Below are 1,000,207 nucleotides of genomic sequence, written 5' to 3' on the forward strand. Positions count from 1 at the left end.
ACGCATGCACCAATGCAAAGTCAATGGTGCGTAAAAGTTACACAGTTAGAGTTTAAGGATACTTCTGCTTAACCTAGAAGGATAAAACTTTAGACAGAGACCCTAGAGGTGTGTACCAGTGTGGGAACACCGGCGTTGCTGAGTTACCTCACCCACAGGAAGCGGGTGCATAGGGTCGAAGTGGCGTCGGGTTTCGTCACGCAGGTTGTTGGTGCTTGAAGCTGAAGATGCTGCAGGCAATGTGAAGGAGAAGTGTTAGGTGTGATCCAAGGGTGGATCAGAGTCGTAAAGTACCTGAAAGCAGAGGGGACAGAGTCTGGGTCACTCAGCAGTGACCAGGGTGGAACCAGGACGGAACCAGGCAATGCCGGGTGCAAACAGGTGGTTGTCCAGGAGCTTCTCTCTGCTGCCATGTGGGCTCTGGGGCCTCTGCGATGTCCAGGAGCGGGTCACGAGCTGTCCCACAAAGCCTCTCACCATCGGCGCTGTCGGCTTCAAGATCCGAGCAAACAACACTTGGCAAGAGCAATCCATGCAGGACTGGAAGATTGCTTCTCACTTGGACCAGGAGGGTCAGAGCGGGTGCTCCTTTTCAGAGGAGCGGGTGCAAGTCTGTAGCAACAAGAATCACAAGTTGTATTTCAAGTTTCGTCGGCACAGGGGCCACAAGCCAGCTGGCAATTGACTGGCCCAATGCGTTGAGCCAGCGGAAGCAGTAGGGCCCCACGCAGCACTCGTCGAGTGTAGAGGGGTGAGCTTTGGTGAAAAAGTGGCTCAGGGCTGGGGCTTCTCAAACCCCGGTGTACAGCTTCGAGGGTCACTCGTGGGCTGCACGGTCAGCGTCTCGAGGTCTTTTCAAAATGCATGCCCCACGCTTCCGGTCGCCTCCACGGGTCTCAGCTCTGCAGGGACTGTGGATTGGGCTATTTGAAGGCAGGCAAGCTTGATCTTGTCAATCTCTGTCACTCGAGTTCCAGCGGGAACTGCAACAAAGCAGACGTCGAGGTGCTGGATGGTGCCTGTTTGCACAGGGTGGTCACTCCTTGACCACAAGGGAGATTCTTCAGTCTTCTACGTCGAGTAGGATGTCGAAGGGTCCAGAGTTTCATTTCAAATGTTTCATCAGGATAATCTGAGTGCGTTGGCACTGCTCCCATTCTTATACCAATCTAGGGGGCTGGATTACCTGCTAGGTCCCCTCCTATGGGTGGGACCCAGGAAGGGGGTGGATACACCCCTTTCCCTTTGATCCAGGCCACGCTGGGACTGGGGCTGGTGTGCCCCAGAACTGGTTTGGCCGGATTATGCAAGGGGAAGCCTTGTGCTCCCCAGGCAGTGTCTGGTTTCTTTCAAACCTCCCTGCTACAATCCACTATCTCCTGTCTGGGGTGGTGTAACACCTCCCTGCGACAGGAAAGCCTTTGTCCAGGCCTCCTCTGCTGAGTTTCAGTCAGCGATTTAGAAAAGGGGGTGGTGATGAACAGAGTGTCTGAGTTAAACAGACCACTCTTACCCAGTCCAAAGATCAGGGCTTGATCCATCACCGTTATTTATCTCACTGCCCCATCCCAGCTCAGAACCTGGCTATATGCAAATCAGTCTGTCCCTGGCCCAGTGCATCATGGGAACAGGGCAGACTAAACTACCAAGCCAATTCTTCACCAGAAGGGAGACAAGCTACCGGGGACCGGTTTCTGGCATTTCAGCCTTCTTCGGCCCGGCTTGCTTGAATCCTGATGGAGCAGTGAGAAAGGGACTCATGTCTGAGTATACCCTGCCACACCTATAGTGGCCAAAAACGATTTAGAAAAGGGGGTGGTGATGAACAGAGTGTCTGAGTTAAACAGACCACTCTTACCCAGTCCAAAGATCAGGGCTTGATCCATCACCGTTATTTATCTCACTGCCCCATCCCAGCTCAGAACCTGGCTATATGCAAATCAGTCTGTCCCTGGCCCAGTGCATCATGGGAACAGGGCAGACTAAACTACCAAGCCAATTCTTCACCAGAAGGGAGACAAGCTACCGGGGACCGGTTTCTGGCATTTCAGCCTTCTTCGGCCCGGCTTGCTTGAATCCTGATGGAGCAGTGAGAAAGGGACTCATGTCTGAGTATACCCTGCCACACCTATAGTGGCCAAAAACGATTTAGAAAAGGGGGTGGTGATGAACAGAGTGTCTGAGTTAAACAGACCACTCTTACCCAGTCAAAAGATCAGGGCTTGATCCATCACCGTTATTTATCTCACTGCCCCATCCCAGCTCAGAACCTGGCTATATGCAAATCAGTCTGTCCCTGGCCCAGTGCATCATGGGAACAGGGCAGACTAAACTACCAAGCCAATTCTTCACCAGAAGGGAGACAAGCTACCGGGGACCGGTTTCTGGCACCCTAAGCGTGGAAGGGTATTCTCAGATGTGAGACCCTTGCTCATTGCACCATCAGGATTCAAGCAAACCGGGCCGAAGACGGCTGTAATGCCAGAAACCGGTCCCCGGGAGCTTGTTTCCTTCCCAGTGTAAGAATTGGCTTTTGTAGTTTGGTTTTCCCTGTTCCCATCATGCACTGGGACAGGAACAGACTAATTTGCATACAGCCAGGTTCTGAAACTGGGATGGTGCAGTGAGCTAAAAAACGGTGTTGGATCTAGCCCTGATCTCTTGACTGGGTGAGAGCTTTCTGCTTAATTCAGAGACTCTGTCCCTCACCACCCCTTGTTGTAAAGAGTTTCAGTCAGCAGCAGGAGGTCAGACTTGTGTCTGTGGCAGAAGCATCCATTTTGTGGATCTGAGGCTCTTTTAAAAATCAACCGCGTTTCAGTAAGGTAACATGTCTTCTCCCTCTAGAAGGGTGGAATGCTATCCCCGTCGACAGGACTGTCGAGGGGATAGTATTCCAAATCGTATGACACCTTACACGACATGTTTTGATAAAGCCAAACCAAAGTTGCTATATAACCGCGAGGATTACAATGCACTTAATAGTATATGGTATGGCATTATCCCGGAACAGCTTAGGGAGTTGTTCCCGACAGCTGCAGACAGGCTCAGCTCATGCTAGAGCACCATCTCACATTAAACCACGCACTCTGCCTCCAGGATTGATAAGGCCTTCCATAGGAGTGGCTCACAGGTTTATATGTGTCCAGATATAGGTTTAGATATAGGTATACTATATCTAAGCAAGGGGTGATTACACCAACTTGCCCCAGCTGAGTGATCAGCCAGTTGTGTCAATTTAAGAACCAGCCAGGGGTGGCAAAAGCTATGCTGCAGCCCCTGGTAGGCCTTGGTGGCACCTATGCCCTGAGCACCTATAGTGCATGGTACAGGGGCTGACAAGGAGTCCATTTCCAATTGGGTTAAGTACCTATAGTACATGTATGTGAATTTAGAGAGAGAACAGCAGGCTGGGGGTCTGATTAGCAGGCCCACAGCCTCATTAAGTCGAAAACCAGTGAAGCAAAAAGCAAAAATTGGGGTGACCATAGGATAGCAGACCCTACTCTCCTACACTTGAGCAATACTCAACGCTGCTATGGACAGGTACTTGGGCTCAATTTTCAAGGGTCTAGTGTTCTGATGTGTGCTATGTTATCAGCATTTGGCTGGCGACTTCTGTAATTGTATGCCTTCTTAGCGCTTTCTTATTTTTCGTATGGTTCTTGGATTTAGAGCCACAGTGTTGGCCTACAATGCAAAGACAGATTGGGGTACAATGTACACTTGTACACAAAAATTAAAAAGTACTCCGGGGTGCATGTGCAAAAAAGAGGTACAGTGTGCTGGTACTCTGGACATGATGTACAGTTTCAATGGAGTGCAATGTACAGCAAGGCTCATTGTACAAATTCTGTAATGTACACTGCATTGATATACTCTAGTGCAATAAACAGACCACTCTGCTGTGAAAAGTCCAGGTATCTACTCCCCTGCTGGACAGATACTGGATGGGTTGTACTCCTGTGCTGGACAGATACTGGATGGGATCTACTCACATGCTGTGCAGATACTGGGTGGAATGAATCAATTGCTATGCAGCACAGTACTGGATGAAACCTACTGAAATGCAGGACACATACTGGATGGAATCTATTGCTATGCTGGACAGTTACTGGATGGAATCTACTCCCATGCTGGACAGATACTGGATGGAATCTACTCCCATGCTGGACAGATACATGATGGGATCTACTCACATGCTGGGCAGACACTGGGTGAATCTACTCCCATGTTGGACAGATACTGGATGGAATCTACTCACAAGCTGGACAGATACTGGATGAATCTACTCCCATGCTTGACAGATACTGGATGGAATCTACTCACATGCTGGACAGATACTGGATGGGATCTACTCACATGCTGGACAGATACTGTATGGGATCTACTCCTGTGCTGGACAGATACTGGATGGGCTCTACTCACATGCTGGACAGTACTGGATGGAATCTACTCCCATGCTGGACAGTACTGGATGAAATCTACTCACATGCAGGACACATATTGGATGGAATCTATTGCTATGCTGGACAGTTACTGGATGGACTCTACTCACATGCTGGGCAGATACTGGATGAAATCTACTCCCATGCTGGACAGTACTGGATGAAATCTACTCACATGCAGGACACATATTGGATGGAATCTATTGCTATGCTGGACAGTTAATGGATGGAATCTACTCCCATGCTGGACAGATACTGAATGGAATCTCCTCCCATGCTGGACAGTACTGGATGAAATCTACTCACATGCAGGACACATATTGGATGGAATCTATTGCTATGCTGGACAGTTACTGGATGGACTCTACTCACATGCTGGGCAGATACTGGATGAAATCTACCCCTGTGCTGGACAGATACTGGATACAATCTGCTCACATGCTGGACAGATAGTGGATGGAATCTACTCACATGCTCGGCATATACATGATGGGATCTACTCACATGCCTGACAGACACTGGGTAAATCTACTCAGATGCTGGACAGATACTGGATGGACTCTTCTCACATCCTGGACAGATACTGAATGGATTCTGCTCACATGCTGGGTAGATACTGGATGGAATATACTCACATGCTGGGCAGATACTGGATGGAATCTGCTCACATGCCGGACAGATACTGGGTGGAATCTACTCACATGCTGGACGGATACTGGATGGAATTTACTCACATGCTGGGCAGATACTGGATGGACTCTACTCACATGCAGGGCAGATACTGGATGGACTCTACGCACATGCTGGACAGATAGTGGATGGAATCTCCTCACATGTTGGACAGATACTGGATGGAAAGTACTCCCATGCTTGACAGATACTGGGTGAAAACTACTCCCATGCTGGGCAGGTACTGGATGGAATCTACTCACATGCAGGACACATATTGGATGGAATCTATTGCTATGCTGGACAGTTACTGGATGGACTCTACTCACATGCTGGGCAGATACATGATGGGATCTACTCACATGCTGGGCAGACACTGGGTGAATCTACTCCCATGTTCGACAGATACTGGATGGAATCTACTCACAAGCTGGACAGATACTGGATGGAATCTACTCCCATGCTTGACAGATACTGGATGGAATCTACTCACATGCTGGACAGATACTGGATGGGATCTACTCACATGCTGGACAGATACTGGATGGGATATACTCCTGTGCTGGACAGAGACTGGATGGGCTCTACTCACATGCTGGACAGTACTTGATGGAATCTACTCCCATGCTGGACAGTACTGAATGGAATCTACTCCCATGCTGGACAGTACTGGATGAAATCTACTCACATGCAGGACACATATCGGATGGAATCTATTGCTATGCTGGACAGTTACTGGATGGACTCTACTCACATGCTGGGCAGATACTGGATGAAATCTACTCCCATGCTGGACAGTACTGGATGAAATCTACTCACATGCAGGACACATATTGGATGGAATATATTGCTATGCTGGACAGTTACTGGATGGACTCTACTCACATGCTGGGCAGATACTGAATGGAATCTACTCCCATGCTGGACAGTACTGGATGAAATCTACTCACATGCAGGACACATATTGGATGGAATATATTGCTATGTTGGACAGTTACTGGATGGACTCTACTCACATGCTGGGCAGATACTGGATGAAATCTACCTCTGTGCTGGACAGATACTGGATACAATCTGCTCACATGCTGGACAGATAGTGGATGGAATCTACTCACATGCTCGGCATATACATGATGGGATCTACTCACATGCCTGACAGACACTTGGTAAATCTACTGCCATGCTGGACAGATACTGGATGGGTTCTGCTCACATCCTGGACAGATACTGAATGGATTCTGCTCACATGCTGGGCAGATACTGGATGAAATCTACTCACATGCTGGGCAGATACTGGATGGAATATGCTCACTGGGTGGAATCTACTCACATGCTGGACGGATACTGGATGGAATTTACTCACATGCTGGGCAGATACTGGATGGACTCTACTCACATGCAGGGCAGATACTGGATGGACTCTATGCACATGCTGGACAGATAGTGGATGGAATCTCCTCACATGTTGGACAGATACCGGATGGAAAGTACTCCCATGCTTGACAGATACTGGATGAAAACTACTCCCATGCTGGGCAGATACTGGATGGAAACTACTCCCATGCTGGGCAGATAATGGATGGAACTGAATCCCATGCTGGACAGATACTGAATGGAAACTACTCCCATGCTGGACAGATACTGGATGGAATCTGCTCACATGTTGGAAAGATACTGGATGAAATCCAACCCTGTGCTGGACAGATACTGGATGGAATCTGCTCACATGCTGGACAGATAGTGGATGGAATCTACTCACATGCGGGACAGATACATGATGGAATCTACTCACATGCAGGACAGATACTGGGTGAATCTACTCACATGCTGGACGGATGCTGGATGGAATCTACTCACAGGTTGGACAGATACTGGATGGAAACAACCCCCATGCTGGACAGATAGTGGATGGAATCTCCTCATGCTAGGCAGATACTGGATGGAATCTACTCACATGCTGGACAGATACTGGATGGACTCTACTCACATGCTGGACAGATACTTGATGGAATCCACTCACATGCTGGGCAAATTCTGGATGCAATCAATTGCTATGCTGGTCAGTTACTGAATGGAATCTACTCCGATGCTGGGCAGATACTGGGTGGAATCTGCTCACATTCTGGATAGATTCTGGATGGAATTAGCTCACATGCTAGGAAGATACTGGATGGAATCTGCTTACATGCTGGACAGATACTGGATGGAATCTACTCACATGCTGGGCAGATACTGGATGGAATCTGCTCACATGCTGGACAGATACTGGATGGAATCTGCTCACATGCTAGGCAGATACCGGATGGAATCTACACACATGTTGGGCAGATACAGGATTGCATCTACTCACATACTGAGGAGATACTGGATGGAATATACTCACATGCTGTGCAGATACTGGATGGAATCTACTCCCATGCTGGACAGATGCTGGGAAGAATCTGCTCACATGCTAGGCAGATACCGGATGGAATCTACTCACATGCTGGGCAGATACTGGATGGAATCTACTCTCATGCTGGGCAGATACTGGATGGAATCTACTCACATGCTGGACAGATACTGGATGGAATCTACTCAGATACTGGGAAGATACTGGATGAAATATACTCACATTCTGGGAAGATACTGTATGAAATATAGTCACATGCTGGACAGATACAGGATGGAATATACTCCCATGCTGGACAGATACTGGATGGAATCTTCTTACATGCTGGACAGACTCTGGATGGAATCTATTGCTATGCTGGACAGTTACTGTATGGAATCCACTCACATGCTGGACAGATACTGGATGGAATCTGCTCACATCCTAGGCAGATACTGGATAGAATCTACTCACTTGCTGGACAGATACTGGATGGAATCTACTCACATACTGGACAGATACTGGATGGAATCTACTCACATTCTGGGAAGATACTGTATGAAATATAGTCACATGCTGGACAGATACAGGATGGAATATACTCCCATGCTGGACAGATACTGGATGGAATCTACTTACATGCTGGACAGACACTGGAGGAAATCTATTACTATGCTGGACAGTTACTGTATGGAATCTGCTCAAATGCTAGGCGGATACTGCATGTAATCTACTCACATGCTGGGCAGATACTGGATAGAATCTACTCACATGCTGGACAGATACTGGATGGAATCTGCTCACATCCTAGGCAGATACTGGATAGAATCTACTCACTTGCTGGACAGATACTAGATGGAATCTGCTGACATCCTAGGAAGATACTGGATGGAATCTATGCACATGCTGGGCAGATACTGGATGGAATCTACTCACATGCTGGCCAGATACTGAATGGAATCTACTCACATACTGGGAAGATACTGGATGGAATATACTCACATCCTGGAGAGATACTGGATGGAATCTACTCACAAGTTGGACAGATACTGGATGAACTCTATAGCTATGCTGGACAGTAGCTGGTTGGAATCTACCACCATGCTGGACAGTTACTGGATGGAATCTGCTGCAATATTGGACAGATACTGGATGGAATCTACTCATGTGCTGGACAGATACTGGATTGAATCTACTCCCATGCTGGACAGATACTGGATTGAATCTACTCCCAAGCTGGGCAGATACTGGATGAAATCTACTCCCATGCTGGGAAAATACTGGATGGAATCTACTTACATGCTGGACAGACACTGGATAGAATCTATTGCTGTGCTGGACAGTTACTGTATGGAATCTGCTCAAATGCTGGGCAGATACTGGATGGAATCTACTCACAGGCTGGACAGACACTGGGCCAATCTACTCACATGCTGGACAGATGCTGGATGGAATCTACTCAATTCAATTCAAAAGACTTTATTCGGTTATATTTCATAAATAACCATAAAAGTACATCAAATCACATCAAATGTTACATCGTCTTAATTAATATTATAAAAAACAGTGTACACAGTATTTAACATGGGCCAAAATTTGAAATAGAATTCATATAATCATTGTATTACGTAGATAAAAAATACTTTTAAGAAATGCCGAGACAGATGCTACTGAGAAAATATCATCCAAGAATTGCATGGCTAAAAAAGCTGGGCGACACTGTCTCATGTTCATATATTTTAAAATAGGCATAATCCATCTTTTCCTAGATATAACATAAAATCTACAGAAAAATAAAATATGGATATCCGATTGAGTGGAGGCATTATCACACGGACATTTACAAATTTCCTTTGACCAATCGTTTGTAACAGGAAAGCTCAGCAGTCTAAACAGTATCCCAAATCTAAATCTGGTCAACAGGAACCTTTCTTGGTCTTTCATTTGGAGGTTTAGATAAGGCTGAATTACCCTTGGTTTTATTATCATTTGATGGGCGATTACTGTCTTTTTTAACAGTTCTGTTTGTTCTCTTCGATACTCAAGGAAGTTTAGACTTAGCTGTTTCAGTGCTTTCCTAGTAATGTCACACATAGGGTCTGTATAAAATTCCCGATGGTTGATATTATCACAGAATGCTTTTATATAGCACAGCCATTTGATCCTTTTCCCACCATCTAATTTCAGTGCATCCCCCAGAATGAGGCGATTTAGGTGGCATTTCTCGGTAGTCCATACCCGATGCCATAGAAGGATCGGTTGCACCTTAATTAAGTCTTCCAGATAAGCAATACCCAATTCGGTGTGGCAATTATAACTGGACGTACTCTCTGGGACAGCTAGAAGATATCGCAGGAAACCATTGTCAGTGACTTGTAGGCTACTGACATTAGTCACCCCAGATTCCTGCCCCATATAATGCCACTGTAACGCAGCTAGCTTTATATATATATATAAAAGCTCTTTAACTGGCTTTTTACCCATCTTTTTGCTGAACGACCTAAGGGCCATTATGGATTTAGAAAATAGTAAGTCCCTAGCTTTAATCGCACAGCTCCATTTACCAGTGCGGTCGAACAGAATCCCCAAATATGGGACTGTTGGGGTATGGTCTAAAGGGGTCGATCCTATGAACATGTTTTTTTTCTTTTGTTTCACGTTACCGCCACAGTTCATAAAGAAAGTTTTGGTGCAATTTACTTGTAGTTCTAATTTGGCCATAAAGGAGCTAAAAGAGGTAATCATAGTCTGCATGGCTATAGGGGTTCTTGCCATGAGAACAGCGTCATCTGCATAAATAAGAGCAGGTATACGACGGGCTGAAACAATTGGCATATCAGTGCGATCCTGTAACAGAGTTTCCTCCAAGTTGTTTATATAAATAGAAAATAAAAACGGTGCAAGGACGCACCCTTGCCTCACGCCCCTCGCTACGCTGAACTCTCTTGTACACTCCCCATTTTTACCGTATCTAACCATTGCACTAGCCCCGTTATACAGTTCTCTCAGAAATTTGATGATATTAACCTCTACTCCCAGCCGGGTTAAAATTATCCATAATTTGCCATGATTTACAAAATCAAAAGCGGAGTTCAAATCTAAAAAAGTTAAAAACAATCTTCCTCCCTTAGCCTTAGTGTATTTCTCTATCAATATTGATAAATTAAGTGCTTGTTCTGTGGTACTGAAAATTCCGGACCCTGGTATTGTGTGGTACCGAAGCTTTACACTTGTGTCAAAAATATCATCGTATCATGACGATTTTGGTATCGGCAGACCGGTAATGATTGAGATATTGTACCTATGCATTTGCGTCATGATTGAGTGACGAAATCACCCTGAAATCGTAGTTTCTGTCTTGAACCCTCGGGTTCCATTTTGTAAGCGGCATCCATTTTGTGATTGCCCTTACATAGTCAAAATGACCAAGGCCGAATTCGATCTGAAAGGACACGTACACCTTTGCTGACTCCTCTGTGACCTGGGCAAGCTGACTCCACTGCCTCAAGCCAAACCTGTTCGGGCAGTCCCCATCCCAATGGCCGAGCGAGATTAGCATCAAAGCACAACATGTCATAAACCATTCATCGCATACAAGCTATGGCTAATCACACACACACCTGTCCCTGTTTCTTCTTTATGACTAGTTTTACAAGGAGGAGGTGCCCGATTTTATTAGGGGTCCGTCGATATCTGATGAAAGTTCTGGGCCTTGCTGGGTAATCTATCACGAACTGGACAAACTAAAATATGGGCTTGCCATCATGACTCTGCTTTTTCTTTGTAGTGAAAATGTGTATATGGTCGAATTGTAAAACAAAGAATTCTTGCCTGAAGCTCAATATTGTGTATAAAAAGAAGAGGCTGGTTCTGTAAAAACGAGCACTCTCCTGAGAACATACATGCGCTACATGCTGTTGTACTTCTAGGATACCTGTTACTGATTGCAGCCAATAAACTCGATCCTTGACATCACCTAGAAGACTCTGTGTTTCTGTGGTCTGAAACAGGAAGAACTCAAGAGGTCTTTGGGTGTTCCCCAGGCACCGCCGGGTCCATAAAAACCCGGTACCTCAGTTGGCGCCCAACGTGGGGCGGTATCAAGCGCTATCGATCCAAGCCAGATGTTCGTGAGGAGCTTCGTGTGAAAACTCCGGAGGACGGCCAGCCACTTCAGCGACCCCTGCATGTCGACGTGGTTCCGAAGGTCTTTGCTGCGAGGTTCCCCGCGTCCCGACGGCTACGAAGGACTGCTGCCCTGACTATCGCCCTGTTTTGGACCCTTGATGCTTGGTAGAGCAAAACGATAGACAAGTCTTCTGGTGACGTCATCGATCATCGATTCTTCAGTTAAGTATAAGTGGAGCGTCTCCCAGTCCTTAGTTTGGTTCTTAGTTTTGATATCCTTTGGGATAGCTTTGATTTGGAACTTGCAAGCGCCAAAGCCGAGGGACTCGTGTATTAACGAGACTATCGTATTCGATAATCCTTTGAAGTTTGAAGCTAGACTAGAGAGCGAAGATGCCTGGTCTTAGCAGACTTGGAAATTTGTTTTGTCTTGGTTGTAGTAGGGACTCCCGATTGGAGGACTCGTGTCCGGTTCCTCCGATTGGAACTCCAACATATGAGCTCTATGTGAAGCATGGCGTAGGCCCTATCACATATAATGAGGTGTGGATCCGATACACCAGAAACAATGGTGTTTTAAAATGGCCCCAATATGGTAGTTTCGACACAGAGATTTTAGATAATCTAGAGGTGAAACTTTTCAAGAAGAAAGCCCGGCCGGCGATGTTTGACTCCTTTCGCCTATGGCGCAAAGAAGCCAAACAGAAAGAAATGAAATTAGCAAAGAAAAATAAACGAGGTATGTCAATGGTACAAGCTGCCATTGCATTCAGGGATAATGAGGAAGAGCAAGAGAATGAACAAACGCTTAGAAGTAGGAAGCTAGCAGTAGATAAATGCTACCCAGTTTTACCGCGAAAAGGACGAGAATGAAAAGGAGAACTTGATAAGGATCCTTTAATGTCTCATTTACTGAGTTCACCACCTCCATACGCGCAGAGTGCTACAGCACCACAGCAACCTTTGGTTGTACAACCCCCTATTGTTGGACAACAGGTTCTGATACAATCACCAGCTCCTCTTCAGCTGGTTCCTACTCCTCCGGCGCAGCCCTCTCAAGGGCCGCCGCCTTTGCTACATACTCCATCTGCCTTTTCTACGACTTCGCCTACTGCTCCAATTGCTTATCCTAATACTCCCTCTGCTACTGCCTCCACCTCTGCTTTACATCAGCCTGTCTTTTCTGGCGTATCTGCCTTTCTGTCAGCTTCTCCTTCCGTTCGACAGAAAGTAGCAAACACTGTCACTGGTCTTTTCTCACCTTTCTTTGGGTCGCCTAATACGACCCCTAACCCAGAACGAAGACAGTTGCGGAGTCGACTGCCTGACTATCAAGAGAGAGAAGTACTGAATGAGTTAGCACGTAAATGGGTTACCAATACTGTAAAGTATGCGGTTCAGTCCGTTATGGAAGTCTTCCGTCAGTGGGAAGCATCTACACAGAGATATGTATTTGAACAAATGTGTGTATATCTCCGTGAAGATCTGAAGGGAAATGATCCAGAGCACGACATGCCTGAATAATTCCGTGTGCGGTTCAAGTTCGCAGAAGGCATGATTGTGGGTGCCGATGTTGAACAAGCGATTGAGACGTTGTTGTCTTATAGGAGTAAGGGAAGCAATTCTCGATCACTATCTGAGCATGACATGCCAGGTAGGAAAAAGGCGCGACAGTATCCCATGAGAGAGGTTCCCCCAGTTTGGAGGGAAGGTGATGCAAATGCTAATCCAGCCATTCCCCCGCATTTTCAACGTGTGTGGGTACATGTTCCCTGGAAAAGATCTGAGGTTTTAGCGCTCAAGCAGACATTGCCTGACCCCCGTAAAAATCCTGCAGGGTATTATAAGGAGTTATCACAGACTGCCAGCTCCTGCATCATGAATTTAGCCGATATAGACATGTTGTTTGGAAATGTTATTCCACAGCCCTTATGGGGAAAGATTTGTCATGCAGATCATGATCAAGAGTTAGGCGATACATGGGTTAATATTGCTGCTGCTGATGCTAGACAAGTTGGTGGCTCTAAGCCCGAGCCTTTGGTAGCAGAGCTTCCTGGTAGGATTATCACGTATATGAAGACTCTGATGCCCGAATTGCGTGTGAATTGGGACAAGTTGTCTGCGTGCATGCAGAAGAAAGATGAGAATGTGTCTGACTTTTTTACGAGGTTTGAAGAGACCTTCGTCGATCATAGTGGTCAGGATATGGCTACTGAGGGTGGCCAAAGATTGTTTGTTGACAAATTTGTACATAATTTGCTTCCTGAACTATGTAATAAGTTGAAGGACTCTGAGAGTGCATGGGCTGTTTCCACGTCAGTGCAGATTTTAGCCACAGCCCAGTACTATGAGAATAGGCGCAAAGATGAGTTAGAGAAGGCAGATAAAAAGTCTAAAGAATTGAAAACTAAAGTCCTTCTACAGCAAGCTTATCCGCCTCGTACTGCTAGTCAGCACGATTATCAGCAACCTCAGCAGTATACAAGAAACTCGCAAATAAATGAGTCTTCTCAACAGCGTTTACCGTATGGTCCGAATCAGTGTGCGTATTGCAAGGAAGAGGGTCATTTCAAGAGTAGTTGTCCGGCTTTGTTACGACGTATGAATGGTGTTTCTGGTGCAAGAGGTCGAGGTGTTCAACACGCCCCTAGAGGTAGGGGTCGTGGAAATTTCCCCCAGAATGCACCTTCTTTCCCGCCTCAGAATTCTATGAATAGTTTTGACCAGCAGAATAACGCGTTTTCCAGGACAGCTCAGTACTATGCTGATGACTACTATGCAGAAAACGAGAATGAGGGTAACGATTGCTAGGACAGCCATGGACAAAGAGAGGGAGTTGTTTCAGTTCCAGTAGATCAGAATGGACCTTATGTTGAAGTGATTACATCAGGTGTGTCAGAGCCTTTTCTGTTGGATACTGGTGCTACAAAGAGTTCTATTATGCACTCAAAGCTCCCTGGCGCACCTTTGTCTGGCGAAATGAATGTTTCAGTAGGTTTTTCTGGCGCCCCGGTTAGGAACCCGATCTCTAGTCCTATGTCCCTTTTTGTTGGACCATGTGAATTAGAAGCACCCCTCATTCTTACAACAGGTTGTGGTGAAAAGTTTTTGGGATTGGATCTGTTAAAGAGATTATATGCGACTTTGTACTGTTCTCCTTCGGGAGTACAACTTACACTGGGTAAGAAAGTGGTTTCTCCAATGTATTTGTCAAGGGAAAAAATTCCAACAGAATTGTCTTCTCTTCCAGATATACTTTGGGCTACTGGCTCTAATGATGTTTGTCTTTTGGAAATAGCGCCATATGTTATAACATTGAAAGCCAATGTTAGGCTGCCACGTATTCCCCAATACAAGATCTCTAGCGAAGGTGAAAAGGCGTTGTTAGCAATCATTTATGATCTGATTGAGAAAGATGTCATTGAAGAGACAACAGGCAACATCTGTAACAGTCCTGTTCTTCCGGTTTTAAAGCGTACTGATCCTTCCCAACCACCTGTCTATAGGTTTGTGATTGATCTTAGAGAAGTGAATAAGATTGTTGTGCCACAGTTTCCAGTTGTTCCTGATATCACTGCCTTATTGACTATGCTTCCAGCTTCAGCCACTTGGTTCTCGGTGATTGACTTGAAGAATGCTTTCTTCAGCATCCCGATTGCCGAAGAGAGCAGAGATATTTTTGGCTTCAATTTAGGAGGCCGAAGTTTCCGCTTCAAACGTGCTCCTCAGGGCTACTGTGAAAGTCCATCAATATTCAGTCAGGCTCTGAAATCACAGCTTGACACGATTGTTCTACCTGATGGTGCGACCCTTATTCAGTACGTCGATGATTTGCTAGTCGCTGCATATACTGAGGAGATTTGCAAACAAGCCACTTTGTCATTGTTGCGTCACTTATGTGATCTGCACCACAAAGTCTCTCTTTCAAAACTGCAATATTGTTGACAAGAAGTGACCTACTTAGGTCACCTCTTATCGAAGGAGGGAAGGAAGCTGACCCCAGAGAGAATTCAGGCAATTGCAAAATTGAGTGTCCCAAGGACACAGAGAGAAGTGCGTGCTTTCTTGGGCATTACATCATATTGCAGACAATGGATACCCAATTTCTCCTTGTTGGCCAAACCTTTGGTGGCATTAACTTGCAAGGATACACCGAAACCCATTCCGTGGTCTGAAGAGTGTCAGAAAAGTTTTTACGAATTGCGTGATGCATTGTGTTCGGCTCCTGTGTTGGGTACCCCCGACTACAGTAAGCCTTTTACATTGTATGTCCATGAGAAGGAAGGTTGCGCATTATCAGTCCTGACACAGTCTTTTGGGGGCAAACAGTGTCCATGCGCGTACTTTTCAGCGACTTTAGATCCGGTAGCTAAAGCATTGCCAAGTTGCTTGAGGGCCACTGTGGCAGCAGCTGTCTGTATTCGACAGTCTGCTGGGATAGTAATGAATAATATGCTGATCGTCATGGTCCCACATGCAGTAGACATTTTGCTAAACAGAACAAGGACACAGCACTTAACTAGTGCTCGATTGTCAAGTTATGAGCTGACACTGTTAGCGAGTCACATACACATTAAGAGGTGTGACACACTAAACCCAGCCACTTTATTGCCCATTCCAGTAGAGATAGATGAGGTCGAAAAACACGACTGCTGTTTTAGGACAGAAGAATAGACAAGAGGGAGAATAGATTTACAGGACACTCCTCTTCCTGAATGTAATGATACGTTATGGGTTGATGGTTCGTGTTTCAAGTTGCCGAATGGTGATACGACTGCAGCATATGCTGTAATGACATTGCATACGATTGTTGAAGCTGCACGTATCCCACACAATTCTGCGCAAGCAGCAGAGTTGATTGCACTTACAAGAGCATGTGTGTTGGCAAAAGGAAAACGAGCGAATGTGTACCCGGACAGCCAATACGCCTTTGGCGTGGCTCACAGTTTTGGACGATTGTGGAGAGAACGTGGGTTCCTGACATCGCATGGTACAAAGATCCAGCATGGTCAGCTAGTGAATGAGCTTCTCGAGTCACTGACCTTGCCACTACAAGTTGCGATTGTGAAATGCAGTGCACACAAAAAGGTGACCGATGATGTTGGTCGTGGGAATGCGTTTGCGGATGAAGTTGCGAAAGAGACTGCAAGGAACGTAATGAGTCGAATGTATGTTGCAGGCCCTGCGAGATGGATTGGTGATGTTGGTATGTGTGAAGATACGATTGAGAGTGTGAAGTCCATCCAAGCTGAAGCCACAGAGAAAGAGTTGAATGAATGGAGAGAAAGCAAGGGTAAATTGGATGCGAATGGTTGTTGGATTGAATTGTCAGAACATCAGAGATGGTTGTTACCCGATGCATATGTGCTTGCAGTGGTGACAATGGCTCATGGGATGGCTCACATCAGTGTGAAAGGGATCTGTAAGTTGTTGGCTCCAGTATGGCAGAATAGTGGAATCCCTAAATGTGCAGAGAATGTGGTCAAGAACTGTATGGTGTGTCTGAAGTACAATCCTGGTAAGGGAACCCCAACTCCAGCTGGTCATTTTGCGCCTCCAACGTATCCGTTCGAGGTTTTGCAGCTAGATTTCATCCACATGGAAAGGTGCAACAATCTGAAATACGTACTCGTTGTTGTTTGTGCCTTTTCCAGGTGGGTGGAAGCGTACCACCTTAAGGACAACACTGCCTTATCCACAGCTAAAGCCCTTGTCAAAGAGTTCTTCCCTAGGTTTGGAATGCCTAGAATGGTCTGGAGTGATAATGGCAGTGAATTTGTGGGACGAGTGATGAAGAAAGTGTGTGAAGGGCTAGGCATACAACAGAAGTTCCACGCTGCAAATCACCCCAAATCAGCTGGATTAATAGAGTGCTACAACGGCACGTTGAAATTGAAACTGGCCAAGATTCAAGCAAGCACAGGTCTTAAATTGCCTGACGCCCTGCCTTTGGCACTCCTATCAACAAGAATGACTGTTCACTCTAGAGTGGGACTTAGTCCACATGAAATTGTGTTCGGCCGCCCAGCCAACATATGGGGAGTGCCAAGGCCCACCAGGTTCAGTGAAATAGAGCATCCTGTACTGCTTGACTATTTGTATGAATTGACGGCTAAATTGCGTGTTTTACACCAACAGGTCCACAACAGTCTACCTCAGGCCTCCGAAGCTCCAGGACATCCTATCAATCCTGGATCATATGTGCTGGTCAAGAACTTCCAGCGGACAAAGAATGACCAGCCCCGATGGACCGGCCCCCATCTAGTCCTTCTCTCGACCAGATCCGCCATCCGAGTTGAAGGGAAAAAACATTGGGTGCACGGGAACCATTGCAAGAGGGTCCCTCTGCCCCTTCTGTATGACCGGTGGGTCCAGGAGGGAATTGCTGACTCTGAGGTCGAGACTGTGCCTCGCTTTCTACCCTTCAGTGATGCACGTTTGAAAGAAACTACTTCTGAAAAGGAAAGCGATAACATTTTACAAGAAGCTGTGCCTCCGTCAATTCGATTGAACACTGCTGAGCCTGAACTCTTGTTTCTAGACCACACAGCACCTGGTAGAAACCGCTATAACTTGAGGCCAAGACCTATGACTATGGACAAATAAAAGTTTTTCTTTTTGATTGTGCAGCTCTCTCATCCAAGAAACATGCTCATTTTTGATTTTCGAACCGCCATTCGGTTCTGCTGCTAGGGTCGCGGTTGCCACAGTCTTTGGAGTGCAGCTGGAGACGGTTAGGTCGACAGTTCTGGTTGGTCTAAGGGAGTTGCCCTGGGCTGACAGAAGCACTCCTTAGCAGAATCAACCTCCCACCGCAGGCAGCAAATTAGAGGATGGAGTATCCCAAGATGGAGAGACCTGCCAGATCAACGAACTTTGAAACGAGAATATGCACTGTGATGGCAAAAACACGATTTTTAATAATATGCAATTTCATGTTGTGTAGTATAATGATGTTTTTGATTGGCTATGCTTTATTCACCTTTCGAGTGTCATTTGCACACACCACACAGCCCACACCTCCTCCTACTGTTTCCTCGCACTCTTTACACCCTCTACCTGAACACGAGTCTGCCAGAAGATTAGAATTTATAAATAACTCATTCGTTCAGCTCCTACACCTGCACGAGGTTGTAATGAACATGACAAATTGTTGGGTATGTGGACTTATGCCACACACAACAGATAAGGCTATCCCGTATTTTGTCCTGCCATTTAGCTACCATGGTTCTTTGTGGGCATTTCAAACAATGTTCCTATTTGCCATCGAACCATATCCCCCACGTCCCATAGGAAGCAACTCGAGCAACAAGGCACTAGTGGCAGGAATCAGAAATATGAGCAGAGATATCGACACGTATAGAACGATTCCCAAAGATGAATTGAAGGCGTACAGTAGATGGAATATAACAAAATATGGAATTTCCTTGAGTGAGAGCCAGCAAGCATAGACATCCTCCCCAATTTGGATAGTACCCCATCAGGGTCACCTATGTCTGCAGGGAAATGGCAAAAACCCCAGAGCTCAGTTAGGGAAGATTGTCTGTACTGAGACTTACGTTTTCTCGTCCCAGACCTCCCCTTCATTCCTAGCAGCTAAGGGTACCTACTTCGTCTGCCATGATAGAGCATATACATGGCTGCCCCCTGACTTTTCGGGCACATGTTTTATCTCGTTCCTGTTGCCACCCACCTACACGGCCGAGGCAGATTACCATAGGACAAGGACACTTAGAGGTGTTGTGAGTAAAGACGACACTGCGGAACAGGAGTTTGGAGATTTCGCAAAGGGTTTTCTGCCGTTTTGGGGGCCTATGGTGAACAGCAGGAACATTCGCCAATTGACGAGGGTAGTTGAATCCGCCGTGATTGAAACGGCTGGTGCCCTTAGTAACTTGACTGCGGAGCTCCAGTCGGACCGCCTTATGACTCTTCAGAACAGGGTTGCCCTTGATGTCATACTTGCAGACCGTGGTGGGGTATGTAAAGTGATCCAATCCAGTTGCTGCATTTTCATCCCAGATAACGCTCCGACAGTATACCAGGCCATCTCCAAATTGCATAAGATCTCTGAATCCATTCACGTGGATAAAGGGGACTGGTCCTTAATGGGGTGGTTTTGGGAACTGATATCTGCCTGGGGATGGAAAATTCTGATAGCCATTGGGATGGTCTTAGCCATTCTGTTCATGTTCAGCCTGGGTGTACAGTGCGCTCCTGCAATATGTGGCCTTTGTGCTACATCATGTGTAAGGAAGCCTGTATCAAGAGATGAACTAAATAATAGGATGATGCTACAGCAGCATCTCAATGACTTTATGAATACAGACCTAGACTCAGATTAGAATGAGTATAGGTTATTGCCTATATAAGGGCAAAAGAAGGGTCTGTGGTACTGAAAATTCCGGACCCTGCTATTGTGTGGTACCGAAGCTTTACACTCGTGTCAAAAATATCATCGTATCATGACGATTTTGGTATCGGCAGACCGGTAATGATTGAGATATTATACCTATGCATTTGCGTCATGATTGAGTGACGAAATCACCCTGAAATCGTAGTTTCTGTCTTGAACCCTCGGGTTCCATTTTGTAAGCGGCATCCATTTTGTGATTGCCCTTACATAGTCAAAATGACCAAGGCCGAATTCGATCTGAAAGGACACGTACACCTTTGCTGACTCCTGTGACCTGGGCAAGCTGACTCCACTGCCTCAAGCCAAACCTGTTCGGGCAGTCCCCATCCCAATGGCCGAGCGAGATTAGCATCAAAGCAGAACATGTCATAAACCGTTCATCGCATACAAGCTATGGCTAATCACACACACCTGTCCCTGTTTCTTCTTTATGACTAGTTTTACAAGGAGGAGGTGCCCGATTTTATCAGGGGTCCGTCGATATCTGATGAAAGTTCTGGGCCTTGCTGGGTAATCTATCACGAACTGGACAAACTAAAATATGGGCTTGCCATCATGACTCTGCTTTTTCTTTGTAGTGAAAATATGTATATGGTCGAACTGTAAAACAAAGAATTCTTGCCTGAAGCTCAATATTGTGTATAAAAAGAAGAGGCTGGTTCTGTAAAAACGAGCAGTCTCCTGAGAACATACATGCGCTACATGCTGTTGTACTTCTAGGATACCTGTTACTGGTTGCAGCCAATAAACTCGATCCTTGACATCACCTAGAAGACTCTGTGTTTCTGTGGTCCGAAACAGGAAGAACTCAAGAGGTCTTTGGGTGTTCCCCTGGCACCGCCGGGTCCATAAAAACCCGGTTCCTCAGTTCGATGGTGCCAACTCCTTCGCGAAAACCATATTGGAGGTCACTAATAATGTTATGTTCGTCTGCCCATGAGTGCAGTCTATCTAAAATGACTCTTCCAATGATTTTAATGGTGGAGTCAAGCAAGGATATGGGCCGGTAGCACACACAGCTTGCTCTATCTCCCTTTTTGAAAATGGGAATAATGATCGACTTATACCAGGTACTAATTAATCCTATTGTGCAAGCGGCATTAAAAGTTCTAGTAAGCAGTGGTGCCCAGAGCGATATATATTTTTTTGAAAATGTCCACTGGGACACCATCGGGGCCAGGTGCCTTTCCCCCTAGGCTAGAGTTAATACCCTTAATTACCTCCTCCAACGAAAAGTTAAGTTGCAGCCCTTCAGTGCCCTTCCCCTTAAACATGGGTTCTCCTAATGTATAAGTGGTGGTTGCTACTGAGCTATAAAGTGTTTCAAAGTGCTTGACCCATTCATCCTCGGTAACAGCTATCTCAATACGAGTCTTTGTACTGTCTTTAAAAAAGGGGGCATTCACTGCTTTCCAAAAGGCCGTCATATCCTTTAATTCTGAAGCCTCCATAATAGCTGTCCATGCTTCCCTCCTCATCAGATCTCTTTGAACTTTTAGTGCAGTTTTGTATTCCTTACGTAGGGCCCTTATCAGGGTCTGGTTTCTTTCTTGCTTATGCAAAGCCAATTTTAATTGCTTGTGGGCCTTACTGCATGCTGATTTGAACCAGCCTCTTGTTTTCCTTTGGATCTTATTTTCCTTGGCGTTTACCCACAGACCCCTCTTTATACAGGCAGTTATTTCTCTGAAATTACTTATAATGTCTGCATCATCAGATGCCAAGTCCAAACAAACAGAAAAGCTTGTATTACATGCATTAATTAAATTACTAAGAAACTCCTCAGGGACCACCTTAGTCCATTTTAAAGCGTATCCGTTCTGCCTGGCAATTTCTACGTTTTCAGAAGAAACCTCTGCTCTTTTTATCACTATTAATTGTGGGTCGGATAATTCAATCCTGATGGGGAAAGGGTCGCTTAGGGGAGATTTTAAGACATTATAACTAGCAATGCAGTCACTATAACACAAGGAGATAAGGATAAAGTCCATTGTAGAAAATAAACCTCTACCGTTAAAAGTTGGAGAAAAGGGGGTCTCAGTGCTACATAGTTCGTTCGAGAACCCTAGATCGTTATTAAACATGATCTCATTTAAAGCATTCCCCGTTATTGAGTGCTCAAAATGTGATGAGGTGGTATCCCTATCCATCGTTAACCCACAATTTCCTGTTCCTGATCTATCACATAGGGCACAATTAAAATCGCCCCCCCATATGACAATGAACTGTTTATGGGAGCTGTTGTTTATGCTATAGAGTTTTGAGTTCAGGGTTTTGAGCACCACTGGTATATCTGTTACAGAGATGTTATTGTAAAAATGTACTAACAGTATACAAACAGTGGTGTTAATATGTAGCCCGACAATATGATAAAAACAATTATGAAAATACAACTCCGTTTTTTTACACATAAAACAATTAGAAATGTACATGCATAATCCCCCCTTTGCTCGGCCATGTGCAGATCCTATGGCTGGGATGAATACAGTTTTAAAACCACTCATATGATATTCTTTCTTAGCCCATGTTTCTTGTAAACATATAACATTGCAGTTATTAGTTAATTTTTGCCAGTTTGGATTATCTAGTGTGGCCTTGAGGCCAGCTATGTTCCAAAATGTAATGGACCATTTTTCTCCAGACCCTCCATTTAAACCTAAATTATGGCATACCACACTTTCTTTAGGGGTTTCGACGGGCCCCCCCTCGCATTTACCTTTCTCACAGTGGTTACATTGGGCTTTTCAGGGGATCCGGGATCAATAAAGGAGCTACTAGATTCTGCTCTCCCATTATCAGGATTATTAGTAATATTACTCCCTCTGAGAATTTCTTCCCTTGTCAATGCACCACCCAAATTTTCTGAATGGGCCATCCCTTATACAAGATTATCAGATTCTACTAAAGTGTTACAATTTATCATGCACTCACAAGCGAATCCCTCATAAGAAGTAAATGGAATAAGTCATTTGTTTGCATCTAAGCCTGAGAGGGGTTCAAATAAGTTGTGTAGTGGGATGTTCCAGTACTCATTTGGGTTTATGGGGTGATAAATATTGCCAAACGGAATGGAGTACCTATTTGAACGTTGAGGTGGGAAGAAAGGGATGTATTTGTTATTGTAGTGTCTGGGGACGGTAAAGTATGGGATTTGATTTGGTAAATGAGGAGCATCAAAACTGCGCAGGGTTGGAGGGTTTTTTGGGGGCATCATCAGAGCCTCAGGATAGAAATAGCTCAAGTTCCGCGATGATACTCCACCCTCACTTCTCCCTGGGAACCAGTCACTGATGTATGTGACCACCCTATGATCCCTAAAGTTTACTATTACCACATCCCCTTCAATGTCTTTAGGGCGTAAGCCCACCCAATTACACTGTCTCACTGATACTATATCTCCATTAAGATGTAATGGGAGAGGTCTGTTATTACGCAGCAAGTGGATAACTTTATTTTTAAGACTAGTATTAGGTTCTGTATTTCCTACTGGCACGACCGGAACTCCTGTTAAAATAATGACATAGTTAGACGATTCTGGGGGTAAGTCTGCTATATTTCTTTAATTAGTTTTTACTCTGGTCATTTGACTTATCTTCGTTGAGGGGTCATTACTGGTAGGAAGGACTTTCGGGGCACCTGATTTAACCTTCTCTTTGCTTATGTCTTTCGTGGCTGCCGGTTTAATAAAATTTGTGTCAGCAAGCATGTTTTTAGAAACGGAAGTGTCCGTTTGTTGCCTGGATGAGTTCTGTGTAGAATGTTTCGTTTTAGAACAGGCTTCACTTAGATTAGTTTGTTTAGGGTTTTCAATTGGATTGGAGGCTGCAAGAATGCGATCCATTTTTTCCCCCAGCCTTTTAACTTTCTCGGTGAGTGGGAGTATGAGAGATTTTAGGAGGCATTCAATACCCTACATTAGCCCTTTAATTGGCAGGGCTTCAGAATTTACAGTTGGAAGCCCTATTGATACATCCTTCCCTATTACCTTAGGTGACTTGTGTATTGGGTCCATTGCAGGTGATGATAGACATGAGGTTTTATCCCCTTTTCTAACCACACCCTTTCTCCTTCTTTTTTTAGGTGGGGAATGCTGTACTCCTGTATCCTTCTTGGTTGGTAATTTGTCGTTGATTGCACTGACCGCTATAGGCGGTTGTGTCTCCAATGACACAACTGCCTCTACTGGAGGGTTGGAAACAGGAGAAGATGTGTTTCTTTTGGACTGTGAGACTACGTCTTTGAGTATAGGGGAGTTTAGGTCTATTAGGGAGTTTGATGTGGCAGGCGGCTCATTAGTAATAGGATCTATAGTATTTTCCATAGCGTGTAACACTGGTGAGCTGTCTTGGAATATTAGCGGGATATTTTCCGTACTAAACAACTCTGCGTCTGCATCGACAGGCATGATGTTTGGTAATTGTGTAATCGGTGCTGCCTTCTGTGGCGTAATCATTGGCTTATTTTTTAAAAGTTCGATGGAGAAACGGCGCTCCGCCCGTTTCTCTGCCAGTGTGATCTCCTTGTCTATTTCTCTAGTGGCCCTTGCAAAGTATTTATCTAGCGGCCCAAGTATAGACACCCCTACACTGGACGGTAAGGATTTCGGAACAGCTATAGACATCCTGGGTCTGCAGTACGGATAAAGAGTAGACAATAATCTAATATGTACCAGTTCTATACAAGTATGAGGAACAGCCAGTAACGAACTTGGCAGTTTAACAAGAAGTGAAATACGTGTGGAGCACAGCTTACTGTCATGTATTCCCAGCTGGGAGATAGAGTCCGGGACGATAAGTCAAAAGTCAGAGGAGGGGCCCAGCCCAGCCTCCTGCAGCCCCTGACCGCCACAGACGGCCCCGCCCTTGTCCCGGGCTTCTCCCGGGACGCTCCCGCGCAGCGGTATACTGTGTCGACAATAATGGGTGGGAAGTGATCAGGGGGCGAGGCAGGCAGGGAGAGCGAACCAGGTGGTATCAATTGGTCGCGCAGGGACTCCTGGAATACGGAGTCCCTGCGGCAGCGCTCGCAGCCCTGCTGCAGTTCGAGCCCTCACTTCTCCCAATCCTCGGCGCTTCAGGCGCTAATCCAAATGCAGACTCTGCTCTCTTCCTCTTTGTCCCGCGAAGCGGGTCCGGCGAGCAGCAGGGAAGACGGGCAGTGAACAGTAAACAGCAGGCGGTGATGCAATTCAGCTACTCCTCCTCCTCTCTGGGCGAGATCAGCAACAAAGGGAATCTACTCACAGATTGGACAGATACTGGATGGAAACAACCCCCATGCTGGACAGATAGTGGATGGAATCTACTCATGCTGGGCAGATACTGGATGGAATCTACTCACATGCTGGACAGATACTGGATGGACTCTACTCACATGCTGGACAGATACTTGATGGAATCTACTCACATGTTGGGCAAATTCTGGATGGAATCAATTGCTATGCTGGACAGTTACTGAATGGAATCTACTCTGATGCTGGGCAGATACTGGATGGAATCTGCTTACATTCTAGACAGATACTGGATGGAATTAGCTCACATGCTAGGCAGATACTGGATGGAATCTGCTTACATGCTGGACAGATACTGGATGGAATCTACTCACATGCTTGGCAGATACTGGATGGAATCTGCTCACATGCTGGACAGATACTGGATGGAATCTGCTCACATGCTAGGCAGATACCGGATGGAATTTACTCACATGTTGGGCAGATACAGGATGGAATCTACTCACATACTGGGAAGATACTGGATGGAATATACTCACATGCTGTGCAGATACTGGATGGAATCTACTCCCATGCTGGACAGATACTGTATGGAATCTACTCACATGCTGGACAGATACTGGATGGAAACTACTCCCATGCTGGACAGATACTGGGAAGAATCTGCTCACATGCTAGGCAGATACCGGATGGAATCTACTCACATGCTGGGCAGATACTGGATGGAATCTACTCACATGCTGGACAGATACTGGATGGAATCTACTCACATGCTAGACAGATACTGGATGGAATCTGCTCACATGCTGGACAGATACTGGGTGGAATCTGCTCACATGCTAAGCAGATACCGGATGGAATCTACTCACATGCTGGGCAGATACTGGATGGAATCTACTCATATGCTGGACAGATACTGGATGGAATCTACTCACATACTGGGAATATACTGGATGAAATATACTCACATGCTGGACAGATACTGGATGGAATATACTCCCATGCTGGACAGATACTGGATGGAATCTACTTACATGCTGGACAGACACTGGATGAAATCTATTACTATGCTGGACAGTTACTGTATGGAATCTGCTCAAATGCTGGGCAGATACTGGATGTAATCTACTCACATGTTGGGCAGATACTGGATGGAATCTACTCACATGCTGGACAGATACTGGATGGAATCTACTCACATGCTGGGCAAATTCTGGATGGAATCAATTGCTATGCTGGACAGTTACTGAATGGAATCTACTCTGATGCACATCCTAGGCAGATACTGGATGGAATCTACGCACATGCTGGGCAGATACTGGATGGAATCTACTCACATGCTGGCCAGATACTGGATGGAATCTATTCCCATGCTGGGAAAATACTGGATGGAATCTACTTACATGCTGGACAGACACTGGATGGAATCTATTGCTATGCTGGACAGTTACTGTATGGAATCTGCTCAAATGCTGGGCAGATACTGGATGGAATCTACTCACATGCTGGACAGATACTGGATGGAATCTGCTTACATCCTAGGCAGATAATGGATAGAATCTACTCACTTGCTGGACAGATACTGGATGGAATCTACTCACATGCTGGACAGATACTGGATGGAATCTACTCACATACTGGGAAGATACTGGATGCAATATACTCACATGCTGGACAGATACAGGATGGAATCTACTCCCATGCTGGACAGATACAGGATGGAATCTACTTACATGCTGGACAGACACTGGATGGAATCTATTGCTATGCTGGACAGTTACTGTATGGAATCTGCTCAAATGCTGGGCAGATACTGGATGGAATCTACTCACATGCTGGACAAATACTGGATGGAATCTGCTCACATCCTAGGCAGATACTGGATAGAATCTACTCACTTGCTGGACAGATACTAAATGGAATCTACTCACATCCTAGTCAGATACTGGATGGAATCTATGCACATGCTGGGCAGATACTGGATGGAATCTACTCACATGCTGGACAGATACTGGATGGAATAGACTCACATACTGGGAAGATACTGGATGGAATATACTCACATCCTGGAGAGATACTGTATGGAATCTACTCCCATGCAGGGCAGATACTGGATGGAATCTACTCACATGTTGGACAGACACTGGATGAAATCTATTGCTAAGCTGCACAGTAGCAGGATGAAATCTACCGCCATGCTGGACAGTTACTGGATGGAATCTACTGCAATACTGGACAGATACTGGATGGAATCTACTCACGTGCTGGACAGATACTGGATGGAATCTACTCCCATGCTGGATAGATACTGGATTGAATCTACTCCCAAGCTGGGCAGATACTGGATGAAATCTACTCCCATGCTGGGAAAATACTGGATGAAATCTACTCACATGCTGGACACATACTGGATGGAATCTACTTTCCTCTTGGACAGATACTGCATGGAATCTACTCCCATGCTGTACAAATACTGGATGGAATCTACTCACATGCTGAATAGATACTGGGTGAAATCTACCCCAGTGCTGTACAGATACTGGATGGAATCTGCTCACATGCTGGCCAGATACTGGATAGAATCTATTGCTGTGCTTGACAGATACTGGATGGAATCTACTGACATGCTGGACAAATACTAGATGGAATCTATTGCTATGCTGGACAGTTACTGAATGCCTATTCATTAGCCAAAAGTATGATTTTGTTTAAAGTGGTCTGCCTTCCAATTGACCCTAGCTCATCTGCTTCCAAAGAAGGGGCAAAAACTGTCACTCAACAATCAGTTTCTCGTATTTGCTTTGGGACTAGAATGAACTATGCAAATAAGCTCAGAGTAGGTGCATGATCAGGGCCTTTTATTTCTAAAGCATAGAATTTTGCCAAGAATATTAGATAAGCGCAATGTGATGTGCTCGTAATGGATGACTGTTAGAACTGGCATCTTTTGGTGTGTTTCCACTGGCTTTTTGCTGTCTGACTTCCTGATTTTGACTCTGTTTTTTCTGGTTTAGTGTCTTTGCGCACTTTCTCACTTCTGTTCAGTGTTAAAGTGCAACTGCTCATATGGTGTCCCCATGATTGGCATATTTGATTTACTGGTAAGTCCCTAGTAAAGTGCACTGAGAGTGCCAGGGCCTGTAAATCAAATGCTGCTAGTGGGCTTGCAGCACTGATTGTGCCACCCACACGAGCAGCCTTTTAAAGGGTTCTCAGACTTGCCACTACAGTGGCTGCACACAGTGTTTACTGCCATATCGACTTGGCAAATGCACCCACATGCCAAGCCCTAACCTTCCCTTTTATTACATGTGAGTCACCCATAAGGTAGGCTCAAGACACCCCTACGGGCAGGGTGCAATGTATGTGAACAGTAGGACATGTCCTGGTGAGTATGACATGCCCTGATGGTGAACTGTAGCGTAATTCGTTTTTCACTGTTATAAGGCCAACTGTCCCAAAGGATAGAATGGGGATTACTTGGTAACATTTTGCGAGTATAACTTCCCATTGGGACAAGATAGAGAAATGGTGTTTAATATGACTGTACTCAAATTGTAGAAATGCATCTTTTCTTAAGGATGATTTTCATATTATGTTTTTGAAAATACCACTTTTAGAAAGTATGTCTTTTCTTGCTTAGCCATACTGTGTGCCTCTGCTGGGTTGTGGATTGGCTGTCTGGCTTTGGAGTGATGGGCTGGGGATGTGCATTCTCTTTAGACAGCCACGGGGGGGGTCGAGGTGTGTCCAGCTTTTCCTGGATTAGTCAGGGCTGGGCTACATAGACCTGGGCTGCATTTAGAATAGTGGGAGGAGATTTCCTTGCACTTGGATGGGCCTGGTATGCCTTGGAGAATGCTGTCGCCCCCTCCTGCTGGGAAGCTGGGCCAGAGAGGACCAAACTGGTTTGGACTAAGCACAGCCACTCTCTGCCCAAGAGAACAAAGAAAAAAGCAGTATAAATATTGGGGCAGAGACCCCAGAACTTTAGAACTCACTGGAATCAAAGAACCTGCCAAGAAGAAGAGCTGAAAGAACTACTAGGAGGAGTACTGCCCTGTTGCTGTGTTGTTGCTTTGTTGGGTTGGCCTGCAGTTGCTGATTCTGCCTTGGGCAGTGAAAGGACTGGACTTAACTTTCCTTACTAGTGCTGAGTATCTCCAAGGGCTTGAAATAGGGGTTGCCTCCTGTTCATGAAGTCTCAGGGACAGCAAAGACTTCACTGACCTCTGGAACCAAGGGTTTTAGTTGCCACAGAGGGGAAAAGCAGCCAACACCATCACTGACACCGCTGAAGGCTCCGTGTCCTGAAGACACTGCTGCACTTTGCCCCACAACCCTGGTCTCACAACAAAGACGAAAGCCAGCGCCATCGAGCTGCTGCTTGCACCGCTACCTGTGGGCACCTCCCTCCACACCACCTCCCTTCACTCTGCCTCCCTGGTCCCACCGACTATGCTGGTGCCCGTTGACCACAACACCCATGACTGCACCATGGTTTGGGGGCACCGCTTTTAAATTACACAGTGCACCGCTCCGTCTTGCACCGCAGTCTGGGGCCGATCGACGCCAGCTCCCATCAACTGGCACTCTTGCTTGAATCGTGGCCCGCAGCATTGCAATGAGCACTGCCTCACTCCGCCCTGCAGCCCTGGTATTACCAATACCGCTGGACGACCATCACCGAGTCGCTGCCTGCATCGCGACTTGAGGGCACCACATGCTGCACCACTAAGCTTCACATTGCAACCGCAATGGTTGCCATGACCGGCCCACATGACGCGGTCGGCCGGAACTAAAGGTACTGTTTGCGAGTCTGCTGACACTAATGCTGGTCCGCACTAATGCAGTTGGATTTTGTTGTTTGCAGCACCGCGGTAGCACCGGACAGAGCTTCCGACTTCAAGGAACTGCATTTTTTAGTCATACTTGCAAAGTGCCTATATTTGATTAATGTATGTTGTCTTTTATCGTTTTGGTCTTGTTTGCACAAAAAAAATATTAGTTATTTTTCTAAACCTGGTGTGCTGTCCTTTTGTAGTGTTTTCACTGTTGGTTATGTGCAAATGCTTGACACACTGCCTCTGATATAAGCCTGACTTATCGTGCCAAGCTACCAAGGGGGTGAGCAGGGGTTATTTTAGGAGTGGATCCCCCTTATCCTGACTAGAAGGAAGGGAACCTATTTGGACAAAAGGTGCAAACCATTGCCAACTAGAGACCCCCATTTCTAACAAGCACATACTACTCAACCACTCAGGAGAGCACATGTACTGCCTTAACCTGGAGAACAAGCATAAAGCCCAGTAAAAATAATAGACTCAGAGGACCACTTCAGGAGAAGGGCCCACCAGCTGGCCATGCCCACTTTAATATCTGCCTCACCATATAGTTGAACATGACCTCTGAATTTTTGAAGCACCTACTTTACTCCTTGACGGGCTTGACCCTGAAAGACACTGTACTGTTTCAGTTCTCCCCTGCCCGAGAGGCCCAAAAGGGTATTTCCCTTTGTCTCTTGTTCAAAGTGGTGTGTTTGGTTTCCTAAGGCTGGTTGCTTTGATTCTTCCATACTTTGAAACACAGTGCTGCAAATGTCATGATCTAAAGGTTCTCCAGGGCTCTTTTCCCAGTAAAAACAAAATAAGAGGACTTAATGCTTGAATTGACCATAACAGGTTAATAGTCAGGAGGGGATTCCATTCCATCTCTTGTTGCTCACTGTGCATTACAAACAGCTGAGAGAACCACCAAGGCAAGTATGTGCCCACAGCTCTATGGTGGTCCCTAGTTTTGAAAAATTTCAAACCCAGCCACTTGTTAAGAGAGACAGGCTCCCTGATTTTTGCCCTCCTTGAGAATATACAGTAGGTTCTAGACTAATTAACAGCACCAATGGTTCTCACTTTGAGAATGTCCCCTGCAATTTATCTTACCCCAGGTCTCAGTTCAATTTGTTCACATTTCTGGCATGGCCCTACATGCATCAGAAACCAAGAGGCACACATTTGCTGGTTGATTATGCATTGACTCCCATGAGCCACATGGCATGATGGTGCAGACCGATTTCAGCAAACTTCGCCCCACATCAATGTTATCAATGGGAGCAGCACTTATGTGTACAAGTTTTAAATGTCTGTACAAGTCAGCGCTTATATTGATGTTTGCACCCATAAGTTAGAGATGGAAATGTTAATCTGTACTCTGCTTGTATGTTACATGGGCTGTAAGGTTCTGATGCTGTACGGTAGGTAGAGGACATTTGTGATCCTTGCCTGCATTAAGCATCTACTTACTGCTGGTGTAGAATCCAGCTCCTATTTCCGTGAATAAGGAATACATTAACAATAGCACTTGCTGCACCCTATGTCATGTCATGTCCTGAATGCATTTTTTGTGTACGGTCAATTAATGTGAAAAAAGCAAAGTCTGTACTCGCATACATTTCTTCTGTAAACTAGCACATTCAGATTTTTTTTTAAGGTCGAGCCTACCAGACAGAAACGCTCTCTGGTTGCAAAAGACCTATTTTCAGCTTACCAAGAACTTAGAGTGGGCTTAAAGCCCACCTATTGCTTACCACTGTTTGGCTTTATTGTTACTCTAATTTGCTTGCTTCTTATTCAATGGCTTGCCTTGTTCCTCTTTTGTTTGACTCTCGCCTGGCATAAAATCTTTTTTAGGTCTCGGCTAGACAGCACTTGCTCTGTCTTAAAGAGACATGTTGTAGCTACTTTTTGGGCTTCAGCCCACCCATAGACTTCACATTTGCTGGCTCCATCGTCGCTCTGATATTCTTTCTCTCAATTTGTCCATAGTATGAATGCATCATGCCACTTCATGTGTTTAGAACCCCCTACCAACCCCACTTCCCGGGAGCATGGGCCATTTACTACTATCCATCCCCAGCTGCCATTTTAGCATCTGTTATCAGACCTACTTATTTCTTTAATTTGGAGCACTTGAGACAAGCGCTCACTAATTTCCTTGCTCTGCTGTAAATAGTATGACAATCTGGTACTTATCTCATAACATTTGCTGTACATTCAAAAATTGAGATCAAATGTCAGATGCTGTCTCATCTGCTGACTGCTCTCATATACAATTGCTCTGCCCTGTGTTCCACCCTGTCTCTCTCGTCCCTGTCTCTCTCCTCCCTTTCACCGTTACTTGTACCTCCCACCACCTCCATACAGTGCGTTTGCGCTTCCCAATGTGCATGACACACATATAATGTTGATGTTGTTATTCCTTCCAGGGGCTGACTATATGGTTGCAAGGCAATACTTTTTCAGTGTGGTGCCCCCTAGGGGGCTGTTTTACATTCTGTCTCATTTGCTCTCCCGTCCCTTCCCCTCCCCTTTTTTTTTAAGATAGTTTCAGAGTTTTCACTCTAGGTTTGGGGGGTCTCCAAAAATGTCACCTTTACTAAATTTCAATGTTTTTTCAACCTCTCTCATTGCTGGAGCTTTTTCTCTACAACCAGGAGTGTTTCACCCGCTAGGTACCACGTGTATGGTAACAATTAATCGTACCTTGAAGGCCTGAAAATGCACAAATGTAATGTTGATGTTGTCAGGCCCTCTTGGGGCTGACTCTAAAAGGTTGCAATTCAATGCTGTTTTTACCATTGCAGTTTTGATATCAAACCCATGAAAGAATTCACAAACACAAGGTTTATTCATGATAAATGTTTTGAAGGGGTTACAATAATGATTGAAAATGTTTTAGTGACTATCACAATAGTGAAAATGATTTCTGCAAAAATAATGTGTTTAATACAAAACAAATGGTTGAACTCCCTTGAGATGTTTGGGGGTCACCAGTGAATACCCAGTGTGATCCATCTATAGTATGTTCCATCTGCGAATGTACATATTTGTAAATTATTGCGTTGTATTTAGTAGTGTTTGTGTGTGTAATAAATGTACCTCTTATTCCAAAGAAAACATACTGACTGGACAATCAGTTATTGGTTGTTATTATTGCGTGCCAGTGATTGGTGATTACTAGCCCACACCACCTACCTTCAGTAGGCCTTGGACTGCTCCACTCCGCTGCACTGTGGGAGTCAATCGCGATAATGGAGTGTTTGGTTCCTAGTGAGAACAATTTGGACAAATCTTTAGATAAGCTTAACTGCTCTATGCCAAGCTCCCACAAGGTGAGCACAGGTTGCCTTTTAGTGTGCATGTAGCTTACCCTGACCAAAGTGGTGGTTCCTGCATGGCCTGGGTGCATAACTCAGCCAACCAAGAATCCCATTTCGAACATTCTAACAACCATCAGAAATTAGCTATTGAAGGTCAATGTACCTCCTACAGAACACTGCATATTACATCAATATCAATATTTCAGAGCAGCTTGGAGTATGAAAGCCATACCAGCAGATCAATGAAAAAGTGATATCACCTGGTCTTTGTTATACAGCCCAGGTCCTTATCACATGTGGTCTGTAATGGGTGTGATATTTATTGCACCAGATAAAATACAACTCCACTGAGTCCAAATTTGTCGGGTATGGTAAATACCACACAGTGTAACAATATTTTCATACCATTTTTGTAACACAGATTTTCAAAACAGGAGCCAGTGAAAAATCCTTAACTAAAAGACATTCACATTGACAATGCCTATAGCTCTTGATTTGCAGAGACCTATTGGCTTTGCCAATGCTTGTACTTGTGTACTTCAACTGCTCAATTTTAGGCAACAGCTTTTTTCTTTTTGCTTAAGCACTCATGCCCTCATTTATGGAGATTTGGTGTAGGCCAGCTTAGCAAGTCACCTTGCTGTGCTGTCCTACGTCAAAGTCTTTATCCAATATGGTGCATTCCTGTCCTTTCCCCCAGCACTGATGTCAGCTCAGCAGCCTAGCGCCAAATATAGACACCCCTGCACTTTGGTGCAGGAGTGCCTGTGTTGTTGGCAGGATTTTTTAAATGCGGGAAAAGGCAACCTCCTGCACAGAAACATTCCAGAGAGGCATTTTCCTCTTTCTATGTGTGCTGCAGAATGAAAGATATTTCTCATTGTTATGCCTGCCCTGGGGAGGCATAAGATTTTGACGCATTCCCAGGTTTACAAGTCCTGGTAAATCTGGGAATGCATCAAAAGCCTTGGGAGTTGCTTTGGAACACCAACGGCAACACCCATGGAATGCCTCCCTAGCCCATAGTAAGGCGACACATCAATTTGCGCTGCTTTGCCTTACTCAAGCTTTATGAGGCCACTCAAAGCCATGCAATGTGGCTTTGCGTGGTTTCATAAATCTGACTCAGAGCCATGCAATGTACCTCTTAGCATGGTGCAAATGTGACACAAGCCTCTCATAAATATGCCCCTCAATGAGAATGCTTGTACTTTCTAGCCATTTCCCTCTTATCCTTTTCTCCTCCAGTTCCCTGTGTTGCTCTCACCTGTGTGCTCCTCAGCTTGCCGCCTTGCGAGTCTCCCCTGCACTCCTGGTCGCCCCTTCCTGGTGCACTTCTTTTCACTTACTTCAACTCCCTCTTCCCCTGTGTCATACCAGTTAGATTATTTTCTGTTAGTTTTACTTTTTTGGGTGGAACAATGCCTTTTCATTTTCTTCTGTTTACTGATCCATCTAGGATTGAGATATATACAAACATTACACTGTGTCTCATGTACATGTTGGGACACATGCATGCACACACAAAATGACGCGGCCACTTCATCTGATTTTTTCTATTTTTCATACTGTGTGGCATCAACAATATCGATGCTAAACAGCATTAATAAAAAGAATTGGCAGTGCCCATTGGTCTCAAAAGGACTATTGGCTTTGCCAATGCTTGTTTGAATTGGTTCCTGATTCCTTGATAGAAATCTGAGACCCAATAACTGACAGAAACTGACTATGAACTTTCGATCTCTGTTCCATAGTATAATTTTATAACATCACCCGTGGAGTTCAATATTATTGCCTATACAGTGCCTTGGCACATGGAAGCTATGTAATGTTTTGGGATTATATCTTAGTTCCAGAAAGTGCTATGACTTTCAGTGATTGGTGTCTATCATACTGTGACGGGAGGCAAGGATGGAGGCACAGGCGAGGTCGTGGTAAACTAGGTTTTATTTTATGAACAACCCGTTTCTTTGGAGAGGCCAGAGTTCATGTCTGAATACAACACATTTCAAGTCCTGTTTGCTTCACGGGTCATGTCTGCTTCTCCTCCTCGTATTCTTCTCCCCTTGTACGCGACGTCCCAGTGGTGCTCAGCAGGGAAACAAAAGAAAGTAGGGGGAAACATGAGGAAAACTATAATGAATGAGACCAGGGGACGGGAGTGAGGGATCACCAGTGCTGGCATGAACGACTATGGTAGTGAATATGTGCACAGGATATCGGGTAATGGTTAGGGTAGCAGGAGGCACCTTAATTGCCGGCGTTTGCGCTCCTACCCACCCACCCAGAGACACGATCCCATACCTGTTTCAGCCATGATCCTCCTGGAGCATGGCGGACCGTAGCACAGGGTCGTTGGCCTCCTCGCTTTGATGATACAGCTCCTTCCTCCGAAGTCATCTCCCACACCGATCGTCTCCTCTCTGGTGTTCCGCTTTCGTTCCTCGAGGATCTCCAGTCTCCACTGCCTCTAAGACTTCCGCATACGCCCTTGTCCTCGTCACAATGCCTTGCTCCTTCTATGGGCCAGTCGAGTGGGACATCAGAGACATGGGCGTCATCTTCGTTGGAATACTCCCAGTTAAAGAGGCCCTGTGTACATGTTCCGATCACTTCATCATGCGGGGTGTTTTCTTCACAACACCAGTCCTTTGGCTGGAATGACAGGAAAGGACTCATTCCAGTAGGGACAGACCACCCGTCTTCCGTCTCTTTCAGCCCCTCCCGTGAGATACCCAAATCGTGACATACCTCCCCCCTAGGATACTCCCGTTCGGGGAGAGGAAATACACAGGACAAAAAATCAGCACTTCCATTGTTGATACCCCTGAAGTGTTACACTTTAAAAGAGAAGGGTTGGAGTGACAGGAAAGAACACAGAATGCGGGGATTATGGCCCAAGTTCTTGCTCATCCATTGGAGTGGCGCATGATCAGTGTAGAGGGTGAAGTGGTTGCCCTTCAAATAGTATTTCAGTTTATCACTGGCCAATTTCACTGCAAGACATTCCTTCTCAATGGTAGGGTATTTCTTTTCACAGGGAAACAATCTCCGACTGATCAAGAGAATAGGGTGATCTATACCATCTGAGGAGAGCTGAGATAATACTGCTCCCAGTCCGTAGTCGGAGGCGTCCGTGTGGAGAATGAAAGGCTTGCTGAAGTCAGAGGAGGCCAAAACCGGGCCACTTGTGATAGCCCATTTTAACTGTCAGATGCATCTATCATAGCTTCTGAAGGGTTCAACAATGTCTGTACTTTCAACATCTTTCTGAGGGCATCAGTGAGAGGTGCTGCTACCTCTGAATACTGAGGGATGAATCGTTGCTAATATCCCAATAACCCCAGAAAGGCCCTCATCTCTCTTTTGGTTGAAGGGAAGGGTGTTTCTATTATTGCCTTTATCTTTTCTTTCTGATGCACAATCACTCCATGACCCAACACGTACCTTAAGTATCAGACCGACTGAAAGCCAACCCTGGATTTCTTTGAGTTGATTTGTAGTCCTGCCTTTTGTAAGGAGTGTATGACCTGCTGTAAGTTTTCTAGATGGTCCTCCCAAGTGGGGTTGAACACCACAATATCGTCCAAATAGGCCGATGCAAATGACTGATGTTCCCGGGGGACCATATTCATCAAACGCTGAAAGGTGGCAGGTGCTTTGTGCAGGCCAAATGGGTGGACAGTAAACTCATAGAGCCCTCTGGTGTAACGAAAGCTGTCTTCTCCCTATCTGCCTGGTTCAACTGGACCTGCCAATAGCCCTTTGTTAGATCGAAAGTGGTTATGTAGCGGGCCTCTCCCATTTTCTCAATCAACTCGTCTATGCTAGGTATGGGATAGGAATCGAATTTGGACATCGAGTTGAGAGCTCTGAAGTCCATACAGAACCGGGTGGTTCGGTCAGGTTTGGAAACCATCACAATTGGAGGGGACCACTCACTTTTGGAGGGGCGGATGACTCCCATCTCCAACATACTTTTGACCTCATTGCACACTGCCTGTCTCTGGGCAGCTGGTATGCGATATAGTCGCGGTTTGATGACACAGCCTGGGAGGGTCCTAATGGAATGTTCTATTAGAGCCGTCTTTCCAGGGTCATCTGAGAATTGGGCAGAGAAAGGACGCAGGACATCATCCAAGAACTTCTTGTGTTGGGGTGACAATGTCTCTTTTATGACGAGATGACTTAGTGTACAGGAGGACACGTCCCAGGAAGAGGTTTATATGGTAGGTTTGAATGCGGGAAGGTCGGACCTGTACTTTGCAGCTGGTGTTCCCAACAGTCCACACTATTCTATACAGGCCTAGCCACTCCGATTTGAACTTATTTGCAGAAGAGGGCAACAATACTAGCACCCAGTCTCCAATGGCCATCCACCGCCATTTTTCTGTCGTCATAATGTGTCGGTATTGTCAGATCACGTAATTTAAAAAGACTCTTGGTTAATGCCATTGATCACAGGTCCAGGTGGAAGAGAAGAATAGTGCGCAAACCGAACAAGCTTTCAGCTTGTACTGTTGCTAATATGGCCGCCAGAAATCAAGATTTAGAGCAGCAGGTTAGCACTCTAGAAGTTGCCGACAATCATCTAGGTCCAGGGGTTGTGCCCGCGCTGTGGCGCACTTCACCGGACTTCGCTGGAGAGAAGGACGTACCTGAGTAAGTGTCGCAAAGTTAGAATGGGGAAAACTTTGTTGCGCTTGCTGCATACAACCTTTGTTGCTGAACCGAAGTATTTGGGAAGCCAGTTCCTTCCAAGTAAGACTGTTCCGAGTTAATAGTGATTTTTGGGGCATGCGCAATCTCTGAGGAGCGAGGCTGCACACTTGAGCATGCACATTGGTAAATTCCGAGTTGTTTTGGCGAGCATGCTTCAGAGTAAGACACAATAATAAACATTACGATATTAAGAGTCAGCACAGGTCACAAAGAGAAATTTTAGTGCTGAGTATCGAAGGGAGACTTGAATTGAAATTAAAAGAGCATTAATTGTGAAAATACCGCTACCGACAAGAAGTGAAGTAACTTCATGTCTATAATAATAATAGTTTTTTATGTAAATCATTCTCGAGTGAAGACAAGTTTAATTAGAACATAGCGGAGTAAAAAGAAGGTGAAGAAAGACAGTTTTAAGATTCAAAGTTATACTTACTATATGTGATAGAATAGAGAGAGAGAGTTAATAAGGATAAGGCTGATGACAAAAAATAATTCTTGCAATTAATTCACAGCATGCAGAAGCAATACAAATCACCAACAGAAGAGAAGCATAGCTCACACCAAGACGGGGTAGGTTTATAGTAAAAGAGGCCACATTTTTTAGAATTGCATTAGTATACAGTCATTAATGTGTGTGTTTCTTTTACAGTAGTTACTTACCTGTCAAGCAAGGAAGTAGGGGAAGAATAAGAGAAGTCTGAAGCTGAGTGAAAGAAACAGGCGAGATGTGGCTATCTCTTCTCTGTCCCATCCCCTTTCCCCTATGGGATTTCATTGGCTTACACATTGTTATCCGTTTGTGGCTGAGGAATCTTAGTGGGCATTGGGAACTTGCCACATTCTGCTCCTGTGCATCTGAGGAGAGCACGATACTTGACAGAGTGAAGTGCCCACGTAAATTTTAGCACCTGAACAGAATGGCGGAAGGTTTGGACTTAAAAAAGTTAGGAGAAATCTTAGAAGGAATACAAAGGGAGTTAATCTCTGTCAGAGAAGAGAATAGGGATTTGAGAAAGGAGACTACTGATTTAACCATCAAAGTGAGTAATATAGTATCCTGTCCCAGTTTTAGACATCCAGAATTTTCTGAAGGGAATCTCAGTGAAGAATCAGTTTCTCAAGCTAAAGTGACCACACAGGTCATTCTCCCTTTATCACCTGTGATTCCTTTGGCTCCACCTAAACATTTCAATGGAGACCCACAAACGGCTCAAGTGTTCCTGACACAATGTACGTTACACTTTATGTGTCGTCCGGCAGTTTTCCCCGTGCGCAGTCTGGAGTGGCATTTATGCTATCTTTTTTAAGTGGGGATGCTGCGTCTTAGTCAATGCCGTTGGTAACCAGAAATTATCCAATTTTATATGATTTGGATGAATTCAAAAAGGAGTTTCTTTGAATTTTTGACAGAAGAAGGGTCTCGCAAGCAACAGACAATGAGTTATTGGAGATAAAACAGGGCAGGCATGATCTGATTGCATATTTGGCTCAGTTTAACAAGTTGGTTGTAGAAACGGAATGGCCAGAGAATAAACGAGCAGCAGTGTTCGATCGTGGCTTAAAGGATGAATTAAAAGACGCCTTGGCACAAGTGCCCAATAGGCCCACAGAGATCTCCGCATTGATCGATTTGGTATTGGAAATTGACATCCGACAAAGTGAAAGGAGAGGAGAGAGAAGGCGGGATTACTGTCCAAGTGTGGCTAGATTGCATCGAGTAAAGACAGAAGGCAGTAAAGAAAATGACTCAGCCTGTGGAGGAGAACCCATGTGATCGGGACAATTTGAGGACCCCTCTCTAAAGAAGAGAAGGAACGACGAAGAGTAAACAAGCAATGTCTCCATTGTGGAGGTGCTAGGCATTTTGATTGTAATTGTCCTAAGAAACCCAAGCAAACACCGTCGGAAAACGCCTTGCACCATCAGTAAGTGGAGTTGGACTGGTGATTGCTGAATCAAAGACAGCTCCAAATACCCATACCTTGGCGAATACGTTTCAATCAGCAGCCCCACCCATGGTGATGATGATGACCTTACGATTTAGAGAGAAGATATTGGAAAAGGTAACAGTGATGGTGGACTCAGGGGCTACAGGCAATTTTTGTGATTTGAAGTTTGCAGAGAAGATTGGTCTAGTGGCAATCAAGAATGAGAGAAGTGAAGCAGTCCGAGCCGTTGATGGAACAAACCTTTCTTCTGGGCCCATTGTGAGTCATATGGAACCAGTGGAGTTGGAATCAGAAGATGGACATATAGAAACCTTGCAATTCAATTTAATAGATGCTCCACAGTTTCAATTAATTCTTGGTCTGCTGTGGCTCACGGAACATAATCCGACGATTGATTGGGGGGCTTGATCGATAGCTATGAGTTCTGAATACTGTAAGGAGAATTGTCACAAAGAATTTAAAAAAGCCCAAGAAAAAGTCCAGCGTTTCATTTGAGTGAAAGCGAGGCAACGATTTGTGTGATAAATACAACAACATTACCAGAAGAGTACGCAGAGTTTAAACATGTTTTCCGTGAGGCGAAAGCTGAAAGGCTTCCACCACATAGAGAATTTGATTGTAAGATAGAGTTGGAACCAGGATCCAATCTTCAGTGCAGCAGGATCTATAGCAGGATCTATGCTCTAACTGAGCGAGAATATGAGCATCTAAAAGAATATATACAAAAGTACCTAAAGAATGGATTCTTTAGGCCGTCACAATCCCCAGTCTCCTCCCCACTTTTTTTATTCCAAAGAAGAGTGGAGAGTTGAGAACGTATCTAGATTATAGAACGATAAATCGGATAACAATCAAAAATCGATACCCTTTGCTTTTAATTTCAGTCTTGCTATACCAGGTGAAAGGAGCAAAGGTATATACCAAACTGGACCTGAGAGGGACCTATCATCTAGTCAGAATTTGTGAAGGAGATGAATGGAAGACGGTGTTTAGAACCAAGCATGGCCTTTTCGAATATCAAGTAATTCCCTACGGCTTATGTAATGCACCAGCCGCCTTTCAGCATTTTATCAACGATGTGTTGAAATAATTCATTGATCAGGATGCAAATGTGTACATAGATGATATTCTAATTTACTCAGACACAGGAGAAGAACATGAAGAACATGTTAAGAAGGTCCTGCTGAAATTGCGAGAAAATAGTATATTCGTAAAACTAGAGAAGTGTGCATTTAATGTGTCTTCAGTGGAATTTCTGGGGTTCGTGCTTTCACCAAATGGAATAACAATGGATGAAAATAAGATCAAGGCCGTGATTGAATGGGAATCCCCAAAGTCTGTGAAGGAAATCCAAAGTTTCAGTGGATTCGCTAATTTTTATAGGTTTATTTATTTAAAACTTTTCCCAAAAGCTGATTCCTTTGACTCGATTGCTTAAGAAGGGTATTAGGTTTGAGGAGACGACAGAAGCAGAGGAATCATTCACTCAACTTAAGAAGGATTTCACTACTGCACCTATATTACTTCATCCAGATCCTTGAAAGCCTTTCTTTGTGGAAACTGATACCTCCAATCTAGCATTGGGAGGAGTGTTGTCTCAAAGACATAAAACTACAGGGCAACTACATCCTGTGGCTTTTCGTTCGAGAAAATTAACTGCAGCAGATGTCAACCACACAATAATGGAAAAATAGTTATTGGCCATCAAGGATGCATTCAAAGAATGGATACACTATTTGATGGGTGCCAAGCACGTGGTGACAGTTTATACTGATCATAGAAATTTGAAATTTTTGAAGTCAGCCAGAACATTGACACCAGGGCAATTACGTTGGTCTCTATATTTTGCTGATTATGACTTTGTTATCACATATCGACCTGGTGCACAAAACGGTAAGGCGAATGCCTTGTCCAGATTGGGCACAAAGGGGGTGTTTGAAGAGGTCAAGAATCATACAATTATACCAGCTGAAAAGGTGCTTTGTGCAATTTTGCAAGAGTCTCAGAAAGAAGGAAATCAGAACCTCATGTCCTTGGAAGAAATGGAGAAGTGGGGAAAAGAAGGATTCAAGACGAGAAATTCGAGAAGGTTTGCCATATAATAATGGAGCTCTTTATTTGCCCACGCCTGAAATGCAGCAAAAGGCATTGAAGGAAAGTCATGATAGCATTTTGGCAGGACATAAAAAAATTACTAAGACTGAAGACTTAGTGAGACAACGATTTTGGTGGCCAGACATGATTAAAGATGTGCAGCGATATGTGACAACCTGTGAGATCTGCGCAAGGAGAAAACCTGAGCGGCAAGCTCCAAAAGGGTTATTGCAACCCTTGCCAACCCCCCTTACCCATGGCATACCATAACATTAGACTTAATAGTAGATTTTCCATCAAGTCGAGGATTCGATACAATATTGGTATGTGTAGACGCCTTTACTAAAATGGCCCATTTTGTACCATTAAAAGGGGGGCCCACAGCGAAAACATTGGCACACACATTTAGTCAAACAGTTGTTCGAGCACATGGTATACCCAAGGTCTTGATATCAGACAGGGGTTCCCAATTCCTGTCCCACTTTTGGAAGGCCTTCAACCAAAAACTGAACGTAGAAACCAGGTATACCACTAGTTATCACCCAGAGACAGATGGCCAGACTGAACGAACAAATCAGGAGCAGTACCTTAGATTGTGTTTGTTAGATCAGGAGGGTGATTGGCCAGATTACCTATGGGCAGCAGAGTTTGCGCACAACAATGCAAAAAATGTTTTGACAGGTTACACTCCTTTTTATCTCAACAATGGTAGACATCCCCATCAGTCTTTACATTTTCAGGAGGTGGTTGTTCCGGCAGTAACTGACTTGGTAGAACACATAACACAAGTACATAGTTTAGCCACAGAGAATTTAACTAAGGCAAAGGAAAGTTACAAATACTATGTAGACGAAAAGAGAAGAAAAGAACCAGAGTTACAAGTATGAGATAAGGTTTGGTTGAATACCAAGAACCTTAGTATTAAATGAGTTAGAAAGTTACAGCCAAGATTTGTAGGTCCGTATCAGATTGAGAAAAAGTTGAGCACATTAAACTATCAGTTGAAGTTGCCTAGGGGGTTACAAGTTCATCCGGTTTTTCAAGTCTCTTTACTCAAGAAGGTGACAAATGATTTACGGATCAACAAACCTCCTGGGCCAATCCTAACTGAGAAAGGAGAAGAGTTTGAGGTACAGCAGGTTTTGGATGCTAAGATTAAAAAGGGATGATTGTACTATTTGTTGGATTGGAAGGGCTATGGACCTGAGGAAAGATCATGGGAGTTTTCTTCAGATGTTCACGCCCCTAGATTGATTAAAGAATTTCATAGAAAATTCCCGAACAAGCCCAAGCAGAGAGGAAGTACTTTGAGGGAGGGTACTGTCAGGATTGTCAGATCACGTAATGCAAAAAGACTCTTGGTTAATGCCATTGATCACAGGTCCAGACGGAAGAGAAGAATAGTGCGCAGACAGAACAAGCTTTCAGCTCATGCTCTTGCTAATATGGCCACCAGAAATCAAGATTTTGAGCAGCAGGTTAGTGCTCTAGAAGTTACCAACAATCATCTAGGTCCAGGTGTTGTGCCCGCGCTGTGGCGCACTTCACCAGACTTCGCTGGAGAGAAGGACGTATCTGAGTTAGCGTCCCAAAGTCGGAATAGGGAAACTTCATTGCGCTTGCTGCATCCAACCTTCGTTGCTGAACTGAAGTATTTGGGAAGCCAGTTCCTTCCAAGCAAGACGGTTCCAAGTTAATAGTGATTTTTGGGACTTGCGCAATCTCTGAAGAGAGAGGCTGCACACTTGAGCATGCGCATTGGTAAACTCTGAGTTGTTTTGGCGAGCATGCTTCAGAGTAAGACACAATATTAAACATTACAATATTAAGAGTCAGCACAGGTCACAAAGAGAAATGTTAGTGCTGAGTATCGAAGGGAGACTAGAAGTGAAATTAAAAGAGCATTAATTATGGAAATACCGCTACCGACAAGAAGTGAAGTAACTTCATGTATATAATAATAGTTTTTGATGTAAATCATTCTCGAGTGAAGACAAGTTTAATTAGAACATAGCGGAGTAAAAAGAAGGTGAAGAAAGACAGTTTTAAGATTCAAAGTTATACTTACCATATCAGAATACTGTTAACACTTCAGCTGTGCCTAACTCAGGTGAGGAATCTGTAATAGAATAGAGAGAGAGAGTTAATAAGGAAAAGGCTTAGGACAAGAAATAATTCTTGCTATTAATTCACAGCATGCAAAAGCAATACAAATCACCAACAGAAGAGAAGCATAGGTCACACCTAGACGGGGTAGGTTAATAGTAAGAGAGGCCACATTTTTTAGAATTGCATTAGTATACAGTCATTAATGTGTGTGTTTCTTTCACAGTAGGTACTTACCTGTGAAGCAAGGAAGTAGAGGAAGAATAAGAGAAGTCTGAAGCTGAGTGAAAGGAACAGGCGAGGTGTGGCTGTCTCTTCTTTGTCCTATCCCTTTAACCCCGTGGGATTTCATTGGCTTACACGTTGTTTCCGTGTGTGGCTGAGGAATCTTATTGCGCATTGGGAACTTGCAACATTCTGCTCCTGTGCATCTGAGGAGAGCACGATACTTGACATAATGATACTTTTGTCTCTCCTGTTTTCTTTCCAAATTTGAATAAGCAAGGTCCCACAAGTTCCCTATTTTTGATTTTAGAGTATTAATGTACTCCAAAACCCCCCCGAGCTTCATCAGCCTCCTCCCTCTCCCACGCCTCCTTCGTCATCTCTAGCAGAGACCTTGGTTGTCTCCTGTACAGCATCTCGAATGATGAACATCCGAGGCTGCTTTGGAACTGGATCCTGACCACATATAGTGCCAGCGGAAGCAGACAGTCCCAGTCGGTCCCCTCACCACTCAGCATTTACTTGAGGATTGTCTTTAGGGTCCCATTATACCTCTCAAAAAGGCCATCGGTCTGGTGGTCATATACTGATGTCTTATTGTGTATAAGATTGAGGGTTTGCAAAAACAACAGTTGATGGACAGAATGCAGAGCAATATCATACATTCACACCGGTACAGAGATCTGGGCGTAAATCCATTGTTTATTTGCACTCCACCCCACCCCAGTGGGGCACAGGGTCAAGGCTGATTTGCATATGGCCATGTATGAACTGGGGTGGTGTGAAGTGCAAAAAAAACGATGGATTTAGGCCCAGATCTCTGTACTGGGGTGAATGTATGACACTGTTCTGCATTTTGTCCATCAATTGTTGTTTTTGCATTAAAGATTGAGGGTTTTACACACTTACTTCATAAGTCGGCAGACAAAAGGGGTGCCCTGATCAGTCAAGATCGCGAGAGGGAATCCTACCCTGGAAAACAGTTTGATTCATTTTTCTGCAATTTGTGGGTAGTGGTAGCTGTTCGGGTGAATGCCTCGGGGTATCGGGTCGTATAATCCACCAGTACTAGAGCGTACAGGTGTCCCCTGTGGGTTTTTGGAAGGGGGTCTATGAGATCCATACCCACCCTCTCGAATGGTACACTTATAATAGGTAAGGGTTGCAGGGGCAACGGGGGAGAGCGGCACATGCTCTTTTTTTGACAGGTCTCACATTCCTGACAGTACTTTTGTATATCTTTGCATACCCCGGGCCAATAAAAATACCTCAATACATTCTGTGTGACCTTCTTCACCCTGATGTGTCCTGCAGTGAGATGTTAATGCGAGAAGAACAGTATTTGCTCCCTGAATGATAATGGTACGAGGAGTTGTGGATCTTCCCCCTTGTTCCCAATCCGATATAACTCCTTCCTAATGTTGAACTGGGGATATGTTATGGGATTGTTATCCTTTTGTCTCTGGACACTTTGCCAAGCCTGCTGGAGGGTTGGGTCATTCAACTGGGCAAATTTAAAATTCTTATCAAGTAGCCAGGGATCTGATGTGATAAGGGCAGGGAGGCGTGTCTCTCTGGTGTCAACCCGCTCTCCCTTTTGATTTTGCTCTTGTACCGTATCAAGGAACATCCTAAGGAAACCGGGATTGTCCGCCCCAATAATAAGATCCTCAGGAAGCCCTGCCAACACCCCCACCCTTACTTCACAGGGGGGCCCACCTTTTGGAGTGAGTGTGATGGAGGCGAGGGGATAGTGTCTCACGCCGCCATGTACGTATCTGATGCGTACCAAGACCTCCAGTATGTGCTGTGTAGATAAAACAAGATCCCCCCCTATGACGGACTGTCTACACCCCGAGTCCAGCAAGGCCTTCACTGTTTCCCCATTCACCTCTACACTTATGTAAAAGGCCTTCCCCAGCTCACCTCTGTATAGGACGGATCTAGGAATGTAACCGACCTCCATGGTTCCTCAAGGCTTTTCTTCTGGGGACATATGCGAGCTATATGTCCCCACTCGCCACATTCAAAGCATTGGGACCCCTGTATGGTTGAATGTCTGGTTTATGGGGAGCGAGGTTTAGGTGGATATGGAGGGGGTCTTTTGCTTCACTTCTCGTTTTTTCCTTGAGGGACTCAGTTAGACTTGTCTGGTTCACATAGCACCCGGTCCATGAGCTCCTCTTTGGTGATGTCTAATGGTCTCAGCCAATTGTCTGCAGCAGCTTTTAGTAGACAAAACAGGGTTTTTGGATTCTCCCCTGGATGGCCCTGCTCTTTCCGGAAGCGTACACGAAATGCCTCCGCATCTAATCCTAAGTGATCAAGTATGATATTCTTGATCTACGTGTGAGGGGTATTGCTGTCGCTGTTGGCTACCTGATAGGCAGCTTGTGCCTCTCCGTTGAGCAGAGGGGCCAAGAAGAATTGGCATTTCTCTAAGGGTCATCCACAGGCCCGAGCCGCTCTTTCAAAATTGAGAAGAAATGCTTCAGGATCGTCCCTCGTGTGCTTCTGAAGAGAAACCCCGAGGGCCCCAAAGGGGTAGGATTTTGAACACCCTGTCCTCGGGCTGCTGTCTGTTCAGCTGCCAATTTCTGCAATTCCTATAATTGAGCAGCCATACTGTCCTTGAAAACATCTCTGTCTGCCTGTGCCGAACTCATTTAGTGCTCTTCGGGACATCTTCCTTATTGAGTCCAGTTACTGATATTAAACCAGAAAGTTCTAGGGTGGTTCATTGGAGTTTTTAGAAGCTTTGGAAGACCTTATGGAAAGGAAGTTCTGTTTACACTCACCAGGCGTAAAAATGGCGCTGTGATCCCGCTGCACAGGTTTGACATGGTCCCCAGCCGGCCCTCCGTGAAGTTGAGAGCCAGAGAGGGAAAAGGAAGGGGACCAGCAGAAATCCATTTGTGAGTCCCATGACTACATGCATTCAAGGAAGTATTGACTCCTCTATGCCCAAACTGAATATGAGGATTAAGCTTCCCTCAGGGAGTGGCTGAGCGCAGCACCTGCCATCTTGAACACTGTTAGAGGCAAGAAGCAAACTCAAACCACAGAGCATGAGGGGTGCTCTACATGGTATACAGGACTAGTTCTAATTCAAGTCCATTTTAATGTCATCCAGGATGTAAAATGGGATTGCTCTGCCAAAACTAGCATTAGAATATGCCTAAATCAGCTCGGGTTCTGCCTAATCTATTACAAGATCCTGCTCTGGTAGATCCCTGGTGCACTGACCATCCTGCGTGGTGGGAATATACCTGCTTCGCCCGACGTTTCAACTCTGCGTCACGCATTGATTATTTCTTAGTATTGTATAGCTGTAGAGAAGTCGGATCCGGTATACTCTTGAACCCTTTCTCTGACCGCTCTGTCCTTTTTTTTTAGATCTAAAAATGAGCACCCTTCCGAAAGAGCAACTCATTGGTCATTAGACAAATCCTTATTAAAGAAAGCAGGAAGGCTGGGTTGAAGCCATGCGTGTAGCGTTAGAAGAGTGTTTTCAGAGACACATTGGCACAGCCAAGAGCTTTACTGTTTGGAGGGTCTGTAAGCTATTAGTAGGGGAGAAGCGAGCTCTTATACAGCTCCAGTTAGCAAATTGAGACAAGAGGCAATTATCCATTAGCAGGATTTAGAGCAAGCTCATAGGGATGACTTTATTTCACACACTGCTGAATCCAAAGCTAATCTTGGTTTGGCAAGTCAAAGACTTAAAGACTTTTTAACTTCCAAGCGATTTGGTCAATCAGAAGTCATGCTTTCAGCAACTCCACAAAGAGAGCGAACATGCACTTTGTGACATGGTTGGCCGTTGGTCAAAAAGAAAAGGAATCAGGGGGCCATTAAATCTATCGTCAATGAGAAGCAGAGTCGCACTGTGACAGACATTGATCATATTGGCAGCAGGTTCTTAGATCACTATGCAGAACTCTATGGGGCAGATTTATGAGGCCCTTGCGCCACGTTTACGCCGCTGTTGCGTCACGCAAGGCGGCGTAAACGTGGCGCATCCCTACGAATGATTTACAACGTGACGCATCTAGGCAGATGCGTCACGTTGTAAAGCCCTGCGCCGCTTGTGGGCGTTCCGGCGCAGGGTGGGCGTTCCGGGGCAGGTGCGCCTCGCAAAAGTGGCTGAGTGAAATCTATGAGATTTCACTCAGTCACATTTAAGCCAATGCTGCGTCAAAAGCCTGCGCCTGCTTGAAGCAGGCGTAGGTCTTGACGCAGCATTGTTAAAATGGGGCACCCCGAGCCTTGCTGGAGCTGCGTCGCGCTTGCGACGCATCTCCAGCAATGCGCCACATTTCCGGCACAGATGCGTCACGCGTGCTTTTTATCTCGCGCATGATGATATCAACCTTATCCAGGAAGTATTTCTGGAAGGTGTCACAGTCTATGCTACTTTCTGCATCCTGGGCTCTTTTTGTTAGTTCCTTCAGGATTTTAAACGTTTCCTTTTGAACATTATTCGCCCTATTTATACGGACCTCATAGAATGCGGCTTTAGTTGTCCGGATAGATTTTTTGTAGCTACGGAACGCCATCTTGTATTGTTCGCAAGTGGCTGTATCCTTATTCCTCCTCCAGTTTCTCTCCATGTTACGCAGGGCCTTCCTTTGGTCCCTCAAGGCGGGTGTGAACCAAGGGGCTCCCTTTTTCCCACTGTTTTTTGTCTGAAGTTTCTCAGGGGCTATCTGATCAATGGCCTTTACCAAATAGTCCATCATATCTTTACAATCCTGATCTACATCTGGATTAAGCATTATCGGCTGGGCAATTCCTCTGAGTGATGTAGTCAGTGTATGTTGGTCTACGTTTTTCCACTGGCGGGTCAGTCTGGTTTTAGGTGCTGGGCGTGAAAGTATGGTATCTAGAGGGATGTCACAGTAGATCAGATGATGGTCTGACCACATACAAGGGAGGATTCCAGCTAGTACCACACTGGGATCTGTGGTCCATATCAGGTCTAGGGTGTGGCCTTTTATATGGGTGGGAGCGTTTACAAGCAGCCTGAATCCTAGAGAGGACATGGTTGTCTCTAGGGTGTTGGCCGCTGGCTGTTTCTTATCTTTGTCCCAGTGAAAATTGAAGTCTCCTGTAACTATGACGTTTCTATATCTGGAGCACATGTCAGATGTAATATACATTACATATGATTATTTCTTTTAGAGGTTTTCGGTAGATTTGTAAACTAGTTAAAACTAACAAATACTGTACTATTATTTGAGTTGCTGGTACTACTGACAGAAAGGCTCAATTCACAGAACTCTACAATCATTCAAACTACACTACTACTAAATATGTTTAAATTGTGTTTAACTGGGAAAATTTCCAAAATTAAAACACCTTGTACGTCCTAACTCACTGTTTGTTTATACAAGTGAGTTGTTATGTATGATAAACTCTCATAATTGTTTAGTGGACAATTATTAGACATGAGGGGTTTAACAGCCTCCTTCGTTATATGAACACATACACATAATGCCAAGGGTACCCACCATGATTAGCACAGGTTACCCCAACAATCTGCAAGGGATATCTTCTTAATGTTCAGTGTAACAAATTGTTGCCTCCCAAAAAAATTTGATTTGGAGAACACTTCTTTACAGTTGCCTGTATCCAAAAAATATAGGCTCAAAGTAAAATACCTCAAATTGTATTAAATGGTAGACAATTTACTAAATTATTTCATATTCAGATACCTACCACAGCCAATAAGATTCAGGCAAACTTAAACAGGGATTTTTTCAAATTCCACCAATTGTAGGCAACCAATCCTGAAACAGAGACCACACCCTTGTTAGAATTGGGGTGTGATTATATGGCCAGGACTCTTTTGTTATGTACACTTTAGTTGTAAATTACCTGTGAGTTATATTTTTATTCCCTTCCACAGTCTTCCTTTCAGTTTCCTTTCAGTATTCTTCGTTTTTTATATATAAAATAAGGGATCTGGGGGTCCAGCCTAGAAAAACAACATTAAGATATTTAACAATTGATCCCACCTATTCTAGGTTAAAAAACAGGATTGTAGGATAACTCTTAGTGCTATACTAACCCTAGTTTAGCTGTTCCTCAACAAAGCCCATTGTTCATAAGTCGGCCTCCATTTATTATAATTTTAATTAAAATTCAAGAGAATCTATACTATCTTGTGATTGTCGTCAATATCATGCATGTAAGTGTACAATTTTATTATTAATATACCGCATTACCACTAATATTTCACATGTTTATGGCCGGATAGTCTAACATCACAGCACATCTTTACATTTTTAAGGAATTTCACTTCTTAAATAACAGATTATGTGCCAGTATTTCCATTCGCGCACTCTAACCGCTTACTTTAAGAATGTAAGAACATAATAAGTAGCCTTCTAACGAACGCTACGCGCCTCATATTCCTATTCATGCACTCTGACCGCTTATCGAGGATGGAAGATAAACTGCCATGTATGCCATAGTCACTTTCCATCGAGATTTTGATTCGGCAAAAATCGCGCCGAAAAAAACCCTCCGGGATCCTTATACCCGCAACAGTGGGATAAAATCGTCTCGCTGTCATGTTACCGGCTCCATCTTTGGGCGATGTTCTATTTTAGAAGGTATAACATTTACCGAAGACAAACTATACAATATGGCTAAGATACCATCTAAATGTATCTCATTAAGCAGCCATCTAAAGAAACCCCCTCGCCCCAGAGCGTCTCTAGTAGCGCAATATTCCTGCTTACCGGGATTAAAGAATCTCCTGCCTCGTCCGCCACAATCGTGTGTGGACATGCGCATTTCCTTACCCTTATATACGGGTGTTAATTGGACAAAAGCTCACGTAAAAAACACCGGGTTTGCTACAACAACGATGACGGACTAAACTAGACGCAAGACTGTTATTACGCCGCCATTTTGGAATGGTATTCATTCTTCTCTCCCCTCCCCGACTTTATTAATCCGGATGTTGTCATCATTACTGGAGGCTCTACAGTGAAATTTATTCGGCAATGTTCAGAGATAAATCTACCTTTCCAGGGCCATAGTTTCAATAACAAAGGGGATAATTATTATAGGGCTTTATTTAGAATTATATATATAACCATGTAACATACATATATACATATAATTAAATGGTATCTCAAATTCCACCCATTCCTTCTTGACTTTGAATTAGTCAAATACATTTTTCCAACGGAAAATCCTTTTTGTCTATATATTGACTTTCTGGTAACTGATGGTATTGACCCAATGTATGTCTAATAATATTGTTGAATATTGAAGTACTATTGTGTGCTTAAGTGCTGTATGGGTATATGGTATGCTAATTGAATATCCCAAAGGGAATCTTTTTTAGACCTAAAAAGCTCCTTCACTTTTACCCATGGATGTGCAACAGCACTATTCAGCTACCCGGCCTATAAGGTATTTAGGCATTTTTGTCTCATGATTTTTCAGATCTGTTTAAGTTTAATTACACCTCACGCCTAACACGGCACGTGCATTATTAACTAGCAAAATTTACCATTATAAGACGAGTAGCGCTCATTAAGATGTCGCTTCTTTCCTTGTTTACTTTTTCTTTTCAAACGTTTTGGTCAAATTCTGGCAATCATTCTTTACTGAGATTGACAAAATTAGGCACTATTTTTTATGGCAAGCGAGGATGGCCCACACTAAACTTACTACAATCCAGCTCAACATAGAAGATAGAGGCATGGCACTTTCACATATGGGGAAGTATTATCAAGCTCCCTTCCTGGACTGGTTAAAACGTCCTGAGATGGAGAATAGCTCATCTGTTGGACTTGGCCATTTTTGCAGGGTCATCCCTGAACTTTTTGCCTTCCTTCTGTATTTTGTCTGTCCTGTTTTTGTTGGTTTTATGACTCTGGGCACTTTACCACTGCTGATCAGTGTGAAAGTGCATATGCTCTCCCTATTGTAAACTGATGTATGGATTAGTGATTCCATGATTGGCTGGTTTGTTTTACCTGTCACACCCTAGTAGAGTGCACCAGGAGTGCCCAGGGCTTGTAAACCAAATGCTGCTGGTGGGCTTGTAGCACGGTTGTGCCACCCACCCACAGAAGCAGCCTGTAAAAGTCTGCCTAAGGCTTGCCATTGCAGAGCTTGTGTGCAGTCTGGCACTGCCATGCTGACTGGGCAAGTGCACCCACTTGCCAGTCCCTAAACCTTCCTTTTTCTTCATATCAGACACCCCTATGGTAGGCCCAAGGGCTGGGTGCCTTGTAAGTATAAGGTAAGACAAGCCCTGATGTGTGTGGCATGTCCTAATAGTGAATTACAGCCATTTTTGTTTTTCACTATTTCAAGGCTACCTATTCCACATAGGCCAGAATGGGCAGTTAGATTATTACATTTTATAATACTATCTGACTCAATAAACTAGGTAAAAATTCGAGTTTAGTATTTCTGAACTCAGAATGATAAAGCAAATGGTCAGCCCCTACCATCAAGGCTTGTCCAGGGTGTAGCTGTGACTTGGAAGATGAACTTCATGTACTGTTCTTTGGTCCAGCCTACAGTAAACCCAGGAAGTACTGGCTAGTACCTCTATGTAAAATTTTGGGTTTTGTACAGTGTACATATGCTTTTAGAATTTTAAAAATGTATACGTCTAGGCACATTGTATTTGCAGTCTCTCAGTTCCTGCTAGCTATGTGGACTAAACGTAGGTGCATGACTGCTAAAGATTGTTAAGGTTCATTTGTTGACAAGATTGTTATATTGATATCATGTGCCACTCTAGCATGAACGATTTTATCAATACGGTGTCTTTTCTAAGGAATTGTGTCATCAGCTTTGTATATGTTTTATTTTGCATTCTTTTATGGCAAAAGCCGAAATAAAGATTCTTTGATGATGAAATGTAGCGCACACAAGGCAATAGTGGATACTGTAGGAAAGGGAAATGCTTTTGCTGATCAAATAGCAAAGGAGACAGCTAGATCTAAAGTGTCTCCCATGTATGTAAGTTCAGCTAGATGGGTTGAGGAGTCTGACATGTTTGATAACATCATGGAAAGTGTCCGAGAGATACAGAAAGAAGCTACCCCTGCAGAACTGTTCCGTTGGGAAAATGAGATGGGGAGGTTGGATGATAACGGTTGTTAGATTGACTTAAGTGAGAAACAACAGTGGATGCTTCATAATGCATTTGTTAATGCCGTAGTAGTTATGGCTCATGGAACAGCGCATGCTGGAACAAAGGGGATTTGTGCTTTATTAGACCTAGTTTGGAATAACCCCAATATCATCAAAACGCCAGCCCATTTAGTTTAACATTGCATGATTTGTTTACGACATAATCCAGGAGATCGGGAATCTGTCCTTGGTGGGATTTTTGCACCCCCGTCCTTACCTGTTGAAGTACTCCCGATGGATTACATACAGTTAGAAAGAGTGAATAATTTGAAGTATGTTTTGGTGGTGGTTTATGCATTTAGTAAATGGGTGGAAGCCTAACCCACTAAGGAGAACACCGCCCTGGCAACAGCCAAAGCTTTTATTAAGGAGTATTTCCCAAGATACGGATTACCTAGCGTGATCTGGTCAGATAACGGGAAACACTTTAATGCAGAGCTTATCAAGCATAACTGTAATGGATTACACATCAAACAGAAATTTCATGCCAGAAGGAATTCTGACCCAAGAAAGTGAGAGAGCTCCTTGTGTTGTTCTCTTCTCTGATGACCAAGAAATCGAGGAAAGGCAAAAGGAAGGAGCACCAGGCATGAATGGGGTCTCATCGTCAACAGTGAAATTGGCCCCTGAATCGGTTGCCCCTGTTGATACACAAGGAGTTCAGGATAAATCAGACGTCACGGATGCCACTTCACCTGCTTTTTTTGGCTTACCAGGAGTTACCTTGTCATGTTCGTTATAACCTGCGGCCCAGGAAGCAACGCTGGATCCCCAATAAATACGGAAGGAGATAGGGAAAGACTTGAATATTAGGGCATTGCTAGATTTGTTTGGGGTTACTGAGCGAGACACTGGACTGAACACATTGAGAGCTGGAACTTTGTATTGCTCTGTTCAGAAAGAAAGACTAAGAATTCAAGACGAGGGCCCAGGTTACAACTGTACCTATCACGTTATTGCACAGATCTGTTTTCTCTTTGATGAACAATAGGAGCCTGCCTGAAAGGCTCTAGACGGACACAGGAAAGAAGCACCCTCTGGCAGGTTGAACTGCGTCCCTTAGTGTAGTTTGGACTTTTAGTTAGAATGTATCCCTATGGTCGTTTTATTCCTGAGGAGGAACGCCCCCTAGCTCCTCGATATATTCCCACATATGTGCCCATGTTTTCGTCTTGGACAACCCGTGTGAAAGTCGCTTTCGTAGTCACCATTGCAGTATTTTTTATTATAAAAATGAGTGTGTTCTTATATTTAGAATTTCATCATCCTATGCATACTGTATTAGGAACTGCTACCCCACCGACTGAGCATTATTTTCTTACGCTAGCCCCTCACAAGGAAAGGCATCACCAAACTTATGTTAAAAATTTATTTGTGGAAATGTTGCATCAAACGCATAGTGCTACTAATACGACAAATTGTTGGGTTTGTGGTTTGTTACGTTCAGTGATGCATAGACATGATCTCTTTATTTCATTGCCCCTATCTTAATTGGGAAGTTGTGAGGCCTGGTTTAAATTGCTGTCAATGATGTACCTCCACTGTACGGTAGATTCTTCTCGATACTCTGAGCGTGATTATGAAATGATTTTGGCTTACATAGAAGTACACCAGGGTTTTGATGCACAGGGGAATAATGGAGAAGGATCGCTGGATCCAAATGCCTGCTTGAATCTATATACAGAATATGAGAATGTTACATGATTGAAGAGTGAAATCCTTGACTTTGCAGAATTCAACTTTACTCAGTACTTCCAGCAATTTCAGGATCGGAATGTTACTGATGACAAAGCTATCCCAGTGCCTATATTGAATAGCCATTCCATTCGATAACTTTATTTCGGTCACCTCAGGCCATAAAAGTACATTAATACAATCATACAAAACAACAAACAAGTTAATAAATAGCATTAAATAATACAATACAATCATGTATTCTGCATTTTTTCCAATTTAAAAATGTAATTCAGACATCTCTAGATAAAAACAGCTTCAAAATCCTTGAAAGTTATCGATATTAAAAAATAAATTAATAAGTGCTACAAGTAACCACATTATAAATGCCTCCATTAATTTCTTTTAACAGACAGGCAGACATACGGCTCCACAAATGATTATTTTAGGAAACTCCTACGCTTGTGCCACATCCCTTTCAGAAAGCGCGAGACGGCAAAAACAATAGGGGGATGGGTATCATACTTTAAAATCCTAAGGGCTTGAAAACAGTGTCTAAATCCTAGATTCCTACAAATTGGAATTGCCCATCGTTTGCGGGATACATGATAAGCAGGGCATAGGAAAAACACATGATTTTCAGACTCTATCTTATGTTTACACGCCTGGCATTCCTGATTCTTGTCATTGTCCCATTTACTGGTGAACGACATAATAGGAGGGGGAGTCCCCAAGCTGAATTGCGTGTATAATTCCCAGGCCAGGGGAGGATGTATCAAATCTAAAAACTCTTCTTTTTTATATTCCGCTTTCACCTGTAGAAACTCTGTTGTCAAGCGACCAACAGTGGAACTTACTTGTAGGATTGGCAAGTTGTGATACCTACAATGTCCCACCAGTTATACCCTAGTTATTAATGAGCACACTATATCCGGAGCTTCCCAGAGTTCCTGCCTTCCTATTCTGGTACTAAGAGCCCTTATGTGGCTAAGCCATGGGATTTTCTTACTAATCAGGGTGGGCAAAACCTCTCTGAGTTCGTCTCTACAAGGAGACAGCTCTGGTGTTACCCATAGTCTTCGCCAGTACATGAGGGTTCAACTTCTTAGAGCAGTAACTTCATCAATGGGTAATAGCCCTAAATCCACGCGGAGGGGGACTAAAGGTGTGCTAGGCGGAAGTCCCACCAAATTCCTCATGAAAGAATGCTCTACTTTCATAAGTTTAGAGGGCCTACTATGTCCCCACAATTCAGCCCCATAGAGGGTGGCCCCCCTAGCCTGTACTTTATAGATTTCAATAATAGGGGCAGCTGGCTTAAACATGGCCAGCCTATACATTTTCATTATCCTCCCGCTGTTTGGGTTAACTTTAGGCTTGCCCTGGCCAGTTGGGTATCACACTCCAGGTGTTCCGATAAAGTGATACCCAAATACTGGAAAGACTTCACTGTCTCCAGGGGAATGCCATCTAACGATGGGTTTGTGGGAGTGGTCCTGGGGGGGGTTGAAGATCATAAATTTAGGTTTAGATAGGTTGATCTCCAAGCCTCTCAAGATGCAAAAGTCAGCGAAGCCATCCAGAATGCGTTGAATGCCCGTTGATGTTTTGGACAACAACAAGGTGTCGTCCGCGAACATCAACTCGGGCACCCTCCCCGTGACTAACCTTGAACAGACCCCCCAGGATATAGCGGCATGGATTAGCAAATTTAGCGGCACAAAAATGGAAATTTAGCGGCACAAATATGGAAATTTAGCGGCAATTTTGCGGCATTTTATGTAGCCATTTTTCCTCCAACAAACACAGATATCTTAGTTTTTTTAGTTATTTAACAACATGAAGCAATGTATATTTGGTTTCTTTACAATGTAGACACTTTGGGGCAGATTTACAAGCCCCTTGCGCTGCTTTTATGCCGCCGTTGCGTCACTTTTGTGACGCAGCGGCGGCGCAAAAGATGCACCATTGTGCGGGGTATTTACTACGTGACGCATCTCCCAGATGCATCACGTTGCAAAGCCCTGCGCCAGAAGAGGCGTACCATTGCAGGTCAGTTTGTGTCTTGCAATAGCCTTAGAGCTTGGTGACACTGTACCTGCTGCACTAATGATGGCTATACCTATCGCCCCTTTTATTAGTAAGCACGTTAAATAGTACAGTGTATTTTGAACACGACCTGATATCCCACCGGATGCCCGTTCGACAGACCTAACCACTAGAGAAAGAGCAGTCAAAACCGTCAAGTGGTCACTTGTTAAACAGTAGCGAACTGCATGTTGGTACTTGTAGTTTTGTTGCAAAATGTCAGCCTGCAAATCGTCTCCGATTTAAAAGCGGGGACTGGTTGAAGTTGACACCCATGACATGGGTGAGTGGTTCTGTCTGTTTATCTTGAGGGACAGACATCTCTGCACGGCGCTCCGTCTCCAAGCCAGCGAATAGGGTGACCAACTGGCATTGGTGCAAATTCAGGACGGTGAGTGTAAAAATTCAGGACAAAGGGTCAAAATTCAGGACACAAATTCAGGACAGGAGCTCAAAATTCAGGACAAAACTTCAGGACAATAGGTACGTTTTACAGACATATCAGAGGTCGCGCAATAGTATATAAGTAAGCCCAGCCATTTCCAAACATATTCAACCGTTTGCAAACCTATCCATCATGTATCCTTCCATCTATCATTTCACTCATCCATCCCTTCATCCATCACCTCATCCATCCTTTCACTCATCTCCATTATCCATCCACCCTTTCACCCTATCCATCTGTACACTTTCTGTCCACTTATCCATCCACTCTTCATCCCATCCATCCATTCACTCATCCATTCAGCCATTTACCCTTTTACCAATCCAGCCATCCTTTCACTTACTAATCCTTCCACCCATCCACTATTTTAGTCATCCATCCATCCATCCTCCCTTTCTCTCTCCATCGACCCTTTCACTTAGCCATCCTTCCTTCCATTCATCCTTTCACCCACCCATCATCCTTCCATCCATCCTTTCACCCACCCATCATCCATCCATCCATCCATCTGCCCTTCCCCTCATCATCCATCCTTCCCCTCATCATCCATCCTTCTCCTCATCACCCATCCATCCTTTTCCCTCATCATCCATCCTTTTCCCTCATCATCCATCCATCTACCCACCCACTCTTCATCCATCCATCCTTCCCCTCATCATCCATCCATCCATCCATTCCCTCATCATCCATCCATCCACCCTTCCCCTCATCATCCATCCTTTCACCCACCCCCTCATCAACCATCCATCCATCCATCCCCTCATCATCCATCCATCCTTTCACCCACCCATCCATCCATCCTTCCCCTCTATCCATCCCCTCATCCACCCATCCTTCCTCTCATCCATCCTTCCTCTCATCCATCCTTCCCCTCATCCATCCATCCTTCCCCTCATTCATCCTTCCACCCATCCACCCAATCCACTATCATCCATCCATCCACCCATCCCACCCACCCATCCACCAACCAATCCATCCACCCAATCCACCACCATCCATCCAGCCAGCCACCCATCCCACCCACCCATCCACCCACCCATCCATCCATCCATCCACCACCATCCATCCATCCACCCACCCACCCACCCATCCATCCACCGACCCATCCATCCACCCACCCATGTCACCACCAACCCATGCATCCATCCATCCATCCATCCATCCAGGCACCCACCCATCCATCCATCCATCCATCCAGGCACCCAACCACCCACCCATCCATCCATCCAGGCACCCATCCATCCAGGCACCCACCCATCCATCCACCCACCAGATATATTGATATGAGGGGATGTAGCACACCTTGACCCAAACCGCAGCTTCAAAAAATGAGCAGGAATGTGCGTGATAAATACACTTCCCAGGCGTGAACCGTAATAAACATACTTCCAAATATATGTTTATATGTTCTTGCAATGATGCTTAAATAATCATTGTTCTTTAAAATATTCATATCCTCATCTGCTGCGCCGCTTCCCGTTTATACTTATATGCATAATATATGCATAATGTGCTCGCTTTATGCATTGTTCAATTCGATGTCAATGATGCTTAAATATCAATTCGATGTCAATGATGCTTAAATAAACATTGTTTTTTAAAATAACCACCGTCAGTGTTCTTTACATGTAAACACTGTCATGTTATTTCAATGATGCTTTGTTTGAAAAACCGAGGTTTGCTAAAAATTTAGTGACAGTAATTACGCTCCGTGAAGAGAACCATGTGCTGCCTCGATGTAATCAGGGGCGTAATCTGGCAGAGTCTCGGATGTTTGGGGCCCTGGGTAGAAATGGAATGTGTGAGCCTCCCTCTAAATAGCAAATACATGACACATTCAGGGCTGTTTGCATGTGAATAGATGTCGCAGCTCCTGAACCTGCAGCCCCTCCCTCTCAGTCACCTTCGAAGCACCTCTTAACAGGTCATCAAGGGCTGGAGGTGTGAGGTTTGCCATCCCGCTGTGACGCTTCAATGCTGCTGAGTATCTGCCACATAAAGCAGACCCCCCAGGATATAGCAGAAAATGCCGCGATTTCTACAAAAATGCCGATTTCGCGGGCATTTTTGTAAAAATCGCGGCATTTTTTAAAAAGTGCCGATTTCGCGGCAAATCGCGAAATCGCGAAATCGCGATATCCTGGAGTGTCTGCTTGAAGCATCACTATCTTTAACGCCAAGTAGATGGTCAATAAGTCCATTGATGTAGAGGCAGAATAGGGTGGGGGCCAGGACACACCCCTGGCGAACGCCCTGCTTCACCGGAAAACGTGCTGACAATTCCCCATGTTTCCCGCACCTAACTTGGGTGTAGGTCTCCCTGTGAAACCTCACTAACACATCCAAGAGGTACGGTGGGATCTCAAGGTCACACAGTACTTTCCACAGTTTTTCTCTAGGAACTAGATCGAAGGCAGACTTCAGGTCGACGAAGATGAGGTAGAGGCTGCCACCCTCTACCTCAGTATCGAAGGCCACAGAAAGATCTAAAAAGATCAAGGCGGTCTTCCCCCCTGCATTAAGGATTATCCTAAGTTCCTCCGCTGCCATGACCAGCGCCATCTCTGTTCCGTGCCCCTCCCTGAAGCTGTATTGCGCCTGGTCCAGTAGGTTCTCTTTGGTGATAAATTCTGTGAGCTAGATATTGAGCAGCTTCTCTAACACCTTAGATGGAAAATGAATCCTTGAAATTGGGTGATAGCTGCTAGGCTCCTTCGGGTCCAAATTAGGTTTCTTTAGCAGCACTGAGGCTGTTTTCCAAGCAACCGGAAAGAGGCCCGATTGGATTACCTTGGCGAATAATAAGTTTAGTTGTTCGCTAATAAATTCCTGGCACATATGGAAACTTTTAGGGGGACAGGGATCTGAGGGGGCTCCTAATTTAGTAGTTTTCTCCACCTCAATAATCTGATCTAAGGAAGGGGGGGGAGAAACAGAAACCAGCATTGGTTGTACAGGTAACAGCCCCCGTTTTGCCTGTATCGAGGGGGCATAGTAATGGTCTTTAAAAGTTTCATACACTGAGGCAACTTTATCAGTAAAGAACTTTCCCAGAGCATCACAAAATTCAGGACTGCTCATTACCAGGGCTTTTCCTGAGATGTTAGCTAGTTTTTTTGCTGTGAAGAAAAGTACCTTGGAGTTTTTGGTCTCTAAAATTTTAGTTGTGAAGTAGTTACTTTTTTCCTCTATGATCAGTCTCCAGTACACTAGTAATGAGTACAGTCATTGACGCAGGATGTTATTCCAGATTGTTAGCTCCATTCCAGAGAAAAATTGGTGCTGTATATTTGTTTAAATAATTTGGTAATTTGTAGCATGAGATTATCCGGGTTTCCAAATATCTTATTTCTCCTGATGCGATCAGATTCTGTATTAGGTATACAGTATAATTGGTGACAAGCACTATACTTCAAGCTGGTTTTAACAGGCATCTGTTTTCCATTCGAAGTCATTGAAAGAGGAGTGCAGCGCTATCCTAGTACAGTCCGACTCGGAATGTAGGGATTGTGGCAGTGGTTGAAATGGAAATATAGTACCTGTTTGCTAATGAGAAGTGCCAATACTCAACCTTTAATTGTACTGCATAAGTGCTGAGAAGTTCAGGTACTCTGCCTTTCAAATTAAAGTGCGAGTACACAGTACAGGACAGCACCTGCCCATTAAAAGCCCTGGACACTGGTTAAGTGCAGATAGTGTTTTACGAGCGGTGCATTCGCGCTGAGTTGTCATGGCCATTATTTCAAGGGCTCACCCCGCCTTGAGTCATTGCTGCCACCCTGTCAGGGTGGACTCCGCTCTCTTTGCACAGCTCGGCCCAAGTCCCTTCAGTCGAACAGGTGTGTTGCTCAGACTAACGGATGTTGGCAGGGGCGGGCCTTTCATAGTTAATAAGCAGGTAAATGGCCCCTACCCATGGTTGAGGTGTGTCTCGGGTCCGGAGAGGGCTCTGCCTGTCACCGAGAGCTCGGGTCGGGAGTGCAGTCACCAGCATCCTCGCGCGCACTGATAGCTGTATTTATATAGCGCTCACCGCCCCTGACGCAGCGTTGAATGGAGCGCGCTGACCCCCTCCTCGTGCCGCCACCGCCCAGGTGGTCGGAATCTAAGAAGTCACCCACTGCTCCGGGGGCCCTGGGGGAGCTGGCCCCGGCCGGAGCCCAGCCCTCCTCTCGGGGGCCAGGGGAGGGTCTCACCCCGGCAGAGGTCCAGCGGCAGTGCCGCGCCGGCTCCTGCTTGGTGCTGTGCGGGCCAGCTGTGTACGATGTGTCCGGCTTCGTGCGACGGCACCCGGGAGGGGAGCGGTTGCTGCGGGACAGCGCGGGACAGGATGTAAGCTCGCTCCTTCGCGGACCACCGCACCGGCACTCCCAGAACGCACTGCGCTGGCTGGAGCAGTACCGCGTGGGCACCCTCCGGGGCGAGGAGCCGGACCGGCGAGAGGACGCGGCGCCGCAGGTAAGAAGGGGGGTCTCGTGCTGGGGTTAGAGAGGGTCAGCCCCATTAATGGGGGGTCTCGTGATGGGGTCAGAGAGGGGACACCTTTAATGGGCTGGGGAAGCAGGACCAATGACTGCGACGAATAGGCAAAATGAGGGCAACGGGTAAAGGAGGGTGTATATATGGGGGGTCGTGGAACTAGAGCTGCGGCAACAGATGAGGTATGTGTGTAAAGAACAACAGGTGAAGTGTGTGGGGGGGATGAAAAAGCGCAACTGGTAAAGGATGGTGGGAAACCCAGATAGCGTTAGGGAGGGCTGGGTGAGCCTTGCATCGCCTAAAGCGCTACTGACTCAGACTACAGCATCACTTTATATACTGAAAGGCATGAAGGCTGCGACTTCAGCAGGAGCACTACTACGTGACCTGAAATCATTCAAATAGTAGGAGTGCCTCTGCATATTAATAGCGTCGACAGAGACGTCCATATGGGCCTGACCTGGGCTCTACACACACCCACGCCCTCCAGATTCCTTTCCGCACCTTGGAGAACAGGTGCACCGAGGGCTGGATCAGGGGCGTAATCCAGGCCCGTTCAGCCCTGGGACAGGAGACCCCATCACTTCAGGAGACACTTTTTAAACTCAAAGACAATGAACATGTGTGAGATATGTGAGACTGAGCCCCCCCCCCCCCTCCCAATCACATTCTGCATTGGGGTCATCAACTTGTGTTATGCCACCGGGTCGCATTAACTTAGCCTATTGTTCCTTTTTACATTTCGGGGGACTTTGGATTACAGAAAGTGCAGCCAGGGCTTTAACGGGGACGCCCCACAGTGCCTCAGACCGGGTAGAAATTAAAACAGGCCTGTTAATGCACCGCTATCACTCAGGCCGTATATTAATGTCCCTAACCCTAATGTAAAAAACGGACTGATTTCTTCACAACGAATGTAAAAAACTTTAATGTAATCCATGTCAGCGAGTGACTTCTCATTTATATGTGACATGTGTTCCTCAATCTTGCGTTCCAAAAGAGTGTCAGCTGTTTCTGGGGATGCTGTGTTTCTGTATTTTTTGTTTTTTTGTGTATCATGTTACTCTTGTATAGTGGTTACTTTGAGCTGTGTCACCTCCAGACGTTTATAACAGGCCAAGATAGATAGTTCTGGTGTTCAGGCTCAAGGCAGTGTGAGTTTTTCACAGTGCAGTCAGTGGGTCAAAACAGTGTTCAGAATCCATGGTCATTCAATCTTTGGCCTCTCTGCTGAGCGCACAGAGCAGCGGCCATGTGTATTCCAGGTACAACTGTGAGACTGTGCAGGATTGTGTGAAGAGTGTACACAGTTGTCAAAATATTGACAACGAGAAAGAAAAAGAAAATGTAGCCTTTATAGGCAAGTGGGTGAGATGTGTGTTTGGGTGGTGGTGAAGTGAAAGAGATGTGAGGAAGTGCATTCACGACGGAGTCAAAAGAGGGCACTGAAGAGAAAAGAGATGCAGCGCTAGTAATGCAGATGAAGGAGGTGTCGGACCAAAAAGGCCTTTTTATGTCTAACAGAGTGTGCATAAAAGGAGTGATTGAGACACTCGGAAGACCACCACCCCTTTCAGGGGCCTCAGTTATGTTTAAGAGACAGTATCATAGCTTCAGACTTGAATTTTTTTCAATTTTAATTATTTACGAAAAAAATCATAGTTGTTACTCATTTATTTTAAACGGTTATCAACCACTGACAAAGCCAATAATCCTGGCTGGTTTGAGGTATATGTCAGTTGCTGTGTTCTTTATCTGGATGCAAGAACAGGAAGCCCAGAGAACAACCAAAATATCAGTCAGTGGCACACTATGGGTATCACAGAAATGTAGTTTATGTGTTTAAGCCACACCCTTAACTTTAAAGGACACCGCCGTTTTTGAGACCCTCCTCCACTTTTTTCATTCCACTTAAAGCTTTGAGGGCAGCAGACGACTTGTGCAGCTTTTTCTGTAATTTGGATTGCGTCAGTGCAACATGTCTGCCACTGTGATCCCTACGGGTGTGCTCTTGTTCATATGGCAAATAACAAAGAGGAGTGCCAATACTGATAACATTTATTCAATGATTGAACTCATCATCCACATCAAGAAAGATAATTCGAGATAGGGTATTGCTACTTAGTCGCAATTTTATTTTATACAAATTAAACAATCTTTACAAAATTTATCTTTTCATAAAAAAGAGAGAGAAGCATAGAAATAATTTAGAAAACTACAGGACACGTCAAGCTACATTCAATAGAAACTTCAAACATCCCAAGACCTCAATCATATCACAATCAAAAAGCATTCACCGCATTCATACCTCAATCAGACATACCACAAACTACTGTTACAGCAAAAAGAAAATACAAACTGGATCTGCACAAATTATACGATAATTTAGTACAATTCTTAGAAAACAGTACATTCCAAAAGATTGTTGGATTTTGTCTCATTCATTAAAGATTAATACATCAATGGGTAATGTACAAAAGATGGTGAAGGGTCTGGGAGTAGTAATAACTCCCAGATGCTAAAGCAGACCAGTGGAGAAATGGCCTACGCGTTTCAAATCCCCTTTTATTCGTGAGGGATTCTCATCAGGGCCTCAAACACTGCAAAAGTGGAGAGAAAAAAACATAGAAGACAATCTTTAAAATAAAGAAAATTGAGTGGTAATAACGTGTGGAGAGAAATACAATTAAAATTAACACGACACATCAGGAATCTAGCAACTTAGCGAAACACCTGTCATGGGTTGGCACTGGACTGAGATAGTCACTACGTTTAGAATCTAAAGAGGGAAAACAGCCTAGGGATCAAGAAGAGTTCTGACCCACTTATCTCGGTTTGGGATTCCTCAGAGTACTAGAGATACCTATTTAACTCAGAAAATTCTTGAATACTTACCACCCGAAGGGCAACACATCTATCCTAACGGGGTGGGAACAGGATGGGCTTCTCTCAGATGAAAAATGCCTGAAAATCAGAAATAAAAAAGTATGACTCGGGTATTCAGGCATTTTTTATCTGAGAGAAGCACATCCTGTTCCCACCCCGTGTGGATAGATGTGTTGCCCTTCGGGTGGTAAGTATTCAAAAAATTTCTGAGTTAAATAGGTATCTCTAGTACTCTGAGGAATCCCAAACCGAGATAAGTGGGTCAGAACTCTTCTTGATCCCTAGGCTGTTTTCCCTCTTTAGATTCTAAACGTAGTGACTATCTCAGTCCAGTGCCAACCCATGACAGGTGTTTCGCTAAGTTGCTAGATTCCTGATGTGTCATGTTAATTTTAATTGTATTTCTCTCCACACGTTATTACCACTCAATTTTCTTTGTTTTAAAGATTGTCTTCTATGTTTTTTTCTCTCCACTTTTGCAGTGTTTGAGGCCCTGGTGAGAATCCCTAACGAATAAAAGGGGATTTGAAACGCGTAGGCCATTTCTCCACTGGTCTGCTTTAGCATCTAGGAGTTATTACTACTCCCAGACCCTTCACCATCTTTTGTACATTACCCATTGATGTATTAATCTTTAATGAATGAGACAAAATCCAACAATCTTTTGGAATGTACTGTTTTCTAAGAATTGTACTAAATTATCGTATAATTTGTGCAGATCCAGTTTGTATTTTCTTTTTGCTGTAACAGTAGTTTGTGGTATGTCTGATTGAGGTATGAATGCGGTGAATGCTTTTTGATTGTGATATGATTGAGGTCTTGGGATGTTTGAAGTTTCTATTGAATGTAGCTTGACGTGTCCTGTAGTTTTCTAAATTCTTTCTATGCTTCTCTCTCTTTTTTATGAAAAGATACATTTTGTAAAGATTGTTTAATTTGTATAAAATAAAATTGCGACTAAGTAGCAATACCCTATCTCGAATTATCTTTCTTGATGTGGATGATGAGTTCAATCATTGAATAAATGTTATCAATATTGGCACTCCTCTTTGTTATTTGGTATACAGGCTCAGCCTTACTGATTAGAGCCAACCCTATCTTTGTTTTCACCTTGTTCATATGGGGCATCACCTCACACAAATGAGAGAATCCTTTGCCTTTGCACGCATTCCATGTTACAGAAACAGGTACAAGGGTTAAGAAGCTGCCAAGAGATGCACTGTGTGCCCTAGGAGAGGTCAACAAGAGTCCCAAGCCCTAACATACCACCCGCTGCAGGTGGGTACAGCACCCAAAACAGTGGATCCTGCCCCCCCTTTGAAAGTGAAGCCAGGTGGCTCCAAACATCAGGTCCTGTTTTCATTTCTGTGCTGTTCATAGTAAGGGCGCAAGTTCACTCCTGGGGCGATATTATACAAGCATCGCATTTCCTTCAACGCACGGGGCGCACCTTTTAAAAGGTAGGCCAGATGCAATGAAGGACAATGCGCCATATCATGATGAATACGCTGCCCCTCGTCCAGCCACGAACTCGCACTGCCCTGCGGGCAGCGTATCAATGGTATAAAAGCATCTCTGTGTTTTCACAGTGAAGGTGGCAACCTGCCTGCACTTTGAAGGTAGGTACAGTAAGTGACTGCAACCTGCAAGGGGATGTCTGGGGAGACGATGGGACCCCCTTCCCACCTCCAGAGTATTGCCATCAGGGGACGCACTGACAGTGCACCACCTTTCAGTTGGCACACTGTTAGTGTGCCTCCTGAGAGCTTCTTTGCCTCTGCGTCTGGCTCTGTACTATTGTGCGGGCGCAGAGGCAAAGTCATTGCCTCATTTGCATGGGGCACGCCCAATGCAAATGAGGGAACACCCTCTGAAGATAGCGCTGGTGCTTTATGTGCCCAGTGCTATTGATATTACAGAAGGGGCCGCACAAGCGTCTGCGGTCTCTTTTGTAATATCAAAGTGCTCCGGGGGCGTGCAAAGCGAGCACAAATGCCCGTTGCACCCCAGGGCACTTGTATAATATGGCCCCTGGTCTGTGAGCAGTGCACTTGCTTTAATGAGACAAACTGTCTCAGTTTGAGCTCAGTCAAAGATGCCCCACAGCAGAACTTGGGGCTGTGCGCCCCCTCTGTAATATCGCCGGCCCTAGAGCTTTTGGCTGAGTGGTGCACTGTCAAAGCAACATTACAGGGCTCACTCACCTTGAGGGTGGGTAAAGTGTATGTGTGGGAACAGGTAAAACAAAAAGGCAGACCAGGTGTGGTGTTAGAGCTCTGCTCTAGAATCAGTACACTAGGCAAACACAGCAAGGGATGCAGAGCTGTCAATTCATAACGTTTGAGGAAGTATAACTCTGCAATGGGTGAAAGCTGAGAAACTTCTGAAGACGTGAAGAAAAGAAGTCAAAAGGAAGAGAATGATCCATGGGAGAGGATGGGCCTCAACACTATCATGCAGCACGTTGTTTTCTACTGTGTTTAATTATGAATCCAGTGATGGAATAATTTAATTTGTGGTCAATAGATATGCTTAAATTGTGTGAGGGTCACAGTGGGTTTCATTTCATGCATTTTCTGTTTATAAGGGAAAAGAAATGTTGTCCTCTGGTGTTTTGTGATTTTCCAGCTTTCTGCCATCACCCAAATCCTCCAACGTCTTCCGCCGTGCTTCTACACTTGTACCCTCTTCTAATTTGGCCATTATTATGCCAGACTGTGACCTTTGTGCTGGCAAAGATTCCAGGACTAGTCAGGAAAATCTTTATTCAATCACATAGTGATCAGAAAAGCACAAAAATAGGCACAAGATTTATAGACATTATATAAAGCCAACAAGTGCAATCTTTTAAGAAAAATCCAAAATCGCAGTAACAGACTTACATCGCATAAAATTCCCTAATTTTCATACAAGAAATTATGTAACTGAGTGTAGCATAACCGATTTTTGGGGTAGCCAAGGGTTGTAAAGATCTTAATCCCTCTTTTAACAAAAATATTTTTATTGAGTTTTCGTAGGCACACATATAGCAACACACAGAGCACTAATACATAAATAGGCTAGCTAAGTACATATAGTAATCAAATGTTGAACATAAACAGTACATTAACTACAATACAATTTACAGAAAAAACTCTATACACCAAAATGACACAACATACCAAAACTAAGCATATCAAAGGGGAATAAATCAACTACGACTTTCTCTTGCCCTCTCTTTCCATTGATGAACTGGTTCCCATATTTTCCTCCCCAACCTCCTTGCCCTTCTACCCTTCCTAGCATAAATACCTTTTTCTAAATTAAAAATCCCCAAAAGCATGGCAATCCACTGTTGCAGTTCTGGGGGTGCTTTATCCAGCCAAGCTCTAGCGATCATCAATCTATATACCGCCATTGCTATAAACAAAAATTCACGGTGTTCCTCACCCTCGACCCCCCTAACCACTAGCATAATTATTGGTGGTGTTAGCATCACAACCAACCCAAGTGTTCGACCCAGGAAGTCTTCCATACCTCTAAGCAAAATTCGTAATTGAGGGCAAGCAGCAAATATATGTATGCTATCCGCTATTGGTTCACTACAGCGTGGACATGTAATCCCTGTAGTCCCTCCCCACTGCACAATACGAGCCGGAGTGTAGAAGAGTTGGTATAATGTTTTATAATGTTGGGATTGAAGCGGGGCTAAACAAAGGACTGAGCATCCTAGTTCCAATGAATCCAAGAAATATCGGCCCTGAATTCCTAACTTTACTGCCCATTTATTTTCATACTTTCCTATATCGTCCACCTTGCTCTCTGCCAAAGTAGCATAAAAACTGCAGATAGAACACTCCCCTCCCCGTTCTATAGCTTCCAAAATGCTACTTTTAGCAAAGCCAGCCACCCCCCCCCTTTCTTTCTGCTCAAAAAACTCCTGACCTGCAAATATTCAAAGAAACTCCGCCTACCAATATTAAACTTTGCCTCGAGGTCGGAGAATTGCAGCATCTTCTCGTCTAAGCCCAGCAAATCCCCTATCTTATTAATTCTTTTTCTAGCCCACTCTGCCATGGTAGCATCAGCAAAGATTGAGGGTGGTAGGGTCTTATTCATATACAGTCTCGTGTATCTATTGAATCTCCCCAGTCCACATTTTTTTTGCTACGGCTGTCCAGATATTATGCGCAGCCAAAACGGTCTTAAACCGAGTGCGTTTGTAATATGAATAGTCGGCACAGCTTAAAAAGGCATTCTCTGTTTCTGGACCCAGCACAATGGAATATACCTTAGTCGAGAAGGCATTGATGTTTGGATCTACCCCGCTCGCGCCAATCAGACCCTGCATATACTGAAGAGCCGAGGCCCAGTAATTAGGTATGGGCGGAAAATCCGTTTCGCTCGCGGATTTTGCGGATTTTCGGGAAATCCGCAATCCGCGAGATTCGCGAATCTCCCGCAAAATCCGCAAATCCGCGAGCAGCGGATTTTGCTCGCACTGCTCGCACTGTTCGCGTGAGTTTGCGGCTTCCCAGTACAACTTCGCGCCCCGCGAATAAGTGCTAAATTGCAGAAATACGATCTTAGCAAAACTGAAACTACTTGCCAGGTTCAAAAGTTCAGGCTCATCATTAGTAGCCATTTCCTGTAGTGCTTCCTGAGGGGCCCCTCCAGAGTTCAGTTGCCAGTTGCAACTATTATGTGACCCTGCTGTGAACCTCAGAATAGTTACACATATGCCACAAAGGTCCTGAACTACAGCGAAGGGAGACAAGCAGGAGCCAGGCTGGAAGTTAAAATCCATTAATCAGCCCCTAATTCATTATTGTCAGTTGGGGCAGGGCAGGTGTTGTAACTAATTTTGCAACAATGAAAGCACTTAGCAAGTGCAAAAGATCACTAATCAGGGCGCACTAAGGAAGCAGGTGCCAGCTAAAAAAATATTCTGTGACACATTAATCAGCCCCAAATTAATTCAGGTCACTTGAGGCAGGGAAGGTGTGCTTTGCTTTGCCGAAAATAATGTACACTGGACAACCAGAGGGTGTGGTGATGAAACAGAGGGTGGCATGGGTGGGCCAGAGGGTGGCATGAGTAGTCAGAGAGTGGCAGTGGTGACAGAGAGTGGCAGTGATGAAGAAGAGTGTCCCAAACAGGCTGGACACGTAGAAACAACAAGTTCGCAAAACTTGCGACCCGACAGGTAAGTTCGCAAATTGCGAAATTGTAAAAACCCTCGCGAACTGGCAGAAACACGGGCGAACACAAAAAAAAAAAAATCCGCAAATTCGCGGGAATTCGCGGATTTTGCGGATTGCGAGTTCGCAAATCCGCAAAATTCGCGAACGCGAGATCCGCAAAATTCGCCCATGCTTACCAGTAATATAATCTGAGATCTGGGACCCCCCACCCCCCTTACCCTGGGTAAAGTCATAAATTTATAGGCCCTCCTGGTCTTCCCATGTGCCCAAATAAATTTATTCAAAATTGACTCCACCTTATTAAACCAGGAAGCCTCGAACATTAAGGGTATCGTTCTGAAAAAATAAAGAAACTTAGGGAGTATAAGCATTTTAATTACGTTGGTACGACCCACCAACGAAAGTCTGAGATTGTTCATCCTAACCAAATCCAACCTTACTTTTGCCAATAAAGGAATCATGTTTCGTTCTACCACCGTCTCACGTTTAGCCGATATTTTGACCCCCAAATAAACTGCTGCCGGAACCACTCGAACATCATCACAGCTAACAAATGAGTTCTTTATTATTTGAGTTTTACTACTGTTGAGCCTATAGCCTGAGATTTTACCAAATTTTAAGGCCTCCTGTTCTATTTCTCCAATTGCCGTTGATGGGTCCGGGGTAATTTTAGCGTCATCATTTGCGTATGCCAACACATTAATCTGCAATCCATTCAGACAGAGGGGGGGGATTCTAGGGTTAGTAATAAGACACCGTAGATAAGGGTCCATATAAAGCGCGAAGAGAAGGGGAGAGGTCGGACAGCCCTGCCTTGTCCCCCTTTTTATCTGTACCACAGGAGTAAGCTCTCTGTTGATCTTAATTCTAGCAGTTGGTGCTTTATATAATACCTGGATCGCTCTAATATATCCTTCACCAATCCCAAAATGCCTCAACGTCTCCCATAGATACCCCCAGGCGACCCTGTCAAAAGCCTTCTCTGCATCAAGAAATAGGGCTGCGACAGGGCCGCCCGATATCTCCATGGCTTCAAATGAAGTGATCACTGTTCTGACATGTTCTGTGGTGCCTTTTCCCGGGATGAAGCCATGTTGAACTGAGGAGACCAATTTCTCAATGATTGCTGCCAATCTTGTTGCCAATATTTTTGAATATGGCTTAACATCAGAGTTCATTAGAGCAATAGGTCTATAGGACCCAGGGGCTGTGGGAGATTTACCTTTTTTCAAAATGACTATAACTTCGGTACCTCCCCAGGAGTCTGGGATCGAAACCCCCCGCTGAGCTTGAATAAGCATGTCCAGTAACTCCAACCTAAGGACTCCCAGGAATGTTTTATAGAATTCCACAGGGATCTGATCTGGACCTGCAGCTTTTGTTGATGGGAGATCTGATAAGGCTGTTGTTAATTCTTCTAGTGTTATAATAGATTCCAGATTTTCTCTTTCAACTATCTCTAACTCAGCCACTTGGAGATTTCCTAAGTAATCCCTGATTCCCCTGCTCTCACCCTCCTCCACGTCATACAACTCTGTGTAGAATTTCCTGAACACTTCTCTTATTCCTGCAGGATCTGAGATCAGGTTGCCTTGCCCATCTTTTATACTCTTAATATCCCCCGCAGCGATCTTCTGCCTCGTTCTAACAGCAAGAATACGCCCCACTCTTTCACTCAGCTCACACGCCTGCTCCTTCCTTGCCAAATAATTTGCAGCTGTTTTATTAGCGATACTTAATCCTCTTGATGTGAGGTAAAGTGACTCTGCAGGAGAACTGGGCATAGAAATTGGGTTCTTATCGAGCCATACAATGTGAAAAACAGCATAAAGTGCAAGTGAGGGGAACCAGCATCACACAGACACTTCATATCCAGATTAACTCAAGGAGAATGGCAGCTGAGTGATGAATTAGGTTTAGTCGTAATCTTATCAGATAAAATCTATGTTGCGGGTTGCTTATCCAAGACGAATAGGAGAGAGTTCCAGAAGTAATACAAATGTGCATGTAATTAGTGAGAGCTGTAGAGGTAGAGACTTTTCGGTTCTAATTTCTTCTTTGTGGAATGCAAAAACCTCGTTAACCCTTCCTTTCATCTGAGGGCATATGCTTTTTGGATAGTTAAAGAGGGTACTCAGGCCTAGGTGGTGAAAACCTTTCTTCACTTAAGCTATTCATGGAATGGCATTCATATTATCAAAGTTCAAACAATCCCTTAAAACTTCTCTAGAAAAGACAGTTCAATCGGTGCTCAATAATTTTACCCATAATAATAAAGAGGCTATTACAATAGAGTCTTCTCAAAAACCCCATCAATAATTCTGCATGTGTGATAACATTTGGGGTAGTTTTTGGTACTGCTAAAAGTCTGCATAAAAACGTATTTTCTGTAATCAGAGGACATTGATTGTTGCTTGTGATCTTCACGTACAGTTATTTTAGATTAAATCCTTATGAAGTTCCTATTGTTTGTTGGAATAAAATGCGTTCCCTGGATTATGCATGTAAATAAGGATAAATAAAAAGGACGAATAAAGAGAAAATAACGTTTTTCTTTATACAACACGTGTGACTGGACCTCCTTGCCTTGTGCACCTCCATATGCTTTATTAACCAAGGATCTGGGACACGGATCACTGACAGAATATTGACAGTCAGAATATCGAGCTACAGAAATATCAACGCAAGAATATCGATGTCCAGAATATCGAAGTCCTATCTACATTAAAGTAGAGGAGGAGTCGCGTTAGCAGCCCGCCAGCCTTTCGCGATCTGCAGGAGCCTTAGCAGCGGTAGCGGGAGCCGTAGCGGACTGGACCAGTGAGCTGAGACGAGCTGAGATTCCGCACGGGGGAGGAATCCAGGGTCCAGGGTCGAGCTGTCAGGGACGAGTGGTCGAGCGGAGGCGGAGGAGCAGGACGTGGTCAAGCAGGTCGGTGTGGTTTTCCTGCTCTTCCCTGCTCTCCCATCTCTCCCTAGCTCCCCGGCTCCTTTGCTCCCTCGCTCCCCCTACCGGCGTCCGCACCGCCACCTCCTCCACCTGCAGCCTGTAGTCCGCTCACCTCCGCCCTCCCCGCATCTGTGGGGTCAAAAGCTACACCCCATTGCAAACCTCTCTAGCACCACGCCCCGCGGAGACAGCTGCGCTGCTTGCAACCCACGACGACTCCCCTGATTGCGGATCTAATCTAAGGAGGAAATCCAAATCTTTCCGATTACAAACACTTATAAGGCTCAGAGTGCGATTCAGAGCACGGCAGCAGACACGACCTGCAGACACGACCAGAGGAGCGGGAGCGGGGGAGAGGCCGGTGTTTTTGCGTTTCCCCGGCATTTTCTGCTCTCTTCCGCTCCCTCTGTAGCTCTGAAATTACAATATACCTACATTATACTGAGGGAACCCGGTACCGTGTGCACCACGCCTACTACAAGGTATGAGGTAAGAGCCGGAGGCGGTGGTAGCAGGGAGGGGCGCGAGCGCAGCCACCGTTAGAGGTGGCTGTGAAGTAAGAGCCGGGGGGTGCTGACCGAGGGGGCTGTTTGACCAGGTCTCTCAGCCTGCGGTCCCCTGTGCGCTCCGCTTGCGCTGTCCTCCCCCTCCACGGCAGACGAGACCCCGCTCAAAGCTGTTAACGAGCGCAGCTCCCGCCCTACCTTTCCGGAAAAAATAAAAAAGCGGTCAGAGACACCTCAAACCTGCAGACAACCCGGTAGTGGACAGCAGGCATTTCATAACCCACGGTGCAGCAGCTGCTTGCTAATTTCATTATCAAAACTCAAAAGTCCAAGGGAAAAAACAAAAAAAACAAAAAATAAATGAACTTTCACATCATTTCAAAAACTTAAAGGAACAACCGTACCGTACGACAAGAGCAAATCCCAAACATTACAAAACCATTACAAAATGAGATCAGGAAAGCCACGAGGAGAAGACAACCCTCCAGAAAAACCTCAGGGGAAGACAAAAAAGGGAAGTGGAGTCCCTCCGAGCACGACCAACGAGGCAGTGGAAGGAGCTGCTGCTGGTAGAGGAAGGAGCCCTGAAAAACCAAGTTCGAAAGACCCATTCACCAGCTCTATAGAGTCTTCAGAACCCTCTCATGCAACGGCAAAACGACATGGTTCCCAGAGCTCAGCCGTGACAGCAAAGAGGCCTCTCAAATGCAGCACAGCCCATGGCAAACCCAATCACGACGCAACGCCCTCTCCTGCCCAAAATGTTCAAGCCCTGTGTCCCAAAGAAAGTAAACGTGCTTTAATCACTGACTTCCTTAAAGTTTGCCAAAGACTCTCCACCGGGAGTGGAGCGGAATTCTCACAAGATAACGCCAGCTTCAAATCTTACAATAATCAAAATAATGCCTTCACGGAGACAATGAATAAGGGCACTAAATCACCATCACCATCACCATCGACTCCACCTAACTCAAGGTGTCACAGCGAGCCCCGTAACGCCCCCAACATTAAAATAAGAAGGATTTCTGGGGGCGGGGGATCAGGCCCTCCCGGGTCAGAAGACCCGACCAGCAACCAACAGGTCAAAGGCCGTCTCTCGTCGCACCCACCCTCCAAGGCTCAACAAGCTCTCCACACTTCATTGGTTTGCGCTTTAGTCCATCGGGCTTCAGACGCAAGCAACGAAGTGAGCTACAACTCGGTCTTCCTGGGGCAAAGCCCACGTTCGACCCAGATAACCATCCCTGAAACAACAGAGGAAGGCTCACCCCAAAACCAAATCTGCACCCAAAAGCTGTCCACACCGCCAACGGTGAGTCCCCCTAGTTTACCGAGTGGTCACCCCATGCTGAAACCAGACAAAACGGAGGGAAACTACAGCTTCCTCTCTGCAGGACCAACAACTGAGGTGATCGAAGATCTCAAAATCAGCAGAATTTTGAAGCCACAAGAAGATATTGTTCGAGCAAATGATATCGCAGAGCTCAAACGAAATACCCCCCAGTTCCCCGCCCTTTATGATTTAAGCCCTGGTAACGAAGACTGCATCTCAAAAAGGACACCGCGAAGGAGTGCCCACCCATGCGAGCAACAAATCCAAACTGATCCTTCCAAACACCTTGACTCCTCATCTATATTCAACCAGTCCCTGGGGGAAACCATCGATAGCACTCAAACGGCCACAATATGGCCACAACTACTAAAGTCAATGGAAACCATAGGTGTAGCCATGTCCTACCACGCAGACAAATTAGACACGCAAGTCAATCTTCTCAACCTCTTGGCTTTTCATGTCCAGGGGATTGAATCAAACTTACAGGACTTAAACCATATGATTACGAAGGTGCAACTTAATGAGGACTCCTCTTTTTACACTTGTCATTGCTCTCAAATAACAGATAAATTGGCCACTGTACCCAGCCTGATGACTCAAATACTGGGAGCTGTCCGGGATTCATCAAAGGAAACAAAGACAATCACAAACCAAGTAAACATCCAACAAGACGCTAAAAAGGAAACTGGCCGGCCAATAGACGATGATAGCAGTGGTGAGGAAAGCACAGAATCTCGAGAAAGATCCTCCTCTCTCTCCACCACCGATACCCCCATGCCAATAACCTCAGACGACCGAAATCTAGTTGCTACTCGAGAGGAAGCTTTGCTAATTCAGGCACCACCACCAACCAAGGTAGCCCCAGATGATCAAAACCCAGTCGCCATTCGAGAGGAAGCTTCACAAACTCATGTACCATCACCAATCAAGGTAACAGGCTCCAACCGTTCTGAACAGGCACCCACTCTCACAAAGAGAGAAAGGAAGCGCCTGAGAAAAACAAGAAAAACTTAAACCACAGACTCGAGGGGCGCCACAATCACAGTCCCAAACAATATACAAAAACTTCAATGGCAAAGAAGTCACACAGCTGCCAGAGGCCACTCCACCTCAAAACAAAATAACATCAGAGCCAGGGCTACTCTCAACAACAAATCCCCCACCAAAGGCAACTACTAACTCAAAAGGTCAAATAGAAAGTACAATCTCAACCCAGAGCATAATGAAAGTGTATAGCATTTTCAACCGTCAAGGGGAGAAAGCCGAACGCAATCCACCAAGCTCAGACTTAGTTCATAACGCAGAGATTGAGCAGGGATCTCAACCAAAAGCTAGCTCCCAACTCACGCAAGCACCAGCCAACGACGGGCAAACAGATGCAGATACACCCGTCAAGAGCAAGGCAAAAAAGATAAGAGCCATGCCGAGTGTAGAAACTCAAGCATCATCTGTCCCGGCCCCTAACGGTAAGGAGGCAATAAGCAGCGTGAATACATCTCAATCAGGCCACTTTAGAGCTAGAGGCAGAACGGGCAAGAACAGTCTTGTCAAACCTTGAAGATAGAAGACGCCCAAACGACCAAAAACGGCACACCCCAAGCAATAAAATAGAGCTAATTCCGCAACATAGCTCGAGAGGGCCTCACGACATACTGAACAGAGGGTCCATTTTAAAACTTTAGATGTACTACCTGACCTCCGACACCTACAATCAAGCGATTTGGTATCAATCGAGTTCAAACCTAACCGATTCAAACCAGGCCATGAATCCACGATAACAACATGGACTAAACATACCATTACCAAACTAATCCTGACTCTCAGGGAGGACTTTGCTTTATGGGGCATAGAGATAAAAAAGGTGGAGCCTGCACGATACCCCAGTCCGTTGCAGAAAGACAGCCCTAAACAAAGTCTTCTAAAAAATGCCAAAGGTCCAGATCAAAGAAGCTGCATCGAAGATGAAGACCATCCTCTCAGGCAGATTACAATTACCTTTGCCCACCAGGTCCCAGCCAAATCCGAAAGGCACCAACAAGCACCCCAGGTACTAACCAAAAGGAGCTTAGAATGAACCAACGGTAGACGTACAATAGGAAAAGAGCAGGGCTGCAAGATCTGTTCGTGGAACGTTAACGGACTAAACACAAAACTGGAGGAAGATGACTTCATAGAATTCATCACCCAGTATAAATTACTCTTGTTTCAGGAAACATGGCCGACAAAAAACACTCCGATGGTGGGATATAAAGAACTCTTCACACCAGCACTTAAGGCGGCGCGTCTTGGCAGGGCCAAGGGCGGCCTATCTATCTTCATATCTACTGACTTCCTTTGGTCATCCAGCTGCATCGAACTACATTCCACATAGATGCAATGTATCAAAATTGACATCTCGCCCACCATGGGCTTATTGATCATAAATTTATACATGCACCCTGGTGGAAAACACAAAGGGAAAAGGATAAAACAACTAATCACAGCAATTAACTCATTAAAATCCACCTACCCGAGCGATAACATCTTAATTACCGGAGATTTCAACATGAATCTACTGCAGGACGATGAGGGAATCCTCCCTACCCATATCGATCCGCGACAGGGCAACCAAAGCAGGAAAAGCGCAATGGGGAGGAAATGCGCAACAGAACTGGAAGCCCTTCACTTGTACACCCTAAAAGGAAGGGGCCTCTTGGACAAACCAGCGGCCCTAACGAGGGTCAGCAAGACTTCAGGCTCAACAATAGACTACACTCTGGTTGACCCCGACCTATTCACCTACATCAAAGATTTCCATATTCAGGCACGGGGAGAAAGCAATCACTACCCACAGACCTTCGTACTAACAACTTTGCCAACTAAGTCCGAGCAAGCGCAGCCTTTATCTTTAAACACTCAACTTTTCAATCTACAAAGGCTAAATTGGAACGAAGAGAACATTTCCAACTTAATGGAGACTTGCCACTCACTGTTGTCACCACCTGCCACGTCAAAAGACATAGTTAAGACATGGGAGTCCTTTGTGGTGGATATAAATAAGAATTACCAAAGCAAACGCAGAGGCCAAAAAACAATAAGAAACGGAGGAGGGAAATGGTACACTCCAAAACTACGCTCATTAAAAAGGCATATGAACACTTATCTCAGGGCTCAACGTAAAAAGGATCTTCAACTACCACAAGGAACCTTGGAAAAAATTCAATCCTTAAAAAAAGAGCTAAAACGAGAGACCAAAATGGCCAAGCGAAAGTACATGGAAAAACAAGAGTGCACTATACTCCATGCAAGCAAACAGCGGAATTCCAAAGACTTTTGGGCAAAAACAAATTTCATGCTAAACGGCAAACATCGGCAGTTTAATTCAGATATGACCGACCAACTCTGGTGCAGCTACATTGACTCACTATATAACTTCAGGCACGATACATCCACTGATAACACACTGGCACTACCATCTGAGCCTACTACAACCCAGAGCCCGAGTACATTGGCAGAATCAAAGTCCCCCGACCCAAAAGTCACCTGCAAACCACTGACAGTGGAGCATACAGGAGAATCCGATCAAATCACAACGACGCAGGTACTGAACATCATAAAAAACTTGAGAGCAGATGGAGCCCCTGGTCCAAACGGCCTCCCCAACGCCTTATTCAGGCAAAATCCAAAGTTTTGGGCCAGCCAGCTATCTCCTTTGTTTTGTCACAGCACCAGGAGCATTCCGGATTCTTGGAGGGGCAGTATTTTACATCCGATACATAAATCAGGAGCCCGCTCAGATCCAAATAACTATAGGCTAATAGCCTTAATAGATGTAGAGGCCAAGATCTACGCATCCAATCTTTTGGTAGATCTGGAATTCTGGGTCAATGGCAAAGGGCTAATCCCACCGACACAAAAAGGCTTTAGGGCTGGAATGGGCACTCTCACAAATTTATCCGCACTAACCCTACTGGCTAAAAAGGCAATCAATAATTCTTCCACGCTTGATACCTGCTTTTTAGACTTGACAGCGGCTTTCGATAAAGTCCCCAGATCCAAACTTTGGGCCAAAATGAAAGCCTGGGGCGCGCCACCAAAGCTACTGGGAGCAATAATAGAGCTATACTCGCACACCTGGGTTCAAATAAAAAAAGGAGATGGCCGAAGTTTAAGAAAGAAATTCACAACTTTGAATGGCCTAAAACAAGGCTGCGTGTTGGCCCCCAGCCTTTTTAACATCTACACCGCAGACCTAGAAAGTGATCTACGTACAATCCAGGGAGATCCACCAAAACTGGGACAAACATCCATAGTTAGTCTACAATATGCAGACGACATTGTGCTTCTCTCAAAAACCCCAATCGGCCTACAACGTTTGATTTCCCAACTTGCGTCATATATCACCAAAGCACAATTAACCATAAACCTTAAAAAATCAAATATCTTATGCTTCTCTAGCTTCAGAAAGAAAAAAACAAAATTTGTATGGAGGATAAATTCTTCCAAATTGACACAAGTGGATAAATATTAATATTTGGGCATTTCACTTGACCATCAATTAAAGTACAATCACCACTTAGAACTGAGGAAATCAAAAGCCAAACAGCTTCAATTTGCCTTTAAAACTATACAAACATACCTAAGTGGCAGTTCTACCAGCCATTTGTTAAAGATCGTAGCTGCCAAATTCCTGCCATTGCTTACATATGGCTCGGAAATGATGGCAACCAGGGACTCCACAGTGCTAAATCTAGCCCAATCCAGACTGTTTAAAAACCTCTTCTCGATACCAAGACACATCTCACAAGCCCAAATACGCTTGGAATATGGACTAACTAATCAGACTCCGGCAAGACAAGGTGCTCTGGCCAAATACTACTGGCGCATGAGGGATGCTGAAGATGATACCCTTGCCCATCTCTGCTGGCTAGAGGTAGAAAAACAGGCCAGATCCTCCAATTCAATATACAAATCTCTCAGGCAAGCGCTTGTTTCATTACAGCTGGAAGAAATCTGGCTTTCACCCATATCATACAACGCCTTTAAACACTTCACCAACAAAGCCATCAAACAAGTATCGCTACTAATGGACAAAGCCGTAGTGGCAGGAAAACGCCATGCCTGGATCGTGCTGTCAACTTACAAACATCTGAAACCTCAGCCATATTTGCAAGACTGCTTTAGGGACTACTATAAGAGGAAACTAAGCCTTTTGAGGCTGGGATGCTTCTTGAGTAAAGACCTCACCCCCAATTGGCAACGGTCCTGGTCAACTTCTGCCTGTCGTCTCTGTGGCAACCCCACGGAGTCTTTATTGCATTTAATATGCATATGCCCTGCACTGCAGAAAATAAGGAAAACGCTTTTGCTACCACTTTAAAGAGAAGCCTAGGTGAGAACTTGCAGGGCGGCTGTGATAGAATGCCTCAGCGGGTCCCGGATACAATTAGCCTGCAAAACTATAAAATTCCTGGCTCATGCTGCAAAAGAGCTAGAAAACAAGGCAATAATTAAAGATGACTTCGGCCAACCGGCCTCATCACGGCTGCCCCCGGACTCCCACTCCCCTTCCTAATGGTTACTCCTTTACTTTCACCTTTCTAGGTTGTGTTCTCCTTTCCGAGTCAAAATGTGCATTTTTCACCAAACTCATCCATTTCCCAAAGTTCTTGCTTTTTTCCTAGACCAATTATCAGTTGTTTAGCAGCTCCAACAAGACAGCCTCGTCTTCCCTCAGCCACATTTTTATAATAGTATACTGTGATTGCGTATTTGTCTAAGCCTGTTAAGATTAGGTTTTAAACTTATGATTTTCTAGGTGATTTTAATTTTGTTTTTATGCTGACCTTTCGACGTACATGCTGTTTGTATGGTGGTAAGACCCACCCTTTTACGATTTTTATAAATCAAATAAAAGTATTTTTTTTAATACATTAAAGTAAGTACAAAATATCGAAAAAAATATCCTTGTCAAAAATATCGCTGTTAATAATATTGTTTTTTTAATGTTAAAAAAAATCTAAAATAAAGTAAATCATACATATAATTAAAAGAAACGTAGTTAAAACTATTTTAAAATGTTTAAAAATTATAACTAATATATACAATGTAAAAAAATCAAACATATACAAATACAATATAATAATATACTAACCTAATAATATTCATAAATAATTATTTTAATAGCTTATACATTGTTAAAAATCATTCGATAAATTATAAATACATATACACATACAACAATAATATAAATAAAAATATAAAAAAGATATATAACAAATTAAAAAATTACAATATTTTTAATCTTTTTTAAAATAAACTATACACTACATTAACAAAAACAGTAGAGAAAATATTGGATAGCGGAGGAAATACAATTACTATTCCCACTCCAGAGAGTGTAACAATAGGGAAAGTTTTCGATAGCGTAGGGGTAAAAATTACTGTTCCCACTCCAGAGAGTGCACCATTAGGGAAAGTGTTGAATACCGTAGGGGTTAAAATTACTATTCCCACTCCAGAGAGTGAAACAGTAGGGAAAGTGTTGGATAGCGTAGGGGAAACAATTACTATTTCCACTCCAGAGAGTGTAACAATATGGAAAGTGTTGGATAGAGAAGGGGTATAAATTACTATTCTCACTCCAGTGAGTGCAAAGTAGGGAAAGTGTTGGATAGCGTAGGGGTTAAAATTACTATTCCCACTCCAGAGAGTGCAACAGTAGGGATAATGTTCGATAGCGAAAGGGTTAAAATTACTATTCCCACTCCAGAGAGTGCAACAGTTGGGAAAGTGTTGGATAGCATAGGGGTTAAAATTACTATTCCAACTCCAGAGAGTGCAACAGTAGGGAACATGTTGGATAGCGTAGGGGTTAAAATTACTATTTATTTAGTTCATTTGTATAGCGCAACAGCTACCCAACAAAGGGTTTCCCGGCGCTAAAGATCCAGTGATTTGACTGATTCAGGTCTTTAGATGTTAAACAGCCAGGTTTTTAAGGCTTTCCTGAATTTCATGTAGTTGATTTCCTTCCGAAGTGTCAGCGGAAGAGCGTTCCAAAGTGAGGGTCCAAGATATGAGAAGGATTTGCCGCCCATTCGTGCCAGCCTGATTTATGGAATCACAAAGTGGTTAGCCGTGGCTGATCGAAGAGTTCGAGATGGGCGGTAGGGATGTACTAGATTTTGTAGATACTTGGGTGCACTGTTGGTAGAGATCTTATGCATAAAGCATAGGGATTTAAACTTCACCCGATTCTCGATTTTCAGGCAGTGCAGTTCGCGGATGTACTTGGTGGTTGGTGTGGAGATGGGAATTTTCCACAGTAATCTTGCGGCTGCATTTTGCACTGTCTGTAATCGGCGGGTTGTAGCCTTATTGGCCCCCAAGTATAGCACGTTACCATAATCGAGTCTGAAGGTTATTAAGGCATTGATGACTGTTTTCTGAGTATGTTTGGGCAGCATCCAACAAATTTTTTTCAACCACTTTAGTATTGCAAAGCAGGTAGCTGATGTCTTCGCAGCTTGCTGATTAAGATTAAGCGATTCGTCAATGATGACTCCTAGATTGCGGGCTGATTTGACTGGAACCGGAAGTGAGTGCAACAGTAGGAAAAGTGTTGGATAGCGTAGGGGTTAAAATTACAATTTCCAACTCCAGAGAGTGCAACAGTAGGGAAAGTGTTGGATAGCGAAGGGGTTAAAATTATATTCCCACTTCAGTGAGTGCAACAGTAGGGGAAGTGTTGGATAGCATAGGGGTTAAAATTACTATTCCCACTCCAGAGAGTGCAACAGTAGGGAAAATGTTGGATAAGGTAGGGGTAAAAATTACTATTCCCACTGCACTGAGTGCAACAGTGGGGAATTGTTGGATAGCGAACGGGTAAAAATTACTATTCCCACTCCAGTGAGTGCAACAGTAGGGAAAGTATTGGATAGTGTAGGGGTTAAAGTTACTATTCCCACTCCTGTGTGAGCAACAGTAGGGAAAGTGTTGGATAGTTGTAATGGCCGGATTTTCCGCTTAGATGGGATCCGCCCCTAGGGGCCCCTCTAACCCAGCCAGAACGTACTCACCTCCCTCCTTAGAACGTATTCACAAGGGATATAGATATATATATATATATATATGTACCTAAGGATGGGGAATAGCAATAAACATGCATAGGTTTTCTACCATATCTTATTCACATCAGTTAGTCTCGCGGCCACTCCGACCCAGACTGATCTACCCCAGGGCAGATATGACACACAATCCGGCGTGTCTACACATGGGCCTGCAGAACCCAATGCTCTCTTTTCCAAATGGTTTACAATCCGGCAAACCTACACGTTGGTAATCCCCCCCAACGCTCTCACTTACACAAGCCACAATCCTGTGGGTATACGCGTTGGTAATCCACCCCAACGCTCTCACTAACGCCGTATATCAACGACGACCACATTCCTATGAACACCTATCGGAACGATTTCTCCTTTGTCTACTTGGGATAAAACTATAATAATAGAATTTGGTACAGTTTCCGAATAGTATAATGTACCTCTTATTCTTGGCATCAAAGGTCCACTCGCTCCCTATTTATTTGATCACCACTTACCTGATTGGGATTACTCATCCATTCATATAAACAACAACCAACTAGGAGCCACGTTTACCAAGATTGAACAAGAATACACGGCACATCTCAGTTCACTAAGAACTAGGATATTTATTGTCATTAAACATATAACACAATACTATGCAACACAGATTATGCAAAGAAAAGGCACAGATTAGAATGCGCGCTTATTATGGAAAGGGCGGATGTCACCTTATTAATGTGAAGTCGGGACTCGGCAGTCATCTAGGTTCCCTTCTCGTCTCTGTGTCCTGGCTTGTCTCGCAGTCACACCCCAGCCGTCACAAGTACACGTCTGCACCGCTAGGCTCAACCTCGTCTGCTTCCCTCCAGGCCACTGGAACCTTGCTGGTTATTAGCTACCGTATCTCTCTCTCTCTCTGTTTCAGTGCGCTCCGCGCTAATTCTCCTTCAGTCTTTCTCAGAGAGTCTCGGTCTTAAATCTTTCTCGGACTTCAAAGATGGCGACTGCCCGCCATGAGACAATTAATGGCAGAGATGCTAACGGCTAGATGCCGCCTACGAACTGACTCTCGACTGACTAACACCTTCGCTAATATCAAAGCATGTTCCTTCATGGAAAGCTACGGCCAGCAACCTGCCGCCCACCAAATTCTTGTACCTCCCCGTACCAAGGACACGTTCCCAGCCGGCCGGCCTGAAGTTGTGTCTTCGGAGTGGAGAAAAATACATTCCTTCGATAAGGGCCAGCCTGAGCCGGTTCTCTCCAAGCGAACAACAGCTTGAAACTAAAACATTACACTTGACCTAAAAGGCCTCTCGAGCTACCAGGCAGAGGGCAAGATGGAGTCTGTCCTGTTTAAGGCCTACAGGCCCACAATACGCATAACTCCATGGAAAATATCCTAACACGCTAGCAAAAGGGCAGATCATGATTAATACTTATATATTTATCCCCTAGCTTGTATTCATAAGCCCTACTTTAAAGAAAGGGGCACGCAAATACCCTACTATGTGAAAGACAGAGATCCTATCTATAGTCCTAATCCCTATGCTATAAGGATGATAGACTGGAGTCACTCTCCATCAATCTCCCTCTCAAAGGAGCTAGAAAAAGTCAGCCATTACATTACACCCCTTGACTCCAGTCTATTAACTATATTCTATATGGAACTCACATCAGTAGAAGAATAATAGGAAACAAAATTAACTGATCTATGTCTTTTGCTAAGTCTACAAAATTGGAGCAGGGAAGGAATGCACTGAATAAAGCAACAGACAGCTATTAAGATACAAATGGCAACAATAATTCCCCCTAAAATCTGTCGTAAAGAATGCAAGTCAGGTAACCAATTAAAGAGCCAGTCAAATAAACCCTGATCAATATGTCGTCTAATTTCTGTAGTCAAGTCGTGGAGTTTGTCAATATGGGCTTGGATTGATTTAGAATGGTCGGACAAATTAAAACAGCATAGGCCTTCAAAATCAGAACATTCATGTCCATGTTTTAACAAAAGGTAATCAATTGCTGCGCGATTCTGTAAAATAGCTCTAAGTTCACCCTGGGCATCTAATAGCAGATCAGATAATACAGTAGAGGTTTGATTGATGGATTTAACCATCCAGCAGGCCATCTTGCCAATAGTTTTGGCATTATACACGGCCAATGCAGGGACACCAATAATGGAAAAAGCTAAACCAAGATATTCCGATTTAGAGTAGAGATGAACAGAGGAATCACAGTCTTCATGTAATGACATCGAATCTCGTACCATACGGGAATGTGAACTAGGATGTGAAGAAAACATCAATAAACTCAATCTAGTAATAGCACATGGACCACCGGAAATATTTGCGGGAATATAGGGCCAAGACGAGTTCCCGCAGGAAAAGAGCCAGCCAGAAGGTAATAACATGGAACGATAATAACTAGGGGCAACCAATAAACGTTTACATGTCATATTATTTTTGACGGAAACACATGAATTTGGAAGTCTCTTTAAACACAGCAATCGTTGATGAGCTGAAAAAGAAGTAGCAGCCTGAATCTTTATCTTAAGACATTCGGTGATAGCTTTGGGATCACATGTCATAATGAAACATAAATCACCTGGTGTGATATTGAAAGTTGTGATTTGAGAATGAATAGGGGTATCGAGGTCAGGAAGAACAATACATAAGGGGCAAAATTCATGGGCCGCGAAATCGCCCAGAATAATATTTGGTCGAGCATTCGAAATATTAAAGATATGCCGTAAAGTCTCAGTAGATGCTGAGACGGCAACCAAGCAGGTCGCCAAAATGTCAGTCACAGACCTCATGGGGGTAAGACAGAAATGTGGAGAGTTCGTCACTCTCTTAGCCAGAGTGATCCAGAAATTGGCAGAGGAGTCCCATGCAGCAAAGGAACGCGGAACTCGGGTTTTCCAATCAACCGAAGTCGGTGGATCCTCTCCTCTCCCGGCGTAGCAGGCCAAAAGGAGTCCACCGGCGACACATCCTGCAGCAGCAGTCCAGAGAATGATCTGGAAAAATACAAACACAGGCCTTAATCATTCTCGTAGGTAACATTTATCAGCTGGGACAGCTTCCCAGCTATCTTTCCCTGGCTTCATCACCAAAACGGTGTTGTCATGACCGGTCGCAATAATATCAGCCTGTTCAGGGGGATTTTTAGGCGATTGCACCCATATTTTAGCTCCAAGAAGATCAGACGATCCGAAGCCTTTTTGTCCTCGCACAGTTAGCAACGTTGGGGCAGAGCCTTTCTTGATCTCACCACTGAAGACAGGCATAATCAGTAACTGAGCAACACGGTCAGACTTTTTGATCAATAATTCAGTCTCACTGCTATTAAGCAAGAGAACCTTAATCTCTCCCTGATAGTCACTGTCAATTACTCCTCCGAGTACCTGAATACCTTTCAGGGCAAGGCCTGATCTGGGGGCAATTAATCCAAAACTACCGGCAGGTATACAGACACCAATGCCAGTTTCAACAATGATTTGGTCTTTTCCTTGTAAATTTGCATCCTTTAAAGCATGCAGGTCTAGGCCTGCGGAACCTGGGGTCGCTCTACATGGAGCTAAAGCACCGGGGGTAATTTCCCAATACATGACAGTGTTGGACAGGGAATTAGGCTTTACATCCACATTTGGAGGAAACAGACGCATAAAAGGGGATTCAGCATGTAACAAAGGGCGATTATTTAAAATCAACAATGCCTGAAACAAAAGGTCTCTCCAATTTTTATAATGGTCATCTGTCAATTTACGCAATTGTTCTTTTAGCAAACCATTCATTCTCTCAATCAGTCCCGAAGCCTGTGGATAATATGGAATGTGAAACACCCAATCGATGTTATTTTCCACACAGAATTCCTGTACCAATCTTCCACGAAAGTGGGATGCGTTATCAGATTGAATTTGGAATGGAACACCATAGTACAAAATAAGCAACTCCAGGGTCTTAATGGTATTCACTTGGGTAGCGTTCTTGCAAGGGAAAGCGACCAAAAGGCCACTATAAGTATCAACAACTGTACAGACATACTGACAATTTTTGCTCCTAGGGAGCGGGCCGATATAATCAATCTGCCAAATTTGAGCGGGCAATTTTCCTCGATGTAACTGGCCTCGAACAATTTGAGGCACCTGCTTCTTTCTAGAATGCTGGCAAATGGGACAATGCAGAATGACATCTTTAATCAAAGAAAAAGGAATATGAATTCCTCGATCGGCAGCCCACCTGCTAGTGGCTTTCTCTCCAAAATGTCCCGCTTTCTGGTGGGCCCATTTCGCCAGTCCCGCCAAATCAGAATCTTGCATGTCCACCACTGCCTCAGCAATTTTAGATTTCTCATCTGCAATGTTATGAAAGAATTTATCAAGGGAATCTATCGGAGTATGAGCATCCACGTGAAAGATTGTTACAGTACTCTGTGGGAGCAACTCCCAAATTTCTTGCCATAATTCTTTTCCCCACAGTTCTTTTGAATGCAATTCCCAATTATGAGAATGCCATGTTGGTAACCACACCGCCAGTCCATTAGCAGTGGACCAGGAATAAGTAAAAATATGACATGTGCCAGGCAATTCCTGTTTCAAAACTTGGTAAACTGCATAGAGTTCAGCATATTGACTACTCTTACCATCACCAGTTGTACTCAATAATTTCTGCGTGATTGGATTATAGGAGACGGCTTTCCAATGTCGTTTCTCACCAATGAACCTCGCTGAGCCATCCGTAAATCACACATGTTTTCTATCCTCCGCGGACAGATCATCAAATGATTTACCCCACTTGACGGGAGATTCCTGCACTACGGGTACGGAACAATCACTTCCAGTCTCATTGGAGGGCGCCTGCGCCACTCGCTCATGTAAAACTGCCACACCTTTCGGACCCACACGTGCCCTGTCCTGAATGTACCATTTCCATTTAATCACGCTCGCCTCTTGAGCATGTCCAATTCGATGAGATTTCGGCGAACTCAAAACCCACTGCATAAAAGGAATTTCAGGTCTCAAAACCACAGCATGGCCTAGGGTCAATTGCTCGGTATCCACCAGAGCCCAGTAACATGCAAGTAATTGTTTTTCAAAAGGTGAATAACGCTCACCAGCCTCAGGTAACTTTTTAGTCCAAAAACCTAATGGCACTTTTTGTCTGCCCTGCTTTTGCCACAGACTCCAATTGGCATACAGACCTTCCACGGACACATTCAAGTCCACATCACCTTCACCCACCGGCCACAAATCCAAAGCATACTGAATTGCTTCTTTCGCCAAATTAAAAGCATTCTGTTGTGATTCACCCCATTCAAACGCATTCTTCTTACGAGTGACTCGATATGACGGGGCTAAAATCTGACCCAAATGGGGAATATGCTGACGCCAAAAGCCAAACAAACCAATGAAACTCTGAGCCTCTTTCCTATTCTTTGGAACTGCAAAATCTAGGATTTTTCGCTTCACCTGTGGGATCACTTCTCTGTGACCTTCATGCCAATTATTCCTAAAAATTTTACATTTTGGGATGGACCTTGTAATTTATCAGGATTAATTTCCCAACCTTTTGCTCGCAAACAATCAAGGATCTGATCTAAATGGGACTGTACCTGATCTTGCGTCTCACCTTGAATCAAAATGTCATCAATATAATGACACACCTGTATCTGTGGAGTAGCGGACACTTCAGACAAATGCTCTGCCACCAGCCGGTGACAGATCGTGGGACTGTGTACATAACCTTGAGGAAGACTCCGGAACGTCATTTGACGTCCATTCCATGTAAAACTGAATTGTTCCTGACACTCGGGGGCAATCGGAATTGAAAAGAAAGCATTAGCAATATCAATAGACGCATACCATGTACCTGGATGCTTTTGAATTCTCTGAATCAAAGTGACAATGTCTGGTACTGCAACAGCCAATTTAGGTGTATGTTTATTCAATTCTCGATAATCAACAGTCATGCGCCAAGAATTATCACTTTTGCGCACGGGCCAAACGGGGTTATTCCAAGCAGACGTGACCGGAGTTATAACTCCCGCGTCAACCAAATCCTGAATTGTAGCACTAATTTCCTCATGACCACCTGGGATACGATATTGTTTCTGAGAAACCACTTTCGTAGCTAGAGGAATTTTAATAGGAGGCATCTGTAAACGGCCAACCCGTACGGGTCTGGTCGAAATATAATGTCTAGTTCCAAATTGATAACAACCATCATCCAGATGCAAAGTCATTCCTTTTAGAATATCAATTCCAATTATATACTCCAAAAGTCGCACAACTAACACAGAATATTCCCTATGAGGAATCCTACCAATTTTAATTTCAAGTGTAGTTTGTACTGCGGGGGTTTCTTTTCCACCCAATCCAGTAATTGTGAAAAACTGTCCTTTAAATTTCTTTGATTTTCCGTGAATTAAAGTGGCCTTCGCTCCTGTATCTACTAATGCTCGGGCCCTTTGGATATTATGATGTTTCCAAAAAATCTCAATATCTACATAGGGTCTGTTGTCTCTGTGAGCCCACTTGTGTACTGGAGCTTGACCTATTTCCTAGTCATTTTTCCTGCGTTCTGTCAACCAGGACAAATCAGGGTAAATGCTCTCTGTTTTCTTTGGTATCAAAATGTCTTGTTCATATCCATCTCCATTACGAAACGGATTTTTGTCATTTTCAAAATACTGTGAATTACGGTCAGAAAGTCTGTTACGATCCTCCCTTCTTTTCATTTCAGGGGAATAACTCCTCTCCTCTCTATGTCGGTTGGAAACACGATCATCTCTCCCCCTTTCTTTTTCCCCCTCTCTCCCTCTCTCGTAATCACGATGAGGGGACACATCACGTTCATAACGCCGATCATCACGGCGATCAGAATCCACACGTCGTCTCTCATCACCACTGTCATCAGAACCACGGTCATACTCATTCTTCCGCACACGACGGGCACCCTCCTTCCGATCTAAACCACGCTTACGAAACATATCCCATAAGCGATTATTAGGCTCACCGTCAATGTCCTCCCTTTTGACACCATCAGCAATAAGAGCAAGAAACATGTCACGTCTAGAGAACTTATAGTCCCCAGCAGTACGACCCTCAGGTCGAGATTGTCTTTCAGGTTTAAACCACTCACCCAGCTCACCAAGCTGACGAACAGATTCAAGCACAATAGACAAAGGATTGCCAGTTTGATTAATCAACAAAGTCATCATAACCTGCTTGTAAGCAACAGGCGAAGAACGGATAATGCGATTACGCACAGAAGATGTTAAAAGACCATCCAGCAATCTGTCAGAAGTACTGAGAAAGATAGCAGTTTTCATGACTTCCTCCTTCAAACGTTGCGACGCATCGCGCAAAGTGTACCATGGCTTGTCATTAACAGGCCAATCAGACTCAGTAGGATATTTATGGTTACAGCCGTCAGACGCAAGCTGGAGCAAAGTAATTTGACCAGCACCATTATAGTTCCGAAAATGATCTTGAATAGTGGAATCAGAACTCAAAGAGCAAAACCGCAAGCAATCAACAGCATCAAGCATAATACCGGCAGCACCGAGCTCATAAAGGCGCACCATCCATGTAAGCAAGGCCTCACCAGGCCGTTGACGAAATCGTTGTAAAATGTCACTAACCTCCTGTTGAGTAAAATCTTCAATACTATCCAGAGCAACACCACCCGGATTACCAGGAGCTTGTTGTAATTTGCGACGAAACACGGGATGAGCAGAAACCTCAGGAAGGGCCTCCGAGGAAGCCCGCATCTTAGATTTAGCAGAATAATCGGGGCAATATACGTCACCTGAATGGGAAGAGCGAGCACGGTCGCTGCGAGCGACAGTATCAGTATAAGAAGCAGATTTACAATCACGTCCGGAGCGAGAAGATTCGCGCTTATCACCCTCCTCAGCCGAGGAGTCTGAAGCATTTGAATCCCAGATATTACCATCCCACTCATCAGGGTTCCAATCCATTCCGGCCTTTGCTACGACCAGACGCACTTTCCGTGTAGACACACGACCACGACGATGTTTGTACTTATATCGAGCAATGCGGACCGCAGCTCTTTCGGCTATGGTCTGATATGTTTCAAGTTTATCAGCAAGCAATTTACTTTGACAGCGCAAAAGAGTATGCACATTTTGCAACTCAACACACTGTCCTTCCACGTCCTTAAACTGCTGCTGCAGCTGAACAAACTTCTCATGAAGAATTCTGTATGCATTAAGAACAATCCAACCCCTGCGTCCTAAAATAGGAAGCTCATCACCTTTCACCACTGGCGCTTTCTGTAAGCATGATACCACATCAGCAGGCTCCGCCTGCTCCAAACAAGAAGACCAATTTTCACTCAAACCAGTAGAATCGGCCCACTCACGGGCCAAAGCCTCGTAAGGCGTAGACTCCCAGCCGGGAATCTGAATAGGCAACTTAAAAACCGACGGTGATTTTTTCGCAAACATATTGACACAAAAAATTATATACACAATTATACACAAAATATTATACGTACGAGCCGAGCGCAAACAAACAAGATCAAAACAATACAGCGCACACAGGCTTCGTAAACAGTTCGTGACGCCAGATGTAATGGCCGGATTTTCCGCTTAGATGGAATCCGCCCCTAGGGGCCCCTCTAACCCAGCCAGAACGTACTCACCTCCCTCCTTAGAACGTATTCACAAGGGATATAGATATATATATATATATATATATGTACCTAAGGATGGGGAATAGCAATAAACATGCATAGGTTTTCTACCATATCTTATTCACATCAGTTAGTCTCGCGGCCACTCCGACCCAGACTGATCTACCCCAGGGCAGATATGACACACAATCCGGCGTGTCTACACATGGGCCTGCAGAACCCAATGCTCTCTTTTCCAAACGGTTTACAATCCGGCAAACCTACACGTTGGTAATCCCCCCCAACGCTCTCACTTACACAAGCCACAATCCTGTGGGTATACGCATTGGTAATCCACCCCAACGCTCTCACTAACGCCGTATATCAATGACGACCACATTCCTATGAACACCTATCGGAACGATTTCTCCTTTGTCTACTTGGGATAAAACTATAATAATAGAATTTGGTACAGTTTCCGAATAGTATAATGTACCTCTTATTCTTGGCATCAAAGGTCCACTCGCTCCCTATTTATTTGATCACCACTTACCTGATTGGGATTACTCATCCATTCATATAAACAACAACCAACTAGGAGCCACGTTTACCAAGATTGAACAAGAATACACGGCACATCTCAGTTCACTAAGAACTAGGATATTTATTGTCATTAAACATATAACACAATACTATGCAACACAGATTATGCAAAGAAAAGGCACAGATTAGAATGCGCGCTTATTATGGAAAGGGCGGATGTCACCTTATTAATGTGAAGTCGGGACTCGGCAGTCATCTAGGTTCCCTTCTCGTCTCTGTGTCCTGGCTTGTCTCGCAGTCACACCCCAGCCGTCACAAGTACACGTCTGCACCGCTAGGCTCAACCTCGTCTGCTTCCCTCCAGGCCACTGGAACCTTGCTGGTTATTAGCTACCGTATCTCTCTCTCTCTCTGTTTCAGTGCGCTCCGCGCTAATTCTCCTTCAGTCTTTCTCAGAGAGTCTCGGTCTTAAATCTTTCTCGGACTTCAAAGATGGCGACTGTCCGCCATGAGATAATTAATGGCAGAGATGCTAACGGCTAGATGCCGCCTACGAACTGACTCTCGACTGACTAACACCTTCGCTAATATCAAAGCATGTCCCTTCATGGAAAGCTACGGCCAGCAACCTGCCGCCCACCAAATTCTTGTACCTCCCCGTACCAAGGACACGTTCCCAGCCGGCCGGCCTGAAGTTGTGTCTTCGGAGTGGAGAAAAATACATTCCTTCGATAAGGGCCAGCCTGAGCCGGTTCTCTCCAAGCGAACAACAGCTTGAAACTAAAACATTACACTTGACCTAAAAGGCCTCTCGAGCTACCAGGCAGAGGGCAAGATGGAGTCTGTCCTGTTTAAGGCCTACAGGGCCCACAATACGCATAACTCCATGGAAAATATCCTAACACGCTAGCAAAAGGGCAGATCATGATTAATACTTATATATTTATCCCCTAGCTTGTATTCATAAGCCCTACTTTAAAGAAAGGGGCACGAAAATACCCTACTATGTGAAAGACAGAGATCCTATCTATAGTCCTAATCCCTATGCTATAAGGATGATAGACTGGAGTCACTCTCCATCATTCTCCCTCTCAAAGGAGCTAGAAAAAGTCAGCCATTACAATAGTGAAGGGGTAAAAATTACTATTCCCACTCCAGAGAGTGCAACAGTAGGGAAAGTATTGGCAAACGAAGGGGTTAAAATTACTATTCCCACTCCAGAGAGTGCAACAGTTGGGAAAGTGTTGGATAGCGTAGGGGTTAAAATTACTATGAAAACGACAGAAGGAGACAACCAGTCAACTATATGTAAACTAGATTGGTGGACAGAAGATCAAGGACATCACACAGCCACAACTTGAGTAACACCTGGTTGAGAAAGAAATCCCATCAAGCCACCCTGCTGGCGGAGCATCATCATGTTGGAAATGGTGGTGAATCCATGCCGCCTGCCCAGACCATCGGGCGGTGGTGCAGCACTGAATATCCAAAACCAAAGGTTAGCTCTACCCAAGGTGTTTCTCAAAGAATGGTTCTGATGGTGTGCAGTGCAAAGTGTAAGTGAAGTTAAAAATGACTACAGAGACAAAAAATATGTTTAATTGGGATTGCCCAAGTGTCACGATTAAAAACAACTCCTGATAGTTTGAAATTATAACTATCTCATGGCGCTCAACAGGAGGTCAACATGTTTCAGCCGTGATGGTAACATTGCCCGGCTTTCGTCAGGACCTTGAAAGATGAAAAAAATGCTACTGCATTTAATGAAAACTTGTGCTTCAGTGAAAAACGAAAGTATAAATATAATGCAAATAGTGGTCTTTACCACCCTACCAGAACCTGGTTTCCTTCAAAGTTAGCAGGTTGGTATAGGTGCAATCTTCTTTCCTAAAATAGGATCAACAGCATTATGTGTTGTATGTGAATGCACCAAAGTCTCAAGTGCCACCATCCAGTTTACATTTGCAATTTAAGAAAAATGTTCCTTTTATTTTGAAAAGAAAGAGCTTGAAACAAAACTGAGCATATTTATTACACAAACAAATGTATTGATTTTCAATGTACTCACCCAGCTTAATGTGGGAGTATGCCTCACCTCACCTGGCAACTGCTCGGTGACTGAGGCCCGGCTCTATTGTGTGGATATAAAAGGACATACTAAGACACATAATTCTGTTATGCCCTAATATAATACCAGTTATACAATATTTACAACCTTAAATTGTTTATAGAGATTTTGACATCCGGACTAGAGGGCTGCTGGGATGCATAGCCAGCCTTGAGAACATTCTGATGTCTAACAAGGTCTCCAAGTGTACCCATACGGAGTATAGTAAAAGGTCAGAAGATAGAACAAAGAGGGAGGGCTGTCACTGATGCATCCCTTGCCTAGATGGACAAAGACCTGCCCAACTTACTCAATAGTGTATCTCTCAAGTCACAGTACTACAAGAAAGACTCTGTGCTTGAAATTGGGATCTTTAAGCCAGCACAAAAAGGAAAAAACGAGTTTGTTTCCAGCAAGACCCACCTGTTCGTCGGTACCTCCAGCCGGAGACCAAGCCGAAGGGGAGGTACCGAACGGCAGGCAGGCCATCCTTTTATGCCCAAAGTGTTAGATAGTGTAGGGGTTAAAATTACTATTCCAACTCCAGAGAGTGAAACAATAGGGAAAGTGTTGGATAGCGAAGGGGTTAAAATTACTATTCCCACTCCCGTGAGTGCAACAGTAGGGGAAGTGTTGGATAGCATAGGGGTTAAAATTACTATTCCCACTCCAGAGAGTGTAACAGTAGGGAAAATGTTGGATAAGGTAGGGGTAAAAATACTATTCCCACTGAACTGCGTGAAACAGTGGGGAAAGTGTTGGATAGCGAAGGGGTAAAAATTACTATTCCCACTCCAGTGAGTGCAACAGTAGGGAAAGTATTGGATAGTGTAGGGGTTAAAATTACTATTCCCACTCCTGTGTGAGCAACAGTAGGGAAAGTGTTGGATAGTGTAGGGGTAAAAATTAATATTCCCACTCCAGAGAGTGCAACAGTAGGGAAAGTATTGGCAAGAGAAGGGGTTGAAATTACTATTCCCACTCCAGAGAGTGCAACAGTAGGGAAAGTGAAGAGGTGTGGTGCAGCGGCCACGGCAGCTGACTTTGAAGCACAGGGTTCCCAGTTCGAACTCGGCTCCGGCGGCAGCTCAGCACCATGTGACTCTGGGCATTAGCTAGAGGTAGCACTGCTCGAGAAATGAGAAGTGTCCCCCGGGCTCCTTGCTAGTCCTAATATAAAGGTTTCACCACTTTGTAAATCAGAGGTTTTAACACTGCTTGTTTATTCTTTCTTCATAAGTCTTGTTATCTTCACAAGTACATTATTCATTCACAAGAGTCTTTCATTTTTCGAAAATGCACTTAAATAGATCCCAATGCATTTCGGCATTACTAGGATGCCTTCTTCCAGGGGATTAGAATCTACAATGAGGAAAAGAAAATATAAAGCGTGTAAGAAAAGGACCAAGAATGTGAGAACTTTACAAAACTGATATAAGTGCAGAGAAGTCTAAAGTGGTGAAAATGTCCAGGTGCGTCAGTAACAGAGTTTAAGAGTTTAAGGGTTTAAAAAGTCGAATTAAAGAAACAGAGTAAAGAATGTCAATCCCAGACTAATAAGAGCACCAGTGCACGCAAGTAAGGCATGTGAGCGTGAAACGAAGGGTCATAGCGTGGCGGTTTACCCAAATGCGAAGTTGCCGGTTGCTGGAAAGCTTACCATGTCGTGCACGGAGAGGGTGAATATCGGTAACACGTTCGTGTGCCTGGTCCTCGCAGTGTATCAAATCCCGGAAGTATTTAGGAATGAGCTGTTGCTAGGTAACCCGTGACGTTAGGAAGGCGCGTTATAGGTGTAGATTAGACACAGAAACGGGACTATAGAGCGTAACAAAAGGAAAAAGAGCTGTTATAAAGTGAATGCCTCGGATCGTAATAAAAGTGGACAGTGTGAATAGATAGAGAAGGAAAATGAATGAATGTCATATTGTCAAATATAAAAGAATACACCATAATTGTACTACAACAGTGAAATGGATCAACATAACTAGGTGTTCGGATGGGGTAAATGAAACATAAAAATAAAAATGAAAATGGGAATGAAAATAGGGAGTATAGGACTATCCATAAGTCGCAATTAGGAAAAACTCCAAAGGGGTTTGCAATAATGGATTATAAGTAACACGAGAATTCCACTCGGTCATTGAGTCCATTGGGTTTCATGCTGGACAACGTAAAGATCCAATAATTTTCACGTTTCAAGAGTTCATTATGATTGTCTTTGCCTGATTCCTTGGTGACAGTTTCCAATGCGCAAAAACGTAATTGGCTGATTCCATGTCCTGCTTCGAGAAAGTGTTGTGCTATTGTAGATTTGGTTTGTTTATTTAGTTCTAATATTAGACTTGTGTTCCGTTAGTCTTATTTTGAGCTTTCTTTCAGTTTGACCAACGTAAATGTTGCCGCATGGGCACTTCAACATGTAAATTACATTGGAAGTATCACACGTGGCTGTGGCTCTGATCTTGATTTGATGCCCTTTCATGGGATGACTAACAGTTGTGCCTTTGATTACACTGTTGCAGTGATTGCAGTTCCAACAAGGATTAGTACCTTTGAATGTTTGACTTTTCGCTTTAGAATGTTTGATGAGTTCCCCCATATTTTTAGCTCGGGTGTAAGCGAAGATGGGTTCTGTCTCGAAAATCTTATTGAAATCGGGTTCCACTCTGAGTATATCCCAATGCTTTTTAATGATTTGTTTGAATTTGCGGCTGGACGTGGAATATTTGGAAACCATGGTAATGACATCGGTTTTCGGAGTGGTAGAGTGGTTCAGTAAATCGTCTCTTGATTTGGTTGCACATCTTAGTTTAGCCTGTTCAAGTATGGGCATTAACTCACTTAATTTCCACGACGGCCCCCAGCGCCTTGAGACTGGACAGGGTGAGTAGTTTGCGCTTTACAAATACGGATTTAACTGTTGGATAGCGTAGGGGTAAAAATTACTATTTCCACTCCAGTGAGTGCAACAGAAGGGAAAGTGTTGGATAGCAGATGGTTAAAATTAACATGCTTATCAATTAAATAATTATTTAAATTAAATAACCAATTAATAAATGATTAACTTTAAATTAAGAATACCAATAAATTACGATTAATAATTACTTTACTGACTTTAATAAAATAAAATTACTTCCCTCCCTATTCCCCTATATACTGTCAACCCGCTCCTAAAATAAATGAACACAATTAACATAATAAACAATTAATCAATTAATAAAAAGTAATTAACAATTAACAATTAATTAATTATCAATACCAATAAATACAAAATTATAATTACGTTATTATGATTAATTTACTTCCCACCCGATTCCCCTATAAACCCACAACCCAGTCCAAAACAAAATCAACACAATTAATATGATTCTCAATTAATCAATGAATGAAAATTAATTACCAATGAATAATTAATTAACAATAAAATAATTTTCAATACCAATAAATAAATATTAATAATTACTTAATTATAATAAATTACTTCTCACCCTATTCCCCTATAAACCCACAACCCGCTCCTAAACTAGATTAACACAATATAATTATCAATTAATCAATTAATAAAAATTAATTACCAATTCATAATTAGCAATAAATTAATTATCAATACCAATAAATAAAAATTAATAATTACTTAATTATAATAAATTACTTCCCACCCTACTCCCCTCTAAATCCACAACCAGCTACAGAACTAAAATGCAAAATGTAAATAAAAATAATTCATCATTTCTAAAAATTATTATTTACTTTACTATAATTAAATTACTTCCCACCCTATTCCCCTATGAACCCACAACTTGCTACGGTACTAAAATGTAAAATGTACTTTAAAAAAATTACCAACTTCTAAACATTTAATATATATATATATATATATATATATATATATATTTTTTTTAAATACAATACATAACAAAAAATATAGAACACATACATATAAAATACATACCAAAATACATAACACTAATATAAACATCGATATCATTAACAACAATATTCTTGCAAACGATATTACTGACTTCGATAATAACAAAAACAATATTTCTTACCTTCAGGTCGATATTCTGGTCACCGATATTCTTGATGTCGATATTCTGTCCCTTCGATATTTCAAACTTGATATATCTGTTGTCCAAAATTATAAACTCGATATTATGTCTGTGCACCCTGGGACACAGTGGTACTGAACAACGGCAGGTGCTGGAGGAATTGTGCATAGGACTTTCAGAATTCTATTAAATAAAGCGTGAGGTGCAGACTGGAAAGTCCGCCGTTGGGTTCTCTTTCATCCTCACATAATTGAAATTGCCCTATTCTGGTTTCTTTCCAAAGAGTCTAACAGAGACCTACCCAGTTCATGTATAATCTCCACGGGCTGTGTAGAAAAAAAAAGTTACAATAATAGTTTGCACCAATCAATTTAAAAAATATCTCACTTATAATATCAAGATTTGAGAACATGGTCTTGTCACTATGACTTTCACTAAAAGATTTTTAATGGCACATGAAACAAAAATAGCTAGGCCTCCTTTTCCCCTCCCTGCGGGTTACTTAGTAACTTGGGAACAGTATGATTTGTATCCATTGAAGGAAATAGAGTCGACCGCCCATGTTTCCTGACAACACACAATGTCATAATCTGAAAGGAACATCAGCCATTCTTTATTTTTTGATTTACTCCAAAACCCGGCGATCGTCCATAAAAGGAATTGAAAGCCTGGCCCCCTCACAAGGTCAGACTGCTTCCGCTGGATTGCACTTGAGTGAAACAAGAAGTGGCTCTGTAGTTGCAGGCTCCTGTTGGATCAAATCCCCAGTTGGATTTGAAAGCCTGGCCCACTCACAAGGTCAGACTCTGCTTTCATTGGAGTGTACTTGAATGGAACAAGAAGTGGCTCTACAATACCAGGCTCCTGTTGGATAAAATCCCCCAGTTGACTGCTCCGATTCGAACGCCAATCATTTTCTGTGAGATTTGTTAGAGGTTCAAATCGGTTGACGTGAGCAAAATTCACTCTAGGGGGCATATTTAAAGGAGTTCTGTTCCATTGATTAAGCCAGTTGTTAAGAGAATAACCAGGAGGAGGTGGGTGAAAAAACTCCACTGGGTAGGCCCTTATCCTGCTAGAAGTTAAGTTTGCAGAGTTCAGGCGAGATAGCAAAATATGGACAAGCTCTGGGTCCTTAAAATTTAAGACTGTGCAATCTACCTCAGCGTAATTCGCAGAGGGGACACCAAGTGTACTCTGCAAGCCATGATTATCTTATCAACGGTAACTATATCACAGTCCGTTTTTCTCATACACCAGTGGGAGGCTTTGTTAATAAGGCTTTGGCAGAATCCTGTATGCCTTTTGCCAAAGAGGGGGCTCCCACTAAAATCATTGTGTATGGGGTGCTCTCTGGAGGTAGATGGAGGCTGTCAAGGGCTTCTAGAGGGTGAGACAAAAGATCCGTCTGCTGTCGCCTTGGCACGCTGTTTAGTCCCAAAGCGGAACTTGCTCTATCCCTCTCAATCTGGGAATTAGTACCTAATTTAGCGTTTTCCCTGTAATCTGCTATCTCTTGATTATGGTTGCACCTTAGGGTGATAGCATCAGGCCTCTTTAAATATAATCTAGGAGGCTGTCCTGCGGCTGTTGAGGAAAACCTGTAATTTGAGTTTATTTGCAGGAAGGGGGATTGGGTCCTAGGTCATCAGGCTCTCTTGCGAGGGCTCTGTTTGTTGCCCTTTTTTTTAGTATATTCCACTAGGGATGCAAGATCTTCTATTTTTACCAGTGGAAACAATATAGGGTTCAGAGAGTCAATTATAAAGTTAGTGATCCTAGGATGAAATTCTTCTAAAAGTACTTGTAATCTGTAATTCCCCCAACCAATCGCCGAGATATTTCCATCCAAGCGTTGTTTCTTGCAAGTGGTACCCTCTTTGGCCTTTTTGTACTTTCAATTCCACCCTCAATCTGTATTCCAGTTTCAGTTTGATGATGACTGGTTGGGTAATTACAAAGTACTTTGGGGTAGAGGGGGGCTAGCAGATGGGACACCTGACTATCTTTGACCCCTTCCCTTATCATCTCCTGGCCTGGGCCCATACCGGTGGAAGAAAGAGACATCCTGCCAGTTCTATTTCCTTATTTAAAATTCCAACAGCCCATAGAAGAAACCCATCAAGAGTGGTACCAAGAGCTGCAGGCGCCCGGATTCTCTTGCGCTTCCCCATCCCACCAATCTTTTTAATTTTTTTATTTTTATTTAATGCGATTTTCTATAGCGCGAACTTTACCCGAAGGTGTCAGAGCGCTTTACATAAGAACCAGTTGCAAAACATAAGGACTAAGGATTACATGCTTTAATGTAAATGTGAATGTAGGTGTATTTATATAGCGCAACCTGTCACCCAAAGGGCATCCTGGCGCTTGCTTAGGGAACCCGTCCTGGTATTCCCCTGTGAGAGGCCCTGGCAGGGAGACCACAGGGTGAAAGCCAGGCATCCCGCCGCGAGGGGTCGTCGTGGAGATTAAGCAAGCTATTGCCCAGAGTTGCAGAGTGAGACCCCGTGAGTCGAGTAGGCACCGGAGCGAGAATTGTCGAGGCCGTGGAATTTTGAGCCCGAGACCCGCTGAGGCGGGGAATCGAACCCTGGTCCACGGTCAATCCCAGCTTCCGGGTCTGCCGCCTCTAACCACTGAGCCACACTTCGCCACTTTACATAAAAGATACAAACAGAAATGTACAAGATGTAAAGTCACACAAAGAAGAGACTGGTGATTAGAGTTATCTATACTACTATTATAAAGAGAGAACACAAACCTTTTGGCAAGGTAAACTCGGGAACCACAGCGCCAATCCACACACCCAATACATTGTTGTAATACTCAGGGTGTGCAGATGGACAAAGGCTATAGAAAATAAAATAAAAACGTAAATTTAAAAATATAACTAAAAAAAAAAGTAGTGCCCTGAAAGTAGCGCCGGCCGCGACGCTGCACTCGTCGCGACGTAGCGCTGGCCGCAACGTACGTAATGACGAGAAGGAGCGGCGGTGAAGTGAGGAGCGCAGGGAGGAGCGGCAGCTCAGGTGCGTCATGACGAGGAGGAGCGGCGGCGAAGTGAGGAGCGCGGGGAGGAGCGGCGGCTCAGGTAAGGCTCTGGGACATGGGAAATGTCGGGGCGGGAGGGAGCCGGTGCGGGAGGTTGGCCCTGAACAAATGCGGCTGAGGCAAGGCTCAGGCTCTGGGGGCAGCATTTCAGGCTTGCGTGCACTCCCGCCCCGGCCCCCGCCCGCCACGACATTGTCCGGGACACAGACAATGTTGTGGCAGGCGGGGGCTGGGGCGGGAGTGCACGCAAGCCTGAAATGCTGCGCCCAGCCCCCTTCTGCCCCAGGCAAGGCTGGGGCGGGCTGCTAGTCTCTATATACATAGGGAAGGGCTACGGATGGATATACTCAGAGTCACATAGGAATGTTAGAGAGTACGAAGGTCAACTGCATATACTAGTGATTAGAGTTATCTCTATATACATAGGGAAGGGATACGAATGGATATAGTCTAAGAGTCACATAGGAATGGTAGAAAGTACAAAGGTCTACTGCATATACTAGTGATTACAGTTATCTCTATATACATAGGGAAGGGAAACAAATGGATATACTCTAAGAGTCACATAGGAATGGTAGATAGTACACAGGTCTACTACATATACTAGTGATTACAGTTATCTCTATATACAGAAAAGCAGAGTTCCATTAAGTGGGGTCGGAGGGGGGATGCAGTCGGAGGAGGGATGCAGTAACAGCAGCAAGGGAGGGAAAGAGAAGGGCAGGAAAGTGAGACAAACATGAGAGGGAAGCAGATAGTAACGAGTAAGACAGCGAGGAGTGTGTCAGAGGTATCCGGAGAGACAATAGAAAGGTCGCTAGGACAGAGGGGAAGGTCAGAGATCACTAAAATGGCAGAGGAGAAAGGTAGAAGAAGAAGCGATTCATAAAAAGAAAATGGCGGGGAGCACAAAGGTCCAAGTCCGAAAGTCCAGGAAGAGGGCTGCCATAGCCAGCAAGTCCGGGGGGAGAAAGGCAGTCCGCAGCAAAGTCATAGCCTCATCGTCCATGAGGAGCTGGGGCAGAGGAGTTCGACCCGGAGATCAGGGGTCATGGACGAAAGACCACAGGCGCCAAGGCAGCTGTTTGCAGAACGGGGGTAGCAAAGTCAAAAACAAAGTTTAAAGGGAAGAAAGTTGCCCCGGGTGGAAGGCTGTGCATCGTGTAGCAGCGCCTCCTCTCCCTCGCCTGCTCCAGACGCAGGCGGCGTCTCCGGGGTCGGAAGGGGGCGAGTCCCCTGGCCCGGGGCTCCATGGGGTGCTCCGTGTAAACAAGGAGAGCTTACTTGCACTTCTCTCCCTCCCGCTGACATGCACGCGTGGCAGCTGTAGTTTCAAAAAGTAAATGCGATAAGCGTGCTCCAAAATGCCAGACTGTACCTAGCAGCAAAAACGAGAAGACCCACTGGAAGACGGCGGCGGTCTGGAGCCTGCGGGACAGAGGGATGTTCAAGGGGGCGAACTCAATCTTCATACTGGCAGGCTCCTGCGAGGATAATCAATATTTGTGCAAAGTTTAAACAGATGAGATTGATTTGTATGGATGGCGCAGGTCATAAAAAAGCAGTTCCTTACATAATCCCTTGACTACTGGTATTCCTCCTATGCTGGAACCAAGAGGGTGGAGTGGGGGGGGGGGGGGGGGGTTTGTCCAGTCTCTTCCGGGCTCTGATGGGCGCAGACGTCCCGCTTGGCAGGGGTCGAGGCAGAGCTTTGAACGTGTTGGTGGCGCCTCCCTTTTGCAGGAGCAGCAGTGTACCCTGGGACAACGAGTCCCACCAGGGCAGATGAAGCAATCAGCGGTTTTGGTGTCCCTGGATAGGCACTAGTATTTACATCATCCACTCCAGGCCCTCGTCACATGGCCATGGAGGGGGTCAATGTTCATGTGTAGTTATTCGGCTATGATGCCTTAAGTCTTATGGAAGCGCAATTAGCTGCTCCTCGAGAAAGCCAGGCCCTCTCAGTCGGATACCAGCAGTCCACATATGCAGCCAATCGACAATGGGCAGGGGTGTCAGTGAGCTCTGGTGTTCTTTGATTATGCAGAGGGGGCTGTGCGCTCTCACCTATTGTTCATTATGGCCCCACCCAGCACGCGGTCGTCACTTATGGCCCTTCTGCCTCATATGTAGCCTCTGGTCACTCCAAGTCGCCACTGCCTGTACGACCTCTTTGACAGCCAAGGTAGGGGAGAATTATGGTTGCAGGGCGCCCCTTCGCTAGAGGCAGTCTTTGACTCGTCATGGCCACTTATTCCGGCCCCACAGCAACGCAGATGGAGGCTGCGGTCTGGTGAAGCTGCTCAGCTCACCGCTCCAGCACTGGACGGCATCCCCCACTCTTCTTGCGTCGATCCGGGATGACGGTTGCACTCACTGGGTGGGGTCCTCTGGAACCAGAAAGGTTCCAGAATAGTGAATGAAGGTGACCAGAGTCAGCTCTATGTTGGTCACTTTGTTGGTCCATTGCCCAGTGTGAGCCATACAAGAAGCTTACTCATCCAAGATTTCAACAACAAACTTACTCACATACTGGACACCATTGCACACTTGGCTAAATAGAAAAAGAAAGAAAATACCCCACTGTTTTTTTCACCAACTAAAGACTCGAACAAACTCCGAGATCTGCTGACTGAAACGGAAGCGGTACCTAAAGGCACACATACAAAAAAACGTATTTGGTGAAAATCTCTGCCATATTCTACAGAAACACATATTCTTCTTTCACCAAGAACAGATTTACTTAGTACTAGATTGCTCCAATCAATTCCTGAGCCTAACCAAATGCACAATACAAAATACAAACGTGGGTGAAAAATATGAATCTAAAGCTAAACTCACAGAAAACCAAGCTTCTCCTTCTTTTGTCATAAAATGGCCACACACTAACAACTGATTGGACTGAACATGTGAGCAAGTTGTCCATTACAACAAAAAATATCTCTGCTGCTGAATCTCTAGGTGTTATTCTAGGATCAAAACTAAACATGGGCAACCTACATAAAAGGATCTGCAAAGACTGCCAACTAGCATCTCCGAATCATATGAATATCAGGCACTTCCTGCCCAGACCTGATCTGAAGATCTTAGTACAAGACATGGTCATATCCGGAAGTGAATATGGCAATTCTCTACTCACAAAATCCGACTTACATCATTCATAGTAGTGTCACCACTCTGCTGCCCGTGCTCCAGATAGAGAGTGTGCTCGATAAACACACATGGAATCACAAGTGAGGCGAATATGTTATGACTATCTTTTTGTATAAATGTCAAAAAGAGGGTAAACATCAATTGATCATTTTCCCAGGCAAATGATTTGATAGAATTTGGTTAAAAAATGGCAGCTCATGTTGTGATCGCAAAATATATACCGTGGCGGAATCTTCCTCAAAACACAGTCTTACAACATATGTAATTATTGACCTTCCTCATTAAAAAAGTTATTTGTGCATGTATTCTAGTACTGGGGATTAAATGATCTGTCTTGTGCTTGTTCTGGTTTGCTAGTGTCTCCCTAGGCAGCATGTCCCTGTGCCAGATTTTACCAGAAGTCCTGCAGATTAAACTTTGGACCATGATGTTGCAAATAATTATTAATTGTCTCCAAGGGAACCAGTGTTATCTATTTGATTGTATCCAATACAAGGCTCTATATGTGGATAGTCTAAAATACCTGGCAAGCACGCTGACCTTAGCTAGAGGAAGCATAGGGTTGTGGAGGAGGCTTCCATTTCCCTCAACCTGCCCAAGTATAAGAAAAATAGTACCATGAAGTGAGTCTTTTTGGGCAGTGGTTCTAAAATCTGGAGCTCTCTCCAAACTAAGATTCAAATGGCCAACTTCTTTGCATTGGTCAAGACCAATCTGAGTATTGGGACTTGAATGTACCCTGCATGTTGCATAATCATGTCTCCTGCCTCGAGAGCCCAACTGTGAGTACCTGATGATCGTCCCTAGCCTCGCATTAATGTAGATTGTGCACCCAGGCCTAGGCCTTGGCAAGAGTACAGTCCTGGATCCATCATGGACTGGGACGGACAAATCTAGGACGCTTTTCATAGTGGCAGAGGACTCTTGTCCTTGTCAGGGGTTCATGCTTGTTGCTCAGCGATGGCAGCATGCCATGTTTTTGGGAATCCTAGGGTAACTTGACTTTTTACTAGGCTCACAGGAGTGAAGGCCTGCCGCCTCACTCATATAAAATTCCACTGCTTTAGATGATCCCCGGCCCTTGAGCTAAGATCCTGAGCATATGAGTGTATTTATATTGTGTGTGGTCTGTGTGTTGCACACATAAGTGAGTGTCTGAGTGAAAAAAAGTGACACAGGCCTGCAGGTTCCGTTTTGGAAACCTCTGGCCTGTTCATGTGCATAATACAGAGATGCGATTCCCTTTCCAGACAGTGGAAGTGTACTACTGATATTCCTGATAGTGTAGGGAGCAAATCTAGACACTGAAGTGAGGACAGATTAGACAGAGTACTCAGAGGACTAATAGTCAGATTCCTAGAGGTGATAAGGTATCACCTGGAGTCTGACCTGGAGGATGAGCTCATTTCCTTTCCTGGAATGCCTGAGGATTCCTGCCTGGAAGAGTGGGAAGGAGCGAGTTTTCTTTGCAGAAGAAACTGACTACCAGTGTGGACAAGAACAGTTGACCTTACTGCTGTGGGTAATGTTATCAGAGACTCGTAAAGAGCTCGACTGGCATGCTCCTGGCTAAGAGCTGGGTGGCCTGTGACTGCCTGCTGAGGATGTTGGGCGGATCGCCACCGCCCGCATGGCGGGCAGACAAAGTCCGGCATCCGCCATCCTAATGTGCCCCTTAGTGTGTTTTATAGACAGGACAACTGTACTTTTCTGATGACTGGCATTTGAGTAAAATTCTTTTGGAAAAAAAGGAAACTATTAATGAGTCCAACAAAATAAATCAGGCATCTTCAGCCTACTTTGGGAGTGTTGGAACGTGGGGATCCAGTGAAATATGGACATGCCATCTATTAATCACTACGTTTATAGCTTTAGACATGTCACTTACAAATCATCAATATCATGCGTTTAACTTTAATTAGTTTAAATAAAGCTAACAGAACCTTCAAAAACTATTTTTTAAAACATATTTTATTGAATTTTCCAGTTACACATTCTATAGTACAATTGCGACAATTAGTTCGTATTTACCCAATTGTAATAGCGCAGTACATTCCAAGATCAACAGTTTGCGTTGGCATACACAAGAATGGTCAGTCTCACATTGTACATTACATCTTTGACATAGCATGTAATTCCAGCAGTATAGTATAACGTAATATTTATAATAAAGACGTAAAACGAATTTCCAACTACCCCCCTCCCCGAGGTTACGGTCTGTGTCCTTCCAATACCCATACTACCTGTACATTTAGTGGGTAGGTATTACCCTAGAGGTATCTAGGCCACACATACAGCTTCGCTTTATGCCACATCAATATTCTATATCAGACACATCGGTCAAGTCTTCATGATACACAATACCTCTGTCCTAAGTCATCAAATCTAAGTCATGCATACGCATCCTTTCAACATAACCTCCCATTCGAGGGATATCGGGGTCTGTCGCAGGCCTCTAGTTCCTTCCCTGCGCAATGCTGCGCCTTCTGCTCCGCCCCATCGTAATAATTCTGCATGCTACACATGAACTTCAGGGGATTTGCGAGATTTCCACCTCATAGTTATATTTCTAACAGCCAATAAAAATGCAAGGTTTACAAATCGGTATTGCACTTTGTGGGTGGTGGTTCGAGTATGGAGCCCTAGGATGCACTCCCCCGGTGTATCAGTAATGGTAATCTTCGTGGTAGATTCTGTCATTTGTCGTATCGTTTCCCAGTACCTACGCAGGCGTGGGCATTCCCATATCATGTGTATAAAACCTGCCCTTTCTAAAGGACACCTCGGGCAACAGTGCTGTGTTTGGGGGAACATCTTATCTAGTCTGTTCGGGGTTAAATATGCATGATGTAACACCATTGTTTGTATGAATTTGAATCTGGCATTACGAGGGATTTTCCTTGGGTGTTCCAGCACTATCGCCCATTCCCTGTCCGTCAATTCCTTCCCTACATCCACTTCCCATTGAGTCTTCAACGTTTGCAGGTAAACCCTTGTGTGTGCACTGATTCCAGTGTATAACCATTTTATCAAATGACTTCCACCACCCATATAATATACCATCTTTATCAGTTCATTCTTGGGGGGGGGGTGTCACCTGAGGAGCCCAATGCGCCCTAATAAACCTACGCAATGCCGTGTGTGTTAAAAACATAGATGCCGGAGCACCGGTTTGGTGTATGAATGTGTCATGGTCCATCAGTGTGTCTTCCCCAAACAAACCTGCTACTGTGCTTATACCTACATCTAACCAGGGCGTCAGTTTTCATTTTGTTAGCCTACCACTCGCCAATGTGATCCCTAGCAATGGTATATTCCCTGCATATCGGTGCTTTGTGTGTGTGTACTGCAGCGCCGCTCTCCAGCACCGTAGCGCCGTTTGCAGCAGCGGGGGAAGTTCCGCTGGGATCCTACTACCCGGCAGTAACATGGCATGTAATGTTCCGTTGTCCAAGTCTGCAAAGGTATGGTCAATTTCTTGAAGGTTACGGCCCACTGTCCAGTAGGATAGCCATTGTAGTTGACAGGCATAGTAATAAGCGCGGAAATTTGGTACTCCCAGGCCACCCTTCGCTGCTCCGTCTTGAAGTTTTTTAATGCTAATGCGTCATCTACCCTTTCCCCAAAGGAGATCTATAATCAGAGTGTTGAGTAAATTAAAGGTGCGTTGTGGCACTATCAAAGGTAGATTCGTGAAATAATATACCAAAGGGGGGAACACAACCATTTTAGCGATAGCTGCCCTGCCAGTTATAGAGAGTGGCAACACATTCTAGAAAGCTACACTAGCTCTCAATGCCCTGATTGCTTTATTCAGATTACCCTCCAACATGTCTTCATGTTTCCTATATATTTGTATGCCTAGATAGCGAAATGTCGATTGTGCGACCTGAATACTAGTGTCACCAATATCTATCTCTCTAATGTCCACCAGGTCCACAAAGAAAAATGCATGTGTCTTGGTAGTGTTTAAGGCCAGTCCCGATATGCGTTCGAACCTTTGAAACGTCTCAAACAAGATGATCAGTGGGGTGCGAAGATCGGATATGTACATAAGGATATCATCAGCGTATGCCAAAAATAAATGGGTCGTATTGCCTACACATATCCCCAGATCTATAAAGTTCAGTCGCAGTTGTATTGCTAACGGTTCCAGTGCTAATATAAAAAGGAGGGGGGATAACAGGCAGCCCTGTCTTGTACCTTTATGTATGGTGTAATCTCCCGATATATGTTCTCCCGTTCTAGTACGCGCCGTAGGGGCATTGTATAATATTCATACCTGTGTTATATATTCTCTCTGGATGCCGAATTTCTCCAGTGCTTGGAAAATATACTCCCAATGAATGGAGTCAAAAGCTTGCCGTAGGTCAAGTGAAAGACAGCCATGTGGATAGCGTTTTGGGGCTTCTGTTAGCAAATAATGCAATTTCCTTATATTTAGAGACGTGCTGCGAGCAGGCAAAAAAACTGTTTGGTCAATGTGTATCAAGTTTGATAATTGTGGGATCAGTCTGTTTGCGAACACCTTACTCAATATTTTATATTCTGTGGACAACAACGATCGATAATTTGCCATATTTGTGTGCTCCCTCCCCTGCTTTGGTAGCGCAATGACCAGTGCTTGGGCCATCGTAGTAGGCAAAGATCCCTTCTCCCATACCTCCTTATATAAATCCACTAATTGGGGCACCAAAGCCTCCGCATAGATATCATAGAACTCAATGGGGAGTCCATCAAGACCAGGCGTTTTGTTGCGCGGCAATCCCTTTATTGCCACCCTGATCTCTTGTGATGTAATGTGTCCTATAAGCCCTTTACGCACCAGTTCCGGAATTGTTGGGCATGTTAGGTCGGACAAAAAAGCCTCCATGTGTGTTATAGTAGGGCCGTCAGGTGCTCTATATAATGTGGCATAGTTGTCGCGGAACGCCTTATTAATCTCCCCTTGAGTGGTAAGTATGTCTCCATTATCTGTAATAATTCGAGGTATGAACACAGATGGAGGATCGGCTCGTATAATGCCAGCTTACAATGGTCCCACCTTGTCGACCTCACTGTGGGCTCGCTGTGTGAAGGCTGCATAATCTATGACTCTCAGGGATTCCAACAGTTCCGAGTGGCGGATTTGCGCATCCTGCAAAGGTTCTGTTTTCTCCGCATCGGTAATTGCCTCTTTTTCCAGTGTGCCCATTGCCTCCTCCACCTCCACTAGTGATTTATGTAATTCCTGTCTTGCACCTACCGTCGCACCAATGGCTTTCCCTCGTACCACCGCCTTAAAAGCGTTCCATTCTATCAATTTACTGGAGACTGTATTACTGTTATCTATAAAATAGTGTTTGATAGCAGTGGAAAGGGAACTACGAAAGACTTGATCCTCCAAGAGTTGCGGCCAGAGGCGCCATGTGGGGACCAGTGTGGGTATCCTACCCCAAGTGATTATGGATTCTAACGGATTATGGTCGGAAAAAGTCTTGAGAAGGTAATTGGAGTTAAGCACCTGCATGGCTATCCTATCAGTACATAGCAGCCTATCTATTCTTGTGTGAAGGTTGTGTACCACAGAGTAATATGAGTACTCTCTATGAAGGGGATGTCACATCCGCCACACATCATGCAAGTCCCATCCCTCCAGCCAGTGTAGTAATGCCTCAGCCTGTTTCAACACAGTAGTGCCCTGTAACAGTGGATGTGATCTATCCAATGATGCATCTAATACTACATTACAATCCCCTCCTAGTATCCAGGGATAGGCCTCCCAGCCCGCCAATGCCCCACTCAGTGTATTCCAATATTGGTTCTGCTCATAATTAGGGGCATAGAAGGTTCCCAGTACTACTAGTTGGCCATCCAAAAGTCCTTTAACTAGCACAAAAGGCACCCTGTGTCTAATGCAAATCGTGGCACTCCTAGCATAATTGGAATATACAGTGGAGAACACTTGTCCCCTCCATTTTTTCCTAGTTTCACAACTTCATTTTCTATCATGTTTGACTCCTGTAGGTAGACTATTTGTGCTTTGCGGCGCTGTAGCTGGGCATGTATCCTGTGTCTTTTATACACTGTGCCCATACCTCTTATATTCCACGTTATAATTTTATACATTCCCGGTGTATGCATCTTCCCATCAAACATACCATGCAATAACACAACAAGACATATCTACGGATGTTTAGACCAACAGTGGCGGACAATTCAAGACCGCACCCCAACCCTCCCCCCTCAATACTTGGTCCAACCCGAAAAAAGTATCGGACCAAAACACCCAAAAACTGATCCAACATACATGTAAGGATCTTCCAATGAACATACAAATTGAGTTAACGCAGAGAAAACAATAAGAAGAGTTACATTGCGCCTTCGCCATCTGGGGGGTTGCGCCTGCGCTTTGCACATACTATTATGTGTCAAACATCTGCCAGGTTGAGCTACTACGGTACAAGAGCGCTAATGAATGGTGCCTGATGGAAATTAACTACGCTACAGGAGAGGGGGGCCCAGCGCAGTTGCATCACAAAATATCACATAAAATCTACAATACTTGCGTGAGTCCATTAGCCACACTGCCCTCGGATTCTGATTTGTGGGATCCTCCTCTTCCGAAGAGGATTTATAGACCGATCTTGGCGCATTCGTGAAGGTCGCTGTGGCCAGCACCTCCTGCTGTTTGGTCTGCTGTATCTGTTGCGACGTGACCCGCACTTGATCGTTGGTCCTTCGCAGCCTACGGCCCCTGTGTCTAGTCGAAGAGGCAACCATGGATTTCTGTCTCTCCTCCGTGAGTATAGCAGTCTCCTACGTATTAGTAAGTTCCATCACCTCAAGCCAATCCTCAACATCCCCAGGACTCTAAAAAAATACGATTTCTGTTCATGAATTATCTTGAGGCGTGCCGGGAACAGCAGCGCATATTGTAGCTGCAAATCTCGAAGCCGTCGCTACACCGCCATGAAAGAGGCTCTCTGTTTTTGCACCATCATCGTGTAATCCGGAAACAGCGAGATCCCGTATTCTCAAAAGTGATCTGCGCCGCCGTTCTAGCTTTTTGCAGCAGGACATCTCGATCGCGGTAGTTTAAAAACTTTACTATGAGGGGTCTCGGGGGAGCACCTGGTTTTGGCCGTCCAGTTGGTATTCTATGCGCCCTTTCTATGCAGTATTGTGAAGAGAGTCCTTCTGTTGTGACATTGTCCTTAAACCATTGTTCCATGTACCCCACTGCATCCAGTTCCTCGCTTCTCTCCGGCAGGCCAATTACGCAGATATTATTCCTTCGCGCCCTCCCTTCTGCATCCTCTACTCTGTCCATCAGTGTGGCAATCTGTGTTTGTAGTTGCTTCACATCAGACTCTGTTTGCTTTTGCTTGGGCAGCAGTTCCGCCAGTGTCGTTCCCTGCTCCTTGACCGTCTCCGCCGTCTTTACATGATCCGCCCTAAGCAAGTTCAATCCCGTGAATAGGGACCCAATTTGGAGCTCAAGCGCCTTCCGCGTGTCTCGCACCTCCTATAAGATAAGGTCCAGTTTATCTTCTGCTTTGGGCTCCTTAGTTGGGGGGACGTATCCGGAGCTCAGCTCTTCCTCCATGGCCCCTAGATCTCCCTGCGATGGTACGTACCTCGTTGTTCCGGCAGCTTCGGCTTGGTGCGTCCCACTTTTCCCATAGTACACGATGGAAGTGTGCACCAGTGTAAGCACAAGGCAGAGAGGGTCACACCAATAATCCAGCCCCAAACCACCCGTGCAGATTTCTCCTTTGTCGCTGCGGTGGGGGATAGGCGGCAACGCCAAATCCGTTTAACCTTTCCTGGTCCCGGCTTGTAATTATAGTATCCAGATTAGGTTTCCTGGTCCCCACAGCCTTCCAACAACACCTTCACGATCTCCAATGGGGTAGTTGCCAGCTGCAGAAGAAGCCAGTTCCTCTTGTGGTGCTATTATAATGGCGCCTCGCTCAACACTCCCCAGCTCCAGTGATGAGGGTGAGCCCAATGGTGCCTGTGGAGAATTCGCCAGTCAACTAACCCCACATTAGTGAGATCCTAGTGGTCGCCGGTGCTCAGCATCATGGTAAGGCATCGCAAGGTGTGTCTACAAGGGCCCTTGTCAGACTGCGTGCCAGCTCTGGTGCATTAACATGAGAGAGGGGCGTCCTCCACAAGGATTACGCAGCCCCGCTCCAGTTGCCCGGTCCCCTCCAGGGTACAGTATCTGCGGAGCAGCCTGGAAGCAGTCCGAACACTCCAAACCAATCGGGCATTACAGGAGTGTATACCACATGGTCGCTACACATATAAAGTGGCGTGTCGATCGAGTACAAATGGCCGCCGCCACCTCCGGGAATGTCCATCGGATCTCGCGTCTCCCATTCAGGGGCAGGATCCCGTGTCACTGCCCGCTCCGCCTCCGATGCCCAGCAGGATATCACACTGGAGTCTCCCCTCCTGACGGAGCGCGCTTCCCCGGGGGCCACCACCAGTGGAGAGTAGGTCTCACCGCATCCCCGGACTTGCCTGAATGCGTGCCTCGGTGCCCCGCCGCAGGTCCCTCCAGAACAGCGGACGCGTCTGCAATCGCGGGTCCAGCAATCCCGCTGTCCAGTGTGTGGCGAAGTGCTCCGCTACCCGTCTCTGCCGCTTCTGCCCCCAAACAGCTTTTCACAGGAGTTGCGGCTGCAGGATTCCAATGCAGACCTACACTCAGCCTCCGCAGTCGGCACAGGGCTGCATCGATCCCGGCACCCTGTGGCCTCTCTTCCACATATAAGCGGCTCTGGGCATGCAGGCTCGACCGCCCTGTCGTACACCGCAGTTTCAGATGGCCAGCTAGTACAATTTAGGCATATAAGATCAGGATTTTGGAGGCTCGAGTCCGGAGCTCTCCTAGCACGCATCCACCATGCTCGGCTGCTGGCCACGCCCCCCCAGAACCTTCAACATTAAATGCATTAAATGGCTTGGTGTGCGGCTCTCCTGGCTTGGGTTGGTGGCTCACCAGGGAGCCATGGCGCACAGTTTAGGAACCACTACCTTAGGCCAACCCCTGTCCCCGTATAAGACTGTTAACCCTCTAAGACCCACACATGAGCGACCTTAGAGTAAGGGAGTTAGAGGGGGAACAGAGAGGGAAAATAATTGCATGGTGCCCAAACTTCGAGTCTTTTCCTGATAGTGAATAATATTGTGTATACTGTTAATAAAATATATTTCTTTTTCAAAGATGAACACTGGACTAGACAATCATGTTATTGCGCATTTGGGGGTTTGTTGAGTGCTGAGCCTGCTGCACCCACACACTAACCTCCCGGAAAAGCCTGCACCTGCTTGCCATCCCTACCACTGAGTCAAGGGTTGTAGGGGTTGTGCTTCACCCAGTTTTCAGGCAATAGTAGGGCAGGCCTAAGGACCTCGGAGGCCAATGTCCCCTGCCCCATAGCTATATTACAGGAGCCCTTGCTTGTTTCATTTCCTCCCGAACATGGTGGGACACTGAAGGATCACCCAACGGCTACATGCAGACTCAGACCTTGTCCTATATCTGATGAACATCTGATAAAGGAACCAAAGGATTTTTTTCACCAGCTGGTGGGCATCCTTCCATTATGTATAACATATTTCTAAAATATATGAAGTCATCTGGCAACCTAGGCTATCGGTCAAGCCCATGCTAAACAAAAGTGTCTTGGGTTTGGTGTCTTCTTGCCCTGATATTTCAAAAGTACCATTGGGTCAACATTGTTTTATCTCTTAGAGCTTCTGCTTAGTATTCAAGCCAGTGTTACAAAAAAGGGTAAACCCAGAATGGTCCCTGGCACCTGGGTGTAAAGTAGTACATAAATAAAGGGTCCCAGTACAGAATCCTTTTGAAAGAGGAAACACTTCAAACATTAAATGTTTATACAATTCCTTCAAAAGCCATCATAAAAGCAACCATTTTGAACATATTCGAACTAAGGTCAATGTTGGCAGGAAAGGTGATTGTCGTCGTTTCGACCCCAAATAAGTTCTAGGTAACAGTATAGCCTTAGTAGGGGGTCTTCTTCAGGTCAAAGGGGATGAGGGAGGGGCGGGAGCCGTGACTTTCAGTTTCACGATGGAAAACTACATGGTATTCATGGGCAGATATGCTCCAACTGCGAGAAGAGATGACCCACACGAGTCTTGATCTCCACAGGTGTATTAATCATGGGCTGTTTAAGGGAAAGGGCGCTGCCAGCAAAACAGTCAGCGAGCCGCAGGATCTGAGGTCAAGATCCGTTCCTGCTTCAAAAATCCATTAAACAGCCCATGATTAATACGCCCGTGGAGATCAAGACTCGTGTGGAAATATGTTCATAATGGTTGCTTTTATGATGGCTTTTGAAGGAATTGTATAAACATCTAGGGCCCGATTCCGATCCGGTAAAATTACCGTCCGTACGAATCGCATCCGGAGCCATCTCCGTACGACTCGTACATATGCCGTACGACCCGACGAGTACGATCCAGACCGGGGTATCAGGACGCGATTCGTACGGTCCAAGTCAGGTATGGGCGATTCGTACGGAAAAGCGCACAAACACATACACACCGTACGGCGCGTACACCCCATGATCGCAGGGGTACGGCGCCGTACACCTAGCGTACATGGGGTACGCTCCGTACACTCTGCGTGCATGGGGTACGGTGCGTACCCCATGTACGCTGGGTATACGGCGCATACCCCCCATGATCGCAGGGATACGCGCCGTACCCCTGCGATCATGGGGGGTACGCGCCATACACTGGGGGGGCCGTACCGTACCTGTTTCGGGGCGAACTCTGCTTTTACGACTGTTTTCAGCTCCCGTAGAAAAAGGGTCGTAAGGTGGGTACCCAACACGAATCGTACTTGTCGGGTCGTATAAACCAGCCACGAACCGTACAGAAGTCACGTACAGTGGGTTCCAAGTGTGACTTGTACAGGGATTTGATTCGTACGGTCTCTGTACAATTCGTACAGAGTCCAGTTCCTGGTACGGATCGTACTTCGTCGTATGTACGGGGGACGTTGCAGGGTACGATTCGTACGGGAAAAACGCTCCGTACGGCTAATCGGAGCGCTTTTTCCAGGATCGGATTCGACCCTTTAATGTTTGAAGTGTGGCTAATTGTTCAAGCCAACACATTTGTATATATCGTGATAATTCAGGTCGCTTTGACCATCATTTTCCCTCGAATTCCCATTACCCTTGCACTTGTCTCTGCACTGACCCTACCTTCCCATTTTCACCAATCCTGGGGTACTGTTTTTTGTCATTTTTCTGAAGAAATAATTTATGACCAAAGGAATAGGTTTATGTTTCTTGTTATGATTTATTGTGATTAAATAACAGTGAATCCATGCTCTATGTATCATTCTTTAAACATTTCTTACTCTTTACTTTTTCCTCTTTCAAAAGGATTCTGTACTGGGACCCTTTATTTATGTACTACTTTACACCCAGGTCCCAGGAACCTTTCTGGGTTTACCCTTTTTTGTAACACCATAGTATTCAAGCCAAGTATGGAAGACCAAGTGACTATGGGCCAGATGTAGGTAAGTAACATTTACCGATTCGCAATTACCGAAAATTACCGAATTTTACCGATTCGGTAATTAAGAATCGGTAAATGTGAGGGGTGGGTATGTAGGGAATCCAGATGTTCCCTTTTACCGAATCGGTAAAAATCGGTATTTACCGATTCGGTAAATACCGACCGGTAATGCCCCATTCATTCCTATGGGCTTTGAAGCCCATAGGAATGAATGGGGCTTTACCGGTCGGTATTTACCGAATCGGTAAATACCGATTTTGACAAGGGTGCAGGGGGTGTCACTTTGACACCCTCTAGCACCCCCAAAAAAGGTTTGGGGGCCATGTGGCAGGCATACCTGCCCTAAGGGCAGGTCTGCCTGTCATATGGCACAGGTGTGCATGCACACATGTGCATGCACACCACAATCGGTATTTTACCATCAAATAGTATTTGATGGTAAAATACCGATTCTGTAAGGCTTGTGGGACTCAGAAGAGTCCCACCTACATCTCATTATTACCGAATCTGTAAAAATACCGATTCGGTATTTTACAGAATCGGTAAATTTACCGATCGGTAAATTTACCGATTCTGTAAAATACAGGGCCCTACATCTCAATTTGCATTTACCGGTCGGTAACGGCCAAAATCGGCCGTTACCGGCCGGTAAATGGCCACCTACATCTGGCCCTATGTGCTTTAAAATAATGTGGTATCCATTCCTGCCCATAACATTATATGTCGAATCATGTCTACTCCCACCCTTCCATTGCAAGCAATGAATTACATTTAACCCGAAGATGAACAGTGCTGTCCAACTGTATCAGTCGCAAGCGAGTGGAAATTGCTGCCCCCCTCGGGCTTGCCAAGGCCTCTGCCCAATCCTCTTCCTCTAAGTCCCCCACATCCCTCCTCCACGCGGTCCTGAGTCTGTGTAAGTCGGTGGAACAGTGGTGGACCAATGTCTGGTAGATAGGTGAATTTTCTTATCAGGTAATTCCCCCATAAACAATTTGGCCTCTAGCAGATTAAACTCAGGAAGAGGTCCTAGGTCCATCAAATATGGCGTCAGTGAGTGCCTAAACTGAAGGTATTTTCAAAACAAGCATTTGCAATGCAATAGGTCTCGCATTATTTAAGTTTGAGCCATTAGTACTGTAAATGGCAATGTTTTTATTCATGCGCTATTTTAATTTTCTTTGCATAAAAAGGTACATATAAAATATGTGTTGTAGAAAAGTCATTTATGCAGTATTTAAATTTTCTTTGCATAAAAAAGTACATATACAATATTTCTTGTAGAAAAGTTAAACATTTTAATGATGTGTCCTAATAATTTTTATATGTACATTCGATTTGCAAACGGGTGGGGGGGGGGGTCTGAAAACTGAAGGAGGGCCTCGGGCAGTTTATCTGCATAAAGCCCTGCATGTCTAAGGCCACGTCCCCTTTCCACATGGTGAATTCTCTTTTCAAGAGGGCAGGTCTTCCTTTGAGGTAACAGGGCAGCATCATGTGAAGTGCAGCAAGATGGGGTTGTAAAGCTTCTACAAGTGCTCACACTGAAACAGGCATAACATCAGCAAATATGTAGTCAACTTCACCATCCTTTACAGACTTCAGAAGATCTACACTAGTCCCAAACTGCACTCTAACTCGTACTGCTAGACTCCATTAGCATCAGGCAGGGGAGAGATTCATTCATGAAGCTTGCAGTCCGTGTTTGGGAATAAAACCTGGGAAATGTTGAGGGTGACGACACATCTTACTGCAGCAGAGAAGAAGCCAATATAGTTTCGACGGAGGGAGGTGAATAAGTTCTACAGTCCATCATCAAGATATGCAGTCTATGCTCCTAATGCAAAACTAAAAGAGCTGGAGAGTAAGCCTCAAATTAAATCGCACATGTCAAAAGGAGAGGGAACCTGACCAGAGAGACAGTACAACGAAAATATACTGGGCAGAGGAGGAGAAGTACAAGTAAGCGAGAGAAGAAGGAACAGGACATGCTACAAAGAGCTACAAGGGAAGAGGAGAGAATGCAAGAGACTAAGACCAGTGGAATAGAGGGACGAAGGCAAGATCAGAAAAAGACGCGCACGAGACAGACAGAAGGACAACCTCAAGAAAGAGACAAAGAAGGGGAAAGACTTGGTAGCCAGATAAATAGAAAGGGATAGAAGGAGAAACAAGAATAATCAGGAGAGAGTTGGTGAAAAAAAGGATATGCGCTAGACAAAACTGCAAACACATGAATAAATAAGCTAAACTCAGATTATTTTTGGGCAACTATATCACCTGATGTAACTATGTATTTTAGGTTGACGATCTGGTGAGATTTTTGTTTTTCCAACTCCTCATATAAAGTGCCTCAACACATTTGGGGCTAATATGCGCTAAACAAAACTGCAAACACATGAATAAATAAGCTAAACTCAGATTCTTTTTGGGAAATGATATCACCTGATGTAACTATGTATTTTAGGTTGACGATCTGGTGAGATTTTTGTTTTTCCAACTCCTCATACAAAGTGCCTCGACACATTTGGGGCTAATATGCGCTAAACAAAACTGCAAACACATGAATAAATAAGCTAAACTCAGATTCTTTTTGGGCAATGATATCACCTGATGTAACTGTATTTTAGGTTGACGATCTGGTGACATTTTTATTTTTCCAACTATTCACGTAAAGTGCCTCGACACATCTGGGGCTAATATGCGCTAAACAAAACTGCAAACACATGAATAAATAAGGTAAACTCAGATTATTTTTGGCCAATTATATCACCTAATGTAACTATGTATCTTAGGTTGACGATCTGGTGAGATTTTTGTTTTTCCAACTCCTCATGTAAAACGCCTCGACACACGCTAAACAAAACTGCAAACACATGAATAAATAAGGTAAACTCAGATTATTTGTGGGCAATTATATCACCTGATGTAACTATGTATCTTATGTTGACGATCTGGTGAGATTTTTGTTTTTCCAACTCCTCATGTAAAGTGCCTCGACACATTTGGGGCTAATATGCGCTAAACAACACTGCACACACATGAATAAATAAGGTAAACTCAGATTATTTTTGGGAGTCCCTTGGCCGTTCGGTGTTGTGGCGAAGGTCGGTTCATTAGAAACTTTTGCAGTGTCACCGATGGATTACCTCCTGCCAGTGGTAGTGCCTCAGAGCACAACAAACAGGCGTGAAAGGAACACTGTCTGCCGGGTGTAATTATATCTTCTTCCCAAGAACTCGATGGGACGCGCTAGAAGCAGCCCGTCCTTCAGTCCCTGGCACGGATCCATCCATTCCCTCCAGACAACAGGTCCCTGCGCTCCCTGATCCCGGGCTGGTAACACGCTTGATTGTTACGGTGATACCTTGAAGACGGTAAACCGGGCAGGAACATCCGCAGCGCCGAGCACGGGCTGTCCGCCACAGCGTCTGGCCGATAATGCGCTCAGCTGACCGGCTTCTGGGTAGAAATGCGGCCTCGGGCAGCTGTGCTCTAATTTTAACAATTTGGTTGGTTTGTTGTTTGTTGTTGCTCGCTAAAGCAGCAAAAACGCAGCTGGTCTGAATAGAGACCTCTTACTGGTCTGTCCGTTGCAGAGGGCAGACGTGTAAGTGACCCCAGAGGGTTAAGCGAAGGACGAACATGCACAGGCAAAGCCTGTAGGTATGCCTTACCGCGTCTGGCCGATAATGCGCTCAGCTGACAGGCTTCTGGGTAGAAATGCGGCCTCGGGCAGCAGTGCTCTAATTTTAACAACTTTGTTGGTTTGTTGTTTGTTGTTGCTCGCTAAAGCAGCAAAAACGCAGCTGGTCTGAATAGAGACCTCTTACTGGTCTGTCCGTTGCAGAGGGCAGATGTGTAAGTGACCCCAGAGGGTTAAGCGAAGGACGAACATGCACTGGCAAAGCATGTAGGTATGCCTTTGGCCTTCTGGTGCGAATCTGTTTTTTTTTTCATTTATATTGCATGCATAAGCCTGAGAAATCTACTGATGATACAAACAAGCAGTCGAGAGAGCGTGCTGCAGTCCGCCGCCGGCCTGCGACCAGGAAGTCAGGCAGGCCGGGCGGGACAACAGGAAGTAGGAGGGCGGGAGCCTACCCCGCCTCCCACGGAAGAGCCACGATTGTTTGGAGCACCGGAGCAGGCAGGAGCCTACCCTGCACCCCGGTGCCGAAGAAGGGAGGAAGAGTCCTGCTGCCGGTGAGAGCCGCTGCACCAAGGAAGCCGGTGAGTGGGGCTTCGCCTTGTTGTTGGGCTGCGGAGGCATGTGTGTGTGTGTAAGCGTGCGTGTGTGTGTATGTGTCTTGGAGTGTGTGTGTATGCGTGTGTGTGTGTGTGACTGTGGGGGGGGGGCGGCGGCGGGGGGGGATTGCCTGTCTGGGTGCCTGCGTGTCTGTGTAAGTGCGTGTGCGTGTGCATGCATGCATGCGCGTTAGGCTGACTTGCTGGGAGTATGGGAGGGAAGTGCACGGCGTGGCGCAGGACGGAACGTGCGCGTTCGCGCAGCCAAATCCGCCTGCTAAAGCTCGTGACAGTTTCTTGTCCCTCATTCCCCGGCATCGGATAGCTATAAGTCTCCGACCCTGGACGCATCCTTCGGATGCGAATTCCAGGGCGAGACCTTAAAAGGGAGTGAGGCATCCCAAATTCATCCTGCAGATTCTGAAAGGACTTCAGGGAGCAGCCCGACATCACATCTCCCAGGGAGGAGATTCCAATCGCATCCCACCCCCGGAAACCCTGCAGAGCGTCCATGTGGGGCAGACAACCATTTCGCCAGAGAGGGGTCTCTTGGGTAAGCACGTTCCACCACCCCATTTTGCCCAGCGTTTGCCTCCAGACATAAAATACCACCTGCGTGGCAGAGGGAAGGCACCTCCGAAGTGAGGCGGAGTACAACAGCGTATGCACTGACTTGAGAAAATTTTGAGAATCTATTTACAGCACTCCTAAGAATTCATAGTTCTAATAATCCGGGCAAAAGGTTAAGGACCCTCAATATAACACACTCTACTTATCATAGAGTATAACAAAAGAAACAGATAGCAAGGTTGGGTTCAACGGGGATTTCCAAAGAAAATTCAAAGTATAGTCCAATTAGTTTGTTTTCTTCAGTCTTTTCTTTATTTTCAATTTCGTAAAGCAGATATTCCCAGCACAAAAGATCACCAACACGTGTTTCGTCCTACACAAGGACTTTTTCAAGGCATGAACACGGCGGAGTGAAGCATATATTGAACATCAAAGTGAACGAGGTAAACCGTGGTTAGAATGAAGCATAATATCAATAATATTGATGGCAGGGTAGTTAATCAAAGTAGGGAATGAGGAATGCCTTCAAGTCTGTTCAACAGTCACGACAGTCAAATACGATACAGCTAATCTGCTAGCTATATGTTAGTCGATTGGCAAATGCACGTCTTTTGTATAGTATTCATCTGAACGAACACTGGATAGTAGGGCAGTGTTTTTCAAATTAGTATATTTGCAACCATGATAAGTTGTTAGGCGAAAGTTAGGATCATCGCATTTCCTCACACAAGCCGTCCCTGTAACGAAAAAACAGTATGCACTGACGCTGAGCCCATTAGGTGCCGCTCGACCGCGTAGGCCGGGTCACCCCTATCGCCTTGCCACCACGCGTTGAGAACCAGCAAGTGTGCCACCTGATAGTAAGAGAGAACATCTGATGTGGCTAGCCCCCAGTATAGGAGTATAAAAAGCACGTCCCCCCCTCCCACAGAAACCGACCCAGCGCCGAGTTGACCTGCTGAAACCAACGGGGCGGGATCCGGTGTGGATGATTTTGTAGTTGGTGCCATAGACAAGGGAGCGCCACCATTTTAAAGATGGCCGATCTGCCATATATCGTTAGTGGCATACGGGACCAAACCTTCAAGTCCACGCGCCTGCGATCGCACACCGGAGTGAGGTTGTGATCCCAGGAGGCGGCCGCCTCCTCCGACAGATACACTCCCAGGTATTTCATCCCTCCAGACGCCAGCAGAAGGCCCGAAGCCCATGCTCCCACCCTCCGCTGTCCACCCAGTATCCACAACGTCGACTTACCCGGATTCATATAGAGGCCAGAGGTTTCACCAAAAATCTGCAGAATACGAAGCAGCCGCGGCCCCGACCGATCCAGATCAGTGAGAAAGAACAAGACATCATCAGCATAGAGTGCTATTTTATCAGCAAGGCCCGGTGACCACCGAAAACCTTTGAGCTGGGCATCTATACGCACCCACGCCGCCAGGGGCTCCATGGCGAGCACAAATCGGTAGGGGGAGAGGGGACAGCCCTGTCACGTACCCCGCTGGACTCGAAAGGATCGAGAGACTGCGCCTCCCACTCGTACGGACGCTGTGAGGTCATTGTACAGCAGCTGTAAGTAAGCCATGAAGCGCGGGCCAAAATTGAGGCGTTGCAGCAGGGAGAACAAATATACCCAGCTCAGGGAATCAAAAGCTCTGTCCATGTCCTCCAAAAACAGCGCTGCCTGTTCCCCCAAACTTCTCCAAGCTGATATCGCGACGTGGGCGCGCCTAATATTATGTCGAGTCGTCCTCTGAGTCATTAAACCCGCCTGACCTGGGTGGACCAAATCTGCTATATGAGGCTTGAGTCTATTGGCCAAGGCCTTAGCTAGGACCTTGGCCTCAGTGACTGATTTCATTTTTAAAGCACTTTGAAGACCCATCACTTTAGTTTGTTGTTGCTCTGTCTCTGACTCCCTTTACCCCCTAATTGCTTTGCAGTGTCAAAATATCCTCGGGTGTTAAAAGCCAAGGCCAAACCAGAATCCAAAATACGGTGAAAATTCTCAAACCAGCCCCACATTTCAGCAGACTGCAACTAGAATGGGGCCATGGGGCATGCTTAGGACATGGCAGCCCACCCTGCTTTGAAAGCAGGCCCATGCTCTGCAGCCCACTGGTGGGCTGCCACAATGGTGGAATGGCCAGTCTGCCCTGATGGCAACGCAACCCAGCTGTATAAACTGCCCCCACTGGAACCTGACATCCCACAGCTGTCAGTAGGATCGCTATGTGCCCTTGGACTTCAGAAGCTTGCATTTGTACCCTCATTGCGCTCTGGGATCACATAGGTTTGTAAAGGCTGGTCATCAGATCCTAGGCTCCTACAGGCTTGAGTGCTGCCCCCTGGGCTCATGTTAAGCTGTCATTAGACCAGAGCAGTGTTCAGAGCTCTTACTCAGCCTAAACCACCGGGCTCTGTTTGACAGACATCTAGCCTGGGCCCCCACAGGCTTGTCAGGGCAGCCATCTGACCTACACTTTCCCAGGCCCATGTAACGCTGCAGCAGTGTGGACACCTTTCCCTGGGCTGGAAGTGAGCTTGTCTGGAAAGAGAGGGATAATGGTCTAACGCTAGAATGACGGAGTGTGCTGTTTGAAAGAGCCAAGCTCTGACCCTACTGCTGTCTCATGAGCGAGCCCACTCTGGGGGCTCCGGAGCAGCCATGTTGTGCGTGAGCGTGATATCACCAGCACCTAGGCCTTGCACCATCCCATGCCACCATGGCTGTATCACAGGACGGGTGACTCACTGCAGGAACCAGACTTTGGTGTGCTCACTTAGTCAATATTTTATCTCCGCCATTGGCTCTGCGATGCGGCAGGAGTTCCCAGGGGTTCCTGTTTCATTGAAGCTGTGCACTAGTGTATCTCCACCTATAAGAAAGATTTATTCTTTGCGATTGCTTAAAAATGCTAGCAACATGTACAATATTTTTGTTGGCTGGGCTAGCTTGTTTTAGTTTTGTAGGCTAAAAAATCCAGCCTTGTCACTAGGAATTCTTGTAATGAATCAAACCGTTTCTTTGACATTGACAACTAGTATTAGCCATCTAAAGACAACATTTGGAGATTTAGAAAAATATAAATCTATCCCCTTCCACCTGAAATTGTTACTGATGAAATATATTTTTTAACTTGTGACTGTACTGTACTATATCATACGCCTAGGGTCATGCCTTGGAAGAATCTAAAATGTACTTTATTATCATCAAATTCTTCAAACTGTACAGCTCTTTTATTGGCACACTTTTTAAGTATATTTTCATTTATATGAATCAACTGTATGGTTATGTACTATTTATGATCCATTTGTGCATATGCTCTTTGGAGAAATTTTATGATTGTGAACTTTTATGGTCCGTGAGACAGAAAGAAAGGTATGGAATGGATATTGTTAGTGTTGAAGCTGAAATTTTGCATTTGTTTGATACATTTTAATGTTTTATTATTGTGGTAGCTGGCCTCTTTTTGCATTGAACCCTGCTTCAAACAAACAGCACTTTTCATGTGAAAAGCCAGACAAGAATAATATTAACATGAAAATAAACAAAAAATTATCAAAACAGCACCAAAACCATATGTAGAGAAAGGTAAAAAGAACCCCATCATTAGGTAACCCCTTTAAAGCAATCACTGATGGAGAGGGCATTTCATGGGAGATAATAGATTGACTGGAGCAGCACAGCTAAAAACGATAGACCTCAACCACCTAAATCCCTGAGCCTGGGCGCCATCTTCCAGCTATTGCAGATTATGGATAAATAATCCAGCCATTACCTCCTCAGCTCCTCCGTCATTCCAATCGTTATGGCATGAGTATATATCCAAGGGCCTGACTTAGAGTTCGCTGGATGGTTAACTCCATCACAATCATGATGGCTATCCCGACTGCAGTATTACAAGCAGTTCTTTAAATGGGCCGGTACTCATAGGTACTGAGTACTGGCATGGCTTAATTTGTTCCTATTTAGTATTGGATCTTCTTCTTGCCTAGGAGGGTACCAGTACTCACAGGGACAGCCAGAGGCTCAGCAGGGACAGCCAGATGGGCTCAGTAGTGTTGACAGGTGCTGGTGACAATGAGGCAGTCGGTGTGGAGCATATCAGTGTGCACCAGTGGTCGAAGTCGACGGGATCTGCATGGCCTCTACTTTTGAAATTTAATGGAATCCATTCCCCTACTTTTTTATTTTAAAAATGTGTCCCAGGACAGCAGAAGTAGCCAAGGTCAATAGATAAGGCTCGGCCGCTCGTGGTTTTTCAGAGATCGGTGGGGTGGGCAGAGAAGGAAAAAGACTGTCTTTTCCTTCTTGCCCAGAGATGGCAAGGACAGTGTCCTCTTCTGCTGCTCTGACTCTGGCAGCTGCCCCCCTCTCTTTCTTCCTCTTATCCCCTCTCTTTCTGTCTCCGTCTCTCTCCTCCTCACTAACTGAACAGAACGGATCATACCCTCTCTTTCCTTCATCTGTTCCCCTGCAAAATGGATAAAAAGGAAATAAACACTTTTCCTGTGAATGTCCTCTTTTTCTGACATTTTTCTATTGCAAAGTGCAGCTTCAGGACGGAGAGGAAAAAAAGATAAAAAATACAAAAAATAACTAAATAAAGCAAAACAGACTGGTTGCAAAGTGACCAGATTGGTTTCATTCACACCCAAACACATAAGCGCCACTTTATATTTTGCCATTGAAGCGCTACTTTTGTTTTCTTGTCATGAACAACATTGTTTTCCTCCGGTCGGCAAGTGCACCTTTCCTGAAGGTACTACACTGTCTGGTTGATGCGTGGAGTGGAAAATGTTTAATGTTATCCTTATCAGTGGTTTTCCTTTTTTTAGTTTATAAAATGTGTACCACCGCTCTGTGTTCAAGGATGTGGTCTTTTTAAACCATACTGCTTATGTTTTGTAAGGATATATGCAATGGACATTATGTAGTGTAGTTCCTATACCCTTTATTGTTGTGTGTCGATTTAGATACTGTATATAGATTTCCCAATTTATGCCCTTATATAGGTACAATCCATATTGCCCTGATTTAGGCATAGAAATCCAGCCCTTATTTAGGCATTGCTCATGCTAACCAAGTAGAGGCTTGGTCAACTACATCCAATCCTCTTCATCACAACGAGTTCTTGGAAAACCAGACTCTTAAGCCTTTAGGACTTCCCCTTGCCTGGATATTGATTTCTCCAAGAACTCATTTATTATGCATGAACATCTATTCCTTGGGGTACATTCATGATGTTCTTATGCTCGACTTGTACGTCAGTACTGGCATTCCTAAACACCTTCAAGGTATAAATATACCTTCACTTGCTATGGCAAGGCACGGTTCGGCTACCAAGTAGCATGACGCGGCTCGCAACAGCAAGTCCTGAAGGAAGTCAAGTACCCAACTGACACTCTGACCAGACGCTGTCATCCTCCTCACCGAGAATCCCGCTCCAGTGTTTCTGATTCCCCTTGCGGGGTGTTAGAGATCGAGTTCCAGGAAATAGATACAAATCTCTCTCATTCTAAGGTATGGAGCTGATTAGAATTTAGAGAAACTTTTGGCAATTCTTGGCAAAACTAAAACTTAGACTAAACTAGACTATAGCTGAAAAGAGCACCTCCTTCTTCCCTCATACTACACTTAGGTTAGGTACACTGGGGTAGGATTATTTTAGAAGCACCAGTTGAGTATTTTAGCCTGTGCTATTTATGTATGCATTTTTATATATGTCATAGCTACAAGCCATGCTATTACAGTATTATTTTATATTACTGTTAACGCTGTACGTATTATACTTCGCATTCTGTCTAACGATTGTAGCAGTTCATATCTCTTGCATGAGAAATAAGAATGTTCAATAAACCCTTTTATTGAAACACCTGTCTCTCTATTTCTATGCAACTCTATAGAAATGAAGCATGCACGATTGACTGAGTGAAGCTGTAATCTATTGTTTGCACGACTCTGAAGATACTGTTCCGATTCTAAGGGAAACAAAGTTGTCATGTTTATGCGGATGTCAGGGACTAATCCCTTCTTGTTTATTCGAGAAGTTTCTAGTGAGCTCTGAGTTAGCTGGCACACACAAGTAATTAAGTGTAATGTACTCGATAGAGACATACTGACCTCAGTCCTATTGCAAATCTATAGTGGATATTATTCCAATGCGCTGAGCCTATCAGGGATATAGGAACTACACTAAATGGCGCCAACTCAAAGAGTTCATTCAAATCTACAGACAATTGATCCAATATGTCAGGCGGACTCTTACAGTCCAACCAACATTAGTTATTCCACAACAAACCTCTCACCAGGGGAATACACTAAAAATCACTCCACAGACTTTACACGCAGTCATGGGTAAATTACCTGCAAAAGATTAACAAATTCCATTCTGGATAGCTAAAAAATTACTTAAATCGAAGCGGTATTTCCTGATACCAGCCCTAATGATAAACATATAATTCTAAAAATCTGTTTACCAATGGGGATCACACCACATCTGGAAGACTGCACCACTTGGGGCACAGTCTTTGCTGCTATCTACACTAAAACACATGGTGTTCCTTCTATGGTGGTTATACCTGATGTCCTAAAACAGATTCAAAACGAATACGAGGCAGAGCCTGCGCTGAATTTAGGTACGAAATTACTGAACATTTTTAACCAGGTCTCATCAATAATATTATCTAATATTAAAGGAGAAGCAGAGTCAGTGGCCATCCGCCAGAAATTAAGGGAATTTAATGTAACAGAACAACCACAAGAAGTAGCCAAAATAATTGAAAAATCCTATGAAGACTTAGGCAGAGACAGTTTGGGTGGGAAACCAGTGAAACCACAACTGTCTGAAAGTCCTGAAAAGGCCTTTACTAAAAACACTCCTATATCTTCTAAAAAGAAGAGGTAGGTCACCTCAAAAGGAGCTCTTCGAAAGGCGGTATAACCTCAGGAATAGGGAAAATGTGAGAAAACCTGACAGGTATCAAGATACTGATACACGTTCCTCTCGTACCTTTCAGATATCGTCACAGACATGCAAAAGAAGAGGACCGTCAGACAACAAGGAGGAATGTGTGAAGTCCAAAGACGATCAACACATTCAGAAAAATACATCAAAACCTCAATTCTCCAAGAAGAAAGTAGCAGGTCTAAAGATTAGATATGCTGAGGATATTGCGGTACAAAAGGGGGTGCTGAGGATATTGCGAACACAGCTCAAGAACGGAGAACGGGCTCAGACAATGTTGGACAGCACAGCAGAAGTATCAATAGCTCGCCAGAACCTGAAGGGACTTCTCGAGACAGTGGACTTGAATGAAGACATTCAAGTTGAGACTGCAGACACCAGGGTTAGCTCTCCACATAGGTTATATGAAATAACACTCCGGATGGAGGGAGACATACCTAGAAAAGTAAAAGCACTCTTTTGGGAGCGACTTTCAAAGGGTTATAATATACTTCTAGCAGAACAAGACTGGCCACCAGAATTTGTCAGGGAGTGCCCACATAGCAAATACATCATTATGCCAGCTTTCTCTTAGCATATTCCAGTACATTTAAAATACATGTATGCCAGAAAATGGGCAGTTGCCCAAGTTCCAGCATTATATAAAAATCATGTAGGATGGATTGAGGATTCACCTCACCATAAACTCCAGTTAAAAAGTCAACCAACTGCACAAAGGCAGTACCCAGTTAAGCAAGAAGCTAAAAAACAGGTCAGGGAGATTTTTGATCAACTTGACTACCAAGGGGGGATTGAAACATGCACCTCATCAATAAAAAATTCTTTGTTTCCTGTCTCCAAACCAGACAATACATATTGTCTAGTATTGGACTACAGACACCTAAACTCTTGTTGCAAAACGTTTGCAGTGCAAAATGCACACAGTACAGCATTAATGAATAACATTGTACATAAAAAATATAAAACCACATTAGACATTTCAAATGGTTTCTTTTGTCAAAACATTGCACCTGGAAGCAGGTATTTGACCGCTCTCTCAATAATGGGGTCACAGCGTCAGTTCTGTTGTCTCCCTCAAGGATTCAAGAATAGTCTGGGGTTATTCTCAGCAAGGGTAACAGAGTTACTATAAACTTATGATGACGAGGCATTGTCATATGTCGATGATATCTATCTGACAGACGATGACTTGGATAGGTACTTGAACAGGGTGAACACCATTATACTGGGCTTCGCCTCTGAAGGGTATACATTCAATTTTAAAAAATAAAGAATTGCCCATCTCATGCTTTTTTCTTAGGATATGAACTATCAAGTGATGGCAAAAGCCTGGAAGCCAACTTTTTAGAAAAGCATGCGCTACTCCAACCTCCAAAAACGTGAAAAAACTTACAGTCGATTCTAGGTTTCCTGAATTTTGGAAGAACATACATTCTAAACTACGTAGAAAGGATAACACTTCTCTACAAATTAATTAAACCTGATTTTAAAACAAGAAATTGGAAAACAAGAGCACACAGAAATTTTGCGTTCACTTCAAGCCGACATGTTAGCAACAAAACACTTACAAATACGCGTAAACGTACGCAACTTAATGATCCGAATCATTCCGGGTCAATGTGGATTCACCTACTTAACTTTTAATAAAGGTGAAAAAGTACCAATTGCATACAAATCACATTTGTACACACAAGTAGAAATGAAATTCACGCATTATGGTCTTAACACCTGTACCAGCCTTAGAGGTGGTGATAAAAGCAAGCATTCCGAATGCTAAAGCTTTACATCCGAGATTAATACAATGGGTTAAATCTCTTTCTGCAACTGATGTTGAATACGTTTTTGATCCTTATTTGAAAACATATCTGCAATACGAAAAAGAATGTCCTCTGCCTTCTGAAATTCTCCCTCTATAACCAGTATGAATGTATAATTTATACTGACGGATCTGCACAACTCGATACAGGGGGTAAACAAGCTTATAGTGCGGCATGCGTGATCGTTAAAGGTCGTATGCACGATGGCAAATTCAGACCTATGGTCACAAAAACGCAATCTCTAGGAGATTGTACAGCTCAGCAGGCTGAACTACAAGCATTCAAAATGGCTCTTGAAAATATGGATCGCAAATTCCCCACAATCATAGTGTGCGATTTTTTCTATTGTGTTCAATCATATAATGAAGATTTACAGAATTGGCTTCAAAATGGTTTCAAAGATGCAAAAGGTGGCACAATTAAGCACTAAACGCTTTGGGAACAAGTAGTTTTGTTGCGAGAAGGACTACAAAACACTCACGTGATACACACGCTGAGTCATCAACGTGATGGCGTTCACGTTGAAGGGAATTCATTGGCTGATGAAGCCGATAAGGGGCTGTGCAAATGGCTTCCATAGCTGCAATCACTCGTTCAAAAACGAAAATAGACAGTGAAATAATACTGGCTGTCAATGTTTCAAGCATAGGCAGCAGTGCAGCGTTACCTAAAGGGTTTCCACTCAAATACTCATATATAACTGATACAAACAATGTTCCATTTGCTCGAATACCTGGAGAGGGGAATAGGGTAATTCCAAATATAGAACATAGATTAGGACTTATCCTATCAGCACATGAAGGGCTTGCCTCTGCTTTTGCAGGCGTTTCTGCCACAGTATCATTATTAAAACAGAGATACAGGTGGCCAGGCATTAGGAAACAGACCCGTAATCATGTTTTGGACTGTGAAATATGTCAAAAGATGAAAGTCTCTACTGTGAAACGTCCTGCGCAGACACCCCTGTTAATTTCAGAGAAACCATTAGCTTGCATTTACCTGGACCGCTGCGGTCCCCTACAAAGGGATGGTAACTATAAATATATCATGGTCGCAGTGGATTCGTGCTCAAGGTTCCTTTGGATGTGGCCTCAGCGCTCGGCTGACGCTCGAACTGTTATAAAAGATTTGCGAGACTTTATCGGCACTACGCAATAGGCACTCTACACTCTGACCAGGGCCCTGTGTTTAGCTCTCGAGCTTAGAGAGAAGCCATGGCCAGTTTAGGCGTTGAATCACGGTATTCTTCTCCATTCCATCATGAGGGAAATTCTGTTGTGGAAAGAAAATACCGGAACTTAGAGCTGTCTATAACAGCTAAGGTATTAGTTTCGGGTGATGGGTGGGTCAAACATCTTATTGGGGTTCAACATGCTTTAAACAACTTGCCAAGAAGTTCTCTAGGGGTGTCACTCCATATGAGGTCCTATTTGGGACAAGAATGTTGGTTCCGGACCTTGATTGTCATGGAACAGTGGTGGAAAATAAGAAATTTTATATCAAATATCATTTAGCTGTTTTACAGGACTTAAATGAACTAAGAGCGAAGCAAAGCAACGTGTTCCTGAAGCCAACCACCACTGGGGAAAAAGCAACCGTCCCAGCAAGGCCTGCCTGGATCCCAAAGCTTGGTGATCTAGTCAGAGAAAAGATCGCGGACAAGAAGGAATTTGGGCTTTCTTACAGACAACCAGTACCTGTCCTAGCAATCCACGGATCAAGAACAGTACTACTGCCGCCTCTTGCTGGTAAAAAGGAGAGAGGATTTGTGTTTATTGACCTGATCAAACCACACTATGTGGCCGATACTAAGCAGTATGACATGCCAAGTGGACTCCGACAATGTAGCAGACACACTCCTCTAGCTACAATCCAAGAGGTTCAAACTGAAAGACTCATCACCATTGAAGATTCTGCAGGACTAAGCAACAAAGCTGTGGATCTTGTACCTCTTGAGACCCAAAAAACAGTTCATCCTGAAACACCTGTCTACAATGAAGTAACAAGTGATCAATTGGATCCAGCAGTTTCTACAAATCTGGATGCAATTCCAACCATTGACAGAACTGCCTTTGGCTATTTAATTAAACTTTGATACATTTTCTGAGGATCCCAGCGAACCTAAATCTACACCAGTGAAAATAACTTTCAAAGAACAAGCAACAGACTTTTTTCATCACCTGAAAAAGACTTATCTGGTTTCACCATGGATTGAACTGTGGATTGTGTTGGGAATATTTTTTCTTCTACTTTGTTTAGCTCTGGTAATAACTCTGGGTATGCTGATAAATGGAAGATATGTTAAAATGGACACAGCACGTAAAAGAGTGAACTTACGTCTCCAGCCACACAAATCATCCCATTGTGAACAGAGAGATTTGTCAGCAGTGAACATCACAGCCGTTCCTATACAAGATGGTATAGTTTGGGACAAAACTGACTTTATGACCTCTAGTACCTTTTCTGATGATTGGGACTTCGAGACTGTTAATAATATGATGTCTGGTCTAGAAATGTCTGCCGTATTCACAAATCATGATTATTTAGAACGTTCATCAGACTATGAGCAAATGTATTGTTAAAACGATTATGGTCAGCATTTCTTGCACAAATCTGCAATGCCTAGAAATGTGTATATGTATAACCAATGGGAACATTGTCCTACACCACCAAAGGGTAGCTAAAAACATTTGCGAATAAGATTCCATATTTTTCAGGGTTCAATGTATCCAATGCTGAACATTCTACTTTAGAAATGTGAACAAAACAGGAATGAAAAATATGCTAACAAATACAAAACAGATTTATTCTGCAGCCTTTATTGCCCAACTGTCTAGACAGGGTTTCGACTTTTGGAAAGACAACATTGAGACAAAAACTGTCTGGGTTATAAAAGATTGGCAAGTGCAGGGGTAGAAGCTATGTTTAGAGAATGTATCATTTGTGAGAAGCATATTTAGGAGTAGAGAGAACAAAAAAAACTGGACCTAAGCAATCAGCATGATACAATCAAATGAATAACAAGAAAATTATGGCGATATGATACTCAAAGGACAGCCATTTTTACTCAACAAATTTATTTACTCAATATCAAAAAATTGTTTTTTATTACAATAAATATTTCCAAGCTTTAATAGTTATAGCGATTCAGATATTGTCTTCTAAATTCATTAAGACAACAATCACATTTTATAATGTCAAAACAATATTCATGTCATGGCTAAAATTTCTTATAGTTCCTACGCGCGTTTCGGCTAGCAGCCTTCATCAGGAAGCCATGAATAAGGTTCACAGGGTGACCTAAACAAAATACATACAACCAAAAATCCAATATCAATGCTGTGTCACGGTCCTATATACATAAAATTGCCTCTTTTGCAACATGAGGTCAATGGTCATAATTCCAATCAATTTACGATTAAAATCAACTAGTCTTATTAAAATCTAAAAATTCCTACCATAAAGCCTGAATAAGGCGTGCCTGTTATTCTCTAACACCGCCAACCATCACTGGGTCAAGCAATCAATCAATCAATCAGTCAGAAAATTTATATAGCGCGCTACTCACCCGGAGGGTCTCAAGGCGCTTGGAGGAGGGGGGTCTGCTACTGCTCGAACAGCCAGGTCTTGAGTTGCCTCCTGAAGGAGAGGTGGTCTTGGATCTGACGGAGGTGGATGGGGAGAGAGTTCCATGTCTTAGCTGCCAGGTAGGAGAAGGATCTTCCTCCCATGGTGGCTCTTCGGATGCGTGGAACAGCGGCGAGGGCGTGGTTGGTCGAACAAAGCTGGCGGGTGGGAGTGTAGAAGGTCAGGCGGTTGTTGAGGTACCTGGGGCCCAGGTCGTGGAGGGCCTTGTGTGCGTGGGTGAGGAGACGGAACTTGATTCTCTTGTTGACAGGGAGCCAGTGCAGGTCTCTCAGGTGTCCGGAGATGTGGCTGTGGCGGGGGATGTCCAGGATGAGTCATGCGGAGGCGTTCTGGATGCGTTGGAGTCTCTTCTGTAGTTTGGCTGTGGTTCTGGTGTAGAGGGTGTTTGTAAATGTAAATGTAAATTGATACTTGTATAGCACACTACTCACCCGCAAGGGTCTCAAGGCGCTTGTACGAATACCGCTGTGGAACCCGTCCTGGCTTTCCCTGTGAGGCGTCCACTCCTAGGCACCCCCAAGGTGGAGGCCAGGCATCCTTAGCGTTGTGGGAGCCGTTGTGGAGATTAAGCAAGCTATTGCCCAGAGTTGCTGAGTGGGACTCCATGATTGGAATAGGCACCAAGACGAGAATTATCAGGTCCATGGAATTTTTGAGCCCAAGACCCGCCGAGGCGGGGAATTGAACCCTGGTCCCAGTCCAGACCTCTGCATCAGGGTCTGCCGCTCTAACCATTGAGCCACACTTCTCCACCAGCGGACTGGTGACGAGTGCCTGTGTGACCGTCTTCCTGGTTTCGATGCGTAGGATGTTGAAGCACGAGGACGAGACGGCGTTGACTTGTCTGGTCATCGAGAGGGAGGAGTCCAGGATGAAGCCCAGGTTGCGTGCGTGATCCGTTGGTTTGGGTGCGCTGCCCAGGGCAGGGGCCACCAGGAGTCGTCCCAGGCGGAGGAAGATGGTCCCAGGATGAGGACTTCCGTCTTGTCTGAGTTGAGTTTCAAGCGGCTGTTCTTCATCCACTCGGCTACTTCTTTCATCCCTTCGTGTAGGTTGGTCTGGCGGTGGTTGGGTCTTTGGTGAGGGAGAGGATCAGCTGAGTGTCGTCGGCGTAGGAGATGATGTTGAGGTTGTGTTGGCGTGCAATGGCCGTGAGGGGGCTCAGGTAGATGTTGAAGAGGGTGGGGCTGAGTGATGATCCTGGTGGTACGCAGAAGATGACTTCGGTGGCCTCGGATCTGAACGGGGGGAGGCGGACTCTCTGGGTTCTGCCGGCGAGGAACGAGATGATCCACTCCAGAGCCTTCTCTTGTATTCCGATGTTGCTGAGGCGTTGGACCAGGGTGCCGTGGCAGACAGTGTCGAACGCTACGGAGAGGTCCAAAAGGATGAGGGCAGCTGTGTCCCCGTTGTCGAGCAGGGCTCGAATGTCGTCAGTGGCTGCGATGAGGGCGGTCTTGGGACTGTGGTTGGCTCGGAAGCCGGACTGCGAGGGGTTGAGGGATCCGTTCGACTCGATGAAGGCGGCAAGCTGTCGGTTGACGGTCTTCTCAGTGACTTTGGCAGGAAAAGGGAGGAGCGAGATGGGGCGGTAGTTCTTGAGGTCGGTGGGGTTTGCTGAAGGTTTCTTGAAGAGGGCGCTGAGTTCGGCATGCTTCCAGCTCTCCGGGAAGGTGGCGGTGTTGAAGGAGCAGTTGATGACGTCTCGGAGTTGGGGTGCGATGACGGAGGCGGCCTTGTTGAAGATGTGGTGTGGGCATGGGTCGGTAGGTGATCCGGAGTGGATGGTGTTCATCGTGTGGATGGTGTCTTTGGTGCTGACCAGGGTCCAGGCGCGGAGGGTGGTGGTGGGAGGCATCGGTTCGGTGGTTGGGTACGTGGGCTGTGTGCCGAAGCTGTTGTGTATGTTGGCGATCTTGCTGTGGAAGAACGAGGCGAGTGAGTCGCAGAGTTCTTGCGAGGGGGTGATGTCATTGGTTCCGGCGTTGGGGTTCGCGAGCTCTTTGATGATGTTGAAGAGTTCTTTGCTGTTGTGTGCGTTGTTGTCCAGTCGTTGCTTGAATGCTGTCTTCTTGGTGGCGTGGATCAGCTGGTGGTGTTTGCGGGTGGCGTGCTTGAGGGCGGTCATGTTGTCTGTAGTCGGGTCTTTGTGCCAGGCTTTCTTGAGGGTGCGGCAGTTCTTCTTGGAGTTCATGAGCTCGTCGTTGAACCAGGAAGCCTTCTTGCTGCCGGGTCTGCTGGGATGGTTTTTCAGACTAAAAGCCCACTATGTTAGAGGCACGCCATATCTATACATAAAAATAAGCTCTAGTTAAGCAGTGACTCCATGAAAACAATATTATTAGAGGTCCTGTTGCGGTTTTCGACTAACTCCCTATGTATTAAATAATCCATCGTAGTTTTCCAAATGGTGGCGACAAGTTAGACTATCTAAGGGCTGTAAAATGTATCCATAGAAACGCTAATGTGCAGTAATGAATTAATACCTGGTCTATGTCTGAACACTGCATAGTGGTGAAAACTTCAAACAGAGGATACAATGGCGCTAGGGTGGGCCCTGTAGAAATACATGTTGCCATTAATAATTTTAATAAAGCAGTAGCTCATTAGTGGCTCTAGCGATTTATCGTATGTTAAACTAGTGACTTACCAATTCACTTCATGTTGTAGGGAAAAGAATGGATTATGCCAAAGCTCTGAAAAATATTTCTTTTTGAGTGGAAGGTTCAAACAGCGGATACAATGGCGCTGGGGTGGACGCTGTAGAGACACGTGTTGCCATTGATGATTAAGCAGTAGCTTATTAGTGACAGAGACTGTATCATCCCAGAGCAAATTATGTTTTTGAATGAAGGTCTTGCCTTGGGTTAGCCAAGATCAAAGACATGAACAATCAGTTCATAACTGCACCTGCACCTGAGAGTGATGATACTACAGAGGGGGAGGTCAATGTACCACTATATTGCATCACAACAGAACAGATCCTGAATGGAACAAATGGTTGATCTGGCCCGCAGACACCAACAACTGTCAAGATCGATTCCTGAACAAACCACTGGATTTCACTATCAATAGGCCAGACCCAAGATATGTTGAAAGACAGCATCCTCGGGTAATAACAACATTCAGTCTAAGGAAACCATGCCTTGATTGGCTACAGAAAGCTACACTACAGGATGTAAAACAACACTTATCTTTACTTAAAGGTGGCGCAGACATTAGGGAATTCTTGCTAGGACCAAGAAAACTGTGTCAAAAATGTTTCATATTTACCGGTATATATGCAGCATATAACGAATAATGGAAGATTATCCAAGCAGAGACTGCTGAACGAATACAAGAAATTGATAATATTCATTTAGAGAAATCTCTCTCTGTAGTAGACAATGGTTTAACGACTCTGTCGTCCAGTATATATCCATTGGACAGCATTGTATCTTTTGCCATAGACATCATGGAACAAGACTTGGTCATGTTGCAACATGGTCAGTCTCAATTACGTTCTATCATGCTATTAGGCTGGACGCTACAAAACATGCGTTCAGGCTATGTGCCTTGGGATTTAATCAACACTATGTCACTGCTTTCAGAATTCAATCTCACTGACAAACAGATCAAACTGGCGCAAAGAGGAGCAGATATACGGTGCTGAGCATAGAAAAACTGGAAAGATTGCCATTCACGGTAGCAGAGAAACCAGCTACTAAATGGGTAATACATACCTGTTACAATTTTCCATTTTCAGTATTGACTAAACTGTGAAAACGCACTAAGTGGTTCTCTCCTTTGTCAGGGTATTAATTTACACGGGCCTGTGATGATTCTTCTAACAACTTATCCTGTCACCTGCAAGGTTCACTAGCTGCAGTGATTGGTAGCCTTTCAAATGGAGGTTACATTACATACAAAGGTTGATCGATAGATTTCATTTGTGTTGTGCGCAGCTAAGCCTGCATTAACAGATTGTTAACCAGACACATTTTCAAGATAGATATCATCGACATATGACAATGCCTCATCATCATAGGTTTGTAGTAACTCTGTTACTCTTGCTGAGAATACCCCAGGCTGTTCTTGAACCCTTGAGGGAGTCGACAGAAGTGACGCTGTGTCCCCATTATTGAGAAAGCTGCCAAATACCTACTTTCAGGCGCTATGGTTTGACAAAAGAAACCGTTAGAAATGTCAAATGTGGTTTTATATTTTTTACGCACAATGTTATTCATTAATGCTGTACTATGTGCATTTTGCACTGCAAATGTTTTAGAACAAGAATTCAGGTGTCTGTAATCCAAAACTAGATGATATGTATTGTCTGGTTTGGAGACAGAAAGAAAAGGGTTGTTCATTGATGAGGTGCATGTTTCAATCACCCCTTGGTATTCAAGTTGATCTAAGATCTCCCTGACCTGTGTTTCAGCTTCTTGATTAATTGGATACTGCCTTTGTACAGTTGGTTGATTTTGTAGCTGGATTTTGTGGTGAGGTGAGTCCTCATCCCATCCTACATGGTTTTTATATAATGCTGGGGCATGGGTAATTGCCCATTTCCTGGCATAGGTATATTTTAAATGTACTGGAACATGGTTAGAGAAAGCTGGCATAATGATGACTTCACATGAACAACTGGTAATCCATGGGGTTGCAAATTCCAAACGGGTTGCACAGCCTTGTACACGTTAGTATTCATTAATACTCTTAAGCCATGGTTATCAAATGTTTCATCCATTTATTTCTCACTTTGTTTTCCAAATTAATCCATCACGTCAAAGGTATGAGATTTCAATATGCTTTTGCGTATTTATTTATCACAGACTTGCCCATCCAGGCCTACTCATGGACATTTAAGAAATCCCGGATTCTCCCAATCATTACGAATATATAGCACCCAATGCATTTCGGTTCTTAAATCACCTTCGCCAGGGGTATCTGCAATTTTATAAAAACACATATATCAGTCATATATTGTATGGTTCCCCGCCCCCAATCGCAACACGATTCAATGCCTACCCAGTCTCCCCTTCGTTAATTGGAACATAAACAAGATGAACTGTAAACCTCCACCGCGTAACAAAACCATGCTAACAAACTCTGTGAATCTCCCTCCTCAACAGGTCTCCTTTCCCGTAACCTATACACATATGCTTCTCTACAACGATGTATTGTTGTCAGCATTCGTGCTCACTAAGCATGGGCGGAAAATCCGTTACGCTCGCGGATTTTGCGGATTTTCGGTAAATTCGCAATCCGCGAGATCCGCGAATTTCCCACAAAATCCGCAAATTCGCACGCAGCGGATTTTTTGCTGTGTGCGGTGTAAGTTCGCAATTGCGAACTTACACAAAACCCTCACGAACTGGCAGAAATCCTTGCAAACTGGCAGAAATCCTTGTGAACTGGCAGAAATCCTTGCGAACACAAAAAAACCATTCAGCAGGTTCAAAAGTTCAAAGTCATCATTAGTAACCATTCCCTGTAGTGCTTCCTGACAAGGGCCCCTCCAGAGTTCAGTTGCTAGTTGCAACAATTATATGACCCTGCTCTGACCCTCACAGCAGGCTCATAGAATAGCTACAAGTAGGCCACAAATGTCCTGGAAAAACAATTGCACTGCAACAGAGAGCAAATTACAGATAAGGAAGCAGGTGCCAGACTGGAATTTTAAAACAGTGACACATTATTAAATCAACCCCATATTAATTCATGTCAGTTGAAGCAGGCAGGTGTGCTTGCTTTTCCCCCCCATAATCTACAGTGATGATGAACCAGAGGGTGGCATTGATGCACCAGAAGATGGCATGGGTAAAACAGAGGGTGGCAGGGGTGAAACAGAGGGTTCTGGGAACCTGTGATGATGAACCAGACGTAGAAACAACATAATCGTGACCGTTGCGAGCCGACATGAAAGTTCGCAATTGCGAACTGGTACAAAACCCTTGCGAACTGGCAGAAATCCTTGCGAACTGGCAGAAATCCTTGCGAACACAAAAAAAGCATTCAGCAGGTTCAAAAGTTCAAACTCATCATTAGTAACCATTCCCTGTAGTGCTTCCTCACAAGGGCCCCTCCAGAGTTCAGTTGCTAGTTACAACAATTATATGACCCTGCTCTGACCCTCACAGCAGGCTCATAGAATAGCTACAAGTAGGCCACAAAGGTCCTGGAAAAAAAAATTGCACTGCAACAGAAAGCAAATTACAGATAAGGAAGCAGGTGCCAGACTGGAATTTTAAAACAGTGACACATTAATAAATCAACCCCAAATTAATTGATGTCAGTTGAAGCAGGCAGGTGTGCTTGCTTCCCCCCCCCATAATCTACAGTGATGATGAACCAGAGGGTGGCATTGATGCACCAGAGGATGGCATGGGTAAAACAGAGGGTGGCAGGGGTGAAACAGAGGGTTCTGGGAACCTGTGATGATGAACCAGACATAGAAACAACATAATCGTGACCGTTGCGAGCCGACATGTAAGTTCGCAATTGCGAACTGGTACAAAACCCTCGCGAACTGGCAGAAATCCTTGCGAACTGGCAGAAATCCTTGCGAACACAAAAAAAAATCCGCAAATTCGCGAGAATTCGCGGATTTTGCGGATTGCGAGTTCGAAAATTCGCAAAATTTGCGAACGCCAGATTTGCAAAATTCGCCCATGCTTAGTGCTCACCCCAGTTTTTTCATTTTAACATAAGTGCCCTTAATTCCGCAACCTACCCCCAAACTTCTATAACCTCACCCTCTCAGAATTATCTTTAACTGTTTCCCTCATTCGTACCTGCTATATCAAATTCGCCAAACACAATCCTCCCAGTGTGGGCCATAATTCTCAATATGAACTGAGTGAATTTAAATAAATAGACCTCCCCTCCCGTGAACCAATTGTAATCTAGCACATGTGTTAGTGACCCACCCCTTGTTGAACACCTGAACCCAGCTTCATTTCAAACGAAACCGCTACACATGATGTATCAGTATCTTGATACCTATCAGGTATTCTCAAATTATCCCTATTCCTGAGGTTATACCTCCTTTCAGAGGGCTCCTTTTGAAGAGACCTACCTCGGGATTGAGAACGTTTCTCTTTGGAAAGTTGTTTGCTATTTTCCCACTTCTTTTTAGAAGATGTAGGAGTGTGTTTAATCATGTCCTTTTCAGAACCTTCAGACAGTTGTGGTTCAACTGTGTAATTCTATTAATTCTTGTATATGTTTTAGTAATTCCTCCTCTGACAACGCTTCGATTTCAGGATGAGGTGTGTAACTGGCTAAAATCGGCCTTGTTGCTCCTGGTCTACCTAGTGATCCGAGCCTGGTAATGTGATTCAAATGTTTTAGGGCACCTTTAAACCAGAGATCATGCTCCTGAGATGTGTGAGGAATTTTAACATCCTCGAAAGGAATATATTCCTCTGGTGGATCATCTTCTTTGTAGAAGTGAAACATTTGTGTTACTGGATGTGATTCTGGGAATACTATCCTTGAGTAAAATGCCTCTTTCTGATAAGATTCATGTGCCTCTATCACAAAACTGCTCTACCACCTCTTGGTGTTAGGCCATGTTTTATAAGTTTTAGAGTGATGGCTTTCCTTAAATTAGGAGGGATGATTATAGAATCATCATCGGTTTCATCAAAACCTGTAAAATTAAAAGCTGTTACGACTGGGTCAGGCGCAGCTCCACCAGTTCCGGTGTTTGTGCTGTTTTGGGTCATTGTTTAATGAAAAAATGCAGAGCAAGTTTCAGGGAACAAAGATAAGGTGTCAATATTTTCGGAACACTGTATCCTTCAGCGTTGAACAAACCAAGCAGCTAATACATAGGATTTTTGTTCTACTCAGCTATGGCGGATATTATCCCTTACCCACTCCAGACGTCTTATGGAGTTTTATAAATAGAGGGTCTCTGAGAAAAGCACGACTGTGTTACTTCAGTAGTTAGCGTTAAATGAGTGTCTTACCAAACCTTTGGGCGCCATGTAGTGTAGTTCCTCTACCCCTTATAGGCTCTGCGCATTGCAATAATATACACTCTAGTTTTGGCATAGGACTGAGGTCAGTATGCGTCTATTGAGTACATTAAACGTAAGTGCTTGTGTGTGCCAGCTAGGTCACTAGAAACTTCTCGAATTAACAAGAAGGGATCAGTCTCTGACAGCATAAACATGACAACTTTGTTTCCTTTGGAATCGGAACAGTTCTCAGAATCGTGGAAACAATAGATATTCACTCAGTCAATCGTGCATGCTTCATTTCTACAGAGTTACACAGAAATAGATAGACAGGCGTTTCAATAAAAGGGTTTATTGAACAGTCTTATTTCTCTTGCAAGAGATATGAACTGCTACAATCGTAAGACAGAATGCGAAGTATAATACATACAGCGTTAGCAGTAAGATAAAATAATACTGCAAAGCATGGTTTGTAGCTGTGACATATATTCATAAATACATTCATAAATAACACAGGCTAAAATGTGAATACTCGTCTGGTGCTTCCAGCTAGTTCTACTCCAGTGTACCTAACCTAATTGTAGTACGAGGCAAGAAGTAGGTTCTGTTTTTCTAAAGTATAGCTAGCTATATTTTAGTATTGCCAAGAGTCCCTCTAGGTTCTAGTCTGCTCCATTCCTTAGAATGAGAGAGGTTGGAATCTCTTTATGAGTCTCGATATCTAAGACTCCGCGAAGGGAGTCAGAAACACTGGAGCTGGATTCTCTGTGAGGTGGATGACAGTGTCAGTTCAGTGCATCAGGCGGGGACTCAAATTTTTTCCGAACTTGCCATGGCGGGCCGTATCGAGCTGTGCAGCCAAGCCGAGGTTTACCAGGGCAAGTGAAGGTATAATTATACCTTGTAGGTATTTAGGAATGCCAGTATTGACGTAAAAGTCGGGCAGAGGAACATCATGAAAGAACCCCTAAGGAATAGATGTTCATGCATAATAAATGAGTTCTTGGAGAAATCAATAATCCAAGCAGGGGAAGTCCTAAAGGCTTAAGAGTCTGGTTTTCCAAGAACTCGTGACGTGGGATGGACAGATGTAAGTGGCCATGCCTGTATTTGGTTTGTATGGGCAATTCCTAAATAAGGACTGGGATTCTATACCTGAATAAGGGCAATGTGAGCTGTGCCTATATAAGGGCAAGATTCGATAAATCTATGTACGGGTATCTAAATCGACACACAACAATTAAAACGGATTTCTTCCGGGCCCTGAAGTCATTAACTTTTCAGGCAAAAACACAAATTGATTTCTGAATAATCAGTGTAAAAGCGTTAGGATAGCCATGGTGTTCCTGCTTACATTTTACATGCTTTACTTAATCTTCCATTCCCTATGCGTGTTTGCTTTTTCCAGGATGTTGTTACTTTTTTATTTTCAGGCAGCATAATACTCTTGTCTAGTGCATAATTTGTATTGAGTTGCATCCAGGTGTTTATAGCGGGGCACAATTGGGTTGTGGCTGAAGGAAGTTCGAGTTTCTCTCAGTGGGGCAGTATGGTGTTCAGTGGGAAAGAGGATGTGGCACTATGGCCAGAGCTGCTGAATGTGGAACTGAGGAACCAGGTTCAGCCTTCGTGACCAGGCCACTTTCCTGAGGGAACACATTCACATGCAGGCCCTTAAAAGGCCCCGCTAGACTTTAGAAGCCCTGGTTTCTTAGCACTAGCAGGTAGACCCTAGCGGCCAGTCCACCACAATCCATACCAAAATTCACCTCCCGTCTTCTAGACAGGCTTACCAAGCAGCACACCCTAGAGCAATAGTGACTCTGTCAATGAGGTCACATGACCCTTGAGGCCAGCCCGCCTCACCCATTGGTACCTACATTGGCCTTGCTTCAGCAGTAATAGTGCAACTCACCTGGATCGGCGATGCATGATTTGCATAGAAACAAAACTGAGTTTGCAAACTTCAAGGTCTATCTGCTTCATGCACATTACATTTTTTACATACTATCTGTCTCTGCAAAGATTTTGACTTATTATTATCAGTGTAACATACAACTGCAGCAGTGTTAAAGGTGACCAGTCAACCATTGCAAAGTGCCCTCCACTTGGCAGCAACAAAAGCCACATTTTTTTAGTAGCTTTTGATATGTTTGAGCTACAAACAATTTTTTTGTTAAAATCATCAGATTATACAGCTGATGATGTATTATGTGGCAAATATGGCGGAACCATAATTAACAGGAAAACATTTGCAAACCAGAATATTTTTCTATACATGTTTGAACTGATCTTGTCGAAAAAGGGAAGAGAAGTGCTGATGATAGAAACTGCGTGGCTCGGAGACAAATGGCTTGTGATTCCACTTTTAAGCATATTTGGGAAATTCTGTGATTGGAAACATATCATACTTTGTGAATGTATGATATGCTTATTTAAGGTTAACTCATATTAAACCTTAAATAAACATGTGTATCCATTGGTTGAATTAAATAAAGTAATAAGCTGTAACTGGTCAGTGAAATACCAAACAAATACTAAAAATGAGTATGTTTTCCTCTTTCTGGCCACACACCTGTCTCCATCCACTGACCCACTCCTCAGGTTATTCCCGCCCTAGGATTCCCCATTCTCAGCCAGCCAAGTGACAGTGGTGTTCGGCGCTGAGCAGCTCATTTGCATTTTTGTTTTGCTTTCTAGGTGGTGGTAGGAGCTGTCTCACATTTGGATTGTGAGCGCAAAGTTGAATCAGGTCTTGCGCTTCCAAGTACTCTATGGTTTATTGCAGCCTGAAAGCTTGCAATGTGGTGAGCACCTAAATGCAGGCAGCCGGCTTTAAAGGGGGTTAAAAGGGGCGTGATAAATATTTACAAAAAAAGGGCTTCGTGTGCCAGCGTTTATGTCTTTTGTGTGTTTGTCTTTTGTTTTTGTATGTGTGTGCTTATGAATGTATGAGTGCCAATGTTTGTCCGCTACTCTCCCCCTCCCGGTAAAATAATGTCAGAAAACTGCCATGTAGCCTCTACTAGGACCCCCCCGTGTAAGCACACACTTTTATGTCCGTGGCTAAAGACTAGCTGACAGGGATCAACTTAGGAAAATAAGAGGAATTAATTTTCCTATGAAGAACATTAGCACCCAACGGCGGCTCCTCTGCTATGCAGAGGAGCATCACCCCACTGCCTGGCTCAGAGCCAGCAAATGAAAAATAAAACCATGTTCTAGCATTGTTTTATTTTTTATTTGTTGGCTCTGAACCATTGCTGTAGGGAGGGGCGGGGTTGAGGCATGGGTAATGGGGAGGAGGAGTGCTATGTGCACTCCCTAAGTGCGCATATGTGTTTGGCCAGCTGCCTCAGGCGAGCCAAAACACACATGCACAGTTAGGTGTGAGTGCAGCATCTCTCTAGCTCACTCAGACCAATCCCTGTGCTGCTCTGCAGATGGGAGTCTGTTCCAGGGGCTGCTGGGACCAGGAAGAGGAGAGGAAGTGCGAAGCAACGGGGAGGCGGCTGGCAGCTTCAGGTAAGTTCTTTATTTTTTTTAAATATATTATTACCAAATGTTGTAAATAAAGGTAGCGTAGTCCTTGCAGTTCCTTGTAAGTAGTTTATTCAGGTAAGATGGTAAGATAAGAAGAAGAGTATAAAGCCCCACCAGGAGCAGCCTCCTGCGGCTCAGCCCTTCATCCAACTGACAGTCTTACACACTCAACATTCCAACAAGCTCTCACACCAAACATTCTAGGCTGAGCAGCAGGAATAAGTACAACACATCTCCCTTCTTTAATAGAAGAACTAATAGTAATACATTGCAGAGAAGAAGTCAAATCACACAACTTCAGCAATTAACATTGAATGTTAAGTTGCTGAACTTAACTGATTTAGTCACTCAAACCAGCAGATTACATTCACCACCACCTTCTCCCTTTCTCAAACAAAAACAAACCTTCCACAGACATTACTCCCAAATCGAAATAACCAACACACCACCACGCCAACACACAGCATACAAACCCCAGAAAACCAAGCAAACTGACTGGCCAGGTCAGCAAGAGGCAAAAGGGTCCCAATTCATGGCGTGACAGGGAAACATCAACCAATTATAGACACATTAAGCAAAACTAATAAATGTGACACCAGTCACGTCACGTAGGTAACGCGCTCACGCGTTCAGGTCACAAGCTCACATTCTCATCTCGACAAAAATAAATAAATAAACATCAGGTGACCTGCTCACACACTGCCATACCAAAGCAGTCATTCCAAAAACAAACGAAAATAGTAATGAGTGGCTTATGTTTGACAACCGTCTCATGCGCAACATAAAACTCCCATACACCATACATGCAATAAGTGACTTCTAAACAACTTCTCAGTCATCTCAGGAACAGTAGAAAACATGAGTGACTCAACACTTAACAGGCATCTCATGCACAACCAATAAACAATGAGTGTCTTAGAACCTAGCAGTCATCTCAGATACAACCATAAAAAAATGAGTGACTTAAAACTTAACAGCCAACTCATATACCTCCATAAAATAATGAGTGACTTAAAACTTAACAGCCATCTCATGTACAACCATAAAATAACTTAATGTCATTCCATACACAACCACAAGCCGATGAGTGACTAAAATTAACAGTCTTCTCATGTTTCACAAAAAACTGACTGCAAGACTTAATTTCAAGCAGACATCGGAAAGAAAATTACATGAAGTCAAAGAAGAAAAAAAACTAGCTTCAAGTTCAGTAAGTTAAACGCTGCCAGAACTGACTGGGCTCCTTGCTCTTTGTACTCTTATCCACACCGGGGCCCAATGTTTGCCCCCGACCAGTATATCCCACAAGAATGTTGACATAGACACAGCGACATGCAGCACATGTAAATAAAGAGTACCTTGACTAAAGTAATGTCGAGTGTCATGCAAGAAACAAGTAGCAATTCCATGTCCTTCAGCATAACTCATCGCTGCCAGGATGAGGGAGAGGAGAGGAGTTGGCCTAACGGCTAGGGTGCTCAACCTTGGACAGTATTCTTCTGTAACTTAAATAATGCGCCACAAGCAGAGCCACAAAAATGTATAAGCAGTGCCGACTTTCCCACAACACATCGCTCCCCCTGCAGTATTATTATTATTATTATTATGCTGTTTTATTACGCGCTCAATTACTCCAGAGTATCCTGGCGCGAAAATGAAAAGGAGAAACAGAATACAAGCAGAACGATGAGACAGAAGGCAGCTAGAAGGCCAACCTGAACAGGTGTGTTTTCAACGCTTTTTTGAAAGAGCCGAAGTTCGGGGTAGCTCGCAGGAATAATGGAAGTTCATTCCAGGCCAAAGCGGCCTTTACCGCCACAGATTGCCCTGCAAACCGGGCATGCCGGAAGCGTGGAACCAGCAACAGATGTTGAGTAGCAGAACGCAAGGGTCTATTAGGAGAATAACAACAAAATCGTTTCATCAGATAAGCAGGACCTTGCCCATTAATGGCTTTATGAGCCAATGTAAGAATTTTAAAGATAATCCGTTGTGGGACTGGCAACCAGTGCAGACTCTGCAAGTAATTCTTTACGCTCACCTGGCTGGAGATATTGCCTAACAGTCTGGCGGTCGTATTTTGAATCACTTGGAGACGCCTCACCAGGAAAGCCGGGGAGCCACTCAGCAAGGCATTGGCATAGTCAAGCCGCGAGAGGATTAAAGCTCTCGCTACTGACTCTCTGGCTGAGGAAGGAAGATAAGGGAAAAACTTCCAAAGTGCTTTAAGGGTCCCAAAGCAGCCCCCCCCCGTCAGCTTCTTAATGTGAGCCTCGAACCGGAGGTCCTCTCCGAACCAGACCCCCAAGTTCTTAGCAAGGACATTGACTGAGCAGGGCATCGGAAAGCCAGCTGGCCAGAGAGATTCTCTGAAATTAGGGGGAAAATGACCATACAGCAGAATTTCTGTCTTATCCTCATTACACTTCAATTGTGAGGAAGCAAGCCAATTAAAAACTGAGGATAGGCAGGACTGAATTTGCGCTGTGTCCAAGATATCGCCAGGCCACGTAAATAGCAGCTGCGTGTCATCCGCATGGCAATAATTTTGGCCCCCAGTTGTTCTACCAACTTTATCAAGGGGGTCAAATAAACATTAAAAAGCAAAGGGCTCAGTGTGGAGCCCTGAGGGACCCCCGTCGACAGAGGCTTGGCCGTAGATGAAAAGGGGGGAAGCCAGACCTGCTGAGATCTAGACGAAAGAAAGGAGCTTAGCCAGTCCAAAACTAAGCCTGTGACACCAATATCTGCAAGCCGGGCGAGGAGGCGCTGATGAGGCACCGTGTCGATCGCGGCAGAGAGGTCCAATAAAATTAGAGCTGCTCTGCCGCCGTTGTCCAGACCGCTTCGGAGATCTCCACCAATGCAGACTCCGTGCTGTGAGCCACACGGAACCCCGATTGTGCCGGGTGGAGAGCCCCTGACGATTCAACAAACTCATTCAGCTGCCGAAATGCCATTTTTTCACAAATTTTAGCCATAGACGGAAGCAGTGAAATTGGCTGGTAATTGGCTAGTACTGCAGGATCAGCACCCGTCTTTTTGAGCAAAGGCAGCAGCTTAGCCTGTTTCCAATCGGCCGGTACTATAGCTGACTTGAATGAAAGGCCAACAATATGTGCAACTTCCTGCACCACTTCTTCAGCTATACCGGCAAGCACCCGCGCTGGACAAGGGTCAGTAGGAGACCCAGATTTCAGGGCTTTAATCACGGCCAGAGTGTCCGCTGCTGAAGGGGGCACGAACTCCACCATCCTGGGCAAGGATGACCCTGCGGGAGGGGAGGGGATATAAATACCATCCAAGATGTCACTGGAGCTAAAAGTGGACTGAAGCGCAGTGATTTTTTGCTCAAAGAACACGGAAAGACTCTCACACCACGCCCCCGAGGCCGGGACCGTCCGTTGCTCTGCGCAGGGGGTGAGAAAGCTCTTCACAATCGCAAAGATCTCACGACTGCTGTTGTTAGCCTTATCAATCCTGCTGGCAAAGTATTCGCCTTTAGCTGTTCTAATGCAGGCATAGTAATCCCTCTGAGCTTCACGCAAAGCTGCCTTAGCCAGAGGGCAATAGGCTTGACGCCAGGCCCATTCTAACTTTTTGCAAGCCAGCTTATGAGTGCGCAACTCAGGGGAAAACCAAGGTTTAGAAGGGGTAGAGCGAGCTCTCCCGGTGCTACCACCTTTGTAAGAAGAAGCCACCCCCGCAGCAACCCATTCATTGAAAGTCAACACCGCCTTGTCAAGCTCATCGCCGAGCACAGGCCTACTCTCATTCAGGGTAGCAGCTAAAGTGCACATATTGATTTTCTTGGTGCAACTAGTTTTAGCCGCTGTAGTGGTAACTTTCTGGGCTGACCATGCAAATCTGATCAGCCGATGATCCGACCACATAAGAGCTTGCGGGGGTTCTACCCGAAGAGGAAAGTTTGAACAAATTACATCAAGAGTATGACCCCCGGAGTGCGTAGGCAAAGAAACCCATTGGGAAAGATGTGCCATATTGAGAAAATCCCACAAAGCTTTACACTCAGGGAGTTCCTCTACTTCCGCATGAATATTAAAATCACCCAGCAGTAGGAAGCGCAGGAAACTCAGAGCTCGAGGCACCATGGTCTCCAACAATGCCGTCAGAAAAGAACCCGAAGGCCCTGCAGGCCGATAGATTAAGGTGCTGCCTAAAGTGAAATGGGGAGAGAGGACCAGGGAAAAATTCAGAACTTCTCCAACTCCTAGCTCTTCCGGGGTATCAACTTGGAGAACCCAGGATTCTTTCAGAATAATTGCCAGACCCCCTCCCCTTCCCAATACTCTATCTCGCCTGCATATTTTGTAACCTCTAGGGATGGCCAGCTCGACATCCGGTGCACTGGCGTTGTTAAGCCAGGTTTCAGTCACAAACAGAATGTCCAAGGAGCCCTCCTCAAGGAGTTCAAATATGTCCGCAGCGTGCTTGCTCAGCGAGCGCGCATTGACCAGAGCCGCCGAAATAGAATGGGAGACATTCGACGGAGGAGAATGGCCACTCAGTGTGGTAACACAGCTAAAGCCGCAAGCAGAGCAAAGATTGTACATGTTAGAGCTCCCCATACCCTGACCTGAGCCAAGACAGCTCGAAGGGCGCAGAGAACACAACTGCTCGCGGGTGTACGAAATAACAGCCCTGTCAGGAGATTGGGTCTGTAGGTCAGCGAGTCCTGCGTCCGCCACGGCCGAGGCGCGGACGGGAGCAGACGGGCTGACCTTTGGCTTACCTTCGGCACGCCCAAGGCAAGCCCGCCACGCGCGGCCGCTGCGCGTCTGAAAGGGCATGTTGTTTTTATAGAAGCACCTCCCTCCCCCAGCTAGACCGCTGCCACAGGTTCAGCAGGGGTGCAGGACTACTAGGAAGATGGCCGCCTGCCCTCCACACAAACGGCACAGCAGCCGCGGTGGAACGGGGCAGGGAAGGCTCACCTCACCTTGCAAAAGAAGTCAGGTAGGTCGTAGCACCCCCCAAATGTTTAGATCACGTTTTGTAAAAGACAGCAGTAGAAAGTGCACGGAATCGAGAGGCGAGTTTTAAAATGTGCAAAGTAGTGCAAGAAGATTCCAAAATATTACACGTCAATCAGCAAATTTCAATTTTTAAAAGTTTCAGGAATACAAAGCAAAGCGGGTCAGCATGGGAGCTGCCACCAACCCACTTGGTAGTAGTAGTCTCCCAGAGGTCACAAGTAATGCAGAGCTTTTTCTCTTTGTCTCTTTCGTAGAGGCACAATTCACAGCCCAACACCCCTTTAACCACTCCTTACCAGTCAGTTGAGAGGTAAAGAGTACTTTAAAAATTTCGATGTTCCACACCGTCTTATGGAGAAACCCTGTTAGAAACGCAATTTCTTGACGGGCTGCTTCACACTGCACACAGCTCCTTGTCACCTTGAAAGCATGCGCATCTGAAATCATAGGTAAATTCCTCACCCACGTTGTACAACGAGCGGGACACAGGAAGGTCAAATGCTGACACCCCCGCAAGCAGTTGGTTGTTGCTCCTCATAAGATAAACTGACACGCAGGAAAATCATTCTTCTCTGTCACTAAGGTCTTTAATCAAAGAAGTACTTGCCAGTGTATCATTAACCTTTGAACTGTGGGTTGTTTTTCTTGTGTCAAACGCCCTGGGGAACAGGCTGTCCAGCTGACCAAGGACACTGGTGGGGTTAAGCAAGGCGTTGTCCTTTAGTTCCAATATTTTTAAGTAAGGTCCTTAGTTCCAGTAGGTTCTTTAAACACAGTCTCTCCTCAAAGCTGTAGGTTCTTTTCAGTGGGTCGAAGTTCTTTTCTCTTTTGTAGATTCCTTAGTTGCCTGATAGAGTCTTTCCTGCACGCTGTAGGTTAAAAAAATAGTCGCCAAAATGTTATAACTAAAGTTAGCCTATTCCTTGCAGTTCTTTGTAAGTAATTTATTCAGGTAAGATGGTAAGATAAGAAGAAAAGGATAAAGAAGCAGCCTCCTGCTGCTCAGCCCTTCATCCAACTGACAGTCTTCCACACTCAACATTGTAAATTGATACTTGTATAGCGCACTACTCACCCGCAAGGGTCTCAAGGCACTTGTACAAATACCGCTGTGGAACCCATCCTGGCTTTCCCTGTGATGCGTCCACTCCTGGGCACCCCCAAGGTGGAGGCCAGGCATCCTTAGCATTGTGGGGGCCGTTGTGGAAATTAAGCAAGCTATTGCCCAGAGTTGCAGAGTGGGACACCATGATTGGAATAGGCACCGAGGTGAGAATTATCAGGTCCGTGGAATTTTGGAGCCCAAGACCCACCGAGGCAGGGAATTGAACCCTGGTCCCGGGCCAGACCTCTGCATCAGGGTCTGCCGTTCTAATCATTGAGCCACACTTCTCCACTCCATTCCAACAAGCTCTCACACCAAACATTCTAGGCTGAGCAGCAGGAATAAGTACAACACTAACCCTCTCCTGCATGACCCCCCCAACGCACCCCCGTGATCCCTCCTGCATTCCCTCCACCCGCCTCACCACCGCTTTGTTTGTGACAGCCGCCACTGACAGTATCCAAAATCTTTCCAGAGTAAGACCTTGAAATTTAAAAAACACTGTTGAGCACTCACTGCAACCTAAGTACATACTATTGAAAAGGTATCATTCATACCCAAAAGATACTTTCTTAATTCTTTTGTGTACTGAAACCCTAATTCTAATGTGTTTTATTGAAGCTTAACAATAGCATTGCAAAGGTGGCATGAGCACACTTTTCCCTGAAAAGGACCTTACACCAAAAATACATCTACTTCCTGCCGGTAGTTGATCCACCTTTATTTATGTTAAAGTGCGTAATTTACACTATCAATCTTTCCTTCACTTACTCACTGCCAATACGTGGAATCACAACTTTTTACTGAGAATCATGCAGCCTAATTGACTATTGTTATGTCCATTCTCCTTTCCTTTTAATAATGCTATGATCCTGGATGGTTTCTGCTCATTTCACCTGGGATTTAAAGAGAGATATAATTTGGATTATTAGGGAGTGAATGGGTCTCACTATGCTTCTTTAAAAAGTATGCTTCATGAGCAATTCTGAAAAGTCTTATTATTAGTGTGTAACCCCAAAAAGACAAAAACACATACTAAACATGTGCCTAATTGTAGGTTGAATTTTCAACAAAAATAATCATTCTCGCTGCTTCTTCTAGAAGAACATGATGTAGGACAACTCAAAGTACCAAGAGTTATTTTCTATGCACAGAACTATCAGAATATGCAGTAATGCTCATGGGACTTGTTTTTAGGATTTAAAGTACATCAACACAAAAAACATCTTGTGTAGAGATGGAAATGTGGTCTCACATTTAGCTTGTCAGTTGCAGTGGCGGCTCGCAGAGGGAGTGCTGCAGGGCGGGGGAGGGACAGGGTGGGGCAGTAGAGAACTCGGACATACGAAGGACAGGATTAAAGTAAGTAATTAAATAAATACAACTATTTACCTTGCGCTCACTGCATTGCTGAGCTGACCTTCTGTCTGCCCAGGAGCTCAATGGTTCACCAGAGGGTATTAAACTCTCTCCCCTACTCTGACCCCAGAACAGCAGAGTGGCTGTCACCATTTGTTGGGGCAGTTTTCCTCCCTGTTCTCTCTTACCCCGGGCTTACACATTTGTGTACACATGACATAGACACTGTCGAAAATAGCATTTACAGGCTGTCTGATTAGGGATAAGGTGAGGGCAAGTATTAAGGACAATATCTTCAAGATGCTGGTGTTAGGGGTTGTTGAATCCGCCAACAGTCCCTGGTCCAGTCCTGTGGTGCTGGTATTCGAGGCTGCCCCACCAGGCATTACTCCAGAACTCCGGCTCTGTGTGGACTATTGAGGACTCAGTTCCTCTACTAAGACTTACACACATCCTATCCCCTGAGCTGATGATCTCATACAAAGGCTGAGCACTACCAGGTTTCTCTGTACTTTTGTTTGAACAATCATGATACTGGCAGAATATCCTGACTGAGGGGGCAAAAGAGAGGTCTGCATACTCGACCCCAGAAGGCTACTTCCAGTTCAGGATGATGCCCTTCTTTTAAAAGAATGCCCCTGCCTCCTTTCAGAGGTTGGCCAACAGGGTCCTAACTCGGAAGAAGGCATTCTGTTCCACCTACCTAGGTGACATAGCTGTCTTTTAGCTTCGGCTGGGAGTAACACCTGTACCACCTGTAGGAGGTGCTTCAAGCCCTACAGCAGGCTGGGCTGACTATCAAGGCCAGTAAGTGCCAGATAGTGCAGGATTCTGTGCTATATCTGGGCCACATGAACAAGGATTGTCATTGCTGCTTGAGCAGGGTTTCGCCCCTCAATAACTAACACAGTTTCTTACACTGTCCATCTTGGAGTATTTTGCAGGAGGGCTGAAGTGTTGGACTTCTTTTTAGTTTGTGAAAGACTTTTGAAGAGCAGCATCCACTTTGTCCTTGAACAATATGGGGCCTAAAATGGCAACTTGAATACGCAGAAATTCTGAGTCTGAGGTACCTTCAATCCTCCTAGATGAAGAGGTCACTGTGCTATGATCACCCCACAGGACACCCTACTAAATGTATTCAAGAAATCAAATGCAATAATGGACACAATTGTGATTCTGTCTCAATGTGGTCCAGTAACTTCAAGCAATACTCCTCTTTCTACATCGAAGACAACAGTGACCAAAAGCCTAAACAACATAGATCCCAGCTCACACTTCCAAGCACAAACCTGCACAGGAGCTCTCCAAGGTGGACTCAACATTCTTATTCGCCACATCTGTGAGCACGACATTCTCAGTAAGAACCACTGTCCGGCTTGTTAGGTTAGCATGCATAAGGTCTAAATAATAGTAGCGAGCAAGAGTCTCTGAAGCCTAATCCACTATTATATTTTCACTGCTTCATCAGTAGACCTAGTACAGCAAATTGAACTGGGAGCTTAGGTAACGTAGGCCTGTGAAACTAGACAAAAACACTCCCCACCGGGACCAAACTGCTTTTATCAGAGGGTGAGTTTTCAAGACAAGTCATTTGCACCAAAATTGATAGACTTGTTTACTCATCTATTAGTCCTTACTACTGGCTACTTTATATCAATTATTACAGTTGGGTCTACGGAAAGTTTACTTTAACTATCATGGTCCTGATGAAGGTCTGACACACGGCTGGTACTGTAGACTGAAACATTGACGCATCTTCCACTTCTATATAATTTGTGTTGGATCATCATCCTAATTGCCATTTAACATATGTAAGGAATTGATTACATGATCTCTAAGAGTGGATATTGTAAACATTGATATATGGCTTAATATATTCAATGCTCACCTACTAATGACAAGATCAATGTGAAATGGACTTATGTGTTGATGGACCCTAAGTTTCATTGAGATTCAGATAAATAAACTTATTATGATACCACACCCCTGTCCTTCTTTTTTTGACTTGTAACACTTAGAATAGTGATTTCATTCAATGTGTTCTTCTTTGATTGATTCATGTTGTTACCCACTTTGGCAACATACAACTCTGTTTATTCCTCACATATACATATAAATGATTCCCTTGTTAGCATAGTAACCTCATTGTCAGAAGAGAATGGGGCATGGCTGACTCTGCTAAAAGGATAAATGGCATCCTTGTCAAGTGGGCCACTTAGATCACTCTTGCTGCAAGCCTTACTGCTACTCAAAAATGCATAAGGGGTAGAACCACATACTTCATCCCTTCAACACCACCACATCCCTCAGACCGCGCAGTGCCATAATCTCCTGCAACAGGGTTCATCAGACTTACAGAGAGAGAGTAAGGGGGGCATATAAGTTGCAGTTTCACCCAGAAGCAGCTACAGTAATCTTCCCCCAGAACAAACTCAAAGAAAACCTGTTCCAAACTCCCCAGTGCTGTGGTGTCTGACCTAAGACAGATGCAAGAGAGAACAGAACGTTCTCTGGGTGCAGGTGACATTTACAGTCCTCACCGCTGGCGTGATAGGTGAGGGGTCAACACGAAAGTTATTTTTTTTAAGAGATCTTATATGTGGTGACACCAAAGAAGCTGAAACTATAGTGAACTAGGTTCTGTTTTCATTTTACAATTTTCTTTGGTTGACATGTAGTCAGGCTGTCACAGATAACAAAAAATTACACATAGAATGACGCAACATAGACTAATATAAGACTGTGATAAGGTGATCTAGAGGTGACAAAGTGCTATAGGTAAATAATATATATACAGTGCTGTACAAGATGTATCTAAAATGTCCATTCAATAGACATCAATCTCTATACACTTGAATCTCCAATCCATACACAGTTCTGCTTTTCATTTGGGGTGGAGAGAGTATTTGCACGTCGACGTTTTGACCCAAGTGGTGCGTGATTCAAGAGGATTCACAGCAGGTCTTCTTCAGGACAAGGGGGACAGCCGGTGGGGTTAGAAGCCAAAGACCTGATGAAAGTTTCAATTGTTCGAGCCACCCGTGGTTTGAAAAATACAGTCAAATTCTAAAAGCAGTGATGGTGATGAGTCACGTCAACTGCAGCGTAAGTCTGAAGGCTCTGGCCGACCGGCGGAGAAATGAACAGCCGTGAAGGCTGTTTTTTTCCAACCCCTGGTGGTTCCACAGCGATGTATTCCCTAATTTTTGGCAAGAATCCAACCACGGGTGGATCGATCAATTGAAACTTTCAACTGAAAACATAACTATACTTTTCAGGAATATGGCACAGTGTCTACTGGTCACTGGGGGCAAGAGACCTGATGTTTGTAAATGCAACACTTTGAAATGGGAGAAAAGTAGAACGAAAAGTTCATTATTAAGAAAACTCTTAATTTAAATGTTCTCCCATTTAAAATCAATCAGAGCCATTATTTTGCTTTCATGCTCCAATATTGATTTGACACAGACTTTTATTTAAGAGTTAAATACCTCAGTTCTTCACCTCTATGCCCCAGCCCTGGTCATAAATCTGACTGAGCCCTGCTTATTATCAGGCCCTGCTATCTGCAGCTTGATAGTAATAATGTAAAATAAACACAGACTTAAATTAGCTTTAAAAGTAAAATGTGACCCAGTGCTTATTTAAAAATTGAACTCAAGTGCTGCAAGGTACTCTGAAGATGTTTGAGAGCTACTGATAGTTCATCATCATCCGGCTGGAGGCACCTGATTTACACACTTTTATGATTTATTGCATCCCGTGTGTGATGTAATGAACTCTGACACCCAACACTGGGATGAATAGCGCTATAAAAGAATGAAATAAAAAATACATTATTAGGTGCCATTTAATCATTATTAGTGTATTTACGCATACACACAGATAAATCTTGCTCTCTTACAGTGCATGCACATCTCTTACACGAGGGTTGAACAAAGTAAAAAACCTGCTATCAAGACATAATTTATCTAAATTGCTTGTGAAGTGGTAAGGTATATATATATCTATGTCTTTGTTTCCTTCCTTTGCATGAGAATCTAGGTGTTAGGCTCTATATGGGTCCTAGCCAGGATGATACTTGAACTAAAGAAGGACAGATGGTCCTTTAACTCCTTCGCTGCGGGGGATAATCCCCCGCTGGGCTGGGGGGGAGGGGACGCGCACAGCGCCCGCATGCTCATGACGAGCTGAGCTCGCCATGAGCTACGGCGCTCCTGTGCTCATGACGAGCTCAGCTCGTCCCAGGTGTATTGCCTCCCGTAGAACGCTTAGCACAGCGGGGGAATTCTCCCCGCACCTGAGCGTTCCACGGGCCATGACGAGCTGAGCTCGTCATGAGCACCGGAGCACCGTGGCTCATGATGAGCTCAGCTCGTCATGAGCATGGGAGGGGTTAAATCAGGCCTTTGTTTGTTCCCGGCTGGAAGTGAAAATAAGAATGCCCCCTGCAGGTTGCTGCATCAAACGGAATGCAGACAATGTGCGGGAACTGCTGAATTGTCTCTTAGTGTCGGAAAATGACACCAGGACAAATTCAGCATATTTACATAATTTGGCCTGACACCAGATTCAGCCCAGAAATAGCTGCAGGAACTGGGATTTGTGATCCTCTTACTTCCCAGTACTGGCCCCAGCTCCAAAGATGATGGGTCGAAACAAGCAACACAAGAAAAACCAAAATACCAAACATCAAAGGAAATGATGACTGTCTTTTTCTACCTAGCCATAGGCTAGAGGCATTTCCTTAGTAGATAAGGGTTGACAGCACAGTTGTTGCTTGGCCTTATATGATCAGCAGACAAAAATGATTTAAGAAGTGCTAATGAAAGAGGGGCTTGAATACAAGATCTCATTAGGCAGATGGTAAGTGCTTCCACTAAACAAAATACTATTATTGCACTTTTTGCCTGAGAAAGCTAATTCTCAATACAGCTGCCCATGGTCAAGCTGATCCTGCTGCTATGAAACGTTATGATAAAGGCAGAAGCTCTGACATATTTATTTTGAAAGCATCTGTTAAAGTGCGTTTCAGTGTGCGTGTTTTTTTACTCTATATTAGGTTGCTCAAAGGCATTTGTTATATGAAATGTCATAGATTACGCTAGTAGTTAAGGATACCCCATCTGTCAAATGATAGCAATAAAAGATTTACACTGTGAACACCTTATTAGGCCCCTCGAAGAGAAACAGTATTTTGCTTTGCCAGCTGTAATTTTGTATTACATTTGAAATTGTGTGACAGTATGCCTGATGGTTGTCTCGTGGGAGACCTTATGCTCAATGCAGTAGTCCTGAGTTGGTTAGGATGACAAGGCACTGATAAAGGCTGTAGGCCCTGTGGAAAAGGTATGTTCAATGGCATATGTCCGATTTGTTAAATATGAAAAGTTAAGATAAAGCAGTAGACCTGGATTATTCATAGTGAGAAGCATTTGTTAAATCATATAGGCTGTAAACAGTGAATGGTTCCGACTTTTGTGCTCGCTCTGCCCCCGGATATCGGTATCCGGGGGCAAAGCCAGCACAAACGTCGGGGAATCCTCGATATGCGGCCTGCGATAAATTACCCTTGCCCCGATGAAACGCGCTGATAGAAAATACGAGGTTTAATGAAACCCCAGCCAGAAACCAAGTGGTGAATAAAATACCCACAGTAAGCACTGCACAAATAGTGTAAGTACTGATACATTTTTTAAAGTCCTGACGAATGCTCCACAGACCCGGCTGGGCGAGGAGGAGCAGAAACATGTTAACCGATTATTCTAAGTGGTATATTAGGATCTAGTCACACGGTCCATTAGTATACCCAACCTAGTTTTAATAACAAGCCACATCTTACCCTCAATAAATACTTGCTTCATGTTAGCTTGTTTTTTACCTAATCTATTTCTGGGCACGGAACTATCTCTGGGCACTACCGCGCTGGACCAGAGGTTGCCTCAGGCTTGAGGCAGGCATACAGCACACTTATCAAACCCTATGACTATGCCACAACGCGTGTGAGGGGCGGAGAAAAGATACACCGCTTAAAACAATTCATCCACCGCGTTTAAGAGGGTTTTGTAAGCAACCAAGGTAACACGGTTACAAGTGTCCATTCCACCTCTTGAAGGTGATGTATGCCTCCTAATCTCACTTGACCTATCGGCTGCCTTTGATACCGTAAATCACCCTGATTTACTTGAGACACTCAATACCCGCATTGGGATCAATGGCACAGTCCATAGATGATTCACATCTTACCTGCAACATAGTTTGCAACAAATAAAAATCAACAACTGCTTCTCAAAAACAACACTAGTTCCTCATGGTGTACCCCAAGGCTCCACTCTATCCCCGGCCCTTTTCAATCTCCTCATGGAACCCCTAGAGGTTACCCTGAACACAGCAGGGGTCAAATATCACCTATATGCTGATGACACCCAACTCTAATACAAGATTAAATCACCAGTGACATCCTACATCTGAATACCACAATAATGAAGATACAAATTTGGCTTAATATCAACCACTTAAAGCTGACCCCCAGCAAAACTGAACTACTACTTTTCTCCCCGAAAAAGAACCTGCTACCAATCCAAGTATGGCTCAAGAATGTGGATGCTCTAAACTGTTCTCTAACACTGTCCAACACCGTTAAGTCCTTAGGTATCATCATGGACAGAAACATGTAATTGAAAGGCCACATCAACAGCTCAGCCAAAGGAGTTCTCCTCACACTAAAACACCTCAAGAAAATCCAACCTTTCATTCCCCCTGAAGATTTTAAAATGGTAGTGCAATCACTTGTCCTCTCAAAACTGGATTATGGTAACGCCATCTTCACAGGAACTCCGAAAACTCACCTGGCCCCCTTAAGCTCAGTTCTGAACATGGCTGCCTGGCTAATAACAGGTTGCAATCGGTTTGAGCACATCACACCAGCCCTCAAGAGCCTCAATTGTCTCCCAATCGAAGGAAGATGTTTCTACAAGACTGCTTGCATCACCCACAAAGCCCTTCACACCCATAACCCCAACTATCTGGAGAACACACTTTCGAAAGCTGGTAGAGCCAGATCTCTAAGGAGCTGCAACTCACTTTTGCTCATACCTCCCAAACTGAAAAAGAAATCTGCCCAGACACGTTTTTTCTCTGGAAATGCTCCCACAATCTTGAATTCACTCCCTAGTGACCTGCGCTGCAACCCCTCATTTTCCTGTTTTAAACACTTACTGCTCAACAAATACTTTAGCACACACCCTAACTGAGCTATGTTCCTGATCCAGTGGGCCAAGAGAAATTCTGTCTCATATGTACAACTCTACACCCCGATACTCACCATAATTCATAAATCTATCACTAGGCCCATAATTGACTGAGACATGAATTGACCAACTGAATCTTATGACCTAATTAATCAAAACATAATATAATACATTTAATTAAGTCAAAATCATAGGCAATGGATTAACTAATGGTAACTCAAGGAAACAAACAAGTCCAGCTTGTCATTTCAAAATCTATTTTATTAACTTTATTTTAAAGCAGAATGCATTTTAAAGCGAAAACCCTTTCATTAGCAATATAATTAAGCAAAATTATTTATTAGCAAGGCACATTTAACTGGCAGTTCGAACCATACTCAGCATGAGAAAATGCTCAAACATTTAGATTATTTCTCCAAAGCCCTATTTCCCTATCTTAGCTAAAGAAAACCTAATGGGAAAAAGTAAAGTCTCAATGGATCTTACGTGAAACGAATGTCCGGCAGCATTTCTGGAGCACAGGAACGAACGAACAGTGCTCTTAGCAATGGGACAATTTTTATACCTTTTTCCTATCTAAAACTAACTAAAAGAATACAAATATTCGAGCAAGACATAACACGATTGGTCCCGGACATCATACGATGAAGTCATACGACTCTCGCATAGCAAGAGTCACGTTCCTTCAAGAGCGGCATTGTTCACAGTTTATACGTGTCACAGGCTTCCCGAGAGTTGCAACATTAAGCAAATTATTTCCTCCGTCCAAGCCTTTCCGGCACTGAATATCCTGTCCTTGGCGATAGAAGCTGAATCAAATGTCCTCAGCTTCCACACTACCTTGCTTACGAGCCTCTTTCAAAGAATATTTGCACAAAAACATTTCCACATTCAAACGTTGCTGTGCAAGGCCCACTTTTGACAGAGCTCCGGGCATCCATTTTAGAAATAGGCCACAGGCCTCTTTTAGCGTGAGTCTAGTATGCAAGGAAACACAAGACAATAATTAATTCAAGAAATTATAATTATTCTGTTACCCACCCCCTTTACTAATATTAACCCATTAGTCTATGTTACCTAGTTTTACATACAAAAGGATAAACAAAACAAACACATGAGACGACAAAACATAAACAAAAGCACATTTTAAAGAATGCACATGCTATTATTTAAGACAGCCGCAGTTAATAAACGACAAAACAAAAGACAAAGTAAATGTATTATTTAAAGCAAAATGACGAACATAACAAGAGCACAAATGATTAAACCCGCGTGTTTATGTTGGTGCACATTAATCTAGGTTGTGTCAGTACAAAACGTGCAAATCATGCAACACTCATTAGTATATTAATATTATGGGAGTTTCATTTTGCTGCGTACTTTTATTCAGAATTAATTCTGAAAGTGCGCTCCATCAACTCCCTCATCTGGTGATTTAAAAATCACCAAATAAACCCAAACATTTATACTAAATTTTACTTTTTAGTAATGTCATATAATGATCTCTCTCTGTATTAGTAAATCTAAACTCCTGTTTTATCAGTCTGTCTGGAACTCATCCATTTCTATCTCCTTCTCCTGAGCTTTTCTGAGTTTATAAATCCTCTTTTTCTCCCTCACATGCTTCTTTCTCTTGTGAATCATGCAACTTATTTTTAACAAAAGTGTCACTATAACAATGACTATTACAGGGTAAAGCACTTTGCCAATGATTGAACTGCCAATGACTGCAAACCACTCCTTGATTGCCCCAAACCTTTTTGCCAAACGTTCAGAAAAACTGTCACTTTCCATGGGTTCTACTTCTGAGTGAATTTCTGTAATATTTCTAATTAGTAATTCAATGTTCTGACTCTTATCTGGGATAGATGTGCAGCAATGCTGAACATGCAAAATCCCACAGACTCCTCCCTCTTTTGCTAGGAGAACGTCTAAAGCAAGCCGGTTTTGCATAACCATGCTTCTAGTAGCAATGAGCTCTGTATTGACCAACTGGAAACCACCTGAAGTATCAGTGGACAACCTGTCAACAATTGTGGAAACCTTTCTGATTTTAATTGCATTCAGGGTAAATCCCACCATAGGAATTATTGCACCAAATATATCTCCCATGATTTCTGAAAAACTTTCTCTTTTGAATCTATTAAGGTGTTTGTCAATTTCAAATGATCCTTCTCCATTCCTGTCAACATGGAAAATTTTAGGAAAGACAAGACCAAGGTAACATGTGCCATACCAATGGTCAGGAAGACTGAAATATGCTTTGTTTCCACAAAAAAAAATTCCTGGGAAAATTGGGTCATTACCACCTTTAAATCCCCATCCCCCTACAATTCGGTTGGTGTCTTCGCACTGGCTAGCACCGACAAAATAATTGTCGTAAAGCGTGTTATCTCTTCTAATGCAAAGCTTTCCACTAACTGGCTCATCTATGTGAATAGCAGCAAATCTATTTTCACCATTAAGTTTCTCGTCCTCGATTTGCCAAAACTTGGATTTAGTTTGTTTCAGCATTTCATTCCTCTTATAAATTGCTCTCCTCTCCTCAACCTGATCAAGGAAAGATCTTTCTTCATCCCTCATTTTGCAAGTTAAATTATTCTTATAAGTTCATTTGTTACCAGGAAGAATTCCCTCATCTGCTTAGCAGGCCTAGCTTTGTTAAGACTATGCACAATTTTCAAGTTAGCAAAAATCTCATCAAAATCGGAATAATAGTATTCCAGACGACCAGTTTGATAGAACAAGCTTGATATAACACTGCATGTTATTCCATAAGTAAGGGGAAGCATATTATACTTGACCCCTTCCGAAACTGAAGTAGGAAGCTTAACACACACATAGCAATCCTTAACATCCATGACTCTAACATACTCCGATGGATATCTGGTTTATGCTCAATGACTCTGTTAGTTTTTCCTGCAACATCATGATCAGCTTGTTTTGATTCAGCTTTGCTTGTCATATTTATCTTATAATCCTCCCTATTAATGCCAAAAGGGAAAATGACTGCTAAAACTAACCACCCTAGAATAATTAAAATCACACAAATAGAAGACATTTTACAACATCTTCTAAAAATTGCACACCTAGAATTATCAGCATTAGGCATCTTTCCTCAACTTAAACTAAACAAAAATTTAAAACTTGAAATTAGTATGTAACACACCAACACACCCCCCCCTTTAACATTTTTTTTTTAGTAACCTTCTAACAGATTTTCTTCGACCTTACGTCCATAAAAAAAATATTCAGCTAACACAATTTCTTCGCCCTTGTGTCACCTAACACAATTTCTTCAGCCTTATGCCAAAAGCAAACCTCAATTTTAACTAAACGTAAATCATTCTCACTATTTTCTTCCAAATCTTCTTGACTGCTACTAGTAACCTCAACTACTGGTGGGATAATTATGTAGGCCCACTCTGGAGACTTGTACTTCTGATTTGGTTTTAATGGCCTTTTACTTTTTCTGTTAATAACTTCAATTTTCTTTCCAATTTGTTCTTTCTTGTCTAATTCACCCTTTTGACTAGAAATTTCGTTGACCTGTTCTTTCGATCTGTTAACTAATTTGAATTTCAAGTCTTCTTTTGGCCAAACATCACCTTTTCTCAAAAGTTTCTTCTTAGGCTCAATTTCATTGCACTCAGCTTTCCAAGCTCTTTTCCTGAATCTTCTTATTTCAGACTCTTCATCACTGTCATCCGAATCAGTTTCAGAGATTTCAATACTGTATCTAGGAACTTCTTTACTCGGCAGCTTCACTCCGTTAGGAACAACATCTCTGTAGCTGGTACTTGGCAATTCGTTCTCTTCTTCCGGAATTACTTCCAACTTCCCAGTTCCAGAATTCCCGTTCCTGCTTTCAGAGCTTCCAATCTGCTTTTCAATACCCTTCTGATCTTGAATCTCTTCTGACACAGTTTCTTTTTCAGTATTCTTTTCTAGAGCATCTTCATCATTCTCTGAATCAACAACCTCGTCTTGCGCTATTCCCCTAGCGAACTTCGCTCATTCTTTCCTCATGGCTATGGCTGTCGCACTGTATTCCCTGGTCGTTACCATGGGAAATCCCGTTGCCCGGGTTGTGGCTGGCGCCCGACCCGCTCGCTCTTCTTACGGCCGAGCAACAACATCTCTAGTATGGGCTTCGGGTGCATGCTATTGAACACCAGGTCAGCTTGCAAACATGCGCAGGACATCTATGAGCTTCTCGATGTAGATAAAGCACTATGCCTCATGCTTAATGAGACATGGTGGGGTGACTCTTCTAACCCTGACGTCGCTTTGGCAATCCCGCCCGATTACAACATCTTCAGAAAGGACAGAGCCAACGGAAGGGGAGGTGGAGTAGCGCTAGTGGTCCGGAAAGGAACCCCCTGCGAGATCCTGCCAGCTATTGACATCCGAGGCTCGGAGACCCTAGCCTTCTCTATCACTCTTTCGCCCCACCAATCCTTTAAGGGACTGCTTGTATACAGGCCACCTGGTTCTCCCGGCACCTTCTTTGAAGATCTGGATATGGTGCTGGTGGAGTTGGCCCTGAAAGCCGAACACTTCATCGTGGCTGGCGATTTCAACTTCCGGATGGATGATTCATCCGACCCGGCGGCCGCCAAACTTTCAGAGGCGCTGACCCCGCTGGGGCTCATCCCCTACTTTCAGGAGCCTACGCATGAGAAGGGGCATACCCTTGACCAGGTCTTTTCGTCTGTCCCTCTCGAGGGTATAGAGATCACTCCTGTCCTATGGTCTGACCACTTTCTTGCCAAATTTGTGATCAAGGGCATAGTTAAATCAGTGCCTATCCCGGCACATCAACAGGGTCGTGTCCACAGGGCTTTCCATCGTGTAACCCCGGAGATGCTGGCCCAGGCAGCTGAGGCCCACCCCTGCCTTCTCTCAGGTGATCTAGACAGGGATCTGCAGACCATGCAAGACTGGTTATTGGATAGGCTAAACGATCTTGCCCCGGAAGTAACATCTCGCCCGACACCGAAACGGGTCTCTGCGCCTTGGTTTACCGCTGCACTGTCGGCTACGCGGCAGCAGTGCAAGGTAGCCGAAAGAGCCTGGCGGGCACAATATGACACTGTTGCCAAGTTGACATATAAAACGGTGGTTAAGGCCGATCACCGGGACATCCGTCTGGAAAAAAAAGCTTATCTAGCCAGGAGAATTGATGCTGCTTCCAACTCCTGCAAGGAGATTTTCTCCATTGTGAGAGAATTCACCTCACCTTGGTCTAACACCTCGGACCAAAAACCATCTGGTACCTGGGCCACGGACCTTGCTGACTTCTTCACGAGCAAGATCCAACGCATTCAGGAGTCATTCCTGGCACCAGTGTCTGCGGGCCAGACTGAACCCGACATCACCACACTGCCACAGGCCGGGCCAGGGGCGACGTTGAGTGTGTTTCCTTCTATCTCTGCTCCGGACTCCCTGGCTCTTATGGGCAATTTAAAATCGGGTTCTCCCCTTGACCCATGCCCTGCTAAATTTCTGGCGAAAGTTGCGGAGGTGATCAACCCGTTGGCTAATCCGCTCTTAAATCTTTCGCTGAGGCTCGGTGTGGTCCCGCAGACCTGGAAGCAGGCGATGGTGATTCCCTTGCTCAAAAAACCTGGTCTAGATCCGAAGGCCCCGGTTAATTATAGGCCCATCTCTCTGCTGCCGGCCCTCACGAAGATTCTGGAAAAGCACGTCCAAGGCGTGCTCTCCAACTTTCTTGAATCTAATGAGATCCTGCACGCCACCCAATCGGGCTTTCGTCCCCATCTCAGTACTGAGACAGCGCTCCTGGAGGTCTCGGAAACCATTAAAGGGGTTCTGGACTCTGGGGGCAAAGTCATGCTGGTGATGTTAGATCTGTCGGCGGCGTTCGACACCGTTCCCCATGATGGTCTTCTCGCTAGACTTTTCGAGATAGGCCTACGGGGGACGGTGTTCGACTGTTTTTCCTCTTTCCTAGCCGGCCGCCGGCAGTCGATCTGGGCCCCGCCGGATTCCGCCGTGATGCCGCCTCTGGGAGTCGGGGTCCCTCAGGGCTCTATTTTGAGCCCGACCCTCTTTAACATCATTATGACCCCATTGGCGGCGTTGGTGGAGTCGCATGGTGCCCAGATCGTATCCTATGCGGACGACACCCAGCTCCTCTTCTCTTGTAAGAGAGGAGGCGACTTTGATGGGGAGAGTATTCGGGATTGCCTTGGGGCTGTTTTTCACTGGTTCCATCTAAACAGCCTAAAGTGCAATTCCGACAAGTCCGAAGTACTCTTCTTTGGGTGCGACACAGAACCAGATTGGCAGACCTGGTGGCCACGGGATATGTTCCCTCCGTCCTGCTCCTCTCAGGTTGCTAAGAATCTGGGGGTGAAGATGGATAACAGGCTTACCTTGAAATCCCAGATCCTGGGGGTGTCGGGCATTTGCTTTGGCATCCTCAGGATGCTGCGGAGGTTTCTTCCTCTGTTATCCGTGGAACATAGGACGCTGACTGTCCAGGCTCTGATTGGGTCCAGGTTGGATTATTCCAACGTTCTTTACCTGGGCCTCCCAGAGTACTTGTTGCAGCGGCTTCAAGTGGTACAGAATGCCGCTGCCAGGGCAATCTTTGGCCTTAGCAGGCGCTCCAGGGCCTCGGGCTTGCTGGCAACTTTACACTGGCTTCCTATCCGCAAGAGGATCGCCTTTAAGGCGCTGTCCTTGGCCTACAAAGCTCTTCACAAGGAGGGAGCCAAGTACCTCCAAAAGAGACTGGTCTTTTATCATCCGACCAGGTCTCTGAGGTCGGAAGCCCTGCACCTTGCTGTTGTCCCCCGGGTAAAGAAAGCGCGCCTCGGAGGCCGCTCCTTTGGACTGCTGGCATCTCAGCTGTGGAACTCTTTACCACTGGCCCTGCGGGGAGCCACCAGCCTACTGGCTTTTAGGAAAGGCCTTAAAACTTGGCTGTTCACTCAGTAGCCGGTCTTCCGTGAATCTCTGGCCCACTCTTCTGTTAGTTTTTTATCTGGTGTTATGTTTGTATGTTGCAGTATTGTCTCTTTCTCCAATAAAGCGCCGGGACACTCTTTTTGAGTAGCCGTGCGCTATAGAAATAAATAAATAACATAACATAACATAACAACAACGATATCTAGATCTTTTTCATTTGATGCTTGATTCGGTTCTGAGTTTTCCAGATGTCGACTTCTCTGTCGATCTTCAGAATCTGGATTTTCAGGTTCTTCTTCTTCTGAATCTGAATCTGCTGTAGTCTCGTCACTGTCTTCGTCAGGGTTATCAGGTGCAGGTACACGAAGGGTATGACTTGCATGCACCCACCTTTGTAGACCTCTGCATTTAACAGCATTTGTTGTGACTAAAATCGCTTGCCTTGCTTTCTGCCACCTGGGTACCAAACAGTTCCTCCTCCGATGAACTTTTGTTCTGACCCAATCTCCTGGCAATAGATCATGAGCTTGCTCCTTTTCTTTTGAAATCACATTTGTTCCCACCTGATGGAATGCAGAAGTCACTACATCAGAGAGCTGCATACAATAATCTAAGATTGCACTGTCATTTATTGCTAACAACTTTCCAACTGGAATATAAGCCTGCCTCATTACTCTTCCCATGAGAATGTCATGAGGGCTAAGACCTGTTTTCTTATCTGGAGTACTTCTCAAAGACATCAAAACAAGTGGAAGTGCTTCAGTCCATTTAATTCCTGTAGCTAAACACATTTTTGAAATTCTGTTTTTGATTGTGCCATTGATTTGCTCAACGACACCTGATGCTTCTGGCCTGTAAGCACAATGTAGCTTTTGTTTAATCCCAAATGCTTCACAAATTAATTCAATCAGTCTATTTTAAAAAATGTGTGCCACGATCACTTTCAATAGTTACTGGAAAACCATATCTAGGTATGATCTCCCTTAAAAGCAATTTTGCCACAGTGATTGAATCATTATGACGAGTTGGGAACGCTTCCACCCATCTTGAAAACAAACAGACAATCACAAGCACATACCTGAGCTTATTGTGTTGTGGCATGTCAATGAAATTCATCTGTAACCTAGTAAAAGGACCACCCTCCCGACCTATGGTTCCCATGCTTACAACTGTTTTTATGTTTGGATTGATTTGTTGGCAGATCAAACAACGTTGGCAAAGCGACTCTGCAATAACCCTAAATTTTGGATTATACCAAGTCTCCCTGAACTGTCTGATCATTGTGTCTCTTCCTAAATGACCTGGTCCATGGTACATCCGTGCCATGTCAGCAATCATGCAATTAGGCATAACAGGTCTTCCATCTTTGTAAACCCAAATTCCATCTTCCTCCTGCTGTCTACAACCTTCCTTGAGCCATGTGTTTTTCTCCTCATCATTTGCCTCATCTTGTAAGTCTTTTACTCCCTGCCATGTTTCTACCACAGATATTAGCATGAGAGAGTTCATTATATGCTCATTGTCCTTCTCCCGATTAAGTGAAAGATTGTTTTTTGCACAGTATCATGCAGTCTCATCTGCAAAAGCATTTCCTTTAGTAATGTAACCTTGACCTTTTTTATGTGCACTGCATTTAACCACAGCTATTTTTTCTGGTAACTGAATGCCATCGATCAGTCTTTTAATTAATTTTGCATTCCTGATTGGAGTTCCTGCAGAGGTTAAATAACCTCTCTGAGACCAGAGCTAACCATAATCATGGACTACGCCATATCCATACTGACTATCAGTCACTATGGTAACTTTTTTCCCTGCAGCTTTTTCACAGGCACGAATTAAAGCAACTAATTCTGCTACTTGTGCTGAACGAATTCCTTCAAGAGTTGAACCCTCAACTATCCCAGAAACTGTGCAGACTGAATATGCTGCTCTCAGAATGCCTTCATCTGTTCTTAAACAAGAGCCATCAACAAAGTAAACAATGTCTGACTCTGGTAAAGGCACATCTTTAATGTCTTTTCTTGGTTTGGTACAGTATTCCAAAACATCCAAACATTCATGATCCACATCATCATCATCAGGAACCACATTATCTGGTAAAAGTGTAGCTGGATTGAGATTAAGACATCTCGCAATGGATACATTATCTGATCCCAGAAGAATTTTTTCATATTTTGTCAATCTGTTACTAGACAGGTGTTGTGTTTTATTTCTGGTAAGAAGTGTTTCAACTGAATGAGGTACATATACTTTTACAGGGAACTCCATTATGATTCCTTCACTTTGCTCCAGGCTTACACTTGTTGCAGCCACTGCTTTTAAGCAACCTGGGAATGCTTTAGCAACAGGATCAATAACAGCTGAAAAGTAAGCTATGGGTTTTCTCATCTTTCCATGTTTCTGAATGAGAACTGATAAAGCACAACCTTCCCTTTCACTGCAGTACAGTTCAAATTCCTTATCATAGTCAGGCATACCCAATGCTGGTGCTTCACAGAGACTTTTCTTTAGCTTTTCAAAAGCCTCCAATTCTGTTTTTGTCAAAACAATCGGGTCCTTTATGTCTGCCTTTGTTAATCTTTGCAAAGGTCTTGCAATTACTGAAAACCCACAAATCCATTGGCGACAATAATCAACCATTCCTAGAAACATCCTGATCTGTCTTTGAGTTGTTGGTGGTTGTATTGCTCGAATCATTTTTATTCTTTCAATTGTCACTTGTCTAATTCCCTTTGCAATTCTGTGACCAAAATATTTAACCTCTTGTTTGCAAAACTGTAGTTTTGCGGGTGACACTTTATGCCCTTCATCTGCCAAGCGATTCAGAAGTGTAACGGTGTCAGTCACACAATTTTCTCATGTCTTTCTTGCAATCAGAAGATCATCAATATACTGGACCAATGTCGACTCTCCAGGTAATTTTAAATCTTCCAGGGATTTCTTTAATAACTGATTAAAGATAGACGGACTCTCAGTATACCCTTGAGGGATACGACACCCTGCTAATATGCGATCCTGGAACCGAAATGCAAAAATTTGCTGGCTATCTGGATGCAATGGAACTGTAAAGAAGGCATTACATAGGTCAATGACCGTGTACCATTCTGCATCATGCGGAATCTGATATAAAATTACCGCTGGAGTTGGTACGACTGGACAGCAAGAAACAACTATTTTATTAACCTTTCTCAGGTCCTGAACTATTCTGTACGTTCCATTTGGCTTTTTAATACCCATAATCGGTGAATTACATGGGCTGCTCTCAATTTCTCTCAAAACTCCTTGCTTAATGAATTTTTCAATTACAGGAATTACACCTTCAATTGTTTCAGGTTTCATTTTGTACTGGGGAATGTTTGGAAAATCTATTCCCTGTCTCACAGTAATTTTTACTGGGTCCACATGTTTCATTAAACCCATTTCATCACCAGTTAGATCCCAAATTTTTGGATTTACTGTCTCTTTCAGTTCCTCAGGTAAATTATTTTTATCAAAAGCAGGAAACATTTTATTTTCTTCATCAACCCTTAATAGTGTCAATTTGTACAAACCATCTTCTTCTAGAGTTTGAAGCTCAATACCCTCTGGTGAACAATACATTTTACAATTCATCTTGCATAGCAGATCCAGGACTGCTGTTACAGACAACAAATCTGTGTTTGTCTTTGTAATTCCCAATTTCTACATCCACAGGTTTTGTCAAATTCGTTTTAATCTGCTGATTAGCTACACCAATTACCTGGATAGAATCACCCGAGAGAGGAAGATTTTCAATTTCCACTGATCTAACAGTAGAATGGGTAACACCAGTATCCACAAGAAAAGTGATATCTTTGTCATTCACTTTACCATTTACAAATGGACCTGTGGTACCGAAAATTATGGACCCTGCTATAATGTGGTACCGAAGCCCAACACTCGTGTCAGAAAATATCATCGTACCATGACGAATTTGGTATCGGCAGACCGGTAATGATTAGGACATTATACCTGTGCATTTGCGTCGTGATCGAGTGCTGCAATCACCTTAAAATCGTAGTTTCTGACTTGAACCCTCGGGTTCCATTTTGTGAGCGGCATCCATCTTGTGGTTGCCCTTACATAGTCAATTGACCAAGGCCGAATTCGAGCTGAAAGGACACGTAGACCTTTGCTGACTCCTCTGTGACCTGGCCGAGCTGACTCCACTGCCTCCAGCCAAACCTGTTCGGGCAGTCCCCATCCCAAATGGCCGAGCGAGATTAGCATCAAGGCACAACATGTCATAAACCATTCACCGCATACAAACCACGCCTTATCATACACACACCTGTCCCTGTTTCTTCTTTGTGGCTAGTTTTACAAGGAGGAGGTGCCCGAATTTATTGGGGTTTCATCGATATCTGATGGAAGTTCTGGGCCTGGCTGGGTAATCTATCACAAACTGGACAAACGAAAATAAGGGCTGGCCATCATGACTCTTCTTTTTCATTGTTGTGAAAATATGTATATGACCATACTGTAAAACAAAGAATTCTTGCCTGAAGCTGATATTTTTCTATAAAAGGAGAAGGCTGGTTCTGTAAAAACGAACAGTCTCCTGAGAATATACACACTGTGCTGTTGTACTTCTAGGACGCTTGTTACTTGGTTGCAGCCAATGAAACTCGATCCTTGACATCACCTAGAAGACTCTTTGTTTCTGTGGTCCAGAACAGGAAGAACTCAAGAGGTCTCTGGGTGTTCCCCCTGGCACCGCCGGGTTCCTAAAAACCCGGTACCTCAGACCTGACTGATCTACCTCAAGTGTGGCTCCAAGCACACACACTTCTTCCTCCCTCAGGCACCGTCATGAGTAATCCTCTGAGTCACTGCTCTCGTTTTCTTTTAACCAAAATTGTTGAGAGACATTTGACACATTTACTTTTTGTGATCTTTTTACCTGTTCAGCTCCGCAGAAACCCGTCTCTGGATTGTATCTTTGTGTATTCATGCAATTTGGCAAAGGTGGCTGTGGAATTTGGTTTTGTTGAATCAATTGTTTCTGCTGATTCGCTAACTGTCGCTGTAGCTGTTGCTGCTGACTTATTTCATTTAACTGTCGCTGAAGCTGTTGCTGTTGCTGCTGATTTACCTCACTCTGCATCTCTGGATTTAATGATGATTTTTTTAAATTTCTGGGCGGATTTTTACACTCACGCTTCCAGTGTCCAATTTCGCCGCAATTAAAACAAGGTAACTTTTGTTTTAGCTCTTCAAGATTTATATTAAATTTTGGCTTATTTGAAAAGTTCCCTTTGAACTTGCCTGGATTCTGGTTCTGCTGAAAGTTTTTATTTTCTAATGCTGCTATCTGCTGCTCAGCTACCTTCACTTGTGCCCACATTGCCTTTTCCTTGAGTTTCTTCTGCTTTGCTTCTAATTCATCACTGCAATGGTTTCCCTTTCTCAGGATGTCATCAACTGAAAGTGCTTGCCAACCAACAATTCCAGTCCTAATCATATCCCCTATCTCAGGTCTCAGGTCTCAGGCCATAAACAAACCTGTAAATGAAGTGGCTCATGTCACTTTCACTTAATTTTTCATAGCCACTGTATTGTTTAAATACCAGGAGCAATCTTCATAATAAGAATGAACTGATTCCTTTGGTTCCTGGTTAGTTCTGTCAATTTTAACCCAATCTACTTCTTTTGCAGGAATCTTGTCTTTTAGCCAAACAATTACTTTGTCATAAAAATCCATGACAATGTCTGAAGGAGCGCCTGTTACTTTATGCCGCTGCGGTTCCTCCATGGGCCAGTTAACAGAAATTTTGCATTCTGTCCAAAGATCTGACGGGACAACAATGTCAAAGAAACCATCAAGATCAATCCACAGAACTTTTGAGACTTTAATAAATCTGTCAACCTGACGATACCATTCCACTGGCTTTTCTCTCAGCCGAGGAAAATCATTTGTGAACAGTAATATATCCTGTCTTGTCCATGGAACATGAACATAACCCCCACCAGCTATTTCCCTCATTGGAAATTCGCCAAAAACTTCTCCCCTGTCTCTCTTTTCTTCTTCTCTCTTCTTTGTCCATTTAACTCTCCATTTACTTAAATCACCTAATATTTTTAAAAACACAATCAATTCTTTTATATGGGTTATTCTGCCTGTAGTATTTAGATTCTCTATATCTTTCTCAGAAAAATCCACTCCGTAATGCTTTTGTAATTGCTTCTGGCGAGTTAAATCTATCTCCAATTCAGCAGCCACCTCTTCAAACTGTTCATATTTATTTTTAGTTTTCCACTGAATACTTTTGCAAATGAAAAGCAGTTCATCATCCTGATATTGCTTCAAACAGTCAGTACCAATTGTGCCAATAATTAATTCTTCTAAATCTGCTTTTAATTTTGCAACATCAAGTTGTTTAGACTCAGGAACTTGTGTTAAATCTGTTCTATTTATAGAACCAGAATCTGATTCTGCAGCTGATGGTGTAACATTTGACAATCCTTGATTTAAAGTTAAATTTGGCATTGTTTTATCTTTATGAATTTCTGTTAACTCAGAATAAAAATTTTCAGCCACTTTTTGAATTTCTGCATTTAAAGGATTCGTTATAACAGAATGCCTGTTCTCACTCTGATCAAAAACTGGTACAACAGGACCAATTGTAACTGGAACTGTCACTGCTTCCATGCCTTTTGTCAATTGTTGAATTAATTCTCCCTTTGCTTTAAAATAATCTGTTATATTTGGTATATCTTCAGGCAATGTCCTTTTATCATTTCTCTGGAAATTATTTCTCGAATTAGAATTTTCTCTTGGGGATTTTGTTTTACTTCTCGATCTCCCTCTATCAGGTAATTTCATAAACCTGGGTGAATCTTCAATTTCCCTAGGCGCACTAGGAGAAATACCTGGAAGACTCCTTGGAGTAGAATGTGAACAACCTGGCTGATAAGGTGGAGGACTATTTAACATATCCTCTAAAACTGCATCATCTAATTCTTGATCAAGATTATCTTCTTTCTGAGAATTCTTTTGACCTGATTCTACAACCATCTCCAGTACCGGATACAATCCTTCATGCATGTCTCCTTTCCTCCAACGTCGCACTTTATCTTGGTGGGTTTCCCAATATAAACCTCTCGGTGCTCCCCAATTTTCTCGCTCAAGTTCCATCATTTCAACTTCCCATTCAACTAAAGCTTCAAATTGAGTGGGTCTGGGTCTTGGTGAAAGAGCCATCATTTTATCTCTTAAAGTTTATTAAAACTTTAACATTAAATGACCCATCCTCCGGCCAGGCTAAAACACCATCACCTCTAGTGTATTGCATCCAATTTTCAAACCAGAGAATGGTATGATAACCATATTCTCCTTCCATATATGCTGTGGGTGTTTTATATTTATGAAGTAATTTTCCACCACGCGCTTCAATTTTCTTGTCAGGATTAAATACATTTTTAATTTTCTGAAACCATGAAGGCTTTTTCTCTTCTTTATACCAATAACTCATGTTTTAAAATCAAATCGTATAATTTAGAAAAGATCGTAAATATTTTTCTGTTGTTCCGCTGCTCTAACCAATCCGTGCGCGAAACTCACCAACAAGCCAATCAGGTTAAGCTGTGTTACCACCTTGCTCAACCAATGAGAAACCAGTTTCCAGAAATGACCAATCAGCTAACAGCTCGGTTAGATCACGTGAACCAATCAGCGTACTTGCTGTGACGTATGTGAACCAATCACAGCGCGAACCCTGTGACGTACACTGCCGCTGCACCGAAGCTGCGCATGTCAGTGTCACTCCGTAAACTCACCCCTCCTTTACAAAATATTTTCACAGCGCCATTTTAAACAATTCTTTTCAACAAATTTTAGTTAATAACTACAGAAAAACAAACCATTTGTTCGTTTCGCTAAACAAAGTGATAGTTTTACCAGATATTCAAGAATTCACTCTCGTGAAATAGACAACACTATTTTCACAAAAACAATTTTTCAACTTTCATACGAGAGAAACCTATTCATGCAAACATGAAATCTTCGGTAGGACTTTAACCAACCAATAGATATCCAGAAACGCCAGTAAGAATAGACAACGCTACTTTACCCTTCACACAAGCTCGGAAAAAATCCTACTACTTTTTTCACAACGAGTTTTAAAACGGGCTCCTAGTCCCTATACTCAGAGCTACGATTTCATATACAAACCTCACTATTCATGCAATCTATCATACCTAAATCCCTAAACTTATGTTGTACGTCCACAACACTTAGTGATATTTCTGTACCACTAATTTGAAACGAAACAAATGAACTGTGTAACTTCAGCTGTCACACTACTCTGCCGGCACATAGGCTTTTCACACTGCTGGAAAAACCTTTCAACAACAAATAACAACTAGACAAAACTTAACATGTGTTAAACATGTATCCTATGTAATTACCATGTAACATGTATATTACCATAGTAACCGAACTCTGCTACCAGGAATTTGATCCATTGGGCCAAGAGAAATTCTGTCTCATATGTACAACTCTACACCACGATACTCACCATAATTCATAAATCTATCACTAGGCCCATAATTGACTGAGACATGAATTGACCAACTGAATCTTATGACCTTAATAATCAAAACATAATATAATACATTTAATTAAGTCAAAATCATAGGCGATGGATTAACTAATGGTAACTCAAGGAAACAAACAAGTCCAGCTTGTCATTTCAAAATCTATTTTATTAACTTTATTTTAAAGCAGAATGCATTTTAAAGCGAAAACCCTTTTATTAGCAACATAATTAAGCAAAATTATTTATTAGTAAGGCACATTTGACTTGCAGTTCGAACCATACTCAGCATGAGAAAATGCTCAAACATTTAGATTATTTCTCCAAAGCCCTATTTCCCTATCTTATCTAAAGAAAACCTAATGGGAAAAAGTAAAGTCTCAATGGATCTTACGTGAAACGAATGTCCGGCAGCATTTCTGGAGCACAGGAACGAACGAACAGTGCACTTAGCAAGGGGACAATTTTTATACCTTTTTCCTATCTAAAGCTAACTAAAAGAATACAAATATTCGAGCAAGACATAACACGATTGGTCTAGGACATCATCCGATAAAGTCATACGACTCTCGCATAGCAAGAGTCACGTTCCTTCAAGAGCGGCATTGTTCACAGTTTATACGTGTCACAGGCTTCCCGAGAGTTGCAACATTAAGCAAATTATTTCCTCCGTCCAAGCCTTTCCGCCACTGAATATCCTGTCCTTGGCGATAGAAGCTGAATCAAATGTCCTCAGCTTCCACACGACCTTGCTTACGAGCCTCTTTCACAGAATAATTGTAGAAAAACATTTCCACATTCAAACGTTGCTGTGCAAGGCCCACTTTTGACAGAGTTCCGGGCATCCATTTTAGAAATAGGCCACAGGCCTCTTTTAGCGTGAGTCTAGTATGCAAGGAAGCACACGACAATAATTAATTCAAGAAATGATAATTATTCTGTTACCCACCCCCTTTACTATTATTAACCCATTAGTCTATGTTACCTAGTTTTGCATACAAAAGGATAAACAAAACACAAACACATGAGACGACAAAACATAAACAAAAGCACATTTTAAAGAATGCACATGCTATTATTTAAGACAGCCGCAGTTAATAAACGACAAAACAAAAGACAAAGTAAATGTATTATTTATAGCAAAATGACGAACATGACAAGAGCACAAATGATTAAACCCGCGTGTTTATGTTGGTGCACATTATTCTAGGTTGTGTCAGTACAAAACGTGCAAATCATGCAACACTCATTAGTAAATTAATATTATGGGAGTTTCCTTTTGCTGCGTACTTTTATTCAGAATTAATTCTGAAAGTGCGCTCCATCATTCCCAAAGCTCACACCGACTCTGCCCTGACCAGTTGTAACGGTAAAATTAGTGTTTCAGCAGTCCACTATGTCTTGTACATCTTTTAGCTCAAGCGGTTCCTCTGTCTGCATACTGTAACTACCGCTGCGGCCAAACGATTTTCTTTATCTGTTTTTTTTTTGCATGTATTTCAATCTAATTATCTCGCATTGTATGTAAAGTGCTCTGATACCTTCGGGTCTAGCTAGCGCTATAGAAACTTATAAATAAAACCAAGGGATTGAACAGTAACATAGCCACTCAAATTTGAACCTCCTGTGAGATGTTGGTTAGAGTTGAAGTAAACACAGCTGTTCAAATCAAATTGACCCACCAAACGCAGACGAATCAGGGCCATGCAGGGAAGGTGCAGAATGGAACAGCTCCCGCGGTGGGAGGCCGACATAGGGGCGCGTCCTCTATCGAATCACTGAGTGCTCTGAGATAGCGTGTCAGGGGAGATAATACGTCTCTAGGTTGGGCTCGAGTAGGCATTAGTTCCCGGTATGCGTCCAGCAATTACTGACACAGCGCTGCATCACACAGCCACACCTTCCTCATAGGGGCCCGTCTCCTGCCCCAGTGGATTGCCACTGTCTGCCGAGAGACCTCAAAGGGAATCTTCTCGACATATTCTAAAAGGGCAACCACAGGTGAGCCGTCTAGGACATGGCCATTGATGTTAGTAATGTCTTTAAACACTGTTGCCCTAAAGTCACTTATCTTGGGGCACACTCACCCCAAGTGTAGAAAATCTGCATGTGGCGCATCACATTGCACACAGTGCAGGTCTTCAACTAAACCCATCTTCTGCAGATGAGCACAAGTATGAGAAAGCTGGGGTAGGAATTTAGGTCCACATACATGAACACATTGTCCCATAGACGACACAGAATGGGTAAAAACCTTTGATACATCCGGCCCTTGAAGTATATTAGCCGCAGCCAGTAATTCTGAGATAGGGCCCTAGACTGGGTGCAGCAAAAGGACCACTGCTATTTGCATATTTCAGTATGAAGCTCATCAATCCAGAGCTGTCGCTCATGGACTACCCTGGCTGGGGCAGTTTGCTGCATGCCAGAGTAAATGCAGTTTATTAATCTACACGGAGAGGTGTTAGTAAGCATTTCGTCAAGTACTGTGAATACAGGTGGAGCACGGGGGATGGAGTCATGGAGATTACGTAGAGTCGCCCTAAGCTGATGATACTTCATGGCATCTAGAAGGGATACCAGGGTGTCCTGAAACACGTGCTGGTAAATGACGAAAGAATTGTCAGGATATATTGATGAGAACGATGTTAACTTCAGCCGTCAGAGTCTCGCTTTCACTCCGGCCTCTGAGGCTGCGGGAGTCGGCAAACACACTCTTTTCCGTAGTTCATTCCATGCCCAGATCATACAAACAACCGTATCTACCTGCCGGTACGCTCTCCGGGGAGGTCTGTAAAGCACAGTCTGTAGGGAGCCTGGGGTCGCATGGTCTGCCTCAAGGGCAGTGTTGGGCTGGAACTTAATCGGATGCAGCCAAAAATGTACAAAATGCACCTGCACACTAAGAAAATGAAGTTCCATGTCTGGCACCCCAAGGCCCCCCTGTTCAAAAGGAAAGGTGAGAATCTCCCAAGATATGCGAGCCTGGTTACCAGCCCAGGCCAGGGAGACCATATAAGATCGAAGTTGGAGAAAAAACAGGCCCTAAGAGAAAGAGGTAAATTAATGAAGAGGTAAAGAAACTAGGCGAGGACCACGAGAAAATGATAACTTTCTTTCTGGCATTTTTAGAATTATGTGTACAAGAAATGGTACAAAGTTCCTATACGGTCATAAGCGAGAGGAGAAGAGATGCTGTGGAGTGTATTGGGGAAGAAATAAACCCACTACTGGTTCAAAGGAAAGGGGGGGGGGGATTCCCTTTTCGGAACTAGGGCTCTCACACTCCCAGCAAGCTAGGTGTCATGCTTCATCATGTGAGCCTGAGACATGTTTTAAAAGGCAACTGAAGTGGATGGCACAATGAGTGGTGTCGGCCCACTAGTAGCATCAAACTTACATGCCCTGTAGTAACTCTTTACCAGGCACTTATAAAGAAATTAAACGTACCAATTGAGTGTAAGCCAATTGTACCATGTTTTAGGAAGAGTGCACAAGCAGTTAAGCACTTGTTAGCAGTGGAAAAGTCCTAAAGCCATGAAAAACGTATTCAGCAAAACACAGAAGGGAAAATGTATGGGGGACTACCACCCAAATGTCAGGTCTAATACCATAGACACCTTTAGGGAACATAACATATACAGCCATGATTTAAAAATGTAATTACAATAATAATTTAAGCAACACCGTTAAAACAATCCCATAGCCTGAATACATATGGCAAGGCTAATTAATAAGAAAATGTAAAACCTTTGGTTTCCTTACTAAGTCCATATTTTTCACAGATTTGGATAATAAAACGCTCTCCTTCCAGAATATATTTTGGGTACAACATTAAAACATAAAAATAAGCACTTTGGGACATTTTTGCAAGCCCCTATCACCACCAAAATATCACTTTTTTTGCCGTTGTGATGGTGATATGGGCTTTGCCTTATTTACAAGGCAGCGTTAACCTACTTAATGTGGCTTAACGCTGCCTGTAAATAAGGCACCCTTTCTGGCTATACTTAGCATGAAAGGGGGGGCAATGGGTGTTGTGGTGGGCGTACCATGCAACACCCATTGATTTTGACCAGGAAAACCTGGTCTTACTCTGGCGAAACAAGGAGGAATGCTTTATATCTCCTTGTGTCTCCTGTTTTTGCTGTTTCTATGTTTGCTGCATTGTGCATCACACATAAAAACAGCAAAACCCCATTGATTGTTTATGTACAGGAAGGTGTCCCTTCCTGCACATAAACAATCATTATTAAAAAATTATGAGTTGGAACTTCTATGTGTGCTGCATTCTGCAACACACAAAGAAGTTACAAAACGCAATTACTGATTGTTTATGTGTAGGAAGAGACACCTTCCTGCACATAAACAATCTTACCCTGCAACGCAAGCTCCCTTGCACAATGGTGCAAGGGTGCCTGCGTGGCACTAGGCAGCTAAATTTAGCGCCAGCGCAGGGTGAAACGCACGGCTGCATAGTATTGTGGTAAATACTGTGCAGCCCTGCATTTCAGAAGTGGCGGAGAGCGGCGTCACTTCCTTTTACATATGCCCCTTAGTTTCTCAAACACTCAATATCAAATCAAACAAAGATTCTTCATTACAGAATGTTTAATTCAGCAGTAACGTTATCGAAAAAGCTTGAGCTGGGCGTTGGCACCCCTCTGGACTGCATGCGTTACACCTGTGGGAAGGGGGTGTCCTTGATAGATCTATGCACCCGTGCTTAAATCACACCTATGAAAACATCACCCTGCACATTTGGAATGCCTTACCCCCTTGTAGCTATTGCGCCTCCTGCACCGCAGCTATTAAGACATATTGTTTCAATAACAGGTAGTGGCCCAAAATCTACTCTGCCGGCCTGAAAGCCATTTAATGTCAGTGCCCCAACCGGTGTTGGGAGTAATCTGCCGGCCTGCCAGCCATTTAATGTTAGTGCCCCATCTGGTATTGGGTGTGAAAACAAGGGTTTGGAAAACTGTTACACATGTATGTATCCGTAGCCAAACCGGTGAATATCAAGAAAAGAAAATATGACTGAACCTTTCAGCTCCCTCCTGGCAAACAAGGGACATTTTCTCGCATTTTAGCTCCCCTGCTCAACTGAGACTAATGTAGAATAACCTCTATGAATGTGCTTCTTTCTTGCGCTGACTTGGTGAAAGAAGCCAGTGAAAGAATACCTACTCATGCTCAAAACCTAAAGAGCAAAAGAAGTCCAAGCCATTTTATGGCGCACAAGGTATATGAACAGTGACCCTTTCGTAAATACCTTACGCCTTCCTAGACGCTGAATCCCATCAACCGTGAAGTAACATGGTTTACATAGTTACTTCGCTAACAAAGACTGACACGTGTAACATGGAATGTACTTCTGCTGTTCACCACCTCGATATTTCGCCCAGCAGGGGGGGAGATTAAGTGTATTGCCCAGAATCACAGTGTTTGACAGCCTTAAATAGATCTGCTAAGTTTCGTTTCTGTTAAATTTCGTTTTTCACGCCGCCAGCCCGTCTCCTTCTCTGATCCATGGAGGAGGCTCCGCCCCGCGGCACAACTAAGGGCGCCCCTCCCTCCCCTAGTCGCTGGGGGCGCCTGTTCATTCCGCCCTTTCACAAGTAGCACATCCACATAAAAAGTAGTTCCCTCCAGGGATTACTTTTGAAATGTATGCTTTTAGAGACTAAAAAAGATGTTTATTTTTATCCAGTGTTTTTTAGATTGATGAGGCCCAGCAGGTACTCCAACAATAACGTTTTGCAAAAACGATGGCAAAACAAAAGATGCATCAACTAAGACAAAATGCTAGCAGCCAACTTCAAACATATTGGCTTTGACAGTGCTTGTTGTTAGCATGGTCCAATTACCTGTAGGACGGAGACGAATACAAAAGGCAGCTGTGATCTCATATCATAGCTGTTCTTCCAGATGAGTGTTACTATGTCCCCTTTCTCGCGGTTGTTTGTTTACTGCTGACGACTGGCAGGCAATCAAAATGCTGAGCAGATTCCTTAACAACTCACCTTGTATATCTGTAACCTAGCCCCTTCGCTGAGTGACAGCTTTGTTTACTGACGGAAATATTTTTCACCCTCTTCATTCAGTATACTACAGAGGTTGACCTACTGCACAGCAGCTAGCTTGCCTGGCCAGAAGTTGTAAGATGTGTTTTGGCCAAACTGTAAAGCTTAGTGTTTATCACTGCGAGTAAATCAAGCTGCTTGGGACTGTTTATGAATTAAGAGGTATGCATGCTTCACACTCCTAGTCTGAGAAGATAACCCCAGCCTGCAGAGCTCGAGCTGGCTGCTCTGTGCTTTGTGTGCTGTCTTCTTAGCATCCATTGTCTGCCGAGGGACGGAGAAGAGGGTTCAGTATTGATCCCTCGTCCCTGTCGCTGCCTGGTGCCACCGGGATGAGCAGCCTTCTACACATATCCTGCTCCCGAGTCCACCCCACCGCAGGCCCCGCTGGCTCGGAGTCAAGGCCACGCAAGCACCGAGGGTCAGCTCGGATTCTCCACCTGCTCTATAACGGAAGCCTACTCAGAGAGGAGGCCGTGGCTGGGGGCAAGATGGATCAATGCGTCCTTCACCGTGGTAGGCCAGGCGGATCACCCGGGTAACTAACTGTACACACAGCTCAGGCCTGTGATACAGGACCCTAGTGTCCCCGCATTGTCTGCCGAGACATAACTCACATGCTACACATGATATTATAATTATCTTAAGTACAAGACATCTGGGCACCCTAGGCCACCATAAGGCACCTACAGCTGCATAACGTCTCACAATATGTCTTACAAGACCCCTTTCTTCCCTGTACAACAGTCTTCCTGTACGGCATACATACCCCAGCAAGACAGGCCACATACCCTACTGTGTGCATATTATTATCGATCAATTGTACAGGGCCCATAAGGTCCTTCACAACATAGTCTGTCAAAACAGGGAACCTACTTCAGGGCATCTACAGTCTGTGGTCCAGGAGCTTCACAACACAGTTTGTAAAAACAGGTTACCTGCTGCAATGCATCTATGATCTGTGGTGAGGGGCCCATGTATGCCACGGCCACCCAGACCGTGATGTAGTAGAATCTGCGTGTAAAGCAGTGATACTCAAAGTAAGTCCTGGGGGCCGCATGCAGCCCTCCTGACCTTTACGTGTGGCCCCCTGGTCAAAAGCAGCCCTGGGCAGATGTTTACTCAACTAAGCACCAGGGCTCGAGTCGGGGTACCACGCGGGTGGACGGCATCTCCCCACTTATTTTACCAGGTTTTTACCGGGTGGACACTGTCTCCCCTGCCCAAAGCTGGACTTTCAATTAGTAGCGGCGGAGGCAGGATGAAAGCTAGAGATGATTGAGTGAGAAGAGGAAGATGGTGCCGAAACGGGTGGGGAGAAGCAGATGAACGAGGACACACGAGAGATGAACAGAAGAACGTTCGAGAGGGGAGAATGTGGTACCTTCGGCTGAGCGAGATAAGGCTTGTTACGGGAGCCATAGTGAAAAGCCTGTAATGAGAGGGGACTACCTTTCGTGACGTCACTTCCTGTCATGACGTCACTTCCGGTGACACCACCTAACTTGGAGCGTCCCCTCACTTCTTTTTTTTATGACTTGTGCGCTGCTCAGCACTAACATAAAAAAAATAGGCAGCAAGCATTTGTTTAAAGGTTAATTGTAGTTAAAGTAAAGAAGTAACTAGGGTGTACTGCACCCCTGAACTTTAGGAACACCTTCATTTTTAAAGACAGCAAACTTGTAAAAATATGATAGTCTCTTCAAATCTCAATAAGTGTTTTTCTTTAACCTGCAGAACAGTTTCACCTTCGTAAATCAGATTTTAGCAGTGCATTCAGAAGTATTTTTTTCAAAGGGATACTTTACAGCACACATCCTGAAGTCATATAGTTCTAGGTCCTCTTATATGTGATAATGGAGAAAAAGGAGAACAATTGATATAAAACAATTGCCCAGGATCACACAAATTGGTCAAGTGGAGAAGCCAGGATTCATCCCAAGTTTTCTGGTTCCACATTGTGTCATTCAGTAAAGCTACAATATGTACATGCTTTTCTTCCCCTACACTACCTTTTTGTCTCCTACCACCCCCATCACCACCCTGCTGGCATCAGTGCTGCCCTTGGTCACAACAAAGACCAAACCTTTCGGCACCCCGGGAAAATGTTTGCGAGTACCCATGGTGTGAAGGGATTGTGATTCCCTCAGCAGTAGGTGTTGCCAGCCTAGAGAGAGCCCACACATAACTGAAAAATATAACAGTCATGGTGACAAGTAGAAATGCATTGGCAAAACCCATAGATCTCGCCTTTAAGAGTTCAAGCTGTTGTCTTTAAAATCTTCTGTGCCAAGCACAGGCATGTACGGGTCAACGAGCATGTGGAAGCGTGGCTGGAATTCGTGCAATTGATTTTCTAATGAAAACCCATTGCAAGATGGCTGTTAATACTCAGAAATGTGTTGTGACAGATGTCACCCATTTTAATTTACTGTTCTAACATGGCAGATAGAAGTGTTAGAACGGTAAATAAAATGTACAAAAAAAGGAGCCAAGCATTTGCAATGCAATAGGTCTTGCAGTTATGAGAGTTTGAGCTATTGGCATTGTAAATGGCAATGCCTTTTATTTCTGTGTTGGTTTTTAAAACATACATACAAGGCATTGTTATTTACAATGCCACTAGCTTAAACTCTCGCAAATGCGAGGCCTATTGTATTACAAATGCTTGTTAAATATTGGTTTAACATTGTCAACAAGAAAAAACAAGGATATTGTGCTGGATAACTAAACACTCATAAGGTCCCAAAGGCGAGACCTATTGGCTATGCCAATGCTTGTTATAATACTTGTGCCCTGGTCACTAGTGAGCACACGTGCTCTTGACATACACCCCTGCAGTGCCCGCCCTTCCAGGGAACCACACTGCAGACAAGAGCCGCTCCTTCTTCATCAATGCCTCAAACGACTACTTTATATCCTGTCTCCAAAAGTTAATGATCAATATGCAGGCATCAGTGATATCCTGTGGGATAACACCAAACTTGATGGACAGGCTATTCACCCAATGCCTGAAGGGAGAAACCAATTGCTTGCGGGTTGTCTTGGGATTACTAAAATGGTAACGGAGTATGAACTCTGTGAAGGTATGACAAGTGCCATGTGCCCAAAAAATCCATGCTGAACACTACAGCTGCACGTAACAACGAGCAATATAGCTGCTGGACAGAGCAGAACACAGTTGTGCGAGAGAGTGGGGCCTGAGGCGGCTGGCCATGCACTGTGATCGGGCCTTGGCTGCCTCCCCCTAGTCTGCACAGTTGAACCACGACTGGATCACCAGGTGAGACTGTAAAATGCGGCAGGGAATGTGGTTGCATGCGTACCTTGAGCAAAGGTGTAATACATCACTGCAGCAGCACAATAGTGCCGCACCGGGACAGTTACTGCCCCTTGGGACCAGGCTACGGAATCGAGACCGGGCATTGGCCTGCAGACGTGCATTGAGATGTGAGTGGTGGGTCTGCGGCCCCCGACTGTGTCGAAAGAGGAGAGCTGGTGCTGTGTGGTGGGGCCCCACTTTGAACTGCTGTGTAGAATAGGATGAATCGACTGGGAGCGGCGTCCATGCCAAGGTCAGTGACTCGGTGAGATAAATCACTGACCCGCCAAAAACTGCTTGCTGGGGACGATGTGGGCCCTGCTGCACATTGTGTGCGGGTTAACAGGTGTTGGGACTAAGATAAGCACATTGAGAGGCTGCACGATCCCTGTACATTGAGTTTCTTCCTCTTGCATGCGGACCACCCATTGAGGAGCAGAGTAGATGTCGACCCACACCCACCTGTACCACATCTAGATGAAACAAGCATTGGCTGCTTAAACATATGCAGTGCATTACATCGCGGCGCCGCGAAAGTGAAAGTAATCAAGGCGGCGCGAAAGTGAAAGTAATCAAGGCGGCGCAAAAGTGAAAGTAATCGCGGCTGGTGGCGTGAGTTGTGGGCGCATGGTAAAGTAAACAATGCAGCGCCATTTGGAGCACAGGAAATGAAAGAGGGTGATGTTGCCGGCCACCAGCTAGCTATTAAGCGCAGGCGCTCTTGTGCGCATTCTAGCAAGCTGATCGCCGGCAAAGAAGCATTTCTGAGAGCTACTAAATGTCTCGGCCCACCCAGCGCATGAGCTGTATCAGGCTGAGACCTAAAAACCAAGTGGGTGCAAAGTGCAAAAAAAGAAGCGAGCCGCCCAGTGCCATTTTGCAGCTGTTGGGCAGGAACTGGAAGGGAAGAGATAGCTGGCAGGGAGGGAGAACAAAGGAGGAGGGAGTTCAATGAAAAACACGCACTCACATGAATACTAAACCAGCATTGGCAAACCCAATAGAGCTGGTTTATAAAAGAAAAGTACTCTTTCGTTGGCTGGTAAACTTGTGTCAGTTTGCTTGAGGAGGATACATTAAGGCCAGGATACACCTCACTGCCATAAGGAAAGAATACAGGATGATGAGAGGATGTATGAGTAAAGTGGAACACCTCTCAGGAGCAGGCTTGCATGGCTGAAACTCCAGGCCGCAATCAATGAATTGGACTCCTGCTGTGGCACACTTGGCTCAATCACAAATTACATTAGAAGCTGCCACTATCTCACTGGCACGTATTTGAGGGGCTGTTACTTAACACTGTGAAGTGAAGACTGCATACCAGGAAATGGGAAATGGCTGAAGATGTTTATTACCCATTAGTGGGCGGCATGTCTCTCTCAACAGGGCCCAGATACCAACTGCTCTGTCTTGAATGCTGTGGTGACAACGAGGCATTCCATGACATACCTACATTCTATAATACACATCACCACACACTGCTCTCTTCAAGTAGGTACTGCTGGAAGAAATTCAAGTAGGCCCCGCCATGCACAGAAGTGATGTCAGACCCCGTTCAGAGTCCACCGAGTGACAAGGGCTACAGGGTTCCAACCATGGGTGTTGCAGTTAATTAGCACTAGTGTCCAGGGCTCTGTCCTTCCATGGCTGTGCAATGTGGATGATGTACAACCCTTTCTGCACTTGATTCGGAGGGTAGAAAGCAGTCATAGATTTCTCAAAAAGGCAGTATGAGGGCAATAATATGCAACTCAACAGATACAAGAAGGTAATGTCCGGCCCAGTGCTTATCTTTTACGGAAAAAGAAACTATTTGAATCAAACAACAAAATTACAAACAACAACATTTAAAATTGAATACTACAAAACACGAGGAAAGTGTAATCAGATGCGTTCAAAAGTGAAGCACTACACCTCCTTTGTCTCTCCTTTCTGCTATGGTTGTGTACAGTTCTGTCTCTAAAGTTTCCAGTGATAAAAGTTAAAAAATATACAAATTCTGCTACATTTACAAATAAGCTGTGGCCATGCCAATAGGTCTGGCTTATGAGATGACAGGTCTTTTCTGTCACTAGTGGGTTTTGACTCTAAATAAGGCATCATAATTGCACTCTGTCATTCTTTGTGGGTCATCGTGAATCCACTAATCTGTCCACTGACTCATTCTTGTATTCACCCTCGGATCCAGCCAGAGTAAAAAGCACACAAACTCAACAGCATATGCAAGCACACAAACTCAACAGCATATGCAAGCACACAAACTCAACAGCATATGCAAGCACAAAAACTCAACAGCATATGCAAGATAACTTAAAAGAATACAATGTTAAAAAGAAAACACGCTGCCCTCTAAACAAAGAGCGCATGTGCCAGCAAAAACTAAGCATAGCAGCGTGTGTCTGTCTTGCAGAGGTGTTGTACATAGTCTGTAGTTCCAGCATAGCTTTCACATTCAGAACAAAACTGTTGGCCAACTTGGAATGGCAAAACAATGGTACACTCTGGACAACAGCATTCCATAACGGATGCCTGGTTTAAAGTAAGTGGCGCACAGGATGTGATGCACTGCAGATGCAATAAATGTGCTGACAGCGGGGCTTTTTCCGCGACCAGGCCAGGCCGCTAAACATAGTCCAAACAGTTGCATTTTCCGGTCCTGCGCTGCATATTTCCTGAGGTCACTGAAGACGAATCGAAGGATTTGAAACGCGTCTGACAAGGGAACCACGATTGCGAGGACATTCTCTGCCCGCCTTCCAACGTGATTAAAGAAATAGATTCAAAACTCCCTGTTTGTGGCTTTTTCCTCTGGGGGCAACTCTGTTTGGACTATATATATATATATATATATATATATATATATATATATATATATATAACCTACTGGCGGTCGCCAGTAGGTATATATAGTTAGGATTTGTTCTCTATGGAACTTTTGAAAATTCTATGCCTAATAACTTTGGCGTTTGTGGACGGAATCGGCTGAAATCTTCAGGAAAATGGCACCTTTTGTTTCTGAGCAGCCCCTGACAATTTGGGGGGTTTCGTCAAGGGGGGCCGAGAAAAAAGGGGGGTCCCAAAACGCGTTTTTCCCATTCATTTTTCCATAGGGCGTTTGGCCTCACTTTTAGCTCGAACGGCTGAATGGATTTGCACGAAACTTGGCAAAATTGTAGGGACTGTTAGCCCGATGTGCCTTTGCTGGGTCTCAATATATGTGCTCCAGTGGATTTTGAGAAATTAACGTTTTAAAAAACAGATATATCTGTGACAGCGTCCCGGGTAGCGCTCCGGTTCGCGAACTTTTCGCGTAACGGAGCTTTGCGAAGCGAAGCTGATTGGCTCTCCGGCGTCTGTCAACATTCTAAACAGTCCGGTGCGGCCGCCATCTTGTCTCTCGGTAGGATCGAGAGACAAGAAGAGGAGAAAAACGAAGGGCGAATTTAATGAAAGGGGGCAAGGTAGACCCTTCTTGACCCCCTAGGAATGATGTTCAATCAATCAATCAGTGACACTTATAGAGCGCGCTACATACCCGTAGGGTCTCAAGGCGCTGGGGGGGGGGGGGTGCCGCTACTGCTCGAACAGCCAGGTCTTCAGCTTCTTCCTGAAGGAGAGGTGGTCTTGGGTCAGGCGCAGGTCGGTCGGGGGGGAGTTCCAGGTCTTGGCGGCCAGGTGGGAGAAGGACCTTCCTCCTGTAGTCGCTCTTCGGATGCGGGGGACGGCGGCGAGGGCGTGGTTGGCTGAACGGAGGTGGCGTTTGGGAGCGTAGAAGTTGACTCGGCTGTTGAGGTAGCTCGGGCCTTGGTCGTGTAGGGCTTTGTGTGCGTGGGTGAGGAGGCGGAAGGTGATTCTTTTGTTGACGGGGAGCCAGTGAAGGTCTCTCAGATGTCCGGAGATGTGGCTGGTTCGTGGGATGTCGAGGATGAGTCTGGCTGAGGCGTTCTGGATCCGCTGGAGTCTCTTCTGGAGCTTGGCGGTGGTACCGGCGTAGAGGGCGTTGCCGTAGTCCAGTCGGCTGGTGACGAGGGCCTGGGTGACGGTCTTCCTGGTCTCGGTGGGGATCCACCAGAAGATCTTCCGTAGCATGCGTAGGATGTTGAAGCACGCCGAGGAGACGTTGTTGACTTGCCTGGTCATGGAGAGGGAGGAGTCCAGGATGAAGCCCAGGTTGCGTGCATGGTCTGTCGGTTTGGGTGCGGTGCCCAGGGCGGGAGGCCACCAGGAGTCGTCCCAGGCGGAGGGTGAGGAGCCCAAAATGAGGACCTCCGTCTTGTCCGAGTTCAGTTTCAGGCGGCTGGTCGTCATCCACTCCGCTACCTCTTTCATCCCTTCGTGCAGGTTGGCTCTGGCGGCGGCGGGGTCGTTGGTCAGGGAGAGGATCAGCTGGGTGTCGTCGGCGTAGGAGATTATGCTGAGGTTGTGTTTGCGTACGATGGCCGCGAGGGGGCTCATGTAGACGTTGAAGAGGGTGGGGCTTAGAGATGATCCTTGGGGGACTCCGCAGATGACTTCGGAGGCCTCTGACTTGTACGGTGGTAGGCGGACTCTCTGTGTTCTTCCGTCGAGGAAGGAGATGATCCATTCCAGCGCCTTGTCCTGGATTCCGATGTTGCTGAGGCGCTGTACTAGGGTGCGGTGGCAGACCGTGTCGAATGCCGCGGAGAGGTCTAGGAGGATGAGGGCCGCTGTTTCTCCATTGTCCATCAGGGCTCGGATGTCATCGGTGGCGGCGATGAGGGCGGTCTCGGTGCTGTGGTTGGCTCGGAAGCCGGACTGTGAGGGGTCAAGGGATCCGTTCGTCTCGAGGAAGGCGGCCATCTGCTTGTTGACGGTCTTCTCGATGACTTTGGCTGGAAACGGGAGGAGCGAGATGGGGCGGTAATTCTTGAGGTCGGTGGGGTCCGCTGTTGGTTTCTTGAGTAGAGCGCTGAGTTCGGCGTGTTTCCAGCTCTCGGGGAAGATGGTGGTGTCGAAGGATGTGTTGATGATGTCTCGCAGGTGGGGTGCGATGACAGCGTCGGCCTTGTTGAAGACGTGGTGAGGGCAGGGGTCGGTCGGTGATCCGGAGTGGATGGAGTTCATCGTCCGGATGGTGTCTTCGGTGCTGATCGGGGTCCAGGCGTGGAGGGTGGTGGTGGGGGGTGGTTGCTCGGTCATGGTGTGCGTTGGTTGGTTGTTGAAGCTGTTGTGTATGTCCGCGATCTTGTTGTGGAAGTATGATGCGAGGGAGTTGCAGAGGTCTTGCGATGGGGTGACGTCGTTGTTTCCTGCGCTGGGGTTGGAAAGCTCTTTCACGATGTTGAAGAGTTCCTTGCAGTTGTGTGCGTTGTTGTCCAACCGGTCCTTGAATGCTGTTTTCTTGGCGGCGCGGATCAGCTGGTGGTGTTTCCGGGTGGCAAGTTTGAAGGAGGTCCTGTTGTCCGGTGTCGGGTCCCTTCTCCAGACTTTCTCGAGGGCTCGGCAGTTCTTCTTGGGGCTCTTGAGTTCGTCGGTGAACCATGGGGCCTTCTTGCTGCCGGGTCTGCTAGGCGGGGTCCTCAGTGGGGCGAGTTCGTCCGCGCAGTTGCTGATCCACTTCGTGAGGTTGTCGGCGGCCTGGCTGGGGTTCGCTGAGCTGGCAGGAGGGTGCTGGCTCAGGGAGGTGGCGAGCTGGTCTGCTGTGATCTTGTTCCAGCTTCTGCGGGCGGCCTGTTGCTGGTGTTGGTGGGTCGTCGTTCTCTTGAAGGTGAAGTGGACGCAGCTGTGGTCCGTCCATTGAAGCTCTGTGGCGTGGCTGAAGTCGATGTCTGTGCTGGAGGAGAAGACTGCGTCGAGTGTGTGTCCGGCGAGGTGGGTGGGGGTGGACACCAGTTGCTTGAGTCCCAGGTTGGCGAGGTTGTCGAGCAGGGTGCTGGTGTTGCGGTCGTTGTTGTTCTCCAGATGGAAGTTGAGGTCTCCCAGGAGGATGTAGTCAGCGGAGGGGAGGGCATGCGGGCTGACGAAGTCGGCAATGTCCTCGCTGAATTGCGTGCGTGGTCCAGGGAGTCGGTAGATCAGGGTGCCTCTGAGGGTGGTGTTCGGGTTGGTGTGGATCTGGAAATGCAGGTGTTCGGCGCTGGTCAGGGTGTTGTCGGTGCTGGTCGTGATGCGGATGGTGCTCCTGTGGATGATGGCGATGCCTCCTCCCATCTGGTTGGCGTTTCGGTCCCTCCGGACGATCTTGTAGCCCTCTGGGATAGCGATGGCGATGTCGGGTGCTGAGAAGGCGTCCATCCAGGTCTCCGTGAGGAAGGCAACGTCAGGGGCTGTGGCGTCTAGGAGGTTCCAGAGTTCGATGGCGTGTCTGTGGACGGAGCGGGTGTTGAGCAGGATGCACTTGAGGTGGGTGCTGCTGGTGTTCGACTTGGCGGGTGCTGGTGCGAGGCTGGTCCGGATGCATGTGAACTTGCAGGCGTGGCAGCTGAAAGGTCCGTGGGTACGTCGTGGAGTGGCTTGATGGCAATCTGGGAGTCGGCCGGTGTTGAGAGCGGTGAGGGTGGCGGCGGAGTACGTCAGGCGGGTCGGTCGGGGTCTTCGTGGGCCAGGGGTCCTGGCACTGGGCGCGGTCCAGACGCGGACGGGCGCAGACGGGCTTGCCTTCGGCGCACAATCGGCGCGCCCGCTGCGCGTGACCGCTGCGCGTTCACACGGTCGCCATATAAAGGCGAAGTGCGCGGGTGGGCGGAGCAGCTGGGAGGCGGGAGCGGGGAGGGAACAGAATGAAAAAAGGGGCGGGGCTTGCGGTGGTGGCGGGAAGCGGGGAGCGGGGAGGGAAGACGGAGGTCGGCGAGGGTAGGCGGGCAAACAGGAAGGACACAAGCTGAGAAAAGAAAAATACAGAAAAAACAGAGGCAAACGCTAACACGGGCAAGGAAACAAGAAAACAATTTTAGCAAGCACAAATGTCGGACAAAACAAATTCAAAACAATCGACAGCCGAGTCGGCCGGCAGCGAGGCAGGCAGCGAGGCAGGGAAGGCTGAGGGGCACACGCAGCAGCTGGCGGCCGTGCGGCGCAGGGGTGTCCCACAAATGTTGGGGTTATTAAAGGGTCCCGTGGGGCAAATAAAAAATTTTGATTTTTTGCGGAAGAAGCGCTTTCCGGTTCGCGAACCGGGTAGCAAATCGGGACGCGAAACGGGAATTCGCCATTTTGTGTTTCGTTTTAATTAAATTACAAGATGGAGCAAAAACAATGTGAGAAATGGGTATAAGGGGGTACGGAAGACGTATCCTGACCCCCTATGTTTTCTGAGGGTGGCTGAGGATGCTCATATATGTTGATACTTGTCTTCCAGAGGTTGCGCGTGAGCGTTTTTTTTTTTTTTTTTGCTGCGTGACGTCTGTTAACGTTCGATTCGAAGGAAATCATGAAGTGTTGACCGCCATTTTGACACTGCGAGTAAATATATTGTTAAAAATAATTGTTATAAATTAATCCGTATTGATAAACATTGTCTGCGCCATCTTGCTTTTTTTCCAATGCCACACTTTTGTCGTGCACAGCAGCCATTTTAGATGCCTTGACCAGACCCACTCTCTGCACGCCGCCGATCCTCAGCATGGCTCCCCACCCTCGCAAGCATCTCCCCCACGCACTGGTCACCCCGCTCTCTCTCTTATGCATGGGCCATAAACCTCCCCCCATCTGCGCTGCTCTTCCCTGAGAATCACGCCCTGTGCCCGCCCGACACCACCCTTCCACCCTATTCACTACCGCACCCTCTGACACTCCTCTTCCTCTGTGTCCGATTGTCCAGGCCGGTCCCAGGCTATCACCTAGCCCTGCGGATGTAGTTTATGGCCTCAACTGTAAAGAATCACCCCTCTTCAAAGGAGTTACAGTAGATCAAGGCCCCCCACCCCAAGAGATCCGTCACACCACACGCGTTCCTACTATCTGATAACGATCCTGTATTGTGATTGGGGAGGGGATTCCCACTGTGAGGGTGTGTGGGACCGAGCCTGAAAAGGAAGATTCCAGGGATGCCTTTTTGTACATCAAAGTCTTCACAATTATGTGTCACATTAAAAATATATAGCACTCCAACAAAGTAGTAGGATTATAACACTTTAATAACTTATAAATATATACAAAGCACAAAAAACAGTAAACACGTAAAAAAAAATTAACACAGCACCAATGGTCAGTAGCGGTCTGTTGTGCGAATAGTCCGAAGGCAGCACAACGCGCCGAGATCTGGACGGCACCCCCTTGCCATTCAGCGGTTTTCCGCCCGCTTTTCCTGCACTGTTTTTTGTCAGTAGCGGTCTGTTGTGCGAATAGTCCCAAGGTAGCACAACGCGCCGAGATCTGGACGGCACCCAGGTGATGCCCTTTACTTGCCCAACTGGTTTTGGCATCCTACAATGCTGCACCGAAAAACGGCGTGGGGCGCCCCGGGGAGGGGGGGGGGGGAAGGCGGCGTGAACGGGCCTCCCCAGGTGGATGTTCGTCTCCTGTAGTGGGGCGCCCTTTTACCGTTTCAGTCACCAATCAGCAGTTTTTCGCCCGCTTTTGCTGCACTGTGCCTCATCCGCCATTTAGCTGTTTACCGCCCGCTCTTGCGGCTTCAGCGTCTCGCTCACCATGTAGTTGGATTGCGTCCACTCTTGCGGTGCAGCGATAGGCGGCTGCCACAGGGCTCTTAAAATGGCGGACGGCTCTTCGGATTTGGGCCTGGTCCACTAAAATGGCCCTGGGACACCTTGGAACTCGGACGCTTGTCTGCTAGGGCTTGGGCTCCATTCTCGAAAGCGTCCCCTCAGCCTTGAAGATTCTTCAAAAGTCTTGGGGGCCCCCGACTCCCGCAGGCTTCCGGTGGGGAGCGGCTGCCATGATTGCTTGCGGAATGGCCACGACGGAGCTACGAGATGATGGTGCTCTCATGCTGACGCCAGCTTCAGTCTGAAACATCCAGAAACACTGTAGACTATCAATTCAATGACTTCCGGTGGAGCCTCAACGTGACCCGGTAGGGAAGAACTTGCCCTCCCCTCTTTTGACTGATGGTTCTTGTTGCCTGTCCCCTCTGTTGTCATCTAACGGAACCTTTTTGGATTGCCGAGTGAGAAAAAAAAAAGTGGGGCTTTCATCGTTTGGGAAAAAAAAATGTTTCAAGCCAATGAAAATTGTTATTTTTAGGTCATATGATCAAGCATTTCATCATTAGGAAACCAAAAGTAAAATGAACCAATGAAAAGTTTTATAAACAAGTCACATGGCCGGTTATGCGGCTTTGGGCTATAAAAAGCCTACAAAATCCGTTGGCCTGTGAGGCGGCGTCAGTAGCGGAACGATGTGCGAATAGGCCGAAGGCAGCAGAACGCGTCGAGATCCGGATGGCACCGAGGTGGTGTCCAGCAAGTTGCCGCACTGGTGTGGCTATCCTACAATGCTGCGCCGAAATACGGCGTGGGGTGCCCGGGGGGAGGGGAGGCAGCGCAAACGGCCCTCTCCCGCCTCCCCAGGTGGAGGCACCTCATGTGCAGTGCGGCGCCCCTTGCCGTTTCACTCGCAGTTCAGCAGAGTTGCGGCCGCACTTCCGGTACAGTGACTCACCCGCCATCCAGCTGTTTTCCTCCCACTCTTGCGGTACAGCGACTCACCCGCCATCCAGCTGAGTTTCGGCCACTCTTGCGGTACAGTGACTCACCCGCCATCCAGCTGAGTTCCGCCCGCTCTTGCTGTACAGCGACTCACCCGCCATCCAGCTGTTTTCCTCCCACTCTTGCGGTACAGCGACTCGAACGCGCAGAGATCCGGATGGCACCGAGGTGGTGTCCAGCAAGTTGCCGCACTGGTGTGGCCATCCTACAATGCTGCGCCGAAAGACGGCGTGGGGTGCCCGGGGGGGGGGAGGGGGCTCAAACGGCCCTCTCCCGCCTCCCCAGGTGGAGGTACCTCATCTGCAGTGGGGCGCCCCTTAGCGTTTCACTCGCCTTCCAGCTGCATTGCGCCCGCTCTTGCGGCACAGTGCCTCACCCCCCATCCAGCTGAGTTGCGTTTACTTTTGCGGTGCAGCGAAAGGCGGCTGCAACAAGACTTTCAAAATGGCGGCCGGCTCTTTGGATTTGGGCCTGGTCCACTGAAATGGCCCTGGGACACCTTGGAACTCGGACGCTTGCCTGCTAGGGCATGGGCCCCATTCACGAAAGCGTCCCCTCTTTTGACTGATTGTTCTTGTTGCCTATCTCTTCTGTTGTAATTTAACGGAAACTTTTTGGACTGCCAAAAGGGGTTCTGGTCCGACCGCTGGTTGGTGGAGACATTTTGACTATATCCTGGACCTGCCCGGCCTCGCCCAAAATGGCGCCGGTATAAATGGGACTCGTAACTCCTTGTTGTGTACTGGTTGCCCAACCTTGATATCACGAGATACATATGCAGTTTTGAAGCACATGGCGGGCGGGGACGAGTACTGATTGAACATTTGGACATCCCTATTGATATTAAGTTCTGATGTGTTATTGATTACTCTACTATTGAAAGTTCGAATTAACGTCACCCATGGAACTTGCCCGCAAATGTATATCTAGATAATTTTATTGTAACTGGCCCTGTCGTACTTTAATTATAAAATGTACGTCCATCGATTCCGCAACTGTTTGACACCTTACTTCTTGCAACTTAATGGCCCGCCCGTTACGTTCTTCTACAGTGTAAATGTCCCCTCATCATATACGATTCCAGTTTGCTCCGTGGCCGGCCCACGTGGTTATAGGCCCGTATTTGTATACTGACATTTTCACAATAAAGTTTTTTTAAACAAAACATGGTAGTAGTACCTTTTTTGGTAAAGTTTTTAATAATAGCCACTGTTTTCGAATCAGTAAAAGGCAAGTGAAATAAAGCAGCCCGATTACATGACGGTTAAAAGGTATAATACGCAGGAAAGCAGTAAAGATAAATGGTCAAGGGCTGTTGTGTTTTCCACTCCTGCAACATAAAGTGATCGATAAGAATCCGATATTCATGCCTATCAGCGACTAAGACAGCAGGCCGAGCCTCTTTTGTTCAACGGCTCCCTCATGGGACGAAGAAACGCCCTTTTTCTCGAAATAGGAATATTTTACTTGGAGGACAGTTGTAAATTTCCCGGGAAAATACATTAGCCTGGAACATTGTTAGTGATAAACTGTAAATGCATCTGGGTCCTTTGCTTTACAAGTCAGAGCGAGAAAAAAAAAGGTGGGGCTTTCATCATTTGGGAAAAAAAAATGTTCGAAAGCAATGAAAAGCGTTGTTTTTAGGTCATATAATCAAGCCTTTCATCATTAGAATAACAAAAGTAAAATGAATCAATGAAAAGTTTTATTAACAAGTCACATGACCTGTTATGCTTACGTTACGCGCTGCACGCCGCGCTCTGGATCGTTTCCGGGAAGCTGCGCCTTGCGCACCGGAGCACTTCCGGGTGCGCTAACGCGGCGCGTCATATGACGCATTACGCGACAACGCAGGTCCAGAATATAGTCAAAATGTCTCCACCAACCAGCGGTCGGACCAGAACCCCTTTCGGCAGTCCAAAAAGGTTCCGTTAAATGGATGGTGGGCGAGACGCCGTAGCCGCAAGAGCGGGCGCAACTCAGCTGGTTGCGTGAAGCGCTGGGGTGTACCTGAGAAACCTCCACCTGGGGAGGTGGGGGAGGCTTGTTCGCGCCGCCTCTCCCTTCTAGTGCATCCCACGCCGTCTCCCGTCTCCTGGCGCAGGAATATGTGATGGTCGGACTAGGGCACCGCTGGACGTGTCTTCAGTGATGTCATCAGTGATGTCACTGACCATGTCATGAATGATGTAATATGTGACATCATCAGCAGTGGATTGCGGTTGCGCAATATATAGTTAGTGCAACTAACTATATATGCGAATTTCAATGGTTTTGTGCAAGTAAATTAAGGTTTTGTAAATGCTAATCCCTAACTATATATGGTCTATAACCTATGGTTTTTTCAGTGAATTTTCAAGGTTTTGTAAATGCTAATTCCTAACTATATATGGTCTATAACCTATGGTTTTTTCAGTGAATATATATATATCACGTACACCACTCCTTGCAGACAACAGCAGAGGACACCAGGGGAAGTATTCAGCTGTTTTAATGATAAACGAACGCAGACCGGTTTCGGCTTGATGCCTTCTTCAAATGCCTCAGTTCTGATAGCGAGTGCACTGAAAGGTCTCTGAAATAGACCCCTCCTATCCTGTGATGACAGGCTCACCTGCAACAACTTGGCAGCAATAATATCACCGCAGTTCAATGCCGAACTGCAGTTCCCACAATGCAGCGTGTAGGTAAGTACCTGGGTGAAGCAGTGACACTCGAAGAAAATGCTGGACTTTAAAACAGCCTCAGGTCCCTAACTTTCAACCAGCCCGGTCTTACTGTAACCAAGGCTGGAAACGTATGGCAAATTCCAAGCGTCTCCCCAAGTAATCCTAGGCCACCAGATGATGGCAGTCTCACGGTGTGCAGCAGAAGGCCATGGTCAAGTCAAGTCAATTTCCGTCTGCATTCGATCATAATCAATCATAAAAGACACATTTAGACAGATACAGTATAATATAAAAAGACATAACATCACATACAAAATATACTTTTTTTAAAAGAACATGTCATATTAAAATCCCATTAATAATTAAAAAGGATGTCAGTACTATCAAAACAATGATTATCTCTAAAAATTGAGAATTCAAGATCAAAAGCTGTTACATCCATAATTACACTGGGCTTGGTTAAAGTCTTCAATATTTTAAATGAATAGCTTAGGTGAAACTTGAGTGCACCAATACATAAAACAAACAGGTTACATACTGCCTTGCAGATTATTCATTCTAAGGGCCCAAGTCCAGCTCAGAAATTTAGCCATAGCGATAACTATGACTTCTGTAGTTTCTGTTTATAAGATACGCAGGACCGTTTGACAAGATCTTGTTCCAAACTTTTTACAAACCGGCTTTAGCCCTTTCTGTTGAGGGTCCTTGTATGCAGGGCACACAAACAGGACATGAGATAAAGTCTCATCCTGAGTTAGACAAGTATGACATTTTGTATCACGGTCATCCCCCCACTTTTTCGTGAAAGATTTTAGAGGGAGTGTTCCCACTCTGACTTGGTGGAAGAGTTTCTATCACCAGGACATGTAATAATGTCCAAGTACGCCTCCAGCTTATACTCACACTTATAATCGAAAAAGAGGCCTGTAAGGGAAACACTAGAGACCGAGGACAGAGACTTTTCGTAGACCTTGTCCCTATATAAGGCTTTAAGTTCTTTTTTGGATGGGAAAGAGTTCCCTTCTGGGTCCTCCCACAAGTAAATGAGGCCCATTTCTAATAACAATGCCTTAATCTTTAGTAACATATATATGCATGAATTGTTTAATGATGATTTTATTACAAGCCTGTCAGGTCTTCCGGAGAGATTCTAGCAAGAGTTTTAAGAGTAGAAATGTTCAACTCCTGGGGTTTGTGAGAGGGGGTACCCATCACCAAGACCCTTCTTGACAAAGGTAATCTATGAGATAACATGTAACAAAATACGCAGTTGCAGCTTTAATACAGGGTAATAGAAATCCATCCATAAAGGCCTACTGACTTGAACTTATTTGCGCTTTTCACAATCAGTATGTCAGGCGCCTACGGCTTTATTTGTAACTTTTCAGTATAAACAATGAGACCTATAACCTTTATCATTGGCTTGTGCCTAGAACCAACTCAGACCTACTGTTAGTCATGACCTTTTCCACTAGATATCCATAAGGTACACCACAAACAATTACGTTACAATTATGTCCAAAATTGGGGCGTGGCCAGCAACATGGCCGAGTAGGACGTGTGCCTGCGCTGCTCTGGCAACTTACATCGATCCGACAACCTTAATGGTGGCCTGAAGTCCTGAAACCTGAAGTTTTGCCATCCACGGGGGTCCCTGCTCCCCCCTGATGATAACGAGCACTTGTTGAGAGCTGAGGCGTCCCTGTTTCAGAGATGGCAAAGACCGGACTGGAGGCCTCGGAACGTGACTCAAGATGGCACTGCTGGGGTGCAGAGATAAGTTGCGGTGCGGCTGGAGGTACCGCCGATTGCCGGGCGCCTCGGATGTGGAGTAGCGTTTCCCTTCTGTCCAGCTGGGATCGCGGAGGCTCCGGCGGGACGCTGCATGCGTCCCGGGGAGCCGGTGAGTGATCTGGAGGAGGAGCGGATGCCGAATTTGGCCTGCCGGCCCGACTGAAGCCTGCCGCGTCAGAAGGTGAGGGCTGCCCCCGGGGAGAGCGGCGCATACAGTGGAAGCCCTGAAGGAACCGAGGCTGTGACTGGATACGGCGCGAGGCGGCTGCCCCGTCCGCCTACCCGGGCAAAGAGCAGGGAAGCAGCCTGGGCCCTGAAAACAGAGTGACACTAGGGGATCTCGTAGAGCCGCGGCATGAATACGGGGAACCTGGAAGACCAGTGAGACTGTACGGGGGGCCAACATCCCTGCGGGCCCGAACTGAGACCTGGAGTGGCCCCTTTTACCCCCCCTCGCTCCCCTGTCTCTGTGGCATGAGAGACCGCGGCGAGAGGAGGCCTCTGACCATTCTCGGTGATATCGGAGGGCGCTGCACAGATCGGAGGCCCATATTGCACATCCAACTGAGGCCCACCTCGTTAGAAGGTGAGGGCTAGCCCCGGGGAGAGCGACACAGACAGTTGAGGCTCTGAAGGTCTCGGAGCCGCGACTGGACGTGGCGAGCAACGGCTGCCCCGTCTGCCTGCTTGGGCAAAAAGCGAGGAGACAGCCTGGGCCCTGCAAACAGAGTGAGACTAGAGGATCTCGCAGAGCTGCAGCGCGAGTGTGGGGGATCCGGAAGGCCAGTGAAGCTGTACGGGGGGCCAACATCGTTGCGGGCCCGAACTGAGGCATGAGGCGGCCCGTTTCCCCCCACCTCTCCCACTCGCTCCCCTGTCACTGTAGTGTGAGAGATTGTGACGAGAGGAGCCCTCCGACCGTTCTCAAGTGGCAGCGGAGGGCGCTGCTCAGATTGGGGGCTCATACTGCACATCCCGCTGGTTACAGGCGCAACGACAGGAGTTGTGCGGGACATCTGAGGTGGGCGAACTCAACTGGGGGGCACTGACTCCGCCTGTGACATTTTGTGTTCTGCTCGGTGTGGGCACCACGAGGTGCAGGGAGTTTGGCAAGAACTCCTGGATATAAGCCGCAGTGATCGCTAGCGGCCTCTGTGGGGGTTTCCCCGGCTGGGGGTGCGGAACTCCCTGTTCGCCACCTGCACCGAGTCTCCCCCCACCCCGCTCGAGGGGAGCACAACCATTGACTATCCTTGGTGCCCGGGAAGAGTGATCGGCGCGGTGCCCGGTGAGAGTCGGCAGTAAGCATGGGCAGAAAAACCATTTTGCTCGCGGATTTTGCGGATTTTCGGTAAATTCGCAATCCGCGAGATTCGCGAATCTCCCGCAAAATCCGCAAATCCGCGAGCAGCGGATTTTATGGCTTGCTCGCACTGTTCGCGTGAGTTCGCGGCTTCCCAGTATGTTATGTTATGTTATGTTACTGGGTGTTTTGTAGAGCGCTCAGCTGCTCAAAGAGCGTCCCGGCGCTATAGATCCTCTTCACAAACTACCAGCAACCAACAAGACAGCCAAACGGTACTAGAAATCCAAGGAACAACTTACAGAACAAAGAGATACGTTTTAAGTCCTTTTCTAAAGGCGGACAAATTAGGGCACGTTCGCAGCATCAGGGGCAGAGTGTTCCAGAGATGGGGGGCAAGGTAGCTAAAAGAGCGACCTCCACAGCGAACACGTCTCACTACCGGTACCATGGCATAGGCCTGGGCAGCAGACCTCAAGGGTCTAGATGGAAGATAGAAATTGACCCTTCTCTGCAAATAGCCAGCGCCGAGATTGTGAAGCGCCTCAAAAGCTGTAGTTAAGGTCTTAAATGAGATGCGCTTGCGAATCGGCAGCCAGTGCAGAGTGGCAAGGAGATTGCTCGCCCTGGCTCTTCTGGTAAGGCCAAAGATTGCCCTGGCTGCTGCATTTTGGACTATCTGCAGACGGGTCAGCAGATATTCAGGAAGACCCAAGTAAAGGATGTTGGCATAGTCTAGGCGAGAGCCTATCAGGGCCTGCACCGTTATCTTCTTATGTTCCAAAGATAGGTACGGCAGAAACTTTCTCAACATCCTTAGGATGGCAAAGCACTTCCCTGTCAGGCCAGCTACCTGGGCTTTGAAGGAGAGGGTGTTATCGACCAACATGCCCAGATTCTTTGCTGTAACAGAATCGCTGGCCGGGGGGAACATGGCCGAAGGCCACCAAAGCTTCCATCTCGGGTCGGCAGGACAGCCGAAAAACAATATCTCGGATTTGTCCGAGTTGCATTTGAGGCCGCTTTTCCCGAACCAATCAAACACAAACTCCAGGCACTTCCGGATGGCCGCCCCGTTGAAGTCACAGCCCCTGTCACACGTGAACAGGAGCTGTGTGTCATCCGCATAGGATACGATCTGGGCCCCTAGCTCCTCCACACGTGCCGCCAATGGTGTCATGAAGATGTTAAAAAGGGAGGGGCTGAGTATGGAGCCCTGCGGAACCCCCACCTCGAGCTGCGGCATAGGGGCGGAGAAAGGGGGGGCCCAGATCATTTGTCTGCGGTCGGCCAAGAAAGATTGAAACCATTCGAACACCGTTCCCCTTAGGCCAATCTCCCAGAGTCTTGTAAGGAGAAGGTCGTGGGGGACGTTGTCGAAGGCCGCCGACAGATCTAGCATGATGAGCAAGGCCTTTCCACCCCTGTCCAGAGTTTCCTTCACAGCCTCGGTCACCTCGAGTAGTGCAGTTTCAGTACTCAGGTTAGACAGGTCAGTACAACTTCGCGCCCCGCGAATAAGCGCTAAATTGCAGAAATACGATCTTAGCAAAACTGAAACTACTTACCAGGTTCAAAAGTTCAGGCTCATCATTAGTAGCCATTTCCTGTAGTGCTTCCTGAGGGGCCCCTCCAGAGTTCAGTTGCCAGTTGCAACTATTATGTGACCCTGCTCTGAACCTCAGAATAGTTACACATATGCCACAAAGGTCCTGAATTACAGCTAAGGGAGACAAGCAGGAGCCAGGCTGGAAGTTCAAATCCATTAATCAGCCCCTAATTCATTATTGTCAGTTGGGGCAGGGCAGGTGTTGTAACTAATTTTGCAACAATGAAAGCACTTAGCAAGTGCAAAAGATCACTAATCAGGAAGCACTAAGGAAGCAGGTGCCAGCTAAAAAAATATTCTGTGACACATTAATCAGCCCCAAATTAATTCAGGTCACTTGAGGCAGGGAAGGTGTGCTTTGCTTTGCCACAATAATGTACACTGACTGGACAACCAGAGGGTGCTGTGATGAAACAGAGGGTGGCATGGGTGGGCCAGAGGGTGGCATGAGTAGTCAGAGAGTGGCAGTGGTGACAGAGAGTGGCAGTGATGAAGAAGAGTGTCCCAAACAGGCTGGACACGTAGAAACAACAAGTTCGCGAAACATGCGACCCGACAGGTAAGTTCGCGTTTGCGAAATTGTACAAAACCCTCGCGAACTGGCAGAAACCCGCGCGAACACAAAAAAAAATCCGCAAATTCGCGAGAATTCGCGGATTTTGCGGATTGCGAGTTCGCAAATCCGCAAAATTCGCGAACGCGAGATTCGCAAAATTCGCCCATGCTTAGTCGGCAGCTGCAGGGACTGCCTGAAGGGGGCTTGCGATTGTGGTGAGCTGTGGAGAGATACTGAGTGGTGCATGGACAGTGTGGTCCCTGCAGGTGTGTGGCCAGCGGACAGAGCACCATAGGCAAGAAGGACAAAGATCCTAAGCCCCCCAGACAGGGAACACTGGATCGTTACACCACATCGCCCCCCCCCCAAGAAGGTGGCCCTTCCGGTGCTCGTTCAGACACAACCCTACTGATGGGTGCCATACAAGCGTCCTGTGAGGCCCTGGAGAATAAAATCGGAGAGGTGGGCACAGAAGTGACGCTCCTACGGCAAGACTTTCAAAATCTTGCCCAAAATAATGATTTTCCCGAACTACAGCCAGGAAGTGCAGAGGCAGAGGTGCTCCTTCGACTCGGTTAAGGCTAAACTGAGAGACCTCCGCATCCAGTATATGCTCCTATTTCCTGCAAAGCTGAAAGTGATATACAAGGAGAAAACATACTTCTTTCAAAACCCGGAAGAGGCATGGCAGTCGCTGGAGGAGCGCCCTCCTCTGACAAGACACGAGTCTGTGGTTCAAAAGACACCAGTTGTGGAGAGACCCGTGGAAGACCTGAGAGGAATGCCAAAACCGCAGAGATTGCGGCAGAGACACGGCAGCCGAAGCTTGGCGATAACCCCATACCCCAAATCCAGATCTGTACGGCAGAGGCGGCGGAGCACTGACTCTCTTGAATCTTATCAGCCGACGGGGTCCCGGTTCCACTGCCTAGCGGAAAAAGCGCCTAGATGTACCTCATCCGAGGGAGAAGAATCGGAAGGGCAATCACTGCATCCCCTGGTAGTTGCAATAAACGATATGGAACAGGAGACTACACAAGGGACAGGGACCTCTCAGGGGGACCCCCTGGACTCCAATTCGTGAAGATGGGACAGTAACGGCTGACCGAGGATTGACTATGTGGCCATGGAGCACGCAAGTTAGACACCCCCTCCTGTTTGCTTTGTTCTTTTGGTCTAAATTTCTTTCTTGTTCTTACCTGCTCGTGCTTCTACCTTTACATGTTCCTTTTTAGAGGTCTTGAGCAGGTTTCTCATATTTTGGGGTTGAGACTAGGTGGGCGACAGACCTCCTTCACCTGGAAAGCTTTATCTCTGTCAATTGGATGGAGATGGGACTGGAGGGGAGAGGGGGGTGGGGAGGGAGAGTAACTGAGGTGGATCTATATTGCTATTGGGGGAAGTTTTGAATGAGTGTTGGGTGGGTTCACAGTTAACTTGTTAAACCATTTCACAAACAGAAATGCTCCATACACCTGCATACCACACACCCAACGCCTGCCCGTGCATGAGCGAGTCGGGACTGATGTCTCCTGAGGTGGTGGGTAGCCCCGGGACGCCCCGCAAGACAGTGGCAGTGTCAGAATCCTTACATGGAACGTGAATGGCCTGGACAGTGAGATAAAAAGGGGATTGGTTATGTCCTATGTTAGAAGGGCAGCCCCAGACGTAGTCCTGCTGCAGGAGACCCACTTACATGGTACACAATGAGGGTTCTTGGCCATGGGGTCGTACAAGGTTCTGGCCAATGCAGGGTACACGTCGGGCTCTAGAAAGGTTGGCATATTGATTAAGAAATCCCCCCTTTTGCAGTCACACGAACATGGACAGACCTGCAAGGTACTTATGTGGGGATTATGGGAACATGGAGACGCCAGAAGATCATGATAATCTCTGTCTACGCACCACCAAAACTCCAGGCTAGAACCCTAGCTGGATTATCTGATATCCTTTTGAATACACCAGACACACTACATGTGGTGGGAGGGGACTTCAATGATGTTATGTACGCCCCATTGGACAGGTCAAAGGATCGGACTGATCCCCCAGCATTGTCCCCTCTGGCGAGGACCATTGACACGCTAGGACTGACGGACGCCTGGAGATGGCTCCACCCAGACGCTAGAACTTACTCTTATTTTTCAGGGGCCCATAAGGTGTATTCAAGATTAGACTATGTCTTCCTTCCCGCCATGCTCTTAGCACTGGTGATAAGGCAGAATATCAAGTACGAGGAATCTTAGACGACTCACCGCTTCTGGTTACAATAGGGACGAAAGTGGTACAAAAGGGGGTGGTAATGGACGGAGCATCTGAACCAATCAAACACTCACACCCAGTCAAAAGATCTGGGTTTAATCCATCACCGTTCTTTAGCCCACTCTGCCACCCCAGTTCAGACATGGCTATATGCAAATCAGTCTGACCCTGTGCCTCATGGGCACAGTCCAGCCCGAACTGCCAAGCCATGCCTTCCCTGGACCGGAAACAAGCTTCCGAGGACCGGTTTCTGGCATTCCAGCCGTCTTCAGTCCGGCTTGCTTGAATCCAGTGGAAAAGTGAGCAAGGGACTCACGTCTGAGCATACCCTGCCACACTTATGGCGGCCAAAAGCGGTACAAAAGGGGGTGGTAATGGACGGAGCATCTGAACCAATCAAACACTCACACCTAGTCAAAAGATCTGGATTTAATCCATCACTGTTCTTTAGCCCACTCTGCCACCCCAGTTCAGACATGGCTATATGCAAATTAGTCTGACCCTGTGCCTCATGGGAACAGTCCAGCCCGAACTGCCAAGCCATGCCTTCCATGGACCGGAAACAAGCTTCCGAGGACCGGTTTCTGGCATTCCAGCCGTCTTCAGCCCGGCTTGCTTGAATCCAGTGGCAAAGTGAGCAAGGGACTCACGTCTGAGCATACCCTGCCACACTTATGGCGGCCAAAAGCGGTACAAAAGGGAGTGGTAATGGACAGAGCATCTGAACCAATCAAACACTCACACCCAGTCAAAAGTTCTGGGTTTAATCCATCACCATTCATTAGCCCACTCTGCCACAATAGGAACGAGACATAGGATCAGGAGCTGGCGTCTGACGGCATGGGATCTTCAGAATAAGGACTTGCTGCGGGGATTTAGGGCAGACGCGAAGGTGTACTTCACAGAAAACCTAGGATCGGTACAGTCAGGGGTGATTCTATGGGAAGCTTTTAAGACGGTCACGCGTTATAGGGCCCAGAACAGGTTAGCGTGGGAAAAAAGGAGAGTGCAGGACAAACTACATGACCTGGAAACTTGTATTTTGGAATTAGAGCAGCGGCACGTGGTTGATTGTGCCACGCAGTCTGTTAGACTACTAGTGGACACACAGCAACAATATAAGGCACTGGTGACGGATGAAGCTAAAACGCAGGCACAAGCGACCTTACATAGTCTGTATGATGTAGGGGATAAGTCTGGGAAACTCTTGGCGTGGTTGAGTCGTAAAGAGCAGGATGCCAGATGGGTGGAACAAGTGTCAGATGGCCAGGGCCATATTAGGCGGACTGATGTCCACATAGCGCAGGCATTCTCTGCTTATTATGAGGAGTTCTACAAGGCCAGGGACCTAGGCTCGACAGCTGATGTAGGGCAGTATTTGGACAGCATTGAGACACCCATCTTAGGGGAAGACGATTAGGCAAGTCTGGAGGAAGAGATAACGGTCACAGAGGTTAGGGAGGCTTTAGCTAGACTTCGTCCGGGGAAATCTCCTGGTCCGAACGGGTTCCCCTCAGAATTCTTTAAAAAACGGCAGACCTACTTACTAATCACCTGTTGGCCTTGTTTTTGGGTTGGGGGCGGTTCAAAAGGGCACGCTGCCTCCAGATATACGTATGGTCACAATTGTACCAATCTATAAAGAAGGTAAGCCGCCAGAGGAGTGCACGTCTTATCGTCCCATTTCACTTCTGAACGTGGAGGTTAAACTCCTGGCAACGATTCTGGCGCTGTGGCTGAGACGTGTGATCCCAGATCTGGTCCACTTGGATCAGACCGGCTTCCTGCCAGATAGGGCAACCAGACTAAACTTGAGGAGAACCCATAACGGGCTGATGGAGGTGTGTGACCGTCGGGAGCCCCATGTGTTTCTGTCTTTGGACGCCGAAAAAGCGTTTGACGCAGTACACTGGCCGTTCCTGGAGGGAGTCTTGCTTAAGTTTGGCTTTGGTCCTAAGTTTAGGAAGTGGGTGAACCTTCTCTATACTGACCCAAGAGCGAGGGTAAAGGTCAATGGGGTGTTATCAGCGGACCTTCCCATACGGAGAGGGACCCCGGCAGGGGTGCCCTCTGTCACAGCTATTGCTCACCCTTACTATAGAAATAGTGGCGTGTGAGATACGACTTGACAAAGGGATAACAGGGTTTAAAACTGACTGGATCGATACGGTTGAGGAAAAAATATCGCTGTACGTGGATGACATCCTCCTATATGTCACCAACCCAGAGGTTCAGATACCACGGCTATTCACCTTGCTGGGCCGCTATGGCTCCCATTCAGGATACACGATAAACTGGCATAAGTCAATCCTGTACAGCCCTAGGGGAGAGAAGTTATGGCCTACCCTGCCTGGCGCGCTTCAGGTTACAGGCGAGGGGTTTACATATCTGGGGATATACGTGACGAAGAACCGATCAATCTCGTATCAGAGAAATATTTAGTGAGTGCTCGCAAACTTTGCTAGTGACGCAGCCAGATGGAAGACCCTCCCCCTTACGATTCTGGGATGTGCAGCAATGTTCAAGAGGATAACCTTGTCACGGTTCTTGTACGCCGTACAGAATGAGTATTTCCCCCTCCCCCGACAGGTCTTAAAAGAGATAAACGAAGAGCTCCGTCGTTGCTTTGGCTGGGAAAACAACCCAGGATAGCCCTACAGACAATGCAGAGGAACCAATACAATGGAGGGATCTCCTTATCTACTTATCTAAGTCCCTTTAACAGTGCCATATGTGTGCTCCTAAACGTTCAAACTCCATCCCATTGTAAGCTTGATAGTTATTTGTGCTAGTCAGCCTTCTATAGGCAGCCATAGTCCTGCTGGCTCATGCAGGTAGATAAACAAAATACTGACAGCTGCTTGGAGGGTTATCACACTTACTGTGGAAGCACACAACTCCTGCTCAATCAAAACATATTTTCCTGTTCACCAAAATGGGGGCTGAGCCAAAGGCCCTCTGTAGTACTCCTGAAAGCTCTTTTTTAGGTTGATCACATAAGGTCTGTTAACAGCATGGTTTTTCATTAATATTTTTCTAATGACATCCCTTTTCTATGAAAAACATACAACTCTCCCTCTAAGGTTACAGTGATGTTATAGCTGGGAAATAGAATTGAAAAAGCCTTAGAAATTCACTGAAAAGGCAAAGGTCACAGAGACGGTATAGCTAGTCTTAGATTTCACACACACAAAACCATAGAAATTCAGCAGTTATAGTTACCTGAGCTAACTACAACTCATGCACCTGTAATGCACTGCTTATGCCCTCACATATTGCATCACTTATGACATTGTCAGTGACATCATTGATGACATCTTGGCCGTGCATGGCACGGGGTTGTGTGCATACGGGGCGGTTGGCTGCAGGGCGACTAAGCCACAACACACAGTACACTGTCACCACTGCTTTACATGATGTGCACGGGCCGTGATCTACACCCTAGTAAAAGGACATGCTTGATGTCTGCCCAAAGATCTAAGGACTGGTCCTGGACCTTGCATTGTCACAAAAAGGCCTATGCCTCTGTGGACATGCTAGATGACCCTGACTTCTGACCAAAATAAAAGTCAGGATACCAGTTTCACATACAGTCTGGCACTCAGGGAGCGGTACACACCTGTACACACCTGTACACCCATTTACCCCTTCCAACCCAAAAGAAGACAATAGTTCCCACAATTGCTGAACAAATAAAGGAGACGCAGCATGCACAGAAGTAAAGACTACTGCTTCTGCAGCTGGCACACACAGCCGACCATCGATAGAAATGAAATCAAATATTTTACTACCAACAACTTGACTGTTTTGTTAAACTTGTATTCACTACACTCTTCACGGACATCTAGTCTGTTGTCATAAGCATTTGAGCTGCTCTGGTCCAATCCAATTCCAGTAGGTCAGCATTATTTTTTTCTGCATTTTGCTGTGCGTTATTGCAATATGATTTTGTTGTGTTGTACTGCGATTTTTGTGTTGCTTTTTGTTTTGGCTGTTTTGTTCTGACGTGTACTTGTATGTTTTAATTGTGTTATATTGCTTTGTGTAAGTTATTGTGTTATCTTTTATTATTAACTTTAGATATGTCAAAAAATGTTGCAAGATTTCTATCCAAAACCAGAATATGCCTCAAAGGTTACTGCAAGAAGCAAATATCCTCCATTTTTTAAGGTGGTAAAATAGCGCTGCTCCAGCTCTTCAACTACTTAAGACAACGTCAGCCCAGAATAGTAGAAGAGAACGTGTCTTGTATTATCACTTCCTCTGGCCACTTTATGTGATGCTGTGCCATACTTTGCTAGATTAAATTACGAATCATTGTCTTGTCTTAAGCATAATTCACTTGTCATCAATAATTAACCCTATTTCCAAATCTTTCTTGTTGAAAGACGGTGGCCACACTACAGAGTACCAGTTCATGAATTACAAAACAAACACAGTGTAAAAATCAACTTAAATACATTAGTTAGAGTACTCTAAAGACTTTTAAACAATTTCTTTGTGCAGATTTCATGACAGCAGGGAACTGCCATTTTCTCTGATCATGCTATGGCACATGGCCTAAATGCTCTTTCTTTCGAAGGCCGGGTCTTCTCGTAGGTAATTCTACAGCTCGACACAAAAATGTCCACGGGTCAAAATCAATTACCAAATTACCTCACTGATAAATCAACTTAAAACCTAAACAACATGAGAGACCTCATTAGGAGTGTGGATACCCATCAGTCACCAACCGGTGCCACCCTTAATCATCATCTGGGTCTCCTCTTGACATTTCCATAGTGAAACGTTGATGGTGAGCTTGGGACCTGTTGATCGTGTCCCACACCAATTTACGAGTCACTGGATGACCTACAGATGTAAACTGATTATCATTTGCGATGGGAAAAACTATATTGCAGTGCGAAACTCAATTGCAAAAAGTGAATTAAAATTGGGCAAATGAGAGAAAAATTATATTTATTAATATCGCTCAATGCCCAAGACTAAAAACAGTACAAAAAAGAGACAGCTTTCAGCAAATAACTGCCATCAATAATTATGGGGTCGACATGTTTTAGCAAAAATGAGGACAAAATATCCTCTGCCTTCCTCAGGACCGCAATATCATTGCTATTGCAATGTGCACAAAGAATAATAAGTGAATAAAAATGGTACAACCATGTCACCTGGGATCCTAGGTGTACAACAAATCCTCTGCACGTGGACTGATTGGCCACTAATCAGCAGGAGGATTAAACCTCTCCTCACTTGGCTGCTGTTCAGGGAGAAGAAGCCCGCTCTGGCCGTCGGTACTCCAGACGATCATCCGAAACCCCAAAATAAGGAATATGTATAATACAAGTCCCTCATCTTACTCTGGGTCTGTTGTTTCTCTGATGGTCAGACCGTTGCCCGATATTCACAGCAATTCAATGGATTAGCTGTAGATATCGCTCGCTGCCGTCGGCAGTATCCGGATGGCAGCGAGCGATGTCACCACAACGGGAAGTGTAGGCAGTAATGCCATGCGGATACTGCTTGACGGCAGTGAGCGATATCTACAGCTAATGTAAATGTACAGGAATTTATATAACGCATATCACCGAGCAGTTTCTAAGCACTTGCTTAGGGAACCCGTCCTGGTATTCCCCTGTGAGATAACCCCAGCAGGGTATCCGCAAGGTGAAAGCCAGGCATCCCACCACGAGGGGCCATTGTGGAGATTAAGCAAGCTATTGCCCAGAGTCAGAACCTGTGAATTGAGTAGGCACCGGAGCGAGAATTGTCGAGTACATGGACATTTTTAGGACTCAAGACCCCGCCGAGCCAGGAATTGAACCCTGGTCCCGGGCTGACCTCTGCTTCCACGTCTGCCTCCTCTAACCAGTGAGCCACACTTCTCCATTGGATTGCTGTGAATGATTTTTTCAATGAGCTTGGAGTTTTTAATTACTCGTCCTGCGTTAGCTAAATGGAATTATCAATCTAATTAGGATTCTGCTGGTCTAAGAAATACATTACTTGACAAGATATAAGGGTCAATCATTAACCTTTAAATTAATCATCCTGAAAATGGTCCAACTGACTTATCATCCATAGAGATCGAAACTTCGACAAGCTCATCTATTTCCACAATTATTTTCTTCTCTGGAATTGTTTTCTATTGCCTCAGATTCATTTTTCACTACACAAAAACCTTGGAATAGATGTTTACATACTGGACCCTGAGGTCAGAATTTTTGTACAAAACTGATTTTGTCTCTGTATGTAGGTATATTATTTTGTACCCTGTTTATTTGCTTGTATTAAATACTCTGATTTGTTGAACTACACACCTCTATTTACAATATAACACAAATAATGGTATATGGTTTGGGAGTGCAGGGACATGACCCTTCTCCCCTGGTGCTTTCAGGTTAGACCAGGGCCTGACTGGAACATTCCAAGTTCAAACTGTCACTAACGGACCCCTGGATTTCTTGGATTCCACTTCGGTTTAAACTCGATGTAACATCCTCCCTCTGAGCCTGCTGTCTCCGAAGAATTATAAGAAGGCGCAGGCCAGTAAAAAGCTGGCACCTCGGAGGCTTCTTAACAGGAAGGGCCTACATTCCAGCTGAGGCAGCAGAAACTAGGCCTTATCAGCTCCGGGAGAATATTCACGCACGTGGAAAGTCAAGCATTAACAAGAGAATTCAAGTTTACGGAGGCGTCGGGACAAGAGGTGTTATCTTGGTTCCACGCCCATGGCGAGCAGGCGAGAATCCCGGGCAGCGTTAAATCAAGGCGACAACACAAGTCATCTCATCAGCAGTGGCTGCTGAAAATGGGGCAAGGATCTTCATTTCCGGCTTCCTCAAGCCAGGTGTGCCCAACAATCCATGAGGGCTGAGCAGGAGCAGAAACCAAAATCATGGTGCACCGAGAGGGGCAAGAAGGATGTACCAAACAGAATTATGAACACATTCGGTTACCATATGCATGTTCTAAGTGTACAGGATGCAGTGTTGTAAAAGAGGGCTGATTGTCGGCAAGGCAGCCACTGACTTACTATTGCTACCACTAGCCCTTAGCAGATGTGAGAACAACTGACAACTCTTTGTGGATAACATTTTGTCCCAAATCTACTGATTATACAGCTTAGGTTAATTTATGGGCGATCTATGTGTCAGCTGTGAGTTCACTGAGCAGTTGACACCCATCCTGAGAAAGATAGAGCTGTCCTGTTGGTGGCACCAAGTGCGCTTATGTTCTTTACATCTCATTAACTGAATGTGTTCTTTCCATTTTTTGCCGTGCTTCCAACAGATCAGAGGAAGGCCACAGCAAGTCTCCACTGTTGCTGACGATTCCAGCTGTCCATTGAGTGATTAAGGAGTGTCGTCACGTCATCTCAGGCTCTCTGTAATAACTGCCAGTGACCTGAGGAATTCCCTTTTGGGTTCCTAGCTCTACCATATGGAAGGCCATATCGTTGTTTAAAGCTTTGGATAGCCCTGTAACAATGCTGAAAGAAACCTTCACAACCAAATTCTTCCTTTTACTTGTCTAGGCAAAGGTAGAGTCCGCAGCTGAATGGGGATTCCCAACCACAAAGAGGCCCAGCCCTCTCTGCTGACCCCTTCTAAGATCCACTTTGTCCTCAACTCTCTCCTCCTGATGCCATGGGCAGTAAATTAAGGGGGCTGTCGCCACCTACAGTGGCCCTTTATGAACAAAACTGTACCTTAACAGGGGAGTGACACTAGGATGCTGCCCCTCTAGCGCAGCGCTTAGAATCCCCCCCCACTCCCATGATCATGCACAAAACCTCAGCATCACCCTGGACTACTCGCTCCCTATGAACTGCCAAATCAAGGCTGTTTCGTTCTTCTGCTTCTACACGCTCTGCCTGTTTCATAAGATCATAAGATCTTAAAGTGTATCTCCACAGAGTCCAGGAAAACTGTCACCCATGCGCTCGTCACCAGCAGACTCGACTACAGCAACACACTCTACACTAGCACCACCCAGAAACTAAAAAAAAAACAGCAGAACATCCAGAATGCCTCCGCTTGACTTTTCCTGTAAATCCCATGCCTTGACCACATCACCGGCCACCTGAGAGACCTACACTGGCTACCTGTCAACAAACAAATCACTTTTAAACTCATCACACACACCTACAAAGTCCTCCACAATGCTGAACCTGCATACCTCAACCATCTTCTCTCCTTCTACACTCCCACCAGACATCTCCGCTCTGCCCAACTGGCCCTGGCCACCAACCCACCGTTCCGTCAAACCAAGGCCTACCTCGCTGTCAAGACCTGCAGTTCCCTAACTCTGCACTTCAGGCAATCACCTTCACTGCCGCAATTCTGGAAGGACCTCAAGATCTGGCTCTTTTACTGAAACGCTGGCCCACCCTCCCCACTCAGTGCCTTGAGACCCTTACGGGTAGTACCCGTGCTTTCTAAGATTACTGATTGATTGATAGATATTCCACCCTGCAGGCAATGTGCCCAGCTGCAGTATCAATACAATGCACTTATATTTTATACACGCTTTAAGCCATCTCTTAACCCCTCCCAGCACGGTGCTCGTGTGGTCATGACGAGCTGAGCTCATCATGACCGTTAGAACGCTCACACGCGGGGCTAATTCCCCCGCTGTGCTGAGCGTTCTGAGGAAACGGGTGTGGCCGTGACGAGCTGAGCTTGTCATGAGCACACAAGCACCGTGGCTCATGACGAGCTGAGCTTGTCATGAGCACCAGGGCGCAGTGCGCGCTCCCCCGCCCCCCAGCACAGCGGGGTAATAACCCCTGCAGCCAACGGGTTAATGTGTTACTCTGTGTGGGGCTTCTTGAAATGTGCGGTGGCACATCTGAACTCTATGCTACTTTAATCCTGCTTGGCTACGTTTGCATTCAACCGTGGTTTTTTATGCTTGCATTTTATAGTATTTAATGCTTTTTTATGATTATCTGTGCAATAATCGAAGAAAGACACTACTATTACTACTGCAGTTTGAATGTGAAATGAAGAGAAAAGTAAGAAAAAGTAGAGTCACTTGAAAGATGAATGTTTTGAGTTACCAGGCATGCCCGGATGTATAATGGGGGAAGAAAACAGACAGGGCCATAAGTAGACGATTGATAATGGAACAGGAGTGGAGAAAGGATGTAGTAAGAATTGGGCAGCTCCCACTGCAGGGTTTCCACAAAGTTCGTTTATCATTCCCAAATAATGTCCCTAATTGCAGAAAAGAAAGTGATAAGATTTCCCATCACCAAGCATTTAGCAAAACAACCCATGGCAAGAAATCGGTACCACAGTAAACGTTTCCTGTCGGGGCATTTGCCGTGCCACAGGATACACAATCTTTGCTCTCCCTGAGCCTGGGACATCAATAGCCATCCTACAGCTGAACCACACGTCATCGGACCAAAGAACACATAATCAGACAGACTTTGGCCCGCGCAGTTAACACCCAGGGACGTGTATATTGATTTCGGATGGCTCACCTGGGAATGGCAGATATTTTCCTTTGCTGACCTAATGCTCTGTAAATATGACATTAGGCCTCCAGAAAGGATAGGCTGCTGGATGTGAGCAATACTTCCTGTTACGTATCGTAAGTCGAAGTGCTCTACCACTGAGTTTTCAACTAGTGGTGTGTGAAATTCAGGTAGTTTGCTTTCACATAATTGTGCAACATTTTGGGGAAAAATATTAAACTACACATAATAACAGGAAATGTGAATTCATCATTTAGTGTTATATTTGATCATGAAATACGTCCTCAAGTCAAATCATGATGCCAGCATTTTGCTCTAAAAAAACCCCATTAAAAACACAATTGCCCCACTCTACAGCCACTTGCAGTCTCACTGGTTGCATTGCTATGGTTCTATAATTTTGCTGTGAATAGTGGCGTAATTATGTGACGTGGCATAACGGCGTCATTTGTGGAAGTGTAATGTGAAATTCCTGATACTATGCACATTATGCCGTTTAATTTAAATTCTGCCCAGGCCTACTTACAACATACAAGCAATAAGTAATCCAACTTAAAAGCAAGTTCCTGCTTTACATATTTCCCTACATCCAGCAGCAAAGCATGCTGGACGCTCTTCACATCATTCTTTCACAAAGACAAACCAACAGACGAATGTAGCAAAGAAAAAGGCGATCCTGAGGCAGTTCAAGGTATTGCAGAGTCAGCATGGAGCTGACTTACAATTCCAATAAACAAGCCAGTTGTGTATGAGCCAATGGCCCTAATGCTAGTAAAGAAAATGGGCCACCTGGGTTGGGTAGTAAAAGACAGCTAAATTGCACTTCTTATCCCTGAAGCGACACTGAAGTATTCTGCAGCCAGCTAGACTTGGGTGGAATAGTGTACCTGTAATAATGGTGGTATGGGCAGTGTACCTGCTTAAAGTGAGAACCGGAGTGAGGTCGTATCTCATGTTTGGCACTCTACCTATTAATGAGCTTGAAGTAAAACTGTGTGAGTGACAACACACAGCCATCAGGGGCGTAGCTTTGGGGGAATGTCTGGGGTTTGACACCCCATAAATAAATGCATTCTTGGCTTGGCATTTGGGTCTGGGTGCCCTGAGTTGGTCTGCAATCTCTGTGTTAGTTTTTCTCGTGGTAAGCCAAGAATGAAAGACAAACCAGTGACCTTTCAATCAATCAGGATATTTGTTAAGAGTGCTACATACCCGCGAGGGTCTCAAGGTGCTGGGTGGGGGAGGATGGGGGGGAAGCTGCTACTGGTCGAAGAGCCAGGTCTTGATAAGTCGTCTGAAGGCCAGGAGATCTTGGGTCTGCCGTAGGTTGGTGGGGAGGGTGTTCCAGGTCTTGGCGGCGAGGTGGGAGAAGGATCTGCCTCTGGCTGTTGTTCTTCAGATGCGGGGCACTGTGGCGAGGGCGAGGGTGGCGGAGCGGAGCTTGCGGGTAGGGGTGTAGAAGCTGAGACGTTTTTTGAGGTACGCTGGGCCGGCGTTGTGGAGGGCCTTGTGTGCGTGGATGAGGAGCTTGAAGGTTATCCTCTTGTTGATGGGACGCCAGTGTAGGTCTCTCAGGTGGGGTGTGATGTGGCTGCGGCAGGGGATGTCGAGGATGAGTTTTGCCGAGGCGTTCTGGATGTGTTGCAGCCGTCTCAGGAGTTTGTTTGATGTTCCTGCATAGTGGCATTTCCGTAGTCCAGCCTACTGGAGACAAGGGCCTGGGTTACTGTTCTTCTCGTTTCGGTGGGGATCCACTTGAAGATCCTGCGGAGCATCCGTAGAGTGTTGAAGCAGGATGAGGAGATGGCGTTGACCTGTTTGGTTATGGAGAGGGTGGAGTCGAGGATGACCCCCAGGTTGCATGCGTGGTCGATGGGTGTTGGGGCTGTTCCCAGTGATGTCGGCCACCAGGAGTCGTCCCAGGCTGAAGGGGTGGATCCGAGGATGAGGACCTCCGTCTTATCCAAGTTCAGCTTCAGTCGGCTTTTCCCCATCCATTCGGCAACGGCCTTCATTCCTTCGTGGAGGTTGGTTTTGGCGGTGTGAGGGTTTTTGATGAGGGAGATGATCAGCCGGGTGTCGTTGGCGTAGGAGATGATGTTGAGGTCATGCTGACGGGCGACGTAGGCGAGGGGAGCCATGTACATGTTGAAAAGCGTTGGGCTGAGGGAGGAGCCCTGGGGTACGCCGCAGATGATCGCGGTGGAGCTGAAAAGGGGGAGGCGGACGCTCTGCGTTCTGCCGGAGAGGAAGGATGTGGTCCAGGCCAGGGCCTTCTCTTGGATCCCGGCATCATGTAGGCGTGTTCGTAGTGTCTGGTGGCAGACCGTGTCGAAGGCAGCTGACAGATCCAGGAGTATGAGGGCGGCTGTTTCTCCGTTGTAGAGCAAGGTCCTGATGTCATCGGTGGTGGCGATGAGGGCGGTTTTGGTGCTGTGGTTGCTGCGGAAACCGGACTGGGATGGGCCCAGGATGTTGTTGTCCTCGAGGTAGTGGGTCAGTTGCTTGTTGATGATTTTCTCAGTGACCTTCGCTGGGAACGGGAGCAGGGAGATGGGACGGAATTTCTTGAGGTCCTTGGGGTCCGCCTTGGGTTTCTTGAGTAAGGCGTTGATCTCGGTGTGCTTCCAGCTCTCTGGGAAGGTTGCTGTCTCGAAGGAGGTGTTGATGACTTTCCGGATATGAGGTGCGATGATTGTGCTGGCTTTGTTGAAGACGTGGTGTGGGCATGGGTAAGACAGGGATACAGAGTGGACGGAGTTCATGATTTTGATGGTGTCATCATCGTTGATGTTGGACCATGCGATCAGGCGGCAGGTGGTTGCGGCGTTGGGGGTCTCGGTGGTTGGCGGGGCAGTCATGGCATTGAAGCTGTCGTGGATGTCTGTGATCTTGGAAGTAGGTGGCCAGTGAGTCGCACAAGTTCTGCGAAGGGGGGATGTTGTTGGTGTTGGAGCTGGGGTTGGAGAGTTCCTTCATGATGCTGAATAGCTCTTTGCTGTTGTGTGCGTTGTTATCCAGGCGGTCCTTGTATGCGGTCCTCTTGGCGATTCTGATGAGCTGGTGGTGTCTGCGGGTGGCGTTCTTGAGGGCTGTGTAGTTGTCTGTTGATCATTCGCAGAGCCAGTTCTTCTCCAGTTTCCGGCAAGTATACTTGGAGGCCTGGAGGTCTTCAGTGAACCAGGTGGCTTGATTGTTGGTGTGGCTGTTGGAGGGTGTCTTGAGCGGGGCGAGGGTGTTGGTGCAGTCGTTGATCCACTGTCGGAGGTTGAGGGTGGCGGTGTTGGGTTCGGTGGGGTCGGCTATTGGGCTCTGGGCAAGGGCGGTATCTAGCTGCTCTTCAGTGACTTTTCCCAAGCAGCGACCAGGCATCTGTTGGGTGCGGCGATGTGCGGTGGGCTTCCTGAAGGTAAAGTGGACACAGAGGTGGTCGATCCAGTGGGGTTCGGTGGTGTGGTTGAAGGAGATGTGTGGGCTTTCGGAGAAGATGGAGTCTAGCGTGTGACCGGCGGCGTGGGTGGGTGTTGTCACAAGTTGTCTGAGTTTTGGTTGGCGAGGTTGTCAATCAGGGTAGTGGAGTTGGCGTCATTGTTGTTCTCGAGGTGGAAGTTCAGGTCCCCGAGGAGGATGTAGTCTGTGGAGGTGAGGGTGTGGGTGCTGATGAAGTCGGAGATGGAGTCGCAGAACTGTGGTCGGGGTCCAGGAGGTCTGTAGATGAGGGTTCCTCTGAGGGTGGTGTTAGGTTCGGTGTATGTGTTCGGCGGTGCTGGGGGTATCGTCGGTGTTGGTCGATACTCTGAGGGTGTTCCTGTGGACGATGGCATTTCCTCCTTCCGTTCCATTGGTGCAGTCCCTGCGTGTGATCTTGTATCCTTACGGAATGGCAATGGCGATGTCGGGTGTCGAGGCAGGGTTCAGCCAGGTCTCTGTCAGGAAGGCGACGTCCGGGGAGCTAGAGTCAAGGAGGTCCCAGAGCTTGATGGTGTGTTTGCGGGAGGAACGGGTGTTGAGGAGGATGCATCTGAGGTAGTTGAGTTCCTTGGTGGGAGGTGTGGCTGGCTGGATGCTGGTGAAGTTGCAGTTTCGGCAGGTGAAGGGTCCATGGATGCGCTTCGGGGTTTCTCGGTAGCAGGTGTGTTCTCGACCAGGGTTGAGTGTGTGGAGGGTGCTGGTGTCGTAGTGCAATCAGGCGTCGTGGTGTCTCTGGGGTCCAGGGGTTCTGGCGCTAGGCTCGGTCCAGGCGCGGACAGGCACAGAAGGGATATCCTTTGGCGCTCCAGCGGCGTGCCCGCTGCGCGGCATCCATAAGAGGGGGAGAGGGAGGGAGGAGCAGCTCGGAGGCGGGAGCGGGGTGGCCAATGGGAAAGCAGGGGGGCGGGGCTGCAGGGATGCAGCGGCGTGAGGAGTGGGAACGGTGGGAAAAGGTGGGTAGCAGCCGGTGGGCACCGGCGGAGGAAACCTGAGAAAATAAAAATAAATACATTACAGTGACACAGTTAGGATGTAGGGAACCAGGCAGCAGGAGCAGAAGTGAACAACACAAGTATCAGGCATGAAGCAGCTGGCAGCCATGTGGTCGCTTGGGGAGCGACCTGCCTGCGAGCAGGGTCAGAGGTCACTCTTTCTCCACTGCGCGGCCTCCATAAGACGGGGAGAGGGAGGGAGGAGCAGCTGGGAGGCGGGAGCGGGGTGGTCAATGGGAAAGCAGGGAAACAAGCTATGGTTAAGGCCCTCCTAAAGAAACCAAGCTTGGATCATAACAACCCCTCCAACTACAGACCCATTTCCATATTACCCTGGGTCAGTAAACTCCTAGAAAAGTATGTCAACTCAGTTGTGACAGACTTTCTGGAGTCAAACGCTATACTTGACCCTTCTCAGACGGGCTTTCGGCCCCTCCATGGGACAGAAACGGCACTGGTTGCAGTGACGGAGGAGGCAAGAAGGATCTTGGACAACGGTGGTTCGACGGCCATCATCCTCCTTGACCTTAGTGCCGCCTTCAACACTGTAAACCACAACATCTTACTCCACCGGCTGAGCAGGGTGGGCATCTCAGGAATGGCAATCACCTGGCTGAAATCCGTTCTCGCAGATCGCTCCTTCCAGGTATTCGAGAAAGAACACACCTCCCCCAGCAAGCCCCTGAATTGTGGGGTGCCACAGGGCTCCTCCCTAAGCCCCACCCTTTTTAATGTCTATATGAGCCCACTGGCTGGGTTCGTCCGCCCCTTTGGAGTAAAAATTGTCACCTATGCGGACGACACACAGCTTGTGGTAGCGCTAGACCCCCCCTATAACTCACACTATGACCTATATAAATGCCTGGAAGCAGTCACCTCATGGATGACTTCATCCTGTTTAAAACTAAATGGGGAAAAACAGAACTTATGCTCCTTGGAAACACCATCGGCAAGACCATCGACCCAATCTGGCCCCCCTGCCTGGGCTGTCCCCCCCCACCCAAAGAATCAATCAAAAGCCTCGGCATATGGCTGAACAAGGCACTCAATTTTAATCACCAGGCCGCCAAGCTATCCGCCATCTGTTTTGGGCTCCTGAGACTACTGCGCAAAATCCTCCCCCTCCTCCCTTTTCATTCAAGACGGATCATGGTGCAAGGCCTGATCTTATCACGTCTGGACTGTGGGAATGCCCTATACTTCGGGGCTCCGCAGTCCACCCTAAACAAACTCCAAATTATCCAGAACTGCGCAGCCAGGACCCTTCTCCAAATCCCCCGCCGAGTTTCAGTTAAAGCCCGACTGAAGGACCTCCATTGGCTCCCAGTAAAATCAAGGATTGAATTCAAGGCCATGTGCATCGCCCACCGATCCTACTGGGGAACAGGTCCCTTCATCAACCTTCCCCTAGTAAACGCCTACCACCCCAATAGACACCTTAGATCTGAGTCCTCCTACCTCACCACAGTACCTCGAGTTAAAAGAGCTAGGTGCGGAGGCCGCTCACTCTCCTACAACCTGGCCAAGCTCTGGAACACGCTTCCCCTCACAATCAGATCAGAGCCCAAACTACTGACATTCCGAAAGCTCCTAAAAACTTGGCTTTTTAATAAACCTGTGTAACTCTCAGCAGCTCTGCTTTTGCCCCGACCTCCGCAGCGCTGGGACGCCTTAGGGGAGCCATTGCACTTTATAAATTAGCTTTTCATTTCATTTCACTGATTTCTCGACCAGATCAACTACTCTTATTCCCCCCCACGCCCAGAAGGTCTGTGATAATTCTGCTCAAAGGAAACTTCAACCACTGGGGGTGAGGCTAGGCACCAATGGAGTAGGACGTAGACTGAGATGCTCCTGACTGAATTCCTGCAACCAGGGGCATCCTAAGTCCCATTTGCCTTATTTGACTCCTTCCTGCCCAGACCTGGGATCCTTTCCCCGGCAGGGACCCATTGCTGTGCCCCATCGGTGTTCTTACCGTGCCATCCTTCTGGGGATCGCAAGGACAGCGCAGCTGTCACAAAAGATTGTGGCACAGGTCCACTGAAAGGGCTGCATACTACTTGAGCGGCATCCCTCACTGCCCCCAGCTGGAGACCGACCCCATTTGGGGGCTAGGCGGATGAGGTGTTGGGCATTTTGGAGGGGGAGCTCCTCCATCGCAACAGCTCACATCGCTGCAGGTGGCATGTTTGGAGCCTGTTGCAGAGAGAGGCATGCCAGGGAAACCGACAGCAGCCTGCTGAGTGGCCTGCGGTGTGCCTGACAGGCCGCGGAAGAGACTGAACAGCACAGTGCAGATTTAGCACTGTGCGGTACGGAGCAGACCACACCGGGGAGTGAGACCCGGGCCCCCCACAACTGCCGACATTTTCATTGGATCACACGAGGTGAGGGCGACTTAGTGGCTTACTAGTGCAAACTGCTTGATACCTACAAGGTGATCTGTGGAGCAGCTACGTGCCTGCAGTGGAATCAGGGGATACTGGGGTTGGATGGGCTGTGGGCTGCCACCGTATCCTCTTAGGATTGACAGTAAACTGGTGAGATTGCCATCGCCTCCTCAACTAAGGGCCTTGAAAATGTTGGGGGCTTCTTCTTCACCCCTTTATACACCGTTCCTTCTGCCAGCTCCAAGTGAACTGCTTTGAACTGTGCTGTTGCCGGGGGGCCCGGTATAATGAGCCCCAGGGACCTGGGATTAATGGCACACCGACCTTGCCGATTGGCCTGAAAGTGCTGCTACAGCCTGCATGACCGATCGAACCCTGACTTGCTCGATGCAGCTGGAGATTCTGTGGGGACCCCTTCCATCTCCCTGTGTAAGTGGCTTGGCGCTGAAGGTTTTCCTTTCCCCCTCCACCCCCACTGGCATCCTGTGTACCCAAGATGCCTTTGGTAGTGTACGACCTTGCCAAAATGATGGTCCTTACGGCGTGCTGATGAGGAGGAATGGGCAGATCCTTGCTTGGGAGCCAGGAACAATTAAGTTGCTGTGGTCCGATCACTATCTGTACACTCTTGACCTCGGAGCTCGCCTCATGAGGTAGTCAAGGCACCTGGTAGCTGTGTTGCTCCTGCTGACACCCATGAAACTATTGTGAGTCAGGAGTGGATTTTAATCGCAACACCTGTTGAGTCCCTACACAAGGATTGGAGCCCTGGCAGTATTGTGACACAGGAGGTGGAGCCTACCTGCAACAGCAGACAAGTTCCTGCCCTGGAGGTGAAGCCCTTAAGTCCAATCTGAGGGTTTGCTGATATGGGTAAATACTCCAAGAAAAATATGGCAGCTGACTCTTGCCCTTCCCAGGCATCAGGGGCTCAAAATATAGAAGGGTTGGCTTTGCACTTGGGAAAATAAATGAAAAAGGAATTGATCAGGATAACGATCCACGGGCTAATGATGACGGAATACCTGAGGAGCAATATAGCTCCACAGGGCCTAATTGTCAACATCGTCCCTAGGCTGTTCTTAGACGACAAACGGTTTAAAGTAGACTGGTGCCAGGTCTCCTGGAAGTGCACCAAGGACCTGCTGTTCCTGATCAGCCAGACTGCCAAACGATTATCTGAAGCGCTCCAAGAGAAAATCTCTGCCATCGAAACAACTATGAAAAATGCCACGTCTAAAAACAACAAACCAGCATTTACAACAAAACTTGCTGAGATCAACCAAGAGATGACTGACCACTACGACTTTCTGCTCAAACAGAAAACTACCAAATTGGAGAAAGACATAGCCAAATTTGCAAAGGAGAAGGTCTATCCCTACCTCAAGGATGATTATAAAGGAAAGAAGAACACCTACTCTTCGGACGATAATTCGAGCATAGACAACAGGAGGGGCTCCACGAGTACTGACTCCAGTGGAGGCTACCCGGCGAGAAATGCACGACCCACACGCCCCTGGCAACAAGGATACCACCAAGGACCAGTGTTCCATGGCCCACCCAATGTACCACCACCATGGCAATACCCCTACTACCCACAGGGCCCCCTGCAATTCTACCCCCTTAATCCGCCTCCTTTTCACGGCAGAGGTTGGGGCAGAGGAAGAGGGCGAAAGCGAGGAGGGAACAAGGGTGTACAGTGGCAAGATCAGATGCCAGAGTCATCGGGAGTGGAAACCAGGAGCGCGACAACCCGAGGGAGAAGAGTTTGATCGTGAACCTTTCCAATAGAAATCTGACTACTACAGAGGAGACTGTCCTGGAAAAAGGATTGGGCTTTGTCCCCACACCGATCCCTGACTCATTCCAGGAAATGATTGAGCTGAAGCAGTTCTTTAGAAAGATACGCCTTCGGGCCTTCTTCCACAATCGACCCGACTTACCCTGTGAAGACACGGGACTCAGGAAGCCTTCCTCCTTCACCCCCACTGATGGGATGGTTCCACCAGAGGTCCTGACTTTTGAAAGAGCAGTCCTGCAAACCATGAAGAACAAACCCTCGTTTAAACCCTTCAACAACCTTTCCAATGCTGAAAGACAGGCAGCCTCCTCCCTTGGCAAGGACACTTCAATTGTCATCAAACAAGCTGACAAGGGGGGAGCCACTGTCATACAAAACTATGATGACTATGATCAGGAGTGTAGACGCCAACTGGCAAATACGACTCATTACAGATTATTGACAGAGGACCCAACCAACCGATTGACTACCACCGTGATGTCTCTGGTCATCGAAGCAGAGACCAACGAATGGTTAAGTAAAAAAGAGGCAGAATTTCTGGTGACCACAGACCCGGTCATACCATACTTTTACACCCTGCCCAAAATACACAAGGGTACCACCCCAGTTCCAGGTAGACCAATTGTGTCTGGTATTGGTTCAATTTTAGAACCCCTCTCTCAGTTCTGCGACTCCTTCCTACAACCTTTGGTCAAATCCATCCCATCCTATCTGCAGGACACGAGAGATGTGCTTCGGCTTATCGACGACATGGATGGCAGGGAGGACATTGATCTTCTCTTAACTCTCGACGTGGAAGCACTGTACACGAATATACCACAACAGGCAACACTGGAAGTCGTGGACGCCCTCCTACGACAAGAGGAGTGGCTGTCCCCTACCCCGGTCTCATTCATAATGGAGTTGGCACATATTGCATTGACAGAAAACTTTTTCAAATATGAGTCCAATCTATACCACCAGATCCGCGGGACATCGATGGGCTCGACCTTCGCGCCGAGCCTGGCATGCCTATACATGGCATCGTTCGAGAAAAAATGCATCTACCCCCCAGAATACAACCCATTCCGTGAAAATCTCACGTGTTGGCGCCGGTACATCGACGACATCCTGGTGTTCTGGAAGGGGGATCGGACGACATGTGAGGCCTTCTGCACATGGATAAATCAACAAGACCCCTTTCTGAAGTTCACGGGCACCATCTCGGACAAATCCATACCCTATTTGGACCTCAGCATAATCCTGGAGCCAACTACAATCAGTACCAGTCTCTATACGAAGGGGACTGACAGGAACAGCCTTCTGCCATACTCCAGTCACCACACGAAATCCCTTAGGGACAATCTCCCCTTCGGACAATTTCTCCGCCTCCGGAGAAACTGTAGTTCAATCGCCGACTACAAACAACAAGCACAAGTCCTGCAAACCAAACTCCTCGACCGGGGCTACCCCACACGACTTCTGAAAAACTCTACCAAACGAGCCCTTAACAACAACAGGGAGGCCCTACTTGAAACACACCCCAAGGAGCCAGATGATAAGATCACTTGTGTCACTTCATTCACAAGAAACTCCTCATTTATCAAGAAAACTGTCAGTACCCACTGGGGCATTCTCAACTCCGCAGGTATGGAGTTACCGCACCCCAGGTTTGCGTTCAAAAGGACGGCTAACCTTAAGGACACCCTAATCCATACCCGTCCAAAGAAGACCAGTACTCAATCTGTGAATACGCTCTGGGACCTCCCCCCAGTAACTGGACACTATCGCTGTGGTTCTTGTGTTGTCTGCCCCCAGACCATCCAGGGTAAGACCGTTGTACTGAATAATAACTTCACTTGGACAATGAGCAGACACACCAACTGCAACAGCGCCAAATGCATCTATGTTTTGATCTGCCCTTGCGACTTATTGTACATCGGGATGACAATGCGTCCAGTCAAACAGCGAATAATGGAGCATAATAGTAACATCCGTTGTCACAAAACACACACAAGGCTGTACGAACACTGTAAGGACAGAAACCATTCTCCAGAGAACATTCGATGGACTGTCATTGAGTCCTTACCGAACCTGAATCAACAAGCCTTGTTCAGATATGAACAGAGATGGATACATCGGCTTCAGAGCGACGAGTTGGGACTGAATGATGGGGTGCCCTGGGCGACACTCGCCAGATAGTGACCAATCCGGACCGGTTGTCCATTTGCCAGTGTCTCTACATGCCTTGCTAGACTTCCACATCCATCCATTGATGGACTCCGTTTTTGTATGACTTGGGTTATGCCTTCTCCAGCTCACCCTCCACTAACCCCCGTGATTTTTAAGCGCGTTTGCCAGGGCGATCCTCGCCAGTCTGAACTGGTTGTCTATTTCCAAAACGCCTTAAAAACATGCCCCGGAATAATCTTTCAAACAATTTATAAAGATGGCCTCAGCACTATCTCCAGCCATTCCCTTGTCTCTTCGTACACGCATATGCCAAGGCAAAACTCGCTAGAAAGTTATTATTAATTTGGGCCAGTTGTCCATTTTCATATGCCCTATAACATGCCTTGTGTGTTTTCCAGACCCATTCCAAGATGGCCCCGGTCTATTTTGACTTGGTCCGCGCTATCCTGAGCGAACCCCTCCTCGGTTTCTACACTCGCGCGCCGTAGCCCAGCAACTGGACTGACACACCCCCTACGCGCGCGCAGCTTTTCCTTATCTACACCGGACATGCTGCACTACAGCGCCGGCTGTCCAGTCACCAGAGTTCCTGTGGGAGGGGTAGGTGTACAGAAGCCTGCCACCGGCGACCCTTGAGGTAAGGTGTGGATCCGAGCCCTGAGAGTTTGAATGCACTTTTGCATCCATCCGCAGTAATTTCAGTCACGTGTTTGGGCGATCTGCTAGATAGCTCTTTCCCAAACGATCCCGCTAAATAAGCTACCTCCCTCATAGGTATTCCTCAATCGCTGCTGGCCCCACCTGGACAGCTCGTGAGGCTTGAAAGAGGTATCCCAACGGGTAAGTGGAACAGTGATTCTCAGACTGGTGTTTTCTCAAACGCACACGTTTAGCTTGGCATGTTGACTCGTTTTACTTTCTCCTCGCTGGGATATACGACCTTACCGCCAGCGTTGAATTCCCCTTATCACAGAGTGTCAAATTACCTCGAATGGTTTTTATTATGCGGCTTTTTTCAGCGTTTGTGGGTCATCTTTTGGTTTACAAATGCGTGTGAAACACTTTATTTTTGGCGCCACTCACCGCTCGACTTAGTGAGAACACGACGCCTTCTAGTAGATGCATGCTATAGCTTTTCAGAATGGCAGCACTGTGCAGAGCGACTCACCCTGGCGCACTGTATATGTATATATATCTCTATACATTTTTAAATATCTCTCACCCACAGCACTACCCGACCCTGTAACCACCTTAACACAACGTTAGCCACTGGGCACGTTTTCCCTGACACCCTGGATATAGGCACAATTATGATGTACTCCTGTTCATCGTTACCTTTGACATCAATGGTTGTTTGCTTATTTCTCTCATTCTTTCAGGAGGTCCCTCATAAGGAATCAATTGAGAACGACACTACACAGGTCGTATACCAGTGTCCTCCCAAACCGGGGGATGCTAGCAATCATATGAGCACAAGGTCCTGATGAATCGCCCTTAGGGCGTGAAACATGTTGACCGTTTCCACAACAAGGGTTGAATTAAAGGTTTGGTCTCATTGTTCACCACTCCTTAATACCCCTTTATTATTTTAATAAAGCAGTGAGCCTGATCATTAAAAACTTTTTCCACTTAGGACTCTACTGACTTTTTTTAAACACCCCACCACGCTCACTATTGCACCCCTTATAGGCCCCTCACACCCACACACCCGTTGGCTCGGAATAGAAGATCTCCGCTAAAGTGCAGCTTGACTCGCTGCCCGACGGGCATTGCACCGCCAGCCTGCCGTAGGAGCAGGATACCAATGATGACGCTGGACGGTCATTGGCTGGGACAACAGTTGTGGTCCTGCCGTGAGCCTGTGTGAGGTATCCTTACATTCTGAAGAGGGTCTACACCCATGCACTAAACCCCCACCCTTTTTTTATTGAGTGAGAGAGAAGAGAGGCTGAGAAAAAAAGTTTTTGTCTTGGCTCTCCCCTGGGGAACTCTGTACAACACTGTTGGTTGCTTTGCACTTGGGAACCCCAGGCGGGGGATATCAAGGAACTACGCTGGATATTGTACTGCAGAGAGACATCAAGGAACTACGCTGGATACTGTACTGCAGACCTTCGCCGCCTCTCGGGAGGCCCTTGAGCTGAAGGTTGATACTATGGTAACAGACATGGGACTCTTACAAGATGACCAGCGGCGGATGGCTGAGAAGGTCACTACTACTGAACAATCCTTAGAGGATATCACCCCGGAAGTGGCGTCCATAGGAGAATGGATGTCGAACATGGAAGGCAGGATGAAGATTTTAGCGATCATGCTGAAAATGCTAAAAATGGAGCCTGGAAGAATAATTTTAGGATTATAGGGCACCCAGAGCACATAGAGGGCACCAACGTAAAAATAACTGGCATTTTGGAAACATGGATTTGGGTGAAGGTGGCCCTGGAGGGCCTCTCTCCTTTCAATGCTCTGGAGCAAGCACACCGTGTCCCTGCAGGACCTCCACTGCCCAGAGCAGCACCCAGACCGGTGGTGGTCAAACCTTTACACAACAAGGACCACAATCACATAATGGTCGAAAACCATAGAGTCATGATCTTTCCAGACTTTACAAGGGAAGTCCAAAAGCAGAGAGCCTCTTTTATGGACACCAAGAAAAGCTTCAGACAGCTGGAGATACCCTATGCCATGTTATACCCTGCCAGATTGAGAGTGATTGCGGGAAACGTAGTGGAATTCTTTACATCACTTCAGTTGCTCTGGGACTGGATGGATCGTCTGCCCCAGATGGGGGATGTTGCTCCTGCTAGCGATTGGCAGGCTGCCAGCAGCCTTCCAGGAAAAAGATGAGAGGTGGTTCTAGTGCAATCCCTTCTTGGCCCCAGGTACAGCATGAACGTCAGCAATCAGTGGAGGTGGTAGCTGCTATGAGTGGAGCAGGATCCAACCCCCATCTGTAGTTGGTGATGGAGAGGTAAGGAACCTTAACTCTGACCGAGCTTCCAACTCCACACATGGCTTAGATGACTCCCTACCTCAGTTTACCCCAACCACATCTGATAAGTGTTTCTGAGAGGGCTTGTAGGGACCATGTATAACAGTGCTCTAACTGAGATATGCTTGGGTGTGACAACAGTGTTACCTAGGCCTTTATCCTGCTGCAGGGCTGAATGTGGGTATATATTTATCCTGTTTGCCTCTTTAGGATGGTGTGATGTAAGGTGTATCGGCAGGCGCACCCCCGTATTGATGTTATGAATGTGTTGATTGCACATGTGTTGGACGTTTTTACATTGGTTTGGATGGGGATCTGTTTTCTCTTGTCCTAGGGATGTGGAGTTGGGTTGATTGTTATTGTTTTCAGGGTTTCTACCGGGTTATCCCTGCTGTTCCCAGATTCTGATGATGTGGCTTTAGAGCTTTGGTTTGAGGGAGGGATTCGGCCCCATTCCTGGAAAGCCATTGTGCTCATGTTGTTCTCCCTTATGGCGTCCACCATGACGTTTAATTCCATTTCCTGGAATATTCAGGGCCTTAATAACATGTCCATGAGATATAAGAAGTTATCTTCCCTCAAGAGGAGGGGGACACATATCGACTTCCTGCAGGAGACCCACCTCATTGCAGTTGAGGGTCCAGAGCTTCACAAAACATGGCAGGTTCAGATCTATTCTACCGCCTACTCTGCCTTTGCCAGGGGAGTTCTACCATGGAAAAGACTGGGGGTACCCTTTCGGAAGACGAGTAAACTGATCGACCCTGACAGTAGGTATTTAGTAGTCGCTGGGAGAATGGCAGGGTATGATTTGGCCATAGTAGGAATTTCTGCCCCTAATATGGTGCAAGGGGGCTCTTTGCTGAGCTATCCAGGGTCTTGGCCCCTTATATGACCCAAGCTATGCTCTTGGGGGGGGGTGACTTTAACAGCTTTGACAACCCAGCCTTTGATCAATCCCATCTACCACTGGGTGACTCCCCAGTAATCTGCCTAACTTGCACATTCTCAGACTGGAAACAGCAGTGGTGGGTTGTGGATTCTTAGAGGAGCGGGCACCCCATAGCGAAGGACTGCGCGTTCTACTCTGTTATGCATTAACTCCATGTTGACTTGATACCTTCCTAAGTATGCCTGGGGTCCATGGGCTGGTATATAATGTGGAATATTTATGAGGGACTGTCTCAGACCACAAACCGGTGTTGCTCTCCTTGCATTGGGAAAGAGGGTGTCCCAGATTAACGGCTGCGTTTTGAGGCATTGAATGTCTCTGTGTTTCAACATATTATTGGTGAGTCAATCCAGAATGATTTTATGGATAATATTGCCACTGCTACCTCACCCTTGATTGAGTGAGATGCTTTTAAAGTGGTCATCAGGGGGTGCTGCATTGCCAAGTTTGTGGAGGTGCAGCACATGTTGGTGGCAGGAGTTGAGGACCAGCAGCGAGTATTGCGGGACCATGAAAAAAACAGATCAGGGAACCCTACACTAAAGTAGCCATTAGTAGCAGTCAGGGAGTTACCAGCAGCCAGTGCTGAGAAGCTCTGCTGTTTTGACCATTGGGAATATATGGTCTGCGCCCATGCAGAGCAGCAGAAGGCAGGGACATTGCTGGCATGCCTCACCAGCCCTACCTCTAGGAGCTCTTTGATTCTGGAGTTTGAATTGGAAATTGGTGATCGCTGAAATGGTCAAGACAGCATTAACGCTTGATTTCCAGAGTATTTTACTTCACTTTATGCCCCATTAATTGCTTTGCGGCCCCAGGTCCTTGGTGCGTTTTTAGACACGGTGGCCCTTCAGGTCCTTATGCAAGAGGACGCTGAGGACCTGGGTGGTGCCATCACACTCCAGGAAGTTAGAGCTGCTATTGAGCCCATAGCACAGGGCAAGGTACTTGAGGCAGATGGCCTGCCAGTAGAATTTTATGCCACCTATAGCGGAGAATAGGCACCAGAAATAATTGATCTCTACACTGCAGCTCAGGCTTTGGGACACTTACTGGTGTCCACGTGCATAGCCCTGGTGATTCCATCACTGAAACCTGGCTGCCCCCTCATGATGTTAGGGATTATCGTCCATTATCCTTGCTTAGTGTGGACTATAAAATACTTAGTCAGATATTGGCAACTTGCCCTTTACCTCACATGCCTAAATGGGTTTATGCCCAGGCACAATACGGCAATCAACATTCGTAGACCCCTATCGCTCCTGACCCATGAGGTTCACTGATAGAATATCGATGCCCAAAATATTTCCATACACAAATATTGATGCAAAAATGTTGATGTCAAAAATATCAAAATCCTATATTTAAAATTTTAAGTACAAAATATCAAAACAAAAATATCAATGTAAAAAATATAGATGTACAATATATCGATTTCTTAAATTTAAATAAAAATGTATGTTAAATATATTAAATAATAAAATAAACTTTAAAAAACTATTACGATTTAATATACATTTTAACAAATATAATAAAATGAATGTATTAAAAAAATTATTAAACATACATATATAAAATGTTATATATATATATCCATTTCCTTTAAAACAATTCATAAACTATTAGTTTTAATTTATTTTTACATTTTATAAATATATAAAAAATTACAAATAAATATATATATTTACATACACCTATAACATAAAATCAAATAAAAAACATTATAATATAAACTAAAACATAAAAATATTTACTAGTCTTTAAAATTAAATGTTGCACTCCATTGAGTACAACAGTAGGGAAGTGTTGAATAGCAGAGGGGTAGCATTAACTATTCCCACTCCAGTGATTGCAACAGTACGGAAAGTGTTGGATAGCGGATGGGTAAAAATTACTATTCCCACTCCAGTGGGTGCAACAGTAGGGAATGTGTTGGATAGTGGAGGGGTAAAACTTACTATTCCCACTCCAGTCAATACAATAGTAAAGGAAATGTTGGATAGCGGAGGGGTAAAATGTACTATTTCCACTCCAGTGAGTGCAAAAGTAGGGAACGTGTTTGATAGCTGAAGGGTAAAACTTAATATTCCCACTCCAGTGGGTGCAACAGTAGGTAAAATGTTGGTTAGTGGAGTAGCAACACTTAATATTCCCACTTCAGTGACTGGAACAATAGGGAAAGAGTTGCATAGCGGATGGGTAAAATTTACTATTCCCACTCTAGTGGGTGCAACAGTAGGGAAAATGTTGGATAGGGGATGGGTAAAAATTACTATTCCGACTCCGGTGGGTGCAACAGTAGGGAAAGTGATGGATAGCGGAGGGGTAAAAAATACTGCTCCCACTCTATTGAGTGCAACAATAGGGAAAGTGTTGGATAGTGGAGGGGTGAAAACTACTATTCCCACACCAGTTTGTGCAACAGTAGGGAAAGTGTTAGATAGGGGAGGGGTAAAAATAATATTTTCACTGGAGTCATTTCAAAATTGAAATCAATCAAATTAACAACAAATTAACAACAACACAAAAGATTTAAAATATAAAAATAAAACATATGTTATGTTATGTTATAACTACTTATATTAGTAGGGGCGTCCCAGCGCTTACAGCAGCGAAAAGAAAAGCATACTACAGTAAGACCCAGTAAGGTATATTCCCACAAGATTTTATTTTTTTAAGGGAAAAAGATGGGTCTTAACTGCCTTCCTGAAGGCCAGCAGGTCATCTAGTTCTCGTATGTGGGTCAGTAATGAATTCCACAGTTTTGCTGCCAGATAGCGGAAGGAGCGACCTCCTGCTCTGCAGCGTTTAATCCAAGGCACTGTGACCAAATGCTGCGCCGTAGAGCGTAATGCACGAGAGAGTACATATGGTATCAGCAGGTTATCAAGCATTTTAGGCATGGCCAGTTTCAGAATTTTAGAGGACAGGCAGAGCGCTTTAAACTTAATCCTTTGTGCCATAGGGACCCAGTGGAGCCTCCGGATGGTATCGGCAGCAGAGCAGAACCGTGGAAGGCCAACTAAGGCCCTGGCCGCTGCTTTCTGAATGTGCTGCATCCGGGTGATCTCGGCTTAATTTGCCCCCAGAAGCAGGGAGCTAGTGTAGTCCAGATGAGATAGGATAGTAGACTGGATTATCAGATGTCAAGTGGATGCGTCAAAGAATTTTAGGATAGGTTTAATACCTTGTAAAATGCCGAAACAGGTAGCAGCGGCTTTTTTTGTGTGGCAGCGGAAACTAAGAGAGGAGTCTATCCACACCCCCAAGTTTTTAACCTCATTCCTGGATTCGGGGGCCTTACCTAAAGCAGTAGGCAACCCTGGTCACCCCATAAGTCAGTGTTCTTACCGACTACTTCGGTTTTGTTTGCATTCAATTGCAAACAATTAGATGTCATCCAGTCTGCCACGGCAGCAAGTCCATTTTTAAACTTGGAGACGTTCAGGCTCGAGCCATCCAAAAGAGCAACCACCAACTGCGTGTCGTCCGCATATGAGACCATGGTGAGGTCCTATTTTCTGGCGACAGCAGCTAATGGCTGAACATAGAGATTGAACAAAGTGGGGCTCAATGTTGAGCCCTGAGGAACGCCCTGCTCAATCGGATGTGCTTGGGATAGGAATGGGGGAGTGGACACGCGAAAGAATCTTCCTGTCAGAAAAGATCTGAAGCATTCAAGGACCAGATCTGAGATCCCTACCTCCTCCAGGCGGCGGAGCAGAACCTCATGCGAGACCGTGTCAAAGGCGGCACTGAGATCTAGTAGAATCAGCGCCGCAGTTTGACCAGAGTCAAGAATGGTCCGCAGGTGTTCTGCCATAGCAAGGAGAGCCGTCTCTGTGCTATGGCCGGTGCAAAAGCCATGTTGAGTTACATCTAGAAAGTTGTTAGAGAGCAAAAGGTTGGTAAGTATGCTATTAACATGGGCTTCGGGAGCCTTTGCCACCCAGGGGAGGAGAGAAATAGGTTTATAATTCTCGGGCTTCGTTGATTCCAAGGTGGGTTTCTTAAGGATAGGGGAAACCCAGGCCTGTTTCTACTTGGCAGGCACAGTGGCAGATGAAAAAGAGGCATTAATTAACTGGCACAAAGGCAACAGACAGAGTGAGGAGGATTACATTTTACTAAAGATAGAAACAGATTAGAATGTTAAAAAGATCTAAGAAATACCTAGAAAGATTATTTCAAAAAATTTAAAAAAAATGTAAAAACAAAAAACTAGAATAGAATTTTTTTTATAAACAAAAATATTATTTATTCCATAAATGTGAAATATTGTATTTCCTACCCTATAATACCACACAATTCACAACCCACATTACATTTCTTTTTAAAATGTACCTCCATAAGTAACATAATTAATTAACAATTAAACAAATATTAATATTTGTTTTTAAAATAAAACAAATAAAACTTAATTTACTCCCCAAACATTACCCCAATAAAACCAAAATACACACACAAAATAACAATAAACACTCACTGCAAATGATAATAACAACTTTGAAATTTACAAAACCGATATTTCTTACCTGCAAGTCGATACTCTTGACCACGATATTCTTCCTGCTGATACTTCTGTATCACAATATTTAAACTCGATATTTGTGTTTGTCGACATTTTAAACTCCATATTCTGTCTGTGCACGGACCCATAACTCTGTAGACAAAACAAAGGACAGCGGTCATGTCAATAGATATAGAAAAAGTTTTTGACAGCAAAAGATGGTATTTCCTATATCAGGTGATGTCAAGAATGGGGCTGGGCCTGGCTTTGTGCAATGGACTGAATTCCTTTTTTCGTGGCCTACCTCCCGGGTTCAAATAGGTATGTTGATCTTGGACTCTCATTGGGTGGGACATGAGACCAGACAGGGGGGCCTACTGTCCCCTTTACTTTTTGCCATTGAGGTGGAGCCGTTGGCAAGCAGTTCATACACTGGTGAATTCTATGAGGGGTTGGAGGTTAGAGGGGCTTCTCACTTTGTAACATTGTATGCTGACTGCATGTTCTTGTTCCTCTGAGATGTTGATGCGGACTTACCAGGAGCGATAGTTCTTCTGGAGTGCTTTGGGAGGGTGTTGGGCTTTTGTATTAATTGGCAGAAATCCTATTTATTTTCATTCAGTGGCAGTGCACCTCCATCTCAGGACCTGCGTGGCTTGATATGGAAAGGGTCCTGCCTGAAATATCCAAGTGTTAAGATTTATCATGAGGGCTCTAGCACTAGTGGGGACTTTTGGACATACTTGCTGCTGTCTGTGGCTGATAGTGTCACTGTGTCCAATATGGTGGCACCCCCAACCCAACCCCCCCCCCCCACTCCCCCTCCACAGCCACTTTGCTTTTTTTTCAACATTGCCCTTGCTTGTTCCACGCAGGCTTTCCTGAGACCTTGAATTAGCCAGTGACAGAGGGGGTAATGGTGGCACCAGACCTGGAAAGCTTAGTACCTGGCAGCGCAGCTTCAATGGTTCACCCGGTGGGTCTACTCCTGGATGACCCCAGATTGAGAGGCCCTCTTATCGATCCCAGATTCTCAGAACCTGTTTCAGTTCCTCTTGACCCTTTGCCAATGCCTTCAAGGGGATTCACAAGAGTTGCTGGTTGTTCAGCACTGTTGGCAGCGCTGCTTTGAACGAACCCGTACTCAAGCACCTTACTCACCAGATCTATTGTTGCAGTGGTTGGAACTGGTGACTCGGTGTGATGTCTTGCGTGGTCTCATGGAGTGGACTGCCTGTTGGTTGACTCAGATGGGGGAACTCTTCAGAAGCTGAGAACTCCTCCTGTTTGAGGACCTGTCTGCAGAGTTTGAGCTACCAAGGGGCCAATTCTTGTTGCATTGGGTATTGGTGGCCATGATTAGAAGACAATGGTGGATTGGAGCAGCTGAACCCCCTACCCATATGCCCAACTGCTATGCACTGCAAATGGCCGCAATAAAGCGATTACGTGTCTCTACCGGACCCTGCAGGATGAAATTATTACCCCTGTGGCAGAACTATGGGTGAAATGGGAGGAAGATTTAGAACTTCAGATTACTGCTGCGTACTGGGCAAAGATCCTTGAAAGCACCCCTGCAGTATCTCTAAATGCCAGGTTTAAGTTAATAATGTTCTATTTTTTTAATAGAGCTTATCTCACGCCTGACAGAATCAATAGGTTTTACCACACTGCTGAAGCGACCTGTCCTAGCTGTGGTGAGCATAGAGCTGAAATGTTTCATGTGGTGTGGACCTGCCCCTCCCTGACTGGGTTTCAGGTAGATGTGATAAACTGTATTAATGATGTTACCAAACTGACAATTCCTTGTACTCCTATGACCTGCTTACTTGGGGGGATCCCACGCCCAAATAAACTGAAAACTACTCCTAGGTTGACGGACCTAGCTCTGATGATTGCGAAGCAGGAGAGCACAATGCATTGAAAGGCGACTAGGGCCCTAGGCTAACTAAATGGCAGGAAGAACTTGTTAAGTGGGCAGGATCCGAGAGTGCAGTCTTACTTTGAGAGGTGAAGATGTGGCGCAATTTGACTGAAAGGGCCTGGGAGCATCGGGTGGATTATATCAAAGATCCTGAGCCCGGCTACCAAGAAGAATCCCCGCTACCTGTGGATGGAGAGACTGACTTAAATCATTTGATCCCACTATGCTCCCTTGTTGGTATTCATATGGGACAGCCTGGCATGAGCTGTGGGTTCGGGGGCGATAGGGTGGAGCGTATGTTCCTTTGTAGCTGGGAAGGGCCTGTGTGATATCACATTCTGTACATTAATTCCGTACTCTTTGATAGTATGCTTGGAACCTTTACAAGATTAATGTACTGTGCATATGGAAATGAATATTCATGCTGTAATGTGCCTAGGACTGCGTTGATTATGGTAATAAAATGACATTTTGTTTAAAAAAAGAAACTTCTGTCACTGCGAACGAGACAAGGCATCTGCTATATTATTATTTGCTCCAGGCACATGTCTAACTTTAAACACAATGTTCAATTGTAACTATAGTAACATATATCTTCTCAATAGCCTTAAAACTCTCAAATCCCTCACCTTTTGTTTGTTTACTACATCTACAACTGTCATGTTGTCAACATTGAAAATCACTGCCCTGTTCTGTAACTCTCTCCCCCAAACTGTCAAAGCCACCAATAATGGAAATAATTCCCCCAAAAAGCTATGCTCCTACCCTTTGCTTTCCAAGGCGCTGGTCATTCTTCTGCATACCACCTACCATCTCAGAAAACTTTAAACCTGTTCATGCCAGCAGCATCTGAAAATATCTGGACCTGCCAGTTTCGTTCGTGTTCCTGAAAAACAATAGGAACTCCATTGAAATTATCCAAAACGGTTCTCCAAATACAAAGATCTACCCTCACACCCATCAAAATCCTGACTCAATGGTGGGGCAAAAAGGCACCTGCCAAAGCTAAACAATGCCTTCTACAGAAAGTTATTCATGCTCTGTCCACTCTGCAAGCAAAATTCAAATAACCAAGGAGTTTTGGAACAGTCTTAAATTCACATTTTTTCAACAATTACCGAGTACACAAAAACCTGTATTTCCTTCACCTTAATCTGGGATAATTTAGCAATCATGTGCACAGTATTCAATGCAATTCCTAAAAGGTCAATGATGTGGTTGGACCTTCTGCCTTCTCAACCAATAGAGGAACTTCCAATCCTGAGCTATCTTCTCAAAACAGTGTATTGGCCACTGCATTTGCCTGTCTCTCTCCTACTAACAAACAAAAAATCATTTAGGTATTGACAAACCAAAAGGTGCCCACTATAGCGCATGAAGAAGACCCACTACAGAAAAGTGCTAAACAACTCTTAAAGACAGCATGATATGGCATAACCCATTGGGAGTACAATGTCAACAAAAATGGCTCCCTGAACTGGTATCCTGGCAAGGAGTAATCTGAAGGAAGAACAAGTAAGAAACAAAATGCAGATTGAATGTCACTCTTTGCCAATCCAGCTCCAAAAGCCCCCTCCTTACCAATTTCATTGTATCATTCACTAATGTCTATGATACAAGGCAGCTTTTTCCTATGCCATGAATCACCCTCACCATAATCTTTCTCGTCATCGCTATCCCCTTTTTTCTTCTCTTCACACTGCATTTCCTTATCACACATTACTTTTCCCCCTTTCGCATTTGCACTTTCTGCAACTTTTACAATTTTATTGGAATTCACAATCGAATCATCCCTCTTTTATTCTTGTATCATCCCAACCCCCACCAATTGATTTGTGAACTATAGCATTCCCTCTTTTGCGCAATCCCAAACTGACCACTTTTCTCCGATACCTTTAAGTAGTGTTGTCCTGTGACCACCATCAACAGCTTTGCCCTGTGACCTTCTCCTGTGTGACTGCCCCACACCTCTGGTGACATTCCTTTCATCTGCTCTTGACCTCTGAATGGCACGAAAACTCTGCTTTCCTCAGGTTAGTTCCTGTGACCCCCCCACATTTGATTGATCCTTTGCCATTTTATCCACTAGTACCTCACTATCACCCACCTCACTCTCCTCTAACTCACCACTCTCACCATCATAATCCAGCATTGAATCATCCACCTCTGCACCTGCATCCTTATCACTCACTCCCGTTCTCATGTCATCACCCACACCCCCATCGTATTCACTCCTTTCTCCAGAAGTAGTAGGTAATTCTTTAGCTATATGCTCCCGAGTTGATGGTAAAGTCATAGAAGAAAACTACAGTCATGTGGAAATGACAATCCACATCTGGAACACATTTTCTTTTTCTGTGGAGACATTGCTTTGTGTCCCTCAGCTTTAGGCTTTGGCCTATGTTTCAGGTTAATGACTGACGTTCTCTGGGCACCTCCGGACTTCATGTCAGCCGCTTGTCAATTAGCACACTTCTCAGCTCTGGCATCGTAAGGACTTACTCTGAGCTCACGGTTTCCTACAGCATTCGTTGTCATAAGGAATCTGGCAGGCATCCATCTATAATTTTGAGGTGGGTAGCTACCTCATAATTGAATTCATTGCACTTATAGTGCTTTATGATGAGATCCAGTCTCTCCACAAATTCATCAATGGTTTCCCCTACTCTGTAGTGTTCTTGTCTGAAGATGTATCGTTCGTAATCTACATTTGGCACTGGATTGAACTTGATATTCAAGGCTGCTTTGATTTGATTGTATGTAACTTTGTCATCTTTTTACAGCTACCTTTATACCTTCACCAGCCTTGTTCTTCAGATATATGATAATCATTTTTGTCATCTGTCTCATCACTAGCATCAATGAAACCCTCAAAATTGTCTATCCAGGCAGTTCATCTAATGCCAATATTGTATTTTTGGGTAGTATCAAATGATGATGGTAGTTTAAAAAACCAGGAGCAGCAATATAAACATTGGTGGACAGCAGTGGCTTCTTGGGGAGCTTGCTCACGCAAGTCCTTTCTTAATCTGTGCAACGTGCTGGTTTCAGGGTCAACCTTAACAGTTGTAGGAACTTTGATCTTACCCTTGCTCTCCATTGAAGCTCTTTATTTTGATCTGTGGAGTTGTTCTGAGCCCCCAGATGGCATATTTGATGGTGGACCTCTTCGTTTATGGACAGCTCCTCAAACACAACCCAGGTCTGGCCTCTGGGCCACTTCACATAATGACTCTCTTGAGATGTTTTCGTAAGTAGACAAATCTTTTTCATATTCAAATGACTTGATTTGCAGATAAAGTTGTAATATTAAATTGACTTTGTACTCAAATGTCTCTTCATAAACACATGGTTGATTTCTGCTTCAGAGCATATCAGATTACAGCTCAACTGGCACTGGATTATCGCCATACTCTGTCTTTCAAAACTTGGTTACATCCACCTCTAACGTTATCACTCCATATGACATACGTAATTTATTTGCATAGTAGTGCAGTACCTCTGTTTGCGGCCTTTTAATTTTTTCAATCTTGGCCACTGATATGTAGATTTTCAATGATGCTTCCTTTATCTTTGAAAGCTTTGCACAGGCTTCCATTGCAATGAGATAATAGGTGCCAGCGTCGATTCTACACTTCGACTGTGGCACATGTGGCACACACAAGAAGTTTGCTGGACACAGCAAACTCTCTGGGAGAGCTCTGTTGATCTACGAATACTTATCCCCACCTCATCACCTGTTGTTGCATCCTCCCCAGCCCAGGCACTCGCCAATGACTATGACATACACGGAGAGTAGTTATACAAGTCTTTATTCTTCTGTGTGTACGCAATAACTCAATGTTCTAAACCTGCATTCACTTCATTATCCTCCAACGCCTGCATCATAGGTCTATGTGATCCATCAGGAACCAAAAGAGTATCTTCATTCTTTATTTACACAACACTACACCATGTGTTAGGGGTGCAGAAAGAGTTTTATTTTCTGAACTGTTAAGGTGTGTGCAGTGAATATCATGTCCTCAGAGTGGCCTAGTTCTGGGATATCATTGCTTGGTGCATGGCTGAAAAATGGTGTATTGGCCTATTGGCGGGACAGATGTGTATGTTGCAGGTGTGAGATTAGATGTGTATATGAGAGCAAATAGAATGTCTCAATACTGGGAAATGATTGTATATTGCAAGCTTAAATAGAGTGTTTTTTTGCTTCAAAGTAACAGAGAGATAATAAAATGGCTGTTGCTGGGAAAACTCATGGATGTCTTTTAGGGGTCGCAGCTGCTATCCCTGGCTTCCCCCTTGTGAGTCCTGGCACTGCCTTTGTGACCCCTGACATTGGAGGTGGCAAAATCAGTGCCAGGAACATGCAAAGATTGGCAAAAAGCATTAGAATATCCAAACAAATTATCTCACAATGTCTGCTTCAAATATATCCAATTCAATATGTACCTAACACCTCAAAAGTTAAATACTATTTACACTGCTGTAATGTCAGACTGCCCAAGGTGTCTGAACTCACAAGCTGGATTTAGACACTTTGGGGCTCATTAGGATGGTGGAAGGACCACCACCGCCAGCCATGCGGTGGCGGTCCTTCCGTCCTCCAACCGCGATTTTCCCCCACCAAATTAGGATGGCGAGGAGAATCCAACCACGACTGTGGCGGTCGTTACGATTGCCTGGCGGAGCGGTCTTCATCAGTAAAATGGGAGCGGTGCCTAGCAGGCACCGTCTACCAGATTACGGGGTGGGCTGTAGCCAGCCTTTCTATGACAGTGGAACTGCCATGGAAAGGCTGGCAGGGATGGGGTTTGGGGGCCGTTGTGAGCCCCCCTTGTGTTGGGGGAGGCGAGGGTGCACTTGGGTGTGGTACCTGCCACTTAGTGCTGTGAAATGCGCAACATGGCACATTGGCATCGCGGCGGGTGCTGCTGTGAGCAGCACCCGCCGCAATGGTAATGATCAAGATCAGACCGCCATGGTGTCAATCTCATCCTGATCGGGTGTGCGGGATCGCCGCATGCATGGCCGATGATCCCGGTTTACACAGAGATGGCAAACGGACTTGAGTCCGTCCACCATCCTAATGAACCCCATAGTTTGCAAGTGCGCACCAGTTAGGCAGTTCTGGACAGAAGTATTGGATGATATAGCCTGGACAGTAGGGCACACAGACTAGACCATATAGAAAGTTATTTACTTGGCTTACTCGCTAGACAAAAGAAAAATAGGATTGCCAAGAAATTGATTGACCTCACCCTTCTGGTAGCTAAATGAGCAATAACAATGTTATGAAGTCCCCTCATTCCTCCAGTGCTGCTGACTTGGGAAAATAATTGGCAAAACGTGCATTAGTGGAATGAGAATCATTATGCAGAGAAGAAAAGCGAGGGCTCTGAAACTTGTTTTGCGCTGAAAAGTCAAATAAAAGTAGTGCAAAGCAGCACCTACCACTGCTGTACATTACTGTGCATCAAGTAGGTGTACAATGAGTGAGACCTGGGTATTTTCACCCATGGTTTGGATGCAAAACCCTATCTCCTAAAATAGGTAGACAGGATTTTGTATAAGGAAATAACAATGTTTTGGAACTGGAGTTATCAAGGAGATATGCTTCTTTTTTCTCCAGTCTTTTACAACTGTGCATGTGTGCCACAATATGCAGCACACATCAAAAGTAGGAAAAGTGTAAAAGTTGGTCTAAGCATAGGATTTTGTACTAGAAGGGTATCTTTTCAGTATAAAACCTACGCTAGACATGATGCAGACACCTTTGTGCAAGGGTGCAAAGGTGTGACCGTGGCTCTGGCAGCCTGATTGTACGGCAACACTGGAGAAAGAAGACAATGCCATATCTCTGTAGTTATGGTGCTTTTCTGCTCTCCCTTATTATGCAACGTAAACACAGCAACTTTGTTTGCTGCACTGCATTGCAATACATTTTAGGAAATATACCCCAAGGAGTCAACATTTAGGTTCCATTACCAAGTTGTTAAGACCGGTAAACAGGCTTAAAATCAAATTTTTTACGTCGACTTCCAAGTATATCGAGTTGGAAATATCGTAGGGACAGAATATCGAAATCAAGAATATCGACGACCAGAATATCGACCTGAAGGTAAGAAATATCATTTTTGTTAATATCAAAGTTAGTAATATTGATAGCAAAAATATCGATGTTACTAATATCGATATTGATATTAGGAGATGATGTTGAGGTCCGGGCAACGTGGGCAAGCGGTGCCATGTAGATGTTAAACAGAGTTGGGCTGAGGAATGAGCCCTGGGGTACGACACAGATGATCTTGGTGGCTTCGGAGCGGAAGGGGGAAGGCGGGCGCTCTGTGTTCTGCCAGAGAGGAAGGAGGTGGTCGAGTCCATAGCCTTCTCTTGGATCCCGGCGTTCTGAAGACGTGTTCCTAGTGTGTGGTGGCAGACCGTGTCGAAAGCGGTTGACAGGTCCATGAGGATGAGGGCCGCCATTTCTCCGTTGTCCAGTAGGGACTTGATGCCATCAGTGGCGGTGATGAGGGTAGTTTCGGTTCTGTAGTTGCTGCGGAAACCCAGACTGGGAAGGGTCCAGGATGTTGTTCTCCTCAAGGTAGCGGGTCAGTTGTTCCTTGACGGTCTTCTCGATGACCTTTGCCGGGAACGGGAGCAGGGAGATGGGCCGGAGGTTCCTGAGGTCCTTGGGGTCAGGCTTGGGTTTCTTGAGTAAGGCGTTGATCTCGGCGTGCTTCCAGCTCTCCGGGAAGGGTGCTGTCTCGAAAGAGGTGTTGATGACTTTCTGGAGATGGGGTGCGATGGATGTGCTGGCTTTGTTGAAGATGTGGTGTGGGTATGGGTCTGCTGGAGATCCGGAGTGTATGGTGTTCATGATCTTGATGGTGTCATTGTTGCTGATGTTGGTCCAGGAGAGCAGGTGGTTGGTGCAGATGGTGGTCGTGGGGGCGGAGGTCTCAGTGGTTGTTAGGGCGGTCGTGGCGTTGAAGCTGTCGTGGATGTCTGCGATCTTGCGGTGGAAGAAGGTGGCCAGCTAGTGGCACAGGTCTTGCGAGGGTGGAAAGTTGTTGGTGTTGGAGCTGGGGTTGGAGAGTACCTTCACAATGTTGAAGAGCTCTTTGCTGTTGTGCGCATTGTTGTCTAGGGGGTCTTTGAAGAAGGCCCTTTTGGTGGATCTGATGAGGTGATGGTGTCTGCAGGTGGCGTTCTTGTGGACTGCATGGCTGTCCGGTGTTCGTTCACGGAGCCAGATCTTCTCCATCTTCCAGCAGGTTCGCTTGGAGGCCCGGAGGTCTTCAGTGAACCAGCTGGCTTTCTTGTTGGTGTGACTGTTGGAGGGTTTCTTGATCGGGGTAGGGTATTGGCACAGTCATTGATCCACTGTCGGAGGTTGCGGGCGGCGGTGTCGGGTCGGTGGAGTCGCGAGTGGGCTCTGGGCGAGGGTGGTGGTTGGCTGGTCTTCGTGACTTTGCTCCAGCAGCGGTGAGGCATCTGTTGGGTGCGGTGGTGCGTGGTGGGTGTCTTGAAGGTGAAGTAGATGCAGCTATAGTCAGTCCAGTGGAGTTCAGTGGTGTGGTTGAAGGAGATGTGGGGACTTGCGGAGAAGATGGGGTCAAGCGTGTGACCGGTGGAGTGGGTGGGTGTTGTGACGAGTTGTCTGAGTCCGAGGTTGGCTAGGTTGTAGATCAGGGTGGTGGAGTTGGTGTCGTTGTTGTTCTCGAGGTGGAAGTTCAGGTCACCGAGGAAGATGTAGTCCGTGGAGGTGAGGGTGTGTGTGCTGATGAAGTCGGCGATGGAGTCGCTGAACTGTGGTGGGGGTCTGTAGATGAGGGTTCCTCTGAGGGTGGTGTTGGGGTCGGTGTGGATCTGGAAGTGCAGGTGTTCAGTGGTGCTGAGGTTGTCATCGGTGTTGGTCGAGACTCTGAGAGTGTTCCTGTGGACGATGGCGATTCCTCCTAATGCTCCGTTGGTGCGGTCCCTGCGGATGATCTTGTAGCCTTCCGGGACGGCTATGGCTATGTCGGGTGCCGAGGCGGGTTTCAGCCAGGTGTCCGTCAGGAAGGTGACGTCTGGGGAGGTTGAGTTGAGTAGGTCCCAGAGTTCAACAGTGTGTTTGCGGGCGGAGTGGGTGTTGAGAAGGATGCATCTGAGGTGGTTGCGTTCTTTCCTGGTCAGCAGCATGGTTTGGCCGATGCTTGTGAAGCTGCAGTTCCGGCAGGTGAAAGCTCCGTGTGTGCGCTTTGGGGCGGCTAGGAAGCAGGTGTGTGATCGTCTGATGTTGAGTGTGTGGAGGGTTTTGGCCTCGTAGCGGTATCGGGCGTCGTGGCGTTCGCGGGGTCCTGGAGCTGGGCGCAGTCCAGGCACGGACGGGCGCAGACGGGCTTGCCTTAGGCGCACATTCGGAGCGGCACCGGCCTCCATATGAGGGGATGTGGGAGGGAGGAGCAACTGGGAGACGGGAGCGGGGCGGCGAATAGGATTGCAGAGGGCGGGGCCGCAGGGACGCAGCGGGGGGAAAAACGGGCGGGCCGTGGGAGAACTGGGCACAGGAAGGAAAAACAAGTTTAGGCAAGAAAACAAGTACAGGCACAGAGGAATAAAAACAAGTCTGGGCAAGAAAGCAAGTTAGGCACAGGAGAATAAAAACAAGTCTGGGCAAGAAAGCAAGTACAGGTACAGGGGAATAAAAACAAGTCTGGTCAAGAAAGCAAGTACAGGCACAGGGGAATAAAAACAAGTGTGGGCAAGAAAGCAAGCTAGGCACAGGGGAAAAATACAAGATTAGGCAAAAACAAAGCAGGCAGAGCCATGCAGCAGCGTGGGGGGCTTGGGGAGCGACCTGCCTTGATTCTTTATAATTTATTGGTATTTATTAATAATGTATTGTTAATTAATTATTAATTGTTTAAAAAAATGGTAATTTTTTTGGGGGGGAGTGAAATGTAATTTTTTTAATGTTATTATTATTTGGTAATACATTTTTAATAAATATTATTTAATTGTACTTATCATCAATTTAATTGTTAATTAATTATTAATTGGTAATTATGTTTTAATAATTATTATTGGTATTGTTCATTTATTGTAATTTAATAATAAAATTATTATTTTTTACAAACATTTTTTTTTAATTATTAGTAAGTTATTTTAACCCCTACGCAATCCAACACTTTTCCTACTGTTGTACTCCAGCGCCTGTTGAACCTGCACGCAAAGGAGAGTTTCTCCGCCGGCAGTCACCTCTCCACCGGCCACAGGGTGCCCCTCCGCTTGGCGACTGGGAACAGTCTCACTACAAGCTCCTTAGTGCAAGGTCGTAATGTGAACGCCGTCCACACCTGTATCGGATGAGCCAATTGCCTCCCTGCTACTGCTTGCTGCTTGCTGCTGACCACCGCTGTACACCATATACACCATATACACCATATATGACTTATTTCAACAACTCTACCGCAGACCACTATTTTCAGTGATGGAAAGTTTTCTGCCAGAAGTGAAAGCGACTGGTGCCTCGTCTTTAACACCGCAGCAATGTTACGCCACCATTAAACCAACGGCACGGGTGAGCTATTCCAGGAGCTGCTCACTTACACACACACGCCCACTAAGAGGAGTCACTTATTGTCTGCAATGAGTCAATCGGATTGTACTCTCTGGAGTTGGAATAGTAATTTTAACCTCTACGCTATCCAACACTTTCCCTACAGTTGCACTCTCTGTAGTTGGAATAGTAATTTTAACCCCTACGCTATCCATCACTTTCCCTACTGTTGCACCCTCTGGAGTTGGAATAGTAATTTTAAGCCCTACGCTATCCAACACTTTCCCTACTGTTGCACCCTCTGGAGTTGGAATAGTAATTTTAACCCCTACGCTATCCAACACTTTCCCTACTGTTGCACTCTCTGTAGTTGGAATAGTAATTTTAACCTCTACGCTATATAACACTTTCCCTACAGTTGCACTCTCTGTAGTTGGAATAGTAATTTTAACTCCTGCGCTATCCAACACTTTCCCTACTGTTGCATCCCCTGGAGTTGGAATAGTAATTTTAACCCCTACGCTATCCATCACTTTCCCTACTGTTGCACCCTCTGGGGTTGGAATAGTAATTTTACCCCCTACGCTAACACTTTCCCTACTTTTGCACTCTCTGGAGTTGGAATAGTAATTTTTACCTCTACACTATCCAATATTTACTGTTTTAGTTAATGTAGTGTATATATATTTTTTTAAATAATTTGTTATGTATAGTTTTGATATCTTTATTTATATTATTGTTGTATGTGTATGTACATGTTTATAATTTATCAAATGTTTAACAATTTATAAGTTATTAGAATAATGAATTGTAACTATGATTAAGTAAGTATATATATATTATATTTTATATGTATATGTTAAATTTTACATTTTACATTATGTGTATTACTTATAATCTTAAACATATTTTTAACTATGTTTATAATAATTATATGTATTATTAATTTAATTTTACATTATTTTAAACATTTAAAAAAACGATATTTTTAAAAACAATATTTTTAAAAACAATATTTTTTTCCTAATATGTTTGTACTTCCCATAATGTAGATAGGACTTCGATATTCTTGACATCGATATTCCGCCTCCAATATTTTTGACGTCGATATTTTGTCTGACATTCGTTAAGACCATCATCAGGACTGTAGTGTTAGCCCAGGAAAGCTCTGCTCTCACTGTGAAAGCAATATGAGCAACATGGATGGAAGTCTAATAGAGCACTTGCACACAGGAAGAATGTACTCCGGGGATAGTCAAATTTACTTTAACCCCTCCCCTGCTGGTGACGGAACCACTCCGTCATCAGCCGCGGTCGCGCTGTGCTGATGAGGGAGCGGGTTCGTCACGGCCCGCTCGGAACACCTGCGCGGCGCGGATTCTGCGCCTGCGCTGAATGTTCTATTGAGCGGGCGGGGCCGTGACTGAACGATCCGTCATGAGCACAGCACAACCGCGGCCGGTGACGGAGTGGTTCCGTCACCAGCATGCGCCCGTCGGAATAGCCGCCGCAGTGAAGGGGTTAATAAGGGTAGATCGCCTCTTAGTATCATAAGCGAAAAGATTATCATCATCAACATGATTAATACAGGGTGGGTTGGATACACCCGTCGAGTCTGACAACCAGCCCTAAATGCTGCCAACTTCCACCATATGGTGTGGAGTTGCCCAGTGATGCATACATTTTGGACCGCTGTACTCCACAAAAAAGAACGTGTGATAAGAAGAACGGATGTGGAAAGCATACTCAAATCACATAAAGTGTCCTCAAAACTTGCCAACCTGCCAGGGTTGTTGGCCAAGAGGACATTCACAATGCAATGAAAGATGCCTAATTCCTCTGTGTGATGGTTTGCTCCGATGGGAGGTCCCCCCCTTCTATACTTGGATGAAGCAGTGACGCCTGACTTGTTTCAAGGGATTCATTTATTCAAATATTCAGGTTCTCCTGATCTTTCAGTAAAGTGAGTTCAAAACAATGCATTCCTGTTCTTCTTCAGGCCGGTCACCTCTGGGCCGGTTGTGGTTCTTCGTTGACTAGATTGTGGTCCCGGGTTGTCTTGTCTGGGCTGTGGTACTCCGAGCAAATGGCAGGGACAAAGGAAAATAAATGAAAGAATAGAGAGCCTTTAGGTAACTGTCCTGTTGCAAATGAGGGGAGGGTGTTGTGCACCACCACCAGTGTCCCTGCGTGTGAAATGCCTGAGTGAGGGGAATTCAAGGTGCCGAGCTTGGTGTGGCCCTTAGCCCTGCCCACCAGCCCCTAAAAGAAAACGGGTGCGCAGCAGCCACTTGCCTGTATCCACGACCCTCCAGGGTCGTGGTACGGTGAGAACCCGCCTCCTTGTCCCTTCTTGGAGAGCCGTTCTCGCTCGCAGTAATTGGGAAGTCGTCTCCCGCTCCCTTAAGTTGGTCCGCCTCGCTGTTGTCTTCCGTGGCGTCCTTCGGTGTGTCCATGCCTCCAGAAACTGCATCTTTCTTCTCCTCGCCTGGCCTCGCTCTCGCTCTGTCTCCTTGGTCAATATCCAATCCAGATTCCCTGTCTCCTCACTCTCCGGGTTTTGTCCTGTCTCAGGGGTTGTGGTTCCGGTGTTCTAACTATATTACCACCCCCGTCGTTTTGTACACCCCCAAACGTCAGAGGGGTGCCGATTCATGCAGGTTCTGCCTGTCTATTCGTGCTCCCCTGTCTGGCTGTGCACACCCTACGCGTGTTTATTTATTTATTTATTTATGCATTTTTATATAGCGCGGACTTTACCCGAAGGCGTCAGAGCGCTTCACATTAGGAACAGAAATGAAACATAATGAGAAACATTACAAAAGAGCAGATTACTAAAACATACGTTACTTACATAAGGTAATAGTGACAATTGTGAGCAAACAAAAAAACATGAGGTAGTAAAAATTGTGAGCAACCAAAAATACATGAGGTAATAAAGGTAATAATGACAATTGTGAGCAAACAAAATACTTGAGGTAGTAAAAATTGTGAGCAACCAAAAATACATGAGGTAGTAAAGGTAATAGTGACAATTGTGAGCAAACAAAATACTTGAGGTAGTAAAAATTGTGAACAATCAAAAATACATGAGGTAGTCAAAAGTGCACAAGAGGAAAAGTGACAAGTGTGCAGTTATAAGAGAAAACAGAGTATAATTTGAGGTATAATACTGCAATAAGTGCTGGCACAAGAACAGGCGTTACGTAGGCAAGGTGGCCCTTGTGCAAGTATCAAAGGTAAAAACATGTGAGAGGTAGCAACCGTGTGTTACATGGGCAAAGTGTAGTGTGCATGTTACAAAAAGGGCACCGAACACAAGTACATGGAGAATACTGCAAAAAGGCAGACACTCCCACCACAAGAAAACACTGGGAAGGCACTCCCATGGTCATGGAAAGTAGAAAATATCAGTAGTGGGGAGTCTTCCTCCAAATAGCAAGAGGACGTGAATTACTTTTGGAGGTGTCTCTGGAGGAGGAGAACTTTGAGGTCCCTTTTGAAGGCCTGGGAGGAGGCGGTGGTCCGGAGCTCAGGCGGAAACGAGTTCCAGATTCTCACTGCGTTGCCTGAAAAGGATTGGGCCATTGTTCTTTCCTTCTTGAAAGTGGGAGGTTCAAGCAGTAGATTCTCGGCATTGCGTGAAGGTCTAGAGCCTCCAGAGAGTTTCAGTTTATTCGCCAGGTAGCGGGGAGAGGAGGAGTGCAAGGCTTTGTGGGTGATACAAGCGGTCTTGTAGATAGCTCTAGCCTCGAAGGGAAGCCAGCGGAGGGTGGATAACATCGGTGTGATGTGATCGCTTCTTTTGGCCCCATAGATAAAACGAGCTGCTGAATGGAAGACAGACTTAAGTGGAGACAGGTGAAATTTGGGGAGGCCAGTAAGAAGAGAATTGCAGTAGTCTAGTCTGGAGAGGACCAGCGATTGTACCAGGGTTATAAGGTCCTGCTCCGGGAAGAAGCGACGGATTCCCCAAAGAAGGCGCAGTTGGTAGCGAGCAGATTTTGCAATAGAATTGATGTGGGGAGTTAGATTGAGTTTTTTGTCTAGAATGACACCAAGAGATTTTGCGCTGTCGACAATGATGGGTTTGTTGTTTAGTAGATTCATCTGATCCATCCATGATTGAACCGGGGGAGGAGAGAGTGAGGAGGAGAAGAGGAGGAATTCAGTTTTGGAGGGATTCAGAATCAATTGATGAGATGACATCCAGTTTTGAATGGAGTCAAGAGTAGATCTTAGGATGGAGAGATCATGAGTGGAGGCAACCTTGAGGTAGAGTTGAGTGTCATCAGCATAGAGATGATAGTGAATCCCGGATTTGCTTAGGAGGTTTCCCAGTGGTTCTAAGTAGAGATTGAACAGTGTGGGTGCAAGTATAGAGCCTTGGGGAACACCTTGACCCACCGCCACAGGAGAAGAAAGACTGTTCGCTATTTTGATCATTTGAGATCTGTCAGAGAGGAAGGATGCAAACCATTTAAGCACAGTGCCCTCCATGCCCATTCTCTGTTGAAGAATATTGAGGAGGGTGTTGTGATTAACAGTGTCGAAGGCTGCGGAGAGGTCAAGGAGAAATTAGCAGACAGGACCCCCCTGAGTCGAGTATCCCCAGCGCATCATCAACCACTTGCAGTAGGGCTGTTTCAGTGCTGCAGTTTTGGATGAAGCCGGACTGACAATTGTCAAGAAGATCATTGTCCTTGATATGACGAGAGAGTTGTTTGGCTACACATCTTTCCGTGATCTTTGCAAGAAAGGGAAGGTTAGTGATGGGGCGGAAGTTGTTGAGGTCATTCGCATCAGCAGTGGGCTTTTTCAGCAGAGGGGTAACCTGCCCAGTTTTGAAGGAGACAGGAAGGGAGCCTTGCCAGAGGGAGAGGTTGATCAGAGTGGTCCAATAGGAGAGGGAATGGGTATAGAAGTCAAAGGCAATGGCACTGGGGATAGGGTCAAGAGAATGGTTGGAGGGCTTTGTTTCGCGTATGCACTTGAGAAGGGCATCTTCAGATATGGGGTCAAAGCTCTGCCAAATGGCTAAGGATTTGCGCTCCTCTGGAGGTGTAGGATGAGCAACCTGATCCACAAGTGATTTCACCTTTCCATCGAAGAAAGTAGCGAAATCCGCTGCTCTCTTTGTAGAATCCTCCACCTTGGAGGTTGGGGGAGAGCAGCTTGGAGTCTTGATGAGATCGAATAGTTTTTTGGGTCTATTTTTGGCGGAATCAAGGAGGGTTTTGAAGTGCGTCGCTTTCTCAAGGAAGATGTGCTTGTGGTATTTGGATCTTGCTGTGCGAAGCAAGGCTAAATTGTCAGTGGAAGGCAATTGCCTCCATTGCTTCTCCAGGAATCTTAGCTGCTTCCTTTCCTCATAAAGGGATTTGTTGAACCAAGGTGCTGAGGGAGTGGGCCTTATCCTTTTGCTTTTGAGTGGAGCGACGTTATTAATTTCAGCTGCAAGAACTGTGAGGCATTGGGAGGTGAGATCGTCAACAGCTATGTTCGGGTCTAGCCTTGGAAGTGAAAGCAAAGCTGATTCACAGAGGGGACCGACATCAATGTTTTTGGCATCACGGGACCAGGAGATGGCCCTCTTGGGTTGGCCAAGAGTTATAGAGTGTGAAAGTTGAAGAGAGAATGGGATGAGGTGGTGGTCAGACCAATCTACATGAATAGGGGTAGTAGTAGAAAGCATGCCTGCTTTAGAAATAACAAGGTCCAGGATTGCGCCCTTAGAGTGGGTTGGTTTAGTGCAGTGTGGATAAGATCATTTGCCGAGAGGAAGGTGGCCAGTGAGTTCGCAGAGGAGTCTTGCGGTGCGCCCCAGTGGAGATTGAAGTCACCCACGATGGTCTGATTGTCACTTTGAGAGTATTGGTCGCTGATGAAGTCTTTGAGATCTTCTATAAACGAAGAGCAACTACTACGAGGCGGGCGGTAAATGATATGGAATCTGAGCGGTGAACGGTGTTGCAATTGAAGCTCAAGAGAAAGGCATTCAAAGGTGTGGGAGGAGCTGCTAGGAGACGCCTTAAGTTGGAGGGCGTTTCTGAAGATGACTGCAACACCTCCCCCCGTGTTTTCAGTTCTGTCATTCCTCACTTTGTGCATGCGCAGGACTTTGTGTGTAAGAAATACTATGTTTTGACAATCCATTGCATAATGACGTCATACCAATACTGCTGTGCAGACTCGCAGCAGATCAGCGTTCGGGCAAAATACACCAGCTACTCTCGGGGTGATTCTCGAGATCAGATCTTGCCACAAAGTCTCATAAAAAACATTTAGTTAGACTGTGTAGGTGATGTGCCAAAATCTTTTTCACTGGTAAAAAGTCTTTGGATTGAAAAAGAGGAAAACAATCCAACAAATAACTTGCTCGGCTATCAACATTCTAGTATGTGAGCCTGGCCTGGATGCAGTTATTTGGTTAATGTGTGGACTTCCAGATGATCTCTTTAGGCGTAAAGTTGCAGTAGCGTCAAATTTATAATCATGGGATTTCAGACACTGTATCAATGTTTCTTTAAACTGATTCGTTCAATCTGTGGACCAGCATTCGAAGTGCAATAAACACGCATTGGCATAGTGTTAAATCCAGGGATGATGAGATCCAGTCGAGTAGATGATATAAAGATAAGTTTATTCCAAATAAAAGAGTACAGCACCAAGGAGCCTCTCCAAAGCGTCTCTCTTCCACATCCTATAGCATATAACTGCTAAACTGGAGCTTACAAGATGATAACATTCTGAAGTAACAGTACAATTGAAGGATACATGCTAAGTTACATGCATAAAATGTGAGGGAGAAGAACATAACACACCTTCCCCCCTAAACAAAAACAAGCATTGGCATAGCCAATAGGTCTCGCTTTTGGGACCTTATAAGTATTTAGTTATGCAGCACAATATCATTGGTGCAACAACATCAACTGTTGCATGGTTAAACACTTATAAGGTCCCAAAGGCGAGACTTATTGGCTATGCCAATGCTTGTTTTCTCTCTCCTCATCTGCCTTCTCATGCTCTCTTCACTTGCTGCCCTCAATTTAAACATTGAGAAATCAAATAAAAAAGTGGATTTGCTTGCATAGCATTCATTACGGGAAAGCACACTTTAAAAGCAATGTGTTAAAAGTAAAACATATACTTCAGGATAAGAAAACGCGTTCCCAATGTCCCTAAAATGTCACTTTCCAAATGAAGCATTTCAGAGCAAACCTCATTTGTTTGTAACGCCGTCCTGAATATCTCACCCGTATCTATGAAGAAATGCGCACTGATTCCGTTAAGTGGGAGCTCTTCTTCTGCAGCACAGGGGTGGCCATCTGCCAACCTGTCAGTGGGCAAAGTTTGAATGGAATCTGAACATAATGCTAGGGTTCATATTTGGATTCAAAATATTCACCAAGCGCCTAGTATTGCCACATGGCACAAGCAGAAAATCTCAAATGTAATTTAAGTACACTTTTATTAATTAGATCCCATTAAAGTTAAAGTTACCATTGATGATTCTCACGTCATAAATATTTCCCCACCTCGTCACCTCAGCTTCGTTCTTGCTGCGTTGCACAGAATGTTTCCATGTTGAGTTGGCGACCAGGCAAGTGCCTTGCGATGATAAAGTTGGAGCGCAAGCAATATAAGAATTATGATCACATGTGTCCCGCCCGCATCCACAGTACACTTCATGTGCCCCAAAAGAGTGATAGTGAAAGGGATGTGCAAGCTGGAAGCCTGTTTTACAAAATGACAGCGAGCCAGACCCTGTTTTTCACAGTACGGAGGCCAAGTAAAGAAAAGAACAATTTTAAAAGTATGTCAAGCGCTGTGACTGAAAAAGCTTATTTTCCACCAAGAGTTCTTATTCATACATTGTACCATGATGTGGTACATGTAACGTGTATAATAACATAATAAATAAATCACGCCTTGTAGAAGGGCGGGTGGAATCACATAAAAGTTTTACTGTCACGGTTATAGGAGTTTGTTTTTTCACTTGTGTGATAATGTTATGTTCCAAATAGCAAATTGAGGTGGGGCCTGCCTAGCTGCATTCTTCCCAGACAATCAGCGTAGGAGTACAAGGAAACAAGAAACACAAGCAGAGAGGGAGGGCGAAGGGCTAGGTAAGGAGGAGGAGAGAGGAAGGAGAGTGAAGGGGAGAGCAGAAGCGAGAACCGATAGGTGGAAGATGAAAGAACGGATTAAAAGAAGGCAAAGAGGGCAGGCTGAAAGCAAAAGAGAGTTAAAGTGTGACAGAGGGCAGAAAAGGCAGAGAGAGGAAGAAGGGTGGCAGGAGCAAAAGGAGCTGAAGAACAAACATGGCGAGGCAATCGGAGAGGCAGATGGGCATAGGAAGGGAGAAGAAAGGAGACAAAGTAGACGGGAAAGACGTGACGGGTCTAGATATGAAAAGGACGAAGAAAAGATTATGATGAAACTGATGAAGAGGGAAGGGGAGAAGGGAGGGGGGAATGTGCGCAGCGGAGCATTCACAGCAATAGAAGACACAAATGAAACTGACAAAGAGGGAGGGGGAGAAGGGAGGTGGGAGTGTGAGCAGAGGAGCATTCACAGTGATAGAAGACACAAATGAAACTGACGAAGAGGGAGAGGGAGAAGGGAGGGGGAGTGCGAGCAGAGGAGCCTGATTACAGCAATAAAACACAGATGGCGGCTGTGCATGTGCACCCGCTCGTGAACGCAAGCTGGAGGCTAGCAAAAGCCTCTGGTGGCACTTTTAAAAGCCACTTACTAAATGTCTCGAAGAGACAGCATGCGCTGTCTCAGGCAAGACCTAACAAGGAGAAAGAATAAAGAGAACAAAAACTACATGGAAAGAAATCTGAAATTAGAAACCAAATTTAAGTAATATAAATTTCAAGATACTTAGGTTTGAACTTTTGTCTGGTGCAAGAGGTATCCAAAGTATTAGAACAGCTAGGTACAGAGGATCCTTCAAACCTGCACGTGGCTTCCTCTGACAACATTTATTTGGAAGATTATAGGTTAGAGTCTGTTTGCTGTAAGACGTTTTCTTGCACATTCTCTTGCTCAACAACAACAGAAAAGTCATCTACAAGCTTAGATAGATCATTATGAATCAGAACACTTTTCTGGAAAAGATCATATTTTTGTACAGAGTCAGGATCTACAGACACCTTCAAATCAAAAGGAAAATTAGATATTCTTTTGGGACCATTTGTAGAATTAGCGCTGCAAAGAGAATCAGTAGAAGTAACAAGGCTATTTTTGGGATTCATACTTTGAAAAAAGTCAGTGGAGGTAACAACTCCACCTTTCACTTTAGCAACATTCCTTTTACTCCACCACTTACCACCAGAGACCATGACAGCATGTTTACTGATTTTCACAATTTGTGTATAATGGATAACATTTTGAGCCTCTTGTTTTAAATGGTCTCCTTACTCGAACACGTTCACCCCCTGTGAAATGATCCTCTTTAACATTGTTAGATAAGTCATAACTGATTTTGGATTTGGTTTGACTCTCTCTAGCTCTTACTTGATAATAATGAGGAACGTGGTTGAGACTACCAGTATTGGTAACGACCCATTCAGGAGAGAGTTCATTAAATGATTGTCTACCCCTTAATATGGCAAAAGGAGTCACTCCAGGAGTGGAGTGCGGAGTATTATTATAAGACCAAACTCTATCACTCACCATCTCTTGTACATGTAGGCCAGAAGAGGAAGCAAGTTCAATGGACTCTTTCAAAATACGACTAATCCTTTCCACCAAACCATTGACTTGTGGACTATAGAAGGCAGTAGTGAGATGTTTGACTCCAAAATTGTTTAAAAAAACTTCTCATATTGTGTGATACGAATTGTACACCATTATCTGACACCAAAAATGCAGGTATACCTTCAGAACGAAAAAGTTGCAGCAAAAATGTAATAACATTTTCAGTGTTGGGATCTTTCATAAATTTAAATGAAACACACTTTGAAAAGTAGTCCACAATGGCTAGAATATATCTGAAACCATCATTAACTCCACTAATAGGACCTACAAAATCAATGGCCAGTTTTTCCCAGGGTCTCTGGGAAGGTTAACCGGGCGTAAGGGAGAGTTGTGAGTACGAAGAGTTTTCTCTGCTAGACTACATTGACTGCAATTACTTAAAATAGTTTCAACCAACATGTCCATTCCGGGCCACCAATAATATAAACGTAATCTTTTTTTCGTTTCAGTGATACCTGTATGTCCTTTATGTGCTAAAGTATTGAGTTTATCTCTTAGGGTAGCAGGAGGAACCAGTGAGGAAGCTCTCATAATGAAATTACCTTCTACACTTAGCTCATCTTTAACCTTGAAGTACGAGATTAACTATTTTCTAATTTGACCTTCTCTGGGTCAACCACAAGAAATAAACTTTTTGAGGGTGACCTGACAAGGGTCAAATGTAGAAGCTTTTTCCCAATCAAGCTCAGAAATAACTTCCTTAGTCAGGACCAAACCATCAAGAAACCCTACAACAAGTTCTTTATTATCAGTAAGCAGATTCTCAACACTAATATTTGTAGGGCATCCAGACAAAAAGTCTGCTTTGAAATTTTTCCCACCTGGAATATGACTCATAGAGAAATTTTAACCACATTGCTGCGGCCGTAATTTTTCCGCTGTGCGGCAAAAATCATACAGCAATGTTACATGACGAGCTCAGCTCGTCATCAGCACACGACCACCGTGGCTGATGACGAGCTCAGCTCGTCATCAGGTAGCGAAGCGGGTAATCATTCAGTTTGGAGAATAAGCGTATCAACCTGGGGCTGGCATTACTTTGTCCGCTGTCATTCCAACTGGATACTAGAGGTTTATGATCTGAGATCAGGATAAATTCTCTTCCTCACAAATATGTGGCAAAATGTTTAACTACACAAGCAAGTGCTTCTTTTTCAATTGTACTGTAATTGTTTTCTGATGTAGAGAGTCTTCGGGAAGCAAATGCAACTGTGTTTGCAACATTATCGACCATTCGACTCAGAATAGCACCCAGACCTAAATTACTTGCATCAACAGTTACATAAGATATACCGTTCTCATCAAAAGGTTTCAGAGCTGGTGCATTTATAATTAAATCCTTTAAGCTTTTGAAAGAGTGTTGTTGCTCATTTGCCCAAATACATTTTGCATTGCTTCTTAATAATTTCCTCAAAGTATCACTAACAAAAGCAAAATTTTAAACAAAGCGTGAATAGTATTCGCTTAGCCCCAAGAAAGATCTTAACTAATCTTAACAGTTTGACTGAGCACAGTCACGGATGGCTTTCAGAAGATCTTGTTTGGGTCTCATACCAGTGGCAGAGATTACACAACCTAAATATTCAATTTCACTCAGTAAGCATTTGCATTTCTGTCTTTTGACAGTCATCCCATGTTTTCCTTGAATCCCCAAGACTTGATTTAACTTGATAAGATGCTCTTGAACATTGTTGGTTGATATTAGTATGTTATCTTGATAAGCAAGTACATCTTTGATGTTACCTAATAACTGAAACATCAGTTTTTGAAAACTGGTGCCACGGAGGTGAGTCCAAAGGGCATCCTAAGGACACGAAAAGCACCAACAGAAGTATTGAATGCAGTCAAGTCTTGGAATATTTGTATAATTCAATTTGATGATACGCCGCCCTTAAATCGATGGTAGAGAAAATTTTGGTACCCTTTAATTGAGCTAACATATCTTGAATGCGAGGTAGTGGATAGCAGTCAATCTGAATATTGTTGTTTAGGGATCTTAAGTCCATGCAGAGCCTAAATTCATCTGTGAGTAAACTACCCAGGCAAATTTCTAATACCAACTAGCACATGAAGAGTGGCTTAGGCCACATAAAGAAATGATAATCCACTACTGTTTTTACACATTGGAATACAATTTTAATACTTCTTACAAAAACATGATATTTGATAAAATTGATACACAGTTATACACAAATGATAAAAAAATTGTAGCATTATAGCATATGCATAATTTCATTCATACAAATAATTCATAAATATAAAAACTGTTGGATGGTTTCCTGTCTACGCGTTTCGACACTCATGCGTGCCTTCCTCAGGACTGTACCATCGTGCTATTTAAGGGTCAAACAGGGTAGATACCAAGGATCAAACAGGGTAGATGCCAAGATGCTGTGAAGATTGGTATAAATATCAATGAAAAATAAATCCGACTTTTAAAAAGGCTCAGACTGACTTTGTGTTCAGACTTCGTTATATGTAGATTTGATGATCACCTAGAATCGCTAACATCCATGAGCCACTTCATTGGGGGCACAAGGGTTTGATAATCAGGCCAAAATATTTAGATCGCGCGTTTAAAAATGTCCTTTGTTTTCGTTATTTTTTGGTGCCATCTAGATAAGTGTCCGATAAAAGTTACAGAAAACGTGGTCACACATCAAATACGCCTTTCGATGTGGGCGACCTGCTGCGATAATTGCCAGCGTCTTTACGGCGTCTTTTGTCTGTATTCACGTGGTTTAAGACGGACCGGCTATGGTGGAGTCCCGGCGGTATCTAATGTTGGAGCCTAAATTCATCACCATGTTTTAAGGCTATGACTATGGGAGAAATCCATAAGGAAGAATCAATAGGTTCTATCACTCCATCAGAACACAATTTTTGGAGATGATCTTTTAACTTATGTCTGATGCTCAGAGGGACATGTCTGACTTTGTGTATTACTGGAATAGCATTAGGTTTAAGAACAATCTTATGCTGAAATCCCTTGACCAAACCAAGATTGTCTTGAAAAACAGTTTGATGATTGGCAATGACTTGATCAAAAGAAGTAGCATCAACATGTACAGTGTCAACTAATGAGATGGGAACCTCTGTGCCAGGTCTCAAGACCATTCCGAATTTACCTTCATCTCTCCAACCAAGGATATTGTATCCTTTCTTAGCTACATACATTTTAGAAGGAATTGTTCTGTCCCTAAACATAAGATTATCAGTAAAGTATCCCAGCATATCAATTTCTTGACCTCCAGAAGGAACCGTGTGTATGTCAGGAAGAAGTAGTTTGATGCCTTTCCATTCTTTTAAGAAAAATACATCAGAAAGTATGGTAACTGGAAAACCATAGTCAACTGTGACTTTGGTAAGAACATTGCCTATTTTGATATAGCAAACAGGACCCCCTTTTTGAGATTCAGTGAAAGAATGTAGTATGTCAACGGACAACAGAATTTTGTTATCTTGAAAATTATCAGAATACCTGTCAGAAGGGACATTAAAGTCTTGAGTGTCTAGGCTCATTACTTTAGATATGTTTTGCAAACCTTGGCAAAATGTCCAGATTTTTTACAATTAATGCACATTTTTCCAATGACCGGACAATTTGGTGCATTGGCTAAATGAGATTTAGAACCACACCTACAACATTGTGTGATTCTATCTGTTTTTTTAAGTCAGACTTGTTAAGGGAAGGTTTGTTAAACTGAGAAAGATTAGTAGTGGGTTTTTGTGAAATGTTATTTACTGCTTCAGTGACCATGTTGTTGTTGTTGTTTTTACATATGTCTTTAGAGTCTAATGCTGACTGTTCAATTCCTTTGCCAATTTCTTCTAGGGTTTCAGCTAAAGATGGGTTTCTACCACACAGAAATATTTCTTGTACTTTGGAATCAAAACAATTAACAACAATTCGATCCCTTAAGTATTGGTCTAAGGGAGATAGAAATTCACAAGAAGAAGCCAGCACTCACAGTTCAGCTATAAAATTATCAATGTTCTCATGTTCACGTTGTTTACAAGTGTAGAATTTATGTCTTTCTACAATAATGCTGGGTTAATCTTTGAAATGCTTTTCTAGTCTGCTAACAGCTTCAGTAAATTAATTCCAATCATCTGAATAAGGATGAACAATAGGGGGTTGATGGTCGAAGATTCTTTGACCTTCACATCCTAAACAATTATGTAACATGGCATTTTTTTTAATAGCAGAACATTTTACCCCATCAATGGCTATTAAGTAACTATTAAAAGACTTATACCACTGAGGCCATTTCATTTTTGGGGTTCCGGGCTTGGAAAGAAAAGGAGCCGGAAGAATGGCTGTTTGAAGAGCTATAACTGTTAGTAAACAAGCATTTGCAATGCAATAGATAGGCATTAGGAAAGTTTGAGCTATTGGTATTGTAAATTACATTTTTTTTATTTATGTCTTAGTTTTGAAAATAGTGAAATTAATAGCTTTGCCATTTACAATGTAAATAGTTTTAACTTTCGCAAATGTGACACCTATAGCATTTGTAATGCAATATGTGTTGTATTTACGGGACTTAGATGTATTGATATTACAAATACCAATGGCTTTTAATTGTTTTCAATAATTAATATTTAAATACAAGTTATTGTAATTTATATTGGCAATAGCTTGAAATTTTGTAAATAACGCTGAGTGATGTTGTGGTGGCGACAAGTGATGCTGTGGCGTTCAGTGATGCTGTGGTAGTACACAGTGATGTTGTGGTGCCCCTGAGTGATGCTGGGCGCTGCTGAGTGATGCTGTGGTGATACGATAGATAGATAGAGTGAGGGTGATAGATAGATAGAGGGAGGGCGATAGATAGATAGAGTGAGGGCGATAAATAGATAGATAGATAGATAGATAGATAGATAGATAGATAGATAGATAGATAGATAGATAGATAGATAGATAGATAGATAGATAGATAGATAGATAGATAGATAGATAGATAGATAGATAGATAGATAGATAGATAAAGTGAGGGGCGATAGATAAATAGAGTGAGGGCGATAGATAGATAGAGTGAGGGAGATAGATAGATAGAGTGAGGGCGATAAATAGATATAGTGAGGGCGATAGATATATAGAGTGAGGGCGATAGATAGAGTGAGGGTGATAGATAGAGAGAGGGCGATATATAGATAGATAGATAGATAGATAGATAGATAGATAGATAGATAGATAGATAGATAGATAGATAGATAGATAGATAGATAGATAGAGGGCAATAGATAGATAGAGTGAGGGCGATAGACAGATAGAGTGAGGGCAATAGATAGATAGAGTGAAGGCGATAGATTGAGGGCGATAGATAGATAGAGTGATGGAGATAGATAGAGTGAGGAAGCTAGATAGAGTGATGGCGATAGATAGAAAAAGTGAGGGCGATAGATAGTTAGGAGAAGAGAACAGGGAGTTAAAGAAGGAGGCGGGTGGAAGAGAGCAGCAGATCAGCACAGGAGAAGAGAACAGGGAGTTAAAGAAGGAGGCGGGTGGAAGAGAACAGCATATCGGCACAGGAGAAGAGAACATGGAGTTAGAGAAGGAGGCAGGTTGGAAGAGAGCAGCAGATCAGCATGAGAGAAGAGAAGAGAACAGGGAGTTAGAGAAGAAGGTGGGTGGAAGAGAGGAACAGATCAGCACAGCAGAAGAGAACAGGGAGTTAAAAAGGAGGTGGGGTGGAAGAGAGCAGCAGATCAGCAGAAGTGAACAGGGAGTTAAAGAAGGAGGCGGGTGGAAGAGAGCAACAGATCAGCACAGGAGAAGAGAAGAGAACAGGGAGTCAGAGAAGGAGGTGAGGTGGAAGAGAGCAACAGATCAGCACAGGAGAAGAGAAGAGAACAGGGAGTCAGAGAAGGAGGCGGGTGGAAGAGAGCAGCAGATCAGCACAGGAGAAGAGAACAGGGAGTTAAAGAAGGAGGCGGGTGGAAGAGAGCAGCAGATCAGCACAGGAGAAGAGAACAGGGAGTTAAAGAAGGAGGCGGGGTGGAAGAGAGCAGCAGATCAGCACAGGAGAAGAGAACAGGGAGTTCAAGAAGGAGGCGGGTGTAAGAGAACAGCATATCGGCACAGGAGAAGAGAACAGGGAGTTAAAGAAGGAGGCAGGGTAGAAGAGAGCAGCAGATCAGCACGAGAGAAGAGAAGAGAACAGGGAGTTAGATAAGGATGTGGTGGAAGAGAGGAACAGATCAGCACAGCAGAAGAGAAGAGGGAGTTAGAGAAAGAGGCGGGTGGAAGAGAACAGTAGATTAGCACAGGAGAAGAAAACAAGGAGTTAGAGAAGGAGGCGGATTGGAAGAGAGCAAAAAGATCATCACAGGAGAAGGCAACAAGGAGTTAGAGAATGAGGCGGGTGGAAGCTAAGAGCAGATCAGCACAGGGGAAGAGAACAGGGAGTTAAAGTAGGAGGCGGGGTGGAAGAAAGCAGCAGATCAGCACAGGAGAAGAGAACAGGGAGTTCAAGAAGGAGGCGGGTGTAAGAGAACAGCATATCGAGGCACAGGGGAAGAGAACAGGGAGTTAGAGGAGGAGACAGGGTGGAGGAGAGCAGCAGATCAGCACGAGAGAAGAGAAGAGAACAGGGAGTTAGATAAGGATGTGGTGGAAGAGAGGAACAGATCAGCACAGCAGAAGAGAACAGGGAGTTAGAGAAAGAGGCGGGTGGAAGAGAACAGTAGATTAGCACAGGAGAAGAAAACAGGGAGTTAGAGAAGGAGGCGGATTGGAAGAGAGCAAAAAGATCATCACAGGAGAAGGCAACAAGGAGTTAGAGAATGAGGCGGGTGGAAGCTAAGAGCAGATTAGTACAGGAAAAGAGAACAGAGAGTTAGAGAAGGGAGCGGGTGGAAGAGAGCAGCAGATCAGCACGGCAGAACAGAACAGGGAGATAAAGAAGGAGGCGGGTGGAAGAGAGATGTTCTTGTCTTGTCTTGCTTTGTGGGAGGGGTAGGGGGAGCGAATTCCTGTGCATGCGCCTACCTCACATGAACTGTATGCGATTCGCAGTGGGTAGACTTTTGAAAGCAGCTTTCTAGAATCTTGCAGAAAACAATGCTTACGCATTGCTTCAGGGAGACCTAGGAGTCACATAGGAATGGTAGAGAGTACAAAGGTCTACTGCATATACTAGTGATTAGAGTTATCTCTATATACATAGGGAAGGAATACGGATGGATATACTCTAAGAGTCACATAGGAATGGTAGAGAGTACAAAGGTCTATTGCATATACTAGTGATTAGAGTTATCTCTATATACATAGGGAAGGGATAAGAATGGATATACTCTAAGAGTCACATAGGAATGGTGGAGAGTACAAAGGTCTACTGCATATACAAGTGATTAGAGTTATCTCTATATACAGAAAAGCAGAGTTCCATTAAGTGGGGTCGGAGGGGGGATGCAGTCACAGCACCAAGGGAGGGACAGAGAATGGTAGGAAAGTGAGACAAACGAGAGAGGGAAGCAGATAGTAAAGAGTAAGACAGCGAGGAGTGTGTCAGAGGCAACAGGAGAGACAATAGAAAGGTCGCTAAGACAGAGGGGGAGGTCAGAGATCGTTACAATGGCGGAGGAGAAAGGTAGACGAAGAAGCGAGTCATAAAAAGAAAATGGCGGGGAGCACAAAGGTCCAAGTCCTAACGTCCAGGAAGAGGGCTGCCATAGCCAGCAAGTCCGGGGGAAGAAAGGCAGTCCGCAGCAAAGTCACAGCCTCATCGTCCATGAGGAGCTGGGGCAGAGGAGTTTGATCCGGAGACCAGGGGTCAGGGAAAGAAAGACCACAGGCGCCAAGGCAGCTGTTCGCAGAACGGGAGGCAGCAAAGTCAAAAACAAAGTTTAAAGGGAAGGAGGAGGGGGCCTCTCACCAGAGCGATAGTAGACAGATGGGCTCAAGCGTAGTCGCGGAGAGAAGTGCAACTTCCAAACCTCCGCTGTGTCTCAACTCGGCCCGAAGTCTAGCAAGGAGGTGAAGCATCAGCGACGTTTGAAGAATCGGATACGATAAGGTTTAAGTATGAGGGGCTCAGAGCAGGCATGGAGAGCGGCGCCGGCACCCTCTCACCTCCGCTGTGTGTTTCCAGGTCATGTAAAGAGGTAAAGCAGGCGGCCTGTCTGAAGAGAAAGGCAGCAGCAATCGGGCCCAGAGACAGGATGGGGAGTCTCGGCCCGGCTCTTCAGCAACCCTCTAGAGACCAGCGAGGCATCGGGCATCAGCTAAGAGGCGAAGGGGTCTGTCCAGCGCTTCAGACCGGGAGATGAAAAGGACAAGGCGGGGGGAAGACAGACTAGCAGCGGAGTTAGGAGGGGAGCAATGCCCTATGCCCAGCCGGGGGGAGGAAGCACAGGGAAAGGTGAAGAGTCTCTAAGTTCATTTGTTTGGAGCTGTGTGGCACACGCTGAGCGCTTTGTTCCCTGGCCCTGCCCTCCAGTATGGCGACCTTCCCGAGAGCTGCAGTTTCGGGAGCCCGGCCTGGCCCAGATCTGGACTCCACCGCAGCATCGCCACATTCCAGGCATTCTGAGGCCCAGTGAGTCTCCGGCGATATCAGCATATCAGATTTCAAATTCCTCCATCTGCCCCTGCAGGAAGCTGCCACCCTACCTCAATACTAATGGAGCGAGAGACATCTGAGGAGACGCCTCTCGAACTCTGTGTCCTGTTATAATCCCCATAAATGTTTCTTCTCCTTCTGCTAAGCTATCAAGAGATCACTTTTTTTTTTTTTTGCGCTACTTTGTGATTTAAAGCAAACAATTGAGATGGTGGCGGCTTGAGCAGTGATGTGCGCTCTTTGAAATAGCTGTGAGCGCTTGAGGAAGGTGGGCTGCAGGCTAGGGTGACCAGGCGTCCCCATTTTGCCAGGACGGTCCCAGTTTTTAACCAGCTGTCCCAGCAAATTGCAAGAAATGTAGCTCATGTACCTATTTTTAAAGAGGGTCGACTGAAAACGGTGGGAGGTGGTTCCCAAAGAAGTCTTCGGAGGGATCACTAACCAACGGGCTAGCAACCGGGGTGACGCGGTGAGCTGAAATGCAGGCGCAGGCCCCACGCGGCACTCGTGGAGGGCTGTGCTTCGGTGCAAATGCTGCTCGGGTCTGGGGCTTCTCAAACCCCAATGCACAACTTCGAGGATGCCTCAGAAGCTGCACAAGTAGCAAAAAGCAGGTAGTCCAGGATGTCCGGTCCCACGTCTCTCGTGTTCGCCACTGTGGATGTGGATGTGGATCAGAGTCGGAGAAGTCTGGAAGTCCAGTTCCTGAGTCGCTGAGTCTTCGGGTTCCGGCGGGAGCGTCGACAAAGCAAACTGACAAGTTACCACAAGGGAGATGTCTTCAGGCTTCCAGTCGATATGGAACGTCAAAGGTCCAAGAGTTTCGTTTCAGAGTTTCTTTCCAGGATAATCTAATGTCTCTAGACACAGCTCCTATCTTTATACTAAACTAAGGGGTTGGATTACCTGCTAGGTCCCTCCTATGGGTGGAACCTGAGAAAGGGCTGGTTACACCCCTTTCTCTTTGCCCAGTTTTGCGCCAGAGCGGGGGCTAGAGTGCCCCAGCAACTGGTTTCAACCGAGCTATACATGGAGCACCTTGTGTGCCCCAAGCAGTGTCTGGAAAAGCATCTTTCCATTGAACACACCCTGCCCCAATCCACTACAGGCTGTCTGGGGAGGTGCTAGCACCTCCCTTGACAGGAAACATATTGTCCAGGCCTCCCCTACCGGAGTTTCATCCAGCAGCAGGAGGTCAGACTCGTGTCTGTGGCAGCAGCATCCATTTTGTGATGCTGAGGCTCTGTTTAACTTTAACCAGGTAAAGCAGTAACTACATGTCTTCTCCCTCTAGAAGGGTGGAATGCTACCCCCGCCGCCAGAACTGGCGGTGGGTAGTATTCCAAAGTGTTTGATACCATACACGACATGTTTTGATAAAGCCAAACCAAAGTTAGCATTAACTGCGAGGATTATAATGCACTTAAGAGTATATGGTATGGCTATATCATAGAACAGCTGTGGTGTCAGTTTGGATGGCCAGCCAGGGGTGGCATAATTCATGCTGCAGCCCCTGGTAGGCCTTGGATGCACCTATGCCCTGGGTGCCTATGGTACACTATACATGGGCTCACAAAGGTGACCCAATTCACAATTAGGTATGTACCTACAGTACATGGTATCAATTTAGAGAGAGAACAGCTGGGCTGTGGGTCTCATTAACAGGCCCACAGCCACACTAAAGTAGAAAAACCAGAGTATCACAGCAAAAAGTGGGGGTGACCATAGGAAGCAGACCCTACTCTCCTACAATCTGTGTGACTTCCGCAAAGCTAGGGTGGCATGCGGTAGTGGAATTATCCAGTGAAGGCTACACTGTTAACCAAACATGATGGAGCAAATGTGGAGTTCTTATTTGGGCAGTGACTATGCTTTTCTTAATAAGAGAATTTTGCAATGACAAGAGAAATGGTCTTGGCATGTATGAGGTTCTTGTTTGAACAAGCAACGCTATGCTAAACATGAGATTTGGTAGTAACTTGACAAATGGTCCTACAGGCTTTTGGTTTACTTCAGGGACAGGGGTTGGGCATCTCAAAACCGGTTGGGACTAACTTGAATCTGTAAGCTTGCACTATTAGTGAAACCAGGATCTCTTGAAGGTGGGTTAGGTAAAGGTGTCTGGTGGGAGGGAGGAGGGGTGTTCTGTAGTGAGGGTCAGCGGTGGGCATGTCTAGGTAGTTGCACTGTAACCGGAGGTGAATGGGCAGGCATGGGAAAAGCCCTAACAGGGTGCAAGCAGGAGAGAGACATGTGGGATGTAATTTACACTGTACAATCCCCCAAAACGGTCCAATAGTTTGTTATGTCTTGTATTAAACCTCTCCCAGCCATTAATGCATTTCTGCATCTTTATTTAGACCCATTGCCACTGTCTTGAATTTCAGGAAAAGTTCGCTTTCTCGTCTCCTGAGTTACAGTTCATTGTATCCCCTTCTCCTGGACAACTTCCAGGACAAAGAAGATGAAGTCTTTCTTGTGTGGGTGCATGCAGTGGAAATGCTCTGTCAGTGTATAGCCGGTGTTGTGATTGAGTATGTTACAATAGTGTTCTTGAAACCGGGTGCGTAGTGGTCGTATTGTGCTCCCAATGTACGGAAGGTTGCAGGGACAGATGATTACATAGATAGTAAATTTGCTGTTCTAGTCAATCCATTCTTTGATGGTAAATTATTTTCCTTGTGTCAGTGGTACCTGCGTCATTTTACTTCTGCTCAGCTTGCAAATACTGCAGTTTTTACAGGTTACAGGCGTGAAACCCTGGTGGTTGGTCCAGGAATGTGGTGATGGATTTCCTTTTGTCGTCTAATTCAGATTTACATAGTAGGCTCTTGAGGTTGGGTGCCCGTCTGAAAGTCATTTCTGGATAGTTTTTCAGATGATTAGTTAGGCTGGGTGTTTGTTGTAAAACGTGCCAGTGACGTTTCAGAGTTTGTCTAATTTGGTGGTGGCCGTTATGGTAGTCTGTAATGAAACGGTCATGGTGTTGCTCTCTTGCTGCCGTTTGTGTTGAACATTTTTTTTACGTTCCATTTGAGCCACTGAGGTGAGGCTGTTGGTGAGTGTGTTGTGGTCATATCCTCGTTGACTTAATCTTTATACAATTTCGTGTTCTTTTTCCTTGAAGACTTGGTCTTTGCTACAGTTTCTGCATGTTCTCAACAGTTCCCCCTTTGGTATAGAGACTGACGATGTCAATGAACACAAATACAAAATTCAGTTCCCACATGATGTCTTGTAGTTTTAGGAGGATATCTTTGGTGTCCTGGATGAAAGATGGGATGTCTCTCATCAGTACCTGTAATTTATTTTCTATGTATTCTCCCATCTTGGAGCATGCTGAGTTGATCCCTGCTATGATTGGTCTTCCGGGTGGCGGGTATGTACCTTTACGTATTTTGGGGAGAAGGTAGAGGGTCGGCATGGTGGGATGTGTTATATATAGGAAGGCTTTTTCCGCCAGCGATATGAAGCCCAGTGTGTACCACTTGTCTATCTTGACTTTGATCGATTTGAGAATATCCTGTGTGGGGTCTTGTGCTAGGAGTTCATAGCATGTTTTGTCTCCAAGTTGACGATTGGCTTCGAGAATGTAGTCATCTATGTGTAGTGCTACTGGGTTTCCTCCTTTGTTTGCTCCTTTTATGATGAGATCCTTCCTTTCGTTCAGACTTTTGATTGCTGTCCTCTCTTCTTGCGTGCTGTTAGGGGGTTTATTGTATTCCTGTTCCAGATCATATGTGACCGCCTGGTGAAAGGCGTCAATGCTGTTGCCTGAGGGTAGTTGTAGAGTGAAAGTAGATTTTTTAGTGAGTTCTGTATCCAAGGAGATGTTGGTTTCAATTCCTAGTTCCAGAGCTGTTCTAGTGAGTGTATCGAAGTTGTTTTCTTCCTCACTGAGATGGGTTAGTAAGTCGACATGTTCCAGGTCTTGAATGGATAGATCTGAAGCTGTTGTTTGAGGTGGGTGTTCTGGTCTCGTGACTCGGTCAGCAAAGAAGGCTTTGAGTTTAAGTTTGCGTGTAAATTTGAACAGGTCTATTTGTGTTCTCGTGATGGTCCAGGAGGCAGTGGGACAAAATGATAGTCTTTTGTTGAGATTACTGGTTTCTTAGTTGGATAGTTGAATGCAAGACAGGTTCTTGACCAGATTTCTGGGAGTCAAGTTCTTCTTTCCAAATCCTTTTTCCTGGACCTGGTAGTCACACCTATTGTTGGAGTCTGTTGTCGTCCGTATTGTGGGGAACCGGCCATTGTTGTAGTATTTTCGGTATTTGTGGTCCTGATACCGAGTCTGTAGCGCAGTACCTCCTCGAAATAATTCACCTTGCATCATGAGTTTTCCCCTTCCGGGCCAGGTGCAGGTGGGTCAATTTCTGAGCTGGAGGACGCCCCCGATTGTTGTCCACTGCCGTCAGTGGTTGTATTATCCTGTACTCTCTCTCCACTCTCTCTCCACTGTCTCTACCCTCTCCTCACTCTCTCTCTCTCCACTCTCTCTCTCTCCACTCTCTCTCTCCACTCTCTCTCTCCACGCTCTCTCCACTCTCTCTCCACTGTCTCTCTCTCCATTGTCTCTCCACTGTCTCTACTCTCTCCTCACTCTCTCTCTCCACTCTCTCTCTCTCTCCACTCTCTCCACTCTCTCTCCACTTTCTCCACTCTCTCTCTACTCTCTCCACTCTCTCTTCACTCTCTCCACTCTTTCTCCACTCTCTCTCTCTCCACTCTCTCTCTTTCCACTCTCTCTCCACTCTCTCTCTCCACTCTCTCTCTCTCTACTGTCTCTCTCCACTCTCTCTCTCCACTCTCTCTCTCTACTTTCTCTACTCTCTCAACTCTTTCTACATTCTCCCTCCACTCTCTCTCCATTCTCTCTCTCTCTCTCTCCCTCTCTCTTCACAGTGTCTCTCCACTGTCTCTCTCTACTCTCTTTCTACTCTCTCACTCCTCTCTCTCTCTCCACTCTCTCCACTGTCTCTATCCACTCTCTCCAATCTCTCTATCTCTACTCTCTCGCCACTATCTCTCTCCACTTTCGCTCTCCACTCTCTCTCCACTGTCTCTCTCCACTCTCTCACTCCACTTTCTCTCTCCACTGTCTCCCTCCACTCTCTCTCTCCACTCTCTCCACTCTCTCTCTCTACTCTCTCATCACTATCTCTCTCCACTCTCGCTCTCCACTCTCTCTCCACTGTCTCTCGCTCCACTCTGTCTCTCCACTCTCTCTCTCTACTCTCTCTCTCTCTCTCTCTCTCTCTCTCTCTCCACTGACTCTCTCCACTCTCTCCCTCTCCACTATCTCTCTCCACTCTCTCTCTTGCTCCACTCTCTCTTGCTCCACTCTCTCTCTTGCTCCAATCTCTCTCTTGCTCCACTTTCTCGCTTGCTCCACTCTCTCTCACTCCACTCTCTCTCACTCCACTCTCTCTCTCTGACTCCAATCTCTCTCTCTCACTCCACTCTCTCTCCACTCTCTCTCACAAAGTAGTGTGCGTTGCCATGGGCGTCCACAGAAATGTTTCCAGGGGGGCACATTTTTTACTTCAGCACCATCCCCCTTGCACTCTTCTCCCCTCTGCCATGCTCCCTTCTCGCCCTCTCCCTTCTCCCCCTTGAACCCTTCTCCCCCTCCGCCTTGCACCCTTCTCTACCTTGCACCATTCTCCCCTCTGCCTTGCACTCTTCTCCTCTCTGCCTTGCACCCTCTGCCTTGCACCCTTCTCGCCCCCCTTGTCCCCCCCTAGAGACGCCCACATGGTGCTTCTAACAAGAGTGCTTACCTGAGGGCACCATTTTGCTGCCTCATACCTTCTCATATGAGCTTTGCCCTGGAGAATGATCTCTATGGGGGCCCCCAATCTCCCCGTCCTTGTCAGGGTCCTGAACAGTGCTCTTTGCTGCCTCCTCTCTCTGTGAGGCCCCCAGCCCCCGTCCTTGTCAGGGTCCCGAGCAGTGCTCTGTGCTGCCTCCTGCTCTCTCTCTGGCCCCCCTCCTTGTCAGAGTCCTGGGCAGTGCTCTGTGCTGCCTCCTGCTCTCTCTGGGGCCCCCACACCCGTCCTTGTCAGGTTCCCGAGCAGTGCTCTGTGCTGGCTCCTCTCTCTGGGGCCCCCAGCCCCCTTCCTTGTCAGGGTCCCGAGCAGTGCTCTGTGCTGCCTCCTCTCTCTCTGGGCCCCCCGTCTCCGAGAACCACACCATCCGTATCTTTCCAGATTACACACGAATGGTTCAGCAACTCAGACTGTCTTTCGGCGGTGTGCTGAAGAATGTTAGGGCACAGAACTTAAAATACATGCTGCTATACCCTGCCAAACTCCGAGTAATCCACCAGGACAACGACCATTACTTCCCTACCCCCAAAGAAGCCTGGGACTGGTTAGAGGTGAGAGGGGAGGAACGTATACCGGCCCCCAGGGGCTCTGGCAAGCCACCTGCGGAGCCCTGGTTGGTGCACATGGCGCAGAAGCATGCCCACCATCACAAACAGTCCTCCCTGTCCACCCAAAGAATAGTGATGCAACAATATGGCTCCTTAGACTTTAGATCTTGAACATAACAGTTCGGACGGCGAAGGAGGCCAGGCGGTCTGAGTAGGCCAGGCACTCCTACTGGAGGACCACGAAGAGGCCAGAGCGCTGGTGGTGACAGCAGCTCGTTCTGAGGTCAATACTGAGGACATAAAAGAGGATACCCCTCAAACCTCCAATACTTGAAAATGTCGAGTGGATCTGATGTCGCCTGAATCTTGACTGCGGCCACACAGTGCCCAGAGGAGGTCAGCGGACTGGGGTAATCCTGAGGCCTATGCTCCTCAAGCGGTTCACCAGACACCTGCCAAGAACACTTACTGAGGGCTTGAACAGTCTTATGGGACCCTGGCTGATCAGCTTGAATGCGGGGACTGGCGCGCCATACCACTACTTTTCCCTCTCTTCTCTTCTTTCCTCCACACCTATCCCATCCTCTGTACAGCTCTACACTAAAGACTCCCATCCCCGCCCCCTCTCCCCACTACCTCCTTTTGACTCTTATCCCCTCTCCTTTTTTATAATTAAATCTCTTTATTAGTTTCAGATTTAACATACCAAATTGCATTTCACTCTGTAGATACTGCTGTGTGCCCCATCAAGCTGGCAGGCTTGGATAAAGAAAAAACATGAAACATGAAACACAATCCCCATCCAACCCCTCCCCCAACCTCCCATTGAAGCATAAGACTTTTACAGTAGGTGCCCTCGGGCTCGCCCCCTGGCCTGGGGTTTCCATCTCTATGTAGCCTATGCCCATTGGTGCTTGGTATCATCCAGTGGAGACAGGATCTGAACAGATTCTCCTTGTTCACCCCGTAAGTCAGGTAGAGGGGAGGAGTCAAGGAACCCTGCACGAGGCTGAAAAACCAGAAGACGATGCTCTAGCAAAAACATATGGAAAGCATAATGAAAAGCCGGAAGACGCAAAAAGCACACCGGGAGGACTAAAGCAACCTATGACCCTGCTCACAGGCAGGTCACTCCCCACATGCCTAAGGCAAGCCCGTCTGTGCCCGTCAGTGCCTGCACCGCGCCCAGCGCCAGGACCCATGGATCCCACAAACTCCACAACACCCGACACCGCTATGATGCCAGAACCCTCCACGCACTCAACACGGGATGATCACACACCTGCTTCCTGGCCGCCTGAAGCACACCCACTGAGCTTTCACCTGCTTGAAGTGCAGCTTCACAAGCATCCGCCCTACCATGCTACCGACCAGGAAAGAACGCAATCACCTCAAATGCATCCTTCTCAACACCCGCTCCGCCCGCAAACATGCTGTTGAACTCTGGGACCTACTCGACTTAACCTCCCCAGATGTCGCCTTCCTGACGGAGACCTGGCTGAACCCCGCCTCGGCACCCGACATAGCCTTAGCCATCCCGGAAGGCTACAAGATCACCCGCAGGGACCGCACCATCAGAGCAGAAGGAGGAATCGCCATCGTCCACAGGAACACTCTCAGAGTCCCGACCAACACCAACGACACCCTCAGCACCACTGAACACCTGCACTTCCAGATCCAGACCGACCCCAACACCACCCTCAGAGGAACCGTCATCTACAGACCCCCATACCCCAACCACAGTTCAGCGACTCCATCGCCGACTTCGTCAGCACACATGCCCTCGCCTCCATGGACTACATCCTCCTTTGGGACCTGAACTTCCACCTCGAGAACAACAACACCAATTCCACCACCCTGATCGACAACCTAGCCAACCTCGGACTCAGACAATTCATCACAACACCCACCCACTCCGCCGGTCACACTCTTGACCCCATCTTCTCCGCAGCAAGCCCCCATGTCTCTTTCAACCACACCACCAAACTCCACTGGACAGACCACCGCTGCACCCACTTCACCTTCAAGAAACCCACTACGCACCACCGCAACCCAACAGATGCCCAATTCTGTTTAACATCTACATGGCACCGCTCGCCCATGTCGCCCGTCGGCACGACCTCAAAATCATCTCCTACGCCAATGACACCCAGATGATCCTCTCCCTCATCAAGGACCCCCACACCGCCAAAACCATCCTTCACGAAGGAATGAAGGCCATCACTGAATGGATGAGGAACAGCCGACTGAAGCTGAACTTGGACAAGACGGAGGTCCTCATCCTCGGTTCCAACCCCTCAGCCTGGGACGATTCCTGGTGACCGACCGCACTGGGAACCTCTCCAACACCCACCGACCACTTCAACCTCTCCATGACCAAACAGGTCAACGCCATCTCCTCCTTCTGCTTCAACACCCTCTGCATGTTCCGTAGGATCTACAAGTAGATCCCCAGTGAAATGAGAAGAACGGTCACCCAGGTCCTCGTCAGCAGCAGGTTGGACTACGGAAAGGCCCTCTGTGCAGGAGCCTTGGCCAAACTCCTGAGATGGCTCCAACTCATCCAGAACGCCTCTGCATGCCAGATCCTCGACATCCCTCGCCGCAGCCACATCACACCCCACCTGAGAGACCTGCACTGGCTCCCGGTCAACAAGAGGATAACCTTCAAGCTCCTCACCCACGCACACAAGACGCTCCACAACACCGGACAAACGTACCTCAACAGACGACTCAGCTTCTACACCCCCACCCGCCAGCTCCGCTCCGCCGACCTCCCCACAGTCCCCTGCCTCCGAATAGCGACCTCAGGCGGTAGATCGTTCTCCCACCTCGCCGCCAACACCTGGAACACCCTCCCCATCCACCTACGGCAGACCCAAGATCTGCTGACCTTCAGAAAACTCCTCAAGACCTGGCTTTTCAAGTAGTAGCAGAATTCTCCACCCCAGCGCCTTGAGACCCTCACGGGTGAGTAGTGCGCTTTACAAATGATATGATTGATTGATTGAAGGAGAGCGAAGATGCCGATCCACTGTGCAAAGAGGGAGAAACAAAGCCCACCGGGAGAAGGAGCGGGACAGCGGCAACATCAGAGGCAGCGCCTTGAGATTCCCAGAGAAGAGAGGAGTCTCCTGCCCGTTTGGAACTATGCCAATCCAGCCACACCCCTGGAGGGACGTGGCTACACCAGATGTGTGAAAAGTTCACCCTAAGGGGCTGGAGGGCAGTTTTGGGTGCGGGAGTGGGAAAATAATAAAAGGGGAAAACCATACTGACAGCAACTCAATAAAGAACGTTTAGAGAGTAAACAAGGAGATTTTAATTATTTTTGACCAACGGGAAAATCCTTCTCCTCCTTACATCCTGACCCAAAGAGAACCCTTATTTCCTCTTTTAACTCCCCAGCACTAACAAGCACTAGCTGCCTTCTATAGTAAAAAAAAGCTACTCTACTGCACCCAGAAGTCTGTACTAATTCACTTGAAGTACTTAACCATCCCAAAGAGCAAATTTTTATCTGTAAATTTTAGGTCGAGCGTACAGCGCTTGCGCTGTCGCTTAGCGACCTATTGTGTATGGTTTAGGAGTTGAACTCCACCCATTCTTAGCGGATTGTTTTTTTTTGGTCTCTCTTAGTACCCTTTCCACGCTCTAGTCACGAGCAGACTGGACTACGGAAACACCCTCTACGCAGGTACCACCGCTAAACTCCAGAAGAAACTACAACGAATCCAAAACGCCTCAGCCAGGCTCATATTAGACATCCCACGCAATGAACACATCTCTGGTCACCTTAAAGACCTCCACTGGCTACCCGTCAATAAGAGGATCACTTTCCGACTGCTTACCCACGCACACAAATCACTCTACGACATCGGACCAGATTGCCTTAATTCTCGAATGTCCTTCTACACCCCCTCCCGCCAACTTCGCTCTTCCAGCCAAGCCTTCGCCACTGTACCTCGCATCAACAAGACCACCATGGGAGGCAGATCCTTTTCTTACCTGGCTGCCAAAACATGGAACTCACTCCCCGCTTACCTTCGCCTCACCCAGAATCACCTAGCGTTCAGAAAGCAGCTTAAAACGTGGATATTTGACAAATAATCCTCCTCCCCTTCCTAAGCGCCTTGAAACCCTCTGGGTATGTAGTGCGCTATACAAATTTTATGACTTGACTTGACTTGACATTCCTCCACCTTCTCTCACCCTTTTTACACCTTTTTCTTTTTTTGCTGACACATTTTTCCTTACTCCTTCTCCATCACTCTGTTTCACCTCATCTCACCGACTCTTTCTTTACCCCCTCTTCTCTCTCTACTCCATCCTATCCACTCCAATTAGTTTCTGTGCCCTTCCCTCTTAGTTTTCCACTCTCCTTTAGTCTCTCCCTGTTTAACCTGTTTGCTTCCTCTTCTTTTAGAACTCTCTCTATTTTCTCTAGACCTTTCACTTATTTCTTTGCTCAAAATTCCCTCTCTCTAGTTCCATTGGCCTCTCCACGATGGGGATGCTCTCCCCTTCTCCCTTTCCCTCTGTCAACTGTCTGCACATCCATATAACCTGGAATGAAATGTCGACGTTTCGACTCGTCTAGCGGCCTTGCGGTCGTTTTATTCCTGGGCCATGCGAGTCTTCTTCAGGACAGGTGGGACGGGACACTATAGGGATCTCATTGATGACCCCTTCTAGGGAAATAATGGTCGTGATTCCCACTCCACATAGACTCAGTCCTTACGTTTCCAGGGAGGTTATCCAAGTGGTCTCTGCGCTCTTATTTGGTTTCCTATCCGATGGTTATTCATGTGGCACTACATGTCTTAAATTTCTGGTCCCAATCGTAGGTATTGGAAAGTTTCAATATAGTTTTTAAATCAGGCAACTCCTCGCGAATTAATCAATTGGTCGACATTTCATTAATTAACCTGGACCACTAACTATATCACCCTCGAAGATATAGTGCAGACATTTTTTGACATCGGATGCCTAGTAATAATTAGGGAAATTGTGCTGACTAATTGAAGTGGCCAGGTTATATGGTTCCGGCCTTCACTGGATGGTGTTTCTTTTGAATTGTTTGGAATATAATTTCTTAAATCTGTGTGATTCCTTTCCGTTCACTTTATCACGTTCACTCTCTTTTGACACCCCTTTTTTGCTCTACTGCACGTTCTGAATACGGGACAATGCATATAAAGAAAAAGTACATAATACTGTGAATTGTGCTTTCGTTTCAAAATCCTGACAATAGATTAAAAATATTGTATATTGTGCTTCCGTTTCAAAATCCTGACAATAGATTAAAAATATTGTATATATATTTTGAGTTTGTTGCTGTTGCCTATTTTCTATTCTTTCTTCATTGATTGATCAGGGCTGTTAAAATAACATACGCCTTTTAATTTATTAAATTGTGATTTTTTACGTATTTGAAATAATAGGTCTCGGACCACTGTTTGTTTATACTAGTTCTCTTCCACCTGCCTCCTTCTTTAACTCCCTGTTCTCTTTTCCTGTGCTGATCTGCTGCTCTCTTCCACCCGCCTCCTTCTTTAACTCCCTGTTCTCTTTTCCTGTGCTGATCTGCTGCCCTCTTCCACCCCGCCTCCTTCTTTAATTCCCTGTTTTCTGCTCCTGTGCTAATCAGCTGTTCTCTTCCAACCGCCTCTTTCTCTAACTCCCTGTTCTCTTCTCCTGTGCTGATCTTCTGCTCTCTTCCACCCGCCTCCTTCTTTAACTCCATGTTCTCTTCCGCTGTGCTGTTATGCTGCTCTTTTCCACCCACCTCCTTCTCTTAACTCCCTGTTCACTTCTCTTCTCCAGAGCTGATCTGCTGCTCTCTTAAACCCACCTCCTTCTCTACCTCCCTGTTTTCTTCTCCTGTGCTATTTTGCTGCTCTCTTCCACCCCACCTCCTTCTTCAACTCCCTGTTCTCTTCTGCTGTGCTGATCTGCTGCTCTCTTCCACCCACCTCCTTCTCTAACTCCCTGTTCTCTTCTTTTCTCCATCTGATGATTTGCTGCTCTCTTCCACCGCCTCCTTCTCTAACTCCCTGTTCTCTTTTCCTGTGCTGATCTGCTGCTCTCTTCCACCCCACCTCCTTCTTTAACTCCCTGTTTTCTTCTCCTTTTTTTTTTTTTTTAATATTTTTATTGACGATTTTTACAGCAATTTTTTACCCCCCCCCCCCCGCACCAGTCAATATCTTTCAACAGCAGGTAAATTTTCTGAATAATCACATAAAACAATTCGATTGCGTACTTGCATACTTCCATAATATATACTTCCTATAGCAAAACAAAACGAATTGGGGAAGAAAAAGAAGAACACAGTAGATAAGAAAACATTAATAAAACGCATTTAAAGGGAAATATAAAGGGGACAAAAGATACCCCAAAGAGGCATATGTAAGGCGTATATATATTTTATCACATCCAACTCTACACCCCCCTAGACACTTGCCATCCTACTTTTCCATTCTAAAATGGGCTTCCACAGCTGTAGTCCCAGGGCTCTACCCTTTTTCCCCCTTCTGGCATAAATAGCTTTCTCCAGATTATACATATGCAGTAACCTAGCCAACCAGTGCTGGAACGGGGGTGGTATCTTATCTTTCCAAGCAGCTGCTATACATAGGCGCAAAACAGCCATGGCCACAAACAAAAAACCCCCATTTTGATTTTGCTGTGAGTTACTCCCCTCTAGTCCTAGTAGTATTACTTCTGGTGTCAGCTTCAATTTATATGCCAAGGAGTTATCAAAGAATGTTTCAATACTTTTTATTAGCGGAGAAAGGTTTGGGCACCCCGCAAACATATGCACTATATCTGCCTCCGTACTGTCGCACCTAGGGCACCTAACCCCCTGTGTTCCTCCCCACTGGGCAATTCTAGCTGGTGTGTAGTAGAGTTTGTATAGCGTCTTGTAGTGTTGTGCCTGCAGTGCCGCTGAACACAGGGTTTCCCGTCCTAATCTTAGTGACCTTAAAAATACGCCCTCTGTTACTCCTATTGCTTCCCTCCATTTAGTCTCATATTTTTCAAGGTCATCCCCTCGATGTTCTATTAGTTCAGCATACAGCCTTTTGATTGAGCAAGATTGGCCCCCCTCAACCATCTGTATTATCGGATTTGCTTTAAAACCCATCGGTCCACCTCGTTTATTACCTAGAAAGCTTCTTAGTTGTAAATATTTAAAAAAGGTCCTATTGCTGACACCAAATTCCTGCTGGATTTCTGTGAATTGCCTTACCCCTGCCTCCCCTATTAGATCCCCCAAGTTCTTAATTCCCAAACGAACCCATTCCTTAAATATAGCATCCGCAAATATTTCTGTGGGCAGCATTGGATCCTCCATTAATCTAGTGTGTGCATGAAGTCTTCCCAAGCCAAAACTTTTCTTGAATGCTTTCCATATTTTACCAGCAGCTTCTAGCGTCTTGAACCTGGTCCGCTTAAAATAGCTTGGCTCCGAGTATCTAAGGAAAGCATTGTTTGTCTCCCCGCCAAGTATTATCCCGTACACCTCTGTTGATCCCGTAGGAATCTCAATTTCCCCCTCAGCACCTCCCAATAAACCCGTCATCTGCTGTAATGCTGCCGCCCAGTAATACATTTTAAAATCTGGCAACGCCCATCCCCCCCTGTCTCGTGGTAATGACATGTACTTCAATGCTCTTCTCGTCTTCCCCTGGGACCAAACAAATCGATTTACCATATTCTCCAACTTATTGAACCAACTCATACTAAAAAACAGCGGAATTGTTCTAAATAAATACAGAAATTTCGGCAACAAGTTCATTTTTACGTAGTTTACTCTACCTACTATGGACATATGTAAATTATTTACCCTATCCAGATCTTTCTTTGCTTTTGTAATAATGGGATTAATGTTAATTTCCACCAATTTTTCCAGTTCAGCCGTGATCGTAACACCTAAATACATCCCCTCCTCAACCACCCTTGCATCTGTACATATTGTGTAGACATTCTTTATAATTTGTGACTTGCTTTTGTTCAGAGCATACCCTGCTATTCTTCCGAACCGATCTGCCTCTAATTCTATTTCCCTTATTGCATCTATTGGGCTAGGTGTAATGACCGCAATGTCATCTGCATATGCTAGGACCTTAATATCTCCCCTGCTAGTGTTTATTGGATTAATTCGATCGTTCTGCTCTAACCTCAATATCAAGGGGTCGATGTACATAGCAAATAATAGGGGCGAGCAAGGGCATCCTTGCCGAGTGCCCCTTGTAATATCCAGGGGTCTAGTGCGGCCAGAGTTCACCCTAACACAGGCAGTAGGGTTTGTATAGAGTGATTGAATGACTTTGACAAAAACCTCACCTACCCCTCCCCTTCTTAAAACCGCCCACAAATACTCCCATGCCACCCTGTCAAAGGCTTTTTCTGCGTCCAATAACATGGCCGCTATAGGTTTTCCTTCTACTTCCTGAACATCAAAGAGTGTTATCATTTTCCTGATATGAAGTGTAGTGCCCCTTTGTGGTATAAAGCCATGTTGATTAGTGCTGACTAATTGGGTTATTATCTTAGCGAATCTATCTGCCTGTATTTTCGAGAATATTTTGGTGTCTGCTGCTCTCTTCCACCCACCTCCTTCTCTAACTCCCTGTTCTCTTCTTTTCTCCATCTGATGATTTGCTGCTCTCTTCCACCGCCTCCTTCTCTAACTCCCTGTTCTCTTTTCCTGTGCTGATCTGCTGCTCTCTTCCACCCCACCTCCTTCTTTAACTCCCTGTTTTCTTCTCCTGTGCTACTCTGCTGCTCTCTTCCACCCGCCTCCTTCTTTAACTCCATGTTCTCTTCTGCTGTGCTGTTATGCTGCTCTTTTCCACCCACCTCCTTCTCTAACTCCCTGTTCACTTCTCTTCTCCCTCTAATGATCTGCTGCTCTCTTCCACCACCTCCTTCTTCAACTCCCTGTTCTCTTCTGCTGTGCTGATCTGCTGCTCTCTTCCACCCACCTCCTTCTCTAACTCCCTGTTCTCTTCTTTTCTCCATCTGATGATTTGCTGCTCTCTTCCACCGCCTCCTTCTCTAACTCCCTGTTCTCTTTTCCTGTGCTGATCTGCTGCTCTCTTCCACCCCACCTTCTTCTTTAATTCCCTGTTCTCTTCTCCTGTGCTAATCTGCTGCTCTCTTCCACCCCACCTCCTTCTTTAACTCCCTGTTCTCTTCTGCTGTGCTGAGCTGCTGCTCTTTTCCACCCACCTCCTTCTCTAACTCCCTGTTCTCTTCTTTTCTCCCTCTAATGATCTGCTGCTCTCTTCCACCGCCTCCTTCTTTAACTCCCTGTTCTCTTCTGCTGATCTGCTGCTCTCTTCATTTAATTCATTCTGGCCTGAGAGGTCCTGACAGTCTGGGGGAAGGAGGGAGTCCATGTTTTTTGCAGATAGGGAGTGGGGAGGGCTCAAGTTTTGTTACACTACTGACCTGCACATAAACTTAATACACAAAACGTTGTGAGTCAGCTCTTGTCATTGCCTCTCAGCGAGCCCTCAAAGTTGGAAATTAATTATCTGCTAGCTGCAGGAACATGAGTTATCCACATGGAGCACTGTCAGGGAAAACCATTAGCATCAGCTAACTTAAAGAAACACTTCTAATCCCATTCAAGAGTGAGAGGACTGAAAGTAGCCAATCCAATCCCAGTCCAAAAGACTTTATTCGGATAGCAACGTATTCATAAAAGTAACACATGTGCAGGATAAAAAACATTAGAAAAATAAATAGATAGCAATATCCAATCCATAATGTAGCAAAATACAGTAGACCTAGGTAAAGTGTATATTGTGAATCGTACAATACGAATGACTTTATAGATCGCACATAGATTTACGGGCACCCGTAGCTACTCTCAAAAAGGGGCCAATGCGCAAGATCAATTCAGCATTGTCCAATTTAAATTTGCAGTCAACAGCGTCTGTTAAATTAATAGGTGACAATTTTTTAAAATACGGAATTAGCAACCATTGTGCATATTTCATATAGTATCTACTAAAGAATAAAAAGTGTAAAAGTGTTTGACCACTGTGACCATCACATGGATATGGCAGGGAGTCACGTTTTGCGCTATAACCATAGGGAAAACAAAGCAAATATCTTACTGTCCCAGCTCTTAGACGAAATAGGAGGCCTCTCTCCCATTGGGACATGGGTAGTGCAATATAACTTGGTAGACAATGCTCAGGGTACGCAATGGATATACATTTTGCGACAGTTTGTTTATTCAATTCCCTCTCTAGTCTTTCCACGATATAAAGTGCGTACAATGCTGTCTTTAAATCTTTTTTGTCCATTGTTACAGCTGTGTTCGAATTGGCAAACAGTCTATAAAGGTTAACGCTTTCCAGACTCTTGACTACCCCAGGAAGCCATGGACTATCCATCCCTTTCTCACAGCGAAGACTATCATCTATTATGTCCCTTATGAGAGAAGCCTCGGGATTCTTCATTATGGATAGCCAAAATAGTGCGGGTGGGCACTTATGATGTCTTCAATGTATCCTAATTTCATTTCGCCTTGGCATATGTACAAAGGGGTGGAGATTGGAGCTCCCAAGAGTTTTCTACAAAATCTATTTTCCTCTGATTGGACACAAGAGCATTTGGCAACACTCCATACCTCTGCCCCATAGGTAGCTATTGGTACACACTGGATCTTAAAAATCTTTAAAAAAAGCTGGAATTGTTCCCGATCTTTTAGGGCGGGGGAGACTGAGGATTGAGTTAAAAGCCCTCGAGAACTTACTTTTACAATATGACAAGTGTTCACACCAGGTGCCGTTCGCAGCGAAGACCATTCCCAGATAAGGGAAAGTAGCAGTGCAAGTACATTTTTGGTCGCCCACAGAGATAAAATTTAAAGTACATTTCCTTGGCCCACAAGGCATTATAAAAGATTTCTTAAAATGTGTGCATAAATCTAGGCCGGACATAAAATCTGTGAAACCTCGAACTAAAGTGTGTAGTGGATCTGGTGTACGACCAATTAAAACCGCATCATCTGTGTATAAAAGCACTGGGAGAGGTTTGCCTTGAATTCTGGGAACATCATAAGTTAGTGTGATCAGTGATTTATGTAAATTGTTTATATATATGATACATAGAAAAGGGGCCAGAACACACCCCTGTCTGACCCCTCTATCTACACTGATGTAATTGGAAACTTCTCCCCCACCACCAATCCTGGCCAGCGCTTTCAGGTCCATATGGAGATAGGCCAAAAAATGAACAAGGGCCTCATCCAGTTCATATTCTAAAAGGATGGACCATAGAGGGGACCTATTGACAAAATCGAAAGCTGAGGACAGGTCCATAAAAGCTAAGTAAAGTGGCGAGTGCTGTGCAATGGTGATGCTCCAGAGTGTGAGGTGTGGGGTTGGGGGGGGTCCGGGGAGCAGTAGGCCTTGGGAGGGGTGAAGTACCGTCAAACTGAAGGGGAGGTGAGATGCTGCTGCTCCAGTGTGTGAGGTGAGGGGTTGGGGGTTCCGGGGAGCAGTGGGCCTTGGGAGGGGTGAAGTACCGTCAAACTGAAGGGGAGGTGAGATGCTGCTGCTACAGAATGTGAGGTGAGGGTGGGGTCCGGGAGGCAGTGGTGCTTGGGAGGGGTGAAGTATTGTAAAACAGAAGGGGCGGTGAGATGCTGCTGCTCCAGAGTGTGAGGTGAGGGGTGTCCGGGGAGCAGTGGGCTTTGGGAGGGGTGAAGTATTGTAAAACAGAAGGGGCAGTGAGATGCTGCTGCTCCAGAGTGTGAGGGGTTGGGGGGTCTGGGGAGCAGTGGGCCTTGGGAGGGGTGAAGTATTGTTAAACAGAAGGGGCAGTGAGATGCTGCTGCTCCAGAGTGTGAGGTGAGGGGGGGGGTCCGGGGAGCAGTGGGCCATGGGAGGGGTGAAGTATTGTTAAACAGAAGGGGCGGTGGGATGCTGCTGCTCCAGAGTGTGAGGTGAGGGGGGATCCGGGGAGCAGTGGGTCTTGGGAGGGGTGAAGTATTGTTAAACAGAAGGCAGTCCTGCCAAGTATCATGCATCAGGCGTTAGACTAACGCATTTCAGTGTGGTGCTCCGCATCACCGCACTGAAATGCATTGTCACGCATATGATGCATTGTGTATAGAGTCTTAGCTGAAGTCAGTCTAAAACTATTACGGAGTGTGAGGCAGCTGGGTGCGTGCCACCAGTGGCCTGCGCGTGCTGCTTCCGCAGGCTTGTGGTGATTGCCGCTGAGTTACGGACTGCTACCAGGCTGACTGTGCAGCTACAATGTATCTGCTGCTGATGCCTGTGGCGCCGCTGAGACAGGACGTAATGCAAAGTCTGGCTGCGCCGCCATGGGGGGACGTCACCTCCGGTCCTGTTGCCGGAGCAGGAAGTTTGTAAAGAAGGCAGCTGGCTACAGGTTTGCGGGACTTAGGCGCTGGCCTCACAGCGCTCTCTGCTGCTCGCACTGGCCCGCCAGCGCTGCATCTGTAACTATGTCCGCCACCTGCGACAAATTGAATTATGGCTGTGTCGAGCCTGGGACAGTGGAAATCATGGGATCAATGACTGACCCAGTTGTGCAGTTCCCCCAAGGACAGACTCTGTTTGTGTGCTGATTGGCTTTAAGATTGGGCATCATCAAGGACGGTGAGGATGATTTAGGCAGAGATGCCAGGGGCTCGCATTAAAGCAAGTAAGTGCACATGGTCTGCATTTACTTTCCTTGTGATTTCCAAACCGGAGAGCGAAATATTTGCCAACCCTAATATGTTCCTGCAAACGTGTTTTAATCAAAAAGTTTCCCAAATGGGTATTCGCACATGAGGCATGTTTTACAAAAATGTATTTTCAAAGTTTGCGTGTTATTCTCATACACACTTGATTCATATCATGTTTTATGACGAGGAGTGGCCAATTTGCGCACCTCTTAGCCGTACCCACCAACTAGATAAATATATTTTTAAAAACTAAACCTCTAAATAACAGTTATTCTGGTTGCTTTATGCTTCCCAGATTCTGGTGCTGTTTTTTTGTGTCCGATGTTAGTGCTTAGGAGCAGGCACTCTAGGTCGGGCATTATCCATGCTGCTCACTCATTCCACCAGGGAGGTCGAATGCTTCTTTCCAACTCAGCATGCCCCTTGCCACCTCTTTGCTTCCTTAGTGCCCTTCAATTTTTGGTGCTTTGCAGTAGTTTTATAATGTTCTCAAAGTTTCTCATTGCTCAAATTGGTTTAATTAATTTGTTTCACTTGTTCTAATTGCTTGATTTTTCTCGTGTGAAAGTGTCACTCGTAGTTGCAGAATTGTCACTCATAATTAGGCTGAAATTATGAAAATGTCACACGTAGCAATCTGAAACCTTGCCAGCTATGAGAAGGGGCGGTGAGATACTGCTGCAGCCTGCAGGGGGTTTGTGGCTGGGCACGCAGGCAGCAACAGAGTTTATTTAGGTTTTTGAGAATGCTAATGTTGTGATAGAGGGGAAAAGGTAATGAGTCACCATGAACGCAGGTAAAACAAAAGACAAAACGTGAAGGGAAGGAGCTGCAATCCGTAGAGACTGTAGGAAATATAAGAAGAAGTAAGGCGCTGACAGCAGGGCGCACGGTAATTCTATATCAGGACAGGAGGCTCCGATTATGCTTTCTCATTTCTTTATTAGAAATGCTCAGCAGCCAATCACAATACAGTAAAGAAAAAAACAACTACATTTCCCATGAATACTCTGGGTAACCATAGAGTATATACACTATATAAGGAACCATAGAGAATAAGACATCCTCTTTCTTTGCTGCTCCGCAGCCAGTTAAGTGTACTTTTCCTTACTTGTTCATTACTGCTTGATTGTTTCATGCTTTATTGTGCCTTTTGCGCTTGTGCCTGCTAGCGCTTCTGTTTGCGCATTGTATTTGCGCATTGCCGGTGTGTTCTGTCCGGTTTTGTCGGTTTCTCTGTGCCGCGTTTGTACTTTAAATTCCGCTCGCCGCTTTCATCAGTCTCGGCGTTGCGGCTAGCGTGAGGCCACCTCCCCGAGTCCGGGCGCTTCGCACCCACGTCTTTATTATCTGTGGAGTGGGAGACTGGGGCTTGGAGGCTCGCGCGCTGTACGCGAGAGCTCCTGTTTGCATACACCGGGCAGCCGATACCGCGCATGCGCGGCGGCCATTTTTGTTTGTTATTCTCCGTGGATACACAGAGTTTTGACAGGTGAAGGTCATTTTTCAGCTCCCATTGCCCACTGCCTGTGTATTTCGGCCATTTATGCCCTTTTACATATAATTGAAGAGTTGGGCTGTATAATACTTCATAGGCTTTGCCTAGAGTGACTGGTTTTTTTTTCAGCAAGCCCTCCCTCCACGTTTCATTGTTGCAGTGTGTTCAGGTTCTACCTGTACTGCTGGCTTGCTGTGGGGTTTGTTCACTCCCCCTGCATTGTGCCTTTGGCCATTATTGATTCTTGTTATCTCTGTGGGCCTTATTGTTGTTACACTTTGTCTCACTATGGCTGATTATTATGACGATGATGACTATTACTATGACGAAGATGCCTCTGGCTCTCTGGAGCACGACTTGGTTGAGGCTTTGGATCAGGGAGTACAACATTCAGTTAATAAGGCGCTTGTTTGTGCCATTAATCCCTTGAAACGTCATTTGTCTCACTATGCTCAACAACAGGGCTGGTTGCCGTCTTCTCGTGCTTCCTCTAAATCTCCTGTAAATCCTCATAAGTCAGATTTTCAGAAATTGGCCAAAAGTTTGTCTTCTGACAAGTCTTCCTCAAAGACATCGGTTGGGGCTTCGGCTTCCACCATTCCTGTTACAGATATTGATGACACTCATTCCTCCACTTCATCTGATCAGGATGACCCTCCACCATGGAAGAAGGCTCGTAAGGAACACTATGTTGACGCTCCCACTCATCCTCCTCTTCTCACTTTTGATCCCTCTGATATCGTTCATCCGAACTCAACTTCTTGGCTGCCATCCCCTGCTGTGGCAGAATATGTACATGTACATATTCGCCAGCCCTTTGAGAAGGATGTCAGGGCCCGCCTTAGGTCTGAGTGTCCACGTCCAGATTTAGCCGACCATTTGGCTGACACTCCAGAGGTGGATCCTACAATGTTCACATATCTCAAGAAATATGCCAAAGACCAGAAGAAAGGTCTTAACAGATCTTGGCGATCCTGCCAGGACAAAATTTTGGATCTGCTGGGCCCTCTTACTAAAATCTTAGATCTAGGTTTTCAAGCCAAGGAGTCTTCAGTCCTTGTTGATCCTGTTGAACTAATAGAGTGGTCCCAGAGGGCTGTATGCCAGTTGGCTAATGCCAACTGCGCGATTTCTTGTGAGCAGAGCCGCTCCATTCTTCTCAAACTGGATCCTAAATAGGCAGAGCTCTCATCTTCCGAGTCCGGTCCCTTGGCTCAAGGACTGTTATTTGGCCAGCCGTTCCTAAAGGAGCTTACAAAATTTGTGGCTACTTTTAGTGGCCTTGACAAGGCTCAAGCCTCGCTGCGGTTTTTGCCAGGGCCGGACGACACAGGGGATGCTCGTTCGGCAGTGGCTCTCAATAGAATTCCCAAAGAGGATTCCAGTCCCAAAGAGGCGGTGGGCAAGATTCCGGACACAACAATCGTTCCAACTTCTATCCCTCTCACAAAGGGAGTGTCAGGATTGAACCCTTTGCAGACCGCTCTTTGTTGGTATCTTCCATTTCCCTTTCTCCCAACTGGACTCAGTTAGTTGCTACGTTTCGCTTGCACAGAGCAGGCGTTTCCCTGTTGCCACAGTAAGCTTCCAGTTAGCATTCTAGTGTTCATTTAGAACGCTGGCTCTGGTACTTGGAGCGCGAGCGTTTTTCAAACGCCGCACTTCAACTGAAGATTTTCCCGAGAGGCGAACGTTTCATTCGCGCTCTCCCTCAGTTAGCTATTTTCCTGATACTATAGTTATAGTCAGTCAGGTTTCGATTTCCATTCTGTTCCCTGCAGTAAGTTAATTTCCCGAGTTTCAGTGACAGCGTTCTGCCGCGTTTATTTCCTCAGAGACTCCGCTAGTCTTTCTGTCCCTTTCCCGTTCCAGTCTAGCCCCTTTCACGTCGGACTCCAATATTTTTATTCCCAGTGCTTGTCTGACAAGAACGGCATAATCTCTGAACCCTCCTGGAATTCAGCGGCAGTAGCGTCAGTCAGGGGCAGTAAGCGGCTCGCCTTTCAGCCAGCAATTCTTCAGCGGCGGCCAGCGGCAGTCAGAGGCTGTAAGCAGCTCGCTTCTCTGCCCGCATTTCTTCAGCGGCTGTCAGCGGCTCACTTCACCCAGCGGCAGTCAGAGGCTGAAAGCAGCTCGCTTCTCTGCCCGCATTTCTTCAGCGGCTGTCAGCGGCTGCCTGTGGCTGTCAGCGGCTCACTTCACAGACAGCTCATCGACCTGAGGCAGAAACTACGAAGAAGTCGGTGAGCTCCATCCAGTATTCTTTGTAATGGAAAAAACTGTACTGTGACTCATTCAAATAGCGGATTCTCTTCCTGTAATTAACTTTAAACCTTCCACGTTTGGAACTGAACTTTGGGCAGTCCTCTGTTGGTGTAGTGAACTGGAACTGCTAACCTCCAAGCTTGGGTGCAGAGAATTCATGTAGATAAAAATATATATATATATATTCTTGTGTACCACCAATGCATCATTTTATGAACTTGTGTCAGCTCTGCTACAAAGTCAAATCTTCACAGCTGAAACTTTGAGACCTACTAGAGAGTAGCTAAACCTCACACATACTCAGGTAATTGGGGAAAAAAGGTTCAGAGAGAGAGTAGTTTAGGAATTACCTTCTGTAGGCCTGAACTTAGTAATGTTGTTGTTGTGTTTTGCAGACTAATCATTACCATCCAAGGGCAGAAGAAGATGTCTGTGTGAGCAGTCTCTCTGTTTGTCTTATCCACTTCCCCTTTCCCCGTTGTCACTGTGGCAAGAGAAATCCGGCACAGTGGTTTTGGGGAATTGGGAGCTAGCTTCACCTTCGGTGTGGTACCCCCGCGGAGCTCTGGAACGTCAGGTACTTTCTGACAGATTGAAGTGCCCGCTGTTGCTATCCGCTTGGGTATCATGGCTGAAGGATTAGATTTAAAGGCCCTGGGATCCATCCTGGAGGGTTTACAAAAGCAATTGATTGAAACCAGAGAGGAGGTTAGGAAATCTAATCAGGAGACAAACTATCTTCGACAGAAGATAAATGAACTCACAACTAGCCCAAGCCTAGATTTCGGGGGTCAGAAATCCCAAACTTTTAATCCATCTCCAGCCACCAGTGAGTTTTCTACCCAGGTAGTACATGCTATGTCTCCCACAATTCCACTTGCCCCTCCCGAAAGATTTCTGGGTGATCCCAACAAGGCTCAGGTTTTTGTTACTCAGTGTTCGTTACATTTTCTTTGTAAACCAATTATTTTCAAGGAGGATCAATCCAAAGTGGCGTTCATGCTGTCGTACCTGAGTGGAGATGCCGCGTCTTGGTCTTTGCCTCTGGTGTCTACAAATGATCCAGTGCTGTACAACTTTCGGGAATTTAAGACAGAATTTTTACGAATTTTTGATCGGAGAGCAATCTCACAAACCACCGACAATGAGCTTCTAGATCTAAAACAAGGAAATAGAGAGTTGGTGGCGTACTTAGCTCAGTACAATAAGCTTATAGTTGAGACTAATTGGCCAACAGAAAAAAGAGCAGCAATTTTTTACAGAGGTCTGCGAGATGAGTTGAAGGATGGTCTTTCGCAGATTCCTAAGAGACCCACAGACGTTTCAGAACTCATCGACCTGGTTCTTCAAATTGATCAGAGACAATCTGAGAGGCGACAGGAGCGGCGTAAGGAAACCCGACCGATTCCCCCGAGATTTGATCGAATGCGTTCAGAGAGTATAAAATCCTGTTTATCTTCCTGGGGATCAAGTTTGGGTTTCCACGCGCCATATGCGCTTGCGGGGGAATCGAAAGTTTCAACCCAGGTTTGTGGGACCTTATTCAGTGGACAGAATGATCAATCCTGTGAGTGTAAGACTTCAATTACCAAAAAACTTGAGAATCCACCCAACCTTTCATGTATCCTTGATTCGGAAAAACCCACCTAATCTTCGTAAAGTCCTTCCACCAGTTTCAGTGCAGGTAGATTCAGCGGAGGAATATGAAGTTAAAAGAATTCTGGATTCTAAGATCAGAAAGGGACAACTTTTTTATTTAGTGGACTGGAAGGGTTTCGGTCCAGAAGAACAATCTTGGGAACCCAGTTCTAATGTTCACGCTGCTAGATTGGTGAGGGAGTTTCACAGTCTTATCCACACAAACCTAGGAAGGGGGTTTTGGTGGGGGGTACTGTCAGGATTGAACCCTTTGCAGACCGCTCTTTGTTGGTATCTTCCATTTCCCTTTCTCCCAACTGGACTCAGTTAGTTGCTACGTTTCGCTTGCACAGAGCAGGCGTTTCCCTGTTGCCACAGTAAGCTTCCAGTTAGCATTCTAGTGTTCATTTAGAACGCTGGCTCTGGTACTTGGAGCGCGAGCGTTTTTCAAACGCCGCACTTCAACTGAAGATTTTCCCGAGAGGCGAACGTTTCATTCGCGCTCTCCCTCAGTTAGCTATTTTCCTGATACTATAGTTATAGTCAGTCAGGTTTCGATTTCCATTCTGTTCCCTGCAGTAAGTTAATTTCCCGAGTTTCAGTGACAGCGTTCTGCCGCGTTTATTTCCTCAGAGACTCCGCTAGTCTTTCTGTCCCTTTCCCGTTCCAGTCTAGCCCCTTTCACGTCGGACTCCAATATTTTTATTCCCAGTGCTTGTCTGACAAGAACGGCATAATCTCTGAACCCTCCTGGAATTCAGCGGCAGTAGCGTCAGTCAGGGGCAGTAAGCGGCTCGCCTTTCAGCCAGCAATTCTTCAGCGGCGGCCAGCGGCAGTCAGAGGCTGTAAGCAGCTCGCTTCTCTGCCCGCATTTCTTCAGCGGCTGTCAGCGGCTCACTTCACCCAGCGGCAGTCAGAGGCTGAAAGCAGCTCGCTTCTCTGCCCGCATTTCTTCAGCGGCTGTCAGCGGCTGCCTGTGGCTGTCAGCGGCTCACTTCACAGACAGCTCATCGACCTGAGGCAGAAACTACGAAGAAGTCGGTGAGCTCCATCCAGTATTCTTTGTAATGGAAAAAACTGTACTGTGACTCATTCAAATAGCGGATTCTCTTCCTGTAATTAACTTTAAACCTTCCACGTTTGGAACTGAACTTTGGGCAGTCCTCTGTTGGTGTAGTGAACTGGAACTGCTAACCTCCAAGCTTGGGTGCAGAGAATTCATGTAGATAAAAATATATATATATATATTCTTGTGTACCACCAATGCATCATTTTATGAACTTGTGTCAGCTCTGCTACAAAGTCAAATCTTCACAGCTGAAACTTTGAGACCTACTAGAGAGTAGCTAAACCTCACACATACTCAGGTAATTGGGGAAAAAAGGTTCAGAGAGAGAGTAGTTTAGGAATTACCTTCTGTAGGCCTGAACTTAGTAATGTTGTTGTTGTGTTTTGCAGACTAATCATTACCATCCAAGGGCAGAAGAAGATGTCTGTGTGAGCAGTCTCTCTGTTTGTCTTATCCACTTCCCCTTTCCCCGTTGTCACTGTGGCAAGAGAAATCCGGCACAGTGGTTTTGGGGAATTGGGAGCTAGCTTCACCTTCGGTGTGGTACCCCCGCGGAGCTCTGGAACGTCAGGTACTTTCTGACAGGGAGAGGACAGTATAAGAAGGGTCGATTCAGCGGAAATCAACAGGTCACCAGGACTCCAACACTTCAGGTGAGGTTGATTCCAGCTTCCGATGTTGTATTGGGGGGCAGGATCCAATTTGTTCTCCACAATTGGCGGCTAATCTCCAACAATGCTTGGGTGCTGGAAACTGTTCAAGGTTACAAGATGGAGTTTTACCAGCCCCAGCATCAATCCCACCCTCCAACCCCGTTGTTTTTCTCCCTTCAAGATCAAGAGTTCATTTCAGCAGAAATAGACTCCCTTCTGACAAAAGGGGCAATTCTTCGGACTACCCGTCATCCAAAAGGGTTTGTGAGCACAGTTTTTCTGGTTCAGAAAAAAGGGGGCGGATCCCGTTTGGTTCAAAAACTGAATGAGTTCAACAGAGGGGTGGTTTATTGCCATTTCAAGACGGAAGGGATCCATCTGTTGCGAAATCTTCTTCGGGAAGGGGATTGGATGGTTCACCTAGACCTCACAGATGCGTATTTGTCAATTCCAATCTTCGGCCCTCATCGTCGGTTCCTACAGTTCCAATGGCAGGGGAATTGGTTTGAGTACAAAGTTCTCCCGTTCGGCCTCTCGTCAGCACCTTGGTGCTTCACGAAGCTTCTGAGGCCCGTCGTGGAATGCTTGCGTGCTCGGGGCGTTCGCTTGATTATATACCTGGACGACATTCTGATCATGGCAGACTGTCCCCTCAAACTTATGACACATCTGGAGTGGTCGATCGACCTGTTACAATCTCTGGGATTTCTGATGAATCCTCAGAAATCTTTCTTCACTCCATCACAGGTGATAGAATTTCTGGGTTACCAGGTCAATTCTCTTTCCTGTCAGCTTCTCTTACCCAATCAAAAGATTTGTCACATCAAGAGGGAGTTGACTTCGTTTATCTCCAGACAGAATCACTCCATCACAAGTGATAGAATTTCTGGGTTTCCAGGTCAATTCTCTTTCATGTCAGCTTCTCTTACCCAATCAAAAGTTTTGTTACATCAAGAGGGAGTTGACTTTGGTTATCTCCAGATAGACTGTATCGTTGAGATCTATAGCACGAATTGTCGGTCTGTTGGCATCTTCGATTCAGGATATTTTCCCGGGCCCTCTGCATTTCAGGCACTTCAACGTTGAAGTTCTGTCATCTCCAGAAAGGCCTTCGCTATTCCGATATGGTTCCTCTTTCAGAGGAAGCAAGGTGGGAGATGCAATGGTGGTTGGACCACATGGATGCCTGGAATGGGTGAGCCCTGTTCGGATCATCTCCGGAAATGGTGATAGAATCCGATGCCAGCCTCTGGGGTTGGGGAGCCCGGTGCGGTCCTGTATCGAGGGGGATCAGTGGTCTCCTCAGGAGTTATCTCTCCATATAAATTGCCTGGAACTCCTGGCAGGGTCCTTCGCAATCTGTTGTTTCACTCCCCTTCGCTCCAATTGCTACATTCTTCTCCGCATGGACAATGTTTCAGCGGTTCGATACGTCAACAAGTTGGGAGGAACGAAGTCCAGGATCTTGGCGGAGATCGCCAAAGACTTTTGGCATTTTTGTCTACAAAAGAAATCACTGTTATTGCCGAATATCTTCCCGGTCACAACAATCAGAATGCGGACTGGAATTCGCGTCATCTTCGGGATTTTAGCGATTGGAGGCTTCATCCTCGCATATTCTGTTCTCTTCTCCGGGTTTGGGGCCAGTGTCAGATCGACCTGTTCGCCTCTCACCTCAACACTCAGCTTCCCCTGTTCTTCAGCTGGAGGCCGGACCCGGAAGCCCTGGCCACGGACGCATTTCTACAGACCTGGCCGTCGCTTCTGTGCTATGCCTTTCCCCCGTTCATGATGATTCCCAGAGTCCTGGCTTGCACAAAGCGTTATCAGTCGGAACTGATTCTGATTGCCCCTCTGTGGAGGGCTCAAGCTTGGTTCCCGGTTCTCCTGGAAATGTGTTGTGCAGTGCCGCTCCTTCTTCCCCAAAAGTGGAATCTCTTGCTGGATCCTCTCGGCAATCCGCATCCCCTGATCCAATCAGGCACTCTCCTTCTTCTGGCATGGCAAATTTCGGGGATCTCTGGACGGTCTCAGGCCATTCACGAGACGCTTCCAAGTTTATCAGTGAATCTTGGGCACCCAACACTGATAAAGGCTACACAGGGTCCTGGAAACGATGGTGTGATTGGTGTGTTCAACGGGAGATTGATTCCGCTGCAGCAGATGTCTCTCTGATCATTAATTTTCTAGCTTCCCTTGCTTCCTCCGGTTTGGCTTATGAGACGGTTAATAATTTCCGTTCCGCCATTTCGGCAGGCCACGTTCATATTGATGGTACTTAAAGGCATCCGTCCGGCGAAGCCTCCTTGTCCCAAATACGTGTCCTTGTGGGATGTTTCGGTTGTTTTGCGATTTTTTGAGGCCTGGCCTTCCAATTCCTTGTTATCTCGTAAACAACTATCAGCTAAACTGACTATGTTATTGTGCCTCGTGTCCTGTAAACGTGTGTCTGATGTTCGAGCTCTCGACTTGGCAGGTCGCAGTTTTACACCTGAAGTTGTTAATTTTGTTCTTTCTAGACGCACCAAAACGAATACCACTTCGATTTCCTATCCTTCTTTTCCCACTCATCCCAACCTTTGCGTTGTGCAATGTGTTAAAGATTACGAGGTGAGTACTGCTCCTTTACGTTCAGATATGCAGGGTCAGTTGTTAATTGATTTGCAGAAGCCATTTCGCCCTGTCGCCCCAGCTACATTGGCCCGCTGGGTCAGATGGCTCATGTCAGAAGCCGGCATTGTTGTTTCAGTTTTTGGTGCACATTCTGCACGAGGGGCTATGGCTTCCAAAGCTTTCTCAATAGGTGTCACTTTGTTTGACATTATGAAGGCTGCAGATTGGTCTTCTGATTCAGTATTTAAATCCTTTTATTACAAGCCAATTGATCATATTGCCTCTGTGGTGGTGGATCAGCTTTGAACAAGCATAATCGGAGCCTCCTGTCCTGACATAGAATTCAAAATTTGCGAACATTCCTGACAAAAATTTTCAATTCTATTAAGGACAAGGAGGCGAGGATTATCCCACCCAGGTTATCTGCTTACATTTCTACTGTTTGAGCTTTTGCTTTGTATGCAATTGAATTATGCATTGTTTCATGTTATTTCTTGACATTTTTACCCCCCCCCCCCCCTTTGGTTCTGATGTTTGATCCATTGTGGGTATAGTATATTACGGCTCTGTTTTGCTTTTCAGGTTCAGATCCTAAATGACGTGCTTGTTGTGCGTTCTTCCTTCTGCCAGTTGGCTGTTGGCTGTTGCTCGTCCCGGAGGCTCTTCAGCTGCTGCAAGCATCGCTTCTGCCTTTCCAGTGGACTGCTGCTTCGTGATGTTGTTCGTTAATCCATGGTTTCGTTTGGGACTGCGTTTTTCATCACTTGAACTGTTTTACTATGGACAAAGAAAGAGGATGTCTTATTCTCTATGGTTCCTTATATAGTGTGTATACTCTATGGTTACCCAGAGTAGTCATGGGAAATGTAGTTGTTTTTTTCTTTACTGTATTGTGATTGGCTGCTGACCATTTCTAATAAAGAAATGAGAAAGCATAATCCTCGCCTCCTTGTCCTTAATAGAATGTTCGCAAATTTTTAACTGTGTTCAATGTACAATGAAAGGACTCAAATAAACCACAACGCGGGTGCACTTGTAGAGAATCGAAGTATTTATAGCAGCACAAACACAGAAGTGGAATGAGAGCTTCACTACCCCTCAATTGGATTCAGTGCAGTGAATCCGATCTGAGTGTGGGGGTGAATACAATGCTCGTTTTTAGTTTCAAACTCCTGCGAAATAAGCGTGCGTGCGTGCACACTAAACGGGCAGAAGAGTGGGGAGCTTAAAAATACATGTATCTAAGACATGGACCATAGTGCTGCTGTGCAGAATTATGCGCATGCATGGTAACGCGGGGGTGTACAGACAGATGGGGTGAGGCTATCGATAGTACACCGGCGCTCTGAGCCGATGAGACTAGACCATCACTTCTGCTTCCTGTTGGCGGTGTTTCAGTGGCCATGTTGGAATTCCTGGAGCTCCCTTTTCTGTAAAGGGACGGGACCTCTGTGTGCTCCTCACACTGGCCTGGACACCTGGACTAGTGAGGTCCTATTTCGGGTGGAAGCTGAAGGCAGGGTGCTTAGAATGGAGGAACGGAAAAGGTTGCATACAAAGCCTGTTGCTGATTGTGGGATGAAATAATGCATACCTTAAAAAACTGAGGGCGACAACATGCCACCTTGAATATATGAGGTCTCTACATGTTAGACATCCAACGACTGCTGTTAACCTCACTTGACATGTCTATGAACTTTATTTTTAGGTTTCGCCTGTCGAAAGCTGCGCAAGCAGCGTTTCGCGCCGGCAAAATCTTTTGTTTAGAGTATGTAAGTGTAGTCCCGCCCCTCTGTTCCATTGGCTTGCTCCATAAATGGAGCCTAGCCATTGGAACAGGGATCTGTCCGTCAAAGCCGGAGCAGATTCGTGGGCGTTCCCGAGACTTTTAGGCTTTTGCCTACGTCATGCGGCTGTGGGCATGTTTATTTTTTTTTGGGGGAGGTTTTTTTGGCTCATTCCGCCGAAAGAAGTCGTCCTTGGTGGGTGCTTGTTTTATCGCGTGATCCACTTCAGTCCTCCCGGCTGCTTTGATGAAAGCGCCCGCTCTCCCACAAGCTTCGCCGCTCGCTCCGGGGTGCCGCCTAGTGATTAATAATGATCCACAACGGCTTCTCGCGACCAGACATGCACGGGGGCCAAACCCGCCCTACCGCCGCTGTGCACGTTCTTATGTTAGTTCCTCCGGCGCAGCGCAGGGTGCTACTTAGTATTTCTCCCGGCCACCGCTATTCAGGCATGCCGTCAACGAGGCATATAGGCTCACCTTTATTTCAAATACTGTCCATCATTGATACCCTGCATCCAGGGCACCGCCATGCGTGCCAGGCGTCGCAGCCGCAGTCCAAAGCACAACCCACGGCTTCAGTTTCACTTCCAGCAGGTAGGCCACCGCTGAGCCAGCTTTCGTTCCACGTTTGCAAGTCGTCTTATGTGTTTACAGTTGGTGTTTTCGAATGCATGTACCCGTCCTCAGCTTTCTAGCAGCAAGTTTTCTGTCATCATCTGTGTACTTGGGGTGAGCCATCTCCAAAGAACTAAGCAGCCAACTGTCCCAATGTCCTGTGCGAGGCCCTGGGTTTTTAGCCAGCATCGCTAAGAATACTGGGACTTGTAGTTTCACTTTCTCATTTGTATGTGTGCGGGAGTTCGACATGCAAAAACGGGTCTAAAAAGGAGGTCACACGCAGCAAAGTTTTACTCGGTGTTAGTTAATTTAGCATTTTACCCGTGGCCACTTGACTAGTATTAGAGCAGCCCAATACCGCAGTTGCTCTCTCTCCGCGCTCCCCTTCAACCCCCCCACCAAAAACAAACGCTTCAGGGAATCAGGTGGCCTCTCTACAGCCTATGACTTTAACATCTATCTCACCTCAGGTTAGTGGAGACCTTGTTGCAAATATAAAAATCAAAGGAGCACTTTTAGCCACACCCTCACCAATCCTCCGTCTGTGGCGTCGCTGTGCTCTTGGTAATTAAGCCCTGCTCTGGTCGGCCAGGCCCGGGCCTCGTGGAGCTGTTTTTAGCAGTGTGTATGTTGGTGTATTTTTGGTCTCTGCCAGCCCTGCTTTTGGAACTAGAATTAGCTCCTATCTGTCCCAGCGAGGCGGCCTGTTTTTAGGCAGGGCGTGTGTGCGGTGGATTCTGGGCCGCGGAGGTCAGGGGAGGGAGGAGGCATTGGGGGAGAGGCGCCCCACAGAGTGGGGGGTGAGGGGAGACTTGAACTTCAGGGGGAGGGCATGTGTCTGTGATACCATGGTGCCCTGCCCACTGATTAATCATTGACTACGCCGGAAAGGGGCAGGGTGGCAGGAACTGGGCAACTGCGCTCCTTTGATCCTCAATAGATAGAAATAAATCCTCTGTTTTTGTCATTTAAATCTCTCTTCAGTCGCGTCCACCCCCCTCTAAGCTGCAGTTGCGTGCCCTCAATGTCCCCTTTGACCCCCTACCACCACGTCTCCATTTGCGCAGCTTCAGTCCGCATTAACAAGCCCATTGCCAGTGAGAACAGAAGTCCTTCTGACTGGTGGATCATGAAACTTCTGTATAGGTCATGCTGGGCCGGTGACCTCTGCCCCCTCACCTGACCAGGCGCCTGGATTGCATAAATCTAGGATCAAATGCAGAGCGTCTCTGCCTGGGGCAGGCGCTCAGCTGATCCTAGCGCCTCGCAGCAGTCACTTGTTGCTCCCAGCTAGTGTTATTCTGTGAAAACAAACATTCTGGGAAAACAGATGAAGCGCCTGTGTGAGATGTAACCCAGCTGCTGTGATCACAGCCATGTATTTTACTCCTCTTCCACAGACCCCACCGATACTAACCAATGGATGGCGGGGGACGGTGCTCATCACCAAATGAAGCTATCTATTAGTGGATGGTGGTCGGTGCCGGATGACTTAAGTAGACAGGAGCAACCACTTAGCGGTCAGCTGCGATCATGGGCAAGTAATGCTGGCCACCGATGTGAGAGCCACTGGAATTATGCGGGAGCGTTTACTCAATTATGCGACAAGAAAAGGATGTTCCCTCATTATTTTTGCACGTTAACACACTCTAGTCACATGTTTCACCTCATTAAAACCAGTCTGACACCTAAATACAGCAATAAGCAACAGAAAGAGGACCGGTCAACCTATGCGTCGGGTCTTGCATTGCACAGAAACATGTTGCCACGTTTTTAGTATTAGTAACTTTTGATCCGTTGGAGCTAGAAGCAATTTTTTGTTCGTGGTTTAAATCTACAAATTAGGCAGCTGATGATGGATTATGTAGCAAATGCATACTCATGCGGAAAACGCAGCAACCACAAAATTGCATAAGTCCAGTGGCCCCAAGACCGGGACAGAAGGTCGACTTCAGAGCAGGCGCACCACAGCTAATAGGAGATCAGCTGGCACTGGCCCTTTCGTAGAGCAAAACACACAAGTCTTGGTTAGGGATCATGCTTCCAACCACAGTTCATCAGTCTCTTGTCTGTCCGAGTCCAGCTTCAGGGGGCCTGTGTTTCAGTCTCACTGGCAGGCAGCATGAGTTTGCATGTGTCTAATCTCAGACTTCAATCTGAAACACCATCAGATATAGCTCCTATGACTGGTGGGCGGAGATATCCTTTCTATGATTCCCTCCCACCCACAGTGTAATAGTCTCTGGCGCATGATGAAAACTGCATGATCAATTCAAAACTTTCAAAAGGTCACATTAGTAACACTCAGCAAATTAGGCTGCTCTGAAATAGGCCATTTACATTGACGTTTTTGCAGCGCTCCATTGCCATTCATATGGTCTCGAAGCGCTATTGTGCTCGCAGTGTTTGGGGGGGGCTCGCAGTGTGTGTGGGGGGGCTCGCAGTGTGTGGGGGGCTCTGTGTGTGGGGGGCTCTGTGTGGGGGGCTCGCAGTGTGTGGGGGGCTCTGTGTGGGTGGCTCTGTGTGGGTGTGTGGGGGGCTCTGTGTGGGGGGGGCTCTGTGTGGGTGTGTGTGTGTGGGGGGGCTCTGTGTGTGTGGGGGGCTCTCTATGTGTGTGGGGGGGACTCTGTGTGTGTGTATGGGGGGCTCTGTGTGGGTGTGAGTGTGGGGGGCTCCGTGTGTGTGTGGTGAGGGCTCTGTGTGGGGGGCTCTCTGTGGGTGTGTGTGTGTGTGGCATTTGAGAGAGATTAAGCTATTGGCATTGTAAATGACAATGCCATTTATTTATCTGTTTTCAAAACCAACACATAAATAAAAATGTTGTCATTTACAATGCCAATAGCTCTAACTTTTGCAAAGGCGAAACCGTTGCATTGTAAATGCTTGTTATTTAATGGTTTGCGACATATTGGGAAAATATACACATCTTACAACATATGACGGACTGGAGAGAGGGCATATATGCTCAAACTGCTCCACTTTCAACAAATAAGTAATATCTTTGATACATGTATTAAAAATGTGCTTTCCAGGATACATGAATGTTGGGTTAGGGGGAATGTTACTTGGTTTGAAACTGGCATTGTCCAAAATATATTACGTGCGCTGCCAAGACGCAACTAGATGGCTGTGCAAAGTTTTACAGGTGTACCTAATTAGATCTACATATACGACACTGAGATGTAAACATATATTGCATCTACAGAAATGAGAACAGCACCTTGTAATTTCTATGTAAATGGATGAAAACTATGAAACCATGCAAAGGTTAATCAAAGTTTATTTTAAAAATCCATCACAATCAATATCACACACTCTGTTCCCAAAGAGCGAATGTTATGTACAGGTCCACAAAACCGCGAGCCAAAACAGACTCAGACTTAAATAATATGGTAATCAGATTCTGCTAGCCTCAAGCAATCTTGTTTGATTTAATCCTGTGACTAAAAATTCAAGTCACCACACAGAGACAGTCAACATGATCAGAAACTGCAGCTGAATACACACTCCTCTGGCATAGTCCACGTCTTCAAACACCTGGGAGAGATGCCACCCGCCAAAGGCCTTAGGGAAACCAATTCTTCCCGCCACTGTCTGAATCTAATGTAGCAAGGGGACAGAACAAGAAGCATCTCTCTCTAGTATGTCTGACAAAATGAATCTTGTCAAATCAGCATGACGATAGAATCTTACATTCGGTTGCCTCATAGATTTTGAGAATGGATGGCATATGTATACACACGCTTTTTTTTGGGGGGGGGGGGGGGAGTTTCATATAGCGTGAACTCAAACCGAAGGTATCAGAGCGCTTTACATGAGCAACAGTTGCGTTACAGACGGAAGAAAATCATTTTGTGAGGCACAGGGAGATTAAGTGACTTGCCTAGAATCACAGGATGTTGAGCGTCCCTGCTAAAGCTCGAACCAGGGGCCTTATTTATGAAGGACTTGCGCCGCCGATGCGTCACTTTTTCCCATGTTAAAAGTGACGCACCGGCGGGGCAAGTCCTTCATAAATGAGGCCCCAGGTTTCCCAGCCTCGAGGTCGACCGCTCTAGCCGTTAGGCCACAATCTTCTTCTCGCAAAGCTCAGTATGCTCTGATTGAGTTTTGAAGGACTCTCCTATTGGCTTAGTGTCAATGACCCCAATTAAAATCAGTCAAAAATGCCTCCCCAGTGGGGCAAGAATTGTACTTTTTCTATTGGGATCCCATTGACTCTAATACTTTTAGAGCCTGATGTACAGCACTTTTGGATGGTTGCAAACCCTCTGTTTCAGAGTGGGTAAATTAGTTTGAAAATGATTTACAAATAGTTTTTTGGAAAGTGCATGTTGTGGGCATGACTTCCAAATTGCACCACATACCCTGATTTATGAATGGTTTGCAACTGTAGTTCTGGTCATAAACCACCGATCAGTTACTCTCAAGTTAAGAGTTGAAACAATCCCCAAAGGGGAAACGATTGCCTTTTAACCACATCCCTTTTGTAAATGTTGAAAAAGTTGCAGGGAAAGGAGGCAGTGGTCCACAGGTCTACTGCCAGCTCTCAGTGAAACTTAAACGAAAGAGAGAACCTTTTTTAAGTAGCCCTTTTTCCTTCACTGAAAACAGGCAACATTTTCCAAAAGGTTATCTTTATATAAACACAATCACAAATATGTTGGTCTTCTGACCCTTACAGGCCACCCCATCCCTGTGATTGTGGTCAATCACAGGAGGTGGCAAATTGTTATCTGTCAAATTATTATTAATTGGGCAGGTTGTTCTGTGACACCTGCAATTCAGCATTTATAAATATGTAGGTTTACAAAATAAGATCGCATTCACAAAAAGTCAGTGCGCACATTTTTTTTGATAATCAAATTTATTAGCATTAGAGAAAAAAACAAATACACAAGACAGCAGGAGCGCGCACAATATATCTGAGTCCACTCAATATATCTGAGTCCATCGCCAGTGGACAACAGTGTAATAGACCTTAGCACAAGGCCCTGGGGCACGCCTCCTCGTGGATGTAGCAAAACTGAGGCGAGCATGCACAGTGATCAAAACAACAAATTTAGCCACTTGCCCCAAACCTTTTCAAACTTTTCAGGACATCCCCGGGCTTCAAAGAGAGGTTCTTCTTGGGCTGTGCACCAGTCAACCCCTCTTTGCCACATCTGTACAGTAGGGGGTTTGGCCTGAGACTAGGCCGCTGCAATGTCTCGCTTGGCCACCGCAACCGGAGTGCCCAAGAAGTGTTTGTCGGATCTAGAGCCATCTAGTCCATCGAATACTCCCGAGAGAAGACTCAAGGGGTCGTGGGGGACCAGCCATCCCAGGGTCTGCGTGAGCTCTGATTCCACACCCGCCCAGAATGAGTCAAGAATAGGGCACTGCCAGACCATGTGATAAAAATCAGCTGGGGCATGACCGCACCTCGCACAGGCTGGGTAGGAGTGCAGCCGTGCCCTGTACAGACGCACAAGGGTGACATATGCCGTGTGGAGATAATAAAGTTGGATGAGACACAGTTTAGAGGAGGTCGTCAAAGTTTAGGGAGCCATGAGAGCGTCTCGCCAGTCTGCTTCATCCAGGGGACCCAGCCACCCCTCCCAGCGGGTGCGCAGTGAATCTAGGGTCGCAGGGCCATTGTTCACAAGGGAGCGGTAGATCCGTGACACCCCCCCTCTACCCAAGTTCCCCATCATGACCTGGGCCTTTAGGGTACTGAATTCAGGAAGTGAGGTGGCTGGTGGGATGTGCGCATTAAGAGCATGTCGGAGCTGCAAGTACTTATAAAATTGGGTGGTGTGAAGGGAGTGGCGCTGCTGCAGGTCGGAGAAGGTTCTGATGTGGTCCCGTACCCAAATGTCCCCAAGGAGTTAAATCCCGATCTGATTCCACTGCCGAAAGCCCTTGGGGGTTGATGCCTCACGTAACCAGGTGCTGTACCAGAGGGGTGTGTGTTGAGTAGCTTCTTATCCCATCTTGTGTAGTGCAAAGCAGAGCACCAGGCTGTTAGGACTGCTCTGGTGATAAATGGGATGGTATGTGGTACGGGGGCCCCATACAAGAAGGCCTGAAGTTTCAGAAAGTCCATAGTCCTGAGCTCGGTCGGGTAAGCCGGGTCGGACCAGCCGCCATCGAACCAGTCGTGGACAACAATGAGTCTAGTGGCCAAGTAATAGAGGTGGAGGTTAGTCACGCCCATTTCACCATCAAAGGGAGGTATCTGACAGCGAGCCATTCCAAACGTGGCTTCCCGCCTCGCCACAAGAACCGAGTGAGCAATCCATCAAACTCGCAGAACCAACCACCCGGAAGATAAAAGGTGATTTTTTGAAGAATGTATAAAAACGGGGGGGAATCATCATTTTAAAATGTGCTCCTCTGCCGAGGAGGTTGAGTAGGAGAGATTGTCAGCGCTTGAGGTCAGCCTTAGCCTTCGTGACCAGGGGTGTGAGGTTGACAGCCCACTCTAGCTCCGGTAGCAAGGTCACTCAAGTATTTGAACGATTGTCTTCACAAAGGGATGATCAACTGGCAATCGAAGCAGGCCCACGATGGATGGAGGGGGACCAGCTGGACTTCGCCCGGTTGAGCCGTAAGCCTGCTACTTTCTCAAAGGCAAAGAGGACCTCCAAGTAATGTGGGCCGGAGTTCTCTGGGTCGGCCAGGAAAAGGAGGACATCGTCCGCGTATAGGGCAATTTTATCTACGTGATGGAGATACCAAGGCCTTCCTCGATTTGGGGATCATTGCATATGAGGCAGGCCAGGGGCTCCATCACCAGCGCGAATAAGAGCGGCGAAAACGGGCAACCCTGATGGGTGACCCTCTGGATGGGAAACACCCCAGAGAAGGCACTGTTGGTCAGAACTCGTGCTTTAGGGTTGGAGTACAGGCCTAAAAAGGGGGACGAATCCCATCGTAATGAATACATCCTCCAAAGAGCTCCAATAAACCATATCAAGCCTTTTCAAAATCGATGAGGAGGAGGGCCAGATATGGGTGAGCAGGTGGTGATGGAGGAGGGCAAGATGGAGACGTTGTATGCAATGCCAGGTGCCGTGGGCGGGCATAAAGTGTCAGTGAACAATTTAAAACTACTTTTTGCAATATTTTTACAGCAGACCCAATATTTTAAGATTCTTGGGCCCAAGTGAAAAGACCTTAGATTTAGACACGTTTGCTTTAAGACAAAGCCGATCCATACATTCTACATAGTTGGACACTAATTGCTCAAGACCAAACACTGTTCTCAAAATTAGAATGGAATCATCCATATAAAACAGACTGGCGGCACTTCGTCCTCTAAATCATTGACAGACCAGAACAGAAGGCATGCCAACAAGCTCTTTCTCTAGATAATTAATGTCAAACTTGAATAAAAAGGATGCCAAACACATCTCTGCTGCGTTCCAACGATTGACTCAATGGTCTGGTACTTTCTCCTTTGACCTGTAGCATACTGATGACTTTAGAGAGTGATGTATTTTTTAAAGCCGATTACCAGCCCAGATTCCATTACCTAGCTCCCATCATTCCATCACTCTCATTATTTTTTTCAGTTTAAAAAAACGTATTTTGCTTACGGGTGGCATACCTCAAACATTTAATGCATATCTCATAGATGCAGAGTTCAAATATCAAAGGAAAAAGAAACAAATACATGGGCAAGGCTAATTGCGGTACACTAGATCTAAAGTGTGCAAAGTAGTAAAGTGCAGTCATATTTCCAATTTCTTTCTAAATTTGCAACAAGATTGTTTCATGAGCAGATAACAGGAAGTACGCAGACATTTCTTTCCGCTTATCCACCAATTATTCGATGTTGCTTTTCGCAATGAATGTTCCCCAAATCCTGGAGACTTTTAAGCTGGCACCAAAGATTTTTTTCTTTATGCCGAAGAACGCAAAACATTTTCGTGGAACAATCTGTAAAATATGGAATCAGTTGGGATCTCCATTTCTGTAGGGTTAGTGAATGAGCAGCAAACATTGCTTTGTAAATCAACTTTTGAAATCTCCTGGCTGTTCCCTGCAAGGGGGGATATACCCACAAGGAAATAATTGCTCTTCGAGGAGGTTGAATGAGGAATAGCCTGTCAAGATACTGAAAAATGGAGCTCCAAAAATTATTTAATCTGGGACATTGCCAAATCGTCTGTGACTAGTTGGCCGTGTATGAAATATCGCATCTGAAACAGCTGACTTGGATAGATATATTTTACTCTGATGTCTTGACTGGAGTTTAAGAAGATTTGCACCCCTAATGATTGACAACTTAACTACTATATTTTTCTCCCAACTATCAATAGATAAAGCATGTCTTTGAGTGTATCCCATTTATTAGATATTTATTGGAATACATTTGATTGCTTTAAATCATCAGGTATAGTTTCCAACTCCTTGCTCTTTTATTATATTGTAAATATTTTTTAACTACATGAAAAAAACAATACCTCCTGGTCATGTATCACTGATGAAGAAAACATCTTGAGGGAGAGATGGCAATGTTATAGGAACAATGAATTAGGGTCCTATCTATTTTAAAAACTTCATCTATTTCGGCCCACGTTTTGTATCTGTCCCCTGCCAGGAAATCAGTTGTTCTGCAAAACTCCTTTAACTTCCATCTTGCTATCATTGCCCGGTCCATGATCTCTTGATTTTTAAAAGCCAGATCTTCACATTGCATATTGATTCTAGGTAATCTTAACTAATTGACTTCTTCTTACTAGAAACCAATGTAGTGTTTGTTTCATACTTTTTAAAATGATTTTATTGGGTACAGTGTGTCTCTAATATTATTGTCCTGCTTCATAATTTCTAACAATTCCTTGTAATAATAAGTTTGCAGCTGTTGTATTGCTCTAAATCTAGAGTAATATTGTACACAGTTAGTAAAGTAATACGTTTTAAAATTGGGTAATGCTAACCCTCCATCTTTACTCTGGCAATATAAGTGCAGAGTGCTAATCTTGGATAGGAGTCTTGCCATAAAAGAAGAAGAAATTAATGAAATTAATTTAAAAAGTTGCGTACAACACACAGGTAGCCGAAGAAAAATAAATAATTAATGTGTCAAGTATTGTCATTTTAGGGCCACTCTGCCAAGGATCGTGAGCAGTAATGGGTTCCATTTTAGTAATAAGGCTTTCGTTTTAGCTCAAAATGGTTTATAATTTAATTCATAAAGATATTCAATTTTGTTTCTGAATGTAATACAGAGATAGCGTTTTGGATGTTGATTATAGCAGTTCTGAAGATCAGGCAACAGTCTCTCAATGGAGCAGTTGCACAGTAATACTTCAGTCTTGAGCTAATTGATCTTGTATGTCCTCGCAGGTTGAGTGTAAACATTTCAAATGCTCTCTCCTGACATACATTTTCAGGTTTTATAAACAACTTGATGTCATTTGCATATAGTTTAATTCCCACAATATGCGGCATGGGAAGGCAAATAGTACTGTCTTTTCTAATCTCAATAGCGAGACGCTTGATAAAAAGGGCACAAAGAATTGACACAAGGGGGCAAATCTGTATGGTCTATCTTTTAATATCAAGGCTGCCCATAATTGATGAATTAATAATCCACCTATTTATTGCGCTGTCATATAGTCTAGGTATAACCTCTGTGATTTGTGGTGGAAAACCGAATTTACCCATTATATAAAAAAGAGTTTCCCATGCCACCAGGTCAATAGCATTTTTAGAGTTGTACAAAAAACATTGGGCCTCATTTATGAGGCCTTGCGTCAGTTTTGCGCTGCGGATGCGTCACTTTTTGTGACGCATCGGCAGCGTAAAACATGCGCCTTGTTGCGCCATATTTAAAAAGTGACGCATCTAGGTAGATGCGTCACTTTTTAAACCCCTGCGCCATATTATACCTGCGTCAGGTATAATGTATGCAGAGGGGGCGTTCCCCCGCAAAAAGCCTCGTAATAGTGACGCAGTGAAATCTATGAGATTTCACTGCGTCACTTTTAGGATGCGGTTGCGTCAAAATCTTGCGCCTGCCTCACAGCAGGCGTAAGACTGACGCAAGCCCTTTCACATGGGGCTTTCCCCATGTGAAAGGACGCATTGCTGGAGTTGCGTCACTTTTGTGACACACTCCAGCAATGCGTCACTTTTGCGCTTACAGATGCGTCAGAAATACTGACGTATCTGTAACTCCTTGCGACATGATGCGTCATACATTAAATATGACGCATCATTGGTGTCGCAAGGAGTGCGCAGTGAAAAGTGACGCATCGCTGTTTTCACGCAGCGATGCGTCACTTTTCATAAATGAGGCCCATTGTGGGCACATGTTTTATGGAGAAAACGTTAAATGCTTCTATTGGGTAGTTTGTGTCAGTCTGCAGCCCTTGGTCTATATGCAGTAACTTGGTTACAGTATTAAACCTATTTGCAATTCATTGGACTTGGATTTTGGACACCTTCACATGTTTATGATGTTTTTGGCTGCCTTTTCTCTAGACAGCCATGGCATAAATTTCATATAATTTCATATAACTTTAAAGGTATGTGTATATCCTTACTGCAACAACATTAACTGTTGCATAGCTAAACACTTATAAGGTCCCAAGGGCGAGACCTATTGGCTATGCCAATGCTTGTTTACCGGACTGCAGTGACAGCAGTTTGCTGTCTCTGCAGTCCGAAAAAAAGTGCCAGGGCGCAAAACAGCCCGATAGAGACCTGTTTTGAGACAGCAGGCACATCGATGTACGCTGCCCACACTGCTCATTTCTCATTAGTGGAGAAGTTACGGCATGACGTCATGTCAGGTGAGCGTTGTTTGGAAGGGAAATCCTTTAAAGAGTCATTTTCTTTCTGGATTTCCCTTCTCTTTCTGAAACGCAAGAGCAGCAACATTGTGGTGGTGTCACCAGGGCTTTAATTGGAAGGTTTTTCAATATTATATGTAACAAGCCATAGTTGCAGCTTATTTATCGAATGCAACTAATAACCATTGACAAAGCCAATAGTCCTTACTTGTTGTAGGTATGAAGTTACTTGTTGTAGGTATGAAGTTACTTGTTGTATCACTTATCTGGATGCAATGACAGAAACAGCAAAATACAAGTCAGGCGGCGCACTATGCTAAGCACAGATTTTTAGTGTAAGTGTTTTAAAGCCACACCCCTAATTACACTGGCCACGCCCCTTTCAGAGACCCCCAGTTTTTTCATCCCACTTAAAGCCCTGCCTGAGGGTGAATCAGGTGCCCGGCACGGCCTGACGGACTTAGTTCAAGTCCTGCTTGGTGACAGCTTGACGCTTCTGAAAGGAGGCACAGTGGCTGAGGAAGGGTGAGCACATGTCAGGCGTGGCCTGGATGGCACTTCGCCAGCCCTCGTAACCACAGACCGAGCTCTCTGAAAGGACAATGGGTCTGCGTTCTCGAGCCAGCACATGTCCAACGCAGCTCACCGGGCCCCCGCCCTGAGAGCAGAACTTTTATCGATACGATCCTCTCCGAGAGCCTGCTGCCCACCCCGGACCCCTAACTGGAGAGAGCTTCTTCTAGGGACAAGGATAATCAAGGGGGCACGAGAGAACCAGCGAGGGGCAGGAATGCAGTCACTGCTTCAGGGTGCCCCGTGCTGTGCGGGAACACTGGTAGGAGCTTGTACCTGGGTTGCCATCGTAAGAAGGTGAGGGGGTCTCATTGTGTGGATTTGCTTGGAGGGAGCCACACGGAAGTATTACTTTAGAATCCCAATATAAGGCTTTACTCCTGTGGAGTGCAGCATGGTAGAGTTTACTCCGGGGGTAAACAGAGGAGAATTACTCTTGAGGGTGGGGGAGAGTCGACCTCATGGTATGGCTTCACTCTAACGGATAAGGTTTTACGTTTGGGGGGGGTCCATGGTGATGTGAGGCTTGCCACGGGAGGTGTTCCTTTGGGGGCCCACCGTGTCACCTTGTGGCTGATGGTCTTGTGGTAGGGATTAATACTCATAAATCAGGGCGCAGTGGGTGTCCTCGCAGTCTGATAAATAAGTGGACCACAAGGAAGGGCAACCCACGTTTTTCTAGAGAAAGTATCCCAGCAAGAGAACCCCAAACTGAAGACACGCCAAATGTCACCCTAGAAAACCCCCCAAAGAATGCCTCAAATGGAGGGGACGTAACAAAACCCTAGACAGGGAGGAAGTCAGAGAGAGTCAGGCAGAGAGGCGACCAAGAGAGTGCCTTAGAGAGATGGCCACAGTGAACAAGGGTCAGTGAAGCGGCGTGCCTACCTGTAGATGTTTTCTCCCATCTCGTGGCTGCAGTGATGAGTGGGGGGGGGGGTTTGGGGGGCTCCTGCCATGGGTGTACCAACCCTGCAAAAAAAAGGCTTGTTAAAATTGCGAGCAGATACCCCACCCCTGGCCAGAGGGCATGAACATCACTTATTGTCAACATTCTTTCCAGGTCCGTCCTGGTGTTTTGTCTTCGCTGGGCGTCAGCTCGACAAGCTGGCAAGGGTCTTGGACTCACCTATCAAGTTGCCTCAATGGACGCGGAGCTTGCCACCTGTCCTCGTGGTGGACCTCGCTTATTTCCCTGTTAAATCTGGCTTGTCTAGAGTTTTAGCTGGAAAAGAACCCACAAGAAGGTGTGGAGTCACCTTTAACCTACCACCTACCCACGGGGTCCAAGACGTTACTGCAGCAGGAAACTCAAGGGCCACCAGGGGCGGGACAGAGGAGGGCAGATGGGGAAGAAAGAGAGAGAAAAAGTTGACGAAGGCGTAGTGGTGGAGGGGGCGGCAGCACTTGGGCAGAACAGGAAGTAAACAGCGAGAGAAGATAGCAAGAAGCAATGAAGAGAGATAATGAAGAGCAGCAGAACGCTAACTACAAGAAGTCTTTCTGCAAACCCGAGGTGAGGAGGCGGGGGCAGGTCAGAAGGGCGAGGCAATGGGTCATGGGCAGAGATGTCTTGTGAAGGCCGGGTGGCGCAACATGAAACAGAAAAGGACTAAATGGGTCGATTTAAAGGAGGTAGATAGGACGCGAGCCCAGAGAAGAAACCCTCTCCTGGCATGTGAGGCTTCAAACCCTTCTCGAGCCGAGGCACCGACGTCCTTCCCAAACACCCAGCACTGACAAGACAACTTCATCAAGGGTCTATCCCGTCCATCAGCCAGGCTCACGGCTGCAGTGCAGAAAGCACGAGCGGCCCTGGAGAGCGCGAGACACAGGAGGGCCGAGAGGGGTCAAAGGGACATCACTGCGGAAGTTGCATCTTATCTCAGGAGGCGAGGGACTGAGCGTGACTCTTGCGTCTGAGAGTCGGACACCAACAGCAGCTGATACATTGGGAGAGAAGACTTGCGGCAATCGCGGCACCGGTGCTTTACGTTTAACCATGTTAAAGTAAAGCGCGGGTGCCGCGATTGCACAAAAGTAGAGATATAAAAAAACAACATGTATTTCTTTACTTTTTCTAGAATCACGGCACCTGCGCTTTACTTTTAACATGGTTAAAGTAAAATGCGGGTGCCGCGATTGAGCACTGTTGAGCAAAAGTAAACAAAGCTGGCCACCGCGGCCTGCTATTGTCAGCTGTGCACGTCGTGCGCGCTCGCGCACGTAACAGACAGCTGGTGGTCTGCAGTAGCCTCTGGTGGCACTTTTAAAAGCCACTCACTAAATGTCTCGCCAGGGCAGCGCATGCGCTGGCTCTTGCGAGACCTAAAACACGTCCATGTTTTAACTGTCTTGAACTAATTTTATATTTTTTGAAGGGGTGTGTATTTCCTGTAGTAGGACCACCAAGGGTCAATGAGTCAATGACCATGATTCAATAGCTTGTGCTTTTCTAGCATTTTTTTAACCCATTGACATTAAGGAAAAAATCTTCAATCGATCAGTCATGGGGATTCCTTTGTTAATTTTGCGATGGCTGCCTCTTTTGATTTAGTCATATTGTTGTCACACAATTATAAAACAAATACAATGGTAGCAAAATGCTTCCCATTTTTTTACACACTTGCATAAGTAATTTTGATTCTTTGTACACAAGGGGGCCCATTAGAATGTCTGGTGGATCGCCACCGCCTGCATGGCGGTGGCGATCCACCCGACATTCTCGCCCGCCCGCTTTCCCTTTCCCCCTGCCTCATTACTATGGCGGGGGGGACCCTGGTGGACGGAAAGACCATCCGCCGGTTTTCTGCCCGGTCGATGAGTCGACTGGGCAGAAAAGGTTTTAATATGGTGGCGGTATCTGTTAGACACTGCCATCCATATCAGGATGCATGCAGGGATTTGCCTTTCACGAAAAGGCATGCAGTATTTTACATTGGGGGCCCGTATCGGGCCTCCAGGGATTCTGGGGGGCGGGGGTGCATTCTTCTGGTACCCCCCTGCATTTGCATGCACAACATGGCAGACAACGCATGGTGCCTGCCACGTTGTGCATGCAAATGCACAACATGCATATTTGGCATTGCGGCGGGTGGTGCTGAAAGCACCGCCTGTCCCAATTTTGAAAATGCAGGATGCGCCCGCCAGTGTGGTGGGCGCATCCTAATTATCCCCACAGGACCTTCGCACTTATGGCAGACCGTCCATTTGTACGTCGGGATGGTGGGCGGACAAAGTTCGCCCACCATCCTGATGATGCCCAAGGAGTCTTAGACATAATAGACATTGCCATAAAACACAGTGCCTGTATCCTCCAGTCCCAAAGGGAGTCTATAAAGTACTTGGAATGCTGGAAATTGAAAAATGGCTTTGGTGCCTACTACACATTAGGATTATAAAGTGCTTGAAATTATGAAATGGCATAGGTGCATGTTTCAAAGCAAACTTCGCAATTTCCTTTTTGTACTCTGTGCTTTTTATGCCTCCTTTCTTAATTTTTCAACAACACCCCCCATCCCTCTATCTACCCTTGTGTTGTAGCAGGTAACCCAACCAAATACCTGCTCTAATCCCCCACCCGCCGCTTCAAGGCTTCTGGCACCATAGCAGGGTGCCGCAGCTCTCTGGATCCTGCAGATGGCAGAGCCCTGTGCTCCCTTCACGCCGTGTGCCGATCTTCTTAGTCTTAAGCAATCATTCTATATCATCTTGACTCATGTCTAGAGTTTACCTCTCTTCCTCATGATCTGGTGCCAGCAGTCAGTTCCATTAATCAACGTACTTTTGAGGCTATACAAAACAATTTGTGAATCCTGATCTTATCAAACACATTAACTTGCCCTCTAGAAAGTACCCTCGGTTTTAATATTTGAACCAAGCTGCTCTGAGCCACCGTGGCTTGAAATTGTGATATCATATTCTTTATAATTTATTTTGATTTAAAAAAAAATCACAAAAGTCAGCACAATATATATAAAAATACAGAATACAGAATCAAGGGAATAATCATCCAACATTACATTGCACTATTCCAATACACATGACTGTGATAGAGATCTCATAATACAACATTAAAACTATAAAAATTATAAAATTAGGATAAAAAACCTTCCTTTTCAGTAGACCAGATGCAGTTCATAATTAGAAATACATCAAAAAGTTAAAAAGAGCAATATAAATATATATACGGTGTGGGGAGACACATAATAAAAATTACAGGCGCTTTCCTTCAGCCCATCGAGTAACCCACGCGTGGCCCAGAAACTTGGCTACAGCAACCACATAGGGGCCATCCACAGCAGATTTAAATAATCTATATGCCTCGCTGTGATCCCTGGTTCCAATCGCGGTGCAAACGGGTTTGAGCCAGTATCGCCTCGAGTTGTAATAAGCTGGGCATGCGAAAAAGATGTGGGCCACCGATTCAACCCTGTCTGGGCAGAATGGGCATTTATTATTGCTGTCTAAAGACCCAAACCACTTGGAACTAAAGGCCTTGGTTATTATGTTCTTGGAGTCCTCTCGTTTACGAGCAGTCTCAACAGTCATATCAGAAATTAAGCAAAATGAGAATTAATTTTGTACAGAGAAGGCTTTTTATTTGATTGTTTTGGCAAAATGTAATCCCTTAACTTTATAATCAGCAAAATTAATCAATATTGTGCGTCGATATTTGTCTTTTTTTTTTATTTTTTTTAAATATTTTTATTGTTGCAGGAAACGATAAGAAGCCAAACATAATACAAAGGTACAATTTCCAATATCTTTAGAAAGCATAAAATTACATTGATTGTGATTAAAGGGTGCGAATAATGGAGAACAAAGAAAAGAAGAAGAAGAAGAAAAGAAATACAAAAAAAAAAGAAAAAATATACAACCTCTAGACGACCGTAATAATAAAGAGTAGAAAAGTGCGCGATGAATTCATATAGGAAAAGGGAACTATTTCACAAAAGCAAGTAGTAGTAAATTGTTTATCGCCCACATACATCTTCAACATACCCCATTTTTTATACTACAAAAAATTGTTTCCAAATCTTTTCCTTTCTAGCAAGAGTTTTTGGTCCTCTATATTTAGCGAGTGTAAGTTCCATAGTTCTGATTTCTATAACCAATGCTACCCACTCAGCTACAGTTGGGGTGTTCTTAGAGATCCAAGCTCTTGCTATTATTAATCTTGCACAAGCTAACAGGATTGTTATAAGATCTTGGTTGGGACAATTAGTCTCATAGATATCAAGTAAGACCAACTGAGGGGATAAATCCGGTAACTTAATCTGGCTATCCTGGAGATGTTTTATTATTCCAGTCCAGTAACTAGAATATGCAGGGCAGGAGTAGAGCATATGTTCTATATCAGCAGCATAGGTGTTGCACTTCACACATTTCGTTTTATCAGATATTTGGTTCCCTTGAGCCCAAGCAGAAATTCTCTGCGGTGTGTAGTATAGTTCGGTGGTAGTCCTATACGATTGCAATCTTAAGCTAGAGGAGTGCACAACATCACTTAGGTGCGTTAAAGCTTTTCTAATCTGCTCTGAGTTTATGTCCCGGTTTAAACGGCGAGACCACTTAGTTGCAATTTTAGTAGTATTTTCGCATTTGTCTTTAGTTAAAAGTTGGTATCCCAACTTTATGAGTGATTTGGTTTTATCGGAATATATACCCTCTATAATTTCGGACTGAGTGGCTGCTGTTATTTTCATTTTATTGATAAAAAAGTTTCTCAGCTGGCGATATCTATAATGCATATCGTTCGTTACGCCGTTTAGTGTTTTCAGGGTTTCAAAGTCTAACATACCATTATTTCCATATATATCACCTAATGTGTTAATACCACAATTAATCCAACGACACCCAGTCCCATCCGAGAAGGTACTCGGAAGACCCGGATTATCCCATAGCCTAAGTTCAGTATTGTAAAATGAAGTCTGACTGATGTGCATGATTTTCTTTCAAATGCTTATGGCATGTTTAGCAGTCTTAAATTTAACCCGCTTGTAATAGTTTGGGTCATGTGTGCGGAGCAGAAATTGGTTTGAGTCAGTACCCAACAAGTATTGATAAAAAAATAGGCAAGACTCTTTCTTTAATAAGCTCCGTATTCGAAAAAAAAAGGTTGCCAAAAAATATAAATTAAAGTCCGGAAAAGCAAGTCCCCCTTTTGATATTGGTAATGTCAAAAATTTTATGGCCCTGCGTGCCTTTTTGTATCCCCAAATAAAACTGCTACAAACGGCGTCTAGTTTTTTAAAGAAATGTTGGTTCGGTTGTAATGGTATAGCTCTAAACAGATAGAGTAGCTTGGGAAGTATTTTCATTTTGATCAAATTTAATCGGCCTAATAGACTAAGAGGGATTTTGTGCCATTTTTTAAGAGTTGTGGTGGTTTCGTTTAGAAAAGTATCATAATTTGTTTCCAAGATTTTCCCTACTTTAGCCATTAGTTTAATACCTAAATAGGTAGCTTCTCTGCAAGTATCATAGATATTTGTCACGATGTAGAATTTGTTAGGGGGTCCTTTGGGCACGCCCTAGAGTCAGATTTTGCGAATAATTTGAATTTACGTGAGTCAGAATTAAGGATTCAGTGTAAGAGATGGAGCCTACATTACCTCCTCGTTAGTCTTCCTCGCCCCCTGAGTTACAAAGTGAGCTTTAGCTCCACAACAGAACCCTCCAAAGCAAAAAGAAACCACCTCCCACCCCCTCCCAACATGGCCGACCAGTCCCACCTGACCTCTATAAGAGGCGGGCCGGCCCAACCAATCAGCCTGTTTTTTTTGTTCTGCACGATTCTCTCCAGAGCACTGTTCAGGTAAGATGGGCCGGCGTGAGCTGGCCCTTGGGGTTTAGGGTGGAGGACCTGCTCTAGCGGTCTCGAGTGCCTTATGCCTAAAAATCCCCCCCCCCCTCTTCCTTCCCCCGGTCCTGTGGGGCCGGTTAGGTACTGCTATAGCATGCCAGTGGTTTACAGGGGGGGGGGGGGGCGGCGGGGGATATGGGGTGTTTGGACATCCCTGTGTATCCCCAGGTCGTTACTAATGGGCCCTGGCCAATAAGTGGGCTTTGGGTCCGGCGCTGGGGGTTCTCCGGTGTGTACTGGGGCTCCGGTTGCTTTCTGGGCATGTGTCCCTGGGTGATTCCAGGTTTTCCCTTGCTGTACGACCGCCCCCTGAGGGCATATTGGGTCCCAAGTGGTTTGCTTGTGGACTTATGGAGTTATACGCCCGTTTACTGGTGGGGATTCATTTCACATGCCTTGGCCCAAAGGGCGCCTCAGTGAGCACTACGTGCTATGTGACCTAGCTTCCTGAGGGCTTCACTGTGTATAAAAATGTACAGTCACCTGCACTCCCTTGACTACTGCCGGGAAGTGAAGCTACTTCGCTTCGAACGTGCCCCTCACACTGACGCTGGGTTTCGTTAACACACGTATGCTGGCTTAGCCCTGCAAAGGGGGAGAGGCAGTCGATACAATGTCTGCGTGATTGGGTTCACTTTCACCATTCGGTGTGTGTCGTATGTTTGCCTGCCTTGTTTTCTGCCATTTTCCGAGACACGCGTGGCAGATGCGACGCATTCACTCTGCCACGGGGCTGCATCCCCGTGTCAGCGGCGCGCTTCCTGGCCTTGCGCTGCGCCTAGCCGGGGTAGTGAGCCTCGGCGTGGGTCTGAGGCGCCAGACTCGGGAGGGCTTGAACTTCTGTGATGCTGAGCCTTCTGGTCTCCTCATACAGAATTGCGTATTACGTTGGCTCTCACACTATGGAACTTCGGTTTTACGAAGCCTTGCAGCACCTACCTTGTCGGTCGGCGGGTCCTCGGGGCTCGGCTGGTCGGGTACGGGTGTTTGGTCTGCAGCCTCGGTTCGACGGCGCTGGTCGCTTCCGCCTCCTGACGGGGTTTTCGTCCTGGGTCCCGCGGCTGGTTGCAGCGCGGGGATTGGCTTCGGGTGTCTCCCGCCTCTTGGGGGCGGGGCGTCGCTCGGACAGGTGCGGCCTCTGTCTCGACCAGGGCTGCTGGTTCGCCTGCAGGCGGCAGGCGCGGCGGCACGCGGAGCGGGGCTGACGCCCTGAGGAGGGTCCGAGGCGCTAGAACGCGCAGGTGAGGCTTTTGCCGTTGGTGGGCCTGCCCCCACGAAGGGTCCGTCCCTGCAGGGGCGGTGATGTGTGTTTGCTGGCGGTTCCACCGGATCCGCAGTCTGCCGTACTAGGGCGGCTCTGCTGAGGCATGGCGGGGGGTCAGTCATCCGGGGGGCCCGTGTTTCCCCCGTGGACGGTACCTGTTGCGTCACACTACAGGAGGCCGTAATCTACCTCTTTATGTCCTGGCCTCTCTTCCGTCACCGGCGACGGAGCCTCCCCTTCCGGAGGGGCTCGCTGCGGCTGCTTTTTTTGGTCCGTGGACTTGTGCCTTCGGCGCGGACAGCCCTCACAGGCCGGGGTTCGAATCCGGCCTGGGCTGTAGTAACGGTCCCCCGCCACGGGCTTCTGTGCACGGATGGCGTGTTTTTGTCGCATACACGGCCCCCACGAGGCTTAGGAAGCCTTGCCGTCCGCCTGAGGGGCGTCTCTCTGGGGGTGCCTGAGGGTACCCCTGCGGCATTGGGCCGTTCCGCCCTGTAGGCGCCTGGTCGCGTTCGCTCTCAGTGAATGTGCTGGGTCGGGCCTGGTTGGTCCACGGATGGGCGGCCTGGGCATGCCGGGTGTTGTGGGCTTTGGGCATTCGTTCCGGCGCCTTGAGACCCTTGGGGGTGTTGTGCGCTTTTCTTGGGTCGCTTACGCGACAGACGTTTTAGCATGGCCCCTGTGCGGGTGGTCGCGCGCCAGGTTGTGGACAGCGGACCCTGAGGCAGAGGTCTTGCCCGGGATCCCCGCCTAGCCGGGTCTGGGGCTCAAATATTCCACCGACCGGTTTATCCTCGCCTCGGTGCCTATTCCTGACTTGGAGTCCCACTCTGCGACTCGGGGCAATTGCTTGCTTATTCGCCTGGAGGGCCCCCACATCGCTAAGGCTGCCTGTCCTCCACATTGTGGGTGCCCGAGAGTGGAGGCCCCTCAGGGAGTGCCTGGGGGGTTCCACAGCGACGGTGTCCGGTCTTGCGGTTTTCCGCGGGATCCTCCTCCTCGGAAAGTTAGTGGTGCTCGCTTCGGCTGCTCATATTATAAAGATGGACGTATTGCGTTCCTTATGCATTCTCCTTACCTTGTCTCGCCTGTGGTTCTTTTCTGGGCCCATGGGTGGGGACTGGGCTCCTGCCCCGCCTGGTGGAGCTTCTTCGCCGGGTAGGGGGCCTGGGTGTTCCCTGGGTGAACGTTTGGTCCTTCTCGGCCTCGTCGTTTGCGTGGGTGAGAACGTCTTGTCAGCGGTGTCTCTCCCCCGTCGACTCCCTGCACGATGTGTGGTGGGCCCTTCGGCCCCCGTCTCGGGCTTGTCCTCCTGCGGGGGCGTGTACCTGGTCCCGGTTCTTCCCTCTGGCTCTTTCGGCGGGGTTTGGCCGGGGCGTTTGGGGGTCGTTGGGATCTCCTGCTGTCTCGCAGCTCCTCGTGCTTCGGGGGTTGCTGGCAGTCCTCCTGGCCGGCCGCCTTGGCACCTGTGCTTCGTTGTCCCCATGTATTGGCCGTGCTCGCATCGGCCACTCATGTACAGATGTTGGAACACTTCGGAGGAGATTGGCGTGGCCCCTGCGCAAGGTTGTCTCGCTTATTCGTGAGGCGTTCCGTAAAACGGGTCAGTCGCCCTGGGTGGGTCGGTGTCACCGGTCCTGTCCCTTCGGGCCACCCTTCCCCCGGGGTCCGGCTCTGTGGCGGCGGCTCGACTGTGTCGGAATTCCCTTCGTTGCCTTGTCTCGCCCTGACCCCGGTGGTGTTTCGGCGCCTGGTGCCTCGGCTCGGTCTGCCTCCGGTGGATAGGTTCTGGGAGGGGGACTCGGCCCTCCTGCCCGGGTTCTGCTCCTCCTTCCGGGTCCTTATTGCCCGGTCTTTCACGTGGCCTTTCGGTCTGATGTCCGCGTTTCCCCCGTGCCCTCTGATTTCGCGGGTCCTCGGCTGGATTCGCTTGGGCAGGGCCGGGGTGCTCCTGGGTGCTCGACCCGGCTGCGCATGGACTTGTTTTGGGGTGATGTGCCTGGCACCCGCGCGTGGTTGCCACGCATGTCCGGGGGCATTCCTGTTTTTGGCTCCCGGCGGGGTCCTCCGCCCCGGGTTCCCTCTCCTTGGGCCGAGTTGGCGATTCGAGCCACTTGGCCGTTCCCGGATCTTCCCGTACAGTGATTGGGTCCCCTGCTCTCGGCGCCGGTGTTGGGCCGGCTCTTGTCGGCTGGCCTGCCTCCTTGTGCAGGCCTGGTTCTGGAGCGGAGGAGGCTGCCTGGTCGGGGGTTGTGGCTTTGCTGCTGGGTTCCCGTGGTTGTTCCAGTGCTCGCTCCGGCGGCACGTATACATGATTTGGAATGATACAGAGAGGATTGCCGCGGCTCCGGCGCAAGGAGGTCCCGCAATATCGTGGAGCGTTCCATGTTAGTGGAGCTGTGTGGCTCAGGGGTTGGAGGCGACTGTCCTGGTAGCTGAGATTGGTCCTGGACCTGGGTTCAGTTCCCCGCCTCGGTGGGTCTTGGGCTTACATACTCCCATGGACTCGAGCATTCTCATGCCGGTGCCTACTCGTCTCGCGTGTTCACACTCTACAACTCTGGGCGGATGCTTGCTTAATCTCCACTTGGGCCCCTTGCGGCGGGATGCCTGACTCTCACCTTGTATCCTGCTGGGGTTATCTCACAGGGGAATACCAGGGCGGGTTCCCAAGGCACGCACCTTGTTGCCTTTGGGTGATGCGTGCGCTGTGCGCATCGCAATACACTTGCATACTCCCTCTCTCGTTCTACGAGCTCTTCGGGGTCCGCCCTTTTGGGCCTCGGCCCTCGTTGGCTCTGCGGTTTCTCGCCTGTCAGGTGTCCCTGGTGACGATGGTGTCTGCTGGGCGGATGGGCGGATGGGGGTGCGGGGGTCGTTCCTCCGCTCCCCGCCCTTCTTGCGGGTTTTGCCGGACGGGGTTGTTCCTCCGGCATGTCCCCCGTGTCCTTCCCGGGGTCCCTTCCCTGGGGCCTCGGACTCAGGTGGTATCTTTACCGCTTTTTTCCGGCCAACGTGGTCCCTCCCTTGTCCGGGCTGGTTGTTCGGCGTGCTGTTTTGGCTTCTCTTAGCCGCACGTTTTATTCCTTTCCCGGTGGGATGACCTGTGTTATGCCTTTTGGGCCCGGTTCGTTCGGGCCGCTAGCCCTCGTTCCTCCTTGGCTCGCGGGCTTACACAGGCTGGCAACCCTCCCTACGCTTCGCTGGGTTCGGTGGATCCGGCGGGGGCCCAGGGTCGGTCCGCGAGGTGTGGCTCTGTTCCCTGGGCCCCCTTAGTGGGTGTCTCCTCTGTGGTGTTTTTATCTGTCTTCGGCGTGGTTGTCCCCCGCCTGGTACCTGGGTCTCTAGCAGTCCCGGGGGGACTTCGCTGGGGCCGTTCTGAGTACTGGAGCTGCGACTCCTGGTTGGCCTCCTTTTCCTGGAGGTCTTGATTTCAGGTTTCCTGTGGTCCCTGTTTTCTTTTCGGTTGTTTTACATCAACTTTGGGTTGGTTTCTCTGCATCACCGTGTGGTGTTGTTGTTCTGGTGGTCAATGAAGCCTTGTTGGCTTGGGTATTGGCTCACTTTGTAACTCAGGGGGCGAGGAAGACTAACGAGGAGGTAATGCCCCGGTTACTTACCGGTAATCTTCATTACTCCGAGTATAGTCTTCCTCGCCACATGAGTTCCCTCCCCCCCTCCCTGTCTGGCTATCGGCTTCATTGTTTGCTTGGTAGATCAGGCTGATTGGTTGGGCCGGCCCGCCTCTTATAGAGGTCAGGTGGGACTGGTCGGCCATGTTGGGAGGGGGTGGGAGGTGGTTTCTTTTTGCTTTGGAGGGTTCTGTTGTGGAGCTAAAGCTCACTTTGTAACTCATGTGGCGAGGAAGACTATACTCGGAGTAATGAAGATTACCGGTAAGTAACCGGGGCATTATCCTCTATCTTCTCGGAACTGCTGTGATCCGTAAATTGAAATTGGAGTAACTGGAATGGTTTTCAATCTGTTCTTGGTTGTCATGAGGTGCTGTAATTTCTTTCTTCAATAGTGCTGTTTGCTGACTGGTTGCATAAAGTGTGTCTTCGCAGCTTAAGATCCATTGTTCTATTTCCTCAATCTTCTCAGCTAATTGTTCCGTTTAGGTCTCTATTCTAACTAAGTGGCCTTTAATATTATTTGCCATATTGGACTATGGTTGATTCACTGATTTAATTTTACCCAAGATTTCATCTAATAATAGCATTATTTCCCTAGACCTGCTTCCTTTTCTGAAGCATAGGAAGATTGAATTGAAGACGTTTAATCATTCAGAGAGCTCGCAACGCTCGCCCAGCTGTTGCCTCCACATTGTTTGTTGCCTATTCCGTAGGTTGATTTCAAACTTAGCTTCTATTGGAACAACGGAAAATCCTCAGTTATCTTGTTTGCAGCTACATCTAGAGGGAATATCTATCTGTATATTGTTCCATATTTGTAGTGGACAAAGATTCCTTTGACATAGTGGCCTCTTGCTGACAGAGGGGGCTTAACCTGTTTGATGGAACGGACCCAGGAAGCTTCCCATTTTCTGTAACTAATTCAGTATCACTTTGGAGGGTATCAGTCACCGCAGCCACTTTGGCCACCTCGACGACAATGAACAAGGTTTCCCGTGGCGTAGCTTGAAAAGACAGAATGAGCTGTCTGAAGTCCCCCTTTAGAATCCTTCTTTTGTCTGTAGGGCTGGTGATTGTGTGGCCATAACTGCATTCTTTTTTGGTTAAACAATTTTTGTTAAGAAGAAGAAAAGAAAAAGAAAAACATAACGCAATGTCAAAACAATAAGCGGGTCTAGAGTATTGCTTGTACACAGTGCATTGAAGACACTTTCTAAAGAGTGCAATACACACCCCTCCGTTTAAACATGGCGAGAATGTCCATTACATCCACCAAGCTGCCGAAGGCGCGCCAAAGGAAAGCCCGTCTGCGCCCGTCCGCGCCAAGTACGCGACAGGCGCAGGAAAGACTGGACATTCACATCCTACTCCAATGTATCAGGCAAGCGAACTCCGAAATCTTAACACTGCAAGCAGTTGTCCTTGTAGTATTGATATGGATAAGATAAGGGGGCAATTTTCATGTAGGCTTTGTAGCTGGACCTCTCCCTGGTCCCCAGTCGAGACAATAGTTTCTCTAACTAACACTGTCGTTGATATTCTAAATTTTAAAGGCGGGTTGATTAACGCCCGTTCCATGTGTGGCCATAGCCAAGACATTAAAGACCTAATCCTCGATTTAGACTTGAATTGCCTTTTCATAACTGAAACATGGTTAACTGACAGCAGTAACCCAGATCTAGCAATAGCCCTTCCAACCGGTTACACCATCTTCAGGCAGGATAGATTGAAGGGGAGAGGAGGAGGAGTGGCTGTGGTGCTGAGAAACCACATGAAGTGCCACACTTTCAATTTAGGTCCCCTCAGAGGAGTAGAAGGACTGGTTTTTTCTATTAAGTTAAATGAGAACTCCTCCTTCTCAGGAGGCTTAATTTACCGCCGCCCAGGCAGTGCAACTATGCTCTTAGAATCGCTTATTGACTCTTTAGGGCACCTCCTTCTTCGTTACCCTCATTTTACATTACTGGGAGATTTTAATCTGCAGCTGGAATCCAAATCGGATATGCAGGCACTTAATTTTCATCAGACCTTGGAGATTTTTAACTTACAGCAAAGGGTAACACAGCCCACACATCAAGCAGGACATACCCTGGATGGGGTATGCTCTAATTTTCCCTTTCTGGAAATCCAGACACCTGTCCCACAAATTTGGACAGACCATAGTCTGATTCCTTTTTGCATCAGAGCATCACGCCCTCAGAACTCAGTAAAGTTTAGTCAACATTCAGAGAACTATGTTAACTGGACAATGGTCGAGGATAGCTTCAAGCTCAAACCCATCATTCAGACACAGATCCCCAGCCTGTCCGGAGACGTTGAACAAGACTCTAAATGCTTTCACAATTGAATGCAGCAAGAGATTAAAGAACGTGCCCTACCTAAACGCCCCCGGGGAAGGGAGAAAAGAGGGAAGATAAATGCCCCCTGGTTCACACCAGAACTAGCCAAATCCCACCTACTATGTAAGAAAAGTGAACGCAACTGGCGCAAAATTTATGATCCTGCAGATAGAAGCCTTTATATCCAGCAGAGGAAATTATATCTTTGCAGTATTAAAATCGCCAAGAAAGAATATTTCATTAACGCCATCAAAGAAGCAAAACAAAAACATAAAACGTTGTTCTCCATTGTTAAGACTTTCACACATCCAAGAGCCTTACAGCCAGAAATCCCACCATCCCCAGAACTCTGCAACCAAATTGTGGACTTCTTTGAGAAAAAAATTGACTTAATACAAAAGGACTTTCCGGCCCCTCAAGTCTTTCAGTTATCCGGCCCCCGGATTATGGAGAAAACATGACTGGCAGTCTTAGAACCTTCACACGCTGGTGGGGAAGTGTGGCTCAATGATTAGAGTGGCAGACCCTGATGCAGAGGTCTAGCCTGGGACCAGGGTTCAATTCCCCGCCTCGGTGGGCCTTGGGCTAAAAATTCCACGGACCTGATAATTCTCGCCTCGGTGCCTATTCCAATCATGGAGTCCCACTCTGCAACTCTGGGCAATAGCTTGCTTAATCTCCACAACGGCCCCCACAACGCTAAGGATGCCTGGCCTCCACGTTGGGGGTGCCCAGGAGTGGACGCCTCACCAGGAAAGCCAGGATGGGTTCCACTGCGGTATTCGTACAAGCGCCTTGAGACCCTTGCGGGTGAGTAGTGCGCTATACAAGTATCAATTTACATTTACACCGGTCACACTATCCCAAACTCGTGAAGTAATTCTGGCGTGCAAATCGGGCGCCCCTTCTGATTCCTGCCCCCCACGAATTCTCCATCAGTTAATTGATGTGGTTAATCCCATCATAAATGGGATTGTAAACGCTTCTCGCAATACAGGCGTAGTTCCAGGAGAATAGAAACAAGCAGTCGTGAAACCTCTCATGAAAAAACTCAATAAACCCACCACAGACCTCGCCAACTTACGTCCAATCTCAATCCTCCCAGTTCTGGGTAAGATTACCGAACAGATGGTCTACAAAGAGCTAAACAGCCATGTAGAAACATATTATGTCCTTCATCCCCAACAATCGGGTTTCCGTTCACATCATTCTGCGGAAACGGCTCCGATCGAACTTACCAATTCTATAAAACTACTGCTGGATCAAGGAAAGAACGCCGTTCTGATTTTATTAGACCTCACAGCAGCGTTCGCCACCATCTCCCACTCAATACTGATAGGTAGACCAAGAGACATTGGAATTTCAGATGTAGTACTGGCGTGGATAATCCCGTTTTTGACAGATAGATCGCAAACCATTGCATTGGGTCCTTTCCTTTCCAAAGAAAAAAAGGTGTTGTCTGGAGTTCCTCAGGGCTCCATTTTGAGCCCATTATTATTTAATATCTATATGGTTCCTCTCATTTCCTTGATTCAGTCATACGGCATACTTGTGACATCGTATGCCGATGATACTCAACTCATTGTACCCCTTGACAAGAACTCCACCAATGCCGAAAAAAACCTTAAGAACTGCCTTAAGGATGTCTTTCTTTGGATGGAAAAACCATCTTAAATGCAATGCCAATAAGACAGAGATTCTTCCTTTGGGGAAACAATCCTCAATTCTGTCCTAGCAAATGGTGGCCGGAGGATTCCCCTGCTCTCCCACAGGCTGTGGTGTCAGCGAGAAATCTGGGTGTCTTATTTGACACTGAGCTATCATTTGATCAGCATGCGAGGAATGTGGCAGGAAGTTGCTTTAGCATCATAAAATCTCTAAAGAAGTTTTTTGACTTCCTGCCCACTGACTCAAGAAAGGCGGTGACAGTGGCTTTAATCCTCGCCCGCCTTGATTATTGTAATGGCCTGATGGCAGGTGTTAAAAAAACGACACTGAAAAAACTCCAGAGCGTGCAACATGCAGCAGCCAGACTCGTATTAAAATTACCGAGGTAATCTTCAGCGTCGGCTGCTTTGAAGACCCTTCACTGGCTACCTCTGCATAAGAGGATACTGTTTAAAATCCTGATCATCGCCTTTCGTGCATTTAACAGCACAGACCCGAAGTATCTCATCAGGCAATACCCCCACTATAACCCTACCAGGACGTTACGATCTTCAGGTGACAACCTGATAGAGCTGGCCAAATTTAATTATAAAACCAAGGGGGGTAAGACCTTAACCTTCCTGTCCTCCAAAGCCTGGAATACAATGCCCAAGAACCTCAGATTTCTGATTCAGGAAAGCCAGTTTAGGAAGCAACTCAAAACCTGGATCTCCAACCTTCCAGATGACTATGTAATGGCTGCTATCTAGTTTTTGTACTTGTAATTGTTTGCACACTGTCTCGTCAGTGCCAGGATGCTCCTTTCGGAGCGATAGTTGCGCTTTACGAATACACAATACAAATACATACAAATTACACAAACAATAAAATGTACACACTTGATATGCATAGCAGTTGACTCTTAGTAATCGAGCAATCACCCTATTCAATACTGGGTGTGGGCACATGGTCGAGCTCAGGGACGTCCAGTAATGCATGTAGTTCACGCTGCAATTCAACTGTAGGAGATACACAGGTAGTGCCCCTATATTTATTCCACCTCCCCCATTTATGGTCCCTTTTCCTAGGGCACCCCCTATGTTTGAATACGTCCTTCTCAGCAACCATTGCTCTTTCCATGTCCACTGCACAGTCCCGCCTGGTTGAGGCCACCCCCACTCCCCACTTTTGTGTAATGTTACGTTTGGCGATAGCTCACCCTAGTGAGGCCCATGTTTTCTCCATTTGTGTTAATTTTGTGGCAGCCCATACATTTAGAAGACACAGCTGGGGAGAGGCCGTCAGAGTCTTGCCATCCGCTCTTTCCATCTGTTCAGTAAGCCTGTCCCAGTATTGTTGCACTATTGGGTAATCCCATTAGATATGAAAAAAGGTTCACTGCCGGAGACACAGGGGGTCCGCCCGCCTACCCAATTTGGCCAGAATCTTAGCATCCAAGTATACACAGTGGAGAATCTTCAATTGGACCAGGTGCAATCTCATGAGGATAGTCACTAGTAGGGGAGAAGCCAGGGAGTCACGCCAATCCTCCTCATCAAACTCCCCTATGTCTGCCTCCCAGTGTTGCCGCAGGCGCAGCATGGGGTCCGGGCGATTGTTTAGTAGCTTTTTGTATGTGAAAGATATGGCCTTTTTAGGCATAAGGTCTAGTATCAACCTGCCCTCCAGCGGAGAGGACTCAGGCAGAGGGACATCCTTGGTTAAAGCCGCTGTGACTGCATGGCTAATCTGTAAATACCTGAATGTCTCGGTGTGAGCTAATTGACATTTGGTCTGTAGGTCAGCAAAAGTGGCCAGCTTTCCCTTCACCCACATGTACCCCACTGTTGAGATGCCTTTCATGTCCCACTTGTCAAACCAGGGGCATTTACTAAGTTGACCCAGTATGTCTGGTTCCCAAAGCGGTGTAGCTTTCGTAAGTTTATTATGCCAGCCCCATTTCTTATTTATTCCATACCAGATCTCCATGTGCAGGCAGTGGGACCTGTGAGGTTAAGCTTACGGGGATTTGAGTAAAGTGCCCTATTGTAGTCCCCCTCCCCAAGAGCCAACGATCCGTGCGAAAATTGGTGTTGTCGTATTCCCCATGTACCCATTTGTTAATGGCAACCAACTGGGACGCCTGATAATAAAGCTGCATGTCAGGTAATACAATATGCCCATCATACCATCCCATAGTCAGTTTTTCCATGGCTATGCGTGGGGCCCGACCATCCTACAGCAGCTCACGCACCACGCTGTAAAAACTGGCAAAATAAGTGTCAGGAATCGGATTGGGGTGTTCTGCAATGCATATAGGAAATGCTGCAGTGCCAACATCTTGAACTGTGCCACGCTTTCCAGGAGAGTAAGAGGGAGGAATCGCCAATGCTTAACATCGGAGCAGTGTCAGGGTTTCCAGCAAGTTTGTTTAGAAGAATAAGGTCGGGTTTGGCGTAATAAAGATACCAAGGTATTTGAAACCCTGGGCTTCTACTGGTATGTCATAGCTCCTAGGATTGTATGGAGGTGCACCCCACAGCACATAAAGTTGGGACTTAGTCCAATTAATTGCATACCCCGAGTGGGCTCCAAAAATATGAAAAACTTAGAGGACCTGTGAGAGGGACCGCGAGGGCGAGGCCAAATATAGGAGAATGCCATCTGTGTACAGTGAAATACGGTCTTCGTGATCCTCTGCCCATCTCAGCCCTTTGATCCCAGGGTCCTCCCTGACCCAAAAAGCTAAGGGCTCCAGCACCAGGGCAAAGAGCAGGGGTGATAAGGGACCCCTGTCTAGTGCGTCTCTGCAGCGGGAATTGCCAAGAGACGTGATTATGTACGGTCACATGAGCGTTCGGTTGGGCATAAAGCAGTTGAATCCACTTGATAAATTTGGGCCCAAATCCCATCCTTGTCAGTACAGCAAAAAGAAATTCCCACGACCCCATGCAGTCTCCTCAAATTCAAGGCTGTGTTCCTCCCTGGCATAAACCCAGACTGATCTGGGTGCACCAGCTCGGTGATGTAAGGAATGAGCCTGCTGGCCAATAGTTTAGCTAAGATTTTTGCCTCCACCGCGATAAGTGATATGGGACGATAGGTCCCACAATCACCCGAGGGTTTGCCTAGCTTGTGAATGACCACAATGGAGGCCATCCAGACATCAACCGGCAGAACCCAGACTTCAAAACTTTCAGTGTACATTTGCAATAGGTGGGCTGAGAGTTTGGAAGACACTGGCTTGAAGAATTCTATTGAGAGCCCGTTGGGTCCCATGGCTTTGCCGGACAGCACATCTTAAATTGCTTTCTGGATTTCGGCCTCCGTGATGTCGCTCTCCTGAGTGTCCCTGTCCTTTACAGACAGACAGGCAACTTTAATGGTTGACAGAAGGTCTGCCGCCATGGAGGACTGGGATGTCTCGGAGGACGTGTATACCAATGAGAAGTGAGAAGCAAATGTTTCAGCAATTTGCTGGGGATCAGTGATCGTGTCTCCATTGGCTCCACGTATTGAGGGAAGCCACCTAGATAACTGTTCTTTTTTCTCCAGCCAAGCCAAAAGCTTACCCGTCCTTTCACCATGTTCATATATCTTATGGCGAGTGGCGGTATATCTTGCTTTAGCGGCTTCCGTCAAAAGTTGGTCATAGTCAAGGCGCACCATTGCTAGCGAATGTTGTGCATCAGAGGTGCAAGTCAGGGCTCTTTCCTTGGTCAGGATCTCCTCCTGAAGCTCCGTAATGCGCTTGGTAATTTCCCTTTTATGGCCGATCATCAGCGCCAGGGCTCTGCCCTTTATGACGGCACCGAACGCCCATCACAACATACAGGCTGTGGTAACCAATCCGACATTCTCCTTAAAATAACAGTCAGCTTCTGTGAGTAATGTTTCCCTAATGTGTGGCATCTTAAGGGCCATGGGGTTTATCTTGAGAGTAGTGTGACGTTTGGGCAGTCCGAGGGTGAGCGTCGCTAAGACTGGGGAATGGTCAAAGATTCCTCATGAGCAGCATCTATATTCAGTGAAGACCTGTATATCCTGGGCATGCCTGGACATGTGGTCAATGCGTGATTGACTGTTGTGAGCCACAGAGTGAAATGTAAACTGAGTGGTGGCGGGATTAAGCCATCTCCAGATATCCACCAAGTCCACAGCGGACAGGAACTCAGTCAGTTGAGACCCCCAAAGGGGTCCCTGTGAGGCAGGAGGCGATCCCTGCAGCCGTCCACAGTCTGGCGAAAGTCCCCCCCAGCACCAGTAGCCCTAGGGGCAAATCGAGCAAGAAAGTTCCAAGATCGCGCAGTGTAGAACGCTGCAGCCCAGGGGGACGTAAATAGATATGACGTTGAGAGTCTGCCCCTCCCAGGTGCCATAGAGCGCCACATATCTGCCCTGGTCATCCAACCAAGCCCAGCGTATTATAAATGAACAACCCCTACATAGAAGCACACAAGCCCCACGTGAACCAGAAGTGAACCCTGAGTGAGCGACCAACCGATATCCCCATCTATTCAATGCCCCATACGAGTTGCCTTCTAACAATATCCGACACCTTGCGCTTCAGGTACTGGAGAACTATGCCTAAAAAGAACACATTTTCCCTTAGTCCACTATACAGTAAATTGTCATGCAATCATAAACCTAACCACTTTAGGCCAAAATACGTAAAAACACTTTATTATTACAAAACTATAGTAGTCGAGCTCATTATACAACACATTTTTTCATCATGAAATACATTCATATTCATGTGTCAATTTCCAGATTGTGCCTCAAGCAAAGCGCAATCTGGAAATTGACACATGAATAGTGAAATACTGATGTTTGCAATGTATTAACACATGTTTCAAAGAAAAAAAGAACAGATGTGCATTTGTGATTTGACAATTAGTTTAGGTCTTACATTTTGTGTTGTCTTGTGTCTATTGATTATAATTGATTATTCGTGGTATCAGGAATTTGTATGAACTTTATTAACGGATTCTGATTTTTATATTGCACTGTTAGTTTTTATCTGTAAAATGTATTTCATGATGAAAAAATGTATTGTATAATGAGCTCGACTACTATAGTGTTGTAATAATAAAGTGTTTTTACGTATTTTGTCCTAAAGTGGTTAGGTTTATGATTGCATGACAATTTGATGTATAGTGGACACACAAGGACACAGACACAACCACACACAACCACACACACAAACACCCAACCAGACAACCACACACACAACCACACACCACACCCAACCACACACACAAACAACCACACGCACAACCACACAAACACACAAGCACACACACAGCCACACACACAAACACACACACACATACACAACTACACACACACACAACCACACACATACAACCACACACAACTACACACATACAACCACACACAACCACACTCACACACAACCTCACACACAACCACACACACCCACACACACAACCACACACACACACCCTCACACACACACACACAACCACATACACAACCACACACACACAACCACACACACAACCACACACCCACATACACAACCACACACACAACCACACACAAAACCACACACACAACCACACACACACAACCACACACGCAACCACACACACAACTACACCCACAATAGCACACAACCACACACATAACAACACACCACACCCAACCACACACACAACCACACACACATAAACACAAACACAACCACACACACACAACCACACACAAACAACCACACACACAACCACACACACACAACCACACACACAAACACACACAACCATACACAACTACACACACACACACACACACAACCACACACATACAACCACACACACAGCCACACACACAACCGTACTCACACACAACCACACACACAAACCCACACACACACAACACCCAAACACAACCACACACACAACCACACCCTCAGCCACACAACCACACACACAAACAACCACACACAAGCACACATACAAGCACACACACACACAACCACACACACAAACACCCAACCACACAATCACAAACACACACAACCACACACACAACCACACCCAACCACACACACACACAACCACACACAACCACACACACACACAACCACACACAACCACACACAACCAGAACCAAACACACAACCACAACCACACACAACCACACACACAACCACACAGAAATCCAAACACACAACCACACACACAACCACACACACAAACACACACAACCATACACAACTACACACACATGCACACACAACTACACACATACAACCACACACAACCACACACACAACCACACACACACAACCACACACACAACCACACACAACCACACACACAAACACACAACCACAACCACGCACACAACTAGACACACACAACCACACACGCATAACCACACACACATTCAGACACATAAACACACACAACCACACACAACCACACACAACTACACACACACACAACCACACACATACAACTACAGACCCAACCACACACATACAACCACACACACAACCACACACACAACCATACACACAACCACACCCACACACACACACAATCACACACACACATCCACACAGACACAACCACACACAACCACACAACAACACACAACCTCACACACAACACATAACCACACACACAACCTCACACAGAACCACACATACACACACAACCACACACACAAACACACACAACCACACAAACACACAACCACACACATACAACCACACACCCATCCACACACATACAACAACACACACAACCACACATACAACCACACACAACCACACACACAACCACACCCACACATACACACAACCACACACACAAACACACACACAAACACATACACACACAACGACACACACAACCACACACACAACCACACACACACCACACACAACCACACACACAACCACACCCACAACTACAAGTACACACAGAACCACACACACAACCACACAGACACAACCACACACAACCACACGACACACAACCGCAACCACACACAACCACACACACACAACCACACACACAACAACACACCCAACCACACCATCAGTGCACACTTTCACCAGACACAGACACCACCGGCCGCCAGTGCACACTTTCACCGGGCACAAACACCACCAGCCGTCAGTGCACGCTTCCACCAGGCACACAACACCTGATGGCAGTGCACGCTTTCACCAGGCACACACACACCACCATCCGTCAGTGCACGCTTTCACCAGGCACACCACCAGCCATCAGTGCAAGCTTTCAACAGGCACACACACACCACCAGCCGTCAGTGCACACTTTCACCAGACACACACCACCAGCCATCAGTGCACACATCAATTGATAACGCATCCACAATTAACTATTGTAGCAATCGCAGTATGGTGCACTTTACTTTTAAACATATTCATCTAAAGCGCAGCATGCCACCATTGCTACAAAAATAAATACACATTTTTTTGGCCTACAATTTATAGACTTTTATTTCAATTGGTGTTGCAATATTTAGCAATGCCAATAGCTCACACTTAATTAATGTGAGACCTATTGCATTGCAAATGCTTGTTTAATAGTGCACTTATGGAGCGAACAATAGTGGAGAAATCAGGAATGAACTTGGAATAGTATTCACAAAGTCCTAATCAATACTTAACACCACACTTATCAGATGGAGCAGGAGCATTGGTGATGGCTTCTAATAAACCAGCCTTGGAACTCACACCTATGTGGGAGACAATATGCCCAAGGTATTCCACCTTATCACAAGCAAACTCAAATTTTTCAGATTTCAGAGCTGCACTATTCTCCTTGAATAAGGATAAAACCTTATGAAGAACAATATCATGAGCTTTGGTGTCCTTTCCAAACACTAGAACATCATCTTGAAAAACCAAGACGGACTCTAAGTCTCGAAGAATGTTGCTCATAACATTTTGGAAAATAGAGGCAGCAGTAGCTAGTCCAAAAGGCATTCTGCGACAATGAAAGGTGCCTAAGGGGGATATCAAAAGCTGTGAGGTATCTTGATTCAGAGTGGGGCTCCACCTGATGCTACGCACTTGCCAGATCAAGCTTGGAGAAATACTTATCTCCCTAGGTGGCAGGAAACAAATCATAAATGTTAGGTAGGGGATGCGAATCGACCCATTTTTCCTTAATGAGGGATCTCAAGTCAACACAGACCCTGAGTTGACCATTCTTCTTGCGGGCCACCACCAAGGGAGAAAGCCACAAGGAGGACTCGGCAGGTTCCATGACACCTTTGGCACACAATTCCTTTAGCTCCTTCTCCAAATCTAACCTAATGATGAAGGGCACTCCCTTAAGTTTGTGTTTGACAGGTGTAGTGTTGTGCTTGAGACCTACATTTCTTTTTTCAGATTCAGCACAAATTCAGAAATGGGCTAAACAAAAAACGTTTTAAACAAAATGCAATAACATCAACATATTCATCCATCTTGACATTAACTTTTTATTATTTCATTTCTTTTATCAAAATTATTTGTATTTCTTTTTTCCACTTTACACATAAAATTATTATAATCAACATATACACATATTCTTACAAAATGATGACATTGTCATATATGAACATTAAATAACCCCAGGTAGAGAGACAACAAACAACCTTTCAACATAACTTTCATTACAGCACACCCCTTCCACTCCATTCACACCACATTCATCACTGCATACATCTGGAAAATAGGAGACAATAGTTTGTTTTTTGGTCTCCATGACCATTTAAGGCTACTGCAATTAGCAGGATCCGAATAGCATAGATTGACGTGTTTCGGTGGCTTGAGGTGGAAATAGACACTACTTTCCTCAGGACCTGCCAGATATCAGACCACAATCGCTCAACCCAGGGGGAACTCACAATGTTTCTCCGCTGACACCTTATTGCTATACTCGCTGTGCCACAAGTTTTATTTATACTGCATTCTCAACAGTCTCCAATTTGTTGTGTGGCAAATATATAAACAAGGAATGGGTATTTAGATCGCACAAAAGAAGAGAACAGTCCTTTGCCTTTAATTGCGATATATATTTTACCTTTAATGCCCCTCCCTTTAAAAAACATTTTATCTTCGAAAAATCCTAGAAGATCGATCTTCCGCCCTTCGTAGGACACTGGAGAATGGTCTGGAGGAGATAACTCTATGGAATCTCCCCACGTTTCTTCAAATAACTTATTGGTTATCATCGTGATGCTGGTACCTGAGTCTACAAGTTGAGGACTTTATCTCCCACACCAATATCAACAACAGGATCTATACATGTTGCGGGATCACCTTCAATGGCTTCAGACGAAGAACTAATATGCTCATTCACATCTTGCAAAGAATTATCACTATCTTCACGAATTACAGAAATGACTTCAGAATCACTTTCGCAGTCAGAATCAACAGTGCACACAACAGGTTTTTTTTTGTTTTTCCTTTTCAGGTAAACCTTGGCAAAGTGCCCTACCCTTTTGCAGTAATTGCACGTGACAGAGATGGCAGGACATCTCCCATTCTTAGTATGAGGGGTATTACCACATCTAAGACAAATATTGGGATTAATTTCTTCAGGCTTTACAGACTTGGAAAAACCTTTGGTAACAGCACTCTTGACCTTGGTATTTGGTTTGCCACTCTTAACAACATTAACTCCTTCATTGGTCTTATCAGTACTTTTGTCCTCAAGTTCTTTTAAATATGTCATAGAGATCTCAATGCTTTTAGCAATTTTTAATGTCACGTCAAGAGTGGGATCGCTTAGACTCAAATGTTTTTGTCTAATGCTTTTGTTTCTGCATTGACAATGAAATTGGTCCCTTATGAACTGGCCTGTAAAGTTCTCAAATTTGCAGACTGCAGCTAGTCTCCTCAAAGCAGAAATGTAAGAATCGACGTCTTCATCATCCATTTGTTTTCTTTTGAAGAATTTATGTCTTAAAGGCATAGGACAAGGCTGCTTAGCAAATATTTTTTTTAGTTTCAAAACAGTCTCGCAAAATTCATCAATACCATCACTTTCTTCTGGTATTAAATTGGGTAAATGCTTGAAAATAGATCTACTTCCGAATCCCAATGAGTGAAGAAGAAGACATTTCTTTCTGTCAGCGGTATATCTTGTTGCCCGTATAGCCCCTAAATAGGTTTCGAATGCGTTGAACCATATTTCCCATCGGACAGGAGGTGCGCCTGGAGTTTCCAGAAACGAAGGTGGTGGGTTTACAGCTTGCATGGTGCACATGTTTAATACACCAACAAATGACACACAGAGCAAGAATATGGAATGAAGGAGTGTGTGTGTCACAGTGACGACGCTGAACTAGAAACATAAAATGGTGAATTTGTCAACGTCAGGCATATTTGATGAAGAACTCATAATGATGAAGAAAGAAAAAATATATAATTCTAGAAGTTCTTAAAACCAGGAAGAATAAAACATGTTTGTGTATCACAGCGTAATACACCAACAATGGGTAGGACAGGGTGTACGTATCACCACTTTGTGAGCGAGTGAAAACGATATTATGGATGTTCTTGCACAGTTTGTTGTTTCAAAGTAAAGAAGTGGGTGTGCGTATCACCGCGTGGTACGTAAGAGAAAACATTGCTACAGGTTGGTTTAGATTATATATTGGGTGTGTGTATCACTGCGTAATACACAAGACACAAAAGAATGATGTTATTAAAAAAATGTTGTGGTCCAATACAAATGAAAAGGTGTGTGTATCACTGTGGGATATGCGATTGAAAATGTTGCTAAGTGTATACATGTGGAGTAGACTGCTTTGATGTAACAAAGTCGGTGTACTTATCACCGCTTGATGCGCAAACAAAGATAACACTGCAGGATTGCTAGAACAGTTGGCAGATCTGATACAACAAATGGGTGTGCGTATCACCGCGTGATGCGCAAACAAGCACAACACTGCAGTTATGCTGGAACAGTTGGCAGCTTCAATACAACAATTCAAAATTTGCACACATTCGTGACAAGAATTTTCAATTCTATTAAGGACATGGAGGCGAGGATTATGCTAGTCTCATTTCTTTATTTAGAAATGGCCAGCAGCCATGTAAAACTACAATACCCAGAAACACTTGGGTAACAACCATAGAGTCCGTGATATAAATAGCCATGAAGACAATCCCACTTCCTCTTTCTTTGGTGAAAAGTCAGTCAAGGATACCAGAATCAAAATATGGAAAGTCAATGCAGAAACAGCGAACCCCAATCCAGGGCAACGAAGGCAAGTGCAGCACTGCAAAGGCCGAAGGAAAAACAGGAAATACAGTCCTCAAAGGAGAAGGCAGGAACATCCATGCCACACTGGAGAGCTGTCACTTGGGATCAGATCCTGAAAAGAAAACACAGAGCCGTAAAAGACATCCGGTAAACAGGAATATTGCAAAGAAGGGTGGGTAGAAAAAACAGTGCAAGATAACAATTCAATATTAATCCAGTTCTGAGTATCGATCAGTAATTAATGCAATACAATGGGTGGGATAATCCTCGCCTCCTTGTCCTTAATAGAATTGAAAATTCTTGTCACGAATGTTTGCAAATTTTGAATTCTATTTCAGGACAGGAGGCTCTGATTATGCTTGTTTAAAGCTTATCCACCACAACAGAAGCAACATTAGCAATAGGTTTAAAGTAAAAAGTCTTGAAAACAGAATCCAAAGACCAGTCAGCGGCCTTCATAATATCAAACAAGGTGACTCCCAAAGTGAAGGCTTTAGAAGCCATGGCACCTCGTGCAGAATGAGCCCCAAACACAGACACATCAATGCCAGCTTCCGCCATAAGCCACCGTACCCATCTAGCCAACGTAGCCGGGGTAACGGGGCGAAAGGGCTTCTGCAACGCAATCAATAATTGACCTTGCATATCAGAGCGAAGAAGAGATGTACTTACCTCATAATCCTTAAGGCATTGGACAACACAAAGTTTTGGACGAGCAGGAACAGACGGGTAAGAAATGACCGTGGTATTGGTCTTGGTGCGCCTGGAGAGACGAAACGTAATGCCCTCAGGAGTGAAACTCCGTCCGGCTAGATCTAAAGCCTGGACATCTGACACCCGTTTGCAAGAAAGCAAACACAACAACATAGTAAGTTTGGCCGACAGTTGTTTCCGAGATAATAAAGAATTGAGCGGCCAAGCTTCCAAAAAACGCAAAACAATAGACACGTCCCACAATGAAACATATTTGGGACGTGGAGGAGTGGCTAGACGAATACCCTTGAGTACTAAAGGATGTTCCCCGACAGGTTTACCGTCCACTGGAAGGTGACCCGCAGAAATAGCGGAACGGAAATTGTTCACCGTGCGGTACGCCAAACCAGAAGAGGACAAAGATGCCAAAAAATTGACCATTAAAGAGACATCAGCTGATGTTGGATCAACTTGCCGTTGAGCACACCAATCACTACAACGTTTCCAGGAGCCTCTGTAACGTTTGTGAGTACCAGGGGCCCAGGCGTTGCTGATGAATCTGGCAGCGTCCGCAGAAAGGCCTGGGACCGGCCATCGTTCCCCGAAATCCGCCACGCCAGAAGAAGGAGAGAGCCTGACTGAATCAGAGGATGCGGATTCTGAAGCGGCACTAGCAGGAGATTCCACTTCTGAGGAAGAAGGAACGGTACTGCACAGGCCATTTCCAGGAGAACCGGGAACCACGGCTGAGCCCTCCACAGAGGAGCAATCTGAATCAACTCCGTCTGATAGCGTGTCGCGTAAGCCAGAACCCAGGGGATCATCAAGAATAGGGGAAACGCATAACACAGGGAATTCGGCCACGGTTGAATGAAAGCATCTGTGGCTAGAGCCTCCGGATCCGGACTCCAACTGAAGAACTGGGGAAGTTGGGTGTTGAGGCGGGACGCAAAGAGGTCGATCTGACAAGGGCCCCAGCCCGAATGAGTTGGCGGAACACACGCGGATGGAGCCTCCAGTCGCTGAAGTCCTTCAGATACCTCGAGTTCCAATCCGCCACAAGATTGTGGCAACCAGGAAGGTACTCCACAATAACTGTGATCCTGTGTTGCAGACAATAATGCCAAAATTCCTTGGCAATCTCCGCCAACAACTTCGACCGAGTCCCTCCCAGTTTGTTGATGTACCGTACTGCTGATACATTGTCCATCCGGAGAAGTATGCAGCAGTTGGACTGAAGAGGTGATAGGCATCTGATCGCGAAGGAACCCGCCAGCAACTCCAAACAGTTGATGTGGAGTGAAAGTTCCTGGGGATACCACCGACCCCCCATCGAGATTGGACCGCAGCGGGCCCCCCAGCCCCAACGACTGGCATTCGATTCGATCACTATTTCCGGTGTGGATCCGAAGAGTGCTCGGCCGTTCCAGGCCTCCATATGATCCAGCCACCATTGCATCTCCGACTTCGCCTCCTCCGAAAGAGGAATCTGATCCGAATATCGGAGGCCTTTCTGAAGATGACGAATCTTCAGACGCTGCAACGCACGGTAATGCAGCGGAGCCAGGAAGATCGCCTGCAGGGAAGAAGCTAAGAGACCGACAACTCGTGCTAACGATCTCAATGACACAGTCTGACTCGAGATAACGGAAGTCAATTCCCATTTGATGTATCGAATCTTCTGATGGGGCAAAAGAAGCTGACAAGTGAGGGAGTTGACCCTGAACCCCAAGAAATCGATCACTTGAGTAGGATGTAGTACAGACTTGGGAGCATTCACCAGAAAACCGAAGGATTGAAGAAGCTGGACAGTCCACTCCAGATGGGACATCAGCTTGATTAGACAATCCGCCAGAAGGAGAATGTTGTCCAAATAAATGATCAATCGAACCCCGCGACTGCAAAGCGACTCCACAACCGGCCTCAACAGTTTCGTGAAGCACCAAGGTGCTGACGAAAGGCCGAAGGGTAGAACCTGATACTGATACCAAGTCCCCAGCCAGTGAAACTGAAGGAAGCGGCGATGCGGACGGAAGATCGGAACAGACAGGTAAGCGTCTTTGAGATCCAGACGAACCATCCAATCCCGTTCCCGCAGAAGATCCCTCAACAGATGGATTATTATTATTATTAAAAATTTTTATAGAGCGCGTAGTCACCCTGAGGTATCCCAGCGCTAAAGATCCCTACACCTGTGGGGTCGGGGGGATCTTTAGCGCTGGGATACCTCAGGGTGACTACGCGCTCTATAAAATTTTTTAATAATAATAATAATAATCCATCTGTTGAGGGATCTTCTGCGGGAACGGGATTGGATGGTTCGTCTGGATCTCAAAGACGCTTACCTGTCCATGGATGCCCTCCATCTTGAAGTGATTCAGAAAAGGGGGTGGTGATGAACAGAGTGTCTGAATTAAGCAGACCACTCTTACCCAGTCCAAAGATCAGGGCTTGATCCATCACCGTTATTTAGCTCACTGCACCATCCCAGCTCAGAACCTGGCTTATATGCAAATTAGTCTGTCCCTGGCCCAGTGCATCATGGGAACAGGGCAGACCAAACTACCAAGCCAATTCTTCCCCAGAAAGGAGACAAGCTTCCGGGGACCGGTTTCTGGCATTTCAGCCGTCGTCGTCTGGGACAGGAACAGACTAATTTGCATATAGCCAGGTTCTGAGCTGGGATGGTGCAGTGAGCTAAAAAACGGTGTTGGATCTAGCCCTGATCTCTTGACTGGGTGAGAGTATTCTGCTTAATTCAGAAACTCTGTCCATCACCACCCCTTGGTGTTAAATATTTTGTCCACCCTAAGCGTGGAAGGGTATACTCAGATGTGAGTCCCTTGCTCATTGCACCATCAGGATTCAAGCAAGCCGGGCCGACGACGGCTGAAATGCCAGAAACGGGTCCCCGGAAGCTTGTTTCCTTCCCAGTGTAAGAATTGGCTTGGTAGTTTGGTTTGCCCTGTTCCCATCATGCACTGGGACAGGAACAGACTAATTTGCATATAGCCAGGTTCTGAGCTGGGATGGTGCAGTGAGCTAAAAAACGGTGTTGGATCTAGCCCTGATCTCTTGACTGGGTGAGAGTATTCTGCTTAATTCAGAAATTCTGTCCATCACCACCCCTTGTTGTTAAATATTTTGTCCACCCTAAGCGTGGAAGGGTATACTCAGATGTGAGTCCCTTGCTCATTGCACCATCAGGATTCAAGCAAGCCGGGCCGACGACGGCTGAAATGCCAGAAACCGGTCCCCGGAAGCTTGTTTCCTTGCCAGTGTAAGAATTGGCTTGGTAGTTTGGTTTGCCCTGTTCCCATCATGCACTGGGACAGGAACAGACTAATTTGCATATAGCCAGGTTCTGAGCTGGGATGGTGCAGTGAGCTAAAAAACGGTGTTGGATCTAGCCCTGTTCTCTTGACTGGGTGAGAGTATTCTGCTTAATTCAGAAACTCTGTCCATCACCACCCCTTGTTGTTAAATACTCCATCTTGAAGTGGCGGTAGACCACTCCCGCATTGAACTCCTTCAGATTGAGTACTAACCTCGATCCTCCTCCCTTCTTTTCCACAAGGAAGACCGTGCTGACAAAACCCTGTGGATGACGCACGGTCGGCACAATCGCCCCCTTCAACACAAGCGACTTGAGTTCCTCTGTGATGAACTCTTGATTTTGCTTTGAGAAACAAAGGGGAAATGGAGGATGGGACTGGCGCAGGGGCTGATAGAACTCGATTTTGTACCCCTGAACTGTCTCCAGCACCCATGCATCGCTGGAGATCAATCGCCAATTGTCTAGGACATGGCGAATCCTGCCCCCCAGAACAACACTGCATGCAGGAATTAGTCTCACCTGAAGTGGCGGAATCTTGATATCCGCCGGAATTTCCACCGGAGCGCCCTTTCTTATATTGGCCATGGCCTTTCCTGGAAGGGTAGAAATTGGAGCGCTGGGCGTAGCCAGAATCCTGCTGTCCTCCTCTATGGGTTTGATACCCTCGTTGAGTGGGTGGTTGTTGACCACGGGACGAGAGTCCCCTGTATCGTCCGGCCCTGTTGAAAACCGGACGCATGGCCCGCTTCAGTGACGCTTGGGCTTTGTCAATGCTGCTAAAAGTACTGACAAATTGTGTCAGCTCTTTCAAAAAAGGCTGTCCGAAAAGCAGTATTTTTAACAAAGAAGGGAGGTAGAGTACCAAGTAGGATTCCTACTCCACGGGCACTGATACATAAACAAGAAGAATCCTACTACTAGTGTGGAGAGAAAGGGAGGGGAAGCACTCAGTGTTGTGTAAAATACCCCTCACACACCAACAGGCCCCTTGGTGTCATGCTTCATCATCGGGGTCTTCGCACCCCGCTAGAGGGATGCGGCACGCTGCGACCTACGACTACGTGGGAGCGTTGACAGGTGTTGACTATGCGTGGTGTGTGTTGACTGTGAGTGATAGGAGGATTAAATGTGAGTGGGAAACGTGGTGAAAAGTTTAAAAAGTACCTGGCTAGTGGGAAAAAGAAAAAGACTTTATTTCGTACCCCTAGCTGGTGCTATTAAAAAGGTGTGCAGAAAAAGACGAGGTTGATTTGTCTTAATTACGGACAAAACCTCTGGTGTGCGTCGACATGTTTCGGTACGTGTGTACCTTCTTCAGGACGGGGCACAACTCCCAACCCTACTCACGTATTTCTAAAAAAAGGGGGTTATATTTAGTAAAAAGTGAAATCACTCATTTTAAAGTTGGCTACAATGTGCCTACAGCGGTTCTTGGGATCATGTATTTACATGTCCTGCAAAAATGGAAAAAACCATTAGGTTTGGTTACCATAGGGTATCGGCTCAGACAGGTGCAGTCACCTGGAGCCCCAAACAGAGAACAATCTGTAAAGGAAGAGACATACAAGACACACAACATATATGACACACTTAGGTTTTTTTGTACTTATTGTTTTTCAGACATACTCGTAGTCTTTGATGTCTACTGCATCATGAGCAAATCCTGGGCAACAAGGTAGGTAGGTGGATCCACAATCTACAAAGATAGAGAGGTGGACTCAGTGCTGTTGTTTATATTCACTTCTTACCTCATCCATCTACCTAGAGAGGCCAGATTCTGTGTGGGGAGAATACTCACGAAATCCGCCTGTATTGGCCTCCTTCTACCACCCCGTGCTGCTCCGCTGTGAATGAATAGCGGGCGTGTTTAGTGGTATTTAAGGAAAGGCTAGGTGTACTGCCATTGGTTAATTGCCGGAAGTCACAGGGACCATGTATGAAGACTATCTGTATTCGCCTTTGTGCATGTGGTCTAATTAACTTTGACATGTGACCCATTGTTATTAGTTTATTGCCGGAATGACCATATAAGGTCTTTCCGCTTCTTGGTCAGTCACGGGCTGAAAAAGGGAGCGCCGTTGTTTACACGACTGTGTTATCATGTGTGCATGCGCATGGGTTGGTGTCTATGCGCATGCGTACCAGCCGGTTGGGGTAGTGTGTATTCAAAGATGTGATTTGTAGCGCTAGCTCTTGTGGGCAGATGTCAACCGTAGTGGTCAAGTGATTTGGCTCCACGGTATGTCATCGTTTAGTCCCGTGATATGGGTGCCCAGGCGGAACACCCAACGTTGTTCCTTCTGAAACAGGCCTGATTCCGAAGGTAGTCGCTCAATGACCGTCCAGCGGAGGTCATTTATGCAGTGCTGTAGTGCCAGGAAATGTGATGCCATTTTGGTTGTTGACTTTTTACAGCGTATGTTTGATTTATGTTCACCAATCCTTGTTTTGACTGGTCGGGTGGTCATGCCTACGTATTCCAATCCACATGGATAGTTGATCAAGTGTACCACATTTTTAGTGTTACAATTTGAGAATTGGCGCTGCTCCCATGTCGTGCCATTCCTGAAGGTGAGGTTCTTGCTTTTCTGAGTCTGGTGGCAGCAGCTGCAATCACCGCAAGGGAAGTGGCCCTGTACACTGGTCGGGTTCTGTCTCGCAGCCTGGTTTCCCCGTGGTCTAGTGTGGACCACAATGTCTTTTATGTTCTTGCCCCTCCGGTGCGCATGCATTGGTTTCTCAAAATTGAGGTTTCCACAGTTCAGGATGCCCCAATGTTTTTCGATCACCTTGGAAACCTGGTTCGATATTGTGGAGTAGGTTGTCACGCAGATGGGTCTCTTGTTCAGGTCCTTCTCTTTGGGATTTTCCTCTATGAGAGCCTCCCTATGGTTGTTTTTGGCACGTTTCATCGCTTTCTCGATGGTCCTCGTTGGGTACTGCCTTTCCACGAGTTTCGTTCTCAGGTCTTTTGCCTGACGGTTGAATTCACTCAGTTCCGTACAGTTCCTCCGTAATCTCAGGAACTGTCCGTACGGCAGATTTTCCCTCAGGTGCCTAGGGTGAAAGCTGTCATAGCGTAACAGACAATTCCTGGTGGTGGGCTTGAAGTGGGTGTTGCTTTTTAGCCTACCATCCTCGCTGTAAATGTTCAAATCCAAGAAGACCATCGATTTATTTGAAACAGTGCTTGTGAATTTTAGATATTGGTTCTGGTTATTCAGCCAGGTCAAGAAACTCTTAGCACTGTTGGTATCACCGTTCCAAATGATGAAAATGTCATCGATGTACCGTTTCCAGATGCCAATCTTGGAACGGTAGGGATTGTTCTCATGCAGGATTTTTTGTTCTTCAAGATGGTGGACGTATAGTCCTGCCAGGCTCGGCGCAAACGTGCTTCCCATACTTGTCCCATGGGTTTGTAGATACAGTGTCTCCTTGTACTGAAAAAAATTGTCTTTCAGAGCCATGCTAATACATTCCAGGACTAGGTTTCTTGGTGTTTGGTACTTCCACGGTCGACTGAAGAGTACTTCCTCGATTATCTCTAGTGTCTCCTCGTGGGGTAAGCTTGTGTATAAACTTTCCACATCGAGACTTACTAGGAGCTGTATGGTCGGGTCAAAAGGTAGGTCTTCCAAGAGTTGCAGGACCGACTTGGTGTCTTTTAGGTATGTATTTGTGGCTTGTACCATCGGTCTTAGAAAAGCGTCAGAGAATTTTGACAAAGGTTCTAGGATAGACCCTGTGCCAGACACAATGGGTCTCCCTGGCGGGTTGTCAAGATTCTTATGTATCTTGGGGATACAATAGAAATACGGTATCCTGGGATTCGGTTGCTGTAGGAAATCAGCCTCCTTCTTGCTGATCCAATCGTGGGCAAGTCCTTCTTCTACCATGCCCCCGATTCGTGTCCGTAGTCTTTCTCTTGGATCATTATCCAGTTTCTTGTAGTTCCGTGGGTCTGACAGAAGACGTAGACATTCCTTGTCATATGCTTCAAGTGTTTGCAATACGATTGCTCCCCCCTTGTCGGCAGGTTTTATGACAAGTTCTCTATTAGCTGTTAGTTCTCGAAGGGCTCTCTGCTCCTCTCCACTTGTATTGTGGAAGACATTTCTTCCTTGGATGTTCAGTTTGTTAACCTCTGTGACCACCGCTTTCTCGAAGGTTAGAATCTCCACCGGGATGCTTGTATCTGGTGGGGTGAAAGTTGATTTCAATCTCAGACCTGTATCGGTTTTGTCTTCAGGAGGGGGTTTATCCTTGAAAAAAGCCTGCAATTTCAACTTCCTGAAGAAGTCTTGTAGCTCCACATTGAGTCTGAAGACATCTGGTTTATGTGTGGGGACATAACCCAGGCCTTTATTCAGGATGTTTTTCTGTGTGGTGGTCAAAGTGATCGGAGTAAGGTTCACCACTAAGTCCCTTTCTTGCTGGTAGACGGTTGGTTCGGAAGTGACCCTGTCATGCTCCGGGTTGTTCGGGCGTTGGGCTGTTCCTGATCTTCCCAAGCTACGTTGTTCCCTTTCCGATTCTTTCCGCGCGAATTCTGGCGCGCCCCTAAAAAAGGCTGCTGTTGACCTCCATAGGGTTGTTGTTGTCCGTAGAAACCATCACTGTATTCCTGGTTCCACATTGGCCCGAACTGGAAAGGGTTGAATTGAGGTGGACCCATGAAAGGTTGGAAATGGTTCGGTGGTTGGAAACCCCGCCATCCCCTTTGTCTAGGGAATTGTTGGCGTCTTTGTCTCCATCCACCCCTCCGTTGTCTGTTCCCCTTGTTTCCACTCGAGTTGGAACCCGATGAGCCGGTATCTGAAGTGTCGCTGTCTGCATCGCTGTAGTTGTTTTTTGAGACATAGTCCACTTTAGTGTATGGGTATGCATTCTCTGGAGTAAATTTAGCTACATCCTTTGTCAGCTTGTTTGTTTTGCTTTGTTTCAGATTGAATTCGAATTCCGTCATCTGTTGGTTTAGTTCTTCGAGTCTGGTTTTCAGTTCCTCTGGTGTGATGTATGTTTGCAACTGGACCTCAATTTTATTTATCTCAATTTTGAGTTCTTGAGTGATCCTGGCCGCTGTTTTTATTATGAGGACTAACCAATCCCTTGAACAGTGCCAGGAGATTAGTGACCATTCTTTCTTAAAAACCATGTCCTGCTGGAAAATTAGTGGCTCATTTTTTACAATCATGCCCGGTGGTGCCATTTTGTTGCGGAGGTATTGGGTCATGAACAATCCGTGTAGTGCGGCTTTTATCTGGTTTCTTCTGAGATTCAACAGTTCATTCCAGTCGTTTGTTTGTGGACCTGTGTCCTGGTTGCATAGTCCCTCGAAAAGGTTGCTGTCTGCTAGAATTTTATCGATTTCAGCCTCCGCGAAAGTGAGGCCATGTTCGTCTTCCATTGTGATGGAACCGCTGGCTTCTTTTTTACCTAAGTGTGTGTCTGTCTATGTGTGTGGATTTGTATGTCTATGGGGAACTCCCGCAGCTGCGCGCTGCCTAGACACTATTTTTAACAAAGAAGGGAGGTAGAGTACCAAGTAGGATTCCTACTCCACGGGCACTGATACATAAACAAGAAGAATCCTACTACTAGTGTGGAGAGAAAGGGAGGGGAAGCACTCAGTGTTGTGTAAAATACCCCTCACACACCAACAGGCCCCTTGGTGTCATGCTTCATCATCGGGGTCTTCGCACCCCGCTAGAGGGATGCGGCACGCTGCGACCTACGACTACGTGGGAGCGTTGACAGGTGTTGACTATGCGTGGTGTGTGTTGACTGTGAGTGATAGGAGGATTAAATGTGAGTGGGAAACGTGGTGAAAAGTTTAAAAAGTACCTGGCTAGTGGGAAAAAGAAAAAGACTTTATTTCGTACCCCTAGCTGGTGCTATTAAAAAGGTGTGCAGAAAAAGACGAGGTTGATTTGTCTTAATTACGGACAAAACCTCTGGTGTGCGTCGACATGTTTCGGTACGTGTGTACCTTCTTCAGGACGGGGCACAACTCCCAACCCTACTCACGTATTTCTAAAAAAAGGGGGTTATATTTAGTAAAAAGTGAAATCACTCATTTTAAAGTTGGCTACAATGTGCCTACAGCGGTTCTTGGGATCATGTATTTACATGTCCTGCAAAAATGGAAAAAACCATTAGGTTTGGTTACCATAGGGTATCGGCTCAGACAGGTGCAGTCACCTGGAGCCCCAAACAGAGAACAATCTGTAAAGGAAGAGACATACAAGACACACAACATATATGACACACTTAGGTTTTTTTGTACTTATTGTTTTTCAGACATACTCGTAGTCTTTGATGTCTACTGCATCATGAGCAAATCCTGGGCAACAAGGTAGGTAGGTGGATCCACAATCTACAAAGATAGAGAGGTGGACTCAGTGCTGTTGTTTATATTCACTTCTTACCTCATCCATCTACCTAGAGAGGCCAGATTCTGTGTGGGGAGAATACTCACGAAATCCGCCTGTATTGGCCTCCTTCTACCACCCCGTGCTGCTCCGCTGTGAATGAATAGCGGGCGTGTTTAGTGGTATTTAAGGAAAGGCTAGGTGTACTGCCATTGGTTAATTGCCGGAAGTCACAGGGACCATGTATGAAGACTATCTGTATTCGCCTTTGTGCATGTGGTCTAATTAACTTTGACATGTGACCCATTGTTATTAGTTTATTGCCGGAATGACCATATAAGGTCTTTCCGCTTCTTGGTCAGTCACGGGCTGAAAAAGGGAGCGCCGTTGTTTACACAACTGTGTTATCATGTGTGCATGCGCATGGGTTGGTGTCTATGCGCATGCGTACCAGCCGGTTGGGGTAGTGTGTATTCAAAGATGTGATTTGTAGCGCTAGCTCTTGTGGGCAGATGTCAACCGTAGTGGTCAAGTGATTTGGCTCCACGGTATGTCATCGTTTAGTCCCGTGATATGGGTGCCCAGGCGGAACACCCAACGTTGTTCCTTCTGAAACAGGCCTGATTCCGAAGGTAGTCGCTCAATGACCGTCCAGCGGAGGTCATTTATGCAGTGCTGTAGTGCCAGGAAATGTGATGCCATTTTGGTTGTTGACTTTTTACAGCGTATGTTTGATTTATGTTCACCAATCCTTGTTTTGACTGGTCGGGTGGTCATGCCTACGTATTCCAATCCACATGGACAGTTGATCAAGTATACCACATTTTTAGTGTTACAATTTGAGAATTGGCGCTGCTCCCATGTCGTGCCATTCCTGAAGGTGAGGTTCTTGCTTTTCTGAGTCTGGTGGCAGCAGCTGCAATCACCGCAAGGGAAGTGGCCCTGTACACTGGTCGGGTTCTGTCTCGCAGCCTGGTTTTCCCGTGGTCTAGTGTGGACCACAATGTCTTTTATGTTCTTGCCCCTCCGGTGCGCATGCATTGGTTTCTCAAAATTGAGGTTTCCACAGTTCAGGATGCCCCAATGTTTTTCGATCACCTTGGAAACCTGGTTCGATATTGTGGAGTAGGTTGTCACGCAGATGGGTCTCTTGTTCAGGTCCTTCTCTTTGGGATTTTCCTCTATGAGAGCCTCCCTATGGTTGTTTTTGGCACGTTTCATCGCTTTCTCGATGGTCCTCGTTGGGTACTGCCTTTCCACGAGTTTCGTTCTCAGGTCTTTTGCCTGACGGTTGAATTCACTCAGTTCCGTACAGTTCCTCCGTAATCTCAGGAACTGTCCGTACGGCAGATTTTCCCTCAGGTGCCTAGGGTGAAAGCTGTCATAGCGTAACAGACAATTCCTGGCGGTGGGCTTGAAGTGGGTGTTGCTTTTTAGCCTACCATCCTCGCTGTAAATGTTCAAATCCAAGAAGACCATCGATTTATTTGAAACAGTGCTTGTGAATTTTAAATATTGGTTCTGGTTATTCAGCCAGGTCAAGAAACTCTTAGCACTGTTGGTATCACCGTTCCAAATGATGAAAATGTCATCGATGTACCGTTTCCAGATGCCAATCTTGGAACGGTAGGGATTGTTCTCATGCAGGATTTTTTGTTCTTCAAGATGGTGGACGTATAGTCCTGCCAGGCTCGGCGCAAACGTGCTTCCCATACTTGTCCCATGGGTTTGTAGATACAGTGTCTCCTTGTACTGAAAAAAATTGTCTTTCAGAGCCATGCTAATACATTCCAGGACTAGGTTTCTTGGTGTTTGGTACTTCCACGGTCGACTGAAGAGTACTTCCTCGATTATCTCTAGTGTCTCCTCGTGGGGTAAGCTTGTGTATAAACTTTCCACATCGAGACTTACTAGGAGCTGTATGGTCGGGTCAAAAGGTAGGTCTTCCAAGAGTTGCAGGACCGACTTGGTGTCTTTTAGGTATGTATTTGTGGCTTGTACCATCGGTCTTAGAAAAGCGTCAGAGAATTTTGACAAAGGTTCTAGGATAGACCCTATGCCAGACACAATGGGTCTCCCTGGCGGGTTGTCAAGATTCTTATGTATCTTGGGGATACAATAGAAATACGGTATCCTGGGATTCGGTTGCTGTAGGAAATCAGCCTCCTTCTTGCTGATCCAATCGTGGGCAAGTCCTTCTTCTACCATGCCCCCGATTCGTGTCCGTAGTCTTTCTGTTGGATCATTATCCAGTTTCTTGTAGTTCCGTGGGTCTGACAGAAGACGTAGACATTCCTTGTCATATGCTTCAAGTGTTTGCAATACGATTGCTCCCCCCTTGTCGGCAGGTTTTATGACAAGTTCTCTATTAGCTGTTAGTTCTCGAAGGGCTCTCTGCTCCTCTCCACTTGTATTGTGGAAGACATTTCTTCCTTGGATGTTCAGTTTGTTAACCTCTGTGACCACCGCTTTCTCGAAGGTTAGAATCTCCACCGGGATGCTTGTATCTGGTGGGGTGAAAGTTGATTTCAATCTCAGACCTGTATCGGTTTTGTCTTCAGGAGGGGGTTTATCCTTGAAAAAAGCCTGCAATTTCAACTTCCTGAAGAAGTCTTGTAGCTCCACATTGAGTCTGAAGACATCTGGTTTATGTGTGGGGACATAACCCAGGCCTTTATTCAGGATGTTTTTCTGTGTGGTGGTCAAAGTGATCGGAGTAAGGTTCACCACTAAGTCCCTTTCTTGCTGGTAGACGGTTGGTTCGGAAGTGACCCTGTCATGCTCCGGGTTGTTCGGGCGTTGGGCTGTTCCTGATCTTCCCAAGCTACGTTGTTCCCTTTCCGATTCTTTCCGCGCGAATTCTGGCGCGCCCCTAAAAAAGGCTGCTGTTGACCTCCATAGGGTTGTTGTTGTCCGTAGAAACCATCACTGTATTCCTGGTTCCACATTGGCCCGAACTGGAAAGGGTTGAATTGAGGTGGACCCATGAAAGGTTGGAAATGGTTCGGTGGTTGGAAACCCCGCCATCCCCTTTGTCTAGGGAATTGTTGGCGTCTTTGTCTCCATCCACCCCTCCGTTGTCTGTTCCCCTTGTTTCCACTCGAGTTGGAACCCGATGAGCCGGTATCTGAAGTGTCGCTGTCTGCATCGCTGTAGTTGTTTTTTGAGACATAGTCCACTTTAGTGTATGGGTATGCATTCTCTGGAGTAAATTTAGCTACATCCTTTGTCAGCTTGTTTGTTTTGCTTTGTTTCAGATTGAATTCGAATTCCGTCATCTGTTGGTTTAGTTCTTCGAGTCTGGTTTTCAGTTCCTCTGGTGTGATGTATGTTTGCAACTGGACCTCAATTTTATTTATCTCAATTTTGAGTTCTTGAGTGATCCTGGCCGCTGTTTTTATTATGAGGACTAACCAATCCCTTGAACAGTGCCAGGAGATTAGTGACCATTCTTTCTTAAAAACCATGTCCTGCTGGAAAATTAGTGGCTCATTTTTTACAATCAGGCCCGGTGGTGCCATTTTGTTGCGGAGGTATTGGGTCATGAACAATCCGTGTAGTGCGGCTTTTATCTGGTTTCTTCTGAGATTCAACAGTTCATTCCAGTCGTTTGTTTGTGGACCTGTGTCCTGGTTGCATAGTCCCTCGAAAAGGTTGCTGTCTGCTAGAATTTTATCGATTTCAGCCTCCGCGAAAGTGAGGCCATGTTCGTCTTCCATTGTGATGGAACCGCTGGCTTCTTTTTTACCTAAGTGTGTGTCTGTCTATGTCTGTGGATTTGTATGTCTATGGGGAACTCCCGCAGCTGCGCGCTGCCTAGACACTATTTTTAACAAAGAAGGGAGGTAGAGTACCAAGTAGGATTCCTACTCCACGGGCACTGATACATAAACAAGAAGAATCCTACTACTAGTGTGGAGAGAAAGGGAGGGGAAGCACTCAGTGTTGTGTAAAATACCCCTCACACACCAACAGGCCCCTTGGTGTCATGCTTCATCATCGGGGTCTTCGCACCCCGCTAGAGGGATGCGGCACGCTGCGACCTACGACTACGTGGGAGCGTTGACAGGTGTTGACTATGCGTGGTGTGTGTTGACTGTGAGTGATAGGAGGATTAAATGTGAGTGGGAAACGTGGTGAAAAGTTTAAAAAGTACCTGGCTAGTGGGAAAAAGAAAAAGACTTTATTTCGTACCCCTAGCTGGTGCTATTAAAAAGGTGTGCAGAAAAAGACGAGGTTGATTTGTCTTAATTACGGATAAAACCTCTGGTGTGCGTCGACATGTTTCGGTACGTGTGTACCTTCTTCAGGACGGGGCACAACTCCCAACCCTACTCACGTATTTCTAAAAAAAGGGGGTTATATTTAGTAAAAAGTGATATCACTCATTTTAAAGTTGGCTACAATGTGCCTACAGCGGTTCTTGGGATCATGTATTTACATGTCCTGCAAAAAAGGAAAAAACCATTAGGTTTGGTTACCATAGGGTATCGGCTCAGACAGGTGCAGTCACCTGGAGCCCCAAACAGAGAACAATCTGTAAAGGAAGAGACATACAAGACACACAACATATATGACACACTTAGGTTTTTTTGTACTTATTGTTTTTCAGACATACTCGTAGTCTTTGATGTCTACTGCATCATGAGCAAATCCTGGGCAACAAGGTAGGTAGGTGGATCCACAATCTACAAAGATAGAGAGGTGGACTCAGTGCTGTTGTTTATATTCACTTCTTACCTCATCCATCTACCTAGAGAGGCCAGATTCTGTGTGGGGAGAATACTCACGAAATCCGCCTGTATTGGCCTCCTTCTACCACCCCGTGCTGCTCCGCTGTGAATGAATAGCGGGCGTGTTTAGTGGTATTTAAGGAAAGGCTAGGTGTACTGCCATTGGTTAATTGCCGGAAGTCACAGGGACCATGTATGAAGACTATCTGTATTCGCCTTTGTGCATGTGGTCTAATTAACTTTGACATGTGACCCATTGTTATTAGTTTATTGCCGGAATGACCATATAAGGTCTTTCCGCTTCTTGGTCAGTCACGGGCTGAAAAAGGGAGCGCCGTTGTTTACACGACTGTGTTATCATGTGTGCATGCGCATGGGTTGGTGTCTATGCGCATGCGTACCAGCCGGTTGGGGTAGTGTGTATTCAAAGATGTGATTTGTAGCGCTAGCTCTTGTGGGCAGATGTCAACCGTAGTAGTCAAGTGATTTGGCTCCACGGTATGTCATCGTTTAGTCCCGTGATATGGGTGCCCAGGCGGAACACCCAACGTTGTTCCTTCTGAAACAGGCCTGATTCCGAAGGTAGTCGCTCAATGACCGTCCAGCGGAGGTCATTTATGCAGTGCTGTAGTGCCAGGAAATGTGATGCCATTTTGGTTGTTGACTTTTTACAGCGTATGTTTGATTTATGTTCACCAATCCTTGTTTTGACTGGTCGGGTGGTCATGCCTACGTATTCCAATCCACATGGATAGTTGATCAAGTGTACCACATTTTTAGTGTTACAATTTGAGAATTGGCGCTGCTCCCATGTCGTGCCATTCCTGAAGGTGAGGTTCTTGCTTTTCTGAGTCTGGTGGCAGCAGCTGCAATCACCGCAAGGGAAGTGGCCCTGTACACTGGTCGGGTTCTGTCTCGCAGCCTGGTTTCCCCGTGGTCTAGTGTGGACCACAATGTCTTTTATGTTCTTGCCCCTCCGGTGCGCATGCATTGGTTTCTCAAAATTGAGGTTTCCACAGTTCAGGATGCCCCAATGTTTTTCGATCACCTTGGAAACCTGGTTCGATATTGTGGAGTAGGTTGTCACGCAGATGGGTCTCTTGTTCAGGTCCTTCTCTTTGGGATTTTCCTCTATGAGAGCCTCCCTATGGTTGTTTTTGGCACGTTTCATCGCTTTCTCGATGGTCCTCGTTGGGTACTGCCTTTCCACGAGTTTCGTTCTCAGGTCTTTTGCCTGACGGTTGAATTCACTCAGTTCCGTACAGTTCCTCCGTAATCTCAGGAACTGTCCGTACGGCAGATTTTCCCTCAGGTGCCTAGGGTGAAAGCTGTCATAGCGTAACAGACAATTCCTGGCGGTGGGCTTGAAGTGGGTGTTGCTTTTTAGCCTACCATCCTCGCTGTAAATGTTCAAATCCAAGAAGACCATCGATTTATTTGAAACAGTGCTTGTGAATTTTAGATATTGGTTCTGGTTATTCAGCCAGGTCAAGAAACTCTTAGCACTGTTGGTATCACCGTTCCAAATGATGAAAATGTCATCGATGTACCGTTTCCAGATGCCAATCTTGGAACGGTAGGGATTGTTCTCATGCAGGATTTTTTGTTCTTCAAGATGGTGGACGTATAGTCCTGCCAGGCTCGGCGCAAACGTGCTTCCCATACTTGTCCCATGGGTTTGTAGATACAGTGTCTCCTTGTACTGAAAAAAATTGTCTTTCAGAGCCATGCTAATACATTCCAGGACTAGGTTTCTTGGTGTTTGGTACTTCCACGGTCGACTGAAGAGTACTTCCTCGATTATCTCTAGTGTCTCCTCGTGGGGTAAGCTTGTGTATAAACTTTCCACATCGAGACTTACTAGGAGCTGTATGGTCGGGTCAAAAGGTAGGTCTTCCAAGAGTTGCAGGACCGACTTGGTGTCTTTTAGGTATGTATTTGTGGCTTGTACCATCGGTCTTAGAAAAGCGTCAGAGAATTTTGACAAAGGTTCTAGGATAGACCCTGTGCCAGACACAATGGGTCTCCCTGGCGGGTTGTCAAGATTCTTATGTATCTTGGGGATACAATAGAAATACGGTATCCTGGGATTCGGTTGCTGTAGGAAATCAGCCTCCTTCTTGCTGATCCAATCGTGGGCAAGTCCTTCTTCTACCATGCCCCCGATTCGTGTCCGTAGTCTTTCTCTTGGATCATTATCCAGTTTCTTGTAGTTCCGTGGGTCTGACAGAAGACGTAGACATTCCTTGTCATATGCTTCAAGTGTTTGCAATACGATTGCTCCCCCCTTGTCGGCAGGTTTTATGACAAGTTCTCTATTAGCTGTTAGTTCTCGAAGGGCTCTCTGCTCCTCTCCACTTGTATTGTGGAAGACATTTCTTCCTTGGATGTTCAGTTTGTTAACCTCTGTGACCACCGCTTTCTCGAAGGTTAGAATCTCCACCGGGATGCTTGTATCTGGTGGGGTGAAAGTTGATTTCAATCTCAGACCTGTATCGGTTTTGTCTTCAGGAGGGGGTTTATCCTTGAAAAAAGCCTGCAATTTCAACTTCCTGAAGAAGTCTTGTAGCTCCACATTGAGTCTGAAGACATCTGGTTTATGTGTGGGGACATAACCCAGGCCTTTATTCAGGATGTTTTTCTGTGTGGTGGTCAAAGTGATCGGAGTAAGGTTCACCACTAAGTCCCTTTCTTGCTGGTAGACGGTTGGTTCGGAAGTGACCCTGTCATGCTCCGGGTTGTTCGGGCGTTGGGCTGTTCCTGATCTTCCCAAGCTACGTTGTTCCCTTTCCGATTCTTTCCGCGCGAATTCTGGCGCGCCCCTAAAAAAGGCTGCTGTTGACCTCCATAGGGTTGTTGTTGTCCGTAGAAACCATCACTGTATTCCTGGTTCCACATTGGCCCGAACTGGAAAGGGTTGAATTGAGGTGGACCCATGAAAGGTTGGAAATGGTTCGGTGGTTGGAAACCCCGCCATCCCCTTTGTCTAGGGAATTGTTGGCGTCTTTGTCTCCATCCACCCCTCCGTTGTCTGTTCCCCTTGTTTCCACTCGAGTTGGAACCCGATGAGCCGGTATCTGAAGTGTCGCTGTCTGCATCGCTGTAGTTGTTTTTTGAGACATAGTCCACTTTAGTGTATGGGTATGCATTCTCTGGAGTAAATTTAGCTACATCCTTTGTCAGCTTGTTTGTTTTGCTTTGTTTCAGATTGAATTCGAATTCCGTCATCTGTTGGTTTAGTTCTTCGAGTCTGGTTTTCAGTTCCTCTGGTGTGATGTATGTTTGCAACTGGACCTCAATTTTATTTATCTCAATTTTGAGTTCTTGAGTGATCCTGGCCGCTGTTTTTATTATGAGGACTAACCAATCCCTTGAACAGTGCCAGGAGATTAGTGACCATTCTTTCTTAAAAACCATGTCCTGCTGGAAAATTAGTGGCTCATTTTTTACAATCATGCCCGGTGGTGCCATTTTGTTGCGGAGGTATTGGGTCATGAACAATCCGTGTAGTGCGGCTTTTATCTGGTTTCTTCTGAGATTCAACAGTTCATTCCAGTCGTTTGTTTGTGGACCTGTGTCCTGGTTGCATAGTCCCTCGAAAAGGTTGCTGTCTGCTAGAATTTTATCGATTTCAGCCTCCGCGAAAGTGAGGCCATGTTCGTCTTCCATTGTGATGGAACCGCTGGCTTCTTTTTTACCTAAGTGTGTGTCTGTCTATGTGTGTGGATTTGTATGTCTATGGGGAACTCCCGCAGCTGCGCGCTGCCTAGACACTATTTTTAACAAAGAAGGGAGGTAGAGTACCAAGTAGGATTCCTACTCCACGGGCACTGATACATAAACAAGAAGAATCCTACTACTAGTGTGGAGAGAAAGGGAGGGGAAGCACTCAGTGTTGTGTAAAATACCCCTCACACACCAACAGGCCCCTTGGTGTCATGCTTCATCATCGGGGTCTTCGCACCCCGCTAGAGGGATGCGGCACGCTGCGACCTACGACTACGTGGGAGCGTTGACAGGTGTTGACTATGCGTGGTGTGTGTTGACTGTGAGTGATAGGAGGATTAAATGTGAGTGGGAAACGTGGTGAAAAGTTTAAAAAGTACCTGGCTAGTGGGAAAAAGAAAAAGACTTTATTTCGTACCCCTAGCTGGTGCTATTAAAAAGGTGTGCAGAAAAAGACGAGGTTGATTTGTCTTAATTACGGACAAAACCTCTGGTGTGCGTCGACATGTTTCGGTACGTGTGTACCTTCTTCAGGACGGGGCACAACTCCCAACCCTACTCACGTATTTCTAAAAAAAGGGGGTTATATTTAGTAAAAAGTGAAATCACTCATTTTAAAGTTGGCTACAATGTGCCTACAGCGGTTCTTGGGATCATGTATTTACATGTCCTGCAAAAATGGAAAAAACCATTAGGTTTGGTTACCATAGGGTATCGGCTCAGACAGGTGCAGTCACCTGGAGCCCCAAACAGAGAACAATCTGTAAAGGAAGAGACATACAAGACACACAACATATATGACACACTTAGGTTTTTTTGTACTTATTGTTTTTCAGACATACTCGTAGTCTTTGATGTCTACTGCATCATGAGCAAATCCTGGGCAACAAGGTAGGTAGGTGGATCCACAATCTACAAAGATAGAGAGGTGGACTCAGTGCTGTTGTTTATATTCACTTCTTACCTCATCCATCTACCTAGAGAGGCCAGATTCTGTGTGGGGAGAATACTCACGAAATCCGCCTGTATTGGCCTCCTTCTACCACCCCGTGCTGCTCCGCTGTGAATGAATAGCGGGCGTGTTTAGTGGTATTTAAGGAAAGGCTAGGTGTACTGCCATTGGTTAATTGCCGGAAGTCACAGGGACCATGTATGAAGACTATCTGTATTCGCCTTTGTGCATGTGGTCTAATTAACTTTGACATGTGACCCATTGTTATTAGTTTATTGCCGGAATGACCATATAAGGTCTTTCCGCTTCTTGGTCAGTCACGGGCTGAAAAAGGGAGCGCCGTTGTTTACACGACTGTGTTATCATGTGTGCATGCGCATGGGTTGGTGTCTATGCGCATGCGTACCAGCCGGTTGGGGTAGTGTGTATTCAAAGATGTGATTTGTAGCGCTAGCTCTTGTGGGCAGATGTCAACCGTAGTGGTCAAGTGATTTGGCTCCACGGTATGTCATCGTTTAGTCCCGTGATATGGGTGCCCAGGCGGAACACCCAACGTTGTTCCTTCTGAAACAGGCCTGATTCCGAAGGTAGTCGCTCAATGACCGTCCAGCGGAGGTCATTTATGCAGTGCTGTAGTGCCAGGAAATGTGATGCCATTTTGGTTGTTGACTTTTTACAGCGTATGTTTGATTTATGTTCACCAATCCTTGTTTTGACTGGTCGGGTGGTCATGCCTACGTATTCCAATCCACATGGACAGTTGATCAAGTATACCACATTTTTAGTGTTACAATTTGAGAATTGGCGCTGCTCCCATGTCGTGCCATTCCTGAAGGTGAGGTTCTTGCTTTTCTGAGTCTGGTGGCAGCAGCTGCAATCACCGCAAGGGAAGTGGCCCTGTACACTGGTCGGGTTCTGTCTCGCAGCCTGGTTTTCCCGTGGTCTAGTGTGGACCACAATGTCTTTTATGTTCTTGCCCCTCCGGTGCGCATGCATTGGTTTCTCAAAATTGAGGTTTCCACAGTTCAGGATGCCCCAATGTTTTTCGATCACCTTGGAAACCTGGTTCGATATTGTGGAGTAGGTTGTCACGCAGATGGGTCTCTTGTTCAGGTCCTTCTCTTTGGGATTTTCCTCTATGAGAGCCTCCCTATGGTTGTTTTTGGCACGTTTCATCGCTTTCTCGATGGTCCTCGTTGGGTACTGCCTTTCCACGAGTTTCGTTCTCAGGTCTTTTGCCTGACAATAGAAATACGGTATCCTGGGATTCGGTTGCTGTAGGAAATCAGCCTCCTTCTTGCTGATCCAATCGTGGGCAAGTCCTTCTTCTACCATGCCCCCGATTCGTGTCCGTAGTCTTTCTGTTGGATCATTATCCAGTTTCTTGTAGTTCCGTGGGTCTGACAGAAGACGTAGACATTCCTTGTCATATGCTTCAAGTGTTTGCAATACGATTGCTCCCCCCTTGTCGGCAGGTTTTATGACAAGTTCTCTATTAGCTGTTAGTTCTCGAAGGGCTCTCTGCTCCTCTCCACTTGTATTGTGGAAGACATTTCTTCCTTGGATGTTCAGTTTGTTAACCTCTGTGACCACCGCTTTCTCGAAGGTTAGAATCTCCACCGGGATGCTTGTATCTGGTGGGGTGAAAGTTGATTTCAATCTCAGACCTGTATCGGTTTTGTCTTCAGGAGGGGGTTTATCCTTGAAAAAAGCCTGCAATTTCAACTTCCTGAAGAAGTCTTGTAGCTCCACATTGAGTCTGAAGACATCTGGTTTATGTGTGGGGACATAACCCAGGCCTTTATTCAGGATGTTTTTCTGTGTGGTGGTCAAAGTGATCGGAGTAAGGTTCACCACTAAGTCCCTTTCTTGCTGGTAGACGGTTGGTTCGGAAGTGACCCTGTCATGCTCCGGGTTGTTCGGGCGTTGGGCTGTTCCTGATCTTCCCAAGCTACGTTGTTCCCTTTCCGATTCTTTCTGCGCGAATTCTGGCGCGCCCCTAAAAAAGGCTGCTGTTGACCTCCATAGGGTTGTTGTTGTCCGTAGAAACCATCACTGTATTCCTGGTTCCACATTGGCCCGAACTGGAAAGGGTTGAATTGAGGTGGACCCATGAAAGGTTGGAAATGGTTCGGTGGTTGGAAACCCCGCCATCCCCTTTGTCTAGGGAATTGTTGGCGTCTTTGTCTCCATCCACCCCTCCGTTGTCTGTTCCCCTTGTTTCCACTCGAGTTGGAACCCGATGAGCCGGTATCTGAAGTGTCGCTGTCTGCATCGCTGTAGTTGTTTTTTGAGACATAGTCCACTTTAGTGTATGGGTATGCATTCTCTGGAGTAAATTTAGCTACATCCTTTGTCAGCTTGTTTGTTTTGCTTTGTTTCAGATTGAATTCGAATTCCGTCATCTGTTGGTTTAGTTCTTCGAGTCTGGTTTTCAGTTCCTCTGGTGTGATGTATGTTTGCAGCTGGACCTCAATTTTATTTATCTCAATTTTGAGTTCTTGAGTGATCCTGGCCGCTGTTTTTATTATGAGGACTAACCAATCCCTTGAACAGTGCCAGGAGATTAGTGACCATTCTTTCTTAAAAACCATGTCCTGCTGGAAAATGAGTGGCTCATTTTTTACAATCAGGCCCGGTGGTGCCATTTTGTTGCGGAGGTATTGGGTCATGAACAATCCGTGTAGTGCGGCTTTTATCTGGTTTCTTCTGAGATTCAACAGTTCATTCCAGTCGTTTGTTTGTGGACCTGTGTCCTGGTTGCATAGTCCCTCGAAAAGGTTGCTGTCTGCTAGAATTTTATCGATTTCAGCCTCCGCGAAAGTGAGGCCATGTTCGTCTTCCATTGTGATGGAACCGCTGGCTTCTTTTTTACCTAAGTGTGTGTCTGTCTATGTGTGTGGATTTGTATGTCTATGGGGAACTCCCGCATTTCGTGAGTATTCTCCCCACACAGAATCTGGCCTCTCTAGGTAGATGGATGAGGTAAGAAGTGAATATAAACAACAGCACTGAGTCCACCTCTCTATCTTTGTAGATTGTGGATCCACCTACCTACCTTGTTGCCCAGGATTTGCTCATGATGCAGTAGACATCAAAGACTACGAGTATGTCTGAAAAACAATAAGTACAAAAAAACCTAAGTGTGTCATATATGTTGTGTGTCTTGTATGTCTCTTCCTTTACAGATTGTTCTCTGTTTGGGGCTCCAGGTGACTGCACCTGTCTGAGCCGATACCCTATGGTAACCAAACCTAATGGTTTTTTCCTTTTTTGCAGGACATGTAAATACATGATCCCAAGAACCGCTGTAGGCACATTGTAGCCAACTTTAAAATGAGTGATTTCACTTTTTACTAAATATAACCCCCTTTTTTTAGAAATACGTGAGTAGGGTTGGGAGTTGTGCCCCGTCCTGAAGAAGGTACACACGTACCGAAACATGTCGACGCACACCAGAGGTTTTGTCCGTAATTAAGACAAATCAACCTCGTCTTTTTCTGCACACCTTTTTAATAGCACCAGCTAGGGGTACGAAATAAAGTATTTTTCTTTTTCCCACTAGCCAGGTACTTTTTAAACTTTTCACCACGTTTCCCACTCACATTTAATCCTCCTATCACTCACAGTCAACACACACCACGCATAGTCAACACCTGTCAACGCTCCCACGTAGTCGTAGGTCGCAGCGTGCCGCATCCCTCTAGCGGGGTGCGAAGACCCCGATGATGAAGCATGACACCAAGGGGCCTGTTGGTGTGTGAGGGGTATTTTACACAACACTGAGTGCTTCCCCTCCCTTTCTCTCCACACTAGTAGTAGGATTCTTCTTGTTTATGTATCAGTGCCCGTGGAGTAGGAATCCTACTTGGTACTCTACCTCCCTTCTTTGTTAAAAATAGTGTCTAGGCAGCGCGCAGCTGCGGGAGTTCCCCATAGACATACAAATCCACACACATAGACAGACACACACTTAGGTAAAAAAGAAGCCAGCGGTTCCATCACAATGGAAGACGAACATGGCCTCACTTTCGCGGAGGCTGAAATCGATAAAATTCTAGCAGACAGCAACCTTTTCGAGGGACTATGCAACCAGGACACAGGTCCACAAACAAACGACTGGAATGAACTGTTGAATCTCAGAAGAAACCAGATAAAAGCCGCACTACACGGATTGTTCATGACCCAATACCTCCGCAACAAAATGGCACCACCGGGCCTGATTGTAAAAAATGAGCCACTAATTTTCCAGCAGGACATGGTTTTTAAGAAAGAATGGTCACTAATCTCCTGGCACTGTTCAAGGGATTGGTTAGTCCTCATAATAAAAACAGCGGCCAGGATCACTCAAGAACTCAAAATTGAGATAAATAAAATTGAGGTCCAGTTGCAAACATACATCACACCAGAGGAACTGAAAACCAGACTCGAAGAACTAAACCAACAGATGACGGAATTCGAATTCAATCTGAAACAAAGCAAAACAAACAAGCTGACAAAGGATGTAGCTAAATTTACTCCAGAGAATGCATACCCATACACTAAAGTGGACTATGTCTCAAAAAACAACTACAGCGATGCAGACAGCGACACTTCAGATACCGGCTCATCGGGTTCCAACTCGAGTGGAAACAAGGGGAACAGACAACGGAGGGGTGGATGGAGACAAAGACGCCAACAATTCCCTAGACAAAGGGGATGGCGGGGTTTCCAACCACTGAACCATTTCCAACCTTTCATGGGTCCACCTCAATTCAACCCTTTCCAGTTCGGGCCAATGTGGAACCAGGAATACAGTGATGGTTTCTACGGACAACAACAACCCTATGGAGGTCAACAGCAGCCTTTTTTAGGGGCGTGCCAGAATTCGCGCGGAAAGAATCGGAAAGGGAACAACGTAGCTTGGGAAGATCAGGAACAGCCCAACGCCCGAACAACCCGGAGCATGACAGGGTCACTTCCGAACCAACCGTCTACCAGCAAGAAAGGGACTTAGTGGTGAACCTTACTCCGATCACTTTGACCACCACACAGAAAAACATCCTGAATAAAGGCCTGGGTTATGTCCCCACACATAAACCAGATGTCTTCAGACTCAATGTGGAGCTACAAGACTTCTTCAGGAAGTTGAAATTGCAGGCTTTTTTCAAGGATAAACCCCCTCCTGAAGACAAAACCGATACAGGTCTGAGATTGAAATCAACTTTCACCCCACCAGATACAAGCATCCCGGTGGAGATTCTAACCTTCGAGAAAGCGGTGGTCACAGAGGTTAACAAACTGAACATCCAAGGAAGAAATGTCTTCCACAATACAAGTGGAGAGGAGCAGAGAGCCCTTCGAGAACTAACAGCTAATAGAGAACTTGTCATAAAACCTGCCGACAAGGGGGGAGCAATCGTATTGCAAACACTTGAAGCATATGACAAGGAATGTCTACGTCTTCTGTCAGACCCACGGAACTACAAGAAACTGGATAATGATCCAAGAGAAAGACTACGGACACGAATCGGGGGCATGGTAGAAGAAGGACTTGCCCACGATTGGATCAGCAAGAAGGAGGCTGATTTCCTACAGCAACCGAATCCCAGGATACCGTATTTCTATTGTATCCCCAAGATACATAAGAATCTTGACAACCCGCCAGGGAGACCCATTGTGTCTGGCATAGGGTCTATCCTAGAACCTTTGTCAAAATTCTCTGACGCTTTTCTAAGACCGATGGTACAAGCCACAAATACATACCTAAAAGACACCAAGTCGGTCCTGCAACTCTTGGAAGACCTACCTTTTGACCCGACCATACAGCTCCTAGTAAGTCTCGATGTGGAAAGTTTATACACAAGCTTACCCCACGAGGAGACACTAGAGATAATCGAGGAAGTACTCTTCAGTCGACCGTGGAAGTACCAAACACCAAGAAACCTAGTCCTGGAATGTATTAGCATGGCTCTGAAAGACAATTTTTTTCAGTACAAGGAGACACTGTATCTACAAACCCATGGGACAAGTATGGGAAGCACGTTTGCGCCGAGCCTGGCAGGACTATACGTCCACCATCTTGAAGAACAAAAAATCCTGCATGGGAACAATCCCTACCATTCCAAGATTGGCATCTGGAAACGGTACATCGATGACATTTTCATCATTTGGAACGGTGATACCAACAGTGCTAAGAGTTTCTTGACCTGGCTGAATAACCAGAACCAATATCTAAAATTCACAAGCACCGTTTCAAATAAATCGATGGTCTTCTTGGATTTGAACATTTACAGCGAGGATGGTAGGCTAAAAAGCAACACCCACTTCAAGCCCACCGCCAGGAATTGTCTGTTACGCTATGACAGCTTTCACCCTAGGCACCTGAGGGAAAATCTGCCGTACGGACAGTTCCTGAGATTACGGAGGAACTGTACGGAACTGAGTGAATTCAACCGTCAGGCAAAAGACCTGAGAACGAAACTCGTGGAAAGGCAGTACCCAACGAGGACCATCGAGAAAGCGATGAAACGTGCCAAAAACAACCATAGGGAGGCTCTCATAGAGGAAAATCCCAAAGAGAAGGACCTGAACAAGAGACCCATCTGCGTGACAACCTACTCCACAATATCGAACCAGGTTTCCAAGGTGATCGAAAAACATTGGGGCATCCTGAACTGTGGAAACCTCAATTTTGAGAAACCAATGCATGCGCACCGGAGGGGCAAGAACATAAAAGACATTGTGGTCCACACTAGACCACGGGAAAACCAGGCTGCGAGACAGAACCCGACCAGTGTACAGGGCCACTTCCCTTGCGGTGATTGCAGCTGCTGCCACCAGACTCAGAAAAGCAAGAACCTCACCTTCAGGAATGGCACGACATGGGAGCAGCGCCAATTCTCAAATTGTAACACTAAAAATGTGGTATACTTGATCAACTGTCCATGTGGATTGGAATACGTAGGCATGACCACCCGACCAGTCAAAACAAGGATTGGTGAACATAAATCAAACATACGCTGTAAAAAGTCAACAACCAAAATGGCATCACATTTCCTGGCACTACAGCACTGCATAAATGACCTCCGCTGGACGGTCATTGAGCGACTACCTTCGGAATCAGGCCTGTTTCAGAAGGAACAACGTTGGGTGTTCCGCCTGGGCACCCATATCACGGGACTAAACGATGACATACCGTGGAGCCAAATCACTTGACCACTACGGTTGACATCTGCCCACAAGAGCTAGCGCTACAAATCACATCTTTGAATACACACTACCCCAACCGGCTGGTACGCATGCGCATAGACACCAACCCATGCGCATGCACACATGATAACACAGTCGTGTAAACAACGGCGCTCCCTTTTTCAGCCCGTGACTGACCAAGAAGCGGAAAGACCTTATATGGTCATTCCGGCAATAAACTAATAACAATGGGTCACATGTCAAAGTTAATTAGACCACATGCACAAAGGCGAATACAGATAGTCTTCATACATGGTCCCTGTGACTTCCGGCAATTAACCAATGGCAGTACACCTAGCCTTTCCTTAAATACCACTAAACACGCCCGCTATTCATTCACAGCGGAGCAGCACGGGGTGGTAGAAGGAGGCCAATACAGGCGGATTTCGTGAGTATTCTCCCCACACAGAATCTGGCCTCTCTAGGTAGATGGATGAGGTAAGAAGTGAATATAAACAACAGCACTGAGTCCACCTCTCTATCTTTGTAGATTGTGGATCCACCTACCTACCTTGTTGCCCAGGATTTGCTCATGATGCAGTAGACATCAAAGACTACGAGTATGTCTGAAAAACAATAAGTACAAAAAAACCTAAGTGTGTCATATATGTTGTGTGTCTTGTATGTCTCTTCCTTTACAGATTGTTCTCTGTTTGGGGCTCCAGGTGACTGCACCTGTCTGAGCCGATACCCTATGGTAACCAAACCTAATGGTTTTTTCCTTTTTTGCAGGACATGTAAATACATGATCCCAAGAACCGCTGTAGGCACATTGTAGCCAACTTTAAAATGAGTGATTTCACTTTTTACTAAATATAACCCCCTTTTTTTAGAAATACGTGAGTAGGGTTGGGAGTTGTGCCCCGTCCTGAAGAAGGTACACACGTACCGAAACATGTCGACGCACACCAGAGGTTTTGTCCGTAATTAAGACAAATCAACCTCGTCTTTTTCTGCACACCTTTTTAATAGCACCAGCTAGGGGTACGAAATAAAGTCTTTTTCTTTTTCCCACTAGCCAGGTACTTTTTAAACTTTTCACCACGTTTCCCACTCACATTTAATCCTCCTATCACTCACAGTCAACACACACCACGCATAGTCAACACCTGTCAACGCTCCCACGTAGTCGTAGGTCGCAGCGTGCCGCATCCCTCTAGCGGGGTGCGAAGACCCCGATGATGAAGCATGACACCAAGGGGCCTGTTGGTGTGTGAGGGGTATTTTACACAACACTGAGTGCTTCCCCTCCCTTTCTCTCCACACTAGTAGTAGGATTCTTCTTGTTTATGTATCAGTGCCCGTGGAGTAGGAATCCTACTTGGTACTCTACCTCCCTTCTTTGTTAAAAATAGTGTCTAGGCAGCGCGCAGCTGCGGGAGTTCCCCATAGACATACAAATCCACACACATAGACAGACACACACTTAGGTAAAAAAGAAGCCAGCGGTTCCATCACAATGGAAGACGAACATGGCCTCACTTTCGCGGAGGCTGAAATCGATAAAATTCTAGCAGACAGCAACCTTTTCGAGGGACTATGCAACCAGGACACAGGTCCGCAAACAAACGACTGGAATGAACTGTTGAATCTCAGAAGAAACCAGATAAAAGCCGCACTACACGGATTGTTCATGACCCAATACCTCCGCAACAAAATGGCACCACCGGGCCTGATTGTAAAAAATGAGCCACTAATTTTCCAGCAGGACATGGTTTTTAAGAAAGAATGGTCACTAATCTCCTGGCACTGTTCAAGGGATTGGTTAGTCCTCATAATAAAAACAGCGGCCAGGATCACTCAAGAACTCAAAATTGAGATAAATAAAATTGAGGTCCAGTTGCAAACATACATCACACCAGAGGAACTGAAAACCAGACTCGAAGAACTAAACCAACAGATGACGGAATTCGAATTCAATCTGAAACAAAGCAAAACAAACAAGCTGACAAAGGATGTAGCTAAATTTACTCCAGAGAATGCATACCCATACACTAAAGTGGACTATGTCTCAAAAAACAACTACAGCGATGCAGACAGCGACACTTCAGATACCGGCTCATCGGGTTCCAACTCGAGTGGAAACAAGGGGAACAGACAACGGAGGGGTGGATGGAGACAAAGACGCCAACAATTCCCTAGACAAAGGGGATGGCGGGGTTTCCAACCACCGAACCATTTCCAACCTTTCATGGGTCCACCTCAATTCAACCCTTTCCAGTTCGGGCCAATGTGGAACCAGGAATACAGTGATGGTTTCTACGGACAACAACAACCCTATGGAGGTCAACAGCAGCCTTTTTTAGGGGCGCGCCAGAATTCGCGCGGAAAGAATCGGAAAGGGAACAACGTAGCTTGGGAAGATCAGGAACAGCCCAACGCCCGAACAACCCGGAGCATGACAGGGTCACTTCCGAACCAACCGTCTACCAGCAAGAAAGGGACTTAGTGGTGAACCTTACTCCGATCACTTTGACCACCACACAGAAAAACATCCTGAATAAAGGCCTGGGCTATGTCCCCACACATAAACCAGATGTCTTCAGACTCAATGTGGAGCTACAAGACTTCTTCAGGAAGTTGAAATTGCAGGCTTTTTTCAAGGATAAACCCCCTCCTGAAGACAAAACCGATACAGGTCTGAGATTGAAATCAACTTTCACCCCACCAGATACAAGCATCCCGGTGGAGATTCTAACCTTCGAGAAAGCGGTGGTCACAGAGGTTAACAAACTGAACATCCAAGGAAGAAATGTCTTCCACAATACAAGTGGAGAGGAGCAGAGAGCCCTTCGAGAACTAACAGCTAATAGAGAACTTGTCATAAAACCTGCCGACAAGGGGGGAGCAATCGTATTGCAAACACTTGAAGCATATGACAAGGAATGTCTACGTCTTCTGTCAGACCCACGGAACTACAAGAAACTGGATAATGATCCAACAGAAAGACTACGGACACGAATCGGGGGCATGGTAGAAGAAGGACTTGCCCACGATTGGATCAGCAAGAAGGAGGCTGATTTCCTACAGCAACCGAATCCCAGGATACCGTATTTCTATTGTATCCCCAAGATACATAAGAATCTTGACAACCCGCCAGGGAGACCCATTGTGTCTGGCATAGGGTCTATCCTAGAACCTTTGTCAAAATTCTCTGACGCTTTTCTAAGACCGATGGTACAAGCCACAAATACATACCTAAAAGACACCAAGTCGGTCCTGCAACTCTTGGAAGACCTACCTTTTGACCCGACCATACAGCTCCTAGTAAGTCTCGATGTGGAAAGTTTATACACAAGCTTACCCCATGAGGAGACACTAGAGATAATCGAGGAAGTACTCTTCAGTCGACCGTGGAAGTACCAAACACCAAGAAACCTAGTCCTGGAATGTATTAGCATGGCTCTGAAAGACAATTTTTTTCAGTACAAGGAGACACTGTATCTACAAACCCATGGGACAAGTATGGGAAGCACGTTTGCGCCGAGCCTGGCAGGACTATACGTCCACCATCTTGAAGAACAAAAAATCCTGCATGAGAACAATCCCTACCGTTCCAAGATTGGCATCTGGAAACGGTACATCGATGACATTTTCATCATTTGGAACGGTGATACCAACAGTGCTAAGAGTTTCTTGACCTGGCTGAATAACCAGAACCAATATCTAAAATTCACAAGCACCGTTTCAAATAAATCGATGGTCTTCTTGGATTTGAACATTTACAGCGAGGATGGTAGGCTAAAAAGCAACACCCACTTCAAGCCCACCGCCAGGAATTGTCTGTTACGCTATGACAGCTTTCACCCTAGGCACCTGAGGGAAAATCTGCCGTACGGACAGTTCCTGAGATTACGGAGGAACTGTACGGAACTGAGTGAATTCAACCGTCAGGCAAAAGACCTGAGAACGAAACTCGTGGAAAGGCAGTACCCAACGAGGACCATCGAGAAAGCGATGAAACGTGCCAAAAACAACCATAGGGAGGCTCTCATAGAGGAAAATCCCAAAGAGAAGGACCTGAACAAGAGACCCATCTGCGTGACAACCTACTCCACAATATCGAACCAGGTTTCCAAGGTGATCGAAAAACATTGGGGCATCCTGAACTGTGGAAACCTCAATTTTGAGAAACCAATGCATGCGCACCGGAGGGGCAAGAACATAAAAGACATTGTGGTCCACACTAGACCACGGGAAAACCAGGCTGCGAGACAGAACCCGACCAGTGTACAGGGCCACTTCCCTTGCGGTGATTGCAGCTGCTGCCACCAGACTCAGAAAAGCAAGAACCTCACCTTCAGGAATGGCACGACATGGGAGCAGCGCCAATTCTCAAATTGTAACACTAAAAATGTGGTATACTTGATCAACTGTCCATGTGGATTGGAATACGTAGGCATGACCACCCGACCAGTCAAAACAAGGATTGGTGAACATAAATCAAACATACGCTGTAAAAAGTCAACAACCAAAATGGCATCACATTTCCTGGCACTACAGCACTGCATAAATGACCTCCGCTGGACGGTCATTGAGCGACTACCTTCGGAATCAGGCCTGTTTCAGAAGGAACAACGTTGGGTGTTCCGCCTGGGCACCCATATCACGGGACTAAACGATGACATACCGTGGAGCCAAATCACTTGACCACTACGGTTGACATCTGCCCACAAGAGCTAGCGCTACAAATCACATCTTTGAATACACACTACCCCAACCGGCTGGTACGCATGCGCATAGACACCAACCCATGCGCATGCACACATGATAACACAGTCGTGTAAACAACGGCGCTCCCTTTTTCAGCCCGTGACTGACCAAGAAGCGGAAAGACCTTATATGGTCATTCCGGCAATAAACTAATAACAATGGGTCACATGTCAAAGTTAATTAGACCACATGCACAAAGGCGAATACAGATAGTCTTCATACATGGTCCCTGTGACTTCCGGCAATTAACCAATGGCAGTACACCTAGCCTTTCCTTAAATACCACTAAACACGCCCGCTATTCATTCACAGCGGAGCAGCACGGGGTGGTAGAAGGAGGCCAATACAGGCGGATTTCGTGAGTATTCTCCCCACACAGAATCTGGCCTCTCTAGGTAGATGGATGAGGTAAGAAGTGAATATAAACAACAGCACTGAGTCCACCTCTCTATCTTTGTAGATTGTGGATCCACCTACCTACCTTGTTGCCCAGGATTTGCTCATGATGCAGTAGACATCAAAGACTACGAGTATGTCTGAAAAACAATAAGTACAAAAAAACCTAAGTGTGTCATATATGTTGTGTGTCTTGTATGTCTCTTCCTTTACAGATTGTTCTCTGTTTGGGGCTCCAGGTGACTGCACCTGTCTGAGCCGATACCCTATGGTAACCAAACCTAATGGTTTTTTCCTTTTTTGCAGGACATGTAAATACATGATCCCAAGAACCGCTGTAGGCACATTGTAGCCAACTTTAAAATGAGTGATTTCACTTTTTACTAAATATAACCCCCTTTTTTTAGAAATACGTGAGTAGGGTTGGGAGTTGTGCCCCGTCCTGAAGAAGGTACACACGTACCGAAACATGTCGACGCACACCAGAGGTTTTGTCCGTAATTAAGACAAATCAACCTCGTCTTTTTCTGCACACCTTTTTAATAGCACCAGCTAGGGGTACGAAATAAAGTCTTTTTCTTTTTCCCACTAGCCAGGTACTTTTTAAACTTTTCACCACGTTTCCCACTCACATTTAATCCTCCTATCACTCACAGTCAACACACACCACGCATAGTCAACACCTGTCAACGCTCCCACGTAGTCGTAGGTCGCAGCGTGCCGCATCCCTCTAGCGGGGTGCGAAGACCCCGATGATGAAGCATGACACCAAGGGGCCTGTTGGTGTGTGAGGGGTATTTTACACAACACTGAGTGCTTCCCCTCCCTTTCTCTCCACACTAGTAGTAGGATTCTTCTTGTTTATGTATCAGTGCCCGTGGAGTAGGAATCCTACTTGGTACTCTACCTCCCTTCTTTGTTAAAAATAGTGTCTAGGCAGCGCGCAGCTGCGGGAGTTCCCCATAGACATACAAATCCACACACATAGACAGACACACACTTAGGTAAAAAAGAAGCCAGCGGTTCCATCACAATGGAAGACGAACATGGCCTCACTTTCGCGGAGGCTGAAATCGATAAAATTCTAGCAGACAGCAACCTTTTCGAGGGACTATGCAACCAGGACACAGGTCCGCAAACAAACGACTGGAATGAACTGTTGAATCTCAGAAGAAACCAGATAAAAGCCGCACTACACGGATTGTTCATGACCCAATACCTCCGCAACAAAATGGCACCACCGGGCCTGATTGTAAAAAATGAGCCACTAATTTTCCAGCAGGACATGGTTTTTAAGAAAGAATGGTCACTAATCTCCTGGCACTGTTCAAGGGATTGGTTAGTCCTCATAATAAAAACAGCGGCCAGGATCACTCAAGAACTCAAAATTGAGATAAATAAAATTGAGGTCCAGTTGCAAACATACATCACACCAGAGGAACTGAAAACCAGACTCGAAGAACTAAACCAACAGATGACGGAATTCGAATTCAATCTGAAACAAAGCAAAACAAACAAGCTGACAAAGGATGTAGCTAAATTTACTCCAGAGAATGCATACCCATACACTAAAGTGGACTATGTCTCAAAAAACAACTACAGCGATGCAGACAGCGACACTTCAGATACCGGCTCATCGGGTTCCAACTCGAGTGGAAACAAGGGGAACAGACAACGGAGGGGTGGATGGAGACAAAGACGCCAACAATTCCCTAGACAAAGGGGATGGCGGGGTTTCCAACCACCGAACCATTTCCAACCTTTCATGGGTCCACCTCAATTCAACCCTTTCCAGTTCGGGCCAATGTGGAACCAGGAATACAGTGATGGTTTCTACGGACAACAACAACCCTATGGAGGTCAACAGCAGCCTTTTTTAGGGGCGCGCCAGAATTCGCGCGGAAAGAATCGGAAAGGGAACAACGTAGCTTGGGAAGATCAGGAACAGCCCAACGCCCGAACAACCCGGAGCATGACAGGGTCACTTCCGAACCAACCGTCTACCAGCAAGAAAGGGACTTAGTGGTGAACCTTACTCCGATCACTTTGACCACCATACAGAAAAACATCCTGAATAAAGGCCTGGGCTATGTCCCCACACATAAACCAGATGTCTTCAGACTCAATGTGGAGCTACAAGACTTCTTCAGGAAGTTGAAATTGCAGGCTTTTTTCAAGGATAAACCCCCTCCTGAAGACAAAACCGATACAGGTCTGAGATTGAAATCAACTTTCACCCCACCAGATACAAGCATCCCGGTGGAGATTCTAACCTTCGAGAAAGCGGTGGTCACAGAGGTTAACAAACTGAACATCCAAGGAAGAAATGTCTTCCACAATACAAGTGGAGAGGAGCAGAGAGCCCTTCGAGAACTAACAGCTAATAGAGAACTTGTCATAAAACCTGCCGACAAGGGGGGAGCAATCGTATTGCAAACACTTGAAGCATATGACAAGGAATGTCTACGTCTTCTGTCAGACCCACGGAACTACAAGAAACTGGATAATGATCCAACAGAAAGACTACGGACACGAATCGGGGGCATGGTAGAAGAAGGACTTGCCCACGATTGGATCAGCAAGAAGGAGGCTGATTTCCTACAGCAACCGAATCCCAGGATACCGTATTTCTATTGTATCCCCAAGATACATAAGAATCTTGACAACCCGCCAGGGAGACCCATTGTGTCTGGCATAGGGTCTATCCTAGAACCTTTGTCAAAATTCTCTGACGCTTTTCTAAGACCGATGGTACAAGCCACAAATACATACCTAAAAGACACCAAGTCGGTCCTGCAACTCTTGGAAGACCTACCTTTTGACCCGACCATACAGCTCCTAGTAAGTCTCGATGTGGAAAGTTTATACACAAGCTTACCCCATGAGGAGACACTAGAGATAATCGAGGAAGTACTCTTCAGTCGACCGTGGAAGTACCAAACACCAAGAAACCTAGTCCTGGAATGTATTAGCATGGCTCTGAAAGACAATTTTTTTCAGTACAAGGAGACACTGTATCTACAAACCCATGGGACAAGTATGGGAAGCACGTTTGCGCCGAGCCTGGCAGGACTATACGTCCACCATCTTGAAGAACAAAAAATCCTGCATGAGAACAATCCCTACCGTTCCAAGATTGGCATCTGGAAACGGTACATCGATGACATTTTCATCATTTGGAACGGTGATACCAACAGTGCTAAGAGTTTCTTGACCTGGCTGAATAACCAGAACCAATATCTAAAATTCACAAGCACCGTTTCAAATAAATCGATGGTCTTCTTGGATTTGAACATTTACAGCGAGGATGGTAGGCTAAAAAGCAACACCCACTTCAAGCCCACCGCCAGGAATTGTCTGTTACGCTATGACAGCTTTCACCCTAGGCACCTGAGGGAAAATCTGCCGTACGGACAGTTCCTGAGATTACGGAGGAACTGTACGGAACTGAGTGAATTCAACCGTCAGGCAAAAGACCTGAGAACGAAACTCGTGGAAAGGCAGTACCCAACGAGGACCATAGAGAAAGCGATGAAACGTGCCAAAAACAACCATAGGGAGGCTCTCATAGAGGAAAATCCCAAAGAGAAGGACCTGAACAAGAGACCCATCTGCGTGACAACCTACTCCACAATATCGAACCAGGTTTCCAAGGTGATCGAAAAACATTGGGGCATCCTGAACTGTGGAAACCTCAATTTTGAGAAACCAATGCATGCGCACCGGAGGGGCAAGAACATAAAAGACATTGTGGTCCACACTAGACCACGGGAAAACCAGGCTGCGAGACAGAACCCGACCAGTGTACAGGGCCACTTCCCTTGCGGTGATTGCAGCTGCTGCCACCAGACTCAGAAAAGCAAGAACCTCACCTTCAGGAATGGCACGACATGGGAGCAGCGCCAATTCTCAAATTGTAACACTAAAAATGTGGTATACTTGATCAACTGTCCATGTGGATTGGAATACGTAGGCATGACCACCCGACCAGTCAAAACAAGGATTGGTGAACATAAATCAAACATACGCTGTAAAAAGTCAACAACCAAAATGGCATCACATTTCCTGGCACTACAGCACTGCATAAATGACCTCCGCTGGACGGTCATTGAGCGACTACCTTCGGAATCAGGCCTGTTTCAGAAGGAACAACGTTGGGTGTTCCGCCTGGGCACCCATATCACGGGACTAAACGATGACATACCGTGGAGCCAAATCACTTGACCACTACGGTTGACATCTGCCCACAAGAGCTAGCGCTACAAATCACATCTTTGAATACACACTACCCCAACCGGCTGGTACGCATGCGCATAGACACCAACCCATGCGCATGCACACATGATAACACAGTCGTGTAAACAACGGCGCTCCCTTTTTCAGCCCGTGACTGACCAAGAAGCGGAAAGACCTTATATGGTCATTCCGGCAATAAACTAATAACAATGGGTCACATGTCAAAGTTAATTAGACCACATGCACAAAGGCGAATACAGATAGTCTTCATACATGGTCCCTGTGACTTCCGGCAATTAACCAATGGCAGTACACCTAGCCTTTCCTTAAATACCACTAAACACGCCCGCTATTCATTCACAGCGGAGCAGCACGGGGTGGTAGAAGGAGGCCAATACAGGCGGATTTCGTGAGTATTCTCCCCACACAGAATCTGGCCTCTCTAGGTAGATGGATGAGGTAAGAAGTGAATATAAACAACAGCACTGAGTCCACCTCTCTATCTTTGTAGATTGTGGATCCACCTACCTACCTTGTTGCCCAGGATTTGCTCATGATGCAGTAGACATCAAAGACTACGAGTATGTCTGAAAAACAATAAGTACAAAAAAACCTAAGTGTGTCATATATGTTGTGTGTCTTGTATGTCTCTTCCTTTACAGATTGTTCTCTGTTTGGGGCTCCAGGTGACTGCACCTGTCTGAGCCGATACCCTATGGTAACCAAACCTAATGGTTTTTTCCTTTTTTGCAGGACATGTAAATACATGATCCCAAGAACCGCTGTAGGCACATTGTAGCCAACTTTAAAATGAGTGATTTCACTTTTTACTAAATATAACCCCCTTTTTTTAGAAATACGTGAGTAGGGTTGGGAGTTGTGCCCCGTCCTGAAGAAGGTACACACGTACCGAAACATGTCGACGCACACCAGAGGTTTTGTCCGTAATTAAGACAAATCAACCTCGTCTTTTTCTGCACACCTTTTTAATAGCACCAGCTAGGGGTACGAAATAAAGTCTTTTTCTTTTTCCCACTAGCCAGGTACTTTTTAAACTTTTCACCACGTTTCCCACTCACATTTAATCCTCCTATCACTCACAGTCAACACACACCACGCATAGTCAACACCTGTCAACGCTCCCACGTAGTCGTAGGTCGCAGCGTGCCGCATCCCTCTAGCGGGGTGCGAAGACCCCGATGATGAAGCATGACACCAAGGGGCCTGTTGGTGTGTGAGGGGTATTTTACACAACACTGAGTGCTTCCCCTCCCTTTCTCTCCACACTAGTAGTAGGATTCTTCTTGTTTATGTATCAGTGCCCGTGGAGTAGGAATCCTACTTGGTACTCTACCTCCCTTCTTTGTTAAAAATAGTGTCTAGGCAGCGCGCAGCTGCGGGAGTTCCCCATAGACATACAAATCCACACACATAGACAGACACACACTTAGGTAAAAAAGAAGCCAGCGGTTCCATCACAATGGAAGACGAACATGGCCTCACTTTCGCGGAGGCTGAAATCGATAAAATTCTAGCAGACAGCAACCTTTTCGAGGGACTATGCAACCAGGACACAGGTCCACAAACAAACGACTGGAATGAACTGTTGAATCTCAGAAGAAACCAGATAAAAGCCGCACTACACGGATTGTTCATGACCCAATACCTCCGCAACAAAATGGCACCACCGGGCCTGATTGTAAAAAATGAGCCACTAATTTTCCAGCAGGACATGGTTTTTAAGAAAGAATGGTCACTAATCTCCTGGCACTGTTCAAGGGATTGGTTAGTCCTCATAATAAAAACAGCGGCCAGGATCACTCAAGAACTCAAAATTGAGATAAATAAAATTGAGGTCCAGTTGCAAACATACATCACACCAGAGGAACTGAAAACCAGACTCGAAGAACTAAACCAACAGATGACGGAATTCGAATTCAATCTGAAACAAAGCAAAACAAACAAGCTGACAAAGGATGTAGCTAAATTTACTCCAGAGAATGCATACCCATACACTAAAGTGGACTATGTCTCAAAAAACAACTACAGCGATGCAGACAGCGACACTTCAGATACCGGCTCATCGGGTTCCAACTCGAGTGGAAACAAGGGGAACAGACAACGGAGGGGTGGATGGAGACAAAGACGCCAACAATTCCCTAGACAAAGGGGATGGCGGGGTTTCCAACCACCGAACCATTTCCAACCTTTCATGGGTCCACCTCAATTCAACCCTTTCCAGTTCGGGCCAATGTGGAACCAGGAATACAGTGATGGTTTCTACGGACAACAACAACCCTATGGAGGTCAACAGCAGCCTTTTTTAGGGGCGCGCCAGAATTCGCGCGGAAAGAATCGGAAAGGGAACAACGTAGCTTGGGAAGATCAGGAACAGCCCAACGCCCGAACAACCCGGAGCATGACAGGGTCACTTCCGAACCAACCGTCTACCAGCAAGAAAGGGACTTAGTGGTGAACCTTACTCCGATCACTTTGACCACCACACCGAAAAACATCCTGAATAAAGGCCTGGGTTATGTCCCCACACATAAACCAGATGTCTTCAGACTCAATGTGGAGCTACAAGACTTCTTCAGGAAGTTGAAATTGCAGGCTTTTTTCAAGGATAAACCCCCTCCTGAAGACAAAACCGATACAGGTCTGAGATTGAAATCAACTTTCACCCCACCAGATACAAGCATCCCGGTGGAGATTCTAACCTTCGAGAAAGCGGTGGTCACAGAGGTTAACAAACTGAACATCCAAGGAAGAAATGTCTTCCACAATACAAGTGGATAGGAGCAGAGAGCCCTTCGAGAACTAACAGCTAATAGAGAACTTGTCATAAAACCTGCCGACAAGGGGGGAGCAATCGTATTGCAAACACTTGAAGCATATGACAAGGAATGTCTACGTCTTCTGTCAGACCCACGGAACTACAAGAAACTGGATAATGATCCAACAGAAAGACTACGGACACGAATCGGGGGCATGGTAGAAGAAGGACTTGCCCACGATTGGATCAGCAAGAAGGAGGCTGATTTCCTACAGCAACCGAATCCCAGGATACCGTATTTCTATTGTATCCCCAAGATACATAAGAATCTTGACAACCCGCCAGGGAGACCCATTGTGTCTGGCATAGGGTCTATCCTAGAACCTTTGTCCAAATTCTCTGACGCTTTTCTAAGACCGATGGTACAAGCCACAAATACATACCTAAAAGACACCAAGTCGGTCCTGCAACTCTTGGAAGACCTACCTTTTGACCCGACCATACAGCTCCTAGTAAGTCTCGATGTGGAAAGTTTATACACAAGCTTACCCCACGAGGAGACACTAGAGATAATCGAGGAAGTACTCTTCAGTCGACCGTGGAAGTACCAAACACCAAGAAACCTAGTCCTGGAATGTATTAGCATGGCTCTGAAAGACAATTTTTTTCAGTACAAGGAGACACTGTATCTACAAACCCATGGGACAAGTATGGGAAGCACGTTTGCGCCGAGCCTGGCAGGACTATACGTCCACCATCTTGAAGAACAAAAAATCCTGCATGAGAACAATCCCTACCGTTCCAAGATTGGCATCTGGAAACGGTACATCGATGACATTTTCATCATTTGGAACGGTGATACCAACAGTGCTAAGAGTTTCTTGACCTGGCTGAATAACCAGAACCAATATCTAAAATTCACAAGCACCGTTTCAAATAAATCGATGGTCTTCTTGGATTTGAACATTTACAGCGAGGATGGTAGGCTAAAAAGCAACACCCACTTCAAGCCCACCGCCAGGAATTGTCTGTTACGCTATGACAGCTTTCACCCTAGGCACCTGAGGGAAAATCTGCCGTACGGACAGTTCCTGAGATTACGGAGGAACTGTACGGAACTGAGTGAATTCAACCGTCAGGCAAAAGACCTGAGAACGAAACTCGTGGAAAGGCAGTACCCAACGAGGACCATCGAGAAAGCGATGAAACGTGCCAAAAACAACCATAGGGAGGCTCTCATAGAGGAAAATCCCAAAGAGAAGGACCTGAACAAGAGACCCATCTGCGTGACAACCTACTCCACAATATCGAACCAGGTTTCCAAGGTGATCGAAAAACATTGGGGCATCCTGAACTGTGGAAACCTCAATTTTGAGAAACCAATGCATGCGCACCGGAGGGGCAAGAACATAAAAGACATTGTGGTCCACACTAGACCACGGGAAAACCAGGCTGCGAGACAGAACCCGACCAGTGTACAGGGCCACTTCCCTTGCGGTGATTGCAGCTGCTGCCACCAGACTCAGAAAAGCAAGAACCTCACCTTCAGGAATGGCACGACATGGGAGCAGCGCCAATTCTCAAATTGTAACACTAAAAATGTGGTATACTTGATCAACTGTCCATGTGGATTGGAATACGTAGGCATGACCACCCGACCAGTCAAAACAAGGATTGGTGAACATAAATCAAACATACGCTGTAAAAAGTCAACAACCAAAATGGCATCACATTTCCTGGCACTACAGCACTGCATAAATGACCTCCGCTGGACGGTCATTGAGCGACTACCTTCGGAATCAGGCCTGTTTCAGAAGGAACAACGTTGGGTGTTCCGCCTGGGCACCCATATCACGGGACTAAACGATGACATACCGTGGAGCCAAATCACTTGACCACTACGGTTGACATCTGCCCACAAGAGCTAGCGCTACAAATCACATCTTTGAATACACACTACCCCAACCGGCTGGTACGCATGCGCATAGACACCAACCCATGCGCATGCACACATGATAACACAGTCGTGTAAACAACGGCGCTCCCTTTTTCAGCCCGTGACTGACCAAGAAGCGGAAAGACCTTATATGGTCATTCCGGCAATAAACTAATAACAATGGGTCACATGTCAAAGTTAATTAGACCACATGCACAAAGGCGAATACAGATAGTCTTCATACATGGTCCCTGTGACTTCCGGCAATTAACCAATGGCAGTACACCTAGCCTTTCCTTAAATACCACTAAACACGCCCGCTATTCATTCACAGCGGAGCAGCACGGGGTGGTAGAAGGAGGCCAATACAGGCGGATTTCGTGAGTATTCTCCCCACACAGAATCTGGCCTCTCTAGGTAGATGGATGAGGTAAGAAGTGAATATAAACAACAGCACTGAGTCCACCTCTCTATCTTTGTAGATTGTGGATCCACCTACCTACCTTGTTGCCCAGGATTTGCTCATGATGCAGTAGACATCAAAGACTACGAGTATGTCTGAAAAACAATAAGTACAAAAAAACCTAAGTGTGTCATATATGTTGTGTGTCTTGTATGTCTCTTCCTTTACAGATTGTTCTCTGTTTGGGGCTCCAGGTGACTGCACCTGTCTGAGCCGATACCCTATGGTAACCAAACCTAATGGTTTTTTCCTTTTTTGCAGGACATGTAAATACATGATCCCAAGAACCGCTGTAGGCACATTGTAGCCAACTTTAAAATGAGTGATTTCACTTTTTACTAAATATAACCCCCTTTTTTTAGAAATACGTGAGTAGGGTTGGGAGTTGTGCCCCGTCCTGAAGAAGGTACACACGTACCGAAACATGTCGACGCACACCAGAGGTTTTGTCCGTAATTAAGACAAATCAACCTCGTCTTTTTCTGCACACCTTTTTAATAGCACCAGCTAGGGGTACGAAATAAAGTCTTTTTCTTTTTCCCACTAGCCAGGTACTTTTTAAACTTTTCACCACGTTTCCCACTCACATTTAATCCTCCTATCACTCACAGTCAACACACACCACGCATAGTCAACACCTGTCAACGCTCCCACGTAGTCGTAGGTCGCAGCGTGCCGCATCCCTCTAGCGGGGTGCGAAGACCCCGATGATGAAGCATGACACCAAGGGGCCTGTTGGTGTGTGAGGGGTATTTTACACAACACTGAGTGCTTCCCCTCCCTTTCTCTCCACACTAGTAGTAGGATTCTTCTTGTTTATGTCCGAAAAGCAGGCCTTGAGCTGCAGCCCCGGACTCTGATGCAGAAAGCTCCGCCAGTTTGGGATCTAGCTTGAGGAGAATAGACCTACACCTCTCACTAGAGAGCGCGCAGTTGGCGTTTCCCAGCTGGCAAATCGCCCGCTGCGCCCACTCAATCAATTCATCGGGGTCCACTGTGGAAGAGGATTCCTTGGCCACGAAGCCAAGATCTAAAATTTTTGTAAGTGGGCCAAGGAGATCCAAAACCTTGTCCTGGCAAGCCCACCAGGACCGATCCAAACCCTTCTTAGGGTCCTTCGCAAGCTTTTTCAAATAGGTCACCATGGTGGGGTCCACCTCTGGTGTGTCCGCTAGGTTATCTGCCAAATCAGGTCTCGGACACTCAGAGCGCAGACTTGCACGAACCTCTTTATCAAATGGTTGACGGATATGTTGGTGTACCTGATCCGCCACAGAAGGGGAAGGAAGTCACGCAGTGGAATGCGGATGCACAATGTCAGCAGGCTCGAAAGTTAATACAGGAGGATGAGTAGGGGCATCCACAAAATGCTCTTTGCACTTTCTCTTCTTTGGCAGCGGAGGAAGAACCTCAGAGGATGACGATGAGTGTTGGTCATCACTGTCCGCTTCAACCGCAAAGGTCTTTGATTTAGAAGAGGATAAGGTTTGAGCCAACATGCGAAAATCAGAGGCATGTGGGTTGCCAGGAGATGACGTAGTTTTCTTTGACGCAGGCACCCAACCCTGCTGTTGCGCATATTTTGTTAAATGGCGCTTAAGGGGCGTGATTGCGCGAACAAGCGCCTTATTCATTGAGTGTTGAACCTCTTTGTCAAGTGCCTCTACCAAGTCTTGTTCAAGGAACTCCGGCCCCGCCTCCTCATAGTCACCTTCTTTATCGTAATAATATGACTCACTCATGGTACACTGGGAGTGTAAAATTAATAATGCCCACTAGGTGACTGAAATATCCGGTTTGCCAATGACAAAATTCGGAGGGAGTGAAAAAACCCCGCAGCAAGCAAGACAAGGCAGTGAAAACTGCACCAAAATAATGTTAGAGGGTGGGGAGGGCTTGCTGCTAATAAAAATGCTCACTCTCGGCAAAGCTTATGCAAATTAATCAACCGGGACCTTTTTCTAAGCTCCGGTGTCAGAAGGGAAACAGCTGTGAGGCCGTGGGTGTGTGCGTCCTCCAGACGAACTCTCTGCCGGCTGCGTACTTGAAAGGAATGCAAGAACGACAGGAATGTGAGCCGCGCATGCGTGGTGACCGGCGTGCCCCACAGCCCGGGAATAGCTCGCGCAAGACGTGCGCGAGTCTATTCAGCCCTTCAATGCTCCTCTCCACAAAAGCGGGACACAGGCGACACACGCCCTGACCCCGGGAGGTGACACACGCTCCCTGCCTGCGAGTGCCGCAAGTATCGGAAAGGAAGCGGCAACAACGGAAAACGAAACCTCAAAGGCGCAAAACCAAGCGCCAGACAACGCGGCAGACAGTGCGAGCACAGCGCTAAAGAAAACAAGCACAATAAAGTCAAATAGTAAGTAAATGGATATAAAGAACTTATCTGGCTGCGGAGCAGCAAAGAAAGAGGAAGTGGGATTGTCTTCATGGCTATTTATATCACGGACTCTATGGTTGTTACCCAAGTGTTTCTGGGTATTGCAGTTTTACATGGCTGCTGGGCATTTCTAAAGAAAGAAATGAGACTAGCATAATCGGAGCCTCCTGTCCTGAAATAGAATTGGTTGCACGTATCACAGTGTGAAACTCAAGCCAAAACGTAGTCAAGGAGAAGTTTCAAAATGGCTGCTCCAGCGTAGCGCGGGGATGTCACTGAAACGCACGTGATGAAACAGAGCAGCAGAAGGAAGCCGCTAAAGGGGAAGACAGCAGCTTGACAAAGAATGGAGGTGAAGGTTCCAGTGCTCCCGTTCTGTGGTTGCCAGGAGGACAAAGGTGAAGCGCAAGCAGCTGTTGACAGGTTACTTGCAGTTTTTAAAAATGCTGAATAGAATTTCAGACAGAAAAGGCCCAAAAGCATATGCGCAATAGAAGTTAATTCTGTCCTAATGTACATAGGCAAAAAAAAAGCTGAGCCTAATGCGCAATGCGGGGCATTAACCCCTTCGCTAGGGTGGACCCGAGCGGTGCTCGCATGCTCGTGACGGAGCCGCTCCGTCACGAGCCGCGGTTGCACTGTGCTCATGACGGAGCGGTTCCGTCATGGCCCCGCCCGCTTAATAGAATGCGCCGCGCAGGCGCGAAATCAGCGCCGCGCAGGCGCGGCGGCAGGGCCATGACGGAACCGCTCCGTCATGAGCACAGCTCAGCCGATGCTCATGACGGAGAGGCTCCGTCATGAGCATACAAGGGGTTAAATACAAAGATGTGAAAACAAAGTGGAAATGCCCTACCGATTCAGTGTGTTCAGTAAAGGAAATTTAGTACTTGCAGGGTTGACGGAAATCTCACCGGACTGCTTCAGACTGCCGTGATCAGAGGGATTGCTTCTTCGTTAGACTTAGGTCAATGGAATTGTCTGTCTTTTCTCTCTTTCCAGTGCAGTGATAAGCAGATGTGGCACGCAGGGTACAGCAGATAGTGACCGTGTAGTTCAAGAATCGTCGCCAAAATATTTGTTGTGAACAAGGCGGAAAGAGTCATAAGCAAATGGTGGTTTATTGAGAACTACACGGCCGTAGAGCAAAGAGGGAAAGCTCCACCAGGCTCAGCAGTTAGGAACAACAGTAAAACATACATTCCAAATCACTAAGTAACAGCAAACTTCTACACATGACATCATAAGGACTCTAAAAGATATATACACATTACTACACGCGGTGATGCTCACTGAGCTCCTGGAACTACAAGATGCGAGACCCCCTTGAAGTGGGAGGAGTAGACAGGAGAGAACAGCAGGCAGAGAGAGGGACTTGTGCAATGTGACTACTGACTATGGTACTACAGCGGAGTGGGTAGGAGCGGTATCTAGGACACTTTATATGTATGCTTCCTGTTCAAGCTGGGATGGGTATTGGAAGACGGATGTCACACTACTAATGTTTCGGCAGTGGGGCGGGTGTTTTTTGGGTGAATATTCAGTTTTGATATGTGAAAAGGTGATGTCTAAAAGTCGTTATCCTTGTATATTACAAAAACAATAGAAATAATACAAAATAAAAAGGGGGCAGGCCAGGCAACGAAAGAAACTGAATATTTTCAAGCTAAGCTTAAATAAATATATATATTGGAGCCCACAGCCATTTACCTAACATGTTTCCTCAAACAAATAAAAGTGATGAGATGCAAAGACAAGTTGTGACTCAGCAGGTAGGGGAATGGAAAACAGGGCACATACACAAGAGAAACAGAAAGAACTAGTTTGCACAGAGTAATAGCAAAAATGGTCTGGGTGAATGTGCATGGCTGTGTTTGAGTACATTTTCTGTGCTTGTGTTCGTTACTCCTCAATCTACATCTTTTTTAATCCACAGCTTCCGCTTGAAAGTCTGTCTTTGTTTTCTACTCACTGCCACAATAAACAAAGCTAAAATTATTCTGTACAATAAAGAGATTGCCGTCCAAACCCTTGATCAGCTCGCCGTATGCCTGAGGTGTATATGAGGTGTGCATGATTTTCTGCAGCATGAGACACTTTCAAGCAGCCTTAATACTGAACCAGCCTAAATGGGTTCCGACTCTGCTTTAGTGCACAATATACATCTTACTGTTTGCAAAAAACACATGACTTTCACTGTGCAATCGTTGCGTGATGTGTGGCCTCATTTGGTTGTGTGTGATGAGAAGATTAAGCTAGATCTCCTTTCTTTTACATTCCGCTCATGGTGGACACTTCTTAACGTCAGTGGGTGGCATGTCCTAATAAACACACCGACAGCCTTATTGTGCTGTGAGGTATTATTCACCATTTTATGTCAAACCACGTGACAGCCTGGCGTATCACAGTGCATTTAAACAAATAACGTCTGGATTTCTCCACACCCACTTATTGAAGTTGCCAGCCATGAGTCATTACCTGGGAGGTGTAGTAGGGGTGTGTCACTGAAGGAGGAACTCAGCTCTCCTTCTGCAACTTTGTTTTCTCCCCTAGTGTCAAAGATCAGGGAAAACTTGCTGCGTGTTGGATGCAAGGCCACAGAGGAGTCGGTTGGGCAGTCAGATCCTCGTGGAGCGGGGTCGTCCTTCGAGTGTGAGCAATGGAGATCTTCGTGACTGTGATCCTGCATGTGCTACCGATGTGTGTGGCAGTGATGTTAGTTCTTATAATAGTGCCCTCCTTGTTCGGCTTGTCGCTGGGGATCTCTGAACTGTATATGAAAATTTTAGTGAAAACTCTGCAGTGGGCCACTGTGCAGATTCAGCAAGGGGTGACAGATAAGCAAAAACTTCAAGTCAATGGTATTATCCAGCGAGATTTGTCCCCAATGGAAACTGTGATTGTAGGTCTAAGGAAAAGTAGAAGTGATCACCTGCAAAGCCGAAATTTTGACCTGTCAGACGTTTTCTATTTCTCAAAGAAGGGATTTGAAGCCATCGTTGAAGATGAGGTCACCCAGAGGTTCTCCTCTGAGGAGCTAGCCTCCTGGAATCTTCTCACGAGGACCAACAACTTCTGCCAGTTCCTAAGCCTCCATGTTACTATGATTTGGGTGCTGGGGATTATTATACGTTATGGTATCCTTCTCCCTTTGCGCATTAGCCTGGTGACCATCGGGATGAGCTTCCTAATTGTAGGAGCCACACTGGTTGGGCAACTGCCAAACAGCAGCTTCAAAAGTTGGCTGAGTGAAATGGTCCACTTGATTTGTGCTCGGATATGTACCAGAGCCCTTTCTAGTGCTATCCAGTATCATAACAGAGAAAACAAGCCGAAGAAAGGGGCTATTTGCGTTGCCAACCACACCTCTCCATTCGACCTCATCATCTTAGCCAACGATGGATGTTACGCAATGGTTGGTCAGGCGCACGGTGGACTGGCAGGATTCATCCAGCGAACCATGGTGAAAGCTTGTCCTCATGTGTGGTTTGAACGCTCAGAAATGAAAGACCGGCACATCCTGGCCAAAAGGCTCCAAGAACATGTTGCAGATAAGAACAAACTCCCAATTTTAATTTTCCCAGAGGGAACCTGCATTAACAACACGTCTGTGATGATGTTCAAGAAGGGGAGCTTTGAAATTGGAGGCACCATATATCCAGTGGCTATCAAATATGACCCGCAGTTTGGGGACGCCTTCTGGAACAGCAGTAAATTCAGCATGGGTACATACCTGTTGCGGATGATGACCAGCTGGGCCATTGTGTGTAAGGTGTGGTACTTGCCGCCGATGTTCAGGCAGGAAGGGGAAAATACCGTTCACTTTGCCAACAGAGTGAGATCTGCTATTGCTAAACAGGCTGGACTGGTTGAGCTTCCCTGGGATGGAGGTTTGAAAAGATACAAGGTGAAGGATTCGTTCAGGGAGGAACAGCAAAAGAAATACAGTAAGATAATTGGAGGGAATGAATCAATGGATAAAATGTCCGGCGAGTCAGAATCACCATCGTAAAGGAAGAAGGATGATCTCATTCATGACAAGTTCCATCTGCTGCATTTTTCATTTTGCTAGAGCATGGTTATGATACCAAAGAGTTTGTGATTTGACAAAAGCTACTCTATTTTCATTGGTGTAGTGATCAATGCTGCATTCTACCAGTCATTCTGAAATGTTGTCAACCCTCCTTGTTTCCTTATCAGCCTCCTGCCTTCCGCTTCTATCTTTTTTCATGCTTTTTCTTTCACTTCTGCTTTCTTAAAGTTAACATTCAAAATGTTGATGCAACTATTTGGATACTACATAATTGGTATTATTGCTTGCATCACCAAAAGCACAGAACCTATATCCATGGGAACTTGACTGTTGCAGCAGAGTAGCACTGGTTCAATAGCATGAGTAAAGGAAGATAGCCTGTGCAGAATTTGAGCAAAGTGTTTGTTCCAACTCAGATGACCATTGATGATGTGCCAACCATCTTCTGCTGCTCTGCTTTCTACTCATGACGGGTTTTGAACATGTTTTTATGGCAGACAAATTCGGGGAAGGTAACCCTTTTGGAAACTTCTCTGTGGTTTAAAAGTAGTACTGAAACCTGAATGCGTGAAAGCATTGGGTAAACTTTAAATACAGTATCTTCAAAGTGCAGAATAGTGAAATCTTGGTTTTAGAAATGGTGATGGTAAACAAGGGTCCTGTGTATCTGCTAAGGACCTAACACAAAGTTCATAATTACAAGATTGGCCGACTGGGAAACAATCTTGCCAAAAGGATAGTATTCCTGCAGTCTACTTTGCCCACCCTATATACACCCTTTGTAGCACTGACATAAATCGGGCTTTACCTACAGTCTGTTGAATAGTTACCATTTTCTGTATTATTCGTACTTTTAAAACTCCTTTTGCCAAAGAGCACATGAAGGTTACAGTACCTCAAGTCTGCCGCCACTTCTTGTCCAATTCCAATCTTTTACTTTCAGACCAAAACATCCTGGAATGTGTACTTCTGGTCTCCCTGATCGTGGCCTCACAGTCCAAGTGAGGAGTGGATTGTGTCCCTCTGTCCGAGAAGTATTCGCACACATCAGTAAACTGCTTCCTCAGAACAGTCACGGAAATTGTACACTGAAACAAATGATGATTTTATTTGTGTATTAAATGTGTTTGGTGCTCTTTCGGTGATTGTACAGCTGTTTAATGCTTCCCTTGCTCCCAGTTTTATGTGAACAAAGTTTGATTGCATTAATAAATTTTAAGATGCTCTTCTGAAAAGGATTTGATATTGCATGATTATAACTCTGAAGCGGTGTCCAGGTACTGTCAACCTTGTATTCATGATGGGGTGACCGAGAACGTGGTACTTTTCTTTGCAAGAGTTACTTCAAATGCAGCTTGTCGTGAGATAAGTCTGTACTAGATTTGGGGTACTGGAACACCCTTCCATTGGCCTCTGCCTTCTAATACCAATTTATTTTTAGGGGGCTATTTGAGGTACCTACGGCACTGCTGTAGAATACTTTTAGGTTAAGCCTGGCGTTGCAGTGCATGAGCTGCTCGCTCTGCGAGGCATGTTGTAGTAGGGTATGTTTTAGAAGTGGAGTGGAAGCCCCGCCCATATTTTTCATTGGCTGGTGTCATTGTCCATGGTAAAAGATGGCTTCCGATTCCATATTAGGCTTCTTAGTCCCTCATTGTTTACCGCCCTGTCTCCTTTTGTGACTGCCCATACCAACTGGACCATTTACTTGCGGTGTTACACGGTCGGCGTTGTGTAGTCAGTGAGCACTATTTTCTTTCAGGCGCACACAGTTCAGCAGCGGCGCTGCTTTCCCCATTGGTAGCCGGCTGGGGTGTGTGGCCCTTCACTATGGACTCTGAGCTAGAAATCAAGACCGGCTCCGGGGAGCAGACTCTGGTACTGCTTGTTATTTTAATAGTTTCACTACCTTACTGGAAAAAAAAGCAGAACGTGCAGAGAGGGGCGGGCCCGGCCTGCCAAAGCAGCTCTCCAAATGGAGATCGGTGTCTGAGGAGCAAGGCCTCGGCTCTGTGGTAATCGAGTAGACTGTAATTCTGAGGAGATTGTGTTATGGTCTGGCGGGGCTCTGAGGCTGCTGCGCACAAACAGGTGACCGGAGGCAACATGGTGCAGAAAATAATTGTATGCATTAAACTGTATTCTTGTTGTTTGGTGAAAACAAGCAGCTGTGTGGTTGCGGGTAGTCACAAGGGTCTTTTTAGGTCTCGCTTGGTGTTACAGCGCGCAAGCGCTGCTCACTCTGCGACGGCTTCTTGGAATCAATATACTTTAAGAAATTGAGTTTCGGCTCCGCCAGTGATTTCCATTAGTGTGCGTCATTGGTTATGCTTAAAGGTGCCTTATGATTGTAACTGAGGCTTTTTAGTCCCTCCTGGTTACCGCACTGTCTTCTTTTGGCCCTGCCCACCCGGACTGGATCTTTTATTGGCGGCTTTACACGCTCTCCTTTAAAAGACAGTAAGCACTCTTTTCTTTTCATTGTCAGCGCCGTTCGCTTTGGCGCTTGTTTGTTTACGGTGCCGCTTTCAGCGCCATCCACTTCCAAGCAGTACTGTGAATTATTATTATTGTTTTAGTGTCTCATTCCACTTTTCCCTTGATAGCCATAGTCTTATTTGTTTTGGGGGTTTTTATAAGTAATTCTGGAGGGGAGAGTCTCGGACACTCCATCGGCCGATTCACAACAACTTTACCGGGATCCCGGCCGGGGCACTCCTGGTGTTGCTGCTGCCCCAGCTTTTGTTTCAAGTGTTGTCAGCTACCCCACCACCATATTTTTACTTTCCAATTTAGTGTCTTACTGAAGCTCTGGACCGAGGCAGTCTAAATTACATGTGTTCCTTTCAGGGTTGTTATTTGTGGTGTTGCTGCGCTTGTTTGTTTAGGGTGCCGCTTTCAGCGCCTTCCGCTACCCAGCAGTGCTGTGAGTTATTATTGTTGTTTTCGTATCCTGTTCCACTTTTACCTCAATGGCTATAGTCTCATTTGTTTTTGGGGTTCGTATACAGTAATTCTTTGCCATTTCATTGTTTCCGGCTGTTGAAGTTGGTATTCCCAGTTGATTCTGATCTTGCCAAAGGAGAGAGTGCTGAGATGGTTGGTCGAGGACTACCCTCGCTTGGTTCCCCTTCGGTAAGAATGCCACTAACTGGAATGTGCAGGAATTTCTCTTTACCATTTCATCATTTCTGGCTGGGTAGCCAGTGACTTTTAGCCCGGTTGCCTGCCGGGTGTTCTCATGGGGAGAATCTTTTTCTTGAGCCGTGATTTCAAGTTGCCTAGCTAGTCCTGCCTGGCTATTTGGCTCGAATCTGGTGTTGTGTAGAAGGGATTCGGAATCGTGTGTTGGTTGTTTTTTTTGCTTACTGACCCTGAGACTATCTCAGCTTGCTTAGAAGGCTGTTCCTCTGTTCCTATTAGCTGGCCACCAAGGTTGTGGGGTACTGCTGTGTGAAGGTGATTACTTGTATGGGCCGTTTTTCGTTACATGCCGTCCTTTTTTGGAGCAGTAATTAGATTCAGACTCTGTTTGCTAAAAATTGGATAAGTCAGTGCTTAGTTGAGTGGCAATAGTTTCTGATTACGACCTTTTCTTTTCAGCTGGCAGCGTTGTTTTACATTTGTTTTTATCACTATCGTAGTAGCCGTTGCTGCCTTTGGAGAGTCGCCACTGCAGTTCGTGATACTCGCACTTTGAGGTGTGTTGGTTGCATTGATTTTGCAGGGCTGCTTGGAATTGGTGGTGCGGTGAGGTCGTCTGTGACACAGTTTGCGCTGGAAGTGCCAGATGATTTTTCTTTCAGCTTGTTGAGTATGGTGTAGAGAATTGCCGGGAGGGTTGACAGCTTGTCCGTAAACACACGCTGCACCCGCATTGGAGGTATGATGCTGTTTGTGCCCTTCTTATTAGTGAGTTGAGTTCCCCCAATTTTTCATCGATCCCTGATGTGAACACAGCCAGTGTGTTTAATAATGAGAGCTGTATATCAATCTTGTCTGATTGATATTGTAGCGCCTCTACTGATAGTTGCATAGTTTTTAGGAGGGAGGCCCATGCGCTTCTGTCATGCAGGTTTGGGTCCCCCTGCTCCTTTAAGCCGGCTTCTCTCGTTCCCCACAAGGGCTGAGTGACCGATGAACACTAGTGTGGGTGGTTCAGCTTCGGCGAGAGAGGAGCCAAATGTTGGTCTGTGGAATATGCTGTTACCATGTCCTCCCATTCCTGAGTTCCTAAATAGGATAAAGCAGTCCTGTCTTCCTCCTGCATTAGAGATTTTGAGTTGACTGGCGGGGGTGTAGTCTTGTAGATGACTTGGCTGATGGAGCTAAGGTCACAACTGGGTGTGACATTCATTTCGCCATTATAATTGTTTGAGACCCGGGATCCGGTGGCAGCCCCTTCAGCGACCCAAGGAGAGTGCTGCCTAGTCAGCGTATTTTCTAGGCTGAAAACAGCAGCGGTTGGCTGCTTTCTCTGATTAGCCTGTTGATTTGTTTCCTTTGGCGGCGACTGGCCTTCTCCTGTTGGGGGCTTTAGAGCCTGGGTAAGCTCAGGGGTTCCTGCTGATATGGTGGAAGTTATTGCCGGAATGGAGCTAGCTACTGATGATGAGTACTGTGCTGCTGGTTGTGGCGATAACTGATATTTCTGAGATCCTAGTGCACCTATTGATTCTTCATGGTTGATTTGAGTTAGACCAGTAGGTTTTACGTCTCCTGCAGGTTGCATGTACTGCGCTGTGTGTTGCACCGAAGGGCTGGGTAAAGGGGTAGTTGAAGGGGGTTCTGCTTTTGTGTTATTTTGAGGATTTCTCAGTATTGGTCGCGTACTCCCGGCATCCAGGGAATGCAGGTTGCGGTACGAGACGAGCAGTGTGCACAAGCGACGAGAGTCAGACGCTTGCTCTGTTGCCGCAGATCGAAACTGCTGCTGAGCACCTTGAAGCACAGAGATCCCCTCCAAGAGATACTGAAGCTGTGTCACTTGGAACAGGGCGACTTGAAGCCGACAGTGCTTATGGACTGCAGCCATGAGGAATCAGCAGGGCCTCCCTGACAGTGGGCACTCCCTGTGCGGTGAGTCAGCAATCACCTTGGGGTATCCCACTAGGAAGGACAGAAACTGCCTCCTCACAGAAACGGGATGTCCAAGACACACCCCCAGCAGCAGCAGCATACGTTGGTGGGAAAGTGATGTCTGCAGCAGAGGTGAGGTCGCATGCTTAATTATTTACGTATCTCATTTTATAAGTATTTTTATTGAACAAGAAACCGTTCCAGTCAGATACACATCTTACAGTTTTAGCACTCACTATACACTGGGTCTGAGGGGTGACAGCGGTGTGCCTACGTCCCCCGCCCACCCCCATGTACAACACCTGCCACTGGACTTGGCATTTTAGCCACCAACATGTTGCATTCAGTGAATGATATACTGCAGGCACTCGGTTATGCCGGGAAACACAGAACTACAAATCCCAGCATGCAAAGTAATAATACATGCAGACAAATGTGTCCTTCAAGACTTGGCACCAAATAGACAGCTAGCGATCGCTACCACATAGACATTCTGCGAATTGGGCAATCTTCTCATTTCGATCAAGCGCTGACTTAACTTTGAGAAGCTACAAAGCGCTTTCTTGGGAACATTTGATTTGCTGCAGAGACCGCTTGAGGATATGATTCTATACCCAGAAAGTTGTGGTAGCTGGTAAGATAGGCACTGGTTATTTTGATTGTATGACAGGAGAGGTCTGGTAAACCAGGGCCCGCAAAGTCTTCGCAGTAGGGTCCTTAGTGTGGGCTGGTAAGTGCTGCAGTTTTTACCGAAATTCTGGGTCTCGCAGTGAGATGAGCAGACACGGACGCTAAGGGGCCTGCCAGCGCCTCTCGTGGGCACGGTACCTCATGTCATCGCAGACCTCTCGCATTGTATATGAGTTTGACAGGTGCTCATCCAAACACCGATTACTGCAGATTTACAAAAAGAAACACTAATTCTAGTTCTATTGTGGTTTTTCGACTTTCTTGCGTGGCGTTAACTTTGGTTTTTAGTTCCTCCCAATTGTGACAGCTATAGTGGATCGGCACAGGGTTCACGGCAGGACTCTGTCCTCCTGTGCCTCCAAACACTTCCATGTGTGTTGTTTACTTCTGAAAGTGCTCTTGCTACACTAACGATCCACCCACGCAGTTGAAGGCTTAGACCCTTCCCTCGCTTACAACAGGGCCGATGTCTGTGCCTGCTTAGCCTCGCCCCGTCCACAGCAGGTTGGGTCAACATGGGGCCGGACCCTGCGCCGGGTCTGAAGGCAGCCGAGGCAAGTGCACAGCCAGGCCCGGCTCCAGGAATTTTTATTTGGGTGGGCCATCTGTAAGGGAAGGAAGATTGATGTCAGCAAGATAGGCGGCTAATTGATCTTCGGTTTTTGACATATCGGGAGAATAAAGATGTAAAGGTGTCAACAATTTCTTGTGGTTTTGTAAGGGTCTCACCCGTTTCACTACGTATTGCAGGAATGGCCATAGCTGCTTCACATTGTTTCAGTTGGGCTGCAAGCAATCAACCTGCTTTCTCCCCTTGTTCATAGTGTCTACCCTTAAGGCGTTGTAGGGCATATTCCGCTTTGGAAGTATGTAAGTTATTAGGTTCCATTTTAGCAAGTTCTAATTCATGACGGTTGGGTATTGTAGGGTGGGATGAATATTGTTGCGTTAGGGAAGTAATTTGAGTCTCCAGCTCAATACGATGAAGTGATGCCGACTTATTGGCTTCTGCTGCATCTCTCATTAATTGAGCATGAATGGTTGCTTTAGACGCTGCCCAAACAGTTCTATTAGAAGAAACTGAAAACTTGTTAATGTTCAAATAATCAGAGAGGTGATAGTGCGATAAGGTTTTTCCTTTAGGTGGGCGATAACTTTGGATATTTAGATGCCATGGTTTGTGGCCTGGAGAGATTAAACCTAATTCTAAGGCAAGAAGAGCAGGCGCATGATCGGAGATTGCAGTTTCTAAGAATTGGAAATCAGTGGTGTTAGTAGTCATTGTATGTGAGATAAGAAAATAATCTATTCTGGATTGGGTACCATGGGTAGAAGAGAGGAAGGTAAACTCTTGGTCCGATGGATGGCAAAGGCGCCAGTGATCTATTAGTCCATGTTCTGAGGGTATGTCGCTTAATAAAGCTCTATCCCCTTCATTACATTTGTCTAAAGGGCCTGTTAGATCTAATACAGGGTCACAGGCTAAAATCCAGTCACCACCAATTATATATTTGGATGCGCCTATTTCAATCAACAGTCGATTTAAGCTAAGAAAAAAGGAACGTTTGGCTCCTATTTGGGTGTACACAGAGCCAACACAAAGGATCTTGTCACCTATTTTTAGCTTTGCAAAAATGTATATGCCCTCTGGATTAATCCAGGTTTTGATAACAGTAACAGGTAAGGATTTATGAAGTAGAATGGCCACTCCACATTCCCTTGGTTGAGCATCATTAGAAAGAGGCTGTGTTGTCAGACCACAATGTATAACCTTTCCTATCCAGTCTCTTCGTAGCTTAGAGGATTCTAAAGCATTCAGATGAGTTTCATGTAAAAGTGCAATATCCATCTTTTTAGTTTGTTGGTATGATAATACTTTTTTCCGTTTAATAAAATGTGTGAAGCCATGAACATTCCATGAAACGATACGCAGTGATTGAGAAGTGGAAGGGACACTAAATGCCATTTGAACGTTGAGACGAAAGGATATTAACCTCTGAGAAGGATGAGAGAATGAACGAGGAATAAGGATGAAAGAGAAAGCATTGGACAAGGAGGAAGAAGTATCATATGACTGTCAATAGATACTAGGATAGATAATTGATTAAAAGGAGATTGGTATACAAGAACTAAGAAAGAAAGAATAAAGGAAAAAAGAAAGAACAAAAGAAAATAGGAAGTAAAAAATAGAAAAAGGGGAAATATACCACGTAAAAGTAATACAATAGCTAAGGGGATAACATTGTTTCCTGTGGATCTAAACGTTCGGGCTACACGCTAGGGGGAGCCCCATCTGGCAATAAAGTAGGTGAAAAGGGTATGATAAAGTCATCATATGAATAGTAACGAACAATATATAAAATAATACAATATATGTGAGATCTTATATAATATAATGATAGTAATAAAAATCAGAGACAATCATGTTAAGATAATATAACAACGAAATAGTATGACAGCTATATAGTAATATGGTTTAAGCATTACTATAATTAATTAGATAGATATAAATGAGTAAGATAAAAATTAGACTAGCGATATTTACAAAGCATTGTATAAATAGAGATAGACATAAAAGAAATTACAATAAGATAAAACAGAAAGAAAGGAAGAGAGGAAGAAATAAAGTAAAGCGATAAACTTATAGAGTAATAAATGTAAAATCTTCAATGGTATGGTAATGGGAATGAGTATTGGATAAAAATATATTTAAGTAATAGGACATTTACAGTGAATAATATAATACAGCAACCGTATTATAAAATGATAAGGTGTTATCTTAATTAGTTTAGTAAATGTTAAAACATCAAAGTAACATAATAACTGGTGCAATGAACAATTGATAGCTAGAGCAAGAAGTAAAGAAAGAAAAGTAGGAAGGAGAGAAAGTTGGGTCAGACGTCAGTACTATACATATCCATGAAATTCCAGAAAGTAATAAAGGGTGAGTAATATAAAATTTTGACTTATATATATATTAAGTCTTAATCCATATTATATATAAAATTCATAACATTGAAATTATAACATTGCAAAATTAAAGAAAAATGTTTTAATCCTTTTATGTGGAAATGAAAGGATATAAAGACAGTAAAGGAAGGAAGAGAAGATTTAATAAAAGGAATAGAAAAATAGTGTAATATAAATAATGATAGAGAGGAAAGGGGAAAAAATAGAGTGATAAGTGCATAAGATAGATATATGAAAATTACATAGTATGATAATAATATTCAATATTGAATATAATAAAGTTTAAATAATGTGATAATGGAGTTGAGTGAATACGATATTAAAAGAAAATAAATGTAAAGAGGAGAGAACATCAATAATAAACATTGTATATTAATTCATAACATTCATACTATATGGTAAGGAAGAAAAGGTGAAAAGGAAGATATACATAGGGATTAAAGAACTGTAATCCTTAAATGTGTAGGATATATATGTCAGAAGGATTTTTCAGAGTAAAGAGAGGGAGAGGAGAAAAAATGTGTGTCTTTGAAATTAAATATTGATACTTACCAATCTTTAAAAATTATCCTAAAATTCATTACATACATTTTATATAACACTATGACATAGTTGGATTTTTATTATATTTATATAATAGTAAAAAGTAAAGAAAAGAAGGGAGGGGGAATGATTTAGGAGAAGAAACATAATATAAGATAGCATAATATAGTATATAGTCTAATACAAGATATTATAGAATATAATGAATGTAACCCTATAACCAATGTATACAATAATGAATAAATATAGAAATGTTCATCAAAGCGAAGTTTCAATATATAACAAAGTAAGTGGCTGTTACATCAGATCGCAGTGACAGCAAATAGTGAAGTAAATTACTTCTTTACTGATTTACAGTGGAATCAAAATAAATGATGGGCTATAGTTCAGGTAACATCTTCAGACGATGGAAGAGATTTTAAGGGGGAAATGACTTATCTCTGTCTCTTTCCTGTGTAATAGTAGTTACTGCTTGTAGTGCTTGAGCTCGATCCCCAAAAGAGTGAATATGTCGATCGGAATCTCTTCCTCTGCTTTGAGATGTATTTAGAAAGTGATAGGATTCATCAGAAGTTTTCTTGAGTTGCAGGTAAGGAAGTGTAGATGGAAGTTCAGGTATAGGCGTGTTGCATTCCATACTTTGAGGAGGGAGAGTGTCAAGGAAAATACGAAGACCCTCTGGGTTAAAGAAGTCTTTGGAGATGCCATCTTTTGTTATCCGTAGATGCGCTGGTTCAAAGAGGCCATATTTGATGCCCAACTGACATAAGTGGGGTCTAAAAGAAAGAAAGGCTTTATGGCGATCATTTGTTTCTTTTGAAAAATCTGCTGCTATTCGAATTTGATGACCTTCAAATTGGTATAGACCAGGCATTCGAGCTGCATTAATTAGTTGACATGCCTGTTCATGTCTTAGAAAGCAAACAATAAGTGTTTGTGGATGCAGATTTTTCCCACTCTTAAAAGGACCAATACGATGTGCTCTTTGCATCTCTAACAGTGGATCAAAAGTGAGTCCTGTCATTTTTGGGAGGGTTGCTATAAGAAAGGACTTGGCATCAGATCCTTCCAATCCCTCTGGAAATCCAAAGAAGCGCACATTGTCACGACGACTTCTATCTTCTAAATCTATCATCTTACTTCTGAGGAAGAGAAGCTCTTGGTCACGATCCGGGAAGTTGTTAATGCAGTTTTCAACTGTGGCTATACGGTCAGTAAGTCCATCTAGATGCCCCTGGAATTCGGCGATGGCTACACGCATCAATTTTTTTTCAATAGTAAGGGTAGATATTGATGACTCCATTCCTTCTAAATGGCATCCACCCGCAGTGATTTCTTGAAGTATTTTTTCCATGGTGGGGTCTGGCGCAGTAGACATCAGGGAAGTAGATGATTTTTGGGCTGGGAGTTTAGAATCCCAAGTATCTGAAGTGGAACGACCTTGATTTAGGATTTCAGAGTATGAAAGTTGCTTTGTGGATTTACCAGAGGTTTTACCAGAAGGCATTACCGTATAGTTCTGTTTAAAAGTTGTAGTGCAAGTATTTTCAGCACAGAATAAAAACACGCAGAAGCTATTGGCAGTTTAACTCCAATCAACACTGTTTCACCATGCCAATAAGGTATCAGCAATGAAGTCTCTTCAGACAGGTTTTGGAATGTAGGAATCACAAAGAATAATCCAAGAAGATGTAAACTCAGTCGGCTCCGTTCTTAACAGCGTCAAAGTATAGTGGTTAATACCAGAGTCTTATCACATAGAGTACATAGAGAAGCAGACAAATATACCCAAAGCAATGAATCCTTGTCTGATAGAGCTGGTAACTGTAATTACAAAGTTTCTGTGGATGTTTCTATGATCACGGAGTCACTCACCTCATATTCAGAGGCGCGAAATCTGTCAAAGGGTGCTTACAGACGTAGAATGCCGCTTACCGTGGTGTTGTTGGTCACGTTGGTTAAAAGGTACGAGTTCAAACAGTTGCCCCTTTTCAAAATTTGAATTATGACAAAGAACAATGAAAATTGCTTTGTCCCCTTTGCCAGCTCAAATGTAGGAGACACTTAATTCAGTCAAAAGAGGCGCAAATGCAGCTGCTATTAATAACTTAAAAGGACTACCTTTAATAGTGGGGTTGTGAAACACCAGGTGTTCAGGGCAGACAGGTGTATATTAAGTAGCAGATTTCCATCTGAGGAAACAAAGGGCCATTCACCACGTTTCATAAGGCACACTTTATTAAACTGTGCAATTTAAGCAGAAGCTCTCCAGATTTTCCTCAGCTGACATGAACACGAGCTGTGTAAATCACCTCGTTAGCACAGTTACCGGGCTTCACAAGGCAGTCTCACACACAGCGTGTGAATTAATAGTAGCTTTAATTAAAGTTCAGCTGAAAGTGCTCTTCCTAAGGAAAGAGAAGCCACTGCCTCACCTTCCGGTCTTTCCGCATGTTGGGCGCTCTGCAATCCATGAGGTAATTTTCCTGTCAGCATTGGAGAAATTATTTACAAAGGCTGTGACAACAAGCAGGTGCCCTCATTTGAGACTAAAATAACACTGTCTCCTCCTCTCACTCTCTGCTGTCACAGAAGCAGTTTACACTGTCTCATCCTCTCACTCCGCTGTCACGGAAGCAGTTTATAAATCATCTCTGTCCCACCGAAGAGCTGCAGCTGCTGGTCCGGGGCTCCCCACAGCTTCCGGTTCTAAGCGGCCAACTTCTTACGTGGCCAGACCACGCCCCCAGTCACTGCTATGTTACGTGGAATTGTAGAGCACACTTACACCTGGGAGGGTATCCTGGCACTGAGCGGGTATGAGTCTAGCCATACCTAGGGCCTATTGAGATTACTTGAAAAGCCAACTTTTTGCGTTATTCGAAAGCACGGAGGGGCTCTTCTGCATAGCGGCAGGTACTCTTCGGACACAGACAAGCAGCATGGCAGATGTGCTAGACAACGTAGGCGGGTGAACGTTAGCAGATTGCTTTGAATGAGTTTGAAAGTTCCCTGCTTTGGAATTCAAAGGATGGATCCATGTGACCTGAATGTATGGAATGGACTGATTGTGACTCATAGGTAATGGATCACTCCTCTGGCAGGAAGAAGGTCCTTATGTAAAAGTTGACTCAGCCTGGCCACACAGGGCGAGCCTTGTTCCACCACAGGTGAGGTGAGACACCTTTCATATAGGATACTTCCAATCGCACCTGTCAGAGGCAAGTGAAAGGAGTCTACTGAAGAGTGGTGGAAAGGAGATGAGGGAACCGTTGTGGATAAACACACATTAGCATTACACATCATGAGCCTTTTCTGTACATATATGAGAAGCGATAGGTGAACTTATAAAACTGGGCTGGATTTTATGGAGTGAGTAAAGCGAACATTCGTCACATCCAAGGGAAAAGTTTGCAAAGGCTCTAATCACCAATACAATTTTTAAATGAGGGCACAATTCTCAACTAATTTGGCTAAAAAGCCATGGACTTTACGAGCAGTTCTTAATGGGAAGGTATAAAATAGTCCAATTCTTACCTAGCATGCCCAACAAGTACAAACTCCCCAAGGGTGTTGCAGTTCCACTGCCAAAAAAGTGGTGGCAAAGCATGTTTTTTTCTGTTACATTCCCACAACACTTGGCAACATGTTTACAACATGTCTCATTGAGTGGCGTGTAATTATGTGGCACTGAGTGGTATTTGGAGTGTATGTTGCGTTGAGCGCAGTGTAAATATGTAGCATATCATTATGTGGCACTGAGTGGTATTGTGTGGAGTGTGTGTTGCATTCAGTAGAGTGTAATTAAGTGGCGTGTAATTATGTGACACTGAGTGGTATTTGGAGTGTATGTTGCATTGTGTGCAGTGTAATTATGTGGTGTCTAACTAGGTGCAACCGAGTGGTATTTGGAGTGTATGTTGCATTGAGTGCAGTGTAATTATGTGGCAATGAGTGGTATTTGGTGTGTATGTTGCATTGAGTGCAGTGTAATTGTGTGGCGTGTAATTATGTGGCACTGTATGTTGCATTGTAATTATGTAGCATATAATTATGTGGCATTGAGTGGTATTTGGAGTGTATGTTGCATTGAGCGCAGTGTAATTATGTAGCATATAATTATGTGGCACTGAGTGGTATTGTGTGGAGTGTATGTTGTATTCAGTAGAGTGTAATTGTGTGTGAGGGTGCAGAGTGTGTGAGGGTGCGGAGTGTGTGATGGTGCGGAGTGTGTGAGGTTGCGGAGTGTGTGAGGGTGCGGAGTGTGTGAGGATGCGGAGTGTGTGAGGGTGCAGAGTGTGCGAAGAGGGAGCTGTTTTGAGGGTACTGTAGAGGAAGAGCAGCAAAGGGAGCTGTTTTGGGGGCACTGGAGAGGAAGACCAATAGTAGGTGTTTCTAGTGGAGATAGTACAGAGGAAAAGGAGAACAGGAGTTTGTACTAAGAGTGCATTGTTTAGGAAGGGTATCAAGGAGGGTTTGAGTTTGTAATAAGGGTGCTGAGAAGGGGTAGAATATGTGGCGAGTACTGTAAACAAAGAGAGGTAGCAGTTTTGTAGTGATGGTAATGAGGAGGGGTGGACTTTTGTAATGATGGTACTGGAGAGAAAACAGAAGACTTGGAGTTTTTAGGGAGGGTACTTAGGAGGCATAGGCGTCTGTAAGATTAAAAGGAGGGATAGGAGTGTCTAGTGAGAGTACTCGAAGGGTATGAGCTTGTAATCAGACTACTACAAAGGAAGTAGGGTGTGGGTTGAGGGTTCTAGGGAGAAAACAAAAGCATGAGAAGCCAGTGAGCGTACTGGAGAGAAAGTGGAGGGGTAGGAGTTTGTAGTGAGGATACCAGAGAGAAAGAGATAGTAGTAAGAATTTGGTGGGAGACATAGCGAATGGGTGTTCACATGAGCTACCTAGGTCCCCTACACAGTTTAATGTTTTGTAGGCTTGGGGAGGTTTCCATAGTATGCCCAATGAGAAGTGAGTGCTTGTATGTGCACAGTCTGTTGTCACCGCACTTAAAGACGGGAGGGGTCACTGTTCACACTAAGCCCGAGAAACACAAGGACCGACTGAGTATGTTTGCTTATAGTGCATAGAAGCGCTAGAGATGTAAAGCCATTGTTTTGACACGCTTTCTTTATAGTTTGTTTTCTCTGGAAGCCCAAAACTGCATAGTTTGTATTTCGTACGTTTTAATTGTGCATAATGCAGAGACTAATTTTATAAAACCCTGAACAGGAATACACAAATACTGACAAGAAATCGTGAACATGGGCCTAATACTTCATTTTAAAAGTGTAAAGTGATTCTGACAAAACATTTAGAAATTGTGGTTCTTTCTTGGAAAAGCACCACAAGAGCCTATTACTTAGATTTATAGAGCGCCACTTGAGGTCCTCTTCAAGGTGCCATTCTTAGACCCTTGTAACTTAGTTCTTGCAAAACTGCTAATTGCTTAATTGGCTGATACAAGGATTCACCACTGAGGACACATTTATTTTGCCATTCACGGTGCAGCTGTGTTTTTAAGGGAAGAGTGAGGGGCTCTCAGTGGACTGCTGGGGGAAGGGAGGATCCGCTCTCACATCAAAGGGCAGGCCCTTGCTAATTCCTTTTAATAAATCGCCTTTTGCAGGAGGTGACAGCATGCGCTGGGACAGACATGGGTCATCGTAAGCAAACAATTGTGGTAGCTAACAATCCCCTCTGCGCCCCCGTTTCCTAAAAAAAACCTTCCCTGTGATGTGCTTGGAAAACTATTGTGGATTGACAGCCCTTCCTAGCGAGCTTTTTTTTTTTATTCGTTGAACTCACTCACCATTCCCTGTACTCCTTAATTTCATGCATGGGGGTTAACAGACAAAGGTCAGCTTTGCACGCCGAAACCATCTCGAAATAGAAATAAAAATACGTGGCCCAGCATCCTGTGATCCTGGGCGGATTTTAATGTCTGAGAGTACTCACAAAGAGGAATTGGCCTGGGGTGAAGCAATGGGGAGGGGGCGGGGGGACATAAGAAATGTTTTAATGTTGGAGGAGGGTTAGAGGGAGGCAAAGCGCGTGAGTGGGAGCGGCGAGAGTGGAGGGGCATGGGGGCCCTCGTTTCGGTGGCTTATTGAGGGGCAGCAAAGGGAAGGTCAGCTCTGCACGCCGAAACCCACCTCTGCAAAATAGAAACAAGATTTACAGCCCAGTTTTAATTGCGCTGGGGAAGGAACTGTGCAATCAGAGAGACCTCTATTACCACCTGCAGAAACAAAAGAAACAAGAACATATGTAGTTTGATGGAACGGGGGAGAAAATAGTCACTCTGCCCTGCATGAAGGGAAACAAAAATGTTTGCTCTTGAAGCTAGCGATGTGGCTTAGCTTACAGAGCTGCTGACTTTGTTCCTGGGGAACTGGACTCGAGTCTCAGCATCAGTGGTTTGCCAGACTTGTGACTCAGTGCCCCCCAAAGAGTTATATTCATTGGTTGAAGTGCATCAGAGCTGCCGACTCGGGACCTGGGGATCAGTGTTCTAGACTCAGCGTTGGCTCATCATCCTGTGAATCTGGGCAAATCACTTAATCGCCCCGTGCCCACATTATATATAATTGGACACATTTTCATTTAATTAATAAAACTGCGATCTCTGCGATTTCTTGTGAGATGCAGTAATGTAAGTTAACCAACAGAAGCAAGTAACATTGCACATACAACAAGCCAGAACTATTGGCTTTGACAATTTGTCTTAGTTGCATAAGACAACCACCAACTATGGCTTTATTGTAAAAAATATTGAAAATGATTCAGTTCTTAAATGCACGTCTGGTGTGTGGATTATGCACAGTACAATAACCAAGCAGGGATGAGGGTTCCCTTACTGATAAATTGTTTTCTAGCAGAGCAAGGTAAACAAAACTCAGAGGGGAGCATGCATCCTTTTGAGACTTGTTTAAGCTGGGAAACTATAGTTTTCGAACACCTGCTTATGTAAGGACACAAAAAGCAATTAAGAGTAGCAAATAAGTGTTATCCATAGCTCTTGGCATGGCTTATTGTGTAGCTAGCTGAGATATCCGGCTGACAGCGAGCGACTAATCACCACAGTTTTGACACCTAGTTTGGAAAATGTTTTCTCGGTTTGTTCACAAGTTTCTTTGTGTTTGCCGAGGGGATGAGCCTGGAGTTTAAAGGTCATTGGAATTTGTAGGAGAAAATAGTCACTTTTTAGCCCGTAGTAGAATATGGCTAGGCAAAAGGGACAATAATTTGCATATAGATTGAGTTAATAATGAGCATATTAATAATATGCATTCATCAGAAATGTGTTCTAACAATAGTGTCTATGTATAACTCAGTAGCAAGTAAACTTGCACCCACATGCCTTACTTCCACCTTCCACACCATCCACAGTCCTGGCTTCTAACCACATCAAACAACAAAACAAGCATCGCAAATGGGAAGAATACACAAAAGCCATATTTTGCGCTTCATTTTTGCATGATGACATATGGTTCGGTGCTGAAGTGCTATAGAAAGTTTACTTAACCCCTTCGATGCTCATGACGAGCTCAGCTCGTCATGAGGCACAGTGGAGCTGTGCTGATGACGAGCTGAGCTCGTCATGAACAAGGGGAGTCATGAAATATCAGCACAGGAAACAAAATCTCCCTAGCAGCCAAGGTGTTAATTTTCACATATTCTCCAGCTGTTAATTCGGGGAAAATGCTTGCAATGTATATATAAGGATGTCATGTAAAACTTGCGTGCAAAGTATGGCCTGGGTCGAAAGAAAGAAAACACTCCACTTTAACAACACATTCCCGAAAATATTTGAGAATGGAAAACTGTATGCCTGTGGGGGGAGCTAAGAAAAGGGATGAGTAAAAGAGTTACCCAAAAATAGATATTCGACAGCAAGTACAAATAACTAGTAAAGCAGGCGAGATAAGCCTGTTAATGAGGGCAAAGAGAAGGATGTAAGTGCGAGAGTCAGCCTTTGAAGTCTGATGAGATGATGCGAGGCACAGCAAATGGTGGTTTGTGACGTGGCTGGTGTGGCGGGGGGCGGGGGAAGCGCGCACATGTCCACATGCACTGTCCAGAATCCGCCTGCCAAAGCCCTCTTGGTCAGCTTTCCTGGTGCACCTCTATATCTCTCACCATAGCGATTGCTTAACAGCAATAGCTGGGCAAGACCTAAAAATGAGGGACTGAATTAGAATTTGGCGGATAAAGTACTCTGTCCCAAATGCGATAAAGTATCCGGTCTGCCAAAACCTTAGTCTGGCTGCCTCATTTAGAGCAAGGTAGACCGCCAGTTTTTCTGTTGACAGAGTGTTTTTTGGCTCTGTTGACAGAAGGCTTCTTGCAATGGCTAGACACAGTAGGGATGTCCAAGGAAGGGCAGTACACCACGTGTCTTATTTAGGGTGGACAGTGCAGTGCCATTTTATTTTCTGTAAAGCCTTGCGGTGAGAGGAAAAAAAACAATATCGACCCCCCTCTCAATAGGAGTTCCAAGTTTTGTTTTTTGTGTTTTCAGAAAAAACACCTGCTGTGGGAGTTTCTTTCTGAAAACGAAAAAAAAATAAAAGTTGGGTCAACAGATATCAAAACTGATGACAGGTGTGCACCAAACCTCTTCATCTACTTTGAATGGAACTTCTTTAACTGTGATTCCTTTCAAGGTACAGAGTTAACCGTCAGGCCGGCAGTCATTGGTAAATTTGATGGACGTGATGCCATGAGGCTGGCAGATGTAATGTCCTTCGGCATTGTAAGGTAAGATGCCAAACGATTTTTATATCAAAAGAAGATTTATTGTAGGTGAAGAGGCACAGAGCATCCAGCTGAACAGCAGGGCAGGCTTAAACTGCCACACAAGGAATCTGGAACACAGAACCAGGAAGGCTCACGCAGGAGCAGGGTTCTAGTTCCAGTCAAAGGAAATAAATAAATAAAAGGTGAAATGCAACACATCTCCTTCCTATAAAACAAGCCAAACAGTAAAGTGAAAAGGAGAATTAAGATAAAAACCTAGAAGGCATAATAACAGGTCTGGCATTGGTTTTAACTCTATGAGCAACAGATTGGGAGGGCGGAACACAGTTGCTGTCGTCATGAGAAGAACTCTGAGCAGAACATTTATCATGAGTAGAAGTCTGGGCAGAACCTGGAGGAACAGACTTACACTTGGCAACCCTCCTTATGTTCCAGGATCTGCCATCTTGGGTAATGACAGAATTCCTGAAAACTTTGACAATCTTAATGGGATTACCGAACTTGGAAAGACCTTTGAGAGTGAATCCAGGTTTCTTGATCTTGACCCACTCGCCCACAACAAAATCAGGAACTTTCACATTCATTTTACGGTCAAACAAAGTCTTCATAGTGTTCTGCTTGGTTTCAACCCGACTGGCCACTTGCGAGATGTCTAAGTGGTCAACCTTAACATCCAACTTCTTAACCCACCAAGGACAGATTTCGGAACTGGGAGTTCTCCCTTTCAGAAGCTGGAAGGGACTGACCTCAGTGACGGCATGTGGAGTGATGCGATACATCCAAAGTCTTTCCCTTACCACATCCCTCCAGGATTCACCAGAAGAACAAGCAAGTTCCACAGCATTTTTGAGGACACGGTTAAACCTCTCAACCTGGCCATTTTCTCTAGGCTCATACAACGAGGTAGTGTGATGCTTGATACCACAAGAAACAAGAAAATCCTCCATGTCCCGAGAGATAAGTTGGACGCCATTATCAGTAATAAGGATTTCAGGGGAACCCTCTCTAGCAAAAACTTCCCTAAGGAAAGAAATGATGACCAAGGTGGTGGCACAGGAGACAAACTTAACTTCCGGCCATTTGCTGTGATAGTCAATAAGAACTAAAGCAAAACGAGCATTCTCTGGTAGACGATGGAAAGGACCAGAAATGTCAAAAGCCAGCTTCTGCCAGGGATGATCAGGCCAAGAAACAGGGTGAAGGGGAGCAGAAGACACCTTAAGCATCTTATCACTACTAATGCACTCCACACAGTCACGGACAGTTCTGTCTACCATCTTGTCAAGGCCAGGCCACCAAAAGTTGGTCCTAATGAGACGTTTCATAGAGGACATTCCAATATGAGTCCTATGGGCCAAAGAAAGAATCTTGTTGTACAAGGAAGCAGGAGGAATCATTTTCCCAGCCTTAAACAAAATCCTTCCTACAGCCTCAATCTCAGAAGAAACCTGACAAAAAGGGGCAAATTCAGGTAAAACAGATTTATCCTTGGGCCAACCTCTTTCCAAACAGTCAAAAATAAATGAGAAAATGGGATCCTTCTCAACTTCCGACATCCACTCAATCTCAGAAACACCCCTGAAGTCACTAGAAATATAGTCATTAACTACAGAAACAATGTCAATTTCAGGATTATCTGGGTTGGAACCAACTTCAGGGCAAGGCAACCTAGAGAGAAAATCTGCCGTGACAATACTCCTACCAGGAACATACAAAACCTCAAAATCATACTCCTGCAACTTTGAAGATAAGCGTGCAATGCGAGCAGTTGAGTTCCAACCTCCCCCAGGAGACAAGATTCCAACCAAGGGCTTGTGGTCAGTTTTAAGAATGAATCTGTTGCCCCAAACATAATTGCGAAAATGCTCCACAGCCCATGTGCAGGCTAACAACTCCCTTTCGATGACCGCATACCTCCTCTCAGTGAGAGATAGGGTCCTTGACGCAAAGGCAACACACCATTCTTCTTTGCCAGAAACCTGACCTAACACAGCTCCAAGACCATAACAACTGGCATCCACGGTAATAATGCACTTCTTGTTGAGAGAGAAGGATCTCAAAGTGGGAGCATTGACGATATCATTTTTGATAGAAGAAAAGGCAGACTCCTGCCTTTTAGACCACACAAAATCAGAAGACTTCCTGGTAAGCTCCCTGAGGGGTTCCATTTTCGTGGCGAAATTGCGAATGAACTTACTGTAGTACTCGCATAAGCCAGCGAAGGAAAGCAATTTCTCCTTGTTATCAGGAGAAGGGGCATTTACAATGGCATCAACAAGGGAACGCTTGGGAACTACACCGTCAGCAGACAAGGTGTGACCCAAGTACTCGACACTCTTACAAAATAATTTACACTTGTTAAATTTGAGGGTGAGACCAGCATCACATAACTTGTTGCACACATCCTTAAGATGAACACGATGATCATCCACATTCTTGGAAAAAATGAGGATATCATCCTGGAAACACTTTACGAAAGCGCTAACCTCCTTAAAAATATGGTGCATGGCCCTCTGAAAGACCGAAGCAGCGGAGGCTAGGCCAAAAGGCATCCGCTTAAATTGGAAAAGGCCAAACGGAGTGACGAAAGCGGTAAAATGCTTTGCATCATCAGTCAATTCGATTTGGTGATAAGCGGAACGCAAATCAAGAGTAGAAAAAATGCAAGCACCATCCAACAAACAAACCATTTCGTTTATATTGGGGAGAAGGTGACAATCAGTGATTAAGTTGGCATTGAGAGCCCTCAGGTCCACACATAACCTGATACTTTTATCAGGTTTTTGAGCCAAAACGATGGGCGAAACCCATTCAGAGGACTCCACTTCCTCAATGACACCACCAAGGATCATGTCATCCAATAAGATCTTGAGTTCAGCTCTTATACTGATGGGTACACCCCTCAACTTTTGTTTGACCGGGATGGCACCATTTTTAACTTTGATCCTATGGGAAAAACCTCTAAGTTTGCCAAGTTTCTCAGAAAAAACTTGAGGAAATAGCAAAGGGAGGTCTTTCTCGAGATCACAGACATCCCTGGAAGGTTCAGGAGAAATCATAGTATCATCAGACAGACGAGTACTCGTAGTACAGGAAGCAGTGTTGTCCAAAGGTGCAGCCTCACAAGTAATGGCAACTACAGAGATAGGGTCTTGGTTCCTGGGATTTAAGGTAATACCAAGTCTGAATTGATCCCTCCAGCCCAGAACATTCACACCTTTGATGGCAATGTACATTTTGATCCAAGCACTATTTCCCCTAAACTCAATAAGGACTTCTTTATAACCAACAATATTAATGTAGGATTCATCAAAGTTTTGTGCAACAATATCAGACTCACATAAGCTAGTTAGATCAACTAGGCTACCAAAAACTTCATTGCAATATAACTTGGTAATAATGGTCCAGGGAGAGCCTGAATCAGCCATAAGTTTGAGCTCTTTACCCAAAATATTAACGATACAATCCGGAGAACTCAAAGTTTCTGCGGAATTGGTATCAAACACATTGCGGATAGAAACAACAATACCATGTTCTAGGTCTTGGGATGATGACATACCTTGTGACACAGTGGAAATTTTGCCTTTAGCGGAAAAGGAGGAATCCTTTCTAGAACTAGTGTCTTTGCACATTTTAGAAAAATGACCTGGACGTCCACATTTAGTGCACTCTTTTCCAATGGCAGGACAACGGGAATACGAAGCAATGTGGTTGGGATTACCACATCTAAAGCAGTAATAATTTTTAGAATTGACCTGAGTTTTCGTATTAATATTGGGCTTGCCACTGGAAAATGAGCTAGAGGATGAAACAGCACTAACATTACCCTCATCAACACTAGCAGATAATTTACTAACAGTACCAGAGGAGGCTTTACTTTCTAAAGTTTTCATCCAACGTTCAGATTGTTCAAGAGCTTTGGAGGTACTGATGGTCACTTCTAAACTGGGATCACCCAGGATCCAAAGCTGTTCCTGAACTTTTTTACTTCTCACGTGTACAATGATTTGGTCCCTGAGCATTTCGTCAGTCATTAACCCAAAATTGCAATGAAGGGACAAAGCTCGAAGTGCAGTGAGAAAGTCATCAAAACTTTCATTCTCTTCCTGAGCTCTAGTATAGAATTTATACCTGTTCAATGCTACACTTGTATTAGGTTTAAATCTATTTTCAATTCGCAATAAAGCTTCATCGTAAACGTTGTGATCACCTCCTGAACGCATAGGAGGAAGAGTTCTGAAGACATTTTGACCCTCTGAACCCAAGCAGTGGAGGAAAATATTTTTCTTCCTCTCAGCAGACATACGCTCACCATCGATGGCTTTAAGGTAGGTGATAAACTCTTCCTTCCAACGTGACCATGGAATAGATGGTTCACCTTTGCTCTGCAGAAACTTGCTTGGAGGATCAAATTGCATGGCTGAGTAATATGTCAATAACACAACTTAAATAAAGTATCAGTATCTGTAAATAGCATAGATAACGCCAATGGTGTAGAATGCACACAGAAAATGATAAGCAAAGTGTCAAAATGTCCAAAAATATACTTGCACTATACTGGACACAGCAAGAAAATTTCAAGGGTAGACTTAAAAGAGCAAAAATGGAGAGTAGCAAAAATATGTAGTACTAATCCTCAAAGCAGAAGAAGAACAAACCTCTGAGGAAGAAACAGTTAAAATAAGCCTTTCAGCGTTTAAGTACCAAACAGTGTAGCGTTTTCAGCCTGGAAATGCATGTCGTCAAAACGCTAAGAGTAAATAGCAGTAAAAGGCAGTTTTAATCACGTTGTGGTTCTTCGTGTTGTTGCGCATCAAGAATAAAGTACCTAGCGTCAGGATTTCACTCGGTCAGCCTAGTTATCTGAGGCGGACGCTGATCCAGGACGCTTTGACGCTGAGGCGGCGCTGATCCAGGACACCCTTTGTGACGCACCTCGTGATGCAGACACTGATCCAGGACGCTTCGGCAACACGAGAAAACAAGACGGATCGGCTCTAGAAAGAGCGTGATCTGCGTGATGACGCGTTAAACGCGGTGATGTTTAAAGCGCGATGACGTGCAGGCTGAGCAGGCTGATAGGTTGTTATGGCAACCTGGTAACGTTGCGTAGCCAACGGCAAACCTCTCGTAACGGGGCAAATAGTAAAAAAACAAGAACTTGCTCAAAGTACATACCCCGAGGTTGTCAAAAGGACGTATGAAGAGAGGCTTCTCTCAACAGTACTCCGACCACGTTGACAGTGAAGAGAGATGGATGGGTTCGTTTTCCGAAGAAATCCTCGCACCTGTGGCTTGGAAATGCCGCAAAAGGATTCCTTAGGTTCTCCAATCGTCGCCAATTTTGTAAGGTAAGATGCCAAACGATTTTTATATCAAAAGAAGATTTATTGTAGGTGAAGAGGCACAGAGCATCCAGCTGAACAGCAGGGCAGGCTTAAACTGCCACACAAGGAATCTGGAACACAGAACCAGGAAGGCTCACGCAGGAGCAGGGTTCTAGTTCCAGTCAAAGGAAATAAATAAATAAAAGGTGAAATGCAACAGGCATCTTTATGGGCGATACTCCATCGGTCATAAAATCAGGCCCCAAGGTAAGATTTCCAATGGTAAGGTCGGAATTTGCCATCATTTCTCAGGTAGTGGCAAAATGGTATTAATTTACTACACTTTAAAAAAAGCTATTTAAGCAATCAAACAGTGCATATTCCTTTAAATATGCAGTTGATTGTAAAACTTCACAAGTGGCTCACAACAGAACATTTGTGACAAGACATTGTTTTGTCTGTGCATTCAACAAGTAAATGATGAAATTGCACACTGGCAAAAGCTATTTAAGTGACTGAATAAAGATCAATTCACCCAGCATAACGATACTTCCTGTAACATTCTTCACCCCCTACCACTCCATAGGTTGTTTATTGCCACCCCCAGATCTCCTAAATTCCCACCTGCACAATGTGATAAACTATCCTTACACACCGCAGCTCCCCTTAGCAACTTCCCCCTTTGTCTAGTGACTAAAGGGCCTATTACGATGTCGAGCGGACTTGTGACCACCTGACACCGTCTCGTGTGAGAACCGACCGACCATTGGTCTACGGTTCCACACCTCCTATATTTCTCCGTGGGAGCTTGTGCTGCAGTCAGAAACCGGTGGCAGCACAGGCTCCCATAGAGAAATGGCAGTTTCTGTGAATCTCTGCACCACGTGGCAGGCACCTCATGGTGCCTGCCACAAGGTGTAGGGATTTACAGGCCCCCAACTGGAGGCTCCTGAGGGATGGGGGCCTCGTGCTAGGGGCCCCCAAAGTCGCTTTCTGACAGGCTTAACATATCAGAAAGCCCTGCATGGAAAGCCTGTCTGAAACCGACATTATAATCCCGCCGGCGTAAATTTCTAATTTCTAATTTAAAATACTTCTAAAGCGCAGCGTACACCTTGCGGTTTCTTGGCGCTGGGGGGATCGGCACCTGAGGGGGAAAGACCAGGGAGAGGTGAAGGGAATTTTGAGGGAGTTTAAGTGAGGAAAGCCTGGCTGAAGAGGAACGTTTTCAGATCTCTGCGAAAGGGGAGATACTGAGTGGCAGAGCGGAGGTGGTCAGGGAGTGAATTCCAGAAGGTTGGAGCCAGGGTGGAGAAGTTGGCCCCGCCCCACTTTTTGCGAGTGAAGCGAGGGATCTGGAGGAGGGACTTGGAGGAAGACCGAAGTTCTCTTACGGGTACATAAGACTTGATTAGTGAAGAGATGAAGGCGGGGGCAGTGCCCTGGTGGGCCTGGAAGACCATGCAGCCGATCTTGAATAGGGCCCGTTCCTTTATAGGTAGCCAGTGAAGCTCCCTGAGAAGAGGAGTGGAGTGGTGATACCGAGGGAGACCGTACACCAGCCGGGCTGCTTGGTTCTGGACGGTCTGGAGTCTACGCAGACTGTATGCGGGGATACCGTGGTAAAGAGCGTTTGCGTAGTCCAGTTTCGATATCACAAGTGCGGCCATAATGATCTTAAGTGCCAGGGGGGAAAAGAAGCGGGAGACAGTGCGGATAGTGCGGAGAGAGAGGAAGCAGGAGGACACCACAGAACTGATTTGTGAATGGAGGGTGAGTTGGCTGTTTATTTTGACACCAAGTGTTTTGACCGTGGTGGAGGGGGTCGGTGCAGAGCCAAGGGAGGGGGGCCAGAAGAGAGAGTTCCAGGGACTGGACGAACCACCAGTGAGAACCAATTCGGTTTTATCCGGGTTCAGCTTAAGGTGGTTGTGGTTCATCCAGTCCCTGATGAATGTCATAGTTGACTGGAAATTAGAAACCGAGAGAGGAGAAGAGGACAGATCAAAGATGAGCTGGAGGTCATCCGCGTAATTATAGACGGTGACCTCCAGCTGCTGTAGTGCAAAGATGAGAGGAAAGATATAAAGGTTGAAAAGTAAGGGGGAGAGAGAGGATCCCTGGGGGACACCGCAGGTGACAGGGAGGGGAGTGGCCGTGAAGTCGCCTAGCCGGACCGCCTGAGTGCGTTCCCTCAGAAAGGAGGAGAGCCAGATCAAAGCTGATCCCCCGATGCCAGCCGCCTTGACACGGGTAAGTAAGATGGTGTGGTCCACCGTGTCAAAGGCGGCGGAGAGATCAAGGAGGACCAGTGCCTGGTGTTTGTTTTCATCCATACCCTTTCTGAGTTTGTCCAAGACTGAGACCACGACTGACTCGGTCGAATGCCTGGGACGGAACCCGGCTTGGCGGGATGCCAGTCCCCCATTTGCCTCAACATGGGCGCTGAGCACCGCGGTAACATGGCGTTCCATCACCTTGCCCAGAAAGGGTAGCAGGGAGATGGGGCGATAGTTGGCCGAGATAGAAGAGTCAGCGCCAGGTTTTTTCAGGATGGGCACTATAGTAGCTGCCTTGAGCGCAGTGGGCACTACGCCCTGTGCCAGGGAGCTGTTGAGGAAGGCAATGGGGGGGTCAGGGCAGCTGGAGTAGATTTGCTGCAGGACTCGTGCTGGGCAGACGTCCGCGGGAGACCCCGACTTCTCTTTAGGGAGTATCTCCATAAAAGAGTCCTGAGTGAGGGGGGGATGGAGGTAAGCAGGTAGGGGAGGGGAGGGGGGGAGGGATCGACGAAGGCAGAAGAAGGTGGAGGGATATTGAGCTTGATGGTTGCTATTTTATCTAAGAAATAAGTATTAAGCTGGTCGCAGAGAGGTTGGGAGGGAGGGATATTAGGCGAGGTTCGGTCTGAGAATGCCAGGTCATTCACTATCCCGAAGATTTCCCTAGGTTTATTTTCAGCAGAAGTAATTTTTGACGAAAAGTAGGTGGTCTTAGCAGCCAGGATTGCTGTTTTGTATTTGTCCAGTGCTGAAATGAAGTGGGTTTTTGATAAGGGATTGTAATTTTTCCTCCATTGCCTCTCTGCCCGTCGGGCGCTCAGTTTGAGATCTTTTAGTTGGTCATTGAACCATCTATTAGAGTCCTTTGGTCGGCGGATGGAGATACGGCGTAGGGGCGCCACAGAGTCGCAGCCTTCAGCCAGCCAGGTGTTAATGGCCTTGGCTTGAGAGGTAGATGGTAAGCCAACAAGAGTAGGGGTAGAGTCGCGGAGCCTGGAGGTCAAGGAGGGGTAGTCCAGTCTATTCCAGTTCCGTGCCCAGATGTTTTTGGCATGCGGAGTTTTAGGCATCACGTTACGGGGAATAGAGAAGGAAATGAGGGCATGGTCGGACCATGGGCACGGCGAGACGGTGGCCGAGGCCACGGGGAGGTTAAGGGACCAGACTTGGTCCAGTGTGTGCCCATGGGAGTGGGTGGGAACGGATATGTGCGACACGAAATTAAGGGATGAAAGGCAATCTGTAAACTCTTTTGAAGCTGGGCACTCGTGTGGGTCAGAGGGCCAGTAATTAAAGTCCCCTAGCACCAAGACCGAAGCGTAGTTGACCACCAAGTTGGCCAACAGGTCTTGAAAGGCCGGCAAGAATGCGGGCGAGGGCTGGGGAGGCCGGTACATTAATAGGCAGGTGATGGGGGGGGGGGAAATGAAAGAGAGCGGACTACCAGGAAGTCAGCAGGGGGAATGGGGGGGGAGGGAAGTGATTGGAAGTTCAGCTCGGACCGAGCGATCAGGGCGACCCCACCGCCTGCCTTGCCTGCCGGCCGGTCGGCTCGCAGGGCCACATAGGAGGGGGGTAGGGTGGCCAGGAGAACGGGGAGGGAAGTGTCACAATACCAAGTTTCGGTCAGGAGCAGTAGGTCAGGTTTCTCAGAGTCGAGTAAGACGAACAGCTCATGGTGGTGCTTGACCACTGACCTGGTGTTGAGTAAAAGGACAGACAATGCTGGCGAGCAAGGGAGGAGGTCGGGGGGAAGGGGGCAGGGTGACAGGGGAGCATGTAACGGGGGATGAGGGGCTGTGGGGGAAGAGGAGGCCAGGCCTAGAGAGGAGATCAGTCTGCGGATGGGATCCGGAAGTAGCCATTGACCTTGAAGAGCAATTAGATCCTTGGAGGAGTAGGATGTAGTTTTGGCATGGGGTCGTGCCCCTAGCCCCGTCCGGCCGCGGACGGGCGCAGACGGGCTTGCCTTAGGCGCGCCTTCGGCGCGCAAACGTCGCGCCCGCTGCGCTCGTCCGCTGCGCGTCCGACCAAGACACATGCTTTATGCCGCTGATCGGGAGGTTGGAGGGGGCGTGGCCAGCCGAGGGGGCGTGTCTCGCCTCGCCCTCGTGAATGGCGTCCGAATGAGGGGGTCGTTGCAGCGAGGAGCGCTGTTTGTGAAAGCCCAGGTACAGGTTTAAAAACAAGGTATCACACACAAAGGCTAAAAAACAATTTGTCCCCTGCTCCCGGCTTTTCGCCTCAGGAGCCAATCATAAGTGCGGCGCTTGGCGTTTGGCGCGCTCTATTTGTGTGTTTTCCTGGCGGGGGGGCGTGGCCAGCCGAGGGGGCGTGTCTCGCCTCGCCCTCGTGAATGGCGTCCGAATGAGGGGGTCGTTGCAGCGAGGAGCGCTGTTTGTGAAAGCCCAGATACAGGTTTAAAAACAAGGTATCACACACAAAGGCTAAAAAACAATTTGTCCCCTGCTCCCGGCTTTTCGCCTCAGGAGCCAATCATAAGTGCCGTCCTAAAGGATTATGAGCGGCCTCCGACTGGCCGACTGTCTCCTTGAGCCCATCGGAAGCCAGCTGGAATGACCGGGCAATTTAAACTCTGACCTCCTTCTTTGTAAAAAGGCAGTCAGAGGTCAAACCAACGATGTTGGTCCAACTGACATCCTAATTGGCCCCTTTGTGTTCTCAGCAAAAAAATAGTAATATTTTTTGGAGGCGTTAAAGTACTCCCATCCCCATCCACTGAGCAACACTCGGTATAGAAGACACTGTAGGGTTATGATTTCTATAAATTCCCAGGGAATAGTCATCCACCATCTTCTCCCTGACTAGCCCTGGCATTAAGTGCCTTTTTCCACATTCTCCATATTCTCTAAAGACTATAGAGACTCAAGAGAGGTAGAAGGCATGTGAATCCGCCAGCCGCCATTGCCATGCCTCACATGGGCATCCCTTGCAAGGTTGGGGAACATAGGGGAACATAGGGGAAGTGAGCTCTTTCTAATGCCCTGATGCATACATGAAACCTAATCAGGGACTACACATAAGGCTAAACTTGTGAAACAAAGTGTTGCTAAATATCTTGGAAGTATAACAGTAAAGTTAAAGGTTTCATTTCCAGTGGAAGCTTGCTGTAATTACTGGGTCAAGAGTTGTTGAGAACGACCAAGATTTCATAATGAATGAATGTACCGATGATACAGCTAAATAAAAATGTTGTAATGTTATCACCTCCTCACATCTACAAAGGTGAATTCATGAATTCAAAATTTTCCAGCCTAATAAATCCAAACTCTAATATTAATTCATGCGATTGACAAGCATTGATGACTAGATATAAAAATGTAGACAATTTTTCCTTTTCTGAACAGGCCTCAAAGTAATATTTTAGGTAGGTCAAAATTAACGTTTCTTTATGATGAAATGGACTCTAGAGGGGTAGATTTCAAAGATTTTGCACCATGTTAGCGTCACAAAAGTGACGCTAACCAGAGCAAAATGTTATTTTGCCGAATTACTTTCCAGCACAAAACTTGATTTGCATTGAAAAGTATCCCACGAGTAACGCAAAGCACCAGGGGGGCATTACATGGGTGTTACATGGGGTTTTCCATGCAACCACCCAGGCCTTTTGATGCAAAACCATATGTGCAAATAATTGTAGACCGGGTTTAGTGGCAAAAGTTAACGACTTATGAAAGTACGAATTAAGAGAAAAACATTTTCATTTCTCTTTTTTTCCTACTTGGCATGCGTTCTGCACTGTGCAGCTCCCATACAAAGTGGGAAAAGTGTTTGACCTTGTCTAGGCATAGTATTTGGTACAGGAAGGGTATCTGTAGATATGGCACTCTCCTGCTCATTCTCGATTTCGTTTCAAAAACTCACCCTTTTGGCAACTTTTAATTACTAGGTTTGATCATTGTCACGTTTCTCAAACGAAGCACACTCTTGAAGATTTAGCAGGTCTGCCAGCTGTGTGTTCCTTGGCTAGTACTTTTTTCGACACTCACCACTTATTCAGTTATGAATAGGGTAACCTACATAACAGTGCATTACGAAGTTGTAATCTAGGTTCATTTTATTTGAGCCAATTGGACCACAACATCTGATAACAAAGGTATGTAAAAGAAAAGACCAGGAATGGAAAAAGTGGTGGCCAGTGGGTACATGGAGCCATCTGGTCACCCTAGTCATAAAGAAGCTTAAAGTGCTCTGCGACCGCTAGCCCTGTTTACTTCCAGTAGTTTACACCTAGAGCCCTGTCCTACTCCCTTCAGTGCCAACAACAAGGCTGCTGAGGGGCTAATTCCTGAGCTCAGCCCTGAGATATCATCGGGCTTCAAATGCAGCATAATTGTCACTTCAACTGTCTCAAGCAATTTAAAGCTGCTGCCTGTTCCTCCTGTTTTTTAATTTCATATGCACATTTTAGGTGTCTGGAGTGGGTACAAGAGCTGTTTAAGGGTGGAACTAAATAGTTTTTTTCCAATTGAGCCGGTTGCATGGATATACCTTACTCTACTTTATATCACTGTATTCTCATGCCACGGAAGAGGAACAACAATGTCATAAAAAGCCACTCGACGATAAACTACATTCAGAGCAGCCAGCAGTTGCGGAGAGAAAGCATGCAGACTGAAAGACCAAGTTCATATTGAATACACCAGGGATTTGTGAAACGACATTTGCAGATCATTTCTCAATAATGACTTTCACTCTGTGTTCAGGGGGTCTGCCAATGCCTGCCCTTTCTGGTCCATAATAAATGGCCTTTTTTCACAATTCGTACCATGTGGGATCGAAGTGTGGGACCACAGATGGATGTATGTGGTATTCTATAGGTGGAACCTATTCAAAAAGGCAGCAGAGCACTGGGTGGGGTCAAAGACAAGTATATAGCCAATAAGTGATAGGAAAGGTAGCTGGTGTGTTGCCCGTTAATGCATTAGGTGCAAGTTCAGACAGAAGTCAGATGTGTGCGTGCAGGAGTAAAATCAGACCATGACCACATATGCGGCTGCTTGCAACTGCGAGATCACAAGAATAGGGGCAGAGTCACTTGACCAGACCTGATTAAAGACTGGGATCACTAATGTGGCATCACTGATATGAGGTCGGACTATGGTTACCTGGGGGCATATTTACAGGGACATATCTCCGTTTTTTTGGCTTTTAAAGCCAAAAAAACGGAGATAAAAATATCACCCTATTTACAAGAGGGTGCTAACATGCATTAGCGCATGTTAGCACCCTTTTGTCCAACGCCTCCCTTTCCATCTCTAATGAGATGCAAAGTGGGCATCACTGGGCAGTACCACCTTGTAAATATCGCTGATATGCACGTCGCGATATTTACAAGCTGGCCCACACATTTTAGTAGGCGTTAGATTTGGGCGAAAACCGCTGTTTCGCCAATAACTAACGTCTGCTAAAATCATGACTAACCCATACCTAACATGGGGGTGGATTATTGTGTTACGACCTCATGGTCGTTTCAACAAGCATATCGCCGTTTTGCTGGGAACATCAGCGATGTTCCATGCAAAACGGCGATTACCCCGCTATCACTGGAATTTATGCCATGGGAGGGTACAAATTACGACATGGCCATAATAAGGTGGGACTAACAAGCCTCATAATCAATCAGACAGCAGCATTTACGAAAGACGATGACACAAGCCAATTAAAAACATGGGCGGAGAGTGGGCGGAGCTTCCACTGAGCTTCCACTCCATACTCCACTACTGCATGCCTCGCAAAGCGAGCAGCGCATGCACACTGCCGCTATAGTCTCGACCTAATGAAACACAATGGCCTTTGGGATTTAAACCATTTAACTTGGTCTTTAACGTGAAACCAAATCAAACAACTGCTTTTTGTCAAGAAGTTGGTTTAATAAGCTTTGCCAAATTTTCACAGAATTCCCCTACTCATTAACAGGGCACAGACCTCTGGCAGGTTTATTTATTCTTAATCCCTGTAATTGGGCCTTTACAGATATTCCATGGCACCAGTCAGAGGAGTGTGTAATGTTCACATAGTATGTATTCTGTTTTATCCTCTAAAAAATTCAAATAATCGGGGATATGCAAGGCAAAGGTAGGCGGGCTCCATAAATGTGACTCCAAGACTGGAATTAAGTTAACCAGGATTGTTTGACTATTTGAGGAGCTGGTGAAGACATATAGACACAGATTTAAATTAAGTGAGGTACAACCTTCAAAGCATTAGCGATAGAAGTGTCGGGTGTAAAATAAAAGCATGTGACGATAATGTGAAATTCAAAAAGGTTTACTGATGCATAATTTGGAACCCTAATGGGAAACAATCCCTCAAACAGTCAATTTAAATTCAGCGTAACTGTTGATGCAGATTTGCCATTTATTCTGATTTTGCCATTCCTATATGGGACAGAAGATTTTGTGAAATCAGCGGAAAACATTTGGTATAGAGCAATTAAAACACAATGGGCCTAATTTAGAGTTTGAAGGGAACTGAAAGTCCTCGAATTTCTGGAGGTACCTCTGCACTCACAGTGCAATCCTTTGACAAAATTTCCTCTACCATATGGATATTATTGTGGAGGAAATAGCAGCCAGTGGATTCTTCTCTGTCTTTATGCTTTGCTCCGGATATCGTCAGGTTTTCAGTTCTCACCAGACTCTAAATGAAGCTCTTTGCAATGAGAATAGATTGTACATGGATACAGAAGAGTTATTGACACTTTTTGGGTGTTCGGGTAATAAGGGCTTTTGATTTATTCAGCTACCGTATATACTGGCGTTTTAAAAGTGGGTGACAAGTAGGCATGGGTGGCAAATTTCTCCCTTCCAGAGACTGTGCAATGGCGTGGAGCGGAGTTTTCCCTCTCGTGCGACTCACCCCAGTTAAATTGGCTAGCAAGAAACATCATATGCCAGACCACCTCCAGGGGAGATTTTTCCAAGAGGGCCGTCGCAGCAGGTCGCTACCGCTCGCACTGAGAAGCCTGCTGCTTGCATTGAGGAAGCTGCAGCCCGGGTACAACATCTATTCGAGTGGCATAAAGAAGCAGTGCCCTCTAGCATTGGGCGTGGTGTTATTTGCACTGATTTTATAATTCTCCCAGAGCTAAAAATCAGAGCAAGAAGTGTGAACTTACTACACGTGCAGGTCTTGAACTCCACGGAGCGTGGCAGAGTTTTTTCAGCACTTCGTGGAGTTCTGCAAACTCCAACCAGGACTAGTCAAAAGTCGATTTTTGCTGAGTTGGGAAAGTCTCAACAATAAAGATGCTCCTAAATTTTGTGTTTATCTTGTCGAATTTGCCAGTACTTCAAAGACAGGTGGCAAATAGGCATTGTATTATGACAAATGTCTGCTTACTCTTTTAACATGAGAATTGCTGAGTTTTTAAAGTGAATTATGTGACAATCTTGCTGGAGTACAGGGAATGTGAAAGGAAAGGATGTAGGGGGTAATTTTTGTAACAAACACTGAAATGCAACTACCTGTAAGTGAACTGTATACATTCAGCATTTAGAAAAGCAAAAATTAGGCATTTTTATTTGTAATTCTGATGTGTGTTGTGAACAGAGATTTTAATAAGATCAAAACACATTCAGACACTTTACTTGGTAAACTGTGATAAATAGTCACACATCATTTGTGCCCACTATAGTTTTATCAGTAAAACTGTATTTCTGTGCAGTTAGAGACAATTTCAATGGAAAACGGGCTGTATGTTAATGACAGTACGCTACACACCATGCTTTAGTTCCATTCGAAAATTGCCCACCTTATTTCCATTAAAGGTAGGTGGGCCCCAAAGGTTTGTCGTTCTAATTAGTGAGTTGTGGTTCTAAAACATGTTTTGAGCATTGGTCTACACTGTTGAAGCTGCCCAAAAGGTGAAGTGAAGGCATCTCTTCTGATTATGAGCTATTCTTTTTTGATATGATGATTCAGAACTAAAAACAACCCTTGTGGAAATTATCAGGAATATAATATAAAAAAGTGATGGATGAAATGTTTGAATTAATCTCAGCCATTGGTAATTACAGAGGACTGTATCCAGGTCATTGTGTTTTTTTGCCTGTCCTGCCACTTCAGATAGTAACCACCTTATAGAAATCAGCCTTGATTGTGCTTTTATAGGAACAGTCCTGCCCAAAGTGCCAGGCCAGGTCCACCCTGAATCTTGTTCTCAAGGTGTAGAGCAGCTTTAAAATAATCCCATACAAGAAGGAGTCTGTAAATGTGCTGGTAGTCTTGTTAGGAACCTTTACCATACCTGTCTGCCCTACTTATAGCGAGAAAAGGTGAGTTCAATTTTTGGTGGTGTAGTGTAGAAATGAGAAGAATACATTTCTGCATTTAGTTTTACCATAGATCGAAGGCACTGTATTGTCACACAGCATTGTCATAAAGCTATCTGAATAGAACCATGCCTCACCTGTTCCTGTCTTGTTTTCAAGTCATTCCACCCTTAATTTTTGACTATGTGTACAACCATCTAAATTGAGGCCCGGCTGACCTTCATGCACGGCCACCGGTCGACAGCAGCACTAAGCTGCTGTTTACTCTAATCAGCAATAACATTCAGAAATGTGTTAAATAAACGGGCAAGCATTCATGTACAGGTTAATTGAAGTTAAAAAAGGAAGCAACAAGAGTGTCCTGCCCCACTTAACTTTAAGAACACATCTTGCAACAACCGTGCAAAAATATGAAAAAGTCCCTTCAGAATTCAGTATATTTCATTAACATACAAAAGGGGTTCACCTTAGTACATCAGATCATATAAGGGCATTGAGGTATTTTTTTAAGTGACACGTCCCAAACAGGAATTTAGTAACATCCATGGTTTCTTCAACCTTGACAACAATGCCAATAGTGAACTAAGAGGTAAGTCAGTTGTTATGTGCACTCTCTGGGTGGCCTGGGATTCTATTATACATGGACAACACTACAATCTATAAAATCAAAAACAAGAGAAGGATTTCTACAGCGCACATCCTGAAGCCATGCATTTTTAGGTCCTCTTATATGTCACAGTGTTGAAAAAGGATGGAATGTGAAATAAAACAATTGCCTGTGATCACATAATTTTGGCAAGTGGGTAAGCCAGGATTGATCATTGGTAGTCTGGTTTTACATTGTGCAATATAGCCACTATATGCACATGCTTTGCGTCCACTATGCCCTCCTTACATATTCGCTTCCTGACCGCCACCGGTCACACCATGGACCAAACCTTTTGGCCCCTAAGAAAATGTTTGTGAATACCCATTATCTATATTGTCATCACAATATTTCACAATTTTTATTTAAATCTCAATGAATGTTTAACAGTTCCTGGATAGAAAGCGCTTCTCATATTCTGGACAACCATATCTGAGTTTACATTATTGTGATACATGCACTACTTTATAATTAAGGCCACCAAAACTTTTGGTTCGTAATTAAAATATCCAATTCAATTCTTGCAGCCTAAGGGCCTCATTTACAAAGAATTAGCTTTGGGCAGCACCACAAGTCATTTGCTTCGCTGCCCTAAACCAATGCGAAAGGGCAGTAGTGCATCATATCTTCAAGATACGGTGCATTCCTTACCTTTCAGCTGGCGCACAATTTGCAGCCGAGCGCCAATGCAAGCACCCTTGCACCATGGTGTATTATGTACTATATTAAATAGTAACATTAATTGAAAAGATAAAATTGATTTAATATATATTTTAACACATATAACAAATAAACATAATTAAAAAAGTTACACACATATATTTTAACTAATATATATTTACATATATCTACTTAAAAAACAATTAATAAAGCGATAATTTTAATGTATATTATAATTTAAAATGTTTAACTAATATAAATATATAACAAATATAAATATATATATATATATATATATATTTATATATATACCAATAACATAAAATCTTTTAAAAACAAACTATTCGAATTAACTTACAAAAGTATACAACTTACAATTTTGTAAAACTATTTTACACATTATTTAACATGAATCGTTATAAATATATATAAACAAAAACATAATATAAATTATTACAATATCAAATAAATTATAAAATATAAAATGTAATACATATACTCTTCTCACTACAATTTATACAAAACTATGCAATCTAATATAGTAAATATATAAAATAATTAAACACTTTACACAACAAAAAAATATTAAAACTGGGTAACATTTGAACATTTCCCACCAGTAAATGCAACAGTGGTGAAAATGTTGGATAGCGGAGGGGAAAATATACTATTTCCACTCCAGTCAGTACAACAGTACGAAATGTGTTAGATTGCGGAGGGTACCATTTACTATTCCCACTCCAGGCAATACCACATAACGGAAAGTGTTGGATAGCCGAGGGGTAGAATTTACTATTCCAACTCCAATAAGTGCAACAGTAGGAAAAGTGTTGAATCGTAGAGGGGTAAAATGTACTATTCTCACTCAAATAAATGCATCAGCAGGGAAAGAGTTGGATTGCGGAGAGGTAAAATGTACTATTCCCACTCCATTCAGTACAACAGTAGAGCAAGTGTTCAATTTGCAAAGAGGTAACATTTACTATTCACACTCCAGTCAGAGCAACATTGAAAACAAACGAAATATCTTGTACAAAATACAAATATTTCAAAAACAAAGGAAAATAACGAAAATATAAATATGTAGAAGTAAACCTACAAATATATTTTGATATTAAATTTTTTTAAAAATAAAAACATATTCCAATGTAAAATACATATCATAAATAACTACAAATATTATTATAAATAAAATACAAATACGTTTTTTATTAAGAAATTCATTAACAAGAAATATTGCTTACATAAATTTTATTTAGTTACTTCCCACCCTATAACCTCACAAACCTCACATACTGCACTTAAGACCTAACTTTAAAAAGCAAAATATTCACACTATTAATATAAAGATTTATCAACAAACTAATTGCTATTAATTAAATATTAATTAATTATAATTAATTTACTTCCCACAATACACCCCCACAAAACACACAACACACTCGTAACATTTTACAGAAATTTCTTAACACAATTAACATAATTAATTATCAAGTAAATAAATATTAAATATTCATTTAAAAATGAATGATTAATTACTTAAAATGTATTTACTCTCCACCCCTACAAAACCCACAACCCACATCTAAAATCCTTTAAAAAAATGAATTGCACAAATACCAAAATTAATGATCAATTAAACAAATATTATAAATTAGAAACTAAATATGAATTCATTAAAATGAATTAACTTCCCACCCTTTACACCTATAAAGCCCACAGACAACACCTGAAATTAAACTTCCCAAAAATGTATTATACAATTAAAATAATTAACTGACAATTAAATAATTAATAGTATTTAACAACTCATTTTTTATTCATTTAAATGAATTTACTTACCACACTTTACCACTATAAACCCCGCAACTCATAAATAAAAATGTTATTAATTACACAATTAACATAATGATCAATTAATATTAATTAACAGTTAAATTACTTTCCACCCTTTACCCCAATAAACCCAACAACCTGCACCTAAAAAGAAAGTAAACAATTAACATAATTATCAATTGATTAAATAATATTAACAACTAATTATTAATTAATTAAAAATAAATTACTTCCCACCCTTTACTTCTATAACCCGCACAACCAGCACATAAAATGTAAATAATACAAATTAATAGCTCAATCAACATAATTAAATATCAAATAAATACATAATATTAAATAAAAAATAATCATTAATGTATTTTAATTAAAATACTTCCCACCCCATACTGTGCTACGGCACTAAAACTCACAAAAAATAAATAAATTACATTCAATAACTACAAAAAATGTAAGAAATATGTTAAAAAACATAATCAATAATTATACAAACATCTACATCATATACATTTAAAATGTATACTAAAATACATAATAATTAAAAAACGATATTTTAAACAACTACATTTTTGCAAAAATATTAATGACTTAGATATTTTAAAAATCGATATTACTTACCTAAAAACCGATATTCTTGACAATATTCTTGCTGACAATATTTCCATATCACAATATTTTGGTATGGCAATATTTTTTTAAAATATTTTGTCTAAATACCATCTTCCTCGTTCTATGTGTGCTGTTTTTGGCGCCGGCCCAAGTTCATGTGATGGTGTAAATCTAGGGCAGTGTCAAAATCCATGGGTGTTGAGTGGGAACACCCACAGCAACGGCCATGGAACGCCTCCTTGCCTTACTCTATATCTGGATATATGATTGAGAGGCCTGCACCACCGGATCGTCATAAAGAGTGACTCTCTGGCGCTGCAGGCCTCTTGTAAATGAGGGCCTACGTTTATAATCAGATAACTAAGATTGACTGCCCTAAACACGATTATCATCAGCAGGTTGCAACACAAGGTCTAGTGGTGGAACTCTACATTTGTGAGGAAAGTATCTTAGCACTTTCTTCTATTGCCTCTAAGACTTGAAATCGAATATGTGAAATTCCAAAAAGGCATTTAAACTCGTGGGCTGCAGACAGGCAGATTTCATTCACGCTCACTGTCTCGCCAAGGTTGAATTAGACTGCCACAATTATTTACATTTCTTAAGAATAGGTAACATGACATTTTAAACAGGAACATCTTATAAAAGGACAATGGCAGCAAAAAGCATGAAAGGCAGATATAGTGAATGTTAAATTCGCGTCAGATGCTGTTTTATGATGATGAGTCAGCAAGAAGCCATCGGAAAAAATTATACAGCTAAGTAAAGTGTTGTATTTACAGGTAGGCCTTTTACCCTTTTGGTAAAATGTGCAGACTTACTTGCCCTTTTGCCCTTTTATTGAAATCACATAAGGTGGCAGCTTTAGAAGTTATGACCTCAGTAAGTAAGGGTCAGGGTTCTTTCTCAGGATGCAGTGAGTCACAAGGATGGGAGCCTAGTAGGCAGAGATCAGATTCTGGATGTTGCACAGGCAACCACCACGGTTGGTGGTAAGGCAGGTTAAATACTATAACATTTGATGCACAGAACTTGTGTTTACCAGAAAATTGGCCCTCATTCCAATAGGGCAGGGAAAAAGCTGCTAGAGAAGCTACTGGGACTAGGGTATAGGGAAAATCGGGGGTCAACATGATGCTAGAAGAGGACCAAAAAGATGTAGGCCTCAGTACCCACTCCAGGTGTTATGGTAAGAAACCATAAGGGCCTGTAATGACTGATTCCCTTTGTGAGTGATTATAGGGGGTTGTTCACGTTTGTTCCATGACCTGTTTTGTCTCACCCCTCAATAAGGATCATTTGCTTCTCCCTATCCAGAGGTATAGCCCATGTCTATGTTATGATGCCCAATGAATCTTGGCTGTCATTGAGATTTAGTTTCTGCACTGTACAAACCGCAAAAGGCACTAAGAAATTGCGGGCATAATTTTTCCACAACCAAGAGAAATTGGAAATGCCACAAATGTAAACCTCTGCACGTTGTCAACAACCCCTCAATGATAGAAAAACCTCTACTTTTTTTTTTAATGTAATTGAAGTTGTGCCCCAGATGCCTAATATTTCACCCAGGCCTGGCCAGATGCTCTCCACGTCAACTCAGCCAAAGATCACACCATGTGAATACTCTGAACAGCACCCTCCAGTGCGCCAACTTCCCCTCCCCACAACGTGACTGCTACAACCAACAGAAATAATTTCAAGAACACAATGTTCTTGCCCTCTGGCTTCCACTGTGCCGGCCATTCTTCCACGCACCAATGCCCCTGCCATTACAGACCAAAACACAAACCTCCTGCTACATCTGAGAATATTTGCACATCCCATTCCACATCATCCTGCATGTCTAATGGAATCCTATTGAATGAATTCAAGAACAAACTCCACATTGTAAGATCTTCTTTGACCCCTGCTAATATTCGCACATGATGCTGTGGCAACGAGAAATTCGACAAAGCCAAACCTAACCTCCTACAAAATATTCTCCTTGCCCTGCCCTGACCACTCTGCATGCGAAGTTTAGGTGCCCCCAGAAACACTTGAATCTCCCTCGCCTTCTTCTCTTTTGCTAAAAATGCAGGCTTTGTTTCCTTTTTGTCCTGCGGCAACCTCACCTCTCTCCTTTGAGAATCAATCTCAGTCCTCAAGAATGACAACACTTTACTTGGCCCCACTGTCTTCTTTGGTGTTAAAGGAACTCAAAGGTCACCCATGAGCTCTTGAAAACTTACAAGCATCTGCTGGCAATCCAAAGAGCCCGGCCCCCCTACATTGACCAAATCGTCCAGGTGATGGGTCATCAGCTCGTGGCTCATATGCCATGTGAAAAGCTATTGCAGGAACGAACTGAAGCACGCAAACAGCGCACATAATTGAGCATCTCATAGGCAGGGCCTTGTCCACGTACGACTGCACCTCAAAATGCATGCCAAGAGTGAAAATCTGCTGGGTGCACCAGTAGGATATGAAAAGCTGACTGCACATCGCACTTTGCCATTTGTGTCCCTCGACGTGCGTTCACCACCAGTGACACTGCCACATCCACTGATGAATATGACACTAATGCCATGTCTTCTGAAATAAAATCATGGACTGACCCACCTTCAGGCCAGGACAAATGCTGTATCAACGAAACTGCCCCGTTCCTTCTTGGGCACCATACCAATTGGTGACACCATCAAAGCGTCCATCGACCAGTCCTCAAAGGATCCGCCATCCTTCCCTCCAACACTTCCTTATTTAGCTTATCCTGAACTACTACCTGTGCCCCATCGCTGACTGCAAATTATCTGCTTATCTCCTCATATCCCAATCAAAACCCCATCTGAACCCATACCGCAGTACCCGGATCGTAAGAGCGGAACCTGTGCTCCAACCGGTCTACTTTAACCGGGGTATGCTCCTTTTGCACCAGATCCCTGTGCCCCGGCCCCCTCTGTAATTAAATGATTGCAGATGTTGCTGTGCCACAGGGCAGCTAAAGTATGGCTGCCAGTGTCCTGCTCCCTGTCCCTGGTGTCCGCCTGCTGCACAGAAGCAGTGTATGAGGGCATGCTTTCCTGAAAACGTATGCAGAAAATTGCAATACTCATGTGTACAGAACCCCTTGTTGGAGTCCCAAAAGTCTCCCCATCTCCCGCTCTACCCCTTTGGTGCATTCCCCACCCCTCCCTGTGGAGCACACCCTGAAAGGACTGGTAACCAACTGGCAATCCACTGGCCATGTAAATAGTCTTCTCAAACTTCGCTGGTCCCATTGTGTGTTGTCAGAGGTCTGTGTCAGGCACCCCCCCCAGCTTGCCTCAGTATCTCACACCTAGTGTGCCTTAAACTCTTCATCATACTGAGCCTAGGTATACTCCTCAAGGGTAATTTGAGCTTTGTGTATAATGTCCATGTATTTGAACATTGTCACACATAACTTTGGAAACCTCTCACAGTGGACACTGCCATAAATCAAGAACGCTGCAGTGCAGTTCTCAATTGTCAAAGGAACCCTTGGATGCTTGGCCAACTCATACTCCTCCTTCTTGGACCCTTCTTTGGAGCGCAGCTCTCTCCATGGTGTAGCTTGAACACTTCCACATATTTGCCCTTCTGAATCTTTACTTTGTAGCCAACATCAAGTGCTTTCTCAATGGCTTTGTCATACCCATATAGAGTAGCCTCTTAATCTTTAACTTCTTGCTTTCCAGCCCCTCCTTTTTGTCCCCTTTATCCCCTTTGCCCTCCCCGATGTCCTCCCCTATATCAGTTACCTCACTTCCCTCCTCTACAGTTGTAGCCTGCTCACCTTTCTCCCTGTCCTTCACCCCATGTCTGTTACATACTTACCCTTGCGCAGCCACTCACCCATCCCCCCCTTCGTCTCCCCCAATGTCCACACCTGTAGACACCCTCACCGAACCCACACCGGCTACCTAGCCCTTAACTAGCTCTGAGGTCTGTGCCCATACTGATACTTGCTGCCTCGCCAGCGGCCTCTGTGTCTCCATCACTGCACTATGCAATGTCTCACCACTTGTCTGCAACACACTAGACATGGACACATGAGCAAGACCCCCGCCCCTTGTCCTTCCCTAGCCCGATGCTCCTGCACATCAACAGCTGCACCCTCAATGAACACCTTGCCTTCCTGCAGGCTATCCTCATCTTAATTCACCATTGTCCCACCCAGAGGGCACTCTACCCTCATCCATCTCGGGCCTGTGCTCTCCACCTGACGTGTTACTATCGATCTCGACAGTGTCATGGGGCTGATGTTAGACGTCCAGAGGGGCAGTAACAACCCCGCCATACCGCTCTACTGATACTGTCAGTCTTCCAATCTTTCTGTAGGCCGCTCTGAACCTTCCTGGTGGTGCCTATGAGGTCTCTCCAGACCTTCTTCTATCGGCAGTTGAGTAGTCCCCCATCGATGTCTGGCGGGCCTCACCAGGCCCTACCATTGCTTCGCCTTGGAGCACAGGAGCAGCACTAAGCTCTTCCTAAGCTCTTCCTAGTCTGTGAAACTGTTGTTCCCTGCGACCTGTAAAAAAGATGACAGGACTGGTGTACTGGTACCCTGGGCCCTCTGGGCTCATTCCACATTCTCGTCAGGGGACAACAACCAAATGCCTTGGAGGCTATGCTACGCCCTGCACCCTCCCAGTGTATCACCCCTCCTCCTCCTCATCTTCGCACTGAAGTCCTACCTCACCACCAGGCATCCAGGCCACCTGCTCCTCAATCTCCCATACGTCCTCCTCCCTGCTCCACCCACCAACTCCACCCCCTACACGCTATGTGCTGCCCCCATACTCTACTGCCCAGTACTATAATACTCATTCTTCCTGCCCCCCTTCTCCCAAGGCCCCCCCTGCCGCCCAGCACACATGCAAACCTTGCGGGCCCTCTGTAGGCACTTTCACTGCCCCAGCAATTAGGCTTGGGTTGTATCTGACCCTTCCTTTCCAGGGGCCCCTGACCCCCAGTACGTTTTTTCCACCTGCGAGGGCACCATAACAACAGGGTGTTCAAAATTCACTTCTGACCCCACTGCTCTAAGCACTCCTCCTCTGCTGTTCATCACAAGCAGGCGTCGCCACTAAGGCCATCCCACTTCACATGGCCTTTGGCAGTAGTCCAGTACACGCACAGCCCGCGCAGTCGAGCCACAGCTATTCCTGATTTCATTACTTGCTCGGCTACACCCGCATTGATTGATGCTCCCCGGCCTCTCCCGAATCCTCGATTGGCCAGGCTCCATGGCCCTGCTGCCATTTTTGGGGCCCGCGAGCAATGTTCTGCCCCTGCTACAGAGGCCCCACAACTTCTTGCACCTCACCGGCCCGCTCAATGTGTTGTCGAGTGGCCCCTCTCACTTACTTTGTCCCCTGTGGACAGTGCCGCTCACATTTTGTGAGATAGCAAAAATGCCCAGACCGCAATGTGGTCTAACGCCTGATGCGCCGAGCGGTCCACACTCACACCGGCATCTCCGCCAACAATTAAATTGAGGCATCCAGACTCCTTCAGGAGCCACATCGCCTCCGCCACCTTTGCCTCTGCAACAGCCATACTAGCCTCAACTAAACAAGCCATTCACTGCCAAAAGTACTAAAATTGCAAAAAGATATAAGCTAAGACTCCCTGCCACCAATCGCGTGGTCACCTGTACCTAAAATGGTGGCAGGGAGCCCAAAAAGAGCAGATATATAAACCGTAGACTACGCAAAACACAAAAAAAGCCCAAACAAGATGGAAGTCACCTGGACTAAACCACCCTCCCAATATGCCCTGGTAGCAGACCTCCAAGTGGTCAACTGCCCCCTCAACCCCCTTTTTCCCTACTGCGGAAACTTCAGTCTATTAAGTGGTCACTGCAGTTGGATGCACAACCGATCAGTCAACAGACTAACTGGACCTGGGCCTATGAGAACTGGCCTAAAATTACGTTTTCTAGGTAAAACGTATAGTGAAGCCTTGTGGGCCGTATTGTCATTGCTTTATATTCATGTTATACATCTTGAAAAGGATTTAATTCCTATATGCGACCCAGTCTGGGAGCGGGAAATTTCAGCATTTCAGGTTTTGCTCAAAGTTAGTATTGCTTGCGCAGAGATAGAGAAGTGAGGAGTAGGTTGTTGGAACGCAGCAGTATATCCAGGGTTAGATGGTGAAGTCCCTTAGGACCCAGTTTCTAACTCTGGTTTTAGCAGCAGCAGTGGCTCATCCCACCTGTCCAGTACTTGGGAAATGCACAGACTTGATGGAGCTCAGCAACTATAATGCACCTCTCTTTTTTTGTTTTTTCTAGTTTCCAAGAGTTCGAACAACACAGCGTGTAGAAAATGATTCACGGACTACAAAATACTCAAATAAGGATGCAGTGTTTACAGATTTGGATCCAGACAATGTGAGTACAAGTGGAGAGGTCCCTGCACTACTCATCTTCCATTTTTACTTTCCAGCCATCAACCTTGCATTTCATATTCACAATACATCTAACAATTTCTTCTCCCAGGCGTGGTGCTGAAGCTCTAACCTTCCAATTCTATCTCACAAGTGCAATGATATAACACTGTTTTTACCATTCCTCCACCCGGTAAAGCACAACACCACTACTACCTCACAGTTGTGATGCTAAATCTTCAATCTTGGAAGTTTGCTTCCCAGGTGAGACAATAAACCACTATTCCTAACTAAACCTCATAAATTACAAGTTATGAAACTAAGGGCCAGAATTAATAAGGTTTTGCGCCAGCACAGAACAACACGAAGCATCAAATGGCATTTACTGTTCAGCTCAAAATGCTCTTTGCACTTAATATGTGGTCTTTCCTCATTGCATAGCTGCTTGGCAGATCAAGGCAAACACCTAAAGGTATTGACACAAAGCCAAGTCTACTATGAGAACTTGACTAGGCTTTGCATTAAAACCAGCTGCTTGAAGCAGGCGTAAACAGGGGTAAATGTGTTCTTCTCGCAAACATTTCAACATATTGCATATATGCTGCAGCGCACAATACACTTCCAATATGTGGGATCATTCTGATTTTGTCTAAGCACATGAATTGGAACTGGAGGGATTTGCTTCCAGTGCAAATTGTGGGTCAGGCTAGTGCACACTCACCTCTGAACAGGAGCATGACAGCAGAGCAGATTAATCCTAGTAGATATGGCTCTGCATGGTTTCACTCTTGCACAACTCAGCACTGCAAAGTTGGTTGTTGCCCTGCTTTGTGTGGAAAATTAGTAAAGCTAGGCCTAACTATCCAACTATACATCTCACTACCCTTGCAACTCTATCTTCCAGCTGAGACGTTACAACCCTAATGTTCCAGTACTACCTCCGAGTTGAGGTATAGCACTAACCCTTCCGAAACTACCTTAAAGTTGAATCGATGAATAACATATTCAAAGTTCATCTACCAGTTTAGGTACTATATTACTTATTCACTGTATTATTCACTGTTTTGACTATTGTTCAGGAGGGTTATTGCATTATTTCCCATTACAAATATTCCTCTCACCTAGGTCACTGCATCACTTATGTTAAAAATGTATCCCAGATGACGAAAAGGTATCTTTACTGTTGGTATTAATATGCATATAGTTCATCCCTAGCTAGGAAACAATAGAGTGATGTACATAACATTGTGGAAAGATGGAGTTTAAAAGTATGAAAAGGACTCCCAAAACATCTCCCACCTTACCAACATTGTTCAATATTGGATGACTTCTCAACGTTCAGAATCGAATGCCTCCAAAGGTGGCTGTCTCCTCATTTCTGCTTCTCAATCACCACTATCACTACAATCCTCGTTAGACTCAATCAACATCCTCACCTGCAAATCTACCATCTTCCATGCTGCCAAATCACTAGGAGTCAACCTTGACAAAAGACTCATTCTACAGTGACAAGCTAACACATTGGCCAGAAATGTACACATTCAATTGCATCTTCTTTGGGGAATTGGCTGTTTTGCAAGATCTCAAAACTGACTCAATCACTGGTACTGAATAGATTTGATTACTACAGTTCTCTATTGAGTAGCCTTGCTAAAATTCATCTTACTCCAGTAAAAACAGTTTTAGATGTGGCACAACGTTTTGTCTCTGGGGCCAAAAGGAAGACCATATCTCACTTGCATTGTTAACACTCCACTGGCTTCCCATTTAAGACAGAGCTGTGTACAAAATAATGTACATCACCAACATGGGCCTTCACACATCTACTGCACATTACCTGGCTGCTCAACTAAAGATTTCTGCTGAGCCTTGAGCATCATGGAATGATCAAGCTTAGATTCTAGAAACCCAACCTTTAAAAAGGAATGATTTATGACCAAATCCTTTTAAAGGAGTGAGACCAGAACCTAGAATTCTTTACCTCTGAGCCGAAGCACTGATCCGACTATGTACACTTACCTCTTTATCTCAATTTTATTTGATATTTTCCTTGCCTTGCATGTTTTCATTTTGTTACTGGATTTTTACTTTATGTTTTCATTCCATTGCTCATAATTTATAATTGTGTAATTTCTGCGCCGATTGTAATGCTCTATTCCTGTCACTTTTGGGTAATGTCCTCACTGATCAGTGCACTAAGATTTACCTCTCTTGCACAATATTATTTGGCGCTTTCCTAGCCTTATACCTTTTTATTTATTCTGTTGCTCATTATTTATGACGGTGTAATTTATGTGCCCTATGTAATTCTACATCTCTGATGTAAAGCGCCTTAACATCTTTGGGTGATATCTGCACTATAAAATCACGTAAATGTGCACGCATTCAAGACGGCTGTGTGTTTGGACCTCAGCAGGTTTCAGGCATGGAAAGAGGCCTCAGCTGATTCTGGTGGCTTCAGTATTTAAAGTCTAGTGGTTTATAATCTTTTGACGAGGTGGGCTGTAGCATGCAAGACTCCATTCAATGTAGCCAAGGAGGAGACAAGGATGCAGGTGCGTAGTGCTATAAAACCACCCAGATAAGGGAGGACCTGATCTTGGGTGGGATTTTGAATTCTAGAAGGTAGGGTTTGGCTCAGTATTGAAGAAGCGCTTCATCAGGTTCTCTGGGTTTGAAGGAGAGGTTGCATTTGTGAAGCATGGAACCTATCCAGGCTTGTTTCAGAAAGACATACCTGGTTCTGGGCTGGTTTGATGTGGGTAATCAAGGTTTGTTCAGACTTCATATGGTCAGTTTAAGCATGGCGCAGGGAGTTTTTGAGGCCATGAATACACTTCATTGTGTAAACCATTATTTAGAGTTCTATATCACTGATCTACTTGTGAAATTATATGCCTTGTTAATCACAAGGACTGCAGTAAACTCTGTGCACAAGTTGAAAATCTTAAGATGAACGTAGATCATTGGCACTCCATGGCTGAAGATGCCGATTCGGGCAAGTTGTTGATTGAAAAGGTTGGTGGAAACAAGCTTAGTACAGTGTTGCCAAACCTGCATTGTGACTAAATGTATCTGGGCTTGCCGATGGATGATAATGAATGCGGCTGAGAATCTAGCAGGACCTGAAGGCACGGATTGCTGCTGCCTTTGATGTGCACCGAAGTGTAAATCGCGTGCGTTGGTCTTTGGATATTATTTATTTATGTACGTATTCATGTATTTATGTATTGTTTTTTACTAAAGAGAAATAAAACATTACAACAAAGAAGGTTACTGTTGACATTGCACTATACAATATTGCATGGATAGCAATGTATTGATGTTGTGCTTCGGGGAACATCCATTACGACGCGGTATTTACACCGCACTACCATTACAACGCTGGTTTACTTTTTTTTTTCCTTTTCTTTTTTTTTTTATATTATTTTTTTATTGAGAATCCATGAGGCATAATAAGAAAACAATATACATGATTTGAATGAAAGAGACAAGATACCATATAAACAATCCACCTAAATTAACAATAGAAACGTAATATACAGATCGGTTGTCGGATTACATAGATTAGTATCTAATTGAAGTAATTCTTTTAAATCATCAAATAATTAATGGTATTAATATGAATATTGTAAATATTAAGCCAGCTACCGCAAACAAAAAGGAGATGAGAAAAGAGTATAACAATTGAGAACATTACCATAGCCATGGTCCTAAGGATCCAATGAGCTTACTACAATCTGCTAGCAAGCCAAGCAGCCACTGGTGCCCAGATCTTCGTCCCCACTTCTCTTAATTTTTTACCCTTGTGTTCATACAGAGCCGCCTCCACATTATGTTTTCCCAATAGTCTGGACAGCCACATTTGGAAGGTTGGGGCCTCAGTGTCTTTCCAAGCTGCTGAAATTAAAATTCTAAGTACAGCTGTAGAGATAAAAATTAAAGCTTCAGTCTCAATATTTATTTCAATTTGCTTTGGCATTCTATAATCATGAGTGTTGGAGACAAGGTTATCTGAGCATCCAGCAACCCCGCCCAGAATGATTCAATCTCTGTTTTAATTGATCCAAGTTTCTCGCACTGATAAAACATATGGATAATATCAGCTGGACCTTTACAGCATCTGGGTCAGTTGCTGTTCTCCCTCTTACCCCAATCATAAAGCTTAAATGGGGTATAATGCAAGTTAAACAATGTTTTAAAGTGCTGAGCTCTTAAATTGGAGAAGCGTAGGAATCTTCTATCCATTATAAGGGCTCTGTCCAGGTCAATGTCCGGATCCTCCAATTTTGAAGCCCAGGCTGCCTCAGTTTTGCCCATATCGTCCTGGGATTCCTCCACTAACAGCCTATACACTCCATTGATTGTAGGTTCACCCCCTTCAGATAATCCAGTATGTTACACCTCTCCCTTAAGACGATACGAGGCCTTGTTGATCTGATTGTACTGACCACCTGAGCATATTTGTAATCTTGGCTACCCTGGAGGGAGTGCCTTTGTCTCAGTTCTTCCAGAGTTCTACACTCATCCCTAACCATAACTTGCCCCAGTGTCAGAATACCCTGTCGCTTCCAGTGTCTCCAAGACCCATCATTACTTAGGTTAGGAAAGAGGCCCGAGTTCCAAAGTGGGGTGTGGTGGTTATATTTAGAGATTGCCAGTGCTTTCTGAGCTGCTACCCAGACCTCCCATATCCCTTCAAGTGTCTTGAGTCTCGACTTATTGTAATATCTTCTTTCTGGTCTCCTTAATAATACCCCGGTAGCCTCACTGCCAATCAGCAATTCAAAGATAGATGGAATAACATCTTGTCTACTCGGGGAGTTTGTGCTATTTCCCACGGGATCAAATAATATAGCCATCTGCGTAAGAAGACAAGACCAATGATAGTATCTGAGGTTTGGCAGTCCCAAGCCCCCCCTTTCCTGAGGCAAAGACATATATTTCATGGATCTTCTAACCTTTCCATATTGCCACAAGAAATTCATAAAGATGGATTCTATTTCTTTGATAATTTTACCCTCTATTTTAAAGGGGATCGACCGGAATTTATATAGCACCTTGGGGAACATAGTCATTTTGATGACATTGGCACAACCTATTATTGAAATTTGTAATGTATCCATTCTTTTCAGATTCTCCCTCATGGATTTCATAATAGGGATGAAATTGTCTCTAATTATCAACTCCGGCTGTGCGTTTATCATTATCCCCAAATAAACCACGGAATCAACGAATCTGGAGTCTGATTTATTTATATTCTTGGAGCAGAGGACCTGCGTCTTACCCACATTTAAGCGATAACCTGATTGTCCACCAAATTTGCTCGTAGTGCCCCCCACTTCACGCATAGCCGCGTCAGGGTGGGTGGTAATGACAGCCAAATCACCGGCATATGCCAAGATTTTTGTTTGAAATCCCTTCGTAACTACCGGTTTGATTGCTATGTTATTAATTATTTGGCGTATTAGAGGATCAATATAAAGTGCGAATAAAATGGGTGAGCATGGGCATCCCTGCCTTGTCCCCCTCGTAATAAAGATCTTATCCGAGCTCTCACCCATCATTTGAATTTTCGTGACGGGGTAATATACATAGCCTGAATAGCCTTCATAAACCTCAGTCCAAACCCCCTTTCAGCAAGCACGCTCCACAGAAAATCCCATCTGACGCGATCAAAAGCTTTCTCCGCTTCTAGGAGGATCATTGCGACCCCCCCCCTCCCCGGCAGCATGGATATCAAACAACGTAATAGCTCGTCTGATATGATCGGTGGTTCCCCTGCCGGGAATAAAACCATGCTGCCAGGGAGAGACCAGGGTCCCAATGATTCGTCCCAAGCGGGTTGCCAAGATCTTAGCGTATAATTTATTGTCCGCGTTTATTAGAGATATGGGTCTATATGAATCCGGATTTTCCGTGGGCTTGCCCTTTTTATGAAACACCACTATATTGGTGTTCATCCATGATTCAGGGATTAAGCCTGTATTTATAATCCAGTTGAAACGGTCTAACAGATGTGTAGATGTTTCTTCAAATAAGCATTTATAGAATTCAATTGGTAGACCATTGGGGCCCGCAGCCTTCGCTGCTGCTAAATCTTGTAGGGCCTCCGAGAGTTCATCCATAGTGATGGATTGTTCTAAAATTTTTCTAACGCTGGTTTACAATGCAAGTCGTTACCACGACTTGCGCTGGAGGGGGCTCTAGGCTAAGGAATAGTAGATTTACTATTCCAACACCTTCCCTACTGTACGTAGGCTGGTGTTGGAATAGTAAATCTTACTATTCCTAAGTCCAGCACCCTACAGCGCAAGTCGTGGTAACGACTTGCGTTGTAAAACCAGCGTTGTAATGGTAGTGCGGTGTAAACACCCCGTTGTATTGACATAGAACCATTGTGCAGCACATATTTTGACAGATAATACTACCGGTGTGCACTCTCAATCAACAACAGCTAAGTACTGAGTAGTATATCAGATCATCACCATTAAGTGGTGACTGGCCTCCCATTTTTTCCTATCTAAACCCAGCCCTTTTGTACTAGATTTTCTATGTCCCCTTCTGCTAATCGTCGCAATGCGGCTTATCTCACATATAGGCGGGGCAATTCAGACCTAGGGTTACAGGGATTGATGCAAGATAGCTCAGGTTTTAATGAGGTGGATTGTGTCAGGCAGCTTCGTAGTAGGATCCATATAACCTGGGTCTGGACGCAGGACTGGTCAGCATAGATCCCCAGTTTCTCATTGTAATAGATATCCGAGTCCAGCCAATTTTTAGAGCTTTGGACATCAACCTCTGCCCCAGCAGCAGGCAACTAGTCTCTTGGCCAGCAGCAGCACCAATGCATGGAGCTACTTGTGGGCTGTAGTGACCGCAGCAATCTATCCCAGCTGGCAACTCAGGGGCCTATTGGAATGTCACACTCAATCATTGTGGACAGTGCAGCCAATACCTCCCTCCATTATTTAAGTATTGCGTTACATGCCCATACTAAGTGTAAAAAACTTGCATCCAGTGGCCCTCATCTCATGCACTGTAAGTCTTCCCTGAGGCCATTTCTACAAAGGGCGTGGGGGTATAGTATGCCCACTGAAGGAACTTGTGATGTAAAATTCACGGTCTGCTGCTTGAGGAGATTCCTCCCATTTGGGAAAAGCAACATTTCTAGGTGCTCACTGTTATGTCTAAGCCCATTTCTTTCTCCCGTCCGATCCTAGCAGAGTGATCCTGTTCTAGGAGGTCTGCCTGAGCCAGCACGTACAAATTAGAGATCAAGTGTGTGGTGGACGCTGCGTTCAACACTTTTCTAATACCTGAAGGGTGGCAGGCTCCACTGGGAAGTCAGGAGTGGCTATCCCTCTGGTGCCCCTCTGGCGGAAGTGCAAGAATATATCTAAGGGTGTGTCGCAAGTCGGTCCTCTCAATTCCTCAAGTGTAACGAAAGTGTCATTGATATAGAGGTCTTCCCATTTTAGAATAACCAGCTTTTGAAGTTGTGACCATGCCTTAGGCTCCTTCATGCACAGAGTCTTGGATGTTAGTGTAGTGGTATATGTGGGGAGAACGTAACATCCAGGCCGGACTGGCCGGGACTGGCACCGGTCGTTTCCCCGGTGAGCTACTATGTTGGGGGTGGGTTTAGACCCCAGGGGGTGGGTTTTCATTACCGGGCCGGTAACAAAAGTGGCAGCGGTGAGACGGGAGTCATGCTTTCCACTAGCACACCCTCCTTCCCCCCCGGGGGCCGGCCGAGCTGTTTGCCAGGACTGGTTTCGGTTCCCAGCCCTCTTAGCCAGCCCTTCCCATGCCCTAACCCTTCCTCTCCATGTGGATATTTTGTCAGCCAAACAAGAAACTTGAGTACCAATGATAGAATTGAGCTGGGTGGGGGGCACACTTCTGTCACAATTACGATGTGCCATGTGTGGGGACGGGCAATGCCAGTAATGGGCGAAGTGTGCCTGCATTGTGTAAGATGACCATTTTCAAAAAGCCTATATCCCCATCAGAGACAGCAGGAGGACTATCGACCGAAAGACCCTTTCTGTAATCTTGGTGAGCATTACCAATAGTTCTCTTATACCACCACTTGTGAATCTCGATGTATCCAAATCACAAGAAATCTGAGGGAATCAGTGCACTACACCATTGAGAAATCTGGAGAAACAAACCTTAGTAAGTGCGAAGTTCTGAGATTTCTCTCAATTGCTTGCATCCCGGATAGAGTTTCACATTATATATATATATTCACACATCACCATGTTTAAACCTATGCTTGGGTCTCTAAGTTATAGTGTAATTGTCATCTGCATATAAACAGCTAAAGATATGCAGAGGAACCTAAGAGCGGTGATGCCTGAGTCTGGCAGCCAGAGGCAAGACTGCCTGCGCACAGAGGATAGGTGAAAGGGGGGCATCCTTGATGATTGCCCGAGAAATTTCAAAGGGCTGTGCATCAAAATTGTTGATCCGAAGCTCAGCAAATAGGTTTATCTAATCCAATTGAGGCATGGTTATGCTGACAAGAATGGTACAAAGGTAATTCTACTCAAAAGAGTTTAAACAAAGTTTGCTGTGAAGGCGGAGGAGGGTCGCCCACTGCTCTCTCAGCAGTGAAGGCATGAAAAATAAAATGATCATAAAACAGTTTATTATCATTTTATTTTTCCTCGCTGAGACGAATCTAGAGCGAGGTGGGGCTGGGGCAACTTATTGGAGAGTAGAAGGGAGGAGAAGAGGTGGTTACTGCTGCAAGTGCACATGTCAGTTTGGCCAGCCGTCTTAGGACGGCCAAACCAACAGGCGCACTTAGATCTCAATACCCAAGCTGTGCTGCACAGCCAGGGTGGAAAACAGGCATAGGCTCCCAGAGCTTGGCTGAGCATCAAACCAGGCTGCTCAGACCTATCCCGATGCTTCTCTCATGCTGGCTAGTACCAGCATGAGAGCAGCGTCTGGATTGGCATAGGGGAGTTTGGGAGTCTGTGCAGGAGTAGAGAGGCGCAGAATAGCACAGAGTATTGTATGCCACTGTAATATAATAATTGAACCCCACCAGGGCATAAGTGGGCATGCCTCTCCTTGTGTAATAGTTAAGCGTGTTATGAAACTTGAGGAATCCTTCAAACAATACTCCCACCCCATCTCACCTACATTGGCATCCCAAGTGCACCAGGACAAACCATAAACCATAACAACTATCCAGCTGAGTCCTGTGCCTAAGGACTACACAGGCCAAACTACAAATTGTTTAACTAAGGGTGTTACCTATGTAGGTTAGACCAATGAATCGGCTGTAGATTGTGCAGGGGTTGGAGGACATATAATGGTCACCATTGTGTGCCTTATGCAGGGTTATTGGTGTGTGCAAACGTAGTAGACTAAGGATTATGATGACAGACGTATGCAGAATCTGGTATTGACCGATGTTATACTGATGTAGTTCGATCACTGGGGCTGTATAGTGCTGGTGCCTGTCAGGCTGTCAGGCTGTCATTCTGTGTCATTGTGGTCAGTTTTAGGGTGAGCCAAGTTGAGCAGGCAATGTCATTGAGTGTTCTTCCTTGTGGCTCTCATCAAATATTGTGCAGCTTTTTTCTGGTCTGGAATAAATGGTGCTTTCAGTGGTAAGTGATCTTGAGACAAGAGGGGCACAGCAATGCTTTAAAAATGTCCTCTTTCATCAGTTGTTTTTTTATGGACAAGAACTACTGGTGCGCTTCCAGGACTGCCACTGGGAATTCTTGGAACAGCAATATCTCATTGCCCTTGAGTGCCAGGGTGTGTGTTTACCGGGCTAGTTGGAGGGCAGTGTCTCAGTCTGTAAAGTTAAGCAGTCATGCCATAATGGAGAGCTCCATGGCTCAGATCTGAGATCTTGCCGCCAGGGTCCTGTGAGCTCTTTATGTCACTTGGCGACAGGAGAAGGCCTCTGAGATAAACAGTGTTACAAGCAGGCATTCAACATACTCCTCCAACCTTACAGTGTTAGGTGACTGTGGAACTATCAGTATGTGTAGATTGTTGCAGTGATATCTTGCCTCTAAATCCTCATGTTTGCCTCTTTGACCTGAAGCACTTTATCCATGTTTTGTAGCAATGCTGTTGTTGTGTCGTAGGTAAGGAGTTCCAGTAGACTTGGTTAGCTTACAGATGATACGTTTATTGTTCTTAGATGATAAAAATAGGTTTTCCAGTATATATACTCAAAGCCCCACCAGGAACAGCCACTCTGCTGCTCAGCCCAGGATCCAACTGACAGTCCACTCACAGCATACCCAACATTCCAATGACATAAAATTCACACTAACATTCCACTCACACTGGCTGAACAGCAGAGGCAGAGAAACAGGGAAGATGTAACGTAGAAACCTTAGATATAACAGCTGTCCAATGTTTTTGAAATTCTCTGTTCTGCTGCCATCAGTCCGTCATCATGTTTTTCCATTTTGTGGGCTATGGAGTCCATTCGAGCCGAGAGGGCATCCATTTTATTATTATTAGAATTAAGGCTCTCCTGCATGTCTCAGAGAACTGTCTCATTTCATCTCTGCTGCCTTCCACCTCCAAGTTAGGCTCTTCAGGCTCAATCACACTGCTTTGGAAGCTTGTAGTTTTTGGTGCCCGCCTGGTGTCAAATTGTAATTTTGCTTGCCTCGCATCAGATATGCCCATTATTGGTGTGTTGAAGTGGGGTCACAGTGGGGCACACTTCTCAAGAGAGAGATAGTGTGTTAACAGTATCCTCCAGTTTGCACCAATGGCATTGACTGGAACATCTTAAGTGTTGGTGTTCTTCATGTTCTAAATAAAGAGTTAAGAGACTCACACCAGCAAATAGAGAATTGTTCTCAGAAATGTTTCTCCTGCTGTGCCTAACCAAGGACTTTTCAACTCTCCCAGGGTATTGCCATACAATGTATCAGATGAATAGCTCGAGTAAACTGTAAGGATGTCTGTAGACCCAATGCATTGTTTACTAGGCGAGAAACTTTGAATGTATTTTGCTGTAAAATGTTTCTTCTTGCTCATTCCCTATTGGAGTACCCCCTGAGAACCATGCACTCATATACAAATGCATGAATGTCTTTGTCCAAAGTCCTATAAAAGAGCATGCAGATTTCTATGTAGATCCCAGCGCTTTGCAAACATAATGTTTGACTTCTGATCACGCAAGGAGTAATTTCCAGCTACTGTGCCACTTATTTTATTTTAAAAAACGCCGAATTTTAAAAGTGCTCTAATTTTCATACTGTTTGCATACAGCATACCTGGCATACTTGGCACTCACTTGCCACTATTTTCGCTCTGTTCCTGACATTCCCAGCCGATTTTAGGGCTGTAGATCGAGGGCTAGTGACAACAGCATTTACGGCGGCCATCTTGAGTGAGGGGGCGAGAGTGGTGAGAGCGCTCTAGTGTCCGGTATTTAAGGAGCCCCTAGGAAGCAGGCGCGAGATCCCAGCGCTTTGCAAACATAATGTTTGACTTCTGATCACGCAAGGAGTAATTTCCAGCTACTGTGCCACTTATTTTATTTTAAAAACGCCGAATTTTAAAAGTGCTCTAATTTTCATACTGTTTGCATACAGCATACCTGGCATACTTGGCACTCACTTGCCACTATTTTCGCTCTGTTCCTGACATTCCCAGCCGATTTTAGGGCTGTAGATCGAGGGCTAGTGACAACAGCATTTACGGCGGCCATCTTGAGTGAGGGGGCGAGAGTGGTGAGAGCGCTCTAGTGTCCGGTATTTAAGGAAACGGTCTATATCCGCGCTAGCGGTCGCGTTTGCGGAAGCGCCTCCTCAGCGCCGGAGTCACGCCAGAGTCAGCCCGTCTGTGCCCGTCCGCGCCTCGTGCGTGCCTCAGGGCTATGGCACCACCATATGGTTCAGTCCCCAACCTACCACAGGTACCTATAGCCGATGTAGCAATACATTCAATAGAATCCCCCTACATCAAATATACGTCTGTCGATTTGAAGGCTCTACAACCAGCAATAAAACCCTCCTGCAGGTTGTTAAAATTGGGGTGGGAGAAGGATTCCTGTCAAACCTGTCAATTACACATTGACCCTGTAGGGATCAAATCTACGCTGTCTGATTCCCTCAAGAACTCCTCAAAATCAAAGACAAAATCCTTTTCCTTTATTAGCCTCAACTGTCGCTCTTTACCAATGCATAAACTAGAAATTTTTAACCTACTCTTAGATGAAGCACCCGACGCATTGTTTATTACTGAAACCTGGCTCAAAGAAAGTTCGGGTCCAGACATAGCTATGGCACTTCCGGACTCCTACGCTATCACCAGACTTGACAGGGAAAAGATACCTGGCGGAGGAATTGCCATCATCTTCAAAAAGATTTTTAATTGCGAATTTAAACCTCTTTTATGTGATGGCTGCCAAGCGGCGACATTTAAACTTACGCTAGCCCCTTATTTCACTTTAGCTGGAGTCCTTGTGTATCGGCCTCCGGGGGCAGCATCCAAATGGGTGACAAATATGTCTGCACTTATCGGACCGTTAGCCATGAGAACTGCCAATTTCACAATCTTAGGCGACATAAACTTGCATCTAGAGGATGAGGAATGCTCTTTAGCTAAAGACTTCATAAATGACTTAGCAGCTCTCAATCTAACCTTAAAGAACTCAGGGCCTACACATCGTGCTGGACACCTGCTAGATCCCATCTTTTCCAATCTTAACAATATTGTGACGCATTCTGCCCAGCCTCTGCCGTGGTCCGACCACTATTTGGTTAAATTTGCCCTTCAGGTCGACCCAATAAATAAAGATAATACTCCCCTACCCACCCAGTTTATAAGAAAGTGGAAACAACTTGACATTGACAGTCTCAATACCCTCCTGGAAGAACATAGGCCTTGCACTAAGACCACTGTTCAACAGCTTTCCTCCACAGTACAAAACTGGCTTCTTGCAGCCATTGACTCCACCCTGCCCAAAACAAAGCTTAAACTTAACACCCACCGCTCTCCTGCACCCTGGTTCAACGATATCTTACAAAATGAAAAAACTAGATGTAAAAATCTTGAACGTCAATGGAGGAGGAGTTACTCACCTGTAATCAAGGAAAAATACAAAATTCAGTTAATAGCGTATCAAAAGCAGTGTAGCAAGGCTAAAGCAGAATTCATCTGCACAAAAATCACAAATGCCTTAGACCACTCCAAAACACTTTTTAAACTAGTAAAAGAGCTGGCTGGCTCTAATACGTCTCAACTCCCACCTGAACTTAATAAAACTCAATGTGACCTACTAGCTGCCTTCTTCATCAAAAAAGTCGACCAAATTCACCAAGACATTAATCAAGCTTCTAATAAATATAAGTTAACCACTGAAGCTACCCCAAACTGCGCATCACCTACCTCGGGTAATGCTCCAGGCATTCCGGATTGCTCTACTCCGGTTAATGCATCTTCTGTCACACTTGATAGTTGGCCCTTGCTGAACCCTGATATGGTTCAAAGGCTGCTAAAAACTATTAAATCTGGCTCACCTAAAGACCCATTGCCATGCTCAGTCTTAAAGCAACTTAACAGCAACGTCTTGGTTACCATCACTGATCTTCTCAATGCTTCGTTACTGGAACAATTTGTACCCAGTGAATGGAAGCATGCAATGATTCATCCGCTCTTGAAGAAAGCTGGCGCCGACCCCAATTTGCCAGCTAACTTCCGCCCAATATCCTTGCTGCCCACCTTTGCAAAAATATTGGAGAAACATGTACATCGTTGCCTCACTGATTTCATTACCACTCATGACCTATTACCATCCCACCAGTCGGGATTTCGTGCAGGCTTTTCCACAGAAACTACCTTGCTGGGGGTAACCGAAAATATCCGCCGCATGGTGGACAAGGGCGAAACAGTGGCACTTGTGCTGCTCGACCTCAGCGCGGCATTCGACACCGTGTCGCATGCGGTCCTCGCCCAAACACTCCACTCCCTGGGCATCCGTGGGGCAGCTCTCAACTGGATTAGATCATTATTGGAAAACCGCACGTTCCAGGTCTTCTCACAAACTGCCTGCTCCGATACCATGACATTCAAACACGGAGTTCCACAGGGCTCTATTCTTAGCCCGTTGCTTTTCAACGTGTATATGAGCCCCCTGGCCAAAATAGTGGAGGAAACAGGGCTTTTAATGTTTTCCTACGCTGATGATTCCCAGCTGCTTTTTTCTTTATCAGCTGCAGATTCTGATAATTCCTCCACCCTACAACTCGGACTCTGTAAAATCGCCGACTGGATGCAAAAAAACTTCCTAAAACTTAACGGCGAAAAAACCGAGTTAATCGTGTTGGGCAAAAATAAAGAACTTTGGGGACCCCAACATTGGCCAACTGAAATGGGCACCCCCCCTACCCCGGTTACTCATGCTCGCAACCTGGGCGTCATTATTGACGACTCACTCAGTTTACATCAGCAAGCGGTAAAGACTTCAGCCACCTGCTTTGCCATATTAAAATGGCTAAAAAAGATCTGTTGGATGCTGCCTGAAAACACCAAGAAAACAGTTGTCAATGCCCTAATAACATCTAGGCTAGATTATGGCAACGTTTTGTACCTGGGGGCGAACAAAGCTACTGTCCGCAGGTTGCAATCAGTGCAAAATGCAGCAGCCAGACTTCTCTGTAAAATTCCCATCTCTACTCCAACCACTAAATACATCAGGAAGTTACACTGGCTAAAAATTGAAAACCGAGTTAAATTCAAATCTCTATGTTTTATGCACAGGATTTCCACCAACACCGCTCCTAAATATCTGCAAAACCTGGTGCGCCCCTACCGTCCTTCCAGATCTCTTCGGTCTTCCACAGCAAATCATTTTGAAATTCCAAGGACCAGGCTGTCACGCATGGGTGGCAAGTCCTTCTCATTCCTAGGACCTTCGCTCTGGAATTCAATGCCACATACATTGCGGTCTGAGTCGAATTACATCAAATTCAGAAAAGCCTTAAAAACATGGCTCTTTAACATCTAGTTTTCTGTAACCGCATTGCTATTGGGATCTGCCGCGCCGGGAAACCCTTTGTTGGGTAGCTGTGCGCATTACAAATGTAAACAAATAAATAAATAAATAAAAATAAAAAATAAAGAGAGACCCCATCCCTCACTCCTAGATGGCCAATCTATGCCAGATTTAATTCAGAACTATACAGTTTTCTGTACTTATGATCTGTACTCTTTGCTACTAAATTTATTTATGGCATGTTATATCTGAACTGCCTATTAAGGATTTATAAGAAAAGCTTTGAAACAACAATCCATGTCTGTTATTTTTACAATAATGTTTGACACCTGCTACTGAGCTTACCCCTTCCAATACTAGTAACAGCTCTAGTTGGGGAGCACTAAAGTCGGTTTCAGGACTACACCGCTTCCAGTCCTAGCCGTTGTGGCACCCCAGAAGTGAACCTTAGTACATGTCTGTGTGCCAACAGTTCTATCACTCTGCTTCCAGGGCAATCGTCCGAGTGGGCGGGGCCTTGCCAGGCATGCCCATAAAACTTGGGGCATCATCTGCTGTCTCACGCTGGTGCTAGCAGACCTGTACTTACCGGTTCGATCAAGAGGTCTCCAGTCTTATTTATGTTCTTGGCTTCCTGGCCCGTAATCTTTGGCTGGGTGACATTGTCAGGCTTCCCTGGTCCTTTCCTCTGCCAAGTCCTCGTGCTGAACTATTCTCGGAAGTGTCATTCTCACTGCACGGCTGCCTTCGTGCATCCCAGGCCGTATGCAGTGGTAACCAATTCCAGGACATTCTCATTCCAATTTTTCATTTCAGTGCATCGGTTTCCGCTACTCCACTCGTGCCCCTACTGCAGATTTCGGAGGCAATACAGTGCAGATGTTGATGGATTTGGCCTCTAACAGCAAGAGCCTCACTACAGTGCGGCCATTTTACTCCCTGGCTCCCCAGGTGTGGGGTATTTAGATCTAATGTGAGCCTCTATACAAGGTTGCAGCTGATTTGGTCTTGTGGTTGGATGGTAACTCTTTTTTTTCGACTTTGTGCCTGTAAATTGGTAGGAGAGTGATAGGATTTAATTTGCTTTCTTCGGCATCAAGAGTATGTATCAACTTTGTTAATGAAAGTACCTTGTGGGAAACATTGATTATGTTTAGATGAGGTGTGAATGATTTTCCTGCAATCAATTTCGAAATGGCAAATGTGAGAATGTCATATTCATAATGTGAGAATGTCGTTAGGTCTGTGACTGAGAGCATCTATGCGTTGGCAAACTTGGGATTTTGTATAATGTGTTCACTGTTATGGTGGTAATCTGCCTGACGCTGTTTGCTTGGTGTTTGATCTCATTTTTCAGAATTGTTTGAACTGTTGCATCCATCAACTGAGTGTTATTGGAGTTTCTAGGGGCATGTTTATGTGCTAGTTAATGCCTTTAAAGAAGACTGTGCCATTCGCTGAACCTTCTGTAGTGGTTAATTTTTAGGAGGCAGCTTAGGTTCTAGTGACTGAGTTACTGCATGTATGTAGCAGATTTTTTTTACAGTTTTTCGGGTTTTGTTGGAGTTGTAAATTGCACCATATTTTTTCTTGCTTGTGGAAGGATCTTTACTGTCGGTTCTTTGTGTGTGCCAAGGTCCAGACAGCTTGGATTGTGATAGACTCTAGTTTCAGTGGGGTGTGGGCGTCAATGCAGGCAATCGGGCTGAGAGTGAGAGAGTCCAATGAGGAGAGTGAGGTGGGTGAAACGAGCAAATTGGTATGGCCAGTTCACTGATATACAGGTTAGCAGTCAGGGGATTGCATGAGACGAAGACCAGGCTTGGGGTTTCCTTGGGAGTGACTTGTTTCTTGAGGTTGGGGATGTCAAAGATGTTGATAAACTCTTTGGTTACTTGGTGAAAAATGCTTTGGAGTGGTGAAGTCTCATATAGGATGTTATTGAAGTGGTATGTTTGATTATGTTGAGGGGCAACCATTTCCGTAGAAAAACTGTACTAATTTTATATGGTGGTCATTTGGTAGACAAAGAGGGTGAGTAATAGCTGAAGAGCTAAGTGAGCTGAGGCTACAGGTTGTCGGAAGGAGGAGTTTTATGATACTGTCAGCCATTCACCATTCTTGAACGTGTAGTTCAAGGTGTTTTGTCTTGCAGCCTTTGAGGATAAGACTTTCCGTTGAGTGTGAAGAGCTAGCGATGACTGTCATGAGATACCTTAAAGAGTTCTTTAAGGGTGGTCTGCTGCGATTTGTCTGGTCAGTGTTCAGTCTGTGCGTAGGTATGAGTGGAATATTGGAGGTTGCTATGTTTGAAGGAGGGATAATCATGAATATAGGTAGGCAATGTGTTTCATGTTTGGGTTGGGATTATGTATCTTGGTTTTCGGAATCAGTTGCAGCATGGTTTCGTACCTAAATCAAGGGAGGCAGGGATTATGCCCCCTCCAGGCCTGATTGCCCCACTCATGCCACTGGCGACATTGTTCCTGGTCCACCCCTTATGTGAGGCATTGTTCTATCTATATTACATATCTTATTGTTTTTAAGTATTATTGCAGCTCTTTGTGTAGTTATTGTGTAAACCTTTTTCCGAAGTGAACATATTACTCCATGTAGCAGTGCAGTATGATGCTCCAGTGACTTGGAGGCATATATATGGGCACCTTGCGCCGCCGTAGCATCACTTTTTATGATGCTCCGGCAGAGCAAACCACCCAATCATATTTATGAGACCACGCTAAGACACTTTGCCATATCACCTCATAGATATGGAGTAAGGCAAGCCAAAGCAAATAACTGCTACCTTACTCTGCTATAACGAGGCGTTCAAGGGTGTTGCAGTAGGTGTTTCCATGCAACACCCATGGAGTTTGACACTTCCCCAGATTTACAAGACAATGCACACCTTGGGAAGTGCAATACCTTTGCCTCCCGAGATGAGGCGTAACAAGGAGAAATAACTTTATTTCTCCCCGTTTTTGCCTCCAGCACACGTAGAAAGAGTAAAATACCTCTATGGATTGTTTATGTGCAGGAAGGTGCCCCTTCCTGCACGTAAACAATCCTGCTGACAACAGAGGCATCCTTGCACCATGGTGCAAGGGGGCCTGTGTTGGCGTTAGGCTGCCAAAGCAGGGGGAAAGGACAGGAATGCACTGTATTGGATAAATACGCTGCATTCCTGCCCTTTTACTTTGCTGTAGAGCATTTCAGCAAGTCAGGTGACTTGCTTCACTGCCATACACCAAATACCATAAATGTGCCCTTTAGCTTGTCCCTGGAACCAGATCTACATCTAAATGTGATTCACAAAGATTTCCTCTGAGGTAAATTAAAAGAGAACTAGAAGAGGGAGCAAGATGTATTTTATTTGTGATTTTAGTGTGACCTAATAAAAGATTTCATTACTTGCCTTTCAACTTTGAGTATGTATCTGTTTAATGAAGACAATTGTTACTTTTAATGGAAAAAGGCATCTCAGATTTGCACCAGTTTTCATTTTAAGGACTATTCAAAAAGTCGTATGGCAGAGCAAATCAGGATATATTCTATAGCTCAGAAGTCACAAAGATTTTGCTCAGGTCCATCCTCAAAAATGTTTCTGGGATCTCCAGGTATTTCCATTGCAAACTTTTGTGTGAAGGACATAAATGTTTCATGTAAATCATTCTGACAATGTCACAAACCTCTCCTAATTTGCTCAATGGGTATATATTTGAAGCAAGCTCAACCAGTTTACTCCTTCATGATGCACACTGCATCCAGCCTGGATCTAACTCTCAAGGCAAATTCCTTCCAAATTCAACTCTGTAGCCTAATTCAGAGGCACTACATCACTTCACATCCCACCTCTTTATAATGTTTTTTTTTATTGACATTTTGTTAAAGATACAAAACACTTCAACAACACAACAGGCCAGTTTGTTGATACATCAATATGGAATGTAGCTTAGTCACAGTCCACGCTATGGTACATAATGCAATAGTTGGACACACTACGCTTGCATCTACGACAAATGTGAACAATAAATCACACAAATCCAAACGCTCTCTGACAGCCGTATAAGAGAACATAAGATTAAAAACACAGAAGAACACAGTATTACACAGGTGTTGTCCAGATCTTACCAGTCATATAAAATTACCACCACAGTTCCCATGGAATTAGAAGCGGTGATCCGCCACAGAGCACACCATACCTAATAGCACTCCATATCTATTCCGCAGGCAGCATGTCGCCCATTTACTCTGCCCCAGCAAAGTCGCTCTGGCCCGAATAGGTCAGGAATGGTTCCCAAATGTCACAGGGCTGGGATGTGGGGGGCATAAGTTCCCAGAATGTATTTACCTGTGTGTGGCCATAGGTGACATTGGCAATCCATCCCTTAAGCGATGGTGCCCTCCTTCTACCCCAATGTATTGCAATTCGACGCTTGGCAAATGATAGGGGCAATGCATACAACTTGCGCAGCTTGGGCGGGGTGTCCTTGACATATCCCAATAGACCTAGGATGGAAGATGGAGCATCCGACACTCCAACAATTTGACTCACTGAGGTAAAAATTCTGGACAAATATTCTGCAATCAATGGACGGTCACATGCCACGTGTAGAAACGAATGAGAATATTTGCAACGCCAACAACTATTGTCCTCTCTGAGTCCCATACGATTTAGGCCTATGGGTGTTCTATAAAATCTGTGCAAATATTTAAAATGGATCAGTCGAAGCCTGTAATTGGGAGAGAGCTCTTTAAGTTGTCCACAGCAGAAATCCCACTGTGTCTCGGTTAATGGGGTGTGAAGCTCTTCGTTACAATATTGTAAGGATTTGGGCTTTGCCAATGGGGCAGTGTTTTGCATGTGCGTGTAGAGTCGCGTGACAACTTTACTGGTAGATGGGGATCTCAACAGGTTTTCTAACACTGGCAGAGCCGTGGGAGCCGCTGGGAAATCCCCGCAAAGTGTCCTACTTATGATACAAGAATAGCTCGGAGAAAGATACCGCCTGTCCCTCATCCGCTGCCGGAGGGGGCCTTAATTCATTTTTGGGAAATAAATCAGCAAAGGTGTGAAGATGCATCTTCTGTTCTAGTGTCTTCCTAATTCTGTCTCCAATACAGTGCATCATTGGGTTCTGTGCCAGCGGGATCGAGGGGGCTTACGGCACCGGGATACCCGCTCGTTTGCGTAGCTCATCCCATGCCCATCTCAACGTTCCGGCGGTGTCTAGGTCTCCATGGGGGCTCTGCCACAGTTTATAAATAGCCCCTTTAAGTGGGAGAGGCTCGACTGCATAGAGCTCTACTGCCACATGGGGTTGGAAGGGCGTCGGGTGGACCCTAAAGTGCAGGAATTGGGCCTGGGCATAAACCGCATAAAGGTGCATGTCCGGGGCACCCAATCCTCCCAGACGCAATGGGAGCGTCAACATGTCCCAGGATGCCCTAGCCTGTCCACCCGCCCATGCCAAGGAAATGAGATGTGATCAGAGAGTGGTAAAAAAATGCAGCGTGAGTGGGATCGGAATATTTACAAATAAGTACAAAAATGTGGGCAGAACGACCATTTTAGCCAATGCTATCCTCCCAGCCAGGGACAATGGCAGCCTAGACCATAACTTAACCTTCTCCTACAACCACATGACAGCCCGCCCATAATTCAGATTGCAGACCTCCTGTGTATCCCGACTGATCCATATGCCCAAGTACTTGACCGCCTCGGCCTCCCACTTCAGAGGATATTCGGATGTCACCCGTGGCGTGCCATCTGTTAGCGGAAATATCACAAATTTTGCCCAATTTACAAAAATTCCAGCCAGACCACCAAAATGAATAAACTCCTTCAAAATTGGGACTAGACTCTCCTCCGGATTAACAAAATAGATAGTCACATCATCAGCATACAATGATATGAGTAGGCTTCTGGAGCTGAACCCTATACCTTGTGCTATGTGTTGTTGCCTAACACGGGCAGCCAGGGGCTCCATCGCTATCGCGAAAAGAAGCGGGGAAAGTTGTCAGCCCTCTCTTGTGCCGCGCGATATGGGGAAGGGATCAGACAGCAATCCGTTCACCCTGATCCGAGTGCTGGGCAAGGCCTACAATAACCATATGCGGTCGATGAAGAGCAGGCTGAACCCCATATGACCCAATATGGCAAACAAGTATGGCCACTTGAGTGTGTCGAAAGCCTTGGTGGCGTCTAAAAGAAACACTGCAGCGTGTACCTCTGGGTGCAGATAATGCAGAGCTGAAAAGATAGCACATAAATTATAAGAGGCCGATCTGCCCGGGATGAACCCTGACTGATCTGGGAGTGCAACTATAGGGAGCAGTGGCTGTATCCGGTTTGCAATCAGCTTAGGTAGGATTTTAACATCCACATTTATCATTGATAAAGGTCTATATGAGCCCACCTCCGGTTCTGGCTTCCCGGGCTTTAACAAAGTAATAATTATGGCTTCCATCATGGACTTAGGCAGTACTCCCTCCTCCAGAGCCTCCTCATATACCGCCAGCAGCCTAGGCGCTAATTCCTCAATACATGTTTTGTAAAAAGATGTGGTAAAGCCGTCAGGACGGGGGCCTTATCAAGCGGTAAGCTTTTCATAACCTGGGCGATATCTTCAGCAGTAAAAGGGAGGTCCATATACTTTCGGTGGGTGTCATTGAACCAAACCAATACAATCGAGTCAAGAAAGGACTGCATCGCCTCAGGGCACGCATCCTGAGTGGCAGTGTATAGACGGAAATAAAATGTGGAGAATGCATTCAGAATTTCTATCTGACCCATGACAGTAGTATCTGGTGCGGTGTGTATTTCATGGATGAACAACTTTACTGGTAGATGGGGATCTCAACAGGTTTTCTAACACTGGCAGAGCCGTGGGAGCCGCTGGGAAATCCCCGCAAAGTGTCCTACTTATGATACAAGAATAGCTCGGAGAAAGATACCGCCTGTCCCTCATCCGCTGCCGGAGGGGGCCTTAATTCATTTTTGGGAAATAAATCAGCAAAGGTGTGAAGATGCATCTTCTGTTCTAGTGTCTTCCTAATTCTGTCTCCAATACAGTGCATCATTGGGTTCTGTGCCAGCGGGATCGAGGGGGCTTACGGCACCGGGATACCCGCTCGTTTGCGTAGCTCATCCCATGCCCATCTCAACGTTCCGGCGGTGTCTAGGTCTCCATGGGGGCTCTGCCACAGTTTATAAATAGCCCCTTTAAGTGGGAGAGGCTCGACTGCATAGAGCTCTACTGCCACATGGGGTTGGAAGGGCGTCGGGTGGACCCTAAAGTGCAGGAATTGGGCCTGGGCATAAACTGCATAAAGGTGCATGTCCGGGGCACCCAATCCTCCCAGACGCAATGGGAGCGTCAACATGTCCCAGGATGCCCTAGCCTGTCCACCCGCCCATGCCAAGGAAATGAGATGTGATCAGAGAGTGGTAAAAAAATGCAGCGTGAGTGGGATCGGAATATTTACAAATAAGTACAAAAATGTGGGCAGAACGACCATTTTAGCCAATGCTATCCTCCCAGCCAGGGACAATGGCAGCCTAGACCATAACTTAACCTTCTCCTACAACCACATGACAGCCCGCCCATAATTCAGATTGCAGACCTCCTGTGTATCCCGACTGATCCATATGCCCAAGTACTTGACCGCCTCGGCCTCCCACTTCAGAGGATATTCGGATGTCACCCGTGGCGTGCCATCTGTTAGCGGAAATATCACAAATTTTGCCCAATTTACAAAAATTCCAGCCAGACCACCAAAATGAATAAACTCCTTCAAAATTGGGACTAGACTCTCCTCCGGATTAACAAAATAGATAGTCACATCATCAGCATACAATGATATGAGTAGGCTTCTGGAGCTGAACCCTATACCTTGTGCCATGTGTTGTTGCCTAACACGGGCAGCCAGGGGCTCCATCGCTATCGCGAAAAGAAGCGGGGAAAGTTGTCAGCCCTCTCTTGTGCCGCGCGATATGGGGAAGGGATCAGACAGCAATCCGTTCACCCTGATCCGAGTGCTGGGCAAGGCCTACAATAACCATATGCGGTCGATGAAGAGCAGGCTGAACCCCATATGACCCAATATGGCAAACAAGTATGGCCACTTGAGTGTGTCGAAAGCCTTGGTGGCGTCTAAAAGAAACACTGCAGCGTGTACCTCTGGGTGCAGATAATGCAGAGCTGAAAAGATAGCACATAAATTATAAGAGGCCGATCTGCCCGGGATGAACCCTGACTGATCTGGGAGTGCAACTATAGGGAGCAGTGGCTGTATCCGGTTTGCAATCAGCTTAGGTAGGATTTTAACATCCACATTTATCATTGATAAAGGTCTATATGAGCCCACCTCCGTTTCTGGCTTCCCGGGCTTTAACAAAGTAATAATTATGGCTTCCATCATGGACTTAGGCAGTACTCCCTCCTCCAGAGCCTCCTCATATACCGCCAGCAGCCTAGGCGCTAATTCCTCAATACATGTTTTGTAAAAAGATGTGGTAAAGCCGTCAGGACGGGGGCCTTATCAAGCGGTAAGCTTTTCATAACCTGGGCGATATCTTCAGCAGTAAAAGGGAGGTCCATATACTTTCGGTGGGTGTCATTGAACCAAACCAATACAATCGAGTCAAGAAAGGACTGCATCGCCTCAGGGCACGCATCCTGAGTGGCAGTGTATAGACGGAAATAAAATGTGGAGAATGCATTCAGAATTTCTATCTGACCCATGACAGTAGTATCTGGTGCGGTGTGTATTTCATGGATGAACAACTTTACTGGTAGATGGGGATCTCAACAGGTTTTCTAACACTGGCAGAGCCGTGGGAGCCGCTGGGAAATCCCCGCAAAGTGTCCTACTTATGATACAAGAATAGCTCGGAGAAAGATACCGCCTGTCCCTCATCCGCTGCCGGAGGGGGCCTTAATTCATTTTTGGGAAATAAATCAGCAAAGGTGTGAAGATGCATCTTCTGTTCTAGTGTCTTCCTAATTCTGTCTCCAATACAGTGCATCATTGGGTTCTGTGCCAGCGGGATCGAGGGGGCTTACGGCACCGGGATACCCGCTCGTTTGCGTAGCTCATCCCATGCCCATCTCAACGTTCCGGCGGTGTCTAGGTCTCCATGGGGGCTCCGCCACAGTTTATAAATAGCCCCTTTAAGTGGGAGAGGCTCGACTGCATAGAGCTCTACTGCCACATGGGGTTGGAAGGGCGTCGGGTGGACCCTAAAGTGCAGGAATTGGGCCTGGGCATAAACCGCATAAAGGTGCATGTCCGGGGCACCCAATCCTCCCAGACGCAATGGGAGCGTCAACATGTCCCAGGATGCCCTAGCCTGTCCACCCGCCCATGCCAAGGAAATGAGATGTGATCAGAGAGTGGTAAAAAAATGCAGCGTGAGTGGGATCGGAATATTTACAAATAAGTACAAAAATGTGGGCAGAACGACCATTTTAGCCAATGCTATCCTCCCAGCCAGTGACAATGGCAGCCTAGACCATAACTTAACCTTCTCCTACAACCACATGACAGCCCGCCCATAATTCAGATTGCAGACCTCCTGTGTATCCCGACTGATCCATATGCCCAAGTACTTGACCGCCTCGGCCTCCCACTTCAGAGGATATTCGGATGTCACCCGTGGCGTGCCATCTGTTAGCGGAAATATCACAAATTTTGCCCAATTTACAAAAATTCCAGCCAGACCACCAAAATGAATAAACTCCTTCAAAATTGGGACTAGACTCTCCTCCGGATTAACAAAATAGATAGTCACATCATCAGCATACAATGATATGAGTAGGCTTCTGGAGCTGAACCCTATACCTTGTGCCATGTGTTGTTGCCTAACACGGGCAGCCAGGGGCTCCATCGCTATCGCGAAAAGAAGCGGGGAAAGTTGTCAGCCCTCTCTTGTGCCGCGCGATATGGGGAAGGGATCAGACAGCAATCCGTTCACCCTGATCCGAGTGCTGGGCAAGGCCTACAATAACCATATGCGGTCGATGAAGAGCAGGCTGAACCCCATATGACCCAATATGGCAAACAAGTATGGCCACTTGAGTGTGTCGAAAGCCTTGGTGGCGTCTAAAAGAAACACTGCAGCGTGTACCTCTGGGTGCAGATAATGCAGAGCTGAAAAGATAGCACATAAATTATAAGAGGCCGATCTGCCCGGGATGAACCCTGACTGATCTGGGAGTGCAACTATAGGGAGCAGTGGCTGTATCCGGTTTGCAATCAGCTTAGGTAGGATTTTAACATCCACATTTATCATTGATAAAGGTCTATATGAGCCCACCTCCGTTTCTGGCTTCCCGGGCTTTAACAAAGTAATAATTATGGCTTCCATCATGGACTTAGGCAGTACTCCCTCCTCCAGAGCCTCCTCATATACCGCCAGCAGCCTAGGCGCTAATTCCTCAATACATGTTTTGTAAAAAGATGTGGTAAAGCCGTCAGGACGGGGGCCTTATCAAGCGGTAAGCTTTTCATAACCTGGGCGATATCTTCAGCAGTAAAAGGGAGGTCCATATACTTTCGGTGGGTGTCATTGAACCAAACCAATACAATCGAGTCAAGAAAGGACTGCATCGCCTCAGGGCACGCATCCTGAGTGGCAGTGTATAGACGGAAATAAAATGTGGAGAATGCATTCAGAATTTCTATCTGACCCATGACAGTAGTATCTGGTGCGGTGTGTATTTCATGGATGAACAACTTTACTGGTAGATGGGGATCTCAACAGGTTTTCTAACACTGGCAGAGCCGTGGGAGCCGCTGGGAAATCCCCGCAAAGTGTCCTACTTATGATACAAGAATAGCTCGGAGAAAGATACCGCCTGTCCCTCATCCGCTGCCGGAGGGGGCCTTAATTCATTTTTGGGAAATAAATCAGCAAAGGTGTGAAGATGCATCTTCTGTTCTAGTGTCTTCCTAAATCTGTCTCCAATACAGTGCATCATTGGGTTCTGTGCCAGCGGGATCGAGGGGGCTTACGGCACCGGGATACCCGCTCGTTTGCGTAGCTCATCCCATGCCCATCTCAACGTTCCGGCGGTGTCTAGGTCTCCATGGGGGCTCCGCCACAGTTTATAAATAGCCCCTTTAAGTGGGAGAGGCTCGACTGCATAGAGCTCTACTGCCACATGGGGTTGGAAGGGCGTCGGGTGGACCCTAAAGTGCAGGAATTGGGCCTGGGCATAAACCGCATAAAGGTGCATGTCCGGGGCACCCAATCCTCCCAGACGCAATGGGAGCGTCAACATGTCCCAGGATGCCCTAGCCTGTCCACCCGCCCATGCCAAGGAAATGAGATGTGATCAGAGAGTGGTAAAAAAATGCAGCGTGAGTGGGATCGGAATATTTACAAATAAGTACAAAAATGTGGGCAGAACGACCATTTTAGCCAATGCTATCCTCCCAGCCAGTGACAATGGCAGCCTAGACCATAACTTAACCTTCTCCTACAACCACATGACAGCCCGCCCATAATTCAGATTGCAGACCTCCTGTGTATCCCGACTGATCCATATGCCCAAGTACTTGACCGCCTCGGCCTCCCACTTCAGAGGATATTCGGATGTCACCCGTGGCGTGCCATCTGTTAGCGGAAATATCACAAATTTTGCCCAATTTACAAAAATTCCAGCCAGACCACCAAAATGAATAAACTCCTTCAAAATTGGGACTAGACTCTCCTCCGGATTAACAAAATAGATAGTCACATCATCAGCATACAATGATATGAGTAGGCTTCTGGAGCTGAACCCTATACCTTGTGCCACGTGTTGTTGCCTAACACGGGCAGCCAGGGGCTCCATCGCTATCGCGAAAAGAAGCGGGGAAAGTTGTCAGCCCTCTCTTGTGCCGCGCGATATGGGGAAGGGATCAGACAGCAATCCGTTCACCCTGATCCGAGTGCTGGGCAAGGCCTACAATAACCATATGCGGTCGATGAAGAGCAGGCTGAACCCCATATGACCCAATATGGCAAACAAGTATGGCCACTTGAGTGTGTCGAAAGCCTTGGTGGCGTCTAAAAGAAACACTGCAGCGTGTACCTCTGGGTGCAGATAATGCAGAGCTGAAAAGATAGCACATAAATTATAAGAGGCCGATCTGCCCGGGATGAACCCTGACTGATCTGGGAGTGCAACTATAGGGAGCAGTGGCTGTATCCGGTTTGCAATCAGCTTAGGTAGGATTTTAACATCCACATTTATCATTGATAAAGGTCTATATGAGCCCACCTCCGTTTCTGGCTTCCCGGGCTTTAACAAAGTAATAATTATGGCTTCCATCATGGACTTAGGCAGTACTCCCTCCTCCAGAGCCTCCTCATATACCGCCAGCAGCCTAGGCGCTAATTCCTCAATACATGTTTTGTAAAAAGATGTGGTAAAGCCGTCAGGACGGGGGCCTTATCAAGCGGTAAGCTTTTCATAACCTGGGCGATATCTTCAGCAGTAAAAGGGAGGTCCATATACTTTCGGTGGGTGTCATTGAACCAAACCAATACAATCGAGTCAAGAAAGGACTGCATCGCCTCAGGGCACGCATCCTGAGTGGCAGTGTATAGACGGAAATAAAATGTGGAGAATGCATTCAGAATTTCTAACTGACCCATGACAGTAGTATCTGGTGCGGTGTGTATTTCATGGATGAACAACTTTACTGGTAGATGGGGATCTCAACAGGTTTTCTAACACTGGCAGAGCCGTGGGAGCCGCTGGGAAATCCCCGCAAAGTGTCCTACTTATGATACAAGAATAGCTCGGAGAAAGATACCGCCTGTCCCTCATCCGCTGCCGGAGGGGGCCTTAATTCATTTTTGGGAAATAAATCAGCAAAGGTGTGAAGATGCATCTTCTGTTCTAGTGTCTTCCTAATTCTGTCTCCAATACAGTGCATCATTGGGTTCTGTGCCAGCGGGATCGAGGGGGCTTACGGCACCGGGATACCCGCTCGTTTGCGTAGCTCATCCCATGCCCATCTCAACGTTCCGGCGGTGTCTAGGTCTCCATGGGGGCTCCGCCACAGTTTATAAATAGCCCCTTTAAGTGGGAGAGGCTCGACTGCATAGAGCTCTACTGCCACATGGGGTTGGAAGGGCGTCGGGTGGACCCTAAAGTGCAGGAATTGGGCCTGGGCATAAACCGCATAAAGGTGCATGTCCGGGGCACCCAATCCTCCCAGACGCAATGGGAGCGTCAACATGTCCCAGGATGCCCTAGCCTGTCCACCCGCCCATGCCAAGGAAATGAGATGTGATCAGAGAGTGGTAAAAAAATGCAGCGTGAGTGGGATCGGAATATTTACAAATAAGTACAAAAATGTGGGCAGAACGACCATTTTAGCCAATGCTATCCTCCCAGCCAGGGACAATGGCAGCCTAGACCATAACTTAACCTTCTCCTACAACCACATGACAGCCCGCCCATAATTCAGATTGCAGACCTCCTGTGTATCCCGACTGATCCATATGCCCAAGTACTTGACCACCTCGGCCTCCCACTTCAGAGGATATTCGGATGTCACCCGTGGCGTGCCATCTGTTAGCGGAAATATCACAAATTTTGCCCAATTTACAAAAATTCCAGCCAGACCACCAAAATGAATAAACTCCTTCAAAATTGGGACTAGACTCTCCTCCGGATTAACAAAATAGATAGTCACATCATCAGCATACAATGATATGAGTAGGCTTCTGGAGCTGAACCCTATACCTTGTGCCATGTGTTGTTGCCTAACACGGGCAGCCAGGGGCTCCATCGCTATCGCGAAAAGAAGCGGGGAAAGTTGTCAGCCCTCTCTTGTGCCGCGCGATATGGGGAAGGGATCAGACAGCAATCCGTTCACCCTGATCCGAGTGCTGGGCAAGGCCTACAATAACCATATGCGGTCGATGAAGAGCAGGCTGAACCCCATATGACCCAATATGGCAAACAAGTATGGCCACTTGAGTGTGTCGAAAGCCTTGGTGGCGTCTAAAAGAAACACTGCAGCGTGTACCTCTGGGTGCAGATAATGCAGAGCTGAAAAGATAGCACATAAATTATAAGAGGCCGATCTGCCCGGGATGAACCCTGACTGATCTGGGAGTGCAACTATAGGGAGCAGTGGCTGTATCCGGTTTGCAATCAGCTTAGGTAGGATTTTAACATCCACATTTATCATTGATAAAGGTCTATATGAGCCCACCTCTGTTTCTGGCTTCCCGGGCTTTAACAAAGTAATAATTATGGCTTCCATCATGGACTTAGGCAGTACTCCCTCCTCCAGAGCCTCCTCATATACCGCCAGCAGCCTAGGCGCTAATTCCTCAATACATGTTTTGTAAAAAGATGTGGTAAAGCCGTCAGGACGGGGGCCTTATCAAGCGGTAAGCTTTTCATAACCTGGGCGATATCTTCAGCAGTAAAAGGGAGGTCCATATACTTTCGGTGGGTGTCATTGAACCAAACCAATACAATCGAGTCAAGAAAGGACTGCATCGCCTCAGGGCACGCATCCTGAGTGGCAGTGTATAGACGGAAATAAAATGTGGAGAATGCATTCAGAATTTCTATCTGACCCATGACAGTAGTATCTGGTGCGGTGTGTATTTCATGGATGAACGTGGTGGACTTGGGCAATCTAATCATACCAGCTAACGTGCAGCCTGGCCTATCCCCCTCCCTATACCGTCTCCCCTCCGCATATTTCCCAAGGAACTTATCCTCCCGCTGCACCTCCTCAGAAAAGTCCAGCAGCTTAGCCTTCAGGATGGCGACAGTGTTGGGGTCGCCAGTGGAATAAAACACCCTTATGTGAGCCTCCAGCGAAGCGATCAAGCCTCTAATAGCCTTCAACACACCCGCCTGTCTGGCAATGCACTGACCCCTAATAATAACCTTAAATGCCTCCCAAAGTGAAGCCTCAGTGGCCACCGAACCTGTGTTCGAAGTGAAATACTCAGTGATATCCGACCGTATCTCCTCTTTAAAGGCATCATCCAGTAGGGCATATGGTGGGAGGCACCAGGTGAAGGCGCATGGAGGGGAGCTCTGAATCAACAATTTCAACAAGCATGGGGCGTGATCCGACAGTGAACGTGGCAGGTGCACTACATCTGAAGTCCAAGTGGCCACATCACGGGATATGAGCCAGAAGTCCAAACGGGACCAGGCGCTGTGATGATCAGAGATGCAGGTACCCTCCCTGACCAAGGGGTGTCTGTTACACCATATGTCGAGCAAATCTCCGTCAGAAATTATAGCCCTCAGAGCAGCGCTAGCTGCAGGGTGCAGGGATCGGGCAGCTCCCCTCCTGTCCAAGTTATCATCAAGGATAGCGTTAAAGTCTCCCCCCACAGTATCGTATTGCAGCCTGTCGCCCCGACTTTCATCCAAATATCTCTAAAGAACTCTGGGGAGTCAACATTAAGGCCGTACACGGCCACAATAACCATAGATACGCCGCACAAATCCCTTGTATAAGGGCATATCTCCACTCGGGATGTACCTGCATCGAACCCTCCCTCCAGTCCAACCCTCGCCTGATCAGCAAAGCTACCCCGCGCGCATAGTTGGAATATATCGAGGAGTAAACATTTCCTCACCAGCCATGGCGGAGCTTCTGTGATGGCGTAACATTTAGATGCGTCCCCTGCAATAAGCAAATATCTATATTATGTAAGGATAAATAAGCATGAACCAATCTGGATTTCCTTTTTTTATATATTTGCAGAATATACAGAGTTTAACATTGTTGTGTCCCCCCACCCCTTCTTATGCACAAAACAAATTTACAAAATTTGTCAAGGACACCAAGTTGTACACAGAGGAACAGCTAAGAGAGAAAAGGGAGAGAAAAGAAAATAGAAGAAAGATAAAAACCAGAAAGAAAGATAGAGAAGAGTTAGAGAGAAGAGTTAATTAGACTGTTCTAGCCAAGTGGTGAGAGGTCCCCAAATGTCCAAACCCTTTTTCCTCCCTTTGCGGCCTTTTTTGGCATATAAAGCTTTTTCGAGAGGATACCTTGCTATTAGCCTGGCTAACCACTGGGAGAATGGTGGTGAGTCAGCCCCTATCCATACTGAAGCTACACAGATCCTCCATACTGTCATAGCTACAAATACCAGTGCCCCTCCTCTGGTCCTGCTAAGTGTTTCACAGGTTCCTAGAATGATTGTTGAAGGGGTTAGTACATTATCCTGAGACATGACTTTTCACAGGAATTCCTGTATTCTAGAAAGAATAGGGGCCAGTTTTTGACAGGTGGAAAATATGTGGATAGAGTCGGCACCAAACTCAGAGCCCCGTGGACAGGTAGTCCCCTTGCCTGTTCCCCACTTGGAGATTCTACTAGGAGTTATGTATAGAAAGAAGATGGTCTTGAAGTGTTGCACCTGTAATTTAGCTGACAGCAAGTCCCTCTGAAAGAATTCAAGTGATTTAAAAAACAAACTGTGTGTCACTTCTAGTTTCGACTGCCACTTGTCAGCTATTCTAGGAAGATCGTCTGGTGTGTTGGTGTTTAAAGCTGCGTATATAGATACTATTCATGGCGCTACTGGGCTAAATTTAACGCCTGAAAATCCAGCAAGTCCCCCAACCTTCTGTGAGAGAAAGTTATAAATCGCTAGGTGTTTAAAGGCATCTTGCTGTTTTAACACATATTTGTTTTGTAAATCTGCAAAGGTGTTTACTCTCTCGTTTGAGATTAAGTCCCCTAGTTTTGAAATACCAGCTTTGTACCAATCTGCTAAGTAGCTTCGGTCGAAGATAGCAGGTAGATTGCAGTTCAAGCTGATAGGGGTATAGTGATTAAACCTTCCAAGACCATATATTCTGCGTATGTTACCAAACACCTTAAAGGAATTCATCAGTGTCTTAAACCGGACCCGCTTGTAATATCCGTAGGATACCTGTCTAAAGAGACAGCCGTGAGCCTCTTCTCCCAGCAGTAGCCAAAATGGTGAGGGCAAACCGGTTGCAGGAGTATGAGGGTGTTCCGTAATTAGATCGGTACTGTACTGCAAAACTGATGGCCAGTAATAGAGTACTATATTTGGCAGTGCCCATCCCCCCTCTCTTTAGGGAGCGACAATTGTCTAAGAGCCCGTCTAGGCTGCGCATAAGCCCAAATGAACTGTGAAAAAATTTGCTGACATTTTTGTAACTGTGTCCTGCTAAATTCTAGCGGAATGGAGCGAAAGTAATAAAGCAATTTAGGAAAATACGTCATCTTAATCACATTACATCTTTCCCACAAGTGTCAAGTGTAAGTTGGCAATTAACTTAAGGGATTTTTTAGTTTCAGAGGCCAAAGAGACTAAGGGCCATATGTATCAAGATACACATTTGCGATTCTCATATAGCGATTTTTAAGAAATCGCTATTTGAGAATCGCAAATGGGTATGTATGTACAAAATCGCATTTTTTTTGCGATTCCTTAAAATTCCTTAATTGCGAATCGCAATCAAGGAATACTTTCCCATTCATTTCTATGGGCCAGGAGGCCCATAGAAATGAATTGGAAGTTATTCTCAATTTGCGATTCGCAATTTGCTAATCGCAAATTGAGAATAATTTAAAGGGTGCAGGGGTGTCCAAAGGACACCCTGTTGCACCCCTGAAATATGCATGGGTGCACATGTGGCGCACATACATTCCCTTAGGGCATGTATGTGCGTCACATGGCACTCTGAAAAATGTGCATTTTTCAAGGAATTCGCAACTTACCACCAACTAGAAGTTGGTGGTAATTTGAGATTCCTTAAGGGTATTTTGCTAATTTTTTTTGGTACATACATTGCATTTAAGGAATCGCAAAATTTGCAATTCCTTAAATGCAATTGCAAAATAAGGAATCACAAATTTTGCAATTCCTTATTTTGCACCAAATGTTTCTTAATACATTCCATTTAGCGAATTTCGGCCTTTGCAAATGCGAATTTGCTTGATACATATGGCCCTAAGTTCTCTGTTACAATATTATCCAAGTTTGCAGTTATTGTCACCCCCAGGTATTTAGCCCTTGCAACTACCCGGCTGTTATTCCAATGAACTTCCCTGTTAATTACTATCTGTGTTTTGTAGCTATCAAGGGCCAGGTGTAGGTAATTTTTATTTACCGATTCTAAAATACCGACTCATACCGAATCGGTATTTCAGAATCGGAAAATGAGATGTAGGTAAAAAATCGGTAAAAATTACCGATTCGGAATCACTCTGAATCTGAAATCGGTATTCACCGAATCAGTATTTTCCGACTCGGTAAATTCCGAATCGGTAAAACCCATACATTCCAACGAGCCCATGGCCCATAGGAATGAATGGGTTTTACCGAATCGGAATTTACTGAGTCGGAAAATACCAATTCGGTAAATACCGAATCGGAAATTTGAAACTGACAAACATGTGAGCCTGTGAACCAATCAGGAACACCAACCACACCCAAACCCAAAGGTACAGTGGAATCAACAAATCAGAATCAAGCACCCCTCCCCAATACCTGGGAGTGGCCACGCCCATGCAGGTGCAGAAACCAACAGTCAGGAGAGCAGGAGGACAGACTGAGGAGCAGGCTTCCCTGAGCTTACCTGTACATCACCATGGAGAGTCAGGATGGACAGAGGGATGCTGCTGAGCGCAGAAGAAAATTGAAATTCAGCCCTGAAGAACTGCAGGTGCCTGTTGCAGAGGTTCTCAGACATTACAGCAAGATCTTTGGGAAACAATCACTGCATGTTGCTGAGTCCATCAAGCGCACTACCTGGGTTGACATACAAGGAAAGGTAAATGCCATTGGTGTCACCCACCGTGAAATAGACGATTTGAAAAAAAGGTGGTATGATCTTCGCATCATTACCAAGAAGAAACTAGCTGCCCACCGAAAAGAAGCTGCAGCAACAGGGGGAGGAAGAAACCGAGCACCACGACTCACCGACATTGAGGAGCTGGTGGAATCCACCCTTGAGCCTGAATCCATCCATGGCATTGGGGACATTGACAGCTCCGCAAGAGCTGCAAAGAAACAAGGTAAGATGCATGTACATTGTCATCAACCCATTTCCCTATTCCCCTTCCACACTCTGTGTGCCTACATCACACTTCAGAACAGGTTTTACCAATTCCCAGCAATGCATCATGGGAGATGTAGTCATAGGTAGGTACCACTATGCAGTCAGCATACCATCCAGCAAGGGATGCAACACACTACTAGCATAAGCAAATGAGGGACAGGCAAATGTGCGATATTTGTGTGTTTAATCAAGTAACATAGGTGAACTACTCCACTGACACAATGTCCATGTCTGTCCACAGGAGAGTCATCGCGCAGCACAGCAAAGGATAGGGAGAAGAGGAGGGAAGGAGCTGGTCCCAGCACAGTACACAGAGGGAAGGACAAAGAGCAGGCAGCCAAGTCACCTGAGGATACAACACCACCACAGCCACAGTCTCCTCTTTTGTTTGGGAGTCAGGAGTCAGGAGTCAGGAGCGGCTGCACAGTCCCCCACCCTGACAACTCTGTCCCCAGTGCTGGAAAGGGCAAGGCGGTTTGATGTGCCCCCTCCCCGCATACTGGAAACATCTGAGGAGGAAGAGGATGAGGGTGACACGGCCATCAACCCACTAGAGTCAGCCAACCCTGAGCAGCTGCCCACTCCTGGCCAGTGTCCGAGGACGAAGGTCACGGGAGGCAGCTGAAGAGCATCACGGTCAGGGGGTCTTCTGCGGTCTGGAGGCCACCATGGTCAAAGTCCAGCGCCTGCAGGCGAAAGCAATGATGGGGGTTCAGAGGCAGGCACGCACCACCAATAACAAAAAGCTGGATGACATAAGCAAGGGCATAGGAGAATTATCTGAGAGCATGCAGTCAATGGCATCTGGCATTACAGACATGACACAGTGCATGACTGTCCTGTGTGACAAGTTGGACAGGGACCATTTGTAGAGACGCAAGTCTTGTGTGGCTGCGCGGCAGCAGACAAAAGCCCTAAACAGATTTGTGACTGCAACCTCCCTGCTGTGCAGATGGTCAGTGGTGATGCAGGATGCAGTTGTTCAGTGCTGCACCAATTTATCTGTGGGAATTTCCAGAGTGACCTCTGCCATGGAGTTCATGCTCGCACAACAGACTGCCACTCGAGGCGACACATGTGTGGGTGAAAGTGAGGTGTCCACCAGCAGGAGTGGCGCAAGCATTCCTGTCCCAGAAATACGCAGGAGCGGCAGGCGTCATTCGACAGAGACAGGCCACACCGAGAACCATGACACACAGCCACATCAGTCCCACCCTGTAATCCGTGGATGTAAACATTGACTATGCCCTTCACCCAAGGTACAGGTCACGGTGGTGTTAACCGTGACCACACAGTCATGGACATTTATATTCGTGTAACCATTGTGTGGTATCATTGCACTTGCGTAGTGTAAATTAAACTACGTACGTCATAATCTTTGCCTGTCTGTGTCTCACTACTTACTCAGAAATATTGCTGTGTGACCTCCACCCGTCTCAGTCTCCCATCTGTAGCAGGTGCCGCTACTGTACCATCGGCCTCTGCCAGTTCTGTGTCATCATCAATGTCCTCATGATGTGTGATCTCCACCTCTGTGCCTTCCTTGGTGGCGAGATTGTGTAACATTGCACAGGTCGCAATGATTTTGCAGCACTGGATTGGAGTGTACTGTCGTGCCCTTCTGCTCTTGTGGAGGCAGCGAAACCTGCTCTTTAGTAGTCAAAATGTGCGCTCTACAACATTGCGTGTGGATCTGTGTGCCACATTGTACCGCCTTTCACTTCTGGTGGATTGGTTGAGGTAGGGGGTGAGCACAAAGGACCGCAGGGCATATGCACTGTCGCCTAGGGGGGAGAAAGATTGACATTAGTTGCAGGTACATGATACAATGATCTACTGTGGGTGTCAGGGTGTCAATGTAATTTACCTAGCAGGTATCCGTTTCTAAATTCTCCAGAAACTAGGCGTGTGTATATTCCACTGTTCTGGAATATGTACCAATCATGGGTACTCCCTGGGAATTTCACAACAATGTCTGTGATTATGTTGCCAGCGTTGCATATGACCTGTACATTGATGGAGTGCACAACCTGCATCCAATCCATGGTAAATACCGACTTATAAATACAGAATTTCCGTGAATTCGGTATATTTCGGGTTTCATACATCTCCATGGCCATTTTTTTACCGTTTCTTGTTTACCGATTCGGTAAATAAGAATTCGGTAAATATGTATTCGGAAAATTCCGCTTCGGTAAAAACCGCCTCATATTTACCGAGTCGGTATTATACCGACTCATAATTTCCGAGTCGGAATTATACCGACTCATGTTTTCCGATTCGGTAAGAAATCAGCTCCTACATCTCATTTCATGAATACCGGTCGGTAACGGCCGAAATTACCGATTTTCGGCCGTTGCCGACCGGTATTGGGCAACCCTTATCTGGCCCCTAGTGCGTAGCCCGAAATTGTTCCAAACGCCTTTGCTTCTAACTCTAATGCTAGTATAGCGTTTTCAGGATCGGGGGTAGTAATGGCCAGGTCATCTGCGTATGCCAAGATCTTGGTGTTTAGTCCCTGTGTTCTCATAGCTAGAATTGCCGTTTTTTTTCAATTTTCTTAACTAAGGGATCTATGTAGAGAGCAAAAAGTAGAGGGGAGCAAGGACATCCTTGTCTTGTACCCCGTGATATGCTAAAGTTCTCAGAGAGCCTCCCGTTTATTACTACACAGGCCGTCGGGAGGTGATACAGAGCTTGAACTGCCTGCGTGAATCTTAGACCAAAGCCCATCCTCTTCATGACACTCCACAGGAACCGCCAGGAAACCCGATCAAATGCCTTTTCGGCGTCTAACACAATCAAGGACATCGGATCTCCTGACACCTGTGCAGCATCAAATAGAGTGATAGCCCTCCGTATATGCTCGGTAGTACCCTTTTTTGGAATAAATCCGGGTTGCCATTTTGATACCAGGGATTCTATTACTGTAGATATTCTAATTGCCAGCATTTTGGAGTAAACCTTGGAATCACAGTTTATTAGGGTGATAGGCCTATATGAGCCCATTTCTAAGGGCCATTTTTTTGGGGGGGAAATATGGAAATGTTTGCGTTGGACCAAGACGCGGGGGTGAACCTCCATTGAATATAGCGGTAATGATGTCAAGAAAGATAGGTTTTATTTGGGGTGCAAAAGTCTTTTAGAATTCCACAGGGATACCGTCTATACCTGCGGCTTTGCCGTCAGGCAGGCTGGCTAGGGCCACTAAAATATCTTCCCAAGTTGGAGTGATCTCCAACTGTGTACAGTCACCTGGATTGAGCTGCCTGAGTTCTATGTCTTGCATGTAACTAGTGAATTTGAGTTCGCCCAGGTCAGCTGACCGATTATTTCCTTCCGAATATAGTGTTGCGTAAACGTCTTGAAAGCCCTCTTGAATCTTACTGGGATCACTGGTTTCTATCCCTGTGGGTAATCCGACAGTACATATTTCACTGTTCACTACTTTTTGCCTAGTTTTGACAGTGAGATGGTAGCCAATACTGTTGCTACACTCATAAAGTGTTTCACGTGCAGCCGCCCATTTAGCTGCTGTTTTTTCTACAAATACTGCCCCTCTTTCAGCCTTAATAAGTGTAATTTCAGCCTGGATGTTCTCCGTCTCCAATCCACTTTGGACCCTTTGTATTAATGCGGTTTCTACTTTTGTTAGTTTCACTTGCAAGTCAGTTATTAGTTGTTATTCCTTTTTGTTTTTTCTGATTAAGAATCTTAAAGTTTCCCACCGAATACCAGTTTATAGTGCATCCCATACTATTGTTTTAGAAGCTGATCCCAGGTTTATTTCGAGAAATTCCTGGATCCAGGCTTGCAGATGGGTCTGGTAGCTAGCATCTTGTAGAAGTGCTTTCTCAAAGCTCCACCTTGGGATCTCTTTCCAATTCTCAAGCCCCCTGATGTTCATAATGAGTGGATTGTGGTCTGACATGAATCGTGGAGCTAAGTCTATTGCTCATTTATCTAATAGGGAAGACAAGATCAGGAAGTAATCTAACCTAGCAAATGTTCGGTGTGGGAATGAAAAGTAAGTGTATCCGGGCTGTGAGGAGTTGAGTTTAGACCAGACGTCGCTAAGCCCGTGTGTCTGTGCTAAGTTGGTTAGTGCTTTATAAACCAAGGGTTTTCTACCTTTGTAGCTCCATTTGCTCCCTATTTCTTGCTTGTGTGGCAAATTGATGTTAAGATCCCCACATAAGATTATTGGGGTGGGCCAGTGGGCTAGTTCCCCAGAGATCAGGTTAATAGTACTTGGATCATCAGCGTTGCTACCGTAGATTGAGCATATAGTGAAGGGAGAGCCTGTGGGCAGATGACATTCCGCAATCACCCATCTGCCGAGTGCATCAGATTTAACGTTTGGAATTTTAATGGGCAATCTTCTTTCGGCCAGGAGTGGTGTGGCTCACTGGTTAGAGGCGGCAGACCCGGAATCAGAGAACGGCCCGGGACCAGGGTTCAATTCCCGACGCGGCAGGGTCGTGGACCAGGGTCAGCAGACTTGATAATTCTCGCCTCAGTGCCTACTCTAACCAGGGATCACACTCGGCAACTCTGGGCATTAGCTTGCCTCATCTCTACAACGGCCCCCCACATTCGCCGGGGATGCCTGGTTTCACCTTGGAGATACCCAGTAGGGACCATCTCACAGGGATAGCCAGGACGGGTTCCCCAGCGGTCTACAGCGCCACGACGCCTCAGGGCAGCAGTGCGCTTTACAAGACACATACATACATTCCTACCCCCTTTGTTTTTGCTCCCTGTGTGGTGGCTCCAATAATTTTGTATCCTAATGTATTCAAGAGTTGTTTCTGTGATCCCTCCAAGTGGGTTTCTTGGAGACATATGATGTCCCCCCCTAGAGACCGTAATCCTTGTGCAACTTTTTGTCTTTTCCCAGCGTCGTTCAACCCACAAACATTGGCTGAAATAAACCTGAGAACTCCTTTTTTAACCATTAGGTCGTTTTAAAAGAAGACATATCGGATAGTCTCTTGGGCCAGCTTGCTCTCCCCTTCCCTTCCCTTCCCTTTCTCCTTCCTTTCAGAGCAAATCTCATCATTGGCTATTGTGTGTGTGTGAGTAGGTAAATAAATGTGTGAAAGAGGATGTCCCTGATACCCGCTGCTCTGCCCAGAGTGCCCCCCGCATCCCCACTTCCCCCCTTATTCTCAGAGCAATCAGGTACTACCTGAATGATGGTTGTCATAAGTGAAGTTCAGCCTCCCACCACACCTTTGTAAGCTTAAGATCTAGAACAGCTAGGTTACCCCCTGCGTCACTAAAGTTTAAATCTTACAGTGGACTAAATTATTCTGAGTGGGAGGCCCAAGAGTGATTGCAAGTGTAAAACAAGTGTAAAAAACAGAAAGGTACCAAGATATTACGGCTTAGCAAAACAAAAAAAGTTCATGTCAGCGTCCATGCTCATATGCCCTCTTTGGGTTCCTTATCTAGGCCCCTTTTTAGATTTAATCTCCTCTAGGTACTCCCCAGCTTTAATTTCTGACAGAAATATCTTGGAACCTCCATTAAAGACAACTTTAAACCTAGCAGGGTTCATGAGGTAGGCTTCCACTCCCAACAGTTGAAATGGAGAGATTAGCTGCCTTAAGCGCCATCTTCGCTCGACTGTCTGGTGGCAAAAGTCTGGTTTTGCAAAGAAGCTGATCCCATTAGCTCCTTTCTTAGAGTTAGGACGGGCTGATCGTAAATGAGTTGTCTCAGAAGGATGTTCCCAAAGTACACTAGGAACACCCTTGTGTGTCCGCCTTCTGTGCCCCTATTGCCATCACGTTGTCTCCTAATGTTGAAGGGAAAGCGGTGAGCCCTTTGCACCTCTCCGTCCCAATCCCAGCTCGAATGTTCAGGGAAAGAATCTTGTAAGAGCTTCACTATGAACCTTCTGGGGTCCTCCCCCTCTTTGCCCTCCGAAATACCAAGCAGGCGTAGATTGTTCCTGCGCTGGTGGATTTCTTGCTTCTCCATTTTCGCCATGATGTCCTCCAGGCAAGCGGTGTTGGCCTCGCTCTGTTTTTTGACCACAGTGGTTTCAGTTTCTAGACATTCCGTGCGTCCTTCAATCATGGAGACACGGTCACTTATATCCGTGCATGTTTTGTTTAGTCGTCTGAGGCCTCCTTGCACTTTTTTGGCTGCACCCTTTGCTGCGAGATTGTCTCCCCGTACCTCTTCTTGAAATTATTTGATTGAAGTAAGGATTGATGCCAATGAGGGCTCAGAGGGCTCGGTAGTGGCCATCAAGCCCTTCATCTTGTCCCAATCAGCTAGCTGTGTATCCTCATCTTCATCCAGGGGGTAAGACATCTGTGAGTCTGAATAATCCCATTTGAGTTGACTCCGTCTTTTCCTCTTGCTTCTTGCCTTCTTGGTGCGCTGCACCGTGCCAGTGTCTTTAACTAATTCTTCACTTTCGCCTTCGCTTGTGTCAAACCCCCCTTCCTCAGAAGATGTCCCAGTACCATCAGAAACAGAATAGAAGTTCTCGGGCCCTGTATCTGGGGTCCAGGGTGCTTGTGCGCCAGCAACTGCTTCCTGGCCCTGAATATAGTTGATAATGCCAGATTCGGGGATGATTGAGGGAACTCCAGGATTCGCTGAACCCTGTTCGAAAGAGCAGCCCTCGTTGTTTATAGCAATTGGGCCCAGCTGGTTTGCTTGGTCCGTATCAGCTAGGGGAGTAGAGTCTTCCATCCTAGCTGCAGTCTCTGCTGTAGCCAGGGCGTTCATTTCTGGTGAGGGCCCCAAGAACACACCTGCGCGGTCTGTCTCATGCTTCTGGGCTAGTGTAGGCACAGGGGTTTGAGTCAGGGTTAAGTCCAAGTCCAGGAGGGCCCTTTCGGGGGGACAAGATCACTGACTCATTGTCAGTGAAATTGCTCTCCCACCCTCGCAGCTCCACCATTAAGTGAGGTGCCCCTGTCCCTGCACTCTTGAGTGTTGGTGATCGAGGCCCTCCTCCACCCACAGGTTTCCCTTCACCTCATCCCTGGTGGTCCAGTGGACCTCTGTCTCCTTTCTTTCTTTCTGCTACTTCACTCGTTTTTCTCCCCTTTCTATCTTTCACCTTTCTGCACCTCTGCTCTTTTGCGCCTTATTTCTGCCCATTTTCCCTTTCTCTCCCTCTGCTCCTTCACTCGTTTTCACTCGTTTTTCTCCCCTTTCTATCTTTCACCTTTCTGCACCTCTGCTCTTTTGTGCCTTATTTCTGCCCATTTTCCCTTTCTCTCCCTCTGCTCCTTCACTCGTTTTCACTCGTTTTTCTACCCTTTCTATCTTTCACCTTTCTGCTCTTTTCTGCATCTCTGCTCTTTTGTGCCTTATTTCTGCTTATTTTCCCTTCTTTCTTTATCCCTTCTTTCCTCCCTTTACCTTTCCCCGCTGCTGCTGCCCCCACGGCCCCTCCCCCCCCAGCGCGACCGGCCCAATCCAGCTCCCCTCCCCGCTCCCGCCTCCCAGCTGTCCAGCCCTCCCCGACCCCTACTTAATGGCGGCCACTGCGGGGACAGGCGAGCAAGACCACTGACTCATTGACAGTGGAATTGCTCTCCCACCCTCGCAGCTCCACCATTAAGTGAGGTGCCCCTTCCCCTGCACTCTTGAGTGTTGGTGATCGAGGCCCTCCTCCACCCGCAGGTTTCCCTGCGCCTCATCCCTGGTGGTCCAGTGAACCTCTGTCTCCTTTCTTTCTTTCTGCTACTTCACTCGTTTTTCTCCCCTTTCTCTCTTTCACCTTTCTGCACCTCTGCTCTTTTGCACCTTATTTCTGCCCATTTTCCCTTTCTCTCCCTCTGCTTCTTCACTCGTTTTCACTCGTTTTTCTCCCCTTTCTATCTTTCACCTTTCTGCACCTCTGCTCTTTTGTGCCTTATTTCTGTCCATTTTCCCTTTCTCTCCCTCTGCTCCTTCACTCGTTTTTCTACCCTTTCTATCTTTCACCTTTCTGCTCTTTTCTGCATCTCTGCTCTTTTGTGCCTTATTTCTGCTTATTTTCCCTTCTTTCTTTATCCCTTCTTTCCTCCCTTTACCTTTCCCCGCCGCTGCTGCCCCCGCGGCCCCTCCACCCCAGCGCGACCGGCCCAATCCAGCTCCCCTCCCCGCTCCCGCCTCCCAGCTGTCCAGCCCTCCCCGACTCCTACTTAATGGCGGCCACTGCGGGGACAGGCGAGCAAGACCACTGACTCATTGACAGTGAAATTGCTCTCCCACCCTCGCAGCTCCACCATTAAGTGAGGTGCCCCTGCCCCTGCACTTTTGAGTGTTGGTGATCGAGGCCCTCCTCCACCCGCAGGTTTCCCTGCGCCTCATCCCTGGTGGTCCAGTGGACCTCTGTCTCCTTTCTTTCTTTCTGCTACTTCACTCGTTTTTCTCCCCTTTCTATCTTTCACCTTTCTGCACCTCTGCTCTTTTGCGCCTTATGTCTGCCCATTTTCCCTTTCTCTCCCTCTGCTCCTTCACTCGTTTTCACTCGTTTTTCTACCCTTTCTATCTTTCACCTTTCTGCACCTCTACTCTTTTGTGCCTTATTTCTGCCCATTTTCCCTTTCTCTCCCTCTGCTCCTTCACTCGTTTTCACTCGTTTTTCTACCCTTTCTATCTTTCACCTTTCTGCTCTTTTCTGCATCTCTGCTCTTTTGTGCTTTATTTCTGCTTATTTTCCCTTCTTTCTTTATCCCTTCTTTCCTCCCTTTACCTTTCCCCGCCTCTGCTGCCCCCGCGGCCCCTCCCCCCCCAGCGCGACCGGCCCAATCCAGCTCCCCTCCCCGCTCCCGCCTCCCAGCTGTCCAGCCCTCCCCGACCCCTACTTAATGGCGGCCACTGGTGCACTGAAGGCGCGTCAAAGGCAAGCACGTCTGCGCCCATCTGCGACCCGTCCGCGACCAGCACCAGGAACCCTAGACCTCCGCCCGCCAACGCTACGACCCAGCAGCACTCTACGCACTCAACCCAGGCTGCAACAACAACTGCAACGTAGCATCACCAGCCGACACCCATGGACCCTTCAGGTGTCACCGCTGCCGGCACACCTGCAGCACCGCCAAGAACACGGATCCAGCACAACCCGTCCACAAGAACACAACCGAACCGAAGACCCTGCAATGCATCCTCCTCAACGTCCGATCCCTCCACAAACACGCCACAGAAATCTGGGACCTCCTCGACAGCACCACCCCAGATGTAGCATTCTTCACCGAAACCTGGACCAACACCACATCGGGACTGGACATCGCCATCGCCATCCCCCAAGGATACAAGATCTCCAGGAAGGACCGCCCCACCCACCCAGGAGGAGGAATCGCCATCGCCCGCAAATCCAGCCTCCGCCTGAGCACACTCCCTGACGAGTCCACAAAACTGATGGAACACCTTTACTTCAAGATACTGGCCAGCCCCACCGCCGCCCTCCGAGGAACCCTCATCTACCGACCCCCTGGATCCCGCGGACCCTTCGCCAACTCCATCACAGACATTATCTCCCCGCAGGCCATCGCATCCACCAACTACACCCTGCTGGGAGACCTCAACTTCCACCTCGACAATCAACTGTACCCCAACACCACATGCCTCCTGGACAACCTCCACAACATTGGACTCCGCCAGATCGTGACCGAGCCCACGCACTCAGCAGGACACACCCTCGACCCCCTCTTCACTACAGGAAACTCCATCACCTTCAGCCACACCACCGAACTCCCATGGACCGACCATCGTTGCGTCCACTTCACCTTCAGAACACCCACCATCCACAAACACCAGCACCTGCTTCCACAAAGAAACTGGACCAAAGTCACCGATGACCAGCTCACCTCTTCACTCAACAACTCCACCCCAACCATCGCGGAAAACAACGACCCCAACACCGCAGCCCGAACCCTGCATAGATGGATCTCGGACAGCACCAACACCATAGCCCCCCTCAAGAAAAACAACAATACCCGTGCCAAGAAAGCCAGATGGTTTACCAACGAACTTCGAGAGTCCAGGCGCACATGCCGCCGACTCGAAAAGACCTGGAGAAACATCAAATCCACAGAAGCCCACAACAACTTCAGAGCCGCCACCAACGCCCACCATCAACTCATCAGAGAAACGAGGAAAAAAGCGATTGAAGACAGAATCTCCACCCACGCACACAACAGCAAGGAACTCTTCAGCATCATCAAGGAGTTCGCCCAACCCACCAGCGAGTCTACCGACATCCCTCCCTCACAAGACCTCTGCGACAAACTCAGCATCTTTTTCCACCACAAAATCAAGAGCATCTGCGACAACTTCGACGAAGACAACCAACACACTGAACCCTCACCAACCACCTCCGACACCCGGAAACCAGCGATTGATGACTGGACAGCCCTCACCACCGAAGACACACTGAATACAATGAAGTCAATCCACTCAGGGGCCCCCACGGACCCCTGCCCCCACCACATCTTCAACAGAGCCGCCAACACCATCGCACCCATGCTCTGCCACACCATCACCTGCCCCCTGGCGACCGCCTCGTTCCCCGATGACTGGAAACACACCGAGGTCAACCCCATCCTGAAGAAACCCTCAGCGGACCCCACCAACCTCAAAAACTACAGACCCATCTCCCTGCTCTCGTTGCCAGCGAAAGTCATCGAGAAAGCTATCAACAGCCAACTCGCCACATTCATTGAAAAACACAACATCCTCGACTCCTCCCAATCCGGCTTCAGAAAAAACCACAGTACGGAAACCGCCCTCCTCGCCGCAACAGACGACATCCGCATCTTACTGGACAAAGGAGAAACAGTAGCCCTCATCCTCCTCGACCTATCAGCGGCGTTTGACACAGTCTCCCACCGCACCCTAATACTCAGACTCTACGATGCAGGAATCCAGGACAAGGCCCTCGACTGGATCTGCTCCTTCCTCTCCGGCAGGACGCAGTGGGTCAGACTCCCCCCTTTCCTCTCAGACCCCACACCTACCACCTGCGGAGTCCCCCAGAGCTCCTCCCTCAGCCCGACGCTCTTCAACGTCTACATTGCTCCACTTGCCCCCATCGTCAGAACCTACGGACTCAACATCGTGTCATACGCAGATGACACCCAGCTCATCCTCTCCCTATCCAACGAGCCCAACACCGCCAGACGCAACTTTCGAGAAGGCATGAAAGCCGTCACCAAATGGATGAAAAACAGCTGCCTACAACTAAACACCAACAAAACAGAAGTACTCATCATGGGCCCAAACTCCGATGCCTGGAGCGACACCTGGTGGCCCACCGCCCTCCCCCTCAGACCACGCACGCAACCTGGGAATCATCCTGGACTCCGAGCTCAAAATGGACCACCAGATCAACTCTGTCTCATCTTCCTGCTTCCACACCCTCCGCCTCCTTCGTAAGACCTTCAAATGGATCCCCCTCGAACACCGAAAGACAGTCACTCACGCCCTGGTCACCAGCAGACTCGACTACGGCAACGCACTCTACGCCGGAATAAACAAAAACCTCATCCGCAAGCTACAGAACATCCAGAACGCCACCGCAAGACTGGTCCTCAACCTGCCAAAACACTGCCACATCTCCCAGCACCTGCGCACACTCCACTGGCTCCCCGTCGAGGCGAGAATCACCTTTAAGATGCTCACCCACGCACACAAGGCCCTCCACGGCACCGGACCAGCATACCTGAACAGCCGACTCAAATTACATGCACCCCAAAGCACCCTACGATCAGCCCAGCTTTCCTACGCCGTGGTCCCTCGCACCAGAAAGACCAGATCGGGAGGCCGCATCCTTCTCCTTCCTCGCGGCCAAAGCATGGAACGCCCTTCCGCTCCACCTCAGACAGGCAACATCGCTCCCCATCTTCGCAAGAAACCTCAAAACCTGGCTCTTCGACAGACCCCCTCCATGATGGAATGGAACCTGCACCCCCCCCCCCCACCCCTAGCGCCTTGAGACCCTCACGAGTGAGTAGTCACGCTTTAACAAACTATTGATTGATTGATTGATTGACAGTTGGAGAGGTTTTGTTACTAGTGCTGTTAGTGCTAGTGCTATGAATCTGCCCTTTGGCCTGCCCTTTGACCCCTTGAAATATTTTGGCAAGTGTAGGAAGGAGTTCGTGTTTGGCAGCCCCTGCCCCCGAGCTTCCCCAGCTGCTTCTTTGCACCACTATCCTCTTGTCGAGTTCTGCCGCTGCCGCTGCTGCCTTCTGATAGAGCCTTGTCTCTGGGCTCACTGGCATTCTTCAGTTTACTGCCCCTCTTGGCGCCCCTGCCGCTCATCTCCAGATGTCTGTTGAGGCACCTCCAAAGGGCTCCTACCCCGCTTTCAGGGCTGTGAAGGCGTCTCAAGCTGGGCACCTGAAACTCCACGACAGAAAACGCGGTCAGGGTAAACACCGCTAGCATCCAGGTAGGCAAGCTGAACCAAAAAGCTTTCTCATCCGAGGCAGGAAGATCGCGAGGCACAGTACGGGGTTTCCAAAGGAAAGCTCCTGTTAATGCTCCTGTTCTGCTCCTCTGAGGCGCGTCTCGCCTCGCTGCCTGCCAGCGCTTCCACTCGTGCATCGCAGGGTGCCTAGTCGATCGTAGGCAACTGGCGTGAGGCTGATCGACGACTGCTCTTCACTCTGACACCGTCATTGCTCCACCAATCTGGTTTTCCTACTGTCATTGAGCCCACAAATGTTCCAGGTGAGGCAATTTAGTGTATTAGCGAAAATGTGTGTAGTGTGCACCGACAGAGCCCATGTTGGCAGCGACGACTAGGTTCCCCCCAATCATGGACTGCACAGTCTAGCCGCCAATTCACATCTATACTGGCAATGAACAATAAAACAAACTCTACCCACCCACCCACCTCCCACTCCAACCCCCAATCAGGTTGCAGAATACCCACCCTAAACAAGGTAAACCACAAAGATGAACATAAAAATAGGGAAACTTCCCATGGGGAGCAGTGGCACCGGCGAGCTACCTTGTTAACACAAGGTGGCCGGGAGTACTGCGGACAGTGCTATATGCCCAAGCCCCTGACAACCCACTTTAAAGAAGAACATCGTATGAAAGAACACCAGGCTCCATAGTAACAACGTAAGCAATACTCCTTAGGGCCCACACCCCATCTACTCAGATTAGCAGGCTAGCAAACAATATGATACCCATATCAGTCATTGTCACTGAGGCGGTCTCCTGTAGACTTCTCGGCCTCACAGATGTCTTTGCTTTTCTTGCCCCCAACATGTTTAGCAAATTTCAATGCAGACTTTGAGTCTGTAAAAAAGTGGGCAGTTCCGTCGAAGGATACTTTCAACTTGGTGGGGTACAGCAGGGAATAAGGGATCTGTGCCTGCAAGAGACTCTGTTTGGCCGGGAGAAATTTCCATTGCGCCGCCTGCACAGCCAGGGAGAAGTCAGGATAAAACAAAATAGTGTTACCCTTGTGCAGAAGTTGACCTTTCTCTCTGGATAGCCGAAGGACGAGGTCTCTATCCTGGTAATTCAGGAGCTTCGCTATGATGGGTCTGGTGACGCACCTACAGGGGGCTTCGGCCCCAATGAACGATGGGCTCTCTCCCCCACAAACATCGAGGATAAATGGGGAACAAAAAGTTTGTGAAGCAGATCCGTGATGAAGGTCTCCTTTTTAGATATGGAGGTCATCTCCGGAATTCCAGGAATGGGGAGATTGTTACTTCGCGACCTCGCCTCCAAATCGTCGTTCTTAGCCCGGATGATCCCCAGCAGCTTATCCATGTGGAGCAGCTGCTCCTTCGTCCCCACCTGAAATTCGTGAAATTCGGTATGGCGGTTCTCAAGTGCATCTAGGCGTGTCTCATGTACCGTCACCTGTGATTTAACTGAGTCCAGCTGTGAAGTCAGGGTGTCCAGTTTCGTGTCTATGTTGCGTAGGCTGGAGCGCACTTCTAACATAAGGGTCCGCAGATCCTCACCCTGATCTTCCGTATGCGTTTCATTCTGGCTATTCATCTGTGCCTCAGGCTCTGACTCCGTATGACGTATGGCACATTTATTTTCGAAGGTTAACTTCGGTTGTTTAGCTACCTGTTTGCCCATGGTTACAGAGGCACTGGAAGTGCAACAAGGGGGCTCCGTCTGAGGTCGCACCGATCAAGCCGCACGAGATTGTGCCTCTGTGCCACCAATGCACCGCTCCACTGCGATACAGCGCCTCTTCGCCACGCACCCCTCAGCAGCTACGTGTGGTCCACGCAGATCCCAAGCTGACCAAATCAAGGCCGCGCCACTAACATTCCCCACCGCTCTTTTGACACTACGTAGTGAGTGGAGTTACCAGCACATTTCAGAGTGCAGCAATGTAGTAGTAGATGCAGATAGGCAATGATAATGTTCACATAATCTCTCAGGTGTCACTTGCAAAGTGGAACAGTCCTTCACTCACTAGCTCCAATATTGGCAGTATTGCATCCAGGCACAGCAAGCTCAGCAATTAAGCCAGCGATCCCCACAATGTCGGCCTGGCAGTGTAGGTGGGCACAGATGCTATGTGGTGCTCTCCCAGGCCTCAGGGGTCTAATCCAGGGCACTGCGGGGGGCTCTCTACTCTCCCAAAGCACAGCAACAGGGCCTCCAGACATGGCCAGCATGGCAGCAAACTCACCCCGACCTCAGCAGCGGGCAGAATCCTCTTGACAGCTCCACCAAAGCAGGCACCAGCACCAAAAGGCAGGGTTGCGCCGCCACGTGTGCTCACAACATGGTGGCCGTTCAGTGAGGGGTAGCGCACAGCTCACACAGCTCCAGCACACACGGCAGATACACCGCCAGCGCAGCTGCCAAGTCAGCGCCTACAGTGGTCCAACAGCAGGATTAACCACCTCACCGGTGTCGCCAGTATTCTCCGATGGCACTCTGGTCCGGTCTTAAAATGGCGGGTGGGAACTCGGGTACGGGACACTGCACTCTCCCACCGCATGTGTAGCACCTTTCCACATACAGGGACACCCGGGCATTCGGCAGCCCTCCGCAGCTCGTCCCTGGGACAACGCACCACAATCCCAAGCCCCGCCTCCAGGGCGTGCGCTGCCGCTTCCTTCGTCAATTCCCAGCCTGCGGCCCTCCAGCAGCCGTTAGCTCAATTATCGGGGCTCCCCTTCGGCAGTCCAGCCGGGATCTCCCAGCATGCAGGCGTCTTCTGTACACGTAGCTTGGCTCCGGGGCATAAAGGGACTGTTGGATCGCCAACACAAGGGTATGCAGGTGTTCAGCCACACGTGAGATAGATCAGGGCAGTTCAGCAACTATCCATGATGCAGGGTTTTTGTAGGATTACATCCCAGCCGGCGGAGAGCACTCGAAGAGCGGCCATTCCTCTGCGCAGCAGACCACGCCCCCTCATTATAATGTTAAAATCATCTAGTTTTTAAATATTTTAACTCTAGCAGTGGATAAGCACGGCCATACAATTCTAAAGCTGGCACTATATTTCTATATTTATCTACTTCCCAGCTAGTGGTGCTGAATAAAACAAATATCACATGTTACAATGGGTATTACCTCGCATGACTACTTCGTAGGCATTATCATCGGCTGACCTCTACGATGCATTGTAATCCCACACCGGGGTTTACAACGCATGCCTTTATTTTGCATCCCAGTGCTGTGCTGTAAATATATATATATATATATATATATATATATATATATATATATATATATATATATATATATATATATATATATATATATATATATATATATATTCACTGAAAAAACCATAGGTTATAGACCATATATAGTTAGGAATTCGCATTTACAAAACCTTATTTTACTCACACAAAACCATTGAAATTCCATATATAGTTATTTGTACTAACTATATATCGCGAACCTGCAATCCACTGCTGATGATGTCACATATTACATCATTCATGACATGGTCAGTGACATCACTGATGACATCACTGATGACATCTCAAATGACATCACTGATGACATCTCAAATGACATCACTGATGACATCACTGATGACATCTCATTTGACATTACTGATCACATCACTGATGATATCATTCATGTGATACTACGATGAACCTCTTCAGACTCTAATATAACCTTAGATACAATCAGTGTAAACAGACACTCACAGACTGTCACTCATCCATGGAGTTACTCACACACCTAGTCAGTCATGCAAAGAATCAATCACACCTCCATTTCCTCAACTATACAGTTATACAAACTTTACTTATTCAAACATATACTAACACCTATTTACTCTCTTATACAATCCCTGATACAAGTTCACAATGATCCATACAGCCACTCACACATTCACTGGCTCTTATGCACAGTTATTTATATATGTCAACTCTCACATGTACTGTGTTTTACATATGTACTTACTTTGACATGTAGCACTGAGATATCCATTCACTCACCAATACACTCATGCACACAGTCAACCGCCCATACAGCTGTTTCCACATGCACTTTTGAAACCATACATCTAGTGAATCAACTGCTCACACATCTATGCACAGAGTCATACACCTCCCAGCCACCCACACACACACTCAGTCTCCCATACAAATACTTGGGCAACCAATCAATAACCCATATAGTTACTCATATAGCTACTTATCAACACATGCAACAGTTTACAGAACAACAGACATAATGATGCACAAATTAAGACAGTTTAGTCACTAACCCATGCACTCAGTGAGTCACATTTAATCACTCACTCATACAGTCAGTCATGCACCTACTAAATCCTTCATCCAGACACTTATACATCCACTCATTCTTCAATATGTAAGACATATTTTAACTTTACAGAAACATACAGTCACTGGATGTTGTCATCAGTGATGTCATTTGAGATGTCATCAGTGATGTCATCAGTGATGTCACTGACCATGTCATGAATGATGTATTATGTGACATCATCAGCAGTGGATTGCGGGTGCGCGATATATAGTTAGTGCAACTAACTATATATGGAATTTCAATGGTTTTGTGTGAGTAAAATAAGGTTTTGTAAATGCGAATTCCTAACTATATATGGTCTATAACCTATGGTTTTTTCAGTGAATTTTCAAGGTTTTGTAAATGCTAATTCCTAACTATATATGGTCTATAACCTATGGTTTTTTCAGTGAATTTTCAAGGTTTTGTAAATGCTAATTCCTAACTATATATGGTCTATAACCTATGTTTTTTTCAGTGAATATATATATATACATACATATATAAACATATATCATCTGTATATCTATATAAATACAAACATAAATGCATGCATACATATACATACATGCATACATATGCATGTTATTTACATGAAAGTTGAAAAAACACTAATAAAAGCAAAGCTAAAAAGCCACCTCATTACAAACAGAATGGCTTTAACTTAAACGAGGGCGAGATCTATTGCATTTTCAATGCTTGTTTACTTTGGTTCCATCAAGAAGGCATTCAGATGTGTCACACATTTGCCATAAATTCTGAATGTTAGCACTCTAGTTGCACATTAGATCACTGTAGTAAAGCTACTGCTCACCAGGGACGTCTGCTGCTGGTATTCAAAGTGCATGTTTCAGTCTGCATGTCAGAATTTTTTTAATGAAATAAAAGAGGATTCGAGAAGTCACTCAAAATGATCCCTAATTTTTCTTTCTGAAGCACTAATCATACTTTCTATGGCAACATTAACCCCCTCATGTTGTTCCTTTTTAAATTGAGTGTTTTCAGACTTACCACTTCATTCCAATCAAGATGGCTTCTGGTGTGCCATACTTTTGTCATAAGTAAGACTGTTAGCACTCTAGTTGTTCTTTAGAACACTCTGGGACATTCTGTCATTGGGGTATACTTGGGGTACATCTGGGTGATATTTGGGCTACATTTAGGCTCTTTTGTCTCTGGTGGCCATCTTGGGAGACTGTATGTCAGAATTTTTTAATGAAATTGAAGAGGGTTTGAGAAGTCACTCAAAATGTGCCCTAATTTTTCTTTCTGCAGCACTAATCATAATTTATATGGCAAAATATACCCCCCTCATTTTGTTCCTTTTTAAATTAAATGTTTTAAGAGTTACCACTTTCTTCCAATCAAGATGGCTTCAGGTGTGCCATACCTTTGTAATAAGTAGGACTGTTAGCGCTCTAGTTGTTCTTTAGAACACTCTGGGACATTCTGTCATTGGGCTATACTTGGGCTACATCTGGGTGATATTTGGGCTACATTTGGGCTCTTTTGTCTCTGGTGGCCATCTTGGGAGACTGCATGTCAGAATTTTTTAATGAAATAGAAGAGGATTTGAGAAGTCACTCAAAATGTGCCCTAATTTTTCTTTCTGCAGCACTAATAATACATTCTATTGCATAATATACCCCCTCATTTTTTTCCTTTTTAAATTAAATGTTTTAAGAGTTACCACTTTATTCCCATCACGATGGCTCCAGGTGTGCTATACCTTTGTAATACGTAGGACTGTTAGCGCTCTAGTTGTTCTTTAGAACACTTTAGGAGGCTGCAGTAGAGCACAAAGGAATCAACTGACAGTCTCTGTCCTTGTTGGATGTACATGTTTTACTGAGAATGTCAGACTTCATTTTCACATGACTGAGAAAGATAATGTGAATTTACAGAAAATATGCTTTCAGTTTAGCTTATAGATCCCCTTCCAAACCACTGTGGGAAAATCATGAGATATTAGTTTTCTTTCAAACAATATTCATGATATCACAGCAGAAGGCTTTTTCACATGGTAAAATCATCTTAGAACACACCACAATTCCTAAAACGAGTATGGTACCATCAACAAATGATTTATAATGTAACTAAAGTCCTAAAACCCTCTATTAACTACAATGCTTTTTAATGAGGTGCTATCATGTATATTGGTCCCAAGATGGCTGCCAACACTTCTTGGATGAAGTGCTGACAGCCAATCAGATCAGATGTGTGGTTAGGCTCCGCCCAGATATATATATTTTTTTGAACCTAAATTACTCAAAATCCACTGGAGCACATATATTGAGACCTAGCAAAGGCACAGCAGGCTAACAGTCCCTACAATTTTTCCAAGTTTCGTGCAAATCCATTCAGCTGTTCGAGCTAAAAGTGAGGCCAACCGCCCTATGGAAATTAACATGGGAAAAACGCGTTTTGGGCCCCCCCTATTTTCTCGGCCCCCCCCTTGATGAAACCCCCCCAAATTTTCAGGGGCTGCTCAGAAACAGAATGTTCCATTTTCCTGAAAATTTCAGCTAATTCCGTCCACAAACGCCAAAGTTATTAGACATAGAATTTTCAAAAATCCCATAGAGAAAAAATCCTAACTATATATACCTACTTATACCTACTGGCGACTGCCAGTAGGTAATATATATATATATATATATATATATATATATATATATATATATATATATATATATATATATATATACATACATATTTATATATATATATTATCTACTGGCGTCTCGCCAGTAGGTATATATAGTTAGGATTTTTTCCCTATGGGATTTTTGAAAATTCTATGTCTAATAACTTTGGCGTTTGTGGAAGGAATCGGCTGAAATTTTCAGGAAAATGGCACATTTTGTTTCTGAGCAGCTCTTGAAAATTTGGGGGGGTTTCGTCAAGGGGGGGCCGAGAAAAAAGGAGGGTCCCAAAACGGTTTTCCCCATGTTAATTTCCATAGGGCGGTTGGCCTCACTTTTAGCTCGAACGGCTGAATGGATTTGCACGAAACTTGGCAAAATTGTAGGGACTGTTAGCCCGATGTGCCTTTGCTAGGTCTCAATATATGTGCTCCAGTGGATTTTGAGAAATTAACGTTCAAAACAAGATATATATCTGTAACAGCGCTCCGGGCTGCGCTCCGGTCCGCTTACTTTTCGCGAAACGGAACTTTGCGATGCGAAGCTGATTGGCTCTCCGGTGTCTGTCAACATTCTAAACAGTCCGGAGCGGCCGCCATCTTATCTCTCGGTAGGATCGAGAGAGAAGAAGAGGTGAAAAACGAAGGGGGAATTTAATGAAAGGGGGCAAGGTAGACCCCTCTTGACCCCCTAGGAATGATGTTGGGGTTATTAAAGGGTCCCGTGGGGAAAATAAAAAAAAAATGATTTTTCACGGTAGAAGCGCTTCTCGGGCCGCGAACTGGGCCGCAAACTGGTAGCGAAACGGGAATTCGCCATTTTGTGTTTCGTTTTAATTAAATTACTAGGTATAAGGGGGTGCGGGAGACGTATCCTGATCCCTTATGTTTTCTGAGGGTGGCTGAGGAGGCTCATATATGTTGATACATGTCTTCCAGCGGCAGTGCGTGTTTTTTTTTTTTTTGCTGCGTGACGTCTGTTAACGTTCGATTCGATGGAAATCAGGAAGTGTTGACCGCCAATTAGTCACTGCGATAAAATATTTTGTTATAAATGAATCCTTATTGATAAACATTGTCTGCGCCATCTTGCCTTTTTTCCAATGCCACAATTTTGTCGTGCACGGCAGCCATTTTAGATGCCTTGACCAGACCCACTCTCTGCACGCCGCCGATCCTCAGCACGGTTCCCCACCCTCGCAAGCATCTCCCCCACGCACTGGTCACCCCCGCTCTCTCTCTCATGCATGGGCCATAAACTTCCCCCCATCTGCGCTGCTCTTCCCTGAGAATCACACCCTGTGCCCGTCCGACACCTCCCTTTCACCCTATTCACTACCGCACCCTCTGACACTCCTCTTCCTCTGTGTCCGATTGTCCAGGCCGGTCCCAGGCTATCACCTAGCCCTGCGGATGTAGTTTATGGCCCCAGCTGCAGAGAATCCAGACATGCCAACCCTCTCGATTCAGGCGTGAGACTACCGATTTCAGTGCTAGTCTCCCGCCTCCCGATTCCTGCAAGCAAAAACCCGATTCCTCTGGGGTTTCAGCTGACAGTGCTTGGTATTGTGTTACGTGCTAATTCTTCCAGGAAACGTCAGAGGGCCGATGCAGGGGCTCTAGAAGGGGTGATAAACCATTTAAGCCTCATTAACAAGCGCATGGTCTTTTAAAGATATGTGAAGTACTCTGGGGGGCGGCGGTGTGTGTGTGCCCTCTTTCAGGAGTGGGCGGGGGGGGGGGCACTGCCAGCAACTTGCCAGGCCAGGCAGTGTTCAACACTTGCATCACCCTTTCTCTGCCTGCTATTGCGCTCCATGCTTTGGAAAGGTAAGAAAAAGAACGTGCATTTGAGTTTAAAATGTCCAATCCTGTAGCAGCACACTTCCAAAGCCCACACACGACAATAACCCGATTCAAGGCCCCATTCACCCGATTTTTTAAAAATATATAGTACTCCAACAAAGTAGGATTATAAAACTTTATTAACTTTATAAATATATCGAACGCAACAAAAACTGTAAATACATTTAAACATTTTTTTGGCAAAAAGAAGCAACAATGGTCAGTAGCTGTCTTTTGTGCGAATAGTCCCAAGGCAGCACAACGTGCTGAGTTCTGGACGGCACCCAAGTGATGTTACCTGGGTGCCGCACTGGTTTTTGGTTTCCTACAATGCAGCTCAGAAAAACAGCGTGGGGCGTCCCGGGTGGTGCGGGGGGAGGCCTCGTCAGTAGCGGTCTGTTGTGCGAATAGTCCCAAGGCAGCAGAACGCGCTGAGATGTGGATGGCACCCAGGTGATGTCCAGTAACTTGCCGCACTGGTTTTGGTATCCTACAATGCTGCTCCGAAAAACGGCGTGGGGCGCCCCGGGGGGGGCGTGGGGGAGGCGGCGTGAACGGGCGTCCCCTGGTGGAGGCTCGTCTGCTGTACTGGGGCGCCCCTTTACCGTTTCAGTTGCCATTCCGCCCGCTTTTGCTACACTGTGCCTCTTCCGCCATTCAGCTGTTTATCGCCCGCTCTTGCGGCTACAGCGTCTCGCTTACCATGTAGTTGAGTTGCGCCCACTCTTGCGGTGCAGCGATAGGCGGCTGCCATTGGATTCTTAAAATGGCGGACGGCTCTTCGGATTTGGGCCTGGTCCACTAAAATGGCCCTGGGACACCTTGGAACTCGTACGCTTCCCTGATAGGGCTTGGGCTCCATCCTCGAAAACGTCCCCTCAGCCGTGAAGATTCTACAAAAGTCTTGGGGGCCCTCGACTCTTCAGGCTTCCGGTTGGGAGCGGCTGCCATGATTGCTCGCGGAATGACCACGACGGAGCCACGAGATGGTGGTGCTCTCATGCTTACGCCAGCTTCAGTCTGAAACATCCAGAAACAAGGTGGGGCTTTCATCGTTTGGGAAAAAAAAAATGTTCTACACCAATGAAAAGTGTTATTTTTAGGTCATATGACCAAGCCTTCCATCATTAGGAAACCAAAAGTAAAATGAACCAATGAAAAGTTTAATAAACAAGTCACATGACCTGTTATGCGGCATAGGGCTACAAAAAGCGTAGAAAATCCATTGGCACGTGAGGCGGCGTCAGTAGCGGACCGATGTGCGAATAGGCCGAAGGCAGCACAACGTGCCGAGATCCGGATGGCACCGAGTTGTTGTCCAGCAAGTTGCTGCACTGGTGTGGCTATCCTACAATGCTGCGCCGAAAGTCGGCGTGGGGCGCCCCGTTGGCCTGTAAGGTCGCGTCAGTCAGTGGGGGCTGTGCGTCTCCCGCAAGATGGAGGCTCCTCGGCTGCAGTGCGGCGCCCCTTATCTTTTCACTCGCCGTCCAACTGAGTTGCGTCCGCACTTGCGGCTACAGTAGGCCGAAGGCATCACAGCGCGCCGAGATCTGGATGGCACCGAGGTGGTGTCCAGCAAGTTGCCGCACTGGTGTGGCCATCCTACAATGCTGCGCCGAAAGACGGCGTGTCCAGCTGAGTTCCGGTCACTTGCGGTACAGTGACTCGAACGCGCCGAGATCCGGATGGCACCGAGGTGGTGTCCAGCAAGTTGCCGCACTGGTGTGGCCATCCTACAATGCTGCGCCGAAAGTCGGCGTGGGGTGCCCCGTTGGCTTATGAGGTGATGTCAGTAGTGGACCGATGTGTGAATAGGTCGGAACCAGCACAAGGCGCCAAGATCCGGATGGCAAGTCCTGGATGTTGAGTGCCATAGTTGAGAGTTCTGAGCAGTGCTTGTAAGACTATCTGAAGCTTATTTGCACCTGCTGCAGCTTCACTATTGCCCGAGGTGGTGTCCAGCAAATTGCCGCACTGGTGTGGCCATCCTACAATGCTGCGCCGAAAGACGGCGTGTCCAGCTGAGTTCCGGTCACTCTTGCGGTACAGTGACTCGACCGCGCCGAGATCCGGATGGCACCGAGGTTGTGTCCAGCAAGTTGCCGCACTGGTGTGGCCATCCTACAATGCTGCGCCGAAAGTCGGCGTGGGGTGCCCCGCTGGCTTATGAGGTGATGTCAGTAGTGGACCGATGTGTGAATAGGTCAGAACCAGCACAAGGCGCCAAGATCCGGATGGCAAGTCCTGGATGTTGAGTGCCATCGTTGAGAGTTCTGAGCAGTGTTTGTAACACTGTCTGAAGCTTATTTGCACCTGCTGCAGCTTCACTATTGTCCTGGTGTGGCCAAAGATTGCCCATGACATAGGCGGCCGGCTCCCGGGGTCCGGCGGAACTTTTTCCCTTTTCCATTCTGCATCTTGTCCCACAATCCATTTGACCTGAAGACACGACCAGGTACCTGAATGTGTGCAGGGGGACGTTATTGATTGAATCAAAATGGCGGCTTCACACAAAGCTGACTCAAGCGTTGCTGCTGATGCTATACAGACAAAAATTGGTTTTCAGTTTGTACATTCTTCAGGATTTTTTTTTCCATCCAAGGCTGATTGAGAGTTTGTAGAACAATGGCTTCAGATTTTCAACATACTACTCTTCAACATTCTTCCTAAATGTAACAATGTGAGACTCACTAGGAGAACGGCTGTTTATCTTTCCTTTCAAAATGCTGCCAACAATATTTTCTGAATGGAAGACACCATCTTGTAGCATAAAGGGCCGAAAGGGGTTCTGGTCTGGCCGATGGTTGGTGGAGACATTTTGACTATATCTTGGACCTGCCCGGCCTCGCCCAAAATGGCGCCGGTATAAATGGGACTCGTAACTCCTTGTTGTGTACTGGTTGAACAACCTTGATATCACGAGATATGAATGCAGTTTTGATGCTCATGGCGGGCGGGGACGAGAATTGATTGAATATTTCGACATCCCTATTGATATTAAGTTCTGATGTGTTATTGATTACTGTACTATTGAAAGTTCGAATTAACGTCACCCATGGTACTTGCCCGCAAATGTATATCTAGATGATTTTTTTGTAAGTGGCTTTGTCGTATTTTAATTACAAAATGTACGTCCACCGATTCCGCAACTGTTAGACACCTTAGTTCTTGCAACCTAATGGCCCGCTCGTTACGTTCCTCTACAGTGTAAATGTCTCCTCATCATATACGATTTCAGTTTGCTCCGTGGCCGGCCCACGTGGTTATAGGCCCGTATTTGTATACTGACATTTTCACAATAAAGGTTTTTAAAACAAAACATGGTAGTAGTATTTACATTGGTAAAGTTTTTACTTTTAGTCACTGTTTTCGAATCAATAAAAGGCAAGTGAAATAAAGCAGTCCAATTACATGACGGATAAAAGGTATAATACGTAGGAACGCAGTAAAGATAAATGGTCAAGGGCAGTTGTGTTTTCCACTCCTGCAACATAAAGTGATCGATAAGAATCTGATAATCAGGCGTATCGGCGAGTAAGACAGCAGGCCGAGCCTCTTTTACTCAACGGCCCCGTCATGGGACGAAGAAACGCCCTTTTTCTCGAAAAAGGAATATATTTTACTTGCAGGACAGTTGTAAATTTTCCGGGAAAGTACATTAGCCTGGAACATTACAACATATATGTTTAAAAAAAAATAATGTTCGAAACCAATAAAAAGCGTAATTTTTAGGTCGTATGACCAAGCTTTTCATCATTAAAATAACAAAAGTAAAATGAACCAATGAAAAGTTTTATTAACAAGTCACATGACCTGTTATGCTTACGTTACGCGCTGCTCGCCGCGCCCCGGATCACTTCCGGGTGCGCTAACGCGGCGTGTCATATAACGCATTACGCGACAACGTAGGTCAAGAATATAGTCAAAATGTCTCCACCAACCAGCGTTCGGAACACAACCCCTTTCAGCAGTCCAAAAAGTTCTGTTAAATGACAACAGAGGGGACAGGCAACAAGAACCATCAGTCAAAGAGGGGAGGGCAAGTTCTTCTCTACCGGGTCATGTTGGGGCGCTACCGGAACTGATCGAATTGGTAGTAGACAGTGTTTCTGGATGTTTCAGACTAAAGCTGGCGTCAGCATGAGAGCACCACCATCTCGTAGCTCCGTCGTGGCCATTCCACGAGCAAACATGGCAGCCGCTCCCCACCAGAAGCCTGCGGGAGTCGGGGGCCCCCAAGACTTTTGTACAATCTTCACGGCTGAGGGGACGCTTTCGAGAATGGGACCAAAGCCCTATCAGGGAAGCGTCCGAGTTCCAAGGTGTCCCAGGGCCATTTTAGTGGACCACGCCCAAATCTGAAGAGCCGGCCGCCATTTTGAGAGTCCTGTGGCAGCCGCCTATCGTTGCATCGCAAGAGCGGGAGCAACTCAACTACATGGTGAGCGAGACGCTGTAGTCGCAAGAGCGGGCGGTAAACAGCTGAATGGCGGAAGAGGCACAGTGTAGCAAAAGCGGGCGGAATGGCAACTAAAACGGTAAAGGGGCGCCCCACTACAGCGTGTCTTCAGGTCAAACGGATTGTGGGACAAGGTCCAGAATAGAAGAGTCATCAAAAGGCAAAAAGTTCCGCCGGACCCCGGAAGCCGGCCGCCTATGTCGGGGGCGATCTCAGGCTACACCAGTGCTATAAGACTTGGGGAGGGGGTCGGAGCCAAGCGTCTTCTCTGAGTCCGTGCCATCACACCGCCCCTCGGGGGCCTCCGTCAAGCTGTTTAGGGAGGTACCATATCACATTGTTTTCAAATGCAGTCAGGTCCACAAACGACCCTCACTTACTTTGAGAATAGTGAAGCTGCAGTAGGTGGAAATAAGCTTCAGACAGTGTTACAAGCGCTGCTCAGAACTCTGAACTATGGCACCCAACATCCAGAACTTATGCCATTTGAGAATGGCAGTGACATCGAAGCAACTCAGGGACCAAAACCATTAACGTACTTTCACGTATGAAAATCTTACTTGGGGAGGGGGCAGGAGCGAAGCGCCCCCTCCCAGTCTGCAACACCACACCGTATGTGGAAAATCTGAAGCCATCGTTCTACAAACTCAACCAACCTCAGATGGAAAAATCTAGAAAAATGTACAAACTGAAAACCAGTTTTGGTCTGCATAGCAACAGTAGCAACGCTTGCTATCAGAGTGCATGAGTTTCATGCTCGATCGATTGAGCTAGCCGGATCGGGCAACAAAAAGTATAAAATAGTTATGTAAATAGTTATTTAATAAAATGTTTTTCCCTGTTACTTTGCTGGTGTGTTGTATATATTTTTAATATTTGCATAGGGTTTGTCGTTATTTTGGGCGGGGTGGGTGACGGAGCCGAGCTGTCTTGCAGCCCTCATGGTGTGGAGCTCAGTTCATCTCACTATTTTCGTATTTCTCATGAAGGGTTGTTCTTAATGTTTCTATTTTATCGAGGTCAAAAAGAGATCCAATTAGTGGCCTACTGATTTTGCTCGATTACTTTTATTTTTTTACATGATTTTTCACTATCTGCAAAGACTAAACAGAGTATTGCGACTTTGTGCTTGTTTGTAAATAGAGAATGAACCAAAGAGAACCAATTCTAAAACAGTAAATGCTTGGATAACAATCAATCAAATGGAGAGACAAGCAGACACGACGGATTACAACGGGGGTAAAGGTCTGCGTTAACTACCCTTCACTATCTGCAAAGAGAGAGTACTACTAAGAGTAAAGAGGGGAGGGGGGGGCAGCGTTCAAAGCACATCAGCGTGCATAAACACGAAAACGTTTTTACCTATCACGTACTTGACATTTGACAGCTTTTGATATTTGCTATTAAAAAACCATTGAAATTCACAGAAAAAACCATAGGTTATAGTCCATATATAGTTAGGAATTTGCATTTACAAAACCTTGAAAATTCACTGAAAAAACCATTGGTTATAGACCATATATAGTTAGGGATTAGCCTTTTCAAAACCTTATTTTACTCGCATAAAACCATTGAAATTCCATATATAGTTAGTTGCACTAACTATATATCGCGGACCCGCAATCCACTGCTAATGATGTCACATATTACATCATTCATGACATGGCCAGTGACATCACTGATGACATCACTGATGACATCTCTGTACCTTTTTGATCTTTATAATGGCTTCAGTAGCAGCAGCAGCTGGTGCATCTGCCCCACCACCACCAGCACAACAACCAAGAGGACCAGCTCAAGATTACATTGGTGGTCAACAAGAGGAGGAGGAGGAAGAGGAAGAGGAGGATGGTGGAAGATGGCTGCCTGAACAAAATACCCCATACAAGCCCAAGTCACACATTGTATGGGAGTTTTTTTCACTCCCAGAGGGCAAGAAAAAAGTGAATGCGGCCAAGGTAACTTGCCTAATCTGTAAGGAAGAACTCCCAAGGGGCAACTCAAACAAAAAATATTCCTTTGGTAACAATACCATAATTCGGCATATGACCCGAAAGCACCCTAACAACTATTCTCGTGCAGAGCTCAGGGAACTGGCAGGTAACCTCCCCCAGTGACCCGACAGCACCCTAACAACTATTCTCGTGCAGAGCTCAGGGAACTGGCCAGTAACCTCCCCCAGTCTTCAAGGACCACCTCCCAAAGAAACGAACCCACTTCATCGGGACCAGAAACATCAGAGATGATGCCTTGTATTCAGCCACAATTTGCTGATTTTAAAATCACTTGTACTGCATGTGGCAAGCTTATTGCCTATGGTGAAAAGAGCGTAAAGCTCATCGTCCTTGCAGGTGACAATCACAAGTGCCCCAAAAAGAAGTAATTTTTTGGGTTTTTTGTTTTTTTGCTCCAGTTTAGCCAGTTTCAATTCCCTTTTTTTTGTTTCTCCCCCTAAAAAAATACAAAAAAAATATAAAACTGTTTTGAAAAGCCCAAAAAAGTACAAAATGTTCAAAAAACACAACAAAATATAAAACAACAAAAAGAAGAAGAAAAAAAAGTTCTTTTTAGAACTACCTCCAATTTCTAATACCCCAAACAGGTCTTCCTAAGTCAAAGGACAAAGTCAGAATAGGGAAAAAAGGTGGGGTCTTTCATCATTTGGAAAAAAAAAACTGTCCTGAACCAATGAGAAGTGTTATTTTCAGGTCACAAGACCAGGGGCTTCATCATTATGAAACCAAAACTGTTATGAACCAATGAAAAGTGTTATTTTCAGGTCACATGACCCGACTCGCTTACGCTACGCGCCCCCGGGCGCGCCCCGGGTTGCGTCGCGTAAGCGCGTCGGATGTTTACATTGGCGATCGTATTCGCTCGAGTACTTCCGGGTGCGCTTACGCCGTGCGTATCACGCGGACGCGGCTACGCGATACGTCACGATCATGTTTTCGTTCGCGAAATTGGCGCTTACGGGACGCTCCCCGGAGCGCGCCCCGGGGCGCTTTATAAAAGTACGCTTTTCGGGGCGCTCCCCGGGGCGCGCTCCAAAAAAAAAAAAATGGGAAAAATAGTAGGGACTGGTAGCCCTATTCTTAAGTGGTTTTTACGAAAATTAACTTTGAAAAAATATGTATTGTGCTACATTGGGCTATATATATGTTAGAGCCAAAATGTAGCCCAAATGTAGCCCAATGTAGCCCAAAGATGGCCACCAGAGACAAAAAAAAATATAGCTCAAATATAGCCCAACTGTAGCCCAATGACAGAATGTACCAGAGTGTTCTAATCAACTAGAGCGCTAACAGTCTTACTTATAAAGTGAGACTTATAGTTAGGAATTAGCATAAAAAAAAAAACTATGAAATTCACTGAAAAAACCATAGGTTTCAGACCAGTTATAGTTAGGAATTAGCATTTAAAAAACCAATGAAATTCACAGAAAAAACCATAGGTTTCACACCAGCTATAGTTAGGAATTAGCATTTAAAAAACCTATTAAATTCACTAAAAAAACATAGGTTTCACATCAGTTATAGTTAGCTGGAAATTTTACTGACATAAAACCATTGAAATTCCACGTTATAGTTAGTTGGACTCACTATAACTTGCACGTGTAATGCACTGCTGATGACGTCACATATTACATCACTCATGACATGGTCAGTGACATCACTCATGACATCACTTATGACATCATCCTTTTGACAGAGTGACAGACCTCCTTTCACTGTAATGTAACCCATGAAACACATATTGAAAAATATAAATTAATTTTTTTTTAAAAATGGAGATACCCATACCAGTTACAACAACCAATTCAATAATTCCACCATCTATATAAACATTCACTCATTCACCAACAGTTCTATATAGTCACTCATACATATATACACTCATCATATGTAGTGATACACCTATACATCCTGTTACACACCGACAGTCATCCAAAAGTTACTCACACACATACTCACACATGCAAATAAACTATTGAACATCCATTTATTTGCATATACAGCTATACACACACTACCACCTTACTTCTAAGGAAACTTACACATACTTACTCTCTTAAACAATCACTTATAGAAACACATACTTATTTAAACAAGAACTCTTTCAATCTCTCACTCTCACATATACTCACTCATATACATCAATACTCACATATACTAGATTAAAACATATGTAGTTACTGATAAAGACACTAATGAGACAGTCATTCACTCACTAACACAGGCATATACACACTCATCCACCCATACAGTCCTGCACATATGCCGTCTTCAAAACACATACAAACAGTGAGTCAGTCATTGATGCATCTATGTGCTAAGTAACACTCCCACCAAACCATACAGACACTCATACTGATACAAAAAAAATGATCTAATAATCCATATACACACACATATAGCTACTCACCAACCCATGCAGCCATTTATACACAAAGTGAAACACTGATACAGATATTTAAATATTTAAACATTACTCGTTAATATATGTATTCACTAAGATACACTTAATAAGCCAGTTAACCAATCATTTTTTTTTTTTAAACATTCATTTACACACTTATTTAAAAATGTATTCTTCCATCGACCTTTACATATACATATATAAAACATATTTATTTTTCAGAAAGGCACACATTCACTGGATGGTGTCATCAGTGATGTCATGAGTGATGTCACTGACCATGTCATGAGTGATGTAATATGTGACGTCATCAGCAGTGCATTACACGCGCAAGTTATAGTGAGTCCAACTAACTATAACATGGAATTTCAATGGTTTTATGTCAGTAAAATTTCCAGCTAACTATAACTGATGTGAAACCTATGTTTTTTTTTAGTGAATATATATATATATATATATATATATATATATATATATATATATTCACTGAAAGAACCATAGGTTATAGACCATATATAGTTAGGAATTAGCATTTACAAAACCTTATTTTACTCACACAAAACCATTGAAATTCCATATATAGTTAGTTGCACTAACTATATATCGCGCACCCGCAATCCACTGCTGATGATGTCACATATTACATCATTCATGACATGGTCAGTGACATCACTGATGACATCACTGATGACATCTCAAATGACATCACTGATGACATCTCAAATGACATCACTGATGACATCTCATTTGACATCACTGATCACATCACTGATGACATCACTCATGTGATAATACGATGAACCTCTTCAGACTCTAATATAACCTTACATACACTCAGTGTAAACAGACACTCACAGACTGTCACTCATCCATGGAGTTACTCACACGCCTAGTCAGTCATGCAAAGAATCAATCACACCTCCATTTCCTCAACTATACAGTTATACACACCTTACTTATTCAAACATATTCTAACACATATTTACTCTCTTATACAATCCCTGATACAAGCTCACAATGATCCATACAGCCACTCACACATTCGCTGGCTCTTATCCACAGTTATTTATATATGTCAACTCTCACATGTACTGTGTTTTACATACGTACTTACTTGCACATGTAGCACTGAGATATCCATTCACTCACCAACACACCCATGCACAGTCAACCGCCCATATAACAGTTTCCACATGCACTCTTGAACTCATACACCTAGTGAATCAACTGCTTACACATCTATGCACAGAGTCACACACCTCCCAGACACCCACACACACACTCAGCCTCCCATTCAAATACTTGGGCAACCAATCAATAACCCATATAGCCACTCTTATAGCTACTGATCAACACATGCAGCAGCTTACACAACAACAGACATACTGATGCACACATTCAGACAGTTTAGTCACTAACCCATGAATTTAGTAGGACACATTTAATCACTCACTCATACAGTCAGTCACCCACCTACTAAATCCTTCATCCAGACACTTATACATCCACTCATTCTTCAATATGTAAAACATATTTAAACTTTAAAGAAACACAGTCACTGGATGTTGTAATCAGTGATGTCATCAGTGATGTCATTTGAGATGTCATCAGTGATGTCATCAGTGATGTCACTGACCATGTCATGAATGATGTAATATGTGACATCATCAGCAGTGGATTGCGGGTGCGCGATATATAGTTAGTGCAACTAACTATATATGGAATTTCAATGGTTTTGTGTGAGTAAAATAAGATTTTGTAAATGCTAATTCCTAACTATATATGGTCTATAACCTATGGTTTTTTCAGTGAATTTTCAAGGTTTGGTAAATGCTAATTCCTAACTATATATGGTCTATAACCTATGGTTTTTTCAGTGAATTTTCAAGGTTTTGTAAATGCTAATTCCTAACTATATATGGTCTATAACCTATGGTTTTTTCAGTGAATTTCAATGGTTTTTTAATAGCAAATATCAAAAGCTTTTTTGTGGAAAATAACTAAAATTAGGTATACATAAGCGGCGTTCATTTATGTTCACCACAGCCACTGTTCAAAGTAAAGTGAAAGTCGCGAAACAGTGACAACGCCATCTAGTCCCTTTTAGGCCCCATCATGCACGTAAGTAACAGCCATTTTGTGTGTCATGGCCTCTCTGCCCACTACCAATAGCCTATGATTGTTCGGAATTTGTTCTCTTTGAGTGATTCTCTATTCACAAATAAGCACAGAATCGCAATACTCTGTTTAGTTTTTGCAGATAGTGAAGGATAGGTAGTGCAGACTTTTGTCCCCTTTGTAACCCGTCATGCCTATCTCAATGTGAATGTGTTGTGCACCCCACGCAAAGAAAATGACATATTTTTTTTTTATTTGCCCCGAGGGGCCCTTTTAAAGACATTCTTTAGTCTAATTAGGTTGGCCTCTATTGTATGTATTTTTTTTTTATTATTTTTTTTTCTTTCGCTCCCGGTCGGCGAACTGGGTAGCTTAGCGTTACCTCAATTTGGTGCCGCGACTCGGTCCGCGAACCGGTAAACGTTCTTTTTGCGCAACTGCCGCGTTAGAAAACAACATCGTGACGCGTCGCGTAAGCGCGGCGTATCGCGTTGTCACGTAATGCGTCTTATGACGCACCGCGTTAGCGCACCCGGAAGTGTTCCGGAGCGCGAACCAAGGCGCGAAGCGCAGCGCCCCGGAAACGATTCGGGGCGCGGCGCGGAGCGCGTAACATAAGCATAACAGGTCATGTGACTTGTTTATAAAACTTTTCATTGGTTCATTTTACTTTTAGTTTCCTAATGATGAAAGGCTTGGTCATATGACCTTAAAATAACACTTTTCATTGGTTTAGAACATTTTTTTTTCCAAATGATGAAAGTCCCACCTTTTTTCCTCACTCTGACCTTCATTTTTATGAGAGAAAGACCTACATTGACTACCTTACAAATGGCTTCAATGATTGCTGCAGCTGGTGGACCCCCACCACCACCACCACCTCCTAGGAAGAGAGGACCACCTTCTCAGGTCATCCTCCAACAAGAGGAGGAAGAAGAGGAAGAAGAGGAAGAGGAGCAAGGGACTGGGATGTTTTTACCTGAACAGCCAAGGAGGTCCCATGTTATATATGGCAATTTTTTTCTTTTCCCCTGGGACAAAAAAAGGTTAATGCCCGGTATGTTACCTGCCTGATTTGTAAAAATGAACTGTCCAGAGGAACAGAAAAAAAATGCAGTTATGGTAATTATACCATGCATCGCCATATGGAAAGGTGGCACCCTATCAACTACAGTGCTGCTCAAGTACGTGATCTGGTGGATAACCCCCGACCTGTGGCCAGTACATCCACCAATGAAGAGGCAGTGACGGGACCAGAGGCGAGCGACATGGTCCCAAATATTCAAATGAAATTTGGGAGCATAAAACATGTCTGTATTCATTGTGGACAACTCACTACAGAGAGAGTAGCATACATTTAATCAATTTAGCTATTGATAATCATCAATGTCCCAAACGCCCCCGAAAATAAATTATCTTTTTTTTTTGTTGCTCCTGTTGAGCCCTTCATAACAAATCATTTTCATTTCCCCCCCCCCAAAAAAAATAAAAAATAAAAAAAAGTTATTTTCAGAACTACCTCCCCTTTATAAGAATTTGCTAGAATGTTTAGCACTCTGACAACCTCTATTTCTTTTGGTTCGCTTCCCGGTTCGCGCGCCGGTACGCGAACCGGAAGCGAACTCAACATTTTTTCAAAAAAGAGAAAATACATTGAGAGTAATGTTAAAAGAAAGACAGTTAGAGGGAGTAACACAGAGATACTGTTTAAAGAGGGGCTGAGAAAAGGAGTGGAAGGAGTAGAGTAAGTAAGTAGCAAAGGCAGAAAACTGAGGGTTAAACAAATGAAGCAGTGGAACTAATAGAAGTTAAATGTGATAGAAACGTAACGAAAAGAGTACAAAACATTTACCTTATAATTGTCGTTAACTCAGTTACTTGTTATTTTTATACTTTCAATCTGTGAAAGAAAGAACAAACATTTGAAAAATATTAAAACATGTATTTTAAAATTAGAAAAGACAAGGGAAAAGATTGACAATCATCCAATTTTACAAAAAAATAAAGTTAGAGACCTCCACTTCTCTATGCCCCCTACACAGTCCTAAATATATACATTTTAAACTGACGGTATCTTGTTGAAGATGAAGTGAGGCCTATCTTGCAACATGGTGCATCTTTTGCACTGCTGCTGCGTTACAAAAGTGACGGAACAGCGGCGCAAAAGAGGAACACGGCCATCATAAATCTACCCCTAAAATTTTTAATGATTGTTTCTAGATGCTGATAAGGTGTGGCCTATCCACAGATTTGTTTCAGGTGAGTCCAACTCAGAGTTACAGATGAAATTTAAGTTATTGAAGAGTACAGAGGAGATAATACATGAGCAGGCCTACCAACGAAGTGAGTCATGTCCACTGCACTCTTGAACAAACGTCAGACCTCCTCTATCTCCTTGAACAGGCCTAAATCTCATCTACACAATGTGATTCGTAATCTTATGAAACACAGGTAATGTAATTGAAAACGTGCAATTTTTTTTGCTCATTCCACAATCACATCACTTGTGTTTTTCCTTTGCTTAGGTATCTCATTGTGCAGATATAGTCTAGAATATCCAAGAGTACGGAGAAGGTGAGGACTGTATGCAACAGAACAATGTACATTACTCACCTCCCTTGACACTTACAGAAGCCTCATTTTTTCCATGCCTCCTACACAGTTCTCAATGTATATCATAAATACAAAAAGTACAGAATTAATTATACATGTTAAATGGTTTATTTTTGCTGTTCTCAGAATGTATCAAATTTCACTAAAAACAGTGAGTTGAAGGTATTCATCATATAACAGCGGGGAAAAAAAAACACAATCAAAATGATTGTGTTTAAAAAACCCATAAAATATAATCAATCTGAAATCAGAACTCCTCAAAAGTAACTTACTTTCTCCGACGTCAAAGGATGTCCTATGAACAGCTTATACTTGTGCTGTTACTATTTTCTGCCCGAGACTTTCTGAAAGATAAGCTCCATCGTTTAAAGAAAAATGAGACATACAAAGCAATTTAAAACAGCACACTAAATTACAGCAACACCTACAATCATTATAATCCAGTTACCTACCCTAAATTCTCACTTCTGAAAACAAGTCAAAAGGCAACATTGCTTCATACTAAAATGGTAATCATTGACGAAAGACTAGCCTTTTTTATATTTCAAATAAGCTGTGTAATATCCTGATGTTGTCAAAGGACCATCATAACATATAATAGCTGCAGTTACAAATGTTCTTCCTGAAATCGATGACTATGTAGCCAAAACATTTTTAATAAGACTTGACAACTTATTTTCATCCAGTTTATGTAGTTGAAATTGTAAAATGACATTTCACCCATAAGTTTCTATAAATAATGTGGACAGTATTGCAGACTTACATTTCCTCTACTCCTTGTTGTGATCTACTGCTTGAATTAGCTTATTAACACAAACAGTTTTCGCTCTGTACTACAATTATCCACAAGGCCATATAGAGTAGGAGCCATTAGAACCTCTTGAAATTCCTCAGAACAAATCCCGAGATTCTTTCCCTAAAATTTTGGTTTTAAAAACACCAGGTAAGCATTTTTAAGGTCAAAAGGCAATTTTTTTTTGAAAATTAAAACAGAATCATTGCAGAATGACCAGCCGTTTCTAGACATTAAATAAACTGTGTAATGTCCTGATGTTGTTGAAGGACCGTCATGATATATAATTGCTGCAGTTAAAAAAGTCCTTCCTGATATTGACAACTGCGAAGCCACAAATTTTTTAATTAAAGTTGTCAATTTTGTTCCATCAGGTCTACATCGTTGGAACATTAAAATGACATACTGGCCATATGTTCGTATAAATAATGTGGACAGCATTGCCGACTTACATTGGCTACACTCCATGCTGTGATCGGCTGATTTTATTAGCTTATTAAAGGACACTGATTTACTGTCTGGCAAAGTTAAATATATAAATATTTCTGAGTCTACACTACTAGTACTTGATAGCCTATAGTTCTCGCAGTCATGCTGCCATTGATAAGAAAGGCCAAACAGGTGATCTACATCTACACCTTCATCTTGTAATACATCAAGCATATACATTAAAAACTCTTGACAATCTTGCTGAATATTTTGAGAGAATTGCGTTTGACCTGAACATTTGTCTAACAGATTACGAATTTCAGACACACTTTCTATTTTTGTTTTATCAGTGCTACATTTCTCTAACACAGAATTCAGCAAGCAGCAAAAACTTTGATCCGAATTGATTACAATCTGTTCTTTTAAAGTTTCTAGAGAAAAGACAACATTAACCACTACATTAGCATAGCAGTTAACACCAGAACTGTTTTCAAATTGAAAACCAACAACATCTTCAACAGAATCCTTTTTCTTTCTGCTTATAATTTCAGGTTCATCGACTTTTTGTCTTTTTGCTACAACCTCCCGACTATTGGTCACATTTCTTCTTTTCCGGCCTACCACACGTTTCTCAAACAAAGGATATTGAGGCAAATGTGGCGCATACTCTTTTCTTAACCTATTGTATTCCTTAACACAATCTAGATCCGCACAAATGTTTGTGACATCACACTCAATCAAGTACAATCCCGATAAAGTTCTGACTCGTGACAATGCCACATATGCCATACCCTCCTTGAACACAGAACTGCCAATATTCACCAATGCACTGTCTACACTTAAACCTTGCGATTTATGGATTGTCACCGCATATGCCAAGCAAACAGGAAATTGCTTACGGCGAACATATAAGTCTTTTACAAGCAAAAACCTAGCAGAGCAACAACCAATTCGCTGTACTTCCTCAATGCCATCAAATTTAATTTTTAAAAATTCAATTCCATCTCTATTTCTGTATTTCCCAAAGTCAACAACATTACCCATTGATCCATTTACCAGACCTTTTTCAACATGTAAATTCCTTCTTAAAATTATACGACAATTTAAGCACACATTCAGAGTCTTTTCAAAACCTGCAGTTTTAGATATAGTCTTCTCTAACGAATCCAATTTAGATTTCAAATTCTCTGACAAAATAATTGTTGCTCCCATATGCTCTACTCTGTCAATAGCTTCCAGTTTCACAATCTCTTGGTTTTCTAAATTCAACATTTTGTTGTTGAAGATGGCACATTCTGCAAGAGTTGGCATCAAACATATTCCAGATTTCTTCTCAGTAATTTTCCGAAAAATATTCTCAGGTACAACGTCTTCTTCTGGATACAAATTTGACAGTAATCGTGCATGTAAAGCTTGTTTCCCATGCTCGGTCACTTTTCCAATTCTAACATTTTGTAGAATATTCTTATAATCTTCATCCTTCGCTTGACGCATATTTTCACGCAGTTCAGCATAATTGAAGTTTAACCATATATTGACGTTGCCAATACTCCCTAGACACTTCCTGGTATCTTCATGCGTGAGCATTTTGAACACAGGTTGTCCTTTCACTGGTCTCAGCTGCAGAAGATCATCGAAAACAATGATGTGTTTGCCACCAAATAACACATCATACTCTGTTTTAAGAACTTCTTGCATTCTCAAACGCACATAGGCAAGCATGACATTGGAAACCATGCTTACTTCGTCAATGATAAGAAGTTTCATCTTCTTCAGGACTCTAGATACTTCACAACAAGCATCTCCCGATAACTTGTGGTATTGTAATTTGTTATCATGCTCCACTGGCAGCATCAGTAGCCGATGCAAAGTAATACCTTTAATGTTATGTGCTGCCAGTCCAGTTGGAGCGGTGACAACACAAGACAGTGATGACTCAGTCCTTTTCTGCAAATAACATGAAATTGCTTTAATGAGGAAACTTTTTCCAGTTCCCGCTTCTCCACTCACGTACAGTCGGCCAGTCTTCAACGACGTACATGAGCACTCTTTCTTCTCATGACTTAATCCATGATCAATTTGGTTGGTAACTTCGTCATATATTTTCCTCTGCTCAACGTTGAGTTGTCTTTCCAAGTCTTCTAAGTTAACCGCATCCTCCTGAGCATGTGCCATGGCTCTTTCCACTTCAATCATAGCAGTGGCAGCTTCATTTTCGATAACTGGTCCTCCTAGTGGATCCTGACTCAATGAAACAGAACTCTGACTATCCTGAGAACTGTCTCTAGCAATCTCAGCTGCAATCGTTGCTTCCTGCTCGATTTCCGCATTCAACATTTCTAGATATTTGGAAAAAACAGGACATTCTATGGTTTCTTTGGCTTCATTGAAATGGTCTTCGTAACAGAGGAAATCTCCAAGCAGTTCCTCTTCTGCACGCCAAGGCTTGAAAAGTTGCAAAATAGCTAAATAGAAAAGCTCTTTTCTTTCAGGAGATTCACCACTCAATTTTCGATGATTTACAAATTGGCATTTTCTTTGCTTGACCAGACATCCCTCACTTCCAATTACAGCATACACTCCTTTTTCAATATCTTCTTTGATGTTCCTTTTGAATATGTAATTTTGCAGAACCTCATACAGACAAACATTCTCGAGGTGACTGCTTCTATTTGGATAATATGTATCCAACATGTTGGTCTTCAAAATATCTGTACTGTTTGGCTCCTTTTCCGCCAAATACTCAATTTCCTGTACAGGTTTCAGAACTCGATTACGCCTTGCAGCAAGACCAAGACTCGCCCAAATGATACTCCTGGATTTGGCATAAAGACTTGCTGAAGACAACCGGTCAGAACATTCGTAAGCTCCAATTTCTCGATGCAACAACATCTTCAGACTGAAACTGTACAACTTCTTACTGAGGCTCTTTTCATGGGAAATGTCCTCCCACATATCCTTCAATTCTGTCTTTTCTTTTTTGGTGATGTAAGATGTCACATACCGAGCCACAGCCATACAGTTATCAGCCACAAACTGTATATCCATGTTAGCATTCCACATGGACAAAATCACTGGGTTGTAGTCGTTGATATACTTGGACTCTTCGTTCCTTTTCAAATTGTATGTATTTTTGGGTGATTTCCTCATCACATTATGTCGCAGAGAAGACATCAAATTGTTCACTCTTCCTTTAGATATCACCGATCGTGGAAATCCAAAACGACATTTTGTATAGTACTTGTTCTTGTTTCTGAATTTACGACGACAGTACTTTCCACAACGATGGCTTTGAAACCGTAAAACTTGTTCTCTTAGACTTTTGTCTTCCTTTGTCTTTGGAACATAACATGTAGCATACTGTTCTATGAAACTCATCACTAAGTCATCTGGATCTGTTCCAAATTTGGGAGCATCTTTGATCCACAGCAGCATATGTATATGAGGAGCACCTCTTGCTTGGTACTCCTTTCTCCAGAAGAAATCCAACACCTCTCCAAGAGGTGGATTTTTCTTGTTCATGATGAAAGACATCATAGCTTCAAATCTATGATTGAAGTACCTGCATACATTCACTGGATCCAAAGAGCACAGTTCTCCGGGTGTCTTGAATTCGATATTTTCAATGTTTCCATTTGCCTCTCGTAGAAATTCAAGTAAGTCTTCCCAGCCATACTCGGCACAGCTGAGAGTGAGGAACCATGTGGGAGTTCCTAAGTTCCTCAGCATACATTTCAAATCACCATGACGACGGTACCAGTACTCATTAGTACCACGCTGACACGCCATGAGATTAATCAGGTGAGAATCCAAAATACTATCTTGCACATTGACTTTATCCATAAAGTCACTTGCCGAGATGTTTTGCATCTGTACACCACTTTTCAAGATGTGGTTCACTGCATATGACAGTCCAGACAGATCGCTTTCAAACAGTAGATGAAACAAATAGGGAATGCATTGACGAAACCTAGGATCTTCTGCATACAATCGTAAAGTCCGGTATTCAGAAGCAGGAATTTGAACAGGTCGCTCATCATATCTTCCTCCTTGACCTGTTGGAAATAGCTGTGGGAAACACCGAGCTTCCAAACTTTCCTCCCAAACACTAATGGGACTCCCTTTGGCTTGTTTCATTTGAAACAACTCAATAGCATTCCCCATGACTTCCTTAGAATGCAAAGGATGAACACTATAATGTTCATATATTTCTTCATTTTTGGAGGGTTCTACTTTTTCAATTTGACCAGCACACAAATCGCTATCCTCTTCTTCACTTACTTCCTCTTCTGCAACATATACATTCTTGTAGTACTTATTGTTTTTCTTCAAATACAATGTTGCCTTTTTGACTTTCCTAACATCCACTAAATCTTGCCATATTTTCTTACTCTTTGTCGGAACCCCATTAACTAAGATAACCAGAGGTTCCTCTTCCACTTTCTCTACTCCAATTGTATTAATATTTTTTTAAATCTAGAGGCAAATAAACAACTCTTCCCTTTAATCCTCTCTGTAAATCTGATGGAGGCAATTTCCCTGTCTTTGGCTCCATTCTTACTATAGCCTGAAAGGGATGCACACTTTGAATCAAAATAGATTCATAAGTATTTAAAACCTTCAATTCAGAAGGAATGTCAACCAATTCCAGATTATTATGAACCGCTCTAGCAGGCATCCGGTTTTGATTTAATTTGTTACAACAATAAGTACACACACGTTGATCCAAACCCAAATCAAAACAATTTTCTACCATCAAGTATGTTGCAAAATCCTTCCATTCACTATTATTTTCCCTTTCACTTTTCGCATATAAATCCACTAACTTAGTCTGATTCTTATAATAAGTGCGTCGACAACACACACAAGTGAAATTAGGCCTCTCACTTGATTTCACCTGAAACGTGGCAATTTCCTTTTGAAAATTATCTGTACTGGAAACCTGTAAACTAGCTTCCACATTACCTTCTTCTTCTGGGTCAATTTCAACATTCTCCTCTTTACTTGTAAAGTAACAAAACTCAATTTCTTCACAAATATTCTTCACATCTACTTCAGAACCATGCAAAAAAGCAGTGCATAATTGTTTAAGCATAATTGCTGGACTCCTACCATAATACAACATTCTAACAAATTTCCTCACTTTACTATGATGCACTGCTAGCATCCTGAAATGATGAAAAACACTCTGGCATACTCTCCTGGAAAGACAAGCCAGTGAATGACCATGCAAACCTGTCACTTCTCTCACTCTGCAAGGATCTAATCCTTGCAACAATTTTATTTTCTGTTTTAAACTTTTCTTAATAAATGTCCGTACAAAATCACAAAGAAAATTGATGGAATCCTGTCGCACACTGCAAATAGAACTACACTTCCAGGTATACACTGGTCCCTTAGGACGTCTCCCTAAAACTTCATTACCTAACACCTCTTCTGTCTCTGTTGACACAAGTTTTTCTTTTTCAACAGGACAACCATCTTTCACCTCATAAGCTCGACCACTGGTGTCAACTGCATGCACCAATTCATTGTCCTGAAAGTAACTCTCCTCATTGAAAAATGCCTCACAACTTGAACTATGCATCCATTCTCCTGAGAAAACTTCACAAAAATTACTTCTATTAACTACTCTCTTCCATCTACTATTTGATTTGAAATCATAAATTACCTTGTTTAGTTTCCTAATTCTATTGATTACCAAAATAAATAACTTTCGCTTAATTTCAAAAGCCTGATGAATAATTTTCTCTGCATTTTTCTTTCTCTTATAAAAAGCCACTTTCTGTTGACCTTTCTTTACATTTTTTAACAAATTGCCAATTATCCTGTTGCGGAACATTCGTCTACGAATGTCCCCAAACTGATATTTCCTTCTACTGCCATGCACAGAGTTATCTCCTGCTCTACCAGTAACATTTTTGATTGTCCTTTCCTTTCCGTTTAAATTGGCTCTCTTTTTCTGGACTAAAACTTGTTCTGTAGTTATACTTTTGTTTCTACAAATGTTTCTAAGGAATTATTTTGTTCTCTTACCCGGAGCTTTTTTCGTGACTTGACAAGATTTTATTGTAGAGGACTGCTGCAAGCATTTAGTATTCTGCTGTCTTTGTCGTTTTGTAGCCTTTCGGATTCTATCCTTAGACGGCATTGTCTAATTTCGAAATGATCTGGAGTTGAATTTGTGGTAAAATATAATAAAACATTTTTATTAACCACTATTACCAAACAGTAAACCAATAACAGTAAGGATTTGATTCAGCAATGCCATAAAGATGATTCAGTGAAATCTTCTTAATTTTACTGTGTTCATTTTACAGGGCTTTCATGCAAATGACTGCCCACCCTGCAACAAAACGCCCACATGAAACCTGACGCACGTTAAATTGTATACTTACCTGCAATAATCCATATGCCAGTGTTTAGGTCCCTCCACCCTGCCCCTCCCTGCCTCCCTGCCCCACCGTAACTCCCTCCACGGCCCGCGGCTGCTATCTTGCAACATGGTACATCTTGTAAATCACTGCTGCATTATAAAAGTGACGCAACAGCAGCACAAAAGAGGCGCACAGCCATCATAAATCTGCCCCTAACACTTTAAATGATTGATTCAGGATGACGATAAGGTGTGGACTATCTAGAGGTTTGTTTGAGGTGAGGCCTACTCAGGGTTGCAGATGAAATTTAGGCTTGTTGAAGAGTACAGAGGTGATAATACATGTACAGGCCTACCAATGAAGTGAATCATGTCCTCTATCTCCCTGAACACGCCTAAACCTCATCTGCACAATGTGATTCGTAATGTTAGGAAACACACGTGATATAATTGAAAAACGTGCAAATATTTTTGCACATTTAACAATCACATCACCTGTATTTCTTCAGCTTAGTTATCTCATTGTGCAGATGTAGTCTACGTCCTATGTAGATGCACACCCTATCAATACTTAAATTAGCCAAGCACACATGGGGGCGTATTTACAAGGACCTTGCACCACGGGGAAATGTCTTAAATTAAAATGGGAAAAATAACATCAAAGGGACTCAAAGGCCTTGTAAATATGCCCCAAACAACCTATGAAACACTAGCAGTACATATCAAGAAACCTAATTGATTTCAAAAAACGTTTTTAAACCTTTTATGTAAAACAATTATATACCTACATTCATGGGGAACTGACTTAAAATGCCCTAATACACATGAAAGCGTTTTTTTAAGGCCCTTGCACCTTTTTTTCCATCACTTTTAACATGGCTATGTAACTCAAACAATCAAAATCAAAATTTGCCAAGCACACATGGGGGCGTATTTACAAGGACCTTGCACCACGGGGAAAGTGACTACAAATGGCCAAACACACATGGGGACGTATTTACAAGGCCATTGCACCAGGGGGAAGTGACTTGAAATGGCCAAGCACACATGGGGACGTATTTACAAGGACCTTGCACCAGGGGGAAGTGACTTGAAATGGCCAAGCACACATGAGAGCGTATTTACAAGGCCCTGGCCTTGCACCAGAGGGAAGTGACTTGAAATGGCCAAGCACACATAACGGCGTATTTACAAAGAACTTGCACCAGAGAGAAGTGACTTAAAATTGCAAAGCACACATGAGGACATATTTAGAAGACCCTTTCCCCAGGGGGAAGTGACTTAAAATGACCAAGCACACATAGGGGTGTATTTACAAGGCCCTTGCACCACTTATGCATCACTTTTAACATGTACACTGTGGAGCACCATGGGGCAAAAACAACACAGATGCATCATGCATCTGTTCCGCAAAAGCGACGCATTGCAGGAGTCACATCGCAAGTAAATAAATTCTCATACATTTTAAAAGCATTCCTTTTCCTTAAAAACGATTTTCTGGTCATAATTTGAAAACACAGCACAGCTAGCTCCTATGTACAACCACACCTTGTCAGTACTAATATTTCACATTATCACCAATTACAATTTATAAAACAAGCAAAATCTTCTTGGAAAACATAACGCAAACACTTGACACAAAACATCATTTTAAATGCACAGCTGGCTTCCTTATTTCCTCCAAAAAGCATACTAGTCTCTTTCTAAAGTAAAGGAACCATATCTCACCTTAGCAAATGCTTTTTGAATTTCAAAACAGTCTCAGAAACACACCAATTTTACAAAAGCAGAGCAAAAGGTATGCACTCCAGAGGCTGGAACCAACAAAGGCACAGAAATGCTGATATTCATGACACATATCTCTCATGTCACCCAATCAAAACTCTTCCCTCACTTTTTTCAAATCAACACCCTTCCCCCCTCTGCCCTTTCTGCCCTTTTTCCATAGCAACTACCTCCTGCCAGACCTCTCATGTTTACAAGTTCACACAACAATGTTTCAAATGAACTCTGAACTCTCACTACACCCGCTAATCCACTGCAGTGTTTCTTAAAATCATTTTTTATTAACCATTCAAATTACATCTTTCAAAGAACACATCCATGCACCCTAACTTTCTGTTTTCAGCAATGGAAATCCACCAATCACTGCTAATGAATCATTAGCACTCAAACTCCACAGTTTTTTTTCTTTACAAACTCCACTGTTTCAACTGCCATTTCATTCCCACACTTCATCTGACTGCAGCAGAACCTCCTCTCGCCATGTTTTCTGTCTGGATTCTAGGACATAGCTACATCCACTGGGCTCACAGGTATGCTGATAACAGAAATTTACACAACCTCAATTTACAAAATGTGGAAATCAAATGGATTGGGCAAAGAGGATTGAGATGTCACCAATGTATACCATTGGTGAAAACCTTTTTGCATTTGCCAAACCCTGACCTCATAATAGTCCACTGTGGAGGAAATGATTTGGGCACTTTGACTGGGGTAGGTCTGGAAATGCTCTTAAAGGATACCTTTGAGCAATTGATGGCACTTTTTCCTCAAACTGCCTTGGTATATTCCAATATATGCCAAAGACAAAAATGGAGGTGGTCCAATCAATTTTGTCCACAAATTGAGAAATCGAGGAAGCATGTAAATAAGTCTGTTTCAGCTTACATGAGAGACCATGGAATGGGCTGCATCTACAACAATAACTTGCGTTACTACATGCAAGATATCTACAGAGGAGATGGCGTGCACTTCTCAGATGAGGGGAACAGAGGGGCATATTATCAAGGGGGTTTATCTTCGCTTTTTTGGCTTTAAAAGCCAAGAAAGCAGAGATAAAATTATCTCCCTATTACCAAGCTGTCGCTAACACCAGTTAGTGACAGCTAATAGGAGATAGCGACCATCTTGGGCCCCGCTTTGCATGTCAGTGATATTTATCACTAATGACATGCAAAGTGGGCGTGCCAAGATGTTAGCGACTGGAAACAGTCCCTAACATCGCTATCTCCTATTACCAACTTTTGGAGATATTCGCGCTAAGCAGGAATATCTCCAAAAGCTAACACCTGCCCTGAGCAGTTCTTAGCCATGTTATCCAATGGGAGGTGGATAACATGGCTAAGAGCATTTGCTCGATAATGCATGAATATAGCTGACTTTTCAGCGATATTCATGCATTGCGGCCGTTTTTTATCGCATTTGCGATAAACCTTGCTAATAGCAAGGTTTATCTGCGATAAAAATCGCCGATGTGCGGCGATAATTTTTGTCTCTAAACAAGTTAGAGACAAAAATTATCGCTAGTTGTTGGTAATATGCCCCAGAGTTTTCATACAAAATTCAAGACTGTGTATTGGTCCTACTTATAAGTACCTAGAACTTACACAGAACCCAAAAGCTCTTTTCAGAGCTACCTTAACTATAATTACTCTTTAAAAATTTCGAATGTACCTTTTTTCACTAATTTTCACTTATGTTCGCTTCCCGGTTCGCTACCCGGTTCGCGTACCGGCAGCTAACTGCGCGAAAATTTTTTAAAAAATTTTCTTTTTTCTCGCACATATGGGACTCCTCAGCCACCCTCAGTAAACCTAGGGGGTCAGGATACGTCTACCGTGCCCCCTTCTACCCATTCTGAACATTATTTACCCTCCATCTTGTATCTCAATTCTACCGAAACACAAATGGAGGGCTCCCGTAATGCTGCAGGTTCGCGTACTGGGGAACGCACTGAGAAGCGCTCGCTTAAAAAAGGTGGGAAAGTAATTTACAGAAAAACCACTGGAGACACTTTCACCAAATATACATTAGCTCATACTACATACCAATTCCTACAATTTTCACAAATTTGGTTGGAATTCCATTTAGCCATTTAGCATGTAGACCTCTCTAAATTCCCTGAGGTAAATTACTTCACAAAACACATCTGAAGTATTGGAATTGACAACCAGTTAAAATGTTGCTTTCATTTTCTACTTTTTTTACCTGACATTTGATTATGTACCTGAATATATATAAAGAAAGAGAGAAAAGACAGCCATTTTGACTACTACTTCCTGAAGTACATTGCAAGAACATTTTCACTGACAACTAAAACTTGTTTTTAAAAGGTAAGATGTTATTTTATAAATTTGTCCGGAGAACTATGTTATGCAACTTAAATTAATTTGGAAAACATTTTCAGATAGTTATATACGATCCCTCTGTAAGAGTTAGACATTGAGAAAGGCTTGTTTATTATAATTTTGGATTGATTTACGTTTCTGTGTTATAATTATGAATTTACTTAGTCTTTTTCGCAAGCACTTTTTAATAGTACTACTTCACGCCTGAAACCATACAGTGCCCATAGATAACTTCTCTGTTATAAACTCACAAGTACCTGTCTGAACTTAAACCCAACATTGCCCTATCTCTACTGATATATTTATTTTTTATGCAAATTTCAGCACAAAAATGGAAGGAGAACAGAACGTTTCCTTTGAAATTGCCCTAGAGATGAACAATGAGGAAATCATTGAACACATTGACTTGGAATTCATGGACGAATCACAAGACCAAGAACTTCTACAATGTGTAGAATCTGTGGATTTGTTACTTCATTATGAGGACGATAAAATGTGGGAAGTTATGTTCACTCAACAAGAGGACATTTCGGACAGTCAAATGTTAGACAGTCTATTAAATTTTGAAAAAGAATCAGAAAAATAAATTTATATTTAATAATCAAAAATTGTTCGAGTCTTTAATCATTTTTATATGTAATTCATAAACTAGTACCAAATTGATTATAATGTAAAGTCAGACTTAAAGTATACTTTGCAACTTTTTTATGTTACACAATAATTTTGCTCATAGTTACTTCCTTAATCCAACTATATTATCTCCAATGTGTATTTAACATCTCTTTATCATCTCCTGCCTCCATATTGTTTCTACTTTCCTGACACACTATGGTATGAATTCCATATTCCACAATAACTTCTGAAACAGCATGCAAGATATCTACAAAGGAGACGGTGTATATATATTTTTTGACTCTGCATTGGTACCTACATATTGCTACTTAAATAAAAAAAAACAAAAAAAAACTACAAAATGAACAATCAATAAACATACAATATTTAAAAAGTCTATCATTCTTGTTTCCTCATAGTACGCTCCCCGGACCGCTTTCCGGTGCGCGTACCGGGCGCACTACACGCAAAAAAAACGTTTTTTTTGTTGTTTTTTTTTGCCCCGCGGGGCCCTTTTAAAGCCTCCACATCAAACCTAGGGGGTCAGTGAGGATCTACTATGCCCCCTTATGGTCATTTCCCCCTTTGTTTTGGCCTCCTCTTGTCTCTCGATCCTACCAAGAGACAAGATGGCGGCCGCCCCGGACTGTTTAGAATGCTGACAGACACCGGAGAGCCAATCAGCTTCGCTTCGCGAAGTTCCGTTACGCGTCAGGTACGTGAACCGGAGCGCTACCCGGAGCGCTGTCACAGATATATATTTTTTTGAACGTTAATTTATCAAAATCCACTGGAGCAAATATATTGAGACCTAGCAAAGGCACATCGGGCTACCAGTCCCTACAATTTTGCCAAGTTTCGTGCAAATCCATTCAGCTGTTCGAGCTAAAAGTGAGGCCAACCGCCCTATGGAAATTAACATGGGAAAAACGCATTTTGGGACCCCCCTTTTTTCTCAGCCCCCCCTTGACGAAACCCCCCCAAATTTTCAGGGGCTGCTCAGAAACGCAATGTGCCATTTTCCTGAAAATTTCAGCCAATTCCGTCCACAAACGCCAAAGTTATTAGACATAGAATTTTCAAAAATCCCATAGAGAAAAAATCATATATATATATATATATATATATATATATATATATATATATATATATATATATCATATATCATCAGCAGACTACAAGGACCATGAGGCACTGCTGCATTAGCACAACCCATCCAGGGGCGTGCCTTCACCTTTCATTAAGGCCCGTCCTGCTGCTCACCTGTTAATCATCGTCACCCTCTGAGGAAGAAGGCAGACGCCTTCGAAACGCGTCAGGGACTTGGGCGAAACAGAACTGAATTGAAGTCTCCCTGTTTGTCAAGCTATTCAAGCTTCTTTGTGGTTGGAATAAAAGCCTTGTCAAAGCAGCCCCGCGAGTTCGGCTTGTGTTCTTGGACACGCGAGCTTTCATTTTTGGACGGCCCCATCACCTTCCCAGCCGCACCCGCCACAAGAGTGCCAGCGCCTTGATGGGGAAACGGAGCGTCGCAGGGCAACTGCATTGCGCCTAGCACCGCCAGACATCGTCGAGGGAGGAGTCCTGACAGGACGAGCATACAGCTCGTTGGTTTTACGGTATTTACCGTTTTCCTGCTCATCGACCAAAACGCTGCCTGGCTGGCGAGGGGCTTCTAAGCGAGACTTTGCCACCACAGTTGACAGAATGGGAGAGTGACGCAATATGCGGCAAAAAATCATCAGCAGGACTACAAGGACCATGAGGCACTGCTGCATTAGCACAACCCATCCAGGGGCGTGCCTTCACCTTTCATTAAGGCCCGTCCTGCTGCTCACCTGTTAATCATCGTCACCCTCTGAGGAAGAAGGCAGACGCCTTCGAAACGCGTCAGGGACTTGGGCGAAACAGAACTGAATTGAAGTCTCCCTGTTTGTCAAGCTATTCAAGCTTCTTTGTGGTTGGAATAAAAGCCTTGTCAAAGCAGCCCCGCGAGTTCGGCTTGTGTTCTTGGACACGCGAGCTTTCATTTTTGGACGGCCCCATCACCTTCCCAGCCGCACCCGCCACAAGAGTGCCAGCGCCTTGATGGGGAAACGGAGCGTCGCAGGGCAACTGCATTGCGCCTAGCACCGCCAGACATCGTCGAGGGAGGAGTCCTGACAGGACGAGCATACAGCTCGTTGGTTTTACGGTATTTACCGTTTTCCTGCTCATCGACCAAAACGCTGCCTGGCTGGCGAGGGGCTTCTAAGCGAGACTTTGCCACCACAGTTGACAGAATGGGAGAGTGACGCAATATGCGGCAAAAAATCATCAGCAGGACTACAAGGACCATGAGGCACTGCTGCATTAGCACAACCCATCCAGGGGCGTGCCTTCACCTTTCATTAAGGCCCGTCCTGCTGCTCACCTGTTAATCATCGTCACCCTCTGAGGAAGAAGGCAGACGCCTTCGAAACGCGTCAGGGACTTGGGCGAAACAGAACTGAATTGAAGTCTCCCTGTTTGTCAAGCTATTCAAGCTTCTTTGTGGTTGGAATAAAAGCCTTGTCAAAGCAGCCCCGCGAGTTCGGCTTGTGTTCTTGGACACGCGAGCTTTCATTTTTGGACGGCCCCATCACCTTCCCAGCCGCACCCGCCACAAGAGTGCCAGCGCCTTGATGGGGAAACGGAGCATCGCAGGGCAACTGCATTGCGCCTAGCACCGCCAGACATCGTCGAGGGAGGAGTCCTGACAGGACGAGCATACAGCTCGTTGGTTTTACGGTATTTACCGTTTTCCTGCTCATCGGCCAAAACGCTGCCTGGCTGGCGAGGGGCTTCTAAGCGAGACTTTGCCACCACAGTTGACAGAATGGGAGAGTGACGCAATATGCGGCAAAAAATCATCAGCAGGACTACAAGGACCATGAGGCACTGCTGCATTAGCACAACCCATCCAGGGGCGTGCCTTCACCTTTCATTAAGGCCCGTCCTGCTGCTCACCTGTTAATCATCGTCACCCTCTGAGGAAGAAGGCAGACGCCTTCGAAACGCGTCAGGGACTTGGGCGAAACAGAACTGAATTGAAGTCTCCCTGTTTGTCAAGCTATTCAAGCTTCTTTGTGGTTGGAATAAAAGCCTTGTCAAAGCAGCCCCGCGAGTTCGGCTTGTGTTCTTGGACACGCGAGCTTTCATATATATATATATATATATATATATATATATATATATATATATATATATATATATATATATATATATATATTTCGTTTTTGGGGGTTGACTTCCCAACTCCCACCTTTTTTTATCCACTAACCTCCCTATGGCTCTACCCCTATAGCCTAATGCCTTACCTTCATTTGCCTGTACCCTCTATTACCCTCACCCATCCCTTAGCCTTTACCAATCCCTTAACACATAGATACATACCTGCGTGGTAAAGTACCAAAAAGGGGTATGTGTGGTACTCAGCTGCAGGGTAACGTCCTGTGTGTAATGACTGGACTGCAGGTTAGAGACTGCACACTAATCAGAACTATTGATAACTCTGCATTTTAGAGAGGGGCACTGCATTAGACCTCTTGCTAACTGTTCCTTCAATGAGTGTTACTGCACAGCACCTAATGTAGGATCCTTCCTCCAAGCAAGAGACACTGCTTTGCATCAGTTGATACCTCCTGAGAAGGTGCACCACATTAAACCTAATGATAAACATAAGTCAAAGCAAGGGTGGAATGGGAATGTCCCCATTGTAGTTGGATGTGTATCCATGCCCTGAGTTACATAACCACCAGTGAATCTGACATCCTGCCTTTTTTTTCTTCCGAGCACCCATTAAAGCTTGAGCATGAAATTGACACAGAAGATCAAGCGCTTGGCTTTGAGGTGAAGCTGGGAGCATCAAAACCATGTCACTTTGGCAACACAAGACTATCTGTGCCCCTGGGATGTACAGTGAGCAGTGGTGGCAGCATACCGTTTTGAATCATTACAATGGAGCAGGCCTTTCCTGCTCCAAGAAATAAGCATGATGCCTACCTGCCCACTAGTATAAAGATCTGTTCATGTGTAATTCCCAGTACCAGTGCCAACATCCACATGTGAGTGTCAAGTGCATATTGTTTGCATGGTGCTTGCTATTAGGACTCCCTGATAGCTATAAGTGTAGGTATGCTATAGGCCAGTGTGATCAATTTTGGCTGAATCTTGAATTTGACATGTGTTAGAACTTGGGTGTATATTTGTTAGAGGTATTGACCCTGTCTAAACAGGAACCCCAATCCAAGTCAGGGCCAGTCAGATTTGCACTATCAATTCTTCTTCCCTATCTTGGCAAGATCCTTGAAGCCCATGTCACCTTCTGCCTCTCTACTTACATCGAGGAGAACGGCCTCTTGGCATCCCATCAGGCGAGTTTCCGCCCGGGCCACTCCACGGAGGCAGTGGTCCTTGCAGTCTTGGACGAACTCAAGGGGAAGGCCGACTCTAACCTCCCCCAAGCCCTGGTCCTACTCGATCTGTCTGCTGCATTTGACACGGTTGACCACTCCATCCTTCTCGACCGTGTCAGCGCAGCGGGCATTCGGGGCGCGGCCTTCTCTTGGCTCGCGTCATTCCTTCGGGACAGGTCCCAGGTGGTTCACCTCTCCGGCTTTTCTGCCCCTCCCCGCCCGGTTACTTGTGGCGTTCCCCAAGGTTCCTCTCTTTCCCCTCTTCTTTTCAATCTTTATATCCATCCCCTCATCACTTCCCTTCTCGAGCTGGGGGTCTCTGTGTACAACTACGCAGATGACCTCCAGCTCGTTTTCGACCTTTCTTCTACCCCTGATTCTCTCCCTAAGTTTTGTTCCACCTTAGTTTTTATTTCTGAGTGGATGAGCGCTAACCACCTGAAGCTCAATCCTGACAAGATGGAACTTGTCCTCACTGGTGGTCCCTCGAACCCTTGGTCTCCTGCACACTGGCCCCTCTCTTTTGGTCCCCCCCATTTGCCCGCTTCCTCTGTTCGTACCCTTGGTATCAAAGTCAGCCATGACTTATCCATGCATAATCAGATCAGTTCCGTCGTGTCTTCCTGTTTTCTCTCCCTCCGTCTTATCCGGAAAATTTCGCGGTTCTTCTCCATCGACGCACTCAAAACCATAGTCATGGCCCTTGTCACCTCCCGCCTCGACTATGGGAACGGCCTGTACGTGGGAATACCCGCCTACGAAACTCGCCGACTCCAGGCCATTCAAAACCAAGCTGCCTGCCTCATCCTCTCCCTCCCTAAATCCTCTCATATCACCCCTGTTCTCAAGTCCCTTCATTGGCTCCCTGTCCGTTTCAGATCTTTCTTTAAACTGGCCTGTCTAGCCTTTCGGGCTCATTCCCGCTCTGCTCCCCTGTTCATCACCTCTCTCATCTCCTCTCATGCCCCCAGCCGCACTCTTCGTTCCTCTTCCCTTTCTCTTCTGCATATCCCCCGCTTCTGTAAATCCAGAACGGGGGGTACCCGATTCTCAGTCCTGGCCCCCCAGTTCTGGAATAGTCTTCCACTCTCCATTCGCTCTATCCCCATCTACACCCACTTCCGCAAAGCCCTCAAAACCTTTCTTTTCTCTCAGGCATTCCCCTCTTAGTCTCCCTGGGTTCCCTCTGTGAGCTTTGATCAGGTCCCCAGCGCCAGGAAGGCGCTTGGCCGCAGTGCGCTCTACCAAATATTTTTTTCATTTCATTTCATTTCAATTAACCTGTGATCACACTCTGGTAGCTTGGCTCAGAGCAGGCAGGCTTAACTTAAGAGGCAATGTGTAAAGTATTTGTGCAACACTTCAAACAGTAACACAGTGAAAACACCACAAAAAGACTCCACAGCAGTTTACAATAATAGATGCTATTTTTATAAACCAAACAAAACCAAATCGCCAAGAATCCATAAGTAGAAGTTGTGATAGGATTTAAAAAAAATTAAAGGTAAAAATAGCGATTAGAAGCAATTAGCGACTATGGGGGTTATCTGGTCTTGCTGGATCAGGACAAACTCAAGAGTTCAGGCCAACTACGATGGAGCGGGGGCCGGATACAGGAGCCACGCAAGACTCAATTAACAAAGTACCTTGATCCTGATCGCAACAGTGAGATGCGTTGTAAAGCAGAGCAATGTGTCGGTGTCAATCCTGCAGTCGAGGTGAAGCATTGATTTTCTTCATGCACTGGTGGCCATGCAAAAGTTCTGAAGATGATGCACTGAGCCGAGAGGCACTGGATCCAAAGACGATGTGCTGGGTTTCCCCATGCAGTGGAGGGAATGCGTCGATCTTTCCACACCGCTTCAGCGACGATGTGTTGGTTATGATGTATCGGTTCTTTAAGGCTATGCATTGGTTCCGACTGACACCGCAGCAGGGACGATGTGTTGGTTATGATTAGGGCTCCCGGTTTTATGGTATTTATTTTTTCAACATTTCAGTCTGTATTTAACCATATTTATTTTTCAGTCACTTTATCTGTATTTATCCACATTTATTTTTGACGCATGAAAAAAAAACGCTAACGCTAGTATTTTTCCACATGTATTTAAGTTGACATGCACACTTGCACTAGGTTGTTATAGCTGTTTTTTAAATAAATTGGAGCCTATGCTAAGTGCACTTTACCTATTGGGAGTACATTTCTTACCTGTCATCTAGGAAAAGCAGCATGAATTAGTGTTTTGAGTAGGTCTCATTTGCGCAGCTGTCTTGCAAAATGTCAAAGCATTACACCTCTTTTATTCACATTTAATCAACCCTCACCGAGAGTGTCTGCTCGAAGAATATAAGATCATTCTTAATGTGAATTAGAAGACGACCTACCCCAGGAGGCATTGTAAATTGCCAAAATAGCAAAAGAATCCAGCATCTTCATCTGTACAGAATAGTGCTTTGATATGGACACTATGGAGAAAATGTAGAGCACAGGTGGTGCAACAGTAATTTCTGTTCTTGTTTTTATTTTTATTTAAGTAGCACTTAAATAGAAAAATGAAGTCATGCTAACTGACTTGCTCACCTCTCTCTCAGCCTCACTGCCCAAATGCATAGTCACTGAGAGATGCAGCCAGGCGTTATGCTAATTGTTGTTGGAGGCATTTCTGCCCCTGTGCTCTGCCACATCAACCTCTTTCATCCTCCCATACAAAAAAAAGGTTGCTGGAGCTCCAGCGATGTCCTGGGGTGTTTTCACACCTCTTAATGGACATCAGCTGCTTGCACTGCTCCAACAATTATCTTGCATGAACTACCGCTGTGGGGGGTGTTGGAGTGTCTCTACAGACACGGTGCTCCCAGTTTCCCCGGCTCTGGAGCAGTTTCAGGGAAGCAGTTTCCAGTTTCTTTTGGCCGCCCCTGTACACCTCTGACTCGGATTTTACAGAGGAGAACAGAGGCAGGAAGAGCATTGGTTTTGTTTGTATTTTCATGTTTTTATATATAAATACAGACAAAAATCAAAAGGTTTTCCATCTGTATTTATATGTAAAAATCTGTTTAAATGGAAAACCGGTAGCCGTAGTTATGATGTATCGGTTCTTTAAGGCGACGCGCTGGTTCTGACCAGATTCTGGTCTGGCAACAGCGACGATGCATCAGTTCTGTTACAAGCAGACAGGAGGCGTTAGTTTGACATGAGCTAGTACCTGGGTCCACTTCCAATGGAACAGGAGCAGATGGGAAGATTTTCATATCCCCGAGCTTCAAAAACAGGAGGCAAGCCAAAAAGCCCTTGAAGATCACTCTGGGCTCAAGCAAAGTCCCGTTCTTCCATAGCAGGGTCAGAGAGAAGCAGGCAGCCGGGCAGCACAGCAGAAAAGCTGTTCTTCCAGAGCAGCAGTTCAGCAGAGTTTCCTTGTAGCAGCACATCAGTCCTTCTTCCTGACAGAGTTTCTTCACAGGTCCAGAAGTGTCTGATTTATTGGGGCCAGAGACCCTGTACTTATATCCAGCTGTGCCTTTGAAGTGGGGGCTGCTTCAAAGAAGGGTCTTTAAAGTGTACACAGGTCCTTTCTTCTTAGTCCTAGTTCCAGACTCACTATAGCAGGGTAATCAACCCTTTGTGTGGGGACAGGACACTGCCTATTCAGGTGTAAGTGTCAGTTCCTTGCTCTCATCCTGCCCAGGATGAGCCATCAGGATGCAGATGTTTGCTAAGAAACTCTATCCTTCCTTTGTGTGTGGCTGTGTAGAGGTAATGCAGAAAGTCAAGCTGTCACCCACTCCAGACATGTATGGGAGACCGGCTACAGGCACACATAGCTTTAAGAGCAGAGAAATGTTTACTTTCTAAAAGTGTTATTTCTAAAATAGTAATGTTAAATCCAACTACTCCAGTAAAGAGGGTGAATCATACCCATTCCAATGGTATAAAACACGACAGAGCTACTACTTCTCAATCAGGAATTACAGCATAAATGTTTAATAAGGAATTCCCAGTTTTAATCTATGAAAGGAGTAGTGGTTGGTGATTAGTTCTTCTTGACCACTGCTATTTGGGTATTGGTAGGGGGAGTGGGCATGTCAGCAAGCACAGTAGTTGGTGGAATAGACCAGTCTGAGAGCGGGGTTTGATCCTTTTGTCTTACCCTGACAGGTCCTTTCAGGAAGATTGATGACAGCCAACTGTAGAACTTCACACCACTGGGCTCTTGATATGGGTACTCCTGCTTGGTCCCAGCATCATCAATACGTTCTGTGAAAGCCATCACCTTACACAAAGAAGTGTCAGCAGTGCAAAAGGAATATGAAGTTCTGAAAAGGAAGTACCCCAAACCTCTTCCCCCACCCCAGACATGTATGGGAGACCGGCTACAGGCACACATAGCTTTAAGAGCAGAGAAATGTTTACTTTCTAAAAGTGTTATTTCTAAAATAGTAATGTTAAATCCAACTTCTCCAGTAAAGAGGGTGAATCATAACCATTCCAATGGTATAAAACACGACAGAGCTACTACTTCTCAATCAGGAATTACAGCATAAATGTTTAATAAGGAATTCCCAGTTTTAATCTATGAAAGGAGTAGGCCTCACAGTAGTGAAAATGAATTGGTGTGTTTTTTTACTACCGGGACATGCAAAACTTAACAGTACATGTCCTATTTTTTAGTTACACAGCACCCTTCCCTATGTGCTACCTAGGGCCTACTTTAGGGGTGACTTACGTGTAATATAAGAGGAGTTTAAGGTTTGGCAAGGGATTTTAAATGCTGAGTGAACATGGCAGTAAAACTGCATGCACAAGCTCTGCAGTGGTAGGCCTGAGACATGTTTATAGGGTTACTTGCGTGGGTGGCACAATCAGTGCTGCAGGCCTACAAGTAGCATTTAATTTACAGGTCCTGGGCACAGGTAGTGCACTCTGCAAGGGGCTTGAAGATTAATTAAATATCCAAATTGTGGATAAACCGAAGTTACCATGCTTAGCAGAGAAGCACATGCACTTTAGAATTTGTCAGCAGAGATGAAGTGCTCAGAGTCCTAAGGCCAACAAAAGAAATCAGCATGAAGAGGTGGTAAGCAGCACTCTAAGGTTGACAGGTCGAACAACATGGCACAAGACAGAGTTGTTGATACTGCTTTCCCAGACAGTGGAAGTGTATTGCTTGCATCCCTCATTTGGAGGGTGTAGCCTCCAACGCAGAAATGTGGAAGGATGATGACAATACAGCCCTTAGAAATTCAATGTGATATGTTTAACAAGTGGTTGGTGATTAGTTCTTCTTGACCACTGCTATTTGGGTATTGGTAGGGGGAGTGGGCATGTCAGCAAGCACAGTAGTTGGTGGAATAGACCAGTCTGAGAGCGGGGTTTGATCCTTTTGTCTTACCCTGACAGGTCCTTTCAGGAAGATTGATGACAGCCAACTGTAGAACTTCACACCACTGGGCTCCTGATATGGGTACTCCTGCTTGGTCCCAGCATCATCAATACGTTCTGTGAAAGCCATCACCTTACACAAAGAAGTGTCAGCAGTGCAAAAGGAATATGAAGTTCTGAAAAGGAAGTACCCCAAACCTGTTCCCAAACTGTAGACAGTGGATGATCGTCCCCTATCTAAAAACTCAGTATAAAAGAGGGACTCAACTTCCTACTTGGTTCAACTTCTAAGGTGCGTCAATGACTAAGGACGGGGGTACTCTGCATAGTACTTGAGCTGCTTGATACAAGGCATATATTGCTGATAGTCTGTCGCCGCGAGGGGAGGGATCATCATCTGAAACAATGTGCTTTCTCAAGAAGCTCTGGGTATGCTTCAGACCTGGGCTTCAACTTGCTTGCTGAGAGGGCAAAGGAGAGGGATTTGTCACACTAAAGCGCCTGCTCGAGGAGGAGAAGTGCAGCTGCTGTGTCCAGAAGAGAGTGGGCCCAGAAGAATCAGTTTGACTCAGTGAATGTGTCAGAAACAACCTGGGTAAATCCGAAGGGTTCTTGACCTCCATATCCAGCCAAAAACTATGCTTGGCACTGAGGAGATTCATGTTAGCACTCACTTCTGTGACCTCCATGGAAGAAGCCACAAAAACGGTGCAGACTTTAACTTCGCCATGTCTAAACTCTGCATCTCAGTGCCTGAACCAGAAGGAGCTGACTTTGCTCCATATGTGGTGACGGCTGTGCGCCCTTTGCCGAGATACTGTCCACCAACGCAGAGCAAAGGAGGCTGTGCCACTAAGACAAGCTCTGGTGATCGCAGCTGAAGCACAAATACATAGACACAATGGAACAACCCAACCCCACATCGATGACCAAGTAACAACAACATCTGAGAACAGTAACTGTGAACTTTCTTAAAAGAATTGCATGTGTCGCTCTCTGGAGCATTTATTTGACCGGAAGGGATTATTCCTTTCCCTCAACTACGCACCACTGGGCTCTTCACACTCTTGTCAAATCTCAAGCAGAGCGCTTTCTCACATCTTATGAAAAATAGTTTCTAACGCGTACCTCAGATAAAGCTTATCTCAGAACTTTATATGATGCTGCTTGCTAGACATACACACACATACAATTCTGGTTGGGCACAGTGAGAGCGAGATTTAGGTTGGGCCCTCAGCCACAAGGAGTGGGAGGGGGTGTACTACAGGGCCCGTTACTCAGCACGAAATATGGATTTAATCGAGACTCTGACAAAAGTGACCACATACTGGTACTATACGGCGACCGCCTCCACATGATGGACACCCGACAAAGCGCGGAATTCTGGTGGGGCTGTGGGAAATGTGGCACGTTAGTACACCTTTTATGGGACTGTTGCCAACTACACCGCTACTGAACCCAAGTCCATGACGAAATTGACAAACACCTTGATACTCAACTCCCGAGGGTCCCTATGTCCTCTTAGGCCTCCTAAATCCCCTGACATACCCGCTTAAATCTAGACGGGCCGCCAGATTGCGATAGCTTTAGGTTCAGCTACACAAAATATTCTGCTTCATTGGCGTACCACCCATATGCCCACTTTCACAGGTTGGTTGCAGCGCTTGTGGCAGGTCCTAGGGATGGAAAAGATGACCCTCACACTAGCTGGGAAGGGTTCCACATTCGATGACCTTTGACAACCATTCCTCAACCTTTTGGCCTGCGAAATTGAGAACCAGCATGTCCAAGTAACCTCTGTCCATTGCGCCTTTCGGCACCTTCAACTGTAGCAACCCCAGAAGCACTGCTATAAGGGGCGATACAGATCTGTTTCTCTTTTGCGCTTTGCTTGGTAGACGAGGGCCAGGGTGGGGGAGGAGGGGAGGGTAAAATACGTTTCATTATTATTATCCTTGTTATTGTGGTACTGCTTATCTTCTCTTTTATCAGCACGTTTCCAATCAGCATCTCAGAGATGATGTATGTATAGCCAAGTTGGTCCTTTCTTTGTTCATAAATTTAATAAAAAGATTTAAACCTAAAAGAATTACATGATGGGACTATTTAATAACACCTGCATAACTGCCTGGCCAAGAGATTGGACTGACTTACAGGTCACAGAATGATGGAAAGCTGTTCCTTTTTGCCTCTGTTTTGTGCACATGTGCCTAAATCAAAGCTTTGCTGCTTTATTATGTAGTATACCATTTAGATTGCTTAGTGATCACCCCAGTATTGCTGCTTCTTCCTTGTGTACCATATTATATTGTGATATGATTAATGTACTCTTACAAAAAAGAAAAGGACTTGGGTTAGGCATTTTCTAATTCGGATTGTTGTGTGACTATTCAGTTCTGAGCGGCATATTTACAAGTCCCTTGAGCCGCCAGTGCGTCACTTTGTGTGACTCACCGGGCGGCGCATTCTGCTGCCCCATATTTAAAAGGACATGTAAAGCCACCCTGCATGGCTTTTTGTGTCCTTGGAAAGATGGCCCCTTTTCACACAAAACTATGTGTAAATGGGGCGTGCCATGGGTTTTGTTGTGAGTGTTCTCACACAACACCCATGGCTTCTGCCACATTACTAGATTGTCAAACTTTTGTAAACCTGGGAATACGTCAGAATGCTACGCCTCCCCAGGGGATGCTTAGGAAGCGCAATGAGGAGAAATGAAAACATTTCTCCTCTTTTTTATCTCTTTCCATGCTTGCTGCATTCTGCAGTACACATAGAAAGAGGAAATCCCCTCTGTGATTGTTTTTATGCAGGAAGGTGTATCTTCCTGCACTGAAACAATCTCCCCTAAAACGCAGGTATCCTTGCAGTATGGTGGAATGGTGCCTCCATCAGCGCATGGCAGCCAATTGTGCAACAGCGCTGGGGAGAGCAAAGGGATCTGTCATCATCATAATATCTTTATTCGGCCATTTGTAAAAAAAAAAGCCATCAAAGTACACAAGGAATAAAACATAAATATATCTACAATTAAAAATAGTATTAAACCATTGCAATCTCAAATACAAATGACATCTTGAATCATTTTAAGGACATAAAAGCATGTACCAACAATCTAATCATGCTAGGGGAAGGGCACAATGCAGTCACCAATCATATGAAAACTAAACTATTGAGTCAGCTGTGGATGTGAGATACATATATATCATAAAAAGATAGGTAAAAAAGGTTCGAAAATAGTGTCATAATTAGCATAGACATTTTTTTACGAATCAACCAAAAAGATAACAGAAAACAACTAAGAGAAAACACAATTGGTCCAGAAGTGTCTGTTTTTAAAATTCTAAATGCAATCTGGTACTTCCTAATACTCAAGTTAAGGTCTAATCCATATCCTACGTACCTGCCTACACTTGGAACAAACAAACAAAATATGTTCTTCGGTTTCGGCAGCTGTGCAGCATGCCCGGCAGGTTTCTATAGTTAGGTCATTCACCTCTTTCCCCGGAAATTTCAACAACAGATTACCATACCTAAACCTGATATACACGCTTTTAGCGAGTGAGGGCGAGATCAGGTCAAGGAACGGTTCAAATAGGGATCAAGATTTTATGATTAGGAAGTTTGTAGTTAGCTGACCGGTAGTTGGGTTATTCATACAGTGCTGGCCCACCACCTTACAGTAAGTAGCTTTGAGAGACAAAATATTACGACTGGTGGCCCTTTCTGGATACTCCCATAAGCCCATTAAGTTCAATAGCTTGCACCACTTAGCAATGTGCTTGAACCGGGGAAGTTGTTTAGCCCCGTTGAGCGCCAATACCTCCCGAAGAGAATTACAATATTCAGTTAGTTGGGGGGTAGTCCATAGACGCAACCAATAGGTTAAGGGTTTAAGGGCAGCCAGATCACCAATTCTTTTTAGCCCAAGTTAAAAAAAAAAGTAGAATAAGTGGTGTTGTGACAGGTAGTGCGATCAAAGCCCTGGCAAAGTTGTTCTCAAAAGTCGTTAACCGATTTACAGAAGTGAACCTCCAGGTCTCCGCTCCATACAGAGCTCTATTTTGGGCCTTTGCACGGTATATTTCAAGCGCTGGGGACAGGGGTTGTGTGTAGGATTTTAAAAAAAATCTTAAAACTGATTTCGATCTCTGACATAAGGTTAAAAGACTCTTCCGCAGCTGATATTCCCAACTAAATGACTCATTTATGCCAATGCCCAAGTAATCAAAATCTTTTACTCGATCCAGGGGTTCATATTTGATCTTGACCTGTCGTATGGCACCACTTGATTTACCGAGCACCATAAATTTTGTTTTCGTGGTATTCAGTTCCAGCCTCCTCTCCTTACAGAAGCTCAGGAATTTATCCAATAGAACTTGTAAACCTATAGGAGTAATGGATATTAATAAAGAATCATCAGCAAACAGCAAAAGGGGTACTTTTTCATTATTCAATGAAGGGGCGCCATTTTTACAATCCAATAGACAACTCACCACATTGTTAATATACAGAGAAAACAATGTGAGGGCAAGGACACACCCCTGACGCACCACACGTTCAATTGGAATCCTCCCTGTCAGTTCCCCATTTACCCCCCACCTAATCTGGGCATAATTGTCCTTATGCAATCAAACAAGCACAGACACCAGGTCAACCGGGGCACCTTGATCAAGCATAGTCTTCCACAGTAGGTTACGTGGTACCAAATCGAATGCAGCTCGCAGGTCCACGAAAGCTACATAAATCCGCTGTTTCATAAGTAGCACGTACTTCCATGCTAACAGAGAAAATCTAAAAGCTTGGTCGCACGTGCTAATTTTTGCGCGGAAGCCAGCTTGGGCTGGGGACAGTATCATCTTTTCATCCATCCAGTCCTGGAGCTTATCTAAAACTTGTCTAGCAAAAACCTTCGGTAGGTTGTCAATCAAACTGATGGGTCTATAATTAGAGGGGATAGCAGGGTTACCCTTTTTAAAGATGGTTATTACCTCTGCCCCCCTCCAAGTTTCAGGATTATCACCACCAGCTAAAATACAGTTAGATAAGAGGTTAATGTATGATGCCCATATTGCAGGTTCAGACTTATACAAGTCCCCAGGTATCAGGTCGGGTCCCGGGGCTTTACCTGTTTTTAGTTTCTGTATTGCTGACAAGGTATCCTCAAGGCTGAAACCTCTTGGGGGATTATGTGTGGGCCCATCAGAAGCAATGACGTCTAAAGACGGCACTGACTGATCAGCATAGGCATCTATAATGACCCTATCATCAGAGTATAAGCCAGAGAAATTTTCCACCCAAACCTCCGGCTGGATATGACTATTAGAAGTGGAATACTCCGCAGTACCATTACACACAATCAACCAAAACTTGCGGGAATCTCTTGCCTTTGCTGCTAAAACTAAATCATTCCAATTGGTGTCAGCGTAATCGCGTTTGCTTTACATAGAGTGGCTTTATATTTGTTGCAGGCAAGAATTAAATCCGATCTAGAGCGCCCCCTGACTGCTAATTGTAGTGCCTTCTTGGTCAAAGGGACCTGTCATATCGATGTGGATATGACGCATCCCTTTGCTAGAATAAACGCGGTGCGGCGCAGCCAAATGACTTGCGGCACTGTGCTGCATTACTTTGTCATAAATAAGTCCCTGAGTCTCTACCCCTACACTACCTCCCGGAGATCTGGGATGCTGTCATGAGAGTCAAGTGCGGCAGAGCTCAGTTGGCAGTGCCATAGAGGCACATACGAAAGGACATCAGTGGTAAACAGACCCAACCATCAGCGTTAGGTCCCAGTAACCCCTTTATGCAGCCCCCAGACTGGTTCTGTGGGGGCCGCAAAATTAGATCTTTACTTGGCTTCTACCAGTTGCACGTTGATGACACTCAGATATTATTATCCATCCAACTTTTTCTCCACGTCTGCATTCTCAGATATTAGACGGATTTGTACAATTTATCACTGGTTGGTTTTACTCTTCTTTATGCTGAGCTCTGCTCATACAGAAGTTCTATACTTTCCCTTCTCCTTCTCCAGAACTCCCCCCACTCCTAGCTCCATCTGTTTCCCACAGGACTTGCACAGTTTCATCACTTTGGTCAGAAAACTAGGTGTACTTTTTTCACCTTCTCATGTGTATGGAAACTTTCATTATCGCCACTGCAACAAGATATCAAATCCTATATATACGCATTATCCCTCCTCATATCTGCCTGCACACTTCCAAAGTACTGATTAACTCACTGGTTATTAACAAACTGGATTAGTGCAATAGTTTATTAGTGGGTCCAGCCCTTCTCTGCCTTTAAACTTTGCTATTAGAGAACTTTTCAATCTCCCTAGAAACACACCCACATCTTCACACCAACAGGAAGCTGGCAGGCTCTCTGCTACGAAGAGAGCTCTCTAAAAATTCTTAATACTGGTCTTCAAAGCCAGACATGGGCCAGCCTCAGTCTACCTCTCAGAGACCGTGTCCCAGTATAGCCTCTCACGCAACTTAAGTTCAGCCAACCTGTACCTCCTAACACCACCAACTCCCCACCTCCCATCAGTCTTCTGATCCTTCAACCTTATTGGACCAGCTCAATGAAATGCTCCACGCTGAACATCAGTGGCAGGCCAATATTACAGGACTTTAAATCTGAGCTCAAACCACATTTCTTGAAACTTGAAGGTTATATAGAGCAAGTATTACCAGGCAGGGTCCTCACACAAACATTCTGACCGCTGGTTTCTGCTTGTGATTGCATATGCGTAGCTTGGCAGTATTCCAGATACCTGTTTGTCCTTGCTGTTCTCATTCCCAAACAGCTGATGCCGCAGTGAATAGGTTAATCTGAGCTGTAAAGTCATGTTGATTATCACACATATAATAATTTTGAAATGTGGAATATATGGTGCCCGAGTTTTACAGAAGCACATTTCAATACTTGTATCTACATAAATACTTTTGCCTGTAATCTCCCTCCCCATTACTGTACTTAAGAGATGCGCCTGCCAGCTGCTACTTCAATGAACATGCCAAACAATGCCCAGGATGTAGCAGGGTATACAAGGGGCTGCCAAGAGGGACTTGTGTGCGGGACTAGTTTCCAGTTGCACCTTTCCCACCCATGGAAGCAGTGGCTTCAGGCCCAGTGGATCCATGCTCTACCGGAGATCTTGATCAGGTGGTAGTTTACGGGATGGGCTTTGAAGTCCAGTGGGCCAATCAGGGACGGCAAACGGTGGAGTTGTGAGGCAGAGGCGGGCTCCTGATGAAGCTATCACTTTATCTTTTGTGTGTAATAGTATTGTTGCCCCAAAACATGACCCCAGGAAAAAAGTACATCAGTGTGCTGCAACACTGTTAGTGACAAATCTAGAAATGCAATCATGATTCATCACAAACATATATCGGTTTGCACTTTAAATACCCTGCTTGGCCCATGCAAGACAGAAGTGAGCTTTAAACTCCCCTGTCTGCTACCGCAATAAAGAACTCCCGCCTGCCTGAGAACTGGAGAAAGTCATCTCCAGCTCCTTCTTGATCGGATTTGGTATTTTGCTCCAGGGCTGGTGCTATCAGTCCAGTTGGCCAGAGGGAACAAGAGATTCCTAGGTCCTGAAAGCCAAGTTGTAGGAACCATTCTCCAACTGGGAAAAGTAGAATGGAGTCTGAGGAGTGGTTACTGAAGTTCTGAGAATTTGTCTTCCAGGTAACAGTGGTACCAGACAACCTTTCTCCCGGGGAGTACAGGGACAACCTGCCAGGCTCACCCAAAATTGAACCGACCTGGGTGCCTTTTTTTTGTGCTCCGAGCTTTTCTGAATGGGCATTCTGGACTTTGTGGAGCCATTTACAGATACGTATATCAAGTCTGTGCTACTAAATTTAAAGCAATGGCCCATGTTCGACGAGGGTTCAGATGTATGCTACATCTAGGCAATGGCCTATGTCTGACAAGGGATCAGACGCATGCCACAACTAGGCAATGGCCCATGACTGACAAGGGTTCCGATGTGCGCCATATCTAGACAATGACCCATATCTGACGAGCATTCAGATACGTGCCACATCTAGGCAACAGCCCATGTCCGCTCTAACCTAGCCTTCTGATTCCTTATGACAGTCTCTCCTTAAACAAAGAACTAAAACGTATTATGTGGAGAGGTGTCAGGATTGAAACTGGCCCAAGACGTTCCATTTTCAGAACTCAGACCTCAGGTTTGACCTAGTGACAACAGGTGTAAATTCATCTAATGTGCACCTGCTTATTCTTTTTTTTTGGTCCTCATTTTCTACCCTGGTCACGTTATAAGAATCGGTCGAGAGTGACACACTACCTCAGAAATCTGGTTTGGAGGGCATGATATGAACCTGCCTACCAATTAGCGAAGTCGAACTCTCTTAGACCCACACACAGAGACCTTCGGGGTAATGGTTTGCTGCACGGGAGTACTCACAACCTAGGCAAAGTCTAACAGGTCTGGGTTCTGCCAGCAGAGGTAGCGGGGATAACCAAAAGCAGCGTAATCATTGGACTAAACGGAAAAAACAAAACGTATTTGGTCGTTGACTATGCCCACTTTAAAAGATGCCAGAATGCTCTTTTATTTAGGTTGCCCGATCTAAGTAGATTGAGTTTCGATACCTGCAATATTGAGGCCTGCCAATCGATAAAAGATGGAGGTGCTGAGTCCTTCCATTTCATGCAGATCTCCCTCCTGGCCAAGAGAATGGCATAAAAGAGCAGGCTTTTTGAGGGACCCACGACCCCCTACGTGACTCCAAAGATAATTAAAGCAGGATTCAACATGACCGGGCAACCCAAACTGGCTGTAAGAAAAATACTGATAGAATGCCAGAAATTAGTTAAAAGTGGACATTCATAAAACATATGTAAGTCAGATGCTGCAAATGCCCCACACTTTGCACAGGAAACCGGACGGTCTGTCGAGAATTTAGAGAGCCTTTGGGGCGAATAGTAGGCCCTATGCAATACAAAAAGATGGTTTCTTCAAAGCCATGCTGGTTTAACAATTTAAACGAGGCAGTCCAAAGGCTTCCCACCTCCAGATCTGGAAAAGATGTCGCCCAGAGATTTTCGGGCAGTTGGAAGTCGCCGTCCATCTCTTCCAAAATTAAATGATACCAAAGTGATACCTCCTTTTTAGCTGGAGGTTTGTCAACAAGTTGGGATTCTATCAAAGTACCACCGCCTAGTTGGTATTTAGACCTAGGGGTGGCCTGTGAACGTGTCCAGATAGCTATTTGGATGTATTTAAATCCAGAAAGATTAGGGCCAACCATAGTACTCAAAGACTCCCATGGAATTAAAACTCCATCAAGAAACAGATCACCCCAGACTGCCAAGCCGGCTTCCCTCAAGGGCAAGGCAAGACTGTCCAGGAGCCAACCCGGGCTCCCTGGTGAATCCCATGGGGGCGCCCTTCTTGAGAAGTAACCCGTCTTTGTAATAGTATTGACCTTGGCCCATGTTCTGGCCAGGCCCTGTAGAACCTTCAGTTTAATTTGTTTTAAAAATGTAGGATTCCCAACTTAAAAAGAAACCCTTCTTGTGCAAAACCTTCCCAGCTGAGCATAGCTCTAAACATACCCCCAATCCCGCAACTAGTAGGTACTTTAAGCAACATTTGAAAGTGACTAAGTTGAAAGGCCCAAGCATATATTTGAAGGTCTGGGGCTGCTAACCCTCCCTTTTCTCTACGGCGTCTTAACTTTTTCCAAATTATTCTCGATGCTTGTTGTGCCCAAATAAAAGAATTATTATCGCTCTGTAATTTAACAAACAATAAAGGTTCAAAATAAAGAGGAATAGTATTAAACAAAAAAGTGATCTTTGGCAAGACCGTCATTTTTAAGAGATTAACCCTTCCTATGACTGATAATGGCTACAAAGCCCAGGATCTCATAAGTTGCCGACACTCCTTAGCGATGCGAGAGAAGTTAGTGTCAACAATTTTATTAATGTCCTGGACAATTTCCAACCCCAAGTATCGCATTCGTGAGCTGGGTTGAACCCCAACTAGTAGGTGCTCATGGTTCCAGGTCATATTCTCCGTTTTAGAGGCATTGACCTCATATCCGGAGATGTCGCCAAAGTTCTGAGCCAGCTTGATAACAACCGGCAGGGCAGAGCTAAGATCTGAAGAAAAAATCAGGATGTCGTCCGCGTACAGGGCTACCCTCTTATCCCAACCTCTGTAACCGAAAGACTTGATGTTAACATCGTCCCTCAGCTGCTGTGCGAAGGGCTCAATATATAGGTCGAACAAAAGAGGGGAAAGAGGGCAGCCCTTCCGTGTTCCACGCGAGATGTTAAAGGGGTCAGTCAATGCTCCGTTCACCAAAAGAGAGGCAGTGGGGTTCTGATAAAGTAGTCTCACTGCTCGGCGGAAACCTTCTCCAATGTTGAACTTAGCCAAGACCCCCGACAGGTATGACCAATTCACCCTGTCGAAGGCCTTGGTGGCATCGAGTGTGAGAACAGCCAATGGTATACAGAGATGAGAGGCAATATCAATGGCCCCTATAAGGGCGTATGTCAATTCGGAGAGTTGTCGGCCCTTAACAAAGCCTCTCTGGTCCTGGTGTGAAATACCCCCTGCAACTAAACCCAATCTATTAGCCAGGATGGAAGCAAATAGCTTATAATCGGCCTTTAGAATCAAAATTGGTCGATATGACCCGCAAGATGATGGAGGTTTGCCTGGCTTTAAGATTAAAGTTATGGAGGCGTTATCCCAGGATTTTGGTGGTGACAACCCTTGCTGAAAGATTTGATTGAATAATAAGGTTAGAAAAGGTGCAACCACGTGTTCAAGAACCCTATAAATCTCAGCAGGCAGGCCATCCGGGCCAGCTGCCTTCCCGGAACTGCTACTTTGATTAGCATTTTTAACTTCTTCCTGGTTGATCATTTGGTCTAAAGAGATAGATTGTTGTAGGGTCAGTGAAGGCAAAGAGATCTCATTTAGCCATTCATCAACAGAGACCTGATTAATAGTCTTACCCTCAGTATAAATTTCTTTGAAAAAAGATCAGAAAATTGTCCTGATGTCCTCATCTGAAGAATAAGACACATTGTCCATCTTAATTAGACTAATGTTGTATCGAACCCGATCGGTCTTAGCTTTCCATGATAAAAGCTTCCCGGCACCCTCGCCGTTTTGAAAGTGGGAGATTTTACTGATTTCCTTCCTTTGTAGGACACGGGCATTAAGCGCTGAGTCTAACTCCCCCTTTGCACGAACCAACTTGTTCTTTAGATCTTGTAAAAGAAAAGGGGAGGCAGCTGAATACAGATTTATTTCGCTTTGAAGCCTAGCTATTTCGACCTCGCTGGAGGATATTTCCATTTTATAAACCTTACTCCTATGAGAAGCCCTGCTAGTTATTTGGCCCCTAATAAAGGCCTTAAGAGAATCCCAGATTGTTACAAAGTTAGCCGAACCAATGTTGACATTCATAAAACTCTCACTTTCTTTTAACAAAAAGGAAATCTCCTCTGTAATCGCAAGCAATGAACAATCAAAGGACAAACTTCTAAGAACTGCTCTAAGCGAACCAGTCATAGCCAATGTCATCAAAACGGCAGAATGATCAGATAGATGTAAGGGGAGATACGTGATGCTCTTCACTACAATTTCCAGTGACCGGCTAATTAAAACATAGTCAATCCTGGATTGATGATGGTACTTGTAGTTGCGAAAAGAGACTCCCATTTGCCTCCCCGACCTTATTCTCCATATATCTACATAACCATATAATTTCACATTGGCCAATAGGAGAGTTCTAGACTTCGAGTGATTCAAGGCTCGGCTGCTGGGTGACTTATCTAGCAAAGGGTCAAGAACTAAGTTAAAATCACCAGCAAAGATGACAGGCTCTGGAAAAGAAAGTAAGTGAAAAAAAGAGATTCCAGGACAGAGGGATCATCCAAATTGTGGCCGTAGTGTTCTACGATAGTAATTTGCCCCCCTGCAGTGATAACTGTAGAGATAACCCATCTGCCACAGGGATCTATTAGCTTAGATATTAAACGAGCTTTCAGCAATTTTTTAAACAGAATCGCAACACCCCTATTATGGGTAGATTGCGTTGTAGAAATGTAAAAATCAACCCATGAATTTTTTATAACAAGAGCATGAAGTTCTGGCTCAGTCAAATGTGTCTCCTGGAGAACAATGACCCGCGCCTCGCAATCAGGTAGATACTGTAGCATCCTATCCAAACGGGGACTAGTACGAAGGCCATTGATATTCCAGGAGAGAAATTGCCAACTATTCATAACTGGGTTGCAAGTCACCTACTATACTACATGAGCCTGCCAAATCAGAAGGGATACCCACCCAAAACAGTAAGATCATGCCAAATACCACTTCAAAACTAAACATAAAAACAGAAGCAACCAGGAGTAAAATGAGGAACTTTTTTACTTTTTCCCCCAACAACACCCATCCACTAACCCCGTGCCCACTCCAACCCCACCACCCACCCTGGGAAACCCTTGCCCTATCAGTCCAGAACATGTCAAGAGATAGTGCCCCTCCCTCCAGGCACCCACAGAGTGTATTGTCTTTATTTTATTTTTCCCTTAAAGAATAACCCCTGGTACCCAGGAGTATACGTGATAAAAAATAAAAAAATTACCCTCTTATTGTAATTAATATTCAAAAAAAGTGTAGCCTCCATATTGTGTATATATGAATTTCCTATATTTCCTAAAAATCTTGCATTTAATTAGTGATTTTTTTTCTTTAAGTTCCTTTTTTTTATTATTATCATCTAGACACTCTCACTTTTCCTTTTTTCCTTTTTTTTTCTTTTTTTCTTAGCTAAAAAAAGAGTCAAAAACTAGCAAACCGTAAAACCCCCCCCCAAAATTAAAGAGACGGTGGAGTCATGTTAATGTATTGTATCAGAATGTGTTGGAACCCTAATTAACCCGACAACCCACCTTTGCCACCCAAGGCCAACAGCAATTCATCAGCTGCTTGTATCGATCTAACGTTGTACATTTTGTTTTGGTGCATGATCCTTAATGCAGACGGAAATTTAAGTTGAACAGTGCCTGGCTGCCTGAAGGCGTCTAATCTCCTCCCCAATTCCCACTGCTTGTCTAGTGTAGCCCTGGATAGATCTGACCTAACCTGGAAAGTAAAACCCTTATACTTTAAGGGCTTTAGTTTCAGGGCTTGTGTGAGAATCAACTCTTTAAGGCTATAGGTATGAAAATTGACAAGAATTTTCCTTGGTTTAGTTCTTTGAGGACTTTTCCTAAAGGGGTCCCTATGAATCCATTAGATGTCAACACTCAGGAGTTCTTCTGATTGCTCAAGCTCCAAAGACACCCTTAATAACATGATGACAAATTGGTTTATGTCCAAACCCTCACTTCCCTCCCGTACATTCAGAATCCGCAAATTGCAGCGCTGGGCATTATTTTCCAAGGTCTCCATTTATTCAGAGAGGAGGATCTCTTCCTTTCTAATTGCTACAATGTCAACCTTGGCCTGATCCAAGTAAAGTGAAAGTCCAGCCACTGTTTCTTCAAGGGCCGTAGTTCTAGACTTGAGACCGTCAATTTTACTATCTAGCGACTCACAAAAGCTCCTTATTTCCGCCTGGTTAGCAGCAGAGACCTCAAAACCCCTTTTTATGTCCGATGTCAGGGATAAGAACATAGATTTCAGTGAGGTTTCTGAAGAATCACCGATAATTTCCTCCTGTATACAATCAGCTCCAGTGACCTGATTCCCCAGTTGAAACTCCAACGAGTTTGACCGCTCAGGAGTCGCTGCTACAGCTGGTGTCTCTGCTGGTATCGCTGCTGGCAGCTGTAGTTGTTGTTGTTGTTGATGGGAGTCATTGACACTGTTAAGATTATTAAAGACGGGATCTTGCATAGAAGAGTGTCCTAGCAAATCAGATTCTGATTCTAATACAAATTCTCCCAGCTCAGCCTGTTCATCAAGGTTGTTCTCAGTCGGCATTACATTGGCTTTCACCGGCTGTAGCTCGCTGCTAGCAGACACAGTGCTCCTTTCAAAAGGCCTTCCCTCTATGGAAACCTCAGAGTCTATCATAACAACGGGAGGAGTAGGGATAGACAAAGGTGAGGTCAGAGAGGAAGTAACCTGAATCTCTTTAGCCAGATCTAAAATCTGAGGGACATCCTTAAAATATGATCGGAGAGAAGGTGTTATCTTTGAACCCTGCTTCGAACCAAGAATAGCAGCCTTAAAAACCTTGGAGGCCTTAGTGGTTTTTGCTGACTTACCCCCCTTAGAGTGTTTGGCTTTGACCTCAGCACAGTGAAAAGAGGACGCTTTATTAATACTGCTGCCGACCGCAGGGCTCAAACCCTGTGACCAGATAGCAATACTTGCACTGGTGCTCTTAGGTGACTGCGGTAAAGGGAAGTCCCCCTTAACAGCGTGTACAATATCAAGCGGGGGTCGCCCCTACTTTCAATCCCTCCAAGGTCCTTGATTCCTTGTGACAGCATTGATATTTTCAGTGCAGGGTTATTTTTGGCCTCTTGTTTAGCCTGTTGTTTTCCCCTTACCTCCTTAACCACAAGCAGAGAATCTGAAAGGGCTAAATCATACTGTTCCTGCCCTTGGTCTAGCTCCTGATGCTCTAGAAGCTGTTTTGTACCCACACTCACCTTTGATGTGGGGGCCCCCACCTCTTGCCGCCTGCCAATAGTTGTCAGGCTCACCTCAACTGCAGAGGAATCGATAGCGCAGCCTCGAGTGTCCCGGAGAAGACTCCGGATCTTACGCCCCCTCCTCAGCTCCAGGGAGGCTAAGTTCCAGTGCAGGAGTCCGCGCATGTAGTCCCGGCAGGTCACGCTGAGGTCCCGGCAGGTCCGCGAAAACAAACCCCAACTCCTCTAGCCAGCACATGGGTGTCTAAGGCAAGCAGCCGGACACTGAGCACGAGGAGAAAAAAAAAAACACAAGCAAGCACCCACGCCGGTGGCAACGCCGGCAGAACACGCCACAGGGACCGGCTGAACCTGCCACGGAGCTCCAAGAGGCACCGAAGAAGGAAAAAAGCCCCACAGAAAGACCCTCGAGGATAAGCTTGTTCTAGTTCAACACATTAGGGAAACTGGGCATTAACGCGGTGATCTGACATTCCGCGGATGCCGGGATATCGGGAGCGCTACGGCAGCTCCCTCGCTGCCGCCATGTTTCCCCTGCCCAGTTGCTGTACAACTAGGCAATGGCCCATGACTGACAAGGGTTCCGATGTGCACCATATCTAGACAATGGCCCATATCTGACGAGCATTCAGATACGTGCCACATCTAGGCAACAGTCCATGTCCGCTCTAACCTAGCCTTCTGATTCCTTATGACCGTCTCTCCTTAAACAGAGAACTAAAACATATTATGTGGAGAGGTGTCAGGATTAAAACTGGCCCAAGACGTTCCATTTTCAGAACTCAGACCTCAGGTTTGACCTAGTGACAACAGGTGTGAATTAATCTAATGAGCACCTGCTTATTGGTCTGTAATTAACAGCAAGTATTGAACTATAATGAGTTTGAGGAGTGGAGGACGATAGTTCTGCCTGATAATTTCCATCACCTGCAGCTTTGTGAGCCCATCTGTGGGTGCTGGTGCAGACAGTGGCTGCTGGGCAGTATCCGAAGTCGGTGCTGTCATTTATCACAGTGGGAGTTCCTGCTGATCTGCTATTAATGACCTCCTGTGACACTGGGTGACTCACTACAAAATGATGGGAGGTGGCAGAGAGGAAAACACTTCCATTGAAGGACCTACATTAATTGTACTAATCAGTATCATGTCCAATTGCAAATCATACATAACAAGTTATAAAGCACCTGTAAAACATATACTCTTGATGGTATGTTCGCATTAATGACAGCCCTGTTTTGTACAGAGAAGTAATATATGAGGAAACGTCAGTCATCAGGCGTCTTGAGTGACATCTCCGACCTTTTCTCGGACAGGTTATGGCAGGGGTCTCCAACCTTTTCTGTAGTGAGAGCTAATTCTGCTCAAGAAAAGTCCTGCTGAGCTACTAGCATATTTTATCACTGTCAAATGCTGATGATATATATTAACATTACACTATGACCACCCTAAGCACAATTATCAGTAGTAACAAAAAAAAAAATTCCAGGTGAAGTTATCAGCAGAATGCTAGGAAAACGTTTATCAATATTAAATGCTTGTAATCAAGTAAAATTCATATCATCACATGCAGTGTGCCACAAACGGTATTACCACAGCAGTAAGTCTCCCCAAATCAGATTTAAAGTGGATAATCATGTTTCATGTGGCAGACCCATAGGCCAACACTGCAGCTCCCACATGCTTCAACACCCTCCACATACTCAGCAACACCTTCAAATGTACCCACCTTCCAAATCAAGGAAGACCGTTACCCATGCACTCATCACCAGCAGGCTGGACTACGGGAACACCCTCTATACCGGAATCAACAAATCTCTACTCCACAAAGTTCAGACTGTCCAGAACGCCGCACCCAGACTCATCCTCAACATCCCACGACAAGACCACATTACCCAGCATAAACGAGCACTCCACGTGCTTCCCGTCGAAAAAAGACTGACCTTTCAGCTGCTCACACACACCTCAATAGAAGCTTTATTTCGGCCTAAACAGCCATAAAACCACAGATAAAAATACAGTACAAGCCATTTGATAAAAAGAAACGGTCATTACAATATAAAAAACAGCTGGATGGTCTAATTGAAACGGTACACAGTCAAAATATCGAGTATGAAATATCGACCTACCAAAATATCGTGTTTGAAATTTCGAAGGTGCAGAATATCGATGTCAAGAATATTGTTGGACAGAATACCGAACCTAAGGTAAGTAATATCGAAATTCTTTATATCGATGTAAGTAATATCGAATTTAGTAATATCGATAGTATATATATCGATGTCACTAATTTTGATGACACTAATATCGATATTTGTATTATTTTTTTGTTTTTTATTATGTATGTGTGATATGTTTTACTTAAGTATTTAAAATAATTAATATTATATGTGTATTTATTTTATATATTAATACATTTATTTATAAGCAAATTATATGTTTTAGTACCGGAGCGGGTTGTGGGTTTATAGCGGAATAGGGTGGGAAGTAATTTAATTATGTTAAATTGATTATTAATTAGTAGGATTTATTAATAAATTGTAATTAATTGGTAATTATTCTTAATTAATTGGTAATTCATTTTAATTAATTGATTAATTGATAAATATGTTCTGTAGTGGGTTGTGGGTTTATAGGGGAATAGGGTGGGAAGTAATTTAATTATGTTAAATTAATTATTAATTAGTAGTTATTATTAAATAATTTTTAAATAATTGGTAAATACATTTAATTAATTGGTTTTTTCGTTTTAATTAATTGATTAATTAATATATATGTATTGTAGCGGGTTGTGGGTTTATAGGGGAATAGGGTGGGGAGTAATTTAATTATGTTTAATTAATGAATAATTAGTAGGAATTATAAATTAATTTTAATTAATTGGTAATTAATTTTAATTAATTGGTAATTAATTTTAATTAACTGGTAAATAAGTTTAATTAATTCATTAATAGATAAATAAGTTTTGTTGCGGGTAGTGGGTTTATAGGGGAATATGGTGGGAAGTAATTTAAATTTAATTAAGTAATAATTAATAAATTGTTTTGTTAATAATATAATTGTTAATTAATCATTAATTGGTAATAAAATATTATAAAATGTTATTTTGTAATATTTAATTTTGGTTAAATATATTTAGCTAATCAGGTTTTCTATAATTATGTATAGGTATTGCATATGGTTTATATTTATTTAATACTTTATATATAGATATATAGATTTTTTTTGGGAAAACCTTTATTAATACTTCAACCAGTTACAAATATGGGCCTACAACCACCAGGGCCGGCCGCTAATCAGTGTCATCACAGCAAGTCAATTAGGACAAGACTCGGCCTCCCGGGAAGCGAATGTATCACAACTTCAATTAAAACTGGCTGTAGAACATACCATGCGAATGACAGGATACTAAAGGCTCCATTTTACAATATAAAAATAGAAGGATCAGGTGCCATACAATATCACAAAGTCGCATAAAGGGCGGGCAAAATAGTAGGAGTTCCACAATTGGCTCGATCTCATTTAAGACAGTGGCGCTAAGGCATACAATTCAGGATAAACAAGCATACAATCACCGTTCGCACCAGTGAAGCGCCTGCCCAATGATACTAAAATACCGTGAAAAGTATAGGCACAGATAAAAAGTCGACAGTGGACAGAAGAATAAACCCACTACGCTGACCCGAAAAAGGGAGAAACGAAAGAAAAAGCGAGGAAAGTTAAAAAAGAGAAAAAGGCCATAGAAACAAACGGAAAAACTAAATTCCCCTCACCCAACCCCCCACCCTGCACCCCTGCAGATGACTACGGCCTACCCCCCTAGCAGCGTGCCTGTCGCCCCAAAACTGAAACCCGAAATATAGGAAGAACAAAGGGAAAGAAAGAAGGGACTAAACCCCTGCCCTAAAAGGAGAAATGGAGGAGGGCTATATCATACGCATTCCCGGTCTCTCCCCGCCACCTTAACGAAGAATCCCCCACAAAGCTGACACAATCGAGCAGACCACAATAAAAAAAAATTCACCGGAGGAAACTATAGACCCCGCCCCGGTCACCGTTAACCTAGTAAAGCAATCCCATTACCGATGAAACCATAGTGTGAAACCCCAAACAACAGTCTCAGCCTTGGCCCCGTCTATCAAATTTGCTGATTCCCTCCGATAAGTAGAGCCCCATTGTCAAGTTGTCAAAATTTACACAGAAGTTGCCGAAACATGGTCTGTTAGATGGATAAAGGATGGCAAGTCCCAAAGCAGACGACCGGTTGCAACGATGCCCCTCCCCGACTCCAAGGCCAGGCACTGTCCAGTCCGCCATCGTGATGGACCAGCTGGGAAGGGGGTGCAACACAGTCCAACACAGTTCACAGTTTCGACCAAAAGTCTCTAAATCGGGAACAGCAGTTAAATTTTCCGCCAGTTGCAGAACCAAAGATTCCGACCATACAGTTGAAACGCTGATCTCCGCATGTTCGAACCGTTTCACTTCTGTAGGGGCAGGCACAGCTCCAAGCACCGGGTCTGAATGCACCGCTGGGGTAGCTGTCAGGAAGTGAACTGGCCACCGGGTCTTGGGCAGCGAGTCAGGGTCCGGTCCCGATCCTCTAATTCCATCTGCTGCCGACATTAGATTCCAGGCCTGGGCCTCCATAGTCGCCTGAAGTGCCTCAAGGGCTGCCAGGACTGACCGCAATGACGGGCCGTACTTAGCCCGCTCCGCCGGGTTCCACATAACATCAGGCATAGTGATCCCCACGGAGATGCGCCTTTCCCGGGGTAAGATTAGTCGGAGCAGGAATGAACCGTGAGGGACAGATCTTCAACATGCGTTAGTGCGCGCCAAGTCTCCAAACCCAACGGCACCGGTGATGCGAACGCCAGGCCTCCGGGTCAGGGACCCCCATCACACCGCCACGGGCGTCACTCGTCTCCTCAGCTCGGGTACAGTGTCAGGCAGCAGATCGGCAGCAAAACAATCCAAAAGATGTCGGAAGTTCCATGGACCGGACCCTGCCGCCCTCACCGGTCCGCTGTTGTGCAACTAGGACCCAGCTGGACCAACACTCGAGACCCCGGCTTCCAGACTGGGTTTGGCCGCAAATCAAACCTCGACATTACTCCACTCCACAATGTCGGAAAAATCTCGGGATTGCTCCATCAGACTGCAGAATAGTTCATACACACGGATATGGGGCGGGAAATCAGGATAGATGACAGGATCTTCGAGCGAAAGACGGAGGTCAGCGGAGCCGGGAGACTATACGACCATCTTGCTTGCTGTCGTAGCTCCTCCCCCAATACTTTATATTTTTATTATTAAAAAAAATCTTTTATTTATAAGTATGTTATTTTAACCCCTACGCTATCCAACACTTTCCCTACTGTTGCACTCTCTGGAGTGGGAATAATATTTTTTATATAGTTTCCATTGGCTTAGCCTTGCTGTGTTTAGGAGCCAAGACCCTTTTTGTTTCCTAAACTGTAGTGCGGGTGGAAGACTCGCGAGGTCCTGTAGGGCAGAGAAGCAGCTGCCTCAGGGTTATACCCTTTGTATATTACCAGGTTGTTCATGCGGTGAATTTAGTGTATTTGGGCTGTTGCAGTAGTCTCATTCTTGTTATAACTCTTTCCCTTCACACCCCAACCTTGTTTCAAACTTTTTTTATCACGTGTGTTCAGTTGTGGTATGGCTGAACAGGACACTGTAGCTTTCACAGAGGAACACATTCAGAATTTACTAAGAGATCCACCTCCTTTTGCATCGGCTACCCTCAGTCTTACGGCTAACACTCAAAACGAGTCTGAAAAGTTACTTTGATTGCGCAAAAAACAAATCAGGACGGATCTCCACGGACATTTTCTACTTCAGCATTTAAGATCTGGTACAATTCCTTCCGGCCTCCAAATCCGCAATATCCCAGTAGTGTTCACGGATGACCCTGACTACAAAAAGGGTTTTAGCGGGATAGAAACAAAGTGCAGCAGGGATTTGATGGTCCTTACAATCGAGACAGCACATAGAATCTCGGTTAAAGAATTGGAAGAAATCTCAGCGTTGGAGAAGGAAATCCAAGACAACCAACTAATAGCGGACTCTAAAGGACTGCTGGAAAAAGTGGAGAAAGAAATTGGAGAATTTAAGGACTTCACGGTAGCTCAAAAGAGCAATAAGTTCGAATTGGATAAGAAGAATTTCTCCCTGGACTCCGTCTACCCTTACCTTAGGAAAGACTTTTACTCGAGTACTGAATCAAGAAGATTTTTACAGGACAACCAAGGGCGATCACGCCGCAAGTTTGTCACATTTTCAGATACATCCTCCTCAGGGAGTGAATCAAACAACACAAACAGACCTTACCAAAACAGACAGAGTAACCAACAAGACCAACAACAAAGACAGCAACAAAACCAGATTCCTTTTTTAGGACAGGGCCAACAGAAAGGGAGAGGGCGCACACGACCGGTGCAACCATGGGAAATGAGGACACGGTCCCGATTTTACAAGAACTAAATCTTCCCCCCATATTTAATTTATCTGATAAATGCCTAACTGAAGCAGAGACATCTATCTTAACAAAAGGGTTAGCCTTTGTACCATCCAGGCCAACAGACTACGTGAGAATGAAGCTAGAAGCTCTAGAATTCTGCCGCAAGATCAGGCTTAATACATTTTTTTCGGACACTATTGAAGACCATCAACCTGAAGTGACAGGCTTAAAGAAGAAATCCACCTTTTGCCCTGTAGGTTCTAAGATTCCGAAAGAAGTCATCACATTTGAACGCACCATTCTATCCGGTATTTCATCTCTAGAGAATAAAAGAAGCTATGTCAAATACAATCTACCCAAGACCGAAAAGGAGGCATTATTCACATTAAAAAATGATAGATCAGTTGTCATAAAACAAGCAGACAAGGGAGGGGCAGTGGTCGTCTGGGATGTCAACAAATACAAAACAGAAGTACACCGACAACTGGACGATGTTACATGTTACAGACGTATTCCTAAAAATCCAACCATTGAACTCCAAAATCAACTTTTCCAATTCATTCAAAAAGGATTTGATCAAGGTTTCGTGGGCCCAAAGGAGTTGGCGTTTCTGCAGAATAAAAATCCCAGAACCCCGGTGTTCTATGTTCTGCCCAAAATCCATAAAGACGAAAACAATCCCCCTGGGCGTCCAATAGTATCTGGATGTGAATCCCTTTTCGAACCGGTAGCAAAGTACATAGACTTCTTTTTAAAACCATTCATCGACACGGTTCCAGCCCACCTCAAAGACACGACCGCGTTCCTCCAAAAGATTGAAACAGTACAATTTGATCAAAATCAACAACTAATGGTTACTCTAGATGTGGTCTCACTTTATACCCAGATCCCCCAAGACCAAGCCCTAGAGACATTGTCCTTCTTTTTGAACAAACGTGATAGACCGACTCAGGTACCCACGGAATTTATATTAGAGCTGGCAACTTTGGCTTTACAAAAGAACTTCTTTACATTTGACTCCGAGTTTTATTTACAAATAAAAGGAGTAGCAATGGGTTGTCCATTTGCTCCGGAATTAGCAGTGATGTTTATGGGCCTCTATGAGCAAAAATTCATCGAAAATGACAACCCTTTCAAGGATCAAATCTCCCACTACATGAGATACATCGACGATGTATTTCTCATATGGACTGGAAGCCTTGCAACCTTAAATGAATTTGTGGACTGGTTGAACGCAAGAAGCAATTACATAAAATTCAGCTGTACATCATCCAACGCAGCCATTACTTTTTTGGATGTTAAAATTGAACCAGTTGAGGGAGGTCTTGCCACAACCCTATTTCGGAAAGCAACAGATAGGAATAAGGCATTGCTGTACTCAAGCAATCACCCACGCAGCCTAAGACAAAACCTACCCTTCGGCCAATTCCTAAGGGTACGTAGGAATTGTTCACGCAAAGAGGACTACTTTGAACAAGCAAACCAACTCAAAGAGAGGCTCCTCCAAAGAGGTTATCCCAATAAATTACTAAAAAACTCATTGAAAAGGGCGTGGTGGATACCACGTGAATCCCTTTTGCAGAAAAAGCCTAAAGAGGAACAGAAAAGAATCGTCTGTGTGTCCACATTTTGCCCAGCTACAAACCAATTGAAGAAATTAATTACATCCAACTGGCATTTAATAAAAGATCTGCATGAGGACTTCAGAACACCACCCTTATTTGCCCACAAAAAAGAAAAGAGTGTGGCCAACCACATTGTTAGAGCCGCCATGCCTATTGAAAAAGCTCCAACAATAAGAAGCCTATTCGGCTTCCCACCGACTACAGGCCACCACAAGTGTGGAACATGCATATGTTGCGAGGACACAACAGAAGAATCAGTCTTTTCCTTTAATAACATCCACTGGACACACGATACATTCACAAATTGCAAGAGTAGAAACGTAGTTTACGCTGTAATGTGCCCATGCCCTATGTTGTACATAGGAAGAACAACCCAAGAAGTGAGGCAGCGTATCACGCAACATAAATCAAGAATACGCAGAGAAGTGGAAAATGCACCGCTAGTCCAGCACTGGGCCATCATGAAACATGACAAAACCAAACTAAAGTGGACAGTCATGTCCAAAATTGAAAATGACCCGAGAGGAGGTGTAGGAGAGTAGGGTCTGCAATCCTATGATCACCCAGATTTTTTGCTTTTGTTTCACTGGTTTACGACTTTCTCTGGCTGTGGGCCTGCCAATCAGACCCACAGCCTGGCTGTTCTCTTTCTAAATTACGATATGTACCCTAGGTGCATTTACCAATTGGTACTGGGCCACCTTATCAGACCCCGTAACGCAGGGCATAGGTGTACCCAGGGCCGCCAGGGGCTGCAGCATGTATTATGCCACCCCTGGCTGGCCTCCTAAATTTGACACAACTGGCTGCATGACAGCTGGGGCGAAGTCGTGTAATCACACTTTGCTTTAGATATAGTAGCCCTATATCTAACCATACCATGGACACCCGAGTTCCTATCAGTCACTCCTATGGCAGGCCTTGACAATCCTGAAGGCAGAGTGCGTGGGCTCGTGTGAACTAGGTTCTGGCCCGAGCCGAGCCCGGTTGCAGCTTGCGGAATCAAGACCCAATGGCTGTTCCATGATAACGCGTACCACATCGGTAACTTCGGTGTCGCGTTATCAAGACATGTCGAGTAAGGTGTCATACGAATCGGGATGCTGCCCCCTCACCAATTCTGGCGACGAGGTTAGCATTCCGCCCTTCTAGAGGGACACGACATGTACGTAACTGTGAACCCCGGTTAAAGTTAACTAAAGCCTCAGCTCCACAAAATGGATGCTGCCACCACAGACACGAGTCTGACCTCCTGCTGCTGGGAGTCCTTCCAGCGAGGAGAGCTTGGACAAAGGGTTTCCTGTCGAGGGCGGTGTTCGCACCGTCCCAGACAGGGTTTGTGTATTCTGGGTAGGTAGGGCTTTTGCGAGAAGGTGACTGCGGAGTGGCACCCCGGTGCTCACTACGCATCTGCCGGTCAGAACCAGTTCCAGGGGCACCAACCCTGGCCTGGGGAAAGTCTGGCAGGGGAGAGGGGTGTAACTACCTCCCTTCCTGGTCCCACCCTTAGGGCAGGACCTAGTCATGTACCCACCCCTTTCTTTAGAATAAAGGCCGGAGCGGGGACCCTTCCAAATCAGATCATCTTTGAATCAAGAACTACTTTCTACGAAAGGACACTCAAGACTCTTCTCAAGATTTCTCCCTTGTGACTAAGGAGTAGTCACCCTGCATCAGCGGGCACCATCTAAGAACTCTGCGGTTTGCTGTAAGTCCTTCCTCAAGGAATCCGACGGCCCAGCTCGACGAGAACCGGCTTCCCTGGCACCTCTGACCTCTACCCACGTCATCAGCTCAGCTGTGATCTGTGGGTGCGACGAGACCTCGAGGGACCGGCCATCATCAGAACCTGCACGCTCTTAACCAGCACGACCTTCGAAGCAATTCCCTGGTGAGTGCTCTGGGGTCCGAGAAGCCCCGACCCTGAGCCGCTCCAGCACCGAAGTGCAGTCCCCCGGCATCTCCACGATCTGCGTGGGGCCCTTCTGCTCGCTGCTCAGCACGTTGTCTGGTCACTAGCCGCCGGCTTGTGCCCTTCCTTGACGACGACCGACAAACAACTCTGCTGGTCTGGTTGCTCCAGACTGGCCCTTGCTTCCATCTTTGCGAGAAGCACCCCGGACCCTCCTAGTCCACTCACGACGCCATCTTAGGCCCACCACGTGGCCCTGAGATCTGCCAAGGCTTGTTGCCCCATCCTGGGCCCAGCGACGCCGACAGCATCATCCTTCGTGGGACAGCTCGCACCTCCGACGTGGTCGCCGACAACGCCTCCTGGTCCGTGAGACTGCAGAGCCTAGCGTCGCCCACTCACCTGGTCGAGGTGACGGCCAACCGGTGCCCTCCTGGTACCCTCTGACTACTGGCTAGTAGTACGAACTTGGTCCCCTCTGCTTTCAGGTATCAACAATCTCTGATCCAGGCTTGGATCTCTACGAACTATTCATCACTGGTCGCCGGCCAGCAACTCCTTTCTTCCGGCTCCTGGCTCGTCAGCGAAGACCCCGACGCCTGTAAGACTTGTGCAGCCGCAGCCCTCGTGGCTAGGTAACTCGGCATTTCGGTGCTTGCATAGCCTCTTTACTCTAGGGTCCCGAGTCCCTCGCTTCTGACTTGCCTTATCGGGTCCGCCCGAGACCTTAAACTTTCCGTGTCCTCGGACACTTGTTTTAATTGTGCACTTGAAGTATTTTCCTAAAGAGATTTGGTTTGTGCTTAGTACCCTGTCCTCATAAAGAGTACAGGGCTGTTGTGATTCTTAATAAATATCCTGTTTATTTTCATAACACTTGTGTGGTGTCCTTTCACTTGGTGTTCAAGGGGTACATGTGTGGTAAACAGCTGGCTTAACACGCCCTCTCGAGTCTTTAGCCTTAGACTGCTCGTATCCACGCTACTAGGATAGCTGGTCTATAGGTTGACTTACAACCAAACACCATAAGGGTCGTTGGAACGATACATAGCGGTCGCTAGAATAGCGAACGTTGCATATCGGGCCAACTTCTCACATTGGTGAGCAGCGGTTGGGATTTGAGCTTGCTGTTGTTTTACCACACGTATCCTAAGAATATCTTGTTGAAAGATCGCATAAGTACTGTTAGTACATATAACTAAAGCTTAGAATACTCTGAGTTCTACTGAACCAGCTGTTGCAGCTCCTCAAGGCTTAGCACACCTTGGCTGCAACTCTTAGCAAGGGAACAGTAGGTAAACCCATAGTGTAGGTAGGTGCATCACTTACACCACACTAGAAACAGTATGTCGGACAAAGGAGGAAACTCTGAGTCTCCCCTTGTGTCAGTTGACCCTCCACAGGTCATCCCTTCAAGATATACTGCGCTTAACTTCCATGAGTTACGACAAGTATGTACCTCTAGGAAGATTAAGCAAGGGGCTAACCCCACCACCTCCTTTCTGATTGGTCTCCTAGAGACTTATGATGCCAGAAAGGCTGAGAAGCTTCTTAGCCCTTCTAATCCAGAAGGAGACATGCCTCCCCTCGAGGGAACCAGAGACGATCCTGACCTCATCCACCTCGCAACCGAGAACGAAGATGTGGAGGAGGATGAGGATGAGGATCCCTCTGGGGATGAGGCAGATAAGGGACAGGTAGAAGTCGTTAGACTAAGCAGGTCCAACTTAAGCAAACATGACAGTGGCACTGGGGGACTCCTGGGACCACTATCAGGTCAGCTTAACAATGGGAATGGACGAGCCAGATCTCTGTCAAGAGGCTCTGGCAGATCCCTTCAAACCAATGGCTCTCACAACTCTTCGCAAAGAGGGATGACGTCCCCTCAGCGGAGAGTGAACGAAGCTAAGGAAAGGGCAGCTAATCTGAGGATCGAAAGGGAAGAACTTGCCCTGGCCAAAGAGAGGCTTGCCTTTGCTAGAGAGCAACAGTTAAGTGGGGCGGTCCCCACTGGTGGCAGCATTATACCTAGCAATAGGGAAAGGAGTTTTGATACAAAACACCTTGGTAAGATAGTGCCCCCCTTTAAACAAGGGGACGACATCCACAAATGGATTACTGCTTTGGAGAGGGCCTGCACTGTGCAAGGTGTACCCCAGAGTCAGTGGGCAGCTATCTTGTGGCTCTCCTTTGAAGGAAAAGGAAGAGACAAGCTCCTCACCACAAGGGTGGAGGATGCGAACAATTACCAAGTCTTGAAAAATACACTCGTTGAAGGGTTCGGCCTAACCACTGAGCAGTACAGGGTGCTGTTCAGGGATACCCAGAAAACGCAGTCTCAAGATTGGTCTGATTTTGTCGATTGTGCCACTAAGGCTTTTGAGGGCTGGTTGCTGGGCAGTAAGGTTACTGATTACGAAGGATTGTATAATTTGATGATGAGAGAAAAAATTTTAAACAATTGTCAGAACCAGTTGTTGCATCAGCATCTTGTCGACTCGGATCTGACCTCTCCCCAAGAATTGGGAAAGAAGGCAGACAGATGGGTTCGTACGAGAGTTAAACAGAACCAGGGCCAGAATCAAGGTGGTCAGAAGAAAGCAGACCAGAAGGGTAAAGATTCTAAGGGGGAACAAAATGACCAGAAGTCTTCGACAAGTCCCCAACAACCCAAAGAGGGTGGGGGTCAGGCTCCCCAAAAGAAGAAAGAAGGCCAATCCAAAAGATGGTGCCAGTACTGTAAAAGTAAATCTCACTGGTTTAGTGAGTGCACCAAGAAAGGAGGAGGGCAGACTCCTGCCACTGCAGCCCCTAAGGCACCTGTGCCCCCTAGTACAGTCAGCAGTGGTAGTGCGCCTCCCAAGGGTTTAGTAGGGTTAACCCTGGGTTCTGAGGGGCGTGACAACTTAGTTGGCACACTCACTCAGGCTGTCCTTGTCAGTACAGGGGACGCGGACGTGTCCCCTGACATAAGTCCCAATACCTTGGGCAAATACAGACAGACGCCTTTCATAAATGGAAAGATGGCTCAGGCCTATAGGGACACTTGTGCCAGCGTCACCATGGTGACGCCTAACTTTGTGGACCCTGGACAGATCATGCCAGGTACGGAATTCCTGGTGACCAATGCAAGCAATGTCACTACCAATCACAGTATGGCAATTGTAGCTTTCTCCTGGGGAGGGGTAACTGGCCAAAAGAAGGTTGTAGTTAGTCCAGACCTCCCAGTGGATTGTTTGTTGGGCAATGATTTGGAGTCATCACAATGGTCAGAAGTGGAGCACCGGACTCACATGGAAATGTTAGGTTTGCCAGCACATGTGTTCGCTGTGACCAGGTCACAGGTCAGGAAATGCCCCACTGAACAGGTGCTGGATCCTGGAACAACGGACCAGACACCTCCCAAGAAAAAGAGCGGTAGGGTTAAGGCTGCGCCTTCCCCCTTGCCCCAGGTCGTGGATCAAGTCTCAGAGGAGGCTGACCTACAGGAATTGAGGGAAACTGAGCCTAGGGAGTTCGAACTTGATCAAGTTGAATTCTTGGGTTCAGGGGGACCCTCAAGGGAAGACCTGGGGAAGGACCAGTTAGACTGCCCTTCTCTTGAACCCCTCAGACAGCAGGCTGCTGCTGAGGCTGCTGGGAACGCCACAGGTACCCACAAGGTATACTGGGAAGATGGACTCCTGTACACTGAGTCAAGAGACCCCAAGCCTGGCATGACCAGGAGGCTGGTTGTACCCTTGTCTCAGCGTGGTTTCCTACTTACCTTGGCCCACGAGATTCCCTTAGCAGGTCACTTAGGCCAGACGAAAACGTGGGACAGGCTTGTCTCACACTTTCACTGGCCTCATATGAACGAAGATACCAAGGAGTTTTGCCGCTCCTGTGTCACTTGCCAAGCCAGTGGTAAGTCAGGTGGCACGACAAAGGCCCCCCTTATACCAATGCCTGTGGTGGGGGTGCACTTTGAACGGGTGGGGATCGACATCGTCGGTCCCATGGAACCACCGACAGCATCAGGGCACAAGTTTATACTGGTGGTAGTGGATCATGCCACCAGGTATCCTGAAGCTATTCCCCTTAGGACCACTACAGCACCTGTTGTGGCAAGAGCCCTAGTTGGAGTATTCTCCAGAGTGGGCTTCCCTAAGGAGGTCGTCTCCGACAGAGGTGCAAACTTTATGTCGAGCTACTTAACTGCTATGTGGAAGGAATGTGGTGTCAACTACAAGTTCACTACACCCTATCATCCACAATGCAATGGGCTTGTTGAGAGATTCAACAGGACCCTTAAAGGGATGATTCGTGGACTACCTGAAAAGCTTCGGCGTAGATGGGACGTCCTGATCCCCTGCCTCTTGTTCGCCTACAGAGAAGTCCCGCAGAAGGGGGTTGGCTGCAGCCCTTTTGAACTTTTGTACGGGCATCCTGTAAGAGGACCCCTGTGTTTGGTGAAGGAAGGATGGGAGAGACCTCTCAAAAAGCCTGCAGCCAACATAGTGGACTATGTGCTTGGCCTCCGCTCGCGGATGGCTGAGTACATGGAGAAGGCATCTGAAAACCTTAAGGCCAGCCAAGAACTCCAAAAAGCTTGGCATGACCAAAAGGCTGTCTTGACTGTTTACCAGCCCGGACAGAAGGTGTGGGTGTTGGAGCCGGTGGCCCCAGCAGCACTCAAGGACAAATGGTCCGGGCCCTACACCATCCTGGAGAAAAAGGGAGAGGTCACCTACCTGGTCGACCTGGGAACTCCCCGGAGCCCCCACAGGGTGCTTCATGTCAACAGGCTCAAGGCATATGTCGACAGGAAGGACATGAGTTTGCTCATGGCCCTAGATGAGGGACAGGAAGAAGAGAGTGACCCTCTCCCCGACCTGCTCACTCAGAACCCTGACGATGGATCGGTAGATGGTGTTGTCTTTTGTGGCAGCCTCTCCGAACATCAACAGAGCGACTGTAAACAGGTTCTTCAGTCGTTCAGACATATGTTTTCTCTAACACCCAGTCAGACCGATTGGTGCACCCATGAGGTTGACACTGGTGACAGCGTGCCCGTTAAGAGTAAAATCTACCGGCAGCCTGATCACGTTAGAGACTGCATCAAGAGTGAAGTGCAGAAAATGTTGGAGCTGGGAGTCATTGAACCCTCGGATAGCCCTTGGGCTAGTCCCGTAGTTCTAGTGCCGAAACCTCACACCCAGGGTGGTAAGAGAGAGATGAGGTTTTGCGTAGACTACAGGGGTCTCAATGCAGTCACTAAGACTGACGCCCACCCAATACCAAGGGCAGACGAGCTTATCGATAGATTGGCTTCGGCCAACTACTTAAGTACGTTTGACCTGACCGCTGGGTATTGGCAAATCAGGTTAGCTGAGGACGCCAAGCCTAAAACCGCATTTTCAACCCCTGGTGGGCATTATCAGTTCGTGGTGATGCCCTTTGGTCTGAAAAATGCACCTGCCACCTTCCAAAGGTTGGTGAATCAAGTCCTTACTGGGCTGGATGACTTCTGTGCGGCGTATCTTGACGATATCGCTGTCTTTAGCTCCACCTGGGAGGATCACCTGGTCCACCTGCGGAAAGCGTTAGAGGCTCTGCAAGCAGCAAGCCTCACTATCAAGGCCACCAAGTGCCAGATAGGGCAGACACAGGTTGTATACCTGGGCCACCTTGTAGGTGGAGGCCAGGTTCAGCCACTGGAGAGCAAGATACAGTCAATCAGGGACTGGGCTCCTCCAACCACCCAGACTCAGGTTCGAGCTTTCTTGGGCCTGACTGGTTACTATAGGAAGTTTGTCAGGAACTATGGTTCCATCGTGACACCATTAAACGAACTGACAAGTAAGAAAATGCCAAAAAAGGTTCAGTGGACAGCGAGCTGTCAAAAAGCATTCGATGACCTAAAGCAGGCCATGTGCACGGCGCCTATCCTCAAGAGTCCGGACTACTCCAAACCATTCATTGTCCAAACAGATGCTTCTGAGTTGGGTGTGGGAGCTGTTCTTTCTCAACTGAATTTCGATGGTCAAGACCAGCCCATTGCTTTTATAAGCAGAAGGCTGACCCCTAGAGAGAAGAATTGGTCAGCTATTGAGAGGGAGGCCTTTGCTGTGGTTTGGGCCCTGAAGAAGCTGAGGCCATACTTGTTTGGCACTCACTTCAAGATTCAGACCGACCATAAGCCCCTCTTGTGGCTAAATCAGATGAAGGGTGAAAACCCCAAACTGCTAAGGTGGTCCATTTCCCTACAGGGGATGGACTTTACAGTGGAACATAGACCTGGTACTGATCATGGCAATGCCGATGGGCTCTCCAGATATTTCCACTTAGAACAAGAAGACTCACCTGGTCAAGGTTAGCTTATTGTTCCGACGTTTGGGGGGGGGTCATGTAGGAGAGTAGGGTCTGCAATCCTATGATCACCCAGATTTTTTGCTTTTGTTTCACTGGTTTACGACTTTCTCTGGCTGTGGGCCTGCCAATCAGACCCACAGCCTGGCTGTTCTCTTTCTAAATTACGATATGTACCCTAGGTGCATTTACCAATTGGTACTGGGCCACCTTATCAGACCCCGTAACGCAGGGCATAGGTGTACCCAGGGCCGCCAGGGGCTGCAGCATGTATTATGCCACCCCTGGCTGGCCTCCTAAATTTGACACAACTGGCTGCATGACAGCTGGGGCGAAGTCGTGTAATCACACTTTGCTTTAGATATAGTAGCCCTATATCTAACCATACCATGGACACCCGAGTTCCTATCAGTCACTCCTATGGCAGGCCTTGACAATCCTGAAGGCAGAGTGCGTGGGCTCGTGTGAACTAGGTTCTGGCCCGAGCCGAGCCCGGTTGCAGCTTGCGGAATCAAGACCCAATGGCTGTTCCATGATAACGCGTACCACATCGGTAACTTCGGTGTCGCGTTATCAAGACATGTCGAGTAAGGTGTCATACGAATCGGGATGCTGCCCCCTCACCAATTCTGGTGACGAGGTTAGCATTCCGCCCTTCTAGAGGGACACGACATGTACGTAACTGTGAACCCCGGTTAAAGTTAACTAAAGCCTCAGCTCCACAAAATGGATGCTGCCACCACAGACACGAGTCTGACCTCCTGCTGCTGGGAGTCCTTCCAGCGAGGAGAGCTTGGACAAAGGGTTTCCTGTCGAGGGCGGTGTTCGCACCGTCCCAGACAGGGTTTGTGTATTCTGGGTAGGTAGGGCTTTTGCGAGAAGGTGACTGCGGAGTGGCACCCCGGTGCTCACTACGCATCTGCCGGTCAGAACCAGTTCCAGGGGCACCAACCCTGGCCTGGGGAAAGTCTGGCAGGGGAGAGGGGTGTAACTACCTCCCTTCCTGGTCCCACCCTTAGGGCAGGACCTAGTCATGTACCCACCCCTTTCTTTAGAATAAAGGCCGGAGCGGGGACCCTTCCAAATCAGATCATCTTTGAATCAAGAACTACTTTCTACGAAAGGACACTCAAGACTCTTCTCAAGATTTCTCCCTTGTGACTAAGGAGTAGTCACCCTGCATCAGCGGGCACCATCTAAGAACTCTGCGGTTTGCTGTAAGTCCTTCCTCAAGGAATCCGACGGCCCAGCTCGACGAGAACCGGCTTCCCTGGCACCTCTGACCTCTACCCACGTCATCAGCTCAGCTGTGATCTGTGGGTGCGACGAGACCTCGAGGGACCGGCCATCATCAGAACCTGCACGCTCTTAACCAGCACGACCTTCGAAGCAATTCCCTGGTGAGTGCTCTGGGGTCCGAGAAGCCCCGACCCTGAGCCGCTCCAGCACCGAAGTGCAGTCCCCCGGCATCTCCACGATCTGCGTGGGGCCCTTCTGCTCGCTGCTCAGCACGTTGTCTGGTCACTAGCCGCCGGCTTGTGCCCTTCCTTGACGACGACCGACAAACAACTCTGCTGGTCTGGTTGCTCCAGACTGGCCCTTGCTTCCATCTTTGCGAGAAGCACCCCGGACCCTCCTGGTCCACTCACGACGCCATCTTAGGCCCACCACGTGGCCCTGAGATCTGCCAAGGCTTGTTGCCCCATCCTGGGCCCAGCGACGCCGACAGCATCATCCTTCGTGGGACAGCTCGCACCTCCGACGTGGTCGCCGACAACGCCTCCTGGTCCGTGAGACTGCAGAGCCTAGCGTCGCCCACTCACCTGGTCGAGGTGACGGCCAACCGGTGCCCTCCTGGTACCCTCTGACTACTGGCTAGTAGTACGAACTTGGTCCCCTCTGCTTTCAGGTATCAACAATCTCTGATCCAGGCTTGGATCTCTACAAACTATTCATCACTGGTCGCCGGCCAGCAACTCCTTTCTTCCGGCTCCTGGCTCGTCAGCGAAGACCCCGACGCCTGTAAGACTTGTGCAGCCGCAGCCCTCGTGGCTAGGTAACTCGGCATTTCGGTGCCTGCATAGCCTCTTTACTCTAGGGTCCCGAGTCCCTCGCTTCTGACTTGCCTTATCGGGTCCGCCCGAGACCTTAAACTTTCCGTGTCCTCGGACACTTGTTTTAATTGTGCACTTGAAGTATTTTCCTAAAGAGATTTGGTTTGTGCTTAGTACCCTGTCCTCATAAAGAGTACAGGGCTGTTGTGATTCTTAATAAATATCCTGTTTATTTTCATAACACTTGTGTGGTGTCCTTTCACTTGGTGTTCAAGGGGTACATGTGTGGTAAACAGCTGGCTTAACACGCCCTCTCGAGTCTTTAGCCTTAGACTGCTCGTATCCACGCTACTAGGATAGCTGGTCTATAGGTTGACTTACAACCAAACACCATAAGGGTCGTTGGAACGATACATAGCGGTCGCTAGAATAGCGAACGTTGCATAACAGGCCAACTTCTCACAGGAGGTAACATTGAAGCAAGGCTTAATCAGAGAGAGGCAATGCTCATAATGAAATTTAACACAGCAGTCACTGGCCTCAACGAACTATCAGAAATTTACAGATCCATCACGTGACCTTGCCATTCAGCTCCCATTCACATCCACAGGACTACATTTCCCACAATCCTCGGAGTCAGCACCACTCACATCTAGGAACAGTGAGCGTTCTCAGTTAGCTGCAAGAGACCAAAGGGGAAGGAGCCACTGTTGCGACCAGCGATGGAACCTTTGTAAACTGTGGACTAACGCAAAGCTACATGAAAGGTAAGACAGGACCCGGTAGGGCACTTGATCCCTTTCACGAACAATCGACCGATAGATGCGGGCGGACAAACACTCACACACGCGTTTCCTTTTGCCCCAGCAGATTGATTTTTAACGCAACGTGCAGGAGCGGCAGCCACGGGCGATCATTTCCCCTCCGGCGCCGGCTGTTCATACGTTCGAACAGCGCGGACTCAGAAAACGGTAAGAAGCATACCGTGAAGAAGCGCCATTACTTACCTCAGTTATATGCCTCAATAACGCCTACAAACGCTGCAAATTGTGTTTGTACCAGCAGAATTGAACACGACATTAACAGCCTAAGAACCTGAACCTCGGAAATCTTCCCCAGTCCACCACCAGTCTCAGTTCAGGTAGGCACACACACGAGATAGAAAACATGATGAGTGTAATTTCCTGGGGAACACGTGGAAAGACTTTTCTTGCTTCCAGTACAAATTACCACAATTAAGTGTGAGATAGGTCAAAGAACTGACTATTCTTTTGTTGAACCAAAAAGTTTATTTTGACACTGGGACCACCGTGTATGTGTTGCATGTGTTGTATGAATGGATGGCCAAGAATGCGTTGTATGTAAGTTGAGAATTCATTGTACATACCATAGTGTTTGTGTAATTGTCTTTTCATGTTTGTATATAATATGTACATAAAATGTTTTGTATTCCCGTGCACATAATCTCAATGATGCAGAACTAAAAAAAGCATATAAGTGTAAAATAAAAATTTGCAATTCATAAAGCAAGTGTCCATGCCATAGTCTTGTGCACTACAGACTCAAACAGGTTGTGATAATAAGTTTCCCAGCACTGGCAGTTGTGTTGTTTATTATAGTCATGGTGACAACAGCATTGATTGGCTTTGCTGAGTGTGCTTCCTGCCTTAAGCAGGAACAGAAGAGGACGGAGGCTAGGGGAGGCGGCAGCCGGCATTAAGGTAAGTAACTTTTACATTAATGTTTCTCTCCCCCATCCCCACCCATTCTACTTGGTAGCAGCTGCCACTGCCTCTAGTATTGACTTTCTCTGCTGCACCTTTGTTAAAGACTCCTCAAGAATGTATGCATGGGGGGCATGTCCAGGATGGCGGCGTGATCGGACGCAGGTCTCCGGAGCTCCCTGCCCGATCCCGCCATTACGCCGTGAAAATCGCCCAAATCTCACGAAAACCTGTGCACAAAGTTGGGAGACAGCTACCCGATTGCGGGGACCTTGGAGTGAGACCGATGCCCGTGATTGCAACGGTAGAGCTGCCACGGGACTGGGGCTTGGCGCTCTGTGGCGGCAGCCGCACCGGCAAGTGCACGATTCCTGAGCGGCTGCCCGGCGGCCTACAGGTCCTCCCTGGGGTGCGGATGACTCAGTGAACTCAGCAACGCCCTACCGGGCTCCGCCACCACCGCTGAGCCTGCGGAGCCCCGTGGGAGCCACCCGCCCCACCAACACCTTTGCCCGGGACGGAGAACCTCGCTGGCCGGCAGCCGCGAAACGCGAGGCCCCGGCTTCGGGCCTACCAGCGGAGCGCCAATACCACTCCCCGCAGCACGCCAGAGAGGCGAAACGTGGGCCGAGCTGCCCTGCCGGCGGGGTGTTACACTGTGCAGCCCCCCCCGCCAACACGACTGCCGGAAAGAGCGGCGGCTGCCAACCGAGCGACCCAGCAGATGCCTGGAGGGCCCGGCCGGCGGCCGTGAAAATTGAGGCCCCGGCTTCGGGCCTAATCCCCGCCCACCTCGCGTTTCCAGGCAGGAAGGCCGGCCCGAGCATCTGAGAGGGCCTGGTGCCGGCGGAGCCCCCGACATCACTCCCCCATGACCTCTGGAGGCCCCCAACAGCCCGGAACACAGCTGTATGGACTCTGAAGGGCCCAGTGGGCCGAGCTTCCGACGCTAAGACTGCCTGGTGAGCCGTGACCCCCGAGCGCGCTGCGCTCCCACAGGTGAGGAGAGTGGAGGAAATTCGGGGGGCACGATCGAGCCCCCGGCGAAAGACTGGCTGTGAGGGCCGACACTGCACAGTAAAAGAGGCTGACCCGGGCGCATCCCGTGGGGTGGTGGAGCCACATTCCCTGCACCTCGATATCTCATCATGCATGGTGCCTGCCGATCCGGGAGGGCGCCGTCTCTCTGCTCCCCCGGCTGGAGGGTGATTGGCTTACCGCACCGGCCCTGCCCCAAGCACCACGAAGGGTGGCCACCTGGACACTTGCACACCCTCTGCCCACTTACCGCCACATCGTTGTCCCCCCACCAGGGCCCAAGCTCCATTGACCTACCGCCTGTTGGGGCCCCACACCCTCCCACACCATGGCAGGACAGAGGAATAAGAAGGGGTCGCAGACACTCCCTGAATTACTGGCTAAATCACAGCCCAGGTCTGGCAAAGGCCCGCCATCCCCGGGGACAGGGAAGACACCGCCCACGGCCGTGGATGACCAGGTGCCCATCACCAAACCTTTTTGGAAACGCTATTCAATTCGCTCCGCGAAGACTTCAAATCTCTAAAGCAGGAGGTTGCAGGCGAAGTCAAGGAACTCCGACGTGATGTAGAGGACCTCGGCGAACGAGTGGTCGCGGTCGAGGAAGCTGACCAAACTAGGAGCGCCGAAATTGAACAACTCCAACAGGAAGTCCTGCGGCTCACTGACCAACAATTAGACCTCCAAGCCCACGCTGAGGACCTCGAAAACCGTTCCCGTCGCAACAACATACGGGTCCGGGGGGTCCCTCAGAAAGAAGAAGGGACTGATGTTGCTGCATACCTGCAGGCCCTATTCAGGAGCATCCTGGGGTAAGCGTAAGACTTTACCATCCGCATAGGCAGAGCGCACCGGGTGGGGTTGCCTCGTAGAGCCCCGGCCCCACCGCCGGACACCCTGGCTTTCCTCCCGGACTTTCCGTTGAAGGAACAGATCCTCCGTGAAGCCCAACCCATTCAATTTCAGGGTCATTCCATTGCCCTCTACCAAGATCTCTCCTCCATCACTCTACAGAAAAGGAAAGAATTCAGACCAGTGACAGACTTTTTACGGCAGAAGGAGGTTCCGTACTCCTGGGGACACCCATTTTGGATAATATTCAAATGGAACGGACGACTGCAGCAGCTGCGGTCTCTCAAAGACACATGTGACCTCCTGGGTCTGGACCAAGTTGACACTGAACCTATATTCAGGAGCTCGCAGGGATCTTCCAGGGGGGGCTGGCAAACTGTACATCACAAACGGTCCCCATACCAGCGCCTTAGACCGGATGCCTCTGTCATCTCCCGGGAGCGTGAGACGGCGGTGGCGGAGGTGGCCAAAGAAACTTCTTCCCCGGAGTGATAAAGGCTTCTACTAGGGAGACTATACATCGCATATGTTCTGCCCACACGGTGGGTGGGTCGGTGGGGAGGCCGGAGAGGCCGCCGTCGGAGATGACCCCTTCAATGCTTTCTACCATGATCCTGTGCGAATCGACAGGATTGGGACTACAGGTTTCAGGGAAGTTGGGACTGGAAGGGGGGAGGCGGTGTTGGGGGATTCGTTGCAGAACCGCCGCTCACAACCACTCTCACCTACGTATACAGCACTGCATATTTTGGTGGCTCTGGGTTGTTTTGGGGGGGCTTGTTGGGCTAGGGGGGGTTCCAGGGTGGGGACCAGTGTGCCAGACTAGATCTCTCATTGTGCCGGGGGATACCTCACTGATGTGCCGATCCCGAGATGGGTCGCCTGTCTACATGCAAGGTCCAGGACTAGGCCCGCAGGGATACCGAGAAACACACAGCCTACTACATACCACCACACATTACTATAACGCGACTGCAGTCCACTCTGCGCTGCGACACTTGTCTCCTGCACAATGACGAACACTACTCTTAAGGTTATAACGCTTAACGTGAAAGGGCTAAACAACCCGATCAAGAGGAGGGCTGTTCTCTCCTATTTGGAGAACTCTGGAGCGGATATTTGCCTAATACAAGAGACCCATCTCCCGCAAAAGGATTGGCATAGGATGCGCTCACGAGCCTTCCCGCAGCAATTTTTCTCCTCCCTTCCAACGAAAACTGCTGGGGTTGCGATTTTAATATCTAGATCTTTCCGGGGGAGGGTGGGCAACAGGGTGGGGGAGATCAGGGGCCGCCTCTTGGTGCACACATTTCAATTGGGGGACACAACACTCACGATTGGCTCCCTTTATGCCCCAAACACAGGTCAGGAGACCTTCCTGAAAGGCGCCATTTCTGAAGCACTCCAGACCCCGCATACACCTCTACTCCTGGGCGGGGACCTTAATGTTGTTATGGACACACACGCCGATCGGTCCGGGCACCGCTATGGGGGGACTGGGGCTTTGTCATCCAGTGGTCGTGAATGGCTATCAGATTGGGACTTAATAGACCTCTGGAGGACCCAACACCCAAACGCCTCACAATTCACATTCTACTCACATGTGCATCGTACTTACGCCAGACTCGACCACTTCTTGGGCTCCTCGGACCTTCTTAAGATTCTTGAGGAGGTCACCATAGTACCAGCGGCCATTTCTGACCATGATGCGGTGGAGCTCTCTCTTACCCTTCGAGCGACCCTCCGTCCCCGTGGCCCATGGCGCCTCCGCGAAACCTTGCTACAACGGCCTGATGTCGCTAAACGAATTGGTGAATGCATCGATAACTACCTGTCCACCAACGACACACCCGACGTCTCGGGGACAGCCCTCTGGGGAACCCTGAAGTCGGTTGTACGTGGTGAACTCATAGCCATTGCGGCGGCAGAGGCCAAAGACCGCAAAAGCAAACGGGACGACCTCACGGCACAAGTCGCGGAGCTGGAGCGAGTTCATAATCGCACCTGCGCCCCCCGTGTGTGGAAACAATTAAAGGCGGCTCGGGCCCAATTAGCCAGTCTAGATATTGATAGAGCAGAATTCGCAGCTCTCCACCTACGACATACTTATTATGTCGGAGGGAATAAAACGGGTCGTTTACTGGCCAGCGCTCTGAAGGCCAAGACCGAGCGGGCTAAGATCAATACTCTAGTGGGTACCGATGGCGAGGTGCTCACTGATGACGTCCAGGTAGCCGAGGCATTTCGCTCCTACTATGCTTCCCTATATGGGGAGGAGGAGACCTCATCAAGAGACATCGAGGCCTACCTGGCCACGACGGCCATCACTGCGATCCCCAAGACTACTGCGGAGGCTCTGGATGCCCCTATCTGCCAAGATGAGGTCTTAGCTGCTATATCCCGATTGCGCCCGCTCAAATCCCCGGGGTCGGATGGCTTTTCGGCGGGCTTTTACAAGCTCTTTAATCTGACCCCGGTGCTTGCCTGCCTTTTCAATTCCTTTGAGGGAGTGGGAGCTATACCTCCGGACATGTTGGCCGCTGAGGTGGTAGTGCTGCCAAAACCCGGGAAGAAACCCACACACTGCTCTGCATTTCGTCCTATTTCACTGTTAGACCTTGACCTGAAGCTTTTTACGGGTATCCTTGCCACGCGTCTTGGCCCATGCCTCCCCGGAATTTTGGAACCTGATCAGTCTGGCTTTGTCCCCGGCCGCCAATGTAGCGATAACACTAAACGGGTGCTCCACCTTATTGATAAATCGCATTTTTAGGCCTCGGACTCGGCGCTGCTCGCTATCGACGCAAAAAAAGTGTTCGATCGCGTGAACTGGAATTACTTACAACATGTACTCCGTCGATTTGGCCTTACCGACCGCTTCTGCTCTCGCGTAGCGAGCTGTTACCATCATCCACAGGCCAAGGTCCGCTTGGGTAGTTTGCACTGACAACCGTTCTAGATCCAGCGAGGCACCAGACAGGGGTGTCCCCTCTCCCCCCTCCTCTTTGCGATGTATATCGAGCCGTTAGCACAGAGGGTCCGGGACAACCCAAGGATTGAGGGCATCGACTTTGGACGCGAACCCCATCCTATCAGTCTCTATGCAGACGATGTCATAGCCGCCCTGAACCAACCTGATTCCTCCATACCCGCTTTTATGGAGGAACTTGCCTCATTCGGAACAGTCTCTGGCTTCCGCATCAACATCGACAAATCCTTAATTTTACCCTTAGGCAAATATGCACGTTCACGGGCCCCAGCTATGGGTCACGGGAGCGGCCTTCAGCTAGCCACCCAAATACCATACTTGGGGATTACCTTGACTCCCTCAACGGACCTCACGGTCTCCACTAATTATAACACTCTCACCACTCAAATCCGGTCGGACCTGGCGAGATGGTCCAAACAACCTCTTTCCCTGCTGGGGAGGGTGGCGGCAGTGAAAATGTCGATTCTGCCGCGGATTCTATATCTGTTCCAAACAATCCCAGTTATGCCCCCAGCAGGTACTTTGAAAACCCTGCAGGATACACTGTCTAGCTTTGTCTGGGAGGGGAAAAGAGCACGAATTCACAAACTACTGACGTATAAGAGCATGGATGAAGGTGATCTCGGTGTCCCAAACCTTTTGCGATACTTCCAAGCATCTCAACTCCGGTACCTAGTAGAATGGTACCAACCCGAGTCAGAGAAGAGATGGCTCTTCCAGGACAGGGCCATGTCGCGAATGCCGCTTTGGAGAGATCCATTTCTTGCTAGGCAGCAGAGGCCGAGATACATGTTGCGATCCCCTATCACACGCATGACTCTACAGGTATGGGATCGGGTGGCACACAAACATGGGTTGACCACTTTTCCCTCCCCTTTTACTCCCATATTAGATAACCCTGACTTCCCTCCAGGTGACGGCGCAGGCACGTTCCCTCAATGGCGAGGCACGGCATGTCGAGCTGCAGGTGACCTTTTTGACATGCAGGGATTTCTCCCCTTCGCTGACATTAAACAAGGGTATGACATAGAGAACCCTCATTTCTTCCAATACCTTCAACTTCGACACTAGCTCACTGATCCCTAAATCACTGCATTGGTGAGCCGCCCCATGTCGACCTTTGAAAAATGGCTGCTTACTAAAAATACAGACAAACACCTCATTTCTGAACTCTCTAAAATGCTCACACCACCATCCGCCCCGGCTAAAACACCGAGCCAAAAGCGCTGGGAGGCTGAACTGGGTAGGGCTTTGTCACTCAAAGAACGGGGGTACATATACTATAGAGCCTCACATACCACACGCAACACCAAGGCGAGGGAGACGGCAGTAAAGCTGGCCATGTACTGGCACCTCACCCCAGTCCGGCTACACAAGGGAAACCCGACGCGCAGCGAGCTGTGCTGGAGGGGGTGTGGGGAAAAGGGTACCCTGACTCACATCCTTTGGGACTGCCCGGAACTGGGAGACTTTTGGAAACTGGTCCTGGATGAGATCGACTCCACCTTTGAGACTGAAGTCCCGAGGTTCCCTGCATACGCTTTGTTGGGTCTGCCTAACGCACTAACATTCCCCTTAAAGTCACTGCAAGGTCGGCAGATGGGCATTGCCATGCAGGCGGCCACGCAGCACATATTATCACCATGGGGATCCACGACTAGGCCTACACACACGGGATGGCTCCATAAACTTTGGTTCACCCTTGGGATGGAGCGCATTCACGCCACTCTCACCAACTCAACCAAAGCCTTTCGAAAGACGTGGCTTCCTTTGCTGACCCTCCTGTCCAAGGAGTTCAATGAAATTACATGCCCTAAATACTTCCGGGTCCTACGTCTTACCAGCACCACCGACGACTCTCGGTGACTTCCCGATCGGCCACGCCGAACTTCCGTGGCACACTACTGGTCACATTGGCACTCCGGAGCACACTGGTCGGGGTGGGGGGTGGGGGGCTCTGGGGGGGAGGGACGGGGAGTTCTTGGTTTTTGTTGTTCTCCTTATGTCACTTGATTGCTATACAGCTCTTTTATACTCACGATGTCGAATTGCTTCTTGGGCAAATGTACTTTGCTTGTTCTGTCATATTAGGGAAGACATGCTTGTCTGTCCCGCCCGCTATTTATGCCTCTTGCTTGTTATTCTTGCTGAGGCGTCTCAATATATGCCTGATGAAATCTTCAATAAAAACACCTTTGAAACTAAGAATGTATGCATGAGCTAAGATTGACATCTAGTAATGGCTTGTTGTACTGCAGTTTTGTGAGACCCTTCAGGCACTTTCACATGACTCAAGCAGGATATTGGTAATTGCTTGCATTGGTACATCAGGCACTGGCAAAGCTAATATGTCTGGCTTTAATGTACTAGCAGAAGCAAACATAGACAGGCTCATTGAAATGTGCATGCACTAGCACATTAAAGCCAGATTTATTGACTTTGCTAATGCCTATTCTCCATTTGGTTTTTAGGCATCTGACTTTGCTTTCATGGTTTTCATCGCCGTATTACATACAGGTTATGTTGCCTATACTCATCCAGTTTCTCCTTGTTCTCTGTTCCAGGATCTGGTGGACTGGAGTAAGCCGCTCCTCTGGCAAGTAGGCCACCTGCGGGATAAGTATGACGTGTGGGTGCACCAGCCGGTGGACAGGCCCATCCGCCTCTTCTATTCAGACTTCATCGAGTGGTGCTCCAAGACGGCCTGGTAAGACGTGCGCACATTGCGTCCAGAGAGCAGGGCACGCCCTGGTTCCTCGCGCCCTTGTGACCGACAATTCTCTTTAAAACCTGACGCAGTACGCGGTACCAGTACGTGCAGAGGGGCTAAAGGTCACTCGGGCGCTTACTTTCTGGCAGCCTTATCTGACCTGATAGCGTTTCCGCTACAGAGGGTTTTATTGGACTAATAAACATTCAGCTCTGCGACCGTTGGTTAATGTGCACTCTGCTCGCCGTAATGCATGCATGCCATCATTTTGATATTAGAGAGGGGAGAATTAGAACACACTCGAGGGGGAGTTTTATTTTCCCGATAGACATTAAAGAAGTGGCAACTTCAGGCAGGACACTGATATAATAAAGCTGTTTTTCGCTTTAAAAAGTCTGGAGACTCCCCTGAATTGGGTTTGTTGGCATCAGGGCACAAGTCCTTAGTTAATCAGTAAGCAAGTGGCATTACAGCGCGTGGCATCACGCTGCGTGACATCGCGGTGGGCGTGATATCACAGGAAGTGGCATCACAAGAAGTAGCATCAGATCTTAAGCCCTCACATATATGTTTAACATGTCTATCATGAGTACATTTGAGCACATTTCGAGTACACAGGTAAACAAACCCTCCTTATTTAGGCAGAAGATTCACACTTTTGTAAGCTTCACATAAACCAATGTTGTGTAAAGCTTCCTCTAGCCATAGTGCTTTAAAAGAAAAAATTGTGATGTTTAAATTATTACAACGCCTCCTCAGGGATAGTAAGCACTATGGGGCATATGTAGGTAATTCACATTTTGCGATTCTCAAATAACGATTTTTAAGGAATCCCTATTTGAGAATTGCAAAATGGAATGTAGGTAAAAAATCGCAACTTTTTTGCGAATCTCAAAAATTCCTTAATTGCGATTAGCGAATTGCAATTAAGGAATGAATGGAGATACATTCTCAAATTGCGATTTTCTATCAGAAAATCGCAATTTTAGAATCGCAATTCCAAGGGTGCCAGGGTGTCCAAAGGACACCTGTTGCACCCCTGGAATGTGCCTGTAAGTACATGTGGCGCACATACATGCCCTAAGGGCATTTTAAAAAAAAATGCATTTTGACAGGAAATCGCAAAATACCATCTACTTGAAGTAGGTGGTATTTTGCGATTCCTTAAGCCAAAATCGCAATTTTAAAGGCACTCCCACATAGCATTTAAGGAATTGCAAAATTGCGATTCCTTAAATGCTTGAACAAAATAAGGAATCGCAATTTTTGCGATTCCATATTTTGCTAAGTGGCACCTACATACCAAAAGGCCAATTGCGATTCGCAAACGCCTTCCTACATATGCCCCTGTTTAAATGCTATTTATTTTATGCTAATACTGGGAAAAATCAACATATCTGACATTCTTACAGTGCCTGCATATCTCATAAACAGGGACTATACAACGTGAAAAGTTGCCTCTCTTAAGTATGTGTGAAGTGCTAACAAGGTGTGAGCCTTTGTTTCTCATCTGCTGCATTTACTTCTAGGGGTGAGGCTCCTGACTGCTCCCAGCCAAGAGACTCCAACAAAAGGAGGCCTGATGACCCCTCAGACATGGGCTTTGTTAAGGGCCCAGCAAGAGTCAGAAACAACAAAGCCCGTCCCTGCCTATAAGATGTTGCAGATCGAAAGCAGATAACAACATGCAGGCGCTGCTGAAAGTGTCCCAGTGTTTGCAAATTACACAGGGAGGAATTCAGCATCTTTATCAGTGGGGCCCAATTTCTTGGCAGGGTGAAAAAAGTGGGTGTACTCCCGACTCGTGCCCTGGTTGGCATGTAAGATAATGGTCGAAATGGGTTAAGGGCTACCACAACCTAGACCAGCTAGGCACAGATGATTAGTGTGTTGGCATAATAGACTAGATCATACAGCCATAAAGTATGCATAAGCTGATATTGGGAGCCCTTCCTGTTGCATCCTACTCTTTCAAAAGTTGCACTTTGAGAAATAGCACAAAGGCACTTTAGAGCAGCAGGGCTCGACAGCCTGGTGTCTGTTACCGAGGACCGTTGGTTAATAAACTAACAACATGACCTTGGGAGTACAACTGTGGTATTTCCTCCAACATATTAATATGGTGGTGATGAAATTCAACCAGTAGATACTCCTTTACATTTGGGACATTCTCCAAGAATTTGGGACTCTCCATTAAAACTTACCTTACACTCAAGCTCCTAGACAATTGACCCACTAGGGAAATAAGGTAGCTAGGGTGAGGCACTATCTGTTAGGCTCTTATTGTAGACCAGCACTTGCTCTCTTTCCCCCCTTCTCCTTCATTTAGCCAAACATCTTTCCTCCTCTCTCCATGCTTAATCCAGCTACAATCGAACCTCTCCTCTCTCTATTTGTTGTACTCTCCACTCTACTTTTGGTTTCCTCCTTCTCACTCTCTACCCACACCCTGCTTCCTTCATGCTCTCTTTCTGTCACAATCACTAGTTCACCTCTTTTCTCAACTTCCTATTTTCAATGTTCTACCTCTTGTCCCTTCCCCTTTCCTTCTCGCAGTCTACTTGTCTTTCTTCATGCCACTTCATCTGTTTCTTCTCTACCTCTTTCCCTCCTTCTTTGCAACACTACCTCTGCACTTTCCTGCTATCTCTCCATCCTCTCATCATTCCACCCAGTTTTTGTTTCCTTCTCACTCCATATTCTTTCTTGTCTCCCTCTTCCCCTTCCATTGAACTTCCTTTCATTCTTTTTTCTCCTTCTCTCACTTAACCTCTCATTCTGCACCCTCCTTCCACCTCTCCTGTAGTATTGTCCCTATCCATTTAATACCTCCTCTCCTTTCCCCCCTTATCTTTATTGAATGTTAGGACGATACAAATACAAATAGCTATTTCAAGAGATAAATCAAGAAAGAAAGTCATTGCTTGCATCTGTACAGTAGGAGCAGATTTCACTCACATAGTGTCAAAAGGCATTAGATCAATAGTGAAGCATTATTGTAAACATGGGATATAAAAAAAATAGAAAGAAAACAGTAAACCAAACAACATAAGGCCTACTTCAGACCATCTGTTGCAATGTCTTTGGTGTGTGGATCACTGTGTGACCGCCCTCAGGAATGGACATTATCTTGCCCTCTGGATGGGAATGTAATCGACCTCCACGACCAGTGTTGGCCAGCTACTCAATTTACAGGACAGAGAGGCCCCATCAAGCTTTTCCTCCAAGGCTCTAACCTTATGGATGAGTAGATCGAACTGTGCATTGAGGGACTGTGCTTGATGCCAGAGGTCAGAGATGGCTGCCTCTGTAGGCTGAACCCTGTCCAAGAGTTTTCGCTGGCAAGCCCGTAAAAGCACTAGCTCTAAGGCCAACACATCCACCCACCCTCCAAAAACAGTCCGGGTCTCAGTGATGGCTTGTAAAATGGAGTCCAGTTGCGCTAGTCAGATCCAGTATTTACTACAGTTGGACAATCCCCATCATACTCCATCGCAGCCATGGTGGATGCCTTCCCAGACAACGAGGTCAACAATGTGCGTTTTCCAGGCCTAGGTCTGGCATGCCAGCCCTAGGACCGGCATGCTGTGACTGGCCAGGCCAGTCACAGCATGCCAGTCTCCTGGGCACCATAGTTGATGTCTGCTGTCCCCCAAGGTCGCTCCTAGAATACGCCAACCTTGCCGAGGCACAAGCAGCCCTGGTACTGGTGGTAACCATGGCTTAGCAGCGGGCACCACACTCTGACCAGGAAGAGCAGCCAAGGTACTGCAGGTATCACAACATAGACCTGGGGGGGATAAACAAGCAGGGTGCTCTCTGGTTCTGTTTCTCAAGAGGGAGTTGTAGAGCACAGATAATTAGACAAGAGAGGTCACCACCCCAATCTCAGTGCACTTCTTTTACAGTGCCCCACACACTCCTGTGTCCTCCTACAATTTTCTATGTGGAAGAGGCTCAATCCCACATAGCCGGGGAGCCCACCCTCAGCAGCAGCCCCCACATCTTGCACCTCTTACGCCAACTTGTCTAGCTGGCGATGCGGGGCAAAGGGGAAAGAGAAAAACAGTGCCCAAGCACCTCCAGCACCCAGTGGGCCTCAGCAGCAATAGACCTGGCCTGCCTGCACACCACCACATCCTGTCCAGTGCTTAATTTGAGCCAGTGCTTCCTGGTGATCAGCACCAGCACTTAATTGTCAGCACCAGTGCTTGTGATGGCCTGCCACAAGGTGGCGCTGTCTAGCTCATTTCGGGATGACCACAACAACAGTTAATTATGGATGCTATATTAATAAAAATGACTATTTTCTGCCGTCCAAACTATTCTTATAGCTTTGGGGGCCTGAAATAGTCAAAATTGTCACACTTGTAGGAGTGTGATTGTTAGTGGTTGTGTTGTTACTATCACTGGCTGCATAGCACGGCAAAGTGTAGTGGAAGGTGCAGTGGCCGCTTGACGAGCGCCCTGGCACTTATTTTGTTACAAATTAAGCACTGATGTGCGAGACGGTCTCATGTGCGAGGCGAGGCGTGGCCCAGGCCATCCGCACTGTATCGGAAGCTCCTGGCCCAAAACCTCAACAGAACGTTCTGCTGAAAGAGTTTCCACAGTTGTTCCAAGACCTGGGAAAATTGAAAGGTCAACAAGTGCCATTGCACATAGATGACTCTGTCAAACCTACATCACTAAGACATAAGTGAGTCCCTTTTCATCCAAGGTCACTTGTGGAGAGGGAACTACAAAAACTAGCGAAACAAGGGGTCAGTGAAAAAGTTTTGGCGCTACACCTTGGGTGTCCTTGCTAGTTATTACACCAAACCCAAGCAACCAGGAGAAATATGGCTATGTGTAGATATGAGACTGCCAAATCACGCTGTTAGACCTGGCACCATTGGCGTGGGTCTCCCTTCCATTTTTTTTCTGTTGCCTCTTATGTTTTTGCTGGTTTTAGATGCTTTTGGGCGCTGTGCCACTGCTATTCAGTGCCACAGTGCTAGTGCTTCCTATGGTAAATTGATGTATGGATTAGTGACTCCATGATTGGCTTGTTTGGTTTACTTGTCAGACCCTAGTACAGTGCACTGCGTGTGCCCAGGGCTTGTAAATCTAATGCTGCTGGTGGGCTTGCAGCACTGATTGTGCAGCCCACCGGAGCAGCTTGTAAAGTGTGTCTCAGGCCTGCCATTGCAGAGCCCGTGTGCAGTCTGCTACTGCCATGTTGACTGGGCAAGTGCACCTACTTGCCAGTCCCCAAACCTTCCCTTTTTCTACATAGTAGTCACCCCTAAGGTAGGCCCAAGGACAGGGTGCATTGTTGGTAAAATGTAAGACATGCCCTGGTGTGTGTGGCATTTCCTGATAGTGAATTACAGCAGTTTTCTTCGTTTTTCACTATTGCAAGGCTACCTGTTCCCCATAGGCCAGAATTGGTAGTTTGATTATAACATCTTATAATCCTAACTGACTCAGGGAACTAGGTAGAAATTTTAGTTTAGTATGCCTGAACTCAGAATGATAAAATATATCTTTTAGTGAAGTTGGTTTTAACATTCTGTGTTTGAAAATACCACTTTTAGAAAGTAGGTATTTTCTTGCCTAACTTTCCAAGCTTGCCTCTGCTAGGTTTTGTATTCCTTGTCTGGTTTGTGAGTGACAGGGGCTGGGGGATTCCAGGAGACAGGGCGAGTCAGCACAGGGCTGAATAGACCCATCTGCATTTAGAGTGGTGGGAGGGGAGCATCTGGGAGCTGAATAGGGTTGTGCCTGCCTTCCACAATGCTGGCTCCACCTCCTGTGGTTGGTCTCATGTCCCTGGCCTACACTGTCGAAGGAAGAGAAGGAGTCCTGTAAACAAAGTGCTCCAGGACTGCACAGAACTGGTTTTGTACTAGGCGCAGACACTCTCTACCTTCAGAGACAAAGGATTTTGGTGTATAAAAGAGGGGAACCAGACCCCAGAACTTTAGATCACTTCTGGGAATCAAGACAAACCTTTGCTGAGGAGAAGAACCAGGAAGCTGAAGGAGGAGACTACCCCTTTGCTGTGTGTTTGGGGGTTGGCCTGCAGTGGTTGCTTCATTGCCAAAGAAAGGAGAAGATGACTGAGTGTGCTTTTCATTAACTTGAAGAAGAATCTCCAAGGGCTTGAACTTGAGCTTGCCTCCTGCCTGAAGTCTCAGGGATACAAGACTTCGCCAACCAGCTCCCCCCTGAATTCCCTTGCTGGGAATTGAAGTGCCTGCTGTTGTGCTGGGACATCTGAGAGACTGCGTGTCGCTGGGAGCTGGACACCTGATGCAACAACGAGAAGCGTGTCGCCGCAGTTGCAGCTGTCATTGCATCGCCGAAGAAGCGTGCCGCCGCTGTCATCATCGCCTCGCCGAAGCGCAGCGCATCACCGGAGAAGCGTACCGCCACCGCAGAGGTCGTCTTCACATCACCGGAGAAGCACGTCGCAGGGCCTGTCGTGGCTCCAAAGATCATCGAGTTGCCGCACAGCCGTCGGGAGAGCACGCATCGCATCAACATTGTCGCATCGTGAGCAAGACGCCATTTTGTCGCATCGCACCGCAGAAGAGTATCGCATCGAGGCGCCATCTTCTCGCATCGCACCGGAGAGCAGTAAGAAACCGACGCATCACCTCCCCACACAGTAAGGACGCGAGCTTCAACTCCCCTGCGCAGCAGTAAGGAACCGACGCAACCACTCCCCTGAGTGTAAGGAACCGACACATCAACTTCCCTCTGACCCTTTTGTTTTCTTGCGTTACGCATCCAAGGTATATTGAGAGTAAAGTGTTGCATTTACAACTTAAGAGAACTGAGCTATTTCCTACCATTTTAGAGTCTATTTTGAGTACAGTATTGTGGATTTTTGTTGTTTGGTTTTGTGTTAAGTCTATATAAAAATACTTCTTTTTATAATACAGCCTGTGTGGTGTCCCATCTGTAGTGGTGTCACTGTATTACTGTATGTGTTCACAAATGCTTTACACATTGCCTCTGAGATAAGCCTGACGGCTCGTGCCAAGCTACCAAGGGGGTGAGCAGGGATTATTTTAGGAGTTTAGCCCCTTACCCTGACTAGACGCAAGGGTCCCTATTTGGTCAAAGGTACCTACCTCTGCCAACTAGAGATCCCCAAATCTAATACAGGCCATCTGGAGAGGAAAGCACATTACACCTACAGTGGACAACATAGTGACAGACCTCAACGGGCCAAATGTTTTTCAAAACTAGATCTAAATTCCTGATATCACCAGCTTGAGTTAGCATCAGCGAGCAGATACATAACGACATTTTAACATGTGAGTCTCCGACACTATAACAGACTGAGCTTTGGCATCTCCTCTGCCGCAGAAGCTTTTCAGAATGCCATCAGAGAAGCCCTCTTGGGGTTACTGGGTTGATCAACCTGAGTGACAACATTCTCATATACTCTGAGAGCCTGCAGGAGAACCACACTCAGCTGAGGGCCCCCTTTTTAGTGCCTGGCAGACTGTGGCCTCTCATTCCACAAAAAGAAGTGCACTTTCCATCAGAAAGCTATTGACTTCTTTGGATATGTGTTTTCCAGGGACGTGCTCAAAGTGGAGCCCAAGAAGGCAGTGGCGATATGTGATGCACCCATACCCCAGAACCCCACAGAGGTGCGCAGTTTCATTAGGATGGCAACGTATTGCAGGAGATTCATACCCAACTTGGCCACATTGGCAGAATCCCTACGGAATCTCATGTAAACAGGTATCAAGTGGAAATGGGGCTCTGTGGAGAAGAACATTTTCAAAGCATACAATGCTCCGTTCTGGACCAGGCAAACATGGCCTACTTCCACCATCAAAGTCAAACAGAGTTGGTGGTTGGCACCAGCCTGGTGGGGATAGGGGCAGTACTGCTACACGAAAACACAGAACATAAGTGGACAGCAGTGGCATAAGCAAGTTGTGCACTGTCCTCCACCAAAACTCAGTATGCTCAAATGGAGCGAGAGACCATTGCTATCAGGTGGGCATGCCATCTCTTTCACCTCTACCTAGGTTACCAGCATTTCAATGTGGTAACAGACCACAAGCCTCTCATACCGCTGTTCACTGGCACCAGCCGCTTAACCCCTCTGAGGATCGAGACAAGGGTGGCACAGCTTCAAGCCTACGTATTCCAGACTGTATATCGCCCATGGTTTAACAACTCTGCGATTACCTGTTCCGGCACCCAACCACGGGCAGAGCTGATGGTTTGTAATAGGAAGAGGAGAAAACGGAATGCTTTGTGCAGATGATTGTGAATGAGGCCTGCCCAAAAGCAAAAACACTCAAGCCATCCGGGAAGCCACCGAAAAAAAAGGGAAGACTGGCAGAGGCAAAAGAAGCATTGGCCTAGCGACAGTGGCAACACTTCCTCAATGGGGTCAGGTCTTTAACACATGAAGAACAGCATAACCGACAACAACTCTGGAGGGTAATGAATGAGCTGAGCCAGAACAGTGATGACCTATTGCTGCGGGCCAGCAAATAGTGGTACCCAGAAGTCTGTGTGATCAGATGATCACCCTTGCACACTAAGGATATCAGGGAGTTGCAAAGACAAAGGCCCGACTGAAGAGCATGGTCTGGTTTCCCAGGATGGATGCAATGGTGGATGAGAAAGTCAGAACATGTTATCCCTGTGCCATAATCAGCTGGGACCCATTCACAGCACTGGTGCTGACAAAAGAGCCCTGCCTCAAGTGCTGGTCGAAGATCAGCATTGAGTTTGGATGTTTTCAAGATGGGTGCACCATGGTGGTGGTCATAGATTCCTATTCCAAGTTCCCTTTGGTAGAGCTGGTGCCGCTATGGCTTTCACCCACATTAACCCCTTGGCCGTGGGGGTAATTCCCCCGCTGTGCTGGGGGGCGGGGGGGGGCGTGCACAGCGCCCCGGTGCTCATGACGAGCTTGGCTCGTCATGCAGCACAGGGGCGCTGTGCTCATGACGAGCTGAGCTCATCACGACCACGCCCGTTTCTTTAGAACGCTCAGCACAGCGGGGGAATTATCCCCGCGTGTGAGCACCAGGCAGGTCATGACGAGCTCAGCTTGTCATAAGCACAGCGCAACCGTGGATCATGACGAGCTGAGCTCGTCATGAGCATGGGAGGGGTTAAGCCAGTGCGGGAGAGAATCTTCGTATTGCTGGGATTATGCGAGGAGGTGAGGTTGGACAACGGACCCCTGTTCCAGGGACAGGAATTTCTGGAATGTCTGTAATCTCTTGCTGTTCGCCATAGGAGGATCACCCCTCAATGGCCGCAAGCTAACAGCGAAGTAGAAAGATTCATGAGGACACTGTATTGGGCCCTTAGGGTAGAGGTGGACCAGCTACAAGATGCCAAGATCTGTCTCCACCAATTCCTGCAGGCATGCAGGCAGACTTCCTCACTCCCTGACCAACTGTATTTCTGCGATGCTTCTGTTTAAGCTACTCCCAAAGACAATATCCAGGCAAACCCACGGTGGACACCGGTGGGGCTAGATGTGGAAACAACTCAGAGGTGGAGACAAACCATGAACAACAAAGCCAGCCGAGACTGGCAACCGAGGATGCTTACCCTGCAGATTGGGGCTTGAGCCACCCTGAATGATTGCTACCCACGGTGGAAGTTTCAAACACCTTATGAGCCCGAGGTGTGGGAAGTAATCAAGATCGATGGATTGGTACCGGCGAAGCGAGGACACCTCACCCTGGTGCAAAACATTTTATGGTTCAAGGAAGTGCATTGGGAAAACAGAGACAGATGGGGAGAACACCTTCCAAGTACAGCCTGAAGGAAGGATGGTCATCAGCACATCCAGAGAGAGGAGAGTGATGAAAACAAGAGTGGGCGAACACCCGCAAGAGGGCAGGACCGCTCCACTACCACAGACAGTAGCACTCGTCAGAGACCGAATGAAGGGCTTGGATCAGTAGGAGCTTCCAGAAGTCAGAGATGCTACCTGCGACCTCACCCGACTCCCAGCCAGGCGCTGAAAGACTTTTTATGCTCATATCATGTCAATGTGCATTTATTATGTTTATTTACTAAAAGATGGGCGGGATGTAGCGAGCCACCCGGCCTCTCCAATTTAAATGTATCTACTGTAATGGACCCTTGACTAGAGCAGACGCTGCTTTTCTGCTCACAGTACCTCACTCTTTCTGCACATTTCTTTTAAAATTGAATTTGTTTAATTTCACTGTTTTTAAACATTACTGGATATGCTGCCCTATTTTTAACTGTGTGAGAATTTTAATTTGGGGCTGGTACTTGGTGGCTGGCGGGACTCGAACCGGGGTGTAGACTGCTTTTGACAACACTCCTGAGCCGCCATTTTTCCTCTTGTGAGGCGGTCTAGTTGCTCTGGAGGGCATAAAAAGGGACGCTGCGCTGGCGTGCCAAAGGCAAGCTCGTCTGCACCCGTCAGTGTCTGGGAGGTGCTCGGCACCAGAAATGCTGCTCATCTCCCTGGAAGAATCAGAGGTGAGAGCACTCCTAAGCTTAAATATAGTAGAGATAGCCTTATGGCAATTGGCAGTCAGGCAATGTGTTTCATATCAATGAAATCATGTGCTGACTCTGACCAATTGTCATGTAACATCTGCAAGTGGAAGGCAGTCCCTAGAGGTGGTGAGGGATTGGTCTCTGGGGTAATTGTCCATACCCTCGGGTCACAAATTCCCTTGAATGATGTGACCAAGGAAAATTTCAAAGCTATTCTTTTAATGCCAGGTCTATGAGGAAACATGAACTTCAACTTTATGATCTCCTTGTGGAAGCCAAGCCGGATGCCTTATTTATCACTGAAACCTGGCTCCACGAGGGATCAAACCCTACTCTCGCTAAAGTTATACCCCGATTATTTGATAATCAGGAAAGACAGAATAGATAATAGAGGTGGGGTGGTAGCAATTATATACAAGAACTCTCTCCCTTGCTCGGCTATCCCCATTGCTGACTTGGAGGGAGCAGAAGGCTTAGGATTCCATTTGTCAGTCTCCGCCCACCAGTCAGTGGCCGGGGTGATCATATATAGACCACCAGGGCCGCCTAGTTGCTTCCTAGAGTCCATTAGCCATGCCATAGCACCCATCGCTACTAGATTTAGTCAATGCATGGTCCTCGGGGACTTCAATCTTCATTTTGACCAAAGGGAAGACCGAAAGACCAAAAAGCTATGCAAATCTTTGAGTATTTTTAGCATGGCTCCGTATGTGATGGCTCCTACTCATGAAAAGGGTCACATTTTGGACCAGATTTTTTCAACACATAATATTGACCTCGACAACTCGCTCCCTATTATTTGGTCCGATCATTTTTTGCTCACATTCTGGCTGAAAAAAGAGTTAAGTAGGGCCCGGTCTCATGGTATCCAATTAACGAAAGAATGCAGATCTTTTAAGCTAATCACGCCCAATTCTTTGGCTGAAATATTAGGCCATCATCCTATTCTTGTGGAGGGGCCCCTAGTAGATGCAACATCTGCTCTGGAAAGCTGGCTGCAGAAATGTACATTGCATCTTGCTCCCCCTAAGATGCGCAGGGCTGTACAGGGCACGACCTCTGCTCCTTGGTTTACCGAGGCGTTAAGAAAAAGCAAAAGTGCTTGTAAGTGTCTGGAGCACTTATGGAGGAAAAGTTTTGACCCATTGAGTAAAGACACCTATAAACAGGCACTTAAAGCGCACTATGTCAAAGTGCGAGATGAGAAAAAAAGTTTCCTGGCTAAAAAAATTGATCAAGCCAGAAACAGTAGTAGGGAATTATTTAAGATTGTGAAAGACTTCCCCTCCCCCAATGTTACCCAGAGTCTTTTCACTCCCACCTGTGAATGGACTAATCAGATAGCCAAATTTTTCTTTGACAAGCTTAAGTCCATCCAAGACACATTTGTTGTGCCTACTTGCATGAATCAGGATGATGTGTTAGACCCTAAAGAATATTCCAGGGAGGAACTACTTCTGGAATTTCCTCCTGTTTCTTTGAATACTTCTCTTACCATCATGAAGGCGTTAAAGTCTGGTCGCCTACGGACCCCTGCCCTGCGAAAATAGTAGCATCTGTCGCTGAGGTTTTGAATCCAGCTATAAATCAAGTCCTGAACCTTTCCTTGTCTAATGGAGAAGTTCCAGCGAGGTGGAAACAGGGTAAAATCCTCCCCCTTCTGAAGAAACTCTCAGGTGACCCAACTGTAGTTAGCAACTATAGGCCCATAACACTGCTTCCTTTCTTTGCCAAGGCTTTGGAGAAGTATGTGAATGTGGTGATTACGGACTTTATTGAGGCCACAAATGCTCTCCGTCCCAGTCAATCTGGTTTCAGAGCAAATTATAGCACTGAAACGGCCTTATTGAAAGTCACTGAAAGTATCAAAGCCACCCTTGATAGAGGAGGTAAGGCAGTTTTAATACTGCTGGACCTCTTGGTGGCTTTTGATACCGTGCCCCACGGACGACTCCTACAGAGACTTAGGGAATGTGGTTTTGGGGGCATGGTTCTTAGGTAGTTTTCATCTTTCCTGGATGGGCGTCAGCAATCTGTCTGGTCCCCACCTTTTTCAGCTGATATTGCTTCGCTGAATGTTGGAGTGCCCCAAGGCTCAGTTTTGAGTCCAACTCTTTTTAATATTTATATGGCACCTCTGGCGCCTCTAGCGGAGAAACTTGGGGCAAAGGTTATAACCTACTCCAATGATTCCCAACTATTGTTCACATACGAAAAGGATGAGCCATTAAATGAAAGTTTAAATCACCAATGCCTGGCTAAAGTGTTTGATTGGTTTCGACAGAACCAACTGTCATGCAATTCTGCCAAAACCGAAATTATCAATTTTGGACACACCCCGGGCGATGAATGGCGAAATTGGTGGCCTCAGGATCAACCTTCTCCTCCCAACCATGTCACCATTGTGAAAAATCTCGGAGTCTTGCTTGATTCGGATCTTTCTATGAAATCGCAGGTTCAATCTGTGGCTGGCACGTGTTTTAGGCTCCTTAAAATGATGAGAAACTTCTTATCACTGCTGCCACTGTCCCATAGGAAGACAGTAGTCCTAGCCTTGATTATGTCAAGGCTGGATTACACCAACGTATTATATCTGGGCATCCCGAATTATTTGTTTGGCCGCCTACAGGTTGTGCAAAATACGGCAGCCAGAGCGATCTCTTTGGTGGGGCCTAGGGCTCACATGGCAAGCTATCTGAAAACCTTACACTGGCTTTCAGTTAAAAATAGGATTGATTTTAAGTCTCTTGTGCTAGCCTTTAAAACCCTTCATAACAGTGGAGCTCAGTACATCAGAAAAAGAATTACGCCCTATATCCCAGCCAGGACTTTAAGGTCATTGGCCCAACATTTGTTATTGGTGCCTAAATTCTTTAGGACCAGAAAGGGGGGACACTCCTTTCAGGTGGCAGTGGACAGATTTTGGAACTCATTGCCTCTTTCCCTCAGACAAGAACCAGAACTTCTTAGCTTCAGACGCCAACTTAAGACCTGGCTGTTCCACCAGTAATGAAGCTGCTGTAGGACTATGAGTGACTAGGGTTTCTCTTTTCAAGGGGTATTTTCCCAGCGCCGGGACACTCCTTGGAGTAGTTGCGTGCTTTATAAATCCCCCATAACATTAACATAACATACTCTCAACCCGAGGGGCTGGGCGCGGCACAAGGGTATAAATAAAAGGGTAGAAGGTCGCTCGTGACCTTAACCGATATCTATGCTGATGTGTCCGTAATTTGGAGACTAGCATTCAGGGACCTGCCCATAAGGCCCAAGACCACACCAGCCACAGTAACATTCATACTGTGGGAAAGAGGTAGGTTACCCAGAGGGGCCACAACCTTTTTCAATATTTTTTTGGGTTGTGGGGCTCAAAATCTTTCGTGGCTGATTAGAGGTTGGTGCGGGGTGGTGTCCCCTCCATCTGCATGGCTATCGGATAAGCCTTTTATTTAAGGGGTTTGCGCCCTTGCAATCAGTATATTGCAGTCATGTCTGGGAAGCGTTCCCGCAAAGGTGAATTGTTTCTTCTTCCTCTGATGATGATGAGGAGAAAATTCCAGCCAAAGCCATTAACTCACCAGAATTTCCTCATGCGCTGCCTAATTCTCGTGCACTGCTGACTGACGCAGAGATGGAGGCTATGATAATGAATGCAGTGGATAAAGCTCTGAAAGAAAGAGACAAGAAGAAGCGCTCTAGGCAGAGTGCTGCTTATGTTTCTCTTCTGATGATGATGTACTTTCTTCTTCTGGGAAATGTAAAGAAAGGAAAGAGGTTCCGGAGATTTTGGGAAATATTGGGCAAAACGTAGGTTTTAAGACTCTCCGTGGATAAGACAACAAGGATGTGCTGTTTTCCCAAAATGCAAAGCCACCATTTATATCCATGACATTCCACTCTAGAGCCAAAGATCTGGTTTATGGGAATGAAAGGAGAGGGATCATGCGTCTGTACCTAGATGTCTGCAAAAGCTCTACTCTTTGGAAGATGAAAATTATATTTTACCAGCCTCTTAAAATTTACTTTATCCTGGCAAATCTTATTGGGCTCATGTCTCTCAATCCCAAGTCAGACCCTACTGAAAAAGTCAAGAGTGCTTTAAAGAAAGCGTTTTCAGCACAAAATATGTTCTTGAGATCCACCACTTATGCTGCCTATAGTGCACAGTCCTTGGTAACGGACTGTAATGGTTTGACTAAAGCTATGCAGGATGGCGCTGACTATTCTGCTCTCTTGGTGGAGATGGAGCAAGATGGTAAAGTACATGGCGGATATCTCCTCAGATATTCTTGTAGCATCCTCAGTTGCGATGGGGGCCTTGTTGACAGTAAGGCGCAGTCTTTGGATGCAGGATTGGTAGATGGATCTGAGTGAGAAGACTTCATTACTGACAATTTCATTTGATGTTAGGAAGTTGTTTGGAGACAAGCTTGAGGAACTGATTGCAAAGGCTTTCAAAGACAGAAAGCATGCTATCCCATATAAGGGAAGGCTTTCTTAATCCTCTTTTTTCTAGAAGCCTTGGGGCGGATTTTCCAGTCTTCTACTTCAAAGCGGGACTACAAGTCTTCTTCCTGCATTAAAAGATTCCAGCCAAGAAGGCTGTATAAAAAGGATGAGTCTCCTGATCTGCTTAGTTCTTCCAAATACAATTCCTGAGTAGTCGGCTGCTTCAGTATCTTCAGATCCAGTGGGAGGTCATCCTAATCTCTTTGCGGATGCTTGACATCAGGATGTCAAAGACAAGTGGGTCTAGCGGTAGCTCGAGGCAGCACCACATCGATTTAATCAAAATGCCATTCCAATAATTTATTTACCTACTTCTGTTCCTTCTAATGCAATCAACTAGTATGCGCTCTTCTCTGGTATTTTCAAGCTCATCAAGAAAAAGGCAATTGTCAGAGTACTGCCAGCAAAGCACATGATGGGCACATACACCATTCTGTTCTTTGTTCAAAAACCATCAGGGCATATCAACTATCCAGTTTTGAGTTTGAAGCGGCTCAACAAAAAGTCAAAACCATCTTTATTCAATTCAAAAGGGTGAATCATAAAAGTGTACATAACAATGCATTTACATTTTTATAAGTAAAAAAAATAAAGAATGCAGATAAAAGACAAGCACAATTTAGCATACAGCAGTTAGTGACTTCCTTCTGAAAATAGCAGCCCTCAAGAAACTAGCTAATACCACACATGAATACAAGTATGGAAGTAATTTTAGATATAAATACGCCGGCCTACATTGTCAAAAATATAGTGATTTCAATAAAGGCTTGATAAAAGAAATCCTCAGGTCTTTATGAAATTTACAAGAAAACTGTACATGTATGGTCGATTGTTCAGACATCTTATCACAAGGGCAGTAGATTGATTGTCGTGACCAGTTATTAGAAGTTAGCAAGCCTGAAACGCGTCAAAACAAACCTATGTTGGGGTTTAAGAACACTAATTAGACACGGTTGAATCGAGAAACTGGTCAAAGTCATTTGGTTATGCTGTACAGTTGTTTTGACCAGTTCCAACGATAATCTCACATCTTCCAGTAGGTTTAGACATTCTGTTTTTAGTGATTTCCTCATAATGTACTTTAGGTTTTCAGGGTTAACATAATATTCAGGATGGCTAATGTCAAACATTACTTTTTTGATAAAATGTAACCATGGAATGTTCAGAGCAAGCTCCGAGTCACAACAGTCCTGTGCAATAGCGCAATTAAAATCCATATAATCAGATGTCCAAATCTTATGCCAGAGGAGGACTGGCTGCACTTTTATCAGACCAGCTAAATGAGTTGCTCCCAGTTCTGAGTGGCATACAAAGTTAGAACAGCTGGTTGGGACCTCAAGGAGATTTTAAAAAAAGCCATTTTCTAACAGCTGTGAAGAATCCACATTTACATACCCCCATAGCTCGGAACCATACATTGCAATTTACCGACATTTAGTGTTGTAGGTGACTAACATTTCTTTGGGAGGTTTACAACACAAATTCCCCCAAAAATTGCAGAGGCCTGTAATTGATATAAGAAATTGCATCCTTCTTGAGCTTACTGCGCTTCTCCAATTCCCTACATCATCAAATAAAATTCCCAAGTATGAAAAAGAGGGCGTTTGTGGTAAAATCGCTTTTCCTTTTAAAATAATATGCCCCTTTGATGATTTTCGGCCTGCTTTCATGACAAACGTTTTACTAATGTTGATTAATAGCCCCAGATTCTCCATAAAAAGTACGAATTTGTCTAGAAGACGCTGCAAACAGTGGAGTGCGGGCCAAAAGCACTGCATCGTCCGCATAGATTAAAACCGGTATAGGCCAATGTCCAATTTGAGGCTTATCGGTGCATGTGTCAGCAAGGCTGCTACCCAAGCTATTAAATAAAAAGGGAGTGAGTATGCATCCTTGACAAACCCCTTTACTGATGTCAAAAGATCTTGTACATTCACCTCTCATCCCAAAACGGATCTTTGCGGATCCGGTTGAGTATAGATATCTGACAAAGTTAATAATAGCAATGTCTATACCCATTGAGGTCATGACAGACCAAAGTTTTTCGTGAACAACACAATCGAATGCAGATGACAAATCCACAAAAACTAAAAACAAGTTACCACAATTAATTTGTGTATATTTGCCCACCAGTAAATTCAGATTAATGGCTTGCTCTGTGGTCCTGACTCCCTGGTGAAACTTATATTGGAAATCCAAAATAATGTTGTTACAAACTGCCGACTCCTGTAGCTTGCATAAAAGTATGCGACCCACAACTTTGACTTAAGAACCTAGCTCCCTGTCTCCGGTCAAGCAGCACTACTCTGCCAGGAAACGTCTCACAGCACCCTGGCACTCGGACACTCTCAGGTTGCTGAGACAGGGTTGTAGGAAACAAGAGAGGCGCTGGAGGCTACACCTTGACCCTTCTGAAAAAGACAAACACAAGAGCCTACTTAAGGAGTACAAAGCTGCGGTGTTAGCGAAAAAAAATCCCATTTCACCAAGGTAACCTCCTCCCTCAGCTCCCCTAGGGATTTGTTTAAAGTCGTGGACTCCCTGTGTGCCCTTCAATCTCCCGATCCCATTGTACCTACACAGGAACTTTGTGTCCAGATTTCCACCTTTTTTTCATGTGAAAATACTGCCAAAATTCTTCTCAAAGAATATTTTCCTTTAGAACTTATATGCGCTGCTCCATGCGCCATTGTCACTACTGCAAGCACATACGCATCAGGCAACATCCAACGCTGTTGTCCTGACAAATCAATCCAACACCCACTCGAATCCAACTTGCCCGTACTTTCTTTCCATGCACGTTTTTCCTCCTCAGTTGCCTCTTTCTGAATCTCTTTCACACTTTCCACTGTATCCTCACACATTCCAGACTCGGAAATCCATCTTGCAGACGTAGCAACATACATTCTACTCATCATATCTGTAGCTGTTTGTTTAGCGGTCTCATCGGCAAAAGCATTCCCACGACCAACATCATCCGTGATTGCTTTATGAGCACTGCATTTCACAATCGCAACTTCAGTCGGCAAGGTTAGAGATTCCAACAAGTCGTTAACTAGCTGACCATGTTGAATCTTAGTCCCATGGGACGTAATGAAACCTCTTTCTTTCCACAAACGGCCAAAACTATGGGCCACACCAAACGCGTACTGACTATCTGTAAACACATTCACTCTCTTTCCCTTAGCTAAAACACACGCTCTTGTTAGAGCTATTAATTCTGCAGCTTGGGCAGAATTCTGACTCACTCTTGCAGTCTCCACAATCGTTCTTAAAGTCGTTACCGCATAGGCAGCAGTCACATCACCATTCTCCAATTTAAAGCATGACCCATCAACATACAACGTGCCATCTGGATCTGACAACGGAGTGTCTTTTAAATCAATTCGTCCTTTTGTCTCTTCCTCGGTTCTAAAACAGCAATCATGGGGCTCAGAATCACTCGACTCTTGATTAGTCGGCAACAATGTTGCTGGATTCAATACATTGCATCTTTTAATCTGAATATGACTTGCTAGCAGTGTCAGCTCGTAGCCAGATAATCTCGCACTGGTAAGGTGTTGCGTCTTGGTTTGGTTCATGAGTGTATCCACTGCATGAGGAACCATGACCACTAGCATGTTGTTCATCACCAAACCAGCAGATTGTCGAATGGAAGCCGCAGCTGCCGCTGTAGCTTTCAAACAACTAGGTAACGCTCTGGCTACCGGATCTAATGTTGATGAAAAATACACGCAAGGGCGTTGTTTATCACCAAATTTCTGTGTCAGAACACTCAACGCGCAACCTTCTCTCTCGTGAACATAGAGCGTGAATGGCTTGCTGTAATCAGGTGTACCCAATACAGGAGCTGAACACAATGCTTTTCGTAACTCAGAAAAACTCTCCTGACATTCATCAGACCATGGCACTGGACTCGGAACATTTTTCCCAGTCAAAGCTACCAATGGTTTTGCTAAAAGAGAAAAATTTGGGATCCACTGCCTACAGTAAGAGGTAATACCTAGAAAGGCACGTACTTCTCTCTGCGTGCGAGGAACACTCATCTGCGTAATTGCTTTTATTCTCTCTGGGGTCAACTTCCTTCCCTCCTTTGACAAGAGATGACCTAGGTAGGTCACTTCTTGGCAGCAGTATTGCATTTTTGAAGGTGATACCTTATGATTCAAATTAGACAAATGATGCAATAACGAAATCGTAGCTGATTTGCAAGTTTCCTTGTCATCGGCAGCCACTAGAAGGTCATCTACATACTGCACTAGAGCCGAACCTTGAGGAAGTACAAAAGAATCTAACTGACTTTTTAATGCCTGACTGTAAATGGATGGGCTCTCACAATAGCCTTGTGGAGCGCGTTTAAACCTGAAGCTTCGACCTCCTAGACAGAAGCCGAAAATATCTCTGCTTTCTTCGGCTATCGGAATGCTGAAAAAGGCATTCTTCAAGTCGATGACTGAAAACCATGTGGCTGTAGCAGGAATCAATGTTAACAAGGCAGTAATGTCTGGAACTACAGGAAACTGCGGGACCACAATCTTATTAACTTCTCTGAGGTCAATGACAAACCTATACACTGGAGGCTTTGTAGGATCAGTTCGTTTCAAAATCGGTAATACAGGACTGTTACAGACATTTCCTCTAGTTTCTTCAACCACACCTTTCTTAATCAAATCTTGTACAATCAATAAAAGTGCTCGTTCACCTTCACTAGATATTTTGTATTGAGGAATTCGTGGAAATTTTACATTTGTTTTCAAAGTGACTACATATGGTGGTATTTCTAAAAGGCCTACATCGTTAGGACCAGTCGCCCAAAGAGTATCAGGGAGCGAACGCAGCTCCGGCGGGAGTGCATCCATTGACAAGTACATCGGAGAGGTGATTCTTTTGCCCAATGTAAGCTGTACTCCTTCCGGAGAACAGTACAATGTCGCATATAGTCGTTTTAACAAGTCTAAACCAAGCAGATTTTCATTACAACCTGTTGTCAAAATCAGAGGTGCTTTCAACTGACACGGTCCAACAGAAATAGACAAAGGACCAGATATGGGGTTGTAAACAGGGGCGCCTGAAAAACCTACAGAAACATTTGTTGAGCCGGACAAAGGTGCGCCAGGGAGTTTCGCATGAATGATAGAACTTTTTGCTGCACCAGTATCCAACAGAAACGGTTCGACTACACCTGATGTTGCTACTGCGACATAAGGCCCACTCTGATCCACTGGAACTGATACTACTCCCTCTCTCTGTCCATGGCTATCCTAGTACCCATTTTGCTGAAATCCCTCATCCACTTCACAATAGTCTTCAACAAGATACTGTTGAGATCTATTTTGCTGGGCAGACTGTCCATTACGTTGATCAAAGTGATTGGAAGGGCGATCATTCGTCTGTGGAGGCATAGCACCTCGTCCTCGACCTCTAGAATTCTGCAAAAAACCACCGCAACCTCTCTGAGCTGCTGCTGCGTTATTTTGTGCTAAGACTGGACACTCATTCTTGTAGTGACCCTCTTTCTTACAGTACGCACACTGGTTCCATTGATATTGAGGTCTCGGTGAACTATAATCTGTCCTTTGATATGACCCTTGTTGCGTATTAGTCTGATTCATGCGAGGCGGATACGCCTGTTGCAAGAGAACTTTAGTCTTTAAGTCTTTCGTTTTCTTATCTGATTTCTCTTTTTCCTCTTTATCCCTATTTTCATAATACTGTGCAGTTGCAAGTATTTGCGCAGTTGTAGAGACAGCCCACGCACTCTCTGAATCTTTTAATTTATTGCATAACTCGGGTAACAAATTATGTACAAATTTATCGACAAACAGTCTCTGTCCTCCTTCTGTGCTCATATCCTGACCACTATGATCTACAAAAGTTTCTTCGAACCTCGTGAAAAAGTCGGAGACACTTTCGTCTTTCTTCTGCCTGCATGCGGACAACTTGTCCCAATTAACGCGCAATGCGGGCATCAGAGTCTTCATTAAGTCGATTATCCTACCTGGAAGATTAGCAATTAGAGGTTCGGGTTTGGAACCACCTATTTGCTGACCATCCGCTGCAACGATATCTGCCCAATTACCACCTAGGGCAACTGGATGATTTTCCTTACGAATCTTAGCCCAAATTGGTTGCGGAACTACATTTCCAAATAACATGTCAATGTCCGCCAGATTCATTACACAAGCCTCTACTGTCTGCGTTAATTCCTTATAGTATCCAGCAGGGTTCTTACGCGGATCTGGCAAGGCCTGCTTCACTGCTAATACTTCGGCTCGCTTCCACGGAATGTGTATCCACACTCTTTGGAATTGCGCCGGAGCGGCTACAATACCATTGGCAACATCAGCTTGTACAGCGTCGCGCCAAATTGGAGGAACCTCCCTCATTGGATATTGGCGAGTCTGCTTCGTACTACCTTTCTCTAAGTCTCTCGGTGAACGAAGTAATGGATCATTTCTATAACTTAAAATCAGTTCCATCGCTTCTTTTATATTTTGACCAACTATCATTCCCGCAGCAAACTCTTTCTGAACCTTAATTAAGTCTTCCAAATTCGATTCAGAGTCATCTTCTTCTAGTTCCTCACGTAAAAGAGAGCACATCTCGTCAAAAACATATTGTTGCGTTGGTTCATTCCACTGCATAAATGTATCTAGTACATCTCTCGTGCTATATCTCCTACTCTTCGAAATCCATCTGAGAGCCGTGGAATCTAATATTCCCCGTTCCTCAGTACTTGGAAGCTGACTACGTCTTTGTACAGAGTCAGAAGTAGGAGTCTTAATTAAAGTTTTATAGAGAGGAGACAGAATGCTAGAGACAGAATCAGTGATTCTTCGACGAACAGAGAGCGGAGTCAACATACTGGCAGATGCAGAGAACACAGTAGCAGTTGGAATAGATAACGGGACAGTAGGAGTATCGAGGAAGATAGTTTGTGGAACAGTTTGTGTAAGCGATACAGGTACAGGTATAGAAGTCGGCAACCCAGGAAGAGGAGGTGCCGAAGGAACATTTACATTAACCACAGGAGGTACAGGAGCTTGATTCTGAGGGGCAGGAGCAGGAATACCAGGTTGTCCAGCATGTTGAGGAGTCTTGCGAGACTCTTCTGACGTTTTCCTCTCGAGCTGCAAACTCCCAACTCCCTCAAGGATCAACCAACCCAATCAGGACGTTGACACTGACTGGATTGACTTCTCCCCCAGGGAAAGGGGAAGTGGACAGAGAGACTCACAACAAATTATACAAGATTAAATCTTCTGTTGTCTCTCTCTCTAGGAAGTGCTCCAGGCCGAGGACCTTTTCTTAAGAAATGTTCTGCGCTGTCTTCACGCTACACTGTGATGCAATATAAACAACATTTACTCATCTGTAGCTTTCTTAACTGGCTTAGATAATTAATTAGACATCATGCTTACTGACCATTAATCCGTCTGGCCCTTGTTTGCACTTTTACGAAGGTTTTTTAACACTGACTCTGTATCTTGTCACCTTCAAATAAACATTACATGTCAGAATATCTTAAGACTACTACTGAAAAACCAGGCAAGTTAGATTAATAGGGTTAGTTTAAACTGAACTAGTAACTTCATGCAGGATCATACCTGAATCTTTGGTTACTTCTTCTGTTAGGAAGTTCTGCAGTAGGAAGACAGGTAGACACAACCTATCTAAATTCACTCTTCTATCTAAGGTTAATTATCCTGACTGACCTTGTAAATAAGCTAACCTTTCTCATATAACTCTGCAATTAAACCAACATATCACAGAATTACTCATACACATTTGGTTTGCCTATTTAACACCTTTGCCTTTATCTAGGCTTGTTTGTCTCTTATCTGCTACAGAGCGCTTACAACAATACAATACTTGGCTCTATGTAGCTACTGCCATAAATCTCCTCCACAACTCGTTTAGGTATCTCCAAGTTTTGCAAGCGCTTGTCCATTGGTTTAAAAGTTCCAACTCCACCTCATTAGTCACTTGCCTTTACCAAGGCTTGTTCCTTGGTTAACACCAAACGACGAGTTATTTCCTTTTTTAGCGTTTTCTAGAACTTACACTAAATTAACCTAGCCACATTGCATTTAGACAAAGTCCGTGGCCTTTTTTAAAAACAAAAGCGATCTCTTACTGTCTTTTTTCATCTAGGCAGAGCAGCGCTGCCAAGAGACTCGAACTGCCGGCAGAGAGGGAGCGAGTAAACAAACCTCCCGGCTGGCTGCCTCAGAGAAGCTCCGGAGTCCGCCCGCGTCGTCTTCTTTTCACTGTCATGAATCAACGACGCTGACAGCCAGGAGCTTGGGAAACTTGACAACACGGGGTTTTAAGGAACGGAATAAATGGGGCTAGAGTTTTCTCTCACGAAAGGAAACAAGAGATGACAGGGACTGAAGGATCCAACGTGGGAGCAGAAGCTCTCGTCAAGAACAACGAGAGACGAAGCGTTTGACAGTTGGCTGAAGCTTGTATTTATAGCTTCAGCCACGAGACCAGCGCGAGGCTCTCACTTCAACTCACCAAGCGCGAGGACAGACACGAGCCTGTCTCACATGAGCGCACAGTCTAAGGAATTACTCATACCTAAATTAAATAACAAACAAGCATTGCTAAAGGCAATTGCTACAGGTTGCATTTCTAAAAGGATTTTTAATTACAACTGTACATTAAATAATACTGTAAATGAAATCACTAAACTAAAACTACCCATAGATTCACAATATATACACTGAGTCCATTCTGAGTCAGAATCTAATTAAGACGACCTGTAACACCCCTAACAGTTCCTCCCCCCAAAGGTCGTCTTACAGGTCTAGGTTTATCAGGATAAAGAGCATGAAAAGATCTAACAAGTCTAGGAGCATGAATATTTTTCTCAGGTTCCCATGATCGCTCAGAAGGATCATAACCTTTCCAGTCAACCAAATAAAACAAGGCACCCCGAATCCTTTTGGAATCCAGAATGGATTTAACCTCGTACTCAACATGGTCACCGACAATTACTGGCGGTGGTGGGTTATCAGCACGAGTAGAAGGTTCAAAAGGTTTCAACAGAGAAACATGAAAAACAGGGTGAATAGCATATTCCTCAGGTAAAACTAATTTCACAGACACAGGGTTCAGAACTTTCTTAACTTCAAAAGGCCCAATATATCTAGGCTTCAGCTTCCTGGGACCCTCCAACTGAATGTTTCTAGTGGATAACCATACCAACTGACCTTCCTTATACAAGGGAGCAGCTTTACGATGAGAATCAGCAGTCTTTTTCATAGATAACTTACTTTTGACCCATTGTTTTCTAGCCTTATCTTGGATATCTAACAGATGAGTCAACCTATCAGTGACCGCTGGCATAGACAAATGTTCATCGGGTAAGAGTATAGGAATAGATCTTGGATGTTGCCCAGTGAGAAAATAAAAAGGAGAACAACCCAAAGCTGAATGAGTGGTGTTATTATAGGAAAATTCAGCCCACGGCAATACTTCATCCCAAGGGTAAGAGGAGGTAGTTAACAAACATCTTAAACCCTGTTCTACATGTTGATTCAATCTCTCCGTCTGACCATCCGTCTGTGGGTGAAAAGAAGAAGACAGAGCCAACTCGATTCCTAAATGTTTACTGAGTTGTGACCAGAATTTAGAAATGAATTGAGGACCCCTATCCGAAATAATCTTTGAGGGCAGACCATGAAGTTTCACAATATTAGATAAAAATACAGTACTGAATTCAGTTGCAGAGGGAATCTTGTGTAATGGAATAAAATGTCCCATTTTAGATAGCAAATCCACCACCACAAGAACCGTAGTAAAAGCATTAGACTTAGGGAGGTCAGTAATAAAATCTAAACTGATTGTATGCCATGGATGAGGAGGAATAGTCATAGGACGAAGTAAACCCATAGGAACTTCATGTAGAGCCTTTTGACGTGAACAAACTGGACAGGCTTTCACGAATTGTTGAACAATAGAAATCATTTTTTCCCACCAAAAATGACGTTGACATAAATCCAAGGTTTTGTTAATACCTGGATGTGCAGCAATTGCCAAATCATGATTCCATTGCATGACCTTATCCTGTAAATCTCTTGTAGGAATAAACAATTTATCATTGTGATAGAAAAACCCATCTCTAATGGAATTACCTTTTTTAAATAACCATTCGTGAACATCAAAGTTCTTTAATTCCTTCCTAACGGAATCCAAGAAACTTTCTGAATGGATTTCAGCTACGATTTTTTCTAAAGGCAAAATGCTGGGAGGATCCTTCATAGAATTTAAATCTTTTTCACAAACTAAACGTGAAAGTGTATCAGATAACAGCTGCTTCTTCCCTGGTCGATACATAATTAAAAAATCAAATTCGCTAAAGAATTGTAACCACCTCATTTGTCTAGGAGTAAAAGCCTTAACAGTGGAATAAAATTGCAAATTTTTATGGTCAGAATAAACAGTAATAGTGTGTTTAGCCCCCAAAAGATGATGTCTCCATTCTTGAAACACATCTTTAATGGCCAACAATTCTCGTTCCGCAATCGTATAATTCTGCTCAGCCAAAAGTAATTTCCTGGAGAAAAAGGCGATTGGATGAAGGTGACCAGTATTTGAATCCTTTTGAAGCAACACACCACCAATAGCAGTCTGTGAAGCATCCGCTTCCACAAAGAAAGGCCTATCAGGATCAGGATGAACCAAAATGGGAGCAGAGGTAAAAGCCTTCTTTAACAAAGAAAATGCCAGGTCAGCCTCCTCAGTCCAAGAGAAGACTTTCCCTTTTTTCAATAACTGGGTAATAGGAGTAACAATTTCTGAAAACTTAGAAATGAATCGCCTATAAAAATTAGCAAATCCTAGAATTCTCTGTGTGTCTTTTATTGAAGCAGGAATTGGCCAAGTTAAAATTGCCTCAACTTTCTTTGGATCCATATGAATTCCCTCAGGTGATAAACAATAGCCAAGAAATTCAACTTGAGAAGCATGGAAAACACATTTTTCCAATTTAGCATACAGAGAATGATCTCTCAACTTCTGTAAAACTAACTGAACATGCTGTACATGCTCTTCCATATTTTTGGAATAGATTAAGATGTCATCAATATAAACAATACAACAGACATCCAATAAATCATGCAGGACCTCATTTATAAAATACTGAAAAGCCGCTGGAGCGTTGCAAAGACCAAAAGGCATAACCGTATACTCAAAAAGACCAAACTTCGTACGAAAAGCGGTCTTCCACTCGTCACCTTCTTTGACTCTAATCAAATGATACGCTCCTCTAAGATCCAGTTTGGTGTAGACACTAGAACCTTTAATTTGATTAAGAAGCACTGGAATCAAAGGCAATGGGTACCTATTCTTAATAGTTGCTTTATTAACCGCTCTGTAATCAATACAAGCCCTCAAATCACCAGACTTCTTCGCAACGAAGAAAAGAGGAGACGAAACAGGAGAAGTAGAATGTCGAATAAAACCTAATTCTAAAAGCTCATCCAAATAGCTCCTTAAATAAACATTTTCAGGTTCAGTTAAGGCGTAAATTCTGCTACATGGCAGAATAGCACCCGGAACTAAATCAATCCTGCAATCAAAAATTCTGTGTGGTGGTAATTTGGTTGCTTCAACAGGATCAAAAACCTTAGAAAAACTCCTATACTCTACTGGAAGTTTATTATCTTCAGCAGTTAAAGCAGCACAAAAAAGTGGCATCACTGGATCTTTGGTCTCTTGATAACAATGTAACTTACAAAAAGAAGACTCTAAGGTAACAGTCCTTTTGATCCAATCAATATTGGGATTATGCAATTCCAACCAAGGAATGCCTAGGATAACACCAAAACTAGGTGCATCAATAAGATCAAAAACCACTTTCTCAGTATGCCCATTATCTGCTACCAAAGTCAATGGTTCGGTGTTAAATTGAATCATACCAGAAGACAAAACTGAACCATCAACAGCTCTCACAGACTCAGGTTCCTCCTTAGTAACAAATTTCAGATTCAATTTATGAGCAAACCCAATATCGAAAAAATTCCCAGTAGTCCCAGAATCCAAAAGTACAGGAATGCTATGCCTTTGAAGAGTAGTTAAGATAAAGACCATCCGAATAGTAAAATGTTTGGGAATATGTGTAGTTACATTGGTGACAAATTTGGAGATCTTAGAAGAAATTTTGCTCGAGGAAACAATCTCTGCTTCCCTCGAGTATTTCAGTTTTCCGACGGCTTAATGGGAAGAGTTTCAATAGCTAGAACTTTCTTTTTTGCGGGTTTTACAGAACAATCCTTGGCAAAATGCCCAGGTTTGCCACAGTATAAACATAAATTACCCTTACGCCTCCGTTCTTTTTCTTCAGGAGTTAAAGGCCCCTTGAACCCACCCGATAGAACAGGCTCAACAAAAACATTCTTAACTTCTGACTCTTTTTTCTCAACTTTAACTAAAGGACTTCTAAAATCACTCCTTGCTTTTTCATTTCTACGTTCACCTAATCTGTGATCAAGCCTAACCACCAGATCCTGAAATTCCTTAAACCCATCAGGCAAATTCACTATGTGAGCAAGAGAATCTTTTAAATCATCTTTTAGACCTCTATAAAATAAAGAAATCCTCTTCTCCTCTGGCCAATAAGTTTCGGACAGAAGTCTATTAAAGGTAGTAATATAAGAGATAAGATCCTTAGTCCCTTGACGAAGACTCAATAACTCATTATTAGAAGATTGCATTAAGGTATGTTTAGCAAATAAATTGGACATGGCCAATTTAAAATTCTGCAAGTTATGAAGCAGAGGGTCATTATTATCTACTAACGGCATGGCCCAATTGGCAGCCACCCCTCCCAAATAAGAAATTATAAATGCTACCTTAGCAGAATCAGAAGAAAAAATGTAAGGTTTACACATGAAGTGTAATTGGCACTGACTAAAAAAGGTCGCAAATCTGCTATTATCTCCAGTAAACCTTTCAGGGTTAGCCAAAGGGACAGGTGTAGGAGTAACAACAGTAACTTGAACTGGTTGTTTTTCAGACCGATCTTCTGAAATATGTGGCTGAACAACTTCAGCTCCTAATCTAGCTGGCGCCAAAACTGGTTTCCTCTCTTTAGAGGTATCCCTCCAAGTTGAGAATCCTACCCTAGTCTCATTCAATTCCTGACGGAGTGATTGATTCTCCAAACGTAAATTTTCCATTTCCACTGTCAATTTCTGGACTAATAGTGACAACTGTGAAGCATCCATGAGGGTGAGTTTGCAGACTCAAGAGGAAACGATTTAGAAATTGGGAAGATAGGCTTCGTCTACTGTTGAGGAGTCTTGCGAGACTCTTCTGACGTTTTCCTCTCGAGCTGCAAACTCCCAACTCCCTCAAGGATCAACCAACCCAATCAGGACGTTGACACTGACTGGATTGACTTCTCCCCCAGGGAAAGGGGAAGTGGACAGAGAGACTCACAACAAATTATACAAGATTAAATCTTCTGTTGTCTCTCTCTCTAGGAAGTGCTCCAGGCCGAGGACCTTTTCTTAAGAAATGTTCTGCGCTGTCTTCACGCTACACTGTGATGCAATATAAACAACATTTACTCATCTGTAGCTTTCTTAACTGGCTTAGATAATTAATTAGACATCATGCTTACTGACCATTAATCCGTCTGGCCCTTGTTTGCACTTTTACGAAGGTTTTTTAACACTGACTCTGTATCTTGTCACCTTCAAATAAACATTACATGTCAGAATATCTTAAGACTACTACTGAAAAACCAGGCAAGTTAGATTAATAGGGTTAGTTTAAACTGAACTAGTAACTTCATGCAGGATCATACCTGAATCTTTGGTTACTTCTTCTGTTAGGAAGTTCTGCAGTAGGAAGACAGGTAGACACAACCTATCTAAATTCACTCTTCTATCTAAGGTTAATTATCCTGACTGACCTTGTAAATTAGCTAACCTTTCTCATATAACTCTGCAATTAAACCAACATATCACAGAATTACTCATACACATTTGGTTTGCCTATTTAACACCTTTGCCTTTATCTAGGCTTGTTTGTCTCTTATCTGCTACAGAGCGCTTACAACAATACAATACTTGGCTCTATGTAGCTACTGCCATAAATCTCCTCCACAACTCGTTTAGGTATCTCCAAGTTTTGCAAGCGCTTGTCCATTGGTTTAAAAGTTCCAACTCCACCTCATTAGTCACTTGCCTTTACCAAGGCTTGTTCCTTGGTTAACACCAAACGACAAGTTATTTCCTTTTTTAGCGTTTTCTAGAACTTACACTAAATTAACCTAGCCACATTGCATTTAGACAAAGTCCGTGGCCTTTTTTAAAAACAAAAGCGATCTCTTACTGTCTTTTTCATCTAGGCAGAGCAGCGCTGCCAAGAGACTCGAACTGCCGGCAGAGAGGGAGCGAGTAAACAAACCTCCCGGCTGGCTGCCTCAGAGAAGCTCCGGAGTCCGCCCGCGTCGTCTTCTTTTCACTGTCATGAATCAACGACGCTGACAGCCAGGAGCTTGGGAAACTTGACAACACGGGGTTTTAAGGAACGGAATAAATGGGGCTAGAGTTTTCTCTCACGAAAGGAAACAAGAGATGACAGGGACTGAAGGATCCAACGTGGGAGCAGTAGCTCTCGTCAAGAACAACGAGAGACGAAGCGTTTGACAGTTGGCTGAAGCTTGTATTTATAGCTTCAGCCACGAGACCAGCGCGAGGCTCTCACTTCAACTCACCAAGCGCGAGGACAGACACGAGCCTGTCTCACATGAGCGCACAGTCTAAGGAATTACTCATACCTAAATTAAATAACAAACAAGCATTGCTAAAGGCAATTGCTACAGGTTGCATTTCTAAAAGGATTTTTAATTACAACTGTACATTAAATAATACTGTAAATGAAATCACTAAACTAAAACTACCCATAGATTCACAATATATACACTGAGTCCATTCTGAGTCAGAATCTAATTAAGACGACCTGTAACACCCCTAACACAGCAACCGGCAATTGAACATTCGGTACAGGTGGAGCCGTAGCACCTTGTGCATACGGTGGAGGTGACCTTAACAAGTAAGACAACAGAGGATCATTTTCGGGGTCCTCTACTATCTTAGTTGTACTCGATGGCAAGGCAGGATAGCACTTATCTATCGCTAGGTTACGCTCTCTAGTAGCTATCTCCATTGCCTTTTCAGACTCGTTTTCTTGCAGCTGCTTAGCCGCCTGTTCTAAAGTCAAATCTTCTTGCTCTTTCTGTTCTTTCTTCAACCTTTTAATTTCTCTCTGTTTAGATTCTTTTCGCCAGTAACGGAAAGAATCAAACATTGCCGGCCGGGCTTTCTTCCTAAACAATTTCGCCTCTAAATTATCAAGGATCTCGGGTTCAAAACTACCATGTAGTGGCCAACTAAGGACACCATCCTTTTCCGTATAGCGGACCCATACCTCATTATAAGATATAGGACCCACACCATGCTTACAGTACAGATCATATAAGGGAGTCCCAATCGGGGGAACCAGACATGATTCCTCCAATCGTGAATCACTGTTGCAATCAAAACAAGACAACATACAATTTCTCCGACTTACCATTTTGCAATCCGGAACACAGAACAAACAACACAAACAAGAATGTGCACTCGAACCAAGAACTTAGGCCTACCAAAAGCGAACTGATGTATTGATACCCAAACTAAACCAAATAGATTATCGTAACCAGAACAACCAGTGATAATCTCACAAAACCAAACCAAATCAAGAACCAAAAAGGATTTTAACAACCCTCACGAAGTAACCAACTAGCAACCACTAAATACTTAACTGAGGCACTGAAGACGTCACCAAGGAGAAACCCGTCACGTTCCGCTGTACTAAGGACTGCACCTCGGGTCCAAGACAGGGCGACGGTCAAGGCAACGGCCCACTGCAGCCGTCCTGAACGGGAACCCTCGTGGAAGAGAACTTCGGGCCACTTTTGCGATATGCCGGGATCGATGAAGTGGGGCGCCTCCCTCAGGAATCTTCACACGAAGCTTCTCGAACTCTTCAGGCTTTTGGACCGGTACCGAATGACGTCGCCCCACGTGGGGCGCCAATTGGAGTTCTGGACTTTTTGGTTCCGTCCAGAGGTGTCAGGGAACAACACCCGAAGACCCCGGAGTTCCACCTGTCTTGGTGCACAAATAAACAGAAACATGGGCTTCTCGATGGTGGCGTCAAAGACCAAAGGTTTATTACTGCAGGGACACAGAAGTCACAGAAACTACGCATGGGCAGTATCTAGGAGCCTGTTTGATTTGTACAAAGAGGGTTGCTCCTTATATACTGAAAATTGGGCTTCGGGCAAATTCTTCATATGTTAGTACATTCCCAAACCTTTGTGTCCTAAACAATAAATATTTGGCGTTGCACAGGAATCGTCGACAATATCTGATGACACAACATTACGAATGAGAGGTTCCCACTTTTCCATCATAATCTCATGTCAACTTTTCATTCAGGACCCGGACCGCCTCATCGTAAATTTCGTTACCTCCCCCTAATAAAGGCCCAGAAGGAAAGGAGCAGAGCCAGGTGCAGAAGATAGAAAAGCAGGATAAGAGATGTTTGTGGGTTGTAAATGGGCAAGGCTACCAGCTTCGGCCGCCTAATTGTGATCAGGCCAACGGACACGAGAACCAGTTCAGCAGGGCTGGCCTCGGGCAGAGGGAGGCAGCCTTTGTCGAGTCATGCAGCTACAGCGTGATCTGGTCTAAAGTGCACGTGTCACTAGAGATGTGAATCGCCGGCTAAAGCTACGTGTCCTTAATTGAAATGAAGTAATCAAAGGTTATTGCGTATGTGAGGGCAAGAAACACAAAATGGCTGCCATGATCTAAGATGGATGCCATGGGTAGATCAGAAATGTGTTGGTTACAGGAGTACTCTTGCTCGTAGCGTAGCGAAAACACCAGGATATGCTAAATGGATCATTTGCGGTTCGCTGATACCAATATTATGTATTTCCGACAATATTGAAAACACGGGTTCAAATCGTCACGGAACCTCACCCGGCTTGCTTGAATCCTGATGGCGCAATGAGCAAGGGACTCACATCTGAGTATACCCTTCCACGCTTATGGTGGACAAAATGATTCAGAAAAGGGGGTGGTGATGAACAGAGTGTCTGAATTAAGCAGACCACTCTTACCCAGTCCAAAGATCAGGGCTTGATCCATCACCGTTTTTTAGCTCACTGCACCATCCCAGCTCAGAACCTGGCTACATGCAAATTAGTCTGTCCCTGGCCCAGTGCATCATGGGAACAGGGCAGAACAGACTACCAAGCCAATTCTTAAACTGGGAAGGAAACAAGCTTCCGGGGACAGGTTTCTGGCATTTCAGCCGTCTTCGGCCCGGCTTGCTTGAATCCTGATGGTGCAATGAGCAAGGGACTCACATCTGAGTATCCCCTTGCTTATGGTGGACAAAATGATTCAGAAAAGGGGGTGGTGATGAACAGAGTGTCTGAATTAAGCAGACCACTCTTACCCAGTCCAAAGATCAGGGCTTGATCCATCACCGTTTTTTAGCTCACTGCACCATCCCAGCTCAGAACCTGGCTACATGCAAATTAGTCTGTCCCTGGCCCAGTGCATCATGGGAACAGGGCAGACCAGACTACCAAGCCAATTCTTAAACTGGGAAGGAAACAAGCTTCCGGGGACCGGTTTCTGGCATTTCAGCCGTCTTCAGCCCGGCTTGCTTGAATCCTGATGGTGCAATGAGCAAGGGACTCACATCTGAGTATACCCTTCCACGCTTATGGTGGACAAAATGATTCAGAAAAGGGGGTGGTGATGAACAGAGTGTCTGAATTAAGCAGACCACTCTTACCCAGTCCAAAGATCAGGGCTTGATCCATCACCGTTTTTTAGCTCACTGCACCATCCCAGCTCAGAACCTGGCTACATGCAAATTAGTCGGTCCCTGGCCCAGCTAAAAAACGGTGATGGATTAAGCCCTGATCTCTTGACTGGGTAAGAGTGGTCTGCTTAATTCAGACACTCTGTTCATCACCACCCCCTTTTTGAATGGTTTTTGGCCACCACAAGTGTGGCAGGGTATACTCAGACATGAGTCCCTTGCTCACTGCACCACCAGGATTCAATCAAGCCGGGCCGACGAAGGCTGAAATGCCAGAAACCGGTCGCCGGAAGCTTGTCTCCTTTCCGGTGAAGAATTGGCTTGGTAGTTTGGTCTGCCCTGTTCCCATGAGGCACTGGGTCAGACTAATTTGCATATAGCCAGGTTCTGAACTGGGGTGATGCAGTGAGCTAAATAACGGTGATGGATCAAGCCCTGATCTCTTGACTGGGTAAGAGTGGTCTGCTTAATTCAGGCACTCTGTTCATCACCACCCCCTTTTTGAATTGCCACACCAATCTAAAACAATCTGCCACACTCCAGTTGGCCCCACTTCATTCAGCTCCACTGCAATCCAAAACAATCTGTCCCACTTCATTCTGTTCCACTCCAATCCGCCCCACTCCAATCCTCCCCACTGCAATCTGCCCCACTACAATCTGTTCACTACAACCTGCCCCACTCCAATCTGCCCCACACCAGTCCCAAAAGAATCTGCCCCACTCTAATCCCAAACAATCTGCCCCACTCCATCCATCCCCCTCCAATCCAAAAGAATCGGGCCGACTCCAATCCAAAACAATCTGCCCACGCCAATTAAAAAACAATCTCTCTTACTCCAGCCCAAAGGAATCTGCACCACTGCAGTCCAAAGAGATGTGCCCCATTAAAACTCTAAGCAATCTACCCCACTCCAATACAAAATATTCTACCTCACTCCAATCCAAATAAACATTCTCACTCATATCCTAAATGATCTTCCCCATTCCAACCTGCCCCACTCCAGTCCGCCCGACTGCATTCTGCCCCACTCCAGTCCACCCCACTCCAATCTTCCTAACTCCAATCCAAAACAATCTGTCCCACTCCTATCTACCCCACTCCTATTTACCCCACTTCCTCCCCAATCCAGCCCACTCCAATTCCAACAATCTGTCCCACTCCCTTCTGCCCACATCAATCCAATACACTCTGTTCCGCTCCAGTCTGCCCCACTCCAATCCAAAACAATCTGTCCACTCTAATTCCAATAAATCTGTCCCATTCCAGTCTCCCCCACTCCAAACCAAAACAATCAGCCCAACTCCAATCCATCCAACTCCATTCGGCTTCACTCCAATCTAAAACAATCTGCTCACTCAATCTGCCCCACTTCAATACAAAACAATCTACCCCACTCCATTCCCGCCCACTCTAACCTTCCCCACTCCAATCCAAACAATCTGCCCCACTCAGTCCAAAACAGTCTGCCACACTCCAATCCAAAACAGTCCACCCCACTCCAATCCAAAGCAATCTGCCCCACACCAATCCAAAACAACCTGCCACACTCCAGTTGTCCCCACTCCATTCAGTTCCACTGCAATCCAAAACATTCTGTCCCACTTCATTCTGCTCCACTCCAATCCGCCCCACTCCAATCCAAAACAGTCTGCCCCACTCCAATCCAAAACCGTCTGCCACACTCCAATTCAAAACAATCCGCCCCACTCCAATCCAAAACAATCTGGCACACTCCAGTTGGCCCCACTCCATTCAGCCCCACTGCAATCCAAAACAATCTGTCCCACTTCATTCTGCTCCACTCCAATCCGCCTCACTCCAATCCTCCCCACTGCAATCTGCCCCACTACAATCTGTTCACTACAACCTGCCCCACTCCAATCTGCCCCACACCAGTCCCAAAAAAATCTGCCCCACTCTAATCAAAAACAATCTGCCCCACTCCATCCATCCCCCTCCAATCCAAAAGAATCGGGCCGACTCCAATCCAAAACAATCTGCCCACGCCAATTAAAAAACAATCTCTCTTACTCCAGCCCAAAGGAATCTGCACCACTGCAGTCCAAAGAGATGTGCCCCACTAAAACTCTAAGCAATCCACACCACTCCAATCCAAAATATTCAACCTCACTCCAATCCAAATAAACATTCTCACTCATATCCTAAATGATCTTCCCCATTCCAACCTCCCACACTCCAGTTGTCCCCACTCCATTCAGTTCCACTGCAATCCAAAACATTCTGTCCCACTTCATTCTGCTCCACTCCAATCCGCCCCACTCCAATCCAAAACAGTCTGCCCCACTCCAATCCAAAACCGTCTGCCACACTCCAATTCAAAACAATCCGCCCCACTCCAATCCAAAACAATCTGGCACACTCCAAACCAAAACAATCTGCCCACTCCAGTCTGCCCACTCCAGTTCAAAGCATGGCCTCCTCTCCAATCAGCCGCACTCCAATCCAACACAATCAACCCCTCTCCATTCAGCCCCCTCCTATCCAAAACAATCTGCCCCACTCCAATCCAAAACAATCTGCTCACTCAATCTGTCCCACTCCAATCCAAAACAATATACCCCACTCCGTACCGGCTCACTCTAATCATCCCCACTCCAATCCAAAACAGTCTTCCCCACTCCAATCTAAAACAGTCTGCCTAACTCCAATCTACCCCACTCCAAAGCATTGCACTCACTCCAATCAGCCACACTTCAATCCAAAACAATCTGCCCCAATCCAATCGGCCCCACTCCATTCAGCCCCACTCCTATCCAGAACAACCTGCCCCACTCAAATCCAAAGCAATCTTCTCACTCAGTCTGCTCCAATCCAATACAATCTACCCCAATCCATATCAGCCCACTCTAATCTTCCCCACTCCAATCCAAAACAGTCTGCCCCACTTCAATCCAAAACAATTTGCCCCACTCCAATCCAAAACAATCTGCCCCACTCCAGTCCAAAGCAATGTGCCCACTACACTCCAAAAAAATCTGCCCCACTCCAATTGCCCCCACTCAATTCAGCCCCACTCCTATCCAAAACAATCTGCCCCACTCCAATCCTAAACAATCTGCCCACTCTAATCCACCCCACTCCAAGACAATCCATCCTATTCCAATCTGCCCCACTCCAATCCAAAACAATCTGTCCTACTCCAATCTGTCCCACTCCAATCTAAAACAATCTGTCCCACTTCAATCTGCCCCACTCAATCCAAAACAATCCGCCCCACTCCAATCCATCCAACTCCAATCCACCCCACTCCAGTCTGCCCCACTCCAATCCAAAACAATCTGTTCACTCAGTCTGCCCCACTCCAGTCCATATAGTCTACCCAATCCATTCCAGACCACTCTAATCTGCCCCACTCCATTAACCCCTTCAATGCTCATGACGGAACGGTTCCGTCATGAGCGTCGGTTGGCCTGTGCTTATGACGGAACTGTTCTGTCATGGTTCCATAGGCCCAATGGAACATTCAGCACAGCGCAGGAATTTGCGCGGAGCTGAACAGGTTAAAAAAAGTCTTCCCCACTCCAATCCATAACAACTGCCACACTCCAATCCAAAACAGTCTGCCACACTCCAATCCAAAACAATCCACCCCACTCCAATCCAAAACAATCCACCCCACTCCAATCCAAAACAATCTGCCACACTCCAATCCAAAACAATCTGCCCACTCCGGTCAAAAACAATGTGCCTGCTTCAATCATCCATCGGGACCATTTCCCCTGCAAAGCCAATGATGCGCACATCCCTGATTCTGAAAGCCTTCAGTTCACGATCCAGTTGGCCCCGACGAACTCGCTATCAGGCCTCTTAGTCTTTCGCCCTCCCGGTCATTCAGGCCCTTTTTCCAGTGCTCTCCTGGATATGGTAGCATTGCAGGCCCACTCTACTACCAATTTTACGATACTAGGAGACCTAAATATTCATTTTGATGACCCTTTAGATACAGGGGCAGCCGACTTGATCAAAGAGCTTTACCTAACCTTACCTGCCGTGAGGGGAACGGCTGAGAGCAGCAACGTCGGGTCCCGCACCCCAGCGCCAGTATCTACGCCGTGAGGGAAACGGCAGTCAAAGCAGCGGGTCCTGCAGCCTACAGTCGCCGCGAGGGCTGGGACTTCAATCCCCAGGTGCCCCGGCGGCTGTGGCGCGAAACTGACGACAGCAGAGCGCCCGGAGGCGCGTAAAGGGAGAGGAGCGGCGAGCGCTCCCTGGGAGCTTTACCTAACCTTACCTGCCGTGAGGGGAACGGCTGAGAGCAGCAACGTCGGGTCCCGCACCCCAGCGCCAGTATCTACGCCGTGAGGGAAACGGCAGTCAAAGCAGCGGGTCCTGCAGCCTACAGTCGCCGCGAGGGCTGGGACTTCAATCCCCAGGTGCCCCGGCGGCTGTGGCGCGAAACTGACGACAGCAGAGCGCCCGGAGGCGCGTAAAGGGAGAGGAGCGGCGAGCGCTCCCTGGGAGCTTTACCTAACCTTACCTGCCGTGAGGGGAACGGCTGAGAGCAGCAACGTCGGGTCCCGCACCCCAGCGCCAGTATCTACGCCGTGAGGGAAACGGCAGTCAAAGCAGCGGGTCCTGCAGCCTACAGTCGCCGCGAGGGCTGGGACTTCAATCCCCAGGTGCCCCGGCGGCTGTGGCGCGAAACTGACGACAGCAGAGCGCCCGGAGGCGCGTAAAGGGAGAGGAGCGGCGAGCGCTCCCTGGGAGCTTTACCTAACCTTACCTGCCGTGAGGGGAACGGCTGAGAGCAGCAACGTCGGGTCCCGCACCCCAGCGCCAGTATCTACGCCGTGAGGGAAACGGCAGTCAAAGCAGCGGGTCCTGCAGCCTACAGTCGCCGCGAGGGCTGGGACTTCAATCCCCAGGTGCCCCGGCGGCTGTGGCGCGAAACTGACGACAGCAGAGCGCCCGGAGGCGCGTAAAGGGAGAGGAACGCCTCTCGCCACGCGAGTCGCGCGCGCGGGAGAAGCCCGGGACAAGGGCGGGCCCTCTGTGGCCCTCAGAGGCACGAAAAGGCCAGGCTAGGCCTCCCCCCTAACATCATTCTCCGCAAACTAAGGTACTGTACCCCTTTGTGACTTGCTGGTCTTTACAGAGTATTACTACCACGCTATTGTTATCCTCTCCTGCTGCACAACCTACTTGGTGTTTGTTGACGTAGGGACTCTAGCGTCTTCATTTGCTACTATTCTAAGTATGGGGAAAAAACGGGTTCCGGTCCCAGTGGAATCTGTGAACACTCTGGATTCTTATCTTGTGCAAGTAGTTAATGATATCAACAATAAGCGCAGGCAATCCTTGGGGCTGAGTCAATCACCCATTATGCCGTTAGTAAGTCCATCAACAAGCGCTCTTATTCCCGAGTCATCCGAACTACTGCCAGATAATTCTTCAGGGTATCCAGAAATACTAATTCCCCAAGATCTGGACCCCGAGGATAAAGCAGACTCTTACCCCCAATCAGATACACAAGTTCTGATCAACCTATCAGATAACATCATCAGCGATCCAAACCAACAGACAGACGCCACGGAAGTAGCACTTCACTCACCGCCAATTGCCACAAGGGCTGTCAGAGCTTGTCGGAAATCCACTGCGAAACGCGGGGGTAAACATCCCAGTAGGAAGAAGGTCGCTACACCACCCCAGATTCGGGCAAGGAAACAGCCCGATTCTGTCACTGACAGTGAGTTAAGAAGCGCTACCGATGAGGACCTATTTAATAGAATCCAGGACATGATTGATATTAAAATCAGGACCATCATCAAACCAATGTTAGGGAAACTGGACAAATTATCATCTGAGGTAAAAAAACTGGGAGAGGCACATAGTAAGTTGGCAGACGAGGTCGGAAATTTATCTTCCCTCGTCACAAATTTAATACCCATAAACGCAGAAGCCAATACTAATGAGAGCAGCCCGCATACCATACAGCAAGGGCAGTCACCCCCGCCCCCATTACCCTCACTACCTCTACCTCTACCACCATTACTCACAGAGGGTCAGGCTGCAGACAATTCAGCCCCTAGCATTAGCGCATCTGCTGCTATAGCGGAAGAATTCCAAGTGGACACTTCTGCCCAATTTATCTTGGAGGCTTCGCCGGTTGTCTTGGTGTTGGCCAATGTCCCAGTCTTATCGCAAGGCAAAGCAGAGTCCAACCAAGACTTAAAAGACAAAGCGTTATACTGGTTAACTAACAACATGCGTATGACAGATCAGGGCTATGATAAGCTGGCAGGTGATATTGTTATGTCGAGGAGGGTCCCATGGATTGGCAACAAGCCCAAAAAGTTCCAAGGGGATTGCGTCATCTTAAACTTTGCCAACGCTGAGGTCCTCCCAGACATTTTAAACAATATTTACCCGCCTCAACGACGTAGTGGCTCCATAATTCCTCTTACTCTCAAGTTCTTTTTTGATAAAAATAGGTTTACCACTTTACCTAAACCTCCAACCTATAAAAGACCTTCCAACGTTGACAGATGGGGAGGGGGCCCTAGACTCCTACACCATAACGAGTGGTCTCAATTAGCAGCCTATAGGGAGCCAGGTAGATCCTATCGCCCACATGATTTAAATATCAGGGCAACTTTGGGACAAGAGACAAGAGGGAATGCCTGGGGTTCTGGTATAAGGGACTTCGAATATAACACTAGGGGTCTAAGGCCTACACATTGGTGGGGAAACGATCAGTTTCCGGTACACCCAATAACTCCACAACCTCCGTGGAACCTAGCTCCATTTGGTCAGGCTCAGGCAGCCACTCCTCTTGTGTGGGGATTCGGCACCGGCAATAGATTTGCACCCTTGTCTGACCTAAATCCCTGCGACTGACTCGAATTAGAATCAGTCCAAAAACAGGCTGAGGAGCCCGATCCATTACCTACAGGGGGCGGCCAGGTATTGCAACAAACAATAGCCGATTGCGCGGATGAAAATGCGCCAGTAGACCTAAGATCTCCCACTAACCACTGTAAGATAATGAGCTGGAATGTGGCGGGCTTAAACGCCAAACGCCAGGATCATGCATGGCTAAGCTTTATTTCTAAGTATCATATAATTGCCCTGCAAGAAACCTGGGACACATCGAATAACCTTTGGTGGGATGGGTACATTAGTTTTACTAACCCTGCAGTTCCGAGTAGAGCGGGTAGAGCCAAGGGGGGCTTGGCGATTCTGTTCTCACTGGCCCTAAAAGGCAGTTATAGGCAGATAAGCTCTGAATCAGACAATATCCTAATGATAGAGAGGGTGATAAGCAAAGAGTGTAAGTCTTTATACGTAAACTTTTATAACTCTAGGAATAGCGATTATAATGGCCGTAATATCGCAAGCCTAGACACTATCTTAAATATAGTACTTCAGGATAATAATTTTGCTTATGAGTTAATTTTATTAGGCGATTTTAATATTCATTTGTGTGAATTAGCCTGCAAGGGTAGTGATGCAAGGGATGTGGAAGACACAGCAATACAGGGCCCTCATTTTGAACATTCTGCAGAGGGACAGGAGTTGGAGGAACTTTTGGCCAACTTTGATTTGATTGAACCCGACTGTGCCCTAAGAACCCCAACTTTCACCGGCACTCTATATGGCACAGTGATCGACTATATCTTTGTAACCCGGGGAATCTTAAGATCGACTATGTCCTATGTCACTGTACCAACCCACTTCAGCGACCACAACCCGGTCCTCTTAGAAGTGGCCTGGGGCGCCTACATGGGGCCACCCCCAGCAACGGAAAAAGCGGCACACCCTTTGAGGACCACTGATCAAAACAGACGAGTGAAGTGGGCCAAAGTGATACCGGCCGATTTCTATAATAAATGTTTTCCCAAAATTAAAGTCCAAGTTGATCTTTGTAGAAACCCGGACACACAAGGGCATACCATAGTTGAAGCATATGAGGCAATCTGTACACAGGTCTCCAAGGAACTCCTGGTAAAAACCACCCCGGGAGTACAAGGCCACAAGCGCTGGTTTGATCACGAGTGCTCGAAAGCACATAGAGAACTGTTAGCGGCACTAAAATCTGTACCTAAGGATAGAGCCGAAATCTCCAGGAAAAGGAAGACTTACAAAGTGACCATAAAAAATCGCAAAGACGCAATCAAACGCGAAACCTGGGACAATCTCCTCTCCGTGGCTGTACTAAAGGATAGCAGGAGATTCTGGGAGATTTTAAGGCAACCACTTTTTGCAGAAGATAACAACGCACCTATGGACTGTGTAATCGATGACGAAACATGGCTTGCCTTCTTCAAAAATGTTTATGGGGGAGATGATGACGACGGCAGTAAAAGGGTCCAGCTGACTATTAACAATGTACAACCCATTATCTTCAACCCGCAAGAAGTCGAAAAAGCACTCCTGGATACAACTAAACACAAGGCACCTGGTCCGGATGGGGTCCCGGCTGACTTCTTCATGTTCTCTCCTAAGCTATGGGCCGAGGTTATGACAAACCTGTTTAACGCAGTGAACGGCAACTCGGCGCCAGCTACATGGGCCATATCTACGATTGTTCCTATTTTCAAAAACAAAGGGAGCAGGGATGACCCCGCCTTCTACAGGCCCATATCCCTACTGGATTCAACTATAAAAATCTTGGGCAGAGTTCTGCTAGCCAGATTGAGGGAAAACATCGAGGACTGTGGAGGCCTATCCGACTTGCAATACGGTTTTAGAGAAAGAAAGGGTACCATCGAACAATGTATTAACTTGCATCTTCTTATCTCTAAGTATACCGTAGCCAAGGAGGGGTCTGTGTTTCTTGCCTTTATGGACCTGTCATCAGCGTTCGATCTTGTTAATAGATCCAAATTGTGGGCGATTTTGTTAGAGTTGGGCGTCGAAGAAGCCCTGGTCTCCTTCATGGCCACCATGCATCAGGAACTCTTCGCAGCAGTCCGAGTGTCAAATAACGGCAGATGCACCTCATTATTTAAATCTTTAAAGGGGGTTCGCCAAGGCTGCATCCTAGCCCCGACGCTTTTTACCATTTACATCAACGGCTTGGGGGCACATTTGCGCAGCCTGAAAGCGGACGTTCCACGTGCAGGGGATGTGCAAATTCCGGCTCTCCTGTACGCAGACGACGCCGTGCTGATTGCTCGAACTGGTGTTGGCCTTCAGACTCTTTTGGACGCTTTTGGCAGTTTTATGAACAATCTGGACTTGAAGGTGAATGTGTTAAAATCTCATACCATGGTAATGGGGCGTGAATGTACTAAAAAAAGGCACAAATCTTTTTTCTGCAGTGGGGTCCCCGTCTCAATGGTAACAACATTCCCATACTTGGGTGTCTTATTTGATCAAAAGGGTACATGGGGACCACAGATAAAAGCTAAAAAGCTGGCGGTAGTTAGATCCTCCTCAGCAATCCTCGGATTTGCAGGCAAGTTGGGTGCCCGGCCTATGGAAGCCCTTTTAAAGATCTATAAGAGTAAGCCAGTGGCCATTGCACTTTATGGTTCGCCTCTGTGGGGCTATGTCAACCTTGACCCCATTCAGAGAGCGGAAAACAGATTTATTAGATCTCTTTTATCTGTTCCTCAGTGCACCCCAACATACTCAATCCATCAAGAGGTGGGCCTACCATACTTGTCCGACCTACTGAACTTAGCACCCCTGACTCTATGGTTGAAACTATGGTTAAATGAAGACCTCCCATTAAACCATACAATCTTGAAGGATGTTTTATCATTAGATAAGCATGGTAGTATCCCATGGTTGTCATATCTAATTAAATCCTTTACCGACCTGGGCCGCCCTGAGCTTTTTTTAAGCCCAGATAAAATCAGGGTGGAAGACATAGGTTACATTAAGAAGGTCTTTATGAATAGGAGGGAAGCGCAGCGCGAGGACATAGAACTACTGAAGCCATCGGTTAGGTCTCATGACCTTTTGGTTAGCGCCCCTTCCATTGCATCCTATCTTATTTTTGTAACCGTTCCCTACCATAGGTTTCTGCTAACCAAATTCAGGTTTAACCAGATACATTATTATCTTGGTTCATATAAGGGATGGCAGAAGCCAGACGAAGCCCCACCTTGCAGATGCGACGACTTTTCGGTGCAGGACACACTGCATTTCGTCATGTTCTGTAGCTTCTTCCAGGAGCAGAGGAAAAAATATCTACTCCCAGTCCTGAAAGAAGCAGGCTTTATTCAGGTCCGTCCTGCCTTGCTCTATTTACAGCTTTTGCCAAACCCCCGTACCACCTTTTGCATTGCGAATTTTCTAGTCGCCGCAGCAAGGGCAAAAGCTGCCGGTCAAAACTCGCCTTAGTAATTTTTTAAAATGTCTTAACATGTGCATAGTATTTAACCTTTTTATTGGTAGTTTTAATGTTTTTATGAATATGCTGGGTTATGTATGTATGGGCATATGTATCCTATGTTATGTCTTACTGTTTATCGTTTATGTTTTCTTTGTATGACTTGTAATAAGTCGAAATAAAGATATCCTGACTGACTGATCAAAGACCTGGCGGTCTACGACCTCCACCTCTTAAACTCCGGAGCTACACATAACAAAGGTCACTTGCTGGACCCGGTGTTCACTAACATCCCCACCATGCAAGCTATGGAGTCCCTCCCCCTCCCTTGGACGGACCATTTCTTAGTCTCCTTCCACCTGCCAGGAGCTTTCAGGAAACCTCACAAACCTCCCACATATACCAGGGACAGGGCATGGTCCAAGCTCTCCATAGAAGACTGGGCCAGAACCCTGAAGTCAATCACCCCACTTACTCGGAAGACCCGGCTATCGCTGACAGTAAATTCAGGGAGTGGATTGTCACATCCCTGGACTCCATACTTCCCATTAGAACCCGGGAGGATAAAAACGGGAAACCAGGATCCGCCCCATGGTACACCCCTGAACTTCGAATGCTACGCAAAAATTGCAAGAAAGCTGAGCGGCTATGGAGGAAAGACTGGCAGCACGCCAGCAAGGAAGCTTACCAGAAATCAGTAAGAATTTACAAATCTACTCTAAAACACACCAAAGCCTCCCATTACGATACACGGATAAAAAACTCTACCAACTCTACAAGGGAATCCTTCCTTATCGTAAAAGAGCTATTGAAAATACCAGCTCCCTCATCCTCCAACACCCCCCCGGTAGACCGAAGTAATGAACTGGCCACCTACTTCAATGACAAAATCGCCCGCATTCTGGCCTCCCTTCCCCCTCCCTGTCTATCATGTCACATGGACAATGAAACACCCTCCAGTCAGACAGGAAGCAGCCCACGCCCTCAACTAGCGACGTTTAGGGCAGTAACTTGGAACGAGGTTGATTCAACCATGGCCAAAATGAAAAGCGGATCACCTCTGGATCCCGCACCTATTAGATTTCTCAAAACCGTAGCCCCAGTCATCGTGCCTACGATTACGGAGCTCATAAATAGCTCGCTCGCCCAAGGCTCGGTCCCCTCTAGCTGGAAGAGTGCAGTGGTTAAAGCACTCCTAAAAAAACCCCAGCTGGACCCAACTGATATGGCAAACTACCGGCCAATTTCACTCCTGCCTTGCATTAGCAAATTGGCCGAGAAACTGGTCAATGGACAACTGTCACAATTCCTCGAGGTAAACAACATCCTACGGCAATCCCAAACTGGGTTTCGCCCTGGCCATGGCACAGACACCGCCCTGCTTGCCGTCATCGAGGAGGCAAGGCGCATTTTGGATTCAGGAGGGTCAGTGGCAGTGATCCTCCTGGATCTTAGTGCAGCCTTCGACACAGTTAACCATCGTGTCCTTCTCCATCGGCTGGCGGCAGCAGGGCTCACAGGGGCGGCGCTCAGGTGGATAGAGTCCTTCCTTGTTGGGCGTTCGTTCCAGGTATGGGATGGCAATCACCATTCGACCACCCTCCCCCTCACGAGCGGGGTCCCACAGGGGTCGTCTCTTAGCCCCACGCTTTTTAATGCTTATATGGCCCCTCTCGAAGATGTGGTTACCCCCTTCGGGATTAAAATAGTGAGTTATGCTGACGATACACAGCTGGTCGTCTCCTTATCCCAACTGTACGACCACCCGGACAATCTGGCAAACTGTCTCACGGAAATCCACAACTGGATGTGTGAATCATCTCTTAAATTAAACGGGTCAAAGACCGAAGTTATGCTCATGGGCAAGCAATGGGCTACTATCCCCCCATCGGTCTGGCCAGACGTGTTCGGGGAAATTCCCACCCCGAAACAAGAAATTAAGACCTTAGGAGTCTGGCTGGAACCCGAGCTTTCGATGAAAACACAAGCATCCAAAACAGCAGGTACCTGCTTCGGGCTGATGCGCACCATCCGCAGGATTCTCCCCCTACTCCCGCCCACATCTAGAAAACTCCTAGTCCAAGGCTTAATACTGGCACGGTTGGACTACAGCAACATGGTATATCTGGGAGCCCCAGAAGCCACCATGGCTAAACTTCAACGCACACAGAATGCAGCAGCCCGATTACTTTTCAACCTTCCCTCCAGAGTATCAGCCAAACCAGCAATCAAGGCCCTTCACTGGCTGCCAGTGCGCCAAAGGGTGGAATTTAAGGCCATGTGTACTGCACACAAACTACTGAATGGCGTTGGCCCTACGATCCTCAGTGACCTGGTCACTCCTTATAAGGCCCCCAGATCCCTTCGGTCTGAGAATGAGCGCTTGGCTAACATCCCCAGATACAGGAAGACACGGACCGGTGGCCGACGCTTCTCTGTGAAGGCATCTGCCGGGTGGAACTCCCTCCCCCGTACCCTTAGGCTGGAACCTAGTTATCTGATCTTCAGAAAAAAACTGAAAACGCTCTTATTTCCTAAATAAATTCCCTGTCTACCATGCCCCCTCCCTCTTCCCTCCCCTCTCCTCTGGATAAAACAATCATTATAGCGCGGGGATGCCTTCGGGTCACCAGGCGCTCTACAAATCGTTAAATAAATAAAATAAATAAATCACCCCCACTCCAATCCAAAACAATCTGCCCCACTCCAGTTGGCCCCACTCCATTCAGCCTCACTCCTATCGAAAAACAATCTACCCACTCCAATCCACCATACTCCAAGACAAAACAATCTGTCCACTCCAATTCCAATAAATCTGTCCCTCTCCAATCTGCCCCACTCCAAACCAAAACAAACAGCCAATCTCCAATCCATCCAACTCCATTCCGCCCCACTCCAATCTAAAACAATCTGCTCACTCAATCTGCTCTACTCCAATCCAAAATAATCTACCCCTCTCCATTCCAGCCCACTCTAATCTTCCCCACTTCAATCCAAAACAATCTGCCACACTCCAATCCAAAACAATCTTCCCACTCCAGTCTGCCCTACTGCAGTCCAAATCAATGCGCCCACTCCAATCAGCACCACTCCAATCCAAAACAATCTGTCCCACTCCAATTGGCTCCACTCTATTCAGCCCCACACCTATCCAAAACATCCTCCCCACTCCAATCCAAAACAATCTCACTCAATCTACTCCAATCCAAAACAATCTACCCCACTCAATACCAGCCCACTCTAATCTTATCCACTCCAATCCAAAACAGTCCGCCCCACTCCAATCCAAAACAGTCTGACACACTCAAATCCAAAACAATCCACCCCACTCCAATCCAAACAATCTGTCCACTCCAGTCTCATCTCTGCCCTCCCTTCTTTCCATCAGAATGCAGATGAGTACTCAGATACACCTCAGCTTCCTGTGGTTGTGGCTGTCTAGAGGGAATGCGCAAAGTGTAGCTCTCACCCACCCCAGACTTGTATTGGAGATAGGCTGCAGGCACACGGGGCAGAGGAATGCTCACTTTCTAAAAGTGGCATTTCTGAAATAGTAATGTCAAATCCAAGTTTACCTGTAAGAGGGTGTGTCATTACCATTTAAAAGATATCAAACATGTCACAGCTACTTCTTTCAAGTCAGCAGAAATTACAGTTTAAAAGTGTATTAAAGATTTCCCAATCTTAACCGATGAGAGGAGTACGCCCCACAGTACTAAAAACAAATTTGGATGTTTTTCACTACCTGGACATGCAAAACTTAAAAGTGAATGCCCTACCTTTTACTTACACAGCACAATACTAGTTACTTTGGTATAATCAAAAGGGGAATTTGAGGTTTGGCAAAGGGGTTTAACCCCTTCGCTGCTAGGCCTTTTCCGCACCCTGTGCTAAGCCTTTTTTGGCTATTTGGGGTAGTGCTCGCTTAGGCCCCTGTAACTTTTTGACCACATAAGGTATCCATACCAAATGTGCGTCCTTTTCTTCCAACATCATGGGGATTCTAAAGGTACCCAGGGTTTGTGGATTCCCCTGGAGGGGTCCATGAAAGTAGCCAAAATTCAGCAACATTTTTTTTTTTTAAATGGGAGAAACGCGCTGCCAATGAAAGCGTCTGGGTTTTTTGCCTGCAAATGTTATCAAAAAAGGGTTTGTGGGGCTGAAATCATCATTTTCCCAGCCTTCAGCAAATGACAGACTTTTCTCAGAAAACCAACATTTTTCACACATTTTTGGCATTTTTCTGGGACATAGCCTATTTTTGCTATTTCTTGTGCTTTTTAACCTCCTTCCAGTTAATGGTAGAAATGGGGGTGAAAGCAATAATGGATCCTGGAAAGCTATGCATTTTAGAAAAGTAGACACAATTCTAAATTCAGCAAGGGGTCATTTTCGTAGATCCATCAAGGTTTCTTTATAGAAACTAACAGTTAAATATAGCAACAATTGAACATTAGTTGAAAAAACCAGCCTTTTGTGTCAACGTTTTCACCTGTAACTTCTTGTAAATATAACAGCTCTTTGAAAGCAATATACTGTTACATCCGCTGGACCTTCCTGGTTGTGGGGATATATAGGACTTGTAGGTTCACCAAGAAGCAGACGAACCCAGAGTCAAAAACTGAGCAGCAATTTGCAATGGCTTTTTATTATCTACCGGGTATATAGCAATTATTGTGAGAAAATGTATACATGGAAAAATCGGTATGAAAGACACCTATGTATTGTGTGTCCCTCTAAGCAGATGACCTCCTAATATATGTTTGTGACGCCACCCGAGACCTAACACTAATCTGGCATACACTAAGGGACTTTGCGGAGGTCTCAGGCCTCAGAGTTAACTGGGAAAAATCCACTATTTATCCGCTAAGCCCTCACATGGCCCCATTCGAAATTCAGGTAGGAACTCAGACACTTGCATGGAGTGCTGAAGCGCCCAGATATCTGGGAGTGAGATTGTACCACTCCCCCAATTACCTATACGAAAAGAATCACCGTAGGGCATTGGAAGGGGTGCGATCAGCAGTAGGGTTCTAGAAAATGCTGCCCCTTGCCCCCATAGGACGCGTAGCACTGACCAAAATGATTATGGTCCCCCGGCTACTCTACCACTTTACAAACCTCCCAGTCATACCACCGCGAACGTTCTTTAAAGAATTGGACACCCTGCTCACCGAACTGATCTGTGAGGGCCGACACAGGGTGGCACTGTCCACGCTATACATACCCACTACTGGGGGTGGATTGGGAGCGCCATCCTTTGAGGCATACTTCCTTGCGGCCCAAATGCAGTGGCTGTCGTATTGGACAGTGGGGAGGCATACAGGGGAGATCACCACTGAAGAAGGCCGCCTATCATTGCCGGCAATCCACAGGATGCTGTTGCCAGGCACCAGGCCCATGCGCACCCGACCCCTGCAGTTGTCCATAGCCCGCACCTGTATACCTGAATACACCGCATGTTCAAGGGAAGACGGCCGTACTCACCCCTACTCCCTTTAGTGGGTTTCCCCAGGGAAGAGAAATGCCACACCGCAGGTACCCTCCAAGTCTGGACTGATCTCGCAGTTATGGAAGTAGAATCCCTGTTTGAGGAGGGTCAACTTAAAACGCATGTCCAGATGACCGAACAATATGACCTCCTGCCAGGACAATTCTTAACACACAGACAACTCATAGACAGTAGTCGCCGCTACTGGAACACGGACGAAGGGGAACCCCCAACGCACCGAGTAATACACACTATCTTACACATTGGAATAGGACGGCATTGGTTACATGGCCCTATAAAGCCGTTCGGGAACTAATACTCCTCTCACTACTGCCCCTTCGTCAGACATGGTAAACAGAATTGAGGAGGGTGTTTAATGACAATGAATGGGACACGTCCCTAGAATACCCTCAAAAAGTCTCTAGGAATGCACGCTTTCGGAATATACAGTTCAACTTCCTCCACAGAGCATACCTCACTCCTCACCGTCTCCATCGTTTCTACCCAGACACACACTTCGCATGCCCCTGTTGTCAAGCCCCTGAAGCAGACTTCAAGCACATGTCCTGGGACTGTCCCCACATTCAAGACTAATGGGACCGAGTTCACCAGACACTTAAGGCAACAATCAATCTCACAACTATGTCCACATGGGAGGCGTGTGAGGTGCTTAGAGAAGAGGAAGTAAAAGGAACCCGTAAGCACCCCATCTCTTTAGAATGGGCACAATTAATGCACACCTTTACACACAAAACAACTCAGGCAGAAGAACCATCAGAATCCCAACCTCAGTCCCCGCCCCTACCCCCTGCAGAATCCAACGCAGAACCTCCACAGTAGGATTCACGTGCTCAGATTTTACTCATACACTGATGACACACCTGGAACTCCCCACGTCTGTACTAGGACACCCAACTAAAGCCGTTCCACCCCATGACCTCCCCCACACATGTGCAAAACACATCCCCACGTCATTATGTCATAAAGAGACAATAATATCACCCGCGCCACCCATTCTACCGGCATAAAATCTGATAGCTCCCTAACACCCTCCACAGTTCACCCCTATTGTTGAAGGTTCGAAGTTCTACATCGGTAGTAATGAACCCAGTGTCAGGTAGAATCGGAGCACATTCAGACAAGTATAGACACAACATTACTGGGAATCATTATACAGAGACAGGAAGTCTATGCATGCCCACTGAAGGTAAACACAGTTGGAACATATTACGCTACTGCCAACAGCATAAATGTCCGGGGGGCCCCTCCCCAAAAGGCTCCCTCTAATGTTTAAGGATTATAATGGACGTGATTCGGCGATAACATGTATGTGTAGGCCTACCACTGTTGTACACCCAACTATATATTTTATTTATTTATTTATAAAGTTTTATATAGCGCAAACATTATCCCAAAGGATATTAGAGCGCTTTACAAAGGAAGCAAGGAAGAACATAAATCCAGCATTGACAACAATAAGAATACACTACAGGAATAATCACATACATCCCACACAAATAATCACATAATTTCCAGACATATGAATCAAGGAGAGTAGTACAATAAACGAGTAGATGCCAATATATGGTAAGTGGGGATCCAAAGGATTAGACATGGGCAGCACAAAAGAAACATCTTTCACAGTGCATGTTTTGGTAACGAAAGGGCTATACATTTTACACCCCATTTGTCTTTCAATTCCATTTGAAAGCACACGCAATGAAACAGCCAAGTATATGTGCGAACAGAGATCCTACACCTAAACTGCCACTATATGAAGCAAAACTTTGGAATCTCGAAAAATATTACCAGCGTCAGTTTCTAATGTCTTTAAATAATTCTCACATCCTAAACTGCCACAAAACGAGTACAAATCCGCCCCAAATTGAAAAGAAACATTAACTTCCCAAAATTCGTTTTTGAAACTTGAGAAACAATTTACTCCTTCGCAACTGAAACCATCACTTCAATCTAAAACAAGCCTGAAGTGCTACGGGGATGAGTAAGCGCCATAGCGGCTGGAATAAATGCGCCATTCTAAAGAAAAGGAGACACCCCCCGCCCCCCAAAAAATTGTACGCTGACGAACACCTACATACATGTCCCAGGGGCAGAATTCATGGGAGGAAATCAAGCAACGATTGGAGGCACAAATACAACTATGTGACCAGTACAAAACACGTATTCAGGAGAGGCACTTTAAAGAACCAATGGAAGCAATCAGAGTGCACTTACCCCACAAAGCAGAATCAGCAGTCTTGAAAAGACAGCGCATGCGCTGCCTAGGTGAGACCTAAGATGGTGTGTGTGTGTCAATACATTGTAAAAATGTTGTGGTATAACAATTGTAAGATCCCAATAAACAAATTTTAAACATGAAAGACACCTATGTATTTCTGAAATGGGAACAAATTATAGAGTTTAGAAACAGTACATATTTGCACATTTTAGAAATTGGGAATACTCATACTAGCATGAGAATTATCGGTCATTTTTCAAAATGGCTTCTTTTTTACGCAATGTCTTTCATTTGGAAGGCAGAAATGCATCAAAAATCAATAGGTAATAACATTTGCTTTACAAATCTGAATTACCCTAAGTCTCCCGATAAAAACGGTACTTCACTTGTGTGGGTAGGCATAGTGCCCACAACAGGAAATGGCACAAAACGCAACGTGGTCACACCTCAATTTCGCAGTGAAAAATGACCCTGTTTTGGCAAAATGCCTAGCTGTAGTTTATTAACCTTAGCACTACCGGCACCTAAGGAAACCTAGCAAAACTATACATTTTTGTAAACTATACACCCAGGGGAATCCAGGATGGGGTGACTTGACTGCATCCCACCAGGTTCTGTTACCTAGAATCCATTCCAAACCTTATAAATTGTCAAAAAAACAAATTTTCCTCACATTTCTGTGGTTGAAAGTTCTAGAATCTGTGTGGATCCACAAATTTCCACCAACTCCTCGTTCCCCAAAGTCTTCCGAGAAAAATGGTACCTCACTTGTGTGGATCAGCCCAGTGCCCGCGACAGGAAACGGCGCAAAGCGCAACGTGGTCACACCTCAATTTCGCAGTGAAAGATGACCCTTTTTTTTGCAAAGTGTCTAGCTGTAGTTTTTGAACCCTAGCTCTGCCGGCACCTAAGGAAACCTAGAAAACCTATACATTTTTAAAAACTAGACACCCAGGGGAATCCAGGATGGGGTGACTTGACTGCCTCCCACCAGGTTCTGTTACCCAGAATCCCTTGTAAACCTAAAAAATTGTCCAAAAAACACATTTTCCCCACATTTCTGTGGTGGAAAGTTCTGGAATCTGCGTGGATCCACAAATGTCCACCCACCCCGTGTTCCCCAAAGTCTTTCGAGAAAAATGGTACCTCACTCGTGTGGGTCGGCCTAGTGCCTGCAGCAGGAAATGGTGCAAAACGCAACGTGGTCATACCTCAATTTCACAGTGAAAAATGACCCTTTTTTGGCAAAGTGCCTAGCTGTAGTTTGTGATCCCTAGCTCTGCCGGCACCTAGGGAAACCTACCAAACACACACATTTCTGAAAGGTAGACACCCGGGGCTTCCAGGGAGGTATGGCTTGCGTGGATCCCTCAACGTTTCCTTAACCAGAATCCCCTGCAAACCTCAATTTCAGCTGAAAAAAAACACTTTTTTCAGACATTTTTGTGTGGGAAAGTGTGGCATCACCGGGTTCACTAAAATTTCCTACCACCCAGCGTTCCCCCAGGTCCCCCAATAAAAATGGTGCCTCACTTGTGTGGGAGGCCCAAGTACCTGCGACAGGCAAGGGCCCAAAACGTAGTGAGGCAACATCAAAATTGCCCATCTCAAAACCACTTGGTTTTGCAAGGGGGTTCACATGGGTTTTTCGCTCCGTGCTCGGCGGCCATCTAGGGCAACTTTTTTTATTTTATTTTTTTTAAACTTTATTTTAAATTTTTCTGGGAAATTGTAGAACACATTACATAAGAATAATGACTTGATATTACACCACTCTGTAGCTTCCACATTATACAACTAATAATACCGTATGCTCAATCAATCCAGCAATTGATAAGTACACAAAATGTAGTAACAGGTCTCTGCAAAGTTCACATGAAATAATACGACGTCAGACAATAAATAATACATAAATTACCTTGGGCTCCGGATCAGGGTCATGCCTCATGCTCATCTAGTGGCAAAAACCCACTAAGCATCACACAGTTCGCCATCAGTCCCCCCAGTGTCCTGTACACAGAGGTATTCCAGCAGTGGCCCCCAGATATCCTTGGGCTTGGATGCCAGCGGCAGCAACTCAGCATAGGTGACGCTTTGCTCTTGACAGTATATCATATCCGCCAACCATTCCTTGAATTTCGGAACACGTCCTCTACCCCACCTGCATGCTACCCTGCGTTTGGCTAGTAATAGAGAAAGAGAAACACATTTTCTGTACTTAAGAGGCACCTGCGCTGTATATCCCAGTAGCGCTAAGATCTGATGTCACTCCAGGATCTGATCAATCATTGTGCCCAGAGCTGCTAGAACCTGCTCCCAGTACTCCTGTATGAGTGGACACTCCCACGCTAAGTGAAAAAATCTCGCCCACGTGTTTACACCGTAAGCACGTGTCATCATCCGTCATTTTAAGTCGCACCTTCCTTGCCGACGTGTAGTACATTCTATGCAGATACTTATAGTGTATAACTCGTAACCTGCAACTGGATGAAATCGGCGCCGTCTGCATACAACAATAGCGCCATTGCTCATCAGTGATCTCACAGCCCATCTCCGTCGACCAGTGCAGTCGGGACCTAGTCTCTATCCCTGCTCTATGTGTGCGTATGCTGGTGTATAACCTGGATACCAAATGCTTCCCATCCGGAGAGCTTAACATGAGGTGTAGGGGCAGAAGGGATGCCGGCTCTCGTGGGAAGTCAGAGAGAATAGCCCGCAACCCCTGTCGAAGACAAATGTATAGGAACGTGTCCAAGGGTGTGGGTTGTGTGCCCGACAATAAATTGTCCAAAGTACGAAACATCCCTTCATGAAAAAGGTCCCCCCAGGTAGGGACGTGAACATGGGTACAAAGATTCTGAAAACCCTTCTCCTGCAACAACGAAAGATCCGACAATGGGAGCTGGGGAGAATAAATAAGAGACACATCAAGCAAAGCTGCAATGCTATGCCAAGAATCCACAGTGCTCGTAACAGTGGTAGGTGGTGTCGCCCGTGTGCTAGCAGGCCCAACGATTGCACCACTCAAGGGTGTAGGGGTAGCAAGCCAGTCCTCAGCTGCTACTTGTGGCATGTAGCGAGGAGGGTGTACCCTGTAATAGGCATAATGCGCATGTGCACTTAAAAAAAGAGTTCGAAGTCTGGAATATCAAACCTTCCCTGCTCATAAGGCCGCGTCAATGTTGACCATCCGAGTCTCGCCTGTTCCCCCCCCCCATAACAACCGAAGCAGTTCAGTGCTCAGTGTTTTAAAGAAAAACCGCCCTGGATCGTAAGGAATATTAAGAAATAAATAAAGAAATTGGAGCAAGACAACCATCTTGATAAGAGACGCTCTCCCTGCATGAGACATGGTAATGATATCCATCGAGTGACATTGGCGTTAAGCCGTGTGATGGCCGTGCCGTAATTAGCACGTATAGTTTTGTCCTTATCCTGAGTGACCTGTTTACCAAGATAGCGCAGCTCCGAGCCACACCACTCTATCGGGAAGTCTAATGGGAACTGCTGCACCGCTGGGGTGAGAGGGAAATCCTGCAACTTCCCCCAATTGATGCTGACACCAGATAACCGACCAAATTTTATAAACTCACGCAAGATGGGGTTAATATTTTGTTGTGGGTCTCTGACATACAGGGTAATGTTGTCCGCATACAGCTAAACTAATATTTGTCGCAGGCAACACCGGAATGTCTTGTCCCGATGCATCTGCCGCAGCCTGCAAGCCAAGGGCTCCACCGCTAGAGCAAATAGAAGCGGTGATAACGGACGCCCCTGGAAAAAGAAATAGGGCGGTACAGATGACCATTAACCAGCACTCGAGCCGTGGGGTTATGATATAATAACTCAATCCAGGAGGGGTATAACTCAGGAAAACCCATCTTAAGCAGCACTCCGAAGAGATAATCCCACTCCACCGAGTCAAATGCTTTTGTTGCATCAAGAAAAACAGCAGCGAGTGAAAACTCCGGCACTACATTCTGGAGCAATGCAAATAGGGTCCTAAGGTTATGGGAGGTCGCTCTACCTGGCACGAACCCCGACTGGTTGGGTAGCACCAACTTATCAAGTAAAAGGCAAAATCTGTTCGCCAATACCGTAGCCATTATTTTAGTGTCACAATTCATCAGCGACAACGGCCTGTAAGAGTCACACGACTCTGGGGGTTTACCCGGTTTCAATAAGGAGGTAACTATCGCCTCCCTCATGGAAGCAGGAAGAGTGCCTAGCTCAAGGGACTCTTCATAAACCTCCTTCAACACTGGCGCCATAATATCGACATAGGCCTTGTAAAATTCTGTCGGGAGGCCATCAGAACCCGGAGCCTTCCCATTCTAGAGTTGCATTATGGCGTTCTTTAATTTCATCCAATTCAAAGGAATGGCTAAGTAACTTGTGTTGTGTGTTCCCCAGCCAGCTGAGCGCAACATCTTCCGTAAAAGCCTCCAAATCCATAACATCATTCCTCTGAGTGGTGTACAGGGTCGTGTAGTGCGTGACAAACATCTCTAGTATGTATAATGAATCCCTATATGTCTCCCCACTGGGTCCCTGTAATTCCAATACGTGGGCATTAGAGTGAGAACTTCTAGCTAGTGCAGCCAGTACCTTCCCTGGCCGGTCCCCCTCTACATACTTGCACGCTGTCCAATATTTCCCCCTAAACTTCACCTCCCTGTGCGCAGCCTCTTCATATTCAGTTAAGAGTGTGCAAAAAGCTGTGTGCACCTGACCTTCTTCCCCTCTCTCCATCCTCCTCTCCAACCCCTTCAAATCCCGTTCCAGCTTACTCACTGTATCCTGTATGCTCCGCAGAACCCCAAAGCTCTTGGAGATGCAGTGCCCTCGCATCATTACTTTAAACGCCTCCCATACCACCTCAACACTGTCCACCGACTCTTTATTTCGAACGAAAAAGTCCTCAATTTCCTTACCCAGTTCAGTTCGAAAAACCGTATCCAGGAGCCGCCAGCTTGGGCGAGGTCTATCATACCCCGGAACAGTCAGTGAGATCTTAACCAGACAATGGTCCGAGAAAGTCCGTGCTAAATGTGTCAGGCTCCCAATGGCCAACCCTAGCCCCCGTGTAACCGGACAGTAATCAATGCGCGCCATGTCCCCTTATAGGATGCAAAATGCGTCCCCTCTCGTTGTGCAGCATGCAGATATCTCCAACTGTCTATCAACCCACCCTCAAGAAGTATTCAACGCCACATTGAAATCACTCCCCCCCCAATGACATTAGTGGAACAAACTGCCAGTATCTTTTCCCACAATTTAGCAAAAAAATCCGGGCAATCCACATTTGGTCTATAACAGTTCGCAAGTGTAACGATATCCTGTCCCAATCTCCCCCAAATGATGGTGTACCTGCCCTGGGGATCCTCCACCTCCCCATCCTCTTAAAGCACACTAGTTTACTGCAGAGTATTGCTGTGCCTCAGGCATAGGAAGAGTAGGAGGCAAACGCCCGACAGCTTGCCCAACGGCTAGCGAATGAATTCCCAGCACCTGGCGCAATGTGAGTTTCCTGTAGGAAAGTAATTTGAATCTGGTGCCTATCGAGGTAAGCTAGCACCTGCATTCTCTTTCTGGGATCCCCAAGGCCCCTAACGTTCCATGAAATGATTCTAAGGGTATCATCCCCTGTCCGAGCCATTAAACAGAAAAGTCAATCCCCAAGCATTCTGCAGTACATGTAAACATTTCCTGACCTGCGTACATGACAAAGCATAGATATCTAAACACACGAGAGATACCAGAGGTCTTTGTCAAATTCAATTACCATACCAAACCATTACAGTATTCAGCATGTGTAGCTGGAACCAGACAGTTTCTAAAGTGCAAGATAGACACAGGAGATAGATACAGTCCAAAAGTCAGAACCCATTGAGAAAGTACCCATCAGCCCACTCAATAGTGGAACTTCGTCATCTGGGATTTCATGTTTCGAAATATGGTGTCCAAACAGCCCTTCCCCAATAGAAACTTGAGGCTAGCCGTGGACCCACAGGTTGATCCTTCAACCAAAAGAGATGACTGAGTATGAGACTGATAGTACTTAGTTGCAGTGCTCAAAGAAATTGTGAAGAAGTGAAAATAAAGGAAAAATAATAATCCAAGTGATTAAAAATACCTAACTTGATGTCAATAAGAAAACTTTATTGGATTTGTCCATCATGATGGTATTGTTAAAAGCAGAGTGATAATGGCGAAAAAATAAATTGCTATTTACCAAAAATGTTATGTGGTCAACATGTTTCAGCCTGTATAGGCTTTCGTCAGGACCTTATAGTCACTACTGCAACACTTACTTTTATTACTGTGAAAAATAAACTACAGACCTTCTTAAAAGTGATGTATCATCTCCTGTGAAGAAAAGAGAAAGCACAACAAACCATACAACATAAAGTTATGGTCCTTGAGACAATTATCTCATATGTATATACATTCATATCTGTTATAAACTTACTTATTCCACTTACCCAAATTTTTGGGATTTGGAGCCTCACCTCACCTGGCAACGGCTCAGGACAAAGGAGGCCACGCACTATAAAAATCAAGTTACAAATGTGTTTTAGTTCCATCCCATCCCCAGAACTGTTGCTCAGAGAGGCCAACCGGGCCCAAGTCATCCCCTCAAACTGTGAAGGGAGACTACTGAGAGGCATCAGAAACCATAGCAACCAACAAGGGGGTATTCCCAGGTGAGGAATGCATCTAGGTGGCACACAAACACCTCTTGCCAGCCCAGAAGCCACGTCGAATGACACTACTTACAAGGTCCGTCACGAGGGTGACCGGCATTACAGGTGACTCTCATGCCTTTTACACTCACAGCAATCCAATGATCACGTAACGGACATAGAAACGATCATACTCTACCAGTCCATCCCCTTCGAGATTACCAGTCAACATAGCAATACACAATGAATCTATGCATACAGTAAAAGAGCTAGATTCAAAAGAGAAAAAAAAAAGGGACTCATTCCTCGTCCGGAGGCTGTGATTCAGGAGAATCCTCCAGGTCTCGTGACTGCCGTTGCCACTTCTTGAGGCGCTTCGAGTAATCCCCTACCTGCTGCAGATTCGTAAAGAATTTTTGTGTCCCTTGATGAGTGATACGCAGGCGAGCAGGGTACAGCAGAGCATAGTCTATCTGAGGTTGACGAAGGTTTTGCTTTACTCCGAAAAATTTTGACGCTCCTCCTGAACATGAATTGTAAAATCCGGAAACATTGTGAAATTGATGCCATCGTATGTCAGTTGCTTAGTCTCCCGAGCAACTCGTAGAGCAAGATCTCTATCACGGTAGTTCAGAAGACGTGCAATGATAGGCCTGGGCGGGCAACCCGGGGGGTCTCGCTCCCAACGACCGGTGCGCCCTCTCTACCACAAATTGAGAGGACAGCTTATCCGCCCTGACCTCGGCCTTAAGCAGTTTCTCAATGTACTCCTCCATTTGTCCGGTACCTGTATGTTGTTCCGGCGACTGCAAGCTTCAATATCCTCATGATCTTAAGCAGCCGATCCATCTGCGTTGTTGCCTTTTTAAGCTGTGCAGTGTCGTCCTCCACGTCGGACACCCGCTGCTCTGCTTCCGTAAGGCGCATCTCGTGCCCCTCTATTGTACGCACTATGGCATCCATGCGAGTGGAGACCGTATCGATTTTGTCCGCCATTGTCGCGAAACCTTGTCTCACCTCTGTGAGTAGCGATTTTGGATCATCGCTTGTTGTTGGTGGGGAGTGTTGCTGAGAGGGCTCCCCCTCCTCCTCCTCGAGCGCCATCCACTGCTTAGTGACCTTTTTAGCCTCAAATGTTAGTTTCAGTTGGTGAGCATCCGTTCGCCCCATCATATGTCCAGGCCCAGCCACACAAACAAAGAACCAAATGCCCCACACCGACTGCCCACAGGAGTCACGTCAGCGCCGCAACTCCAAACCTATGGCAGACAGAAAAGGCTCAAGCAGGTCACCCCTGAGGGCCAGCGAATCCTTCAACAGGAAGGGCTAGGGAACACAGCTCCGCCCTCCGCTCCGGCAGTGATCACACCCAGCTCCGCTCCGCAAGGGTGACCCCAGGGTCCAGGACCTTCCCAATCAGGCACCACACAGTCCCGGTGCAGTGCAGCCACCTCCTCCCATATAGTCACTACGCTTACCCTACGACCAATGGCTGTAGCCGACCCAGTGCCCACACTCGAAGAGCCCAGCAATGCTGACTGACCTCTCTCTTCAGTGTCCGTTAGTATAATCCACAGAACGTAGTCTTGCACTTCAAGAGGGCCTCTCAGCACATGGGATCCTCTCGCACCCCTCCTTGGAGTCAGCGTACCTGCAGCACCAACCACCTTCAGTCTTCTAGCCCTCAGCAACACACTCCTAACGTCGGATCCCAGGTCGCAGTATGCTGCCAAACTTCGCGTGCAATCCGCTCACCGCACCACTCGTTATGCTCCTCAATACCAGGACAACAGCCCGCAATGGAGGCCTCCATGGCGAATTGAGGGAAAATGGCGAGAACCACTCCTCTCACGTATTATCTTCACTCCTTGCTTGTCAACAGTCCTTTAAGGCTACCTCTCACACCCCGCTGGCAAGCGCTTCGGCGAAACAGATAGCAGGCACCACTAGCAGTGCAGTAGCCTGGCAATAGTTCAAATGCGGGCCTCAGCTCTCCTCACCCAAAATGGCCGCATCAGACACCTCCGAGGCGACCGAGCCTCCGTGTCCAGCAGCCACAGGCACATTCACCAACCAAAGACAGCTGAGAGAGTCCGTCCAGCAAATCGAACACCCTCTGACGCTGAGGCCCACACTCCTCGTTGTAAGCCGGGGCCTCTCTTACTGAGGCTCTCCGGCCAGCTGCTTCAGGGGCTACGAGTGGAATGCACGCCCTCCGCTACACACGCTCACCGGCGCTCGCCAGCTCTTCCCACAGCTCCGGAGTTCACACTGGCTGCATCTCGAAGGTAGGAGAGACCATTCCTCGCCAGGTGTCACTTTGTAGGCAGGGTAAGAGAAGGATAAATTTAGGATATCTGAAAGAAACAGGTTAGTATTAGATTCCTTACCTTAGAATAACCCCAGGCGTCAGACTGGATTTGGAACATTTTGCGTAGCAGTACCCCTGCGCGTCAGTAGGCCTCGTCTTCGGCTCCGCGTCCGTCGTCGGCATCTTTGGCGCTGGGATGACGTCGTCGGAATACTTGGAGCCGCCCTTGCACGCTGACGTCAATTCTTCTTTTTTCCGCGCCCGCAAGCGCAGGTCCGGAGAAAGTGGTACCCTTTAGTCATTTTTTGACTACGCTTTTTCGATCCTTTTTGGATCCGTTTTGAGCCTACGACTACATCGGTGCCGGTAGGGATGCCCGGGTACAAGCCCTGTGCCGACTGCAACCGACTGATATCGGTTACCGACCCCCATCGCCGGTGCCTACATTGCCTGGGCCCCGACCACGATGACAAGTTGTGCCCCGACTGCCTGGCCTTGACGTCGAAGGCTAGGCGGGAGCTGTCCCGTAAGTGCTTCGAGCTCCGGCAGTCGGCCCGCGCCGCTCGAGGTCCCGGTCCAGAAGGAGGTCGAGAGACCGGTCGCGGGGCCGGAGTCATCACAGCTCGGCGAGTTGACACCACTCGTCGGGCTCCAAGTCCTCAGGTAAGAGGCACAAGAAGTCGAAGAGATGACATCGCTCTTCTGACTCCCCCGACGCTTGCGCGACGCGGCCGGGGGTTTGGGTGACACCGCCACGTGGCTCCAACGGCCTGCTTCATACCAGCCAGTCCCTGGACAGAAGGCAACGCCGGAGGGCCCAGCGGCCCCGACTGGGAGCCCAAGCAGGCCGGGTGCTTCGGCTCCGGCGCCTTCAGGTGCTTCGGCCCCGGTGCCGTCGGCAACTTCAGTTGGGTGTCACCCCCGACGCCGTCCCTAATCCAACCCTCAGGCCGGATCCGGCGCCCGAGCAGCGTTGCATGACGCCGCATTCGGTGCAGGTCGAAGAGGACTTCTTCGAGGATCTGGGTCCATCCTTTATCCCTGAATTTCAGGATATGGACGACGAGGGTGACTGGGGGGTCGGAGGCCCCCCAGCACGTGAGTGCCAGTCATTTCAGGACTGGACACAGGAACTAGGGATAGCCAGTGGCCTGGATACCTCCCCAGACATTGGTTTTGTCTCCCCTCCTACCATGGCTACGGAGGAGGGGGCTGCGCTTATAGTGGGGTGCTGATGAGGGCAGCCAAGGCCTTGGCTCTTGAGCTCCCTGTCGCAACGGTGAGGTCTAACATCCTCACGGAGGTCCTTAAACCGCAGGTAAGCTCCCCAGAATCTCCACTGCCATTTAATGAGGCTCTCCCGGACGTCCTGTTGGGCACCTGGTCCAGGCCCACTACAGGTCCCCCTGTAGATAGGAACGTCGTTAGGCGCCACCGCCCTGCTCCGGGCGACCCTAGTTTCTTGTCCACCCACCCCACCCCGAGAGCCTGGTACTCCAGGCCTCTACTTCCCAATCCGCATTCCCAACTGCGCCACCAGATCAGGAATCCAAGAGGTATGAACAATTCGGCAAGAAGATGTTCTCCTCCCTTACTTTGGGATTGCGGTCGGTTAACACTGCGTGCATCTTGGGCCGTTACACCCACTCTCTGTGGAATACGGTCGTGGAAGTGCTGCCTGAGTCCCCTGAGGGAGCCCGGGTAAAACTCGCTCAAGCCCTAGCGGAGGGAAGAGCCGCAGCGCGGCTCTCAATACGATGTGGACTGGATACCACGGACTCCCTAGGAAGAGCGATATCCACATCTGTGGCGGTTTGCCGCCACACCTGGCTGAGGTCCACCAACTTTTCAGCCGATGTCCAGAACACCCTTATGGACATTCCGTTCGATGGCAGCCACCTCTACGGTGGCAAGGCAGATAGTGCGCTGGAACGCTTTAAGGACTCCAGGGCTACGGCCAAGTCCTTGGGCCTGTCGGCCCCGCACCAGCAATCTTCTGCCCAGCGCTCCTTTTGTGGCCACGGAAGGGGCGCCCCCACACGTCCTGCCAGCCAAGGGCCGCAGACTATCATTCAGCATGGTGGCGGACATGGTTACCATCGTGGTGGTAACAGGGGACAACGGCGTGGCCAGTCCACATCCACCCCTGCTGCATCCGCCTCAAAGCCTTCCTAGTCCGAGCTTTCAGGCCCATTTGACGCCAGTGGGGGGCAGGGTTCGCCATCACCTCCTCCACTGGCGCTCCATCACGTCGGACAGGTGGGTGCTGCAAATCGTCCGAAGGGGCTACTCCCTCCCCTTTGAGGCGACCCCCCTCCAGCCATGAAACCGCAGAACCACTGCGTGTCGGGGGATCACTTGAGAGTTCTGCAAGAGGATGTTGCGGCCCTCTTGGCCAAGAGGGCTATCGAGCACGTTCCTGGGCCAGAAGTAGGGTGTGGTTGTTACTCCCACTACTTTCTGGTTCCCAAGAAAGGCAAAGGGGGCCTACTCTCTATCTTGGACCTGCGTAACATCAACGGCTTCCTCCGGAAGGAGAAGTTCAAGATGCTGACTCTCGCTCAGGTCTTAGCTGCCCTGGACCCGGGAGACTGGATGGTAGCGTTGGACTTGCAGGACAGTTACTTTCACATCCCCGTCCTGCCGGCCCACCGGCGTTACCTGCGGTTCACGGTAGGCCACGAGCACTTTCAGTTTACTGTGCTCTCCTTTGGCCTTACCAGCGCCCCACAGGTGTTCACAAAAGTGATGGCGGTGGTCGCAGCTCATCTGCGCAGGTTAGGGATTTCAGTCTTCCCCTACCTCGACGACTGGTTGTTGAAGGCAGACTCTCCCCAGACAGTCGTCAGCCACCTCCAGACTACGGCAGACCTCCTGTACCCCAGGGCGGACGAACTCAGCCGTCGGTGCATGATGGATCACGAATGGCGTCTGAACTCGGACGTGGCGCAAGGTTTCTTTCAGCAGTGGGGAGAGCCTTGGTTAGATCTATTCGCCACAGAATAGAACGCGCAATGTCATCAGTTCTGCGCGTTGGAATTTCCAAGGCGGCACTCGCTAAGCAACGCTTTTCGTTGCGAGTGGAGTTGCGGTCTGTTGTACGCCTTTCCGCCTATACCACTTCTGCCCAGAGTGCTGAAGAAAATCAGGCGCGACCGAGCCCAAGTCATCCTTGTGGCTCAGGACTGGGCATCAAGATACTGGTATCCTGAGCTACTCAGCATGTCTGTCGATTCGTCTGCCTCTTCAGGAGGACCTTCTGTCGCAGCAGCAGGGAACGGTCCTCCACCCGAACCTGTCCAGCCTCCACCTCCATGCGTGGAGATTGAGCGGCCACAGTTGAGGCCATTTGACTTGCCTCCTGAAGTCTGTGATGTTATTCTGGCAGCCAGGCGTCCCTCCACAAAATCGGTATACGCCTGCAGGTTGAACAAATTTGTGGCATGGTGCACAGCAAAGGCTGTGGATCCACTCTCTGCCCCTCTTTCTGAGGTTCTCCTCTTTCTTCTTTCTCTTGCCCAGCAGGGCTCTGCTCTGGGCACAATCAAGGGCTACCTCTCTGCCATTTCTGCCTTTTTAAGGCTACCTGATCAGCCCTCTTTGTTCAAGTCCCCAGTTGTAAATAAGTTCTTAAAGGACATCACTCATATGTTCCCTCCTGTTCCTTTCGTTGTGCTTCAGTGGGACTTAAACCTTGTTCTGACTTATCTGATGTGCGCTCCCTTCGATCCACTTCATAACTGTCCTCTTCGTCTTCTTACCCTTAAGACTACATTCCTGGTTGCCAGGCTCTTTTTTCTAAACCTCCTTTCCTTTCTGTCCATCCGGACAAAGTTGTGTTGCAGACGCGACCCTCTTTCTTGCCCAAGGTAGTCACAGCCTTCCACATCGGGTAGTCCATCACCTTGCCCACCTTCTTTCCGCCTTCTCATCCCTCAAAAGAGGAAGAGAGGTTCCACCGTCTGGACCCAAAACGTGCGCTCTCATTCTATCTGGATCGCACACGCCAGTTCCGGGTGGATGACCAACTCTTTGTTGGTTACGTGGGCTCTAAGAAGGGTCGGGCGGTGCACAAATGAACCATCTCTCAATGGGTCATCTTGTGCATTAAGATTTGCTACTCTTTGGTGAGGAAGGAGCCTCCTGTTGGGCTGAGGGCCCATTCCACTTGGGCCACAGCGGCTACCACTGACCTGAGTCGTGGAGTCCCCTTGCAGGACATCTGTCAGGCAGCTTTGTGGGCCTCGCTACACACGTTCACAAGACACTACTGCCTGGACAGCCAAGTCCGAAGAGATGGCTTTTTCGGCCGTTCCGTTCTCCAGGACTTTCTGGTGTGATCATTGGTTCGCAGACCCACCACTGGGGTTGGTATTGCTGGGGTATCTATTCTAAGATAAGGAATCTAATACCAACTTGTTTCTTTCAGATGCACAAGTTACTTACCTTCGGTAACTATATATCTTTAAGAAACAGTAGTTAGTATTAGATTCCTTACCGCTTCACCCATCCTTCCCGTTCTGTGAACCGATAACTAGGGTTAAGGTCATCCCCTTTCAGGGTCCTAGTTTTATGGCACCAGTGTTGGTTTTTATCATGGCTCTGCATTTTCTGGCGCGGAAAAGCTGTGTATAAGAACTGACGGCGTCTAAGTACTCCGACGACGTCATCACGGCACTGACAACGGACGCGGAGCCGCAGACGACACCTACCGATGCGCAGGGGTAATGCTTCGCAAAATTTTCCGAATGCAGTCTGATGCCTGGGGTTATTCTAAGGTAAGGAATCTAATACTAACTACTGTTTCTTACAGATATATCGTTACCGAAGGTAAGTAACTTGTGCAATATTGCCAGTCCACTGGAGCCTCACCACACAGCGGCCATTCCGCACGTGCCCCCCCTAGCGCCCCCATCTAGGGAAACTTACCAAACCCACACATTTCTGAAAACTAGACACCGGGGGCTTCCAAGGAGGTTTGGCATGCGTGGATCCCCCAACGTTTCCTTACCCAGAATCCCTTGCAAACCTCAATTTTAGCTGAAAAAAAATCATTTTTCCACAAATTTTTGTGTGGGAAACTGTGGCATCACTGGGGTCACGCACATTTCCTACCACCCAGCGTACCCCCAGGTCTCCCGATAAAAATGGTGCCTCACTTGTGTTGGAGGCCTGTTGGACTTGGCCCTTCTGGCAGGTGTACCCCTGAACTTTTTGCATTTGAACTCTGCGATAATTATAATGAGTCTTTGCGCACTTTAGCACTGTGGCGCAGTGTAAAGTGCATGCGCTCTCTGAGTGCGTGTGTGAGATTGGCCTGCCCTCCCATAGGAATGCATGGGGAATGTATGTGTCCATGTTAGTTCCTGATGCATGGGGATTGCAGGTGCGAGTTTGGTATGTGCGGACTCGTGTGATTAAATGCTGCGCAATGATGTGTGTGGCGTGAATGTGTCTAGTGTGGAAGTGCCACTTCTAGAAGTTGGCATGTTTGTGTAATTTGTGTCTGACGTGTGATTGGCTGGTGAACCTGGCTCCAGGAGTCAGGATGGGTCTGCCCCGGTGGTGAGTGTTGAGATTAGCATGCTGATGTGAGGGAGGGGCTGCACCTGGGACCTGAATAGGGCTGGGCTTTCGCCACACAATGCTGGCTCCGCCCCCTGTGGACCCTAGCATGGCCAGTGAATAGTAAGAGAGGCTGAGCCCATCAGAGTGCTCCCAAACCTGCTGCGTCTGGTTTTGCCCCCACCCTGCACCTTTAGACAAAGGGATTTTCTGTATAAAATGAGGCTGTGACCTCATGTTCAATGTTCTTGTTCCCAACTTGAATCTGCCAGGGGCGTGCTGCTGCCGGGGCCTAGGGGAGGGCTTGCCTCCCTGGGCCCTGCCCAGCCCCTGGATGCCTAGAGGACTTCTTTCTGGGACCCTGCTGCTTGCTGGGATGGCTCTTGTGACCCCTTGGCGCTGTTTTGCCCTTTAGGGGCTGTATTGCTGTGCCTTTGGCGCCTAGGGCGCTTTCCCTACGTCTGGCCCGTGTGTTTTTACTCATGTTTATGGCAGGAGCCCACCCTGCTTTGTCGTCCCATTCGGAGGGAGCCTGCCCCTCAGTTGCGCTCGTTGTCCTTGTTGTTTGCAGAATGGGTGCCCACCCCGTGTTTGTGTGCCTTGGCGAGTGCCCACCTTGCTTCTACATTTTTTGCCTACTGAGGGTGCCCACCCCTCATATTCTGCCCAAGGGATGCCGCCGTCGTCCGCGGCCCATCTGACTGTTGGCTGGGCCGCCGGACGGAAGTGACGCGGGAACCCGGAAGTGACGCCATGAGAGAGAGGAGGTCGGGAGCCCACCCCGCCTCCTCGAGCCCCTGGGAAGAAGAGAGGAACGTCCTCCCGCGGCCTGGGGCTTCCGTGAAGTAGGGAGAGCCCCGGGCCGCCTATAGCAAGGAGCCCAAGTTTTGTAGGGCTCCCGTGTCCTGGAGGGAGCCCCGACAGAGGAGTCCAGCGGCGCCACGAGAGAGGAGAGACGACCGGCAGCGTCCTGCAGACCACCATGAAGAGACCATGTCCCCCCTGCTGCATGGAGAGAGGAGCCCGGTAAGTGAGAGCTGGGCATGGGGGGAGCACAGCCACATTAGTTCTCGAGCGGCCCCTGCCTGCTAGGGGGCCGCTCCAACGAAGGGGAACACAATTAGTTGAATGGTCCAGAAGGACCCCATGGACATGGACGCATTTCACCCCCCGCTTCTTGGGGGGGGGGGGCAGGGTCCATTTTTAGAATCCAAGCAGCCCCGTGTGCTGAGTGGGCCGCTCCACCGGTAAAGTGGGCACCTTGCTGTTAAGAGAGGCCCACTCCTTTGCTGATCTATGGAGTCCAAGTGGCTCCCCCATTTTCCACCCCATCTCCTACCGAGCCTGAGAGGATCACAGGGGGCATAGCCATTTTCTAAAAGACCCCAGTGGGGGTCTCGAGGGCCAGAGAGGGGCGGTGTTCTTGCCCCTGGGGGCACCATTTATTGTTCAGAGCCTATAGGGCTCCAACGTATTTGCACAATTTATTTGCAGGGCTACAGAGAGCCCATGCCGCATTTTGCTGATTCTCAGCTGCCCAGCAATTAGTGGGCAACTGCACCATTTAGGTTCATCTTTCTGTTAAGGGGACATCTTTTATTACAGAGCCCCGTGTGGCTCCAGCCTGCGCATATTTGTTTCCAGAGCCAGATGGCTCAGTTTGGCGCAGTCTTTGTCCTGAGGGGATAGCGAGAGCCCCGGACGCAGTTTTGTCCTCAGCTGCCCAGCACTTAGTGGGCAGCTGCTCCGTTTAGGTTCTTCTTTCTAGGGACTTGCTCTATTGGACTTAGGAGTGAGACGCACTACTTCATCCCTACCTTGGCCTTCCTCAGCTGCGCAGCACTTAGTGTCAGCTGCAGCGTTTAGGCCCCTTGTCCTTGTTCTCAGCTGCCCATCAAGTAGTGGGCAGCTGCTACGTTTAGGTTTTGGCGCAGTGGCGCCACCTGGACTTTGATGTGAGTTATGGGCTAAATGTGATTTCTGCGCTAATGGGCTTTATGTGCTGTTATGATTTATGCGCTAATGCTTTGGGGTGTTAGGAAATGTACTGTGTGTAGTATCTGATCCAGCGCGGCAATGCGCTCACTTGCAATCCGATGGAGAGACGAAATGGCTCACCAGCGAGCAATACGAAAACAGTAACTCACAGCAGAGACGGGAATCCAAAACAATAGGCAAACAATATCAGGTGACAGGCACCTGATAGTAGTAGAGGAGGAGTTTAAGTAGAAAGGAGAGAAAGGATAAGAGGCTAACCTTCCCTCAGCATTCTTGGAAGTGTAGTCCCAACACTCAAGCCTCAATTATTCCTCATGTGCCTATTCAACCTAGGGTAGAATGTGACACGTATACTGTGCGGTTAACATTCCTGATGTCCCCAGTACCATAGGTCCTTATGAGACCCCACATCCTAGAGAGGGTCGAAACGCCGTCAACACTTTTTTGAAAGCGAACCACTGTCACAGCACTTATTGTGTAAAGTTGCTGTATATATTTGAGGAAATTATAAATGTGGTCGTTTTTTAGTGAAAAACTATGAGAAACCTTGTAAATAATGTCACTCTTTATCACTAAACTGTTAGGCTCATGCTTCACTTGGGACACCTATTTACAACTGTGTTTTACTTTTTTTTGCTTAAAATTGTTGATATATATATTGTGTAAATAATACAAACATATGTGCATAAACAAATTCCTTAGTGTGTCTGGTCCCTCTTTCTATGACATCAATCTAATCCTTTAAATCGCAATTGCGCACAAATACAATTATATATAGTTGTATACTATTCCACAGGAACCATTGTTTCCCTCTTTATTAAGTTGGCAAAGTACTGCCCCTTCACCATGCTCTGAGGCATCTGTCTGTATAATAGATTCCCTGGAAAAGTCAGCGGCATTGAGTACAGGCGCTGTGCACACGACCTGCTTAAGGGAGTCAAATGCCTATTGAAGACTGTCATGTCCAAATAGGCAGCACTGAAGGCCTCCATACCAGCATGGATGTGGTTCACCAACCGCCGGAAGGTGGCAGGGGCATTATTGAGTCCAAAGGGCATCACTCTGAACTGATAGTGGCCCTCTGTGGTGGAGAAGTCTGACCTCTCCTTGCCCCCTCTGTTTGGAGGATCTGCCAGTACCCTGATGTAAGATCGAAAGTGTTTAGGTGCTAGGCAGCCCCTAACCAGTCAATCAACTCATCAGCCAAGGGTATGGGATGAACATCAGTCTTGGTGACTGAAATGAGTCCCCTATAGGCCACACAGACCCTAGGTTTAGGTGTGGTGCACGGTGGGGCAGCTTTTGTCACCAGAACCACAAGACTAGAGCAGGTTCTACTGGAGTGTTCTATCACCAGCAGCATTTTGGTATCCTCTTTCTTAAAGCTGGCCCTCAACTTGTCAGACAATCTGTAAGATTTTTCCTTGAAAGGAAGGTTGTCTACTGTGTCCATATGATTGGAACACAGGTAAATAGGCCAGGGATGAGGGTAAGCAGAGAGGAGTACTGCCCCCAGCACTTTTTGGCAGTCCCTCTGCTGTTCAGGGGTCAGGCTGGGGGACAGGATTACTCCCTCAACTGAGCCATCTTTCTCCTTGGAAGCTAAGAGGTCAGGGAGATGTTCACTCTCCTCTTCCTCTTCTTCATCTGTCACCAACAACTTGAGAAGCTTAAACTCCTCAAAGTGGGGTTTGAGTTGGTTGACATAGAGCACCCTGTGGAGGTGCCTAGGGGCCTTGAAATTCACCAGGTATATGGCCTCACCCTTCATTTTACCCAGCTTATAGGGCCCAAACCAGCTGTCCTGGAGTGCCCTGGGGTCCACAGGTTCCAACAATCACACTTTCAAACCAGGTTGCAATTCCACAGTGGTAGTTTGGTTGTACCATTCCTACGTCATTTCTTGACTGGCTTTTAAATTGTCTGAAGCTTGCTCTCATAACATATTTGGCTTCTGAAGGACGGCATGCAGCTCACTGCATCCTGGGAAATCTTTCTGGGAGCTTGCTCCCACCCTTTTTTACCACACTCAGAGACCCTCTTTGGGAGGGCATCCATACAGAAGCTCAAAGTCGATGACGCCCGCTCCCTTCTTTGGTACCTCACTGTAGGCAATCAGAAGACATGGCAAGAGGATCTCCCACTTATGCCTCAAAGCCTTGGGCAGGCTTGATCATGCCCCTCAGGGCCTTGTTGAACCTTTCAACAACCCCATTGTTTTGTGGATGTAAGGGTGGATAACTTGTAGGTTACCCCACACTCCTTCCACACATTGACGGCATTTAAGCAGATATGAAGTTTGTTTCCCTGTCAGACAACACTTTCTTGGGGAAACCCCTCTTATGTAAAAAAACATTAGGTCCATGGCCACTGGAGGTGCAGTCATGGTACTCAGAGGGATGGCCTCTGGGTGCTTAGTGCCATGATGCACCAGAACCAGGATAACCTGTTGTCTGAAGCAGTCTGGGAGTCAATTTATCCAACAATGTGGAAACCCACCCTCTCAAAGGACGCCAGGGTAATTTCGTGAGCTAACACCAGTAGGAAAGCGCTCTAGCATTGGGGGACCACCAGGGCCCTTGTTGTCCCATGCACAGGAGCCTTAGAATCACTGTAAAGGAGGCATTCCTCACGGAAAATGTGAAGCCTTCCAGAGGCTTCAACTGCTGATTGGGCTTCAGCCTGTTGCCTCATACCCTAAAGGCTTGGGCAGTCCCTCTGTGCCCCACAGAACTCCTACTTGGTTGGTCCTCCTTCCACATGCCATCCAGCAAACTCTGTAGGACAACAAGGGGAGCAATGCCCTCCTCTGTGGGCTCTGGGCGGCCCCCACATGTGGAAGACAAGGAGGGCCTGATTTCCAATGCTGTATGCCTTCTTAGCAGCTGGCTTGGCCCTTTTCCAGGCTACAGCCTTTTTTGACTCTCGTCCTGGGCAGCCATGGACCTTGTGGTTACATAGATCCACATAGATCCACTCAGGCAATCCTAACATCTCCAGGTCATCCTTGGGCTACAGTTCCTTCCAGTTTGTGTGCTCAAGGTAATTACCTAACAAAGAGTCCACATGAATGGCAGGGCTCACTGCAACTTTCAGAAAACCTGAACCTGGATAGTGACCCTTTCTGTTGTCAGCCACCACAATCTGGTGGAATGCATTGCTATTGGCGATCACCTGATCTATGGAAACCAGCTGCCTCTTTACCACAGTCGTGCAGGCACCTGTGTCCTTTAGAGCCTCAAAACCTTGCCCATTGATGGAAACCTGTTAGCTATACTTTGAAGTATTTGATGGCACATGGACTTCATGAACCATCTCTCTGTCAATCAGGGACACTAGGGTAACCCCACTGAACTCCCCCCACTTACTGGGACAAACTCTTCACCACAGCACTATATTTGCCAACCCTGAGACTTTGAATATGCAGATTCCTGATTTACTATTGAACACTGCAGGTATGCTGCCACCATTACTACTGGACCACACCTGAAGTGTTCTGATGTCCAGTTCTTTGATGCTTAACTTGTGGGTAATTTTCCTCTCCTCCATAGCCAGACTTCTCTCTTCTAGAGCCTGCTTTTTCTCAGCCAAACCGGACTTCTGCTCCTGCTCTAACTTAGCAAGCTACAGGTTGAGCTTTCTCACCTCCCTCCTGTCTGCCAGCTCCTCTGGGGATGTGTTTCTTGATTATATGCTGCTCCTTGCTCTGGGAATCTCCACTGCTTCTAGCATGTTGTTAAAAAACAAATGATGGACAGAATGCTGAACAATGTCAAATAATCACTCCAGTAGAGATATCTGGGCTTAAATCCATTTTTGTTTTGCACACGTCATTCCACTTGTGACACAGCCATATGCAACTCAGTCTTGACTCTGCTCCCCTTGTGAACAGTCCAGCCAAAACTGCCAGGCCAGGTCCTCGCCGGACTGGTAACAAGCATCCTAGGACTGGTTTCGGGGTATCACCCCTCACCAGCCAGGATAGATTTGCTCTGGTGGCGTGGTGAGCACGGAACCGGCGTCTAGGCATACCCATCCTACTTAGAGCAACAAATGCAACAAAGAACAAATGATGGACAGAATGCTGAACAATGTCAAACACTCATCCCCAGTACAGAGATTGGGCCTAAATCCATCCTTTTTTGCTCACCACCCCATTCCAGTTTGGATTCAGCCCAATGCAAATCAGTCTAGACCCTGCTCCCCATGGGAACAGTCCAGCCTGAACTGCCAGTGCCAGCTCCTCCGCGTACATGAAACAAGCACTCTAGGTTCATCAATGGTTCTTTTGCTCCAGAAACAAGTTGGCCCCTTCCACAGGCAGGCCCAGATCCACAGCAGACTCTAGGATCCGCTCCTCATCCTCCTTAATGTTTTGCCCCTTGTCATCTGGGTCCCACCCCCTGCATTACGGGCCTATGTCCAGATTTTCAGTGCCTTCTGTAGCTCCACCTTCCTAGTTAAGCCTTTAGTGGACAGTTTAACCCCCATGCAAAATTCCTTGAATTGGACCACTGTATAAGTCTTCAATTTGGCCAGCTCAAAATGAATTACTGCAGATGCAGTTGCTGATTCTCCAGATAGAGACATGGTTTTGCAAAAAGTAAAAAGCCAACTTAGGGAGAATTGAAAAAGGGTTCTAATTGGTCCTTAGTATAGATTAGTAGTAAACTATCAGTTTCTATATGGTATTGCACAAACAAAAGCCCTATCCTTACCGCTGATCACCAATGTTAGAAATTTGGTTTCTGGTTGAAAGAGGTATGCACCCTGTCCAAGCAGGAACCACAATTCTAGTCATGGGAAGTCAAATATACACTAAAAGATAACCTATGCTCACCCTCTGGTAGCTTGGCAAAGAACAGTCAGGCTTATCTAAAGAGGCAATGTGTAAAGTGTTTGTGGTGCACCACAACTCACAGTAATACAATGAACACAACACAAATAGACTCCACACTGGTTAAGAAATATGGACAATACTTTTATAAATAAATCAAGACCAAAATGACAACAATCTCAAACAGTAGAAGTTGAGATATGAATTAAAAATAAATAAAAAGAGTTCTAGTGCTTAAAAGCATTAAGCACCAATGGGGGTTATCTGGTCACGCTGGACTGGGGCAAAGTGAACAGTTCAGGCCGACAGCAATGGAGTGCAGGATTTGGACAAGAGCCACTCAGGCCCGGTGAACAGTGTACATTGTTCCTGGTCACAACAGCAAGATGCGTGGTGCAGGCGAGCTATGTGTTGATGTCGAGTGGACAGTCAAGATGATGCGCCAATTTTCTCCGCACAATAGTGGCGATGCGTCGGTTCCAAAGACGAAGCACGGAGACGAGATGCTTTGGTTCCAAAGACGAAGCACCGAGCCAAGATGCTTTGGTTCCAAACTGTGATGCACGGGTTTCTCCACGTAGTTGAGGGGATGTGTCAATCTCTCCAAGCTGCATGGTTCCGATACAAGGAATGCAAGGTGATGTGCCAAGCCTATTCCCGCAACAGGATCGATGGGCCGGTTCTGTAACACGCAAACTGGAGATGCGTCAATTTCTCTGGTGCAAGTATCTGGGTCCACTTCCAGTGAACCAGAAGCAGGGGCAGAACATTTTATAGCTCTGAGTCTCAAGCAAGAGGAAGTGAGCAAACAAGCCCTTGGATAACAGTCCATCTCTCCCTCAGCAGAGTCAGAGAGCAGCAGGCAGCAGGGCAGAACAGCAGAAAAGCAAGCATTCCAGGTCAGCAGTCCAGAAGGGTGTCAGTCCTTGATGCAGTGCAGCAGTCCTTCTGATATAGTTCAGTTACAGGCCCAGAAGTGTCTGATTTGGTGGGGTCAGAGCCCCAGTACTTATACCCAGTTGTGACTTTGAAGGGTCTTTGAAATGCACAGAAGCCCGTTCTTCCTAGCCCTGGTTCCAGACTAGTTGTGAGGGATAATCAGCCCTTTATGTGGGGAGGACAGGACACTGCCCCCTCAGACATATATGTACTTTCAAATTCACAAACTCACTTATGCACCTACTCACAGATCGACTAAGAGACTTCTGCAACCAATCACAGACCAATTGAGACATTGATGCACCCACTCATAGATGCACTGATACAGTCACACAGTCCGTTATGGACCCTTGATAGACTTATGTACCCTCTCATAGATCCCCTCAAATACTTATACAGTGAATGAGAGACTTACTGATACAGTGCTGTATGCAGTCACAGATTCCAACAAAAGAGTTACACACTGTGTTATAGAGATATTATGGGAGTTATACATGCGATAATAGAGTCATTTAGATAATAATGTGTTGGTTATAATCCATTTTGCAGTTATAAGTTTTGAATGTGGTGGTGACTGAAATTCACTTAAAACAACCAAGGCTACAGGGACGTTATAGTTAGGAATTAGCATTTAAAAAACATTAGAAATTCACTGAAAACACCAAAGGTTATAGGGACGACGATATAGTTAGGAAATGGATTTTCAAAAATTCACACAAAAAACAAAAGTTACAGGGACGTTATAGTTCGAAAATTTAATTAAATAAACTTTCAAATTCACTGAAAAAAAAACAAAGTTTACACGGATGTTCTAGGTAGGAAATATTTAGGCTCAGATTTCACTTGTACAAAACCAGAGAAAATCAGCAGTTATAGTTAGCTGAGCTAACTACAACTCGTGCCCCAGCAATGCACTGTTTATGACCTCCCATATTACATCTCTCATGACATGGTCAGTGACATCACTAATGATATGTCAAATGACATCACTGATGACATCATCCACATAATCTCTGACGCACCCACTCACACCCCGTATAACCTTTCATACACCCCCTGTAACTTCCATGTTATCATTCTCAAAACCATTGACCCATCCATGCCACTATTTACACACCCACTTACTGATTGATAGGTCTACACACATATCCACTTAGTCACCCTCTACAACCACTCATAATCCAACTCACTCATAGCCACTGATATATCCACTCAAACACCCATAGAGCCACTCACAAATATAGGGGCATAAAGTCACAATATTGAATCGGGTTCCTAGATAAAACACATCACCCACTCCACGGTTTTATGTCTATCAATTACTAAAAACTAAGCAATAAAGATGCATGTGTATTCCAACCCACCCCAAAATACATTTTGCATTCGAAATGGTGTATGCGAAATACACGGAAACGTTATAGGTACTGTACGTTTTTAAGCAGTGTAATCTTTAAAAAAATATTGCATATCTTTAGCTGAACGATTTGCGAAAATTACACATGAAATGTCTCTTAATTACAGAAAAGAAGGTCGAGACTATTTCATCACATATAAATGAAATTGCTTGTGAGAGTGCTAGAGGCTGCGGTAACATATTGTCTCTAGATTTGCTAAAAATAGAAGCTCTGTTCTTTATGAATAGTTCTACTGTAAGCAGAGTACGTGTGCCAAAAAAAAGGTAAATATTTTGGAATTTGGAAAAAATTATTTAGTTTTCAGGGGAAAAAATAGTTCCAAATGTTTTCAGTAGCTTTTGTTTTTCAAAGCTGAAGGCCGAATTCAGAGTTCATGGGAACGCCGTGTGCTGGTTGGCTTAAAAGTTATTCTTTTGGTTCAGGGTAGAAGAACATGACTTCAGATAGATGCGCAAAAAAACAGTCTACAGCTTCAGGTGAAAGTTCGACCATGGTTGAAAATGCTGTAACTGGGCAGTCGTGAGAATGATTGCTATCATCGATTTCGGGATCAGCAATGCTCACAGAAGGTCGTACCTGGGTGATGTTTCTCTCGTTTCTTGCTTCACTGCCACCACCTAATCGTAGTGCAGAAGTCTCAACGAATGCCGTTATCAGGATTGGTAACCGCTGGAGACAACACGATGCATGAGCCGTTACTGGACTTAGCAAAGTATCGACATCCATTGGCACTGCTGATTGTAGTGTAAGACAGGTGTCTAACACGCATTCTTCTCCGCATAGCATACATCGAAGCACAGGTAAGATGCAGTTCTGCCATATAGGTCTGAATGAAAGAAACCAGGTCATATTCAGATCTCTTAGCCGGACTAATCCAAGGACTTTAGTTATGCGGTCCCGGTAGCGTATTGCTAGGATCGTTTCTTCCATTGTTGCCGGAGTCATGTCTGTGTTTTGGCTTGCCATATCGGAGCAGAAGGGTCAAAAATAAGATTCCTGCTACGAGTCCCAAAAGTAGTGGTAGGCCGCCAAAGACTGAATGGACAAAATTGGGAAAGATGCCCAGGACTACCTCGAAGGGTATTAACAGTCCCGAAAAAATTGTCTTAAATACATTTGCGATACCACTGGCATCTGACATATTTAGGATTTGGCTTAGCATTTCTACGAAATGCACGGGGCAATTAGTTGATAAAAGTGTATGTATCTCTGCCGTTGTCCTTGCAACTTGAAGATCATACGTTTCATTTGATGATGTGATGGGCACTGTTGTCTGTAAAAGTACAGACTTCATTCTGCTTAAAGTATCAATTCGTATAGAAGAGATATTCAACGGAGGCCAAATCATCGCCTCTGAGTCTCCAGGGCCGTTTGGATACAATGCTTGCATACAGCAAGTGACCATGGAACTAACGCTTATGAGATATGCTTTCCCTGGCACCATGCCACAACAGCTGTGGTCCGTTATTAGAACGTAACTCCCGTTAGAAAGTTGTCTAAAGAATGGCTCTATTTGTGTTGCAGGTGTGCCATGCTGGTGGCATGAAAGGTTATTTGAAGTCCCTTCACAGGCCCCATGTAAATTAATACCTTGGTACAGAAATGTACCGCTTAGTGATTGTTTACAATTATTACCACTAAGAAATACATTCTGGTTTTTGTCACTATAACATGTGTGTGTATGAATTAATTTCCATGATGACTTTATGTACCCTTTACCCAACCTTTCATACTGGCCTGCTGGTATATACTCTTGGCATATTTTAAATTGGAAAGTTGTTATCGGAATTGTGATAATTCCCTGTATTATCCATTCAATGACAGGTCTTTCTGACATTGTCAATGGTAATCTCTCAGGTTTTTCAATGCTCAGAATCGTATAGTCTGCTCCTTTCTGTGCCAAACTGATTTGTTTATCAGTAAGGTTAAAGATAGAGAACAATGACGTTGTGTTGATTAAACGCCAAGGCACATAGCGTGAACGCAGGTTTTGCAATGTCCAGCCTAGCTGTACAATAGAACGTAATTGGGACTGACCATGTTGTAACATTAGCAAGTCCTGATCTATTATATCTATAGCAGATTATACAATACTTTCCAGTGAATATATTCTGGAGGACAGAGTCATTAACCCGTTGTCCACAACAGAAAGTGATTTTTCCAAATTAATACGATCAATTTCTCGTATTTTCTCTGCTCTCTCAATTTTAGTCACTTTCCATGCCTCGTTGTAAGCAGCGTATATACTGGCCGCTATGAAACGTTTTTGACGCTGTTTGCGTGGTCCCATTATGAAATTGCGCAACTCAGCACCATCTTTATGGAAATACAAGTGTTGCTTAATTTCTGCCAGTGTGGATGTTTGTAGCCATTCAAGGCATAGTTTCCCTACACTGTATGTTGTTACTATCCCTGGATGTTGTCTCTGGGAGTATCTAGGGTCTGGTCTGGTCATTTTTAACCCCTGTATTTTGTTCAGGAATCTATCTTGACATTTATTTGTGTCTGTTGGCCAGATTAACCACTTTTTCCAATCAGGATGTGTTCTATTCTGATGCAAAATTTGGGATACGTCTATCTCAATATCTGTGGTTGTGTTATCAGGTATTGGCTTTGGAATAGACGGTTTGTTTAAGTCTTTGATTTTGGCTAGGCCAAAACAGGTAGTTTGTTGAATGGTGTCATTCAAGAACATTATTTGTTCTGGGATCATGCAGGCTCGATATAATGCTTCTAGGCCTTGTACCTGCCATTCTTTTGTACCCCAGATGTTTTTTGTTTCAATGTTGTTTTTCCAGAAATCAAAACCAAATGTAATCATTTTTTCATAAAATGTTTCCGAATAGATCAATTTAGTATTTGTCAGCATGGTTTTTGTCCCTGTTTTATCTAACAGTTTATAATAAAATGTTTCTGCATCACTTGTGTTAAACCCTGAGAAGTATTGGAATTTCTCATAGAATGGTTTTGAACTGCTTTTAGGTGGAGTTGCACAATGTTCCCATTGATTATATTTAAAAACATTTCTAGGTTGAGCAGATTTATGCAAATAGTGGTCTGCATAGTGGGTATAGCAATACATCTGTTCATAATTCGATGAACCTTGCAAATAATCAAGTTCTGTAAATTTTGCTGACATTACTAAATCTGACATCATATTATTTATGCTTTCAAAGTCCCAATCATCAGAGAATGTACTTGGTTTTACAAAGTCACTTAATGAAACCTTAAACTGATGAGGATATTTCAAGAGTTCGACAGGTCCATATATTTCGTAATCTGTTTTGTCCCAAACTACCCCGCCGGGTATTGGAATGGCTGTGACATTCACTGATGATAGTTCTCTTTTCTCGATGTGAGATGACTTGTGTGGCTTCAGAACTAAGTTGATTTTCTGACTTGCTGTGTCCATTGCACTGTCTTTTCCCAAACAAAGTACCATGATGAGCCAAAGCAGGAGGAAAAATAAACCTAGCACAACCCAAAATTCTAACCATGGAGAAATGAGATAAGTTTCTTTGAGTTGATAAAAGAGTTCTGTTGTTTTGTCTTTAAAAGTCTTTGTTGCTGGCGTTACTTCAGGCTTGCTTTGATCTTCAGAAAAGTTATCTAAATTGATGAAGTAGCCAGATGCAGTTCTGTCAATTGTTGGATTTGTTTTTTCAATTTGCCTTTCATTAGCACATTCTGATGCTACATCATTGTAGACTGGTGTTTCTTGACGAACTGTTTCAATTTGGGTTTCAAGAGGCACAAGTTCCATGACATTGTTGTTGCATAGTCCTTTTTTATCCACTGCAGGTTTATCGAATATGATTAGCCTCTCAGTTTGAACCTCTTGGGTTGTAGCAAATTTTGGTATTCTGCTATTTCTTGGGAGTCCACTGGGCCTACTACGTATTATCGGCCACATGATTGTGGTTTTACCAGGTCGATGGATACAACTCGGTTCTCCTTTTTACCAGCAAGGGGCGGTAGTACACCTGATCTTGTTCCGTTGATTGCTAAGACAGGTACTGCGTTTCTGTAAGAAGGCCCAAATTCCTTCTTCACCGCTATTTTCTCTCTGACCAGATCCCCAATCTTTGGAATCCAGACAGGTCTTGCTGGGACAGGTGGTGTGTCTTCAGTGGTTGTTGGCTGCTGTTTTAACTTTATGTTGCTCAGGGGTTTTCTTGTTTCATTTAAGTCCTGTAAAACAGCCAAACGATCTTTGATGTCAAAGCATTTTTTCTTATCTTCTACCACTGAAGCATGACTATCTAATTTCTGAACATACATTCTAGTTCCGAACAATAGTTCGTACGCGCTGAAACCTTTTAGAGAATTTCTTGGCAGATTATTAAGACTACGTTGGACACTTGTTAAATGTTGGACCCACCCATCACCCGAACCTAATACCTTTGCCATTATAGATTGCTTTATGTCTCGGTTTTTTCTTTCCACAACCCCGTTTCCCTCAGGATGGAAGGGACAAGAGTACCGCAATCCAATGCCCATGCTGGTCATGGCCTCCTTATAAGCTCAAGAGCTAAAAGCAGGACCCTGGTCAGAATGAAGCATGGCAATTGCGTATGTGCCGATAAAGACTCGCAAATCTTTTATAACAGTTCTGGCATCAGCCGAGCGCTGGGGCCACATTATTAAGTGAATTTTAGTCTTAAAAGGAATTAATAGGGCGCTAAATTTTATGTATAGATAGCCTTATGCTAACTACAGAAATGGCCATGGCAATACTCCGGTTGGCTCGTTACTGCGGTCTCTGTTGCAGTCTGGACAGCTCTTTACAAATTTGTAATGTTGCAGGCTCATCCCCGGCCACCAGTATTCTGATTGTAATTCTGTCAGAGATTCCTTGATCTGTTTGTGCCTAGGACCTTCACCCATGTGTGCGTCTGCTATCAATAAGACTCTCCGGTTCGTGTTTGGAATTACCCTATCCCCCACTCCAGGGATTCGAGCAAAAGGAACGGAGTTTGCGTCTATTACGTATGTATAATCGAGTGGATAGTTCACGGGTAGTGCTGCACAGTTGTCTTTTGAAGACGTTTTTACCGCCAGCATGGTTTCCCCGTCTATGTATTTTTCTGAACGCTTTTTTGTGGCTACGGAAGCGGTTTAGTTGCTTCCGCTGTGGCTGTATTCGCCAATGAATTCCCTGCAACGTGAACGCCATCACGTTGATGACTCAGAGTGTGTATCACGTGAGTCTTTTGTAGTTCTTTCTGCAAAAGAACTACCTGTTTCCAAAGCATTTTATGCTTGATTGTGGCACCTGTGTCATCTTTGTAATCGTTTTGAACCCAGTTCTGCAAATCATTATTGTAAGATTGGACGCAGAAATGTGAATCGCACACTATTAGTGTTGGGAATTCACGTTCGGCATGTTCAAGCGCCATCTTTAAAGATCTGAGCCGAACAGTTTCTCAGTGTTTCAGTTTTTGTTATTTTTGGTCTGAATTTACCACAGAGCCAGCGACCTTTAACAATCGCGCAGGCTGCATTGTAGGATTTATCATCTACATTGTAATGCTGTACAAATCTGTCTGTATAGATTATACAAGAGTACTGTTGGAGAGGCAGAATTTCGATTGGCAGAGGATATTCTTCTTCATATTTCAAATCATTCAGTTTTTTTCATGTTCGGAACATAATAGTGTGTCACTTTTTCTGTATCAAGAGAATTTTCCAACTGTATCCATTTTGGATCTAGTGCCACTGTTTTTAGATTTACTGGGCTGAATAGCGCCTCGAAGGCTGATTATGCTGTGAAAACAGTTATTCTTTTACCTTGGGCTAGGGCTCGTTCTCTTGCTACAGCAGTTTGAACTGCCTTTACAGTATTTTCTGTAAGACTGAATGTTTTTTCTGCTTGTGTGTACAAATGTGATTTGTATGCTATTGGTACCGTTTCTGCCTCATTAGAGGTCAGGTACGTGAATCCGCATCTTCCTGGGATGACTCGGATTACAAGATTGCGTGTATTGTCGCGTGTTTCTAATTTTGTTTTAGCTAACATGTCTGTTTGCAATGATCTCAAAATTTCTGTGTGTTTTTGAGTCCAGTTGATTGGTTTAAAATCAGGTTTTATTAATTCGTAGAGAGGTTTAACCCTCTCTGCATAATTTAGAATGTAAGTTCTTCAGAAATTCAGGAAGCCTAGAATCGATTGTAAGTTCTTCAGCGTTTTTGGTGCTTGGAGCACAGCGCACTTCTCTAAGAAGTTGTCTGCTAGGCTTTTGCCTTCACTTGATAATTCGTATCCTGAAAACAGGACCGTTAGATTGGCAATTCGTGACTTTTTAAAGTTGAATTTGTAACCCTCTGCTGCGAACCCAAGTATTATGGTGTTCACTCTTTTCAAGTGAGTATCCAAGTCCTCGTCTGTGAGATAGATGTCATCGACATAAGATAATGCCTCATCATCATACATTTGTAGTAACTCTGTTACTCTGGCTGAGAATAATCCTGGGCTATTCTTGAATCCCTGTGGGAGTCTACAGAAATTTTTCTGTGACCCCATTATTGAGAAAGCGGTCAAGTATCTGCTTTCCGGTGCAATATTTTAACAAAAGAATCCATTAGAAATGTCTAATGTTGTTTTGTATTTTTTGCGAACTATGTTATTCATTAGTGCCGCACTGTGCGAATTTTGTACCGCAAATGTTTTGCAACATGAGTTATGGTGTCTGTAGTCCAAGACTAGACAATATGAATCGTCTGGTTTGGAGACAGGAAACAAAGGATTGTTCATTTGAGAGGTGCATGTTTCAATCACTGATAGGCACTTGAACAGGGTGAACACCATCATACTTGGCTTCGCCTCTGAAGGGTATAAATTAAATTTTAAGAAATCGAGAATTGCCCACCTCAATGTCCTTTTTCTGGGATAGGAGTTATCAAGTGAAGGTAAAAGCCTGGCAGTCAACTTTTTGGAAAAGTGTGCGCTGCTCCAACCTCCAAAAACACTGAAAAACGTAGTCAATTCTAGGTTTCCTGAACTTCGGAAGAACATACATTCTAAATTTGATGCCTAGATGCCCTTGGGCTAAGTTGCGCGGTACAAGTTTCCCTTCATTCATTCATTCAAATTACGCAGAAAGGGTTAAACCTCTCTACGAATTAATCAAACCTGATATCAAAACAGTTAATTGGACTCAAAAACATACAGAAATTTTGCGTTCTGTCCAAACAGACATGTTGGCAACAACACATTTAAAGACCCGCGTAAACGTACGCAATTTGGTGATCAGAATCATTCCAGTACTTGACCTTTAATGAAGGAGAAAAAGTACCAATAGCTTACAAATCACACTTGTAACAAAGCAGAAATGAAATTCACTTCTACAGAAAAAATTCTGACAGCGGTTCAAACTGCAGTAGCAAAAGGGAGAGCGCTCGCACAGGGTAAGCGCATTATGGTCGTTACGCCTGTACCTGCCCTAGAGGCAGTGACAAAAACAAGCATTCCAAATGCTAAAGCTTTTCATCTGAGATGGATACAGTGGGTTAATTCTCTTACTGCAACAGACGTTGAATACGTTTTTGACCCTTATTTGAAAACACAAGAATTTCTACAATACGAACAAGAATGTCCTCTGCCTACTGAAATTCTGCCTCTAGAGAAGTATGAATGTATACTTTATACTGACGGTTCAGCACAGTCCGATACGGGGGGTAAACAAGCTTATAGTGCTACGTGCGCGATCGTTAAAGGTCGCTGGCACGATGGTAAATTCTGACCTATGGTCACTGAAGCTCAGTCTCTAGGAGATTGTACAGCTCAGCGAGCTGAACTACAAGCATTTAAGATGGCGCTTGAAAATACTGATCGCGATTTCCCCATACTCATAGTGTGCGATTCGTATTATTGTGTTCAATCTTACAATGAATACTTCCAGAACTGGATTGAAAATGGTTTCAAAGATGCAAAAGATGGCACAATCAAGCATAAGTTGCTTTGGGAACAAGTAGTTCAGTTACAACAAGAACTACAAAAGGCTCACGTGATACATACGCTGGATCATCAATGTGATGGCGTTCATGTTGCAGGGAATTCATTAGCTGATGAAGTCGTGAAGGCAGCTGTGCAAACGGCTTCTGCAGCTGCAATCACTCGTTCAAAAACGAAAATGGGCAGCGAAATAATGCAAGCTGTCAATGCTTCAAGCAAAGACAGTGGTAAAACATTACCAAAAGGCTTTCCACTCAAATACTCGTATATAACTAATGCAAATAATGTTCCGTTTGCTCGAATCCCTGGAGTGGGGATAGAGCAATTCCAAACATGGAACATAGATTAGGACTAATAGCAGCACATGAAGGGCTCACCTCTGCACACGCAGGTGTTTCCGCCACAGTGTCATTTTTAAAACAGAGATACTGGTGGCCGCGCTTGAGTAAACAAACCAGAAACTATGTTTTGGAATGTGAAATCTGCCAAAAGATGAAAGTCTCTACTGTGAAACGTCCTGCGCAGACGCCCCTGTTAATTTCAGATAAACTTTAGTTTGCGTTTACCTGGACCACTGCGGTCCCTTACAGAGGGATGGCAACTATACATATATCATGGTCGCAGTGGATTCGTGTTCAAGATTCATTTGGATGTGGCCTCAGCGCTCAGCTGACGCTCAAACTGTTATAAAAGATTTGCAAGTCTTTATCGGCACATATGCAGTCGGCATGCTACATTCTGACCAGGGTCCTGCGTTTAGCTCAAAAGCTTACAAGGAAGCCATGGCCAATCTGGGCGTTGTATTGCGGTACTCTAGTCCATTCCATCCTGAGGGAAATTCGGTAGTGGAGAGAAAAAAACGGGACATAAAGCAATCTATAACAGCTAGGGTATTAGGCTCGGGTGATGGGTGGGTCAAACATCTAATAAGTGTCCAACGTAGTTTTAACAATCTGCCCAAGAAGTTCTCTAGGGGGTATCACTCCATATGAAATCCTTTTTGGTACCAGAATGATTGTGTTGGACCTCGATTGTCACACTGCAGTGGTAGAACAAAACCCCTTTTTTTTTTTTGTAAATATATTTTTATTGCAGAGAAAAGTTACAGTTGTACCTCGGTCAATGAAGAAGCAATCGGTGATGGTAACGCCTATGACTAGATAGCACTGTTACACGGCCATTCAGCCCACAACCCGGAGGTCGGGCGGCAATTTGGAAATAAACTTTGAGCGTGGGTCCTGCGGTCATCCAAAAACGACCAGTCATAATGCAAAAATTCAAATCTGCTTTTAGTTTTTAAAGAAAAGAAACACCCACCCCCCAACCCAACAAAACTCACCCAGAGGTCCAGTGGCTAAACAGCAGGGTCAAAATATCAATAGTTTATTAGGAAGTTTGTAATGCTCTTTCCTCTCTCTATCTACCTCCCCCCTCCCCCAGACGCCATCGGTGTATGGTTAGATCATCAGAGAGCATATGGAAGGAAACTTTCCGCAGTTTGTAAGAAGATGTCGCATTACGGGGACGCAGGCAGCTCATTGGCATCACTTTCCGTGTCGCTAGGGGTGTCATGATCACGTAGGGCCTGCACCAATGCTTCCCATGCCTGAGCTGATTCTAGTGCCCTCTCATTCTGCTGCCGCTTTGCTAGTTGGTATCACAGGATGCTCTCACCCTCAGCCCACTTGAGGAACTCGTTGCGCCATTTGGCGCCCGTTGGACCAACTCGTGCCTTCTAGTGTTGTGTTATTTCCCGTTTCACCAAGAGCAGTCCCATGTCAATGAATTTGCTGGTCACTGTTGTCTTGGGGGTATGTGGAAACCAATGTAGGATCCCCACTGTGATGTCGAAATGCAGGGTCCGCTCCGTAACCTCACTGAGGGTGTCCCCTATCATTGTCCAGTAGGAGGACAAGGCGGGGCAGGACCATAACATGTGGGCTAGGTCCGCTCCAATTGTCCGGCATCTAGGGCAGGCCGCTGCGTCAGAGGCAAAGTACTTTTGTATCTTCTCCGGGGTCAGGTATGCTCGGTGCAATATATAAAAGTGGACCAATTGGAACCGAGCGCTGCGCGTGCTCTTCCAAGCTTGGCGCATCAGCTGGGCCCACGTGGTCTCTGGGATGTCCCTCCCTATGTATGCCTCCCATTTGGCCTTGAGTGTCTCCAATGGGGGAAACTTCTCATGAGCCATCCTGGAGTATAAACATATTATAGCTTTAACCGTTCCCGCTGCCATCATAACATACTGACATGCCAAGGACGTCTGCGGTTCCTCAAGACCATTCAGCGCCAAGAAACCGCAAGGTGTACGCTGCGCTTTAGAAATATTTTAAATTAGAAATTAGAAATTAGACCATTCTGCCAGTGTGCCTGAAGTGCCCTCGTGATCGCCGCGTGTAACAAGAAAACGCCCGGGGGATGTCAAATCGGTCCAGCATTGCCTGGAAGGGCAAGAGCACTCCGTCCTCGTACAGGTCGCAGATAACTTGTATGCCCGCATCCTCCCAAGCTTGTAATTGCGACCAATCCCCACCATGTGGTAGCGCTGTGAGAATTCCCAATGGGATTTCGGGGGCATAGGGGTGAATTATTCTCGACTTGCGCTGTTTGCGGTTCCAGCACAATCTGATAGTGCGTTCCTCTTGCGTGAGGTCCCTCACCGCTAGCCGCTGCTGCAGTGCGATGTAAGAAAGAATGTGCCTGGGTATGCCCAGCCCCCGCTTCTACTCCGGACCCCGAAACTCCTGTGCTACCTCCTGAGTGTAGGTCTGGAGTTGGGCAGCTAGGTAGTATGTTTCAAAATCGGAAACAGCTAGCCCACCCTCCGCTTTAGGTCTCATCAGGGTCTGAAGCGCCACTCTGCGGCGGCCCAATCCCCAAAGGAATGCCACAATTAGCGATCTCAGGTTCCGGAATACGGCCGGCGGGATCCAGATTGGAAGCGTCCTGGAATAATAGAGTAGCCGGGGAAGCGCCACCATCTTCAGTAGCGCTGTACGTCCTGCCACCGATAGCGGCAGGGCAGCCCAAAAAGACATGCTACGCTTTAGCGCCCGAACGCATCGGGATATGTTGCCCTCCAGAACGTCAGCAGGGCAGTGGTAAATATAAACCCCCAGATATTTGAGGCAGTCAGGTGCCCATCTGATCGCCCTAGGCGTAAAGGGCTGGGGTTCCCCCTTGCGAACTGGAAACAAGCAAGTTTTCGACCAGTTCACCCTGAGGCCCGATATCTCACCGAAAGAGGTGAGTACAGCGTCAGCAGCGGCCAAGGCTCCCCCAGCATCCTCCAGGAAAAGCAACAGATCGTCGGCATACAGGGAAATAAACTGCTGCCCCAATAAGGTCTGCAGTCCTCCGTAGTGGGCCCCCGTGCGAACTGACAACGCTAGGGGTTCCACTGCCAGCGCAAAGAGTAACGGGGACAACGAACAGCCCTGCCTCGTACCTCGCTCCACCGGATATTGTTGGGAGATCAGCGGGCCCGATCTCACTCTCGCTACCGCAGAGGCATATAGCACTGTAGTTCAAAGCAAGAATCCTTCCCCTACCCCAAAACAACTAAGCACTCTACGGAGATATTCCCACTCCAGACTATCGAAAGCCTTCTCCAGGTCAATCGAGAGGATCGTGGGTTGGGGAGCCTCGTCGTGGCCTTCCTCCAACAGGCGGAACAGGCGACGGATGTTCATTGTAGTGTTTCGCTTGGGAATGAATCCCGCCTGGTCTCTATGCACCAGGGAGCTCATGTGTCCCAGCAATCTCGACGCTAGGATGCTGCTCAGTATTTTGTAATCTACTGTGAGCATGGAAAGCGGCCTATAAGACGCCGGGTCGCTACCCTCCCTATCAGGCTTGAGCAGGGGGACCACGAGGGCCTCACGCATGAAGCCCGGGAGGCGTCCCAGGTGCTTCGCCTCCTTATAGATCATCAACATCCGCGGGGCCAGGAGGTCAACATAGGTGGAATAGAACTCCACAGGGAGCCAATCCAGACCCGGAGTTTTGTTGCGTGCCATGCATTTAATGGCACTGCGGATCTCCCCCAGCTCCACGTCTCTTCCCAATTCTTTCGCTTGTTCGGGCTCCAGAGTAGGGATGGGCAAATCCCGAAAGAAGTTGTCAATGGGCAGCGTCCTTAACCACCCTACTCTGGTACAAATCTGCGTAGTAGTTCATAAAACAACCAAGGATTTCTGGCTGGGTATAGACCTCCACTCCCACAGCGTCTCGCATTGCCACCTAGTTCCCATCCAAACTATACCCAGAAAAACCAAAACTATCCTGACGGTAGCCACCGCAGGCGTGCCTTAAGGGCAAGATGGGGGTCGAGCACCGATAGGGGGCCTCCCCACGTCCAAGCAACCTAATGGCGATCGAGCCAGAAGTATCGAGGGCAAACCCAGGCCTCGTCCTCAACCCATTTAACATCCAATTATCCAAGTGTCTCCACGAGGGCTCACCCCCCCCACCCCATCATCCACTCCCCCACTGGTATCGACTCACCCAAGATCACCCGTGGCCATCAAGCAGACCCTCCGCCGTATTTGGGGTGACCACAGGGAGGGTCACACTATCAGTCTCGGAGTCCTCCGTGTCCGTGCGGCCCTCACCACCTCCAGGTTCCGAATCCTCAATTACTGGTCCACCTTGAGAGCCTGACATGCTGGATACCATCTCCAACACACCTCGCCTTTCCGCCGTAGTCTCCACAGTCGAGGGACGGCCAAGCCGGCCTCGGCGATTCCGGATCCTCTTAGACCTCCGCTGTAGTCCGACCTCCGAGGTAGTCGAGAAAGAAGACCCAGGGCCATCCTTGCCAGCCCTATACAGTTCCAGCCAACTACACGCTTTATCTGGGGTGTCAAAAAATTTAGTCGTGCCATCCAGTATGATGCGGAGCCTTGCCGGAAACAGCAATGAATATTGAATACTCTCACTCCTCAGTTCCCGTTTAATCGCTAAGAAGGAGGCCCGCTTGCGCTGGGTCTCATAGGTGTAGTCCGGAAAGATATTCACCTTGCTGTTGTCTACCTGATAGGGTCCGTGCATCCTGGCATTATTAAGGAGCAGGTGTCTGTCACGGAAATGCAGCAACCATAACACCACCGGACGCGGAGGCCGGCCTTGTAGCGGCGGCCTGGACGGAACCCTGTGTGCTCGTTCCAGGGTGTAAAAGGAGGAGAGCCCCTCGGTTGCCACCACCGTCCTGAGCCAGTCCTCTAGGTAGGCCACCATGTCCCCACTTTTGATTTTTTCGGGCAGGCCCACCAAGCGGATGTTGTTCCTTCTATTGCGCCCTTCCGTGTCCTCCACCCTCCTCTCCAGCACTATCTTTACTTAAAAATGGTGCTGATCTGAGGGACTTCTTACAAGGACCTACTAAACCTCGTCATAAACGTTTTATATACGCCGGTATCTATGCCATGTATAATGAAGCTTGGAAGATTACGCAAAGAGAGACTGCAGAACGAATACGAGAAATTGATCGTATTAACTTAGAGCAATCTCTCTCTGTAGTTGACAATGGGTTAACAACTCTGTCATCCAGGATATATTCTTTGGACAGCATAGTATCCTCTGCCATAGACATAATGGAACAGGACTTGGTCATGATGCAACATCGCCAGCCGGATTACGTTCTATAATGCTATTAGGTTGGACGTTACAAAACCTTTGTTCAGGCTATGGACCTTGGCGTTTAATCAATACTACGTCACTGTTTTCAGTATTAAATCTCACTGTAAACAGATCAAACTGGCACAGAGGGGAGCAGATTATACAGTGCTGAGCATTGAAAACTGGAAAGATTGCCATTAACTGTCGTTGAAAGACCAGCAACAGAATGGATAATACATGGAACAATCACTCTGCCTGTTACAATTTTCCATTTTCAGTATTGCTTAAAATGAATACCAGCAGGCATATATGAAAGGTTGGGTAAAGAATACATCAAGACATCCTGGGAATTACCATACACACACAGATGTTGGAGTGGGGGAAAGGAAGTGTTTCTTAGTGGTAAAAATTGTGAAAACGCACTAAGCGGTTCTCTCCTTTGTCAGGGTATTAACTTACACGGGGCCTGTGATGGTTCCTCTAACAACCTATCTTGCCACCTGCAAGGTTCACCAGCTGCAGTGATTGATCCAATTTTTGGACAACTTTCTAATGGAAGTTATCTTATGTTGAATGATCACAGCTGCTGTGGCATGTTGCCAGGTTTAACCTATCTCATAACTGTGTTGACCAGGGTCACTTGATGTATGCAAGTATTGTTTCCAAAAACCAAGACAGACTGGGAGTCGCCACTTTGGCCTTCACTGAACATCTCTTCTATACGAATTGATACTTTAAGCAGAATGAAAGCGATTCTTTTGCAAAAAAACGTGCCATTGACCTCGGCCAAAGAGACGTATGATCTGCAAGTTGCAAGGACTTCTGCAGAGATACATGCCCTTTTAACAACAAATTGCCCTATACATTTCTCAGAAATGTTAGGTCGGATCTTAAACATGTCTGATACAAGTGGTATTGTACATGTATTTTAGACAGTTTTTTCGGGACTGTTAGCACCTTTTGAAGCAGTCATAGGCATATTTCCAAAATTTCGTGCACTCTGTGTTTGGCGAACTGCTTCTCGTTTTGGGACTCGCAGCAGGGATACTATTTTTGCTCCTATTGCTCCGATATGGCAAGCCAAATCACCAACGATACCCAGTTCACCATGGAGAACACTCTACTGGTGATGAAGTGTCGTGAGCGCATAGTCCAAATTTTAGGATTAACTTGTTTAAGAGAATTGAATACCACATGGTTTATGTCATTTAGACCAATATGACAAGATTGCATCTTACCTGTTCTACGATGCCTGCTATGCGGAGAAGTATGCGTGTTAGACATCTGTCTCACACTACCATCAGTCCTGCCAACGTATGTTGATACTTTGCTTGGACCAGTAACGGCTCATGCACTGTGTTGTCCTCAACGGCTACCAATCCTGATGACGGCATTCATTGAGATCTCACAGATGCAACATGCTACTGCTGAGGTACGAGAGGAAAGCGGCACACAGGTTCCTTCCAATTCGAACATTGCTAATGCGACCTCGCTGACGGCGATGCTTTACATCTATGTGCGATTGATCTACTTAACGAGGTAATCCAACTTTCACCTACAATGGTAGACAAATTCTTTACAGACTTAGAAGACTTGATGTTTTCCCCAAACAATAACACTGACATTTGATTTGGCACGCAGTGTTCTGAAAGACTCTGAATTCGACCTTCATTTTTCAAAACAATGTTCTAACTTTGGAACTCTTTTTCCTATGATTAGTTTTTGTTTTTCCAAATTTGTATTTTTCATTTTTTGGCACAAAGTAATCTGCTCAAAGTAGAACTATTCATAGAGAACTAGAATTCTTTGAAAAAACTTCCAAGAGACAATATTTGACCTTGTCCACATTTGACCAGTTTATATAATCTGCCATGAAATGGTCTCGACTTTTTCTTCTGTATTTAAGAGCCATTTCATAAATGTATTTTCGTGATTCAATCGGATAGCATTTCAAATGTCAAACTATATGCTTTGAATGAAACATTGCTTTAAATGCGTACAGCACAAATGCTCTTTTCGTGTACAACAAGTACCAATGCATTTTTGTGTATTTTGGGTGGCTTTTTAACACATCCTGTTTAGATATGGTTTTATGTGTTTAGAACTTAGTAATGTCGTACATAAGAAAGTGGAGTGGGTGTTGTGTGGTGTTTTAGGCTCCGAGTGAATTTTCCTGATTCATGCCCTTATATAGGTACAATTCACATTGCTCTAATATAGGCATAGAAATCAAACACTTATTTAGGTATAGCCCATGCAGCCCAAATACAGGCATGGCTACTTCCACCCGTACCAAACGTCACAACGATTTCTTGGAAAACCAGCTTAAGCAGTTAGGGAACTTCCCCTTGCTTGAATACATATTTCTCCAAGAACTCAGTTACTTTACAATTAATAACTATTCCACAGGTATTCATTGTGACGTTCATATGCCCGACTTTACGTCAAACTATGGCATTCCTAAACATCTTCAAGGTATAAATATACTTTCACTTGCTATCCCAAACTACGGTGGTTCGGAGCACGTCGATTATCTACTTACCCGACACAGCTCGCTACAGCAAGTGCCGAAGGAAGCCGACTCTCCAGCTGACGCACTGATCAGGAATTTGGCCTTCTCCTACCGAGAATCCAGCTCCAGTGTTTCAGGCTCCCCTTGCGGATTGCTGGGAAATCGAGTCCCGAGACTGAGATACCAGACCTCCTTCATTCTAACCAAGGTATGGAGCTGATTAGAACCTAGAGAAACCTTTGGTAGATTCTTGGCAAAGAAAACTAAAACCTATGCTACACAATATTTACTTCTTCCTGTGTACTAGACTTAGATTAGGTACATTGGGGTAGGCGTATTTTAGAAGCACCAGTTGAGTATTTTAGTCTGTTATTTATGTATGTATTTTTATATGGCTTAGAAACCATACAATATTACTTCATTATGCATTATACTTTACAGTCTGCCTAACGATTGTAGCAGTTCACTTCTCTTGCATGAGAAAGAAGACTGTTCAATAAACCTTTTTATTGAAAACGCCCATCTCTCTGCAACTCTGTAGAAACGAAGCATCCACGAGTGACTGAGTGAAATACTTATCTATTGTTTCCACGACTCTGAGAGATATATTCTTATTCTTGGGAAACAAAGTTGTCATGTTTATGCGGTTGTCAGAAACGAATCCCTTCTTGTGAATTCGAGAAAGTTTCTAGTGATCTATGAGCTAGCTGGAACTTTTAGTATATTCGATAGAGACCTAGTCGACCTAAGTCCTACGTCAAATCTGTAGGATATATTATTCCCATGCGCAGAGCCTTTTGGGAATATAGGAACTACACTACAGTTGGATTCACGTTGTTCTATGACTATTACTCTCTGGATCTAGATAGTGATTAGCTGATGTAGTAGCTATATCTCTTTAATGCTACAATAATCCTCCATTCTGTTTGTCTCTCCCTCTGTGTAGGTACATAGTCCTCGGTGTGTGGGTTCCTGTGTTACTCTACCTTTGCTTGCACAGCTACACTGCCATGGCCAATGAGGATACAAGACTTGCTGTTGTCAGCACAGGTACTGAATGTCATATGAAGCCTCAGCTCGGGCACCCTATATCTGTGTGTTTGTGAATGTGCATTTATGTGTCTGTGTGCCTGTATAAATGTGTCTTTCTTATCTGTGAGGCCGTGAAACTGTTGCTTTGTTCAAGAGCTCTGCATCTGCGTCTGCATAAAGATTTGTATTCCCTTCTGTGTGTCTTTTCCTGATTGGCTTACCGAGATCCGTTGGTTTGAAAACATACACAGGCACAGAGAGTGAGTTTGGGTCAGCGCCCTTCAACCTTCACATATTGCTTTGTGGCAGTTTCAATCATATCTTAGGAAGACTGCAGGAGTATTTAAGTTCACCATCTCTATATTGGGTATTATTCCACCTTCTAAGGGGTGCTTCCGCTGAAGTGCATCAGGTTCATTGTTTTCAGGAGCATCAGCGGCTGGCAGGTGAACAGAGAAGCCATTGTAAAATGAAGGTTTCCCCTGCTACAGGCAACTAATAAGTGTGGAAAGCACTAGAACATTAGTTAGATGTTATTTTTCAATAAAATCCTTTTTTTCTGTACAGCTAAAACTACATAGACCTGAGAAGAATTATAAAGTGTCTACTTACTTATTTAGATAATGCATCAAATAAGTCTTTTGTTTTTTTATGTGACGTGTTGCTTTTCATGGGGAAAGACGCCTTTTCAGAAAGGGGTGGCTTCTCCGTTATTGTGGAGCAACATAACCCCTTGCTAAAAACCAGCAGAGGCAACCGATAAAATAAAATGCTAATAAAACATTTTTAATATTCTTTAATTTTTCCTCCTGCAGGCGTCTAGCCAAGGGAGGGGTGGGCCATCCCTACTGACGCTGCTGCTACAGCACCAGGGAGGAGGGGGTAGTAGTGGGTATTGCTAGGTGCTCATAACGGTGGGGCCGGTGTTGTGTAATATCAGGTATCCCCTCGGGATCGTGTATCCCCTTCGCTTCGGCAGGTTCCGGATGTCCTGCCTATTGGACAGCTCGGACGAGCCCCCAGTAGCCCCGCCCACCCCAGGAAAGGAGAACCTCGGCTCAAATAGACAGAACGAGCAGCGCGCCGAGCAGAGCTGCTGATAGACGTGTGATTCTTATACAGCCATATTGAATCCCTTACGTCTTGGAGAAAGAAGAGGAAATCATTCACGGAGCTGAAATTAGCTCATATTTCGATTCTTTTCTGGGCCAAGTCCAACTGCTGGCTAAGGTTATTATTACGTTCCTGGATGCAGAGTTATTTTAGGACGCACAATTACAAAGTGATTTACAGTAAAATCTTTATTGAAATGTTTTTCATTTTTATGTGCGCTAATATGTCTGTGGTATGTGAGCATATATTTGTGTATCTGGGAAAAATCATGTATGCCTTTGTGTCACTTTCATCGTGAGCTGTGGAGGGCACACATGTTTGTATATCTACTTACTTTAGTTCAAGCACATAGCTGGCAAGGTTTCAGAGTGCTATGTGTGACATTTTCATAATTTTAGTGTAATTAATGAGCAACACTTCAATGACAACGAGGGACACGTTCTCACGCGCGAAGTTAAGTAATGAAGACATGAGAAGCATGTAAATATCAGAAATTACTCCCATTTAAGCAGCGAGAACCTCTACGGGCCACTGACAGACATTAAATTATGACGCCCAGTGAATATACCCGACTATCACAATTTAAGTGATAGTAGCATAGTGATGCAAGCAAAAATACACATGTCAAGGAACAGTCGCAAAAGAGAACTTACATACAACAAGAGGGAATTATTAACTTGTATAGTGTGAGAAACAGTACCAGAGTGATAAGCACAGTTGTGCACAATTGTATAAAAGGTCAATTTGTATGCCAGCTTTTGTTTGGAATGTTGAGTGGAAGCTATTATGCAAAGGATCTACGGCATGTCACCCTAAATGCATTAAAATTAAACACTACTTATTCATTGTGCCTGTGTTCACTTACATTCTTACTCAAACCCAAAGGTTTTGTGCCCTTTAAATTAATTTTTACCTAATTCGTGAGCATTTTTATTCCGACGCTAGTTCAAGAAGTCTACTTTTTGCTTAGATTTAGTTTCCATCACTTTGTAAGCTATCAAAAATATTGCACTATAGTAGTGTCAACTCAATTATTACATTCAGCCCACTTAACAAAAGTAATATTTTGCACAACACAAGTGATACATGAAGGACACTGGCAAAGCTTCTTTCCCACACTGGCTCAATTGGGTTTCGAACCTCAGAGGAGCCGACAATATTGCGCTGGCTGCTACACCTTGGCGCCCCCCCTATAGGAACCTGTGGTCCTCGCTTGACGCTCACTTCGACCTATTTAAACCACCATGATTACCTGATGCGCCATGCACATATACACCCTGCCCATAGTCCGGGTTGCCTACCTGTCCAAACGACTGACCTCATTGACTTACGTGGTCATCTTGCTCCACCTATGACTGTAACCTTGAAAATGTACTGATGCACTGCCTGTGTTATCTTTCTTTTCTTTACGATTTGTTTTGAATTGCTTATTGATTTATCTCACATTATCTTAATTTAATTTACCCCTCCTTTGTTCTTGTTATGCTCGTATACTTGTGTACTTGCTCTTGTTGATGCCGGAACCATGCATGATATATGCTCATGTCTGTAATGCTTGCTCATCTCTCTCAATAAAAAATTTTGTGAACAAAATACACAAGAACAAACACACAGCTCATACAGCTTAGCAGCTCGTAGGAGGCTGCTCTATTACAGAGAGAAGGTGATTGGAGGAGGAAATGCTGCCTGCACGTCCAAAGCTGGGAGAAATGGCTCTGATTAACATGCACTCACACAAAGCAGACATTTTTTGCTGCAACAGGCAGGCGAGATATGCAAACGGAACTTGTAACATATTAAAGATTGTGGTCGCCATCAAATAATACTTTGCTTTTCTCTGGGGTACCAGGGCCGGATAGACTTATAGGGCAGTACGGCAGCTCCAGAAGGGCATTGGTGCACATGTTTTTTGTTAGTGGTGGAAATGGATATGCTGCGTGTGAGAAGTTGGCCTGGCATATGCTGTCCACTATTGTAGTGGGCACCTTGCACCAGTCCAAACAACCCTTATTGATGGTAGGTTTGAAGACAACCTATATAGAAAGCTATCCTAATGGTAGCTGTGGAGAGCAGCCTTCAGGCTAAGTCTTGAAGGAATGTCAAGCAGCTTGTTTTACCAGTCTATAATCTCATGAATGACCAAATGAAAGGAGAACCACACCAGGTATATATATCAAATATATGTATTTATTCTAAACACATACCCCTAGTCTCTTATGAGGCTAGAGGCAAAAGTACATTCAGTAAAATTATTTAGCACACAGTAAATTAGCACAATATTTGTGGAGCCCTAGGGGCGTACCAAACCATATACTAAGAAAGTGTTATAAGAACCACAACTGACATAGATACAAGGCCTAGAGCCTTTAGAACCGCTGGGGCCACCGTGAACCACACAGGGTAGCGACACAGGGGACCCACGGTAGACGTGCGCAGTGTCTAAACACAGCCGCAAATCACCATTAAATTGGGGGAAAGTCGCGGTTGGAAATGATAGATTAAAAACACTTAGAAGAGGACTTGGAGCAAACCCCTTTAGAACTAGGAGGTTCTAGAGCCAACGCCCACAGGAGCACCAGAGTACTCGAGTTACCTCACCCAGGGAAGCCGGGTGCAGAGGTGACTTTTCGTGTCGGGTTTCGTCGTTGATTTCAATGGCGAGCTGCTGAAGAATGCTGCAGGCGACCAAGTGGAATGTGTCCGGGTGGATCCAAGGGTGGATCGGAGATCTGAAGAACCTGAAAGCAGAGGGGTCAGCATTTGGATCACTAGCCAGTTACCAGGAAGGCAATGAACAGATGCCCACTGATGTCGGGTGATTTCAGGTGAGGAAGGGGAAGCCTGACTCTTCAGCGGCGAAGACCAGGAGGCGTCAAGGATGACCAGGAACTGGATTCGAGCTGTCCCACTAAGGATGTTGAGTGCTGCGGTGTCGGTTTCCGAATCAGACCCAACAAGCCTTGGCAACAGCAACCCACGCAGGAAGCAAAGATTGGCTTTGGTGGAGACCAGCAAGGTCTGAGGGACTCACCCTTTGGAGGGGAGTGAGGACACGTCTGGCGCAACCAGGGAAGCCCAAGAAACAGAAGAGTTACCTTCGTGGGGCCCACCAGTTGACAGACCAGAGATCGCGAAGGGGACTCGAGCAGAAGTGCTAGAAGCAGGCTCGCGGAACACTCGTGGAATGTAGGCCCACAATCTTTCTTGCAAATGGTGCTCAGGCATGGACTACAAGCAGCCCAATGCGCAGCTTCTGGAAAGCTCGGGAAGTCAATGCACTTGCAAATATGACGTGTCCAGGAGTTCCGGTCCCACGTCACTCGTGAGAGCAGCGGGTCTCAGCTTTGCTGGGAACTCGTGTCGGCCTCTGAGAAGTCTGAAAGTCTGCTTCTTGAGTCCCAAATCCATCGGGTTCCCGTGGGAGCCTTCGAAATGCAGACAGGAAAGATGCTTCTTTGGTGCCTGTTTGAACAGGGGGGTCGCTCCTTAACCCCAAGGGAGATTCTTCTGTCTTCTAGTCGATGTAGAATGTCAAAATGCCAGGATATATGTTGCAGAGATTCATCGAGGTGTAATCTGAAGTCCTAAGGACTGGGATCCCATATTTATACTAAGTTAGGTGGTTGGACATACTCTAGGGACCCACCTACGGGAGGTTCCAGGGAGGGGGGTGGTTACACCCCTTTCCCTTTGTCCAGTTTCACGCCAGAGCAGAGGCTGAGTGCCCCTGCAACAGGCTTGAACTGGGATATGCACAGGGACACCAAGTGTGTCCCTAGCGCTGTCAGAAAAGCATTCTATGAAGGCACCCACTCAACCCCAATACAGTAAAGCCTGTCTCGGAGGTGGTTACACCTCCCTGTCACAGGAAATCTATTGTCCAGGCCTCCCCTGCCAGAGTTTCGTCCAGCAGCTGGAGGTCAGACTCATGTCTGTGGCTGCAGCATCCATTTTGTGATGCTGGGGCTCTTTTAAACTATAACCGGTTAGGTAAGTGTGTACATGTCTTCTCCCTCTAGAAGGGTGGAATTCTACCCCCGCTGCCAGAACTGGCGGGGGTTAGGATTCCAAAGTGTTTGACTCCAAACACAACATGTTTCCATGCAGCCATTCCAAGGTTTGCATTTACCGCAAGGTTAAGTGTATAAGGTCTGGCTGCATCACAGAACAGCCTCAGAGAATAGATTCTGAAAGCTGCAGAGGTGTCCTGCTCATGCATGGGTACCCTCTTACACAAAACCAAGCACTCTGCCTTCAGGAATGATAAGGCCTGCCATAGGAGTGACTTATAGGTTTATATGTGTCAGTGATTAAAGGTAGATATAGGTAACCTATATCTTAGTAAGGGGTGCATGCACCACCTTTCCCAGGCTGTAGTAACAGACCTGTGGTGCCCTTTTTGAAGGCTTCCCAGATGTTGCATAATACATGCTTCCGCCCCTGGTGGCCTCTGGGGTACCTATGCCCTTGGTACCTATGGTACCATATACTAGGGACTCACAAGGGTAATCCAGTAACCATTCTGGAGTGTACCTAATGTATATGCAATCTTTTTAGAGAGGAAGCAGCTAGGCTGGGGTCCTGGTTAGCAAGGCACTAGCCAGACTAAAGTAAAAAAACAGTGAAACACCAGCAAACATTGGGGGTAACCATAGCAAGCAGATCCTACTCTCCTACACTGTGTTGTTTTTGCACTGGTGTAAAGTTATCACAATACAGCCCTCGATAACCTAAACAAGAACCTTCTCATTGGTTAAATGCCAACCTTACGTGTAATAGTGACATAATTCATAGTTCCTTCAGTCGTGTTTGTTGGGATAAATAAAATAATAAACACTGTAAGAACTAAGGATCACTAGCCTCGTTCCCATATTTACACTCTCGCGCTTCACCTCCCCTCGACTGATGCTTGCTTGAGTTTTTCATTACTCTTTTCTATAATTTAGTGTAATTTATTAGAGCTTTCGGGAATGGGCAGTAATACTCCTTTTGTATAAAGGTAATGTTGATTTAAGTGCCAGACTGGAGCCCAGGCCATGTGTGGAATGGTGAAAGCTGCTGTCCGCATTCAAGGTAATACAATATTTAGGTTAACGTGAAATGTAAACAGAACTGTCCCTGACACTGATTACCTCAAGGGCTACACTGAACCACAGTCACTGCTGCATAGTTATTTGTTGTGCGGGCTCGGCTGGTGATGCGTCACTGCTCGCAGTCAGAACAGTCATCAGACCTGAAGGAAAGAGGGCTGAGCAAATAACAGTGAGCACCTCAAACTCCTCAAGCCAGTTCTGCCAGCTTGCCCGTGGCAGCCCGCCTTTACATGTCCCCTCTCGGCTGCACAGTCATTGGACAGATCCTTACAGTCACTCTCATGACGTTGGGCCATGCGAATCAGAATGTTGGTACCAGGTAAAATGTATCCAGAGCGGAGCGCAGCTGAGTCTTCCCCCAAGCCGCGAGCACCACAAACAAGCGCTGCCAGCTGTGCTCAGACAGACACTGCAAATTAATATATTGCAGTGCTCCTGCTGGATACTGAGGAAGCACTATAATGCGTTATGATTATTTTTAATGCGGTGATGCGAGAACTTGTCTTCATATGCGTTAGGATCACGCGTGATGCGTGGCACTTGGCAGGGCTGCAAATACCTGCCTTTTCTTGTTTCAATAAGCTTTGTTGCGTGTGCCTTTGTCTTTCATGGCACGTTTCTGTGTGTTTGCATGTGTGCGTGTTTGTGGGTGCATTTGTGAGGGAATGCATTATGTGTATGTGCATGTGTTTGGGCACCTGTATGCTTTTGTTTTGTTTGTTTGAGTGTATGTGTGTGTGCCCTTATCTTCCACGGCAGTTGGCTGTGCTCATGTTTTCATTTGTGTGAGCATGCAATGTGAGTACGTGTGTGGTTGCATGAATGCCTCCTGTATAAATTTGATGACTGCAATGTATCTGCAATGTATCTTTCAAAGTTAAGGTATAAGATACTAAATTACATCCTGAACTGTCATATTCTGGTAAAAAAGAGCAAATACAACAGTCTAAACAGTTTGAGTCTTATTTAAAGTTTTGAAACGGATGGAGACATGCAGGTTCCTGCTCTCCTGAAAATGAGCTGTTCCGCACAAAACCAAATGAGATGCATAATAAATGTATCATATTGAAATTATTTAGATGATTAGTATGAAAAGATATCTTCCTGTTTTTATCAAGTATGTTAGTGGCTCTAGGTGTTGTGCTCAGAGTTTCTTGTGAAGTGATTGGGATTTAGCCATTAACTTGTAATAAGGGTCTTTCTTGTCTGTTGCAAAGATAAACTTGTTTGTTCCGATTTTCACTCTCTGTCTTAAGTTTCTCTGGGAAAGCCCTGCTCCTGTCACACCTTAAGTGCCCCTCCACATGTGGGCCATAGAAGAGGGCCACATGGCAGGAAAGCCCAGCTATTTACAATATGCGAGAGGAATTAGTGAGAAAACCCTCATGCTACGCAAAGCTTTCTAATATTTCAGAATGGCAGGAGCAGGTGTGAACCTGGACTTCCTTGGGCATGTGCAGAGCCAAGGAGTTGGGTGCTTTATGTGAAACTAGATATTCAAAGGTAGTGCTACCTGTTGCAATCTGATATGGTGAGCTAATGCACCTGCAAAAGTAACTGGTGTATAATAACCAAATAATGAATTAGAAACATGTTGGAACTACTAAACTTTGTATCGTGGTGTCTGCACTATGAGAAGGCATTGTCCAAGTCAATTAGTCTGGCTTACTAAAGAAGGTACCTCTATGCTTTCATCCATGCAGTCACTCATCCACACTCACATGAAAGTAGTCACTCTTTATCATACCGTCAAGCATCTGTCCTCACCTTACCAACCTATGAAAACCTCATGATCGGACAGTGCTGCACAGCTCAAAAGCCCAGAAAACTGACAAATGAGGAAGGTGCTTGAAGTGCGTGAGAGCTCACTTTAGGAACAACCTGGACCCTTTTTATGAGAAAACTGGTAAAGTGCCTTCAGTTCCGAAACCACCTTAGAACCTGCCTTTTCAGAGATGAATTCAATGTTCACCCTTTAAAACTTAGCCAATATAAGAACCAGACAAAAATGTCCTTCAAGACCTTTTTCTAGGATGACCATTTACGTGTCTCCTAATGTGTACCATACCCAGGTGGTCCAATTCCTTTTCATTACCATGTAATTCTATTCCTTTCACGTTCTTTACCTCCATATTGGTCCAAAGTAGTCATAGGGCAACACCTAAGAGCTTTGTAAAACTTTTAAATGCATAAACACATCTGCCCTTTAGTTGTGTTTCCATACCTAAATAAAATGATATATGTCCTATTTGTCTTACTTGCAGTGGAGCTCATACTCAGTAATTCAGTACTTTGCTTGATTGGCCAACAAGTGTGGAACCTGCTTTGTCCATGTACAATTCCTTGCTGTCAGCCTGGTTTATAGAGCTGGAACTGCGCTACCCACAGCCATCCATTCATGGTGGTCATGTAATGACTGCTGGTGTCGCTTACATAGGCTTGACCAGTGCAGGAACAAGGAAAGTACAAGTATTCCTGCTGACCCTCCTCAAGCACTATAACATGTGACACCAATGGGGCCTATTAGGATGACGGGCGTACTTTGTCCGCCCGCCATCCTGTCGGAGAATGGGACCGTACGCCATAAGGACGGGGGTCCCGTCCTCGGAATTAGGATGCACCCGCCACAGTGGCGGTGCATCCCGCATTTTTAACATTGCAGCGGGCGGCGCTGAAAGCACCGCCCGCCGCAATGCTATAAATGCATGTTGTGCGTTTCAAAGCACAACATGACAGGCACCACGCGGTGCCTGTCATGTTGTACTTTGCAACGCAGGGGGGGTACCATAGGTACCTCCCCATGTGCACCCCCACCCCCATTTCACCCTGAGGGCCCACAACCGGCCCCCAAAGCAAAGACAGTATGCCTTTCCACGGAAGGCATAGGACCGCAGGCTTCGCAATATGGTTAGCGGTGTCTCGCAGACACCGCCACCATATGTACGCACTTTTTCCGCTGGTTGCGAAGGCGACTGGCAGAAAAGCGGTGGACGGTCTTCCCGTCCGCCGTGGACCCCCCCAGCCATCCTAATGTAGTGGTGGGCCATTTCACTGAGGATGGCGGGCAGATTGCCCCAGCCAGGCCGGCGGTGGCTACCGCCAGCCCGGTTGGGGCAATCCGTCCGCCATCCGGATCGGCCCCGAAAGTGTGCTGCCTCAGCCTTCCCAGAAGGCACAAGTGACTTACCGTCATTAACACTTGTCATCGTCCCTAACGAGTGCTACCATCCATCATAACATTCACTCAGCAAATCAAGGCTGAGCCCAAGTGCATGTCTGTGCAGCCCCTGGTGAATGCGATGACTGGTCTGTTGATGTTGAATGGATAGGAAGCAAGCTGGCACACAGGCACCTAATGATTGACAGCACAGCAGAGCAGTACAAAACTAAAATCATCACTTTAAATTGGTGCTGATTTTACTACTGAACTTGTAGGCTGCATTTCCTGAGCCTTATGCACAATGACAGTGCTCGGACAGGAAGAACAGAGGCGTCCCAATGACCACCAGCCTCACCCTCGTCCATGGTGACCTGTGACCCTTGCTGGGGGTATAACACTGGTGTGTCATCAGCGCAAGACATAGTCATGCCACACGTGCAGCAAGTGGCGCACCTGTTCAAGGCAGATTACATCCATCATAGTGGAGATGCAGATGCCCCATCTAAATCACGCGGAATTAACCTCAGGAAGAACAGTCCAGCACATTGTTTTTTCTTTCCAAATGTGTCTTTAGACATGTCCAGCTTCTTTCACGGCTGCACTGTTCTGTTAAATAGCATCCTCTGTTAGCATGTTCATTTCCAATGAGTGTTAATGTTAACCCATTTGCAGTGAGTAGCTCGTATTTGCCTTTGAAAGGCTATCTCTGTCCTCTCACCTACTTGGCGGTTGATGCCCAGCAAGAAAAAAGTCAGTCAGGATGTAATTTACCTTTTTGAATTTTACAAGCCTGCCAATTAGCATTTGACATATGATACTATCAGCCATTCTTGGCTTTTCAGACCACAGCATTGCGGGCCATGTAGTTTTCCTTTTTACACTTTCATTGTAGGGCGTCGCCCGCTGCTGACGCCCTACAATCGACAACGCAACCTCCGGTCCAAGGGGCAACATCTAGTCATGGTACCCCACACGAAGTTCTGTCGCATCGGAGGACGCTCTTTCAAACTACTGGGGGCTAAATTATGGAACTCCCTTCCCCTCCACATCCGTTGCATTGACAACCTACTAGCTTTCCGCAGAGCTATCAAAACTCATCTCTTTCCCCCCCTGTAGGTCTCCCTCTTTTCTCTACTCAGCTGGTTGTGTTATGGTTCTAGCGCCGGGACGCCCCGTTGCTGGGGCAGCTGTTTGCGCTTTACAAAATGCTTAACATAACATAACATAACATTAAGAGCTCCTAATAATAGCATTGCTGCTGACTAAAATGCCAGAATTGGCCCGGCGATTTTATACATGACCTTGAGACACTTGTCAGCTATGTTTAAAAATAAAATCAAAGCAATTTCTTTTGTATTTTTTGTATTTATTATGTTTTATATAGCGCTGGCTAGGCCCGTAGGTATCAGAGCTCTTTACATAAGGAACAAAAGTGAGTTACAAGAATAATAATTTTAAACATTTTACACGTAAATTAAAAGTGAATGACAAATCATAAAGAGGCAGAAAGGGAAAGGGGGACAGGAGTATGAGTAAAAGGATAGGTGGGGGAGGGAACCTAAGGGAGGAGGGAGTAAAGGCAGACGGGCGAAAAGAGAAATATGTTAGACTCAAGAGTTAAGGAATCATAGCAATTAACATAAGGTCAATGTACAGTAAATTAAAGACAGAGTTACGTTACAAGTTACATCAGTTACAAGAGCATAGCAAAGTACAGTATAAAATCCATGTTGTGAGAGTTTGTGGGAGGGAGGGAGAGGAGGAAGGAGTCAAAAGCAGGGGGATGAGGAGGAACTGTGTCCATAGTCCGGCTGGGTAGGTGACGATCGAGGGGGATACCAGTGCCAATCTTCTTTTTAGCTGTCTAGCAGCTCCACCGGGTATCAGCCATGTTGCTCAGGTCCCAGCGTTCAGGTATAAAAACAGATTCGACCCGAAGGTATCAGAGCGCTTTGCATGAATTCCACATTGTTCCAAAATAACATCAGTTACTGGAAACATATAAATATCTTTGAGGACGATGTCAAAGGAGCGTAGAGTGTAAGGGGTAGGGTAATGGGGTTGTGGGGAGATATGACGGAGAGATGAAGGGAAAAATCTGTCCAAGGTCCGACTTGGTAGGTGAAGGCTGAGGGGGAAGTCAACAGCTCACAGAACAATATTTAAAAATCGTAGAAGACAGGATGAAAGGGTGGTAGGGTGAAGGGGAAGGCGGGAGGTACGACAGAGAGACAAAGTAAGGTTTGACCAAGGACCAGCTGGGTAGGTGATGGCTGAAGGGGAAGTCCACAACCCATCACCTCTTTAGCTATCTAGTAGCTCCACCAGGTCTCAGCTAGAAGGCTAGGTCTCCACTGTCGGAGGAAAGATCAACAAGGTCAAAGTCCTGTCGGGTAATCATGATGGGGGATAGGTTTAAGGTCAGGTCAAAGTCCGGTTTCTGTCCCGGGCACCTCCTATATCCCTCTTACTCTACTCTTAAGGATAAATTAGCCTCAACAAGAATGAGGACAAGTCTTGAAGCGCTGTTGGTTAAAAGTAGGTGGAAGGCAGGGTAACAGCAGGATATAAAAATGCTAATGATCCCGGCTGTGGGAGCTACTTGTCCAGCTTCAGTTCGTCTGCCATCTTGGTACTGTCTGCCTTAGTGCAGAAGTCCTTTGTTGTTCAATGAACCAACTCTAACTCTAAGTTGCAGTAGAGAAGTGTCTCCAGAACCATATAGTAGCAATCTAACAGTGGATCATGATCATGGCTATCATTCTCCCATGCAGCATTGACACAAAGTACCTTGCTTGGTCCTCGAAATAGGTAGGGGATGCTTCTCATTGCCTCTCAATTTGTTGTCCTGCGCTGCACTATATAATCAGGCCTAGCAGTCTCGAATCCATTTCCGCCGTGTCATGGGCGTCCGCAGAAATTTTTCCGGGGGGGGGGCAAAATGTTAACGTCATCACCATCCTCCGACATGATGTGTGCAAGGTGGGACACAAGAAACACTGGGGCGCAGGAGGACCCATGGAGGGCAGGAAGCAGGTTGCATATGATCTCATACAACATAGGGTTGTTGTGCCACAGCCTTCTCTTTCTTTTGTGGCACCCCAAAATCCATACCTGCCCTGGTCCCTAAAATTACGGCCCTGGCACCCCAAAACCCATACCCACCCTGAACCCTAAAATTACCCCCAACACCCCAAAACCCATACCCACCCTGAACCTTAAAATTACTCCTGTCCCCCAAAACTCATACCTGACCTGAACCCTAAAATTACCCCCCTGGCACCCATAATCCATACCCACCCTGACCCCTAAAATTGTCCCCCTGGCACCCCAAAACTCATACCCACCCTGGACCCTAAAATTACCTCCCTGGCACCCCATAACTCATACCGCCCTGACCACTAAAATAGTCCCCATGGCATCCCAAAACCCATACCCGCCCTGAACCCAAAAATTCCCCCCTTGCACCCCAAAACCCGTACCCGCCCTGAACCCTAAAATTACCCCCCTGGTACTCCAAAACCCATACCCACCCTGAACCCTAAAATTATCCCCCTGGCACCCCAATCCCTAACCCACCGTGAACCTTAAAATTACTCCCTGGCACCTAAAACCCACACCCACCCTGAACTCTCAAGTTACTCCCTGGCACCACAAAAGCTGAACACTACATTCTGATTGTGTATCTGGGAGGATCTGCTGGTCCGGATCGGCTCGCCCTGGTCTTGTTCTGCTTGCCCTTCTCTGGAGCTGTTCTGCCTGCCCTGTCCCTCTTCCGGACCTACCGAGCCTGCCTCCTTGCACACAGCCTGGACCTACTCTGTCTGGCCTGGTTCTTTCTCCTTTGGACACGCTGTTTTCACTGGTGGAGTTAGAAAACAGGTCTCACTTCTCTGAAGCTGCTCTCCCTCACCCAGAACCCCCCCTACACCTCCACTTGCTCTCTCATCTTCTTTCCTCCCTACTTCTCAGTCTCTCTTTCTCCACTGCTTCTCTCTCTCTTTCTCTCCCCCTCTTCTTTCACTCTCACCCCCACCGTATCTGTCTCCCCGACCCCACCAAGTTTTCCTCTGTCTCCCCTCTCTCTTCCTCCTCCTCATACTGGTGATAGGGAGCCCGGGGCCCTCTCTGAAAATGCGAGCTGGAGGTGACCTTAAGTGTGAAAGCACCAAGGTGTGAACCGGGAAAAGAGGCAGGGAAGGGGTGGGCGGCAGGTAGAGGGTCAAAGGGGGCACTGGCTCTCATAGAGGTGAGACGGGGCGGGTAGCAGCCTGAGGACAAAAACAACACCAGAGCAAGAGGCAGATGCTACTCTTTTATTCAAATGTGACTATTCTTTCTGCTTAGTAATTTACTTAACAGCAACTGTTCTAGACAGTCCATCACTATAATCCAATAATTATTTGAAAAAAACTTTGCCTCAATCTTGTTATGGTGTCAGAGTGCGCTATAAAGTCCGAGGTCTCCTGGCGCTTCTGACTAAATATTAAGATGGAAGGGGCGGGGGGGAAGAGGGTACTCAGAAGGATTTAGAAAAGAGCAGAGTCTCCAGGTGTTGTCTAGATGTGACGTGCAATGAGATGCACATGAGTTCACCAAGAAGAGAGTGCCAAAGGGACTGTTCAGGAAAATTAAGCCCGCGTCTTGTCCTACTGAGCCCTGAAACGCAGAGAAGCTTCAGAATAGAACAGAGAGTGCAAGCTGGAGAGGAACCGTGGCAGGAGCACCATGTGCAATGCATAGTGGCATGGGCATCCGCAGGGGGCAGGGCCAGCTTTAGCGCTGGTGGCACCCAGTGCGACAATGTTAGTTGGCGCCCCCAATGACCACCTCCACCACGGATTCTCTCACTAGCACCCTCAAACAGTGACCAAGACTCCATAATCACTCTCTCTCTGATGCATTGAATTCGTTATATAGAGCTACTCATACCATTAAAGTATGTCAGAGCCCTTTGCATCACACACACATTACACAGACAATCAATCATACTTGTGTAAATCAGTGTATAGGAAATGTTACATAAGTCAAAGGACAAAGGGGCATATTATCAAAGCCAAGCGATATTCGTATCTCCGCGTTTGCATCCGTATTCGGACAAAATGTAACGATAAAAATAACGCTTTATTTACAAGAGCACGCTAACGCGTGTTCAATGGGATTAGCGCTGGTTTCAACATTGCATCGCCTTGCATCTCTAATGAGATGCAAGGGAGGCGTTTCCCTTGAAACAACGTGGGATATCATCACCAACCCTGATTCTTTCTATTTTCAAGTGCATCGCTAACACACATAGCGATATTATAATCAGCGCTAAACGGGTTTTTCGCCGGTTTGTAATGCTTGCTATTTTCCTTACTAAGCTATATCTATAATGGGAGATGGATTGTTATGCCGAGTCCACGTCTCCCATTATAGATTAGGTTTTCCCTAACGCGGTTTTCTATTGCTGGAATTCCAGCGATTTCGACTCTTTCCGCCGCGTTTGCCTGGATTTCTATCGCCTGGGCGATGCACCTTGCTGATAGTGCGCTCACCAGGCGATAGAATCCAGCGATATGTGGCGTTATTTTTTGAACGCTCACACGCTCAGCGATAATTATCGCTGGCCATTGATGATATGCCCCTAAAAGTGTAGGAGTCACATGTCATCCATACTGGTAGGCAGTATAGTTTAGGAGTGCTTGGTGTGGAGAAGCACAAACTCAGAGACCGAAAAGAAACAGCATAGTTGGGAGTTTTCTTTAATAATAAGACTTAATTTCTACCCAAATTAATCCTTTTTGCAACATTAATCAATGTTCCATACTCAGCAGAGTGTATGCACTTCTATGATGAAAGTTAATACCTCACTATTCTATATTAGGACTTTAAGTTATAAATTGCAAGTAAGAAAAGGATGGCTCTTTTAAAAGCAGTAACCTGCTGATCTGTTTACATTAAATGCACTCTTTAATCTTCTTGGTACACGTTCTTTGCACCAGGCATAATAACCCACTGTACTACCTTCACATATGTCAAAAACCTCAACTTCACAAAACTCTGATCTCTGGCCAGGAAGAACATTAATCACAGGAGTTATCTTGATATTTTTGTGAGGCCCTGTAATTGCAGGACGAAAGGAACGTGCAGCAGGTGTTTTTAAAATCATGATTAAGTTGTAAACACGGCGCCCCCAGGAAGTCAGGAGCCGGCCCTGGCAGGGGGGCAAGGAGGGACGCTCTGGAGGGGGCAAGTGCCCCTCCGTGCCCCTCCTTGCCCCCCCAACCCCTGCGGACGCCCATGTAGAACAAATGAAGTGGGTTGTCTCTGGCTCTTCGTTGCTGTCCCCAGGGCCACAATCTTAAGGACAGGCAACCGGGTATTCCTGCACACCGCGTAGCTGTTCCCGAGGTCAGCACTTTGGCTTCCGCTAGACCTGGGACCCAGTGAGTAGGCCGTTTGCTTTCCGTCTGAGGTACTCTTGTCTTAGATTCGAGCACCAGGGCCGGACTGCAGCCACAAGCGAGAGGAGTCCTCGCTCTCCGACGTCCCAGAATCTATCACTGATTATATATATTGCACCACTGACATTACACAACAGAATCAAGAGTGCATGGTTAGCAGTGCAGAGTCTCACACAGGATGCAGGAAGTAGAAGCAGAGGCAGGACCCTGGAGGGCACAGTTTGAGTGTGAAGCTTATGTTGTTTACAGCTGCTGAGGTGAGGCTGAGGAGAACGGTGCCACAAGAAGCAAGTGGCAGCACAAGAGACATCTGCCGCTCACAGGTGGTCAACCCGGGGCTTCCAGTGCACAAAGGAGCACATGAGTTTCCACAGTATTTGATGGTTGCTAATGCCAGTGATCAGTATATCTGCTAAATAACACTGCTTCACCCAACAGCACTTAGCATTCTTGGGCTTTTGTCCCCCTGCGTTACCACTGAACATTAGCCACCATGCCAGCTGGAGGGGTGCTTGTCGCTCCTTGCAGCACGGAGGCGCGATGTCAGACAGAGACACATACTGTGCTGCAGCCAGTTCCCAGGAAGGGGAGGTTAGTGGCAGAACTACCAGGACCTCCCGCATAGCTCGCAGGCCTGCGTCTGCCTTGAAGGTCAGCAGAGCATGCATTGGAGATACTGAGCCTGCAAGACAACAGGGCTGCAAGTGGAGAAGGTGGTGAATCCCACATGGACAGCGATGCAAGCCAAGGTCTAGAGAAGCTCCAAGGAAGAAGGAAACTAGGCTGGCAGAGATTGCTGAGCTCTGGTGTGGAGGGTGGTGTATGAGCTAAGGTAAGGTAAGGCCATAGAGGAAAAAAGGAAATGTCACATACTCAGGACTGGGAATGGGATCCCATAACAACTGTTCAACTCCACCTGGTCGTGCTGTAGCTGCGACTATTTTCCCCCCTCCCACTGTGCTGAGCCCTCAGTAAACAGCTGACAATTGAGCTGGTACTGACAATGAGGACAAACAACTCCATCCTAAACACAATAGGAAGCAAGAACTCACAAGGGGTCTTATGGTCAACCATGTTAAGGATTCTGCTGGGCTCACAAGAAGTACTAAGTTTTCAAGCAAACAAAATGGACACACAAATTAGCCTCCTGAACACTCTAGCAATTTATGTGGGAGGCATTGATGAGAAAATTGCGAATCAAAAATTGCAAACCAAAAGAGAGTACAAGCTGAGACGCAGGGAATAGGGCAGAGGTGCATGTGCTCCCCTGTCGTAGACAAGCTGTCAACACTCACGGTGACGATGTCGAATCTACTGGTTGACCTCAAAGATGTGAATATAAACAGGCCCCAAACGAGCATAGGACCCCTGAACACTAAAGCAGGCCCCTCAGAGGCACCGCTTCCAGTAGAGGCAGAAAGGCTGAGGTGTGGCTACCTTTCTGGCTGTAACAATGAAGGCCTGGGGACTGCTGGATCCAACACTGGGGGGGCACCTTTACCAATGGCAGGCTCACCAGATTTAGACAGGACCTAATAAAGCAAGGATGAACCACCAGAACAGCAGAAAGCAAGGAAAAGAAAGGGTTGCAACAAAAAGCTCCTACAGCCTAGCAGGCTGGCAGCCTACCCAGTCTTCATTAAAAGACTCAGGCCACACTCCGCACCCAGGGATGCAGACCTCTATGAGAAACTGACGGCTCAGGAAAGGGAAGCAGTTGCAACATTAATGACCACTTTTAAGCAAACCAGCCCTGCAAACAGATAGAGGTAACATCCTCAAGCTCATTCGGACAATAGATGAGATGGGGAGGCCGCCTCACATAATTTAGTATCAACTGAATGTAGTGACCAGGTGCTGGTCAGTGAAATCAATCAACTAAAGTAGTGTGTGGCTCTATTGAGAAGATCCTGAGTGAAGCCAATATATTCCAAGGCTGGGGGGGTGAGGGGTAGGATTACACCATTCAAGGGAACAGGATATCCCCATGTCCTGAGTCACAAAAAAATGGTTGACTTAACAGCGACCTGACCGAGAACTGTCTACTCAGTCCTGAGAAGCGCAAGAAGCAAATTGAATGGGCTGAACAGCCCTGTGGTGGGTCTGCCAGAGAACCAGACGTGGCACAGAGTGGGGTTGGCTGTCTGGTGCCTTGAACACAACCAGAATTTTACAATGACAAGACACTGCTCTTACTACCGATATTGACAAAGCCCCTGGGATCTGCTCTTGAAATTTTATTTGCAAAAAACACAGTTGATGGACAGAATGTAGAACAATGTCTTACATTCACCCCAGTACAAAGATCTGGGCCTAAATCCATCGTTTTTTTGCACTCCACACCACCCTAGGTCAGACACTGGCTATATGCAAATCAGCCTTGACACTGTGCCTCATGGGAACAGTCCAGCCTGAACTACCAAGCCATGTCTTTCCTAGACCGAAATCAAGCATCCAAATACCGGTTTCTGGCTATCAGCCTTCTTCAGCCTGGATAGCTTGACTCCAGTGATGTGGAGAGCCTGGGACTCACGTCTGAGCATACCCAGCCCACTCGGGGTGAAAATTGCAAAAAACACAGTTGATGGGCAGAATGCAGAACAATGTCTTACATTCACCCCAGTACAAAGATCTGGGCCTAAATCCATCGTTTTATTCCACTCCACACCACCTTAGGTCAGACACTGGCTATATGCAAATCAGCCTTGACCCTGTGCCTCATGGGAACAGTCCAGCCCGAACTACCAAGCCATGTCTTTCCTAGACCGGAATCAAGCATCCAAGGACCGGTTTCTGGCTATCAGCCTTCTTCAGCCTGGATAGCTGGACTCCAGTGATGTGGAGAGCCTGGGACTCACGTCTGAGCATACCCAGCCCACTCGGGGTGAAAATTGCAAAAAACACAGTTGATGTACAGAATGCCGAACAATGTCTTCTTCTTATTATTATTATATTTCTTATATAGCGCCAGAATCGACCCCCGAAGGGGTATCTCCGCGCTTGCCTTGGGAACCCGTCCTGGTTTTTCCCTGTGAGATAGCCCCTACAGGGCATCCCCAAGGTGAAAGCCAGGCATCCCGCCGCGGGGGGCCGTTGTGGAGATTAAGCAAGCTTAATGCCCAGAGTTGCAGAGTGTGAACCCATGATAAGGTCAGGCACCGAAGCGAGAATTATCGAGTCCGTGGACATTTGAGCTCAACACCCTGCCGCGTCGGGAATTGAACCCTGGTCCCGGGTCTGACCTCTGCTTCAGGGTCTGCCTGCTCTAACCAGTGAGCCACACTTCTCCACCTTCTTACATTCTTACATTCACCCCAGTACAAAGATCTGGGCTTAAATCCATCTCAGATCTGTGACTGCGAGTGAGTGTCTGAAAAGTTTCCGTGCTCGGTCAGTCATCTCCTTGTGTTTGTCATAATAGTCTAGATATGTCACTCCTGCAACCTCAAGTGTGGTTGCATGTCATAATGAAGAAGGCCCCTGCATTGACATGGGTGGCAGTATGGTGTATTGTGGCAATAGTTTCCAGGGTACAACATGATTTGGAAGGACACCAAGGAACATGTACGCCCCAGTACAGGCTAATCCACACATGGAGATATAAGAAGATCCTGCAGGCCAGTGCCAGTGGTCACTCCAAGCCAGGACAACAATTCTGAGGTGCCTGAGATCCACACCCACAGTTGTAAGGAGCAGTGTTGGTGTGGCTGTATTACCTATATGGAGTCCTCATATGGGCATGGTTCCGCTATCTCATGTGCTGGCATGGCTCATTGTATGAGTTGCAGAATGGGACACAAGGACCTAGGGTAGTGGTCAGGGTTCAGGGTGGATGTGCATACCTTTTTTCCTCAAAGTTTCTGATATAGGTATCCCAGCACCCGTCTCTAGCATTCCCTCCTCCTTGTCTACGTGCCACTGCAAGGACATCCAGGTCAACTTTTGCCCATTTGAGCAATGTGGAGAGCCAACCTCCATGAAAGTACGTATCTCTCTTAGTCTTGGGTCTAGGACCGAGTAGGCATGATTCCAGGATCGGCAGGACCAAGTGCTCTAGCAAAGTGGAAGTAATTCTGTGACTTCTCCCCAGGGCCGCTCCAACACATGGTGCTCCCAGACCATGTGGCCAAAAACTATCCTCATCGGCTCTACATCTGGGGCATGCAGAGGATGCTGCAGGAAACAGGTGCTTGATGCGTTTCGGTGTGAGATGTCCCTGATGTAAATAGTTAAATTGCGTGTAATAGAAGTGTGGATTACGGGAAACCTCCTTTACATGGGTCCAGAGACTGTCTGTGATTTGCATCTCGGGGTCCGCCATTTATTGGTCTTTAGCCCGGTCATACGACTCATAATGGTACGAGTGCAATGCAACATTAAGGGCCATAATATTTTTCTTTGGGACAGGATTGCATGCAGTGGTGGTGTACTGTAGTAATCGCATGCTGTCCGGCATGATATATCAGGAAATGGCCTGCCACAATGCCATATGTGTCCATAATCTCAAAAAGGGGATTTGTGCAGCCACCATGAAAAAGTCACCCATTTGGTCAATCTCGGTCTCTCTGCAAGGCTACATGTTATTGTGTTGTTGGGTCACCTCCTGGTGCCGAGTGCCAGCAACTGTCAAACTGGGATCAGTGGGGAGTATGGAGGATGGGACCCGTTGCCTTGCTCGTATGCATACCAGCACACATATCCTATCTTTATTTGATGCGTCTCATATGGTGGACGATTCCTGGGGTCCAACAGTCGCACATATATGTGTCCACCTAATGAATGGTTGCTCTCTCCGGTCAAGGGGCTGTGCCTAGCCAGTGCATCGACCACTGCAGCTGAGCTGCTGCATAGTACAACTCATAATTTGGACCACCCTCATGAAGCAGGCACTAGAGCATGAAGAGCACCACCCGTCTCCTGCCTGAGCCCCATATCAGCTCCAGCAGGAGACCATGGAGGTCCTAAATGAGTCACTTGGTGAGGGAAAGTGGTAACACTGCAAAGAATACAGGAGTCATGGCAAGATAAGCATTTTGAAGATTACCTGCCAGCCCAGCCGGGACAGCTGCAAGGACAACCATAAGGGAGGGATTTACAGATGTAGTTTGGGGCCCTACCCATGTTAACGTTGCCCTCCACAAATCCTTGTCTGAGTGGTAGAATTGTACACCCAAGTACTTCAGCATGTCAAGGTGCTATTCCAGCCCAAACCGTGGCAGGGCCCTCCTGTTATGCTCATGAACTGGAGAGAGGGGGGAAAAGCAAGACTTAGACCAATGCAATCTGAAGCCTGATACTATTGCAAATTCCTCCAGTGTCTCCATCAAGGCTGGAAGTGTGGCAATGGCATCATACAGATAGATAGGATCATCATGTGCTTATAAAGAGATGATATGGCCCTTGTCATGTACTTGGAGACCCCAAAGCTGCACTTGCAAGCTCTGGCAGCAGGCCAGGGGCTCCATGGTCAGGATACAAATCAATCAACAGGGATAGGGGGCAACCCTCACTAGTGCAGCTATGTATGTCAAAGCTGTCGGTTATCAACTGTACCATCCTGACTCTTGCTTTCGAGTTCTTATAGAGGGTGCATATCTAATTAAGGTACCCCGGCCTGAGGCAGATTTCCTCCAGAGTTGCCAGAAGGTAATCCCACCCCAGTATGTCATACTTCAAGTCAAGCGACACCACCAACTATTCCCCCATCTCACTCAAGGCAGGTTTCATCAGATGAAGTGGTCGTCAAATGTTGAGAAAAGAATTGCATTCTGGAATAAACCCACATTGATCTACTTGTGCTATGGTATTAGCAACAGCCAGTTAGCCAGGGCCTTCCGTAATATCTTATTGTTTACATTTATTAGGGAGAACGGCAAATATGAGGGGACTTCGGGGGGGGGGGGATCCCAGCCTGGTTTTGACACCTCTATCAGCACCTCGCAGAGCGAGTCTTGGAGCCGACCCTTCTTTCTTGCTTACTTAAAAACTTCCAAGAGAATCTGGGAAGGGTGTGCACTGAAGGTGGCATACTATTCTAGCGTGACTCCATCCGTACATAGAGTTTTATTTCATGCAATTTGAGTGATAGCCACCCGTATCACATCAATTTGAAGGGGTTCATCCAGTTCAGCTCATTAGAGTGGAATCAATCAGGATAACAGTAGCCCGTGAAGAAACCCTTTGATTCAGTTAATGGGGACTGTCTACAGCTGCATACCGGGAGTGATAGTACTTTGCAAAAGCGGCAATAATGGCCACTTGTGTATTAACCACCATGCCATCCCCCAACTTGATTGCTCCTACTGATGGGTATGCCTGTCAGTCTTTAACGAGTCATGGCAATAGCCTGTCCGAACGCTCCCTTCCACATGGGGAAGGGCAAGGCAGTGACTATAGTCATGCTTCCCCTACAGTGCATCTAGATCCCTGTGACTCTTTCTCAGCTGCTTGTTTCTTTCCGTCCCATCGGCCCACTATGACACCTTGGTCTCAAGTAGTGTCAACTCCCGCTCCATGTCCAGCAGCTTTGTGTGCAGAGTCTTATGTACCGCCTGATGTGGTGGCAATGCATTGCTTTCTGATGACCACCTTGTGGAAATCCCTGTTCAGCACCCTGGAGAGGGTGGTGCCTGTGTTAAGTTGGAAATATTGAGTAATTTGTATTAAAAGGGCATCCCTGAAGGGGGCTTCCGAAGTACCTCGGTCTGGAACCTCCAGGGCTGTAATGTCATCAGCAGTGGCCAGTGATCGGAGAGGGTGCGCACCAAGGACTCTGTCACAGTTATCCACATGCCCAATGGTTCATTGCAGAGAAAAAGTTCAAGTTTAGCTTGGAGGTCATGGACCAGGCAATAAAACAAGCCACTGGTGTCCAGATGGTGCAAGCGCCACTTATCGAACACACTCTTCTTAACCATCGAGTCCTGAAAGTATTGTCAACACAATTAAAGTTGCTGCCTGATGTGCTTGGATTGTGAGGGTCCCGGAAAATAGCTGGGATGAAGAGCCCTAAAAAAGTAGAGTGAATTGTGTTGGGGGCATAAACAACCACCAGCATGAGGGGAGCACCATCCATTTGTCCTTCCACCACCTACTACCTATTCTCAGTGTAAACTCTGTGCAAGTCTTTCACAATTGGTACCCCCAGGGCAATCTATCTCATGACCCTTTTGCATATGGGCTGCCGTAGTGCTATACACCTGCCCCCTCCATTTTGCATGCACTTTTTGTAAGTCTACCTGTGTCAAATGCATCTCCGGCAAAAGGCTATGTGTGTGCAACGCAGCTTAAGATATGTATAAACCCAGTACATCTCTGTGGTAGTGCCCATGCCCTTCACATTCCAGTTCAGCAAGTTATAGTGTGTGGTCATATTGCCTGTAGGTGTGCCCATGGTAAGTAGTGATGCATCACAATCCATTTTGCCATTCCCAAAACTCCATTGTGAAGGCAACCCCAAAAGTTCGATCAATGATAAAGAGATCAGTGGAGTACAGAGCCATGTCACAGAATTATATGTAGAAAACTCCACCTGTGCCTCAAAAGAAAACACAAGATTTGTAACCCCCTGACCAGGACTCCCCTGAGGGACTAGCCATAACAATCCAACAAATGTGCATCAACCAAAGAGAAATGTGTAATAAAATACATGTCCTGTTTGGAGAGGTCAGGGCTCATGGATACAAGGGTCGTCTTCGACGATCTGGGCGTCCAATCCTCTCTCATAAGGTTCCAAGGTGTTTCCAAAAGTTACTGGTGAGCAGTTCATGCCACTTCTCACACAGTAAAGACCAAACCCCCACGCTTCATAGCAGATTATCCACCAGTCATAGTGTCAACTCCTGACCCTGGGAGTACTCCCAAGCAGAGGTCATTGTCGTGTAGTTCCTACAAACCTATATAGGATCTGTGCATTTAGATAACATAAACTAAGGGACTGGTGTCCAGACTGATTCTAGGAACCCCCAAAGGATAAGTTAGTCAGTAGACCAGCTAGCTCACAGTGCCACTATGAGCCTTCTTACCAAGGTTCGAATAGTTTCTGGCAACTATTGAACATGACAACCCTAACCCCTCAGGGATCCTGGAAACAGTACAATACTTTTCACTCAGTCACTCATGCCTTCTTTGTCTCAGAGAGATGCACAGAATAAACGGTGGGGACGTTTTCAATAAGTATTTTTTGAACCAGCATATTATTCTAGTATAGAACCATGAGACAGAAACTGATATATACGATTATGAGCGCCAGTAGAGTAAAGAAAATGTTGAATTCAACCATACTGCTAAAGCAATGACTATATGCAGGCATATAGATACATAACAGTAAAAATGCGTATTCAACAATGTAGATCCTAATTAGATGTACCTACGTTTACCTAGCATGTATGTAGGTGTATAGCCAAGAACTCCCTTAGGGTAGAGCCAACCTCATTACCTGATGTGGGAGAGTGAATGACCCCATCTAGGTCTCCAGATGGACACCCCGCAAGGGATGTCAGACCACTGCGTGCAGCAGTGTTTGCATGCAGGGACCTCAGCGTCTCACGTCAGCATGTCAGAATGGGAGTCTTTCTCCTCTGGTTTGCCCAGTGAAGATGTAGTGCTTATATACCTGAAAGGTACCCTCAGGGGTTCTAGCTAAAAATATACAATGGGCATGTTGGGCAAGGATGACGATAGAGATGGGCCTTATACAGAGTTATTATACAGAAGATGGTAATCCTGAGTTGATACTGAGAATCCTCATGCATAATACATGAGGCTAGTTTTCAGAGAAAACCACACAACAGGCATGTAGCACCTAACTAGGTAAATGGTTAGCGCCAGACCCGTTATGTAGAACAGTGGTTGGACAGAGGTAGGTAAAAGGTCATGTAACTACTGAGGCCTATATTGGGGTACATTGGGGTTCATAACACCATGGAGCCATTAGTATCCGACTGTCAGAGGCATGGTTCGACAGCAACGCCTCAAAAGAGTTCTGGTTATATTTCAGCACCACTTGCCCTACCTCTGCTTGCTCCCCGGCCGTCTGTGCCATGAAGGGGCGGCTATGGGTCTCCCCTGTTCCTCCTACCCCTCAGTTGCAATGTCAGCCATTTACTAACATTCCAGTCATCTGATGTGGGCTTCGCAATTCCCTTGGCATGAAACCAGACTTATGCATCTTCAGGAGTCAAGAAAGAATGGGTTCACTCATCATCCATCACCTCAAGTTTAGCAGGATAGAGAAGAGCATACTTCAGGCCTAGCTTGTGGCGGAGTTGCGTGACCGCACTATGCAACTTGAGAAGATGCTGCATGTCCACAGTAAAATCTCTCCTCAAAGTGCCAAGGACTTTTCATCCAGAACAACTGCAGAATCAAGTCTCTGTCTCTATCATTAAGTTACAGGACAAGTATTTGCCCCTGATGGTGGTGACCTCCCTGGTAGACAATGTGCTTTCTCCACAGCAAAGAATTTAGGTACATTGCCTGTCAGTACTGTGGGCATCAGCCACTGTGTGAGGAAGAGCTCTGTACTCAGGCTCCCACAAGCATTCCAGAAAGCTCGGAAAATGGACATTATTATGCTTTGAGAAGCCCTCTGCATCCTCCGATGTGGAGAGGTCATCTCCGCCCTCATGTCCTTCAGATGGGTTTGGAGTTTCTGCAATGTGGGTCGCATTGTGGTTAATGTGGATTCAACATTGTCCATACAGTCCACCAGTTTCCTGTGGTCCGTACGAAGCTGGTTCACATCCAGGGAGACTGCCTTGATCTTGGACTTCAGCGTGGCTTTTGTGTCCAGAATTACCTGCAATATCTTTTCAAACTGTAAAGAGTGACTGCGGAGAGTGGCCCAGAGTGCCGACTCCATTAACGGGAGGGGCGGAAGGCCTGCTGCATCCCCAATGCCTGAGGTAGAGTTCTTAGCAGATTTCGGCTTTCGGCTTCCCCCTCAAACCCACATTGGTATCAACCCAAGTGGATGCTCCAGCAGGTTCTAGACAGTGGGCCATCACACCTGACTCTCCACCAGGTTTGAGTCGTGGGTAAGTGTAGTGCAATTCTGGATCTGCACGTGTGTTAGAATAGAAATATTCATGTTTGCGCATTGCCCAATGTAAGCTACTATTTGCGGCACCATTTTCTATTCAGGCACCATTTTGAATCATGATCAAAACTAATCCTTTGCTACTTCTGAGAAAAGGCCTCTGTTATGTTTTGTTCCTGCAGTTTTGGGGTTTAGCTTCACTAATGAATAGACTGCTCATATTAGTGCATACCTTGCTTACTAGGTAGAGGCCTCTCCCACTTGTCTGGTGGAGGGTGCAGGGTGAAATGATCTTGGCTTGTATTAGGTGGTGTACAATATGACAACCAATACCTATTTTTTGTATTTCACTGTCCAACTGCACCTTCCTGGAAAATTTCATTGTGGGCATGCCTTTGCCTAGTCATGAAACTTACATAATGTATCTTTATGCTTGTTGATTTCAGTCCCTCTGCAGTACTCCTAGTGACTGGGCAGGCTGGGCTCCACTCTGGGTATATATAAATAAACAGTTATTGGTTTGTGTTCTCTACTGTCTGACAGACTCTTCTGTAGTGTTGTTCCTATAATCCCAATAGGCTCTGTGCATTGGAATAATATATCCTATAAATGTGACGTAGGACTTATGTCTACTAGGTCTCTGTTGAATATATTAGGCTTAATTGTTAGTGCCAGCTAGCTCAGAGGTCACTCTAAACTTTCTTGAATGAGCAAGAAGGGATTAGTTTTCTGACAACCACATAAACATGACAACATTGTTTCCCCAAGATAATACGTATCTTCAGAGACGTGGAAACAATGGATAGATATTTTACTCAGTCAATCGTGCATGCTTCGTTTCACCAGAGGCGCAGAGAAATAGAGAGACGGGCATTTTCAATGAAAGTATTTATTGAAAAGTCTTCTTTCTCATGCAGAGGAAATGAACTGCTATAATCGTAAGACTGGCTGTTAAGTATAATGCGTACAGCAAGAAGAGTATTATAAAATAAAACCGTAAAAGCATGGTATGGTTTCTAAGCCATAAAATACATACATAAATAAATAAAGACTAAAAGTACTCAACTGGTGCTTCTAAAATACGCCTACCCCGATGTACCTAACCTAAGTCTAGTACGATGGAAGAAGTAAGTGTGGTGTAGCATAAATTTAGTATTCTTTATGCCAGGAATCTATCCAAGATTTCTTTTAGGGTCTAACCAGCTCCGTACCTTGGTTTAGAATGAAGGAGGTCTGGTATCTCTCTGTCTCAGGACTCGATTTCCCAACACCCCGCAAGGGGAGCCTGGAAACACTGGAGCTGGATTTATCGGCAAGAAAAAAGACAGCGTCTCTCTCAGTGCGTCTGCTGGAGGGTCGGCTTCCTTCGGCGCTGGCTGTAGCGAGGTGGTCGGGCAAGTAGATAGTCAAACTACTCCAAAACCACTGTGTGTTTGCTAGGGCAAGTGTGGGCATATTTATACCTTGAAGATGCTGAGTTTGACGTAAAGGTGGACATAATAATGTCATCAAAGAATCTCAGTTCTTTGAAAACTCAATGAGTTCTTGGACAAATCAATATTCAAGCAAGGGGAAGTTCCTAACTGCTGTGGATTTTCGGAACTAGTGGAAGTAGCCCTGCCGTATTTGGACTGCATGAGCTACATCTAAATATGGTTATGATTTCTATGCCTATATAAGGACATGGTGATTTCTACCTATATAAAGGCATGAATCGGGAACATTACACTAGGGTCCTTAATGCTATACAACACTTCATTTAGTATGGAAGACTGCGAGGACCCGGGTGACCCTAATTGGGCCACTTCCTTCATGTGGTGTCTGTCACACCCCCTCATAGGAACTGAATTTAAAAGCTTGAGGAATATTATCAAAAATGCAAACAAATGATATAATCTGCTATCAATTAAGTGGTCAAAGGCTAAAGGGTTGCCCATTAAAATGCTGGGTATATCAGATATTACAGCAATGAGTGAGCTATCATATTTGGTATATCTTTGTAAAAGATGTTGGAAAGGAAAAGGGATGGTGCTATTTGGCATAGAAATACTGTGCTCACCCATAGCACATAGGACCATGTCAAATTGAATACTGAACATACAATCTTGTGGAATAATGTAAAACAATGTGAAAATATACTGTAGTCTCTTAACAAAGAAAAGACAACTTTAAGTGGTCAATGATTAAAAGGTAATCCATGAAACATAGGGGATACAAGATATTACAGCAATGCATGAGGCATAATATTTGGTATCCCCATTGTAAACGATGTTGGAAGAAAAATGAAGGGTGCTCTTTGCCATAGAAATACTGGGCTCATCCATCCAACATAAGACCATGACAAATTGAATACTTGTAAGTTCTAACCCCAGAAACCCGGGGGATACCAAATATTATAGCTTGTATAGGCCATTATATATGGTATCCCCTAAGAGAACCAGTCATAGAATCTTGTGGAATGATGTAAAAATGTTGAAAATATACAGTTGTTTGCTATCGTACAAAAGGCAACTTACAGTGGTCAATGGCTAAAGTGTAACCCATTAAACGTAGGGGATACAACATATTACAACAATGCGTGAGCCATAATATTTGGTATCCCTATTGTAAACAACATTGGAAAGCAAAAGGAAGGGTGCTATTTTGCATAGAAATACTGTGCACACCTGTCTTACATAAGACCATACCAAATCAAATCCTGGTAAGTTCTAACCCAAGAAACATAGGGGATACCAAAAATTATAGCCGGTATAGGCCATTATATATAGTATCCCCTAACAGAACTGGACATACGATCTTGTGGAATGATGTAATACATTTGAAAATATACAGTTGTCGGCTATAATATCAAAGGCAACTTCAAGTGGTCAATGGCTAAAGGGTAACCGATGAAAACGTTGGGGATAGAAGATATTACAGCAATGCGTGAGCCATAATATTTGGTATCCCCAGTGTAAAAGATGTTGGAAAGCAAAAAGGAATGGTGCTATTTGGCATAGAAATACTGTGCTCACTCATAGCACATAGGACCATGTCAAATTGAATACTGGTAAGTCCTAACCCTAGAAACACAGGGGATACCAAATATTATAGCTGGTATAGGCCATTATATATGGTATCACCATAGAGAACCTGATGTACAATCTTGTGGAATAACGTAAAAAATGTGAAAAGATACTGTTTTGTCTTATCAAAGAAAAGCCTGCTTTAAGTGGCCAATGGCTAATGGGTAACCAATCAAACATAGGGGATACGAGATATTACAGCAATGCATTAGCCATAATATTTGGTATCCCCTTTGTAAACGATGTTGGAAAGCAAAAGGAAGGGTATTCTTTTCCATAGAAATACTGTGCTCATCCATCGAACATAAGACCATGTCAAAGTGAATACTGGTAAGTTCTAACCCCAGAAACACAGGGGTTACCAGATATAATAGCTGCTAGAGGCCACTATATTTGGTATTCCCCTTAGGGAACCAGATGTAAAATCTTGTGGAATGATTTAAAAATTGTACAAAGGTACTGTAGTCTGCTGCTAAACAAAAGGCAACTTCAAATGGTCAATGGCTAAAGGGTAAAGCATGTAACGTAGGGGATACGAGCTATCACAGCAATGAGTGAGCCATATTATTTGGTACCGCCATTGTAAACGATGCTGGAAAGCAAAAGGAAGGCCCCTGCTTGGCATACAAGTACTGTGCTCACTTATTCAACATAAGACGATGTCAAATTAAATCCTGGTAAGTTCTAACCCAAGAAACACAGGGGATACCAAATAATATAGCCGGTACAGGCCATTATATATGGTATCCCCTAAGGGAACCAGAGGCATAATCTTGTGCAGTGATGAAAAAATGTGAAAGACTACTGTAGTCTGCTCTCAAGTAAAAGATGACTTCAAGTGGTCAATGGCTAAAGGGTATCCCATGAAACTTAGGAGATACAAGATATTACAGCAACGCGTGAGCCATATATGTGGTATCCCCATAGTAAACGATGATGGAAAGCAAAAGGAAGGGTAATATTCAGCATAGAAACTCTGTGCTCACCCATACTGCATAAGATCATGTCAAATTGAATCCGGGTAAGTTCTAACCCAAGATACAAAGGGGATACCAAATATTATAGACCGTATAGGCCATTATATATAGCATCCCCTAAAGGAACCGGACGTACAATCTTGTGGAATGATGTAAAAAGTGTGAAAAGATACTGTAGTCTGCTGTCAAATAAAAGACAACTTCAAGTGGCCAATGGCTAAAAGATAACCCATGTAACGTAGGGGATACGAGGTATTACAGCAATGCATGAGCTATTAAATTCGGTATCCCCATTGTAAACGATATTGGAAAGCAAAAGAAAGGACGCTATTTGGCATATAAGTACTGTGCTCACCCATCCAACATAAGACTATGTTAAATTGAATCATGGTAAGTTCTAACCCAAGAAACACAGGGGATACCAAATAATATAGGCTGTATAGGCCATTATATATAGTATCCCCGAAGGGAACCAGACGTACAATCTTGTAGAATGATGTAAAAAATGTGAAAAGATGCTGTAGTCTGCTGTGAAATAAAAGACAACATCAAGTGGCCAATGGCTAACGGGTAACCCATGTAACGTAGGGGATACGAGGTATTACAGCAATGCGTGAGCCATAATATTTGGTATCCCCATAGTAAACGATATTGGAAAGGAAAAGGAAGGCCGCTATTTGGCATACAAGTACTGTGCTATTCCATCCAACAAAAGACTATGTCAAATTGAATCATGGTAAGTTCTAACCCAAGAAACAGAGGGTATACCAAATATTATAGCCGGTATATGCCATTATATATGGTATCCCCTAAGGGAACCGGACGCACAATCTTGTGGAATGATGAAAACATGTGAAAGTTTACTGTAGTCTGCTATCAAGTAAAAGGCAACTTCAAGTGGTCCATGGCTAAAGGGTAACCCATGAAACGTAGGGGATACAAGATATTACAGCAATGCGTGAGCCATAATATTTGGTATCCCCATTTGAAAAGATGCTGGAAAGCAAAAGGGAGGGTGCTATTTGCCATAGAAATAGTGTGCTCACCCATCCAACATAAGAACACGTCAAATTGAATCCTGGTAACTTGTACCCCAAAAAAACACAGGGGATACCAAATACTATAGGCAGTATAGGCAATTATATTTGGTATTCTCTAAGGGAACCAGATGTAAAATCTTGTGGAATGATATAAAACATTTAAAAAGATACTGTATCAAACAAAAGGCAACTCCAAATGGTCAATGGATAAAGGGTAAACCATGTAACGTAGGGGATACGAGATATTACAGCAATGCATGAGTCATAATATTTGGTATCCCTATTGTAAATGATGCTGGAAAGCAAATGGAAGGGTGCTATTTGGCATAGAAATACTGTGCTCAACCATCCAATATAAGACCATGTCAAATTGAATATTGCTAAGTTGTAACCGCAGAAACACAAAGGATACCAAATATTTTAGGTAGCGGAGACCACTATATTTGGTATCTCCCTAAGGCAACCGGATGTAAAATCTTGTGGAATGATTTAAAAAATGTGAAAAGCTACTGTAGTCTGCAGTCAAATAAAAGGCATATGCAAGTGTCAATGGCTAAAGGGTTACCCATGAAACATAGGGGATACAAGATATTACAGCAATGCTTGAGCCATTATATTTGGTATCCCCATAGTAAACGATGTTGGAAAGCAAAAAGAAGGGTGCTGTTTGGCATAGAAATACTATGCTCACCCATCCAACATAAGGTCATCTCAAATTGAATCCTAGTAGATTCTAACCCGAGAAACACAGAGGATACCAAATATTATAGGTAGAGGAGAACATTATGTTTGGTATCCCCCTAAGGCAACCGGATGTAAAATCTTGTGGAATGATTTAGAAAATGTGAAAAGCTACTGTAGTTTGCTGTCAAATAAAAGGCTGCATCAGCTGGTCAGTGGCTAAAGGGTTACCCATGAAACATAGAAGATATGAAATATTACGTCAATGCATGAGCCATAATATTTGGTATCCCCATAGTAAATGGTGTTGGAAAACAAAAAAAAGGGTGCTATTTGCCATAGAAATACTGTGCTCACCCATCCAACATGGCAACTTGTCAAATCTAATACTGGTAAGTTCTATCCCTAGAAAAACTGGGGATACCAGATATTATAGCGGCTAGAGGCCATTATATTTAGTATCCCCTAAGGGAACCAGATGTAAGATCTTGTGGAATGAAGTAAAAATTGTACAAAGATACTGTAGTCTGCTATCAAACAAAAGGTAACTTCAAATGGTCAATGGCTAAAGGGTAACCCATGTAACGTAGGGGATACGAGATATCACAGCAATGAGTGAGCCATAATATTTGGTAGTGCCATTGTAAACGATGTTGGAATGTTGGAAAGCAAAAGGGAGGGTGCTATTTGCCATAGAAATACTGTGCTCACCCATCTAACATCAGACTATGCCAAATTGAATCCTGGTAAATTCTTACCCCAGAAACACAGGGGACACCAAATATTATAGCTGGTATAGGTCATTATATGTGGTATCCCCTAAGAGAACCAGACGTACAATCTTTTGAATTAACGTATAAAATGTGAAAAGATACTGTAGTCTGCTTTCAAATAAAAGACAACTTCAAATAGTCAATGGTCAATGGTTAAAGGTTAAAGGGGAACACATGACACGTAGGGGATCAACATATTACAGCAATAGATTAGACATAATATTTGGTATCCCCATTGTAAACGATGTTGGAAAGCAAAAGGAAGGGTGCTAATAGGCATAAAAATATTGTGCTCACCCATCGAACATAAGATCATGTAAAATTGAATACTGGTAATTTCTAACCCCAGGAATTAAGGGGATACCAAATATTATATCCGGCATGTAATGTAACTTGTATCTTATAGAGCGCGACTGTCACTCCACTAGGTGTATCCTGGCGCTGTCCAAGGGGGGAGTGAGAATAACCAACAGAATACTTAAATGAGCGAGAGGCATAATTCATCTGGGGCAGTAAAGATCCACGTCTTCAGGGCCTTCCTAAATTGGGATTCTGTGTTGAATAGCCTTAACTGTGATGGCAGTGAGTTCCAGGCTTTGGCCCCTATGGGCTGCCACAGTTTTTCCTCCTTTCCCTTCCAATCTGAAGGTGGGGGGTTTAAGCAAGTTGGCGGAGGATGATCTGAGGGACCTAGTTGTGGTATAAGTAATAAAACATCCTACCAGATACTTGGGTCCTGAACTAAGCTTGGCTCTGATTGTGATCAAGAGTACCTTAAAGAGAACACTCTTGTGCACCGGAAGCCAGTGCAAGGTTTTCAGTGCTGCAGATGCTGACGACCTTAGTGGAAGTTTAAGCACCACTCGAGCGGCTGCATGTTGTACCACCTGCAGTTTCTTGAAGATCGCTTTGTTCGCTCCCGCAAGCAAACTATTGCAATAATCTAAGCGCGAGAGAACCAGGGCCACTGCTACTGATTTCCTTGCTGCCAGTGGAAGAAAATGGAAGAATTTTTTTTGTGATTTGTTGATACTGAAGCATGACCCGGCTACTGCTGTAGCATGGGGGATAAAGGAGAGCCCCGCATCAAATTGTACTCCAGAATTCTTTTCCACTTTGACCACATCTGGCGGTGGGGTGATACCCTAAGGCCACCATTTCTCAGGCTGGAACAGAACATCCTTCCCCACCGGGAGGATTTCTGTTTTGTCTGAGTTGCATTTAAGGTGGTTGTTCCTCATCCATTGAAAGACAGCCGCTAGGCATCTTCAGAAATTAGTTCCTACATATGAGTTGGTGTCATCTAAAGAAAGGATCAATTGGGTATCAGCTGCATATGATGTGACTTCTATCCCAAATGATCCAATCAGAGACATAAGCGGGGTCATTTAATATTAAACAACAATGGGCATAGCCCATTATATATAGTATCCCCTTAGAGAACCGGCGGCACAATCTTGTGGAATAATGTAAAAAATGTGAAAAGATATTGTAGTCTCTTATCAATTAAAAAACAACTTTCAATGGTCAATGGCTAAACGGTAACTCATGAAACATAGGAGATATGACATATTACAGCAATGCTTGAGCCATAATATGTGGTATCCCCATTGTAAACGATGTTGCAGAGCAAAAGGAAGGGTGATATTTGACATAGAAATACTGTGCTCACCCATTGAAAACAAGATAATGTCAAATCGAACCCCGGTAAGTTCTAACCCAAGAAACACAAGGGATACCAAATATTGTAGCCAGTATAGGTCATTATATATCGTATCCCCAACGTGAACCGGGAGTACAATCTTGTGGAATAATGTAAAAAATGTGAAAAGATACTGTAGTTTATAATCAAAGAAAACACAACTTCAAGTAGTCAATGTCTAAAGGGTAACCTATGAATCGTAGGGGAGGGGATACAAGATATTACAGCAATGCATAAGCCATAATATTTGGTCTCTCCATTATAAACGATGTTGGAAAGAAAAAGGAAGGGTGCTATTTGTCACAGAATACTGGGTTCACCTATCTAAAATAGGACCATGCCAAATCGAATCCTGGCAAGTACTAACCCAAGAAACACAGGGGATACCAAAAATTATAGCCGGTGTAGGTCATTATATATGGTATGCCCTAAGAGAACCGGACGTACAACCTTGTGAAATAATGAAAAAATGTGAAAAGTTTCTGTCGTCTGCTTTCATATAAAATTCAACTTCAAATGCTCAATGGCTAAAGGGGAACCCATGAAAAGTAGGGAATACCACCTATTACAGCAATACGTGAGCCATAATATTTGGTATCCGCATTGTAAACGATGCTGGAAAGCAGAAGGAAGGGTGCTCTTTGGCATAGAAATATTGTGCTCACCCATCAAACATAAGACCATGCCAAATTGAATACTGGTAAGTTCTAACCCCAGAAACACAGGGAATACCAAATACTATAGCCGGTATAGGACATTATATATGATATCCACATAGAGAACCTGAAGTACATACTTGTGAAATGATGCAAAAAATGTGAAAAGATACTGTAGTCTGTTATCAATGAAAAACAACTTCAAGTGGTAAATGGCTAAAGGGAAAGCCATGAAATGTAGGGGACACGAAATATTGCAGCAAAGCGTGAGCCATAATATTAGGTATCCCCAATGTAATCGATGTTGAAAAGCAAAAGGAAGGATGCTATTTGGCACAGAAATACTCTGCTCACCCATCTAACATAAGACCATGCCAAATCGAATCCTGGTAAGGTATAACCCAAGAAAGACAGGGGAACCAAATATTATAGCCAGTATAGTTCATTATATATATTATCCTCAAAGAGAACCGGATGTACAATCTTGTGGAATAATGTAAAAATGTAAAAAGATAGTGTAGGCTGCTATCAAATAAAAGACGAATTCAAATATTCAATAGCTCAAGGGTAACACTCGAAACGCAGGGGATATGACATATTACAGCAATGCGTGAGCCATAATAATTGGTATCCCCATTGTAGATGATGTTGGAAAGCAAAAGGAAGGGTGCTCTTTGGCATAGAAATATTGCGCTCACCTATCAAACATAAGACCATAACAATTTGAATACTGGTAAATTCTAACCCCAGAAACACAGAGGATACCAAATATTTTAGCCAGTATAGCCCATTATGTATAGTATTCCCTAAGAGAACTGGACGTACAATCTTGTAGAACAATGTAAAATTGTAGTCTGATATCAAATAAAAGACAACTTTGAATGGTCAATGGCTAAAGGGTAACCCATGAACCGTAGGGGATACGACAAATTACAGCAATGCGTGAGCCATAATATTTGGTATCCCCATTGTAAACGATGCTGGAAAGCAGAAGGAAGGGTGCTCTTTGGCATAGAAATATTGTGCTCACCCATCAAACATAAGACCATGCCAAATTGAATACTGGTAAGGTCTAACCCCGGAAACACAGGGAATACCAAATAATATAGCAGGGAATACCAAATAATATAGCCGGTGTAGGACATTATATATGATATCCACATAGAGAACCTGACGTACATACTTGTGAAATGATGTAAAAAATGTGAAAAGTTACTGCAGTCTGTTATCAATAAAAACAACTTGAAGTGGTCAAAGTCTAAAGGGAAAGCCATGAAATGTAGGGGATAGCAGATATTGCAGCAAGGCGTGAGCCATAATATTAGGTATCCCCAATGTAATCAATGTTGAAATGCAAAAGGAAGGGTGCTATTTGACACAGAAATACTGTGCTGACCTTTCCAACATAAGACCATATCAAATCGAATCCTGGTAAGTTCTAACCCAAGAAACACCGGGAAGACCAAATATTATAGCTGGTACAGGTCATTATATATGGTATCCCCTAAGAGAACCGGACGTAAAATCTTGTGGAATAATGTACAAAATTAAAAAATATAATGTAGTCTATTATCAAAGAAAAGACATCTTTAAGTGGTCAATGTCTAAAGGGTGAGCCATGAAATGTAGGGGATACCAGATATTACAGCAATGATTGAGCGATAATATTAGTATCCCCAATGTAATAAATGTTGAAAAGCAAAATGAAGGGTGCTATTTGACATAGAAATACTGTGCTCACCCATCTAACATAAGACCATGCCAAATCGAATCCTGGTAAGTTTTAACCCAAGAAAGACAGGGGAACCAAATATTATAGCCAGTATAGTTCATTATATATATTATCCTCAAAGAGAACCGTATGTACAATCTTGTGGAATAATGTAAAAATGTAAAAAGATAGTGTAGGCTGCTATCAAATAAAAGACAAATTCAAATATTCAATAGCTCAAGGGTAACACTCGAAACGCAGGGGATATGACATATTACAGCAAATGCGTGAGCCATATTAATTGGTATCCCCATTGTAGACGATGTTGGAAAGCAAAAGGAAGGGTGCTCTTTGGCATAGAAATATTGTGCTCACCCATCAAACATAAGACCATAACAATTTGAATACTGGTAAATTCTAACCCCAGAAACACAGGGGGCACCAAATATTATAGCTGGTATAGGTCATTATATGTGGTATCCCCTAAGAGAACCAGACGTACAATCTTGTGAATTAACGTATAAAATGTGAAAAGATACTGTAGTCTGCTTTCAAATAAAAGACAACTTCAAATAGTCAATGGTTAAAGGTTAAAGGGGAACACATGACACGTAGGGGATCAACATATTACAGCAATGTATTAGCCATAATATTTGGTATCCCTATTGTAAACGATGTTGGAAAGCAAAAGGAAGGGTGCTAATAGGCATGGAAATATTGTGCTCACCCATCGAACATAAGATCATGTAAAATTGAATACTGGTAATTTCTAACCCCAGGAATTAAGGGGATACCAAATATTATATCCGGCATATAATGTAACTTGTATCTTATAGAGCGCGACTGTCACTCCACTAGGTGTATCCTGGCGCTGTCCAAGAGGGGAGTGAGAATAACCAACAGAATACTTAAATGAGTGAGAGGCATAATTCATCTGGGGCAGTAAAGATCCACGTCTTCAGGGCCTTCCTAAATTGGGATTCTGTGTTGAATAGCCTTAACTGTGATGGCAGTGAGTTCCAGGCTTTGGCCCCTATGGGCTGCCACCGTTTTTCCTCCTTTCCCTTTCAATCTGAAGGTGGGGGTTTAAGCAAGTTGGCGGAGGATGATCTGAGGGACCTAGTTGTGGTATAAGGAATAAAACATCCTACCAGATACTTGGGTCCTGAACTAAGCCTGGCTCTGAATGTGATCAAGAGTACCTTAAAGAGAACTCTCTTGTGCACCGGAAGCCAGTGCAAAGTTTTCAGTGCTGCAGATGCTGACGACCTTTGTGGAAGTTTAAGCACCACTCGAGCGGCTGCATGTTGTACCACCTGCAGTTTCTTGAAGATCGCTTTGTTCGCTCCCGCAAGCAAACTATTGCAATAATCTAAGCGCGAGAGAACCAGGGCCACTGCTACTGATTTCCTTGCTGCCAGTGGAAGAAAATGGAAGAATTTTTTTGGTGATTTGTTGATACTGAAGCATGACCCGGCTACTGCTGTACCATGGGGGATAAAGGAGAGCCCCGCATCAAATTGTACTCCCAAATTCTTCTCCACTTTGACCACATCTGGCGGTGGGGTGATACCCTAAGGCCACCATTTCTCAGGCTGGAACAGAACATCCTTCCCCACCGGGAGGATTGCTGTTTTGTCTGAGTTGCATTTAAGGTGGTTGTTCCTCATCCATTGAAAGACCGCCGCTAGGCATCTTCTGAAATTAGTTTCTACATATGAGTTGGTGTCATCTAAAGAAAAGATCAATTGGGTATCAGCTGCATATGATGTGACTTCTATCCCAAATGATCCAATCAGAGACATAAGCGGGGTCATTTAATATTAAACAACAATGGGCATAGCCCATTATATATAGTATCCCCTTAGAGAACCGGCGGTACAATCTTGTGGAATAATGTAAAAAATGTGAAAAGATATTGTAGTCTCTTATCAATTAAAAAACAACTTTGAATGGTCAATGGCTAAACGGTAACCCATTAAACATAGGAGATATGACATATTACAGCAATGCTTGAGCCATAATATGTGGTATCCCCATTGTAAACGATGTTGCAGAGCAAAAGGAAGGGTGATATTTGACATAGAAATACTGTGCTCACCCATTGAACACAAGATCATGTCAAATCGAACCCCGGTAAGTTCTAACCCAAGAAACACAAGGGATACCAAATATTGTAGCCAGTATAGGTCATTATATATCGTATCCCCTACATGAACCGGGTGTACAATCTTGTGGAATGATGTACAAAATGTGAAAAGATACTGTAGTTTATAATCAAAGAAAACACAACTTCAAGTAGTCAATGTCTAAAGGGTAACCTATGAATCGTAGGGGATACAAGATATTACAGCAATGTGTGAGCCATAATATTTGGTATCCCCATTATAAACGATGATGGAAAGAAAAAGGAAGGGTGCTATTTGGCATAGAAATACTGGGTTCACTAAAATAGGACCATGCCAAATCAAATCCTGGCATGTACTAACCCAAGAAACACAGGGGATACCAAAAATTATAGCCGGTGTAGGTTATTATATATGGTATGCCCTAAGAGAACCGGAAGTACAACCTTGTGAAATAATGAAAAAATTTGAAAAGTTTCTGTCGTCTGCTTTCATATAAAATTCAACTTCAAATGCTCAATGGCTAAAGGGGAACCCATGAAAAGTAGGGAATACCACCTATTACAGCAATGTGTGAGCCATAATATTTGGTATCCGCATTGTAAACTATGCTGGAAAGCAGAAGGAAGGGTGCTCTTTGGCATAGAAATATTGTGCTCACCCATCAAACATAAGACCATGCCAAATTGAATACTGGTAAGTTCTAACCCCAGAAACACAGGGAATACCAAATATTATAGCTGGTATAGGACATTATAAAAGATATCCACATAGAGAATCTGAAGTACATACTTGTGAAATGAGGCAAAAAATGTGAAAAGATACTGTAGTCTGTTATCAATAAAGAACAACTTCAAGTGGGAAATGGCTAAAGGGAAAGCCATGAAATGTAGGGGACACCAGATATTGCAGCAAAGCGTGAGCCATAATATTAGGTATCCCCAATGTAATCGATGTTCAAAAGCAAAAGAACGGGTGCTATTTGGCACAGAAATACTGTGCTCACCCATCTAACATAAGACCATGCCAAATTGAATCCTGGTAAGTTATAACCCAAGAAAGACAGGGGAACCAAATATTATAACCAGTATAGTTCATTATATATATTATCCTCAAAGAGAACCGGATGTACAATCTTGTGGAATAATGTAAAAATGTAAAAAGATAGTGTAGGCTGCTATCAAATAAAAGACAAATTCAAATATTCAATAGCTCAAGGGTAATACTCGAAACGCAGGGGATATGACATATTACAGCAATGCGTGAGCCATAACATTTGGTATCCCCATTGTAGACGATGTTGGAAAGCAAAAGGAAGGGTGCTCTTTGGCATAGAAATATTGTGCTCACCCATCAAACATAAGACCATAACAATTTGAAGACTGGTAAATTCTGACCCCAGAAACACAGGGGATACCAAATATTATAGCCAGTATAGCCCATTATGTATAGTATTCCCTAAGAGAACTGGACGTACAATCTTGTAGAATAATGTAAAAAATGTGAAAAGATACTGTAGTCTGATATCAAATAAAAGACAGCTTTGAATGGTCAATGACTAAAGGGTAACCCGTGAAACATAGGGGATACAACATATTACACCAGGTCGTGAGCCATAATATTTGGTATCGCCATTGTATACCATGTTGTAAAGCAAAAGGATGGGTACTAGTTGGCATAGAAATACTGTGCTCACCCATCGAACATAAGACCACGTCAAATCAAATCCTGGTAAGACGTAACCCAAGAATCACAGGGGAGACCAAATATTATAGCCGGTATAGGACACTATATATGGTACCCACATAGAGAACCTGACATACATACTTGTGAAATAATGTAAAAAAATGTGAAAAGATACTGTAGTCTGTTATCAATAAAAAAACAACTTCAAGTGGTCAATGGCTAAAGGGAAAGCCATGAAATGTAGGGGACACCAGATATTGCAGCAAAGCCTGATCCATAATATTAGGTATCCCCAATGTAATCAATGTTGAAAAGCAAAAGAAAAGGAGCTAATTGGCATAGAAATACTGTGCTCGCCCATCTAACATAAGACCATGCCAAATCAAATCTGGTAAATTCTAACCAAGGAAACACAGGGGAAACTAAATATCATAGCCGGTATGGGTCATTATATATGTTATCCCATAAGAGACAATCTTGTGGAATAATGTATTAAATGTAAAAAGATAGTGTAGTCTGCTATCAAATAAAAGACAACATCAAATGATCAATGGCTAAAGGGTAACCCATGAAACGTAGGGGATACGACATATTACAGCCATGTGTCAGTCATAATATTTGGTATCCCCATTGTAAACGTTGCTGGAGAGCAAAAGGAAGGGTGCTATTTGACATAGAAATACTGTGCTCACCCATTGAACATTGGACCATGTCAAATTAAATACTTGTAAGTTTTAATCCCAGAACCCATGGGATCCCAAATGATATAGCCGGTTTAGACCATTATATATAGTATCCCCTAAGAGAACCGGACATACAATCTTTGGAATAATGTAAAAAATGTGAAAATATACTGTGGTCTGTTATAAAATAAAATACAACTTCAAATGGTCAATGGCTAAAGGGTAACTCATGAAACATGGGGGATACAACATATTACAGTAATGGTTGAGCCATAATATTTGTTATCCCCATTGTAAAACATGTTGCAAAGCAAAATAAGGATGCTATTTGGCATAGAAATACTGTGCTCACCCATCGAACATAAGACCATGTCAAACTGAATACTGGTAAATTTTAACCCCAGAAACACAGGGCATACCACATTTTATAGCCAGTTTAGCCAATTATCTATGGTGTCCCCTAAGAGAACCGTATGTAAGATCTTGTGGAATAATGTAAACAAATTGAAAAGATACTGTAGTCTATTATCAAAGAAAAGACAACTTCAAGTGGTCAATGGCTAAAGGGTAACCCATGAATCATAGGGGATTAAATATATTACAGCAATGTGTGAGCCATAATATTTGGTATCCCCATTGTAAGCGATGTTGGAAAGCAAAAGGAAGTGTGCAAATCGGCATAGAAATACTTTGCTCACCCATATAACATAGGTCCATGCCAAATCAAATGCAGGTAAGTTCTAACCCTAAGAAACACAGGGGATACCAAATATTATAGCCGATCTAGGTAATTTTTATATATGGTATCCCCCATACAATCTTGTGGAATAATGTAAAAAATTTGAAAAGTTACTGTAGTCTGCTATCAAATCAAAGACAACTTTAAATGGTCAATGGCTATTGGGGAACCAATGAAACGTAGGGGATACAACATATTTTAGCAATGTGTGACCTATAATATTTGGTATCCCCATTGTAAACGATGTTGGATAGCAAAAGGAAGTGTGTTATGTGACATAAAAATACTGTGCCCACCCATTGAACATAAGTCCATGTCAAATTGAATACTGGTAATCTCTAATCCCCAGAAAAACAGGGGATACCAATTTTTATAGCAGGTATAGCGCATTATGTATAGTATCCCCTAAGAGAACCGGACATCCAATCTTGTGGTATAATGTAAAAAATGTGAAAAGATACTGTAGTCTGTTACCAAATAAACAACAACTTTGAATGATCAATGCCAAAAGGGTAAATCATGAAACGTAGGGGATACGACATATTACAGCAAATCATGAACCATAATATTTGGTTTCCCCATTGTAAACGATGTTGCAAAGCAAAAGGAAGGGTGATTTTTGGCATAGAAATACTGGGCTCAGCCATTGAACATAAGATAGTGTCAAATTGAATACTTGTAGGTTCTAACCGCAGAACCGCCGGGGATACCAAATATTATAAATGGTAAAGGCCCATATAATATGAGATATTACAACAATATGGGAGCCATAATATTTGGTATTCCCATAGTAAACGATGTTGAAAAGCAAAAGGAAACGTTATAATTAGCATAGAAATACTATGCTCACCCATCCAACAATAGACCATGTCAAACTGAATTGTGGTAAGTTCTAACCCAAGAAACACAGGGGATGCCAAATATTATAGCCGGTATAGGCCATTATATATGGTATCTTCTAAGGGAACCGGATGTAAAATCTTGCTGAATGATGTAAAAAATTTGAAAAGATACTAGCTTTAACTATAATAGCATATGGAATAGCAAAGATTACAGCTCTTATTGGCCATTATATTTGGTATCCCCATAGGAACCGAATGTGGAAGCTTTTGGAATACAATTAAAAGTGCTTAAAGATACTGTAATATGCTGTCAACTAAAAGGCAATTTTAACTCATCAATTGTTGAAAGGTAAACCTTGAAAAAAATGGGATAGCAGTTATTACATCTTTGCATGATCCATAATACTCAGCATCCCTGTGGAAAGAGACTGTGGAAATTATAAACAAGAGTGTGGTGTGTCAGAAAAGCACTGTGTGTTCCACACCAATTCAAGACCATGTGAAATCCTGGTTTGTTTTAACCCAAGAAACAGGGGATACCAAATATTATAGCCGTATGAGCCATTATATTTGGTAAACTCTAATGGAACCATAAGTGAAAGCTTGTGAAATGGTTTGAAAGTGCTAAAAGTACTGTAGTCTCCTATCAAATATAAATACATTTCAGTTGGTTAATAGATAAAAGTTAAGCCTTGAAATGTAGGGGATACAAGATAAAGAAATAAATGAACCACAATATTAGGTGTCCCTGTTTATGAAGATGTTGTAAAACACAAAAAAGGGTGTGTTTTGGCGGAAAAATACTGTAGTCAACAGGCCAACGTAAGACTGTTTCAAATACTATCAAGTTAAGCGTTAACTCTATAAATGTAAGTGATACAAAACATTACAGCAGCGTACAGGTACATGTTATCCTCCACAAGAACTGAATATGAGGGTGCAATAAAAATGTCAAATGCAGATAGACCTACTGTAATCCGCTGCCAAATAAAAAATGAAATTTCAAGTGATCAATGGCTAAAAGGTAACCATTGAATAGTAGGGTATATGAGATACTATAGCAATGTGTAATCCATAATATTTGGTATTCCTATAAAACAGAGTGGAAATTGCTATGAAGGGTGTGATGTGACACAGATAGATGTTGACTGTTCTGAATAGCATGTCAAATTCTAAGCTTGTAAGTGTTAACACTTGGTACATAGGTGCTATCAAATATAGCCAGTATTGGCAATTTTCTTTGGTACACTGTTCACTAAGTTTATATGGCCACGTCGTAATATCTCCTAATTTAGAATTTTTGCAAAATGTCAAATACATAATAAATTAATAATAAATTTAAATAAAGGGGACACACCTGGGAGCTGGTTGGAGGTTGCTGTGTGCATCTTGTCCCTCTGACCTCGGGACCGATTGCTGAGCAGAGCTGCCGCTGCCTCTCGACGCACCCGCTCTGCGGGTGCCGCTTCGCGGCTCCAAACGAGGGAGTGCTTCCTGTGGGGCGGTAGCCGGGAGCCAGTGGAGGTCCAGCACAACATCATCGGCGCTGCAGCAGGGACTCGGAAGTCCAGTGAGTCCCTGCTTCCTCAGGTGCACGAGGACGCGCCCACAAACAGACACGCCCCCCGCCTGGCCAGTGTGTAAAGGCGCGTGTTTCTTTCTCTGCTTGGGACACACATGGGAGCTAGCATGTCAAATTCTAAGCTTGTAAGTGTTAACACTTGGTACATAGGTGCTATCAAATATAGCCAGTATTGGCAATTTTCTTTGGTACACTGTTCACTAAGTTTATATGGCCACGTCGTAATATCTCCTAATTTAGAATTTTTGCAAAATGTCAAATACATAATAAATTAATAATAAATTTAAATAAAGGGGACACACCTGGGAGCTGGTTGGAGGTTGCTGTGTGCATCTTGTCCCTCTGACCTCGGGACCGATTGCTGAGCAGAGCTGCCGCTGCCTCTCGCCGCACCCGCTCCGCGGGTGCCGCTTCGCGGCTTCAAACGAGGGAGTGCCTCCTGTGGGGCGGTAGCCGGGAGCCAGTGGAGGTCCAGCACAACATCATCGGCGCTGCAGCAGGGACTCGGAAGTCCAGGAGTCCCTGCTTCCTCAGGTGCGCGAGGACGCGCCCACAAACAGACACGCCCCCCGCCTGCAACACTCCTACTTCACGTTCTGCACGACGCTCAGAGGGACGTGAGCGGGATGCCGAGCGAAGCCCGAGCAAAGGGCGGGCAGTCTGTGGCAGTCAGGGGCTGTCAAGGCTGGGCTGGGCCACGTCCCTTTCGTCTCCAATAGTAGTGTGTACAGGCGGTTCGTGTGAGGCCCCTTAGGGTTCCCTACAATCATGTCCACCCGCTCTGGAAAACTCCTCAGGAGTGAGGGTGAAAGGGGAGTCGTTGCCGGGAGCCCTGTGATTGGAACTATGGACCGCTTCATTACCAGGGTGGCGGCTGTAATAGAAAGGGAGATCGCTATGTCAGAGCGGCGCCTGTCCGAGGTCTACCTCCCTTCCAGACGCTCATCCTTGGGGTCCGCTGCACAGGCGCATACACCGGCTTGTGAGCGGGCTCAAACTGTCCCCCCTGCTGGTGTTCCGGGCGATTCTATAGACCCCCCTCAGCTGCTTGAAATAGGGCAAAATATAGACAGGTTGGAACATCTGGCCGAGCTTCTTCCTAGTGGTATTGAGGAAGAGGATGGTCTCAGTATATCATCTCCACCTGTATCGCCTAAACCCCTAAAAAAAGCCACCAGTCAGCCTTCATTGCCAAAACCGTCCACCCCGACTATAGTAATACTAGATGGGGTGCCAGATGGGGTGCCTTCTATAACTGAAACTGTCGAAACTAGGCAGGATAAGAGGTCTATAAGTAAAAAGGCAGGATATCGTAAAAGGGTAGGTTGGTGAGACAGGCCGCGCTTTATCAAAGAATAAGAAAGCCTTTTGGACCTGGTGGGAAACATGCAAAGGGCCTGTTCACAGAGAATAAAGCCGTGGCAGAGGGGGATGAAGTGGTCTCCTCTAAGGGACCACCTACTAATGATAACACCGTTTACGTCCCCAAGCTCACCGACCCCGTCACTATTGAAAATATCTTGGAGAGGGTAAATAATCTCTTGATGCCCCTACTAACTCAGGTTAAGGCCTTCGGGGCGAGAATAGATAAGCTAGAGCAATCAACCCTCGATGGGTTCTACTCACTTAAAACTACATTTAAACAACTATCCAGAGTGAGTGATAACCAGGACACGGGCATAAAGGGGAGCGAGCACCCGGCAGTTTCCTTACCACCACAGAAAGATCCCAACCCCCCAAAAAGCCTAAATAAGGTTGATACTAACAGAGTCCAAATCCCAGCTCCCAAAATTTCTCCCCTACCTAAAGCAGGGCCGAAATCCAAGGGACCGCCAACTCACATAGAGGCCGCTAAAACTAAGCCTAAGCCACTTCCACAAAAACAGCCCCAGACAGCCAGTGGTAAAGTGAAAGATATTCAAACACCATGTTCACGAGATAATGCTCAGGGACTTGTAACAGGGAAGGTCCCCAAAGCTGCCCCCCAACCTACAGCTTCGACTACTACCACAGTGGCCCCTAGAAATCCAATACGCCGGATCCCTCCAGTAAACCTCCCGCCAGACTGTCAACCTTTTGTCGCTGTTCTGGTAAAAGTTCCCCCACTAAAGGAAGGCCAGCTGGAGAATCACCAAACTCTCAAGAATAAGTGCATCCACTGGCTAAAGTCAAATAAGCCAATTCCGCTGGGTGTGGATGGGATTATTCTAAGTGTCCGCAGAGTAGGGTGGGTAGGGCAGGGTAAAAAAACTCAGGAGGGGGACTGCATAATAATAAACTTTCAAGACCCCAGAGTAGTGAACTCCATCTGTACTCCCATAAAAAACATGGGGGCACCAGGGGTTAAAGTAGTAGACTTATCCTACTTTTATCCCAGGCAAATTGTTAGCTTAACTGGGGAAAGCCTAAGCTCCCCTGATTTTTGCCAAAATTGGGAGACATGTTGGGCTGGGGCACTTGGGGGTACTGGGATGAACCCCCCGTGGGTGCCAGGGTGCTACTGACTGGAGGAGGATGACCCCAGGGTATGCACGGACGTAGTTTCAGACAAAGAAACTGTGAATAGAGTAGATCCAATGGCAGTATCACCCTCCCGAATTGACTCTCCCTCAATTGTAGATACTAGTGGGATGGTAGCCTTAAAGGACATTCCGCAAGATTATTGTTCCCTCCAAGCACCCTCTGTGAGGGCCACAGACAATATTATTCACGCGACCAGTGACACCCCAGTTGTGACGGACCTAGTTTTCAAGGTTTTCAGCTGGAATGTCACAGGGATCGCAAGAAAGCTGGCTCTCCCTGATTGGATTGCATGGGTTGATGAGCACTCCTTATGTATTTTCCAAGAGACCTGGAGCTTAGTGCCGGTACACAGGGTGGGATTCTCTTCCTACTTTGTGCCTGCACTAACCTCGGAAACAGGGAGGGGGCGACCTTCAGGCGGTCTACTTATTTGGGTAGCAGCCTCCTTAGACTGCAGAATAGAGGAGCTACACACAGTTGCCCGGACATCCAACATATCATCTTAAGAGACCCAAGGGGAAGACTAGTTTTAAATGTCTATAATGTTTATGCCAGAGGGACTAAGGGCGGGAGAAAGTCACCTGTAATATCTCTTCTTGAGACCCTCCTGAATAAAACTCCTTACAAGTCGCGCACACTGGTTGCTGGTGACGGTAAACAGTCATAATATCTATTCCAAAATATAGAATGGACATAATATCGAAGTAAAAATATAGAATGGACAAAATATCGAATGGACACAATATAGTGGTTAAAAATATCGAATTTAAGGTAAGTAATATCGATTTTCAAAATATAGAAGTCAAAATATCGAAATATACAATATAGGCATTAAATATATCGATTTTTTAATAATATCAATTTTTTTAAAGTGTTTTGTATGTTAGTATATGTGTGAAAAGTGTATATTAATTTTTGTAATGTATGTTTAATGTATTTTAAGTAATGAATTTTATGTTATTTAATTTTTGCGTAATTTAATTCTGTAGCGGGTTGTGGGTTTATAGGGGAATAGGGTGGGAAGTAATTTAATTGTAATTAATTAAATATTTGTATTTATTTACTGGTATTCCTTTTGAATTTATTGTTATTTTGTAATTGGTAATTATTTTTTATTAATTGCCAATTAATTTGTATTAATTGATTAATTGTTAATTATGTTAATTTTCTAAATTTATTTTCTGTAGCGGGTTGTGGGTTTATAGGGGAATAGGGTGGGAAGTAATTTAATTGTAATAAAGTAAATATTTTTTTTCATTTATTCGTATTGATTTACATTTATTGTTAATTCATTTTTAATTGGTAATTAATTTCTATTAATTGGCAATTAATTTTTATTAATTGGTAATTATTTTGTATTAATTAAATATTTGATAATTATGATAATTGTATTAATGTATTTTCTGTAGTGGGATGTGGGTTTATAGGGGAATAGGGTGGGAAGTAATGTAATTGTAATTAATTACATATTAAAAATACTTTTTGTGTATTGATAATTAATTTACTGTTAATTTTTAATTGGTATGAATTTTTATTATTAATTAGTTTTTGTTATTTAAAATTAATTCGTTGTTGAATAATTATGAATGGGTTATTAATTTTTAATAACTAATATGTAGTTGTATTTCTAATTAATTATTACATAATATTAAATTGGTTATTAATTTAAATTAATGTTTTATTGGTATTGATATTTCATTTATTTTTAATAATATATTAAATCCTTATTTTCCCTACTGTTAAACTCACTGGAGTGGAAATAGTAATTTTCACCCTCCCGCTATCCAACGCTTTCCCTACTGTTGCACTCTCTGGAGTGGGAATAGTATTTATTACCCCTACGCTATCCAACGCTTTCCCTACTGTTGCACTCTCTGGAGTGGGAATAGTAATTTTTACCCCTACGCTATCCAAAGCTTTCCCTACTGTTGCACTATCTGGAGTGGGAATAGTAATTTTCACACTCCCGCTATCCAACGCTTTCCCTACTGTTGCACTCTCTGGAGTGGGAATAGTATTTTTTACCCCTACGCTATCCAACGCTTTCCCTACTGTTGCACTCTCTGGAGTGGGAATAGTAATTTTTACCCCTACGCTATCCAATGCTTTCCCTACTGTTGTACTCTCTGGAGTGGAAATAGTAATTTATACCCTTCCAATATCCAACGCTTTCCCTACTGTTGCACTCTCTGGAGTGGGAATAGTAATTCTTACCCCTACGCTATCCAACGCTTTCCCTACTGTTGCACGCTCTGGAGTTGGAATAGTAATTTTTACCCTCCCGCTATCCAACGCTTTCCCTACTGTTGCACTCTCTGGAGTGGGAATAGTAATTTTTACCCTTATGCTATCCAGCGCTTTCCCTACTGTTGCACTCTCTGGAGTGGGAATAGTAATTTTTACCCTTATGCTATCCAGCGCTTTCCCTACTGTTGCACTCTCTGGAGTAGGAATAGTAATTTTTACCCTTACGCTATCCAACCCTTTCCCTACTGTTGCACTCACTGGAGTGGGAATAGTATTTTTTACCCCTACGCTATCCAACGCTTTCCCTACTGTTGCACTCACTGGAGTGGTAATATTAAATGTTACCCTCCTGCTATCCTACGGTAAAATATTGTACATTTTTTATTAATAACTTAAATTAATTATATCTTAATTTCAAGGTTATTTGAGTATTTTTAAGTATGTTTTAGTTAATTATATTTATTATTTCATTAATTTTAAATTACTTTTAAGACATTTAAAAAAAATCGATATTTTGACTGACTATATTTTTTACAGACTATATTTTGGATTCGATATTTTTGTACTTACCTGTTTGGAGATAGGAATTCGATATTTTGGCATTCTATATTTTGGTGACTATATTTTGGTAAGTCTATATTTTGTCATTCTATATTATGTCAGTGATCCGCTGGTGACATGAATTGTACGTTCGAGCCTCTGGGCTCGGACGTTCCCCTTGACCAAGATGAGGAGGACATTAGGATAGGGATCCCTGTACTGGAAATCCCACCCATCAGGAGGTGGTCAGAAGTGGCGCTACAGCTATACTCCCTGAGCCTTGAACTAAATCTAAGGGCAGTCAATGGGAGGACAATCTCGGATAGGGGGGTGCCCATACGTATAACAGACCAGGACACACCTCTAGGATAGATTACATCCTAGTAGATGTATTTCTATGGAACCATGTGAGGGACATGTTGGTGGTGCCTACGACTGAAAGCGACCACAACCCACTCTCCTTAAGCATGGACCAGTGGTGGTGCCCTGTAAAAAAGGGTCTTAATAACCCCGTATTAGCTCCCTCCGACGAGTCTGTAGTCTCGCTCTGTGGAAGACGATTAAAATGGGCTAAACTGGTCCTCTCCGAGGCAAGGGTCGGAGAAATTGCAACCCTCTTAAACCATGCAGTGACAACCCTGGGGTCCCCCTTAGAAGGGGTGGGCAGGGTGAGTGGACTATTTGTCTCCCTAGTAGATGCCTTGACAAATGTGTTTACCATCCATTCTAGTAAGTTGGGAAACAAGCTAGGTAAAAAGCTAGATGATGGCTGGTACACTCAAACATGCAGGGCACACAAGTCAAGGCTTGTTGAGGCAGTAAAGCACAAATCCCACAGCGATATACAGGAAGCAAGGAAGGCCTACAACAGATCCCTAAAAATTGCTAGGATGAAGTGGGAAGATAAATTCTGGGAAGACGAACTCCAAGCTAGCAAAAGTAGGGATTCAAGGGCTTTTTGGAACCTTGTAGGCTCCCGGAACAGGCCAGAGGCAGCTATGAGACCCTGTAATATCCCCCCACAAAGTTGGGTAAAACACTTTGGGGATTTATATCTCCCGGCAGACGGGGAACTAAATGTTAGGGTGAATTCCCCACTAGTATTAGAACCTCACGCCTATGATCTCTTTACCCCTTTAGAGATCGAAAAAGTAATAGGGTGGGTAGCCCCCCGCAAGGCAGCTGGCCCAGATGGCCTCCCGGGGGATCTTACGCGGGCATACCCAGTGGAGTGGGGAAGGGTTATTGCAGCTCTCCTTAATGACATCATGATGGGAGGGCCAGTGACAGAATCGTGGAAGGGAGCGGTAGTGGTCCCGATTTATAAAAAAGGGTGTAGAGAAATCCCGGGGAACTACCGCCCAATAAGCCTGATAGACTCCACCCAAAAGATAGCAGGTAAAGCTATACTTGGAAGGATTCTTCACTGGGTGGAGGAGAATAAAATACTATCGGACTTCCAGGCAGGTTTTCGGGCAGGAATGGGGACAACAGAGCAGGTGTTCAGGTTGGCACTCCTGGGGTGGAAGGTGGTGGAGCTAGGCAAGGGCAGTCTATACTTGGCCTTTATAGACCTAAGGACTGCCTTTGACCTACTTCCCCGGGAGGAGTTATGGAGGGTGCTTCACGAGCTGGGATTGCCCCCTTACATCTTGTCCCTCCTCACTAGCCTCCACGCCCATACCTTTGCTCAGGTCCGCTGGGGTAAAAACGGAGAGCTTACAGAGAAAATACCAGTGTCTAGGGGCGTGAGGCAGGGATGTGTTCTGGCGCCAACCCTTTTCTCACTATATGTGAATGGGGTGGTAGAACATCTCCAACAAGAACCAGCCGAAGCCCCCTGTCTCGGAGGAGTGTGGATCCTCACCCTGCTTTTTGCGGATGACACGCTCTTGATCTCCAAGACCCCGCAAGGCCTCCAGAAACTGCTAACCCGTTTCCAGGATTTCTGTGCTGCAAAGGGACTAGTAATTAACGTGGACAAAACTAAGTACCTTAAGTCCTAAATCCTCCAAAGAAACTGGGCCGCCCACCTATTCTTAACTCTGTTGCCCTTGAGAAAGTATCCGAATTTGACTATCTTGGAATTCGGATTACGGATAGAATGACCTGGGCACCCCACATTGATAAGATGGTCCTCAACCATAAGAGAGTAGGAGGAGCCCTCCTGAGGGAATTCCGGTCATCACCGAGGAGGTCGCTTACCCCAGTAATTGACATCTACAAGGCTAAGGTAGTAACATCAGCCTTGTATGGGGCAGAACTGTGGGGACATTGCCGTCTGGACGCCCTGGCTACAGCGGAGAGTAAGCTCCTAAAATCCATTATCGCCATCCCTCTGAGCACCCCAACTGTACCTGTGCTGTTGGATACAGGCAGCAAAAACATTAAAGATCAAGCCCAGCTTCGCCCTCTCCTTTTATGGACACGAATTTGGAGGGGTGAAGAGCTAAAATCGTATGCTGATGGGTTGGCGGAAATAATGAGCTTGGGCGGCTGGGCAAAAATAAGATGGCTGAGAGACACTAAAAAGCTTCTGGAGAAAATCGGACTGGGGGACTGTTGGTCATCACGTTCAGCTCCATCAAAAGAGGCCGTGAAGAGTCTTTACTGGAAATGGGCTGCGGAACAATAGTTACAAACCTGGATCATTGCAAGTCCACTGCTGCCTTTTTATTAGTAAAAGATGTTGTAGTTTTCGAGCCTTACCTGGACCTTATCACCCTCCCTTTTGACTGAGCACTGTATTTTAAATTTAGAGTAGGTTCGCTCCCGCTTGGGGCCTTGGTATCAAACTGGAAATCAGCTGCTCATACGTCCCCAAACTGTGCATGTTGTCCCAGTAGGATAGAGTCCGTTACGCATATCCTATTCGAATGCCCGGACTATGCAAAGCCCAGGAGCTTTTGGCTTAAACCTCTCTGCCGAAACATGGGTACACGTAGCTACCTAGTAGCTTTGCGCATCCTAATGACGGACACTTCCCCTCCTATTGTATGTGGCTTAGCTACATTTTTAAAACAGTTCTGGTTTATTCGTTGCAAGAGACTGTCAGTAGCGGTTTAATTCTCTTTTTAGCTAAATTATTCTGGGCATTTCATGTCCTTTTATCCTTTTTAATGAGATTTAATATTGCCTTCTTAAAATGTTGCTTTTTGTAGATTTGTAAATGGCTGTATTGTATGTGCGCTTATAAGATATCTTGCATATCAAATAAAAGCTTATGACTGACTGATAATGCTATAGTGCAAGGCAAGTGTGTGCTGTAACTAGTGTCAACCTGACTTGCTGCCATTAAATAACACCGCACCATAAGCAAACAAAATAGAGGATACATCCAACACGAAAATCCAGCGAGATCTAGACTAAGGTTTTTTTTCTAATTTGATTATTTTTTATTTCAAACTGTGTCCCTCAAATGTGTATGTACTTCTCTTGGCTCCTTAAGAAGTCATCTAAAGCACCTGTGCTTGTAACAATGCACCGGTGTGCTGGTGTACCTGACTGTAGCTATTCTGTGTTTGACTGAGATTTGCACTGCAGGTGCCAGGAAAGTACTGAGTTGTTGACTATTGCACTGTTGATGCGGACAAAGCCTATTTAATGTCCTTATCGTTTAGCCACATTACCATTTTACTTGCTATCATTTTTCAGCTGTACGGTCAATCTTAAAAGAAAAAAAATTCTAGTCCCAAAATACAACATGGTGTAATTAAAAGGTAAAGACTGCTATCTCAACATGACATACAGCTTCTTGAAAATCGGGTTACACTAGAAAAATATATCATTTGCTTACGTTTGCTATTTCGGAACAGCCAAGAGCTGGGAGATGGAAACAAATTTGAGTAAAATACAGCCGTTTCCTATATTAAGTATTAAAAAACTAGGCACTTTTAAATGATTTATTCACATACTTGCTATTTTAGGTTTATTTATCAAAAGAAAACATATGTTGCGGGGTTTCTGCTCATGCACAGAAATATGCGCAGGAAACCAGGACCTCAGTGTATTGTGGTGTACCAAAAACCCACCTCAGTACCCAGACCCCCAATCAGACTAGCATTGGAGTCTCATTTGTTCTCCGTGCTACAGCAAAGCTACCAATGATTAGACAACCCAGAACAAGTGACTTAGGAACCTCTCAGGAATAGTGGGAATCAAGAAAACTCTTTCATTTTTATTCTCATATAAGACCACAAGGTGAGTAATCAGAGACACAGTATAGTTTAAAATGTTTATTTTAACTACGTGCTCTAAGATGCAATATCTTTGCCAACATAAGTAAAAGTATGCATTACATCAATACAATCAGCATTGTTACAATTCCATAAAATACAAAGGGAGACATGATATAATGATAATGGAACCAGGTCTATAGCACCTTGTGTACCACCCTTCCCTTGCTAGGAGCTAGCTTTTATAATAATAGAAGATCTCTATGTATAAACGGGGAACCCCATGCCTCCAAAATCAGATGAAGTGAATCACATCCCAGATCAGCACCACTCTTTGTAGATGGAAAGGTTTTCTCCAAGTGTATCATGCAATGCAATATTAAAAGCACCCGAGTTTCAGTGATGTGCAGCTGTGTGTGTGTTATGTCTAGAGCGTGGGCCGATCAACCTGAATCAACGGCTTTCATTGTTATTTAACCTTGAGCACTCTGCACAGACTTGAGGTCACAGTGTAAGTCTAGAGATGTGAAAAACAGACTGTTCTCATGTGAAGGAAAGCAAGCAGCTTGTCTTCGCAGGAGCTGAGGCCTGTAGTGTCGTCTGCCAAAGTGGCAAAATGGCATTTGAGTAACTTAACTCACTTATGCTAACATAGGAATGTGTGCAAGCAGAACTATATCCTCACTACACATACAGAATTGGATACATTTGCTTTGTAGGTCTCTCCTAGGCAGCACATGTGCTGTGAATTTGAGATCTTTTCTTTTCTTTTCTTTTAGAGCCCACTCATTGCTTACCATTCATTGACTTTATTGTCACTCTCTTTTATTTGCTTTTATTGGTAAGATGACATAGGCTTCATTTCATTTTTCATGTTTTCCCTCCACTCGAGCATGAACACACTACTTGTATCCTTCCACTGAACATGTTTTTAAGCATTACTTTTTCTTTGTGTTTAAGCACTTTACTAGAGTGTGTCTTGTTCAGCTGGCTCCCTCATGTACTTTTCCCACTTAGGGTCCCTTCCTCATCGATGTTGCATACCCACACTGCCTCCTTACATTGATGTCCATGTTGTTGCTTGCCCCACCCATCCAACTACCTTTTGTTGTTGCCTGTGTTTTTGCTTGCAACACCCACCTTCCCATCTTCTGTTGTTGCCCATGTTATACCTTCATCCATCTTCCTTCCTTCCTTCCTTCCTTCCTTCCTTCCTTCCTTCCTTCCTTCCTTCCTTCCTTCCTTCCTTCCTTCCTTCCTTCCTTCCTTCCTTCCTTCCTTCCTTCCTTCCTTCCTTCCTTCCTTCCTTCCTTCCTTCCCAGTGTTGTTGCTTGCTTGATCCCACCCTCCCTCCTTACATTGTTGTCTGCATTATTGATTGCTTCTACCTGCCCACCCTAGTTCCATTGTTGCACGTGTTGTTGCGTTCTCCGGGCCCTCCCTCCTTCTGTTATTGCCCGGGTTGTTGCTTGCAACATTCACCCTCCATCCTCATTCCATTGTTACCTATGTTGTTCCTTGCTTCCACCCACCCTCCCTTCATCAGTTGTTCCACCACTTATTGCTGCTTTCCTCCCAACAAATCTCCTTTCTTCCGTTGTTGCCTGTGTAGTTGCTTTCAACACCTACCCTCCTTCAGTTGTTGTCTATGTTGTTGCTTGCCGCTACCGTGCTCTATTGTTGGTTGCAACCCTACCTATACTCACGCCTTCTGTTTTTCCTGTGTTGTTGCTTTCCCCACTCACCTTCCCTCCTGTTGTTGTCCGTGCTGCCGTCAGTGTTAGATTGTCTCTATCCTCCCACCAAGTGTTATGCATGTGCTTGCTCTGAGCCCATCTGTTCCACCATCCATTGTCTGTGTTGTCCCCTGACTCTATGTTGCCTCCATAGCTGCTTATGTGTGACATTTCCATGGTTTAAATGTACTTATGAGTGACATTTAATGACCAAATATGTGACACTTTCTCGTGAGTAAAACCAAGCACTGAAGTGCCAAGAAAGCAAAATGACAGCCTTTTGAGCAATGAAAAGAATCTTGAAACAGCTGTTATCTACTTCAAACGGAAGGTTACTATCACAACCATCGTCAACTTTAAAAAACGGGAGAAACTCCTGCACTGGACACTACTTATTAGGGCTGCTCTAACCCTCGCAGCACCATAGCCAAATTATGGCATTACTGTCTCTGAAAAGTGTAGCATTGCTGGACCATGATGTAACTTAACTACATAAACACTTCCTTTATCACAACTTAGAAATTAGATTTGAAATCTCATTTTCTCATTGTTTAAAGAAGCACAATATGACAAACAAACATGATCACCCCAAACAGCACAGTGTCAGTCAGATCACTTTATCTTTCTCTTAAAGGTTGCACTGCCTGCAGCTTACCAACTCTCTCTGCTGGCCCTCTGCGGGCTGACCCACATGTTAATGCTGCTCCTATATGTGGACTTACTCTGGCTGCCTTTTGACATTCAACTAGTGCAGAGATGCTGCTACCTAATCTGCCGTTGTGCTCTGCTACTCAGTGCTGCTGGTGACGATGTGGAGTAAGAGTAGGTGGAGACCTTGTGCTCTCCCTTATGGGCGAGCACAGGGAAATGCTCCCTGTGCAGTGAAAGTCTGCAACACTTTGCAGCCGACCCAGCTTTTTGAAAAGCTGCAGCGTGGCACGTGCCATTGACATGACTGGACACAAGCAGGGAGCCATCTTGTGCCTTCCCACATTGCATGCCTATAAAGAGACACATGAGTGACATGAGGCACTTGTTGTTTTACTTGTGTGATCAGGTGGGACCCATGGTCCCTGCCCACTGCCTGCGATGCCTTCCGGGGGGATGGCAAGAGGATTTTGAAAAAAGCATTCTGGTGCCAGTCTGTCAGAGTGCTGACACATTAGCACACAAGTTAGTACAAACAAAGCTCTGCCAGTGAGGCTAGGGGTGTGCGGCACTGTATAATCTGAGAGGTGCCGACAGCCCCACTCACTCTATGCCTGCAGGGGAGCACACAACGTGCAGTAAAATAAAACAGTAATTTAGCCAACCAGTTGCTCAGTCACTGGCCAATCATCATTGACTTTTTGAAACAGAGTTAACTGTCACTGACAGTGCTGTGCAGGTGGGGCCAGTTTTCAAAATACAACAGGGCAAGTCGCCACACCCTGGATGCATCATCACTCTCAGTCTCAGTCTGAGCAAGGGGCAGTGCACTGATGGGTAGTCTCAGGGTGTTTACCACTCTCTAGAGCGGATGTAATTGTCAGAGGCTGTTTGACAGACTTAGCAAGGGCATGCCACATGGCTCAGTTCCTAAGGGTCTGGTTTATTGTGGTCTGCTTTGTTGTGCACTGCAGCCAGAGCCTGAGACTGCTGTATGCTGTGTGATGGCAATTTATGTTCATTATTGGTAGTGAAGAAACTCAACCATGAAGGCAGCACAGTGTATATTGTAACTATTGACGCAGATGATCTGTTGTTTCTCCAAAGCATAGTGCAGAGTTGTTGGAAAATGTGTGAAACCCCACCCCACCATGTAAGATGCATTGTGTAGTTCACCTTAAAGTGCTTTCCAGGCCTCTTTCTCCTGAAAAAAATCTCCAAGGGAAACAGTGGGTACCAAAGAAAGCTAACTAGGGCTGGTGCATGGATTTTTGCCACCCTTGGCAAACTGATATTTTGTGCCTTTTCACCCCCTGTACTCTTTGCTAATTTTACGACAATACTGATGATCTTCTGCTTCCCTAGACTTAAGGCAGCAGCCTGCTCTTGCCTTTTTTTTAAACTGACTCTGGAAGATAAGACCTTTTTCACGCGGAGCCCCTACTCCATAGCGTGCCCTCAACAACGACTTGGATGTGTCTGCAGTAGTGGTGGTGTGGCTGTTGGCTCAGTCTGTTGTCAGGCAGGCATACCCCCTTTCTACCTCTTCCCGAAAGTGCTTTTTGTTACCGTTCTTACTCACCATCTGTTTTCTGGACCGTCGCCCGATAACCATGTGAGCAAAAACAAATCCACACATTTTGATTTTGCAAATAGAAGAGAGGTGGTATCTAAAGCAGATTCCCTGCTAGGTGTTTTCATTGATCTTATCATCAAATAAAAACCTGGTTATTTTTAAAGTGCTTGCAATTGTTTGCCATTTATAGCGCTGTAAATAACAAGTGGTCATCATTCCCCAACTCACTTAGTTGATTTTAGAACTATGAAACAGGCAGTTGGCCCTGCCACTATTAAACCTGTAACAAGGAGGTTTATAATAATAATGATGATGATAAATAGTTTTAGATAGTATGTAATGCCAGAGGTTGCAGTTGTGAGCGCTGTAATAACACATAACCATATTTAGTGCTACTCATTTTATCTATGTTGGATGGATGCGAGGCTGGAATTCAACCTGGCAGGTCACACAGTAATATCAGCAGGGAACACGTAACCTACTGAGCAGACTAGCTGACTAGGTTTTATTGTGCAGAAAAACTATAATCCCTCTTAAATAAGACCATTTCTCAGGAAGTACTATAATAAGAAAATTGCCATTCTTCCGAGCCTTTGGGGGATGTGGGATTTCTTGTTTTTGGACGTTTCTCTAAGTCACCAGTGGCGAATGACCATTTAAACACACCAGCTAAAAACACATGAAGCAATCACATTGGCATCGATGTTTGCTAGGCATGGGTCAGCATCATTATAAAAGGAAACAAGACTGCCCCAAGCGAGATCCAACCACCATCTCACATCTCATAAGGTAAGCAGGGTAGCAACATCTCGAAAATGCAGCGTGGAAAAGGTCAGGAATAACAGTAACCCAACTCTGCACTGTCAGAAGCAATGATGAAGTGTCTTCCCTCTTTTATCTGGCATAAATGTTTATGCTTATTTTTTTACCTCACTCAATAGCTTTTGGCATTTGATAAGTTTACAGTTTCACAAGCAACCCGCTCTTTGCCTGCGGAGCAGTGAATTCAACATCCTGTGAACCACATACACATCTAAGGTGCATGGTTTGGAGCACCAGAATCAGAACTCGCCTGACAAATGTGTCAGGCTATGTTTAGATGAATATGGTTCATGCCCCCCCCACAGATGTGCATATCTCTAGCACCATTTGCAACAAAAACAGCGCCCCACATTGTTCAAGCCCCCCTAAAATGTATCAACACAAATGTCACTGGGGATTCACTTTGCATGTTTTCATTGAGATATTTGGACAAGTCTTTGCATATAATAAGGTTTTGTAAACTTGTGCACATTGAAAGGCCACCTTTCTTTGTAATTATGTTTCATCATTTTAAAACTTGGGAAGACAATCCACACAAATACACTCCACACCATGCAACATAATTCCAATCAGCATAATTTCAATCAATGCTGAAAACTTTCACGTCACACAATTCAACTCTACCTTTTTTATTTCACACCACATAATTCGGCAACAAACCACATATTCAAGCTCAGCAACCCAAGTACAGAACACTCCACATACACCCAAACCACACCATCTAATTCCACCACAAAATTCAACAGCACACCACATAATTAAAATCCCTGACACACAAGTACACTCCACATAATTCTAGTACACTCAACTCAATATCACAATTTTTTTTGTATTATTTATTGGCATTTTCAAACAAAAAGGATCAATTCACAATATGCATCCCAGTTTAAGCAATATGATCAGGGGAGAAGCTAGCTCGGATGTGTAAACATAAAACACAACAAAACAGTCAGAAAGTGATATATTCTCTTACAGTGTCTGAATGTCAACCTTTGAAATAGGATGGGTCCACAGTTTTGTCGCAACAGTGCAGCACATGAGACATATTTTCATAAAGGGGGGCCTATAGGTGTGTACTCAACATATTGTTTTGAGGTAGCAGCTTGTTGAACCCATTCATGCATAATTAGCCCCAGCTTGTGTGACCCATGAGTGTCTGCAGTAAGTGGCGAGGGGCTGCTGTCATCTTATAGCATTTTCAGCCAGTCTATAAGGGACCCCATATATTTTTTGATCAGGAGGCCATTGGCATCAGCTCTCAAAAGTTGGTCAATTGACTGTGACTAAAAGTGACATATTGTCCTTGCTCGTGGGAGCTCGCCTATAACCCCAATGTATAGATACTCTATGTTTGGCAAGGAAGAGCAGCATGGCATGAAATTTACTATTCTCCGCCTTAGAGTCTTTAACATATCCCAATAATTCAACGAGCAACCGAGCCTCGCTTGAAGCCCCCAAAATCTATTGTATTTGACTAAATATGTCAACCCAGAAGGCAGAAATAGGTAGGCAATACCAGGACATGTGCAGGAAGGTGGCAGGGGAATAGCCATATCTCCAGCAATTATCATCAGGTCTGATCCCTTTACAATGTAGTTGAGAAGGGGTGTTGTAGAACCTATGTAGATATTTAAAATGTATAAGCCTCAGTTTATATTTTGGTGAGAGCACCTGGAGTTGGCCACAACAAAAAGCTCAGATTTCATCCGTTATCTGACCATCTAGTTCTAGATTCCAACTGCGCCTGGCCTTAGGTGTAGTCAATGGTGCTGTGGTTTGAATGGAGTTAAATAATCGTGTGATTCTTCTACAAGGATATGCATTTATTATCATCTGCTCGAGTGCAGATAATGAAGTGGGGGGGCTTGGAAAGGTGGTGTTGAGTTGCCTACATGTCGCTCTCACCTTATAATAATATAGAAACTGCCCGGAGAAGCTCCCTGTACCCTTAACCATAGGATCCGGAGGGGTGCAGAAGGTGTCGTCAGGATAGAGTTCTGCAAAGGTTTCAAATCCAATGGATTTCGCCATAGATAAGTTCCTGCCATCTCCCAATGCTGGGATTAGTGGGTTTCATGCAAGTGTGATGGTAGGGGCAAATAATATCTTTAGGCAAGTTCTGGTGCGCAGCCTATCCCAGACCCACTGAATGGTCTCAACGTTATCTATTCCGTCCTGCGGTCTGCGGTATGACTGAAAGAGAGCCACCTGAAGGGGAAACGGGGCTGCGATTTCCGCCTCCACTGACACATGGGGCTGAAATAGGGTGTGATGTAGCCAATAATGTAGAAATTGAGCTTGTTCACAAATCACATAGAGAGGTATATCCGGAGCCCACAGTCCTCCCTGCGTGAGGGGGAGTGTGAGTAGCTCCCAGGAGACGCATGCTTGATTCTCGGCCCAGACTATCAAGATCGACATCGAGTGGATGGTGTGGAAAAAGGCTTGGGTGAGAGGGATAGGAATGTTGACAAATAAATATGAAAATTTAGGTAAAACGACCATTTTGGCAATGGCTATCCTACCTGCAAGATTTATTGGTAGCTAGGACCACGCTTTTGCCTTTTCTGACAGCCAGGAGATTGCGCGGCCAAAATTTAAGTTCTAAATTTCCTGTTCATCTCGACTTAGCCAAATGCCCAGATATTTCACCAGGCTTTCCGCCCGTTTCAGCGGGTGGTCCAGGTCAAACAGCTTGGTTGCCTCTGTGAGCAGGAATACTGTAGACTTGGTCCAATTTGAAAATATTCTAGAGATACCCCCAAACTTAATGAACTCCTGAAGTAGTGGGCTTAGGTTAACCTCATGGTCTTTGATATATAATGTCGTATCCTGCCCGCTATTGGCTCCATTGCGATGGCAAAGAGGAGAGGGGGAAGGGGGCATCCCTGACTGGATCTGCGGGAAATACAAAAAGCATCTGGCAGTAGTCCATTCATGCACAGTCTGGCCAAAGGAGCCATATAGAGCAGTTTTATCAATGCTATGAACGTCGGACTGACACCCTTCCTCCCCAAAATGGCAAAACCTTTATGGCCATTCCAGCGCGTCGAACGCTTTAGTCGCATCAAGGAATGCATGAGTGCCTTAACCTCACGGCTAGATAATGTAGCACCGTGAAAAATGTGCGGAGATTGTGCGAGGTAGATCGGCCCGGTCTGGAGCCGGATTGGTCAGGTCTCACGATCAAAGGGAGTAGAGGTTACAGCTGATTCGCAAGCAATTTAGAATAGATCTTGGCATCAATATTATTCAGCAAAAGCGGCCTGTAAGAATCTATCTCGGGACTTGGTTTACCAGGTTTCTGTATTGTTTGGACTAGCGCCTCCCACATAGACGGGGATGCATTCCAGAAGTCTAAGCCTCCTCGAAGTCCGCGAGGAGATGGGGCACCAGTAAGTCAGCATATGCCTTATAAAAGGCAGTCCTCAAGCCGTCAGAGCCTGGAACCTTATCCGTGGGCAGACTGCTGATTACCTGCAGGATATCGCTGGATGTAAAGGGTTCATGCAAGTATGCTCAATGTGCCCTCCCGAGCCACAGCAATTCAATTGAGTCAAGGAATGATTGGAGCTCCTCCGGTACTGTCTGATGGATGACGGTGTATAATTTGGTATAGAAATTGGTAAAATGATCCAAAACCTCCTGAGGTCCTCTGACTATGGTTAAATCATCTCCCACTATCTCCTATATATAAGTGACTGTGTGTGGTGTTTTGAGCATATTCGCTATGGTTTTGCCAGGTCTGTCCACTTACCCATAGCGCCTAGCTTGGGAGCATTTGCCCAGAAATTACACCTCTCTGTGCGCCTCCTCCTCAAATTCAGTGGCACCTCCTTAACCCCTTCGATGCTCATGACGGAACCCAGCCGTCATGAGGCACAGGTGGCCTGTGCGCATGACAACTGGGTTCTCTCACGACCCCGCCCACGATTGGAATGTCCAGCACCGGGCTGGAATTCATGCCGCAGGCAAGGTGTGAATAGACAGTAAAAGTGCATGGTCCTCCATGGCATAATATGTGTTTCCATCTCCTGATGTGAGCCTCTAGAGCAGTCAGCGTGCCCCCAATAGCCGGCCTGGGTTAAATGCATTTCCCCTTTATTACCACTTTAAACGCCTCCCAGAGCATTGCATATGTGGAGAATGACCCAGCATTAGTGGTGAAATATTCCTTGGTGTCCCTATGTTTCTCCTCTCTAAAGGCGGAGTCCAGCAGGGTGTTAGGGGCAAGGCTTCAGCTAAACATCTTACATGGTGTGTTTGGGATAGTTAGCTGCAGCAGACAAGGGTCGTGATCCAATAGCATTCTAGGGAGGTGTGTGGTGTCCATGGTCCATGCTGCAATGTCCTGGGAGGCCAACCAATAATCCAACCTGGACCAAGCCCCTTGATGAGCTGAAATACACGTGCCCTCCTACACTTCTGGGCGTCTCTGCCTCCAGATATCAACCAAACTGCCATCCTCTACTATAGTATTCAGGGTGTGTATGAGAAGTGCCCTTTCTGTCCAAAGCATCATTCAATACAATCACCCCCCCCCCCCATACTTTAGTATCACACCAGATGATTTGCATCTTGGCCCATACAGTACGAAAGAATTCAGTGCAGTCAATATTCGGTCTATACACTGCCACAGTTATCATCTTCATCCCTCCCAACACACCTCATAGAATCACAAAACAGATTTCAGGATCTAGTTGCAAATCTATGGTTTTCCAGTCTAGGCCTTGTCGAATTACTACAATATAACATAATTACTAGTCACATATTTTAACTGCACACCATTCCACATAATTCCACTTAACCAATCCACTCCACACCACACAATTCCACCACACACAATTCCACAACTAATAATTCCAATCCAACCCACATAATTCCCACCTACAGCACATACATCCACTACACACCAATTCAAAACACATGGGTAAAAGACATTGTCATTTACAGTGCCAATACCTCGAACTCTCACAAATGTGAGACCAATTTGCATTGTAAATGCTTGTTTTACTTGTATTCATGCTGCACTCCAGCCATGCTGCTACACAACATTTCTTATAAACATAGAGAAATAACTCTCTAATAGGCCAAACATATTAACTTTGCCAATGCTTGGTTTAATTTGCATAGAAATATAATGCAGGTTGGTGATATGCCAGTAAGGTGGTGGCCTTATAGCTGTATATATATAATGAAACAATCACTGTTGTTGTACTTATAGTGTCAGTTATATGTTTTGAACAAAGATTTGTAAATTGTTCATTGTATATTATAAGAAATGTTTTATTTCTCCATTTTCCTCTCCTGCTTTTTCCCATTGCCTTTTTAGGTCGAGCCTATAGCGGCAGCGGAGCTATCAGCTGCTCGTTTTGTGAGGCATGCAGTATTCAATATGGAGTAGAAGCTCCCTGGAAGCTTGGCCCACTCTCTGCCAATTTTTTTCAATAGTTTAGTTCCTAAATGCTGCCTTCCGATTGGTTTTAGGCTTATTAGTCCCCCCTTATGACGGGGATGTTGTCATTTGTAATCTTCCATGGCTACTGGCCCCTTTACTTCAAGTATTGCACAGTATGTTTTATTTATACTGTGAGCACCATTTTCTTCCCGTGCCTCCCCCTCCCTCAGTCCATGCCTTCTCGCCCCCCCCACTCGCGTTGTTTGTGCCTTCCCGCCCGCACTCCTGTTTACTATGCAATAGGTCTTGCGTAATTGCGAGTCCTATTGCATTGCAAATGCTTGTTCTATCGAACCATTACCTTTGGTGCGACTTTACAGAGCTATAGCGCATAATCGGACATTTGTGTGTGTTCGTCGCACTATAGACCTGAGTCTGCTCTTAAAATGCCCTTGTAGAATATAGGCACAAAGTTTTCTGTTAGTGTGTCCTGATCATATAGCTAGAGTCCACATCCCGGAGGGACTAGGGGTGGCTCACTCCCCCACCCGAGCCCTTCCCTTCTGCCATTTTGGAGTGTCTACCCCAACTTTTGGGGGGGTGCCTCGGATGATTACAGGGACCTCGATTAAAACTAAGAATGGTATTCCAGGCAGGGGATGGCAGGGACGGGGTAGGTAAATTCTTTATTGCATTATTAATAAAAAATCTTTGCAATTTATCTAAAAAGTAGTCGGTTGAGCACTTTTGCAAAGCTCATAAAAAAGCAAAGGATGAAAAAAGAAGACATTTCATTACAATCACATTAGTTTAAAAGCATATAAAAATTGGCAAGTTAATAAATATTAAAAAAATAATATGTGCAAAAATGAATCTTGTGCTGTCCTTAAATGAAGAAATATTAAAAACCCAGGGATTCATATGAGGACTCTATCAGAGTATGATTTTTGTTCTAGCAATAGCGAAAAAGAAGAACTTTGTCAAACATTCGCAAGGGAAGGTTCTTTACATGTAAGAGTTATTCACAGATAAGAGTTTTTCCAGTTCATGGACTAACGGCTGGGTGTAGCGCGATGTTTGCTAATTTCATAAAGCGAACCAGTCTGCAGGCTAATTGAATGTCCTCCCCGCTAAAGCATGCCAACAGTGCCTGTCAGCGCGTTCGCAGACGTCTTTGGTTTCACATCTGAGTTAGTTGTCTCCTTCGTTCAATATCTAGGGCTTTGCAGCTGCATAGCAAGTGCAAAACATCCTCCTTTGGATCTTCACAGAGTCTGCACTTTGCGTTGGATTCCAAACGTCTCCACGGGGGAAGATGTTCTTTTGATGGCATTACCCCCATCCTCAACTGCAAAAATGACTCCTTCATCGCCCTAGAGAAGCTAGTGCCTAAGTAGCCCTGTGGTTGGGGCCCGGTGTAGCTTTGGATCACGTACCACCCGTGAGTCCTCCTGGTTTATGTTGCTTTATCTTCTTCCAGGGATTGAATCTTCACAGTTTTGTTGACGAGCCGTTTGAAGCATTTGTGTGTGCAGCTTGCTTCCCAAAGGTCTTTTAGTACAAGGGTGCTTATTGCTGATTGGAGATAGACCATTGCAGGGCTGTCCATGTTTCTTTCCAGCTCTTTCCACAAGTAAGTATTCAAAGTGCCCATCTCAGCACTCTTTACTTTGTGCCAGCATTTTACGTAAGCACCCTTACGTGCTATTTGTTGTTTCTGTAGGCCGAACTCAAGCCTCAGTTGAGCTGGCGAAGTGTACGGCGGCAGACTGAAGAGTATTCCCATTGATTTTGCTACTACTTTATCTAATGTTGACTCGTCTCTCCCTCTCATACATTCGCTACCATAGGTTATCGATGGCAGTAGTCTTGCATGTAGAACGTCTAGCAGAGGAATTAGATTTGGACCCGCTATTTTGTTCTTAATGCTCTTTAGTGCAATGGCCAGTGATACCCCTCAGTTCTTAATTGCCATTTTTTGTTGTGTGAAGGAGCATTTCGAGTCAAAAATGATGCCCAGTATTTATATTCTTTGACTGTTTCCATCCTCTGATCTCGCAAAAACCCCGGTGGGTGCGGCTTTTTAAACTTTTGATTTAATATCATCACCTTCGATTTCCCTAAATTTATACTTAATCCGCACTTTTCTGATAAATTGGTCATTGTGTTAATAAGGTGTTGAAGGCCTACAGGGGTTTGGCTTATTAATATTAAGTTGTCGGCATACAGTAGGTTTGACAAAGTGAGGCCCCCTAGCTTTGGAGCGTGATGATTGCTTTTGTCAAGTTCATCGGAGAGATCGGACATAAAGAGGTTGAACAGGGTCGGTGCGAGGACGCACCCCTGCTTCAGACCTTTTGTAGTTGTTATTTTTCTCGATAGAAAATTACCTGCCCCCAGTTTTATTTGGATCCAGGTTTCTGTGTGCAGTAAGATCAGTAAGTTCAGCAATTTGGAATCGGCGTTCCAGCTTGAGAGCTTGGCCCAGAGTTTCCCTCTGTCTATGCTGTCGAATGCAGCTGAATAGCCAATGAAGCACACATATAGCGTTTCTTTGTGTTTGATTGTAGAATCTATTAGCAGGGAGAGGGCCAGAATGTTTGTTGTTGTCGGGGTGGCATTCATTACTGCCCTGGGGGCGTCAGTGTCTGACTGAAGTTTTGGGATTAGGACAGGGAGTGATGAGGTCTGCTCAGACCTGCTGGAGATGAAATCATGAGGGGCGAAGTTCTATTTGTACAGGGCCCAGCCTGCGATTGGTGCCATCTTGCAGAGCAGTAGTACAGTCTGACACATAGGGTATCGCAGTTTGGGGGTGCACAATCTATACTCATAGAATTAAAGCGCCCTGTCTGCAATCGCTATGTCTTTTAAGAATTATAGCCACAGTCAGCCATCAGGAATGACTCGAAACACTTTTGGAAGTCTTCATATAACATCCCGCAAATGTCCAACTTTTCCATTGCGTCCAAAGACTGAACAAGTTAGGGATAATACTCACGCACTCAGCATGTAATGGGCGCCAGAGGGATGAAGGAGTTTGCACTAAGTGTAGGAAGGTGGATATCTGACTATGGTTACCCCCAACTTTTTGCCTAGTGTATAGCTGGTTTTCGACTTAGTTGGCCTGGGATACTGCTATTCAGGACCCCAGGCTTCCTGCTCTCTCTGTTAAAATGGACTCCATGTACCTTAGGTACATATCTAATTGGATACTGGGTCACCTTATCAGTCTCTGTACAGTGTACCTTAGGTACCCAGGGCATAGGTGCACTCAGGGCCTACCAGGGGCTGCAGCATGTATTATGCCACCCCTGGCTGGCCATCCAAATCTGACACAACTGGCTGATCAATCAGCTGGGGCAAGGTGGTGTAATCACCCTTTGCTTTAGATATTGTATACCTATATCTAAACCTAAAATGGACACATATACTCCTATAAGTCACTCCTATGGCAGGCCTTAACAATCCTGGAGGCAGAGTGCTTGGAATTATGTGAGATAGTGCTCTGGCATGAGCTGAGCCTGTCTGCAGCTTTCGGAACCAAGGCCTTTAGCTGTTTCCATGATAACGCTATACCATATACTCTTAAGTGCATTATAACCTCGCGGTTATTGCTAACTTTGGCATAGCATTATCAAAACATGTCGAGTAAGGTGTAATACGAATTGGAATACTACCCCCTCGCCAGTTCTGGCGACGGGGGTAGCATTCCACCCTTCTAGAGGGACACAATATGTATGTAACTGAACCCCGGTTAAAGTTAACTCGAGCCTCAGCATCACAAAATGGATGCTGCCACCACAGACACAAGTCTGACCTCCTGCTGCTGGAAGTCCTTCCAGTGAGGGAGGCTTGGACAAAGGGTTTCGTGCCTTGGGAGGTGCTAGCACCACCCCAGACAGGATTTTGTGTATTAGGTAGGACAGGCCTGAAAGGAATGAGACATGCCTGGGGCACACAAGGTGCCCTGTGCATACACGGGTTCAAACCAGTTGCTGGGGCACTCCAGCCCCAGCTCTGGCGCGAAACCGGACAAAGGATAGGGGGTGCAACCACCCCCCTTCCTGGTCCCACCCATAGGAGGGACCTAGCCATAGTACAGCCCCCTTTAGGAGAATAAAGGTAGGAGCTGGTCCCATTCCAAATAGATTATCCTGATTTGAAACTCTACAAGAAGAAACTCTGGACTTCGACGTTCTGCTCCACAGAAGACTGAAGAAATCTCCCTTGTGGGCAAGGAGTGTCCACCCTGCATCTGCAGGCACCATCAAGCGTCCTAGCAGTTCACTTTGTCGTCTTCCCGAGTAGATCCAGACTTCAGAGCCCGACGAGACCCTGATTCTCAGACCTCTCCGACCTCTACCTACATCTGCAGCACAGCTTAGATCTGTGGGTGCGACGAGACACGTGGGACCGGCCACCTTGGAGAAACTACACTTCGCTTCCAGCACGACTTCAGAGGCATCCTCGAGAACGTGCTTTGGGGATTGGGAAGCCCCAGCCCCGAGCCGCTCCTGCACAGAAGATCAGCCCTCCAGCATCCACAAGATCTGCGTGGGGCCCTTTTGCTTGATTGCTGCTCGACGCATTGTCCGGTCACTTGCCGGCTGGCTAGTGGCCTCCTAGACGACGATCCTTGAAATCCACACTGCTGCTCTGTTTGCTCGAGACTGGCCCCAGCTTCCCTGCAAAGGAGAAGCACCCCGGACCCTCCTGGTCCGCACCAGACGCCTTTTCCACTCACCGCGTGAGTTGCCTTTGCCAAGGCCTGTTGACGCCGATTCCAGATCCAACACCGCCGACAGCGAGAGCCTGCGTGGGACAGCTTGTGCCTCTATCCTGGTTGTTGAAGACACCACCTGGTCCACGTGGCTGCAGAGTCAAGCGTCCACTCTTCACCTGATCGCGACGACATCATCTGGTTCCTTCCTTGTTCCACTCCAGTCACTGGCTAGTGACTGTGAACATTGTCCCCTCTGCTTTCAGGTCTTCATCTTCCTTGATCCACCCTTGGATCACTCCGGACATCTTCCATCTGGCCGCCTGCAGCTTCTTTTCTTCCAGGCTCCATAGACTTCAACGCGGAAACCCGACACACTTTGACACCTGTTCACCCGCATCCCGTGGGTGAGGTAACAAGGGCATTTCGGTGCTCAAGGGTAGGTTGACTCTCCTAGTGCTCAGATTTCCAGTCGTTTTAGTCCTAGCTAGTCGGAACTGTCTAATACTTACCTTTTCATAATTTGTACTGTCCATTGACTTTGTTATGCATCTTGCTTGTGAGTTCACACTCTGCACACGCATTCTGTGGGCCTCCTATTACTTACCTCAGGTCAGGATAGTGTAGTCCCAGCGATCCAATAGCCTATGGACAGCTCCATTCCTTCTATCGATTTCCTTATACCATTTACTTAGTATATGGTTTGTCGTGCCCCTAGGGCACCATTGTAATTTGTGCAACTTATCGTATTTTTCTTAAGAGTCTTGTCATGTGCTTAGCTCTCTGATCTCATAAAGAGTTCAGAGGTGTTTGTTAGTTAATAAATATCTTGTTTATTTTCATAACTACCTGTGTGGTGTCCTTTCATTTGGTATTCAAGGGGTTATATGTGGTAAAACAGCTGGATTCACATGCAAAAAGAGTTTAGCCTAAGACTGCTTTGTCCATGCTACCATTAGGATAGCTGGTCTATAAGGTTGACTTACAACCAATCACCATAAGGGTTGTTTGGACTGATACAAGGTGATCACTAGAATTAGTGAGCATCATATATCAGACCAACTTCTCACACTAAGCACCTAACCCCTCAAATGGCATGCTGCCCCGCCGGCACTTCACAGCAGATAAATGGATGTTATGGTAATGAGGGGCAGCGGTAATGGTGCCGGTCTAACTTTCAGCATAGCCAGCAGCTGTGTCACTTATGAGCCCAGTGTTTTAGTAGCTCTGTGACAGCTGCAGCCTGCTGCAGTGATCTGGTGCTGAGGGGTGGGGCAGGTAGTGGAGTGCCAACTGGGGCTGACACCGCTGAACTGCACTCCTAAGACATCATTTTTATTCGGATTTATTAAAGCATAATGTCTCTGAAATAAACAGCATACAGCATCCTGACTCCCTCTCCTGAGCCTTGCCAATGCCCTTGCTGCTGTCTGGGCAGCTAACGAGTACTAGGTTAGTGCCCTTCCATTCCAATTTCTGATATCTATATGCTTCCCTCATCTTTATACTTGACTTTGCTTGCAAGAAAAAGCCACTCTTACGGGCAGATTTAAGAGAAAGTGACTCAGTGCATTCCACAAGCCATTTGGCTGCGCTGCTCTGAGTCACTTTCAGAGCAAAGGAATGCAACATATTTACAATAATATGTTGTATTCCTGTGCTCTCCCCTGCACTGGCGCACAAACAGCTGCCATGCGCTGGTGCAGGCACCCTTGCACCATGGTGCAAGGATGCTTGCTTCATGGGGAGATTGTTTTCGTGCAGGAAGGAGCACCTTCCTGCACGAAAACAATCACTACAGGCATTTTCCGCTTTCAATGCCTGCTGCAGAAAGCAGCACGCATTGAAAGGGGAAAGAACGAGGAGAAATGAAAACACTTCTCCTCGTTGCGGCTCGCTTCGCCATCCCTAGGGGGAGAATGACCTTTACCAAGCCATTGTTACACCACAATAGCTTCACAACACGCTTATTACAACGCAAGTCTTTACAACGACTTGTGCTGGATACTCTACACTAAGGAATAGTATGATTTACTATTCCAACACCTTCCCTACTTCCACACACTGGAGTTGGAATAGTAAATCATACTATTCCTAAATCCAGCTCCTCTAGCGCAAGTCGATTGTAACAACTTGCGCTGTAACAAACGCAATGTACACTACTGCGTTGTGAATGTATGCGTTGTAACGTCATACATTCCCCCTACGGTGGCGTAGCATACTGACGCATTTCCAGATTTACGATTCCTTGTAAATGTGGAAATGTGTCTGGTTCCATGGGTTGTGCGTGGGAACACCCACAGCAACACCCATGGAAAGCCCCTTTCACACAAAGTGTTGCATGTAAAGGGGCCATATTTACAAGGGCAGGAAAAGCCACGCAGGGTGGCTTTTCCTGTCCTTGTAAATAAGAAGCAGTGAACTACGGCACCAGTGCATCACAAAAAGTGATGTACTGGTGGCGCAGGGGGCTTGTAAATCTGCCCGGTAGTTGTTGAAATGTCACTCATAATTAAACTGAAATTAGGAGAATGTTACACATAGCAATTTAAAACCTTGGCAGCTATGTTCCCTTCTGTGTCATTCTCTCTCCCCATGTTTTAATTTACAATGTGATTCTGTCTTTTCAAAAATAAAAATTCCATTCTTTCACTCCCACTTAGTGCATATGTTTAGTTTTCATTTATTTCACGTTTCCTGCTTTGTACCACTTGCCATTTTTTTTTTTTTAAATCAATTTTTCCACTCTGACTCCGAGCACATGTTTACATTTCGTTTATTTCACGTTTCCTTCTTTGAAACACTTGTGATTTGTTAAAAAAAAATAGATTCTTTCACTGGGACTCCGTTCGAGCAATCATTTAATTTTCATTTATTTGACCTTTCCTTCTTTGTACTAGTAGCGATTTGCTTAGAAGATAAACATACCATTTTTTCACTCTGTCTCTGTCTGCATTTAATGTTCATTTATTTAACATTTCCGTTCTTTGAACTACTTGCGATGTGCTTCATGTCTCTTCTCGTGCAGTGAAACCTCAGGTAATTTGTAGTGTGAAGTCTGTCTGGTATCCCATGAAATCGTGTATCCCCGCACTCCGCCCGAGCAGAGATCGACTGCTTCTGTCTGATCCTGCCCGGGCTGAGTTAATTCTCCGAAGACGGCCGAAGTGAAGGGGATACACGATCCCAATGGGATACCAGATATTACACAACACACCGGCCAAACCGTCATGCATATTTAGACTTTCTCCAACCCAAGTTGGGTGGCTCCCAGTCCATGTCTGAGCCCCAAACTAGGGTCTTCAGACCAATCCCAGCGCTGCTCTCATGCATTCCCAACATGAGAGCCACACTGGAATTGGCATTTGGGAGCCTGCGCAGTGTGCAGTGGTTTTTATAGTTCTTCTCACTCCCCCGCCTCACCACTTCGCAATACGAGCGACTGCTGCTGCTTTTCAGTATACTTTCCCTTACCCACATCATTATTTTCCTTTCTTCATTTAAAACCTTGAAAAATATAAAAGTTATAGATGAGAGTCATTTAGTTACTTTGTGACCATTCCCTCAGCCCTTTCTCAAAGATGTTGCTCCTATTTATTTCAATCCTGAGGAGTGTTGCATATATTTGTATTATGGAAATGTTCAAATGTTGACTCTGGGATTGCATGCTGTGCCATACGTTCCTGGGCTATTACTGCCTTAGTGATTAGAAGGCACATTTTACAATCTGCGGAGTAAATGGTTTAAATACAGTAGACCATCCTTGTCAGGCTCACTTCACTGCAACACAGTTGTCTTGGGGAAACATTTTCTTACTTCTCTCACAGCCCACTGGGGTGACGAGAAGAGAGTAGCTTTCGTCATGACCAGGGAACGATGTGTTCGACTCAACCATATTGAGTTTTGCCTCACACCATCCTTCGATCTAGCACTCGTCCTCCACTCACATGGCATTTTTCATTGTTTGTTTGTCTTTTGTTAGGGCAGATACATGCATGTTAATTCACCAAAATGCCTTGGGTTGCGGACGTGGCATCCCAAGCCCTTTGATCTTTTCTTTCACTCACACACACATTCACATGTGCACACACACTCCCACATAAATACACTCTCACTCGCAAGCCAGGTGCGGCCGGCATGCCTTGCGCGTGGGAGGGCAAGTGCCGGGGTCATGTGAGGGGGAGGGGGGTCACATGAGGGAGAGGGGGGTCATGTGAGGGGGGTCACGTGAGTGGGAGAGAGTGCACATAGTAAATAACTGAATAAATAACTTACCTTGCCGCCGGGTCCCTGGTCACTGCTCCTGCTCTCATGGAACTCGAGGAACAGGAAGCACGCCCGTTGACTAATCACAACGTTGCAATGCACCGTTGTAATTGGTAAGCACCCAGGCTTCTTGACCAATCACAACCCTACCCCAACTAGTAGAGCGCAGGAAGGCGCGTTTGCAGAGTGGTGGAGAAAGGGGGTGTGGCCTCTAACAGCTTCTCAGCAATCCTGCTGTGCAGGACTTACTGGAAGTAACAGGAGGGGTAGTTGGCCCCAAAGACATTCAGGGAGCCAACTACCCCTCCTATTACCTACATTAGGTCCCATACAGCAGGATTGCTGAAATCTAATAGCAGGCAGGTCCCATTTCTGTACCACTCTGCAAACGCACTTCCTGATGTACTGCTAGTAGGGGGATGAAGTCTCCTTGGCTTTGGAGGGTCTTTGGGGCCAACTACTCCACCTGTTACCTCCAGCAAATCCCACACTGTGGGTTTGCTGTGAGGGTTTTGGTGACCACGCCCTCTTTCTCCTACACTCTGCAAACGCGCCTCCTGGCACACTTATGTGTGGGGGATGAAGTCTCCTTGGCTCTTGAGGGTCCTTGGGGGCCAACTAGCCCTCCTGTTACCTCCAGTAGGCCCACACAGCTGGATTACTGAGAGGTATCCAGGGGCCACACTCCATTTCTCCACCACTCTGCAAATTTATCTCCTGGTGCACTGCTGCTTGAGGGATGAAGTCCACTTTAGTCCTGAGGCACTCAGGAGGCAAAGGGGCCTCATCCTCCACGAGCAGTGCGACGAAAGGCAGGTTTGAAGAGTGGTGGAGAAAGGGGCGTGGCCTCCGACCACCTCTCAACAATCCCACTGTGTAGGGCTTACTGGAGGTAACAGGAGGTCTTCTTGACCCCTAAGGACTCTCAGCAGCCAAGGGGACTTCATCCCCAACCAGCAGCGTGCCAGGAGGCGCGTTTGCAGAGTAGTGGAGAAAAGGAGGCGGGCCTCCAATGAGTTGCAGCTTTTAAAAAGATTTATTTTAATGTTCTAGGAATGGTGGCTGCATGGCCCCCTTTCCCTAGACCACTTTGGGACCCCAGAGCCTAAACCATTTTTTAAAAATAATAAAATAAAAGGAAACGGGGGACGTGAACCCTCTGCCGGGCTGGTTTTGGCCCTGGGGACACCATCCCATGTAGCCTAACCCCTTTTTTAAATAAAAAAAGGGGGAAGCGTGACCCCCTCTCCTGACGCTAATTCTGGCCCCGGGGACCCATGCCCCGGGGACCCATGCCCCAGGGCCAGGCCTTCACCTTTTTTTTTTAATGGAGAGGGGGGCCAGCGCGGCCCCCTCCCCAGGCCGATATTGCCCCGGGGACCCCATCCCCCGGGGCATGGCATCTTGTTGGGGACCGTGGGGGAAGCCTCAAGACCCCCACGGTCCCTGCTGGCTCCCGCATTCCTGTGGGAGCCGGCATTGCTTTTGGACAGAGGGAGCTGCTAACATGCAGCTCCCTCTGTCCAAAAGCAATTCTGTTCTGCTTCATGGAGGCGAGAGCATTTTCCATGCTCTCGCTTCCATGAAGCTGACTAGAGTTTGCTATGGCTTGACAGGCACAGCCAAGCCATAACAAACTGCAATGTCCCGGGGGTGAGCACCCTAGGACATTGCTGGAGCTGTTCCTGGGTGGGTGCCGGGGGGGTGGTGGTCCCTGGGGCTGCGCGGGGGGACTGGATCCCCCCATTCATTATTTTAGATATAGCTCTGGGGAGATGGCACTCCCAGGGGCTGCGGGGGCTGGAGCCCCCTACGCATTATTTTAGATATAGCCATGGGGAGGTGGTGATCCACAGGGCAGTTCGGGGGAGCGTGGTCCCCCTGCATTTCAATCAGTTAGCCGCAGGGAGGGGGGTGGTGGTCCCCGGGACTGCAGGGGCCCACGCGGGCCCCCGCATTATTATTAGTAATTGTCCCCAGGAACTGGCCACCCGGGGGCTTATTAAACAAAGCATGGGAGCCCGTGCTTCGTTTTTTGGGTGGGTTCGGTCAGATTTGAGGATACAACGCGACTCAAGCTGAATTATTTATTTCAAAAAGGCTTTTCTTTGAGCGTGGGGTTCCCTGTTGTACCCCCTGAACAGGCCTAGGGCATATGGGTATTTCTACCCTGCCTCCTTTTCTTTTTTTTTAAACGTTTTTTCTTTGACTCGGTTCAACCGAGTCACAAGATGGCTGCCAACACTTCCTGGTTTGAAGTGTTGGCAGCCAATAATATCTCAGGCACAAGGTTGGGATGGTTTGTGAATCCACTGCTGCCACAGATGTACATCTAAGAAGTCTTTACATTTCTCAGGAACTACTTAACGGATTTACACCATTTAACTAAAAGAGTTCTTTCTGGACCAAGATCTAACTTTTTGCCAAATTTGGTGTAATTCCTTCCAGCAGTTCAGGCTGTAGCGATGTCAAAAAATTCCTATATAAATTAACATGGAGAAAAAGCATTTTGTGACCCGCCTTTTCCTCAGCCCTCACTTGACGATCCACCCCAAAATTTTCAAAACAGCAGCTGGTAATGTCAAACCCAACTGTACCACTAAAGAGGTAGCCTGTGTGGGGTAGTAGGCCTTACAGCAGTGAAAAATGAATGTAGCTGTTTGCCACTGCCAAGACATGTAAAACTTAAATGTACATGACCTGCCTTTAAATTACAGAGCACCCTGCCCTTAGGGTCACTTAGGGCCTATTTTAGGAGCGACTTATGTGTAATAAAAGGGAAGGTTAAGGCTTGGCAAGTGGTTTTCAAAGCCATATTGAAGTGGAAGAAAACTGCAGACACAGGCCCTGCAATGGCAGACCTGAGACCAGTTTTAAAGGCTGCTTGTGTGGGTGGCCCAACCATTGCTGCAGGTCCACTAGTAGCATTTAGAATACAGGCTCTGGGTATGTGGTATACCACTTTACAAGGGTCTTATGGGTAACCTAAATATGCCAATCCGGTATACACCATTGTCAACATGTTTAGGGGAGAAGTACATGCACTTAACCCCAACGACCCTCAGCAGCCAAGGGGACTTCATCCCCCAATCAGTGCTGCGCCAGGAGACCCTTTTGCTGAATGATTGAAAAAGTGGGCGGTGCCATAGACAAGGTCTCAGCAATCCTGCTGTGGGGGACTTACTTGTGGCAAAAAAGCGGTTCTTGATCCCAAACGACCCTCAGCAGCCAAGGGGACTTTGTTCACCAATCAGTAGTGTGTCAGGAGGTGCCTTTGCAGAGTGGTTCAGAAAGGGGGTGGGCCTCAGACGAGGTCTTATCAATCACGATGTGGGGGACTTACTTGTGGCAAGAATAGGGGTTATTGGCCCACAAAAACCCTCAGCAGCCAAGGGGACTTTATCCCCCATATAGTAGTTTGACAGGAAGCCCTTTGCAGAGTGGTTAAGAAAGGGGGAGGGGCCTCCAATGAAGTCTCAGCCATCACATTGTGGGGGACTTACAGGTGGCAACAATAGAGGTTCTTGGCCCCCAACGACCCTCAGCAGCCAAGGGGACTTCCTCCCCCAACCAGTAGTGTGTTAGGAGGCCTCTTCGCAGAGCGGTTCAGAAAGGGGGCGGGCCTCAGACATCGTGATTGCTGAAATCACGATGTGGGGGACTTACTTGTGGCAGGAATAGGAGTCCTTGGCCCACAACAACCCTCAGCAGCCAAGGCGACTTTTTCTCCCATCTAGTAGTTTGACAGGAAGCCCTTTGCAGAGGGGCTGAGAAAGGGGGAGAGGCCTCCGATGAAGTCTCAATCATCACACTGTGGCAACAATACAGGTTCTTGGCCCCCAATGACCCTCAGGAGCCAGGGGGACTTCATCCCCAACCAGTAGTGCTTTAGGAGGCCCCTTTGCAGAGTGGTTAAGAAAGGGGTGGGTCCTCCAATGAGGTCCCAGGAATCCAGCTGTGGGGGACTTACTTGTGGCAACAGTAGGGGTTATTTTCCCCCTATGACACTCAGCAGCCATGGGGACTTCATTCCCCAATCAGTAGTGTGTCGGAAGGTGCCTTTGCAAAGTGGTTCAGAAAGGGGGCAGGGCCTCAGACGAGGTTTCAGCAATCACGCTGTGGGGGACTTGCTTGTGGCAAAAATAGGGGTTCTGGGCCCCCAACGACCCTCAGTAGCCAAGGGGACTTCATCCCCAACCAGTAGTGTGCCAGGAGGCCCCTTTCAGAGTAGTTGAGAAAGGGGGCAGGGCCTCCTTTGAGGTCTCAGGAATCCCGCAGTTGGGCACTTACTTGTGGCAACAATAGGGGTTCTTTTTCCCAATGATCCTCAGCAGCCATGGGGACTTCGTTTCCCAATCAGTGGTGTGTCAGGAGGTGCCTTTGCAGAGTGGTTCAGAAAGCAGGCGGGCCTCAGAAAAGGTCTCAGCATTCATTCACGCTGTGGGGGACTTACTTGTGGCAAAAATAGGGGTACTGGGCCCTCAAAGACCCTAAGTAGCCAAGGAAACTTTATCCCCAACCAGTAGTGTGCCAGGAGGCCCCTTTTCAGAGTGGTTGAGAAAGTCAAGTCAAGTCAAGTCATAAAATTTGTATAGCGCACTACATACCCAGAGGGTTTCAAGGCGCTTAGGAGGAGGAGGAGGATTATTTGTCAAATATCCACGTTTTAAGCTGCTTTCTGAACGCTAGGTGGTTCTGGGTGAGGCGGAGGTAAGCGGGGAGTGAGTTCCATGTTTTAGCAGCCAGGTAAGAAAAGGATCTGCCTCCCATGGTGGTCTTGTTGATGCGAGGTATAGTGGCGAGGGCTTGGTCGGAAGAGCGTAGTTGGCGGGAGGGGGTGTAGAAGGACAGTCGAGAGTTGAGGCAGTCTGGTCCGATGTCGTAAAGTGATTTGTGTGCGTGGGTGAGCAGTCGGAAAGTGATCCTCTTATTGACGGGTAGCCAGTGGAGGTCTTTAAGGTGGCCAGAGATGTGTTCGTTGCGTGGGATGTCTAGTATGAGCCTGGCTGAGGCGTTTTGGATTCGTTGGAGTTTCTTCTGGAGTTTGGCGGTGGTACCTGCGTAGAGGGTGTTTCCGTAGTCCAGTCGGCTCGTGACCAGGGCGTGGGTGACTGTTTTCCTAGTTTCGGAGGGGATCCAGCGAAATGTTTTTCTGAGCATGCGAAGAATGTTGAAGCAGGAAGAGGATACGGCGTTGACTTGTTTGTTCATTGAGAGTGAAGAGTCCAGAATGACGCCAAGGTTCCGTGCGTGGTCTGTCGGGATGGGTGCTTTTCCGAGGGCTTCCGGCCACCAGGAGTCGTCCCAAGCAGAGGGGGATGTGCCTAGGATGAGGACTTCTGTTTTGTCTGAGTTCAGTTTCAGACGGCTTTGTTTCATCCATTCGGCGACTTCTTTCATTCCTTCGTGCAGGTTAGCTTTGGCGGCGCCGGGGTCATTGGTGAGTGAAAGGATCAGTTGAGTGTCGTCCGCATAAGAGATGATGTTGAGGTTGTGTTGGCGTGCGATGGCCGCGAGGGGGCTCATGTATATGTTGAAGAGGGTGGGACTGAGTGAGGATCCTTGAGGTACGCCGCAGATGACTTCAGAGGCCTCGGACTTGAATGGAGGAAGGCGGACTCTCTGGGTTCTACCGGTGAGGAACGAGGTGATCCATTCCAGTGCTTTTCCTTGGATTCCGATGTTATTGAGGCGTTGTAGAAGGGTGCTGTGGCAGACTGTGTCGAATGCTGCAGAGAGGTCGAGGAGGATGAGGGCGACTGTGTCTCCATTGTCCAGTAGAGTTCGAATGTCATCTGTTGCTGCGATGAGGGCGGTCTCGGTACTATGTTTTGCTCGGAAGCCAGATTGTGAGGGGTCGAGGGATTTGTTGGCTTCGAGGAAGGCGGCGAGCTGGTTGTTGACGGCTTTCTCGATGACTTTGGCCGGGAATGGAAGAAGCGAAATGGGGCGGTAATTTTTTAGTTCGGTGAGGTCTCAGGAATCCCGCTGTGGGGGACTTACTTGTGGTAACAGTAGGGGTTCTTTTCCCCCAATGACCCTCAGCAGCCATGGGGACTTGTTCTCCAATCAGTAGTGTGTTGGAAGGTGCCTTTGCAGAGTGGTTAGAAAGGGGGCAGGAACTCTGACAAGGTCTCAGCAATCCCAATGTGGGAGATTTACTTGTGGCAACAATAGCGGTTCTTGACCCCCAACGACTCTCAGCAGCCAAGGGGACTTCATCCCCAACCAGTGGTGCACCAGGAGACCCCTTTGCTGAGTGATTGAGACAGGGGGCGGGACCAGAGACAAGGTCTCTGCAATCCCACTGTGGGGGACTTGTGGCAACAATAGCGGTTCTTGACCTCAAACGACCCTCAGCAGCCAAGGGGGCTTTATCAAGTAACCAGTAGTGTGCCAGGAGGCCCTTTGCAGAGTGGTTGAGAAATGGGTGGGGCCTCCGATGAGGTCTCAGCCATCCCGCTGTGGGGGAATTACAAGTAACAACAATAGAGGTTTGTTGGACAGGCCACGTGAAGGGCCGCTCCCCCTCTGCCCGACCAGGCCCGAGCCCGGTCCCTCAAGTGTCACACACCACCACTTCACGTTTTCCGTCCCCTCCGGGACCCTTGCCTCTGAACATATCGACCTCGTGGGCCCGATCCACTACTGGCCCGCGCGCCCAGCCTGGGCGCCATCTTGGACACTCCGCCACGAGGCCGCATGGCCCCCGATCGACCCCAACCCTGGGCCTGGCCAGGCCTCAGACATCCCGGCACCACCATCCACCCAGGAGGTGAGCGGACTACTTGGCAGGTCAATGGGAGAAAGAGGTGTCGATGGCTCTCCCCCGCCAGGTGCCGCTCGCCCACAACCTCCCCGGGCGCTGGCTCCACCCCCCTGCTGGGTGTCTGGACTCCTTCATCCCGGACCCCCCGACCTCCAAGTGCGAGGGTCCGGACATCAAAGGGCACCAGCCCTATAACTGGGGCAGCTCCAGAGCAGGAGGGCAGTTGTATCCTGGAGTCGAGAGACGCAGTGAAGAACTCATCCTTGACGGACTACTGGCGCTGCCGTAGCCCTGCCTTGCGAACCATCGTCTTGCCTGCTGGCGCTGCCGTAACCTTCGTAACCTTCATCGTCGTCGGGACCTGCTGGCGTGGCCGCGGACCGTTTGTAACCACCACCTTCATCGGGACCTGCTGGCTCCGCCGCGGACCGTCGCTTCCTTCATCCATCTCGGGACCTGCTGGCTCCGCCGCGGCCCGATCATCTAGAACGCCGAGCTCGAGGATTGAGAGCTATTTTCATCTATTGGTAACAAGACTGTCCCGCTACCCTTTTCCCAATCCAGAGACCAGAACCGAGGGGACCCCTGAGTCCAGACCTCCTTGTACCATTTTACCGTACTTAAAGAATCGCTGATAAAGTATCGTTGAACCTTATCCTGGTGTGGTGTCCGTCTGTGGGGGGGAAGTTACTTGTCTGTACGATCGCTGGAGACGGCTCTCCCCGGAGACCTCTCCCCTTATCCTCGGCCGACCCTCCCGGTCCGTCTAACATTGGTGGCCAGCGGCGCGATCCGAATCACCGCATAATCGTACAGAGAGTAGCTCACCCCACGACGAAATCACGATGACAACCAAAGAAAGCGGATCCACCGAGAAATTTCAGATGGAGAAATTGGACGAGTACAGCCATCGTGAACTAAAACAATTCTGCATCGAACTAGGTATCGCTACCACCGGTCTAAGTACCAAAGACGATTTCAAGCATGCCCTAGAGTCCTGGGCAGAAACCGGGGCCGTTGGAACCACCGACCAAAACATCGCAGCAGTAGAAAAAAACACCACGGCCCCCGAGGAGCGAAGAACGGGTCTCTCGCAAGACGAGATCCAGGAACGAGAAAAAACACGACTACATGAACTAGAAATGGCCCGGCTCAAAATGGATGTTGAACTTAAGTTGGCCGAACAAAAACTGAGCTTAGAGCACCTGCGTCTCCGAGAAGAAAGAGAGGAAAAACAGAGACAAAGGGAGCTCGAGGAAAAGAAACTGGCGTATGAACACGAGCGCAAACTAGCTGAGATAGACTTACGCAAGCAGAACAAAGAATTAGGGGTGCCCGAGCAACCCCGCAACCCAGGGACAACAGAGAAAAAGGTACACATCCCCAAGGATGTCGTTCGAGAATACTTCCGGGAGGACGACATCCAGCAATGGTTCAAGGCCTACGAAATCGCTATGACCGCCCACCGGATCGATCGAAGCGACTGGGGAGCCGGTCTATGGGGGAGATTCCTCAATGAGGGCCGCGATGCCCTGCTACAGCTCCCGGACCATCAGATGACCTCCTATGACCACATGAAAGCTGCCCTCCTCACCCGCTATGGGCTCACACCCGAGATGTACCGTCAGAGGTTCCGAGACTGCACCCGCATCCCGGGTACAACTTGGGTGGATTACGTGAACTATTTTAGCCGAGCCTTCGAGGGCTGGATCAAAGGAAGCAATGTCACAACTTACGAACAACTCTTCAATCTCATGGTGTGGGAGCATCTATCAAACAATTGCTTCATTGAGCTCCGGCAGCACCTCCTCGACAGCAAATTGACTGATCCAAGGCAGCTCGCAGCCGAGGCTGACCGGTGGGAAATCACCAGAGTGGGCCGAAATGGATCCTATGAACAGAACCGGAACAACAACGGTCAGCACCGTCCCCGAGGAGGAGGAGGGGGCCAAGGGCGAGGACGAGACAACGCCCCGGTCGCCCCCGCTACCAGCACCACCCCCCCGGCCAACCGGGGCAGCACCCCGGCGCGACCGGGGTACAGAGCCAATGTCACGTGTCACCGATGCCAACGAGTCGGCCACTATGCAAACGACCCAAATTGCCCACAGTACCAGAGCCCAAGACCCCGCCAAGTGGCCGCTGCTGCCCTGGGGGAAGAACAGATCTCCGAGGAGCAGGAAGAATATGAGCAAGAGCATCCAGAATGGGAGCCAGCCGCCATGGCTTTAGCATGCTTAGGGGGGAAAGACATGGTCCCGCGGGTCCCCCTACCCGCTAACACCCGGAAGTACAGCCAATGGGTGAGCATCAATGAACGCCAGGCCGAAGCCCTCCGTGACACCGGGGCCAGTGTAACAGCCGTCCGCTGTCACCTGGTGACCCCAGAACAGTTCATACCAAACATTCTCTGCCCTGTCCGCTCAGCCGATAACTCGGAAAGTCTGTGTCGGATGGCCTGCGTCCCTTTCGAATGGGGAGGGGTCTCCGGCATGTTGAAAGTGACGGTCCGAGATGATGCTCCCGTAGACTGTCTCCTGGGAAATGACCTTGAAAGCTCTCCGTGGGCAGCCGTAGAACGAAGAGAACACCTGGGGATGTTAGGCATCCCGGACTGGGCGTGCGTCACCACCCGGTCCATGGCCGCCCGTGCCAATCCCCGACAAGAGGAACCCGAATGGCCGGCGCCTCCTCCCCCGGTCGCCCCAGTCGAAGACACCGACCGTGCCGTCCCCCCAGAACCAGCTCAACCTCCGGACCTCGCTGGCCTCGACCAGTGGCATCAAGAGGGGGGGCCCACACAGGAGCAGTTTCGCCAAGAGCAAAAGACCTGTCCCTCCCTCGAGGGACTCCGCCAACAAGCCCTCGCCCAGAGCGCAGGGGATACCTCCGGAACACATTGGATCTACTGGGACAATGATCTGCTATACAGTGAACAAAGGATCGCGGAGTTGGGGGCCAGCCGAGTGCTAGTGGTGCCCCTCCGTTTTAGAGACTTCTTGCTAAACCTGGCCCACGATGTCCCCCTGGCTGGACACCTGGGTCAGGATAAAACCTACAGCCGCCTAGTGACCCACTTCTTCTGGCCCAAAATGAGGAATGATGTACTCCAGCATTGCCGATCTTGCCCCACGTGCCAAGCCAGTGGAAAGAGCGGCCGCAAACTGAAAGCCCCCCTGCAACCATTTCCCGTGGTCACCACCCCGTTCGAGAGGGTCGGGATAGACATTGTGGGGCCCCTGGACCCCCGTACAAAACAAGGACATCGGTTCATCCTGGTACTGGTGGACCACGCCACCCGCTACCCCGAGGCTGTTCCCCTGCGAACTGTGACAGCCCCGGTGGTCGGCCGGGCCCTGATGGGGATCTTCTCCCGTGTGGGCTTCCCCCGAGAAGTCGTCAGCGACAGAGGCACGAACTTTATTTCCAAATATATGAAGTCCCTCTGGCAACAGTGTGGGGTCACCTACCGATTCACGACCCCCTATCACCCTCAAGGAAACGGACTCGTTGAGCGGTTCAACCGCACGCTCAAAGGGATGATTGGGGGGTTGGAAGAGCCCCTCCGTCGCCAGTGGGATGTGCTGCTGCCGTGCCTCCTCTTCGCATATCGAGAGGTCCCCCAGAAGTCCCTCGGCTTCAGCCCGTTTGAATTATTGTATGGACATCCCGTACGGGGGCCTCTCAGTCTCGTCAAGGAAGGCTGGGAAATGCCCCCTCTAAAGAACCCTCCAGATGTCTTCAAATACCTCCTAACACTCCGCAACCAGACCCGCCGGTTCAGAGAGCTGGCCAAAGCAAACTTGGAGGCCAGTCAAGAGGACATGAAAAAGTGGTATGACCAAAATGCCTCCTCCATCGAATTTGAACCTGGACAACAGGTATGGGTGATGTCCCCCACCGAACCCTGCGCCCTGCAAGACAAGTGGACGGGGCCCTTCAAAGTAGTCGAGCGCAAGGGTCCTGTCACCTATCTCATCGACATGGAATCTTCACGGAACCCCCTCCGAGTCCTCCACGCTAATAGGCTGAAACCCCACTTTGTGCGTTCCGAACTCAGCCTCCTGATGGCCACAGACAATGGAGCCGAAGAAGACTCCGAACCCCTCCCTGACCTCCTACGGACTCGGGAGAAAGATGGCTCCGTGGATGGGGTCCGACTCTCGGAGGCCCTCACCCTGGAACAACGCCAAGAATGTCGAGACCTTCTGTTGCAGTTCGCCGGCCTGTTTTCCCTCACCCCAGGTGTCACTTCCTGGTGTGTGCACGACATGGACACGGGGGACAGCCCCCCTATCCGCCACCGGGCCTACCGCGTACCAGATCGGGTACGGGCCTGCATCCAGGAAGAAGTAACCAAAATGCTCACACTCGGGGTCATTGAGCCCTCAGACAGCCCCTGGGCCAGCCCAGTAGTACTGGTCCCCAAAGCAGCCACTCCCGGCACCACACCGGAACTCCGGTTCTGCGTCGACTACCGGGGCTTGAATGCGGTCACCAGAACAGACGCACATCCCATCCCCCGGGCGGATGAACTAATCGACCGCATGGGAGCTGCCCGCTACCTCAGCATTTTCGACTTGACGGCGGGCTACTGGCAGATCGGCCTCACACCCCGGGCCCAAGAGCGATCTGCATTTTCCACTCCTGATGGCCATTATCATTTCAAGGTCATGCCCTTCGGCATGAAGAATGCCCCAGCAACATTTCAGCGGCTCGTCAACCAGGTCTTGGCCGGGCTCGAAGGATTCAGCGCCGCCTACCTAGACGACATCGCTGTGTACAGCCACCATTGGTCCGACCACCTCCACCACCTCCGAGCGGTGCTACAGGCCCTTCAGCGAGCTGGCCTCACGATCAAGGCCAGCAAATGCCAAATTGGTCAGGGGTCCGTAACCTACCTCGGACACCAGGTGGGAAGCGGCCTGGTGGCCCCTCTGCAGCTCAAGATTGCCGCCATCCAGTCCTGGCAGCCCCCCATCACCCAGACCGAGGTACGCGCCTTTCTGGGACTCACGGGCTATTACAGACGGTTCGTGAAAGACTATGGTACCATAGTGGGGCCCCTCACAGAGCTCACGTCCAAAAATCAACCCAAGAAGGTCAACTGGACCCCAGATTGTCAAACAGCCTTCGAACAACTGAAGGCCGCCATGTGCTCCGCCCCTGTGCTCCAGGCCCCCGACTACAGCCGGGAATTCGTCGTCCAGACGGATGCCTCCGACCACGGCATTGGGGCGGTCCTGTCTCAATTGAACACTGAAGGCCTTGATCAGCCAGTGGCCTTCATCAGCAGGCGACTCCTACCTCGAGAACAACGCTGGAGCACCATCGAGAGGGAGGCCTTCGCCATGGTATGGGCCCTCAAAAAGCTCCGGCCCTACCTCTTTGGCACACACTTCCGGGTGCAGACCGACCATCGACCCCTGCAGTGGCTGATGCAGATGCGGGGGGAGAACCCAAAACTACTACGTTGGTCCATCTCCCTACAAGGGATGGACTTCACTGTTGAACACCGGCCTGGGCCAGATCACGCCAACGCGGACGGCCTGTCCCGGTTTTTCCGCCTCGACGAGGAGAGTCCCCAAGAGGATGGGTGACTCTCCCCGCCTTCAGCTGGGGGGGACGCATGTTGGACAGGCCACGTGAAGGGCCGCTCCCCCTCTGCCCGACCAGGCCCGAGCCCGGTCCCTCAAGTGTCACACACCACCACTTCACGTTTTCCGTCCCCTCCGGGACCCTTGCCTCTGAACATATCGACCTCGTGGGCCCGATCCACTACTGGCCCGCGCGCCCAGCCTGGGCGCCATCTTGGACACTCCGCCACGAGGCCGCATGGCCCCCGATCGACCCCAACCCTGGGCCTGGCCAGGCCTCAGACATCCCGGCACCACCATCCACCCAGGAGGTGAGCGGACTACTTGGCAGGTCAATGGGAGAAAGAGGTGTCGATGGCTCTCCCCCGCCAGGTGCCGCTCGCCCACAACCTCCCCGGGCGCTGGCTCCACCCCCCTGCTGGGTGTCTGGACTCCTTCATCCCGGACCCCCCGACCTCCAAGTGCGAGGGTCCGGACATCAAAGGGCACCAGCCCTATAACTGGGGCAGCTCCAGAGCAGGAGGGCAGTTGTATCCTGGAGTCGAGAGACGCAGTGAAGAACTCATCCTTGACGGACTACTGGCGCTGCCGTAGCCCTGCCTTGCGAACCATCGTCTTGCCTGCTGGCGCTGCCGTAACCTTCGTAACCTTCATCGTCGTCGGGACCTGCTGGCGTGGCCGCGGACCGTTTGTAACCACCACCTTCATCGGGACCTGCTGGCTCCGCCGCGGACCGTCGCTTCCTTCATCCATCTCGGGACCTGCTGGCTCCGCCGCGGCCCGATCATCTAGAACGCCGAGCTCGAGGATTGAGAGCTATTTTCATCTATTGGTAACAAGACTGTCCCGCTACCCTTTTCCCAATCCAGAGACCAGAACCGAGGGGACCCCTGAGTCCAGACCTCCTTGTACCATTTTACCGTACTTAAAGAATCGCTGATAAAGTATCGTTGAACCTTATCCTGGTGTGGTGTCCGTCTGTGGGGGGGAAGTTACTTGTCTGTACGATCGCTGGAGACGGCTCTCCCCGGAGACCTCTCCCCTTATCCTCGGCCGACCCTCCCGGTCCGTCTAACAAGGTTCTTTGCTCCCAACGACCCTCAGCAGCCAAGGAGACTTCATTCCCCAACCAGTAGTGTGTCAGGGGCTCCCTGTGCAGAGTGGGTGAGAAAGGGGGCGGGCTTCCTATGAGGTATCAGCAATCACACTGTGGAGGACTTACTTGTGCCAACAATAGGGGTTGTTGGCCCCCCAACGACCCTCAGCAGCCAAGGGGGCTTCTTTCCCCTACCAGGAGTGTGCCAGGATGCCCCTGGCACAGTGGTTGAGAAACAGGTGGGGGCCTCCCACAGGCCTCCGCAATTCTGCTGTGGGGGACCATAACACAAAGATAAGCCCCAGTAGGTGGTGGTCTCTGCGGCTTAAAAGAGCCTCATGTTAGAGGCCCTGTGCGCCACTCTCCTTTTTAGGTCGAGCCTAGCGCAGCCCACATGCTTTGCTCCATGGTAAGCTTCTTGTGAGGGCTCAAAAATTCTCCATTTGGGTCGTACTCCTCCCACACATCTGATTGGCCTTTGCGTGTGTCTTTCAATAATGAAAGCACACAAATGGCCAATGGCAAGTGCATGTCCCACCTCTTCTTCAAATGTTCACTCCCACAGCGTTTTGCTCTCAGGAGCGAGCAGCGCTGCGCAGGTTGCCAGCTGCATACCTCCCTCATCGTGGATCAGGTTACTAATTAGGAGCGTGCGCTCCATGTTTGCACCCCTCCCACTCTTCTTTGTTTGTTCTTTGTAGCGTGGTCAGGTTTCACATTAGGGACCGCGGACTGCACTTGCTGAAAGTGACAATGTATTCCGACAGTGTGACCTTTACTTTCAGTTCATAAATGGCACAGAGAGTAAAGACAGAAAAGCAGCCCAGCCATGCCGGTCCACTTTTCTACCCGTTGTAACCTCTATACTATCTATAAACACCAATTTCATCACATTTCTCAAAGAGGCACACGTTTTGGGGTTCACAAGGCTTTTGCATGTTTACATCGTTTTCATCCCATCATGTGTTTTATTTATCTTTTGATGATTCCTCATCTAGTTGTGAGTTCCCTTCTAGTTGTGTTTCTTTCATTGTACCTCCTGCTGTGGATCCTTATTAAGGTTCTCTTGAAATATGGTTGGATGTCTGCCAACAGGGGCGGTTGTTACCACTCTCTCGCTTATCCTACTAATTTGCGTTCATACTTGCTTCCTGTACTTCATTGTTTTGCCTGTTGTCGGTTCCCTCAGTCGTTCATGTTATACTTGTCTCTGACTATGCTCTTTATTCCTTGTGGACTGCCCTTGTCTAAATGTACCTTCGTTTTCCCACTGTATATGACAGCACAACACTTCTTCCCAGGTGTAGTGGTATTTGTATCTTCTACGGTTCTTGAGCAAAATTACTGGTTTGCCTGGTGCTAGTTTCAATGAGACTCCAAGTCGCATGGAGATTATTAAGTTATGCTCCACATATCTTATTTTTGACGCTGCTCCGTTCTGTGACCCAGAGAGTCCAGCCCAGGTATCCCACTCTCTCACTGTCTATCTCTCTCTCACTGACTGACTCTCTGACTCTCTCTCTCTCTCACTGACTGACTCTCTCACTCTCTGACTCTCTCTCACTAACTGACTCTGACTCTCTCTCTCTCACTGACGGACTCTCTCTCTCACTGACTGACTCTCTGACTCTCTCTCTGTCTCTCACTGACGGACTCTCTCCCACTGACTGACTGACTCTCTCACTCTGTCTCACTGACTGACTAACTAACTGACTGACTGACTCTCTCACTGACTGACTGACTCACTCATTCTCCAAATCCCTCTCTCACTGACTGACTTACTCACTCTCTCACTGACTGACTGATTCTCTCACTGACTGACTGACTCTCTCACTCTGTCTCACTGACTGACTAACTAACTGACTGACTGACTCTCTCACTGACTGACTGACTCACTCATTCTCCAAATCCCTCTCTCACTGACTGACTTACTCACTCTCTCACTGACTGACTTATTCTCTCACTGACTGACTGACTGACTCTCTCACTCTCTCTCCTTCTGACTGACTGACTCTCTCACTGACTGATTGACTCACTGACTGACTCACACTGACGGACTGACTGACTCACTGACTGACACTCTCTCACTGACTGACTCTCTCACCGAAAGACTGACTGACTGCCTCACTCTCTCTCTCTGGCTGACTGGCAGCCTGACTCTCTCACTGACTGACTGACTGACAGACTGACTAACTGTTTGTCTCTCTCGCTCTCTCTCTCTTTCACTGACTGACTCTCTCTCTCACTGACTGACTCTCTGACTCTGTCTCACTGAAAGACTGATTGACTGACTCTCACTCTCTCTCTCTGACTGACTAACTGTCTGACTCTCTTTCATTGACTGACTCTCTTACTCTCTCTCACTTACTGACTTTCTCTCTCTCTCACTGACTGACTCTCTCACTCTGTCTCACTGACTGAATGACTCTCTCACTGACTGACTGATTCTCACTCTCTCTCTCCCTGACTGACGGAATCTCTCAATCTTTCTCGCACAACCTGACTGACTCTCTTACTCTCTCACTGACTGACTAACTATCACTGTCTCTCTGACTGACTGACTCTCTCACTCTCTCTCCCACTGACTGACTGACTGATTCTCTCACTGACTCACTAACTGACTGACGGACTCTCTCACTCTCTCTCTCTTTCACTGACTGATTCTCTCACTGACTGACTGACAGACTGACTAACTGTCTGACTTTCTCTGTCACTGACTGACTCTCGGACTCTCTCTCACTGACTGACTCTCTGACTCTCTCTCACTGACTAACTCTATCGCTCACTGACTGACTCTCGTACTTTCTCTCACTGACTGACTCTCTCTCTCACTGACTGACTCTCTCACTCTCTAACTCTCACTGACTGACTCTCTGACTCTCTCTCTCTCACTGACTGACTTACTCTCTCACTGACTGACTGATTCCCTCACTGATTGAGTGACTCTCTCACTCTCTCTCTCTGATTGACTGACTCTCTCACTGACTGATTGACTCCCTGACTGACACTCTCTCACTGACTGACTAACTGTCTGACTCTGTCTCTCTCTCTCTCTCTCTCTCTCTCTCACTGACTCTATCTCTCACTGACTGACTCTCTGACTCTGTCTCCCTGAAAGACTTATTGATTGACTCTTGCTCTCTCTGACTGACTGACAGACTGACTCTCTCACTGACTGACTGACTGACTAACTGTCTGACTCTCTCTCTCATTGACTGACTCTTACTCTCTCTCATTGACTGACTCTCTTACTTTCTCTCACTGACTGACTCTCTCTCTCACTGACTGACTCTCTCTGACTCTCTCTCACTGACTGACTCTGACTCTCTCGCTCTCACTGACGGACTCTCTGACTCTCTCTCTCTCTCACTGACTAACTAACTGACTGACTGACTCTCTGACTGACTCTCTCACTGACTGACTGACTCACTCATTCTCCCAATCCCTCTCTCACTGACTGACTTACTCTCTCACTCTCTCACTGACTGACTGATTTTCTCACTGACTGACTTACTGACTCTTTCACTCTCTCTCTCTCCCTCTCTCTCTCTGACTGACTCTCTCACTGACTGATTGACTCACTGACTGACTCTCACTGATTGACTGACTGACTCTCACTGACTGACTCACTGACTGACACTCTCTCACTGATTGACTGACTCTCTCACTCTCTCACTGAAAGACTGACTGACTGACTCTCACTCTCTCTCTCTGGCTGACTGACAGCCTTACTCTCTCACTGACTGACTGACAGACTGACTAACTGTCTGTCTCTCTCTCTCTCACTGACTCTCTCTCTCACTCTCGCTCTCACTCACTGACTCTCTGACTCTGTCTCACTGAAAGACTGATTGACTGACTCTCATTCTCTCTCTCTCTGACTGACAGACTGACAGACTGACTAACTGTCTGACTCTCTCTCTCATTGACTGACTCTCTTACTCTCTCTCATTGACTGACTCTCACTCTGTCTCACTGACTGACTGACTCTCTCACTGACTGACTGATTCTCACTCTCTCTCTCGCTGACTGACTGACTGACAGAATATCTCAATCTCTCTCACACAACCTGACTGACTCTCCCACTCTCTCACTGACTGACTAGCACTGTCTCTCTGACTGACTGACTCTCTCACTCTCTATCACTGACTGACTGACTAACTGATTGACTGACTCTCTCACTGACTGACTCTCTCACTCTCTCACTGACTGACTGACTAACAGACTGACTGACTCTCTCACTGACTGACTGACAAACTGTCTGACTCTCTCTGTCACTGACTGACTCTCTGACTCTCTCTCACTGACTGACTGACAGACTGACTAACTGTCTGACTCTCTCTGTCACTGACTGACTCTCTGACTCTCTCTCACTGACTGACTGACAGACTGACTAACTGTCTGACTCTCTCTGTCACTGACTGACCCTCTGACTCTCTCTCAATGACTAACTGACTCTCTGACTCTCTCTCTCACTGACTAACTCTCTCTCTCACTGACTGACTCTCTTACTCTCTCTCACTGACTGACTCTCTCTCTCTCACTGACTGACTCTCCCACTCTGTCTCACTGACTGACTGACTGACTGACTCTCTCACTGACTGCCTGACTGACTACGGACTGACTGACTTTCTCATTGTCTCACTGACTGACTGACTGGATCTCTCACTCACTCTCTCACTGACTGACTGACTCTCTCACTCTCTCTCTCTCTCACTGACTGACTGACTCTCTCACTCTCTCACTGACTTACTGATTCTCACTGACTCTAAGACTCTCACTCTCTCTCTCTCTCTCTCTCTCTTTCTCTGGCTGACAGACTGATTCACTGATTGACTCTCTCACTCTCACTGACTCACTCACTCACTCACTGACTCTCTCTCTCTCTCTCACTGACTGGCACTCTCCCACTCTCTCTCTCACTGACTGACTGACTGACTTACTCCCTCACTCTCTCTCTGACTGACTGACTGACTGACTGACTCTCACTGACTGACTGACACTTTCACTGACTGACTGACTGACTCTCTCTCACTGACTGACTGACTGACTCTCACTGACTGACTGACTCTCACACTCTCTCTCTCTTACTGACTGACTCTCTCACTGTCTGACTCTCTCTCTCACTAGCTGACTCTCTGACTCTCTCTCACTGACTGACTCTCTCTCTGACTGACTCCCTCTCACTGACTGACTCTCTCACTCTCTCTCACTTATTGACTGACTCTCTCACTGACTGATGTACTGACTCTCTCTCTCACTGACTGACTGACTCTCTCACTGACTGGCTGACTGACTGACTAACACTCTCTCACTCTCTCACTGACTGACTCTCTCACTGACTCCCTGACTGACTGACCAACTGACTCTCTCTCTCTCTCTCACTGACTGATTAAGAAACTGACTCTCCCACTGACTGACTCTCTCACTGACTGTTATACAGGTACTATTTCCCAACTTTCACCCTCCTGTTATTTATGCCCCCCATAACAAAAAAACCCCATAACAAGCAACCATTGGGACAGGCAGATAGAAGTTGCCATCGTTGAAAAAACAAAAAAAACTTAAAACATTATTTATTGTTAATACTTTTATAATATGGTCGTTCAGTTGTACATAATGCTTTCTTGGTCATTATAAGGTAAAAAAAATGCTTCAGACACTTCTTTATTATAACATTTCAGCATGCTGCAGACTTCTGTACAGCACAGCTTAAAGACATAGACAAAGTCAATATCTCTGGCTAAACACCTATAAGGTATCAAAGGTGAGACCTATTGGCTATGCGAGTGCTTGTTTAAATTCTGCATGTCCCCAGAACTTGTCCCTCCCGGGGGCTAAACATTAGAGATGCACAGAAGTCCACACTTATTTTTTTTCAGTGGGAACCGCGGATCCAGCATGACACCTGCAGAAAAAAAGAATGCTGTTTTGTTCCAGGCAGCGTTTCCCCCAAGAGTACCTACCCTGCTCCCTTATCTTTAAAAATAAAATAAAAAATTGTGGGACTCAGCTGAAGCCAAGTCCCAAGATGACTTCCAACACTTCCTGTTTGAAGTGTTGGAAGCCAATTGCATTTCAGCATGGGAACTATCGGATTCTCATAGGATCCACATCCCTATATTTACAGATTTGGATTTCCGTTAATATTTCCAATATCCATGCACAGATTTATACCATTTTACAAAAAGGTAGCTTTCTGGACCAAAAGCTATCTTTCTTCCAGATTTGGTGTAATTCTCTTTAGCAGTTTGGGCTGTGGCTGTGTCTAAAATTCCTAAGAGAAATTGCATAGGGAAAACTCATTTTGGGACCCCTCCCTTCTTCTTGGCCCCCACTTGACAGATCACCACAAAACTGTCAAGACAGCAACTGAAGTGAGCGTCATAACTATAACTACCTACTTTTAAGGGCCGGGAAGCCTCAGTTTGCTGCTAGGCAGCTCCTTTATAATAAAAATGTGCTTTGGTGTGCTTTTTTCTGTCGTTTAATTTACTGTAGAAGATATTCATCCACCATGACAGAATGGAAAAAAAATATTAAAACAAAAAACAAAATGGCCGCTACATCATTCATCATGCATTTGCATGCATGGTGACGCTAGGGCCTCTATAGAGTCATGATGCGTACTCCTGCATGCTTCTGTAATAACACACATTTTTTAATGTTTGCTGGTGTTGTTCATTATCAGCAATGTGGCAATAACCAATGTATTTATTTTAGTCAATGCTGAACAGCATCAGCTAACAGGCCATAGCCAAAGTCAATAGGTTCCGTATTGGCAAAAAAGATGAGTCCTCTTGAATTTTGTCCATGATATTTTAGAATGTGGTTAAAACACACAGATACCCAAAGACTGTTTTAATAGTGATTGCTTGATGTAGACATGAAATGTTTTCGTTTTGACATAGTGGTGCTTGTCCATTAGCCTGAACTATGAAAAATTGTCCGAGCGGTTTTACAAATAAACTACACTGCAGGAGTAGCCGGACCATCACATATGCTTGTTATTCCAAAAGAGTGTGCGGCATTGCCCATAGCCACAAGCAAGGTATGCAGATTATAATGTATGTAAATATCTTTGCCACTGAAGGTAAGTCTTGAATACTTGTTCTGGTGAGCCCCCACAGTGCGGGGTACCATGCAGAATTAAACCAAGATACAGGGGATAATTGCAGGAAGATGGGATTCACTCATGCACAGGGGATTTTTATTTTATTTATTTATTTATCTTATAGTTTTATAGAGCGCAAACCAGACCCATGAGGGTATCAGAGTGCTTTACAGGATTAAGGTTAGTATACAAAGCTTTAGGAAGGGAGGGGTCAATTGGGTAAAATAGGGGATACATTATACAAGTGAAGCACGCAGTCTAAAGTCCCGGCTACATGTGGGATAAAAATTAAAACAAGATAGCTACATTATACAAGAAGGCAATCAGTCTCAACTCTTGGGCGGATGCCCAGGAGTGCAGGAATAGGTATCATCCTTAGAAGCCGTGGATAATGCCGAGGTGGAGGGTGGAACATGTCGCTGAGGTGATTGTAATGTATTCATTAAACGAGGTAAAGCACAAGTCAGCCCACAAGGTGGCAGCGCTCTTGCTGTGAAATGTCCTTTGTCATATCTTTGAAGTTGATCTGGAAGTTTACCTACTCTCACCAAGCTTGATGGAATAACAGCATTAGGAATAATGGTTGGTCCAGCAGTGCATCTGTGTATCTGCCAATATCTGCAGGAGCTTGCCTGTGTAACACTGTACATCCTTGTTCCATTGTGCGCATAAGACCGTATAACTAAATACCTCTCTTCTTTGTTCTGAATACATTCTGAGGTGTACATCAGTGGTAAACTCTATTTCTGTCTACATTATGGGTGTGGAACTGTGTGCTGTGTATGTGGGTGCCCTTCTGCAAGTACAGAATTAGTCTAGTCTTGCTTGTTTGCTCTTGGCCAGCATTTCTCTTGTGATTCGGAATTAGTTGACATGGTTTTATGGCAGAAAAACATTAGAATACAGCATTTAGACATTATTCTGACAAGGTAATCTGGTACAACACCGTTAAAGTTGTTGCAGACTAGCTTATCACTTTGGTAAATGCTAAATTCTACGATTAGGATGGTTGTATGCTCTCATCTGATTTGTGATCTCAGTCACAGGCCTCTGTACTTAGTTGTTGATTGTACCTATATTCTTTCAGGTTGGCTGATACTATCAGTTTCTGACCTCATTAAGGTTTTGATTGTCTCTGTCCCTGAGGCTTAGATTGGTGATCACAATTTCGTGCCTATTTCTTTGGGAATCGTTCCTAATGATTGTTCTCTTTATTTGGTTGGTTTATTCTGTCCCTGTGTGTTTCTTTGGTGAATAATGTTAGTCTTTGGTCTTTCTCCCTGCTTTCCGAGTGCAGTTGTATGTGTCTGGCCTCTTTGCATAATAGGTGAATGCTATTAGTTCTAATTTTTCTGTGATTGATTTGATGTGGTCAGCTCCTATTAATTTCTGTTTCTTTCTGTAAAAACTTGATGTATTTTTATTTGGGTGATGTGTTACTCAGCCCTTGACCTCGAGAAGTGTGGCTCAATGATTAGAGCGGCAGACCCTGATGCAAAGGTCTAGCCCGGGACCAGGGTTCAATTCTCTGCCCTGGCGGGTCTTGGGCTCAAAATTCCACGAGCCTGATAATTCTTGCCTCGGTGCCTATTCCAATCATGGAGTCCCACTTTGCAACTCTGGGCAATAGTTTGCTTAATCTCCACAACGGCCCCCGCAACGCTAAGGATGCCTGGCCTCCACCTTGGGGGTGCCCAGGAGTGGATGTCTCACAGGGAAAGCCAGGATGGGTTCCACAGCGGTATTCGTACAAGCGCCTTGAGACCCTTGCGGGTGAGTAGTGCGCTATACAAGTATCAATTTACAATTCTTTAGATGATTAATGCTGTTGTTCCCTGGCACTTTTTGTTATTTGCCTGACACTTTCAGTCCCTGGCCTCTTTGGATGCTATTGGCCTCTGGCCTCTTTTTTTTGATTGGTTGATGTGGTCAGATTCTGGAGTTTTTCTTTGAAACTTTTAATGCTGTCAGTTTCTGCCATTTTTTATTCTTTCTTTATCAGCTGTATGTTCAATTCAATTCAAAACAACTTTATTCGGTTTTTCATATTTGTAGAAACACCATAAAAGTTCATGAAAATACACTTTACACACTTATCACAATTTAAAAATTTGTTAAAATTTGAAATTTAAAATATAGTATTTACTATTCAGTAAAAAGACAGTTTGAATAAAAAATCTCAATACATAAAATTATGACCATATCATACAGTTTTTACGATGTCTTCATCAGTTCTCGATTTAACAAACAAGAGGATTTATCTTTTCAGAGATTTGAGCGATGGCGGATACAGAATTTAAGAAATCGCACCATCGCTTTTGCTATTTTTTCATTTTCGAGATACTGAAGCGCCAAATATGCTGGGCGACATTGGCGCAAGCCCCAGATTTTCAGTATGGGCAATAACCAATACTTTTGTGGTTCTAAATAGAATTTACAGAATAGAGTTGTGTGTATAGTCGATTGTAACGAAACAGAGTCGCAAGGACATGGGATTGATTTTGATGTCCAATTGTTTTGAGTGGGAAAAGATACCATTAAATGAAACATATTAAATCTGAAACGTGTCAGCAACAATTTTTCAAATTGGGTTAGGCTGTACTTCAAATAAGGTTCAATGGAAAACACAGTCTGAGCTAATAAGCCCTGTTGAACAGATGGTTTCTCTATCTCGCTTAGCAGGCTTATCTGAAGCAAATGTGCCAGACATGCTTTTTTTAAATCCGCCTTAGAGATCTCAGTTAGCGTTAGCGGTTGTACGAAAAACTTTTCGTACCCTAAGTCTGTTAATAGAGATTTGACATATGTTAACCATTTAATCTTCCCACAATGATCAAGTGTCAGAATATCTTGTATAATTGATCTTGTTAGATGGCATTGTTCAGTTATCCAAAAAGCTGTATGTTATTAGTCAGTACTTGGTCTGTTCCTTTGATTTGTTGATGCTCTCGGTCTGCTTCTTTGTTTAGTTGATGGTGGCACGCCTGGACATTTTCCTTTGATTGACAGATTGTCAGATGCTATGTTAGAAGCAAAAGCAGGTGCAACCTTGACAACTGCGTCTAAGGTGGAACCTGGAATGTGGGGGTTTTGACAGTTGCTGTCCGGTGCCTGTCCTGTCGATTGGCTGTATCTTTACTGCATAAATACTCACAGTTCCCAATGTCATGGCTCTTTGGACTTTTTATTGGTGATGACTGGACAAGAACCTAAAGCAGGACAGGCAATCTTTGGTGCACAGCTAAAGTGTTATTCGGTGTGTGGGAACAGATTGGACATTTTTCCTTGCTTGCAGAGTTGCTGGATGCTGTCGTTTTTCCCGCTCATTCCCGGGGACTATCAGTTTTCCCTCCAAATTTCCCCTTGGCTCTGTGCTAAGACCTGTATGTTAAGCAGTGCACCCGAGCCACCATTTTGTGTTAATAAGTCTGTGAAACCAGCCCCTCCTCCCCCCCCCAGCAACAGGGATATTCTACATCAGCGGGTGCACTGAGGCAGCAGTGATAACTTCTTTGTGCTGTTTAAACTGTGTTTAATTGGGACTGTGCACTTCATTTTTTGGCCAGGAGAGGGGGTAAAGTTTTATACAAACACTATTGTCAGAGGACAAGTTAGGCCTTTACCTGCAGAAGTCCGAAGTGTGTAGCCTGTCTGTCTCCTAGGAGATTTCTGAACAAGGGAAGCAGCTCCCAACTCCCTGGCCAGCAAAACTTGTCTGAGGATGCTGTGACCTTATATAGTCTGCTAGTGGTTGGTACATGTGTACACTGATTGTGTTTGTATCTGGTGTTTCTATTGGATTAGGGTTAGTGTCCTCATTGGTTGGGTATTTGAGTCTTCTGATTGGTTTCTTGCCTGCGACTCAATCAACGTAGGGTTGGGACTAGGGCCAGGGTTGAGATTTCTATTGGAAGTAGGGACTAGCGCTTGCAGTGTGATTGGTTGTTGGGACTAGGGCTAGGGTTAGTCTTTTAATTAGAAGTAGCAATTAGGGTTTCTGGTGTTAATGGCTGCTGGACTAGGTGTGGGACTGAGCGTAGGTTTAGAATTTCTATTGGAAGTGTGGACCAGGTCTTTCTGTGCCATTGGTTGCTTGGACTTGGGACTACTGGTTTGGCTGAGGCCTCTGTTGGACGTAGAGATCAGGGTCTTTGAAAGTTATTGGGTGCTTGGACTAGGGTTAAGATTGTATGTAATGTCCTGGTCTCCTATTGGTTCTAGATTTTAGGGCTAGTGTTGTGATTGAATAGGGTTAGGACTAGGGTTCCCATTAGCTGAACAGGTCACCTGATTACTAGGGTTATAAAAGCCAAGGCTTAGGGCATCTCGGCCAGAGTGTCTAGGCTAAGGGTGGAGAGGACAAAGGCAATTAGCTGTTTGAGCCTGTTCGAGACTGATCGGGACTAGGGCCAGAAATGCTGCCCATGTTCGCATTCAGTATTAGCCACCCCACACGATCCACAGACATAGTAACACATTCACATCAAATGTACACCACAAACAACCCTATGCACAGACCAATGTACCAGCATGCACTACAAACCCAACCAAACCACATCTATACACCCTTCTATCCCAACTACCACACATGCCCACCATTACCTACAAACAGTACACAACTCTATCCTATACCTCTAACCAATCCACTCACCACTAAAACAACCCCATTCAACACCATACATAACTACATCCCATCCAGGCACACACTCCCTCCTCTAATTACACCTAACAGACAACCTTTTATCACTAACAAACATTGATTTATCTTTCCAGCACTTGTCCAACCAACACCCTCCTCTCCCTACTAACATAATAACACTAACGCATAACACACACACTGCATACCACCATACTTTTAACTCTTGCAACAAACTAGTCTAAGACAAACACTCTTACCTCTACTTCATTCCCTCCTACACATAACATACACTCTACTCATAAGTACATCACCACCGCCTCTACCTCACAACCTCCTCTCACAAACAATACTATACAACCAAATCCATTGCATGAAACAAATACACCAGCACCCCTTTTCACTACTCCTCAAAAACAAAACATATCAAGTCAAGTCAAGTTTAAATTTGTATAGCGCACTACTCACCCAGAGGGTCTCAAGGCGCTTGAGGGAGGGGGGAGCTTTATTTATCAAATATCCAAGTTTTTAGTTGTTTTCTGAAGGAGAGGTGGTTCTGTGTAAGGGGGAGGTGGGTGGGGAGAGAATTCCAGGTCTTGGCCGCTAAGTAGGAGAAGGATCTTCCCCCTATGGTGGATCTTTGGATGCGTGGAATTGCGGCGAGGGCTTGATTGGACGATCGAAGTTGGCGGGTGGGGGTGTAAAAGGACAGGCGAGTGTTGAGGTATTCGGGTCCTAGGACGTAGAGGGCTTTGTCTTCGAGGGTCAGGAGGCGGAACGTTATTCTCTTGTTGACGGGGAGCCAGTGGAGGTCTTTCAGGTGACCTGAAATGTGAGCTTGGCGGGGGATGTCAAGGATGAGTCTGGCTGAGGCGTTTTGGATGCGTTGGAGTTTTTTCTGTAGTTTGGCTGTGGTTCCGGCGTAAAGGGTGTTTCCGTAGTCCAGTCGGCTTGTGACCAGTGCATGGGTGACCGTCTTTCTTGTTTCGGTGGGGATCCAACGGAAGATTTTTTTGAGCATACGTAGTATGTTGAAGCATGATGATGAGACGGCGTTGACTTGTCTGGTCATCGTGAGGGAGGAGTCCAGAATGAAGCCCAGGTTACGTGCGTGGTCCGTTGGTATGGGTGCGGTTCCCAGGGCCAGTGGCCACCATGAGTCGTCCCAGGCAGAGGGGGATGATCCTAAGATGAGGACTTCCGTTTTGTCCGAGTTCAGTTTTAAACGGCTGTTCTTCATCCACTCGGCTACTTCTTTCATCCCTTCGTGTAGGTTGGATTTGGTGGTGTTTGGGTCATTGGTGATGGAGAGGATCAGCTGGGTGTCGTCTGCGTAGGAGATAATGTTGAGGTTGTGTTGGCGCGCAATGGATGCGAGGGGACTCATGTATACGTTGAAGAGGGTGGGACTGAGTGAAGATCCTTGGGGTACGCCGCAGATGACTTCGGTGGCATCTGATCTAAAAGGGGGAGGCGGACTCTCTGGGTTCTTCCGGCGAGGAACGAGATTATCCAGTCCAATGCTTTTCCTTGTATTCCGACGTTGCTGAGGCGTTGTATAAGGGTGCTATGACAGACTGTGTCGAAGGCTGCGGAGAGGTCAAGTAGGATGAGGGCAGCAGTTTCTCCGTTGTCTAGTAGAGTTCGAATGTCGTCTGTTGCTGCGATGAGGGCGGTCTCGGTGCTGTGTTTGGCTCGGAAGCCGGACTTTGAAGGGTCGAGGGATTTGTTGGATTCGAGGAAGGCGGCGAGTTGGCTGTTGATGGCTTTCTCAATGACTTTGGCAGGGAAAGGGAGGAGCAAAATGGGGCGGTAGTTCTTAAGTTCAGTGGGGTCCTCTGTAGGTTTATTCAAGAGGGCGCTGAGTTCGGCATGTTTCCAGCTTTCCGGGAAGGTAGCGGAGTTGAGGGAGCAGTTGATGACGTCTCTGAGATGGGGTGCGATAATGGAGTCTGCTTTGTTGAAAATGTGGTGGGGACATGGGTCGGTTGGCAATCCTGAGTGAATGGTGTTCATCAGGCGGATGGTGTCTTCAGTGGTGATTGGGTTCCAGGCGCAAAGGTTGTTGGAGGGGGTTTTTAGTTCGGAGGTGGGTGGGGTGGACTGGTCTCCAAAGCTGTTATGTATGTCAGTGATTTTGTTGTGGAAGAACGAGGCTAGAGAGTCGCAGAGGTCTTGGGAGGGAGTGATGTTGTTGGTGCCGGCGGTGGGGTTGGTAAACTCTTTGACGATGTTGAATAGTTCTTTGCTGTTGTGGGCGTTGTTGTCGAGTCGATCCTTGAATGCTGATTTCTTGGTGGATCGGATCAGTTGGTGGTGTTCGCGGGTGGCGTTCTTGAAGGTGGCCAGGTTGTCAGTGGTTGGGTTTTTTCGCCAGGCTTTCTCGAGGGTGCGACAGATCTTCTTGGATTTCTTAAGGTCATCATTAAACCAGGGGGCTTTTTTGCTGCCTTACTTGATTTGAGGGTTTTTCAAGGGTGCTAGTTCATCAGCGCTGTGGGTGATCCATTGTGTGAGGTTGGTGGCTGCCTGGTTTGGGTCCGATGATTTTGCAGGAGGGTTTTGGTGAAGCGATGTGAAGAGCTGGTCGGTGGTAATTTTGTTCCAGTTTCTCCGGGGAATTGGTTGTGGGTGGTTGTGGGTCATAATCTTTTTGTAGTTGAAGTGAACGCAGCTGTGGTCCGTCCAATGGAGAGCTGTGGTGTGATTAAAGGAGATGTGCTTGCGGGAGGTGAAGATTGGGTCGAGCGTGTGCCCGGCATAGTGGGTGGGGGTATCAACAAGTTGTTTGAGTCCGAGATTGGCGAGGTTGTCCAAAAGGGTGGTGGTGTTGCTGTTGTTTTTCTTTTCCAGGTGGAAGTTGAGGTCTCCCAGTAGAATGTAGTCCTCAGAGGGGAGGGCGTGAGGGCTGATGAAGTCAGTGATGTCTTCGCTGAATTGTGTGCGGGGTCTGGGTGGTCTATAGATGAGGGTGCCTCTGAGTGTGGTGTTAGGGTCGGTGTGGATCTGGAAGTGAAGGTGTTCGGCGGTTGTGAGGTTGTCGTCGGAGCTGGTAGTGATGCGGATGGTGTTCTTATGAACGATGGCGATTCCTCCTCCAGTTTGGTTGATGCGGTCCTATCTGATGATTTTGTAGCCGTCCGGGATGGCTATGGCGATGTCGGGCGTTGATGAGGTGTTCATCCAGGTTTCTGTAAGAAAGGCGACGTTCGGCGATGTGGTGACGAGTAGGTTCCAAAGTTCAATGGCGTGTCTGTGGACCGAGCGGGTGTTGAGCAGGATGCACTTCAGGTGGTTAGTGTCGAAGCTCTGTTTGGAGTCTGTGGGTTTGGTGTGGGTCCTGATGCAGTCGAACCTGCAGGAGTGGCAGGTGAAGGATCCATGGGTGTGTCCTGGGGCGGCTTGGTAGCAGTTTGGGAGTCGGCCAGGGTTAAGTGCAGAGAGGGTAGCGGCGTCGTACGTTACGCGGGTGGAGTGGATTTTGCGGGGGCCAGGGGGTCTGGCGCAGGGCGCGGTCCAGGCACGGACGGGCGTAGACGGGCTTACCTTTGGCGCGCATGGGGCGCGTCCGCTGCGCGTGAACGCTGCACGCAAATGCGTCTGTCATATGTGGATAGTGGAGGGGGGCGGAGCGAGGGAGGAGCAGCTGGGAGGCGAGAGTGGGTGGAGATCCGGGCTGGGAGGCACAACAAACAAACAACAAAATGGCAGCAAGCCTAAAGTGAAACAGGACGAGATTGGGTCACAACTTGAAAATCGCAAATTACATGGGCAGTGGCACCGGCGCAATCAGGCACAAAAATTACAATAGGCAAAGCGAGCAGTGCACAGATGAATAATTAATGAGCAGTAGTCTAGCAGTCAAGCTCTACGGAAATCAGGCACAATAAATTGCAGGAAGCAGTGCGCACTTGGAATCAAACGCAATGAGCAGTCTGGCAGTAAGCGCTACAATACCAGTCAACGGGCAGGGGGGCAGCGTGAGGAGCGACCGCTTCTGAGAAGTCAGGACATACCAGCACAACAAGATCTTCAAAGCGCAACACCTCAAAATAATTACCATCACAAAATACAAACATACACCCACACCCACCTTTCAAAACCCACAAAGGAGCAAACTCCAATGCCAAGCTTTCTCTCTTCTACCACACCTAACACAGATACAGCAACACAGTAACTCTCTTCTAACCGCCTCTCTTCCATTGGACAATTTAGAACCTTACTACATGACCCACATGCTGCACCACCACCCCTGACTCATACATCTTCCGCAATAAACACACACAAACAATATAAGCAACATGCCACACCTCACAACTTTGCTTCCCCATGTCTTCTGCACAACAATGTTACACCACGAAAACAACATGGCACACCAACTCACTCACAAACACCATCTCCACCACATACACATGCAGACCCATCAAAATGCCTTCTTAGCATGCTGGATGAGGAACATGATACATAACAGCTACATGATTGCTATCCTAATCAGCTAATGCCAGCACTAAAAACACACCTGCTACAAACCCACACAATACTGATCACTCTTCTACAAAATAAAGCCTCACTATCACCAAAGGCCATTCTCTAAGCTATCTACTAATAAATGCTCGATCCCTCTCTAAAAATAAACATCACATCTACGACCTTCTCACAGATGCAAAACCAGACATTCTATTCTTAACTGAATCATGGTTGGGAGATGATATGTCTCCAGTCCTGCATGAAGCCATTCCTCTAGGCTATCAAACGATCACCCAAAATCGTACAGGCAAAAAAGGAAGTGGTCTAGCTGTTGTGTTCAGGCAAAAATTACATATCACAAAAGTTGACGACATCTCTATAAAGATTAGTTAGGCTCTTCTAACAAGATGCAATACTACACCGTCTTCATCCTGTAACTTCCTGCTCCTTTACAGACCTCCACCTAGCAAGGCGACATTCCTAGACACACTTCTAGACACAGTTTCAAACCTGATAACAATACACTCCAACTTATGTATTCTGGGTGACCACAACATTTGGTTTGACAATATGACCCATCCAAAAACAATAATCACTGGCCTAGACGCAATGAACCTGCATCAGATTGTCCATAAACCCACACACATCGCTGGACATTCCTAGATGTCATTTTTGCTAATACTGAACTAGTTAACTTTCAAACTATAACTCCAGTCACATGATCAGACCACCACTTGCTTGCTTTCCAACATAAACAAGCATTGGCATAGCCAATAGGTCTCGCATTTGGGACCTTATAAGGACTTAGCCATTCAACAGTTGGTGTTGTTGCACCAAGGATATTCTGCGGCATAACTAAATACTTATATGGTCCAAAAAGCTGCATCTTAGTACAGGGTAGTTTTGACCATGGGCAGCTTGTCATGAAAACAGTTTTGACTATATAATTATCATAGTTGTCTTTTATAAATCGAATGGAAAGCTCACATGATTGTAGATGTCTACTTAAACATCAAATTCCAAATATGAACCTGAAGTGAAAGTTGTTAACACTCCCAGCTCTCAAGTAGGACAGGAGCTTAACAGAAACCATGTCACACTATAGGTTAAATCTGGATACAAGCAGTGAAAACTAAAACCATTTTTAGATGTATACTGCTAGATGAAACACAATATGTCTGCTCTTCCTGTGCTTCGTCAATGTTAGATTGAGCATCCTAGCTAGCACTGAAATGTTTAAAAGCCAACACACATTGAAATATGTAACATGAGCTAATGCTATGTTACAAGCTATTTTTATTAACTCGACTTAAACAAAGGCCTAGAAATGTAATTCTCATGAAATACATGTAAAAAGGGCAAATAAAAGGTAATAATCACATTAGGTTTTTATTTTTAAGGTGCAGATGTGACCTTTTTAAGTTTGTCTTTTTCCTGCATTTTCAGTAAGCATCGATTCCGGTACTGGTGGCCCTTGAGGGTCACATATACTTATATACTTGGAATCATAAACACCACCTTTTCCCAGAAGGGAGGCGACCGCCTGGAACTTTTCAAAGTGTTCCCTGAACAAAATCTTCCCCTGTCATCTGCCTAGCCATGGAGATCCATAAACCATGGATTCTTTTAAGGGTGGTCCCCAGAGGGTAACATCCAAGATATCCACATTTTGAAAATGCTCCTGCGGCCAGAGCTGAAATCCGTCACATTCATCCCTCAAAAATACATATCAAAGCACAAAGACATGCCTAGCACTCGTACAGAGGATCAGCCAGGTGAGGCCATAGATGGCAACTCCGACTTACTGTTCTGTGCACTTGACTAGAGGAAGCGATGCGGCCCGGGCGAACCGGCCCCCAGGGCCAAAAACAAGTCATCGGGCACTGCATGCTGGACAGGGCCAGACTGTATCAGAAGAGGGGTGGGGCTGATTCAGAGAGACAGTCAGCTTCGCAAGGAGACGGCGTAAGGTCTGCTGTAAGTCTGCGAGACAGCTAGGTTCTGTGCTGCCTAACGGAGAAAGGCTAGGGAACCTGATGCTCCAGCCGCAAGACTAACTGCACAGCCTAGCCAGAGGAGGCTGCGGCCACTGTCAGGAGTAACGCCTAGCTTGTTTACAATGCCAATCAACAATTCATCAGAATCGGGTGTCTTAGGCACATGCTACACAAGGCTAGTGATGCTTTAAAGCTGAAAGTCGATAAAGGGCGGCTGGGGCCACTGAGAATCGGTGGATGGGCAATGCAGATGGTGGTGGGGGGCGCTCGCTAAATTTTCATTGAAATGCCAACAGCGCTCGAGGCCTGCTGATCTAGGGTGATTTCAGAATGAACAAGCATTGGCCGCGCGGCCGTAAAAGTAACGCAGCGCAGCTGCAAAATTAAATAATAAAGTGATGACGGCGAGTTGTGCGCTCGCGCCGTCGCGACGGTAAGAAGTGCTGTGCACATTGCGCGCGCTTGTGCGCGTTCTAGCAAGCTGGTGGCCGGCAAAGTAGCGCTTTTTAAGCAGCTACTAAATGTCTCGCAAGAGCAGCGCATGCGTGGACTGTAGCGAGTCCTAAAATACACCATGGGACTCACCTAAAACTACCTTACATCCATTGATCGGGCATGGAGTAAACGCAATTTGGAGCACTTAGAAACACAACTAACATCAAGTACAAATCTGGAAACAATAACTTCTGTTCAAAATCTATATGAGTGGCTACAGGAAGCTTTTGACATCCTGATACCACTCAAAACCACACAACAGCACAAAAGAAAAAAAGTGCCTAGGAGAAACATAGCAATAAAAGACATAAAACAACAAATTAGAAAGCTGCAACATACCTGGCTCAAAACAAACGCCAAATAAGACAAAGTTCACCTACAAAAAATTAACAGATTATACAAGGCAGCTATCAAAAAAGCTAAGAAAAGGTACTATTCAGACAGAATTCAAAATGCTAAATGCAAATAAAGAATTCTATCAAATACTAAATGAATTTTGTAAACCAAATTGCCTTCAAGGAACTCATCCTGTTACTCAAGATTTCACAGACAAACTGGCAAATCATTACACAGACAAAGCAGACACATTGAACTCGTACTTAAAACAGAAACAAAGCACCAGTACTAACACCTGTGCAAAACAACAATCCAAGAATACTCTCACACGATGAACTTATGGACCTGGTCAAAGCAAGCAGGCCTGCTGGAAGCTCTTCTGACCCCTGTCCACCACAAACTTGGAAGACAATTCTTTTAACAACCTCTGCTACCACTCCAGTAAGAAGAATCATCAACGATTCCTTTACTGCCGGAATATTTTCAGAAGAACTAAAAAAATCACACATACGCCCTTTACTGAAGATAACAAGCTTGGACCCGCTGAACCATGACAACTACAGACCCATTACAAATGGACCTTTCCTGGGCAAACTGATAGAAAGAGCAGCGTTCACCCAGATGTCACAATTCATTGAAGAGAATGACATACTCTCAGACTTCCAAACAGGATTCTGTCCGGGAAGAGGCACTGAATCTGCCCTCCTTGCCATCTGGAATGACCTGAAGAATACAGTTGACTGCAGCGGGGTTGCTGCGCTACTCCCCTTGGACCTCTCGGCTGCTTTTGACACGGTTGACCATTACACTCTGAAACAAAGACTCTGTGAAGCCGGCATAAAGGGAACTGCTCTAGACTGGATCACATCCTACCTTCAAAATAGAACTAATGTCATCCATACCCCACCTTTCTCGTCCAAACCATACTCCACAAAAGCATGGGTCTCTAAAGGTTCTATCAACTTGCCCATGCTTTTCAACATCTACATGAAGTCATTACCGATACTGATCAATCAATTTCACCTCATGAACTATAACTATGCAGATGACATGCAGATACTCCTTCAACTGGAATACCCCAAAGACATTGAAAAAGCCTCAATTTCCAGTTGTCTCAGAACCGTGGATCAGTGGGTGACTTGGAGCCATCTCAAATTGAATGCTTCAAAAACGGAAATACTCACGAGTGGCGATTGGAAACATTACGACCCGCTTGCCACCTGGCCTGATGAACTGGGATCACCACCTAAAGTATCGAAGTAAGTAAGAAACCTTGGAATGACCATGGACTCCAAGCTGTCGAAGAATGCCTAAGTGGGCAAACTAGGAAGATCAACATTTGTTACTATAAAAACGCTGCAAAAATCTTCCCTCATTTGGGATTTCCACACAAGGTCCAAGCTACCATCTCCCTTGTTCTGTCCAACCTCGATTACGCCAATAGCCTCTACCACGGATCACCTTTAACGACCATGAAAAGACTACAACGGATTCAGAACTTGGCTGCCATCTTGCATATCAAACCGCGAGACCACATCTCACCTGCCTTGAAAACCCTGCATTGGTTACCAGTTGCCAGAAGATCCATGTTCAAGCTACTTTGTATCACCCACAAAGCAATACATGGAATGGGACTGCTCTTCATCAGGAATAAAATCACCAAACACATTCAACAAAGGAACCTATGCTCTAAAGGGGTATCTCGCCTCAAAATCCCAAGATAGAAGAAAAAACCATGGGTGGCACATCCTTCTCTGTTCAAGCAACTAAACTATGGAACTCTTTACCCCCAACATAAGATCCACTGACAACCACCCTATCTTCAGAAAACTACTCAAGAATTGTCTCATCCCCACATAAGCACAATACACAAACAGAAATTTACTGCATATTCCTCTGTATATAAGCATTTATTTTAACTATAGATATGCACCTATCTTTGTCTATTGCTTTGTTTAAACATGTAGAATTATTATGTTGTTGAAAATAAATAAATAATAAAAAAAAACAATCATCTTTGGTCTACATCTACTTACTTCCATTGTGCATCTATGTACCTTCCATGTACTTGGATCTGTGTGTCTGTTACTTTTCTCCTGAAAAAAACATATCCAATACACTACCCTATTTCTCATCCTGTACCTCTATCAATATCTTTAATCTTGCCACTTACAGCACATGCCATGCACTCCCTCACAAAGTGTTCCACAGATTGGTCCATACCCGGCCACCAAAACATCATCCTGATCCTTCTATTCACGGCTCTCATACCCATGTCATGTCAAAACTTTGTTCTGCATGGCACGTGGAACCACGAGTAAATCCACTCTTCTCATCACACCATCCTTCATGCTTAATTCTGAAAAAACATGTTTAAAGACTTTCACCTCTTCTTCAACACCTACATCAGACCATTTTATACTTAGCGTATACATCACTTGTTGAATGATTTCATCCTTTTCCACAGCATTCTTCCACTCCTCCAAAATGCACTCCTAGTCAGAATACTGCAATGCAGCCACTACAGAAAAATCTTCATCTACTGCATCCTCAGTTCCATCATCTTTAAGTGGCAATCTGGATAAATTGTCTGCAGAGAGATTTTTGGCACTAGGAATGTATTCCAAAAGAAACTGGAATTCCAGCATCCTTTAATCCCTAATGGAAAATCCAAGTGTTTCAACTTGACAATGGCAAGTGGTGGAATAAAGAGAAATTATCTATGCAAAGTGAGATGGGTGTGCCGAATGTAACCATAGCTCGGGACACTTTGCCGTCTTCTGAGGAGGAGAAGAGGTCATTGAGATTTGGAAGTGAAATAAAACCATCTGCGTGGCACGAGGATTATCTCTACGTACCTGTGATCTACTTATGTAGTGTTTACCTTGTGTGCTTCAATTTACTGTGGAAAGCGTTTTTGGTTTCCCATTTGCTAGTGCATGTGTCTTATGTTTGACTATTTCGTTCTTTTCAATAGGTCGTTCTGATTGTGCATTTAGTAACTGTTTGTTTCATTTTCTGGGGGGGAAAAGTTTCTTTGTTATCATGTGGGAAAATATGTGTTAGTTTTTATGTTAAAAGCTAAAGCAACTGCCACCTTGACAAGTGCAACTAAGGTAGAACCTGTGGGGGTTTTGACAGTTGCTGGCTGGTGCCTGTCCCGTCAGCTGGCTGTATCTTTACTTCAATCAATACAGTTCCCAACTTCCTGGCTCTCTGAACATTTTTCAGATGCTGTATTTCTGTCCACTGACTGAACCATGCAATCTGTCTCAAATATTTTGGTTGAGAACATTAGTTTTAACCTCTTCTATTGGTGAATACTGTCAGTCCCCAGTAGTGAAACAACATTTTCGTTTGATGTTGCTTGACTTGTGATCATTCACACTCTTCTTTCTTTTTGTTGTGTAGAGCATTCAGTGCCTGTGCACAGGCTGCTTTTCCTGTTCCTCTTCTTACTTGGAGTGTTTGTATGGTCCTTGCTAGAGTACTGCATTCACCGCTTCGTCTTTCACATCAAGGCTTCTCCCAGCAGCTACATCCTCATCACCCTGCACTTCCTACTTCATGGACTGCACCACAAGGTAAGCTTCGAAGGGGACATAGAGCGAGCGCCATGAGGGTAAGTGGGAGAACAGGGAGGGATGTACGACATTACAACGCATGCTTTTACCACGCATGCTTTTACAACGCAAGTATTACAACGCAAACCTTTACAACGCATAGCGCTTTGGGGTGCTGGATAGTGAATAGTTTAATTTACTATTTCAACTCCAGTCCCCGTGGACACTAGGGAAAGTGTTGGATAGTAAATTAAATCTATTCCCTATCCTAGAGCGCCGCCCAGCGCAATGCGTTGTAATGGTTTGCGTTGTAATAGTTGCGTCGTAAAGGCACTGCGTGGTAAAAGTTGTGTTGTAAAGGATGTTACCCACTGGGAGGTTTGGAGATGTAAAAGAACAGGTGTTTTCTGTAACAACATGAACTCGGTATTGTCTCTAATAATAACCCATCTCCTCCACTTTACATGCTGCGTGGAGACCACACAAGGTAAGTGTGATGAGGCTGGAAACCAGCTGAGAGGACATAAGGTGGGTATGGAGTAGGATAGCGAAAAATAAATAGGCGGGGACTGAGTTACAGCTTCACCAAACATAATCAATCACACATCATCCACTACATATACACCTTTACAGTTACTTGTGTGGGACCACAATAAGATTTAATATGTAAGCAGTCCACCACATGCCAGTTCCTGTAAATCAAACGCTGGCGGTTTCTTACACCGGCCGGCCGGCTTTAGGGCAGTGCGACTGGTGCTGCCACACTGGGCGCTGACCAGTGGAGGGGGACGCTGTGACCTCAGGGGGGTGCTGATCTTTCAAACCCTAAACGTTGCTGTTTTATGCACAGTGCACCGCAAGTATCTCCATTCCCATGAATAATACCAGTCCATGTAAATAACAGATACACGTCCTGGATGGGGCCGTCCGATGGAGAGAACACTGGTGGGGCTGCAGGGCCTTCTGTTTCTGTCAGGTTTCGTATTCTTCAGTGCTCTAGATTACTCAGTAGTTTCCTCTTGAGTTTCCTTTCGATTTCTTCAGTAGATTTTTCAATCTACGCGCATGGTATCTTGCCTAAATAATGGCCATGATTGTAATGAAAAGGTCCGGCAGCCGAGGTGTATGTTATAGATGAAGATTTATTAGTCTTAGTTGCAGGTAAGTATATTCACAGCTAGGTCCTTAGGATAGCTCCACTAGGAGCAGTCTCCCTGCTGCTCAGCCTGTACTCCAACTGACACTCTCCCCCTCACAGGCAACGAAGCATTCCATTGCATTAGCATGCACTACAACATGCCACACAGCACATTCATACTGGCTGAGCAGCAAGGACCTGAGCACCAGGGAGCATGCAGAGCAAAATACACAAGGGGCCTCATTTATGAGGCCGTGTGTCACTTTTACGCCGCTGGTGCGTCACTTTTTGTGACGCACCAGAAGAGTAAAAAATGTGCCTTGTTGCACCATATTTACAAAGTGACGCATCTAGGTAGATGCGTCACTTTGGAAACCCCTGCGCCACATTATACCTGCGCCAGGTATAATGTATGCAAGGGGGGCGTATTGATGCAAGGAAGGGTCGTAGAAGTGACGCAGTGAAATTTATAAGATTTCACTGCGTCACTTTTAGGACGTCGTTGCGTCAAAATCTTGTGCCTGCCTCACAGCAGGCGTAAGACTGACGCAGGCCCTTTCACATGGGGCTTGCCCCATGTGAAAGGACACATTGCTGGAGTTGCGTCACTTTTGTGACACACTCCAGCAATGCGTCACTTTTGCGCCACACAGGTACGTCAGAAATACTGACGTATCTGTAACTCCTTGCGCCATGATGCGTCATACTGTAAATATGACGCATCATTGGTGTCGCAAGGAGGACGCAGTGAAAAGTGATGCATCGCTGTTTTCACGCAGCGATGCGTCACTTTTCATCATAAATGAGGCCCCAGATATATATGTTATTTATCTACAAACCAACTGCTATGGGCATATAAGCAGTGAAAGCCTCGCATACACAGCGCACTCTGCACATTGACCTTGACTGATCTATCCAATTCAAGCTTTGCTCACACGCAGAGGAGGTGCGACATGTGCTGCAGCGTTGCAAACTCCCTTCCCTCAGAACAGATGCAACAACCTAACCAGCTCAGGTAGAAGTAGTTCATTATTCCGTACACCTAGAACAAGTACAGCACATCCAGAATCGAACCTAAGTTTACACTCATGCAAGCCAATATGGCACATAGATCAGCAATGAGCATGCCCTCACGCACAAGGGCAGGTGCAAAATATGCAGACACTTTGCAAGCTTCCCTCCCATGTTATAGGTGCAGAATGAGCAGCAGCTGGCTTTATACAAAGAACAGGTAAAGTACAAACAGGAGCACAGCAAATATTCCATCATAAGGTGCTACAAAATCCACTTTGGTTTATTCTACTAGTTTCCCCTCTAATTCCTCCCAGCAACAGAAGCAGCACAATACGTGTGCTGCTGTGTTAGCCTCTGCCCGTGATCCTGCACCATCTACCTCCAACCCTGCTTCTGGTTTATTACTTCTAGATAACTGTTAGAATACTAGAGCTGTGTGCCATATTAGTCTTAGTTGTGACAAGTAAACCCTACGAATCATCTGTTCACTTTAGTGGACCACCCAGATCATACACCCATGTTTCCATAAATCAGGATTCTCCAACCTTTTCTGTAATAAGATCTACTTATGTTCGCTGAAAATTTTCCTGAGTTACTAATATTCTTTGAGATGTAGTAGTAACCACGTCAGACCAGATAGAATTAGTGGCCACCATTTGCAAGATTATTATCAGCGACCACCTCCGTGCTTTAGGCACAGTTATCAGCAGTATTGTAAAAAATGCTTTGTCAATGTGGAATTCCTCCACATGCGTAATACATAACAGCCATAGCTGCAATACCTTTAGCACAACGTTAATAGTGATAGTAATAGTCTCCACAACATGGCTTAATTTTTTATCACTCGTATATCAGCTTTTAATATCGGAAATTTAAAAAAAATTCTCCGAACATCCGCATATGAATTCTGAATATACACCAATTTTCATTTCAAATACGTGCTTTTCAATTTTGGTATAGATATATTAATTCAACAAAGCAAAAGCTTCTTATTTTTTTCACTGCGCTGCACGCAGGAGAGCTACTTACAGGTAACTAGAGAGCTACCAGTTGCTCACATGTTACACTTTGGAGAAGCCTACTCTAAAACAGTAAATGCACTGAAACTAACTCAAAATAAAGGAAATGCTAGGCACACACATTTTTAAGGCTTTTTTTAATTAGGCTGATGTAAGTCCTCCTCAGTGGCCTCTGCATGAACTAGGGCACAGTTGATATCAAGCAGTTACGTCACCCTAGCACTATACAATGGGGCGCAAGGGTGACACAATTACTAAGTAAGATTTATTAAGCAACGCAAGGCTACCTTGCGAGGCCCTACGTAACTTGATTAACCTAGAGTAACGCAACACATCGCAAATCGCTGCTTTGCATTAGTCTGCCCTAGGCAGGTGCTCAATGGGTGGAGTTTGGGTGTTCCCATGCATCCACTTATGGATTTTGGCACATTCCCAAATTTAGCATTAGAGGTAGACCTGGGAATGCGTCACAATGCTATGCCTCCCCAGGTGAGGCATTACAAGGAGAAATATCTTTATTTCTCCTAGTTGTTTACTTTTTCAATGTGTGCTGTATTCCACAGCACACATAGAAAGAGGAAAATGCCTCTCAGGATTGTTTTTATGCAGGAAGGGGCCTCTTTCTTCACAAAAGCAACCCTGTCTTCAACACAGGGGCCCTTGCAACACTGTGCAAGGGTGCCTGCATTGGCACTAGGCAGTAGTTTGTGCACCAGTGCAGGGAAAAGACAGGAATGTGCTGTATAATGTTAAATACAGCCCATTCCTGCCTTTTCCCTTTCATGCAGAACAGCAAGGTGACTTGCTGTGCTGCGCCGCACGAAAGTTTGATATTTGTAGCCCTAAAGGTATATCTAGTTTGCATTGGAGTAAGTGAGTTTTACCATTTAAAGTGGATAGAGCACACAGAATGAAGAAAACACAAATATCTGATAGAGACTTCTAGCTGCAGATTACCCTAAAATTATCACCAGGGATCAGACAGGATCCTGAAACCCTTGAAGTACCCCGTGCGCTGAAAGGTGACTTCTTTTGACTCCATGTTGGCATCGTCCACGCAGGAAGTGCTGTGCGCGGTTCCTATATAGGCACTACCTCGGAGCGCTGACTTCATTTATTTTCTTCCTGAACCAGGTAGCTCAGACCCCATTTCACTTTTTTACTGAGATTTTTGAAAGTTTTGTTGTAGACTTTATTGAGAATCCTTCCTTTTGATTTGCAAGGGATGTCACCTAAGAAACCATTAGGTTTTATACACAGTGGTGCCTCATTAATAGACCGAAGCAGACAAAAGTTATAATGAGGATGAAAACAGTGAATAAAACAAAGAGTTCCACCATTTTCTTGAGACAGCAGATATATGCAAACATATATAATAAAAGACTCTAGGGCACTCCTACGATGCAAACCTAACCTATGTGTCTAGGGTGTGAACGTATGGTCTGCCAAGAAACCCCCTTCTATATGCTCTAACCCCTTTACCTGGTGGGTAAGAGTGCAAGACTCCGTCTTGCTCACAAACTGGACACCTCTCACAGAGATGTCCGTCAGCTGCTAGGCAAACGCTTCAGCATGCAGGGACCCCTCAAAGTCAGCAGAAGTGTCTCCTTTGATTGTATTTGGAAACAAAAGGAAATATAGAAAAGGGCATCCTTGCCTGGGTCGAGATTGGGTTCGGGCTGCCATTGTTTGTATTCCACAGATAGCTGCGTCGCCATATGCACGTAATGACCACCACATTTGTATCACACACACGTGAGGGCTTTGCACATAATGCCAAGGCAGTGTGATAGTGTTCTCACAAATTTCTTTGTATCAGCAGGGTCGGTGTCTCTTAGAAACTAACCCAAGTGTCACAAATACAAATGTGTAACAAAAGTCAATGGGGCAAAGGGAAGGCAACTTTTGGAAAGAACAGTGTACATATAAATTGGCACTATTATCTACTAGTCCTAACTCGGGCACATGACACAGGCAGATGTCTGTGATAGACCAGCACTTGCTTTATTTATGGTGCGTGGAGCAGGACAACATCTTTAAGGCCTGCGAGGACTGCTGTGCCACGAACCCGAAGGCACAGAGGGACTATTTGCTGAAGTCCCACAGGCAGTCTATAACATCGGGCAAGTGGGTCCTTCAAATTGTCCAGAGAGGTCAATCCATCCCTCTCCTCGATTGTTCAAAAATATACTAAGGCCAAAAGAGGCTGTGTCCATCTCGCTTTCATGGACCTTACATGCTATTTCGATACAGTGGACCAACCAAAGTTATGGTCAATAATGCTTTAGTTAGGTATTGACAGTACAATTATTTCCTTGCTTACTAGGCTCCATGCACATACCACAGCCGGAGTCCGGTATAATCGGAGCAAGGAACTTTCAGAGGATTTTCCATCAACCACTGGAGTTAGACAGGGCTGTATCCTGGCACTCTTTTTCTTTTTAATTTAGATCATCTCTCTGGGAGAGCACCTGATAAAGGCTGGAAAAAACATCCCAATGGTCAACTCTCGAGAGATCCCTGTGTTACTCTATGCAGATGATTCTGTTCTTATTGCTCGATTAGCTAATAGCCTCCAGTATCTACTAGATGCTTTTAACAGTTTCGTAAATAGCTTGGTAATTGTAATGAAATGCAGTCCCCTGCTATCCAAGACCAAAACATTCTTACTTAGGGCCTGATTCTGATGCGCTAAGGAAAGCATTCACACCTAGGGCCTGATTCTCATGTGATTAGGAAGGCCTCCTAATGGCATTTGCTCCTTCCAAATCGGATCGGGAACGTGTCTTCCCGACCCAGGGCCCAATTATGATGCGGTTAGGAACATATGTTCCCATTGAAGTCCATGGGAGTCCAACCAAATTGTATCTGGAAGCATCCAGATGCATCGTACTCCGTCGGTCAGACGGGTCGGAAACCATTTCCAAACCGATTCGGCGAAAGCTTTCCAACCCACATCCGAATCAGACCCTAAGTGGCGAAGAACTTCTGACAACTGCTCATTTTAAATGTTTGGGAATCCTCGTTGATGTAGGCTTCATTTGGACATTTTTATTAAATGTCAGAGCTATGCAGTTCCAGAGAGCAATCGATGGATGCAGTTTTTAGATTTTCCAAAAGGCTGGGACACAAGCCAACTAGATAAAATGCTCTGTATTTTTAAAAGTAAATGTGTCTGTTGCTACTTTTGGTGCGGGCATATGGGGGCATGATAACTGCAAACCCATGCAAAATGTGGAAAACAAATTTATAAGAAGGCTGCTGGCTGTCCCACACTCAACTTCGAAGATGTTCTGCCACAAAGAGGTTCGACTTGGCAATATAGAAGATAATGTTAAGCTACAACTCCTTTAATGATGACACAGAATCTAGAAAAAACAAGAAGCCCAGTTATGTAGAACATTTTTAGAAGATTGTATGAATGTGAACAACTGATTAGACAGCCCTTGGCTTAAATAGACCGAAACAAGTTTTGAAAGGCTAGATACCTGAGGTGATGAGATAGAAAACATTCCCAGGGAATTTCTTGAGTTCCCAGCACTTTATTTGCAGATGACTGAAAATGAGAGATAGAAGTTTCTATTGACAGGGTTTCATCTCCAAGCCATACATTTTTTTTAGCCTTCCCAGTGAAAGACACATTCTGTCTCTCCCACTCTGTCACTGCGAACCCCCAGCAGAATATAGCTCCATGCACTTTTTGCTCTTTTGTACATTTTATATTGCACAAAAAACTGTTCTTTTGCCCAGTATTATGAACATTAGAAACTAGGTCTCATGTAGCTGCTTTTGCTTATTTGCACTGTCTGGGAAATGAAATTTTAATTCATGCTTGATTTTAGTGTTTTTAACAAAACTGTTCTTCCTTTTATTAGTATGTTGATCTGCTGATAATAAAATATGCAAATATTATATGGCTGTTCATTCTGTGAGTACTAGTGCAAGTTACTTATTATCCTCTGTGTGTTGGCCTCATAGGCATCAGGCCAATTAACTTTTCTATTAAGTTATTTAAACTGATTTTATTGGCCACCTTTCTTTGCTGTGTAAAGCACATACTGGTTTATCACAAAGGGGTGCAAGAGAGAAAAAACCATAGGATATGTCCTCCCACCATCAATCAATCAATCAATCAATCAATACCAAACAGTATCCAATTTAATAGTGTTCTCTGCTAAATCTTCACAAATCCACAATCTTAATTGTTTATTGTGTAGACCCTCACACACCCTATTGGTATTGTGCTTCATCACCGGGTCTCATCCTGGTCCCCAAAAAAACGGGATGAGCTCAACCATATTCCAGAAAGCACTTTTGATAATTTCCAGTTGGGGACTTTGGGGGCCATTACTATAGCAGTGAATCCGCCACCATGCAGCCATTCTCCACCCGCCAGATTAGGATGGTGGGCGGTTTGCTGGCGGACGGGAAGTCCATCCACCACGGTTCCGACACAGGCAATCGTTCCGATTACCTGTCTAACACGAAAGCATACCTAGAATGGTGGCGGTGCCTAGCAGGACCCGTCCGCCACATTATGATGCTTCATCCCCGTCAGCCTTGAATGGCGGTTCACACGCCATTCAAATGCTGGCGGAGATTGACTTTAGGGGCTGGTTGCTGGTGCCCCTCAAGCAGGGGCATTTTCTTTCTGCACTTCATTTCCATGAAGCATGTGGCAGGCACTGCATGGTGCCTGCCTCATAGTGCAGGGAAATGCAAAACCTGCATTTTTACCATTGCTGCGGGTGCCAATGCAACCACCACCGTGGTGGTCGCATTGTAATCCCATGTGTGGGACTGCCGCCATATAGGTGGCCGGTCCCAATTCCTGTGACAATGGTAGACATTATAATGAGCCCATTTGCAATCAAATTCCTTGGAACACCTAGGTATCCCTTTATTTTTGGTGTTCCTGGTATGATTGAGGGTATTAAGTTAAAATATAGAGTTGGAAATGTAGACTTACACTAATTTGAGTTTTAAATATCGTGACTCGGTGGCGTGGCCTAGCCAGCAACCAGAATGGCCGCCTGGCTGTGAAGCTTCGATGAGCAACCGGTCAAACGTCGTATTCCTGCTACATCTCATCCTTAGAATCCTACTCGGCATGGCGCGCCAGGCTGCGGAAGATGCAGAGACCGCATGGAGCCCTGAGCGAACTTAAGAGCTGTCTGGAAACATTGCCGGCGGTGCCGAACGAGTGCTGCTTCTCTGACTGATGGGGGAGGAGCTTCGCTACCGTCCAACTCCCAGGCCGCTGGACCCGCGCGCTGCGGAGGACACTACGCGGTCAGGCAAGACCCAGACCCCAGAACATCACTCCCGGTGTGGTGGCGCTACACTCTGCTCTCCCCCTGCCGCCCGATGAAGCTGCGGCCGCGGATCCTCTGAGCAACTCGGATCACGCACCGCAGCACAGATGTGGCTTGTTTGTGCCTGCGGCTTATCACAGAACGTCAGGACATGCACGGTAGGAGACACGCCGTGCACAGCCGGAGGCAGCTACTCCGAGCGGCTGCATTGTCCCTTTATTATCGATCCAAGAGGGGGGAGACCTGCAGAAACTCCTTGCTGCTCACTCGCACTGCCTAAACCGCCCTTCACCTTTTACCCACGCAACACATGAAGGTAGGGGCGCTCTGCACGACTCAACCGCAGACAATATTTCCTGCCACTGAGTAGAGGCCTGCACATACCCATGCTCTGGGCTCCTCCCACATTGAAGGGCACTGCTCCTCATCCGGCGCTCTAATTATCAGCACACTGGGGCATTAACTACATCTGCGGCAGCACCGTGAAATGACTGCCCCTCAGCCTGGAGATCCATAAGCAGAACAGTCAATCTCATTGGCCCCACTATTAAATTGGCTAGTCTGGTGCTGCGCATGTGTACAGGCAGTGGTACCTCCGTGGCCCATCCGGACTTTCCTGGCTTATTCAAACATTCATTTAAGCCACATCTCTATTGTAGAACATATCCCGGTGCCTACTGCTGGAACTGCGCCACACAACTACACGCTCCGCGATCGGCAAAACGAACATACTGCCTATAATGCCTGGCGACGCTACGGAGCCTGCCAACACCCGCGAGTCACGACTGCTCTGCTTTGCTGCAGCATCGGCCATAAAGACCCTAAACAGAAGACACTGACATTCGAGAAAATAATCGACACTGCCCCACAACAGAGCCCCACAATGGCGGAGTCTGCACAACAAGAGGAACACGGGGAAAACCCGTTGGACATGTCCTCCTCACTGCTACAGGAAATAAGAGCCGGCTTCAAAGCGCTAGACAGCAGGTTCAACCTACTTGACAAAAACTAGTCTGGGCACCAAGAAACAGATACATGACCGGCAGCTCGATGTGGCGGAAGCTCGTATCTCGGACATCGAAGACAGAACTGGGCAATTGGCTAAACGGTTGGAACGAGTTGAGCGCATCCTGAAGGAAGTGGCCATCAAGAATGAGGACCTATAAGCCCGCAGCAATAATATTCCCATTATGGCGTCCTAGAGACAACCCCCACGGGCCGCGTGAACCTTTTTGTAGAGACTTTACTAACTGGGCTGTTTGGCACAGAGTCCTTCACTTCTGGCTTTGTCATTGAAAGGGCTCATAGATCGCTAGGACCTCACCCAAATCCAGGTCTCCCCCACAGGCCCATAGTGGCACGCATAATGAACTTCAGGGAAAGAGAGGCGGTTCTCCGGCTGGCCAGGGAGTGTGGGGAACAAACCTGGCTTGGCTCTAAACTCTCTTTTTACCCAGACTACATGACCATGGTGCAAGATGCAAGACGAAAATTTAACGGGGTGAAAGCGGCTCTAAGAAATATGGGACTGAGATACGGTATGCTTTACCCAGCCAGGCTAAAGGTGGACGTAGGTGGCAGATCTCGCATTTTTGAGAATCCTACGGAGGCGCAAGAATTCTGCTGCATTTACAAACAGAACAATCACCCATCTGTCAGAATGGTGGCAGGACCCTCACCTCCGCACAGTGGGTCTGATGCCAGTGCGGATCTATTTGCCAGCTCCAGTCTGGGCTGATAATGCTCCCGCCTCACATTGTTTTGTTCAAATATGACATTGGGAATACGTTTATCACTCTACATGGTTTTCGCAATTAGCTAGCTGGTGAACCCAGACTGGAATAGAGCCAGGATGCTGTTCTCCTCGAGTTAGCGGGTCAGTTGTTTGTTGACGTTCTTCTCGATGACCTTCGCCGGGAACGGGAGCAGGGAGATGGGCCGAAAGTTCTTGAAGTCCTTGGGATCCGCCTTGGGTTCCTTGAGTAAGGAGTTCATCTCAGCGTGCTTCCAGCTCTCCAGGAAGGTTGCTGTCTCGAAGGAGATGTTGATGGTTTTTCGGAGATAGGGTGCGATGGCGGTTCTGGCTTTGTTGAAGATGTGGTGTGGGCAAGGGTCTGACAGAGATCCGGAGTGGATGGTGTTCATGATCTTGATGGTGTCGTCGTCGTTGATGTTGGTCCAGGAGAGAAGGAGGTTGGTGCGGATGGTGGTTGTGGGGGCGGGGGTCTCAATGGTTGTCGTGGCGGTTGTGTTGTTGAAGCTGTTGTGGATGTCTGCGATCTTGCGGTGGAAGAAAGTGGCCAGCGAGTCGCACAGATCTTAGGAAGGTGGAATGTCGTTGGTGTTGGAGCTGGGGTTGGAGAGTTCCTTCACTATGTTGAAGAGCTCTTTGCTGTTGTGTGCGTTATTGTCTAGGCGGTCTTTGAAGGAGGCCCTTTTGGCTGATCTGATGAGGTGCTGGTGTCTGCGGGTGACGTTCTTGTGGGCTGCGTAGCTGTCCGGTGTACGTTCACGGAGCCAGTTCTTCTCCAGCTTTCAGCAGGTTTGCTCGGAGGCCTGGAGGTCCTCAGTGAACCAGCTGGCTTTCTTGCTGGTGTGACTGTTGGAGGGTTTCTTGAACGGGGCAAGGGTGTTGAGATTGGTTTGGTGTATTTGGGGGTATTGTTCTTTGGGTTTATTGCTCCAGTGTCAAGCTATCTGGTACTTCGTTCTAGTTTTTTCATTTTGGGAATGGCCTGGCCAAATTAGGGGTCTGGCTGGGTGGAGGGTGAAGGGGGGAATTTTGCATTTGTCTTACAACACTTGGTCACTGTATGGATTGGTTCACTATTGCTCGTTCTTGTTCTACGTCACCACAATGCCAGAATATGCATGTGCTACACTGTAAATGGCCAGGTTCGGTAACATAGAGGGTCCCTCAGACCTCTCCCTGATGCCCACGAATGTTCGGGGGTTGAACAATACTCGTAAAAAGAGACAAGTGATCCACTATCTTATGCCTCACAAAGTTGACATTGCCTATTTACAGGAGACATGCTTCCCTAAATCTGACACACACAGTTCGGCTCTAGTTGGGGGACGCATAGATATTTTGTTAATTACAGCAATTACGCATGGGAAACAGCTATTTTAATGCATAGGAGAGTTCCATTCAGCCTTGGTTCTGTACAGCGAGATAACGAGGGGCGCTATTTGGTTGTTTCTGGATTACTACTGGGCAGACAGGTTTCATTAGTATGTGTATATGCTCCGAACTCGAACGATCCGGATCTTTTCCACACTCTACAAACACAGCTTATCAAGTTAGACCCGCAGACATTGATCAATTGGGGGGGGGGGGGGGGGGGGGGTTTAACCTATTGCTCAATCCCGGACTCGATAGTACCTCAAAGGCGCAACCCCAACACCACTGACTATACCCACTATTCATACAACACCTGTACGAGAATAGATTTCTGGGTGTTATCCCCAGACATTTCTGCCTGGTGTCCCTTGATCGAAACCCCACCCTGGACTAACTCGAACCACTCTCCTGTTAAACTATATTTGAAAGTCCCACGGCTGGAAGGCTTCGAGAGACAATGGCGCTTTCCTAGTTGAGCCCTACAAGATGAGGTGTTTAAGACTGAAATCCTAGAGGCCATAGAGGACTACTTTGACATCAACGCGGGCTCTGTAGACTCCTGGGCAACTTTATGGGAGGGTTTTAAAGCGGTCATAAGGGTGGCTGGCATAGCCAAACAGGCAGGTGTACTCAGGGAGCTCCGGAACACGCTGGCCCGTATTGAAGGTGAAATCAAGTCTTTTTAAAAAAAAAATATTTTTATTGAGTTTTCGTAGGCACACATGTAGCAACACACAAAGCATCAATACATAATTAAGCCAGCTAAGTACATAAAGTAATGAAATAATGAATATAAACAATACATTGCATTACCATACAGTTTACAAATTACACCTCACCACTTTAGCAGTGAGACGGGGCAATATATACAAGAGCGGAAGAGAGAAAAAAAAAAAACCCTATACACCAAAATGACAAAACATAGCAAAAATAAGCATATCATAGGGGAATAAATCAACTTCGACTTTCTCTTGCCCTCTCTTTCCATTGGTGAACTGGTTCCCATATTTTCCTCCCCAGCCTCCTTGCCCTTCTACACTTCCTGGCATAGATACCTTTTTCTAAATTAAAAATCCCCAAAAGCATGGCAATCCACTATTGCAGTATTGGGGGTGCATTATCCAGCCAAGCTCTAGCGATCAACAATCTGTATACCGCCATTGCTATAAATAAAAATTCACGGTGTTCCACACCCTCAACCTCCCTAACCCCTAACATAATTACTGAGGGTGTTAGCATGACAATCAGCCCAAGTGTTCGACCCAGGAAGTCCTCCATACCTTTAAGCAAAATTCGTAATTGAGGGCAAGCAGCAAATATATGTATGCTATCAGCTACTGGTTCACTACAGCGTGGACATGTAATCCCTACAGTCCCTCCCCACTGCGCAATACGAGCCGGAGTATAGTAGAGTTAGTATAATGTTTTATAGTGTTGGGATTGAAGCGGGGCTGAACAAAGGACTGAGCATCCCAGTTCCAGTGAATCCAAGAAATGCCGGCCCTGAATTCCTAGCTTTACCCCCCGTTTATTTTCATACTTTCCTATATCGTCCACCTTAAACTCTGCCAAGGTAGCATAAAAACTGCGGATAGAGCACTCCCCTCCCCGTTCTATAGCTTCCAAAATGCTACTAGGTGAAATCAAGTCACTAGACTGCTCCTCCACACAACTCACATCGTCCGCACACGTGGGTAAATGCTGGGCTCTCCTAGACGAGTACAGGGAGACAGCAGAATGGGAGATTCTATACTTAGGGAAATACCACACGGCCAGGAATTATGGAGGTATGGAGAGGGCGAGAGGCCGGGCAGAGTCTTGGCACAGTTGCTCAGACCGCCTTACCACAAAGCTTTCATTACAGAACATTACAGAACTACAGGCCCTTGATGACCAAACATTTACTACCACAATGGAAATCCGAAACACATTCCTGGATTATTTTGCATCACTATATTCCACCAGACTAGGGACCACACACGGAGCACAAAAGGCTTATCTAGATGAGATAGCTCTCGTCGTCCTCGAAAAATACATGCAGAATTTTTGGGCATAGCCCATCTCTGAAGCAGATGTTATTAACGCCATAGAGACGATCCGCGGCCCCTCAGCCCCTGGGGTGGACAGCTTCACGGACGACTTCTATAAAGAGTACAAGGATCTCCAGGCCTCCAAGCTAATTGAGGTGTATGCGGAGGCCTTAAAGTCGCAAATCCTCCCCCTACACTCCGGGAAGCGGTAATATTTTGCATCCCAAGCCAGGAAAAGATCCCAAACAGTGTGGATCGTATAGACCCCTGTCCCGCCTCAATATAGATTATAAAATATTAGCCAAAGTCCTCTCCAACAGGTTGTCCCAACTTATGGAATTCATCATATCCCCAGCTCAGACTGGTTTAGTTCCACACCATTCTACTGTGTTAAATCTGCGGACGCTTTTTTCAAGTTCAGCACACGATTAGCCCAGACACCCCTGCGGCGGCCATTCTCCTGGATACAGAGAAAGCTTTTGATTCATTAGAATAGCCCTTCTTTATATCTGTTATGCAGCGAATGGGCATGCCCATGGGATTCATAGCCACAACAACTTTATTGTACACTAAACCGACAGCTAGACTCCGCCTTAATGGCACACTATCGCGCCCCTTCCAACTCTCCCGTGGCATCCACCAGGGCTGCCTCCTCTCCCCCTTATTATTTATCCTGGCAATGGACCCTTTGATGAGCCATTTTCAAGAACGCCATCTCCACATGGGCCTTCAATTCAACACAGGCCACCTCCTTGTCTCGCTATATGCGAACGACACAATATTATATGTACGAAACCCTCAAGACAACCTGGATCTACTGCTTCGGGAAATCATTAGATTCGTCCATTTTTCGGGACTAGGCATTAATTGGCATAAATCAATTATCTTTCCTTTGACAGTCAGCACAAAGCCATGGGAATGTGAATTTCCCCTGGAATGGTGCAGCGACACTGTCAAATATTTAGGAGTCCACATACAATTAGATTCCACCCAAATAATAGGCCTGAACTATGATCAGGCTATTACAACGCTTGAAGCACAAGTTGAGCGTTGGTTGAGACTTCCCCTGTCATTGGCTGGCCGAGTTGCGATTTTAAAGATGGTGGTCCTACCCAAATTTTAAAATTTTTTTAACAACATACCAATCCCGCTCACCAATGCCTTCTTTAGGACGCTACGTTCACTTTTGATCCGACTAGTCTGGGGGGGGAAGCAGGCATGTGTAAAGTGGTCTGTCCTCACTCTACCATACGACAGAGGAGGCTACAGTATCCCTGATTTTCAGTTATATTACTTAGTAGCCCAATGCAGCTACGCTCATTCCTGGTATCATCCCGATGCCTGCATTCCCTATTTAAGACCAGAAGCAGATCTTGTTCTTCCGGAAGAATTTTCATCAATCTTGCCACTTGGCCTTCCCAGAGACCCCCATGACATCCAGACCGTTTCCACCACAAGCTGGGCATGGGACAAACTGCGCAGGTACACTGGAGCGGATATATTGTACTCCTCTGCACTACACATTATTAATCCCAGATGGATCCCGATTACGGAGGAACGCTTAATACAACCTACTCTGATGACATTTGACATTACACGAGTGGACGATCTATATACTGGGGGCACATCTTTTCGACAGTGGACGATGCCCGGTTCAAATCTGGCAGCACAATGGACAAATTTGTCTTGGGCTGCATCAAACCCGGACTGCAGGCCACCTTGCCAGCTTTTCCGCTCGAACCACCCTCATTCCCCGCTCTCACGAGGATTATTGAAAGCACGGACTGTCTCCGCTTAATTTCTAAACTTTACAAAACGTTTGCCGCTCTGAGACCGGTAAATGACGACAGACTCTGCACCGATTTGGGGCGACAGATCACTAATGAGCAGTGGGCCAAGTGTTGCACAGTCACACAAGACGTTTCACTAAATAGTAGACACAAAGTTTTACATTTCAAATTCCTACGCCGGATATATTTCGCCCCAGTCATGGCACACAAAATTGATGCATCTACACCACACAACTGTCGCAAATGTTCTGCCCCAAATGCTGACTTTGCCCATCTCACCTGGACCTGCCCAAACTTGCAACACTACTGGACACGCATTCATCATACACTGGGGCAAATGCTCAATATTCTGATAATCCCCACTCCAGAAATAGGCCTGCTGGGATACACGGTCAACTTCCCCAAAAAGATCAGGAGGCTTTGCATCTCTGGTTCTCCTGTTAGCAAAGCAAGAAATACCCATCCACTGAGGGCGTAAATCTACCCCCACTGTCCAGAACTGGCTGAACAGTATGGCCTACTGTAATGTGAATAGCAAAATATACGCCACTATGCTACCTACCACATCTCAGCCTATATACACATGGCACCCATTCCGTTCATATAGTGACACCAGACACCAGGCATCAGACTCCCAGCTTGAGCAGGGCATAGTCCCGGAGGGTGTGGGATAGATCTTATCGAGTTTTATGTTTTATAGAATGTCCACCGACCGCACCTCTGGTTAGTCTCAAGAGGTGCGCTTGCTTGCATGACACAAATGCTGGTACTTTTGCATGTGTGGAAAAGTACATAGAGGATCCTTTATCAATTCTATGATGTGTTTTTTATTGAAATTATAAGAAATACCTGCCTGGTGACTATGATCAAAACATTTTATGGCTAAGTGAACCAGTATGCATATTACGGTTTTTGTATTCTAAAAATCTGAAAATAAAGTTATAAAAAAATATATATATATTGTGACACAGAAATATCGACAGCAAGAATATTGTGGTCAAGAATATTGACTTTAAGGTAAGAAATATCGATTTTAAAATGATAGAAGTCATTAATATGATATGCAAAAATATAATTCTTTAGAATATTTTAGTATATATTTTAAATAAATGTGATGTATTTTTTTGTAGAAGTATTGTTTGTTTTTTAATATATGTGTCACATTTGTAGTAGTTATTAATTTTATTTAAATTTAATATTGTGTTTTATTTGGTCCAAAGCAGGTTGTGGGTGTATAGGGGAATAGGGTGGGAAGTAATTTAATTATGATAAATTAATGAATAGTTTTTATTTATTAATATTTATTTAATTGAAATGTTATCATGTTAATTGTGTTTTTATTATTTTTGGTACATTTTAGGTGTGAGTTGTGGGGTTTATAGGGGCAAAGGGTGGGAAGCAATTTATTTGTAATTAATTAATAATTAGTTATTTAATTAGGGGCTCATTAGGATGGCATAACGATCACCACCACCGCGGCTGCGGTGGCAATCGTTATGCCATCCTCATGTGAAATACCCCCCACCATATTACGATGGCGGTGGGTATCGCGGCAGAGGCAAAGTCCATCCGCCGCTTTTCCGCCGGTCTGCAATTGTTACGATTGCTGGCCGGGCAGAGCTGAGCCACTAATATGGTGGCGGTGCCTAGCACGCACCGCCAGCCATATTATGATGTGGGTGGTTTAAGGGCCTTTCCATGGCGGTGGTGCCGCCATGGAAAGGCTGGCAGGATTGGCTTTGGGGGCTCGTTGCGGACCCCCGGGGGGGGAGGTGAGGGGGTGCGCTTGGGGGGTACCTATAGTACCCCCCTGCAGTTCTCTGCACCAAGTGGCAGGCACCGCATGGTGCCTCCCGCGTGGTGCAGGGAAACGCTGTGCATGCCCTTTTACCATTGCAGACAGTGCTGCAGCCAGCTGGTATGGCGGGCGCATCCTAATTGGGCTTGGGGGACCGCTGCACGTATGGCGTTCGGTCCCATCACCGTTATGGTGGTGGGCGGACTAATGTCTGCCCGCCATCATAATGAGCCCCTTTAGATTAATTAATTAATTGACAATTAATCATGGTAATTGTGTAATAAATTTTAGGTGCGGATGTGGGGTGTGTAGGGGTAAAGGGTGGGAATTAATTTATTTTTTAATAATTAATAATTAGTTGTTAATTAATATTAATTAACTGACAATTATGGAAATTGTATATTCATTTTAGTTTTGGGGTGTGGGGGTTTTAGGGGTATAGGGTGGGAAGTAATGTATTTTTAATGAACTAATAATGAGTTGATAATTAATATTAAATTATTGATTGCTAATTAATTAATGTAATTGTTTAATTGTTTTTTGTGTTTGGGGTTTGAGTTTATAGGGGTGAAGATTGTGGAGTAAATTAATTTTACCTACTTTATAATTAATTGTTAAATACTATTAGTTATTTAATTTTTTTAATAGTGTAAATAATTTACAGTTTAATTTTAGGTGTGGGTTGTGGGGATTATAGGTGTAAAGGGTGGGAAGTTTATTACATTGTATGTGTTTTAGTTTATGTAATTAATGGTATTTGTTTAATTGATAAATATTTATGTTAATTATGCAAATATTTTTTTTTATTTTCGATGTGAGTTGTGTTCTGTTATGCGCTAGGAAGTAAATAGACATGGGGTAGTCGATTCCGATCCTGGAAAAAGAACGTCCGTATGATTTGTATCAGGAGCCCTCTCCGTACGAATCGTAAACATGCCGTAAGACCCGACGAGTACGATCCGGACCGGGGTATGAGGACGCGATTCGTACGGTCCTTGTCAGGTAAGGGCGATTCATACGGAAAAGCACACAATCACATACACACCGTACGGTTCGTACACTCCATGATCGGGGGGTACGGTGCGTACCCCTGCGATCATGGGGTGTACGCATCGTACACCCAGCGAACCTGGGGTACAGTCCATACACCCCATGATCGCAGGGGTACGCACTGTACACCCCATGATCGCAGGGGTACACACCGTACCCCTGCGATCATGGGGTGTAAGCACCGTACCGGGGGGGGGGGGCGTTCCGTACCTGTTTCGGGGCGAACCCTGCTTTTACGGCTGTTTTCAGCTCCCGTAGAAAAAGGGTCGTACGGTGCATACCCGACACAAGTGGTACTTGCTGGGTTGGACAAACCATCCGCGAACCGTACAGATGTCGCATACAGCGGGTTCCGTGGGATATTCGTACGGGGATTTGATTTGTACGGTGTCTGTACGATTCGTACAGAGTCCAGCTCCTGGTACAAATCATACTTCGTTGTACGTATGGGTGACGTTGCAGGGTACGATTCATACAAGAAAAACGCTCCGAACGGCTATTCGGAGCGGTTTTTCCCGAATCGGAATCGACCCCTAAATGTATGTAATAGTTAATGTTTTTGTTAAATAATTTCTAAATAAAAATATTTTTTTGTTTTCAAATAATTTTTTCAAATGTATTTACTATAATATTTGTAGGTATTTATGATATGTATTTAACATTATAAGATATTTTTTATTTTTAATAAATATATTTTTATTTGAATTTTTAACATATTGATATATTTTTTTTACCTACTTTAAAAAAAGAATTCTATTGATGCTATTTTGTTTGTTTTTATTTTGAAATGACTGGAATGAGAATAGTAAATTTTACCACTCCGCATTCCAACACTTTCCTTACTGTTGCACTCACTGGACTGGGAATGGTCAATTGTATCCCTCCGCTAATAAACACTTTCCCTACTTTTGCACTCACTGGTGTGGGAATAGTAATGTTTACCCCTCTGCTATTCAACAGTTTCCCTACTGTTGCACTCATTGGAGTGGGAATAGTAATTTGTATCCCTCCTCTATCCAACACTTTCCCTACTGTTGCACTGCCTGGAGTGGGAGTGGTACATTTTATCCATCCGCTATCCAACACTTTCCTTCATATTGCACTCACTGGAGTGGGAATAGTAATTTGTAACCCTCTACTATCCAACACTTTCCCTAATGTTGCACTCACTGAAGTGGGAATAGCAATTTTTACCCCTCCTCTATCCAACACTTTCCCTATTTTTGCACTCATTGGAGTGGGATAGGTCATTTTTGTACTGACTAGAGTGGTAATAGTAAATTGTATCCTTCTTCTATCCAACACTTTCCCTACTGTTGCACTGACTGGAGTGAGAATAGTAAATTTGATCCCTCCGCTATCCAACAGTTTCCCTACTGTTGAACTCAGTGGAGTGGGAATAGTAATTATTACTCCCCTCTATCCAACACTTTCGCTACTGTTGCAGTGACTGGAGTGGGAAATTTAAGTTTAAAGATTTTTAAATAGTTTAATGTTTTAATTTATAATAACATGTTTTTTTAATAGATTTTATGTTATTCGTGTATGTATATATATATTTATTTGTTACACTTTTATATAATTTTAAAATGATAAAATACATAAAAAATATTTGTTCAATAATGGTTTTAAAGTACATATATATATATTTATATAGATAGATAGATATATATTATATATGTGTGTTTAACTTTTTTAACTTAAGTTTATTTGTTACATTTGCTAGAATGTATATTGAGTGTCATTTATTTTTTTACATACATTGTATTCTTTAATATATTTATTATGTATTAATTTATTTGATATATATGAACACAAAGTGTCCGCCTCCCCCTTCCGCTCCGAAGTCACCAAGATCATCTGCGGCATACGCCAGGGCTCATCCCTCACTCCAACGCTGTTCAACATCTACATGGCACCGCTCGCCCAAGTCGCCCGACTACACGACCTCAACATCATCTCCTATGCCGATGACACCTAGCGGATCCTCTCACTCACCAAGGACCCCACACTGCCAAAACCAACGTCCACGAAGGAATGAAGGCAGTCGCCGAATGGATGAGGAACAGCCGACTCTGAACTCGGAAAAGACGGAGGTCCTCATCCTTGGATCCACCCCTTCAGCCTGGGACGACTCATGGTGGCCGACCGCACTGGGAACAGCTCAAACACCCACCGACCACGCATTCAACCTAGGGGTCATCCTCGACTCCACCCTCTCCATGACTAAGCAGCTCAACGCCGTCTCTTCCTCCGGCTTTAACACCCTCCCCATGCTCTGCAAGATCTACAAGTGGATCCCACCCAAAACGAGAAGAACGATCACCCAGGCCCTCGTCAGCAGCAGGCTGGACTACGGAAACGCCCTCTACGCAGGAGCCTCTGCCAAACTCCTGAAACGGCTTCAACTCATCCAAAACACCTCTGCACGCCTGATCTTCGACATCCCTCGCCGCAGCCACATCACACCCCACCTGAGAGACCTGCACTTTCTCCCCTTCAACAAGAAGATAACCTTCAAGCTCCTCACCCAGGCACACAAGGCACTCCACAACACCGGACCCGCGTACCTCAACAGACGACTCAGCTTCCACACCCCCACCCGCCAGCTCCACCCTGCCAACCTCGCCCTCGCCACAGTCCCCCACATCCAAAGAGCGACCTCCAGCAGCAGATCGTTCTCCCACCTCGCCGGCAAGAGCTGGAACACCCTCCCCATCCACCTACAACACACCCAAGACCTACTGACCTTCAGAAGACTCCTCAAGACCAGGCTTTTTGAGCAGTGGCAGCACTCCCCACCCCCCAGCGCCTTGAGACCCTCAGGGGTATGTAGTGAACTTTACAAATGCTATGAATGATTGATATATATATATATATATATATATCAACCAGCGGCTCCCCCCTTCCTCCTCTCCTGGGAAGCCAATTGAGTCGCACTCGCTGCACTGAAATGATGTTTCTTTATTGAGAGCAGTATCGGGCAGACATGGATTTTGCAGGTAACCTGACGCGTTTCGTTGAGGGCTGTCGACTTCTTCAGAGGTATTTGCTGCAAGTAGGGGGCTTGTGTGGAATTACCTCGATTCTTATAGTTGCATGGCTTGCCCTCTAGTGGACACTTGGATGCGATTGCACAGCATGCTGGTTTCGGTAGTTCCACTGCCCTCTCCTTGCTTACTGCCGAGTATTTGTCTGTCTCTCTCTGGAACCTGAGGTGTTCAGAAGTGTAGCTCCTCTACAATTCTCATTAATACAATTTTTAAATGTATTAATTGTTATTTTTTTTATATTGATTTACTACATTTTTGCAGGCAGGTTTTGAGGGCACGCCCCCTTTTTACAACACTCTGCAGCGCAACCCCTGGCGCGTTTACAGAGGAGGAACTAATTCCCCTTGCATACTGGGGGTCCCTGGGGGGCAACTAGCCCACCAGGAGCCTCCAGTATAAGCCAGTGGGCTGCATGGCAGAGAGGTGTAATGAGGCCACACCCTTTTTTACACCTCTCTGCAATGCAGCCCCCGGGCATGTTTGCAGAGGGGGAACTAATTCCCCTTGCATACTGAGGGTCCCTGGGGAGGCAACTAACCCACCAGGATCCTCCAGTATGCGCCAGGAGGCTGCTATGCTTTGCCCCGGAGGGCGGCGGTCCCTGGGGCTGTGTGGGGGGGATTGGGAACCCCCCACACTTGGTCCCCCTTGGGGGTAATTTTATATAAACATACCGGGATTTAAAAAAAAAACATTTTTGGCCTTGGGGGTCCTTGTGGGACACCCTGAGCAGGCCTAGGGGGTCAGGGTGCTTCTACCCTGCCCCTTTTTTTCTACACGTTTGTTTTTCTGCTTTCTTGTGCCTCGGTCTACCTAGCACAAGATGAATGCCAACACTTCCTGGTTAGAAGTGTTGACAGCCAATGAGCATGCTGCTTTCCTGTGAAAGGCATGCTGATTGGCTGCCACTGTCTGTCAACACTCCAAACCAGGAAGTGTTGGCAGCCATCTTGTGCCTCGGTAGAACCAAGGCAAGAGAAAGCAGTGAAACAAAGGTGCAAAACACGCAAAGGGGGCAGGGTAGAAGCACCCTGACCCCCTAGGGCTGCTCAGGGGGTCCCACAAGGACCCCTCAGGCCCCAAAAAACATTTTTCTTAAAAAAATCACGGGGTGCGCAACTTTTTTTTGGGGGCCTGGGGGGTCCTTTTGGGACCCTCTGAGCAGGCCTAGGGGGTCAGCGTACTACTACCCTGTGTCCTTTTTGAGTTCTACACATTTGTTTTTCTACTTTCCTGTGCCTCAGTCTACCAGGGCACAAGATGGCTGCCAACAATTTCTGTTTTGGAGTGTTGACAGACAGTGGCAGTCAATCAGCAGGCAGCTCGTACTCTGGAAGGTACACAGTACAGTAAGCTTACAGTGCACGCACGGTGCAATGCCTATAGATATATTTATATATTTTTAAAGTCCGATTTTCTCAACAACTACTGGAGGGATTTACACCATTTTACCAAAAGCTTGTACTGCGTACCAGGCCCTACCATTTTGCCAAGTTTGGTGTAATTCCGTTCATCGGTTCGGGCTGTAGCCTTGTCTAGATGTCCTATGGAAAATTGCATGGGGAAAGCACGTTTTGGGACCCCCCTTTTTTCTCCGCCCCCGCTTCACAAATCCCCCCAAAACCTTCAGGGAAGGAGCGGAGCGTAACGGGCCGTCTTCTTTGAGAAAATCGCATACATTCATTAACCGGCGCCAATGAAAATGAGAAACCAAGCCCTGCGCACCTTTAAAAAATTTCCAGAGAACTCCGAGCACCAGAATACGTATAAAATTATACAAAAGGCATTTAGGTTGGCTCAACAAAAAGACAAACAACTTCATCTGGATCAATTCTGGTGCAAATTATTATGGGAGAGCAAAAACCGTAACTCAAGAAAATTCTGGGCTTTAATCCATCAATAAAACTTGAGCTCGACCACCTCCGGGAGCGCAAACATCTCAGAAGCTGACTGGGCTGCCTTTTTGACCAACCATTTTAGGGCTACAAATGGAACAGCCCCCATTGACATTTGTGTTTCAGACCTGACAAAAGAAAATCCAATCAACAAATGGAGCGCCCCCACTGAATCTTTGGAATTTCCGAGGGAAGACTTAATGATATCTGAAGAAAGGGTTTGTAAAGCGCTACTAAAAGCAAGATCTGATGGAGCACCGGGCCCAAATGGCCTACCACAAATCCTTTTTAAATCAAATATAACTCTCTGGTCGGGTTACTTAACCAATCTTTTTAACTGTGCACTAAGTAACTCAATCATAACGGAATCGTGGACGGGCCCGATAATCCATCCCATTTATAAGTCAGGGCCGCATGCTTCTCCAAACAACTACCGACTAATCGCCCTTTTAGACATTGAGGCAAAACACTATGCAGGCATTTTACTGAGCTCCTGGGCAAAGCTGAACAAATTGATCCCAAAGAATCAAACAGGCTTCAGTACAAATTCGGGCACTATGACTAACTTATTGGCACTGTCTATAATCATTGACAAAGCACTTATCACATCTAGGGCTGTTTTTTGCTGCTTTGTAGACTTCAAAGCCGCCTTTGACCGGGTCCCCAGGGCTGCACTATGGGTAAAGTTAAAAAAAATGGGGAATCCCAGCCAAACCTCTTGAGGTCATAATCCAATTACACTCAGGCACATGGATACAAGTGAAGCTGGGGTCCGGCACACATCTCTCTTGGAAAATCAGGACAACCAGAGGTGTCAGACAGGGATGTGTGCTGGCCCCACTAATTTTTAATTTGTTTATAGCAGACTTACTAGCTACCCTAGAGGAAACAAACAGCCACCCACCCAAGATCGGTGGTGTGTCAATAAGCAGCCTCTTATATGCAGATGACCTGGCCCTTTTTAGTCTCACTCAGGTAGGTCTGCAAAGGTTACTGATCAAATTGCACAGTTACACCATTTTGAATTCCTTAGAGGTAAACCTAAAGAAAACCCAAGTGGTAATCTTCGGCAGAAAACTCTACCATGGAGGTGGATGGCAATACAATAATATGAACCTCACAATCGGAAAAACATATAAATACTTAGGGGTCAATTTTGACTCCAGGGGTTCCTTTGCTAAACAACGTAGCAAAATATCATTTAAAGCCATGAACCTTCAGGTAACTTTCTTGAAGCTCTCAAAAAAACTGTCTGGTCTGAGTCTATCACCCTTACTGGAAGTCATGAGATCAAAAATCGGGCCAACACTGTCGTACGGGATTGAAATATTTAGGGGAAAATTAAATGTCAATCTAAACCAACATGTGACCAAAATGTATAAAAAAAACCTGTACAAGCCTAAATCTGCCTCTGCAGCACAGATCAGATTAGAATTGGGCCTATTAAAACACGAATTCTCAAACACTGGCTCCTATTTGAATCTGTGCCACAAACTAAGACGAGCAGAGCCAGGTACCCTAGAGTCACTACTTTGGTCAGATATTACTCAGACAAATTCAGGGGGGTCTTATGGTTGTTTTTTCAAGGAGGCAGTTAAACAACTATCTGTGGGTGAACTATGGGATCTCAACCCTAGTAAGGCCGTTTTTAAAATCAGCAATAAGAAACGTATTCGACTGAGGTCTCGAATTGCTGATAAAGCTCAATTCGCTAAACGCAAACATGCATGGGCAATAATGTCCTCCAATGGGCTGGCCACACCCCTCCCCTACCTGTCTTGCACCTACCCCTTGTACTTAAAGCTTAGTTTCTTGGCTCTTAGACTGGGTGACTGGCAATTTCTAAAGGATTTACCTCACTGGCGTCGTTCGTCAGAAGATGTAATGTGCAGGGGGTGTGGTAAGGTGGCTGAAACCTTAGAGCATGTAGTCTGTCTCTGCCCCACAATTGCGCCACAGCGCAGAAGAAAACTGAAAGTTGAGTGGAACAGGCTGGGAACCCGGACCTGCAGACAGGCAGTAATTGCAGCTCTGAATCCAAAAAATACAGCCTTAAATATAGGCCTTACAACCCTCATACGCTATGCATACTGTTATTTTTCTTAACAACTAGAAGGGCTGGTCAATGGTTTTATCTTAAAGGCATATACTTTACATTAAACTGCACTTTATTATATGCTGCTAAAGTTGGTTGCATTTGACTGCACTTTCTTACATTCTGCTGCTAGCTGTCGACCATTTGATTGCATCCATCAGTTTAACACAGCTTTCGTTGAGCCCTTTTTTTTCTCTTTTGCCCAAATGCTAATGTTGACACGGTTGTTGTTCTTATTTTGCCTTTCTTTTTTAACACATGTATGCCATTGAAGTCCGCTAATGCAATTTGGAAGTTTTTATTTACTCACTGTTTTTATGCTTGCTATTTTATAACAACCTTACCTGCTGCTGGTATCTTTTTACCTGTACTTTTATGGATATTTTATATTCAAATAAAGTTTCTATTATCTACAAGGTTATATATAAAAATAACCTTTGTATTATACCAAACACATTCGATAATAAACACACAATTTACACTGTGCCACTGGCACGGGCGGAATTTACAGGGGATTATATACACAGGACAGGGCCACATGGACCACTGTCAGGAATAAGCACTTGGTAGAACTAGCACTTTGTAGAAATAGCACTTTGTAGGAATAGCACTTAGAACATAGGATAATTGTAGCACCAAATAACAACTGTAGCACCTAACCAGAAACCACTGGTAAAAGGTAAGTACACACTACGCATTCCTAACCACCTTAGGCATATATCACGCAGGGAACCATGAACTCACTAGCACAGGGGTCTCCAACCGGTCGATAACGAGCTACTGGTAGCTCACCGACCCTCTGGGAGTAGCTCGTGTCTCCTATCTAATTAAGACGTGATTTCGCATTTTATTTTGTATTACATCATTCTCTTTTATGGGAATCAGCTCCTGCCCGCCTTCACTCAAACCAGCTCCTCAGATTGGCTAAAGTGAGCTTTGCTGGGGCGGGGCGGGCTGAAGAACGTGACGTTCTTCCTGAAGTCACGCTTCCTGAAGTCACGCACCACCTCTTTTTTCCAGGCTGGCGTCGTGCTTCGTATTTCCTATTTGATCCTCCGGGAGTTACTGCAAGGTAAGATGGCCCGTGGCCGAGCAGCAGCATAGTGATTTGTTAAAATTAACCCCATGCAAGCAAGGCCCTTTGGTTTGAACGTCGGCTCCCACCGCGCTTTAGATCTGCATTAAAAAATAATGTGCGGTGGCAGGCGACGTTAAGATCAAAGGTGCTTGCAGGCACTGGGCTGCTAGTGGCAGCCGGTGCTAAAATGCAAGTTCCTTGCATGCCCGGAGCTGACTTCACCACGCTTTCATTTTTCCTGCGCGTTGTAGTCAGTGAAAGTGGCTCCGTGCATGCAAGGAACTTTGAGTTTAATATGGGCTGCAACAGCACTTTACATCTACCTGAATTAGAAGTCGTTGCATGCACTGGGCAGCTGCGGCGCTTTTTTATTTGCCTGCCGTCATTAGTAAAACACGGTGGCAGATAACAAAAAAATCCTTGCCAGCAATAAAACTCTTCACTGTCTACTTCAGGCAACTATATAGCGTGGTGTAATATTCAGTGAAAGTTTTCACTGATTACTACACCGCGCTATATATTTGCCTGAAGTAGACAGAGAAAGCTGCTCCGAGCATGCAAGGAACGTTGGCAGCCACCGCGCTTTACATTCTTTCTTCAATAGTAAAAGTGCGGTGGCAGCGGATATTGCAATCAAAGGGCCTCATATGCACTGAGCTTCATTTTTGTAATTTAACTGTGGGGCAGTTTTAAAATGAAGGTCAGACTTGGGCCAAGTATAACAGTGCATTGAAAATATGTACTTGCACTGTCAACATTATTAAATGTATATTTTTTTTAAACATGAAGGCTGTGTGCCTCTTGCTTTGCATATTTCCATTCTGCAACATATGTGTAAACATGCAGAAACAGGGCATTGCCACCAGTCAAAGACGGAGTCCCTTTGATGAGTTTTTGTCTTGTTCTTCTCTGCTTTTTAATGTCCAGACTGCAAAATTCATGCCACACAATGTGAGAAGGGAAAATACATTTTTACTTTCCAATCTCCTACTTTTGCAGTAAGGCACAGGCTCCAGATGAGTAGGGACCCATCAAACATTTTGTTAGCGGTGCGCAGACCAAACAATTATCAGACAGAGCACAATGGTTTTTGAGACAAAGAATAGTAAAATGAATTCAAGTATGCACTGGCAGCCCTCAACATTTTGAGCAGGTGAAGCACCATGGCTGGGATAGTACACAACAAGATTGATGCCCTCACATTCAAAACATTTTTTGAAGAGGTTTACACCTGTGTGCCTTATGGGTATGTAGCAAGTGTGCGCAGAGGACAGCTGTACTGTTAGTGAATGGCTTTTGAGAAAATGGAGATGTGCTTAGTGTAGGATGCAGAAAATGCTGACATCTGAAATCTGTGAAGTGCAGGACGAAGTGTGAGAACATAATTGAGTTAGGGGTGAAAGCTAGACTGCAAAGTAAGCCCTTGTAAAATAGACTGCAAATTATGGGTTTGATTAAATAAAAGGCTGCCAAGAGATTGGAGATGGATTTCTGGAAGTAGAAGACTGGGCAGAGAGCGGAAGGCTTAGCAGACAGTATGTTGCTGGGCTGAACAGAGTGAAGAACTATGGCTATGCATTTTCTGGACTTTGTAGAGTTGAAGTATGTGTTATAGAACTGAGTGAAGTGCTTTATAGTGAAACTAGGTTTGCCACCTTTCCAAATACCGGCCATTTGCTGCTGTTTTAATAGTTTGCAAAGGCCCAAGCATGAAAAAAAAGTAATATGTATTCACTTGTAACATAACTTTTCTCCCTTTGTTTACTTTACTTTATTTGATAATGAAGTAAGGGGAGGCCTTCTGTTGCAGCTTTTTATCTATTCTAGCGCTTACTAATCCAATGTGTGGCACTGAAGCACTTACCTACATGGTCAGCAAGCTATGGCATGTGTACCGTGGGTAGTTGGACATGTTTTCTTTGGTTTGTGATCCTATGTGGGAAGTGTTTCCTTGTCTTCCCTGATGAACAGCAGTAATTAGGCTTAAAGTTAATGAAGCTGGGTGTGGGGGGATGTCTCAGAAAAATGCGCGAGTTGCTCGGCCTTTAGTAGCTCACGACTATTTTTACTGATCAGAAGTAGCTCTCACTACAGAAAAGGTTGGAGACCCCTGCACTAGCATAACCTATGCTAGGAAAAACAACCTCCTGAGCATAAAAATACATTTAGAGGTATAGGCATAATGCATTGCATATGATGCAGAAATCACATTAGGCAGGTAATCACATTTACGCCACAAATCACATAACTGACCCCAGGCCAACTTGGCCTCTCAGGGGCTCATAGGCCCAATGTCCAGAATGTCTGGGCTGGCTGCGCAGCCAAAGAAGAATGCGCAACAGTTCTCAGGGCCTAAACGTAGCAGCTGCCCACTAAGTGCTGGGCAGCTATGGAACTGCATATGGGCACCAGCGTGCCTACTGAGCCTCCTCTGGGCTCTAAACAACAATGGGCCGGGAGCCTCGTGGGCTCTAAATAGCAATGGGCCCGGGAGCCTCGTGGGCTCTAAACAACTGGGCCCTCAGGGGCCTTGTGGGCTCTAACAAATGCTGCCTCGCTGGGGTGGGGGGGTTGCCCGCAGCCAGCCGGGGCCGCTCGGCTAGCCAAAGAAATGCCCCCGACGTTGGAGCCTCTCGGGCTCAAAATAACAAAATGCCCCCATCGTTGGTGGAGCCACGTGGGCTCTAACAAATGCTGCCTGGTTGGGGGAGCGGCCCGCTGCCAGCCGGGGCCGCTCTACCACCAGAAATGCCCCAGATCACGTTAGAGTCCCGCTCGGGGGACTCAGAGAACAATGGCCAAACTAAACAGTGGAGCGGCCCGCTGCCCTCCGGGGCCGCTCAGAAGATGTGCCCCCCACGTAGTGAGAACGGGCAGGAGGTGGGGCGGGCACCAGCAGTGTGCCCCTTCACACTCCCCTCCCCTTTGCAAATGAGCCCCACTCACTGGGTGCTCCTGGGCGGCGTTTCGCTCCTGGGTTGCAGGCTGACTTCTGCCGGTGATTCCCGGCACCGGTCACCAGGCGCCAAGCGGGGCTCTCCCTTTCCTCAGGGGAGCCCTGCTCGAGCCGGCGCTGGCGTCCTCTTCCCTTTTCGCTCTCGCACCGGAGCGCGTGGTGAGCTCCCGTCAGCTTCCGGTTTTGGAACTGTACTTCTGGGTCGCGCTAGGCAGCGGCCCGGAGATGATTCATCTCGCGGCTCGGGTCGCGGTGGTTTACACGGGGTAGGCACCCGAGTAAGAGGCACAAGTCCCTGGTGGGGTGGGCACCCGTCAGGGGTTAAGAAAAGTACAAATACGCGGGGTAGGCTCCCGCTAGGCACACCATGCAGGGTGGGCACCTGCCAACAATTTCACTAGTACGGCAAATAAACGGGGTGGATTCCTCGCTCTCCACCACCAGCGTGACGCTGCAGAACCTCCTAGAATAGGATAAGAAAATAAAAGCAAAGCGCTCCCAAGCCCTAGGTTCCCCAAAGTCCAGGGAAAGTTCAGCAAAAAGTCCTTAGGAAGGCAGGGGGGCAAAGGCTGGGCCCAGGGGCCAGCTCACAGGGCCCTCCAGGCAGGGAGGCAGTCCCCAGTGGCGGTCCCCTCAAGTTAGGACACAGAAGAACATTTTGCATGGGGTCACAGCCCCTTCTTATACACAGGAATCCTTCGTCTCAGGCTGCAGGGTGGGGGGGGGGGGAACCAGACACAGCTGGTTTTGGAGCACTCTGTTGTGTCCAGCCCCTCTCCCCATTCACTGGCCAGGCTAGGGTCATCAGTCGCACCACAGGGGGCGGAGCCAGCATTGTGTAGGGAAAGCCAGCCCTATTCAGGTCCCAGGTGCACTCCTCCCACCCATCTGGCTCTCAATCTCTCTATTCACCACCCTGGCAGACCCATCCTGACTCCTGGAGCCAGGCACACCAGCCAGCTCCAGCCAATCACAAACCAGACAGTCATTTCACCTTTATTACACAGACATACTATAAAGATGGGCTGCAGTTGATATTGTGGTATTAATACAGTTTATTTAATTCATAAACCATAGACCCACAGGAGCAGCAGGGCAAACAGCCCAACTCTTCCAAATCCAACCGTTTTCTCCACAGAAAGCAAACCTTAATAATTCTAAGTTACATCATATGATTCTAAGGATGGCACAATCATATTCTAAAAATGAGCTAACAGTTGCTCCATAGTCGCAATTAGCAGCTAAGACTCTTAATGCAGCAACATATTCTTCAATGGTCTCATCAGGAAATTGCTTCCTTTTATGAAATGCATGTCTTTCAATAAGGACATTAGGCTCATCTTGAAATTGTTTCTCAAGTCTGGCTACAGCTTCTTTATAAACGTTCCATCCTTCACCACCACCACTAGGTGGTGCAATAGGAATTAAGTTCTTGAACATTTCAATAGCAGCAGAACCCAAAAAACTGAATAAGATGGCCTTTAATCTTTCAGGGGAAAATTTGGATCCGTCAATAGCCACAATGTAATTTTCAAAACTTTCAAACCACTTCTTCCATTCCAATTTAGGCTTACCTGGAATTTGTAGAAAAACTGTGGGTTGATTACAAATTTGCGCATTAGCCATGTCTAGATTCTGAATAAATAAAGAAATGAAGAAAAGTCAAAGATAAATAACTAAAACTTTTCCAGAAAATGAATAGAATTTCAAATGAGCAAGTTTAAAATGTGCACATCACTGAGAAGCTGAACAAAGAAAAGAACAAGGTAAATAAACAGTAGAGCTCCAAAGTATATCAAAAATAAGTATGCACTTCCAGAAACAAGAACTGTGTATGAGCTTTCAAAGTGGAATGCCTTCGAAAGAAAAGACTCAGCAATTATAAGTGTGCGCACCACTGAAAATGCGCTAATAAGAGAATGCTTTCGATGAAGTAAAAACTGGGCGTGACCAGAGTTGTAACTGGCCACCAGTGAAGCCAATGTGTGGTGTGTGCGGAATTTCTAGGCCCCAGGTCGCAACACTACATTGGCGACGAGGTGGTCTCGCCATCCCATCGCGTGCAAGGCTAAATCACGCTCTTGCCCAAGGAGCGGATTGCCGTAGCCTCTGTGGGGTCCCTCCCCACTGGCGCCCGTTCCAGCTTTCAACGTGCCGCATTGCAGAGTGTGGCCCCAGTTGCCCCTGCGCCGAGCGTGCTCTACCCGGACTCACCGCCTGCCTCCTTCGGTGTCCCGGCCTCGCTGGAGCGCTCTCTCCACCGCGGTCCCGCCTCTCCTGCCCGGCGGTGGTGCCAAGCGGTTCCGAGGTGAGCGCGCGCATGTCCCGGCGCTCCGGCTGCCTCACCGGTCTGGCCACGATCCCAGCAGTCCCTCCAGGCCCAGCGACCGCCTCCCACCTGCCCGGCGGCCTTCTACCTCCGCGGAAACGGCACATGCGGAGCAACGCAGCCGGCAACGCTGCTGGCGCTGGGCACTCCATCTCTCACGCATCTCGCGTGCAACGCGACGGACCCGGACCTGCTATTTCTCACGCGTGAGATGCCGATCTGCCTGTTTCAAGGCCCCTGATCGCTCCTTCTACTCGCCCAAGGGTGTCTGGTCATCTGTGCAGCCCAGCTAGCCCGCTAACAGCGCCTGGAAGGCTGGTGTATCTCTCCCTGAGGTTTGCAGTTGAGGCCCCTGCCGCCTACTCCCGTCCTCAGCAGCCATGACCACCGTCCCCCCCTGGAGCCGTTCACAGTCACCGGCACACCGCCGTCGCTAGCTGCACGGTGGAAGAAATGGGTAGAACGCCTAGAGAACTATTTCGTGGCGGCAGAAGTCGCGGTTGTGCTGCGGCGTGCCATGCTGTTGCACCTCGGAGGAGAGGCGATCCACGACATATCGAAAGACGTGGTGCCCGCCCAGAACATACGCCATGATGCGCAACGCAATCACGGCGTATTTTGAACCCTTCGCCAGCGCTGACTATGAAAGGTTTTTGCTCCGCTAGGCCCGCCAGCTCCCGGAAGAGTCTGTAGACGTCTTTTATGCAAGATTGAAGAAGCTTGCCAGCACGTGCACTCTCCCCGATGTTGACGACGATATCCGCGCCCCATTCATCCAGGGCTGCGCGTCTTTGAAGCTGTGCAAGAGGGTATTGGAAACGGACAATATGCCCATGCGCGACATCCTTGCACTAGGGCGATCCAAGGAGTTATCCAAGGCCAGAGCCGCGTACATGGAGCCAAAGCCCGGCGGTCGCAATCAAGACAGAGCCAGTGTGCGCCCTCAAGACCGTTGCCACCGAGAACCGCACGAAACAACCCCGGCATGGAAAACCAAGACCGGCTCAGCCCTCCCAAGGCCGCGCCTGCATGTGGTGCGGAGGTGCGACGCCCCACAATGGAGCATGCCCGGCACAAGGCAAGATCTGCAGCGCATGCGGAAAAGCCAACCACCTTGCAAGCGTGTGTCTGTCGGCACCGAAGAAGAAGCATCGTGGCCCACCCAGAAGGGTAAGACAGTTGGAGTCGCTGCCCAATCCCCCTGCCAACAGTGACATGGACGACGACTAAGTGGACGCAGCCTCCGTCCATGTTGTGCGGATGCTTAACACCCTGGCAGCTACACCGTCCGCAGAACTTTTCAATTCAAGATACTTTTGGTACTTTTGGTCATCTGCATTCTTTCGTTTTTAGGGCAAATGGAAGGCAATTTACTTTTGCCAGACTGTCTGGTCTTTTCTTTTGCCATTATGTCCGCCCTGTGCCTAGTGACTGTTTGGCACTCTGGAAGTTTCTCAGCTGCGTTTACACTCAATCCCCGTAATCTTTGACTCTTTGTCCTTGAAAGCATCTTTGGCAGCTGTTTGGTATTTCGGGTGAGGAGTCGCTCATCAGAGGTTCCCAGGTGTACTTGCTCAGAGTTGCTTATTTCCTATGTTCTAATGCTGTATTTTACTGTAGTGCCAGTGTTCTCTGTTCTCTAATGCACGATCCTTTATGATTCAATGTCTTTATTGACTCTATTTACAAGTGTGCTTTATCGCATTCTCAGCTGCAGAACCAATTAGGTTACGGTTTTAAATTTGTGCAGAGTTTATTGGACATGATTATCTAGTACAGCACATTTTCACAGCTTTTCTAGTGTACTTTACCCCACACAGGGTGTACAGTACTTTCAGTCTCTACGTTATGATGCAGACCAAGAGACTTTTACTTAATTTCGCTTGTAGACTATTTCTCATACTTTTACTCTACATAGGGTGTTGTGAGGGTTTCAGCCACATCACGGAGTACACAATGTTATTACCTCCATGCGAGGTGTCTTTACACTAAGTGTATAGCGTGGGTTTCAGTCCCATTGCTACAGTATACAATGTTTTTGCCCCTTCACGAGGTGTCTCACGTGGGTCTTTGTCCCACTACGCAGTGCACAACACTTGACCTTTCGAGATGTGTCTCACACCGTCTCTTACCTTCATTACACAGTACACGTTTTCCAGTGTGGGTGTTTCTTTATTGCAACAGTGCACAATGTTTTACCTCCTCTCGAGGTTACCCATGCACAAGCGAGTTGTTACCTTTATTGGGTGTATGGTTTGGGTTCCAGTCCCATTTCCATAGTGCATGGATTACGTTACACTGGGCGTTTGTTTTTTATGTTCATGTGTCATTATCAACACTATAGCCCAGTGCTGTTCTCTATTTGGATTTGGTCTTCATTATGTGATGGAGAAGTATGTGTAATCACTTGTATTTCTCTGCTTCTCTGTCTTCTGTTTTCCTCTTGCTCTGACTTGCCTCCTCGCATACCTGTCTCGCCAGTAGGTGTGCAGGTGGTAGTCATTGATAGCTTCTCTTCCTACTCTATTATTGTTTTTTTCTGTCTCTTTCTTTTCTTTGGTTATATAAAGAAGGGAGGATGGGTAATGGTTTAAAATGTATTTGTTTGCTCAAATTTCTATTGTTTCCTTTCATTCTCCTACTGCTCTTCTTGTCTCTCCCTGGGTCTCTCTATTCTCTTTCGTTCATATAGCTTCTGCATTTAGCTTCTTATTTCTCTGTTATGGTGTTCTTTTCTGTTTTCCTTTTGGAAGAAAGGAAGATATGTTGTATCCTGGTTTCAATGTGTTCATGCTCTGCCAGTGAGTTCCTCCTAGAATGATGTAATATGGAATGTTGGGGGTCAGAGACTACAGTTGGAGAAGGGCTGAGCAGCATGCTGCTGCTCCTGATGGGGTTGAACTACCGGAATTGTAAATACTACAATAAATACTCATGAAACTCTACAATCTGTATGGACCAAGTCACTACAGTACTATTTTAGATCTTTGTCCTCTCAATTTCTTCCTGAATAAGGACAAATTCAGGATGCTTACATTGGCCCAAGTTCTGTGTTCCTTGGATCCAGAAGACTGGATGGTAGAGTTGTACCAGCAGGATGCCTATTTTCACATTCCCATCTGGTAGTACCACATGGATTACCTGTAGTTTAAGGTGCATTTTCAGTTCTCTGTGCTCCCTTTTAGCCTTACCGGTACCCCTCAGGTGTTTACAAAAGTGATGGCGGTGTTGCAGCACACCTTCGGAGGTTCAGGATGCTAGTCTTCCCCCACCTTGAAAACTGACTGTTGAAAGCACAGTCAGTCAAAGACCATCTCTAGATGACAGCAAACCTCTTAACGCCTTTGTTTTCAATCAACATGCCAAAGTCACACCTGACTCCTTTGCAGACACTCCCGTTCATCAGAGGTATCCTCTGGTTCAAATAGTCCAGGATATTCAGGCTATGATCCCAATGTTTCAGCCTTAGTCATGGGTCTCAGTGAAAGTGGCTCTGCGACTTCTTGGCCATTTGACCTCCTGCATCCTACTGGTTGACTACATAAGATGGCACATGTGGGCTCTGCAGAGGGACCTGAAATCTTAGTGGGCTCAACACTAAGAGGACCTGTCAGTTCCAACTAGGACTTGAAGGAGACTTCAAAAAACCTGCTGTTCTACCTCAATTGGACCAGCAGCAGGCCCCTCTCCTAACTCCACCCAGCTGGTGGTGGTGACTAACACAACGTTCTTGGGCTTTAGGAGGTCATCTGGGAGAGGTAGAAATCAGAGGACTTTGATCTCCGGCAGAGACCTGTCTACACATCAATATGTGGGGGCAGCAAGCCATATGCTTGGTCTTGAAGGGATTCCCATTTTCCATTGAAGGGAGACTTGTTCAGATCCACACAGACAGTACCACCACCATGTGATACTGCAACAAGCAGGACTGATTGTGGTCTTCGGTTCTGCGTTATAAGGACTTGCAACCTTGGAACTGACTGAATTGACAGGGCTCTCCCTGGTCATGAAAAACCTGGCATGATCTCTAAATGCCAGGGTAGACGAACTCAGTCAGCAACGCTTCATGGATCACAAATGGCAGCTGCATCCGGAGGTAACGCAGGGCATGTTACAGGAATGGAAGAGTCCTGGCTAGATCTCTTTGCCACCACAGTGTCAACAAGTGTACACGTTTGAGTTCCCAAGAAGGCTCTCTCTTAGAGACGCTTTACTATTGGAGTGGGCTCAGGATTCCTGTTTACCTTCCTGCCTCTTTCTCTCCTGTGCAAGTTCAGAAGAAGACTAGAAATGACTGTGTCCATGTCATCCTAGTGGCAGTTGATCTGGTCAGGAGTGTGTGGTACCCAGAACTGTTGGGCGGTGAGCATATGTCCCCTGATCAGGCTACCCCAGCAGGGCAGGAGCTTGCTGCCGGGTCTGCCCAACCTATGTCTCCATGCATCAAGATTCAACGGCGACTGTTGTCTTCCTTTGATCTTCCATCTGCAGTAGTGAATGTTATTCTAGCCCCAAAGTGCCCATCTACAAAATCTGTTTATCTTGGACATTGGGATACGTTTGTGGCCTGCTGCAATTCTTGGCACACAGATCCACAACAAGCTAAGTTGTTTAATGTTTTACTTTTTGTGCAGTCTTTCGCCCAGCAAGGATTTACTGTTGGCACAGTTAAATGTTACTTGTCAGCCCTTTCAACCTTTTCTGTTTACCAGACCAGACATCCTAGTTTAAGTCACTGGTTGTGATGCGTTTCCTTAAAGTTTTGGCCCACTTTTCTACTCAAGAATTTTGTAATGCTGCAGTGGAACCCTAATTTGGTCCTCGTTTTCCTGGTGTGTACTCCATTCAAGTCTATGCACAGCTGCCCTTTGAGACTTCTGAATCTCAAAACAGTCTTCCTCACAGTTATAACCTCAGCTTGTCACGTGAATGAGATACAAGTTCTGTCTGTTCACTTTCTATATATCACCTTCTTGCCAGACAGACTGGTGTTGCGGACTAGAGTGGCATGTTTTCCTAAAGTTGTGACAGCCTTTCAAGTTGGATAATGTCTTCTGGCATTTTTTCTCCACGTCACCTTTCTCAAGAAGAGAGACTCTATAGTTTGGACTCTAAAAAAGGTTTGAACTTTTATATCGATCATACAAAGGACCATTGGATGGATGATCACCTTTTTGTGGGATTTTAGGAGCAAAAAAGGGTAAGGCAGTGCAGAAAAGAACCATAGCAAGGTAGATAGTTCTCTGTATAAAGATCTGCTACACGTTGGCTAAGAAGCAGCCCCCAGTAGGACTGAAGGCTCATCCGACAAGAGCCAGGGTTCCAATCACTGTATTTGAACACAGATGGGCTGATTACGATGTGAGTCGGAAAGGCTTTCAGACTCACATCGTAGGTTTCACTTTTGCCCACAGCATTACAATGCCGGTGGCCAAAAGTGAAACCAGCCAGTCATTCCGGCTGGATTCCGATGGGCTCAAGGAGCCTGTTGGCCAGTTGGAACAGGCACGTAGGGGCATATTCACAAGAACATGTGACAACCATCGCAAAAGTAACTTAACGCAACATTCAACATCGCAGTCTTTCGCAGGAAAATTACGCTGTTTTAACTAAAAATTCACAACACGGAGGCACCATGCGCTAGGCCCCCGACAACACGTCAAATGACCGCGATAAAGTCAACGCGACGCCGCAAAAATGCGAAACAGGAACACAAGAAAACTTGCGATGAGGCAAATCGCGATACAAAAAGCTGCGAAAATCAGCGGCAGGCCTACAAATTCCACGCTTCTGGCGGGAAAAGGCACTATAAAAGCCACAAAAACAACACACCCAAAGCAATCCAAAGTGTGTAGCAACATGGATGCACCCAGAACGAGTGCAGAGGCCAACGTGAACGCCACAAGCCCCACAGACCACCAGCAAGGAACAACGAGGTCAGGGAAGGCCAAGGAGAAGAGGGAGAGGAAGATGGGGGCAGTCTGCAGGAAAACCAGATCAGCGTCACAGAAGTGACAGAACACTACCATCAACTGACCCACAATCAGACCACCGTGAATGCAGTCGGGAGTGTCGAGGAGGCCAATGGAGGAGGCCAAGAGGCGCTGGCATGATGGGAAAATCTAAACCAGGCACAAAGCTGCTGCCAACAGGAAGGTAGCAACGGCGACAGGAGGTTGGAGTCCTGCGCCACTGGAGGAGCTGGTGGAAACGGAGGCCACAGTCATCAGTGTGGAGACGGTGCAAGGAGTCGGGTGTCCGGACACAGCTCGGGAGAACCTGACACAACATCAACAGGGTGAGTAACGACCAGGGACTGGGGGGACGGGGAGAGATGGGCACAATGGCGCACATGCACAACGATATGTAGCACACTGTACACCCACAATGACCCTGGAATCATGGCCCTGATCCCCGTGGCACACTGCAGCGCACACACATAGCAATGACAGCACATCCACCTTGACGACAATGTGGTACAATGTGCAACCCCGACACTGCAGAACAGAGGACACAACCGGCTTCGCACATGCGCTGAAACAGGCCAACTACATCTGACAGAGCTGAAAACTGTGAGATGGAAATGTACGCGTACAACCTCACATCCGTCATGTAGTCCAAATGTACACTGTCAAGCTTCTAAATCCTGCACCTCCAAAACCGACACAATGTACATTGTCACACAGTCTGCATGTAAACAAGAACAATGCGCCAACATACATGTCAACACAATGTCAACATGCATCTCCCCTTCACATTACAGAGGAACACGCAACACCTCCAGCAGAGCAGACCAGACCACCCATTAGTGATGATGAAGAGGACCACCACACCTTCGACACCGACGCCCTACAACAGCCCATGGACATCCCACGCAACTCATCACCAGGACCAGGGCAGCCAAACTACATAGGGGAGAGCACAGCCCCTGCAACAGACCACACAGCGGGAAGCACCCGCAAGCATGGCTGGCTCCCAACACTTCACCGACCCACACATGGCATCCCAATGCCAGGTGTCAGAATACCAAAAGGAGGTGGCCGAACAGGTGTGGGGGGGTCAGAGCTCATGGACTAGATCACATACTTGGGTGTCTCATTCCCTTAATGGACCACCTACACCCCACAAAGGAGACCCACACTGCGACAGACACATGCATTTGAACATTATCTGTACTGAACCACGCCCAGAGCCCCGCTATTATTAGTCACACAGCTGTGCTGGACCTGCGTACGACAGCCCAGCCCACTCCCCTTACGTATTGTGTGGGTGACGACCAAACTACATGTCCAAGCTCTAACGCGCTGCCTCCGGTGACATGTCTGCGTCCGCTGGACACAGCACAATGCAATGTCATAGGGCCCAGGGCACTCATGTACAGTGACGCCTGTGCTGGATGTGTGTGGGGTGAGTGTAAGCCAGCAATCACAGAGTGGTTGGTGCTGGCAACAACTTGAACAGTGATCAATATCAAAACGGAACACATCAGCATTACAGAAACTACAGCGAAGCATCATGGTGGTGGCTGGAGCAAGCACAGGAGACACCCAATAAGCAAACAGTAGTGTCCGTGAGCTACTGAGCACTGAAGTTGGGGCATTAGAACTGAGCGTGTCCATGTGAATGAATTGTCTAGGAATGTGTCCCATCGGGGAATACCTGATGCAGCTGCAGTGGGGTGTGTTACACCTGCATCATCTTCCTCATCATCGTCCCAGGTCTCCCACACTGCCTGAGGTGACATTGCTGCATAACCTTTCCACAGCACAAAACTCAATCTGTAACGGTACATGGGTTGTGGTGCACTGAGTTAGTGGCACCTGGATTGCTGAGCAGGGTATCAGGCAGAGGATGACACCCACAACAGGTGTGAGCAACTCAGTCAGTCTGCCAGTATAACTGTTGCGATTCTGGCAGTTGGTGGTGGTCCTGGCGGTGGTGGCGTGTGCCTCCTGCGGTGATGCGACATACGGGCCGGTCAGCACTCTAATTGATGTGTGAACCCTGGTGGACCGCAGTTGAGGGCGGAGGCAGCGGACAGTGCAGGGCCACAGACACATGGCGTCTATGACCCCAAGGCCATCGTCTCAGAGGCCTTCCAATATCTCAGAAAAAAGGGTCCCTGACTTTACCAGCACAGAGTTAGTGGCCCCAGATGCACTGCGGTCGGCACGGGCACACCGCCACGGGACGGTGACTTGCTGTGAACTGAGGTAGGGCCACGTGGACTGAGCGGGTCCTCATCAATGTCCGAGGTGAATGTGGGCGAAGGTTGCGGGGGACAGTGAAACGTGTCCTCCTGGGCATGATGCAGAGGGCAGAAGCCATCCGGAAGTGGCAAATTGAGAAGTGGAATGCTACAGCCTCGTTTTCACCACCAATTCGGTATCAGCTACATGAGGATGAAAACTACCCCCTAGTCCATAGACTCAGACGCCACCAAAGTTCGACCAGAGAATGTCCATGAATGTCGGGGAACAGACTTAGTGGCACTGTAGCTGAGAGTGGATGCAGTCTGCGATGATGTCGGTACAATGATATGAACTCGACATTGCTAAATCAAGACTCAGTTCCAAATGTGTGATCTACTCGAGCGCAGTGTGGCCCGAGGGCAGTAGTCCACGTGGGCCCACAGACAAGTGTGGTTGTAATGCTATGCACAGACCTGGTGGCACCACATCAAAGGGAGTATAGTGACATATTCTCTGTCATAAGGAATATTCTCTGCCATGGTGTAATCAAGACTCAGTTCCAAATGTGTGACCTACTAGACCACTGTATATGCCGGTAGAGTACGTCAATGAGAAAGGAGTACTGCGGGCATGTGTTGCGGAGGCCGTGATTGTCTGAGGAGGCTGTCAAGGTCATAGGCCACGGCCTTGGAGCTTGCACCGGCATGTGGTGGGCCCTCTACGACACACGCCGGTGTTGGCTGGTGGGCATTGAGGCCTGGGTGCACAGGGGGGGGGGCAAGACTGGTTCAGTGACCAGCATCCCGGGGTGCAGCAGGCGCACAGGATCACAGGCAACCCCGCATTACGGCGACGGCGACAGCCTTGTGAAAGGCGCCGCTCTGGCAGAGAAGGGCAGTGCGGAAGAGAACCACGGCCAGAGTTATGTGACTTTTATTCATACCCCTACGCTGGCCTATACCAGGCCAGCCCACTCCGCTCACGCTTACTGGGGGGACATAACAAGCTACATTTCCTCGATCTTCCACAGTGGCTGGGGTGGCATGGTTGCGTCCACTGTCCACTACACTCCAAACACCAGCGGTGTGTGTCAACATGGATATGTGTGTGGTCTGCATACTGCAGTCTGGCCAGCACATCCATGCCACACTTGGCATTGTGTACATTCTCATTCATAGGTCACTTGCCTCCTTCGCACATGCCTGGTCCCCACCTCTTCCCGCATTCTGCACTTGTGTGGCTGAGGTGCTATGCCGTTAATTTCTAATGTACATGTTGTGTCTGGTTGGTATGCATGTTGCTTGGTATATTGTTTATGAACTTGTGACATGTGCATTTCCAGTGCTGTGAGTTGCATGATTGTGGAGTTGAGGTGTGTGGCGTGTTCATTTGGTGTTTGCCAATGAGCAATACATTTCCATGGGTGCCATCCTGGTAGCACAGGTTGATGATGGACTGTCGGAAGATGTAGGGATCATGCACACTGCCTGGGTGGTTGGCAACAACGGTGGAGATTCCCCTATGGTCCCTATATAGCCTGGACATTGGTGGAATATGTGCGCTTTCTGTTGTGGTTATTGTGTGCAGTGTTGCCAGGGTGCACAAGTAGGACATGTGTGCAGTCAATTGCCCCCAACACATGTGGGAAGCCACTTATGGCGTAGAAGCCTTGCTTGGTCTCCGGCTGTTCTTGTGCAGTGTGGGGGAAGTATAGATAGTGGGGTACCCAGCTGATGGTGCCATCCATGACCCTTGTGAGGGACCTTGATTGGGCTGGCTGTGTGACTCCTCTGTCTTAGGTGGTTGTTGGTTGGAGGGTACCAGAGGCTAACATATGCAGTTCAGCCAGCAGCTTTGTCTGAGGTGGGATGTTGGTTGTCCGCTGTTTTGGTACCGTCAGCCTGTAGACAATGGTGGTCAGGATGCGGAGGATGGTTGTCCCTTTGAGCATGTAGTGGACAATGACATTCTCTGGTGTTGAGTCTGTGAGGTTGGTACGTTTTCTATAGGTCGCTGTCTTTGTGTGCGCTGCCTCAGTGTTGGTCTCTTGGGGGGTCCTGGGGTGGTGGCGGTGGGTGTTGTTGCCCTGTTGGGGATCCGCGCTGCATGATTGTTGGCTTCATGGTTGCCCTTCAGGTGTGGCTCTGGGCTGTGCTCCATTTTCTGGTGCAGGCTGTCATCTGACTTTACACCAGGTCAGAGCAGGTGTAAATTTCTTGCTGCTAACACGCCTTATCGCTTGTTTGGTGATCTTATCGCCTATCTGGCTGGTCGTTGAAAATGTTGCGGAGTGGTGTTGTTGCGGCTTTTTGCACTAGAATGCCTACTCTGCATCTCATTAGCGAGAGTTGTGGGGGTCATCTGTGGCGATGTTTTTAGCGGCTGCTATTGCAGGTAAACTGGTGATATGGGCTGTTAACACCAGCTTGTGAATGAGGCGATACACTTTGTCAGCAATAAAGTGTTGTTAACTCAGCAATAGTCCTTGAGAATATGCCCCGTAATCCCTTAACCCCTTACAGGCTCATGACTAGCTCAGCTCGTCATGACCACACCCGTTTTTATTGCTGTCCAGCACAGCAGAGGAATCTCTCAAGCAGCGATGAGGTTAATGTCTATGTTTCCGCTGTTGGGATTACGATGTCGGTTTCACACAGGCTTTCCATGTCGGGCTTTCTGACATGGAAAGCTTGTCGGAAAGTGACTTTGGGGGCCCCTAGCAGGGCCCCCAGGTGCCCCCTGTGGCCTCCAGTTCAGGGCCAAGGGGGCACCTATGGTGCCCCTTGTTAATCCCTGCACCATGTGGTGCCTGCCATGCGGTGCAGTGATTAACAGAAACTCCCATTTCTCTATGGGAGCTTGTGATAAGGCCGATTTATGGGCCGCAGCATTGGCTCCCATAGAGAAATGGGAGTACGCGACCACACAATGTGCAGTCGCATTGTAATAGCGGTGTCCGGACCGCTGACCGTAGATTGGTGGTCCCGAGACCGCAGCGTTGTCGGACAGAGGTAAGTCCACCTGACATCGTGATCTAGCCTAGAGTGTCTGTTTTGGGCATCTGTAAGGTCATGATGTGGGCATCAATCCATATATTCATAAACCACTAATGCCTTGATAGCCAGATCCGTCAGGAGGGGCACTTTGCTCATTCCGTCCTGTAGGATATTCTGATCTGCGCCACTCCACAGACCTACTACCTCAGGAGGTATTGCTTTGGCATAAGGGTATCCATTAGAAGCACAAGTTACTAATCTTTGGTAATACTCTTTCTGGTGGTTACTCTATCTAACTGTCGATTTCTCACTGACTCACTCCTCCCCATTCGGTGGAATGGATTCCTTTCATCCATAATAAGATTCCAAAATCGAAATCTGCACACTGTCAAAACCAATCAGTTAATAAGTGCAGAGAGCCAATGTGATCTGCCATGTGATAGTAGAAATAACCGCTCAGCGTAATGACACCAAAAGCAGCCAAACATGCTAAACTAGGAGCATGAGACACCTCCATAGAAGCATTAACTATAAAGTCAGATGAAAGGCCCCCATGTTAATGAAGACATTTTACTCATCATCATAAACCAATTGAGAAACATAAGTGTTGGTGGAGACTACTGGTGAACTACCAATGAGGTTTGAGCAAAAATCAGGGATGGACCTTATCAAATGGGTGGAAAATCAGGGGATTCAAATGGATAAAGGGTTTGAAAGCCGAGGCATAGAACCAATGAGGTCAAACTTGCCCATTAATAAAGCCTTGAAAATCGCTGAGTGTGTTACCATGCCCCCATTGAGCTATATGTTACGTTCTATAAACTATAATATGGTTAAAGTGTTTACTCTGGTGTGATGCTTCTTGCACTCAGAACTTTGTTGTGTATGAAAATAAGTTTGTGTGTGTGTCTGTGTAGGAACTAAAACATACATGTATTTCTAAGCATTAGCTGTATTCATGATTGGCACACTTGCACACCAAATACCCCTTGAGATAAAGGTAATTGCTGGAAGTGTTCAACAGCAGTCTTGTGTATGTGGCAAAGATTTAACCACAAATCAACACTGCAGTTTTAGTAGAACATCACACAACTACTAACTACAACAACTAAAAATAATGCTCCAGAGCTAGGCCACTGTTCCAGACTTAAGACTCTAGAGTGTTGGTCACAAGAGGATCCCTCAAAGTTATGAAAAGAGAGGAACACCTCTGGACAAACATGTTCTGATATTCAAGTGGGGTGATTATGCCTGTATGTTATAACTACTTTGCTCATGCTGTGTCTCTTCTGTTTTCTTCCAGTCTCCTTATGATGGCTCAAGGCTGGTCTTCCCACCATTGCCAGCATCACTGTTGTTTGGAGCTATTTATGGATTAACACATCTTGTCTTGCCAAATATCATAGCAAAGTCATTATTGTCTGGTATTCTGTGTGGCTACATCATCTATGACATGACCCACTACTACCTACACTATGGTGCACCACCAGAGGGAACCTACTTGTACGGACTGAAGGCCTATCATGTCAAACACCACTTCAAGCACCAGAAGTCAGGTATGAGTTGACCAGCAGCAGTTTGGAGCATGCAGGAGGAGAAAATGGGGATGAAGATTTGTGTGCGTGCAATGGACAATCAAAAAGCAATCCACATGGCAAGCAAGAAGCACACAACATACCAGTAGGAGAAGAACACAGACAATAAAAAACAAGCCTGAACTATAGTGTCTACACACACAAAAGAGTTGCTAATTGGCGTTGTTTACCATGTTTAGGGGCAGATTTATTAATGTATTGTGTCACTGTTGCGCAAGGGCCACACAACTCTAAAGTCAGATTTCTCAGGTCATACAAGGCAGCCTTGTGTGGCCCTGCATGGTTTGATAAATCTGGAGTAACGCAATGCTGTGCAAATTGCTGCATTGCGTTACTCTGCACCAGGGAGGTGCTCTATGGCTGGGGTGTGGGAGTTCCCAAGTATGCACTCATGGATTTTGGTGCATTCCCAAATGTCCCAACACTGGGGGACCTGGGAATGCATCAAAATACTATGCCTCCCCAGGTGAGGTGTAACGAGGAGAAATATCTTTATTTCTCTTTCAGGGGAATCCTCAAGAAACTTGTCAGCCCTGAAAAGTCCTGCCCATGCACAGGGACCCTGGACTACTTCTTAAATATTTGATATACATATATATGTAGCAACCTTCTACGTAGTACTATATATGTATATATATATATATATATATATATATATATATATATATATATATATATATATATATTATGTAGCACCCTTCTCTGTAGTACTATAAATATATACATATATATTTTTATGCATTTATTTATTTATTTGTGTTTTATAGAGCGCAGACTTGACCCGTTAGGGTATCAGAACGCTTTACAGGGTTAACAGATTGCATACAAATAAGACTTGGGTAGGGGGGTGGAACATTTAGGATAAAAACAACCCCTCATGGTGCCATGGATGACCCTGGGGGCCGCCATCCCCCAAGGCTGGCTCTTGCTACCTCCCGAAGTGCCCACCATTGGGAGGTAGCTGTTTGCTTTAGCTTGGTGGAAGCTGACAGCTCCCACCAAACGAAAGCAAACATAACTCCGCTTTCTGCAAGTCGGAGCTGTCAAACAGCTCTGACTTGCAGAAAAGTGAGTTTTCATCTGTTTCTCCGCACACAAATATGCAAGGATAGAAACAGATGAAAACATTTCTCTGACAGACACAGTGCTGCCTTTCAGCAGTCCCCTTTCTGTCACAGCAATGCCAGCTCCTGCAGGAGGCAGGAAGCTGGCAGGGACTGCAGGGGCCTTGAGGCTCTCCCGTGGTTGCCAACACAGGTCACTAGGTGCCCTAGGATCATACAGAATGAAGAGGCCAGGGAATGGGGTCCCAGGGGCTGAAACTGGCCCAAGGAGGGGTGTTGCGTGGCCCTCCTTCCCATAGTGTAATGGCCAGGCCCTGGGAATGGGTCCCTGAGGCTGAAATTGGCCAGGGAAGGGGGCTCCTTGGTTCGCCCTACCCTATAAAAAAAATTGTCCAAGGGAGGGGAGCCGCACTGCCCTCCTCCTCATTGTAAAAAAAAAAAAACACTGGTCCGGGGGAAGTTGCCAGAGAATCCGCCCCCTTTTACAGCCACTCTGTAAAGTATCATCCTGGTGCACAACTTGTTGGGGTACTAGATCCCCTTGGCTACTGAGGTTCGTTGAGGGCCAACAACCCCACCTGTTGCCTCCAGTAAGTCCCACACAGCGTGATTGCTGAGAGGTCATCCAAGGTCCGCCCTCTTTCTCCAGCACTCTGGAACGATGAGGTCATCTTGTGTCCTGAGGACCTCAGGACACAAGTGGACTTCATCGTCTGAGCTGCAGTGCGGCAGAAGCCGCATTTGCAGCGTGGTGTAATAAGGGGCATGGCCTAGGAACACCTCTCTGCAACGCAGCTCTGTGGCGCTTACTGGAGGTACCTTGTGGGCTCCTTGGCCACCGGTGACCTTCAGGATTCAAGCGGACTTAATAGGGATGTTATAGTTAGAAATTAGCATGTATAAAACCGTAGTAATTATCTAAAAAAAATAGGATTGAGGCACATTATACTTACAAATTCTCATTTAAACCATAGGTTTTCAGGGACGTTACAGTTAGAAATTGGCCTTTAAAAATTCACTGAAAAAACCAAAGGTTTCAGGGACTTTATAGTTAGTTGGACATTTCACTCGTACAAAACCATAGAAATTCAACTGTTATAGTTAGTTCATCTAACTATAACTTGCACCCCCGCAATGCACTGCTGATGACGTCACATATTACATCATTCATGACATGGTCAGTGACATCACTGATGACATTTCAAATGACATCACTGATTACATCATCCACATGAAAATCTGATGCACCTCCTCACACTCTAATATAACCTTTAATACACCCACTGTAAAATACAGACTAACATTTTTGAAACCATCAATACACCAATACCAGTTACTACATACGCACTCACTGATTCCTAGGTCTACTTACACATCCACTCATTCATCCATACAATCACTCATACATACATGCAGTCACTCATCAATACACTATCATATGCACTCATATACCTATACAGACACACACACACTGCCACTCATCCATGAAGTTGCTCACACACCCAGTCAGTCATGCAAAGAATTAATCACACTGCCATTTACTCACCTATACAGTTATACATACACCACCTCACTTATTCATACAGATACTAATGCATACTTACTCTCTTATACAATCACTGATACAAGTACACATTCATCCATACACCACTCTCACAATCACTGACTCGTGTGTATAGTCATTTATATACTCCAACTCTCACATACACTGCCTTTTACATATGTAGTTACTTGGACATATATCACTGAGACATCCATTCACTCACCAACACACCCATACATACACTCACCCACCCATACAACTGTTTCCACATGCATTCTTGAACCCATACACCCTCAATCAACCACTCACACATCTATGCACACACCTCCCACCCCTCACACACACACACTCAGTCTCCCATACAAATATTCATGTAGCTACTAACCAACCCATGCAGCAGCTTACACAACAGACTGATACAGACATTCACACAGTTTAGTCACTAACCCATGCATTCAGTAAGACACATTTAATCACTCACTTATAAAGTCAGTCACGCACCTACTAAATTCTTCATCTAGACACTTATATACCCACTCATTCTTCAATACACCTTGGCATATATATATATACAACATATTTAAACTTTACAGAAACACACAGTCACTGGATGATGTCATCAGTGATGTCATCAGTGAAATCCTTTGAGATGTCATAAGTGATGTCATCAGTGATGTCACTGACCATATCATGAATGATGTATTATGTGACATCATCAGCAGTGCATAGCAAGGGAGCAAGTTATAGTTAGCTGAACTAACTATCACGGCGGAATCTCTATGGGTTCGTACGAGTGATATGTCCAACTACCGAGAATATATATATATATATATATATATATATATATATATATATATATATATATATATATATATATATATTACCTACTGGCGGTCGCCAGTAGGTATATATAGTTAGGATTTTTTCTCTATGGGATTTTTGAAAATTCTATGTCTAATAACTTTGTCGTTTGTGGACGGAATTGGCTGAAATTTTCAGGAAAATGGCCCATTTTGTTTCTGAGCAGCCCCTGACATTTGACAGGGTTTCGTCAAGGAGGGGCCGAGAAAAAAGGGGGGTCCCAAAACGCGTTTTAAACATTGAGTTTTCCATAGGGCGGTTGGCCTCACTTTTAGCTCGAACGGCTGAATGGATTTACACGAAACTTGGCAAAATTGTAGGGACTGTTAGCCCGATGTGCCTTTGCTAGGTCTCAATATATGTGCTCCAGGGGATTTTGAGAAATTAACATTTTAAAAAACAGATATATCTGTGACAGCGCTCCGGGTAGCGCTCCGGTTCGCGTATTTGACGCGTAACGGAACTTTGCGAAGCGAAGCTGATTGGCTCTCCGGTGTCTGTCAACATTCTGAACAGTCCGGAGCGGCCGCCATCTTGTCTCTCGGTAGGATCGAGAGACAAGAGGAGGCCAAAACGAAGGGGGAAATGACCATAAGGGGGCATAGTAGATCCTCCCTGACCCCCTAGGTTTGATGTGGAGGCTTTAAAAGGGCCCCGCGGGGCAAAAAAAATAAAAAATCCTTTTTTTTTGCGTGGGGTGCGCCCGGTACGCGCACCGGAAAGCGGTCCGGGGAGCGTACTATATGGAAACAAATATGATAGACTTTTTAAATATTGTATGTTTATTGATTGTTCGTTTTGTTGTTTTTTTTTATTTTAGTAGCAAAATGTAGGTACCAATGCAGTAACATAAAAAAGTTGCACAGTATACTATAAGTCTGACTTTACATTATAATCAATTTGGTACTAGTTTATGAATTACATATAAAAATGATTAAAGACTCGAACAATTTTTGATTATTAAATATAAATGTATTCTTCTGATTCTTTTTCAAAATTTAATAGACTGTCTAACATTTGACTGTCCGAAATGTCCTCTTGTTGAGTGAACATAACTTCCCACATTTTATCGTCCTCATAATGAAGTAACAAATCCACAGATTCTACACATTGTAGAAGTTCTTGGTCTCGTGATTCGTCCATGAATTCCAAGTCAATGCTTTCAATTATTTCCATATTTTGTATCTCTAGGGCAATTTCAAAGGAAACGTTCTGTTCTCCTTCCATTTTTGTGCTGAAATTTGCATAAAAAATAAATACATCAGTAGAGATAGGGCAATGTTGGGTTTAAGTTCAGACAGGTACTTGTGAGTTTATAACAGAGAAGTTATCTATGGGCTCTGTATGGTTTCAGGTGTGAAGTAGTATATATATATATATATATATATATATATATATTACCTACTGGCGGTCGCCAGTAGGTATATATAGTTAGGATTTTTTCCCTATGGGATTTCTGAAAATTCTATGTCGAATAACTTTGACGTTTGTGTACGGAATTGGCTGAAATTTTCAGGAAAATGGCACATTTTGTTTCCGAGCAGCCCCTGAAAATTTGGGGGGGTTTCGTCAAGGGGGGGCCGAGAAAAAAGGGGGGTCCCAAAACGCGTTTTTCCCATTCATTTTTCCATAGGGCGGTTGGAATCATTTTTAGCTCGAACGGCTGAATGGATTTACACGAAACTTGGCAAAATTGTAGATATGGTTTGCCCGGCGTGCCTTTGCTATGTCTCAATATATGTGCTCCAGTGGATTTTGAGAAATTAACGTTTTAAAAAACAGATATATCTGTGACAGTGCTCCCGTTAGCGCCCCAGTTCGCGTACCTGACGCGTAACGGAACTTCGCGAAGTGTAGCTGATTGGCTCTCCGGTGTCTGTCAATATTCTAAACAGTCCGGAACGGCCGCCATCTTGTGTCTCGGTAGGATCGAGACACAAGAGGTGGCAAAAACAAAGGGGGAAATGAGCATAAGGGGGCAGAGTACATCCCTCTGACCCCCTAGGTTTGATGAGGGGGCTTTAAAAGGGCCCCGTGGGGCAAAAACAAAAAAATGTTATTATCGTTTTTTTTGCGGGGGGAGCGCCCGGTACGCGCACCGGGAAGCGGTCCGGGGAGCGTAATATATGGAAAAAAGAATGAAAGAATGTTCAAATATTGTATGTTTATTGATTGTTCTTTTTGTTGTATTTTTTTTATGTAAGTACCAACATGTAGGTACCAATGCAGAGTCTAAAAATAAATATACACCGTTTCCTTTGTAGATATCTTGCATGTTGTTTCAGAAGTTATTGTGGTATAGGGAATTCATAGCATATTCTGTGAGGAAAGCAGAAAGAACATGGAGGCAGGAGATGATAAAGAGATGTTAAATACACATTGGAGATAATATAGTGGGAGAAAGGAAGTAACTATGAGCAAACTTACTATGTAACACAAAAAAGTTGCACAGTATATTTTAAGTCTCAGTTTATATTTGATCTTTTTGGGTACTATTTCATATTTTCATATTAAAAAGAATAATGTCTTAAACAATTTTAACTTTTAAAATTTAAATTTATTGTTCTGATTTTTCAAAATCTAAGAGAATTTGTAACATTAAATCATTAGGAATGTCCTCCTTTTCATTCCAAGAATCACATTCACATTCTTCAGCACATTTTAATAATTCTTGGTCTTCTGATTCATCCATAAAGTCTAGTTTTTCTTTTTCTTGGTTTGGATTGCTTTCAATCTTAATTTAAAATGAAATTGTATTTTCTTTTTGCTGTGCTTCCATTTTCTTGCTGTAAATTGCATTAAAAAAATATATCAGTGGAGATAGGGCACTGTTGGGTTTAAGTTCAGACAGGTGCTTGTGAGTTTTTAACAGTGAAGTAATCTTTGGGCAGTGCATGGTTTCAGGCAGGAAGTAGAACTATTAAACAGTGCCTGTGATGAAGCCTAAGTAAATTCATAATTATACCACAGAAGCCTAACTCAAACAATAATTTAAATAATTAAGTCTTTCTCAATGACTAACTCTTATAGAGGGACAGTATGTAACTATCTGAAAACGTTTTCCTTATTTAATTTAAAGTGCATAACATAGTTCTCCTTTCAATTTTTTTAAATTATATCTTACCTTTGAAAAAGAAGTTAAAGTTGACAGTGAAAATGCTCTTGAAATGTACTTCAGGAAGTAGTAGTCAAAATGGCTGTGTTTCTCTCTCTTTCTTTATATATATTCAGGTACATAACCAATCAAATGTCTTGAAATAATAGTAGAAAATGAAAGTAACATTTTAATTGGTTGTCAATTCTAACACTTCATATGTGTTACTGTCATGTAATTTACCTCAGGATATTTAGTCAGGCCTACAGCATAATTTTCTCTATGGAATTCCATCAAATTTGGGTAAATGGTAGGGACTGCTATGTAGTAGGGCCTATTCTATATTTGATGAAAGTGTCTCCAGTGGTTTTTCTGTAAATTACTTTCCCACCTTTTTTTAGCGAGCGCTCACTGGTGCGCGCCCCGGTACGCGTACCGGCAGCGTTACGGGAGTCCTCCTTTTTGTGTGTCGGTAGAATTGAGACACAAGATGGAGGGGAAACAATGTTCGGAATGGGTAGAAGGGGGCACGGTAGACACGTTCTGACCCTCTAGGTTTTCTGAGGGGGGCTTAGGACGCTCATATAGGCCAAAAAAAAATGTTTTTAAATCGCGCGGGGAGCGCCCGGTACGCGCACCGGTAAGCAAACCGGGGAGGGTACTTTGGTGAAAAATAGTGAAAAAAGTTAGAAAAAGATAAACGTTTTGAATGATCAGAGGTAGGGTAGCTCAGAAAGGAGCTATTGGGTTCTGTGGCTGATTTAGGTACCTACAAGTATGTTTCAATGCACAGTTTAAAATTCAGGAGGAATATTCTATTCCCCTCATCTGAGAAGTGCACACCATCTCCTCTGTAGATGTCTTGCATGTTGTAACGCACGTTATTGTTGTATATTGAACCCATTCTAAAGTCTCTCATGTAAGCAGAAACAGATTTATTCACATGTTTCCGTGCTTTCTCAAATTGTGGACAAAATTGGTTGGAACAGTTCCATTTCTGTCTTTGGCATATATTGGAATATACTAAGGCAGTTTGGGGAAAAAGTGTCATCAATTGATGAAAGGTGTCCTTTAAAAGCATTTCCAGACCAACCCCAGTCATAGTCCCAAAATCATTTCCACCACAGTGCACTATTAAGAGGTCAGGGTTTGGCAGATGCATAAAAAAATTATAATAAAAACATATAAAATATATTTTTCATTTAAAAGAAGAATACATTTTACAGCTTTTGATATTTGCTATTAAAAAACCATTGAAATTCACAGAAAAAACCATAGGTTATAGACCATATATAGTTAGGAATTAGCATTTACAAAACCTTGAAAATTCACAGAAAAAAACATAGGTTATAGACCATATAGAGTTAGGGATTAGCATTTACAAAACCTTGAAAATTCACTGAAAAAACCATAGGTTATAGACAATATATAGTTAGGGATTAGCATTTACAAAACCTTATTTTACTCACACAAAACCATTGAAATTCGCATATATAGTTAGTTGCACTAACTATATATCGCGCACCCGCAATCCACTGCGGATGATGTCACATATTACATCATTCATGACATGGTCAGTGACATCACTGATGACATCACTGATGACAACTCAAATGACATCACTGATAACATCACTGATGACATCATTCATGTGATAATACGATGAACATCTTCAGACTCTAATATAACCTTAGATACACTCAGTGTAAACAGACACTCACAGATTGTCACTCATCCATGGAGTTACTCATACACCTAGTCAGTCATGCAAAGAATCAATCACACCTCCATTTCCTCAACTATACAGTTATACACACCTTACTTACTCAAACATATTCTAACACATATTTACTCTCTTATACAATCACTGATACAAGTTTACAATGATCCATGCAGCCACTCACACATTCACTGGCTCTTATACACAGTTATTTATATATGTCAACTCTCACATGTACTGTGTTTTACAAATGTACTTTGACATGTAGCACTGAGATATCCATTCACTCACCAATGCACTCATGCACACAGTCAACCACCCACACAGCTGTTTCCACATGCAGTTTTGAACCCATACATCTAGTGAATCAACTGTTCACACATATATGCACAGAGTCACACACCTCCCAGCCACCCCCACACACACACTCACTCTCCCATTCAAATACTTGGGCAACCAATCAATAACCCATATAGTTACTCATATAGCTACTGATCAACACATGCAGCAGTTTACAGGACAACAGATATAATGATGCACAAATTAAGACAGTTTAGTCACTAACCCATGCACTCAGTGAGACACATTTAATCACTCTCTCATACAGTCAGTCATGCACCTACTAAATCCTTCATCCAGACACTTATACATCCACTCATTCTTAAATATGTAAGACATATTTTAACTTTACAGAAACATACAGTCACTGGATGATGTCATCAGTGATGTCATCAGTGATGTCACTGACCATGTCATGAATGATGTAATATGTGACATCATCAGCAGTGGATTGCGGGTGCGCGATATATAGTTAGTGCAACTAACTATATATGCGAATTTCAATGGTTTTGTATGAGTAAAATAAGGTTTTGTAAATGCTAATCCCTAACTATATATGGTCTATAACCTACGGTTTTTTCAGTGAATCTATACTACTATTATAAAGTGAGAACTGGGAACCTTTGAGGCGGGTAAACTCGGGAACCACAGAGCCAATCCAAACACCCAATACATCAACGGAATGGTCAGGGTAAACAGATGGACATAGGCTATATATGTCAAAAAAATATATGTTATAAGAGCAAAGTAACTTTTTTGGAAAAGTAGTCCCTTCGAAGTAGCGCCAGCTAACGACGTGCGTGCTGACATCACGGGTCGGCCGCCAGGAGCGCGGAAGCCGGAAGCAACACCCTGTGAGGGCCGGAGCGATCACGCCATGCTCAGCGGGGCCCGTCGAGAGTTGGCAGAAATGCACAAAAAAGTAAGAATCTCTTCACATGGAGAAGAATGTTGCGCAAATAGCAATGCAGCCCCAGAGAGGAACAGGAAGGGCGCTGCCTTTCCTTCTTCTGTCTTGGTGGGTGTCTGTTGATTGGCCTCTGCTATTCCCTATCTCCATGCGTGTCTGTGGGTGTGGGGGCGGCGGCGCAGGATGACTCTTCCAATAACTGCAGAGTGAGGCCTGCCATGATGCGATCGATGCTGCCCCGAGGCGAGCTGCGCCATGCGTGTCTGTGGGCGCCATCGCCATGCGTGTCTGTGGGCGCGGGGCGGTGGCGCAGGATAATTCTTCCAATAACTGCAGAGTGAGGCCTGCCATGATGCGATCGATGCTGCCCCGAGGCGAGCTGCAGGCGGTGTTCCAGCGTGCCCACAACACATGGGCAAAGGAGGTGAAAGCAGGAAGTGAGCCGGCCACTGACTTCTTTAAATAGAGAGGAAAACCGCACCGACATGCCCAGGGGAGCGCAATGCTGGTGAGGACCTTTCACCGAGCAAAGCCTACCCGGACAACGTCGGGACGGGCTACTAGTATATATATATATCTGGAGAAACTCGAACCACTTCCTGATACTCCACAGCAGCAGACAGGCGAGGAAAGAGACACAGACCTCCGAGGTATTTCAGGTGGGCAAAGTGATTTTATTTATATATATATATGAATATATATATATATATTACCTACTGGCGATAGCCAGTAGGTATATATAGTTAGGAACTAGCTACCATAGGAAATCCGCAACATTCTATTGGGAATAACTTTGGCGCTGGTTGAGGAATTTGCATGTAATTTTCCAAAATTTAGGCCAGCTCCGCTTCGCTCCTTCCCTGGAAGTCTTGGGGGGATTCGTCATGCGGGGGCCAAGAAAAAAGGGGGGCCCCAAAACGTGTTTTCCCCATGTTAATTTCCATAGGACGATTAGACACGGCTACAGCCCAAACGGCTAAACGGAATTACACCAAACTTGGAAAAATTGTAGGGACTGGTACGCAGAAGTGCCTTTTCTATATGTGGTGAAAATTGCTCCAGTGCTTTTTACGAAAATTAACTTCAAAAACACATAAATATCTATATGCGCGCTTCGAGCGCTTACAGGTACGCGTACCGGGGAGCGCACTCGGCGCGACACGGAAGTGTGCGAGCGGAAAGCTGATTGGCTCTCGGGTGTCTGTGAACATTCCAAACGGTCCGGAGAGTCCGCCATCTTGTGTCTCGGTAGAACCGAGACACAAGAGGAGAAAAACAAAAGGGGAAAACTATAAAAGGGGGCAGGGTAGAGACGCCCTGACCCCCTAGGTTTTATCAGGGGGGCCTAGGAGGACCCCGAAGGTCAAAAAAACGAATATGTTTTTGGGAAAATTTCGCGGAGTACGCGCTGGGTGCGATGCCATGTACGCGTACCCTGAGGGGAAACCGAAAAAATATATATTTTTGGGCCTGGGGTGTCCTTGTGGGACCCCCTGAGCAGGCCTAGGGGGTCAGGGTGCTGCTTCCCTGCCCCTTTTGCGTGTTTTGCACCTTTGTTTCACTGCTTTCTTGTGCCTTGGTTCTACCGAGGCACAAGATGGCTGCCAACACTTCCTGGTTTGGAGTGTTGACAGACAGTGGCAGCCAATCAGCATGCCTTCGCAGGAAAGCAGAATGCTCATTGGCTGTCAACACTTCTAACCAGGAAGTGTTGGCTTTCATCTTGTGCTAGGTAGACCGAGGCACAAAAGAAGCAGAAAAACAAACGTGTAAATGCAAAAAGGGAACAGGGTAGAAACAACCTGACGCCCGAGGGCTGCTCAGGTGGTCCCACAAGGATATTGACATATTTAAACGTTATCCGCTAATAGAATTAGCATTTAAAAAACCTTGAGAATTCACTGAAAAAAACCATAGGTTTCATTCCTTATATAGTTAGGAATTAGCATTAACACTGTATTTCACGTCGGAGGTGAAAGCTAAGGAATATCTGTATTCTCAAGGGACCTAAGCATGTAGAATAACAATGTGGTCTGATATACCGATTAGTCTCGATTAGACGACCAATAGGTTAATCTGCTATTCCCCCTCTGTGAACTGTTGGTATTACTGTTACTACTGTTATTTGGAGTATGGTTTGTGGTTATTGTAAGGCATTCGGCTATGAAGCTACCTAGCAATGGCAGTCTACTATCCAGGGCATGGAATTTTCTTTCTTTTTTTTATGAGAAATGTCATCTCCACCACTTCAATCGATTCTCCATCACGTGCACAGACCAGGTCTGAGCGCCTCATTTGAGTGGGTGTGTGGGTGGTGCTGGGGGTGGGCAGGGGGGGGTGGAGTGGGTGGTGGGTGGGAAAATTGGTGGGAAGGGAGGGGGAGGGTAGGGTGGGAGCAAAAAGAAAAAATGAGTTGTTTCGGTATGAAAAGGTTTTTGGCTTCAGCCAGAGAGTAAGAAGAATGTCAGTCAAGGAATTAAGATTTCGTCTTCTTTACCATTCGGAAAAGAAAATACTAGATAATATCACACATTAATATTTGTTCTATTAATGTCGCCGGGTTAAATGATTGGAGAAAGCGTCAGAGAGTGGGACACTTTGCGAGATTCGATATTCTATGTATGCAAGAGACGCACCTACCGTGGGCCAGTAAAAATCTATTAAATATAAGGGGCTATGAGATACTGGCTTCCTCATCACAAACTTCGATGGTAAGGGGGGTGGCTATTCTTGCCAAACAAAATTTAGGAGGAGCAAAAAGAGTCAAAGCAGATAGTTCAGGAAGATGGGCAATAGCAGAATTGACCCTTGGTTATACTTTGTGTAATGTGTATGGCTCAAATTTTGATGACCCGGAAGTCTTTGATATTTTAGAGGAAGAGTTGGTAGATTGGCCAACACCGATCATAATGTGTGGGGATATGAATTTGTTGGTCGATTGGAACAGCATAGGTAGCTATGCAGGATCTAAGCCAGGGGTCTCCAACTGGTCGATCGCGAGCTACCGGTAGCTCGCCGACCCTCTGGGAGTAGCTCGTGCTTCCTATCTAATTAAGACGTGATTTCGCATTGTATTTCGTATTACATCATTCTCTTTTATGGCAATCAGCTCCTGCCCGCCTTCACTCAAACCAGCTCCTCAGATTGGCTAAAGTGAGCTTTGCTAGGGCGGGGCGGGCTGAAGAACGTGACGTTCTTCCTGAAGTCACGCTTCCTGAAGTCATGCACCACCTCTTTTTTCCAGGCTGGCGTTGTGCTTCGTATTTCCTATTTGATCCTCCCGGAGTTACTGCAAGGTAAGATGGCCCGTGGCCGAGCAGCAGCATAGTGATTTGTTAAAATTAATCCCATGCAAGCAAGGCCCTTTGGTTTGAACGTCGGCTCCCACCGCGCTTTAGATCTGCATTAAAAAATAATGCGCGGTGGCAGGCGATGTTAAGATCAAAGGTGCTTGCAGGCACTGGGCTGCTAGTGGCAGCCAGTGCTAAAATGCAAGTTCCTTGCATGCCCGGAGCTGACTTCACCACGCTTTCATTTGCCTGCGCGTTGTAGTCAGTGAAAGTGGCTCCGTGCATGCAAGGAACTTTGAGTTTAATATGGGCTGCAACAGCGCTTTACATCTACCTGAATTAGAAGTCGTTGCATGCACTGGGCAGCTGCGGCGCTTTTTTATTTGCCTGCCGTCATTAGTAAAACACGGTGGCAGATAACAAAAAAATCCTTGCCAGCAATAAAACTCTTCACTGTCTACTTCAGGCAACTATACACCGCGCTATATATTTGCCTGAAGTAGACAGAGAAAGCTGCTCCGAGCATGCAAGGAACGTTGGCAGCCACCGCGCTTTACATCTTTCTTCAATAGTAAAAGTGCGGTGGCAGCGGATATTGCAATCAAAGGGCCTCATATGCACTGAGCTTCATTTTTGTAATTTAACTGTGGGGCAATTTTAAAATGAAGGTCAGACTTGGGCCAAGTATAACAGTGCATTGAAAATATGTACTTGCACTGTCAACATTATTAAATGTATATTTTTTTTTAAACATGAAGGCTGTGTGCCTCTTGCTTTGCATATTTCCATTCTGCAACATATGTGTAAACATGCAGAAACAGGGCATTGCCACCAGTCAAAGACGGAGTCCCTTTGATGAGTTTTTGTCTTGTTCTTCTCTGCTTTTTAATGTCCAGACTGCAAAATTCATGCCACACAATGTGAGAAGGGAAAATACATTTTTACTTTCCAATCTCCTACTTTTGCAGTAAGGCACAGGCTCCAGATGAGTAGGGACCCATCAAACATTTTGTTAGCGGTGCGCAGACCAAACAATTATCAGACAGAGCACAATGGTTTTTGAGACAAAGAATAGTAAAATGAATTCAAGTATGCACTGGCAGCCCTCAACAATTTGAGCAGATGAAGCACCATGGCTGGGATAGTACACAACAAGATTGATGCCCTCACATTCAAAACATTTTTTGAAGAGGTTTACACCTGTGTGCCTAATGGGTATGTAGCAAGTGTGCGCAGAGGACAGCTGTACTGTTAGTGAATGGCTTTTGAGAAAATGGAGATGTGCTTAGTGTAGGATGCAGAAAATGCTGACATCTGAAATCTGTGAAGTGCAGGACGAAGTGTGAGAACATAATTGAGTTAGGGGTGAAAGCTAGACTGCAAAGTAAGCCCTTGTAAAATAGACTGCAAATTATGGGTTTGATTAAATAAAAGGCTGCGAAGAGATTGGAGATGGATTTCTGGAAGTAGAAGACTGGGCAGAGAGTGGAAGGCTTAGCAGACAGTATGTTGCTGGGCTGAACAGAGTGAAGAACTATGGCTATGCATTTTCTGGACTTTGTAGAGTTGAAGTATGTGTTATAGAACTGAGTGAAGTGCTTTATAGTGAAACTAGGTTTGCCACCTTTCCAAATACAGGCCATTTGTTGCTGTTTTAATAGTTTGCAAAGGCCCAAGCATGAAAAAAAGTAATATGTATTCACTTTTAACATAACTTTTCTCCCTTTGTTTACTTTACTTTATTTGATAATGAAGTAAGGGGAGGCCTTCTGTTGCAGCTTTTTATCTATTCTAGCGCTTACTAATCCAATGTGTGGCACTGAAGCACTTACCTACATGGTCAGCAAGCTATGGCATGAGTACTGTGGGTAGTTGGACATGTTTTCTTTGGTTTGTGATCCTATGTGGGAAGTGTTTCCTTGTCTTCCCTGATGAACAGCAGTAATTAGGCTTAAAGTTAATGAAGTTGGGTGTGGGGGGATGTCTCAGAAAAATGCGCGAGTTGCTCAGCTTTTAGTAGCTCACGACTATTTTTACTGATCAGAAGTAGCTCTCACTACAGAAAAGGTTGGAGACCCCTGATCTAAGCCAAAAGTGTTCAGGGCGCTCACTTCACTTATGAGATCGCATGGACTTGAAGATGTGTGGTATGCGAAAAATCCTACTGAACCAGGCTTTACCTACTTTTCTTTTCCACACGGAAATATACTAAACTAGACTATTTCCTCCTCTCCTCAGATAAACTTTGTAAAGTCAAAATAAGGAAATTGCCGAAATATATCTCTGACCATAACCCATTGATATTAACCTGTGTGATGGATAAAGTAAAAAGGCGGCTAACGAAATGGTCATTTGAAAGAAAGCCTCTTGCTGACGATAGATTTGTGAGACATATAAGGCAATGGACAAAGGAATTTTATGACATGAATCGGTACAGTGCCTCTCGCAATACAGTCTGGGACACGTTTAAGGCCTCTCTGAGGGGGGGGGAACAATAAATTGCTCAGCCAGACTGAGGAAGGAAGACAGAATGAAGGCTGAAAATCTGATTGGGGAGTTGGGGATAGTGGAAACACAACATATTACAGAGATAGGGCAGGGGACTGATGGTCAGGCAAGTTTAAATAGAATGATTACCATCAAAGCGGATCTCCAGGAGATAGCTACACAGGAGTCTAGGGATTACCAGTCCTCAAGGGTAAATCATTATGAGACGGGGGAGCAGGTAGGTAGAGTGTTAGCACTTCGAATTAGACAGGAAAGATCCAATAATCTGATATCCAGTATACAGGAAAATGGGACCGAATATACTGAACCGGAGGAGATTCTGAAAGTATTCCAGACCTTCTACCAGAAACTATATAATGAAGAAGGTGAGGGACCAGTACAGAGCCCAACTCTTAAAGATGATGGCCCGAAAATAGATGAAAGAAGTAGGGAAATATTGGAACAAGATCTGACTCTGTCAGAGGTTAAGACAGCGCTTCAGGAACTAGCTGCTGGTAAAGCTGCGGGGCCCGATGGGATTCCCAGCGAAGTTTATAAGTGTCTAGAGGAGGAAATAGCCCCAATTTTGCTAGATTTATTTAGCGGTATAGTATGTTCAGGGTCAATTCCGGAAACTTGGAAGGAAACTAACATTGTTATATTCCATAAAAAGGGCAAACCCAAGAATAACCCGGGATCATATCGTCCAATATCCCTAATTAACTCAGATACAAAATTATATTCTATGGTATGGGCAAAGAGGCTGGGAGGGATCATTGGTCGGTTGGTTTCCTCTTGGCAGCATGGGTTCGTACCAGGACGCGACACCACAGACCATATAAGACGCGCTATAGCCCTCTTTGATGCCCATGCTGCCAAGGGAAAGGATATGGCCATGATCCTTCTCGATGCCGAGTAAGCATTCGACCGAGTGACCTGGGAATGCTTATGGGGGATCTTGGCCAGAAGAGGGTTTGGAAATAAGAGTATGAAGGCAATTCAGGCAATGTATAGTGATCCGATTGCTAGGGTTATGGTTATGGGTCAAAGCTCGGATAAGATAATAATCAGAAGGAGAACCCGCCAAGCCTGCCCTTGTTCCCCGATATTATTCTCGCTATATATAGATCCTCTAATTCAAAAAATCCTGAATTCGGAACAGATTATTCCGGTGATGCTTAATGGACATACTACCAAACTCCTGGCATACGCTGACGATCTGGCAATTATAACATCCGCCCCACAACAAGCAATGGTTGAGATTTGTCAGTTAGCCAAGGATTTTGGAGCTAGGTCAGGGTATCGCCTGAATGAGGAAAAAACTCAGATCATTTGTACGAACAAAATTATCAAATTAGATCAAAGATATGTGGACTCAGCAGTGTATCTGGGGATAAGGGTAAACGCCAATGTTAACAAAATTATCTTGGATAATTATCTCCCATTGATAGAGTCAATTGAAAAGGAGCTTAAGATGATATACGTGCTGCATCTTTCATTGATTGGTAGGGTAAATGTCCTGAAAATGACTGTTCCCTAAATTGCTCTACTTGCTCCGTGCCATACCATTGCTTTTGGAAGAGGGGACAATTTGGAAGATTTAAAGAACATTTATCCGATTTATTTGGCAGTATGGGAAAGTTAGAAGGTCGATTGCACATATGTCTCTACCACTTGAGAGGGGTGGCCTAGCGATGCCCAACATCAGAATATACCATTGGTCATGCTTGTTAGTACAAATGAATGTATTGTTTCAGTGTGATTCAGGAACAGTAGAAGCCCCGATAGACACTCAAGTTCTCCCCACTATTTTTGAGCTTCTAGTAGGAAGGAAGGCAATAGGACTGCTGATGTGTGAGGTTGAAAGAAGATACTATAAAAGATCCAGGTACAAGATTCTGATGGGTGCATGGGGAACTTGGAAGTTGTTAATGACATTTTTAAACATTCCAAAAATTCATGCTTATATTGACATATGGAAATCAAACATCTTTGCCCATTTAGGCCAAGATATAAATGGTCGTTTCTGGAAGGAGCTGGGAGTTAAATGCTTGGGTGACGTTATAGTAGGTGACGAGATTCTTGCCTTTAGTGTCCTGCAACAAAAATTTGGGCTCCCTCCTAGTCAATGGCTGTTATATACACAACTGACCCAAACTATTAGATCTCTCAGGCCTAGGCTATCTATCTTGCCAAGTCATCCAATAGTGGAATATTTGAAAAAAGGAGGCAGCAAAATTAGAATATGTTACAATAATTTATTACAGGAGCTAGATGATGATATTGAAAAGACAGAAACCACTATAGCTCAAAAATTGGGTGACTCAGACGTGGATATAGATCGAGCCTTAGTATTAAATAAAAAGATTTTTCGCTCCTCAAATTTAAGGGCTCAGCATTATAAAACACTATTCAATTTATATTTTACTCCATCAAAACTGTTTGCCTGGGGAGTAAGGGATAATGATAGAAGCCCTAGGTGTAATTTGGGCCCAGCAGATCTACTCCATATGTTTTACAATTGCCCGAACCTAATACCAATTATCAAGGAAATACAGTTATTTCTGGAGGGGCTGCTAGGACACAACATCGTTCTATCCCCGACGGTGATCTTAGTGGGCATGGATGGAAAACTGAAGGCAGAAGGTGGGGAGGAAGCCCTAGTTTTTATTTCTGCAGCGATACTACGGCTATTAATCTCAGCCGGTTGGAAAGATACCACAGCACCCACCTTCCAACAATGGCTTTCAAGGTTTTTAGGAATACATAACATCGAGGAGTGTCTATATGATTTTAAGGGGAGGAAAAAACGGGATATGGGCAAGAATATATGGGCACCTGTTAGAAAATGGAGGTAATCTAGACACTAAATGAAAGTTGAATGTGTATAGGAGGGTAGGGTCTCTCACACCTCCTGTCTATTATAATGCGTGTTTTAATCATGTCTGCCTCTCCTCAGGCACTGCTTTTTTATGCTGCTTGTCTATTGCTGATGTTGTCTCTATTTATTTTTGATTATTTATTCTGATTGTGTAATAATTATGTAATGAATTCAAATCTGTAATGAACCCTTTTTTACCCTATATACTTGAAACAACTCAATAAAAAAATAAAAAAAAATAAAAAGGAATTAGCATTAAAAAAAACTTGCAAATTCACTGAAAAAACCATAGGTTTCAGGCCTTATATAGTTAGGAATTAGCATATAAAAAACCTTTGAAATTCACTGAAAAAAACATAGGTTTCAGGCCTTATATAGTTAGGAATTAGCATTTAAAAAACCATTGAAATTGCTCCTATATAGTTAGTTGTACTAACTATATTTCGCGCACCCGCAATCCACTGCTGATGATGTCACATATTACATCATTCATGACATGGTCAGTGACATCACTGGTGAATCTCAAATGACATCACTGATGACATCATCCACATGACAATCACATACGCCTTTGAATATATATATATATATATATATATATATATATATATATATATATATATATATATACATATATATATACATATATATATATATATATATATATATATAGATAGCAGGACGACGTCTTCAAAGGTAATCAACCAAAGACGAAGCAAGACACAAAACTGGTGCAATTATAGTTTATTCGTGCTCAACACCATGCCGCCATTGCGCGTTTCAGCCTGAAGAGGCCTTGATCATATATATATATATATATATATATATATATATATATATATATATCCAAAGATACTCCTCCACAAGAAAGAGCGAAGGCCACAACTGGGGACAAGGTTGGAGGCATTTATTTTCACAGGTTTAGGGCGAATGCATTTAGGCAATTGATTGCCTTCCTCAGCGCCACAAGTGTCTGGGAACCCTCCATCTTACGCCAAATGACTGTTCTGCTGCCTTCTGTAGCCTGTTGGCTGAAGCTCCGCCCCCGATGTTGCTGACCCCACCTGTTGTCAATCCGGGCGTAGTCCAGAACTGCAAGTCCCAGAATGCAAAGCCTTGCATCCAGGTAAGTGGTGGAGTGAAGTACAGACCCAAGGGTCAGACGGAGAAGCAGAATTGCGCAGATTGTACACAGTCTCGCTTGTAGTGAAAACAAAAATGTCTCCTTGTGCCCCCAAACCGCTTCAGCCGCGATGTCCAAGTCTAATACTCCGCGGGGGCAACAGTGACATTGCATATATATATATATATATATATATATATATATATATATATATATTATCACACACAAGGTTGCCCTCAATGAAGACGCCACTGATGTGGAGTTTAATCCCTTTAATCGAGGACTTCCAGGTAACAGTCTTCACGTTACAATCTCACTCGTAAAGCCCAACGCGTTTCAAACATCATTGTGTCCTTGATCACGGGCTAAGAAAAGAAGCAGCAGCTTTTAACATGCAGAACACCTGATAATAACAAAGTCCCGCCCTGTGGGCGTGTGCTGCACCAGCATACTGGAACTTGTAGTTCTGCATGAATTCTTACCCTGGTGGGTGCCGTCATACTCCTTTGATTCATTCCAATAAAAAATCCCCAGTGGGTAGAGAGGAACATGGACAAACTGCGACATGGTTCGTACAATTGTCCAACGACACGGACTCCACATTCCATCAGCGCTGAGCATTTCAAAGCGCAGGATCTGTGCAGGCAGCAGCAGGGCGTCTCCGCGGCTGAGCAAGCCGCTAAACATTATCACACACAAGGTTGCCCTCAATGAAGACGCCACTGATGTGGAGTTTAATCCCTTTAATCGAGGACTTCCAGGTAACAGTCTTCACGTTACAATCTCACTCGTAAAGCCCAACGCGTTTCAAACATCATTGTGTCCTTGATCACGGGCTAAGAAAAGAAGCAGCAGCTTTTAACATGCAGAACACCTGATAATAACAAAGTCCCGCCCTGTGGGCGTGTGCTGCACCAGCATACTGGAACTTGTAGTTCTGCATGAATTCTTACCCTGGTGGGTGCCGTCATACTCCTTTGATTCATTCCAATAAAAAATCCCCAGTGGGTAGAGAGGAACATGGACAAACTGCGACATGGTTCGTACAATTGTCCAACGACACGGACTCCACATTCCATCAGCGCTGAGCATTTCAAAGCGCAGGATCTGTGCAGGCAGCAGCTGTTCGTCAATAAAGTCCGGCTGAAGTATCAACCTGAGGTCTTTTCTATTTGGGGGCTACCCTTTGTGTGACTGATATTGAGCGGCTGGAGCCCAGCCGCAGAAGAGACCCACCGCGTGAATGCGGGCCCGCATTGGCGTCAACCGGCGTCATGTTGCTTTTGGGAGGTTAGTTGCCGTGATGTTCAGCGCAAAACATACAGCCTTTTAAAAAGCGAACTTGTGCATCAACCCACTGGGGTTAAAACTGGGACTAAATTGCTGAACACAGGAGACTCACCAGAGTAATACAGGCACTACAGGGACCACAGGGCCATGCGGTTGGCTCCACCCACTGGGGCGGTCCTTGAGAGTTTAAATTGGTGCACAAAACTTTCCTGTGTAATGCAGTCCACGCCATTGAGAAAGGGATTCATCACCCGAAACGCGTCTGGCAGCAAGAGGAGATGCAACTTTGTTTTTAAAATGTCTGCAGCTGTTCGTCAATAAAGTCCGGCTGAAGTATCAACCTGAGGTCTTTTCTATTTGGGGGCTACCCTTTGTGTGACTGATATTGAGCGGCTGGAGCCCAGCCGCAGAAGAGACCCACCGCGTGAATGCGGGCCCGCATTGGCGTCAACCGGCGTCATGTTGCTTTTGGGAGGTTAGTTGCCGTGATGTTCAGCGCAAAACATACAGCCTTTTAAAAAGCGAACTTGTGCATCAACCCACTGGGGTTAAAACTGCGACTAAATTGCTGAACACAGGAGACTCACCAGAGTAATACAGGCACTACAGGGACCACAGGGCCATGCGGTTGGCTCCACCCACTGGGGCGGTCCTTGAGAGTTTAAATTGGTGCACAAAACTTTCCTGTGTAATGCAGTCCACGCCATTGAGAAAGGGATTCATCACCCGAAACGCGTCTGGCAGCAAGAGGAGATGCAACTTTGTTTTTAAAATGTCTGCAGCTGTTCGTCAATAAAGTCCGGCTGAAGTATCAACCTGAGGTCTTTTCTATTTGGGGGCTACCCTTTGTGTGACTGATATTGAGCGGCTGGAGCCCAGCCGCAGAAGAGACCCACCGCGTGAATGCGGGCCCGCATTGGCGTCAACCGGCGTCATGTTGCTTTTGGGAGGTTAGTTGCCGTGATGTTCAGCGCAAAACATACAGCCTTTTAAAAAGCGAACTTGTGCATCAACCCACTGGGGTTAAAACTGGGACTAAATTACTGAACACAGGAGACTCACCAGAGTAATACAGGCACTACAGGGACCACAGGGCCATGCGGTTGGCTCCACCCACTGGGGCGGTCGTTGAGAGTTTAAATTGGTGCACAAAACTTTCCTGTGTAATGCAGTCCACGCCATTGAGAAAGGGATTCATCACCCGAAACGCGTCTGGCAGCAAGAGGAGATGCAACTTTGTTTTTAAAATGTCTGCAGCTGTTCGTCAATAAAGTCCGGCTGAAGTATCAACCTGAGGTCTTTTCTATTTGGGGGCTACCCTTTGTGTGACTGATATATATATATATATATATATATATATATATATATATATATATACATATGTGTGTGATCAAGTCTCCTGGGAGGGACGAAACGCGTAATGGCTGCCGCACTTTCTTTTTAAAAAACATTTTTGTCCTCATTTGCCTTCTCACCGCCCAGCACTCAATGATACCACCCTTGGGCTGTTTAACCTCATATCTTGACTCTGCTATAGAGGAGGGGGCTTCTGCCATGCTACTTGGAATTTTCCCCTCTTCCAGGCAATGCCCCGTAAGTTGGTTGGACAGAGGGGCTTCCTCCAAGACGTAACCACCCTTTCCTCAAATCTTCACCAGGCCGGGAAGACTGCAGGCCAAACCAAGATAAGAGAAAGCTTAATCATAGGACTGACATCCGGTGATCCTCCTGGACCTAAGCGCGGCGTTCGACACTGTGAACCATCAGGTGTTGATCCGACGGCTGGCTGAGGTAGGGGTCTCCGGGGCAGCCTTGCAGTGGCTGAGATCTTTTCTTTCGAATCGTTCCTACCAGGTTTGGGATGGCCCCGAGAGATCCAAATCCATTCCCCTCCAGTGTGGAGTGCCACAGGGCTCGTCATTGAGCCCTACATTATTCAATGTATATATGGCCCCCCTGGAGGACGTAGTATCCCCATATGACATCAAAATCGTCAGCTACGCTGACGATACGCAGCTAGTGGTTTCCTTATCACATCTGGCCGACAATCCTGACATCTTGAACTCCTGCCTGGCAGATGTTCATACTTGGATGGGAGATTCCTCCCTTAAGTTAAACGGCTCAAAAACGGAAATACTGCTGATGGGGAGTAAAACTACCCTTCTCCCGCCGCTCAGCTGGCCGGGATGTATGGGCGATCCCCCGGCTCCCAAGGATGCGATCAAAAGCCTTGGAGTCTGGCTGGAACCAGACCTGTCTTTCCGCACTCAAGCCAAGAAAACAGCAGGAGTATGTTATGCCCTGCTCAGGTCGGCTCGGAAAATCTTCCCCCTACTTCCGGTAACATCGAGGAAGTTGTTGATTCAGGGCCTCATAACATCTAGACTCGATTATTGCAACGCCATCTTCTTAGGCGCCCCTGAATCAACCTTTAAGACTCTTCAACAGGTCCAAAATGCAGCGGCAAGGCTGCTCACGGACATTCCGAGGAAACAATCTGCGAAACCAGCACTGAAGGCACTGCATTGGCTCCCCGTGCGGGAGAGAGTGACTTTTAAAGCACTCTGTACCGCTCATAAAATTCTTGCAGGCAAAGGTCCCCTTATTCTAAAAAATCTAGTGACTCCCTACAAAGCTGGCAGAACGTTGCGGTCAGACACAAAACATCTCTTGATGGTGCCCAGAGTCAAAAAGGCCCGCACTGGTGGGAGAAGATTTTCATTTAACACGGCAAAGCTCTGGAACTCGCTTCCTCTAAAACTCCGAGCTGAGCCCTGCACACTGCGTTTCCGCAAGGGTCTTAAAACCTTCCTGTTCCCAGCATAACGCCTTGATGCTGTTTCCTTACCATCCGATGTTGTCTTAAAGCGCCGGGACGCCCGAGGGTAGCTGCGCGCTATATAAGATTTAAAATAAATTTAAAATAAAATACATCCAAAAAATTATTTAACCACCTTCCCATTCACCCAAAACATAACAAAAAGGGAGTCCAAAATCGATATCTTTTTCTGCGCTGATCCGAAATGTCTAACTTGGCAATAGCTCCCATGGATCTTATCCAGTCTAGTTCTGTTGGGGACACCACAGACACCCACAGTTTGCAAATCTCTCTGCGAGCCAACAGTACAGCATAAAACACAAGCTTTGCATTATCATCTGTGCCCTTACCTTGCAGATCCAGTCTCCCTGTCATGACAAGTTCAGGGCTTACCTTAATCTGAAGGCCAAGAACTGTTGACAACCTCGTAATTACAGTCTCCCAGAATTCTTTTAACGCAGGACAATGCACAAACATATGAAGGTCTTCCTCGTTCGGACTCTTGCATTTAGGGCACACCACCATACCCCCAGGGTTGAATTTCGAAAGTCTTCTGGGAGACCAATATGCCCTGTGAATCGTACACAGATGATTCCTCCTTAAATTTGCGGGTTTAACTATTTTATATAGCAAAGGCATTGTTACTTGCCATTGGTCTTCTGTAGCGATCCCTGGCAAGCACTCGCCCCACAAGGTTTCAGGCAGCGTAAATGGTGCATCCTCCATCTCCAATATTAGCCAATACCACAGCGAAACTTCTTTTTTAAACTCCGTTTCTGACAGCAGCTTCTCTTCGAAATCATTGTGGAGACCAATTAAACTTTCCTTTCCCGCTGCCCAACTCTGAATCTGCAAGAACTTAAACTTGGAGAAACTCGGTCCCCATTCCTGTACGCAAACCTCCCATGCAATCAGCTTGCCCTCCGGAAATAAGTCTTTCCACCTCTGCAGCCCATCCACTTTCAATGCTTTCGCCATAGCATCCTTAGACCAGAGAGGGGACCCTGGTGTGTCCCAAATCGGAGCCATAAAACTGTAGTAGGGAATTTTTAATACCCTCCGAATTCTAAACCAGACCTCCGCTAAATTCCTTAAAACTCTTAATCTGACCTTCTTGAAGAATTTCGGATCAGCAAATTTATACATGAAGCCGTGGTCTTTAAAATTAGCCATTGCAAGCAGCGCAGCCAAGAATTTCCCAATATCTGAACTCCCCAGAGTACCCAGCAACATTCGACAGTTTTTCAACAAAAAAGCCCATGAATAAAACTGAAAGTCCGTAGCCGCTAACCCTCCCTTCAGAAGCTTCCTCCTAATCTTCTTCCACCAAAGACGGGAGCCTCTTGAAGCCCATATAAATGAGCCAATCTCACTCTGAAGTTTTGTGAACCAGTCTTTCTCAAATAGTAACGGCAGTGAATCAAACAGAAAAGTTATTTTCGGAAGAATCATCATCTTCACTAGATTCACACGCCCAAACAATGATAACAACAGGTGCGCCCAGCCTCGGAGAGCAGCAGTAATCTCTTTCTTCACTCTAAGAAAATTAACCTTCATAAGATCCTGTACGTCCTGTGTTATCCTCACCCCTAGATATCTCATTTCCGATTTACAGACTATACCCTCAGGGTTTAGATTCCAGGACATAACCTCCGTCTTATCCTCGTTTATAAGATAGCCTGATACAGCCCCAAACTCCTTAGTTAATTCCAGCAAACACTCCATTGACTGATGAAGCTTGGGGGTTAAAATAATTATATCGTCGGCAAATAACCCGATCTTCCTAAACCACCCCTCAAATTCGAACGGTGTAATCCTTTCTGCTGCTCTGATCATACAAGCTAGGAGCTCAATATATAGGTCGAATAAAAGCAGACAGAGGGGACACCCCTGTCTAGTCCCTCTCATAATTGGCACGGGTTGGGTTAATGTCCCATTAACCAGTACCTGAGAGATGGGAGACTGATATAATGAAGCAAGGGAGGTGCTAAAGTTTGGGCCCAGTTTAAGGTGTTTGATCAAAGCCTGTAGATACACCCAATTTACCCGATCAAACGCCTTGGCAGCATCCAATGCGATAACCTCCAAGGGAAGATCATAAGCAGAAGCCACATCTATACTACCAATAAGGGAAAATGTTAGTTCCTTCAGGTATCTGCCCTTAATGAACCCTTTTTGGTCCTCGTGGACTAACTGGTGTATAACTTTACTCAGCCTATCGGCCATAATTTTTGCAAACAACTTGTAATCGCTGTTCAATAATGATATAGGCCTATATGAACCCATATTCTTTGGCGACTTCCCAGGCTTAGCTATTAATATAATATTCGCCTCATTCCATGGGGGAGGCAAAGAAGCCTTACCCAAAAAGACCTAAAATATAACTGAGTTATAAAAGGCCCTAAGATGTCAATCAGTGCCTTGTACACTTCAACTGGAAGCCCATCGGGCCCTGGTGCTTTCCCCCGCTTTCCTTGTTTAATCACACCTTCCACTTCTGCCTGCGATATTTCCTGATTTAATGCCTCCTGGAGGTCATCAGACAGTGGCTTCACCATCTCCAACCACCGCTCTAGTGCTTGGGCTTCAGGTGCAAGATCCTCCTTATATACTTCCATGAAATACCTGTGGAAGGCTTCCACTATACCCTTACTGTCCGAAACCATCTGACCTGACTCCACCTCTCTCACTTACTATATGAAATTTTGTGCACGATCCTTTCTCGCCTTCCAAGCCAGCAGTTTACTGCTCCCTTCCCCATACTCAAAATGTGCAAGTTGACTAGCCTCCCATTTCTCCTTAACCCTTTGGCTAAGAACACCCACCAAATCTGCTTTTAATTCAGCCAACTCGAGCAGGGTCTTTACCTCAACCTCCGGGCCACCCGAACTTACAATGACCGCCTCCTGCTTCCGAATTTTCTTTTCTAACTCATCAACTCTATTATAATAAGCTCTCCTCTTTTTAGCTCCCCAAGCACCCAGCCTGCCTCCCAAAAATGCCTTACATGTGTCCCAAACAATCTCTTCTTGCTGACCCCATATTTTTATCCAAAAAGACTTCAATCTCCTTATATAAACTTACTAAAACTTCCTGATCGTAGAGGACCGTACGATCCAGCCTCCAGGTTGAACCCTCTAAACCGTTCCCAATTTTTAATGACAGGGTAATAGCTGAATGATCTGAAAGATGAACCCCTACATGAACTACCTGGCCCACCCCATCAGTCAAACTAGAATCAATAAGAAAATAATCTATCCGCGATCTATGACTGTACTTCTTATTATAAAAGGTATAACCCGGTGACTGACCAGACCTCAATCTCCAAATATCGCACAGTCCTAACTGAAGCATTATCATCTTCACTCTATTTGACATTTTGGTATTCACCAAAGCCCTACTCTTTTCTGACCGGTCTAACTTATGATCAAGGACTGTATTGAAATCCTGCCATAATTATTTTTCCCGAGAAGCTTAAAACTTCCCTGGCCAGCTCATCTAAGGGCGTGACATCATCCTGATTCGGACCATAGAATCCAATAATAGAGTACAACTGGCCTGTTATCCTCAAATTCACAATCAGCCACCTACCTCTAACATCCACAGCTGTACCCTCGACTGAGCAATTTTCCCCCTGTCTGATTAAGACCGCAACTCCTTTTGTTACCGTCGATTGAGAAGTAAAAAATGCATGAGCCACCCAGCGCTGGGTCAAATAAAGTTCTTTACTTTCAGGTCCTGTTAGGTGAGTCTCCTGCAAAATTATAATTTGAGCAGGAGAGTCCCTTAAATATTTCAAAATTAACTCCCTCCTGGGTCTCACACGTAAACCATTTACATTCCATGATAGGAATGTCAACTCCTTTAAACTACCCCCACTCATAGCAGAGCCAGTAGCCTACCCTAGACAAGCTAGCGGAAAGAAAGTTCCTGAGGACTTTTTCACATTTTCTCCCCTTACTCTTACCCTTACCCTTAGGTTCCCCCCAACCCCCCCAACCCCCTTCCCTTCTCTCCCCTCCCCCTCCTCTCCTCACCCTGGAAAACCCAACCAAATTACCTATGGCCTTACCAGGCCTTTTGGGTGCCTGCAACGGACGGTAAGCGGTGTCGTCCAACTAAAAAAGAAAGAACTAAAAAGTACTCCTGCGCTGCTTACCTTCAGCCGATTTAAGGCAACATTTACCAACTCTATTAGTCACTCTCCATCTGACACTGCTCCAAAATCTGTCTACATCTTCCACAAACCGAAAAGAATGCATCTTATTCTTCCACATAACCTTTAAAAAAGCCGGGAATTTCAATTGTACAGTTGCTCCCAAAGTCCTCAAAGGCTCAATCCTCTTGTGTAACTCCCACTGCCTATTGGCAGTGGGAGTTAGACAAGAGGACAGGTCCGATCTCACCTCCACTTTCACACCATGTACTAAAATAGCATTCTTTTTGAGGGCAGCAGCCAAGATCTTCTCCTTCAAATTATAAGTCAAAAAATTTATCAGAATTTTTCTAGGTTTTGAGCGGTTAGGGTTCAACCTGAAGGGATCGCGTTGTATCCTCTGAATATCCATCAGGATCTGATCCTCACTCTCTTCTAACTGCAGCTCAGTTTTCAATAACTGCACCACAAATTTCTTGATATCTGCTCCTTCCTTACCCTCGGGCAACTTCAAGAGTTTCAGATTGTTTCTCCGCTGCATGTTCTCCAATCTTTCCAGCCTTTCCTCATGCTCCCGTTCCTTAAACCTGATAATCTCCAACTCCTTGCTGTTATCCAACACTTTCTCCCGAATATCCTTGACCTCTGCCTCCAACGCTACTGTACGGGAGCTCAACTCATCAAATGTAGTCTCTAATAGACTACACGCGGCTCTAATCCCTTCCTGATTTAAGTTAGATACTTCAAAACCCTTGTGCATATCTATATTTAGCTTCTTTAAAAGGGCAATAACTGGAAGGTCGGAATCATCCTGCTCTAGAGAACCCTCCATCTCTTTCTCATTCCCGCCACTTGCTGAGTTGGACTTATCCTCTTCCTCCCCTAAAGAGGCCTGGGCCAGTAGTGAACTCGCAGACCCACCAAGCCCTCCAGAAAGTGGGGTGGTTTCATCCAAAGACGAGATGGTGTGCTCTATGGCCCCCCCTGCACACCCCGCCAACTCCAGTTGCGTCATGACTTTATCTTCCCCCTCCAAATCCATAGCCAAGACCTGGTACCGGTTGGGACTCGGGTGTTTTGACCAGCTCGCCAATCTAGTATCGACAGAGGCCCACCGAGATACCTCTAGCTCCCCCTCCAAACACGCCGCTATCTGACCTGTTTGATTCTGCTTAGGTGTCTCCACAGAGACTATTGGAGTTATTTGGACAGGGGGTGATTCTCTCTGCAGAATCAGGGTTTTAGGCAGAGTTTTAAAAAATGAGATGAGGGAAGGGGTAATATTCACCTTCCTCTCTAGTATAGCCACCTTACCAGACTTGTTTAATCATACTGCCCTGCTTAATACACTTTTTAATCGTGCTTTTAGGCTTGACTCCTATACTAGTTTCAGACCTGCTGCTAGATGTACCTGCGTCCTTAAGTAAATCCTTCTCTCCCCCCCCCCCCCTCCCCTCCCAGCACTCCTCAAGGTGTATCTGGAGGCCTCCGGGTTGTTTTTATTTTTACCAGTTATGCCAATGATCGAACCGTCAGCACCTCCCTTCACTCCCTTACCTCCCTTGCTGCCACCAAGTTGAAGGACTGGAAGGTGCTTTCCTCCTGCTTCTCCGGGAGGCCTTAACTCCTTGCCTCTACCTGAGACCCCCACCCCGGAACAGAATCCTAGAAGCTGCGCGCCGGCCTCTCCCGACCTCCGCAGCTGCTCTGCTCCAGCAGAGCTCCGTTCTTGGTCCTGACTCCGCCTCCGCCTCCGCCTCCTCCTCACTCAGCAAGCTCTCCGAGCCCCGCGCCGCCAAACACTGCCAAAGACTACCAGCCGGACCGCTCCACTCGCAAAATTCACGGAATCAGGTAGGGAGTGATATCCGATCACTTTTGCAAGCTTTCACGCCCCGCGCAGGCTACTAATCTCGCGCTCCACCGCCTCCACATCACAGAGACCCGCGACCCGCACCTAGCCGGCCGCCATGTTCTCCTCCATGGCTGCCGCACTTTGTTTGGGAGTAAAATAAACATTGCAGTCTGAAGATTTCCATTGCGCATGCAGGAAAAGGCGCTATCTTGAAGGAGTGTTTCACGATATATCTTCTATACTACTATAATAAAGGAAGAACTTTAAAGCTTTGAGGTGGGTAAACTTGGGAACCACAGCGCCAATCCACACACCCGATACACCGTTGTAATCGTCAGGGTGTGCAGATAGTTATAGGCTATATAAATGTTTAAAAAACTTTATTTAAAAAATTTACATTAAAAAAAAGTAGTCCCTCCGAAGTAGCGCCGGCCGCGACGTGCGTGCTCACGTCAGAAGCGTGGGGAGGAGCGGCGTCCAGGAGCGCGACGAGGAGCGGTGGACATGGCGCGGGGGATGAGCGGTGACGTGAGGAGCAGCGGACAGGCCGGAGAAGCGGTGACCAGCGGCGGTGAAAGCAGCGGACAGGCGGGAGGAGCGGTGAGGTGACGAGCAGCGGACAGGCGGGAGGAGCGGTGACCAGCGGCGGTGAGGAGTGAGGAGCGGCAGAGCAGTAAACTGAGGAGCACGGGGGAGGAGCGGCAGCTGAGGTAAGGGGACCCACGGACAATGTCAGGGCAGGCGGGGGTCGGGGCAGGCGGGGACGGGCCGGGCAGGGGACGGGCCGGGCGGGGGCCCGGGCTTCTGGACAATGTTGCGGCGGGCGGGGGTCGGGGAAGCCTGATTGCTCCCGGACAAGGTCGGGACGGGCTGCTAATATGTATATATATATATATATATATATATATATATATATATATACATATATGTAGAGAACTACATGCATGGTTGCTTCATATTCGGGGAGAGGATGCAGCCTTATGGCTAGAGTGGTCAACCTCGAAACTGGGGAACCAGGTTTGAGCCTTGGCAGGGATGGTCAACTTCCTGTGATTCTGGGCAAGTCGCTTAATCTCCCAGCGCGTAACAAAAATGAATGTGTCAATCTGTAACAAAACTGGTGCTCATTTAAAGCGCTCTGATGCCTGATATCTTCGTTTGAGTTTGAACTATATAAAACTAAAAAAAATATATATTTTATATATATTCCCGACAGCCTGCTCTGCTTCATCAAGGATGGGTACAGACTCAAGTATCTTGTGCAAAATAGTTTATTTGTGCAACTCGTCCACCATTACGTGTTCCAGCCAAGCCTGGCCTTGTATGTATATATGGATATATATATATATATATATAACGGCTCCAAACATCCACGGACAATCTGTCCGAAAGGAAAGCAGCACACGCAGGGGGTAGTTCCACGGTAAGATTTTATTCAGGAACTTTACAGCATACGACGCGTTTCGCCAGAGGGCTTCGTCAAGATATGCGGTTTGGTTGAAAGGGGAAGAAACTTGCGTCGCTGCTCCCTGGTTCACACTCCTCAGACCTGACGTGTTTCAAGGCTACTGCCTCTTTATCAAAGGTCGCTTGTGGACTGACTCTCACAGGCAGTTCTAAATCACTTTATTAATTGCATGCACCGCCCTCAGTGGGCCTCGCTCACAGCGCGCTTGCATGCTGGGATTAGTAGTCTCATGTTACAGCAATTATCACCTTCAGTAGTTCTTGCGTGAAAGTCAAAAATTTAAAAGCATTACTCTTCACCCTAAGTGGGCCCCAGAGCAGCCCGCAAGTTTGTTTTGCCCCAATTTGCTGTGCCGCATACATATCCCATCATGCGACTAAATGCACTTTGCCGAGATAATCATATGCATGAAATTAAAAATAAAAGAGAGCACTTCCTGTCACGTATCTTAAAGCACGCCTATGATGAAGATGCTGCCCTGCATCGAAACTCGTCAGGCGAAGTGAAGTAAATTTGGAATGCCGTGAGGAATAATGAATGCAAGCCAGGTGGCAGGCTTCCAGCCGAGTGCCATCTTAAGCTTAGGGCGATTGGATAAAAAATTATTCGCGGCAGCCCTGTCATAGAGGATGGAGCACCACCTCTTTGGAGATTGAAAAAAGAGGGGCTGTGGCAACAAACTTTCTTGCTTTGAAGCGCTGGAAGTCTAACAAATGAAACTCTTCACTATGGGCCAATGGACTCATGCTGGTAAAATAAATGAACAGCACAGGCCCCTACTAAGGGAACAACGAGGCTCACAATAGGGACTACATACCCCATCATGCCACATGTTACAGCAATTATCACCTTCAGTAGTTCCTGCGTGAAAGTCAACAATTTAAAAGCATTACTCTTCACCCTAAGTGGGCCCCAGAGCAGCCTGCAAGTTTGTTTTGCCCCAATTTTCTGTACCGCATATATATCCCATCATGCCACTAAATGCACTTTGCTGAGATAATCATATGCATGAAATTAAAAATAAAGGAGAGCACTTCCTGTCACGTATCTTTGAGCACGCCTATGATGAAGATGCCTCCCTGCATCGAAACGCGTCAAGCGAAGTGAAGAGAATTTGGAATGCCGTTAGGAGTAAAAAATGCAAGCCAGGTGGCAGGCTTCCAGCCGGGTGCCCTCCTAAGCTTAGGGCGATTGGATAAAAAATATATTTATGTATTTGCGCTGTAGCTCGTCTCAAAAGTTCCTATGGAAATTAACATGGGGAAAATGTATTTTGGAACCCCCCTTTTTCTCATCCCACGCTTGACGAACCACCTTCAAACTTTCAAGATAGGAGCTGACCTACAAAGTGCAACTTTTTGGGAAATTTCATAAAGATTCGTTAAACGACGCCAAAGTTATAAACAAATCAGAAAATGCTTTTCCTATGGAAACTAGGTTGTAACTATAACTACCTAATATATATATTTTTTGGGACTTTGATGCACTAAATAAACATCATTAAGCAACAAGTCTTGCCTGCGGAGTCTGTTTCCCGGTAAAGCACCGTTCCCTGTGAAGGTTGCATCGCTGGGATCCTGATGTGACACATATATATATACATATATATATATATCGCGTAGTTTAACAAATCTTTATGAAATTTCCCAAAAAGTTGCACTTTGTAGGTCAGCTCCTATCTTGAAAGTTTGAAGGTGGTTCGTCAAGCGGGGGATGAGAAAAAAGGGAGGTCCCAAAATACATTTTCCCCATGAAGATTTCCATAGGAAATTTTCAGACGAGCTACAGCGTGAACTGCTGAACAGAATTCCCCCAAATTTGGCAGAAAGGTAGAGCTTGGTTCAGAAAGTGACCGTTTTTTTAAAAAAATTGTGTAAATCCGATCAGTAGTTTTTGAGAAATTGAAAAAATGAGAGTGAAAAAATCAATTTCCCATAGGAAACTTTGTGCAAGGCTACAGCTTAAACTACCGAACGGAATTACCCCAAATTTGGCACAAAGGTAGTGGGTGGGTCAGAAAGCAACATTTTTTTTTAAAAAATGGTGTAAATCTTTCAGTAGTTGCTGAGAAATTAGAAAAATAAAAGTTTTGTTATCTGGGCGGAGCCTAAGTCCCGTGCACGAGCTTCATTGTGATTGGTTGCCAACACTCCAAACCAAGAAGTGTTGGCAGCCATCTTATGGCTCGGTAGAAGCGAGTCGCTAGAAAACAGAGAAAAAAAGGTAGAAAACAAGAGAAGGGGGCAGAGTAGAAACCCCCTAGGCCTGGTCAGGGGGTCCCAGAAGGACCCCCAGGGCCCCCCAAAAAATGTTGAAAAAAAAAGGGCGTAGTTCGCGCTTGGGTCGCGGGTTCCCATGTTTTATTTTAATGAGACCCCGGGGTGTGCTGGTCCTGGGAGTATTTCTTAAAAAGTAATAGAGGGGGCTCGCTGGGGTTGCGGGTCCCCGCAGTCTCGGGGCTTCACTAATGTTGGGAGGGGGATTACGCGGCCCCCCTCCTGGAGCTCTCCATCTGCTTATAAGTTTGGCATCGTTTAGCGATTCTTTATGAAATTTTCCAAAACGTTTCTCTTTTTTGATCAGCTCCTATCTTAAAAGTTTAGGGCTGATTGGTCAAGGGGAGGCTGAGAAAAAAGGGGGGGGGGGGGGTGAAAACGTGTTTTCTCACTGGATTTTCCATAGGAAACTTTATACAAGGCTACAGGTCAAACTGCTGAACGGAAGTACGCCAAAAAACGGAGAAAGGAAAGTTCATCAAAATTTGATGGTAAATTTAAGAGTACAAAGTATGAAAAAAGAAATACTCAACTACTTTCCTACAGATGTGGGAGCGACGGACATTTGGCCGACTCTAAAAACTGTCCTGCTATTGGACAACTTATTCAAAATGAAATAAGAAAGGGTAATGGCAGGGTATATACGACTGCGTATGCCTAAGTCGATGTGCAGCCTTTCTGCATCCAGGCTGCTGCACCCTATCCACTCCCGCCGCCCAGAGGTATCTGCCCGTTGCTGCGCACCCAGGACTCACTGCTCACCTTTTCGCTCTCACAGCACCCTCCACATCATGCAGCTCCGTTCTGCAAGGTAATAGGTCTCACATTGAGAACTGAGTCTTGATATCGCTATGGCAGAGGACATACTAGTGCACCAATCATCATCGCAGGTTGTACAACCGCTCAGTGCTTGTGGTGCTACTAACTCTGTGAGAAGTGAGGCCACACACTCTAACCTTTAAAATGGCGTAGAGCACGTGAGCCTGTTTTTTTATATTTGTAGGGTCACTGTCCTGTGGCATCAGTGTTGCCAGATTGGGCTAGATCACACACAATTGGGCTATATTTTGCCGGTTGTGTGGTAAAATGTTCCTTTGGGCTAGTTGCCAGATTATAAATATAAATACCGCGCTCCAGAAAAGTAGTATGTTAAAGCGCATTATTAGACAAATATTTACTTGGCATCCTGCTGCAACATCGATTCCAAAGCATTCATCATCGCCTACTTGACGCTGTCCCTGCTTCACCTTCCCTAAAGTAGCAATTTTGGGCTAGTCTGGGCTACTTTTTGGTTGGCTTTGGGCTATAGAAAGCTTAAAAAATCTGGATGCAGGTGTCCGTGTTGGAGTGCTACCGTCACCCCGGTTGCAAAATCCAAAGTGTCACTCTGTGAGCCAAGTCCAACAATGTGGCCAACATGGAAGGTACAGGGAATTACTGCCCCTATCTATATTCATCCGTAGTTCCACACAAGAAAGATGGTGGACATGAGACATCTGTGTGGATATGAATGTTTATTGCACAGTCAGTGGAGTGTTGCAGCTGTAGCAATACAAGGCTTGGGAAAATTGAAGTTTCAGTTTTTGGACATGGAGGGCAGCCAATTAGAGACAAGTGCATTGTCGGAGTTAGGCTGTGCCAACATATGTACTTATATAACCACTGCGATGATCCTCACACACTTATAAATTCACTATACACTCTGCTTTCAGTACTCTAATGATGCAGTCTCTATGTACATACTTGTAAAATGACCGAGACAAAGTTATATAACTAAAGTTTTCCCCCACTGTCAAAGGTAAGATGGTTGCATACGCTGTCCAGAGCACTATGTAATGTGGTAAGGCCTAGGGGCGCATATGCATACATAATGAACACATGGACATAGATAGATATTGGAAATGGGTACGGGCATATGCGCTTGACTCCTTTTTATTACCAAGGTCACATGCCCAGTGACGTCTGTGCTGGATGCATGTGGGGTGAGTGTAAGCAGCCCTCCGGGAATGGTTGGTGCTGGTAACAAGTACAACAGTAATCATTGGATCATACACAGAGATTCAATCATAAAGGGTCTATGACTTGTGCTGCTATAAGGTAGGGGCACCAGATGTTAAATAGATCAGAGAAGATTCTATCGTAAAGGGTCCATGACTTGTGGTCACGGGGGTGTGCTCGGGAGAAAAAGGGGAAAAGTTCAGTCAAAGCCATAGTATGTCATGCTTAAATATACTGTTTTTTCGTTTCTGGTGCAATTGTGTAAAGCAATTTTGTAATGAACCTATTTAGTTGCCATGGCTAGTTATAATCTGCGTATGTGTTCATTCAATGTATGTGGCCTTAATAATATTCATAAACAAAAACGTGTGATGCATGAGATCCGCCTAATTCAACCGGATATAATATGCCTCCAGGAGACGCATATACCATGGGCAAATAGAAAAGTTCTGAATGATCTTGGGTATATAGTGTTTGCGGCCTCACAACAATCTACTATGAATCGAGGAGTGGCCATATTGGGGCGGCAGTCCATAGTAGCAACTGGGAAAATCAAAGTGGATAGTCTAGGACGCTGGGCAATTGCTGAATGTATCATAGGGAATGTTGTTGCTACGATATGTACAGTATACGGATCTAATATTGACGACACTGCAGTTATAGAATTTTTAAATGTAGAGTTGGCTTTATGGGGTACTCCATTATTTTTACTTGGGGACTTTAATATTCATGGGGAGTTGAATACTTGGGATTCAAGATTTAGTAGATACCAGGGTAGGAAACCTAAGGTATTTAAGGAATTACGCCAACTCTTACGTCAGCATGGGTTGATTGATGGGTGGCCTGTGGCAAATATGCAGGATCCAGGTTATACTTTTTTTCTTCACCGCACAAGAAATTTGTGCGTATAGATTATATTTTTGTACCTAGGCACATGGCAGAAGGATCCCGAATGTCTGTAATGCCACGTATTACATCTGATCATGCTCCGATTGTCATAGACATGCCTTTACTTAAAACCCAGCGAATACAAAGGTCTTTTACATTCAATAAGAAACTTCTTTTAGATGAAACCTATCTGCAACAAGTATTAAATTGGGCCCAGCAGTTTTTTGATCTCAATAGGGGTTCTACCTCCTATGCAATGGTATGGGACTGCTTTAAGGCAGGACTATGTGGTGAAACTTGTAGCTATGGCTGGAATATTCAGCAGAAAGGGAAAAACACAATGGCACAACTTTTACAGGACTTAATAAATGCAGAACATGATCTAACACACAATATTAGTCTAAGCCGAGATAGTAGCGCCACACAAGGTAAAGTTGCAAAATGTAAGGCTAAGATTAATGGGGTCTGGAGCTAGGACATAGCACGTCAATATAAAATCCATCGCGCTGAAAGATATGAATATGGGGAAAATGTGGCAAGATGCCTAGCTCAAAGAATGCGGGGGCGTCAGACCGCACAACGTATAACCTCTATAGAAAATAGTAAAGGTATTTTAATTGAATCATCAGAGGGTATTCTTCAGGTATTTTATGAGTACTATACAGATCTTTATACCCAAGAAAATTTTTCTTCTGATTTACTTGATCATTATATAGATAAACTTGACTTAACTCAGTTAGACTCCATGCATAAGGAACAGCTAGAGATGCCAATTACAATGTAAGAACTTGAGATCTCCCTTAAAGAACTAGCTCTGGGGAAGGCCTCTGGCCCCGATAAACTTCCGTTAGAGATATACCATGTGGTGTTTTCTATTATTAAAGATGATATGTTGGCGACGTTTATTGATGCCCAAAATGGGAATCCACCCCCATCATGGGACGATGCAAGTATAATAGTATTTAAGAAAAAAGATAAGCCTTCGCATCTTCCTGGGTCATATCGACCGATTTCACTTATCAATGTTGATGCGAAATTGTATTCTAAAATCCTTGCGAATTGGCTGATCCAAGTTGTACCTGCTCTTGTCTCTGAACAACAGCACAGCTTCCTTCCAGGTCGTGGTACGATTAATCATATACACCGGGTTATTGCAACTTTAGATTATGCTACTGTAAATCATTTGAACGTTGGTTTGGTGTTTTTAGACGCCGAAAAAGCGTTTGATCGTGTTGCATGGGCATTTTTATGGGCGATCTTGGGAAAAATTGGGTTTGGACCACGATTTATATTTGCTTTACAAGTTATGTATAGACATCCAAGGGCCAAGGTATGTGTGTCGGGCCAAGAATCAGCAGCAGTTAATATTACTCGGGGCACACGGCAGGGGTGCCCATGCTCACCTTTATTATTTGCCATGTACATAGAACCACTTTTAAAGACGTTGATGGCATCCCAATATATACAATCCATGAGTCTACCCGGGGGTGATATACGTGTGTTAGCTTATGCTGACGATGTCGCGGTCACAACATCTGATCCAGAATCTGCACTACGTGAAATTGAAAATTTGACTCGCGAATTTGGTAATGTGTCAGGGTATAAACTTAATATTCAGAAGACACAGGTTATCTGTTCAGCAGGACTATGCCCCAATGACAGTCGGGTTACCCCGGAAGCCAAATATTTGGGTATTAAAATTAGATCATCACTTCAACAGTTAATAATGGTGGACTGGTTAGATATTTTGCAATCAGTTAGAAATCAACTTGAGAAAGTTGAGTGCTTACACTTGTCATTGGTTGGGAGACGCAATGTTTTAAAAATGTCCATTTTGCCAAAAGTTCTATATTATTTCCGGGCAATACCTTTGGAGATACCTGTATTACAGCTGCGGCTATTGCAATCTATAGCTGATCGATTCTTATGGGGTTGGAAATTTGCGCAAAGGGCATCTAAATTCATGACATTACCAATTCTACGTGGGGGATGGGGAGTGGCAAACTTTGCACTATATTACCTGGCGTGTCTTATGCAAAACATTAAATATATTGCGATTGGTGGAACCCCACCCATATGTGAGAGCCCTGATATTTTTTCTCTTTTACTTGGTCCACAATCTCGCCAAATGCTGCTCTGTTTTTTAGAACCTAGCTACTATAAAAGAACTAGATTTAAATTAGTTTGGTCTGCCTTTAAAGGATGGCGGTCTATACGGAAGCTTATCTCCTTGGGTCGTATACATTTTTATACTCCTTGTAATTCTATAGAACTGCTTCCGCCAATATTTAGGGATCGCACTATCTGCACATGGCGGGAAAAGGGTATGATAGCCATAGGCAACATGGTTAAAGATGGTACAATTGCTTCTTTTCAGGGGCTAAAAGATATATATGGTCTCTCCCAACATGACTTTTTTAAGTATTTGCAGGTACGCAATTTTATTCTTAAAAATCCAAATGCTCTACCGCTTTGTCATAATGACTTTATCGAAATATTTAAAAAGCCATCACGTATAGGGACTATATATAATCATTTGCTAAATGTACAGCAGGACGATATGGGATTGCAGGAATCTAAGTGGTGTATTAGATTGCACCTATATACGAAATGTGGCGAGCAAAGTTTTATAATGTTTTTTATTTAGAATTTAATCTATATCGGATCAAATCCGTCAGGAAGATGCAAAAGGGGTATAAAATTTGGCAGGTAATGATAGACCATTTAGATCCCTAAGAATTATCCTTCTTTTGGCTAAATATGGTAATTTGCTGTTTATATAGTATTTCTGATTCTAATATTGCTTGTATCGTCTGTTCTTTATCTTTTCTTGTCTTTTTTAATTATTTCTGTTAAATACTTGCACCATAAATCTGTTTATCGGTATGATGTTTTAATATGTTATAATGTTTTTTTATGTTTTTCTGTATATGTGGCTTTTAACTGAACCAATTAAAAAAAAAAGGAAATGGGTACGGGCATGTGCGCTCGACTCCTTTTTATTACCAAGGTCACATGTCCAGTGACGTCTGTGCTGGATGCATGTGGGGTGAGTGTAAGCAGCCCTCCGGGAATGGTTGGTGCTGGTAACCAGAACAACAGTAATCATCGGATCATACACAGAGATTCAATCATAAAGGGTCTAGGACTTGTGCTGCTATAAGGTAGGGGCACAAGATCTTAAATAGATCAGAGAAGATTCTATCGTAAAGGGTCCATGACTTGTGGTGCACTGAGGTAGGGGCAGCAGATCTGAAATCATACAGAAAAGATTCTATCATAAAGGGTGCGTGAGTTGTGGTGCACTGAGGTAGGGGCATCAGAAGCATTCAGCGTGTGTGGAGCGTGGTCCAGGTGGGCCGCACTGGGAGCAATGTCTCTTGCCTAGTGGAGTGCGTCATCTGTAATTGCGACTCGAACAAAAGATGAAACATGAATGAAATACATTGTCAAAACATGTAGGTTTCAGGTACAATATAGTTAGAAATTAGCATTTAAAAAACCTTGGAAAGTCACAAAAAAAAACATAGGTTTCAGGCACGTTATAGTTAGAAATTAGCATTAAAAAAACCTTTGAAATTCACTGAAAAATCCACAGGTTTCAGGCATGTTATAGTTAGAAATTAACATTTAAAAAACCCTTTAAAATTCAGCGAAAAAACTATAGGTTTCAGGTACATTATAGTTAGAAATTAGCATTTAAAAAACCTTAGAAATTCACTGAAAAAACCATAGGTTTCAGGGACGTCATAGTTAGTTAGACATTTGACTCATACAAAACCATAGAAATTCCCAGTTATAGTTAGTTCAGCTAAATATAACTCCGCCACCACAATGCACTGCTGATGAGGTCACATATTACATCATTCATGACATGGTCAGTGACATCACTGATGACATCTCAAATGACATCACTGATGACTTCTCAAATGACATCACTGATGACATCATCCATGTGAAAATCTGATACACCTTCTCACAGCCTAATATAACGTTTGATACACCATCTCCAAAATACACCATTTTTGAAACCATAGACACACCAATACCAGTTACTACATATCTAGTCACTGATTTTTAGGTCTAAACATACATCCACTCATTCACCCATACAATCACTCATACATGCAGTCAATCATCAATACAACACTATCATATGCACTCAAATACCTACACAGACACTCATACACCAGCACTCCTCCACAGTTACTCACACACCTAGTCAGTCAGGCAAAGAATCAATCACACTTTCATTTACCGACCTATACAGTTATACACACACCACCTCACTTATTCAAACATATAGTAACACATACTTACTCTATTATACAACCACTGATACAAGTACACACTCACCCATATAGCCACTCTTACAATCACTGACTCTCACATATAGTCATTTTTATACACCAACTCTCACATACACTGCCTTTACATATGTACTTAGTTGGACATGTACCACTGAGATATCCATTCACTCACCAACACACCCAAACACGCACTCGCCCACCCATACAACTGTTTCCACATGCACTCTTAAACTCATACACCCAGTCAATCAACCCCTCACACATTTATGCACAGAGTCACACACCCCCCAGCCAACCACACACAGACTCAGTCTCCCATACAAATACTCAGGCAACTAATCAATAACCCATATAAAAACTCACGTAGCTACTGACCAACGGATGCAGCAGCTTACACAACAAGAGACAGATTGATACAGACATTCACACAGTTTAGTCACTAACCCATGTATTTAGTGAGACACATTTAATCACTCACTTAAACAGTTACTCTCTCACCTACTAAATCCTCCATCCAGGCACTTATACATCCACTCATTCTTCAATACAGCTTGGTATATATATATATATATATATATATATATATATATATATATATATATATATATATATATATATATATATATATATATTACCTACTGGAGGTCGCCAGTAGGTAGTTATAGTTAGGACCTAGTTTCCATAGGAAATCCTCAACATTCTATTTGGAATAACTTTGGCCCTGGTGGAAGAATCTTAGCGAATTTCTCAAAGAAGATGGCTCAGTCCGCTGCGCTCCTTCCCTAAAAGTTTGGGGGGGATTGGTCAAGTGGGGGCTGAGATAAAATGGGGGTCCCAAAACGTGTTTTCTCCATGTTATTTTCCATAGGACCTTTAGACTCGGCTACAGGTCGAACGGGTGAATGGATTTATAAGAAATTTGGCAAAACTGTACAGTCCGGCTCGCAGATTACGCTTTTTTTGGAATGGTGTAAATCCGTTTAGTAGTTGTTGAGAAAATTAAAGTTAAAGTCAATTATATATCTATAGGCGCGCATGCGTGCGCGCACCCAAGTGGCTGCGCGTGAGCGGAATTTATTTTGCTGCGTGACGTCTGTTAACGTTCGATTCGAAGGAAATCAGGAAGTGTTGACCGCCATTTTGTCACTGCGAGTAAATATATTGTCATTTCAAAGCGTTGGAACATGGAAAGGGGAGAAGGTAGAGATTGTTTTGCTGCGTAGGTTTTCTCAGGGTGTGCAGTAAGGTCCTTAAAAGCGAAAATATATATATTTTTTTCTCGAAAAAGTTGTGGGGTGCGCGCACTCGGGCGCGCACACCTATTTACAAAAGTGTGAAAATGGAGATAAATCAGAAGTTTGAGTGCTTTGATATAAGGTGGCTCTGAAAAGAGCCCTTGTGTTAATTGAGTTGTTTCTGCATTTATAAGTAAGTACCGATGCAGAGTTTGATATAATATTGTTGGCAGCATTTTGAAAGGAAAGACAGGGGCCCATTTTCTGGTTAACAGGTGACCAGGCCAACTTTTCACGCCAGGCCCATTCCTGCAAAGTCGACCGCCATTTTTAGGAGATCTGCAACCACCGGCAGTCACTGGGTTGCAGGAACAGATGGACTCAAGCCTGTCGGGCGAAGCATCGTTGCACCGCCACAGTGGACGAGACCCTGCTGGGTGAGTGGAGCGTCGCTGTACCGCAACAGTGGGCGAGTCCTTTGCTGGGCTCGTGGAGCGTCCCTATACCGCCACAGTATGCGAACGCTTTGCTGGGCTCGTGGAGTGTCCCTATATCGCCACAGAGTACGAACCCTTTGCCGGGTGCAAGGATCGTTGGGGGTGCAGCTGAGGGGCCTCCATCTGGGGAGGCTCGTCCGCGCCGCCTCTCCCTCCCAGTGGACCCCACGGCGTCTTGCTGACATTTGTTATGGCCGGACCAGGCGATGAAGAGAGGGGGAGGTCGGATATATTTGAGTTATACTATTAGGTATGTCACATCCCCCTTGTGGCCTGCAAGGCACCAAAAAAAGAAGAGAATGGGAAGACAACTACATCTCGGGTCGGGCCCATGCCTTCTCTGGCCGATGGCGGCCGGCCGCTCTTTGCCATGGCCCCAGGAACGGATCCCTTGGTTCATCCTGGGGACAGGCCTTGGCGTGTGGTGTCTCCTCCGGACTATTCGCGTAATGGTTCTCCACCCCAGGCCGTTGCCGACGGCTTTTGTAGACTTTCTGACGCTCAAAAACCCTACTAGAAAGCAGCCCAAAAGTAGCCCAACATTGCTACTTTGGGGAAGGAGGGGCTGCGCGCGAGCGGAATTTTTTTTTGCTGCGTGACGTCTGTTAACGTTCGATTCGAAGGAAATCAGGAAGTGTTGACCGCCATTTTGTCACTGCGAGTAAATATATTGTCATTTCAAAGCGTTGGAACATGGAAAGGGGAGAAGGTAGAGATTGTTTTGCTGCGTAGGTTTTCTCAGGGTGTGCAGTAAGGTCCTTAAAAGCGAAAATATATATATTTTTTTCTCGAAAAAGTTGCGGGGTGCGCGCACTCGGGCGCGCACACCTATTTACAAAAGTGTGAAAATGGAGATAAATCAGAAGTTTGAGTGCTTTGATATAAGGTGGCTCTGAAAAGAGCCCTTGTGTTAATTGAGTTGTTTCTGCATTTATAAGTAAGTACCGATGCAGAGTTTGATATAATATTGTTGGCAGCATTTTGAAAGGAAAGACAGGGGCCCATTTTCTGGTTAACAGGTGACCAGGCCAACTTTTCACGCCAGGCCCATTCCTGCAAAGTCGACCCCCATTTTTAGGAGATCTGCAACCACCGGCAGTCACTGGGTTGCAGGAGCAGATGGACTCAAGCCTGTCGGGCGAAGCATCGTTGCACCGCCACAGTGGACGAGACCCTGCTGGGTGAGTGGAGCGTCGCTGTACCGCAACAGTGGGAGAGTCCTTTGCTGGGCTCGTGGAGCGTCCCTATACCGCCAGAGTATGCGAACGCTTTGCTGGGCTCGTGGAGTGTCCCTATATCGCCACAGAGTACGAACCCTTTGCCGGGTGCATGGATCGTTGGGGGTGCAGCTGAGGGGCCTCCATCTGGGGAGGCTCGTCCGCGCCGCCTCTCCCTCCCAGTGGACCCCACGGCGTCTTGCTGACATTTGTTATGGCCGGACCAGGCGATGAAGAGAGGGGGAGGTCGGATATATATGAGTTATACTATTAGGTATGTCACATCCCCCTTGTAGCCTGCAAGGCACCGAAAAAAGAAGAGAATGGGAAGACAACTACATCTCGGGTCGGGCCCATGCCTTCTCTGGCCGATGGCGGCCGGCCGCTCTTTGCCACGGCCCCAGGAACGGATCCCTTGGTTCATCCTGGGGACAGGCCTTGGCGTGTGGTGTCTCCTCCGGACTATTCGCGTAATGGTTCTCCACCCCAGGCCGTTGCCGACGGCTTTTGTAGACTTTCTGACGCTCAAAAACCCTACTAGAAAGCAGCCCAAAAGTAGCCCAACATTGCTACTTTGGGGAAGGAGGGGCTGCGCGCGAGCGGAATTTTTTTTTTGCTGCGTGACGTCTGTTAACGTTCGATTCGAAGGAAATCAGGAAGTGTTGACCGCCATTTTGTCACTGCGAGTAAATGGTGCTCCACATTGTAAATGCGGCACACCATGGGTGGCAGAGCAGCGGTGCACATTAACTGGTGCATCTCTGGGGATGCGCCAGTTAACATAAATCTGCTCCTTTACATTTAAGTATGAGCAGGGGACACAGAGTTGGTGAAGCTTATCGAAGGTTAAAAAGAGATGAGTCCTGTTCACTGAAAACTTGGACATAGGACTCACCTCCTCAGCATCGCTGGACATGGCTAAATAATAGCTGCAAAATGTAACTGTTGTTAAACAATTTTACTATTATAGTGTCTGAGATTTGTCTCTTACTCTGCAACATCTCATTGTTGTTCTCTTTCTTTAAAGATAAGGACATTAACCATGAGTGATAATGAGCAATCCGTTGGTCTCGATCTTATTGTTGAACATGTCATTGAAACGTCAGTGGAAGTGGAACCCTTAGATGATTTAAATCCTGAGGATGATGAAGAACATGATGAGGATGCCGATTTGTCAGAATTGTATGACATAGGGTGGGAAGCTGACGTGCTTCAGCATATGGAACTATAAACATTTATTTTTCAAATTTACTGGAAATAAAAAGTGAAAATGTAAACCGTTTCATTTAAAATTAAACATAACTTGAAAAACAGGTTATGTGTAGTGTCTTTAATAAAATAGTCAAATATGCTCATAAAAATATTTCTAAACCAATGAAAAGCCTTAACAAGTCACATGACCTGTTATGCTTACGTTACGCGCTCCGCGCCGCGCCCCGGATTGTTGGTCATTCAAACTGAGGCTGGCGTCAGCATGAGAGCACCAACGTCTCGTGGCTACGCCATTCAGAAAATATTGTTGGCAGCATTTTGAAAGGAAAGATCTGCAACCACCGGCAGTCACTGGGTTGCAGGAGCTGATGGACTCAAGCCTGTCGGGCGAAGCATCGTTGCACCGGCACAGTGGACGAGTCCTTTGCCAGGTGCATGGAGCGTTGCTGCACCGCAAGAGTGGACGAGTCCTTTGACGGGTGCGTGGAGCGTTGGGGGTGCATGTGAGGGGCCTGCACGTGGGGAGGCGGGAGAGGCTCGTCCGCGCCGCCTGTCCCTCCCAGTGCACCCCACGGCGTCTTGCTGACATTTGTTATGGCCGGACCAGGCGAAGAAGAGAGGGGGGGGGTCGGAGGCATATGCAAGACATCCCCCCTCGTGGCCTGCAAGGCGCCGAAAGATTATCGTCCGCGCCGTCTCTCCCTCCCAGTGTACCCCACGGCGTTTTGCTGACATTTGTTATGGCCGGATCAGGCGATGAAGAGAGGGGGGGGGGGTCGGAGGCATATGCAAGACATCCCCCCCTCGTGGCCTGCAAGGCGCCGAAAGAGGAAGAGAATGGGAAGAGAACTACATCTCGGGTCGGGCCCATGCCTTCTCTGGCCGATGGCGACCGGCTGCTCTTTGCCACGGTCCCAGGAACGGATTCCTTGGTTCATCCTGGGGACAGGCCTTGGCGCATGGTGTCGCCTCCGGACTATTCGCGTAATGGTTCTCCATAGTTGTTTTAATATATTTTTGTTCAAGAATAAAAACGTTTTAATCTGTTATTTTGCTGTCGTGTGGTATATTTCTAATATTTGTCGCTCTGATGTCGTTTCCCCTCCCAAATGGAACATGTGATTGTAATCTACAGCCGGACATTCCGACAGGACATGAGAGCAAAAGGGGGGGGGTCAGATCTGAAGTTGGGCAGGCGATAAGATCACGTTTTGCTATGTAGGGCTATCTATGTTCGTGATGGGGCCTAAAAGGGGGCAAGATGGCGTCGAGCTCGGTTTCTCTCACTAGTTTCACTAGTTTCATATTTCTCATGAGGGGTTGTTCCTAATGTTTCTATTTTAGCAAGGTCAAAAAGAGATCCTATCAGTGGCCTATTGATTTTGTTCGATTCCTTTTGTTTTCTCTAACGAGTTTTAAGTTAAAGTTTGCTAGTACGATACAGCGGCTAGTCCGCATTTTATATATATGTCTTTTTTATTAGGGGTGTTTTCCGGTGGAGTCGGACGATCTACCTCTAATAAACGGTAAGTGTTCCTCTGAAGGAATGCGTCTTGAAAGTGGCTGACTGTAATGTATGATATTTCACTCAGTGACTTTTAGGCCCATGCTGTTTCAAAACTGTGCATGTGTTTGAAGCAGGCGTAGGTATTGACGCAGCATAGAAACTACTAGGAACCAATTGGAAGTGTTGTTTTCAAGTCACATGACTTCACATGCGCGTCTCAGGACGCGGTGATAGTATCTGGTTGGAAGTAGCGGTCCAATTTCAAAACGTGAAAAGGAGTAAATCGAAACATATCGGGATTTAATATATCTTCTGAGTAGTATAAGTTCTATGGTGGGTGTATGAAGAAATTTAATAAGTTGCAATCGCGAACTTTTCCCGAAATATATATATAGGTGGTTGCGCGCACACGGTCGCGCACGATCGAAAGCCGATAAACGCCGTTTATAATATGCTCCTGGAGCTGTTTTTGGAAAGTTCAAATTGCAAAGTTTTCACGAAATATATAGGCAGGTGCGCGCACTCGGTCGCGCACGAAAGCCTGGAAATGCGATATCCATTTTATTGACAACTGTTGCCGAGAGTGCGCACACCGGGTCGCGCACGAAAGTTTAGTAAGGCTATTTTTATTTACAGACAAATTTTAATGTGTTTAAAAAAAGGCAAGGTACAGACTTTCGAATTCTGTATCGCTTTACAAGGAGTCTCTATGCAACTTGAACAGTGAAGAAAACGGCTTGTTTTCGAAAAAAATATTGCCAGAACTTTATTGCCAAAAGTATAGGTTGCATACACGACATTTTTCTGAATTAGCATTTTAAAAACCAATGAAATTCACAGAAAAAACCATAGGTTTTACACACGTTATAGTTAGGGAGTAGCATTTAAAATACCTATGAAATTCACTGAAAAAACCATAGGTTTGACACCAGTTATAGTTAGCTGGAAATTTTACTGACATAAAACCAATGAAATTCCACGTTATAGTTAGTTGGACTCACTATAACTTGCACGTGCAATGCACTGCTGATGACGTCACATATTACATCACTCATGACATGGTCAGTGACATCACTCATGACATCGCTGATGACACCATCCAGTGAATATGTGTCTTTCTGAAAAATAAATATTAGTGAGTAATGTTTAAATATTTAAATATATATATTAGTGTTTCACTTTGTGTATAAGTGGCTACATGTGTTGGTAAGTAGCTACATGCGTATGTATATGGGTTATTAGATGTTTCTCTTAGTATCAGTATGAATGTCTATATGGTTTGGTGGGGGTATTACTTAGCACATAGATGCATGAGTGACTGACTCTCTGTATGTGTTTTGAAGACAGCATATGTGCAGGACTGTATGGGTGGATGAGTGTGTATATGTGTTTGTTAGTGAGTGAATGACTGTCTCACTAGTGTCTTTATCAGTAACGACATATGTTTTAATCTAGTATATGTGAATATTGATGTATATAAGTGAGTATATGTGAGAGTAAGAGATTGAAAGAGTTCCTGTTTAAATAAGTATCTGTTTCTATAAGTGATTGTTTAAGAGAATAAATATGTGTAATTTTCAATAGAAGTTAGGTGGAAGTGTGTGCATAACTCTATATTCAAATAAATGGATGTTCAATAGTTTATTTGCACGTGTGAGTATGTCTGTGAGTAACTTTTCGATGATTGTCGGTGTGTAACAGGATGTATAGGTGTATTATTTCATATGATGAGTGAGTATATGTATGAGTGGCTGTGTATATAGATGGTGGAATTACTGAATTACTTGTTGTAACTGATATGGGTATCTGCATTTTTTTTTAAATTTCAGTTTCTATTTTTGAATATGTGTTTCAAGGGTTACATTACAGTGAAAGGAGGTCTGTCACTATGTCACAAGGATGGTGTCATCAGTGATGTCACTGACCATGTCATGAGTGATGTAATATGTGACGTCATCAGCAGTGCATTGCACGCGCAAGTTATAGTGAGTCCAACTAACTATAACGTGGAATTTCATTGGTTTTATGTCAGTAAAATTTCCAGCTAACTATAACTGGTGTCAAACCTATGGTTTTTTCAGTGAATATATATATATATAATACATATTTACATTTTAAACAAAACCATATTCACTGGATGGTGTCATCAGTGATGTCACTGACCATGTCATATATGATTTAATATGTGACATCATCAGCAGTGCATTGCGGGGCCTTGAGTTATAGTTAGATGAACTAACTATAATGGGGGAATTTCTATGGTTTTGTATGAGTAAAATGTCCAACTAACTATAACGTCCCTGAAACCTATGTTTTTTTCAGTGGAAGTAGGACACGATGACCAAGTCTTGCACTGCCGTAGGGCCAACACGCCCGTCCTCAAGTCCCCTTATGACGCCACAGCCTCGCATGCAGAAGATCCAATGTGCAGGGATCAAGTATGCATAGCACAATGTCCAAAACGAGGTAAAATACCTCACTGCTCCGGGAACAGGACTAGCCCTCCCGGGAAACCGTAGATGCCGTGAAGCAAGAGCCAGCAGTTGTCCAGCCCCCCAACGTGGCGGTGCTCCTGTATTGTGCAACTGGCAAGCACAAAATATATGAACAGACACCTTCCTCCACAAGAACGAAGCAGGAGCCCGAGGGGAACAAGTAAGACTGGTTTTATTGGCAATTGGGCAGTCCCAGTGGCGGCAAATGCATTTCGGCGTGGTGCCTTCCTCAGTACCCAACACCGGGAACCCTCATCTGTGTTGTTTCATTCCCACTGCTACTGATGTAATGCTGGCGTGATCCGCTCCTCCCCCTGACAGTTAGGCACACCTGTCGTAGTCCGTTTTGAATTGGAGGACTACAACTCCCAAAAGCCCAATTGTTCGCGGCAATTTGGGTCGGTGGAATGGGGAAGGTGTGCAGGTAATCTTCACTGCGGTCACAAAGCAGGACACGATGACCAAGTCTTCCACTGCCGTAGGGCCAACATGCCCGTCCTCATATCCCCTTATTACGCCACAGCCTCGCATGCAGAAGATCCAATGTGCAGGGATCAAGTATGCATAGCACAATGTCCAAAACGAGGTAAAATACCTCACTGCTCCAGGTCCTCTGCTAGCGAAGCGGGAACTGGACTATCCCTCCCGGGAAACCGTAGATGCCGTGATGCAAGAGCCAGTAGTTGTCCAGCCCCCCAACGTGGCGGTGCTCCTGTATTGTGCAACTGGCAAGCACAAAATATATGAACAGACACCTTCCTCCAGAATTGGGGGTCTCTAGTTGGCACAGGTAGGTACTCGTGACAAATAGAAACCCTCTCCTCTAGTCAGGATAAGGGGATTACACTGCTAAAATAACCCCTGCTCACCCCCTTGGTAGCGTGGCACGGGTAGCAAGGCTTTATCTCAGAGGCGTTGTAAGTTAAGCATTTGTGACCACATACAGTAACTCAGTGACAACACTACAAATGGATACCACACAAGGTTTTATATCAAAAATAAGTATATTTTCTATAGAGTTACCACAAGACCAATAAACGACAAAAATAATCCACAGCACTATTAGATTTCAAGAGTTCTTGTTAAAAGGCTTAAATCAAAGTTCTGTGCGAGTCGGTAGCCTGGTCCGGCTACCGCATTGTTGAAAATAATACAGAGTCTAGCAAATCCAGCGGACCGCGTCGGTACGGGCCCACTCAAACGTCGACAGACTCAGTCACAGTACCTTTTACTTGGGGCGGCCGGCACAGATGTGTGAGCCGGTTCCGGTGTTCGTCGCGGTGCAGAAAGGAAGCGTTGCAGGACGCGTTGTCCCTCTATGCGGTGCAGGCAGCAGCTCGTCGACAGAGTCGGTGGATCCAAGGCTTGCGTTGCAGGGCGAGCCAGTGCTTCGATGCAGTGCTTGCAGCCTGCGGTGCGGCGACAGAGCCGGAGTTCAGGAGCTGGCGTCGATCAGTCCGGACAGTGGTGCGAGTCGGGCGGTGCGCCGCTAAGTGTGCGAGGCGGTGCCCAACTCCGGTGCGTTCACAGGACTCTAAGTCAGCAGCAGTGACGCGTTGGTCAGACCAGTACGAGTCGGCGTAGCGAGGCGTTGCACGTCGCGGTGTCCACCAGTCGCGGTGCAGGCTACGGCTCGGTGACAGCGTCAGGACGGAGTCAGTGAGCACAGAGCTTGCGTATTTCTAGGCGGACGTTGCTTGATGCAGTGCCTACAGGACACCAGGCCGGTTGTGAGAGTCGGTCACAGCTCCCTGCCTCTGTAGCCACTGAAACAGCGTTTCCAGCAGCAATTCACAAAGGCTGGTGAAGTCCAGTGGTCCTGGGACTTCAGTCAGGCGGCAAGCTCTTTTCCAAGCCCTTGGAGATCTTTTGCACAAGTTGAAAGTAAAGTCCACAAAGTTCTTTCTCCTCTCTTTGGCAGTAAGGCAACCACTGCAGGCCAATCCCCGAAGCAGCACTTCCGCTTTGGAATAGTCTCTCCTCAGTTTCTTCAGGTTCCTCTCCTCAGCAGAGGTTTTGTCTTGTAAGTCCAGAAGTGATCTAATTTCATGGTATCAGGGTCCCAATACTTATACCCCAAGATCCTTTGTTCTCTGAGGGGAGAGGGGCCTGTGCCTAGTCCAAACCAGTTCTGAAGCTCTCTGTTTACCAGACTTCTCCTTTCCTTTCACAGCGCAGGGCAGGCACATCAAATGCCCCACAGGAGGTGTAGCCAGCATTGTGGAAGGCGAGTACAGCCCTGGAGCACTTTGTTGACAGTCTTCCTTCTCTTCTTTCAGTGTGCAGGGCAGCAACATCAGACGCATCACAGGGGGTGGAGCCAGCATTGTAGAGGGAAGGCACAGCCCTATTCAGGTCCCAGGTGCAACTCCTCCCTCCCATCTAGATGCAGATCTCTCTATTCACCACCGGGCTACCCCAGCCTGTCTCCTGGAATCCCCCAGCCCTGTCACTCACAAACCCAGACAAAGGAATACACAACCTAGCAGAGGCAGGCTTACATGGTTAGGCAAGCAAATACCTACTTTCTAAAAGTGGTATTTGCAAACACAGAATATTAAAATAAACTTCACTAAAATATGTATTTTATTATTCTGAGTCCAGGCATACTAAACTCGAATTTCTACCATGTTCTCTGAGCCTGTTAGGATTATAAACATGTAATAATCTATCAGCCTATTCTGGCCTATGGAGAACAGGTAGCCTTGCAATAGTGAAAAATGAAAATGGCTGTAATTCACTATTAGGACATGCCACACACATCGGGGCTTGTCCTACCTTATACTTACAATGCACCCTGCCCTTGGGCCTACCATAGGGGTGACTAATATGAAGAAAAGGGAAGGTTTAGGGACTGGCATGTGGGTACACTTGCCCAGTCAGCATGACAGTACCAGACTGCATGCAGGCTCTGCAATGAAAGACCTTAGACACATTTTACAAGGCTGCTTCTGTGGGTGGCACAACCAGTGCTGCAAGCCCACTAGCAGCCTTTGGATTTACACGCCCTGGGCACACTCAGTGCACTGTACTAGGGTCTGAGAAGTAAACCAAACATCCAATCATGGAACCACTAATCAATACATCAATTTAGAGTAGGGGGAGCATGTGCACTTTAGCACTGATGAGCAGTGGTAAAGTGCCCAGAGTCATAATATAGCCAACAACAGGTCAGAAAAAATATAGGAGGAAGGCAAAAAGTTCAGGGATGACCCTGCAAGTCCAATATATATAAATATATATATATATATATATATATATATATATATATATATATATATATATATATATATATATATCCACGAAGTCCTCTCGATCGGGAAAAGGATGACAAGCCACACCATCAGGTACTGGAAGAAGTTGTTTATTTGGGCATAAACAAACGACGCGTTTCGAGCTCACGGGCTCTTGGTCACATGACCACCATTTTTTTCTCATCATTTAAATACTGACAGAAATCATAAAAAGGGAAGAGAGTTCTCCGTGTTTACAGACATCACACGGAGACTCCTTTGTAGAAAAAACATGCATTATTCACAACAACAAAAGAATCACTGTTGAAAATCTAAAATAATGCAATTGGACTGCTTTATTTCACTTGCCTTTTACTGATTCGAAAACAGTCACTAAAAGTAAAAACTTTACAAATGAAAATACTACTACCGTGTTTTGTTTTAAAAACCTTTATTGTGAAAATGTCAGTATACAAATACGGGCCTATAACCATGTGGGCCGGCCACGGAGCAAACTCAAATCGTATATGATGAGGAGACATTTACACTGTAGAAGAACGTAACGAGCGGGCCATTAGGTGACAAGAACAAAGGTGTCTAACAGTTGCGGAATCGGTGGACGTACATTTTGTAATTAAAATACGACAGGGCCACTTACAATAACATTTTCTAGATATACATTTGCGGGCAAAGAGTTACGAGTCCCATTTATACCGGCGCCATTTTGGGCGAGGCCGGGCAGGTCCAAGATATAGTCAAAATGTCTCCACCAACCATCGGCCAGACCAGAACCCCTTTCGGCCCTTTATGTTACAAGATGGTGTCTTCTATTCAGAAAATATTGGTGGCAGCATTTTGAAAGGAAACAGAAACAGCCGTTCTCCTAGTGAGTTTCACATTGTTACATTTAGGACGAATGTTGAAGAGTAGTATGTGGAAAATCTGAAGCCATTTTTCTACAAACTCTCAATCAGACTTGGATGGAAAAAAAAACCTGAAGAATGTACAAACTGAAAACCAATTTTTGTCTGTATAGCACCAACAGTAACGCTTGAGTCAGCTTTGTGTCAAGCCGCCATTTTCATTCAATCAATAGCGTCCCCCTGCACACATTCAGGGACCTGGTCGTGTCTTCAGATGAAACGCATTGTAGGAAAAGAAGCAGAAAGGAAAAGGAAAAATGTTCCGCCGGACCTAGTGAAGCTGCAGCAGGTGCAAATAAGCTTCAGACAGTCTTACAAGCACTGCTCAGAACTCTCAACTGAGGCACTCAACATCCAGGACTTGCCATTCGGATCTTGGCGCCTTGTATTTTTGTTTTGTTTTTGATGGAGGGGAAAGAACAAAAAACAGACATTGAAAAAGGCTCAACAGTGCAGGGCGCCTTGTGCTGGTTCCGACCTATTCACACATCGGTCCGCTACTGACATCACCTCATAAACCAACGGGGCACCCCACGCCGACTTTCGGCGCAGCATTGTAGGATGGCCACACCAGTGCGGCAATTTGCTGGACACCACCTCGGTGCCATCCAGATCTCGGCGCGTTCATTCATTCAATAGCGTCCCCCTGCACACATTCAGGGACCTGGTCGTGTCTTCAGAAGAAACGCATTGTAGGAAAAGAAGCACAAGGGAAAAGGCAACAAGTTCCGCCGGACCTAGTGAAGCTGCAGCAGGTGCAAATAAGCTTCAGACAGTTCTACAAGCACTTCTCAGAAATCTCAACTGAGGCACTCAACATCCAGGACTTGCCATTCGGATCTTGGCGCCTTGTGCTGGTTCCGACCTATTGACACATCAGTCCACTACTGACATCACCTCATAAGCCAACGGGGCACCCCACGCCGACTTCCGGCGCAGCATTGTAGGATGGCCACACCAGTGCAGCCACTTGCTGGACACCACCTCGGTGCCATCCGGATCTCAGCGCGTTCGAGTCACTGTGCCGGAAGAGTAACCGGAACTCAGCTGAACACGCCGTCTTTCGGCGCAGCATTGTAGGATGGCCACACCAGTACGGCAATTTGCTGGACACCACCTCGGCGCCATCCGGATCTCGGCGCGTTCGAGTCACTGTACCGCAACAGTGACCGCAATTCAGCTGGACACGCCGTCTTTCGGCGCAGCATTGTAGGATGGCCACACCAGTGCGGCAATTTGCTGGACACCACCTCGGTGCCATCCGGATCTCGGCGCGTTGTGCTGCCTTCGGCCTATTCGCACATCGGTCCGCTACTGACGCCGCCTCACGTGCCAACGGATTTTCTACGCTTTTTGTAGCCCTATGTCGCATAACAGGTCATGTGACTTGTTTATAAAACTTTTCATTGGTTCATTTTACTTTTGGTTTCCTAAAGATGGAAGGCTTGGTCATATGACCTAAAAATAACACTTTTCATTGGTTTAGAACATTTTTTTTTCCCAAACGATGAAAGCCCCACCTTGTTTCTGGATCATTCAGACTGAAGCTGGCGTCAGCATGAGAGCACCACCATCTCGTGGCTCCGTCGTGGTCATTCCGCGAGCAATCATGGCAGCCGCTCCCCACCGGAAGCCTGCGGGAGTCGGGGGCCCCCAAGACTTTTATACAATCTTCACGGCTGAGGGGACGCTTTTCGAGAATGGAGCCCAAGCCCTAGCAGGCAAGCGTCCGACTTCCAAGGTGTCCCAGGGCCATTTCAGTGGACCAGGCCCAAAACCGAAGAGCCGTCCGCCATTTTGACAGCCATGTGGCAGCCGCCTATCGCTGCACTGCAAGAGTGGGAGCAACTCCACAACATGGTGAGCGAGACGCTGTGGCCGCAAGAGCAAGCGCAACTCAGCTAGATGGCCGCCACCTGGGGAGACCCGTTCACGCCGCCTCCCCCCCCCCCCCCGGGCCGCCGCACGCCAATTTTCGGAGCAGCATTGTAGGATACCAAAACCAGTGCGGCAGTTTACTGGACATCACCTGGGTGCCTGTCGTACATGTTGTGTCAGCCATGTGACACTGGACACAGACCGCTACTGACGAGGCCTCCCCCCGCACCACCCGGGACGCCCCACGCTGTTTTTCTGTGCTGCATTGTAGGATCCCTAAACCAGTGCGGCACCCAGGCGACATCACCTGGGTGCCGTCCAGAACTCTGCACGTTGTGCTGCCTTGGGACTATTCGCACAACAGACCGCTACTGACGAGGCCTCCCCCCGCCCCACCCGGGACGCCCCACGCCAATTTTCGGAGCAGCATTGTAGGATCCCTAAACCAGTGCGGCACCCAGGCGACATCACCTGGGTGCCGTCCAGAACTCTGCACGTTGTGCTGCCTTGGGACTATTCGCACAAAAGACAGCTTCTAACCATTGTTGCTTTTTGTGTTAATAAATGTTTAAATGTTTTTAGTTTTTGTTCTGTTCATTATCGTTAAAAGTTAATAAAGTTTTATAACCTTAATTTGTTGGAGTGTTATCTATTTTTTGAAAAACGGGTGAATGGGGCCTTGAATCGGGTTATTGTCATGTGTGGGCTTTGGAAGTGTGCTGCTGCAGGATCGGACATTTCAAACTCAAATGCACGTTCTTTTTCTTACCTTTCCGAAGCATGGAGCGCAATAGCAAGCAGAGAAAGGGTGATGCACGTGTTGAACACTACCTGACCTGGCAAGTTGCTGGCAGTGCCCCCCCGCCCGCTCCTGAAAGAGGGCACACACACACCGCCGCCCCGAGTACTTCAGAAATCTTTAAAAGACCATGCGCTTGTTCATGAGGCTTAAATGGTTTATCACCTCTTCTAGAACCCCTACATCGACCCTCTGACGTTTCATGGAAAAATTACCATGTAACACAATACCAAGCCCTGTCAGCTGAAACCCCCAAGGAATCGTGGGGCATATTATCAAGGGGGTTTATCTCCGCTTTTTTGGCTTTAAAAACCATGAAAGCGGAGATAAAATTATTTCCCTATTATCAAGCTGTCGCTAACACCAGTTAGTGACACCTAAAAGGAGATAGCGACCATCTTGGGCCCGGCTTTGCATGTCAGTGATACTTATCACTAATGACATGCAAAGTGGCGTGCCAAGATGTTAGCGACTGGAAACAGTCCCTAACATCGCTACCTTCTATTACCAACTTTTGGAGATATTCGCGCTAAGCGCGAATATCTCCAAAATCTAACACCTGCCCTGAGCAGTTCTTAGCCATGTTATCCAATGGGAGGTGGATAACATGGCTAAGAGCATTAGGTCGATAATACATGAATATCGCTGACTTTTCTGCGATAATAGCAAGGTTTATCTGCGATAAAAATCGCCGATGTGCGAAGATAATTTTTGTCTCTAAACAAGTTATAGACAAAAATTATCGCTAGTTGTTAGTAATATGCCCCCGGGTTTTTGCTTGCAGAAATCGGGAGGCGGGAGACTAGCACTGAAATCAGTACTCACACGCCTGAATCAGGAGGATTGCCATGTCTGAATTCTCTACAGCTGGGGCCATAAACTACATCCGCAGGGGTAGGTGATAGCCTGGGACCAGCCTGGCATCTAAAATGGCTGCCGTGCACGACAAAATTGTGGCATTCGAAAAAAGGCAAGATGGAGCAGCCGCTGGAAGAGATATATCAACATATATCAGCCTCCTCAGCCACCCTCAGGAAACATAGGGGATTAGGATATGTCTCCCGCACCCCCTTATACCTAGTACTTTAATTAACGAAGCACAAAATGGCGAATTCCCGTTTCGCTACCAGTTTGCGGCCCAGTTCGCGGCCCGTGAAGCGCTTCTACCGTGAAAAATCATTTTTTTTTTATTTTCCCCACGGGACCCTTTAATAACCCCAACAACATTCCTAGGGGGTCAAGAGAGGGATACCTTGCCCCCTTTCATTAAATTCCCCCTTAGTTTTTCACCTTTTCTTCTCTCTCGATCCTACCGAGAGACAAGATGGCGGCCGCTCCGGACTGTCACGCAGCAAAAAAAAAAAAAAAGCTCACGCACAGCCGCTGGAAGAGATGTATCAACATATATCAGCCTCCTCACCCACCCTCAGGAAACATAGGGGATTAGGATACGTCTCCCGTACCCACTTATAACTAGTAATTTAATTTACGAAGCACAAAATGGCGAATTCCCGTTTCGCTACCAGTTTGCGGCCCAGTTCGCGGCCCGTGAAGCGCTTCTACCGTGAAAAATAATTTTTTTTTTCTTTTCCCCACGGGTCCCTTTAATAACCCCAACAGCATTCCTAGGGGGTCAAAAGGGGGATACCTTGCCCCCTTTCATTAAATTCACCCTTCGTTTTTCACCTCTTCTTCTCTCTCGATCCTACCGAGAGACAAGATGGCGGCCGCTCCGGACTGTTTAGAATGTTGACAGACACCGGAGAGCCAATCAGCTTTCTGCGCGCAAAGTTCCGATAAGCGAAAAGTAAGCGGACCGGATCGCTGCCCAGAGCGCTGTTACAGATATATATCTTGATTTAAACGTTAATTTCTCAAAAACTACTGGAGCACATATATTGAGACCTAGCAAAGGCACATCGGGCTAACAGTCCCTACAATTTTGCCAAGTTTCGTGCAAATCCATTCAGCCGTTCGAGCTAAAAGTGAGTCCAACCGCCCTATGGAAAACTCAATGCAAAAAACGCGTTTTGGGACCCCCCTTTTTTCTCAGCCCCCCCTTGACGAAACCCCACCAAATTTTCAGGAGCTGCTCAGAAACAAAATGTGCCATTTTCCTGAAAATTTCAGCCGATTCCATCCACAAACGCCAAAGTTATTAGACATAGAATTTTCAAAAGTCCCATAGGGAAAAAATCCTAACTATATATACCTACTGGCGATAGCCAGTAGGTAATATATATATATATATATATATATATATATATATATATATATATATATATATATATATATATATATATATATATATTCACTGAAAAAACCATAGGTTATAGACCATATATAGTTAGGAATTCGCATTTACAAAACCTTATTTTACTCACACAAAACCATTGAAATTCCATATATAGTTAGTTGCACTAACTATATATCGCGCACCCGCAATCCACTGCTGATGATGTCACATATTACATCATTCATGACATGGTCAGTGACATCACTGATGACATCACTGATGACATCTCAAATGACATCACTGATGACATCTCAAATGACATCACTGATGACATCACTGATGACATCTCATTTGACATTACTGATCACATCACTGATGATATCATTCATGTGATAATACGATGAACCTCTTCAGACTCTAATATAACCTTAGATACAATCAGTGTAAACAGACACTCACAGACTGTCACTCATCCATGGAGTTACTCACACACCTAGTCAGTCATGCAAAGAATCAATCACACCTCCATTTCCTCAACTATACAGTTATACAAACTTTACTTATTCAAACATATACTAACACATATTTACTCTCTTATACAATCCCTGATACAAGTTCACAATGATCCATACAGCCACTCACACATTCACTGGCTCTTATGCACAGTTATTTATATATGTCAACTCTCACATGTACTGTGTTTTACATATGTACTTACTTTGACATGTAGCACTGAGATATCCATTCACTCACCAATACACTCATGCACACAGTTAACCGCCCATACAGCTGTTTCCACATGCACTTTTGAAACCATACATCTAGTGAATCAACTGCTCACACATCTATGCACAGAGTCATACACCTCCCAGCCACCCACACACACACTCAGTCTCCCATACAAATACTTGGGCAACCAATCAATAACCCATATAGTTACTCATATAGCTACTTATCAACACATGCAACAGTTTACAGAACAACAGACATAATGATGCACAAATTAAGACAGTTTAGTCACTAACCCATGCACTCAGTGAGACACATTTAATCACTCACTCATACAGTCAGTCATGCACCTACTAAATCCTTCATCCAGACACTTATACATCCACTCATTCTTCAATATGTAAGACATATCTTAACTTTACAGAAACATACAGTCACTGGATGTTGTCATCAGTGATGTCATCAGTGATGTCATTTGAGATGTCATCAGTGATGTCATCAGTGATGTCACTGACCATGTCATGAATGATGTAATATGTGACATCATCAGCAGTGGATTGCGGGTGCGCGATATATAGTTAGTGCAACTAACTATATATGGAATTTCAATGGTTTTGTGTGAGTAAAATAAGGTTTTGTAAATGCGAATTCCTAACTATATATGGTCTATAACCTATGGTTTTTTCAGTGAATTTTCAAGGTTTTGTAAATGCTAATTCCTAACTATATATGGTCTATAACCTATGGTTTTTTCAGTGAATTTTCAAGGTTTTGTAAATGCTAATTCCTAACTATATATGGTCTATAGCCTATGTTTTTTTCAGTGAATATATATATATATACATACATATATAAACATATATCATCTGTATATCTATATAAATACACACATAAATGCATGCATACATATACTTATATGCATACAGATGCATGTTATTTACATGAAAGTTGAAAAAACACTAATAAAAGCAAAGCTAAAAAGCCACCTCATTACAAACAGAATGGCTTTAACTTAAACGAGGGCGAGATCTATTGCATTTTCAATGCTTGTTTACTTTGGTTCCATCAAGAAGGCATTCAGATGTGTGACACATTTGCCATAAATTCTGAATGTTAGCACTCTAGTTGCACATTAGATCACTGTAGTAAAGCTACTGCTCACCAGGGACGTCTGCTGCTGGTATTCAAAGTGCATGTTTCAGTCTGCATGTCACAATTTTTTTAATGAAATAGAAGAGGATTTGAGAAGTCAATCAAAATGATCCCTAATTTTTCTTTCTGAAGCACTAATCATACTTTCTATGGCAAAATTATCCCCCTCATGTTGTTCCTTTTTAAATTGAGTGTTTTCAGACTTACCACTTCATTCCAATCAAGATGGCTTCTGGTGTGCCATACTTTTGTCATAAGTAAGACTGTTAGCGCTCTAGTTGTTCTTTAGAACACTCTGGGACATTCTGTCATTGGGCTATACTTGGGGTACATCTGGGTGATATTTGGGCTACATTTAGGCTCTTTTGTCTCTGGTGGCCATCTTGGGAGACTGTATGTCAGAATTTTTTAATGAAATTGAAGAGGGTTTGAGAAGTCACTCAAAATGTGCCCTAATTTTTCTTTCTGCAGCACTAATCATAATTCATATGGCAAAATATACCCCCTCATTTTGTTCCTTTTTAAATTAAATGTTTTAAGAGTTACCACTTTATTCCAATCAAGATGGCTTCAGGTGTGCCATACCTTTGTAATAAGTAGGACTGTTAGCGCTCTAGTTGTTCTTTAGAACACTCTGGGACATTCTGTCATTGGGCTATACTTGGGCTACATCTGGGTGATATTTGGGCTACATTTGGGCTCTTTTGTCTCTGGTGGCCATTTTGGGAGACTGCATGTCAGAATTTTTTAATGAAATAGAAGAGGATTTGAAAAGTCACTCAAAATGTGCCCTAATTTTTCTTTCTGCAGCACTAATAATACCTTCTATTGCATAATATACCCCCTCATTTTGTTCCTTTTTAAATTAAATGTTTTAAGAGTTACCACTTTATTCCCATCACGATTGCTCCAGGTGTGCTATACCTTTGTAATAAGTAGGACTGTTAGCGCTCTAGTTGTTCTTTAGAACACTATGGGACATTCTGTCATTGGGCTATACTTGGGCTACATCTGGGTGATATTTGGGCTACATTTGGGCTCTTTTGTCTCTGGTGGCCATTTTGGGAGACTGCATGTCAGAATGTTTTAATGAAATAGAAAAGGATTTGAGAAGTCACTCAAAATGTGCCGTAATTTTTCATTCTGCAGCACTAATCATACTTTCTATGGCAAAATATACCCCCTCATGTTGTTTCTTTTTAAATTAAATGTTTTAAGAGTTACCACTTTATTCCAATCAAGATGGCTTCAGGTGTGCCATACCTTTGTAATAAGTAGGACTGTTAGCGCTCTAGTTGTTCTTTAGAACACTCTGGGACATTCTGTCATTGGGCTATACTTGGGCTACATCTGGGTGATATTTGGGCTACATTTGGGCTCTTTTGTCTCTGGTGGCCATTTTGGGAGACTGCATGTCAGAATGTTTTAATGAAATAGAAAAGGATTTGAGAAGTCACTCAAAATGTGCCCTAATTTTTCATTCTGCAGCACTAATCATACTTTCTATGGCAAAATATACCCCTCATGTTGTTTCTTTTTAAATTAAATGTTTTAAGAGTTACCACTTTATTCCAATCAAGATGGCTTCAGGTGTGCCATACCTTTGTAATAAGTAGGACTGTTAGCGCTCTAGTTGTTCTTTAGAACACTCTAGGAGGCTGCAGTAGAACACAAAGGAATCAACTGACAGTCTCTGTCCTTGTTGGATGTACATGTTTTACTGAGAATGTCAGACTTCATTTTCACATGACTGAGAAAGATAATGTGAATTTACAGAAAATATGCTTTCAGTTTAGCTTATAGATCCCCTTCCAAACCACTGTGGGAAAATCATGAGATATTAGTTTTCTTTCAAACAATATTCATGATATCACAGCAGAAGGTTTTTTCACATGGTAAAATCACCTTAGAACCCACCACAATTCCTAAAACGAGTATGGTACCATCAACAAATGATTTATAATGTAACTAAAGTCCTAAAACCCTCTATTAACTACAATGCTTTTTATTGAGGTGCTATCATGTATATTGGTCCCAAGATGGCTGCCAACACTTCTTGGATGAAGTGCTGACAGCCAATCAGATCAGATGTGGGGTTAGGCTCCGCCCAGATATATATCTTTTTTTGAACCTAAATTACTCACAATCCACTGGAGCACATATATTGAGACCTAGCAAAGGCACATCGGGCTAACAGTCCCTACAATTTTGCCAAGTTTCGTGCAAATCCATTCAGCCGTTCGAGCTAAAAGTGAGGCCAACCGCCCTATGGAAATTAACATTGGAAAAACGCGTTTTGGGACCCCCCTTTTTTCTCGGCCCCCCCTTGATGAAACCCCCCCAAATTGTCAGGGGCTGCTCAGAAACAAAATGTTCCATTTTCCTGAACATTTCAGCCAATTCCGTCCACAAACGCCAAAGTTATTAGACATAGAATTTTCAAAAATCCCATAGAGAAAAAATCCTAACTATATATACCTACTGGCGACCGCCAGTAGGTAATATATATATATATATATATATATATATATATATATATATATATATATATATATATGAATCCAAACTTGTCTTCAATGTGCCTGACAGCACCGACAGGTACGCAAACTTCCAAAATTATCGCCGAAGTCAGTCTTTCAAATTTCAAAAATGCTTTATTTCATTTGTGGTACAAGCCCTCAGACGCATTTCGGACATAAAGTCCTTGCTCACTGATGACAAAGAGGCAGGAGCCTCGAAACACGTTAGGTCTGATAATTAAAAAAGAGCAACAAATAGGAGTTCCGTCCTCTGAAGCAAACCGGATGGTGCATTTGCTGAGAGTGCGCCCCTGCAAGCTTTAGGGCATTTGGTGAAGAATATATATATATATATTCATCACAAATGCCCCAGCTTTCAAGAGGTCACACGCATTGCTCAGCCCTCCGGCTCTGTTTAAAAGCAGCCCGCTTTCCAGCTCCACAGATTGTTTATTTGGCCAACGCGTTTCACGGCATCCTCGCCGCTTCTTCATGGGCTCGCAGCGACAAAGCATTCAACTCTCCCCTGATTGGTTCACACTTTTTTAATTCACATGCTCGCACTTGATTGGCGGTAAACTTTACAAACATTATTGTGGTGCATGTTGGACCTTTGAGTCCGTTCAGGGGTCAGTCAGTGCCTTGTACTTATTTCTGCAGTATTTACAGCCTGATTCATGTAGCTAAATTGCACTCGCAAAGGGCCAGATTCTCAGAATCTGGCCCTTTGCGAGCGCAATTTTTGCATTTGGTATTCATGATACCAAATGCAAAAATCGCTATTTAAGAATTCGCATATTTGCGTGGAATGGCATTTAAGGAATCTCTAATAGAGATTCCTTAAATGCTATTCATGACACACAACAAAATAGCGATATTGGACTTTTGGGGCCGCTATTTATCGACAGGTCAGACCTGTCGGTAAATAGCAAAAACTCAGAAAAATGCTTTTAAAAGCATTTTTCAAAGTTGCATGTAGCACACACACATGTCCTTTGGACATGTGTGTGCGCAACACCTGTCCAAAAGTGCATTTTAGGGGTGCTACAGGGCGTCCTTTGGACACCCCTGTCACCCTTAAAATCGCTATCTCAGTTGCGAGTAGCAAATTGCTACTCGCAAATCCCCATTCATTCCAATGGGCCTCTTGGCCCATAGGAATGAATGGGGAGTATTTGCGAGTAGCAAATTGCTACTCGCAAATAAAGAACATGTAGGAATCGCTATTTAAGTAGCAATTCCTACATGAATGCCGTTTTGCGTGTCCTCAATAGCGAATCGCTATGATTCGCTATTAGGGACACGCAAAACGGCCCGTACATGAATCAGGCTGTTAGTCCTTTGAGTAAGGTAAGAAGCTTTCCGGCAGGTTTCATTTTTGCATATGAGCAACGTGCTGTTTGTTTCAGATCAGTTCATCACAACTTGCATCACCCAGCAGGCTCTCCATTCGTTACCTGCTGGGGACGGTGCTCCTCTCCACGGCAGGACGGCCGTACAGTTTATTCATCACAAATGCCCCAGCTTTCAAGAGGTCACACGCATTGCTCAGCCCTCCGGCTCTGTTAAAAGCAGCCCGCTTTCCAGCTCCACAGATTGTTTATTTGGCCAACGCGTCTCACGGCATCCTCGCCGCTTCTTCATGGGCTCGCAGCGACAAAGCATTCAACTCTCCCCTGATTGGTTCACACTTTTTAAATTCACATGCTCGCACTTGATTGGCGGTAAACTTTACAAACATTATTGTGGTGCATGTTGGACCTTTGAGTCCGTTCAGGGGTCAGTCAGTGCCTTGTACTTATTTCCGCAGTATTTAGTCCTTTGAGTAAGGTAAGAAGCTTTCCGGCAGGTTTCATTTTTGCATATGAGCAACGTGCTGTTTGTTTCAGATCAGTTCATCACAACTTGCAATCACCCAGCAGGCTCTCCATTCGTTACCTGCTGGGGACGGTGCTCCTCTCCACGGCAGGACGTGTATATATATATATATATATATATATATATATAGCCTTATTTACAATAAAATGATACAGGGTGGCGCCACAAGCTATTTTGCTGTGCTGAGCTGAGTCATTTTAAAAGCCCAGGGATGTGTCATATTTACAACAATATGATGCATTCCTGTGTTTTCCCCTTCGCTATCATACAATTGGTTGCCATGTGCCAACTCAGGCACGCTTGCACCATGGTGCAAGGTGCCTGAGTTGTGGGGATGATTATTTTAATGCACGAAGGGACACCTTCCTGCACAAAACAATCACAAGAGGCTCTTTCCTCCTTCTGTCTGTGCTGCAGAATGCAGCATGCACTGAAAGAGGCAAAAACGAGGAGAAATGAAAATATTTCTCATTGTTGCGCCTCCCTACGCCTCACACGGGGAGGGTAGGATTCTGAAGCATTCTCAAGTTTACAAAATGTTGTAAATCTGGGAATGCGGCAGAATACATGAGTGTTGCATGGGAACACCCACAACAAGACCCCTGGAATGCCCCTTTCACACAAAGTGATGCGTAAAACGGGGCCATATTTATAAGGCCCTGAAAAGTCACTCAGGGTGGCTGTGCGTTCCATGTAAATATGGGGCCGCACACTGCACCGCCGGTGTGCCAAAAAAGTGATGCACGGCTGTGCAAGGGCTTGTAAATAAGCCCCATAATATTTATGAAGTACTCCGGGGTCCCTGTACATGGTCTGGACTATTCTAATCTAGCCGCATTTAAAAAACTCCTAAAAACATGGCTTTTCAATCCGTAGATTTCTACCAAACCGGATCGCTGTGGTCTGCCAGAGTACCAAGAGACCCCATGTGGGTGATTTGCGTGCTTTACAAATATCTATAACATATAACATAACATGTTCAGTGCTTATGACTTTGAGTTTTTCCATGAAAGCGAACTAGGATTACAAGTCAGCAATTTATTCTTCTCCTTGTTTTTTTCTCATTTTGCAGCACACATAGAAAGAGGAAAATGCTTCAGAGGGTTGTTTTTGCAGGAAGGGTGCCTGCGTTCCTGCTAGGCAGCCAAAAGAGCGCCAGCGCAAGAAAAGTACAGGAATTAACATATAATGTTAAATACAGCAAATTCCTGCCCTTTACCTTTCATGCAGTGCAGAAAGGTGGCTTGCTGTGCTGCGTGAAATAATGGTAAATATGCCTCTTAATCTGGATGTTCAGAGCTTCAATTTTTACAAAGTTACTTAACTGCTGAATGGGGTGGACACTTTGTTGTTGGGATTTTGGTGTTAACAAAATAATAAATAGATAAAAAAAGAAAAGCAAGATGTGCTGAAAAGAAAGAGAAGCTGGTTGGCCGATAACTTATGACATAAAAAGAAGGGATAAGAAAGCCAACAGAAGTTGTCACTGTAATGGAAAGAAGTTGACGAAAAAGAAAACATTTTGATGAGAGAACTTTTTAAACAGCAAGTGTTGGAGAGCTGTATGAGCACGGTTAGTCAATGGGGCTTTGTGAGAGCAGTAAAATCAGGCAATAGTGGAGACAGATTTAAGGTAGTTGGAAGTTGTCAATGTGGACATCTGAACAAGAGGAGGCAGAGGAACAGTCAAGCATAAACATGTTTAGGCTGATAAAAAAAGTATCAAGAGTAGAAAATGCTGTAGGAGGAGAAAAGAAGAAAAGGAACTGCTCAGGATGAAATGCCATGTAGGATAAGGTTAGAAAACTGTTGGAGAAATAGGGTAGGCAGTGGAACTGTAAATCAAGCATTTTTATAATCAAGCATCTTCACTCTTGCAACAGTTTTGGCACCTGAAGTCTGATGCTGAAAAGACCAGAACCTGATTCCAGTTTTAACAAGAGAAGCAAGGGGACCAACACCTACCAATCCCTCTGTTGCAGACCTGGCCTACCTGCACAGATCTGAACATTGCCTTCCAATAGGAGAGCATAGAATTAGTGATGGTGTCTTCACTTAAAATCTAGCAACTCCCAATGATGTTTTCTTTCTTAATTTTTTGTGCACGTTTTCTTTTCTTAGTGTGTGCAGTTAATGTATTTGTCGTCCTTGATGCATGTCGTCGATGCATTGTCTGCCAAGATGCACATTATCAGTCAAAGAGCAGGTTTATTGGCATAGCCTGATAAACAAAGCTTGTGATGTAGTTCCTATAAAACCTATACAGGATCTGCGCGCTTGGATAACATAAACTGTGGATTGGTGGCAGACTGATTCCGTGCACCCCCACTGGGTATGCTAGCCTGTCTGTATCAGCTAGCTCACAGTGCTACTAGAATCTCCACTTACCGGGGAGAGAATATGACAATCCTGATCCCTCAGATTCGTGGAAACAATATACTACCTTTCGTCCAGTCACTGGTGCTCACTTAGTTTGTCTCAGAGAGATACACAGAATAAACAGGCTGGGCATTTTCAATAAGAGTTTTTTGAACAGTTGTTATTCTAATGTAGAATAGATGAGCTGCAACAACTATTAGACAGTAGCAGAGATATATGATCAGAAGTACTACGAAAGTAAAGGGATGGTAAAGTTCTACCATCTCGCATTAATCATGAATATATACAAGTACATAAAACACATGATAAAAAAGTGCGTACTCCTACAATGCCTCCGTACGTAGATGTTTCCTAAATGTACCTAGCATCTGTGTAGGTGTTATGCCAAGAATCCCTCTAGGATCTTGTCAACCCCATTACCTGAGAATGAGAGAATATGGGACCCCGTCTGGTCTCGAGTTGGACACCTAGCGCGGGATGTTAGACCACTGCGAGCTGGAGTGTCTGCATGCAGGAACCTCAGCATCTCTGGTCAGTATGTCAGCGGGAAGTCTCGGTCTCCTCTGTCCTTCTAAGCAAGAAGTGATGTATATATACCCATAGGTTGCCCCAGGAGTCCTACCTTACTATGTTACTGTGTTTGCCTAAAGGATGAACTTTATACAAAGATCATACAGGAGATGTTAGTTGTGCTGTGCTTCCAGGAAGCCTCATGCATAATGTATGAGATTCAAACTAGCGGAAAACCTGTGTTCTGAATGCAGTGTTGTATCTAGGTAAAAGGTCAGTCCCTAAGAACTGTTATGTATGTAATGTAGGGAAAGATATAGTTGAAAGGTTGCAATGTTACCTGAGCCTACATGGGGTACTTATATGGAATATAACACCCCCTCCTCTTCCGACTGGACGGCATATGTAACCTATTACCATACTACTAGCCTAACTAGATATTGGTACGCACAAAGTTTATTTGTTGTGCTAAAATGTTTAAAACGTGTAAAAAATTCTGAAAAACTTACAAATGTTTTTTTTTTTAATTGCAAGCCATAGCTCTAAAGTGTCCATAGTTATAGTCTGAATCACTATAAGTATTTGAAAGCCATGTGTTCCCAATAAATGAAAGGAATGTAAAAAAGAAATGAGTTCCAAATTTAAGCTTGTTTAAAAAAGGGCGAATTTCTTCCAGCGCACAATGAGCCAAATGAGTCAAATGTTTGTGTCCTGGCTGGTAAACGCAACATTTTCATTGCTTACTTCCGCAGTAGACAGCCCCTGTAGCACCTCGCAGAGTATGTCAATTGAGCACAGATGATGTTCCACAATGTCCAAAGCTGGTGCTGGGGCAGGCTGTGCGCCGCCCAAAGCTTGGGTGTCAGAGGTAGAGCCGGTGTTCATACTAACAGGTGCTTTTACTACCTGTGGGGGCTCAAGGAATGCCGCCATCAACATCAAAATACACTGAGGACACTGCAGAACATGGGCCGTTATTCGGTCCATTAAAACATTTACATCCAGTTGTGCACATGATGGGAGTGTCAAACAAAGGTCTAACACGCATTCTTCTCTGCAAACAGGCATCAAAGGACAGGTAAGATGCAGTCCATCCAGACTGGTCGAAATGACAAGAACCAAGATGCACGTATTTCTTGTAGGCGAGGGGTGCCTAGATGTTGTACCATGCGGTCACAGTATTTACGCTCCAGGAGTGCTTTTTCCGTCTCCTTGGTGACTGGGATGTCCGTTGCATAGCAGATGGAAAGCAATCGGGAAACCTGCTACTAGAAACAGGATGAGCGGAAGTCCTCCAAAGATGCTTCAGAATACGGAGTGTATGAAGTTTCGTATAACTCCAAGAACCGTCTGAAAGGTGCCCAGAAGTCCAGAACCTATGTTCTTAAATAGGTGGGCTATGCCTGTCGTATCAGACATGTTCAAGATACGATTTACCATTTGTGCGAAATGGAAAGGGCAGTTTGTATGGATAAGCTCCTGTATCTACATGAAGACCTTGCAATCTGGAGATCAAAAGTCCCTCGAGCTGAGGTTTAGGGCACAGACTTCTGTAAATGCATGGCTTTCATTCTGCTTAGAGTATTAAACCGTATTAAAGAAACATTCAGTGAAGGCCATAATGGCGCCTCCCTGACTGTATGTGTCGGTGGAAACAATACTTGCATGCAACAAGTAACCCTAGAGCTCACGGTTACCAGATATGCGATGCCCCGGAGCATTCCAAAGCAGCCTTGACTGTTCAGCATCAAGTAAGTCCCATTTTAAAGTAGCCTGAATGCTGGAGTAATCACGGCAGCTGGGGCACCCCTCAGATGGCAGGACAAGTTTGCTACAGAACCATTACAAGCCGCATGCAGCATTATGTTCTGGCATATGAGTGATCCACTTGACGTGTTGTCACAGTTTGTACCTCTTAGAAACACTTCTCGATCCCCACTCCAGCATTGAAATCTGTATGGTAATACCCATGATTCCTTAATGTATTCCTTACCCTTTTCTTCATATCTGCCTGCCTGATTTTCTTCAAGGCAATACTGAAACTGAAAAGTTGTGACCAGTAGAATTATGAGGTCATGGATTAGCCATTCTGTGGATGGCAGTTCTGCCACTGTAAATGCTAATCTATTCAGTTTTTCGATACGTAGCATTGTATATTTTGCTCCCTTTTGTGCCATTTCTCTCTATTTATCTGTTAGATTGTATTCAGAAATCAGAGATGCACTGTTAATATAACGCCAAGGCACATAGCCTGCACGCAAAGATTGCAGCGTCCAGCTTAACAAAATAATAGAACGTAATTGAGATTGCCCATGTTGTAGTATGGTGCAGAGCAGGAATATCAACGGAGAAATATCGTGGGATATTAATATTGCAGCAGAAATATCGTTTGGAAGAAATATCGACCAAAACAATATAGTTGACAAGAATATCGACTAACAGGTAAGTAATATCAATTACAAAAATATAGTTGTAATAAATATCGTTTACAAAAATATAGTTGACAAGAATATCGATTTATTAATAAAGATATGTATTTCAGTGTTTTTAATAAGAATTGTTTGTCATTTTATTATATGTTTTAGAATTTTTCTAGTTATTAATTTAATTTGAGTTTAATTTTGCGTTATTAGTTCTGTAGCGGGTTGTGGGTTTATAGAGAATAGGGTGGGAAGTAATTTAGTTATATAAAATGAATTAATTAATAATAGTTTATTAATTAATTTCAATTAGTCAATTAATACTTAATGATGTTAATAGTTTAATTAATTTTAGGCGTGTATTGTGGTGTTTATATGTGTAAATGGTGTGAAGGGTGGTAAGTAAGTAATTAATTTTTTTATTGATTAATTATGAAACATTTTAAAATTAATTACCATTAATTACTTAGTAATTATTAATTGTAATTGTGTTGTTAATTTTAGGTGTGTGTTGTGGTGTTTATATGTGTAAATAGTGTGAAAGCTGGTAAGTAATTAATTTTGTATTGATTAATTGATAAATAATATATTAATTTTCATTAATTAGTAAATATTAAATGTAATTGTGCAATTAATTTTTGTTGTGTGTTGTGGATATTATTGTGCTAAATAATGTGTAATTAATTATTTTATTATCTTTGTTAAAAATAATGTATTTACATTTATATATTAATTATGTTAACATTGGAAATTAAATTTAATAAAAATGTTGATAGTTTTGTTTTTTATTGTTTGGGGATCCCGTGCTTTTCCTACTGTTGCACTCACTGGAGTGGGAGTAGTAATTTTTACCCCTCCGCTATCCAGCGCTTTCCCTACTGTTGCACTCACTGGAGTGGGAATAGTAATTTTTACCCCACCGCTATCCAGTGTTTTCCCAACTGTTGCACTCACTGGAGTGGGAATAGTAGTTTTTACCCCTCTGCTATCCAACGCTTTCGCTACTGTTGCACTCTCTGGAGTGGCAATAGTAATTTCTAACCCTCAGCTATCCAGAGCTTTCCCTACTGTTTCACTCACTGGAGTGGGAATAGTAAATTTTACCCCTCCGCTATCCAGCGATTTCCCTACTGTTGCACTCACTGGAGTGGGAATAGTATTTTTTACCCCTACGCTATCCAGGGCTTTCCCTACTATTGCACTCACTGGAGTGGGAATAGTCATTTTTACCCTCACGCTATCCAATGTTTTAACTACTAATGTTTTTATTTTGCTATTAAATGTATGTATTATTTTTTTAAATAGTTTAATGTGTTAATTAAATATAGAATATTTCATTTTAAATTATTTATATATGTGTTTATTTTATTTTTATATAATTAATAAAGTTTATAAATTAAATAAAGATAATAGTTAATAAAATGTATTTAAGTAAATATATAATTATATGTACACTTTTTTGTGTTTATATTTATAAAATTACGTTTTTTTGTTATAATTAGTTAAAATATATATTACATTTAATTGAATTTGTTATTAATAATAATAATAATAATATTATTATTTAATTAATTTAAGCTATGTTATTTTTTAAAGTCAATATTTCTTACATCTATATTTTTTACATCTATGTTTTTGAGTCAATATTATTGATCATACCTGTTTAAGTATAGGGAGTCGATATTTTTGTAATCGATATTTTTGCATCGATATTTTTGTTGACTATATTTTTGTTTTCGATATTTAAACATGGAACTTTGTAATATGGCCAAATGTTGTCCTAGTATGTCTATCGCAGAAGATACAATGTTGCCTAAGGAATATATCTTGGAGGTAAATGTAGTTAACCTATTGTCTATCACTGCTAGAGATTTTTCTAGATTTATACAGTCTATTTCACGTAATCTCTCTGCGCCCTTTTGTTGGGATATTTTCCATATTTCATTTCAGACAGCATAAATGAAACGTTTCTGACGTGGGACCTAGTAAAAAATCTCTGAGATCCACATCCTGTGACAGTAGGGATAAGTGTTGTTTCACCTTTGTGAGTGTTGAGGTTTTTTAGCCAATCAAGGCACAACTTCCCGACACTGTAGGATGTCACTACCCCTGGCCACGTGGATCTGGTAGTTTAGTCTGCCCTGTTCCCATGATGCACTGGGCCAGGGACAGACTGATTTGCATATAGCCAGGTTCTGAGCTGGGATGGTGCAGTGAGCTAAATAACGGTGATGGATCAAGCCCTGATCTTTGGACTGGGTAAGAGTGGTCTGCTTAATTCAGACACTCTGTTCATCACCACCCCCTTTTCTGAACCATAGGAATCTTTAGCAGGAATCCACTGCAACCATGATATACCTGCAAGCCCCATCTCTTTGTAAGGGGCCGCAGTGGTCCAAGTAAACACACTCTAGTGGTCTTTTCCCTTCGCTTGAAAGCTCATATCCTAAAAACAGGACACAGAGGTGGGCAATTTTTGATTTTTTAAAGTTGAATTTGTAGCCCTCAGATGTAAATCCCAAAGTTATGGTATTCCTTCTGTTCAAGTGCTCCTCTAGGTCATCATCCCTCAGATAAATATCATCTACATAGGACAATGCCTCTTCACCCAAATTTTGAAGTAACTCAGTTACTCTGGCTGAAAACAACCCTGGGCTGTTCTTATACCCTTGGGTGAGTCGACAAAATTGATGCTGGGACCCAAGCGCTGAGAATGCAGTTAGATACCTGCTTTCAAGGGCTATATTTTGGCGGAAAAATCCATTTGAATTATCAAGTGTCGTTTTATATTTCTTCCGCACAATATTATTCATTAATGCACCACTGTATGCATTTTAGACTGCAAATGTCTTAGTGCAAGTGTTTAAATGTCTATAATCTAAAACAAAACAATATGAATTGTCAGGTTTCATGACCGGAAAAAAAGGATTATTCTTTGAGGTGCAATTTTCAATCATCCCTCGGTATTCAAGTTGAACTAAGATCTCCTTCAACTGTTTTCTAGCTTCTTGCTTTATTGGATATTGCCTTTGTGCAGTTGGAGTATTTTTAAAGGAATTATGTGATGGGTTGAATCCTCATCTCATCCAACATGGTTTTGTATAATGCAGGGGCTTGGGCTACCGCCCACTCCTGCGCATATGTGTGTTTTAGGTGCCCTGGGAATATGGGGGCATATTATCAAGGGGGTTTATCTCCGCTATTTTGGCTTTAAAAGCCAAGAAAGCGGATATAAAATGATCTCCCTATTACCTAGCTGTCCCTAATACCAGTTAGCGACAGCTAGTAGGAGAGAGCGACCATCTTGAGCCCCGCTTTGCATGTCAGTGATATTTATCACTAATGACATGCAAAGTGGGCGTGCCAAGATGTTAGCTACTGGAAACAGTCGCTAACATCGCTAACTCCTATTACCAACTTTTGGAGATATTCGCGCTAGGCGCGAATATCTCCAAAAGCTAACACCTGCCCCTGAGCAGTTCTTAGCCATGTTATCCAATGGTAGGTGGATAACATGGCTAAGAGCATTAACTCGGTAAGGCATGAATATCGTGACTTTACAGCGATATTCATGCATTTTGGCCGAGTTTTATCGCTTAGGAGATAAACCTTGATAATAGCAAGGCTCCTAAGCGATAAAAATCGCCGCAGCTCGGCGATAAAAAAATCGTCGCTAAACCAACATAGCGATAATTATCACTAGTTGTTGGTAATATGCCCCATGGTCTGAGAATGCCAGTAAAATTACTGTTTCTCCTTTAGGGCAATCCATGACGAATGCGTGCCGCCAATCTTATTCAGCTAACAAAATATCATAACCAAACGTCAGGTTCTCCCAAAAGAGACCTCTCACTGTTCTACATTTATCCCCCTCCATTTGGAGTATTATTTCATAGAACATATGTGGGACACTTACCCTAGTATCAGGTGTTTCTACTGTGATATAATCATTCAAGTCTGCTGTCACCAGAAATTCCATCAGGTTCTGATGAGCTATTGTTACTTCTGCCACACTGTCTAGCATCGTCAGAGCCCTTTCCCGTTCAGTAGTCGAGTCCTCATAATTCTGGGCATGTCTGATCTTTAGACCTGCAACCTTCTTTTTTTGAACTGTGGCTTTTGCTTTGGGTTCTCTTCTTTTTTAGAAGTGTAATTTTGAGCATGCTGCTTGTCTCTGGACTTTGTACACTCTTCTTAACTTTCTTACCGTCGTTCCCTCTCCGAGTTTTTCGATGAACTCTGAGAGGAACAAGAGGAACGTGTAACAGTATCCTGATACCTGTCAGGTTTCCTAACGTTATCCCTATTCCTAAGGTTATACCTCTTTTGGGAGCGTTCCTGTGGAGGAGATCTACCTCTTCTTCTTAGTTGAAGCGGGTATCTGCTTGGAAGTGTCCTTTTCAGGACTGCCCATCAGTTGTGGTGTTAAAGCTTTCCCACCCAAACTGTCTCTGCCTAATTCTGCATATGCAGTTTCAATTATTTTCGGTTATTCGTGTTCCTGTTCTAAAGGACTGAACTCCCTTATGTGTTGGCAGGTAGCCACTGAAGCTGCTTCCCCTTTAATATTAGCGAATATTATGGCTGATACCTGGGCATAGTTACCTAGTAACTTCATCCCTAAATTCCGAGCAGGCTCTGATCCGTGCTCGTTCTGTATTTGTCTCAATACTTATAGTACTACTACTGCTAAAGACGGGATACCATGAGTTCTGGTATAAATGGCAGCAAAGACTGTACCCCAAGTGGTACAATTCTCTATTTGTGGTGTTATCCCCATAGGCAAGCAGATTGTTAGATTGCCTCTAGCTGTGTTATTTTCTGAGCTACCATGAACGGCATTTGTTCATGTTTTGTGGGCATTTTACCCCTCACCGCGTTTAATGTTTGTGGTGTGATTTTAGTTGCTGTACTCTGAGTTTGAGTTCCATTTATTGCAACCATTGCTGGTTGGACTGTAAGTGTCCTCATGATGAATTGTGTCAAGTTTCTATACATTTTTATCAATTCTTTGTGTTGTGTGAGTAAGTCTCCTGGTGGCATTGTTTTAATGTCAGGATGTGGTGTGTAGGCCGCTAATATTGGCCATGTTGCCCCTTCTCTACCGAGAGGGCCGAGTCTCACTCTTCTTCTTATGGGAGGTAGGGTACCTTTAAACCAGTATAAGTGTTCCTGGTACGTGAGCAGAACCTCAATGTCCTCAAATGGACAATAATCCGCTGGTACATTTCCTTCTGTGTAGGAGTGAAAGGGTTTTGTTCTTGCATTTGCTGCTGGGAATGTAACCCATGAATAACATACCTCTGTTCTGTATGATTCGTGTGCCTCAATCACGAAAGCTACTATGCCACTCCTGGCCGTTACACCATGCGCAAGCAGTTTCAGGGTGACAATATTTTAAACATTTTCTGCAATCACAATTGCATGTGCATTTTCTTCTTCATCTTAGAGGTGCAAACTATGCACAACTCCTCCCGCGTTACCCACGTCTTCAGTCATTTTTTAGAGGAAGACGTTTTTCAAGGAAACTAAGATAAGGTGTTTTTGCACAATTTTAGGAACACTGTGTCCTTCAAGCTTGATTGACCAACAGCCAATAAATAGTATTTGTTTTGCCTGATCAGCTGTGGTGGAGTTTGTGCCAACCCACTCCAGACGTCTGTGGTATTTTGTGAGTAGGGGTTTCTGAGAATAGCACGACTGAACTACTCAGATTCTACTGTTAAATAAGTACCCAACCAATGTTGGCGGCGCCATGTCGTGTAGTCCTCTTATTGGGGAGAGAATAGTTCTTGGCAACCTCACAACATGACAACCCTGATCCCGCAGAATCGTGGAAACAATATACGACCTTTTGCTCAGTCACTCATGCTCATTTAGTTTGTGTCCGGGAGATACACAGAATAAACAGGCTGGGTGTTTTCGATAAGAGTTTATTGAACAGTTGTTTTTCTAGTGTAGAATAGATGAGCTGCAACAACTATTAGACAGTAGCAGACTTATATGATTAGAAGAACTACGAAAGTAAAGGGATGGTAAAGTTCTACCATCTTACAGTAATCATGAATATATACAAGTACATAAAACACATGATAAAAAGTGTGTACTCCTACAATGCCTCCCTAACTAGATGTACCTAAATGTACTTAGCATCTGTGAAGGTGTTAAGCCAAGAATCCCTCTAAGATCTAGTCAACCCCATTACCTGAGAATGAGAGAATATGAGACCCTGTTCCAGGTCTCAAGTTGGACACCACACAAGGGATGTTAGGCCATGGCGAGCTGGATTGTCTGCTTGCAGGAACCTCAGCATCTATGTTCAGTGTGTCATCCGGGAAGTTTCGGTCTCCTCTGTCTTTCTAAGCAAGATGTGATGTATATATACCCATAGGTCTCCCCAGGGGTCCTACCTTGCTGTGTTACTGTGTCGGCCTAAAGGATGACTCAGGCCTTAACTTTATACAGAGATATCATACAGGAGATGTAAGTCCTGCTGTGCTTCCAAGAAGCCTCATGCATAATGTATGAGATTCAAACTAGGGACAAACGCGGGTTCTGAATGCAGTGTCATATCTAGGTAAAAGGTCAGTCCCTAAGAACCGTTATGTATGTAATGTATGACATTGTTCTGCATTCTGTCCATCAATTGTTGTTTTTGTAATGTAGGGAAAAACATAGGTGAAAAGTTAAAATGATACCTGCACCTATATGGGGTACCTATATGGAATATAACAAGCTATCTAAATGTAAATAATATTATACTTTTAAAAATCAAAAAAATATTCTGCAAATTCACTCCAACTAAATTGATAGCCTTAACTTAGCTAAGTTGCCTTTTAGACATCAGGTGCGCAATCACAGTGCATTGGTCTCTAAATCACAATATAGAACAAACAAATTGTTCTTTGAAATGTGATATTATCTTGGACGACGTAAGGGCTGATACTGGAGGGTATTTTTCAATTGACATTTCAGGTATACATTCCCCAGGTCAGAGAGAGGAGAATTTTCAAGATTTGTTTCTAATCACAAACGACTCTTGGGGCCAGTTTTAGAATTTGGCAGATATGGTACTCTGTCACAAACGTGGTGGTGGGGCCATCTGCAGCCAGAGGTTACAGTCTGACTCCCCCCGCATCTCCTTTCAGAATCTTCTGCTGATCCCGCCCTAAATCCCTCATTGTATTAACCCCAGTCTGTCCCCCAACATTGTCCTGCGCTTTTCATATTATGTCCAACCTCACACACCTCTCTAGGCAACACTCAAAGTATACATTTCTATGAATTATGAACGTCCAATTAAGAGTTGGACCTTGGGCCTCCTCCTGAACTCAGCCTCTTCCGCTCTTGTGACCCCTCTTTCGCCCTAACATCATTATGAAAAGCATCAGTACCTCATTATAATCCCTATTCCAAATCTTTTCCACAGTCACCACCATCAAGTGACCACCCATAGTTTTGATAACTCCTTATAAGGCGCCTTAGACCCTATTACCCCTTTCATCTCCTCTTTTTGTACATTACAAACCTTCCAAGTTCTCACCCCAACCCCAGATCCAACTTCAATAGTCCCTTGCTTTCCAGTACTATTCCTTGAAACCTGGGTGAAATATTCAATCACAGGACAAAGATCAAGCTACTCAGTTTTCTTTTTTTACCTTTATATGTATTTTTGCTGAATCCTCCTTTTACATGAATGCTTGCCGACATTTCTTGGCACTGTGGAATATTACACGATAACTCCTTGAAGGGGTCAGATTCTCAGTGGGTCTGTTTCAGCCATGGTACCAAAATTAAGCTCATAGCTTCCATTGGTTTAAAGGTCTTGGAAGATAAAGTAACTTTTGAGTACTGATTACCTCTGCCAAGCAAGGTCATTTTAGGGCACTGTATATACCTCCTATCCCTTATCCTTATTTGTCTGTTGTTTGTCTAATGGTGATTCTGTTAACTCATCCTTCACTCATGAAAATGTAATTTCAGGTTTTCACATGAACCAGAAAATAAATATTTTAAGTTTTGGTAATATTAAGGAATCTAAGATCCAAAGCGCTTTTACAAATGTCAGGGAGAGAGGAGAGACTTAAGGGAAATGCTTAGATGTTTATAGAAAATGTAGAGGAATGAACATTAGTCCAGTAATTCTGTTTTCTTTCTCCCACCTCCTTTGTCTCCAGGTTTTGGGATCACCAGCACCCTCTGGGACCGCCCCTTCAATACATTAATCCCAGAGGACACTAAGATGAAGCAATAGTCTTTCCCTGGATCTCATTGGACCTGGGCCCTAACCACGTAATCCACTGGACAAAAACAGAAGCCCCTTTGGAGAGACCATCTTTAATGCACAACTCTCTACATTCGTGGATGGAGCTCTGACTGAGCAGAAAACAAAATTCGAATTCGAACTGTGTACTGGGGCAGTTAGTGAAGAGCAGAACTTAAAGTGAAAACATAACAAGGAATTCCCTGACGCCAGCGAGTCCTCACAACTTTGCTTTGGAATTTAGATCGCGCTGTATCCACATCACCACCATTGAATGGACTTTGTTCTTCTCGACTAATAAATTGTGGGCGGTTTTGAAATATTATTTCTCAAGTGATGCATGATTGGTTGTTGCCAACCAATGACTGAAACATAGTATGGCCTCTCTTATGGAGCTGTGCATACTAGCTGCCCAGATCACCAGTTTGTGATTTTTGGGGGCAGCAGAAGGCACTATGATTTGACAAAGGAATACGGCTCATTTACATAAACAAAATCAGTGCACATTCTGTGATTTAACAAAACACTGAGCCAGTATCCAGCAAGCATTGCAGTTTAAGAGCATATACATACTTTTTCTAAAATTGAGTGAAACAGAAAAGTGGGCCGGAGAGGTCACAATGCATTCTGGTACATAATTGTAATGGAAGTACCCACTACCCTCTGCATTAGTTCCTAGCGATGGTAGGCACACATCTTTCTTTACCAGACTATTTCACCAGATTCAAATGTGAAGGCGTGGAACCAGTGAATGACAGTGAGTCCCAACACCTCATCACATTTACAAAGGCCTCATTGGGCGGTGTAGTCTAATACTCAATAGTACCCTAACATGCTTTCTCAAGAATAAATCCTGATTCTTCACAAAATCCTGAAAGTTCGTATTTCAAACTAGTATGAACACAAATAAACACGGATAGCATGGAACGTATCTTCATACATTTTATTTAGTGGTCTTGGTGTGATTTAACAACCCTGGAGACAAAGACGTTGCCAGGTAGCTTGTTCTAAAACCAGGAATGTTTTACCGTTCCTGCCAAGGAGATTTTCAATTAGATTTTACAGTTTGGAAACATCTTGGGAATGGCAGTGCCGGAAATAATGTGCAATGATGATAGCTGCCAGATGTCTGTGATAGTCATCCTATGCCAAGGATGCCCATCACAAGCCAAGGGTAGACACTGTTACCGGGGCAGCCACCGTTATTCCTGTGCTAGCAATGACTACGCCTGGGATGACCATCACAAGCCAAGGGTTGGCACTGTGTTCCTGGGGCAGCCACCATTATCCCTGTGCTGGCCTGGGATGTCAACCAAAATGCCAAAGAAGGCCATCGGATGCCAACACTATGCCAAAACTAACATTATGCCAAAGATTGCCACTGATAGGACAGGAATAACAACCACTATGCCTGAGAGGGCCATCTTCATGCCAGGGATGGGTATTGTAATGCCAATGATGCCAACAATATTCCAAGGATAGCTACCTCATGCCAGTGTTGGGCACCATAATGCTGGGGTTGCCGAAAGTGTGCCAGTGATGGCCATTCTCTGTCAAAGAAACTATAACACCAAGGATGGCCAACCTTATATCATAGATAACCACCATTGTCTCTGAGATGGGCACCCCTACTGCTTCAGTTGTCACAATAGTGCCAAAAATGCCCTCAGAATGCCAAGGCTGCAAGTACTATGCAGTGATCACCATTTTGCCAGAGTCAGACATTAATATGCTAGGACGTGTACTATATGCTAAAAATGGCTACCATGTGACAGGGCCACAATTTAGTCAGACATAGATTGTAAGGTGGAAGAGGTGGCCACCGTGCCAAGAATGAAAACGTAATGCCAAGGATGTCTGCGATTTGCTAAGGATGTTCACCTTATTCCCTGGTTCTCATTACGCAAGTGATAGGCGCACTTAGTCTTGGTTGACAACTGAAATGCTGGGAGCAACTTCCACAGAACACAGGATGCATTACCCCGATCACCCACAGCCATTAATGTGCTATTTACACTCAAACACGTTAACAGGCCTATTTTAATCACAGATTTACAATGCGTCCTCAGATATTCAATTGTGCCTAAAGTCAATGTTTGCTTGTTCTAACTAACATAACAAATGATTCATGTGCTGTTAGATTTTCCCTTTTCTGTTGCAAATGTTTTATCTGATGTCAGTATACATATATAATTCGCTTGTGCCTGCCATGGAAGAAACAAATGCCCAAAACTCAAAACTAACCAGTTTGGGCATCTCAAGAGCTTCTTTCACCGAAACAAAATTCGGTGAGAAAAAACAAACATCCCAAATTGCCTGTGTGTGTGCAGTTTGTGAGGTTATTCAAGGACCCAGTCTTGCCGGGGAGAACCTCACACAGGGGTATTACTAATATTTCACGCAATCCAGCAAGAGAACTTGGTGGCTGAGTTCTGTGAAAGGGCGACAGCAGAAATTAGCCACATCTTCTAAGATATGGTGCATTTCTTATGCCTTCCAGGGCTGGCACACTTGTGGCAGCCTAGTGCTAACACAGGCATCCTTGTGCCTTGGTGCAAGGGTGCCTGCATTGTAAGCAGGATTGCTTTTGTGCATGAAGGGGAAATAAATAAGTTTCTCCTTGTTATGCCTCGCCCATGGAGGTGAAGCATTTTGGTGCAATGCCAGGTTTCCTGACTTTAGTAAATCTGCGATTTTGTCAAAAACCACTGGTGCATGTGTGTGAACACCCACACTCCACCCATTGAGCACCTCCCTGCCACAAAGTTATGCAAGGCAGTGCATACGATATGCGCTGCCTTGTGTTACTTTGAATTCACTAAACCACAGAGCCACACAAGGTGGCTTTGTATGGCTTAGTAAATACCATTTAAGGTCTTTTGTTGCCTCCGATGACTTGCATCAACCAAGAGCAACACAAGCCCTTAGTACAAACAATTAATTATACCATTCTCAGATTGATCTGTGAATCGAATTTGGGCATTTCTTTGTTGCTCAATTTTGCTGCACATATGAATTAAAATAATGGGTACATTTCAGCTGGTATGCAGTTTGAAAATTTGATTTTACCACCCCACCTGCAGGACTTTAATACATCTAACACTGTGTCCACTTTAAGCACAGTGTAACTTATATTCCACTTTGGCCCAAAAATATATGTGTTACAGTCATCTCATTGCGAGAGAGGAAGAATGGCCGTTTAAGTATCTTCAACGTCACCTGATTTTCATCAAATGATGATTGTCAAATAGGATTAGCAATTACTCATTACAGATGAGTTGGTGATCTCTTCTAAGCACTGTTTACAGACACATTTTCATGAATTACTAATGATAGCAAATATTCTGAATAGTTAGAAAGTAACAAAAAGTAATAATTCTGATACTCCACCCTCACTCACGATCTCTCTCTCCTAACGCTGTGGTATCCAGTTCGGATGAATGTTGCACTTACAAAAAATTAAATATATAAATAAATAGTACCAGTTATTATAAATACAGCATGATAACGTATAAACACATTCTATTTCACTAATATGTAAAAAGAAGAAATTGCAACGTTACAAGATCGCAGTTGCCCTGCAAAACATGCATATAATTAGACCAAAATGACGTATTTCTTTAGGTTGTACATGTGTCAGAATGCGCTGAGAGGCACACATTTTAAATTTGAAAGGCTGCTTATCACATATCTGTGCTGTAAATTATATGAACAACTTTCTAACAACTCACACTCACTGTCAGGGTCAGGATCGGTTTGTGGGTATATGTCTTAAGCATGTTGGCTAGAATCATCTATGTAGGTTTAGTGTTGCAAGTGTTGCAGGGAATTAGCCTTGAACTTTTCAGGCAGCATCTGTACTATACAGTTCCTGGCATGGCTTGCTCACTAATGCATACAGCTAACTTGGATTGAATGCTCACTAGTTGTGACAAGGTGGTTTGCACCTCACAAGCTAAAAACATGCAGGCCTGTGGTCACAATGCACAGTGGGCGATAGCAGCATAGAAACATCCCTTCTCCATCAGCATATCCAACATCCAAGAGCAACTTTGCGGTTTTCTTTGCAACTTTGAGGTGTATTTTGAGCAACAGTTAGGTCAGCCAGTGTTTTCCCCCAGATCTTTCAACATTCCATGTCTTGTGCCACTATGGTGGCCTCTCTGGCACCAATACATGCTTGTTTCTTGAGATTTCTATTTTTAAGGGTGAAGACCATGTGGATTAAAATATTGTAATGATGGAATCAGGACAACTTGTTCATAAACCATTGTGAATAATGACATTATAAGCAGTGGATGGACCACCAAGCCTAGGTTTTGCTATGGTCCTATGAAGGCTGCTTTCTAATGTGCCCGGGTTTGTACCTTACTGTAACCTGGCCATTTGTCAATTTGTAGAATGCAGCATGACCAGTGTTATGGTAGGTCTGATTTAGAACCAGGTTTCCAGGGAGCAAGCAATAATCATTAAATGCTGTCAAAAGGATGCCATTGGTTGGCGATTTTGTCACCGGAGGGAGATGAAACCAATGAATCTCCAGGGGAAATTCTAGTGAGGACTGCATTATTTTTGTATCTGCGGGCATTGAGTGGAACAAGGAAGCAGGGGCCGGTACTGTGAAGTTGCGTTCCTTTTCCCGGGATCCTGCTGTGGCCATATACAACTGTCCGTGAAACCAGTTCATGTGCCCAGCGCGTGAAGCTGGGTCCTCTTTAGGAGGATTCCATCAAAATGAGCCAGGAGAGAGGAACTACTTTTGTCAAGTGAATCAGGATACAATGTTGTCTTCATTTAGTGCATGGTTTATGGGGAAAGTTGAGTGGTTGAACTTGAATGATGTTTAAATATATAGTTACCGATGCAGTGCAACAACTGCAATCGAGGGGTCGCTAAAATGCATTTACACAACATTGTATTTAAATCTTGAAAATCTATTCCACCGCCAAGGAAATTGAGCAGACAGGAAACGAGTAATGACCAGGTCCCAAGATGGCTGATGTGACCTACCCCCGATTATAACATAATGACAATTGGTTCCACCTTCTGGTTCGAGTAAACAGCTATTTCTATGATGCATGGAGGAAACGCAGCAGATTTAAAACAGTGTACACCATGTGAAGTGATTAGGAGTGTACTGTAAATGCTTCACATCCAGATTCTAAAAACTACCACCTCTGAAGGCTTTGTAATGTGAATAAAAATAATTTATTATGGTTTCAAAGCTCTTTTCTCACAGTCGGACTGAAAGGTATAAGTAATGTACCTTGGCATCCTTGCCAAACAATGTAAAAACAATTATGAATAAAACTGTATAATTTAAATGTGCTCCTTGTTTGAGGTGTGTTTTTGAGTTATAGATCCTGGTAATGAGTGAGGCGGATCGATTTCCCGGAGAAAATCTGGCCAGTAAAATAGCAGAAGTCTGGGCTGCAAGTGCATCCTGCACCCATTCCCTGGTGTCCTACCAATACATGGAGCATTGGATGCCTTCAGCCTCTCCTCCCCCCAGTCATTGCAGTATTGCTTTCCTATTTGTGGGCTTGGATGTTGCATTGTGTGTGCAGAAGTAGTTCCAGTCCAAGGTCTAGCTGTGGAGGGGTTACTCGCACGACATGACAGCATTGGGACAAGAATTTGGGAATGGCAGCAGTGCGGACAGCCTTTTGTGTTTAGTAGAGGTGTCTACTAGTATCACAAGGCCTCAGCACACTACCACTCCATTCAATGTGCTACCACCCCATCCGCAAATTATCATCTCAAGCACCACATGATAACTATTGCTCCAAAATTTCAGGTCCTCCCTAGCACTGCACAACCACCCCGTAAGCTCAATAACGTTGCATATAATAATGTACTAAAATTCCCTTCCCAAGACCACCACAACGGTGCATTACTGACCAAAGAACTACCCTTCCGCATCATCATTTCACTACTCCAAAAACTGTGGTAACATCCCTGATTATCACACTTTTACCTTCATTACATTACTGCTGACCACAAGCATGAAAAAATCCCCCAGCCCTGTACTACCACCCCCACTCCATACCCGAGTGCAAAGTTCCATACTACTGCCTGCAACCATATACCTTCTGTATCATCTCTCACCACTTTAAAGCAGCATGCTCAATCAAGTAACCCTACACAATTTTCACACACTTCTGCAATCCAGAATGCAGGTAAACGAGGGGGTCCTGGAGTTAGGGACTGTTCCCTCTGTTGTCAATTTTTGGGTAAAAAAAATGTGTGCTTGATTGCTCTCAATCGGGTTAGCTCAAATTCCCAGATTTGACAATCAAAATGCAGTGAAAGATGTTCACACACATCTTAAAATCAAAGATAATATTAATAATGTTTTGATAAAGTTTCTATAAATATAGACTAAAACATATAATAAGACTATAAACTGATATTTATTTCTTGTTAGAATCTTAAGGGTCAGATCTTGTACACAGTGGTGCAGCATCAACAAACATGGGAATCACACCCTGTGACACATTTTTCTGGGGCTTTTTCAAGGCTGAAAATAATGGAGATATACAGTACGTCATATATAGAAAAACCATTGGTAGTGCATCGGTTTTGCCTATGTGATGAATAATAAGCAGTTTTTATCAATCCCCGTCTGGGATGAAGGAAAGCGCTCCCTTACAAGTGTCACTAGAGTGGAGAGGATGTGGTGCGACGGCCAATGCTGCTGACTCGAGCGCAGGGATTCCCGATTCGATTCTCGGCGGTGCAACATCCTGTGATTCTAAGCAAATCAGATAATCTCTCCCAGTGAAAAATTGTACTGTATAAATCTGCTGCAAGTCAAAAAAGCAGAAAAAGGCAACATTTTATGAAAAAATAGTTCCACCGAAGCGGATGTTAACAGTATTTCGGCTACGGAAAACTGATAAGAGAAGCAGATGAGGAACACTCATTGGTAAATGAGGGAAAATATGCTGCAGCCAATAGAAATGAAGGAAAAGTAAGTGGCAAGCACAGGATCCAATCCAAAGCCAGGAAAGGGAGGGGGCGGGATGTAAGCCCTTTTTAAGTTTATATTAAAAACAATAGATTGCAAGCGCTGTGCAGGTGAAACCTAATGGATTATGTCTGGTGCTGACCATTATCTGCATATAATCCCTACTCTAAATTTGGAGCTTTGGAGCGTGGTGGTTTTAAGACTGCCAGTTCTAAAACTGTGACAAGATGAGGCGCTTAATAGGAATGTATTTTGATTTCTCATAACCATATATTAGTCACACTGTTGGCTAACTGTGCGACAACTCCTCTTGGGGTGCATGTTTTCCCATTTCCCGCACCAACATAACACTGATGATTTGTGTCTTGGGGACTGTGAGCATTTCCCTGCCCCCCCCCCCCCCCCCCCCCAGGATACTTTACCCGGTCGGGCACTGCTCCATCATCCCATCAGACAATTGAACCAAGCTTTGACTTGTGAAGAGCCAGCAATGCGGCTTCTCTATAGTCATAAAAGAACTGTTTAAACCTAGTCCACAGTAGCCACAGCATGGGGCACCAAGCACGTTCATCGTAGGTCACAGTAAACACGCTGTTCCCATCATGCACTGGGACAGGAACAGACTAATTTGCATACAGCCAGGTTCTGAAACTGGGATGGTGTAGTGAGCTAAAAAACGGTGTTGGATCTAGCCCTGATCTCTTGACTGGGTGAGAGTATTCTGTTTAATTCAGAGACTCTGTCCCTCACCACCCCTTGTTGTAAATATTTTTGTCCACCTTAAGCGTGGAAGGGTATACTCAGATGTGAGTCCCTTGCTCATTGCACCATCAGGATTCAAGCAAGCCGGGCCGAAGACAGCTGAAATGCCAGAAACCGGTCCCCGGTAGCTTGTTTCCTTCCCAGTGTAAGAATTGGCTTTTGTAGTTTGGTTTGCCCTGTTCCCATCATGCACTGGGACAGGAACAGACTAATTTGCAATATGAATTCAAAAACCTAGGCCATCCATAATAAGTGACCATACATGCTGAGACCAATGGAGAAGAAGAATTGCCAAAAGATAACGTGTATATTAAAAAAATATAAATTTAATTAAACATAGATAAAAATCATATAGAGACTCAAAATAATAAGTCAAACTATATGGTACAGTAAAACAGTTACATATATATTACTGGAGCAAAACCATCAAATACATTCATTAAAAAGCAAATACATCTTAAAAACAGTGTAGACCGTGACTGATTTTAACAATATTATACAAAGATGACAATTGCATTTATTAGAAAGTTATACAAAGGACTCGACGCGCGTTTCGGCAGTGAGAGAACTGCCTTCCTCAGGAGTCGTTGGTGGAACTCTGCAAAGAATTTTATAAAGAAAGGATGTTATACATAACAGTGCATATATATTCATGTACATTTTCACACTTATCTGATTATATATCCCTTTGCATATTTACAAACTACATAATCCATGACAACTCCCTATCTAGCCAAGGTCCAGACATACTGATTAGTCACTTAGTGTCTTTTACTAGACTGATGCAAATTACATCTATAGTGCAGTACTTCAGCTAAAAACAAAAAGGGCCAACAACATAAGTTGGCTACATTGTAGATATAGGTAATTGCCATAAATAAATTTCACATACACTTTCTCAATGTTGATTTCAATTCGCAAGTTCTTTACATATTGTTAGCATAAACTAGACATAGGGTTCATACATGTCAATTCACTTACATTGGTGATGTTATATCATATACTGCTCATGGCAAAGTAATCGATGATAACTTCCTTTTGATTCTTGCCGAAAGTGTCAACCATTACAAAGAGCCAGGAAGTAAGATTGGTACCTGATTATAAATGAAATAATGAAGGAGTAAGCTACATGTTTAAAAAAAATGCGGAGAGCGCTTTGCTCACACATTAGGTTAAAAAGAGCCAGTTACTTAATGTCACCGAATGTGGTCTTATTTAGAAGGGATTGGGTGTCTATGTTAGGCGATTGTATATACCATTCTGTTGGGCACTTAAACACAGCCCATCTTATATCTGGATACATTGTTGCCGGTAAATCAAACCGTTTTAGCATATATAAAGAAGGCAGGGTGATTTTTTCGCCCATAGTGATATTGAAAGAGAACCTATTACTCTAAGGGTAATATCCTAAGTAAGGGGATAGATGGATTTACTGTCAGATAGAAAAACAGATACCTATTATTGTTACCGCATAGAAGTCCTGAATTACAATGCCTCCATGATGGTGTTCAGAAGGATGGAGAGAATAACTGTGGACAAATACACAAAAAGAGGGGGGTATATAAATAGATCATAGATCGTTTCTATTATCTATCTGTTTTTTCAAAGAGAAAAACTTAATAATGCAGCTTGTAGGGCTTAAAGTACTTAGTGGGTTTAACAAAAAAATCCTGGAAGTTACCTCCAATATCGTTTTGTGTAAATATTTCAATAGGGGTTCATAGAGATGACCGAATATATTGCCGATTAAAAAATGCTCCAAGCATTGGATAAGCTGGAAAGTAGAAAAAAAGAGGGGTGGAGGGGACACAACGAGCATTAGGAGTAACCAATACTAGCTCTGTATGTACCAGGGTTTACAAACCACTCGATAGTTTAAGAATAAAGGATCGAATATAGCGTGTATGTAGACCTGCTATTATTCATTAGGACCACATAAATCTAGTAACTAATTACCTTCTAAATGTGTAGCTTAATTCCGACCACAAGGTGGTGCTGTTCCGCTTTTAAAACATCAATCGGAGTGTTAAGGATTGCAGAAACGCTGGTTCCGTGAACGGGTCGTTTCTATGGGGAAAGATTGAAAATACAGAAAAAACTGAATAAACAAATAAAAAACGGGGGGAAAAAACCTATGTAGTGATGCCTAAGGATCTCGCTATAACAAGCGAATACTTTTCTTACCTAGTTTTGGATGAAATTTCACGGACTGCAGGATGGTGCAGTTCCAGGCGACCAAACGGCGGGGCAGCTTTGTCGGGTTTAGAGAGATGAGCGTCTTGCCGATGACAGCTCTTTTATAGTCGAATTTCCGCGCCAAAATCGAGTTTTTTTTAAAAATTAAGGAACAGAGCGGTAATTGAAAGGGTTGGCGGACAACTGGTAGGAGGGTTATCGAGTATGAGATACCCTCTCAAAGATGGCGTTTAAATAAACGGAAGATGTTGACAAAGAGAGCCCGGTTTGACTCATAATTAATAGCAGAGAGACGACAGCGTCTCTATCAAATATTATGTTATAGAGACATCGTAATATAATCATAGTAATAAATCTAATGGCGATGTTAAACCATATATAATGCTATTAATAGGACTAAACCATAGTCGGGAGGTGTTCGAAATTACAGGTATTCCAGATAAAACACACAGATTGTTATGGGCTATATAGTGGGGTATATCTTATATATGTGGGCAGGGCTATAAGGGACTGAGTGCTGATTCCTAGTACAAAACAGGGAGCCCGTTCCAAGATGGCAATATATTCGGTCATCTCTATGAACCCCTATTGAAATATTTACACAAAACGATATTGGAGGTAACTTCCAGGATTTTTTTGTTAAACCCACTAAGTACTTTAAGCCCTACAAGCTGCATTATTAAGTTTTTCTCTTTGAAAAAACAGATAGATAATAGAAACGATCTATGATCTATTTATATACCCCCCTCTTTTTGTGTATTTGTCCACAGTTATTCTCTCCATCCTTCTGAACACCATCATGGAGGCATTGTAATTCAGGACTTCTATGCGGTAACATTAATAGGTATCTGTTTTTCTATCTGACAGTAAACCCATCTATCCCCTTACTTAGGATATTACCCTTAGAGTAATAGGTTCTCTTTCAATATCACTATGGGCGAAAAAATCACCCTGCCTTCTTTATATATGCTAAAACGGTTTGATTTACCGGCAACAATGTATCCAGATATAAGATGGGCTGTGTTTAAGTGCCCAACAGAATGGTATATACAATCGCCTAACATAGACACCCAATCCCTTCTAAATAAGACCACATTCGGTGACATTAAGTAACTGGCTCTTTTTAACCTAATGTGTGAGCAAAGCGCTCTCCGCATTTTTTTAAACATGTAGCTTACTCCTTCATTATTTCATTTATAATCAGGAACCAATCTTACTTCCTGGCTCTTTGTAATGGTTGACACTTTCGGCAAGAATCAAAAGGAAGTTATCATCGATTACTTTGCCATGAGCAGTATATGATATAACATCACCAATGTAAGTGAATTGACATGTATGAACCCTATGTCTAGTTTATGCTAACAATATGTAAAGAACTTGCGAATTGAAATCAACATTGAGAAAGTGTATGTGAAATTTATTTATGGCAATTACCTATATCTACAATGTAGCCAACTTATGTTGTTGGCCCTTTTTGTTTTTAGCTGAAGTACTGCACTATAGATGTAATTTGCATCAGTCTAGTAAAGGACACTAAGTGACTAATCAGTATGTCTGGACCTTGGCTAGATAGGGAGTTGTCATGGATTATGTAGTTTGTAAATATGCAAAGGGATATATAATCAGATAAGTGTGAAAATGTACATGAATATATATGCACTGTTATGTATAACATCCTTTCTTTATAAAATTCTTTGCAGAGTTCCACCAACGACTCCTGAGGAAGGCAGTTCTCTCACTGCCGAAACGCGCGTCGAGTCCTTTGTATAACTTTCTAATAAATGCAATTGTCATCTTTGTATAATATTGTTAAAATCAGTCAGGGTCTACACTGTTTTTAAGATGTATTTGCTTTTTAATGAATGTATTTGATGGTTTTGCTCCAGTAATATATATGTAACTGTTTTACTGTACCATATAGTTTGACTTATTATTTTGAGTCTCTATATGATTTTTATCTATGTTTAATTAAATTTATATTTTTTTAATATACACGCTATCTTTTGGCAATTCTTCTTCTCCATTGGTCTCAGCATGTATGGTCACTTATTATGGATGGCCTAGGTTTTTGAATTCATATTGGTTTACACCCTGCCCTAGGAATCTGTGTATTATCGATACCCAGGGGGTCCTTGTTTTTCTCGTCACAGACTAATTTGCATACAGCCAGGTTCTGAAACTGGGATGGTGTAGTGAGCTAAAAAACGGTGTTGGATCTAGCCCTAATCTCTTGACTGGGTGAGAGTATTCTGTTTAATTCAGAGACTCTGTCCCTCACCACCCCTTGTTGTAAATATTTTTGTCCACCCTAAGCGTGGAAGGGTATACTCAGATGTGAGTCCCTTGCTCATTGCACCATCAGGATTCAAGCAAGCCGGGCCGAAGACGGCTGAAATGCCAGAAACCGGTCCCCGGTAGCTTGTTTCCTTCCCAGTGTAAGAATTGGCTTTTGTAGTTTGGTTTGCCCTGTTCCCATCATGCACTGGGACAGGAACAGACTAATTTGCATACAGCCAGGTTCTGAAACTGGGATGGTGTAGTGAGCTAAAAAACGGTGTTGGATCTAGCCCTGATCTCTTGACTGGGTGAGAGTATTCTGTTTAATTCAGAGACTCTGTCCCTCACCACCCCTTGTTGTAAATATTTTTGTCCACCCTAAGCGTGGAAGGGTATACTCAGATGTGAGTCCCTTGCTCATTGCACCATCAGGATTCAAGCAAGCCGGGCCGAACACGGCTGAAATGCCAGAAACCGGTCCCCGGTAGCTTGTTTCCTTCCCAGTGTAAGAATTGGCTTTTGTAGTTTGGTTTGCCCTGTTCCCATCATGCACTGGGACAGGAACAGACTAATTTGCATACAGCCAGGTTCTGAAACTGGGATGGTGTAGTGAGCTAAAAACGGTGTTGGATCTAGCCCTGATCTCTTGACTGGGTGAGAGTATTCTGTTTAATTCAGAGACTCTGTCCCTCACCACCCCTTGTTGTAGATATTTGTGTCCACCCTAAGCGTGGAAGGGTATACTCAGATGTGAGTCAGTCATGAGTGAGTGAGTCATGTCAGAAACTAATTTAACCGATTCACCTAGGGGAGGACTTAAACAATTAAACTGTCTGACTTGCTAGACCGTAATTTCTTTTTGTACTCCTCTTGGGGAGTTTTCTCTCTCTTGGGAACTTTAAAGTCACAAGTATCGAGGCAGTCCTTTGAGGGGGTGGACGAGTCAGTCTCTGGCAACAGTTCATTACATTTTTTAATATGACTCGTGTGGATCCACCCTTTTCGGCCCTCAACTTTAATTGCCGTCCTCGTGGTCAGAAGGACGATCTTCGGCTCTTTCCAGCGAGGCTCCAGCGGGCTTTTCCTGTCGAAGTTGCGAATTAACACAGTATCACCGGGACGGACGTCGTGTGGCTTTACATCAGTGTTGTCGGGAAAGGCTGCGGCAACTGTGAATGACATGATTGGAGTGCAGACATCAAGGAGGCAAGGTAATCTGTCAGCATATTACAATCAACATCGGTTATTTTCTTAGGCATGGGCGTCCCCCACATATTTGGTGGTCTGCCAAAGACCACTTCATACGGGGATAGCCCTGATCTCGAATGGGGGACCATTCTCATATAGAACAGTGCAACTGGCAGGGCGACTATCCAGTCGACCCCTTTCATTTTACATATTTTCGCTAGGCGTGTTTTCAGTGTCTGGTTATGCCTTTCTACAAGGCCAGCTGCCTCGGGATGTCGGACACAATGGAATTTCCACTGATATCCTAGCAGAAGTGAAACCTGCTTCATGAGCTCGGATGAGAATGGCTGTCCGTTATCTGAGTACACGATACGAGGCAAGCCGTACCGTGGGAAGAATTCACGAACCAGCTGCCTGGCAGTGGTCGGGGCAGTGTAATCTGGGACTGGATATGCTTCGGTCCAACGGGAAAGTGCACAAACAACTACGAGGACATACTTGAATCCTCGACAACGGTCCATCTGGATATAATCCATCTGGAGGACTTCAAAAGGGTGATCAGGAGGATGAAATCCACCTTGCTCTACGGGGACGCTTTTACCTGGATTGAACTGACAACAGATCATGCAAGTACGCACTTTCTGTTTTGCTGCTGCTCGTAAATGTTTGTTGTACCAGAGATTCTGTAAACTGTCTAACATAGCTTTTTCTCCTAGGTGTGCTGGACTATGTGCTGTATTTATTATGACTTGAACCATAGAGTCGGGGAGAAACCATGTAGATTTTCCCTTCGTCATCCATCCCTGATCTGTCTGGATCCCTCCTAGTTCAGTCCATTTCTTGATTTCATCTGGAGTAGCATGTGTCTGAATATCGATTACATCTAGTGTGGGATCCCTAACTGTCATACACTGTGTCGGCACTATTGTCTTTGTCACATCAGTTGTCTGGGTGTGAGTCAATGCTGTATGTTTTGCTGTTTGGTCTGCCAGGTCGTTACCCTGGGAAATAGAGTCTGTAACTTTAGTATGTGCTTTACACTTCATGATGGATATGCCTGAAGGCAGATGTATTGCTTCTAACAGTGCTTGAATGAGGGGACCGTGTTGGATCTTGGCACCGTGAGAGGTCAAGAAACCTCGTTCTTGCCATAACACTCCGAAGTCGTGTACAACTCCGAAAGCATAACGTGAATCTGTGTATATGTTAACATTTCTGTTCTTGGCTAGTATACAGGCTCGGGTCAGAGCGATGAGCTCTGCTGCTTGAGCGGACAGTGTATCAATACGATGTGTTTCTTTAACTTCAGTTTCAGTGGTCACTGCATACGCAGCCACTAATTCTCCTGTGTTTGTTCTCATACATGAACCATCCACGTAAAGTGTCAGGTCTGGATTTGTCAGTGGAACATCTGTTAAGTCTCGTCGGGGCTTTGTTACTGCATTAATGATCTCTATACAATCATGCGGGGCTGAATTTGTCATAATCGAGGGTAACAATGTTGCAGGATTCAGGATGTTACAGCGTCTGATTTCTATGTGTGGCTGGAATAGCGTCAATTCATAACCTGTCAGTCGTGCTATAGTCAAGTGTTGAGTCTGGGTTCGGTTTAAAAGAACCTCTACAGAATGTGGAACTTGTACTGTTAATGGATGTCCTAACACGATTGAATCGCTCTGTCTGATTGCTAGGGCTGTCGCTGCAACTGACTTTAAGCACGCAGGGAGCGCCTGGGCTACTGAATCCAATGTACTTGAAAAATAAGCACAAGGCTTATGTGAACCTGCTTGATCTTGAGTGAGGACAGACAACGCTGTACCATCACGTTCTGTAACAAAAAGTGTAAAAGGTTTGCTGTAACATGGTGTCGCTAAAACTGGTGCTTGACATAAAGCTTTCTTTAATTCCTCAAAGGCCTGTGTATGTTCCTGAGTCCAAGGGAGGGCAGTCGAAGTCGCTGCCTCCTGTGTTGTCAACTGAATGAGTGGTTTAGCTAGAAATGCATATTGAGGAATCCATTGTCTGCAGTACGAGGTGAGGCCTATAAAGGCCCGCACTTCCTTTTGTGTCTGGGGTTGTGGCATATTTATAATTAACTGGATACGGTCAGGTGTGAGCTGTCTCCCCACTTTGGACAGCAAGTGACCCAAGTACACAACTTGCTGAACACAGAATTGTAGCTTCGAAGGAGACACCTTGTGTCCCTTGTCGGCCAGAAAATGTAAAACTGTCAGTGATGCTTGTTCACATTCGGGTTCACTTCGTGCGGTGATCAGCAGATCATCGACGTACTGTAGCAAGGCAGTATTAACTGGCATTTGGATACAATCAAGTTGTCTTTTCAGTGCTTGGCTATAGATGCTGGGGCTTTCTGTGAATCCTTGAGGTGCGCGTGAAAATTTGAAACTTCGTCCATTTAAACTGAATCCGAAGAGGTATTGGCTCTCTGGATCAATGGGTACACTGAAGAAGGCGTTCTTGAGATCAATTACAGTAAAGAACGTTGCTTCTGAATCAATAGCAGTCAATAGGGATGAGATGTCGGGAACCACAGGATACTGTGGAACAATGCATTTATTCAATTCTCGTAAATCAATCACCAGCCGATATACTGGCGGTGCATTGGGATCAGTACGTTTAAGAATCGGAATGATAGGGGAATTACAGATATCGGAGTCGGTTTCTACGACCACTCCTTGGGCAATGAGCTCTTCAATGATTTCCAGTAAAGCCACTACAGCATCGGGTGGTAACTTGTATTGTCTGATTCGTGGTAAAACAACTCCTGGTTTGAGTGTAACACGGTATGGTGTAATGTGCATGCAACCTACATCGGTTGGGCCTTGTGCCCACAGGTGTTTCGGTACATTTTTCAATCTGACATCAAACTCTCGTAATACATAGTGACCCTTAAAGTCACGCAGGAAAAGTCTAACTCCTTCCGGAGAACAATATATCACAGCTCCAGAGCCTTCAATGTTTTGATACCTAACAAGTTTTCTGGACATGACTTCGTCAGTAACAAGTCTGTAACACGTGATAATGGACCCACAGCTAGGGGGACTGGTTTCGATACCTCATTTACAATAGGCTGTCCTGAAAAACCAAGGGAAACATTCTGTGAGCCTGAGAGGGGTGCCCCTGGGACTTCATTATGGCTTATTGTTGTGCGGCTTGCCCCTGTGTCAATTAGAAACTTTCTGTCTTTTCCCAATACTTGACTGTGTACATAAGGACCCTCTTGATCTACAGGAATCTCAATAAGAGGCAAGCCAACCTCCCTCTCTAGGCTGTTTCATGTGTATCGCTGATAATCGGGATAATCAGATTGGGCATACAGGTTCATCTGTCGTGAAACTTGCTGTGTCGTGGCAATGGGCTGTGGCTGTGGCTGTGATACCGCTGCGGTCTGTGCTGTATGTGGTGGAGCGTGCATAGGTTGTGAATTCTGTGAAGTCTGTGGCTGACCCTGGTCTTGTCTAGGCGGATGCGGTCTTTCTTTAGTTTTTCCTGTTGCTATATTGTGTTTCAGGACTGAACATTCATGTACGTAGTGACCTGGCTGCTTGCAATAGTTGCATGTCCCTTCAACGGGAGCTGCTGAATTACCTGTCTGGGTCGTACCCTTTCTCTGGCCGTCGGCTGGAACCGACTGGGCCACTAACATTTTCATTTTCGTGTCTTTCATTCGTCTCTGTTCGTGATCTTGTTCTTCTCTAATTCTGTTCTGGTGGTATTGTAACATTTGTAACATCTGGGATGGCGTATTTGCTTGCCATGTACTTTCAACTTTATATACACGGTTCTTAACTGATGTCAGGGAATTCTCGACTAACTTTGTTTACAAAAAGGTGTGGGTACGACTCGCTACCTGGTTTTAGGCCACTATTAATAATGAAACATTTCTCGAATCTTGAATAGAAGTCACTGGTGTCCTCATCGTGTTTCTGTTTACAGGCTGAGATTGCATCCCAGTCTTCCTTTTTAGTTGTCAGTAATCTTGGCAAGACCTGTACTATTAAACCTGGTAAGGCTTTAGCTTTGTCCCCAAGGCCTACCCCTGGGGTACGACCTTTTTCCTCGTCTTCTATTGCAGTCCATATAATCTTTTTATCTCCCACCTCCCATTCCTTTTCTTTGAGTTTCTCGTAGATGCCGGTGGGCAGCAGTACTTTTAACAATTTCATAATATCTGTATACGTGTAATCTCCCATGAGTAACATGTCTTTAAGTTCTCTGTGAAAACCTGCAGGGTCTTTATCATGACAGGGTACTAGTTTCTTCATTTCTAACAATTCTAACTTTGTTAAAGGTGTGTACACATACACACGTTCCAAGGTATTATTAGCACCCATAACTGGGTGTACTTCTCGTAAGGGATTCTGTCTGTCGAAATGCTCAAAGTGACACATTTTTCTTTCTGGTGGCTGAGCTGGAACATTTTGTGGGCCTAAGAAAGCGTTATATTTACGTCGTTGTTCTAGAATTATTTGAATTAATCTGGTACTTAGGCCTCTCCATCTATTCATAAGTAGGGCTTCTAATGTATCAGGTAAGGGACCTGGATCAGAATGTTGTTGTCTGTATAACGTGATGAGATGCTGAATCATGTATATACCAGCTAATTTCTGCTCGTCTGGGGAAAGGTTCAGAAATGTCTGTGCTACTGTATCATCATTGTACGTGTTAGAATTGTCAGCCCATAGCACTGCTGACCGGGCTAGTTCTTGTTCATCCATAGAATTGAGTACATGGTACCCCATTTGTTCTTGAAGCATTCTATTGGTAACCTGAAACAGATATTCAGGAGAACTCGGTTTTGATATGCCAGAGAGAAAGACTCTCTTGCTTTCCGGACGAATGCCTTTCCTAAGGTAACTTCCCTTACCTACATACGCTATCCTGTCTGTAGTCGTTTCTGGTTCTTCAGGTCCTTCCTCCTCAGAGGAGTCATTCTTGTCACTTTCTTTTTCTTTTTCTTTCTCGTGTATTTCTATTACTTCCTTTCTTATTTTCTTGTACATGCTTGATATACAATTCAGTTTATCATGCTTTCCGTCGGCTATATTTTGACCCCACTTGTTTAGTGCTTCCATTTCTTCCTGGTCTACCCCAGGCCTGTCTCGGTCTCTTATTAAGCAATTTATGAAAAAACGTAATACATATGCTTGAGTGTCAACTTTCTGGTGTGCCAGGGCCTCCTTAATACTTTCGGGATTTTCCCCAGTCTGAACAAAATGATATATTCTGTCTAGGTGATCAGTCATCCCCGGGAATAACACTAGGTAATCTGTAGCTTGTCGCAAGCGTAGTGATGCTATCAACATTCTATCATCTTTACCGGGTACTGGATCGTATCTGCAAATTGGAAGGGGTTCTTTGAGTATGTCGAGACGGGGTGATTGGGGTGTACGTTGCTTCAGCAGGTCCCTAAGGTGTAATCTGTGTGTTACTGGCGGGGTCTGGAGACCCCCTGTCGCACCTCCTGAGCCAGAGGCTTGAGCGCTATTTCTCTGTGGAGTCTGTATGTGTACCTAAACTTGTTTCTTACTGGGATCCGGTGCAGTCGGATTCGGTATATTAATCTTAGGTGCGGGAAGTGGTGGAGGTGGAGGAACAGGTGGAGCAGGTTGTCGAACGGGGGAACCTTGTTGCGGTAATGGCGGGATATTGTCTTGAGGTGGGTTGCCACCTCCGTCACCGTCCGTAGGCGGGACGCGGGCACGTGGATTGGTGTAAGCGGGTGCTACATCGTCTAGATAGGAAGCAAGGAATATGTCTTTAGTGGTCCTGTGATTTACCTTAGTCGGAACCAATGGTGGAGGCAGATTTTTTGGTATTTCTGAAGTGGTTTCAGGCGAACCCTCGGCCACTAAGTACATGCCATTTACAAGATTATTTCGCATACGGTCTACTTGTTCTGCTTTTACTCGGATCCCTTCATTAACTAATTCGTTTTCTCGGACTCTATCCGACTCTTCTCTATGTCTGTCTTCTTTACGGAGTGCTTTTTCGGCACGTTTATGTGATTCTTTACGCCAAAATTCTATGGCGTCTTTCTGAGATTGTCTGGCTTTCTTTTTCCATAGCGCTTCTTCTACCTTCATATGATGCACTCGGCATCCCATGTTCCTGTAACGGGCCATCTGTGTCTCTCGTCTAGGTGCTTGGTGTAATCGGCCCATAAATCTAGATACAATATGGCATCTAAGCCATGCTTATGGTACATAAAATTTCCAGGAGTGTCCCTAGGGGGGATAGGAATTTCTTCCTCTAACATCCCTTTCCTAGTTCCTATCTGTCTTAGTTTATTGAAGAACGGCATCTTGTTACTTAGTACTGGATACTCGATACTGGTTACTTACTCTGAACACAGCTAGTTACACAAAAACACAGTAATGTACATCAAACAGTCACTCATACCACGACATTAATCACATGAAAAACATTTTAAACATGTATGACTACCTTGATACTAGATGTACTGCTAAACAGCACAGATACACTGTCGAGGACAGTGCAAGAACTTGTATGCTTGATATACTGCTAAACAGTACAGATACACTGTCTAAAACAGTGCAGACCGCGTTTGTGTACCCAAACACGTCTTTACCGGATACATAATAATGCACCCGTCTAGATACGTCCCAGCAATGGTACTCACCGGGAAGCACGGAACGGAAGGCCTCGGAAAACTCGACTGGACTGGACCGGACTGAACTCGACTCGACTCGACACGTGGATACTTCGGAAACTGGTGGGCCTCTTGACACCTCGGACCTTGCTTCTTTCGGCTAGGCTCTGGTCGGGATCCTCCGCACTCCTCACCGCCTCGTCTGGGTGCTGATCGCAGTCTCCGTCACCTCCGTGGGCCAGAGGGAGATACAGGAAATCCTGCGGGTACGCGTAATTGTCCGTCTTGACTTATGGCAGGGGGCAAAGGTTGCAACGCACCAACCAGCGCGTAAGGTGGGGGAGGGGTCCCTATTCGGGCGCCAAAATAATGTGGTAAATATTTGATTTACCGTCCTAATTTCTATGCAGGTAAGTACTTAAACAAAAATAACTCAATCGGAAAGAAAGACGCAGAGTCCGTGGTGTTAGAGTTCTTAGGGGTTTTATTCCTTAAAAAGGAATGGTTCTAGAACCGGATATCGGATTCCTGACACCACTGGGGTGCAGGAAGGGATAGAGCATACTTTATTGACAAGACATAACTTTTATACTTAAACCATATAATGAATTCCAATATAGTAGGCGTAACAGCTGAGAGAAACAAGATAAAAGCATACACGTGTTAGCAATACGTAATCAGAAGGCGTGAACTGGGCGTGAACATAGAGGTGTGTGCAAGAAACGTCACATGTAAGCGTCACAAGTAGGTGGGTACATAGCAGAATCTTGCAATATCAGCAGAAATCTGAGGTCTGAATGCGCGCGCAGCTGCATGACGTGTGATTGACGTGAAGCTGGAGGGTGCAGGGGACTTGACATTTACACTAGCGGAAAGAGACAGAAGTCTGGCATGTCAGATCAACTTGTACCTATATCATATCTGATATCTGATGTTTGGGAACCATATTATCTAGAGGGAAAGGTCTCTTGGGCAGAGGCTATTCTATACTGACTAAGAAGTGCGTGTATAAGCGTCTACGTGTCTGCATGAGATGCGAGGGGGCATGGGCCTACCATGGTAACAGAAGCTATGAATTACTTGCACGGAGACAGTGAGGCCGGGCCCTTTGCTCTGCAGCTGGAAGGATGTTTACTTGAACTAGTAGGCAGGAATGTATGTTTGAGGAGCGGAGCAGATAATTCGAAGGTTGAATACAGTCTTGGCAGGCAGCAGGCTGAGCTAAGCGCCGTTAGCCGCACAGGGAGTAAGGCAGAGGTCACGGGTACAGAGGCAGCCCAGGCTGAGGCGTTCAGAGTCAGAAGGCAGGAAAAGGCTCGATGGCGGAATTCAGGGCCTACTTCGCCAGAGGCTGGAAAACATGTAAAGTACACTACATAAAGACGTTGGCACAGCATACTTAGGAACGGAATATTCAACCCGTTCAGGGTGGATCTGAAAGAGGACATGTTAACGTTGGACGCAAATGTATTTGCGTCTTCATAGCTGGCACAGGAGGGAAGTTACATGCACTTTAGGCTTGTACATGGAGACGGTGGGGTACACGTTAGGGAACATTTCTTGATCATAAAATTTATATTTCCTCAGTACTCTAACTACCCCTAATATATCATAAGCTTGAACCATTATCATTACCAGATAAATGCAATGTAAAGAAAGCAACTGAAGTCAAACCGTTCATTTAACCACTTGGGGTTCACAGTGTCCAAAAAGTTGTTCCAATGAAAATTGTGTCTTATTGTTCTAGGATCAAAAAAAGGAGTTGGCTGATGTTAGACAAGGAATTACTGGGACGGAAAGAAAGGTGGCAGACAATTTAGGGAAATAGGCTATAACGAAGTGTATGGTAGGCGAAAGTAAGATAGTGATCTGTACGGTATATGGATCAAACCTTGACGAGGCTAAAACACTGGAACATCTCAATGTGGAATTGGCTTTATGGGATACCCCGCTGATATTATGTGGAGATTTTAACATCCATGGGGAAAGTACGATGCGGGATGTGGAGAACCAGAAATATACAGGGCGCACACCAAAAGTCTTTGGAGCATTACATCTACTCTTGCAGGGTCATGGGTTGGTGAATGTGTGGGCAGCTGTAAATCATGGATACCCAGGCTATACATGTTATTCATATCCCCATAATAAATTAGTTAGGTTGGATTATATTTTTATGTTTCAGCTACTTATTACGGGGGCTAAGATGCAGGTGTGGCCGAGGATAACTTCGGATCATGGCCCTGTAGTAGGTGCCATACGTGGATGTCTAAGTCTCAGGGAACACTCACAGTCCCTAACGGACACCCACAGTCCGCTCCTTGCTCTCCAACAAACCATGGCTGACATTGCCAAAGTCCTGACTCAGAGACAAGAGTGACTGACTAGTCAGAGTGGCTCCATCGAGTTCGCCCGGGAGGTGGGAAACATGCGGAGGCTCATGGAGACCATGGAGCGGTCAAAGCCCACCCGCACATGTTCAGCCAGCTGCTCCTGGCATCCCGACACACGACGTTGGAAGGCCATGTGTTCTTCGTGGTGGTCCTGGGAGGCAGACAGGGTGGTGAGTGCTGCCTGCTGTGTGGTCTGTGCAGGGGATGGGGTCTCCCCGTAGCATCTGGGCTGCCCTGCTCCTGGAAGTTGGCTGCGGAGGCTCTCCATGAGCTGTTGTAGGGCGTAGGAGTCAAAGCTGTGGTGGTCCTATTCGTCATCAAAGAAGAGAGGGTCGGGCTGCTCTGCAGGAGGTGTTGATTGTCCCTCTGCAAAGTGAAGGGGAAGCAAAATTTAACAAAGCGTTCACATGTGTGTTGTCGCATTGTACATGTTTACATACAGACTGCATCACTGTGTTCATCGTGGCTGTATGGGAGGAGCTGCCTGGGAGATGGGGGACAGTGGACATTTCAACAACAGAGTGTGTGTGTTTGTACTTGTACATTGTCATATCACATTTCCCTGCAATGCCACTTGTGATTGGCCAGTGTCTACACCCAGTGGGCACCAGTTGTGTCCTGTGTTCTGTTGTGGACGTGTTAAGGTTTGTTCCACATTGTTGTCAGTGTTGCTGTGCTCTGCATGTTATGTGTGTGCTGCATTTCGGGGGTGTGGCCCCTGCTGCTCTGTTTTGCTGCCCCTTATCCCTTTTCTGCGATGTGCCTTTTGCCTTCTGTGCTTATACAGTGCTGAGATGTTGCATTCTTGGGTACATTGGTCTCTTGGTGGGAGTTGGGGTCTGGGGCATGGTTTGTCCGCAGATGTGCTCAGCTCAATTGTGTATGTGTGCCATTGTGGCCATCTCCCCCGGTCCCCCCAGTCCCTGGTCATTACTCACCCTGTTGTTGTTGTGTCTGGTCTTGTTGAGCAGGGTCTGTTCCCCCGACTCCAGTCACCGTCTCCCCACTGATGACTGTGGACACCATTTCCTCCATATTGTCGAGCTCCTCCTGTGGCGCAGGACTCCCACCTCCAGTCTGCATTGCTTCCTTCCGGTTGTTGGCGAGTTTCAGCTTTGTTTTGCGCTTGACATAATTTCAGCACCTCTTGACCTCTTCCATTGTCCTATTCAGCACTCCCACTGCATTAACCTTGTCCACGATGGACAGCCATGGTCCATTTTTGGTTGCCAATGACACAGTGGCGGTGATGAACAGTTGTTGATGGTGTTCGACCACCTCCGTTATCAGGATCCTCTTTTCATGCGGACTGAAGTGCTTCTTCCTACTCTTCTTTGCCTTGGCCTTCGCTGACCGCGAGGTCCCAGGCAGGTTTTCCGGGGGGCTTGTGGGGTTCTGGTTCTCCTCTGTACTTGCTCCAGCAACATCCATTGTGCTTTGCTGTTGTTTGGCATTTTTTTGTCTGTTTTTTTTCTACTTTTATGGGGATTTTTTCCAGCATGACACGTGTAAATTGCAGGCCTGTAGCTGGTTTTTCGTTGATTTTAGTATCGCAATTGGCCTCATCGCAGCTTTTTTTGCGTTTCGCTTCGCATTTTTGCGGCATGGCATTGATTTTAACGCGGTCAGTTGGCCCGTTATCTGGAGACTATTGCATGGTACCGCCGTGTTGAGAATGCTTAGTTAACACGGCGAAATTTTCCCGCATTACACAGCGATGTTGGAAGGTGCGTTAAGTTACTTTTGGGATGGTTATCACACGTTCTTGAGAATATGCCCCTATGTATGTAAATATATATCAATTAAAAATCAAACTAATTTAATTATTTTATCATTATTTCCTATGAGGTGTTATATTACGTCCCTGCCTCTGTTATTTCTTACTGGAGTGTGTTACAGTACCGGTGAGTGGGCTTATGTGGTGATAGAGGTACTCCAAGGCTGGAGTACATTTGCTACTGTTTGTCACCTTTAGGGCAAGAGTAACTTTAGAAGTATAGTTCATGAATAGAAATAGTCTTACTCTTTTGCGGATTGGTGCTTATATTAGCATAACCCTACCTAAATTCTTCATTACCCTCCCTAAACCACTCCTTACCCATCCCTACCAAACCTATTTAGTAGTAAATATTCCTCATTGTCGCACCACTGCCGAGTCCCTCCCACATTTACTACTAAGGGGCCGATTTCGATCTCGCTCGGATGGCCTGCCCAAAAGTCATCCGTAGCCATACCTTCCGACCAACTCGTTCCTGGAGCCGGTCCGCCAAAACGAGGAAGTACGATGCGCGAATGTGTGTATTTCCTGAGCGACACGCACGGTCCAAATTGGACTTGCCCGAAACCATTACCATTACTGCCTCCGCGCCGAACAGGTCGCTGCATCCAGCACGTCACAGCATCTGGAAGAGCTGTACATGAGGTCCGAATCGCCCCACAACACGAACACCGCGAGACGAAGCAGCCATGTATCCGATTGCACATGCCATCCCTATAATGAACGCCTATGACCGAATCAACAATGGAACAGAAGTGTACGTCACAGACGGTAAGTCAGACACCTACCACCCACTAATACGTCACAATCCTGCGAAAGCCAAAATACTCATAGGGGTGGATTCTGTCCCTCCAGCACAGTCCACACCAGAGGGGGTGGATGCCCATCCCACCACACAGCCCACCCCAGGGCAGGTGGATGTCTATCCCCCTAGCACAGTCCACCCCAGAGGGGGTGGATGTCCATCCCCCGAGCACAGTCCACCCCAGAGGGGGTGGATGTCCATCCCCCAGCAGAGTCCACCTCAGAGGGGGTGGATGTCAATTCTTGAGTAGCTTTGTGAAGATAAGGTGATTGTCCATGGATCTTATGTTGGGGGGTAAAGAGTTCCATAGTTTAGCTGCTTGAACAGAGGATGTGCCACCCATGTTGCAATGGGACTTACATTGTTGTTCCTTTATTTTAGACGCAACAAGTATACACCTGGAAACATCAATATAACTGTTAAAGGAGAAAGGGACAATAAGTAATTAGAATACTGATATTAAAACTTAAAACAGACAGAATACAATCAAATTAATTACATTCTAAAATATTGTTATTTGTTTAGTAGAAAGCGAAAAGACCATGACCAGCAGGAGCCTCAAGTGTTATACTGATGTTCCCTGGTTTGTATCCCTTCGTCTCCTAGGGTCAGGTAGGGTCCATGCGACAGACCCATTTGGCCTTTAGGGAAGTCAGGAAACTTCAGCATTGTCATTTCACCCCTGTGAATAAAGTCCAGTAAGAGCCTCACAGTGATCATGTGGCAGAGGACAGCAAGGCAAACGTAGTCAGCCAAATGATGTAGGGAGTCACTTGGTCTTGCTGCTGTCTTAGTCGGCAGAGGGAGGCATTGCCATTCAACATTTCAACTCCTAGACTGTGCATAAAGGAGTGGCGCAGCACTTCAGATAGGCATGCATGCAGCACTTCTAGACATCTGCTGATGAGGTCCACTCAGCAGAGTTCACAGCAGAAACAGCATTTCAGGCCAGACTTTAGTGAGGACTGCTAGACTTCTGGAAAGGGAGACCTTGGCTCCTGGAGTCCGCTCAGCGGTGCTCAGGGGACAGTCCTATCAGTAGTTAACCCTGCCATGTTTCTGACACAGGTGGGACAACTGTTCCTAAAGTCCACTCAGAGTAGCTCAGGGAAGAAAATGCCTGTCTGGTGACTTTAGCTGACATGCACCTAGGGACAGCCCAGCAGTGTTATGTCCTCCTTTGTTACAAATAGGATGGGCAATGTGGGGTCACTGTATTATTAAAAAACAAAAGTTAAAGTGTCAAACACTTTCTGTAAAAATACGTCTTTTTTCTCCTCTGTAGTAAATAATAGTGGGAGTACTGCAAACATGACAATCAATCCATCATGTTTGAAAGCAACCCCTGAAGTTCCATGTGGTTAAGGAAATGCAAAACATAGTGGGGCATGTTTACAAGTTAAATGACGAAGCGTGCCGTTAAGCCAAGAAAGCTAACAACACGCTCTGTAACTTCAGAAATGCACAGCTGCACCATATTTACAAGAACATGGTGCAGCCCTGAGTTTCCCCCTGCGCAGTCGCTAAAATTAGCTGCCTAGAGCCACAACGCAGCACACACGGAAACATTATAAACAAGCTTGTTCTGCCAGGGTGAGACCAGTTTTTCCCTGGTCCTAATTTTGGCGCTGTCCCATATTTACGCTGCCCTTGTAAATATGGAGGCGCTGCAAGATCAATGGTTGTTGCTGTGGAAGGCTCACCTCAACACCCATTGCCCTCCCCTTTCATGCCAAGTGTAGCGTGAAAGAGCTGTCTTATTTACAAGGCAGCGTTAAGCCATGATAAGTGGCTTAACGCTGCCTTGTGAATAAGGCGTAGCCCCTATCGCCAACACAACGTCCTGAAAAGTGAGCAAGAACTATATATTTCACCACAGGAAGAAAATGTTGCAGTTAAATCGCAATGCAGTTGCTAACACCACTCTGTGTGCTCACAAGTGTTAATTAACAGTAACAATGAGTGCAGAAGATGAAAGGGCCCAGTCAGATCTAGGATCTGGCAGCTAATATTGAGATGGATCCGGGATTAGCCCTGGCTCCAGTGAAATATGTTTAATGTGACATTGTGTACTTTACTATCACCGGCGCACGTTCAGCAGCACCATGCTTATTCTGTTTTCCACTTCGGAGCAGCAACCTGCAGGTCATGAGAACACTATTATTTTCACTTCCAGCGGGGCTCAACACAAAGACCTTTCTTAAAGAGCCATCGGCCCTCCTTTGGTTGAGTCTCATCCTGGCTAGAAGCTATCTGGAGTCTAACACATAGCTGGCAATGCTATAGAGGGAATCAAAGGCACCCTGTTTGTTATCAATTGACAAATACCTAAGAGAAGCTATGATTTTTTTTACCCCTCTATATGAGATATGTATGAACTGTACGAATGTATAAGTAGTTACAAAAAAATATTTAAATAGCTCTTTTTTCATTTTTCATTTCTTTTATAGCACTGCCCATCTCAATGTAGGGTGTTAGGGAGATTCATATCATACACTTATTATACAGAGACAATTAATCATACCAGTGTGTAAATCAATGTACAGGAAATGTTACATGAGACAATCAGGGATACAAGGTGTAGGAGAACCAGATCATTAAATCAGTTAAGAGTGCTAGGTCTGAAGAAACACAAAGTCAGGATTTAAACCATAATGCAGTGGTGAGGATCTCTCTATTCTTAAAACGTCCTTACCAGCAAAGGAACCCTTTTTAGCAACCTTAGAATATTGAAAGATTGAGAAAAAACAATAAGGTTGTACACTCAGAGCTTAACTTGAGCTGGTGGTTGCAGGTGGAGCCCACCAGCACTCATTTGTGAGAACCAGCACCTACTTTTACTTAACAGACTGTGATCCAGAGCAAGAGAGAGACAAATACAAATGGAAAGAAGGAGGAAAAGAAAGATGGGAAAACAGTGACAGAGAAAGAAAGGAGAACCTGCCAGCTAGAGCTACTGAGGCAAAGAGTTTTTGGAGGTTAGATAAAGAGGCATGAGGTGGGTTCAATACTGCATAAACTTGGTATTCAAGACTGCGACCCTCAATAGCGGCGACAGCAGGCTTCTGAGCAAAACTTTGTGCCTTGGCACTTTTTCTTTTACTAATTAAGCACCGTCATAACCTATGTCTTGCAGTCTGTGTGCAGCTACTTGATGCCGGTTCAAGTGCAATCGATACAGGCTGATGCACCGAGGGTGGCTGGTCGTCCGATACCCCTATTGTTATATGCGGATGACGCAGTACTATTAGCGCCGACCCCGTTAGGTCTTCAAAGACTGATGGATGGTTTCTCAGATTTTATGGCACAAAGGAGAATAGTTATTAACAAATCAAAAACATTCACCATGATTTGTGGGGCCAAACAGAAACTCTGTGAAACCTTTTTTATTGTCAGCACCCCAATACATACAGTGAACTCCTTTTGCTACCTTGATATTTTATTTTCATAAAATGGTACATTGACCCAACATATTTTAAATACAAGAGCTAAAATGAGCAGGGTCAATCAAGAAATCTTTAAATTATCTTCCAAACTAGGAAATCGACCAACCAATGAAATGGTAACTATTTACAAAGCTAAAGGAGTAAGCACAGCCCTTTATTGAGCAAGTCTTTGGGGTTATACTAATAGCTCGGCCCTGCAAACAGAAGAAAATAGTTTTTTAAAATGCCTGTTGTATTTACTTCCCTCTGTATCAAATACCATTGTACATCATGAGGTGGAGTTTCAATTTTTAGCGTACTCCTTAATGGCTGGGCCATTGGTATTATGGCCATCAATTGGAGACGGGAAGAGATGGCTTTTGCCAGGTCCATTATTTTAGACTGTTTAAATTTGACTGATGTTTTAAAAATTCTATGGTTATTCTATATTAATGCCACATAAGAAAATTTGTTTGTTTAATGGTTGGACCCTACAAAATATTGTCCTTTACCAAGAAAGAGATCGAAGGCTCCTTGCTGCTACAAAGGCAGGATCTAAGAGCAAATTCAGAGCTAAATAAACCGACTGTTGCCTTATATAAATCTTTTATGTTAAAGGAGGGAGTAAATAACTATTTGTCACATGTGACTTGCGTACAGCACTGTTTGTGATATTGGGATTGAGATGTGGTATTGCCCCTTATTTTGTCACATTTCCCAAAATGAAATCACGCCCACCAGATTTGGTACCATGTCAGTGAGTAAACAAAGCACATTGCACTTTCTATTATTCTGTAATTTTTATCATCATTTTAGATGTGTTTATCTTAAACCCCTGATTGTTGCCCACAATATTAGGTCCCACAAAATAGCTCTGAAATTTTTGATGACATTAGAGGATACGCAAACATGTTATAATGTCGCCCTGTTCATCCTGAAATCGATTAATGCAAGAAAAAGCTTTTTGTTATAATCTAGAAATGAATTGCTCTTAATAATTGGTATTGTAAATGATGTGTTTAATTTTCTTAGATGTATTTTATTGCATGTACTTTTATGGCTGTTTTATTCTTTAATAGCCGAATAAAGATTTTGAATGAATGATGCCAGTTTATAGCACACTGTGATTTTTAGAAGGATTGGAACATATGAACTTCAGACCGGGTAGGATTCTCAGGTCAGCCAGCCTGGGGCTGATTAGGACCCCACGCATAAGGAGAGTGCGCTGGGGTGGCAGAAGCTTCATCCGAGGGGCAGCAATAGCCTGGAATGCCTTACCTGTGGCCCTGAGACAGATTACGGACTTGATGACCTTCCGTAAAAGTCTGAAAATGTGGCTATTCACGAACTAAACAGGAGGTTTAGGCTAGGGGAACTATCATTATAGCGCCAGGACACCGTTCGGTAACCACGCGCAGTACAAATGTTTTAAATAAATACATAAATTTGTATATCATTCCCAAATTTAGTTTGTCATTATTTGTGTTATAGCTTACTGTCAGCCTGTATCTATGATATGTCTGCCAGTGTTAGAGATACAGCCAGTCTGTGTAGTATTCTATTTGTGTCACAAAGCCCAAAGTGAGCCTATTGACGGACAAGGGTAAGGCAGCAAGAGGAGTGAAAAATGCTGGATCCTTTGCAGAGCTCCATCATGTTGTGAGCTGAGCTTTGAGACGGTTGCTGCTTCCGTCATTGAAACGCTGCAGTGCCCCCAGTGATTTTGTGATTTTTCCTGACTGGGTGCCTCCATCAGCTTACCTGAGGGTGAACAGGTGAGGGAATGCCAGTACTCCGCCCTGCAAAGCAAGAGCTGCTGTGGAAAGTAAGTAATCCACTAGGGGCAAGCAATAGAACTAAATGGAGACCAGTGTCAACGGACATATGGACAATACCATTGGTCCTGGAGAAGTATGCCTCAAACAAATACTTTTAACAATGCAGCCTTGCAATTGGGAATGGATCATCTTATCTCTGCCGTGCCTCTTCATCTGCTGGTTATCCGGAACACGTATAGGTGTTCTTCATAGCAATCCTGTTGAAGTCAACGGATGTGATATTTTGGGAGGGGTTTGCAGATTCACTACATAGGTCACACCAAAGCAGGCTAGTGTAGCATTTGGCTTCTTCAGATGGTTTGGTCGGCAGGTAAAGAGATGTGATTTTGAAGAGGCAAAGTTGTGCAATGAGTATTATTTTTATTAAATTACCAAAAATGTGCATGCACCACTCCAAAGAGCAATGATGTACAGGCAACCTCTTCAGTGTAATACTGCAATGCACATACCCTATCAAGGAATGCAACCAGTACATATCGCATTTTAATAAGCATGTTTTCATTGGGTATATTCTGATTTCATGGTTAACATTTTTTATCATTACGCATCCCATTTGCAAGATAATGTACACTTTTTTAAGTTTGGAATAATTTAATTTATAACTTTTGCACACTACCTGTACTAGCTCTTTTATTTTCAGAAAGAATCAGAGCGCAGAATTGTCACCCTCATCTCGCACTTGAAAGTGAGAAGTATTAACTTGTCGCATGGTTTGGAGAATCTTGGAATAATCTGTCAGATTAGAGTAATAATTTCATGCATTAGTAGTGATGTTTCCACACCGATTAAAAAGCATGTTTGAGTGGCATGTTTGGCAGATAAACCAGTTGTCCCCAGTTGATCACTTTGTGTGATTTTGGGACAAATCATTGAATCATTTTACGACAAACTCTTGAGTGCTTAGTAAAAGAAATATTGTAAAACGTGGACATTTACGGCTGCTGAACCTTTCAGATGCACAGACGGGCACACACTGTTTTGAACCAAGCAAGCCTGGTGAACCTTTTAAATCCCCCACTCAAACTATACAAGTGGAGTTTGTAGTTGAGTAGTACAAATTGTTTCTTCAAGATTCACTTGGCAGCTTACGGTTTTTGAAGATTTAATTACTAGCGTAAATTAGCAACTGCTATGAATGACTTTTTCCAAGTAATTTGAACAGCATATTTGAGTGGTCTATTTGCGTATAATTGTGTTCAGTGGTGTTTTCACCAGTGAACTCGCTTCTGACTTCTCTTGCCCTATGTTTTATATGCAGGATATAATGTTTCTAAAACTTGTATGCCGCCACCGGCTCCAAAAGAAACTATTTGTTAACCATCACCTGGAATGTCTGCCATGTACATCTTTAAAAAAGTGAGATTGGGCACATCGGGCTAGCAACAAGCCTAGAATATGGAGTTTGTATGGACATTATTGACTGGTTTGGGCCTTCAAGAATATCAACAGTGAAAAAGCGTTTGTTGAAAAACCCAAAACACTACACAGTGTTAGTAAGAGTTTGCAAAAGGGATTGCATTAGGGAAGATTGTGCTTCATCCTATCCAGGCTGTTCTCTGGGCATAGCAATTGTGTTGAGTGATGCTTTCAAAGCAGGGTAGTCTCTAGCACAGCAGAGGCACAAAGATGTGTGAGCAGTCTGGACCTGGCTATCAGTAGTTACTCTGCCAGTGATCAGAAAAGGGAAAAAAGCCTGACCTCTTCTAAAATAACTGTTCATGGCCAGGCCACAGGAACTGCAGCACCACCCATCACCTTTTCCACCCAACAAATGGCAGTGCTACAGGAAGACAGTTCACTGTTTCCTCTTAGCAAAAGGTCTTATTTGAATTTCTAAACGTGGTCTTGTCAGTCCTTACTTCAGTGTATAGTTCTCTCTCCCTGCAGCTCAGGGCTATAAGGAATACACTTCCAATGTCTTGGAAAACAGAGTGCCTCCATCTTGTGCAAGGGAACAAGTCCAGCGTTTCCAAATAAAATCCATAGGTCCCCATTACTCGGGGTCACTCCTTCTCAGAAGGCATGTACACCACATAAACAAATGCATACAATAGGTACCTTTTTAGGTCTTGCTGGTGTTAGCAGCGCATAGCGCTGCACCAGTGAAAGACCTATTGTTGTGGCTTTGCAGGGAATGGCTGACAGGGGGTGGTTACGCGCATTACCTCGGCGATTTCACCTCGAGGACGCGCTTCAGCTGGCGGGCTTGCATCACGAGTTCAGATCTCCTGGGCGCTGCAGCTCTGGTGTTGTGAACGCGCCTAATGACTTCTGTGTATCGTTAATTTTTTGGGGGGGCAAGCGGCACGCACACAGAAAACTGAACTGCAATTGATTTACATTAAATGTAAAAACACATATTGGACCCACAATGAAGACCAAAGCTTCATATGAAAATAAGTATTTATATTATAAACAGTCATAGCTAAATTTGCAAAAACGTGACACAATAGTGAAAGGTGAAGCAGCATAGTGTTAACATGATTTTAATGAGCAAAAAGCGCTAAAAGACATCGGTGCAGCAGGTGAGAAGCAATATTATTTTTTGGGGGGCAAGCGGTAAGCAGCACGCGCACAGGAAACTGAACTGCAATTGAATTACATTAAATGTAAAAACACACATTGGACCCACAAAGAAGAACAGCATGCTTAGAACTCCTAACTTAAATACAGGACCCTCGCCACACCACTTAGTGGGCGCCTCGATGTCCAGGCTTCCTCGCGCTGGACCTTGCATCTGCCTTAGCAGTGCGAGTGAGGGTGACTATGTTAAACGGGGGCGACACACACGGCGCCAACACCCACAACAAGGTTTCCATGAGTAGGGGACCGCGCACCCCATTAGCCAAGTTACGGAGATGCCACGTGCCATCAAAAGGTGCAGACAGAAGTACATGTATCTACCTACTCCCAGGACTAAACAGCCCATCTGTTGTGTCACTTGGCGAGCCCTAAAAATGTTAAAGCTTTCTGTGCAATATAATCTGCCTCCAAATATAGTTGGCCTTCATGTACAATTTATATGCCAACAGTGTTTACTTTGCGCCTGTCTCGTATTAAAATCTGTTAATTGGGCTTTGGCAGTTGTCTTAGACAGCCTGTCCTTTTCCAAATTGGCGCCATGCCGCGTTCATTCATTTCCCGCTTTGTGAATCAGCATCAGTGTTAAAAGCTTGACATGTGCAGACTAGCTAAAAATAAAAATGTTAAAGCTTTCTGTGCATTATAACTTCCGTAGCAAGACAGCCTCTCTCAATTGCGCACAGCCACACTCACGCATGCGCACACACACCGGCACATCAGGACGCACTTACACAGACACACAACCCCACATATACACACGCACAACTAACAGACACACAGTCACACATATACATGCACAGCTACACTCGCGCTCACATACAGTAACCCCCACACACACACGCGCACACACACAGCTACACCCACACATGCGCACACACACACAGCTACACGCGCGCACACATCCCCCCCCCCAACTCACCCCCACTCACCGGGCTCTTTCCGCGTGTCCCTCTCTCCCTCGGCAGCCAGCGGGTCAGTCTAGCATGGTCTTCACCCGGGTATTCACCCGGGCCCCCCCCTGGGACACAGGACTTCAGCTGCCAGCGCCGGGGCTCCCTCTTCAAAACAGACAGTGCGCATGCGCGGGCAGCCATCGCCATCTGACACAGCTTTCAGTTTTTTCCCTGTCTTCCGTGTTCGCTGTGGTGGCTGCCCAGCTCAAACTTTGAATACTGTGGTCAGAGGGTTTGTCTAAAAGCAATTCGTGACTGAAGTGCCTAGATCTCTTTTAAACATCCTTTCCTTTTTAGTTCACTGCGTTACTCCTAAACTGTGCGTGCCTGCTCTCTGGAAGATGTTTATGAGCCGATGCCTGGCGCCTGCAGGGAGTTGAGGGGTTGACACGCAGCTCCTTTAAGGGGAGGCATGGTGGGCGGGATTCCCTCCACACAGGGGGCTGGCCCTGGTGCTCCGTCTATTCCATTCCTTCCTCTCACAGCCTAGAGATCAGCCGGCGTCCAGCAGAGAGCAGCCATGCAGGTGAGGAGAGAGCGCAAGACGGTCGTCAAGGGACAGATAAGGGACCGCGTGACAGGACAGGGGTGGTGGGTGGACAGGGGTGGCGGGTGGGCACGCCTGACGAGTCCAGCGTTGACTGCCTCCTACTTTAGGAAAATCAAACGCTCAAAAGCAGATTTCTTTAGCCACCAGCTTGACCAAGCAAAAAAACGGCCAAAAAAACTGTTTGAGCTAATCAAAACACAATCCAAGAACAACCTCAACAATCACATATCACTACGAGCACTCTACCGTCATGTGAAGAATTCTCTGCCTTCTTTAATCTAAAGACAGATAATATCAGGAACGACCTCCTCAATGATCTAAGCCTTTACTCTAGCTCCCACAGCTCCACACCCATTGAACTAAAAAACAATGCTACATGGTCATCCTTTGACACCTACACAGAAGAAACAATTGGCAAACTGCTCAGTACCGTGAAACCTTCTAATCACCTCACGGACCCCCTCCCTGCAAACGCTGTAAAGGACTTCATCCCACTGCTTCTCCCGCTCTGGACCAAAAATTATTAACGGCTCACTTCAACAAGGACTCATCCCCGACTCCCTCAAAGTGGGACAAGTTTCGCCTATACTCAAGAAACCCACAGCAGACCCTACTGACCTAAACAATTACCGTCCTATCTCCACTATCCCTACCTTGGCCAAACTGCTGGAAAAATGCGTCCAACTCCAATTGACAAAACACATTGATCAGTTTGACCTCCTCAACTCTCATCAATCAGGCTTCCGAGCAGGACACAGCATGGAATCAGCCATGACACACATAATTGAAGACACTCTCCAAATCTTAGATCAGAATGGTACCTGCCTACTCATCCTACTTGATCTCTCATCAGCCTTGGACACCGTCAAACACGAGAACCTACTCGAGCTGCTGAATATCAGAATGGGTCTATCATGGACTGTACTCAAGTGGTTTCCCTCCTTTCTGCATAACCGGTCCCAGAAATTCAAGAGCAACAACTCTATGTCCTCACTCGTTCCCGTAATACTAGGCGTCCCACAAGGATCCTCCTTATCCCCAACATTGTTCAACCTAGTCATGGAGCCACTCACCACTTTACTGCAAGCATCTAATGTACAATTTCACATGTACGCTGACGACACCCAACTCTACCTCAAAATACAATCCCCTGAAGACATCATTTTACTCAACTCAACGCTTAAGAAGACCCAGACATGACTGGCCGAGAATCCCTTCAAACTTAACACTCTAAAAACGGAATTCCTTCTTATTTCACCTCCCACTAAAATCTCTATCACTCAGACTTGGCTTAAACACCTAACTGCACTCAACGTCCAACCTACCATCGTGGATTCAGCGAAATCTTTAGGCGTAACCCTTGACGCTAATCTCAATATGCAACATCATATCAGTATGGCAACTAAGGGAGCTAATTTCCAACTCAATACTCTGAGGAAGCTTAAACCCTTCCTCCAGCCAAGGACTTCCAAACCGGAGTACAAGCGCTAGTCATTCCTCGGATAGACTATGGAAGCGCCACCCTCTGTGGTCTCCCCCTCTCAGCTACTGCACAACTAAGAGCCTCTATGAATGCTGCAGCGAGACTTATCACCGGATCAAAAAAACGCTCGCACATTTCCCCTGACTTAAAATCCCTGAACTGGCTGCTTTTCGAAGCTAGAATCCATCTCAAAAATCGCTTGCATGACTCACATGGCTGTACACCACAACTCACCCAGCTACCTCACCCAGAAGCTGACAATTTGAGGTGGCTCAAGAGCCACTAGAAGCATAAAAAATCTTCTTCTGAAACCTCAAAAACTTATAAACGCTCCTTCTCAGGAATGGCACCCAGGATCTGGAATGCCCACTCTCCAGAAACCAGACTTATCTCCTCTACTTCATTCTTCAAAAAAGAAGTAAAAGCGATCATCATGGCTAAATTCACCTGAACAATTGCCTTGGATCTACAGAGACTCTTCAGTTATCCTCTTACAATATGTCTTGTCTGATCTAATATGTTCCTTTGATCGCTATTTTATTTGCTCTCCATTGATAACCTAGAGACATTCCGCTCACAATAACCCCGATAATCACTCGCCCGTTTTTCTTATTCAATGTATTTGTAAAGCGCTCTGATATCTGCAACGATCTTGTTCGCGCTATATAAAACTTTCAAAATAAATAAATAAATAAGTAACAAAAGGATCCCTGTGACAAAAGAAATACCCTCTGAGCGACCAACATAAAATATAATTCTGTTATCTACATGATACATGGTGTGCTTTAGCAGACCCAATAACTTTCTATCCTAATTTATGATGAATCAAAGGTGTGACTACAAAGTTCAGATCTCTCCAGCAAGGGCATTAACCAATAGATTTATCTTACCGTTATAATCCCCTGAAAATTGTGGAGCACTCAAAGATCTTTGCAGCAGGGGACTTAAGCCCATAAAATATATTAAAATTAGTATGTTTAGGAGCAATTGTGTGAGTGAGAACAGATGTACCCACTTATTTGTCTTTGTTGACAATTTATTTGCAGTTTTTTGTTTTTGAAGATTCTAAACTTTTACTATCAAACTCGGATTCTCATTACTCCGTGTCTCGTGACTCCACCCCTTTTTTGCTGCCACGCATGCAACCCAAATCTTTTGGATTACCAAGTAACTTTTTCCACTTGAAGCATTGATAACAAAAGATGAAATAGATCATGTATTCCCTTTTCTATTTTCATTTGATCATACAGTGGCTTGAAGCAGATGCTGTTAGAGCGTGGTATATAAATTCTGTCAATCGGAAAAGTTTCCAGATTTGCTGATGGCTTAAAACTGTGATTGCCAGGGCTGGCTTTTGGCATGAGCGAGCTGGGCTAAGACTCAGGGCGCTAATTTTCAGAGGGGAAAAGGTGTCCCTTCCTGCACATAAACAATAATGATGATTTGTTACTTCTATGTGTGCTTCGTTCTGTAGCACACACAGAAGTAGTAAATCACAATTTTTCAATTATTGTTTATGTGCAAGGGGACACCTTCCTGCACACAAACAATCGTTATTGGCGTTTTGATCTTTCAATGTATGTTGCAGAACGCAGAACACATAGAAAAAGTTAAAATGAAGAGAAATAAAAGTATTTGTCCTTGTTGCGCCATTCTAACACCTTCTATTGCATAGTGTTGGTTTTTGAAGCAGATTTACACATCCTTGTAAATGTAGGGCAGCATCAAAAAGCAATTGGTGTTGGGGTGGGATGCTCACAGCAACACCCATTGCACACCCTTTTCACGCCAAAAATTGCAGGAAAGGGTACCATATTTAAAAGCAGCGTTAAGCCACAATAAGTGGCTTAATGCCACTTTGTAAATGGGGAGCAGGGCATTGCGCAATCCCCTGTGGCTTAATCCCCTTGTAAACATGCCCCTTGGAACCAGTCTGACGGAGCTACGTTGTGGGTGATTCAGGTTAGCTGGGGGAGGTGTTTAAAGGAAAGTCGCTGATCTGATGTAGCCAGCTGGAGACTGGCCTATGAAAAGGGGCTGATGACTCATTTTACTCATCCGCAATTATGAGGACGGCAAAAATCTTCCTGCCAGGGCGCTACTGGAGTAAGGACTAATCTGGTAACTGCTCACCACATATCATTAATATGTTCGCATGTCTAAGTGTGCTGGCGTTTATGTGACACACACCAAGTTGGGGAATAACACATATCAATAGGAGGGGCGGGGTGGTGGCGAGATAGTGGGTTTTGAAGCCAATTGAATGATCTAAGGTAGATGGCAAATAAGTGATGTGTGTAGAATTTGTGTGGAATACTGTAGTAACATGCAGACATGTGGACTGCATGCATGCCAACATTTTGGAAAAGGGACGTGGGAGATTTTTTTCAAATAATCGGAAGAATGTATTTCTTTTACTAACTTTTGTCATGGCCTGCATCGGGTCTACTGACATGTATGGTTCCTGCAAGTGTGCTGCTGCAGGAGCCATTATGAGTAATGCAAATATATGTTTTTTTCTTACCATTCAGGAGCACAGAGATCTCGCTATGAAAGGCAGAGAAAGCGTGACAAAAATGTTGTGCACTTGTATGCAGGAGCAGATTACTCACTGTGCACAGTCCGGGTCACGCAAGACCAGTCCCTGCAAGTTGAAGCCTTACAAGGAATCAGATTTTGACATGCAGGAATCGGGAGGCGGGAGACTAGCCTTGAAATGAGAAGGCTCTGGCCTGAATCGGAAGGTGGGAGATTAGCCTTGAAATCAGTAGGCTCTGGCCTAAATCGGGAGGCTGGAGACTAGCCTTGAAATCAGTAGGCTTCGGCTTGAATCGGGAGGCGGGAGACTAGCCTTGAAATCAGAAGGCTCTGGCCTGAATCGGGAGGCCGGAGACTAGCCTTGAAATCAGAAGGCTCTGGCCTGAATCGGAAGGTGGGAGACTAGCCTTGAAATCATTAGGCTCTGGCCTGAACCGGGAGGCTGGAGACTAGCCTTGAAATCAGAAGGCTCCGGCTTGATTCGGGAGGCGGGAGACTAGCCTTGAAATCAGAAGGATCTGGCCTGAATCGGGAGGTGGGAGACTAGCCTTGAAATCAGAAGGCTCCGGCCTGATTCGGGAGGGGTGGCATGTGTAATGTCTGGTCTTCCCCCTTCAAGTACACACGGAGCCTGTGTAGTGGTAACAGGTATTTATTCAAATTCAAATACAATTCTTCTGAGCAAGGGCGCCGAGCGTCTATCTGTGCCTAGCTCCGGTCGCCAACCTTGATTCCCGTTTCGCGCCTTCGTTGCCTCCCGTTCTGCGCATGCGCGCGCTCCTGACGCTCCGGTCTATGACGTGACGCGTCATCGCGCTCGCGTCATAGACTAGAGCGCACACCACATATCTCCCCCCTTTTTATATGAACAAAATAACAATTCCCCCCCATCAAGCTGGGTGTCCGGTGGACAAAGTCATAGTCTATGGGGGGCGCAGGGTCAGGCCCCTCCCTACTGTCCATCCATCACAAAGTCCCTGTATCGCAAGGGCGCCATGACAGGCCTGCCACTGCGAGTGTGTCTTACCGGCATGTTCTCCTTCACATCAGACTCGCACCGTGATTTCTCCCCATCACTCGAATCTTCTCTCTGTGTTGCGATCGCTGGTGCCTCTTCTCTTACCGTAGGCCCTTGATTGGGTGTATCTACCTCGTTGTCTACTTCTGCTCCTTCCCACTGGTCCGCCACATTTTGCTCTGGTTGTGGCATTGCTACTGGGCTGTTTATCAGTGTCTCTTCCTCTTCTGCCTTGGGCCACCTTATTATCTTGTTAACTCTGGCCATGCGGTCTTGCGACCACACCTTTCCGTCGCTAAGGAGTGCCGCTCTGCCTCGCACCTCCTTGACCTGTAGTGGCTGGCTAAACTTGCTTTCGCCTTTCCTTTGCATGGTAGGGAGTTTGACCCTGACCCACTCCCCTTCTTCCAGACTTGTCTCCTTTACATTACGTCGGTTATTGTAGTGGGCGGCGTAGATCTTCTGGGCCTTCTCCAAGTTGTGCTGCACCACTGCAGGAGACCACTTGCTGGTGATGGTCTTTTCCCTCCACACTACATTGTCACGTGTGAATGGATATCTGCCTCTTAGTACCTGGAAGGGGCTGTACCCCACGGCCGTGGGGGTGATTCTGTAGGCCCACAGCATACTCATCACTTCCGTCTCCCAGTCCTTACCCTGCGAGATAGCAGCCTGAATGGATCCCATTAACACGCGGTTAAACCGCTCCACCTGACCGTTGCAGGCCGGATGGTACACAGCTGTGTGCCTCGATTCAATCCCGTTCCTTCTCATGAACCGGACCCATTTATCCGATACAAACTGTGGACCATTGTCACTGAGGATAGATTTTGGTATGCCCTCCCTCAGGAAGACCGATGATAGAAATTTCAGGATGGTGTCCGTTTCCATGGACTCCTGTATGTCCACTTCAGGCCACTTGGAGTACTTGTCCATGATGACACATATGTATTTGTTCACTCCTCTGCTGTCCAGGATGGGCCCTAAAATGTCTATGGCCACATTTTCCCAGGGGCCTTGAGGGGTGTCGAACTTCCCTAGTGCCGGTCTGAGGGGGCGTAACACTTTGTCTGCTCCTTGGCACTGTCCACACTCTCTCACTTGTCTTTCTATTTGTGCGTCCATCCCCGGCCACCAGTACATCATCTTGACTCTTGCCTTGGTTTTTACTATGCCCAAATGACCCTCATGTAGTTGCTCCAACAGTTTGGGTATAAGGGACTCCGGGGGCACGACCCTCTCACCTCTATACAAGAATATACCAGAATCACTGACGGACAGTTCTTCCCTTATTTCGAAGAACCTCCGCACTCCTTCTGCAAGCATTTTTTTGTTCGGCCAGCCGGCGGTGAGGTGCTTTTTCACCTCCATCTTCTCTTCGTCCCTATCGTAGGCAGCCTTCCACTCCTGAGCGCTGATCGTAGTCTCGTGGTCCTCCATGCTGGCCACCATCTCTTCGCTGTCCTGGCCATCTTCCGGCGCTTTTTCCATGGCCGCAGCCCTGCTGAGGTAATCCGCAACCCTGTTTTGTGTCCCAGGCAGATACTCCACATCATATGTGTAGTCCAGCAGTTTCAAGGTCATCTTTGCTATTCTCGGGGTCGCCGTATCATGCCCCGAGGAAGTCAGAACTTTCACCAGCGGCTTGTGATCTGTCTGGAGTTTAAATCTGGTGCCCCAAATAAACTGGCGAAACTTGTTCATTGCCCAGGTGACCGCCAGCATCTCCTTCTCGATCACACTGTACCTCTGTTCAGTTGGGGACAGTGCCCGGGATGCGAAACTGATTGTCTCCGTAGACCCATCTTCTCTCACTTGTGCCAAGACCGCTCCCAAACCTTTGTCGCTCGCGTCCGTGGTTACTATGGACTTGCCATCGGGCACGAATCCTTGCAGTGGGATAGCCTGGCTGATGCAATCCTTGACGGTGTCAAATTCCAGTTGGGCTTCCGCATCCCATTCAAATTTGGTCTTTTCCCTGGTTAGTTGCCTCAATTTGTGTGTTCGGGTGGCGAAGTGCCTCACGAATTTACTGTAAAACTCAGCCATTCCCAGGAATGACCGCACTTCTTCCTTCGAGCATGGGGCCTTGGCTTTCTTGATGGCTTCCACATTCTGTGCCTTCGGAGTGATCCCATGCGTCCCTATTTCGTGGCCCAAGTACGTCACGGCCTGTGTTCCAATCCGGCACTTGCTCCATTCCGCCGTCATGCCCTTGTCCTGCAGCACCCCAAGGACTCTGTGCAGCTTTTTGTCGTGATCACCTTTGGATGAGCCCATCACCAGGATGTCATCTTGAAAATACTGCACCCCCGATATGTCCTTGAACAGTCTATGCATGAGCTTCTGAAACACAGCCGCAGCGGAAGCTAGGCCAAAGGGCATTCTCCGGAATTGGTAACAACCGAATGGTGTTATGAAGGCCGTGTACCTCCTGCTTGCCGGGTGGAGCTCAATCTGGTAGTACGCTGACGTGAGGTCTATTGTGGTGAAATGGGTAACGCCTTTTGTTTTCGCCAACATCTCCTCTATTCTGGGGAGCGGAAACCTCTCCACTATGAGATTTTTATTGAGTTCCCGAAGGTCCACGCAGAGGCGGACCTTGCCGTTTGGCTTCCTGACCACAACCAAGGGCGAGAGCCACTCTGCACTGTCCACCGGCTCAATGATGCCCTGATCCTCCAGTCTCGTCAATTCTTGATGTACCAGATCGCTCGTGGAGATGGGTATGTTCCGAACTTTGTGCACCACGGGCACAGCTCCTTCCTTGAGGATCATTTTGTGTACAAATTTGTCCAATTTGCCCACTGTGCCCTCGAAGACTTTCGGGTATGCTGATCTCCAATCTTCGTCTCGGTCAAGGGGCCATTCATCTGTCAAAAGTATCTGCTCCTTCCCCCCAGGGTTGAGGATGATGCCCAGGTCTCCTGCGTCTCTCCATCCCAGCACAGATGGGCCTTTTTCCGCCACGTACAGGGTGCACGTGGCCGTCCTTCCTCTGAATTCAAATTCAAAGTCCCGGCACCCCACTAATGGGATGGCGTTCTCCGTGTATGATATGGGCCTGATGTCTGGAGGCCATAGGTCTGGCCCCACAACTGGAGCGAAGTCCTCTTCCCAGATGGACTTCTGCACGATGGTCCAGGGAGATCCTGAGTCCACTGCCACGTGTACTTTCACCCCTCCAATGAGCATGTCCGTGCGGGGTTTGTCGCTTCTCTTTCCCGCCACCTCCAGCACTTGGTCCTCGATGCACAACACCAAATCCCCATCGTCCACTTCATCTTCCCCGCTCACGTCTACGGCTGCTGCTTCTACGCACTTGACTGAGGATTTCGACCCTTTCTTCCGGCATACCTTTTCGAAATGTCCGGTCAAACCGCAGAACGCGCACCTGGCGCGGAAGGCGGGACATCTTTGGTCCTGAGCCGAGTGCGCCGTGCTGCCGCACCTGTAGCACGCGAATTTGCTGCTGGGGTTGGAGCGACTCGTCTGCTTTCCCGCTCCTCTGTTGTCTTTCCGCATCTCTCCGTACCTGCCCTTCGGGTTGCTGGGGTGGGGTACCTCGTCGATCTTATTAATCATTTGCCTCGGCACACTCTCTCTTTTCGCTGCATCTGCTCCTCGTTTGGACATCTCTGCTTTCTTGACCATCGCCACCACCTCCTTGAGAGTGGTTTCATTCATTGCCCATAACTTATCTTGAACGGCTCTGCAGGTCGTGTGCATCACGATCTGGTCTTTTATGTATTCGTCTTGGAGGGCACCATACCGACACGTGATGGCCAAACGTCGTAGAGCTGCCACATAATCATCCACGGATTCGCCCACCTCTTGTTTTCTCTGCTGAAAGTTGTAGCGATCTATGGAGACGCATACTGCTGGACGGTAGTGGCTGTCCAGATCATCGATTGCATTCTTGAAGACATCTACTTCTGCTGCGCCCCTCTCCTTGGGTACTAGATTCTTGAACACCCTCACCCCTTCTGGGCCTAAATTGTGGAGCAGCAATCTCTTCTTTCTTGCCGGGGTGTATTCCGCTTCGCCTTCGTCTTCCAGGGCTTCTATGTAGTTTAGGAAGTATTCTTTCCAGTCTTCCCATTTTAACTGCGGCTCCCCCGGCCTGGGTAGAAACGGTACCGGTGCCATCAAGGCTGAGGCTTGATTTGCCATTCTTGCTTCACCTCTGGGGTTCTCCTCCTGTGCGCCTGACTGGTTGAATCCCCTGGATGTTCCCGCACTTCCCGCTGCGTCCCCTTGACTCCTGGGGCTGCCTGGGGTACTGTCCCTTATGGGCGGTGTGGGGTTATCTTCCTGTGTCTCTACCTCTGATTTAGGGGTGAAGCTCTTGGCTGCCAGGGTGCTGGCTAGGAGTTCTGTACTTTGGACAGCACTGACCTGGTGAGTTGACCTGTTCCCTGGTCTTTCTCGCGGTTCCTGCGCTGCTGCCACGCCCTGTGCTCTTGCTGGTCGTTGTCCTGTCCCTTTGGCTGATGTGGGACTGTTAGGGGGGTGTAGATCCAGTTCTGTGTGCACGTGGATGTTCTAGATCCCAGCCTCGTCGCCAATGTAATGTCTGGTCTTCCCCCTTCAAGTACACACGGAGCCTGTGTAGTGGTAACAGGTATTTATTCAAATTCAAATACAATTCTTCTGAGCAAGGGCGCCGAGCGTCTATCTGTGCCTAGCTCCGGTCGCCAACCTTGATTCCCGTTTCGCGCCTTCGTTGCCTCCCGTTCTGCGCATGCGCGCGCTCCTGACGCTCCGGTCTATGACGTGACGCGTCATCGCGCTCGCGTCATAGACTAGAGCGCACACCACAGCATGTATGAAACAGTGGCCTTTTGAACATCTAAGGCGGCAGCACCGTAGGTAATAGAGCAAGTCACATAGGCAACAGTCAAAAACGAAAACGTCTCACAAGCAAGCTGAAAACTTGGCAACATTTTGTATCCTCAACTCCAGGGTTGCCACCTTTTCAAGAGTAAAATAGCACCCTTTTGTTGTTGTTTAAAGAGTTTGCAAGAGCCTGGACATGATACTAAATAGGATTTTAAACAAAATTGTATGTGCTTATTTGTTACACGACTTTTCTGGCTTTGTTTACTTTCATTATTAGTCACAGACCATTAACCCCTTCCCTGCGGGGGTAATTCCCCCATAGTGCCGGGGGCGGGGGGGGGGGGGGTGAGCGCGGCGCTGCGGTGCTCGTGATGAGGCCAGCTCATCATGAGTCACAGTGGAGCTGTACTCATGACGAGCTGGTCTCGTCACGACCCCGCCCACTGATTATTTCACCCGCACAGGCGGGGAATCAATCGCGCGGAGCGGAGCCATTATGACGAGAGCAGCTCGTCATGAGCACAGCTCCATTGTGACTCATGACGAGCTGGTCTCGTCATGAGCACCACAGAGGTTAAGCTCCAGAACACATTTAAAACTGCTTTGTATTTATATTTGATTTTTAAAATATGATTGATATGGGCTAAATATACTGGCGTTAGGGCTTTGGGTGATTTTTCTTATTTTTGTACCGGCAGGACATTATAATACCGGTGATGCCGGTAGAAAACCGGCTAGGTGGCAACCCTAAAAATTACTGTTTAATGCTGCTTTGAAGGCACTGGCCCTCACAACCTTTTTTATCAATAATACTTCCAGTGTACTTTTTCTGCCAACCACCCTGGAAAAACTTTCAAACAAGCGACACGACCTCTCATTAGCTCGAAAGGAGTGCCACCAGTGGGACAGGAGCCTGCTCCATATTTACGAGTGAGCATTAAGCAGTCACGTAGCTAGGCCTTGGCCGGCCATGGCAGCCCCTTCATTGGCTGGCTATGGCGGCCTGATCGAGGAGCGGGGGTGCTGGTGATTCTTGCGTCTGCGACGGCTGCAGGTAAGAGCGGGGAAGGGGGGCAGGCCGTCACCCCCAAAACTAATGGGCCGCCACCCCTAGCTAGGCCACTGGAACGAAGCCACTTTTTTTAGCTTAATGCTGCCTCGTAAATATTGTTCCCTTTAACGCAGTTTTATGCGTTAAAGGGGCCTGCAATGGGTGCTGCTGAGGGCATTTCCAGTAACAGCCATGACTTTTTGACATTGCCCCAGATTTACGAGAAATCGTAACTCTAAGGCAGCGTTAAAAATGTATGTCGCTCCAGGGGGCCAAGGGGGTTTAAGGGAGGCACAACGAGGAGAAATATCTTTATTTCTCCTCATGCTCATTTTTCCTTTTTCTATGTGTGCTGCAATTTGCAGCACACATAAAAAGAGGAAAAAGGCTCTTGTGATTGTTTGTGTGCAGAAGGTTTCTCTTCCTGCGCACAAATAATCATCCCTGCAACACAGTCACCCTTGCACTATGGTGCAAAGGTGCCTGCATTGGTGCACGGCAGCCCATTGTGCACCGGTGCAGGGGAAAAGGACAGGAATGCGCCGCATCTGATAGATATGGCGCATTTCTACCCTTTTCTTTTGCCATAGGGCAGTGCAGCTGGAAGGCCGGCGGCACTGCCCTATGGAAAAACCTCATAAATGAGGCCCTTTTGTTTCATAAGAAACCCACTACATCCCTTCTGACAGATAAAGCATTTTCAGCCCTGCATTAACCTGTTACCCTATTCTTCAAGATCATTTCAGCCCGTTCAACAAGACCATTACACTGAGAAGAAGAAGAATTTTAGGCAATGTATTAATGTACCAATCTGGAGTCTTTCAATTACTTTAGGCACACTTTCCAAGAAAAATACATATTTCAAACAATGAAAAATGCTATCAGTCGCTGTAAGAAATCGGGTTACCGGTTGAGGGAGGTGGAAGTATCACTGAGGCAACAACCTCAATCCTTGTCAGGGTGAACCACAAAAGTCACTAAATTAACCAGTGCTTAACCCTCTGGTAACTTGGCACTTAGGCAGTTAGGCTTAACTAAGAGGCAATGTGAAATGTATTTATGCAGCAGACAAACAGTAATAAAGTGAAAACACAACGCAAGAAAAATCCCAAACAAATTTAGAAAAATCGAGCAAATTTAAATAAAGCGATACCAGAATGACAACATTTCAGTCAGTAAAACCAGAGATATGCAATCTAAAAATGTTTTGTTAAAATCACAACTAAAAGCACAAAGCGCCACTTGTGGTCATCTGGTCGCACTTGATTAGGGAAAAGTTACAAGTTCAGGCCGACCGCAATGGAGCGCAGGTCGGATACAGAGACCAGGTTAGTTCTGCTAAAAAGCTACCTCCTCAAGTCTGCAACGAAGAGTTTTGTTTGCATTGGAGGAGGCTGCGAGGAGGAGGCTGAGCAATGCAGATGGTCTTCGTTGTAGCACGAAGAGCAAGTCGGGCCTCGCAGACGATCACAACTGTAGCTCAAAGAGCACCCCAACTCTGTCTAATAAAAGGATCCAGTTTCTAAGAGTCTGCCTCATCATCCTAAGCAGATCGATTTAAATCAAGTTGTTTATCTAGAGCAGAGTTTCCCAAGTTGTGGGTCTCGACCCACTGGTGGGTCGTGAAATGGTTCTGATTAGAGAAGGCTTTACATTTTGTATTTATCTTGTTACATTTGCTGTACTTAGAAACAGGTCAAATCTTAGGCTATGTATTTTGCATATTGCTGCTTATTTTAACATGGGGAATGGTGTTTACTTTTCTTTCTCTGACTGCAAAGTGAGAGTAGTTTTTAGGTCGAGCTCTCTCGACCTATTGTCGTCGAGATGGGCTCTCAAGTGGCACAGACCGGGGCACGAGCGCGATTCAGGACCGTGGACGCGCACACGCGCACATCTCCCGTCCCGCAGGCAAACCAGCATTCAGTTTCACTGCTTACAGTGAGACAAGAGATGGCATACTGTTCACACACAGACGCATGCGCGCGCGCACACACCCACACAGGCACACACGCACACATCCCCTCCCTCTCTGCCCCCCCCTTCCCACTTACCGGGCTATTTCCACGTGTCCCTCTCCCTCCGTGACGGGTCAGTCTCGGAGGTCGGCGTGTCTTCTCCGGCGATTTTCAGCATGCGCGGCTACAGCTGATGCGCACGCTCACGGCACTGCGTCTCGTGCGCCCGCACCACGCTGTTTCGCGCCCGGCGATCCTCAGCTTGTTATAGGACCTGTGCCCTGCTGATGCCCCTTCCAACATCCTGGCACTTTTGGTGAATTTACACTCATGCGGCTCTCCACCTGCCAGCTCTTTCTCGGTTGTAAAAACCCGGCTCTCAGAGCGCCTATCTGAACGCCCTAGCATGTGACTCACTTCCTGAGCACGCACGCCTCGCGACGGAAGTGTGTACACCCCCGAGCTCTCCGCCATTGATCAGCCCCTGCTGACTGTTGCTGCGCCTGTTTACGTGAACTCTGGAAGAATGCACGAGCGGGCAACGAGCTTTGCGCTGCCTCTCGAGGGAAAAGACATTGGGGAATAATGGTATCATTTTCAGGGAGAAGTTGGAGTCAGTGGAAGGATCGGAGAGGTTACTGTGCAATCGAGTGGGTGACGAGCACATACCGATACCCCCACCCCCCTTTTCCCGCCTCGGAGCTCGCGCAGGTTCTGGGTTACACACTCCTCTGATCATGCCATACTGGGGGCACTGAGTCATACAAAGTCCTGGAACAGGCTGCACGTTTAGTCACTCATAGTGTGGTAATGCGGCCGTGTAGAGCTTATGATTCACGGGCTCCGTCCCTCGGAAGGAAGGTGGAAATAAGAGTGTCATCCTTCAGAGGTCGATAAGTAAGTACCCAGGTGGTGGTGAGGTGGGGAGGTAAGGGAAATACTAGTGACTCCCAGGCGTGCCTGTCAGCCCGGGCTGACACGTCTTCGCGGGCTGGCAATGTAATTGCAGCCGCACCCGAGTACTTAACAGGTCTGTAAAAGACCATTTAGTTGTAAATGAGGCTTTTATTTCGTGGTCACCCCTTCTCACAGCCACTTTGTCGTGGTTGGAAGAATTAGCCCCCCCCACCCGAAATATTTTCAGCCCCTCCCCTCCCCCCCCCGAAATTTGGCTCTAGTTGCCCGCCTGGTGACTCCTCTATTTCTGCACTTCCAGGCGAAGGTGACGTCACTCTGTATTAACCTCTTTCACTATCTGCAGAGCAATCTACAAAGTTGTCACAAAATATACCACCTAACTAGCAGATGTGCGAACACTTAACATAGATATGTTAACTATTTCTAAACTGTAAAAAGAAAATAAAGGAGGGTGTGGGTTATGAAATGAGACCTAACTTAGTACTTTGATTTGATTATTAAAACTCTGTTGTACCTATCTGACTGTCACATCCCAAGGCTTGTCATCACTGCTACTGGGCGTTATATCACGACCACCAGTGCTCCACCACCGCTTTCTGCGTCATCATCTCCCTAGCTCGATGGTTCCCGCGCCTTGGTCCTGAGGTGCTGTGCCTTTCCCAAACGTCTCTAGGCCAGACCTAATAAAAAAAACCTCAAACGAACCATTGTATCCAGTAGAAACTATTTATAGCAGGTCAAGTGGAATTTACACCAGAATGGAACTTTCCAAAGATTTGCTTTATGAAACTTGTACGTGCACATACACATTTGATTGTACCTGCGCAGTTGTTAGAAAAGACTCTCTCTGGGAGGAGTCTTGAATTAATTATTCAGGTGCATTCCAGTTAATCGATTTTCGCCCACTTTAACCTTCCATACCGAGACCAGACATATACAAAGCATTAGGGGCGCTAGAACTAGGGGTGATGAAGATGAGGCAGCGCCCCGAATGACCTTAAAGGTCAGTCAGACAATAAGCAATGGAAGGCCTTTGAAGTATGTTTCTTCCGGTAGCATTAGCAGTGCTTTCATCGCCAAATTGTGAAGAATTAGACTTCTTTTTACAAACTGCTGCTAACTATTTTAACTCAAAGATTTATATAACTTTCAACTTCAACGTACTGGCACTCTGCCTGTGAGAGAGTGCTGCTTTCAGCTGTTTGATGCTTTTTTTCAGACAATTTGTGTATTTTACACCATATCAACATCAGACACAAAGTTCAATAACTAGGTCTCAGTTGAAACGATGTTGCCAAAACTGACTACTTGTGTGCGGTTTTCCAAAGACTTGTACAAAGTCGTGTTGCCAACAAAGTGATTGAGGAGACAGGCAAGGGAGAAACATGTGAATGTTACACTTTAGGCCCTGGTTATTCTGGCAAAAACAGCAGATTATCATGTCTGCTGCGGGTTTCGTGTTCAGCCTTTAAGTCCCAATTGCTGTCACTCAGTTCAGCGCTGTGGCTGATTGTATCTCGCTCATGACAGCTGTTTAAAGAGTTAGTCATTCAAAATTTCACAATGAAGCACTGCAAACAGGAGGCCCTCTGGAAAGATAGGAGACAGTTATAAGCCCGTTGAACCTTTCCATATGGATGGTCTGAACGTTTCCTCGCACTACTGGTTTAAACATTCGCCTTGAGGTGAGCACTTGTAGCAATTTACTGTTAAAGTATGTTAGTCAACAAACTGGCTTGTGTGTACCACAGTTAATAAGCCCTGTTCCTATTTGTTTATATAAAATTCGTATTACTCTGTATATAACATCCTATCTGCAGTGTGTTTTATACATCAGTTGTCATACTACATGTAGACCTCTTTGTGATAGATATATACATATATACATACACACACGCACACATACATATAATCAGTTTACATACTCCACTAAATATATATCCATCGTATGTCCTCCGAACATAGGAGCCCCCAACCCTTCAGGGCAGGGGCCTGAATATATGTATATATATAATCAGTTTACATACTCCACTAAAGGCGCACTACAAAAAGGAGCAGCAAGTAATACATATGCAAAAGAAACAGTTGATGGGCGGAATGCTGGACAATGCAAACATTCACCCCAAGTCACAAACATCTGGGTTAAATCCATCATTCTTTTGCTCACCACACCACCCCAGTTTGGACCCAGCCATATGCAAATCAGTCTTGACCCTGTTCCTTGTGAGCAACGCAGAAACCGGCCCTAGGATGCTTGTTTTGGTCCAAGGAGGACCTGGCTTGGCAGTTCGGTCTGGACTGTTCACAAGAGGCACAGGGTCAACACTGATTTGCATATGGCTGGGTCCAAACTGGGGTGGCATGGTGAGCAAAATAACAATGGATTTAATCCGTCCATCATTGTTTGCGTAGCACATCAAGTAATACAGGCAAGAAAGTCTAAATATTGGACTGGCCCTTGGAAAGGCAGGTGGGTCAGAGGCTGCAAGGGTGAGTTAACAAAAGCTTAAATCGACAGACCTGGGTTGCTCCAAGAGTTGGTTGGATCTAGCCAGAAAGGGGACCTCTTCGTGTTCTAATACAAAACCGAGCTCCCACTTGCGAGGCGCTTCTTCTCGACTCTCCCGCTGTTCCAGGGCATCCTGGGAAAACACAGGTATGTGTCTAATTCTGTATTGTATCTGGCACCTGCCACTCTCCTAGGGAAACCGCCACTTCTGCCACTCTAAACTGCTGGTGCAGGCCCTTTTTGGTTGAATAAAAGGAATCTTTGTACTATTTGTTTCAGAAATTGTCTCAAGGAATCCTCAACTCTAAACAGGGTGGGCGATTCCCAGGTTCATGCCAGGGCTCTGCTGTTATCTGCAGCTGTTGCCTTCTAAAAGGTGAGGTCCTCAAGATCTTTCTTCTGCACAACAGGACTCATTTTGAGGTCTGTGGAGCTGGGGCGTTCCACTGGAGACCTTCACCAAACTCCTTGAGTAAACGTATGGTAAGAAATGGCAAGACTAGTCAGTGAGCAAAAGTTATTGTGCATTCAGGATATGTTTACACACTTTCACCTTTCCGGGTTTTCGCGCTGATCGACGGTTGCCGCTGCAAGGCTTTGAGGAGACGCGAGGGAGGACGCCGAATTGCCGAAAATAGCTGTCTCGCGTCCCCGGTAACTTCTAGCTACTAGCACCCAGCTTCAGGCTTGCTTGAGGAGCTGTGGTGTGCCCTGGGTTCACGGCAAGTTGAGCGGAGCAGAGGCGGAACGTGTGGAGCAGTGAGGACTGCGAGGTGTGTTGCAGCGGCCGAGTTGGGGCTGCATCGGCGTGAGTTGGCGCCTCGCTCCTTGCGCCCCCTTGTACCCCGAGACTATCGCTGCCTACCACATCCACAGCAGACAGCACGGCACGAGCACCCCGGAGCAGCAATGAGGCAGGGGAACAAAGCGATGAGAGCAAGCTGCGTAAGCTGAGTCAATGCTCGCTGCTAGCCCACTGCTAATCAGCCAAAAGCAACGTGAAGCCAAGGGTGAAATTGAGCAGGTCACCTGTATGAGAACCAGAGCACAGGGAGGGGTGATCACTGTACGTCTTTGCACACCACATCCAGCCTAATCAACCTCAAATCAAAAGATAAAGCTTTGAGGCTATCACACCCGGAGCCAAGTGGTACAGAAGACGGAGGCACCTTGGAAGGTCGCACTGACATAACAGCCTCAGAGTCCTCCACGAATCTCCTACTGTGCGCAAAGGACTGCAGGGAAAAGTGAGCACAGCTGCCATTAGAGGCAGCTGCTGAGTGCGTGCCCAGTGAGTCCGTGGAAGCGGCCCAACTAGGTTGGGTGCAGCCTATGGGTCACCAGTGTGCCCTCCTCATAATCTACTTACGCCCATTTAGGCGTACTTGGTAATATCTGATCTCCCTAGCTCACCATCCTATTTTCATCCCAGGATCAATTATCCAACCTGCTGCACATTCATACTGCACCAAGTTGTCAAAAAATTCCCGTCACCAGGTCGAGGTCAGCAGCTGACGCCAATCGAGGTGTAGTTCCAGCAGGGCGATTAACTAACGGTCCCAGCATAACACGTACAAATGAAGCGGGTGCCGCTCGTAGCTGAGTAAAGAGACTGCGACTTTGCCATTCTTGTTTCCTTGCCTGCCGAGCATTGAGGAAAGGTGACATCATTTTCCAGGAGGGAGTGAGGCTGTTCTAACAGGGGCCGGGACTGCGAGACCCAGGGCTCCGCGCAGGATCACCGCAGCGCACCTGGGGTCTCTTCCCGCCCCCTGCTCCTCCTACAAAAACGTACCACTGACGCATAGCGGGACGCGTGTGCGGGATGCCGGACGAAGCCCGGACTAAGGGCGGACAGTCTTAGACAGTCCGAGACAGGCCGTGACTTGACTGGGCATGTCATACTGCCCCTGCTGAATACGACTTGCCCGGCTGCAGTAAGACTGTTTACCCTTGAACATATTCTCATCCTGGCTTCATTTGTATCGTATTTCCTGTGCCCCTTCATATTTTTTGCACGCTAAATTCTGGGTCTTCTATTAAAATAATCGAGGATGCCAAAAAAAATCCCAGTTGCGGGGGGAAATACTATGGACAATTATATGGTACATGTAGTATCAAAGATCAATAATGAAAGGAGACAATCATTAGGCCTAAGTCAATCCCCCAATCTATCTCCCTTAAGCCCACCTCCAAATTCACCGTGGATAGATATACCATCTCAGGATGTGGGAAATGAAATCCCAGATACTGACACACATGATAGTGGGACTTTAAATCAGAGCGTCCTTATAGAACTTGGTCATGACCTAGCCCAGGATAATGATTCTGATTCCCAGATAGATGATATAGAACAAGATCCCCCGTGCAGGAGGGTGAGCAGGTAAATATTGATGATGTAGACCCCCCTGTTCAAGCCCCAGTTACCCGGGCATTTAGAAAGTGTAGAAAACCACAAATACATCATGGTGGATCTCACTCTGGGAGGAAGAGGGCTGTGTCGCCACCGAAAATTAAGGAAAAAAATAGGGGGAAAGGAGAAGATGTTGTGAAGCAAACTGTGGATGAAGAGCTCATATCCAGGATAGCTGAATTGATTGATCTTAAATTTAAAGCTCTAATTAAACCAGTAGTGGCTAAATTAGATAAGCTATCTGCTGACGTAAAGAAACTAGGCGCGGATCAGAAAAAGATAGCGGAAGAGGTGTTTAATATATCAGTCATAGTCACAAATTTAGCTGCCCCTACAAAAGAGCCCCTCGAGTTAGGAACGAAGGGAGGCACAAATAATAATAATATACATGCAAACCCCACGGAGCAGACCCCAATAACAGCGATTAATCACTCACTGACAAGAGAGGTTCAGCCCCTAAACCCTCCAGTATCGACTGTACTAGGTGTAGAAGAAGATACATTACACTTTATAGAAGATGCTTCACCACTAGTGCTGGTATTGGCAAATGCCCCCCCATTAGCAACAGGTCAACCAGAATCCCCCACAGCACTGACAAGTAAGGCCCTGCATTGGTTGTCTGGCAATATGCAGTTGGCCCCTTGGGGGAAACAACAGCTAGCAGGAGACATTAAATCAGCCAGAAGGGTATCCTGGATAGGGCATAATCCAAAAAAATTTAAAGGTGACTGTATAGTTATAAATTTCGTAAACTCCGCCGTATTACCAAATATTCTACCAAACATCCTCCCGCCACAGCGCAGGAGAGGTACCATCGTCCCCCTCACCTTAGAATTTTTTGGTAAAAAACAGCGTAGTATGACATACCCCAAGCCAAATTATACCCACACTAGGCCAATATGGCCAGGAACAACAAATGGCTGGGGCCATGACGCCCTAACTAACAACTGGGGGTATAGTTTGGACAGATGGGATTGTCCTAAACAGATACACCAACAAGAACATCAATACCCTAGCCACTTTAATAACCGGTTTAACATCCCTATTTCCAACAGGTTTGATGTCTTTTATGATGAGGGTGGGTTGGAAGGGGTGGAATGACTACCTGATACACTATTAAACCCTGCCCACAATGATCGTCTGCAAGGAGATGCAGGATTAGGAATAGACATCCAAGTCCATGAATTGCAAGGTAGTAACGCTGTGATGTTGGGTTTTTTGAACCAGACAACTGATTCAACTAGTTCACACAATGTTATAAATCCTGTCCCTATTCTAGCTCCTACTAGGTATAATCCTGCGGAAGCGCGGGTATGCTGCAGTATAGGTCCAATGCCCCCTATTTCAGATGAACATGAGAATGTTGACATAACACAATGTGAAACACAAATATGTAATGAAAGTTTAATATCTTGGAACATAGCCGGGCTCCTTGACAAATTGAGTGATAATGGCTGGCTATCTTTTGTTAAGAAATATGCGATAATATGTCTCCAAGAAACCTGGGGGGTGGAAAAAAAGTACATATTGAGGGCTACCAAAGTTTTTTAATCCCTGCAGTTCCATCAGCTAGTGGTAGAGCAAAAGGGGGTTTGGCAATTTTTGTTAACTTAACTCTTATATGCCATAAAGTAGAACACTACTCTGGTAACAGAAATATTCAGGATTTAGAGCTCAAGAGGGGTAAAACAAAGCTCATATTGATCAACTTTTATAACGCAGTGAATCAGTCTGGTGATTGTAATATTGAGTTTTTACGTGATTTCCTAAGGGAAAACGTTGGATCTCTGCCTCGCCAAAAAATAATAGTAGGTGATTTTAACACACATCTATGTGGGAACCCTAGCATGACAACTGTTGGTCAACTGGGATGTAATAGTATGGAAGGAATTCATTTTGATCATTCGCGGCGTGGAACAGAACTAAACGCGCTTATGAATGAAAATAATTTCTTCACAGCAATGTCCACAGTAACGGATCGAACTCTCTTCCCTATTCCCACATTTAAAGGTCACGCAACAGGAACATACATAGATCATATTTTACTTTCGGCAGATTTTGTTAATATTGTTCAGGATTTCTCCATTCAATTGAGCATTTATAGCGACCACAACCCCATATGCATTAAAATGGGGGAGAATACATTTGAAAAACGCAATCCACGTGTGGATCGTGGTTCTATAAAATGTATTAACGGAAAGCGACGCTTAAAATGGTCAATGGTGGATTGTGAAAACTTTTATTCCTCTATTAATAATATGTGTAGCCTTGAATTATCAGTATGTACATCTCCTGTATCAGCGCCACAACAAATCTTAGCATCTTTTAAGGAGGTTGCCAAAAAGGTAGAGTCACTGTTAACGGTACCAATCAAAGGGAAAGTAAATCCAAGTAATAACCCAAAATGGTTTGATAGTGATTGTTCCAAGGCCAGTCGCGAGCTTAAGAAAGCACTAAAAATAAAACCTAGAGATTCAATGCTTATTAAGGATATGGGGTCTAGGTATAAGAAGTCCCTCGCTAACCGCAAGAGAGTGGTAAAAAATAGCGTATGGGAGACATTGTTAGATCCTGAAACACTGAAAAACAGCTCGAAGTCTTGGGACATTATTAACAAACCTTTATTTGATCTTTCTAGTAATCCCAATGTGGGTACTAACATCCCAGAGGAAGAATGGATTAACCATTTTAGCTCTATTTTTAAAAATAATGAGTTGCAGGCTAATTGACCTTAGAGAAAATTTGTTGCTCTTCTCAATTGATGAGGTAGTAAAGGGAATCGAAGGGCTGTCAAATAATAAGGCCCCAGGGCCGGATGGTCTTCCACCAGATCTTTTTAAATCTCGTATAGCACTTTGGGCACCAGTTCTCACAGCGGTAATTAACGCGGCTGTGTCCTGTGGATGTCCAAAGTCATGGGGGGTATCTACCATCGTGCCAGTGTTCAAGAAAGGAGACCGTAATAGCCCCCTCTGCTATAGGCCAATATCCTTAATAAACTCTGTTGCCAAAGTTGTGGGAGGAGTAATTTTGAACAGATTGGTCACATGGTCAGAGGAAAATAAAATAATATCCCCAATCCAATATGGATTCAGGCCTGGTCACTCTACAATTTCCCAATGTTTAAATTTATACCTAATCATGGGGAAGTACACTAAGGCCCGACAAGGAACAATCCACATGGCGTTCATGGCGTTCATAACTCTCCTAGGGAAACCGCCACTTCTGCCACTCTAAACTGCTGGTGCAGGCCCTTTTTGGTTGAATAAAAGGAATCTTTGTACTATTTGTTTCAGAAATTGTCTCAAGGAATCCTCAACTCTAAACAGGGTGGGCGATTCCCAGGTTCATGCCAGGGCTCTGCTGTTATCTGCAGCTGTTGCCTTCTAAAAGGTGAGGTCCTCAAGATCTTTCTTCTGCACAACAGGACTAATTTTGAGGTCTGTGGAGCTGGGGCGTTCCACTGGAGACCTTCACCAAACTCCTTGAGTAAACGTATGGTAAGAAATGGCAAGACTAGTCAGTGAGCAAAAGTTATTGTGCATTCAGGATATGTTTACACACTTTCACCTTTCCTGGACCACTTACTCTGGGCTGTGGAACGTTCACACCACTGAACTGTTGTCTCTGCAAGCTTGCTACAGTGCCAGGGGTTGGCTCCACAGAAAAAGGAAGGGATTGTGGGCCATGCAGCAGCCAGTGACTGCAGCTTGAAGGGGCAGTCTCCCGCGAACAAACCCAACATTGAAACACGAACCAAGTTTCCTGTGTCCTGCCAGGCTCTCTAGACACCCTCATCAAGGTTTTTATGGAGCTCCTGTGTTTACATCTGACACTTTTTTTATCTTGAGTGGGTCTTTTTCCTGCTTTCAGAGGAGGGTGTCATTCAGTTCGCACTTGAGCTTCAGTTGCAGGCACTATATATGCCTTTATGCAGGATTTGATCATTTTATTTGAAATTTGACTTACGGTGTCACCATCTAACACTCACATTGTGCACTTAAGCAAGCTTCTATTCTGAAGGGAACACCAAAGGGTACAAGGACAAGACACAGATGGAAAGGGGAGGTTTGTAAAGACCTCTATTTACATGGGCATTTCTTTGATCAATCTGGTTACAAATCCTTATTAATTAAACTTTCTGCCACTTTGCGAAATGTACTCGGAGGGAGTCTGGCATCTTCCCCTTAGGTCCTCAGTCTCCACCATAACCAGTCTACGGGCGCCCAAATATGATAGTCACACAGACAGCAACAATGAGAGCCAAGAGAACTCCCTCTGAATGTGATCTAGTTCCTGGTGATTGTGCATCCCTCTAGGCCAGCTGAAGGTGCATCACTCCTTCACATGACCTCCCCTTCCATCAGAGTCAGAGATCACACTGTCTAAATTGAATAATTTCAGATCATCTTCAAGTTCACGGTCCCGTCGGGGCTAAGGAGATCCGCACACCACATGAGGCAGACTCCATATTGACAAGCTCATGGCAAGACACCTAACTTAGAGAATATTTACCATCAAAATTCTTATATTTCTCCAATGCGCTTGCCCCTGGATTCTTCATTGCCAATAATTGCATCTCTTCCCACTCCTTTTTTCCCGATCAACCATCAATCATATCAACATAGTCCTTCTCCATCAATTATCCTAGATATTCAGCTACACATCTAAGCCTTCCACCATTCTGGGAGTTGGGGGGAGGGGGGTTTCTGCGTCACTTCCTATATCATGGAACTTCAAAGTTTACTCTTTTCCAGACAGGACACAACTCTGCCCGCTTTGTTAGTGCAGGTGGCAGAGACATTTTGTATCAGAGCCAGGGTGCAACCTACAATCCAGAATCGTGCATGCACTAAGGGCCAGCTACTGCAGGGCGCACGTGTCCCCGGGCACGTGCCCTTCGGTCAGAGTTCAAGTGGCATTTCCAGAGGCCTCTGCAAACACAGAGAACAAAGGCTGCACCCTGCTGCAGTCCCCCATCGTAAATGTACAGATGAAGGGCGCTGTGCCAAAGCCTATGATGCCGCGGTTTTTAGGTCTCGCCTATTCTATCACGTAAGTGATAAATAGACGTGAGTATAGAGGCTCAACCAAGCTCTGAAACCATCGCGGATTTTGTCGAGTGCATGTGCTTGTGCACACGCTTGCCCGAGCCGCCTGCCTCCGAGAGCTTCACTTCAAAGGGCTCACTCCCCCGCAGCCTACTTCACACTTTTCACGGCCGCCAGGCCGTGTCTCCCATTCCTCCCCCCCCCCCCCTCCCCACAGCAATGCCAAGAGCTTGTTCCTTTACTGCTTGCTGTCTTTGTCCTGACTTCTTGAGTGTGCTTAGTGGAACCTTCACAATTCTTTTTATATGTTTTTCAGTGGGTAGGTTTTCATGTACGGTTACTTGTCCAGACACCAGTGCCACTCCGAGAGCAGCTTCTAGGGAGTTAGCGCTGTAACTGCGAAATAAAGTGCTTGAATGGAGGATGCGGCTGCGCTCCGATAAGGCAGCTTCTGCGTTTATAGCGTCCATCGTTGGTCCCCAGTGTATTCTCTTGCAGACTTTCAGAACGATCTTAAATATTTTCTTATGATTTAAAGCTGATTGACATTGTGTATGTTTCACAGTTTTTACTGCTCTTCCGAGAAGTTCTTCCTTAATATTTGCCCCTCATTTTAATGTTAACATTTTGAAATATGTTGTTAAGAATAACTATACGTCCACCTTTTTGGTTTTGTATATGCATAGATGTCATGGGGCCATGTGCTGCATGAATAACTAGAGATAGTTGTGTGTGTGTGTGGTGTTTTTTTTTTTAATCCGCTTTAAACCAAGAGCAATTGATTTTCCAAAAATATACACTTCGTATATTTACTTAGGCTTTCAGCATGCCCTCCGTATTGATTGGTCTGCAGCAGTCATTCATATTTTGCTTCCTCCCACTACAGCATACTGCATAGGGTGAGGCCACTGCAGCTATTGTTCCCTTGTGTGCAGCTGGCGACATTCAGCCGAAGCACAGTTTTTGTCAGCAACACAAAGTAATTCCCTTCACTGCTAGGGCGGGTGGGCAAGTGGCCCTGTGTTAAAAAAATGTTTACTTTTATTTTTGTAAATGTTTTTTTTTAGAAAGGCAGGGAATAAACAGTGGCAAAGCCGGGCCAAATTATTGGCTTTCCTAATGCATGTTTTTAAATGTAATTGGCAGCATTTGGAATAATGTTTTTTTTGGGGGGGGGTTTTGAACACATTACTAAGGTAAAAAAACAACTTTACAAGTCATAAAATGCATTGGGCTTTTGGTTATAGATCAGAACTGAGTCCAAGTCAAATGTAAGCAACATGGGCAGCAATGTGGTGTGTCTGTGTGGCTTTTTTTGGTTGTAAACCGGTCATGGCCTTTATACTGGATTTCATGGCTTCTCGGCTTTTAAAGTTTTGCCTCCCTGCAGCGGCCCATGTGAGTGAAATGCTTCCCTTGTTCTGTACTGTCTTGCTGCGTCCTGTCATAACCCCACTGTAGGGTTCCTGCCAGCTCTCAGTCAGATGATCACATCAGTGTGCGTAAAAACACGCTGAGCTCTGCAGAGATCTGGTTACTTAACATAAATTAAGCTCCACGGCTCCTGCGGGTTAACAGATTAGTACAGCAAAATCAGCTTATTGACTGCAAGCACATCAAAATGCAGCTCACGGGGTAGAGTACATGATTTGTTAAAGTCACGCCTGTCAAACTCGAATAAAAAAGTTTCAGACTTTTCAAAGGATACTCTATATAGATGAATGGACAGGAAAAAGCGGGTGACGCCCGCAAAATGCAGGTGAGTTGATAAGTATGTTTGTATGTTTTTCCTAGATACTGATATTGGATAGTTACGTCTCAATTTCAGGTGAACAGTAGTTCCAGTAGTAGCCGTAAACAACACACAATGAAGAGACGAAATAATATGGCACCTTTTAGCAAGTACATAGCTGAAAAACCTCTGTCCGTCACACTGTATTTGCCTGTGTCATCAGGTGCCCATTAAGTCCCTTGAGGCAGTATGCCACAGGGAGTCTTCATTTTAGTGTCCCTGTGGAGTCACATGGGCAGTTGTTGGCCACCTTTTTATTTATAATAAATGTATCTTAGTTTCTTAATCATAAAATCAATTAAATTTAAAATCAATACGCAGTTTTCTGTTGGAGAGAAATGTGAAAATCTGTTTTGAAGCCCTTTGTAGAAAGGCCTGTGGGCAGCAGTGTTCATTGGCCAGAAGTTCACACTGACGTGGGTGCCACTTCAAAGGCTAGGATTATGCCAACCCCTTTATAAAACTTAATTCCATTTGGCGGAGTAATGCAGCCCTGGCAAGAAGTTTCAGGAGCAACTGGCTCACAGTCTTCTAAGACACATGATAGCAGTGGTTTGTAAAAATTTCACTTTGGATTTTGTCAGCTTGTTAAGAAGGATGTATTAAATTGTTGCAGGACTTCACGTAGTCAGCGGAGCTTGCATCCCTGCCCTCCATTGTTTTCTCCTTCTGACCCGTGATTCTGTGCTTTTTTTCTCCTTCATTGCGTACTCCCCTCTCCCCCTCCATTCCTTCTTCCTCTTTTCTCTCTCCATTCCTTACGACACCCCCTCCATTCCTTCTTTGTCTTCTCTGCTGTCCCCCCTTCCATTCCGTGCCTGCTAACCTTCACACCTCTGCTTCTACACTCCCACCGCCTTCATTTTTTGGGCTCCGCATGTGCGCTTTAAGGCTGTTACAATGTGTCTCAAACTAACTAGACAACGCACAAGGAGTTAATATTCTGAAACTGATTCATATGCCCCAAAAATCCAATCCCCTGTGAGTGGACTGTTCACACCTTACATAAATGTACTTCCCCCAACCCCCATCCTAACATCTGGTATGCTAATAAGGCCTGCCCCTCGGTGGCATGGCTCAGGCTGGCCAGTCTGGCAGAGCCTCCATTCAGTGCCCACTGCTCAGGCCAGCTGCCCCCAGAGCACTTCTACTGGGCAGATCTGCAAATAAAACAAACCATTTCTAGACACACTCTCCTGGGAGCAGCCTTTTCAGCTCGTCCATTAATTGCAGAATAACACTGGGTTTTAATAAAATGTAAAAGTAATTCCAGCATGTGCGTTAACGACGTGCCCCGTAGTACATAATGGGGGAAACAATGAGGGTTTTGGCTAAAGCGCAGTAAGGCTGCGCCAATACTAGATTCAACAAACAAAATGCCAGTACTGCGCATTGAATTCAAGCTAACAGTAATTGAGTTGAGATTCCTCAATTACAAAGACCACTCTTTCAGTTTGACTTATCAAACATATTTCATTTATTTTGTTTTTTCTTTTTTCATATTTTTTCTTTTTGATTTTTCAACTTTATCAAAATTGTTTTTTAGGGTTTTTTTTTTTACCAAAAACCTAGCAACATACAGATGACTCCGACTGGGTCAAATATCTTTTCACAGTTCAAATACAATATAACCAAATTATTGCTCAAAACATTGGTGAAGGAACACACAACATTGAATGGACAACAAGAAGTGCACTTTTTAGACATACACAAGACAAGACTACACAATTCATTGGGTAGTGAGGGGAGCGGGAAAACTAAGGACAATGTAAGAGGTGTGTATATGCCCTGCGTTAATCCTATTCTTGGAGCAGGTACAGACACCTCCACTAAGTGGGAACACGCTATTATGTTTTTATCAAAACAAAAGACCATCAAAAGTTTCAATTTTTATATTACAAAGACATAAGATTGGTCTATATAATCTGAAAAGGAGGTCGACGCGTTTCGAATCCCCTTTGATGGTGGGATTCTTGTTTAATGTTTTGAGCAATAATTTGGTTATATTGTATTTGAACTGTGAAAAGATATTTGACCCAGTCGGAGTCATCTGTATGTTGCTAGGTTTTTGGTAAAAAAAAAACCCTAAAAAACTATTTTGATAAAGTTGAAAAATCAAACAGAAAAAATATGAAAAAAGAAAAAACAAAATAAATGAAATATGTTTGATAAGTCAGACTGAAAGAGTGGTCTTTGTAATTGAGGAATCTCAACTCAATTACTGTTAGCTTGAATTCAATGCGCAGTACTGGCATTTTGTCCGTAGTATATAATGCCACCAGATTATGCTCTGAAAGATTTAGCTCCTGAGATATTGGGTGTTCACAGATTCATGTTCCACTGTATCTAGGTGTAAAAGGAGGGCGTGCGGGCTCCTGTGATGTTGGGTGTTCACAGATTCATATTACCACTTTATCTACTTTAGTTTTTAATGATTGCATTTTTTAAATACGCCATACGCTTTGTTTATTCTGTACAAGTGGCGGTGGGCTGTGTTTGATCTGTTGGCTGGCAGGCCCGAAGAAATGTGCTGAGTTGCTGTAAATAGAAAATCTTTATTTTTGTATTTGCTGTAGCATAAATATTCAAAGCAGAGCACCCCTCGTACAAATTTGGAGGCTTACAGCCTCATAAAGGCATGATGATAGTAGCGGACCAATGACACTGCCTCTCCCTTTCTCTGGCACTCCAGCCCTGCCCCCTTACGCCCCCTCTTCACTTATCCATGTCATCCTGGATTGTGTGGAAAAGTACGTCATGACGTGCAGGCTGGAACTTTCAAAAATCATGTGTTGCTATGTTTTCCCTCTTGCAAATATTTCTATCACTCATATACACCATACCTTCACCTTGTGATTTGCACCATGTCAAACGTGATCTTTTACTAGTACACACTTCACTCTAGTACACCACACACCTCGCTCTCCATCATATGCAATAATGCGCAGTTACAGAAGCGGAGGAAAGCTTACACTGCTGCTGCCTGTGATGTATAAGTGCGTAAACCTGTTCTCGTTTTGGTGGTCTTTCATGGTGGCAATCTATCTATCTATCTGTCGCCCTCACTCTATCTATCTGTTGCTCTCACTCTAACTGTCTATCGCGCTCACTTTATCTGTCTATCGCCCTCACTCTATCTGTCGCCCTCCCTCTATCTATCCTTCACCCTCACTCAATCTATGGCACCAACACAGCATCACTCAGGGGCACCACAGCATCACTCCGGGGCACCACAGCATCACTCAGGGGCACCACAACATCACTATACGCTACCACAGCATCACTAAACGCCACAGCATCACTTATCGCCACCACAACATCACTCAGCGCAACCACAGCATCAACCTGTGCAACCATTCAACAACAACTGGTTCAAATATGTTCTATCAATGTTTCAAGCTTTATTACAAATGTTTCAAAAGGATGTTAATATTTCACTTCCGTTCTTGGATTTTCGTCACAATAAAATACACAACATAATCTTCACAAAAGTTATTTACAAAAGTTTAAGCTATTGCCATTATAAATTACAATACCTTTTATTTAAGTATTAATTATTAAAAAACATCAAAAGCCACTGTTATTTGTAATATCAATACATCTAAGTCACGTAAATACAACACATGTCGCATTACAAATGCTATAGGTGTCACATTTGCGAAAGGTATAACTATTGGCATTGTAAATGACAAAGCTATTAATTTCGCTATTTTCAAAACTAACACATAAATAAAAAATGTGTCATTTACAATACCAATAGCTCAAACTTTCCAAATGCGAGACCTATTGCATTGCAAATGCTTGTTAAAGTGAGCTATATGACAATCCTGCTTATGTGAAAGCAATGGCTGTAAGATATCGTTTTTTGTAACACACAACAAAATCTGAAACCTGTAAACGAACTGCACGCTTAACTCATAATATATTAGCAGTAAGGAAAGCAAACATGAAGCACATTTTTGGGAATTTCGAGCTGTGATGGAATCAAAGATTTTAATAGATTCGAAACAAATCAAGACAATTTTACTTGGTGCTGCACAAATGATAAATATTCACTGATACCTAATGTCCCAACTGTATCATGGAGTTTTATAAATACAAATATATGTCTGTGTAAATTTAGTGACCATTTCAATGAAAAATGTGATGTCTGTAAATTTTATTGCGCTACCACACAATGGGACAGATTTACCAAAGTGCCACCCAAAGCAGTGCAGTAGCCATAAATGCTGCGCTGCATTGCATGAGAGGGAGAGAGCAGGAGAGTGCTATATCTATGAAAATATGTCTCTCTCCTCCCTCTCCTAGCGCTGGTGCAGAATTTTGCTGTCGAGCACCATGCACACACCTTTGTGCTATACAAAATACTATTCCTAGGCACCTTTTAAAGCTTTCCCTACTTTGTATGTGCTATACACTGCAGCACACATGCAAAGTCAGAAATGAAACGAGAAATGAAAATGTTTCTTCTTTTAAAGCCTGATTTCAAACGACATTATTTTTTGCAAAAATTGTCTCACATTTTTGGTAGATAGGGTTTACATCAAAAACTATGGGTGGTTGCATTGGAACGACCATGTGCCATTTGCATTACTTTCAGACTACTTTTCAGCACAAAACAAGTTTTGCACTGGAAAGTTAACTATTTAAAAACTTTGAAACCCAGTTCAAAATGTTAATAAAACTTGCCTAATGCTTTAGTAATATAATGGTGACAATGTTCTCCAAAAGGCAGCACCAGCTCCATTCTAAATCCTACATTTGATACACTTTTTGTTAAGCTAGGGTTCTTCACAATCCCAATTACTTCAGTGATTTAACATTGATGTCAGCACTCCCACTCAGCAGATGTTGCCAGCACCACTGTTGCAAAGGTGCTGAACTATGACCTTAAGTTCAGTTTTAAAACAAACCCCTGCAAGTATTCCCGTGCTGACTCCGGGTAAACCTTCCAGTATTTTTTGCTGCAGTTGTCTTTTTTACTTTACAAAGCCATATCAACAGAGAATGTACCCACTATCTCTGGTCATACACATCATCCCACTTGTGTATGACTTTCACACATGTATTGAGAAATATGGATGTGGCCTAACAGGCAGAGCTGTTTATTTTGGATCTGGGGAACCAGGTTTGAGTCCTGGTGCTAGCTCAGGGCAAATCACTCAGTCTCCTGTGATTAAAATAATATTAATCTGACCTTATATATAGTAATCTCTTGCTCGTGTAAAACGCTCTAATGCCTTTGGGAAGTGTTTGTCCTTTAAAAAACTGATTTTATCTATAGAAAGAGAGAGAGAGAAAGAGACATATATATACATAGTCCACAATGCTCCACTGGGTCTTGCTTTAGGATGAAAATGGATAAGGGGCCTTACCCCATATTCTGCTGCAGAAGGGGGTTCTGAAATGTGCTAAACTCACTGGTATCAACACCAAGGGCCTCATTTATGAAAAGTGTTGCATCGCAGTGTGAAAACAGCAATGAAACACTTTTCAATGCGCCCTCCTTGCAACACCATGGATGCGCTTTATTTACTGTACGGCGCTCCATGTTGCAAGGATTTACAGATAAGTCAATATTTTTTACATATCTGTAGGTGCAGTAATGAAGCATTGCTTGAGTGTGTTGCAAAATGACGCGATTCCAGCAATGTCCCATGTTAAAGGCACCTGCGTGAGTCTTATGCCTGCTGTGAGCCAGGCGTACGATTTTGACCCAGTGGCGGCTAGAATTGGCGCAGTGATTCTCATAGATTTCACTACCCCACTTCTACCACCCTTTTGTATGGCGAACGCCCACCCTGCGCACATTATACCTGATGCAGGTATAATGTAGCTCAGAGCTTTACAAAGTGACGCATCTGCTTAGATATTGTACATATGGCGCAACGTGGCACATTTTTGTATGCCATCACAGCGTCGCAAAAAGTGTCCCAATCGTGGCGCAAAGTGCTTATAAATAAGCCCCCAAGATTTATCAGAAGCCTTGTGATTTTATTGAACAGATGCCACAGCCCAGCACTCCATTCTGAAAAGGTTTTTTGGGGGGTGTTTCTATTCTTTATTGAGTTTTTCCATCACTGTAACAAGAGTGGTACATTAAAAAAATACACATTCAAATCGCCACATAGGACAAGTAAACCAACAATGTAGAATGCAAACCCATAATCCATTGGTAGACCAGGCCTCCATGGAGAATCTGCAAAAAATGAAAAATACCAAACTCAGCGACGAATGAATCTCAAAGAACAGACACAGGAAATGAGCAAGTAGGCAACATCATCATCATATGTTTCTTTATTTCGGTTATTAGCCATAAAAGAACAGACACAGGTATATACAAAACAGATTAAAACATTTAAAAATAATTAAAAAGATAAAAACAGTTCGTTTTTTTATAAGAATTCTTGAGAAAAAAATAATGAGGAGGAGGTCAGTCACATTTCCAGCTCTCTAGCTTTGTACCTTGAGAAAATGTGCCCTTTCCCACCACATTGAACTTAAAAAACGTGGGACCGCATAGACAATATGAGTTTCTGCGTTAAATTTTAAGAGTGTCTGGGGCATATCAGCAAGGGCGATATCGCCACTTTAGCAGGACTTTTTCCTGCAAAAGCGGCGATATTTTTATCGCCCTATTAGCAAGCTGTCGCTAACAGCAGTCAGTAAGAGTTTGTAGGCGATAGCTACAGGTTTGGGGCCCGCTTTGCATGTCAGCGATAGTTATCGCTAATGGCATGCAAAGTGGGCGTACCCAACCTGTTAGCGACTGAAAGCAGTCGCTAACACAGCTATCCCCTACTAGCAAGGCAGGAGAATCTATAAAAAAACTTGCGCTAAGCGCAATTATCGCCAAAAAATAACTCCTGCTCAGACCACTTCTTAACCTGTATATCCAATGGGAGGTGGATATTCAGGTTAAGTCCCCATTAGCGAAGATGCCTGAATATCGCTGGATTTCCAGCGATATTCACACGTTGAACCGCTATCGCCAGATATTTTATCGCCTTGGAGATAAACGTTGCTAATAGCACGTTATCTCTGCGATAATATCCGGCGATAGCCTGCGATAAAAAAAAATGCGCTAAGCACATCTAGCGATAATTATCGCTATTTGTTGCTAATATTCCCCTATTTGCTTCCATGCAGTGTGTAGTGCCGCGATTTCTACACAACTGGACCAGCCATCTGCGTCTTATCAAGCGGTAACCTTGGCAAAAAAAAAAAAACCACATCGTTTGGTCTCCTCGCGCATGTTACAAGCTGGGCACCCCACTGGAGTACCACTAGTCCATTAGTGGGTAAAGGCACGCAAGGGAAGGCAATTGTGCCGAAACTGCACATACAGTTTACTGCATCGTACCAGAAGAATTTCAGTGAGGCATGGCTTCAGCTTGCACATGTCCTTTATGTCCAGAAAATGCAATGTGAGAGAACCAAGGGTTGATGCTTCATGGAGTATAGCTAACTTCCCACCCCAATAACTAGAACTTAGCTGTTTACGCGAAGTTCTCAAGCATGCTGACGGGATTGGCCCAGAAGTCATTAAGCCCAATTGCACAGAGGCCTTCCCTAATGTGTGTGAGCCATGGCAGCTTTCCTGAGCCGGGGAGTCCCAAAATTTCTAAGAGCTGGGATCTATACTCTGCAAGTTCCGGTGTCACCCAGAGAAAGAATAAAGGCCTGCAGCCAATTTCCTCTGCGATGGATCTCACCCCTAGGTCCATGCGCAGTGGAATCAAAGGGGAACTTGCAGGTAGTCCGAGTAGTTGCCTGAGAAATTTTTTCTCAGTTTTAACAATGGGCCTGGGGTTTGAATGCCCCCATAGTTCAGCCTCATATATTGCAGCACTCCTAGCCTGTGTTTTGCATAAATCCAAGACTGGGCTCACTGGTTTGTGAAACGACTTTCTAAAATAATTGGCCAAGTCACCTGTAGTCTGGATCAATTTAAGGCTTGACTTGCCTATTTGTGGCCCCCAGATCATGTTTTCTGTGAGAGTCAAGTCCAATAGACAAATTCTGACACCCGCTCCAGGGGGGTGCCATTCATACATGGGTTGGGCGGGTTGTTTTACTGGGGTTGAAGACCATGAATTTAGTTTTTTGGATATTGATTTCCAATCCCCTGGTCTTACAAAATTCGCAGAACCCATCTAAAATTCTTTGAATACCCATAGGAGATTTAGAGAGGAGAAGGGTAATGTCTGCAAACATCATGGCCGGGATTTGATTTTGAGCTTTTTTTGGAGCATCTATATCCTTACAGGCTTTCAACGCTCTTACCAGACCATTTATGTAACTGCAGAACAAAGTAGGGGCGAGTACACAACCCTGTCTTACTCCCCTGTTTACAGGGATGGGCTGCGTAAGTTCCCCGTTTTTCCCATATCTGATTTGGGCGTAGTTTCCATTATGTAACCTTCTCAGTATGTCTTAAAGGTAAGGGGGAATCCTAATTCGCTCAAAACCCTCCACAAAGCATCTCTGGGTACCAGGTTGAATGCACTCTTAAGATCAACAAAGACCAGGTACAGGCTACCCCCTTCTAGATGGACGATTTTCCAATAGAGAAGCTCGAGCCTGAAAATCTGGTCAGTTGTTGATGTTTTTTTCCTAAAAGCAGCCTGCAGAGGTGTCCTCCAACCAACATTGAAAAACGCTCTAATAGGATCCTGGCGAAAACTTTTTGTGAGACGTAGATCAAGCTGATCGGTCTGTACTTTGTTGGTAGTAATGGTGATCCTTTTTTATATACCGGGAGGATCTCAGCACCAAGCCATGTTGCAGGAAGAACTATTCCCTGCCTAATGGCATCAAAGACCACCCAGAAATAAGGACCCCAGATCTTAGGTTCTATGCGATATAAATCCCCTGGTATCTTGTCCAGGCCTGCTGCTTTGCCCGGAATTATTATGCTTATGGCATTGGTGACTTCTGTCAGAGTGATCTCAGAAAGAGATATCTCAGGCACCGAGGGAGTCAGATTTACAAGTGTCTGGCTACTAGCCACAACATCATGCAGAGCATAAAGCACTAGAAAATGCTCTCTCCAGCTAACAGCCGCTATATTTGGTTCGAAGGCCCCATGTCCTTTATTGCTACCTGAAGATATAATGCTCCAGAAGGTTTTCATATCTTTGGCCTCCAGAGCCTTTTTCAGACTAAAAGGCCACATCTCTAATGTAGTTCACAACCTTGAGTGGGGGCCTTTTCCCCCATATCCTCACCACTCTATGCTTGGTTAGCAGGAAAGCTACTGCTAAGTACTTACAGGTATCTGTGGGAAAGTATTTTCTATAGCCAAGAAGGGCAGGTTCGACCCTGGCTTTGCCATGGACAGATGGACTCTACCAGGTGGGAACTTCAATCGGGCAATATATTCCAAGTGCAAGCAATACCCCCTTACAGGTCCAACTAACCACTCTGTCCATATCTGGCACACAGTTTACAAAAATCTGGGCTGGGAGCCAAGACTTACACTGGTAACCCCCCTGTGGGACTCTGAGCAACCAGGCAGCTTATAGCAATCGAAAGGATGTGATAAGTGGGATCTTATCGGAATCTCATTGATTAAAGATCAGTGGGATAAGGACGGAGTGAAGCACTTCACCTCTCTGCAGCAGCAGTATGAGTTGGCAAACTCAGAACGTTTCAGGGACACACAAATTTGTCATGCACTAAAATACCAATTCCCTGCCGGGTCCTCCCCTCCGGCACCTTCCCCGTTAAAAGACAGATTGTTGGACGGACACCTACCCGACAAAGCCATATCACTAACCTACAAAAAACTAATAAACAATGTTATTATTATTATTGTTATTATTTAGAAGCTTATAAAGCGCGCGGCTACCCCCAACGGGAGTGTCCTGGCGCTACGGACAGAAGGCAGCAAGAGGTTCAGGCGCTTCTAGGAGTTGGAAAACAGCCAGCTTTTCAATTTGCTTCGGAACAATGTTTCAGATGTGGTCAGCCATAGGTCCAGTGGGAGGCTGTTCCACAGTTTTGCAGTAACCACAGCAAAGGCTCTACCCCCCGTTCTAGAACAGCGAAAGCGAGGGGAGCGGTGGAGGCAAAGATGATTAGATCTACGAGCTCGGGTCGACTGAACGGGCTTTAGCCTGCTTCTAAGGTAGGCTGGGCCAAGGCCGTTGGGCCCTGAAGGCCAAGACCAACGCTTTAAATTGGATGAGATAGGTAACTGGCAGCCAGTACAGTTTCATCAAGTATGGGGTGATTGAATGGCGATAAGGGATGTTGCATATCAGCCTAGCTGCGGTATTCTGCACCGTCTGAAACCACTTAATCAGATAAGCTGGGGCTCTCACATACATGCTATTGGAATAATCTTGATGTGAAGTGATTAGAGTATGTATGACGGTCCTGCGCGAGTCCAGGGGAAGAAAAGGTAGAATTTTCGTAATCATGCGGAGTTTACCAAAGCAAGCTGAGGTGACCTTGTTAATTTGAGCCTTACAGGACAGTTCGTTGTCAAATTAAAAGCCCAGGTTACGAGCTGATTTGACTGGTACCGGAGGGGGGTTAAGCTCCGATGGCCACCTGTTATAAATGAAGTTAGTAGACAGATGCAAGGCTTAATTCTTGTTTATTAAGCACCACAGAGAATAGCTGGTGTTCCCATCAGAAAGCAGGAGCTAACTGACAAGACAGAACATAGGAGAAGATGACATCAGGGAAAATGGAATGCAGGACTTAAAGGGATACAGAGAAACATAAGTGCAGAGAATACAACATATCCTCTTCCCTTCATATGGAGAAACAAGGAAAAAAAACGAAAGTAAGTTAAAAAAAAAACATGATAAGACCATGCTCTTCGTTACAGAGAGAGACCTTATTTGCAAACAAAGTCACGTAAATGACCAGGGGGTCTTCTCACTCTCTGGATTCTACTAGTACGAAACTCATTGATACCACTTGCACTGGGCTCGCTGGTTCTCACCGGTTCTCGCTCGGCTTTCTTATACAGTGCCACACGCCTCAAGTTCCAACTCTCACCGTTAAATAAAGTGACAAATCTTTTGTGTACAGACTTGACCTTAAAAGGACCCCTGAACTTCGTCAGTCCGACACCCACTCGACCAGGTTTGACTTTAACCCAATCATTCACGGCAAATTTACACGCGCCATCTGATTCATATGCGGTGTCAGGCTCACCAGGACCAGCGGGAGGATCAGCGTTCAAAAGTTCTTTCATCCACGCAGCCACTAGTTTAGTACCCGCTGAACGTCCCCTCATGACAGAAAACGGGACCAAACCAGTCACACCATTTTCAGTAGTCCTGTAAGCCCACACTAGGTCATTAACCAAACTTTTCACATCCATTCGGGAAGAAATCGCCATTTGAATGGCACCTTTAACCATTCGGTTGGCCCTCTCCACTATGCCATTTCCCTGGGGGTTGTAAAGTGAGGTCCTTGAGTGAATAATACCGCATCTTCCCAAGAAATTAGCCATCTCCAGGGAGGTGAGTTGCGTCCCATTATCAGTAATGATCCTTGTGGGGAAACCTTCCTCTCTAAAGATCTCACCCAGCACAGCAATAGTGCTGCTCGTAGTGATCTCCCTCATGAATTTGACTACCAACCACTTGGAAGAGACATCGACTACCACCAGCCCAAACCTCATATCCTGGTTCAACTGGTGGAATGGGCCGATGAAGTCGAGACAAATGGTGTGCCAAGGGCACTTGGGGTCAGCTATAGAGCCACAACCAGTATGGCTACCCACTTTAAGTCTCTTTTCACTTTCCAAGCAATCGGTACATCTCTCCACCCACTGCGAGATTTCGGAGTCCATTCCGGGCCACCAAAAATTTTCTCTAATTCTCCTCTTGGTAAGGGACTGCCCTAAATGACCCTCATGACCCAGCTTAAACAAAGTAAATCGCACATCTTGTGGAGGAATGAATTTGTCATCCATTAAAATCATGAATCCCTCATTGTCCAAGATAGACAATTGATCCAGAACCTTCAAATAAGGACGAAGTGCGGGAGATAGGCAACTCTCTCTCCTTGGGCCCTTCGCTCTCAGATCTTTGACTTCACCCAACACCACATCTTTAGTCATTGAAGTGTTCCACAAACTTCTACTAATTGCCCCAGCACACATATCTACAACTTCATCTACAGCGGCAACAGAACCCTCTGAGTTGAGAGATTCTACCCCCAACTTGTCTACCCTCTCCCAAGGTAGTGGAAGTCTAGAGAGTCCATCCGCTTGGCAATTCTTCCAACCGGGAATGTATTCCACAGTGTACAAGTACTCCTGGATCCTGGCGGCGAGTCTAGCTAACCTGGCAGAGCCTTTGCCAGCGCCACCAGGCGAAAGTATTTTAACCAGGGGTTTGTGATCTGTCAATAACGTGAACTTAAACCCCCACAGGTACATTCTATAATACTCGCAACCCCATGCCGCGGCCAAAGCCTCACGTTCAATTATAGAGTAATTTCTCTCGGCTGTAGTGAGTGTCCTTGAGGCAAACGCTACAGTTTTAAGACCAGAATCGTGTACTTGAGCCAGGACCGCACCAACGCCTACAGCACTTGCATCCACTGTCAGAACTGACTTACGGTTGGTGTCGAACGGTGTCAGAATGCCCGCCTCGCAAATTTCCACCTTGATTCTTTTGAAGCACTCATCCTGTTCCACACCCCATACAAACTTACATCCACTCCTCAACAGCACCTTGATCTTTTCGGTTTTCTCTGCAAAATCCCTTACAAACTTAGCGTAGTACTCGATGAGGCCGAGGAAAGACCTCAACTGATCCTTATCGCACGGAGATGGTGCATTTCTAATGGAGTCTAATAAGTCTCTCTTAGGTTTTACTCCGTCCACAGACAATGTATACCCAAGATATTCAACCTCCTCCACTGCAAATTTACATTTCTCTTTCTTGAGAGTCAAACCTGCCTGTTCCATCCTTTCTAAAACAGTCTTCAAGATCACATTGTGCTCTTCAACAGTCGCTCCAAATATCAGGACATCGTCCTGAAAATACACAACATTGTTCACACCTTTTAGTACAACACCCATCATCCTTTGAAATACTCCGGCTGCGGAGGCGAGTCCAAAAGGCATTCGTGTGAATTGGTATATTCCTTCGGTTGTTATGAACGCCGTAAGTGCTTTAGAGTCTTGGTGTCGTTTTATTTGATGATAGGCGCTGCGAAGGTCCAACTTAGAAAAATACTTCCCACCTTTTAGTGATAGTACCAACTCATTGATGTTCGGTAAGGGAAAGTTGTCTACTACAATGTTTTGGTTCAGGGTGCGAAGGTCCACACAAAAACGAAATTTTCCATCGGATTTGGTTGTAATAACTACGGGGGAAATCCAAGGTGACGTTTCGATCTGCTCTATCACACCCTGATCTAGCATTTCCCCTAACATCTTCTTCACTTCCTCACGTGCGATGAATGGAACCTTTCTGACTTTGTGTTGCATGGGTATGGCATCGTCCCTCAACACAATCTTATGCACATAGCCCCTTAACTCTCCTATATGCTCGTCAAACAAACCATTCATCCCTTCCACTATCGAATCCGTGGTTATGCTATCTACCACCATCACCTGTTGTGTTGCTCTGGGATTTATTATTATCCCAAGGTCATACTGTTGCCCCCATCCTAAAATTGCAGGACCAGACTTGGCTACATACACCTTCCCTTCAGCTGAACGATCCTTGAATGTTATTGCACACACCATAAACCCAATCACATCTATGCTTTCGCCCTGAAAACCACAGGCATTAATGTCGCTAGCAGACAACTGCACATCCTTCCAATTTGCTAAGAACATATCCTTGGGAATAATGGTCCATAAGGATCCTGGGTCAACCATCAGTTGAACCTCGATTTTATCAATAAGGAACAGGGCTTTTGGTCTGAATCTCCTCCCAGGCTCACCCTCATTCACACCATCCCCACCTAAACACAATATTTTGTTCGCACCTTCAACACTAGTGAAGTCTCTTGCTTCATCCTTGTTTTCAACAACCGCTACTTTATCAACGTTTGTACCCCTACACATCTTCGCGAAATGTCCTTTCCGCCCACATTTCCTACACATCTTGTCAATTGCAAAGCACCTCCTAAAGTCCGAATTGTGAAAAGTACTCCCACACCTACTGCACATTCTTCCCTGGAATCTATTCCTGTCATTGCCTGAAAATGCATTGTTAAATCTTTTCTGACTACTTCCTCCCAGATCTACACTCCTCTTATTCACAACAGCAACTTCATCATGGTCAACACACGAAACATCATTGCCTTGAGCATTGCCTTTTGCGTTATCTTTCTTTTCCATCTCTTTCATGCATGCGTTCGATTCTTCAACTACTTTTGCTATGTCGATGGCCATTTGTAGGGTTGGGTTTTTTGCTGCCCACAATTTTTCTTGCATCTTTTTGTTTCGGCACTGTACTATCAGCTGGTCTCTTATCATTTCATCTCTTATTTCACCAAAACTACATTTTATCGATAACTCACGTAGCCTAGCCACAAACTGATCTACAGACTCTTCATTCCTTTGGGGCTGAGTGTAAAATTTGTGCCTCGCCATAACAATATTTACTTCTTTTGCATATTGTTTTTTCATCCGAGCTTTGGCTTCTGTGTATACGTTATTTATCGCCCTACCATCTTGGTTGACTGCCACAGGAAGGTATTTAAAGGAATGTTGACCCTCCTTGCCCAAAGCACTTAACAAGAGGGCTTTCTTCCTAATTGCACTGAAATCCTTCCCATCAAGTGCTTCGATGTAATTCTCGAAAATGTCTATCCATTCATCCCACTCAATGGGTGGATCCCCTGTGGCTTGTAAGAACAATGGGGGTGCAATAATATTTAAATTCTCCATTTTTTTTTTTTTTAAAAACACAGTATTTCTTTTTGAAATGAAAAGATAGTCAAACTGGAATGAAATGTCACCTTTTTAACATATGCTATATGTGTGCTTCACTACTCTTTCTTTACCTTTCTAATGTAAAGAAAAATGACCGTGGTAGCCTTCACTATGCACTGCCTAAAGTCTTGTAAAAATAATTTTGTAAATGAGGCTCTCACCCTCCAATTTATCTTGCTGATGAGGCACTCACCCTTCAATTTCTCTCGCTGACGCTCGTTTTGGTTTGATGCAGTTTTCTAACTACTCGGTAAATTGTTTCAATAGACAATCTCCGCTTGCGATGTGAGTAATGTCCGTTGCTAGGATACCCGGTAATCCAAGGTGGACGCTGCGTGATCACATCACTGCTGGCGCGTTCCTTGCGCTTGCGATGTGAGTAATGTCCGTTGCTAGGATACCCGGTTATCCAAGATGGACGCTGCGTGATCACGTCACTGCTGGCGCGTTACTTGTTCAAGTCGCGTCACTGCCGGCACGTCATCTCCTGCGTTGGGTGCTTCCTTGTTGACGCGGCTCAGTTGTAAAGAAACAATGGCTGAACATCGAACGGTGAGTCACCCGTGCTTCTCCGCTCGAGAAGTGCGCTCGTGTGTCTGTTCAAAGAGAACTTCAAAAGATGCAACGCGTATGCTTGAGCTGGAGCTGTCAGTTTAGGCAAATGGCAAAATGTCAAATATTAAGCTTGAATACTACACAAGTCACTCCGTTTTCGCTCCAGAAGTCGCGCTCACATCCTCTTTAAATCTCAGACGTGTACAGGAGTTTCTCTCTTTTTTTTTTAAAAAAAAAAATACAGCTTCCCCAAACGTAGCGTTCAGCTTTCCAAACGTAGCGTTCCTTTGGTTGGGTGCAGCCTTTAAGATTAAAATTCACCAAAGTCACAGTCAGACACACGGCATAGATTTGTTTATGTTCTCTTAAACTCACCAGTTGCTTTGGAGGCTTGCAGACTTCAATTCAAAACATGAGCTATTGCAGGCTTCAGTTCCAAGCGTTTTTCCTTTAGGGTGGCAATATGTCTTTCTTGTCTGTTTCAAGACTAGTGTGGCATATTTTCCTTGTTTGTTTTAAGACTTGCTTGATTCTTCAGAATTATTTTCTTTTGTTTCTTCAGAAATTCGCGTGGTTCTTTTCACCAGTGGAGTTCTTCTCCCTCTATGGTTGTTTAGCTCCTTCTGTTCATCGTCGCCATGTGTTGTAAATGAAGTTAGTAGACAGATGCAAGGCTTAATTCTTGTTTATTAAGCACCACAGAGAATAGCTGGTGTTCCCATCAGAAAGCAGGAGCTAACTGACAAGACAGAACATAGGAGAAGATGACATCAGGGAAAATGGAATGCAGGACTTAAAGGGATACAGAGAAACATAAGTGCAGAGAATACAACACCACCATAATAGAGAAGGAGGTGGAGCGCTTTGATTGAAAAATAAGACCTCGGTCTTATCCGTATTAGGTTTGAGGGTGTTGGAAGTCATCCAAGAGGAGATGTTAGTAAGGCAGCATCTAAAGTTGACCAGGCTGCCGTAAGAGTTATCTCTGAAGGAAAACACGAGCTGAGTGTCATCAGCATAAGAGATCACTCTGACCCTCAGGATTTGACTACTTCAGCCAGAGGAGTGAGATAGACATTAAAAAAAAGGGGGCTCAGTGCCAAGCACTGCGGGACACCGCAGAGAAGAGGTTTTCCTCAGAGACAAAAGGTAGGAGGAAGACCTGCTGTGATCTACCCATCAGAAAATATCTGAACCAGGCCAAGGGAGTATCCCGTATACCGAGAGTGAACAGTCTATCGTATAGAATATCATGAGAAACGGTATCAAAAGCCGCAGACAGGTCGAGGAGGACCAACATGGCCTCCTCGCCTGCATCCACTCATTCCAGTATGGTCTCAGATACCTCAAGTAGTGCGGTTCCACACGGACCACTACATGAGAAATGGGTGCAAGATGGCCTCAAATTAGACGATGAGGAGAGGCAGTGTCCTCACCTAGAGTAGTGGCCATTTCGGTGCGGCTTTGGCAAGTACAACTTAAAATCCTTCACAGAGTCTACATCACAGGGCCTACTCTGGTCCATATGGGTAGATCCAACTTGGGTGATTGTTGGAGGGGGTACGGGCGGGAAGGATCCTTTTTGCACATGATATGGGAATGTGAATATATACAAACATACTGGCACACGATCCACAAAGTACTGAGTGTGTTGCTTTCAGTTGTCTTATACCCTGAAGCAAGGCGATGTCTCTTAAATAGTTGGGAGGCCACTGATCTAAATGTTTGTCCTACGCAATGGGCCACTCTAAGGACTTATGGTGGCAAAAAGGAATATAGCACAAAAGTGGGGGCACCGCAGGCAGCTGAAGTAAACGCCTGGAAAGAGGACCTAGACTGGTGCATGTACAGAGAAAAGACAGTCTTCACGGCTCATGGCTGCGCCAAAAAATGGTCCAGGATTTGGGACCCCTGGAACACCTACAGAGGACATATCTGTAACCCCCCCGATAGCAATTGACCCTGACGATCCCCCAACCCCATAATTTGTACTCATTGCGCACCTACACTATCTGTTCATTACTATCATTGCTGAATGTACTGTACTTGCTTCCTCTGTAATGTTTACTATATCATGATGACTGTTCAATAAAAAGAAACATTAAAAAAAAGAAGGGCGGTTTCTACATTGTCAGTGTTGATATGCCGCTAGGAAAGCAGCCCAGTATTGCTGGTTGGTGGGTAGTACCATGCTACGGTTATGAAGTTGGCACCATCCGCCCTGCACCTGGAGCAGCGGTTGTCCACCCTTAAACCCAACCTGGTCAGCGAAGCCGGAGTGTAGTAAATTTTATGAGCAAAAAAAAATGTATCAGGCACAGCATGGGGCCTGAGGAGCATGCTCCTGTAAGTTGAATACAGAATACCCAATGTGTATCTGTGAGGGGCTCTGAGGTATCGGTCCCCCATTTTTGTCTGGCATTGGAAATGAAGTTTGGAGGGCACTGTTGCATTTTCCCATACAATCTGGAGACCAATGTTTGGGACGTACGGTTATCCAGTAGCCTTTCTAAGGGAGACAGTAGGGGAGATGCGTTTAAGCGGCTCTACATGCCGCTTGGAGCATAGCCTCCAAATCTCTTAGAAGTAGTTGTATACTTTGATACTTGAGTCACTCTTACCAGAAATCTTACACAGCTGCTGGTAGGTCTGGGGTAGCACTGAACAGCACCTTCTTATTCGAGTGGCACTTTATTGAATCATTAACATTAGCTGTGGTGGAAGTGACAATCACAGTTCAGGGACCCAGAGACATGTCAGAGGAACAGCGACCCACATTCAGTGATCGGTTTTGTATGGGTGGACTCCAACGGTGTGGTAGCAAGCAGAGTTCCAAGGACCTCAGCTGACATCAGCACCGTTAATAGACAGGCATCACAACAGCAATACTGGTTGCAGGCACAGGGGCCTCACACGCAGAAGGGTTTCACATGGACATCAATTGATGCTGAAGCACATGGGCACACTGACCTATGTCTTGCATGAATTTGGAAATCATTAGTAAATAGTGGCAAAGCCAGGAAGGTCAGGATCTAGTACACTGGCACTTAGCTTCCAATCAACTGACCTCAAAAGTCAAACTCTTGGCCACATTATTTTGGTGGGGAACTGATCATATCCAACTGTATTTTCCAGTGTGTCCAACCTCCTTGACAACCAGTGACAGGGGAGCTATAACTCTCAGGGTGTTGATTGGAATCTAGACAACATCTGTCCAATTAGGTGTTGTTGCTGGACTCTTGCCTATCCAACAGAACAGGACTCGGGATGCTGGAAAAATGGACAGGTGACCCATCTCTTTGAGCAAGTGAAGTCTTTGGTCACACCCTTGGCCATATTCAGTGTACAAATGGAGTTCTTGTCAGGACGTAGGCTGATCTTCTGGAACTGAAGGATCCTTCCTGCTCCATGCAATGCATGCAAATTGAGATCAGACACCTTCCCTTGGCTGTACAATGCTTTTTACAGAAAAGAGGAAAGGAGGGGTGGGCAACAAATGGATTAGAGTTGAGAAAGGCACAGGCAGCTCTGTTTACCATTAAACACAAATGCACCAGTCTACAACCTTATTGGCTACTGTAACAAGGAATCCAGTACCCAAGGGGTGGACAATGAAGTGGACTGGTGGACTTACAATGACTCAGATTCCCTTCCTCCTTCCCCACAGGACGAACAGGATCCATGGCAAACGGCGTCAGAAAGAAATCTGCACGGCGCCTTTAACTGGACGTATGATACCAAGGAAGCCCCCTCCCACCGCGACGTCAGCTTCGGGGCATTGGTTAAGAACACGGATATCCCACACTTGGAGTGGGCCATCACCGGAGAAGAGGAACGGAGATCGGGAGAGTACGCGAGAAGAGTTGGAGTTTACGAGGAGACGAGGACGACGAGCTAGGAGGAGAAGCAGAAGTGCCGCAAGGTGAGGTAGACGAGCCAGGAGGCCAACGGACCCGTGCTGCGCCGTGCCACACTCCCCAGGGAGGAGTGTGGCTAAGACAGGTACGGGACAAGTTTGCAAGTTGGGTGGGACATAGGAGTATAGTCCAGCGTTAAAAGGGCACCCTCTTCCAGAGCTTTCCCTGTATCCCATTCCCCTTATCTATGCCCTCACCTTTTCCCCATTACGACTCACAGCAGTGATAAAGCGTCACGAATTGAGGTGTCCCTTTACTACCCCGGTCCCCACGGGATAACAGTAGAGCGAGGACAACCTTTTAATCAGTCTTTATTTGTGTTTCCCTTTCCGGTCACCACGAGAGAGGCTTCACCTTCCATCAACCCGAGGAGTCCAGATAAGGGTGAAACCGATTCATAAGGGCGCATATCAATAGAGGCACCACGGATCCAGCAGAATTTGCCAAAGAGAGACTGACATTTCGTCGAAAGAAATTGTACATGAAAATAAAACCCGCTTTACCTAAACAACGTTCCCAACCTGTTACTGACCCCCCTTTACAACTGGTGTCAGAAGTGGGATCTCCTGACCCCCACCAGCAACCACTGATCGAACAAGTGATTCAACACCTAATTGCGGGACAGGACAAATTAGAATGGGCCATAAAAACCCAAATTTCCACAGCGGAGGCAGATAGAGAACTTTTCAAGAACACTATCAGTGCCCAAAATGAGAGCTTCCATAAAGTAGCACAAACACCTGGCCCCAGCGCAGAGCGCAAAGCAACAGTGCCCCACCCCTCGGGAGTTTCCCTACAAAAGTATGTACACGTGGAAGACCCTGACGCTTTCCTCTCCAATTTCGAAAGAGCAGCTCAAGCTTGTGGGTGGCCTCCGGAGAAATGGCCATTTTTCTTAGCTCCGCTATTATGCGGGGAGGCACAAGCAGCATACCAAGTAGCCAATCACGCTGGGATTACACCGTATGCAGAAATCAAAGAGGTTATTCTTGACCACCTCGGGTTGGACCCTGAAGCATATCGGGTCCGGTTCCGTAAAGAAAAAGGAGTATCTGGAGAAAACCCTAAAACTCTGTTTCTAAGGCTGAAGATGGCAGCAGAGAAATGGTTAAAACCAGAACAGAGAAGTAAAGAGGAGATTATGAATAGCATCATACTAGAGCAGTTCATGGAAGCATTGCCCTATGGGACGCAGAGATGGTTGCATCAACATTCAGGACTGACAGTGGCTCAAGCCATAGAAATGGCCACAAACTACTCTAGAGCCCAACCCAGGACATTTGCATGGGACTCAGATAAAAATCCAAAGGCACCCCTATCTCAAAAACTAGACAAAAAGAAACCAGACTACATACCTCCCATGAAGCCACGACAACAAAAGATGGACATAATACCTCTTAAAGGCCTACAATGTTTCGACTGTGGGGAATGGGACCACATAGCCCGGATGTGTCCAAGACGAAAACCTCAAGAAGAACCAATGGCGGTCGGATATATCCCCAGGGCTGTCATGTATACAGCAGAGATGGGCCCTTCTTTCTATGTACGTATATTGATCAACAGGAAACATATCATGGGGTTGTTAGACTCAGGATGCCGCCAGTCCGTAGTTCAGGAAAAGTTAGTATTGCCATCCCAGATTCTCCCCAAGGAGCAGGTTCACATTAGGTGCATACATGGGGATGTAAAAACGTACCCAGTTGCCCAGATGGCTATAGAACCCCAAAACAGAGCGCCCGTTGTAGTCAAAGTAGGAGTAATAGACTCCCTACCCGAAGATCTCATAATAGGTGTAGATAATCCTGACTTCATGTCTTTATTCAGAGACAAGTTTCAAAGTCCCTCCAAAAAAGTTCCGGCACTGTTAGCTACAGAGCCTTGGGTCCTGGACAGGAGCTTTAGGTTCACGCAGGCCAACAACACTACTCTCTTTAATGCCTGGGAATCCGCACATGCAGCCCAGTCTAACATCGCCCTTACATAGCCCAGGTTTTTCATAAAGAAAGACCTTCTGTATAGAGAAGGAAAGGCAGGTGATCCCCCTCAATTAGTGGTGCCCACCGATTTCAGGGAACAGATCTTATACTATGCCCACTCCCATCTCACAGCAGGACACGCAGGGGCGGAGAAAACCACCCAAACATAACAAGACATTTTTACCGGCCCCTGCATTTACAGGGAGGCCAAAATGTTCTGTAAGAGATGTGAGGTCTGTCAAAAGAAAAATATGACCAGACCTCAAGCAATTCCACTCCAACCTATGCCCCTCATAGGTAAACCATTCGAACGGGTTGGAATGGACCTCATAGGTCCCCTACCCTGATCCTCGAGGGGACACACGTACGCCTTGGTTATAGTGGACTACCACACCAGGTTCCCTGAGGCGTTTGCCCTGAGAGCACCTACTACGAAGAATGTAGCTGATAAAATGGTAGAGTTGTTTTCCAGGGTAGGGTTCCCCAAGGAGATCCTCACAGACCAAGGAACTCCGTTTGTGTCCAAAATGATGAAAGAAGTGTGTAAGATGTTGGATCTACACTAAATAAGAACAAGAACGTCAGCATATCATCCACAAACGGACGGTCTCTTTGAGAGATATAACCGTACCCTTAAGAACACCCTTAAAAAATGCTAACAGTAGAAAACAAAGATTGGGATAAAGTACTACCACTGGCCCTCTATGTTCTTCAGGCACAAGTACAGAGTAGCATTGGTTGTTCACCTTTTGAACTACTGTATGGAAGACAACCTCGGTCATTCTTAGAGATAACCAAAGACGCATGGGAACAAGAGGATTCTGAGGAACAACGGTCCCTGTTGGATTACAAACAACAACTGAGGTCCAAGCTAGGTAAATTGAGAGACTTGGCTTATTCACATTTAGAACAAAGCCAACGTAAGCAGAAGTTCCATTATGATAAAGGGAACAAATGGCGAAGACTAGAAAAGGGTGACTGGGTGTTGGTGTTACTTCCCTCCTCCAATCAAAAATTCAAAAGCGAGTGGTTAGGCCCATATCCTATTCTGGAAACGATAGGCAAAACAACCTATAGAGTAAAACTATCCCCAACAAGACAACAAACGTTTCACATTAATCTTTGAAAGAAATGGATATGAACCCCTCCTCAATCGGCACACTTTGGGCTGCCAGTGAGCGGGAATAAGACCACCCTAGAGCAATTACCCATCAACCCTGAACTATCCTTGAAGGAAAAAGAAGACCCGTTGAAGGCTCTATGTCCTTTTTCTTCTATATTTTCTGACACCCCAGGGTTGACTCATTTGACTGAATGCAGAATACATACAGAGGAAGGTAAAATAATCAAACAAAGACCATATAGAATACCTGCCGCCAGGAGAGCAGACGTTAAGAGAGAAGTGCAGGACATGCTAAAACTAGGTGTGATAAGACCCTCACACAGCAACTGGTCCTCACCTATAGTGATGATACCAAAACCAGATGGATCCACTCAGTTCTGCATGGATTATAGGGCCTTAAACGACATATCGGCTTTTGATGCATACCCCATACCCTGGGTGGATGAGCTAGTGGAGAGAATAGGGGAGGCCAAGTATATAACAACGCTAGATCTAACAAAAGGATACTGGCAGGTGCCCCTGAGAGAAGAGGACAGGAAAAAGACTGCTTTTGCCACGGAGGAAGGACTTTATGAGTTCAATGTTCTTCCTTTTGTTCTCCACGGGGCCCCGGCAACGTTCCAAAGACTAATGAACAACGTCTTAACAAATCACAACATCTATTGTTCGGTCTATCTGGACGATATTGTTATATTTAGCAAAACGTGGGAGCAGCATCTAGTCCACGTACAGAACGTCTTGCAGGCACTCAAAAAGGCAGGTCTACACATAAACGCAAAGAAATCAAGAGCAGCATTTACCAGGGTAAAGTATCTTGGGTTTCTACTAGGTGAGGGAGTAATAGCCCCCCAGGAGGAAAAAGTGAATGCCATTGAGCAAACCCCGTTTCCAACCACCAAAAGAGACCTGAGAGCGTTCCTAGGCCTGATAGGTTACTACAGAAGGTTTATCGAGAACTTTGCGGTAGCCGCAAGTCCGCTGACCAACCTATTGAAGAAAACAGTAAAACCCGCTCAATTAACACAGCCTTCCAAAGAAGCTAAGGAGGTGTTTGAACACCTCAAACGGGCTATAACAACTAGTCCGGTACTGATACACCCCGATTTTGATAAATCCTCTTCGCAAGCCACGGATGCCTCAAATACAGGACTGGGTGCCATGTTGTCTCAAGAAGGGGAAGATGGAAGGGAACATCCCATATTGTTCCTTAGCCGAAAATTGCATCCTCGTGAACGGAAGTACCCAACGATTGAAAGAGAATGCTTGGCCATTCGGTGGGCCGTTGATAAATTGAGGTACTATTTAGAGGGGCGTCCGTTTGTTTTGTTTACGGACCACGCTCCTTTGCAATGAATGCAAAGAAACAGTTCACAAAATCCCAGGGTCCTCAGATGGTTTTTATTCCTACAACCCTTATCGTTAGTGGTGAAACACCGAAAAGGACATGACAATGGTAATGTGGACTTCTTATCTCGAACACATTCTCTCCCCGATCGGGAGAAGCCAGGGGGGGAGGAGTGTAACAAGGAATCCAGTACCCAAGGGGTGGACAATGAAGTGGACTGGTGGACTTACAATGACTCAGATTCCCTTCCTCCTTCCCCGCAGGACGAACAGGATCCATGGCAAACGGCATCAGTAAGAAATCTGCACGGCGCCTTTAACTGGACGTATGCTACCAAGGAAGCCCCCTCCCACCGTGACGTCAGCTTCGGGGCATTGGTTAAGAACACAGATATCCCACACTTGGCGTGTGACATCACCGGAGAAGAGGAACGGAGATCGGGAGAGTACGCGGAGAAGAGTTGGAGTTTACGAGGAGACGAGGACGACGAGCTAGGAGGAGAAGCAGATGTGCCGCAAGGTGAAGTAGACGAGCTAGTAGGCCAACGGACCTGTGCTGCGCCGTGCCACACACCCGAGGGAGGAGTGTGGCTAAGACAGGTACGGGACAAGTTTGCAAGTTGGGTGGGACGTAGGAGTATAGTCCGTCGTTAAAAGGGCACCCTATTCCAGAACTTTCCCTGTATCCCGTTCCCCTTATCTATCCCCTCACCTATTCCCCATCATGACTCACAGCAGCGGTAAAGCATCACGAATTGAGGTGTCCCTTCACTACCCCGGTCCCCACGGGATAACAGTAGAGCGAGGACAACCTTTTAATCGGTCCTTATTTGTGTTTCCCTTTCCGGTCACCATGAGAGAGGCTTCCCCTTCCATCAACCCGAGGAGCCCAGATAAGGGTGAAACCGATTCATAAGGGACGCATTTCAATAGAGGCACCACGGATCCAGCAGAATTTCCCAAAGAGAGACTGACATTTCCTCAAAAGAAATTGTACATGAAAATAAAACCTGGTTTACCTAAACAATGTTCCCAGCCTGTTACTGACCCCCCTTTACAGCTACCTACATCCAGGAGAACACCCCCAACTATAGGTATTTCACCTTTCTGGTATCCATGCACTGGACCCAAACCATGTATAATCAAGGCGCTAAGCATGACATACTACACAGTTTTAAACAAGTAGTGTGGGTATTCAGTCTTCCCGTTAGCGGGCGGGGGAGTTAAAAAAGGCCTGTACCTCACTGTTATAATCAGATGCCAACAATAGTTATTAGTCTCATGGCCTGATCATGAGGACGATAACCATCCATGTGAAAAGGAGTATGACTTGGGGCAAACCCGTCAAATAACAGAGTGTAGAACACTGCTGGTGATTTACAAGGTGACTGAAGAAGCGTGGGTGCACACTGTCTCACATCCTAGCACTCAATTTGCCCAATGCATCATGGTAAATGCAGTGCATGATAACACTTACTTTGGTAGTAGTCTTTAATTTTCACCCTTGTTGGTGCAGCCTGTGCTGTTAAACTCTAGACACATGTTTATGGAATAATTCCTTCATCAGTAGAGTGCAACAAGTCGTTTCGGGGTGCTGGAACTACTGTCCAAAGTCTTCTCAGGTCTCTGTACCACTCACTGGGCTCAGGTGCATCAACACAAGCTTGTCAGCTCAATAGGGAAAATGGGAAAAGGGTTGGACTTCAGAGGGGTTGGATTTATTTTTCCTATTCCGGTCACCTCAATAGTAGGAAAGGTGATTTTTTTGACGTACTATTCCTACTCCAGTCACTGCAACAGTAGGAAAAGTGCTTGACTTCAGAGGGGTTAGATTTACTATTCCTACTCCAGTCAGTGCAATAATAGGGAAAGCATTGGGCTTCGGAGGGATTACATTTATTATTCCTATTCCAGTTTAACCAATAGTAGGGCAAGGGTTGGATTTCAGAGGGATGAAATGTACTATTCCCACTCAGTCCAAACAACAGTAGGGAAAGTGTGGGACTTTGGAGGGGATTCATTTTCAGTTCCCTCTCCAAACAGCCTAAAAGTAGCAAAAGTGTTGGACTTTGGAGGGGTAAAATTTCCTATTCCCACTCCAGGCTGTGCAACAGCAGGGAAAGCATTGGATTTCAGTTGGGGTTAAATTTAGAATTCCCACTACAAACAGCTCAACATTAGGGAAAACGTTGGGCTTCGAATTTACTATTCCCAATCCAGTCTGTACAACAGTAGAGAAAGCATTGAATTTCCGAGGGGTTTAATGTGCTATCCCCATCCCAAACAACGCAACAGTAGGAAAACTGTTGGACTACGGAGAGAGGTAAAATTAACTTTTCCTACTCCGCACAGTACAACAGTAAGCACATTTTTGGACTTCAGAGTGCAAAAATGTAGTATTCCCAATCCAGTCTGTGCAACTGCAAGGAAAGTGTTGGATTTCAGAGGGGTTAAATTTACTATTCCCACTCCAAACAGCACAACAGTAGGGAAAGTGTTAGACTTCGGAGGTGTAAAATGTAGTATTCCCACTCTAGTCAGTACAACAGCAGGGAAAACATTGGACTTTGGAATGGTTAAAGTTACTATTCTGTTTCCAAACAAAGCAACAGTAGGTAAAGTGTATTTCAGAGGGGTAAAATTTACTATTCCCACTCCAATCTGTGCAACAGTAGGGAAAGCATTGGACTTTGGAGTGGGTAGATTTACTATTCCCACTCCATACAACAAACCTGTAGGGTAAGTGTTGGACTTTGGAGGTGATAAATTTACTATTCTCGCTTTAAACAGGGAAACAGTAGGGAAAGAGTTAGATTTCCGAAGGGTTAAATTAGCTATTCTCATTTCGAACAGCGTAAAAGTCGGAAAAGTGTTGGACTTCGCAGGGGTAACATTTACTATTACCACACCAGTATGTTCAACAGTAGGGAAAGCAGTGGATTTTGGAGAGGTGAAATTTACTATTTCTACTCCAAATTGCGCAAAGGTAGGGAAAGTGATTGTAGGAAGGTGGATACCTGACTTTGGTTACCCCAGATTTTTTGCCTTGTGTTTAGCTGGTTTTCAACTTAGTTGGCCTGGTTCCCTGCTAATCAGGTCCCCAGGCTATCTGCTCTCTCTTTAAAATGGAGTCCATGTACCCTAGGTGCATAACTAAATTGGCTTAAGTCACCTTATCAGCCCCTGTACAAGAGCACTATAGGTGCCCAGGGCATAGGTGCGTCCAAGACCTACCAGGGGCTGCAGCATATCTTTTGCCACCCCTGGCTGGCTATCCAAAATTGACACAACTGGCTGATCACTCAGCTTGGGCAAGGTGGTGTAATCACCCCTTGCTTAGATATAGTATACCTATATCTAAACCTATCTGGACACATATATACCTATAAGTCACTCCTATGGCAGGCCTTAACAATCCTGGAGGCAGAGTGCTTGGTTTTATGTGAGATGGTGCTCTAGCATGAGCTGAGCCTGTCTGCAGCTGTCGGGACCAATTCCCTTAGCTGTTCCGGGATAATGCCTTACCATATACACTTAAGTGCATTAGAATCCATCGCGGTTATATGTTAACTTTGGTTTGGCTTTATCAAAACATGTCGTGTAAGGTGTCATACGATTTGGAATACTATCCCCTCGACAGTCCTGTCGACGGGGATAGCATTCCACCCCTCTAGAGGGAAAAGACATGTTACTTTGTTAAAACACGGTTGATTTTAAAAGAGCCTCAGCATCACAAAATGGACGCTTCTGCCACAGACACAAGTCTGACCTCCTGCTGCTGACCGAAACTTGGCAGAGGAGGCCTGGACAAAGGGTTTCCTGTCGCGGGGAGGTGTCACACCACCCCAGACAGGAGATAGTGGATTGTAGCAGGGAGGTTTGAAAGAAACCAGACACTGCCTGGGGAGCACAAGACTTCCCCTTGCATAATCCGGTCAAACCGGTTCTGGGGCACACCAGCCCCAGTCCCAACACGACCCTGGACAAAGGGAAAGGGGTGTATCCACCCCCTTCCTGGGTCCCACCCATAGGAGGGACCTAGTAGGTGATCCAGCCCACTAGATTGGTATATAGGTGGGAGCAGTGCCCATGCACTCAGATTATCCTGACTGAAACTTATGAAACAAAACTCTGGACCCTTGACATCCTACTCGACGTAGAAGACTGAAGAATCTCCCTTGTGGTCAAAGAGTGACCACCCTGTGCAAACAGGCACCATCCAGCACCTCTACGTTTGCTTTGTTGCAGTTCCCGCCGGAACTCGAGCAACAGAGTTCGACAAGACCCAGCGTTCCTGCCTTCTAACAGCCCGATCCACAGTCTCTGCAGAGCTGAGACCCGTGGAGGTGACCTGAAGCGTGGGGCCGGCCATCTTGGAAAGACCACGAGGCGCTGACCATGCTGCTTCCGAGGCTCCCTCGAAGCTGTGCGTTGGGGTTTGAGAATCCCCAGCCCTGAGCCACTCCTGCACCAAAGTTCACCCCTCTACACTCACCGAGTGCTGCGTGGGGCCCTTCTGCACTTTTTGGCTCAACGCGATGGTCGCTTGCCCATTGGCTTGCGGCCCCAGTACCGCCGAACCTTTGAATTTGACTCGCCAGTCCGGTTGCTCTGGCTTGGCCCTCGCTCCCCTGAAAAGGAGCACCCGCTCTGACCTTCCTGGTCCGAGTACTAAGCGATCTTTGAATCCTTCCTGGGTTGCGCTTGCCAGGGTTTGTTTGTTCCAATCCGGAAGCCGACACCGCCGACAGCGAGAGTCTTTGTGGGACAGCTCGTGATCCACTCCTGCACATCCTCGGTGCCCCAGAATCCACGTGGCCGCGGAGAGAAGCTTCTCGACAGCGACCTGATTGCGCCCGACATTGCCTGGTTCCTTCCTGGTTCCACCCTGGTCACTGCTGAGTGACCCAGACTCTGTCCCCTCTGCTTTCAGGTCATCTACATCTTCGATCCACCCTTGGATCACACCAGAAACTTCCCTTCTTGACGCGTGCAGCATCTTCATCTTCAGGCACCATCGACCTGCGTGACGAAACCCGACACTACTTTGCACCTGTGCACCCGCTTCCTGTGGGTGAGGTAACTCAGCAACGCCGGTGCTCCTGTACTGGTACACACTTCTAGTGTATATGTCTAAAGTTTCGTCCTTCTAGGTCAGTCGGAAGGTTCCTTAAACAGTAACTTTGTAACTTTTACACACCATTGACTTTGCATTGGTGCGTGTGTGTGCTTTAAGCGTTGCACCCGATTCCTGCGGGCTTTTCCCGACTTCAGCATTGCTAGTCCCGATTGGTCCCAGCGATTCCCTAGGCCCTAGGCCTAACCACTGTTCGATTGGTGGTTCTTATACCACTATTTTAGTACATGGTTTGAGTGGCCACCCGCTCTCATCCATAATTGTGCAACTTTTATATGTTTAACTGTGCTTTTGTTTAAACGCTTGTGCCTCTGCACTCATAAACAGTACAGAGGATTATTCTAGTAATAAATACATATATTTTTATAATATATAACTTGTGTGGTGTCCTTTCATTTGATATTACAGGATTGTGATTGGTAAAACAGCTTGCTTAACACGACCTCCCCAGAGTACATACTCGAATTGTTCCAGGCAATAGAAGATTGAGATCTCTCTGCAGGGATTCTCACATTTCTAGTGCCTCAAGAGGATCTCAAAGGGGAATGACTTTCCCCCAGAGAAGAGAGCATAAGGCCAGAATGAGGGCTGTCCAACTCCAGATAGAGAGGGAAGAGGTAGCCCTGGCCCAAGCTAAACTTGCTTTAGCAAGGGAACAAAAATGGTGTGGATTAGATTCCACTGGTGGCAGCAACAATATTCCTAGAGAGAAAGACAGGTCCTATGATACTAGAAACCTGACAATGATTGAGTCCCCCTACAAGGAAGGGGATGACATCCACAAATGGATGACTGCTCTGGAGAGAGCCTGCATGGTACAGTAGGTTCCTGAAGAACAGTGGGCTGCAATTTTATGGTACTCCTTTTCTGAGAAAGGGAGAGATAAGCTCCTCACGGTTAGACCTGAGGATGCTAAAAACTACACTGTCCTGAAGAGTGCTCTAATAGATGGGTTTGGCTTAACCACTGAACAGTACAGGTTAATGTTCAGATACACCCAGAAGACACAGACTCAGGACTCGACTGATTTTGTAGATTGTGCTACTAAGGCTCTGGAGGGTTGGCTACATGGCAGCAAAGTACATGACTATACAGGATTGTATAATTTGATTATGAGGGAGCAGATCCTAAGTAATTGTCAGAACCAGCTCTTACACCAGCACCTGGTGGACTCAGATTTGATCTCTCCCCAAGAATTGGGAAAGAGGGCAGATAAATGGGTTAGAACCAGGATTAGGCCTAGAAATCAGGGTAATGACCAGAAGAAGGAGTCTACCAAACCTCAAGAAAAGGGCGGGAATAAATCAAAAGAGAAGACTTCCCCAGGGCCCCAAAACTCCAAGGATGGGGGTGGGTCCCAATACACTTCCTCTACACAGAAAAAGCCATACTGCCATGTCTGTAAACAGACTGGCCATTGGCAATCAGACAGCTGTTGTCCAAAGAATGACAATAAAGAAAATATACCTCCAAAAACAGCTCCAACACCTCCTGTTACTGTTAGCAGTAATCCCCCAGGAAGTGGGAGCACCCCCAGGAATCTGGGTGGGTTTACTTTTGGAGCACAGGTGGACACTGGCCTACCCAGGTCCCCAATCACTTCTGTCTGTGAAAATGGCATGAGGTTTGCCAACTTCACTGATTGCCCAAACACTTTGAGCAAGTATAGACAGGAGCCCCTCATCAATGGTTTGAAAGTTGAGGCCTTTAGAGACACAGGGGCTAGCATCACCATGTTGGCTGAGTGTCTAGTCCCCTCAAGGCAACTTTTACCTGGTGCCACATACCAGGTGACAAACATTGATGGAATCCAAACCAATCATCCCATGGCAGTAGTAAATCTCAGCTGGGGAGGTGTCACTGGCCCAAAGAGAGTGGCAGTGTCAGCAAACTTGCCTGTAGATTGTCTACTTGGAAATTATTTGGAAATCTCAGCCTGGGCTGAAGTTGAACAGGAAATCCATTCTAGAATGGTAAATGCCCATGGAAAGGTTAGTGGGGCTGTGTTGGCCGCAGCCCCAATCCAAGATGTCCTTCCTGAAAAGGTTGGTAGGGCTATGCAAGACTCAGCCCCATCTTCAGCAGAAGCCCTTCCTGAACAAGTTAGCAGAGCTGTTATGATAACAGCCCATACCCAAACTGAGTCTCCTCCTGAAAAGGTTGGTGAGTCTGTGATGGCCACAGCCCAAACTCAAACTGATTCATGTGTTGTGAAGCCTGAAATGATGGATCACTCCACACAAACAGAGAGCATTGAGGAGGAAGAGAAATCTCCCTCCCACCAGACATTAGGACAGGATCAGCCTCCTCAGGGAACTGATTTTACCCCTGATGAAGGAACTGTCCCAGATTTTGTTAGGCCTAGCCTGACAGAGCTCATGATGGCAGTGGACCCTTCTCATGTGGGACCCAGCCTGGAGCAGGTAACCTGCCCCTCTCTACCTTGCCGTAGCCAGCCCAGGGCTACAGAGGACAAGAAGGACAGTGAGCCCCAAAGGGCCCCCTGTCAACTAAAGCACCCCCATCAGCAGATTAGGGGCACCGAAGCTAGCAGCCTTAGCCAGGTGAAAACTTTAAAAACTCCTGAGGGATCCCCCTTAAAATCAGTTAGGGACCTCCCACAGATGGATTCTGTTGGGCACAGCCAAACCTGGGACCCAAAGGGCCCAAACCTGAACTGTCCCTCCAGTAAGCCAAAACAAGGGACCCAGCCTCCAGCTTTAGGTAGCCAGAGGTTGACCCTGAGAGCACAGTGCAACTCAGTTGAAGAAAGAAAGGCACACATGGTGGAAGATAATTGGAGGAAGCTGAGCCCTAAATTAGTGGAGCCTCACTTCAATACTCCATATCAACACCAGCCTTTTACTTTGCATAAACACACCCAAGGTAGTGATTCCCATTAGTAGAGACCCTCTAATACCCCAAGGGTGAGGGATATACATACATACATTGCTTAGTGGACCATGAGACAGGGGGTAACCATGCTAGTGCAGGTACTTCCTTATATGGCCACTCAGGCAATATAGGCTTACCTGGTCAAGGATAGCCTTATCTCCTTTCGTTTGTGGGGGGGGGGGTTGTGTAGGAAGGTATATACCTGGCTATGGTTACCCCAGATTTTTTGCCTTGTGTTTAGCTGGTTTTCGACTTAGTTGGCCTGGTTCCCTGCTAATCAGGGCCCCAGGCTATCTGCTCTCTCTTTAAAATGGATTCCATGTACCCTAGGTGCATAACTAAATTGGCTTAGGTCACCTTATCAGCCCCTGTACAAGAGCACTGTAGGTGCCCAGGGCATAGGTGCATCCAAGGCCTACCAGGGGCTGCAGCATATCTTTTGCCACCCCTGGCTGGCTATCCAAAATTGACACAACTGGCTGATCACTCAGCTGGGGCAAGGTGGTGTAATCACCCCTTGCTTAGATATAGTATACCTATATCTAAACCTATCTGGACACATGTATACCTATAAGTCACTCCTATGGCAGGCCTTAACAATCCTGGAGGCAGAGTGCTTGGTTTTATGTGAGATGGTGCTCTAGCATGAGCTGAGCCTGTCTGCAGCTGTCGGGACCAATTCCCTTAGCTGTTCCGGGATAATGCCATACCATACACTCTTAAGTACATTATAATCCATCGCGGTTATATGTTAACTTTGGTTTGGCTTTATCAAAACATGTCGTGTAAGGTGTCATACGATTTGGAATACTATCCCCTCGACAGTCCTGTCGACGGGGATAGCATTCCACCCCTCTAGAGGGAAAAGACATGTTACTTTGCTAAAACGCAGTTGATTTTAAAAGAGCCTCAGCATCACAAAATGGACGCTTCTGCCACAGACACGAGTCTGACCTCCTGCTGCTGACCAAAACTTGGCAGAGGAGGCCTGGACAAAGGGTTTCCTGTAGCGGGGAGGTGTCACACCACCCCAGACAGGAGATAGTGGATTGTAGCAGGGAGGCTTGAAAGAAACCAGACACTGCCTGGGGAGCACAAGGCTTCCCCTTGCATAATCCGGTCAAACCGGTTCTGGGGCACACCAGCCCCAGTCCCAGCGCGACCCTGGACAAAGGGAAAGGGGTGTCTCCACCCCCTTCTTGGGTCCCACCCATAGGAGGGACCTAGCAGGTGATCCAGCCCACTAGATTGGTATATAGGTGGGAGCAGTGCCCATGCACTCAGATTATCCTGACTGAAACTTATGAAACGAAACTCTGGACCCTTAACATCCTACTCGACGTAGAAGACTGAAGAATCTCCCTTGTGGTCAAGGAGTGACCACCCTGTGCAAACAGGCACCATCCAGCACCTCAACGTTTGCTTTGTTGCAGTTCCCGCCGGAACTCGAGCAACAGAGTTCGACAAGACCCAGCGTTCCTGCCTTCTAACAGCCCGATCCACAGTCCCTGCAGAGCTGAGACCCGTGGAGGCGACCTGAAGCGTGGGGCCGGCCATCTTGGAAAGACCACGAGGCGCTGACCATGCAGCTACCGAGGCTCCCTCGAAGCTGTGCATTGGAGTTTGAGAAGCCCCAGCCCTGAGCCACTCCTGCATCGATGCTCACCCCTCTACACTCACGGAGTGCTGCGTGGGGCCCTTCTGCACTTTTTGGCTCAACGCGTTGGTCCGGTCGCTTGCCCGTTGGCTTGCGGCCCCAGTACCGACAAACCTTCGAATTTGACTCGCCAGTCCGGTTGCTCTGGCCTGGCCCTCACTCCCCTGAAAAGGAGCACCCGCTCTGACCTTCCTGGTCCGAGTACTAAGCAATCTTCGAATCCTTCGTGGGTTGCGCTTGCCAAGGTTTGTTCGCTCCAATCCGGAAGCCGACACTGCCGACAGCGAGAGTCTTTGTGAGACAGCTTGTGATCCACTCCTGGACATCCTCGGTGCCCCAGAGTCCACGTGGCAGCGGAGAGAAGCTTCTCGACAGCGACCTGATTGCGCCCAACATTGCCTGGTTCCTTCCTGGTTCCACCCTGGTCACTGCTGAGTGACCCAGACTCTGTCCCCTCTGCTTTCAGGTCATCTACATCTTCGATCCACCCTTGGATCACACCGGACACTTCCCTTCTCGACGCCTGCAGCATCTTCATCTTCAGGCACCATCGACCTGCGTGACGAAACCCGACACTACCTTGCACCTGTGCACCCGCTTCCTGTGGGTGAGGTAACTCAGCAACGCCGGTGCTCCTGTACTGGTACACAGCTCTAGTGTATATGTCTAAAGTTTCGTCCTTCTAGGTCAGTCGGAAGGTTCCTTAAACCGTAACTTTGTAACTTTTACGCACCATTGACTTTGCATTGATGCGTGTGTGTGCTTTAAGCGCTGCACCCGATTCCCGCTGGCTTTTCCCGACTTCAGCATTGCTAGGCCCGGTTGGTCCCAGCGATTCCCTAGGCCCTAGGCCGAACCACTGTTTGATTGGTGGCTCTTATACCACTATTTTAGTATATGGTTTGAGTGGCCACCCGCCCTCATCCATAATTGTGCAACTTTTATATGTTTAACTGTGCTTTTGTTTAACGCTTGTGCCTCTGCACTCATAAAGAGTACAGAGGATTATTCTAGTAATAAATACATATATTTTTATAAGATATAACTTGTGTGGTGTCCTTTCATTTGATATTACAGGATTGTGATTGGTAAAACAGCTTGCTTAACACGACCTCTTGAGTTAAGCCTTTAAGGCTGCTTAGTCCATGCTACCCTTAGGATAGCTTGTCTATAAGGTTGAATTACAACCAGACACCATAAGGGATTGTTTGGACTGATACAAGGTGCCCCCAGAATTGGAGACATCATATATCAAGCCAACTTTTCACATTGGTGCGCAGCGGTGCGGATTTGAGCTTGCTGTTGTTTTACCATTGCAATCTTTTATCAAATTGAAAGATCACATCAAGTACCTTAGGTACATATAAACAAAGCTTAGCATATTTAAGTTCTACTGAACTTAGTAGTTGTAGATCAAACAGCTTAGCACACCCTGCCTACAACTCACTAGCAAGGTACAGTTGGAAAACACTTAGTGTAGGTAAGTGCACCACTTACACCTCACTAGCAGTCATGTCTGGCACAGGTGAAGCTTCCAGCTCTCTACCTGTGACAGATGACCTTACCAAGGCAACTTCCAGCTATGACAACTTTAGCCATAAGGACTTGAGTGCCTTGTGCACTGTAAGAGGGCTGAGAAAGGGTCACAACCCTACCATTCCCATCCTGATACCCATCCTGGAGAAGGGTGATCTAGATACGGCAAGTGCAGTTCCCTTAGATACAGGAGATGGAGTGAATCCCCCAGAGACTGAGAATTCCCCAGCGATAGAGGAGGAACCTGAATCAGATATTAATGAAGATTCAGATCAGGATCAGAGGGGTAACCAGGTACACGTGGGGAGGCTTAGCCAAGCCAACTTGGACCTACTTGGAAATGGAGAGGGCCAGCACCTCCCCAGAGTACATACTAGAATTGTTCCAGGCAATAGAAGATTGAGATCTCCCTCCAGGGATTCTCACATTTCTAGTGCCTCAAGAGAATCTCAAAGGGGAATGACTTCCCCCCAGAGAAGAGAGCCTAAGGCCAGAATGAAGCTGTCCAACTCCAGATAGAGAGGGAAGAGGTAGCCCTGGCCCAAGCTAAACTTGCTTTAGCAAGGGAACAAAAATTGTGTGGATTAGATTCCACTGGTGGCAGCAACAATATTCCTAGAGAGAAAGACAGGTCCTATGATACTTGAAACCTGACAATGATTGTGCCCTCCTACAAGGAAGGGGATGACATCCACAAATTGATGACTGCTCTGGAGAGAGCTTGCATGGTACAGCTGGTTCCTGAAGAACAGTGGGCTGCAATTTTATGGTACTCCTTTTCTGAGAAAGGGAGAGATAAGCTCCTCACGGTTAGACCTGAGGATGCTAAAAACTACACTGTCCTGAAGAGTGCTCTAATAGATGAGTTTGGCTTAACCACTGAACAGTACAGGTTAATGTTCAGAGACACCCAGAAGACACAAACTCAGGACTGGACTGATTTTGTAGATTGTGCTACTAAGGCTCTGGAGGGTTGGCTACATGCCAGCAAAGTACATGACTATACAGGATTGTATAATTTGATTATGAGGGAGCAGATCCTAAGTAATTGTCAGAACCAGCTTTTACACCAGCACCTGGTGGACTCAGATTTGACCTCTCCCCAAGAATTGGGAAAGAGGGCAGATAAATGGGTCAGAACCAGGATTAGGCCTAGAAATCAGGGTAATGACCAGAAGAAGGAGTCTACCAAACCTCAAGAAAAGGGTGGGGATAATTCAAAAGAGAAGACTTCCCCAGGGCCCCAAAGCTCCAAGGATGGGGGTGGGTCCCAAGACACTTCCTCTACACAGAAAAAGCCATACTGCCATGTCTGTAAACAGACTGGCCATTGGAAATCAGACAGCTGTTGTCCAAAGAATGGCAATAAAGAAAATATACCTCCAAAAACAGCTCCAAAGCCTCCTGTTACTGTTAGCAGTAATCCCCCAGGAAGTGGGAGCACCCCCAGGAATCTGGGTGGGTTTACCTTAGGAGCACAGGTGGACTCTGTCCTACCCAGGTCCCCAACCAATTCTGTCTGTGAAAATGGCATGGGGTTTGCCAACTTCACTGATTGCCCAAACACTTTGAGCAAGTATAGACACAAGCCTCTCATCAATGGTTCTGGGGCCACATACCAGGTGACAAACATTGATGGAATCCAAATTAATCATCCCATGGCAGTAGTAAATCTCAGCTGGGGAGGTGTCACTGGCCCAAAGATTGTGGCAGTGTCAGCAAACTTGCCTGTAGATTGTCTACTTGGAAATGATTTGGAACTCTCAGCCTGGGCTGACTGAGGTTGAACAGGAAATCCATTCTAGAATGGTAAATGCCCATGGAAAGGTTAGTGGGGCTGTGTTGGCCACAGCCCCAATCCAAGATGTCCTTCCTGGAAAGGTTGGTAGGGCAGAGCAAGACTCAGCATCATCTTTAGCAGAAGCCCTTCCTGAACAAGTTAGCAGAGCTGTTATGATAACAGCCCATACCCAAACTGAGTCTCCTCCTGAAAAGGTTGGTGGGGCTGTGATGGCCACAGCCCAAACTCAAACTGATTCATGTGTTGTGAAGCCTGAAATGATGGATTACTCCACACAAACAGAGAGCATTGAGGAGGAAGAGAAATCTCCCTCCCACCAGACATTAGGACAGGATCAGCCTCCTCAGGGAACTGATCTTACCCCTGATGAAGGAACTGTCCTAGAGGTTAATAGGCCTAGTGGAGTGTTGTGGCTCACTGGTGTGGAGTGGTGTGGCTCACTGGTTAGAGGCAGCAGACCCGAGAGCAGAGAACGGCCCGGGACCAGGGTTCGATTCCCGACGCGGCAGGGTCTTGGACCAGGATCAGTGGACTCGATAATTCTCGCATCAGTGCCTACTCCAACCAGAGATCACACTCGGCAACTCTGGGCATTAGCTTGCCTCATCTCCACAAGGCCCCTCACAAACGCCGGGATGCCTGGTTTCACCTTGGAGACTCCCAGGAGGGACTATCTCACTGGGAAAGCCAGGACGGGTTCCCCAGCGGTCTATAGCGCTACGAGGCCTGCGGTGCGGGTAGCAGTGCGCTTTACAAGACACACAATTTATTTATTTAATTTAGCCTGACAGAGCCCCTGATGGCAGTGGAGCCTTCTCAGGTGGGACCCAGCCTGGAGCGGGTAACCTGCCCCTCTCTACCTTGCCTTAGCCAGCCCAGGGCTGCAGAGAACAAGAAGGACAGTGAGCCCCAAAGGGCCCCCTGTCAACTAAAGCACCCCATCAGCAGATTAGGGGCACCGAAGCTAGCAGCCCTAGCCAGGTGAAAACTTTAAAAACTCCTGAGGGATCCCCCTTAAAATCAGTCAGGGACCTCCCACAGATGGATTCTGTTGGGCACAGCCAAACCTGGGACCCAAAGTGCCCAAACCTGAACTGTCCCTCCAGTAAGCCAAAACAAGGGACCCAGCCTCCAGCTTTAGGTAGCCAGAGGTTGACCCTGAGAGCACAGTGCAACTCAGTTGAAGAAAGAAAGGCACACATGGTGGAAGATAATTGGAGGAAGCTGAGCCCTAAATTAGTGGAGCCTCACTTCAATACTCCATATCAACACCAGCCTTTTACTTTGCATAAACACACCCAAGGTAGTGATTCCCTATGGTGGAGACCATCTAATACCCCAAGGGTGAGGGATATACATACATACATTGCTTAGTGGACCATGAGACAGGGGGTAACCATGCTAGTGCAGGTACTTCCTTATATGGCCACTCAGGCAATATAGGCTTACCTGGTCAAGGATAGCCTTATCTCCTTTCGTTTGGGGGGGGGGGGTTGTGTAGGGAGGTGGATACCTGACTATGGTTACCCCAGATTTTTTGCCTTGTGTTTAGCTGGTTTTCGACTTAGTTGGCCTGGTTCCCTGCTAATCAGGGCCCCAGGCTATCTGCTCTCTCTTTAAAATGGATTCCATGTACCCGAGGTGCATAACTAAATTGGCTTAGGTCACCTTATCAGCCCCTGTACAAGAGCACTATAGGTGCCCAGGGCATAGGTGCATCCAAGGCCTACCAGGGGCTGCAGCATATCTTTTGCCACCCCTGGCTGGCTATCCAAAATTGACACAACTGGCTGATCACTCAGCTGGGGCAAGGTGGTGTAATCACCCCTTGCTTAGATATAGTATACCTATATCTAAACCTATCTGGACACATATATACCTATAAGTCACTCCTATGGCAGGCCTTAACAATCCTGGAGGCAGAGTGCTTGGTTTTAAGTGAGATGGTGCTCTAGCATGAGCTGAGCCTGTCTGCGGCTGTCGGGACCAATTCCCTTAGCTGTTCCGGGATAATGCCATACCATATTCTCTTAAGTGCATTATAATCCATTGCGGTTATATGTTAACTTTGGTTTGGCTTTATCAAAACATGTTGTGTAAGGTGTCATACGATTTGGAATACTATCCCCTCGACAGTACTGTCGACGGGGATAGCATTCCACCCCTCTAGAGGGAAAAGACATGTTACTTTGCTAAAACGCGGTTGATTTTAAAAGAGCCTCAGCATCACAAAATGGACGCTTCTGCCACAGACACAAGTCTGACCTCCTGCTGCTGACCGAAACTTGGCAGAGGAGGCCTGGACAAAGGGTTTCCTGTCGCGGGGAGGTGTCACACCACCCCAGACAGGAGATAGTGGATTGTAGCAGGGAGGTTTGAAAGAAACCAGAGACTGCCTGGGGAGCACAAGGCTTCCCCTTGCATAATCCGGTCAAACCGGTTCTGGGGCACACCAGCCCCAGTCCCAGCGCGACCCTGGACAAAGGGAAAGGGGTGTATCCACCCCCTTCCTGGGTCCCACCCATACGAGGGACCTAGCAGGTGATCCAGCCCACTAGATTGGTATATAGGTGGGAGCAGTGCCCATGCACTCAGATTATCCTGACTGAAACTTATGAAACGAAACTCTGGACCCTTCGACATCCTACTCGACGTAGAAGACTGAAGAATCTCCCTTGTGGTCAAGGAGTAACCACCCTGTGCAAACAGGCACCATCCAGCACCTCAACATTTGCTTTGTTGCAGTTCCCGCCGGAACTCGAGCAACAGAGTTCGACAAGACCCAGCGTTCCTGCCTTCTAACAGCCCGATCCACAGTCCCTGCAGAGCTGAGACCCGTGGAGGCGACCTGAAGCGTGGGGCCGGCCATCTTGGAAAGACCACGAGGCGCTGACCGTACAGCTTCCGAGGCTCCCTCGAAGCTGTGCATTGGGGTTTGAGAAGCCCCAGCCCTGAGCCTCTTGTGCACCGATGCTCACCCCTCTACACTCACCGAGTGCTGCGTGGGGCCCTTCTGCACTTTTTGGCTCAACGCGTTGGTCCGGTCGCTTGCCCGTTGGCTTGCGGCACCCAGTACCGACGAACCTTTAAATTTGACTCACCAGTCCGGTTGCTCTGGACTAGTCCTCGCTCCCCTGAAAAGGAGCACCCGTTCTGACCTTCCTGGTCCGAGTACTAAGCGATCTTCGAATCCTGCGTGGGTTGCACTTGCCAAGGTTTGTTTGCTCCAATCCGGAAGCCGACACCGCCGACAGCGGGAGCCTTTGTGGGACATCTCTTGATCCACTCCTGGACATCCTCGGTGCCCCAGAGTCCACGTGGCAGCGGAGAGAAGCTTCTCGACAGCGACCTGATTGCGCCCAACATTGCCTGGTTCCTTCCTGGTTCCACCCTGGTCACTGCTGAGTGGCCCAGACTCTGTCCCCTCTGCTTTCAGGTCATCTACAGCTTCGATCCACCCTTGGATCACACCGGACACTTCCCTTCTCGACGCCTGCAGCATTTTCATCTTCAGGCACCATCGACCTGCGTGGCGAAACCTGACACTACTTTGCACCTGTGCACCCGCTTCCTGTGGGTGAGGTAACTCAGCAAAGCCGGTGCTCCTGTACTGGCACACACCTCTAGTGTATATGTCTAAAGTTTCGTCCTTCTAGGTCAGTCGGAAGGTTCCTTAAACAGTAACTTTATAACTTTTACGCACCATTGACTTTGCATTGGTGCGTGTGTGTGCTTTAAGCGTTGCACCCGATTCCCGCAGGCTTTTCCCGACTTCAGCATTGCTAGTCCCGATTCGTCCCAGCGATTCCCTAGGCCCTAGGCCTAACCACTGTTCGATTGGTGGTTCTTATACCACTATTTTAGTATATGGTTCGAGTGGCCTTCCGCCCTCATCCATAATTGTGCAACTTTTATATGTTTAACTGTGCTTTTGTTTAAACGCGTGTGCCACTGCACTCATAAAGAGTACAGAGGATTATTCTAGTAATAAATACATATATATTTATAATATATAACTTGTGTGGTGTCCTTTCATTTGATATTACAGGATTGTGATTGGTAAAACAGCTTGCTTAACACGACCTCTTGAGTTAAGCCTTTAAGGCTGCTTAGTGAATGCTACCCTTAGGATAGCTTGTCTATAAGGTTGACTTACAACCAGACACCATAAGGGATTTTTGGACTGATACAAGGTGCCCCCAGAATTGGAGACATCATATATCAGGCCAACTTCTCACAGTGATGAACTGTGAAAAGGTTCCTTTTACTATTCCTACTGCAGTCTTAGCAAGAATAGGAAAGTACTTCACTTCAAACACATTACATATATGAATAACTCCATGAATGTAGAAAAAAGATTAAAGTCCCAATATAAAAATTATGAATTAACAATGAATAAATTTACAAAATGACTTTTCAATAATTACTATTCTACAAGTATAAATATGATACCTCAAATTATGCACCACGTTGTGGTGGTGACGTGATTCAATGTACTTTTCAGAATTCTGATTTTTTTTTTACATATACTTTTCCACATCCATATACTATGTGGACTGAAGCTTAATACTGTGGTAAGAAGAACACTGTTTAGTGTCCTATACTACTTCTGGTACCTGTTAGAGATTAGGACACATCGTTTATTTTGATTTCTTTTTCAGGTTTAAAAAGGTTTCTCATGGACTATAGATTCCAGATAGATTATGTAAGAATAGTGACAATTTAAGGTGAGCCACGTTATAACGTTTGGCCTTTAACTCTGTATAAGGGCGTTTCAAGCACACACTTTACGGGTTTGATTTAAGCACGTTTTTGGTGATCTGATTTCTGTCTCTCCTTCTCTCTAATATTTCTTTGACTATGTTTCTAGATATATATGTGTTTTTAATATTGATTTGGATCTTCTTTTTGTACTCTCCATACACTCCATTGGTTGGTGGTACCCTACACATGAATCTATCTAGTTTCAATACGATGAATAATACATTGCACGTCTGCACTGTGAGAAGTTGGCCTGGCATATGCTGTCCACTATTCTAGTGGGCACCTTGCACCAGTCCAAATTGCCCCTTATTGATGGTAGGTTGAAGACAACCTTATAGAAAGCTATCCTAGTGGTAGCTGTGGAGAGCGGCCTTCAGGCTAAGTCTTGAAGGAATGTAATGCAGCTTGTTTTACCAGTCTGTAATCTCTTGTAATGACCAAATGAAAGGAGGACTACACCAGGAATATATATAAAATATATGTATTTATTCTAAACACATCCCCCTAGTATCTTTATGAGGCTAGTGGCAAAAGTACACAAGTAAACTTATTCAACACACAGTAAATTAGCACAATATATGATTAGCCCTAGGGGCATCACAAACCATATACTAAGAAAGTGATATAAGAAACACGACTGACATAGATACAAGGCCTGGACCCTTTAGAACCGCTGGGGCCACCAGGAACCACCCAAGGTAGTGACACAGAGGACCCACAGGGTACGCGTGCAGTGTCTAATCACACCTGCGAATCACCATTAACTTCTATAGGGAAAGACGCGGTTGGAAAATTACAGATTAAGACACTTAGGAGTGGACTAGGAACAAACCCCTTCAGAACTAGACAATTAGAGAGTCAAGACCCACGGGAGCACCGGAGTACTCATGTTACCTCACCCAGGGAAGCCGGGTGCATAGGTGTCTTTTCGTGTCGGGTTTCATCATCATTTCCTATGGCGAGCTCCGAAGAAGTGCTGCAGGTGACCAAGTGGAAAGTGTATGGATGGATCCAAGGGTGGATCGAAGATCTGAGGAACCTGAAAGCAGAGGGGACAGAGCCTGGGTCACAGCCAGTGACCAGGAAGGCAAGGAGACAATGCCAACCAGTGTCGGGTGATTTAAGGTGAAGAAGGGGAAGCTTGACTCTTCAGCCAAGAGGACCAGGAAGCGTCGACGACAACAAGGAGCTGGATTCGAGCTGTCCCACAAAGGATGTCGAGTGCTGCAGCGTCAGTATCCGGATTGGACCCAACAGCCTTGGCAACAGCAACCCACGCAGAAAGCAAAGATTGGCTTCGGTGCAGACCAGCAAGGTCTGAGGGACTCACTCGTTGGAAGGGAGTCAGGGCACGTCTGGAGCAAACAGGAAAGCCCAAGAAACATAAGAGTTACCTTCGTGGGGACCCACCAGTCGACGGACCAGGAATCGCGAAGGGGCCTCAAGCAGAACTGCTAGAAGCAAGCTCAAGGAACACTCGTGAGTGTAGGCCCACAATCTTCAGTGCAAATGGTGCTCAGGGCTTCGACTACGAATAGCCCAATGCACAACTTCGGGAAAGCTGGGGAAATAAATGCACTATCAAATGTGCATGGTGTCCAGGAATTCCAGTCCCACATCTCTATTGATGGCTACAGGTCTTAGCTTTGCTGTGATCTTGTGACGGCCTCAGAGATGTCTGGAAGTCCATGTTCTGTGTCGCAAACCCTTTGGATTCCGGCGGGAGCCTTGGAAATGCAGACCGGAAAGATGCTTCGTTGGTGCCTGTTTGAACAGGGGAGTCACTCCTTGACCCCAAGGGAGATTCTTCCGTTTTCTAGTCGAAATAGAATGTCGAAGTTCCCGAATATATTTCCCTTTGTCCAGTTTCGTGCCAGAGCAGGGGCTGAGTGCCCCTGCAACCGGTTTGAACTGGGGTATGCACAGGGACACCAAGTGTGCCCCCAGCACTGTCTGAAAAACATTCTATGAATGCACCCACCCAGCCCCAATACACCAAAGCCTGTCTGGGAGGTAGTTATACCTCCCTGTGACAGGAAACCTATTGTCCAGGCATCCCCTACCGGAGTTTCATCCAGCAGCAGGAGGTCAGACCCGTGTCTGTGGCTGTGGCATCCATTTTGTGAAGCCAGGGCTCTTTTAAACTATTACCATTTAAGTAAGTGTGTACATGTCTTCTCCCTCTAGAAGGGTGGAATTCTACCCCCGCCGCCAGGACTGGTGGGTGTGTAGGATTCCAAAGTGTTTGACACCAAACATAACATGTTTTGATGTAGCCATTCCAAAGTTAGCATTTATCGCGAAGTTATAATGCACTTAAGAGTATATGGTATGGCTGTATCACAGAACAGCTACAGAGAAGTGATTCCGAAAGCTGCAGAAGGGCTCAGCTCATGCTTGGGCACACTTTCACACACAACCAAGCACTCTGCCTTCAGGATTGTCAAAGCCTGCCATAGAAGTGACTTGTAGATTTATATGTGTCTGCTATTTAAGGTAGATATGGGTAGCCTATATCTTAGTAAGGGGTGCATGCACCACCTTACCCAGGCTGCAGTAGCAGACCTGTGGTGCCATTTTGGAAGGCTTCCCAGGGGTGGCATAATACATGCTTCAGGACCTGGTAGGCCTCTGGGGTACCTATGCCCTTAGTACCTAAGGTACCATATACTAGGGACTCACAAGGGTAAACAAGTAACCAATCTGGAGTGTATCTAATGTATATGCAATCAATTTAGAGAGGAAGCAGCTAGGCTGGGGTCCTGGTTAGCAGGGCCCTAGCCAGACTAAAGTAAAAAAACAGTGAAACACCAGCAAAAAGTGGGGGTAACCATAGTAAGCAGATCCTACTCTCCTACAACCCCCCCCAAATGCAGGGCCATTAAACTAACCTTGACCAGTTGAGTCTTCATGTTCTAAGTGGAAATATCTGGAGAGCCCATCTGCATTGGCATGGTTACTCCCAGGTCATTGTTCCCCTGTATAGTCCATCCCCTGTAGGGAAATGGACCACCTCAAAAGTTTGGGATTTTCACCCTTCGTCTGTTTTAGCCATAATAGGGGCTTATGGTCAGTCTGAACAGTGAAGTGAGTGCCAAACAAGTATGGCCTCAGCTTCTTCAGAGCCCAAACCACAGAAAAGGCCTCCCTCTCAATGGCTGACCAACGTTTCTCTCTAGGGGTCAACCTTCTGCTAATACAAGCTACTGGCTGGTCCTGACCTTCATCATTCAATTGTGATAGCACAGCCCCTACACCCAACTCGGATGCATCTGTTTGGACAATGAATTCTTTAGAGCAGTTAGGACTTTACAGAATTGGTGCAGTGCACATGGCCTGCTTCAGGTCATCAAATGTCTTTTGACAGCTTACTGCCATTGAACTTTTTTAGGCATTCTTTTAGAAGTTAAGTCATTCAGGGTTGTCACAATGGAACCATACCCCTTGACAAATCTCCTGTAGTGCCCAGTCTGGCCCAAGAAAGCTCTGACCTGAGTCTGGGTAGTTGGAGCAACACATTCCTTGATGGTTTGGATTTTGCTTTGCAATGGTTGAACCTGGCCTCCACCTACAAGGTGGCCCAAGTACACAACCTGACTCTGCCCTATCTAGCACTTAGTAGCCTTGATAGTTAGGCGTGCTATCTGCAGGGCCTCCAAAACATTTCTCAGGTGGACCAGGTGATCCTCCCAGGTGGAGCTGAAGACAGCAATATTATCTAGATATGCTGCACTATAGTCTTCCAGGCCTGTTAGGACTTTAGTCACCAACCTTTAAAAAGTGGCAGGTGCATTCTTCAGACCAAAGGGCATTACCACAAATTGATAATGTCCACTAGGGGTGGAGAATGCTGTTTTTGGCTTTGCATCATCAGCTAGTCTGATCTGCCAGTAGCCAGCTGTAAGATCAAATGTGCTCAGAAATTTGGCAGAGGCCAACATATCTATGAGCTCATCTGCTCTTGGTATTCAATATGGTACAAAAGGGGGTGGTGATGGATGGAGCATCTGAATCAATCAAACACTAACACCCAGTCAAAAGATCTGCGTTTGATCCATCACCGTTCTTTAGCCCACTCTGACACCCCATTTCAGACATGGCTATATGCAAATCAGTCTGACCCTGTGCCTCATGGGAACAGTCCAGCCCGAACTGCCAAGCCATGTCTTCCCTGGACCGGAAACAAGCCTCCGAGGTCCGGTTTCTGGCATTCCAGCCGTCTTCAGCCCGGCTTGCTTGAATCCAGTGGCAAAGTAAGCAAGGGACTCACGTCTGAGCATACTCTGCCACACTTATGGCGGCCAAAAGTGGTACAAAGGGGGGATGGTGATGGACGGAGCATCTGAATCAATCAAACACTCACACCCAGTCAAAAGATCTTGGTTTGATCCATCACCGAATGCCAGAAACCGGTCCTTGGAAGCTTGTTTCCGGTCTGGGAAGACATGGCTTGGCAGTTCGGGCTGGACTGTTCCCATGAGGCACAGGGTCAGACTGATTTGCATATAGCCATGTCTGAACTGGGGTGGCAGAGAGTGCTAAAGAACGGTGATGGATTAAACCCAGATCTTTTGACTGGGTGTGAGTGTTTGATTGATTCAGATGCTCCGTCCATCACCACCCCCTTTGTACCGCTTGGTATTGGATAGGCATCAGTCCGAGTGACTGCATTGAGACCTCTGTAGTCAACACAAAACCTCATCTCTCTCTTACCACCCTGGGTGTGAGGATTTAGTACCAAGACCACTGGACTAGCCCAATGGTTATCTGAGGGTTCAATAACTCCCAAACTTCAGTCCTTATACAGTCCCTGACATGATCAGGTTGCTTGTAAATCTTATTTTTAACAGGTAGACTGTCCCCAGTGACCACTTCATGAGTGCACCAGGTAGTCTGATTTGGAGTCAGAGAAAACATATGTCTGAACTGTTGGAGAACTTGTCTAGTTCAAGTTCCAAAATTTGTATAGCGCACTACTCACCCAGAGGGTCTCAAGGCGCTTGAGGGAGGGGGGTGCCTTACTTATCGAATATCCAAGTTTTTAGTTGTTTTCTGAAGGAGAGGTGGTTCTGTGTAAGCCGGAGGTATCAGTTTGCTGCTGATCAGTGAGGCTGCCTGCTAAGGCTACTCCATCTACTGATCGATCATCAGGGTTCTGAGAGAGCAGGTCTGGGAGAGGGTCACTCTCTTCCTCCTGTCCTTCATCAGTAGCCATGAGCAAGCCCATGTCTGCCCAGTCAACACTTGGTTTCAGTCTGTTGACATGAAGCACCCTATCGGGCTCCTGGGAGTTCCAAGATCTACCAAGTAGGTAACTGCTCCCTTCTGTTCAACCATAATGTGGAGTTGACGCCACTTGTCTTGGAGAGCTGCTGGGGCCACAGGTTCCAACACCCAAACTTTCTGTCCTGGCTGGTAAACATTCAGTACAGCCTTTTGGTCTTGCCAGGCTTTCTGTAATTCCTGTCTAGCCTCAAGGGTTTCAGTTGCCTTTTTCATGTACTCAGCGATCTTGGAGTGGAGACAAAGTACATAGTCCACAATGTCCTGTTTGGGAGGTTTGAGAGGTAACTCCCATCCCTTCTTCACCAAACACAGTGGGCCTCTTACAGGATGCCCAAACAGAAGTTCAAAGGGGCTGTAGCCAACTCCCTTCTGAGGAACCTCCATGTATGCAAACAAAAGGCAGGACAGTAGAATGTCCCATCTCTGCCTGAGCTTCTCTGGGAGACCCTTGATAATACTCTTTAAGGTTTTGTTGAATTTTTAAACTAAACCATTGCATTGTGGGTGATAGGGTGTTGTGAATTTGTAGTTCACTCCACACTCCTTCCACATTGCAGTCAAGTAACTAGACATAAAGTTTGCATCTCTGTCAGATATTACCGCCTTAGGGAAACCCCCTCTGGAGAACACTCCCAAGAGGGCTCGTGCCACAACAGGTGCTGTAGTGGTCCTAAGGGGAATAGCCTCTGGGTACCTAGTGGCATGGTCCACCACCACTAGGATAAACCTGTGCCCAGATGCTGTCTGAGGATCCATTGGTCCAACAATGTCAATCCCACTCTCTCAAAGGGAACCCCCGCCGAAGGTAGTGGTGTCAGGGGGGCCTTTGTAGTGCCATCTGCCTTACCACTGGCTTGAAAGGTTACATAGGAGCGACAAAACTCCTTTGTGTCTTCAGACATGTGGGGCCAGTTAAAGTGAGGGACAATTCTGTCCCAAGTCTTGTGTTGGCCCAGGTGTCCTGCTAAAGGAATATCGTGGGCTAGTGTCAATAGGAAGCCCCTGAACTTCAAAGGTATAACTGACCTCTTGGCTGTACCAGGCTTGGGTCTGTACTCTCTGAGTACAGAAGTCCAACATTCCAATAAATCTTATGGGTGCCACTAGCATTCCCAGCAGCCTCAGCAGCAGCTTACTGTCTGAGGGGCTCAAGAGAAGGGCAGCTCAGCTGCTCCCGACTCAGATCTGCCTTGGAAGGTCCCCCTGTACCCAAGAACTCAACCTGATCAGGCTCAAGCTCCTCTGGGACAGTTCCTGCTTCAGGCTCACAATCAGCTCCCTCAAGAGACTGATCATCACTCTGAGTCAGGGGGAAGGCACTGCCTTGACCCTACTGTTCCTTTTCTTGAAAAGGCACCTGGTCCATTATTCCAGTATCCAGGGCCTGTTCAGTGTTAGATTTTGTGACCTGTGACCTAGTCACAGCAAACACATGTGCAGGGATCCCTAACATTTTTGCATGGGTCCTTAACTCCACTTCAGACCAGGCAGAAGTCTCTAAATCATTGCCAAGCAAGCATTCAACAAGGAGGTCTGCACTAACCACAACTTTCTTAAGGCCAGTTACTCCTCCCCAGGAGAAATTAACAACTGACAGGGCATGGTTGGTCCTGACATTGCTAGCATTGGTCACTGGGTAAATCTCACCAAGTATGATCTGTTCAGGGTCCACAAAGTCTGGTGTCACCATTGTGACACTTGCCCCTGTGTCCATGTAGGCCAAAGCCATTTTTTCATTTATTAAAGGCTGTTGTCTGTACATGCTCAGATTACTGGGACTTACAGAGGAGGACATATCTCTGCCTCCATCACAGACTAACACAGCCTGAGTTGGAACTCTGACTGTGCCAGAGCCCATCTCAGTACCCACACCCTTCTGCTGAGTACCACCACTTGAAGCTGAACTAGGGGGAGCAGTTGCCTTAGGGGCAATGGTGGCTGGAGTTGCATCCTTCTTGGTACAATCACTAGTCCAATGGCTATTCTGTTTATAGATTTTACACTATGGTTTCTTGTGGCCTTTTCCTTTCTTGGAAGATTGGGAATACCCACTAGTGGAAGATTTTTGGGGGCCTTGTGAACACTTCTGGTCTTTACCCTTCTCCCCACCCTTATTAGGATCTTGCTTCTTCTGCCTGCCTTCTTTCCCAATTATTGGGGAGAGGTCAGATCAGAGTCTACCAGGTGCTGATGCAACAGCTGATTCTGACAGTTATTAAGGATTTGCTCCCTCATGATCAAGTTATACAATCCTGTATAGTCACACACTTTACTGCCCAGTAACCAGCCCTCTAGAGCCTTAGTAGGACAACCAACAAAGTCAACCCAGTCCTGTGTCTGTGCCTTTTGGGTATCTCTGAACTGTATCCTATACTGCTCAGTGGTTAGGCCAAACCCATCTATAAGTGCACTCTTCAGGACTTTGTAATTATCAGCATCCTCTTCTCTGACAGTGAGGAGCTTGTATCTACCTTTGTCTGCAAAGGAGAGCCACAAGATTGCTGCCCACTGCCCCTGGGGTACCTTCTGTACTTTGCAGGTCCTCTCCAGTGCAGTTATCCATTTGTGGATGTCATCCCCACTCTTGTAGGGAGGGACTATCATGCTTACGTTTTTATGGTCAAAAGACCTATCCCTATCTCTAGGGACCCTGCTGCCACCATGGGACTCTAGTCCCATCTTTTTTCTCGCTCTTTCCAGCTCCAGGAACTCCCTTTCTAAGGCTAGTCTGTTTCCTTATCTCCATCTGAGCTTTTTCAAACTCCAGCTGTTTCTCTCTCCTCTACTGGGAGGTGACCCTCCTATGAGAGGAAACAGAAGTTCCTACTTATGAGTCAGAATGATCAGATTCCACTGAAGGTGATCTGGGTCTTCTGGGCCCACCACCAACTCTTCCTGAGGGGACAAAGAGAGGGCCTTGCTGGCCATCTTCATCTCCAGTTGGATCTGTGTTCTCCAGGTCTAGGTCATTATCACCTCCCTGGTCAACTTCAGAGTCTGAGTCTTGTGGGTTGGTACCACTGGCCTGTTCCCCTTCAGTTGCATCCACCACACTGCCTACCCTTTCAGGCTCTGAAGCCTTTCTCTGGCCATCAAGCATCAACATTTCTCTAAGATGTTGAATGGTTGCATTTTTTGGTGTATTTAGTTTCTTCATAGTACACAGAGCCCTTAATTCAGAAAAAGGGAATGTGTCATACTTGTATGTCTGTAACATACTGACATCTGGCAGGGACACACTATGTCTTGCTCTTAAAGACATAACTAGATAACCAGTGAGGTGTGGTGTATGCACTACCCACTCTAGTTGGGTACCTACTGGACTCTCTTGAGTTGTAGAAAGGGTGTGCTTAAGCCCTTGACACATAACTCTAAGTTCAGTAGAACTTACTGTATTTAAGCTTGTATTATGGATGTACCATGTTACAACGCATACTATTACAACTACCTACCGTTACAACGCGACCATTACAACGCATACCATTACAGCGCATAGCGCTTTGAGGTGCTGGATAGTGGTAAGTATAATTTACTATTCTAACTCCAGTCCCCGTGGACCCTAGGGAAGGTGTTGGATAGTAAATTATACTTATTCCCTATCCTAGAGCGCCCCCCAGAGCAATGCGTTGTAATGGTATGCGTTGTAAAAGTCGCGTTGTAACAGTAGTGCGTTGTAACAAATGCGTTGTAACAGGTGTATACCGGCAAAAGTGCACAAGTAAACTTATTCAACAACAGTAAATTAGCACAATATATGATTAGCCCTAGGGCCATCACAAACCATATACTAAGAAAGTGATATAAGAACCACGACTGACATAGATACAAGGCCTAGAGCATTTTGACCCGCTGGGGCCACCAGGAACCACCCAAGGTAGTGACACAGGGGACCCACAGGGTACACGTGCAGTGTCTAAACACAGCTGCGAATCACCATTAACTTCTAAGGGGAAAGACGCGGTTGAAAAATTACAGATTAGGGACACTTAGGAGTGGACTAGGAACAAACCCCTTCAGAACTAGACAGTTAGAGAGTCAAGACCCACGGGAGCACCGGAGTACTCATGTTACCTCACCCAGGGAAGCCGGGTGCATAGGTGTCTTTTCATGTCGGGTTTCGTCGTCATTTCCTATGGCGAGCTGCGAAGAAGTGCTGCAGGTGACCAAGTGGAAAGTGTATGGATGGATCCAAGGGTGGATCGAAGATCTGAGGAACCTGAAAGCAGAGGGGACAGAGTCTGGGTCACGAGCCAGTGACCAGGAAGGCAAGGAGACAATGCCAACCAGTGTCTGGTGATTTCAGGTGAAGAAGGTGAAGTTTGACTCTTCAGCCACGAGGACCAGGAGGCGTCGACGACAATCAGGAGCTGGATTCGAGCTGTCCCACGAAGGATGTCGAGTGCTGCAGCGTCGGTATCTGGATTGGACCCAACAAGCCTTGGCAACAGCAACCCTCTCAGAAAGCAAAGATTGGCTTTGGTGCAGACCAGCAAGGTCTGAGGGACTCACCCGCTGGAGGGGAGTCTGGGCACATCTGGAGCAACCAGAAAACCCCAAGAAACAGAAGAGTTACCTTCATGGGGACCCACCAGTCGACGGACAAGGGATCGCGAAGGGGCCTCGAGCAGAAATGCTAGAAGCGGACCCAGGGAACACTTGTGGAGTGTAAGCCCACAATCTTCGGTGCAGATGGTGCTCAGGGCTTAGACTACAAATAGCCCAATGCACAACTTCGGGGAAAGCTTGGGAAGTAAATGCACTAGCAAAAGTGCACAGTGTCCAGGAGTTCCGGTCCCATGTCTCTCGTAATGGCTACAGGTCTCAGCTTTGCTGTGATCTTGTGTCGGCCTCGAAGATGTCTGGAAATCCATGTCCTGTGTTGCAAAACTTTCAGGTTCCGGCAGGAGCCTTGGAAATGCAGACTGGCAATATGCTTCGTTGGTGCCTGTTTGAACGGGGGAGTCACTTCTTGACCCCAAGGGAGATTCTTCTGTTTCCTAGTCGAAATAGAATGTCAAAGTGCCCGGATATATGTTGCAGAGTTTCGTCCAGGGTAATCTAAAGTCCTAAGGACTGGGTTGCTATACTTATACTAAGTTTAGGGATTGGACTTACTCTAGGGTCCCACCTATGGGAGGACTCAGGGTGGGGTTGGTTACACCCCTTTCCCTTTGTCCAGTTCCGCACCATAGCATGGGCTGAGTGCCCCTGCAACCAGTTTGAACTGGGGTATCCACAGAGACACCAAGTGTGCCCTCAGCACTGTCTGGAAAGAATTCTATGAATGCACCCACCCAGCCCCAATACACTAAAGCCTGTCTGAGAGGTGGTTACACCTCCCTGTGACAGGAAACCTATTGTCCAGGCCTCCCCTGCCGGAGTTTCGTCCAGCAGCTGGAGGTCAGACCCGTGTCTGTGGCATCCATTTTGTGATGCCAGGGCTCTTTTAAACTATTACCAATTAAGTAAGTGTGTACATGTCTTCTCCCTCTAGAAGGGTGGAATTCTACCCCTGCCACCAGGAATGGCGGTGGAGGGGTAGTGTTCCAAAGTGTTTGACACCAAACACAACATGTTTTGATGCAGCCATTCCAAAGTTAGCATTTACCGCAATGTAATAATGCACTTAAGAGTACATTGTATGGCTGTATCACGGAACAGCTACAGAGAAGTGATTCCAAAAGCTGCAGAGGGTTTCAGCTCATGCTTGGGCACCCTCTCACACAAAAACAAGCACTCTGCCTTCTGGATTGTCAAGGCATGCCATAGGAGTGACTTGTAGGTTTATATGTGTCTGTTATTTAAGGTAGATATAGGTAGCCTATATCTTAGTAAGGGGTGCATGCACCACCTTACTGAGGCTGAAGTGGCAGACCTGAGGTACCATTTTGGAAGGCTTCCCAGGGGTGGCATAATACATGCTTTGGCTCCTGGTAGGCCTCTGGGGTACCTATGCCCTTAGTACCGAAGGTACCATATACTGGTGACTCACAAGGGTAACCCAGTAACCAATCTGGAGTGTACCTAATGTACATGCAATCAATTTAGAGAGGAAGCAGCTAGGCTGGGGTCCTGGTTAGCAGGGCCCCAGCCAGACTAATGTCGAAAAACAGTGAAACACCAGCAAAAAGCGGGGGTAACCATAGTAAGCAGATCCTACTCTCCTACATGCACCTTCTTATCCTTTGAACTGCAGAACACTAGGAGGGTGTATGGGCCTAACCCAACTCCTTTCATTCCTGATGCCATTATTACGTTTGTTTCATCCCTGATGAAGTCCTGTTATACAAAATGGACTAAACACTTTTTGGCATGAAGCTGTGGCATGAAGTTGTTATGTTTGGCTATGAATTTTGTACATACTGTCATATGGAATATGAAGCATAATGTCTGAATAAAAGACACTGGAAATCAATGTACAATAAGAAATTGGACTTGATTTTAAAGTGCTTGGAGCTTAATGTATATTATATTTATGTGATTAAACAAAAAGGACTAGCTTAAGTTGACCAAAGTGTTACAGTACTCAAATTAGTTCTGTCACGGGCACCTTGTTGGTGTATTCATGAAGCCCTCACCCACCAACCTAGTTGGTGGCATGCTTCATCATCGGGCCCACCCAGTGACACCTAGTATGTCCCGGGTGTGCTACGACGCCTGATTACAGCGGAGCTGGTATATTGCCGAGAGTGCAGTGAGGTTGGGTGAGTTGTGATTTAAAACGGCTTGGTGGTGGTCCCAGTACCCGAGGGTAAATTAAATTTTAATAACTGGGCCGTCACCAGCGGTTAAAAGTAAGGCCACAGGACGCGTAAGGGTGGCGAGTTACTGCCCCCTGCGTCCTTCAGATGGTCGACATGTTTCAGCCAGTGCCCTACCGGAGGACGACGGCGGGACAACAGGTACAAGGCAGGATCTGACCAGAAAGACTGGGCATCCCCTTACCGCTTCCCTCCAGGAAGCCTTGACTAATAACCCAAAGCGTATGCATGAGAAGGGAATCCCCCTCTCACATATAGAAAAACGCCTTAGTGTGTGTATCACATAGTCTGTACCACAACACTAGTCTGTTTTATTTCACCACACCTTTTTAAAAATCGGTCCTGAGGAAAGACAGAATACTCTAAGGCACTGGCTGAAACATGTCGACCATCTGAAGGACGCAGGGGGCAGTAACTCGCCACCCTTACGCGTCCTGTAGCCTTACTTTTAACCGCTGGTGACGGCCCAGTTATTAAAATTTAATTTACCCTTGGGTACTGGGACCACCACCAAGCCGTTTTAAATCACAACTCACCCAACCTCACTGCACTCTCGGCAATATACCAGCTCCGCTGTAATCAGGCGTCGTAGCACACCCGGGACATACTAGGTGTCACTGGGTGGGCCCGATGATGAAGCATGCCACCAACTAGGTTGGTGGGTGAGGGCTTCATGAATACACCAACAAGGTGCCCGTGACAGAACTAATTTGAGTACTGTAACACTTTGGTCAACTTAAGCTAGTCCTTTTTGTTTAATCACATATAAACCCTAGGGGACTCGGACTAGCTACCTAGTCCTCTCTCTCCCTCTTGTTATACGCAATGATATTTATGTGTCACAATATTGAATTTCTGATTTTTATGTCTGCCGATATTTTAAACTCAATATTTTTTCTAATCACCTAAAGTTCCTATGGAAAATTGCATGCGGAAAACACGTTTTGGGACCCTCCCCTTTTGCTTTGCCCCCCCTTGATAGTCATCCTGAAACTTTCCAGGAAGACGCTGAGGTTGACTCTTAGGTGATGTGCAGCATGGCTTCTGAGAGAGACATGTTATGTCTGTGTCTGTCACTGTTAAATCTGGTATTTCCACTCCATAATCTTGGGAGGATCAATCTCACTTGTACCCCACGGTTCCTACACCCCTTTAAGTAGGTCTGGACAGATTTACTGGTCACTATTGTCCTTGTTGCAGACTTGTTTGAATCAGAGTGTAAAAAAAATGGAAACGTTTACTGTAAGCAAGGCATTAATGGGGGTGGATCCCTCTGGGGCTTAGATTTGGTAGTAATTAAAAACGGACATTAAAACTGGTGCCTATTAGGCCTTATATTAATGTCCCTATCATTACTTGCAAGAAAACTGATCAATTTCTGTAAAATGACTGTAAAAATGCTAAGGTAATCCGTGTCAGCAATTTAGTTCCTGTGTATATTTCACTTTTTACTTAATCTTGCATTCAGAAAGAGTGTTAACTATTTCAAGGATGTTGTGGTCCTTTTTTTTCCTTTTGTGTAGCATACTACTCTTGTATAGTGCATTCTTTAAACTGAGACACCACCAGGTGTTGCGCCACGATTGAAAGCTCTGGAATTAAGGTAGAAGGCAGCGCAAGTCTCTCACAGCACCTGTCAGTGAGTCAAAATGGAGTTCAGAATACATGGTCACCCAATTCTTGGCCTCTCTGCCTAGCGCACACAGCAATGGTAGATATTCCAGTATCAATTGTGATTCTGTGCAAATGTGACTGAAGAAGGCATACAGATGTCAAAATACTAACAAGGTGACGTAAAAGAAAATGCAGTACTTCCAAATGAGGAATGCTTTGTGTGTTTGGGGAGTAGTAAAGGAAAGAGGTGGAAGGGGTTGCGATCAGGAGGAGAGAACGAAAGGAGGGATCTGAGGATGAAAGAGATGAGGTGTAAGATAAGCAGGCTGACGAGAGGTCGTGAGAAAATGGCACACTAGCATAGAGCAAACATAATGGGATTCTGAAGAACACTACCCCTTCCAAAGGCCTCGGTAATGTTTCATTCACAGTCTCGAAATGTGAGAATTAAAAGATTGTAATACTATTTACTAAAAACATTGTTGGTATTCATTTATCTTGAACAGCTCACAACCATTGACAAATCCAATAGCCCTGACTGTGTTTTAAGTGTATGCCAGTTGTTAGGTTATAAATAGGAATCCAATAACAGAAAGCTTAAAAAATACCCAACATTCTGGTCAGGTGGCACATTATGGGAATCACAGAAAACTAGTTTGTGTTTAAGCTGTGCCCTTGATTACATAGTCCATGCTCCTTTTAAAGACCCCCACCCCCACACTTTTTTCAACAAGCTTAAAAATCTGATTGTCAGCATCTGCTTTTCTTATGTCCACTACCTTTCTGCTGCCACATCTTGACCTCGAATTCATGGAATCTCTAAATATTTGTTATTACCCGCACTTGGAATGCGTGATTTTTCTGTACTGGTGTGTGAGTGTGCAACACGTGTGCCTTCCACTGTGTGGATAAGCTGTTGTGCTCCACACTGTTGTTGTATGGTTTTGCGCCAACAGTTCTTGGGAAGCTAGCATGCCAAAAGCAGTTTAAATTGTACTCCAAAAATGGCCCTTATTAGAGTGGCATACAAGGCTTTTAACAAGGATGGGTCTCTCTGGGTCTCAGACCAGGTAGTAATTAAACACAGACACTGAAAGACGTCCCTATCGGACCCTGTATTCATATCCTTAACTTTACTAGTAAAACACTGATTAAATTCTGAACAATTAATTGAAAAATGCTAAGGAAATTCATGTCAGCGATTTACTTCGGGATTATATGTCACATGCTTTATACTTAATCGTGTGTTCCCAAGAGTGTTAGCTATTTCCAGGATGTGGTGTTTTTTTGTGCAGCATTTTATTTTTTTATAGTGCATATTTGAACTGAGTCACCTGCAAGTGATGATAACGGGTGACGATTGAGACCTCTGGATGAGGCTGAAGGCTGTGCAAATTCCTCATATCAATCAATCAATCATTGCATTTCTAAAGCGCTCTACAAAGCTGTGTGGGTCTCAAGGCGCTATGGGGGGAGCTACTGATCGAAGAGCCAGGTCTTGAGAAGTCTTCTGAAGGCCAGCAGGTCCCGAGTCTGTCGTATGCTGGTAGGGGGCGTTCCAGGTCTTGGCGGCGAGGTAGGAGAAGGATCTGCCGCCGGCGGTGGTTTTTCGGATACGAGGAACTGTGGCGAGGGCGAGGTTGGCTGAGCAGAGGCTTCGGGTGGGGATGTGGAAGCTGAGACGGTTGTTGAGGTATGTGGGTCCGGTGTTGTGCAGTGCTTTGTGTGCGTGGATGAGGAGTTTGAAGGTGATCCTCTTGTTGACGGGGAGCCAGTGTAGGCCTCTCAGGTGGGGTGTGATGTGGCTGCGTCGGGGAACGTCAAGGATCAGACGTGCCGAGGCGTTCTGGATTTGTTGTAGTCGTCTCAGGAGCTTGGTTGTTGTTCCTGAGTAGAGGGCGTTCCCGTAGTCGAGTCTGGGTGACGGTTTTTCTCATGTTGGGAGGGATCCACTTGAAGATCCTGCGGAGCATTCGGAGGGTGTTGAAGCAGGATGCAGAGACAGCGTTGACTTGCCTGGTCATGGAGAGGGTGGAGTCGAGGATGACCCCCCAGGTTGCGTGCGTGGTCTGTGGGTTCCGGGGCTGTGCCAAGCGATGTGGGCCACCAAGAGTCGTCCCAGGCTGATGGGGTGGGCCCGAGAATGAGGACCTCCGTCTTGTCTGAATTCAGCTTCAGTCTGCTGTCCTCATCCAGTCGGCTACGGCCTTCATTCCTCTGTGGAAGTTGGCTTTGGCGGTGTGGGGATCTTCGGAGAGGGATATGATCAGCTGGGTGTCGTCGGCGTAGGAGATGATGTTGAGGTTATGTTGACGTGCGACGTGGGCGAGCGGTGCCATGTAGATATTGAACAGCGTCGGGCTGAGGGAGGATCCCTGTGGGACGCCGCAATTGATCTCAGTGGTTTTTGAGCGAAAGGGTGGAAGGCGGATGCTCTGGGTTCTGCCGGAGAGGAAGGATGTGGTGCAGGCCAGGGCCTTCTCTTGAATTCCGGCGTCATGGAGGCGTGCTGATAGGGTGCAGTGGCAGACTGTGTCAAAGGCTGCTGACAGGTCCAGGAGGATGAGGGCGGCTGTTTCTCCTATGTCCATTAGGATCCTGATGTCGTCAGTGGCTGCGATGAGGACGGTCTCGGTGCTGTGGTTGCTGCGAAAACCAGATTGGGAAGGGTCCAGGATGTTGTTGTCTTCGAGGTAGCAGGTTAGCTGTTTGTTGACTATCTTCTCTGTCACTTTCGCTGGGAACGGGAGCAGGGAGATGGGCCGGAAGTTCTTGAGGTCCGCCTTGGGTTTCTTCAGAAGGGCATTGATCTCGGCGTGGTTCCAGCTTTCTGGGAAGGTTGCTGTCTCGAAGGAGCTATTGATAGTTTTCCAGAGGTGGGGCGCGATGGTTGTGCTGGCTTTGTTGATAGCCTGTCGTTAGATCAAAAAAGGATTCATAACACATGGCCATCCAATCCTTGGCCTCTCTGCAGAGCGCACACAGCAATGGTCACGTACTCCAGTTAAAATTGTGATTTTTTGCAAACGAGTCCAAAGGAGGTACAAGATTGTCAAAATCAGTAGCAGCTGCTACTGGACGGGGAGTGGTGAGGTGGGGGACTAATTGACAATTAAAAAAAGTACCTTATAGCGGCCGGGCACCGCCTCCCCTGCATCCTCTTTCGTCTTCCTCTGCAGTGTGGCAGGGAGCAGGAAGCACCCGGTACATAGGCTCCCCTGAGCCAACCACAACGCTGCAATGCAGCATTGTGATTGGTCTGAGCGCTGTGGATCAGCGCTCAGACTCGAACAGTAAGCCTGTGCATGTTCCTGACCAGGCTGTGTAAAGCAGCTGGGTAAGAACATGCAAAGTGCGCTTGAACAGTTTAGTCGGTTCAATAGGGCCAGCCACACAGTTCACGTGCACTTTGGGAGTGCAAACCACTCCTCCCCCTGCGCTGCCCAGCCCCTCCCCGCCCCTCACAACACACAGGCCACTGACTCAATAAGAAAAATAAAATGACAATACCGATTCGTTATTGTCATTTTATTTTTACTTTTTGTGCAGTGGGCAACGCTCCTCCACCTTAGCGGAGGAGCCGCCACTGGTCAAAATAAGGACAAGACAAAAGGAAAAGAACACACAACATGTTTAAAGTGACTGGGTGCGTTGTGTGTTTGGGGAGTGGTAAAGGGAAAGCGATGCAAGAAGGTGCGTTCAGAGGAGAGTGAAAAGGAGGTGCTGAAGAGGAAAGAGATGAGGTGTAAGATATGCATATTGATTAAATTGAGGAGAGAATATGGGCATACATGTGAAGCACAGAGTGAATTTAAAAGTAGTGAATGACACACTCTGGATTACACTGTCCCTTACAGACCTCAGTCAGTGATGTTTAATTCGAAGTCTCCCAATTTCAGAAATTATACATTTCCTATATGAATTATTTACAACAAAGCCAATGTTGTTTACTCAGTTATCTCAAACAGCTCACAATCAATGACAAAGCCAATAGGCCTGGCTGTTTTAGGGTGTGTCTC

General features: G+C 45.6%; 2 protein-coding genes, 2 non-coding genes and 1 pseudogene across 4 annotated transcripts; 4 read left to right on the forward strand and 1 right to left on the reverse strand.

The window, feature by feature from the left end:
- Nucleotides 1-61,830: 61,830 nt before the first annotated feature.
- Nucleotides 61,831-886,303, forward strand: FA2H (fatty acid 2-hydroxylase). The gene is made up of 7 exons (XM_086945227.1): nucleotides 61,831-62,352; nucleotides 424,781-424,879; nucleotides 558,225-558,367; nucleotides 650,132-650,235; nucleotides 758,904-759,076; nucleotides 803,231-803,483; nucleotides 880,890-886,303. The coding sequence occupies exons 1-7, from the start codon at nucleotides 61,948-61,950 to the stop codon at nucleotides 880,964-880,966; spliced, it is 1,254 nt and encodes a 417-aa protein (XP_086801353.1). The 5' UTR covers nucleotides 61,831-61,947; the 3' UTR covers nucleotides 880,967-886,303.
- On the reverse strand, nucleotides 162,481-167,961 carry LOC147676810 (uncharacterized). Its single transcript, XM_086945228.1, has 2 exons — nucleotides 167,007-167,961; nucleotides 162,481-163,854 (listed from the first exon to the last, which is right to left on the reverse strand). Exons 1-2 carry the CDS (start codon nucleotides 167,601-167,603, stop codon nucleotides 163,129-163,131), a joined length of 1,323 nt encoding a protein of 440 aa, XP_086801354.1. The 5' UTR covers nucleotides 167,604-167,961; the 3' UTR covers nucleotides 162,481-163,128.
- Nucleotides 315,407-315,513, forward strand: LOC147676811 (U6 spliceosomal RNA). Its single transcript, XR_015303237.1, has one exon. It is a non-coding gene; the product is annotated as a U6 spliceosomal RNA (small nuclear RNA).
- LOC147676812 (U6 spliceosomal RNA) lies at nucleotides 316,198-316,304 on the forward strand. Its single transcript, XR_015303216.1, has one exon. It is a non-coding gene; the product is annotated as a U6 spliceosomal RNA (small nuclear RNA).
- Nucleotides 379,363-380,822, forward strand: LOC147676813 (glycerol-3-phosphate acyltransferase 3 pseudogene; annotated as a pseudogene).
- Nucleotides 886,304-1,000,207: the final 113,904 nt, after the last annotated feature.

Source organism: Lissotriton vulgaris, chromosome 12 (genome assembly GCF_964263255.1).
Source record: "Lissotriton vulgaris chromosome 12, aLisVul1.2, whole genome shotgun sequence".
Lineage (NCBI taxonomy): Eukaryota > Metazoa > Chordata > Amphibia > Caudata > Salamandridae > Lissotriton > Lissotriton vulgaris.

Excerpts from the sequence above, each read along its gene's own strand:
- FA2H (XM_086945227.1), top strand. The coding sequence starts at position 61,948 with ATGGAGCGCGCTGACCCCCTCCTCGTGCCGCCACCGCCCAGGTGGTCG. Across the intron at positions 62,353-424,780 it reads GAGAGGACGCGGCGCCGCAG|TTTCCAAGAGTTCGAACAAC; the intron begins GTAAGAAGGGGG and ends TGTTTTTTCTAG. Across the intron at positions 650,236-758,903 it reads ACTTGCTGTTGTCAGCACAG|AGCATTCAGTGCCTGTGCAC; the intron begins GTACTGAATGTC and ends TTTGTTGTGTAG.
- LOC147676810 (XM_086945228.1), bottom strand. The coding sequence starts at position 167,603 with ATGTGTTTAGCTACAGGAATTAAATGGACTGAAGCACTTCCACTTGTT. Across the intron at positions 163,855-167,006 it reads AAAAAGATCTAGATATCGTT|GTTGTTGATTCAGAGAATGA; the intron begins GTTGTTATGTTA and ends GCGCAAGACGAG.